This window comes from Microcebus murinus, chromosome 17 (assembly GCF_040939455.1).
Source record: "Microcebus murinus isolate Inina chromosome 17, M.murinus_Inina_mat1.0, whole genome shotgun sequence".
In the NCBI taxonomy this organism is placed as follows: domain Eukaryota; kingdom Metazoa; phylum Chordata; class Mammalia; order Primates; family Cheirogaleidae; genus Microcebus; species Microcebus murinus.
In genome coordinates, this window is record NC_134120.1 from 33,236,572 (window position 1) to 34,378,327 (window position 1,141,756).

The 1,141,756-nt window shown below is 41.5% G+C and overlaps 8 protein-coding genes, 1 long non-coding RNA gene and 1 other non-coding gene across 21 annotated transcripts; 4 read left to right on the plus strand and 6 right to left on the minus strand.

Moving 5' to 3' along the window:
- Positions 1-7,748: 7,748 nt before the first annotated feature.
- Positions 7,749-269,033, minus strand: KIAA1328 (KIAA1328 ortholog). 2 transcript variants are annotated; one of them, XM_012751793.3, is made up of 11 exons: positions 268,733-269,033; positions 261,346-261,381; positions 260,199-260,341; positions 257,363-257,457; positions 227,066-227,181; positions 157,898-158,025; positions 100,811-101,484; positions 95,572-95,679; positions 58,892-59,070; positions 41,508-41,616; positions 7,749-11,409 (listed from the first exon to the last, which is right to left on the minus strand). In XM_012751793.3, exons 1-11 carry the CDS (start codon positions 269,031-269,033, stop codon positions 11,199-11,201), a joined length of 2,100 nt encoding a protein of 699 aa, XP_012607247.3. In that variant the 3' UTR covers positions 7,749-11,198. The 2 variants fall into 2 exon arrangements, with proteins under 2 accessions (XP_012607247.3, XP_075849612.1); XM_075993497.1 differs by lacking the exon at positions 7,749-11,409 and adding an exon at positions 29,827-30,143.
- On the plus strand, positions 268,996-308,427 carry TPGS2 (tubulin polyglutamylase complex subunit 2). Of its 2 annotated transcripts, XM_012751798.3 has the most exons (7): positions 269,029-269,280; positions 287,431-287,510; positions 294,635-294,722; positions 296,572-296,700; positions 304,095-304,208; positions 306,151-306,311; positions 307,477-308,427. In XM_012751798.3, exons 1-7 carry the CDS (start codon positions 269,199-269,201, stop codon positions 307,711-307,713), a joined length of 891 nt encoding a protein of 296 aa, XP_012607252.1. In that variant the 5' UTR covers positions 269,029-269,198; the 3' UTR covers positions 307,714-308,427. The 2 variants fall into 2 exon arrangements, with proteins under 2 accessions (XP_075849641.1, XP_012607252.1); XM_075993526.1 differs by lacking the exon at positions 287,431-287,510 and having other exon boundaries at positions 268,996-269,280.
- Positions 308,428-317,506: 9,079 nt separating this feature from the next.
- Positions 317,507-746,258, minus strand: FHOD3 (formin homology 2 domain containing 3). 6 transcript variants are annotated; one of them, XM_075993491.1, is made up of 28 exons: positions 745,990-746,258; positions 696,773-696,879; positions 682,241-682,305; positions 562,508-562,575; positions 552,753-552,858; positions 497,416-497,510; positions 481,494-481,605; positions 474,451-474,545; positions 467,353-467,496; positions 456,037-456,275; positions 434,951-435,055; positions 431,592-431,957; positions 431,127-431,201; positions 426,425-426,538; positions 403,564-403,662; positions 399,048-399,098; positions 392,715-392,917; positions 375,781-376,071; positions 367,269-368,137; positions 355,620-355,778; positions 348,282-348,464; positions 346,598-346,717; positions 345,689-345,850; positions 343,075-343,265; positions 340,343-340,535; positions 334,411-334,585; positions 328,113-328,274; positions 318,132-318,759 (listed from the first exon to the last, which is right to left on the minus strand). In XM_075993491.1, exons 1-28 carry the CDS (start codon positions 746,152-746,154, stop codon positions 318,677-318,679), a joined length of 4,797 nt encoding a protein of 1,598 aa, XP_075849606.1. In that variant the 5' UTR covers positions 746,155-746,258; the 3' UTR covers positions 318,132-318,676. The 6 variants fall into 6 exon arrangements, with proteins under 6 accessions (XP_075849609.1, XP_075849610.1, XP_075849606.1 ...); XM_075993490.1 differs by having other exon boundaries at positions 403,564-403,698; XM_075993492.1 differs by lacking the exon at positions 399,048-399,098 and having other exon boundaries at positions 403,564-403,698.
- A 15,778-nt stretch (positions 746,259-762,036) lies between these two features.
- Positions 762,037-806,583, minus strand: MOCOS (molybdenum cofactor sulfurase). Its single transcript, XM_012742140.2, has 15 exons — positions 806,389-806,583; positions 799,033-799,122; positions 795,479-795,545; positions 793,923-794,564; positions 792,238-792,314; positions 790,444-790,643; positions 786,423-786,539; positions 784,764-785,201; positions 782,505-782,667; positions 780,453-780,531; positions 778,678-778,802; positions 774,005-774,110; positions 771,039-771,177; positions 765,243-765,347; positions 762,037-763,478 (listed from the first exon to the last, which is right to left on the minus strand). Exons 1-15 carry the CDS (start codon positions 806,525-806,527, stop codon positions 763,326-763,328), a joined length of 2,640 nt encoding a protein of 879 aa, XP_012597594.1. The 5' UTR covers positions 806,528-806,583; the 3' UTR covers positions 762,037-763,325.
- Positions 806,584-820,909: 14,326 nt separating this feature from the next.
- ELP2 (elongator acetyltransferase complex subunit 2) lies at positions 820,910-863,243 on the minus strand. 2 transcript variants are annotated; one of them, XM_012742121.3, is made up of 23 exons: positions 862,947-863,243; positions 860,785-860,863; positions 857,564-857,634; positions 852,884-853,040; positions 852,415-852,492; positions 851,672-851,893; positions 850,615-850,679; positions 849,784-849,850; positions 848,824-848,964; positions 847,598-847,693; positions 845,556-845,656; positions 845,242-845,373; positions 842,514-842,663; positions 839,842-840,030; positions 836,743-836,812; positions 835,760-835,855; positions 835,559-835,616; positions 834,465-834,537; positions 827,750-827,942; positions 826,005-826,126; positions 823,596-823,729; positions 822,942-823,055; positions 820,910-821,170 (listed from the first exon to the last, which is right to left on the minus strand). In XM_012742121.3, the coding sequence occupies exons 1-23, from the start codon at positions 863,082-863,084 to the stop codon at positions 821,014-821,016; spliced, it is 2,703 nt and encodes a 900-aa protein (XP_012597575.2). In that variant the 5' UTR covers positions 863,085-863,243; the 3' UTR covers positions 820,910-821,013. The 2 variants fall into 2 exon arrangements, with proteins under 2 accessions (XP_012597575.2, XP_012597574.2); XM_012742120.3 differs by lacking the exon at positions 851,672-851,893.
- A 252-nt stretch (positions 863,244-863,495) lies between these two features.
- On the plus strand, positions 863,496-887,352 carry SLC39A6 (solute carrier family 39 member 6). The gene is made up of 10 exons (XM_012742122.2): positions 863,496-863,914; positions 865,691-866,473; positions 868,551-868,734; positions 869,558-869,727; positions 871,181-871,399; positions 876,907-877,012; positions 880,392-880,769; positions 883,130-883,210; positions 884,679-884,869; positions 886,128-887,352. Exons 2-10 carry the CDS (start codon positions 865,700-865,702, stop codon positions 886,278-886,280), a joined length of 2,256 nt encoding a protein of 751 aa, XP_012597576.2. The 5' UTR covers positions 863,496-863,914; positions 865,691-865,699; the 3' UTR covers positions 886,281-887,352.
- LOC142861749 (U6 spliceosomal RNA) lies at positions 874,791-874,897 on the minus strand. The gene has a single exon (XR_012912903.1). It is a non-coding gene; the product is annotated as a U6 spliceosomal RNA (small nuclear RNA).
- Positions 887,353-905,228: 17,876 nt separating the features above from the next.
- Positions 905,229-974,297, plus strand: RPRD1A (regulation of nuclear pre-mRNA domain containing 1A). 4 transcript variants are annotated; one of them, XM_012742117.2, is made up of 8 exons: positions 905,229-905,542; positions 933,464-933,593; positions 936,465-936,571; positions 936,657-936,754; positions 941,015-941,141; positions 941,251-941,426; positions 970,829-971,026; positions 973,520-974,297. In XM_012742117.2, the coding sequence occupies exons 1-7, from the start codon at positions 905,392-905,394 to the stop codon at positions 970,976-970,978; spliced, it is 939 nt and encodes a 312-aa protein (XP_012597571.1). In that variant the 5' UTR covers positions 905,229-905,391; the 3' UTR covers positions 970,979-971,026; positions 973,520-974,297. The 4 variants fall into 4 exon arrangements, with proteins under 4 accessions (XP_012597571.1, XP_012597570.1, XP_012597573.1 ...); XM_012742116.3 differs by having other exon boundaries at positions 970,829-974,297; XM_012742119.2 differs by lacking the exons at positions 970,829-971,026; positions 973,520-974,297 and adding an exon at positions 942,995-946,427.
- Positions 974,298-976,521: 2,224 nt separating this feature from the next.
- On the minus strand, positions 976,522-984,652 carry RMP24 (ribonuclease MRP subunit p24). The gene is made up of 5 exons (XM_012742147.3): positions 984,451-984,652; positions 984,346-984,368; positions 981,679-981,878; positions 978,917-979,116; positions 976,522-976,749 (listed from the first exon to the last, which is right to left on the minus strand). The coding sequence occupies exons 1-5, from the start codon at positions 984,525-984,527 to the stop codon at positions 976,584-976,586; spliced, it is 666 nt and encodes a 221-aa protein (XP_012597601.1). The 5' UTR covers positions 984,528-984,652; the 3' UTR covers positions 976,522-976,583.
- Positions 984,653-1,003,323: 18,671 nt separating this feature from the next.
- Positions 1,003,324-1,042,880, plus strand: LOC105858776 (uncharacterized). The gene is made up of 3 exons (XR_012912786.1): positions 1,003,324-1,003,479; positions 1,026,662-1,026,835; positions 1,041,185-1,042,880. It is a non-coding gene; the product is annotated as an uncharacterized LOC105858776 (long non-coding RNA).
- The last annotated feature ends 98,876 nt before the right edge of the window (positions 1,042,881-1,141,756 follow it).

Sequence of the window (1,141,756 nt, forward strand, 5' to 3'; positions counted from 1 at the left end):
GCCCATTAAGGAAGTACTAACCAGCCACGGCTCAGGAGCAGCTGGGGGTGCCTGTTCCCACCCCCTGCCCAAGATCAGCCTGACCAGCAAGACAAGAAAACAATATCTCTAGTTATTAGGTTCAAAAGAAAGAGACAGATTGGAAAATAGTAGAGGTGGGGAATGGAGACTAGGCCAGGGAGGGGGAGAAAGAAGGGCAGTGAGCCCCCCACAGGCACCCCTCATGGAGGCAGGCGGCCATGTGGACCACATCTCAGAGATCCCAACCCTGGAACAGCTCTCAGCTCTGTCTGCTGCTGACACTTCTCAAGGCTGGGGTCCGAAGGGCCACTGAGGCAGAGGTGCCTGAGAAGCCAGGCCCCTGCCTGAGGGATGAGGTTCCAGGCTGGTGGGGGCAATAGAAGTAAACGGCATTTGGAAACTGAGGCATATGTGGTGGTGGAGTGCCCTGCTGGAGGCTAAGAAGGGAGCTGGTGACATGTAGCAGGGAAGCTTGGCAGGTGACATGTATGCTTGGAAGCTGGCAGGCCCAGCTCTCCAGCTCTGCCTGGCTGTCATGGAATCCCCTGCTCTCCCTGCTTCAGGGGACCCACGGACCCTTGCCAGGGTTCAGATAAACTATAAAAGCACCTGATATATAGATAACACACGTAGTTGTTTAGCCAGCAGGCACATGAGCACCCTTTCATCAGATCCCCACGTGGACACCGAGGCAGGCAGGGCAGGTGTGTGGGCATATGTGTGCTACCTACATTTTACAAGTGAGGGCACTGAGTTTGCCCTGGTGAAGGGACTTGTACAATGTCACAGCTCTAGTGGCAGAGCAACAACTTGAACGTAAAATTCTGATGGACCCTAAGAGAACTGCAAGCTGTTGCCAAGGATTGGAATCTATGCAGGTCTCTTTCCATGGGCCCTGCTGCTCTTCAAAGTTTAAACACTAACTCTGCACTGTGGCTGTCCATGAGCTCACTCACCTTGAGGTGCCTTGTCCATGCCTTTGAACACATTGTTCCTCTACCTGGGAAAGTTCTGGTTGAAGCCACTGTCCCAGAGGCTGCTGTTCAGACTTCTGTGACACCACTGACCTCAGGGAACCCTGACCATAGCTCAACATGCCCTTCTGCCTTACTGCACTGTCTGCTGCTGGAAGTCAGGGACTCAGCGCTGGGCTTTGCCTAGGACATGGTAGACAGAAAAGAAATGCTTCAGAGTGCACCCAGACCCGTGATTCCTGAATGTTTTGGATCCCAGATACCTTCAAGAACCTGATGGTGCAGGGGAGCTCCCAAGTAAGGAATGAGGTGGGGAGAGAGGGCTATATCCGGGACAGCTCTATTCAGACTGAGGCTTTTGGCAGGGTTTTGACATCATGAAAGAAAGTTTCCTTTTTCTAATAGAACAGCACTCTAACACCTGCCCCTAGACAGAATGGGGCAGAAAGCCACTGGGGTCCCTGGCTCTGTTTCTCTGTGCAAAGGCTCTTTCTAAGTTCAAGAGAGAGATGAGGGGATGCAACCCCTTAAAGTCAGGTCCTCCCTTGGTGTGTGCCCCTCCCACAGGGACAAGATGCAAGGCAGAGAGACAGAGAGAGGGTCTGCCTGTGACCTGCTATTCCCAAGTCTCTTCTCAGACTCATCGCTGCTCAACTTCTCTTTTTCTTCCACCCACTGTAAATCTCCTTCTGTTATTCTCCAACTTGATGTAGTAAGCTGTGTCATTTTGAGAAGAAATACATAATGGTATATTAGAGGAATCATGGATCTCCTCATTCATGCTTAGAAAAAATTTATTACAATGTAAGAAAGTCTGAATAGCATGAATTTATTATAATGATTTAACACTTCTAGCACTTGAGTTAAAAATGCCCTTCCCATAAATAACTGTCCCTGGAAAACATAGCAAATTTACACAGTTTACCATTTCCCAATGTTATATAAATCCAACAGGCTTAAATCACCTGCTGCTGGGGGGAGAACGTGGAAAACTGGGGCTGGGAAGTTCATCCTATCCCAGCCGGCAGCACACGGGGCATGAGTGTCAGTCCCCCTGTGCCCGCTTCCTCAGCTCAGCACCCGATTTACAGTGCGTGACGCCTGGGAGGACAAGGATGAGGCAGGGTGGACCTGGGAAGAATCAGGGCGGGGACGCCACAGTTTTATATCCATAACTGCACAATAGGCGAAGGGCATGGGCCTAGGGCATCCTGGCAGTGGTCAGTTGTCTGTGTGGTGGTGCCAAGGAGGGGTCAGCCCTGGCTGCCCAGCTGGGCACTCTAGGGAGCAGAAGGGAAAGGCCAGCTCTGCTGCCCTGGCCAGATCTCTAATGGGGCCTGGCATCCCAGCCAATCACCTCTTCTACTGCCTCACAGACGCCAGCACTCTTCCTATTCCTGGGACTTCTGGCTCCTCCATGTTCCTCTGAGCCCCTTGGAGCCCTCCATCCCTGGATACCCTGCCTGGCCTTGCTTTCATGAACACTGTGGCCTCATTGTTCTATCTATCTATCTATCTATCTATCTATCTATCTATCTATCTATCTATCTATCTATCTATCTATCTGAGACAGGGTCTCTCTCTGTCGCCCAGACTAGAGTGCAGTGGTGTCATCATAGCTCACTGCAACCTTCAATGCCTGGGCTCAAGTGATCCTCCCACGTGGCCTCCATGTAGCTGGCACTACAGGTGTGCACTACCACACTTGAATATTTTTTAAAATTTTTGTAGTGATGGAGTCTCACTGTGTTGCTCAGGCTGGTCTTGAAATCCTGGGCTCAAGCAATTCTCCCACTTTGGCCTCCCAAAGTGCTGGGATCATAGGTGTGAGCCACCATGTCCGGCCATAGCATTATATCTGAAAAAAACAATCTATTAACACATACCTTGATTTAAAAATACGTTGTTGCTTTAAAATGCTAATGATCATCTGCGCCTTCCATGAGTCATAATCTTTTTGCTGATGGATGGTCTTGCTTCAATGTTGAGGTCTGCTGACTGATCAGGGTGGTGGCTGCTGAAGGTTGGAGTGACTGTGGCAATTTCTTAAAATAAGGAACAATGAGTTTGCTGCATTGATTGACTCATTCATGAAAGATTTCTCTGTAGCATGTGATGCTGTTTGATAGCATTTTACACAGCAGAACTTCTTTCAAAACTGGAGTCAATTCTCTCAAACCCTGATGCTGCTTTACCAATTAGGTTTATGTAATATTCTAAATCCTTTGTTGTCCCTTCAACAATGTTTACAGCATCTTCACCAGGAATAGATTCCATCTCAAGAAACCACTAGCTTTGCACATCTATAAGAAGCAACTCCTCATCCATTCAAGTTTTATCATGAGATTGCAGCAATTCAGTCAGATCTTCAGGCTCCACTTTTAATTCTAGTTTTCTTGCTGTTTCCACCACATCTGCAGTTACTTCCTCCACAGTCATCTCAAACCCCTCAAAGTCATTCATGAGGGTAGGAATCAACTTCTTCCAAACTCCTGTTAATGTTGATATTTTCACCTCCTCCCATGAATCACAAATATTCTTAATAGCATCTAGAATGATGAACTCTTTGCAGGTTTTCAATTTACTTTGCCCAGATCCATCAGAGGAATTAATATCTATGGCAGCCTTATGAAATGTATTTATTAATAAGACTTGAAAGTTAAAATCACTTTTTAATCTATGGGATGCAGGATGGATGTTGTATTAGCAGGCATGAAAACAACATCAATTTCCTTGTACATCTCCATCAGAGCTCTTAGGTGACCAGATGCATTATCAATGAGCGGTAATATTTTGAAAGAAAAAAATTTTTTTTTTCCTGAGCAGTAGGTCTCAACAGTGAGCTTAAAACATTCAGTAAATCATACTGTAAAAAGAGTGCTGTCATCAGGCTTTGTTGTTCCATTTATAGAGCGCAGGCAGAGTAGATTTGCCAGAATTCCTAAGGGTCCTAGAATTTTTGGAATGGTAAGTATATGCCCTTCTATCCAGTCCTATCAGTATAAAAAAAGGAAGTGACTAGTGGGATAGAGTGGAGGTGACAAACTTCCAGCTTCTCACTCAGCCTGTGGCAATAGCCTCATAACGACTGCTGTCTGTCTCTGCTGACAGTCTCATCTCCATAGGCAAACAAAGACATCTTGTGCGACAGAAAGAGCAAGATTGCAGAGTGAGACAGCTCCAGTCTCTCAGTCTACTTACTAGCTCCATGATTCAGTGGCTGAGGCACAATTATGTAACCTCTCCACGATCAGTTCTCTCATCTCTAATGTGGTCATAATGCCACCTACTTTTTAGGGTGGCAGTAAGGATTACATGAAATAATGTATTTATAAAACTTACCTGACACTTAGTAGGCACTAAATAGATTTTATTTTCCTTACCTTCCTCATCCCACCCCCTCTAATACAGCCTGACATTACTGCTAGATAGATATTTCTAAACAAGTAATCCTAACATTTTTTATGGCTTTTCATTGTTTGAATGATAAAACTTCATTGCCTGACATTCAGCATTCCCTATAATTTGGACCCAACATACTACTTTCAGCTTATTTCCACACCTTCTCTTTTAGTACTTCACCCGTTACTATGATGTCCTCATCAGTCCTTCAAAAATGCATCTTGAGATACTTCACTTAGTAGAATGAGTTCCAGCTCTATCCAGGAAAATACAAGAGGTGCTATATCACCGTTGTTTCTTATGGCTGAATAGTACTCCATGGTATACATATACCGCATTTTATTAATCCACTCATGTATTGATGGGCACCTGGGTTGTTTCCACATCTTTGCAATTGTGAATTGTGCTGCTATAAACATTCGAGTGCAGTTGTCTTTTTGATAGAGTGTCTTTTGTTCTTTTGGGTGGATGCCCAGTAATGGGATTGCTGGATCAAATGGTAGATCTACTTGTATGGCTTTAAGATATCTCCATATTGCTTTCTACAGAGGTTGAACTAGTTTGCAGTCCCACCAGCAATGGTATACACATACATAATGAGTGCAATGTGCACCATCTGGGGGATGGACACGCTTGAAGCTCTGACTCTCGGGTTGGGGGAAGGGGAGGAAAGGCAAAACATGTAACCTAAACATTTGTACCCCCATAATATGCTGAAATAAAAAATAAGGAGTTTTTCCAAATTTTACAATCAATAATAAGCATGTACTACACACACACACACACACACACACACACACACACACATACACACACAAAATGCATCTTGAGTTTTCTTGTCAACACTCAACTTTTGCACTTTCCCATATACAAGTCTCTTCCCACTCTCCATCTATCTTAGAGATACTCTTCCAAAGCCAAGGTCAAATCCTTTTTCCCTTTTTTTCCTCCTCCTCCCAAAAGCCTAAGTAAACTCAGCCTAGCAATTTGCTGCCCCCAATGATAACATTTACAGCCTCCTACCAGTTATTGGAAAATTTACTATGATCGCTCTTGTTTAATTATTAAAAATTCCAAAGTTTGAAGCCTTGTTTTCTATCCAGTAAGTTCATGGAATAATAATAATGAAAATGATAGCAACCATTAGTAGAACTCCTACTTGTGTCAGATACTACTGCATACATTATCTCATTGAATTTTATCCTTACAACCATCCTATGAGAAGCAAGCATTATCATCCTCACTTTACACATGAAGAAACTTACATTCAGTTTAGTTAATATTTTGTCTAAGATCATTTAGCTAAGAAGTAGGGTAACTGAGATATGTACCAAGAACTATTTGGTTGCATAGTCATACTATTAACCAGTTCCCTAACAACACTATCTAGCACAATTCTGGACCCTGGGGAGGCAGTCAACTGGCCAAGAGCCCCTCATGAAAACCGGGGGATAAGCCTTGGGATTTGGCAGGTCATGGATAAAGTAGTTGGTTGCTCCATTGGCAACATATAAGTCATTCTGGACTCTAAGTACCGACCTACCTGTATAGCTACCATTTCCTCTATTCAGTTGAGGGGAAGCCTCACCCTCATTTTGTCCACCGTGTTTTCAGAAGAGGTCTTAACTAGAAGCTATAACAGCCCCATTATTTGGAGGCAACAGTCATGCCCATTATGCAATCTGGAGAGACATATCTCTTTTTCCCAGGGATACTACTTAGATAGCCTTCCCATAGTCGTCTCCTCTATGGACAGAAATAAGTTCCAGACAGTGGCACTCAATCCTTCAGGATTACTAACCTACAAAGCCCCTGAGGAGCAAACATGTTGCATTTTTGCTCACCGTGGCCCAAGTGGTCTATGAAAGCTCGCTTTTGAGAGATGGTGGTGGAATGCTCAGTCCTAGTTGAGATTCTTAAAAATGCTCATTGTGGAACATCAAATCAAGGCAGGTGACGTGTTGTAGTGAGGAGGATGCCAGGTCTGGCAGCCAGACCTGCCACTGACAGATATGGGACTTCAGACAAGTCACTTTTTTCTGAACTTTCATCTATAAAATGGAAGTCATTGGTTATATGAGCTCCAAGGTGCAATCCAGCCATAGAATTCTGTGACTCTGGAATGTTATAGTGCAGACAGGTAGAAAAGACCAGGAACATTTTCTAGGTGTGCTGTGCTTTTAATGTGTCCCCTCCAAAATTCAGGCATTGCCAGTGTGATGGTATCAAGACATAGGGCCTCTATGAGGTGATTAGGCAATGAGGGCTTCTTCCTCATTAATGGGATTAAGGCCCTTATCTTGAGGCTTCATGCAGCATGCGTCCAGCTTACTAGCTTGCACTCTGGCTCTCCTGTCATGTGAGGACACAGCATTTGCCCCTCTGGAGGATGCAGCCACACCAGACAACTAAACATGCTGGTGCCTTGGAATTCCAGCCTCCAGGACTGTGAGAAATGAATGTCTGCTCTGTATGAATTACCCAGTCTCGGGTATTTTGTTGTATGTAGCAACACAAATGGACTAAGACAAAGTGGAATGGAGCAATGGAACCCTAGAAGCTTGAGAACAGCTCTGAGAAACCATGTGAGTGGTCACTAATCTCTGAAACTGGTTCTTGAGCTGACAGCTCATCCTTCCTCTGAGGATTAGGGTGTCACCTTCACCTCACTCACCTGCAGCTTTGTGGCTACACTTAGGGGTAGCCTTAGGACAGTAGGAGCAAGCTTTGCTTATTTCATTTTTAGTTTGAGAGCCGGCTGAGTGATGATTCTGCTCTTACCACCTCTGCTCCTGGTGGCAGCTGCAAAGTGTCCTTATTCAGGGGGAGCTGCCAGGCTGGCCTGGGGGTGAGAGCTGGGGCAGTGTCTCTGGTTGTCTTAGTTGAATCCATATGTGTGATCTCAGAACCAGGCATTTCAGAAACTCAAGGCCTCATCTCATTCTTCCACCATCTAATGCCAACTAGGCAAGACCATTTTTCCTGTCTCAAAGTGCTGTGATATTTCTTCCTTGCTGAGTAGCTATGGGGATAGGCACATAGAAGGGACTCAGAGGTACGTATAGATTGAATCTTCCATTCCAGCACCCATACTGGTTATAGAGTGCTGGAATGGAAGGCTTGGTGTCCATGTGATGTGAATGAACTGGAGCCACACCAGGAAAACTTACTATGCTGTGGCAAACCATTTCCTTTCTTTCCATTGACCACACACTCCTATTGTTTTAACAAGTACTGATGAAAGTAACATTTTGATAACCTGGGGCTCTGCTATTGCTTTCAAGCTATGCCCCACCCATCTGATGAGGGATGGTCAAGGGACAATTCAATATCAAAACCACATTGGGAAAATATCCATAAAGATCATTTATTAACTTAAAATCTCATTTGTATATAAACATTTGCTCACATTCAAAATAACACATACTGAGCTGAGGATAAAATGTGAGCTGGGAGGATCTGCTGTAGCCTCCACCTCCCTCAGTAGACTTCATCCAGCTCTGCTCCTCTAGGCTCTCTCCTTCCCAGCCTCTGCCAACAGATCTCTAGCTGGAAGCAGGGCCAAGTGAAAAGAGTGGCTCCAAAGGAGGAGAAAGAGAGTCCCTCCCTCCCCATGATATGTGGGTGCTCCCGCTAAGTCCCCACCATGGCGATCAGCTTTGGATAAACACAAGGTGTGTCTCCTGGAAGGGTGACTGTCGCAAAGGCTTTTCTTTGATTAACCTTGGTTTTTGAAATCAAGCACTCTGTGTCTTAGGAAATTCAATGGACATACTTTGTCCTTTTCCATTTTGCAAACATTGATTGATTTTTCTCTCATAGGATGGTGAGTAGCAGGGTGGGCAATGTTGTAGCACTGTCTGTAGTACCCTCAATATGTGTCCAGTCTAGCTTTGTGTGTCCAGAGACTGGGCAAGCAAATCCCAACCAGCCATCGTGGAGCATTAAACAGGCGGGAAAGGCAGACTCATTTGTGCCAGGCCCTTTCTCCCAGTGGAATAATTAGGTTAAGCCTCAGGGCTCTACAACAACCTTTTCACATATATGTATATATGGAAGAATAGTAAATTTAGCACAGATTAAAATGTTAACATATACACATACTAGTCAATTAATAATGAAGATACTAGATTACATATAAACTCATATCCTATCGCCCTCACACCAATACCAACAAAATGCTTACAGGATAGAGAAAGGTGGCTGGTGGGTGAGTGTGGCATATGAAAAATGTGTTGATTGATACTCTGCTGAAAATCCATCTTTGCTCTTCCAAATTGATCAATTAAGAAGGAAGTAAAGAAGCAATTAAACTCCATTCTGTGGCATGTGACCCAAAAAGGGCTTCAGTTTAGACCTTGTTTATGATTCTTCTAAAGGCAAACAAACTTCATAAAGAAATCATGAACCTTTTCTTGATCCTTCTGACATCTTCTCACCCCAGAGAGCAGTGAAGACACTGGTGTGCAGAATGGGTGACTGTGGTTATGGCTGATCTGAGGAGTCCAGTACACTTAATCTGGTCATGACACATGGGGCAAGGAACAGACAGTTCTGGAAACCTAAATTTAATTGAGTATATGGCTGAGGTTCTCTTAGTTTGCTATCTATCATTTCTGCCACACCAAAGAAAGCTCCATATTCCAAAGGCTTTTTGAAATGGGATGAGACTGATTTGTTTACTCTCCCAGGTGAACTTTAAAAGAAACTGTAATCAGGCTGGATACGGAGGCTCATGTCTGTAATCCCAGCACTTAGGAAGGCTGAGGCCAGAGGATCACTTAAGGCCAGGAGTTTGAGACCAGAGTGAGCAACATAGCGAGACCCTGTCTCTACAAAAAATAGAAAAATTAGCCAGGTGAGGTGGCACATGCTTGTAGTCCCAGCTACTTGGGAGGCTGAGGTGGGAGGATTGCTTGAGCCCAGGAGTTTGAGTTTGCATTGAGCTATCATGATGCCACTGTACTCCAGCCTGGGAAACAGAATGAGACCCTGTCTCAAAAAAAAAAAAAAAAAAAAGGGAGAAGAAAAAAGAAAATTGTAATTTGTAATCTGTAATGATTTTTCAGGTTTTTAAGGGAATGAAATGATTTTTCAGCTTTTTAAGGGAATGACAATTAGTTAGTCCTGACTTTCAATTTACCTCAGAATAAAAATGTGATATTGGTCGGCCTCACTCTTCTCTTGTCCAAAGAACAAAAAGACCCAAGGGAGGGAAGGCTGGGCGGAAGTGACAGGGCCAGGCTCAGCCTGACAAGACATGAGATTTGGATCTATCTGGACAGGGAGGCTGCTCAACAAGGTTTTTCTAGACTGAAATAATCTAGTTTTCATAAATAAAGAATTCAGGGAAGCCAGGTAGGCTCACTATGGGCAGGCTGCCCTGGGTAGCCTAACCTTGGCTACCAATGCTAACTGACAGAGCCATGCTCCCAGTTTAAGCCTGGGGTTGGTAAAATGGAGAGAGAGAAAAAAGGCAACCTCTTGCAGATCAAATAAAGCCATCAAGTCATACACACCTGGAAACACATCTTTCCCTTGCTTCTAGGACTACAGAGTTTTAAAAACTCACTGGCTCCCCCAGACTCATTACGCTGCCCATCAGCTTGAGAGGTTGCTAGAGCCCACTGCAAGCTAAAGGACTCATTTCAACATTCTGCTGAATAGGAAGACAGAAGAGAGAATGAGGTTTCAACTGTACTTCTTCCATAGGCGGTCTCTGGGACAAAGTGAGGAGACCCTGCTTGGGGTGGTGGAGATTATTCTGGCAAGTGGAGATGGTTCTTTGGGACATAGGGTTAGTGGCCCTGAGCAGAGCACATGCAGGGCCTGGTCAACCCATGGCCTTTAATCCTCATGGAGTGAAAGGTAGGGCCAAAGAATGAGTATCAGCCTGCAGCAGCTAGATGTCACTTTCCCTTTAGTGGCATCTTTCCCAGACACAACGACGGGAAGTTCATAAGAGTACATGTGATGGAAGATAAATAAACTGGACACTTGGGTCAAAAAGAAATACCTAGAGATTTTTCTTATTCATCCTGGGAAATTAGAAGCATGGTCACCTGAACATTGGTAGAGAAAGGGTTTCAGGCTTATGCCTCCACTGGATTTCCCTAGGGTAATCACTCTCTTATGTAATTTAATGCTTCCTATTTCCAAGGATTCGTTGGGTCTTTGCCTACTGAGCCCTTTGGTTACAAGATGAGCAGCTGCCAGGCTCATGACTATTGAGACTGACCCACAATTGGCCCTCAGGTGTTGCTTGGGATGGTAAGGGCATCAACTCCAACTTCAGAATTAAATGACCACTTAGAGGTAGTGGTGAGAGAACAGGTTGGAAAAGTGTATTTCTGAAATCGCTTATGTTGCAAAGGGGCTACTTTTAAGTTTGAGGGATCTTTCAGCGGAAAGGTTTTCCTTGTGTACAAAAGGGACCCAGCTTTTTTCAGCAGAAGATTGAGAAAGAAACACTCTTGAAATAAGGCTGAATATACAATGGTCCCCGCCATGCAGAAAGTGTCCTATGTTAATTTTCTAATCTCTGTTTGGCATAGAAAAGAGACTGTCCTCCCACCCTCACCCCCACCCCTTTAGTGTGTTATCTACTGATTGGTCTGATTGAAAACACCTTGGGTTGTTAGAATGATTTCTATATTCAATACATAACAGGATGCTAGTGAGATAGTTCTTTGTGAAAGGAGAGATACAATTACTTTGCAATCAAATAATTTAAAATCCTAGATCAGTATGTGAAGAAACCTACAAATTTCCTATAGCAATTTTGCAGCATGTGCTTCAGAGTCAAATGAAAAATATATCTTCCAGAATTTGATTCTCCTCCAGGTCTTCAGGGGTCCTGCACATCCCAGTCTTCTTCCAGATGGATCTTGGAGGACTGAGTCGGAAAGTACTGTGATTCCAGGCCCCAGCTCCTCTGGAGGGACGGGGCTGAGGTTTGGGAGCCAACTTTGGGCTCAGAGACTGAACCAAATCCAACAGAGATGTCTCATACCTGTAAGACACACAGCCCAAACAGAAAAGGGTCAGACTACTAGAACATTAGAATCCAAGAAGCCCAGCAGAGATGGGCTGCCTAGGACAAGAATCAGACCCTCTTCCCCTTTGTAAGAGGCCTCCTAGGGGAATTTTAGGGAAGGTAAACACCAGAAGGCCTTCAAGAAGCAAGGTTCCTGTTGCCTGTCCGTAGCTCTTATCTTCTGCTGACTTTTTTTTTTTTTCTTTTTGAGACAGAGTCTCGCTTTGTTGCCCAGGCTAGAGTGAGTGCCACGGCGTCAGCCTAGCTCACAGCAACCTCAAACTCATAGGCTCAGCCTCCCGAGTAGCTGGGACTACAGGCATGTGACACCATGCCCGGCTAATTTTTTCTATATATATATTAGTTGGCCAATTAATTTCTTTGTATTTATAGTAGAGACGGGGTCTCTCTCTTGCTCAGGCTGGTTTTGAACTCCTGACCTTGAGCAATCCACCCGCCTCGGCCTCCCAGAGTGCTAGGATTACGGGCATGAGCCACCACGCCCGGCCTTCTGCTGACTTTTAACATTCATTTCTAACTCATGAAGAGAGACTATAGTGTGGGAAAAGTCATCATGATAATAGTAATTATATTAACAACAACATTTATTGCAGGCTTACTAAATGTCAGGCAGTCTTCTTAATAGTCTGCATATATTTAACCTGCTTCTAACCCTCTAAACAATCCCAGGAAGCAGGTACAGTACTACTATGATCTATTATATACATGAGGAAACTGAGGCTCAGGGAAGTAACTCACCTAACAGAAAGTTATCACATGGCAGAGTCTGGAATCGGACACAGGTAGTTTGTTTCTACCACTCTTACCCAGGACACTAAAGCTGTCTCTCAAACTCTTTGCTGACAGACAGACTTGGTTCAAATCTCTGCTCTACCATTTGCAAACCATGTGATACTGGAGAATTTATTCAATCTCTCAGTCTAGTCTCATCTGTAAGGGGCTAACAGAACTCCTGTTAGGATTAAATGTATTAGTTACTATAAATGAAGATATAATAGGTACTCAATAAATGCTAGTTCCTTCCTGTTATCCTACTCCCACTTTTCTTAGAATCTCAGAAAAACAAACCCTCATCTGAATCTATAAACGGATTCCTCCGAAGAAAGACTGACTTGGTGTCCGACATTCTTATCACAAAGAGTAAGCTTAGAGCAGCTTAGAGGCAGAGAAATTAATTATGGCGGATGACACCCTTACCCATGGCCTACTGTGCATATTTCCAGGATGGAAAACCAAAGGCATGAATATATCTGCTTCCATACTCATTCATACAAGATGTCAAGTATTTACACAGATAAATCATTAAGTACTCAATGAATGATGAACAAAACTACACTGTCCTAATTAGTTTCTTAAATTTTTAACTGTTGAAATAATATATTTAATAAGAATATGTTTATATTATAAATTCCAACATATACAATCACATATAAAGAAAAATAAAAGTCCCTTCAACACTCTGTCCTCCCACCCAAATGCCAATCCCATGCCACTTCTCAAAGATCACTGGTAACTGTTTAGAATATATGTTTCCAAATTTTTTTAGTATAATTACATGGATACATGTGCATTTACAAATACACAGACATAGACACACATGCATTTACAACCTTAAATTGGGCCATGTTTCTTTACTGATCTATGATCTTCTTTTTCACTTATTAGCATGTTCTGGAGACCATTCCATGATAATGCATATTGACCTGCCTAAGTCTTCTAAACTGCAGCAATGTTCTATTTTACAGATGCGCCATTACCCAATTTTAAAGTAGTCCCATAGCCTTACTATCTTACTCTAGCTAAATCTTGTATTTAGTATTCCTGTTCTGGTATCTCAAGTGATCAGTATTTGGTCATTAGTGTTGATTTAAGGGTAATTTGCTTAAAAACTTTTTTTAAAAAATTATGTTCTTCTTGAACTTCTTTTCTACTATATTCATGCAAGATAGTATTAGTACAATTTGCTTCAATGAGCAGAAATAAAATGGAATGATAGTGATAGGTTTAGGAACTCTCAGATATAATAGCTCAAATTAGGGTTGCTTTCACCATGCCATAAACTAGCCAGGTTCATAAAGATCTAATATCTCTCTTCCTTTCTTAGATACTGAATTGAGGTAGGTGTAGTAGAGATCCCTATGCGAGAAGTATTTTTTTCTCACATTCATACCAACCAGTCCTTATAATCCAAGAGCAAGTCATGGAGACCTCAGGCACCATTCTGGCACAGGGAAGTTAAAGTCCCCAAAGGTTCTCTTCTGACTTCTTAAAGCTATTAGTTTTATAACTCTAGTTAAACTGACATTCTGTTGGCTGAAAAGCTTAGCTCTTATTTCTATGCCATTTTTGTGGTTCCATCCTCCAGATCTATGAAGCATCTATTGTGCTGAGGCTTTGAAAAGTGGATGCAGTAGATGAAACTGTTACTCTGACAAGTCATTATCACTTAAACAAAGCTGTAGCTAGACACTTCAGCAAAGTAGTATAATACAGTGGGCTAAATTCACATATATACATACTTCCAGTAGAGGACCGCTCTTTTTAATAAATGGCATGGTTTTTCTGACACCAATGAAACACAGGCAATAACAAAGTGAATAACTATGGAAGAATTTGAGAATTTTCATGTATGAGACTTTGTTATTCAAGGAGAATAATATCCTTAGTCATCCTAGTACGACTAATCAGGATTCAACTCTGATATTCTGATAATAGATCCAAATTAGTATTCTTAATAAAAACATTGCATTCAAGGTAGTGGTAAGAAGTCAGGTTCTGAAGTTGGATGCTAGATTTGAATCATGGCTCTACCAATTTCTAACTATGTGATCTTGGGCAATTTGCTTAAATTTTTTAAGCTTCAATTGCTTCATTTGTAAAATGAAGGTAAAAACAATAATGTCTACCTTTCTGAGGAATTATAATATATATAAAGTGCTTAGCACTATGCCTGGCATTTAATAAGTGCCCAATAAAAAGAAACTATTACTATTATTATTTTTTAAATTGTTGTTAGGAAGCAGGATGTAGGCAGAAAAAGGGAGATTACATAGAAGGATCAGAAAAAACTCTAGAAAAATGTGCTATTATTGCTATCTCATAATGGTGTTCAAACCACTTATATCTTTAGTAAGAAGACTAAAAGACAAAACTATTAAAAACAATAATACAAACAATTTGTTAAGAGATAGGCAATACAAAAATGTAAACTGTAACATCAAAAATTTAAAATGCAGGGAAAAACAGGATTTAAGGTATACAGGCTTTTATTTTTATTTTTTGGTTTGTTTGTTTCCTTATTTTGTGATCAAAGTTAAGTTGATATTAGTTTTAAATACTTGTTATAAATATAATAGGAATTTTTTGGAAGCCTCATAGTAACCACAAAGCAAAAACCTATAATATATAGACATACTAAAAATAAAAAAGCAACTATCAGAGACAGTCACTGAAATACAAAGGAAGACAATAAGAGAGGAAGGAAGAGAGGAGTTATAAAACAACTGCACACCATCAGGAGGATGGACACGCTTGAAGCTCTGACTTGGGTGGAGCAAGGGCAACGTAACCCAAACATTTGTACCCCCATAATATGCTGAAATAAAAAAGAAAAAATAAATAAACAAAAAAACAACTAGAAAACAAGTGACAAAATGGCAGTAGTAAGGCTTTACCTAACAATAATAATATCGAATGTAGATGGACTAAATTCTTAAGTTAGTCTTAAATTAAAAGATATAGAGTGGCTGAATAGATTAAAAAACAAGAGCCAATTGTATGCTGCCTATGGGAAACTCACTTAACCTATAAGGAAACTCATAGATTGAAAGTGAAGGGATGGAAACAAAAATATTCCATGCAAATGGAAACCAAAAAAGATCAGGAATAGCTATACCTATATCAGATAAAATAGACTTTAAGTCAAAAGCTGTAAAAAGAGACAAAAATGTCCTTACATAATGATATGGGGTCAATTCTGTAAAAGGATATAACAATGGTAAATATATATGCACTCAACACTGGAGCACTCAAATATATAAAGCAAATATTAATAGATCTAAACAGAGAGATAGATTGTAATACAATAATAGTCAAAATCTCACTTCTAGCAATGGACAAATCATCCAGGCAGAAAATCAACAAAGAAATACCAAAGTTTAAACTATACTCTAGACCAGGGGTCCTCAAACTTTTTAAACAGGGAGTCAGTTCACTATCCCTCAGACCATTGGATAGTGTGCACTGTGGGCCCAGGACGAGTCAGCTGCTAAGCAGGACAGGCAGTGGCAGCACAAACATCCGGAGGGCTGGATAAAAGGGCTAGGCGGCCCGTATGTGGCCCGTGGGCCATAGTTTGAAGATGCCTGCTCTAGACCTAATGGACCTAACAAACATTTACAGAACATTTCATCCAACAGCTGCAGAAAACACATTTTTCTTATTAGCACATGAAATATTCACTAGGATAGACTATACGTTAGGCCACAAAACAACTCTCAACAAATTTAAAACAATCAAAATCACATCAAGTATCTTTTCTGACCATAACAGAATAAAACTAGAAATCAATAACAAGAGGAACTTTGGAAACTGTACAAATACATGAAAATTGAACAACATGCTCCTGAATGACCAATGGGTCAATAAAAAAACTAAGGAATTTAAAAAATTTCCTTAAAACAAATCAAAATGGAAACACAACATACTAGAACATGTGGGATACAGTAAATTTTTGTACTAAGAGGAGGTTTATAGCAATCAACAGCATCCATCAAAAAATAGGTTATGTTCACTTCATAAAATGTGTTGGGGATGATTCCATCCTTCTTGATGTTGTGGAATAATTTCTGCAGGATAGGCACCAGTTATTCTTTGTAGGTGTGGCAACAAAATCCTAGACAATCGAATCCAGGTGCTTGTCAAGAAAATAATCCATCACAACCAAGTGGGCTTCATCCCAGGGATGCAGGGATGGTTCAACATACACAAATCTATAAATGTAATTCACCATATAAACAGAAGCAAAAATAAAGACCATATGATGCTCTCAATTGATGTAGAAAAAGCATCTGACAACATTCAACACCCTTTTATGATAAGAACACTCAACAAAATAGGCATAGACAGGGCTTACCTAAAAATGATACAAGCCATATATGACAAACCCAAAACCAATATCATACTGAATGGGGAAAAATTAAAAGCATTCTCACTTAGAACTGGAACTAGATAAGGTTGCCCACTATCTTCACTTCTATTCAACATAGTGGTGGAAGTCCTTGCTACAGCAATCAGACAAGAGAGCAGAATTAAGGGTGTCCAAATGGGAGCAGAAGAGATAAAACTCTCACTCTTTGCTGATGACATGATATTATACCTAGAAAACCCCAAGGATTCAACCAAGAGACTCCTTGAACTGATAAATGAGTTTGGTAAAGTCTCAGGATACAAAATCAATACACAGATATCAGAGGCATTCATATACGTCAACAAGAGTCAAAGTGAGAACCAAATCAAAGACTCAATTCACTTCAAAATAGCAACAAAGAAAATAAAGTACCTAGGAATATATTTAACCAAAGAGGTAAAAGACCCCTACAGGGAGAACTATGAAACACTGAAGAAAGAAATAGCAGAGGATATAAACAGGTGGAAGACCATACCATGCTCATGGGTCAGTAGAATCAACATTGTTAAAATGTCTATACTACCCAAAGTGACCTACAGAGCTAATGCAATCCTTATTAAAATACCATCATCATTTTTCACAGATATAGAAAAATAATTTTATGCTTCATATGGAACCATAGAAGACCCCGTATAGCAAAATCAATCCTAGGCAATAAAAATAAAATGGGAGGTATCAATTTACCAGATTTCAAACTATACTACAAGGCTACAGTAATTAAAACAGCTTGGGACTGGCACAAGAACAGGGACATTGACCAGTGGAATAGAACAGAGAACCCATATATAAAACCATCCTCATATAGCCATCTAATCTTTGACAAAGCAGACAAAAACATACACTGGGGAAAAGAATCCTTATTCAATGAATGGTGCTGAGAAAACTGGATAGCCACATGCAGAAGACTGAAACAGGACCTACACCTTTCACCTCTCACAAAAATCAACTCATGCTGGGTAATAGACTTGAACCTTAGGTGTGAAACTATTAGAATCCTAGAGGAAAATATTGGAAATAATCTTCTAGACATTGGCCTAGGCAAAGAATTTATGAAGAAGACCCCAAAGGCAATCACAGCAGCAACAAAAATAAATAAATGGGACCTGATCAAATTAAAAAGCTTCTGCACAGCCAAAGAAACTGTCAAGAGAGCAAACAAATAACCCACAGAATGGGAGAAAATTTTCACAAGCTACACATCCAATAAAGGGCTGATAACTAGAATTTATTTAGAACTCAGGAAAATCAGCAAGAAAAAATCAAACAACCCAACAAAAGTGGGCAAAGGAAATGAACAGAAATTTTTCAAAAGAATACAGAATAAAGGCCAACAAACATATGAAAAAATGCTCAACATCTGTAATCATCAGGGAAATGCAAATCAAAACCACAATGAGATATCACTTAACCCCAGTGAGAATGGCCTTTATCAAAAAGTCCCCAAACAATAAATGTTGGCGTGGATGCAGAGAGATAGGAACACTCCTACACTGCTGGTGGGACTGCAAACTGGTTCAACCTCTGTGGAAAGCAATATGGAGATACCTTAAAGTGATATAAGTAGATCCATCATTTGATCCAGCAATTCCACTACCGGGCATCTACCCAAAAGATCAAATGACATTCTACAAATGGGACACCTGCACTTGAATGTTTATAGCAGCACAGTTCATAATCACAAAGGTGTGGACACAACCCAAGTGCCCATCAATACATGAGTGGATTAATAAAATGTGGCATATGTATACCATGGAGTACTATTCAACCATAAGAAACAACAGTGATATAGCACCTCTCGTATTTTCCTGGATAGAGCTGGAACCCATTCTACTAAGCGATGTATCTCAAGAATGAAAAAACAAGCACCACATGTACTCACTAGCAAATTGGTATTAATGGATCAACATCTAAGTGGACATATAGGAATAACATTTATCAGGTGTCGGGCAGGTGGGAGGGGGGAGGAGGGGCATGGGCAATATACGTAACCTTAACATTTGTACCCCTATAATATGCTGAAATAAATTATATAATTAAATAAAAAAATATAGAAAGACTTCACATAAATAGCTTAATGATGCACGCATCTCAAGGAACTAGAAAAGAGCAAATCAAGCCCAAAATTAATAGAAGGAAAGAAATAATAAAGATTAGAGCAGAGATAAATGAAATCAAAAATAAAATTAATACAAAAGATCAACAAAATAAAATGTCATTTTTTTTTGGAAAAGATAAACAAAATCAACAAACTTTTACCTAGACTAAGAAAAAAGAAAGAACACCCAATAAATGAAATCAGAGACAAAAAAGGAAACATTACAACTTATACCACAGAAATACAAAGGATCATTATAGACTATCAGGAACAACTATACGCCAACAAATTGGAAAACCTAGAAGAAATGGATAAGTTCCTGGTGACATACAACCTGCCAAGATTGAACCACGAAGAAACAAAAAACCTGAACAGACCAATAATGAGTAACGAGGTTGAAGCCATAATAAAAGGTCTTCCATCAAAGAAAGGCCCAGGACCTGATGGATTTACTGCTGAATTCTACATTGAATATATTTAAAGATGAACTAATACGAATTCTACTCAAACTATTTCAAAAAATTAAAGAGACAGGCATGCATCCAAACTCATTTTACAAGACCAGTGTTACCCTGATATCAAAACCAGACAAAGACACAACAAAAAAGAAAACTACAGGCTGATGTCCCTGATAAACATAGATGTAAAACTCCTCAACAAAATACTAGCAAACTGAATTTAACAACTCATTAAAAAGATCATTCACCATGGTCAAGTGGGATTCATCTCAGGGATGCAAGGATGGCTCAATGTACTCAAATCAATAAACATAATATATCACATCAACAGAATCAAGAACAAAAAACATGATCATTTCAATAGATGCTGAAAAAGCATTTGATAAAATTCAACATCCCTTTATGATAAAAATCCTCAACAAATTTGGTATTAAAGGAATATACCTAAACACAATAAAGGCCACATATGACAAGCTCACAGCTAATATCATACTGAATGGGGAAAAATTGAAAGCCTTTCCACTAAGGCTCTGGAACAAGGCAAGAATACCCAGTTTTACCACTTTTATTCAACACAGTACTAGAAGTCACAGCCAGAGCAATTAGGCAAGAGAAAGAAATAAAGGGCATGTAAACTGGAAAGGAAGAAGTCAAATTAGCCTTGTTCACAGATGACATGATCTTATAACTTAGAAAAACCTAAAGACTTCCCCCAAAATCTTTTAGTACTGATAATGAATTTAGTAAAGTTGCATTTTGTATGTTGTAAAGTCAACATACAAAAACCAGTAGTGTTTTTATATGCAAACAGTGATCAATTTGAAAAATCAAGAACACAATTCCATTTACAATAGCTACAAAAAAAAACAAAACCCAAAAACTTAAATATAAGACCTGAAACTATGAAACTATTAATAATAGAAGAAAATATTGGGGAAATGCTACAGTACATTAATCTGGGAAAAGATTTTTCGGGTAAGACCTCAAAAGCACAGGCAACAAAAGCAAAAATAGACAAATGGGATTGTATTAAGCTAAAAAGCTTCTGCATAGCAAAAGATACAATTAACAAGGTGAAAAGATAGCCTACAGAATAGTAGAAAATATTTTGCCAACTATCCATTTGACAAGGGATTAATAACCAGAGTATATGAAGTAATCAAACAACTCAAAAGTAAAAATCCAAATAATCTGACTTAAAAATGGGCAAAGACCTGAATAGATATGTCTCAAAATATGATATTCAAATGGCCAATAGATATATGAAAAATTGCTCAACAGCACTAATTATCAGAGAAATGCAATTAAAACCACAATGAAACATCATCTCGTCCCACCTAGAATGGCTATTATCAAAAAAGACAAACAATAACAAATGTTAGCAAGGAGATGGACAAAGAGGAATGTGTGTACTCTGTTGGTAGGAATGCAAACTTGTGCAGCAATTATGGAAAATAGTATGGAGGTTCCTTGAAAAAAGTAGAACTACTATATGATCCAGCAATCTCACTGCTGGATATATATCCAAAAGAAAGAAAATCAGTATATCAAAGAGATATCTGTATTCCCATGTTGACTGTAGCACTATTCACAACAGCCAAGACATGGAGTCAACCTAAGTGTCCATCAACAGATGAATGGATAAAGAAAATGTGGTGTGTGTGTGTGTATATATATATATACATATATACACATGAAATATTATTCAACCACAAAAAGAATGAAATCCTGTCATTTGTAGCAATACGGATGAAACTGGAGGACATTATGTTAAGTGAAATAAGCCAGGCACAGAAAGACAGATACTGCACATTCTCATTTATATGTGGGAGGCAAAAAAGTGGATCTTCTAGAGGTAGAGAGTTGGATGTTGGTTACCAGAGGCTGGGGGAAGGGTAGCAAGGAAGTGGGGGATGAAGAGAAATTGGTTAGTGGGCACAAAAATACACTTAGATAGAAAGTGTAAGTTGTAATATTTGATATAGCACAGTAGGGAAATTATAGTTAACAATATTGTACTAGGTAAAAAAGAAATCGAAGTCTCAGGGCCACTCCCACCACCTCCTTGTGCAAAAGAGAAGGTAAAGGCCTTAGGCACCTCTGAAGAACTGGCCTCGCAGATCATTCATTAAGGAAATTCCTTGCTGACTTCCCATAAGCAAGTTGTACCTATGTTTAGCACCTAAACCGTATTCAATTCCACACTTTTAGCACCTAAACCGTATTCAATTCCACACTAATAATGAATTACAAGTTTATCGTTAAGTAACAGAACTGGAGGCACACAGAATCAGACATTCTGCCACCTGTCTAAGAGTGGTTCAACAAGTAAGTGGGCCCTTAATCCTTATCTGCAATTGTGAAATCTTAAATATTGAAAACCCAAAGTTTTTAAATAACCTTTTTGGTTGGTTGCAATGTTTGACCTAACTCAAACTTAAGTGGTCACAAAATCTGACCTGAACTGATATGAGACTATATTCTTTGTTTATTCCACTTACTATGAATAATCACACATTATATTTTAATTCATATGGTACATTTACCATACTACCTTTTTCAAAAAGTGAATTCTGAAATATATTTGGCTCCAAGAGTTTCGAATGAGGCACTGTGGGCTTGTGTCATTTCCTCTCCTGGCTATCAGTTCTGATATGTCTTCACACATAATATCACTAACAGAAAGAAGCTTCTGAAAGTTACCCCATCCCCTTCTTCAACAATGCCCACCAATCAAGGTTCATGACATGCCTACTCTTGGCTTTTTGTTGTTCTTTGAGAATTTTGGTAAAAGACTATCATTATACAAACAATGTTGATCTCAGAGTTTTGAAATGGAAAGAAAATTTGGGTAAATTTGATAATTTGTGCAACTATAAAAATGAACTATTTAAGAAGAATTTCTTTTCTTCTTGTCATTATAGCAGGAGCTATAATGACAGAGTTTTTTAAAAAAATTACCTCCTTTGCTTCCTATGCCTGTACTTTCAAGTGCTAGAAAACTTAAGATACCTTAATTATTTTCTAGCATCTTAATCATGTTGTGAAGTATGATTTTAGATAATGGCCATTTAATATAAAATATTTTCTTTTCTACAGAATTGTAACGTCTCACTAATGTGAATTAAAGCCAAATTTAGTGTGGCTGGGCAACAGCACGATAAGTGAAATTTATAGACCCTAGCCTTGACTGCATTGAGAGACAAGCACTATTGGACAGCATGACGTCAAAGAATGCTCCCTGCTAGGTTCTAGTAGGAAAAGTGGGAAGCTGACTGCTGGAAAACTGAAGCACTTACCTTGTAAACCTTTCCAGACCAGAATAATGTTAGTTATCTTGTTCATTAGCGGGCACTTTGGAAAGTTCAGGGCACAGGTAGATATACATTCATTCCATTTTATGTTATACATTATGGAAAACACATTCTATAACACAAATAATCAGTGCATTGTTTGACATTTAAGATTATAAAACTGAATGGTATACCACTCTGGGAGGCAGAGGCAGGTGTAGAACTCAAGGTTAGGAGTTCGAAACCAGCCTGAGCAAGAGCGAGATCCCGTCTCTACTAAAAATAGAAAGAAATTAATTGGCCAACTAAAAATATATAGAAAAAATTAGCCTGGCATAGTGGCGCATGCCTGTAGTCCCAGCTACTTGGGAGGCTGAGGCAGAAGGATCGCTTGAGCCCAGGAGTTTGAGGTTGCTGTGAGCTAGGCTGATGCCATGACATTCTAGCTGGGGCAACAGAGTGAGACTGTCTCAAAAAACAAAAAACAAAAAACAAAACAAAAAAAAACCTGAATGGTAGTTTGCTATTTTATGATTGTTTATACTTGACAAGACAATATGGATAGATGTCCTTTATAATCTTTATATGAACCTATTAGGGAGAATGTACTAGTCCCATTGGCCCACCACCATGCCATTTTCTCTTTGTGTGGGCCATAGACTGTGACCTTTAGGTGTAAGTAAAAACAGATGATCAGGGCTGCTTTAGTGGGGACAGAATGAGCTGGAGATTAAGGTGTTCTGCTTGCCTCCAGTGCCACAGTTGAAGCAAGGAGACTAGAACTGATTGTGAACAAGCTGAAATAGTTCTTTAGAAGAGACCTGAGATCCTTCCAATTTAACACGGCAGATTATACTCCTCTGCCCTCTGGTCACAAAGAAGGTGACACGGGTTGCCAGGGGCAAATCATGAAACAAGAGACACTAGTGGATTTTAATTTAAAGAGTTCACCTACTTTGTTGATAAGTACAGATAGTTCCCAGAAGAGCCATTACTTAAATGGTTGGTTGGGACTGTGAACTCAGGAACTGTTTCCGTAATTCTGGACATGGCTGCATGTTTGGGTTAACACGTGACCCCAATTAGTATCTCATATAAAAATTAAAGATGAGAGAACATCCAACCTTTTGGGATAGTTAAGGTCAATAATACACAGATGTATCCTGGGAAAGGCAATTGCCCAACTCCCCTATTAAAATGCAAAATGACCACAGGTGAAGCAGCTGATACACTGTGCATGCAAGCTATGATGGATTGGCTTTATGGTGACCAGGATGTTCCCCCAACGAATATGCCTCTGACTCAGACTATGATAAAAGATGTGATTAGAGTGTACCTAATGTTACTCTCATATTACTTTGTTACTGGGGGAGAATAAGGAATAGTATAGGTACACATAAAAGATTCTTAAAGTGCTACCTGCCTTCCACTTTGGGAACAGTCGTATTTCAGTGAATGGATGTGGTGGTCACAATGTAATGGATGTAACGAAGTGTTTAAACACACATGTATACAAAAATATTTTTTAATTTAAAGAAAGAAAGTAAGTAATAAAGAAAGAAAGCAATAGTGTAGGAAATTACATCTGATTTATGGTCCCAACTTCCTTTCTTAGCCTTTGCTGATAGCAAAAAGGAGGAAAGGAAGGGGAGTGAACAGAGTGAGAAAACAAGTGGAGCCAAACAGGTGGAAATATTTCTGTTGTTGTTAAATAAGAAAATGGATAAAGCAGAAATTGAAGGTGAAAAGAAATCAGAGTTTTAATGAAGCATTACTAAGGCTAAGGGACAAATTGGGGTTTCTTCCAGTGCTCTGGGAGTAAAAAGACCCAGAGAGACCCACATCTATCCCAGTTTGGGAGAATTTAGAAAACTGCATGACAAGAAAAGCCCAATGAATGTTATTAAAATACAAGAAGTGTCAATAAGAAGGATTGAATTTGATGAAGACTGATGGGGAGGCCAGGGTCTCCTGGCTCATTACAGTTGGCACAGGGCCAGCATAGTAATTGAACCTGATGCCCCATGTTTGGGCCAAAATCAATGATAAATTGAAGGAAAGAGATCATGGATAAATGGGGCATGCTGAGGTGAAAATCTAACATTATTTTGGTGTCTCAAGAGAGGCTCAGAGAAAGAGAATTCTTTCTTAGCTCAAACTAGAGGTCCAGAAGGCTGAAGAAATATGGTTTGCCAAAGCTCCCTGTGCTTCTGGAAACTGACAAAGTACAATGACAGCCAGCAAGCTTGAGTGGCATCCTCCAGGAAATGCCTTTGTCCTGCACTACTTCTAACCAGGAAGATTCCATTTGGTCATTTTTTTCCTCTACAAAGAAATTAATTCTAATTGCTTGATTTAACTTTAATACACATTTTTCTCACCTCAAAAATGGAGGTAGGAGTCACTTTTAGAATATACCACACATTGTAAGGCAGTAATTTCTGTACAGAGTCAATTAGAAACCCAATGATATTGTAGCATTCCTAGGGTAAGTTGTGAGAGAAACATGTACACTCTCATTCCAACAGTCAGCTTTGTAGTTTTATTTAGCATACCTAATTCCTACCTATCTCTTTCTTGCTTATTCATGGAATGATCAACACAAAGAAGAGTTTTTGCTTTTTTAGCTTCCAGATATTTCACAATTTAGAAAAAGAAGGCCATAAAAAGTGAAAGAAAAAAGGACCGGAAGGAAATATACTAAACCAGGCATCCTCAAACTATGGCCAGTGGGCCACATGCAGCCCGCCAAGGACATTTAACCAGCCTGCTGGGTGTTTTTGCTGCTGCTGCCTGTCCTGCTTAGCAGCCCCCACTTGTCCGGGGCCCACAGTGCGTATGTGTGGAATGTGCGCAGCACTCTCCAACAGACTGAGGGACAGTAAACTGGCCCCCTGTTTAAAAAGTTTGAGGACCCCTGTAAACACTAAAATAGTGACAGTGGTATAAATAGTGTATATACGGGGGTGGGGTGGGGGGAGATTATAGGTGATTTAAATGCTAGTTTAAAAATCTTAGTACCACTGCAATTGTCTCAAATAAACATAAGTACTTAAGTGATTGCTGCCAAATCACTGGTATCAGTTTCTTTAAAAACTCATTAGCAAACAGATTCTTGAATGAATCCTCCCTAACTCCTACGCACAGCCCTCCAAAAAGGGATTATCATTGGTATTGGGAGGAGGTGAAAGCTGGGTGCCCATGTCACAGCTAATTAATTTTAATCAGCAGTTTAAACCTGACTTTTCAACCATGGGCTGAGATTAGAAGCAATAAAGTAAATTCAAAATAGTTTATTAGAGGCCATACAGTAAGTCATAATTTTTGTAAGGGCTACATTATATTTCTTATAAGTTAATGTTAGTTTATGTTATTCAGTTTAATTCTCATTCTGTGATATCTTTGATCTTAAACTTCTGATATGAAAAATTTCTGTACATAGGAGGTAAATTTCATTTTTTAAAAAAATTTAACTAAATATCCACCTTAAATGTCCGATTTGTTTCCACTATGTTTGCTATTCACCTATTCCAGATTTTTCTGTATACTGACATCTTTCTCTACTCTGTTTCCTTCTCTCTTTGAAATAAATTTTTTTCCCTTCCTTAAATAACATTTTTTGCCAACAGATTTTTATTTAACTCTGGAGATCTCAAATGGATCAACTTTATTTTCTTTCAATTTGAAATGAATGTGATATAGGGATTTACCCTTTCTATAACAACAAGAGCAGAGAGAGCACAAAAGACTGTGAAGTCTGCAGGGCGTGAAATTAAAATTTTTACATTGATACGAAAGATACCACTGAAGTAATGATACAATATTACAATCCTGGCATGAAGTCTTCTGGTTTGAATAAAAGTCAATGCCATGTGACCTATAGTTTATACATCAGTAGAAACATTTTGCTGTTCACAAAAATGTTTATATTCAAAGAGAGAAGATAAAAGAATTGGGGAATGCTGTAGTGAGGCATAAACTTGCTGCAGGGGACAATTCTGGAAAAGCTATGGAGCTACAGCAGCACTCAACTAGGAAGCAAAGAAAACTGCAATCCTGGAGGCGGAGGCTCATTTGTGAGCATCACAGCAATTCCCAGTGACTCCTAATTCTCCTAAAGTCTACAGAGTGACCATGGTTCCCAATGGTTTCAGTGCCAGTTCCAATCCTAGCTCTGCCACTAATTATCTTTTTCATTAGTAGATCAGTGGCTTGTGTTACAATTGTGATGCAACCTTTGGATGAAGCAACACCTCAGCTTTGGCCAGAATCTGGTTCTTCCACTACCAGTCCATTTCTTTCCAAACCTCAGGAGACAGGAGCTGGCTGTGGAGTATTATCAACTGGTCTATAGAGAAGTTTTATTTTATGAGCAGTGCATATCTCAGCTATGTGCTGGATGGAATGAAGGAACACTGCCTGAGGATGCTCCTCTGAGCTGTCTGGCACAGAAATTGCACCTACCCATGCCAGGATGGCACTACTTCATTGATGGAAAACACTTAAAACTATGTGAATGAAAGTCCGCTCTAAATGCCATTTGTGATGAACTCTACACCTGGCAGGGCAGGTGTTTAAGGCAAATACTTCTAGCCTTCATTAGGTTACACCAAGTGCCAAATACCTGACTAGTGACTCTCTAGGTCAGACGTCTTCCAGGGTATAGGAAAGAGACAGCCCTTGGCAAGAAATAAATTGAACATCCTTTCCCTTGGCATGGAGTGGCATAGTGACCTAGCTCTGGCCTTTCATTTTGGCTCTTAAAAGTGTTTCAGCAGGGTTTCTCAGAGACCCAGAAAAAAAGAAAATCCCCAAGGTATAATTCCTAGCAATCTTTTATTTATTTAGTGTATAACATTTAAAAAAATAATCCTCCTGGCTAAGTAAGCCTTTCATCTTACCTCCTTATTATATATTATTATTTAACATAAGTATTAATCCAAAATATTTTAAAACTGTCAAAATGTAGAAAGGGTGAATTCTTCATGTATATTAAGAAACACAATTACAGAAGGCTTGTATTATGTAAGACATGCAACTATACACACGTTCTGTCTGCTTTCTAATATGCTGTGCTGGTATTGGGATTGAGGCTTTCTTCTCAGCTTTAATTATCAGCTCTGGTTTTCAATCGCCCATGTGGCAGAAAGAGCTGGAATCAAGATCCCTACTCTCATACAAATCCCAACCCACCTCAGAATCTCTTAGATCTCCCAAAGGAAGAAATAGCCTCTCATGTATAACAGTAATCACCCTCCCTGTGCCTGCTAAGAGACTTATGTTTCAACCAAGTTGATCATTTTATAAGCATTTAGGGCTGGGTGCCAAGCAACAGGATGATGAGCTTTCAATCTCAGTAACAGTCATACTTTAGTATGCACCCATGACAAAAAGAAAATCAATGAAAGCCTTAATAAATAAAGAGATGACCAATTACCCTTGAGCTTCAAGACCAACTTGGAATCTTTCATGGATAATCTTTCTTTCTTTCATTTAGGATTTGTACACTAAAAAGCTCATTCATATTCTCTAAAAAGGTACAGCACAGATGTTCAAGTGAGAAGATGAATCCAGATGTCTTAAGGCTAATGAAAATAACCATGTTCATGCATTTCCTTTTACTGTTTACAAAAACTTTCATATAATATCTGTCTTTTAATTTCTAAGGTTAAACTCATAAAAAAGTTATAGATAATATAAAATGTTAAAATGAATTTCACCACAAGAAATACAAAAAAGGTAAGCTGAAGGCAAAAAAATACACTGTCTTTTGTGGGGATTAGGGAGGCCATTTCTCATTAATATGAAAAATGTTGAACACATTAAAAGTAGTGTGTGTGTCCTGTTTCAGTCTTCTACATGTGGCTATCCAGTTTTCCCAGCACCATTTATTGAATAGGATTCTTTTCCCCAGTGTGTTTTTGTCTGCTTTGTCAAAGATTAGATGGCTATATGAGGATGGTTTTATATATGGGTTCTCTGTTCTATTCCACTGGTCAATGTCCCTGTTCTTGTGCCAATCCCAAGCTATTTTAATTACTATAGCCTTGTAGTATAGTTTGAAGTTTGGTAAATTGATACCTCCCATTTTGTTTTTATTGCCTACAATTGCTTTTGCTATATGGGGTCTTCTCTAGTTTCATACGAAGTGTAAAATTATTTTTCTATATCTGTGAAAAATGATGATGGTATTTTAATAGGGATTGCATTGACTCTGTAGGTCACTTTGGGTAGTATAGACATTTTAACAATGTTGATTCTACTGACCCACGAGCATGGTATAGTCTTCTACCTGTTTACATCCTCTGCTATTTCCTTCTTCAGTGTTTCATAGTTCTCCTTGTAGAGGTCTTTTACCTCCTTTGTTAAATATATTCCTAGGTACTTTATTTTCTTTGTTGCTATTTTGAAGGGAATTGAATCTTTGATTTGGTTCTCACTTGTCCTATTGTTGGTGTATATGAATGCCTCTGATGTAGAAGACTGAAACAGGACCCACACCTTTCACCTCTCACAAAAATCAACTCACGCTGGGTAACAGACTTGAACCTTAGGTGTGAAACTATTAGAATTCTAGGGGAAAACATTGGAAATACTCTTCTAGACATTGGCCTAGGTAAAGAATTTATGAAGAAGACCCCAAAGGCAATCACAGCAGCAACAAAAATAAATAAATGGGACCTGATCAAATTAAAAAGCTTCTGCATAGCCAAAGAAACTGTCAAGAGAGCAGACAACCCACAGAACGGGAGAAAATTTTCACAAGCTACACATCCGATAAAGGGCTGATAACTAGAATTTATTTAGAACTTAGGAAAATCAGCAAGGAAAAATCAAACAACCCTATCAAAAAGTGGGCAAAGGACATGAACAGAAACTTTCCAAAGGAGGACAGAATAATGGCCAACAAACATATGAAAACATCTCTAATCATGAAATGCAAATCAAAACTACAATGAGATATCACTTATATCCAGGGAGAATGGCCTTTATTAACAAGTCCCCAAACAATAAATATTGGCATGGATGTGGAGAGATAGGAACAATTCTACATTCCTTGTGGGATTGTAAACTAGTTGAACTTCTGTGGAAAGCAATATGGAGATACCTTAAAGCAATACAAGTGGATCTACCATTTGGTCCAGCAATCTCATTACTGGGCATCTACTCAAAAGAACAAAAGCCACTCTATGAAAAAGACAACTGCACTTGAATGTTTATAGCAGCACAATTCACAATTGCAAAGATGTGGAAACAACCCAAGTGCCCATCAATACATGAGTGGATTAATAAAATGCGGTATATGTATACCATGGAGTACTATTCAGCTATAAGAAACAACAGTGATATAGCACCTCTTGTATTTTCCTGGATAGAGCTAGAATCCATTCTATTAAGTGAAGTATCCCAAGAATGGAAAGCACCACATGTACTCACCAGCAAATTGGTATTAACTGATCAACATCTAAGTGGACATATAGGAATGACATTTATTGGGTGTCAGGCAGGTGGTGGGGGAGGAGATGGGTATATACATACATAATGAGTGCGATGCATACCAACACGGGGATGGACATGCTTGAAGCTCTGACTCGAGGGAGTAGGGGGGACAAGGGCAATATACATAACCTTAACATTTGTACGCCCATAATATGCTGAAAAAAAGTAAAAAAAAAAAAAAGTAGTGTATATGTATTATATATTTAAATATATAAGCAGTATATACAAAAATGACCAGCTGAGCTGAAGATATATTAGTCAATTACCATTGACTATATAACTCTGTATTTTCTCCATTATAAGTATTCTGGTTGATAAAGTCTTTGATTTACACAGTACCACTTCTGCTACTATCATGCAGAATTTTGACCATTCCTTCACCAAGGCAAAGCACATAGCTTACACTAACATATGGTCACCTTGTTCAATGTGACTGATGACCTGAACTTGGACTTTAAGGGTGTTATCTTTTCTTCTGTTTTTCTCTTGGTGTCCTCCCTATAGTAAGATCTGATGTTTTCCAGACGTGATTTCATTTAAAAATTCAAAAATTAAAACTTCAGTAAACACATCTTCACAGAGCACAATCTCAGGACATGTGAATTGTACTGGGTTCCTTATGGACTGGGAAGGCCCGTGCCTTCCAGGGACTTGCTCTGTACCTTGCTATGAATGACATGTCAAGTTTGCTTAACATTTCTCAACTACTCACCAGTATAAAAGTCAAATATTTTTGGTGGACAGTTTAAAACATGGTATTCTAAAATAATTTACTTAATTATTTTTGAAGATGTTCATTTCTTCATTATTTTATTCCCCAAATGTGTAAATTACTCTGAAGTTAAGAGATAAATATAGATATTTTTGTTTTGATTTTATCTCTAAACAAAGGGTAAGGTTCAGAAAGATAGGACAGAAACATGGAAAATATAGGTTCCTTGTGGTCAAGGGACTTTTCTAAGGTTTTTCTGCTATTATATTAAGATATAGAGGCAGTATGAATCTAGGTTCTCAGACTTTAATTCTAATGTCCTTTTCTCTAAGCCATGCTGCAAGGATTTTAACTTGAGAAAACTAAAACTAAAAACCAGGCTGAAGCAGAGGTTTAGAAAAAGCTCTATGATATAGCCAAACATAAGATAATGAAATGGCCAAACAAAGCATATCTGATATCCTCAGTGGTACTGACATTGTCTAAGCAATCAAACCCCAATGCAAAAAAAAAAAAAAAAAAAAAAATGTTGACACTGCTCTTAATTGAGAATCTGCTGTTATTCAATCTGGAAACACCCTGTAAGCCAAGATGCTTTCCAATTCTTACAAAATGGGAAAGCATTAAAGTAGAAGAAAATACACGTAACTGGGGCCCATTCCTGGCAATTCTGATTCAATTAATCTGGGCCGAGGCCTAGAAATAGGTATTTTTACAAAGTTTCCTAAGTGTGCAGACAGATTTTGGAACTGCTGCTCTGAAGGGAATTAAACCCTTTCCAAATCTTTACAAAAGGCTAACTATGAGGACAGAATCCACTACCAGTAGCTTTAGTGAGGCCTTGTGTGACCCTAGAAACAGATGTTCTAGGAACACAACATGAAATCTTAACTCTACCATTTAGCCAAGAATTTTACTCCCCACCCTCCTCTATTTAGAAGAAAATCAAACGGAGGGGACATCTCAAGACATTCACAAATTTTGCTAACATTGCATAAAGAAAGTCCTTTGAATGCAGGGTCATTCATGTTCGCTTCTATGCCACACCTCTGCAGTCGCACTGTCACTCAGGGCATTTCGCAGAGAGGCCGGTATGATTCATATGCACTGTTCTAGGTGCCCAAACAAGTTTAGTTTCCCAGAGCACAAAAGAAGAAAGCTAACACAGTGCCAATATGGCCAAGCATCAAGTTAAAGGCTTTGCATACCTAGCCACATTTAATCCTCTGTAGCAAATTTATTAGGTTAAATATTCTTATTTTCACATGAGGAATGGGGCTTACAGAGTTAGAGTAACAGGCATATTTGCAAGGTCAATAGAAAAAAATACAACCCAATTGCCCACCTCTGACATGAACCTACCTTCTATTCCTAATCTTTTGTTAGGGGATTCACAAGGAATTTGGAATCACAAAAGCAAGGTCCTAATCCTAGCTCTGTTCCTTATGGCATGTGTGACCTTGGCAAGTTCTATAATGACAACTACTAAGGATGGAGCACTCAGCCATATACTGTGGTAAGGACTTTACATAAACTGCCTTGCTTAGTCATCACAACATGCCTATGAGAGAGATATTATTATTCCCATTTTATAGATTAAATTAAATGATTTGTTCAAAACCATGTAGCTAGCATTCAAACCTATGCCTATAAACCAAGGTGTTATAATTATGACACCTGGGCTCTTAATTGTTCTATAATTGCCTCTTAGAGCTTTACTTGCTCATGATTGTGAGGATTACATTAGGTAACATATAAAATAATTTCTATAAAAGCATTAAGGTGACTAGAACAGTTAAGAGACACTCAACCAATGTTTCTTGAAGTTAAGAGAATCTGATGACCTTGGACAAAATGAACAACTCTAAAACAGCAATTCATGAGGCTAAAAACTGTGAAACAATAGCAGGAACTGGCAATACTGAACAGATGTCACTAATCATAGCAGTTTTCAGAGTTCAGTAACCTGAAGAAGACACACCAAGGAAACATAATTCTCACCTATTGCTGGGTTGACAAAGAAATAAGATATTTATGTCATATGGGCCAAGTATAACCTTAGTGTTCTTACAACCACTTTGAACTACCAAGTGTAAAATTTTTAAATGGGTTTGCCTCCTACAAATGTGTTCCCTCTGTTTTCTTTTTACATATTGTTTATAAAATTACATAATACATCACTGTTGTAGAACATTTGAAAAATATAGAAAAGTGTGAAAATAAAGCAGGTCTTGTAATCTCTTCACCCAGAACTTAGGCCTTTAGGAAGAATTCCCGAAGCCAATGACTAGAATTCTATCTAAGAGACTAGTAAATATAAGCTGTTGTAATGTACATTTTCCCAAGTATATTATCTTCTTCCTATTGTAAGAATGTCTTGACAAGCTTCCTCAAGCTGAATTCACTTCTTGGAATTATGCTATGACATGATTATTTCTACCTAACCTATTTGTTTGTTTTCTTATCTTATACACTCTATAAACCTATATGTGTAAGAGGAATGGATGATTTTATTAATGGCTTTTAATGGTGGGAATTATAGCATCAATCTAACATCATGGCTTTTCAAACAAACAAGAATTCCCATGCATTCTCCTGTTCTTGATGGTAATGCAGCTGCTTGGAATTCCAAGTTATCAACTCAACTAAATGAAAACTTTTGATTGGCTAGGCTTTTTACCCTCCTGGTTAAACATGGAAGACAGGCATGTTTATAACTTCATATTTTCTTTCATATATTCAACACATTCTTTTCTAAAGTTTTCAGATTAGTCCTTTTCATCATCAATTTGTGCACAACATTTCATGAGGCTTTGGTTTTTCTTGTTATTTATAACATACTCAAAATGGAAAAGTTATAGTTAATGCTACTTGTGTATAGTGTGTAAACTATTACTCTGAGGGCAAATAAAGCTAAAATGATAGTTCTTGGCTTAGTAGCTCACATTTTTAGATGTCACTTTGAAAAATCTGAGAAGAAATTTTATCTAATATTTTGAAACTGAGTTTTATTAGTCATTAAAAATCTTTTTTTTTTTTTGAGACAGAGTCTCGCTTTGTTGCCCAGGCTAGAGTGAGTGCCGTGGCGTCAGCCTAGCTCACAGCAACCTCAAACTCCTGGGCTCGAGCGATCCTTCTGCCTCAGCCTCCCTGGTAGCTGGGACTACAGGCATGTGCCACCATGCCCGGCTAATTTTTTATATATATATCAGTTGGCCAATTGATTTCTTTCTATTTATAGTAGAGACGGGGTCTCGCTCTTGCTCAGGCTGGTTTTGAACTCCTGACCTTGAGCAATCCGCCCGCCTCGGCCTCCCAAGAGCTAGGATTACAGGCGTGAGCCACAGCGCCCGGCCTAGTCATTAAAAATCTTTATGATAATATGTAATTTGTTTGAACATATGTTACCAATGGATATATCTGTAGATGCCCAACACAATACCTGATACATAACAGTCATTCAACAAATAATATAGCTAGTATCATCATATCTGGTCACCACTCACATACTCTGTCATACAGAGGCAGTGAGGTATGCTATTTGAACATATCACAAAAACATCAGCAGAGGTTTGAGATTTTAGTTGTTTATATCTCTTCATGATCATTTCCTCTGCTAGGCACATGAGAAAGTCTGGTTGAATATTTACAATATTTATGTAAATGTATAAGAGAAAAGAAATTCTAATAAAAAAGTATTTTTTTTACAGTTAGGATTCTGGACACAAATGCAACAAAATGTTACAATTTGGTGGTTGTATATATTCGAACAATAACACCTCCACTTCTTTGTGTAATTTTTTTTCTATCAAGTTATAAAACCAAATTCCAACACTTAAAGTAAGTTTGTCTGATTCCTCTCCTAAACTAGAATTTTATCAGCTCAGTGCCTATACATCAGAAGCAAATCCAAGTTCCTGGAAGAGGGGAAGAATGAAAAAAAAAAAAAACAAAAAACACTGAAATTTGTAATTAGAAAAGCTAGATTCAAGTCTTCTTTTCTGCTTCCTACTATGAGACCTTGGCCAGTTACTCAGTCTCTCTCAGTTCTCATTTTCTCATCATAAAATGAGATAATACTACTACTTACCTCATAGAGTTTTGATGAAATTTAAATGAAATGATGCACTTAAAAGCATCTGTCAGTACTAAAGTACTATGCTAAGAATTGCAAACAGGTAATTATAACTTTCAGTATTATATTTTCATCACTAGTGCAATAAAAAATATGTTTCTTGTGTAGGTTTGGAATCTTCTAGCAGCTGTCAATCCAGAATTTTGTTGCCAAGACAAAATAGATCACTGTCACAATTGGCAAGAGCATATTTATATGATTTTCCTTTCTTTTCAATGGTTACTGGCAATATATAATGTGGGAGACTAAACAGTGCCTGAACCACTCACAGGCTAAAGCTTTGGTTCATAACCTACAGAGAAAAGAACAAATGTAGAAATGTTTGTTCCTCTTCATAACCCAGCAAAGGACCAAAATGTCATCAGTTGTTCTGGTACTTTGAAAGCTATGCCATCATAACTGGAGTTGGAAGCAACTAGATTTTCAGGTTAAGTTATAATACTTAAGGTAAAAATAAAGATAAATAAAAACTGTCTTCAAGACAGACAGAAGATTCCTTCCAGCTTGGGCTTCATAGACTGTGGTCCCAGGTTTTTGATACTTCTAAGCCTGGTCCCTGGATTTCAGCCTCAGAGGGCAAAGGATCTCACAAGCCACCTTGAAGTCAGCTGTGTGTGAACATTTGCCTTGTGAGCATGGCTGTGAGTAGGCAATTGTACTATAGAAAGTTCAGCAAGGTTAAGCTTCCAGGAAAGTTTTCAGAACACATTAAGCAAATGGTTTGACAGCAAAGGACCAAGGTATTCAAAAACAGCAAATCAAACTATTAACAGAATAGAGAATACAGAAATCAATCCATGCACTTACAGCCAACTGATTTTTGACAAAGGTGTCAAGAACACACATTAAAGGACAGTGTTTTTAATAAATGGTGCTATGAAAAGTGGATATCCATATACAGAAGAATGAAACTAGACTGCTATATCTCACCACATGCAAAAATCAAATCAAGTAGCCTAAGAATTAAATGTAAGACCTGAAATGATAAACCCACTAGAAGAAAACATAGGGGAAACACTTCCTGACATTGATCTGAGTAAAGATTTTTTAGGTAAGACTTCAAAAGCACAGGCAACAAAAGCAAAAATAGGCAAATGGAATTACATCAAACTAAGAAGCTTCTGCACAGCAAAGTAAACAATCAACAGAGTAAAGAGACAACTTACAGAATGCGAGAACATATTTGCAAACTATTCATCTGACAGGTAGTTAATATACAAAATAGATAAGGAACTCAACAAACAGCTCAATAGCAAAAGCCAAATAACCCAATTAATAAATGGGCAAAAGACCTGAACAGACATTTCTCAAAAGAAGACTTACAAATGGCTAACATGTGTATGAAAAAATGCTCAACATTACTAATCATCAGAGAAATGCAAATCAAAACTACAATGAGATACCACCTCATTCCAATTTGAACAGCTATTATCAAAAAGACAAAATATAATAGATGCTGGTGAGGCTTTGGAGAAAGGGGAACACTTATACATTGCTGGTGGGAATATAAATTGGTACAGCCATTACGGAAAACAGCAAAGAGGTTCCTGAAAAAATAGAACTACCATATGATCCAGCAATCCCACACTACTGGGTACATATTCACAGGAAACAAAACCAGTGTGTCAGCCGGGCGTGGTGGCTCACGCCTGTAATCCTAGCACTCTGGGAGGCCGAGGCGGGTGGATTGCTCAAGGTCAGGAGTTCAAAACCAGCCTGAGCAAGACCCCGTCTCTACTAAAAATAGAAAGAAATTAATTGGACAACTAAAAATATATATACAAAAAAAAAAATTAGCCGGGCATAGTGGCGCATGCCTGTAGTCCCAGCTACTCGGGAGGCTGAGACAGGAGGATCGCCTGAGCCCAGGAGTTTGAGGTTGCTGTGAGCTAGGCTGACGCCACGGCACTCACTCTAGCCTGGGCAACAAAGTGAGACTCTGTCTCAAAAAAAAAAAACCAAAAAAAACCCCAGTGTGTTGAAAAGATATCTGCACACCCATGTATACTGCAGCACTATTCACAATAGCCAAGATATGGAATCAACCTAAGTGTCCATCAATATATGAATGGATAAAGAAAATATGGCATATATACACAATGAAATACTATCCAGCCATTAAAAAAACAGTGAGAATACTGTCATTTTCAGCAACATGGATGAACCTAGAGGACATTATGTTAAGTGAAATAAGTCAGGCACAGAAATACAAATATCACATCATCTCACTCATATGTGGAATCTAAAAAAACTGATCTCATAGAAGTAGAGAGTAAAAATAGTGGTTACCAGAGGCTGGGGAGTGGTAGGGGTTGGGGGAAGATGGGGAGAGGATGGTTAAGGGGTACAAAGGTACAGTTAGATAGGAGGAATAAGTTTTAGGGTTCTATTGCATAGTAGGGTAATTATGGTTAACAGTGTTATATTGTACATTATAAAATAGCTAGAAGAAAGGATTTGTGAATGTTTCCACCACAAAGAAATGATAAATGTATGAGGGGATGGATATGCTAAATATCCTGATTTGATCATTACACAATGTCTACATGTACTGAAACATACATGTATAATGATTATGTGTCAATAAATAAAAAAGCCCCCAAGCTATCAAGTCCTTCAAAACACATGCTCAACTATTTCCCAAACCACCTCAAGAAAAAAACAAACTCCACAAAATCTATACCTATCCACCCACCAATAACTCAAAAAGAAAGAAAATGAAATAAAGCAAAACCCTTCAACACTTTTGTGTTGTGGTTAAAAACTATAATCTTTCTGGAAAAAAAAGCTAGAGTACAGAAGTAAACAGTGCTTCCTAGAAATGGGCTAATTCCAGCTCCAGTTCCAAAAATTCACTAGTTGGGCATGATTTGCTGAGAGCTGCCTTTCTCTCTTCATGTTTTACAAAGAAAAAAGGGCGGAGGTGGAAAGAGTACCAGCTGCATCTCTTCATATGAGTAACAGAAGAACAGAGAGAAGTCTTAGTAACCTTTTACTTCAGGGGCTGAAAATTTAATCCTGCCTCTGCATGCCTGATGTTTGCCTATTTATTAGTATACAACAATCATCGCATTGTTGCATGACTGAGAAAGAGAAACTGGACCGGTATTTTAAAAGTGACAAGATTTCTGTTGCACTGAGCAATCCCAGAAGATACTCTCTTAATCTTAATATAAAATGTGTCAGATCTACATTCCTGAATAGAAAAAGGTACTAATATATAAAGCATGTAACAGCTCTAAGAGGCCTTTTTTCCCCAGTCAAATTTGAAATAAAAGACTTGAAGATCCAAAGTTACATTAATGCAAATATCTGCCTGTTGCAAGTATACTTTTTGATTAAATTGGCATACATCAAGTACAATTAGAAAGGTTATTTATAACGAAGAAATACATAATTCTGCATCTTAATGGGGATGACAATTACAGCTGATGGTTGCTAATTAACATTACTTCTTTTGCTTTGGGTGTTAGGTACTTCCTATACAGTTTTATTGTTGGCAATGGACACATCTAATTCTGGAAGGCACAAAAGGGTTAATTATCAGTAACATTTGCGCTCATAACACATTCATTTGAGAAGCAAATGGTATCCTTCCCAGCTCTGGCTTCACATTGGAGACCAGAGAATCAAGTAGAATTGGTAAACTCTGATTCAGTCTCATGGCAGGAAAGGCATTTATTCAACTTTCTTCAGAGCCAAGCCTCACCTACCCACCAGGTGTTCAGAATGTCAGGGAGAAAGCCCCTCCAGTCCTCTCTCCAGGTGAGTGGTCTGTGGGGTGATGCCTGTTTTGACCAAGCAGAAATGAATGGCACGTTTTAGTTTGGTCCCACCACCTTCTTATGCCAAGATGACTGCTGTGCTTACTCTCGTGGGCAGCTCAGGGGTGTGTGATCAGTGTTGGAAGCCAGAAGTGAAATGGAGAGAAAGAAGCACTGCAGCTCTCAGCACAGAAAACTGTAATGCCCTCTTTGCTTGTGTTGTAAATTACATATTTATTTTGTTAGTGTGAGATAGATGAATATTTCTACATACAAAGGTGCCCAGCTAAAATCAGGATAAGTGATATTAATGTCTTATGGTCAGTATTATTGAACCTCGAAAGCAATAAACTTTATGAGTCGATAAATATTACATTTGCAACATAGTTAACATTCCTTTACTGTCTCTAGCACTTATTACACATTGTAACTGCAAGTCTACAATACATTATTCATATTTAGGGTGTCACCAAGTGATGGATTGCTGTAGGAGAGGCTGTCCTTTAAATAAATCAACAAATAAAAATGCAAATGTTAACATTTTCAGCCACAACTTTTTCCATCTTGAATGGGGAATGAAAATTTCACATTATATTGACAGCCAGCAGAGAGAACAATTAACAACCTACATTGTGAATGAGAAAGATGACTTTGCCACGCCTGTTTTTTTCACCTGCACATGGAAAGATATGGGACTCTTCTAGGTATTTTCAGAGAACAAAGGAAAACCTGACCCCCTAACCCCCAACTCCCCTCTACTATTTGTCCCATTTTTTGCAAGTCTTAAAAATTCTTGGAATTCAGGGTGGACAGGGGAAGGACTTTTACTCCTGTTCTTTTCATTACTTTCAAAGGTTTGCTGAGATGAAAAACAAAAGGCTTTTCTCTTGCATTAAGAGTTTGCATGTAACTGAAAAGTAGTCTATAAAAATGCCTTTTCTATACTTTGAAATAAAAACAATTCAAATAATACTGATTCTGATATCTGAAAGCAACCACCATGCCTTCCTGGTAACTGATTTTCATAGTACCACATCTTTTTTCAACTCTGCACTTTGTATAATAGTGCCATTGAGCACTTCTAAGGATAAAATCTGGTGTGCTACACATTGTTTTATTAAACCAAATGCTCATTTCTTAAGAAGCTTCTGAGAATGTATTAATATATTTAGCTGATCAGCAGTATTAAGGACTAACAGATAAAGAATCCTTTTTAAAAGGTCTGTAAATATGAGTCTTCACAGCAATTTTAACCTGTGCTTGTAAAACTCTACAAAGTTGATATGGTCCATTCAGAAAAAGTGTGCTGAGGATGTATTACAAAACCCTTACTGAGGAAACATTTTATTCCTCTTTCTCATGCTTTCCTCTAAACTGAAATGCAACCATCAAAAACATATTAAAGAGGTGTTAAAAATCTCATTTTAGTCTTCAGCAACAGGAAAATTCACTAAGATTGAAAAATCTGGATAACTCCCTTTTTTACCTTTAACTACTCCCTCCAAATGAATCCCTCAAGGTGAACTAAGGTGGAAACTCTTTGAGCACAAGCTTTAAGCCACAAGGTTAAGTGGTCCAAGAGACAGCCCCATCAACATTTCAGAATCACTACTCATTTGTGAGTCTTTGGCAAAATGCCAACAATAGTAGCATCAAAATAAAAGAAAGGAACAATAGAGAAAGAATGTGACAAACCAGTTAAATTCTCTTTTGATTGTCAGTGGCCTCCAAAATAGGGAATTTGTCATTGTCAACTATTACAGTATTTAAGGTTATGACCTTAAGAGTTTGAAATGCTGACTGCCTCTTAATAGCTATGTGACCTCAGACAAGGCATTCAAGTTCTCTGTGCCTTAGTTTCCAAATTTTTGAGATGGAGATGATAGTACCAGTTCATAAGGTGGTAAAGATTAAATTAGATAATGCATATAAAGGGCTTGGCACAATGCTTGGCACATATTAGATACTTAATATATGACAGGCATCATTATTATCCTCTGTGCTAGAGTCATTTCTCAAAAGTACTTTAAGATGCTTATCCTTCTGGCTCCAGAATTACAGGAAAAACAATAAGAGCCACAAGAGAATGAACACTGGTTCTTAAGGATGCCCAGGTTTGGCTTCTGTGGGACAGTATATCTATAGGCACTGGGCTGGAATACAACTCTTTAGAGAAGGATGAGATAATGCTTCTGTTCCTTTTGAAACTATTTCAAACCAGAAGAATACATTTTAGGGGATGTCTTTAAAATCATCAGGCACGAGACCAACAATTTAGGCATTTCTACTTGCAAGCCTATAAACTTTAAAATTACCTACAAATTAAGTATTAAAATCTATATTCATCTGATAAGATGCTAGGAATTTAAGTCATCAAAAACCAATCATATCCCCAAGGAAACATAAACCAAGCTCTTTTGGTATTGATGTTCATATATTCAGCCTTAAGTGTATAATATGGGAGTTTGCTTAATATATATGAGAGATTTTAAATATTAATAACATATTTCTTTCCCTGACTCTAGAAAAGGCTGAATCAAATTATTAACCCCTTCAATGTCTCTGGTGTAAATAAATGTTAGTATTCCTTTATAAATGTATAACTATTCTGTGACAAATTGGGAAAGGTCTTTTGCTATATAGAATTTCTGAAGAAGGATAGGATTAGCTTCGCATTTCTATGGAAACCCTTGTCCATTAAACATGATCAATTAAGGAAGTACACGATGTATAAAGAAAAGGACTCCATGTGGTTTAAGCTGGCCAAATCTAGATGCTTCAAAAATAAGGACTTCTCTTTTGAGTAAAAGCCATTATAACTGTCAAGATTTTTTCATTCCTTAGTAAATAAACCTCCAAAAATTCTCTCATACGAAGAATACTGAACTAAGTAATCCCTGAAGCTTACCGGGAGGTGTTGTGTTGGACTGATGATGGGGCTGTGATCACAAGCTCCTTTTGGCTTCCTGTTGGCATAGGAGATGTGGATGCATCTTTTCTAACCCCTGTTACTGTCCCTGTATGAACAATAAAAAAATAATTTGAGTATTAAATACAAGGAAATGGAAAAGTCCATTCTAAGTAATATATTAGACATTATAGGAATCCCTAAACTTCAAAAGTAGGCCAATTTTTTTGCCCTGAAATGAAACAATGACAGAAGGAAAACTCACTTCAGTTTTGTAAATATCAGAGATCCATAAGGCCTTGTTTTAAAAAGTACATTGGTGCGATAACAGGCTAAGCAGAGATTTTGTTTTTAAACTTGAATGTCTACCATATTCCTATTGATCTGTGTTTACTGTGAAATTGCCCAAGAAGGTAGGTTGTTTTATTTTGTTCCTGTAAGCCATCATAAGAAAAGATTCCAGCATTTTGAACCTCTGATCCCCCAAATCAAATCAATCCTCTTCAAAAAATTTGCAAGGTAGACTTAAATCTTAAAAGTTTCTTTTAAAAAACTCTACACTGGCTAAAACACACATCTTAATTGGAAGATGCTCATCTATTCATTCTAGAGCCACAGGCAAGTTCCTAAGCAATAGTTTATCTTTCCAAAGTAGAGGATGATTTGGCCTCTGTTCCTTTCCAACAGGTAATGTTTAGTTGATAATTACTTTTCTCTTCTGGAGTGCTAAATAAAAAATGGTATAGACAGAAAGAGTTTTTGTTTTATTTTCTATTTATTATTGTTTTCTAAACAAGATAAAATAGCCCTGTCTTATCTTGGAAGATTACAAGAATCCCATTCACAAATTTTCCTCTGGTTCTTGGGAAATTGTTACCCAGGATGCATAAAGAAGTTATTTAGGAAGATCCACTCTTTGAGGAAAGTGTGAGTATTCAAATAACACAAACCCAGCCTTGGATTGGGGGAATACCAGACCCTAAAATTCCAGGAATACAGTATGCTAACTCTGGGAATGGCAATAGTTTAGGTGTGACCAGAGAAAAACAGGCCTTAGGGAAGGCTAGAATCTTACACCTGTAGAGATTAGCATCAAAATGATCACCTTGGTATTTAAAACCTATACTTTTAATATTCACTATTCTCTATTATGTGTAGATGTAAAAGATCAGCTGTCTCAATGCACAATTCAGTCCTCTTTGTATACATAAACCTGTGGGACCCTCAACCCAAACCAGTACATATTCATACTACACATAAACTCCATTCGTCCACAGAGTGCATTTAGTCAGTAAGTATCCACTGAGTACTTAATGATGACAAGGGCCAGAGCCAGGATTAAGCTCAGGCTTAGTTTATGAGGAGGGGAAGGAAGGTGAGAGTAAAGAAATGAGACACTCTTAACGACTCCATTAAAAAAACATAAATAACACAAGGCAGTATAGGGTAATAATAACAGCTATCAGAGTATGCTTAGTATGTGCCAGACACTTTTCTAAGCCTTTTTCATATATATATATACATATATATATTCTTTTCAAAACTTCATTATTGAAATATAATTTGAATACCATAAAATTTACACATTTCAACTGTACAGTTTGATAAATAGTAGTAAATTTATATAGCTATGAAAAGCATGGCCACAAGCTAGTTTTTTGAAAAAATTTTTATGGAATTTACATATTTATTTTTACAATCTGGTTTTAGAATGTTTCATTACTCCAGAAAGTTCTCTCGTGCTCATTTGCAGGTAATACCTACTCCCTGCCTAGGTTTGGTCCTAGCCCGCTCTAACTCTATTTCTATAGTTTTATCTTTTTTAGAAATTTTTATCCTCATAAAAACCTTTGAGATAGACAATATTTTTATAACGAATTTACAGATACGGAAAATAAACCACAGAGAACTTATGTGGCTTCCCCAGGTCACGGAGCTAGTAAATGATGGAGCCGGCATCCGAGTGCAGATAGTCCCAGAGTTTTCGCCACGTGCTCTACTGCTGTAATAAGTAGTATGAAAAGTTTGTGGAATTAAGAAGTGGGAAAGATCACATTTGGCTATAGAATTAGGGAAGATATGATGCAGGAGGTGAAATTTTGATAGGAAGGAATGAGGAGCCTGGAATGTGTGACAGAGAGACTTGCATTAGCAAAAGCATTAAACTGAAAACTCAGGGCTAAATATTTCATTTAGTCAGGAAATAATTATTGTACATCACTATGCCCTTGTACCTTGCTAATCACTTTAAATCACTTTACATGCATTATTTCATTAATCCCTACAACAATCTTTAAATTATATTATTATACTCACTTTATAGATAAGGAAGTAGAAACTGTGAAAAGGTCAAGCAGCATGCCCAATGTCACACAGCTAGTAAGAAGAAAGTTGAGTTTTGAATGCAATCAAGGTCTGTTTGACTCTGGACTGCAAACTTGTAACTATTATGTTAGATGGCCTCAAAAATAGTCAAAACAGTAACAATACCAATAAAAATCCCAGTTTGGTCTTTGGAGAGGTTAATCTTATGAAGAATTTAGAGTGAAGTGGAACAGACTGGAAGCAGGTAAAGCAGTTGACTGCTAATACAACGGTGTGGCAGAATGCTGGGCGATGGAAGAGGAACCTATGCTGAACAAATAGTACCGTGTTTCCCCGAAAATAAGACCTACCCATAAAATAAGCCCTAGCAGGATTTCTAAGCATTTGCACAATATGAACCCTACCCCGAAAATAAGACCTAGTGATGGGCGTGGCTATGCAGCCTATCTGCACAACCCATGCATTTCGTCGAGGAGCGGTAAGGAAGACGAACAGCCCTTCTCATCTGCCCCATGAAAGCTCTATTGCTCGGTATGAGTGATTGGGGCCAATGGTTCTAAAGGAAATAGAGTCACAAGAAATTCAGGATGGAATTCGGAGTTTGGAGAGTTATGATGATGTTCCAGAAGAAGACAACTTAACTATATTTGAATAAATGTAGATTGTTGTACCATACTTAAAAAAAATAACACATACCCTGAAAATTAGCCCTAGGGTGTCTTCTTGAGGAAAAATAAATATATGACCCTGTCTTATTTTTGGGGAAACACAGTTGAAACACTGACAGGGACTTGTGGGTGAGGTGAGGGAAAGAAGAAATCCCTGGTGGTGACAGAATATAAGTTACTTTTCAGTTACTACCACAAAAGACCTGAACATTAGTTTTATTTTTCTGTTTTGATACTTCCATCAAAAGTTTGGTTGAGACAACTGACATGTGTTGGGGACAATTTAAGTAAGGAATTTTAACAGCCGGTCCAGGGACTTTTATAATCCACGGATGCATGGATGTACTTCAGGATTGTGTGAATCCCTCCTAATTGTAGGCACAATGTGTATATATATGCTCATTCATTTTTCTGAGGAAAGGGACCATAGTTTCCACCATCTGAAAGGGTACGTATGGGACCCAAAAGGGTAAGAATGTTTGCTCTAAGGCATAAGTCAAGTTTAACTATCCCTTGTTCTTAATTCTCTAAGCTCTATTCCTTATTAAATTTCCAGAAAGCTATATATCAGCTTTGAATTATATTTGTTCCTTTTTATTTAATATTAAATATACCAGCAATTACATGCAGTTACGAATATTCATGGAACTATATATCCTCATATATTTACACACACACAATAATAATATATACCTTAAAAAATAAAAGTGCAGGTTAGAATGTTATTAAGCTAACCAATTTCATATATAAAAGTGTATGTTTACACATATATATGTGAATGTATTTATATAAACAAACATGCACATGTATTTCCATACACAGATGAAATGAACAGAATGGATCATGTCCTATTTATATATAGCTGGGTCTATATCTGCCTATCCATCAATCAATACCTCAAAAGATAATTTCTTTCTTAGAGCTCAATATTTAGGAAAACTGTTTCTAGACCCTTTGTTTTATTTTGCATTTAAAAACAGCTGAGCTATATTATCTATTCAGTTTAAAGAATAAATTATAAAGAAACCCCCAGTGTAACCCCTTCCCAGATCAAGAAATAAAGCCCTGGCAGCAATGCCACCCAGACACGTCACCAATATCCATTTCTAGTCACAACTCCTTCTCACCTCCAGGAGCCAGCCACTCTTCTCATAGTTATTTCCTTTCTATTCTTTATAGTTCTACCATTTATATATTTGGTTAAAAATGTGATTTAGTTTTGCTGCTTTTGAACATTATAAAAATAGAAATATACCATATATATTCTTTTTCAGACTTCTTTTTCTCAATATGATGTCGAGATTTGTCTATGTTTATGATTTATGTAGGTTCAGTTTGTTTTCTTTGCTATGTATTATTCCATTGTATGCATTTATGACTTTTTATACATCCTGCTATTGATAGACATTTGGAGTATTTCTGGTTTGAGGCTACCAGGAAGAATGCTGCTGTGGTAGAGCCTATTCGTTATCACCAAGATGCTCTCTTTCCTTCTTCCTGGGTACACAGCTAGATTATATTCCCCAATCCTCCTTGTAATTATGTGTGGTTAGGTAAAACACCAGTGGACATTACATCTGTACTCTTCCATACCTTTCCTCCTCCTTGCTGACCTACTATGGCAGGGCCAACAATTTCCTAAAGGGTCAGATGGTAAATATATTAGGTTTTGTGAGCCCTACAGCTTCTTTTGCAACTCTGCTGTTGTAGCACGAAAGCAGCCACACACACTATATAAACTAATGGACATGGCTATGTCCCAATTTAAAATTTTATTCACAAAAACAGGCAGTGGGCCAGATTTGGCCAGTGGACGAGGTTTGCTGACCCTCGTGTTATTGCAATGCCCGAGGTGATGTTGGAAGGCAGGTAAAGATAGCAGAGCCATCATTCATTGGAGCAGAACTACTGCCAATCTGAACCCCACCCAGGACTGTCACAGGTGAAAGAGAAACTTCTTGTTCTTTAAGCCACTGATTTTTTTTTTTTTTTTTTTTGAGACATAGTCTCACTCTGTTGCCTGGGCTAGAGTGCAGTAGTAACTCACTGCAACCTCAAACTCCTGGGCTCAAGTGATCCTCCTGCCTCAGTCTCCCCAAGTACTAGGACTACAGGAACATGCCACTATGCCTGGCTAATTTTTTTATTTTTTATAGAGACAGGGTCTCACTATGTTGCTCAGGCTAGTCTTGAACTCTTGGCTTCAGGAGATCCTCCCTGCTTGGCCTTCCAAAGTGCTAGCATTACAGATGTGAGCCACCATGCCCAGCTAAGCCATTGATTTTCTTTCCTGCCACTTATAAACATAGCTTAGCCTACCCTAACTGAATATAGCTGCAATGAATGTGTTCGTAAGTAAATCACTATGTGCATGAGATTTTCTCTAGTACATATACCTAGGAATAGAATTGCTGGGATACAGGGTATTTGTTTTTTATCTTTAATAAATAATGCCATACTGTTTTCTAAAATGTTTGTACAAATTTGCACTCTGACCAACAGAGAAGACAGGCATTGCTGGTGCTCTATTCTTGCCAACACATGGCACTCTTGAGTTTCTAATTTTTTCCAGTTTCATGTGTTTGTAACAATATTTCAACACTTGTTAACATAAATTTTTTTCTGATTATCATTGTTTACTAGTAACAATAAAACTGGACATAATTGTCAAACATAACCATTTCAGGGCTCTTGAAGTTGACCACCAACACTTCAAACTATCAGTATATTTCTAGGAGAATGCTAAAATGTCAATTATATACATCCATTCCATATTACCACTATCCTTAGCATTCTTTCTTATAATCTATTTTTTAAATTTATAATCATACTTCATTATTAATAAATGACTTCTCAATTTATACTCGCTTCCTTGGTGATCCCATCAGTTTCATGGCTTAATATGTGATATATACACTGAAGACTAAATTTTTCTCTCTAGTCTGAATCTCTCTTTAGAACTACAAACCTAATATATTTAATTACCTATCTGACAATTTCACTTAGATATCTAAATAGGTAAGATCAGGTAATACACCAAGCCCCAACTACTACTTATAGGACTCACATTTTAACTAGGAAGAAAATTTGTAAGTAATAGGTTGGAGAGGAAACACCATGAAAACCATTATACCATTAAGGGTAAGAAAGCTGGTTTTAAGTAAAGAATTATTACTAGAAATAAAGGGACACTTCATCACAACAAAAAAGACAATTCATCAATAATATAAAATAATCCTGAATATATGCGAATCTAATAACAAACAATCAAAATACATAAAGCAAAAATTGACAGAAATATAGCAAGAAAACTAATCTTAGTTGGAGATTAATACCTTTCTCTCTCTAGATAGAATGAAAAGACAAAATTCAGGATATAGAATAACTAAGTAATACTATCAAGTAAATTGACCTATTTCACATTACAGAATACTATATCCAACTTAATACACTTGAAAGAACTGAAACAATATATAGTATGATATTTGACCACAACAGAATTAAATTAGAAATCAATACCAATATGATGTCAGAAAAATACCAAAATGGCACCACTTCAGAATAATCTGTAGACATAAATAAATAAATAAATAAATAACAAATTAGAAAATATTTGAAATGAATGATAATGCAAACACACCTTATCATAATTTGTAGGAGGCAGCTAAAGTTATAGAAAGTTATAGTTTTACAAATACATATATTAGAAAAGTAGAAAGATTTAAAATCAGTGCTCTATTGGTGAAAAATAGACAAACAGGTCAATGGAACAGATGAGAGAGGCCAGAAATACAGTCAACTGATTTTGACAGGAGCAGATACAATTCAATGGAGAAAGGATTTCTTTTTGACACATAGTGCTGGAACAACTGGACATCCATGTGCAGAAAAATCAGTCTAGACACAGACTTTACACCTTTCATAAAAATTAATTCATATTAACTCAAATATCATTTAAAACTCTTTATTAAAACTCTATTAAAAAAAAACAAAATAAAATCAGTGCTCTAAGCTGAAGACAAAACAAAAAGAGCAAATTAAACCCAAATTAATACAAAGGAAATGATAAAAATAAGAACAGAAATCCATGGAATGGAAAATAAACACATGATAGAGAAAAATCAACAAAAGGCAAAAGCTTTTTTAAATAGTAAAATTGACAATCCCATAGTAAAACTGATCAAGAGAGAAAGTCACAAATTACCAATATCAACAATAAAAGAGGGATCTCACTGCAGATACTAAGGCAATTTAAAAAAAGAAAATTTATGAACAATTTTATGTCAAGAAATTCAACACTTTAACACAACTTGGGTGTCTAAAACAAAAAAAAAAACAAAAAAAAACAAAACAAAACAAAAAAAAAGAAATTCAACACTTTAGAAGAAACGAACAAGTTCCATCAAAAACAAAACTTATCAAAACTAACACAAGTAGAAATAGCAAATCTGAATAGTCCTACATCTATTAAAGAAAATGAATCTGTATTTTAAAACTTTTGCACACAAAACAAAATGCAAAATAAGAAAATCTATAAACACACCATTACCATCAACATTAACAGCAACGAAAGTAACAAATCCAGGCCAGAAGTTTCAATGATGAATTCTTCCAAACATTTAAGAAAGAAATAATAGCAATCTTAAACTCTTTCAGAAAACAGAGTAAGAAGAAGTCCTTCCTAATTTTTAAAAAATTGCAGTAAAATACACACTTACCATTTTAAAGTGTATAATTCAGTAGCATTCAGTATGTGGAAATGTTGTATAACCATCACCATTAACTAGTTCCAGAACTTTTCATCACTCCCTATGGAAACCCTGTACAAATTAAATAGTCATTCTCCATTTTCCCCTAACTTCCCCTCACCCCTGGCAAACAGTAATCTACTTTCTTTCTATATGGATTTGCTTATTCTGGATATTTCATATAAATGGAATCACACAACATGTGGCCTTTTGTGTCTGGCTTCTTACTTAGCATGCTTTTGAGGTTCATTCAAATTGTAGCATGTGTCAGAACTTCATTCCTTTTTATGGTTGAATAAATATCCCTTCTGTTTATTAAAACAACATTTTGTTTATCCATTCTTCTGTTGATGAATATTTGAGTTGTTTAAACCTTTTGGCTATTATAAATAGAGCTGCTATGAAGATTTGTGTATAAGATCTTGTTTGAACAACTGTTGTCAATTATTTTGGGTATATACTCACAATATGAGTGGAATTGATGGGTTGTATGATAATTCTATGTTTAACTTACTGAGAAATCAACAAACTGTTTTCCATAGTAGCTGCACTATTTTAAATTTCCACTAGCAATGGGTAAGGATTCTAATTTCTCCACATCCTCACCAACACTTATTTTCCCTTTTTTAAGAGATGGGCTCTTGCTCTGTCACCCAGACTAGTGTGCAGTGGCACGTCGATCACACCTCACTGTAGCTTTGAACTCCTGGGCTCAAGTGATCATCCCACCTCAGCCTCTCGAGTAACTGGAATTATAGGCATGTGCCACCATGCCTGGCTAATTTCTTTTCAATTTTTTTTAGAGATGGGGTCTTGCTATATTGCCCAGGCTGGTTTCAAGCTCCTGGCCTGAAATGATCCTCCTGCCTCAGTCTCCTGAGTCACTGAGATTATAGGAGTGAGGCACTGCACCCAACTTATTTTCCATTTTTAAAATTATAAAAATCCTAGTGGGTCTGAGGTGGTGTCTCACTGTAGTTTTTGCATTTCTCTAATGATTAGTGATGTTGAGCCTCTCTTCATTTACTTATTGCCATTTGCATATTTTCTTTGGAGAAATGTTTATTCAAGTCTTTGGCACAATTTTTAATTGGGTTGTTTGTCTTTTTGTAATCAGGTTGTAAGAGTTCTTTATATATTCTAGATACTAGACCCATATAAGATACATGATTTGCAAATATTTTATCCCATTTTGTGGGTTGTCTTTTCACTGTCTTGATAGTGTTCTTTGATACAAAAATATTTTAATATCCATGAAGCCCAATTTATCTGTTTTTTTCCTTTGGTTGTTTGTGCTTTTGGTGTTATATCCAAGAAACCATTGCCTAAGCCATATAAATCATGAAGATTTATACCTGCATTTACTCCTAAGAGTTTTATAGTCTTAGCTCTTATATTTAGGTTGATGATTAATTTGAGTTAATTTTTATATATAGCATGAAGTAAAAATTCAATATCATCTCTCTTTTTTTTTTTGTATGTAGGATATCCAGTTGTCTCAACACCATTTGTTGAAAAGACTATTCTTTCCCCATTGAAGACACCTCTTTTGAAAATCAATTGGCCAGAGATGTATAGGTTTATTTATGGATGCTCAATTCTATTCTGTGATCTACATATTTATCCTTATGCTAGTCTCACATTGTTTGATTACTGTAGCTTTATAGTAAGTTTTCAAGTCAGGAAGTATGAGTCCTCTAACTTTGTTCCCCTCTTTCAAGATTGTATTGGCCATTCAGGGACCCTTGCAATTCTGTATGAATTTTAGGATTGGCATTTCCATTTCTGCAAAAAATGTCACTGGGATTTTGATAGGGATTGAATTTGTAGGTCACTCTGGGGAGTACTGCCCTCGTAACAATAATGAGACTGTTAAGTCTCCAAATTCATAAAAGCAAAATGTCTTTCTATTTATTTAGATCTTTAATTTCTTTTTAGCAATGTTTTATACTTTTCAGTGAACAAGTCTTGCACCCTTGGTTAAATTTATTCCTAGGTATTTTATTGTTCTGATGCTATTATAAATGGACTACAAAGGGGACACAAGCTATCAAAATCTATGGGACTCAGCAAAAGCATTCCTCAGGGGAAAATTCATAAGTCTTAAATGCCTATAACAAAAAGACAGAAAGATCACAAATTAACAACCTAATGTCACATCTCAAAGAACTAGAAAGGGAAAAGCAAACCAAACCCAAAGCCAGCAAAAGGAAAGAAATAATAAAGGTCAGAGCAGAACTAAATGAAATGGAAAATAAAGAAATAATAAGATCAACAGAACAAAAAGTTGGTTCTTCGAAAGGATAAACAAAATCGATAGACCACTTGCTAGATTAACCAGGAAAAGAAGACAAAGGACCCAAACAAATTCGATCAGAAATATGAAAAAGGAGACATTACAACTGATACCACAGAAACACAAAACATCATGCATGAACAGTATGGAATTGTTTTCTTAATTTCTTTTTCAGACAGTTCATTACTAACATATAGAAATACAAATGATTGTGTTGAATTCTATCTTGCAACTTTTCTAAATTCATTTATTAGCTCTAACAGTTTTTATGAATTCTCTAGGGTTTTCCATAATAAGATCATGTCATCTACTAATGCAGAAAGTTTAACTTCTTTTCCAATTTAGATATATTTTCTTTTTTTTTTTTTTTGTGGCTTATTCTCTGGGTAGAACTTCTAGTACAATGTTGAATAGAAGTGGTGAAAGCAGGAATATTTATCTTGTTGCTGATCTTAGAGGAAAAACTTTCAGTCTTTCATAATTGAGTATGATGTTAGCTGTTAGCTGTAGGTTTAACATAGATGCCCTTTATCATATTGAGGAAGTTTCCTTCTATTCCTACTTTATTGTTTTTTATCATGAAAGAATGTTGTATTTTGTACAATGCTTTTTCTGTGCCACTTAAGATGATCATGTGGTTTTTCCTTCATTCTATTACATTGATTGATTTTTCTATGTTGAAGCAACTTTACACTTCTGGACTACATCCTACTTGGTTATGATGCATAACCCTTTTAATATGCTGCTGCATTTGGCTTGCTAGTATTTTGTTGAGAATATTTTCATCCATATTCATAAGGAATGTTGGCTATAGTTTTCTTGTCTTACAATGTCTGTCTCTGGCTTTGGCATAAAGGTAATACTGGCTTCTTAAAATGAGTTAGGATGTATTCTCTCCTATTCTGTTCTTTTGGAAGAATTTGTGTTAATTCTTCTTTAAATGTTTGGTAGAATTCACCAGTGAAGCCATCTGATTCTGGACTTGTCTTTGTTGGTAGGTTTTTGATTACTTATTCAATCTCTTGGTATGTATCTATTCAGATTTTCTATTTATTCTTGAGTCAGTTTTGGTAGTTTGGGTGTTTCTAGGAATTTGGCCATTTCATCTAGGTTATCTAATTTTTTGGCTTTTGATGTGTCTATGGTTTGCCTCACTGTTAGTCTTTTAGCCCAGGTGCCAGTGGTATGTTCATTTGACTCTCAGTGTTTTAAAGGAATGTCCCCCATGTAGCTGTGTTTCTCTGCTCTGATAAAGTTCAAAGTCAGGCAAAACAAAGGCAGGCTTGTTGTGTCAGCCTTTAGGGAATCCACAGGCAGGTCAAAACAGACAATTCTTTGAGAAACGGGTCTGCTCTGCATCCTCTGAGACCAGGTACTCACATCTGGAAGTTCGGCTGCCATCTTCAAGACTGCGGCCATGCTGGGAAGCAGGTAGGCAAGGCTAAGTTAAAACTCCACAAAGTTCTCCTACCCTGTTTCAGTAGCCTTTCTGTTGGTTAAGCATTTGTTTTGTTTCTGTAAATTTTTCACTATTTTCCAGAGTTCTGATAAAGCAGACTCCGAAAGTTTTTGCAAGATTTTTTATTGTTTCTGGGGAAAGACAAGCCCCTAGAAGTAACTACCACACCATTTTTGCTGACGTCTTCCTGACTCATTTATGCCACCAGCATAACCCTGATACCAAAATCTAACAAGGTCATTGTAAAAAAGATATTATATCCATATCTCCCAAATGGTGTAATCATCAAATAACATGATAAATAAAAACATAACACAATCATAATAGTTGCAGAAAAAAAGATTTGATGAAATTCAACATCCATTTTTGACAAAAACTCTCAGCAAACTAGGAGGAAAGTTTTTCAACCTGATAAAGGGCATTTACAAAAAACCTCCAATAAAATCATACTTAATGTTGAAAGACTATCTGCTTTCCCTATAAGATTGGGAGCCAGGCATGGAAGTTTACTTTTATCATTTTATTCTATATTATAATAGAATCCCTAGACAGTCCAATTAGATAAGAAAGAGAAAGGCATAAAAATTGGAAAGAAAGTAGTTATGGACATTTGTGTCTTTTCAAATTTATATGTTGACGTCCTAACCTCCACTAACTTAGAATGTGACTATATTTGGAGATAGAGCCTTTAAAGAGGCACTTAAAGTGGAATGAGGTCATATGGGTGGGTCAAACCAAGTATGACTGGTGTCCTTATAAGAAGAGAGAGACATACCAGGGATGAATACACACAAAAAGAAAAGTGAGGAGACAGTAAGAAGACAGCCATCAGCAAACCAAACAGAAAAGCCTGGGTGTGGGGTGGGGGAAACTGACTAGTAAGGAGTATGAGGGAACTTTATCTTAACTGGGGTAGTAGTTACATGGGTGTACACAATTGTCAAAATTTATCAAACTGTACATTTAAGACCTGTGTAATTTTATTACATATAAATTAAACTTCAATTTGAATAAAAAGAAATGAAAAAAACCCCACAGTTTTCTTGACTCCTAAGGCAGTGCTGTTTTTAAGACTCCACTCTACTAATTTCTCTTTGACATTACCAATTAATCACCATAAGGATTTTGAAGGGACAAGCATGTATTTTGCTTAAATCACTAAATCACTACAGGCACTGAGGTCAAAAAGTCTAACTGATTAGGTCCTTATTTTGGGAAAATGGGATGAGGGCATAGAAAGAAAAATCAATAATGTTAATTCAGTCAACAAATATATAATGAACACCTACCATGTGTCAAACAATGTTCTATGAGATGGAGATACAACAATGAACATATGGAGCTTATATTTTAGAGGGAGAAGATATAAAACATATATAATAAATAAGTACATTTTATAGTATTTGGAAATATTTCTTTCCATTGTAAAGAATGAGAAATGTAGACCCTCTGGTTTACAGTGACAATATTCCATATATAGCAACTTCAACGTTTTTGCTCTATTATTAATTCAGGAAATTATGGGGGTACAAACATTATGGTTACATGTTATGACTTTGCCACATCCCAACCATGATTTGAGATGTGTCCTTCTCCCCCTAAAATGCTCACCACATCCATTAGTTGTGAGTTTACCCCAACCACTCTACCCCCAAAGAATACTACTACTGTGTGAGCACTTTAGTGTTGATCAGTCAGTGGCAGTTTGATGGCGAATACATGTGGTGCCTATTCTTCCATTCTTGTGATACCTCACTTTGGAGGATGGGCTCAAGCTCTATCCAGGAAAATATAAGAGGTGCTAGATCACCATCATTTTTTATAATTGAGTAGTATTCCATTGTTTACATATACCATATTTTATGAATCCACTCATGGATTGATGGGCACTTGGGTTGTTTCCACATCCGTGCTATAGTAACTTCAACTGTTAATGCTAATCTTTTGCATTTTAATTCCTTTTAGTGGTCTGGGCAGGAAAATTTATTCAACATGTCTAGGTTTATTCATAGCCTTCTACTATGCTTGTATTCTCTATGCTGTTGATAAAAGCATTGACTTTTTTTTTTTTATTTTGAGACAGAGTCACGCTTTGTTGCCCAGGCTAGAGTGAGTGCCATGGCGTCAGCCTAGCTCACAGCAACCTCAAACTCCTGGGCTCAAGCAACCCTGCTGCCTCAGCCTCCCATGTAGCTGGGACTACAGGCATGTGCCACCATGCCCGGCTCATTTTTTCTATATATATATTAGCTGGCCAATTAATTTCTTTCTATTTATCATAGAGACGGGCTCTCACTCTTGCTCAGATTGGTTTCGAACTCCTGACCTCGAGCAATCCGCCCGCCTCGGCCTCCCAGAGTGCTGGGATTACAGGCGTGAGCCACCGCGCCCGGCCAAAAGTATTGACTTTTAGCATCTCTTTAGCACAGAAGCAGTATCTTGTGGTACTTTTTCTTATGATTGAATATGTAATAATAATGATGTCATGATAATAAAATAAACATAAATAAAGGCTCCTTAGAGGTAAGATAGAAATGGTTTCTGTACTTTGGATACTCTAATTTGTTCATTTCTTTAATCATGTCGCCTATTTTAATCTACCTTGGGCTATGAAGAGCACTCCCATCATTGCAAGCTCCCTTAGAGGAAATAGGAGCTTCAGAGATTATTCCTCATTTCAGGTAAGTCTATAACCCTTTTCCAGTAAAAACAAAAATGAGTCACTAAGGGACCTCAACCAGAAGCAGCTGCTATATAAGATTATATAACCTAAAAAACCCTAAAGACAAAATAAAGGGACATGGTCAATACCATCAGATAAATCCATATTACTCCAGGCTCAGCCTCTCTTACTACTATAAGGAATTTAGAGATCCATGAAAAAGGAACAAGGTAGCTCTAAATACAGCAGGGGGCTTTGGAATGGCCAAAGTCAGGTTTTACAGCCTGACTTAGGAACAGGCATCACTTTGCCAAGCCCCAAGGTTTAACATTTTCATTCTCATGGCCTCTGCTAGCCCACCAGCACAACAAGAAAAAAAATGCCCTCAGCTTTGAGAGCTGTAATAAAAGGGATTACTCAGGAAGGAGAGGTTCCAGGCAAGCTGGGAGAGAATGCTGTGCTGCTGCAAGAAAGGAAAAAAGGAGGAATGAAGACTGGGTTTTTCCAGACTTATGCCTTTTAAAAGTTCTTGACCCAAGTTTAGAATTCCCCATGTAATGTCTGCCTGTTCCGCATGGCTCCATAAAAGGAACTAACATATAGCATCCCAAACATTGATGAATGAAAAAACAGTTTATATTTTAAGTCTAATTCTGATAATACTGTACATATCTTTGTTATCATAGGGCTCCTTCTTTTTTTTTTTTTTTTTACAAGTTTAGCATCAATGAATGAAATTGGCAGGATGGTGAGGAGAATAGCAGAGGTAAAGGAGTAAGAGATTGGCAATAAAGATTAATGGTCCTGTAGTAAATGTCCTATGTAGTACTTAATGATTAAAGGGTAACAACAAAGCAAACAAAAGATATAAAGCAGAAGAAAAGTATGTTAAAAAATTCAGACACATTAAAAAGGGAAAAGCAATTAAGGAGGTGCTAAACCAAGCAGTGTGACTTAGGTAATTAGTGCTAGGTCATTGGCCTTATGATAAAGAGGGTTTCCAAAACCACTGCAGCACACCTTGCAAAGTTTATATCTCCCATTTAGTTGGGTGCCACAGCAAATGCCAATGCAATAACTTTGTCCTATACTGAAATCTGCATATACCAGCTCTGCAATGGGCAGAATGGCTTAAAGAGACAACTTTAGCTCCTTCAATGACCAGGTAGACCATAATTTTCCTAATAGCTCCATATTAGAATAAAAGCACAGAAAAATAGTCTTTTTCATGAGTAGAAAAGAAAGTTAATAGTCCCTGTAAATACCTTAAGATAAAAATTCTTTTAAAAAGATGAAAAAGTTTCTATTTTTTTTTTACTATAACAATACAACCTTCCTCAAAAAAAAAAAAAAAAAAAAGAAAAAAAAAACCCAAAGAAAAAAATAAAACCATGAGTGAAAACTGTTCCTGAAAACTTTGCAGAATTGTAACAGCTTTCTCCTGGTTAAATTGATTGGGATAGCAACATTATAAAATGACTATTAGGATTCATTGTGCACAACAGAAAGTGCTGAAATGTCAGCAGACTATATAGCAAAAAGTAATGGGTTCTGAACCCCTGTTAGTCAAAAATGATTTTGTTTCAAATTAGAAATTGATTTTTTTTGGACACAAGCCCGTTCCAGGCTTCCGGCTTCTATAGCTGGGCCCGAGAGAGATTAACCTCCACCACAGCAAGGGCTGGCCTGATGGTACCTTTCTCAAAGTGCCTTTTTCAATTGCTGCTTTCTATTGTTGCTGTGGTCTTAACCAGTAACACAAGTTATTTGTTCTTTTGCTATTACACCGTATTCTTCTCATTTTGCCATTTTATCTTAATGCTAACACACAACACAAATTTGTTGGCAAGTTAACAGAAGACTATGTTAAGCTTTGTGGTGTAAACACCACACCAATTTTGATTGGTTCCCCACTCTCCAAAGTGCAAAGAGGAAGAATAGAAGAAGCTGAAGTAAGAGTTTTCCACCTCTGAAAAACTACTAACAGAGAAAGCAAAGAAGATTCTATCTCACAGAGTAAAAGTCTCCTCAATTTCATTTTTGTTTTTGGTGGCAATGTCTAAAAAGCAGCTTCTAAGCTGTCCTACTGCAATGGAGGTCTGCATACACTTATGCCTTACATCAAACAAAATGTACTTTTGCTTTTGTTTCAAATTGTGGATAATCTGCCCGCTGAAGTTTGGACTAATTATCATCTCTCAATTATCTAGGAGGAGATTAAATAATTCTAGATTAATCATAATCAAAAGCATGACAGAGCTAGAATGGCAGTAGGGAGAGAGGTATACCTGTAAGATCTCATAAAGCACTGCCTAACTTTTAAGATTTTAATAAATGTGAGAATGGCTACAGAGATTATGAAAAGTTGAGTGCTTAACACCAGAGGTAGAAAGGTGTTAGCTCAGTGGACAAAAGAGGTAAATAAGAAGGAAATCAGGGTTACTGGCTGTGAGCAGGGAAAAAAGGTATCTGGGAAAGAGGTGTGAGCAGAAAGAGGCTCAGAGACCTTTCTGGCCCTGTTTCCTGCACATCTTTTCTGTATAATGAAGCTCAGACTCGCTCCATTCTCTTCCAAAGTCATTCATTTAAGGATGCCAGGATAGAATAAGCCAAACGCCACTCCAGGAATAACTAGGAAACATAATTAACTTTGTTTTACTTGATACTTCACATAGTTATTTATAATTGATTTGTTTTAAAAATCTACCATGTATACAATAGGAAGTATTACTGTTGCTTACAAGATTGCCGGGCAATGTATGCTTTAGACTTGGGAGGTTTTGTTTTAGCCACAATGTGGAGTTGTCTATGACCTCTCCTCCACACTCCCCTGTGACTCCATTCAACTGAGGATTAACTGTAGTCGGAAGGGTTTCCTTTTCCAGGAGAGATTTATGTTCAATAGCTTGTCCTCTTTACTCACTATGAACATTATTTGGTGTCTATGACCATATTTACTGCTGAATAATTCTTAAAGTTTGCTGCTTGCAAAAAGAGGGATAAGTTGGATATAGTTTCTCATACCAGTATTCTAAGAAAAATGAAGATGCATTCCACTGATCTAGCAGATGTGCTTACCTGTGACCTAGCAGGTACATGTCAGCTTGTAACATGTAACTCTTTCTCTGCATTGTAGAAAATCATCTGAAATTTACTGGCTAGAGGCCACCAACAACCACCTTCCCCCAACAGCTTCTCATTTTGCTACTACAGATGCTAAACTTACCTTTTGGGGATCTATATGTATCTTCCTTCTGACATGTACCCACGGCATCATCCATATGTGACTGAAACCCAACTATCTTCTTCTCCTTCCTATTCTCTCCACTGTTCGGGAAGTCTTGGTACTTTTTAATGGATGGTGATATTCCAAGCAGCCAGCCATTGCATTTTGACTTTAATAAACTAAAAGAACAAACATGAATGAACTGTAGAAAGCATAGAAGGGGATATACATCACAAAGACATTTAAATTCAGCATGAGTTGCAATGCAATTTGTGACAGTAAGAACTTTCTTTTTCCTATTTTTTTTTATTGCGGTGTAATTTAAATAATTTACTCAAGGTCTATTTTGTGTTCTACCAGAACAATTTTGGAGAAGAAATGGTCTTCATCTTCAAAAAGCTTACATTTGGAGTTGGCGAAATAAGACTCAAACTGATGAAACAGCTAATAAAGCCACAGAGAGTATGACTAAGAACCAGAATATCTACAGAAATAAAAAGTATGCTAAAACAAGACTTGCATATCTAAGATGTTTTCCAAGTACTAAAAATGAACATTAGGGATTAAAATATCACCAATGTACCTCAGAATGCATTTGTGTTTCTCATTTTCAATTGTTACTGTATTTACGAGTACCCAGAATATGTACGAAGTAGTGCAATAGCACATGTTTCCATTATGTAAGGACTCTGTCCTTCCATAATTTCGTTAAGAAGTCAATAAGGGAAACATGGAATAAAAGGCATTTTAATGAAAATGAATACATGTACATATGTGCTTTTTTTTTCTCTCTCTAATAAACTGTGCTCCCACCATTAGCACATTTCCTCTTATAACATTTTATTTTCTTAGGGAGAAATATTCAGAGGATGTGTTATCTCTCACTATTCCACCAGCCTGTTCCTTCTAATTTAAGTTCACCACAAACTCCTAACACTTTGGTTTTGTCTTCCTCATGCCCAGAAACAATGTGAAAATTAAAGTTAAGAAGACTGGGAAACCAATAGAGGCAGCTACTCAAAAAGTAAGATTGTAAAACTCATGATGTTTAAACTCCCTAGAAGCAGAGGGAATCTCTAGACAAGAATAAGTTGAATGGAGTATTACTAGGCCAATTATTATTCTAGGTGGCCCTTGATTATGATTCAAATTATATAAGCTTATATAAATATCACAGGTTTGTGTTGATTGGAATTTTTAGTAGTGTTTGCTCATATCATAATTTATTAATAAAAACCAAGAAATTAAATAGGTTCATGCTCAAAGTGACATAAAAAACCTAATATTTATATGGCTTTATATGGGCATAATAAAATATATTAAATTTTTTTTTTCTTTGAGACAGGGTCTCTTTCTGTTGCCCTGGGTAGAATATAGTGGCATCATCATACCTCACTGTAGCCTCAAACTCCTGGGCTCAAGGGATCCTCCTGCCTCAGCCTCCTAAATAGCTGAGACTACAGGCGTGCACCACCATGCCCAGCTAATATTTTCTATTTTTGGTAGAGATGGGGTCTCATTCTTGCTCAGAGCTGGTCTCGGACTTCTGAGCTTAAGCAATCCTCCCGCCTCAGCCTCCCAGAGTACTAGGATTATAAGCGTTAGCCACTGTGCCTAGCCCTGTTAAATTTTTTTTCTTTCCTTGTTTTCTTTTTTTAAAAAATTTTTATTAGAACACAGAGATTGTTTCCCTGTGCAGACCCACCAGTAGATGTACACCTTAGGTTATATAACTTCTACTCATGGGACAGCAAAATAAGGAGAATAAAAGCACCTCACTGTGGATGTTATATAAATTTACCTTAACCCAGAAGCCCCAAACCCATGCAAATTCAACAACTACATCTCTGCTTGTTCTTGCAGAAAAATTAATGTGACCATGACCACTGGCTTCCCAGAAATTCATTCATTCTCAGCTCAGCGGAACTCCTAACATCAGCTGATGCTGATTGTTCCCAATACTGATTGCTTTCTGCTTCTTACAGCATTTTACACACAGGGTTCTCTGACCTTTATTCAAAACCCCATCCTGGTAATCCTCCATCTCAACTGGGAACTTGGCTTCTGATTTTCCTAAAACAAAGATGACTATATAAAAAAAATTCTTCCTTCAATTATATTTATTTCCATAGTCACCCATCAATTATTTCCTCTCTTAATGTCTCAAAAGAAAATTATGCCTTTTATTTACACTCTTGATACCATCTTGACCCATGCCCTCTGTGACTATGGCCTGTCAAACATTTCTTTTTCTTATAACTTACAAACTCTTTCTCTTAATTGGATTCCTCCTGGGATTTCAAACAAGATCACACCTTCTATTAAAAACAAAAACCTAAACCTAAAACCAAAACCTCTTTCCTTAAATGGGAAAGTATAAAATACTCAGTGTCAGTGAGGGGTTGTGGAAAAGAGCACTTGAATACACTGTTGGAGGAACTGCAAGTTGGTGGCATCTTTTTGTGGATGATTTGTCAACACAAAATAAAAATGCACCTCCTTCCCAACAATTCTACTTTTAAGAATTTATCCTATGGAATTATATGAACAACAGCCTGAGAATATTTATCTAAAGATGGTCAGTGCAGAATTATTTGTAAGAGTGAAAAACTGAAGGCAAATATCATTCCAAAGGAGAATGAATAAATTACAGTACATATCCATCTTAAAAACATTATTCAGCCATTAAAAAGAATGAGGTAGTTCTTTATACTGATGTGGAGAAGCTTCATGACATGCTATTAAAATAACATAAAAGCAATTTGCAATAATAGCATTTATAATGTGATCTCATTTTTATAAAAACAAAAATATACTAAAATATTTTTAAAGTTCTAGATGGATAAATGACAAAATAGAAAGGAGAAGCAGAAATAGGGTGACTGAGGGGAGACTTTTATATTTTAATTTATATACCTCTGAATGTTTAAATTTCTTCCAATAGTCATGCATTTTGTAATTAAAAAACAAACAAAAAACTGTTACCATTTCCCTTCTATTACCATTTCTTTTCTCCTTCCCTTCTCTGCTAAAAATCTACAAAACTAACTTATTCTAAGGTACCTAATAGAAATACTTTTTAAAGAACAAATTAAAAGGCCCTTACTCTTTGAAACAGTCTTGCTTATTACTAGACCACCCCATAGCAATTGACTTCTTTCTTAAAACTTTTTCTCCCTTAGACTTCACAATACATTATCCTGATTGGTTTTCCAGTTTAAGGAGGCTTCTACTCAGATTCTTTTACTGGAACTCTGCTTTCTTCCCCTTAAATGCATACAGTCCAAAAGATTCTGTCCCTGTCCTTCTCTTCCTCCTTCGTATTTTCTTGGTGATCCTTGCCACCTTCAAATATGATTTCTATTTGCACTAATTCATAGTCCCACCAGCAGTATAAGAGTGTGCCTGTCTTTCCACATCCTCACCAGCGTTTGTTGTTTGGTTTTTCTTGATATAGGCCACCCCCAATATAATGAAATAAAAGGAGGAAAAAAAATATGATTTCTAAGCAGATTCCTCTAGGAACTGATGAAATATCTGATGAAAAGCTGTAAAGGGATATCTTGTCCTATATCCCAATCCAACTCAAGCTAAAGCAATACATAATATTCATCTTCAAACAACTTCCTCCATCTGTTTCCATTCTTATTTAATGATATCATCCTCCCAGTCACTCATGAAAAACCTCAGTTGTCTCAAATTCTGCTTTCCTTATTCCTATTCAATAAATTGCCAAATCAATCATTCATTTATATATTCATCAGATATTAACTGAGGACATATTTTATGGGCCTGATACGTGCTATGGAGCTAGGGTGGGCAAAAGAGGAAAAACAAACATTTATTGAATACTTGACATATGCTAGGTGCTGGGTATACAAACATGAGCGAGACCTGGTTCCTGTTCTTAAAGTGATTATAATGGTGGAAACAGATGTGGAAACAGAATTTTTAATACCATATGCTAAATACAGTAATTGAGGAATATATGGGGTGTTAAGGGAGCACAAAGGCAGGGCACCTAACTCTACCTGCATAACAGAAGGGAGATTCCTGAAGCATTCAAACTAAATCTTGGAGGAAAAGCAGGGGATAAAGAAAAATGGAAGGATGTTATAGGTGGAAGAAAACAGTATTAGCAAATATAGTAAACAAGTAAAACTTCACCACATATTTTTGGCAAGATAGATAATTTGGTATTATAATAGCATCAAGTCTGGGGTACGTGGTAGGAAGAAACAGAGGTGAAGCAGGTGAGATAGGGGCAGGTCAGACCATGAAAGGTTGGCATCATTTAGAGAATGGACTGCAAGAAACTGGATGGATTGGAAGGATGCTGAAACAGCTCTGGTGAGAGATAAGGGTCTGAAATAGAGAAGCAGCAGTAGAAATGGAAAGCAAGACACAGTTTTAAAAAAATTCTACGATTTAAAATCGGCAGAACTTGATGTGGAAAGTGAGAGAGAAAAAAGTCAAGAATGATTGCCAGAATTTGGGGTGGTTAAGCAATACAGAGGAGATTTAGGGGAGGGTGGAACAAATTAAATGTAGTTTGAGGTGCTTATGGAACACTGAGAAGATATTTCAAGAAAGCAACTTGATCAATAACTGTAGCTTTCTGCTAGTTGGTTGATTGAGTTTAAGAGTGGTAAGGTTGAGAGAGACAGAATTGAGGATGTATATGCTATGATTTCAATTTTCTTGGTGAAGGAGGAGATAAATGCATTCCAGAGAGTGAGAGAAATGAGTATTGAGGAGACAGGCAATGGTTTTAAGTATGTATTGAGGGAACTCAAACTAGAAATGACAAGGAAAGGACTGTTCTGAAATGCTCAGGGCCTAACAGAATTAGAAATCCTAAATTTGTAGCATGGCTTAGGTGCACAGATGTCAAAGCAGAGAAAGTAGCCGGAGAGCTTGATTTAGGGTTTGGATTTCATTGGGAAGGTGCAGCAGCATGGAGGTCATGGGGAATGAGTATACTGATAAGGAGTGGGTTAGGTCAACCATTCTGTCCGGGATATATCCACAGAAGAAATTAGAGCAATAGGGACTGAAAGACCGGCAGAAAAATGAGGAGAAAAGAAAGATTTATATATTTCCTTAAGGTAAAATAAAAATAAAATAATACAAAACAACAACAAAACAAATAGAAAAATTCCTGTGGGACATGTGAGAAGATGAACAAGCTGAAGAAGAAGGATATCAGAGTCAATGATTTTTGTGATGAAATCCCCGTGGAGGAGAGCAAGGTGTGGGTGTGCCATGGATGGTGTATATGGAGTGAAGTGAGGAAGGCAAAAACTTTTTAGCTATGGCAATGGATAGATTAACTACATGGATGGTTGGAATCTCACAGAATGACCATAGGAGGTGTAGGGGACAAAGTAACTTTGAGCAGGATGTCAAAGTCCTGGTGAGATAATGCTGAAAGCAAAAGATGGAAAAGGAAGGATGGACTGTAGTAAAACTGGATATATATTTAGATTCACATAAAGAAAAGGTTTGCAAGAAAAATGCTGGCACTCTGTCTCTGTTGTTTATCACATGTGACAGAAAGAATGGCCTCTGTTAGAAGTAGTGTTCTCAGAAAAGATGCTGCTTTTAGGAAGTGATTCAAAGCCTGGCCACACATTTAAGTAATGTGGGAAATTTTTAATAAGAGTGATAGACTGAGTCACACGCACTTGAAGACATTGAATTAACTAGTCTGGACCTCCCACAGTTGTTAGGATTACAGGTGTGAGCCATAGTGTCCAGCCTGTCCAATATCTGAACCAGCCCTGGAACCAGCCATTTCTTCAAGGAGACCTGGTACCTTTTATTGAAAAAAAGGAAAAAGCTATTGGATTACCATAGCTCCCAAGTCCTTACTGTGGACAGAGCAAGAGAACATATGTATATCTATATATATGCATTTCTATATCTTGGTATGTATATTGAAAACCATGAGTTTATACTAATATCTTCAATTTCATCTCCAAACCAACAGTATTCATTTTAGTTTTCTCCCTTTCCATATATATAACTCCCTTCTCCAACAGTGAAAAAATTTCCTGTCATTTTCCTTTATAATTACTTACCTTCTGTATGAAAACAATATTCCCCATCACCACAGCCACTCATCCTTTACCAGCCCACCCCTCTTACGCCACACTGCCCTGGCCTGCTTCTCCCACACACTTCTATATGGATACTGCGGGAGACCAGAATATTCCACCCCCAAATGTAAAGGATTGTTGAGCTAAGGACAATTAAGAAGAAGCAAATGCAGGAGAGCTTTCTGTCCGCCCTCTATTTGCCTCAAAGCAGGACACAGATAAAGACACAAGGTATCCTGACCCCCTTCTACTAGGGAGAACAAAGGTTAACCACTGAAGACAACTCGAGACCCTTGTCATCTGGAGATGATACCAAAGGAATCTACATTAACACGCTTTACTAACTAGCTTTTATCTGTCATTTATCCGCCTTTCTGCAAACTGCTGCCTTTAGAGACTCAAAGTCCTTTTCCTTTATCTTGTCACTTCTCTAAAATTTTACCATTCTTTGTTGAGGATGCTATATGAGCTAGAATTCAAAGCCACCTCTTTGAGAAGTACTCATTCCCTGAGTGTCACCTATGTATATATGAAATATACATATTAACAAATTTATGTTTACAGTTTTTCTCTTGTTAATATGGCATTTGTTATAGAGGTCCATTTCAACTAAGAACCTATGGGGGTTGGAGAAAAATTCTTCTTCCCCTACAGGTGCCCTACCCATCCCTGACTGGGCTACCCTGGCTGTAAAGGTAGCCTTCCTCATCACTCTTGGTGATGAGGAAGATCTATACAGGGCCAAGCTCTACATGGATACCCTTCCCCTCATTCTGCTCAAGCTCTAACACCAAATACCTGTATATTCCCCACTGTGCACAAGCTCTGATACTCAATGCCAAGCTGCCCTCCTCTGTGAATGCCCTTCTCACACTACTCAGGCTCTAGCACCTCAAGATCAAATTAATTTTTGGCTAAGATGTGAAGTGGGGATCAGGGTTCACCACCCCCACATCTGAATCTAGTATATCCAGCATTATTTGTTGAAAAGACTTTCTTTTTTCCACTAACTCACCTGGCACCACTGTCAGAAGCAGTCGAGCATATAAATGCATGGATCTGTTTCTGGTATCTGCTCTTCTACATTGATCTATTTATCTTAATATGAATACCAACTTGTATTGATTATATAACTTTAATTTACATATCTGAAATTAGGTAGCATAAATCCTTCAATTTATTCCAGAATAACAAAGATTACCATTGCTATTCTAGGCCCTTCAAATTTCCATATAAATTTCAGAATAAGTTTCCCAAGTTCTATAAAACAATATGTTGGTATTTTGACTGAAATTGCATTGAATCTAAGCTTCAATTTGAAAAAAAAAAGGATATTTATAACAATATTGAGTTATACAAGAGCACATCTTTCTTTCGATTTATTTAAGTTTCCTCAAATTTGTCTGAGCAGTATTTTGTATTTATCAATGTTGAGATTTTTTACATCTTTTGCTAAATTTATTCCTAAGTATTTGATGGCTTTGATGCTACTATAAATGCCTGCCTTCTTTTATTTTATATGCTAATTAATGTTATTATATAGAAATAAAATTTATTTTTATACATTGAACTTGTATGCTGTTATTGTGTTAAATTCACTTAATAATTCTAGTACTTGTCTCTACAGGTTCCTTAGGATTTTTCCATATAGATAATCATGTTATCTGAGAATAAATACAGTTTTAATTACTTCTCAATATTTTTCATGCTTGATCAGCCTAGCTAGAACCTCCCACACAATGCTGAATAGAAGTGGTAGGAATGGACATCCTTACCTTGTTCCTGAAAGTATTTACCATTAAAGATATGTATAATATCTTTGCTGATACTCTATCAAATTTCTAGTTTGCTGAGAGGTTTTTTTTGTTTTCCTTATAATGAAAGTACTGAATGAGTCATGTCAAATGCTTTTTATGCATCTGGTTGAGATGAAGTTTTTCTTTTTTTATATATCTTTTTTATTCTGTTAATATGGCCAAATACATAGATTGATTTTCAAATGTTAAGCCAACTTTGCATTCCTGGAATAAACCTTATTTAGTCAAGCTGTAGTATGCTTTTTTTTTTATATACCTGGACGTAATTTACAAATGTTCTGTTACAGATTTTTTTTTTTTGTATTTATGTTCATGAGGAGGATTGGCCTGTCATTTTCTTTTCTTCTAATCCTTTTACCTGGTTTGGGCCTCGTAAAAGAAGTTGGAAAACGTTCTTCTTCCAACTTCTTGTCCAACTAGTTCTCAAGTGTGGTAGAAGAGAATTTTGTCACACAAAGGCATATAGCAATGTCTGCAATGGTTTTTGATTGTCACATTGGGGGTTGCTATTGGGATCTAATGAGTAGAGGATAGGGGTGCTGCTAAACATCCTAAAATGCACAGGACAACAAATAATTATCTGGTTGAAGTATCAATAGTACCAAAGCTGAAAAACCCTGCTCTAGTCTCTGAAATAATTTGTGTACGATGGATATTATTTATTCTTTAGATGTTGGGTAGAATTTACAAGCGAAGTCTGAATGGGCCTGTAGTTTTGCTTATGGAAAGATTTTAAATTATAAATTAAATTTCTTTAATAGATATAAGGCTATTCAGATTTTGTACTTTTTTGCATCAGTTTTTGTATATTATTGATTTCAAAGAATTGATATAAGTTGTCAAAAGTACTTGTAAAAATATTGTCCACATTTCTTAATCACTTAAAAAATATCATTCTAATATTGGCAATTCGTTTTTCTTCTCATAGTAGGTTGATAATCTTGAAAAGGATTATTAATTTTATTTACATTTTCAAAGAATCAACTTTTTGCTTTGTTGCTTTTATCTACTGTTTGTTTTCTTTTACATTGCAAGACTTACCAAAGAGTAGCTGCTCAAGGTTGAAAGCAAAATAGAAATATAGTCATGCATTGCATAACAATGTTTCAGTCAATGACCGACCTCACATATTACTGTGGTCCCATACAACTATAATACTATATTTTTACTGTACCCTTTCTATGTTTAGAAATACAGAATATTTACCATAGTGTTACAGCTACCTACAGTATTCAGTACAATAACATGCTGTACAGGTTTGTAGCCTAGGAGCAATAGGCTATATCATAGAGCCTAGGTGTGTAATAGGCTATACTATCTAGGTTTGTGTAAGTACCCTCTATGATGTCTGCACAATGATGATTGCCTAACACCACATTTCTTAGAATATATCTCGATCGTTAAGCAACACCTGACCATACAGAACGACTACAAATTGGGCAATCCCAGGAGAAACTTAAGTTCGGACACAGAATGGAGAGATAACATTAATGTCCTGGACTTCAGGTGAAACACTACAAAGTCCATATCCTAGAAAAAGGCATACTATAAACCTTCTATAATGAAGACTAAACTCAAGCTTTAACAAAATACAGAAAGAAGAAAGAATTTGGAAATTGAGTCTCACTAATTTCATGGGGCTTGGAAAACACCTTGGGCTTTCCAGAGATCTGCCCTAAGCATAAAACCAAACCTACCTAAGTTCAAGGTGACTAGCTGGTAATTAAATTGTTGATGATAGCAAAAATCAATACTCTTCAGAGAAATGAAAATACAATCCACATCTCTAAATGTATCATCCATAATATTTAGGATATCATACGAATTACCAGACATGAAAAGAAAGAAAATGTGACCCAAAGTCAAGGAAAAAAATCAGTCAATTAAAATCAACCAAAAGATAGCCCAGATATTGAACTTGGCAGATAAGAACTTTATTTAAATTTGCTATTAAAAATATGTTGGTGGACACTGTCTTAGTTTATTTTGTGTTGTTACAATGGAATATGTGAGGATAGGTAATTTATAAACAGAAAAGGTTTATTTGGCTCATCATTTTGGTGGTCGGAAAGTCCAAAATTGGGCACTGGAATCTGGTGAGGGCCTCAGGCTGCCTTCACTCAAGGTGGAAAGAGCTGTCTTGTGCAGAGATCACATGAAAAAGGGGGGAAAGAGAGAAGGAGGAAGTGTCAGGCTTTTTTAAACAACCAGTTCTCAGAGGAACTAATAAGAGTGAGAACTCACCCCCAGTGGAAGGCAATAATCTGTTCGGGAGAGATTCATCTCATGACCCAAAGACCTCCCATCAGGCTCCAAATCCAATTTTGGGGATCAATTTCAACATGAGGTTTGAAGGGGACAAACATCCAAATCCAACCAGACATAAAGGAAAATATGGTCTTAATGAGTGAATACATAGGCAGATGGAAGTTCTAGGACTGAAAATTACAATGAATGAAACAAAAATTGAAAAATGCAGATAAAAGAACAAAGGGGAAGTAAATTCTATGACAGAGTCAATAGAAATGATTTAATTTGAAGACCAGAGATAGAAAAAGGCAAAGAAAAATGACCAAAGTCTCAGGGATCTTACAGACAATATTAAGCTATCTAACAAATATAACTGAAATACCAGAGGAAAAGAGACTGACAATGGGATTAAAAACATTGAAGAAATACATCTTAAAGAAATAATGGTAGAGTATTTCCCAAATTTGATAAAAAACTTTGACCTGTAGATCACAGTCAAACTGTTGAACACCAAAGATAAAGAAAATTTTGGAAATAACCAGAGAAAAATGTCAATTACACACAGAAGAATGATGCTATTAAGGGCAGTTAACATCTCATTAGAACAATGATGGCCAGAAGACAGTGGGGCAGCATCTTTAAAGCACTGAAAGGAAAAAAAACAGAACCTGTCATCACAAAATTCTACATCTGGGATGTATGGATTAATATATATCACAATAATATCACAAGGAGTGGGGAGAAAAATATACAATAAGAAAGGCCTTACATTCTAGAAACAAAATTGCACAGTGTTAGCACTACATAGAAAGTGATATGTTAGGAAGTATATTGTAATCTCTATAGAAATCACTTAAGGAAATACAAAATGTATAGCTAATAAGATAATAGAAGAATTGTAAGAGAAAATTGAAATAACATTTTTTTTACCCTTCCCTTGTCCCCAGAAAAAGAGCAGAAAAGGAGAAACAGAGGAACAAAAAATAGATAAATTAATAGAAAGGAGGGGCAAAATGGCAGGCCTAAATCAAACAGTATCAATAATTAAGTTACATTTAAATGGATTAAACACTCAAATTAAATAGAATAGATTTTTAGAGTAGGGAAAAATATAGGACAGAGCCATATGTTGTTTATAAGAGTCACACTTAAGAAAAAGAGCATTACAAGAGATAAAGAGAAATATTTCATCATGATAAAAAAGGCAAATGATCAGACAGACACAATCATAAATATATATGTACCTAAAACAGAGCTTCAAAATACATGTATCAACACTGACAAGACTGAAGGAAAAAGTAGAGAAATTCAAATCATACCTGAAGAACTTAATATTCCTTTTTATCAGTTGATAGTAAAAAAAGACAAAAATTCAGTAGGCTACATGATTTGAACAACATTTAATCAATTTTATCTAATTGACATGTACAGAATACTGTACTTTACAGCAGAATATACATTTTTAAAAGTACACATAGACTATTGACTGAGATAGATCATACATTGGGCCATAAAATAAATTTCAATACATTTCAAAAGAACGGAAGCATATAGAATATGTAATCTGACCACAATGGAGTTAAACTAAAAATAAATAATAAAATATCTAAAAACATCTCCTAAGTATTTTGCAATTATTTAACACCATTCTAAATAACCCATAGGTTAAAAAAATCATAAGAGAAACTAGTAAATATTTTTAAATGAATGATAATAAAATACAACATATCAAAATTTGAGGGATAATGAATCCATGCTTAGAGGGAAAATAACTTCAATGTCTATATTAGAAAACAAGAAAAGTTTACGAACCAGTTATATAATACTTTAATGAAGTTAGAAAAGGAATAACAAACTAGATACAAAGTAAGGAGAAGGAAGGAACTAGTAATGAGTAGAAATCCATAAAAGAGACAAATAATAAAACCACAAAGAAACACAAAATTGGCCTCCTTAAAAGATGAATAAAATTGATAAACCCTTACACCAAGATAAATTAAGAAAAAGAGAAAACTCAGATTAAAAATATTATATTAGGAATCAGAGATGGTATATCATTATAAAGCCTACCGATAGTAAAACTATATTAAGGATATGCCATGAACAACTTTATGCCACTATATTGAATAACTTAGATGAAATGAAATGCACCCATTTCTTGAAAAATATAATTTGTCAAAACTGACTCAAGAAGAAACAGAAAATATGAATAGCCTTGTATCTATTACAGAAATTGAATTCATGATCAAAGATGTTCCCTTAAAGAAAACCACCCAGATAGCTTTACTCGTAAATTCTATCACATGTAAGAAAGAAATATCACCAATCGTACACAAGCTCTTTCAGTACATAGAAAAAGAGAGAACAGTTTTCAGCATATTTTGTTACTGAGCAATACTAAAACTTAAGGTATTACAATAAAATAATATTATGAAGTAGTATCCCTCATGAACATAAGACACAGAAACCTCAACAAAATATTAGCAAACCATTGTCAGCAATATGCAAAATGGTACTACATCATGGCCAAGTAAGTATATTTGCAACATTGACTTAACATTCAAAAATAAATCCAGGTTAAAAGAATAATAGTAATAGTAGTCCACATTAAAAGAATAAAAGAGAAAAACCATATGATTATATCAATAAATAAAGAAAAAGTACTGACAAAATTTCAATAGAAACTCTCAGCAAACTTGAAATAAAAGGGAACTTATTTCAATTTTATAGAAGGCATCTACCAAAAACCTATATTTAACATTGTACTTATTAGTAAATTATTGAATGCCTTTTCCTTAAGACAGAGAACAACATAAGAATATCTTCTTTAACCACTTCTATCCTATATTGTATCAAAAGTCTCAGATAATGAAATAAGGCAAAAAAAAAAAAAGGAAACAAAAGGTATAAAGCTTGGGAAGGCATCAATAAAGCTGTTATTAATAGATACTGTTATTGTGAACTTGAATCGCTTAAAGAATCTACTAAAAAATTTTAAAAACTGGCTGGGCGTGGTGGCTCACGCCTGTAATCCTAGCACTCTGGGAGGCCGAGGCAGGCAGATTGCTCGAGGTCAGGAGTTCAAAACCAGCCTGAGCAAGAGCGAGACCCCGTCTCTACTGTAAATAGAAATAAATTAATTGGCCAACTAATACATATAGAAAAAAAATAGCCAGGCATGGTGGTGCATGACTGTAGTCCCAGCTACTCAGGAGGCTGAGGCAGCAGGATCGCTTGAGCCCAGGAGTTTGAGGTTGCTGTGAGCGAGGCTGATGCCATGGCACTCACTCTAGCCTGGCCAACAAAGCGAGACTCTGTCTCAAAAAAAAAAAAAAAAAAAATTAAAAACTGTTAGAATATGTGCATTTAGCAAATTACAGTAAGGTAAGTATTCAAAAGCCAATATTCTTCCTATACACCATTATTATTAAATTCAAAGAAAGATGTGTAAGACTGTTACACTGAAAGCTACATGGCATTCCTGAGTTAAATTTAAAAAGATCTAAATAAATATAGAGATGTAACATTCTAACAGATTGGAAAACTATTATTTTTAGGATATTCATTCTTCCTTAATTGATGAAATACTAATTCCATTTCCTTAATAAAAATTGATAAACTGAATCTAAAATGTAAAGAACCTAGAATAGCAAAAAGGATTTTTAATTAAAAAACAAAGTTGGAAGATTTATTGTACCTGATTCCACAATTCAGGTACTATAAAGTTAACTTTAACTATAAAGTTAAAGTAATCCAGACTGTGTGGCATTGACATAAGAATGGACAAATAGATCAATGAAACAGAAGTACATAAATTTGTATGTGGGATGTGTGTGCATACATATTCAGTTGCCTTTTGAAAATGCATCAGGCAATTCAATGAAGTAAAAATAGTTTTTTTTCAACAAATCACTGGATATCTGTATGAAAAAACAATGAATCTTGAGCCCTACTTCTTACCACACACAAAAAATGTATTCAAAATAGATCACAGACTTTCATGTAAAAACTATACAACTTCTATAGGAAAATACAGGAGAGTATCTTTCTAACCTTCAACAATATTAAAAACTGCCCTTCAAAAACACCATTAAAAAAATAACAAGGTAAGTCACATACTGGGGGAAAATATTCACAATCCTTGTATCTGATGAAGGTGTTGTATTCAAAATACACAAAGGACTCTATGTTCAATAATTGCATTGTTTACCCAGTTAAAGCTGGTTAAAAGACTTAAACAAATACTTCACAAAAAAGATATATGAATGGCCAATAAACAACATTAAAAGATGTTCATCATCATAAGTTATTAGAGAACTGCATATTAAAACCACAATGAGATGCCATTCTACATCCAGTAAAATGGTTAAAATTAAAGTGTAATAATACCAAGCCTTAGCAATGAGATAGAAAAAGTGAACCCTAGATACTTTACTGGTGAAATTGATATACAGCTTTGGAAAACAGTTTGGCAGTTTCATGTGTTCATGTATAGTTAAAAATAAAGTTACAATATGATAGTAATTCTACTCCTAGATATTTACTTAAAAGAAAGAAAACACGTCTACTTAACACTTATATGCAAATGCTTATTGGAACTCAGTTTTTTAATTTTTGTTTTGCCAAAATCTGAAAACAATCCTCATGTCCATCAACAGATGAATTGATAAACAAGTTGTGGTATACTTAAATGATGAATTACAACCAAGGAACATGCTGCATGTTCCATATTACTGAAACATGCAGCAATATGGATGTATCTCCAAAGCATTATGGTGAATAAAAGATGTCGGACATATTCATATTGCATGATTCCATTTATATGAAGATTTAGAACATGAAAAACTAAGTGATAGAAATCAGATCCTTGTTTGCATGGCATGGGACTTGTGAAGGAACTTACCGAAAAGTGGCACAAAGTACTTTTTTGGGGTGATGGATACTTTCTATATTGATTGGGGGGTTAATTAGAGCTTATATTCATTTGTTAAAACACATCAAACTTGATATGTGCATTTTACTGAATGTAAATTATATGTCAATAAGGTTGGTTAAAAATAAAGTTGAAGGCAAGAGCATAAAATATTTCACCAAAGAAATTCCGAATATATTCTGATGTATCAAAATTAATAACTATATAAGTTATTTCCCAGACTACACAGACCAAGCTACCACACTGAAGAAACATTCACTGACCATGTACTTTGTATCATGCTAGGTACCATGAGTCAAAATCTAATTGTCAGACGATCAGTGTTCTTCATACCATTTCACACAATCCAGATAAAATGTGTGCAGGGAGTTATGACTAAATAGGACAATATCATCCAGTGATATGGATGGAATTATTAGAAATAGTTCTCTGTTATTTAGTTAGCATCTATTGGAGCTGTTAAAAGTGATAGAAAAATGATCAGAACCAAGATAGCAGAAGAAAAAGGTTAAATTCATAGCATTTAGGATTGCTATGCTGTATAAGTCACCCTTAAGTTACCAAGATTTTACTAAACTATATCTCCATATTTTAATATCACAGAATATTAAATGGGGAACTTTCAGTTGCCCTGATTTAGAGCAAGGAAAGGAAAAACATTCTAAGTTATTGAAGTTTAATAAAATTCTAACAATCCAAAGCAACTTGAACTTTTGTTTCTATTTTGCTCAAATCTCCTATCGCGATAGTCTGTCTGAGCTTGAATGGCAAATTTTAAATGTCATTCAGGACCACTTGAATACCACTTGTATTTGCATTCCTTAAAACGTAGAAAAACATTAACCTTTTGTTTTATTGAATTAAAATGCCACGGAAATGCTGTTGTAGTCTTGGGAGACTGAAATACTTTTATAAAGAAGAATAGCTGTCATTTATTAACACAAAGAACAATTACTTGATAGGATGCCTTCTGACAAAAAGCAGATTGGTATTCTCATCATAGAAAAGGCATTATAAAAAAAAATCTAGCCTAGACCTCTGAGACTTGAATAATTTAAAGCTGCATTTGGTGCAATTTGAATTTTTCTTTAGGGAGGCAAAGTTAAATACCTTTAATTTGTTCTAATTATTTCAAATTTGCAAGTTAATTATGGCTGATCATTAAATAACAAAAAGGACTATCGTCTCCATAGAGTTTTACCTCCTACCCTCTGCATTACTTAAGCTAGATTTTAGTATGCATGAATTAACTTTCTAAATAATCACACGGTTTGACTAAATGGCTCAGTAAAATGAGCTCTGATCCTCAGAATAAGCGTTAATGGACATTAGAAATGCTACTGGGACTCATGTTACTTACATTATAAGTATTTCTAATGGGGCCTTATTTACTAATCTTTATGTACTGTTCAAGTTAGAACACCATATAGATACATTATGCTGCTTTACTGGAGGAAAAAGTCCAATCTTTAAGACAATAAAAACAAATGTCCATTTAACACCAACTAAATTCATGTTAAAATTAATGCAGGGATGAGATGAACGGATTTAACTTATTGTACTCATCTCAATAAATCAATCTAGCAAAAATGGTCTGCTTGATCTGTAAATGGAATGTTATGGATACAATGATGTGCTAAGTGACTCAAATAGCAAAGGGAGGTCCAATAATAACCATAAACTAGAATTTAAATTCCACCTGCTACTTAGAAACAAAGAATTCATGATTTCTTATGTTGTACTACTTTCTAGTTACCATTTTCTGTGCATACTTGGCTACCAATGAATACAAAGCCAGATGTCACATAACCATACTGCTTAGAACTCATCATAAAAATAATTTTCCTAAACATCCCAAGTAAATCTTCCTATTTCCTAGTGAAGAACCTAGGAATGAACAAAATGTTTTGAGGCCAAAGAATTTAAAGAATAAAATTTCATAAATAAAATATTTCATATACTGTCAGATCATTCTGTCTTCCCACTTCAAGATCACCAATATAAATTTTATTTCCCTATATCCAATAATATTATCTGACAGCTACTATGTGTCCATTCTATATTCAGGCATGGGAGAATGCAAAGGAATAGGTGACTACCTTTGAATATTTACAAGTAAGCAAAAAGAAACAGGGAGCTAAAGAATGAATATATAATGTGGACAGTGAATGAAAAGTGCTATAGAGAGCAGGTAACAGGAACAGGAAACTTGCAAGAAGAATGGAAGGGAGGGGTCATGAAGAGAGTGAGGGAAGAAAAGCCAGTAAAAAGGAATAACTTACTAGTATTTATTATCCAGAAGGCACTGGGATGGTCCTTGGCTCCAAAAGATGTGGCCATCCTAGTTGAGAATTTACTTATGGCAAATCCCTTAGGAGTGCTGGGCTGGGTAGAATAATGGTCTTTGGACAACAAAAGGCAGCGCATAACTTAGATGTGTGTAGTGTAGGCAAGAGAGGAAGTTTGACCCTCAGGGCCACTTAGGACAGCACAGTAGTTAAGAACATAAGCTTTGGTGTCAGACAGAACTGGATATTGTATAGCTATTTATGAGTTCTGATTAGATGTGATTTCTTAAGTAAGTTAACCTCTGGGAGTTTCCTCATCTAAAAACAAAGTTAATAATAGTATGTAACTCATAGGGTTGCTGTGAGGATTAAATAAATTAACATATGTAAGATGTGTAGAAGAGCTCTCAGCACACATATACTACCCAAATGTTAGCTTCTATTATTATCATTATTTATGTTACTATTAAATGAGGCAACATGTAAAAGGCTTACAGCAATATCTAGTACACTGTAGATGTGCAGTAAGCTATTATAGATTGGCTGAAGAGAAAGATCTGGGAATTAGGAGGATATTAGTGATCATGGGAGCATAGTTTTAGTTGAGTGATACAGCAGACTAGGAATAAATGAAAGGTGAGGGAGTGGAGGCAGGAAATACAGATTTTGCTCTTGAGAAGTTTGGGGAAAATAAAATAAAAAGAGGCAAAGATGTATCAAAGACAAGGCAATGAGTTTGTTGTTTTAAAGGAAGGATCCTTCAGCATATTTGTAGGCAGAAGAGAAGGAATGAGAGTGGACAGGAAAAGCCTGAAGATGCAAGTATTGATGCAGTGAAAGTGTTGAGAAAATGGAAGAGAATGTGAATGAGGCACTGACGCAGGAGGCATTTGGATTTGAGATCGCTATGGGATCTCTAAGCAGTAATGCCTAATAGGCATATTAAAATATGAACTCCAGAGAGAGACCAGTGCTTCACACAAGGATGTGACCCTCACCATATAATTAGAGATTAGAGCAGATCTCATTTATGGTGAAGGTGCACTTTATCCTAGAAGGTGTCACTAGATTTTAATTTGTTCCTTTACTAAAGGGAATATAGCTGAAATTTCATTAATTAAAATATCTTTATTTTAATTCTGTCCAAAAGAAGCAGCAACTGAGGGAAAGTTAAGAAAAAGAGAATAATGAAACTGTGCTAACTAAATAATACACTCTACTATAGAGATCACCAAACAGCTAATTTAGAGTTCTGTTGCTTTAATCCCAGAAATGCCTTCAGAATTTCTATATGATCTTCAACAAATAAAATGGCTCTTTAATTTAGTTAATGTGTATTGCAATGTAGAATAAGTACTGTTTAACTTTTTAAAAGTGTTAAGAGAAACTTAAAACATGGGAAAGTTAATTCAATATAAACTAAGGAAGACAAGTATAAACAAAAGTATGAAGACTGCTACATGATTATTTTCCTAAAAGCAGAGACCAAGTCTTACTCTTTTCTGAATCCCTAGCAATGCCCTCCATGTGGAGGTATACAGAGAAGTGACCCAACAAATATATAATGAAAAAATAATTATAATTCAGAAGGCATTTGTGGAATTAGAACAACAGAACTCTGAGTTAGTTATCTCTTCCGTGTATCATGGACCATTCACAGTCACTCTTAGATTTATAATCCATATTTTAATTTCATTCAAGCACGCACTTATGAAGTTTCAAAAATCTGACACAAGATGAGAAAGACACTATGACATACTTACAGTATGCCAAAAAAAATATTGCAATGAACTGTGAATACCAAGGCTATTTTCCTGTGAGTTACTATTGAAAGAAAAAAATAATACCAAGGCTAATTTGATCCATGGTACCAGGCCTATAAAGTTATTGGAAATGTCAAAAAACCTCAGGGTGGTCAGTTAAGGACTATGGTTGAAATGTCCCTTAAGATCCTAACCAAAGCATTAACCAAGGTCCATAGGTGAAACACATAGCCCAGTGTTACTAAAGATACAAGGCAAGGACTGGCCTACGTTTCTATCTGTAAAGTAGTGATTCTTAAAGAGTGGTACAAGAAAGAAAAAAGTATTTTCAAAATAATTTTAAGACATTATTTGTCTCACTCTCTCATGAGTATACAGTGAAATTTTCCAGGTGGTATATGACATGCAGTATCACAACAGAAGCAGATACAAGAATCTAGCTGTCTTTTTTATTAAGCCAGACATTAAAAAGATTTGCAAAAATGTAAAACAATAACACTTATCTCACTAAGTTTTTTTGTTCTGATAATATACTTTGTTTTCACAAAAATACATTAATTTATATTAACATGCAATAAGTTTATTATTACATTTAAATAAATATCTAAATTTTTGGTTTTAATTTTTCTGACAGTAAATATAAACAGATATTACATTAAACAGATATAACCTGCATGAAGGGTTCTGAGTAATACTTAAGAGTGTAAAGGGTCCTGAGATCAGAATGCTCAGAAGTGCTACCCAAAGCATGATAAATAATGAGCCCATAGAAATAATTACCAATATGTCCTTTGGAAATTGAATGTGGCATCAATATGGCAGGAAGAAAATTCATGCAAAAGTTTTCAATTAAAAAAATTAGTATATAGTAAAACTGCCTTTGGGGAGGTATATAATTCTATGAATTTTAACTAACACATGTATACATTCTTTTAACCATCACCACTCAAGATATAAAATAATTCCATCATCCTACAAAACTTCATTATTCTTAGGTAGTCACACGCTCTTGCCACCCTAAAACTTACAATCACTATGTTCTCCATCACTACAGTTTTGTCTTTTCTGGAATTCTATGCAGATGGAATGAAACAGGATGCAATATTTTGAGACTGGCTTATTTCATTCAGCACAATGTCTTTGATATTTAAGTTGTTCCGTGTGCTCCTTACTTTTTATTGCTGAGTAGTATTCTACTGTATGAATTTACCTAGTTTATTTATTCATTCACCCACTGAAGGACATTTGCATGGTTTCCGGGTTTGGGCTATTGGAAATAAAGTTGCTATAAAAATTTAATTAACTAAAGGAAGTCCTTAAATTTCAGTCAAAGGGTAAAGTAGGCAGTCTTCTTGCTCTTACCACTGATAAGAGCAGGTATGAAAAGGAGCCCTGTTCCTGCATCCTCAACAAAATTTTTGTGACAAACTTAAAAAATATGATCCAAAAGTTCCCTAAGTCAAACTATGTAATTTGTATTAAGGGAATACATATTCCCTGTTGACTGAAGGGAAGTCAACTTGCTTTCAATGTGCTCCTTGAGAATTTATAAGGAATTCCAATTCCAACTGCCTTTTCCCTTCTGCACATGCAAGAAACACACATTAACCTCACCAGATCAGCATGTATCACAAAAATCACACATTCTCTGGTATTTACAGAATCATGTGTTTTGGGGTCTGACTACAGAATAAAGCAACTAGCAAGAGGCCATCAAGAGGCTTTCTTGTCTCCTTGGACCAAATAGAGCCAAAAATCTCTTTCTGGGTCTTTTATTAATAACATAGTATAAGGAAAACAAAGCTGGTAAAGTGACATTTATAATCAATGAAACTTCTATAAAAATCCTTAAAAAAAGCATGCTACAAGACCTTTTATGTTTTCATACACACAATACGACCATGAGTATATACACACCATTCTCCAACATAGGGGCCTCAGAACTGGCTCACAGCCACTGATAGCAGGCAGCTTTGGGTAAATGAATAGCAATTTTGAAATCCATTTTTTTTTCTTTTTTGCCAGTGGGTCCTATTCATAGAACCATCATCCACTGAAGGTAAATGAGAATGTAATAGAAAGCCAGGCAAAATGAAAAAATAGCACTTTAGAGGGATTCAAAGAAAACACTTAAAAAGGACCCATAATTAGACCAGCAAAATCGTGGATTTCTTGTCATTTGTATGGGCCATACCCTGGCACCCATTTGACCCAGAACCCTCCAACAGTATGAAAAGCCCCAGAGTATGAATAAGGATAAAATGAAAGCCTTTAATTACCCCAGTGTGACTAGTTTAAAGGAAATCAATCATGCTACCTTAATGGTAATAGTTACATATAATTTACACAAAGACAGTCCTTTGTATGTTTTTCTCATGTGATGTTTGTTACTACAGGCATTATTGTATACTTACCAAATGAACCACAGTTTTAAATTCTGCAGTTTGAAATTGGTCTCTTTTGAGTTGTGCTCTTTTGCAAAAAGGCTTCTGTGCCTGTGCAGCAGTGTGTTTCATCAAAAACAAAACAAGAAAAAAAAAAACCCTCACTGTTAGGTGTGACACTGGATTATTTATTGGAGAAAAGTGAGAAGCAGGAGCAGAGGGTGGCTAAATATGAATATATAATAACCACTCAGCCATGAAAAACAAACTATGACAGCATTTAGAGATGCAAGCACCTCTTACATTGCTCAGAAATCATTGCAAACACTGACTCAAAGGATCACAAACTACGGTTCAGAAAGTTGACTTCAGACAGCACTGAAGTCACTGGCCCTGCTCTAGAAAGCAAGGGCAATTTTGAACTTATTTTGATTTTCCAGTGGTCCTAAAGATATGCAAAAACTATTTGCTAAAGATAATGACAACAGCATTATAATGTTTACTGAACATCAGTCACCTTATAGCAGGATATATAAGTCTTATAAACCAATTCACACAAGCATAACCTGAGCATAGAAAGGATCTTGTCTAGTTGCTCTCAAAATGGTTTCTTCAATAATTTCTCCTGTAACACGGATTTTAGTTTCTATAGTTCCATGTAGAGACTAAATAGTATCTACTATATTAAAGATTTGATGTGATGAGTAAATGAAATTAGGAGTATTTATAAACTTTAAAGCACTAACATTTTATACTAATTTATATTAACTATCCAACAAAACCATACTAGGGTTATGATGAATATTAACAGCATGGAGGACAAAGCCCTAGAAACCTTGGCCAGAACTAATTCTCATCCACCCAAACCCCATCAGGAAACCTAGAAAAAATTCAATTTAATCATCTTTTGAGTCAGAAGCCTCCAGGGATGAAGTCTTCTAATTGTATTCTGAAAAGATACACACTTTTTTTGTCTTGTCCACAGGGTATTATAAGAGCCCTTGTACAAATGCCTTTGTGAAATCAAGAAAATTTTTTCTACCATATTTCTTTGATCATCCAGTTCAGAAACCTAGTAAAAATTTACTTAGATAAGGCTAATAATATTTTTGGTGGCAAATCATTTTTTAAAACAAGTAATATATGCATATGATTAAAAACTTTTAACACTACAACACAGTATTAATGAAAACTAAAACTTTTCTGCCATATGCTCAATTTCATTCCCATTTGTTTCTGTTGTGATTTCTTCCAGTGGTTATGCTACATATTACATAAAAACCACAATGTCATAGATATATTATATATATATATACCTCTTTTTTCAATTAATCAACTTTAAACAGTCTTTTCATTTTCTTATAGGAGAGATGAATATTTAGTTCAGTCTTCTCCCTCCTATCCTCCTACTTTGTTTTACTAATTATATCATTTAAATTCTATTAGTTATCAAAATATCTTTCAGTAACATACTGAACCCTTTATTTTTTATTTTACCAACTTTAGAAACTATCTCTTAATTCCACACTAGATAGGAGGAAGAAATTAGTGCCTCCATACCTCCTTCTATATCTCTTAGTAGACTTCACCTCTGACCTTTATGGCTAAGATCTCAAAAGCACAGGCAACAAAAACAAAATAGACAAATGGGACAATATTAAACTAAAATGTTTCTGCACAGCAAAGGAAACAATCAACAGAGTAAAGAGACAACATGCATGATGGAAGAAAGTATTTACAAACTACTCACAGACAAGGGACTAATATCCAGAATATACAAGGATCTTAAGCAACTCAACAGCAAAACCACAAATAATTCCACTAAAAAGTGGGCAAAGGATCTGAATAGACATTTCTCAAAAGAAGACATACAAGTCCAAAAAGTGTATGGAAACATGCTCAACTTCACTAATCATCAGGGAAATATGAATCAAAGCCACGGTGAGGTATTATTTTACCCTGGTTAGAACAACTATGTGGTAACCATCTCCCTAAGTGCTTACATGAAAAAATGCAAAGTTGATTTAATAAATTATATATTTATCAGAAATTTAGCTTTTTAAAATTGTTGGTTATATATAATTTTTTAAATTACATTATCATTCACTAAGACACACATCTTGTTAATAGGATTTGTTACTTTGCAGACTGATAGCAAATAGGAAAAGAAAACCTATCATCTCCTCATATACGGCATAGCATATCCTTAAAATTAGCTTCTTCATGTGTAATATCTGCATGCTCTTGGCTCTAGATAATTTTTTAATCAGATTTGTCATCTTAGTATATAATTAATATGTGAGATAAATATTTTCTAAAATGGCAACTCATGGATTTTCAGAATATTAGATTATCTGACCTCACAGCCTTTTCTGAAGGCGTGATTTTTATGTGTAGAGGAGTGGGCTATAGAGAGTATTATCTATAGGATTAGGGAGATTTCCTGAAAAATACTGCTGCTATGACTAGCTAAATTCAAGGAGTTGGTTAATAAATTGTATACATTTACACCTTGTCTGCTGCACATGAATGGATAGAACAGTGGTGGTTCTTAGCCTTTGTTCTAACATACACAAATCTTTTTGAAAGTAATTTCTTCCTAGAAGAAACAATATTAGTGGAATCAGGGAATTGGAAGTTTCATTGCCACTTGAGTCTACTTGCTTTGATAACCTCATTCCCAGATTTATTTGGAATGAGAGCAGTTTGATTTTTTTCTACACAATAACTGCCTATTCTGCTCCAATCTGAAACATATGGGTTCTTGTCATGATGTGGAACAGAAGTGGCATCTTGGATAGTGAACGTTATTTCCCAGGAGATAGAGACAAACAGTAGACATGAAGGTGTTAGCCAGTTTAAAATATCACTTACTTTTTAGCATTTTTTTTGCAAGCCCCAATAAATGGAGATTAGTCTGAAGCCTACAATGGCATATGTAGTTGTAATATCAAATCTTTGGTAGCATACAAAGGACTGTTTCTGGATATTATGATCTAATTGATAAAATATGTCCAGGTCAGGATTTTGTTAATGAAAAGAATTTGTAAGCATCTTTTGGTATTTCATTTATACAGCTGAAATATTTGCACATCAGATATTTTGCAGTATGAGGAGGGAGTAAAGGCTAAGGCAAAATGGATGGAAACCAAAAGCATTTTACCAAAAAATCACATTTGCATATAAGATGTTTATGTGCCTGTAAAGAGTAGAGGCAGCAAGGTTAAACAGAGTGATTATTAAGTCAATTTTTATTTATTCTTGTTTTTAGAAGTCCTAAGAGTTCCCTCTGAAAAGATATAAAATTTTTTATGCATAAAAAATTTTTTTTAATTAACAAAAGCTTCACTTTACTTTTCTCACTGCCTGGAGATGGTTTAAAAATTGATTTTTAGATTCAGAACAACTGAATACACATAAAATACAAAATTTAATACACAAGTACATTTTTTTATTTGTGTGTAGAAACATTAGTTTGTAGGAACTAAGCATCAGTATGTAGGAACTTTCTGGGTGGATAGGATGGCTGAAAGTTTATTTGAAGATAGACAAAAATATAATGACTGTGTTTCTGAGCATACATTTTGTTCATAAAGTGTCTAAGAATATGGTTGCAATCTTGATTGGCCTGTGGTAGTTTGTGGTAGTTGGATGCCTGTCTAAGAAAAACTTGCTCTTACATATGAATAGTGCTAATTTTTAATAATTCTACAGAGAAAATTTTATATTGAACTCATTTGTTTTTCACATTGTTTCTGTGATGAAGAGGGTTGATTTCTGGGTTGCTTTTGCTATTTGGCTTTTTCCCCCCCCTTGAGACAGAGTGTCTTTATTTATTTATTTTTTTATGTTTCTTTTTTTTCCCTTTTATTCATTTTATTTATTTATTTATATATTTACATTTTAGTGTGTTATGGGATACAAGTGTTAAGGTTACATATATTGCCCATGCCCCTCCTCCCTCCTCGAGACAGAGCCTCAAGTGCGACCATACCCAAACGTTGCACGTTTTTCTCATTGTGTTTGTATATACCCAGCCGCTCCTCCCCACTCCCACCTGCCTGACACCCAATAAATGTTATTCCTATATGTCCACTGATGTGTCCATCTCTTAATACCAATTTGCTGGTGAGTACATGTGGTGCTTGTTTTTCCTTTGGTACTCTGTGTGTAAGCCTTAATCCTTTAACCCTAAATCTGAGCCCTGGGCTATTTGATATAAAGAGAATCTTTCTTTGTTATATTACATGGCATGGTGGAGTATTGTATTAGTCAGGATCCACTAGAGAAAGAGAACTGATATATATTATGAGATGTATTGCAAAGAATTGGCTTATGTGGTTGTCAGTGCAGGCTAGGCAGGTCTGAAATCCATAAGGCAGGCTGTCAGGAAAGGCAGGCTGGAACTCAGGAATAGGCTGAAGCTGCTCTCCACAGGAGGGATTTCTTCTTTTTCAGGAAAGCCTCATCTCTGCTTTTAAGGCTTTTCAAAAAATTGAATCAGTCTCATCCAGATTACCTGAGATTTTATGGACTTCATCATATCTACAAAATATCTTCACAGCAACACCTAGATTGGTGTTTGCTTGGTTAACGGGATTTTAGCCTAGCCAAATTGTCATGTAAAAAAGACCATCACAGCCCATCCTTTATCAACTTGGCACCCATATACATCTTCTTAAACAATACTTAATATCCAAATAAAGACAATAAAAACGTCATACTTCCACCTGACATGATACAACTATCCTGCACACAACTGAAAACAGGCTAACCCTTTCCCTAGTAGAGGATACAAAGTCCTTGGGTGATATTTATTCTTCTTTTTGATATCATGCAACTAAGATGCTGCAATGTAAAGTTAATATTTACCTGTAATCCTAGCACTCTGGAAGTTGAGGTGGGTGGATTGCTCGAGGTCAGGAGTTCGAAACCAGCCTGAGCAAGAGCGAGACGCCGTCTCTACTATAAATAGAAAGAAATTCATTGGCCAACTAATATATATAGAAAAAACAAGCTGGGCATGGTGGCGCATGTCCCAGCTACTTGGGAGGTTGAGGCAGTAGGATCGCTTGAGCCCAGGAGTTTGAGGTTGCTGTGAGCTAGGCTGATGCCACGGCACTTACTCTAGCGTGGGCAACAAAGCAAGACTCTGTCTCAATAAATAAATAAATAAATAAAGTTAATATTTAATTCATCTTATGATACATGATAAAGGGAAGAAAACAAAAATATTCAGTTTATATATTTACTAGCACATTCATAATAAAATAAGAAAGAAATAGCTAATACTCACAACTCTTACAGGCCTCATCTCTGCAACGGGCTCCATGGCTGTAACTGATATTTATTTATAACTGCCTTCTTGTACTATCTGTTTCTTATTCCCTGTGACATCAGCAAGCACCTCAGCTGCCCATGGTTCTTTTTCTGGTGGGGTGACCCAAACCTTTATTCCTGAAGGGGCTGGGTCATTAGCAGTCTTGTTTGAATTGAGTTGTAGTTTCACACTGACTTTAATCACAGGACACAGTGCTAAGAGATGCCCTAAGGGATCCTCCTGTGTTCCAGACATAATCTTCCATTGCTTAGTAGAAACCCATTTTCCCCTTGGTAATCATGATCAATCACCGGCCAGTACAGTAACCCCCTTCTTTGCCCATTAATTCAGAGGCATCAATTGCCCAAAGTGGCTGGGTAGCAGTTCAACATCTGGAAATTCAATGGAATCATTGTTATGTCTTGTGTTGGAAGCATCCCTCCCTTTGTAACTAGGACCTCCAGACCCTAAGACCATTGGAAAGAGAAACAAAAGGGGAAATAGTGAGTGGATCCATTCCCATGTCCACCCTTTGTTTCTTGGGTCTGTGAATCCTGGTTATGGAAGAAACAGTACTATATGTTAGACAATGATTTAGAGCATCCTGGAGGATCTTTCTGTATTGCCAACTAGCTGGCATTATAACTGAGTCTTCAAAAGGCCATTTCACTGTTCTCTCAAGACAGCTGTTTCATGATGATGGGGGATATGCTAAGATCAGAGAATTCCATGAACATGGCAATTACCATACTTCATTTTCTGTGAAGGGAGTTTCTTGATCAGAAGCAATACTATGTGAAATACCATGATGGTGGATAAGGCATCTTGTAAATCTATGTATAATGGTTTTGCACAAGCATTGTATGCATGAAAGGAAAATCCATATGCAGAGTAAATGTCTATTCCAGTGAGATATATCTCCAGCCTAATAACAGTTACTGATACCTATGATCTATCAGTTTTAGAATGTGTAGGAAAGTTACAGATAAGCAAGGGGATAAAGCTAGAATGAATGCTGTGGTGCTAGAGTAGAGTGGGAGACATTAAATATGCTTATGTTTATATATTGTCTTACTCTGCTTGGGCTTATAAGAATCGAGAGCCTATTTAACCCCAACATTGAGATGTTTTTAGGGGGAATAGGTTTAGATTTGATTACATTTCCTGTTTTCTTCTAGCACCTTTATAGTTTCAGGTCTTATGTTTAAGTCTATAATCCATTTTGAGTTGACTTTTGTACATGGTGAGAGGTAGGGTTTTAGTTTCATTCTTCATAATATGGATATCCAGTTTTCTCAGCACTTTCCCACTTATATTGGGGAAAAGAAGAGGGTCTCTTTTCCCCAAGGTATGTTCTTGGCATCCTTGTAAAAAAATGAGTTGGCTGTAAATACATGAATTTAATTCTGGGTTCTCTGTTTTGTTTCATTGCTCTATATGTCTGTTTTTAAACCAGTACCACGCTATTTGGTTATCGTAGCTTTGTAGTATATTTTGAAGTCAGATAGCGTGATGCCCCCAGCTTTGTTCTTTTTGTTCAGAATTGTTTTGGATATTTGGGGTCTTTTGTGGTTTCGTATGAATTTTAGGATTTTTCTTTCTATTTGTGTGAAGAATATCACTAGAATTTTATAGGAATTGCACTGAATCTGTAGATTGTTTGGAGAAGTATGGTCATTTCACCAATATTACTTCTTTCAATCTTCCTATCCATAAGCATGAGTGTCTTTCAATTTGTTTGTGTCCTCTTCAATTTCTTTCATCAGTGTTTTGTAGTTATCCTTGTGGCTGACTTTCTCCTCTTTGTTTAAGCTTATATCCATCTATCTATATTTTTTGTAGCTATTGTAGAAGGGATTGCTTTCTTGACTTTTTTTTCAGCTAGTTTGTTATTGACGTAAAGAAATGCTACTAATTTTTTGTGTGCTAATTTTTTTATATCCTGCAACTTTACTGAATTTTTTAATCAGTTTTAAGAGTGTTTTGGCAGAGTCTTTAGGTTTTAGGTTTTTCTAAATATAAGATCATGTTGTCTACAAAAAGGGATAATTTTACTTCCTATTTTCCAATTTGGATGCCTTTTATTTTTTTCTCTTTTCTGATTGCTCTAGCTAAGACTTTTAGTACTATGTTGAACAAGAATGGTGAAACTGGGCATTCTTGCCTTATTTCAGTTCTTAGTGGAATGGCTTTCAGCTTTTCCCCATTCAGTGTGAATTAGCTGTGGGCCTGTCATATATACCCTTTATTATGTTGAGGCATGTTCCTTCTATACTCAATTTGTTGAGAGTTTTTATCATGAAGGGATAATGCATTTTACTGGAAGCTTTCTGTGTCCATTGTGATGATCATATTATTTTTGTTCTTCATTCTGTTGATTGGTGCACCACATGTATTGATTTGCATATGCTGAGCCATCCTTGGATAAAGCCCACTTGATCATGGTATATTATCTTTTTATGTGTTGTTGGATTTGTTTTGCTAGTGTTTTATTCAGAATTTTTACCTCTATGTTCATCAGGATTACTGGTCTGTAGTTTTCTTTCTTTCTTTTTTTGTTGTGTCTTGTCTGTTTTTGGCATCAAGGTAATGCTGGCCTCATAAAATGAGTTAGGAAGAATTCCCTTCTCATCAACGTTTAGGAATAGTTTGAAAACAAGTGATGTTAGCTCTTGTTTATATGTTTGGTAAAATTTCAGCAGCAAAGTCATCTGGTCCTGGGTTTTTCTTTGCTGGGAGACTTTATATTGGTTTAGTCTCGATAATAGTTATTGGTGTGTTCAGATTTTAGATTTCTTCTGGTTCAATCTTGGTAGGTTGTATATGTCCAGGAATTTATCCAATTCCTCTAGGTTTCCCATTTCTTAAGTGTATAGTTGTTCACAGTAGTCTCTAATGATCCTTTGTTTCATTTTTTAATCTATTCAGCTGGTCTATACTTTGATTTAAACCAATTATGTTCAAGGTTGTTACTGATAAGTGAGAATTTACTCCTGTAATTTTGTTATTGTTTTCTGATTGTTTTGTTTATCCTTTGTTTCTTTTTATTGTTTATCATTATGATTTGGTGGAGTTTTTTTTTTTTTTTGTAGTAGTTAACATTTTTGTAGTAATAACTTTCTCTTTCTCATTCATGTATCTGCTCTACCAGTGAGTTTTATATTTTCATGTGTTTCATGATGGTAGATATCATCATTTTGCTTCCAGATGTAGGACTCCCTTAAGCATTTCTTGCAGGGCTGGCATAGCAATGATGAAGTCCCTCAGTTTTTGCTTGTCTGCAAAAGGCTTTATTTCTCCTTTATTTTTGAAAGATATCCTGAGTACAGTATTCTTGACTGCCAGGATTTTTCCTTCAGTACTTTGAATACATCATTTCATTCTTTCCTGGCCTATAAGGATTCTCTCAAGAAACTCGCTATTGGTGTCATGGGGATTCCCTCCTATGTGACTTGATGCTTTTCTCTAGTTGTCTTTTAGAATTCTTTCTTTTTCTTTGACTTTTGACAGTTTGACTATAATGTGCCTTGGGAAAGATATTTTCAGGCTTAATCTACTTGGGGATCTTTGAGCTACCTGCATATGGATGTCTATATCTCTTGCAAGACTTGGGAACTCTTCAGCTATTATTTTGTTAAATACATTTTCTATGCTTTTGCCCATCTCTTCTCCTTTTGGAACTCCCCAAATTTGAATATTTTGTTACTTTATGGTGTCTCATACATCACACAGTCTTTCTTCTTTCTTGTTTTCTTTTTTGTTGGACTGGATTATTTCAAAAGATCTGTATCAAGTTGAAAAATTCTTTCTTCCATTTCATCTAATCTATTGTTAAAGCTTTTAATTGTGTTATTTCATTCACTGGATTTTTCAGATTCAGGAATTCTGTTTAGTTTTTTTTAGGATATTTATCCTTTTGTGAAATTCTCATTCAGATCATGAATTGTTTTCCTGACTTCTTTGTATTATTTATCTGTGTTCGTTTGTATCTCACTGAGTTTCTTTAATATTATTCTCAATTTTTTTCCAAATATTTCATGGATTTTCCTTCATTGGGCTCTGTTAGTAAAGAATTGTTGTGTTCATTTGGAGATGTCACGTTGAATGCATGCATGGACAACAGTAGTGGCAGGTACAGTGTACCTGTCATTTGGCTACCCAATGGTACACTCAGGCACAGGAAGCAGTGGGCAGGATGCATTGATCCCAAGGCTTTGGATGACCAGCATAGATGCCATGGGTGGTGAGCTGGGTGGGCCTGAATTCAGGCCTCTAGATGGTGTATGTGGCTGTCAGCTAATGCAGGTCAATCTTCAAGCCACTGGATGATGTGCTCCGGCACTGGCAGCAGTGGGAAGGGCGGGACTGTCCCAGGCACACTGAAGGCGCATACAGTTGTACCACAGCCCTTCTGTTGGAGAGGGTGGGGTTGCTATCAGTAGCTGTGGCCCTAGGCAGGTGGCTATCAGATTCTAGGGAGTATATGCTTTGGCTCCCTTTGTCTATGGGACAGCTTTCCTGGCATGCTGCACTACCTGTTCCCTGGAGTATAAGACATTGCATAGACGAGAGTGCTGGGGACCTGGCCACACTGCTGGCTACAGCCAGCACTGCCACACCTCAGACCTCTGTGAGGATGTGGAGGGATGTCAGCAGGGGCAGATGTGGAGATGAAGGGGCTGCTGGACCATGGCAGGATGTAGTTTGGTGGGGACTGGGCTCCCAAAATGGCATGAAATTGTAGCTGCTTTGGCCTGAAGGAGGGTGGTAGGACCCAATGCAAACTCTCATTGAAACAATGTTATTGCATGGGCTCCAGGCAGCTCCCTATACTATGCTAGGGCCTGTGTGAACTGAGGTGCTCTTCTGTGGCCAGGATTGCAGAAATCTGCACTGGGAATGTGGACTACACATTGTAACGTGCAGATCCAGTGCTTATCCTTTCTCCCTAATGGGGAGTTCCTACTGGCTATCAGTTGATCCTGGCCAAGCCAGTTGCCTTGCTTTATTCTCCTTCTGTGCCTCAGAGGTTCCTGTCACTTCCCTGCTGAATTCCAGTGTTCTCTCTAGAAACTCTATTTGATGTTTGGCAATCCACTTGCTGTTTTGGACCTTTGATAAAGGGGAGGCAAGAGCTGGACACCTCTAGTCAGCCATCCTGAACTATTGTATCTTTTTTGTTGTTTTTAATTTTTGAGTTGTGAGAAGATTTTATATATTTATTGTGTATCTGGGTTTACTTTTCTGAGAGTTGCCTATTTAAGGTAGTTTATCTTACTGATTTGAGTGAACTTCTATATTCTGTATGTAATACTTCTTATTCACCATCTTTTGATTATACCTTCCCTTGAGGCTACTTCAAGTATCCCTCTGTCCTCCACCCAGATGCTTTCTAAGACTATTTACCCCTTTAAAAAATATTTCCTAATATGCCTCTGATAAGACTATAGACCTTTCAAAATGGTATCATATGTTATATGATATCATATGTTATAAATGGTATCATATGTTATAAAAGTCTGAAGAAACTTTGGTGTCTGTTTCCAAAGTCTGATGGTCATTGGAAAACCAAGAATTCTCACTCAGCAGCCCTTAAATTATTCAAATCTAATGTGAGGTTGAAAGAAATAAAGAATTTAGTGCCTCCTTGATTTAATCAACTATGGAAATGATGCTCTCTCCACTAATCCAAAGAAGAGGTAGAGATAGGTCAAGAGAGAATGCTGTACAGTTTTGAGCAGCCTTTGCAGAATTATTTAAACAAAAATATCTACTGATTTTAGAAAATATAATAAAAAATTGTTATGAGAATGACCCTTTTTCTACCTTGAAGGTTTTTTGACTTTAACAGTAGAATTCCCTAGATAAAACTTAATTTTAAGTTAAATTTTGTTTATTTGGAAATTCAAATTATCAGTATTAAAAACACTCCGTGTATTTAAAATATTAAACTTACTCAAGTGAAGCATTAAGAATTTGGAACTAAAATAAATGAGATAATGAGAAAGTGAAAACATATTTTTTATAATTAACAGCTCATTTTGAGTTAATTATATACAATTACCAAAATCTAATTGCAATTTATTTTCTATTATCTGTGGGAAGAATCACAGGCAAGGGAGCTTACATTGCTGCTTCCTTCCTCCATAAATGCTATAGAATGAAAATAAATAATATGTGAGGCCTTAATGACAAATAAGAGCAAACAGTACAGCACAGCTGAGCCAAACCACTGGAAGATAATTATCACATAAAAGATGGTAATGACTTAAAAAGTCTCAAGTTGTTTACAGGTCCTCCAGTTTTTTGTTTTTTGTTTTTTTACTTTGTTTATTGGTAATACAAAGATGACCCTTATAAATTAACAGTTTTGTAACTCTGCATACTCCTAAAAAATCTGACCATTTTTATATTTTCATATAATACTAAGCAATTCAACAAAAAAAATTTTTTTTTTTTTTTTTTTGAGACAGAGTCTCACTTTGTTGCCTAGGCTAGAGTGAGTGCCGTGGCATCAGCCTAGCTCACAGCAACCTCAAACTCCTGGGCTCAAGCAATCCTCCTGCCTCAGCCTCCCAAGTAGCTGGGACTACAGGCATGTGCCACCATGCCTGGCTAATTTTTTCTATATATATTAGTTGGCCAATGAATTTCTTTCTATTTATAGTAGAGACGGGGTCTCGCTCTTGCTCAGGCTGGTTTCAAACTCCTGACCTTGAGCAATCCACCCACCTCGGCCTCCCAGAGAGCTAGGATTACAGGCGTGAGCCACCGCGCCCGGCCTATCAACAAAAATTTTTATTGAACACCTATTGTTGAGAAAAAAACAACCTTGCTAAATACTGCAGGAGATGAAGAAAAGCCACTACCTTTAAGTACCCTAATAGTAGAATAAGGCAAATATACACATATTTATCATCTATACAGAATATAAGGACTATACAAGAAACACAAAGAAAATATTTCTGGAAGAGGTAATATTTGAGATAAGTCCTAAAAGACAGGAAAGAGTTTTGACAGGCCAGAGATAGGGACCTATCCTCCCTACCTGAAACACAAACAACTGAAACACACATACACACCCTAGGGAATTAGACCATGGACACCTTTGGGGGAAAATTATTCTGCTTACTATAGCTCTATATCTAAAAACCTGACCATTAAGTACTGTTAAGTGAAAAAAAAAATGTGTTCAATTTTATCTCGAACATATACTGATGTTGATTATATTTGTAAGCACAAAGAAATGTTTAGAAGGAAACATATCCGAGTGCTAATACTAAGTCAACCAAGACAGGCTAGAAAATAAAACAGGGAATGAAAGATGACTGATATTTTCTTGATATGTCTTTGCATGTGCTATCTTTTATAAGAGAAATGTTTACTTTCAAGTTTTTTTTAAGTTTAATTTAAAATATTTTAAGATGTTTCATGAAATAAGATGTATAATATAAACACACCACACATACTCATAAATAGGAAGTTATATATAAAGATTAGCTATAGATGAGATTATGGGTACATTTTATTTTTTTCTTTTGGCTTATCAGCATTTTATATTTTTGTCTACCACAAAAGAAAGTAAATCATTAAAGATATAGATAAACATGAATAGCATGAAGAAAAAAATATTTTAAATTAAAACATATATTACAAAGTTCATACATATCAACTAAAGATGAAATATAATGCTCCTATATAAAAAAATGTGGATACAAGCAGGAAATTAAAACTCCACAAAGAAGAAACACAAGGGGTTAATATACGTATAGAGAAATGTTCATTCTAATTGAGTACTGAATAACTACAAATTACAATAGGATTCCATCTTTCCACTGACTAAACTGTCAAATATCATTTAACTCAGTGATCCCCAACCTCTTTAGCACCATGGACTGTTTTCATGGGAAGACAATTTTTTCATGGACCTGAGGGTGGGGGATTGGGGGATGGTTTTGGATAATTCAAGTGCATTACATTTATTGTGCACTTTATTCCTATTATTATTATTAAATTGTAATCTACTGGCCGGGCGCGGTGGCTCACGCCTGTAATCCTAGCTCTTGGGAGGCCGAGGCGGGCGGATTGCTCAAGGTCAGGAGTTTAAAACCAGCCTGAGCAAGAGCGAGACCCCGTCTCTACTATAAATAGAAAGAAATTAATTGGCCAACTGATATATATATAAAAAATTAGCCGGGCATGGTGGCGCATGCCTGTAGTCCCAGCTACTCGGGAGGCTGAGGCAGAAGGATCGCTCGAGCCCAGGAGTTTGAGGTTGCTGTGAGCTAGGCTGACGCCACGGCACTCACTCTAGCCTGGACAACAAAGCGAGACTCTGTCTCAAAAAAAAAAAAAAAAAATTGTAATCTACTATGAAATAGTTATACAACTCACCATAGGTTGGGGACCCCTGAAACTATATAAATCAACATTGGAGAGCTCATTTATATAGTTGATTGAAAACACACCTCTATTCTCTTGTAAAACTGTTAAAAAATTACAGTTAAAGGGGAAAAAAAAGACATAAACCTATGTAGCTGCAGAAAAGTGAAGAGGAGAGGACAAAGAGATCAAAGATGTTATAAAATTTTAGAAGCCTAGAAAGCAGATGTATGAGTTGAAACTCAACTAGCAAAGTAGAAAAATCAAAACTAAAATATCTGCTAGCTGAGGTTGAAGGAGATTATACATTGAAACATGCCAGAGAACTTCTGAAAGGTTCAGGGACTGATGGAAGCAGGTAGGAATGCAGGTGGGACTAAAAGTAAAGCTGGCTGAAAGCAGTCAAAAGTGAAGTCCTCCTCTATGTGTCCTTATCTTGTGGAGAAGACTGAAGGTTTATCTCCTGGAAGAGGCTGAAAAAGAATGACTCTGGACATGGGGGCCTGAAATACAGTTGAGGGCTGAAACCCAATAGTTAAAAGGGGGAGTAAGTGAGAGTCTACATAATGACTGATGGGTCCCTTTTCTCTTACTTGACTGGGCTCCCCACAATGGCAGCCAAGCTTATATTAATACAATGCTTCCATCCCTTCTTCCCACCAAGGCAGAAGATTTATCCCTAGGGAAACTGACTACCCAAAGGGAAAAGACCTATCAATGGCAACAGGTAAGGGTCCCCAAGGTTCCCACCTGATCATAGTGAAGTCTGCTAATTGACAAGCCTTGCTCACATACACTTACAGCTTTCAATAGGTTTTAACTGTGTTTCTTGTAAATATAAGTGGATCATGAGATCATGGATCAAATATAAGTTCATCATGTATAAAAAATAAGAAAATGAAGGATGATTCTTGAAATCTATAATAAAGAAATAGCTATAGATAAAGTCAAAAATTTATCCTGAGAAATGTTCTTCAAGACAAAATTTAAAATAGAAAAACTCTATATTATCCAATAACAGCCTAATAGATAAAAATTTGGGCATTATTACCACACAACAAATATTTTTTGAATAAATTAATTACTATGCTTTACAATTATATACTAAATAATTTCTTATCTTAAGTAATAAGAAAATATGATACAGTAAAAAAGTGACAAATTCCTGTATAAGAATAATCTCTATTATCAATATAGACTATAATATGATACAAAGAAAAGTAGGAGAAAAAGGTTCAAAGGATTATCTCTGAGTTTTAGGATTATGAATGATTTTTATTTTCTTTTTTATACTTTTCTACCTTTTTCCAAAAATTTATAATGAGAACATATTTATTCATGTGGCCAGAAAATCAAATTAACCAATATAGAGCCATAATTTTATACTAAATATATATTAAATATGTCTTTAATATTCTTGCCTTCACCACTCCTCAGTTTACCTTGGTACACAGTCACTCCCATTCATATCCAGATTGAGTTCTCGGGCTTTCATGAGCTCTTTGTCAGCAATCAGTTCTCTCGATTTAAACACAGCTTGAGTTCTTAACCTGTAAAAATAAATTTAAAGAATTTTTAATTCTGTGGAGTCTGATAAACTGAATGGTAATCCTTGCAAAAACTATGTTCTTTCAGTTAGATCCCCAGGTCTTATTTTCAAATTAAAATTGAATCTGTCAAAAATAAATTAGTAATTCCTAAGTATACATAAATAAAAACAAATTGATTTCATAGAAATTCAAATTATATTTATTTATAGGGGAGTAAGGAAGATTAAGTTGGTTAGAATATCACTTAAAAACTCAAAATTATATAGATGTTTTTAGTGGGAGCATTTAAAGCCTCTTCTCTAGAAAGTTAAATATTCCCTCTAAAGCAAGTGTATTTTGATCACATGAGTATAAATGGGAATTTTAGTAACTCTAAGTATACTGACCTGCTCAACATTTACATGGGAGGCATCTACTTCTAATACTGACATTTCAAAGAGCTAGCTAGGGCTACAGTTCAGTAATTAATATATTTTCTCTGGGTCACAGGTAAATTCTTCCAGAAGAATTGGAAGACATTCTTTTCATCAATGCCAACTGACACCCATACTCATATGTACTGAGGAGGTAAGAACAATGAAAAAAGCAGCATAAAGGTCTTCTACCAGGAGTCTGGGTATTAATAAACTCTATCAAATATGTGACACTTACTACCTATTCTCTCAGTTTTTATAGAAATGTTCTCTGGTTATCTGTAAAAGTATATTCTTCTTTCAACTGTTAAATCAAACCATGAAATGATAAAAACATTATTAACACAGTACCGTCATTTTCATCATTGTTAAAAGACATTCTTATAATTGCAACTATGCACAGTGATGTACAAAAGGAAGTATATAGATTAATTACCTTCAGGAACTTATAGTTTAAGGCTAATATTTGTGATACTCACAATGAATCTATGAATTAGTTACTTTAACTTTTACTATATGTATTTACAGATGACTAAATGAAGGCAAAGGCATAGAACTCGCCCAAGGTAACATATTTTTTGGTGGTGAAGGCAGTATTTTTTTTTTAAATCATAGTTAGGTATAAAGTACATGTATTAAGGCATATTGTAAGTGTGGGAGACAAAAGCAAATATTTTTAATTAGCCTTGATTTTTATTCATTATATATATAATACTTTGCTCCAAAAAGGATTTAATGTGATTCTTGGTACTGTCATGAATAGTATTCTGGATAAATCCTCTCCAAATCAATCTGGAAAGGGCTCACAAAGATAATGCCCTTTTGGAACTTCTTATTGACTATTATGTAATAACAAGATAGAATGAATTGTTAATCACAATTTAAGTAAATGTCAAAGTCATGCCAAATTTATTTCAAAATGACAGGCGCATCCCAAAATTCTGAACTACTATTAACATTTCTGTGCTAACTCATTTGGTATTCAATTACAGATTGCCTTCCCAATAGTTCTGCTGAACATCCTGAGCACTATAAACAATGCCTTATGTATAGAAGATATTAATTCATTATTTAATTGAAATGAGATTCCTTGGGTCATTTAAATGACAAGTTCACTAAAGACATATAAAAGTTCAAATTATATATAAATTAGAGAGTGAGAAATACACTGAGAAACAAGATTAAGTCTTGTTCATTTTGGTACTCCTTCCATATAGTTCTGTATAGAGTAGGGGGCTTAGTAAATGTTTGCTGACACAAGGAAAATGAAAATGAAATACATACTACATTACACATTAAACACTAAGGTGCTAATTTTGTATTAATATTTATTATATAACTTAAAGTAGAGTTAGGTGAAAAAGAAACTAGATGTAAAAATTTTGAGTAGTGAGATTTTAACTGTGTTGTAATGAATAGATAGGGTGTAAAAAAAATGGATAAGTAGAGCACAGATATTTAAATCAGAGGAAAAAGTATGACTTGAGGAAGAAATGTCAATGACACATTGAAAAGATTTCAAGGAGACACACTTGCCTTTGGAAAAAAATTATTTCTTAGGAAAAGTGGGGCAAATGAGCAGAGGTGATTCTAGATTATAAAAAGCTTTGAATACTAGGTTGAATAAACATAATCTAATAAATTATCATGGGTTATTAAAATTCAGAGGTGGCACAATAAAAGCAATGTGTTAGGAAGATTCATTTGAGATAGATATTCTTGGTACATGATAGAAATGTGCAGAATGTTGAATTTCAAATAATCTTCATAAGTGATAAAATTACATAAATCCAAAAAGTAGGCCAGAGCATAGTGTAACTTTCAGCCTGGAAATATGAATTCTGATACTGATTACTTAAATGGATAGATCAGGCTTCTAGTTTTGGGTTGTAGCAGCTAACTTATGATAAACCACAGCAGAAGTAAGCAGGAGAATGAGAGATGAAAGCTGTTCAATCAAAAATGTCTTGAGTTTCTGTTTATAATAATAACAATACTATAATGGCTCATATGTGGTAATAATATAGTGTAATATTGGAATAATAATAATAATAATACCCCTATACTGTAATAATAAGTCACAGAAACTATTGTGCTCTTTCTTTTAATCCCTAGACTAATAGAAATGTTACGCTTATTTGGATCTTCTAACCAAGTCAATAATAACCTTTTCATTTCAATAATTAATCCATTATGCTGCTTAGTCATAATTGATGCCTTCATTTGAGCACCGCCTTTCACATGTCCCATTATTCTCACTTTATCCTTTTGTAATTGTTCTGATAGCAGAGCAACTGAAGCCTAATGCTTTCCCAGTGAAAGATGGCATTTGGCCTTTCTCCGAACGCTTAATTATTTCTACTTTCATTTCCATTGTAATAACCATTCTCTTCACTACAGGTTCACCTGGACTTGCAGTGGACTTGCTCTGGAGGTATGGTCATAAGAGCAAACACAGACTCATAAAATCAAATAAAAAAGTTAAAGTGATGCTGTGCCTAAGAGAACCCAGAAACAATGAGAGTAGCTGCTAGCATAAAAATGCTATGCCAATGAACTGCTTACACCATGTGGATTTGTTTACATGTGTGGAAGAAACTATTAATAGTTCCAGAATTATTAATTTAATTATTTAATTATAAATTATGCTTATGGGGAGGCTTGGCAACCCCCGCTTATAAGTATGGCATGTCATTAAGTCGGCTCATCCACAAAGCAGGGACTGCCTGTAACTACAAACCTTTCAGACATCAAAAAGGTAATGACAGAATACTAAAAACAAGCCTACACATGTAAATTTGATAACTTAGATGAAATGGACCAACCCCTCAAAAAGCACAAACTACCACAACTCATTCAATATCAAATAGATAACTTGAATAGCTCTAAGTATTAAGGAAATTGAACTTCCAATTTTAAAATTCCCAAAACAGAAATCTCCAAGTCTAGATGGTTTCACTGAGGATGTTACCAAATATTTAAAGAGGAATTAACTCCATTTCTACACAATCTTTTCCAGAATGTAGAAGTGGAGGGAACACTTCCAAACTCATTTTATGAGGCCAGTATTACCTCGATACTAACACAAGACAAAGAGAGTATAAAAAAAGAATACAAGAGACCAACATCCCTCACTGATACTGATGTAAATATCCTTAACAAAATATTAGTAAATAGAATTCAGCATATATATAAAATATATATGCTGAATATATATATATATATATATATATATAAAATATCATAAACTATGACCAAGTGGAGATTATTCCAGGGATTCAAGGCTGGTTCAACATTCAAAAATAAACATAACCCACCATATCAGCAGGCTAAATAACAAAAATCACATGATCATAAAAGGTATTTGACAAAATTCATAAAAGGGATTTGACAAATATTGGCACCTATTCATGTTAAAACTTTGCATAATCCTTAACAGAAAATAATTGATAAATTGGACTTAATTAAAATGAAAAACTTTTGTTCTGTTAAAGATCCTGTTAATAGATTGAAAAGACCAGCCATAGACTGGGAGAAAATATTTGCAATCCACATATCTGACAAACAACTGATATCTAGAATATATGAAGAACTCTCAAAAATAGTAAAAACATCCAAATGATCCAATTAGAATATAAGCAAAAGACACCAAAGAGATAATTTACCAAAGAGGAGAGGAAGGAAAACAAGCACATAAAAAGATGTTCAACATCACTAGCTATTAGGGAAATGCAAATTAAGGCCACAATGAAATATCACCATCCACATATTATTAGAAGAGGTAAAAATAAAAATTTGTGACGATACTAAATGTCAACATAGATGTGGAGAAACTGAGTACTATATAATAATAAAATAGCAATTTATAGCACTTTGGGAGGCCGAGGCGGGCGGATAGCTCAAGGTCAGGAGTTCGAAACCAGCCTGAGCGAGACCCCGTCTCTACAAAAAATAGAAAGAAATTAATTGACCAACTAAAAATATATATACAAAAAATTGGCCGGGCATGGTGGCACATGCCTGTAGTCCCAGCTACTCGGGAGGCTGAGACAGGAGGATTGCTTGAGCCCAGGAGATTGAGGCTGCTGTGAGCTAGGCTGATGCCACGGCACTCACTCTAGCCTGGGCAACAAAGTGAGACTCTGTCTCCAAAAAAAAAAAAAAAAAAAAAAAAAAAATAGCAATTTAGCTTCTGAAACACTGTTCTTAGAGAATTGTGGATAAATTTATAAGAACTGGTTATTAAATACGTTATACTTCATGACCAGAAAGGATTGAATTTAGAAGGTTCTAATCATTTGTTATATTTTATATTATGGTTAGTAGACATAAATATGGAATGATGACAGCTAATTACAATTCTTCACAATTTGATTCCACACCCTGAAATATCAAGCTTTTACTTAAAGCCTACTATCTCTACAATAATATCAAACAGCAAAGGATTTTGTATAATGATAATATCATTTAAACATTTCTTTGGAATCCAGTAATAATTACATTGGATTGCTCAGAGGTAGATACTTTAAGTTAACATTTTGTAAGACAAAGTAATCTTTCAAGTCTTCCACAGAAGACAGGGGAATTTACTTAGTAGTCATGGTATGCATCTTGAGCAAGATAAGATCCTGAAGAACCATTTTTTCTACACATGTGCTATAGTAACATACCATGTTCTTCAAACTGCAGACATTGCTGAAAGAACAGGTAGGACTCACCAATTATAATCCAGTCGAGACTGGTGAAGCTGCTGCTGCTTTAGGAGAAGCTTTGTCTCCTGCTGAGCCAGCAGATGCTGAAGGCGCTCCTTTTCAATTTCCAGCTCCATTTTCTGAAGCATCAGTTGCTGCCTCCTATCTTCTGAGAGCTGCTTTTTGAAATTAGTTTCACTGGGTTGCAGTGTCCTTCCACCATGCATCAGAGATGTCCAAGAAAGGCCACAATAACTGCAGGATTCTGCATGTGTTTTAGGATGTTGAGGGGCTATGTTTGTAGGATGTCTCTCATGAACATGATCTATTTCTTCAGAAAGTCTATGACCACAACACTGACTAGTTAGACTAGGCATAAGGTGTGGACATTCCTTCATCTTCAGTTCTTCTGGTAGAGCTTTTTCTGTTGGGACTGCATCCATTGGTTTTCTCCCTGGAGATTCATAATTACATGTTCTGGTCTCTTGTGGCACCCTATTTAGACCTTCTTTGGAATGATGAAGGGTTATTGGTTTCAAAGAATTATTCCTAAACTCCATCAAGGATTCTGAAGCTGAAACCTGATTTGCAGACTTAGGTCTCTGCTTGGTTTGATAGTAGGTTTGTGGTCTGGCAACACTCAAATAGGAACCATCAAGTTCCATAGATGAAGACCGGAGAGTGCTTTTCCTATTGGATACCTAAAAAGAACCACAAAATCACTCATCAAATAAGTACGCAATAAAGCAAGTTTTTTTCTTTTGGCTTTTCAGAAATCAATGATATATGTTTACCAAAACAAAGCTGTTGTTTTGTGTTCTTCAATATGAAATGAGAGTATTCACACAGATAAACAGACATGTACCACAAAGCTACATCCATTTTCAAACAACCTACATTTCAGTAAATCTATATAAGGATGAGAAAAAGTATGGCTACATGCTGCTTATGCAAGATCTTTGGTGATTTCATGAGTTGCAAATAATGAGGATTACATAAAATCAATTTTGAGAAGAGGCAAAAACATTAAATGTTAACGTCTTAAAATGTTTACTTTTTAATACTGAGCCAAGAAATCCATTCAGCCACCTTAAATACTCTTTGATTGGCCATTACACAGCATGAGATTTGATGTAAAACATTTCACCTTACACTGAACAGGATGTTACTTACTTACTGCTAGAACTTTGATGAGTTTTTATAAATATCTTTACAGAACACAGATAAAACCAAACACTTTCAACAAAATATGATTCTAATCAAAAGTGGTTATTTAAATACAAAACATTTAATTTCAGCTGCAAACATAAGTGATTTTCAATTAAGCTGTTCAAGTGATTACAGTCTGATAGAACTCAGGCAGAAAGGAATCAGTTGCAAATTGCCTCTGACAGGCCAATAGAGTGAGCTTTTCTAACATTTTAGCCTTAAGGCTGTTCTATCAGGGAGAGCAAAACTTAGTCTGTATCAATGATTCTCAAACTTTAACACGTATCAGAATCACCTGGAGGGCTTGTGAAACATAAAACTCTGGCTTCATCCCCAGAGTTTCCAACTGTCTGGAGCAGAGTCAGGGAATTTGCATTTTTAACAAGTTCCAAGGTGATGCTGATGTTGCTGATCTAGGCCCATACTTTGAAAATCACTGGTCTGTATCATGGAATATCTCCAGCTGCCTAACTATTGACCTTGGCCTTGGAAGGCTGAGTAGTTACACTTAGCTCAGCTCTGAATATCATTGAATTAGTACAACAAATAAGCAGCTTTTCTTCACAGTGTATTTCAGAAACATGGTGTACCCAAATTCCAGGTGGTTGTCCAACAGAAATATTCTAGTTAAACACAAATGTTGAGTGTGTTACTGATGAGCAACTTGCTTAGGAAGGTGGACACTTGTGATTAACAAAATAATAATGAAATAAATTAACATGGAAGAATCTTAATCAAACTGGACTAATAAAGGTGCATTTCTGAAAATGAATCCAGCCAATGTTTAGATTCTTCCAAGGGTAGCCCTTTACAACATAAAAACTTCCCTTCAATTTAGATCTTGAGCAAAGCAAAAGAGGACCACCAAGTCCAATTAACTAGCAAGATGGGTTGTTCAAAGATATATTACCCATAACAGCTGTTACTTCTTTTGGGCAGCCAGAATGTAACCTTTAAGACAAAGGCTGAAAGGAACAAATATCCACCTTTGAAGAGGTCTGTTTCCAAGGCTTATTCAATCTGTTCTAGATACATGGATTCAGACTTTACTGAAAGATAAAGACAGGAGAAAGAACCTAAGCAGTCCTAAACAAGTGAAATATCTGACATGTCTCTCATATCTTTTACTCTCATCTTCCTCTCCTTTATGCTTTCATTCAAAGCCCATTTATGTTAACTCTTCACTTCCTTGCCATTTTCTGTCTCTATTCAAGCAAATACAGGAAGTGTTCTGCTTATTCAACACTAACCAAATAAGCAAAACCAAATAAGCAAAAATTCTCCTTGATCTTCTATCCAAATCCACTGAAATAATCTTCCACTTTTCATGGATAATTATTTGCAGGCTGAGGGAAGCTTATTTGCTCAAGGCTGTAAGAGAAACATGACCTTTTCAGTAAACTAATATATTACAACTTCTATACTAGTTTCCTATTGCTGCTGTAACAAATTACCACAAACTCTGTGATTTAAAACAACACAAATTAATTCTCTTACAATTTTGGAGGTCAGAAATTAGAAATCTGTTTCACTGGGCTAAAGTTAAGGTGTTGGTAGGGCTAGTTCCCTTGGGAGGCTCAGAGGAGAGAGGATCAGTTTCTTTGCTTTTTCCACCTTCTAGTAGTCACCTGCATTCTTTGGTCTGGGGCCTTTCCTCCATCCTCAAAATGTATCACTACAACGTTTGCTTCCATCATCATCACAGTGCCTTCTCCTCTCACTCCTGCTCCCTCTTATAAGGACCATTTGGATTAAATCAAACCCACACAGGCAATCCAGAATAAGCTTCCCATCTCAAGATTTTAATTTGATCACATCTGCAAAGTCTCTTACTTTAAAAAGTCCCTTGTGCCATATAAGGTGACATTCACGGGTTCCAGGAATTAGGAATGGACATATTTGAGGAGACATATTCAGTCTACTGCAATTTCCTTTTAAATAAAAGCTAATTTATACACAATTTCTAGTCTAGAGATATAGAATTAATGAATATTTGGATCGCTAGCAGAAGTGGGAAAATATCCCCACTAATTTACTTTGTAATAGCTGAAAATGGTGGATTGATAAGTAAAAAGTGTCAACTAACAGAGATACATAGCAATACAATGTTTCCTGTCCTATGATAAAGGATAGAAGGCTATTACAGTGATTCTTAATATTTTAACTGAGTTTCTAAAGCAATGCTAAAGGATTTCCATTTAAGTGAAAATGAATAACATCTGAGAAGACTTGGTTCTCTTCAAAGAAGACATCCAATCCTGTACACCAAGCAGATGAAAAGCTACAGAAAACAAACTAGTCCTAGGCAAAATTTCTAATAAACTATATCATAAAAATTAATCTTATTTTATATCTACAGGGAAATTCTACTTCACATTAACCTCTCCTACTCTGAACTTCTGCAATACTTACTGTCAATACAAATATTTAACATTTATCATCTGCTACTTTGTGTGGTAAATGACCTTATTATAAAATTATTATACTTTAAAAATGATAGTTAAATTTTTAAAAGATCCAGAAACTTAACTATTTTTATATCATTATATATTCTAATTCATGTATTATTACATAATGAGACAAAGCATATTTATTTTATACTCTCATTTTTGTTTCTTAATATTATTTACATATGTGCATTTATAGGTACTGATGTACTCTACACTTTAATGGTACTGATTATGAAATTATTCACAAATTCAGGTATTCAGAATAATTCTAAAATATTTTGGGGACAGTTAACTTTTCATGTTTTTGAGAGGTAGTGCAGCATAATGATTTTGATGCATGCTTTGCTCAAAGAGAACATTGTCAATTACCTGCTGGGTGACTGTGCATGTGTGGAAGGCAGAATTTTAAGATGGTCCCTCAAATTCCCATCCCTTGGTGTACACACCCTGTATTATCATATTCCTTTGAGTGTGAGCAGGACCTGTGAATATGAGAGGGTATCAATCCCATGATTACGTTATATTATATGGCAAATGGGATGTGTCAGATGTAACTAAGTTTCCTAATCAGTTAACTTTCAGTTATTAAAAGAGAGATTATCCTGCGTGGGCCTGACCTAATCAGGTAAACCCTTTAAAAGAGGGTCTGATCCTGTTCTACCCCTCACCCTTTGCAAGGTTAGAGATTATCCTTCTGGCCTTAAAGAAATAAATTTCCATGTTGCCACTGAAGGGAGTCATGTGGCAAGGAACTCTAGAGCAGAAGGCAGTCTATGGCCAACAGCTAGTAAGAAAATGGAACATGCATTATTCAAATGCAAAAAACAAACTTCCACTAACAACCATGTGAGCTTGGAAGAGAAACTTGAGCTCCAGATAAGAATGCAGCTAGGCTGACACCTTGATTGCAGCATTATTAAGACCCTCATCTAACTAAGTGGTGCCCATATCCAAGACCTGCAGAAACAGAGATAATAAATTTGTGTTGTTTTAAACTATTAAGTTGGTGGCAATTTGTTACACAGCAATAGAAAGCAAATACAGAACATTACTCAATTTGCCTAAGCCTCAGGTTTTTCATCAGTAAAACAGGAATTTAAAAAAGCATTTATCTCAAAACTGAAAGTGATGGCGAGAAAGATGGGTAGTTATCAAGGGTGCCAATTTATAAAAGTCCAATTTACAAAAAGAAAAAAATATTTACCAAAACTTCTTACAAGGAGAAGCCTTCTCTATGTGTGTCTATGGGTATGCTTGTGTGTGGCCAGATCCCCAAAGGGCATGTTCAGTTACAACGGATTATCCCTAATCTGTCTTTGGGTTTGGTTATCTACTTTTACTTGGCTAAAGTTGGATTTGCAAGTCAGGCCAGAGTTGAATTGCTTGAGATAATAGGTTCTTTCTTCATCTTTCTCTTTCATACAAAAGATGTTAGTCTTATAATATTTTGTACTGCCTCGCAAGGTTCCTGTGATGATTAAATGAGTTAATTCATACAAAGCACTTAGATCATGCCTAATATAAAGTTAGCATTTAAAAAATGTTTCCTGTTATTATTATTACTACTATTCTTGTCATTGAATTCTTTGCATCAAGAAATTTTGAAGGCAGGGGCTATTTTTATCCCCCTGTATGCATTATACTGAGGCCTGCACATAGTATATTCTCGATAAGCGTGAGCTGACTGTGTCAGCTTGTAGAAACATTCACATTGGGTTATGGGTCACAGTCATTAAAAAAAAGAAATTAGAATCCATGATTAGGCTGAATTGTCTCCTAGTAATAAAGAGGAAGAGAGGAAAAAGAGAAAATTCCCTGTTACAGTCTGAATATAAGAAATTAAGTTATTTTATTAGTGGAGCTGAAAACAGATGTTGCCTTTGGGACACATGGAAGCAACAATGGGCCTGAATGAAACAGATGTGTTTTTCTTTCTGGAGCTGCTCCATGCTTTCTATGAGATATTTACAAATATAACTTCTCTTAACTAAGGCTTAAACTAACAAAAAATCCCAAACTGCTGTCTGTGGCATATGGGTTTCTGATATATAACAGTAACTAAGAAACCAATAAATTTTTAAAAAACTGAGTCATAATTTAGATGAAATTTTTAAAAAAATTTTGAGGCATAACTTACAATAAAATGTACAGATCTTAAGTGTATAGTGCTTGATGACTTTTACATTTGCATATACCTGTGTAATCATCACCCAGATCAAGTTATAGAACATTTTCATTACTCCAGAAAGTTCCCTTGTGCCCTTTCTAGTCAATACAATCTACTCACACTTTCAGGGATAACCACCATTCTGACTTCTATGATGACAGATTCTTATTTACTATGTTGAACTTCATATAAATGGAATCATATAGTATGCTATTCTTTTGTACTTGTCTCTTTAGCTCAACATATTTTTTGAGCTTATTCTATGTTGTGTGTATCAATAGTTCATTCTTTTTTAAATCACTACACAGTATTTCATTGTATGAAAATATCACAATTTTTTAATTCATTCTCTTATTGATAGGTATTAGGTTGTTTCTAGTTTAGGGCTATTATGAATGAAGTTGCTATGAATATTCTTATGTAAGTCTTTTTTTAGATATATACATTTGTTTTTCTGGGCCACAGGGTCAGCGTATGTTTAAATTTAGTAGAAGCTGCCAGTAAGTTTTCTGAAGGGTCATTCTATTTCACATCCCATCAGCAGAGTACAAGAGTCCCAGGAGCTCCACTTCACACTATACTTGGTAATGTGTTTTTTTTTTTAAGCCATTCTGGTATGTGTGCAGTGAAATTTCATTATGGTCTTATTTTGTATTTCCTTCATATGTAATGATGTTGAACAACTTTTCTTATGCTCATTGGCCATTTGGATATCTTCTTTTGTTGAAGTGGTTGGTGAAACCAAGACCTTTAGATAATTCAAATTAATTTTTAATGGACTGAAGATGGGAAATAAAAAATGAAGGTCATGGAAGATCTTTGTGCAAATTATTTCTGATGAGAGAACTTGGCCCTAAATGGTCACCTTCACTGACCACTGAATGCTCAACATGCACCCAGATCACCTTGTCACTTAGGCCATTCTTAACTCAGAGCTTACTATGTACTATGCTAAATATTTTACATATTCAACCTATAATTCTTAACAACTCTGTAATGCAGTTATTATAATTACCATTTTACAGATGAGAAAATGAGGCTCAATGAAGCAATACAACTTTCTCAAGGTCATGTCACCACTACCAGTGAGACATGGGAGTATGTCTTACTCCAAATCCCTTCCCTTCTATTACTCTATACTGTTGCTTTAAAAAACAACAACAACAACAACAACAACTTCTTTAATGTGAAATATGATAACATAGAAATGTGCACAAAACAAGTATGAACAGCTCAGTAAATAATTACAAGGAAATACCCAAGTAAGCACCATCCAAGAAACTGAGTACTGCTTGCACGCAGAAGCCCCTTTATGTCCCTGTACAATCACTACCCTCTACCTCTCCAGTCAAAGGGAATAACTATTCTGACTTTTATGGGAATATTTTTTTTGCTTTGATCCTTTTCTGCTCAAATATTCATACTAGAGTTCAGTTTTACCTGTTTATTTTTTAGGTATAAAGGAATCATATGATATATATTCTTTTATGTCTGGCTTCTTTCACCCAATGTTATCTTTGTGAAGCTAATCAATGATACTGTGTGTAGCTGTAATTTGTTCATTTTTATAGCTATATAGCAGAGGTCAAAAAACTTTTTCTCCTATCCAAGTACTAACCAGGTCCGACCCTACTTAACTTCTGAGATCAGAAAAGATCGTGTGTGTTCAGGGTGGTATGGCCATAGACAGCAAACTTTTTCTGTAAAGGGCCAGAGAGTAAACATTTTAGGTTTTTCAGGCCATATGGTCTTTGTCATAGCTAGTCTGTTCTGCTTTTGTAGTGCAAAAGCAAGAGATTATACATAAACAAATGGGTGTAGTTGTATAACAGTAAAACCTTATTAACGGACACTGAAATTTAAATTTCATGTAATTTTCCCATTTTATGAAATATTCTTTTCCCCAACCATTTAAAAATGTAAAAATCATTCTTGGCTCATGGATTGTAAAAACTATGTAGTGGGCTGGATTTAACCTCTGTAGTTTGTTAAGTAAATTAGATTGATTACAGTGAATGCTCTTCAAATTAAATAATTCTATGAATATGCTGAGATATGCTCAAAACCCAATAAGAAAACTGAACAATATGACTTGAGATATATTATGTATTTATATTTTTTTCTATGTAATGAAAATGAGTTGGATGGATGCTTAATCAGAAATCAACAGAATGACATTTAGCAGAAAAGTGTGCAGAGGAATATTTATAGTCTGGGAAAACAAACTATATAAAGTTTTAAAAAAAAGTTTATACAGGAAAATGATCTATAGATCACAACAGATAAAAAAGTTGAGCTCCCAACAGTAGCATATGAAGATGTGTCTTATACAAAAAGTATCACAATCCTTAGCTACTAGAAGTGAGTGACTTCTGCCAATGAGATCCTTAACATGGCTATGCTATGGAATCCACAGCACAAAAGAAAGATGAGGAGAAAATGCAGACATTTTTGACTTAAGACAGAATTTGAGCATACTTTCTCTTAACGTGGGTAGATACAGGGTAATAGCTAGATAAAAAACTACCACTGAGAAAAGAACAAGGTTTAAAAACATATGTGAGAGACTTTGCTTGGACACAATAAAGAATTTTCCAATTTTGAGGGTTAGTCAATTTCTGAGTTGGAAAAAGATTTTCTCAATTTTTAAGGTACCTTTTAAAAATACAACATGTTTTTTAAAAAACTGCACAGAAAAAAACAACATGCATGATATGAACATACATCAAAAATCACATGCTATTCCTATTGTAATCCAAAGTTTTCCCATGTTCTCACATGTTAAAAAAACAACTGCATCATTACTTTGTGAAATACCACCAATAAGTAAACAGTGATGTTTTATAAGTTTCTGCAAATCATTTTTATAGGCCTGGTTAACCTCTCTGCTACAGAACCGTAAGAAGAAAGGTGAACTAAAGTGCAGTAATTATTTTTTGTAACAGATTGTTATTAACTTTGGGTGTTTAGGAAGTAATTAATTCCAATGCATCTATGAGTTGGAGTTATTTAACCATGGGATTAGTCAATAGAACCAATAGCTCTTATTGTTATTCATTTCTTTGATGATAAACAATAATTTCCTATTCTGGCAAGCACCCTATTAACAATCCTCATATTGCCCATTAATAGCCTTACAAGAATCAAAATCACAATTTTTTTATTTCAAAATTTACCCCTCTGCTCTTTGTTTATTTATTTATTTTTGAGAAATCAGTAGTTCAAGACCTAGATAAATATTTCTAAACCTCAACTATTGTGTGGGGCAGATCACTGTATTTCTCAGACCATCTGGAGTTAATGTGGAATAAGGCACAGAATGATATGCTGCATTTTTTACATTGGGCATACATGGACCGGTTGTCAAACTGACAGAAAATACGTAAAGCAACAGCTGCACTGTGTGGTTTGCCAAAGTCTCATCCCAAATAAATGTTCATTTTCCCCAGTGCAATTAACTCTCCTGTACTGGCAGATTTTGCTAGAAGATCATCAAGGTAGATTACCTTCCAGTGTTATGAACTAAATACTTACAGGTGTTATATCATCAGTTATAACTTATAAACTTTTGCATTTAGCAAGACATCCAGGCAAATGAATCATCTAATTTATGAATTATTTATAAGAAATTCACAGCATGCCCCTGGTGTCATCCATGGCCTTTTCCAGGTCATATGACACCAATTAGAGCTGAATTTTAAATTATTCAATAACCTGAACTCTCTTGTCATTTAACATATAGATATCAATGCAGTAAACAAGTTAAATCTAATGGGCCCTAGAGGTTTAAGTTCCTCCACTGCTCAGCAGCTGAAGCTGTAGGCCATCAATGGAAGAGAAAATAACAGAATGCAGCAGTCAAACACATTTGCAAGGTTCTAATAACTTATTCTAGTTCCCACAGGGATTGTAGCACAACTTAGGAATATTGAATCTAAAAGACATTAAAGTCAATAATTATGAGATTTAAAAGAATATAGGCACACATAAGGCACATAATAATGTGTAAATAACAGAACACTAGTAACATATACCAAATACTAGACCCTAAGATATGCACACCATAGGCCTGTCAACATTTTTAACAGTAACTACCAGACTCAGAAAAGGCTAAACCCTCATATTCTTTAATCATTACTATATTTCCTGAAAGTTGAAATTTGTTGAGTTGCTCTAAAAATGAAGACATCATGGAATAACTGACAGAATACTCGAGCTGAGGTCAAAAGACCTTAGAATTATTATAGAATTAGAATCCTTACTATAACTTAGTAGTTCCGTTATTTTAGGCAAGTCACTGTACCTCTGTTAAGCAAGTTTAGTCATTTTGTAAAAGAGAGAGTTGAGTCTGATGATCTCTAGGTTTATGCTATCTTTAAGAGCTGAAAAACCCAGGGATTGGGTTGTACCCCAAGGAAATGTGAGAAAAGAGAAGGTCTGGATGAGAAATCATACCAATTAGAATCATTCAGCTAAGAACTAACAGATCTACAGCAAAATTTCTGAATGTCCCTTGGTTTTATTTCCCCTAGCAAGTTCTGTGTTTTAACTGTTACCACCCTATATGACTCACATGCTGAAGAACTTAAATCAGCATCTTAAGTTACATATATGGTCACTAAATCTGAAAAAACATAATTTGAAGATTGAATAAGACAAATGTATAGTTGTAAAAATAGTCCTAAATATTTGGATGGGATTTAAAAGGGACAACCATTCACCACAGAACTATGTATCAATGGTACTAATTCAAATTGCTTTCACATATATGATTGCAATTGCTAAATGAAGCAGCTTTATGTACGGTCTTCTAAATTTATAAGAGGAAACAGAAGCATAAGTCTAGTTTCATTTACTTAATGATGAACAGAAAAAAGGTAGAATAATTTTATAGGGGAAATGGGACACAGGCAAAGACAAGATAACCCCCAGTTGAAGTGGTGAGAACAATCTTTAGAGGTAGAAAATAAAAACAAAATATAATGAAGAATTCATTTAAGGATGCATCACAAAAAAATGATCCATAAATGGTATATACCAATTTTCTTGTGCCATCCTCTTCGTGTTGTTTATAGAGAGTACCCTGAGCTATTGAAGGACACTGCTAGGGGCTGTTCACTGACCTCTCTATGTCATTCCAGTAATAACCAGGCTAAGGAACAGAAACAAGAATGTACAAATATGTTTCAATGCGATTATTTTTAAAAGAAGCAAACAAGATAAACTTGAGTCATATGAAGGAAGGTTTTAACACAGAATTTTTATGATATTTTCTAGAAAACACTATCTGCATGTGACCAACTATAACTGAAGGGGAGTTCAGAGTTCACATTGCATTTATGCTATTGGATGAGGGGAAAAAAGTATTTATATGGTATTTTTCAGACCAGCAAGTGAAAAGAAACTCTTTTGAAAAAGAGTATTTAAGAAACACCAAGAAGTATAACCTATAGTAGACATAAGATGTATGAAAAGCCAGACTTGTATCTATACCAAGATTTCTGAAAGTGAGTCATATCCCTAGTAGATCACAAGCTCTTAAACTTCTATACTCATTTTTTCTTTTTCCGTGTAAGTGGCTGCAGACCAAGGATGCCGAAGAGAGACCTAGTGAGAAGCATTTCTGAAAGCACAGGGAAGTACTAAACCAAAGAGATTTAAGGTGGCTGCCCTGAGAGGGCTAGCCTTTCCCTGTGGACTCAAGATTGTTTAGAACTCATAATCTTTTAATTACATACTGCCAAATCTTGACTTTTAAAAATGTAGGATATGTGTATTAGTTAGTTTAGTTTATTATAAAAAAATTAAGAGAACAGATTTCATTTAGAAGTAAATAAAAAATAAAATGATTTGATTTCCTAGTGGTCAAGTGCTCTATCTCCTTTTTTCTATTCTTCAAAATTCTACTCATTAAAACAGCAACTCAAAGTACTGCAATAAAATAAATAAATAAAAAGAAGACAGTAAAAGCAAAAAAACCCCAAAGTTCTATTCACGATTCAAGGCTGAGGTGGTAGCCACTTCCCTCCAATAGGGAAAGTGGTTTCCCTATTCCTCCAGCTCAGAATACGTGTGTCTTCCCAGGCATCCCAAGAGCAATTTGCTCATTTCTTTATTGTTGAAGTTATATCATTCTGCTCCACCAAAGTTCAGTGTTAGCTGTTTTCACATCTCTAAGTTTCCTTGTCATGTTTAGGCATTTATTCTTAATGGAAACTGTGAACTCTTTGAGGGCAGAGACCATGAATATTTTGTTCATTGCTGTTATCTTCAATAAAAGGTAGGAAGTGTTCAATAAATGATAGGTTTTGCGCAGAGTTTGGCCCCTCTCTAATATAGTGTATGGAACTTGAGGACTGGGACAATGTTACTTTTAATGACACCATTCTTTACAAATAATTAATTATATTAATAAATATTTGTTGAATGAGCAAATCAATAAGCAGGAAGCAGAAGCAGTAACAGCTAAATGGGCCTTTTGATAGTAACTTATCTAAAAATGTATTTAATGTACTCCAGGAGCCACTTACTTTTTATATTTTCTTAGTGTTCAAAAGTTGATAGAAAGTTCTACAAACACAAGAAAAATTCCAACTATGTCTTGTATTGCACAGAGGTAATAATCTAGGTGCCTATTAGATCTATGAAATCGTAAACTACTAGGGCACTTTTTGCTTTAAACTTAAAGCACAGGTCATTATATTATTTTCTAAAATGTTCCATGAAAAAGAAATTATATTGTGGAAAGACTACAAAATATGTGGTATATCAACCTAGAGTAAGGATAGGCAAACAGACAGGTTGTAAGACATAATACCTGAATAAAAGGCAACTATTTCAGGATTCTTTCTCTGAGTTTCTTTTTTTTAAATCAGCCTTAATATAGATAACTTTCATATCATAAACATGAATGACACATTTTGAGATATTCATCATTATGTGCAGAAGAAATATTTATGGAAACATGGGACAACCGGAGTTTTAAAAAATATAAAGTTAATTGTGTTCCCCCAAATCCTTTTTCTGTTAACGGTGTCTTCTGATGTGTAAAAGGATACTACCAAACAAATACAGTCCTATAACTATTAAAAAATACTGAAAATAAATATTTTCCTTCTGCTCCCTGCTTAGGGGACTGCTTCGTACTAAATATGAGAAGAAAAGATTAGGATGCTGGACATTTTGGGAGGAATAATTTTTTTTAAGTCATTAAATGGAAGATACATAGGAATGGAAAAAACTTCTGTAGCCAAAAGCCAAATCATATATATTTGTCTAAAAATAGGAGGGAATAGTAAATATAAGAATACTAAAGATTCAGTATTATTAGCTTCCCTCTCTATAATTTTATCCAAAGGAATAGGCTGCTACCTTGGAATGAGCAGGCAGTTTGAGGACCTTAAAGTATCTGCCAGATACTGGGCTAGGTGCCAGGAATACAAGGCTTAATGAGACAGAGTCCCAACCTTTACAGCCCTCAAATTTTGGCTACGGGGGAAAATATTTTATGTGATAAGGTCTGTCAAGAGTGTTATATGCAGAGGGCAGCAGTAGGGAAGATAAGTTTTGCCTTTAGTTGGGCCAGGAAAAGTAGGAAAGGTTTTTTGGTAGAGTTGAGATAGAAACTAAATTTTAGAAGACAAATTGTAGTTAATTTATGAGGATGTGGTGGGTAGGACATTTCAGACAGAGTATATGAGAACAACAGGGATTATGAAAATAAATATTAATTTGTATGGTGAACTCTAAGGAGTCCAAGCCTGGTGGAAAGGGCAATGAGGAATGGATGAACCAAAACCTTAGGTTGGGACCAGGACAGAAAAGGTGTCAATGCCATGTAAAGTTTCACTTTTAATTTCTTATGCTCATTTATGGACAATGAGCTAAATGAAGAATAGTTGGAAGGGAATGAAATAAAGGACAGTGTACTCAGTACTGAAAGAATCAAAACTTGCAGTTTATATGAGGAGATAGAAGACAAAAAAGAAGGAAGGCCTACCATAGATGAAAAAACTAACAAATTAAATTGAAATAATGTAATTAAAATTAAAGTGTTGAGATCTGCAAATTATACTGAATGATCTTTGGAGTCCAGAGACTATGTACAGGGTAGATGCCTAGCCAGGGCACAAATGGAACTACCTTTTTATGTAGGAAGAAAGAAAACACTAGCGACCTTACTAATATGTGTTAAGTACTTACAGCAGTCCCCAACCTGTTTAGCACCAGGGACCAGTTTCATGGAATACAATTTTTCCACAGTGGATCAGAGGTGGGTGGGGATCAGTGGCGGAGCACAGGTGGTGATGTGTGGCCCTGTTTTCATAACAGACCATGGATCCATACCAGGCTGTGGCCACAGGGTTGGGGACCATAGCTCTATAGAATTTCCTCAGGACCTAGAACAGCAAAATCTCAAAACAGTTGGGCAGAATCCATTGTGAATAAGCTTGTTTCAACCAACCTCCCTCCAAGAATAAACAACAGGACAAAATATTTTTAAAAATCTGTTTGAAGGCATTGAAGTGTTACGCAAGTAGTGAGAACATGAAGGAGCCAAAATTTCAGATAGAAGGTAAATAATAAAAGAAACTTTAACATGACTCATCACTTTTCTGTTCAAGACATTCATTCTAAATTAGGAAGTGCTGGCTGAGGAGCTAAGAGGAGCTTTCAGCAGTCTCACAAGGCTAGGAATAAAATTTATTTAGATTTTGGAACCTACTGAGAAGAGAGGGCTTGTCAAACACCACAGCCTTTCAGATGGAACTCCTGAAAAGCTAGTAGCAAGAATGAAATAAAAGTAGAAAAGATCTCATAAATACTAAAGCTGAACTTCAAATTCATCCAGTCCCTGACTGGGTTAAAGTTATTATCTCAATGCTAATGCTTGGATGAAGAAAAAGCAAATTCTCTTTGGAGAAAGATAACATCAAACAAAGACCTATATTTTTAAAAAATTTATATCTAAATTTTTCATAAGCAATGTCTAACATTCAGTAAAAAATAAGCAAGCATACAAAAAGATAAGAAATAAAGGAGGCAATAAAAACACAAATAATATTTAACTGAATATAATTCTATTACCTAGTGAAAATATTCATTAAAAATGTTTTGTTTCTAGTCATAAGGGAATAAGGGGGTTGGAAATTAACTTCCAAGTATGAACAACATGAAAAATTGACAAAATATAGGAAAAACCTATCTCAGACAGTAAGCAGCAGGCTGAAAAGATTGTCATCTCTAAGAGAAAAGAAGCAAATTTAGTAAATACAACAATATCCTATATGTTCTGCCTGGTAGCAACTTCTGTATAGCACAGGGGAGGAGGAACCCAAATAGGGCCCAATACTCTCAGTGAGTTTAGGAGTCAGAGATTAGAGTTGGAGGAGGCTAAAGTAGCCAGAATTTGATGGACTAAGTACCCATGGAAGCAAAAGAGTTTCTAAGTGATAAGCTTGTTAAGCAATGTGATTAAAATCAACCATGTCATACCCACTACAATGGTGGTGAAAAAAATATACAGACACTGAAGATTTGGAGAAACTGGAATTCACATACAGTGCTGGTGGAAATGTAAAATGGTATGGCCATTTTGGAAAATTGTTTCTCAATTTCCTCAAAAGTTAAACTTATCTTACTACTCAGCAATTTCACTTCTAGGTATCCAGTCAAGAGAAAGGAAAACATATGTCTACACAAGCACTTGTAAGCAAATGGCTACAGCACTATAATTCATAATAGTTAAAAACTGGAAATGGTATATTAACTGGTAAATGGTGAAACAAAATATGGTCTATCTTTAAAATGGAACAGTATTCAGCAATAAAAAGGAACCAAATACTGATCCATGCCACAATATGAATAAATCTAAAAAGTGAAGGTAATAGAAATCAAATGCATATAGCTAGCTATTGCATGATTCCATTTATACAAAATGTCCAGAAAAGGCAAATCCATAGATGCAGAAAGTAGATTAACTTTGGCCTAGGTTGCCTAGGCCTAAGGGTAGGAGTAAGGATGACTGCAAATGGGCATGAGAAATCCTTCTGGGGTGATTGAAATGGTATAAAACTGGATTGTGGTGAATGTTAGACAACCTATAAATTTACCAAAATCATTGAATTGTACACTTAAAATGGATGAATTTCATAATAAAGCTATTAAAAAAGATGAGATTCATTCATTCATTCACTAATATTTATTGGATGCCTACCATGTATAAAGTACTGTTCTAGGTACTATGGAATCATCAGTGACTACAAAGTGTCTACTTTAATAAAAATCCATATTCTAATGAAAAGAGACAAACAAGTAAAAAACTAAATTATGAAGTCAGTGGTAAGTGGTAAAAGACAATAAAAATAGGAATATTTGATGAAGAGTAATTGGGGTGAATGAAAGAAACATATAATTCCTGGTACATGCCTTAGGATTTCTGCCATCCTTATAGGATCCCAACTACAATGATAGGGAACCCATCATTAATGTGAGAGAGCCACACGTCAGCTTGTTTCGGGTGAGGCTTTTACAGTCTATTAGCTGAAAAGTCATTTGACTTGGGGAGAGATTTATTACATAAAACCCTATATACTTATGGCAGTATATAAATTTGTAGAAAACAGGTAGAAATAAGTAAACTGTAAGAACAGAAAACACAAGCACTTCAAATAGTAGGCCAGATGTTGCTTTCTTTATTGCTAGGAGTGAGCGATAAGGAAAATTCAAATGAAAAGTTACTGTAAGAATATTTATAATATATGGTGTTTTAAGGTCTGGATATTATTGTGAGGTATTGTATACTGTGTAATTTTTGACATACTTTGGCTGATGTCATAATTAGGATGATTATTTAAGTTATTTTATTATTTTTAACAACTTAAAGAACATAAAAAATAAATTAGTTCTGTAATCTAGACTAAATGTGAGAGATCCTGCTCAAAGAATGTTGTCCTAAAAGGTCACTGTAGGGTAGTGTATGTATGTAAACAGCATAAACCCGAACTCTTATGGCACTTTTCATGTGGATAGGGAGAGTGTACTCAGCATTTAAAGTAAGAGGCTAGCTTAGGCAATGACTCCAAATAAAAAAAGCAGGTATCTATGGGCATGGGCCAGGCTTACTGGCAACAGTCTTCACATTCATGTCTCAACAAGAACTAATCAACTCAAATTGAATAGCTGTACATGTCAAAATGTCATCATCAGTTCAACACAGACCATCTGTCCAAATAAGTTATGTGGAAAGGGCTTCCACCACTCAGTTTCACCTAGGAAGATTGGCATGATTTTAATATGGATAGACAGCATCCAGAGTCTATCAGTGCTGTGAGCTAAGTCCTAATCATGTACTGATTTAAATGATACCGTAGTCAGCTTGTTTTTAATTACTTCGGGAACAAAAACTTTCCTTTACAGACAGAAGAGCAGGACAACCTGCCTCTTCCCTAGAAGTACTTGAACTTGAATGTCACTATGTTATCCTTCAATGCTCTCCAGAAACCACTCAGATCAAGTGTGGTTTCTTTCACAGAGCAGCTTTCTGAGTAAAGGTGCCGGGCAGCACCAAGTACATCTTCAATCAAGTATTTACATAACAGGTGACCCTTTTGGGCGCATTATTGGGAAAACAGAAGCATCCATTAAGGTAAAACCTTCCTAATTATTCTTAAATCTAAATCTGACTCTAAACATCGAATTTCTCTTCTCTGAAGGCACAGTTTGAGGGGAAGGCAGGGGAGAACTCTGAGGCAGCATACAGAAGTAGAGAGGAACACAGAACAGAGAGAATTAGAGGAAAAAAAAAGAGTTAGGGGAAAAACAGAGCAACTTAAGCCAGGAAAAGCTATAATGAAAAAGAGTATCAATTTAGTACATTTCAAATTGTTTTTCTAAAAACTCTGTTAACATAAATAAAGGACTAATTTTTGTGCTGAAAACAGCATCTCACACTAAACCAAAATTAGTTTAAATCCTCTTACCAACAGATCAATCACAGAAAAAGCACACCACATAAGAATGGATAAAATTATGACAGAGGAAAAGACTTTTGGATCTGAAGTTGAATTTTGCTCATTTTCTATCTTGGATACTCATTTGTTTTCTAGCATTTGCGTGATTTAAGCATGCTGACCATCTCTCTTGATAGAAATATTTCTAATCTATCTATACCAAGGAGATAATTTTAGGAAACCTATTCACAAAACTCTACATGTTAAAGGACCCACATGTTAATTAACAGATGACATTTCTATTACATGAGCACAGAGGTTCTTAAACTTTAGTGTTAATGAGACTGACCTAGAAGGTTTGCTAAAATGCAGATATCTGAGCTCTACTTCCAGAATTTCGAATTCAGTAGTTGTAGGGTGGGACCTGAGGATTTACTTTTTTTTTGAGACACGGTCTTGCTCTGTCACCCAGGAGGGAGTGCAGTGGCCTCATCATACCTCACTGCAACCTCTAACTCCTGGGCTCAAGTGATCCTCCTGCCTCAGCCTCCTGAGTAGCTGGGACTACAGGTGTATACCACCATTATGGGCTAATTTTTCTATTTTTTTTTTTTTTTTTTTTTTGTAGAGACAGCACTCTTGCTCAGGCTAGTCTCAAACTCGTGGCCTCAAACAATCCTCCGCCTTAATCTCCCAAAGTGCTAGGATTACAGGTGTGAGCCACAGTGCCTGGCCCAGGATTTACATTTTTTAAAAAGTGCCCAGGTGATACTGATGCTGTTGGCCTGGGGAACACATCTTGAGAAGCACTGCAGTAGCAAATGAATTCAGACATCATGGATAGATTCCATCTGGCTGTAGGAAGTGTTTAGTTTAGATGTTTTCATTTCCTCACCTCATACAATGGGGTGCACAAAATTTCTGGCCTCCTCCCTAAGACTGGTCTATATCTAAATAGCTATCACAGATCCTCCTTTTATGACTACTAGAACAAATAATCATTTCCCATTAAAGTAAATACCTTCTATCTATAAATTATCTTTTCCTTAAAGGTCTCTGATTTGGAAAAAACCATCTGGAGTTCTTTTCCCTTTTTATGCTTTCCTGTCAATTCGTATTTTATATGCATTACTTTTCTATGTACCTTTAAATCCTGCACAGGACCAGATGTTACCTCATGTAGCTCTTTTGTTCTACAATGTTGATTAAATTTTCTCTTCCTAGTTTAACTGAATTAGCTTTTATTTCAAAACCAAATATGTTTATGACAAGAACACACAAATCTTTGGGAAGCAGAGGACTATTAACTTATTAGTAATGATGTTTCATTTTTCTATTCTTTAGGGTATTAATAGATTTTCATAGAGCTCTGTATCATTAAGAAGACATATGAGATATATATGATGAAAGCACCTTTCAATGGGTGAACTCAAGGATGGTTTTATTGAGTTAAATGTAATTCATATAAGGAAATGATAATGAAGCTAAAAGGCTTGCCCCAAGAAACTGAGCCTATAGTAAAACCATGAAGTTCAGTTCCCAGACTGAAAGACAAGACTTCAGGAAATATTTCTATTTCCATAGTTCTTACTTAAATCTTTATTCTCTTTTATCACTTTGGGCCTTCAAAATAAGTTCTCTTTATAAGATTCCTATTATACATCAATTTGGGCTTTCATTGATTATAAGTTACAATAAATCTGACTAAAAAGTAATTTCTCTTTCCTTAAATTTTCTCATTTATGTACTTTCTGGCCCATGAGGTTATATACCTTTACTTTTATATTACACCTAACTTCTTGAAAACAGAAAAAAACTATTTAATATTGTATCTCCTATAAGTTTTATTACCAGCACTTATACTCAAGATACACTTTCTCTCTCCATAAAGCTTCTTTGTTTTCCTAAGAATACCACTAAATTTGTATGCTAAAATCTAACAATTACATTTAAAAGATACTTTCAGTGGGAAGTTATATTTTGGAGTATTTCAAAGTAACAGGGGACACACTTATCCACCCACCATAAACAACTAAGAAAATAGACAAAATATATGAAACAATTGGTTTCAGACATTGAGTAACAGGCAATGCAGGTCTATGATCCCCGGAAGAAGGCAAACAAATGAGCTAATCTCTAACTGGCCCTAGATTTTGTTTAGAAAAACATTCTAGGCCATGGTACAGAAAGAGAAATCCAAGTAGAGCACAAAAGTCTTGCTGCAGAATTCAGGGAGATTGAAGGGGCCAGAAGTTACAGAACAGAGCCCCAGAGAAGAGAGAGCTACACAGAAAAAGAGTAGAGTAATCTGCATAGAAGCCTGCTTAAATTCTTGCAACATACTGACTACACATGTGTAAAATGAAACTCCAGTTGCTTAGGAAAAGAACCACCAGGGAGTTGTAAGCAAAAAAATTCCCAGAAGTCACACAGGACAGTGATATGTTCAAGTTTTGACCAGCCAGAAAGATAGTCTTTGTTGTTTCAAGGACACTCAACCTCACTGAGAAATCAGAAAGAGCTAAACAGTTACTAGAGAAAAGACTATCCTACAGACTGGCCCTAACAAAGCTTAAAAACAAGCCTTGAAAAGATCAAGCTTATCTACAAATAACTTAAATCTCTGCCAGAGAAAACACTCTGTAAAGGAAGACAACAAAAACCAGACATTCATTAATGTAACATCCATGTTGATGGGCATCTAATAAAAAATTACAACATATATGATGAAATTTGACTAGTCAATTAACAGAAAAACACTTAGAGATGACAAATGATGGAATTTGCACACAATGATTTCAAAAGACCTATTATAAATAAGCTCATCATGATTAAGGATTTAAAGAAGAACACGAACATAATGAAAGATATAAAAAATAACCAAATTATATTTAATAGATAAAAAGCAAAATTTTTGAAATGTTAAACCCATGCTGTAAAAGTTTTAGGAGATTAGATGCTTCTGAAGATAAGCTCAGGAAACTTGAAGGTAAGCCAATAGAAACTATCCAAATTGAAGCCCACAGAGAAAAATATTAAGATTAGGAAAGAAAGCCTTAGGCGTCCGTGGAATGATAACAAGTGATCTAAGATACATGTAACTGAAGAGGTGAAGACAAAAAAAATTTAAAAAGTAATAGTTAAAAATATTCAAATTTGATAAGAACTATAAGACCATAGACCCAAGAGGCTCAATAAAATCCAAACAGGCAAAACACAAAGAAAACAACACCAAGGGACATCATTATCATATCGCTGAAAACTAGTGACAGAAATATCTTAACAGTAGAAAGGTTAAAAAAGACATACAAAAGAACAAAATAAGAATGACAGCAGAATCTTATTTTGTAAAAACATGTGCAAGCCAGAAGAAATGATACAATATTTAAAAGTGGTTGAATGGAATAAAAAAAACAATGTGCTAAGCCAGAATGTATAGCTGACAAAAATTTCCTTTAAAAATTGAAAGTGAAATAGATGTTTTCAGACAAACAAAAGATAACAAAATTTATTGCCAGAAGACCTACATGACATACACAAACAAATATTTTGGGTATAAATATCTGTTATAAGGTTATACATTGTACATTATAATGAAGTGATAAAATATTATTTTAAAATAATGCATATTACAAGCCTAGAGAAACCACTGAAAAACAAAACAAAGATAATGATCCCAGAATAGAGATAATAAACACCAAAACTATTTAATTATTTAAAAGGAGGGAAAACCTAAAGAAAAAGAAACTGAAAAATTGGTGAAAAATAGAAAATAAATAACAAGATTGTAGATTTAAACCCCACCAAGTTGGTAACTACATCAAGCGTAAAGCATCCAAATACTCCAGTAAGAAATCAAGGATTAAAAAAAAAGCAGAGACTGTCAGATTGAATTCCAAGACCCAACTACACACTATCTATGAGAACCCTACTATAATTATAAAGATAAAGACGGGATAAAAGTAGGAAGATGGAAAAGGATATATTCTACAAATACTAATTATAGGAAATGTGGAGTGGCTATATTAATATCAAAGAATACTTTAGAAGAAGTAATAATATCAGAGATAAAGAGGCATGTTTCAAAATGATAAGAAGTTCATGCACCAAGAAGACAAAACAATCCTAAATGTAAATGTATCTAATAACTGAAATGCAAAATACATAGTGGAAAGATGGATAGAAACAAAATAAAACAAAAGAAATCCATAATCATGGTTGGAAATTCCAAATTCTCTTGTTGTAACTCATGGAAAAACTAGATCAAAAATCAATAGGTATATAAAAGATCTGAACAACACTATAAAAATATTGACCCTATTGATATACATCTAGAACATTCCAGCTAATAACTGCAGATTACAATATTTTTACATTCAGATGAAATATTTACCAAGATAAGCCTTATCATAGAATATAAAACAAGTCTCAATAGTTTCAAAGGACGGAAACTGTGAAAAGTACATTTTCTGACTATAAGGGAATTAAATTAAAAATAAATGACAGCAGGCTATCTGAAATCTGAAAATATTTGGAAATTAAGAATCGTATAAATCATTAAAACTGTTCAAAGGGGAAATAACAAAGATAATTAAGAAATAATTTGAAATGAGTCAAAGCAAAAACACAACAAAATCTGTGGGATGCAGCTAATGGAGTTCTCAGAGGGAGATGTATAGCTTTAAATGCTTATATTAGAAAAGAAGTTAAGTTCCACATCAATGATCTAAATGCCCATCTTAGCAAGTTAGAAAAAGAAATGCATATTAAAAGTGAAAAATGGTGAAGAGTGGAAAAATAAACATAAGGGCAGGAAGAAATGAAAACAAACAATAGAGAAAATCTAATAAAAGCGGTTTTATTAAAAAATCAATAAGATTCATCAAGAATAAAAGAATACATAAATGATAAAAATAAGAGGCACATAGATATAGATGTCATAGATATTATCAAGATAATAAGGGAATATTAAAAATACTTAATGCTACTATATAGAACATCCTAAATGAAATGAACAAATTCCTTGAAAGACACTATCAAACTAATTGAAGACAAAATAGAAAATCTTAGTACTCCTAGGGAAATTAAAGAAATTTAAGTAGTAATTAAAAATATTCTCAAACACACAAAAAACTCCATTCCTGATGGCTTAGGTGGTGAATTCCAGCAATCAATCATTAAAAAAACAATGCATACATTGACTCAGAAAACAGAAGTTTCCAATTCATTCCAGTTCATTTCCCAAACAATTTCCAATTCATTTACCAAAGCCAGAATTACTCTAATCCAGACAAACCATCACAAGAAAAGAAAACTACAGATCAAAATCCCTCGTAGATGATGTTCAAATGTTGAGGGAAAACAAACACACTGCAGAGATAACCAAATAGTCAGTTGCTCCTTGCCATGGTGCTGCCAAAGTGTCCACATACAATCATTATCAGCTGTAGAGAAATTAAACCCAACTGTTCACAGATGTTCACAGATATGAATAACACAAAAATGAATCTTTCTTTAGAAATGTAACATTGAAAGCTTTAAGGCAGAACTAAGACAGGGAAAAACTAAAATCAAGTTTACTACTATCTTATGCAGTAAAATGACAGTAAAACTCAAAGGGAAATTTTAAGATTCTCGCTGGTATGAAAAAATGTGATGATCATCTGCATTTAAAATACAAAAGAGGAAAGTGCTATAAAATGTTAGCAATGGTATTCAACAACTGTAGGGCTCACTCGTTTACTGTAAGAGTTATACAACAATATGCTCAAATTACTTGCATGATGGGCTATGGAAACTCATCCTAAACCAACAGAATGTATGATGGCTTATATTTTCATAAATATTTTTTCATCTTAACATCACCCTCATCTCCCAAAACAACAATTTTGCAACAATTTAATGAGAACAAAACTACAGTAAGAGAACATTTCTTTCTCTTACTTTCAGATTGAAAATATGAAATGGCAGAAGGTAAGGGAGTAAATTTGGGACTCTTAGACAGGTCTCCAGGTTCCTTAAACTGCTATGTGAAAATACAATGTATCAAGCAAAAGTATCTATAAAGTATAGTTTAAAGAGTTTTTCACTGTAAGATGTATGCAATTTAACATCCAAAGCTCTTTAATTTCCAGGTTACATTATTAAATAGCAGCCTTCTCTAAAGGCACTTTGTTATCTTAACAGTACACAGAACAACCTGCCAGCCTGTTCAGTTTTCCAAAATGATCATGTAGGTCTCCTAAGACTGCAATATCATTCTGAAACTTCAGCTACCTTTCACTTTAAAGCTACAATGTTAAAATTTCAATTAGGAGTTCAGTATGTGATTGAGGGGCCAAACTAGGGCTCTAATGCCAGGGAGTTTTCATATTATATGAGTTTTGAAACAATAAAATCTATATCCTCCTTCTCTGGATACTACTCATTTTTCATCTCTTAAGAAATTTGACTGGGATTTTTTATCAGATTAGAAAAGAAGTTGACAACTCTTATATTCCTGAGTATTACCAGCATCTCTGCCTTTCTTGAAATCTTTTCCTACCTTAATTTCAATGAGTTACATGCCTGGGTTCCTGCCAGGCCAGGTGCCAACTAAATTCCTCAATTTCAAAAAAAAAAAAATCATTTAAGAAATATTCATGCTCTAACTGCTTCCAAGTAACTTTCCAGAAATTTTCTTCTTAACATCAAAATAAATGCAAAGAAATCCTACCAAATACTTTTTAAAAGCTGTGAAATGCCATCTCTAGAGTCAGAACTTAGTAGTTGTGCTAAGGGCATTTTTCCTTTTTAAAAAGAAAAGTTTCTCATACAATAGGTTTCATTACAGGAATGTATTGATTGAAACTAGTTTCATTGCCACTAATGTTCTGCTTAATTTTAAAGATAACATAATATTGAACAGAATAATGTGTTCTATTAATAACATTTTATTGAAAAGAGTAAACTGATTTATTGCATTTGTTTGTCCAAATAAGCAACCAGATCATTTGCCATAAATCTTCTTGAGTCTAAACAGAAGGCTGAGATGCAACTTGATAAAAATAAAAAGTTATCATAAAACATAATGAAAAATCCAATTTGAAAATTAAACAGTGCACTGCCCAGCTTCATGCTTTGTTTAGGGTCTGAAGCTTGCAATGAAGATGAAAGAGCTGCTCTGGTTTAGTTAAAATGGCTATTGTGAGTCTTCATTTGGGAAAGCCTATAAAAATAATTAAAATCTGTTAGGGGAAGTCTGGCCATTTAGCTTCTGAGGCAATTCACTCTAATCTTATTGCTTGTATACTTTAAAATAAAGAAGCTTATTTTTTATTTAAAAATACTTTTAAAGTTGAACTTTATTTTGCGGGGATAAAAGAGGGCAGAACTTAACATAAAACTTGTTCTCAAAGACTAAAAATATTTCTCCCTGGTACTTTAGTTTTCAATAAGCCTACCCAAATTCATTCCTACGTATGTATGTATAAATAGGAACATGGACATACACAAACTATTTCTAGCAGGTGATATCTTAACGGATGCCATTAGGCCATTCTTCTAAGAAAGGTAAACCATATACCATTTGGAAGGCAACTGTTGTATTTCACAGCCAAGAGACAAGATTATATTCTACTACACATTTGCCACTGGTTCTATATAAACTTGATCATTTATCTGCAGCTGATTTCCCTCATGTAGAAACTGTTACAGATCTCTTTTACAGTATTTACCATTTTGAAAAATTCTTATTTTTCTAAATTTACATATGGCATTCTGTATATTAGTCTAACTTCTGCTGTAATCTTTAAAATTAGTTTTGCAAAATAAGTCATTTAACTATTTTTAAGAAATAGCAATTGTAGCAGCACAAATTTAAAACCAGCAGTATTACAGAAACTATAATATAGATATTAGCTTTGGTATAGGTTAGATTTAAGAGTTCAACATTTAAATAACTTGAATTTATTAACCTATACTCAAGAGTGCAATTACACTCTGGCTTATGGAACACCCACCACCTGGGTAAATCCTTCATCTACTGTGTAATATGTCATAATTTATTTAAACAGTCCCTTATTAGTAAAAATTTAGATACTGTGCTGACTATTGAGACTTGGCTCACTCCACCTCCATCTTACCCTCTGTTTAATTATAAAATTTGGGAACCTACAAATCATATATTCTAGACTTCCTTGCAGTCAGGGAGCTGATGTTAATTAGATCTTGCCTATTTCATATGATTTTGAAGGTCTTCTTTTTGTTTGTCTCTTCTGGCGGTGAAAATACGAAAATTCTCTCCATCAGTGACATCCCAGTAAACACTTTGGGTTTCTGGATTAAGAAGAAGCAGTTGTGGCAGCAGCAAAAGAACCAGTGACTTGCTGGTCTGGCTTCCTAAGCCCTAGATTTCATTGATGGGAGTCTATTTTGTAGTTTCCTGCGTATTCAGAGACAGTTGTGACAGCAGCAAATGGATTGCTCTTAATTCCAACATAGCTCCAGTGTTGGTCTCAGAATATTACTCTCCTATTGTATTAGTTCTATACTATTCTGAAGGCACTACTGGAATTCTAACCCAGAACCTGCTTCTTTAGCACTTTTGAAGCTTTTATATACACTTATTTTCTAGTATTAAACTCCTTCCTGATCAAAATACCTGGAGAGTAGCTTCTGCTTCCCATCCTGAACCCCGGCTGACAACCTTTTGCTATTATTAACATTCATTTTTCTTTTTCCAAATTAAGGTACAATTTATATATAATATTCATCTTTCTTAGTGTGTAAGTTTTCAAGTTTTGAAAAACAGAGATGAGTATTCATGAAAATTAAGATAATTTCATCATACCAAAAAACTCCCCATGCTCCTTTGTAATCAATCTCTCCCCAAAACCCAGCCCCTGATATATTTCTGTCACCATAATTTTCTCTTTTGGGATGTCATATAAATGGACTCATACAGTATACAACCTTTTGAGTCTGGCTTCTTTTACTTAGCATTTGAGATTCATGTGCGTAGTGTGTGTATCAATAGTTTGTTCCTTTTTTTGATGAGTAGGACCATTTGGATTATTTCCTGTTTTTAGTGAATATGAATAAAGCCACTATAAACACTCATATACCAGCCTTTCATTTTCGTTTCACTTGAGCAAAGACCTAGGAGTTAATCCAGGTGAAAAGTGAACCTGGATTAGGGTGAGAGCAGTGAAGATGGTAAAAAATGGTAGGAGTTAGGATATATTTAGAAGGAAGAATAGACTGGACTTGGATATGGATTGGATCTGGGGTGCAAGAGAAAGAGATAAGTCAATTATGACCCCAAAGATTTTTTCCTTGAGAAACAGGAAGAATGGGAATGCTACTTACTAAGCTAGGTAGATGAGGAAGTTACAGGTTTGGGGAAAAAAAATCAAGAGCAATTTAGTCATGCTAAGTTTGAGATATTAGTGGGACATTAGTGAACAGATCAAGTATATATTTATTATTTCCTTAACTAGATAGGACTCTTTAGGATAGAATCTATATCTTTTACTAATATACAAATTCCTACAATAGCAAGGAAATGGATTTTTCAGTCCCTAAATTTCTGCAGTGAGAATCAGGCTGTTACAGGTGCAAAGTTATAAATGTACTAAGCTGCTTGCATTCCACAAATGGCTACTTATACAGTACCTATAATTTGGGTGAATATGGCATTGCTCTGTGACAGCCTAAACCAGCATGTATATAACAAAAACAAACAAACAAATAAATAAATAACACTTTCTTAAAAACATAAGGCAATTTCATGGTTAGAAAATTTTTCTGCATTGAATTTTTCATTGTTTCTGTCAATTATTGCTATATATACCTCTATTCTCTTAGGTCAGAAAAAGAGCTTTAGTCCTTTAAATCGTAGTGTGGTATGATCTCAAATGACAGTATCATTCTAATCAGGTTCCAAGACTAGACATAGTATCTTGATGTTGACCCCATATTCAGAAAAGGATCTCAAAGAGCCCAACTACCATTATTTCTTATTCTTCTATAATAGAGACACTGCTTATAGTCATCGCCTTCCCTTCAGTGGATCTGCCACGAAGACTAAAGCAGTTTGTTAAGTCCCTATACAATTCAAGCTAACTGTAGATCTAGTGGAAGTCTGAGTGACCAAATTCTGGCACCAGAATGAATATATTATAACAGTGACAGAAAAGTACCTCATTAAAAAGAGATTCACAAAATGGCATCAACTCCTTTAAGATATCTTTAATCTCTCAACAGGCAAATTTATGACTGTAGCCTAGCAATTTTGATGTTTTGCCAGATTTTATACTTCTCTATTCACCAAGCATATTTTCTACAAAATGTCTCTTTGCCCAGATATATAGTAAAGTTTTCTTTATTCTTTTCAATGCCTAAGGCTTCTTTATGGTAATTTATAGTTTAGCTGTCCTAATCTTTATGACTAACAGTTTCTGATAAATATTGTCAGATAAGTAGGAGCTATGCAAGGAAAGAGAAACACACTGGCTTAAATAAATTAGGTGCAGGTATTTTCCTTTCCTCGTAATAAGGTATCTGGAAGTACACAATCTGGGGCTACTTTAGCAGCTCTATGATGTCATTAGGAACTTCAGTTCCTTGTATCTTTTGGCTCAGACACATACTTGCTACATTACACTCATAAAATGGCTGCTCAATCTCCAACATTAGGCCAGCATTCCACAGAGCAGGGTCTTCGAATTTGGCCTATTGACATTTGGCCCAGATAATTTTTTTTTCTGGGGACTGCTCTGTACACTGTAGGATATTTAGCAATATCCCTGCCCTCTACTTGCTAGATACCAGTAGTAACTCCCAGTTGTAACAACCAAATATGTTTCCAGATATTGCCAAATTTCCCCTGGGGGTCAAATCGCCCCTGGTTAAGAACTGTTGCTATAGAGAAAAAAGAGCACGGACAAAAGACAAAAAGGGGAATGACAGTGGAGCCTCCTACATTCTCCCCCTATCCCTGGCCCTCTGTCCTCTTAATAGGATTTTTTAGAAGGATCATGGAACAACTTTTACTTACATCTCACTGGCCAGAATTGTACCTCAGTGCCACGCCATCTGCAAAGGAGGTTGGGTAATATAGATTTTAACTAGGGACATTGTTACTCTCACTGAGATTGACATTCAGTTATGAAGGAAGGATGGATAATTAGGTAGGCAAATAGCATTCTCTACCACAAAAAGTGTTTCAATACTTTATTTTCAACACAATTTCATTCTGCTCTTTAAACTGATATTCTTGAGTGTAACCTTGCAAATAAATGTTCCTAAGGTTTTAAAAAGAAGCTTTGCCCTCATAATATGTCTTATAAAGGACTTCTCAAGAGGACACTTTGCAGAAGTTGCCTTTTCCCTTGAGAATTGGTTATACTTTCCTGGTCCTTCGTATATAATCTCTTTTTTTCTCTCCTTCTGGGACTCCAATGACATGAAAGTTAAACCTTTTGATATTATACCAAAGGTCCTTAAGGCTCTGTTCAATTTTTTTTTCCCAATCTTTTGTTTTTTCCCCTTCTCTTTCTTAAACTAGATAATTTCTATTGACCTATCTTCAAGCTTACTATTTCCTCTATCATCCATTCTGCTGATGAACCTACCCAGTGAATTTTTTATTTCAGATTTTGTATTTGTCTGTTCCAAAATTTCCATTTGGCTCTTTTTTTTTTTATGGATTCTATTTCTCTGCTGAGAACTTCTGTTCACTTATTTTAAGTGTGTTTACCTTTATGCTGTGGAGAATTCATATAATAGCTGCTTTAAAGTCTTTGCCTGATAATTCTAAAACCTGGGTGACCTTGCAATTGACATTTGTTGATTATCTTTTCCCTTGTGAATTGGTAATAATTTTCTAGTTTTCTGTAGGTAACATAATTTTCAATTATATCCTGAACATTTTAAATGCTACATTGTATAGACTGTGGGTCCTATGACTTGCTATAATTCTCTAGTGCAGGGGTCCTCAAACTTTTTAAACAGGGGCCAGTTCACTGTCCCACAGACCGTTGGAGGCCCGTTGGAGAGTGCGGCGCACATTCCACACATGCGCACTGTGGGCCCAGGACGAGTGGGCTGCTAAGCAGGACAGGCAGTGAGGCAAAAACACCCGGCGGGCTGGATAAATGTCCTTGGTGGGCCACATGTGGCCCGCAGACCGTAGTTTGAGGATGCCTGCTCTAGAGAATGTTTTGTTGTTTTAGCAGGAAATCAGGTGAGTTAGATTTAGACCACAAGTTCTTTCTCACCTTCTCTAAGCAGTGGTTCTAATTTGAGTTTAGTTCTCAAAACCTTTGCTACAATGCTTTGGCTCTGTCTTATGTATACACAGCCTAGTACTTGTGTTATACATAAAATGAGGAAACACCCTTCTCCAGAGCTCTCTTGTCTGAGATTTCCCCCATACTCTTTAGCACATTGGGGTCCTTTTTCCTTGTTCCTCTCACATGCAAGGCAGGGTTTCTCTTGCAGCTCTGCAGCTGCAGCTTGGCAACTGGGTCTGTCTTAGAGGCAAAGCTGGAAAAGGGAGAAAAAGATGGGGTTGCTCCTACATTCTAGAATGCAAGGCCCATTTTCTTGGTTCCTTTGGTCAAAAAAAGGATGTTTCTATCAGAGTTTTAATTTTCAGTGCCACTCCTGCCCAGCTCTATGACTAGGGGCAAAACCATGAGAAAAAAAATTAAAAAGCCAGATAACTAGGAAACTCACTCCCATACAAGTTGTCTCTCCAAATTTTGACTTCCCCTCACCATCTGTCTGCTTTTGTTTACTTATATAGTTTCTTTTGCATTTTGTCCAGAACTTTTAGTTCTAATCAGCAGAAGTGGTAGGCTGTAGTGGGCTTACCCCATCATGGCAGGAAGTTCTACCTTCATGCTCCATTTTGAATAACCTTTCTTATAGCCAAAAGCTTTTATAACTTTTGGTGGCTTAGTTAGAAGGCTTTATTGCTATTCTTACTTTTTAGAAACTGGTCTAATTTTACTTCACATCAGATTGGCTCCTTTTCTATTTATATTGTTTATCATTGAATTTCTAAGAACTTTACAGAAGTTATGACTTGGAAAATCACAGGTACTTTTCAGTGTTAGGGTATCTGTTACCAACATGCTTCCTAGCAACTGTTTTCTCATTTGTTTTATTCTTTCACTCATTTGCTCACTTATATATCTGTTTATTCTTTTGGCTGTACAACCAGAGGTATATAAGCACTACACTGATATTAAAATAAGCATGAGTGATGACAACCTCACCATCAGTTCATGCTTTCTCAATACATATATGTTTTATGACTGTTAAGTAATGCCAGCAAGGAGGTATTTGCTGAGAGCAGCAGTTCCACAAACTGATGTGTGGCCAGTTGTCTTTGCCTTATTCGTTAAATCTCAAATGCAATTTTCCAGAGTAGATACAGTTTAAGGTTTTAATTCTAAGAAGCCAAGAAAAAAGGATATGTTTAATCAAAGCAGCTTGATGTCCTGTTGTTCTGGACTACAAGTGTCCTTGCCTTAGGATTAAATGATATGCCAGATGGAAGGTAATATTTAGAATTGAAAAGGAGAGTCTAGTGAAGCAAGAGAGCTGGTGCTATTTTGAAAAATTCCAAGCAACAGAATTTGCTAAGAAATCTTAACAAACAAATGAAGTAAACCATATATAAGCACATTACTGAAACCAATGTCTTTGACGATCTTACTATTACTCAGGCATTATTCTTTTGAGTTCTGTTATGAGTAACAACAAAAACTGTATAAGCAACAGGCATTACTCAGGCATTACTCTTTCGAGTTTTGTTATGAGTAATAACAAAACTGTATAAGCAACAGCTACCATTTATTGAATATTCACCTTGTGGCAGGCACTCTGTCATGTGCTTGATGTGCCTAATTAAAGAATAAAGACAGTTTTGCTTTAATTTTTTCCCCTGAATGCCACTAAAAATCAAGGTTATAAATTTATAGATTTATAGATATAGATTTATAAATTTATAGATAAATTAAGAGAACATTTATAGATTAGATTATCATAAAATTTTAAAACACTGGCCGGGCGCTGTGGCTCACGCCTGTAATCCTAGCTCTTGGGAGGCCGAGGCGGGCGGATTGCTCAAGGTCAGGAGTTCAAAACCAGCCTGAGCAAGAGCGAGACCCCGTCTCTACTATAAATAGAAAGAAATCAATTGGCCAACTGATATATATATAAAAAAAATTAGCCGGGCATGGTGGCACATGCCTGTAGTCCCAGCTACCAGGGAGGCTGAGGCAGAAGGATCGCTCGAGCCCAGGAGTTTGAGGTTGCTGTGAGCTAGGCTGACGCCACGGCACTCACTCTAGCCTGGGCAACAAAGCGAGACTCTGTCTCAAAAAAAAAAAAAAAAAAATTTTAAAACACTTTAAAAATAATAAAAGCATGTTTATATAACTTACTATAAATTAAAAATCTGTTTTAAACATAAACTTTTTTTGGAGGTATAGGATAATTTGAGACATTTTAGAAAGTTGATACTCCTTAGCCACCTTTTATGCAAACCATAGAGGCTAGCTGCACAAACTGAACCACAAAATCTCAATAAGCAATGAATGGAAAAAGAAGGAAGAAATTATATGTTTGTTCCTAACTCATAAGTGTTAAAATAAAACAATCATCAAAATGAAAAAGAAATCATTTGTTGCTAAGTGTTTAAACTAATGAAGCCAGGCTGCCAATGGGTCATAGTGATAACAGAAAGACCAAAGTATTTCCTCAAGGACTCTCTACTATTCTTCCTTTTAAAGTAACTTTTTGGGAGAGGAGTGGGGAAACAAAGGAGGCATAGCTAATAAGAAGCAAGGAGTTGAATATTGGAAAGTCAAAGCATCAACCAGGAACCCCAGAGTGGCTTTCTTCCATTTGAATGTTTTGTGGTATCAAAAACACAGACAAAAAAGTAAATCCAGTGTTCTAGGCAGTGTTCTAAAAGATCCAAATGTTTAACTCTAGACATAAGAAATTTTCTCCTAAAGACTTGCCAGGATAATGCATGCTATCTTTAGCCTCCTGATATTGAAATATGTATTATTATCTTTCTTGAGATTAGAAACAAATTAAAGAAAGAGTACAGCAAAATAAAGAAGTTATTTCAGAGAAAATTCTCTAGATTTTCTCAATCTGCAAGTGTTAATGCCAGAACTCTAATATAGAAACACAGAGTATGCCCCTTCCTCCTACTTATCTCAATCCCATTTATGCACTTTTTCTTGGCAAGGATTGGTATACTAACTGGAAGCCTTAAGCTGTGGCAAGATGTTTATTTTTCACATTACCTTCTCAGAGCTTTAAAGAAAAAAGAACCCAAATATTTATTTATTATTTTTAAAGTATAGAGCCCTTTTAATAGACTCAGTAGTCAATCAAAGCAAACATAAACATTCTTCTCATCCACTCTAATAACAACCAAACAACTGTGTTAAAATCATGACTTCACTCATTATAGCTGTAAGCTACTGACTTTGAGAAAGTTATTTAATCTCTCTGACCTCCATAAGAAGAGAGGATAATAATGTTGCCTACATCATAAAGTTAAAGTGAGAATTAAATATGTCAATATATATAAAGAGCTTAAAATAATATCTGGTACAGCATAGTGTTATATAAGTGTTGACTATCATTGTTGTGCTGTTGTTATTAAAATAAGTATGAGGAGTCTACAAGGGAAAAGTGAAAAAAGAATGGATTTTAGAGTCAGTCGGTGGTTTGAATAGCATGCTTAATATTAACTGTATAACGTTGAACAAATTACTTAACCTTAGAAAAACTATTTCATCATTTGTAAAAAGGAGACAACAACAATGCCTACTTATGACATTTTGAGGATTAATAAAATATAATGTTTGTCAAGCAAACAACACAGAGAAGTGACCAGTAAATAACAGTAATCATTACTATCACTATCACCCAACTTCTCTCCAAACAATAAAGAAGGTCTCCTGTTCCCTGTAGAAGCTGTACATTTTACTTTGAGTTCTACAAGGTAAACCAGAAAAATGCAAATTTAATTTTACTGTAAACCACTAATAAAAGGAGAACTTTACTATAACCCAGAAAAGGAGAAAGAGGAGAAAGGTAAACTTATCTAAAGTTTTGCCAAATCCAATTATATGACAAAAATACAAGGAACAGTTACCCTGTTCTCGAGGTTTAAGTAAGAATACACATCCATAAAGCAGTGTCACCACATATGCAATTTTAAGACCAGTCATTTCATTTTGTTGCTTTACTAATGTATCAGTGATTTTTCTCTATTGAAATAATTTTTTGCTTGAGACTTATAAAGATAAAATCTTTATCTTTATTGTGCTCCAATAAATTTGGTGGATTTTATTATAAAGGAACAGCAGGAAAGGAATATATAAAGGTACAGGCATGCAAGGATTTAAAAAAATTGGAAAAGAAAAGATACCAACAAAACTTTGGATGTTAGAAAGTAGGTGGATTAATTGGTAACTGATTTAGCATGAACAAAGCAGAATCCTAATTCAGAAGGTGGCTGATTGGTCTTAGCTCAGGAATTGGAAACATTGGGTATTACTAAAAATGAGGGTAGAGATGAGGCTGAAAAGAGGAGAGTTGATTAAAAGTCTCTAAGAAGGAGACAGTATGTTTTAGAAGGAGATAAGCTTTTAAAAGGTTTTTAAAAGAAGTAAGGTATAGAAGCTAAAATAAGCAGAATAATCCAGGAAAGCACTCTGGCCTATATGCAGTAGCAGAATTAAATAGATGACAAGTTTTCAAAACTATGGTATTAAAAAACACATGATGCTAGGAGTCAAACCATTATACACTGTCACCAAGTAGCTATGTGAACTACAGTGCCTGAGTTTTCAATTCTGTAAATGAAGAGGCTGGAGGAGGTGAGTGGTTCTCACCTAGGGTGCACTCAGGATTACCTGAGGAGGGTGTAGCTTCTCAAACACATGTCTGGGGTGGGTCCCATACATTGAGATTCTGAGTCCTGGCTAGGTGTGTTACAGAAAAAGTTCCATGTCACTGAAGAAGATTATCTCAAAAATTCTCTCAAGTTTCAACACTTTATACTTCAAATAACAAAGAAAAACAAATATAATTATGTTTATTCAACAGAAACCCATCGTGAGCTTTTCTTCAGGCCACCTTGAAGCATACCAAGGAAAGGCATAAAGGAGTAACAATATGAGATTTATTCTACTAATCAATGTTTCTCAAATGAATGAATGTATCTATGGTATTGTCATGAGTTTAATTTTCTAACTCAAATTAAGTAGGTTAATTTCCACTAAACTCCCACAGGGTATAAATTTTCTTGATATGGGAAGTATGTAACATTCTTAAATCTATCCTAGATGTCCAGCTGAATGATACTCCTCAGGTTCCCACAATTATTTTAGTTCTTCCATCACAGAATCATAGCATCAGAATTTCTTTTTTAACTCTTCTATTTTTAATATTTGAAAAGTAATAAATATAAAACTAAAAAATAAAGATTTATAGAAGGAAATAAAATAGAAAATAAAACATCTCTGTGTCTAACTCCCAATCTCACTCCTCAGAGCTAATTATACCCTTCTTTGCATTTCTGACTTTAGTTATTTTAGTGTTACCTCTATAATTTTAAATTTTTTAGACTTATATTTCTTCTTTTATAGCTACATATTTTATTAAGCAAGATCTAGAGTTGTCCTCACTATGACAGAATTTACCTCACTTATATCCTTTAAAGTTGTTCTTAGTTATGTCTTTATCTTTAGTTCTTATATACATTACCTTTCAAACTTTGAATAATTGTAATCTCTACTTGATCCATTACTGACTGTATCTCTTGAATCTCCATTCTGTAAAATGAAAAAATCAGTATCTAACACTTCCATCTCTTCATCTCCCCCTTCACTATCCAACTTTTAACAGCTATGCCATTTTTCACATCATCAAGGTTTTAGCATTTGTATTCTTTTCAGAGATTGGATCTTCCATGCTTTGTTTACAGATTTATTCTGAAAACCGAAAGTCTACAAACATAAAATATGTAAACACTTGTCATTGCAGAAAGATATATCATTAGATTCATAGAAAGTAAGATGTCAATCTAAAGTCATTAAAACGATACCTGAAAGAATGTTCTATGTGTAGAGGCCAATAGAATTTCCTTTCTGGCATTCAGCTCCTCAGAATCATGCTTCATTTTAGTTTACTTTGTTTTGGACCATGACTTTGTTGTTTAGCTTTTCATTTTTACTACATTTCTAATTGCTTCTTTCTTTCAGTTGACAGGAATACTTGCTGTGCCCTCTGCTAGGAACATTATTCCTCTGGCTCTTTATGTGGCTGGCATCTAATATTTGAGGTCTCAGCTCAAGTGTTATCTCTTCACAGAAGGATTACAGCTGTTTAATCATATTATTTGTAGAAATTACACACTGATTTCCTCTTAAGTAGCTTCTTTCCAGAACTGCCGCATGGCTATGTTCCAGCAAATAAAAAAGGGATCCAGAAAGGAAGAACATATAATATTTAAGAAACAGTAGAACTAATCAAGGAGACTCAAAAGTGTAAAAAAAAAAAAAAAAAAAAAAAAGTACAATAGTGTCATAAAAGGCCACATGTGAAAAAAAAAAAGTCAGACCCTTGCCCCCTTGCCTCACACCAATCCCCCGAATTCCAAGTGAATTAGAAACTTATATGTAAAAGAGTGAACCTATTTTTGTAAATTAGAAACCTATATGTAAAAACCTATATGTAAAACCTATATATAAAATATTTAGAAGACAATGTACAAGAATATTTTATGCCTTAGAGGAAGGAAGGACCCAAAAAACACAAATCGTAAAAGATGGATAAATTCAACTACCATTCAATTAAGAATTTCCATTTACCAAAAGTACCACAAAGACAGTGAAGTCAAAGATACCTGTGGCACATACAACCAACAAGAGATTAACACCTGGATTATATGAACTTCTACAAATCAATATGAAAAGACAAACTACTCAAAAGTGGGCAAAATTTACAAAGGCATTTCACAGAAAAGGAAAACGACAATATACATATGAAAAGATGTTTGACTCCACTAATAATCTGAGAAATGGAAATTAAAACCACAATGAGATACCATCTGTGGTAGTCTGTTGCACTGGTGGCCCCCAAACAACTACACCTCCCAGTAGTCCCTTCTGCCCAAGTTGCTCACTTTAACTAATGGACAATTTGCCAGTCTGGGGCCTAATTTGTAAAAAGACCTGGCAATTTCCATTTTTATACTCTGGGTAAGAAGTCTAACTACTTTGTTGGATGAACCACACATAAAGGCTAAATGAAGATACAGGCCCTGAGCCAACAAGGAGAGGAAGAGAGAGAGGGAAATGGAGGGCAGGAGGAGGGAGAGTGAAAGAGAGAGAGACTCAGCCATGCCAGAGTCTTAGCGAACATGTCAGTAGCATGCAGCCACGTGAGTGTGACCACAGGCATGATTAGCAGAAGAACCATCCAGCTGAACATAGCTCAAACTGAAGAATGATTGTTATTTGTCTAAGTTTTGGGGTGGTTTGTTAAACAGCAATAGATAACTGAAGTTGAAAATTATTTTATTGTTCTCACCTTCCAAAAACTTGAAAGATAAAAGAACTGCCAAATATTCAGAGGAAAATAAATCCACTCAGTAAAATCTTAAGTTTTCTTTTTTTTTGAGAGCATACACCTACTAGACATTTGTAGTTAGTTAAGTAGATTTCATAATATATATTTACAAGTTTTTTGGCACAGAGAGGAATATGGAAGAAAAGTTTTCAAGACTCAAGTAATAAAAGCCTGCATTTTCATTGCCCGCTATAATGAAATGATTTAATCCACATTATACCTAACAGAACATTATGCAGCCATCAGAGAAAATGCGAAATGTTAAGTGACAAATACGGAATCCAAAATTGTAAGTGCACAAGTATTAGAAATATATTTTTCAAGCATATGGATAAAAATCAGAAGGATTATGACTACTTTTCTTAACCTGTTTACCAAATTTTCTATAATGTATATTACTTTTATAATTTAAAATATTTATTTATTTATAAATTAATGACCAATGAATGAATGGAAAGAATAGATAAGAATGAGGAGTAAAGAGAGCTATTAATTTTTTGGAAGATACAGAAATCACTGTTAACTGTTTATATGATGAGCTATCTCAACTGAGGGCAAGGCAAAGGCTGCTGCCATTCCTATCACCAATATCTGCTATAAATGTATGAGTACCTTTTACTCTCAACATAGCACCTGTAATTCATCAATATCTACTACTTCAAAAATTTTTATCTTCTTTGAGCACACATTTTCACTTTAAGGAATTTAACAAATAGAAACACGAATATATTCAAAATTATATGTACAAGGATGTTCACTGCAGTATTCTTTGTAACAGCAGAAAATTAGAAGGAACCCAAGCATATATTAATATATAAATATTAATTGATTAAATAATTATACATCCATACACTAAAATACTGAATGGGCATTAAAAGGGATGCTATGAATACACATATGTACTCCTTTGAAAAGCATATGATGGATATTAAGTAAAAAAATAAAGTTGTAAAAATTGTATATACAGTATTAACCCATTTTTATAAAGTATTAGATACTGTACAGAAAAATATATAGAACAATATACATTAAAGTTAATAGTGGTTATTGTTGAGGAAGGAGAATACAGAGGACTTAGAATTAATATACCATATATTTTTGAATTCCTTTCTAAGACCAGAATGTATTAGTTTAAAAATAACAAAGAAACAAGAAACTGTCTTAAAAAGTAATACACTAACAACAAATTATGTTTTAAAAATATTCTTAGTTTTGCCTGCCTCATGTTCACAATGACTAAAACTCATCTTCCCAGCTATTTCTGGAGTTCCTGGGGCTGTAGCTCTCTTCTCGATGATTTAGAGAAACCAAAGAGTAATGCTGGATGGGAATAAAAGCAAAGGAATTTGAAAAAAAAAATTGGGGTGGGACCTTCTGTTAGTTCCTCTAGATTTACCCATGTTCTCTCCTAATATACTTCCTGGAGCTCTATCGAAGAGCAAATGCTAGGCTAGATGGACCACAGCTCTAAGTTTAGGGAGCAGTTCTGATGAACTGAAATAATAGTTGATCATAGTAATCCACTTCATAAAGCATCCTTTCTTCTTGTGCTTTTAAACCAAATGAACACTGGTGGCTACAAAAATTTTATTCTCAGAAGACTAAAAAAATCCTTTTATTTACCAACCTCAATTTTATTCTCAAAGCACCTACTTTTGATGAAAATAGTACCTCAGGACTGACAGAGATGAAAACCAGGTTTGATAATCTCTCAATTGACATAGTTCAGTCTGAATGTCATAAACATAAAAGATAAATAACTCAAAATAAGAACAATTACCAAATAGATATTTCTGTTTCTTACCAGAATCTACTTTACAATCTAGATAAAATCAATTATAGCAATAACAATTATAATAGGGAAGCTAATTGTTATATAGAATTTGTTGCGTCTAAGTACTGTTCTTTTTATATTTATTCATTCATTCAATCCTGATACTCCATCATGTCTATTCATTACATTCTCTCCATTTTGCAGATGAGAAAATTAAGGCTCAGTGATGTTAAGTAACCTGCCCAAAGTTACAGTAAGCAGTAGAGCTTACTGATAGGAACCCAAGCATTTTGGCTCCAAAGTCCATGATCTTAAGTGACATTCAGGAGGAATCCTTGAGGAATGAGCAGAAAAATATCTTGTCCATTAAACAGTAAGCACTAGAACTAGACTATAAGTTAATACTCCAAAATACAGGTTAAGGAAGTTGAATATTGTAGCTTGCCAAATGTTGACTTATAAAATCTTTCACACACACACACACAGTGGTTTTTAAATAATCATGAACTAACTGTATTTTAAGATATAACTAAATGTCTAACATTTCCAAGTTATGGTAATGGTTGTCTATTTATTGACTACAAGAGTAGTAATTAATTGCAGAGTAAACCAATGAAGCCTATCGTCTCTTTTGAGCTAATCACACTATCTACCTGTAGCCCATTAATAGGCATAGTAAAAAGAGTTGAAACATGGAAATTTCAGGTTTTATAATTGCTTCTTCAATCTATATGCACTTATACAAAGATGTTACATTTAAAAACATTTCAAAGTAAAATTATCTGGAGAAAAGATTCATATAAAATTTATTTTCAGAAACTGATATTTAGTCTACAGACATTACAATTGATTGCTCTTATATGTAACTTCATTCAAGTTTCTGTGGGTTGGAAAATTCAAAGACTGACATTTAAAGCCTGTGTAATGTGTCATTAAAAATAAGTTAAAATAGGAACATTTCTTCTTTGTCAGGAATATTCAGTTTGTTAGGATAATGGCTATAATAACTGCTTACGAGTTTCTTTTGTGAGCATTAAATATATCGTGCACTGTAAAATATATTAAAGAGGAAAAGATAGAGCTGGAGTAGGGCTGGAAAATCTGCTCTGATCACAATGATGACAGGCATAGAACTCTTAAAGGAAAACCATGCCATTCTTTTCTTCAATAGCTTTACTGAGATATATTTGACATGCAATAAATTTGCACATATTTAAAATGTACAACTTGTTAAATTTTGGCAGATGTATATACTAGGAACCATCCCCACAGTCAAGACAATGAACATATTCTTCATCTCCAAAAGTCTCCTTGTGTCTCTCTGTAATCTCTTACATCCTACACCTGCACCTGCCCAACCAGGCAAGCACTAATCTACTTTCTATCATTAAAGATTACTTTGTTTCCTTAAGAGATTTCTATTAATGCAATTATATAGTATATAGTCATCTAGTCTGGATTCCTTTACCCAGCTTAATTATTCTGACATTCTTTCATGTAGATGCATGTATCAAGTACCGGCAGTTCCTTTTCATTGCTGAGAAGTATTCACTTATATGAATACTACAATGTATCAGTTCATCTACTGATAACAGTTGGGTTGTTCCAAGTTTGGGGCTATAAAAATAAAGCTGCTGTGAATACTACATAGCTAAATGGTTTCATTTTTCTTGAATAAATACATAGTAAAATGACTGGATCATATGACAGCTGTGTCTGGCATTTTCTTGAAAAGTTAAAATGTTTTGCAAAGTAGTTGTACACTTTTACATTCCTATCAGCAGTGCATGAGAGTTCCAGTTCCTCCGGATCCTTGCTGGATAGGGAAAGCCTGTTTAATTTTGGCTATTTTAATAGCTGTGTAGTGATATATTATTGTGGTTTTAATGTTCATTTTCCTAATAACTACTGTTGAGCATCCTTTCAAGTGCTTTTCTCAGTTGTTTTATAGATTGCGCTTCTGGTGTTGTATCTAATAAATTTATGCCTAAGTCAAGTGTGCAAAAATCTTGTCCTATTTTCTTCGGAGAGATTTATAGTTTAGATTTTATTATTATTTAAGCCTATCGTCTCTTTTGAGCTAATTTTTGTTTATGTAGGCAGGTATGTGTGGGGCGCGATAGCAACGCCATTCCAAGATGGCGCCCGCTTCCTGGTCAAACCCTGCTGTAAGTCTGACAAACAAGTACTCAGCGCATGTGCAAAGCTTTGTCTCCTCCCCTGCTCCGTGTTGGCCAATCAGACAATGCCCAGTGTACTTACTGCCTTTATAAGCAGCCGCCGAGAACGCCTCAGCGTCTCCGCATGTAACCAGTTAAGCAATCCCATTAAAGCGCTGTCAGAAGAACTCCGGTTGCCGCGTCTTCCTTGCTGGCGAGGCGGGCGCGACAGGTATGGATCCAAGTTAATTTCTTTATGCATTTTGTGAGATATCCATAAGGATATCTATTTGTTGAAAAGAATATTCTTTCTCCATAGAATGTCATTTGCACCTTTGTCAAAAAATCAATTAGGCTATTTGTTTGGGTACATTTTTGTATTCTCTGTTCTGTTTCACTGATTTGTCTATCTTTATACCAATACCACACTGTGTTTATAATAAGACTGACAAGTTATGTTAGTTCTCTGAGTTTGTTCTTCTTTTTCAACATTGTTTTGGTTATTCTAGGGTCTACATATTTCCATATAAATTTTAGAATCAACTTGTCAATTTTTACAAAAATGCTGGCTGGGATTGTGACTGGGATTGTGTTGAACCTTTATATTATTTTGGAGAGAAGTGACATCCTAACAGTATCATGTATCCTAACCTCATGAATATGGATCTCTCTTCATTTATTTAGGTATTCTTTAATTTCATTCAGCAATATTTTATGGTTTTCAGTGTATAGGTCTTTGATATTGTCACATTTATCCTTACATATTTCCTATTTTGAAATGTCTTATAAATGGTATTGCTTTTAATTTCTAATTATTCATAGGCAGAACATAGAAATACAACTCATTTTAATACATTAATGTCATATCCTGTAATTTTGTGAAATTCACTTACTTATTAGTTCTTGTAACATTTTTTATAGAGTTCACTGAATATCTACATAGATATCATGCTGTTTATGAATAAAGACAATTTTACTTTTTCCTTCGCAATTTGGATGTCTTTTATTTCTTCTTTTTCTTGATTGACTACATATATAGCCTGACACCTTAAGTACAATGTTGAATAGATGTGGTAAGACTGAACATCCTTGCCTTGTTCCTGAACACAGGGGAAAAATATTCAATCTTTTACCACTATGTATGATGTTAGATTTAGAATTTTCATAGATACATTTTATCAGGTTGAAAAAGTACCTTTATATTTCTCGTTTGCTGAGAATTTTTATCAGGAACAGATGCTGGATTTTGTAAAAAAAAAAAAAAAAAAAAATTGCACCTATTGAGATGATCACATGATTTTTCCTTCTTAGCCTGTTAACATAATGAATCATTTTGATTATTTTCCAAATGCTAAATCAAAGCTGCTTTCCTGGGATAAACCCCACTAAATAATGAAATATTATTGTTTCTAAAATATTGTTAGATTTGATTCAATAAAAATTTATTTAGAATTTTTGCATATATGTTCATGAGGGATACTAGTTTTTTGTCTTCGGCTTTTGTATCAGGGTAATACTGGTCACATGGAATGAGTTGGTAAGTATTTCTTCTCCAATATTCTGGAACACTTTATGTAGAATTGGTATTATTTCTTCCATTTTTAAATGTTTGGCAGAATTTACCAGTGATGCCTATGGCTTGGAGTTTTCTTTGTGAGAAAACTTTTTAACTACAAATTCAATTTCTTTAATAGAATTAATGCTATTTAGGTTATGCCTTTTTTCCCCCTCCCAACTAGTCTGATAATGGCAATTACATCAAATTGGTTAATAGTGTTTTTCAAGTACTCTATACTTGATCTTAAATCTACTTGATTTAAGTAGATACTTGATCTTAAATCTACTCTTCAGTAGATTTTCCTTGTTTTCTTAAACATTGAGAATGTGGTAATGAAATCAGCTATAATTTTGGATTAGTTGGCTTCTCTTTGAAGTTATATCACTTTTTGATTTATGTATTTTAATGCTGTTTTTAACTATATAAATGTTTAGCAGTATCTTGTCCTCATTATAAAATGACTTTTATTCCCAGTAATATTCTTTGCTCTACAATTTATTTTGTTCAATATTCATATAGTTGTTCCCTGGCCCATCAATTGAATCCAAACTTCACAGAACAAATTCTTTTAATAAACTTTGGATTCAGTCAAAAGGCCACACTCAAGGATCCAGAAGGCCACATGTGACTCCAAGGCCACAGGTACTCCATCCCATCTTGCTGAGTCTCTCTTCCTTTCTGTGAGTAAAATGCTGTTCCAGAGACTTGTGGGCTGAGACTTCCTTGGTGACTTCGAACCCATAAAAGATGTAGTGAGCTGAGGTCTGTGAGCTCCTATTTCTGGTGATTGGCTTTGTTATGGTCTTTGTCATCCTCCATGAAGCAGGAATCCTCACTTGTGATTGGTAGCTGGGTCTTCCTGCTTGACACCAATATATTTGAAGGCCTTATTCCTATAATATGGTATTTCTATACAAACCTTACTTTGTTTTTAGGGCAGCATCATCTACTTTCTAATCTGTGGACTCCCACAATTACATTACTTCTATATCTCTTTCCTATTATCTTCACCCAAATGCTTTTAACTGGGATTCTACCTGCAGAACACAAGTTTATTTTTAAATGCTTAAATTACTTGGAAGTATGAGTTGACATTGATTTAGATCTGAAAGATTCAGTTTACTTCTCAGCCAGCCCATAAAATACTTACAGTTTATATCTATGATAAACAAAAGCCTCCCTATAGTGCTGGAAGTTCAACTCTAAAAGATTCTAGGTATTGTGAGGCCCATTGATAGGTATTCATGTAACCTTCTTCCAAGATAATACTAGCCTGCAGCTCCAAGGAAGGAAGACTTCTGTGGTTAAAATCTCAAATACAGCTAGGGACTATACTCTTGAAGAACTGGGCAAAGCAAATCCCAAAAAGAAACAGTGGCAAAGAGTAAAAGAAAAGATTTGGTGCTCTGGGGTACAAGAAATAAATATGGCCCTGTTGGGCAAAAGAATAGGCATGTAGTATATTATATTTATATTAATCTCTAAGTGACAATAATGATAAACAAAAGAAGACAGTAAAGAGACTAGACAGAAGGAAAGTTAAAAATAGGTTAAAAGTTCCAAGTCTGAATGTTAGCTGAGGCATTCTCAGAAAGCAAAATACAGTTAAATTAACATAGATCCTTAGAAAGGCCTGTTTTCATAGTTGTCGTTGGCTGGCAATATAGAAACTTTGATTTCTAAAGTGTTCCAATCATTCCCTAACTGATAAAGGTATTTTACTGTACTTAAATGGTTTATGCAATGTGGTTCATGCTGAACATCTGATTTCCTTCTGGGACTCTGGAAATTGGTACATTCTAGCCAGAGGGTGCCTACATGACCAGCAGGGCACAGGGAAGCTTGGGTACTGAGTCTTTAATGACCTTCCCCAGTAGACAATATTTTATAGGTGTTGCCCCAATTCATTGCTATAGGAACAAAGCACATCCTGTAAAATTCCATTTGGAGAAGAGTTTTAGAAGACTATATCTGGTTTCGTCCAAACTTTACCTTTTCTTTTTGTTGGCTTTGCTTTGTATCCTTTCATTTTAATAAATTTTGGCTGTAAGTTTGATTGTATGCTTAATCTTGTGAATCTTCTTCACGAAGCACCAAACCTGAGGGGTGGCCTTGAGTACTCTGAAACACTTCCTTTCTGGGTTTAATAGATTAATATGTTCCCTTCCTTGCTTAATAAAAAAATTGAGGTTAAGATGGCACACAGTTCCATTTGAGCATCCTCCTTTAGGAGACAGTACTCAGGCAAAGGCTCTGAGAGAAGGAGTACCGAGTAAGGCTCATTTATGTAGCCATGTAAGGGTAGAGGAAAAAACAGCAGTCACTCAATCTGGTCATCAAACATTTATTTCCTACTTGAAGCAGGGCAAAACACTTAAGCCTACACATCTTTTGAGAACTCTGAACACTGCAAAGATGTAAGCTAAACAGTAATTGACAAAATCAATCGAGCATTAAACTTAAAAAGTTAATAGTTTGGAAGAACAGGAGCTATCAACATAGTTAGCAAACCAACTAGAATAGGATTACTTCCCCAAAGCTAATGACAAGTCTTTAGTGATACACAGTGAAAGATTGAGGAAACTGGACTGAGGCTTCAAGATGCTCCTTGTGCCCATCAGTGCTAAACATGTGGTATTTGGGGAGACACAAAAGTTATCTTTTGTATTTGTACTTCTTTCTAGCTTATACTCTTAATATGTTGCCTCCTTAGGTAGTACATTTATATCTGAATGATTAAAAAGCATGACCATCACTTTTAAAAGGGTTATTACCACACTTCAGGGAGTATTTATCAGAGCTTTCTTTTAATCAATATACTATTTGAAATGAAACAAATTTACTTAGCAAAACAGAAATCATTATATGGCCAGAGAGATTAAGATCATATAACAACACAAGTCAAACGATGAACTCCAAATCCTACATTAATCTGGCTGCTGTACTCTCAGAGATTTCCTCCTTCTCAACATTCTTAAGATTTAGCATCACAAATGTTAGAGCTGGAAGGAACCTTAGATAACATCAAATCTATTCAGATATTTGACAAAAGAGATCTAATATACTACTCCTATGGTAATTAGAATAAAATATCTTATATTGTTTTCTTATTCACCTAATCATTTATCCTTCCTTTCTTTCCTCCTTCTCCTCCCCACATATTCATCACCAAAAGGGAAGTCATTGAATTACTTTGAAGTTTGTTGGTGCCTACTGTTGTAACCTATAAAAAGCAGGCATGCAATAATTGGATTTCATTTTAATATTGAAAGTTTCATTGGGTTTGTTTCACTATTATTCAGCAACAAAATTCTCTACCAATGAAAAGGTAATATACAATTTATCACAGATCCTTTCTGAAGAGCACAGATCTCACTTGAGCTAAAAAGCCCAGTCGCGACTAGCTTATGTCTCCTTAGTCAACCTATTGATTATGGAAACTTATAAATTTCTCATATCCAGGCATTAATCACCACCCTAGAACTGCACTGTCCAATATAATAGACACAAGTAGCTATTAAAATTAAAATTAAATAAATAATTCAGTTCCTCGGTGTCATTAGTCATATTTCAAGTGCTCAACAGGCACATGTGGTGAATTGTTACCGTACTGGGCTATGCACACATACAACCAATGTCAAATAGTCATATACAAGGGCAAACAACCTTGACTCCAAAAAGAGTGATCATAAACTTAAATTGTTGAATATATTTTGACCACTGTGGTCCAATCTTATCTAGAGAACACAAAAACTTTAATGTTATTAATACTATACTATCAGTTTAATCACTTTCAGATTTGTTTTGAACCTGTAACCTGCCAGTAAAAAACATATTTCTTCAAGTCAATAACCAGGCATTAATGTCTAGATTATACTGAAAAATAGATTTTTTGGATATATTATATATATGTGGAAGTAAATATAAAAATGTGCACCTGATACCAATTATCAATGAATTAGAAACAACAATAAGACAATAGTAAATACAAGTCTATAAATAATAGCTTCAACTATTAGAGGAGATTTGTAATATTTCACCAAGAAATTATTTATTATTATTCAATTTAGCTTGATTTGAAGATTTAGAATAGGCATGCACAACTTTCAATGAAGTGTACAGAAATCGATCCCTTCTCTTACATTGGTAGCAACTGGTCGATAATAATTTGTGTAGTTATCTGAATAAATAAATGGCCATAATAAATATAATAATGGATAAAACATACTGAAAAGCAAAATATTTTAAAAACACAGTAAAAATTATCCATTCTGCAGATTAGTCAGCTACCATTAGAGCATCTTCTACATAAAATTGCTATATTCAAATAACAGACAATCAAGAATTTAGCTAACTGAAAATGAAGATATAAATTTTCACAAAACAAAGTAGAATCTTAGTATCACTTTGTGTAGGAGTATCTTTTCCTGTTCAGGCTCAATGTGTACTCCTCTGTTTTAGGTGTGTGTATCAGTGGCCCTCAAACATACTCCCAGCATTTAGTATTTTAGACTCCAGAGAGAAGAAAGAGGAGTGCTTTTACTGGAACAGAAGATGAACAAGAGAGTTAGGGTGGCTGTTAGGGGACATAAGTGACATGTCTATGAGAGACCAATGCCACTGAATCTGATGGTATTCTGTTTCTTTTTTTATGTGAGTAAGGTGTTGTTCCATACAGTGCTTGACTGCTTTGTGTTTTCCTTGGATACTGTGATTCCAAGATACAGCAGAAAGAGTGTGTGGACTTCTATTTCTGGTGACTAGCATTGTGAAGATCTTTACCAGGGGTGGGGGACCTGTGGCCTTCTAGGTCCTTAAGTGCAGCCTTTTGAGTGAATCTAAACTTCACAGAACAAATCCTTTTATTCTTATTAATACATTTTTGTTCATCTTTTATATTTTTATGTTTTAAATGAATGTATTTAAAATACCAAAGAATAAAATAAGTTTCGATGAAATAATCCTCCCAGCTTGACCCACACAATGAGAACATTAGTAAGCAATAAGGGCTAAACTGATGGCTGCTATATTCATGATTTAGTTCTAACTTTCCCTGCCTAACTGGCCCCACAACCACATGAGGCTGGTTGGAGAGAGTTTATGGTGGTCGAGTAGGCCAGTCTGTTATCAGCTTCTGACGACAGTGCTCTCTATTTCTGTTTGAAGTGGAATTTGTAAATAGTTGCACAGCTCAACAGTATTTTTTAATTCTGTCTGCTTAACAGCCCATCATGTCAAAGATGACCAAGAGAATACTGAAAGAAGAAAACAGATTTGTAATGAGGATTGAGAACTGCAATATAATCTTGTTTCTGCCAAAGATAAGATGATTTGCTTGCTTTGTGATACTGCAATCTCAACATTAAAGAAATTCAATGCTCATCAGCATTATAACACTCATAAGAACCCCAATATTTTAAATTAGAGGGAGAGGCACGAAAGGTTGTATTGCAGAAATTAAAAGATGAAAAGCAAAAGCAAAGACAATTCATTCAAGCAGCAATAAAACCTGGAAATAATATCACCGAAGCAACTTATAAAATAGCTTATATACTCAGGAAAAAAGAGAAGCCATTCAGTGACATAGAAATTGTGAAAACACATTGTCAAAGCTTTAGGGTGCTTAGATCCCAATAACGTTTTAAAGTACAAACAACTGCCTCTTTCAAGGAGACCCATAGCTGATAGGCCTCATGAATTAGCCTTCACTTTAACAGAACAACTTCATGCAATACTTCAAAAGGAAAATATATATTATTTAATTGCTTTGGATGAATCAACTGATACTACTGACTTAATGCAGATTTTATGCATCATTTGGGTCATAACAGAAGATTTTCTTTGCTCCAAAGAATTACTTGCTTTGGGCAATCTTGTGAACAGAACACAGGGAATAGATATCTTCAACAACATTCAAGATAAATGTCAAGAAGTTGGACTAAATTTGGTAAATTTAGTGAGTGTATGTACAGACAGACAGTGCAACTTCTCTATCAGGAAAACATGAAGGGTTTATTGCACAGATCAAAAAAAAGTATTAACAGATCCAGATGCTCTCATTTCTTTTCATTGTATCTTGCATCAGCAACATCTCTGTGCTAAAGCTACTATTTTAAGTGACACTTTGCAACAAGTTATAAGTATTGTTAACTAAATTAGTGCAAATGCAACAGGGCACTGTCAGTTTCCCAACCTGCTAAAGTTGAACGATGAGGTATTCAGTGTGGATTTGCAATATCATTCTAAAGTGTGTTGGCTATCGAGGAGACAGGTGTTAACCAAAATTTTATCTCTGTGAGAACAGATAGTTAAATTTTATGAAGAATAGAATCAGCAATGTGAATTACTGAAAGAAAAATTTTACAGGAATGTAGCATTTCTGTGTGATATCATGTCAAATCAAAACAACTTGAATATTTCTTTGCAAGGTAAAACTAACTCCATTTATGATATGTGGCAAAAATCAAAGCATTTTGGAAAAAAGCTATCTTTTTTCAAAATACTTCTTCAAAAGGAAATTTCAGATGAATATTTCCCCATTTAGCAAAGGTCACTGATAAGCAGGATGATATATGCAAATCATTAGAAGAATATGCAACTGTTATAGACCTATTACCTGGAGAATACAATGAAAGGTTCACTGACTTTGAAAATCATGACATCACACACAAATTAGCATTTCAGCCTCACTTAGTTGGTATCACCAAGGCAGCTAAAGAACTACAGATGGAATAGATTGAGCTCTCAGCAGATGACATTTTAGTCATTGTTTGATGCTAAGATCCAAATGAAACATGGAAAAATACAGAATACCCATGCCTTTGGCAGCATGCCTGAAAAATGCTTTCTTGTTTTCAACCACTTATTGGTGTGAAGCTACATTCTCCTACTGAACCCAAATCAAGACTCCCTTAAGGTCACAAAGGACTGATATTCATGAAGAGGATCAACTGAAACTGTGGACCTCCGTGCTGCAACCAAATATTCAAATGCTTTCCAACAAAAAGCATACACAACAAAGTCATTAAAAGGTTAACTTTAAAATTAATAGTTTTTTTCCTCAAATCATTTAAGTACCTAGTTGTTAGGTATTTACAAAATAATGTACATTTTTAAGTATATCTAATTGAAGTTTCTTGAATGTGGCCTTATTTGATTACAGCTAAATTAATGAGGCCTTAAAACATGAAAAGTTTCCCCACCCCTGACCTTTGCTATCCTCCATGTGGTTAGACACCTCTCCTGATATGGTAACCAGGTACATGGCTTTCTCTTCAACATTTTTCTATTTAAAAGCAATACTTCTGGCTACTATTAATTATGTAAGAGTAAATGATACATTGTGAGCCACTGTTCAAGTAACAGGCACAAATAAATAAACACTGCACGTAAGGAAAACAAAACCTGGTGCTGAGAAAAATCAATATCTGCAGTGAGGTTTTAAAAATGGTGTCTTGAATGTTGGATTAGCGTCGAAGTTAATTTTTGTGCATGGTATGAAAGGCCTAAATTTATTTCTTTTTATGCGAGTATCCAATAGTCCCATTATCATTTGTTGAAAAGATTATTCTTTCTCCCATTTAACTGCCTTAGCACCTTTGTCAATAATCAACTGATCATAATTGTTAGGATTCATTATCTAAATTCACAATTTTGTTGCCTTAGATCCCCATTTTCTTGCTGTTGGCCAGAGACTATTCTCAGTTCCTATTCCCTCCCAGAAATGGTGTGTTGAATCCTTCTCACACTTCAAATCTGTGTGACTTCATCCTTTGCTCTCTGCTTTTCTTATGTATTAGGTTGGACACACCCAGATAATCTTTTTTACTATATAACATAACATATGGTGATGGGAGTAAAACCACTTTGCCAGGGGGCAAAGTTAATATGAACCACCTTAAAATTCTGTCTACTATGTCATAGCTTTAGAACACATTTTGAAACTGTAAAGAATAATTCATCACTTTTTTTTATCTTTTTCAAAATTGTTTTATAATAGCTATTATTATTTCTTTGCATTTCCATATAAATTTTAGGATTGTCTTATCAGTTTCTATAAAAAAGTGCCAAAATCTGCTGGAATTCTGATAGGGATTACAACAAACCTACAGATCAATTTGGGAAGAAGTGCCATTTTAACAAAATATAACTTGTGCAATCCATGAACATGGAACCCATTTCAATTTATCTGTCTTCAATTTCTCTCAGCAATGCTTTATAGTTTACAGTGTATACACCTTGCACTTCTTTTGCTAAATATATCCATATTTTAACTGTTAGTAAACAGAAATAAAACTGGTAGTAAACAGAAATAAAACTGATTTTTTGCATATTGATCTTGTGTCCTGCAACCTTGCTGACTTCATTTATCAGTTCTATGAGGGTTTTTTTTTTTTTTTGTGTGTGTGTGGTTTCCTTAGGATTTTCTACACACAGGATCTTATTATTTGTGAATAAAGACAGTTTTACTTCCTTTCTACTAAGTTAATTCCAGGAGTACATAGAAAATTTGCTGCTATATAGCTCCCTCCTCTCCTCCCTCCTTTGTACAAATGTGTGCATGCATATATACACACCACAGCATTTTATGTCTATGAGCTCAGCAATACAGTTTTATAATTATTGTTTTACTCAGGTGCCTTTAAAATTATTTAAGAAAAGCAAAATACACAATTATGTTTATTGGTGCTCTTTATTTCTTTGTGTGGATTCGAGTTACTGCCTTATGTCATTTCCTTTCACCTGAACAGTCTTCTATTAGTATTTATTATAAGGCAGGTAGACTAGCACCTAAGTCTCTCAGTCTTAGTTTATTTAAGAATGCCTTTACACCACCTTCATTTTTAAAGAACAGTTTTGCTTGATTGTCAGGGTTTTTGCTGTTTTTCTTTTTTCTTCAGCTCTTTCAATATGCTTTCCACCATTGTTTCTGATGAGAAGTCAGCTGTTAATCCTGCTCTTATTTTATCTATAGATCTTTTATTCTGTGAGGCTCTTAGTAGTACAAAAAGCATGATACCTTCTTTAGTTTCTTTCTCAATTATTATAGAAGTATGATGGTGTTGCTGGATTGCCAATAAAATCTGGGCTTGTGTTATAATAAAGTGATACTATAACTCAAAGATGGTATTAAATTACATAGAATTAGGATATTATACATTCAATACATATTAAAATGCATAAAATGAAATTAGATAGAATTAAAATGGGAAGGAGCTTTATTACCACTTGACTATATGTTGGTAGTTAAACACAAAATTTTAACCAAAAGAAAACATGAAAATCGTCATAGACATGGAAGTAGTCCTAAGACTGTGGCCCTAAGCACTGTAAAAAAATTCTCTTTGGCCCGGCACGGTGGTTCATGCCTGTAATCCTAGCACTCTGGGAGGACGAGGTGGGCGGATTGTTCGAGGTCAGGAGTTCGAAACCAGCCTGAATGAGACCCCATGTCTACCAAAAATAGAAAGAAATTAATCGACCAACTAAAAATATATAGAAAAAATTAGCCGGGCATAGTGGCGCATGCCTGTAGTCCCAGCTACTCGGGAGGCTAAGTCAGCAGGATTGCTTAAGCCCAGGAGTTTGAGGTTGCTGCGAGTGAGGCTGATACCACAGCACTCATTCTAGCCTGGGCAAAAAAGTTAGATTCTGTCTCAAAAACAAAAACAAAAACAAAAACATTCTCTTAATAAAACTATAGAGGTAATAGTCATAGGGACCACCAAGAGACATTAAACACATACTCAATCATGATTTATCTTTAATATATTTCAGATTGCTGACTAGTCCACGACCCAGATCTACTAAGAAACATAGAAAAAGTAATCATGGGAAAATGGAAAAGTTTCTGTAGCAGGACTTTTACCAGATAAGAAGGGCACAGATTTCCTCAATATCCTTTGCCCAATGATTTTAAAGCAATTTAAAAAGCAATGATTTTACCCATTTTAAAGAAAAGAGAGACATTTAAAGAAAATTCTAAAGCTACCTCTTTATGTCTACCTGCCAAAATAATGCAGAGTTAAGAAAAATAGTAAGGTGTGCTTGTCCACCAATATTTTCAAACTGGAGTTGGAGAAATTACTCAAGATGCTGCTTACGCTTTCTCTTAATATAGAGAGTACTGAGGAAATACAACAACTTTTCTCAAATGGTACAGCCTATCAAATAAGACAAAAATAGATGTTATAACCATTGTGGTTTGAAGTGACACTATTTGTTTAGATTCACAACAAAACAAATACCACTTGACTGTGACAAGAAAAAGCTTTATTCTAAAATGTACATTGGCCAAAACTATGGCTAGTAGTTCCTCCCATGTCCAAGACTAAGATTATACTACTGGTAAGTACTATTTCTTTTTTCTTTTCTTTTTTTGAGACAAAGTCTCACTCGGTTGCCCAGACTAGAGTGCTATGGCGTCTGCCTAGCTCACAGCAACCTCAAACTCCTGGGCTCAAGTGATCCTCCTGCCACATCCTTCCGAGTAGTGGGACTACAGGCACATGCCACCATGCCTGGCTAATCTTTTCTATTTTTAGTAGAGACAGGGTCTCACTCTTGCTCAGACTGGTCTCGAAATCCTGAGCTCAAATGATCCTCCCACCTTAGCCTTCCAGTGAGCTAGGATTACAGGTGTGAACCACCACACCTAGCCGGTGAGTATTATTTCTTAAAATAACATAATGGGGTAATAGACACACATCAAATAAATACTTCAATCTAAATAAAACAAGTGAAGAATCTCTCTAGAGCCCACAATGAAGAACTTGTAATGCTGAATGAATCACAAAATGCATGCAGAATGCATTCATCTTTGAGACAAAGCAAGAAGGAGGCTTGGGAGACAACAAGAAAAAAATTCACCTTATAAATAAAGCAATTTCTTTTCAAGTAAATGGTAGAAGTCAAAAAAGGAAATCATAAGCTAGGGCATTCTTCTGGAGAACTGCAGACTTAATATAACTATAAGCAAAACCCATAATATGCAGTTTAAGCCAGATGGCAACCAACACAAAGAAGAAACAGAACAATTCTCTCAAAGTCAAATAAATGCCTCCTGAAAAATGAACTGTTGCCATCTCCATCACAAAATCCGAAGGTGAGATTCTTTAAAAAATTTTTTGAGAATAAAATTTTATCTTTTACCTGACACTGTTGCTTCTTACAAAGAAAGAAAATAGTCTCAGCCTATCTCTAGCATGTTTCTGCACTGGCGTTCAAAAACCTGTATGTCAGATTAAGAGCCAAGGAGAGTTAATTATAGAAACAAGAACATCTAAAGCAAATTTTCAACAATTTTAGCTATCTCATATTTTTCTTGTCCTTCTTTCTTCAACAAACTGTGGTGCCAGACTGTCTGGGTTCCTATCATGGTTTTGTCAACTTGCCTGCTGAATGACCTTGTCAAGTCACTCATTCTGCCCCTGAGGTTCTTCACCTGTAAAATGGAGATAATAACCTACCTTACCCGACTGAGTCAGAATTAAATGATTCAACATGTGCTATGGTACATGTTATAGTACATACAAGGTATGTACCACATAAATATTTTTTAAATAAAAATGAATCAAAAAGAAATATTTATTAAGCCAAGCCCTATGTTAGGCTCTGGGTGTACAAACACCAATGCAACAGGATGTCTGTTTTGCAGAAAAGCTTGGTAAAGGAGATGAATGTATATGCAATGATTACAAAGTAACACGAAACGTGCTATTACAGAGATGGGCACAGTCTATTTGTGAATACAGAAAGAGGACATTTAACTTGATCACAAGGTAAGTGGGAGGAGGGGAGAGAATCATGTCAGTGTCCCCATTCAGGTTCAAAGTCTTCACGATGCCCTTCTCACAAGGAAGTAGACTTATTGGATAAATTTGCTTAGTTCCCAAAAGGAAAGAAAAGATGGTGCTTACCTTTATTCAACCTACAGTAGCCTGTCACAAAGAACAAACCAGACAGCATAGATATGAGGTGATGTTCTCCACTTGGTATTCAAAAGGATTATTTTCCCTCTCCAGGCTCAAATGGTAGAGCCTACAAATGGTCTTAAACTTTGTTCCATTTCATTGTTTCTAAAGCATAATCTAAAACTTGACACCTAGATACTTCCTGAAAACATGGTTTAAAATTTTCTCATGATTAAGTAAAAATGATAATTAAAATGTCCCTTTTTGAGGGTGTAATCTCTCCATATGATTGGGCAACATTTTCATTCTAGTACTTGGGATTTTTTTTTAGTTTTTTCTCTCAAGGCTAAGGTTAAGGGAGGCAGTGTTAACTATGATTCGTCTCTAGTGAAAACTCCCAAGAAATCATTAGCTTAAATATAAATCACTAACACCTGGGAAAATTTTATTTTCCCTCAATTTCAGAAGTAGATAGAAAAGGGTTGGGCTTTCTTATCTATTATAGATGTCTTTAGGGCCCCCTAGTGACTATTTGACTCTCAGTCTATATCCTTAAGGTTTTCAGACTATTAATAATGGTGAATGAAAGGTTCCTCTGCCTCCCCTCTCAAACGCTTGACAAATGGGTTGCCCTTCAGTTTTGTGCCCTCTTCACACACCCATGTCATGCAGAGGGAGGAAGCAGAAATGTAAAAACAAAGGTCAGCAATTTGATCTTCATGCTACAATTTTCTCTAACCCACCCAAAAACAATAGGCAAGGGCCATCCTAGAAACTGCTTGATTTGTTTTCAAAGTGTTAGGGAAACATCATATAAAAATATTAAGAATAGCTGCTACCTTTCTCTGCCCCTTTTTATAAGCTACATTTTCAGAAAACAGAACAAAAAAAAGTATTTCAAATTAGAATACAAACAAACCATTTATACTTTGGCTGTTTCTTGAAAATTTTGTGACTTCAAACAAAAATATGTTAAAAATCTCAGCTATATCACATTCTAGCAAAATATTTATTTTACTCTTCCATAGGAGTGAACTTTAGGTCCAAAACTGTAGTCTCTTTTTTTTTGAGACAGAATCTCACTCAACAGAGTGCTAGAGTGCCATGGCATCAGCCTAGCTCACAGCAACCTCAAACTCCTGGGCTCAAGCAATCCTGCCTCTGCCTCCGAGGAGCTGGGACTACAGGCGCATGCCACCATGCCTGGCTAATTTTTTCTATATAGTTTTAGCTAGTCAATTAATTTATTTCCATTTTTAGTAGAGACGGGGGTCTCACTCTTGCTCAGACTGGTTTCGAACTCCTGACCTTGAGTGATCCACACACGTCGGCCTTCCAGAGTGCTAGGATTATAGGTGTGAGCCACCGCGCCCAGCCCAAAACTGTAGTTTCTTTAGCCAAAATACTAACCATCCAAAAAAGTTGTTCCTAGGTTGAAGAGCAAGGGTGTTCTTTAAAATGTTTGCAAAAATCCCTAAAATCTGATCTTTAGGACCTGATACTATTCAAAGGGGAAGATAACACTTTAGTATATTATCCATATTTTGATACTTAATATGAATGACTTTGACCCTACTACAAAGTTCTTTCTATAATGTTTTAATATATAAAGCTTATCTTCATCCATTTGAAGATTTATACTCATAGGTATGAAAAAATAATCAAGTATCAGTTGCTAGAGAGAAAGAAGTGTGTCTTTAGAGCTTGTTTCACATCACAACTGGCAGGGTTCTGAACATTTATTTAATTACCTAATATATACCATTTGGTAATATGTATATAAATGTTTACATATAAATATATATATATTGATGTGATTAATATATGTATATAAACATATGCAAAATATTCTAATTTTCTCTAATTAAAGTTTTTGTATGTCACCAGGTCACTTTTATTATTCTAAGAAAATTACAAACATGAGTTAGGAAAGGCTTATTAGTGTTTTCCATAAGGACAATTGAGTAACAAATAACCCACCTGATCTTCATTAACAGAACAGTGAGTTTTCTTTACCATTCCTACCGTGCTTCATACAACCAGAAGCTTCCCCACTGACCACAGCCTGCTTCAAACAATCTCGTTCCTACCTCTGCCCCCCCCCATAGGAGAAGAAAGGAAAGAAGGCAGTACAAGACACCAACTCAATCACATTCTGTATCTGCATATTGTAAAACAATATTATATACTGTGAGGCAATTAATATAAAAGCCAAATGACTCCTTTGACACATTGCTGATCCATTAAAGACAAGAAAGGTAAGAATAAAGATGCTTACCTGCTGTTCCTGCTTTCTAGCCGCACCAAGTTCTGAAAGTGACATGGTGAGCTTCTCCTGCTGTTCTGATAGGTATTTCTGATAGAGGCTTAGAAGTTCTTGGCATTCTCTATACTGTAGCTGAAGAGGTGAGATTGCAAATTAAGGGAAAAAAAGCTGAAAAACTGATTCAACCTGCATCCATCAGTGCTGCTTTTGTAATTCCAATAAATGAAACAGAGACAGAAATGCAATGATATTTGGTGACTTTATAGAGAGTATAAAGTCTCTAGATGAAAAGAGTACATGCACCCCTCCCAAATCATAAAACAATAATTCACAAAGGGAGTACTTATGATCATTCTATTTAAAGACAAATTTATCTCTCAATTCTTTAAATGTGAAAACATAAAAACAAATGCAGACACATGCAAAGGAACCCCTGCCTCACACCATATAAAAAAACTAACTGAAAATAGATCATTGATCTATATGTAAAAGTTAAAACTATAAAACTTTTAAAAGAAAAGTACATCTGTGTGACCTTGAATTAGGCAATGATCACTTAAAAACAAGGAACCAAAGAAAAAGTAGATAACTTGGACTTCAAAATTTAAAACTTGGCTAGGTGCAGTGGCTCATGCCTATAAACCTAGCACTCTGGGAGGCCAGGAGAGTAGGAAGTAGGAGGACTGCTTGAGGCCAGGAGTTCAAGATCAGCCTGAGCAAGAGTGAGATCCCATTCCTACAAAAAATAGAAAACTTAGCCAGGTGGGGTGGCATGTGCCTGTAGTCCCTGGTACTCAAGAGGCTGAGGCAGGAGAATCACTTGAGCCCAAGAATTTGAGGTTGCAAGGAGCTACGATGATGCCACTGCACTCTAGCTTGGGCAACAGAGTGTGACTTGTCTCCAAGAAAAAAAAATTGTGCTTTGTGCTTCAAAGGACACTATTAAGAAATTGAAAGAGACAACCCCAGAATGAGAGAAAATATTTGAAAATCATATGATAAAGGACTAGTGTCCAGATATATAAAGAACTCATACAACTCAACAATTAAAAAGATTATTAACCCAATTAAAAAATGGGCAAAGGCTTTGAATAGATATTTCCCAAAACAAAATTTACAAATGACTAAGAAGCACAAGAAAAGATGCTAAACATAATTAGCCATTAGGGAAATGCAGACCAAAAACCCATTGAGATACTACTTCACACTCACTAGGATGGCCATAATCAAAAAGACTTACAATAACAATTATTTATGAGGATGTGGAGGAAATAGAACCCTCCTACATAGCCAATAGGAATGTGGTATGCTGCCACTTTGGAAAATAATTTAGCAGTGTTTTAAAGAGTTAGACATAGACATACCATACGACCCTGCAATTCTACTCCCTGGTATATACCCAAGAAAACCAAAAACACATGTCCACACAAAAACTTATACATACATATTCAGAACAGCATTATTCACAGTAGTAGAAAAGTGAAAACAATCTAAATGTCCACCAATTGATAAATGAATAAACAGAATGTTGAATAGCTATATAATGAAATATTATTTCATCATAAATTAGAATGAAATATTGCTGCATACTACAATATGGATGAACCTTGAAAACATTATGCTGAATAAAAGCAGCCAGACACAATAGGCCATATATTGTATGATTTAATACATTTACATAAAATGTTCAGATTAGACAAATCCATACAGACAGAAAGTAGATTAGTGGTTGCTAGGGGCTGAGGGAGAGGAAATGGGGAATAAATGCTAATAGGTATGGGTTTGGGGGAAAGGTAATGAACATGTTCTGAAATTAGTGATGTTGTTTGCACACCTTTGGGAATATACTCAAAACCATTTAATTGTTCACTTCAAAGGGAGAATTTCATTGTATGTGAATTATATCTCAATAAAGCTATTAAGAAAAAATTAAATGCTGGGTAGAAGTGATAACTTCTGTTCTGGTAAAAATATTAATAATTACTGCCAATTTACACAGAAAGTTCCTAACTATATTAAACATAAAGGGATTATAATTTGATTTTTGCTTTGTTTTGCATAAGTCAATATTTCATTAATAAAACCATCACCAGGGAATTTTCTGCCCAAATACCTCCATACGTTTCTTACAGTTTCATATAAAGAGCACAGCAACCTAACCTGGGGTACACTCTCTCACAGCTCCTAAAACTTGCAAAGTGCTGAAGATGAAAAAACTAAATAGGAAAGGTCAACTAACTTCATAGCTTAGGTGCCTGGGAGACAGTTCTATCCAACAGAGAGTTCTGTTCCTCACTTCTCATTGTGATAATTTCTTCCCCTGGCTCCTTTTTCCTTCAGATCATTTCTGAATCTTCCCCTTAACACTTACTTATGTACGCCCTTGGTATAAGAATTACTGTCCAATGGGATTATTCTGTATAAATACTTTTACAACAAGTCATCATGATTAAGGGTGGGAATAGTATTTCTTAAATGTCAAAAATGGTGACTGGTTTCAGTATTCCTTAACATTTTCATAACCTAATCATTGCTTCTGGGCAGATTCCTATTCTAATAACGTTTGCCAATCATGACTACATAAATAACCAATTGCTTCATTATTCTCATTATTAACCTTTAACAAAAAAAAGGAGCCAGAGATGGTCCACAGAAGAGGAGCTGGTTCACAGGGAAAGGACAGGTTACCAAGCTTAGAGAATACATTAATTAGAAAAGCTTGTTGAATACTCGGCATCTTAAAAAACAACAATAACAATAGTATGAATGGTGGTCTAAATAACCTAATAGGTTTTCAAAGTCAATCTGTGTTAGACCAGGCTGGTTTTACATTTCCACACTTTTTGTCAGCAAGCTCCAAAAGACGGGAATGATTTGTGGTGGTCCCAGGAGTCTCTGCCAGCTATTATGTATATAAAAAGAATTTTTTATTCTAGCTGTTACCATAGGCAGTAATTTTTATAGTAGGTGAACATATTAGCCTGGTCACAGAATATGAATTTTACTCTGAAAAATCAAGCACAATTATACAGCCTAGGAGTTAAATGTCAGCATTTGAGACAAATTATAGGCAAATTCATTTAAACACATGCTATGTGGCAGAATATAAAAACAGGTAGTCCTACCTTTATCAGATTTTTATGTCTTTCTTGATACACCAGATTTCAAAATGCTCTCTTTTTCCTTCCTCCCTAGCACAATGAGACTTCAACCTTCCATCTGGAGAGAGGGATTTATGTTAGGAAAATGTGGGTAAAATGTCCTCTTCATTGATTTGGGGGGTACAATGAAAGAGAAGACATATTTAACTCAATCTTGGCCAACTGACAGAAAAGAATGCAATAGATGTAGAAAAGCAAACCTAAGGGAAGGTGTACACCAAACCATCACATGAATTTAACACACTGGAGTCTGCCCAACCACCATTTATGAACTGAGAGAAACAGCAGTCATCACAACCTCTTCAAACAAAGAAGTCCTCATAGGATAATATAAATAAATATAAATTAATATTAAGCATAATCACATCAAAACCTACACGATGAATTAATTAGCTGAAATGGCTACAGAAAATGGTCATTTATCATGCTTAAAGTTTTATCATGCTCTTTATCATGCTCTAAAATATATTATATACAAAAATAAAATTAAAGATCAAAGCAGAATGAATAAAGAAATGAGTGAAAGAATAAAAACTCTGCCAGAGAAAAATCAGAAGTGAAGGGAAGAAGAACCAGAGCTAAGATATACTACTAGTAGGCTGCCAAAGTATAAATAGATTGTCTTAAGCTGGAAGAATTCCTCTGGCCTACCAGAGCCCACCCCTAACAACCCGCCTGACCCTTGCCTCTGATAGCTGGGATGTTTGGATCTGGTACTTGGTAACCCTGATCTAACAGAGAACCAAATGAAGGAGGCCTCTGTGAGAAGAGAAAAGGTGAATCATTAAATTAAATCTCCTTTCTTAGAATCAAGAATAATTGGGGAAAATGGCTGAATTCCATTCTGGGGTAGGGAAAGTACAAAGTGAACTTGAAACATCTTGTTGTGCTATAATGCAAGAAAGTTTTCAAAGACAGATAGGGGCTTGTCACAGGAATAGGAGCTAGCCTGAAGAGGAACTCTCATTAGCCAAATTTGGGACAACTTGAGCACTAAAATAAATAATCACTCTAATTAATAGAAAACTGAATAAATAAAAATCCACCAGTTCACAGTGACACTTTAAAAGCAGAGAAAAGGATCGAAGGGAAAAAAAGTGAAGTTCTTCTTTACAGAAGAAGGTATTCTAGCTAATTACTTAGAAAGAATGGTCAAATTTTAAAATCAACATTTTATAATAGCCAATGTAGTAACTAATTCAGGCAAGGATCATTAATAATTACTAAAACCATTAGGTGAAAGGTTAATGAATAAGATATTCATAAGGTGTCAAGATTACTTACATCAAAAAATAAAACGTACATTTAAATGACAAAATATGATGGTCACTACCCAAATGAAGTGAATTAATTTAGGATCTCCAATAGTGGAAAAATGGAAATTATGTACTTCCTATTGTATGATGTAGGCAACACTGCCTATGAAATAATCTTAACAAATATTTTAAATCTGAATTTAATCAAATCTGTAAACCTAACTCCCACTTCACAGGAATTAGAAGGAATAAAGGAACAAGTTAAATTACACCACAAGGAAACAATCAGACAAATTCAGCATATGGGAGATTTTGTAAAACACTTGGCTTTAACTCTTCAAAAGGTCAATGTCATGGAGGAAAAGGTTTGGGGTAGTAGGTTTATTCTAGATTAAGAGACCAAAGACATAACCAAATGCAACCTATGGATCCTTGCTCAAGGGAAAAAACAGCTATAAAGGACATTCTCTGGACAACTAGGGAAATTGGAATATGGACCCAATGACAGTTGATATTAAGGAATTGCTATTAGTTTTCTTAGGTATCATAATGTGGTTTATAAAGTGAAATGTTCTTATTCAGGAGATGAGTCTGAAGTATTTAGGGGTGACATATGATACCTGCCACTTTTAAGTGGTTCAGAAACAAAGTAACCAAATAAAGTTTTGTTTATGTGAGTAAATAAATATATTTATATCTCTATACATTTATATTCTAGATATTTATAAATATTATATGTATACACTTATAGGTCTATAAAAATTTACATATAAAAATATATACATATATATGATGAGGGGGCAAAGCAAATATAGCCAAATATCAACAATCGTGCAATCTAGGTAGAAGGTATACAGTGATTCAATGCAATAGTCTGTCAACTTTTCTTTATATTTGAAAATTATCATAATAAAAAGTTACAGAAAAACTTCTGTACTATGGATTTTAATGTTTGTGTCTTTTTGTGTTTTTGTCTTTCTACTATTACTCAGTGTCTTCTTGTCTTCCTTTTTCTGCCTTAAGTTATCAAGGGAGAAGCAGAAACCTGAGTATCAGGTTAGCCTCCTAAGAGCTCTCTACAACTCCATGTGTCCTTGGTCCTTACGTCAGGTGACAAACTGTTACTATGATCTAATGATATACTAACTAGAACCTGTCTGTTAAGCCAGAGAGAGGTACATACAAGGCAGCAAAAAAGGCCATGCAAAAAAGACCTGCCAAGTTTTCTTCCCGTCATTTCACAACTGCTTTCTGAATGCTATGTAACAAGCATAAGCAGTACAAAGGCAGTAATGTAGAGTCAGTAAAAGCACAGACTCAGGTGTCAGGCCAACATTCTTGACTCAAAGCTTAACTTTGGTACTTAGTAATGAAATAACTTGGGGCAAGTAACTTCTCCAACATCTTCATCTGGAAATAATACCTACCTCACCTCATAGGACAACTGTGAATATAAATGAGAAAATAAGTGAAAAGTGCTTAGCATAACACTGGCACAAAGTGTATATATATATATAATATATTTTTAAAAAGACATTAACCCATGAACTGATTGATGTCATTATCACAGGAGTATGTTAGCATGGCAGTGGGTTAGTTATCGTGAAAGTGAGATTGTCATAAAGTGGGTTCAGCCCTTTCTTGTGCTCTTATGCTCCCTTGCCCTCCTCCCTTCCACCATGGGACGACACAACAAGAAGGCTCTCAGCAGATGCCAGCACCTTGATACTGGACTGCAGAACTATGAGAAATAAATTTCTTTTCTTTTAAATTAAAAAAAAAGGCTAGGCACAGTGACTCATGCCTGCAATCCTGGCATTTTGGAAGGCTGAGGTAGGAGGATTACTTGAGGCTAGGAGTTCAAGACCAGCCTGGGTAACATAATAAGAACCTGTCTCTACAAAAAAATAATGGCATCGTGGTGTTTGCCCTGTAGTCCCAGCTACTCAGTAGGCTGAGGCTGAGCCCAGGAGTTTGAGGTTGCAGTGAGCTATGATGATGCTACTGCACTTTAGCCCAGGCAACAGAGCAAGACCATGTCTTAAAAAAAAAAAAAAAAAAAGAAGAAAAGAAAAAGACATCAAGGGCCTTAGAGAGCGAAAGAGATTTAAACAAATAAGGATAACAAGTTCTAAGAGAGACATTTATACATATGGTACAATGGAGATTAAAAAGAAAGTAGGGGTAAGTGGTTCACTCTGACTATCTGACTATGTTGAGGGGAAGTTAGGAGAGGCTCCAGAAGACATGTGATTCTGGAAATGAATTTTGTAAAAAAGAGTATATAGATGTACTAGGGAGGTAGGGTGGGGAGTACCTTCAGCTGAGAGATCAATAGCAAAGGCATGGAGAAATGAAACCGACATACACATTGAGGGAACTGCAAGTGGCACAGCATGGATGGCTAACTGGTCATGAGTAGAACAGAATGTGTGAAGAGGTTGCAGAGACCAACACAAGCCAGATCTTGAATGTTATCTAAGTCGTTTCGATTTTACTTCTATTTAAGTCATTGATGTCTTATAGGCAATTAGCATTTTATAAAGGTATCTTTGGTAGAAGTGTAAAGAATGGATCAGAGGACTTAAGACTACAAGCAAAGCAACCAGTTAGAAAATCATTATAATTGTCTAAGCAAGAGATGAGGGGGAATGAATCGGAGGAATAGTGGTAGGAATTGGGGGAGAAATGGTTGAAAAAGGAAATTTAAAGCGGTGTCAGCTTATGGTTTAAAATATAATAAGATATAAGATATATAACCAGCTGCTTGATTCTATTAATATTTATCAAGATAGAGAATGCAGAATAAAGAAAAAGTCTGGGGGAAATGCATCTTGAAACACAGAGATGGAGATGCTTTGGGAGTATTTAGAGGACATGACCAATAAGGGACACTTGGATCTGGGGGCCTGGAATTCAGAAAAGAACTCTGGGTAGAAACAGAGTTTCTGTTTGGAAGTTAATCATTTTATAGATGGTACCTAAAGACATGAAAGTGAGTAAAACTGTCCAGGGAGTGTGTAGTTTGCTTTGTTCATTCATTCATTTGTTCATTCATTCATTCAACAAATAAACTCTGTAAGGTCAGGAATTTTTATATGTTTTCTTTCCTGCTGAATTCCTTAGCCTACATAATATGTGCTGAATAAATATTCATTGAATGAATAAATTTACTGAGTACATAAATACCTGAGACTGAGCTGGATGCTAGATATGCAATAATGAACAAGATCAACACTATCTCCTGCAAGAAATAAGGAAGGCAGATCATCAAACACATAGTTAGAAGAACAAATGACTTACGAAGTGCTGAAGGAGTACTTCCTAACTGGACTTAAGTGACCAAAGGAACCAAGGAAAGCCTCTTGGGAGAAAGTAATGTTCCAACTGTGACAAGAAAAGAGGGCCAGCAACTGTAACAGCAACATGTAAAGGGCAGGCAGAGAAAAAGGAATTAATAAAAAGATGTAGTCAACTGTGTTCAGTGCTATAGAGAGGCCACATCAGTTAAAGACTGAGAGTTGAGAAGCTATTGGCAACCCTTGCTGAAGTTCAGCATTACTTTAGTGTTCACTTTTTTCCCCACTGTTTTGGTAGATGAAAAGTTATGATGTTATTTCCATGTTAGGGAGAAAAGCTTCAGAAAAGAGAGATGTTTTATTAAGTGTCATCCTGAGGTAAGAACCTGAGGAAAGACCATCTGGCTCCAACTCTAATATAATCCTTTAGTCATAAGACTTCCAGGGAAATACAGAACCCAAAGATTATAACTGTAACGGGTACTCCTTTCACTTTGAATAGTTGCATGCTATATGACATAGAAAGATGGCATATACTATTTATTTTGCTTAGAATGTTTTGTCTGCCTCTAATCCCAGGAAATTCCTACTTGGCCTTTAAAAGTCAGTTTTTATGTCATCTTTTCCTCCAAGCTTTCACTGACCTCCCAGGCAGAGTTAAGTACCTTTATCATAGTGAATACTATAAAACTAAAATTATTTGATTATATTACTATCACATGAAGTAAACCATGTTCCTAGAAATCATGTGTATTAATCTTGGTATCTCTTTAACACCTAGCAGTCACTTGAAAAATATTAGAGGAATGAATATAGGAATAGAAGTCAAGGAGTTCCTATTGAATTTCATGTTAGCTTTGGGTTTAGAATTGGAACAAACCGTAGATAGATCACATGGCCTTTAAACTAGCCAAAAAAAAAATGCCTAAAAATATTGATTCATTAAAAGTGTTAAATTGTTCTTACCTCACAAGATTCTCCTGTCTTAAAACAAATATGGTTTCTGACCATGTCATATTCCTTACCTCACAATCATTTCCTTTTCTCCCTTTGAAAAAATAGTATACATTTTCTGAGCTAAAAACTAAGGTCCACATTTATATATCTAGTTTGGTACTCAATGATAATATATGCAACTGAAAATGGATTGTTGGTAAAAGAAAAACTCATTCTAAGATGAAGTAGTTAACAGAGCTACACAAGAATGCCACATAAATGTTTACACCTGTTTATGAAGTGCTCTGTAAAAGAGTATAAACCACTGATACAAGTCTGAAATCTTTCATTTAATTAAAAGACAAATTTATGGCAAAATAAGTGAAAGGCTCATTGTTTTTCAGTTTCCTGATGACAGTAATTTGTTAGTGAGGGGAAAAAAATCTCCAGGACAAACGGGAAAACTCAGTGTGCTGGACAATTACAGAAGAAAACAAGAGTCAAATGACACACTCAGTCTCCTCTGGACTCTGTTCATTTTGACTGATCGCATGAGCAAAAACATGGGCCATGGAAAGATACTGAATTAGATAGAGTACTTAAGTAGCTCCTTTATAGTTTTCTATGTTCCTACCTTATTTCTTACAGAATTGCAAAACAAGACAAAGCAGAAACAGACTTGAAACTGAGATGCTTTAGATTCTGTCTTTTGCTCAGGTCATTATACCCTACAGTTTTTCATGAAACCACCTACACAGTGCAGACTTAAGGTTTATTTCTCCAAATTTGAAGGTAAGGTTATTTATTTAAAAGTTTATAGGCAGATACCCTAAAAAACAGGCTATCGATGTGCTATACTGATCAGACGTTTGATTTCATCTTTTTATATTTTCCTTCTCACATGATACTCTAAGAGAATATACATTTTCAAGCATTCACTGTAGACAAAAAGACAAGATTGCAAAACTATTTCTATTGAAAGCCATGCGTTTTCTCTTGCTTCTAACCTGCTTAAAAATTTATCTTTTGTTTAAAAGTTCTATGTTTCAGCTAGATCTGAAGGAGAAATGTTTTCCCCATTTGGAAAGGCTGTTTTAAATCACTTCAGCTTTTTATGAGTTACAGGAACTAGCTTAGAATTGCAGAAGAAAAAGAAGCTGTTATCACATCCATCTCTCCCCCAGGAGTATCCTTATAAGGTGAACTTCATAACAATGATTAACTCCCGAAAATTTCCAATTTCAAAAAGGGTAAATTCCTGACAATAGAGACCACTGAAAATGGTCTGCACACTAAGCTCTCCAGACCTTGAAAGGTTGATCAGTGAAGTTGTGTGAATGATGCTTTGTGATGCAGAGCTAAACATACCAAGCTGGGGCCTAACAGCTCCAGCCATGAGAAACAGGCTAACAGCTCCTTTAAAAAAAAGTCATTTCATTCTATTCCCTATCTTCAAGCAGAAAGCTTTGTTCTTGCCATTATATTAAAATCCCTCATGAGCTACCAATTTCAATATATATGATGCTTTTCTCTCTTCATGTTCTATACTTGTCCACTTGAACTACTTGTCCTGCTATGTAAGACAATTCATTTCTGAGTGGAAATATAAACTAAATAAGAGGTTTCTTAATTTGATGTTTTCCAAGCTAAGTAATCCAACGGCATCATGTGTTCCTCATGTATAGCAGATTCTGACTCAGTAGATCCGAGGTGGGGACTAAGATCCTATACTTCTAACAAGCTTCCAAGTAATACTAACAATTTGAGTGTGCATATCATCTCTAAAAACCCTCCTCCATTATCAGTGGGAGGAGGCCCATTCTCCTCCTTTTATGTTTAAGTGTAATACATTATTGGACTCCTTTACTTTCTTCCTTTAATCCATCCTTAGAATATGTTTGTGTGTTTATCTGTTGTGGTCAACTGGTTTTGTTTTCGAAGGAAACATATAGAAAATAAAATGTGGGATGCAAAATAACTCATTTTCTTCTTTAAAATGAAGCAGTATTACAGGTTTTCAGGGCAGTGTAACATTTCTATTGTGGCTGATGACTGAGGTATAGTTTGAGTATTCCTAATTCAAAAATCCAAAATCCAAAATGCTCCAAAAATCTGAAACTTTGGGGGCACTGACATGACATTCAAATGCACATTGCAGCATTTCAGATTTCTGGATTAGGGATGCCAAAGTGGTAAATATATTGCAAATATTGCAAGATCTGAAAAAATCTAAAATCTGAAACACTTCTGGTCCTAAGCATTCCAGATAAGAGATAATTAAACTGTAATAACAATGAGCAAATATTACCTGTAAGGCTTAAGAATTTATATTGAGGGAAGGGTTCACGGGAAATGTAAACAACTACATTTTCTGTCCTCCATTTCCAAATATATATGCATCCTCTACCTTTCCCAAGCACATTTTAAGCCTAAATTTACAGTTACACTTCTGAATTCAGTTTGACACTGCCAGAGCATTAGCTGTGGCCTTGGGGAACAGCACTCTCACCAAAGGTGCATGCACTTTTTAGTGCAGTATGAAAATATCACCCAATATTAATAATTTTAAGTAAAAATCAAACAAATTCAAGAAAACAGTATTAATAACTAGAGTGAAAAAGGAGAGTTCTTATACAATGGAATCATATATAACACTTTAATGTGGAACTGAAAAAAGGAGCAGGAATATTTCATTTACTTGCCTCTTTGAAAACAACTGAGGCTACTGATCACAAATGCAGGTTACTGCTCAGAGAAAAATCAGTAACTTCCGTGGGGAGGTTTACTGTCTAAACTCAGCAAATGTCACAAAGACTAAAGGCAATAAAACATTTTATGAACAACTTCATTTCACTGGTTCCTAATATAATTAAGCTTCTGTAGACTGTTTAGCAGAATGATATTTAAAAATTGGTAAAGAACGAGATTATTTGCCAGAGCCTCCAATGTTATAGAGGAATGTTATAGAGAGAAATGTTCTAGAGGAACAGCCCAGAAACACTCAAGGATAAAAGTTTTACAATATCACTAAAATCAAGGAGTTAGGTTTTGCTTTGCTATTTTAATTCTATTGACTACTAAGATAAATTAATCCAAGGGGCAACATTAAAAAAAAATAATTCCTGAGCCAATAGCTTTTGCTATTGCCCAGAAGCCTTCAACCAAGTATATCCTCAGAAAAGCCCTCCTCAAATGATGCTTTCTTCTTAAGCTGCCAACATCTCTCTCTCCTCCCCATCACTGCCCAAACTCTGAAAAAGTTTAACCTATACTCATGGTCTATACTTCCTCATTTCCAGTTTTACTTTTTGGCCCAGTACAATATATTTTTCTGTCCCTCACTTTATTTACACTGTATTCTCAACAAGTATTCTCTATTAATTGCTAAATATAACAACCTGATTTGAGGTTTTATTCTCCTTGCTAGCTACTTCTTCCTTCTTTAAAGGATCTCCTCTCCTGGTTTCCCAATTATGGGCCCATTCTGCTGCTTGTTTGCTGATTGCTCCATCTTAAATCTCTTTCATTGAATTTCCTTTCTTTACCCACCATTAAATGCATATATTCCCTAATAGAATGTCCTAAAATCTATTATACCTTGTTCCCATGGCTTTACATTCTATCACAGCTTCAAATTCAATATAGAAAATTTGATCCCCAAATTTTCATTTTTTAGCTATTCAAGAAAAGTAGTGTGACATGAGGTTTTATAGCAGTCCCACATTACATCATTATCCAGTAGAGTATGCGCACCTATTGACAATATACAGTTTATAAAATGTAACAACACAATTGATAAACCTCCAATTTCCCCAATCATTTTCCATATTTTCAAATCATATTGTTGGATTTTTATATTTAAATAACAAGAATTAATGCTCAAAAAAAGTTTTAACATCCTACTACTGTTTAGGGCATTATCATAATATTGTTGGGTGATGTCACTTTTTATAAAGGAAGTGCAAATACAAACGTGTTTCATTTGAAGAAAACACAAAATTTACTTTACTGGAGAATACTATCTCATGATTAGTCCCTGACTTGATTACTCTTTGAACTGGGTCCAAAATGGCATACGGTATAATACAAATGAATTAAGTTAGGGCAACCTATCTACAATAAAAGAGAAATCACACTGAGTAAAATTAAGGATGTTATCAATCAAAATAAAATTTCTTCTTTTTCTCCAACTGGCATCAATAAAATTACAGTACTATTCAGTTTTCTAACACCCAAATGACTTGTTTTTTAGTTCCATCTATACCATTTGTGCAATAATTGTTTAAAAATGGCTCGAAAGCAATGAAAAATGCTAAATAACTCTCCACCCTGGTGAAAACCACTGATATGACCCACTTCTTCTAATGAAATAAAAATTACAAGCACTACATGACTTTACTGGATTTAACATTTCCAGTGACAAAGTAGTTTATCTAATATCTTCCCCCCAGTTCAGGTTTGAAACATATAAACCATGTAAAATGATAGTTTGTATTTTAAGATATCCAGATTGCCACATGAGCATTAGCAGATTTCAATGCTGAGCAAATCAATGGAACATCTAAGGAACACTTTATAATGAAAGTAGTTGTATACCAAAATAAATACTGCAAACAAAATTTTAGTTCCTTTATACAAGGCAAATCTATTCTTTTATAATAGATATGTATACAAAGTTGGACTACAGAAAGGTCATATAACAAGGATTAGGCAGTAATATCTGACATTTCCTTTTAATATACAAGCCTCAAACAAACAAGGCAAGCATTCTCTGCATCTTTTCCCAGGCACATTGTTAGCCCCTTCAATTCAAACACATAGTTTTATGTAAAAATTACGATGGACTCTGATCCCTATCCCCAGGGGCCAGTCTGTGTAGCACTGAAACAAATCCTGATAGGGCTCAGAGAAGTAAATTTGCTTTGGCATCATTTCTAGGGCTGATTCCTGGAATAAAATTTGGGAATGTTTTGTCTCTAGGAATTGGTAGGGAATGTTTAAATTAATGTATTGTCAATCCAATTGCCTTTTAAATCTCCCTTGCAATAAGTAGTAGGAACCATAATAATGTAGCTAAAAACATTCACTTCCCAGAATACAGACATAGATCTCAGCTATATGCTCCAATTTCTATCATCCACAAGAGATCAATTAAAAGTGAAATGCAAAGTCCACTGGGTGGCACAAGACTCAACCACAGGAAGAGTTATTCCTACTAAAAATTATTCTGGGTTTTGTTTTCTCATTTTTAAAAATATATTTAGATTACAAAATTAAAGCAAATAAAGTAACACTGCATAATTTAGCTGTCGTTTTCTACAAAATTGCTTATAACTGTAACCATAAAATGATAATAATTTACCATATGTGCAGCTGCAAAACTAAGAAAAGCATTGGTCAGTGCTACTACAAAATGTGAACCTACTACGCCCCCTGGTGCCCACGGAAATGAATTGCAATAAAATAAAAAGTTCATTCCATTTCTCCAGCAAAGCATGAAATTTCATATACAGTCAGTTCTGCCATACCATTTGTTTAGAAAACACAAATTTCTTCCTGTAGATTTCATATATTAGGAAACAATTTGAGCATAACGTGAATATCCATTGAGAAACAGTAGGTGCAGGCAGAAAACTACTCCCAGCTGACCTAAGCTCAGTAGGAATACACAAAATGTAGTGAAAAGGCCTAACATTTCAAACATCTACCAGCTACCTCAGTTCACATTGTGTTATGAGCCACACTTACCGATATCTGGTGCTACAACTTCCCATCCAATTTCAGTTATGCTCCCTCTACCACTTTACAATAACTCACAAGCTGCAACCCTTTCAACGTTCACTTCCACAAGCACACTTCAGGTTTTTACAATGTAAAGTGTCACATTCACTGTAGTATTTATGTATTTCTTAATCACTTAATATGTGTAAAATTGTTCTATCATGTGTATTTGGTTCCTATTTTTCACCTTAGTGTTTCACTGACAAAGTTTTTGAGTGTTGTACTCCTAAACCCATTTTTCCCATAAGCCCTGTAGGGGTTGTCATGATTTTGCAGTGTGGTGATTTTTAGGAATGCATATGCCTCCTTATAGCAGAGCTGACTGTATAATAGTAAAATTTAAATCCCTCTACTATATATCTTTACAGATAAGAGTATTTATGAATGAATATATAAAGTTTGGTTTTTTAAAAAGGGTATGTTATGTATCTATTTCCATGAGAATATTACTGACTTTTTCTATCTCTCTTTAAAAAGGCTCTCTCCTCAGGTATAGACCTTTGTAGAGTTCAGGAGAAAAAAATTCATTTATACATGTATGTTTGTGTACATATAAAACATATTTTAATATATATTAAAATATTTTTTAAAGTGTCACTTTTCCCAATCATATCAAATAGTTTGTATTCCTATTCTAATTTGACAATCAAGATCTTTCCAGAGGTGTGAGGTGAGTAAAGGTTCAACTGATCAAAAAACAGGATGACTCCTTATTTTGTGTTTATACAGCATTCAAAACCTGAATTTGGCAAAAGTTAGATAAGAAAAACAATCTGTCAAGGAGAGAGAATGAGGTTCAAGAGAAAACATAAACATTCCAAAGAGCTTTTTTCATCAATGATGAATATACTTTCTTATATAGACTTTTCAGTATTCTGAAAAATACCAGCATTACATCCAGATAAAAGAGAAGTCAGGAGAAAACTGTTAAGAGTTCATAATCCTTCTCTTAGTTAATAGTCTTGCTTACATCTAATGCTTCACAATTACAGCAAGCTTTGTCAACTGTAAACCTTCCTTATTAAAGTATACTTTAGTATTAGTAGTTTGTCTACATTGGAATTAACCTTTCCCCATTATCAACCTGCCATAAATAGAGAAAAGCATATTGTCACACAAGAAGTCTAAAAGTGTGGCTCACGGATAGCAGCATCAGTATCACCTGGGAGCTTGTAAGAAATGCAAAATCCTGGGCTCCACTCCAGATGTGACTCAGAGTCTGCATTTTATCAAGCTGGCCAGATAACTAATGTACAGATTACAGTCGGAGGAGCACTAGCAAGAAGCACTGGTCTAAACCACTATGACAAAATACCACACTCCATTTCTGCCTATCTTGCACTTCTAAAGTTAAGAAAAGCAGCTTTACTATCTCCAAAGTCCTAATTTTTTATAAGGAATTAATTGGAATGCTTATTTTTAAAAATTTGCTATTATTTTGTCAGTTTTTCTAACTTTGTTGGAACATAATCTGCTTGGATCTCAATGAATAAAATACATTCAAATACTCTTTCAAAACATGTCTGAGATATAATTGATTCAATATGGCTAAATATTAATTTGTAAAGTTTCTTCTATAACTAAAAATAAAATATAAGATATATTTTTTCATATATACATGCAAGACAACAGATATTTGTTCAATAAAAATCCTAGTGATCAACTCAATAGATACAGAAAAAGCATTTGGCAAAATTCAACATCCTTTCATAATAAAAACTCTCAACAAATTAGGCATAGAAAAAATGTAACTCAACACAATAAAGGTCATATATAAAAAGCCCACAGCTAACTTCATACTCAACAGTGAAGAGTTGAAGGCTTTTCTTGTAGGATCAGAAACAAGACAAGAATGACTATCACCACCACTTCTATTCAACATTGTACCGGAAGTTCTAAGCAGAGATATTAGACAAGAAAAAGAAATAAAAGGCATCCAAAAAGAAAAGGAAGAAGTGAAACTGTCTCTGTTTGCTGATGACATGATCTTATACATCTTATAAGATCTTATACTTAGACCTACACCAAAAAACTTTTAGAAACAAACAAATTCAGTAAAGTTTCAAGACACAAAACTATAACACATAAAAATCAGTCATTATGTGCAACGTTTGGGGGATGGATATGCTTGAAGCTCTTACTCGAGGGGGGAGGGGGGTATGGGTAATATAAGTAACCTTAACACTTGTACCCCCATAATACGCTAAAATAAAAAAAAATAAAAATCAGTTGTTGTTTCTTTACACTAACAACAGATTATCTGAAAAAGAAATGAAGAAATCAATCCCATTTATAATAGCACCAGGAAAAAATAAAATAGTAGTTGATTTACTATCCTGGCTAGGAAAAAAGAACAAAAAAATAAATAAAAATAAAACAATAGTAAATTTAACCAAGAAGGTGAAATATTCCTAATATAACCAAAAACTATTAGGTCATTAAATATGAAATGTGCGATTTCAAATCAAAAGTACAGTTTATTATACCTCAAACAAGAAGCAGTACAATTAATGAAAGTATGTGCCTAAACTATCGACACAGATTTACCATCTTAATGGTAGCTTGTTTATGTCAGCAGCAAAGAAGTCTGAAGGGTGAGTGGTAATGAAATCACAAAAGGCATTTTCTACAGCTTGTTGGGAATTGAATATTTTTCCTTGCAAGAAGTGGACTGAAGCCTAGTAGAAGTGGTTGTCAGTTGATGCAAAGTCTGGTGAATATGGTGGATGACAGAGTTTACAAGTCCAGTTTCTGTAGTTTGAGCAGCATTGGTTGTGCGACTTGTGGTTAAGTGTTGCCCTGCAAGAGGACTGGCCTGTCTCTATTGACCAATCTCGGTGGCTTCATCGCAAGCATCATCATCATTTCATCCAATTGGTTGTAGCAGACATCCACTGTAATCGACCGACCAGGTTTCATGAAATTGTAGTGGATGATACCAGCGCTGGGCCACCAAACAGACACCATTAGCTTCTTTTTTTGATGACTATTTGGTTTGAGACTGTGTTTTGGCACTTCATCTTTATCCAACTATTGTGCTGAACACTTGCAACTGTCAAAAAGAATCCATTTTTCATCACACGTAACAATACAGTGTAGAAATGGTTCACCTTTATGTTGTATCAGCAAAGAAAGGCAAGCTTCGAGATCATTTCTCTGGTGATGCTCATTTAATTCATGCAGTACCCATCTATCCAGCTTCTTTATCTTGCCAATTTGTTTCACATGGTCCAATATTGTTGGAATAGTAATGTCAAACCTTGCTGCTAATTCACACGTAAGTTGAGATGGATTTGCTCCCACTACAGCTTTCAGTTCATCATTATCCACCTTGGTCTCAGATCACCCACATGGCTAATTTTCAAGATCAAAATCACCAGAACAAAACTTCTTAAACCACAGACATATTTTTCATTAGCCATGTCCTTCCTAAACATTTTTTGAACTGTCTGAGCTGTACTGGTTCTATGACAGAACTCATATTTTAAAAAAAAACACAAATTTTTGACTTATCCAGGGTTTCACAAAAATTGCTCTAAAACATATATATATATATATATATATATATGTATATATATATATATATATATATAAGATAATCGCAAGCCAAAATATGTGATTATCACTGTGTGTTTGAAAAAATGAGGATGTACAGGAAATATCAAAATAAAATGTCAGAGATATCAACTGTCAAACTTAGTACCTAAGGAAATCAGACATATCATACTTAATAATCTATAAAAACATTGATGAATGAAATAGTTGATGACACAAATAAGTGGAAAGGTAGACTGTGTTCATGGTTGGAATAATTAATATTGTTAAAATGTTTATATTACCCAAAGTGATCTACAGTTTCAATGCAATCCCTATCAAAATTCTGTCATTTTTCAAAAAAAAAAACAAAAACAAAAACAAAAAATCGCCAAGTCCATATGGAACCAAAAAAGATCTTGAATAGCCAAAGCAATCTTGAGCAAAAAGAACAAAGCTGGAAGCATCACACTAACTGACTTCAAAATCTATTACAAAGCTATAGTAATCAAAACAGTATGGTACTAGCATTAAAACAAATACATTGACCAATGGAATAGGATACAGAGCCCCAAAATAAACCATACATTTACAGTCATCTGATTTTCAACAAAGGTTCTAAGAACACACATGGAGAGAGGACAGTCTTATCAATAATGGTGATAAGAAAACTGGATATTCACATGCAGAAGAATGAAATTAAACCTGTAGCCCACACCATATAAAAAAATAAATTCAAAATCAACTAATGACTTAAGTAAAGACCTAAAACTAAAAACTACTAGAAGGAAATATTAAGGAAATGTTTCATGTCATTGATCTGGGCAAAAATTTCTTGGACACGATCTCAAAAGCACAGGCAACAAAAGTAAATAATAGGCAATATACAATACACAAATGAGATTGTTTCAAACTAAAAAGCTTCTGCACAGCAAAGGAAACAATTAATAGAATGAAGAAACCACTCACAGATTGGGAGAAAATATTTGCAAATGATACATTTGATAAGAAGCTAATGTCCAGAATATATAAGGAACTCAAATAACTCAATAGCAAGAAAACAAGGAACTCAATTAGAAAATGGGCAAAGGACCTAAACAGACATTTCTCAAAAGAAGACATACAAATAGCCAATGGGTACATGAGAAAATGCTCATCATCAGTAATTATCAGGGATATGGAAATTAAAATAACAATGAGGTATCACTTCATACCTCTTAGAATGACTATTATAAAAAAGATGAAAGGTAAGTATTGGTAAGGATGTGGAGAAATGGAAACCCATGTGCACTGTTCATGTGAATGTAAATTATTATAGACATTATGGAAAGGTGGGGGCTCCTGAGAAAACTAAAAATAGAATTATTAACACCACATGACCCAGCAATCCCACTTCTGGATATACATCCAAAGGAACCGAAATCAATGTATTGAAGAGATAGCTGCACTCTCATCTTTATTGCAGCATTATTCACAATAGCTAAGATATGGAAGCAACCTGGTGTCCATCATCAGAAGAACGAATAAAGAAAATATGGTATGTACACATAATGGAATACTATTCGGCCTTTAAAAAAGAAGGAAATTCTGTTATTTGCGACATGGATGAACCTGGAGGACACTATGTTAAGTGAAATAAGGCAGGCAGAGAAAGACAAATCGCATGATCTCATAATGTGGCATCTAAAAAAGGTAAAAGTCATAGAAGTATAGAGAGTAGAATGGTAGGTAGCAGAGGCTGGGAAGAAGGGTAGATGGAGAAAGGAGAGATGTTGATCAAAGGGTAGAAAATTTGAGAAAAAAAATAAGCTTTAATGATCTATTGGACAGAATGGTGACTATAATCAATAAAAATGCACTGTATATGTTTAAATTGCTAAAAGAGTAGATTTTAAATGTTTTTATTACAAAAAAATAAGTATGTGAGGTGATGTATTCATTAATTAGCTTGGTTTAATCATTCTACAATGTAAACATGATTGAAACATCACACTGTAGCTCATAAATGTATAATATATACAATTATTATTTGTCAATTAAAAATTAAAACAAAACAAAAAACCTTAGCAACTCACATTTATGTCACATGCTTAGGACATAGTTCACAAATGAGATGAACACTTTAAAAAAACAACAGAGGTAACATTTTCTTCTGTAGTTGTACATAAATGCACCAAAACTTAAATGTCTTTGTTATAATGAATTAAAATCCACAGAAGAAAACGTTTGAAGGAGTGGCTCACACCTGTAATTCCAGCACTTTGGGAGTATGATGCAGGATGATCAATTTCAAAAATCATTTTAAAACAAACACTGGAAAACCTTGCCTTAACTCTTTCTCTATTTTTGCAATCCCCTTGTATTTGTGACCCCCTAATTGCAAACTTTCTATAATAGTCTATGTTTTTATGATTTTTCTTCCCAACTACCATGAAGACAACACTGTTTTCTACTATATAAAAGCTGGGTAGATTAGGTACTGATCCCTATGGGGAAGTGGTAGAAGCCCCACTGTTCTGTGTCATTTAACCCAAGTTTAAACCAAGCAGTGAGGAATCTACTCTAGAAAATATTAATCAATTGGTACAGAAAACAGATCTTGAATTGGAGTTTTGGAGACTTCCCACATGACTAAACAATGGTAACTTTTGGATTTATTAGTATGTTTCCATCTGATTTTTGATAAAGATAGTTAGATTGATCCCTTATTCATAGGCATAAACTTGATTACCAGTAGCAGAGAAGAATAACGGTGTATCAAAAGCTACATCAAACTCAAATGACTGAAGCATAGAGATTAGGAAAATCTTGCCAAGACTGCAAAAAAGAGATAAGATCCAATTTATGTTTCCCATCATCCTTACTCTAGAAAGTAAGCAAAATTGGACAAACTGAAGAAATCCTATTTTTTCTTATTCGTAAACCATCAATTTCTGACTGAGTTCCTGCTACTCTAGTATTGAAGTCTAGAAGTCTGACCTGAGAGAAAAAGACACATTTTTAAAAAAGGTGAAAAAAAACCTTGATTTAGACATAAAACATATATACTGAAAATCCAAGGATGAATATACTGTCTTCATTTTTACTCACTGATAAAAATGGAATTTGAAACCAGTTCTAATAGAAGCTTTCATCTTCTACTAATTCTGCAAGCAAAAGGAACAGCATACCATAGAAAGCACCTCAGTTTTGTTTCTTTGTTTTTCACCTCACACAAAAGGCCTCAGAATATGCTATGGAGCTACTTTCCCACATTTACTGTTCAATTTCATTTTTCTTTCAGGGTAATTACAATAAATGTCAGTTAAGGAAATACTTAAATAAAATCTCAAACTTTTTCTAATGCAAACTGAAAGACTGAGTATTAGAAATGTTTATGATCACTGAGGTGTCCAATATGGCTGGGTCATAAAGACATTAAGAGTATCATAAGCTTTTTTCAATAAAAACTTACTTCTTTTGTTCATATTATATATTTTTTCCCTTTATGCTTCCTTGAAGATATAAAATAAACTGATAGAAAGTAGGGAAAAGACCATTACATTTAAGTGCATATGGTTTAAATCATTTAAACTGATTTTGTTAAATTATACATGATACTTTCTGTGAAATATAATATGCAAGGTAGAATTTTATGAGCAAAAACATTCTTATAGAGAATATATAAAAGTATAAACTATTAAATGTTAAAACAAATAAAACTAAAATTTAAAAAAGTGAAATAGCCAAACTTGGTAATTTTCAAAAATTTATATCACAGTATATATTCTCTAAAGCAAAAAAACAGCAAAAATACTACAAAATGGTACATTACTGACCACTTTATTTCTTGCTTAAAATAAAAGCTGGAGAGTAAATTAATATTTAGCATTTCTAAAAGCCAGAGGAAAAAAAAATCTTCAAATACAGGATAGTGCTACGCTACCTTAAGACTGAGGCCAACCAGAAACAGAAATCCTCTCAGTATTTGCAGAAAAAAAGGTCAGAATGCCAAGAATTATCTTTATAAATCCAAATCCTAGTCAAAAGACTTTACTATTCTAGGGTATTGCCTGTTTGCTTGATTTTTTTGGATTGATGGTAGGTAAAAGCAAGAGAAATCCATAGTGCCAGTGCCAGTGACTACCCTAATTTTGGAATATGCATAACCAATCAAGGAATATACTGAATGATGTAAACACAAAGGCATATTAATTTGAGATAGTAGGTAGCAAAAACTGGCAAAAAATTAATGTAAAAAATTAATGCAAAAAATTAATGCCATACCATAATATTCAGATTTATGTTGAATGGGGGGGGTCCTTTATTCATCTTATATTTAAATAAAGAAGAATTAAGGCAAAACAAGTGGCCATTGCCATTATCTAATTTAATCAAAGGGTAGAATAATAATTACAAAGTGGAATCTGTAACTATATGCGCAGCATGGTAGGAGGTCCATTCTGCTAACACTACAAAGCATCATGATGCACAACTAACTTGATTACAATAGCACGCTTTATAAATCTCTATAGTTCTCAAAATGCCCATTAAAGAACATGCTCCCATCCTTTCATGCCTTACAACTATAACTTTAAAAGTTATTATAAAAACTACCATTATTAAATTCAAAATTAGAAAAGGCAATTCTATATATGTGAAGTATTTCTTCTTAGAACTATTTAACTCATCTATAAATGATATGTCAAGATTTAGAAGGGAGGTCCATGCTGTTTTGAATGTACAAAGTCTTAAGAGAATGTTGCTTCTACAACAACAATGAGAAAGAGCCAGATAATCTGCAAGATATTACTTTTTTGGGTCCAAAGTTGAGGTCACAAGGCAACCAGGTAAGCTGAATTCCAAAGGGTGACAAGCCTTTCTAAGGAGAGACAGGACACACAACCCAGACCCAAGAGAAAAAGATGGCCATAAAAGGCAGATATGAATTAAACATCTAAAATTTTAAACAAATGCTTAAAGGCTAAGTGTGAGCTAGTGTGACAATTTAGACATTTCTGGGTGCAACAACCACAAGAGGAGTATGCACTCACTCACTGGACCTTTTTCACAGCCCTCTACCAAGGGCTTACAGGAAATAATGCTAAGGCAGGAGGATTATTTGAGCTCAGGAGTTTGAGCCTGGATGAGTTATGATCACACCACTGCACTCCAGCCCGGGAGAAAGAGGAAGACCCCATCTTTAAAAAAAGAATAAATCAGGGTAGAGCAAGAGATATAAGAGAGTCATTCTCAGTGATGCATGTACAAAACTCTGACTACTTCCTAGACCTTTCTCTCATAGAAAGCAACAGCTGGAAGCTGCTAAGAAAACGAATTATCTTAGTTCAGACTACTACCACAAAGTACCATAGACTGGACGGCTTATAACCAACAGACATTTATTTCTCACAGTTCTGGCAGCTGGAAGTCTGGGATCAGAGTGCCAGCAAGATTGGGGTCTGGTGAGGAGCCTCTTCTGAGTTGCAGATTTGTCCCTGTATCTTCACATGGCAGAAAGAGGGATAGAGAGCTCTCTGGGGTCTCTTTGGTAAGGACACTAATCCCATTTATGAGGGTTCCATCCTCAAGACCTAATTAACTCCCAAAGCATCCACCTTCTAATAACAACGCTAAGGTGTTAGGATTTAAAAATATGAATTTTGGGGAGATAAAAACATTCAGTTCATAACACCTACCTACAATCAGGGATTAGGAGCATTAGGAAAAACCTGTCAGTACTCCAGGACTCACACTAAGCAAAGTGTGACAAAAGCTCACCATGGGAGAAATTTAAAGCTTTGTACACTAAAGGCAACTAAAAGTACCAATAAAACTTTAATTCACTTCAACTATTGATTTGAATGACTCAAACTACACACTAAATGCCTACCTGATAGAAGAAGAGAGGTACCCATTTCTAAGCATAAATATGATTTACCTCAGTCTCTACTACTCTTTAACATGTTAGGCATTAAAAAAGTAAGGGGGGGAAAGGCAAGGGGGAAGAAATCCCAGCAATATTCAAGAGATAAAGTAATCAACAAATCTAGATTCAGAGATGGCTGAGATATTAGAATTAGCTGATGGGAACTTTAAAATAATTTTTTTAACTTTAAATAATTATTTAAACTCTAAAACTTTAAAATAATGAAAGGATTTAGTGGAAAAGATGGGTACATGCATGAATAGATGGGGAGTTTCAGAAAAGGGAAACTGTGTTAAGAAGTATCAAATAGAAACACCCGAAATAAAAAAAGAAAACCCATGATATAAGAAATAAATAATTCCTTTGATGTTCTTATCTGTAAACTAGATAAACTACAGCAAAGAATCTAAGAATTTGAAGCGATAAAAGTGAATCTACCATTTGATCCAGCAATCCCATTACGGGGCATCTACCCAAAAGAACAAAAGTCACTCTATGAAAAAGACACTTGCCCTCGAATGTTTATAGCAGCACAACTCACAATTGCAAAGATGTGGAAACAACCAAAGTGTCCATCAATACATGAGTGGATTAATAAAATGTGGTATATGTATACCATGGAGTACTATTCAGCTATAAGAAACAATGGTGACATAGCACCTCTTGTATTTTCCTAGACAGAGCTGGAACTCATTCTATTAAGTGAAGTATCCCAAGAATGGAAAAATAAGCACCATATATACTCACCAGCAAATTGGTATTAACTAATCAACAGCTAAGTGGACATATAGGAATAATGTCTATTGGGTATTGGGCAAGTGGGGGGACGGGTATATACATACATAATGAGCATGATGCGCACCAACTGGGGGATGGACATACTTAAAGCTCTGACTCGAAGGGGTAGGGGGAGAAGGGCAATATATGTAACCTTAATATTTTTACTCCCATAATATGCTGAAAAAGAAAGAAAAAACAACAAAAAAAAAGAATCTAAGAATTTGAAAATAAGGCAGCAGAAATTCCCCAAAATGAAACACAAAGAAAATAAAAATAACAAAGCATCCCAGATCTGTGGGACCATATCAAACATATACAGGTGGAATCCCAGAAAGAGACAAGAAAGAAAAGGGGGCAGAAGGAATATCTGAAGAGATGATGGTTAAGAACTTCAAAAAATTTATCAAACACAACAAACCATAGACCAAAGAAGCTCAAAGAACTCCAAGCAGGATAACTCTAACTCTCTCTCTCTCTCTCTCTCTCTCTCTCTCTCTCTCTCTCTCTCTCTCTCTCTCTCTCTCTCTCCTCTCCCTCTCCCTCTCCCTCTCCCTCTCCCTCTCCCTCTCCCTCTCCCTCTCCCTCTCCCTCTCTCACCCCTAGACATATTATAGTCAAATTGCTGAAAACCAAAGCCAAAGAGAAAATCTTGAAGACATTAACAAAAAATATTTTAGAAGTAATGAAACAAAAGCATATCACAATACCAACAATGTTCCCCATTTGTGAGCCTTGACAATTACAAGCAACAGCAGCAGCAACAGCAGCAGGTATTACACTTATTGATAACTTATTACATGTCAGACACTGTCTTAGTGTCACAAAAACCCTATGAAGCATAATGAATATCTCATTTTACAGATAAACTGAGATACAACAAAGTTAAGTAAATTGCTCAGCATCACTGTTAGAAGCTGTGGAACCAGGATTCAAATCTCAGCAGTGTGGTACTAGGGTCTATGCTCTTAATCACTGTATTATTCTGTTGGGTAGATCCCCCTAAATGGCTCAAGACCTTTATATCCACTCCAATAAGCTTAGCACCATAAACAGTGATAATTAGCACACTACCAGCACCACCACCATACACACACAAACCTGCCCAGTCTGTGCTCCTAAATAGAAAGTAACATTGATAATATGGAGAACACAAACACCCGTTATCACTACTGGGGTTGGCAATGAATGTTAACACAGATTACACACTTCCTTCTAAATTAGATAAACACTTCTAGGTAACATAAAATCTCAGCTTTAACTGTACTATGTATGTATTTTTTGTTGAACCATACATACCTTCTTGTTCTCATAAGGGCACTCCCATTCAGAACCACTTCTCTCTTCCCTCCCTTAAACACAGTGAAAATAATCATATCATGGAAAAAGTTACTACTATCAAGCTCTCTCTGCTCACAGGAGGTACAGTCTCCAAGTAACAATTTTGCCATAGTATTATGATTAATTTATTTTTAATAAGCTTTATATTTAGAATAATTTTAGATTTATATAAAAGTTGCAAAGGTACTACAGACAGTTCCCATATGCCCTTACTCAGTTTTCCTTGTCATTAATATCTTACATTATCATGGTACATTTGCTACGTCTAAGAAACCAACATTGTTACATTACTATTAACTAAACACGCTTCAATCAGATTTCACTAATTTTTACATTAATGCTTTTTTTCTGTTCCAGAATCCAATTCAGGTATCACATTGCATGTAACTGTCAAGTTTCCTTATTCTCTTCTAGTTTGTGACACTTATCCAGACAATTTCCTTGTTTTTTCTGACTTTGATAGTTTTAAAAAAAAAAAAAAAACTGGCCAGGTATTTTTATAAAATGTCTCTCTATTTGAACTTACTGATATTTTTCTCATGGTTAGAACACGGTTATGGATTTTTGGAAAGAACACCACAGGGTGAAGTACTATGTTATATCAGAGGTACTTGATATTCAGAAAATACTGGTGATATTAACTTTGATCACTTGGTTTAAGAAAGGTTTGCCAGGTTTCTTCACTGCAAAGTTATTATTTTTCTCTTTCTATTCTCTATTCTTTGGGTGAAGTAACTAAGTCCAGCCTACCATCAGAAGTACACGATGGAAATTAATCTCCACCTCCACAAAGCGGGGAATATATATATATTATTTGAAATTCTTCTGTAAGAAAGAGTTTTATCTTCTCTCCTGTTTTACTACTTTATTTTATAAAATGCTCAGGTAAAGTAAATGTTTTTAGCTGGAATTTCACCTTCTTAAACAAAACCAAAGAACAAACCAATAGCCCACTTTTCAGCTTGACTATACTAAAAAGAAACAAATTTAAAGGTCACATTTAACTAAACAATTTTTCCAGTGCATCTGTATAAAATTAACTTTAGGGAAGAAGCAAAGAAGATCCAAGGAATGCTTTAAGTGGAGGAAGATGGAATAGGACTTGATCTTCACATTAATGGGCAAACAAAGTCATACACACACACTCTCTCTCCCTTTGAAGTAGGTGACCAGGATAGAAGAAGGGAAAGGACAAAAGTGACTGAAATTGGTGTTCCCCTTTGTAGGGGCTGGGCCTAGAAGAAAGGATGGATAGATGGAAAGAACTTGAGCAAGGTGAATGAAGGATCAGGAGAAAACACCTGCCTGAAGACGCTTGTTTACTGAGTGCAAAGGTCAGCTGAAAACAGCTGACCTGGATGGAAAGAAAGGATGGACAGATGGAAAGAACGTGAGGGTCAGGCAAAAACACCTACCCAAAGTTGCTTGCTTGCTGAATGCAAAAGTCAGCTAAAAACAGCTGACCTTTATGGAAGTTGTTAAAGAAATTAACAAACAGTCCCAACTGTTTGCACGTATCCTTGGAAATAAATATGGGGAAGTAGTTAGCTGAGGAGGCCATTTTCTCTTTTAGATTTTGGTCTCTCCTCTCCTGTCTAAACATTACGTGTTTCCAGTAATCATTCATTCCTTCGCTACCGAGCTCAGGAGCGAAGAAGCAAGCCACAACCCCTTTTACTATTGATAACAGAGATGATTGGTGTTGCCATTTGCTATTGGAAATTACAACTCTGGAAGCAGAGGAAGCCTGATAGCCAGGTATGTTGAAATAAGAATTATAAATTATTCTTGGTTAGACTATAAATATTTCCTCTTTCCCAGATAATTTGTCCTCAATTCAATCAATTAGCTCACTGGAAACTGAACCCTTTTGAACAAGGAGATTGCCTCATAATAAACTGAACATTAAATTGCCTAGGAAATCCCACACACAAAAAACCTGCACTCAAACGCTACAAAAATCAAAGGTTTCAGACAACAACGAAAACAACACTAAGAAAAAGTTGAGAGAAATCCTAAAAGAAGAAGAAAATCAAACGGGAGAAAGGGGTGGGAAGACAGAGAAGAAGGAGAAGGAAACAATGAATATTATCTGTAAAACTAACCATTCTATAATCATTTGCAAGAAGTATTAATATATAAAAATCAAATATTTTTCCAGAAGGCTAAAATGTAACTAATATAATTAGTTCGGTCATCTGTTTGTACTGTACAGAAAAAGAAAGTTGCCAAACTTGTTTAGTGTAGAATAGATCTGCCCAGGAATAAGGTATTCAACTAATGGTCTGCAAAACAACAACATTCTATTCTTGCTCCTCGGTTAGCTCAGCTCTTCTTCTTTCTTGGCTCATAGCTCCACTGTTCATGTAATTCCAATGGGTCCTCTCGAATCCCTAGTATTCTACCATGTGTCTTTACTGTTTTTTGTTTATACCTAAAATCCTCCCACTTCCTTATCTTAAATATAATTTCACCTAAAAGTAATCATAATTCTGTAAACTTCTAAAAAGCTTTAGAGTTTACAAAATACTTTTCCTCTTATTCCCTTAATCTTTATAATAATAAAAACACCACAGTGTATTACCGTTTTATAAAGGAAACAAGGATAACTTACATCACTGAAGGCCGTATCAGTTCTCCCAAAGGGTACCCACAAGGATCCTTTATAAACCCACCTCCACTTGAAGGTCTGAATTCACTTGGTGATTCAGCACACTGCAGTTCCCAAAGGTCCCAACTGACTTCCTGTTCAACAAATCCAATATATGCTTTGTGGTTCTCTTACATGACTTCTCTGGATCAACAACCTTCATTTGAAATGTTATCTTCTTTGGGCTCTTTCTGGCACTACTTTTTATTAATTCTTTCTTTTTCTCTAGCTACTCATTCCTATTCTAAAGTCCCATCTTTCTAAACCTAATAAATGTTGGGGTCTGTCCTTGGCTTTTATCTCTCCATGCTGTATGTTCTCTCTGAGCAATCTTACCCAAACTCAAAACTTCAAAAGCCAACAATATTCTGGTGACTCCCAGAAGCACATACCTGTTCCTGAATTTATCACCTCCAGACTCTTAATTCAATTGTGCCTATCTTCAAAGATAATGCAGCCAAAATTAAAGTCATTCTCTTTTCTCTTTTCAAAACCTGACTTTCCCCATGTAAGTCCTACACCATCTCTTACATTCCCGATCCAGAAATCAGAGGTCATTCAGATTTTGTTAGCTCCCACACCAAACCCTCATATCTACTCCACTTCCAAATACTGATTTCACCCTTTCAATCTATCATTTATCTTGCTAACAGAAAGTTCCTTTCAAAACACAATCAGACCAACTCACCAGCACTTACCTTCAATATTCAAAACCAAACACCCTCTTCTCTACCCTAGCTAGTTTCCCATAGGGTAAATCCAAACACCTTTGCTACTGAAGACACTCGATGATCTGGACTAAGCTTACTTACCCTTTCAGCATCATTTCCTTCCAATTTTTCATCTCGTCCTGCATTTTCCATCTCACCATTGAAACCTACACCCTTCATGAAATCAAAACTCCTGAAGTTTCCTAAACACATTATGACAGCTCTGTCCAATAGAACTTTCTGTGATAATGTAAATGTTCTATATCTGTTCTATACATTACCAGACACATGTAACTGGTAGCTTAAAATGTGGCAAGTGTGACTATGGTAATGAATTTATTTTATTGAATTCTAATTAATATAAGTTTAAATTGTCACATGTAGCTAGTGACTATCGCATTAAACAGTGCCAGTCTATGCTTTCTATTTCTCTATATCTTGGGGTATGTCCTCTGGCCCTCTGTATTCCTTCTGGTTCCTTTCTTTATCCTTCTCATGCTGGTTTTTAACTACAAATGCAATTATTCCAATAGATATAAAGCTATTGAGGTTATGTTTATCCCTTTCATGTAAATTGTGAAGTTTATATGTATAAATTTAAAGTTATTTATAATCCCTTTATATGCTTTTAATATCTGTAGAGATGAGACCTCGGACATTCTTTTTTTTTTTTTTTGAGACAGAGTCTCGCTTTGTTGTCCAGGCTAGAGTGAGTGCCGTGGCGTCAGCCTAGCTCACAGCAACCTCAAATTCCTGGGCTCAAGCCATCCTCCTGCCTCAGCCTCCCGAGTAGCTGGGACTACAGGCATGCGCCACCATGCCCGGCTAATTTTTTATATATATATATCAGTTGGCCAATTAATTTCTTTCTATTTATAGTAGAGACGGGGTCTCGCTCTTGCTCAGGCTGGTTTTGAACTCCTGACCTTGAGCAATCCGCCCGCCTCGGCCTCCCAAGAGCTAGGATTACAGGCGTGAGCCACCGCGCCCGGCCTCGGACATTCTTGATTTGATCATTTGTCTTCTCTTTTTGCCTGATCAGTATGACTAGAGTTTTAACAATTTCATTATCTTCTCAAAGAACCTGGTTGGCTTCATTGCTTGTCTCTATTGTTTTTCTGTTTCATTGATGTTAATTGTATTCCTTCTGTAAACTTCTGGCTTCATTTGTTTTTCTTTTTCTAGTTTTTTAAGGTAAAATGAGAGGTTATTGATTTGAGATGTTTCTTCTTTTCTAATGTAGGTATTCAGTGTTAGAATTTCCCATTAAGTACAGCTTTCAATGTATCTAAATAATTTTAATATGTTGTTTTGTTTTCATTTTCATTTGGTGCAAAATACTCTCTAATTTCAGTTTAGATGTCTTCTTTGACTCATGAGTATTCAGAAGTGTAAAGTAAGAAAAAATAAAGAAAAAAACCTCAGTCATGAACATCTTCAATACTTCTTGACATAGAAGAATGCTATATATTAAGGTATATCAATATATTGCAATACTTTGCAAACATAAAGTATTATAATATTTCTCAAACAAAAGGACCAAGACTTCTTTCAGGGCAGTATGTAATATGTCTCTCAAATAATCTCCATTATTAGAAAAGCATTTCTAACCTAAGTAACTTAAAAAATGAAACTTGAATATGCTCATGTGTGCTCATTAACTCAACACTTATGTTTCCCATTAAAATACAAAATGGTCCACCTTCTTTAGACTTCTGTTGAGTTAAAAAGCTTTTTCTTTTTAAAAAGGTACTTAAAAAAGGGAAGAAAAATTATCCCTACAGGTCCTAATGTAGATATGTTTAAAGTAACCAATCAGAATGACATTCACAAAACCAACCAAAAAAAGTATCCTATAATACTAAGTTTTAAACATGGAACCACACATAACCCCTGTGGCACAATATAAACAAACTTCTCAATGCCTGAATCAGAAGGAATGTGTAATATGATGGATTCTTCATGACTCATTTTCCATGATGATGTAGACCCCCAAACATAAATGCTTTTTTTACTAATAAAAATCAGCTTATCAACTCTATGCTTAAAGAGGCAGACTGAGTTGCCAGCTGAGTTGGATTGGGGAAGGTGGGTAGACACTTCTGAATCAAATTAAAGTTTGGCACAATTTGGCACAACACAGCAAATGAAAGGAACAGAAAGCCAACCCCTAACTCCTCTAGAACTGTGTGATCAGGAGGCAGACAATTACTTTTGCAACACAGCAAACAACGACAATGGCATTAATAGTGTTAAGAACAGTGTTAAATGCTACCCCTATCTTGATAAAATCTATGTAAATGTCAAAAAATAACCATTAAAATGGAGTACTATGACTTGACTAACCACATACAGGTTGTCTCTGTTTAAAAAAAATTTTTAAAAATCCCCAAACTACTTCTGAAATAAGGTACTTCAACAAAAAATATGTGAATAAGGAAACCAAGTACTAGAAGGGGGCTCTTAGAATAAAACACAACCATAATGAGGGAGCCTGCCAAAATTCAGTAATTTATACAAATCTTAAAAGACTCTGATAGTAAAAAGAATGGACCAGACAAGTCACAGCAATCTTCTAAAGTGAATATCTGTTAAAAATGTAGTGGAAAGAGAAAACATAACTCCTAATTTTATGGGCTATTTTTCTCTCTAATTTATTTTTTGTTAATTTATGAAATAGAATTTCATTCAACCTGAACTACAAAAATAAAACAAAAAGAAAAAACCCTTTGTAATCATGACCATAAACTGGAGCTTCTGCTTCTACCTATAAAGGATGAATTGGAACAAGAATTGTCCTCCTGTCATAAATGAGAAAAATGGACAAAATGTATGAAACAACTGTTTTCAGATGTTGTACAAAAGACAGGGGAGGATTATGCTGCCAGAAGAAAGGTAAAAAAAAAATTAGCCTTACAATTACTCCAGCTTGCCAGGCTATAGCACAGTTAGAATCCGAGCAGAGCCTGGTGGTTTAGCTGAGTTATGCAGAGAGAGACTGGTATACAAGGAGGCTAAGAATGCTAGACTTTGTAGGACAGAGTACTGGAGAGGAGGTAGCTGCATAAAAAGCTCTAGAGATCTGCAGAGGGATGTCCTGACTCTTTAGGTGAGTACTAATCTGCATATTCGTGTTGTGAAACATCTGAGGCCAGTGAAAGAACCATTGGAAAACAGAAGGCTGAACAACAGCCAGAGCTTACACAGGGCCAAAACTAGGTAGCACTTCCATCAGCCAGAGTAGAGAAACTATATAATACACAAGGCATTTGGAAGAGTGCTCAGAAAGGTCATCATATCTTAATAATGTGGCTAAATTAGCCCCAGAATAATAGAAACACTGGACACAGTCTAAAAAAACTTTTTTAAAAAAATTTTTATTTCTAATAAAGCTTTAAAGCAAGATATATGTTAATTCCAAATAACTTAATTAGGTTTCTGAATAAAGACAAAAACTTTTTATAATATATGAAAAGTAAAACAAATTAAGGTTCACAGGATAAAGGGTAAATGTTATTCTACTTTTTAAAAAAGTTTTGCTCCTGTCTCTTTTTTTTATTATTTTTAATTGACATAAACTTATGGGTACAGTGTGACATTTTTATACTTATATATAATGATCAAATCAGGATAATTAGGGTTCCTTTAACAAGTAGTAGTACAATATTAACTCAATTTCATTTTGATTATTTAAAGTGCATAATGTAATCCCTAAAGCAACCACTAAACAGTAATGTAAAGTGATGCAGCTAAAATCCAATAAAGGAATCAAAATAATATACTGAAAATTTAACTATCACAAAATGAAGCAGGAAAGAAACCTCAGAGGCAAAACATAATAAGACAAATAGTGAACCAACAGCACAATGGAAGACCTAAATTTAGTATCAATAATTACATAAATATAATACACTAAGTCAGACTGTATAAAAAAAGCTGGACCTAACTATTAATATATGCTGTCTATAGGAAATGCATCGAAAATAAAAATACAGATAAGTTGCAAGTATAGAGAATAGAACAAGACATACCATGCAAACAGTAAGCATAAGGAAGTTTTTTTGACAATACTTCTCTTAAAGTCTATTTTATATTAATATAATCAGAAAGGGAAGAAAATTTCACAATAATGAAAAGGTAAGTAAATCAGGAATATAAAACAAAAATAAAGATATATATACCTATTAACATTGCTTCAAATGACACCATCAAGTATCTTGATCCAATTGACAATTAAATTTAGAAAACTCTACCCCAACAACTGTAAAATATACATTGTTTTCAAATGCACATAGAATGTTCATCAAGATACATCACACAGTAGTAGGCTATAACAGAAGTCTAACTAAATTTTCAAAGGCTAAAATTAAACAGAATATGCTCTTTAAGCCAAAGAAATTATATCAGAAGTAAATAACAGTAAGAAATCAATAATAATATACTTCTGAATAACTCATGTATCAAAGAAGGAATAAAAAATATTTTAAAATAATTTAAATTGAATGAGAATATAGATACACATTCCACGATGTGTGGGATACAGCTAAAGCACTGCTTAGATGGATATTTATATCTTTAAATGCTTAATAAAAATAAAAAATCTTAAAAACAATGATTGCGGTTTCCATCTTAAGATGCTAGAAGATGAAAAAATTAAACCAAAGTAAGTGGAAAGAAGGAAATAAATATAAGAGCCAATATCAAGAAAATAAAAAGGAAACAAAACAAAAAACATGAAAAAAATTAAGAATGCCAAAAGGATTTTGAATATAAATAAAATTGATAAACCCTACAAGACTGATGGAAAAGAGGAAAAACACTTAATATTAGAAGAATAGTAGAAGAAAGGCATAAAAGAAGAGGTATCACTACAGATGTGACTTTAAACAAAAGAAGAGTCCAAATTCTTTTAATGGTGAATAGTTTGTTTTGAACCAACCACAAATAATAATTGAAAGCTCTAGACATAAAAATTATACATATTAAAATCCCAACTCTAAAGGTACTGGAAATGAACCAGAAACAGGAAAATGGAAGGAGAGTTGCCAAGTACAAAAAGGAAAAAACAGTAAGTGAATGTCCTATTCTTATGGCTTTCTACTTTGTTGGGCAGAATGGCTAAATCTTGAATAAAAACAGTCTTACCTATTGTTAAATTGGAGAACAAAGTTAGGGATGAAACTGTCAGAAGGAAATTGAGGAGGAATACTACAGGAAGGAGAAAGAAGTGCACAAATCCTATGTAGTAAACTCTGAATCTCTGGCTAACACCTGAATTATGCATACAGAGAAGTCTCCAGGTGGCCCAGCTTGGTCTAAATCAACTGATGAAAGATCTCAGTTACTGGTCAATCTCAAAAAACAGAGTTTGGTGTCTGAATTCAGACAAAACAAAACAAAATTCAAAATTCTTTAGAGGAATACAATTAAATGCAAATTATCTACAATGTATCATTCCCAATATGGAGCAGATAATTCAAAATTATAAGAAAATATGACCCATGAAAGCAATCAGTAAAGACCAACCCTAAAATGACCCAAATGTTGGAGTTATCCAAAAGGGATTAAAAATAGGTATTATAAATATGCTAATAATGAATAAACAGATAAGAAAATCTACACAGAAAAGGAGAAACTACAAAATTAACAAAATGGATATTTTAGAATTAAAAAATTCAATATTTGAAATAAAAATTTCACTGAAAAACTTTAAAAAGAAAATTAGAGATATAAGAACGAGTCAATGAGCTTCAAGACATATCAACATATATAATCTAATCTGAGAAGCAGAAAGAAGATTTTAAAAATAAACAGACTCAATGAACTTTGGGACCATATTATGAGGTATATTGGAGTCCCAGTAAGAGAAAAGCAAAAATAAAAGGTTAGAAAAAATATGTGAAGAAATAATGGCTGAAATTTCTCCAAATCATTCAAAGATATAAATGTTTATGTTCAAAAAGCTTGGTGAACCTAACGTAGGAAATGAAATCACACCTAGACACATTATAGTAAAACTACATTGAAAAGACTACATTGAAAAGAGAAAGAACAACAGACCATGTGCAAGTGAAAAATGATATGAACTATAAATTCTCATAAGAAATACTTATCAAAACAATAGAGTGAGAAGAAAGTAGAATAATATATTTAAAGTGCCTAAACAAAAGAATAATGGAATACTATTAACTTCTTACGTGAAGAAACCCAGCAACATAGATTAGAAAACTCCTTGAAAAATACAACAAAAACTGAAACAAGATGAATTAGAGAATATAAACAGTCTTAAAATACATTTTAAAAATTGGATGTATCATCAAGTTTAACAAAGACAACTTCAGGCTTTGCTTTACTGGTGAATTTTATTACATCAATGATTGAAGGAATGAATAAAATCAATCTTACACAAAGTTTTTAGGAAAATAGAAGATAAAAAAAAAAAACTAACCCTACCAGTAGTATTAGGTAGAAATTCTAATACCAAAACTTGACAAAGACCCTTGAAGAATATGCCTAATAAAGTAACAAAAATGCTAAGCATAATATTAGTATATTGAATCAAGCAACACATGAAAAGAGTACATCAGTTTTTGGACAGGGGTAAGAGGCTAGAGGGAATGAAGAGAAGATGAATAATGAGTACAAATACACAATTTGATAGAAGAAATAAGACCTAGTGTTAGACCACTAGAGTGACTATAGTTTACAGTAATCTATTGTATATTTCAAAATAGCTAGAAAAGAAGAATTCAAATGGTTCTACCATAAAGAAAAGACAAATATTTAAAGTGATGGATATCCCAAATACACTGATTTTATCTGTACACATTATATGAATGTATTAAATTATCACATGTATCCTGAAACTACCTACATCTCTTATCAATTTAAAAAAAGGAATACCTCACCATGATCAGGTAAGGATTATCCCAAGAAGGAAACACTAATATTTGAAAAATATTTTAATCAATGAAATCTACCATATTAACTGAATAAAGGAGAAAGACTATATATTTTCAAATAAATAAAAAAAAATTTGACATAGTTCAACATTCATTCACAATAAAAATATTAAGAAAACTAGTACTAGAAGGAAACTTCCTCAATCTGATAAGGAAATCTGTGGAAAGCTTATAGCTAACATCATATATAATATGAAAGACAATGCCCCCCCCATATTGGGAAAAAGATAAAGACATCCATTCTAAAGACATCCATTAAAGACATCCATTAACATTGTACTAAAGGTCCTCCAAGAAAATCATGAAAAAAAAAATTAAGATTGGTACAGATTGGTAAGAAAGAACTAAAACTGATTCTATTTACAAACTACATGCTTATATAGAAAATGCCATGGAATCAACCAAAAAACCTAAAACTATTAAATAAGGTCTCAGGATACAAAATCAATGGATAAATATTAATGATATAACAGCAGCAAACTGGAAAATAAAAATTTTTTAAATTTCCATTAGAATAGTGCCAAAATACAAAGTACTTAGGAATAAAATTAACAAAAGCAATGCAAATACTTTACACTGAAAACTTCAAAACATTGCTGAGAAAAACTAAAGAACATTATTAACATTATTTAGGGGTTAGAAGAAACAATGTCATTAAGATGTCAATTTTCTGCAGATTATCTTATGAATTCAATAGTCTCCTAATCATAATCCCAATAAGGCATTTTATAGAAACTGGCCAGATGAATCTAAAATTTATATAGAAATACAAAGAACCTAGAAAAATCAAAATAATCTTGACAAAGAACCAATATGGAGGATTTATATTATATGACTTACTAAAAAAGCTACAGTAATCAAGACTGTGTTATATCAGTAAAAGAAGAAATATCACAGAGAGTCCAGAAATAGACATTTATTTTCAATAAGGATACACACAAAAAAGTCTTTCAACAAATACTACTGAGACAGCTAGAGGGCTATAGAGGGAAAAAATACTTCAACCCCTACCTCACAGCATATATAATTTTAAATCAAGGTAGGTCAAAGAATTAAAAGCCAAAACTTTAAAACTTCTAGAGAAAAACATTGGAGAGTATGTCTCTTACCAACAGGTTGGCAAAGATTTCTACACAGGCCCTAGATTATATCATTAGCAAGTATGCCTGATCCAACATATCTCACAGTATCCACAAAAGAAAGGGACACATTAAGTTTCCCAAATGAAGCAAAGTGGAAGATGTGGCCTGAGAAATTACCTAATAGAACTACGTAAGATTTAATATTCACAATTCTTTGTGGGCATATATATGGTTGCCTAATTCATAAAATAAATTCAAAGATGAATCAATTTGATCACTCTACTCAAGATATTACTAAAAAATGTCTATTTTCAATATAGTCCATGAAAAATAAGAACTAGTGATAAAAATGTGATGTCTCAAGTTGCATAATATGTGATAAACTATATTTGTCTAATACATATTTTTATATATTCAAGCATTTCACATATAAAGTCCAAAGATCCCTATTTAAAGTCCTTTACCTTTTATTTGGGGGGCAGGGCAGAATTTGCTGCAATAAAACCAACTTTATTAAAGTTTTTCAGGAATCCTTTATTTACCTGAACATTCATCTAAACTAACAACTATGATGAGAAAGGACTTTATTTGGTAAAAATTCTGTTTGTTATATTAGCAAAACTCCTTGAACTTGATCATGCAAATATCATACATTTGCATTTGACATTTATCTATTATATACTATTGCCTATAATGGTTTGGTCCTTTTTATTGCTAAATATAGTAACGCTCTACCATATAGATCAACCACAGTTTGTATATTCACTCACTCATTGAAAGACAGTTGGGCTGTTTCTAGTTCTTGGCAATTAACACATAGTGCCACTATATAAATTTACATACAGTATTTTGTGTGATCAGAAGTGTTCATTTTTCTAGGATAAATGCCTAAAAGTAGCATTTCTGAATCATAAGTTTAACTTTGTAAGAAACTGTCAAATGTATTATAAAGTGGCTATACCATTATACATACGTTTATCATGACAAATGTATGAGAATTCTAGTTCCCCGGCATCCTTGACAGCATCTAATATTGTCAACATTGTTTCTTATTTTACCTATTCCAGAAGGTGTGTAATGGAAATGCATGGTGGTTTTAATTAGCTTTTCCCTAATGAGTAAAGATGTTGATTGAGCATCTTCTCAAGAGTTTATTGCCATATCTATGCTGTCTTTGGTGAAGTCTATTAATAAAGTCATTGCCTTTTTATATTAGGTTGTTTTCTTATTGTTGAGTTTTGAGATTTCTTTAGATAAGTCTGTATATACCTTTGGACGTGATTAGAAAATACTTTTTCCCAGTCTATGGCATCTTTTTTCATTCTCTTTAACAGTGTCTTTCACAGATAAGACTTTTAAAAATAAAATCCAATTAATCATTTTTTTTCTTTTCTTATATCATGCTTTTGGTATCATCTCAGAAAACTCTTTTCCTAACCCAAGTCACCATTGCATCTTTGTCCAAACTACTGATCATATTGTGTGGGTCCAGTTCTAGAGTCTCAATTCTGTTACATTAATCTGTGGATCAGTCCCTTCCACCAGTGCTGTACTATTATATTATAGACTACTGTAGCTTTATGTCATAAAATTGGGCAATGTGAATGCTCCAACTTTTTTATCTTTTAAAAAATTGTCTTAACTATTCTAGCTCCTTTAATTTTCCATATAAATTTTAGAATCATCTTGTCAATAGCTACAAAGAATCTTGCCATAATTTTGACAGGGATCTACTTATGAAATCCAGGAAAATTACTTCATTATGTTGAATTTTCCACTCCATTGAATATGGTTGATTTGTTCATTTATTTAGGCTTTCTTGATTTCTTTCACAGGCATTTTGTAGCTTTTAGCATATAGATCTTGCAAATATTTAATACCTAACTGTTTCATTTGGGAAGGGGGAAGTAGGGTACATGGTGCTATTTTTTAAACTTCAGCTTCTATTTATTCATCGTGATAGATATTTGTAGGTTGATATTGAATCCTGTAACATTTCTAACTTCACTTATTTCAAAGACATTTTTCTGATTTTTGTTTTTTAAGATGCTTGGGATTTTTATAAATATAATCAAAGTGTAAACCTAATCCCTAATCCTCTTCCACCATGCCCAAGATTTTTTTGCTATCTATGCCTTACCTTATACAACACATGTTTACATGCTTTGGCACATAAAAAAACATAGGCTTAATTGAGCAGCCTTTGTTTCTCGCATTTCTTCATTACACCTGTATTATGTCCTAAAGATATGGCAGGAAAATGAAAAACTCTAGGGTCTACCCAAATCATCCTAAGAATTTATTGCCATGAGACCTGCCTCCTTATATATTTTCAGGTAAAATTTACACTACCTAGATGGTGCAAGATGATAATCTACATCATGAAGATCACCACATTAACAGCATACACAAGAGACCTAGGAAAAACCTCAAAATTATTTTGGAAAAACCTACCTTCATCACAAGCCTCAAAGAATTTCTGAAGATAAAATTACAAACCAAATAAGCAACTCACAATAAAAAATTCAGTAAATATACAGGAAAACAAAGCACTGTAAGAAAGAATCAGCAAAACAACAGACAGCAGAAACAGACTAGCAAAGGCTTTATATTTTGGAAGTATCTGTCAGAAATGTAACATAACTATACTTAATATGCTTAACAAAAGAAAAAAAACAAGAAATAAAGAGAAATAATAGATTTATAACAGAGATCTGAAGAAATCAGCCAGAATACAGCATAGAGAAACAAAAAGATAATATGAAAAAAACCCAAAAAATATGAAGAATAGAATGAAGCAATCTAAAATTATCTAGTCCATTTCCAGAAGGAAAGAATGGAAGAAAAGGGCAATAGCAGTACATAAAAAATAATAATTTTAAAATTTTCACTAGCAACAAAACACAAATCCACAGATTCAAGGTAATAAATTAATTCTTACGCAGGGAAGGATGAAGAAGATTCATACCTAGAAGTCACCACAATGAAAACACAAAATAAAACTTAACTGGATAATTTACTTATTGACTGTCTCTAGGCAAGCAATATAACCTTTGTGAACTTTAGTTTTCTAAGCTACAAACATGAATATAATTAAGAATTGCTATTTTTTCCACAGTCATTATTTATTCTTATCACTATAAGTAATCTTTATATGAAATATGACTATGAAAACAGCCTGACTATATTTCCTTCTATTTCTTCAAGTCAAATCATAGAAATAATTAAATATATTAGATGATATCAGTTTTGTGGAAAAAAAGACTAAGATGAGTCACGTTTGTAATCATAAAATTGACCCCCCCAAAATGTTTCTCAACTTGGTGCATAAAAAAATAAGAAAATGTTCCTGAAGTTTGTAGCATTAAAGTGTTTCCAAAAAATAAATAATTGATGAGATACAATCTTATCCTCCTTATTAATTTGTCACAACAACCTCCCCCAAAATAGTGCAGTAAATATGTTACTAAACAATAACTTATTGCTTCAAAATAAGATTAAAAGCTAAAAATGTCTTTAGATGCTGATGTGAAAGTTATCAGAATTAAAATGAAGACAGTATATTAAAAACAACAACAAAAACACACCCTGACAAACAGAGCCAGGAAAGGCTATGAAGAGAAGAGTTCTCATGCATAAATTCCTGATAACAAAACACTATCACAAAAGACTTAAAAAGTACAACTTCACACAAAGGCCACTACAATCTTATTAAAAAAAAAAATTTCTTAGAGGACAGCAACTGCTTGCCCAACCTCAGATTGGCAGTCACCCTTATTATTAATCCTTGTAGGCAAGAGTTAATATCTTAAGAAAATTATATAATTGTGCTCATTTTTCCTTTAAAAATCTTTGTCTTCCTTTACTAAACTCCCTGAATATGTACATGGTTTACTATGGCAAATGTATTTCCATTGCAATGCCCTATTCCCAAATAAATATCATTTTCTTTTAGACAGCCTCTCTCTGTTATCTAGGTTAACAATATATGGTGTCAGAAATGGGATTTAAAGAAAGATCACTATTAGAAAGAACTGGCAATTCTTGGTACCAGTGTGCGGTACACACTTGAGCCCTTTGAGCTCTCTACTTCCACAACTTGCTTTTTCTGCCCTGATGAGTCTTCCCTCAGGCCAATCCTCCTTCTCTCTGGTAGAAGCTGTTGACTTTATTCAGGATCTGATATTGATAACAGTGTCTTAATAAAGGACCTTATATCCCTCCTGGGATGATAAAACATTTTTTATTTTTCTACCAAATCTTTTCTGGTATAAGGACAAGTGTCTTTCTCATTTGAGTACAGTGATTTCTACAGAATTTAAATTCCATCTGTGAGGCGTGTCTTTTCTGGTGAATTCAATTTTGGTCTGCATGGCTAGTCTAATATTTGTTTAATCTGCATGCCTTTAAACTTTTTGTGAACACTCTTATCTTCGTTTTCTATAATTTGGTTAGTCAGGTCTGTAAATGATTTTGACTCTTTGCCTTTGCTTGTTTCTGAAAGTCCTCTGAGAGCAAAATAAACATTCCAAATGATGGTCACAGTATGGCTATTTAAAAGCCACTTGGATAGTTACCACCATCTAAAACTATGGTCCAAACTCCTGACACTCTGATAGGATTTATAGGATCTTCTTTGCTCTTAAGAGATTAATAAGAAACAGAATGTGATTCTCAAACATTAAGGCATGCCAAGTTTTCTGGGACTCAAGCTGGCTATGGTCCCTTCTTGTGCACATTTTTAAACTGATGAGCAACTTACATAAAGAAAAATTCACAGCTCAATTGATCATTATTCAAACTTGCTAAAAAACATCTTTTAACCTGAGAGTATGTAGAGCCTTCTAAGTTCTCTGTCTGTATGTTTTCTCTGCCTACTTTGAATATGCTGACTTTTCTACTGGTGTTGAGACCAAACTCACTACTATGGCATTCCAGCCATGATTTAAAAAAAACGAAGTCTTAAATGGGCTTTCAAATGAATGGCTCTACAACTTACAACAGCTCCATGGTAACCAACAACATAGACCTAAGAGTCATTCCTTACTTATAATGTAAATTTGGCTTTGCCTGACTTAACAATTGCTTAGAGTGATGAAATATTAATAGTTAATTGAACAATTGATAGTCTATAAGGAAAGACTAGATAAATGCTTATAAAAGTCAGGCTCTCAAAACAAACAGATCAGAATCTTGAGCTCTGAGCAATATTATAAGGTATTTCTGTCTGGTATAAAAATTGTTTTGTCTGCCACACAGAGCCAAAAAGAAAAAAGCCCAAATCAAAAATAGAAAGAAAAACCCTGTTAAAATGCTTCCCTGCACACACTGACTAATAAAGCAAACCAGACCAGCAAATAAAACATAGATTCAAAGAAACTAAGAGATTTTGTTTTCTTATAAAATTCAGCCTGCGTTAGCTAAAACATAAACATTGAAAATTTAAACCAGCCAGGCATGGTAGCTCATGCTTTAATCCCAGCAACTCAAGAGGCTGAGGTGGGTTCAAGACTACCCTAGGCAACATTGAGAGACCCTGTCTGTAAAAAATAAAAATAAAAAATAAGAAAAATTAGCTGTGTGTGGTCCTACCTAGTCAAAAGGCTGAGGGAAGAGGATCAATTGAGCCCAGGAGTTTGAGGCTGGAGTGAGTTGTGATTACATCAGTGCACTCCAGCCTAGGTGACAGAGCAAGACAAGACCACGTCTCTTAAAAATATATCTTATTTTTCAGATGACAAATTATCCATGGAAAAAGAATTTAAATCTAAATTCATTTGAAATTAAAAAAATTCTTTTAAAACCAAACTACTTTAGACTGCTTTACCCAAAATTTTAGTCCACAGCCTTCATTAGATTATCTTCAGGGACAAATAAAACTTTAGCCACATGAGGTCTCAATTTTGTTAGAAATATAGTTTGGATCTGTTTTTTATAAACTTGGGAGTTTGTATGTCTTATTGTGACTAAAATTCCAAAATGAAAGTTATAAGATCTTTGTTTCTTTCTGTATATATATATGCTGAGATGTATTTACACATTTGTACATCTATCACGTTGAATGTTGTGTCTACATGGTAAAATTTGGCACAGTTGGGCATAAATCCCTTGAAAAATTCTATTCAGATTGGCTTAGATAAATGAGTGCTCAGTAATTAACCCAAGTGCCTCCTAGTTCATGTGATTTGAGTAAATCTTTAATAAACAGGCTACCTTTATATTTTTTGGTGAAATAAAACAGAAATGTCTTCAGAATTGTCATATATTTGCCTGGGCTTACTGGTCAATTTCATATCTGTTCTACTAGATGATTTAAGGTGTCAGGGTTTGATACACAGGTTGTAAAACTATAAACCCAAGCCTAAAACAGAATAATCTTTGTGTAATTCTTTGATAAGACTAATTTAATATTGTTGGTTTACTAAAAACATATCTTCTGAGTTATTGACAAAATACCCTGATACATACATCTGATATTCACATGCTATAAAGATGATTCAAAGGGAAATAAAGTGACTACTACCTTTGTCTAATATCTCAGTTTTCACATGTAATCTATGTATAAATGTTAAAAATATATAAATTAGGTAAATATAAATGTGATCATTATTTATAAATGATTTTTTCATGCAATTTGATATCTTTAAGTTATGATTCAGGAAAGTAATAGAAACAGGATAGAACAAAACTAGTAAGTAGGAGAGAGAGATATAAACAAAAGTTATTGGTACTACCATGAAGATATATTTTTTAAAAAAGTTATGGGTATAAATATGTATTTTTGGTAAGGAAGGTTTTAAAAAGAAAATAATTTGTATGAGAAAGAATTTTGCATAAATTTTTAACCCCAAATAAAATGACTAGTTATTTAAAAAATAAGGATAAGACAAAGCAGAAAGTCTAAGCATGTTGTAAAAGCTATGAGCAGGTACAGAAAGGTTCATGAATAGTAAACTTAAGAAAAAAATTTTGCATGTGACCAAGTTGGCTATAATTAGAAGGGGATTATTTCTATTATAAAGATTGAGCTTTGATATTAAAAATATGCTAATACGAAACTAAAAATTTATGTCAAAACAACAAGGTTTTCTTGAAGTATGTATCATGTCTTTGTAAAACTGCAAGAGGTTTTGATTTTTATTTCCAAAATCTATTAACCACCATCTGCTATTTCTGCCACATTCTTCCTGAAATCCATTTAACTTCTCTAGTTTTGGGTTAGAAATACTGTCCTCTTCATTTAGAATGGTAATTTCATTTCTTGGGGTAGACTTTTTCTCTTAAAGCTTCTCAGATTCATCTTTTAAAAGTTGGATTTGTATCTCACAGCACATGATTAGCCAGTCATGCATCATCATTGCCTTCATCTTTTTCTCCCCTTAGGAAGACCTGTGATGACAGCTCTCTCTCAACTTTTTCATCAGCTCCTGTAACTTTTTCTATAAGTCTAACTCTACTGTTATGGCCTGATGCTGAAATGTCTATCTTGAAGGTCTAAAAACGCAATGTTTTCCTCCAGTACAACTTGATTCTGCATTCTTGGCTTTTCTTGATGTCTGAATTGTTTCACATAACTAAGAAACCTCACATGCTTTTTGCTTTTTTCCCCTAAGTGTCATGTTGCTTGAGGTACTAGTTTTCTTTGTGTGTGTGTGTGTGTGTGTGTGTGTGTGTCTGTCTGTCTGTCTGTCCGAGATGGAATAGTTTTCTTTTTTACATTCCTCTTAATATACTTATAACCTTGGACCTACTCTTCCTGTGTCTGATAAAATTCAAGTACCCTCTTTTAAATCAGGTTGGACTTTCAAGAAACAGGCTTTTCATAAGAAAAAGCAATCATACTGCAGGTTTTTCTTTACCTTTTTGGTAATTGGCCTAAAAAAAACCCCAAAGAATCTACATTTTATTAGGATAATTTTGTGTTATCTTCATTAGTTTCTTGATTACTTAATATAACCGAGCTTTGAAAGCATTACAGTTTTTACATCCATGTAACTTTCTGTATTGCTTTTCAAGTCTTCTGAGTATCACTCTGGTTAAATAAATGACTATTATTTCACAGTGACTTGTGATCCTGTTTTATTCAAGTGTTTCGAACCTTTTGACATCTTTGGCAAGCTTCCCCAGGATCAAAATTTTAAATTAAGTCTTTCTAACCTAGAATTAATTTTAGGCTTTTCCAGTTGGGCCCTGGTGAGCCTCAGGGAATGTACCTCTCATTTTGTAGATATATTAAATTATAGACTTATTTGGTAAATTGTATAAGAAGCATTGTCAAATGACAAAAGACCTTCTTTCAGTTATATTTATGGGTATATAATTGATATAAATGTTCTAAAATTGTATAAAACTCTTAGAAATCTGTTATCAGTCATACTTTTCACTGTTATGTTAAATCTTTTTTAAAGTTATTTTTGTATGGATGTTATTGATGCGTTTTAAAAATTATATAAAATTTATAAAACTCTGATGGTCTTAATGTTAGGTATGATTCTGGTTATCATAAAATGCTATATGTGATAAATATGTAAAAGAAATAACTAAATTTCCTTGTCAATTAGGAACTTTCATCAGATTTTTAACCATGGCTATTCTAAGTTTTGGGTATCCACAGTTATTGTTTTTTCTCTAAAAGCATTTACAATCAGATTCATGGAAAAGACTCTAACAAATACTCAAATACAGTTTAAGATCTTAAAAACTTTAAGATCAATGGACTAAATAAAAATTCCCAGAACTCTATTAAAGAAACTGATGGGTTCATAAAACTAATCAAGATCAAGCAGAACAAAAATTAATTACATGAGACTGAATAACTAATGAATATGTTTTTATGACTTTTATTTATAACACTATTAGTTCTTTACTTATTCTATTTCCCAAATTTAAGGAAATTTTTCTCCCTCAAGCTGTCTATTGTTTATGGCAATTTGGGAAAGTATACTTCTCTGAACAAAGCATTTTTTTTTCCTCCCTTCTTGATTCCTCCAAAATTCTGAAACTATTCATGAGTATTCTATGGCATTATGGTTATTTGTCCAAGTCCAATAAAAATCTGCTCTCTCTTTATAACAGGATACAATTGGAAACACTGGTTATATTACCAAGGCTTTGACTGAAATATCATATTTGAAAACCTGCACAGAATGCCTGGCCTCAAGGGTTCCCAGCCTTACAGTGAGTGAATAAAAATTATCACTTCCTTGCAGGCCCAGGAACATTAAGCCTATAAGTAAAATCTAAAGTTTGCCTTCATTTGCCTTCCTAGCCTCAAGAGATTTTTAAATCTGAGATTCCTACGTGATCAATGTAGAGAGAATAAGTTACGTTTATACAGAAAAGCTATAATACACTTATTATTAAATTGTAGATCTATGCATTATTTTCAAGTTCTTGGTATCTACCTATAGACTAGACTAGATCCTGAATTCTAGATTCCTCCAGTCCAATTTTCTCTCATGGAATTACTAAAAACAGAAACTGCTGTGTGCTTATAGCCTTATAAACTGAAACTAGGTGAAATTTTAAGAAACAAGTCTCATGCCAGCTGTATCAGCCACACAGAAATTCCACCAAATCACCCAATACCTAACCAGACATTCAAACTGAAAACTAGCATGAGAAATTGATGTCTTTATGCTGTAGAAAGCTTTTCTCAAGACATCAGAACAAGACTCCATATCATAAGACTCCTACCCCTCTTAATATCCACCTTTTTAACTTGGCAGGACAATGATGTAATTCAAATTTCATCATCAGTAGCTTTTGCTGGTAATTGACAGAGGGAGACCTAAGAGATCCTTTAGTATCTATTATTTAAATAAGATAATTATTATTTAAGTAAGAAATGCCTGTGCTATTGCAAATACTGTATACTGGATCTGAATAAATTCCTTTAAGAAGGTTGAGACTTACATACATAAAATAAGAAAATAGGTCACATCATTACAACAGGTCTCACCTAATTCCCTATGGTCATTTGATGTATTCAGTTGGTTGCCTTAAACCTAGGCAGATGGCAAACTGGGACTGCCATATTACTATTAGTTTTACTTTGTATTTTCTCTTTTTAAATTTTGAATCATTACTTGTTAAATTTTTGCAGAAGTACAACTCCTAACAGAATTAAAGCTGGCCTGGCACTTTGAGATGATGGCAAAATTGAACTTAATAATGGACTCCAGGTAGACTTAGCCTGAGAGCCATTCCTTCAAACCTCCCTTGTTGTTCAAAAGTGGCTACAAGGACTTTGACACTGACTCCTATCTGCCATTTACTTCCTCCAATGTAAGATCAGACCAGCAATCTTACCAGGTCCATACTGGCATGAAGGCATAATCAAAACCTAGCTACAGGATGATTGCTCAGTGATGCTTTAGGAGAAAGATCTTTATCAAAAGGGGGAAATGGGAAAGTTGTCAGAATCAAAATGAAGTCACATTTGTTAAAAAACAAAACAAAATCCTTACAAATACAGCCTATGAAGAGAAGGGTTCTCCTACATAAATGCCTGATAAGAACTATCATGAAAGATTCTACATCACAAGTCCACACAAAAAAATAGTTCTGCAAGGACATCTGCCCAGTAACTGCCTATCCAACTTGGGACTGGAATCACCTTTGTTATTGATCCTTATAGACAAGAATAGTTACTTCAAAACAGTTATGTAATCCTCCTCATTTTTCCTTTAAAAACCACTGTCTTTCCTTACTTCCCTGAATATACAAAGTTTACTACGGCATGTGCATCTTCATTGCAATGCCTACTGCTATGCTTTGAATGTTAGTTAATCCTTCTGAAACTCATATCGAAACTTAATCCCCAACGTGGCAGTCTTGAGAAGTGAGCCCTTTAACAGATGACTAGGTCATGAGGGCTCTGCCCTCATTAATGGATTAAAACACTCATGGAATAATGAGTTATCATGGGAATGGGACTGGTGGCTCTATAAGAAGAGGAAGAGAGACCTAAGCAAGTACACTCTGTCATTTTGTCAAGTGATACCCTGCACCATCCTGGGACACTGCAGAGAGACTCCACCAGCAAAAAAGGCGCTCACCAGATGTGGCCTCTTAACCTTGTACTTCTCACTCTTCATAGCCATAGCAAACAAACTCCTTTTTCAAAAAATTAAAGCACCCAGTCTCAGGTAGTCTAAGTAATAGGAAACAAACTAAGACACCTGAATAAATTGTTTTCTTTTAGAGAGCCTCTTTTTGTTATTTACGTTAACAATAAAAAGGTATTAAATACTAAAATGTATTCTCTGGTTGGTAAAACAATGAAGAAAAGTCAAAAGAAAAAAATCCACAAATTTCTTAGAATGGCAACCAGTGCTGAAGAACAAAAATACGAAAGAAAAACAAAAAGAAAAAACCTGCCACATGTTTACAAAATAAGACTGATTTGAAAAGACCAGTGGGAAGCTTTAGAATATTTGGCAGTATTTTTATAATATTTTTAAAATAACATTAGATAAATTAGGTAAATTAAAATAGATATTAGATAAAGTATAAAACTATTCACAATAGCCAAGATATGGAAACAATCCAAAAGTCTATCAACAGATGAATGGATAAAGAAAATGTATATATCTATGATAAAATACTTCTTAACCTTAAAAAAAGAAGAAAATATTGCCATTTGCCACAACATGGATAAACCTGGAGGATATTATGCTAAGTGAAACAAGCCAGTCACAAAAGGACAAATACTTCATTATTCCACTATATAAGGCATCTAAGATCTAAACTCATATAAACAGAGAACAGAATGGTGGTTGTCAGAGGCTGGGGAAGGGGAAAATAGAGAACTGTTGCGCAATGGGTATAAAGTTTCTGTTATACAAGATGAACAAGTTCTAGATGAGTAAGTTCTAGGTACAACATAGTACCTACAGTTAATAACATGGCACTGTGTACTTTAAAATATGTTAAGAGAATAGATCTTATGTTAAAAGTGTTCTAACCACAGAATAACAACAAAAAGCCCATGAAAGAACACAAGAAAAATGTCAGACGTTATTGTTTACTGTCTTGATTGTGGTGAGGGTATCATCGGTATATGCCTATGTCCATATATTAAATGTGTGTAAATTTCTGTGTATCAATTACATTTCAACAAAGCAAAAAGAATTTTTAAAAATTAAAATGCAAGTCCATTAATGAGAAATTATTCTATTGAGGACAGTATCAGACAAAGCAAAAAGAAAGTTAAAATGAGATGTGTTAAAATGAGATTTTAAATTCAAGAACCTAATATATAGGTCCTAATATACAGTTAAATAAATCACATGCTTGTTAAAATTATAAAAAGATTTTAAGGCCGCGCGCGGTGGCTCACGCCTGTAATCCTAGCACTTTGGGAGGCCGAGGCGGGTGGATTGCTCAAGGTCAGGAGTTCGAAACCAGCCTGAGCGAGACCTCGTCTCTACCAAAAATAGAAAGAAATTAATTGACCAACTAAAAATATATATACAAAAAATTGGCCGGGCATGGTGGCGCATGCCTGTAGTCCCAGCTACTCGGGAGGCTGAGGCAGGAGGATTGCTTGAGCCCAGGAGTTTGAGGTTGCTGTGAGCGAGGCTGACGCCATGGCACTCACTCTAGCCTGGGCAACAATGTGAGACTCTGTCTCAAAAAAAAAAAAAAGATTTTAAAATCAGATAATGCAAATTCATGCAAAAATACCATAGGAAATGAGAAATATATCCTTTGATTTGGATTACAAGTACAGATGGGCAGAGGGAAAGTCATTTCCATTGTGTTAAAAATAAAAGTAATTGGCTAAAAGCCCAATATATAACCAAAATACATTTCTTGCCCTATTGAATAACAGTTATTGCTATGATTTGATTAAAAAATATATATGGTCATTGTATGTATATATGTGTATAAGCATGTGCACACACACACACATAGTATTAGAGCTATATCTAAAATTTATTTTAAAAGCAAATATTCTTAGACAAAAAAAACAATGCTATGATAGGCACAATAATGCCCTATCTCCACAAAGATGTTCATATCCTAATTCCCTAAATCTGTAAATGTGTTACCTTAAATAGCAAGGGGTCTTTGAAGGATGATGTGGCTGGGAAACCCTTTGGTAGTGCCTTGGAAGGTTCAAAAAATCAGAGTATTCAGGATGGGTGGAGTGGCTCACATCTGGAATCCCATCACTTTGGGAGGTCAAGGTGGGAAGATCACTTGAGACTAAGAGTTCGAGACTAACCTGGACAACATAGCGAAACCCCATCTCTACAAAAATTAAAAGAATGAAAAAATTAGTTGGCACATACTTGTAGTTCCAGCTATTTGGGAGTCACAGGACACAAGATTGACATACAAAAGCCAACTGTATTCCTTTATACTAGCAATGAAAAATGTGAATCTGAAATATAAAAGATAATGCCAAAAAAAATTAGGTAAAAATCTAACAAAATATGTGCAAGATCTCCAGGCAAAAAACCACCTATAAAACACTCATAGAAGAAATAAAAATAATCTAAATGAACTGAGAGATGTATCATGTTCGTATATTGGAGGACTCAATATTAAGACGTAATTCTCCCTAACTGATGTATACATTCAACACACTCCCAATCAAAATCTCAGCAAGCTTTTTGTAGGTTATCAAGAGGTTTATTCTAAATTGACATGAGTAAAGAAACTAGAAGAGCCAAAACAATTCTGAAAAGGAAGAACAAAGCTGGAGGACTCAACTTGGAGGATTTCAAAACTTAACTGCACAGCAACAGTAATCAAGGCAGTGTGGATTGGTGAAAGAACAAACACATAAATTAACAGAACAGAAAAAGAGCCTAGAAATGAGCTGTACAAATAGAGTCAAATAATTTTTGACAAAGGGGCTAAGGTAATTCAACGGTAAAAAGATTTCTCAACAATGGTGCCAAAACAAGTTCATATGCATCTCCCATGGAGATATGAGTTAATCATCCCAGAACCACTATACAAGCATACTGGAATTCAGCAATGAAATAAATGAATGGCAGAAGGTAGGAGGCGAGATTCTCACTGTTTCTATGGGAAGTTACACACAAGAAAGGGAAGAAGGCTAAAATGATCCATGTAGTAATTAGTACTGAAGACATCAATTTGAACTTATGTTTAGCTGCCAACTTAACATTGTGGTCATCAACCTCCATCCACCATCATGATAACCTGAAAACTTATCAGCAACAATAAGATGTTATTACCCAATAATTTCTAGATATGGAAGACAGCAAATGGGCTATGTCTGGAGGCAAAAAGAAGGTAGTCACTAAGACAAAAGGTAACCAAAGCTCATTGGTATGACAGTGAACTGACAGTGAAGCATCATTTTTAAAGCATTAAGGAAAAAGAAAAACCTTGCAAAATAAAGACTTTATTTTATAAATTCAAAAACAAAGAATCCATAACTATAACAATTGTTAGTGGAAGTCTGTCAGGCAGAAGGAAGTAATAACAAATATGGACTATATGAAGTTATGCAGAACACTGGCAGTGATAATTAAATGAGTAAACATATTTTTTCTTATTACTTAAATTTCCTGAAAGATAACTTTATTTAACAAAAATAAAAATATGATGTGGATATAAAATTAAAATGTATCCTGATAGTAGCACAATGATCAGAAGAGAAAAATGATACTATACTATTGTAAGGTAGCTAAAGTAGTATAAGTAATCACCAGAAGGTTGACTGTGATTATTAAGGGTATATAAATCACCTTATAGCAACTACTAAATGTAAACAGAACAGAGTGATAGCTAATAAGCCAACAAAAGAGATAAAACATTTTAAATATTCAATTAATCCAAAAGAAGGCCAAAAAAAGTAAAGGTGAACAAAGATCAAATGAGATGAATTATAAAATTCAAATCTAACTGTATCAAGAATCAGAGAAAATGGAAATGTTCTAAATATCCCAATTAAAAGACACAGATGTCAGATTTGATTAAAATGCAAAACCCACCTATGGGGTAGCTATGAAAAATGTGCTTTAAATATAAAAACACAATTCATAAGTTATAGGGCATAAAAAGATATAACATGCTAACACTACTCAAAAGAACTTACAGCAGGTCCACAAACATTAGGCAGTGTAGATTTCAGAGCAAAGAATATTTCCAGGAATAAACAAAATCATTTCATGTTAAAGGGGTCAATTCATTAGGAGGAGATAATCTCAATCTTTAGTGTACCTAAAAATGGATCTTCAAAATATATGAAGCAAAGACAGAACTTCAAAGAGAAATAGATAAATCCACAATTATACTCAGAGATTTTAATATCCCTTTCTTAATAATTGATAGAACAAGTAGCAGAAAAATCATTATACATAAAGAAGCTTTGAACCACACATCTGACACTTACAGAATAATCTACCTAATAGCAACAGAATCCAAGTTAATAGAATATACTCCACATCCCATCATCATCCAAAGACACAAATTTGTAAGTGAGATTTTAGAAAAGACAGTAAAAGCTGTATTTCTCCAAGGCCTATGTCTTTTACATAAAACATTTCTTTTTGCAAGAAATGAATACAAATAGTGCTTTAAAATACAGATCACCTGGGTATCTTGTTTAAACAAGATTCTGAAAAAGTCAAGTCTGGCATGAGGCCTAAGAATCTGCATTTCTCACAAGCTCCCAGTGTTGCTGGTGACACTGACGTTACAAATCTCTATACTACACTTGGAGTAGCAAGGAACTAGAAGATAGGGCAAAAGAGAGTAAAGGAAGCCAGGGTCACTTTAGCTTTGTCTACTTTTAGAAAGTCAATGACAGGAAAAAAAAAAAAAACAACGTAAGATTGTTTGAGTGATTCTAGTGTGCTTAGTCAAGATACAAAGCATTTAATATGTATTATCTCATTTAATCTTCACAATAAACCTATTGAAGTAAATATTATTCTCATTTTGTAGAGAAGTGACCAGAAAGGGGCCACTGGAAAAACCTAACCATTTATAACCACAAAACGAAGCAGAAAGCTTTCACAAATACCATTACACCACTGATCTGACAGGAATTGTTGGAAATATATGGCATTAAACATCTTTTGACTGACTTTTCTGCTGTGTTTAAAAGGGATATTTATTATCGGGTGTTGGGCAGATGGGAGGGGGGAGGAGGAGATGGGTATATATACACATAATGACTGTGGTGTGCACCATCTGGGGGATGGACACGCTTGAAGCTCTGATTCAGGTGGGGAAAGGGCAATATATGTAACCTAAACATTTGTACACCATAATATGCTGAAATAAAAAAGAAAAAAAAAAGAAAAGAGATGTTTAATATTTTACCTTAAATAAAATATAATTAGTTGATACAAAATTAAAGGCAAGAGATCTGAAAAACTCTAACTTTCACTGTGATGTCAAATTAGACCTACTTGCATCTACCTAGCTAGTCAAGTGATGATTAAATGAAAAACATGAATATGCCACACACTGATGATTTTAAGAATGATGCAATATTCTATATTATTCTAAAATATTCCATAATAGACATGTATTGCAGTCAGTAAAAAATAGATTAAAAATTTTTAATTGATAAAGCATTAATTATCAAGTAGTCTCTAAGCTCCTCCTATTCCTCAAATACTAGCAGTAGGCATAGAGTTAGGGAAAGATTAATAGATTTATATTTGCAAATATCTCTAGAGGCTGGAAAATTTTCAGATTAATTACTGTCCTTGCTAACAATGGAAAAATAAAATGTACGCAGAGAAAAATCAAATACCCCAAATTAAATTTTTCCTTGAACAGGTGTAACACAGTGGATGCCAAAGAGTCCCTGCAGCACCCTGGGAGGCTGAGGTGGGAGGACTGCTTGAGCTCAGAAGTTTGAGAACAGCCTAAGCAATAGCAAGACCCATCTCTACTAAAAATAGAAAAATTAGGCCGGGCGTGGTGGCTCACACCTGTAATCCTAGCACTCTGGGAGGCCGAGGCGGGTGGATTGCTCAAGGTCAGGAGTTCGAAACCACCCTGAGCAAGAGCGAGACTCTGTCTCTACTATAAATAGAAAGAAATTAATTGGCCAACTAATATGTATAGAAAAAATTAGCTGGGCATGGTGGCACATGCCTGTAGTCCCAGCTACTCGGGAGGCTGAGGCAAAAGGATTGCTTGAGCCCAGGAGTTTGAGGTTGCTGTGAGCTAGGCTGACGCCATGGTACTCACTTTAGTCTGGGCAACAAAGCGAGACTCTGTCTCAAAAAAAAAAAAAAAAAAAATAGAAAAATTACCTAGGTGATGCAACATGTGCCTGTAGTCCCAGGTCCTTGGGAGGCTGAGGCAAGAGGATCATGTGAGCCCAGTAGTTTGAGGTTGCAGTAGCTATGATGATGCCACTGTACTCTACCCAGGGCAGAGCAAGACTTTGTCTTAAAAGGAAAAAAAAGAGTCCCTGTAGCCTTACAGAACAGGTAGAGCTCAGGCATCTCACAGTGCTCGAGGTTTACTTCTAAGTACTCTCATCACCTCAAAAAAGGAAGTAGTAATTGTGTTCCCCTGGCTATAAAAGAGGAAATAAATATAACCAAACAGCTAAAGTCTTCCCAATTGGCTGATACTTTATGGACAATATCTGACTTTGTCTAGAATTTTTGTTTTGTTTTGTTTTTTGAGACAGGGTCTCACTCTGTTGCCCAGGCTAGAGTGCCGTGACGTCAGCCTAGCTCACAGCAACCTCAAACTCCTAGGCTCAAGCAATCCTTCTGCCTCAGCCTCCTGAGTAGCTGGGACTACAGGCATGCACCACCATGTCCGGCTAATTTTTTCTATATATATTTTTTTAGTTGGCCAATTTATTTCTTTCTATTTTTAGTAGAGATGGGGTCTCGCTCTTGCTCAGGCTGGTTTGGAACTCCTGACCTTGAGTGATCCGCCCGCCTCGGCCTCCCAGAGTGTTGGGATTACAGACGTGAGCCACCGTGCCCAGCCTAGAATTTTTAACTCTACAAAAAAACATACAAAGAAGCTGTCCTGAAACATAATTTAGAATTCTTTTATCCTCTGAAGTCATGGATTGGGAACTAGTCACATAGCACTAAAATACACCTGCTTTGCTGCCTTGAAGGTAGTAAAGTTCTATAGCAACAGAGTTGTTCAGGGGCAATATGTCAGATTAAATATCATGGCACTTTAATACTGAATAGGCAGATGAAATTTTCATTTCAATGTTAAACCTCTTTCCAGAAAAGGAAGAAATGTGTATGGGGAGGAAAAATATAAACGGCATTATTTAGTGACAGGGAATGTGTTTCTCTAGCTTGTGGCAAACTGTCCTCACCAAAGAAAAAAAAATTGTTGGGTAGGAATGCAATCACAAATAGCTATTTTATAAAGAGCTGAAATTGCCTCACTTATAAGTGAGGCTGGATTTTCAGAATTTTTTTAAACTTTCATATACGATGTCTGATCTGGCAACAACAAAGGCTACATTTCCCTAGATAGTAGGGCATAACCGATGTTTTCAATATGACAGTTCAGAAGATCTCATAACTGTGAGAAATACTAATCTCAGACTATTTTAAGAGATCATATAGAAAAATCTGAAAAAACTAGGGTAAAAATGAACAGCTATGAAACTCCACCTTTACAGTAGTTTCTTCACAACCATTATCGTATTTCTTTCCTGGCAATTCCCCAAAGAACAGAACTCATTGCAAAAATTTCATTGCCTCCTGACCTGTTAAGCTGAATAACATTTCTATCCAAATAATCCTTTTATGCTGTATAAGTTTTATGCTATATCAGATCTAATATATTTTTAGCAAGTAATTTGGGGCAAGAACTCCTCTCAAAGCTGCTTCTTTACCCTATCTTGCTAGACTGCCAACCTTGCGTTTTGAACTGTGCAGAGTCAGCTCTAGCACTGCAGGTCCATTAAGAGTCAACAGTAAAATGCTGCCCTGAGCTGTCAGACACAAGAAGAGGCCTACAAAGACCAAAAAATGGTAATGACTTCATGTCCACCCACGCACCACCAAAAAGATCTGAGTCAATTCTCAAGACAACTCTTTAGTTGGTTGCTCTTGTTTAAAATTTTCCAGCCATCTGATTGACAGCATTCACAAAAGCATCCACAAATGTTGGAGAAACAAAAGCTGATACTACACATAGGCAAGCTGATAATGCCAGAAAGGCAATGAGTTTTTCCATAAACTTGTCTTTCCATATTAGTTCTGCTGCCTCACTTGACATGCCTCTCCCACCAAGTGACTCATACTTTTACGCTGAACATTTTCTACATGCAAACAAAAAGCTAAGATGCCCAAGAGTATTACCATAACAGCTTCTGCCATAAGGTTAGGGGACTAAAGGAATAGAAGTATAGAGAATAATTTAAAAACTAACACTGTGGCCTGATATATTCAAAGGCACAGAAAAACTTGCATCTCAAGATCAACATTTCAGAAGCAGAACTCTAAATATTCATAAGCAACAAGGCCTTCACTAGGACTCTTCTCCTCATTGAAGACAACAAAACTAACCCTAGTCAGGTAGATAACTATTCATAATGAAACATTTTGAAGAGACAACCAGATTATAACATTTAACCCTGAACGTTTTATTTCGTAAACCCCATTTATATGGAGACAGGCTCTATATCTAAAATTGCAGATTCTTTAAAATTTCCTTTGCCATTTGGGGGATGGAAAAGCATCCCTGATTTGTATATTAAAGCACAAGCATCTGTCCTACTGATGATATTCTAGGGAAGCACATTAGCATAAAATTTAACGATGTCAAATAAGTGGATGTGAAATAGGGACTGCGTAAAGACACTATTTCCAAGGCTGACAGAAACATCACTGTTTAGAAATGCAAATGAAACCATTATGTTCAATAATTATATGAAAATATGAACAGTTCAGCATGTTTTCCAGCCCTGATGGTGGTTAATGGGATGTACGCTTATGTAAATAACTACTATTAAAGCTAATGCTGAAAAAAACTAATAAATTCATACTAAAGCAACTGATTTAGTATGCTTTTAAACCCCAGCAGTGCTCACTTATTAGAAAAGAGTGCATTATTATGTTTAGAACTCATTACTGCTACAAGTCACTGCAACTCCATCAATTACCATGCATTAATGAAAATGGGACACATACAAAAAAAATTATTGCCTCTCAGCAGTTTTCTTTAAAGACAAAATCTAGGAGTATTACCATCATGGGGCCTTGTAGGGAACTTATCCACACAATAATCTTTATAGTACTCCCAACACTATCACCCTAGAGTATTCTGATCATAAGAAGGGCTACCCTTTATGTAAAATTTTAACATTTTACAAGATTGACCATTTTAATATCAATAAGAAACTTTTAATATTTGAATTGCATTTTTAGAAACTTTCACTAACATATTTGGCACATGGTCCATTTTTTCATAGGGAGGCTAAGATACGAAAATACATAGTGGTAACCATAACAGTGTAGAGGATAGACAGTTTCACTCCAAGAAGCTGTCTGATGTAATGGAGAAATCCCACTCAGATCTACACTTAATGTTTCCATGAATCTTGTGTAACCAAGAGACTGAAATTTAAGAACAAGCTTTAAATTTCATTCTTGGCCACAAGCTAGACTTCTTTGCAATATATTAAATATTTAGTACAAGATATTAAGATGTTAGAAAATCCTTGTTCTTTAAAATTCAAGTTTAACTGGTACCTTACAGCAAGGAAATGCTGACAAAGCAGAAATTCAAATATAGAATATATGCTTTTGCTCTCACTCTATTTCTATCAACTTTCCCAATTTATTCTATTTCTTTAACATATGTAAATTAACTGATCCTTCATCTTCTAGCATTCAAGAAAACAAAACACTTCAGTAACTACTGTGAAATATATTTGCTAAATCTCAAACATAGTCTTGTTATATATAATGAGTATATGTTTATTTTTAAATTATTTAACTGTCACATCAGTCCAGTTTTTTGCAGTTTTAGCTTTGACATGTTTATTCATCTCCCAAGCTTTTACTGCAATTTAGATACACTATCAGCAGGGGGTGGCAGAGTGCCAGATGAAGCAGCTCTAGCAGTAAAGTGCAAATTTTCTCTCAAGAGTCAGACATTCTCTGATCAAGCAACTATGGTTCAACAATTCATTCATGTAACAGGTATTTATTGAGTACATACTGGGTACCAGGTCCTGTATTAGATTCTCAGTATATAATAGAATACAAGACAGAAATGATGTCATATGAGAGAAATACACAATATATAATAGAATGTCAAGTGCTATGAACAATCAATGCCCATTGATGATTTTATAAAGCAGAAAACAGAAAACAACAACAAAACTTCTTAGTGAGCTAGGAATCAAAGGAAACTTCTTCAATGTGATATAAAGGCATCTATCAAAAACCTGCAATTAACATCAAACTTAAGGATGAAATATGTATTTCTCTCTAAGAAACAAGACAAGAATGTTCTCTCTCATCATTTCTATTTAGATCCTAATTGAAGGGTTTGCAATAAGGCAAAAAAAAGAAATAAAGGGCATAAAGATTAAAAAGAACTAAAACTTTTCATTTGCAGATGACATGACTGCAAATAAAATCCTAAGGAACCTGTAAAATAATTATTAAAATTAATAATTGAGAATTTAGCAAAGGCAAAAGATATAAAATCAATAAATAAAAATCAACTGTATTTCTAAGTTTAACCACTTTGGGAAACAAAATTGAAACCAAATTTAGAACAAACTTTTCAAAATTAACAGACTCTGTCCTGCTGACTTAATGTGCACATGGTGACGGAAGCTTGGAGTGCTAAGACAGAAAAAGTATGGCTCCCTAAAATCTATGAAGTCACCACACTTTCCTCAAATTGCTGGTACTGGATGTCTTTTACATGAAAAAGAAATACATATCTTGTTTTGAGTAGTGTTACTTTGGCCTTTCTTATTTTATGTAAGGAAGTCTAATCCTGACCCAGATTCATAAAATATTCTTACAAAGGTTTCGTCCAATCATAGCTTTTTCAGTTTTATTTCTGCATTACTTTCCTTGAGATTTCTTCTATGCTTTGTCAGAACAACATATGATGTTGAGATGCCTTAGCAATTACTAGCTGACTTCTTTTAGCAACAAGCTTCCTTCCAACTGCTTCAAAAAATTTAATTCTCTCATATAATCAAACATTTTGCTTCGAAAATTAGAAAGCTAGTTACAAAAATCTGAATGAGGACTCTAAAGGCAAAAAAAAATCTTCAAATAGAAGAAAACATCTGAAATAAAAGATAATACCTGAAAGATATGAAATATGTCTTCACTTCAACTTTGTATGTTGCAAACTTTTTCAGGACAAGAAAATATTTTGTAAATCTTATATTTTTATACAAATTTATAGTTCTAAAAAAATTATATATTTACTTCATTTGATCATCTTCAGATATTCTAAACATGTTATGTACAATGAACTCTGAAGACTCCCAGAAGTTTAACTAAGGTCATACAGCTATAGTTTAAAGGCAGAACTAAGTCAAGAATTACAATGTTGTAATTCTGGTGCTCTTTCCAAAATACTACAGTGCTTCTTATTATATCCCACATTGAGGTAAGTCATATTTGAGAAATCTAATTTCTAATGAACTAAAGGTTTACCAATAGACTTTTTCATACAATTGGTTGTCGATTTAATAAAAGGAAAACAGCTGCTTTATCAGCATCTCAAATTACTTCTCTGCTATGTCAAACTACATAAAATGTTATATGAAGAATATACTTCTAAATGCTGTGACGTTTCTAAACAATGACACTGCCATATTAAAACCTCCTCTCACTCCCTTTCCTTCTAGACTGCTGAACTAGACGTTGTGCATTTAGCCTGGCTCACTGATGCCTTGGGGATATTAACGTGAGGTAGGGGTGGCTATTTGGCAACTTTTCTCTGCACTCAACTAGTAACTATTCTCTGTTTTGTCACTATGTCACAGGCTGTCTTTATTGTCAAATTTTCTTCAGTGCAAATTTCTCATTAGGGCAATTACTATTTCTAGCCTCTATTTCTGTTGGTTTCATCTCTCTTATCTACTTTTCTCCTTTGCCTGTTGTCAATTTTCCTGTGTTTACAGCTTTATAGAAAAAAGCTGTAGAAGTATAGAAAAAAGTCTTATAGGTATAGCAAAAAAATAAAACACACATATCATAGCAACTACTTGAAAATCCGACCACCTGAAACACAAGTATTATCTTTAGATATCTGGATTTTCCAGGCTACATTTATTTAGAAATTCAAGGACTGCCTGACACTGTTTTGATAGCAGGGACTCTTTCTCCAATTGGCTTTGCTCTTCATAAGCCTAGGGATTCAAGAAAACAAAATGCTCAGTAGCCTGAGATTTCTGTATTAAGGAAAGATGATAATATTGGGGTGGGGGGAAGGTGACCATCTTATCTATAGGGAAATCAAGTTCAGTTATTGTTTAGCTTCTAATCGTTACATGACTATATCATAATTAGGTTTACTACTTCTGAAAAATTACGGTTTGGACATGCACAATCTTGGGTATAAGTATTTAAAAAAAAAAGAAATGTTTTTGTAGAAGTCTCTAACTGAAGTGATAATGTTACCATCTGAATCATTTAACTATTTGTAACTGGAGGCCATTCTAATGTTAAGAACACTAAGACAAATTTCCTACTGATTAATAATAAAGTCATTCACTATATTCTTCTAATCAAAGCAATTATAAGTTGTGGTATGGCAAATGGATTTAACTGAAAATATTACATCAGGATAGCCCTTTAAGAGAGATAAGTAATGTAAAGGCTAAACAGAATAATGAACTCTCCTGAACAATAATCATTATGATATTGATTTATTGAAAGTCTATTTCTTCATGCAAGAACTGCTGAAAGTTTCCAAAGTAGTTTTATTTTTTACTTTTTCTTTTTTTAGGCACAGAAACAATAGACCCAAAATAATTTTAAGTGATGCTATACAGATTTAGTACCATTTACCCAGTATAGAACCATCATTAATAAAAAATTTTAATTAAACTAAGATGTAGAAAATAAATGTTTTTTGAATTTCAGTCTGCTGAGCTTATTTCCATGTGGACATCAAAAATAAATGAACATCTTGGCCACTAGGGTAAGTTTAGAAGACCCAATCCACATTTATTTGAATTCCAGTGTCACTCATTATAAAGGAACATGGAAGTTGCTCTCTAGGGTGCTGAGGTTTCACATTCCACATCTGGAGCCTTCAGCAAGCAAAAGAAATCAAAACCAAAGCAAAATCTAGCCCAGAATGTTAAACTATTTATCTTATTATAAAATGAGCACACCATAGATATTAAAAGGGTCTCAGACAAGGTAGAGAGATTGCTAAAAGCAAATCTCATCAAAAAATAATATAAAATAATATAAAAAATTGTTTAAAAATATATCTCATTCTGTTGCTAGCGTACAGTGGGCTAGCGTACAGTGGCATCATCATAGCTCACTGCAACCTTAAACTCCTGAACTCAAGCAATCCTCCTGCCTCAGCTGCCTGAGTAGCTGGGACTACAGGCATGCATCACCATGACTGGCTAAGTTTTCTATTTTTGGTAGAGACAGGTCTCACTCTTGCTCAGGCTGGTCTGGAACTTTTGAGCTCAAGCCTCCCACTTCAGCCTCCCAGAGTGCTATGCTGTATTTAATACATGGCATCCTTGAGATGTATTTAGGTGGGTAGAGTTCTAGACTGCTGTGTATTTTCAGCTCTTATGTGCTTTTTTAAATAGTTTTTTTTTTGTCAATTCCCTCGTTATCTTTAATATTTTCATTGCAGCTCCATTCCCTACTTATAATTTTTCTGCTTCTAATCTGCAATGGGTTTAAAAACTAGACACAAAATAATAAGTTTATTATCCATATGACAGCCTCAGGAACTCTCATGTAAGAAAAGTACATACATAGGGGACCAAAACGGGTGAGAAGTACTTCTTATTCTTACTTCCTGGGTAAGTTCTATAAAAATAAAGTACACATATAACTCATTATCAAAGAGTAACAACTCCTTAAAGGCTCTTCCTGGAATGAAATTAAATATATGGATAAATTTATATAATTTCTTCATTTTCTACAGACATTTGTCATCAATTCCTCCCTGTGCTTAGCATTAATATCTAAATATTTTTAAGAGAATAAAAACAATCTTTAAGAATGGTTTAGGCAACAACAAAACTAATAACAATCAGTTCTTTCCTTAAGCATGTTCATTTCTCTGTAATACAAATAGAGGTATTTAACCTCTTATTCTGATTTAAAATGACATTCCAAGGCCAGGCACGGTGGCTCATGCCTGTAATCCTAGCACTCTGGGAGGCCAAGGCCGGCAGATTGCTCGAGGTCAGGAGTTCAAAACCAGCCTGAGCAAGAGCGAGACCTCGTCTCTACTATAAATAGAAATTAATTGGCCAACTAATATATATATACACATACACACATACAAAAAATTAGCCGGGCATGGTGGTACATGCCTGTAGTCCCAGCTACTCGGGAGGCTGAGGCAGCAGGATTGCTTGAGCCCAGGAGTTTGAGGTTGCTGTGAGCTAGGCTGACGCCATGGTACTCACTTTAGCCTGGGCAACAAAGCGAGACTCTGTCTCAAAAAAAAAAAAAAAAAAAATTACATTCCAGGACAATTTAGCAGGTTTTAGACAATAGCAAGGGTCTAAAACTTGCTAAATTTATATAGCATCATGAAGTAAATAAAATGGTCTTAAGGAGTACAACTTCTACAGTGTCAAAGATAATTATTAGTAAAACAGTATTTTCTAGGGCTTGTTAAAGCCATAGAATAAGATGGCTTTATCTAAGCACACAGAATATATTCTATCACTAAATAACTCATTTTATAAACATAAAAAACAAAAACCCAATACTTACTCATACAAAAAGGCCAAGATTCATCAAAGTTGATATGGTGCTTATATTAGTATATTGCATAGCCAGACACCAAAATACCTGTTCCTTTCCCAAGTCCCTTCTCTTCTGTGTATAGTCTTCTTCTTTTTAAGTGGATTTTTAATTTTCCCAAAACGATTTCTGAGACTTGAAAATCTCCTGCCTTCTCTTTTGAAGGGCCAGAAAGATTAATTAAAAAGAGACTTATCCTTTCTGTTGAAACTTATATTCTTTCTCATGAAACTTATTTCTACTTTCCTTTCCTACCCTTTTACACCATTCCACCTAGATATGATAGAGCTTCGTTCAGTATAGTTTTCTATCCTTGTTAAAAGTCCAATGGATTATGGTGGCAGAGCATGGTAGTCTGGCTCCTATAGCAGAGATGGGACAGTTAAATAGAAAGTTTTGGATATTCTTGAAGTCTTGCTGTTATTCAGAATCAATTATTTCTTTTACACAATTAGATCAAATTCTTGTGAACTTTCTCTAATCTATATTCAACACAGACATACTGAAACCTTTGGTTCATTCTAAAACAGTCCTCAAAAAGATTATAGCTAGTTCCTTTAAAATTCTTTCTTCTTACACCAAAGTTTCCAAAATAACCACTCATGCAATAGGCTCAAAGATGTGAGTTATAAGCCCTTCTAAAACTCTTCAATTTACTAAGTCCAAACCAGAGAGATAATGAAAACAGATAAGAATCAGAAAAAACACAAATACCTCTGTCAGTCTGGTTTCTGAGAGAAGAAATTAAAACTTGGTTTCCTCTCCCAATGAACACCCAATACATCCAAGTGGTAAAGAGAGGTTTTTCTGCTTCCATAGAGATGAGAAGGCAAAGCAGAAGACAGATCAATTTCACTCTTCTACTGGGCCTCTCAGCAACCCAAGGACTTAAATAACCTAATGAAAACCATCAAAACCCCAGTGAAAAAAGGCACAGAAATGGGAAACAGAAGGGCTAGTTATCGCATCCCTTATCCATATTAATAGTAGTAATGAGAACTGCTATTTTTTATTCCGTGCCTACTAAGTATAAGACATCGCTAAGTTCCTTACACACATAAAGAATCTATAAACTTTCAGTAGGCCTGCAAAGAAGGCATTATTAGTTAGCTACATAATACAGATAAAAAAGAGACTCAGAAAAGTTCAGTAACTTTCCCACAGGGTCAGAGAGCTACTCAGTGTTAAAACAGATTATGACTTTAAAGCCCACTGTACTTTCTTCTTCACTGTCACTTCCCTTGCTGTGCCAGTTAAAACAGTGAAGCCGGCAAACATTAGACTTTACTGCTTTCCTTCCGTAAGCTTTTGATACCACTGTTGATCAGTGACATGGTTTAGAAATATAATTAGCTCAAATATTAATCAACTTTCCTAATGGCTATCTCTTGTGTCTTACATTATTATGTTTTAGAATCATTGTTATTGGCCATATTTCTCTTTAAGTTTCAGATTTATCTCTCCTTTTACACTCATTCAGACAGAGAAAAATCTCCTATGTTCATCAGAGTGCTTTTGTAAAATGGCATATTCATTTATGTGGTTAAGTTCTCGAAAATAAGTTTTCTTTGTTTAAAGACTGAAAATTACCAAAAATTTTTATGTTTTAATAATAAATTCCCAATTTTTTCTGTAAGAGCAAATCCTTCAAAAGTCTGATCCTAATGCAAACATGTAAAATATCTTTTCTTTGTTGCTAAGGCATTGGTCTGTGTTTGTATAGTTGATCAGTAAATCAAGTTATTAGAACTTTTAAAACAAAAAAAACCATAAATGTAGTATAATACATCTTTAAAATACCAAAAATCAGAATTCATGGATATAGTTTCTCACACTGAAACAGACTTAAAATGATCTGAAATTATCTGATTTCATGTATACGAAAGGGTCTGAATCATTCATGTATGATAGGTAAATGTATCTGTAGTTAAAATTATATTGTTTTAAATTATAACCTCGTTTTATGTTTCTAAGTTTTATAGAGTTTTATGTACTGTAAAATCATCTATATTAATCTTGACAGGTTTATTCTGTAAAGGAGATTTGTACCTGAGCAATGAAATGTACTTGGAATAAAAACCATGGAAGTCATATATTTTTTTTTTGTATCATGTCTTCCTTCTTTCTTTGACAATATTGTATCATGTCTTCCTTTCTTCTTTCTTTGACAATAAACTGCTGTAAATACAACCTATCTTTTGGTGATTTAAAAAATCTTAAACCAATTATACCAACTAAACCATTTTAATTTTTGATAATGGTCTAAAATTTGCACCAATACTCATCCACAATAAAGAATAAATGCTTAAACCAAACCCTTTTTTGGTTTAAATCCACATTTAAAATAAGTCTAACTATAGTACATGTCTACGTCTTTGACTTTATTTACATGCCTTTTCCTCTCCTTTTATAGCTTATAAGATAGATCATGAGTCAGCAAACTTTTTCTGTAGAGGTCAAATAGCAAATATTTTAGGCTAGGAGAGCCACTGGGGGTCTTTGTTACAGTTACTCTCTAGCTGGAGCATAAAAGCAGCCACAGGTAATACAGTAAGGAATGGGTGTGACTGGATTTAGGGGGCATCCTACTGGATTTGGCCCATGGTAGTAGTAAGCTAACCCTCCGAGCTTAAATCATGGGGAAAACATAAAAAATAGTGTCACTACAATCACCCAGGGTATCTTAATATTCAGTCTGACAGAAGAAACCATTCACAACCATGCTGAGTTTAGACTTCTTCAGCACTGAATAGAGTTAATCTTGACCCAGACAGTACTATATATAATAGTCTACTGAAATTAGATTCTACTTTTCTAGATAGCCACACAATTTTCTTAAGCATTTTACCAAACAAGAACCCACTCTAACTATGGCCAGGCTTTCTAAGTTATCTACTATTAATCTCTCTCACCTACTTTCCCCAATTCATCCCAATTCCACTGGATGTTATATATATTTTTTGTCCCAGGAAGATCAAAGTATAGCCACCTCATTTTTATAGAAAAAGTGAATTCTATTTCCCCTACTTCTGCTACTACAGTTGAAGACTGACTTCATTCCCAATCTACTTCTCCCTTGCCGCCTTCTGCTGTATCAGTTGGACAAGCTAAATGCTTATCTTCTCAGCCTCCTTTGGAGCTTAGCATGGCCACATAATAAAGTTCAGGACAATAAATATCAAGTAAAACTGTAGTCCCTAACCCTGGGCCAGACAGGAACCAGCTGCACAGCAGGAGGCAAGCAGCAGGTGAGCCAGCAAAACCCCACCTGCACCCAAAGCTACACCCCACCACTCCATTCATAGCTGGAGTGCTGCCCCTGCCTTAGATCAGCTGGTGGTGTCAGACTCTCATAAGAACGTGAATTCCCTCGCAAACTGCACACTGAGCATGCAAGGGATCCAGGTTGCACACTACCCATGAGAATCCAACACATGATTATCTAAAATGGAGCTCAGGAGGCAACATTCTCCGCCTGTGGAAAAACTATCTTCCATGAAACCGGTCCCTGGTGTCAAAAAGGTTGGGGACCACTGATATAAAACACTACTGTGTGGGATGTAGGGGCTGCTCTCAGGAAGTTTTCATGTTTTTAAAAAGAGGGAAAAGGAGTTACAATTGCCAGGATCTCTTCCCTTCTTCTGCCTACATTATTGCAAATGTAATGCCTAGAATCAGGGAAATTGTTAAAAAAAAAAGTAAGAGAATTGTAGAGATACCAGGACTGAAAACTTTAAGCCACTGAATCAATACCAGAGGCCACCTGTCTCCAGAATTCTTGTTATATGAGGAATAACAGACCTTATGAATTGAATTTTTGTCACAAATAAAAGGAATCCTAACCTATCTCTTCTTGAAAGTGCTAGGGTCCTGAGTCACTACTACTCGTGAGCATGAAAGAGTAAATTGTTGTGAATTCTGACTAAACAGCATTCCTATAAACCTAGAGAGAATAGTAGCAGAAAGAAAAACACAAAAGATGGTCTAGCCTGAGGGTTGACAACCAAAGGCAATGAAGTCAAATAGTGTAAAGAAAAGATAAAGCCAAAAGGCATTAATTTATCTTTGTTTATGGCTGAGGAGTACTCCATGGTATACCTGTATCACATTTTGTTAATCTACTCATAAGCTGATGGGCACTTGGGCTGATTCCAGATCTTTGCAATTGTGAATTGTGCTGCAATAAACATTTGAGTGCAGGTGTCTTTTGGATAAAATGACTTCTTTTCCTTTGGGTGAATACCCAGTAGTGGGATTGCCAGATCAAATGGTAGGTCTACTTTTAGTTCTTTGAGAAATCTCCATACTGTTTTCCATAGGGGTTTTGGAGCAATTTGGAAGGGACTAGAGACCATTGTCCTAAGCAAAGTATTTCAAGAATGGCAAAACAAACACCACATGTACTCTCTTATAAATTGGAACTGATGGGCACACAAGTGCACAAAGGGAAGTAAAAGTCATTGGTAATCAAGTGGGGGGAAGCAGTACCACCTAACAGGTACAATGAACACTATCTGGGTGATGCGCACATTTATAGTCCTGACTCAAGGCATGTAACAAATACATTTGTACCCCCTTAATATTCTGAAATTAAAAAAAAAAGAAAAGAGAAATCAGGAGATGATTACCCAAACACTAGAGATGACCAGGTTCTCATAGTAAAGATAAAACAAATGAACAAACAAATGCTAGAGATATAGACAAAAAAATTGAAAAAGTATTCCTTTAGAGTACTTCTGTGTACTCTAAAGTGGGGCCAATAAAGCCTTATTAATGTTCTACTCAGCAAATCAAGTCTGGGAATTCTGATTAATTTCCTATCAGGAGCTCCCACTATTTGAAAAACAAAAGTTCAGGACTCATTTTTTACAGTTATAGTCCTGTATTTTTCAAGCTAATTAGTTTATCTTTACTCCTCCATTTCTCTGGTATTCACAAAGGCATAGTTATTATCAATATATGAACATTTTGACACTTGTGGGATCTTTGAAATAATTATTAACGATCAAGTTAATGATGATACTGCCAATAAGGACAATGGTTCTTTCAAGCACTCACATGCTAGTTTAGCTGACAGATCCATCATCCTAACTTTAGAGACAGTCACATCTCTTTTATATCAATGCCATTGCATAAATCACCCCAAGAAAAGTAATTCTTCCCATTCAACAGAAACTTCAGAAATATGCTTATCTTAACTCATATACACCCTCACATACAACTTTTAAGTTAAAACATCTGTTTTTACTATACTTTGTTATAAACAACACAATACACACACACACACACACACACACACACACACACACACACACCCTCCCTCTCTATTTCTAAACCCAAGTTTTCTGCTCCACGAGAATGGTCTGGTGGTTTTATGCTGCAACGTAAACACTTATCAATTACAACATCTATATATCAGAAAGGATTTTTTTTTTATTCTTATGATTTCAGAGTAGAATTCCTTTGGTCCGTCAAAGCTTTAACCAGAAAGAATACCAAATACAAGGAGGTTTCAGGCTCAATTACAGAAGTGGAACAGAATTTAACAAAGTTCCAATGCTACATTTTAATGCCCAAATTTCTTATTGTCTTTTTAGTTGACAAATATGTGCTTCACAGCATAACAGCAGCAGCAGAACAGCTGGATGGCCTTATCAAGCACAAAGGAAGCAACATCACATGCTGTTAAGTGTCTTTCTGATTGCCTAGAAATGGCAGCACATGCAGATTTATTCCCTGTTATAAATTAGAACAATTATTTCTTTGGAGTTTACATTTTCTTCATGAAATAGTCAAACTTTCTGCACGTTAAAAAAGAGGACTTTCAAAAAGGATATCTTCCCTTTCTTTGATGATCAGTTCATTCTGTTCTTCCAACTGCCTGATCTTCTTCTCAAATGATTCCTGCTCAGCTTTTAGTCGTTCCTCTGTCACTTCCTTTTCCTCGCTTACTCTGAAAGAAATATAAAAATGAAAACAAGATGCCTATTAGAATAAAATTAAATATGTGCCGACAGCTGCAGTTTAGCAAAATTAGATTTCTTCCAAAGGTATGCTAAATTCTTCAGGGACACACTGTTTTGTTGTTGTTTTTAAATTTAATCTCTCATAAGGTAATCTGCCTCACTTTTATAATAAAATATGCATATAATTGTTACATTAAAATGTTTTCATTTCCAAGTCGGTCACTAAGAAAAAGAAAAAAAAAAATGTTTTCAGTCATCAGAAATATCTCACATATGGAAAGTCCTACAAAGGATACAGAAGCCAAATTATAATCCAGGACAGAAAAATATTCCAATTTTTAAAACACAGGTTTCATTTTTTCATTATCCAAATAGGTACATTACCAATTGATTTTGATTTAGACTTTTTTAATGCTTTTAATCAAATCCTGTCAATGAAATTAACAATATATGTCTTAAATATTTTACTGAATATACATAGGCAATTTTACTTTTTCTGTGGTACTGATACTCTGCATTCCTTAGTAGTATATAAATAATTGAACTTAAATAAAAAGATGGCATTAGTGTAAAGGAAGGTTTATACTACATTTACTCTTAGTCCAAAAACAATTATTAAGTTAGAAACATTGACAAAAAAACTGTATCATTAGTGTTTAACTCTGAAAAGCATTCTAACTCACACCAAAAAGGGATGATTTTTGACAAAAGCAAACAGGAAAAAAATATCATAAAAACAGAACTGAACAGTAACACCAACACTAAAATTTACAATTCAATGAAGTATATGTTGGGACAACCCTAATTTAATTTAATTTACTCTGTGTGCAGAAATATTAACCTTGAATTTCTCTGTTACTATTGGTTATTTCTCCAAAGAGGATACAACACATTTATCCTACAAGATCACGAGATGGGTGTAGGTGAAATCCACAGGGAATTTAGATCTTTTCTTTAAGTTACTACATTTACTTATCCCACCCCCCTCAGCCATCCCTATTCTACCAGAGCAACTTCTGCATAACTTGAATTCCATGGGCTTTCCTTTCTTGCCTGCCCTCTGACAGAGACACTGAAATCAATGAGATAACCAAATGAAAATAAGAATCTTGAATGTTCAAGAGTTGATTGCATCTTGTCTTTGAAATAATTTGTGTGAAAGCACATAGCACACAGTAGTGCTCAATAAACAGGTTTTTTTCTTCTTGCTTATCATGACATTCAAGTCATTTCCTTGATTTATATTATTTATGTTTGGCATACCACTAGGCCTATGAATGGGACTCTTCTTTTGAAAAGGGTAACCTCTAAGACTGATAAATTTACAAGGAATCCAGATGACTAAACAAATATACAAATATGAAGATTTATACTCTGTTATCAGGTTATCCTGCCTCCCTTGTTCTCACCTCTTTACAATGTCTTCCTTTTTCTTGTCATTACTTTCAAGCATACTTGCACTAACATCTTTCATAGTAATTTTGACAAAGTCTGCTTATCTCTCCAGGCATCATTACTCTCATTCATAAAGGAAAAAGGCTAAACTAGACAATTCTAAAAATCCTTTCTGGCTGAGGTTCTAGAATTACCTTCACAATATTATAAATACCCTGATATTGTATATTACCCTTTATAAATAGGAAGTGCATTTGCAAAAAAATATAAGAAAAAAGTCACCAAACATTTGGTCAGAGAATAAAAAGGCATACAACACTGTAATTTAGGCAAAAAGCTATGCCCACAGCATAACAGAGGAAGAAGTAGATGAGAGAAATATAAAGAAGTATAAAGATGCAAAATTTGGCATAACAATACATAAATGTGAAACAACGCAATGAATCTGCAGGATTTTGCATAAAACAGATGAAATAAATGATGCTATACACAGGTTAAGTATCCCTTATCCAAAATGTTTGGGACCAGAAGTGTTTCAGATTTTGAATTTTTTCAGATTTTGGAATATTTACATTATTACCCTATGAGGTAATCATGTGTGCCTTTTTTATGTTTTCAACAATATCTTCACATCACATAACAAAGAAAAACAAGCACAGTGAGTAATGCCATGAGGAACCTGCTGTTGATACATTCAGCCTGCAAGTGCCATTTTATTACCCTTTGTGGATGTGTGGTTGGGGCAAACTGGGTATTCTTGTAAAAGATATATCATAGCTGAAGGGGGCTGGGGAAGGTGTTTTCTTTGAGGACACTGAATAAAGCATATGTTATACATCTGTGTTTTGACTGTGACTCATCACATGAGGTGAGATGTGAAATTTCCACTTGTGGCACCATGACGACACTAAAAAATTCAAACTTTGAAGCGTGTCAGATTTTGGATTTTTGGACTAGGGATGCTCAATCTGTATCATCAGAAAAGAATAAACACTGTCAAGGTGAGAAAATTTGTAGCAAAATCTCTCCCTGTTCAGAATGATAAAATCTTGAAACATGACTTAAGAGGAAAATCTATACATAGACAAGGGAACACTTATTTATTAAAAAATATTTACTGAATACCTACTGTAGAAAAAAATAATTATAATAACTTTACTCAGTATAGGTTATCCAAAAGGGATCTAAAAAATGGCTCTCTGGAGTTTCAATTCCATTCATAAATGCCCTATAAACATGCAGAATGCCCCAAAGATTTGTTTCTTCACCAAGCAATGCTCTAGAGTCGTAAAAAACAGTAACAAAAAAGAACATTACCAAATTTACCTTAACATTAATCTAAATGCAGAGATTATCTCTAGAGCACAGACAAGGCATAACATATAGCTATACTCCAACATTTATTCACTGACTTTGATGGACCTCAAGGAGATGCATGAAAACCTCATCAGTGAGGGCAAAAATGCTTGTATAGGTATATTCTACAATGCCAAACTCTGTGATATACTTTTTGCAAAACTTAAAGTGTTCTATCTAGATAAAATCATTCTTTTCTAAATTTGGTTTCTGGGTATGTTTGAAATATTTGTTGCTACATTATTAAACAGGGCTTTAAAAAAAAATTCTGTTACACCGCTATGATTAGACTGCCCTATAGCAATTACAATATTATGCTCTGGAAAGCCATAAAATTAACAAGCTGCATTAAGAACAAAGGGCAACACTTTTTCTATAGTCCCAACTAAAGATATGCATGGCTTCTTTGTGGTCCATTAGCATAGTTAATATAAACAAGTATATTAATACAGACTTTAAAATGCAGAAGACCTGCCAATAAAGCAAACTCCAGATTTGATATCCACTATGAAATCTGTCTTCCTGTTTATGTTCAATAATACTTCAAATGAGGTATATGTACAAGAAAATAATCGGTATCATGATTTATATTTTCCATCTCAGCATTCTAAGACTACAGAGTAATATAAAAAGACCTAATTCTTTACCTCACTTAAAGTACACATTTAAACCCTTATCTACCGTTTCTCTTTCTGTGGTTTCAGTTACATACAGTCAACAGTTGTCCAAAAGAATTATTAGGTAGCAAATTGCAAAAATAAACTGTTCATAAGTTTTAAATTGTGTGCCGTTTTTGGTAGCATGATAAAATTTCCTGTCAGCCCGCTCTGTCCTGCCAAGGACGTGAATCATCCCTTTGTTCAGCGTATCCATGCGGTGTATACTCCCCACTGGTGAGTCACATAGTAGCTGTCTGGGTTATTGGATCCACTGTCATGATATCACAGTGCATGTGTTCAAGAAACCCTTATTTTGCTTATTAGAGTTTCAGGTACACACTGGGGGCTTTGGAATGTATCCCCCACAAGTAAGAGGGGACTACTGTCTAGCAAGAAGTTAGTTAACAAAATGAAAGTCTAAACACAGGAAAGGGAGCCATTTGACTACTAGGATAAAAAGGTTAAAACTCTGGAGAGGAGGGTATGTCCACTATCAGTTTGTTAATTAGTACAAGAAGAGCAACAGCCCATCCATAAAGTAAGAAATCACCATTGTCAGCATTTGTTTAATACCTCAGAGTATTTCTCAAAAACTTCTACAAAATGTACCAAGTGGCCAAAGGATAATAGATGTTGCTCACTTACTGAACTTAAGAAGAAAAGGATCCAGGAAATATTTTGTTTCCTTCCCAGGGCAACTGCTGTTCCCTTCCCCCAGGCCTGTACCAAGACTGATGTTTCTTTATCAGGGCTCTCAGCAAGCAGAGCCTATGGAAAAAAAGCCTGCAAGAAGAGTTCAAGCTCCCCTATATTTGCTGCTCCAGGAACTTCCCACTCCTTTCTGACCACAATTTGCCTCTATAAACCTGAAATCTTCTTACCCATTGCCAGCTGTGCCTGCTCTAGGTCAGCTGGTACTCACACCTGTCTTTCCCTGACAGCACAAGTCTCCCCAGATTTTGGGTTAGGTGGTTGCCCTTGACCTTAGCTCTCTGATTGTTTCAAGAAATGTCTTAGGCTTGCAGTTGGTTCCACTTTTTTAAAGAAAATTATAGGCTTGGGAGCAATATTCTTTACAGTTAGACTAACCTACATAATTATTTACACATTCCTAATTACTTGCATACTTATTTGTTTTTGCTCTTATTTTCCTAACATTTCTTCTCAGTTTCCAAACCTGGAATAATTTTAGCAACAAAATAAATAACGATATTAGATTACAACTCATAAAATAATGATATTTATTAATTATAAAGGGGGGAAAATAACTTCACAGGATAGAAACCTGGGAGACACTACCTTAATCAGGTAATCAAGGTTAATGTCATCAGTAAAAAGACATTGATTTCAGGTAGCCCCTGATATGACATATTGAAAAGGCACATTGTAATTGCCATATTCTTGCCAAAAATGGGTAATTTGAAACCAATCAAGAGAAAACATCAGATAAATCCATATTGAGGGACATTGTACAAAATATATGACTATTACTCTTTACAAGTGTCAAGATTATAAAAGACTACAGAACTATAACACTGGAGAAGGCCAAGGAGCCATGACAACTAAATACAATGTGAGATCCTGAATTGAATACTGAATCAGAAACAGAGTCAGTAAAATGACATCGGTGAAAAATGAGTACCATCTGCAGTTTAGTTATTATTGTTGCACCAATGTTAATTTCTTAGTTCTGATAATTGTACTACTGTAATGCAAAATGTATGGAAAGATAGGTTAAGGGTATATGTAACTTTCATCTTTGTAACTTTTCTGTAAATTTTAAATTACTTCAAAATAAAGTTAAAAAGAAATCCCTCCCAAACATTAAGCAGTATACATATGGGGAAAAGGGCAAGGGAGAGGATAGAACATCAAAGAGGGACTTTACTTCATCTGCTACTATTTTATTTTAAATTTTTTAATAGTTTTGACATTTGTAAAATTAAAAGTAAATTAAAATTAGAAAGAAAGTATACTACAGAGTGAATAAAGATGGACTTTTTCAGCCTTTACAACAGCTAACAAAATATCCCTCAAGCATATGCAGCTATCTGTTATGTCTTGGATTAATCAATTATTTTAAAACTATCAGAAAAAAATTCAGTATGACAAAAATTATCTTTTCCACAAATGCTCTGAAAAAGCAGACCATCACATACCAAATGATCAATAATTGTTTTTCAGTCAAAACCTGAAAATTAATATGATGAGAGTAAACACTTTTAGTTATAAAGTACTAACCTGCGAATACTCAATTCTTTCTTAATTCAGTAGGACAGTTCCAATTTTGAGGCACCAACCTAAATAAGTAGTCTTATTAGAATGTCTGGTAACTTCTGCTTTCTAACAGTTCCCTTAGCTCAATAATTCTTCCTTTATTCTATTTATTACAAATCTAAGAACAGCGAATTCACTATAACAGTCATATAAGAAATAAACTATGAAAGAGAATAATCAGCATATACAAGCAAATGGGCAAAAATCCATGAAAACTGCCTGTGAATAACTATAGCACAGGCTTGTATATCACATGTACCTACAGTTGTGGCGTTTCAAATTTTCTTAACCAAAATTTGACTCAACCATAATTCTTAGTAAATCTAGCAAGGTCAGGGGAAATTATCCACATTTGCATGGCACCGTACATGTTTCCAGATGCCATGCAAAAGAGAAAAATAATTGCTATAGAAAAACTAACTTATTTTAGGAGGTCTGATCAGAGCTGGAAGAAAATTTATTGAATGCACACTAGTTACTCAAAAACTATTCTCTGAATTATAGACCTCAGAATAGACTATCTGAAAATGAATTTTGACCCACTGTTCTATAGTGTCACATTCCACTACAGTTCAGAGAATTCCTTTCTACATAAAACAAGTTTCTTTATCTTTTCTTGAAATTTTCTATGTAATCCATTATGAAGACTATTGTATATTATCCCCTCCAAAACAAAATCCATAAAGGCTTCTAATAGGAAGACAAAAAGAAAAAGCAAAAGCAAAAGTGAGTAACTGAAAAATTAAAGTCTAACTTTCCTATTGTACTGCAATGTACATTTAATTATGACAAAAAAGTTACTATCAGTTAAAAAAAAAAGACCAGAATAAATATAAAATAATAATGATCTACTCAAATTACAATGGGAAATTAATGGTGCTACATTTTCTATTTTTCTTCTGAGAAATGTCAAGTAGAAATAGCAAACTGTCCTCTGGGAAAAATCTAAGTATCTGAGTCTAAAAAAAATCCCACATCCTTAAATGAGTTAGTACACAAGTATTCACTAGGGAACCATGCATTATTTGACAGTATGGGCATAGGACATGAAATAGTGGAGTGTGGTTTTTTTAAAGCTTCATAGAACATAGCTAATATACATCAAAAATTGTAACAGTGGCCTACTTATTTTAGAACTTTGAAACTCTTTTTCTTTAAAGACCAAGTCTATAGTATAGTCCAGTCCAGTCTATGCATTAGTCTGTGGTATCCCTCCCCATCTTAAAAAGTCTTTGTAACAAAATGCAAATGTATATTTACAGAACTATCACCATATTTCAGTATAAACTACAATATTTTGCAAAGCCATTCATTTTTCAAGTCCCCATAAATTATACTGCTTTTTCCACTTATGCAAACAATTCATTAATTCTACTGTAGAAGACTTTCTGAGGTCACTTAATTCCACATTCTTGAACAAAAAGAATTCTTTCTATCCTAAATACCTCCAAGAAAGATCAATCAATATTCCACTTATCCTTCTACAAATGTAAATCAATGCTAGACACCTCAGGAAACCCCTTCATTTGCCTGAAACTCATACATGAATTCATCCCCTAGCACTCTCTTCCACAGGCTAACTAATTTGCAATACCCCTAATTTATCTTTGTAGTATCTATCCTCCATTAGCTTGTAAATTTTGATTCACATTTGAATTCTATTCTTTTATTAGTGTAGTTAACACAAGTGAAAAAGTTCCCTGAGTATTTACAGATTATTAAGAAGCCATCCATAAATTATTAAAAACTTATACCAGGCATTTTCTGTTTGTTTTCTTGCCAAATAACACAATATTGTTGGCTCACATTCAGGTTAAATTTTACTATTAACCAGGATTTTTTTTGTTAATCTACTGAGCCTAGAGAAACCAATGTTTCTTTAACATAAATTTCTAATTTGTTGTTATCCTTAGGCATATAATATCCTGTACTTGTCACTATTGTCCTTTACCCCATTTGAATGAATTCATTTTTCCATTCTATAATGCCAATTCTCAATTTTATTTATGTCTTTTATTTACATTTATTTTCATTTTTATTCACATTTATATAGGCATCTTTTTTATTCTTTCACACACAGCACCAATAAAGACACTGACTAAAGAGAACCTCATAGATAGGACTTCAATGAATACCTCCAAGATAGAGGTAAGCCACTCTTAGAATTTGGACAGATATAGTTTTCCCACCAAATCCTGCTAAAGTCAAGACCCTGTTTTTTATTTTTATTTTTTAAAAAAAGGCCATGTTCTTATACGAATGCTTTAAACCTCAAAGGCACCACTTAAAAAAAAGAAAAAGAAGAAAAAAGCTATAGTTAACACTTTGCCTTTATATTGCATGTCACTCTGTAATTAAAAAACATACTATTTTTTAAATATGTTGTCCTGAGAGCTATGCATATTATATCCTTCTGAAAATATGCCCCTCAATGGCCAGTGTTGGGTGCTAAGCACCCTCAGTGACTTCTCACCCAAAACAATACCAGGGGATCTATGTAATAGTTGAAACTCTTTAAGTATGCTATTCTTAAATATGTCATAGGAATACATAAGTTTTTCTAAATTTTCTGACACTTTTCCCCATTTGGTTTGATCTTTAACATAACTAAAACATAGTTCATACTTCATAGTTAATATTTGCTGAAAAAATATACATTAAGATAACTTTTAAAACTTCAGCCTCCTACCCATTCTCTATCAATACTTTTTCATTATTCTCTATTTACTCAAAAGTCATTAATTAAAAAAGTGATGTACCAGGCAAGGTAGGCAGAAAACAAGCAGAGTTTCTGTTTTATTTTATATGATATGATTTGGAAAGCCAATTATATAAATATAAAACAATGTGTTTATTCATTAACAAGGAAATACATTTAAATGTCCTTTACTCAAAGAGAATACTTTTTTCTCTTCTAACATGAAAGGTAATGTTTCATTTCCTTTTTCTTCCTGAACAATTAAGTTCTAAAACAATGACGATGGGCAGAGGCAGAATCTTAGTCAGATAGACAGCATCTGCCCAGAAAAGTTGTCTGGAGTAGAATGTCAAGCAGGTTAAGGAAGGGCATCCACACAGTGGGTAGTCCAATACCAGTTCCAGTGTCAGAACCTAGGCAAGGTGTGAAGAGTAGCCATGTAGAGAAGTAGGTTAGCATGATATGTCAGAGTCTAAGCAGGGTGAGGTGGATGGATGTCCTTTCAGGAGTACTGAGGTGACCCAGTATGGAGATTCAGAGCCCAAGTATGGTGGGGAGGAGATCTATGCAGGGGTTGGTAGTGGGTGTTAGTGAAGATTAGCCAAAAAAGAGTGAAAAGTGAATCCATATAAGGGGTTTTATATATATATATATATATATATATATATATATATATATATATATATATATATATATAAAAGAAGGGTATCAGAGCCCAACAAAAATGAGGACATATACTCAAGGGGCCGTGTCCTGCATATGATGTCAGAGCCCAGGCAGAGAGAGCAGGGTTATCCTCAAGAAGGGGCAGTCTGGTGTGGGATGACATGGCCTGAGGTGAGTGAGGAGGGCACCCACACAAGGGAGTGAACCAACAGGTGGAGACAGAGCCAGTGAAGGGTAAGGAGGACATAATCACAAAGGGATGGCCTGGTGTGGGACATCAAAGCCTAAACAGAGCAAAGAGAACTTCCAAGTAGTGAGGATAGCCTAATGTGAAGAGCCAAAACCAGAGAGGAGTGAGAAGGGCATTCAGGCAGAGTGTAGCCTGAACTGGCGTGCTGAAATAAAACCAGGAAGAAGAGGGCATCCACCCAAGGAAAATGGACTGGAATGGGGAGTTGGAGTTCCAGCAGAGTAAGGAAGTCTCAAAGGAAATTAAAAAAAAAAAAAAGAATTAAATGAAAATAAATTTTTTTAAAAAATAAATTAATGAAAATGAAAATACAACAAATTAAAATATGTGAGGTACAGTGAAAGCAGTGCTGAGAAAAAAGTTTACAGCACTAAATGCTTACATTATAAGAGGAATGTCTCTAAGTTCCTACCTTAAGAAACTAGAAAAAGAAGAGCAAAAGAAGTCCAAAGCAATGAGAAGGAAGGAAGTATTAAGACAAGACCAAAAATACCAGTGAGTTAGAGAACAAAAAAAATAGAGAAAAGTCAATGAAACAAAAGCTGGTTCTTTGAAAAATGTCAATAAAATTAACCTAGCAAGCCTAACAAAGATAAAAACAGCAAGAAGAAACAAATCACTAATGTCAGAAATGAAGTACCACAGATCTTGCAGTTATTAAAAGGATAATAAATGACAACTATTAACAATTTTATGCTCGTAAATTCAACAACTTAGAAGACATGGATCAATTCTTGAAAACCACAAACTTTGAAAGCTGAACCAAGATGAAATAGATAATCTTAATAATCTTATAACCATTAGAGAAATTGAATTTTTAATTAAAGAGTTTTTCAAAAGAAATATCCAGGCCTAGATGGTTTCACTGGATAATTCTAACAAACATTTAAAAAAGAATTAGCACCAATTTTTCACAATTTCTTCTAAAAAACAGAGGAGAAGGGAACACTTCCTGACTCATTTTAGGAGGCTAAGACAAAACAAAAGAGAAAACTACAGACCAATACCTCTCATAACTTTGATATTAAAATTCTCAACAAAATAATAGCAAACCAAATCTTGCAAGATATAAAAACAATTATAACAAATGAAATTTATTACAGGTATTCAAGGCTGGTTGAACATTCCAAAATCAATCCATGTAATCTACTGTATCAATAGACTAAAGAAAGAAAACTCATGTGATCATATGAATTGACAAAGAAAAAACATTTGACAAAATCCAGCAAGTAATCATAATAAAAAGTCTTATAAAACTGGGAATAGAGAGGAACTTCCTAAACCTGATAAAGAGTATCTACAAAATATCTGTGGCTAACATTATACTTAATGGTGACAGACTGAATGCTTTCCACCTAAAATCAGGAACATAGCAAGGATGTCCTTTTTCACTATTATTATTCACACAGTACTGGAAGTCCTAGCCAGCACCATAAGGCAAGAAAAAGAAATAAAAGGGATACATATTGAAAAGGAGTAATAAAACTGTCCCTATTTGAAAATGACATGATTGTCCACATAAAAGAGTCCCAAGGAATCAACAGCAAGTTTTCTTTGATCCAAAGAAAATTAAATATTTAGATATAAATGTGAGGAAACAGTATAGGATCTATATCCTAAAAATTACAAAAAGCTACTCAAAGAAAACAAAGACCTAAATAATTGGACAGACACACCATATTTATGAATTAGAAGACTCTACACAGTAAAGATGTCAATTTTTCCCAAATTTGATCTGTAGTTTAATGTAATACCTATTAGTATATCAGCAGGGTTTTGTGTAGACATTAGCAATTTTATTCCAAAATTATTATGGAAAGATACAGAACTAGAAGAGCTAAAATAATTTTGAAAAAGATGAATATAGGAGAAGTCACTCTACTTAGTATTAAGGCTTACTATATTGCTCTTGTTAGGTCAAAGGAACAGAACAAAAGAACCCAGAAAGAGACTCATACATATATTCCCAATTAATTTTTGACAAAAGTGCAAGAAGATTCCAAAAAATGGTGCTAGAGAAACTGGATATCAATAGGAAATAATAATAAAAAAGAAAAACCTCAGCCTAAATTTGGCACATTATACAAAAATGAACTCAGAACGGATCATGGGCTTAAAAAGGAAAAAAATGATAAATTGGACCTAGTTAAAATTAAAAATTTTTGCTCTAAGAAAGGCCCTGTGAAGGGGATGAAAAGGCAAGCCAGTAACTAAAATAAAGTATTTGTAAACTGCATGTCCAACAAAGGATTTTATCTAGAACATATAAAGAACTCTCAAAATTCAACAATAAAAAACAAACATTCCAATAGGAAATGGGCAAAAAGGATGAACAGACATTTCACTGAAAAAGATACAGATGGAAATAAGCACATGAAACAATGTCCAACATCACTGGCTATTAGAGAAATGTAAATTAAAACCAAGATATTACTAAACACCTACCAGAATGGCTAAAATAAAAATTAATTATAACAAATGTTACCAAGAATGCATAAGACCTAGATCTCTCTTACATTAATGGTGGGAATGTAAAATGATACAACCATTCTGGAAAGAAGTTTAGTAGCTTCTTACAAAACTAAACATGAGCTTATGATATCCCAAAGAAATTAAAATCTAATATTCACACAAAAACCTACACAGCAGCCTCATTTGTAACAGCCAAACACTGTAAATAACCCCAATATCCTTCAACAGGCAAATGGTTAAATAAACTGATATATCTACATAATGGAATATCACTCAGCAATAAAAAGGAACAAACTATTGATACATGTAACAACTTAGATGGATCTAAAGAGAATTAAAGAGTAAAAAAAAAAGCCAGCCTCAAAAAGTTATATACTTATGATTTCATTTATATAGCTTTCCTAAAATGACAAAATTATAGAGATGGAGAGTAGATTAGTGGTTGCTAGGGATTAAGGAAAGGGATAGGAAAAAAAGTATCTGGGTCTATAAAAAGATACCATGAGTAATCCATGTAACAATATTGCTTTGTATCTTGAGTATGTTGATGGCACACAAATCCACATATGATATAAGACCAAATACATACACAAAAAGACATGTAAAATTTGGAAAAATCTATACACAATTGATGAATGCTATTAATGTCAATTTCCTGGTTGTGATATTATAGTTAATCTAAACATTACCATTGGTGAAAATTGGGTGAAAGGTACATCGGTTCTCTCTGTATTATTTTTAACAATTGCAAGTAACTCTATAATTATCTCAAAATAAGAAGTTCTTTTTTTAGAAAAATATACCATCTTGCTATTTCACTTTTATTTCTGTGAGATTAGAATAAATCCCCATGAATCTGATACTGATAAAAATAAATAACAAATAAATAAAAAAGGCAAAAGGGACAAGGGACAGCTTATCCTTAAAGAGGAATTCCAATTAATAAATGTAAAACAAATAAAGGAAACATAAGTAACCATTAGAACATCACTGTAATAGTTGTTGCAGTCAAATTCCTTCCACAGATGTTTCTAGTAGTAGGTAAAAGTTTCAGAATAAACAGTATATTTAAATAGTTCTAATGGATCTCCCCCCAAGATATTCATTAATTACAGAGAAAAACAGTAACTTCTCAGAGGAGAAACCTAGCACACTATACATTAGCAAAGTGACCAAAGTTAAATCCACCTGTGATAAGACATATCAACACATCAACATCATGCACCCCATGAAATAACATATCATAAAGCAATATAATTATGAAAAAAAACAAATTGAAAGAAATGCTATAAAACCTCTTAACAGTACTCTTCAAAAGTGTCAAGTCATGGGAAGGCAAGGAACTAAGGAACTACTACAAATGGGACAAGACTAAAGAAACATAAATACTGAATACAAAATGTGATACTAGAACAGAAAGAAAAATAATAGTTTTTTAAAAAGCTAGTGAAATCTAAATAAACTCTGTAGTTATTAATGCTACTATTCCAGTGTTAACTTTTTATAATTGAACCATAGTTATCAGGATGTTAACATTAGAAAAAGCTAGGTAAAGGGTATGAGAATCCTTGTACTATTTTTTTAAAAACAAGCTTTATTGAGTATAACTTCAATACCATAAAGTTCACCCATTTAGAGTATGCAACTGAATGGCTTTTAGTATATTTTACAGCACTCTGTAACTATCACCATTATCTAATTGTAGAACATTTTCCACCTGCCAAAAAGAAACTTTGTAAACATTAGCAGTCTATTCCCCATTCCCTCACCCTGTACTATTTTTGCAACTTTTATGTAAGCTTAAAATTATTTTAAAAATAAAACATTATAAAAAGTAATGATTATTACAGAGTTAAAATTTAAATGCATATGTATATATATATAGAACTATAATACACAATATAAAGGCATTTAAAAGAGAAAAATGTAGCTGATGTGTACTACACAGTTCTTATACTGTTTAGAAGAGCTAAACATGCTAATTAATATTAGATTATGTCAACAATGCATATTGCAAATCTCCAGGGTAACTAGAGGCTCATTTAACCAAAAAAATGAAAACTATAATTTAGTAAAACTAATAACCACAGGGTCTAATACATAAGGCAAAATTGACAAAGCCAAGAAGAGAAATACATAAATCTGATATCACATTGGAAAATTCTAAAATATCTTTCTCAGAAACTCATGAGCTAATAAAAAAATCACTAAGGATATAGAAGATTTGAACATAATTAATCAAGTTCACCTAATGGATATAATAAGAACAATACACTCAACAAGCACAAATATATATTTTTTTCAACACACATGAACATATTTAAAAATTGATGATATGCTAGGCTAGTAAAGCAAGTTATCTGTTCACAATTCAATTAAGTTAGCTATCAAAAATGTAAACTGAAAATCCCTAATTTGTTTATAAGTTAAGAAATCAGCATTTAAATAAAACATAATTCAAAAAAATGAAAATTAAATTAAAATATTAAATGAATAGTAGTAAAATATTATGTATTAAAATATATAGAATAAGACAACATTTAGAAGGAAATAAATAGTTTTACAAATGTCCATCAAAAAAGGAAATAGGAGAGGCTAGGCATGGTGGCTCACACCTGTAATACCAGTGCTTGGGGAGGCCCAGGCAGGAGGATCACCTGAGGCCAGGAGTTTGAAACTAGCCTGGGCAACATAGTGAGACCTTATCTTTATAAAATATGTTTTAAAAATCAGCCAGGCATGGTAGCATGCATCTTTAGTCCCAGCTACTTGGGAGGCTAAGGCAAGAAGATTGCCTGCACCCAGAAGTTTGAGGTTATAGTGAGCTATGACTGCACCATTGCACTCCAGCCTGGGAGACAGAGCAAGGCCCTGACTTTAAAAACAATAAATAAATAAATAAATAAATAAATAAATAAATAAATAAATAAATAAATAAATAAATAAGAAAAGAGAAAAGGAAGTGAATGTCATTGAGCTACATATCTATCGTAAGAAGTTAGGGATAGAAGAGCAAATTAAACTCCTATAAAAAAAGAGAGAGAGAGAGAGAATAATAATAAAGAACAGAGTTCTAAAAAGTAAAAAATACAACAAAACTGATCATTTAAATCTAGACATTAAAAAATAAACACCCCCTGAACAACTTCAAGCCAATATATGTGAAAACGAAAAGAAATTAATCCAATAATAAAACTGAGAACAGAAAAAAGAACCCAACAAACATATACATTTACCACAATAAGAAAAAAAAGATAATCAAAACTCTTCAGGAGATGAAAGAAAATTAAAAAATAAAAAAGTCATAAAAGAATAAAAAAGGAAATTGTGCTTATAAAAGAACAATGAGGGTGGGGAGGAGGAGGCAAATAAACCTACATCTACTACATATTAGGATATAATTAAAATAGTTTAATATTTGGCACACAAATTGATAGAGTAACAAAACAAAAACACAGAAGATCCAACTGCATATAGAAATTGTATATATTAATATAAAAAGATTACATCTCAACTCAAGGGAAAAAGATGAAAAATTTAATAAGTGATATTAGAATTCTTAAAAAGTCATATAAAAAAAGAACAAAATTAGGTTTATTTACTAGGCAAAATTACAAATATATCAGAGATTTAATTGTAAAAAACGGCAGCCATAAAAGTATTAAGAGAAAAGTTGGGTTAATCAACAGTAATAGGTCATGCTGGTATCATGTACTGATGCTGTATAATGTGCCATGGAAAGGGCACTTCACCTCTGTGAAATTCTTCCCCAAAACCCAAAAACCCAGTCTAATCCTAAGAAAACATTAAATTCCAAACTAAGGAGCATTCTGCAAAACAACTGACCAGTATTCTTCAAAAGTGTCAAAGTCGGCCGGGCACAGCGGCTCACGTCTATAATCCCAGCACTCTGGGAGGATCGTTTGACTCAGGAGTTTGAGACCAGCCTGAGCAAGAGCAAGACCCTGTCTCTACTAAAATTAGAAAGAAATTAGCTGGACAACTGAAAATATACATAGAAAATGGCCAGACATAGTGCATGCCTGTAGTCCCAGCTACTTGGGAGGCTGAGGCAGAAGGATTGCTTGAGCCCAGGAGTTTGAGGTTGCTGTGAGCTAGGCTGACACCACAGCACTCTAGCCTGGGTAACAGAGCAAAAGTGTCAAGGTCATGAAAAACAAGAAAAGTCACAGATTAGAAGAGATTAAAGAAACATAACAACTAAATTCAATGTAGCATACTGAATTGGAATTCTGGAACAGAAAACGGTTAAGAGTAGAAAAACTGGGAAAATCCAAAGTTGGTAGGTTAGTTAACAGTACTATACCAGTGTTAATTTCTTAGTTTTGATAAACACACCATAGTTACAAAAACATTCTGATACTAGGGGAAGATGAATGAAAGCTAAATGGAAACTCTGTAAACTACGTCTTGTTATTTCAAGATGGAATGCTTAAAGAAAAAAAATAAAAGTATCCACGTGAACATTAATCAAAAGAAAACTGCAGTAGCTATATCAAAATCACAAAAAGAAAACCATAGGATAAGTAATATTAACAGAGAGAAAGAGGGGTTTATAATGATAAAATGGTCAATGCATCAAGAAAATATAATAATCATAGAGGTATATTAACCTAATATCACAAGTTCAATATATGTGAAGCAAAAACTTACAGAAATGAAAGGAGAAACAAACAAATCTACATGTATAGCTGGAGACTGCAGCACTCCTTTTTCAATAATAGGTAGAACATATACTAATATAAAGAAAAAGAAAATCAGTATAAATATTGAAAACTTGAAAAAACTATCACTCAATTTGACCTAACTGGCATTAATAGACCACCATACATAACAATGACTGAACATACATTATTTTCAAGAGCACATGAAACATATTCCAAAATTAATCATATCCTAGAACAATAAAACTATTTTTAATAAATATAAAAAGGCCAAAATCATATAAAGTATAGTCTCTGACCACAAGAGAATTAAATTGGAAACCAATTTTTAAAAAAGTTTCTTGGAAAATCTCCAAGTATCAACACCCAGCAATCACTTATGCTTCTATACACCTGCAATGTGTATTTATGAAAGGATATTAAGAAAACAATTCCATTTACAAGAACATCAAAAAGAATAAAATATTTAGCCATAAATTTAACCAAGGATGTGAAAAACTTGTATACCAAAAACTATAAAATGCTACTAAAAGAAATTAAAGAAGGCCTAAATATTGAAAGACGTTCTATATTCACGAACTGGAAGACTTAATGTTGTTAATGCAATCTTATCAAAACCTCAACTGCCTTTTTTACAGAAATGGAAAAGCTGATCCTAAAATTTATATAGAATTGCAAAAGTCTCTGAATAGCCAAAACAATCTTGAAAAGGAAAAACAAAATTGGAGAACTTGTACTTCTTGATTTCAATGCTTACCACAGAGCTACAATAATCAACTTAGCGTATTATTAGTAGAGGGACAGACATATAGATCAAGAGAAACTGAGAGTCCAGAGATAAGCCTATACACCTCTGGTCAATCAATTTTTGACAAGGATGCCAAGGCCATTAAATGGGAAAAGCACAGTCTCTCTAAAAATGGTGGTGGGGCAAATGGATTTCCACATGCAAAAGAATAAAGTTGGAACCCTGCCTCTAACGATATACAAAAATTAACCAAAATGGATCAGAGACCTAAATAGAAGATCTAAAACCATGAAACCTATATAAGAAAACATGAGAGTAAATCTTCACAATCTTTGATTTAGTACTGGTTTCTTAGATACAACACCAAAAGCACTATCAACAAAAGATAAAGTAGAGAATTTAGATTTCATTAAAGTGAAAACCTTTCTACTTCAAAGAATATCACTGATAAAGTGAAAAGATAACTCACAAAATGGGAGAGATAATTTATAAATCATATACCTGATACGGATCTACTATCCAGAATGTCTAAAAAAAACCTATTATTACAACCAAAAGACAAAAGATAATTTTTAAAAATGGGCAAAAGATTTGAACAGATATTTCTCCAAAGAAGATACATACAGATGGCCAAAAAGCACATGAAAAGATGTTCAACATCATTAGCCACTTGGGAAATGAAAATTAAAACCAAAGTAAGATACCACTTCATACCCACTAAGATGACTTAGTGAATTTTCCAATTCACTAATTTTCCAATTCAAAAAATGGAAAATAACAAGTATTGACAAGAACGTGGAGAAACTGGAATGGTCATATACTGGGAATGTAAAATGGTTCAGCTGCTATAGAAAACAGTTTGGCATTTCCTCAAAAAGTTCAACATGGAATTACCATAAGACCCTGTAATTCCACTCCTGAGTATATATTCAAAATAACTGAAAGAGGTATTCAAACAAAACTTGCATTCAAATATTTGTAACAGTACTAGCTGTAATAGCCAAAAGTTGAAACAACCCAAATGTCCATCAATGAATGAAAGGATAAACAAAATGTGGCATATTCATATAATGGAATATTACTTAGAAGCTGGACACAATAGGCCACATGTTGTAACATCCCAGTTATATAAAATAACCAGAGTCAGAAAATCCATACAGACAGAAAACAGATTAGTTGTTGCCAGTGGTTGGAGGGAGCAGAAATATGGAGACTGACTGCTTCACAGTTGGAGCTCCCTTTGGGATTATGAAAATGCTCTGGAACTCGAATGTGACAATGGCTATATAATGTCGTGAGTATACTAAATGCCACTAATGGTCAATTTAATGTCATGTGTACTTGGTCACTTAAAAAAAACCCATGCATCATTTCCACTTAAATGAGGTACCTAGAGTAGTAAAATTCACAGCTATAGAAAGTAGAACAGTGGTTACCAGGGACTGGTGGGAAGGGAAACAAGGAGTTGTTTAATGTGAATTGAGTTTTAGCTTCAAAAAATGAAAAGAGTTCTGTTGTATAACAATGTGAATGTATTTAACACTACCGAACTGCATACTTAAAAATTGGTTAGGATGGTGAATTTTATGTTGTACATTTTACTGCAATTTTTAAAATTAAATTTAAAAATGTACTAAGACATTTCATGAAAACTATAAATATTTCTCATGATACAAATATCTTTAACAAAATATTGGGTAATCATATTCTGAAATTAAAAAAACCCAAAAAACAAAAACAAAACATGACTAAATGGTGCTTAGGCCAGGAATGCAAGGTAAATAAAACATTCAAAAATCAATCAGTGTAATTTACCACATTAACAAAAAAAAAAAAAAAGAGAGAGAACAATTATATGTTCAGCATAAAAGATGAAGAAAAATCATTTGACAAAATTCGACTCCAATTTTTGATTAAAGAAAAAAACTCTCAGCAAACTAGGAACAAAAATTAATTTCCTCAACCTGATAAAGAACATCTACAAATAACCTACAGCTACATTGTACTTAATGATGAAAGATTTAAGATCAAGAACAAGAAAAGGCAAGGACTCCCACCACTTTAATTCAACATTGTACTTGAGGTCCTAACCGAAGCCAAAGGGCACAAAAAAGAAATAGTTTCTACAGATTGGAAAGGAAAAAGTAAAACTGTTTTAATTTGTAGATGACATCATCTTTTATATGGGAAATCCAAAGGTTTCTACCAAAAAACTACTGTAACAAGAAAATTTTATAAGGTTGAAGCCAATGTAAAAATTTGTTTCTCATATGAGCAAATATAATTAAAATTTAAATGTATAATAAAATTTTAAAATAATATCATTTACTATCGTATTAAAAACATAAAATATTTTAATAATAAAATATATTTAAGACCTATACCCTGAAAATTATAAATCACTGCCAAGAAAAATAAAAGAAAATTTAAATAAATAATGGGGTGATAACAACATATTCATAGATTAGAAGACTCAATAATGTTAGTTTTCCTCAAATGGATCTATAAATTCAATACACCCCAACCAAAACTCCAGGAAACAATTCTCTTTTAGAAATTGACAAGTTGATTCTAAAATTTATAGTGAAATGCAAAAGACCTCAAAGAGCCAAAAATATTTGTAAAAAGGAGAACAGACCTATAGGATTTTAAGACTTAATATAAAATTATAGGGGGCGGAGCAAGATGGCGGACGAATAACACGCCAGACAGAGTGTCTCTGCAGAAAAGACAGATTCTAGCAGAAATTAGAGGAAAGAAGCAAGAAGACGAGCATACAGCGGACAAGGGCCGGAAGGAGGGGTACCTGAGACCCCGGGAGACTCCAAGGGAGGAGGCTGCGGAGGAGAACTGGAGGCTGAGACCACCGGAGCAGCCCTGAGACCAGCGGCAAGGGTAGGTGCATTTGCTGTTTCCCCTCCCCTGCATTCGGGACTGCTGGTGGGCTCCCCAGAGGGTGGAAAGACCTGCGGACACCAGCCCAGAGACCGCCGCCGCCTGCCAACGGTGAGCCTGTAGCAGACGTGGCACCAGGTTCCCAACTTCCTCCGGGCACCTCCGTGTGCACAGACCCGAGCCGCGCGGCAGGCGCCATATTGCCTCCTCCTCCCCTCCGCCGACCCTACCCGCGGCTGCCCAGAGAGACAATACAGCCACCAGCCGGAGGCACCTCCAGGGAACAGGACCTTCCCGTTTGGGACCCCGCGCCCCCTCCCAGGTGCTGCTGGCACCGTGTTCCCAGGAAAACGGTGCCAACTCAGAGGCTGAGAGACATAGACCCAGCTTGGGCTCCCTGTGGGTGAATTAGGACCGGAAATCCTCTCCCTGGTGGGAATACAGTTTGAACTCTGGGACCCAGAGGTCGGACCTGCAGACCAGATCCCCTGCACCGAGGGCTAGCATGCCCGGGGCACAGAAGAGTTATACGTGAACAGCCTACTGAGGTGTGTGTGCCTCCAGGGGCGGATCGGCGTCCTAGAGGGCAACCCTCCTCCCAGGAGGAGGCCGTGCGCCCAACCCAGGTGGCGTTCCTGTGCAGGGAACCTCCCCACCGGCATCACAGTCCGGGGAGGCCTGGTGGCTTGTGGTCTGGCCTGCTGGCAGAGGCCCAGGAGTAGCTGCAGAGTTGGGGAGGGTGGAAAGAAGCAAGGCCCGCTCCAGACTGCGGGTCTCAGACAGCCCCACCCCCACACACAGACTTTCTGGCTGAGCGGGACCATTCCAGCCCCGCCCTGACAGCTTTCCCTGGAAGCAGAGAACAGAACTTTGACCCCTGCTAATGGCCTGAGGGCAGGCTTACCCAACCCAGCTCCGCCCAGAACGAGGGCTGATAACAGGACTCAAAATCAACACCATAGCCTGTTCTTCCAAGCAAACGCCATCTACTGACACGGACGGCATCTTGCACAGCCTTTCCACGGCACCCACTGACTCAATATATAGGGAGTGGTCCAATTTCACCCACAGGCACCACCTAACGCCTCAGAAACTAAACAAGGTGTGTGAATACCCAAACAATAACCTAAGGAAAGAAACAACAACTGATCGACATGGGAAGAAATCAGCGAAAGAACTCAGAAAATATGAAGAACCAAACGGAAAACACACCCCCAAAGAGGAGCACCAGCCCCCTAGAAATGGACACCGACCAAAATCAGGCAACCAATATGACAGAAGAGGAATTTCATATGTGGATCATAAGAACACTCACCCAGCTGCAACAACAACTCAATAACCAACACAAAGAAACCACAAAAAGTCTCCAGGATATGGGAAAAGAAATAGACACATTGAAGAAAAGTGTAACCGAACTCGTGGAAATGAAGAATCAATTCAAGGAACTACAAAATACAGTGGAAAGTCTCAAGAACAGGGTAGATGAAACAGAAGAAAGAATCTCAGAGCTTGAAGATAACACCCTCCAATTAAATAAATCAGTCACAGAAATAGAGCAGAGAAACAAGAGAAAAGAGCAAAGCCTACAAGAGCTGTGGGATTATGTGAAGAAACCTAATGTGAGGGTCATAGGGTTACAAGAAGGGGAAGAAGACAACACTCAAGGGTTGGACAAGCTGTTTGAAGATATAATAGAGGAAAATTTCCCAGGCCTTGCTCAAAATCTTGATATACAAGTTCAAGAAGCTCAGAGGACCCCTGGGAGATTCAACACAAACAGGAAGACGTCACGACATGCAGTCATCAGACTGACCAAAGTATCAACTAAAGAGGCCCTTCTAAGAGCTGTAAGACAAAAGAAGCAAGTAACATACAAGGGAAAGCCAATTCGAATAACATCAGACTTCTCTAATGAGACTTTACAAGCAAGGAGAGACTGGGGCCCCACTCTCACTCTTTTGAAACAAAACAATGCCCAGCCTAGAATATTATTCCCTGCAAAACTAAGCTTCATATATGAAGGAGAAATAAAAACATTCTCAGACAAGCAAAGGCTCAGAGAATTCACCAAGACAAGACCAGCCCTACAAGAAGTACTTAAAACAGCGTTATGCACGGAACATCATAATAATAACCCACGAATATAAAAACAACCAAAACCCAAAGATATTAAAGGCCAGATATTACAATGGCTCAAGACAGAAATCATAGCAACAACATCCAACCCAACAGAATGATCAGTAATCTACCTTACCTATCAGTTCTCTCAATAAATGTGAATGGCTTAAACTCTCCACTAAAGAGACATAGGCTGGCTGAATGGATAAGAAAATACAGGCCAAGTATATGCTGTCTTCAGGAAACACATCTAACCTGCAAGGATTCATATAGACTAAAAATAAAAGGGTGGAGATCAATATTCCAAGCAAATAGAAGCCAAAAGAAGGCTGGTGTGGCAGTTCTAATTTCAGACGATTTAGTTTTTAAACCAACAAAAGTAGTAAAAGACAAAGAGGGTCATTATATAATGGTGAAGGGCACAGTCCAACAAGAAGAGACAACAATTTTAAATATATATGCACCCAACTTAGGTGCACCCAGATTCATAAAGCAAACCTTACTGGAGCTAAGTAAATGGATTAATAGCAACTCCATAATCGCCGGAGATTTCAACACCCCACTGTCGGCACGAGACAGATCCTCCAAACAGAAAATTAATAAAGAAATAATGGACTTAAACAAAACTCTAGAACAATTGGGTCTGACAGACATCTACAGAACATTCTACCCAAAATCCACTGAATATACGTTCTTCTCATCAGCTCACGGGACATTCTCTAAGATTGACCATATCCTAGGACACAAAGAAAATCTCAAGAAATTTAAAAAAATAGAAATCATACCATGTACCTTCTCAGATCACAGTGGAATAAAACTAGAAATCAACCCTAACAGAAACACACATTTCTACACAAAAACGTGGAAATTAAACAACCTCCTACTAAATGATTACTTCGTAAATGAAGAAATCAAGACGGAAATAAAAAAGTTCTATGAAGAAAACGACAATGGAGAGACAAGTTATCAACTCCTCTGGGACACAGCTAAAGCAGTTCTGAGAGGAAAGTTTATCTCCATAAATGCCTATAACCAAAAGACAAGAAGATCACAAATAGACAATCTAATGAAACGACTCAAAGAGCTGGAAAAAGAAGAACAGAACAACCCCAAACCCAGCAGAAGAAGTGAGATCAACAAGATCAAATCAGAACTAAACGAAATTGAAAACAGGAAAGCTATTCAGGAGATTAATAAAACAAAAAGTTGGTTCTTTGAAAAAATAAACAAAATTGACACACCATTGGCTAAGCTAACGAAAAGCAGAAAAGAGAAATCTCTAATAAGCTCCATCAGGAATAAAAAAGGAGATATCACAACTGATCCCAAAGAGATACAAGATACAATTTATGAATACTACAAAAATCTTTATGCACACAAACTGGAAAATGTGGAGGAAATGGACAAATTTCTAGAAACACACAGCCTCCCTAGGCTCAACCAGGAAGAAATAGATTCCCTGAACAGACCAATCTCAACAGCTGAAATAGAAACAGCAATTAAAAATCTCCCTAAAAAGAAAAGTCCCGGTCCAGATGGCTTCACTCCTGAATTTTACCATACTTACAAAGAAGAACTAGTACTTATCTTGCAGAAACTATTCCACAACATCGAGAAGAACGGAAACCTCCCCGACACCTTTTATGAAGCGAATATTACTCTGATACCAAAACCAGGAAAGGATGCAACAAAAAAAGAAAACTACAGACCAATATCCCTAATGAATATAGATGCAAAAATTTTCAACAAAATCTTAGCTAACCGAATCCAGACACTTATCAAAAAAATAATCCACCACGACCAAGTGGGCTTCATCCCAGGGATGCAGGGATGGTTCAACATACGTAAATCTATAAATGCAATTCACCACATAAACAGAAGCAAAAACAAAGACCACATGATTCTTTCAATAGATGCAGAAAAAGCTTTTGACAAAATTCAACACCCTTTCATGATACGAACACTTAAGAAAATAGGCATAGAAGGGACATACCTAAAAGTGATACAAGCCATATATGACAGACCCATAGCCAACATCATACTGAATGGGGAAAAATTGAAAGCATTCCCACTTAGAACTGGAACCAGACAAGGCTGCCCACTATCTCCACTTCTGTTCAACATAGTGCTGGAAGTCTTGGCTACAGCAATCAGACAGGAAAATGGAATTAAAGGTATCCAAATAGGGGCAGAAGAGATCAAACTTTCACTGTTTGCTGATGATATGATATTGTATCTAGAAAACCCCAAGGATTCAACCAAGAAACTCCTGGAACTGATCAATGAATTTAGTAAAGTCTCAGGATACAAAATCAATACACAGAAATCAGAGGCATTCATATACGCCAACAACAATCTAATTGAGAACCAAATCAAAGACTCAATTCCCTTCACAATAGCAACAAAGAAATTAAAGTACCTAGGAATTTACTTAACCAAGGACGTAAAAGACCTCTACAGGGAGAACTATGAAACACTGAGGAAGGAAATAGCAGAGGATGTAAACAGATGGAAATCCATACCATGCTCGTGGATGGGCAGACTCAATATCATCAAAATGTCTATACTACCCAAACTGATGTACAGATTCAATGCAATACCTATTAAAATCCCATCAGCATTCTTCACAGATATAGAAAAAATAATTTTACCCTTCGTATGGAACCAAAGAAGACCCTGAATATCAAGAGCAATTCTAGGCAACAAAAACAAAATGGGAGGCATTAATATGCCAGATATCAAACTATACTACAAAGCTGTAGTAATTAAAACAATATGGTATTGGCACAAAAACAGGAATATTGACCAGTGGAACAGATGTGAGAATCCTGATATAAAACCATCCTCATATAGCCATCTCATCTTTGACAAAGCAGACAAAAACATACGCTGGGGAAAAGAATCCCTCTTCAATAAATGGTGCTGGGAAAACTGGATAGCCACCTGTAGAAGGCTAAAACAGGACCCACACCTTTCACCTCTCACAAAAACCAACTCACGCTGGATAACAGACTTAAACCTAAGATATGAAACTATTAGAACTCTAGAGGAAAAAGTTGGAAACACTCTCCTAGACATCGGCCTGGGCAAAGAGTTTATGAAGAAGTCCCCAAAGGCAATCACAGCAGCAACAAAAATAAATAAATGGGACATGATCAAACTACAAAGCTTCTGCACAGCCAAAGAAATAGTCATGAAAGTAAACAGACAACCTACAGAATGGGAGAAAATTTTTGCATCCTATGCATCCGATAAGGGACTGATAACTAGAATATACTTAGAACTCACGAAAATTAGGAAGAAAAAATCAAATAACCCCATTAAAAAGTGGGCAAAGGACTTGAACAGAAATTTTTCTAAAGAAGACAGAAGAATGGCCAACAAACATATGAAGAAATGCTCAACATCTCTAATCATCAGGGAAATGCAAATCAAAACCACAATGAGATATCACTTAACCCCAGTGAGAATGGCCTTTATCAAAAAATCTCCAAACAATAAATGCTGGTGTGGTTGCGGAGAGAGAGGAACACTCCTACACTGCTGGTGGGACTGCAAACTAGTTCAACCTCTGTGGAAAGCAATATGGAGATACCTTAAAGCGATACAAGTGAATCTACCATTTGATCCAGCAATCCCATTGCTGGGCATCTACCCAAATGATCCAGCGACACTCTACAAAAAAGACACCTGCACTCGAATGTTTATAGCAGCACAATTCATAATTGCAAGGCTGTGGAAACAGCCCAAGTGCCCATCCATCCAAGAATGGATTAATAAAATGTGGTATATGTATACCATGGAGTACTATTCAGCTCTAAGAAACAATGGTGATATAGCACATCTTATATTTTCCTGGTTAGAGCTGGAACCCATACTACTAAGTGAAGTATCCCAAGAATGGAAAAACAAGCACCAGATATATTCTCCAGAAAACTGGTATTAACTGAGTAGCACCTAAGTGGACACATAGGTGCTACAGTAATAGGGTATTGGGCAGGTGGGAGGGGGGAGGGGGGCGGGTATATACATACATAATGAGTGAGATGTGCACCATCTGGGGGATGGTCATGATGGAGACTCAGACTTTTGGGGGGAGGGGGGGAAATGGGCATTTATTGAAACCTTAAAATCTGTACCCCCATAATATGCCAAAATTAAAAAAAAAAATAAAAAAAAAAATAATGCGATCTTCTATCTTTAAACTGCCGCTTTTACATTCTAGCTAATATCCAAAGTTCTTAACTCAAAAATAATCTAATAAAAAGCCAATTTAAAATACATGAAATGGCATAGGAGAAGGAGCAAAAAAGTGAAAGTGTCTTAGGTTATTAACATTCAAGATTTGCTAGTAACCCCCTGTGCAACCTTGGGCAAGTTACTTACACCTGTCTCCTTCCTCATTTACATATGTATATAATACTTGCTTCATAGAAGTATTGTGCAAATTAATTAAAATGATGTATGTCAAACTCCCAAAAAAAAAAAAATTATAATAATCAAGTCCATGTAGTATTGGAATAAGGACAGACATGTACATCAAGGAATGGAATAAAGAGCCCAGAAAGATACCATGCATATATGGTCAACTAAATTTGACAAAAATGCTGAGGCAATTTTGTAGAAAGGAAAAAAATCTTTACTATTTGGGATGGGCAGGACTTCTTAGATAGAGTTACTAAAAACATGAACCACAGAAGAAAAAATTGATAAATTGAACTTCATCAAGATTAAAAATTTTGCTTATCAAAAGAAAACATCAAGGGAATTATAAAGCAAGCAGCGAACTGAAGAAAAAAACTCCATATATTTGACAAGTTGCATACAGAATATATAAAGAACTCTAAAACATCAATATCAAGAAGAGAATGCAATGGGTGAAAAAAAGGCAAAAGGTTTGATAAACACTTCACAAAAGAAGAACGGCCAATGATCACATTACTCATTGGGGAGACACAAATTAATTCTACAAGGTGATACCACTATTCTCATTACAACCGCTAGAATTTAAAGGCATGACGATACCAAAAGTTGGTGACTATACAGAATGGAACTCACACTAAGTTGCTAGTGAGATTCCCAACCACATTGGGAATCAGTTTGGCAGTTTCTTTTCAAGTTAAATATACACTTAATATATAACTTAGTATTTACTGAAGAAAAATAATTATGTCCGTATAAGAACTTGTACATCAATGTTTAATAGAAGTTTCATTCATAAAAGGTAAAAACTGGAATAACCCAAATGTCCGTTATCAGACAACTAGATAAATAATGGTATAGCCACGCAATGGAATACTATTCAACAATAAAAAATGAACTAGTCTTACACATGACAAATTGAAAATATGCTTTGAAATAAGCCAGATACAAAATGACAAATATTGTATGTTTCCACTTATATGAGGTAACTAGAATAGTCAAATTCATAAAGGCACACAGAATAGTGGTTACTAAAAGGAGAGGACGAGGTATTATTTAATAGGTACAGAGTTTCAGTTTGAGATGACAAAAAAGTTCTAGAGAGGGATGGTGGAGATGGTTGCACAGTACTGTGAATGTAACAATGCCACTAAACAGTATGCTTAAAAAATGGTTATGATGGTAAATTTTGTCTTATGTATACTTACCCCTACCTCCACAGACATCCATATAAACCGTTATGCCGAGGGAAAGAAGCCAGACGGTAAAGGAGTAAATACTGACTGGCCCTTTATATGGTGTGTCAGAACATGTAAAACTAAACTATAATGGTGGAAACCACATTAATGGTTGCCTGGGATGGGGGGTGGAGGAGTGAAAAGGCCTAGAGGTAACTTTTTGGAATGAACACAATGTTACAGATCATAAATAGGAAATGTATATCTTACATTTGTAAGATATATACACATTACTCAAAAATACACTTAAAATGGGTACATACTTGCTATAACAAAAGAGCACAAAGAAGAATTTTTAAAATTAAATTTAATGGGCACATACTATTGCATACAAATTGTACTTTGATATAGTCATAAATAAATACACTGATAAGCAATTAAGTTTGAAGAAGAAATGCAACAGAGTAACATATAATATTATAGATTGTTCTTTCTAGGAATTAGGTTATGTTGTGGAGTACAAAGAAGTCAGCCACTAAGGGAAATATATAGTCAAAAGAATATGGTTTTTTTAAAGATAAAAGAGAAATGAGTTTATTTAATGCCAAGGGGAAAACAGCTATTTGAACCCAGGTTGAAAATCCAAAGAAAAAAAAACATAAAGACTTGGAATGTTTTGTTGCCAGCGCTTGAAGTATATGAAATTCTGTTCTTTACATCCCCACTTCAATGAAACATTTATGCCAAAAAAAAAAAAAAAATGTAAAGAAAATGGTTTGGCAAGTTCAAGTAGAAAAACGTGGATTGAAATATCCAGTAGAGGAAACTTAGCAAATTCTAAGAAATCAAGAACACATTATTCATACATACCTGTATATTAATAGTAAACAGAGTAATAATGAGGTTCTTAAGAAGTATAAGCAGATTTGTACTAATACTAATCCTGTACCAACACAGTGACATTCTATAAAGAAATTATCAAAAAATTATCAAAAATCTCGCATTTTCCTAGAAAGTAAAGGACTATTAAAACCAAAACAACATGCTATAATATTTCGAGTATTTCCCAACTTGGAAGATGAAATAAAATGAGTCAATGAGATGATATCCTTCAATGAAATCCTTCAATGATACATTCTTTATTTCTCCCCTGCAGGGGGAGAACTCAAAACCATTAATAAATAGTATCAAACTAATGGTAATAGCTTTTCAATGCTATCAAACAATTGTGATAAGGACATCCACAGCCATCATGTTGTAAATAACCTCATGAGAAGATCATCTTCAAATACTGAGGATAACAATTAACTGTTTTCCCAATAAAAGAACACTATTTGAGGTTAATGACAACTCTAGTAACTAGAATAGCCAAAGAATTCTAATGAAAGAAGTTACTGCTTATCTCAGGTAACACACTAAAATCAGACTACGGCATGTATTTTGAATTCTTACATCGTATATTCTCACATCCCCAAAACATCACTTTTTTTGGTCACCTTGATACCCATGATACTATGATTTAGAGTAATATTCTACAACTAAAACATTATTTTAAGACCTCAACTTGAAAAACATTTTGAAACACACCTAATATTATCTTTGATCAGAAATAAAGAAAAAAACCCACCTACTACTGTTTTGAAATATGCAATTTAATGACAAAAACTAGTAATATTTTATCAACTTTTAGGTATAGTCTCTCCCTAAACTTAACTTTTACAATTTGTATTAATACATTTCTCTATAGATATCTTCATTTATTACTTTTTAAGACCCCAAAACTGGACATGTATATTGAAGAAATTACACATACAAAGTAGATGTGCCTCATACACATCATTAATAAACTGTAGTACTTTCAAACAATTTAGAACTATCATTTTCCAATTCAAAATCCCTTATTTCAAAGCATTATAAGTTAGCAAAGAGACAACAGATACTCTTGTAATAGACTAAAATAAAATGCTCTTTTCTGTTCATATGCTAAAGCAAAACCGAAGGTAACAGCTATGCCTCTGATTACAATATCAACCTATTTCAACAGTAGAGCTACATTTCAAACTTTTCCCTCTTGATAGCTGACTGCTGCAAATATTTCCATCAAACAATTTGAGAAATTAAATAAGATAATGTAAACTGGAAAGTGGTTTGCTTCTGGTGTTTCTTTTTTTAACCTTTTTAGATTTTTTTTTTTTTTTTGCCTTACAGTGTATCCTTTTTTCCCTAAAACTTTTTGCTCCCATAAGATCAATCAAAAATGCAATGGCATCAAAACATATTTGTAATTTACTGTTTTCAAAAAGAGTTTCTCTCATATAATAATGCATTTCATATAAGGTTCTGTCTTACCTGGCCAGTTCTTTAATTAAGTTTGCTATGCGTCTTTTGTCTTCAAGACATAAATCCTTCAATGATACATTCTTTATTTCTCCCCTGCAGGAATTCTAAAACAAAAAATCTTTTGGTTAAACTAGAAAAAATTGGTTGTTTTCTAAAACTAATTTTTTAACTCTTTTCAAGAAATCTATTAAAACAAGCGTAGAAGGTGAAATTTCTTAGATATCTTTTATCTGGTGGAACACTATCTACCTGTTTCATTTAAGCCTAGTGTGAACTAAAAACAGGCTAAGGAACTAATTGTCCACTAGGGACTTCATGAAATCTACACAGAAAAGCACACAGAAAGAACTTAAAAGCAGAATATGTTCCTGCTTAAATACTAGGGAATATTAGGGAGACAACATTCCCTTGGGTGAATGTCACAGAAACAAATACCTAACAGAAGATAGTGATAACTTTTCTTACACCATAGCCCCTAGGCTGCTAAGGTTGGCAGCAGAGGCACCAGTAACTAACCATTCAAAATATCCCAAGGTTCATTCCAAAGAATACTAGACCAAAGAATAATAATAGTAATAGCTAACATTTATATCTAGTGCTTACCACATGCCAGGAATAGTCCAAGTACTTTGTACTTGTTATTCCATTTCATTTTCACAACAATGTTATTACATAGTTATTACTCCTGTTCTACATTAAGGGTACATATCCAGGATTATAATATTTAAACAGCAGAATTAGGATGCAAACATAGGCTCTAGAGTCTGCTCTTAAACATCATACTATCTTTATCTTTTGTGCTATGAAAAGTTCTCCCTGGTACTTTGGCATCATTAAGAGGGGTCTTTTTTTTTTTTTTTTTATTTCGGCATATTATGGGGGTACAGATTTTAAAGTTTCAATAAATGCCCTTCCCCCCTTCCCCCCAAAAGTCTGAGTCTCCAGCATGACCATCCCTCAGATGGTGCGCCTATCACTCGTTATGTATGTATATACCTGCCCCCCTCCCCCCCTTCCCCAATACTCTATTACTGTAGTACCTATGTGTCCACTTAGGTGCTACTCAGTTAATACCAGTTTGCTGGAGAATATATCTGGTGCTTGTTTTTCCATTCTTGGGATACTTCACTTATGACAGAAGAGGAATTTCGAATTAAGAGGGGTCTTTAAAGACATGAAACTCAGGGAATCACAAGAGAACCATAAGAAACATGTAAAAGGACGGAACTATGATCCTTGGCATTTGTGCAACCACCAAAGTAAGGTAGTCCAATTACTTCAGGGAGCCAAGCAGAAATGAAGACCCCTAAAATGAATCCTGGAAATAGAAATAATCAAAGATGGGAAAGAGGGTAGGAAAAGGAAATGGAGAAAAGGATACAGAAGAAAATAAAATAAGTTTGGCTTTAGAAATGCTCAATTTAAGATGTCAACAAGACATTCATGTGGAAATGTCTATGCAGGAAGTTGGAAAGGTACATCTGACTCTCAAGTCAGAGAAAAATCATAAAAATTTAAAACTCAGCCATATGGTATTATGGATGATATTTAGATTTTTATTATTTTATTTATACTTTTCTATGCTTTAAAATGTTCATTAATAACTATTATATACATTACCTTTAAAATTAAGAAAAATACTAGTTTTTAAAAATCATCTACAAATTTAAGAAGACTGGCATTTAATTTTAATGTAATTAATTTGACTTTAATCTAAATTGGCATTTGAAAGGACAGGAGGAGAATCAGAAGCATATTTATTATATTGTGGGGCAAAAAAGAAGAAAGAGTTTCAAGAAGAATGTGGGGTCAACAGTGCTAATGAACAAAAATGTCAGATAGACAGGGGAAAGAAGGCACTAGATCTGGCAATGGAAGAAGATGCTGATAAACCATGAAAAGACATTTTAATAGTGGTGCAGTGAGTAAATGAACAAAGAACAGAAACCCTCACACATAGGCAAAAACTTTAGCAGCACTGGGTTTAACAGCAAAAACCTGAAAACACAAATGTCTATCAACTAAAGAATAGTAAAACCATGGCATATTTATATAATGATTTTTTTTTATTTCGGCATATTATGGGGGTACAGATTTTAAGGTTTCAATAAATGCCCTTTCCCCCCTCCCCCCAATATATAATGAATTCTTCAAGTACTAGTTGTTATGCTCCTAACTTGTACCTTCCAACCCATCCTTCCATTTTCTGCTTTGAGATAGCGAGTCTAAGACTCTGGAAATCTCATTTCTCCTTTGCCACTTGGTTCTCTGTTAAACCACGCCAGTAGAAAGAACTAGACAGAGACCAGGAAGAAATGGTATATCCCTTCCTATTTGCTTCCTGTTACTATCACAGCCAGGTAGGTGCAGTGGCTCAAAGTCCAGCACTCTTGAGAGGCTGAGGCCAGAGGATTGTTTGAGCACAAGACTCTGAGGTTGCAAAGAGCTATGATCATGTCACTGTACTACAGCCTACGAGCCTGTCTCAAAAAAGACAAAATAATAATAATCAATTCACATGGACAAATATCAAAAAGGATGCCTAATTTAAAAATTCTTATCAATTTGCTTTATTAACACCACAGATAAGAATGTAGGTCTTTTGAGACATAACAAAATTATACATTTTCTTAGCTAAGGCTTACAAGTCTAGAAATTTTAGAGCAAAATCCCTGAGTAACCTAGATACTGTATATCAAATACAGCATGATCAAAGGATCCTGGAATCCAGTATATCTTTTAAGATGCTTGTAGATCACCTAAGGTATTTTCAAAGGTCCTTCTACCCTTATTGGTCAGAACTTGTAAAGACTAGAGAATAAGAAAAAAATAAGCAATTACTGACCTGTTCATCTACGGAATCACCTGCACCTTTTAAAGATTCCATGGAGATTGAAGCATCAGTCACCCTAGAAGTCTTAATTTTAACATCAGCTTTTTGACTTGTCAACGTGTGTCTTGATCTGGTATTTTGTTCTGTAGTAATTCCTAAGGGTTTCCATTAAACAAGATTTCAAAATTATGTCTTATTCTCATAAGCCCTCCCCCCATCAACTTCTTCCTTGGTATCCTCTACTTTAGCAACCTAATGGGAAAACTATCTTACTGCATTTTAAAGCTTTTAACATGTGGATCATGAAAAGTTTATATTTTTAAAAAATACATTAAAGATTTGATTGAAAATTTTTTAATTTTTTTGAAGATTATATATTTTAATCTAAATTTCTTTTAAGTTTCAGGGATTTTTTTATTCAGAATATTATGGGGGTACAAATATTTTGGACACATGGATTGCTTTTGTACCGCTTGAGTCAAAGTTATAAGTGTGAAAATTTTTAATTTTTTAATTTATTTTTTTAGAGATGAGGTCTCCTATGTCTCCCAGACTGAACTCCAACTCCTGGGGTCAAGCGATCCCCCTGCCTCAGCCTCTCAAGTGACTGGGAGTATAAGCAGGTACTACTATGTCCTGCTCAATTGAATTAATTTTAAAAGGTGTTCTGAACATAAGTCACATTAAAACCAATAAATTACAATATGCCATAGATACTTTAATTTAGGGAAAAATCAAAGATGTTTTTCACATAATGAGGGTACTCTCAATGGTTTGGTTTTATAATTCATCTAGTTATAACCAGTAAACTTTGAAAAGTCCCTTACATATGCCCTGTATCAAGTTTTCACACTTTTCTTTGAAACGTTAAATTTAGGCTATCATTCATAAAATAAAAAAATAAGAAAAAACTCTCTTTCCCCTTAATACCTGAAGTATTCTACAAGTTTGTTAAAAGCTGACTTGCCCATCCAGTCCCCAAGATGAGCCAGTACTTCAAACTTTTATAGGGTCATGCCAAATATTCAAAAAAAGTTTAGGTTCTGATGTACTGTTCTGTATCTAGTTATACCTGCAAAGTTGTCCTAATGTTTTATTTTCTCGTACCACTTAAGGAGCAAAGGAAGCTTCCCAAATTTTAACATAAAAAAAATCATACCTGGAACATATACTACTGATTGTTCTTCATCAGAAACTATGCAGGACAATATGAAGGAAAATACAATAAAAGATTACCCAGTATCCAAATGCTGTCTCTGTTCTGTACATGTTACAATTTATCACCTCTTTGACCTGGGAATTTATAACTTTTAAAAACAAAACTAAAAAGAAAAGTAATAGAATTAAGTGTAGCAAAATTAATACTCTTTAAAAGTTCATCTCTGTATATTTATAACTTATGTTTTATAAAAATTTTGGAAGGCCTTGTTCCATGAAAATTTATCTAGTCTTATTCCCAAGTGGATTAACCTACAATATACATTCTGCTGGTAGGTTCTTTTCCATTTCCTTTCCTTTTGTAAACAAAGAATTAAGTGCTCCAGTTTGGTCATTACTGGGGAACTGACAAGTTATTTTAGGCAGAAAGAATTAAGTAATTTCAAGATGGGCTTTAGCTTTGAAGAACAAACACTGTTTGAGGGCAAGTCAATCATGCAAACACAAAGGCAATTATTTATTCTTCTGCAGTACATTCATGAAATGTCCCAAGAAGCCCTACTATTTAAAAAGTAGAAGAAATTTAAGTCAAAAAGAACTATTTTGAATTTCAAAAGGAAAAATTTAGAAAGGCTAAGATCATAACCCTGCTACAGAAAGAGAACCAATATAGTAAGAAAGCTTTCTTTCTAGAAACAAAATTTTACTGAGAACTCTATCCAAACTCAGATATGTCCATAATTTGATAACCTTCTATTACACTTCAAGGAAGGACGTATCTAAACATTTTTTTCCCAAATGATCTACAAAATTTCAAAGTATTATATTCATCTTTAATACAATGTTTTCAAAGATTTCTAAACAAAGCAATTATTAACTATATTCTTCCTGGAAAACACTAGAATAGATTTAATAATGTGTTCAACAGGTTAATATATTTCAGCTCAGTATCAATGCTAGTAATGGAAGATTTTCAAGGGATACTGATTGGAAATACCTAGTCTTCTACAGGAATTCAGGAATACTAAGATAGTACATACTGTCTGAGCTGCCAGTTAGTTTATAACAGCTCTCTGCAGCAGCACATGCACTATAACAGCTTCAAAATTTTGGCTTATAACTAGTGCCCCTAAGTTTTCAATTCCCTTAAATATCAGAGATTGCACTTAGAAAGTTTTGGGAGACAGGTAAGGCAAGTAAACAAACAAAAAAATTAGAACCCACTACTCCATGGAAATAGATAACTAATATGGGAGCAAAGAAAGAATCTCCAAGTTTATTGACACCCAATCTAAAATAGCTTTACAAAATTAAATTGTATAGGCTCTTCAACATCAAAAACTGATACTTTTTAAATATCCTTTGAGATTAGCCCAGGGTCTAGCACACACAGTAGGTGCTAAATAATTATTTGCTGTTTGAAACGTGCATGCGGGGGGAAAAAGTACCTGGGCGAAAAATCCAAGACAATGATGCAAGACAGGCTCCATATAGCAGTGTCTTTAATTAGAAAATACAGTAATGGTGAATTTTCACTATATTTTCCAAGGATGACCTATGGAAAGACTAATATAACTGAGTCCTATAAAACATATGATACTTCCCTAGACAGTTCACAACAGAGTATGCTCACAGCTGGAAGAGACCAGTCCCTGGGGACCCCATGCAGTTTCACCTTCTTTTAGATGCTCAAGGTATTTTTCACCTTCTCCTCATTTCTCTCATTTCTCTCATCCTTATGCTCAACTTTGCTTCCTATTTCTTTAAGAAAAACAAACTATAAAGACCTTCCCTAAACTTTTACCAGCATACCTGATCAACTTTCCTGTATCTATCCTCATATACTCCACTTTCCTTCTTTGTGCTATGGATGAACTATTCATGTTCCTATCACACAAAAAAATACCATTCTTTCTTTTTACTTAAGGATGTTGCTCCTGATATTCTCTTTCTCCTGAATCAACCATTTTATCCCATTAAACTTTTTCCATTAGCATCCAAACATGTAATAATTATTTTTTTCAGAAAAAAAAAAAAAAACTCTCTTGACTCTATATCCCCCTCCAACTACTGTCATTCTTGCTCCCCTTTACAGTAAAACTTCAGGAAAGAGTCATCTAAGACTTACTGTCTCCAGTGTCTCTTCTCCCAATCAATCTTCAGCTGAACCTACCCCAATCAAGTTTTTGACTCCATCAATCCAGTACAACTACTTTTAACAGTTACAATGGCCTGCATCATTAAATCCACCAGTCAATTCTCAGGTCTCTTTGTATTTGATCTAATCAATAATTTTTGACATAGATGACCACTCTCCTCCTTTTTTGTTTGCCTTCAAAGCAAGAAACAACAAAGCAAAAAACAAGCAAATAACCACCCCAAATTCCCACCTTTTTTAGCTTGGCTTCAAAGATACCACACACTGAAAACTTTCTTCCTACTTTTCTAACCATTCCTTCTCAGTTTGCTCAAACTCTTCTTCACCTATAAACCTTGGGGTGCCCCAGCACCCATTCCTTGGAACATTTTTCTATCTACTCATTCCTTTGGTGATCTCATTCAGTTCTCATGTCTTTAAACTTCATCAATATGCTGACTTCTTTCTGCCAAATCTTTACCAGGAGCCTATCACCTAAACCTGACATTACCACTTTACATGTAAAAAAAAAAAAATCCCAAATTCAACATGTCAAAACCAATGTCCTAATCTTCATTTCAAAAGCTGCTCCTCCCACAGCAACTCCTCCTGCCCACCCCACCCAGTAAAAGGCAATTCCATCCTTCCTTCCCACTTCTCAGGCCAAAAACATGGGGTTATTCTAGACTTCTCTTTCACTCATACTTCACATTCAGAAACTCCTGCTGGCTCCACCTTTAAAACATATATACAGTACAACCACTTCTCACCAACACTATCCCCTTGATCCAAGTCACCTTCTCCTCTCACCAGGATTATGGCAAGAAGCTCCTAACTGCTCTCTCTCATTTCTGTGCATGACCCCTCAATAGCCTATTTTTCACAGTATTCAGAATGATCATTTCAAAAATGTCATTTCTCATTCATATTAAAAACCAAAGTATTTCGTTTTTTTGTTTTTAATATTTGCCCTTTGGGTGTAAAAAGCCAAAGTATTTTGAACTGCACAGCAGGTTCACTCTCTCTCCTCTCTCCCTCCCTCCCTCCCTCCCCCCTCTCTCTCTCTCTCTCTCACACACACACACACACACACACACACACACACACACACAGAGCCAAAAGTATTGTATTTATGTGGGCCTACAGTGCTCAAGATCTGATCTCTATACCCCATTGCCTCCCTGACCTCATTCCCTACTACTTTTCCCCTTACTCATTCCTGGCTTCCTTAGAGTTATTAATGAGCTGTGCAAGCTCCTGCCTCAGAACTTCTGTGTTTAATATTTCTTCTACTCAGAAAGTTCTATCCCCAAAATCTTCATGGTTCACTCCTTCACCACACTTAGGACTTATGTCATAACATCATATGTTACCTTCTGATGGAGGCTTTCACTTCCTAACCACATAGGTTCTCAAAATTGCAACAATTCTCTCTTCTTACAACCTGTCTCCCTTCCTCTACTACCTGTCACTTTCCTATTTTCCTCCATAGTATCCATAATCACTGGATGTAAAACATAGTTTACTTATTTATGGCTTCATCTCAGCTCACCAAAATATAAGCACCAAGAGGGTGATGTTTTTGTTTTCTTCAATGTAGCACCCCCAAATATAAAAGAATGCCTGACTAGTAAGCAATTTATGAAAGAATTAAATTGATATTTAATTTTATAAAGCATTGTCCAACTTTCAGTGTTATCTATCTCATTCAAAATATGCAGACAAAACCTATTACTTCTAGCTATACCTTAACAAATTTCTTTTCAAATATAAAACACTCTAAATAAACTACCTTCAAAAGTTTTTAAAAATAAGAAAATATTTGAAATTGCTTCTATCCAACCTATCCTTTGTCATAATCTGTAATATATTTTCAAATCACTATTTTAAGAATCTAAATATTTATCTTCTTCAAGTACAGAATTTCCCAACAAACATATATTTTATGGGGTGGTCACAGAGACATATTATATACCAAAATGTATTAGACCTACTAGTGGGTCACATGTGCCACTTCACTTCTACTTTGATTTCTTTGGAAGTGCCTCAAAAAGACAAGTATAGCAAGTTATAAAGCATCTCTAATACTGATAGCCATCTATCCAAATCCCCAGAATTAAAGTAGTACAGTTGTCCCTTGATATCCTAGGCCTTCCTGAATTCTTGAGTGTGGCCTTTTGACTGAATCCAAATTTTACAGAACAAATTTTTTTAATAAAGAGTTCTGTGAAGTCTGGATTCAGTTGAGAGGCTGCACTTGGAGATCAGGAGGGCCACAGGTATCCTTGAGGTTGTAGGTTCCCCACCCTTGTCCTAGGGGGATTGGTTCCAGATCCCCCACACCAACAAATAACAAAATCTATGAATGCTCAAGTCCCTTATAAAATGGCACAATATTTGCATATAATCTATACACATCCTCCTGTACAATTTAAATCATCTCTAGATTACTTATAATATCTAATACAATGTAAATGCTATGTAAATAGTTGTTATACTGTATTTTTAAATCAGTATTATTGTATTTTTAAATTTTTTTCCTTGAATATTTTTGATCTGCTGTTCAATTGCAGATGCTGGATCTCAGATACAGAGGGCTGACTATAATTAGAAACCCAGGGCAAAAGTAGGAAAAAGAATCTCTATCCCAGGTATCCAGGATCTGAAGAAAATAAACTTAGTACTGCCCACCCTATTCTAACCTACTGAGTTTGAATCAGTTGCCAACAGTATATGTATATGTAGTTTTTATTCACTACAGAGATTTTCTGGGTTAATATGTTAGTTTTACATCAACATGAAGTCTCTATCTACCATTATTTGAAATCTCAATGGCAGAGATTATAGATACTGTAATGCTTTTCACCAGGTCAAAAATATGACTTGAAGTTCATATTTGTTAATATCAAGTTACTAATACTGCTAATGTTAATACATTTGAGTGCATTTAAGCAATCAAACTTGGACAAAGCAGAAACACTCACTTCCTCTGACATTACTAGGAACTATAATGGAGGAGGAAGTAATTTACGACTGACAAGAGCATATTTTGTGGGAAGATTTAACCCATAAAAATGACAAACATGGCATACTCATTGTTTATACATTATGTACTAAGATATACCTTGTGCAAAATAGCACTGCTGAATCATACTGTGCATGAAGTGCATCATTCACAAGAACAGTAGGAAAGGTGACATTCAGTCATAGATGATCTGTCCTCTCATGATGGAAACATCCAAGATGGAGAAATCTCCCAATCACATGTCTCTGTTTAGGGGAAGCATTGAAAATCTTTTTTTCAATAGTGTGAAAAGAATACCAGATTATGGATCCATATTTTTTGGCCTTTTTCTATTGAAAATTCTACTATAGAGGCTCTCGTGTGTTCTGGGAAATCATCAATGTGATAAGAAGAGATCAAGATCCAAAGACACAAGACTAAAGCAAATGATTCATAACTATCATTACAGTTTTCAGTAAATATTCAATAACAAATTTACATTTGACATTGTTTTGATGTTCTATAGAGATTTAAAATGAAAATATCTGAGGCTGGATGTTAATTGGTCATTATGTGGAATAGGCTGAGTTAAAAGGTGACGCTCTTAACCTTGCAATTCCTTTCATATATCTGAATTACTACAGGATGTAATCACCACCATTTTTTCCCCATACAATTTCAATTCCTCACTGTCAATGAGAAGAGTATTTTATATTAAATTTTGGGAGTAAGAAAGAAGGTAAGAGATGAAGGAGTAGATATGGCTTTTACATGAAATAGTGATATGACTACATGAATAAATGGGAGTACTGAGCAGCTAAGATCAAGAATACAGGTTCAATCCATATACTTGTTAATTAACTTATTTGGTCCCACTGCAATAGATTGTCTCCCTCCAACCATTTATTCCATATCGGAACAATACCATTGGTTGTTATAAGCTAATAATCTTCACATATCTCCTCTATCACAAGATCCTATCAATACAGAGGCCGTGTTTCATGAGAAAAGACTCATCCCCAGTTTCCTGACTTCCTAATTCAGCACAGCTGTTCCCAGTGTAAATATTCTCTCCTGATAGGTAAAGGAAAACATTTAATTTGCACATTGCACTAGTGTGCTTTCATCCACAGTGTAGGTACATGATTTCATTTGCTTCTCACCAACCTATCAGAGACAAGTGGTAATTATGTCTAGCAAGTGCATAACACAACACAGAGCAATACAGAATGCAAAAACATTCCCCTCTCCACACATGACACTCTAATCCTACCAACTCAATAAGGTGAATTCATAACAAAATTTTGTTAAGTTTCACCAGGAACTAAGTAGAACGTCCAAAGAGTGATTCTGCCAAAGGTAACAGCAATGCTTCAAACAATGCCATCACCAATCCCAGTGAACAGACAAAAAGATGCAGGCACTCAATAACACTAATTGCCCTCCCTCTAATGAACACAAAGTAAGTTATGAGGACCAAATCTCAGGCTAGAACAGTCTACCTAATCCAGGGAAAGAACAACTCATGCCGCACAAACATGTCATCATAGCCATTGAACTGGAAATACCAGCACGAGGCTAAAAAGCTCCAGTTTCTCCACTTCAAAACAATCCCAGAACTTCGATCCCTGCCAGTGGGTGACCCATAATCTACCAGTCAACACTACTTCACATCTTATATTGTAAACAGAGCCACCAGACCACCTCCCCATGAAACCAAGCCCCACACCTCTCCTAAAGCCCAGTACGGAAATATATCACCACTGAAAGGCCTTTGAAGTCCGATAAGGTCCTGACTTACTCCTAACAGCACAAATTAAGGACAATCCTAAATCAAAACAAAAGGCCCCAAGTCCAGCAAACACCCACTCTTCCCTGAACCACAAGCTCTCTCCGCACGGTCGGTCGGCGTGGGGTCACTGTGGGAGGGTCGGCAGAGGGACCTTCCCAGCCCCAGGATGGGCCACAACTCTAGGCTACCTTTCCCGAGTTCACCCCCAATGAGGGCTGGGAACCAACTGTTTTGCGTCCCCATAACCGGAATTCCAGCCTGGAGACAGTATCAAGCTCTCTTGGCCACCTAATGCCCAAGCAAAGGGAAAGCCCGGCATCTAGACTGAGGCAGGACAGCACGTCCCGTCCCCGAGGTTGGCGCCGAACTTCTCTGCACTCAAGAGTCCCACGCGACCCCTCACCTCCCGCCACCCCGAGGGCGCCGGCGCCCCCTGCCAGGCGGGCAAAGGATACAGTCCCGGCTCCAGAACGCCGCGCCGTCCGGACGGGAGGGGCCCGCCAGGTCCGCCATCTTGAAACAACCGCCACTCCGGGCGTCGCGTCGGGGCCGCCACGCCCCGGCCTCCGGGCTCAGTCCCCATTGGCCGCACGGCGCAGAGGCCCGCCCCCGCTTGCGCTGCCGGCGGCGGCGGGGCGAGGGGGTCCTGGCGGAGGGGAAGGTGTGTGCCGGGGCTGCCGCGGGGGGCCCAGCCCGGGGCCGCGGGAACGAGCGCTGCGCGGAGCTACTGCTGCCAGACCAGCCCTGAGCCCCCATATCCACCGCGCCGCGCTCTCAGGCGCCGAGAACTACAGCTCCCGGCATGCCGTGAACTTGACGGCTGAGGCGCTGAGGCGGGGTCGGGCCCTCCTCCGGCCCGCCCCGCTCTCCACTCCGGCCGCAGCAGCTTCACCGGCCGCGCGCGGAGCAGGGACGCGAGCCATGGAGAAGACGTCGCCCCCGTTGCTGGGCTGCAACAAGCCGCACTTGGAGAAGCTGACCTTGGGCGTCACCCGCATCCTAGGTGAGAGGGGACACGGCCTACCGGGTGTGGAGTAGAAGAAAGGGGGAGCGGCGGCTTGAGGTGCGGGGTGGGCGGCACGGCTTAGGACAGTGTATGTGAGTGGGCGTCAACACTGTGACTTCGGTTGTTGAGGAAAGAGGGGGAGCCGGGTTTTCCGGGAGTGTTCTGAGGCAGAGCTGGAAAGCCCGAAGGTTCCCTCCAGTCACCCTCACCTGAGGTCCCACCCTAAGGCTCAGGAAGGAAGGGCAAAGGCGTGCAAAGGGGAGGCAGCAAGCACCTGACATTTGGGAGGTTGGGTCTCCCGAGAGGCATTCTTAGCCATAGCAGTATCCCTGAAACCCAAGCCCTTCCTCTGGTAGCAGAGCGAGCTGCAAAAATGGTGCAGCCAACCTCGCAGGGCAACAGCGACCACAGGCCTGAAGTGGTCCAAAGGAGTCAAAGCTTGCACCACTGAATGGGTTAGAGTTTTTCTTTTATCGAACGTTTATTTAGTACCCACCACTATGTTAGAGTCTAAGGCTACAGAGATGAAAAAGATACAGTTCTGTGAAAAAATAGACTGGGTCCCTAAAAGTGTGAAAGGAGGTCAGTAATCTATTGTTCAGAGGTAGCACAGAGGAAGAGGGGACTGACCTTATCTGTCAAGTCAAGGAACATTTTCCAGAGGAGATGATGCTAAATTTTGAAAGACAAATGGGAAGTAGCAAGAAAACCAAGGAGGAGAAATGTCGTCTAGGCAGGCTGAAAAGCATTCTTCAGTTGCCTTTCCTTCACAATTATAATGAAATCCAAACATCTGTACCATGACCCGCAAGTCCTTCTATGATCTTATCTTTCTGCCTTTATTTTCACTCTGTCTTGGCCACAGTGACCTTCTTGCCTTAAACTCATTAAGCTTATCCCTGCTTCAAGGCCTTTGCAATACTGCTAGACCCTCCACCTAGAATTATCTTCCTCTGAATCTCTCTCTTCATGTCATTCAGACCTTTGGTTAAGTATCTTTACCTCAGAAAAGCCTGCCGTGAATGTACTTCTAATAACAACCTTCCTTATTGCTCTCTTTTCCCTTACCCCATTTTTTTATTCTTCACAGCACTTATCACTATTTGAAATTATGTATGTATTTGGTTACTTTTTAAATTTGTCTCTTTTCTGTAATGCCCAAGACCAAGTGTAATCTATCCTAGGAATGTGTGGTTTAACGTATGAAAATCAATTAATGTAATATACTTTATTGATAGAGCAAAAGACAAAAATCATATAATCAACTCAATAAGTGCAGAAAAACCACTTGACAAAACTTAATACCCTTTAATGATTTAATAAAAAACCCCAACAAACTAGAAATCAAATAGAATAGAGATAGAACTTCTTGAAGAACAACCTGATAAAGGGCAACTGTGAAAAACCCATAGCTAATATCATGCTTAGTGGTGAAAAACTGGCAGCTTTCCCCTTGAGATCAGGAATTTTAAAAGTGTCCCAAGACCACACCAGATTGGATAATTCACTAGGAAAAATTCAGGACTCGGGAGATAGTCATACTCATGGCTGTGATTTATTACAGCAAGAGGATAAGAAACAATCAGCAAAGGGAAAAGTGCATGTGGGGAGGTCAAGAAAACCAGGTGCAAGTTTTCAAGAGTCTTCTAGTGAAATCACATGGGACACAATTTCTATAGCAACATGCTGCAACATGTCTGAAATGTCTAGAGTAGAAGAGCTCACCTGAGCCTAAGAGTTGAGACCTTTTATTGGAAATCAGTCACATAGGCACCCTCTGCCTAGCCAGGTACTTAGTATGTACCAGAATTCCAGACTCCCTGAAGAAAAGCAGGTGTTCAGCATTAACCATATTGTTTGTACAAACAGTTTAAGCACAATAAGCCGTTCTTAGGGAATGATGGGAACCCTGAAATGGTTAAAATGGTAATTTTTTTAAAGAGGGTCTTGCTTTGTCACCCAGGCTGGAGTGCAGTGGCACATTCATAACTCACTGTAACCTTAAATTCCTGGGCTCAAGTGATTCTCCTGCCTCAGCCTCTTGAGTAGATAGGCTAGATAAACTATAGGCTCATGCTACCATGCCTGGTTAATTTTTAAATTTTTTGTAGAGACAGGGTCTCACTATGTTACTCAGGCCAGTCTCCAACTCCTGGCCTCAAGCAGTCCTCCCCTCTTGGCCTCCCAAAGTACTGGGATTGTAAGTGTGAGCCACTGTGCCTAGCCTAAAATGATCAATTTTTTGTGTATTTTACTACAGTAAAATTCACTGCAAAGTTACAGTAATCTTCAGAGTGACACTGGCATAAAAATAGAAATATATATTAATGGAATAGGATTGAGACACCAAAAATAAACTGTCACATTTATGGTTCATTGATTTTCAACAAGAACGTCAAGAAAACTCAGTGGGAAAAAATAGGCTTTCCAGCAAATGACTCTGGATATCCACATGTAAAATAATGAAATTGGACCTCTACCTGAAATCATACAAAAATTATCTCCAAGTAGATCTTAAATCTAAATGTAAGAGCTAAAACTATAAAACTCTTGGAAGAAAACATAGGCCTTAGGTTAGTTTTTAAGTGACCTTGGATTAGGCACTAGATCTTAGGTATGACACTAAATGAATGCACGAGCAACAAAAGAAATTGGATTTCATCAAAACTAAAAATACTTGTGCTTTTTAAGAATATCATCAAGAAAGTAAGACAATCCACAAAATAGAGGATATTTGCAAATCATATATATGAAAAGGGACTTATAGATGGAATCTATAAATAACTACTACAGCTCAACAGTAAAAGGCAAATCTAATTTGAAAGGATCAGATTAGACATTTCTCCAAAGAAGATAAACAGTTGGCCAATAAGCACATGTAAAAATGATAGCCATTAGGTGATATAGGTCAAAACCACAATGAGATACCACTTCACACCTACTAGGATGGCCATAATCAAAAAGATAGACACAAATGTTGGTGAGGATGTGGAGAAATCATAAACTGCTGGTGGGAATGTAAAATGGCACAGCAGTTTCAGAGACCAGTTTGGCACTTCCTCCAAAGGTTAAACACACACAAAACATAGAGTTACCAGATGACCCAGCAATTCCATTTCTAGGTACATACCCCAGAGAAATGAAAACATAATTGCATGCAAACACTTGTACATGTTGTTGGCAGCAGCATTATTCATAAGTCAAATGTGGAAACAACCCAAATGTCCATCAGCTGATGAATGGGATATACAAAATGTATTAGATCTATATAGTCGAAAATTATTGAGCCATGTGAAAGAAGTACTGAGACATGCTGCAACATGGATGACCTTAAGAACAAAATGAAAGAAGCCAATTGCAATAGCCACATGTTGTATGAGTTCATTTATATGAAATGTCCAGCATAGGCCAATCTCTAGAGACTGAAAATAGATTAGTGGTTTTCAGAGGCTGAGGGGATAGGGGACTGCTAATAGGCATAGGGTTTCTTTTTGGGGTTAGGATGCATAACTCAGAATATACTACAAACCACTGAATTGTACTTTAAAAGAGTGAACCTTATGGTGTGTAAATTATGTCTTTATAAAGCTATTTTTTAAAGTAATTCTGAAAACAGTCCTATAAGAATTCCTGCTCTAATCCCAAGACTGAAGCTCATGAGATACCATACCTTGATTATGTATGTTAAATGGCAAAAGAAATTATCCAGGTGGGCCTAATGTAATCACACGAGCCCTTTAAAACAGGCTGTTAACAGGGAAGTCAAAAAGATTTGAAGCATGAAAAAGATTTGTTATGCTGTTGCTGACTTCAAGGTGGATGGGAGTATGCAACAAGGAATACAAGTGGCCTCTGGAAGTGGAGAGTGGCCCTAGCTGACAGCAGGCAAGGAAATGGAGACTTCAGTCTTACACCCAGAAGGAATTAAATTCTGTCAGTAACAGGAATGAGCTTGCAAAGTTACCCCAGGCTCCAGATGAGAACACAGTAGCTGACACCTGAGCTGAGTAGCCCACCTGATATAAGGATAGACGGATAATTTCAGCTTAACAGAGAACCCAGTGATGGTGTGCCAGACTGCTGAGCTACAGAAGGTGACCTAGTAGAGTATTGTTGAAAGCTATGAATTTGTGGTACTTTATTGCTTAGCCATAGAAAACTAATACATTTCCCTAAATGTTTTAAAGAGCAAATGATATATTAACACATGTCAAAAGAAACACAATGCAGAACACATAATTATGAAATATGATAGTTGAGACCAAACATATCTGTCATAACAATATGAATGAGTTTACATCACCTATTAATAGAAAAAAAATTAAATCTTGCTCACAAAACCCAACTATTTGCTGTTTTCAAAAACATACCCAAAGCAAACTAATTTAGAAATGTTACATATAAAAAATGGATACATGTTTCTGGAGTCCCACAGCCACCCACATGTTTAATGACTTGAAGGACTCACAGGACTCAGAGACAATGCTAGTCCTAGCTACAATTTATTTCATTGATCAGCATGAGGAAAAGACATAGAGTCTAGAGGAATCCATGCACAGGCTTCTGAAGCTTTCCCTTCTATGAGAGATCACATAGAACACACTTATTCCTTAAGTAGTGAAATGCAGCAATATGTGTGCAATGTTTCTTTTCAGGGAAGTCTGCTTAAGACTCAAATTCCAGGGATCTGTCCGGTGCTAGTCACATAAGCAAAAAAACCAGCCACAGATAGTGAAATTTCAGACTCCCGGAAGGATAGCAGGTGTTTAGTAGTTTAGTGCCACTAGGGGGCAAAACTGCTTTATCAACACAGGAAACATTTCATAGGCCCAGTTCCCAGACAGCAGTCCAAGGCCATCCCCACAAGCTGGCCCTCCGGTTGGCTGTGTTAACTGTTTTCTATGCGGTCTACCCTTACCCTCACCACCACCATTATTCCTCCAGATACCCCACCTTCAGGCCTTGGCTTCAAGTAAAGTCTTATCAAATTGTTTGGTTTGCATAGTAGATCATTAACTTTCTTCAATATTCTCTTTGAATACTCTTATTTAGCCATAGAAATATCTAAGTTATCTCTTCTCCTCTAGCTATAAAGGCCTTTATTGTCATATCTTGCATCCCAAAACGTTTCATACTTTTGTTTGGCTCTGTGGCCACAATTCTTAAATCATGTAAATGGCCACTTCATTTGACTTGTGCACATTCACCTGTCTTGGAAAGTTATCTCTGAGCCCACAAACCCAAACTATCTGTGTCTGTCAGAGTTCTTGGTTGCAGGCAATAGACTACTTTAGCTAGTTTAAGGCTAGAAATACACTTTAGCTAGTTAAGACAGAAAGAGATCAATTAAGGGCTGTTAGCCTACACAATCATTGGGAAAGCTGAAGGAAGCAGACTCTAAATTGAGAACTTTACTGCTAAGGGGGAAATATTTGCAGCTAGTGTGATAAGGAAGCTGCAAAATTGGGAAATTGCTATGATTGTAGGTGCTGCCATCACCACTACAACTCCCAGCTCCATGAGATTTTGTTTGTGAGAAGATCCAATCTCCCCATATGTCTTCTGCCTTACCTGCTAATTCCCATCTTTCAAGTTTTATGAGAGTAGTTCCCATGCAGGAATCCCAGTCACCATAGGGAGTCAAGCTCCATTTGAGAGAGGTAGTCTTTAGTTACGCAGTCTCTAAAATACAGAAAAGCATGCTAGGAGGGAAGAGAGGAGTTGGTGTTAATTGAGCCAGTCTTCAGTAACTACCACATCATCCTTGAAGGCCCAGATCATCTGTTTCTGATATTTCCTATCACTGATTTGGTCTTCATTGACCTCAATCTACCTTCAACTCCTGTGGCCCTTAAAGTAGGTACCACCTAGTTGAACACAATTATATATTGTTTTGGAGTTTTCATTTTTGGTTCATGTTTGTCTTGGTTCTCTAACTAGGCAATATGTTTCTTGAGACAGTGTTTCCTATTTAAATTGCTAATCTCTCCTTGAGCTGGGGGCATAGCAGGTCCTTGTTAAATACCTCAGAGATTGTTTTTCACTAGGGAGTATGTTCCAATTATCTATTGCTGTGTAACAAACCACCCCAAAACATAGTGGCTTGAAACAACAGTTTACTATCTCTCCCAGTTCTGTGGATTGACTGGGCTCAGCTGGGGTAGTTCTCATTTTGGGGGTCTTAAATGGTTGCAGTTAGGTAGCAGCTGGGACTGGAATTATCTCATGGCTTCTGCACTCAAATACTGTGTTTCCCCGAAAATAAGACGGGATCTTATATTTATTTCTCCTCAAGAAGACACCCTAGGGCTTATTTTCAGGGGATGTGTTACTTTTTTTTAAGTACGGTACAAACAATCTACATTTATTCAAATATGGTTAAGTTGTCTTCTTCTGGAACATCATCATAACTCTCCAAACCCCGAATTCCGTCCTGAATTTCTTGCGACTCTATTTCCTTTAGAACCATTGGCCCCAATCTCTCATGTTGAGCAATAGAGCTCTCATGGGGCAGGTGAGAAGGGCTTCTCATCATCTTTACCACTCCTCGACGGAATGCATGGGTTGTGCAGATACGCTGCGTAGCCACGCCCATTGCTAGGTCTTATTTTCAGGGTAGGGCTTATATTGCGCAAAAGCTTAGAAATCCTGCTAGGGCTTATTTTATGGGTAGGTCTTATTTTCAGGGAAACATGGCATCTGGCCTCATCAGTGTTCCTCAGCATGGCCTCTCTCTCCAGAAGACTAGCTTGGATTTAGTATGTGATGGCTCAATACTCCAAGGAAAAGAGAAACTGTTGATCCTCTTAAATTTTAAGTCTAAAACTGGCATAGGTCTGTTTACCATATTTTGTTGGTCAAAGCAGTCACAGGCCAACTCCACATTTAAGAAGGTGGAGAAATAGATTTCACCTCTCAATGGAGGAGTAGTATGAGCATGCAGGAAAGGAATGAATTGGTAGCAAACAACTTTGGAGTAAGCCACTAGAGAGAGTTTTAGTATGTGGCATATCACACAGCTACCTAGAGTGGACTGTGCTGAGTCTGAAAATGTGAGTGTCATATCTCTTACTCAGACATACAGGTTATCCAGCCAGACTGCTTGTCATTGTCACAAAGGGAGGACAATGTGGATGGCTATGCCTAATCAGATATTACTTCTTATATGTGGCATCTCCATAGGCCAAGGACATAGAGTTATTGATACTGTTTGGTAAACATCCTCAAAATGCTTTTTGTTATATCACCAAAATGATAAGTTACAAAGACAACATGGAAGAAATAGCATTAAGTTTGATGTCCATAGCTTTGGTAAGAGATTTAATTCTATGAAATTATTTAATATCTCTGAACCTTAGTTTCTTTTTCTTTCTTTCTTTCCTCTCTTTCTTCTTTCTTTCCTTTCTTCCTCTCTTTCCTTTTTTATTTTTACATGTACAACAAGTAGCAGTATTTTTATTTTATTAATTCAGGGTATTATGGAGGTACAAACATTTTGGTTACATGTAATGCATTTGCTTCGCCTAAGCCAGAGCTACAAGCATGTCCTCCCCCCATACAGTGCACTCGGCTTCCATTAGTTGTGCTGCCCCCTCGCCCCACACCTGACCAGCACCCAATGAATATTACTACCATGTGAACACTTTAGTGTTGATCAGTTAGTACCAATTTGGTGGTGAGTGCATATGGTGCATGTTTTTCCATTGTTGTGATACCTCAGTTCAAAGGAGGGGCTCAATCTCTATCCAGGATAATATAAGAGGTGCTAGTTCACCATTGTTTTTTGCAGTTGAGTAGTATTCCATGGTATACATATACCACATTTTATTAATCCATTCATGGATTGATGGGCACTTGGGTTGTTTCCACATCTTTCTAATTGTGAATTGTACTGCTATAAACATTTGTGTGCAGATATCTTTATTATTTCTTTTTTCCCTTTGGGTAGATGCCTAGTAGTGGCATTGCTGGGTCAGATGAAATACCATCTGTTTTTAGCTCTTTGAGGTATCTCCAGATTACTTTCCACAGGGGTGGTTATACTAATTTGCAGTCCCAACAACAGTGTAAGAATGTTCCAGTTTCTCCACATCCACGCCAGCATTTGTTATTTTTGGACTTTTTGATAAAGGCTATTCTCACTGGATGCATTTCCCTAATGATTGGAGATGTTGAGCACTTTTTTTATATTTTCCTTGGCCATTTGTCATCTTTTGAAAAGTTTTTGTTCATATCCTTTGCCCATTTATCAGTGGGGTGGTTTGATTTTTTTCTTGTTGATTTTCTTGAGTTCTATATAGATTCTTGTTATTAGCCCTTTATTGGATGTATAGAAAGCAAATATTTTCTCCCATTCTGTAGGTTCTCTATTTGCTCTAAGGACAGTTTCCTTGGCTGTGCAGAAGCTTTTTAATTTGATCAGGTCCCATTTGTTTATTTTTGTTGCTGCTGTGATTGCTTTGAGGATCTTCTTCATAAATTCTTTACCTAGGCCAATGTCTAAAAGAGTCTTCCCAACATTTTATTCCAGAATTCTTAAGGTTTCATGACTTTGGTTTAAGTCTATTATCCATTGTGAGTTGATTTTTGTGAGAGGTGAGAGGTGGGGATCCAGTTTCAATCTTCTGCATGTGAATATCCAGTTTTTCCAGCACCATTTATTGAATAGAGATTCTTTTCCTCAATGTGTACTTTTGTCTGCTTTGTTGAAGATTAGATGACAATATAAGGATGGTTTTATATCTGGGATTTCCAAAGGCCTGTATCTGTGGTCTTGTGCCAGTACCATGCTATTTTGCTTGTATAGCCTTGTAGTAAAGTTTGAAGTCTGGCAGACTGATGCCTCCCAATTTGTTCTTTTTGCTTACGATTGCTTTGGCCATAAGTGGTCTTCTCTGGTTCCAGATGAAGCATAGAATTATTTTTTCTAAATCTGTAAAGAATGATGGTGGTATTTTGATAGGGATTGCATTAGTTCTGTAGATGACTTTAGGTAGAATGAACATTTTAACAACATTGATTGTACCAATCCATGAGCATAGTAGGGATTTCCATCTGTTTACTTCTTCTACAATTTCTTTTCTCAGTGATTTGTAGTGTGTATATGTGTGTGTGTGTGTGTGTGTGTGTGTGTGTGTGTGTATCACCTTTGTTAAATATATTCCTAGATTTTTTTTTAATTTTTTGGGGGGGAAGGGTATGGGATCTCACTCTTGCTTGGGATGATCTTGAACTCCTGAGCTCAAGCAATCCTCCCATCTCAGCCTCCCAAAGTGCTAGGATTATAGGCGTGAGCCACCATGCCCAGCCATATTCCTAAATATTTAATTTTCTTTGATGCTATTGTGAAAGGTATTACATCTTTGATTTGATTTTTGGCTTGACTATTATTGGCGTGTATGAATACCACTGATTTTGTGTGCATTAATTTTGTATCCTGAGACTTTACTGAATTCATTTATCAATTCCAGGAGTCTTGGTTGAATCCTTGGGACTTACTAGATATAATAGCATATTGTTAGCAAAGAGTGAGAGTTTGAGCTCTTCTGCCCCCATTCAGATGCTCTTAATTCCCCTTTCTTGTCTGATTGCTCTGGCAAGGACTTCCAGCACTATGTTGAATAGAAGTGGAGATAGTGGGCAACCTTGTCTGGTTCCTGTTCTAAACGGGAATGCTTTCAGTTTTTCCCCATTCAATATGATATTGGCTGTGGGTTTATCATATATATGGGCTTAATAATTTTAAGGAATGTCCCATCTATGTCTAGTGTGTTAAGAGTTGTTATCATAAAAGTGTGCTGGATTTTGTCAAATGCTTTTTCTATGTCTATTGAGAGAATCGTATGGTCTTTGTTCTTGCTTTTATTTATGTGGTGAATTGCATTTATAGATTTGCGTATGTTGAACCAGCCTTGCATCTCTGGAATAAAGCCCACCTGGTCATAATGAAATATTTTTTTGATATACTTTTGGATTTGGTTTACTAAGATTTTGTTGAGGATTTTTGCATCTATATTCATGAGGGGTATTGGTCTATATTTTTCTTTTTTTATTTAGTCCTTTCCTGGCTTTTGTATCAAGGTGATATTGGCTTCATAGAATGAGTTGGGGAGGATACCATCCTTCTCCAGTGTTTTGGAATAATTTCTGCAGTATAGGCTCAGTAAATTTCAGGTATGAATCCATCTGGTCTGGGACTTTTTTTTTTGTGGAAGATTTTTTATTGCTGCTCTAATAATTGATGTTGGTCTATTCAGGAATTCTGTTTCCTCCTGATTGAGCTTAGGGAGGTGTGTGTTTCCAAGAATTTGTCCCATTTCCTCTACATTTTGTAGTTTGGGAGCATATAGATTTTTATAGTATTCGCAAATAACATTTTGTGTTTTCGTGATGTCATAGTGACTTCTCCTTTTTCATTTCTGATTGGGTTTATTAAAGTCCTTTCCTTTCTAGTTCTTGTCAATCTAGCAAGCGGGCTATCAATTTTGTTTATCTTTTCGAAAAACCAACTTTTAATTTTACTGATTTTCTGTATAGTTCTTTTGTTCTCAATTTCATTTAGTTCTGCTCTGATCTTAGTTATTTCTTTTCTTCTGCTAGGTTTAGAATTAATTTGCTCTTCCTTTTCTAGTTCCTTGACACAGTTTATTAGTTTGGTGATTTGTGAGCTTTCTCTTTTAGATGTGAGCATTTAATGCTATTAGTTTTCCTCTTAGGAATGCTTTTGCTGTATCCCACAGATTTTGATAACTTATGTTCCCATTATAATTTAGTTTAAAGAATCTTTTGATTTCCATCTGTATTTCCTCCTTGACCCAGTAGTCATTCAGCAATAGATTATTTAATCTCCTTGACTTTGTGAGGGGCAAGTGTTTCTGTTGGAATTGATCTCTAACTTTATACCACTATGGTCTGAGAAGATAGATACATGGTATAATTTCTGTTTTTTTTAATTTGTTGAAGTCTGATATGTGGCCTAGGATGTGATTGATTTTGGAGAAAGTTCCATGAGCTGATGAGAAGAATGTATATTCGGCTTTATTTGGGTGGAATGTTCTGTAGATGTCTGTTAGACCCATTTGTTTTAGAGCTCTGTTTAAGTCCATTAATAATTTGCTTATTTTTTATTTGGAGGATCTTTCCAATTCAGTCAGTGGGGTGTTGAAATCCGCAGCTACTATGGCATTACTGTTTATCATGCTGTTTAGATCAAACAGAATTTGCTCTATGTATCTGGGTACTCCTGTGTTGGGTGCATAAATATTAAGAATTATTAAGTCTTCTTGTTGTTCACCATTATATAGTGACCATCTTTGTCTTTCTTTACTTTTGCTATTTTAAAGTTAATGCTGTCTGATATAATTGCTATCCCTGCTCTCTTTTGGCTTCCATTTGCCTGAAAGTTTGTTTTCCAACCCTTGACCTTGAGTCTGAAAGCATCTTTGTGGGTTAGATGCATTTCCTGAAGACAGCAGATACTTGGCTTATAATTTTTTATTCACTCACCCAGTCTATGTCTCTTCAGAGGACAATTCAAGCAATTCACATTTATTTAGAAGATTGATATTTGGGGTAGATTTCTGTTCATAATTGTTGGGTAAATTGTTACTGTTTTGTTTTACCTCTCGAGCCATTGTGGAATCCAGGTTCTGGACTTTAACTCCTGAGTAATTTTACTTTGGTGAGTGTCTGTTATGCTGTTCAGTGTATAATGCAGGTCTGAGTACTTCCTGCAGGGCAGGTCTGTCTTTGCAAATTCCATCAGTGATTGTCAGGGATAGTCTTTATTTCTCCCTTGTAAATGAAGCTTAGTTTTGCTGGGTAAACAATTCTAGGTTGGCCATTATTCTGTTTTAGAAGCTTGAGGATGGGTCCCCAGTCCTTTCTGGCTTGTAGGGTTTCAGTGGAGAATTCAGAAGTTAGTTTGATAGGTTTTCCTTTGTAGGTTATCTGTTGTTTTCGTCTTACTGCTCAAAGGATTGCCTCTTTCATGTTTACGTTGGCCAGTCTGATAATTATGTGACATGATGACTGCCTTTTCACATTGAGTCTCCCAGGAGTTCTGTGTGCTGCTTGTATCTGAATATCTATGTTTCTGGCCAGGCCAGACAGGTTTTCCTCCATTATTCCAAGAAATAGATTTTCCAGCCCTTGAGTATTTTCTTCTTCTCTTTCCAGGAGCCTATAATTCTTATATTTGGTTTCATTACATAATCCCACATTTCTTGTATGTTTTGTTCTTGTCTCTTGCTTCTGTGTTCTTTTTCTTTCTTTTTTTTCCCCCCCTGAGACAGAGTCTCTCTTTGTTGCCCAGGCTAGAGTGAGTGCCATGGCATCAGCCTAGCTCACAGCAACTTCAAACTTCTGGGCTCAAGCAATCCTTCTGGCTCAGCCTCCCCAGTAGCTGGGACTACAGGCATGCGCCACCATGCCCAGCTAATTTTTTCTATATATATATTAGTTGGCCAATTAATTTCTTTCTATTTATAGTAGAGACGGGGTCTCACTCTTGCTCAGGCTGGTTTCGAACTCCTGAACTCAAGCAATCCACCCCTCTCGGCCTCCCAGAGTGTTAGGATTACAGGCATGAGCCACCGTGCCTGGCCTATTCTTTTTCTTCATCTGATTTGTTTAGCACATGATCCATTCTATTTTTAAGGTTTTCCACTGTGTTTTGAAGTTCCTTGAATGCTGCTTTCATTTCCAGGATTTCTGTTTGGTTCTTTCATAATATTTCAATTTCTTTAGAGAATTTTTCATTCATTTCATGTATTGTTCTTGTGGCTTCTTTGTGTTGGTTTCTATTTTCTCTTCAATTCCATTGAGTTTCCTTATTATCCATATTCAGAATTCTTCCTGTCATTGTAATCATTTCATTTAAATTAGTATCTATTTTAAGGGTCTAATTATTTCTTTTGGGGGTGACTTTTCTCTTTGATCTTTCATATTTTCTGTGTTCTGGTACTTGGTCAAGAACTGGGAGTGCTAGGACTGGTTTGTGCCCCTAACTTCAAGCCCCCAAGGGACGTTTCTTGACAATGGTGGGAAGAGGTGTGCTGGTCTTGTATAGAGGTATTTTAGCAAGTTGAGTTACCTCTGACCTGTTGTCTTCACCTCTTGCCAGTGAAAATTAGTGAGTTTGGTCCCCCAACTTAAGCTCCCATGTGGTGAATCGCACTTGTGTGTATAACTCTACTGCCCTTTAATAGCTTGAGATGGAGGGCACTCTATGGGGTTACCCTTTCTGTTGTTGGTTGTAGATCGCATGGAGGAGCCAGTTACTGAGGTAATCTTATGCCTCTGTGTTAATCTCTAGTCCTCTGGATGGGAAATACTAATGCCCCAATCTTTAGGAAGGGTTTTGCCACTCCTGAGGATTACTTGGACCCTATTTCCCCTTAAAATGGTGGTAAGGGCAAGATGGATCGTAGCTGACGCCTACTAGCCTGGATGTGTATGCTTCTATAGTTGCTTGATCTGTCACTAGGGGAAGCAGGCAGCTAATATGTTACTCAGGGCTCTTCCACCAGTCTTGGAAGGCTGCTCCTAATGGGAGGGGTCACTTGGTGCACCTGCTAGGGTCTCTGACAAGAATTTTCCTTCTCTAACCACGAACCCCACTGTTTGCAGCCACCCAGATGCGGAGAGCAGGCCCTAGAGTTATGTTCTTATTAGATGACCTAAGCTGGGCTGAATCAGTGAGCTGTCAGTTGTTGATCTGCACCAAGGCCCTGTAGATTCATGCCAGTCACATAGGAAAAGCCACTCTTATTGCTTCTCGCAACCTCCAGGGACAGAGCCCTCCATGCACAGTGTGAAAATCCCTGGGCTAGGGGAGGGGTGATGCCCAGCATCTGGTGATCCCACAGGTGGTGACCTCCCATTGCTGGGGAACTAGTGTTGTTGGGAAGCACTCAAGATTCACCCACCAACATAGGCCCGGCTTGCCAAATCAACAGGTCACGGAAGGGCAGAGCCCACCGCACCCAGCTCAAGTCAGGGGAAGGGTGCTGCCCAAAACCATAACACACTGCAGTATCCAGGTTTTGAACCCCCAAAATGGCGGCTGCCCACCTGCAGAGAGCTAGAGGTGGGAGCAGCTGCTCAGGAATTGGCAGATGCCAGTCCAGCGGGCTGAATCAACAAGACACCCACTGTCCCTTATGTGTCATAGTCCCGTGATCTTGCACCTGTCCGGCAGAAGGTCTTGTTCTTTCTGTCCTGCCCCAAGCCGGCCTAATGACAATTTCCAGGGATAGAGCTCCCTTTTCAGTGTTTACCTCCTTTCTTCTGGCCCCACTGAGCACCAGAGGCAAGGTGCCTGTTTTCAAACTCCCTCCAGTGGTCACAGGAGTGATCACTCAAACCAGTCCCTCCCCGGCCCAGTGCAGTCCTAGCACAGAGCACTTGGGAGTTCAAGATATTTCCCATTATTGCCCCCTTTCCCTCCTCTCCTCTCCTCTTATCCTCCTCCCCTCCCCTCCCCTCCCCTCCCCTCCCCTCCCCTCCCCTCCCCTCCCCTCCCCTCCCCTCCTCTCCTCTCCTCCCCTCCTCCCCTCTTCTCCTCCCCTCCTTCCCTCCTCTCCTCCTCCTCTTTCTTTCTGGACAAAGTCTTGCTCTGTCACCTGGGCTAGAGTGCAGTGGCATGATGATGGCTCACTGCAACCTGAAACTCCTGGGCTCTAGTGAATCCCCCTGCCTCAGCATCCTGAGTAGCTGGGACTACGAGTGCATGCCACTGTGCCTGGCTAAGTTTTCTATTTTTAGTAGAGACAGGGCCTCGCTCTTGCTCATTCTGGTCTTGAACTCCTGACCTCAAGAGATCCTCCTGCTTTGGCCTCTCAGAGTGTTGGAATTACAGGTGTCAGTCACTGTGCCCAATTTGTTTTCTATCTTTAAAATGAGGGTAATGATACCTGCCTCACAAGATTGTTGAAAGATTAAATAGGATAATTTATGCAAATTCCCTGTAATAGAGCATTATACAAATGGAATTTATTGTGTGCCCTTCTGCTCCTTATCCCCAACACTTCCTCCCCACCAGTGCTGAAGTACTATATTAGATAAAGGAGTCTCTACAATGGATATTTCCTAAGCTGCTTACTATCTAAAAGTTACTAAAATCTAAATGTTGACCAATTGGCCTGTCATGAGAGTATTTTAAGCTTAAGTATGATATGACCCCATCTACAGTGGCATCATAGTAATTCTGTGTGAGCCTATAGCCTTTTCACATAGGCCTGTTATAAACAGTACATAATTATGTGTGTCCTCTTGCAACCCTAGACACTATCACTGCCCTGTGAGTATAGCCAGATGACATCACTATATAACCAACCAAGTTATTGGCAAAGAATTCTCTATTCTGTCCTAGTGCAGGTAGAGTGGTAGGTAACTAAGATTAAAGATCGACTCTGCATTTGTATAGGACAATCACTAAAGGGCTATGCCAAGGAGCATGCAGCAATTTTGCACATAAGCTTGCTCTTTCTCAACTTAGACCTATGCTTGGAATCAGAGACTTGGCTTTGTGGCTTAACCTCTCAGGCTCAGTGTCCTTGTCTGTAAAATGTGAATAATAATATTTATTATCCACTGTCTTGGCTTGGGTAGAACAGTGCCAAATGGGACCACTCCTGAAGGGAGAGACAGCATCTTTCATCTCAACCAATCAGAGACATAGCAAAGACTCACCCCTTGTTTAATGGCTTGACACTTAAAGTGTTTTTCTACCACAGCACCATGTTTCCCTTTATTTTAGAAATATTTAATAGAAGACAGAAAAAATTGTGTAACTATATGGTATTTTTCATTTTTCCAAAGCGCTTTCTGCTTCCTCTGCCTACCCTATCAAGGGAAGTATTATTACTAAAGGGAAGTGAAGACCCATCTAAAGTCATACCACAACTAGTAAAAAAGACTAGAATATATAGAGTCCATAATGATTAGTTCCTGTATTGGGCTGTTGCTGCATCCCAAGATTTGAGTTTTCTGACAAATTCGAGGAAACTTTATGATGCATAAAAAGGATACTGGCGTAATTACAGAATCAGTGAACCACATAAAACTAGAAGTCACTTACCATATTCCTAGAAATTTTAAAAACTGAATACATTTTTTCTGTTTATAGTATGCCAAGGCTTCCTAGTAAATAACCAAGATATAGTTCAAAATAGAATGTAATTAAGTATAAACATGTATGGCTCTGACCCTACATGAGAGTGGGATGAGATATCAGAAAAAGCAGAGATCACTCTGCTAAAGGGTTTCATGGAGGAGATGCAACTTGAGTATGACTTGAGTATAAAGTATGAGTAGGACTTGGGCAGATGAACAGAAACATGGACACATTTGAGTATAATATTAGAAAGGGATCTAGCATAATTGAATATGAGTACAGAGTTGGGTTTGGGGGGGCCAGAGGGATGGAGGCAATGAGGAAACTGACATTACTGAAACAGAGTATGTGGACTATGAGGTGGAAGAAAATAAAACCAAACACATATAAGGCCCTTATCATCCTGACCATAAGGAGAACTGAACAATTGGATAGGAAACAAGCCTAGGTGTGGGCGAATCCTCTAGCAGTGTCCTGGGGATCCATCAGGGAAGGGAGAGTTAGTTTGTGACTGTGATTTCATGGAGGCATGCAGTGATTGTGGTGAAGACAGAGTGATGACAGTGGGAATAATCCACATGCTATCATGAAGAGAAAGAGTGGTGGATAGGCTTTGTATTAGTTTGCTTGGGCTGATGTAAAAGGTACCACATACTGGCCTAGAACAGTGGTCCCCAACCTTTTTGGCACCAAGGACTGGTTTCACGGAAGACAGTTTTCCCACAGACTGGAGGGGTGGGTAGGAAGCTCAGGCTGTGATGTGAGCGATGGGGAGGGGAGCGGCTGCTTGGCCCACCCTCTGCTTACCCCAGTTCTGCTGTATCTCCTCCCCAGTTCCTAAGTTTCATGGAAGACAATTTTTCCATGGATGGGATGGGAGGATGATGGAGCTCTGCAGCCCGGTTCCTCACAGGCTGTGGACCAGTACTGGGGGTTGGGGGCTACAGCATAGAACAACAGAAATTTATTCTCTCACAGTTCTGGAGGCCAAATGTCTAAAATTAAGCAGTCAGCAGAGCCATGCTCATTCTGAAACCCGGGGGAAAGGATAATACCTTGCCTCTTCCTGGCAGTTTGCCAGCAATCTTTGGTGTTCTTGTCTACAGATGCATTACTCTAATCCTCCATCTTCATGTGGCTGTATTCTTTCTGTATGTCTCTTCAGATTATGTTCTTTTTTAAGGACAACAATCACATTGGACTAGGAGGCTACATCTATGTGACCTCATCTAAACTAATTATATCTGCAATAATAGGGTCATATTCTGAGGTACTGGGGATTAGAACTTCAATGTGTATTTTTTTAGGGGGGACAGAATTCAAGCCATAATAGCTTTTATGACAAATTTCATGTCATAGATTAGGGACTTCAAAATCTTGAATCTGTGTGTGTGGCCACAGACAAGTGGAGAATATGAGGGGAAGTATTGAAATCTGTTGTATTCCAAGAACATACCTCCACAAAGAGAGGTAGACCAGATTATTTGGAGACCTTTTTCTGCCTCAAGGATTTAGACATATGACTTATTTTGTTCTAAGTATATTTCTGGACAGAATTCATTTTTCATATTAGTGTAGCTTTTAAATCCTGGACCTCATATAGAAGATAATGTTCAGGATAAATTTTATTTAGAAGAAAAGTTAGCAAACAAGTTTTATGTCTTTGAGACGCTATTTGTTATTCCTTTTTACCATCAGTATATAGATTTAGCTCACTGAGAAGTCAGTGTGAAATCACTAGGAATCTGGAATTTCTTCTTTGTTCAACAAAATAGATGATTGAGCAGTGATTGAATGTAGAACACATTCTGTTGATGTCCTCTGTATCAGGTAGATTACATCATGCTAGGTTATGGGACTGGGTGCCTTTGAAAGACCAACCAGTTCTTTGCTTTCATCACAAATATAATAAATGTTCATCAGAGGGATTGGATAGTCTTAGAATAGTCATCAACAGTTAATCAATGTCTAGTGTAGCAATGTGTGACAGTGGGCCAGTTGCAACTCTTCAGTCTCTCTTTTTTCTGCAGAATCTTCCCCAGGTGTGACAGAGGTGACCATCTTAGAAAAGGTGCCTGCTGAACGTCATATGATTTCTTCATGGGAACAAGTAAGTGTTACCATGTCAAATCCTTACGTCCCAACAAAGAGGGGGCAATTTAAATGCCCCTAAGAAAGAAAGATTAGGGGAGGAAACCTTATCTCATGCCACAGCTACCTTCAAGGTAGAGTTCACCCTTTTCTCTGTTCCTGTTCAAGCCACTTAATAATTCCTTTAATTTTTTGCCAATTCCACAGCATGGAACGTCTCCTTTGAACCCTGCTGTCCTATGGAAGCAGTAGACATTTGAAGTTGTGTACAAGAAAACTAAAAATCCAGTTAGGAAAGGAAAATATATATATATTAATAAGCATCATGTTCAGAACATGGTAAAGTGTTGCAGATAACTATTAACCAGATCTAAAGCTAGTGCTTTCCAATCCTTCTCTGAACTTTTATTCAATAAAAGACTTAAGCTACTAAAATGGGCCAGGCATTATGCTAGGTATTGAGCCCTGGGAAATCAGTAGTAATTTTTTAAAAGGCACTATTCTTACCCCTTAATTTTATTGTCTAAGACTTCAGCCCCCAACTCCCAAGCTGCAGACCGATACTGGTCTGTGGCCTGTTAGGAACTAGACCACACAACAGGAAGTAAGCAGCGGGCAAGGAAGCAAAGCTTCATTTGTATATACAGCCATTCCTCATCGCTCACCTGAGCATCACCACCTGAGCTACACCTCCTCCCAGTCAGCATCAGCATTAGATTCTCCATAGGAGCATGAACCCTACTATAAACTGTGCATGCGAAGGATTTATGTTGTGCACTCCTTATGAGAGCTTAATGCTTAAATTTAATTTAAATTTAAGCAGAGAGGTTTGTATAACTATTTTATTATGTATTACAATGTAATAATCAAAATAAAATGTACAATAAATGTAATGTGCTTGAATCATTCCCATTTGGGAACGGGGGTGGAACCATCCCCTCCTCCTCCAGTCCATGGAAAAATTGTCTTCCATGAAACCGATTCCTAGTGCTAAAAAGACTGGAGACCGCTAGTCTAAGACCTAATGTAGTATAGATTGTTACAAGTATAATTACGAACTAGACTGAGTACCATGAAAGTGAGATAAAGGGAGCATTGTCAAGATGCCTGCCGAAGTCTGGAAGTTGAGAAGAGATTTTCCCAAAGAAGCTATTAGAAGTTGTTAACCAGGCAGATGAGATCAAGGAAGAAGAGGCTTTCAACATCTGTGAAGACTTCAAGATGAGAAAGATTACATTGCTCTGAGATCACAAAGAAGGAACATGGGAGAGCAGGGGAGAGAGAGAGCTCATCAAGAACCAGGACATAGGACTTTACGGGGTCTGAGGAGTTTGCTCTTTATTAGGGGAGCCACTGAAATGTTTTAAGTAGCAAACTGCAAAGGTCAGATTTTTTCTTTGGAAAGATCACTAGATATAGAGCAGCAAAAGGATTGAGGGACAAGGGGAGCTGGCAAGAAATTACTCTGCTATTTTATAAGAGCCTGCTAATACATACGCATAGGTTATTTTATGGCAAAGGAATAGTAACCCTGCAAAGTAGGTATTGTAGTATCTTCATTTTATAGAGTGAAGGAACTGAGGCTCACAGAGGTTAAAGAATTTATTCTGGGTCACATAGCTGCAAGAGGCAGAACCTACATTTGAACTCAGAGTTGGCTGCATCTAAGCACATGCCCTTTCCTGCTCTACACCAAGCAGCAGCTCTAACACAGGACAACACTGTGGGAGTCTTGCTCTCAGCAACCAAGCAGCCCATGGGTGTTTGTTCAATCCTGCCAGCATGACTCCCTCCCTGGGCTGAATCAGTGGCTGCTTTTCTAGCAGGTCAGTAAGTGGAATTGATCTAGGACTTCATCTCAGCAGCACCTCAACTTTTCTCACTCATCTTTTACCCCCATTTCTACTCTTAGCCCATAATAGGAAAAGGGAATTCTAGAACAGTGTCTATTTGTTGAACTTTTATTAGATAATCATGTCAGAGCTTGTTCCTGGTGCTGTTGCTAGTCTGCCAGTCTGGCCTTGTTGACATTGTTTGTTGGGGATAACATTGAGAGAAAGGATATGATCCTGAACATCCCTTTTGATTCTTTACAGGCTTTAGTCAGCTTTTTATGTAGAACTGCCACAGGGCTCTTTTGTGAGAATGAGATCCTAGTATTTTCCTGTCTGCTAAAGACCTGGATGGGAGGGTGAGAGGACAGGAATGCCTGCTCTAAGGTGAAACATCATTAAGGCTGTGACACATGTTACTTATTTAATGAAGTAATTTCTGAGGCTATTCTTCATAGTGTCTTATACCAGATATTCCCCAGAACCCTTTAAGGAGAAGACTTTACCTGTTTGTCCCAGTTTTACTTATTATACTGTAGTTTATTCATTTGGAGCAAGTTTCAGGGCTAGCATGCAAGGGATCTCTTGGGATCTAATCTGCCTCCTGGACACTGCAACTTTATTGGATTCCCCTAACACTTAGGAGAATGCAGTTGTAGAGCTGCATCAGAGGTCTGAAAGGATTAAGGGGTAAGCATGAGAGAAAGATTTTTGACTAACTGAAACAGTTAATGGAACATTTTCTTCAGACATACTCAGTTGGGGGAGTATCTGTACAAGTACTTGGAATAATAAGATACATTGATTTGGAATTTTTTTTTGAGTACTTTAGTTAAAATATCTCAGATCTAAGCACAAATATGCTAAATGTAAAATATAAACAGTATTAGGATCAGTAATGAAAAAATATTTCTTTCACCCGAGCTTGGTGTGTGTGGGTTTTTTGAAGGCCTATGGGATGCTTGGAAGCTAAGAAAGAGTTTTGGATATATACTTGCATTTTAAGAGTCAGTGTTTATATAACAGTGTTTTTCTCTGATTATGCTAAACAGAAAAGAATGGTCACCATAAAAATTTTTTAAATATGCAAATGCAAAAAATAAAGTAAGTCCTATAGGGTTTTACCATCTAGACATAACTACTGTTAGTATATTTTTGGTTGTTGTGTTTAGGTAGAGGGAAGGCAATGGATAGATCCAGGGATCTGCTACAAGTCTGTGAATGGGAAGTGTTCCATGGGCTCCTTGAAATGTATGTCAGGTTTATTAAGTATGTACATTTTTCCTGGGGAGAGATTTCTTCAGATTCTCAAAGAGGTTCATAGCCCCAAAAATGTAAGAGCAGGTTTTGTATAATTTTTTCAGTCAAAATGGGGCAATAGTCTATGTGCTATTTTGTTATGTATTTTTGTCTAAGAGAAAAAGAGGCAATGGAGGGCAGAAGTTTTGAGCTGGTCTGAAAGTCCCTGTCCCACTTTCTCACCCAGTGGATTACTGAAGGAGAACAGTCTTGGTAGGGCCACCCCTGACTTGTGCTTCCTTCTGTCAGTGGTGTAAAGGTTCTTGCTAACATTGCAGAAAGGAATTTCAGGACACACACACACAAGCTATAGTGGCAGATTTATTGAGTGAAACTGGACAGGCTTAGGAAAGGCTTATGCAGAAGCAAAAGTATGCTCTCAAGAAAGAGCAGGCAGGCTCAAGAGGAGCAACTGCCTCGAATCCCAAGCAGTTGATGTTTTATTTGTTGAAGTCAAAGAAGGCTGAATGGTCAGTGTTCATTCTGTTCTTACTCATATATAATGGGGAAAGGTCACTTTGTACCCATGCAATGCTGGGAAATTAATGGTTCTTTTCTTCTCCTCAGCTCTGTTTAAGAGCTTTTTGTTTGAGCCAGTTGACTAACTTTTCCATTCCCTCCTCCCTTGCTCATACCTAACTGACTACCTACTGTAACATTTCCAGAAGTGCCCATTCTAGACAGGAGGATCCCAGGAGGCTGATAAGTCCTACTTCTCTAGAGGACTGACCCTAGAAATGTGTCTTTGGAGACACCTCATCTAGGACACAGCCTCCATGTGATTCACCTGGTATCCACAGCTGCATAAATATAGCTGATGAGGCCCTCCGAGAAGAAGCCTACTGCTTCTGCCCCTTTGGGCAAATGGAACACCGTTAAAGTTGTGACATGTTATATCACTTATTTAATGAAGTAATTTCTGAGGCATATTCTTCCTTGGGTCTTGTACCTTGTCTGGGAAGCTCACTAAAATACGATATAGTAGTAAGGCTATGGAGGCATTATGATGTGGGGAAAATATCCTGGAGTAGAAATCTTTGATCTGCTCTGGACTCTTGGCTAGGTAATGTAACTTCTTTGAGACTACATTTATCATCTATAAAATAAGTGGTTTGAAATCAGTGTTATTGAAGGACTCATCCAGCTGTAATCTAATATTTTCTAATTCTATGGTACAAATCCTGGAAGAAAGGTTGACAACTAAAACTTGAATGACCATATACTTGCTGCAGTCCCCTAAGGTTAGAAGAACAAGTAAACAAACTCTTCCCAGTTTAATATATTTCACCCTATTTTGTTCATATAAGAACAGTTTCAGTCTGGTTGGTTTTGTGCAGTTATATGATTCATGTTCCTGGGCCTGCTACCTGCCTTGTGTAATGATGGTTACATAGTAAGGCCTAATGTCTACACTGAGCTTTTCATCTTTTAGGCACCATGAAAACATCTGCCTCTTAATTCTCATAGCATCCCGATGCCAGGAGAGTTCTGTTATTAGCATTCAGTGACATTTCATATTTGCAGAGTGCTTTATAATTCTTGGTTGGTTAGAATCTCCAATCCCCAGATAAAAATTCAGTTTCCTGATGGTGAAACTATGGCCCACAGAGACCAAAATGATTTGGCAGAATTTCCCCTTTCTCTTCAGTCTCACATTTTTACATTCTACTGAGTGGATTCTGAGTCGTCTTGCAGATCTGTTCCTTATAGCCTCCTGCTATGAATTCATTGTTAAGTGGGAGAAGTTAGCCTGTGACACCATGTCACTAGGGGCCATCTCACTTCATGCTCATACTCTGCCTGGTAGCTTCTCAGTGTTTTCCTCCATTGGTTAGTCCCTCTCTAGTGCTTAACTTCCTCCCTCTATACTGGCAGCTTCCCCACAGGATCTTTTCATCTCCTTAAAATAAAAAAATAATTCAGGTTTAGGTGCCACACAAAAATTTTAAAAATAAATGAAACAAAAAAAGCCTTACTTCATCTCACTTGACTTCTCTTCTGCATTTCTCAGGTTAACCACTCTGCTAGCTCTCTCTTCTCTTGAGTTCTAAAGCACCCTTCTCGTAACTCTGAGTTGCTGACCAGAGCAGAGGAGCTTTCAGGTTACCAGTTTTGGGTTCCCTGCAAGCCCCACTCAGAAGAGATAAACATGGTAGGAAGGGACTAAAGCACTGCAGGCCTGCTCCAGGGGTGCCTGGGACAGAAAGATCTGTAACAAATAAACAACAGAGCCTGGGGCTGCCAGTCATTTATTTTAGAAGGACAATGAGGACTTAATGTTTTTCATAAATTTGGCTCACCAGATAATTGTTATGTTTATATTAGTATTAGAAATGTATATTAAATATTCAAGTTCACTTCTATTTTTATGAATTTTGAATACTTTTTAAAATACTGGTATAAAATACCAAAATTTCCTTCTTGGGTGAAACAAATACCATAACAAATGCTATAATTGCTATTATTGGAATTCTTCAGCCTAACTTAAAGATAAACGTTGTCAAGTAGTCAACAAGCCCTTCTCAGCTGGAATCTCATGGAATCCCTGTTAAGAAAGGCTGGTAGACAGTAGTTTCCTTATCTCTGCCACGAGATGGCACTAGTGATCAAAGTCTCATAGTGGATGCTGGCCTTTTGGGGCAACAGAAGAACCTTGTCAGAACATTGATAACTGTAGACTTCCTGTGTGATGATTCCAGGGGTTGGAGAAAGGCATTCTGCATGCACACTTTTTCTCTCTGAAAACACAGAGAATGTAGCCATACAGAAAGCCCTAGGAGCAAGCTCTTAACTCCAAATAACTTACTAAGTAAGAAAATAAATTGCCCAAGGAAGCCAAGAATCCAAAAATGACAGCTATTGTCCATTTACGAATCTAAAAACATTGTTTAAAATTACCCGCAAGCTTGAGGCTTTTTCCTCACCTACAGTTCTTGAAGATGCTGTGGCCACAAATCATAATAATTTCCTAGTCTTCTCTCTTCCTGTCAAGTTCATACCCCCCTCCTACCCCCAGTGTTATACAAATGCAATCTTAGTGTTTATTCTTGAACTTAGATTCACAGAATTTAAGTGACATGCTCAAGGCTACTCAGCTAGTGGCAGAGTTGGGAAATAAACTCAGATCATCCTGTTACATTGTACTTCCTCATACATTGGGTACCTACAAATGACTGATAGTATAACCTAAAATAAACTTGATGTAATCAGTGGTCTGCATCACATCTCAGAAGGGTCCAGTAAGCCAAAAGTTTGGACAGTTACTAACATGTTGCCTCTTTGCCTCTATAACCATATCACAAAGTCACACGAGGGGGCCCAGGAAAGGAATTAGAGAACTCATCCTTCTTCACCCTCCAGGGATTTGAGTTGGCTAGAGAAGACTGGTCAGGCATGTGCACAGATGTTAGTTATGTAGGGCTTGCTCCTGGTATCTTCTGAAAGGATACTAAGCTCTTCCTTTGTTCTTTCCCCCACCAGTTTGGATAATTGGTTATCCATATGAAATATTTGAATATAGCCTTTGTACTTTTTTACTTTCTAAGAATTGTCAGAACTATTAGAACAGGTTCATTGCATTAAGTGCTCTGGAAATAGATACTATTCATTTTTAAGATGTTCTCATTTGTCTAGTTTGTTTCAGAAAATAATATATGAGCATGGATCTAAAATTTATGGCAATGATTTCTTTGCTCTAACATTGTCACACTTTACCTAAGACCTCCTCTCTCACCATGTTCCTCTGTCTTTTCTTCAGATAATGCACCGAGACATGATCATGGCAGGGCAGACACCTAGTCTGCTTTATCAGGTGAAGCAAAAAATAAGGTCAGACTGGTGACTCTGTTTGCAGAAACCAGTGCCTCTCTGACAGAGTTTTGTAGGTAATTACCAGAGTCTTCCTGTTTCAGGGATCTGAAACATGGTAAATCGTGTCTCCAGTGCCTTGAGGCATAGCCCTGTGTCCTCTTTCCCAGCCCTGGTCTAACACTCAGCTGCTTTGTGCTTCTAGAAGAATAACTGTATGATGCCTGAGGATTTGAAGAACTTTTACCTGATGACCAATGGCTTCCACATGACATGGAATGTGAAGCTAGATGGTGAGTTGGCTTTCTTGCTATAGGAGAACATTGCTCTGGCTGAGAGGTTGGGTGGGACAAGTCTGAAGGTCCTTACAACTTTTGAGTCTTTGAATCTGGATGGTTTTCATGGGTGCTCCCAAGTGCCATGTCCAGAAGCTGTGATTATCTCCCAAAGCTAACAGGTACTGTCATTGCTTCACCCACCACCACACATGCCACAGTCTAGCCAATCCAGAACTAGAAGCTCAATTTACAAGATTCCTATTAAAATGGGGTAAACAGTAACCATTACCCAAAAAGCCTAAGCCATCTCAAACTTACAGCCTCAGAAGGCTCCACCTCAGAGCAAAGCCCTCAGAGTAAGTGGCAGTGACAGTCTCCAGTGTTCATGGGAGGGGCTGGTTATCTCTTTCAGGCTCCTTTCTTTATTCCCACCATTACAAAGACCTTAGGGCTCCAACCCCTTGCTTCTCTCTCTCATATCACAAGCTACCTCAGTTCACAGGCCATCTTTAGCCTTAAATGTGTCTAGTACAAAACATTTGTGTGCCTATGTGGGAACTTACAACTTAACATAGATTCCAGATACTATATGGACATAAAAGGCAGCACTGCATATTTTGGTGAATACTGCTATAAAATTTCATAAGCTAGGAAATCCTGATTTAACCACCAGAGTGCAGCCCATTCCTGGCACAGACTTCCCGGCCCCACCATAGGCCTTTATTGCTTCTGACTCTAATCACATCCTCAGGTGTACTTAGGCCTTGGGAAGCACCCCACTGCTGTGTTTAAGAATGCAGTGACTTCTGTTGCATAGCACATCTACAAAGCTGATTTCTCCCCTTCATTGACTCTGCCTTCTGCCTATACACCTGAGTTCCCTTTTTTGGTGATTCCCAAAGCCGCCTTGTCTAACTCAGCCTACTGGAGGTACTTTTTATACCTTACTATTGAACATTTAACATTAGCTTTTAGCTTAGAATCATTTCGTCCTGTGTCCTAGAAATCATCCTTGTCACCAGCATCAGAACCCTCCCTTATAGCGTGGCTGTGGCCTTTTGAGTCTGCAGCAACAGAGGGGACAGAGACGAGACTGACAGACTTTCCCTTGCCTGCATCATGGGGACAGACTGGCCCCTTCACAAGCCTGCCTCAGAGAAGAAATGTTTCATGAGTATTTAATGAACGAGTCCCTGTTCATTATTGTAGTACTTTCTCTAATTTAATCTTGCCTATACTTTACTGCAAAACTTAAGTCAGTGACAGAAAAGGCAGCTTCTTTTAGTGGTCTTCTTGGACATTCCATGGTATGTATATACACCAGCTGTTTTATTGCCTTCAGCCATTCCAATTTTTTCAGCAGTCAAGTAAGGAAAACATGTCTTCCTGTTCCTTATTATACCCTAATCACAGAAGATTAGACCCAAGCAATAAGAATGCCAGGTTCTCTTCATTGAGTTAGGGAAAATGACAGGGAGATATTATATAATCAAAGCTATTACTCCTTTGGAAAGTATAACTCTTTATGCAGAATACTGGCTAAATAAGGGAAAGAGGGAGCAAAAAACATTTTTAAGTCCTTTACTCCTTAAACAGGGACCCCAAGCTCATATTTCCCAGTTCTTTTTGAGTATTCCCTTGTAAAATTTTCTTCAGCTCCACCGTAATGCTTGCAGTGGGGACTCTTCATCACCCATGGCCCTCATTTTCTTTTTTTACCTGTAAGTACAGTGAGTGATCTTCCTTCCACCAGATTACTCAGCCACAGGGGCAAACAATACCTGGGCTTATTCAAGCAGAAGCCTTTATGATAACCAGTGTAACTAGGCTATTACTACATGTAATTCTTCTTATGTTTCTATAGACCACACCATTCCACTGGGCATCATGGCAATTAACAGCATCTCAAAACTGACTCAACTCAACCAGTCTTCCATGTATTCACTTCCTAATGCACCAACTCTGGCAGACCTGGAGGACGATATACATGAAGGTATGAAGAAAATGCCAGAGTTGGTATCTTTGTTTTGTTTCCAGCACCCAGCTCAGTGCCTGGCACGTAGTAGGCATTTAATGAATGTTAACATGTTAGTATCAAGGGGCTTCGGTCTAAACACAGCTCCTTTCCTCTCTCCCAAGCTCTTTGTCACTTCTGAGTGAAATGGCTTATAAGTCAAATAGTTGCTAAAATTCATGAGCCAACTGGGTGTGAGGCCTTCTTCAGTCAGAATTGTGTTTGGCTGCATATAACAGATTCAATTACAATATTTAAGCTAAATAGTGTTTTATTTTTCTCATAACAAGAAATCTGGAACTCAGGCTGGTGTAGCTGCTTGAGAAATTCAATGATAAAGTCTCCCTCTGGCTTATTGCTCAGCCTTTGGATATGGTTTTCATCCGTATAGTTGAGGAATGTGGGCTCTACTTCCAGGTTTCAAGTCTCTGTTCCTGTCAGGAAGAAGAAGAGTAAAAGGCAAAGGACAAAAAAAACCTGGCTCTTGGCAGAATCACTCCCTTGTTATAAGGAAAACAATAGTTTTCTCAGAAGCCCTTCCCAATAGCTATTGGCCAGAACAGGCAAATGGCAACCCATAGTTACAAGGGAGTCTGTTTAGTTGACCAGTATGGCCTCCTCAGTCAGAATTGGTTTTAATTAAGAAAGAAATGGAGAATAAATAGTATTGAAGACACTAGTTGCCTACTCACTAAGACCTTGGGGTTCATTGAGGTCCTAGCAAAGAAAACTGATATAAGGTTTTTTCCCTCAATTGAACAAGCAGTTGGAGAATGGTACCAGAGGACTACAGGAGCAAAGACTAGAAAGTGATAGATCCTGAGAAAACCCTGTTGTTCAAAGATCTATGGAATTCCTAGAAATGGGAAAAAGGTCACATTGGCTTCTTTAAAAGGCAAAGAAGTAGTTAAATAGGTAGTCTGAGTCTTCCCTGCTCTCAAGGCTGGAAGAGTAGAGTTAGATTAGATAATAGGCTTCAAGGGTCCTCAGCAAAAGGACTCGAGCCAGGAGTACGGACCACATTTGTCCTCTAGGGATAAAAACCACTTGGACTTCTGGCACTTTAGGAAAGTCCACCTAAACTGAAATAGAAAAATATTGACTTCCGTCAGGGGATTCAGAAGGATGATCGGGAAGAAATATCAGAATACACAACCAGTCAGGTATGATGGTGCACTCCTATAGTCCCAGCTACTTAGGAGGCTGAGGTGAGAGGATCACTTGAGCCCAGGAGTCTGAGGCTGCAGTATACTATGATCATGCCTGTGAATAGCCACTGTACTCCAGGTTGGACAATATATGCTAGAGAAAACAGATGAAAACTTAAGGAGACTTAAGATAGCACAAAGGCTTCCTGTCAATAAAAGAAAGTAAAGATTCTCAAACAATTGACTAAACATATTGAAGGAGAGTATAAACATTATTTAGACCTGAGTTGGCCTGAAAAATCAAGTATAAGATATAGCTTAAAGCACAGACATATCAATTTAAAAGAGAAGAATTAATGAGGAAAAAGGTAAGAGGGTAAGAAAAATTGAAAACAGATTCATGATACCTTCCACTGGAATTACAGTTGCTTAAAAAGAGAAAAAGTGTAGATGGAAAGGCAATAAATACAAATAAAAGTTTCCGCAGCTTGAAAGAGCTCACCTAGACCTAAATTGAACAGAGGAGAAAATATAGACAACTATGCATATCTTGATGTGGAAAAAATTATGAGCTGCTAGGCACAAATAACAAATTACTTAGAAAATAATGAGGAAGCATATACAGGGTACTAAGAGAAAAGGAGTGAAAATCAAGGTTGCTATATATGCAGACCAAATATACCTTTCAGGTTATAAGAAGGATGTTAAAGAACAAATATTCTAACCATATGAAGATCTCAAGATGTGGATACGTGAAAAGGAAGTAAGGGATTAGTGGACCTCCTATGAGAGAGAATATGTGTATATGTATGTGTTTAAAAGTAAATCTTACTAGCTAGGAATGTGTTATATAACTTTTACATAGAAACTCTTAGAACATATTGCAAGGAATATTCTAAAAAGTGCTATGCCACTGTCAGTTAAACCTAAAAGGTGAGGAGAAAGGCCACATAAAAGAGTGTTACAGGTTAAATTGTATCCCCCTCACAACGTGACCTTATTTGGAAATAGTCATTGCAGATTTAAGTAGTTAATAGGGTGAGCTCCTAATGCAATGTGATTGGTGTCCTTCTAAAAAGAAGACATTTAGACACAGACACACACAGGGAAAATACCATTTGAAGGTGAAAGTTGAGGTAATGCTAAAGAATACCAGAAATTACCAGCAACCCACCAGAAGCTAGAGGTAGGGAACAGATTCTTTTCCACAGCCCTCAGAAGGAACCACCTTTGGGAATACCTTGATTTCGGACTCCAAGCCTTCAGAATTGTGAGACAATAAATTTCTGTTGTTTAAGCTACTTAGTTTGTGATGCAGCAGACCTAGCAAATTAATACAAAGACTGTTCCAGAGGTCCTTATAGTGGAGAATGGAGGGAAAAAAGGGAAAAAGAAGTAAAAAGTCTCATCTCACTGTACAGAAGAAATATTACACTTTGGTGGGTAAGATAGATTATCTTGGTGTATCATTTTTCTTTTCTGTATACCAAAGAATACCTCAAATTTAATGACTTAAAACTCCACAACTATGTTAACAGTTTCTGTGCATCAGGAATTCAGCTACTGGTTAGCTGGGTCTATTGCTTAGGATCATACCAGGTGAAATCAAGGTGTGACCTGGGACTTTGATTTCATCTGAAGCACAGGAACTGCTTCCAAGCTCACTGTGGTTGGCCATTTTCAGTTTCTTACAGTTGTGGGACTGATGTCCCTGTTTTATTCCTGGCTTTTGGCCAGGGGTCACAGCACCTTTAAGCTACCCTCAGATTCTAGCCACTTGACCCTCTTAGAACATGGCAGCTTACTTCTAAGCTAGCAGGAAAATTTCCCTCCAGTATGCTACTACAGTCTTTTTGAATAACTACCCATCATGTTCATAGGTTCTGACCACACTCAAGAGGAGCAGGGGACTACATAAGGTGTGTACACCATGGAACATTGAGGGCCACCTTAGAATTCTGTATACCATACCTGCTTAGGAAAATAGTTATTTTTAAATAAGAATAGAGTCAAATGGATTTAATCATGCATGCAAAAACAACGAAGAAAAGAAGATAACCACTAAAGGAATAAAAAATTACATTAAACTATCTAGTCTAATAAGGGCAGTGTTGAATGACATGAGCAAAAATAAGAGAAAGGAAAAAGAAGAAATAACATTATAAAATAAGAAACATAACTTTTAGATGAGAGGAATAAAATAAAAGTTCAATCACTAGATTAAATGTGAAAGATCGAATCTTCGTTTTGAAAGACAGAGACTGTAGAATTGATAAACTGATGAGACTTCCTTTTATGGTAATGGGAGATAGTTAATTCAGAGCAGCCTTCCTGCTGAAGACAAGCAGGATAAAATTTTCAAATCCTCTTCCTTAAAAGCATCAAAGGAGCTAATGAGACAATGAGATGTAATACCAGACTAACATTCAGGAGAAGACAAATCCAGGGAAGAGACTCAACATGTGAAGTTGGTTTGGCCTAGGATACATTGTTCTTTTGAAAAGAGGCAATGAGGCTGCAGCAAAGCTGAGAATTTGTTCCATTGTGAGCCAGGGGAATAAAATGGAATCCACAGCCTACAAAAGATGAAAATCACCCTTCCCCTTTGTGTTGGCACTATGAAGAGCTGTACCCTGGGAGACAGGATGAAACAGAAGTAACCATTCTTCATATAGACTGAAGCTCAGTGTGTACTACAAAATGTTAAATCCTAAAATTGAACTAAATTGATCCCAGATTACTAATCTTATGGGCCTGGCAAAAACAAAAATTCACCCTAAAGAAATGTTCTAAAATTGATCGTGGGAGTGATTATATTACTCAGTAAATATACTAAACACCAGGCACAGTGGCTCATGCCTGTTATCCCATCGCTTTGGGAAGCTGAGACGGGAGGATTGCTTGAGCTCAGGAATTTGAGACCAGTCTGGGCAATGTAGTGAGACCTGTCTCTACAAGAAATAAAAAATTAGCTGAGTGTGGTGGCATGCACCTGTAGTCCTAGCTTCTCAGGAGGCTGAGGCAAGAGGATAGCTTGAGCCTGGGAGTTGGAGGTTGCAGTGAACTCTGATCATGCCACTGTACTCTAGTCTCAGTGACAAAGTGATACCCTGTTTTAAAAATAAATGCACACACCCCACACTGTAGAATTGTATACTTTAAATGAGTGAATGGTATGGTAGGTGAATTATATCTCAAAAAAGCTTTTATAGAAAAAGAAAATTTCACCATAGAAGGAAAACATCCTAAACTTCAATTTAATTTTATAAATAATTTTTCAAAAAGTAATTTCTACTAAAATATAACCAGGCATATGAGGAATCACAACCCATGAACAAGAAGCAACACAAATAACAGGTAATGGAAAGAGATCAATAGTGGTTACTAGAGGCTTGTCGGGGAGGGATAGGGAAAGGGGAGACATTGGTCACCAGGTATGAAATTTCAGTCAGAAGGAATAAGTTCTGATGATCTGTTGTAAACCATGGTGACTATAGTTAATACTAATGTATCATATATTTCAAAATAACAAAGAGAAGATTTTAAATGTTCTCCACAAAAAAATGATAAATATTTACGGTGATGAATATGCTGAGTAGCCTGATTTGATCAGCCACAATGTATACATATATCAAAATGTCACATTGTACCCCATAAATATATACAATTATTACTTGTCAAATTTTTTATTTTTTTTAATTAAAAGAAAAACAGATCTGCTAGTACTCCCAGCAGCGGTATTAGATACAGTCTGTAAAACAACATGGTAATGCATACATTGAGATAAAACCAAACTAAAATTCAGGGAGGAACTGAAAACAGTGGTATTGCACTGTTTGAAACAAAGGAAAGAAAATTCAAACACTGACATGCTTATAGTAATGACAGAGTACCTTTTACCAGATCAAAGCTTCTGCAAATAATACTCTACACTCCAGAAAAAGTTTAGAAACAATTACCTGGAAGGACTGGAGAGTAACCAAAAACAGGCAGAAGCTGGGGTGGTATCTATACACTTGGCAGAAGGGAACCACACTAAGTGACTTTTCTATTTCTATGACTTTTCACCTAGGACAGACCCCAGTCAGCCCAAGGCAGGGCTGTTAATACTTGGTAGGAACCTACAATCTAGACTTTTTATTTCATCCAACATAGATAAAAAGAGATCAGATTTATCCTCACACCTGGAACAATAACCACCACCACAACAAAATACGCCAAACACTGGTTTTCAAGATACTGGCCATCAACCAACAAAGGACAGTGAGCCCTGAGCAATGGGAAACAAACAAGGTGAACCCTACAATTTCCCTAGCATACTACCTTGAGAAGAGTTTCCAGTCCACAATGTAGAATGGGGGACCCAGGTAGGATCCATTGCACTCCAGCAGAGGGTCCCCCTCAAGTATTCAGCACATAACTGATAAGCACATGCATATGAAGAAACTGCCCAAGGTCAGGGGACAGAACCACTCAAAATGATTACAGGGAATAATGCCCAGTACTCACACAAGACCAGGAATAGTGCCTATTTTTATCAGGCCAAAATACCTTATAGTTTACACAGCATTAGGTACAGTACTCAAAAAGGTCTTGTCTCAGTAATGGAGAATAATTAGCTCTAGGTTATGCCTTACAAATTTTAAGAGCAAGGCCCAAAGTATCTGTTTCCAGGTAACTTAACTATGTCAAAGAACAGAGCTCAAGAATATTTACAGAAATACAAAAATATCCAGCACTCAGCAATGGAAAATTAACAATTTCTGGCACCAAATCAAAGACTGCCAGGCATGCAAAGAAGTAGAAAAATATGACCATATTAAGAAGAAAAAGATTAATTGAAACCAATCCAGCAGTGACACAAGTTTTGTTATAGAATTAGTATATATGTTTACCTTTGCTTTATTGATTAAAAAAAATTAGCATGTATAGACATTAAAGTTATAACTTCATTACATATATCAAAAAAATAAGTATAGACATGGAAGATATATTTTTGTGTATGTATATAATATCCCAAATTTAACATTAAGAGATGAAAATGAGTTTCTAAGATGAAAAATAAACTGGGCAAGCTCAACACTGGCTTAGATATATCAGAAGAAAGATTTGAGAACTTAAAAGCATAACAATAGAAACTATCCAAAATGACACAGAAAGAAAAAATTCTATATTTTTAATGAAAAGAGCATCACTGAGCTGAGGGACAACAAATGGTATAATAATATATATGTAATCGGAGTCCCTGAAAAAAAAAGGAGTCAGGGGCCAGAAAATATTTGAAGAAATAATGGCTCAAAAGTTTACCAATTTGATGGAAACTATAAACCCACATATCCAATAAGCTTAGTAAGCCAGGAACAAGAACACACAAATATACCAAGAAACACTGTAATCAAATTGCTCAGAATCAGGGATAAAGAGAAAATCTTATAAGCAGCCAGAGAGAAAAGAAATTACATAAAAAGGAACAGAGATAAGGACAATGGCATATTTCTCCCTGGAAACAATTCAAGCAAGATAAAATACTCGAAAAAGTTATCAACCTAGAAGTTTATACCCAGTGAAAATGTTTTTTTTTAAAAAAGGCCTTTTTGAAAAGCAATCTGGTAGAATCCATTCTGCTGCAGGCAATCTATCCCATATAACAAAAGCACCAGAACATAAGGACATGTATAGAGATGATTATTGTGACATTCACAGCAGAATGATAGGTGAATGCCTGTCAATGGGGGGTAGCAGAATAAATTAGGGAACATCCACTCCCACAGACTATCAAGTAGTCATTAAAAAGGATTAATTAGAATTACACCACATGACTTAGAGGGCTTTCCACATGGTATTGCATAGAAAGCAAGATTCAGATCATGTGTTTCATATCTCATTTTTATACAGTAAACAATCCTGGGAAAAGGAAACGTTATGTCAACACCAAGCCATCAAGATTGCTCTGCCCTTATGTGGTCATGCTCCCAAGAAATTGCTTTCCTTGTGCCTCCTTTCCCCAGATTCCCTTATACTACCTGTTGATGATGGGGAAGCCCAGACAGAAAGTCCTAGATGAGATCCAGGACATCCACATACAGAATTTATTTGAAAAGAATATTTAAACATATGTCTAAGATAAGGCTTTTTCCCCATTTTTTCATCCTAGCAAAGTTGGATGTATAATTATGGGTTTGAGTTAAGTTGTTTGAACATTACCGTTACCTTCTGGGTTTGCAGCCGGTGAGGACCAACCAGAGAAGCCTCACTTCGACTCTCGCAGTGTAATATTTGAGCTGGATTCATGCAGTGGGAATGGGAAAGTTTGTCTTGTCTACAAAACTGGAAAACCAGGTAAGGATCATTTACAAACATGGTCCTATCGTTAGGCTATAGTCTTGCCTGACCTTGCTTGTCAGCCATCATACAAAAGGCACATATCTCCTTGGCCTCCTGGGATGCTGCCAGGTCTCTTATGTGTGCTGTGACCCAGAAAGCCCCTCTCATCCTCTCTGAGCATCCGCCTCTAGGCTACTTACTAGAGTCCATTTATCCATCTTTATTTGTGAGTTACTGCAAAACAGTCTATGGGATTAGGATAATAGATGAGTAAAAACTAAAAGAAATAGCCATATTGTTAATAGACTCCTTTGGCAGATTCAGGCAATAGATAAACATCTAAGAAATACATTATCTTTTATCTTTCTTTTATACTTCAATATCTAGGCATATTAACAGCAATAAAAACCTGAACTACTAACAGACCTTCAAGACCCCAAATGGGAAATCAAAAGAAAAAGTCTCTGTGCCCTTGAGCAGCAGCTGCCACTTGGCCCCATAATAACATTTAAGACCCTAGTCTAGGGACTGTGAAACCGCAGAGCTAGATAAGGCCAAGCCTTCTTCAGGTAGCTCCTCAGGTAGGGGTGAGAAGATATACCAGGATTTTCTTCTCCGGGAAGGAGAAATTGTCTCTAGCTGGAGGAATCTTTGCAAAGTAGCCTTTGAGCTACATCTTGAATTATGGGTAGGAATTAATATGGGGTGGGGAGGGGGATTTGGTGGTATAAAAGGGGCTTGATCAAAGCAAAGGGACAAATGGGTAAAAACCATGCCGTGGGAAAGCCCAACTAATTTGGGGGGAATGACAGATAAGTTCAATTCAGTGGGCCACATGATTCACCTAGAAGATGAGGAGATGAAGCCAGAAGGCCAATTTCTCCTTCTCACTTAGAGCTTTGAAAGCCAAGTGAAGTTTGGACATAATGTGGAAGATAGTGAAGAATCAGTCAAGGTATCTTAGGAGGATGCTAGAATTCAAATGGAAATGTTTATGACCACAAGCATTTTGGGCAAAGAAAGAGACTGGGTGGATGACAGACACCACTTAGGGAGATGTTACAGCTATCTAGACAGCAGGAGGAGGATAGGCTTGAAGTAGTAAGGATAGAAGTTTGGGAACAGGTGTGAGGCAGGAGCTGGCATGATAGCACTTGCTTGAGCTCAACCAGGACATCACTGTAGCACTGAGAGGATTCTCAGGACTCAGCTTCTCTGAGCTCCTTGATGGTGGTTTTTAATAGCACTTTTGATTACTGAGACAGACCTTCTTCAGAATAGCCCAAGCCAAGTCAGAATTTCTCTCCATCAGGAAAGCTGAGACCACGGAATGTACCCACCGGGGGAAAGGGGAGTACTGATTACACACAGAAAAAGATCGGCTGCTTAGATAGCCTGAATGTACTTTCAAATGGTGAGAGCCAGCAAACAGATCAGTCAACCGATCTGTTTGCTCAGCAGTGGCTCACACCTGTAATCCCAGCACTTTGGGTGGCCAAAGCAGGAGGAGCTCTTGAGGCCAGGAGTTTGAGACTGGCCTGGGCAACATAGCAAGACCCTGTCTCTACCCAAAAAAAAAAAACAGTAGCCAGGCATGGTGGTGTATGCCTGTAGTCTTAGCTACTCAGGAGGCTGAGGCAGGAGAATTGCTTGAGCCCAGGAGTTGAAGGCTGCAATGAACTATGATCATATCATTGCACTCCAGCCTGAATGACAGAGTGAGACTCTGCTCCCCCCCCCCAAAAAAAATGTAAAAGAATGTCAAAGACACTGGTAAAAGTGGCCACTAGAGAATGAGACTGGGAGGTTATAAAGGGGAAAAAGAGAGAACTTTTACTTTACATTTTATATCCTCTCTATTGGGATTTTTTTAAAACCGTAAGTATATATTGACTTTATAGTTAAAAGGAAAAAGTGTTAAGCTTTCCCTTAACTTTTGTTTCCTTTGCTATTTCAGCATTAGCACAAGACACAGAGATCTGGTTCCTAGACAGAGCATTATACTGGCATTTTCTCACAGACACCTTTACTGCCTATTATCGCCTGCTGATCACCCACCTGGGCCTACCCCAGTGGCAGTATGCCTTCACCAGCTATGGCATTAGCCCACAGGCCAAGGTAAGGGAGAAACACCCTTGTTCATCTTAAACTGTGATGCGTATCAAAATCTGAGGCAGTGGTTAAATTGCAGATTCCCCACTTCCCCATCTGATTCAGGAGATCTGGGGTGGAGCCATGGAATCTGCATGCCCAATAAGCAAAGCAGGTGACTCAAATGTAGGTGGACAACCTCACTTTATACTGATCCAGTTAAGTGGTTGCCAAACTTGGCTGATCCTCAGAATTACCTGGGGAGTTTTTATTTTTAAATGTTACAGTGGGGCGGGTGTGTTAGGTCCAATTAGTTGTTGGATTGGCAATACATACACACAGGAAGAGTAAAAGTCAGTCTCTTAGTCCCCTATTTTCCCAGTGTGCTTCCCCAGAGGCAGCCACTATTACCAGTTTCTTTTGTGCCTTTTCCAAGATACTCATTGCACTTAAAGCATACATACATACAGTTTTTGGTTCCTTTTATCTAAATCACAAGTGTAATGTACTATCCACATTGTTCTTCACTTAACACCTCATCTTGGAGATACTCCCTTCCAGTACATTTAGAGGTGCCTTTACCTTTTCAATAGCTACAGAGTATTGTAGGGGTATGCCTCATTTTTTTTTATTACAGGTCTGGGCACCATTTCAAACACATAGATGCCAGGTATGCAACCTGATACACAATCCAGTGTAGAGAAGTCAGTAAATGTGGATGCCCTTTTCCCTCAGCTGCCTAGAAAGCCAGTAGGGAACAGAATACCGACACACACAGCTTCTCTCAGCATGAACCTCTCCTAGGGGAAGGGTGCTCACCTGATGGGAAGTAGCTGATGTGAGAGCAGAACAAGTAGAAGGAGACTGTCCCTTGGTGATTTGAGATTTAGCATACCATGCTCAGGGCTCACTAGATCAGAAAGAAGTGTAGTCACATTCTAGTTTTTATACTGCCTTTACTTTAAAGGATATGAGACCTAAAAGCAATGGGTGTGTCTTACCAGGGGTTGATGGAATCTGTCATTATTTTCACTTAAAGGAAGAGCTAATAGATCTCTGAGATAGTTTTTCATAGAAACTTATACTCTCTTCTGTGCTTCTGATCCCAGCTCTCTACCCCACATCCCCACTAAAGAGACAAAGAATGGCATTTCTTTGAATTGTGACCCTCTCTCTCAATTCTGCCTTACAGCAATGGTTCAGCATGTATAAACCCATCACCTACAACACAAACCTGCTCACAGAAGAGACCGATTCCTTTGTGAACAAGCTGGATCCCAGCAAAGTTTTTAAGAGCAAGAACAAGATCTTAATCCCAAAAAAAAAAGGGCCTGTGCAGCCTGTGGGTGGCCAGAAAGGGCTCTCAGGTCCCCCTGCTCCCTCCACTTCTAAATCATCCTCTGGCTCTGGAAACCCTGTCCGGAAATGAATACCTCCAGGTTTTCACCAGCTCCACAGTTGTGGTTCCCATGCACGGATGGCCCCAGCCTCAGATTCTGTGTATGAAACCACAGGCTGCTTCTCATCTCAGTGGCCAAAATCCTAGGCCTTTGCTCCTACTGACATTATCCCTGAGTTGGAAGGGCATACTGAGGTCTCCCAGAACTAGGTGGTGCTGTCCTGTCTCCAGAAGCAAGGGAGAGTTTTGGATCTTGTTTAAGTGATCAGATAGATCTGCTGGGAACTTCCCTCTGTTTCTGTACCCAACCTTCAATCCCTTAACAGTGATAAGCACCCCGCCACCACCAAAGAAACCACTGGCTTTGACCCACGATGCATTAGAACTTTGCTGTTCAACCAGAAGCCACTAGTTGCATGTGGCTATTTAAATTATATGAAAATTCATTTCCTCAATTGCATTAGCTACATTTCAAGTTTTCATGTTAGTAGATTCTGTATTAGCACAAAGGTATAGAACATTTCCATCATGACAAAAAGTTCTATTGGACAGCCCTGCATTAGAATATGTTCATACTGTTCTTAGATCAGTTTTTGTTAAATGTTAGTGTCTTAATTTGATGGGTCATAATGTTCCATGAAAACTCTTGAAGATAACAAGTGTACATTCTTTATATCCTTTACTGCAAACATATTTTGCTCTGCTCATTTCTATTTCAGTATCCTATAAAGTTTGTCTTCCTTATCAGTTTCCTCTTAAGTTTCTTGCTTCTAGTTTAGTGTTGTGATGTTTACATTTTTGCCAGAGTTATTTTTTTTAGAAGAGATGTACTTCTGCTGTATTCTAACCATTTAAAAACAAAAAACAAATTCCCAAACATTGTTTCACAGGACCTTCATAAGGAGTTTTGATAAAGCCAGTCACTATTAACAAAAGCTTTCCACTTGCTCTGCCTGCCTAGTCTCGGCTGAGTTGTCCAGCCCTGGCCTGCCTTGGGACAAGCAGTCTCCTGTGTAGAAGCAGGGTAGGGTTCTAAGAGTTCCTTTGGAAGTAAGTTGCCTATAATCCAGAATTCATTTTCCCATAGACACATAAGGGTATTAGACCTCTGGCTAGCCCACATATGCATAATATTTGACACAAGATAAATCTGAACTTAATAGAATTTCTATAGAGAAGAGCACTCATGTTTTCAATTAGAAATGTCTATTTCCTTCCTCTGCACCCGCAGAAGCAAGGCTTTCACTCTACTTTCCAGGAGGGAAAGTAAGGAATCTCCCACCCAGCCCTAAGGTCCTTGGGTAACTGCAGTTTGTGTGTTCCAGTCCCAGAGGTTGGAGAATGAAAAGTTCTGAGGGATGAGATGCAGGGGTCTATACTATCTGCACACTTCAATCCCAACTGGCTCTCTCTTTCCTGACTTCTCTCTACCACAGTGATTGGCAGGCTTCCTTCCTTTGCATGACCTCTGCCTCCTAATCAACCTACAGTTCCCATCTTCCATGACCCCCTGGGGGAACTAAAAGTAGTCCCCAGGATTTTCCACCTGCATTTTGCTCTGAAACATTTTGAGTATCTATGAAGTTTTAAAATTTTTGTTTTGGCCGGGCGCGGTGGCTCACGCCTGTAATCCTAGCACTTTGGGAGGCCGAGCCGGGCGGATTGCTCAAGGTCAGGAGTTCAAAACCAGCCTGAGCAAGACCCGGTCTCAAAAATAGAAAGAAATTAATTGGCCAACTAAAAATATATATACAAAAAATTAGCCGGGCATGGTGGCACATGCCTGTAGTCCCAGCTACTCGGGAGGCTGAGGCAGAAGGATTGCTGAGCCCAGGAGATTGAGATTGCTGTGAGCCAGGCTGACGCCACGGCACTCACTCTAGCTTGGGCAACAAAGTGAGACTCTGTCTCAAAAAAAAAAAAAAAAAATTTTGTTTTGATTGTTGACATTAGTGTTAAATATTCATGAAAATGAGGCGTCAATCTTCCCTCCACCTATCACTTTCTATAGCCCCTGAAGAAAACCAACGTGAAGAGTTGGCCTTCAAGGATCAAGGCAAACTGTAACTGGCTGCTTCCTTATTTTTGTTATAGTTGAAAGTCTTGAAATATTAATGCTCAAAAGTCTTTGGGAGCATAAGCTGAACCTCATGTTAATAGCTTATTCAATTGCTTTCAAATATGTATACTTTGACCATTCTGATTCACTTCTAATGGAAAATGTTTTAAAATAACAATACCTCTTACCTTTGCAATCCCAAAAATAACCATTTACAATTCAGCATGGTCATTTAAATATTTTTGTGTTTTTTAACTATAACATGACTCTATCAAATCTTCCATAATTTAGGAGATATTTAGGCTCTGTTAATTGCTTAGATTATTACACTTCAAATTGTTAAGTGTGCAATAATTCATGGAGTGGGAGAAAAGGATACAGAGAGACCCAAGTTTGTAAAAAAAACATAGCTGGAGTTAAATCTTCCAGAAGTATTTTTCTGGCCAGAACTGATCAAATCACAGCAATAACTGACAGCACCAGATAAGTGATAAGTCAAGGTTAAAAAGGAAGTGAGAAGTCATGTCATCTTCCATTGGATCCCCTGAGTTATAGGACTTCTAAATCAGTCCTGGTCCAGTTCCAGGTTCCACAGGTGAAGCAACAGAGGAACTAGAAGAGCAGTGGTACCCTTAAAATCAGTGGCAATCAAGTGGAAATCCTCAAGAGACTGTCTAGGGAAAGGGATTATGATGAGAAAGTAACTACTCAAGACCTGCCTCAGAAGGGACAGGGCAGTGAGGAGCAGGGCCAGCTACCTAACATGTAGGAGTCAGTGAAAAATGAAGATGTGGGCCTCTTGTTCAAAAATCAGGAAAACAGTGCTATCACAGGTACTAACATACAATGGTTTTCCTAAGATGGTGCTTTTTATTTGCTACTTAATGCTGTTGTAAGAAAAATTAAAATTTTACATTACTAGCATGTATTTTACTATTCATCTTTATACAGTTTTTGTACAATTCCAGTTTTAAATGAAAAAGCATTTAGAGTCATGTATCATGTTTCCCCCAAAATAAGACAGGGTCTTATATTTATTTCTCCTCAAGAAGACACCCTAGGGCTTATTTTCAGGGGATGTGTTATTTTTTTTAAATACGGTACAACAATCTACACATTTATTCAAATACAGTTCAGTCGTCTTCTGGAACATCATCATAACTCTCCAAGCCCTGAATTTCTTGCGACTCTATTTCCTTTAGAACCATTGGCCCCAATCTCTCGTGTTGAGCAATAGAGCTCTCATGGGGCAGATGAGAAGGGCTGCTCATCTTCTTTACCGCTCTGTGACAAAATGCATGGATTGTGCAGATACACTGCATAGACACGCCAATCACTAGGTCTTATTTTCGGGGTAGGGCTTATATTGCGCAAATGCTTAGAAATCCTGCTAGGGCTTATTTTATGGGTAGGTCTTATTTTCAGGGAAACACGGTACAATCGTGAAAATTGCACTTTATATTTTATACCTTATGTATACATGCTGTATGCATATGTGGTTCATTCTTACCAGAACAGTGGAAAAACTGTGCAAAATTAGCTCAACTCTTACTGTTTCACTTCTTGATATTGTGTACATTTTATCAACACTATCTTCAACTTACTGATGAGTAAGGGAGGGAAAAAAACAGAACTATGGACTGCCCTATGCTTTCCTTTTCATTTGTGTCATCATTTTCAGCATAAGTGGTTGGCTAGTACAGGAAATTACCATGAGTAAGAAAACATAAGATAGGGCTCCATGGTCATTGGCATTCTTAGAATGCCATTGCTTTGTGTGTTCGAAGCAAGTTTGGTTCGATTGGAAAGCGTGGCCTCTTGGTTCTCTCAGGACCACCACTTAGTTGTGAACCTAAGATGTTTACCTTGTACTCACTTTGGATCTCTCTGAACTCTGATGCATTGTAGGTCCACTGGAATTCTGTGCTAATGGGGCATCACGAAGGTTACAGGTGAATGGGGCAGTAAGGCACGCTGGACACACACATTGCACATACCTCCACTGCTTGGGTGCATGCAAAATGAAACTGGACCCCTGTCTCTCAGCATATACCAAAATCAACTCAAGATGGATTAAATACTTGAATATAAGACTTGAAACTATAAAAATATTAGATGAAAAACTGGGGAAAACTCTCCTGGACATTGGTCGTGGCAAAGAATTCATGACTAAGACCTCAAAAGCACAAGCAATAAAAATAGACAGATGGGACCTAATTAAACTAAAAAGCTTCTGCACAGCAAAAGAAATAATCAACTACCTGAACAGACAACATGCAGAATGGGAGAAAATATTTGCAAAATATGCAACTGATGGGACTAATATCCAGAATTTACAAGAAACTTAACAAAATAGCCCCATTAAAAAGTGGGCACAGGACATGGACATTTTCAAAAGAAGACATACAAATGGCCAAAAAGCATACAAAAAATGCTCATCACTAATCATCATAGAAATGCAAATTTAAACCACAATGCGATACCATTTTATACCAGTTAGAATGGCCATTATTAAAAAATCATACCAGCTGTGGTGGCGCACACCTATAATCCTAGCACTTTGGGATGCCGAGGCAGCAGTATCTTTTGAGGCCAGGAAGGAGTTCAAGACTAGCCTGAGCAACATAGCAAGACACTGTTTCTACCAAAACCACCAAAAGTCAAAAAAACCATGGCCCTAAGTCCCCAAGCCCAGCCCCACAAAGAGCAGTAAAAGTTGAAATGCATTTTCAGAGATCAGACACAGTGGCTCACACTTGTAGTTCTGGCACTTTGGGAGGCTAAGTGGAGAGGGTTGCTTAAGGTTAGAAGTCCAAGACCAGCCTGAGCAAGAGTGAGAACTACCCCCTACCAATAAAGAAAAAAGAAAGGAAGAAGTATGTTAGGTCAATACTATCAATATTAGAAGGCAAGGTCTCTTTCTGAAGGGAAATGAGATTTCTGGTTAATTTTCTAAAAGAGCAAAAGCCAAGCCCCATGGTTAGCTGGCCCAATTGAATAGCCTGTGTACTTCAATGACCTGTCATAATCCAGGAGCACCTGCTGCTGACAGTGGAACACAAGGCATCCTGCTTACCTTGTGGTTTATTTAATGTGATGTCTGTAACACACCATGCGCATCCTTTGTGGAACATCTTTAAATATTAAACCAAAACCGATTTCCTCCTGTTTCTACCTAAACCAGATAACTTATACATAATATCAAAATGAATAGAAGAAAATATGCAATGGAAACTGGCTGTTGAAACTGGCTCCTCTAATGGAAGCTCAGTGTGTATCTGCAGACTTGGGGGACTGGCCACCAGCCAGGACCCAGTGACCTCAAGCCCCTCCAGCACACACTGATCTGACAGCTGAACTGTGTTTGAACTACAAATTCCCCAAAATCAAATTTTCACGTCTTCAGGAAGATCTTCTTAAACAAAAATTCTTTTCAGGATAATAAATAGTGCTCATTAAGAGAACATAATGGGCTTAGGCCTTCCTTGGTTAAGTATCAGCAATCCGAATGACCTCTCACCATATCCATTCACCGATCAGAGTGGGAATCATTCCATCAACAAATCACAAAGAAAGCTTGTGTTTCTGAACATTTGCTACTTGTGCCAAATGTAGATGGATGGATGTAGGGATGGATTGCCAGTTACTTATAATAGATGTGAAATTTGCGCGTGATTACCAATCCCAAACAAAAGGAATTTACACGGTGCCACCACCTTGTACACAACCCAGACCTCCAGGACTTCTCGGCTTGGTCAAGGTGGGATTGGCTGGCTCCCCGCCCACCAGGCCCACCCCTGGTTCAATCTGTGCTGTATGTTTTGAGTATAGCTGACTACTGGTAGCCAACTTGCAGCTATTTTAAATGTTCTAAAAGAACAAAAAAATAACCAGGAACCAGTGAGTCAAGCCAGGATAGATCATTTCCTATCTTCTGTCCTTGGGGAAAGTTATTCAACATCTCTCATCTTGCTTCTTTATATGAAAAATGAAAATGTGGAGTGGCTATAAGGATTCTATTAAATATACATCAAGTGCTCATGCAGAGATGACTTCAATAAATATTTTAACTGTTTTAAAAAATCACTCAGAAAGTCCATTTTTGCTCTGTCAATTGCCTAGCAAACACAACCGATTTTTCTACCAAACAGACTGCCTTTTTTGAGAAAATTGATGGTGCATTTTAATGTCCTAGACCTTTCACTGAAATTGCAAAGATATTCCATCCTGTATCTTAAGGCAATTTGGTGTTTTTATTTTTACTTCTCTGATAAAATGATTTCTGCTACCTGGTCATGTCTAACTTCTCTTAAAAAAAATTCTGATGAAAAACCCAAAAATATCTGCAGAGTAGTTGATAAACTAAAATTCTAATTGCAGTTGATGACTATCTCCCAGGCCCCAGGTAAGATCCCTAAGGGGAAGGATCTTGACTCTCTTTTTCCCAGCTGAATCCCTATTGCCTGGCACAGGATTATCTCCATTATAACAGACCCTTTGGTCACATTTGTGGTGGTTGTATAGTTTCTTAGGGCTGCCATAACACATTACCACAGCTTGGTCACTTAAAACAAGAAATTTATTTTCTCATGATTCTGGAGGCTAGAAGTTCAATGTCAGCTTTATTGAGCCAAAGCCAAGGTATGAGTGGGGCCATGCTCTCTCTGGAGGCTCTAGGGGAGAATCCAATCTCTGCCTCTGTCTGCACATCACCTCTTTTATGTTTATCAAACCTCCCTCTGCCCTTCTAAGAACACTCATGACTGGATTGTGGACATACCCAGATAATCCAGCATAATCTCCCTGTGTCAAGATCCTTATTCACACTTGCAAAGACCTTTCTTTATAAGGCAACACCTAAAGTTCTAGGGATTACACCCTGGTGTCTTTGGGTGGCTGCTATTCAGCCTACTCCTACAGTGGCGTTTGGTGATACACCATCTCAGGGCCGTGAGCATGGAAACAGTGGATTTGGGCGCCACAGACAAAGTAGAGGCCACCCACAGATCAGGAGCCTGGAAACCAAGCCTCCTACTCCTGGCCTCAGCTCTTGCTCCTGCAGTGTGTAGAACAACAGACTTGGAAGAGAACAAAACCGGGTCTTCAGCTCCCCAACGCCCTGTGTACTATTCCCCTCCATCCCCAAATCATTTTTTAAACAGAAAGAAAAAACCATAGTGTCTCAAAGAAAACAAAACCCTAGTCATCTTTAACAGGAAAGTGTTTGCCTTTCTTTACTTTAACAGCAGTTTTGTAATTTCAGTTCATATGAAGACATAGAAGCTAAGACATACAAGCAAGAATATTTATGGTAATGACCAAAAAGATTAGCAATAGTTTCTCCTAAGTGTAAGATACTATTAACTTTAATGCTCCTCAAAGGTCTTTTAGAAGAACTTTACTACCCTGAATTAAAAATTGCTAATAGAGGCTGCCAGAATGAGTGGCCACAAGGAAGGAGGAAGTAAGCAACAGGTAAAAATCCTTCAGTTTCACTAAAAACTACTAAACCACTAACTTTAAAGAGATGCAAATTGATTTTTCTTATAAGCTCTTCTAGGCCTTTTGATAGAATCCCCCAGTAGAATTGAATAATCCAAAAGGGAAGAGACACGATCCAGAGCAGAAGGTTCTAGAGCTGCCCTGCAAGCAAAGCTCACAGGGACTCTCACTGGAACATCTTTTTTACACACACACACACGTACGTGCATATGATACGGGGTCTCGCTATGTTGCTGAGGCTGGAGGGCAGTAGCTACTCACAGGTGTGATTATAGTGCACCGTGGCCTTAAACTCCTGGACTTAAGTGATCCCTCTGCCTCAGCCTCCCAAGAAGCTGGGACTACAGGTGGGCACCACTGTACCTGGCTCTTAATGGCACATCTTGACTGCCCCTTGACATTTGTGCACAGGGCCTCTGGGCTCACCTCCTGTAGCATGTCTGTCTTGCCACTGAGTTGGCAGGCATTTCTCTGGGTGAACAAAAGAGAGATGGCAAGAGCTGGTCCCTTACACCACTTCCCATGTGCCTCCCGTATTACTAGGCATGAAAAGATGTTCAGGCCACTCAGTTGCTACCTCCTCCTGGCATTCACAGTAGGCAAGGATAAGGCTTGGATCTCTGGGCACACAGTGTGAAGAACACTTTGCTCCAACATATTCTAGATGCTCAGTTACTTGATAGTGATTAAAAACCAGTTCTGTCTTGGGGAATTATATTTGGTTTTGCCAAGTTCTCAAAAACACCATCTTTAGTCTCTAAGTAAGTCTCACCTACCCCAGGAAAAAAAAAAAGATTTACCATGTAGCTTAGTAGTTTCCAGACTTGTATTCATATTAGAATTAGGAAGATGGAGATGAGAAGATCTTTTAAACATTCCAGGCCTCACCCCAGACCAATTTAATCACCATCTCTGGTGGTGACAGAGATAACAGTAGTTCTTGAAGCACAGATGTGTCTAATAAGCAGACCAGGCTCGAACCACTGCCTTATTACCATACTACAGTGGGACTATTCATGATGCTGTTCCCTGAGTACTTTTTGATCCCTAAAATGAAGTTAACATTAGACTTATTCAGCCACTTCCTTCTGAATGTGACCTCTTAATTCTAAAGCAACAACTTGGCAGAATACCAAGGACCCCCAGGAGGGTGTCAGTATATTTGTTCATTAAACAGTGTGACAAAAGCGCAACTTCCTTTTGTCTGTACACCCCTATCCCGTGTGATGCAGCTATCATCCCATGTCTGTCTTCAGGGCCAAGGCAATAGGCAAATGCTCTTACAAACCATTAAACCATAGGTAGAAATATTACCCATGCTATTTAGGACCATAGAAATGCATATTAATACCCTACATCTCCTTTTCATTAAGGTGGTTAAATAAACTCAATTGTCTATAATACAGAGACCTAACTCTTACAGTCCCAGGCTATCCTGGGGTGTTCACATCCATCATGTATTATTTGACAAATGTCTGCCCGAAAGAGCCCCCTGTCTCTCAATCAGTAAGGATGGAATAGAGGTTGGGACACAGTCACAGAGCCCTATGCATTAAATATATTTACCTTTGGCTTTTTAGGCAATCCTACTGTGTATTGTCTATAAATCATGTATGCCCAGATTTAGGAAAGCAGAATCACAGAGGTTTTGAAAATGAGGCAAAGATGGAACTAGTGATATGACGATCATTCAACCCCACCCCACAATACCTACCGCAATGGTTTACCTTTTCCTGTTTTTGGAGACAGAGGTTCTTCATGAGGAACCATGTGACCACATGACCTGAGGGGCTTCTGTGGAAGTCTTGGGCACTACCTGGGCCTCCTCAGCAGTGCTCACAGCAGCTCCCCTCTGATCTCAGCTCTTGATGACCTGTACTGGGGAACCAAGTACCGTCATGTGCTACATAATGACATTTTGGTCAATGACGGACTACATAAACAACAGTAGTCCCATAAGATTATAATGGAGCTAAAAAATTCCTATTGCCTAGTGACATTGTAGCTGACATAACATTTCAGTGCACTGTATTACTCAACGTGGTTATGGTGATGGTGTAAAAAAAACTGTGCTGTTATTTGTATAAAAGTATACCTTAATGTCCTAGGCCTTCATATTCATTCACCACTCTGACTCACCCAGAGCAACTTACCAAAAATGATATACAGGTGTACCATTTTTATCTTTTATACTGTGTTTTGACTGCACCTTTTCTATGTTGAGATACACAAATATTAATACTTACCATTGTGTTACAATTACATAGAGTACTTAGTACAGTAACATGCCATATGGGTTTGTAGCTTAGGAGCAGTAAGTTATACCACACAGCAGTTGTGCAGTAGGCTATGACCCCTGGGTTTGTGTAAGTACACGCTATGATGTTTGCACAACAATGAAATCACCTAACAGTGCATTTCTCAGAATGTATTCCCACTGTTAAGTGATGCATGACTGTACTAAATATGCAATCTAAGATTCTCTGGAGACAAAGCTTTAAATTTCCATTTTGTTTTGGTGACTTAGCAAATTCTTTGAGAAAACTGATTTTTACTTAAGAGGCAAGTGAGCTGCAGAATAATTCAGATTTGTAAAATGCTACTCTAATTTTTGCTTCAGCATCACAATGGAGCAAAACCAACCACATGGATAAGGTGATCTACATTAGGTTAACTATGTTAACCATTAGGTTAACTCTTGTCCTGAAAGAAGGACTTATACCCAATTAAATCAGGAATATCAGAGAGCACATTGCTGATGCTACTCTATTAACAAAACCCAAAAGGCCTGAAGGCCTTTCCAAGCAAGGGTGTTTCTGATGAAACGGAGGAGAAGTTTCAATTCCAGAGGAGGCAAGCCTGTGAAGCCACAGCCCTATATGCCAGGGAATAAAAGTTTCTCATTATGGCATTAAACTCTATTTATTTAGTATTTGAAACATGGTGTACATTTACGTATTTGTATAAACATTTAGTACATCTAAAATCCACAACTGGTAAACAATCTGTGCTTTCTTTTGTGTACAAGTTTGGAGTTTACATCCAGATATTTTGGTGTTGTGGAGAACCAGTCTGTGAATCTAATCAAATTGCCTCATATTACCATAATAACTGTGACAGAAGTGATTTGCTCCTTGGAGGGGCTGTTCCTTGCCCAGAAAAGGTGTCACACTTTGGAACAAATAAACCAGGTATCAAGGAATCAAGAGGAACACAGCTGACACGATGGAGAAATTATGTGCAGGACACTCCTGGGGATCCAAGTCAATGCGTAGCGGGCACCACAAGCCATGTGGTGACACCTACAATCGAGCACTCCCTTTCTGAAGCATCACATGTTACAGTCAGGTCTCCCTCACTCCCACGGGAGGAGTTCTGTCCAGCAAGAGCTTGCCCTCTGCTCAGCACATTTCTTGGGGTGCCCCACAAGTGTCAGAGCTGCAACTCCGATGTGCCGACCAAGCCCAGGGCTCTGGCTTCTTCTGGAGTCAGGCCGCTCTTCAGGGTCCTTCGCACTGCAGCAGCACCCGCAGATCACACCCAGGGGGAGGAGAAGAGAAGGAGGTATTAGCAGCGAGGCTTAGGGCAGTCGGTACACCAGTTCCTGCTGATGCAACCTGCCTGCCTGCCTGCCTGCTAGGGTGCAAAAATCTTGGGGTTACAATAAGCTGACCTGAAGATATCATGGGCACTGAGCTTGAGAGCTGAGAAGAGTTGGGGGAACTTGTAAAGAGGGGGAGAAGGGAGGAGAGGCTCGCCCTCACTGGGTTTCCAAGAAATGGGTGCAAACCACAGCAGTGCAGATGGCATGCTAAGACCTCAGCATCTGCCCAACACAGAGCATATCAGAGCTGGAGAAGAAATCCCAGAGCACTGGAAAATGTGAGTTCCAGTGATATAAATTGGGAAAGATAATAACTAGTGCATAATCAAAGGGCCTCCAGAGCCAGTACTGAAATAACCAGTGACTCCTTGCGGAATGCATGCCAAGGAGCAAGCTGCCAAACAACTTCTGGGTGAATATGGTAGGTGTTTTGTATGAAACATGCAAGGCTCAAGAAGGGCCAGTGACCACCTTCATTGGGGATTATGACTGAAAATTGGTAGGATGCTCATATTTAACTGACTTAGAATCGGCTGGTGTTTAGCTTGACATCATGGTTTTGCCCATTGGTTGATGTTGATCAATTTCAACATCAAAGGCTGACTAAATTACATTTTCCTTAGTTTACAAATTGCATTTGGTCTACCGTGTATTCTTTAAAGGTCATACAAATTTGGGGGAGTATTTATTCTATTTTTTTAGAAAAGGCATATTATCAATCTTGCCTAAATCCCAAATCAGCCAAAGTCCCTGAGATGATCAAGGTAGGCTGTTGATCAAAGTCTGGACAAAGTTAAGCTCACATTAGTGTCTTCTTGTTTCCCTTGCCAGACCTGGCTCCCCTCATCTCTTCCCCGCAGGCCAGGGCCCCACCTTATGGGTCTGCAGGCAATACCCCATAGTCTGTGCCTCCCCACCGTCCCCTGAACAGAAGCTCACTTAGCCTGAGGACAAAAGAGCTGAACGTCCCATGGCCATGGTAGAAGGAACAGAGGCTAATATCTATTAATAAATGGTTTTTTCTCTCCCAGGAATCAGCGCTTTGAAAAGGGGCCAAAATCTAATCCATCAATCGGTCAATCAACAAATAATTTATGGAGAACCTACTGTGTGCTCAGGATTTAACTCAAGGAATCAAAACTCTTAAGGGAAACTCACAGGCATTAAGTATGGATTTTTCAAAAGACACAAGGTTGTGTGGTGAGGGGTACCCTCAAATCATACCACCCCACACAACTGCACTTCCAAGCCTAGCTTTGGGCCCCAGAGCCATCCATACACAGCTGCTCTTGTGCTAGCTCACCCTCCCCCGACCCCTTGGACGCCAGACCAAGTGTCTAACTTGACTAGACAAAATGTTTGTCTCCAGAGTCTTGGCTGGAGGCAGATTACATTTAACTGAGTCATGGAATTCATTCTATGGGGCAACAGTAAAAATACTAGTTTATAATAACCTTTATAAGTTCTTTAAACACATCTTAAAGTGTTTGTTAAAGAAAGATAACAATTTTAACAGCAGAAAATAAGATAAAATCTCTTCTCTCTTGAGCAAAGAAGACCCCTTGCTGAGACCTCTTAAGCAAGATACAAAATACTGCCTGAAGAAGTCCACGCTACACTAGCTGGGCATCTTAAATTTCATTAGCTGCAGAAGCAAGCATGGACATGAGTCTATGAACCACAATCTTTGTGCATTTACGTATATTTCTTGGCTGAGTAACTATAGAGGACCTCACAGATTGGTGGGCATTTTACCCAAGAAGGTACTTAAAGATGTTTCTTTAACACTTCTGTTCACACATTTGCCTTAGTCTGTAATGGTTGTGTTTGGTTCATATGAATACTTTAATAAGGACCCTAACACTTTATAGCACACGTAATAACCTCCTAATAGCTATGGGCATTGGGCCAGCCTATCTGGGACAGGGTCAGAAAATAGAGCAAAGCTAAATTGTACTGCATCAACCTTGCCCCCTGACAGCAAAGCGGCTGTGCCCTCTCCCTCCGGGGCCTACTCAGTTTTGATGCTCCAAGCCACTTAGGACCCTCACCAACCCTTCCCCTTCCTCACCCACCTTCCCTTCCTCACCCCTCCATTTTGGGCACATGTGTCCTTGGTATGGGAAAGAGCCAATATAGGCTTAGTTCCCTTTGCTTGGCTCATGTGTCCCTCAAAATTAGAGTATTCATAGAAACATCTCCCCCATTTATGGAATCCTACTTTCTGTGGACCTTCATAACCATTCAGCTACATTCACTTAGAAATGTATTAACCCCTTAGCGTAATGAAAAAGACCTTGAGAATCTGAACCCTCAATTCACTTTACTGCTTGAAGGAACATGTGAAATGACAGCAGTCTGCTGAAATCAGTTTCACACTCTGATTCAAGTAATGCACAGAAAGGGCCCCTGTGGGTGTCCCTTCATCCATCCGTCTGCTCACCAGTTCATTTGTCATTTAGCAGACGTCACCTGAACATCGACCCTGAGGCAAGTGCTGCAATTAGAGCCTCTGGGTCATGGTGGCAGGGACACAGTGCGAGGAGAAACGCTCAGGGCAGCAGACCAGGACCAGACAGGGAGCTGGCTCTCACTCAGAGGGTTTCCAAAAAACAAAAAAGGGCTGGGAACATAGAAGAACAAGGGGACCAGCAAACGGGGCTGGCGGGATATAGAAGTGTACACAGACAACTTGTACGGTAGAAACACGTCTCCCACCAAATGGAGGGACTTCTCCAGTCCAAATTCGGTGAGGTGGGGCTCACGGTCTGGTAAGATCACACCTGCCCTCTCCACTCCCCGTTCCTGCGTTCCGCGTGAACCCTCTGGCTTAATGGAAGGCTCTCCAGCCTTTCACAGACTGGAAACATTTGTCCCCACCTGCCTCGCAGCTCTGCCACAGACAGTGAGGGCCAACTGATGGCGCCAGCAGCCGCTCTGTGCCCAGGCACTGGTGACAGCTCCCACGATGCTGAAGTGACAGCAGAGGGATCTGACACAGGGCACCTCTACTGTCAACATGCAGCACAGGAGTGTCCAAGAACTCGAGGAAAAACTACAAGTTCTTTCTCTTCTTTTTCTCACTAGAAATGAAAAAAAAAGTCTTAATCCTATAAAGTACTCTTTGTTAAGATGAGTTGAATCTAAGAACAATGGCAATGGCGGCTGCCATTTACTGAGTGTCTCCATGGATCGTTTCCTTTAATCTTAACAGAAGCTCTATCGGGGAGACAACAACAAGCTCTGCTATGAGCAAAGGGCAGCACAGAGAGATCAAGTCACTGGTGCAAGGACACACAGTAAGTGGTAGAGAAGGATTTCAGCCAGGATGTTGGATCACAGCCCATGCTGATAACAATAGCATCCTCCTGCTACCTGGCAGAACATTTATTTTTCTTTTAAGAGACAAGGTCTCGCTCTGTCACCCAGGCTAGAGTGCAATGGTGCAGTCAGTCACAGCTCACTGCAGCCTCAAACTCCCGGGCTCAAGGGATCCTCCTTCCTCATCTTCCTGAGTAGCTAGGATTATAGGTGCATGCCACCATGCCCAGCTAATTTAAAAAAAATTTTTAGAGAAGGGGTCTCACTATGGTTGCCCAGACTGGTCTTGAACTCCTGGCCTTTAGTGACCGTCTCACCTACGCCTCCCAAAGTGCTGGTGTTACAGGCTTGCCAGGACATTTTCTGATAGTCTTTCACATCAGTAGGAAATTGACCAAGCTTTACTTCCACGTGCCAGAAATCCATTTCTGTTCTTTCACCTTTGGATCACTGCTATAGGTTTTTTTTTCCTTTTTTTGCACATAATATCAAACATGATTTGAAAATATGTTTTTTGATGTTTTTTTAAATCCCTAAGATTCTGAAGATTTTCTGTTTCCTACCAGATATAATAAGAGCAGTGTGTCTAGGATTAAACTAGCGTCGAACTTCAAGATGCCTTAAATGTCCGTGTCTTGGTTAGGTCGTCACCAGCCCTGCTGCTGTCCGACCCTGCCCATTTGTCCTCTCCACTTTTCCAAAGTGTCAAGGTCATGAAATGTCCCCCACAGATCAGAGGAGACTAAGGAGACGTGACAGCCAAATGCAATGTGGTTTCCTGGGTAGGACCATGAAGCCAAGAGAGGACTGTGGTGGAAACACTGGTGAAATCTGAATAAAGCCTACAGTTTAGTTAATGGTACTAAAGTTATTAATAATTTCTTAGTTTTGATCAATGGTCCTGTGGTTACACAAGGTAGTAATATTAGGGGAAGCTGGGGGAAGGATACAAGGCAACTCTCTGCACTATTTTTTATAACTCTTCTGTATGTCTAAAATTCTTTCAACATAAAAAGTTAAAACAATAAAACCTGGGACAACGATAAAAAAGAAGAGGCTCCCAAACCTGGTGGACTTAAACTCAACTTCTGGGTCTTCCCCCAGATACACTGAACAAGAGTCTGTGCAAGAGGCCCACACACTGCATAGTAACCTTCCCCAGGGGATCAGATGGCCAGCCAGTGACTTAAATCACTGCCATCTGAGACACAGGGAAAGGCAGGGCCCTCAGAAAGTGACAACTTTTGTGGTGACAGGGTTGAAGTCTCCAAGTTCTGCCTAACAAAAATCGAAGTGCACGAAATGAAGTGCAAAATGCACAAAATTAAGTGCAAAATGAAGTGCGCTCACACAGACGGCTCTCAAACATGCTCACGGCATCGGGCACTTTCTATACACTGGTCTGGCTATGGTGTCCTTGGCTTTGCAGACGCCCTACAACACTTTGCCTCCTATGACTGAGGCTGCATTAGCATCCAGAGCTCCTTAAACCTCTCTCTCTGGTTCCCAGGTACGAACTGAACAGAGAGCAGTTAAAATGCAAAAGCTGACCACCTCCTGCGAGTTACATCATGGGTGAGCAAAGGGAGAGCATGGAGTTTGGCCAGGAAGGAAGCAGAAGTTCTATCCATTGTTTGCTGGGAAAGCCTCCCTAAACTGAAGGAAGTTTACAGATAAGAAGGAAGAGTGGCTCAGAAAGCCACAGATTTAGAGCTTTTAGCAGTATTTCAAGTTGTAAGTAGGACAAAACTGCCTTCCTCCTTTGCAGATTAAATCTAGCTCATCGGTTCTCTGTCTGGGGTGTCACAACAATACTACCAAGTGCCGTGCTGACAACGCAGCCTTCGCATGCACAGGAGCCAGCATCCTGGGGATAAAAAGAGGTGGAGACAGGCCTGGTCTACTTATTGCAGCAGGCAGACAAGGGTAGACAATGGGGCAGGGGAAGGCTGTGACGGTAGCAGAGTGACAATTGGGTAGGGCATGCAAGGCAGCCCCTAAGCACCTGTGGGCAGCTGCAAACTTCTAACAGCAGCAGGACAGAACCTGGGAGGAAGAGAGAGTGTGGGAACCTGTCATAGGTGCCTCACTTAACCCCACAACCACCCTGGATGTGCTCATTCCTGAGCATGGAAATAGATTCCTTTTGAACTTGGCAGCAAAGACAATGAAATACTGCAACACTGGTTGGCAAGGTGCTTGGCGCTTTCCTGAGCACTATCTGGGGAACACTCCGATCACCCTAAGAACAGCTATTAGAGTGAGGAAGGACAGATTCTTGGATTCCTCTTTTTACTGATCCTCCCTCCTTTTGAACCTCTACTCTGGGCCAAATGGGGGCCTGGCACTCAAACAGATGTGGCAGGGGACATAAAAGCCAGCCTCCTCTTTCAACGTGCCAGTTTCCTCTGCTTTGGAGGGTGATTTGTCAGAAAAGGAAACAACCAGAGAACCACTCAATGCAGCGAAACACTTCACAACTCTTCCCACATCCATTCCCTAACTTGGAGGCTTCCACCTAAGCCCTGACTTTCTGACTTTTTATCATTTCAGTGTCCTCTGGAGTGAGGGATGTCCCCCAGGATGCAGTGACTCCCCACTGGGTTTAGGGAAGAGACCTTCGGTTCTCTCTTGGGCTTGTTCTATTTACTCTTCTGTCCTGGGTCCTGAGTCCGTGGGTGGCACCCTCAGCTTTTATCTTTATAGGAAGGTCAGTCCATCTTTAATGAGCTCTAAGAATCATTAGGTGCCCACTGGAGAGCCGTGGCTAGAATCCGGGGGACCACATGAGGTGAGTTGGGTCAACCATCGCACAGGCTAGAAATCACCTGGACCATTTGAAACATTTTACATTATGAGCCTCTGATTGGCACCAGCTGGAAAAGCAGCAGACCTGAACCATGGGAACCTGTCAATCCATTCAGATGCCCTTGGCATGTCGCAACTGACGGCACAGTCCGGGCTCTAGCAGGACACTGAGGCATGCACAGGCCCAGTCACCAGCGTCATACGGGAAAGCAGACACCTAATGATCTCACAGGATCCTCAAGTGCCTTGGCTTGCAGGCCGTGAATTTCAAGCTTATGGGATGGATTGTTTAGTTTCCTGCAATAGCTGGACTATTACTGTCTTTAGCCAAATGAGTTATGGCCCAAATATGTTGGTTATTCATTACCCACTGGCCTCAGTGCCACCACTAAACACTCAAATCAAATACAGCACAGTTCCAGGGTGAGGCCCAAACCGCTACACCTCACATCGATTTTGCAAATTGCTTTTTCTCATTCCTTTAACCTCCTGTGAAAAGCTGCAGTTTGTCATCCTTTTATAATAGAAATCAGTGTCTAACTTCCCCCTTCTTAAATTTCTGTTGATAGTACCGTTACTAATAAATTAAACCCATTACAGAAAAGCATATACATGCTGTGCTCTATTGGTTATAGTAACTATGTCACCGGGAAAAATGTGTTTGGCTAAATAAAAAGAATATATGGCTGTTTTGCATAAAATTGAAATGGAAACAATACCACAGGAAATTATCTTATGTCAACCACAAAAACAGGCAAAATATCTCTCCAGCCAGATTGAAGAGGAAAATTAATTACGACTGTGTTATTGTTCCGAGGGACATTATGTGTCTCTCTAGGAATCTGGTCCTCTCTAGACCAGAGGGTACAGCCAATGCAGACATGTAACCTATAGAAAAAGCACATATAGCCTGGGCCTCCAGGGACCGGCCAAGGCCAATGTCCCATGTAGTCTCCTTCTCTGAGGTAGATTTTTTTAAAATAGGTTAGGTAGATTTTTAAATCTACCTAATAGATTAGGTAGATTTTAAATAGATTAGTATTTTTTAAAGTATTCAAAAAGTATATTTTAAATATACTTTTAAATTTAAAGTATTAAAAAGTAATATTTCTATTTAAAAAGTATATTTCTTATCATGAAACGACATGGACAAATCACAGATGAAAGAGCAGCAATGGCAATAGGTTCTACCTCTCTAGAGTGGAGGGAAATGTCGATTAAAACCGCAAGGAAATGCTATTCCAGACCCTTCAGAGACGAACAAATGGAAGGGCTGCCTCGGCCTGGAGCAGCTGAGATTTGGCACACGGTGTGAGGGTGGACTAGCCTCGCCCCTTTGGAGAAGACTTTGTCACAGAACTGGCAATTCCACTCCTGGTTTCGTGCCCCAGGGCTGACCACCTTATCGTGAGGAAGAATCACTGGGGATCTCACCCTGCGACAGGGCCCAGGAATCAGCATTTCTAACAAACCTATCGTCTGAGGTCCAACTTTGAGGAGCAAGTCCCTAGCCAAGCTCTTTCGCAGGTGCACCAGGGGATAGGAAAGAATTCACAGCAGGACAGAGAAATCACAAAATATCAGAAGAAATAAATGTAAAGATGTTAGATATTGATGTTGGAACCCACAAACATATTCCTGAGGATATAAAAGGCCAGTCTCCCTAAATGACAGTTTTCCATTTAAAAAATGGGGGGCACATGGGACAGGGCCCACAGCAGAGGGAAAGCCTCCCTCCTACTGCCTCTAAGCCCATCTAATCCTCCACTGGCAGGGGCAGGGACCCAGACCCCAGGGCCTCACCCCTGAAGCCCTGAAGGAGTTGGCCTGGGTGCAGCCGAGACATCTGGAATTTAAAAATCTCTGCAGAACATCCTAATGTCCAGCCAGGGTTGAGAACCACAGCTCAAGAGCCTTGTTACTCAAAGTGTGTACCAAGAGCCAACAGCATCAACTTTATCTAGGAGCTTGTCCAAGGCCACCCATCTTACTGAATGAGAACCACATTCTCCCCTCCCTGTACCCCACCCAGGGTTATTTTCCCTTCCGGGGTAAAAAAATCCTATCAGAAACTACAGCAGATCATATAAAAGGGACAGGGTCTGAAAGGCTGCAGGAATCTGTTAGAGTGATCGTTGCCCTGGAAACAAGCATGTCCATGGGCCCAGCAGAACCGCTGCATCCAACCTACACAGACCACCCCATCACCTCCTGTGTGAATCTCAACAGTGGAACAACTCTGAGTTTGAATTTTGCTGAACTCCCTGCCTACCTGGAGCCACTTCCCTTTCACTTTTCGGAGACAGAACAGGGGAAGGCCACCAGGCTCCCTTTCCTTGTCACCATCTCCTATTCTAGGAGGCAAAGCCACTGGAGACACAAGGTGTCTCTAGAGTGACCTGGCAATGGGCTGAAGCTTGGGGGCTCAGCTCTCTTCTGAACCACCCAAGTCCCAGCCAACACAGGCAAGACGTCAAAGGATACACAGGACAGCAGTTTCTCTAGGACAGCAGCTCCTGGGAGAGTCGGAGCAGTGCCACCCACAGAGGCGACTCCACGCCCCTGAGCTCAGTGGGCAGGAGCAGGCTGGAGGCTCAGACCAAAAGGGAAATCATTCACTTTGAGAGATGAATTTGCTATTTGGCCAACAAATGCTAACAACAAATATTTTAAGTATCCTAGCGACCATCAAATCACCTGCCACCTCTGGTTTTCACCTTCAACATGCTGTGGGCAGTGGCGAACCCCAGGGAGAACCAGTCTCCCGCTCAGCAAGCCTCCCCTGATGCTGGGGGAAGGGCAGAAATACGGCCTCCAGCAAAGCACCTGGGCCAGTCCTCGGCAATGGGCCCCACTTGTGCCCACCCCTACACAACAGAGACATTTAAGGGCCTTTCACACCTCTCCAGGTACAGAGTGTGATTCGAGATACCCTGGACAGGTGTGGCTGCAGCTCACCTCCTCCACAACGACCAGCATTGACAGTCAACCATCTGTTGACAAAGTGCAGGTGGGCACTCGAGGCAGCCACTGACACCAGAGCTGGCCTCTGAGTCCCTACCTTTCCCGGGTCATAGAGAACAGAGGGGCAGATCCCTGCAGGTGAGTCCCTCGCCTCTCCTTAAATGCACTCACGAGATTTCCGGTTGGCCCGGGATCGCTTCCTCTCCCTCGGCACCACTCGCTGACTGGGCACTTGGGTGGCCGACTTGACAATGCGGTCCATGATCTCATCGGCTGCATCGTCGGTGACGTTAGGTGAGTCATCGGTTCCCATAGTCCAGGAACCAGTGGATCCTGAAAAATCAAACCGCCAGAGAGTGCAACGTACGCAGAGAGAAGCAAACCCAGAAGAAAACACACCGCACTGCTCCTCCAAGCAGCTGAGTTCTGTCGGCAAAGGATCATCGCAGTGAAGGTGGGAGTGGGAGCCTCAGAGTTAGTGACCGATCCAGAGCACTAACGGGTCCCCACTGCAGGGGGCACCACTATAACCTGCAACCACTCCCCTCCAGGCTCTGAACAAACCCACACTTGGGGCACTTACTTTGTACCACCCCATAACACAGCCATGCTCTTGTCTCTCATAAGCTAACTCTCTACTCCTTGGTGTGCTGTCTTCACCTGCCTCGTCCCGTGGTCACCTGAGGGCAGCTGACCTATGCCACACCCTGCACCCATCACTGATGTCCACCAATGCACATCCAGTAGTGCAGAGAGACTGTCGAAGGTTCTACTGAGTCAGCTTTCTATTGGAGGATGCAAGTGCCTAGTGAATGTCAACTATCCCTGACTTCTCATTCGGTTAGGTAGAAACCAATGGATTTTGTAACACACAGTTTGTCTTTGGATTCCCTAGTCTTTAAAAATGGCAACAGGATTGCCCTCTTGAACCAGCAAAGGGGATATCAACATAAATTTTTCTTTGATACATTCACCAACTCCTTGACCAGAAAAGTGTGTTTATAAATAACTACATGTTAAGACAGTCCAAGTCTGGCATAAAAGTATCTCCCTACAGACAAACAAGAAGAAAGTGCCACCAAAACATGGGTTCCAAGTAATGTTAAACAGTCAGAGATTAATGCTAATATATCCAAAACTACAGTATGCCTCTGTAGCAGATCAACTTCCTTGTGAACTCTCTTCTATAAGATGGTGAATGTTTCCACTAGAGGAAAGATGTACTATGTGCTCAAACTCGTTAATTTCCACTACCTACACTTCATTTTGTAATAAATGTACAACTTCAAAAACACTTCTCAAAATCACTGCCCATGTACCACAGGCACTCCAGCCTGACCAAGGTCCAGCTTACACTGAGGAATAGCCAGCTTCTCCCAATTCAGAGGAAAAAAAATGTTAATAAGCATTTTAAATTTTTGAGTTCTTCTCCCATACTAACTTTTTTAAAGTTTTGTTGCTTGCAAACCACCTGGTTGGTAATAAATGAACAAAGAAAAAAAATAGGGATGTCAGTGGTTGGGAACAGTGGATCACAGTTCAGTAGACTGATTTTCATAAACACACATGTGTGTGCTTGAAATGTCACTGCAAATACGTAATATGCTATAATATAGTCATAATTCCTGCTAGTAAAATTCACACGACTGAATACAATGCATAAATAATTCACACTTTGCCAAAGGAGTCCAGGTGCTCCATCACCCGCGTGTATGAGAGAACTGTGGCTACAGGACAACGATGTTTGCAAATGACATGTTTTATTGTTGTTGACATAGTTTTGAAAATTTGTTTTGCTTAGTTTTTTTTTTTTTTTTAAACTGGCACATGCAAGAATAGTAAATTGTACTTTCTCTGCTTGCACCCAAGGGAATTTGATCTACTTGCTCCCATCAGAAGACCAGTTTTTCACCATTCTAATAAACCCTTAAAAAGTAGGCTCTTCTCAGAAAGGAATTTTCAAAATCACTGCTAAACCTTTCTACATCCTCAGGATGGTCTAGGTGTTCCAATGGGAGGTAAAAGGCTGCATGACACCACAGCTTTCAGACTGGGACTCTGCAGTGCCCCTAAACAATGGTCCTATAGTGTGATTCAATTGCATTTTACCCAGAGATTTCCTATTTTCCCTTTTACCAACTGATTTATAATTCTGTGTCTGATCTTGAAATGTCAAACTACTCTTCCAAAAACATGCAAAGCTCAAGCAATTGTATTTGCCCCTAATACATTTTCAGAGCAGTGGGCCAGAAAGGCAGGCATCATCTAATCTTCCGAGAATTACCTACACTTTCCCATCTCACACGTTCCCAGGGATCTGCTGTCCAGGTAACGTGGCAGGAGATGCTTAAAAGGAACATCTTGCCACAGGTTCAAGACTGTCAAACTCCATTTTGTGAGGACTTCATTCCCTGACAGCCTCACTCCTCAGTCTATTTTTTATCCCCTCTCCGCTTTGTTACTCTGTTCATGGCCATTTATTTCCATTCTTCCTGGTCACGTATATGCTCCTCTTTCTGGAACCCCTGAGTCCACACACAGCTGTCAGGAGAATGCTGCACGCACATTTGACATACCCAAGGGGCCATGTGACTCATCCAAATCTCCCAAGTGTTTTGAGATGTGGTGGAGGGGAAAAAGCATTCTAAGACCAAAATTGAACAAAATCACTTTTACTTCATTTCTTAAGATATGGAAATTATAGTTTGAAAAAAACAACACTGTAATTTATTTTTTTTCTCTTCCTTAACATAAGGAAATAATCTACAAGGAAAATACTTATATCAACATAGATATTCTACTGTTTTAATGCAAAAAAAAAAATTGCCTTCATTTCTGAAAGATAATTTCCCTAGGGATAGACTTCTAGGTTAGAAGCATTTTCCTTTGGCAGTTTAAAGATGTAATTCCATGATTTTCTGGTTTCCATACTTCCTGTTGAAAAGTGAGTCATCATCCTTACTGTTTTTCCTTAGAAGGTAATGTATCTTTTGTGTCTTGAAGATTTTATCTTTATCTTTGGTTTGCCTATGGTATGTTTTCTCTGTATTTATTGTGCTTGGATTTGCAAAGTTTCTTAAATACGTGGGTTGACACCTATCATCAGTTTTGGGAAATTCTCAGCCATTACTTCTTCAAATATTACTTATTATCCCTTTTTATGGTACTCCAATGACACATATCTTAGATTTGACTGTGTATAACATTCCTCTCGCATTTTCTTCTCACCGTGCTTCTGTTTGTACATTTTCTATTAAACCCAATCACTAATCCTCTCTTTTGCTGGGATCAATGGCTATTAAATCTATGCAATGAGTTCTTTATTTCAAATATTTTGTCATTTTTAGAATGGCCATTTGATTCATTTTTATAGATTCTGATTCTTTATTGAAATTATCTACCTTTTAATCCATTTGTCTATGTTTTCCTTTAGTTTTTATTTTTTCAGACAGAGTCTCACTCTGTTGCCCTAGCTAGAGTGCCGTGGCATCAGCCTAGCTCACAGCGACCTCAAACTCCTGGGCTCAAGTGATCCTCTTGCCTCAGCCTCCCAAGTAGCTGGGACTACAGGCATGCGCCACCATGCCCGGCTAATTTTTCCTATATATTTTTAGTTGTCCAGCTAATTTCTTTCTATTTTTAGTAGAGATGGGGTCTCGCTCTTGCTCAGGCTGGTCTCGAACTCCTGAGCTCAAACAATCGGCTCGCCTCGGCCTCCCAGAGTGCTAGGATTATAGGCATGAGCCACCTCGCCTGGCTGGCCCTTTAGTTTTTATTTTTGACATTTGTAATGATCAAGTCCCTGACTGTACATTTCAACATCTAGAATGCTTATGAGTCTGCTGCTCTTTGTCTACTTTTCCTCTGAATTGTCAGTCATATTTTCACGTTCTTCTCTTGGCTCATAATTTTAACCATGCACTGGACTTTGTGTGTAAAAGAAAGACTGAAGTCACTGTCATTCTGCTCCAGAGAGTCTCCCTTTCCTCTGTGCGTAGCTGTGGTGAGGGACTCAGTCTGGGTGAGGCCAGATGGCAGTTTTAGTTGAGGATCAGCCCACTTGACTTTCTAAATGTCCTGAGGCTAACGTCCCAGAGTATTTGTGGAAGGTGCTTACTCTAGCTTGTCTTTGTTCCTTGACTTTGTTCAAGACTGCAGGTTTCCTCTGGCCTTTCTGGACTAGTAGCACTGTCTGATTGCACTCCTCCCCCCCCTCCCCCTCCCCCTCCCTCTTCCCCTCCTGCTCCCTGCTCCCTTTCCCCTTCCCCCTCCCCGGGGCTGCACTTAGCAAAGGTCTCATGTAGAAAATCATCTGCATCTGGGGGTGCTCTCAACTCAGTCTCTTCTCTCACATGGCTACTGCAAGTTCTGCTGGCTTCTCTTCACCACTAGAGTCATCCCACTGGGGCAAGGCCAGTCCTCAGCTTGTGCCCATGGGGCAAGTGCTCCAAGAACGGCTCAGCTCCCCTGGAACTCCAGCCTGTGTGATCCTCTCTCCTTTCACAGTGCTCTAATGTCTTTAGAAAGAAGGCTTTATCATTGCTTTCTTTCATTCCCAGTTGTAGCAGGAGTGGTGGCCTGCCACGTCCTACCACATGCCGCATGAGAGCGGAAGTCTCCTTTCAGGTGGGTGTGAACCTACAGAGAAAGCGAACGCCTGCCTTTTTAATCCCGTTCATCAGCCAGTGAAAATGACCCCGTATTGTACAAACCCGGTGACATTCTTTTCTCTTTGTCCTTTCTGGTCAGGAACAGATGTCTATTTTCTTTTAAAATTGGCACCACCTGTTTATGTCCCGTTACTGGAACATCTCCCAGGACCTTGGCTTTCACCCCAGTCATCAGGCCGGAGTCTTGAGCCCTGCCCCTCGGTGGATGCACGTGAGTGTCCTGTGAACCAGAGAGCCACAAACTGCAGTGCAAGGAGGCTCTCAAAAGGGCCTGCGAGCCATGTTCCAGAACCGTAAGGTTTCTGTGGGATTCCCCAGTGGAGTGGCACTTGGTGTTTTTCTAATAAAATTACTGATTGTTTTTCTTCCTTCATGTGAGTGCGGCATTACTGATTCCAGTTCCTTCTCTTCTGTCTTAGTGTTGGACTTTGGTGTTTACCCTTAAATAGGGCTTTCACTTTGATATGCAGCTGAGAATATGCCTGTCATGCTTCTGTCTGCACGTTCACTACAGCCTAGGAAGATGCCTGGTAGGTGCTGCATTCATTCATTCATTCATTCATTCATTCATTCATTCCTGAGTTTCTGCAATGTGTAAGGTAACCCACAAACCAGGTAAAGTAAGTGTCTTGCTCTTGGTTGACCTGAGAGGCTCTGTTTTACTTATTGTCCCAGCATAATTATGACAAGCACCCCCTTTCACACTCCAAAGCATCCCAGTTTGGACATAATTACATGGTTTCTTCTAGTTGCATGCATAGTGTGTGCTAAGCAAACACTAAGAGGAGAAAGCTGATTTTCAGTAGCTGATTCTCTCTTTAAAGTTTATCATCCTTAAAGGGTCTAACCTGGGGTCTTCCAGGTGCACTGAAGAGAAAGAGCATCTGGAAGCCAGAGAGGGCTTGGAGGAGGAGGTTTCTAGAGGTGAGTGGGGACTGGATGGGCAGAGAGGGCAGTCTGTGCTGAGGGGCAGTGTGAGCAACAGGGGGGCTCAGGGACACGCAGAATGTTCCAGAAGGGTGGTGGCAACAATGTGGGGACAAGAGAAAGCCAAGTCTGGGAGATAGGAGAAGATGACAGGGACCTCAAACAACAGCACAAATAGTGCGGGCTTTATCCTGCCAGCAGTGAGGAAACTCAGGAGGCGTCACGTGGTGTCATCAACCCAGACCAGGGAAACACAGGCAACATAATCCAATGTAAAATGCCTCCTAATCCCTTCTAATTATAAAACAAATCTGGAACTCTAATCTGTCTCTACCATTTTGAAGGTTTACTATTACCTCTGCCTATAAGGATTTTAAAAGGCACAAAGGGATAGTGCTTTAATCCAGGGGTTGGGGCTGGAGAGCTTTGTCTGTGTAGTAAATGTTTTAGGCTCTGCAGATCCTACCGTCTGTCACATCACCTCAACTCTGCTGCTGTGCTAAGCAGCCGTGGCCGATGCACAAACGAACACGCGTGGCTGTGTTCCAGTAAAACTCTATTTACAAAAACAGGCGGCAGTGTGCATTTGGCTTGCAGGCTACATGCAGTCCCCTGACCCCTGCTTTAACCCAGGAGGATCCGACCACAGTAAGAAGTCCTTCTGTGCAAGGTAAGGTATGCTCTGGGGACGCAGCCACTGAAGGTGGGTCATGGAGGCTTTAGCAAAGGAAGGTGTGTGGTTAGATTGGCACTGAAAGTCCTACCGACGCCCGTAGCAGCTGTACCCTGTGCCCTGCTTCAGGGACCGGACTCCCCTATGGTGGCTGAGCTGAGAAGGGAAGACGGGATGAGCCGGCATGGCCAGGAGTTACCTCGGCTCGCTCTGCTGCGAGTGCGGATGCCCAGCACGGGCGTGGCGTCCTCCACGGAAGGGGAAGAGGTTTTCAGCACAGCCTTCATGTTCTCATGCTCTGCCGCATCCTCAGCGTAGCTCAGACCCTGCGGCTGGCTCGGTGGCGCCGGAGAGCTGCCAGAGAACTTGCCGGACTGCAAAACCAAAGGCGAGTTAGGATGTGAGGGAGACTCCCCGCGAAGCTTACACAACATTCAGTTAAGGAAAACCTCCCTCTGTCTTTTCTGGCTGTGTGCGTTCTGCAGATGCATGAGTTACAGCAACTACTGAGCTTGTCCATTAATGATAAAACATCTGTGTCTACAGGGAGATCTGTCATCAGAAAGGAAAGCCACCAGCCTCAGAAGGAACTCCACCCAGCCATCATCGTAGCAGGTCTCTGAGATCCCCTAAGTGGGTGCGGGCCAGGGACAACTGATACCGACTCTGGGAAGAGCTTAAAAAATCAAGTTTGTCTTTAACACCAAAGCCCTGATATGAGAATTAAAATACGCCATTTAAAAAAAATAAAGCTTAATATATATAACTATTTAGTGCCAGAAAGCAGTTACATTTTTCTTAAAGATCACTTATGGTGAGAGAATTACAAAAGTGGGATTCAATCACGGAATCATACCATGTTAAGAGTTGGGAAGGATTCTTCTAGATCTAGTCCCACCTCACTTTAAAGAAAAAGAAACTGAGGCTCTGCAAGAATAAGTGGCTTGCCACAGGCTCCAAGAAGGTTAGTGTCAGGGCCCAGAATAGAACAGAGCACAGAAATTCAGGCTGAAACTGAATTCATCAACACTCACTCCTTTTGGTTATGTCAAAAATGTAGTTGTTTTAGTAAGCACTACAAACACATGATGATTTTCTCTAATTCTAACTGAACAAAAAGTTAAGGCATGTATGTCTTAAAAGAGATATACTAGAACACTGTTCGTATGCCATGCCAAACATCTGGATGAAGAACAAAGTCAGAGTAACATTTGCAAAGAACAGGTACATGGATGCCTGGCTTCTTCCCATCCAGTGTCTCAGTAACAGGGTCAGGGACTTACACCATCTACACTGCTCCCTCCTCATCTTCCAGGGCCAATCAGCCCCAGCTTGGTTTCTGGCTCTTGCTCCTGCACCCAGGGTCAGGGAGGAGCCCCTGCCATCCCACCACTGCACACACGCTGACCCACGGGTACCATGGATGCCAACCAAGAAATGGGCACACTGCAGGTTACCCGTGGGCTGGTGGCAGAGGCTCTGGCCTGGCTCCTGGCTACTGCCCCACTTCCTCTTTGGTTTGAGGCCTCTTACTATGGTTATTCTAGAATTCAGTTCTTATACTTGAGTTGCCAAAAGGCTCGGACAGGGGAATGAAAGGAAATCCCTTGTCCACTTTTCTGGTAGCAGCAGGGAGAGTCCCACTGAGTCTGCCACTCACGACAGGGCTACTGGCTGGCCTGGACTCACAGACAGCTTGGAAAGTGCAGGTGGCCCTCCAGTCCCTGGCACATATGGCATGACGGGAGCTGGTCATGTGGTTAGTGATCACACAAAAACCAACCAGAAGATGTCCATGCATGGTTTAAAGCACTGGATGGTGCTGATGCTTCATGCTGGTTATGTTAGGTTAGACTACAGCACACATGGGAAGGTCATGTGGCGGTCTTCGTGTTTATAAACAGTCATACCTCAACTTCATCCTCGTCATCAGTCTACCCGACAGGACAGGACAGGATGAAAAAGACAGAAGGGATTCTTAGAAAGCACACAAGTCAACAAAGATGAGATCATCTCAATGTCACATCAAATTCCAAATAAAGAAATTGGCCACCACGACTTGGGTACACCCTCTTAAGATGCGAGTTGCTGGGCCCCGCCCTGCTGTCCTTGTCTGGAGACTCCATCTGTGAACTCCAACACCAGCCCTGACCGGGGGCAGGAAGCACTTGCAGGGCTCCAGCCAACCTCCTGGGGCTGCCCTTAGCCAGCAATCAGCTTACCTGGTTCCCTGACCCACTACCCACCTCACTCCCAGCTCTGTGGCCTGCTACTTTGGTGGCCGAGTCATGCTGAGCCCACCACCAGCTGCTGGGCATGAGAGCCTCAGTGAGTGGACTGGCCCCTGTTTGCTTGGCTCTGCCTGTCAGCTGCCATCCTCCCCTTGTCACAAGTGCTGGACCCCTCCCTGCCCAGGCTGCCAGGTCTGGGCTGCCAATAGTACTTCCATGCACAGCCCAGATGGGACAAGTGGGACGACTGCCCAAGCAGGACGTTCCATGTCACTCTCTCCTCAGACGTGACATTATGTTCCTTCTAAAATCTCACCTGTCCCTCATGGTGGCCACCTGAATCCTCTGTACTTCTAATTACTTTATCATTAGATCAACTTCTTTAAATGACTTTACATAAAATACCTTTTCTAAAAACAAGCTGAGGCTGAAAACTCATGTCCATCTCTTGATTTTAAATTCAGCACACCTTTCATTTAAGCGTTTCCACTGAGGTTACAGGCAGGCCAGCAAATCTGATGCAAGTTTTTTGAGAACTGACTACGTTTTTAGAAGTTAAAATGACAAAATGCTTCTAGTTCATCACATTCCACACTGCCTCACCCAAATGGCATTGTGACAAGAGACAACACTCTTGTTCCCCCCCACACACACACATATATATATGTCTTACAGCTTATTTATTTAACCAAGATGACTGGCATTTTTTCCAGCAATCAACACATGTGCAAGGTGTTGCATATATAAACTTTCTAGCCCTCTGGACATCCCCAAAAGTAACTATCCTTCCCTTTGTATGGAAGAGGAAGTTGGGGTTGAGAAGGGTTAAGGGTCTCACCCAGGGTGACAGCTGTCCTCTGATACTCTGATGTGGGAACCCTGGGGTTACTAGGCTGAGTTGTCAAAACCCACATCTGGAGGAAGACGACAGCAGAAAGGCCACAGTCGCCTTGCCTATGTCACCATTTGGTCTAGAACCACTTCTGGACACGAGGATAAGGAATGAGCTTCCTACTGGCTTTTACCTTGGAGGACCCTAGATTGTGAGGAAGGAGGCCTTCTGCATACCCAGAAACCAGGGGGAGAAAAGGGAGCAGCACTCAGGAGCTGATATTGGGCTGAATACATAAATACAGGGTCTTCAGATTTTGCCCCAGACTTCCCATCTCTGTTTAGTTGCAACCACTGGTATCCTCATTCTATTCAGCATCTGTATTAAAAGTGATTTCATACAATTCTCTCTATAATTTCTTCTAGCTCCAATATTCAGGGGCTCCATGATTCTAAATCTATTGGCTGGTTTTGTTTTCAGCGGTTTCATGTGTGTATATGTCACTTTCTAAACAGACTGTGTGATGTTCTTGGGGAAAAAGCTTGTTTTTCATTATATCTACACCTTCCTCACTGCCCAGTACAGTGCTGGGAACAGAATGAGCTTAATAACCGAGAGCTGAGGCTGCCCACTTTGCCTTAAGTGACGATATCCTAATCCTCCAGCAGGGGGCAATCTGCCTGCACAAATGATGCCACTTTGACCACTAAAAACATGAGTTAGGCTGACAGTGAACCCTGAACTGAAGAAGCCTGTACTGTCCAGATTTTAATGAGAATTTCAATATTTTTGTATCCAACTCTAGAAACTCTTCACCTGTTTAGAATTGGGAAAACCAAATGTTTTCAGAGAAGGACATAATTTAAAAATTAGTGGGATCTATAAAAAAACTCAAGAATTTAGCAAGAAATTCTGATGTGTTTTTATAACTATAAGCATATTGGACTTGTATTTTTCACCCTCCAATGTTGTCTCACTTCCATAAAAATAAGTGATTCCTTTTTGAAAACATTTAAAATAATACTTTGGAATGAAAAGTGGGCCATAGTTTGCCCAAGTGGATTTAATCTACTTCCTGAGCTGCTGTTCCCCTGGAGGCTAAAGATCCTACAGGGCTGATGGCACTGGCAGTCAGAGCTTCCAGGGGGCTGTAGAAAGAGCTCCTCCTGCAGAAAAGTCACCTGAGCACTTCCTACAGGTCCAGAAAATGCAAAGGAAACAAGGGCTTAGGTGGAGGTGGATGGTATGGGGCTTAGTCCCTGGTTTGCAGAATTGCCTTAAAATAACACAACCCCCTCAGGAACATGGGCTCTCAGACAGCAGTAGCCACGTGCTCTCTGTTTTGCCTGCAACATGAACACACAGCTAGGCACAGAAGGCAGCCTCAGTTTGGTCTTCTTAATTCATTTTCTTTCCCCGCAAAAGAGATCTGCCTGACCTCAGTTCAGCTGAGGCTTGCAACCCCTTGGGTGACGGCACCTTCTATGGCTTAATCTTTTCCTCATTCCATCCTTATACCACCGGGAGCCACATACTCCTCAAATACATACACAGATGGCTAAAGTTCACGGATGCCAAACCATGAAAAAAATCACACTGAAGTGTCCTTTTCAACAGGTTCCAAATATGACCTGTCAGTCTCAAAAAGAGATGACTCATTCTCCCTGAGTATGTTCAAGTAAGAATAAATAATGAGTAAAAGGAGAATTCCCAGAAAATTTCTCTGTCTTGCCTGGAACTGACCTTACACAGCCCACTAGTAATGGATGAGGTGTGAGAGACACCAACCTGGCTTTCACGTTTCATAAAAGCATATGAGAAAGAGGAACCTGCACTGTGTACCTTCGCTGCTCTCTGGCATTGATCTTCATGCTTCCCTTTACCCTCTACTTACTGAGCATCTCACCTCTGACTGCCCACTGCATCCGCAGCCAGTGGGCTGGGGGCTGAGGTGGGAGACCTGGGGGAAGAGCTCAGGAACAGGAGAGACATGCAAGTGTGCATGGACACCCCCAGGTGCTGTAGGGAAACTCCTGCTGGATTCACTGTCCCCTGGGATCTCTTTCCACCCTGATATTCTGTGATTCGAGGGACTGCCAAGAACCCATCACATTATGTCTCTGCAATCACATCAACTTCCCTATTCAGAGGCCACCAGCTAGGTGGTCCATGTGTCAGCTGATTGGTTATATAGCATTGTTTCGATGATTAAAATCCTGAATCAATACCCAAATCAGTATATTTGTCTTCCTATGACAAGTAGCATTATCTTTTTTATATTTTTCTTTTCTTCCAATTTTACCCATATCAGAAGAAATGGAAATTGAGCATTTAATGACATACAATACACCAAAATGAGTTACATGTTCCTCCTTCAGCCACATGACTTTACATATCCTAGCCCTTGTTTGTTATATAGAACAGTGGTCCCCATCCTCTTTGGCACCAGGGACTGGTTTCACGGAACCCAATTTTTCCACAGAGCAGGGGGGTGGGGTGGGAGGATGCTTTGGGGATGATTCAAGCACACCACATTGATTGTGCAGTCAAACTTCTCTGCTAATGATAATCTGTATTTGCAGCCGCTCCCCTGTGCTAGCATCACCGCCTCAGCTCCACCTCAGATTATCGGGCATTAGAGTCTCATAAGAAGCCACAACCCAGATCCTTCAGATGCATAGTTTACAGCAGGGTTCATGCTCCTATGAGAATCTAGTGCTGCGGCTGATCTGACAGGAGGCAGAGCCCAGGCGGTGATGAGAGTGATGGGGACCGGCTGTAAGTACAGATGAAGCTTCGCTTGCTTGCTCACCGCTGACCTCCTGTTGTGCAACCTGGTTACTAACAAGCCAGGGACTGGGACTGGTCCACAGCCTGGGGGTTGGAGATCAGAGATATAGAAGGTTTTCACAAAAATAATAAAGGAGCAGAGAGTCAGAGCACTTTTTAAATGAGGCATTTCACAGTTAAAAAAAAAAAAAGGCACAGTTCCTCAACTGTTGGGAGGATTTATGATTGATCTTACTTGGGAAATAAATGACCAAAGAGACTGATTTTCTGAAACTTACATCAGTGATCATCTTCCCTCTGGTCTTATTTCTCTCTCTGTGGTTGGCCCGTTTCTGCTTTTGCTGCAAAACCCTTTCCCTGGTGGTGCGATACTCTAGTGCAAATTCACTAATGATCCTGCAGAACTTGTTTATGTTCACTTCCCGAATCGCGTAAGGTGGATGGCCCATGAAGAGCAAAAAGGAGTGGAACCTGCAAGGAACAAACAGGTATGGCAACGACGTCAAGTTTTAAGGAACAAAAATTATCTAAAATTTCTCAGTAAGAAACCAATGAGAGAAGCAGAAATTACTTTTTCCTTTTGATTATCTGTGCTTTAACATTTTTCTAAGATGGATATGTAAAACTTCTGTTAGAAAAATGATAAAGTACTATTTTAAGAAAAATATTCTAAGTTTCTAAATTATACAAGAATTGTATAGGAATAAGGAAATGTTGCTTAGAAATTCCTTTAATGAATGCTTGGAATAGACATGAATATATTATGAATAACATGTTAATCGATGGTTTGTACATAGATGCTTATAACGTTTTCTTGAGTAAATATTTTGAAACATTTTCTTACAATATTACATGAATCTTAATTAGGAAACATCAAATTGGCAGAACAAAATCTATTTAAGCTATTTAATTTATAAATAAAAAGCACTAGATATTATTTATCTAAAAATTTTATAAAAGGAATTAAAAGATCAAACAAGTTCCCGAGTTTTAGTTATCAGGAAATGAGGAAGAAGACAGCAGGAGACAGATGGAAATCTTTATGTGGAACAAGCAGTATTATACAAATGCTCCACTATTTGCAGACAAACCTTTTAGTTTTAATCACTCTGATTTGTACACTTTGGGTGTTTTGTGTGTGTGTTTCAAATGAGGGACATTGGCTTATTCTTTTTGTAAAGAATGAAAAAATAAAGCATACGGCTTGTTTTTAAAGTAAAGGGGGCCGATATGCAAAAGAATGAAACTGGACCCCTATCTCTCATCATACACAAAAATCAACTCAAGATGGAATAAAGACTTGAATGCAAGACCTGACATCTTAAATATACTAGAAGAAAACCTAGGGAAAACTTTTCTGGACATTGGTCTAGGCCAGGCATCCTCAAACTACAGCCCTCGGGCCACATGCGGACCACCTAGCACATTTATCCGGCCCTCTGGATATTTTTGCCACCACTGCCTGTCCTGCTTAGCAGCCAACTCATCCCGGGCCCACAGTGCACACTCTCCAACGGTCTGAGGGACAGTGAACTGGCCCCCTGTTTAAAAAGTTTGAGGACCCCTGGCCTAGGCAAAAAATTCACAACTAAGACCTCAGAATCAAAATAGACAAATGGGACTTAATTAAACTATAAAACTTCTGCACAGCAAAAGAAATAATAAACAGAGTGAACAGACAACTTGAATGGGAGAAAATATTTATAAACTATACATCTAATAGAGAACTAATATCTAGAATTCATAAGGAACTCAAATAACTCAACAAAAAACAACCCCATTAAAAGTGGGCTAAGAACATGAATAGACATTTTTGAAGACATACAAATGGCCAATGAACATATGAAAAAATGTTCAACATCACCAATTATCAGAGAAATGCAAATTACAGCCACAGTGAGATATCATCTTACACCAATCAGAATGGCTATTATAACATTAAAAAGATAAAAAAATAACAGATGTTGACGAGGCTGTGGAACTCTTATACAATGGGAATGTAATGGGAATAATAATAATGGGAATGTAAACTAGTGCAATCTCTATGGAAAACAGTATGAAGATTTCTCAAAGAACAACAAATAGAACTACCACATGATCTAGCAATCCCACTACTGAGTATCTACTCAAAGGAAAAGAAACCAATATATAAAAAAGATACCTGCACTCATGTCCTTATTGCAGCATAATTCACAATAGCAAAGATATGGAATCAACCTATGTGTCTATCGACAGAAGATTAAAGAAAATGTGGTATATAAACACAAATACCATTCAGCCATGAAAAAGAATGAAATCGTGTTTTCTGCAGCAACATGGATGGAACTGAGAAGTCCATTATCTTAAGAGAAATAACTCAGAAACAGAAAGTACCATATACTCTCTCTTATAAGTGGGAGCTAAGTAATTGTGCACATGGAAGCAGAGTGTGAATGATGGACAATGGAGACTCAGAGGGGGATGGATGATGGGAAGTTGCTCAGTGGGTACAATGTTTCTTGCTCCACTGATGGATGCACTGAAGGCCCTGACTTCACCACAATACAATACATCAATATAGCAAAATTGCTCTTGTACCCCATGAATAAAAAATTCATAGGTTCTCCAAGGGCTAACTGTGGATCAGGTAAAGGAGGAAATTTTCTAAAACGTAGAGCTGCCTTGCAAGGGAGCTCACTCTTGGTAGGTGAAATTGTTCTCGCAGATGCAGAAAGGCAGGGTTGGATTCATCAGAGATCTTAGAGATATAATTCCTTACCAAGTAGGATTTTTGGATCAAATTCTCTCTAAGATTCCTCCCAACTTCAAGATTCAATGACATTATATTATTATGTGTGTAAGAAAAATTAAGCATCCATGGAACTGTCAAACATCTGTATGATTGGTGCACTTGCTATGCACCAAGAATGTAAAGGAAAATTCTGTCAATTTAACCTTCATATCTTGGTTTGCAGAATATTTTCAACATGCCATTTTGTTGATGTTTCTATAAGTTCCTCAATCCACTTACCTGTTAATTATTCTTCTATGGACAATCTTTAAAATTATAATTCGCTCTGCACAGTCTTTTAGGAACTCTGACATCCGTTGTTTTAAAACGGGTTTCATTTCATGTTTTGCAATTGCCTTGAGGTGATCCCACGAAGCTTTGCATCTTCTCTCCATCTGACATAAATTATCCTGAAGTTGATCAAAGTCAACCTGAAAATCAGAGAGAAAACACCGCAAATGCACTGAAACAGCCGGACACCAGCCTGAACTGGGAGACCAAACTGCCTCTGGGAAGAAACAAACATCAAAACCAAATTCACATCTTCAAATACAAACATATTTACAGCCTAAGAATTATTCACATGTGGATTTGTCATTATCTTGACATCACATTATTTAGTGATAAAACTGTTCTCCAGATGAACCCAATATATGTGTCACCTTTTTTTTTTTTTTTTTTTTTTGGCCATATTTGGAAATAAATCTTAGGAAAGTCTTTGGGAACTATAAATGAAAACATGGTATCAAGGAAGCCTGGTACAAGATGAACTGAGTAGATGTCTCAAAATTTTTCACAGCACTTTTGTCCTTCAGAGATGATATTTCACTTAAGGTTGAGGAATGCACCCTAGTCACACATGGGTGGCTTTGCCATGTTGGGGGACCAGCTAAGGGATAGCCAGCTTCTCTTCATGATGATCCCTTTGACACTTTGTGGGACTAATTACTTTATTCATCCACCCACTCACTCATTCAACCAACACTCATGGAGAAACCAGTAGACACCAGTCCCTAAGCCAGGCACAGAGAACATAAACATAAATGCTGAATGAGACCAAATTCTTATTCTCAAAGAGGCTCACTGGACAGACAGGTGATCACCAAGGCCTGAAAGATGCACAGCACCCCCCAGGCCCATGCACATCTGCACATGGGCGTGAGGTCTCACCAGCAGAGAGAAGTCACACGTGCAGGGAACAGATGTGACAGAGCACTCCTGGTGTGCCCAGGGAACTGCGAACAGTCTGGATGGACTGACATGACCTGAGACAAGGCTTTCTAAGGAAATGCTTCTATAGAACTTCAAGATTAAAAATGACAAGAATTAGAAAGTTATCTAGTCATGAAAAAAGACACAGGAGGGCCACAGTTAATAGAGGGAGATGTGGGATGGGGAAAAAACTGAGAGGGAAAGAGGCGGGGAGGAAGACATAGACAAACACGTGGGTGAGCTGGAGGCAGGGCAGGGAAGGAGAGAGAGCAGTAGGGAAAGGGCGAGGGTCGGGCAGGCAGAAGGCAGAGAGCAGGACACGCCTGCCGATGAGCCGCCCCAGCTTCAGTGCCAGTGAGCAGGTCCTGTGAGCAGGGACTTACTGGAGTAACCTCAGTCCTCAAACACCCCCACGAAGGACAACGGAGAGGATCAAGTCCACAGCGGTGGGTTCTGTGAGAGGATCTGTGTCACCAACAGGAGGCAGACATACCTAGCACAGGGGGTGTCTGGAAGACACGGTGTGTCCTGGATGTCTCAGTGCTAGAGCCAAAAAGGCGAATTTCGGCAGAAGCCTGGGACTGAGGTAAGCAGGAGGTTCATAGCCCCCTGAGGAAAACGATTTGCCTGAAACCAAAGGAATTCTGGGTCTGGACAGAAAAGGCTTCCTTTTCTTACGACACAATAGAGCTGAGAAAAAAAAATATCTGTCAGGCCAGCTCAGTGGCCCTGGCCCTTGGTGCATGTGGCACCAGCCTGCCGGTGGCTCCTGCAACAGGTGGCAGAGGCTCCTGGCTACCTCAGCCCCACAAGCCAGGGCTGCCGGAGAAGGCAGAGAGAGGCAGCGCCCTCTCCTGTCCACCACCTCTGCCCACTACTGTCCTCCCATCCTGGATCCCAGTGCTCCCTAGCTGGGCGTGTATTTCCAGGAGGTTCCTCCATGTTGTCCTGGCTCCTGTAACCCATTCCAGGGCGACCCCTCCTCACCCCTGTGAGTCCCCCTCATCCCCTATGCTCCAAGACCTTCTTGTCTCCCAGTTCTGGTACATTTGGGAGTTGTTCTGCCTCAGTGATCGTCCTGCCTTGGCAGCAGATGGGGGTCCACAGACTGCGACTGTCTCTCTTCTAATAAACCATAAGCTTATGAAGAAGTTAACTCTGCGCTCACTTTCAGAACCTGCAGCGGAGGGACCAAGGCTACATGCTGTTACAGCCCTGTACAGATGCTCCCTCTGGGGAACATCACATGGGGGCCAGGCGAGCCCTGTTTCCCGGCTCCATGCCTCACTGTGAGGTCCTGTCGCCATCTTGGGGGGAGCCACACTGCATCTTTTTGACATGGTTTGTCTACCTTAGGCAAGCTGTGCGGTTTTAACATTCTCAAAATTCCAGCCTCAGGAGCAACCCTGCTCAACAGTGGACGGGGAGTCAGGAAAGGGGTGGCAGAGTCCAGCCGAGAACCAGAGACAGGAAAAAGATCTTAAAAGTTCATTAGAAATGGCATGAAACAAATCACATTCACAAACTCTAGAGGCAGGAACGCAGGCAGCATTTGAGCAGAGCATGTGTTCCCCGTGGATGACTGACAAAGAGCCAACGTCGTAGGCTGAGGGAGGCCGGTCCTCGACGTCCCCGGACGTACCTTGGCCGACCTGGTGATGGCCCCAATCTCCGAGTACAGATCGGAGCTGTCTGGGAAGTTTTCCACCACCATGGTGCACACGTGGTGGAGAAGCGACTGCTTGTGCACTGTGTCTTTGACTTCTGGAACCTTCTCGAGGTAGCTTAACTCAAACGCTTTGGCCTGCATGGCAAACATCAAAGACAAGACAGAAAGAACAAGTTTTACGTAGGCTCTTAGAACAGCACACGTGGTTAAAATCAATGCTCAGCTGCAGTAGCCCAATATTTGGTTTCTCTGCAGCTAAAGATTCTCGGGCCACGTGTGCCATCGTCCTTGGCTGATCACACATGGGCCGGCCACACGGAAAAGGGGGTGACCCTCCCGCCTTTTCCCACCGCAGCCATGAGCCACGTCCCAGGGCCCACCCCCAAATCAGGGTGCTATGGGACTGTACCTCTGACCTCGCATTTCCACAGCTTCTTTCTCCCATTGCCCTGCTGCTTGTTTACTTTCTGGCCAAAGCTGAGCCAATAAAAAGTATCGAAATGTGTATAAGTGCAGATATTCGTGTGATAAGCTCAGGAACAACAACAAAGAAAAGGGTTGAAGAAAATTCTTCAGTGTCAATTTTGAGAGTAGCCATGCTTCATAAGGAACAGTGTGCTTATTTTTCTAAGTTTTCTTATTTAAGGCAAGATACAGGTACAAATAAATAGGCTGTGATGAGTACTGATTTCCAGCTATAAAAAATTGGTTTGATATTTTAAGAACAAAATTCCTTCTAGATTTTCCACAAGAAGATACGAAAGTTATTTTAGCTGTGTCTGGGGGGTGGGAGGGGTCCTGAGGTACAGCCTCCCTCAGCCAATGCCCACAAGGATTTTGTCACGAGGGAGGAAGGGGGATGAGGGACAAGGGAAGACTTACATTCGTTCCATTTAGAAAGTTCCCAATGGCTAAGAGGGTGGACAGGATAAAGCCCAAGGTTTTATTGTTCTCCAACTGGTCTATTCCTTCCTTCAGGTCCAAAAGTGGTTCTGCCACTTCCTTTCAGTTAAAAGAAAATAGAAGACGATAAAGAACCTACAATCTGGCTTTGCTTTGTTTTTACTCTTTCTATAAGGGACAACAAGGGGGTGTTTCTCCACAGCACGAGGTGGTCCCACATGAGGGACATGGGCTTCTGGGTATGGAAAAGGGCGACAGGAGAGTCTCTGCTCCCCAAAGTCTTCGCAGTGGAGACCAAATGGTGGCACTTGTGCTGGGGTGACAAACACTCTGTCCTCCTGTTCCTGCCATCATCTAAGCCCAAGCAGGACCCTTAGAGCACACCCCCCCCATGCTCCCTCCTGACACAGCTGATGTATGTGGCACACTTCCTTCAGCGTCTAGACCGCAGTCTTCTCTTTGCCTTTCCTCCTCCCAGGCAGACGACACTGGAAACTGTAGCCTCACTGTTCCTGGACCATCCCAGGGCTCATAACTTCCCCTTAAGGCACTCTGTGGCTGACCACTGCTTAGCCTGGGTTACTCACTGGAAGGCCACTGTCCTCAGTACTCTGGCCACCTCGTTACTCTCCTCCTCCAACCTTCTGCCTGCCCAGCATCATGTCTCCATCTCCCCCTCTACTGCCATTCTGTGGCCCTCACTCATACATCTTCATCGAGGCTCTCCCCTGACCGATACCCCAAAGCCAAAAGGTCAGCTCCGTTGCTACTGCCAGGCTGGCCCTGCCAATCTCCAACCAAGGCCGACCCAATCATCTGTTTTCAACATCACGTTACCTAACTTGGCTACAGAAAGTCACCTGAATGTGCTCACTGCTCTTGCGACCAAGTCACGGCAGTCACGTCAGCAGTCCTGGGTGTCTTCATCCATGCTTGATCTCCTCATGAATTCAAATGCAGCAGCTCCCTCCTGAAGCACCCCCAAACCCACCACCACCTCTCTGGCCCTCAGTAGAGGACCTTGCTCCCTCCTTTGCCAAAAAACGGAGACCACACGGCCTCTCTGAGAACTTGGACTTGAGAATCTATCTCTTCTCAACTAAGCTCCCCTGTAGCTCACCTTCCACCTCTCCCTTTGCCTCACCTCTTCTTTCTGTTCAGCCTGCAAAGACATTGCCACTGCCACTGCCCCGTCCAGAGAGACGCCCGTGTCCTCCGCATCCTGTTCAAGAGGAATGTCCCCAAGCCTTCCCCGTCAAGGTCCCTTTCCTTCTGTTCTCTCAACCTGCTGGAATCTGCTTCAACTTCCTACTTAGGACACTCTCCCAAAGGGCTCCAAAGACCTGTAACTACCATAGTCAATGGCAGTCGAGGTGATTATCATCGGGTAGAAGGATTACAGGAAATTTTCTATATAGCACTTGTCTGTATTTTCTATATTTCCTACAATAAGAATATAGCATTTGAAAAAAGAGTAATTTTTTTTAAACTCAGTCTGGTGCCCACAGTGCAGCATCTGAGGCTGGTGCCAGCAGACACCATCAACTCACTCTCCACATGCTGTGTCAAGAGTGGTATTTCACTACCTTAATATTCACCAATAAAAACTGCCTTTCTTGACCCTGGGTATTGGGATGGGCTGCCTCTCTCACCGGGCCTTTACCTTCTCTGTGGTTTCGTAATCCATTTTGAACGCCCAGAGGTGGAGCCGAGCAGAGAGCTCGCTGATGGAGGACAGCGTGAGGAGGAACTGCTCGGCGCTGCCCAGGGGCACTTCGGGGTTGGCCAGCTGCGCTTCCTGGATTTTCTGCTTCTCCTCCTCGGTGGGAATCATGGTCAGAATTTTCTGGAAAGATGGGATCACATAGTATATTCTCTCTTAGCGATGGACCCTCCGCCACCTCTCTGATGTTTTCACATTCATATGATAATTTTCCAATTAGGTAGTAGAGATATTCTGTTGTTAGTGGGTTTTGTTTTATTATATACAGGTGGTAAGCCATAAGCCAAATATACTTTAAGCAACTTGTCCGAAATTTTCTGGGTCTTTCACATGAAGGACATTCTAGCCAAGAAAGTGGGATGGAAGATGAGAGAAAGGTGAAGGATGGAAGATCAGAGAACAACTCCCTATTCCCCAGGTAAAATAGAGCAGAACTGGTCAAGAATATATGCTTTGGAGCCCTTCTCCTGGATTAATTTAAGAGCTTATAAAAATGAATCATTTTCAAAGAACACAGACTGATTTTCGTTCATGTGACATAAGTTTAATTGTACTAACTTTAAAATTCACATAGAAATTATAATACTTTAAATAGTATTCAACTCAAGTCTGACTGTGGAAAAAGTGATGACGGCATATATAAAGGGCAATACTCACCTGCTAAAGACAAGAGTAGACCTTTTACCGTATTTGCTTCTGGTAAAAATCAATTGTGGAAAAGCAGAGAAGGCAAAAAGCCAGCAGAATGGTTATGATTCTTGTGTGTTCAAATTCCTTGCTGATTACATTTTTTTAAAAAAAAAAAAAAGTAAAAATTCCCCTCTCTACTCTTACCATTCCTATTTTATATCATATGGTACTCCTAGCCAGGCACGTAACAGAAATAAAAGACATACAGACTGGGAAGAAAAATTGCTCAACTTAAACCTTCCCATATACATAAACCCAACATGTATATCACAGATCTAAAAGTAAAATGTTAACACTCTAAAACTTTTAGGATAAAACATAGAAGGAAATCTTTGTGATCCCTGTTAGGCAAAAAATTCTTAGACATGATACCAAAGAAGAATAGGTTAATAAAATGAACTTTATCCATATTAAACTATTTTGCTCTGTGAAAGACACTGTTAAGAAAACAGAAGTTATAGTCCCTCAAATGATTAAACATAGAGTTACCGTATGACCCAGCAATTCTGCTCTTGGGTATTTACCCTAGAAAAATGAAAAGGTAAGTTCACACAAAGGCTTGTACATAAATGTTTATAGTGGCTTTATTCATAATTGCCAAAAACTGGACCAAGCCAAATATTCTTCAGGGGTGACTAGATAAACTACAGTCCATCCCTACAATGGACTAATACTCAGCCATAAAAAGGAACAAACTATAGATACATACAATGACTTGAATGAATCTCAAGGGCATCACCCTGAGTGCAAGAAGCCATTCTCAAAGAGGTGACATGCCATCCATGTGATATCCTCAAAAAGGCAAACGTATAGTAATGGAGAATACATCAGTGGTTGCCAGGGACTAGAGGTGGGTTGAGGATACAAGTACAAGAGTTTCTGGGGGGAGATGGGACTGATTTAAATCCTGATTGCAGTGGTCATTGTATGAATTTAGGGATGTTTTAAAACTCATAGAACTCTACACCACAGAGAGTCCAATGCACTCTGTATTACTTCAAAAAACAAATAACAAAATAAGAAACCCAATGCCATAGTCAGCAAATATGTAGACTTTTACACAATTGCACATCAGGATGTATCTGGCTGGGGAAGTATTAAGTCTTGGGCTTGATAAGGGTGTTAACAGGCAGCGCTGTTTTCTTGGTGGTTTATCAGAAGCCAGAGATGCGAAACTGCACTGAAGATGTGTATTCAGGCTGCAGTCAGAGTGAGGAGGCAGAAGGTGAGATCTGGGTGACCCTGAGACACCTCCCTTTTCAACTTTCCTCCCACCATCGCTGAGCCTATAGGGGTAAGCATCTGAGCATCTGGAGAGACATTTGGTGACAGTGTTTCTTGTATGCCCACTCCCCTGGCTCATGCCCCACCTGTTCACATATGGCATTAAAAATAACCAAATAATTAAAATATAACCAAAATAATTCAAGCAGCTGTAGCTTCTTTAAAATCATACATTATTTAAACTCAACTAGTTTTCAAAATAAAAACTGAAATTTGTATTTTAATTTCCTTAATGCTTAAACTGCTTTAGGCATGACAAAAATTCCAAGACAAAAAACTGTCAACACTTTGTACAACCTTCAGAAGGCATTTTCTTGTGATGACTTTTGTGCTTTGTTCTTTTGAGAAAGTAATCAAATACTCTTTGCGTTTTTTCACTTCTCTGACTAATTTAAACCATTTGTTCACTGTTGAAGATTTATGAGTTTTCCACCTGCCAGTTTATTTTTTTACACATCGCTGACAATAAAAATAGCTGTAAGACAGTGGAATGGCAGGTCAAAGCCCCTCCTGTGAGCTGACAGCCCTTGTTTTCCATGAGCAGATGACACTGGATTGAGCATGAGGTGGTATGTTGAACTTGCTTTTCTATTAAGTCAGTAGATTTATTGATGGTTTTATGCTCATCATTTGGTTTCACAGGAAAACGAACATCAAGGACCAATATGTGATAACCTCAGTGTTTTTAGCTTTCTCCCAGCCAGTGCCTCTCCAGTATTGTTCTAAATGCACTTGCTTTTACATCTGAAAGCTGTGCATTTCAGAGAAAAATGAAGATATCTCTTTTTATGGACCCAAATTCTATTGGACTTGTCCATTTCATTCACCTGCAGATGAAACCATAACAAATAATGATTTCATATTTTGCTTTCCTGAGTTTTGAACAGAACTGTGACTATAGCTTTGGGTAAGAATCTACCACAAGGATTTTGGTGATAACAATAGAAAAAAGCTGGAGCCCTCGGAGCTAAGCCTTGTTTGTACACAACTTGCATATTCTTGTGAGTAAATGGCTTTCTATCCCTGTAGTTATTTTCATGTAGCAACTTATCTTTTTAAAACTTCTTGAAACATCTTGATGGTATGGTCATTCTTATGACTACTCATTGAGGCACACTGGGGCTGAAATTATTGCATTAAACTTACAAAGGGAATGATTTGCCTGAAGCGAGGTTGGATCCACCAAGGCAGAACTAGAGAGCACCCCTGGGCTATTCCTCATTTCCTAGCACTAGCTCCACAGTTCACAGGGATTCAACCAGAAATGCAAAGTTAACAGAGCAGCTAAATCATCAGGATATTCCAGTTCCTGCTGAGCCAACTGCGACTCCCCATGGCCAGGTGTATCTGTGTGTATCCAGCACCCAGTTGGGCACCTGCAGACAGGCACCGTGCAGCAGAAACTACTTTAAAAGATGCTGTAGCTTTTGTATGTGTGGCCAAAAGAAACTTGTTTCTAGGATGCTGACAGGCCTGGCAACCAGACTGGGCAAAATCAAATGCTTTTTGGGACCATTCAATTTTGATACCCTCTGAGTAGACACAAACTTTGTAAAAATTATATAGAAAAGCAAGAAAAGAAAAAGGGAAATCTTCATACTTCCATTTGTGATAACTTGATGACATTTTACTCTGGCAAAAATCATTAACGCTACTTAAAGATGGCTCCCAAATGATTTGCTAGAAATGCAAAATGAGTTGCTTATGAAAAACAATTTCCTTAATGAAGTTAGCTACTTCCTCAGGTTTTCATGACACACACAATACATACCACTGGGTTGCTAAGCAAAGCCACAGGATGCCATTTAATACATCCTAATTATGTTTAGGTAAGCAGAGCTTTCAAATGACCCCATTAAACTGTGGTGCCATGCAGATGGTTTGGCTACAGCCCCTTTGGGTGCAAGCTGGAAATCTTGTTAACGAAGATCTGTAAAAACACAACTACATCTCTGGCTCAGTCCTGATTTAACTCTTAACAACAAGCCTAGAGAACAAGCTCTGGGTACCAGCTTGGCACATGGATCTAGATCACCTCTGCCCCTTAGGTCCTGATCAATGGCCAGAGATAGCAGGTGTGACTGACAGTGTCCTGGATCCACTGTTGTTTTCTCAGCTGTGCCGAGGGACATACACAGTCTCTGGATTCACAAGGGCTGCCTTTAGGATCAGGGGTTCTCAAACAGGGTGATTTTGCCCCCAGGGTACAAGTGACAGCGTCTGGAGACATTTTTGGTTGCCGGGGAGGGTAGATGTGCTCAGGACAACCTTCCACAACAAAGCACTGTCTGACCTAACACTCCAACAGCACTGAGGTTGAGCAACCCGCTTTAGATGAAAACTGATACAAATGTTGTAACTCCAAGTGCTGTTGTGACGCACTACGAATTTATATGAATTTACTGCGATGCACTATGAATTTATATGAATTAACTCAGGACTCAAGACACAACAAAATCTTAGGAAGGGGTTGCCATGGTTTCCCATGGCTGTGTCTTCTTATTTGAAATTGCTCCCAGGTGGCAACCGTAGGTGGCACAGTGGAGGACCGAGTGGCCTCGTGCACGCCTTTCCCACTCCCTTCAGGTCCCTCTTCTTCCCGGGGACCTGCAGCGCCCCTCCCTGGCCGGCCATCCTCCAAACCGCAGCCTGCACGCTAGACTGCGGCTCCAGGGTCGTGTTCCAGCTCAGCTGCTCACTCACTGGCTTGGGAGCTTGGGCACAGGCCAACGTGGGGACTCCCTTTCTTCACCTTTGAAATGAGGAATATAGTAGTGTGTACCTCATAAGCTTTGGTAAGAATCTGTGCAAAGTAAAACACCCATGAAAGTCACACTGGTGCTGTGTTGCTATTCCCGAACCCATCAGCTGCTGTCATCGTTCCTTCCTGGATCAAAAGGGTGCTTGAGTGCAAACCAGTCAGACAGGGAAACGGAGTAATTTAGTTCACTCTATAATCTGAAACTTTCCCCACCTAGGGAGAGCCGTATTTCAGGAAAGAATAAAGGCAAAGCCCAAAGGAATCAATCTCTCCTGATGGACTTTCAAGTTCTCATGACAAGGAGAGGGAATATTTTTAAAGGGGGAAGTCGTTATTTTTTCCTTTAATCAAGCTGGCTCTGATTATCTTTGAAGCCTCTCTCTATAGGAATCTGAAGCTTCTGCAATCTCTAAAGGACCTTGTTATGGAAATAGGATGGCCCAAAGGTGCTGCCTGGGCCTACCCCCCTAGTTTCTCCTAGATGAAAGACACTGCACTTGGTTCACCCAAGGACAGGCCACTGCCCTTCTTTGGCTTTGCTGCCCTGGGGCCACTGTCCCAGGCTAGCAGCTGCCTCAGTGTCTCTCTTTGTATCTACCTGCTGTCACCCACTCACTCCTTTATGCCTCCGACTCATCTGCCATGTGCCCTCACTCCCCGGCTGCCCACCCAGTTGTGCTGACCTGCTGCCACCCACCCAGTTGTGCTGACCTGCTGCCACCCACCCAGCTGTGCTGACCTGCTTGGCTGCCTGGCCTGACTCTAGGACTTAGGGCACAACTTCCTCTCCAGGCAGGAAGAAAATGCATTTCCCTTGTTATACCTGTTCCTGGAACAGGGTGTATGTGTTTATCAGAGTAGAGCTGCTTGGGCCTTATTTGGGTTTCCTAGGGTTACCTCATTATGATAAAGTAATAAAAAACTTGTGGCCAAACCAACAGACATTTATTTGTTCATATTTCTAGAAGCCCAAAATCAAGGTATAGGCAGGGCCATACTCCCTCTGAATGCTCTAGGGCAGGGGTCCTCCAACTTTTTAAACAGGGAGCCAGTTCACTGTCCCTCCGACCCTTGGAGGGCCAGACTACAGTTTAAAAAAAACTATGAACAAATTCTTATGGACAATGCACATATCTTATTTTGAAGTAAAGAAACAAACAGGCAAAAACACCTGCACGTGGCCCACGGGCCACAGTTTGAGGACGCCTGCTCTAGGGGATGATTCTTGCCTCTTAGCTCCTAGTGCCTTCATTGTCACATGGCATCCTGCTCCATGCATCCTCTTTTTCAAATGGCACTTCCCTCTTCTTTTAAGGACACCAGTCATTGGATGTAGGGCTCACCCAAGTCCAGTATGAACTCCTCTTAACTTGAATACATTTACAAGACCCTATTTCCAAGTGAGGTCACATTCTGGGAGGACATGCATTTTGGGGGTGTGCTATGCAATGCATTACAAGCCTCTAGGAACAGTTTTTCTGTAGCAGCCCCTTCTTTCCAAAGCACAAAAGTACACCTGGATCTGGGTTCAATCCCCTCTGTGCACTGTGAGCCCACCTCTCCCTCCCGCACCCAGGACCGCGGGCGAGTCTGCCACCGTGGCCTGGTCCTTCCTTTGCTTCAGACTTTTCCATCAAAGACTCACTCTCCTTCTCTGCAGTCAGGCGCCATGGGTACCCTCCATGCCCAAGTCTCCCAAATAAAATTACGTATGAATGGACCTCAATCGAGGAGAGGCTTTAAAGGTACCCAAGGCCCCTGCCAATAGGAGGGCGGGTTGGGTGTCACTCAATGCCAGAAAGCAGTGTCCCCAAATCCCCCCTCCGACCCAGAGGGCCCCTAGAATATATCACCCTTCTGTAGGAATCCATGGACTGGGCCACTGGGTTTGCTCATTCTTTTTTATCATCATGATAAGAGGCTTAACCTGTTACAAACTGCACCAACCCATGGTGAAGGGAGAGCACGGCCTGGTGGAAGAACACACCCTGGCACAGTGGTGAACCATGGCTCCAGCAAGGCCACCTACCAGCCATGTGGTCACAGCCATATCACCCAATTGTTTTCCATTTCTGACATTCAGATCAACAAATGCTAACGCTTCAGTTGGCTTGGGTTCTCCAGCTTATCAAACTCAACACATTGCCACATGCCCTAACAAGTGCCAGGAGAGAAACAAAGTCCCTTCACAGAAGTGAGCACATATTGAAAACCTTACTTTTGAAAGTGTTTGTTAAACATATTTGGTTTGAGATGGCATGAAAGGCAACCCTGGAAGCCTCCTAACAATTGTATAATAGTCTTCTTCCATTTTGAGGCAGGCACAGTGTGGTCAGTAAATAAACCAGACAGTAAGAACCTCAGAACTTCATAGGCAAAGTGAGGTTTACCCCCATCCCCACACAAGGAAAATATTAGAATTATTAACATTATTCAGACTCTGGTTGAGGCCACAGTGGATCTCCCAAAATTTGGACGCAGGAATGCTTTACACATGGAACGTGCTATAAAATACAAACAATGCTTGACAGAGCTCCTCTTACCTCAATTCCTTCTTTGTTTAAGGCGTATTCATCGAAATTCAGAATGGCGATCTTAATCGTCCTCGGAGGGGGCAGCACGGTCAGACCGATATTGATGGCATTGCTCCTCTTGGAGTCCAGAACAATGATCTCTTGCCTTTTTCCGTCTGCTGCAGTTTTCTTGGTGATAAAACAAGGAGAATCCAAGATTAATTGCATCATCTTGGGTCCTTTCTGTGTTTCATTACTAAAAGCACACTCGCTACTCATTTAGAGCTGAGAATAAGTGGCCCCAGGTCAGCTCAGAGAAGGACTGGCTGCTGCTCAGCACAGAAGAACGCAAGCGGGGATTTGCTCTGAGAAACTGCCAAGCTTGGGTCAGCCATGGAACTTCAGAGTCAGACACAAAATAAAATGGATTTTCCTTCAATTGGGAAAAATGTGATATTTTGCGCGCACACACACAAAAAAAACCAAACCGATTTTTTTTTTTCCATAGAAGCAGGGAAAACAAAACCAGACCTTTCAGAGTTCCTTTCCTGTGGGCTTCTAGGTGTCAGAATGTGTCTTGCTTGGCTTTAATACACACAGTGTGCGCCTGGACAGAGCTGGTACACGTGCCGAGAAGACAGGACTGACGGGGGGAGGGCGGGGGGACCTGGCATCCCTGTCCTGCCAGCCCTCCCCAGCTCTGGCTGCATTGTCTCAGCGCACCCCACCCCCAACCATTCAAACATCCCATGCCCCTCACGCCAGGACACCTCCACCTGTCCTGCCACCCTGCGACATCTGTGCAGCTGCCCGCTGGGTGGAGGGAGGGGGCCTTCGCGGAAGAGGCATGAGAGTGTGCACTGGTACAGATGAATAAGGGATGAACAGGCACAGAGGCTGGGGAAGGGGACAGGGGACAAGAGGTGTCCTGGGCCTCACTCATCTCTGCAGCCCCTCTGGCCAGCCCAGGATGAACACATGACTGGGACTCAGTGTGTGCTATGAACTAAAATTTCCTCCCTCCCCCTGAAAAAAAAATTCATATATTAAAGCCCTAACCCCCCAATGTGATGGTATTTGGAGGTGGAGCCTTTGGAGGTACTTAAGTTTAGATGAGGTCACAAGGGCGGGGTTCTTGTGATAGGATTGGTACCATTATAAGAGACCAGAGAGCTAAACTCACTCCCACTGCCATGTGAGGACATACCAAGAAGGTGACTGCCTCAAGCCAAGAAGAGAGCCCTCACCAGGAACCAAACTGGCCTTGATCTTAGACTTCCTAGCCCCTAGAACTGTGAGAAATAAAATTCTGTTATTCCAGCCACTGGTCCATGGTACTTCATTATGGCAGCCCTATCAAACTAAGAGTGTGTGAGGTGCTGAGCCAACCCTTGTCACTACCCAAAGCTGTGACACCACCACCACCAGCTTTCCTCTTCAGTTCTCAGGAAGTTAAGGGCAGGTGGCAATGGGGAGCAGGTGACAATGGGGAGCAGGGGAGAGGAGGCCTGGCTCCACAAGCTCCCTGTTCTTCCCATGAGGCTAACACATCTAGAAGGATGACTACTGTGACTTACGCCATCTAGAGTGACAAAAAAATGATTAAGGCACAGTGGCTCTCCAGAAGGAGAAGACACATCAGCCCAGTGATGGGGTGTGCTCACTGTGCAAGGGCCCCCAACAGTGGGATAACTGCAACTGGTGGTGGAGGGGCCCAGTGTCTGGAAGAGCTGACCCTTGAGCTGGGCCCTAAGGAAGGTCTAGACTCTAGAGGAGATAAGGGGGTAACAAGTGGCTTTGTCTAGGTTGTCGGGACTGCCATGGATGAGGTGGGAGATCTGATAGGGCTACATCCACATGACCTCCTGTCCCAGCTGAGCGCCACTCACCATCGGGTCTCCTGCGCCGGGGCCCCACCCTCTCCTCTGAAGCGGGAAACCTGGCTGGGCTTGGGAGCAGCTGAGGCACCGGAGAAGCCGGCCCACCGCAACACTAGGGATGAGTAGGTGTTGCGGAGAACCAGGCTTACGGCCAACTTAAAACCTTCTGGGTCCTTCCAAATTTAATTGCTAAAATTCTACTTTAGATTCTTAAATATGCATTTGGAAATAAATTCAAATTTATTTTATGAATAGCAAGCATCCTGGGAAAGCACCCCAGCTGTTTTGGAGCCTGGGGGCCAGGAGGGGCAATTCCTGTGGGTGGGGTCACTGGATTTGAGCAGTGGGCTCCCAGGGACACGTGGCACATGTGTCCCTAAAGATGTATCTCCACTCTGCAGGGAAAGCTTTCTCTTCTATACAGTTAACCAAATAAACTTATCAGGAGCCCCTGGAAATTCTCAATGTCGCTTTTAAATCTAATTTAAAGTATTATGCTGTGTGTGGAATGCTAAGAAGCAATGAGAAAGGTTTGATGAAATGCTGGGTACAGGCAATGAAGAGGGATGTTGCCATGAGCGGGGCGCCTGCTCCTCTAGGCACTGCCGGGCACCCACCCAAAACCCATTCCTTCTTCCCTGCGCACCAACAGCCCCCCCCCCCAAATGTATTTTGGCTGGCAATGTGTCAGTTAAATCAATTACCTCTCTGGACCCTCTGCAGCTAAAGCTGGCCCTGCGACTTGGTTCTGGCTTTTGTTTTCCTGATTAAGAAGCAATAAGCCCAGGGGGCCATGCCTTAGGCCCTTCTTCTGGGCTGGATTGCAGATGTGAGCCTGGAGCCACAGCAGCCAGCAGCTCCCGAGTGTCAGGGATGAAGCCACTAGGATGGCAGCAGGAATTCCCTGGGAATCATTAGTCCTTAACCCCCATCCACACAGTCTCTGTCACTTGAGGAGCCAGGAAAGGTGGCCAAGCAGGCCCAGCTGGCCCAAATGGAGCCTTTGTACAGATGAGAAAAAGAGAATCCCCCTGCTCCTGGCTGCTGAAACACAGCCCCACAGCAAAAGGCTTGGGAGACGAGCACCACTTGGATTTCAGCCCCGTCCCTGGCAGCCAGTGTCTATGTGTAGCAACCCACCTGTACAGACCTGCGTGGTGGCCCTGCGCCTGACACACCCATTCTCAGTAGAGCTTACACAATGCATACATCCCTGTAAGTCAGGGAGGAGCAAGCCACTGAGCATCCTCAGATCATGGGGAGAGCTGTCCCCACAGAGGATTCTACACATTTGCAGAGCACTTCCACCCTCATCATGAACGAAAGAGTAAAAATTAAAGTAATAACTGAATATGAATTATGCAATCTCTGGGTGTTAGCAAAGGGGTGTTTTTAAACTGCTGTTTCTCACAATTAAAATAAATCTCCATATGATGCTACTGAACCCTCAAGTGTCTTCTGGTTAGTTCTGCACAAGATGGGGGGTGGGGCAGGTGGGGGTGTCCAAACCTCGCCTTCCCTCTTGCACCAACCTACAGTAACACATGTAAGAGCCAACCCAATCTCCCTGTGCTCAGGACACGTCTGTGTCTAAGGATTAACATGCATCAATTCTGACCCATTTCAACTGTTCTTCTGGGCCAAAGGCCCAGATCAGCTGTAGTGAACTTCACTAGGTCCTCCATGAGGTCCTATGACGAGCTGTTATGGTCCACCCTTCTTTCCCAAAGCTTCTCATTCTCGTGCCTCCTTCTCCACTCCCGCCTCCTCCACTGGGCCTGACCACCCAGCATCCAGAGCAGCCCACCCCAGCCTCATGTATCCAGTCTCTTCTCTCTCCAACCCCTCCATCCTACTCTTGCTAGAAGTCTTCCACTGACACTTTTCTTTATTGCGTTTCTCTGATCAGAAAGCCATAGGGATTGCAAATTGTTTGAAATTATAAAATTAGGAAACTGGTCAATGATGGGAAGGGGATACAAAGCAGAGGTCCTTGTGAAGGTTCAAAAAGGCAAATGCTCTGATGGCATCTAGAAGGAGAGGGTGAGATGTGACAGGGCAGAGGTAGGACAGGGGCAAGAAGAGGGGAGGTGGAAACATTTCTAGTGGGAAATCAGAAAGTTGTTCTGCATTTGATAGGGGACCAAGCAGACAGCCCCCCAAAACACACAATAAAGCCTGAAACATCTTGAATTATCTTCCACCTAAAGAAAATAATGTTTTCTTGAGAGAAATAAAGGAAGACCTGGATAAATGAGAAACATCATGGTCTTGGATAAGAAGTTTCAATATCATAAGGATGCCAGTTATTTCTCATCTAATAGATCTATTGAAAGTAATCTTATCAAAATTCCAATAAGACCTATTTTTGGAATTAGAAAAAAATTCTAAAGTTAATATAAAAAATATACATACAAAAATTAATATTCTTAAAAGGTAGAGTTATATATAATATCTACCCGATCAACTATAAACTGTATAGCACAGGCACTAGAATAGCTGGCATGAAAGAACAGAATAGAATGATAGCAGAATAGAAAAAGCTTATACCATGGTCCAGGACATTCCAACAGAGACACCAAGATTAGTGACTCAGAATCTAGCATAAAAGATCAATTTCTAATATGGAACCTCCAATCAAGGGCTAATATCCAGAATCCACAAAGAACTCAAACGAATCAGCAAGAAAAAAAAAAAAAACCAAACTACCCCATTAAAAAGTGGGAAAAAGACATGAGAAATTTTTCAAAAGTAGACAAATGGCCAACAAACACATGAAAAATTTTGCTCAATGTCGCTAATCATCAGGCAAGTGCGAATTAAAACCACAATGAGATATCACCTTACCCCTGTTAGAATGGGTTTTATTAAAAAGTCCAAAAACAATAGATGCTAGCATGGATGCAGAGAGGCAGGAACGCTTATACACTGTTGGTGGGACTGCAAATTAGTACAGCCCCTATGGAAAATAGTATGGCAATTTCTCAAAGAACTAAAAGTAGACCTACCATTCGATCCAGCAATTCCACTAACTGGGTACCTAACTCAAAGGAAAATAAGTAATTTTATTAAAAACACATCTCCCCTCGAATGTTTATAGAGCACAATTCACAACTGCAAAGATGTGGAATCAACCCAAGTGCCCATCAATTTGCGAGTGGACTAACAAAATGTGGCATATGTATACCATGAAGTACTACTCAGCCATAAAAAACGATGAATTAATGCCTTTTACAGCAATTTGGATGGAACCGGAGACCATTATCCTAAGTGAAGTATCTCAAGAATGGAAAAACAAATACCACATGTCCTTTCTAATATAAATTGGGACTAACCGAGGGGCACACATGTGCACAGAGGGAAGTAAAAGTCATTGAAAATCAAGCAGGGGGAAAGGGGAGGAGCAGAAACCTACCTAACGGGTACCATGAACACTATTCAGGTGATGGGCACACTTACAGCCCTGACACAACAAAAACATCTGTATCCTCTTAAGATTTTGAAATTTTTAAAAAAGTAACTTTAAGTTAAACAAACCAATATAGTGGGTGAACATCGTGACAGACTGGACCGACTGTCATGTTCCTTCTTAGTTAGAGAAAAGGCCAGGAGAAAGCAGGAACACAGGCCTGGGTGGGAGCGGCCAAAGATCAGCATGGCGGGAGCACACCGCACCCCGGAGCCCCCTTGCGGCCTGGGTACGTCTCCACCTGCTGCCTGGAATCTCAAGGTACCATCAGTGACCGCCCAAGACGCCAAACCCTGCGCAGACGCAGAGGAGGCTGGGAAACAAGCTCAATCCTCCTCAGTCTCTTCCCATGTTTATTATTGTCTCTCTTCGATACATATCCCATGGCCTTCAAGAGGCATTTTCCGAGCACCTGTTAGGTGCCGAGTCCTCAAGCGGGAATATTTCCACGGGGACTAACAAAATACCTGTGGCGAGCTGGGAGGTCTCTGACACTGTGGTCAGTAGTGAAGCAAGGGGAAATTAGCATTTCTTAGTTCTTTGATAAAAGGTCAAGCAGCCGAACCTCTGCCCTCTTCCTCAGCGAGTTCCAAGAACTGTCGAGGAGGAAGGGACACTGGAAGGACGTTCCTGTGGGCTCAGGCTCCAGGTACAGGGGCTGGCTGGAGGTGAAAACAGGAGCAACCACCTCTGCACAGGTCAGCGAAAGGGTGGCTTGTGGCAGCATGGGGGAGACCATGGCCGGGCTCTCTCTGAACGTGCTACTTTCCCAGATACGTCCAGGAGTGCTCAAGGGAAAAGAGGAACTTGATCCCTGGTTCCAGAAAGCCTAGTTAAGCTGAGCTCTTACAGCAGGGCTCCTCCTTTGAAGCTCCAACTACCGGGAGCCTCCAACATGCCCACGGCAGCCCTTCCCTACCAGAGGAAAGACGTCTCTGGAGCGATGCCTCAGGCCTGAATGCCATGTAGGGCTTTTGTTTCTGACTTGGCCAAGAACACTGCAGGGAGAGGGGCAGGGGCGTGGACAGCCAAGCTGGGCGAGAGACAGAGGTTAGCCTCTGTGGAAAGAAAGGCTGTCCGGGCAAGGAGAGGACTTGCAGGGGGAAGGGGCAGGAAGGAGGTCATTAAAGCAATTCAGCTCCTTTCTCCCCATTTCTCCAAGAGGGGTGAGGGTCCAGCTTCCAGGAAGAGAGACGTGAGCCCCTCCAGGAAGAGGCTTCAAATAGACAGCAGTCGAGGCCAAAAGAGTTACAGGATTTCTGAGAAGCACAGAGGAGGTAGCCGACATTGGCAGCAATTGCTAACTGCCCAGGCTTCGAGGAAGAACTACGACTGTTCCCTGCAGACTCACAGTCACCTGATAGTCGGCCACCTGGGTTGGGGATCTGCTCTCTAGAACCAGCAGCTCCATGAGGTAGGACCCTGTAGATTCAGCCACTCCAAGGGGCAGAAAACCACACATGACGATAGGAATATTTTGCAGAACAGCTAGGCCAAATACTTAGATTCAGCTGGAAAGAAGCACTGCAGAGACACGCATCTGGCCAGGTGGGCCTGGATGCAGCCTCAGTCCCTGACGCAGAGGCGGAGGACGAAATGCCTCACAGGGAGGCGATATTCAAGGTAGCTTTTCGGATAGAACAAATTATTGCCTCCAGGGATGAGTATATTGGAGTCTGCAAGTAAAGACTCAGACCTGCTTCTCAATGGTCACTGCGGGAGGGGGACCACCATGCAAGAGCAGCCACCACCTGACTACAGTTAACATCCCAGGGGAAAGGAAAAGACCTTAACCCCCTCTCACTGTCATTCAGTTTTGGAAAAGAGAAGGCTGAGGATTCAGGCAGCAGTGAGGAAAAGGTGGGAAGGAAAATTCAAATAGTAAACACTAGTCATTAAGCTTAAAGTTTCCTGACATGCTGCCACACAGGATCACCCCACCACATTTTGAAAGAGTAATTTTACTAGAACTAGAGGATATAATATTTAAGAAGTAAATACTCAACACCCAGAACTTGTCACCCCAGAAGGTGCTGTGATTGAAGAGAGAAACTGGGCTACGGACGTGATTTATTAAGACAACTCCCAGAGGACTGGAGAACAGCACTTGGTTGGAGAGTGCTTCCATGAAAGGCCACCAACCCCTGCAAATGCTTCTCAGCATCACTGTCAGACACCCTGGGTCTGGCTCAGCAAGCGCAGAAGTTCTAGAAATGGTAAACCATTCCTCCTCCCTCCCTGCTCACTGCCAAAGGAGTGACGCCACGGGATATTTTCAAAACTGTCTGTTGAGAAAGTGACAGTTACAAATATGCAAAGATACAGAAGTCCCAAAGATGTGACAACTACGGCATTTTCCTAAAGTCTTGAAATAAAGGGAGATTGGGAGATACGTAGCAAAGCATTAAGGCAAAAAACAAAAACTGAAGTCTAAATAAAAGCTGAAAAATCTTTAGTCAGGAATAAAATTGCTTGCCAGAATAGATTTGCCTTATTGCTAAGGAAAAAGTATTAATTTCCTATATTTGTCCTTGAGTCATCTATAGCAGAGGCCAACTGTTAAACTGACTTCCCGTGTTAATTTAGTTTATCTATTACCCTAGGTCAGAGACCTAGGGGAGAGGAAGGGAATGCTCTTAATAATGTTGTTGGCAAAATAGGCATATGCCAGGACCGTCCTGGGCACATGAGGATATATGATCACCCTCCGTAAGTCTCCAGTTTGGAATTTCTAGGTAGAATCCGCGTTCCTGGGGGTTAATGTTAAATAACTTATTCCATTATGTCCTGAACTTGAAGTTAGGGTAGGGAGATTTTTATCTCTTCTCAGGAAAATAAAACTGGCCAGGGGGCATCAGCGTGGGAGAGTGGTGGTTTTCACTTGGAATCAGTTTTTCACAGCCCTGGTTGCACTTTCAAATCCCCAAGGAGCTTTTAAAAATAACCCAGGCCAAGGCTCACCCCCTGACCAATTAAATCATCATCTCCAACTTTTCCTTAAAAGTTGCTGTTATTAGTTTGATAGATTTAGAAACTTCAAGGTAAAGTTAAACAAATTTCTCCAAATCCATTCTGGATTACCAACCTCCCCCCAACTCCCATGAAAAACCTAATGAATTCGAGAGGATAAGACAGCACAGGGTCTCCAAACTGAGTTCCAATGGTCTGGCTGTCACTTAGGCCTTGACCCTATGGCAGCAGGTAAGATTTCATTAACCCTGATCAGACCAAGGTTGGAAGGGCACTTTCTGGGGCTTCTCAGAATGATGGCAAGCCCATGGAGGGTCCCTCTCTGTACCCACAGGGGCTTTCTGCCCTGACTTCTTTCTCTGGGGTCCTTAACTCTCTCCTATGTGATTCACCACATCTTAGGCCAGCAGCAGAAACAGAACATGATGAAACTTAGCACAGGACCTCTGTCCCCCTCCATAAAGCACAATAAAAGTCATCCCATTAAAAAAAAACTATTAATACATATTTCCTGCTAGGACAGAAAAGTAGATCCACTTCCAGAAACTATTTTGAAAGAAAACCCCAAAGCAGATCTTTTGGTCTTATTTTCACTGACTGGTATCTGGCCTCATGAATCTTTGTTTTGGGGTGACTTAGTCACACCATGCTTTAAAACTCTGGTCTCGTGTTAGTTTTCTGGTGGAAACTAAAACCAATTCTCTTTGTTTTGTGCTGATTTGTAAAGTCTATTTCATTTTACTTTTGTTGAGCTCTATTGTGTTCAATAAAAATATTTCTACGAGCCAGAATTCGGAAGAGGCTGTTTACACTGCATTTTATGAAAATCACACCCGAGGATTAGAAACAGAAGGGAAACTGGTGATATCTGTATTGGTAACACATACAAGATGCATTCAACTATCCAGGGTGATGTGTTTTAATCCTAATTTGCATTCTTACCTTTTGTAACATTTTGTAAATTAGCTCCTGTTCACATTTCCTATCCCAAAACACAAAGGTAGGGACCCCTGGGTCTCACAGAACATTCTAAAATCAGGTTGGTAAACTTTTCCATATATTACTTTTCTCTAAAGCTCCCACCCTATAAACACGTTTATCCCTTAGCTAGGCAAGGGACAAATGACCTTCTAAGAGGTCACTACATGCTTCAGGCAAGAATGGAATTTGGGCTACTGAGAGGGCAGAGGTTGGAATCTTATCACCAACCAAATAGGCCACAGTGGGACCACGAAAAGGAGGGAGGGAGGTGAACTAATCATTTTGGATCTTCTCTGGGAAACTTTTAACCTTGCAATTTCTTTTGCAAAAATGAAGTTAGAAGTGCCTTTACTACCATACTCCATTTCATTCCTCCTAACCTCAGTCAAGGGGCAGAGTCTCCCCCAGCAACCTGCAAGGGTGATGCGCTACCTCTCAAGCCTAGAGGCACGGCCAGCCCAATGGGCACGAACGAAGGGAGAGGAAGAGGAGACCAGCCAAATAGGTCAGTGGGCTAGAGGGCAGTGTCAGCGTGTCCGGATGTGGGTAGCTCCTGGCAACCACAGTCTTAATCCTGGCTGGCCTTCTCCTAAACGTCAGGCTGACTACAGGAATTAGAAAGGGGCTCAGCACCACCTGTCACCATCCCAGACACTCAGGACGCAGCCACACCAAGAGCAGGTGTCTCACACCCCTTTCCTACGCATTATTTTCCAGAGGACAGAAGCCAGGTCTACTTTTAATTGAAGGAAAGGGCTGACTGGGCATCATTGTTTACACTGGATCATAGCAGTTTGGATTTATGAAAAAGCAAGCTCTAGCTCTGTCTGGAGGGGATTCCTGAGGCTAGAAACATTCAGGCCTTCACTGAGACGGGGCAGAAACAGACACCGGGGTAAATGCCATCCAGCAAAGAACAGCAGGTAGTTTAAGAAGCCCCTGCACGTGTTTCAAACGGAAGTTGATCAATTACACCTCCCCTAACTGGCCTTTCAGCATCACGCAGCAGGACAGGCACGAACTCTGGGTTCCCTGTGTAGGACATTTGTGTTCTGAGGTTGCCACACATACTTTTTGATTCAGAACTGGGTGTGACTGGCAGGTCTGGGAGGCTGACCCAGGCAGCTCACCCACAAAGATGATAAGTGGCTGAAGCAACACAGAGAGAAGTAATTCACGATAATAAGCCCTTGTGTGTTTATTCTAAATTGTGCCTTACAAAGTGCTTTCTCATACCGTCAGTTCTTGAGGAGAGAGGATAGCCTTAAACGTGTTTTAAAACTGGAATATGCCCAGAATCTAAGTGGTTTTAAAAAGCCAGTTCTTTAAGAGATGTAAAGCAGACTCTATTCATGCAGTGAGTCATTAGAAATAAAAGCTGTGATCCAGCATCTTACAGTTTTTTTTATCAGTGTTTGCTAGCCATGACTTAACCTTTGATGCCCCAAAATTTCATGTGCAGTGTTTCCCACTGATAAAAGTGGATTTAATCATCTCCATTAATACCACAGCCAGCAGTGCCTACAGGATTCCCAAACACTTATGAAAAATAGTAAATCTAGATGCATGTGTAATGTTTTCGGGATGCTAAATCTATGGCTATTGGAAAACATCCAGATAGTTGCAGTATGCTGGCTAAGCCAGGAGATTAGCCAAAGAAGTGTCACTTGGATTACTGCCTTTGCGAAAGCAATGGGTGGTTACAGCTGAAGTTCAAACCACTATCGACCAAAATCAATGAAGGTAAGATTAAATGAACATATCCATGGTGTTTGGTAAGTCAGCAAGTCCACTTTCCTCTAGCTAACATCAACATCTGTTATTGGGGCTGGGCGTGGTACTTGACACCTCTAATCCTGGCACTTTGGGTGGCAGAGATGGGAGGATGTCTTGAGGCCAGGAACTGAGACCAGCCTGGGGAACACAGAGAGACCCCATCGCTATAAAAAGTTAAAAAAAAATATAGGCATGATGGCATGTACCTGTAGTCTCAGTTACTTGGAAGGCTGAGGCAGGAGCATTGCCTGAGCCCAGGAGTTGGAGGTCACAGTAAGCTATGATCATGTCATTGCACTGCAGCCTGGGCAACAGAGCAAGACTCTGTCTCTAAAAGAAAACACAATCTGCTATTGGGCTATGCTGACATTCCTTAGCTTTTCCTCAGGATTATCTGGTTCCGTGAAATCTCCTTTGCCTAATGTTAGTAGGCCGGTGTCTTACACTTAGCACAAAGAATACTATATTAAAGATGAGATTTTTACACCAATGGACTTTTCACCAAATAGCAAAAGCAACACAAAGAAGAGCATTTTATACAAAACACATCTCTTTAGCCCCACCCAACTGCAAATCAAGAAGCATGCTGGAGGCTGGCAGTACCTTTGTGACAGACAGTTCCTTGGATTTAGACTCAAACAGGTGCTCCAGTCTGGAAGTGTCCACCTTAATGGGTTCCAGTTTTGACCACAGGAATTCTCTGCAGCGTCGGTTGTTTTTACACGGCCACTCAAAAGGCCGGACTTCATTCCAGAACAAACGGATGGTCTTCTTTTTCTTGGTGAACGTGGGCTGACCCCTGGGTACCTGGGACCACCCTAAGCCCTGAGGAGCGTTGAACACTGGAGGAGGAGGGGCCAATAAATTACCGGGGATGGGAGGGGGAGGCACGCTGTCCAACAGGGGGGGAGGGGGTGGGGGCGGCAGACCCAGGAAGGTGGGTGGGGGTGGGGGAGGTGGCCCGGGGGCCTCCCTGTGACCCAGGTCCACGTCCAGGACATCGATGTCGTCCTCCTCTCCCAGGTCGGTGAAATCCATGTCTTGGATTCTGAGTTCCCTCGGGTTGGCCATGAGCTGGTCCCAGATGTAATCAGCCTCTGTCTTCAGCTGTGCCGGTGCTGTCTCCGATACCTTGTCATTGGGCTCAGCATCAGGGGAGATGGACCCTCTCCCCAGGTCCCCACTGTTGAATTTCTCCGCAAATGCTTTCACGCTGCCCCGATTGTCCAAACAGCCAACGTCCACCCTTCTGATGCTCTCATCCTGGGCCTGCGAGTTGGCCTGCAGGGTGGAAACCCTGGTGGCGAGGCTGGTGACCGCCTCTGCCTCCTGCTGGGTCCTTGTGGCCTCGCCGTCCCCCGGGGACTTTCTGTTATGGGCATACAGCATGTCCAGCATGAACCGTTTGCTGGTGAGGATGTCGCCACACTGTCCATTTACACCCGCATCCTGGACCCCCGCGGACCACAAACCTGAAAGCACACAGGAGGGAAAAAATGAGAAAGTGGCAAAGGGGCCGTACTTTTGCAGGAAAACTAGGCAGGAAGTGAACTTGACACTTCCTACACAGGGATGACTTCTGAGAACACGCTGAAATAAAGCAATCAATGCAAAAGGTGGCCCTGGTTGATAAGACATTCTTAACCAAGAAGAGACACTGCTTTACAATCCTGAAGACCCCCACCGGGACCCAGGACTGTGTCAGGTAAGACGCTGTTCCTGGCTCCCACCTGGGCTCGTGGAAGAAACTTTCCTTCCCTTTCCTGCCCACCCATGACAGCCGGTCAGGACTCACCTAGCCGCAGGGAGCTAAGGGGCCTCTGTCCTAACTGGACACAGGGAGCCAAGGAAGCCACTCCCTGGCCCATGGCAGGTATTGGAGAGGCTGCAGGGTTACCTCTGTTCCTCTCCCCCCCATCTGGAATCTGCACCAGTACAGCTCAAAGTGCTGGGGAGACACACAAAATGCCCGTGGTTGTGCTTTAAGTTCACAATTACTAGTCTCCGGCCACTCCTTCTAGACAACCTTTCATACCCCGCCTCCCTGCCCATCGCATCCTCAGGAACAGCCTTGCTTCCTGGTTCACCAACTGAACAGGTGTAGTCAGGAGAGATCTTCCAGAGTCCCCCCCTCCCCCCTGCACCCCAGCCCATGGGGTCCCTCCCGTGACCCCTCATAGCAGGGGCCAACTGTTCCACCCGTGAATCAGGAGCCCGCCCCAGTGATTATCTGCCCCGCATCTCCCATGACCCTCCCACTAGATCCTTCCTTCTGGCATATAAACACACATGTCATTACCATATAATGGTTTTTAAAATAACCATCTTAAAACAGCAAAACCTCCCTTGGCCCCACTTAACAGCCATCACCCGACTTTTCTCCCTTCTTTTAAAGTGAAACTGCTTATAGGAATTGTTTTGCTCATTTGTTTCACTCTCTCCTGGACTCAGCCGAATCGAGCTTTTGCTCCCACCACCCTTCAAGGCTGCTCCTTTCCAGGTGACCGGGGACTTGCACGCTGAGCTGGACACAGCCCTTCCTTCCCTCCCTCCCGCACACATGCTTCCAGGCTTCCAGGACTCGCGCCTGGTTTGCTTCCTTCTTCCTGGGGTCTCCTTTCCAGTCTCCCTTGCCGGTTCCTCCTTATCTTTAACCTTTCACTGTCCTTGGACCTCACCCCTGCATCCACACTCACTCTCCAGACTCTGTCTCGTCCAGTCTCGGGGCTTTACCTTCCATCTGTAAATGGCTCTTCCTCCCCACCCCTCGTGAAGCTGCGTTTCCTGCGGTCCTCTGCCGTCTCAGCTAAGGCAGCTTCATCCTTCTTGCTGCCAATTACAGAAACTTCACCGTCATCCTTGACTCCTCCTGTTCCTTCACCCTCTGCATCCAGTGTAGCTGGGCGTCCTGCCAGCTGCACCTTCGTGTCATACCCAGAATCCACCTGCTTTTCGCAGCACGTCTGGTCTGCTGCCACAGCCCTGGACTGTGTGGGCTCCAGCCTGTGGTACTGCAGGGACACCCCAGGTGGGCCCCTCTGCTTCCACCCTTGCCTGTGACAGTCAGTGCTTACCCTAACATGCCACGTGATGTTACTAAAATGTCTGATCACATAAGCCTTCTCATGAGAGGAAAAGCCAATGACATGACATTCACAAGGCCTTTTCTTTCATCTCCTGCCACCACCATCCCAGATGCACATACATAAACCTTCTCAGCTATAGCAGCTTCTTCCCGTTCCTAGAACTCACCAGGCATGATCCGGTTTCGGGGACTTTGCCCCTCCTGGGACAAACTGCATCCAGTTAATCGCACCATTTGCTTTTTGACCTTCCTTTAGGTCTCTGCTCAAATCGTCTCTTCTCAGTGAAGTCTCACTCGACCACCTTAATTAAAATTGTGCAACCCTTCCCTCCCACACTGCACATCCTCCTTCCCTGCTTGTTTTCCATCAGAGCACTGATTACTTTCTCATCCTCCATGCATTTCATTCATGTTATTGTCCACCTTTGCCCCATCACTGGAATGTTTATAACTTCTCACCAAATTGCCTTCTTTGTGAGACGTAAACTGTATGAGAACAGGATTCGGGTTAGTTCCGCTCACTGTCGGATCCCCAACATGTAGAACAACCGAATGAGTGAAGGCCTGGTCAAGGAGTGTTATTCCTCTGGGGCTGCTTCCTTGGGGCTGGCAGGGCCGTGCGGTGGGCACCTTCAGCAGGTAAGCTCCTCCAGATATGCAGGGAGACCCAGGCCACAGAGTTCAGCATGTGGAGTTCCACTCAGCCAAAGGAGAGCCCCCAGTACGCTGAGGGTGGACACTGGCTGTCACTTGGCCCTGCCTTGAGCTCAGAGGTGGCATTTATCAGGGGAGCACGAGGTCCCCCTGGGGCTCTGTTCCTTCCAACGGAGCTTTGTTCTCTGTCCTTGGCTTAGCAGCCTAACCTGACCAGGGGACCTTAGGCCTCCCTCAATACCAGAACAAAGAGCTCTTGTACCCTCTTTTAGGTTTTACAAACAAAACAAACTTAGGAAATAACCACTGTCAAAGAGAGATGAGATGGCACTCTAGAATAAGACTGAAAAATCTTGTTATGGGAAGTTTCCACTACTGGTCAGACCACCCCACAAACTGTGAGACGAGTTTGACGCCAGGAGGCCACAGCAGATAAAGTGGCTGAGACCTTCTCAACAGAGGGCCACATTCTTTCTCCATTTACTGGGAAATGTTAGCATCTTCTTATTTTGGCAAGAGGGAAAAGAGCGTAATCAGGTAGTATCTTTAAACGCCGGGTTTCTCATTTATCCTCTTCATTTGTCTTCTTTTTATCATTTTGTAGTGTCCCTCTTTGTCCTTAGTAATTTCCTTTGCTCTGAAGTCTACTTTATCTGATATTAATATAGCCACTCCTGCTTTTCTCAGATTAACGATTGCATCATTTATCTTTTCTCAATTTCTAACTTGTAATCCCATGTCATTATGTTAGAAAAGAGTTTTGTTCAAACAGCAAATAATTAGGTCATAATTTTTTTTTTTTTGTCTACTCTGCCAATCTCCTTCTTGTAATTTAAAGTAATTACCGATGTGTTAGGACGTAAGTCTGCCATTATAATTGTCTTCTTTGTTCCTTTTGCTTCAGTTCCTATTTCTCCTTTCTTGGTCTCCTGTGGGTAACTTGAACTTTTGTTTTTTTACCTTTCATTTATTAAAAAAAATATTTTATTTTCACATAATAGATGCACATATTTTTAGGGTACATGTGATAATACATTAATATCACTTGTAAAGATCAAATTAGTATAAGTGGGACATGTATCACCTTACGTATTGTCTTTTCTTTATGCTATACACATTTGAATTATCCTCTTCTAGCTATTTTGGAATATATTAATACAATAGATTATACAATAGTCACCCTATGGATCTATAACAAACTAGATTTCTTCTATCAAACTGTATATTTATAACCATCAACCTCCCTGCATCCCCCCTTCAACATTTTTTAGAATTTAATTTTGATTTATTTATAATGTTTTAAAGTACATTGATTCATATAGTTTTCTTAGTAGTGGCTCTAGGTATTAAAATAAGCACACTAACTTATAGTCTAATAGCATTGATGTTTTACCACTTCAAGTGAAGTGTGGAAAACTTACTCCTATACAGATCCCTTTAACTTCCCTTTTTAAATATAATTGTCTTAAAGTATTTCTTCTACATAGAGCAGTACATCAAATGGTATTACAATTTTTGCTTCTACCATCAAGTATGATTTAGGAAACTCAGGAGAAGAAAGTCTATTTTATTTACCCCTATTTTCCTTCATTCTGTTGTCCTATCTTTCCTGACGTTCCAAGCCTTCTGTCCTTTCCTTTCTGTTTAGAGAAAATTTTCTTTAGCCATTCTTTGAGGATAGGTCTGCTAGGGAGACATTCTCTTAGTTTTTTTTAATCTGAAATGTCTTGCTTTCCCTTCATTCTTTAAGGAGACTTATGTTGGATATGGAATTCATGCCCTTGCAGAAGACTGTGTCCCTTCCTGCTGACCCCCACATGCTGTCACCAGCAGGCTGCTGTCATCTGAACTGGTGTCCCCAGTCGGTGACACGTCTCTTTCTTCACTCTTTCAAAGCTTCTTTGTGGTCTTTGGTTTTCAGAACTTTCATTATTATTTGTCTTGGTGTGGGTGTCTCTGGATTTACCCTTTTTAGGGTTTGCTCAGCTTCTTAACTCCGTAAGTTTATATCTTTTTGACACACTTGGCAAGCTTTTGGCCATTATCTCTTCAAAGATATTTTTGTATCACTGCACTCACCCTTTTTCCTCTCCTACTTGGACTCCAATAAACTGGATGTCAGATCTAGTCTTCTAGTCCCATAGATCTCTGTGGCTCTGTTCATTTTTTTTTTATTTCGGCATATTATAGGGGTACAGATTTTAAGGTTTCAATCTGTTCATTTTTTTTTTAGTCTATTTTTTCTGTTATTCAGATTTGGTAATTTCTACTGACCTGTTTTTTATTTCACCTGTTTTGATCATTTCCTTTGTTTTGGTTATTATGTTTTTCAGTTCTATAATTTCCCTTTGGTTCGTTTTGTATCTTCTACTTTTCACTAAGATATTTCCCCATGTACAGAATCATCATTACGATGGCTGCTTTGTCACCTGATTCCAATGTTTGGCTCATCTTGGTATTGGCATCTGTTAATTGTATTTTCCCATTCAAGTTGTGACTTCCCTAGTCCTTGATGTGAGTGATTTTCTATTGTATCCTGGACATTTGGAGCATTATAGAATTTAGATCCTATTTCATCTTCTCTTTTAGCAAGTAGTCACCCTTTTTAGGTGTAGCATACAGGTCTTTGTGGAGCTAGATGTTCAGCTCCCTGCTGTCACCATCCCAGCAAGATATGGGGAGGACACATTCTTGCTGGGATGTGTCCTCAGGGAGGAAGGTCAGTGCTACCATACCTTGGTCCCACTGGCATCTTCCCAGGGAAACCTGACTACCTACCCACATTGCCTTCAAGCAAAGGTGCAGGCTCAGCTCCCTATTGGTCCCCGTAGACTCTGGGTCAGATTTTCCATTAGTGCTTGTCTAGGATAGGCCAAGTATTTAAGAGCCAGAAAGGTTTCTGTTCCGTTAGGCCATCCTTTTCCTAATCATTGGCTAGTGGAATAGGCTTTACTTGGAGTTTCACTGCCATGTTGTTCACGTCTTAGGATTCCTAGAAAGTCCACTTTCCTCTTCCCATGTTACGAAGTCCTCCTATGATTGACTGTTCTGCTATTCCAAGGGGGTGGGTATATTGGTTGTGAGAGAGAGGACCAAGCAGGAATGGAGCTTCCCCATCTCGGCCAGACACCTCTTCATTCATTAATTCGGCTATGGTTTTGTGAGACCCTACTCTATATGCTCTGGGCACCCAGCTAGGAAATGAGGATTCACAATGAATAAGGGACATCCCCTTCCTCGCAAAGCTGACATTCGAGTGGTGGCAAAGGACAATTACACAAGTAATCACGACAATGTGTAATGAATGCTATGATAATAAAGCTTCTCATACTAATGCCACAGTGTAAGATGTGAAACCAAGAAAAATTAAATTATATAACCGGAAAATGTTGAGACTTTTTCAAATCCTACAAATTCATTTTTGACATAATCATTACAAATAAAATTGGAAATCCTTTCAATTGTCCCTAAGGTTCCTTTGTGATTTAATTGACAACGTTCTGAAAAGAGCTATTTTGACATAGCTGCCCTGACTCCAGACCTGTTAACGGTGCCTGTGAGCAGTGAGATATTTTAGGATCCAACAAGCTACAGCAAATAAACATGACCAAATCCTTTAACAGCACTGGGTAAAGCAGAAAAATAACTGTGAAGCCCCAATTCCTGATTCTATACACTTGGACATTACCCACTTTTGGTAGAAAGTCAATGGTTCTTCACTGGGAACAGAGTCTCCATTTTTGGAAAGTTGTCCTTATTTGGAAGAATATTGGACAATCTGATCCAAGAAAGTTCTGTTGCCTGGCTTATTTTTATTAACCCAACTCGTTGATATGTTTCAGCTAAATCCAGTTATGATGAATGATTCCTAAAGCTATTCTTAATAAATAAAACATGACGTAAGGCCAACCTGACCAAAAAGACTTCCCCTACACCCTGTATTGTGACCATAATTCTATTAATGTGAATGATACTAGAAGAATTTAGGAGACTAACTGTAATCTGACTTTGACAGAAATTAAATGAAATCAGTATATATAACACCTATTAACACATATATCTTCAACCAAATGAAGACACAAGATTTTTAGTACAATTATTCTTAAGATGTAAACTAGAGAAGTCTTTAGTCCTCCTTTTTCTGCTGCATCATAGTGACCAGCAATATAGAGAATATAGCCTAGTAGTACATTCTAACTGGGAAAAACTCAAATAGTAACTATTTTAGACTAGGCCACTGGTTGACAGGTGTACTGGGAGACACTGTGGTTTCATTAATTCACTCAATTTTCATTCACTCATCCATGCTTCCAAGTCAATGTATTCTTAATCTGGGAACTAACAAGTCATTCGTGAGTCGGGGCACTAGCTGTCAGGCCTCTGTGCAGATTTTGTGCTGCCCTTTGGGCCCGAGATGTAGGCTTCTTAAGTGTGTCACTCATATGTAACTTAACGAAGGGTGGCCCATAAGACATGACTCCAGGGACAAGGAGTGTTCATTGAGGAAGGTGGAATTCTACCACCCTGAGAGCATGCAAGTTGTGGGTAGGAATGTGGGTAAGGTGTTGCAGACCATTTACAATTCCTATAACCTCCATGGCACCCTCCCCAAGTCCTTGATGAGGTTCTTCTAGGCCAAACCTATAATCTAACATTCTACTTGATCCCTAACTATAAAGTTTCCACCCACAGGAGAAATGAATGAATCTTAAGTATAATGCCAAAAAGATATACTTCCATAAGGAAAAGCATGTATTTTGTAATAAACAAAAGAACAGTCTTTAGTATAGTGTAGACTACTACTTAAATTATGTATATTCCAATAGAGCATATGAGGTTGACCTCGGCACACTGTCAATCTCAGACTCTCATTCCATTCGTTCTAACAAATCTGACCTGATCTGAAATGTTCAGTCATAATGATTTAACACACTTCACTTAAAAAAATATTTTAAAGGAGCAGGTAAGATGACATGGAGGAGCAGATAAGATGACATGGCTGTAAACTTAAATCAGGAACTGAGAAAAGCTGCACTTACTATTATTGACAATGAAACAATTAGAGGGAGATGAGTTTCTCTTTCAGGGCTTATTTTTCAGGAAGAGCCGTCATTACTCGGCCCTTCCTCCCACCTGTGGAAGTTATAGATGCCACAGCGTGGCAGGGGGCTTGGGGCCACCTTCCTATGTGGCGGGAGGCTGCTGGCCCACAGTGTGGCCGCATTCCTCCTCTTGGACACTGGGTGACACAGCGGGCGAGTGGGCTGGCCCAGCAGGTCACCTGAGAGGCCACCCTGCGGACAGGCTGCTAGCAAATCAGGCCTGCACCCCAGGCTTCCCTGGACCATGCAGATTGAGACAAGAGGCTTCATTTACCAGTCGCCCTGTCCCCGGAGAGCTTGTCCTCCTTCTCCTCCCTCTCCAACGTGCTGCTGGAGGACGAGATGCTGGAGGCGGAGCAGTTGTCGCGCTCGTTCACCCCCTCGTTCTGCCTCTCTTTTTCACTGAGGGAGGCTCTTTCTTCCGGCTCCAACGCCTGCTCCACCTCGCTCTCCACGCCCCCGTGGGCACCGGCTATGTCCTGGCTGGCTTCATCGGCAACCTGCCCCGCCTCTGCCTCCGGTCCTGGTTCTGCCTCTGGTTCAGCCTCAGGATGCCCGGCACTGGCTGGTGGAGACACAATGGAGAACACGTTGGCAACAGAGGCTTCCCAGAAGTGTCAAGTGAAGTGTAAGAGTGAATGTGAGACTGATTTCTCTGTGCTGTTCTGTGGTGGGCAGAAGTCTAGAGATGGCCCCCAAGGCTCCTGTCCCCTGGTTATTCTGCCAAACACTAATGGAGGCACCGCTGCAAAGGGATTATGCAGATGACATGAAAATTCCTTGTTGGTTCATCTTAAAATAGGGAGATTAACCATGTGGGCCTGATCCAATCGGGCTAGCTTTTAAAAGCAGAGTGTTTTCAAATTAGCAGCAAAAAAGTGAGATTGATTAGAGGCATGAGAAGGATCCAACACAACAGTGCCGGGTTGAAGATGGAGGGGGCCATGAGACAGGGAATGCAGGTGGCCTCTAGCAGGTGAGAACCACCTCTGGTCAACAGCCAGTGCAGAATAAAGACTGCAATTCCACAAGCACAAGGAAGTGGATTCTGCCAACACCCTGAATGAGGCTGGAGGTGGACTCCTCCCAGAATCTCAGATAAGAAGAGCCCAGCCAGCCATGGCCTTGATTTTGGGCCTTATGACAGCTGACAGCCAGGGCCGAGAACCCAGTTCGGCCCTGCGCTAAACTTCTGGCCTACAGAAACTGTAAGATAAAAAATGGGGGTTGTTTCAAATAGCTATGTCTCTGGCAATTTGGTTCACAGCAATAAAAATCTAATACATGGCCTTTTTGTCTCTAGAGGAAAAGAGAAACAAAATCCATGATGAATCAAGCTGATGAGCACGTACGTAGTAGCCTTGTGTTTTCTGAAATCAGTGACTAAACCAATAAAGTCCATCACCCTTTGTTTGGATTATGTTTGCTCATAATGTGAAGTTAGTTCAGATTTTGAGAATATTTAGAAGAATCACTCCTGGTAACAGGACTATTTGCAAAGCTATCAAGATAGGGGATCTGATGCTCATCCCGAGGTAAAATGCTCATGTTCACACTCATGATTGTCGAGTGCAGGGAATGGCACAATCTGGCTTACACATGTTATTTGCTGAGCAAAACTCTCAGCTGTGAGCTGTGGATGCATAGCATAGTGATTGAAAATACACCGAATCTTGAGCCAGCTGCCACATGGGAAGGCCAGAGGAGGATGGGTCACCCCTGAGGGTACTGTCCCAGGGCTGGGCAAAGCCACACTGCCAGAACATGCACTTGAGCCCTAGGTAGACACTGCTCAAAGCAATACAGAAACTCAGGCAGGGTTTGCACATGGCAGAGGCTGGAAGGTCTCTGTCCAGACCCCCATAAGAACGTGCAGACCAGGGAGACGTCCTGCTGGCTCGGGTAAGGGGCACAGCTGGTGACAGGGCATGCAGAGCTGGCCCCACAGCAGGCTGGGCACTGACATTACTAAGAGGGAGAGAGACACTCGGGCCTCCTTGGACAGGGGTTCCAGCAGCCCTCAGCTTCCCACCAAGAAGTCATTCTGCCAGGACTCACGGGCCAGCACACCTGGCCTCTCCTCTGTTCTCAGACTCTGAGGTTGAGTCAGGGAGTTAGCCGGGCAAGGAAGGAAGCCATGAGATGATAAAACACCAGGCTTTCCTTATGTTCCTGGGTAACATCCAAACACCACAGGGAAGAAAAGCTCCTCTGTGGGAATGTCCCCATGTGCTCGTCAGGTAGGAACCGGAAGTGGAGGAGTGAGGGCTGCTCCCTTGCTCACACACTATGGGTCTTCTGCTGGGGACTCTAGCCTCGTGCAGCAAGCTGCTTCCAGGGGTGACCTGAGGGCCTCTGCCACCAAGTGGCCACCTCTGTAGGGAAGGTTTCGGGACCTGGCGACATGCGGGCAGAGTTTTCAGACGGAGACACATTGGCTGGCAGTAACAGGAGGAAGCCAAAGGACACAAAATCTTGAGCCTCTGTGCTTGAGAATGGGCATGTTGGACACTTTTCCTTAAAAGCAAAAACTGGGCTGGGGAACGGGAAAGAGGGAACGTGCCCCTCAGAAAAATTCCCTGTGGTACTGAAGGAATTTTTATGGTAATTTCTTTTTCATCTGATAATAGAGTATTTAGCAAAGAGATACAAAACCCCATTAGTTTTACGAGCATGGCAAGAGCACAGCCTTAGTAATGGCAGTGTCATCATCTGGTTGACAAAGAGCACATGTTGTTATACACATGTACTTCAGAATAGCCACATCAAAATGAAAATGTGTTTCCAACAGCCTAGCATGTGGTGCAGATTGGAGGTTTAGTTGGTGAGCATATGGCAGACACCAACGAGGGTCCTTACTGGTGGCTTTATCACAGACAAGGAGACAGGTCAGCTGGCTGCCAGGAGCCTGTGTCTACTCACTACCCCCAGGAGTCGGTGCAGACTCAGCAGAAGGATCCGTGACTGACGGCTGTCTGATTTCAGCCTGCACGTGCGCACTGCGTGTTTCATGCTAGTCAGGGACCACCTGGACAGGTATGGCAATGGACACGCTAGTTCTGGAAAAGCCACGCTTTCTTGGGAATAAACAGTATGATTTCATCTCAATACATTAGGGCCAAACTTCATGGGATCAATTTAAATTTGTGGTTCCAACTACTGGGATGGTTTCTTCCTTCCCTTCCTTCCTTCCTTCTTTTCCCTCCCTCCGCTCCCTTCCCTCCCCCTCCCTCCCCCCTCCCTTCCTCCCCCTCCCTCCCTCCCTTCCTCCCCCTCCCTCCCTCCACTCCCTTCCCTCCCCCTCCCTCCCTTCCTTCCTTCCTTTCTCTCTTTCTCCCTTTCCCTTCTCTCTCTCTTTTTTCTTTCTCTTCTTTTTTTTATTTTCTTTTACAATGGCCGGGAGGTAGTTGTTTCCACAACTGCCTCTGGCCTGAATACATGACTCAGCGTCCCCAGGATCTGACTGCAGACCTGTGGCGGGTGAGGCCATCCTAATGATGAACCAATTAAATACTCATCACAGACATTCAAGTCAATCCAAACAGCCAGGGTCCACAGCAGTGCCCTTCTCAGGCTGTCTTAATCAAACACAGGAGCAACAAGGGCAAAAGGTGCCCGAGGGCCAAGACCTTGCCTTCCTCTCCTGTTGAGAGCCCCCAGTGTGGTCCTGGGACCAGCACCTGCCCACAACATTCTCACCCGGAAAGTGCCCAGGACGGCCCAGAGACTCCACAGTCAATTCCAGAACATTTCTCCTCCCCTTTCCCCTTCCCTTTAGTCAGGACCTCCCTCACCAACACCGTCTTCTACACACCACTGTTCTTTTTCAGTCACTGTCCCTAGGTCAGGCCTGCTGCCCTTTGACAGAAACAAGGAGAAGTATCATTTACCCTCACCAAGTCCTCAGGAAACAGGAGAAATCATATAAATCTGTGGGAAAAGTCCTCAAGGGAACCAAGGTCTATTTCAACACCTAGAGATGAAAACAATGTTCGCAATTTCTCACTGTTAACAGTCCCCGAATTTAACGAGCCTTTCTCTGGCTTAACGTTGGTGTCAGTGGTGACAGTCACAGTGACACATAGGACAGAACCAGCTCTGTCATCATGGAGGTCACAGAGGAGCAAAGAAATGTGATCCTGAACGTCCTGCTTGGCCTCTGCCCCGCAAAGCGGGCGAGCCCCACCACCAATGGCACCAGGAAATCCTAGCCTCTCAACTACCACCGGACACAATAAAAAACATGTGTAAGTGTCATGGATCTTTTAAGATCAATAGCATGGTGCAACAGGAAGGCATGGCAAGGGTCTTTGGCAAGGCCTGAGAAGGGACGTAAGTCTCTGTGCCAAAATGACATTTCAGCACAATCTCCAAGGATGAAAAGGTGTTAAAATGGGAAAAAGTGGTCACAAGAATGTTCTGGCCAGAGGTAGGAGCACACAAGGAGACCTGGAGCCCATGTGTGCTGGAAGAAATGAAAGATCTTTGGTATGACGAGCTCGGAGAGTGAGAGGAGGCTGTCTGTCTGTCTGGGGTTAGGGTAATACGCCTTGTGTGCTGAGGTCAGGACCTGGGACTTCACCCTAAGGGCAGTAATGGCTGCTTCAGATGGAGACAGGCCACATTTCACCCTGTCTGAGGTGACCCCTGCTGACCCCTTGCCTACCTCTGCGGCACAGGCAAACCAGGCTGCCCGCTGGCAACAGCTCAGGTGCCCTCGAGCTGTCGTGTGAGCAGCTCTCCTAGTCCACATGAAATTAACAGTAATCCGGGAACAAACTCTGCAGACAGAGACTGAGGAGTAAGAGGTGAATGCCAATCAAGGGAGTGTGAGAGAAGACGAAAATGAATAAAAACACAGCACCACTGGAATCCCACACGGGTAAGGGTCTGAGACTCTAGACAGCAGGAAGACATTCCCCATCCCAGATACCAACTCAGGGAGAAAATGTGTTTACGTTAGAGGGGAGCAGGGAGTTCAGAATGATCATTCAGGAATGATTACTGAGCGCTTCGCAGGAAGCACCTTCTGAGACCCTCACGATCTCTCTATGGGGAGGGCTCTGCAATCGCCCTCAGGAAGCCCAGGCTGGGGGAGAACTGCAAAGGCTGGGCCCAGGTGGCCGAGCGGGGAGGGACAGGGTGTGCGCTCCCAAGCCCGGAAGGCCCCTGCAGCACTATCTTTGGGGCAGGCTAGGAAAGACTGTAATAAACAGGAGCGGTCAGGGCTCTCCACACTTGTCCACAACCACGTGGCAAGGAGGAAGGTCACAAAGATCTGACTACATCTCCTGGGCGGCGCGAGGGAGGAGGGGAACTGCGAGAAGGGCTCGGGCCAGGTGCCCAGGATCCCTTCTCCCGGCGGTGGGCGTGAGTTTGGAAATGAACGGAAGACATGGCAAGGAAAGCTTGGCAACAGTAAGGGCGTCCAGAACTGGGATCTCTGTCTTCCTGGCCCTCAGCCAGAGAGCGCAGACTGATGGGATCTCGGCATCGCCAGAATGCACTTAGCGAAGACTAGAAAAATGTATTTGGCCAGAACCTGCACTGACCTGATTCAGACGGGGCTTTAAATTAGATTTTAAGGCTGGAATAGAGAAAATACAAGGGAGGAGGGGGAAAAAATCTAAACGATCTAAATCTAAAAAATCCTAAATGAAAGGATATGGGAATGGACAATTTATGCAAGGCGGAAGAAGTGTTTAGTAATACGAAGGAAGAGGTCCGAGGTACCCTCAGAAGGATGTGACAGGGAATTGGGCCATCGCCATTCTGTGGGGAAAGACCCATAACCAGAACACAGCCACTAACAGGCATTCTCTGTCCTACAGAAATAGATGTCGCAGGAGAGAGAGGGGCTGGGGGGCCAGGATGGGACCCATCGACACGAGAACCCAGGGAAGGAGGGAAAACCGAAATTTTTCTTGAGAGAATATGAAAGTCCGCCCCATCAGAGGGTGAATGTGACTGGTGCTTTCCTCGTGCAGATCACAACGCCGGGACAGAAACGAGGGGAAGAACCGGCCCGAGGATTCCGGTAGCTCCTGCCCGGGCCAGGCCGGCAGGGCAGACGATCACTTGTACGGTCCCGGGCTTTTGGAGTGTCAAAAAAAATGCCACCAACTCCTCATCTGGTCCTGAAAACCTTGCTGGACATCAGGACCTGCCTGGTCTTAAGTAAATGAAGTAAAACTCGAAGTTACTATGTACCAAGTGCCTTCTACACGCAGACGCCGTGCTAGGAACCACAGTCTGTTACCCTATTTAGTTCCCACAACCACGATATGAAGATTAACATCCCCACGTGGGAAATGAGAACACATGTTCAGAGAGGTTAAGCAGCTTGCCCAGGACTACACAGCAGGCTTGCCTCCTCTGAGACTGCTCCTCGGCCCGTTCTCCGTGCCGCGCAGTGCCCTAGGCGCTGTCCTCCACAGAGAGGACCGCCCACACGTGGCCGCCTCCTACTTTCAGACGGGCCCACTCCTGCAGGGGCCAGCAAAGGCAAGAGGAAGCAGAGGCTGGAGTGTTCATGCCCCTGCCACTGTTTGTCCTGTGGTCTCCCCTCTCCCGGCCACAGCCCTTAGCGAGCCCCAGTCATTCACCAAGTGTCTTCAGGACAGCGGTGGGAACAGTGTTTATGGCTGCCTGTTGCTGCTAGTCTCGGAGTTCTTTGATGGCCCCTTAACCCTGGGGCTCCTCATACCTTTGCAGACGGACACTACATCGAACACCTTCAGTGACCCCCTGGGCCAACAGGACCTCTCTGATAAGCAGAACTTATGCCAACAGAGCTGGGATTTGAACCCTGAGTAGCCTGACCCAAAAGCCCAGGCTGTTAATCACCGTGCCACACTGTGTGGTGGGTGGCTTAAGCCACGGAGGAGGAATATATAATCAGCCCTGAAATAATAAAATCCCAACAGACGGTGGGCAGGATCGTCTCTGCTTTCATCCATGTCCCCGACAGCTGAGTCCAGAGTGGCCAATTAGACTCTCTTCTCATGCAATTTTTCTTTGAAGAGATAAATTGCTGGTAGAAAGATCTGAACTTAATAAGTCTTTGGGTGGCTTCAGTGGATTTCAGTCTGTGGTAGCGTCTCGATGACTTTGCCAGGACTTGGATTTCTGGCAGGTCTTAGGAAACCAAGGGCTGGGCCAGCCAGTTCTATAATAGTCGCTCCAAACTGCGTTGATTCCAGCGACCTCCCCAGTTCAGAGCTAATAACTAACACCATTGACTTTAGACTTGTGGTTTAATCACATAAAGCTGAAAAAGGTCCCAAGAGAAAAGACTCACAACTTTGAAAATTCTTTAGGTTTTTTGCCTTTGGTGTTAGGCCAGTTCTTGCTAAGCTGTTCACTCAGTCATTCTAGAGCAGGGTTTCTCAGCCTGAGTACTATGGATATTGCAGGTAGGATGATTCCTTGTTGTGAGCAGCTGTCCCACTCACTGTAGGATTTAGTGGCATCCTGGGCTTTCGCTCACTAGAGGCCTGTAACACCAGCCCTACTCCCTCCTCTGGCCATGGTGACAACCAAAAATGCCTCCAGACACTGCTAAATGTCCCCTGGAGGGCAAAATTGCCCCAGTTGAGAATCACTGCTCTATAGGAATAGTTTCGTTTGGCTGGCTACACACTCAGCTACACAAAAGAAAATACCTTGTCCCCTGCAAAAATGCTGATTCAGCAGATTAATTAATTTGTATATCTTAAAAATGAAGCCCAGCTTTGTCCTCAAATTTCAGAGCTAGATTTTCCAAACAGGTCCAGGGCTAAGCCACTGCTTAAGAGGACAACTACACATGGTCAAAATTACCTTCGAAAGTCCCTTTGGAAAGCAATACTTTATAGATCCCATAACCACCCTCCATGGTTCCAACAATCAAGGATTTTGTTTAGCTTCAGTGGAACTCAGTAAGTGGTACTGGGCTTGCACTCATGGGCTGTGTTACCCCCAGATGCAAATCTCTTTCTAAAATGAGATTTGATGCAGCAATTTTTTCATACTACAAGGGGCTCATTGGAGTCCAGAATGACACAAGGAAAAAACAGATCCATGTCCCTTGTGCCATGCTCACTCACGGACGTGCACTTGAGTTGCATGTTGGGCAGGACTAAAAGCACTGTTTAAATTAAAATTTCCATTCCCCCTTCTTGTCCCTCTGATTATGCTTCTGATCATATCATATATATATTAAATGACTCTACTGTAGTATCAGATAGGGTTAAAAAGTCAGTTTTAGGTCCAATTATTCTAATATTGATCACATATAGTGTGAATATTCTATTTCACATTATAAACAGATAGTAAGAAGTAGTTTAAGATTATTGCATCATTTATTCCTGTATCATCATCTTGAACCTCAACCAAATGACCCTAAATATCAACCGTATGAAAGATTACCTTTACTAACAATTAGAAGTTATGAAAACATATCTTTTCTAAAGTCAGATAGACAGGTCTTACCTTGGTTCAAAATAGTGTCAAACACGATCAACTCCAATACTCATTTGTCCTTGTCCAGCAAGGTTAGTGGAGCTCCTGTATTAACTAGACACTCATTTTATTATAAGAACAAATAGCAGACAAGCCTTTGCTCAAGAATGAAGACACTGTCTGATTCTAAACTAGCAATGCCTTTCCACAGCCCCTCTAGCTCTTGTCAAGTATCAAAAAGAAATATCAACGACTTCAAAACAAAAAAACTGCTATTTTGGAAGGGATATGTTAGCATTAAAATAGATAGTCCCAAATAACACTTAGTAAATAAATTGAGCTTGAGTTTTTTTGGTCAATTCATTTTTTCAAGTTTACCGGGACATAGTTACTTTTATTAATAATTATAACAGATGGTCTAATACAACTAGTAGCAAAACTCATTTATTCAATAAGTATTTACTGAGACCTATCATGTTCCAGGGACAGGAAGCTCAGAGATGAAAATATATCTTCCTTGAAATATTTTTCAGGCTAAAGTTGTCTTGTAAATCATAGCCAAGAGATGGTATAAGACCAAAATGACTAATATCTAAAGAAAATATTAGCTCTTCTGCCAGTAGCAAGTAGATTCTGACCAAGCCCAAGTGGAACCAGTTGGGCATGACTAAAAATCCCACTTTTAAATCCGCACCCCAGACAGTTAACTCTTTGTCATTTACATCTGGTCATGAATAGAGACGTGACTTTCCGCTTTGTCAACAACCCAGTTTATCTGCACTTGTTAGCAAACACATTCACAAAGAAATGAAAATCTGCAATTGGAATAAAATTCACTTAAAATAAGGGGTGCAATGGTCTGAATTCTTTGGTGCACTCAGAATTCATATGTTGAAATCCGATCTCTCAAGGTGATGGTCGTAGAAAGTAGGGCCTTTAGGAGATGATTAGGTCACAGGGATGGAGACTTCATGAACGGGATTAGTATTCTTATAAAAGTGATGTCAGAGAGCTAGCCAGTCCCTTCCTTCAGTAAGAAAGCATCATCTATGAACCATACTGGACCCTCACCAGACACCAAATTTGCTGGCACTTTGAACTTCCTGGTCTCAATAATGGTGCTGTTTATAAGCTACCCAGTTTATAAGTATTTTGTTTCAACAGTCCTGAGTGAACTAAGACAAAGGATACTTCAAAGGACAATTAATAGATATCATTTGTCAAGAAGCATCCCCTGAATTTTCTCCCTCTATTAGAGTTAGATCCTTAGAAACAAATGGCCCAGATATATTATGTCAACTCTCTGAAAAAGTGTCCTCTCTCTTAATTAGGCTAACATCACTATTCAGTCCTTTATTCAGAGTGGCCTGTATAGTTAAACATGTGTCCTCCATCCATGCCCCATGTAATACATTTCCTTCCTGGGTACAAGGGAAATAGCTGTCTCTGCAGACTCGTGTGTCTGCTTTCTTTTGTCACATTTGTTCGTTCACCCACTTATAAAGCCTTTACTGAATGTCTGTTCTGCTCCAAGCACTGGGGATAAATGTGGGCACAGTCAGGGCCCCTCCCCCAGGAGCATGCAGACAAGCGGGAAGAATACCCATCACAGAGATAGTGAGACGAGCCCTGTATTCCAACTGCGCACAGGATGGAAGGGAAACACAGGAGGGGGATCCAAGGAGTCTCTGGAGAAGAGATGATGCTTCAGCTAGGCAAAGAAGAGTCCAGTGGAAGCCCAATGGAAGAAAGCACTCCAAGCTCTGAGGCATACCCCAAAGAACATGGTATTTCTCAGATACTGACAGTGGTTTGGTGCAGATGGAGCATGACATGGGAGTGGGGAGTGTGGTGGTAGGAAACAGATAACAAAGGGTCTTCAATGCCATGTGAGGTCTGAACTTACACTGTAGATAATGGAAAACCACCAGAGGAATCTAAGAAAAGGTACAGATAATGGAAATGAGACCTACTAGAAATGACTGAAATGGTCCAGATCATTGATGGCTAAAGGCCAGGACTAGGGCACTGGTGAGTGAGAGGTAAGAGGTTGATTTGAGAGAAAGGAGCACAAGAGACACTTGGGGATTGACTGGATGTGGGGTGAGCATTGAGAGAGGAGTCAACAGTTATGTATGTGCTTCTAGACTAAATGGCTGGGCCAAGAGATGGCCTTCCCCACGAGGACTAATAGGTACATGGAGGACTGGGGTGGGGGGTTATGGGTGAGCAGTGGGGGACACCTCCCATGTGAAGGCTCCTCAGACTGGCACCAGGCAAGGCTGAAGAGTCTGAGGAGCTCTCAGAGGGAGATGTCTGAGGAGGTGGGATACACACATCCCAAGCTCAAGAAGCCCAAGGTTGGAGATACAGACCTGGGGATTTTCAGCACATGGGAGGTAGTTAAAAATCACAGGTAGGGGTGGGGAGCAGTGATTCATGCCTGTAATCCCAGCACTTTGGGAGGCCTAGGCAGGAGGATCGCTTGAAGCTGGGGGTTCGAGACCAGCCTGGGCAACATGGTGATACCCCATCTCTTAAAAAAAAAATCATAGTTTGGATGCCAGAGAGGGCTTGGTATGAAAAAAGAAGGGAGCTTGGGAGGAACTTCAGAAAAACCCATCACTCAGGGCAGGCAGAAGAAGAATCAGCAGTAAGACTGCAACAAAACAATGAGAAATGTAGATGACATGAAAGGCAACTACCACGTTTGGTCTGGAGATTATCTAGAGGCTGCAGAGAGATCCAGAGGGGCTAGATCCAGACAGTTAACGAAAAGCTCCTGGAATGTCCCCAACATATCTGGCGGAGGCAGCTTTCTCAGGTAAGTTCCAGCTTCAAAAGGCTCTAACGATGCCTGCAGCATCTACAGGCAGACAAGATGCACTGCAGGGTCATTGAAACCAAGGGTTCTCTGGAAATATTATATTTTGGAGACTGGAAAGCTAGTGTGCGTGTCTTACTACATTGCAGGCATTGTATCATTGGTACAAATGCATTACAGGGGTGGATGGGGGAAAGGCAGGATGCTGGGGGGAAAGGAGGGTAGTAGAGTGATGATTAAGGTCCTGAGCAAAGACAGGGATGCTGGAAGGAGCCCAAGAGTTATTCCCCTTTACTGTTTCCCAGGTGTCAGTCACTGACCGAAGAATCCTCATTGTCTTGACACATGGAGCCTCCTGACCACCTGGAAGCACTGGCCCAAGGCTTCCACCTGGGGTGAAAGGCATTGATGTGTCACATAGCCAAGAGCCCGGTTCCCTGGGAGCACCTCCAGATGCAGGCAAGCTCCTTAATGCCCAGAGCCTGCTCCAGGCGGGGTCTCACAGCTCCTGGTGCTCTTTTCGTTAAGTACGAACAAGTAAGCTAATTGCCGTTCAAAATTTGAATTTTTTTGTTGGCATTCAACAGATTTTAGGATACAAGTTTGACAATAAAAGGTTGGTTAAAAAGCATTATAAGCTCATGTTGGGAAACAATTCTCTATGGATCCCCCATGTTTCCACAGTCTTGCAAGCAGAGACATTAATAGCCTTTGTTCTAGACTATCTTTCTAAGCATGCATGTATAGCAAATAACCCTGGAAGACAGAAATCGTGCCTCTCTCCAGGGCAAAGGGCTGGCTGCTTTATGGCCCACTATCACAAAGATAATGTCTCCCTCTGGAACAAAGGGAAGGCATGCTTACTGCCCATGACAAAAGATCTGGGGTCCCTCGGCACAGGGTTCCTCTCCTCAGGTTCCTCACAACATGCGCAGGTATCACCACCCTGTGGGATGAGGGGCTTGGGGAAATGGCACAAACGCTGATACTCTGGCTACTAGTATTGCTACAAGTAATAATGTCCTTTAGCTCTGACCCAGGAATTGTGTGTCTTCTGCCAGCATCTCTGAAGTTGTGGCAGGCAAATGTACTAGCTTTATAGGTAAGGTAAGTCTCAGTCCAGTCCCTTCACAGTTCTTGACACCTAATAGCTGCCTAGGAAATCATATCAATCAGATAATGCCCCCTTTACCAACATTCCCACTGCCATTCTGTGCCTTCTCTTTACTTAAGGTTTACACTTTGTCTACTTCAGAAGGACATGAGACTGTTTAATGTTTCAAAATATGGTACCAGAAAATACGCTACGGACAACTGTTGGTTCTACAGGGAGAAAAAGGGAAATATTTGCCTTTTTCCATTTTTAGATACTGAAACATGACAAGGCCTAAAAATCCAGTGATTTGTCAAGGCTCTCAGTAAAATCCCACAGCAGGTGTAGCAAGTAGGGCCTCGGTCTTGGGTGGAGTTTATAAGAGATTTTTGTCCAACTGACTACATAGCATCAAGTAGCAGCAGTCAGGGAAGGTGGGAAGGTGAGGGGTGGGGGGGCAGGGCACCCTTGAGTCACGGAACCACAAGGAATCTAGTCTCTTGCCAATTCATGAAACACTGGACTGAAGGCGTCCAAAAGCTTTATGCAAGAGAACCAGCGTGCAGCGTTAGGCTGATGATTGATGATATTCCACTTGCTACCATGCCAGCTGGAAATAGGAGACCAGATGTTTCTGATTTCTGCCATGTGGATTAGGTAACGTAGGAGAGTGCCTATACCTGAAGGAGACTCCAAACATACGTGTTACACAACAAAGGTGACAGAGATGCTCAGTCACTGGTAACGATGATGACAGCCGAAATGATAAATGGATCCTTGCATGAAAAATGATCATGCATTTAAATAAACTGAACATTTATGATATAACTATACATCTACACATTATTTGCAAGCTTGAATATAAGGAGGGTAGAAGAATTTTGATAGTTTCTAGCACTTTAAATGCTTGGATCTGTGGGAGGAAATATCAGTATCCTATTGTTCATATTTCTGTAAATGCTGCCAGGTAAATGCTAGTGAGCAGGCCACGGGTATCTGGGCCATATTTTGTAGCTCCAGGGCCAAACAATGAGACATTTGGAAATACCAAGCAATCCATTTACAGGTGGAGAAAAAAATCCCCGTTGAATGTATTTTTCCCTGATATAAAAATAATATACCGTGGCAATAATTTCAAATGCATCTCTAAAGTAGTATTTCTGCGTGCAATACAGAAAGTACCAAGCCAATACTAATAAAAGATAATCTAGCCATTATGTTTGCTTTCATGGCTAAGTCAGTGGGTAAAAGATACTTGACAGCAGCTTCCTTCCACTGGAAAAGATCATTTCTCTCTACACGGCCTCAGGAGGGACTCCTGGATGAGGAATGCAGTAAGGAAGGAGAACAGTTCTGGCTCTCCAGGGAAGGCAGTTCCACCCTGGGATACACTGGAGGGACCATCAACATATGGTTTGCAGGTGAGCAGTTTTTCTCTACTTCATTTCCATGAAATGGGTTACCTGGATCTGATGCATATGGGGATAAGAGGTTATCTGGCTATAATGACTTCACTTATAGGCATGCAGACTATTATTTTTTTAATCCCCAGAGCTACTTTCTTAAGAATCATTATTGAAGAACTCCATCCCAATAAGAACACTGCCTTTTCTGATTAGTGAGAATAACTTCTTTGTTTTCAGAGTCATCTGTGAGTTTCTTAAAATAATAAGAAATAAGCTTATTAGGTAGATATTTCCGATGCACCCCCAGGGCTCAGTGAAAATAAGGAAAAGATAGCAAAGTAATGGATGTCAAATGATGTGCTTCCAGGTTTACCTGAACTTTGGGCTGATCATCTCTATTAATTACAACAACACGGTGCAAATGAGAACACACGTGCGTGTCTTGCCCTCGCTTGGGCATGGTCGTTTTACAAAGAAGGAAAATACTCAGACCACAACGACTAAAAGTCCAGGCAGCATTGGGACACACACCTGCTGAGCCACAAGAAGGCCACATGGAAAAATAATCCAAGCACACATGGATTTGATGGTGAGGTCAGTGGCATCATTTATACAGAAGTTACAGCAAACTGAGCTGGGAAAGGTTCGGGCTGAAAGATTTCACTACATGGCACATATTGCTATTAGTATTTTACCATTAGCCCTTCCTTTTCTGAAAATGTATTTTGTAAGGGGACGGGAAAAGAAGTTTCAAATTTCCAGAATCTAACAAATCCATAAAAAGACCTTTAATCCTGAGGTATATATGATTTAATAACAATTACTAGTTTTTCCTTTTCTTGAATTCTGAAAGGTAGAACACAATTTTTGTAGACACCGGGGAGAGAGTTAGCAAAGGAATGGTGGGGCATTAATGTGACCACCACCAAAAATACTAGGGAACCACAACCCTGGGATACATGGCCAGGATGGGAGTGGAAACATTGGGTTCTACTCCTAGCACTAACTCAGCAAGATCTGAAGCAAATCTTCCAATATATTTGGGCCTCAGTAAAATATAGATAATAACATCTCCCCTACTCACCCAGGTATATGGCTAGTTATTAAATAGCAGCATTTGGGAGCAAGGGGCCAAGCACTGCAGAAATGTAAAGTGTATTATGATCATTTGATCACACAAGGAGGAAGACTGAAAAAGCAAGTCAGTGCCTGGCACATTTGGACCACATAATGCCAGGTGTTTGGTACAGGACAAACATCTGGATGTGTGATTATATTTTTATTCTTCCACCAGATGTTGGGATATTAGAAATGTCAGGGATAAGCAAAAAGTCACTTTGAACATTGGAAAATGGGACCTGGTCAAAAGAGAACACTATGAACTGGGTGCTAGCAGAATGTTTCAAAGAGTAGTAACAAACTGGGCTGAGAAAAGCCTTTCTGTCACACCAGTTTTGCATTTCTGTCACAAGGGCAAAAGTCTCCAAAGCAGAAGGAAGCCCCAGCAGTTCTTTTTGAGACTACTCTCTTATAGTCTTTCTTTTTATATGCTTCTAATTTCTAATTTTATAGATCAGTTACACATTAGGACAAGGAAGTGATAATACCTTTCTGGTTCCCACTGATTGGGACAACAATTATAAGACTTAACATATGATGGACAGCTCTTCTGGATCCCACAGGAGCAGTGCCTTTCATTTTTTTCCCCAGGAAAAAAGCAAATACTATCATACAATGCTATTTTATTAATTTGTAATTATGTATAACTCTAAGTTCAATATCTCTTTTTCAGATGCACATACCACCTACTATGTGATTTTAGTCAAAAATTCTCTCAGTCTCTATTAATCCCTTCCCTGAAGAGGAAAATGGCACTTGCCATTATCTTTGTGAAAGCATACAGACATAAAGAGAAACCTTCCCCACATCCATACTGTATATACATAAAATGACTCTTTCCTGTGTTCTTCTTGAAGTTTAAAATATTCTGTATTTTTAATTGGATGGCCTCAAATTCAACTGTAATTGGACTAAATACTCAAGGAACTATCTTTTGTCACAAATGTCATGTGGATTAAAATTTGAGGACAAACAGTATTTATAGACCCTGAAAATCCCCTCTCAGCTTGGGGCTGTTCTGTATTTCACAGTTTAGACAATTATTCTGTAAGCTGCTAAAAGTATTAAAATACAATTTCTGGGGTTAAAAGTCCCAAGGTTCAGTGCTGAGCTACAACTTTGCAGGAGGATATTTTTCATATTGCCTCCGGAAATACCACAACATAGATACAGCAATGATAGGAGGCAGAGTTGGAGAAGCACAGCACATGGCTTTTATAGAACAGTCTGTTTTCCTGATTCTCAGAGTCTCAATATTTTAAAGCCGACATTACTCATCTGTGACTGAGCCATCTGCCTGGGACAGTCTTCCCGGGCTCCGGGACCAGGAGTCACTGGACGTCACGGAAAGCTATGGTGCAGCCAGCCTGCTCCTGCAGGATGAGCTGGGGCTCAGAATGCCAGCAAAGAACCGGACAGACAATATCATTCCATCGCATCCAGTTCTGCTGAGGTCATGGAGTCCTGGCTTGTTTACATTAAACTTTACGCCATATTTAGTCAAACCCTCCTAGAGTTAAAAGTCTAGTGTCTCTGCTGTCTTCAGTTGGCTAAGTCTACATCAGGCGTTAAGCCATAACACTCGACTAAAACAAACAGTGCTGGCAGCGGTGTTAATCAACATGCGCCGTGTAAAGTCTGTGCCTGATATCCATCCTCTGTGTTACTGTGCAAGAAGACAGACCCCCGATGTGCAGAACAGTCAGGAAAACGGCTGATGCTCAAAACTGCAGTGAACAATATCATTGTCTTTCTCCAAATAGAGCCAAGACGACAGAATTTCTCCAGGGAGAGCCTGTCTGTACACAAGCATGCACACAGACATACACACACCCTCAACCGCACGCCAGTAATTTTTACAATTTTCATTTTTTTTCCTTCTTTGACATTTAACTTCTATTTCCAGTAGAGCCACATTTTTATTTGCTTGCTTTAATTACCTTTATTCTCTTTCAGTTTAATTTAAACCAGACCAACAGTTCCTAGGGTAAGAACATTCAAAAGTGGTCAGTTTGGTGGGGAGAGCCACATATCCAAATTATGAAGTGAATACTCTGGTATTGAGGGTTCAATGTCAAAGTCAGTCTTATTTTCTATACTCTTCCTTGTCAATGATGATATACTAATGATCTTTAGGAATACTTTTGCTTTACTGTAAGTGGCTCTGAAGATGTCTAGGTTGTTAGTGACCGTGCAGGTTGCAGCCTCCTCCTTTTTGCCTGTCATTGCTATTTCAGTGTTAGCCTGCAGTTTGGAATCCTTACGGCTGCCCAGAAGCAGCCTGACTTTAACCCATCGGTTCTCCCCTTTTCCCCTGCACTCACCTGGGGGATGCTGAGGTGTTCCTGGGGAGGAGGATGATACCGTAAGAGCCTCTTGTGAGTCTGAAGATGAAGGGCTGTGGCTCCGAGGGGCGGAGGATGCGGGAGCTGCCGGTGAGGTCAGGTCCAAGGAGAGGTCGGCTCTGCCCCGGCTTCTCTGCTCCTTCTCGTGCGCCTCAGCTGCCAACTGTTCCAAGTATTTGTATCTGAAAGTCAAATTCCAAAGGGTTTCCGTCAAAAGAAAGAGGAGTCCGTGGCTGATGCTTGTTTATGGACGAAACACCTGCAGAGTGAGCTGGTTTCCTGATGCACAGAGCAGAGCGCAGGCCCGACTGGAGGGTCAGGCTGCCAACACCACCCAGCAAAGCCAAGATGCTAATGATTAAAAACCCCGCGTCACTCATAACCAAACGAACTGGGGAAAGTGGCAACATCACACGGTCCCCAGACACTGGAGCACTGCTGCAGAATCCTATTTTGCTCTTTTTGGAAACATTTGTACAAAAAAAGCAAACCAGCAATAGCGACCACCAAAAAGCCCCAGGAGTGACAGCTGAAAAGCAAACCCACCCAAGAGCTTGCAGCTGTGAAATGGGTGGGTCCCTTGGTGTGGCAGAGAGGAAAAAAAAGGCCCCCAAAATACCAAAAGGGGTTGCTTGGATGAAGGCCTGCCTTTCTGAATTTCTGAACCTGCTTCAATGCTAACAGCAATGCAACTGGAATTCACTTTGTTCTCTCAGTGCCGACCATGGAAACTTTTTTATACTCTAAAATATTTCTGAGTAGGACTCAGACATCCAATAGCTTGGACCTGACGTCACATATAGTTTATTCATCAAAGTCAGTTTAAAAGAACAAAGATACATCTGTTTTGCATTTCAGGCAGGCAGAACCCACTAACTGTTTATTAAGACCAGCTACCAATCATATTCCTCATAGTGTGCTTTATAGATCAGACCAAAATAACTTTGAAATGTGTGCCTCTTCCAGATGTCTAATTTTACCCACTATTATTTGTTCAGAAATAAATGCATGAATTCAGCTGGAGCAGGTTTCTTACTATCATATCCACCACTGAACCGTGCAACAGCTTGCTCAAGACCCTCACCTTCACAACCATCCGATTCACCGTGTCAGTTCCTCACTTCGGGCACCAGGCAAGATGCTCCTGATTCCCCCGGATAGGAAAGGCACAACACATATTTAACATCTTTAAAAACAATGCGCTGAAAAAAGCATGCCTTTCCCCATCCCAGCCTCAAGGTGGGTGTGGTTCCCCCATCTGGAATCCTCACCCCTTCCCCGGCCAGCCGGAAGGCAGTCCCCCCATCGGGCCACGCTCGCGTGGGCCTCTCCCTCCTCGAAGCCTGCCTCGACCACCGCAGCTGGAAGTGATCTCGGCCTTGCCTCTGAACTCATGTCGGATATGTAGTCCATTCAACTCACATGGCATTTTACATTTACTGCCTGGCATATTTAGTCATCTTTTCACATGTGCATGTCTGTTTTCAACAAGCAGATAATGGGATTTCTGCGAACAGGACGATTACCATCCTTTGTTCTTTCCCGGGGTGCCTCGCACGTGTGGGCTGATGGGAAGCAGGCAACGTGCACAGGGAGGAACCTGCGCACGGGGAGCAGCGCCCACCTGCGGGAGCCCACCTGCAGCCCGGGATGCTCAGGGGGCAAATGCACCCTATTTCATTTTGATGGGGGCTGAGCTTGCTTTCAGGTGACTCTCTGATAAAGGACGTGCAACAGGTATATATGCATCTATACAAACACCTGAGGCTTGCTGCTGAGAGCAGCTGCCTCACAGGTACAGGATAAACCCAGACCTAGACAGAAAGACGCAGAAACTCTGGACTTCCCTTGCCAACGGCATCGCCTCTCAAAAGGTAAGAGAGGCAACAAAAGGAAAGTGTTCCTCAACTTAATTTAGGCCAGCGAGGAAAACAAACCAGGCTGTGGAAGTAACAAGAACCTTGGGGAGAAAATGATCTTGAGGGCAAGCAGCAGGCCCCCAGGCGGTGTGTCTTAAAGGGGACGGTGGCACAAAAGGCTGGGGTGCTGCAAGCCCAAGAGGAGTCGTGAGCGCAGGCATTCTGGCCCTGAGGCCAAGACTCCTGCGACAAGAGAGAGTGGTGGGCAAGGCATGGGTGTAAAGAGGGGACCCTGGACAGGCCTTGGACATCAGGAGGAGATGAGAATCGCAGAGCAGGAGCTCAGAAGAGTCCAGGGAGGATGGCAATGAGGCCTCGTAGGAAAGCTTCCAGCCAGGAAGACAACCCACTATGGCCTTCATTTTCACTGGCCCAGTCCTGGCCTCCCACGCCCCTTTCTGTGGGCAGCCTGGGCAGGCATGTGCTGGCGGCCAATGGCTCCCCCAACTTTCTGAAGGACTCCAGGAGCCACTGATCCCAGATTCTGGGTAGGTGCGACTCAAAGACTATGCCTGTGTACCCCTTGGTCCCATGGATGCTGTCACAGAGGGTCCATGAGACACGGGACAATTCCAAATTGCTCCAAGGAATGTGATGTCTATGTGGCAGACAAAAATGGTAGAGGTGGGGGTGGGGAGAGAGGGAGTTATTTAATGCTGTGATCCCCACCCCCACCACAGCAGGAGGCACCGGGCAAGCAATCGAAGCCCTGCCTGCACCTGTAGCTGCTCCCCATAGCTCACATCACCGCCCAAGCCCCTCCCACGTCAGCTCAGTGGTGGCCTCAGACCCTCATAGGAGCCCGAACCCCACTGCAAACTGTGCATGCAAGGGCTCCCCATGAGAATCCAAGGCCTGATGATCTGAGGAAGAACTGAGGCAGCAACGCCCACCATCCCCCATCCATGTAAAAAGTGGCTTCCATGACAGTCTATATGCTGCCAAAAACGCTGGGGACTGCTAGGTTAAAGGGTATAGAATTTCAGTTTTGTAAGATGATAAGAGTTCTGAAGACTAATTGTACAGTAATGTGAATGCACTTAATACTACTGATCTGTACACATAACATAGTTAAGATGGTCAATTTTATAGTATGTGCATTTGATCACAATGTTTTTTTAAATGGCAGGGGCAGAGAGGCATGAAGGTTAAAAGCACTGAACCTTTCTGCAAAAGCAGCAGCAGTGCTCGTCTGCAACAGCAAGAGTGACAAGGACAGTGGACTTCCTAGGCACAGGAGAGCCACACTGCCTGGCATTTACGATGCTGCAGCACAGCTGTCCCTGGCCTCACAGAACATCCAGCAGTCCCTGGGGAGGAAGCTGGACCCATGTCATGACCTTCTCTCACACAGTGACTCTAAGTGCCATAGCCCAACAGTACTTGATCCGGGGAGCCCAATGGCTCATGTAATAACTGTCACACATCCCTGCTGTCACATGAGGCCACACCCAGCCAACGGACTCTGATAGAGCTTCCCCTAGAGACAGCACTGGGCTTTCTATCCACACCCCACAGCACCAAGAAAAGACTTTCTACTTTTGCTTCTTCATCTAAACATTCTCATTCATCCTACTGGCCTCTGCCCATATCATTTGTTTATTCATTCATCTTTTCATTTATTTATTGAACATTTGTCAAGTGCCTATCATGTGCTAAGAATTGTAGTAGGCACTAGAGATTTAATAACAAACATGAAAAAACCCATCCTCACAGAGCTCAGAGTTCTGTGGGGGAGAGAGAGGCAAATAAACTACAGAGATCAACTCCAACGCCCACCAGGGCACGGCGGCAGGGCTGCTACTGCGGCTCAGTCTGTTTTCCGGGGGCCCTACAGAAGCCCTGCGTGCCTTGACATTAACCTAAACCTACTAACTGATGACTTCTGCTGCCACTCTTGTACTGTGAAATTCTTCTTTAAACCAAAATCGGGCCCCACTAACTTCTACCGTGTCCTCAGTCCTTTTAAGCAATGCTCAGAATCCTTTCTCACTGCTTCATTGATCACTTTCATGCATAATTTCCAAAATCCTAGCCCAGTCCCAACCTTTCCCTTGCACTCTGCTCCCATAGCCCTTGTGCCGGAAGGTATTTACTCCACGTCCTGCCATCCCCCCAAGACTAACAAACCCAAACTCAACTGATCCTCCCCTGCCACTTCCCCAACACATCACCAGCCTGGCTCTCATTCCTTTTTATTTCCCACTTCCTTTTTATTTCCTTTAAATTATCTGTGAATGTCACTTTAATCAGTCAGTATCATATAAAGCCTTTCTTCTGGTATTTAAAAAAATCAGAAGCAGCATCTCAACAGAAACTTATTCCTGGTCTACACCGCTGTCAACAACACAGTTTGCCTGACATTTTGGAGTGCAATGATAAGAAATAACATGTATCTGGATGGCCACCACACCTCAGAATAAAAGGACGTTCATCTTATTACACTTACATGATACAAAAACTCAAAAACCATCCGCTTTGACTCTGGCTGTCTTATTCTGATTCTTTGTGTTAAGCATAAGAGACATGGGACTCAACGATCACACTGGGCTCTATCTTGAAGAGTTAACAGATGGAGTCCTCTTCCTTATTTCTAGACCCCTTTCTCTGATCCCCATTAGTTTCTCCATTCATTTCCAAATTTCATTATATTTGGAAATCTTATCTTTTCCTGGCTTACACAGGACACCCCTGTAGCTTTCCAAACAGGGATAAAAGTCTGTGTCTTGCACTTCCATCTTTACCAAGTAATTCAGTAAGAAAACTGGCTAGTCCAAACCAAAGGGAAATGCTGGGCTGCTTCCCCAGACCTGCGGGTAAACAGAGAGGCAGGGGAGAATCCCTGGGGGCTGGAGGGCCTGCTCCTGCACCCAGGCCTAGGGGCAGCCCAAGGGTAAGGACTAAGGGTAGAACCAGAGGAGGGAGGCGGGGAGTGGCAACCTCCTCTGCACGAGTTTCCCAGACATAAGTAAAGCCCTGTTTGGAAAAACGAGCAGTAAATAATATTCAGAAAGAGCTGGACTTCAGTGGTTTGGGAAGATGTCAAAGTCAGTCCGGGCCAGTTCACGCCTTGACACGGCACCCAAACACCTCCCCGGGAGCTGCCATCCTTTGCCTGTGCAGACATAACCCGACAGGCTAGTTGTCAAAAGCTCAAGGAAGGGCAGACTCTGGAGGAAGAACTAAAAAAATATAAATCTAATTCCTTCTGCCTGAACAGAAAGTCAACAGCATTTTCACCGTAAGTATATGCTATGCCCTCTGATGTCAAAAACAGGTACTGGTTAGTTCTTGTGTCTTTACCAGCATCTTTCACTCTAACTTTGCTAGTCATAACTGGGATGACAATAATCTAGTAGAATGTTACAGTTAAAGCAATCTTATGGTTTTATGAAACTGATCTAAGCATCTAATTTTTTTAATTGAACACAGGAAGTCTCCACTCTTCCCTATCTCAGACTGTCCTAACCTAGTTATAGCTGGTATTTGAAAAATTAGCACAATTCCACTTATTGTCACAGTCCAGGAATTGTTAGGTCCCCAGCTGGCTGTGGTATAAAACGTATAAAATCAGCCTTTCCACCTCTTTGCAGCCACCCCACCTGGTGGTGGAGGGGACAACTGCAGGCTGTGTAGTGATGGCTAAAACCTTGTCTCTTGTCAGCATACTTGCAAAAGCAGCTCCCTTTGCTTATCTACATTCGTGGGACACTGACTAGATTAGCTCTGTATCTTTGTTGGGATTAAAAGCATGTTTTCACTGAAATCAACAAACTAGTTTACAGCTTTAATCTTTTAAACCAAGCTACTCATTCATTTGCTCATGTATCCCACGTACCATTCCTAAGTGCCAAGCACTGTGGTAGGAACTAGGGAAACTAAGGGACAACCAGGCATGGTTCCTGCCCTCCAGGAACTGAGTGTTGTTCAGTAGGGAGACAAGTAAGTGATCAGGCACAACCAGAGAGAATCTCATGCACGTTTGGCACCCTAGCCAGTGCTCGGCACAGTGTGTATGCTCAGTTTGTTGAAGGAATGCTGACCAAGTGGCACAAAAGCACACAGTAGGGACCCCTAACCCAGGCTTGTTAGTGGTGCTACAAGTACAAATACACACCATATGTCAATATGCCAATACTAATGTGCTCATTTGGAGAAGGGTTTGGGAGGACCAGACACATCCATTTCACCACAAAGGCACTAAATAATAAATCTGAACTTTGCTTGAAAATTTGTATAACCAGGATACTCTAGCCAGCAAAATAGCAGTTATCCAAGGTCTTAAGTGTCCCAGGTGAAGCTATTAGAAGAAGACAGTCTCCCCAGCATGCTTGGTTAACAGTGCAAAGTCACATGCCATTTGGGTGCAATGGAAAAGAAGAAATATACAAACCTTTCTTCTCTTGCTTGTCTTTGCTCCTCTCTTTTGTCTAAATATTCTCGGCTAATGGAAATTTGCAGAACAAATAAGAAAGGAGAATAACAGAATTAGATGCTCACAAAATTCTCAGGAAATTATAACAGTATACCATGAAAGCCCACTATTGCCTCAGAAATGAAAAATGGTTGCAGATGAATTTTTAAAAGTGGAGTTTAAGGACTATCCTTTAAAAGTACTAAATACAATTGGTTTTCAATAAAATCACAGGGTCTCTGGATTTGCCCAGGGACACTACTAATTACTCTTCAGAAAGAATGTAAGTACATGAGGGGAGAATGAGGGAAGATAATTTTTAAAAAGTACTCCAATAAAATATGGCAATTCCAAGCAAGCAATAGTTTCTGGAGGTGACTGGCATCCAGTTAAGCTCTAGTAGCTTCACCACATCCATCTCAAGAACTAACTCTAAGTGAGCCCAAGTGCCTTGGCCATGTATGGTGCACTCCAGAGTCTGGACATCCTTTCTCCACATCCATCACACTCCTAGTTTCTATGCTGGGATCACTGGAATCTCTTGCTTTGTGCATTCTCTTTTGACTACGCCCACAAGATGCCCAACTTGATCCAATTTTAATGTTTTGTTTTTCTGTTCCTGCTGGTAAGATTCCAATGTGAATCTACGTTTAAGACTATACAGTCAGTCTGGGCACAATGGCTCATGCCTATAATCCTAGTACTCAAGGTGGGAGAATCACTTGAGGTCAGGAGTTCAAGACTGGCCTGAGCAAGGAGACCCTGTGTCTCCAAAAAGAAGAAAAAAAGCCAGGTGTGGTGGCATGCACTTGCAATCCCAGGTACTTAGAGGCTGAGGCAGGAGGATCACCTGAGCCCAGTGAGCTATAAATACGCCACTGTACTCTAGCCTGGGCAACAATGTCAAGACCCTGTCTCAAAAAAAAAAAAAAAAAAAAAAGAAAAGGAATGTGGTCAGTCACTTCTCACTGAACCATTTATTTTCCTGGAGAATCCTGACATCATTGCTTACTATACTGGATCTCATAATGTAGCTTAAGTATTCTACCCCTTGGTACACTGGTAACTGGATATTAAAGGGACAATTAAATCAGAGGGACTAAAGCAGATTAGGATGGGGAGAAAGATGCAACAAGGACTCAGATTTGTCATCATTTATAAACATCTATCCTCGTCACTTTCCACACTAGACCTAAAATTTCCAATAACCCAGGAAGCTTAAGACCACATTCAACGAAAATCACAACAGATAAGAAATACATTGTAGATGTGCTGCCAAAAGCACAGGGAGCATGAACAATTTAAATCAATGAAATGGCTGATGAAAGGCCAGCCATTTGGGTAATCCCAAAGACTACTTTGTAAAGCTTTTCCTAGTTCCTTTTTTTGAATTTCTTTTCACACACACACTCAAAAACATGGAACTGCAGTCACCATAATTAATAGTTGCCCATGGTCTGTCTTGATGACTGTCATTTCTTCCTGGTCAAGGGTCATTTTGCCAGGATTCTCCCTGTGTTCTTAAATGACAAGTGAAAATCATTTGAAACCAAGAGCAAAAACTGATTATGAGCATGTCTCTGATGACAGACATCCTGGTCTAATCCTCACCCTGCCAATATATGAAGGAAATAATGGCTGAAGGTATATTACAATGCGCTCTTGTCCTATTGTCCTATACTTCTGGGACTCCAGTGACATGAATGCTAGACATTTTGATATTACCACATGGGTCATTAAGGCCCTGTTCACTTTGCTCAATTTTTGTTTGTGTTGTTTAGTTTTCAGGTTGAAAAATTTCTATTGTTCTAACTTCAGGTGACTTTCTTCTCTCATTGCCATTCTTCTATTGAGCCCATCCAGTGAATTTTTTAATTTTGGTTTTTTAATTTTTTCAGTTCTATATTTATTTTCATTCAATTCTTCTTTATATATTTTATTTATTTTCAGAGACTTATCTTTTTGTTTCAAGAGTATTTCTCCTTACATTTTGATGCATGTTTATAATGGCTACTTTAAAGTCTTTGATAATTACACAACATCTATGTTCTTTTGTGGTTAGCATTGATTCTTTTGTTTCTGAGTTAAAATTCTCCTAGTTCTTTGTATGATAAGTTATTTTGGACTGTACTCTGTACATTTTACATATTTTGTGATGAGATTTTGGGTCTCATTTAAACTTTGTGATTTGGTTTTGTATTAGCAGGCAATCAACCAGGTTCGGTTCAGTCTGTGTCTTGTAACCTGTCTTCTGATATTAGTTCTAATATTAGCTCAGTTTTCTGGGACCTGGGTGGTGATCCACTCTGTCCTTAGTTCTCAAAGTCTATGTCATATTGTGTAGGTTCTAAAGCACACACTCACAAATCCGATATGAGCTCAGGAGTGCTCTCTTCATCTCCCTGCTCTTTGTGACTTTCCTAACACTTTCTGGCTCATCTTGGGTTTCCCTTCCTGGTCCTCAAGCTGGAAAGCTTGGGCTTCATTTTCCCTATTCTGCTGTGCGCTTTTGGTAACCACATATGCATCTAGAGCAATGCAGCAAGAAGACAGAGAGCTTATGATTTGCCCACTACTTGTTAAGTCGCAGAGCTTTTCTGATCAGAGGAAGAGTGCCCCTCCCTTAGAGTTTTAGGCACCTGCCTGAACATTGCTGCCATCACTGTGATTCTTTAGCAATATTGATTGGAGGTTGGGGTAGGAGAGAAAGAAAAAACAGGATTTCTCTACTCTCTGTCCCTTAACAATTCCCCTTCCTGTGTCTCAGTTCATAAAAAGAGGGCTTTCTGGGGAGCTCTTTTGGTCCATATTTGGTATGTGCTTCTAGATTTGGGGTATCTTTGAGTACATTCCAAGTGACATTGGAGGCAAAAAATGATAAATTCTCACTGGTTTGGGAGAACTTTGAGTTTTAGTCTCCTTTCCCAATTCACCTGTTCCCTTTTACATTTCAGTGTTCAGAATTCTGTGCATACCTCCCATGGTTTATGGCTGCATTCAGTGTTGCAGTAGGAAACAGGATTATTCCATTTTACCAAGAACTGGTACCCTGTTTTAGAGGTTTTCTATCAAAAACGTTTGTATGTATGCTAATCTCAGAATTTTCCACATATTTCAGTCAGATTCCTATGGCTATTTGGCAGTAAAATATGCAGATCTCTCAGAAAACCATAAATTAGAAAGCATTTAACCTAATTCAGGGTTTCAAGAATTGATCCTTCCAAAACTGACAACTTGCAGAGCTACTTTATGAGAAATGGTACATATAACGGTGGTATTTCCATGTATTGTTTAGTAGAAATCTGACAGCTCAGGGTATGCCAAATAATTGACTTCATACAGCCCATTCACCCAGTCTTACAAAAGCTAGGATCAGCATTTCACCCACAAACACGAGGTATTTGTTTTCATGAAGCAGTGACTTACAGTTTAAGCAACTTCACAATTCTACTCACTTTTCAATCATTTCTACAATTAAACACACTCTCTTCTTGGCTTCTGGAAAAAACTAAGTTATTGAATCTGTAAATCTTCACTGAAAATGTCTTACATTCCTTGTAGTTTTAACTGGGAGTAACTGATGGGAATATGGTTTGTGACAGAAAGTGAACCCCAGGAAACAGGAAGTGGGGCGTGGAGAAGCTATGTATGTAGAGGCTACAGCGGAGATGACTAGGAAGAGGAGGAAGGGAGAGGAAATACAGGAGAAGCGGGAGGGGGGTGGAAAGGAGGTCAGGAAGAGTGGAAGGAATGAAATGTGCAAGGCAAGATGCAGCGAGTGTTTTATATCCATAAAGCACGCCGCAGGATGAAGCCCAGAGGACAGGTGTGAAGGAGGTGAAGCTGGAGGGTGCAGAGAACAGGTGAACTGGCTGAAGCAGCAGCCCAGGGACACTGGACTTAGTGGGGACAGACAGGCCAAGATATGGAACGTGGAATGGGCCACACCCAGCCACACATCCCTGGAGCTGGACAGAGACCAGGAGACCAGCAAGCAATAGGCTGAGAGTAATCAACACAATGACTTTCCCCCCACATAGGAAGAGAGATTGTTCTTTAAAAAAATATGTTGAACATTGTTACAGGAAGCAAAAAGCAAACCAGAAAGTAGAAAAAGCATTTATGCATCCAATAGAACATGAATAAAACATGAAGTGCACTAGGGAGAGATGGCAAATTAAGTTAAAACAATTAGGCTCTCCCCGTCATCAGGAAGGCCTGGATGAGACTATTTTAAATAACAGAAGATCCAAGAACATACAAATCCCTAATTGTGTTTGGCTATCTGCACTTCCTGCCATATGGCTGGAGAAAGAAAGGTCATACTAAACCACATCTAGCCTATTTCAGGTATGTCTTTCTCTTCCTTAAAGATACAGACAGGATTTGCAGCAAACAAACACTTTAACACCAGCATTAATTACATACAGCTTTAAAAGTCATGTGCTTTAATCTTTAATTCATTATTTTTAAGAAATCTTAAAAGCCTTCTTACCTGAATTTGTTTCTTTCTTCCCGTTCTATTCTCTGCAACCTTTCTTCTCTCTCCTGCCGCCGCCTCTCTCTCTCTGCAGCCAGTGACTCTTGGTGCTGCCTAAAGGATGACGTGACAAGACCACTCAGTGATGACCTGAAGATACAATGAGTTAGCGTCTCAGTTGCTTGGCCTGTGATTACAAGCGCTGACGGGGGCATGAGTCAGACCTTGGTAGGAATGGAGGGTCTGCCAACTGCCAACCTAGGCAATGCCTGGAGGAAACTTATTGAGTGTCTCAGGTCTTCTTGTTTCAAAATTTTTGTCTGTGAATGGGGATAAGTAAACTGCTTGCAAGAGCTGTCAGGACAAAAAGGTGGTAATGTACCTAAAATACCAAGCAACATGCTTGGCACGTAAGCAGTCATCGATAATGGGTGTTATAATCAAAAAGTATTTCAGAAATACGCATAAAATATAAATACATTCCATACATATTTTAAGATGGAGGTATGTTAAGACTTCTTAACCTGACAATGGCTATTTAGCAAAAGATGCTTACTGTAGTTTTTTCACATCTTTCTCCTGCACTAAGAAACCTATGTTCTCTACCTTACAGGCATATTTTCACTGCATTCAAGTAGAATTTTACCCAAGCTGTCTTCTTGGATAAATAAATTGGTAAAATATATTTTAGGAATGTTTTTATCTTAGTTTTAGAATTAAAAAAACACTACAGTAAGCATCATTCTTAATGCTAAAACATTAAGAACAGTTTAATGTTAGAAATGATACAAGGATAACCCTCACCATTACCCAGTATACTAAGAAAAATAAAAAGCATAAGGAAGGGAAAGAAATACAATATGCCATTATTAGCAGATAATCTGACTATTTATGTAGATAATCCAAGAAAACCTACAAATTATTGGAACTAATAAGAATCCAGCAAGGTTTCTGTATATAAAACAAACATCAATTGCATTTTATATACTAGCAAAACCATTTACCAAGTTAACCATAAGCTAACTATAAGACACCTTTTAAACTTTATTAAAAGAGTCAAATAAATGAAAGCTGAATCACATTTATGTGTAGCAAGATTCAATGTAGTCAAGATGGCAACTCTTTTTTTTTCAATTAACACATTTCCAAATCAACATCCCAAAAGAATTTTTCATGAAACCTTACAAGCCGAGTCCAAAATTTTTATGCAGGACCTGTGGTTTCAAGGATAACAAGAAAATTTTGGATAAGAACAGAGCAGAGCACTGGCCCCACTAGATATCAAGCCCATTCTAAAACCACAACGATCAACTGTGCATGCGGTCTTGGTGCATGAACGGAAACATGAACTGATGCAGTGGCAGAGAGAGCCAGGACACAGATTCATACACATCTGGGATCCCAATTCACATCAGATGTGTCATCACATACTGGTGGGAAAGCAATGAACTGTTTAACAAATGGTGCAGAGACAACTGTTAGCCATATAAAACGAAATACAGCTAGCCCTTACTCATACCAAACATAAAGATAAATTCTAGGTAGTTTAAATAAAAAATGTAAAAAGCAAAACTTTAAAACTGTCAGATCTAGAATAGCAAAGAATTTTATAGAAAAGAACCCAAAAAGAGCAACCAAAAGGGAAAGACTTGATAAATATATTTAAATTTTAAATGTATATATCTTGAAAGACTACATAAGAATAAATAAAAGTAACAGCCTGGGAGAAGCTACTCATAACATGTATAAACCACAAAGGATTAGTATACATAATACAGAAAGAACCCATTCACATCAGTATGAAAAACACAAACTACCCAGGGGGAAACTAGACAAACGATAATGAGCATTTCACTGATCATGAAAGTTAAATGGCCCATAAATATGTGAGCCACACTCATATTAATTAGAACCAGGGAAGAGAAATGCAAGCTGAACCCACAGTGATAACTGTTTCACACCTCTCAGATTGCAGATTGACAAAAATTAACATCTGAAGACACTAGGCACTGGCATAGAAGAACTCTCGTACATTGCTTCTAGAAGTCTAAGTTGATACAACCATTTGGGAGACATACTTAATACCTTTGAAGATATATATACCCTATAGCCCAGAAATTCCATTTCTACGTTTATACCAAAGTATAACTTTTGCATGCATAAAGATGACTGACATGTATAATAAAGAATGCTATATGTTGTACTGTTTTGTACTGATGTTGGTTAATAATTAGAAATAATAAACATTTACAAACAGAAAAATAAAAATAAATTATAGTATATTTTTACAAATGAATATTCTACAACTGTGAAAATTAATAAACTAGAGTAGTATGGACAAACATGTTTAATTCTCAAAGCAGACTATATTGACAGTGAAAAGTAATTTGAAGAATAGGAAGAGTATGCTATCATTTCTATGAAGTTTAAATAAATGCAAGGTACAACTATACTATACTTAGGGAAACATATATATTTAGTAAAAATACAAAAACATATATGGAAATGATGAACACCAAATTCAAGGTAGTGATCATCTCCAGGAAAGAACAGAAGTCAAAGGGATGAAGACTTCAGTTTTACATATAATGCCCTTTACTGCTCTATAATTTTCTGTAATTGTCTAAAATTTCCTGTAAGTCTGGAATTTTTTTTAAAGTCATCTTATTTCTCTTTACGACTCAAAAGTCCTTCCTGAGTAGATAAATAACTTTTATTTATTATCAAATATCTTTGAAGCCCAAAGCTAGCTAAGCATCAAAAGTTACATCCAGTTCCAGAATTTAGAAACAAACAAAAAGTAAGGTACTTTACACAGAAGAATGATTTTAAGGGCTGTTTTCCTCCTAAATGGGGAGTTTGAGCCCAGCTCTGCAGTCTGCCCTGTGTGGTTCCTCCTCCAGGACTGGTAGCTTCGCCTCCTGAGTTCTCTTTTCAGAGGGAAGAGAGAGGAACTATATTATATTGCTGGTCTCTGACCATTGGATGAGCAGCTCACCATTTCTTTTACATTTGTGACTTTAGCTTGTTCTAAAACATCTCAGCTTTTATAATTGGTCATTAGTGACTATACCTGGTCACATTGAAGCTTCTCTATATAGACATTAACATCCTTTCCTTGTTTAAAATGAGAAATGTTAGAGCTTGTTTAAAATTGTTTAGAATTAGACTAGTGTTAGAACTTGAGAAAGTTAAGTAGTGGGGTCCAACTGAGTCAAGAGGATGCTGTCATTCCTTCCTGGGAGTCTCTAAGGAAAGGACACATAGATCATCTTCCTGCCCACTTGGATCTTGCAAAAGCAGATGCCACATTGGCTCCGAGGCACAGTTCACCTGTGAATGCACCAGCAGGCAGCATTAGCAATACATGGAGGCTCTTTAATCACTTCAGTATTGGAAGAACTGAAATGGAAGCTTGTAACTAAAAGAAAATGAGGAATGGCTCTTTTCCTGAAATACAGCAGAATTCCTTGAGTAATGCAAGATTCATTCTCAAGGGTCCTAACAGATCCTTGTAACAGGAGGAGAGAACTGAAGGACCCTCATGAGCTTATCTGTTCTAAAGTTCCTTAATTCTACTGGAAACAAAGAGCTATAAATATTAATAAGCTAAATTTCCCAATATCCTTGGTTACCTGGATAAGCTCAAGATGTGGGAATACAAACCCTGGCCCTATAAATCTTGTTTCTGGAAATGGGCTCAAGGTATAATACAAATGCTGGACTACATTTTAACCAAAGGGGATACTCCAAACCAGGCGTCCTCAAACTATGGCCCAAGGGCCACATGCTGCCCACCTAGGACATTTATCTGGCCCCCTGGGTGTTTTTGCCACCGCTGCCTGTCCTGCTTAGCAGCCGACTTGTCCCGGGCCCACAGTGTGCACTCTCCAACGGTCTGAGGGACAGTGAACTGGCCCCGTTTAAAAAGTTTTGGAGGACCCCTGCTCCAAACTATCATTAAAAAGAAAAGCACCAAAATTCAAGCTAGCATGGTAAAGTCTTTTTGCTAGAAAAGCATCTTTAACAGATTTTTCTCTTTCATATTAAGTTCTTCCAGGAAAATACCTACAATGACTGGAAGTTGTTGCAATGTTTATCTTGGCTTGTCTGAGGACCAGCCATGGCATAAAGGAATGAGCACAGGGCTTGGAATGAGAAAACTTGAGCGTGGCTGGCCACTTACCCTCTCTGAACCTCGGTTTACTTATTTGTAAAATGGGAATAATCATATTTCTAATTCTTAAGGTACTGTAAAGTTTGAATGAGAATGTAAATGAGAACTTGCTTGGAACAGCATCTGGGCTATAGAAGGCATGCAATAGATAGTACTGCACACTAAAAGTCTAAAATCTGTGGAAGGTAGGGATGGAGGAAGTGGGGGGGGTTTACTGTAGTCCTCAAGGCCAGGTCTGGAGAACACTGGCAGTTCCCAAACCTGACTGGCTCCAGTGGGCTGGGGGTTTGATCTGAACCTTCCATCATGGCTACCAGCTGGGGCAGTCGCCAGGACTGCATGCCACACCGGCACGCACCTGGAAGTCTGAAGTCATCTGAAGTTACACCCGAGGCAGCTGCAACCCAGTGAAGCCACACAGGAATGCAGGTGGCGAGAGGCCAGAGAGATTTTGCAAGAGAGTGGATGATATACTCTGAGTGAGAGGAATTGCAATATTTAATCTTCACCTTACCAGCCCCAGGGTCTGCTCCAGCAATCCCACCTGGTTAGAGCCTCCTACACTGGGACATCTGGAGCCAAAACTCTATTTCACTGAGATATGGTAGGTAATAAGTTAACATTTATGGAGATGATATGGTTTGCCAGTTACTTTACATGTAATAGCTCTTTTAACCCATACAACCTCTTGTTGTGTGAATTGAAAGAGCTAAGTTCTGTTATTATCCCCTTCTTTATAGATGAGGAAACTGAGGCATAGAGAAGTTACATTTAGGACATAGCAGAGCTGGGCTTTTAAACCAGCTGTCAGGCCAGGGTCCCAGTGCTTACTGATGCCCTCTCCAAGCCACTGGTATTAAGTATCATTCCTGCAGCACCTGTCATGATACATGTGTCAGCATAATTACTTATTTTTTCATTTCTTCCCTAGAGATTACCACTGCCCTGAATTTGGTCTTTATTATTTCCAGATATGTGTCATATTCTTTTCTTGGCAACCTAAGTTTTGGGGTTAGATCCTATTTTCTCATTCATCTGTACCCTGGCACATAGAAGAGCCTCACTGACTGCCTGATGAATCAATTAATTATTGAATAAAGAGGATGCATGAAGTCAGAATAATTTGTATATGCTAGTCTCAGTGCTTTCACACCCCCAGCCCATTCTCTAACAGAATACTCATGACGACGACCTGCAGAGAAGAAGCTTTTTGCACAAGACCGCGTCCCCTGGCAACAGTGCATGAATGCAGGGCGGGTTCCTGATCTAAAGGCAGCCTCATCTACAGGCAGGGCGTCGAGTGGCACATGGGTCTCCTGGCGCAGAAGGCTGACCTACCTAATCACAGTCATGCACCCAGCACTCTGAACTAGGAGGTGGGGAGAGAACATGCATTTGGGAGAAGCAGAGGCCAAATTATCTGGAGGTCAGGAGGCCCTTGGTGGCCTTGTACTAGACCAAGGTATGAGAGGCCAAAATAGAAAATGAACTCAAGTTACAGGCAAAAAAATCGATGCTGAGTGTGTAGAGAGAGGGAGGTGGTAGCAGCAGGAAACAAAAGGGACAGGAAGGAGAGAACCACACAGGGAGGGACTGAGACATGTTAATAACAGAGCCACAGGGACAGAGCTAAGAACTGCCAGGGACACCGAGCTGGCCCTCATCTCTGGTGCAAGGAGGTGTCAATGGAGAGTGGGGACATGAATGGCCAGCCTTCCCTGGATGTGCAGGAGGCCTGTCCCATGGCTGATAACCCAGTGTGCTGACAATCATGGGAGTTCTTAGCTAGCCTCTCATTGCTGGGAGTACCCCGAGCTCAAAGGAGCCTAAATAAGATACTGGAGCAGGAGTCCTCAAACTATGGTCTGCCGAGGACATTTATCCGGCCCGCCAGGTGTTTCTGCTGCTGCTGCCTGTCCTGCTTAACAGCCGACTCGTCTCGGGCCCACAGTGCGCATGTGTGGAATGTGCATCGTACTCTCCAATGGCCCTCCAACGGTCTGAGGGACAGTGAACCGGCGCCCTGTTTAAAGAGTTTGAGGACCCCTGTACTAGAGAAAGGAATGGAGGCCAACAAAAAATTGTATGGGCACTGAAAAATCCCTAGAAATAACAGTACATTTTGAATTCAACTTTTTGGAAAAAAATTGTTATTATAGAGGAGCCAAATCCACAAGCAGTGTGCATCTAGAGTATCATCAAATCTTCCTTCCCTTTGCGAGAGTTTACATGACATCTTAACCCAGAATCCACCCTCAGGGCACATGCTTGCATCTGATAGCTCCACACATCTGTCTTCCTGTCTCTGAACTTCACCAAGATGCTCCCCTTGTTGTCTCAGTGAATGTAATTTGTACTCATGTTCTTCTGCCCAAGTGACAGAGGTTTCAAGAACTTCACCCCTAAGTCACTGAAACTGTGCTCAGCAAAGAGCACAGTTTACTGACCTCCATTTTAAGAATGCACAAAAGAACCACAAAGGGAATTTAAAGCACAAGTTGTAGTAGCTGAGTAAATGACATCAAAATTGACTAGCACCTTCACAAGTGTAAAAGACCGACAGAACCCAAGCCTGTTACCACCCTAAGGGGAAGGGGGATCGTTGTGTCCCCTGGTGTGTAAGTGTGGATGTGCCCCTCAGCACTGTTGTGAGGCTGCCAGGCACTGGGGCTGTGGGGGAAACTCAGGGGTACACTGTAAGGCACACGTGCTTGAAAGTGAGTGCCTAGATGTCACGGAAACTCAGGGCTCATTTGTCAGATTTTAGCATATAAGCCATAAAAAGTCCCCTAAAGAGGATCAGAATTTTTAACGTTCTTTCCTTTGGAAAATATACTCTGAAATCATAGTGGACATCCATGGGAAAATGAGATTTTTAAATCCAAATATTAGTGTAACACATATTGGAGGGATTTATGTTCATCAGAGAGGGATCCTCGTCCATGGGAAGAGAGCAGGATGTAGAGTCAGAAGGATGCGAAGTCAGAAGGAGAGAGACACCAAGGTAGCTTTGGCTACCTTGCCAACTTGCCAACCTCTGACCCTGGGGTGGCTTCAGGAGGACCCTGAATTCTTTCATCTCCCACTGAGTGAGCAGATCTGGGAATCCGTGTCCAGATCCCAGACTGAGGTCACAAATGGTCTCCAGACATTTCTTTCTGGGGGTGTTCACTATTGTCAAGGAACCCAAAAAACCTACTACATGGTAATCAGGAATATTTAACTTAGGTCACTTCCTTCCTCTATTACCCCCCCCCCTTTTTGAGGAGGAAGAGGTCAACTAAATGGCTGACATTGTTTTGCTCATAGGCATTTAGCATTATTTCCATTATGCTAACTTGAGTAATAAAAGGATTGGTTCCAGAAAGAACCAAAATTACATACTTGATAATGACAATGATTTCCTAGATTCAGAAATAAACAGTACATCTGTTCCATAATACAATGGGGTTTTTAAACACATAAACAGTAACCTCTTTTTTTTGTAAGGCTTGCTGCTTTTTTAGTGGAAAAGTGATTTGCCAGAAAAACAACACAAGACAACCAGTCCAATCTCCATCTTAAGTCGTTTGGAATGTCTCCTGGCTCTTAAAAGAACAAACCCACTGGCCAGGCTGAGCAAAGACAACTGAGAGAGATGACTCGACCAAACCCTGGGGGGGGGAGATTTTCTGTCAACTACAGTCTTTCTTTTTCAGTGATGGGTTGGCATTTTGTTGCTCTAATAATCTGCAAATAGACTAAACATTAAATCTTTATAAAGACAAATAGGAGAGATTAAAACATACTAGCTTCACTTTTTAAACCATTTGAAAACCTTTCAAAATATAATTTAAGTCTGCCGGATAGCCTGCAAGGACTTTTTGAGCAAAGGGATGAGTTTAAACTCAACAGTCAGCAGGTCACTCTTCTGTTTGTTTATTGCACAATAAGTTCTTAAAGCACGTAGGGTATCTTATAAAAATAGACACAAAATGTTGTACCAGCTCCTTAAAAAAAAAAAAGCAGTCTTTTTCCATCCCCTGGAATCTGGGCTGACCTGTGACTTGCTTTGGCCAATGGGGCAATCAGAAATGTGATTCAGTGCACGAAGAGGCTTGAAAAGTATTTGCACACTGAGACTTACTCCCTATTGCCCTTGGAAACCCTACAACCACCACCATCTGAACAAGCCTGGGCCAGGCAGCTGGAGAATGAGGCAGGGTGCCCACCTGCCCCTTCAAGTCAACTGCCAGCCAGCCAATTGCCAGGTATCAGGTAAGACAATCAACGACCAGCTAACTGCAAACACCTGAGTGAACCCACCTGAGACCAGATTAAGTGCTCAGGTGCAGCCTGGCCAAAATTACCAACTCACAGAATCATATGCATGGCGGTGGTTTTAAGCCACAGTTTTGGTAGTTTCTTATGTAGTCAAAAGCTGATTGAAACAGAATGAGTTTTGAGAACATTTTCTCTCTGTCAGAAAAAGTTGACACTGATTTGGTGGACTCCAATAAAATCTGAAATGTAGAAGCAATTAAAGACATCTCGGAATCTGACCTACTAGCTAAACTCACCTCCCACTGTCCCCCAAAATGTCTCCCATGCTGATCAAGCCACTCACCTTCATGCTCCCCAAAGAAGTCTAGTTCCTTTGCCTAGTAGCACCTCACTTCCTGAAACACTCTCCCCTTCTGAGTTCTTTGAGACACTTTCTTTGATGACCACAGTGGACACTGCTCTTTATTTCTCCAAACTCTTAGCTGGGTCCTTTGGGCTCATCATTACAAATGATTGGTTTGTTTCTTCACTGTGTTGTAAATGAACATCATTCATTTTTTTTTTTTTATGTTTGGGTAAAAATGTATTTTCCCTCGCTTTAAGTCTTAGCACTAGTGATATATGCATAAGATTACCTGTCCGCTGCTCTCCGGCCTTAATAGACACCAAATCACTGAGCATCATTCCTGGTAAGGCTGTAAACTCATCAGAGCACAATCCTTGGCTCTTACTTCTCTTCCTTCCTCCATAGCTCCTGTGCCTGGCTGAGTGCCATCAACACACACTGACTGAATTAGGATGTCTGCATCAGCGGTATGAGCAATGTTACAAAACTGCATGTTGCAGCAATTGGACAACTTTATAGACAACAAAACCCATCATTTCCATGTTGCTTTCTTGCTCTTACCAGAAATTGGCTTTCCTAATAAAAATTATCCATAAAATAAAAGTTGGCACATTGAACCCAACTGATATTCTGCACATAATTAGAGGCCTGTTTTAGTGAGACAGTTAGGGAAAGCTCTTGGACCTCCACTTTCAGTCAATATGGTGTAAGAGGAAGCAGCTTTACCTGCACCTAAAACAACTGAAAATGAGACAACATCTATGAAACAATAGCACTGGACATCAGAGGGTGAAGATCAGTGATTCCTGAGAGATGAAAAGCAAAGGAGGTGATCCCCAGTATTGCTCCAGCTTACTGATTGGAGAAAGTTTGCAGGACCTGGTGCAGAAAGGAAAACCGAGGCAAAGCCCAGAAGTCTCCCCGAGTAGAGGAGAAAAAGCTAGGGACTGGTGAAGCCAAGGCGGCTAACTTGGCAGTATACTAGAAACAGGCTACAGACAGAGACATGCAGAGGGTTTACCTCAAGTTTTCAGTTGAGGACTGATCAGCACATGTAGGGAAATTACCTGAGCCCAATCAAACTACCACCCAAATGACTCAGAGCAAACAGTGTCCGGAGATTGCACCAGGTAGAGAGGAGTGCCTATTCCCAACGGTCAGAGAGAAACCTCATAATTCACGGGAATTGGTTAAAGTTCTAACAATTGTCTTGCCTCAGTAGTGAAAAAATATTAGACTAAACACATCTCTGGTCCTGCTCCTGCCTAACAAACCAAAAATGCAAGACCAACAAGGATCAAACTGTTTTTGAGGTAAGCACATCCCAGAACAAAACTCAAGAATATTTATAGGAATACAAAAACATCTAGCATCCAACAAGATCAAATTTACAAGATATGGCATCCAATAAAAAATGATCAGGCATGCAAAGAAGAAAATACAAGCCATAATGAGGAGGGGAAGTAAATCATCTGAAACCGATCCAGAAATGAGACAGATGATAGAACTAGTCAGCTAGAATATTAAAACAGTAATTATGACTATAGTCCATATATTCAAGCAGCTAGAGATTTAACATGTTAAGGCATAAAAGGTATTAAAAATCAGTTGAACAGATTGACACTGCAGACAAAATGATTAGTGAACCTGAAGACAGAGTAACACAACTACTCAAAATCAAACACACTGAAAAAAAAAAAAAAAAAACAACTGAAAGTAAAATCAACAAAGCACCAATAAACTTTGCGAAAATTTCAAGTGTTCCAATTTACATGCAACTGGAATTATCAAAAGAGCAGAGAGGTGAGTACCACAAATTTTTGAAGAAATAAGTACTGAAAATTTTTCTAATTGGAAGAAAACTATAAATCCACAGATTTAAGAATCTAAATCCCAAGCATAAGAAACATGAAAAAAACTATACCAATGTATATCAAAGTCCAACTGCTAAAAGCCAATGATAGAGAATCTTAAAAGCAAAGGAAAAAAGATACTGAGGTACAAAAATAAAGATAACAGAAGATTTATTGTCAGAAGCAATGTAAGGTAGAAGAAAATAGAGCAACATTTTTAAAAAGTAATTAAAGAAAAAAATCTATATCCTTTACTTTGCAAAAAATACTTTTCAAAAATTAAAGTGAAATACATTTTCAGACCAAAAAAAAAAAGAGGAAGAATTTATCATCTAGACTCATACCAGAAGAAATGTTGGAAGAAGGTAAATAATACCACATGGCCATCTTGATCAACATACAGGAACAAAAAGAATCAGAAAAGATAATGACTGGGTAAATATAACCCTTATTTTTGTTATTAATATTCAAATATCTTTAAAAGATTACAGAAAGGCAGATTATGGCAAGTTAAAATGTATACTATAAACCCAAAAGCAACCACTAAAATAAGTTATCGCAAACAAGGCAATGAAGAAGACAAATGTTCTAATAAAGAATACTGAATCCAAAAAAAGGGCAAAAAAAGAAAAACCAGGAAAATAGATGGAACAAATAAAAAATAGAAAGTATGAAGATTTAAACTCAACCAAATACCACATTCAATGGTTCCAGCACTCCAATTAAAAGGTAAATTGTCAGATCAGATCAAAAAGAAGATTCAACAATATGTTGCCTCCAAGAAAACCCATTTTTAATATGAAACCCAATTTATGTTCAAATAAAAGAATGGAAAATATATGCTATATTAAAACTATGTTTTTTTCAGTTTTTTAAAAAAGCTGAAGAGTCTATATTAATATCAGATAAAGTAGATTTGACAAGAAGGTATATTATCAGGCATAAAGAAGGTCATTTCAAAATGATAAAGGGGTCAAGTTATCAGGAGAATATAACCATTGTAAACATTTATGTACCTAATAAAAGACCTTCAAAACACATGAGAGAAAACTAACAGAACTGCAAGAGATAAACAAATCCAAAATTATCATACAAGATTTCTTCACTATTCTATCAGTAATAGAACAAGATGACAGAAAATCACTAAGGATATAGTACAATATAACAATACTACCAATCAAACTGACATTTATAGAACATTTCACACAACATCAGGATACATAATCTTTTCAAATACACATAGAACATCTGCCACAATAGATCTTATTCTGGGCTATAAACAAATATCAATACATTTAAAGGGATTCAAGTTGTACAAAATATGTTCTTTGACCACAATTTTATTAAATTAGAAATCAATAACAGAAAAACAGCTGGAAAAATGACATATTTATAAGCCAAATACTTCAAAATAATCCATGCAATAAAGAAAAAAATCAAAAGAAAAGTTAAGAAGCATTTTGAACTAAGTGAAAATAAAAACACAGCATAAGAAAATTTGTGGGGTGCAGTAAAAGCAATACTTAGAGGAAAATTTATGACACTAAATGCCTATATTAGAAAGACAAAAGAGTCTCACACCAATGACCTCATCTCCTGAGAAAAAGAGGAAATTTCACCCCCAGTAAGCAGAGAAAAGGAAATAGAGTATAAATAAAACATAAAGCAAAAAAACAGTCAAGAAATTAAATGAAATAAAAACTAGTTATTTGAGATCAATAAAATTAATAAGCCTCTAGCTAGATGCATTAGGAAGAAAAAACACAAATTACCAGGACTAAGAACGAAAGAGATGACATCACTACAGATTCTATAGATATTAAAATAATAAAAGACTATTCTGAACAACTATATTCTAATACATTTGACAACTAGATGAAGTAGAAAACTTCCTTGAAAGACAAAAACTACCAAAGCTCACTCAAGAAGAAACATATGATCTGATATGAATTAATATCAGATAAATAGCTATTAATGAAATTGAATTTATAGATTTAAACCTGACCATGACGAAGTTCCAGACTCAGATGGTTTCACTGGTGAATTCTAAGAAAAATTAAAGGACAAATAATACCAATTCTACACAGCTTCTTCTAGAAAGTTGGACAGGAAGGAACACATTTCATCTTATTTTATAAGGCCAGCATTACCCTGGTGCACATTTTGAAAGACAGTTTGGCAATTTCTTAAAAAGCTAAACATGCACCTACAATATGACTCAGCCACCCCACTTTTAGTAACAGTCATGCGACACATAACCATGTTTCAGTCAACAAAGGGCACTATAGTGGCGGTCCTACAGATTATAATGGAGCTCAAAAATTGCTATCGCCTAGTGGCATCATAGGCATAACATTATGGTGCAATTATTTTATTTTTTACAAATTTAGTCTAGCCTAAATGTACAGTGTTTATTAAGTCTACAGTAGTGTACAGTAACATCTTAGGCCTTCACATTCATTCACCACTCACTCACTGACTTACTTAGAGCAACTTCCAATCCTACAAGTTCCATGCATGAGAGGTACCCTATACAAGTACACCATTTTAAAAAAATCTTTTAGACTGTATTATTACTGTACCTTGTCTATATTTAGATATGTTTAGATATACAAGTACTTCTCATTGTGTTACTATGGCCTACAGTATTCAGTGCAGTAACATGCTGTATAGGTTTGCAGCCTAGGAGCAAGACACTATACCACATAGCCTAGATGTGTAGGAGCCAGCTACACCATTTAGGCGTAGGTGAGTACACTCTGATGTTCACACAATGATGAAGTCACCCAACACCACTTTTCTCAGGACATATCCCCAGCAATGCATAACTGTGTTTACCCAAGGGAAAGGAAAGCACATGAACATACGAAGCCTTGTACATAAATATTCTTAGCCAAAAATTGGGAACAACCTAAATGTCTATCAACAAATAGATAAACAAGTTGTGGCTTATCTATACAATGGAATACTACTCAACAATAAAAAAGGAATGGACTACCAAAACATACAACAAAATGAATTAATCTAAAAACAATTATGCTATTTGAAAATAGTCAACTCTCCCCAAAGAGTATATACTGCATGATTATACTTATATAAAATTCTAAAAAAGTTCAAACCAATCTATAATGACAGACCACTGCTTGCTTAGGGACAGGAAAGGGCAACAGTCATTACAAAAAGGAAGGAGAAAGTTCTTGGGGATAATGGACCCATTATCTTGATTGTGGTAACAGTTTCACCCATGTATACTTATGCCAAATGTATGTGTAATTTTTTCCATGTCAATTTTGCAGAAAAAAGCTGTTTAAAAAATACCCTTTGGTAAGTTCAAACAAAATCTTATTTGTGAAAGAAGCAAGTCTTCAATGTTTCCTATTTAAAAAAATAAATGATAATCTCTAGTTAAACATTAACAAGAGCCAAACTAAGTTGGCAAAGTATCTGATATTTGAAATTATCCCTTAATTCATAAGTAGATAATATAACATGAAGACTTAGAGGTCAAAAATAATAATAAAATGGCAATTAAATGATGTTGAATAATGAGATCGTCCTCACAACCTGGCTATGAGACTGAGGATCTAACGATCACAGTGGAGGAGGGAGCTCCGGGTTGCACCCAGCTGTCAAAGACACTTGCTTGCCCTGAAACAAGGAAATTTAAGAACCTTCCTTCGCATCTTCAGGGGCACATCCCAGCTCTCATGATAAAATGAGCAAGCCCAGGGGCAGCTCTAAGAAACAGGCAACTTTTCTCTGTCATCACTCGTACAATCCTGGAGACAGTCACCATAAAGAAAGGATGTGGATTCAGGCTCCTTCTTGCTCTCTCTTCCCCTTCCTGCCGCACACGCTGCTTCAGTGCAGATCCCAGCTGCCTGGCCATGGGAGGGAAAGGCAGGGCCCACGCAGTGTGCTGCAGAGACGGGTCCCATGTGGAGTCTCACATTATCATGCTGGCTCCCGTGTAGAGCATGAAGCTGTGCCTCCAGGCCCTGGCTTCAGCCTCTCCACTGGCCTTGACCTTGGCATACAGCAGTTCTTCCCTGTTCTCTCATTCCCTATTAATTTCCACCCTCTCGTCCAAGATCATGTGAGTCCTCCAGCCCAAAAGAGGTCAGTCCTCTCCTGTCACAGCTCCAAGTCTAACCCTTTTTGGCTCTGCAGTCCAACCATTCTCCTGGAAGCTTCCACAAGCACTGACTGCCACCAGTACCTCCTGTGTGACCTGGTGCCAGGCCTGGATGGCCCGGACTGAAGCCATCCTGCCATCTTTTCTCTTTGCCTCTCTTCTCCAGGCCCACACTCTTCCCTCTGCACACCGCCTCTTCTCTAAATGCTAGATTTGTTCCAGACAGCCTCCCATCTTGTCCAGATCTGCAGGATCATGTTTTGAAGAAAGATGTGGACTCATTCATTTTCTTTATCTCTGTCTTTACCTTCCCTTCTCCAACCCCACACTGGGAAAATTGCAATTTGCCTTATATCGCTAACTCAGTTTCCCAAACCTCTTGCCAGAGGTGCCCCTCCCAACAGTGGAGCCTCTGTGCTCGGCCCCCACGTGAATGGGCTCTCCCTTTTTAGATTTTCTACGAAGGTTCATTTGCTTCCCAGAACTTACTACAGTGGAACTTACTACAATGGAACTTGCTCCATTTACTGATGGTTTGCTTATCTTCTGCTTCTGCCACTGATGTCAGGGACTGGGACCGATTTGATGAGTGCATTCCATAAATATTTGCTGAATGAAAAATAGGAGTAGGTAGGACTTGTGTAGCCTACATACATACACAATTTCCAAATTAGACCCAGAAACTCAGTCTTCTTCTTCCATTAAAACAGTAGAGCTTATTTATTCCTCTTGCTTGGCTTTGAGGGACAGAGTGGGGAAATGGGATAAAAGGGCAGATAGCAGCATACCAAGGAGAAATGACTCAGACACATACACACCTTTTTGCTCTGTGATCTTTGTACAATGTCAGAGCAAAACCATGTGGCCAATGACAACTAGAAACCCTGACATTGATGGTAGTAGGAATGGTGAGAAGCAGTCAGATCCTAAATACACGTGGGAGATAGAATCTCGAGATCTCTTGAGGACCCAGAGTCCTCTGGCAGGGTAGAGCCCAGGTCCTCAAGTGCCCACAGTCACTGCATGAAGCTACCATCAAGAGGACAGACCCTACTGTGAAATCACTCCATCGAGTAATCCAGCGTTTCTCCTCGTGTACTTTGGATGTAGCACAATCAATTAATGAGGACCATATTTTGCCTTACAGGGACTCTAGTTGTTTGTAACAGATTGCTATCAAGAACTGGCAGCAGGCAGGGAAGGAAACCGCCACTGCACAGTCCTAGGAGCACACAGCTTCTCCGCTTGGATGGTGGGGAATCGGCTGCACCAGTACCTTAGTTCCCTGTTGGCAATCACGGGCCAATGCTGTTAACTATGATCTTGAAAGGCCATGTCTTTTATCCCATTCTACATGTAATCTATGATTTTCTCAGATGTTTTGGGTTTTTAAAAAATATATTTTGATGAACCAATTTAAATTTTTTAGCTAGAGCCACATTGAACAGTGGGACTCTGAATTATTACAATTTTTAAGAAAATATTGGGTAGATCATGTGATAAAACACGGCCAGCAAATACTAGGGATCCAGAAAAGCACATAGATTGCATAACTGCAAAAAATGGTGATTCAAAAACCAAACAAGTAGAACCTCAAGGCACCTGGAGATACCAGAGAGGTCAGAGCAAGAAATGGCCAAAGTCAAAGCAGACGAGAATGGGAAGACACAAGCATTCGGATCTGTACCAAACTGACAGCCCACTCAGAACAGGCAATTCAGATGAGGAAGACACAGGTATTGGTGAGCTACACGCAGGGCAGTAGTCAAAAGGCATGCCCGGCAGGTGAAGAGCTGTAGTAACTACAACAGGCAGGAAATGCATGGAGAAACAGACCTTAATGCTGAGGGAGGAATCGCCATACAAATGGTGGATGGAGGTGTTCAAGGGAGCCCAGGAAGTGAGATTCCCTTAAGTGGGAGCTTGAACTGGAAGAAGTTGCCACTAAACACAGGAGGCTCCTACTTTTTCCAGTTTCCCAAAATGTGGCTGGGATCTTTATCCAAGCATTGTCAATCACCACACAAAACTTCCCAACAGCAGACGACAAAATGACAACAGGACTGTCCAAGGTAGCACATGACACAGTCACATTCTAATGACTACTAAGGACATGGTGAAGACAAACGGGGAGGAAGGAGTGCTTCTGAGAGCCTAGAATGGTTGGTCGGAGAAGACAGGCAGCAGGAGGAAATGGGCGATACTCCTAAGTTAATGATTCAGACACATGGATGCCTAAACAAATCTGAATTTCTATTGGTAGAGAAAAAGATTATTCAGTAAATGGTATTGAAACATAGAAAATAATTGAAGTTAGACTTCTGCCTCATACCATTTGCCAAAATAATTTCCAAAAAGATAAGATATTTAAATGTGAAAAACATAGCTATAGAAGTACTAGAAGAAACTCTGGGAGAAAAGTCCTTCCTCAGTAGGAACACAAAAAACCCAGAAGATAAAAAAGATTAATAAATGTAACTCTTGAAATTTTTCTACATGGTAAAAACACCATAAATGAAGTATTAAAAAGACCAATGACTGAGGAAAATAATTGCTACCCCTATCACAGTTTATAAAGAACTCCTACAATTCAATAAGAAAAAAAACCCTCAGTGACCATGAACCAAAAATTCAGAGAAAAGGAAACATAAAAGAGTCCTGGACATATGAAAACATGTTCAATCACATTCAGAATAAGAGGAATACAAATTAAAATATTACTGATGTACAATCTTTCACTACCAGATGAGCAAAGATTGAAAAGTGTAATGACCCTTTGGCAAGGGAATGGAAAAACAAACTCTTACACGCTGCTGTTGAAATCCAAATTGCTATAATCTTTACGAAGAGTACTTTGGTAGGAATCAATCAAAATGTAAAATGTACAACCATTGTAATTGACTAAATTCATTTTTAGGAACTTATCCTATAGATAATCACATGTGTGTAAAATGACACACATACAAGAATTACACTGCAAGCACCATCTGTAATAGCAAAAGACTGGGGCCCATCAGTATGGGATTGGGTAGATAAAGTAGCATCCAGAGAAAGAAGTATGATGCAGGCATTAGAGAGAACACACCAGTTACAAGAACTGCTATGGAAAGAGAAATAAGATGTTTAAGTATGAAAGCAAAATGCGGAATAGTTTGTGTAGTGTGTTATTATTTGTGTCAAATCATATTAAACACTTGTATGCTTATACAAACAAAAAAATGTCTCTGAGGTATGCATAAGAAATTGGTAGGAGTTTTGCTTCTAAGGAGAATAAGTGAGCAGGAGGGAACTCCACTTTCCCTGTATATCCCTTCACACCTTTTAAATTTATACTGGGTACAGGTAAAGCACATATAACAATAAAATAAAATTTAAAGTTGCATTCTCTCTTTTTTTATGATCCAGCAGTACTACTTCTGGGAAAAAAGTATCCAAAAGAACTATCCAAAAGAATTGTAATCAGCATCTCAAAGAGATATCTGCACTCCCATGTTCACTGCAGCATTATTTTAGGGAGCCAAGACATGGAAACAACCCAAATGTCCATCAAGAAATGAACAGATAAAGGAAATGATGTATATACAAACAATGGAATATTGTTCGGCTTTAAAAAAGAAGGAAAACCTACCCATCTGTGATAACATGGATGGACCCAGAAGACACCATGCTAAGTGAAATAAGCCAATCACAGAAGAACAAACACTGCATGCTTTCTCTGATGTGAAGCATCTAAGATAGTCAAAGCTATAGCAGTAGACAATAGAATGATGGTTACCAGGGAGGGTTAATGAAAGGGGGATATGTGGAATTACTGTTCAATGAGTATAAAGTTACAGTTACACAAGGTAAGTTACAGAGATCTGCTACACAACGTACTGCCTGTAATTAACAATAAGGTATTGCATACCTAAAAATTTAGTAAGAAAGTAGATCTTGTGTTAAGTGTTCTTACCAAAATTCATCCCTTATTATCTATTATTCCTCCCTAGGGGTTGAGGAGTGGGTGTCATTACTTGTATCTGGGCTTATGATCCCACAGGAAGTAGAAAAAAACTCTGCTGGGACAACCCTATGAGAAAGACCATTCCCAAACTCTTATAAGGGCTCTTGACATTAATCTGTAAAACAAGCAGGTGACTGTCACCCATAGTGAACAATGGCACTACTACAAGTAGAAAGGAGAACAGAATCCATGCTTAAGGTACATGGCTAAACCCTTTAGGTTTTAGCTCAGCATGTCCATAGGGAAGGTCCTCCCTTTGCCCCTAAAATCTGGGTCTGAGATTCCTCTAACATCCTCCCACTGAGCCCTGACAGTGCAGGACGGGCCTTATTCTCCTGGACTCCCTCGTCCCAGCACAAGGGCTGATCACCTTAAAGCACCGTCAGCCCCAGGCCCTGGACTCACTGTTCTCTTGCATTCAGTCTGTAACTGCCATTTCCGAGAAGGCCCACAAGATGGAGAAGTCACTGCAGGGATGGAAGGAGAACAGGCCTGGCCTTCCCCAATGCCCCAGAGCCATAATTTGCTTGCGGTGTGGTCATTGTTTGCTTATTTACTTGTTTCATTTGAATACTTGAACGTGAACGGTTCAAATGTTCCTATTGTTTTGTTTTCTTTCAAAAAGAAAATATTTAGAAATTCTCTGCTCAAAAGTACATTTTCAAAATGGAAGCATTTTAAAAATCTGCTTTCATTAAACAGTTGCATCTTGTATTCCTGAGGGCCTCTGCAAACAGTTCTGGTTTTCTTGTTTTGTTTTGGCACAACTTAAGTTCCAATTTCATGGAAACTAATGGTACACTCTCTGCTTCTAAGAGAGCCCTATTAAGGAAGCTGCACTAGGAGATGTGGAGATGGATTAGTTTTAATACCCTCAACTTAATTTTGTATATTGTTTCTTCGGCACTTCCTTTCTAGGTCAATTTATCATTCCAAGTTTTACTAACATCTAACACACTAATAGACTTGAGAAAAGAAAAAATGGAAAACTCCAAGCTCACAATGATGCCCGGTTGTGTTTCCAAAGTGGGCTGAGGTGCTTGAAGGGACGTTTTAGTTGGCCTGATTCACCTAGGACTTCAGAGCAGTCAGTCTTGTTTTGAAACCAAGGGACTGGAGCTCCCCAGCATTGCACAGCATCCTGGCACGATGTTTATTAGGCAGGTTCTATGCTTACAGAAGACGTGAGTTCTTATTGCAAAATGCAACTATTACTTACAATAGAGTTCAGTATCTTTCCTAAGAAAAGAGTTTTCCTTTTGGATTTTAATTATATGTGGGTATACAGTACATCTCAACAATAAATCTTACAAATTCTACTGAAGTATATGCCTCAGTGAAAATAATCACGTATCTTAACAGGGCAGAAAATACTTATACATGTTAAATCAGATTATGGGTCATATCTAAAGAATTCAGTTGTCAAAAATTTTAAAAAGTAAACTATATAAAAATGTCTATTATCGCAAGTGCAACTGATATAATATGCTTGGGCAATGGTGCACAAATGTGATTTGGAGTTGGGGGTCTTCTTATTTCTCCCCCCCCCCCCCCACTCACAAAACATAAGCTAGCCAGGGGACAGCAAAGTGGTAATACAGCCAGGCCCAGTGGCTTCCTGGGTCTTAATGAAACTGCACATCTGATATTTACAATGATCCATCATGGTTTTTCAAAGCCACACAAGGTGACAGTGGAAAAGACATGCAGACAAGAAGCGAGTGCTGAACTCTACAAGCTACTTTACTCGCCAGAGGATATGGTAGGTGGTAAAGGTAACCAAGTTCCTATAGCAACAGTCCACTGTAAAAGAGGCAGGAGCTTAGAAGAGAAGCCACTCCTGCCTCTGCTGTTCCCCAGAGATCTGTTCTCAGTGCCGGGCTGTCTAGGGATTTAATCCCAGGGCCCTCGTTAAGCTGAAGGCTGCTGAGTTCCCACCTCCCCAGGGCCTCTGGAACATCTCCCTGGGTGCCTTGCAGGCTCCCCAGACCTTGCAAACCCAGGCTGAACATCTCCACCTCAAATTGGCTTTTCTTCCAGTACCGTCTCAGGTCCTTGTTTCTACTATTCACACACTTGTGCAAGCCCAAACCCTCACTCGTTCCAGGCAGTAGCCAAGTCCAGCCAAACCTGCTAACCTCTCTCTCAAGCCCCATGGACACTAATCTTGTTGGGCATGGTCCTCTCTCTCAGACTCAGATGCAGCTTCCCAACAGCCTGTTTCTGTAGCCTCTCTCTGCTGGCTTATTCTATGCTGCTGCCAACTTAGAATTGGTCACTTTCTGCTTCTAAACCTGAACAGCCCCCAAGGCCTCAGGATAAAGTCCACCCTCCTCCCCAGGGTGTTCAAGGCACTTTGGGATGTAGTCCCACCCTACTGGGTTTACTCCTTCCCTGGGGCATTTCAGCCAGTCCAAGCTGGGAAGGAGAGACAGGCTGGAGTCCTTCAGGAGCCTGGGTCCTGGACCTTCCAGGTCAAACCTGGACCTGGGTTTCCAGAGGTAGGAAAGTAGGCAGAGGCTGGGCCTTGCTCTTCAGAACCTGAGAGGAGCATCCTCAAAGCCAAGGGCCTTGGTAAACCTATGGACTATCTGGGCCTCCTGCCTTTGTAACTTCCCAACTTCATAGAGCTCCAAACTATTCCCAACCAGTGAGTGGCTAGTTCACCTGACCCTTCAACCAGTATTTGCCATGGCAAATACTACCATGGTCAGGCCCCAGAGAGGGGACAAAACAACAAACAGAGCCTGGTTCTAGTCTCTGAGGAGCTGGCAGCCTGGCAGGTATGAGATGTGCAATGTCGTGTCAGTCAGACTCCAATATTCCTCTTTTTGGCCTCAAATCTTACATCACATATGACAAGGGTCATCTCTATGGTGACCTCTCTAGGACTGCAGGAAATCTCGGCTGATCCTAAGAGGAGGTGCTCTAGGGTCAAGGACAGGTGAGAGTGTCTTCAGGGTAATCAAATGGTTACCTTATTACTAAGACCTAACTTAGCCCCAGCGTGGCCAGCCCAGGGCCACCCTGGCCTGTGGAATCAGAGCATTTGATGCCGTGGGAGTTATATAGCATCTCAGAAACAAGCAGTGGCATGTGTCGAGGCAAACAACATCGGATACCTCTTCCTCCCTGGGCTTACGGTCTTGCCTGCCCTACAACCCAACCAAACCTCCAATCCCAGCAGTGCTCAGCAAAACACACTTCAGCATACACTGAAGAGGATAAGAATGTAGAACACAGGTCTAGTTTGTTTTAAATTTGGGATTTGGGGCAAATGACTTCCGTGAATCACTCATGTCTAGATTCATGACATGCCATCATCTTCTGCTGGACACACATGGAGGGCTTCACACAGCACTCGCATGTGGACTTGTTCATTTGCTAATCAAAACCACCCTCTGAGGTAAGGGGTGGCGTAACTGGCATTTTACCCTTAGGGATTGAATACCTTCCAAGTGAGTGAGTTGGAACCCTAACTGGTCTTCTCTAACTCAGCACTCTTGCCATGTAAGGATAACTGCTTCTAATTGTTCTAAAATTACAGGTCTTACCTTTCCCTTGTAAACACATCCTTATACAATCATTCGCTTCTAGGAGTCATAATCAGTTAATTTCTGGTGGTCTGATACTCTTGCCAAGTTAAATTCCTTCCACATACCCATACAATTCTTTTCTCTTCTGGTAGGTCCTGAATTAATTACATAGCACCTTAATGGGCTCACTACCTGCTCATTTACATAGATTTAATCATTCAAAGGTAAAAACGGATGTGTATGAGACAAATCACAGGGCTTACATGAAATCTAGAACAGTTTTTAGGGGATGAATCTAAACACACAAATATTTTAGAAGATATTTTTATATTTTTTATGGAAAGTGTACAAGGGATGAGACCACAATAACAATAAACTATCACATATAATAAAATATATAATTAATAAATAGTATGAAAGAGAAAATATTCTTGCCTTTGGACTATACGCGGTAAAGGAAAAAACTGCACATTATGGATTTTATTTATACTTTTCTATTAACTATTATTAATCAAATTGGTTCCCCTCACTTGAGGGCCATAGCCACCGGCTCACGAACTCACCTTTCCAGCCTGGCCTCTGGTGGGGGTGGGAGAGACGACGTGGGGGTGGTGGGCACACTGGTTCCAGATGGGGGTCTTGAGGAGTGGTAAGAGCTGTTGCCAAAGTTGCTGTATCTAAAAAGTGCAAAGGTTTGGGTCGAGGGGAAAAGGATGGAGACATAAGTGTAAGTCAGTAAATAAATAAGATCTAGCAAACCATCTTAATTTTTGGAAGAAAAACAGGACTGGAAATGCTACCACTGTTAGTGATGATTCTAACCCAAAGAGATGTACTAACTGGGTTGTTCTGATAATTTCTCATTAGAGAAGTTTCTCAAAGTCCAAAATCATTAGGCAACAAGATTTATGACAAAGGGTTTAAACAAAACCCTACCATTTCCTGTCTTTTTAATGTACATTAAAATTAGTTGCTAATATAAATTCATAAAAATCCAAATTATTTTGATTTGAACCATGAAGATTTTTCTTGCTTCTCATGGTGGTATAATCAGTGTTCTTATTCCATCACAGGTCTGCAGGAAATACTATATGATTGGCTAAAGAAACATCTCATTAAAAACTCTACTTTAGGTCTTTCTGAATCAATTTCATTCATTAAACATAATCCCATTGCATGCTCAGTGATCAAAGAGAGACTGTCCCCAGGCCTTTGGGACTGGCCTGTGGCTTAGAGGCGTGTGTATTCATGTTTTCATCCACCATTTCCCCTGAACCAAAATGACAGCCACTAGGGTTTACATAAGCTTTGATTATTTCCCAGGCATCTCTGGCAAATATTGGGATTTGTGAAATTCTAGAATTTTCTTTCTGCTTTTCAGCATGGATGTCCTTTAGCAGTTTGTATTTAGCTATCATCACTCAGAACGTTCCCAGAAAACAAATCACCATTTGAAGCCCTTTCATGGGAACAGACATTCATGATTAGTTACAAATAATGAAATGCAGAGAGCTTTGCCTCTCAACCTACCTAGCCACAGAGCAGGGCCGACTCCATCCCCTAAACTTGTTAGGGACACTGTATTATACGTGTGGGACTCCAAGGGCCACTATGATCTATGTACACAAATAACTTCCTAAACATGGAGAATCCAGTTGAAACTCTAAACAACAGAAATCAGAATCCCTTCTGGAAAGTGATTTGATTGCAAAATGCACGCATCCTTTGACAGAGTAATTTCACTTTGGGAAAGCTAACAAAGAAATAACCTTATGGTTATTTATACACTGAAAACACCTTGCACAAAGATACTCATTGGAATATTATTTAGATCACAGTGAAAAACTGGAAACCACCCAATCAGGTAACAATGCTAAGAAAGTATGATATAGTGTTCAACAACAGAATATTATGCAACCATTAAAAATCATTACTGATTTTGTAAGTGACAATACAGAAACTGTTGACATATAGGCCAAATAAAAACATCAGGATATAATATTATTCATAGCTTGATTATAACTGCAAAAATATTTTCAAAGGTCAAAAACTGTGTGTAGGAAAAAGGTATAAAAATGGGCCATTTTTTAAAAAGTTGGAATACAGAGATGAAATTTCAGTTTTCAATAATAAATTTATTATAGTGGAAAATATTTATATTGCCCAAATCTACCCTGCACTGCTCACTCCGGTCAGCATGGCTGTTGCTCCCCTATTTGTTTATTTGGTTTCACATGTCAGGTTCTAAGTGCCAGGCACTCCGCCAAGTGGACGGAGACTCAGGCCACAGCATTTTATTCCATCGTCCTTCTCTGTTAACACACTGTCTTCGTGGGAGTTGGTTTCAGGGTGCTCATTTTCCCTTCCCTGCAAAAATCTAACACTCTATTTGTCCAACAGGTTAATTGCTTCTCCAAGTGATTGGTTTGATCTTTCAAGAGGGCTCCAAACCACAGGACGCAGCGTAGAAGGCAGAAAAGGATGAAAGGAACATACAAAGAAAGGAAGAAGGGGGGAAGGAGGGAGCACTAATGAGCAAAGAGGAAGAGAAACTAGACAGCAAGTTCTGTGACCAAACTAGACAGCAAGCACCATGACCAAGGAAAGGAAGGCGACCAGGCCCCAGTGCTGCCCCCTCTGTGTGGCTCCGGAACTGCTCCAGCAGCCACCGGGACACTCAGCTTGTCATCCTACCCCAGCAGCTAAACTGACCCCCTTCCCACCACAAGTGGACATCCTGCAGAATGTTTTAACAGGGTCACTTTGCTAAAACCGTGTCTAAATGACGTTATGGAAATAAAGCAAGCATAATGTGTTTTTCCCTCCTTTGGTTTTTCTAATGGCTAAGCAATTAATTCAAATGCCTCATGGTCTGCCCAATTTTGCTTCTCAGTTTCAGCCAAACTAACTGGATCATACAATTCACTATTTTGTGTATATGTCTGGGTGGGTGGGTGGGTGGGTGTGTGTGTGTGTGGAGGGGGAGGGTTCTTTTTAATGACTAACTGGTTGAACTTTATTATAACCCTTGCTATTGTACTCAATTACTGAGTAGTCAAATCTGTGGCCACACAGACCCATGAAAACTACAGCAAACGAACATCAAAAAATTCATTAGGTTCAAACAATATTTATACAGTGTTCAAATTTCTGCCAGATGATTTTGAAAGTTGACGAACTCTGCTCAGTTAAATCAAAGTCAATCTCATTCACAAGTATGTGGCTATTTTTTGAAATTTGTGTGTATATTCAACTGGGTAATTTATGTGTTTCTATTGCTTTCATCTCCCAGGACTATAAAGCAGTAGCAACACTTACAGACCAAGTGGGAGGGACCTGGGGCCCAGAAAAGCCCCATTAGAGGCTGAGACTGTCACCACAATGTCCAGGATCACCACCATAGGCTAACACACTCTGCTGGGAAGATGAGGTTGCCAAGATATTTTTATTCCAGTCAAACGTACAGGTCCTAACTTACACGTAGATATTGTTCTTGGAGGGTATAAGAGTCATGCTGGATTCATTCCATGATAATTGTGTGAAAGAGCACAACAATCCCAGAATTTTAGACCTAGAAGAGAACTTACAGTTTCAAGATATTCAAACACAGCACAAAACTCCTGGAGGGATACAAAGCCATTCCAGAAGAAGAGGAAATGGGTTTTCAGGTCCTCAAGTTCCATATCTGCTCTTGCTTAAAATAGATCTGCCTGTGCTGTTCCAGGGTCTCGCAGTTCCCCTTCCCTGCCTCCCCTTCCACAATTGCCTTCCACTTTTAGAAACAAAAGAAAAACTCTCAAGCAGACTGAATCAGCACAGGGCACTGCCGTGTGCTGTAACACTTCCAGGGTGCCAAGCAAAGGAATCATCTGGGAGAGCATCACTCCTGAGGGAATTCCTTAAGAAATACTGCGGAGGGAAAAGGCATCACTTAATTTATCCAGGGACAGACTAGAAACAAGACCTCATGCTTTATCTTGTCTACCTGCCCACCCACCTGACAATCAGACCCAGAATTAAGGCAGTTGTCAGGGACACATATGAGCTTACTTCAACTGAAACAAAGTCAGATCATTTCTAACAAAAATTACTCCTTATTTGACCGAGGACTGGCTTTGCAAATTAGGCATATGTGGTATTCTCCATAATTAAAACAGTTAAATCTGAAGCCCCAAGGTTTTGACAAAAATATAAAGCACATATACAATAGACAAATTAGATCCTTTACAACTATTTAAACTTACAATAAAAAATTTTAGACAGTCTACTTAAAACTTTGAGGGAAGCTTCAAAATTCTTTTATGCTATATGTAAGCAAAAGTGATTGACAGTCAGAGTTCTAGATTAATCCTTCTATTTATTAGATGACAGGTCTGATGCTAATAAAAAGGACTGGTCATTTCTGTGGTATAAAAGGCTGCCATCCAGGTCTAGATCCTTATTTTAAAACAAGGCACAGTTTCATGCCATACACCCAGGCTGGGCTTCCCCAAACACAGGCTCTGGCAAAAGCACCCTGCTGACAAGCACTTGCCTAAAGAACCCTGGCAAAGGGGTGGCAAGCCTGGTAAGGAGAGAGTGACAGGCTGCCCAAAAGACCTGCAGTAGCACCTAGCACAGGTTAGGACCCTACTCTGGAGCAGGCCGCCGGGGGTTGAAACCACTCCCCCACTTACTAGCTGAGTGACTCTAGCCAAGTTCCTTAGCCTTTCTGTGCCTCAGTTTCCTTGCTGTAAATACAGGTTAGTAATAGAACCTACCTCTTAAGGGTTAAGTGATACTTTAAAGCACTAATTTCATGGACGATATAGGACCTAGCTCATAATAGCTAACATTTATTGAATATTCATTATCATTATTCTAAGACAGGAGTGGCCATCAGAATGACCAACTATCGATTTTGGACAATTGCTTAAAATATAAACCCCGCCCCCCACCCCAAGCCCTAGTCCCTGTTCCCAGCTCCGGCAGAGATCTCCTAATTCAGCCAACAGCGAAGGGCAGTCACACAGACAGGCGGACAGCAACTGTTACACATTCCCTGGGGAGTTCTGAGGGCAGAGGGACTCTGCCTCATCTCCAGCCTTTATAATAATTATTTAAATGTTCATAGTTAAATAATATATGAATGCCCCTTGAAGTGGTTCAAACTGCAATTGTGCACCATCTTATGGGACACTGCAAGAAAGCTTTGGAAAGAAAAATGTATAAATCAGAATACAAAACAGAAAGCTATAGAAAAGGAAAACAAAAGAAGACACCCACCTATTAGAAGAGAAAGACCGGAAGTTGTAGGGCTCAGAGGCAGAATATGTGCTCACAGGGACAGAATCGGGAGAACTGTCAAAGAAAGGACAATGCTACAGGGAAAGGCAGCAAAGCACTTGGCTGCATTCTGCAGGTCCAAGGCGACCTCATGCCAGATGGGTGGGTGCAAGACGCACAGACTTTGACAGACCATATGTTTTTAAAACTCGGCATTTAAAAATCCATTATTAGTTATTATAACAAAAGATCCCCTTTTGGATGACCATTGTCTTCTGCATCTTATCTAAATACTGGTCATTATTTAGTTAGGGGTCAGCAAGTTCGTTTATGCCACGACTACTCCCTGCTCGGAACAAAATCTCCGGGAGCACGGCAGCAGACAAGCCAAAGGATGCGGTTAACAGGCATCTTTCCCTCTTCCCTGGGTTAGCCTCAAACAAGCCTCCACGTGGGCAAATCTACCTGTTTTCCTTCTGGGACTCTGCTTCCTTTTCCTTGCTGGATAAGGGAGAGTCCTCAAAGTCATAGGAGAAGAGGTGGAAGGGGCTGTGGGGCACGTAGGGCAGCTTGTCTATGGTCGGTGACGACTTCAGGGAGGCAGGCGTGGTGGAGGAGGGCCTCCCAGCCCGGGCAGGGGCAGGGGGCAGCAGGAGGCCAGGCCGGGTGGCTTCAGGCGCAGAAGACCCCCTGCACAGAGGGTTCCCCCCTGCACTGCCGGCTGGAAGCGGCTTTCCCTTCGACGTGGCGTTGGAGACAGCTGGGAGGGCAGGACTCTCGGGAGCAGCGTCCTTTCCAGGAGGGCTCTGCTCTGAGGCAGGGCTGGCCTCGCTGTGGGCCCAGCAGGGAGGAGAGGAGAAGGGAATAAAAGATTGGGAGAGAGGGAGCCAAGGTTAGGAAAGAGAGAAAGACATGGAAAGACCCCACTACTGCGCTGCTATGGCCACTTCCTTTGGAGTCCAGCTGTGTTTCTTGAACTGCAGCACGAGAGCCTATCACCAAAAACTGTGGTTTGCTCAAGCAATCCAGGCTTGCCCACTGGGAAGCAAGACTAACAGGGTGCCAGGAAGCACTTCCCAGGCCAAATCTGGCCTCTGGGCACATGGAGGCCTTTGAGAAGGGATTTTCATGGACCCTAAAAGCTCTTCTGCCCCTGCCCACACCGCTAAGTTTTTCCTCGCTGGTTGTGTTGGCACCTGAATGTCCGTAAGTTGAAATTCATTTCTTTGTCTTGGTCAAACAGAGGATCTGTCGTCCTGCTAACAAGCCCTGCCTTGAGGAAGAGGCATCTCAAAAAGCCATATACTTCAGTTATTGCTTTCACAGCCTTTTGTGCAAGCAAATATGGACAAGAGAAAAGGAGAGAAATGCCAGCAAGGAGTGCAAAGGGCCACAGGGAGGGCCCCAGGAAAGGGAGACAAACTTCGCTCCTTTCCTGCTCTCCCCAGAGCTTACCACTAAGCCTCTGTTGTCTGGACTCCTTCAAACTGGCCTGATTCTGCCACAGCTACAGCTTCAAAAACTTGTCATCACCTCACACACAACAGAGACATAAATGGCGACTGGGGGGGGGAGGTGATGGATGTGTTCATTTGGCTGTGGTCATCACTACACAGTGTGTACATGTATCAAATCGTCACATTGTATACCTATACATATATACACACACAATTATATATGTATATACATAATTTTTATTTGTCAATTAAATATTTTTCTATTTTTAATTTATTTTTATTTTTATTTCAAAGTATTATGGGGATAATACTTTGAAATAAAAATATTTTTGGGTACATAGATCACTTTTATAATAAATATTTTTAAATTTAAAATAAAACTTCCATCTTCAGTAGGCTGGATTTAAACACTTAGGTATTTTAATACACACCTTTATAACCTGTGAATCTCTGTGAAATTGTATTTGTCAAAAGCATAGTCTCTCCCCCAGGGAACTTGACTCCCAGCCATGTCTATCTGGGCATAGGATGTAGACTATTTTTTTTTCCTACCTCAAATGCAGAGCTCCACTTGTCTATAAGGGCAGGGACACACTGGCTTCCTTGGGTGGATGGGGGATGGCCCAAGACCACAATGCAGTGTGCCTACCACAGTGTCACCGTGTCAAGCACACACCAAGCAGAAGCTGGCAGGAAGCAGGAGCAATGGAGACATGGACCCAACAGAAGGAAAGGGAAATCTTCATGCCCCTTTAAGGCCTCATAGTTTTAGGCCAGAGAGCAAATAGCACCTAGATCATCAAGGTTCACCGAAAAGCCCAACCAGTCTCTAGTGAAGGACACCCTCCGGCATCAGTTGGTGTAGTCAGGGACCTTGTGCAGCCTAAGCTGAGCACTCATCTACCTGTGTGAACAACAGCACACCTTCACCAGCGATGCCCTTCCCAGCCAGATTCTCCACCTGGTTTGTAGGTGTGGAACCCTGTGAATACCTGAGGGTTGCAGGGTTTGCACGGGTGCGGACAGAACACGCACGTTGAAGCAGATGTGGAGCCACACCAGTGTTTTACAGAGGGTCTACATCAATCTCTGTGGCTCACTTCTGATGTACGGTGGGACTGGCAACCAAACGCGCTCCCTTCCCAGAGCAGCCCTCGCTAACAACTCACTACCCCCAAGCACAGCAGAGGAGCGCGGGCAGGGGCCCTGTTCCACGCTCATCTTTCTCCTCCTCTCATCCTGAGACGTGTGGCTAACTCTCTACCATCAGCTCATTCCTTTCTTCTCACCATTCTCCCCACATCCTGCTGGCTTCTTCTCAGACATTTCGAGGTGGGGAAACAACCCATTCGTTTGTCAGTTCAGAGAGGATTCTATGACCCTCTGGCACGGTGGGAGTCCCAGAGTGTCAAATGAGCCCACACTAGTGGGCTAGTCCACTAGTGTACACTGTTAGCCCGAGATTTGAGGTGTTGGCAGCAAAGAACCTCAATAACTTGGACACTGGCAAGAGGAAGATTTCACTCAAATTCATCTAAGTTCCTCTTGAATTTGCTTATTTACAGGGGAAAAAACAGTAAAAATGTCTATTTGTAGTGGCAATCAATTAAGTGACAAAAACCATGTAATTTTAATTAGCTTTGAATATTGGAAAATGAAATTACCCATGAGCGAATTTTTATTTTTTTATATAGACATCATTTGGGGAAAATGCCTATAAAATTTAAAAATATTGGCAAGGTGCCTGTGTCTCGTAATATTGCCTGAAGACAGAAAGAACACACCTTGCCAAGGTGAGCAGAGAGAACAATAAACTCCCCAAAAGGCTGCCGAGTTAGGTTAGCTGTTCTGGGCATGAAAGTAAATAAAACTGGAAATTTTTGCTATGCTGCATGGGGTGAAAATATTCCTGTCCATTCGGATGAAAACCGAACCTGAATCATTAATAGTTACCCATACATTTTAGCTAATATTGTACCGATAAAATCAGGAAGAAGGGAACACATGGAATTCTTCTTACTGCAATGCTAAAAAGACTAAAATCTTAGCAGAGTTGAACCTTTTTAGTCATTGTCAATCTGTCTGAGCTAAACCACTTGAGGGAACAGTGGTGGGGGGGGCAGTGATTTTTCCATAGAATGTGGTTAGAAAAGCAGGATTTTCACAAAAAGTGCAGTTCTTTAAGGAAAACGTGCTCAGCTATTTTTCTACAAAGCTAGGCATTCTGTGGCTGTGTGCGCAGCATAAGTAAAGGCTTGCCAGGGGAGGCAGTGAGGAAGGGAGGCACTAGAAGGTGGTGGCAAACTACCCATCAGGAAGGAGCCTCTGGCTTTTAACATGAGCTTGGGAGGCTCCAGCCCTTGGTACCTGTCCTTGCCCTGACAGGGGGCATCGTCCTCTCTCTCTTCCTCTGAATTGGGCTCCGTGACTGGTTGCTCCTCTTCCTGCTCTTCCTCCTCCTCCTCCTCATCCCTGAGATGAGGTCAGGCAAAGAGAAATGCACACAGAGACAAGGTGGAAAAGAGAGATGAACATGACAGATGAATAGGAAGATGCAGCAAAAACAGAACAAAACCCCAGCCAGCTGAAATGAAGAACACTCAATCTATTAGGAGAAGGGAGACAGTGCTGAGACGAGGAACTTTAAATGTAGGGTGGAGAGGCCTTAACCCAGAAGAGACCGCATTTCTTTGTCAAGGTGGCTGGATGCCACCACCCTGCACCCCCAGATGCAATTGAGAGAAGCTTCTGGCCTCCAGCTGCCCTAATGTGCTTTTTCTCCTCCACACAGAGTCCAGCAACTGTTCGTGCAGCAACTAGAGTCCTCACACCATCACCGCGCTGGAAACTACTGATGAGAAATCGCTGAGAGTCAGGCAGCTCTGGCATGGACTGACCCTGTGCTGCACACATGGTTTGGGCACGCCACCCTCTCATTCTCTGTAAGTGTGATTTAGGGGGCCAGATCACCCCCACTTCCAGGGTGGGTACAAAGTTTAGACAGAGCCAAGCCATGTCACACCTGGTGCCTTCAGGGATGGCTCACTGTGGGGACACTCTGAGTCTGGGGCTGCTGCACCCCCTAATAAGGGAAGGCTGCCTGTAAGTGAAGCCCACCCAAGAAAAGCAGAGTTGAGGTTGGGAGAAATAGAGGAGAAAGCTGTTCCCATGACAATCAGCTCGTCAATTTCCAAAAGTCCAAAAATCTTGCTGGACTATTGATTGAGATTATATTTGTCTACAAATTTGAAGAACTGACATCTTTACATATTAAGTCTTCTAATCCATGGTCATAGTATACCTTTTATTTACACCTAATCTTACTGTAATCTTCCTTAATTTCTCTTCATAATGTTTTATGTTTTCAGTAGAGGTCTTAGCTATCTTTTATTAAACTTATTTCTCAGAATAAATTTGGATGCTACTGTACATTATCAAGTTCTAAATTTCATTTTCTATTTGTTTGATGGTACATAGAAATAAAATTGATTTTTCATAAACTTACCTTGTATCCAGCAACTTTTCTAAATTTATTAAAATACTTTTTATATAGATTCTCATAAGATTTCCTATGTAGACAATTGTTTCATCTTAAAATAATGATGGCTTTATTTACTCCTTTCCAATCCATATGCTTTTCTGTTTTCTTGCCCTATTATATAGCATCATGCCAGGATCTCCAACATGATGTTGAATTGATGTGGCGACAGTGACGCTTCCTTTTCTTCTTCCATATTTCAGGGAAAATAATGAGGCTCACCAGATTTTTTGGTAACTATTTTAATTACAATAAAGAAGTTTCCTTCTAGCCCTAATTTGCTAATAATTTTTATCATAAATGAGTATTAACTTCCATCAAATGCCTTTTTTTGCATTTGTCCAATCATGAGATTTTCTCTTTGTTTCTGTTAAAGAGTTACAAAGCCTGCTTTAAAAAAAAAAAAAAAGTTAAATCAACCTTGCACACACCAAGAATAAAGCCCACTTCGTTTTAATGTATTAATATCCTTTTTATACACAGCTGGATTCTATTTGTTAATATTTTATTAAGAAATTTTTACATATCTCTTTTGGAAAGAGATGGGTCTATAATTCCCCTTTCTTATAATGTGCTTGTCAGATTTTGGAATCAAAGTTACACAGGCCCCATAGGTAGGTTGACAGCTGTGTACTGAGGAAGAGACGGATCTGGAAAGAATTAAAGTAGAAGATTTGGCTGAACTTGGTGACCGAGTAGATGCAGTAGAAGAGGAAGAGTGAAACAATCACAAAATCTCATGCTTACTTGTCTCAGGAACGTGGACTGGGGGTGCCTCCAACAGAAACAAGGAACCAGGGGGACGGTATCTCTCCTCTAATGCCAGAAGCCACCAACAAGCACATCTGAGCTGTCCTTTTAAGCTTGGCACAGCAGACACTCAACATGCCACCCCCCTACACCAGGATCAGTCCTTGTTTCCTCTCCCTGCTCTCACAGCAGCCGAGTGAAAACTGTGCCCACAACCTCTGGCCTGAGCCACAACCTTCCCTCAACTGGAGTTTACAGCTGTTATCCTTCTGGTCCATCCAGAACGCTCTCCACCCTGCCAATCCATGAGCCTCTCCTCTTTAAAACAAAATACTGAGTTCTTCCTTCCAAAATGACTTGATCCCATTCGCTCCCCCAGGCAGAGCTGGAGAGGCCCTGGAGCCAGGCTGCCTCAGTCTGTCCTCTAGCTCCACTTCTTCCGAGCTGTGTGACCTTGAGCCTCACTTCCCTCATCCCTATAAGGGGTAGTAACAGTACCTACCCTCCTCGAAGGATTGCACTAATATGTAAGAGCATTTTGACAAGGCTTGGCACACAGTAAGGAAATCGGTTTATTCCAGCTCTTGGCTGTTGTCACCAGCTTAGAGCCCTCTGAGGACATCTCCAACCTCCCCAACCAGCGGGCACTCAGAACTCTGCTCGACTCCCTGCACTGGAGGGGGCGCAGCACTCTGCAGAGTGTTCCGCACCACTGACAGCCAGCAACACCTTCCCTTTCAGCATTTCCCTTTTATAACTTCACAGTGACTCGAGTTACTCCGCCTGCTCTTTTTGATCCCTCTCTCTTCCATGTAGCTGTCCCACAGATGTTTGAAGACAGCCATCCTGACCTGCATCCCAAGCTGCCTCCTCTTTGAGCTCAACAGCCTCAGATTGTGCAATCAATTTTCACAGCATGTGTGCATGTTGTATCCTTGCCGAACCCAAAGGCAGGCAGCATGCTCACTCACTTGGATGGCCCCGCCCAGGATGCCCTGGTCAAAGCACCGGCCTTGCCCTGTGGTGCAACGGGGCAGAGAAGGAAACACCCTCTTGTAGGGCACATGATTTTCAATGCTTTATTCTATCAATATTTAGTTCCAGCCTATTATTAAAAAAAAATAGTATTATTATGCTAATAACTCAATTTTGTTTATATTTGTACTAAGGAATTCTGGGTGTTTGGCCTTTGGCTTTTCAATACCCCTATAGGTATTTTGCTCACTTTCGATTGATAAGGAGTTACTCTAGGGCACAGGCCTGTTCTGAATCCATTAGGTATTTTTCGTTTTGACCACAAACAGTGCCAGATTTGAGGCCACGCTTTTCACGTTGGAAAAGCAACCCAGAGGCCTGCAGTCTGATTCTGTACAGCATAGTTTCCATCGAAGCCAATTTAACTTTCCCAAATTTGGGTCTCAAGCTAATGTCAGGTTTCTTAGGCTTTCAAACACAGACAAAAAGGAAAATGAATGTTGCTGAGCTGTTTCAAAAGCACAATAGAGATACTCAAAACAACCTTAAAGCACGTTCCAGGACTAAAGCAATCAGGATCAAAGTGGAGCAATTAATTGGGAGAAGGCATTTGTAATACATCCAAAAGATACAAGCACAAATCAAGAAATATACAAGATGTGTTTTAAAAATCAAAAACCCAACTGTAAAAGTGGACAAAACACGTGAACACAGCCAATAAGCTTGTATAAAGAGATATTTTAAACTCACTATAAATCAGAGAACTATAAATTAAGGCCACAATGAAATACCATTTTTTATCTACTTGGCAAAATCAAGAAGTCTAATAATACCAAGTGCTGAAGAGAATGTAGGTCAGCTACCTTGTATACACTGCTGCTGAGAGTGTGCACAGGTATAACCACGTCAGCAAAATTATCAGCACTGTCTTGTAAAGTTAAATATTCACACCATGACCTAAAAGTGGCATTGCTATACCCTAGGGCAGTGGTTCTGAACCAGAGTGACTCTGCCCCCACAGTAGGGGACATCTGTCAATGTCTGCAGACATTTTTAGTTGTCACAACTGGGGCGGGGGGAAGGAGTGCTATTAACATCTAGTTGGCCGAGGCCAAGAATATTGCTAAAAATCCTACCATGCATACAACTGTCTCTACAACAAAGAATTATTCAGTTCCAACGTCAATAGCACCGCGGTGAGAAACCTTCCCTATGGGTATTGAAGCACCAGTGTAGCAGGATATGGGTCTGAGAATGTTCTCAGAAGCACTGTTTGTAACTGTCAAAGGCTAGAAATGACCCAAATGCCCACCAACAGGAAAAAGGACATAAAGGCTGTGGTAAGTTCCAGGCAGTAAAAAAATGGATGAACTATAGCCTCACACGACAATAAGAATGACCATCAGAGGTATGATGTGGAATGCAGAAAACAAGTCCAAGAAGGCATTTGTGATCTAATGCATTTTTTATAAAGTTCCAAAAAGCAAAATTGTATAATATATTGTTTAAATGTACATGTATGATAATACTAAAACACACACACACACACACACACACAGAAACCCCACAGGACAATGATAAACACAAACTTAAAAGTATTGGTTACCTACGTCTAAGGTTGGCAGAGTGAGAAGCCCACGCATAGGTGGTAAGTTAGGAGTAATGCTCTAGTTTTTTAGTTAGGTCATAGTCTCATCGGTGCTCTTTATATTAATAAATATTACATAAAAATAAACTAGGAGATAGCCACAGACCAATGATGACAACATGTCATGAGGCAAGAATCAGGATTAATCCAATTCTGTACAATTGGGACTTTTAAAATAGTAACAACGTAATTTTTTTTCTAAAAAAGCAGTCCAACTTTGGGTTAGGGGCTTTATCTCCTTTTATTCAACAAATATTTTGTTGAGCATTTATTATGTGCAAGATGCTAGGGTACAGTGCTAAATAAGGTCCTTTCTCTTGGAGTTACAGGGAGGTGGAGGGAGAAAATATTAAACAACTAATTGCACCAGGAAGTATTCAACACAGGTGGCCTGCATGACCTGGAAAGACTCCAGCAGAACTGTTAAAGTGCAATTCAGAGGGCCAAGGAGGGACCAGGGAACAAGATGGGATTTTGCACATCACATTCACCTGCTCAGCATGTCTGTTGACCTAGGATCAAGTCTAATTTGCCTAGGTAATCTTTCATCCCTTGCCACCTCTCCAACTTCACTTCCACCCTTCCTTTATGGATCTCTCCAGTCTTTATCTGTCTACTGACCTATCCATTCTTCATCCACACCAACGGCATGTCAACCTTGGAGTCATTGCAGGAGCTGTTCTTCCTGGCTAGAGTTACACCTCCTGCTCTGTTTCTCCAGGAGACCCAGCCCATGGCCCCAGCTGCCAGGGACATCTGGTAAGTACTAGCTGCCTGTTGCACTTCCTTAGCACTGTGGACCTAGCACAGTGGCACTGGCTACAGATGATCAAAGAACAAGATTGACAATTACTTGGAGATGACCTCAGAGATCTCTCCATGTTGCAGATAAGACAGAGGAGGTCTACAGAGGGCAAGATCAGACAACTTGCCAGTAAGAACTTGCATCTCCTAACATCCAGCCCCTGGTCCTTTCTGCCATGGCAGGCTACCCCACAAAACCGAAGCAGAATCTAAATTGGTGTGATCATTGTATCATCACTGCACTGTTCCTTCTTGGCAACAGTCTCTGGAACTACGCTTGTCAATTCTCCTCTCATACAGCACAGACAAAACAATGCCATCTGCACAGCCCACTATAGTATTAGACAAGGCTTCTGTGGCTCCCAGACCAGCTTAGGGTCCCAGTCACCCCAGACTTGCCCAGCTGTCCTAAGAGCTTGAGGGGATCAGTGTCTTGACACAAGTATGACCCATTTATGGAAACTAGTTTAAGGTTTAGATAAAATGCAGACATTTAAAATGTCCTATGTATTTCCATAAAATGCATATGACACATAATTCTATGAGAGAGATTTCATAGAAATATCTTGTTAAATTTATGATAAAGAAAGTGCCCCCTTGGGCTCAATCCGCATCACTCTGCCTTACCAAATACTTAAGCTGCAGCTTGAACTTAGCCTCGAGTGACTCATACTTTCTATTAACTTAAAGGCTGTTTCTAGGTTACCAAGGCCATGAGATGAGATCTGAAAACTTCCAATTAGCAATCTTAATCAGTTAAGACAAATATCTGACCAACTGAATCAGTGATTTCATTTTCTTATCTACCAAGGGGGGGGGAAAATGTTCCCTCAAAAGATTTTTACCAGCCAAAAGAATGAAAAGACATCTAACAGAGCCCAGCTGTGGCTCTGATGTTTCCATGGTGAGAGCCCAAAGTTGATAGGAAAGTATTTATTATCCCTGTAGCATGCAAAGTTTAGCAGGAGTAAAACATACAGCTCGTGGATCCCAAATATACCCGAAACACTAGAGTACAGGCCAGAACCTTAATGCATAAGCCATTATTTTGCTATTTTTTTTAGAACCAAATATTAATGGATCTAACTACTCCATTTCTCCAGAAACATGGAGTAATTTAATACAATGGAATTCAAGTCTGCAGAGTATAAACATCAATAGGGAAAAAAAAAAAAACACAATTAGTAGCTGGCGTTGCAGATTTATTCAGGTGTAAAACAAATCAATCCAGTGAGAGCTACACACTGAGATGTCTCATCGCTTTGTGTATACCCTGATTTTGTGTTAAAAAAAAAAAACACCTTTACTCTAAGTTACAGATAGTAGTTAATTGCTTTAACAGTCCCTCAGAGGCCTGAGAGCGCAAAAGAGGACCATAATGTAGGTAGATTGCATTTCTCTAAGAACTTCTGGAAATGGCAGGGACGCCAAGCATAGTATCAGGCTGGATCCTGAGACATTGGTCAATCCAGGGGCTATTTTATCTCACCCATAAAATAAAGTAGAACAGCAGGATCAGATCCTCCATCCCTGGTGTTCTATTACAGCTGAAAACATGAAATTGTGTGGACATTAGACATACTCTCCCACTTTCAGAATTTGTACAATTATTAATCTGTGTGTTTTCTGGTCAAGCCCACTTTTAAATGGAAATAACAGCACTTCTCACACATATTCTATTGTCTTGTGTTTTTCCAAAAGGGAAGGGTACCAGAGAGTACAAGACCCAGAAATGAACGAGACACGACATGCATGTTTTTAAGAAGCAGAGATCAATTGCAACCACCTGAGGACAATCGTGTTTCAGTGTATGATAATAATCTTTTTAATTCACGACTCAGTTTGATTTGAGAACTTCTAATTGCCTTTTCACATGTTTTGAACTTGAACACACCCCCACCAACTCTTACTATGGTAATCAAGTACAGAGAATTGACATCCAGACATAAACCCCAAATCTTCTATCTCAGCCAGGGTTTTTCCCAACCACCTCGTTTTCTGTTTTCTACCCTCTAGTTGGGCTGTGCCCTCCAATCACCAGGAGCAACCACGTGGACTGGTGTGGGTAGCCTGTGCTTTCTGCTTCGGTCACTGTCTGCTCCTGGGGATGTCAACGAGGAATGAACTGTACACAAAGGAGGCAAGAGGGAGACAAGAAAGAGCAGCCAAGGGTCAGAATTACCCACACAGACCATGGCCTGAGGAACTAGATGTTTGTCACAGGTGTGCATGTTGCCCTGCACAGTGTCCATGTCTCAAACAGGTTTGGGCTCATCCCGCTACAGGAGGGTGGTCCCGGAAGACCCAGCAATGAGGGTGACTGACTGACTCTCTGATGTGTGCCTCCAGCTACGTCTCTCCACACCACTGGCAAGCTCTAGCCTAGTGACTCACCCTCTTGACACATATTGTGTTAAAATGTGAATGCTCGGGCCCTACTTTTGGAAATCGTATTAAACCATTCTGGAGTGAGGCCAGAGCACGGGTTATATTAGATACTCCACAGAGTTAAGAACCATTGCCCCAGTCCAAGCTACCCGTGTTTTTCAGTAGCTCCGCATCAATAACTACCACTCACATCCCTGTTTCCACTGTCCCTCACCTCCACTCTGATCCCCACCAGGTAAGGCAGGCACTTTTCATATGTGCACAGCTGAGCCCCCCGTGCCAACTGATAACCAGACTCCATGCTGCGGTCCCCCAGGCCGTGCAGGACCTGGCCCGCCCTCTGTGCGACCTCAGCTCTGCCCCCTGTAGCCTGTCTCCTCCCACGTTACAGCCCTGCGTCTGAGACGCCTGTTAGACACCCAGCAACAACAAGCGCTTTTCTTTTTTGCTGTGGGACGTGGCACTCCAGGGGAGCTCTTCTCACCCTTCCGGATTCAGCCTAAATGCCTAAGGAGGCATCCCAGCCCATCCCCCATCCCACTACTCTCTTTTCAAAAGAGTGCTTTTAAACGACTAGTTACTTAAAGGAATTCATACTCCTTTTGAGAAAGTATACTATTGCTGATAAAAATGAAGTTCCCTTTGGCCAGAGATAACTACTGTTACAAATTTGGTGGGTAAATTTCTAGATTTAAAAAAAAAAATGGAAACATACTATTTTACTCTATAATCTTTATATGCAGAAAATGATGTGGCGAGTAGGTTGGTACTTCTGGTTTGTGCGTATCTTCTAACTGCTGGTTGCATCCTTCCTATGGACAGTTCATGCCACTCCCAGTTGTTTGCTACGTTGTGTCCCTAGTGATATCCCTGGTGGTGTCCTCAGGAGTGTGTCCTTATACCCCTGTTACCCTCTACCATGCAGCAGCCCTGTTGTTTCCCTTCAAAACCCCTCTTCCAAAGCCACACATATTCACTTGCTATAATATTTATTTACACACTGTCTTAAGAAACCAGAAGCTTCATTAGGGTCATGTTCACCATTGAATCCTCAGACCCAAGAATGTGATAGACACAATAGAAGTTGATTGAATTTGTTCCTTTAGTCCCAAGAGTCAGTATTTCTGTCTCAACACAGTAATGGTAATTGCAAACTTCATAAAATATCAATACTAAGAAGTTACTAATGTAAGTCTACTTTGAAATAGCATACCCAGTATTAGGGATTTCTTTTCTAGAGATTTGGTAGCTTGCTCATTTACTTATAGACACGAGCCACTATGAGTGTGGACCTAAGTCTAGAAACACAAACTAAAACAAAGATAGTGTTCAATATGCTTCATGATTTTTTCTCAATTTTATGATAAAAATTATTTACTGCTCTACTTGGAAGGCAATTCTGCAAAGTTATAGGTGAGAAAATACAGAAAAAGAAAAATAGGCTGGGCACAGTGGCTCATGTCTATAACCCCAGCACTTTGGGAAGATTGCTTGAAGCCAAGAGTTCAAGATCAGCCTGAGCACCAAGAATTCAAGATCAGCCTGAGCATCACATCAAGACCCTGTATCTACAAAAAAATTTTTTTTTTTTTTAAATTAGCCAGGCATGGTGGTGCACACCTTAGTCCCAACTATGCAGGAGGCTAAGGTGGGAGGATCACTTGAGCCTAGGAGTTGGAGGCTGCAGTGGGCTATAACTGCACCACTGCACTCCAGCCTGGGCAACAAAGCAAGACCCTATCTCTTTAAAAGAGGAGAAAAAAAGAAAAAAATAGCTTCTCAAGTCAGTATTTGCTTCACTTCAGAAATGCTTACAATGACATGCACGACAGGCACAGCTGTGACACCCCCACCCCTGCCTGGCTGGTCCCATCCAAGGATTCCTGGGAGACAAATGCCTGCACACAGCAGGCCCCAACTGGCCACTTCCTCATGGGGGCTCATCTCTAGTCAATTTTTAATCTCATGTTTATAAAACCAGAACCGCATGGCTGGAAGAAAAACCTCAGGAATGAAATTATTTCTCTGGGGCCATGTGGAGACTGTAATTGGGTATTTCTGAAGTGTGATATAATTGTTTCTGGATTCCTCGCTGAGCTATTGTGTCTTTGGGAAGTACACTCTATCAGGACGATGAAAGGCATCCAGGCTGCAGAGAACTTCTCCAAATGTACCCAGGCTTCCTTGAGCTGCTCAGGGAACTGTCCAAGGACCAGAGGCAAGTGTCCCTGTTCTTTGCTCACTCTGCCTTTCAAAGCTCTCTCCCCCTGGGAGGGTTCCATCCACTCATTTATTCTATGTGCTTGAACTCTGTGCCTGGTGCCCCTATGCTAAGCAATTCTACATGAGTCACTCCTTCAATCTTTACAGGAACCTCTGAGGCAGGTACAATTTGTACCTTCATTCACAGATGAGGCACAGAGAGGTTAAGGAATTTGCCTAGGGTCACACAGCTAAGTTGCCAAGACTGAAGCCAGGAATTCCAGTTCTAGTGTCCATGCCCCTAACCATTATATTGTGCTGCTCCTGCCTATGATAAATTCTTTGTGGTTGGAAAAAAAAATCTCTTCCCTCTTTAAGGACTGGAAGAAGCCATTGATCCTACCTTCTTTACATTTTTTCGTGAACACCAACAGGTCTTCTGTGTTCGAGTGCATGGGGAGTCCACTGGCTCTCACCTCTTGCCCCGTAACCCTCCTTGCCCTTCCCCCAAGGGAAATCCACTAGAAGAACACTAGAAGAACCTAAATCCACTAGAAGAACAGATGAAGCCACGACATTGGGGACCATGAGACATATTCGGACCATGAGTACAGCCCATCTTAATCCTGATCAGTCTCTGAAACATAAAAATGACCTCATTTAAAAACACTATTTTTTCAGCATGAACACGATGCTTCCATCATCACCATCAGCTTGCTGAGCACACGGAGTGAGACAAGCATGACCCCAGGCCGGGTCCCTCTCTCTTTGGGCTTGCCCCCTTCCAGTTCCAAAGTCTATTCCCAGAGGGAATGGGTCGCTTACAAAATGAGCCACCAGCATCACCTCTGCCCAGTGTAGACTTTTTTTTACTGTCAGATTTGGCCTCTTTAACCTACATTTTCAGGGTTTTTTTTTCCCTGTTTGTTCAACCTTCGTCGGTGAAGAGTAACTGCCAGCTCCCTCCACAGATGCTTATCAAGGAAAGACGATCTCATTTTTCTTCCCATGACTGGCTACAATCAGCTCGGCTTAGCGCTCACTGCAAAGCCCTCGCTCCGTCTCCAAAGGGACGCTGGGAATTGCACGGGAAATACAGAGAGCCGCTTCCTCTCCAGCGGAGCACCCACGCCCACACCTGCATGAGCTGCCAGCGAAAAGCAAGCTGTATGGGAAGGGCTACAAGCACTCAGAGCGTGGATGGGAAGGTGGGTGTTCCAGGAAACGTGGGGCTTAGACAGGCCAAAGGGAAGCAAGGTTGGCCCTGAAAGAACACTCCCAAAGACAGTCAAAGATTCAGCTAGAAACATGCACCTTTCCTCGTCTCTGAAGTGTGCTCACCACTCCCCTACGCACACAGTAAACGGCTTGTGTCATCCTGAGCCCTCCTACCACGTGAGTCCACTGTCGCTGGCAAAACAGTCACACTTGCAGGTAACCTATTTCAAGGTTCACTGAGGTGGAAGGTGGGTGACGTTCTCAGTTTCAGGATTTCATGAGATGACAATTCTGTACTTTCTTTTCTGGGGCTTCATCTAGCTGCTTCTCTGCTCATATGATTTGCTTTTCCTGGGTCATGGCCTCTAAGCCTGGGCTTCAACCATCACCTATAGGTCTGTCAGTTCCGGAAGTGCCTATTCAAATGACTATGGAAATTTCTACTTGTGCAAGCCATGGGTACCCTGAAAACTTACTGAGCGTCCTCAGAGCCATCCCATGATCCTGGGTTACCAGTAGCCTGGGAATCACCTCAGACTCCTCCTCCTTTCCCACCACGAGGTCCAGTCACTGCATCTCACCACCTCCCTCCCCTCCCCTCCCCCGTCTCCCCACCTATTCCTCCCTGGACCCCAACAGCCCTGCACCGGTCTCTGTGTTTGTAGCCTGCTCTCCTGCAGTGCGCTCCACAAGGCACCCAGAGCGCTCTTGCTAAAACACAACCCCGACCTCGCTCCTTCACTTGAAACTCATCCATAGCTCCACTCGCTTTTAAGAATAAAATTTTGCCAATTTCTTCAGAACCCAGAAAGATCCCCAAATTCAATTCAGTGAAGTTTAAAACCCCTAAGAAATCTGCAATCAGGTCAGTGAATATTCGAGAAAGCAGAAGTCCAGCTCCAGAAATCAGGAGCTTTGCAAAGCAACTTCTTCCTCATGCCTCAATGCCCCCGATGACTCAGTACAGGTCCTCCCATTTCCAAGCTCACTCCCCCATCCGCCCCCCCCCCTCCCCTCCAGCCTACCTTTTTGCTACTCAACACTCACAAAGCCAGGAAGAGCCTCTCAGACATGGCTGAATCACTGGCTGTATTCCAATCATGCCTATGTCAGGAGGTCACAGCCCTCATCAGCGAATCCCATTAGAACAAATCATTTACCATCAGATAAATCTTCCCAAGTAGCTACTTGCTACTCACGGTATCAGTGGTTGTTAATCTGGTTGTTGTGAAATCGTCTAGCATGTTTATGCCAATGCACAAAATATTCTCCCCAGTTCATGTCCAGATTTATTTAACAATCACCCTCTTTAATAGAATGATATCCAGGAAAGCTCCAGGGCATTGAGTAACAACCACCAACCTGGGTGAAGCTATCTTAACTCTCCTCCCACCTTATTAAAGAGGTACAGGTACCATCACCCTGAGTTCACGCAAGATCACACCTATGCCCTCATCCACCTCAACTGCTGTGCCTTCAAATGGCAAGCCTTCCTCCAAGAGCCAGGACTGAGAAGGTCACCTTGGTGGCAGATTTTGTAGATTAACATTAGTTAACACCTTCTTCTCATGATATGTTTCCTGCTTGCAAATTGATTGCTCACCACCAACTGCTTCCGAGAAAGAGCTAGGGCCACTCTACTATTTTGCTGCAGACCCTGACTGAATTCTATAACCCTGGTACTGAAGTCTTGTGGACAAAGCATGAAAGACAGGAGAGCAACATGCTGCCCTAGAACTTAGACATCCAGTCTTGCCTCCTTCCTGTCAAAACATGGAAAGATGAGCTCACCCACCCGGCATGCTTCCATAATCTGGCTCTCCCATTTGCCCACTGCTTCCTGTAGCTGGTGGAGAGATGCCAAAACGGTTCCCTACTCCTGCAGGAGAATAGAAAACAGCACCCCTCCAATCGTCTCCCTCCATCTCCCGGAAGCTTAGCCCAGAGCCTTGGCTACCCTCATCCTGCCACCCACTGGGCCACTAATTGGTGTGCATCAGCTATAAGCCCCCAACACAGAATTAGAAAGAGGACACACCTTTCTGAGCAAGCATGACACCTAAAAGCCACACAGGAAAAGACTCAGGTATTGGACACTATAACAAGTATATTTCATGCATACAGTGAGACACATCATAAATTTAGTTAAAAGATACTGGAAAGACAAAGAGAAAACTGTCAGAAAGTTCATATCCAAACTATGTAGACAATATTTACATTCTACTTTTGAATCTGAAAATTTCCATATAAAACAAAGAATAGCTGTATATCAATTAAAATAGCCCAACCAGGAAACAAATGTGCAAAAGATATTACTAGGCAATACAAAGAAAGAGAAATGTCAATAGCCAGTGAAGCAATTAAAGCTGTATAACCTCAGTAGCAATCAAAAAACGCAAATTAAAATGCTGAGGCACTACAATTCACTTTTCAAAATTACAAAATTTCTAAAAAAGACTCATAATATCCAGTGCTAGTGATGATGTAGGAAAATAGTCAATCATATACCGGTGGTGGGATAGTAACCTGTACAGTCTTTTTAGAGCTTGGTGATATTAATATTTAAAATGTAAATGTCCTTGGATCTAGAGTTCCTCTTGTAAGAATCTATCCTAAAGGAGTGTTTATGCTAAGATATGTACACAAACATGTGTGTGTTTATGTTCATTACAGCAAGTTTGATACTAGGAAAAAACTAGAATCAAATAGCAAAATAAATTACATTATGGTATTTTGGCATATCTACATAATGCAGCACTAAGCAATAATTTTTTAAAACATACTGATATTAAAATATAGAAGCAATAATAAAGATGGCAAGATGTGCATTTACTAATTGCTTATTAATTGTCAAGTACTCTGTGTATTTATTTCCATAGAATTGCAGAAATAGGGCTGCTTAATATAATGGTGAGGGCATGGACTCTGGAGCCAGACCACCCAAACTCTAGGACCAGCTCCACCATAGATTAGAGTGGCTACAGGGCCTGGGGTAAAGTTACTTCAACTCCCTGTGCCTCAGTTTCCCCATCATGTAGCAATACTAAAACTCCTACATCATGAATTAATGGCAAAAATGGAGTCAGTACACTTGCAGTGCCTGGCAGATAATTATGTGCTCAGCAAACCTTAGCTGTTATTATTGTCCACTTTATCTTTGAACTATATGGTCTAACTCTCTTCATTTTACATCACATAGTTGGTACTCCATCTTTAAATCCTACCATTTGTATTTGGAAACAGAGTTGCTATTTATTTAGTGCCCACTATGAGCCAGCCAAAGGCCACATATATTAATAAACTGACTTGTTATTACAGGGAGCCAGGCTCAGGTGAACTCACCCTCCCATACTTCAACACCTCCATTCTATGGCCAAGACCACAGTGATTCCAAATACCACCTTGGTGAAGACTGTGAAGACCAAGTGCTCCTTAATCCTTAGGAGCTGCGGCCTAGTCTCTATCACCAGGTGGGACTGAGCTCCCAATGCTGTTCTGTGCACCCTGCCCCCACACCACGGCCCTGCCAGACTCCCCCACCCCCCCCCTGCAGCTCAGGTGGGCTAGCCATCCCCAGTCAGTACTCTGGGCCTACCTGGTACACCCAGTCCCAGTCCTGGCATGGTCTCTCCTGGTTTCCCCTGATCTAGGACCAGCTGAGGCCAGGCCATGTCATCTTCTCTGTGCTGCTTGAAGTTAATATACATCTATAGGTCAAACTGTTGTGCTTCTGACTGCAAGTTCAAGGCCTGGCCACAACTCCTGACTCCCCCTAAGGCCTATTTACCTCCTTATAATTTTGCAATTTATTAGAACAAGTAATCCTGTGCAACATACATTAGGCATTTTTTCCTTACCTTTATCCCTAGCCTAACTTACACAGGAAAAATAGCAATTCTTGCATTTAACTTTTTCACTTCTTGACCCCAGTTGACAATGTCAGCAGCCGGGACGAGAGGTGTCCACTGCTGCTTCCCCATGCTGATTCCTCGACTCCACTTGAACATTTCTGGTGAGACTGTCCCCTGTTCCTATTCCTCCGAACAGGTTTGTCAAGCCTGGCTGTAGAATATCACACCTCTGTTATAAAGCCACTATTCCGCCTTGCTAATTTGTTTTTTGCTAGTCACATTCCATTATGTCAATTATTTGGAATGTGATGGATGTGAAACTGATCAGTATTGGACATGCTGGGCATTTTAGTTACTGAGAGAAACACAGATTTGGTCAAGCCTTTGGGTCCCTCAAGGGTTTAAGCATATTCCCTGAGAATTTGAAGTGTAAAACTTTGCTAAATGCAGTTAAAACAAAAACAAACAAAGACTCTACTGTAAACTATCTGTGTCGTAGCCCAGAGTAAAACCAGTCAGCTGTGCCTTAAAGACATTCCGTATCTATCTAAGAAATACTGTCTTCATGAGATTTGTTTGTAAAATACCTATGGAATCTTTTTAACTAGAAATACCTCCCATTGATCTGTGTTTTACCTAATTTATATTTTCTGAAAAAAGTCAATTTTGACCCATGCATGTGAACATGTATGGTAGGTATACAGAATTGCATCTAAGAAAGCTATCCTTTCCAAAGCAAAATCTTGAGCTGACGATAATTAAGTGTCTACCACTTGGTGGAATGGGACCTTAAAATAGAAAACAAATATAATCATAGAAAAATACTGTAATTACATTTCTTTGCACACAGAGCTTATGCACTGAAGTTTATACCTGCCATACTCAGGGTTCATTTGCAAAGATGTTCTTTGCAGAAACCAAAACCACAATTATTAAACTGTCTAAATTATTAGACATTATCAAATAAAACCTAAAAAAAAAAAAAAAAGAAAGCTACCCTTTCCAATGGCCAAAATGGAAACACTATCAACTCGGCCTCATCCCAAGGAGGTGGTGAACATTACAACCAGCTACCTGCCTTCTAAAGGCAGAATGTCTCCAGTTTAGCACTACTGACATTGTAGAACAGATAATTCTTTATTTAGTAGGGGCTGTCCTATGCATTGTAGAACAGCATTCCTGGACTCTACCTTCTAGATGCCTCTGCTCCAGTTACGACAATCAAAAGTTTGTCCAGATGTCCCATGGGGGGTCAGGGGCAAAATCACCCCTGGTTGAGATCACTGCCTGAAGAGATCACCAGGACTAATCCCATCCTGCCCTTAACACCTCCTCACCTGGCTGTGTGTCCCCCAGTCTGACATATCTCCTGCCCTTCTCTAACCCCCTCAATCTTCCTCTGAGCCCTGGGAACTCATGCCCAGCCACCATCCAAATCCCTGAAAGTCTCAATCTCCTCACAGAACATTCCTTTTGCTTCCTTGCTCTAACCCCAGACCTAAGAACGCCGTTCCCTACAGCCCTCTCACATGGCACAGCGGGTTTCTCTCTCACACTCCTCCAAGTATCCCCCCACCTTTGCCATTTCCAGACCACTTTCCCCCCAACCTCCCTCTAGAAACCCAGCCCCAAGGAACAGGGGTTGGCAAACTTCAGCCTGTGGGCCAAAGCTGACCCACAGCCTGTTTTTGTACAGCCTGTGAGCTAAGAATGATTTTCACATTTTTAATGGTTGAAAAAAAAAAAAGAAACCAAAAGAGTAATATTTCATGACATGTAAAATTCAAATCTCAGCGTCCATAACTGAAGTTTCGCTGGAAGGCAGCCATGTTCACTTGGGTACCCATTGTCGACGGCTGTTCATGTGCGACAAAGGCAGAATTCAGCTGAGTGGTTGCAACAGGAACCGGCCTGCAAGGCTGACCACGTTTAGTATCTGGCCCTCAACAGAGAAAGTTGCGGACTCCTGCCTCTGAGGCACGTGGCAACGGTCTGTACCTTCCGGTCCCCGGCCAGTTGTCAGCACCCACTACCTGCTAGCCCACTCTTCCATGTGCCCTAAAACACACACGTGACTGAAAGCCACATGGCACAACTGCTACCACCAGAGACTGAAGTTCAAAATTACCTCTACAGGTCGGAATGTTGTGTGGAAATCAACAGGACGAAAGCTAACGTTCACGCGTTGAGTCCCACGCAGTGTTCATTATCAGAAAGACTGACACACACAGCAGGAAGGAGCCCTGCTACAATGTCCACACCGGAAGAACTGGGATGTGTGGGGACACATCTGGGGGAGGTCAATTTAGGTCGGAGACTTTCCTAACAAGGAGAACAGTTCAAGGATAGAATGCAGCACCTCAGTAAAGGTAGTGCCCGAGCCTGGAAATGCACCTCATCTTTTGGAAATATGATAGGAAGGGCTCCAAACTTTAAGAACTTTGCAGTCCTAAGCTCGATTATATTCTGTTACAATCTAAACTAGAGAAACTGTTTTTTTTGCTAATTAGATGCCCAAAATAATTTTCTCAGTAACAAATGAAAGCACCCAAATTTTCCTTCCTTCCAATCAGATCTGTGAATTTTAAGTACAAAGATGAAACTTACTATGGCAAAGTTACACAAAGATTCTTTCAGATGACACATGAGCAACAAACTCGTACCCCACTGGGCAGATGCTCAGTGTTCTTAAAAAGTTCTATTCCTTAAGAAACCTACTCTGAGTTCAGAGTCTTGTCAGTCCTCATTAGAATTAAAGCACAGGCTTTCAGGCTTGAGTCTGTAGGGAGCCTTTGAGATTTTTCTCCTTTTCAACTCTTTGTATTTTTATGTTTATCTCGATAAAAATATCCCTACATGGTATGTAAATCAAATTCTGTCTCTAAAGAGTCAGAAGTGTGGATCTCACTCAAAGAGCATGCTTAGGGGTGGTTGGCTGGGAGTGGCTGTGTGTGCTTTGGAGACTAGAGTCAAGGGCCAGTGACTTGGGTTTAACCCACAGCTTGGCCCCTTAGTCCTCCATTTTCTCAACTGTACAATGAGCATAATGACCCTTGTCCTATCTAAATCCTACAGAGGATCACTGCGAGAATTAAATTCAAATGATATAAAAGGACTGAGTGGTGAGTGCCATATACTTTTTTTGGAACAACACGAGTTCTCTTCTAAAACACATTTCTACCTTCTTTTCAAAAGTGTTGGCATCATTCGGGGCACAGTTATAAAATCCAGCCCCAAATTCCTGGTGAGTGGGGTCTCATGTGACTCTAAGCTCGCTAGCATTAGGCACGGGCAGGAGGTTCGCATAGAGGAAGAGGAGTCTACGCCAGGCCCCTCTGTCCTTCAAGTTCTGCAGGGGATGGAACACAATGAGCTAACTTGGTTCTAAGGTTCTAAGGTGCTGTTTCGAGGCACAGATGTTGAGCAGGTGACTTAAGTCACGCACACAGCGATAGTGTTTCCCATCTTGCTTCTCACGCTCTTTCCTGCTATCTCACTCCTGCCTTTGCCAAAAGTGTACTGTCGCTTTGGGGCCACAGGCAAAATCCCTGCAATGGCCTTCATGAATGAAGTCACTTCATAACCATCCATCTGGATGGATGGATAGATAAAACATTAGCTATGTTTACAGGCTGGAAAGTGTATTTTTCTCAAATGTTACTAAATTTACGTTAAAGTAACGATTTTAGTAAAATGAAATATCGGTCTATTTGAAAAGAATGAAACAAGTGGCATTCAGAACAGCGTCTCTGGCCTCCTGTTTCAGATCCCACTGAGCCCAGCATTTCGGGACTGTGAACCATGCCCAGGATGGTCCACTTCACTGCTGTCCACCTTGCTAACCTATCACAAGGTGGTGTCACCTGAACTTACAACATAGAGACCTCTGAAAAGTGCGACAGCACAAGAGAGACCAGGAACAAGCATGACACAAGTCAGACACAGCAAGAGAACACCCAGCACTGCTGACAAGGTCCACCTAACTCCTACCCTCAGCACCTCTGGTGGTTTTAAATATTTTCTTTCAGCCCATTATGCACACATTCCTCAAGTCTCCCCAGGTTTATCGCTCAAGCCAGTAGCCAGGAACAGTGCTAGGAGACAGCTTCGCGTGCCCTTTGAGCACTGGCTGAGTTTAAGATCCTAGGTCACAAAATGCAATGCTTATGGTAAACATTTTCATTCCTCAATCTGTTTGGAAGTTTAGGTCTTCTTTTCACTAAAGCAGAGCTTGCTGTACACAGATTGCAGATATAGAAAAACCCACCGATGGAGGGTCCCCGGGGCTACAAGGTAGCAAAGGGGTGTCAACACAGACCATGGCTGCACATCATCTCAGACCAATGCCCTTCTCCTTCTGGGACAGCAGGCACCCAAAGGCAGGCCCTGATTCGTGCTCAAGTGACTCCATGAGTACCAGACTGCTTGGGGGACCTCTTGGCAATGGTGATGGTGGGTATTCCCTTAGAAATGGAGAGGAAGAACGTATCTTGATCACGTTCTTTCTTAAGATCATACAACTTATTCGGAGTTATTTTCTTCCTCACCATGCAGCCTGGAGACCCAAGTTTGGCTCCCCAGGGGATCTTCATGGTGGGGTAGGATGCTGCAGCCAAATGACACAAGCACTTAGGGTTTCCACTCGGTCACAGCAAGATGTGAATGTGTCACTCAGACCTTATGACCCTGGGTGACAGGGACTGGTCCACAGAACCCACCATCCCAGTGAATGAACAGCATCCATTTGGGAAGATATAACTGGACCCAGACCCTACAGCAGCAGGACTAATCTTTTGTTTCACCTCTGTTATATAGAACCATTCTGTGTTCCCACAGATTTTGTCAAACTTCATATTTTAATAAGCAGAACTTTTCACAGGATTATCAAACTTTCTATTTCTTCCTATCTATCGTTCTCATTCTTTCTTTCTCCCAGCTGTCAGGTTCATAAGGACAAAGATCATGCTGTTTATATATATATATATATATATATATATATATATATATATATATACACACACACACACACACACACACATATATATATATTACACATACATATTCATAGCTTTGAATAGTCCTGGCCTATAACAGACACTCTGCAGAAACATTTACTGAATGACTAAGTGATAAAGAGGTAGACGGATATTTTGAAATTCATACTGTTTTACTCTATTTAACTAAAATCAACCTTGAGATACTCCTGAGTATCTCAAGACTCTCGCAATCTCATTTTGCTTTGAGAGACAGGGTCTCTCTGTTGTCCAGGCTGGAGTGCAATGGCATAATCATAGACCACTGCAGCCCCAAGCCCCTAGGCTCAAGTGATCCTTCCCACTCAGCCTTCCAAGTAGCTGGGACTACAGGTGCATACCACCATACCTGGCTAATTTTTTTTGTTTGTTTTTTAAGAGCTGGAGTCTTGCTTTGTCACCCAGGCTGGTATTGAACTCCTGGCCTCAAGCTAACCTCCCACCTTGGCCTCCCTAAAGTGCTGGGATTGCAGGTGTGAGCCACAGCACTTGGCCTGATTTTTTTTTTTTTTTTTTTTGTAGGGTTTTGTTTGTGTTTTCAGACAAGTTCTCACTATGTTGCCCAGGCTGGTCTCAAACTCCTGGTCTCAAGTGATCCTCTCATCTCAGCCTCCCAAGTAGCTGAGATGCCAGGCATATCCCACTGTGCCCAGTCCACAATGTCATTTTTCTATAGTGGCATACCAATTATTTCTAGGCCAAAGTTTTGTGTTTTGGCTTCTTTTCCATTTGACAAAGTACAAAAGTACAAAGCATAGCTTTTCTGAACAAAGAAACTAAGCTATTTAACAGTAAAAGCCAGGTGCTGACGAAGAGTTCATGGTGTTAGTAACATCAAGTCTGTGTGTGTCACCAAGGGCCACCTTGCGTGGGAAGTTCCCTGGGATTTTGGTTGGTGGTTTAATGGTAGAGAAGAGGCAACGCCAGGGGGCCTGACTGGCCAGCGGGGAGCACATGGCAGTGCACATCTGTGACATCGTGGCCTCCCTCCCTCCCTCTTTTCCGTGTATCCCTGCGCAGTGCTCCACTGCTGGGTTAGTGCTTACTTTTCACGGAGATTCTGCACTTGGCCCAACTTGAAGCTGGGAGCCGACTGGGAGCAGGGACTGGTGGGAGCGGACAGGGGACTCTTGACGCTCTGCACCGAGTGCCTGCGACTCCGCCTGCGGTCCAGGCCGCGGTGCTCGCCCCCGCTGCTGGAACACACGCTGGCCCTCCTCCGGTCCCGGCACCCGCTGGGGGGCGGCTCCGCTGTCTCATCGCCATCCTCGTGCCTGAGCGCCACCTGAAAAAGCAGAGCACGCCCAAGGCGAGGTCAGACTTGACATCCTTTCACAGACCTTGGCTGTGACTGCATTTCCAGCTTGCCCCAAGGAGGGTTAACCACCGTGGACCCAAACTGTAGGCCTCCGCTTTGCAGTGCAACCTCAGCACCAAAGCGCACAGTCTGCATGCTCAAAGGTGCTGCTCCCGTGTATTTCTTCCAGAAGATGGACACGGAAGGAGTGACCATATCATGAGTGAATATTCCATAATTAGACGGGATCTAATTTAACATGGCCCACAGCATTGCCATTTTCTGCACCCTCGGCTGTTCTGGTCTGGGAACCCCAATTCCTCCAGGAGCCTAGGGGCGGCCAGTTTCTGATCATCCTTAGCTTGCTTTCCCAAAAATGGTGCTTGCAAGAGCACAAAGGAGGCAAGAGCCTAAAGAGCCAGGTGAGTGGGAAATGGCCTCACTCATAAGTCTTTCTGAGAGGCCTGGCATGGCATAGGCACCGCTTGATTTTAGAATCTCAGCTGGCAGAGGCTGCACTGTAAGGCTGCCCTCTGCAGTCTGCTCTTGGGTTTGGGGTGGAAGCTGTCCTTACACTAGAAGCCTGTAGATGCGGATGACAAAGACACGTGACAGAAAAAGAACTGACTCCTAGAATAAAGTATTTTTTTAAGTTTCCTCTTAAGAGTGATGCATATTATTGCCTTTCCCCAGTAGGGGTTAGAGGCAATGATATAAAATATAGCCAAAATGTTTGTAACCCTCATAATATCCTGAAATAATAATAATAAAAAGTGATGCATATTTGTGCAGAAAAATAATTCACTTGCACTTGGCCACTTCGGCATTCATGGGGAAACCTGAGCTGAATGGCACCATACGCTTACACTCTGCCTTTTTCCAGGGAGATGTTTTAGCCCTGGGTCTAACTGGTGCCCTCTGCAGACGCCCAGCTTGTCCATCTCTTACTCTCACTCTATCCTGGATCCTATCTATCCCACTGCTTTCTACCTCACATCAAAACTCATTGTGTTTTTTTCATTACTCTCCAACTACCTTCTGGCAGCCAGCTCTGCTCCTTATCCTTGCTCACTCTTCCTAGCCATGGACTATATTCATCTGTATCTCTGGCTTGATTTTTTCACACCTACATTCTCTAAAACTGGACAGTAAAAAGAGCACCAAAGTTTTGGTGTTGCCTAGACCTTTGTGTGCAAGATGGCTGTGCCACTAACCAGGTACGACTTGTGGCAAATTACCCGCACTGTCTCAAGTTCACCAAATGAAGATAACAGTATTGCACTTGCAGATTTGTGATGAGAATAACTTGTGTAAAGCATCTAGAGCCGGGTTTTCTCTGTGGCTGGTCCTCAATAAATATGACTGCCCTTCCCCTACCTATGCTCTCAGGTGTGGTAGGCTAGGATGCCCATAAATTCTTCCGTCACCCAAAACTGGTGGGTTGGGCCACTGCGCTGCCCAGGTGGGCCAGGCTCAGCCACACCCAGCAGGCTCTCTGATGTGGCAACCATGGAGTCACACAGTGCCAAGTCCCCAAATATGCAAGCTCTCTAGGCTTATGGGTGCTCAGTCACATCCTACAACTCAGTCCTGCCATGTGGAAGAGTAGAGAAGTAATATAAAGACCCAGATAGCTAACTAGCCCACATGGCTTTAACATCACCTATGGAAAACCTAGCTATTGTAAAATTAATTGCCCTCATGTCTAAAGCTTGCCAAAGCTGTGTTCATCTAGCAAGATGAGCTTGGTGGAGGCAAGGCCATGTTGGCCACTGTCATCCCAGTTCACAGCACCATATTAGCACCTGAGACTCATGGCCTATTCACCAGGAGTGCATCCACTTTTATCTGCCCTACCCTGTTTTCTCCAGCTCAAGCTTTTGGATAAGATCAATTTAGTGGAAACTCTTATATCTATATACCAAATACATCTTATAACAAACTCTCAGATGTGCAAGGACAATTTAATAATCATTTGACTATTTTATTCCCCTAGAATTTACTAGTCAAACAGTTTAGGGGGGATTGAGGCAAGAGTTGATAAGAATTCACCCTAAAGCTCTATCTTTACAAAATCTCAATGGAAGTTCTATTTCCCAGGAATATTCCCCTTCTCCACTCTAACTGTAAAAACTAAAAAGGAAATCATGTATTTGATTCATCACATGTGTCATCTTGACTTTAAAACTTTAAATGGCAAGCTGTGGGAAAAGTTCAAGAATAATCACACACCTAACCAAGGATAGCATTTTTAAAGTATTTCTAGCCAATTTTTTTTTTCATTTCTATATATAAAAATTCTAGACCATTTGAACTTATTCTGACCCAAAGTGTTGATTCTGCTTCTTATTAAGCACACATTTGGAATGATAAGATTAGGGGCTAAAGTACAGTTCAGATATTTCTAATTCCTTGTCTAACCTCAGAGATCCAAGGATCAAATAACATTCTGCTCACAGTTTCCTTTCAAAGGGACTGTGCATCAAGTGAAATCCACTCTAATTGCCCTTTGTCAAGGAAGGTAGAGACAATCAGAAAAGTTTCAATGAAAAGAAAAATCTGCAAAATTTATCAAGGCAACACCATAAAACAGAATTCAGTTGGAGCTTTCTAAAGTTCAGATACTTGATAAAACATGTATCTAATTAAAAAAAGAAAAGGACATGGGGGGAGTGAATGGGCCACAGAATTCCAGGAGATCCAAAGCAGAGCCTTGGACTTAGCAGTCAGAGACAATGTAACATGAAATTTGGGGGTGTTGTTCACTCATTGGTTTTGTTTTTGTAATAACAATCCTAGAGTCACCAGTGCCAGAGGGTGACAGGAAGAGAGGCTTGCACATACAGGGCTATGGTGGCTTTTCCAAATTCTTCAGATTCTAGGGAACACTACAGCTTAGAGTCAAGAACACTAGGAACTAGAAAACACTCAGAACAGCTCTTAACACAGGCTTATTCAGAATCTTGGTCAGATCTAATTAAACACAAGCAACAGTGAGTGTCCTCCACAGGAACACAAAGGGAGGGAAAGCCTGTCCTGAAAGATCTCTCATCTCTCCCAAGTGACGGAGTGATTCATTTGTTGGACCTCTCATCAAATACTTTCTCTAACTCTTTTAATTAAAGTAGAACACTGTTTTTAAACTAAAACCTCAGGCAAGGAGCAAGCAGGATCCAGAATCCAGCCCCGATGGCGGCTTGCACACCCCCATTTAACCGCAAAAGCAGTTAGGAACAGTTTAAGGTGGCACCTATGAAAACTTCTACCAGTCTTTGAGGCCACTGAATGATCTGAATATTCTTTTTAACTTTTAAGAACATTTTTCAAAAAAAAAAAAAAAGAGAGAGAACATTTTTCTTCTTATTTTATTGTGATAAGAGCACTTAATGTGAGATCTGTCCTCTTATTAGATTTTAAGTGTAACAATGTTGTTAACTATAGGGACGTGGTAAGCAGACCTCTAGAACTTATTCATCTTGCATTACTAAATGTTATGCTCGTTGATTAGTAATGTTCCATTTCCCCCCATTCTTTTCCTCCGGCAAATACCATTCTGCTCTCTGCTTCTGTGAGTTTGACTGTTTTAGATACCTCATACAAGTGGAATTATGCAGTATTTGCCCTTCTGTGACTGGTCTACTTCACTTAGCATAATGTCCTCCAGGGCCATCCATGTTGTAGCAAATGTCAAGATTTCCTTCTTTTTAAAACCTGAATACTATTCTATTGCATGCGAATACCGTATTTTCTTTATCCATTCATCCACTGATGGACATCGAGGTTGTTTCCACATCTTAGCTATTGCGAATAATGCCGCAATGAACATGGGATTGAAATCCTGATTTCAATTATTTTGGATATTCAGAAGTGAGATTGCTGGATCATATGGTAGTTCCAGTTTTGATTTCTGAACAGTCTTTTTCACTTTTCATTGTGGAAATTCTCATACACAAAATTTGGAGAAGACTATATAGACTGTAATGTGCTCTTCACCCACAATATTTCAACAATTGCCAACTCATGACCAATCTTACGTCATTTCCATGCTGCTCCCTGCCCTAAACCCCACAACCAGATTTTTTAAAGGTAAATTCCAGATACTATTTCGTCTATAAATATTTCAACATATATCCCTAAAAGGATTTCTATAAAATATAACTACCATACCGTTGCCCCACTTAAAATAATTTTTTAATATCATCAAATATCCAATCATCTGAACATTCTTGATGGAGGTCAAGAACTATTAATGTTTCTTTGAGTTTATATGATTATACTACTGCTAACATCCATAGCCAATAACCCTCTTTACATAACAGATGCCTTCCTTCTCATATTGCTATCTCACACCTTCTTGTAAATTCATACCTACAACACAATTTGATTTACCTTTTAGGCGAACCAGGCATCAGTTCTAGTGACATTTCAATAGGGAACTGTGTTGATGACAGGTTGTGGCCAACCTAACAGCGTTAGGCCCCCAGATAGTCATGCCTCCTTGTTTCCTCCCCTTTGTGGCATTCCCTCCCACATGGAACACAGGCTTGTGACTTGCTCTGGCCAATGGGACATCAACAAACATGATGCGAACAGAGGCGTGAAAAGTGTTTATTTGTTGGGATTTGCCTTTCTGCAATGCTGTTACTACGTGATGAAGTGTAGGCTAGTCTGATGAAGACACAAGGGCCAGCCTATGGCAAGCACCAAATGCCAGACCTGGTGAATGAGGCCATTTTAAGGCCATCCAGCTCCACTCAAGCCACCAGATAACTGCAACCAATGAAAACCTCCCACCTGAAGCAGGCCCAAATTCCTGACCCCCAGAATCATGAGCAGTGATTGCTGCTTTCAGCCACTAAGTTTTGGGGTGTTTGTTATACACCAGAGATAACAGATACATATTCGTTATCACCTATGACAAGGAAGAATGTTCAGAGACTAGATCCATTACTCCTAAAAGGAACAGTTATTCTTCACCCTCAAAGTCTTCAGTCTCAGGATGCCTTTCCCTTTGCGGGGATCATACTTACAGAACCAAAAGTTAGAACACACAGTCTGACAAAAGATTTTTTGTCAATTTATGTATTTGAAATATCACATGAAGCTATAAAAGTTCAAATGAATTTAATTAAACATGGATCAACTCACCTTTCTGAAATGGACTTTAATTACATGAAATTGGGCCTGTCCCCAGAAAGTCCGAGACATATGGCTACCAGATGTCCCCACTATTTGGAAGAATTCTAGAAGGCTAACCAAATTCTCTGCAACTCCTTGAGAACATTAAAAATCTTCTGTGAAAAAAATATTGGTTCTATTTGTAGGCTTTCTTGCTACCCTTGCATATACTGAAGTTGGTTGTCTTTTGGCAGTAAAGATTTTTTAAATTTTTAACATTTTTAAAATTCACTATCTTCCAGAAAGGAACAAAAACCTTGACTGGGATTGCTATCAAAAACATTTAATTGTCACCTTGAGTTATTACCCAGGGCATCTGCCCCTTAAGGAATTATAGCTGCTTTCTGATTAAATGACACCTTTGTTCAACCCAGCTCCTGGTAAACACTATTATTAAATTTGCGATATTTGAAGGAGACCTTCACTCAAGTATTTACTTAACTTCTATTCTGGGTTGCTGGGCACTGGGGCTAGAAAGAGGGATAGACATAAGACCTAGAGTAGCTTCGAGAAAAACAAACGGGTAAGCACGTCCTGAGGACTGTTAAGTCAGAGGTATATGCACAGGCAAAGTCCTCTCCTGTCAGTTCCAAAAAATGTGCAAGAGGACAAGTAGCAGGAGCCCCTTTCATCTCGCCAAGGAGGCTTCATAGAGGAGGTGACATTTGAGGTGACTCCTAAGGAGGAGTAGGGGTTGCCACCTTACAAATAGGAAGGAAGAACACGCCAGGCAAAGAAAAGAGAATGGATACAAGAAAGCTCCGCCAAAGAGCCTGCCTTTCATGGTCTAGAAACAGGAGAAGGTGAATGTGGCTACAACTTCAGAGGCATCTTGGGAAAGGCAAGACAAGGCCACAGAGACTCAAAGGACAGAGACGTGGGTAGGGCCCCCTTGTACCAACTCAAGAGACTTGGTGTTCATGCTGCTTGTCATTTGTTTCCTTAAACAGAGGAACAGCACAGTCAGATGTGACTTTTGGGAGGATCAACTTGTGTTCAGTTGGAGGGAGTTAGGAAGGGAGAGAGGCCAGAGAAGGTCCCCATGGGACGTGGCCCCGCAGGATGCCAATGTCCCCAGGCTCCGCACACGCTGTTCTCCCAGCCCTGCCCCTCTAGTCACGCAACCTCCACACCTGCCAAGCCAGATCTCCCCAGTGTTCTCCCTCCTTCACGGCCTTTCTTTAGGCCATCGCCTCAGACAGGCCTCCCTCGGCCCCACCTCGGTTTCCCGCCCCCACCTCATCCTCTCTCTTTTCCTCATAGACACGCTAGAAATCTGGGACTCTCCACACACCCACGTCCTTGGTCGCTGTCGGCACGCTGTTGGCACGTGCGCTCCCCAGGGCGGTGGTCTTGTCTGTCTCGTTCACAGCTGTGTCACTACAGCCTTGAAGGGTGCCTGGCACACAGTAGGTGCTCAATAAAGTTTTGTTGAATGAACAAATTAACAGACGAGCAAATGAATGAGAAGATACTGTGATTATAGTCCAGGCAAGAATAGATGAGGGCTGAAGCCAGGGGGAATGACCGTGGGAATGGAGGGGTAAAAATGCAGTTTTCAGCAAACTCCTAAATGCGGGAACACAGCAAAGAGAAAGGAATGCAGGATAACCCCAGGTTTGTAACTTGAGAAACTGCCGTTTATAGAGGCAGAGACATGAAGAGACTCCAGGACTTTCGTTTTTGTCGTGGGAGGAAAAGAAAGGGTTTATTTTGAGCTGGTTGCATTTCATGTGTGGCGTTCAGGTGGCTACGTCAGATGTAGTCAGAGCTCCTGGCACATTCTAAGTCCCCCTGCACTGTCACATTTAGCTGCTGGGGGAATCGGCACCTACTTGCCTCAGACTACTGAATGGAGGTTCTTTAGGAGAAGGGACAGATCTTTTAATCTCTGTATTTACAGCCCAGCAGACCATGTGACATGCAGTGGGCCCCGAATGAATGAATGAACAAATGAACGAAATACACAATCACAAGCAGGCAGGCAGAAAGGTAGGCAGAGGCAGGTATCTATGGCCCTCAGAAGAAACCTCGGGGTCAAGGTATCATCCATCAGCCCCCAACTGCTAACCTCGGGGTGAATCATAGGCCACACAGACTAAGAAAGGAGGTCTGATAAGGACACCCCAAAATGGAAAGGGAGGACACTGAGGAGGAGAATCAGGGAGGTAGCCTGGATACATCCACACACACAGCCACCAAGAGCAACGTGCAAGAGTGGTCAGGGATTCTTTTGTGGTGCTGGCGTAACAGTGAGGTCCAGACTGATAAAGATGGTTCACAACAAAGGAAGAAGAAGGGGAGCAGGGGAAGCTGCTGCTACAGACCAATCTTACTTATGAATACTGGTGCATAAACTATAAATAAATTAGTATTAATCAGAATTCCAACAGCACATTTTTAAAAAGAACAGTTCATGACCAAGTAGGTAATATAACAAGAATGCAAGGATGGTTATAAGATGAAAAGAAATTAATTAAATATCCAACTCAAGAATCTGGAAAAATAAAGGAAACTGAAAGTAAAAGGAAATTATAAAGATAATAGCAAAACATATCGAGTTACTAAACAAATTCACACATAAATGAAAATTATTGCTTGAAAAATAATTCAAGAAAATAGACAAAGCACTAGTTAATGTAGAGAACAAAAAGGGAGGACTCACACGCACACAAAGAAATAACAATGGTAAAATAACCACTGACAGAGAAGAAATTTAAAAATTCATAGGAGACTATTTATACATCTCTTTGCTAATGAATTTAAAAATTCAGATGAAATGGATAATTTCCTATGAAAATGTAATTTAGCAAAATTGATCCCTGTAAAGATAGGAAGTTTAAATGAACCATTGTCCCAAAGGAAAACACACAGTTACTGAAGATCTCCAGTTCACTCTCCTCGCCACACATACACATAACATCACAGGCCCACATAAGTTCCCAAGGGAATTCCAATAAACCATCAAAGACCACAATGTGAAATGCCACTTAAACATGTCCAGGGCATAGAGAAAGAAGAGTAACTTCTAAATATCTTCATGAAGTACGAATAAAACTGACACCTAAACATCTTAGCTATTGTACGTACAGAAAGTACAGAAACTCTTATGGCACCATTGTTTGTCAAAGCAACAGAACTGTAAACCAGCCAACATCCAGTAAGAGCAGAGCAGATAACTAAATGGTGATATATTCATCATCTGTGAAAATGAACTAGCTCTCCACATTATCAACATAGATCTCAAAAACATTAATCAAAAGGATATACTGTACAAGGATCCAAATGATATGATTCCATTGATAAAAAGCTTGAAAATGGACAAAATGTATTGTTTAGGGATCGACTGGGAAGGAGGAAGAAGAGCACCTGGCTTGCGGTCCTTTCCCTCCTTTTGCAGGAAAGAAGTTTCTGGGGAAAGGAGGAAGGCAGGTGACAGATGAGCTGTCTAAGCGACTGTAAGTATGCTAATGACTAGACCACCTAATAAAGAGACTAAGGATATTTTCTGAGACACCTTATTTCTGGAATGCCCTTAGCAGGATGTTCCTGGCTCCAAATTACTTAAATAAACCCAGAATTTATGGATTTATGAGCCATGAGTGCCTGGGCCAAGAAGTAGAGCTGTTTCGTAACTGAACACTCCTCGCTGGGCAAGGCAACCCCTGAGCCTCATTCAGAGACCTTGTTTATTGTTCTGGGGCAGAAAGCACATGTCTAAAGCATGAAGAAAGTCAGAAGAGATGTCACATGTCACAAGACATGTTCTAGACATGTCCCTCTGCTTCATCTAAGCTTCTATAGCCGGTACTCTTGAAATTATTAGTACAAGCAGATACTAGGCAAGATCTCTGATTGGTCAGTTCTGATTGGATAATCTGATCCTTTGTGTTAGAGCTCACAGAGTAAGCGATTTTCAGATAAAAATTATTTTAAAAAGAGAATACTGGGGGTAAGAGTGGTGGGATGACATCAAATGGGCTGCCTAGGTCACTTCCAAGCAGTAATGTTGTAGTTCTGAAAGCTAGTACATGCTGTTTCATTCTTCTTTAGATGGCACAAATATGCCTCATTTGTGAATGGTATATACTTGATGCTAAAATATTAAACAAATGTAATTTGATAAGATGGTAAATAAAGAACAACTTTTGAAAAAAAAAAGTTTGCTATGAAGGGAAAGAGGGGGCGGGGGGAGGTACTTGCCAGGCAAGTAGGCTGGAGAGAAAGTGTGTCCTCCAACAGGCACATCAGTGGTTTCTAGCTTCCTGGAGTAGGTATCGAGGCTGCTCTTCAGTACTCTCCCCCAGTTGGTTCACTACTGGGAAATCCATCTGCACGATGCCGCCTTACAGATATACACTGACCCCTTAGAATCCAAAGCTGTGGTCATCTAAGCCCCTGGTTGAACAGAGGCTCAAAGATGCAAGTTCTGATCAGGATGGAGAAGGGTTTGGGGGAAGGGAGATAATCTGAGCTGGCAAGAGTCCATCTGCTGCCTTCGTGCAAGCCAGCTGTCCTTAGCTTTCTTCTTTCTCCATCTTCAGTATTCGTATTGGATTCTCACTTTATCCTATCCTTTAGGAGCCATGGGAACATAGTCCTGCACCACCCATTGTCCCTCCTGCAGCCCCAAGTCATTAACAAATGAAAAACCAAGGAAATGATGTGCTTGGCTGGAGGAGACAATGCCATGACATGCAGCCCAGAGCAGAGCCAGCGTCACGAGTGAATGACCTGTACAGCTGCAGGAGCTCAGGAGAGATGCACAATGTGCACATCTGCCATTTCTTGTCGCTCATGAGCACAGAATTCAAGTAGAACCGTGACAGGCGGGAGTTCAGAGAGGCAAAGTGAGTACAAGGTGCATTACACTCATGACTGAGAAAGCAGAGCACTGACAGCCCTGGGAGGGGGTCACACTCTCCCTCGATCCAGAGCTGAATGCAAAGAGATGGCAACCCACGGGACCCCATCATGTTCTTTCTTACTCCTGTGACTTCTCCATGTTAGCCAACCACTTATCCTGAAATGATGGCATCAACCAAAAGAAAAGATGGGGCAGCCTCTAGGTTTTCTTCCAGTCCTTCCTTACTCATCAGTAAGCTGAAGGTAGAGTGTTGGTAGAATGTACACATATTAAAGAAATGAAATAAAAACAGTGGAGTTGCTTTTGTGCACTGTTTCCACCGTTCTGGTAGATATGCATGTAGGAGCTACAGAATATGAATTAGGTATTTTTGCTGATTCTCCACACAAGTTAAAGGTTCTTATATTTGCATTTTAAACTAACATTGCATAATATAAAGATGAACAGTAAAATTCATGCTAATAATTTTAAATTTTTTCTTTCCTTATGAGATTGCATAGCAAATGGAAAACACCATAATGAGGTGAGAGAGACCACAGAACAAAGTAAAAAGGTGTTTTAGTGTCTTTAACAGCACTTTTTCCTGTTCTTTCCAAAAATGGCCCCACGTTCCATTTCACTCTGGTTCCCACAAATTATGTATCTGACCCTGCTGAAGTTCCACCCCCATCAGGTATGAAAATGTGATCGCTATCTCTTTATGTATTTCTCTCTCCCCCTCTCCCCTTGAGCAGAGGTGGTGCTGACAGATGCATGTTCTTTAAAAGCGCTACCAGATTCCCCCTACATCAAGAGTTGTGACACTGCAGTATGCATCAGAGTCGCCTGCAACGCTTGTTCTAACACAGGCTGCTGGCCCTCAGAGTTTCTGATTTGGCAGGTCCGGCTGGAGCCTGAGAACTTGCATTTCTAAAAGCTGCTGATGCTCCCATACCATACTCAGAACCCCTGGTCTAGTTATCTCAGCCTTGGACATTTGCCAGCGCTGTACGATACCTCACAAAAGGCATGTTCTGTTACCTCGTAAATGTTCAGTTGCTCCACCAAGTCCAGGTCAGTCCCTTTCTTGCTCAAGTGCCTCTGGGACACGGCAGCGATGCCCAGCTCCTCCAGGCAGTCCACGACATCGTAGAAGGTGTCTTGGTCTGGCAATCCTGATAATGTCTGGAAGAAAAGAAAAACTGGATACAGACACGTCTTAGGGACTGTCTCAAGGCATTTTGTAGCTGGTAGCCGTCATTATAACAATATGGGACAAAGCAAGATAGGTGACAAATTCATTTGAGAAAAAAAACCTCTTTGGTGTGGTCGGGAGAATGAATCCCAAGATCGGCCCCTCTGTTGTGCACACGCTGTGTAACCTCCTTCCGAGTGTGGGCCGGCACTCCCGTCATCATCACCTCACGTTGTGTCACAAAGGTGAAGGGATTTTGCAAATGTAATTAAGGTCCCAGATCAGTTGACTTTTTACTTAATCAAAGGGGTGATTGTCCAGCGTGATAAGCAGATGAAGCTTTCCAAAGAGGGCTTAGCTCTTCTTTGCTGAGCTCAGAGACTGGAAAGAGACTAGTGGCCTCGAAGCAGCAGCAAGCCACCATGAGTTCTTCAGGGACAAGGAAATGAATTCTGCCAATGACCACATGAGCTAAGAAGACAACCCCAAGCCTCAGACGGGCCACAGCCCTGCATGACACCTTGACTGCAGCCTTGTGACACCCTGAGCAGAGGACCCAGTTAAGCTGTGTGTGGACTGTCACCCCACGGAAATTGTGAGATGACAAATGTCTGTTGTTTTAAGCTGCTCTATTTGTGGTAACCCATTACAAGGCATTAGAAGACTAATATAGTTCATGATTAGACACTTCTGTTAAAATCCACAAACCGACAGCTGAGGTTATAACAGTGTAATGATTCCCTTCTACTTAAATTCATTAGGGCCTCTCCTTAGTCTATGAAATTTAGGAAAGCACAAGAAATTTCAAAGTAGCAACCAAGAGATAAAAAGATACTGGAATAAAGAAAGCCCACTTCTGTTTGAATTCTGCCTCTCTTAAAAGGAGGAGGGTTTCTCAGACCAGCCTCCTGCTCAGAACCTGAAGGAACCTTGCAGAGATTCACTGCAGGCCCTTATCTTACGAAGGAGGGAGGGGAGGGACCTGCCCCAGGTCATAGGAGGTTCCTGGAGACTCTGGGATAAAACCCTGGGCTTGGAGCTGCCATTCCACTCTCCTACACACATTATTCTGGCCTGCAATTTCAGACACTGGCCCCTAATTCCCTACTTATTTTACTACCTTTGTATCTCTAAGAACACTTGCAGACATCTGAAAATATTTTAAACATAGCAACTTGCCTCAGAAGAAATAAGACCAACGCTTTCATAAAGATCATTTTTGCAGCACCAGTTACCCTAACACTTCTATTTTGGCACTATCAATATTGGAAAGAATATCTCTATTCCTAACCCCAATAATGGCTTTTTTCTTTTTATGTTGAGCAAAAAGGACACAACGCACTACTACTGAGATCAGAAACTAGCGAAAAACAATCAGGATGTGATGGCTTAATTACTCAACAGTCCCATTGAGGACACAGAACAGGAGGCTGGGAATCGGAAGCTGTCACCAATAGGTGCTCACTTAGGCAGTCACGTGTGACAGGTGCCAGGGCACGCAGTCAAGGCCACACTACCAGACGGTCGACCGGGCTGCTCCTGCTTGCAACGTGACTGAAAAACTGTGAACACATTCGATGGCTCTAATCATCAGAATAATTTCATACTTTGGTTTTAGGGAAAACTGGAGAACTTGTTAAAAGACAAGGAGAGGAAAACAGCAAAAAAACAGGCCTAGGCAGGGCAAACAATCGGAGATGCCCTAACTTCCTGCAGACTCCACAAAGCAGTTTGAGAAAAAAAGGCAACTGACATGTAGCGTCAGAATTGAAACTTCTACACAGCAGCAGGGGCCAGCATGTGACACAGAGAGGCCTCTGGTCATCTCCTCACCTCTGTTACCCTCCCTTCTTCCCCTTTCTCCCTGCTGGGAGTCAACTGACGTCCTTTCACCTAGAAGTTTCCAGGGGTTAAATTGCTAAACCTAATCCCTGTTGCCTTAGCAAACTTAACCATAAGGATGGAGGGAATCAGTATTAAACAATTAAAGCTATAGAACTAAACAGACTCGGGAGCTTTTATTGAATGACAGGCCCAGAGCTGAGGGTACGAAGAGGCCATTTGTCATTTCCACCTGTGAAAATCTGGGCTTGAGCCAAGCGGCATGCCCCCACCTTTCATGCAGACTGCAGGGAGGATGGTGGCGCCTCCCGACACAAACATGGCTTCTTTTTCCACCTGTGCAGGAGGGTGCTACACATCCCAGAAATGCACATGCATCTGTTTTTGGCTGATCCTCTGATATGCTTAGCAAACTTCACCACGCTCCCACCTACCCCTGGGCCTCTCCTCCCAGTGCCTCCCCATGGCCCCTGCTGTAAGCTGCCTACTATTGGCAAAGGCGGCAGCCACGCCAGAAAAGCGTGCAAGGCAAGTGTTTCTCGACGCCTTTACCCTCAGATGCTGCCAAGGCCAAGCCCGGCTGCTGACACCTGGCATCCTCCATGCCCGTTTTCTCCTGGACTTTGTCTTACCTGTGACAAGTAAATCTCTACAGGCATGTCTCAGAGGTGAATCTCTCTGTCCTCAAGGACAACCCCGCCCCCCACCCTGGCCCTCAGGTTTTCAATGATTCCATCAAATCCTTCTTGTACGATAAAACTATTATGGCAAAGCCTGTTCACAGCAGTGTTATCTGTGGAAGCCAACAGCTAGAAATACCCAAATCTCCTTCAACAGGCAAGTAGATAAATTATGACACATCTACACAAATGGATGCTACACAGTAGAAAGGAGCAAACTGCTAATATATGCAACAATGCAGATGAATCTCTAAGGCATTCTACTGAGAAAAGCCAACCTCAGATGGTTACATACCGTAGGATTCCATCTGACATTCTTTTTTTTATTTTATTTTATTTTTTATTTTTTTTTTTTTTTGAGACAGAGTCTCGCTTTGTTGTCCAGGCTAGAGTGAGTGCCGTGGCGTCAGCCTAGCTCACAGCAACCTCACACTCCTGGGCTTGAGCGATCCTTCTGCCTCAGCCTCCCGAGTAGCTGGGACTACAGGCATGCACCACCATGCCCGGCTAATTTTTTATATACATATCAGTTGGCCAATTAATTTCTTTCTATTTATAGTAAGAGACGGGGTCTCGCTCTTGCTCAGGCTGGTTTTGAACTCCTGACCTTGAGCAATCCGCCCGCCTCGGCCTCCCAGAGAGCTAGGATTACAGGCGTGAGCCACCGCGCCCGGCCTATTTTTTTATTTTTTATTTATTTTTTTAAACAATAGTAATTTTATTTTTTCACAGTTCTTGAGTCTGCAAGTGTAAGATCAAGGGTCCAACAGTATCACGTTCCACTGTGATCTCTCTACTTGGCTTGCAGATTCTTGACAAGACAAAATTACAATGATAGAATAAATCAGTAATTGCTAAGGGTTATACATAAGAAGTTAGGATGCCACTATAGAAGGATCACATGGTGGAGATTTTGGGGGAGATGGAACTACTTTACATCCTACTTATGGAGGTGATCCCTCTCTACAGATGTGTTAAAACTCATACAGCTATATACCAAAAGAAAAAAGTCCATATATTATATGATAATTGCTACTGTTTGAATGTGCCCCCCAAAGTTCATGTGTTGAAAACTTAATCCACAATGCAACAGTGATGAAAGGTGGGACTTTTAAGAGGGCTCTGTCCTCATGAAGAGATCAATGTCATTATTGCACGAGAGGGCTAGTTAGAGTGGGAGTGAGTTCCTAATAAATGGATGAGTTTCTCTCTTGCTTTCTGCCAAGGTACGACACAGCAAGAAGTCCCTTACCAGACGCCAGCACCTTGATACTGGACTTCCCAGCCTCCAGAACTGTGAGAAATGAATTTATGAATTACAAAGTTTGTGGTATTCTGTTATAGCTGCATGAAATGGACTAAGATACTAAATAAAAAATAAAAGGCAAATACTTTGCCTGAATCCCATCCACATTAATTATCTCTCAGCTCTGGTAAAGCAGCTCCTCTCCCCAGGGTTCCCTGGGGTCCAGCCATCCCTTAATTGCACTAAGCCAACCGCACAGTAACTGCTCTTGAGCCCTGAGAAGAAGGGGGTTCTCACTGAGGGGATATCAGTGACAGGGTATTATATAGCCTGCAGGGTGAGAAATGGTTAATTTCTGCACTCCCTCAGATCTTCTGAAGACATGGGGTGAAGATGGGGATGGGGGGGATGGGTAATGACCCGAATCTCAGAAGCCACTCTGTTAATATCCCTGTTTTGCAAATAGAGCTGACTTTACTCTCAGAAGTATAGGCAGGCTAGGATTTAGTACCCCCATGTTTGGTCTGTTATGGAAATGTCAATTTTTTGAATTCCTTGTTATTAGGAATTTATTTTATTGAAATCAATAGCTAGAAACCACCCAACTTGCAATATACTTTAGCAGATTTCAGAGTGAGAATTTTTGTCCAGACCCATATTAATGTTTCAATTTGTTATTTTGTTTGGCATCTCCGAGGATTTTACTCACTAGGGCAGTTGACACTACAATTCAACAAAACAAAACAAACCCAGTATGAGTGCCAGCACTCTGTTGACCATTTTAAGGAAAGGATTACATTTGGAGGAATGTCCTCGAGGACCTTCCTGGATGTCTCCTGGGCCAGAACTAACAAAGGATAAGACAGAACTGCCAAAGAGCAGAGAAAGGGAGGAATTCCTGAACTTTAAATGCCAGCCAATGCCAAGCAGAGGGTGATGCACTCTGGGTCTTTGCCAGTGACTGGGAACAGAGTGCCCGTGGCCTGCGGGTGCTGCTATGATCATAAGAGCAGGCACAGCTTCCACCAGTAAAATGGATAACACTACAATGGATGACACCGTACAAGAGTTACAATTTTCTACTGAATTCAGTGTTTTCTAAAACAATGTGACTAAAGAGGACAGAGAATAGATGAATTTAATTTTTAAAAACCAGTGTATAAAATTGCTTCCAATCAAATGGTAAAACGAGCACCAAAACAAATTTAAAATTAAAAAAATTCTTAGCATTGCCCATTTCCCATCAGGGCTGTAGGAGAGTTTCTTGTGCACTCATCAACAAATGATACTTTATTAAAAAACAATCATTGCCAGTGTGACCTGGGGAAAATGCCTTGGTTTACTATACATTTCTTCTATTCGCAGTTGGTTTTAATGTTTTCATTTTTCTAATGGGTTCATAATATATTTACAATAGTATTTTCTACCCTATTTTTTTTTTTTTGCAAACAATGTCCCAGTTTGTAATTTTTGTTTAGTTATAATTTGGGATTTTCATTTTATAAATAAGATCTTTTACAATTGTACACAGTAAATATATAAATACTTTGCTTTTGAAATTTTTTCACTGGTTTTATTATTAAAATAACCTTAACCAACTGGGGGCCAATTAGTCTTCATCTCTGTGTTTTTCCCCACAGTTCTGTATATGTTAAACTCTTTAATGTATCACAGATTAATCATGGTATATGGTCAAAATATGCTTTTGTTTATTTCCAGTTAGCAACAGCTCCCCAATTATGGATGAAGCTAACCCATCCCCATTGACGTCGACTGTACAGCAAGCTGTTCTGCACGTTGAGGTCAGTTTCACAGCTTCTCTGTGCCAATCATCTGTCTGCTGAGCAAAGAGCCAGACGACATCGTTTTAATCCTTAGAATCTGCACATGTTACTATCTAGTAGTAAGTTGCACCTTATAAAGATACTGCTTTCTACAAATGTATCCCCTGTTCATTAGGGGAAACATTTCTCCAGTTGCATTTTATTAAGAAAGGACTCTGGATCTTTCTGAAGCCCTAACCATCACCACAGATGGTCCTGTGGGCTCATGCCCAACAGCCTGGGGAGGACATGGAAGGTGCATGGGGTGGCTGACGTGTGGCTGTGTTCTAAAGGCGTGGCGATCCGAATGGAGAAACTCCAGTCCTGGACTGGGCCTGTCGCAGATCAGCATGGGACCCATTGTATCAGAGCAGCACCTTTGGGACGGGCACTGAGGACTACCTGGTGAGGTGGTGACCAAGGAGGGAGGTGATGGGACAAACGGGAGCACTAAAGTGTGATCAGCATCACATAAGGAGGATGGGGCCCGGCCCCAGGGCTCCTTCTCTCAGCCCAGCAGTCAGAACTCATCCGTAGTAGGACGAGAACACCTCATTTCTTCCTGACTTGTGGACTATTTCCTTAGCATGAAACTTGGTCGTTTATAGTCTTAAAGAAAAAAGTTTTTAAGGGGACAAGTGGATAGAAAAAGTAGTCATAAAATTCTGTCATCTTTCTGGTTTTACTAGAAAAGATCAAAGCAGGAACACGCACAAACACACGCAGGTTCTCACACGTATGCACCCCTGCATGCACACCTACCCCACGCGTGACATAAAGGATTTTCCCCTGTGAACAAATGCTGTGGCTGTCGTTCCAGCCACCATCATGGGGGCCTGTGGTATAGCTCTCATTCAGAGGGAAATTTTTAGATTTTCACATTGCATTTCTTATGGCTGCTGTAACAAAGTACCACAAACTAGGTGACTTACAATTATTTTCTCAGTTAGAGAGGCTGTTATCAGTCTGATATTTAAGTATGCACAGGGCCATGGGCCATACACTCTTGGAAGACTCTATAGGAAGATCCCTCTCGGTCTCATCCTAGGCTGGCTGCCAACAATCCTTGCCATTCCTTGGCTTGTGGACACATTATGCTAATGTCCACCTATCTTCACGTGGCTTTCCTTGCGTGCTTGTCTTCACACTGTCTTCCTTCTGCATCTCTTTGCTTCTTCTTATGAGGACACCGGTCATACTGGATTCAAGTCCACCCTAATGACCTCATCCTAACTGGATTACATCTGGGTTACACCTATTTCCAAATAAGGTCACAGTCACAGATGCCAGGGGTTAGGCCTCAACGTATCTTTCGGGGCGACAACATCCAGTGCCTAACACACATCCACCAACCTTGTTCACTAAAGTCATCGCATAAACCAGCAGCTCCGTGTCAACTCCATCCTTTTCCTCCAGGATTTCCATGACATTTGACCAGGGCGTGACACCTATGAGTAAAGCAAAAGTCATTAGAAACAGCAATCCCAAACCATGCCTTATCCAACTCACATCATTGTTTATCCAAGGCCTTATCACGGGACAATGGCAGCGTCTTTCAGTCACCAAGCTTCACAGCATGATGTTATCCTTAGGGTGGACTTGAACATGCTTCTAATTAAGAATATTTCATAGTAGGAAATGCTGTACCACATCATCCTCGCCCTTTTAACAAGAGTACTGTACACTCTTCAACATTAGAATGTCTATCCACTTACTGGAAAAATTCCCTTTATATTAAATACGTAATTTTAAAAACATCCATTCATGTGCAACTTCTTAGGCCAAACATTTTTGACCCAGAGTGGAAAAACCCTCGAAAAAGTATGCTCTGAACATCCATCAGCACACAAGGAAAGGGTAAGATACTAACATCACTCTAGTAGTGACTCCACGAGAAAATAGTGACATGCCTGCTTTGCAAACATCTCAAGAATAGAAGTTCATCACCTGTATTCCGTCAGGGCACAAATGCTGTTTAAGCATCAGCTAGGTACATGGTCTAGTAGACAGGTACCCTTAACAGGTTTATAATCTCATGGAGCAATTAGGCATAAGCCCAAGAACAGACAACAGAAGAGAGCAAATGGCTGAGAAGTGCCAAAAGCATGTAGGTAGGCCTGTCACTCAGCGAGTGAGGTCTTTTGTAGGGGGGTGACCGCAGAGGGCTTAGTGCAAGAGGCGGCTAATGCGTAGAGTCTTTAGTGAAGGCTCAGGGGTGGTTATCCTCCAGCAGCAGGGAGGAAAATACTTCATGTTCACGTTCAGGACCACTAAAGCCAAGGGCAAGACCACAAAATGGGACACAATACCCCGACATGGTTTCCTATGCCTGAGATGAGTATCTGCAGCGAAGTAAGCATTGCCTTACTCTTGGCTTGGTGGTTTGGAACATAAAGCTCTTTCCTGCTTTCACTATAAAGATCTCAAGGAAAGTTGCTTATTTTTGCTCGGTGAATTTGGAAATAACCTAAATATAGTAGTTTCTCAACGCTGGTCCTTGGATGGGTTATAGCAAAGCTGATCCTGGTCTCGAGAACAAAAGTCCCCCAAAGGCAGCAACAGTCTGTCTTGTTTCCCTGCTCTCAACGCAGTGCCTGGCATGTAGCACGTGCTCTGCCGAATGGAGAATGTAGATCTCTGAGGAGGCATGAAGTGGGTTAAGCTGGAGCAGTTTTAAAAGAACCAAGGAGCAGATGCATCCAGTAAGGAAAGGAGAGAAGACAGGAGGATTAGCCACAGAATAGGCACCTACTACAAGACACGACAGACACAGACGTAGCTCGATGTAGAGATCTGTTGGCTGTCTCAACAAGTGAATGGAAAACCTTTTCCTTTGGCTAAGTTGCCCAGCAAGTCAGAACTGGGTGATCTTCTACAACCCTTTCTAACTCTGAGCACAAAGCCATTCTCTTCTGCCTATTGACTGTTGAATTATCTCCCTGCTCATGTTTATCAAACTACTTTGAAGTCCATACCACAGTGTAACTGTTCTTCCATTATCAGCAAAGTAACCAGTTCAGCCCTCAAAACAGTAGATCAAAGCGGTCGGTGGGCCTTGGGTCTCACTGTGCAGGTGCAGGTTAAGAAGACTAGGTGTCTCTGCTGATGTTTATAACAGGGGCAGCTTCCGTCATCCATACTTGGCACTAAACCTCGGCACAAAACATGTGTTCTAGTGACTTACCCCAGGTGTGGTTACAGAGAAAGATGGTGCAGGGGAGGAAGCATTGAAGCTAAGAATTTCCAGTGGTGCCAGCGGGCCCAGAACTGCTTCCTGGTTGTGCCCACTTTGGAGCCAAAGATGCCAAACAGGGCCCGGGGAACACAGGCCAAGCGGCAAACGCAGGCAGCCGGGAGAGAGGGAAGTAGCCAGACGACATTCTCTCTCCCTCTCGCACAGACGCACATGTGTGCACCATCTAATCCCTGATAAGAAGAACACTCACTGGCTTAATTTAATTGAAAAATGTATTCTTCAGCTGAGATATCAGAGTCCCTCATTACCATTTAAGGATTTTAAGTCTGGAAATGTGCATAAACTACTGGGATGAATGTTCACTCTCCTTTGATTGTTTTGGGCCAGAAAATGGGAAATATGTAGAAGAATAAAGGTGACAAGGAAGGAACATTTGGTTCAACACAAATAGCCTTGGCAGGCCTCAAGCTAGGCCTGTATTAGCACGAGCACTTGCAACTTTCCGGTCTGAATTCAGCGGTCCAGCCCTCTCCCCCACATCATCACCGCCAGCTAGACAGAGAGAGAGAGAGACAGAGACAGAGACAGAGAGAGACAGAGAGAGAGACAGAGAGAGAGAGAGACAGACAGACAGACAGAGAGAGAGAGAGAGACAGAGAGAGAGAGACACAGAGAGAGAGAGAGACAGAGAGAGAGAGAGACAGAGACAGAAAGAGAGAGAGAGAGGGAGAGGGAGAGAGAGGGAGAGGGAGAGAGAGAGACAGAGAGAGAGACAGAGAGAGACAGAGAGAGAGAGAGACAGAGAGAGACAGAGAGAGAGAGACAGAGAGAGAGACAGAGACAGAGAGAGACAGAGAGAGAGAGACAGAGAGAGAGAGAGACAGAGAGAGAGAGAGAGAGACAGAGAGAGAGAGACAGAGAGAGAGAGACAGAGAGAGAGAGACAGAGAGAGAGAGACAGAGAGAGAGAGAGAGAGAAATCATAAGCCACAGGATCCTAGCCCTTCACATAAGAGAAAGAAACTGGGCCCCAAAGCAATGGAATGAAGGGAGGCTCCGGCGACCCATCTGTAAACGGGGTGACAGTGCCGACCTTACAGGATTACCGTGAGATGTCACTGAGATCAAACACTGTCTTTTTTCCCTGGCATCGTGGGAATGCATCCGAGGATGACACTTTACCTGCTCATCATCATCTGCCTCTGCAATTCCACCAACTCCCCGACCCCAAACACTGGAGTACAGGCTGAGAGAGCCTGTTTTTCCCTGATGTTTGCAAGCACATAGTTGACACCCAAATACTTGCCAAATAAATGATTTATATATAAACTATGCTTAGTGTCGTGTCTGCTATATGATACGCACTCAAATATCTATAGCTGTAATAATAATGGTGGCAGTAGGTGGAGGCATCCCCACTTACCCACCGGTGGGCCTTCTGCACAGACCTGTCTTTCCAGCAAATCACAACGCCTCTCTCTCAAGCCAGATAAACACACACACAATAAACTGCTCAATACTTCCCCCCCCAGGTGTCTGTGTTAACCCTAAAGGAAAATAAGCCATTTAGCACAGTGCCTCATACAAGACTTGGTCTAACAGTCAAACAGAAGCTCCTCGCAGCATGCTCCATGTCTTTCCATGTGATGGATAAACATTCAACATGGATATTTCTGCTATAAATAACAGTTGCAGTAGAGCTTGGGTTCTGTCAACTTCCAACCTCCAACTCGCTTTCTGCGATCTTCACAGATAGTCTTGAGCAGAAGTCAAAGATGGGATTGCTTGAAAGTAAGGCTGAATTTTTTTTCCCTGTTAATCACATGTAATGCACATGCTTAAGAATTATGTCACATCTCATCACCTTACATTCAAATGAAAAATGGAACTTCTTCAAAAGCCTCGCTGAACCAAATTAGTGGGACTCAAGATTTATGATAAATTTCAACATGAGTTACCCACTCTAGTCCCTTGCCCCACCCTCTGCAGGACAGACAGACCTTGACAATCAGAGAGGTCCTCCCACCCAACAGCACCACGGGCTGTCAAATACTTCCCTGTTGACCACCACAGGGAAGATGTCAAGAAAGGGAGTCTCTGATATGACAAAATGACAATGCAGGGCTCTCTCAAGGGCTCCCATGGGCGCTACTGCCTTTCTGTCTTCCCTGTCACCCAGAAAAGAAAATGACTTGAAGATGTAAGCGAAAAAGAAAAAGACCCAGCAGCCTGAGCAGACAAGTGGAGTACCATGCCCTGCCTCAGAGACTAACTCAAACTTTTTCATTCCAGCCCCAAAGCAAAAGTGCAATTGCCTGGGTCAAATGGGGCATTTTAAATTTTCATTCATAAATATTAATTACTCCCCAAGCTCAACTTTGACCCCCTCGGTTTTTATCCCTGCTCTCTAACTGGTCCACTCTTGGCCACAGTGCAAACTGCCCACACCACAGAATGAACCCTTCTGGTCAACCCATGTGCAGCACTGCATGATGTTTATAAAGCAACCAGAGGAATCTGTTCCGGGACAGCTTTAGGTATAGTAGTGATTTTTGAGGACTGGGAGTTTATTTGTTGGTTTTATTGCTGATTCCTTAAATCTGACAGTTTTTGTTATCCAAAAAAATCTATTAAAACAGACAACTGTCTTATAATTTCACATGCCCATTCCCTCCCACTGAGGAATGAGTATAAAGCCACTCTGGGAGTAAAATTTATGTTTTATCAACTTGAGCACAAATGGACATTCTCGCTTCATCCTAAGTCACCTCTGGCACTCTCTCTCATCCAGTTGAGAGGTGACTGGAGAGCAGCCTCTAAACCCATTAGGTAGAAACGCACCTGCCAGTCACGCTGCTCTCTGCAGAATACCATGACATTTATATGTTTCATTCCATCACAGGATCCAGGAACAATTTTACTAGCAGTAAAATAGGATGATGCTATATGTATGAATTATAAGATCACAGCCAAGGCCACACATGTCCATGAAGAAACATACTATTAAATCGCAGGTGATACGCCATTTCTGAGTTTTTCCATTAGTGCTATTCCTCCCCCCCACCCACCCACCCAGCTGCTAGTGCTCAGTAGCAGACAGATAACAGCAGTGGCCAAAGGTTTAAGAAATTTTACAGACAAAAACCATAAAGCTGAGAAAACAATTCATTAGCTTGTTCTTTACATCTTATTTTTAGTAACTGGGAAAAGATGACCAGCATTCTGTCTTGGTGGAGAGATCCAGCACAGCAGAGAGTCTCTGGCTGGGGCTGTGGAGGGAGCCTTGGATGTGGGGTACTCTGCCATCCCCCCCAAAAATGCCTCTTATGAAACGTGAAGTCCAAGGAAGGAAACTGAGCTTCCAGCTCAACAAATCCAAGAGTGAGCCCAGGTCATGAGCAGGTTGCCCCTCTAACCCGGCCCCCAGGGCAAGGGTCCTTGGGTTACCTGAAATTTAAGACAGGAAGACAAAGCGTCCATTAGTTGTCCTAAAGTAACCCCCCCGAGTTGTGGGATGAAGTAGGAATCCTCCCAAATGAATGAAAGGAGCTGTCTTACTATCTTCCACAACACACATCATTGGCTTTAAACCTAATTAGCTGGCCTTGAAAATAGCTAAATCTGGTTTCTGAGCCTTTGGCAGTCCTTTTAGTGAGGATTTGCAGTTGGCCCCATGATCCGCTCTTGGCCATAAGTGTCTTCAATATCTGCACCAGACGGCGGCAGCTGCGGCAGACAGAAACCTGCCCGTGTCCGGGTCCACCTTCCAGACAGACTCGCAGCCTGACCCTGCCCTGGGTTCGTCTCCCTCACACGCCCCCACAGAAAGGCCTGGAGTTGTCTCTTGGCCTGCGACAGACCATGCCTGGAGCTGGCATCTGCCTGTGGTTCAGGGGACAGGTATGGGAGCCCCAGTGTATGGTCCTGGATCCTTTCACTAACTTATATTTAAACTTTCAAAGCAACTGGTAAGCTACTTTTTTTCATATTTGGATTCAGCACTGGGAAGTGGGGCTCTTAGTAATCCTAAGTCACAGACAAATGGTTTGAATCTAAGTGCTATGTAGGCCCCTTGTCTCCTTCTGAGAATGATAGCTGACTTGTGCATAAGTGTACGTGTACACACACCCCTGTAAGGAAATATACCAACATGTTCAGTTATTATCTTTGTTGAGACTAGAGGTGATTTTTTTATTGTCTTCTTTGCAATGGTTTTTCCAAATTTTCCATAGTAGTGCTACACTATTATAATCATAAAAAGAAAAAGTATTATCAAGATTTTGTTTGAGTCATTGTGGGGATAATGATAATAATTGAGTCCTATTGGAGAGGAATATAAACAAAAGACAAAAAAAAAAACAAAAACAAACAATGCTAGTATTTTAGCTTCAGGCTTCTTAATATCACAGGGGCTGCAGCATGTCACCCTAACCCAGACCCAAAGCCCATTCTTCCCCATGTGTTTCTGGCATGCCCACCTGCTCTGGGCTGGCTGGGTGCTGAGACACCAGGCTGAGACATGGAGACCCGGCCTCGAGCAGGGTGCAGCCGCGTGGAGAGAGAGATCAGGATGGGGTGGCGCAGACCAGGTGGGAGATGGGGGTGGCAGGTGAACAGGGGCTGGATGGTGAAGGGTCTTATAAGAGGAAGGGTTTGGACTTCACCCTTTAGGCAATGGGAAACCATTGGCAGGTTTTAATATGGAATGATGGGACTAAATTTGTGTGCTAAAAGAATCTTCCAATAGCACTTTGGAGTGGCAAGGGACACAGGTGAGGGACAGTGAGAGTCCCAAGTAAGGATAGGGATGGGATACAGGGAAGGGGGGAAAGAAGGTCCAAGGCACATGTAGGAGTCAGAAGCAATGAGGCCTTATAGAAGTGAGGGGAGGAAGGAGGCAGGGAAAGCAGGGGAGGAAGCCGATTCCCTCTGTGGTTTTGTGGCGGGGCCTGGACATAGGATAAAGACACACTCAGTGTCTGTCCCCTCCTGGGCAAGCCCATGAGTGGTTGCCCCTCATTGTCAAACCATGCTCTAGCCCTAATCATTGTGTATTTACCATCCTAAAAAGTACGTTTCCTACAGTGGGAAGCCCATACATAGGGAATTCTATTAATTCTTAATTTAACAAGTAAAATGTGAAAACCTCCCTATATTAGACATTTTCACTTTGATGGCATAAGGGGGCGGGGACTACTCACCTCTTTTTGTGTCAACGGCAGAGACAGCCTGAATGAGAAGAGGGGCGTTGGACTCCGAGTACTCCACAAAGACGAGCAGCAGCTTCAGGGCCGTCTTCACCACCAGGCGGAACTGGGCATAAGAGAAGAAACCATCACGTGACTGCAGACAGGGCCCTGTGCCCGAGGGCACCGTCCTCCTAACCATAGCTGGCACCCAGCGCTTGCCTCGGCCTAGGAGCTCTTCTCAGCGATTACACAGATTCCTTCATTAGAGCCTAATTCCTCATGAAATGCCTCAGAAGGCAAATATTAGTATTGCCCTCACTGTGCAGATTGGGAAACTGAGGCAGGAAGTGTAGCCCCACGATCACAAAGCTAAAAAATGGAATAGGACCAGACTTTGGGGCTCCAGAGCCCACACCTGGCAGTCTCTCAACACACGAGGTTTTTGCTGAGTCAGTCACTTCATTTAATGCAAACGCCAGGATCATGAGGTAAGCACGCGTGATTCTTATCTTTCTGCTGAGGCGGCAGGTACCGCAGGTTAAATGACTTGTCCGAGGTCACAACAGCTGGTGTGGGCAGGCAGGAACCTGAAACACGTTTCCCATCCTTAAAACCAAGCAGAGAAGGCTGCCTGGTGCCTCAGAACACACTCCCTGGGCCCGAGGCTTGGCATTTGTGAGGAGCCTCACACAGCCCTTCCCTCCTGCAAATAGAATCCTCCCTTGCCACCTGCCCTTGGGGAGGCCACAGGTTATCCACCAGGGTGAACCCCAGACCTCCCAACAGAGTGGCCACAAGTTCCTGACTCTAGCTCACCCCACCCAGGGGCTGAAGCACTTTGAGGGTCCCCAGGTCAGCTCCCACTTCCCCCTCAAACTGTGCCCCCCAATCTCCCTTCCTTGGCCCTGCCTCCTTGTAAGAACCTCATCCTCAAGGAGCTCACAGCAACTGCCTCCTGGACACAGGCTCAAGCTGTGCCTCTAAGAATCAACAAGTCTGCCTCAGCTGTGAGTTCTGCCCCAGGCTATTTGCTCGTCAGTGCTCCGAGCCCCTGTGGGCAGTGAGCTTTTTTGAGGGAAAGGGGCTCATTTGCTTTGTGTCTGCAGGGCCTGGAGCTGCACTGGGCAGTGTCTGCTCACTGAGTGTGTCAGCCAGTGGCCAGGTCTGATAGTCCAAGAGCCCTCACCGACCCACCGACCCCCCTACCCCCGCTATCCCTGCCCTCAGCCACCCCAAGCCTCCATCATGGCACGGGTTGTAGACAACCAGCTCTCACTTCATTTGCTCTGCAGCCGGAGGAAAACCCACTGTCTCCTGAACACAACTGCTCATATCAAAGCATTAGGGACACAGGTAGATTTTACAGGAAACTTGGGGGGAGCCCAAGTAGGAGACTGTATCGTATGGTTCACATGGACAACTTTAAAACACCACCCACCCCATGTCATTTCTCTAAAATCATCCAGCACATTGTCTTCCCTTCCCCCTGCTGTCGTCCTAACCTGGCACAACACTTGTCTTTTCCTCCACTCTGCACCTCTCCCCAGCAGTCCCCAGTGCTCAGCTACCCTTTACAGGAATTTCTCCAAAGAACTGTCACAGCCCGGCTCCACTTCCTGACCCCCCACTGACCTCTGACCCCCCAACCTGATAGGACGTTCACACCACCAGGTTGCCCTTGTCAGGGTCGCCCGTGGCCTCTCTGCTGTCTAATCCAACGGCTACTTCTTGGTGCCCATTTTAGCTCAACTGTCAGCAGCACATGACACACTCTTCCTCCAGCAACGACTCCCCCTCTGTCTGGGCAACCACTGCACTCTCCAACCTGACCAGCCGCTGCTCCTTCAGCTCCTTCTGGGGTGCTCGGGTTCAAGGCGGGGAAAGGCCTCAGAGTTCACTCCTACACTCTCCTCTCCCTGTCCACGCACTCTTTCTAGGTGAGATCATCCCATCCCTTGGTCTTGAAGTCCATCTAAGACCGGATGCTGAACGTTGCTCTCAGGCCTCACCAAACACATGACATCTGCACTCAGATGCTAACAGGCACCTCAGATTTATTGCAGCCAAAACAGAAATCTTGATCTTCATGCATGCTCACGCCATTGCGCCCACCACAGCCCCCACCCTCAGTGCAAGGCCTGGCCACCCTCACCTCCCACTAGCACTGAGTGGTGGTCGCCTGCACCTCTCACCCCACCCCCACAGGGAATCCATCTGCCAGTGCTGTCAGAGCTCCCTTCAAGATCTGTCCCAAACCTGCCCACCTCTCTGTCCACCTTGGACCACCATGACAGCCTTCTAAGGGCTCCAGGTCTTATACCCCTGAAGTCCATTCTCCAAACTGCAGCCACAGTGACCACTGCACCCTCCTGCTCCCAGCCTCCCAAATCACAGCCACCACACAGGTGCGGCCACCCTGAGGCCTTGTGCTCTGGCCTCTGCCGAGCCCCCGACTCCTTCTCTTCGGTCTCCGCCCACCACCACCACCACCCCCAGCTGGTGTTCTTCAAACACCAGCTCCTTAGTTGTATGAGAGTGTTTTTCACATACTGAAGCTTGGTTACCATTCAGGGCCTTCTCATGAGCTACATCCTCTGCCTGGAACCCACCCCAAACTCGCCACCACAGGCCTGGCCTTTTCTCATCCTCCAGGTCTGGAAAGCCTCCTCTTGGCAAACGCCTTCCTGACTACTTTATGCACAGGAGCCCCTTGGTCACGATCATCTCACTGTTTTATTTTTTTCACAACTTTTATTGTGACCTGAAATTGCTACAGACACTTGTTCACCTGCTATCATTCCTCTGCTGACCCTAAGAATGCAGCCGTCCTGGTAGCAGAGATGCCATTGGTCTGACCCACGCAGAGCTGCTCAGTCAGTACTGCACGTGACAGGCAGGCAGGCCAGCGCTGCGGCTCAGCCTTCAGATCACGCCCCTGCTTTGTGTGGCGAGAGCTGCCTCAGGCCCGAGCCTCCCCCTCCCGCCCCGTCACAGCCCGCAGCCAGGCCCGGGCCCTCCACCATCAAACCGAGGGCAAGCAGCACCCTGGGCTTCCATTCTCACGGTCACCTCCTTTCCACACAGGGAGCTGAGCCCTTCCGAGGGCTTTGAACTCTTCCGAGGGTTTCCACCCTCATAACTTGAGTCCCACAACCATTCCTCTGCTTCCCGACTAGAAACAGACTAAGTTCCAGAATATTTTTCTCAACAATTACAAGGCCGGGGGTAGAAGGGGAAGGTATGGCACAATGAATTGTGCTTTGTGTGTTTAGAGCTGAAGATATTTCTTCAAGTAAATAAAAAGACCCAGCAAGTTCAGGCTTGGTGACTTCCTCAGTGGGTGGACTATTATTATGTGGTTTAAGCCTCTAAATGCCTTCCTGGGAAAGAACCTGGCTGCCGCCCAACCCCACTCCCCATTAGCCGGTCTCAGCCGGGGGCACCCCCATGCCCACCTCCTAGAGGTTTCTCCAGAGCCTCTCTGTGGCCACCAGGCCTTGACCGACATGGTCCCAGGCACCCAGAATCCCTAAGCCGCTCTCCCATCTGAGTCTGTCTAATTAAGAGACCACTGTTTTCTAGCAAAGTCTTCTTTTTCTATTGGTTTCAACGTGCCTATTCATGTTTTCCTCTCCTCTGCTGTAAAGGTTCTCTTTGGAGCTCATTTGGCACTGTAATTTGATTTTTGTTAAAAAAAAAAAATCCTCAAACTCTTCTGATTCATGATTTTAGGATTCTATGAATTTGGCTTCTACTGAGTCTAGGTTTATGTGTGTGTGCTCTTGGAAGCTCCACTATGTAAATTAATAACAGATAGTTAAACTACTTAAGAAAAAAGTACATTAGAACATTAATTTTGTGAAAATACATGGTACTAATTGCAAGCGTGTCCTAACTAATAATCATCAAAAATATGTCCGGCAGGATCCTGCTCAGAAGTACCTTATTAGTGTTATTGCACAGACTTGAAAGTAATGAAGGTGCATTCCTTCAAAAGAATTCGACAGCAAACCCTCACTTATCCAGAAGTCACGTACTCTGATGCCCTCAGCTATCTGGAATGCAGTCAAAATGCACCAAAGCTTGGAACAGCCACAGCAGAGACCACACACCCATTCTCCCAAGTCCAAACACGCTGCTCATCCTAAAGCTCTTAAAAATCTACCCTCATGCCCCTTGTGCTTATCTTACATCCATTTTAATCGGAGTGGATATCAAGATTCCCAGCCCACACCAGCTGAGAAGAGGCAAACCAGAAAGGACAGCTAGGTAGGGAGGGAGGCAGGCCCGTGGTGCCACAAGGGCAAGCATGACAGATGAGGGTGGGATGCAGCTGCACAGCTGCTAGCACACACACCCCTGTGTGGCCCAGAGACGTCAGCAAAGCATCACGCCAGTGTGAACTGTCTGATTTTTAGCTTTGCCTGGCAGTCCTTCATGTTGAAACGAAGGATTTCACCACAATGACTTACAGGCTGGCGCACCTGCCCATCTGTCTAGCACCAAGAGAAAATCAGTAAGAATTGATCCTCATTCTTCCAGAGCATCTAGTTTCATGGGAAGACATGGCAGTCAGGACGCAGTTAAATAGGTGCACAGGGCAGCAAGGCGTCAGCGCCAGCATCAGTGGTTCCAAGACAAACGGGGTGACGGGAGGGTCAGGGTCCCCATCTCTGGAGGTTCTGCTAGTACCAACTGAGGCTTCTGAAGAAGGAATTCAGGACCTCGAGGGGGTGGGCTGGCTGAGCCCATTTAAGTTCCCTCCCTAGCCAAGATTCTCTGCTTCTGCACTTAACGTCTTCAGCACCTTCCAGGTACCCAGCACCCAGCAAGGTTCTGTGAAAGAATAACGAAGCCACAGTGTGAAAGAATAACGAAGCCACAGCCACACCTGCAAGGAGTGAGCACCTGGGCCACCACCATGCTACATGGGTAGAGAGCGTTACCCACGCTAGAGGCCCTCAGACCCAGGGAGCTGAGGACAAATGCAAACAGAGGGCAGTCCCAGAGGACAGCTCCTGCAGTGTGGATGACTGTCAGGAAGGCTCAGGGCTGGATCCAGGCAGCCCTTCTGAGCCTGTGGAGCAGAAGAAATGTGCGATGGCTTTTGGATTCCTGTCTACACAAATAACCTTACTTCTTTCTGGCTGGAGGAAACATACCAGGCTCTAACTTCAGCCTTTGGGCTTTATGTTACCTACATTTTCTTTAATTACAGTCTAGAGAATGCTAGTATTCCATTTAAATTCTGTTTTAATAAAGATCATGCTTTATGTTGTTCTAAAACAATGCAGCTAAATCACAACCTAACAGAAATCTGACATCATCCTTTTGTACTGGGGAGCACAAAGGGCAGGGGCGTACAGCCGGCTGTGAATTGTTGCCCATATATCATAATGACTGAGCACATTTTGGGGGGGATTGGGCTGAATTTTACTTTGTGTTACAGCTAGCATTTTGCACTCTCAGTCCCTGATCCACACAGAATAAAGGCCACGAACCTTCAGAGGACTAGAGATGACTGTTGATCCAGGGAAGTCACATTCATCAAGGCAACCCTTAGTCTAGGGACCAGGCCTCTATTTTCTATAAGTAACTCGGGGCTCAATGTCAGCACCATGCCAGGGAGGCTGGGCTGGAGGGAGGAAGCAGGCTGGTGTCCATAAAGTGCTTTGCTGTTGTTTTATCTTCCGGGTCGACTTACAGGAAGGGTGTGGGGTCAGCCTGTACAGAACCCGGGTATCCCAGTCTTAGATAAAATATAATCACCAGATGTATGCAAGAGAAATAAAAGAGTTTCTCAATACTTTTACACTTAAAACCAAACTGGACCTCCCTCCTCGTTTTATTGTACTTCGAGAAACATAAGGACTATACTTAGCAGGTCAAATATGCTGCTCATTAAGCAGAAATAAAAGTATTCCAGAAAAATTTTCAAATTCCTAATTCCTCTTCTAAAAATGCAACCACCATAAAAAGAAAACAACTTCCAAACCTCAGGATTTAAATTACAAAGGGGGTTAGAAAACCATGCTTCACTTTTGTTCCGTTTTCCACTAAAACAGCATAAATATATGTTATATAACTGGATGCTAGTTATTAAAACTGAGTTAGAAATCGGTAAAATAACCTGATCTATGAAGCTTTGCCACATTGCTTACAAGCTAACCAGCACTTTAGAATATACTGGGTACTATTTAAAAAAAAAAAAAAAAAGATTTCAAGTGACTTAAGATACATGTCTTTGGAAATCCTTATTTAAACATTTTATTCCAATGCCTTATAAGAAAGCTCAGAATTTCTGAGCAAGCAGCTCAGAGAAGGCCCTAAAGCCTTTGTAACTGGTTATCAAACAATCCAATAGCCATCTCAGACTGCAAATCTCTACCTTCCCAACCTCTAATAGGTTGTCTGCAACATGAGGTGGATTTTACCCGAAATAAAGCAGAGCCCCAAACAAATTACCTAAATACAGAAATCTTGGCCTTGGCCTGCAGGTGTCCGAAACGGAGAAGGAGTGTGGAGATTAGGGTTGGTGCATCTGTCAGGACAGGAAGTCACCTGCACCAAACCCATGTGCTCTGCCTCAGGGTCTGCTGGCCAACCTGCTTATGACCCAATGCCATTTGCAGAAAAGGAACCAACTTTGTGATCAGTGTAGTAGCCAAGTGTGAGATTGGAAAGCTCTTAAGATTTTACTAATGACTGGGAAATCTTGCAGAATGTAAAATATGGCAGAGCATCCAAAATAATGAAGATAAATTAAATAATGCTACAAGTTATTAACATTTTCTTCTACTGAGATATAAATTCCAGGGCTTAGCTGGAGGTTTCTTTAGAGAACAATGAATAAAAGTGGACGAGAACCACATCTTTGCAATTGTGATGCTATGGACATCTGAGTGCTGACGGCTTACTTATAAGAATGCCTTTTTTCCAGAAAATATCTACTTTATTAACTTTCCTTTAGGATATTCATGGTAATTATGGTATTCAAGGTATTAATTATCAATATTAGTTGGTAAAATGTAACATGAACGCACTCTTATTGTTAACTAAGGAATATCCAAATCCCTGCACTAAAATACTGCCTTAAAGAGCACTTTCTCAGTATTTGCAGAATAAATACATGACTGAGGGAAATAAACAAGATTGGGTACTTTTCCAGTTAGTGGCATCCCCGTTTTCAGATACAAAACCTCACACTCTAGTGGGCTACGTAATTGTCAGACAGCTAACCTCTGGAAGAAATCAAAGGAAAACACAGCCCAATCTGATTCTTTCTACTGTAATATGGAAAGACTCCCTTCTTTCCCAATGGTACAGAAACTTACGTCTTGTGGAATGTGACAAACATCACTTTCCAAGTAACAGTCAAGATTAAAGAACTTTCTTAACTAAACAACCAGCCCTGGAAACGTGACAGTGGACAGCAGCTAAACTTCAGGTCTGGTGAATGTGCTGTTAGAAGAGCATGGCTGGGTCCCACCTCCTTGGAGTAGGTTGTCAAGTGTTTGGCAGGTGGGCGTTGGGGAGCAGAAAGAGGCAGAACCGGAGGGACGGGGTTATCAGCGCTGGCCCAGGGGATCTAGCACCTGCAGGGCAACCCCTGGGCTGGTTCCCCAAAGCCTGTGTTTCTTCCGCTCCTCCTGCCCATCCGACTCTCCAAGGAGAGGGTAGAACCTCTCCCTCTGAGGAACGGCATGTTGGCTACTTTGGGGTTTTTGCATCACCCCAAATGTTCTTCCACATTAGAAGCACCTATCCTGCCCTCTTCAACTGCTGGGACCCAGATGGCTGCCCTTGGCCACGTGGGTGGGAGAGTCAAACTCCCACCCCTGCTTCTGCTGCTTGTGTTCACAGGGATTCTGTCTATGCAGATTCGAAGCTGCCACTCTGGCTTATCCACAAGCCTCCTGAGAGTTGAGGAACCACAGATCAGCTCCCTGAAGTCTATCATCTGAGTGAGTGGAAGAAAATGCACTTCTGGCCTTGTGGCTAGAGACCCAACCTGGACAGTGAGGGCTCCTCAGCCCCCAGCCTCCTTTGAGACCTGGCCTGAACCTCTGCTCTCTCACTGTGACATGCTCCTAAAACAACAACTAGTAACATCTGCTTTTCCCCTGTTGCTCCCACTGAGATTTTCCTCACATGGGAGCACCTAAGTAGTAAAATAAGTCAGAATTAGTGTTCTGGGTATGCATAGCCCAGTGGCCGGCAGAAGAGCACTGCCGTAAAGGAGAAAATGGTGCTTTGCACCCACAATGTCCCCAGCACAAATATTACATGATCAGGCCATTAAAACCCACAGGATTTTAGAAATCTCATCTAATGAAATGCGATAAACATGCAAAAAAATTCAAACACAACCTCATTCATTAAATTTTTTCATGACATTAGAAACAAAGCTCCTTAAATATAGCATAGAATCAGAAACAACTGAATTATTTAACAATACAAGAAAATACAAATTATAGTGTATTCATATGACTATTATGTAGGCATTAAATATTATGATTTTAAAATATTGTAAGAACACAGGAAAATGCTTATATTTAGAGTTAACTATATAAGAAAACTCCAAAGAAAAATCAGAAGGAAGGGTACTAAAAATTAAAATCTATGTGATAGCATCTCCAGGTAGTTTTTATTTTACTTTTTTTATATTTCTAAAGTTTTATACAAAGAGAATCTATTTCTCTTGTAATCATAAATTTAGTAAAAGTTTTAAAAGGTTGTTTAATATTAAGATTTCCAAATTATACCAGTAAACTTTAGCTATGTTTTTTCTTTCATCTGTTATAACTGCATTATGAAAATTAGTCTTAATCCAATTTCTATTAAGTATATTTTAATTCCAGTAGTTCGGAAGTACTAAATACAAAATCCAACACCTAGGCTGGATTTAAGACAACAGTGCAACTGAAGGAACTAAATAATGTTCTAGAACTTCCTTTGGCTGGCCATGTAGAATTTACTGGCTGAACAGATCTCATGGTAGTGAAACATATTTACAGTGTTTTTTATACTACCGTGTTTCCCTGAAAAATAAGACGTACCCACAAAATAAGTCCTAGCAAGATTTCTAAGCATTTGCACAATATAAGCCCTACCCCGAAAATAAGCCCTAGTGATGGGCACGGCTATGCAGCGTATCTGCACAACCCATGCATTTTGCCACGGAGCAGTAAAGAAGATGAGCAGCCCTTCTCACCTGCCCCATCGTGACAGCTACTATCCCAGAGGTGACCGAAAAGGTGCAGGCAGCCCCACCAACAAGGTCGGCTCCCCCTGTCAGGTCCCGGCCATCCTGTACGTGCTGCAAGCTGAGGCTTTGAGGGGAAAATAACACACCCCCTGAAAATGAGCCCTAGGGTGTCTTCTTGAGGAAAAATAAATATAAGACCCTGTCTTATTTTCGGGGAAACACAGTATTAGAAATTGGACTTCTGGCTTCTGCTTAGCCAGCTGCAAAGAGTATGGCTCCTAGTCAGGCACAGTGATTGTGCCTATAGTCCCAGCTACTTGGGAGACTAAGGAGGGAGGATCACCTGAGCCCAGGAGTTACAAGACCAGCCTAGACAACACAGCAAGACCCAGTCTCAATCAATCACTCACTCAATCAATCAATGAATAAATAAAAGACTATTTCTCCTAACCCAATAAGAAAGAGCCAAATAATCATTAATATCATAACTTTTCTTGAGCCCATCATACAGCTGGGGTTGCAGGGCAACCAAGTAGCCTGAAATCTAAGGAGGAAGAACCTTCCATCCATCCAGAAATGGTAGGACGCCAGCCACAGCCCACCTGAGGCCAAGGAGGGGAGGAAGATGGAATGCTATACAACGCAGTAAGAAAAACTCTAGTAACAGTTTTAACAAATTATTAAGGGCTGAGTGTGGGCTACCATGAGAGCATGAAACCTCTGGGAAGTGCAGACACCAAGGGATCTGCTACCCTCGGCCGATGTCCATGGCACTCACAAGGAAGCTTGTGGGGACGGGACTCACAAGGTGGGGATGGGACCTGAGACACTCTCCCGTGGTGCAGGCCTGGGGGTGCACAGCCACATAACAGGCAGAACAGCAACGACCCCAAAGGGGCAGCTGCCACTGTGGAAAGGCAGGAAACCACAGCCAGAGGCTTCTCCTCGTTGAGACAAAAGCCTTGAGTCACAGGGCAGCAACGTGGTAGAGGAGAAAGGAAAAGAATAAAACTACTCCTGGGGCAGGGGCAGGAAACCATCCTGGGAGCGTCCTACTGCCCAGTGTTTTACGTATTCTTCACTATTAATATTATTATCCCCATTTCATAGGTTACTGTCTCCATTTTCTAGATGAAAGATGAATCTATCCCAAAGTAGCACACAGGTGTGTCTGACCCGAGGCTCCGGCACTTGCTGCCAGAGACAGGTGTCTAGATCCCAGGAAAGCCTCGGGAGCCCAGTGAAGAAACACAGCCGGACAGACAGACAGCTCCACAGCTTCCTACAACTGCACAGTGACCTGAAAACACCCCGGCTGATGGGTGTCAACCTGCAGGCTGCACTGGTTTGCACTTTCCTTGTCTCTGTCCCATCTGGCATTTTGGTCAACGACACAGAAGCTTTGCTTGTTAAATTGATGTTAAATAAAACTTAGCACTAACAGTTAATATGATAAAAGGACAAAACAAAATTCATAATTATCTTGAGGCTGGAACTCTGGCTTCTAACCAATGGGGAAAGAGGCAAAGATGCATTTAGGTGGGAAACAGTCAATCCCAGACATACAGAATGGAAGAAACTGGCAGATGCGGATGTGTGGGGAAAAAAAAAACCCACAAGGGGTTTAGTGGACTAGCAGTTTGCACTGGGCGCTACCACGTAAGATGTAATGACTCAGAGATGGGATTTGTGCAAGAATAATGTCATATCCCAGGAGGCTGTCATATTACTATTCTTTGTACGGGATGGACAGCAAAGTTAGCAGCCAGTAGGATGAAGAATTGGAAGTTACGCCCCCAGGATTACCTACAGTAGCCATCGAGTGTAGCTTTACATGGTAACTGCCTTTAAATAGTCCAAGAGCTTCCATGGGGAAGTCAGAGCGTGCTGCTCAAGAGAGCACTGCACAAGCGTTTGGTTAATGGCGGGGGGGGGGGGGGTTCTCGGTAAGAAAGGCTTCTGCCAATTCCAGTGTCCAACAGTGGCTGGGCCTCCTGAGGAAACAACACTCCCTTCTGCCTCTAGAAGAATCAGGAATGTGACTGACGGTAGCAGAACTTCTTTAACATCACCTTGCCATCTCCACAAAGCTAGAATTCTATCATCGTGTATCATGTAACCCCCAAATCTCTTCAGATGGCATCCACATGTCATCATCTGAGTGGATCACACAACAGCCACATGTGAATGACCCCAAGACTAGAGATCTCCTCCCCTCCTCAATCAGCCAGTACCTCCTGGGACACACAGAGCAGCAGGCTCCGTGGAGCACAGCTCTCCTTGGGAACATCTCCTTCATTTCAAAACCCGTGTTTCCAAAGCTTCCTTGCCCATGGACACCAATTCCAACTCTTCTATTCCTGCCATAGGCACTGCCATATTCCTACTGCCCAGAGTCAAACTGTGGCTGTATGTAATTCTTGCCTTTTTCTACCACCAAAAAACCCAGTCCAAGAAAGCTATTCCTCAAAATGTCTCCACATTTCCATCATTCTGTTTCTATTACGACTTTGAACCAGGACTCATCATCTCACAGCTGGATACGACGTTATCCACCCTGCCCCAGCTTCCCTGTACCTGTCTCTCCCCCTCCTCCACCACTCCTGTCCATGCACCATACATTCCTTCTCTTCGTCTTACTGTCCCAATGAGAAACTCTCAGGGATGTCCCCAGAGTGTGTGCATGAGAGAAAGGGGGACCGTGGCCAGGGCTCCCCCAGCCCAGGGTTAGCAGCTGGGGCCATGTAGGAATAGAGAAGCATGCCACCCTCACACAGCACAGAGGAAGTCTAGAGGTCTGTGAGCAGTAAACCTGTGCAACAGCTGGAAGCATTAGATTCAGTGGGGCTGACAAAAAACAGAGCAGACACACAGGCAGCAATGCAGAGGGAGCAGCTCCCACCACAGCCCTGGAGCACCCCGGAGATCCCGCAAGGATGTCAGGGTTTGCCAGCCCCAGGGCCCTGGGCCACCCCCACGGGCCAGCTGGGGATCCAGACAGACACAGAAACAGACTTTCTGTGTCAGGGTGACAAAAGGCCATGCTGTACAAACTGCATCATCTTACCCCAATTAATTAGAATTCCAGATGTACGAAGAGAAAAATTCCACTCCCTGCAATAAGTCACGGGGCGGGCATCTGCCTCTTACCTCTGACTGGGGAGTTTAAAGATGGGCTCTTGTAAATAGAGAAACACTTTATTGAAAACGCTTTTTTTTCTTTCTCTTAAAAAGTCATTATTTTGGCTGCAAAGGCATCATTTTCCTCTGGCTACAAGTCTCAAATATCTGCAAATATGCATTGCATAATGACCCTCTGGCAGGCTGCAAAATCACATCTTGTTGCCTTTCATGGAAGAAAAATGAAGAATTATGGAAACAGAATGACAAGATTTCTCTAACCCAGTATTTCCTTTATCAACTCTGTGCCTGTTTAAGGCAAAGACAGTGGGATGCCAAGGTAAAACTTTTAAGGGAAATCTGCCTCTTCTGTCGAAAGAAAATGCCAGGACCCCTGGCTTTCCTGATTTCTTAAATTAACTTGAACTTAGAAAATCTATTGTGGCTGTAACTGGCTAACCTGCATGTTTAAGGAGGAAACTGAGGCTTCATTCTCAAAACCCAAGGGTCTTAGCCAGATTCCTCCCTACCAGATGGGGGGTGAGGGAGGAGTGTCAGCAGACACTGTATGGGTTTTGTAAATGAGATGGGATCTCATTAGAACTATGGAGACTGGAAATAAACTTGGCAGCTGCTGCCTTTGTTGACTTTCAGCGACTACCCTGGAACGGAGCACGCCCTGCAGGGTGGCCGGAGACCTTCATCTGACATCACGGTTAGCGGGACAGGCTGCACTGTCACCAGAGCTCTCCTTTCTAATAACGCTGTGAACTCCGAGGCACAGGCTGCCTCCCTGGCTCTGTTTTCGTGTCCTCGTCGTGACCGGCACGGCGATGAACACAGGAGCCAGAGACTATTAGGGACCTTCCTTTTGGAAAATGAAAGATGGAGACAGAATTCCACACTGATCCCGTCCTGATGACCCAAGTGTCTGGGGAGGAGGCTGAGGCACCACCGCAGCCAGGCCCCGAGAACCGTGGGGAGAGCACAGCCCGAGTGCCCCACACAGGAGGGCAGGCTGGGAAAGCCCAACCCCTACACACTCACTGTGAAGCTGCTCATTTTATGACTTTGCTATGTTATTTAGAAATGCAGTAAGGCTGTTCCTGGGTGTTCTCCTCCTCAGTTGTTTGTTTTCCTCACAGAATGATTCCTGAGAAAAATCAACATGATGCCGCTGCGACAGCAAAGGGTCTGAGCCACGAGATATGTCTCTGTCACCCCCGTTTTCTCTTTCTCAGCTCCTCTTTTTCTCTTCCTCTCCTGTGGTCTCTCTTCCTTTCCCTTCTGTCTACCTTTCTCTCTTCTCTTCTTCGTGCCTTTCCTCCCCGTCTTAGTCTGTTTGTAACAAAATACCTGAGCCTGAGTGATTTATACAGAGCAGACACTTCTTTCTCACAGTTCTGGAGGCTGGCAGGTCCCCCGACCCTCTGCTTCCAAGATGTCACATACTGCCACATCCTCCAGAAGGGAGGACCACTGTGTCCTCACACAGTAGAGGGGCAGAAGATGGCGAACCCACTCTTCCCATGAGCCCTTTTGATTGTGGCCTTAATCTATTCATGAGGGCAGAGCCTTCATAGCCTAAACACCTCCCAACAGCGCTGCGCTGGGGATTAAGTTTCCAACACATGAATTTAGGGGGACACATTCAGGCCACAGCCTTCTCCATATCTTCCCTCTGCTCATACTTATTCTCCTCCCTGCTCCCATCCACCTTCCCTAATCTTGCCCTCACTCTCTTCCCTTTCTGGTGACAAGCAAAGAGATCGTCACTGTTCCTCTAGTAAGCATCCTAGGCTTTATTTCCTTTTAGACATAGGGCTTGCTGACGGCGTTTTGTCATGGCCATAATAAAAGTATAAAGCTATCTTAATTTAGCTGTAATGTATTTAACATAAAAAGTCAGGTTTTATTGCAGAATCTCCTCCCATCTCCCTAGCTTTTAGGGTCCTCAAGGCCATTCAGAGCGCCTTGGGGAGGGAGCAGCTTCCAGATGAACATGAAAGTTAGAGAGGGCTCCTAGCAGGAGCAAGGGAAAAAGAGAACACACTGAAACAGGATGTGAGATATAAATCTTCCCCCCTTCTGGCTCAATCAACCTAGTAAGCCCAGCATTCCACTCAGCTTCTAAGGTCACCTACATCAGTTTCAAAATAAAGTCACTTCCATTTTCCATAAAAAACAAAGCCAAAAATAATAACAATTAAAAAAAAAGATTTTCAACCTCCTGGGGGAAACCATAGCTATTTTCTAAATATGAAATAGGGAAAAAATTCTGTCGTCAGTACTACTGGGAAAAAGGAAAATTGAAAGGAAGATGTAAGGGTCACCCATGGACCTGGAAACCCCATGGGTATTTACAGACCAGGGCCAGCCCCGCAGAGAGAAGGCCCTTCCACCCACACGAGGGCACTGTCACCAGGATTCTGGGAAGTCTGACAGGAAGATAAAGCCTAAAAGCAAGAACCACACTCATCCCAAACTCAAATCAGGACTGAGTGCTCCTGAAGGACACCAGAGTCCCTGGGAAGCAGGTAACATGAGATGCAAGGACCAGGGGACGGGCTCCCAGGCAGAGCACAGCACTGGTGCACACCAGGCTGGACAGGCTCGCCTGAGTCAGGGTGGGCAGTGAACACAGGGACGGACAGGGGACAGTCTGGGCTGATCACATGCTCTGCAGGGACCCCAGAAAGCTATGTTGAGTCTGTGAAAAGTTCAAATTCCAAGACCCTCAAGACCCTCCTTGCCTGTGTTGCCCACTACAGCCACTCTGATCTCTTCCATGATGCCCCACCCTCAGTGCACTCCTGCCTTGGTGCATTTGCACCTGCTCAGGACAGAATCTCTTCATAATTCTTTCCCAAATCCCCCATCCAGCCAGGTTCCTAAAGGTCCCCACTGAGAATCCAGAGAGAACTATGCCAGAACCTAGCCTAGCTTCCGGCACACCTCAAGTGCCAGGGCAGCCACCTTGGCAGCAGGGACGCTAGCCAAGATCCAAGGAGAAATCAACTGTATGCTCATAGTCAAGCCGTGTCCCCTCAACTACAAGATGGGGATGACATTATTACTTCATTGTGGCCTCATGATGATTAAATGAGGCAATGCTTGTAAAACATCTAGTATAGAGCCAGCTGCCTGATAAATCTTTCATATATGTTGGTTACTTTTATAACTGATGGTAAAACTGAAAGGTAATCTCAGATTATTTCATCTATACATAGGAATATGGATATGCATATATACAACATAAAAATATGTCCTTAAGTAACTGAACACATATGAACATGAAACACAGAAAGTACATAGATCCCACATCTATGCTATGATGTTTCAATTAAACATTAAAAATCAGAGGTGCCAAAGGCATTATTAAAGATTAAGAGAAGAAAAAAAAGATACATTAAAATGTCATAAGCTATTTGCAATTGTAGTATATTTTAAAATCTATAAAGTAGCAGTCTTCATTTACATTGTGACAGGGTTTGAATGAAGAAAATAAAATTTCTTTCTGCAAAGCCGTCTCAAGGAGAGTAACCAAAAGGAAGGCATATGATATGCAAAATGAACAAACCATTCAAAACTGTAACTTCCCCTTACCTTTGACCCAATGAGAGTATACAGCCACTGTATGGTTTCATTGTGGTTTATTACTCCATTCATCCCATCCACATACAACATAATTTGGCCCAAAGCTAGAGAAAAGAAGAGAAAAAGACATCATGAATTTATATATAAATACAACCTCCAATGACATGTCAATAGAGATTTTCATACTTTAAGTACAGGGTATGGTAAGAAAGCAAATCAGAAGAGAATTCCTGAGCTCTAAAATCAGCAAACTCATTTCGGAGAGAAAGTGTTGACCACACCAGAAGAAACAAGGGCTATTCCTGGTGCCTGGAAGATGCAATTAAGCTACCAATCAAGTGACTGTTGTTTGTGTGTTCCTGGATGTATAAATGCATGTTTTCCCATTTCTATATCTGTGTGTAGTCCCAGACAGGAAAAAGATATCCATTAGACGGTCTCAGGCTTGTGACCTCCCACAGGGGCCAAGAGGACAAATGAAGTTTCTAAAAGCGACCTGTCCAGTGCTCCAGCCTGTGGTCAGCAGGCCCCAGATTCTATGGGACCATCCTGAGCTAACGTAACTTTATTCTTGTAAGTCATAAACATGCACTTAAATATTATTTGTAATTCCTTTTAAATATTTCTGGATAAAGATTGTGAGTTATTGTGAAAATAAATCATTTGTCATATACCAAATCCTAAATTCTTAGCTTAGGAAAATATAGCCACCACATACTGTCATTTTCAAAGAGACAATATAAGCTATGTTATTTTTTTAAGCAAATAGGAACTCCATTTTTTCAGCTTCATCAGCATTAAAATAATTTGAATTCTAGAAAATGAACAAACAGAAGTGATATACCCTAAAATAAGCAGGCATCCTTAAATCACATCTAACCTCCTAAGCATATTTCACCCATAATTAATTGGCAGGGCATTGACACTTTTTAAACATATTTTTCCTGCTGGAAACAGGAGGACATCTTATTTTGGAAAACTGGAAAAATAAAGAGTAAAGTGAAAATAATTCATATTCCCATAATTTAGGGATAATCAGTCAATATACTGACATATTTTCCTACTTTTTTTTTTTTTTTTTTTAAGAGATCAGGGGTCATTCTGTTGCCCAGGCTGGAGTGTACTGGCATGATCACAGCTTACTGCAGCCTGGAACATCTGGGCTCAAGCTATCCTCCCGCCTCAGCCTCCTGACTAGCTAGGACTAGAGGCACATACCACCACATCTGCTTAATTTTTTAATATTTTGTACAGATGTGGGTCTTGCTTTGTTGCCCAAGCTGGTCTTGAACCCCTGGCCTCAAGTGATCCTTCCTCCTCAGCTTTCCAAAGTGCTGGGATTACAGGTGTGAGCCACTAAGCCTAGCCGTTCTTTTATACATTACATACACACATAAAGGTTGTATGTAGGTTGTAGGAAACAGTTTACATGAAATATGTTGATTGAAAAGAGCAAAACACAAAACAATGAGTATATACAAGTTCTAAGTATACAAATATACGTGTGGTATTAGAAAATCCATCCTTATCCTATCCAAGAAAAGATCAAATAACAAAGCCACATAATTATCCTGAGAAAAACTAAGCTCCTAAATATGTAACAACTCGAAAATTTTAATAATCATCTGGACATAACCTTGACCCAATGAACAGTATATTTTTGGAAATAAATTTGTGTTCTATTTAATGGTGGAACACTGGAGATATTCTTACTTAAATCAGGAAAAATTTTTAATCTATGTCCACTAAGCCCATGACTATTTGATACTGCTATAGAATTTCAGGCAAATTTAATAAGGCACAAAAAATAAGAGGTAGAATTGTTGGAACAAACACATAATACTATCACTACTTGCAAGTAATACCATAGATAGAATTTAAAAATTCACAGAACTTATAACAAAGAGACCACAATTATACTTACATCTCTATCCTAGTGAGAAATATGTATATAACATACAAAGAAAACAAAGGTTGATATAAAAATTCTAGATAAATGGACATACCATAGCAAATATGATAAAGGATTAAATTATTTCTTTAAATAGTTCATACAAACTAATAAGAAAATACTAAATGCCAACAGAAAAAAGGGCAAAAAGCATTCTATAAGAGATGAATGACAAGCTGGATTATAACAACATGCAAAATTATTCATTCTCACCATAACCAAATTAATGCAAATCAAAACAATAATAAGGTAGTATTTTCACTGAAGTTGGCAAAGGTATTTTAAAATAAAATGATCAGGCATCAAATACTAGAGAGCAAGGTTAAACAAGTAACTGCATACATTACTTGTGGCAGGGCAAACTGGTAGCAACAGTTTGTTGTCTGTCAATAAGGGTATAGTACTCTGTGCCAAGCCCTGAGGAGGGACTTTATATGTGTTATTAACATAACAGCCCCGTACAGTGGGTATTATTACCCTTATTTGACAGAGGAAAAAACCGAGGCTCTGAGAAGTAAAGGAATGTGCCCCAAATCTCCATGGCTACCGAAGTGGTAGGACCTACTTCCAGCCGGGGTTGGCAGGCTCCAACATGTCTCTACTAAGCATCTGAAAGTCCTCTTAAAGCCTTCCCAAATCTCATCGTGATTTGAGAAACCTATCCTAAGGAAATAACTCTAAGCTTAAACTAAAAAAAAAAAAAAAAAGGAAGCAGAGATGTTCACTGAAGTATCATTTAAAATATCAAAATAATAACTAAAATCTAAATACCTATCATGGTCCTAGAACTCAGGACACACAGTAGTTGGCCAAAGCTATGTCCTAACCTCTAAAATGTTTCTGATAAAATAAAAGTATAAACATTACATCATTCAATAAAACACGCAACTATTCATGCATAGAAAGAAGAAAAGGAAAATCCATGAGAATTAAGCATTGAGTGTACATTCTTTGGGTGTATTTTTTTCCTACTTCTGCTATTTCCAGCTTTCCACTACAAGCATCTACTACTTAATAGAAAAAAAGTAAGCAAATATATAAAAAGGAACAAAAATATGACTGAATAGTATCAGGTGTTAGATGCTAAGAAGCCAGGAATGAAGGTCTCCATCCTAATTGCCCCGAGTCTCTGGTACTGCACAAATGCCCAGGAAGCCAGGACACTGCTTTGAAAAGGGAAGGCAAATTAAGATTTAAATGCCAACTTCACCTGTTTCCCTCCAAGATTCTTTTAACTGATCACACTAGCAGACGTGTGTCACCAGAAAGTTTATGTCTAATGGAAATCAAGTCTCTGATCACACTAATTTGTCATAATATTTTGGTAATCTAAAGCTTTCCCACTAGATCTTTTGTACCCTGGCCTCGAAACTAAAGCAATTCCTCCTGTAAACCCACTCCAGACACAAGATGGCGCTAAATAGATTCACGTGGGTTAACACTGCACTGTGATTCAACCGCAAAAGCCCACCAACCTAAATGTGGGCCTAAGAATGAAGCCTAAACAGAAAAAAAAATGCCCTGAAAACACATGTGTCTAGGTCACAGGAGCCATGAACATTAGTGATCTGCATTTTCAAAAAGGATACGGAGGCTGAGACTGTCGGAACAGAGTGGTGGGTGGCACCACAGGTCTAGAAAGAGACTGCCAGGGAGCATTTTTTGTTCTGCCTGTCATGGAACTCGCTCTAGGCATATTGATCAATTTTTCTGTGCCTCAATTTCTTCATCTCAAAACATGGGAGAGTAATAGTGCAATAACTACTTAGCAGGGCCATTGTGAGGCCCGAGTTAGACAGTGCCTGGCCCACAGTAAGTGCTCGATAAATCGTAGCCACAAACTACTTCGCTGAAGTCAGACGTCAAGTATCTACTGCACAGAAGCACATCCTGACCATTTCCCAAACACACAGAGTGGGGGAGCTAACCCTGAGTAGCTCTGCTACTCAGCTGTTGATCACGAGGTGCAGAAGGAGTCCTTGACTAAGCAGAAGCCACAAAGATTTTCTCGTTTTTTATGGTTTTATTTTTATATTTAGTTATATGATAAAATTTGAGATATTTATACAAAGTGTAAAGTGCAGATTGAGGTTTTTTTCATATAGATGGCCAACTGATCTAACACCATTTGTTAAGAGACTGTCTTTTCTCTTTCATTGCTTTTGCAAATTGACCAAAAATCAACTGGCTGTGTAGGGGGTGGGGGTCTGTCCCTCCCTCTGCCAATACCACAGTATCTTGATTACCACAGCTTCAAAGCAAATCTTAAAATCAGGTAATGTGGTGCCTATTGCATCCTTCTTTTTCCAATTGTTTCAGCTATTCTTGTTCCTTTACCTTTTAATATAAATTCTAGAAACATTGTCTAAATCAACAAAAAACCTCTCTGGAAATAGTGTTAATTTATAGATAAATTCTTGGAGAACTGACATCTTTACTCTGTTGAATTTTCTAATCCATAAACCCATTATGTCTACTTACTTAGATCTTCTCTAATTGCTTTTATCAGTGTTTTGTTGTTTTTGATTACAGATCTGATACTTTCTCCCCACCCCAAAGTTAGTAGTACTTTATATACTTTGGAGCTATAACAAATGGTATTTCAAAACTTTCTCCATTCCCATATTTTATTATTAGTATATAGAAATAAAATTGACCTTGTATCCTATAACTTTGTCCTTGTATCCTATAACTTTGTTAAGCTTATTGATTCTAGGAGTTCTGGGTTTTCTCTTCTGTTTTGTTTTCATAGATTCCCTAGGATTTTCTATACAGACAATACTGTCTGTGAACAATAATTGTCTTTCTTCCCAATCTGCATGTTCCTCCCCCACCCCCCACCCCCGTGCCTGATTGAACTAGTTAACACTTTCAGCATAATATTCAACAGGAGTGGTTAGAGTGGGCACCCTTGCCTTGTACCCATTATTAGAGAGAAAGGATTTGGTCATTCACCATTAATTATGGGGTTAGCTGTAGGTTTTTGTAACTTGCCTTTTATAAAGATAAAGTTTCCTCCTATTTCTAGTTTACTAAGAGGTTTTTGATAGTGAATGGATGGTGAATTGTGTCAAATGCTTTTTTTCTCCACCAACTGATATGGTTATGTGGTTTTTCTTCTTCAGACTGTTAATGTGATGGGTTATACTGACTAAATTTCAAATATTGAATGAGACTTGCATCCTTTTTGACCATGGTGTGTATCTCTTTTCATATATTGCTAAATTTGACTTGCTAATATTTTTGTTGAGGATTTTTACATCTCTTTTTCATAATGGATAATGGCCTGTTGTATTCTGAGTCTAGTTTTCATATCACAGGAATGCTGGACTCATAGAATGAATTGGGAAGTGTTCCTCCTTTCTATTTCCTGGAAGAGACTGTAAAATTAGTTTTATTTTGCCTTTAAATGTTTGCTACAATTTGCCAGGAAACCATTTGGTCCTGGGGATTCCTTTTGCAGAAGGTTAACTACAGATTAAAATTTTTTTAATAGTTACAGTTAATAGTTATAACAACAGGTTATCTATTTTATTTGGGATGAATTTTGGTAGTTCATGGTTTTTAAGGAACTGATCCATTTAAATAATTGGTCCATTTCATCTAAGGTGTCCATTTTATATGCTTAGAGTTGTTCACAGTATTCTGGTATTATTCATTTAATGTCTGTGGAATCTTAGTCCCTTTCTTTCCTAATGTTGGCAGTTGGCATCTTTTCCTTGTCATTCTTGTTAGTCAATGCTATTTTTCTTTTCAAAGAACCAGCTTTTTGTTCCATTGATCTCTCTACTCTTTCTCCTTTTCAAGTTCATCAATTTCTACTCATTTCCTTCCTTCTACTTGCTTTTTTTTACTCTTGTTTCTTAAGGTAGGTGTTTATATTACTAATTATTTTCTTCTTTTCTCATATAGGTAATTCTATAAATTTCCCTCTATGCATTACTTCAACTACATCCCACAAATTTTGATATGTAGTATTTTCATTTTGTACAAGACATTTTCTAATTTCTATTGAGAATTCTTCTTTAACACATGGATTATTCAGAAGTGTGTTAATTTCCAAGTGTTTGGATATATTCCTGTTATTCTTCTGTTAGTGATTTATAGTTTAATTCCATTATAGTCAGAAAACATGTCATATGATTTCAATTCTTTTAAATTTGTTATGGTTTATGATTGAGGATATGATCTATCTTGGTGAATGTTTTATGCACATTTGAAAAGAATATGTATTCAGCTGTAGTTGGGGAGGGTGCTCTAAAAATATCAATTAGAACTAGTTAGGTAATGGTGCTGTTCAGTTCCTCTGTAGGTTTGATGATTTTCAGTCTATCAGTTCTATTTGATTATCAAAAGAGAAGTATTGAAGTCTACAACTATAGAATAATTTTTCTATGCCTTATTTCAGAATAAGAAATAAGGGTCAGTTCTTTCCATCTTTGCTTCATATATTTTGATACTCTAGTTTTCTGGGTGAACTGATCCTTTTGTCATTATAATATTTTCTTTATTCCTAATTATTTTCTTTGCTCTGAAGTCTACTCCCTCTGATATTAATATCTTAATAGCTACTCCAGCTTTCTTCAGATTACTGCTTGCATGTTTTTTTCCTGCATCCTTTTGCTTTTAAACTACCTATAGCATTATAATTAAAGTGATTTTCTTATATGCAGCATTTAATTGGGTCTTGTTTTATTTACCCATTCTGATAATCTGTCTTTTAATTACTATGATTAGACCAGTCATATTTAATGTAATTATTGATGTGTTTGAATTTAGGTCTATCTTTTCCAATCTGCTACTGAGCCCATGTGGTGAGCTTCTTGTTTTGGTTATATTTTTCGTTTCTAAATTTTCTATTGAGTTCTTCTTTATAGCTTCTATTTCTTTGCTGAGACTTTCTACCTTTCTATTATTCATTTCAATAGTGTTCACTCTTACTTCCTGAAGCATTTTTATAATAGCTGCCTTAAAGACTTCGACAAGCCCAATATCTTTATCACCGTGGCACTGAGTCTGCCGATTTGTTTTCTTCTATGCAAGTTGAGATTTTCCTAGTTTACTGTATGTCAAGTAATTTTGGCTTACTTTATCTCTTGGATTTTTTGAAAATAATGTTTAAAAATTCTGGGTTTTGTTTAACTATTACAGAAAATGTTGACATTGTTTAAGCAGACAAATGCCCTGGTTCGGTTTGAATCACAAGTCTGACCTCCCTTCCATGGGCTGTGGTTGCAATACCAGTTCAGTCTCCAAAGCCATTTTGTGCCATCTGGATTGGTCCTGTATGTGTACACACAGTGGCCAGTCTGGGACATGGGCAGTAGTCTATCACGTTGGTGTGCTGTTTAGAGTCAGATTCACGCATGCACAGTGTGTGGCAAGTCCAGGGGTTCATACAAAACATTGTGGGTTGCATCCCTGAGTTCCTCCTTTTTCCATTATTTCCAAGATACTTTCAGGTTTCCTGGTGCTCCTCTTCTTAGTACTTCAGCCAGAAAGCTGAGGGCATTAAACTGCTCAGCCATTTACTCTCTCTGACTATAGCCACATCTGGGGCCATCCTACTGAAGAACAGAGAGGCAAAAAGTAGATAACGGCTCCCCCAATCAGAGTGAAAGTTTTCATCCCACTCCTTCAGAGTTTTAGGTACCTGCAGGCCCCTGCTGCTGTCACCTTTATTTCCACAGCTGTTCTCACCATGGGATTATCTGGGGCAGGAGTGAAAGATAACAGAGAAAAGAGAACAAAAAACATGGGGGGGGGAACTTTTGCACTCCCAGTGTTTGGAGTCCTTTTTCCTCCCACTCAAGCCAGAAGTAAAAGATTCATCTGGAATTCTCTCTGTCCACACCAATGCCCACTTCTGTGTTTCAGGCCAATTTGAGTCCAGACCAGGGACTACCAGAAGAAAAATATTAAAAGCACTGCAGGTTTAATACTATTTCAAATTCTTTTCTTCTCCAATCTGCCTGCTACCATTTATTCTTCAGGGTCCTAAATTAGTTGCTCTGTGTAATTTCTGCAGATTTTATAACTGCATTCAGTGGGAGAGACAGGGTTTTATGTGCTTACTCCCTCTCACCCTGGATTGAAACTCCTCCCTGCTGTGTTGTAGAGCAAGAACTGGAGTGAGCAAGTCCTATGGCTGAGGTTCACTTAGCACTCTGCCTCATTAGTCTAAGCTCATGGTTTTCAATCCTTTCTTTCCTCATCCTTTTGCCTCTTTTTCCCTTCCTCCATCTCTCTGTCCCTCCCTTCTTTCCTTCCTTCTTATTTCCTCCCCTAACTTTTTTTTTTTTTTTTTAAAGCTGGAGGCCCTTTATTCCAAGAACTTTATAAGGAAGCCTAACACAGACAACAGATAACTCTCAGCTGCTTTGCTGGAAGCAGGACTGGAGAGTTTTGATCACCTTCTACCCTCAATACCTGACACTCCCCACCCTGCCTCCCTCAGTGGGTACTAAAGGGCCCTGAAAACTGACACAGCACCCAGGCCCCCCCAACCCTCGCTGGACATGAGAGCTCACTGCATACCTGCATTTTCAAACATGACTAGTAAGTTATGAAATCAATTTAATGAGTCCAGACCAGCAATGTGTTTTTTCTAGTAAATAAAACAGAATAGAAAATGGAGTGCATTATATTTATTAAAGGAAGGATTTTCTTATTTTTGCTGTGTGTTAATTTTTTTCCTGTAAGCTTAACCAAAAAAATTCAGGATCCACTATTCCAGACTCCTTCCCTTTCCTTAATCTCTACCTCCAGTGAGCAACTAATTCCCTCAATTTTTCCTCTGAGACCTTGAGTTTACTCTCTCTTCCCTCTGTTACTGCTTCATGTCCAACTTCTATCATCTCTCCTGGATTAGAGCAACTGCTGGTCCCAGCTGGTCTCCCACCTTTGAGTCCCACCCTTTGTCAAATCTGTAGCAGACACTGTTACCACTGACTTTCCCAAAGCATCAAACATGGCAGCTAAAGCCAGAAAACATTCTGGCTCCCTCTTGATCAGGACGAGGCCCAGGGCCCTCGTATCACCAAACAACCTGCAGGCCTTTCCGCTTCCTGCCCAAACTATCTTGGCTTCTGTGTCTAGAACCTTTTGCTACCAGCTCAGGGCTTCAATTCTTAGCCTATCAATTTTCATTTACTTATCCTTGCCTTGCATTTAAGAAAAGTCCTGACATATAAAATGTATGTTTGTTCTACAAACCAGAGCTAGACTTGTTTTTGTTTGTTTTTTTTAAGAATTTCTTACACACTGGAGACATACAAGAACCCAATCCTAAATCAGTTATTTACCTGCTTGTTCCGGACCTTTCTCTCAGCCAAAGATAACAACAATGCCAGGGAAGAAGTTGAAAGGTCATCCCCTCCTGGCAGTCATTGGATTTTTTAAACAAAGAGCTCTTAAATATGGCTGCCCTATGTAATCTTTAACTGATCTATTCTTCCCTTTTACTCTACATGACAGTGAAATTAAGGTCACATGTATTGTATAAATGGGCACAGAGATTCAAGAGCTACAATACCTTCTTAAGGGAGTTATATAGTTTAGGCCTAAGTTTTTTTGTGTGATTTTTTTTGTTTTTTGTTTTTTTTTTTGAGACAGAGTCTCTCTTTGTTGCCGAGGCTAGAGTGAGTACCATGGCGTCAGCCTAGCTCACAGCAACCTCAAACTCCTGGGCTCAAGCAATCCTACTTCCTCAGCCTCCTGAGTAGCTGGGACTACAGGCCTGCACCACCATGCCCGGCTAATTTTTTCTATATATATTAGTTAGCCAATTAATTTCTTTCTATTTATAGTAGATACGGGTCTCATTCTTGCTCAGGGTGGTTTAGAACTCCTGAGCTCCGCCCACCTCAGCCTCCCAGAGTGCTAGGATTACAGGCGTGAGCCACCACGCCCAGCCAAGGCCTAAGTATTTTTAATCATTGGTAAAACTCTAGATGTGTCACAAATTTTACTACAAATGAGCCCTTTTTATGCATTAGACAAGGCTTTGGTTATTTTTCCCACTTGCATATTTGAGCCTACAGTTTCACCATAAAACAGAAGAAGGATTCCTTTCACTGATGTCTGAGTATTTTGCTTGTCTTTCTACATGGTCTTACCATGCTTGGCTTGATTTTTCTTTTTTTTTTTTTTTAATAAAACGAAAGACTATTCTATAGCTACTGTATAAAATCAGATATTTTACCATTTGAGACATGTTACCGGAAATAATTCCTATTTCTCCTAAAAGTACACAATTTTGCTACAAGCAAATATCAGCGGTCACTAGGGTTTGTTTTTGTGTTTGAAGGGGGATGACCTGTGATGTGCCCATTGGAAATGAAGATAGGGATGTTGCCATGCTGTTGGATACAAGTAGTTCTCCCCGGAACCCAATGCTAACCAACCAAGATTGGCACTGCTTTCTCCAGTTAGAACAGAGAGGATCTGACAATTTGCAGTGATAACTTTCAATTCAAAGTTATCTCCGCAGAGAAAAAACAAAACCATTACTACCACTGAAACCTTTTCTTCTGGGAAGGGCTAATTCATCCTAAACAAGGGATTTCAACTTATTTTAATTAGACCATTAAAATGCAATCCTCTTAACTCTGAAATGGATTTGTCTATCCCTAATTTCCATTATTCACTGAAGCCTGCAGTAAATATAGAAAAGAGGTTGATAGTGTTGACATTCTTGGAACTAAATGAAGACCTTGGAGTCCAGTTATTATTCTCTTCCACTTAATTGTCCGCCCTAAATAACAAGCCCTGGTCCAATTTTCCCCAAGGGCAACTGTCAAAGAAATACTCTTTCAACACCGATTACTGCATGAAAATTAAGGAGAATAAGCTGCCAATTCTAGGCTGGAGACAAGAATTTAATCAGCACAAAGAGCTCCAACAAGGTGTCAAAGTTTTCAGTCCCTTGCTGACATTTAGCAGCATTTGCAATGCTAATTTTTAAAGCAGTCTTAGATTACTAACCTCTCTCCACCCCAGAATGCCCATTTCCTAAAAAATGTCCCCAAGAAAAATTTTAAAATTACTCAAACCAAAGATCTTCTCTTAACACTTGCAAGCCTCATTAGTAACTCTCAGAAAAGGGAGGACCCTATCCCCAGATCTCCCAAAACAGGATCATTGACGTGGTTCTTTCTGATAGACCTTCCTTCCCACCAGGACATTATGCAGCTGGGCGCTCTGCACCCTCTTTTCCTGTCTAATACACACAGAGGACTGATTTGTTTGTGGCCTATTCATTCACCTTCCCACCAGCAGCAAAGTTTCAGTCCTAGATTCCCACACTAAAGGTTTAAACAAAGGCCCTCACCAGCCACCTGTGCTGGAGCAGCCTCATCACCGCCGAGCTTGGTGGCTTCAGTGACACCAATGCGCCCCAGACTCTCTCAGTCTTTCCCATTCTCCATTCCCCCATTTTTCAGATAAGGGAAAACCAAAGAAATGGAGAAAAGTTTAATAGGTTAGCAGGTTATGCACCTCCAAAAATTTTTGGCAGACTCCTAGTTTCTCTATGGAAAGAAAAACAGTCATTATAATGATCGTCCAGGACTCACATCCAGTGAAACACCAGTGGAAGCACACAGCCTCCCAAGGCATCTAGGAGGCAGCCAGAGGTGGAATGAACCAGAAACGGACCCTGCAGGGTCAGCAGTGGCTGGACTGTCTCACTCCCGTGTGATCGAGCTCACTCTGGATTTTCCCACGAGAACCTGGGGTGACACCCTGAGTTGGTGACAAGGGCTTGACGGGTGACTCTGGAAGCAGCAGCTCCTCCTGGCCTAGGGTGGGTCCACAAGGAGGCATATACTTGGGGCATCTGTCCCCAGTGGCATACCTGCTTGTTGGATGACAGAGGCAATAGACTCGAGGCTTGGGGAGAATAATTAAGCCCCAGCAGAGTGGCATGGAGCTCACAGACACCCCAATCCAGAGTAGGGTGGGGTTGGTATGCACCTGAGTAATTAAAGTGGTTTCATGGAGGAGGATGGCAGGAGGCATAGCTAAAAGGATGGGGCTCACTAAGCTGAGAGAAGACAGATGAAATTCGAGGCGTGAGAAGAGATAAAGTATGGGCACAGTCCCCCGACCTCTGCTTTCAGGACAGTACAGCACAGCAGCAAGAAAACTAACAGGACTTGCACTCAGGCAGAAGTTAGTTTGCATGTTTCTACTTCTAAAAAGTGCAAGTTACCCAGCCTCTGGAGCCTTAGCTTATACAATAGTCAAGTGGAAGACAAGTCCAACCTGGATCCCATGTTGTTAGGATGGAATGAGACGATGTGTTAGCATAGCCCGTGGCTGATGGTCAGGCAATTCTTGTCCTGCTGTTAAGCTAATTAATCTCTCTGGAATTCAATGATAGCATCTGTCTCCTGTGAGAGAGACAGGAGTTTAACCAGATGACCTCCAAAAGCTCCCCAGCAGTACTGCATTTCAGTACTCTTAAAGCCCCGAGGGCATGCAATGTGAAGAACCTGGCACTAGGGGGCGCGCTTCTACTAGGTGTTTATACCCACAATAGGCGGCTTCACAGATGTAATTCCACCAATCTGCCTTACTGATATACTTACTCTTTATAAATTGGACAACTAAAGAAATCAGAAATACGCTTTTAGGTGTTATGTGAAACGATATGAGTATATTCTAATCTATTAATTCTGTATTTCTTTTTAGGATTTCAACACCTTTAGAATTTTAACCCTAAAAATCCCCAATTTCCTAACCTTCCTAATTTACCAAAATTCCACTAACCGCAATGAATCTCCATCTAGACACACACATCTGAGGGGCTTTGCTGCTGGTCTAGTGCCAAGGCCGCAGAACCCATGTCCTGTGGTTACTTGACAGCCAGCACTGCAGTCACTGACCCTGCTCAGGGTTCCTAGGCCTGGCCCCCGGGGAGAATCACGGTGTTGGAAGCCTTAAACCACTGCTCCCACCACCACCCCTTGGGCCTCACCTTTAGCACCCGATTTAACTGCTCACAGGTATGGACCTGGCATCAGTGTTTGTCAAAGCTCCACAGGTGACTTTCCTGCACAGCCGGGTATATGAACCACAGGTCCGCGGACGCTGCACCAAACCATGACTTAAGGGCTGTGTTCGGGTCAGAGCTCTACCCCAGCCAGGCCATTCACAGCTGGGCTCAATTATGGCACCGGCTTCTAACCAAAACCAAACCCTAAGGCAAGCACAGGAAAAACCCAAGTCCCCACGTCCTGACAACTGTCTTTCACGCTCTTCAGTGAGGCCCAGAACTGTGGACAGAGACGTGGTAGGCAGCACTGGTTCCCTTCAGCCCAGCCGGCTTCCTCCCAAATGCCAAACTGCTAGAAATGGTTCATCATTCGTGTTTACCAAGCTGGGCATAGTTGCATGTTTGATAGACAGTTTTAAAATTTCAACACTTAAACATTATTTTAAAACCGTAACATGAACAACAGTAAATAATGTTTTTAAACAAGACAATGCATTAGTTTCTTCTCAGAGGACCTATGACTTTATCGTAGATCTTTCCACAATGGGATTTTAAAAACTGAACTAGTAGTAGTGACTTTGCCTACCACTTAGTTAAACCTGCATTCTTTGGAAGTATTATAAACTTGCCCAATGTATTTTTAATAATATTTTATGTGCATTTTATGACCTAGAACAATACCAAGATACAAATAATGTCAAAGAACTGGAAATCCTCCTATTGTGACCACAATCATCTCTGTCAGCTCTAAATTGATAATGTTCAAAGAAGGAAGATAAAAAATAAGAAAATTTTCTTTAAAAATAATGATCCACTCTCTGTTGATAATATACATTCATTACATTATCTGCCTTCCAAAAAATTAAAATATAATGGATACATTAATATGTATGAATGCATTTAATATGTAAATACATTTAAAATCATATTAGATACAGGCTACAACATGGATGAACCTTAAAAAAAACATGCTAAGTGGAATAAACCAGACATAAAAGGGCAAATACTGTTTGATGGTATTTATATGAAATATCTAGAATAGGCAAATTCATAGAGACAAAAAAAAGATGGGAAGAGCGGAGACGGGGGAGATACTGCTCAATGGGAAGAGAATTTCTGTTTGGGGTGATGACAAAATTTTAGAAACAGCTACTGGTGACAGTGGTACAACATTATTAAGGTAATTGATGTCACTGAATTAATTGTACATGTATTACTAGTGTACATGTATTAATAGTGTATTAAAAGTGGTTAAAATGGTTTCATTATACATATGAATTCTGTCATATATGTTAATTAAAAATGGTTAAAATGATTTTTTATATATATGTAAAATTCTATTTTATATAATATACCATGTTTACTCCAAAATAAGACAGGATCTTATATTTATTTTTCCTCAAGAAGACACCCTAGGGCTTATTTTCAGGGGATGTGTTATTTTCCCCTCAAAGCCTCAGCTTGCAGCACGCACAGGATGGCCGGGACCTGACAGGGGGAGTCGACCTTGTTGGTGGGGCTGCCCGCACCTTTCCGATCACCTCTGGGATAGTAGCTGTCACGATGGGGCAGATGAGAAGGGCTGCTCGTCGTCTTTACCGCTCCTCGACGAAATGCATGGGTTGTGCAGATATGCTGCGTAGCCACACCCGTTACTAGGGCTTATTTTCGGGGTAGGGCTTATATTGCACAAATTGCTTAGAAATCCTGCTAGGGCTTATTTTATGGGTAGGTCTTATTTTTCGGGGAAACACAGTATATCTACACAATAAAAAAAAAGTCAAAATAAAATCCTATCAAAAACACTGCCTGGGCCAGGCGCAGTGGCTCAAGCCTATAATCCTAGCACTCTGGGAGGTCGAGGCGGGCGGATCGTTTGAGCTCAGGAGTTCGAAACCAGCCTGATCAAGAGCGAGACCCGGTCTCTACTATAAATAGAAAGAAATTAATTGGCCAACTAATACATATAGAAAAAATAAGCTGGGCATGGTGGTGCATGCCTGTAGTCCCAGCTACTTGGGAGGGTGAGGCAGCAGGATTGCTGGAGCCCAGGAGTTTGAGGTTGCTGTGAGCTAGGCTGATGCCACGGCACTTACTCTAGCCTGAGCAACAAGGCGAGACTCTGTCTCAAAAAAAAAACCAAAAAAACCACACTGCTTGACTAAAAATTAATGGCCTAATATCCACAAGAGAAAATCATAAAAGCAACTAAGACAATGTTTCCGAAGAAGAGTATCCTGGCCTCCTGCCCAGGACGTGTGCTGTAACAGTGCTGGGGGTGTGTCCCTGTGCACAAACAAGTGTGAGACTTGTCCAGCCCTGCAGAGCTGCCCAAGGCAACAGGGCTCAACATCCCTGGACCTCACCCACCACCCTTCCTGTCTCCTTGGCCCACAAGTTAGACTCCATCTATTTCATTGCTATTTCCTGGCAGCTATAACAACATGTTCATTAGAACTGAACTACCTTGCCATCCTAATAGTCATTACCGGCTGTCAATGACTAGTATTTTGCTTTCATTTCTGTAACTGTATAAGCATTTCCCATGTCCTCAGCTACTGGACCTGAACAAATGCTTTAAACCAGGGGTCCTCAAACTTTTTAAACATGGGGCCAGTTCACTGTCCCTCAAGACCGTTGGAGGGCCGGACTATAGTTTTAAAAAAAAACTATGAACAAATTCCTATGCACACTGCACACATCTTATTTTGAAGTAAAAAAACAAACAGGCAAAAACACCCACATGTGGCCGGCGGGCCATAGTTTGAGGACGCCTGCTTTAAACCATGCCTTCTTCTCGCCAGAAGCAAGAAACATGAAAATGGGTTCTTGGGAGCAAAAACACCTCAAATATTACCAAGGTTTATGGTCCTCCACAGGGCACAGTACTTAAACAGATACATATTGTCAGTAGCATTTACATTTCATGGGGGTGAGGAGGGTGGGGTGATTAAGAAAAAATGTATTAAAAGGCTCCTTGGGAAGAAGATACTGAAAAAAGGTTAACACTACTTTATGCCCTGTAATGAAATATTTCCTTAAACTAAAAAATACAAAGACAAAAAAGCAGCTGTTCTTCATATACACATGAAGAAAAGGCTAAGAAAAGAGGTTTTAATTGAAAACCATTGCAAGGCCTCTCTTCAGTATTTACAGCACAGCACACAGCTGTCTGTGAGGGGTGTCACCCTCCACGTGGCCCAGACTCTTAGCTTTCCTTAAGACTGACACATGCACCCGGTCATGCAAATGCTCCCAGCATTGCTAAGCTCCCAGGCATCCTGCTAGGCTCATTTGGCAAGAACCACATGGGCCAAATGGACATAGCACTGCAGTGGTCACAAAAGAAGAGTGATTGAGACCCTTGTTCTCCAACAGCCCTGAAGGGAAAAAGCAGGAGGTAGGCCAAGGCAAGTGGTCGTGATGAGCTCTAGCTCTAGAGCCAAAGGCACTTGGGTTTGAGGCCATTTGGCATTGCCTCTTCCCAAACAAGCAACTTTGTGCAAGTGGTTTGACCTCTGGTGCTTCAGATTCCTCCTCTGAAAGCAATGAGATGGGAATGTTTCTCACGGGGCTGCAGTAAGAATCAAAATGAGATGACAATATACATTAGTCTCCTACAAGCTCAAGCAACTAATAGTAATTGCCTTCCCAAGTGAAATAATGACAATTAGAAAGTCCACAGTTACCTGTCAGAAGGAGTTCCCATCAGTGGATACTGTGTACTTACACCCTCAGCGGTCCTCATTCTAGGGCCCTGCAACTGTCTTTGGGCCAAGCTCTGGCTTCAGGGTCAATGTCCACGAACATGGGCTCAAGCAGGTTGTTAGAGGCAAGGCCCAGCCTAAACCACCCTTGGATAGAATGGAGCACAGGAAGCAGAGTTTCTAAGTCAAGTCATGATTTAAGCAATGTGAATCCCTTTTTTTTTTTTTTTTAAATGCTAATTCATGTAGCCAAGATGAGGCAAGCTCACTCTGGGTACCCAAGGACACATTGAAATGGGTCAGTGAATATTAAAAAACTCAGACTAGCAGGCAGGTACGCAAGTGTGCCACATTTGGGTAGCTTGGGTTCAGGGCCCCAGAAGAACAGGCCTTTGAAGAGTGTGCTTGCTGAAACTTTCTTTTCTAATGCATATGTGCATAACGTGCCCCTCTTTCCCAGTGGACACATGCCACAAAGGTAGGGTCCCAGCCTACTCCCTGGGTGGTTAATATAATTCACACTATGGGACAGGTGCTGCCAAAGCTTATATACTTCAGAGTCCCCCCTCCTCCACAGGCCCCTTCCCAAACCTTGGGAGGGGCCCAGCAATGTATTCTCAAGACCCTATATCTTTACACAGTTTGTAAACAGAAGGCATTTTAACAGCAATCTCTCAAGGCCAAGGTCTCCAATCACACTGATTCCCCTCCATCACACTTTCTCTCAGGTTGGGATAAGACAAAAGTGTTAGCCAAAATAGACACATCCTCAGGGGAGCACAAACCTTACAAAAGGAGGGGGAAAAAATCACCGCACAGCTCTGTTTAAAACGTTTGTGTATTCTGCCCAAGCACGGTGTTAAAACGTAGTACAGAGGGGTGAGGAGGAGGTGGAAGCACTGGGGGGGGGGGTTGCAAGGTATGTAATTAATAGACAATAACCACATGCAAACAGGGCCCATTAGTCAGAAAGGAGGAAGAGCAAAGTCAGCTTGGCCCATTTTAACAACGTCCTTCAAAGGTAGAGGAGGACTAATGTCACCTTCACTGTTGCTCAGTTCATCTTTCTCTCCTTCCTCTTTCTGCTGGACCAGGGAAGCAGCCGCAGAGGGAGGGGCTCTGGGAGGACAAACGCATTGGGCAGTGGGTTGGTAGGTAGTCTTTCAATAGCCATCAGAAGCTGGAAGGTTTTGAAAACCTTGGGGCTTTTCAATATTATCCTATCTTGAAAACCTGAATGAGCCCCCAAAGAATCCAACTCAAAGAAAGCATCAAGAAACACGAGAAAGTGACGAATGACTATGGTCTTAGGAAGGCATCAGGATAGAGAAGACAGTACTTTACAACAGGTGGAGATGACTGAGTTGGTTATAGCCAGCTGGTTCTTCCTGTCATGTGAAAACATCGGTGGCAATAGGGACAGCTTGCCAGAGTAGAGGGGTCTGAGCACAAGTGCAAGGCAGGAAGCCACTACACTCAGTGATACAACTGAGATGAATTCAGCCAGGTGGGCACCACAGGCAAATTGTAAGAGCCTCATTACACAGTGACTTTATGCCTAAGGAATCACTTACCAAAATAAACCCTGAAATTCTAAGAGTCTTCCTCAGTTCTAGATAACTAAGGCATAGTTATATGAGTAAACCACAAAGGCTCCAGATTGTCATTTAAGCTTCAGAAGATCTGATTAATGGTGCAATTTGTTGATGCTTTTTAAGATTCATGGAACATGGAAAAAATGTGCTTAAAATATATACCTGTAGATACAAACACACCTGCTTCCAGAGAACAGGTAAAACCAGAGAGGTTATGGAAACCTAGTTCTATAAAACATAATGACTGACCCAACAGCCTGCAACCTCACTCATACCCATACGCTCTAGCCTAGAGAAACTCACACGCACATGAACAAGGAGTCAGGCACAAGAACTTTCATAGCATCAATGTTTGTGACAGCGAAAAGTTGAGGCAACCTAACTTCCCACAGGCAGGAGAATGGATCGTGGAACTCTGCACACCCATACACAGGAATGCCACACTACAATAAAAATACATGCACATGTCTTTCAAACATGATACTGAGTGAAAATATCAAGTCAGAAAAATGTATCTATTTATAAAGTTTAGAGATTAATATAGTCAGTAGCCAGAATAGTAGTTACTTCTGGAGGGAGGAGAAAGATGCAACTGCAGAGTGCTATGCCAGGGGTGTTCAACTACATTGCTAATGCTAATTTTTTTTACGGTGAGCAGTATGTCTACAGGTATTTATCTTATTCTTTATACCTCTTTGTATGCTTTTTAATATTTTGTAATAAAAATCAAATTAATTCCCAATTGATGGGTTCTAATGCAATGATGAATACATTGTTTAGAGGAAAAATACTCACTTCTACCTCCCTAACATGCAATGTCATCTTGTATATTCTTCAGTCTTTATCCATATGAATGTATACTTTTATGAGGTTGCAATGATGGAATGTTAATATCAACATTTAATGAATTTAGTATTAAATAGTAAAGCATTTTTAATGTTGAAAAACTTAGAAATTATTGTTTAAAATAAACCCCTAATATTTCACTGCATAGATATACTTTGATTTTAACCACTCTTTTGTTAAACATAGATTCCTTCTAATTTCTAATTACAAATTACACTCTACAGAATGTTGTGTAACATCTTTTCCCTTTTTAGAATAATCCAAAATATATTCCTAAAGATAGAATTATTAGGTCAAAAAGTTTGATCTTTCTTATAAATCACTGTACACTCTCAATACATTTTAAATATAAGTATTTGCAAGACTTCTGCTTCTGACCAAGATAGAGGAACAGGGATTAAATTTCCATTCTGCCTGAAACATAAAAAAGTGCTAGAGTAAATATAGCAACTGTTTTCAAGACACTGGACATCAAGCATTACCAGATTGTACTCCAGGGAGTTGGAAAACAAAGGAGGTGAGCCCTCAACGGGCCCAGCTTACTGCCTTGAGAAGATTCCCATATTGTGACACAGACAAAAGGAACCCTGGCAGAGCTCATCAAAACCTCCAAGTTGGGAGACCTAAGAAAGCAAGGCAGACAGAGTTCACCAGACAGACTGTAAGAGAAGAGCTATCCTGAAAAAGTGCTTGAAAATCTACAAAGGGTCCCTTTGAGTATTCAGCAAACTGAGGCAGGGAAAGAATCACTCAAAAGGATTAGAAAGAAAATTACCCAACAATCATACAGGGTTACTCCCACCAGCCAGACTAGAAAATCTCATACATCATGGGGCATTGGGTAAAGCACTCAGAAACTCTTATTTTAGTTATGGGGAATAATTAGCCCTAGACTAAATGCTTCTCTTGTCCCACCAAACAAATCTTAGAAGCAATACTCAAAAGGATCAAACTGTTTACAAGGAACTTAACTGTGCCCTAGAACAAACTTTACAAGTTTGTTTTTATAAAGAATACAAAAATATCAGCATGCAAAAATCTCAGTGTGTGGAATTCAACAAAAAATTACCACATTTGCAAAGAAGCAGGAAAATATAAACTCATTTGGAGAAAAATTAATCCATTAAAACGAATATTAAAATTATGAGACATTAAAACAATTATAACAATATTCTGAATTTTTCAGAAGTAGGAATGTGAAAGATATTAAAGACACTCAAACTGAACTTCTAGATGAAAATCACAATTTCCAAGATGAAAATTACACAGGATGGGATTAATGGAAGATTAAACATGAAAGAAGAAAAGATTCATGAAATTGAAGAAATAGCAACAGAAACTATCCAAAATGAAATAGAGGAATAAAGGAATTTAAAATAAACAGAGCATTGGTGAACTACGGCACATATTTGTTATAGGAGCTCCTGAAGGAGAGAAGATGGAGGAGGTAACCAAAAAATTAGAAGAAATAGTGGCTATTTTTCAAATTTGATGAAAATTATAAACAGATCTAAGAAGCTCAACAGAACACAATTAGAAAAGCACAAGGAAAACCATGTCAATTCAGATCACAGTCAAATTGATCAAAACCACTGATAATGGAAATAATCAAAGAAGAAAAAATGGATTCATACAGAGGAACAAAGCTAACAACAGCAGATTTCTTGTCAGAGATAATGCAAGTGAGAGGAAAATGGAACAACATATTTAAAGCACTGAAAGAAAAAACTGTCAATCTAGGGCCGGGCGCGGTGGCTCACGCCTGTAATCCTAGCACTCTGGGAGGCCGAGGCGGGTGGATTGCTCAAGGTCAGGAGTTCAAAACCAGCCTGAGCGAGACCCCGTCTCTACCATAAAAATAGAAAGAAATTAATTGGCCAACTAATATATATAATATAAAAAATCAGCCGGGCATGGTGGCTCGTGCCTGTAGTCCCAGCTACTCGGGAGGCTGAGGCAGGAGGATTGCTTGAGCCCAGGAGTCTGAGGTTGCTGTGAGCGAGGCTGACGCCACGGCACTCACTCTAGCCTGGGCAAGAAAGCGAGACTCTGTCTCAAAAAAAAAAAAAAAAAAACCTGTCAATCTAGAACTACACCCAGTGAAAATATATTAATATTTGGAAAACAAAGATGAAACCAAGACTTTTTCAGACATACAAAGATGAGATAATTCACAACAGCAGATTCACACTACAAGGAAGTCTTGTGGGCATCTGGAAAATGGTACCTCATGGAAACACAAATCTACAAAAAAGAATAAAGAGCACTGGAAAAGGTAACTGGATAAATGCATGTAAATATCTCAGCTGACTTTAGGGTAAAAAAAAAAAAAATGCATGTAAATACATAAGGAGTTTTTCCTAGTATTTAATTCTCTATAAAAGATAACTGGCTGCTTAAATACAAAAATAACAACGTGTAGAGTTTTTAACATATGTAAAAGTAAAATGTGTGACAATAGGTACAAAGACTGGGAGTGAAGAAATGATACTGTTATTTTAAGTTTCTTATACTATACCCAGAGTGGTATAATATCACTTTAAGCCTGTAATGAGTTAAAGATATTCACAGTTTTCCCTCAGTGTCCGCAGGGTATTAGTTCTATGCTCACCCATGGACACCACAATCCATGCATACTCATGCCCCACAGATGGCTCTGCTGAATCTGCAGATATGAAAAGTTGGCCTTCCCTATTCATGGGTTTCACATCCAGTGAACACTGTATTTCAATCGATGTTTGGTTGTGGATGTACAACCTGACAATATGAAAGGCTGACTATATTAAAAAAAAAAAATTCATGTATAAGTTGACCACGTAGTTCAAACCCATGTTGTTCAAGGGTCACCTGTACTATAAACCCTAGAGTAACCACAAAAAATGACAGTTATACCTAAAGAGATTTTTTTAAATCCTAAAAAAAAAAATTCGAATAATCCAAAGAAGCAGAAGATGAAAACTTAAAGCACAGATGGGACAAAAAGAAAACAAACAGTAAAATGAGAGGTTTAAACCTAACCATATCATTAGATCATTTATATTTAATGTGACTAAATAGGCCAATTTAAAGTGAGACTGGATGAAAAAGACATGATTTCTACAAAAGGATATTTGCATATAAAAACAAAAATAAGTTAAAGAGAAAGAAAAAATAAACCATGTAAATGCTAATCCAAGGAATGTTGAAGTGACTATATTAATGTAAGACAAAATGGACTTCAGATAAATATTGCCACAGATGAAGAATGTCATTTCATAACATAAAGTGATCAATTTGTCAAGAGGAAATAACCTTAAACATTTATAACAGCAGAGCTTCAAAGTACCTGAAGCAAAAATTGATAGAACTAAAGGATAAATACCAAAACCTACAATTATAGTTGGAAAAGTGAACACTACTCTCACAGCAATCTACAGAACAGGTAGAAAATCAGTAAATATTTAGAAGACTAGAACAAAACTATCCATCAACTTGACCCTAATTGACATTTATAGACTGTTCCACCCAGCAGAGTATGCACTCAAGTGCCCATGGACAGTCCAGATCGTGACCTACAAAAATAGTCTCAATAAATTTAAAGGACTCAAGTCTTATAAAGCATATAAAGCATGTCCTCTAACCACAATGGAATTAAGAAATTAACTTATAAACAAATAATAGAAAGATCTCTGGTAAATCTCCAACTATTTTTATAGTTGTAACTATAACTAGTAACACACTTCTAAATAACCCAACTGTTAAAGAACTAAAATGGAAATTAGGAAGTATTTTGAAATTAATAAAACAAAAATGCAGCATATTAAATGTATGGGATGCTAACAAAGAGCAGGACTTTTAGTCCTATCCAAGAAGGGTAATGTTTAGCACTAAAAGTATGTATTACAAAGAAGAAAGATCTCAAATCAATGAAGGTTCTACTTTGAGAAAACAGAAAAAAAAAGAACAAGTTAAATCCACAGTAAACAGAAGAAAGTTTATAATAAAGATCAGAAGAGGAATCAATGAAGTAAAAAAAGGAAAGCAATAAAGAAAATTAATCTGATTCTTAGGAAAGATCAATGAAATTAATACATCTTTAGCCAAGCTAATCAGAAAGAGAGATAAAGACACAAAACTAACAAAGCCTCACTCGAGAACAAATAGACAACCTGAATGGCCCAACATCTATTAAAGAAATAGAATTTATAGTTTATTTTTTCCAGAAAAGGATCACTAGACCCAGTTGGCTGCACTGGTGAATTTTAACAAATATTTAGGGATGAAATAATGCCAATTCTATGAAAGAGAAGTAAATCTTTCCCAACTCATCCAGTGAGACCATCATTACCATGGTAACACCACCAAACAAAACATTAGAAGAAATAAAACTAGAGACCAGTATCTGTCATGAACATAGATGCAATAACAAAATTAGCCAAACAAATCCAAAAATATAAGGAAAATACATCATGACCAAGTAGAGTTTATCCCAGTTGAACAATTTTAAAATGAATCAATTTAGTTGACTATAACAACAAACCAAAAATCATCTCAATATATGCAGAAAAATCATTAACAAAATTTAACCTGCATTCCCTATTCTTAGTGAATAAGCTCTCAGCAAACAGGGAATAGAAGGGAACTTCCTCACCTTGATAAAGGACATCAACAACAATAAAACAACTACAGATAATTGTGCTTAATGGTGAAAGACTAAATACTTTTCTTAGGATGGGAAATAAGGATATCCAGTCTTATCACTTCTATTCAATATTATTTCACATTATAGCAAGTGCAGTAAGGAAAAAAATAAAATGGCATCTCAATTGGAAAAGGAAAAATAAAACTGAAGGACAAATCATGTTCGTAGAGTAAAAGACTTGATATTTTACAAAATGTCAATTCTCTGCAAATTGATTTATATATTCAATTCATTCCAAATCAAAATCTAAGCAGGCTTTGTTTTCTCCGCCACGCCCCCCAGAAATTGACAGGTCAGATCTAAAATTCATATGGAAATGCAAAGGACCTAGTATAGGTCCTTGGAAAGAGAAGAACAAAACTGGAAGACTTACATTACCTGACTTTAAGACTTATAATAAAACTACAGTAATCAAATGTGGTTCTGGCATCAAGACAAATAGATCAATGGAACAGAAGTCCAAAAACAGACCTGCCACCATATATATATGGACAGCTCATTTTTAATAGAAGTGCAGAGACAATTCAGTCTCTAAGAAAAGATAGTTTCCTCTAGATACTAAGAAAACTAAATAGTTTTCTCTGAAAACTTAGAGAAAAGGTAGATTTTTCTACTGCTGGAACAGTTGTTTATACATAGGCCTCCCCAAAACAAAAACCAAAAAACCCTAAACTTTGATCCAGACTATATGCAAAAATTAATAGGTCACAGATATAAATTTAAAACTATAAACCTTCTAGAAAAAAAACACAGGGGTGAATCTTTGTAACTCTGAGCTAGATAAAGATTTCTTAGACATGACACAATGTGTGGTCCATAAAAGGGAAAAAAACTCTAATAAACTGGACTTCTTTAAAATTAAAGATGTTCTTTGAAAAACACTGCTAAAAAAAAATGAAAAAGATGAAGACTGGGAAAAATTTGCAAATCACGTATCTAATAAAGGGCTTGTATCCAGAACATTAAAGAACTCTCAAAACTCAATAAGAAATAGAGAAAAAGAAATACAAGAAAAGTAAATATCAACTAAGAAACAGACAGCCCAATTAAAAAATTGGCAAAAGAGGTGAACCAACATTTCATCTAAAGAAGCCAGATGGAAGGCAAATAAGCACATAAAAAGATGTTCAACATCATTGGTCATTTGGGGAATGCAAATTAAAACCCCAATGAGGTACCACTACTCACCTAGTAGAATGGCTAAAATTAAACAGACTAACCAAATGTTGGAAAGAATGTGGACGAACTGGACTCTCATACACTACTGGTGGGGATACAGAACAGTACAACTCCTTTGCAAATGTTTGGCAGTATTTTAACATACCTTATGCTTCAACCATTCCCTCTCATGTGTTCACCATAGAGAAATCAAAGCACAAGTCAACAGAAATACTAGTTCGCAAATGCTCACAGCGGCTTCATTTTGAATAGTCTAAAACTGGAAACGTTTAAACGTCCATCATGTGAATGGATAAACAAATTGTAGTATATCCGTATGACAGAATGCTACTCAGCCATGAAAAGAATGAACAACTAATACCATGCGGCACGGGTGAATTCCAAACTAATTATGCTGAGTGAGAAAAGCCAATGACAGAATGCATACTGCATGATTCAATTTATATTGAATTCCAGAAAATACAAGCTAATCTACGGTGACAGGAGGTAGATCATTGGGGAAGGGCTGGCTGGCATCGGGGATGAGGAATACAAAGGGGCATAAGGAAACTTTTGGGGGTGATAGATACCTGGTTGTGGTGATGGTGTCACCTGTGCATACCTATGGGGTTTGTCCAGAAAGTCTCCAGCCATGGTTAATAGAACGAGAACAGTTACATGGCTGGATACTTTCCGGACAGGAGGTTCTCTACTGATTTCCCCATAAATGAAAAAAGAATGGAAGATTTGAGGGAGCCAGCATTTTAGATTCAGAGAGAAGCGTGAAGTATTCCATGTCACGCCTAACTTCCTCGTGCCATACATGCTGTGCCCCTTACGACACCCAATAAACATTATTCCAAGACATGTTGTGTGCAGTGGGAACACGAGAGCTCAAATACACTCAACCATCTAAATTTACCTGAAATCGTAAAGTCCACATTAAAAACAACTTGCCTCATCTTGTAATAGACAGAAGAACCTGAACTATCCCTAATATGACCATTCCAGCCTGCCACCCTCCCTTCATGGTGTTGGATATGTAACAGGGACAACTTCCTAGTCGCTCATCCATGCTACTACCGTCTCTGAAGAAAACAACAGACCAACATCTAAAAAATTAATAAGCTCCTAAGGCAGCCATTCTCTGTGGACTGCACCAAAGCTTAAACTCGCCCAGCACCACAAACATGTGAAGTTGCTCTAAGGTTGCCCAGCTCAATTGTTTATATGAAATATCAAAACTCTGAAGCACAAACGTTCGGAACTGTTGCAGAGAATAGAAAGCTGTGAGTAAATACACAGATGTGGAATGAAAACAGCTCAAGTGCCACTAAGTCACTTAACAGCAAGGACACCCTAGGGGTGGTAAGCAGTCCTTATTTGTAGGATTATAGGCACACATCCCAAGCTGAGCTGGCATGCCAGCCCAGCCAAGTGCAAGCTGAAAGAGATTTCTTCTTCCCATACTCCCGTGAAAAAGGGGCTTCCCTCATAGTCAGCTCCACCACTTATTTCTCCGTGACGAAACACCTGCCTTGACACTCCCCCGGACTTGAGGAAGACTAGTTGCATTCCAAAAGGCAAGCCTATGTCACATGTGGAGGGTCCCCCCAGCAAAGAGGTTTCCAAGGCAACCCTCGTCAACTCCTTACAAGCTGTGGGCTCTGTTAGCTACTTTTCTGATAGTTGCAGCGGCATAAGCCCTATTTTTAAACAGCATTTTTTTTTTACATCAAAGTAGATTTTTTTTAAAAGACCAAGAGATGTGTCAGATTTTTACTCATTTCTACATGTCAAAGAAACACCACAACAGTTCACCCCTACTTAATGGGAACCAACCACTAGTAGCACCCAAATGCTCTACCTTCTACCTAGGGTCTGCTAAATTGTGTCGAGTTTTTCTCTCCAGTGTCCTCAGAAAAATAAAGCATACTCACTCCATGCCAAGAGAAGGCATTTTCCCTGCACACATGAAAGCCACACATACATGTACACGCAGAGATAAAGAAATTGCTTACATGTACACGCAGAGATAAATTGTTTGTGGAACTTAAACGTTTCATGATAACTATCTGTGAGTTAACATGTTAACTGGCATTGCTGAGGATTCAGAAAACTGCTTCCCCATGGCTCTATCCACTCCAGCTGACATCGCACATGCAGATTAACCTTCAGTTTATGCCATTCTTCTGGTGAAACGTCACTTCTTCAGAGAGGCCATCCTTGTCCGCCCTATATAAAATAGGGTCTGCCCACCTCACACCCACCATCCTCTATCTCCACCTTTATTTTTCTTCACAACAGTCATCAGCCCTGGCATTATTATTTCCACCCTTTATCTGGTCCCCTTTGCCTACCACCTTGACTGGGACAGAAAGTTCCACGCGGCAGGGCCATGTCTGTCTTGTTCACCAGCACACCCAGGTCCTGGCTCACTGGACACAAAATGAATTTTTGTTGACCAAAAGCAGAGGGCTGGAGGGACAGAAGAAGAAAGGGAAGCAGGGGGGCAGGGTGGACCCGGAAGCAGAAGTTCATACTACCAACTCTAATACCATTCTAGTATTTACAATAACAAGATAACCTACAAGCATTGCCTTATCGAATCTTCATGACAATACCAGGTAAAACAGTATTAATACCAGAGTTTTAGAGATGAGAAAACTAGAGCAAAAATGTTTCATTTGCCCAAGATTTTAATGTAAGAAATCCCAACTTCTGAAGATGGCTGGGTTTTTTGTTAATTTTTTTTAGAAGTTAGTATTATCTGCAAAATGTCTCTGTTCAAAGGTTTATATATTGCTGAAAAAGTACCCGCTGTTTTTCAAAGAAAACGCCTGGGGAGGAAGGTGGAGGAGACACACTTGACAGGCTCCACCAGAAAGGGGACAGTGACGCTTGGCAGCCGGAGCCCCAAATGTCCACGCACACTCACCAGGTTGGTAGGTTTCCCCCAAGACACCTCGATGCTCCACAACACTCGTTGCTTCTCCCGGGCGCTTTTCAGCCTGTGGCCACCTTTTCGGCTCACCCAAACTTTGGCAAGTCCAGAGGCGCCGGTGGAGCTGGCTGCTGTGACCCGCGTCTGCAGCCGCCCAACTGCCGCCAAGTGACTCAGGTGCTCGAGCACCTCACACCGAGAGCTCCCTGGAGACGCGGCCTGATTCATCAGGCATAGGGAATGCCCCACTAATAAAACATTCACCCACAGACCAGAGGTAATTAGATGGGTAACAAACAAGAAGTAAAAAGGAAAGTCAACACGTAGCAAGCAGCGTGTGATCTTCCCCATTTACGACCCTGAGCACGGCGAGGCCGGGCGGGCAGGCAGCCCACGCCAGCTCCCGGCACCACCTCTCCAGACCAGTGCCTCTCCTGCCAGAGACGCTGCTTGGGAGCCCGGCCTTCACGTCCCACACCTGACTGCTCTAAAGTTCAAGGATGATATTGCTGAGAAAAAAAAAAATACACCTGCAGACACCTCTCTAGGGAATAGCCCAAGAATTTCTCATTCATGCAACATATGTAATGAACACATACCATGTGCCAGAAGCCTATAAAAGACATTAAACCTTTTTTATATGTTTTGTCTGAAGATTTAACTTGCTACAGCTATATTTAATCTCTCCCGCCCACCCTACTCCAAGGACAATTAATCTGGGCTCTCAGACACAAAGTTCCCAGCTTCCATCATAGAAATAACTGAAAGAGATTAGAAGCATGATCTTTTTCCATGAACATTTTTATTTTAAGAAGTGGAGCTTTTTTGGAAACACTCAGCACTGGCAATAGTACCCAATGCTAATTTAAAGAGTAAAGAGAACAGGTTTTGGGGTGAACAAGGACTTTGTCACATTTTGGCACCTTTCTCCATAGCACTCAGCTTGGGGCCAGCACACCAGACTGGCTTCCTTCCCGGCACCGTAGTCCTTGGTGGGAGACTAGCTCCTGGGTCTGCAGAATCTCGGGCCAGCTGGGTTTCAAATGCTTTTCAGCATCTGGAAACTTCAGGAACGTTCTCTTCTGTTCATCCCAGGTGGACTGATTAGGGTTTCTTCTTGGCTAAACGAACTGCTGTGCCCCCTTGTCCTGTACTTTATTCTCTGAACATAAGGGCACATGTGTGACAGCATATGGTCCAATCAAGCCATCAAAGAAAACACCATGCAATGAAATTTCTTGACCTAAGATTTCTCTGCTAGTAGAGCTCTCTAAAGGGGGTATGTATGAGTCAGGGTTTTCCTGAGAAACAGAACTCATAGGATATGTGTATGTATATATATATAAAAGTATCTATATATACTTTCTATAAAGTATTAAATACAAATAAAGTGCATGTGTGTATATATATAAATACACATACATACAGTATTAGTATATAGATTTTAAGGAATTGATTCACATAATTATAAAGACCAGTGAGTCCAAGATCTCCAAGGTGGGCTGGCTGACCGGAGACCCAGGAAAGAGTTGACACTGCAAAAATTCACGTCTGGAGACCCAGGAAGGAGCAAATGTTGCAGTTTAAGTTCAAGAACCATCTGCCGCGAAGTCACTCTCACTGTGGAGCTAACAGTTCCTTGTTCTATCCAGGCTGATCAGATGAGGTGTACTCAACATGTGGAAGGCGGTCAGTCTGCTTGACTTCAAGTAGCCCACCAATTTAAATGTCCATCTCATCCAAAATCACTCTCACGGAAATATTCAGAATAATGTTTGACCATGTATCTAGGGACACTGGCACAGCCAAGCTGCTACATAAAATTGCCCATGACAGGAAGCTAATGCACCTCTTTATCTTTTGTGCTTCCACATATACGAAATGTTTTTAAATATAATAACATGTCTCTTAGGAATACAGCTGCTCCAGCAAGTTAGACACTATATAAATCATTTTTGACTATTTACAAATTTATCCCCTTATAAAGCAAAGAAATTTTGTTCTTACTTTTAGGAAATATTAGTGTTGAAAGGCTATTTTTCTTAGAATTTTACCAAAACAAATGCTAATTTTTTAAATCCCTAAAAATAAATTGAAGGGATTTGAGTTTACAAGAGATAAAGTCACCGCCACCCCCACTCTCCTTGACACCCATGAGAGGAAAAACCCAAGAACCCCAGAAATCAAGATCAGTTATGCTTCCTGCTTGGGCTCCAGCTCTGATCCATCTAATTTGCCCAAGACATCTGTTTTCATAAAGACAAAGATGGTACTCACTCTACAAAGAGCTGCGGGAAAACACATTAAAATCATCCTCATTATAAATAGCTCTATCTACAATATATTGGCCTTTTAATCCCAGTGTTATTAACTGAGATCCAAATTCCCATTTGTAAAACAGCTTTGATGTGAGGCTGGTGAGGACCGGACCAGCAAGGGTGGATACTTCCTGGGAGCCTTAAATGCTGGCGTGAATCTTCTACCTCACCCTTGGACCAGGATACTAGCAAAGGGGACTTTATAAGCATCAAGTATTGTTTTACCTGAGGATCTGTGTGTACTTTAAAGAAGGGCATTAAACTTCTCAGAATTCTCAAAGGGGATAACCTAGAGATTTAGTTCAAATCCATTCTGAAGTTCATCTCAATTCTGTCCCATAAAGAGGCATGTCAAATGAAATATCAACTTTTAAAAGGCTGAACTTTAAAAAAGGTTCCAGGAAACCATGGACCCGGAAGCTCGACTGTGTAACAACTTCCCTGTTAACCCAATGTCCTGGGGCTCCTTCCACATTTTACCAACCATCCACTTCGTTTCCTACTTTATTTGGAATGAGTAAACACACAGAGACATTTTATCTTGTTTCTGATTTTTGACCGCTAAAATTGAAAGTGAAAAATACATTTACAGCAACATTTGATAATCTCCCTTTGAAAAGGTAAGTTAACAGGAAAAGAAACAAAACAGAACCAAATGCTCTTGCTGTCAGTGAGGACAAACTAGAGAAAAGGATGAGGGAAGTCAAGGCGAACATGAGCGTGAATGGGTTGGGTGTGCCCTACCAGCATGGGGCCTGGAAACAGGGGTGTCCGATGGGGACTGGGGCAGTGACTTCCAGCTCCTTCCTTGAAATGCACTTTCCAGCCAGCCAGCCCATCCTTTCCTCACTTTGTACAATTCTCCCTTCTACACTCCTCCCCCACCTCCCCCATTCCTGCTTACATCACTGGGTACCACTGAGTAAGTAGAACCCGGTCAGGCAGGAGCAGGCCTGGATATAGAGCGCTGGTGAACGTATTACTTCGATTGCATTAACTTTATTAATTACAAAGTCCCCTGGCAGCCCTAAGCTGCATTTTGTACCATGAACACCTTCTCTCCAAGTGCACCCTCAAACTGTGGATGCAAGGTCTAGCTTGAGTACCCCCAACCTCTGGTAGTGAGGATGCCTGTCCTGGAACACGCCATCTCTGTGTGTGGAGGCATGCACCCTATCGACCAACCTACACCATCAGCTACCACGGTTCTGAGAGTCATTCCAAAAAAGAAATGCTGATGGAAACTGCATTCGGCTGCTCCACGTGCTGACAAATATAAATAACCACACATCGTTGCCTTGACATTTGACATTAGCACCATAATTGGAACCTGGCTGAATGGGACATCTTGAGATGCAGGATTTCTTCCCTTTTCAAAGGCCCTACAAACCTGCCTAATATTTCATGTCAACTCCACCCAAGCCTGAAATTCTTAGGTGTGTCATCGAGGAATCTGCTTTGATCTGTGGAAAGCATGCTTGTCGGGGCAGCATAATGAAAGGGATTACGATTTAAATGCAGGCGACATGAAGCCAGAGGCAGCAGAGAACCCATTTGATTCTTCAGGGGCCTCCCTTTGTTGAGTCCGAGGCCTCGCAGGGATGTGCAGAGTGTTCCCCCAAGCTACACCCCTATATTGCCACATCAGAGTCGCCTGTTCTGATTCATCACGGCTCTCCGTTCTGAGTGACTTTAATGAGCATATCATCCTCAAATCCTGCAACTCCTCCTACCCTGGAACTCATAAACGGGCCCAAAAATAATCTCAGAAAATACCACTTTGAACCATTTTCTCAAAATAGTGAAGATAGATAAACACCCATTTTAAGCTTTTGTCAGTCTTGATTCCACCCACTTGGTGTTGGATTTACTTCATCAGAAGTAAATGATACTTGGCCAAGAACCCAAGTATCCCTTTCAAAGGTGCCACTGGGTCCCCACTTCTGTCACCACCCCCATTAGCAACCCTGAGGATGTCCACCGAGTCTCTGCTCACCACCCCAGCCACATCCAAGCTATGGACTATTTTCCTCTCTGGACAGGGACGAGGATTTCCTAATACTGGGCCCCCATCTCATTCCAGATACTTCTCATCCACTGGCCCTGACTGTGACCTTTGGGCCTCCACAGAGTAACTCCAGGTCTTCTATACCCATGAACTATTCAACCAGTTGAAGTCACAGCATGCCCCGCCCCCATTCCCTCGCCTGCTCGCCATGTCCTGACTTCCAACCAGCTCAGTATATAGAACATAGTACGGAGTGCAGAATGAACTCAATAATTGGTCTGATTGTCATAGAAAGCATGAAGACTACAATGTCTCTTCATTGAGCAGAACAGATTTATGAATGCAGCCCATGCTGTGTGTTTTTCTGGCCAGGGTTTGGAGGGTGGTCTTATAGAAGCTAAGTGACAGATGATGCCCACTGTTTTGTTTTTTTTTTAACTTTTATTTTGAAATATAAGGATAAAGGAAATACAAATGTAGTTCAGTGAGGTTCCATGTATTCTTCACCAGTCTCCCCCAGTGGCTACAACTTACACAGCTATGGTGCAATATTAAGACCAAGAACTTCACATTGGAACAATGTGCATGGAGAGCTCCCTACCATTTTATCGCATGAGCAGAATCTGGTCTTAATATTGTACTATAGCTGTGTAAGTTGTAGCCACTGGGGGAGACTGGTGAAGAGTACTGGTTTATAGTTTGATTCCATTGTGGTTGGAGAACACACTCTGTATGATTTTAGTTCTTTTAAATTTGTTGAGGTTTATTTTGTGGCCCAGTATATGGTCTATCTTGGCATGTATTTCATAGGCCCTTGAAAAGCATGCATTCTGCCACTAGGCCGAGTGTTTTATAAATGGCGATTAGATCCTTCCTGGTTCATCATGTTAACGACTTCTATATCTTTGATTTTCTTTCTAATTGTTCTATCAATTTTTAAGAGTGGGGTATTGAAGTGTTCAGCTATATTTCTTCCTACAGTTCAATCAGGTTTTTTTTGCTTCACATATTTTGTAGCTCTGTTATTTGGTGCACACACACTTAGGATTGCTATGCCTTCTAAGTGGTCTGAACTTTTCATCATATAATGTCCTTCTCTGTCTCTGGTAATTTTCTTTGCCCTGTTTCAGCTGAGCAGTAGTGAAAGTCCTGACTATCCACTTGGCCTTCTCTGGCACCAGCCCACCTGACAAGGAGGAGGAAAGGAACCTCATTACCACCAGGTGGAGGCAGAAGTCAGGTTCCCCAGGTGGTCTCCTTGGTAAGAGGGACACCAGACAGGGATGCAAGTTCACCCTCCCTATCTGAGCACAGCATGGAGAATGTTAGCGGGTGACCAAGTGTGGTAGCATGGTAGCAGAGAAACTCAGACCAATAGTTTGACATGATGACGACGAATGAGAATGCCAAGAAAGCTAGAGAACTTTGGATCCTCAGCCAATAGCAAGTGTGAATGATGGACAGTCTCTGAGAATCTCAGACCAGAGCCTTTCACTCTGAAGGGAAAGCACAATGGGGGTGGGGTCCTGTCTGTAATGAAGATAAGTTGTCCTGACTACCCAACAAGGAGCTACAACCTGGAAGCTGCATCTGAAATACTAAACTGGATGCAGCGGACAGGCAGTGCAAGCAGAAGCCTTGGCTTTAAAACAAGAGAAGGGCTGAGGGGACCCTGGACTTAGGGGGGAAGCAAGATCACATCAGATTTCTGCCAGGTTAGAATGTTTGAATCAAGCTCTACTCTGATTTCTGTGAGTTTACTTTTCTCTACTTATGTTTTTCTTTCCTTTTTGTTATTTCGAGAAAAGGTTCCATTTGAAAAATTACAGTATTTCAGCTGAACTAAGGGGAAAAAGGGAATATTTCTTGGGCATTTTTATTGGGGCCTGGAATGCTAGCATAATTAGTGTGCCCCATCTGGCTGGGTGTAATGCAGCCTCTGTCTGTCACCCTTTGAGAAGCTTCCATGCAGCAAAAAAGCAGACAGGAGTGTGGGAACCAGCCCTTCCCCACTCCCCCTTCCTTTGATCCTAACCAGATGCTGCTCAGGCCCACTCCGCCTCAGTGGGGAGTCTCGGCGCTCAGGGCAGCTTCTCTGGCAGGTGGCTGCAGCCGCAGAGGCAGGGCAAGACACATGCGCACATGCAGGGACAGTACAGAGCCCAGATGGAGGAAACACACGGGGGAGCTGTGTGCAGAGCAGGAGCAGCACAGCAACGTGACCCCATCCACAGCCAGCTATGAAATGCCTAAACGGGCACAGCGGGTGCTGACTTCTTCATGCACTTTTGTTAATGACAGGAAGTCACCAAAGACTTATTTGTAAAATTACACAAACACACAGAGCAATGGTTTAAAATCAGTGTCACAGTTCACAAATACTAAGACCATAAAATTTAGATGAAATTAAATTTGTATAGGAACAGACAGTTACCTGGGCCGCATTCGTGGGGAGAAGGGATGAATTTTCTAAGCAAATCATTTTGTATAAATCAGAGGATGGCTAACCACAGCCCACAGGCCAAATTTAGTTCATCACCTGTTTCTGCACAGCCGGCGAGCTAAGCACAGTTTTCACACGTTAATTAAGCAAAATGTATTTTCTCCCACCAAAATTCCATTCATATCATTAGTAGACCTTAGTTATAAAAACACTGTACTCACTTATTAGTATTATAGTTTGAGTGAGTCAATAAAAATATCTGTGCTAATTTTTCTCTTATCATACAAGTACCTATTTAATATCCTCAGTTTTGCCTCTTGGACCACAATGCCTAGAATATTTACTTTCTGGCCCACTACAGGAAGTCTACCAACCTGTGGCATAAATTAACAATGTACATCAACAGGCAAAAAGCCATTGAAGTATTATTAAATATTAATAATAATGTCAAGTAGTATTAAATATTATTAAAACCACCATACAAGCAAAATATGCTAATTTTAAATAATTTAAATAATTATCTATCATTCTTTAAAACACAACTGAGCAGCACTCGATATGCCAACATGGTAACACTATTACTTAAAAGTAACTGGCACATTTATTGTAACCTATTCTCTAAGTCAGAGTTTCCTCTGATTGGGGGCTCTTCCCCTCCAAGGACAGGACAGTGCCTTTGGCCAGCACACTCACACACCAGCATGGGCCCCAGGGGCAGACAGCGCCGAGAACCCCTGATCTAGGGACCCTTATGGATCTTCTCATCTCGGATGAAGTTGTCAGCCTACAGCACGTGATTTTCACTCCCAGAGAATAAAAATCACACATTTCACTTAAAGCAACTGACCAACCCACCAAGCCTTGTGGATTGATTGGCTCATAGCCCAAAGTCTCAGGCAGCACAGTTTTGGTAGCTCTACATTTTTTGGTAACAGGGATATTTTTTAATCTGAAAAAGTGAGTTTTCTGAGATAGGGGTGGCATGGAGTTTGAAGGAACAAGTGGACAGGTTAGTAAAACAAGAAACACAAGAAGAAAAATATCATAAAGACATCAAAGTGGCCCAGACTGACCCAGCAGGGTCTCCGTGCCTCTCCCCGCCCCTGGGGTAGGGCAAACTTTGACAGATGTTCCTGAGTGCTTTGAGTGTCTAAGAAGAGCAAATTTATAAAGTCAAGTAAAGGCTAGACACCTGGAGTTCGCAAGATAGCACCACAGAAACCAGTATCTTTTGCTGGGGTGGGTCTCCAGAACTACCGGAGCTTGGCTCAGCCAAGCTTTGCAAAACAGGGCAAAGAAAGGTAAACCAGACATCTTTTGAAAGTACTTACTGACAGTAATAACCCAAGATGATTATATAGGCAGACACTAGACTTAAGAGCCTCCCTCATGAAATTCCATCTCTGATGGTTACCCCTCAAGGGGGACAGTCCTTCCCACAACCAGCTGCAAGAATGGCTCTTGCTGCTTTATCACCTGACCCTTAAGGCCCACCCTGCCCCAGCCGGCCATGAGAGCCTGCCCTCCTTTCTCACTCTTTGTATTCAACAGAGCTGAGTTACTCAGGGACGGGGATGATTGACCATGCCCTTGACTTAGTGGTGGCTCTACTCTGCCCCCTAAACCACATGAGAGAAGGGACAGCAGGGCTGTGATCACTGTCTTTGGTCACCTGAAGAGCTGTCACCTCAATGGGAATTACAATTGGCCACGTGTCCCACATTCAGGGCCAAGAGGAGGAAGTTAGGATGGTACAGACTCCAGGAAGGAAGGACTTTTGTTGGTCCAAAGTGTCTACAAATGGGACAGGGCATCACCACGCTAAGGCTGGTAAATTTCCTATCCCAAGAGGTAGGAGGCCCACCATCCAGGGAAGAGAAGTTAGTCCAGGTGACCTTCACAGGGCCCTGCCACCCTGGCACGCTCTGATTCTTAACTCCAGTCGGGAATACATTTCTCAGCAATATACAGGCATTGTAGACGTCATAGCCCACTATCCATCCGGTTTTCTCTTTCCCAACCCCATCCTCTAACGCCATCTCCAGGACCCTTTGCTGTCAGGGTTTCTTACCTCCCCGAATTACCAAAATAGGTAAAACTGGCAGCTCTGTGGCTGAGGTCAGGGTGATTTCCCTGCTTCTGGGTGTAGGTGGGGCCCTGTGAGGTCGCAGAGGGACCCCAGCATTTGTAGAGTAACACGTGGAAATATCTGAAGACGACTCATGAGGGTTCTTAGACAAGTTTTGGTTTCCAGGCTCCCACCAAGGGTGGGCAGGAGAGAGGCTCAGAAACATTTCCCGTGGGGAAGGAAACCAGGAGGCGGCCTCTGCGAGACCAGCAGTACCAGTAGGCACGGCAGCTCTTGCTATGGCTGTGACACCCTAAACGTGCCTCAGCTGGTCCCTCTTGCTCCGAAGGAGCCTGCAGAAGCCACTGTGGACATCCCTCTTTTCTCTGTCTCTCCTCTAGGAAGGGCGGGACTGGAGGGCAGAGGCTGGGGGAAGAAGAGCGTGAGGGCCCCGGAGTTTCCCAAACACACAGACCAAGACTAAAGACTGGATCGTGGCAATCACTGCTGCGTGTGCCCCGAAAGCCTACTAAAAAAGAGACACTCCATACTTTAGTGTACTTTAAGCCTTGAAATTACAGAGCCTCGCTGACATTCCAAATTATAGTTACGGAGAACAAACTTTAAGGGGCACAATTTGGGGCATAGGAGGAACTCAGGTTTTCTGCAATGACAGCACAAGAGCCTCATCCAAGGGAGATTGGCCCAGAGGCAGCGGTGCAGGGAAGCGAAGCAGGCAGCGAGGCCGGCCGAGGTGGGCACGAGAGCAGAGGGGAGGGATGAAACGAGAGCGGTTTCAACAAGAGAGTACAAGACTTGGCGAAAGTATAAAGGGAAATACAGAGGTGCTAGGCAGGGGGGAGGTGGAGGGGGAGATTGCCGTGACTCGTACAGGATCCGTGGGAAGCCCGCGGGCAAGCCACTCTGGTGCTGGCATCCTGACCCTGATGGGACAGGAGCCGGAGGAAGAGCCAGACCAGAGATCTCCACTTCAGAGACTTTTTCCTGACTTAAATCAGTTTTACAGCCTGTCCCTGTAAGTTCTGTTGCATCTTTACAGCATTAAAGCACCCTTTGTTCATATCAAACAGGCTCCTTTGAAACCACTGAGCTCGTGTGATCTGAAGCACTGCAAATGCGTCCCGCAGATGGTCCAGCAGTCCCAGCGACGGCGATTCTGGGACAGTGGGCGGGCTGGGGCGAGCAGGCAGAGCACAGGAGGGGAGACACAGGGGTGGAAAGGGGTCCCAACAGAGTGATCGTGAATGATAAAATAAGGTTCACAGGCCAGGCGCAGTGGCTCACGCCTGTAATCCTAGCACTCTGGGAGGCCTAGGCGGGTGGATTGCTCGAGGTCAGGAGTTCGAAACCAGCCTGAGCAAGAGGGAGACCCCATCTCTACTATAAATTGAAAGAAATTAATTGGCCAACTAACATATATAGAAAAAATTAGCTGGGCATGGTGGCTCATGCCTGTAATCCCAGCTACTTGGGAGGCTGAGGCAGCAGGATCGTTTGAGCCCCGGAGTTTGAGGTTGCTGTGAGCTAGGCTGATGCCAGGGCACTCACTCTAGCTTGGGCAACAAAGTGAGACTCTGTCTCAAATAAATAAATAAATAAGGTTCACCCTTGGAAAAAAAAAAAAAAAGCAAAAGGACAAACTGTGAAACCAAAGTAACCAGAGAGAAAACAAGAGCGTCCCTTGGGAAGGAGCGAGGGCAAACTGCGGGCACTGGGCCACGGGCATATGGAATGGCAAGTGACACACAGACGGCGGCCACCTGCATCCTCCACCGTGGGGTATTCCTTCTGTTAACAGTGCAGAAGGCTGAGGAACACTTGAGGCCCAGGCACTGTCTAGCCATGAGACCTTGGGCAAGTCACCACCGCCTCCCAATCTCAATTTCCCCACAGGTAAGGTGAGAAGGCTTGACCAGCAGGCATGGAAAACACCTTCTGGCTCTACTGTCCTGCATCCAGTCACTGGACTTCACACCGCGCCAGCTCAGCCACGGTCACAGAGAGGGCCCTCGGGGACCAGGGGAAATGGGGCATGGAAAAGTCTCTGCCCAGCCCAGAGACTCCAGTCACCTCAGTCACACACTCACTCACCACAGGGGCCTCGGAGGGAACAAGACTGACCCAAAGCCCCAGCTACCGAGAAAAACCCACCATGAATGCAAGACACCTGAATTCAGAGTAGCAGCTCTGACTCAGGCTGAAAACACATGCAACATTCTGAGAATAAATACAGATACCCCCTCAACCCAGCAATTCTACTCCTAGTTGTATCTCAGAGAAACTCACAGGCATATACAAGGAAACATGGCAAGAGTGTGCATGTCAGCATTGTCTGCAACTCCAAAAAATTGGATACAACCCAAGCAAGAGCCAACCAGAGAACTAACAATGGCAAGACCTTCCTACTATGGACTGGCAGCAAAGACAGACAGGTGGGAGCCAGTTACCAGCACAGACGAATCTCGTGCCCTCATGATCACTCTTCTCTTGGCCCGTGCTCACAAATACTCTGGGCCAAGGTGCTGTTCTAGGCAGCGGGGACACTCGATGGAACAGATGGAGCCCCTGCCCTTGTGGGGTACAGAGAAAAGAAACCACCACCAAGTACCACACAGAGCACGAGAGACTGCGCCGAGCCCTACAGAGAAATACGAAGAAAGGGAAGCAGGGGTTTCAAGGTCATGGGTGATGCCCCTGGAGCCCAGCCACCCTCACAGAGCCCAGTGGGCAAGCTCGTCAGAGATCTGACTTCCAACATCAAACAGGACCCCCCCACTCCCAATCACATGAGCCTTTCAGGCTTTAGATCACCTTAGCCTTTTTATATCTTTAGAACAGGTATGGAAAAATTCCCAACACCCCCAATGTCTCTTTAGTTTTTCATATTATAAGAAAAATCAGAGAGCAAGATGCGTTTATTCAACCAAGGTTCTCTCCCCCGGAAACATGAAGTGGCTGAAGGAGACTGCTCCTAAGTCTTAATCATGAAAATACTGGAAAAAGATATGGCCACAGCCTTGCTGTATAATACTGCAGCTAAACGAACAGTACCAAACAAATCACCATCCAGCCCTATCAGACTGATAAGGAATTTGCACCATACGTCCCTGAATGCTGCCATATTTCCTGGACAGTCACCAGAACTTCTCATCAGTAGCACGTAAACACTCTGGTGTTTAGCTACACCTGTAGAAGCAACATCCAAAGCCAGCATGAGTATCAATGAGAGCTGCGTCTATTTATAAAACTCCACATGAGAAAGCTGCCACGTGCCCTCCAGAAACCTCCTTTATAGTGAACGATGGTGCTGTTTTTGCTTGGGATCAGAACCCCCTCCCCAGAGCAGGAGCAGCTAGCTGTGATGTGGGGATTCTGTCCTGCTGACACCAACCCATCACCAGGGCAGCAAGTATTCCAGAAGCAAGATGGAGGGTGATTGGCACAGCTCATTGGCAGCAAGGCCCATGTGGGGACAGGTGAGGTGACATACGCTAGTTCAGTTTTCTAAAAGGGCAGAAGCTATATAGTGAAGTTTTTCAGCACTCAACACCTTTAAGGCACGATCTGACAAAACAGCCATGCTCTCTGTTATGCTATAATATAAGAAGTCTAATTAGCAAGTGGCACTAAAAAAGCCAGCAGCACTTTGCTGTGCATGTGGTGGCTTTGTACCAATCCTCAGCAAATGAGATCACCCAGCACCCAGAGGACCACAGGAGTGAACTCGCTACATTAACTGAAGCTAAAGGGAAAGCCACAAAGAGACACAGACACCAGCTCAGACGTACCCAGGTTGTCCCCTCCAGGGCGAGGAAGCAAGGACATCATGCAATTGCCCTTCAGATCTCTCAGCAGTGTGCCCTTTGCACAGGGCAAAAGAGTGAGCAATGGGAAGGTAGACTTTATTCAGAGAAACACAGGGTTCTCTGATCAGGAAAGCAGAGCACTCTGCTCCCAGCGAACCTTTTCAAAGGCCCAGAATTGGGCTCATGATTTCAGGTTCTCATTATATAGTACGGCAGCCTGACTGGGACAAGACAAGAATGCTGAGGTTCCACCTAATCATACGCGTGTGTGCAGACACGCTTGGGCTATGCTCATGATATCTTGTGGGTCTTTTCTTCTAGCTTTAGACTGTAAGACTTCTCTGTCTTATCCACGTGCCAAGGCTTTGTTCTCCCCGACAGCTTCTGGACAATGGTCACTAGTTGATTCCTTCACTGAAGGGCCGAACAAGCACCAGACACTGTATGATGTCCCTGCTCAGAGCAAGACATGGAGGGTCCAGGTGCAAATGAGAAAGTGTGTGTGTGGTCCTCAAGGTGGGCACCACCTAGTCAGGGAGAAGGACAAGGGACAAATGGTTATGCATACTCTGTGAGCTGGGAGGGTCACATGCCAGGAGAGCCCTTAGGAAGGACTCCCCAGAAGAGGTGTTACAGGAAGGGTGTCACGAGGTATGAAGAGATTCCCTACAGTAAGCTATGAAGGCGGGAGGGTCAGCACATGCAGAGGTCAAGTGCAAGGCAGATTCAGACACTTCCACATAGCCCAGCCTTAGATACACCCAAATACAGGTCCAGAATTGAGGCTGTCCTACCCACATTGCTGGAATAAGATCTTCTGGCTTCCACTGCCACATGCCAGGCTAATGAACATGCCCCATGTCTGGCCTACATGCCGTGGCCAAAAGGTGTTCACGGTAATAACTTTCAGGAGACACCACTGCACTAGTGTCTCAGACCCAGAAGCAGACAGGGACAGCGAGCTCGGGAAGCTCCTCCGTGCCCACCACCCTTGTCAGTTACGTGGGGAAGAAACAACACAAACCCATTCCCCTCCCTGCAGTGTCCTGCAGCCCATGTAGGTCACTGCCTGGTCATGCGCCTACAAAGACGAGATGTAAAGAGAGAAGAACCAGTTTCTTGATTTGAAGGAGCCCATTAGGTTAAATGAAGGGGTGCATTGCTACTATCTCTCATGATCTGACAGATTAGAGAACACTCACAGAGTATTTGGGTTACTTTTCAAATAAATCCCTTTTTAAGAGAAATTATGCTTATTCCTCAGTGCACAATTAGTCAGAAAATTGGATTTAGGCCAGCTGACGACATGCCTCTCTCCTTTAGCTTAAGGAATATAACAGCAACAGCCTTGCTCACCAGTTGACTGGGCATAGCTCCCCAGGGGACAAAGGGGCATTCAGCTGGAGAATGCCCCCAGAACCCCTCCCCATCCTTGTTCCCCAGGATCACGGCATCCAAAGCACCTTCCATGGACTATCTGCTTGTCCAAGCAGGTAAGGAACCGACTGTGCTTCTTAACATGTCTAGAAGGTTCACATTTTAACTCCGAGTTACAAAAGGTTCAGCCACTCTTGGTTCCAAGCACCTTTCACATTAAGACTTCAACTGATATACAGGGGATTTGTAATCCACATGAAATTCAGAACCCAAACCATAGAGTTACCTATCTCCTCTACTTTCAAGCCTGATAATGCCTAGAAACCCTTGTGCTATCTTTTGCCTACATGAGAATGAGTATTTAACTCAAGTACTACCTTTCATGTTTTATGAATTTCCCACGAAACACGATATGTTAAGCTGATTCTATAAAAAACGAAAAGCTGAATCATGAAAAGCAAACACCTTGAACTAAGCAAAGAATACCTGTCTTTGAAATGGAGGATTGAACTATTTAAAATTTATCATCTACCTTTGGAAACATAAAGCTGATGCAAGCAGAGTTGAGAGGGGGAAAAAAGATGACTTCAGGATTTTCATCCAAAAACTTAGTACTGAATTTTTGTGTACATCCATCCTTACTGGATGGCTCCTATCCTAAGCCACTGCCAAGTTCCTTGTGGCAAGGGGCCTGGGTTAAGCTGTCCCATCTCCCACTGCAGTCATTCACATGGAGCATCTCCTAGACGAGTGAGCAGGAGACACACGGAGTCGAGGGAAGGCCATCTCTGAAGACACGCCCACTGCCCATGTCCGTCCTCACAGGCAAGATCACCTCAAGGTGGTCCAAGGGATTTTTCCTAAAACTCGGCCCAATCTTGATAAGGCTGCCATGGTTTCCCCAAGACACTAGCATGTTAGAAGATAATTGACTTCCTTCTGAATCACCTCCTCCAGTCACTCACATGTGTGGCAGAGAGTCCTTTATCTGAGTGGCCATGGATGTCATCAACAGAAATGAGCCACCAACACCTGCACGAGGGTCTGCACAAACTGCATGAGAGGATTATTCAAGACGACATGGTGGCATCAAGGGGAATTCAGCTTGATGAACTAAAAGTCCAGGAAGGAAACAAAAAGTTGCTACCATCACGAAGCCTTCCCTACCCCCGTCCCCCACCAAAGACCTCTGCCTCTTCTGAGCTCACATAGTATTTTGTACCAATGTTAGCGGGCCCAGATGGCCTTCTGTTGTGTGTGATTCGTTGTATGGAACTGCATGCACTTTCTAATTCTGTATAACAAATTACCACAAACTTAGCAGCTTTAAGCCAACACACATTTATCTCACAGTTTCCATGGGATGGAAGTCCAGGCACAGCTTAGCCAGGGCCACTGCTCAGGGTCTCACAAGGCTGCAATCAAGGTGTCAGCTGGGGCTGTGGTCCCATCTGAGGCCTGGGGTCCTCTTCCAAGCTCATGTGGTTGTTGGCAGAATTCATTTCCTTGCAGCTGTAGAGCTCACAGCAACTTGCTTTTTCAAGGTCAGCAAAAGAGTCTTCAACTTCTAGACTTTTTTTTAAAGAGATTCATCTGTTTAGGCCTATCTCTACCTAATTTTCCTCTTTGGTTCAAAAATCAACAGATTTCGGATCTTAAATATCTCTGCAAAACCTTTTCACCTCTGCCATAGAGATGGGAATCATACAGGGTATATGGGGGAAAGGAATCTTTCAGGCCACCTTAGAATTCTGCCTACCACAGTATTTATGTCACTTTCCCTACCACATTCTAAGCTCACTCTCCTGCACACCTTATTCTTGGCTTGATGGCAAACTCGTAATTAGTTTGCATTGTTCTCTGCACCCTTAACTCAAACCCCAAAGTGACTGACTCATATAAAGCAATCAAGTAACACTCACTGATGAATGAACTAGTCAGCTGATCATATTTACTTAGGCTCCCCAAGTAGAGATATGTTGGGGACTACCAACTGCTAAAAAGCAATGAAATCTACAACTTGGAAGAGGCCGATATTTATTCAACCCTCCAGATTAAGATTTGACAGAGCTGGGAAAAGACAGAAAGAGGATCTAAAAAGACAGTTGTGGGCCAGCAAGATGCACACAGGGACAGAAGCTGAACCATGCTGGGAATGTAGGCAGAGACAAAGGAAGTCAGGTTGTCAGCAAAGCAAGAGCAGCCCTGCCTGTGGGCACTCTCCCCACGGCACCGACCTGCAGCTCCAGCCCTGCTTCGGTTTGACCAATGTACCTGACGCCCTGGTGCTTCTCTAGCCCTCCTGGCTCCTGGTCCTCAGGGGCTGGAGAAGCAGCAAACCCACCAGTGTGTCCCGTGCCCCGGGTCTTACCATGTGCCTGAGAATTCCTCAATACAAACCAACACCAGCCCTGCCAATCCTTGAAAATTCCGCACACCCAATGAATCCTAGCCTCTTAATGGCTAAGGACAGTTCATCTTCCTTTTCAAGGACTTAGTTGGGACCTGTGTCATGTAATCCAGATGGCCTTCTTTGAAGCTGAAACAGGACAATACATGCTTAGTAACAGCCCGGGGATCCTATACCAATTAACACAGAGCATGCAAAAGAGGGGCAAACAGCTCTGGGTTCATCCCTTCTTTTATGCTGTGCTTAGAATCACAGAATCTTAGAGCTGGAAGGGCTCTCAGAGGTCATCCAGTAGTACCTGACCCCAAGCCTAGAAGCCCTAACAGAACATATGGTCTCTGCTAGAGCACTTCCAAAGCAAAGCAGTATGGTCTACGACTAGTGGTTGGAAACCTCACTACCACACACCTGTTAGAAATCAATTCAACAAACACTGTGAAAATAACTAGTATTCTCCCGAAGAACCAAATACCTAATCTAGTATTCCTGCCCTCTCTCCCTGCCCTCCCAAGCTGTTGACAGACATCACTAATCAGCTGTGGCGCTCTTTCCTGCTGATGCTGGACGTGGCCTCAGAATCCTCAGCAGACTGTCCCAGAAAGGCACCACTGATCACTTTACGTTGGCAAGAGAAATAAACTCATTTTCCAACTCTGTTCTTGCAACTTGTCTTCAGTCAAAAATCACTCTTATAACTCCTCCTCCTTGCTCCTAGTCTGCCTTTAAAAGCAAAAATTTCACCCCCTCCTCTAAAAACAACCCCTTATTTATCTAACTACATCTAACCTCTTCCCCCACACTTAAGCCCTTGCAGGCTCAAGTCCGCCCCAAGGACAAGGTTACCTGGGAGGAGAAAGAGTGGAGCTATAGTCCTAGGAGTATCTGGTGTTTCAGGGAACCCTGGGATCCAGACGGCACTAGCGACAGACACGACTCTGTGCTGCGGAGAGGACCGACAGGAGGCTCCAGAAATGGGTCAGGCCAACCTACCATGTGAGTGGCTTTGGGAGAGTCAAGTGTTAAGCAGCTATGGATAGTAGAGTCAGGGTTAAGAAACCAAGAATAATGAGATAGTGAGGTTGAGACAAGGAGGATATTGGGCCGGGTGCGGTGGCTCGCGCCTGTAATCCTAGCACTCTGGGAAGCAGAGGCGGGTGGATTGCTCAAGGTCAAGAGTTCAAAACCAGCCTGAGTAAGAGCGAGACCCCATCTCTATTAAAAAATAGAAAGAAATTAATTGGCCAACTAAAAATATACAGAAAAAATTAGCCAGGCATGGTGGCACATACCTGTAGTCCCAGCTACTTGGGAGGCTGAGGCAAAAGGATTGCTTGAGCCCAGGAGTTTGAGGTTGCTGTGAGCTAGGCTGACACCACAGCGCTCTAGCCCAGGGAATAGAGTGAGACTCTGCCCCCCTCCCCCCCAAAAAAAGAACGATATTGAAAACTGAAGCTAATATAAACCCTCTAACTCACAGTTGATCATTATCGTATGATTGCTGTCTCCCATTTCACATGTTCTGATCACGCACACACAGTTCACAGTATAAAGTCTGTGCTTATCCACACTCATAAAATACTAATCAAGAGCAGGACAGAGCTCCATGGCACAGCCCTGGGGACTCCTCTCCCACTCAATTTTTTTCATCAACTATCTTTGAGTATCTCTGAGGTGCTAAGGAGTGGGCTGGGGTTGCAAAGGCCTTGATGATACTTTTCCTACCACCAAGGAACTCACAAGTCCATCTGTCTCAGAGGCGGGTAAATAACTCCTCCACATATAAAACAGGTATAATCCATATTTGCATGTGTTTTGTCTGTATAAACCATGATATACACCATAGTAGATACTATGATCTACTGAACTAGCAAAATCATCAAAAAGAAATTTCAGGGATTTGGCATTTGCTGCTAAGCACCAAAACCAAATCAACTTGTGTTATAGTACTTCAGAGCAAGACCTGGTGGACTAAAAGCTTCAGATAAGCAAATTCTGGCTCTCTCAAATTATAATATTAGTACAATTCGGCAGCTTCCTGAAGAGCGTGACTTTCCTTTCTCTGCAGATGTTCTAGCATTCGTCTATTCCCTCACTCAGCCAATTGTCACTGAGCTGAATGTGCCTGGCATTGAGGACCTCATAGAGCAAGGATGGAAACTCCCACCCAAGCAGCCAAGTATGGTGCAGGGAGTTAGCCTATATTGTATGTTCAGTACAACATAGGCTTATAATCAGTGAGGTTAAGTGTCAGGACCAGGGCATGCAAAGAGCCCCAAAACACTGGTGGGGCCAGGGAAGGTCTCCTGGGCATGCTGGGACCTGAACCCCACTCTGAAGGATGAGCAGCAAGCAAAGGATAATGAGTGAACCAGGTGAAGAGGGGTGAGCCAGGGCCTTGCAAGCAGATGCCGAGGCCTGCAGGAGAGAACACAAGCCTCCTCGGGACACTGGGGATAAGGCCGCAGTGGACCATACAGACACACTAGGGCAGGACAAGGTGGGCTCTACCTGCATGCAAAGGCCAGGACTTTATCCTGAGGATGGAAGGAGCCACTGGAGGATCTGAACCAAGGGCCGAGGCAGCCAGATCAGCAATCAGAAGATCAACCCATGCAACAGAGGGCAACATAGACCAAAGGTAGGCAGGATTAAATGCAGAGAAACCAGTTAGGAGGCTGGCAGAGCAGCTTAGGAAGGAGCAAATGATGGTCTGAACTCAGAAACTAGAACTAGGAACAAAAAGAGATGAAAGAACTTGAAAGGGAGAGAAGACCGAATGTGGTGGCTGACGACAGAGGGTGAGTGAGAGAGAGGGGTCTAGGAGGTCCCCAGGGGAGCTGACTTGAACATGATGGATGACTGACTGGCTGGGACAAGAGCAGAGCCGTCCAGAGCTGAGTGGGGTACGATGGCGTTGGGTTCAGGTGTGGACATGGTGCAGTGCGGATAGAGACACCGGGACACCCTGGCTCCACAGGACTGGGGTGTCACAAGGAACCTGGGCTGGGGGTCTCATGCACATCCATGGCAGAGGAAGCCACAGCCTCTTGGGAGGCTGGCCCAGGAACTACCAGGAACCCTCAAGACTCCAAAATGCAGGATCTTAGAACACACCAACTGATATTTCCCCGGCAAATCCCAGCCAAAAAAAAATATTTTTAACCCATGCTTGGGGCTAGGTTTAAATTTAGCTTATGACATTTGTTCTATCATAAGCCTGGATTTACAAATAGAAACCCTGTGAAAGACGACCACACGTGCCATAAAGTTATAGCCAAGGAAACAACAATTGTGCTTCCAGGTGCACCTAGCCAATAGTGTCTCTGGAAAAGTCCACCGAGCAAGGAGAGGAGGACAGTGAGAAGGCACATCTTCAGTATGAATAAAGCGGAAAAATTCCTGAACACACAGCAGTGAAAATTGGTCGTGGAAAATTCCACACTCCGTATAGGAATGGCCAGATAACTCTGTTTTTCTTTCTTCCTTCTCAATATCACATAAAAGAAAGAAGACAGCAGCTTCTAGTAGAGTTCAAAATTCTAGAGAAATCTCTTTGGCTGAGAATGAGACAGGAAAGGCTTTGTAAGTGAAGGGCTCAGAGGCACGATTATACGAGACTGCAAGGGATTCCTGTTGTTCTTGTGCAAACCGGCCTGAATTTCAGGAGAGATGTGATTCTATACAGAATGCAGGGTGAACTTTAAGCAGCATCTAACCAGTCTAAAAGTGAGTCAAGATTAAATTATGATGATATTAAGTTAAACCATACAACTCACCATTTCTGTAGTAAAAAAATAGTCAAGTATTACCAACTTTGTTCGGCCTAAAGATGTTCCAGGTTGGAGATGGGTGGCTCCAGCAAACATTGTGTACTTTATAAATGCTGCTTTACATGAAGTATTTCCGTCACCACTTACTGCTTGCTATGTTCAGCGGTATTCATAACCAACTTTTACTTTAGAAAAATTAAAACTTGAAAGAAAAGGCCTTACTAATCCTAAACTAAAGTTACCTGGAGACAAGCATTCTCAGTGATGGGGGAAAAAAAAAAACCTTGGAAGGGGTGAGAGGGAAAACCAAATCATCTTTAAAGCTGGAAGTACCTCCCTAGAGTTGGAAACTGACGGTGACTACCGCATTTGCTACTGAATGGGGGGGGGCAGGCTCGTGGACAGCACCCGCCCCACCCTCACTCTATCCCAGGCTGCTTCTGCTCAGGGCAGAGGAGCAACCAAGGGCACTTTGTCCCATCAAAGGTCAGGATCTGGCTCTTGCCTTCCCTTTCTTCCTCTGGCCGGAGTCCCCTCGCCCACTTGGCCGAGGTGTCCCTGCACACGGCGCTGTGGGCTGACACGGTATCAGGGCACAGACCACGAGCAATGACAACGTAGGTAATTCAGCACTTCCGGGAAAAAATGGCAGCACAGGGAGGAGCCTACACATCACCCTCCCTCCAAATCTACCACCCAAATGACCAATGAGAAGTGGACAAGTGGTTCCAGGAGCCCTGAGACTAGGGGGACCCACACCCCGCCGACTCTGGCAGGTCCAGATACAGCAGAGACTGCAGCTGGCCCCACAGGAACACTGGGGCCGGTATCCAGCTCCGTCCGCAGGAAACGCAGCGCTGCAGAAAACCATGCAGAAAAGCTGGGCAAGCGCACGATACACCCCCTGGTCTGGGCAGGCCAGGGGACAGCCCTGAAGTGTGCAAATTTCAGTCCATTTGGGGGACCCTGTGCTTGAATGGGCTGGAAGAGGAACGACAAGCACAGGTCTCAATTCATCTCTGGCCCAGTTTTTTAGGAGGATGCAGGGCTGATGCACGGTGGCAGGAGGGTGGCAAGAAGGGCCACAGATGGGACACACAAAGGACTCAGGGAAGCATTTGTCACCCCACACCAACAGTAGCAGCCGAGAGTGACTCGGCCTCCCTCTCTCCCCCTCCAGCGGTGCCGGCTGTGGCTTCCCTGCCCTGACCCAACTCCCCAGCAGTGTGGCTGGTTCACCCTGGAGGCCACATCCCCAACAGTGTGCCAAGGGGGGATGACAGAGAGGCCAGACTGAGGTCAGAGCCAGCCAGGGCACAGAGAAAATGAGACACCAGAAGGAGAGGTTTCAACAACCACGGAGGGACGAAAAAACAAACAAACAACACAGAGACACGTACTCTGGCTGCGAGTGGTTCGGCTTCCCCAGCCACACCCCACAGGCCCTATGCTGCCTAGACCTTCCAGTTTTTCACCAAAAGCCAGAAGGCCATATTTTCACATCAAATCTCCCAGTTTTTAAATGTTCATAATTATTCCAAAATTTTAAAGCATAACGGAGAGGATGCACAAAATACCTGCAGGCTTAACATGGTCCCATGAGCTGCCAATTGGTGTCTGCTGCAATGATTCCCCCCTGAGAACAGTCCCTGCCATACCCGCTCAGCAGGAGGAGAGAAATTGAGGGAGGATGAACCCCACCCCTCCACACTGGCCTCAACCCACCTGGGGCTGGCGACACCACCAGGACACTGTGTCATCCAAGCCAAAGCCTAGCCATGCAGCTGCCGTAAATAATCCCTGAAGTCCAGACAGAGAGCAGAAAGCCCTCCTGGCAAAAGATAGGACAGAGGACGTTTCCTCCGAGCCAGCTGGGTGGGACATGGGACACAGGACCAGGGTAAGGAGGTCGAGGAGCGCCAGGCTGGGCCATTCCGTGGAAAAGACAGTGGCTGAGAATCTAGCCTTGCCTCAGGAAGCAATACACTGTTTCCCCTGCTCCTGTTTCCCCACACCTGGGGCCACTTTGGTGACCTCCCTAACCTCTAGTCTGAACCCAACCTCCACCTTCTTCCTTCGCTCTGAAATGCCAAAATACAAACTTTTCAGTTTTTTCTGGGATGGAGGATGTTGGTTTAATTACCACGTGATCATATTGGACCACTGCCTTCCCTCGAACGTCATTAAATCTCTTTCTATGCTGTGAGATTCATTTCTGGCGCTGCAGAGGCCTATAGAGACCATCTGACCACACATCCTGATCCTCATTAGAGGAGTCCCTAATATGCATAGCACTTAGGGGTTTTTTTCCATATAGGGGAATATAGTTGGCTCTGGTTCCAATTTTTCCAAAGAAGCCTGAAATCTGGACTTTTTAATCTGCCAAGTCTTAAATGTTGACAACCATTAAAACAGTTTAAAAAACACATTACGGGGGCAAACAAAGTATCTGCAGTATTCTCCTAATTGGAAAGGGTTGAGCTAAATGACTTTTAAGATCTTGTCCAGCTTTTTAAAATAATTCTGATAATGATTAAGGCGATTTATGATTAATTGGCATTTTGCTGTAGGTGAAATGACCAAAGCAAATTTCTCCATGTAAAACTAGCCCAGAAGAGGCAGTTTCCCTTGAGGTACAGCCAGAAAGGGCAGCTGGTCCTACTGTTTCTACTTACCTTTTTCTCTTTTCCCATCCAAAGCATGTCATATATCTGCAACTTCTAAACATATAAGATACATGTGATTCAACATATAAAATGTGCCACGCAAAGCACCTCACAGGGACCTGGCTTCAGCGCAGGGTTGCATCTTGGTTTCATTGTCACATCCCAAGAGCCTGAAGTGGCACGTGGCCCATAGTGAAGGCTCAGAAATGTCTGCAGAAAGTTTAAGTTCATAGGAATATGCCACTCTACATCCTCCTTCCCTAAGAATAATTGTGAGGTGCAAAATTCCACAGTAGATTTATATTAAATACTGGCTATCCTGAAAAAAAAACTTTTGATCATTAGCTATAACCATCCAAGAATAATAAGTCAGATAAATATTATTCCTACGTGTTGTGCAGTTAAGACCTCTTCCCAGCAGCCTGCTCACATTTCTGGAGAGCACTTGGCTACGCTAAAACTCAAATCTATCTTTACCTCTCAGCAGATACATCAGCAAGTGAAAGCAAAGGATGCCTGGGTCTTTAAAAAAACAGCTGACGGAGCACTGAGTTTAAAAATAAGGATAAACTAAGAGTTCTGAAAGCAGCTGTGGGTAAGTACTGGGTTCTCCCATGCTCTTGTTCCCTTTGGGTCTGTGGGACTCCCACAGAGCTCCGGAGGTCACTGCATGAAGGGCACACTGCTCCCGACACTCCGACAGCCAGCCCGCATTACGGCTGGCAATGTAGTTTTTAAATGCTGTCCTGACCCGGTTTGAAGGCCCTGGCTGGAGACCAGTCAGTTCCCTTTGTCCAGCAGCATGTTAAGTCTACACCACAACCCTTTTCCCCATTGGTTCCTCACACCCCAGGCCACCATAGATGGAACTAACTGCCCCAGGGACACCTGTGCCCCAGAGCCAGTCCTGAGCCCACTTGCCCATCCCACCCGTCTGCCCTCGGAAAGTACAATGCAGGCATCCACCACGGGCCCCCTTCCCTCTGCCTCTCCACCCACCCCTGTGCTTCCCGAATAGCCCATGTGGGGTGCTGTGAGTGACAAAACCGCAAAGCCTTTTTCCAGTCTTTCTGAATCTGCATCTGGCCTCACCAAGCCCCACCCAAGATAACACGGTTAAAACATAGCTAGACCAATAAAAAAGGATGTTCATAGGATGTTCTCCATTGCGAATGTCCAGTGGCTGCTGTCAGCTGAACACAACTTAAAAAAGCCTACATGAGGAATTCTTCAAAGTCACAAAAGGATTACTCAACATACGGCCTAGGAAAAATGACGGCTTCCTTGTATAAAATCACAAAAGTCGTACCCCAAGCAATCTGTCATTTGCATCCCTTGGAATTTACTTTCCGGGAAGGGGCTTCGGTCAGATACGTCAAAACGTGCTCATGGCTGGGCACAGCGCCCTGGTTACCCAGGTCTTCTGAGACGTAGCTGGCGTGGGGCAGGCACGCGAGGCACCTCCGTTCTGTGGAGGTGCTTGCTCATCTTCCACTTGGTGAACCTTCTAGTCTCCAGTAAATGGACACTACTGGAAAGTACAATATGAAGGCAAGGAGCCAGAAATGTGGGGCCAACTCATATTTTTAGAACAGCTGTCTGAAGTGAGGGTCTCGCCTCCCTGGCATTTTCTACACAGACAGAGAAGCAGCAGGTGGTTGACAGGGCTCTGCCTGGTCATGAGTGGGTGTTCTGATACTTAAACATGCAGGAATTGCCTTTGGCTTCTTTCTGGTGCAGGTCAGAACACTGCAAATTAAGCCATTGCAAGCTTCATGACAAACGTTCACTAAGGTAGAGAGCATGGATGAAGTTCCCTATGTCAACACCATTTTCATTGCCAGGAAGTCCAATTCACACCATTCACCATTGGAACCTTATGTGGCCATTGAGTGTAACTTGCCCCTATACAAGGGTCCCTCAGCAGCTCACAGACCATCGGTGGGAAGGCACTTACTGCTGCTCACTAGGAGTAGCTTTCTACGCTTGAGTTTTCTCTTCCTAATTCCCTCTGTGTGGCTGAGACCCGAGCCCAAAGCCCACCTCTCTCTCTCTTTGCTGCCTCCTCTGTGGAGTCTGAGAAGCCAAACACTCAATTTTGCCAGCCTCCCTTGCAGCTACAGAGGGTCATGTGACCCAGTTCTAATCCACATAAGGTCTGGGGAAGGGGCAGATTCTGACTCAGTTGTTGCCTTCCTGATAAAAGGGGCTGACCCCAGCTGGCAGAGCCAACCCCTTGCCCACACTTGGATGCAGATAAATGTAGATGCTTGTACCAATGATCATGCTACAGAAATGCACATATACGCTTCTAGAAAAGGGTCAGAAAAATAAGCATGTAGATGGTTGTAACACTAGTTCTACAGAGGTGTGTCTGTGTTGGGGGTGGCAATTTTTTTTTTTTTGGTAAAGTTAAAATGATGTATACTTCAAACATTAACAAAAAAAAAATACACTGTCCACGTGGACCCACTATTCAGAATTAGGCAATCTTAGGTATATGTCCTGTCATGTGGTTCAGTAAGTAGATGTCCATATTACACCTGGAAAATAAACTAGAGGAGGAAGTTCTCCCACCTTTATTTCTGTGCCTTCCTCTAATTCTAGGTGTTGGACCAGTGTGAACGGAAATACGACGATGAGAATCCAAACCTGCACCTATCTTTTTAGACACAGAAAGATGGCTACATTTGGAGGTAACACAGCAAGACAGAGTTTATGGTTCATTTGTCTACACGTACCGTAACAGCTTTCATATCAATGCTTGACTTACATAAGGATAAAAGTCATAAAATTCATCAATAAAGCATCTCTACTGACAACTTGCAATTGGGGATCCACTACGAGCTCAGGGAAAGCCTGAATGGGGACAAAAGAAGCTGACCTTAGCCTCACAACACTGCCAAGCACACAGCAAGGCATAGCAAAATGCAGGCTGAGGAACCCTCCTCCCAAATGCACATTTAGCATTTATCAAAACAAACAAAAACAACACTGACTTGGAAAAAAAAAAAAAAACTTTTAATTTTTTTTTTTTTTAATGGGCCCCAAGTTTTCTCTTTTTGTTGCAGGGGAGGGGGCGGGGGAAGGGCTCGGAGTCCTGATGCACTGGATAACAGCACAGAACATGAGGAATCATTCTCCAGGCACAGCATAACAGCACAAATGACTGTTTCAGTTTGCCTGTCTCATTTAACTTGAACCGTGGACGTTTTGTAGTATATCACACACTTTTCATGTGCTTTCCCTTCATCGAACGGAAAAGAAAGCAGGTTTGGGGTTTTTTTCTTCTTCATATGAACACGGAACGTGCCGTCTGTGCGGTCACGGGCACGATGCAGAGGGGAGAGCAGAACCTTGACCGGTCTCGACACGCCCCGGTGCCTGGGCACGGCCGCTGCCTGCGCGCTCGGGAAGCAGCTTTATAAGGTAAAGCACTCGACTCCAGCCTTAATATTTTTCCAACTGCAAAACGGAGATAATACTGAACTATATCAAATTTCCCCTTTTATAGTTCAAAACTGTTGATAGCAACAATTTCATATGGTCCAACCTAATAATTCCCGCCCTGCCTATTCACAGGTTGTTTTTTTTAATAACAGGATCAAGTAAAATTATTTATACAAAGGTGCACACAAAATCGACATCTATAAAAAGACCATTAACTTTATGAACTGGAACAGGAATCAGTGCTTCAAACTCCACACGTGCATCGCTTTATAAATGAAATCACAGAGGCCACTTTCAGAATCGCTCTTTAAAACGAAAATTCTTGAACCGGCTCCAGGCCTACCGAATCAGAAACAGGAGGACCAGGTCGGAACGAGCACTTCTGACAAGAGCTCCAGGTGATAACTCAAGTTGGAAAAAATATTTTTTCCCAGAGCCTTTCATGGTTGGGTGGGGGGAAGCTTTCTGGTGAGATGCAGGCACTACCGGAGCCCATTTCGTGTGCCTCCCTTCTCGCCAAATACAAAAGAGTATAAAGACCCAGTTAGGGCCGGGCGCGGTGGCTCACGCCTGTAATCCTAGCACTCTGGGAGCCTGAGGCGGGCGGATTGCTCAAGGTCAGGAGTTCAAAACCAGCCTGAGCGAGACCCCGTCTCTACCATAAAAATAGAAAGAAATTAATTGGCCAACTAATATATATAATATAAAAATCAGCCGGGCATGGTGGCTCGTGCCTGTAGTCCCAGCTACTCGGGAGGCTGAGGCAGAAGGATCGCTTGAGCCCAGGAGTTTGAGGTTGCTGTGAGCTAGGCTGACACCACGGCACTCACTCTAGCCTGGGCAACAAAGCGAGACTCTGTCTCAAAAAAAAAAAAAAAAAAAAAAAAAGACCCAGTTAGTAGCATGTGCTGGTTGCTTAATATGACTCCAGGTAAAAGTAACAGTAGCTCAGTCACTAACTACTAGGAATTGAGAAAACCTGGTAACGATGTCTTTTAACCACAGGGTTTTCGTACCGCCTCCCCCACCAATCCAAGTCTTTTAAAAAGCTCTCAGTATTTAAGTTCCTGGAGGTGAACCCAGCCCTCCCCTGCAGCTGGGGGTGCTGCGTGCTGGGTCACAACTTACCCCTCAGGATGTAGTTTTGGTGGTTCTGATCGGCCTCCGCTCCCACCTTGATCAAACACGTCAGACCTTCCGCCACTACAAACTCATGCACCAAATCCTTGTCATCCTGGCAGGGAAGGAAAAAAAAAAAAAGACTTCAAATACCGTCCCAGTCCATCTTCCAGCCCAGCTGTCAAAACTACGTGCAAGCCTTTGAAGCCAGAGTGGCCCCTAAAGACTGTTCTGCTCTATTCAAATGAAGCATCTTCGCTGTTGCCAGAGGAATTTTACAACCAGTCTTCACATCATGGTTTGCCAAGGACCAATTATTGCCTTCTGGGCAATCTGATAAAGATAAGGCAAATGGATCTCCCAACGGTCAGAAATATTTACAGCGTTCTGTTTTTCATTCTTTAGAAATTACCAGGCTCCATTCCCCAACAGGTCCCAAGGGGTGGGGGGCCACATGAAACTTGCTGGGTTTTAACTACAGGAAACATTTGATTGCAGGGAAGGACTCAAAGCCATTCCTGTGTTCCAAAGACGGTCCTCAAGGATAGTGGTTACAAAAAGGGTCTTGCAAAGGCTCTCTGAGAACTTAAAGCAGCAGCTTCTCCAAACTCCAGTGCTGCGCTGCTTGCAGGACAAGCAAGGAAGCAGTGCACCCCCTAGGTCGGCTTGCAGACCCAATCACAGAATGACCCCGGAAGGCTCAGGGTCATCTAATCCGGTGGTTCTTAAAGAGATCTGCAGACCTATCAACCCCAGAAATGGGCAAGAAGAGCATCACCTGGGCACTTGTTAGGCCCCGCCCCTGACCTACCCAATAGGGGTATTTAACAAGCCCTCCTGGTGATTCCCAAGTGCTCAGATGTTCTCACTCTGACTCCTTCACATTAGCATCATCATCCGGGGAAGGCTTAAAAAGAAACAGGAAGCAGGACCCTACCCAGATGGATTTAATCAGAACTTCTGGGGTGGGACCAAGGCTCTCATTACTACATTCTCCAGGAAATCCTAAAGGGCAGCCCGTTCAAGAACCACTGATCTAATGTTACCTTCTCTTTACAGATAAAGACACTAAGACTCAAGAGTGGCCCCCCAAAATGTGGTCAAGATCACTTAACTACACCCATCCAGCACCCAAACTCAGTCAACTTCTCTGTGGACCAAGTTCAGTGGAGCTCTCACGAGAGGGATTTCTCCACCACTCTTTTCCTCAATGGAGATGGAGAGATTTCCTCAATTGCACAGTGCCCCGTCTCAAACGGAGTTAGGATACGGCTGGAACATTCATCTTCAATTATCACAACAGAGCACAAAATAAAAAACCTCAGTGATGTAAACAGTAGAGAGCTTAATGGAATAATGAAAGGTTATTGTTATAGGAATAGTCAGCAAACATGGTTTATCTCCAAGAGAGAAAACTAATGTAGATGAACTGCCATAATTCTGTCCCTACATGAAATCAGCCCCTTATTTTGATTTTTATGGCATTTTCCAATTATATGGATGGGGGACAAGCTCCATGTGCACAGCCTCAGCGAAGGCTCCCTCTGAACCGAGAAAGCACTCCTCAGGGTCAGAGCTGGCTCCGGGGGGAGGCTGGGGGAGCGACGCTTGCGCCCCGAACGTAATGAAAGACAGCTGTGTTAACTCAGACTTCAAGATAATCATGGCTTTGGAAGAAAGAGAAAATGGGACAATATCACGAGTTTTTGGAAAATTACTTTACACTCATATGTATAAAGGAAATAAAAAAATAATTCTCTCTCCATCCATATCCTTTTCCACCAGCACATGTGAAAACTGAACATTCAGATGAGCTCATGTCTAGTCAGAAAGTTTTTCCAAGCATGTAACAAATGTTTATTACTTTAACTAAAACTAGATTCACACATGACTTCATGGTGAAAAAGTGAGAACAAGCTCTAGAGAAACCACTCAAGCTAATCACTAATATTAATATACCAGAGAATTGACTGTCTGGCAAAGGCACTTGGAAAAAACACGGGGCAGGCGAGACAGTGTTTATAAAGATAATTCAGAACTTTAAAATTTATGCACATTATGCAGATAAGGCACTTACGAAAGAGAAATTTGTGGGTAATAAATTTGGAGAAAAATCTTCCACCGTTGGCAATGTACTAGATTTTAAACATATATCCTAAAATATGTAGGCATTAATACATGATTTCTAAAATATTGGTTTCAGACTAGAATGAAATCAAAATGCTAACACTGGCTGATTAAGCGCTTATTGCTGCATTTCAGAATTTTCTATAATATTGGTTATAGAAATTGGTTAACCTTTAATTATTTTTTTAATACATATTGGTCAAGAACTACTAGTCAAGTCAATCTAGATAATTAATGGCTCTGTTTAGGCCATTGCAGTCTAGGCATCCACACCTAGAAAATACAAGAGATGATGGAGATGCTAACCCGTGGTGTGGAAGGTGGTGATCTATGGCCCAGACATTTCGCTGCCTGTGTAATCCAGCTAAACCCCCGTGCATTGCTGCCGTGGCTGAGGGCTGTTCTGTGCACGTGTGTGGTCTTCCAAACAGACCATAAACTTCTCATAACAAGCACCTTCCTCCCTGCCTACACAGTGCCAACCAGGCTGCTCAGAAATATTTGTATAATGAATAAATAGTAGAAATGATGGCCCTGGGAATTCAGAGAACACATACTACAGAGTGAGCTTGATTGAAGGGACGTGCAACAAAAGTCTAAACATGTTTATTTTTATTACCTTTTTCAATTTACAGAACTTCAAACATACACAAAAGACGACAGAATAGTCTAGTGAACCTCAGGGGCCAATCAATGGATATGAATCCTGTTCCATGGATCTTACCACCCTCTCCCTGGCCATATTAATCTGAAGCAAATCCCAGTCATTACATCATTTAATCCATAAATATTCCAACATGTACTAAACAATAAAAAATTAATACTTGGCCGGGCATGGTGGCTCACTCCTGTAATCCTAGCACTCTGGGAGGCCAAGGTGGGAGGATTGCTTAAGGTCAGGAGTTGGAGACCAGCATAAGCAAGAGTGAGACCCCGTCTCTATTAAAAATAGAAAAAATTAGCCTGGGAACTAAAAATAGAAACAAAAATTAGCCTGGTGTCATAGTGAGCACCTGTTGTCCCAGCTACTCAGGAGGCTGAGGCAGGAGGATCGCTTGAGCCCAGGAGTTTGAGGTTGATGTGAGCTACACTGACACCATGGCACTCTAGCCCGGGCAACAGAGCAAGACTATCTCAAATAGTACTTTTTAAATATTACCAAATGTGTAGTCAGTGACCAAATTTCCAGTTGTTTCATAAATACTGCTTTTTATAGTTTGGATTAGGATCCAAATAAGAGCCATTCATGGCAATTAGTTGCTATAACTCAAACATCTTAATTCATAGGTTGTCTCCTTTTTTTTCCCCCTTGAAATCTGTATGTTGAAGAAACCAGGTTATTTGTCCTGAAAAGTAGCCCACAGTCTACATTTTCTTGGTTACACCTCTGCGGTGCTGTGTAGCAGGTGCCTCTGTCCTGGATCATTTATAAACGGGCCACTGCATATAGAGCCATGACCAGATCGAGGGTTGATTTTGTTGCCCTGACTACATCCTCAGTGGTAGTTTCTATGTCCACTGGGAGGCACGTGACACCGGACTGTACCTCGTTTCCATCAGGACAGAAGCTCCTGGTGCTGAGCAAATAGGGCCATCAATTCATTAGAGGCTGCAAAGTAGTGATATTCTAATTCTATTACTCCTTTCTATTTACGAGCTAAAATATTCCTGCAGACCTCCTCTCAACTACTGTTTGATTATACTAATGTTCACATATGAAAAGGCAAAATAAATGCAACATTCTAAAACTTAATCACTTCCAAAACAGTGAGCTGGTTACTAGCATTTTCCCATAATGAGCTAGTTCATTAGCACCTTTTGCCTGCTTTTTGCTAATCCCTTGTATTAATATTTTTTAGTGCCATCATAAACTTGTCAATTTAAACTAACATTATGTGTTTCAATCCATGGCAGTCATCACACCCTTATTGATGCTAACTGTCCCCATCACTGGCCAGCCAGTTGTGGGAGACCCTTCAATTTGCTTCTTTTGGCAATAATCCTAGTAGTATTTGAGAGCTTTCTTGCTTCTCTGTATAATATGTTCCAAGTTTATCACATTTCCTGCTCCAGGCTTGGAATCAGCCACTTCTCCATGAAGCTCTGGTTCCTTTTGGTGTTTTAGACCACAGTCTCATTGCTGACAGTGTTTTTCGCTAATGAAGTGATTATCACTACTAGTTCTTTTCAATAAACTAAAAATATGCTTATTTTCTTGTTTAGGATAATATACACCATGGATTAATTATGATTCTAATTAAATTCAGGAATATACATTTTTGAACTTAGGAATCCTGATATTTAAGATTTCTAAGAGTGATAGAATTAGAATCTCCCCCCCACACACACACACACACACAGAGTCACAGAATAATACCAACACTACCACCACGAATACAATTATTATAAACAGTTTTATCATTGTTGTAGAGTTTGGGTAGTTCCTTTTGTTCTAAGGGTATATCCTACTAAAGGTGCACAAATTACAGTGTTTTAAAGTCACTTGGAATAGCTCCTATCTGCGTGGTTCCGCCGCCAACTGGGTACTCAATCAGATATGAAAGAAGTCAAACCCGAATGATGGCGACGGGAGGCACGCTGAGGGACTAAATGAGGTAGGATGATGTGTGGCATGAATGTGGCTCTCTTATGCGCAGAGGCCAGGCTAGCTGCAATCAGGTATCTGAGCTCCAGAGGAGACACAATGGTAAGTGGAGAAGTTGTGTTTTGTTCAACTAAGTAACAGGAAGACATGGATGGATACACTGGCAGTGGAGCTTTGGGACAATTAATTAGTACAACATTTACTAAGTTAGAGACAGGAAAGACTGAGGATGGAGAGATCTGCCAGAAGACAACCCAATGCACCCAGTCTATTCACTTATTGAGGTGGGACCAGACACTAAACTTGGCACCAAAGACCAGGTGCTGAAATCCAGTGGGTGCACAGACTTCTGGACTAGATAGGTGTCATGCCCTGCAGCATCTTAATTTCTGTACAGGTTGAGTATCACACCTAGCATTCTTGGGACCAGAAGTATTTCAGATATTTTTGGATTTGGGGACCTTTGCATATGTATAATGAGATGGGACCCAAGTCTCAACATGAAATTCACTTGTGGTTCATATATACCTTTTATAACTCATAAGCTGAAGGTAATTTTACACATATTTTTAATAATTTTGTGCATGAAACAAAGTTAGCGTACACTGAACCACTGGGAAGCAAAGGTGTCACTATCTCAGTCACCCATGTGGACAATCTGGTTGTTTGTCACCATCATTCCTGCCTCTAAATTTGCATGCTAATAAAAGCAATCATTTTCTCACACTTATTCACACATAAGTACTTAACAGTAAGAAATATGACATACCATTAAGACAGCGAAAAAGTAACGTGCTCAGAGTAACTAAGCAGCATGGCAGTGTCACCAGAATACCTGTGTCTGCTGTTAAACAACAGCAACAGCAAACAACAGCAGGCTTTCGGTCTCAATGCTATGATTAAAAGGCTACTATGCATTGTAATTTATTTTTCTAGGTAAGAAGAAACATCAGAGGCAGTTGAGGGACCAGCAAGTGGGTCCTCTAGAGATGAGAAGGCAGTCTGCTCAATGGCTTTTTCAAATTGTTTCATCCAAAGTCATCTGCCTCATTAACAACAGCTTTTGTCCTAGAAGTCTCTTTCATTCTATAAACCAACATGATTTCTTGTTCTGTTATAAACACACGCTGCTCCAGTCCTTCAGTAAGCCCCTCATGCATTTTCATCATGTTGTCTATAGGTACTTTTTCTGCAATGGTAACATCATCTTCATTATCACTATTATCACAATCATCTTGACTCAGAACCATTTCTGTTCTTTCATCTGTCAATGAATCAACAACTGAAGCTTCTTTATTGAAATTAAAAACTTCTGTGATGTCCACTTCATCTACCTTACTGAAGGACTCTGAGGGTATTTTTTGCCTATGTAAAGAGGTCAGACATCATTTTTTTCTCACTTGACATGCAAAATCCTTCAAAGTCACTACCTTGTTCATCATCGTCACTGAACACAGTCTCAGGCCAGAGCCTGGGCCAGGCATGCACAACTGTCTGCAGTCACTGAGTCCCAAGTGTTGGCAACAACATACATGATATCCTTCATACCAAACTCATTTTAAACCCCCCCCCAATTCATGCTTCTGCTCACTGCTGCTAGCAGTGCTGTTCAAGAAAGTGTTATTATTTACTCTTCATTAATCTAAGGATAACCTGATCACATAGCTGAATTAAAGAAGTCATATTTGGGGAAAGCACATGGCATACACATTATTTTTTATGAGAATTTCAGCTGAAGCATGAGCAGAATCGTCAAGGAATAGCAAAATCTCGCAGTCTTTATTCAATCCAGCTTCCCTGAAGTGAGTATGAGCCTCTGGCACAAAATATTTGTAAAACCAATCAGAAAAGATGTCTCCCATGATCCATGCCTCTTTGCTAGAATAATGGACTGGTAAGAAATTCAATCCTTGAAAACAGCAAGGATGTAAGCTTTAGCTTATCACATCGAATTTACAATTATGCATGTTTGCTGCATCAGCACATCCCAACCCGATTATTCTGTTCTTGGCATCCTTAATTCCTGGAAGGGCTGTCTCATAAGTTGTAGTAAGTATCTTTCTGGGGCTACAATGCCAAAATAGCAATGTTTCATTAGCACAATAGACTTGTTCTGGCATGAGATTTTCATCAGTAGCAACCTTGGAAAGCTTGTCCATGAATTTCCCCTCTGCTTTGCAATCAGGAGATGCCTTATCACAAATCTTCAAAAATAATCCTATCTTTTCTTAAATTTTTTCCACCAGCCTATCGAATATTCACAGTTCCCTTCAACTTTCAGTTTGTGATCAATCTTTGCTTGTTTCATGATTGGCATACCATTACATAACATGTATTCACTGCAGTGCTGTCAGATCCACTCTTTCAATACATGATTGAGATCTTCATTTTTAGGTTTATACAATGTTTCTCTATTTTTCATTAACTTCTGTTCATCCCTGTCAGCACAGAACTTCAACAGTTTATCCTTCTGTTTCTTCAGGTCACACATGGTGGGCATTCCAACACCTGCTCTTCTGCAGGATGCTTCACACTGTCATTGCTGTCCACTTTCTCCAACAGGCTGGCATTCTATGCTATAAACAAACATAAATACTTCCTCTTTTTCTTATTACTATTACCCACAGGGGAATTTACAGGCAAATATGTATTTTTTTCAACAATATCTTTACACCAAAGAGCAGACAATAAGCAAAGAAACACAGTGAGTAATGCATGCAGGTCTTGGCCCCAGGTGGGGCACGGTGAGGAACCTGCTGTTGGTGTGTTCAACCCACACATGTCTGTTTTATTGCCCTTCATGGCTGTGCTTGTGTGGAGAAATCTAAAAAAGATATAGCTCAGCTGAAAGAGGCTACGAGCTCTTTCTTCCTTTCCTGGGGATGCCGAGCAAGCCATGTGTCGTGTACTTGCGTTTTGGTTGCCAACTATCACATGAGGTCAGGTGTGCAATTTTATACTTACAGCATCATGTAGGCACTCAAAAATTTTATATTTTGGAGCATTTTGAATTTTGGATTTTTGAATTAGGGATGCTCAACCTATACTACAGATTAAGCACAGGATACTTTTTTAAATATTTAGAGGAACCCTGACTAGGGTGAAGTGACATTTTGGGAGAGGATCCCTGGCAGGAAGAAATACCAAGAGAAAAACAGATATGGAGAGTAGCTGTGGGGCGCTAAAACATTCTGGGATAGAAGTGTAGGTCCAGAGACAAAGGTACAGAAGAAAGAGGGCATGCCCTGCTCTTCGTGTATAACTGCAGGAGAAACTTAGCACGTAGCCAAGGACAGAGGTGGGCAGCAGAGGCCAGATCAAAAAGGGCTTCAGCCAGGCATGGTGGCTCACGCCTGTAATCCTAGCACTTTGGGAGGCCGAGGCGGGCAGATTGCTCAAGGTCAGGAGTTCGAAACCAGCCTGAGCGAGACCCCGTCTCTACCAAAAATAGAAATAAATTGACCAACTAAAAATATATATACAAAAAATTAGCCGGGCATGGTGGCGCATGCCTGTAGTCCCAGCTACTCGGGAGGCTGAGGCAATAGGATCGCTGAGCCCCGGAGATTGAGGTTGCTATGAGCCAGGCTGACGCCACAGCACTCACTCTAGCCTGGGCAACAAAGTGAGACTCTGTCTCAAAAAAAAAAAAAAAAAAAAAAAAAAAGAAAAAGGGCTTTAATGTTATATGGAGAAATTCAAATGTAGCCTAGAAGGCAACATGGAACCAGCAAGATAATAATTCCCTCAGCTCCCTCTGGTGGGAAGCTAAGAGCTGGGGAGGACCAAATGCAGGTGGTGCCATGAACAACTGCTGCAATTTTCCAAGTGCAAAGAGAACAGGCAGGCCTGACCAAGGCAGACCTCTGAACCTCAAGACGTTTCTGAAATGTGCAGCATGACAGAGCAAAGGTGCACCAGGGAAAAACTCATGGCTACCAGAAGAAGAGAAAAGGAGTCTTATCTTCAGAAATGTCAAGGAGAAATGACTTTGTTCTGGGGAAAAAAGAGGGCAAGCATGAGTGAACAAACTGAAGGAAAAACAGGATGAGAACATGCAAATGGGATGGCTTTTGGCCTACCTTTTTGCCTCTTAGACAGGTAGAACCCCACTCTGGCTAGCACTATCACTGACAAAGTATTTTAAGGATGTAGATAAGATGGGAACTGAGGAAACGTAGAATATATCCTTGAATCAAAAATCATCACAGAAAGGAATACTGAACCTAGACAGACACAAGCCTAGTGCAAAGGCCATCTTCTCCCCGAGCCATCTCCTGGCCCTGCCCTCTGCAGTCTCACAGGAATGACAGTCCTGGAGCTTGTCTGCACACCTATCCTAGCCCTGAGTGACTTTCTCAGGGTCCAGATGGAGAGAAGGCTTAGAAGGGTAAGACCGAATGCAAGACAGATTTGCACAGGTGTACAAGGGGGCACATCCACAATAGCATGGTTTGTTATAGCAAACCCTGGAAATTAAAAAACCATCTGCCAATAGAAGAATGAAGAAAACTACCTGTGCTTTATTCATACAATGCAATCATCAATCAGAGCTACAATCATACCTATGTCTATCCCATTCTAAGTAAACTGATCACAATATTATCACATATACACATTAACACAAAAGAATATCACACATTGCTGGTGAATATCTATCATTAGGATGGAAACATGCATGTGCATGATGAATTCCAAATTCGACAATCAGTAGAGAGGGAACTTGAGAGTGGGATGGAGAGAGGTTGGTTGGTACTGGGCAGAAAAACACAGCTCTTTAATTATATCTGTTACAGGGTTTAAAAAAAAAAAACCTGGAAGTGATATGGAAAAATGTTATAATGTGATGAAGTTGTCTTTACTTTTTGTTTGAAATATCTGATATGATAAAAAAAAATACACTCACCTAATAGTCTGACCTAATTTATATTGTAATCTAAAGAGACATTCCTTTCTGTAATAAGTTTATATCTAATTAAATAGCAATACATAAACAAAACCTAAGAGTACTTTTTATTTTTCCCCTCTTTACCTGAAATATTTGCTTCAGGGAGAAAAGGGCCCTTCTTAAATCTCGTCCACTGGAGTTGTAAAGCTTTTCTGAAATAAAGAATACAACATATAAAATTAATTAAACTGGTTCAACAGATGGTAAAAGCACAGAGTAGATATGAACGGTAACAGAACTCCCACTGGAAAGGTCACTAACATGTACCCACTTCCTGTAAGACACAGGCTTCACCTCCAACAGTATAAAGAAAGTTCCATGCACGTCTGGCCTGTCACAGGTGGTAGAGAGATGGGCACGTGAGTTGTGGAGAAGGTGTCCAGATTTGCAACCCCAGCCCCCTCCCACCCTCCCTCTCTCTAGATCTCTGTTTCCTGCCACTTACAGACTATTTTCCAGTGCACAGACCGTTTCCACTTCATGGCCAAGTACACCCAGAAAATTAACAGAATTCACCTTCTACCTCACTTCTTTCCTTGCCTTCCATACCCCACACCCCCATGCTGTCTGCACCTCCCTTTCCCTGAGGTCTGGTCACCTCGACTGCTCTTCTGGTTCTGGGGCTCCCTGGGCAGCACAGTGGCCCCATAAACTGACTTGCTCTCTATGGCCACGTGATTGCATCAGCTCTGCCTGGGTCTGGGTTCTCATTCAGGTTCAAGGATGATCCTTGCCCTGAGCAAGGCAGATGGAAGAGCCATGCCTTGGAATTCTCTGGCTGAAGACTTGGACCCACTTCCATAACTCCACTGTGCAGCTGGTCACATTTCCCATGTACTAGTTAGGTCAGGCCTCACGAAGGAGGTGGTGAGCTTGACAAAGGACCCGCCCTCCGGAGGTCACCATACAGCAGGAGGCACAGAAGAGCAGGCCACAATCACTGGATGCTCAGAGAGCTGGCAGGACAAGGTGGAGAAGACACAGGAGGGAGGGTGCAGTTCTTCTCATATATGCAGGATGGCAGGGAGCATGGATTCCACTCAGCCTCCCAGCACCCACACTTGGTCCTGATCGGCTGACTGAGGTGCAAAGGGTTGCACTCCTAGCACCAGACGCCAAACCCCCCAACAGAAGTCATCCAACACAGATTAACTGTGCACCTGCCGGGCACTGCTCTAAGCACCTTGGATACAATAGCGAAGAACAGAATTAGTAAGGGCAAAGACTAAGTCATCAGACTGCCTGTGTTCCAAATCTCGTGTCACCACCTACTCGCTATGTGACCTTGAGCGAAACACTTTACCTCTCTAAGCCTTGGATTCTCCATCTGTCAAATGGGAATAGATATTAGATTTAGAGGAAACTTGTTTCTGTGTTACATCAAGCATGTATATGACATAGTGGGAGGCAAGGTCATTTAAAATATTTAGACAGAATAAAAGCTTTCAAAGCAATGTCATGCTGTTGGCTGACCACCTTGGGCTTCAATTCTAGCCTGTGGCGGGTAAGAGGCAGAGCCAGGCTTGCTGCTCCTGTAAGTGTCATGGAAGGGCATGGAGCACATGGATCTAGAAGAGTTTCCAGAAGTCTGATTACAAGGATACACCCTGTTCTAATATGTGGAAGGTAAATATTAAAAATGATTGATCTCATGGAGACAGAATACAATGACAGTTCCCAGAGGCTGGGAAGGGTGATGGGAGGAGGGAAAAAAGTAGGGATGGTTAATGGGTAGAAAAATGTAGTTAAATAGAACAATATTTGATAGCAGAAAGTAACTATAATCAATAAGTTAGGGTATACTTTAAAATAACTAAAAGAGTGGAATTGGAATGTTCCTAACACAAAGAAATGGTAAGTGCCTGAGGTGATAGATACCTCAACTATCCTGATTTGATTAATTCACATTGTATGCCTATAACAAAACATCACACGTACCCTATAAAGATATATAATTATTACATACCTGTAATAATTAAAAATAAAGTTTAAAAAACAAACAAGAAGGATACGCCCGCTTTGCACCACTGCCCTCTGACAAAGACCAGAAGGGCCAGGTGAAAATGACCTCCTTATGACATCACTGCCCCATTTGAACCCTTCAGTGGCCGCCCACTGCACTCAGAATGAAATGCAAAGTCTTTTGCATGGCCTGCCAAGCCTGTGGTCACGCAGCTTCGGGCCCCTCCCTCACCCTGCTACACACACTGTGGTCTTCTCTCCAATCCTGGGGCAGGCCAGGCTCCTCTAGGCTCACAACTTAAGCACACAGCTGGTAAGCAGCAGAGGGCAAAGGCAGGATTCTGTGGGGTTTGGGACCTCCTTGTTGTTTGATAACTATGGAATCCACACCTCTAAACACAGTATGCAGTCCACGACACTTGCTAATGATGAAGACTTTTAATTAAGAGAGAATGTGTCACCTTCCTCAAAACAAGGAGCCTGGAAAGCTCCAGAGGAGTCAACTAGCCCCCCCAAACTGAACATCTAACTCATCTCTGACCATAAGAAACAAGGCCCTGGTGATTGTCAAGCTGATGTCTGAAGTGTATTCAAAATACACGAGTAATAAATAGACTGCGTTTCCCACTGCATCTCCCTTGGAATAGAACCCTGGGCTGTGCAGTGATCACTTCTACCAGATTCACAGCTAACATCTAGGAATCGTCAAATCCCAGAGAAACAGACTTTGTTTTTGTGTCAATACCACTTCTAATATATAATAATCAAGCTATTAGATGAAAGCATGGGCTACGTATACCCTGAAGAAATGGGTCAATCTTTTCCAACAAGAACATTGATAGAAGACATTAAGAATCACCATATGACAAGCAGAAATATGCTATAAGTGGACTCAAAATACCGCAGTTAGAGTCTCCCCTAATTATTAGTGACCTGTCATTTTCTGATTCATCTGAATGAAGATTATAGTTAGTTGTCTTCTGACTGTTAAGGTTTTACTACTTGGTGCTATAGTCAACATAATCATTTTTTTAAAATAGGCACTAAGTATTAATAAAAAAATTGAGAACTGCTAATATTTTGTGGAGGATTTCTACATCTACACTTAAGAAAAATACTCATCTATAGTTGTTTTCTTTTCTTGCGATGGTGTTGATATTGAGGCAATGCTGCCCTCATGATTTGGCAGTATTCCTTCCTCTTCTTTCAGAATGAATTTGTGTAGAACTGGTGTTATTTATCCAATTTCTTCAGTTAACATAGGACTATTCAGATTCTTCCTTTTTGAATGAACTTTGGTAATTTGCGTCTTTCAAGGAATTTATCCATTTCACTTAAAGTTCTTAAATATATGGGCACAAAGTTGCTCATAATATTCCCTGTCATTCTGTTACTGACCAGAGCGATCTCTCGTTACACCTGATATTGGTAATTTGTGTCTTCTGTCCATCTTACTTGATCAGTCTGGCTAGAGAGTTATCAATTTTTTCAATCTTTTCACAAGTCAGTTATCAATTTTTCTATTGCTTTTCTGATTTTTATTTTCTTCCTTCTGTTTGCTTTAGGTTTAATTTGCTCTTCTTTTTCTAGTTTCTTAAGGTAGAAACTTAAATAATTGACTTTATACCTGTATTCTTTTCTAAGTATTTAATGCTATAAATTTCTGTAAGTACTGTTTCAGCTGCTTCCTGCAAATTTTGATATATTTTTCATTTTCATTCAATTCAAGAATTATTAAATATTTCCTTCAATTCAAAAGGAAATTACTTAACCCTGTGATTTTGTTTTTGACCCATGGTTTATAAGAAGTGTATTGTCTAATTTCCAAATATTTGGTGATTTTCCAGACATCTGTTACTAATTTCTAATTTATTTATAGTCAGAACATATACTTTATAACAAATCTTTTAGATTTATTAAGAATTATTTTATGGCCCAGAATGTGGTTTATCTTGGTGAATATCTCACATACATTTGAAAAGAACATATATTCTGCTGTTATTGGGTAGATCATTTTATAAATATCCACTAGGTCAAGTTGAGTGATAATGCAGTTCAGGTCTTCTATATTATTACTGATTTCCCACTTGTTCTATATATTACTGTGAAAAGAATATTGAAGCATCGAACTATTATAGCAGATTTGGATATTTCTCCTTTCAGCTTTGTAAGTTTTTGATTCAGGTGCTTTGAAATTCTGTTGTTAGATACATTCACATTTGGGATTGCCAAGTCTTCTTGGTGCATTGACATTTTATCATTATGTAATGTCTCTGTCTTCATCCCCGGCAATATTCTTTGTTTAAAAGTCTACTTTTCTAATATGAATAAAACCACTTTAGGTTGGTGTTTGCATGAATATCTTTTTCCATCCTTTTATGTTTACCTATGTAGAATTTCTTGTATATATAATTGCATTTTGTTTTTTATTCAATCTGACATTCTTTTAACCAGTATGCATGTACAGTATTTTTATCCTCTATAACATCACGACTTATTCCTCGGTGGCATTAGAACCAAAGACCTACTGGACTCTGATAAGAAATATCCTTCTACAAATGCCAAAAATATCTTCCAGGGTGTCCCAAAACTTTCCCATTCCCTTTCTTGCCAAGTGTCATTTAATTAAAACATATTATAATTTCTATTTGAAGAGCATTTTCCACTCCAATTATCTTTAATTTAAAAAAAAAAAATCTTTACAGTAATTTATTTAAATAGTTGTCTAGGCCGGGTGCAGAGGCTCACGCCTGTAATCCTAGCACTGTGGGAGGCCGAGCCGGGCGGATTGCTCAAGCTCAGGAGTTCGAAACCAGCCTGAGCAAGAGCAAGACCCCGTCTCTACTATAAATAGAAAGAAATTAATTGGCCAACTAATATATAGAGAAAAAATTAGCCGGGCATGGTGGTGCATGCCTGTAGTCCCAGCTACTCGGGAGGCTGAGGCAGGAGGATTGCTTGAGCCCAGAAGTTTGAGGTTGCTGTGAGCTAGGCTGACGCCACGGCACTCACTCTAGCCTGGGCAACAAAGTGAGACTCTGTCTTAAAAAAAAAAAAAAATAGTTGTCTATTGCAAACAAAGCTGAATAAAATATGTAGTACTGTTCTCAAATAATTTGTTCTTTTATGCAAGAGGATTCTCATTACAGACTTCAGAGATTCACAATTTTTAATGTAGTTTTGTTTTTTAATATCAAAGCTCAAAAGAACAGCTACTCTATATAAGAACATTACATATTTTGTCTGAAATGTCCTTTAAAATGCTTTGCTTTTTAATGCCATATGCTGCAAAGCAGTAGGCAAGGTCTAGATCTGAAATCCTACCACATAGCATCTGTTAAGTTATAATTTTTATCCTTTATACAAATAACAGGCAGTGATGTTTCATTTTCATTGACAAAGATATCCTCTCCCAAACAACTCTGCACTTTTAATTTTTCTATGCAAGCAACATTTTTAACAAATGCCATGCTTTGGCCCCTGTATCACATAAAAGCAATACTAGAGTCATCGCCACTATGGCTGAAATAAAAATAAGAAAATATTCCTTTAGGCCGGGCGCTGTGGCTCACGCCTATAATCCTAGCACTCTGGGAAGCCGAGGCGGGCGGATTGCTCAAGGTCAGGAGTTCAAAACCAGCCTGAGCAAGACCCCATCTGTACAAAAAAAAAAAAAAAAAAAAAAAAAAAATCGAAAGAAACTGATTGACCACCTAAAAATATATATACAAAAAATTAGCCAGGCATGGTGGTGCATGCCTGTAGTCCCAGCTACTAGGGAGGCTGAGGCAAAAGAATCGCTTGAGCCTAGGAGATTGAGGTTGCCGTGAGCTAGGCTGACGCCACGGCACTCACCCCAGCCTGGGCAACAAAGTAAGACTCTGTCTCCAAAAAAAAAAAAAAGGAAAAAAGAAAAGAAAAATATTCCTTTAAAGGAATATTTCTAGAGCACTGATCTTTGGAAAGACAATTCATAAGACATTCTCTATCTAGAAAGAACCAATACTGTGGTGTAAAATGAAATCATAGTGTTTTATTAACACTCAAAGTTGCCATCTACTTTTAAAACGTAATAGTACCAAAAAGCCTCTATGCCTAAACCCCTCTCAATCAAATGTATGTTGATTCTTAGCATACATTTTAGGAGATACCATAGTCTACCTAGAGGCGTAGGAAGGATTACAGAGCAAAGATGTTTATAAATGACATATAATTTGTCATTTTTAAGAGGTACAATTTCTGCTGGTAGAAGAGGATCCAGCAGGCATTTCACCATGCCAGACATTATGCCCAAACCAGCAACTGGTGATGGTGCCTTGAGTTGGCTCAAGAGAGGCCCATGCAGGTCAAAAGAGAAACACTTCCTCCCATAGCCCAAGACCTAGGTTCCCTGCTGCAGGACCAAGGATGCCATGTCAGCTTCCCAAAGATATGCTTGACACATCATGCTTGGATCCGCTTCCTGTTGAACTCCAATCACTACTTCTTTAGAAGCATCCCATCTACACAGGTTCAGCCTGTGGTCAGTGGCCAAGTTGTAGGTCCGCTGACCTTCCAAGTAAACACAATACAGTGCATAGACTGTCCTAACAGCTCCTGAGTCCGAAGGGAAGGAATTCCAAGTGTACCTACTGCCTTAATATCAGACAATGCAAAAGTGGATTCCACACGTAGTGCAAGAGGACAGACCTAGCTCACTCTAAGCCAGCAAGAGGGCAGCTGCAGAGACTTCACCCATTCTCAGACCTCAACCCTCTCCCACAAGCTCACGGAAGTTCTCCTTCCTCCTCTTTGTCCACTTCAGCTATGAGCATATGCCCGTGGGGGTGGTGCAACCCCCATCAGGACAGAGTACAGGGGAGGAGATGGCCCCTACCAACCCAGACACAGTTGGGAAAGCTCTAAGTCAGAGCATCAGGGAACAAAGGTGCCTAAGCGACCAAGAAGTGACATGTAGGTCCTTTCCTGGTGAATTTCAGGGAGAAAAAAAAAAGCCTAATAGAAAAACTCAAAGTAGAAATGTGAGGCCAGGATCAGGCTGCAGCCCTAAAGGTTTGCCTTTCTCCTGAAGCTTTAGGACTGCCAGGTGGTAGGTGCACAAAGCCACACACAGCCTCGAGGGGTGGCCAGCAGCTCAAGAGCTCCCAGGCTTTAGAAGGTCCTGGTGAAGAGGCAGGGCCGTTTCCAGCACCTGGGGAGAGGCTGGGGGTGGGCTGATTACACATTCCTTACTTTTAGGTCAAGTACAGCTTGTGCTTGGCCAGTAAACGAATGAAGGGGTGTATACATTTATTTTCCCACTCCCTTCCAAATTAAATCTGCCTGGGGTATAATCTTGTGGGTAGCCTTTGAGTAAAGAGCAATTAGGAGCTGACATTGAATGGGGACAAGGAGGGATAGTCAGAACACTATTTGTCAAAATCTCTAGAAATACTCCTCCATCCTTTCTGTCCATATTTCTTGCCTTTTAAAATGAACTATATTCCTTTAATAGATGCAATCATGTATTATACTCTAAACCAGATTATAATAGCAAAAGCAAAGCATCGCAGTCCACTGGAGTCGGTTCCTGCTTTGTTGGCAAACCCCCCATGCGGCCCCATAAACACCAGGGCCCAACAGCACAGCCAGAGTGATCCTGTGCTTCCCGTGTGAAGAAAACTTCAGTACATCAGGGAAAGACCACAACCTTCATTAGAAGGAACCAGTGAGAAAATTAGAACCGATTTACACCAGTGAAAGACTGGGGAGGGCAGGAACAAAAACCACCTTTGAGAAGGGAAGTGGGAGAATAAAAGATACACATAGAATACCATGCTTTGAGGACCACAAAAGTCACCCTAAGACTAACAATGACAGCACACCCTTCTCCCAGCAAATGGAAAGCAAGCTAATCAAGCTTTCTGCGGGGAAACCTGGACCAAGTCCCCCGACCCTCTCCCTCCACTCTGGGGAGACAATTACTCCTTTTCCCTGGGGCAGCTATAAAGTACCCCACCCCATGATTTCAGAGATTTATTCCTAGGCAAAAAGCTCATGTAGGCATTTAGAACTCTCTTTGCAACAGCTAACAGAGAATACAACCATCACACTTTTTCAGGTGCAGGCTTGAGAAATGAGCTCTGTGCCTGCGAGTCATTCAGCTGTGTGGCATTTGCTCACAGACAGCAGTCAGAGAGAGCTGCCGAGGAACGACTCTGTGACATGTGACCACAGACACATGTCAGAATGTGAGTGACCGGGCGTGGGAGATGCTCTTTTCCCCAGCCAGGAAGCACGCGACCCAAGGGACAGTCAGCACTGAGTAAGGCAAAGGAATTCCACTCCGAACATTCTTCTCGATAATTCAAACGTGCCATGTGACATGTGGAGGTCCGGGAAGCACAGCTCATTGCCACCTGCAGCTGTTGCTTCATCACTACGTGCTGATAATTTAAAAAGAGAAAAAGTGGCAGAGTGGAAACTATTTTTCAGTGAAAAAACCTGCTTGATCAGACTTTGGAAATGATTTTTCTTCCAGTGATTTTTAAGCTTTTTGGATTCACAGACTCCACATACAATTTTTAAAAAATGTTCAGACAAAGTGATTAATATGATTTTAGGGGTATGGGGACCCTAAAACATCCTATAGGCCTTCAGGGGGAGATTCTGTGAACCACAGGATTAGAGTCCTTGCTCTAACCCCAAAATCTTCATCTTACAGGTTAAAAAATAAAAAAACCCAAGGCAGAGAGATGCCATAGCTGCTGGCCCCAGAGCTGGAGTTGGAGGCTTGAGAAAATAGGAAAAGTAACTGAAAATGGCTAATAGAAATGGAATTGGCCACATGTTCTGTTTGTACAAAAATAAGGTAAACATTTGAGCCACTGAAACACATTGGCATCCCAGCCGTGACATTTATGTCACCATGTCAATTCAGAGAGAAAACACACACCTAACCAAAGCAAGGGCTCCTGAGAAGTCTGACTCATCACTTTGGCCTGTGGTGGCGACGGTGAGTAGCAGAGGCACGAGGGTACCCCCAGGCAGCCCGAGGATGAAGAGGCTACACGTGAACAATGACAAGGTCATGAGACCTGACAAGACGGAAGATTGCTTAGGAAGACCTTATTAAAATCTCAGCTCCCCTGGATTATAATCACACTTTAAATACTTGTAACATAATCCTTGTAATCATCTTTTATTGACTACTACGCAGGTACTACAATAAGCATGAGGTTATTGATGTAAAGGAAGGCAGTCTCAGCTGTCAGAAGTTTATGGCCTAGTGGGAAAAACAGACATGTCCCCAAATCATGGCAATGTCATGTGAGAAGGGGGTCCCAGAGGAAGGAGCAGCAGAATCTGTGAGCCTGGGGCTGGGAGTGCAGATTCAGACAAGGTGACACTGAACAAGATTAACCACAGTGAGAAAAGTGCTGTGCACAAGGAGAACCCGAGGGAGAGAAGACAGCAGGTGTGGAGCCCAGACTGCTGCGAATCCACGCAACATGTTCAAAGAGGACATCAGCTCGGATGCAGCTGGTATGCCAGCAGGTGTGCGGCACTGAGAACAGCCAGATGTGCAGGGAGACACAGGAGGCCCCAGGAGGGCCTCGTGGAGTTCCAGCTCTGTGTCTCACAGGCAGTGATGGAGGCTCTGGAAGGATTCTAGGCAGGGAAGGCATCTAATGAGACAGGGTCTTATACCAAGTTCACTGCTGGCATGGACAGCCACAGCAGATGGATTAGAAGAGAGTCGGTAGGGGGAAAACAGTTATTAATAAGAAGCCTTTGGAATAACCTGAGCAAGAGATCATACATCTGGATGAGAAAGTGGGATAGCAGGAAGGGGTTGACTTAAGAGAGATTCAGAGATGGAGCAGAAGGAACGTGAGAATGAAGGACTCCCAAATTCCTAGCATGGGCAACTGGGTTTGTGGATAAGAGGTCACTCCCTGAAGGATGGGCCACTGAAGAATTATAGGCACGGCCACTGCATTGGACCCTCTCCCCCAAGATGCCTAAATGCTGTCTTTGCCTCTCTGGGAGCCGACCTACAGTTGGAAGAAGCCTCACTCTCCAGCCTTCATGCACTGGCCTGCATCAGGCTCTCCTGCTGCCCCCGCCCACCCCTCCCTGTAAGTAGTTCAGCCTCCAGGAGAGGCTCTCCCCACCCTCCCAAACCTGCTCCCTGAATTCCTAGTGGTCACCTATCATGGAACATTTGTCACACAGGGCTGGAATATGTTGATGGTGGTGTTGTCTAATATTTTAGTTATCTCTTTGTTAACCCTACATATCAGCCTTTGTCATTAATGTTTCATACAGTCAATGTCTGATTAAATATTCCCAACATGTAATGACTCTTTTGCAATTCTATCCCCTTGTTAAACTGTTATGTCTTTAATGTCAGGACCCACGAATAACTTTATGTCCCTAGCACATGAGACCTCAATGAATAATTAAATGACTAGTTGACTCCGATGGCTGGAAAGGACACAGGAGGACCCAGATTCCCACTGCCCCCAACATCTGGCCTGGTCGCCACTTTACAGCTTACCCAAACCGGAGTCTTGCTTTCTGTGAATGGGTCCAGCCCCCAAAGACACAGCCCTACTCTGCCACGTCCCTTTGGCCACATTGCCAAAGACGACATGAAAACCACATCCATATTTCTAATTGCCAAAACCTCAAAGCCTCCAAGATGTCCCTGCATAGGTGAGAATAAACAAATGGTAATACATTCATACAATGGAGCATTTATTACTCAGCACTGAAAAGAAAAGGGCTATCAAGTCACAAAGAGACATGGAGGAATCTCAAATGTACACTGATAAATGAAAAAAGCCAGTCTGGGAAAGGCTACATCCTAGACAGGCTATTTCTAGACTATATCCTAGCTATCTATACACAGTCAACTCTATGGCATTCTGTAAACAGCAAAACTGTGGAGACAGTGCAAAGATCGGCGGATGCCTGGGGCTTGGAGGATGGGGGGGGAAGGATGAACAAGTGGAGCACATGGGATTGTCAAAACAGTGTAACTGTCATTCTAGATGACATTGTAATGGTGCATACATGTCATTATGTATTTGTCCAAACTCACAGCATCTACACATATGTACACACATGTATACAAAGAGTAAAACCTACTGTAAACTATGGACTTTAGTTAATAATGTATAAATATTGGTTCATCAATTGCAACAAATGTACTATATCATGCAAGATATTAATAATGGGAAATTGGGGGAATGTCAGGGGGTATATGGAAACTGTCCTTTTTGCCCAATTTTTTTCTGTAAACAAACTGTTCCTCCAAAAAATGTAGTCTATTTTTAAAAATCACATACAAAAGGCAAGCCCACAGGAAGGAGGAGGACATGAACCTGGGGCTTACAGAAGGCACGGCTCTCTACAACCCCTCCTGCCCACAGGCGGCCTAAGGCCTGGGACTTGGCATTTTCTGCCATGAATCATTACTCATCTTTCTGTGTGCACTTCTGTGCTCGCCCCATGCCAGGGCCAGCTCCTCCCAGCCATAGTGGTTTCCCTCCGGCCCTGGCAGTGTCTGGCTGGGGTAGGTGCTTGGTGTACATGACTGATGGGCAAGTGTATGCGTTCCAAGGGATCTGTTACCCTGGGATCCCTGAGGGACAGTCCATGGATTAGCTTCAGGCCCATCTGTACCTGCTCTGAGTTCCCAAAGGGAAGGGCACAAGTAACTTCAAGTACCCTGGACATTTCAGATGCTTCTCTGTCACCCTCAGCAGGCAACCCTAACTCCTTCTGTCTTGTCTTCTTTCAATCACTGACCACTCATTTTGTGGCAAGGGCTATGCCAGACAGGAGAGGAAAAGAGATGCATGGGGTACAACCCAAGTTTCACAAAACTCACAGTCATCGGAGAAGGTAATGTGTCAACAAAGAAAACATCCAGGTACCGCAGGTGCTGGAAGCCTGGGAGGTGCCAGATGAAGGTGCCCACCCCCATCTTAATGCAGAAGGCAAACAGCCTCCAAGGAGCTGTTGACCAAGCAGCTGCAAAGGCTTTGAATCATGCAATTATATGCGCAGCTGCTTGTCATAACCATCCCAAGCCCCACCCAGTTCCACACCTTTTCTAGTTACCTTGGGGACCACTGCCCCCATCCTCATTTCAGGCAGCCTAGGCAAAGCCATTTATACTTCCATTCTGAATTAGCGTATAGGAAACTATTTTCCCCCTTAAGTGGGTTAACTTTGGGGTCCCAGCAAAGTTCATGTCCACCTGCTTCCATCTTTGCATTTCCAAAAGCGTCCCTTCTCAGAGGCAAAAAGGTCAGAGTCAGCTAATAAAAGACACTTAACAAACTGAAATCATGTTTCAAATATGCCTCTTTTCCTCCCAGAATCAAGGAGCGGTAGAGAGAGGAGGATCCTTAGAGGTATCTCTCTGCAGAGAAGTTAAACCACTTGCCCAACCCACGAGGGACTGGATGAGCCAAGTGGGGTCAGCACCTTGACACTGTCCCTCTAAAAAGGCTGTTGACTCGAGTAATCAGATCATTAGCATCTGAAAAGCAGTAAAAATGCCTGAGGCAGCCAGGTGTGAAGGACAGGTGATGAGGGTCTTTTCAGGTCACCCTCCTCTGTCTCCCTCTACAGGGCTCTCTCTGTGTCCTGAAAATGTCTTGGCTGACTGCCCGCCTGCCTTCTCCCTCTCTATATTTCTTTCTTCCTTTGTTCTCTTCTCTCCTGATTAGTGATCGAGAGAATCTTAAATATCTGCTTTATTCATGGGCTTTTATATTAATAATTCCCTTTCTTAATTTTAAAGCTGAAAATTTTGAATATATATATTTTCTCAAGATTATAGACTGCTCCTTCTAGCTCTCTTTTAAAAACAACAAAGAACACAAGCGGCTGAGTCGGTTTTGCCAGAGTGTGGGGTGCTTTTCTTCTGAGATGGCCACAGCACAATGGCTGTCATGGCCCCACAGCTGGCCCTACTCACCCCCTACTGGCAGGGCACAAAGGAAGGGAGGCCCCCTGAACAACCAAACCCACTCCCTTCTCACTCCTCTGTTCTCGGTGGCATCCACCGGAGCCCATGTCTTTCAATTGGGTGTGAGGCTCAGCAATCCTTTACACTCTGGGGAGAAAATTGAGGAGATCAAAACCACCCCAGCACAAGACCTGGAAACCACAACCACAGACCAGCTAGCCCCTGAGGACACACACCCAAAACTACTTACCCCTCCCTAGTCCCTGGCCTCAGCTCACAGAACCTGCCCCCTCCTGCCTGCCCTTGGAGGCATCTTCTCCACTTCACCCGTGCTCCAGCTGGCGAAGGAAGTCCTGTCCCCTGTACACTGCTCCTATGCCTTTGGCTTCCTGCACTACTTCGCCATAGCCTGGGACAGACAAGATCGCCATACAGCCTCCTAAATGCACATTTGCATTTCAGAAGAGATTCCTCTCTGTGCCTCAGTTTCCTTATCAGTAAAACAGGATTAAAAACACACCTTCTGACATTCTGAAGTGATGTGATGATGAACACAATGTTGGTAAAGCACTGGCCCATGTTAGGTGCTCAGTAAATACTTTTTCTTCTCTCTGCAACTTCCAAGGCTTCAATGACCTTTCTGAAAAATACCTAAGATCTTCCAGACAGTGAATAGTCAGGCCTTTTCCTGGGAACTGCCCCTCAGGGCTGGCGAGACACCTCCTGTCATCTGTTGGGTCCTCCTAACCAGGTAGTGAGAAGGTCTCCTAAGCTCAGACAGCCCGGGGTGGGTCCCAGCTAAGCCGTGGGGACACTTCTCCAAGACACAATCACTCCCTTGGAGAGGGAGGCCTCTTCCTTCCTGGGGTCAATGGCTCTTGACAGGAAAAAGGTTCACCCTCCCTGCCCTAAACACTTTGAGAAAAAGACATGAATGTCTAATCCTTGGAGAGAAGACAAGGATCATTAGCTGAGGTCAAAAGGGAACAATCTGGCATCAATCATGTCACTAAGCAGAGACGGCAAAACTCAGTGGCTTGCCCGTCGCACCCCAAGGGGCCAGGGCTCTTCCTTTAAGTATCCCTTCAAGAGGGAAACAGCCATTCATCTATTGGCAAGTATCGTATGAAGCAAATGAAATTCCATCAGAGAAAAGACTGGGTTTTTAAAACAACTGTTTTGATGAGAGTTTATTCACTAACCAATGGGGGAGGGAAGAACCACAGTAAAAGAATATATCTTTGCATTATTACAAGTGTAGCACACCTTAGGTAGTGGCCTTATCTTGTAACAAATTCACACCAGGACTGGAGGTTTATACACAATTAAAGGACAAGCTGCCCTTTTCATTGTGGACCCTGATGCTGTTCCTCTGGCTGTATCCCCAGGCTGTGGGTCCCCTGGCAAGAAGGGCTAAGCAAAGGGTGCCAAGCCATTGTGGCAAGTTGTTGCCATGAAAACACCACAACACAAAATCACCACCAGGTGTAACATCTCTTCCTCGCTTGGCTAACAGCCTGGTGAGACCAGTGTATTTGAGAACATAATTGGAAAACGGTGTAGATGTGGCTTCACAGTTCTGGCAGACTTGGGTTACAAAAAAGAGACCCTAGGGTTAGAAGCCTCAGGGAAATAGGTATTTCCAAACCCAATACTCCATCAGTATGTATTTCCTGATGGAATGGGCCATTTGCCTTGCTGCGGTCTCACACTGAATGATGGAGTCACAGATGGGCCCTATATGGGGAAGGGAGCCCTGTGATTCCCAGCCACCTGCAGGCAGTTCCTTAAGGGGTAGCAGCACTACACCTGTTCTCAAAGGACACCAGAGAGCCTTCCAGTTCACCCACAAAAAATATTTTTGTTTCAAGCAAGTTTAGTGGAAATTGTGGCTTAACTTGCTGCCCTGACCACAGAGCCCAGTGGAAGGACCACCAGCAACAAGTGAGGGACCCAGGAGTCTTACTGCAGGTTGGCACTAACTACCTGCATGCTTTTACGCAAGACCCTAAATATCTCTGGGCCTCATTTCTTTCATCTGCAAAAGAAAAGGTTGGCACATTGCACTGTTGGAATGGCTGACAATAAAAGACTGGTGGGATGGGAGATGGTGCAACTACTTTGGAAAGAGGTTTAATAGTTTCTTATCAACTGAAATATGCACCTTACCTTCAGCCCAGCAACCCCACTCCTAGAGCTTTCCACGAGGAAAATGAAAACTTACACACATAAAAATATTTCACCAAGATTCATGGTGGCTTGATTCAGAATGGCACAAAACCACTGGAAACAACCAAAATATCCACCAATTGGTGAATAGGTAAACAAAACGGGTATATTTATATGAGGAAGCACTAATCAAGCATAAAACCAACCACTGATACTTGCAACATGGACAAATTTCAACTATACACTAAGTGAGAGGAGCCAGACACAAAAGAGTACATAGCATATGACCCCACGTAAACAACGTTCTAGAAGAGACAAATCTGATCTATAGTGACAGAAAGCAGATCAGCTCATGCCTGGATTGGGGATGGTGCAGATTGATGGGGAAGGAACTTTTGGGAAAATGGTTTTGTGTGGCTTGTGGTAGTGTATAGTTGTCAAAAGTCATCAAACTGTGCATTTAAAAGGTGTGCATTTTATTGCACGAAAATTATTCCTCAATAAAGTTGACTAAGAAAAGGAAGGTTGATCCTACAATGTCTTCAATTCAGTTTTAGTTCTAACTCTTAATAGATTCGCTTTCCTTAAAGTAACTTGTTTCCTTTCTAGATAACACCATACATAATAAGATGTTATGAAAAGTTACAAGGGGATCACCATAAAACTTCCTATGGATATAAAGAAACACAAAAATGATGACTGACCATGAAAGTATTTGGAGAAAGTATTGATAACTCTGGGAAAGTGAGTCAGCTATTTAAGTGAATAAAGGCAGGTATGGCTTTCTGGGCTGAGGGAGCATATACAGCAGATACTAAGGAGACAGCCTGGTGTTGATGGGGACCGTTTGTGGTCCTGTAGTGGGTGACATCCTTTCTCTTCTCTGCATTAGACACAGGCAGAGTCCTGGAACAGTTCTCAATCATGCTCATGGCAGGTTGGCAGCCCAATGCTTTTCTGATATTCACTCAACCCACAAGATGTTGCCCAATATATACCATGCTCTGTACTAGGTTTCAGCTTCAACAAACGTGGGTGGTGTCTTGCCATGGTGATGCCATTTGTCACCAAGAGGAATCACTCCAAGAGAGCTCTCCTCACCTGCCTACCAGCCACTTCTGGGACCCAGCTGACTCCAATTTCCTTCCTCTCTGGGATCTGTGTTCAGGGGAATGTGGGCTCCACACTGGTGTCTACTTGCTTCACCCAAGTCAGTTCAAAGAGGAAACCACTGGGGACAATCCAGTCCCTGGATTTCCAAGGAATGATGGGAGCAAAGCTGGGAGCAGCTAACAGAGATTAGCCACAGGATTTGGACTGCAGCTGGCTCATGCAATTGCAGGCTCTGTCCTTCCCCCTTCCACCACCAATTCACACTGGGGTCTAAGCCAAGTGAGCCTTTGAAGGAGAGTCACAACCACAGGCCACTGACAGGACAAGACATGCAGCAAAAGGGCACACCTTTTCTAACACCACAATGTAGTCCCCAAGTCACCATGGACCGGGGCAAGCCCATCAGGCAGGGAAAGTGAATCAACTCTGAGTGGGATGTGATAAGAGCTGGAGCATTGGGGGGGGGGGGCTTCAAATACACCCCCAAGAGAGGAAGTTCTCACTGGCTTGTGAGGCTTTACCACCCAAGCAGGGCAGGTGGCTTGCGGCGCAGCAAATATGGCCGGCGATAACCGGGGATGAGGCTGGCTCAACCGCATCCCATGTGCAAGCCCTTGCCTTGGTGGCAATGCAGCTGCAGAGCTGTGAGGGTGAGGGGACAGCACCATACACCAGGACCAGGGAGCTGGTGGGGACAGCCTCCCATGCTGCCTCAGTGCCTTCTCCCTTCGGCGTCCCCCTTCCTCCACACGGGCCAGAGCCACAGGCATGGCAAGTGTCCTCAAGTAATCTTTGTGGTCCGACAGCAGGGCCCCAGCCTTCACCACACCCCCCGGGGGGCTGGAGCTTTTCCTGTGTCTACACACACGGCCTCAGGAAGAGACAGGCACACCCGTCATTACACCACACTTAGCGGCTCCCTCAAACACCGACTGCAGAGAAAGGTGCCATTAGAGCCGAACCGGGCACCCAAACTGCCGCTCCGCCGTGCAAGGAAGCAGCGTGTCATTTTGCTTCCTCCTTGTCTGAAAACTACGAGGCGGCCTGTTTTTACATTCTCATTGAGACCTAACAATACTAGATTTTTAGCCTTATTTAACCAGGTAATACTATATTCAGAGGATATTTAAGCAAAGTCTGCTGTAAGCCAGGGATCCTTAGCATCTCCATGAATCAAGAAAGAATTGAAAGAGGGACTCCTCCCCAGCCAGCGTGGCATGTGAGGGACACAGAAGGGGTCCAGGCACATCCTACCCGTCAATTCCAAAGCAGATCATCACAAGTGCAGGCTACACATTTTCTGCAACCTGTATTAACAGAACCAGACAAGTCAACAGAAAACGGTTTCAAGAAATCATCAACAAAAAGGAAGTGACAAGAGGCCAGCGTGCCCATAGAAAGGACTTATCCACAGCTGGGGCTGTCACAGAGGATTTATTTTAAAATAGTCCAGCATAAATACTTGATGTATGTGTTACACCTTTAATCTTCACACACTTGAATGCACACAGGAACCCCCCTGGGGAGCTTGAAAAGTGCAGATTTGGACTCAGGAGATCTGGGGTAGGGCCCCAGATTCTGCATTTCCCACAAATGCCCAGGTGGTACCCGCACAGCTGGTGAATGGTCCCAGGATGACACTCAGTGCCCTACTGACCTTGGGCCACTTAGTTAGCACCTACAGTACTTGAGGAAGTAGCCAGTTTGAATCTGAAGGAGTCCACGTTAGGAGGGGCTGCCACAAATACTTCTGAACCTGTTATCTACGTCTGCTCCGGAGGACTCATTGGCCAGCATCGGGGATGATGGGGAAGTGTATAGTATTCGAGGTCTGTTACTGGCCGGAAAGGTTGTAAAGGTACCTCCACCCCTAACTATAATACAATTAATCTCTGAACCAGTTCTTCTGAAAAATGGGGGTAATGCAGGACCTGCTCTGATCATGTGAAAATACTTGCATTTTACTACCATTAATTAATGTACTACCATTAAGGACTTTTTTCACCTGGGAATAAAACAAAAAAGCCAGTGGAGAGTTGACTCCTCTGACACATACCTGCTCTTCACACTCAACCAGTAGATTAAGGAATCTACAGCAACATAAAGATTTGGGTTAGCAAGAGTAAAGAGCAGGTGAGATCTCACTACCGCCTTTCCTTTCCCAGGTGAAAGACACTGCTTGGCTGTGCAGATAGGAACACCCGGCAGAGCCCGATTGTTCCCAGGAGCTTTGCTGTCCATCTATCGGTGCTGACCAAGACTGTTCCCGCCCCTCTACTGGCCACACTGCCCTCTTGGCTTGTCCTGGCTTCAGGACACACCATAAACCCTGGATTATTTTTGGATCATGACATAAACCAGAATCTCTACAGCGACTGGCCTTCAAATGCCAGAGGGTCAAACCATTTGGCAAAATCCCCAAATTCTTCCAGTCCCCCCACCCACAAAGCACAGTCCTTCTAGCTGCTCTGGAGCCAGGATAGGGGATATCTTGGGCTGCATTTGAAGCAAGGCTCCAGGTCTCTTCCGGATGTTCTGAGCCCACACACTTGGCTTCTGGGCCATGAGTGGGTTTAGTGGAGGCCCAGGGAAGATTCCATCATGGCCCTTGGCTATTGTTTTTAACCATGGGTGAGTCACATACTGTAAACCTGGTAGGTGTTCTACAGTGTTCTGCATGTTGTTTTTTTTAAAGTGCTGATCTTGGAATACAGTCAACTCCATTCAAGTCAATAAACATGTATTGGACTCTATAAGGTGTGAACAAGAGATAATGACATAGGCTTGCTTTCAGAGAGTTTGCAAACTAATGTGAAAGCAACTACACCAAGTATACAACAAGACAAAGTCTTAGGGACTCTGCTTTGGAGATCACAGGGCCTGCATCAGATGCTCAGGGTAGAACCCTGTGGCCAGTCTTCTTTCTCCTACACCCCAGTCTCAGCTGGGAAGGGATCCCACATCCAACCCTTCTTACCACTGCCCTGCTACACCCCTGGCCTAAGCAACCAACCCTCACTGGGGCCATGCAGTGGCCTCCTCCCTGGTCACCCTGCTTCTCCCCTTGTCCCATATGGCTACATCCTCATGTCTTCAGGCCCTTGCCAAATCGTCCCCTTCCGGGTGAAACTTCCCAGGCTAACCTATTTAAAATCTCAGATAGGCACCAAATACACTCTCCTTTCAGAACCACTTGCCTGCTTTTCTGTCCATAGCATCCATCACTGTCCCACTATATCATTTACTAATTTACCTGAGTGCTGTCTGTTTCCTCCACTGAAATTTAAGATCCACAAGAGCAGGGACATCTTTGTCTGCTTTATCCTCAGGACCTTACACAGTGACTGATACACACATAATAGGTACCAAATAAACTTTGGTGGAATCAATGAGATGAAGCAGTAGCCTCCCTCCTTCCCATTTATTCTTCTCTTATGAATGGGGTGTTTGAAGTCTGTTTCCACTCCCTCTTTTGCATAATTTCTGAGAGCTAGGAATAATTTTCAGGATCTTGAAGACAGATGAAGTGTCAGACACATCCAGCTTCTGCCTAATTCTTTAAAACTCCAACTCTCAACCTCGCATAAAATAGTAACAAGCTCCCTTTGCATCACTGTTTGGACTTAAGGCAACACAAATTAATTTGTTCTCACTGTCAACTAGATTAACAGCAGAAGTCACACGTTCAGAGAGAGAGTAAAATGTCAGCCATTGGAGAAAAATACCTTTGTCTTTGATGGTTTCTATACAAATCATAAAAGTCAAATTTTTGTCATTTGTATTTTATGGTTATTTCCAGGTAAGACACTAATTCAGAATATCAAGAGAGAAAAATGTTTACTTGGTTTCTGTCCATGGTACCCAAGGAACCCAAAGGCCCCCATTTTTGGAACCACTTAAGCAAGCCTGCAGTTGCAACCCACGTGGCTGAGGAAGGAGTGAAAAACAGAGGGAGGAGAGAGGGTAGTGAATGCTGCCCTGCAGTATAGTTTTCTGCCTTTTCCCCAGCTATCTTACAACAAGGAAATTCTGCAATCTCACTGGAAGGACCCCATGTTCATACTCTTTATTTTCTTCTCCCAAACCTTGCAGTTCCACGGAGAGCATTTGCTCACTTGAAGAGTTTGATCCCAAAGGAGGCCTTTCAAGAGTAGATTACAGCTGACTGCAGACATTCCTGAGGCAATTTACTAAGAAAAGAGATGCAAAGAGCAAACACCCAAAGCAACAAAGACTTTCCACCACTCCCCTCCTTGCCTCAGCCCCTCCTTTAGTGAAAGAAAAAAGTTGAGGAAAATTAAGGTTTATTTCCAACACCAGCTGGAGAATGCCTTAAAAACCTTGGGGGTGTGGGGAAGGAGTTATGCTCTCCAAGTGCAAAAAAGACACCGAATGCACGCCTTGCCTGGCCTGCGACTTAGCAGAAGAAAACTATGGTTGGAAATGGCTTGAGTTTCCAGAAGAGTAGGAATGCTTTCCTAATGCCATGAGGAAGAGCAGGCTCAAAACAGAGGGGAACAACTGCTGGAATCCCAACTTACAGACAAAAGCAGAGTGGATAGTGAAGGCAATTCCTGGTGTGGTAATGAACCTCAATTAAGATCACTCGCAATGTGCTCTCAAGCATATGCAATGGAGTTATTTACTAATGAGGCTGGTCTAGTCTACTGAATCAGGTTGCTACAAAAATATAAATTAACTGCCAAGTGTCATTTGCCTGTTACAATTTGTTGTGCACATAATATCTAGTCACAACAGTGAGCAAGATAACTGAAGTTACTTTCCCGCTTTTCTGTAGAGACTTACAGAAACTGCAAACCTCCAGGACAATCTCAGAAAAGGCCATTGGATAAACTATTTGTCAACATCATAATGTCCTGGAAGCCACAGGTGAGAGCTTCATGCTGCATATTTTCAGTCCAGAAGGACCAAAATTGAGCATTCCCTCTTCCAGGTGAACATTTCAGCTACCCCGATTTTCTACTATGGGAACCTTTGATGGATATTGGACAATGGCCATCTCCCTGTATGTGTGCAAATATTTTTGTACAGAATTAAATAGAATTTTGTCCATGGTTCTAATGTGCCTATTGAACTGGTGGGGCAACACAGCAAGTCACAAGCAGGCAAGGTACAGGATGGGAAGGTAGGGGCTCCTAAGAGCAGTGCTAGGGAGAAGGCACAGGGTCACTGGACCTCAGAACAGCCGAGGCTAGGGGATAAACATCTTCCACTGGGCCATCAAGGTGCCACTGCATAAAAGCAAGCCAATTTGTGGAAAGTACATTTGCCTAAATGCAATTTGCAGAATTTATTGTTTCTCTTCACCATTTATAAAATTTTAGCAATTAGGTTGGTGTGATGGTTTTAACAGCTAATTTTGCCTAGTTCTGGATGGTCAGTTTTTAAGAATGGTTCATCTGTTTCTGACCCTGCTCCCTGCAGCTGAGGAAGAACTGTGGGCAGAATCAGTTGCAGGAAAAGGGGACCCTTTGCTCAGGGGGTATATGAGGTAGGGGCATCCGGGCCAGCCTACCTGGGCAGTACACTGGATGGGAAGGTAGAATAAGAGCTGTCAGTCATTTTACACTTTTACACATCTATGTGTCTATGATTATAGACATTTCCTCCTGACATGTTTTCTCCAAGTAAAAAAAAACATACCTAAATATTCATTTGATAGAGCCCAAAAGGTCTTAAGAATATGTATCTAAGAATAATGAATATTCAAATATATTCTTCAAAGTATACATTCCTCAAATGACCTTTTATGCCCCCGACCAACTGAACATGCCTTAAAATGCTGTTATTAGGACAAATGCAAGCCAACTAAAATGTGGCCGAAATTTCTAAAAGCTGTAAACTTGTGATAGTACCAACATAAATGGCTATAAACTTAGTATTAAGGAAGCAAGTAAATCTCAACAATTGGTCACTGGGCAAAAGGGATCAGAGCTCCACTACATTGCAGTACACACTGTGACCCAGGTTTATGAAGACACAGAATGGGTTATTAGTAGGTTCAGTGTCCTTTAACAAAGGCATAGAAAGGAAATGCATAGTACCTGTCAGAAAGATTTATACCCAAACCAGATAAACTTCTTTAAAATTTTGATATTTAAGGGATAATCTTTAGTTTTATTGAAAATTATTTTACAGACACAGCTTGTTCCCACCTCTGTAGAACACAGGTTACCCACTTCACCTGTAATATATGTAGGCAACTGAACACAATGAAGACACCTAGGAAGAGCCACCCAAAAAGGGACACACAAGAAATGAAAAGATACGAGAGAATCTGGTGTGATGATTATTTGACCTTAAGTGACTACCTGAAGTTGATAATGGTCCATCAAATCTGGTCGTTATACACATAGCATAAACTATATTTAGGATCTTCTCTTTGATATTTCTACTTTGGGGAGAAGCGAATAAAACAAGAACTCAAGGGTTACTCTAGAAGACCAGAAGAGCAAAGTATCTGCAATAGTTTGAAGGAGTGGGAGGAAGGGGGTAGTGAGAGTTAAGAGTGGGAGATTATGTGGCATATCTCAGCCAGGACTAATGGATAACGTTAAGGAGAAGACAAGATAAATGTAACAGGAAGCCCCCAGGCAGTTTTAAGTAGAGAAGTGAGACACCATCCAATGTATGTTCTAGAAAGATCACTCTGGTTATACTCAATGTGGAAAGCATTTGAAGGGATTCAACGTACATGATCAATATTTGTTGAGTGGACAGAATAAGGGAGACCTGTTTAAGATGCTACATTCATCAAAAAATGATTAACAATGGCCCGAGGTATTTTGCCAACATCATAGGTAACAGGTAGACCAAGGAAAGTAACATTAAAAAATCTTTAAATCTTTCATTAACACACCAGCATTACAGGCAGCCAATTACTGCTCACCTTCCAGAAAGCTCTGCTCAAATGACACACCCCACACACTGCCACTCACTGCCCACCCGAATAGAACTTGCATTCTCCCAGGCCATGCCATGTCACCTGGGGGTAGTGAGAGTTAAGGGTCTCCACCTCCCTTCCCAGAATTCTCTGCTCTTTCAGTCTGTCAAAATCCCGTGCATGTGTCAAGACACATGAAGTACGTGTGTTGGGCCAGAGCATCTCTGCAGTCCTTTCAGCACTGGCGTGACATCGTTCTTTGTCTTCCCCAACCATCCTAGTCCAGGGGCTCTGCTGTTTTTGCTCCCTCACTTCCTGTGCCAAGAACCACACCCTGCCAGGTGTGTGCATCATCTCTAAATGTGTTGCTGACTTTTTACACATTCGTACCTTTAATTGGATTAGAAGCATCTTGGGGCTACGAGGGAGTTATGACTTGGACTTTTGTACCTCCCATACCTGGCACAGTGCCTAGTGCATTCCTGGTATAGTGTGTATGTGTTTACACATACAGATTGGTAATATGCACACACATTGGTTATCTTCCTGTCACAGGAAAAGTCACTTCATCTCTTAGACCTCAGTTACCCCCTTTGTAAATAAAGGTTTTTATGTTTAATGATATCTTTTGCCATTTGTGGCCCTAAGATCCAATGAAAAGTGATTAATATTTAATACCAATCTAATCTCCTTTAATATCTATTTCATCAGGTTATCTCCACTTTAAACTATCATTAGCTCCATATCTCCTGCCTCATCAAGTCTCGATGCCTCTGTCCAGCTTTACACACCCACCTTTATTGGGGACACCCCACTACCCCCAATACCTCTGTCCCAGCCCAGCTGAGGAGTCGGGTCTGACCACCTTCATGTACACCCCGCCTGTCACCTTCCTTCTCCTGGAGTGCCCTGCCCTCCTTCTCATCTCACCAACTCAAGGACCTTCAAGGACCCGCCATCCTCACCAAATAACACCTGCCACTGAGGCTCATCCTCCTCTTTGAGGTCTCACAGCTTATTAATTTCCATCATCTAGTTTATCATTTAATTACAACCCTGTATGACAGTTTTGCTGTGTGCAGTTCCTACTTTAACTCATAGTTAGCACTTTCCTGACAAAGCCCTCATCCTATGCTTCCTCATGTTCCGGAAGCTCCAAGAACATTCCCTGGTAAAGAAAGTGCTCAATGGGTCCTTTGGTTTAATGGACTTCCACACCCCCCAACTACAGAATGCACTACACATCCAGTCTGGATCTTTGTGCTTAGGAATGGTTGAGTTTGAACGAAGAAAAGTCAAGAGATTGTTTTCCTTTGATGTATAATTCAATTTGCTTCCAGATTCCTAATTTTTCCCACAACTTGCTTTGAAGTGGCTAATCGATGTGAAATTACTGTCTTTGATCCTGAGGATGCGGTGACTCACACTGGCTGAAGAGCTGACTTGAGCACAATGAACACTAAGTATCCTACAGCCCTTTCCTGGCTGCCAGGGGGCCAGAAGCCAGAGCACTCGCACCCACGGGTCTCAGGGCTGTGGGAAGGGGATTGACTCGAGGCACCTGCCCTGCCTCCCACCTCACTCTGCCACCCCCCACCTGCCCTCTGTGGGCATGAGACACTCACCTGGTTCGGCAAAACAGACTCCAGCCCACAGCCTGAATTCTGTGGGCAAGGGGCATCAGAGGACTAGAGAGATTCCTTCCTGCCTTCCTGATGGCATCACCTTTCACACGCCGGGAGAGACGATCATGCTCTGGATTGGCAGCCTATGAGATGTCCCTCACCAGAGGCACCTGGTGCCACAACGGAGCTGTTGCAGTCGCCAAAACCGTGTACTCTGGGAGGCCAGGCAAGCGTGGCCAGAGCACCTCGGCATCCTTGAGACATGCTTAGCACCGAGACTGACAAGCAACAGGGACTGATGGGCTGATGGATAGAATGAATGAGTGAACGAATGAATGAGTTTATAAACCACTATATTTGTGAAATGCTTATGAAAACAAATTCTCTTCACCAATTTTTGGATCATATTTTTCCTAAGATATCTAGTGAACTATACATTCTGTCTACACTTTTTTTAGCTTATAGGTTTTAGATAACATTTTCTAGGCCATTATTTTTGATATGTGTATATGTTCTTGATTATAAAAGTCATACATTCCCAGCAAGATAAAAATGCAATTTATAGAAAAAATAATAAAACACTACAATTATATATCTATTTCTATGTATGAAGTAAAAGTCTCCCATAACCTCACTCTGTAGACTTTGGTATATATTGTCCCAGATTTGTTAAATGAGTTAACATCATACATATAGACTAAAGCAGTGTGAATCATAATTTCCACATGTAATTATGTAAGAGAATTGTCACTAATTGCTTTATTGGTCTTAATTTTTTTATTTCAGAATATTACAGAGGTACAAATGCTTTCGTTACATATATTGCCTTTGCCGGCCTGAGTCAGAGCTACAAGCGTACCCAACCCCCAGATATCGCGTATCACATTGTATCCATTAGGTGTGAATTTACCCATCCCCTCCTCTCGGCTGTCCCACCGGTGTCCCCCTGGACACCTTATGAATGTTATTTCCATATGTGCACATAAGTGTTTGATAGCAGGTCCTTCCCATTTGAATTTTCGATTCCTTTTGTGTTTCTTCATCCCTCTCTGAGATTCAGACCCTTTGACCTGCCCATTTAAAAAGTCACCTGTGTCAGCCAGCGAGGAGTTGCAGTCACAGCCCTCAACACCCATGGTGGGGGCCTCTGCAAGGACCACAGAGTGACCAAAAATGCCAGCCGGCCAAGCTGCAGTGTCCGGTAGGACATCAAGGGGTCCTACCAAGCTACTAAGGGCTTCAAGGACAGGTAAGCACTCAAGTCCATCAAAACACATATATCCAACCTCCTCAAAAGATGCTGAAGGCCGGGCGCGGTGGCTCACGCTTGTAATCCTAGCACTCTGGGAGGCCGAGGCGGGCGGATTGCTCAAGGTCAGGAGTTCAAAACCAGCCTGAGCGAGACCCCGTCTCTACTATAAAAATAGAAAGAAATTAATTGGCCATCTAATATATATATATATAAAAAATTAGCCGGGCATGGTGGCTCGTGCCTGTAGTCCCAGCAACTCGGGAGGCTGAGGCAGTAGGATTGCTTAAAGCCCAGGAGTTTGAGGTTGCTGTGAGCTAGGCTGACGCCACGGCACTCACTCTAGCCTAGGCAAGAAAGCGAGACTCTGTCTCAAAAAAAAAGATGCTGAAGATCAAGCTGAACTCAAAACTAGACCAAAACAGTCTGTAGCCCCAGGCAGCTTTGGTTTCAGCTTAAAGGGAAACTGGCCAAACTTTCAAAAGTCCAGAGGGCCACAAGCCTCAGGAATGCACTTCAGGCCAAGGCCAAGAGGCATCCTGGCTCTGTTAAGGCTGCAACGGTTCTGAGGCAAAGGTGGTTGAAGAAGGGTGGTTGCTGAACCAGCTGAGCCAGACCTCAACTGCCCAGGGTTCTTCCCTGGGGTTTCCAGGGCTCCCCACCCCATTGTCTAATCCAGGGCTCCTCACCCTTCCCAGATTCAGCCTCTGAAACCTTCTGAAACCTCCCCGGATTCCAAAACTTGTCAGGCTCTAAGCCTCTACTGCAAGGAAATAGCTCCAGCTTTCAGCCTGCAGTTTGCTTCCTGTGTTAAAAACTTGGCATCCCAATTGTGAGAACATGGCCCAAACAGTAGCCAGGAGAGGACAAGAATTATCTTCAAGGTATTTACCAAAATCTATCAAGATAACCCAAATCCTTATCCCCCTTCCCCTCCCATTCCACATTCCCATCCCCATCCGTGCACCCCTCCTGTAGGGAACGAACTGACTTGGGAGACAAAACAAACAGGCCTGTGCTCCTATGGACGTGTTGGAGGGGTCAGTGACACAAAGACAGGCGAATCTCCTAGAGTACACTTGTTCCTGCTGTCAAGATCCACCCAAAATCAAGATGGCTCTTCAGGGACCTCCGAGTCCCTTCCAAAGTCTCTTTACTGTTCTGTGATGCATAAATATGAGAAAGAATGTTGCTTTCTAAATTCCAACTTTAACTGCTCAGCATCAAGAGAAGAAGAAAGTCAGAAATAAAAGAACCAAATACTCAGATGAGTCCCTGCCATAGGAGCATGAGTCCCTGCCATAGGAGCATTCCTGTGGGGGAAGCGTGGGATTTGGGATCAGCAGCATTTGTTCAGATTTGTTCCCCCAAATGGGACCCAAGTATATCACTAATACCCAAGGATGCTTCCCAAAATGTGTGTTCTGGAGTAAAGATTTTATTAACGAAGGTATTCTCAAGGCCACTGATACATTCCCATGGAATGGAAACTGCAGAGTGAGGTTAGAGACAGCTGGCACAGGGGACCCGAGGGACTGACAATATGCCATGAGAATGATGAAGGGTGATACTAAAATATCTTCCTTTTGGTTTCTTCTCTTCCACTGAGTCAGTACGGAAAGGCTGACTCCGTATCTTTCTCCATATCTCATGTTTTGGCACAGTGAGGAAGTTATTAATATTTTATAGAACAATGCATTCTGAAGATACAGAAGTGATATTGGAGAAGTTAAAATTCTCCTAAATTAGAAATGGGGAAATCAAGGCTCTAGCCCTGGCTGTGTGACTCAGTAGAGCTTCTCAAACTTTAATGAGCTTACTCATCACCCAGGGATCAGGGATCTGGTGACAATGCAGGTTCTGATTCAGCAGGTTTGGAGCAGAATCTGAGATGCTGTGTTTGTAACAAGCTCCCAGGAGAAGCCGTTGCAGGAACTGCAAGGACCACACTAGGAGCAGCTGAGATTAGAGCACCTCATTCTATTTCCCTGGGCTTGTGCTCGGCCTTCAGGTACAAGAGGCTGAGGATCAGATCCAATCACATCTAAGGACTCTGCCTGTCATAAAATTCTACCTTTCTTTGGAGGAGATGTGGAATGTCAACTACAATCACAGGCAGATAGCAGCGTGGTTCAAATTCTAGTTCCTGATGCCCACACAATATTCATATTCATAGCAATATCATCCCTAATGGCCAAAAAGTAGAAACAACCCAAATGTCCATCAACTAATGAATAAATGAAATATGATATATACATACAATGGAATGTAACTAAGCAATAGAAAAAAATGAAGTATTTGGCACCAACAGAAGAAGAAAGTCAGAAATAAAAGAACCAAATACTTAGAGGCCCCTGGCCTCATGGATGAACAACAATGGATGAAGCTCAAAAACATGATACCAGGTGAAAGAAGCCAGTCACAAAAGGCCACATATGTTGGCCTTTTGAATTGTCCAGAGGAGGAAAATGCAAAATGGATAGAGACAGAAAGTAGATCAAGGATAGGGAGTACCTAGGGATAGGGACGGAAAGACGAGGGAAGAGGAGTGACTGCTAATGGGTATGAGGTTTCCTTCTGGGGTGACGGAAATGTTCTGAAATTAGATACTGGCAATGGCTGCAAAATTTTATAAATATACTAAAAAAACACATTTATCTGTACAGTTTAAAAGGGGGAATTTTATGGTATGTAAAATATATACCAAATAAAGCTGCTAAAAAAATTCCAGTTCCTTCACATACTAAGTATTCGACCTTGGACAAGGTAACTTTTTCTCATCCACAAACTAGGCATGCTGCAAGAGTCACCTGCAAGGGACTGTCGTGAGACCAGCAGCCATCACACTAATGCCAGCGATCCCAAGCTTCCTCACGCAGAGCCTTCAGGTCCGTCAGCTGAAACCACCACCAGACACTAACTCATACTTGAAAGTTCATAAAAGCTGCATCTCTAATAGAAATCCTATAGGCCAAGTCACATATATTTAAGATTACAGCAAAATATGCACTATAGAGAAGTGGAATTTGCAGTTCACACTTTTCATTTTTGGTTAGAGACTTCCATTTTTTTAAGCAACATCACTATCTGAGTATGAGTATGAGGATTTTAGCCTTCCAACCGGTAATTGCTGACTTCCTTGGAACCCTAGGTACTAACATGATTGGAAATAGCAATTGGTTCTCCATCTGGATTGGATTCTTTCTCAGGTAGTTTGTCATTACCCACAGAAGCTACGAAAATCATTACTCATATCGTCTCATTTGTGTAGAAGTCCCCGGGAAAGAAAATTAGGCACTGGAAGCTGCATCCCTCAAACAAATAACCTTTCCATGTGCTGCAAAGAAAATATCACTTATACTGTGGACAGAGAGAGCAATTGTGGGAGTAGCTGAAAACCAACTACCTTTAACAGGGTCATTTTCCCATGGGGAAGTTCTCTTTTACTGTCTTTGCCCTAGTGATTCTAATTTCCTACACCAAAACCTCAAGAACAACTTTCCAAAGTCAGCACTCTGGACAAAAGGAGTCTTTACTTGGAGAAGTGCTGAATAGACCATTGTTCTGATCCTAACAGCTCAGGCTCTTTGTTCTAAGTGAGTGGAGCACTCAGGACAAGCCCCCGGGCCACAAGGGCAGGGTGGCTGGTTGACAACCACTCTCTGTGCACACTGAGGGACCAAGGGAAACAGAAGGGGTGGTTTCCACGCCTAACAACCTTGAGGCCTTTGGGGGAGGATGTGTAGCCACGGGAAACTTAGAGAGAGTGCAAGGTAAAGCAGTACACAAGGCAGCTCGGGTCACGCAGGAGCAATAGCTGGGTGAGGGGCTGCAGCATGAGACCACACACCAGGGAGGAGGCAGCATGGCTTTCGTCAGCTCATGACACTAGTAACAGCGTCCACACAACACAGGCTCACATCTCTCTGCCTCGTGGGCTGGGCAGAGTACCGGGGTAGCCTCCGCATCTTACCAAGTCCACCCTCTCTAATAAGTCCACACCTTCTGCCCTTATATTTGATGGCAGGGATATGCATTAGTTTCATTAACTCTGGGACATGGCAGTATCTCAGCCATGTGGGAACGCTCCTGGGCGTTCAAAGCCAGGATGAAAATCCTCCAAGGTCTCCGCTCAAGAGAGGTAAAGCAGGCCACCTACACTGACGCCATCACCTCCCCGTTCAGCCATGGGAGGTGCCATCAGTCCAAGAGCAAAGCTGCCAGCTACTTACCGCGCACTCAAAGCAGCCTCCCAACTGTCAGGCTCTTTACCTGTTACCTCATTCCCAACTCCAGGACCTTGGCCCTTTCATCCCTCAGTAACAGCGAGGACATCAACACCCAGGTCTCTAACACTCTGCCTGACATTCCAGAGTGAAGCGGGAATCCGAGCTAGAGCCAGGCCCGGGCTGACTGTACCTGCTTTTGGCCTTCTGGAGGCAGGTGGCTTCTCTCACTTACTCACCAAGGGACATACACAGTCCCTGAGTGGATCCAGGATCTGCACAGATCAAGTACTGTACCAGTTAAAACTTCCTTAGAATAAAATTATAAATATATTACGTAATTAAAGGACCGTACATGTTTCAGCGAGCACAAGGATGGGAGCAAGTCCCACCAGGAAGATCTTTAAGTGCATACTCTGCCACCCCACCCCCATCTCCATGCCAAATCCCAGCCCCAGAAGCCTCTCAACATAGCTCTCCTGTCCCTACCAGGCCACTATCATAGATGTGAACAGCAAAATCCTTTGGCATCGCTGAGCTAGTCCAGTTCTTTCCTTCCCGTTATGCCTGGGAAGACTGAGGCCAGGAATGTAACAGGATATTCATTCCAATCATTAATATTTATCGAGCATCTTCTATGGGACAGGCATCTATGAAGCATCAAGGAGCTGAGCAAAAGAGGGTGCAGAGCCTGCTCAGTGACACAGGAGAAACCCACCAGTACTGGGGGGACCTGACTTTGAGAGCAGGCCAACTGCCACGTTCCCACCCACCCATTGGGGACCGTGGTCTTCATCGGACGCTCTCTGGCTCCAGAGGAGGGCACGGCCCCAGCCTGCCTAGGGAACCCCACCCTCTCCTGCCATCTGGATTCCCCGCCAGCTCCCCACTACAGAATTTCCTCACGAACCAATTTCCTAAACTTCTAGGTCAGCCTCTTGACAAAGAGCAGGAACCAGTTTTCCAAAGCCTCCTTCCCACACATATGCATTCCATAATTACACAGATCGGGACACGAGGGGAAACATGCTTGAAAATGGCTTGATTTGTGGAAATAATAATGCTTATTCTGGCTTAGCCACAGAGCACTGGAGCCCCCCCTCAGACCCGCCACCACCCCCTTAAGCCTCGGCAGCTTCCCTCAGGAAGCCCGCAACTCCGGAACAACTCCGAACGCCTGAAATCCCAGAAAGACACCAACTGGCTTCATGTTAAGATCCAACCAGAGGCGATGAGGCCTTGCAACCCCTTGTCAAGCCTGACGTGCCTGCCAAGTTATTTCTGTGCCAGCATCAGCTGCCGCCTGGTCCAGTGATAGCTGAGCACGAAGGGTTTGACTTCTGAGAGCTTACGAAGCAGTTCGGTTTTCATGTCCTAAGCATGCCACTTTGGAACTCCTAAGAGAACAACTAAAGCATGAGGTGGTGGATACCCCGGGGGAGCCCGGGTAGTCTGCTGGGTGTGGGATCCGGGGGAGAGCCCCCGCCCCGCCTCACAGCCACCGCACCAGGCAGGACAGCCGCCCACGTGGCAGTCGGGCAGCGCAGAGATCCACGCTGTATACTCGGCGCGGGGATCTCTCTCCGAGCATGGTTTACACGTGCCCCTTCATCTGTGCCCAGATCCACAGAACCAGCCAGAGGGGAAATGTCTCCTCAAGTTTCATAAAGCAGGAGTAAACAGTAATCATTCAACCCCAAGAAGGTCAATATTTGCTTCCTACGTGCAGCTCTGTACCTGGTACTAGGCAGAGAGCTGGGGTTTAGGATGGGGGGATATAGTAAAACGGATAATTCCACCTCGATTGTCAGCAAGCATCAGGGTGGTCACAGTTCTAAGGGGAAAGACCCCCAAGTACAGCAATGCCAACATCCTGAGGCCTCAACAGCCTCAAGCCCCGTGTTAGTTTCCTTCTCCTAGCACTTGTCACAATCTGAAACTGACACCATTATTTGTTTATGGAAAACAGGAAAACATGGGTCCTGTCTGTTATATTGTATTACAATTATACTATTTCCCAGATCTTCTGCCTAGAAGGCGCTCCGTGTATTGGTGGGATTACTATCGCTGCACCCTTGCTAGTCCCCAGCTGGGGGTGCCGGCGAGGCACCATGGCAGGGCATGGGGCGGTGGTAGAAGGAACTCCAGTGGGAGAAGCAGAACAGCTGGGGTTGGACTGAGCTCTGCCACCAACCCTAAAGTAGTCCCTTCACATCTCGGAGCCAAGGATTCCGCCCCTATGAAGTACTGGGGGTTGGATGGAGGTGCAGGATTTGATCACTAAAATCCCGCTGGCTCTGAAATTCCATGATTTGCTCTGGCTGGAGTTTGTCCTTCCTTTTCACAAGCTCCTGCCCGCAGGGAACAGCCAGGAGGGGCTCTGGGCAGCTCCCTCGCCCATGACAGGCTCCTCAGCCCCAGCTGTGCATTCCTGTGTCGCTGTCCCTATCTTATCACCCTGCTCTTTCCCCACCGCCTCCGCCTCCCCTGTCCCCAACTGACGTCCCCAACCATTTGGGCCCTTATCACCTCGTCTAGCTGGCTATTCTTAGTACCTCATATGCCCCTAACGGCCCTGTCTTCCTCACCACATTACCCAGACTAGGGGAGAAGTACATACCACACACGTGGCTTCAGTACTGCAAAGTCCTGAAGGTGGAAGGGACATCAGACAATCCAGCAGACTGGGTCCCTATGAGGACTCACACGGCTGCCACCAGGTCAGCATCCCAAGTCCAGTGTTCCTGGTTCCCATTCTGTTGCTTCCCTTGACACCCACAAGCTGGAACACGGGAGCACCTGTCTTCACGCCTCTATCAAGAAGTGGGAAGTACCTGGGAACCCGAGGGGCCACCCAACTATCCTACCATGGGGACAGACCTACTCTTTGCCTTCAGACGGTACAAGTCATCTGGGGTTTCTTGGCATTTATATTAGTTTTAACAAGAGTCCCCACTTCTGCAGGGTCTGCACTGTGGGGCCCTGTGCCACAGGCAGTGCTCACCTGCAGGGTGCCTGAAGTCATCTCTTTCCCTGCCCAGAGCACACCGGGCTCTTAGAGGGGCTGAATGTTAATTAAGTGGAGCCCATCTCTGAGGGCAGAGTGATGTTCATACAGTAACACAAAGGCCAGCACTGGGCATTCCAGAATGTTGTGTGTTGTGCCAAGCACTTCATGTATTCTCTTAAGTGTCCTAAGAGTAGGGAATGTTGTTTTCTTGGTTTTACAAGTCGATCAACCTAAAGCTAGAAGGTCCTATGATCTTTCACCCAGCTATAAGCTGAGAAGCTAGGATTTGCATCCTTGTGGTTGGTGCTCAAAGCCTTTGACTCCCTCACTCCCCCATGGCCTCCCCCCCTCCAGGAGTGACACTAGGTCAGGTTGGACCAATCTCATGCCTCTGCCCTGGAAGGGAAAAGAGGTGTCCCCCCCATGCTGGATGGCTTCTAGAGCAGCCACAGGGTGGTGGTAACAGCTCCAGGACCTGTCTGGATGGTTTTCCATCCCTTGGGAACACAGGGTACAAGGGAAAGGAAATTTCTAGCATTAAATGTTAAAGATACTCTTTACACAATGACTTTCAAACTACTGCAGAAGAAAACTGATGCCATGGAGTGCTGGAAGTCTGTAGTCACCTCCTAGTGATTCCAACAAGGACAAAACCAAGGAGGATGTTTCAGTCTCCTAAGACAAACGCAAAGAGTGGGAAGCTCAGCTCTTGCTGTCCTCGGGTCGCTCCCAAGGAATGCAATGTCCTCTCCACCTGCTCCAAAGAGCTGGAGACTTGCTGGTCTGGTTCTGGGAAAACCAGCCCAGGGCTGGTGTGCAAACCCAGACAAGGGCTCCTCCAGGGCTTGAAGGTGAATCCATTTTTAGTGACCCATTTTTCTTGGGTAACCTCAGGCTACCCATTTTCAGGGTAGCCTGAGGTTCTCCCTCACCCTGGAATAATATAGGCCCAAGTGAATCAGACTGGGGTAGGCTGCTCTCTGTGGAGAGTTAACATGTCTTCATTTCTTCCGCAATGTCAGGATCCCATGAGATTTGTATGTCCTGGGGGTGGGGAGAAGGTAGGGCAAGGAAAAGGGCACACAAGAGGGCGAGGAAGCCAGACTGTGGACAAGCTACTGACGGTACTGTCTACTTCAAGGACTTGCTCCAATGTCATGCTGTAGAATTGAGGGTAGACCTAATCTCAGACTCAGTCTGAGCAAGCAAAAGGTACCTATGCATGGAGAAGAGAATGAGGAAAATCTAAGGTTAATATGATTGAGAAGGATTTAGACTGGAGAAGGAAAATACTACCCTCCCACACACAACCCTCAGGGCAGGTACTAATAACTGAACCCCCAAGCCCAGGCACAGCATTTCAGAAATCTAGTACCAATCAATAGGTTTGGCTCTTGAAATAAAAACCTACTTGGGATCCCTGGTTTAAAGCAATGTGTGGGACGATCCATTTCTTACAGATGTCTGATGCACCTGCAAACATCAGTAAGCCACCCAGCCAGGCTTTCTCCCATTACACACCTCAAGATGGTGTCAGGGCCAGAGCAAGGGACTAGAGGGTCCTCCACAAGGATCCACGGCAGTGCTGCACCTCCCGTGTCGACTCCTGGCTCCCACCCAGAACTCTGCACAAGTGAGTCCAACCACAGCCTCAGCCCTCGTCAGCCCAGGCCCGGGTCACTTCCTGGACCACCGTTACAGGAAGGCAGTCATGACACTATTGCTTGTGGTCCTCTGAAGTTATGAGATCCACATCTGTCTTTTTGCCTAAAATTGTCACACCACTTTTTAGATTTCTATTTTGCTTTTATATTAAAGGTTTTAAACATCCCACAGTAGTTTGCTTCTGTGTTGTGAGAGAGAGACGGGCACCAAAAGACAACTATCCCTGTGCATCTAGGGCCTTACGGGACCAAAAAAAGGAAGAGAGAAGAAGGGAGAGACCAAGGGAGGGACCAAGAAGAGCACCGAGAGATAGGTCTTTGTTCTTGGTTTCACTAAAGCTAAATCACCACCTTCTCCCCCTCTTCCTCCTCCTTGGGAACTCCTCCCCCTCTCTGTCTCTTCCTGGTCCTCCTTCCCTCCTGGGGAACCATCCAGTTCTCCCTGCCTGACTCTGTCTCTGGCACTCCCTTTCTTTCTCCATTTGCACACAGATCCTTCCCCCTTCTGCAAGTTATCACACTGGCAGTCACCAAAGGAAATGAAGTGCAATGTCTCTTAAGTGTTAGTCGATGGAATTTTTATCTTCTTGACCCAAGTTTCCCTGGTTGGGCCTGACTCACTCACCAGGAGCCAATCTGTCCCTGGCCTGAGCCTCCTGGGTGCTGGGGTCTGGCTGCCCCGCGCCACTACCCGGCACCGTGCATACTAAGCCTTAGAAGTGCCCAGAGGTCTGCCTCACTGCACATCTCAAATAGCAGCAAGCATTTTCTGGAAGAATTTTAAGGGCAGCAAAATGTCCTTAGGAACCATTCAAATGTTATTAATGACAGGAATGCTTATTGCTCTAACTGACTTGGTCCTTTGCTAATCCTTTCCCCAGATATCTTTTATCAGAGAGGCACGCAGCTCATTTCTTTGACACGTCAATATTGACATAATCATCTGAAAACTCAAGTACAGTGGCATGTTTCCCAAAAGAATATCAACCTAGCCACAGATATGGTCCAAGTTGAATGCCAGTTATTGGAAGCATAAGGTATTCTGGTTAAATAAAGTCAGTTGCTTTCTTCTATTTAATTTCATTGCTCTATCATTAAGTCAGAGCATTTCCATCATATTGTGGGTTTCTTTTTATTGTAAGAAGCTATTTTCTGAGTGAATTTTATGTGTGAGTATTTTATCAGTAAACACAAACTCAACTAAGAAAAGACTAAGACAATAATTGTATTGTTAATCTATCCGTCTATGAAGTACTTTCAAGAAATGGTTAGATTTTAATTTTCCTAGCTTCCAGTGTGTCTCCTAAGCTTAAAAACACCAAGAAAGCACTGAAAACATTTATATTTTATAAATAAATTAGTGGGCTAAATGCTTGGTCCCAGCCTGCAAGGCTATCAGAAAGGAATTCCTAGGTATTTAATTCTAACTATACAGAGGTAATGGAAGTGGAAGGTAATACCTAAACAATTTGAATTTTACTAAAATTTTTAACTCAAAGATAGTTAATCTCCGGAGATAAAAGTTCCCATTTTCAAAGGTGTCAATCATTTTTAAAAACTCAGAAATCATGCGAATCAGAGTTACGATGGGTTGTTAGGCAACAGGAGGCAGATTACTATCTGTGGCTGTCTTTAAACTATGGGAACCTTCTAGTGTCAGTAATTTCATATAAATTATTTTTAGCCACTTAATAGATCAAATATCAGAGGAATGAAAAAAGTAGCTGGACAGAAATCTACTTGCTTGCACCCAAACTGGCTTCACCAAAGCCACAAGGAGGTCTATCTCTATTCCTCTCTAGCACCTGGCCAGTGAGCAACCCCGCTAAGTACATGGCCAGGGAATAGGAAAAGTTAAGGCAGCCCAGTACTTTCTACTGGAAAAAAAAAAATGACAAAGCAACTTTAATGAAAACAGGTTTTTATAAAATTATCCAAAATTTACCACAACTACTTTCACTTCTGCATATTAGTCTACAGTGGATAATAAGTTCTTAGGTTTGAAAGGGATCTTCGAGATCTCCTTGTCCAACTTCATTTTATTGAAACAGAAATGAAAACCTCAAGCTTAGAAGGGACTGGCTCAGGATCACAGTAATTGTGACAGATCTATGACTAAGGCAGAGGTCTTCCAACGCCTAGTGCAGTACTCTTTCCACTACATCACCCCATTCCTTGCTGGAATCCTGCTTTGTCTTACACAACAGACAGGCAGAACCCCAATTCTGCAAGGCAAACTACCTACATTCCAAGAACTTACTGGTAAGTTAGTTAGTTACTTGAAATTAAAAGGAAATTTCCCTATGAAAGCAATGTTGCCTATGTTGGATGAATTCCCAGGCTAGCCCACAAAAGTGAATTTAGAAGCTATGAAAAGCAGAAGTGGGTACTTTGAACCCCCCCCAAGACTCCTTAAGTCCTCAAATATCTCTAATTGAGGTTCCAATGCCAGGCAAGCATACTCACCAGCCAAGTCACTGTCAAAACTTGAGGGCAAAGAGGGTGAATATAAGGTCCTTGGAATGAGACCAGCCTGAGTTCAAATTCAGGTCTTCCCAACCTCTACAGATAGTTACAGACTTTATTCCTTCAGTAAAAATCTAATAGGAACAATCTGAAAAAGAAATCAAGAAAGCAATCCCATTTACTATAGCTACAAAAAATAAAAAAAAATAAAAATAGCTAGGAATAAATTTAACCAAAGAAGTGAAAACTCTCTACAAGGAAAATCCTGATGAAAGAAATGGAACAGGACACAAAAAATGGAAAGATATTCCATACTCATGAATTTGAATTAAAATGTTAATACTATTCAAAGCGGTCTACAGATTTGATGCAATCTCTATCAAAATACCAATGACATTCTTCACAGAACTAGAAAAAAAAAACCAATTCTAAAATTTATATGGTACCACACAAGAATCCAAATTGCCAAAGCAATATTGAGTAAAAAGAACAAATCTGGAAGCATAACACTACCTAACTTCAAAGTATACTACAAAGGTATAGTGTCTAAAACAGCATGGTACTAGCATAAAAGAAAACACATTTACCAATGGAAGACACTAAAGAACTGAGAAATAAATCCACACATTTATAGCCAACTCATTTTTGAAAAAAGGCACCAAGGACACACAATGGGTGAAAGGACAGTCTCTTCAATAAATGGTGCTGGAAAACTGGATAACCATATGAAGAAGAATGAAAGTAGACCCCTATTTCTCATCATGAACAAATCAAAATGGATTCAAGACTTAAATGTAAGACCTAAAGCTATAAAATTATTAGAAGAAAACATTGAGAAAAATGTTCCAGGACAGTGGTCTGGGCAGAGATTTCTTAAGACTTCAAATGCACAGGCAACAAAAGCAAAAATAGACAAACAGGATTACATCAAGCTATCAAACCTCTGCAAAGAGACAATCCACAGAATGAAAAATATTTGCAAGCTATCCATCTGACAAAGGAGTAATAATCTAAATATATAAAGAACTCAAACCTCTCCATAGCAAAACAAAACAAAAAAATACCCAAATAATCCAGTTAAAAAATTGACAAAAAAAATCTAAGTAGAGATTTCTCAAAAGCATACATACAATGGCCAACAGGTATATGAAAAACTGCTCAACATCAATAATCAGAGAAATGTAAATCAAAACTACAATGAGATCATCTTACCCCAGTTAAAATGGCTTTAATCAAAAAGACAGGGAATAGCTTGGTGGCCAGGATGTGGAGAAAGGGGAACCCTTGTACACTGTTGATAAGAATGTTAAGCAAGCACAACCATTATGGAGAGCAGTGTGGAGGTTCCTCAGAAAGTTAAAAATAGGATGGCCATGTGATCCAGCAATCCCACTGCTGGGTATATATCCAAAAGAAACAAAATCAGTATGCCAAAGAGATGTCTGTACTCCCATGTTTATTGCAGCAGTATTCACTACAGCCAAAATATGGAATCAACCTAAGTAGTGCCCATCAATGGATGATTGGATAAAGAAAATGTGAAGTGTATGAAATACTTAAAAAGAATGAAATCCTGTCATTTACAGCAACATGGATAGAACTGAAGATCATTATGTTAAGTGCAATAAGCCAGACACTGAAAGACAAATATGGCATGCTTTCACTCATTTATGGGAGCTAAAATAGTGATAAGGACAAATGGGGGACAAAATAATGATAAGGATGTGATGAGAATAGTGCTTCCCCTCTGTGGTCTTCCTCCCCAAAACATATTACCCCATTCTAGCCATGAAAAGAACACAAGACAAGTCCTGAGGGAGGGATATTTTACAGAACACCTGACCAGTACTGAACAAAACTGCCAAGGTCATCAAAAACAACGGAAGTCTGAGAAACCGTCACAGCCAAGAGGAGCCTAAGGAGACATGACAACTAAATGTCATGTGATGTCCTGGATCGATCTTGGAACAGGAAAAGGACATTAGCTGCAAACAAAGGGAATCTGAATGAAGTATGGAACTTTAGGTAACACTGTGACAAAAAGTACCACATCAGCGTAAGCTATCAATAATGGGGGTATAACTGGGGATGGGATATGAGGAGACACTCTGTACATACTATGGTATCTTTGCCATTTTTTCTGTGAATCTACAACTATTCTATAACTAGGTGTATTTTTTAAATATAAGAAACAGAACAAAACTAAACACCTGCTTGTAACTCCATCATCTAACACTATAACCATTTGGCCACGGCTCCCTTCCTCCCTTCAAGGCCTGAGACTAAGAGAAGTTAGCTGGATTCTTTCCCCTGCCCTGCAGGTCGGACAGGACTGTCTGTAAAGACCCGTTCACTCTGCTTAATGACGGTTTCATAGGACGCATTGGTGACTGCAGCCCAGATTCTCCCAAGGTACCCCCCACCCCCCCACCCAAGGCAGCCCAGCTGGGGCAGCAATTCACCTACTCTAAGCTCTGGATGTGAGCAGGATTTGGCTGGTCCGTCTCTCCTGCAATAACTCTTTGAAGTCACTGTTCTCATCATATACTCAGCAATATACTTATTTCCCACCCTCTCTTTCTTTAGTAATCCACTTTAGCATGGCCCGTCTTATTTACTCTTTCAGGGATATGCTACTTAGCTCCCCAACTAGACTGCAAGCTCCTCCTTCTCAGTAATCATGCCTTTTGTTTTATGCCAGCTTTTGCTGCCCAAGGGGGCAGCTGATGGGGTGTGGCCATAAGAGTACCGGTTGATAACTGAATGCTGGAGAGAACAAGCAAATGAAAGAAAGTGCAGGAAGGGCGAGAACTAAAGAATGACCTTCTCATAAAGCAGAAGTCTTAAATGACCAGAAGACTGTCACTAAACTCCAGGCTGCTGATCAAGGACACTGCCCTGAGAGCTACCTCTAGGCAAAGCAGGAGTCAGGGTCAAATGCAATATACTAAAAAAAAAAAAAAAGTAACAGCAGGAAAATTCACAAGTGACTGAAAAATATGTAAAAGAAACATGCAGATATAATTATGCAGCTCAAAAATAGGTCAAGTTCCATGGAGAGATTGATTTTTTAGGTTGGAAAGTACTAAAATATAGTTGAAGATTAAAAGAAAAAGAAGGCAGGAAAGATTCATGAAAACTAGTTTAGCCCAGTTACTCAGATGCTTCCATTGAGCCACCACTTTAATATTTCATGAGGGGAACGTTCGAGTTTTTCACAAAAACAAAACCGAAAAACATCCAACAAAACAAGGTGTTTTGTTACAACACGAGAGCCTGTCCCACGTCCCTGCATTATGGCAGGAAGTCAACAGGCTGATGGAGGGCCAGGGAAGAGGCCCTCCAAGGAGGTCGGCATTTACTCTAATTCAGAAACACCCCCCATCCTTGATCCTGGTCTGTAATCGTCTCAGTGGCAACCTATGACATGCAGACACAATCCTAAAGGTGAGGAGGGGCAGGTGAGTGGCTAGAAGCACACACTACCAAAAGATGTAGTAAATAACCATTCAGATAAGCTTTTATGTTACTCCTTTTCTAGGACTATGAAGGAGCAAAGGAGTATGACAGCCACCAAAAAGAAAAACAGAAGGAACCCCAAGTCCACCTTCCTCACCTCCACTGCTTAACCTAATTACCGATACATTTCCATGTCCTTCCTCCTTTCTTACTTTACCAACTGAAGAGTCATTGTGGTGAATTTGTAAGTTTTCTTTGAGCCTCCAAATACCTTCACAGAGAATTCTGATCCATCATTGACACCATACTTGCTTTAACACAGAATGCTTTGATGCAGGTGTGTGGGAAGAGATGGAGCAGAAGAGGTGGCAGAAGTTACCTACCCCCCCTGCTCAGAAACTTTCTTCTTTTTCTACCTTTTATGGATTCTCAAGTGTGCCCCCTCCCCCTTCTTGGGGACTCCAGAACTTAGCCCTCAGTATATAGTTCAGGGCTTTCTATGTCATCTTAAGAATGGTTAAAATACTAATGAAATAAACAGCACATGGATTATGCACAATAACGTCTCTTTAGATTTTTGCTTGCCATATAACATATGATTACACAGAAACAAAACTCCACCTCATGCTATTTCCAGGCTGTGACATCTGGAACTAAATTAACTCTGCCAAGCTCTGGGGATCTCAGAGAAACCAAGGAAGAGCAGGTACTGACTCAGGGAGAAAACCCCCCAGGAGCAGACTTGTGTCTCTTCACCTGCTCCAGCTGCCCCTGTGCTTTCCTTCATTGTCGTCCTATCAAGCAAGACTGTTAAACTCTTAAGGAATCGCTTTCTGCTCTACCAATAAAAGCAAATTACAAAATCATCTTTTTTTTTCCTTTTTGAAGACTCTGTCTTTTTACTGTTGGATCCAGACACCGTTAAGTATTTGAATTTAAGCCAAAATTCTTGCAAAAACCAGATGTTCTTTACAGAAGCTTGTGTTTACTACAGAGTCTGGTACCACATCTGAAGACACCCTTCCCACTGAACAATCTACCAGGGCTGGTGACTGCAGCTTTCACCAGGAAGTCTTCACGATAGCCCGTAACAGGAAGATGCTGACCTGGCTGGGTAACTGCACAGCTGTGCCTCAGCATGGCGTCACAGCCATAAGAAATGCAAGTCCAACATCGGCTTCCTCCTCAATAGCGTTTTAAATGCATGTTGAAGTCTTTGGAGCAAGCATCAGCACACAGCAAACATCCTCAAGGTTTCCTCCACTTGTCTCTCCTCCCCAAGACACATGCATCTGGGCAGGTGTTCCCTTAAAACTGTTTTCCTCCCCAAAACAGTCTGGGCTTCCCTCCCATTTCCTGCTGTCCCACCTGCTGGAACTCAGCTGCAGCTCGACGCTCCACACGGCCTGGCTCATGTCTTCCCAAGTCTTCTCTTCACTGTCCCACAAATCCCAAGCAGCAGGGGCTCAACAGGGAAACACAGAATCCTCCTTAAAGGGGATCCCCTGAGAGGTGAACACTTACACACCAATGTTTTTCTTTTCAGACTCATACTAGTGCATTGTAAATGGTATTGTAACAAGTTGCCCCATGACAGAGGGGCAGAGTTCCAGTTCTGTGGCCCTGTTTCGCATGGGCAGGCATGAGCTGGGGTGTGTACAAGCAGGGCTCTCTGGGAAGCTTGGGGCAGCCCTACCAGGAAGGCAGTAGCAGTAAGTATGTCTCTGACTCCATCGTCATTGCCACTGTTGTCCTCCGAGGGCCCACAAGCTGGAACCCCTTCCTCAAACCAACCAGCAGTGCCCAAAGAACACCTAGGACCTTGAAGAGCAGCTTGCAAACTACAGGCTGGGTGATTTCTATCTACGGTGCTATACCCCTGTTCCGTTCTTACCCATGACATTGCTTTTATAAGAAATGACCATTTCTTTGCAAAATATCTTCTAATGCATTACAATCAATTAGTCTTTTCTTCCCCTGTCTCTCAAGAGGAGAAGAAAAACCATCAGCATATCCAGCCTACAAACCTCTGAGCTGGTTCAGCTGAAACCCAGTTCTCTGGGCAATCTTTTTGCATTTGTCAGAAAACTACTCCCTTCCAATCACTGTCAGAAGTTGATTTGTCACAGACCATCAAAGCTCATGCAAAGATGGAAAAAATCATGCATAGCTAAAGGATTTGTTTGAGGCCCACAGTTAATTATAATTGCACCAGGGGCCAGAAAGTCGGGCTCACCTGTCACTGTTCACTGCTCAGGACAAAAGGAGTTCAACAGGAATAGAAGACCCATTAACTCCACAGGGGGCCTGGAAAACATCGGAAAAGTACAGGCCCTGAGGAATGGCAGATCTAAGTGCCGGGGCATATGTGAGGTGCACGCTCAGGTTGCACTTGGCCTTGACAATACTCACAGGCAGACTTTCTGCACTAAGGTGCAGCGCCCAGAAGACTCGTGTCTGCCAGGTGGCTCCAGCCATTAGCATGATACCTGCAGAGAGACGAGAGGAGGAGAGGGAAGGGAAAGGGAGCCCCAAACCTCAGATGGAAAGACAGCCCAACCTCTTTATACCATCTCCCCATATGGTAGCCACCGCCGGAATCAAAGTGTGTGCAGTAAAGACTTAAACGTCTGCTCAGTAACTGCTGACTCAACTCAGAGCCTGGGGAAGACAGGACCCATAGTATAGTTTGTATTTTTAACTATTTTTAAAAATTCTTTGGCTTTTTCCCATATTAAGTACATTTATCTACCTGTGACCCTAGTTTAAAAAATGAAAGTCTAACCAGTATTGTCAGCACCTGTGTCAATGGAAAACAAATCTCTCAAAATTATATTCAAAAGTTTCCCCTAAAAGCATTATGATAGCTTTATTACTATCATATAGACACATAATCAAAAGAGAAAGATCCACTGTGCAACACTGAATGTGATTCCCTCTTTTTATTCCTCCGACCTTATCCCAAAATACTTCCCCAGCAATTTTAACTATTTTGTTTCTCAAACCCAAACAATCCACGAGAATAGATTTCTTCCCAGGATCAAGGCTAAGGCTGGAAGTAAGCTAGCACCTTGGGTGGGCTGAACGCCAAAACCAGGAAGAGAGGATTGCTGCAGAGTGGAAAGTTGCAAAATTATTACTGCAAAGCATACACGGCAGAGTCAATAAGAAACTCAAGTGACTATGAGTGAAACATGGCAGATTGGATATACATGCTCTGACTTCAGAAATGTTGATTTCCCCAGGCTGCAGTCATTTCCTCGCCAGCCTTCTCTTGGTTCTTGTGGGTTTATGCCTTTGTTCCAAAAGGAGTGAACCTCACATTGGTGGGTTTGAAGAGTAAACAAAGATAAGTGGGCATGTGTTCCTACTCCAGACAAGAGACAGCTGAAATCTACGCGGGAGCAAGGAGCAGCGAATCAGTTCGCCACGCAGACCTCCAAAGGGCTTGAGGATATGAAAGGTGAGGGCTAGAAGCAGCCTCAGAAGTTCTGCTTTAATTAGCCTGGGCTAGGGCTCAGGCATCAGTACTTTCTGAAATCCCCACAGTGATTTTAAATTATAGCCACTGCTGACAACCATCATCTTGAAAAGGCAAAGAGTTAAAACAGCTAAGGACAGGACTCAGGAGAAAAGCACTGAATCTCATGTTGGACTCTGTTCCTTTTTTTTTGGCAATAGGGTCTTGCTCTGTCACCCAGGCTAGGGTGCCATCATAGCTCACTGCAACCTCAAACTCCTGGGCTCAAGTGATCCTCCTGACTTAGCCTCCCGAGTAGCTGGGACTAAAGGCATGCACCATCATGCCTGGCTAAATTTTTTTTATTTTTTGTAGAGACAGGGGCTCACTATGTTTCCCAGGCTGGTCTCGAACTTCTGTTCTCAAGTGATCCTCCAGCCTCGGCTTCTCAAGGTGCTGGGATTACAGGGATGAACCACCATGACTGGCCTGTTCCATCTTTTGGACGTGTTTGGAAATACTGTTTACCTGTTATAACTAAGAGCAGTATTTTTATGAATAAGCTAGAGGAGGATGCTTCAGCTCCGAATCACAGCCAGGAGTCTGGAGGCTGAGAAATCCCTCCCAACACTGGATGCCCATTTCAGCCAGAAGGGCCCGGCTCAGTAAAAAAGCATCTTCCACTCCCTGCCTGACTACAGGTTTCCTGCTAATCTCTTTCTTGTGTCATGAACGCCTGTTCCACATTTATAGCCTTCTTTTCCTGATTTCTGCACCTAAAAAACACACACAGCAAACCACACAGTGTATGTTAATGAACCCTTTTGTAAAAAATTAGAATAATGTGATGACCTGCAGACACGGAACTGAATAGGGAATCCCTTTTGAAATATCAGCTTAGGTCTGCAGGTGGTGACAGTGGGGGCAGCCACCTCACTGTCATCTTTCCTTCCCAGTCACGTGAGGGTCGCCCCCAGGACCTAAAGTGTCCGAAGTCCAAAGGTGGGTGTTGCCTGCTCGTCATTGCCAGCCTGTCATAACACTGCACAGGCTCTCATGAGCCACACGCAAGACACGTTTGGATTTGAAAATGTCATGAGGAAGAAAAAAAAGAAAAAGCACCATCTTGGAATTCATCCATGATAATTTATTTGAAATATAAAAATAACAGCAGCACAGTAAGAACTGCTCATACCAACATACGGGTACCTCTCCATGAGTCTTCAGGATAAAAGCTCCACAATCATGGCACAAAACCCAGCCTCCATTTCCAGTCCAATCCTTTCTCTCAATGATCCTCCACAAGTCCTGACCCCAGCCCTGCCCTGAGGACACCTGCCCACTGCATCTCCACGCCCGACCTGGCCTGTGCAGTGGGGGCTTCCCTTCTCCAGGCCCCCGGCCTCACGCAAATCCTGGCATCCCCTGGCTCCCAGCTCCAGCCCGTGCCAGGCCCCTCCACCATACCCTGGTTTGGAGCCCTGCTTCAAGGCTGTGGGTAGTTAACACATATGTGTGACACTCATGTCCTATAGTGGTATATGAGTCAATGAAAGTAGAAACTGCAGGGCACGTAAGGGCATATGCTCACTGCAAAAGTAGAGTGTGTGGGGGGAGAGATTTGGAGTTGCAGGACTAATCCAGCTCCTCCTTTCCCAACAGCCACAGTCCTCAGAGCTCTTGGACTCCTGGAGCCCCTTTTCCCTCAATTTTCAACCAACTCATCTTACAGTGGGGCGGGGGGCACTAAAGCCATCAGGTAAATGACAGCTTTGCCAAGCTCAACGTATTTTTTTTCTTTTTTTAAATTTCAGATTACAGGGGTATGAACATTTTGGTTACATGAATTCCTTTTGTACAGTTTAAGTCAAAGTTATAAGCATGTCCATCACCCAGATAGTGTGTACTGTACCTGTTAGGTGGGAATTTACCCATCCTCTCCTCCCAGCTCCCACCTGCTTGATTTCCGTTGAATTTTACTACTGTATGTGCACGAAGTATTGATCCAATTTAAAAGTGAGTACAGGCCGAGCGCGGCAGCTCACACTTGTAATCCTAGCACTCTGGGAGGCCAAGGCAGGAGGATTGCTTGAGCTCAGGAGTTCGAGACCAGCCTGAGAAAGAGCAAGGTCCCATGTCCACTATAAATAGAAAGTAATTATCCAAACAACTAAAAATAGAAAAAATTAGCCAGGTATGGTGGCACGTGCCTGTAGTCCCAGCTACCCGGGAGGCTGAGGCAAGAGGATCACTTGAGCCCAGGAGTTTGAGGTTGCTGTGAGCCAGGCTGATGCCGTGGCACTCTAGCCCAGGCGACAGAGTGAGACTCTGTCTCAAAAATAAAATCAAAGTGAGTACATGTGATATTTGTTTTTTATACCCAGAAATGCACTAAGCCAATCCCTTTACCCTGATGTCTCCACAGCAACTGACCTAACACAAAAAGCTAATGGGAAATGAATATGGGGTCAGGGCAACACCAAGCTAGAATTACGCTTGACCAAGAAGCACTCTGGCAAAAAGTATTTACTCTGTATTTTTAATTTTTTGAAGAACCTTCATACTGTCTTCCATAGTGGCTACGCCATTTTACTCAGCAATTCTGCTTCTGGGTATTTATCCAGAAGAACTAAAATCAGGATGTTGAAGAGATATTTGCACTCCCATTTGCACCGCGACACTATTCATGACAGCCGAGGTGTAGAAACAAGTGTTGTCCATCAACCGGTGAATGGATTAAAAAAAAAAAAAATGTAGTCTATACATACAATAAATTATTATTCAGCCTTAAGGGACAAAAAATTAAGATAAAAAAAAAACATGTACACCAAAAATATATAAATAAGAAGAAAATCCCTTCAATTCATATGTGACAACACAGATCAACCTGGAGAATGTTATGCCGAGTGAAAGAAGCCAATCACAGAAAGACAAACACTGCATGATTTCACTTCTAGGAGGTATCTGAAATCGCCAAACCAGAAGCAGAGAGCAGAACAGTGGTTGCCAGGGGCTGCGGGAGGGGGAAAGGGGCACTACTAGTCAACTGAGACAAAAGTTTCAGTTGTGCAAGACCAACAGGTTGTACGATGCGTACAGTTAACAATACTATATTTACAATTAAAATTTTGTTAAAAGGGTAGATTGCATGTTAAATGTTCTTACTACCATTTTTCTTAAAGTATTTAGTCTGCAAATGTTCAGATTCAGGGATAGCTTCTCTGGTTTTCTTTTGACTCCTCAAATTCTTTTGGCTTCTTTTCTTGACTCACGCTGACAACAAATGGTGAATAATTCCAAGCCAGACAGGCCTGCTTTGGGGGTAGACTCTTCATTAAGTCTCCAAGAAAAACTATTGTTAGATCCTACAGCCCTGAAAAGTGGTAAAAGCACTGAAAAGGCTCAAGATAAAAAGTCTTTTCTTTAAGATAAAAGTCTTAATGCTCTCAGCAGTCTATGGCACAAAAAAATGCCAAGAGGCACCCTACTAATCCTCCCAACTCCTGAGGCCAAAGCAATAGCAGCTCATGCTAGTGGCCAGTCACTGGCAGATAGGGGTGGGGGGCAGTCAGTGGGCCTTCATCCCCCAAGCCTGGCTTGCTGCTTATGGGGGCCAGAAGGGACACACACAGGTGCAAATCTGGGGAAAGGAGCCATAGGCAGGATACAAAAGAACTGGGGGTGACTCATGGCTGTAATCCTAGCACTCTGGGAGGCCAAGGCAGGCAGATTGCTCAAGATCAGAAGTTCAAAACCAGCCTGAACAAGAGCAAAACCCCCGCCTCTACTAAAAATAAAGAAATTGGACAACTTATATTTAAAAATTATATTAAATATATTATATTTAATAATATATAAAAATATAATATAAAATATAACATTAAAATATATTAAATATATTAATATATTAAATATTTATAAAAATATTAATTTTAAAATTTTATTTTTATTTTATTTATTTTAAATTTTTATTATTAAATATTAAATTTTATAAAAATACATTAAATAAATATATATTTTAAAAAATTAGCCAGGCATGGTGGTGCATGCCTGTAGTCCCAGCTACTTGGGAGGCTGAGGCAGGAGGATCACTTGAGCCCAGGAGTTGGAGGTTGCTGTGAGCTAGACTGATGCCCCGGCACTCTAGCCCGGGCCACAAAGTGAGACTCTGACTCAAAAAAAATAAAATAAAAGAACGAACAAACTGGGGGAGTGGCAGGCTAGTTTGAGACTAAAGAGGAGCTTACATTAAGTGCAGAAGGTGGCCAGCATCTGTGCACTGGCCTCCGCAGAATCCAAATTTCATTCTTCGCTAGTCAAATTCATCCTGTATCCATCACATCTCTGACACACAGGAAAGCCACATGGGATGAGAAGGGTCCTGCTGCCCTCCCCCCACCTCAGAGAAGCTGACTTTGCCAGGCCTGTCCTTCTCCCAACCCGTGCAGGGCTGTGTGGCCTTTCTGAATATTGACATGCAAAACCCAGCATGTGGGGAGGAGAAGAAAGAGGAGGGAGGCAGAGGGCTGAGGAATCCCCAGACTGGTCCAGACTTCCCACACACACTGAAAAACAGGGGGTCCCATAAGGGGACCACCATGCCACGAGGGTGAGGCAGTTGGAGACCAAGCTGTCAAACTCTTTCCTTTATCAAACTGTACATAAAACATGGCTCAAAAATTCCAAAAACCAGAATATGGTCATTTTCATCATCGTCATATAAAATCTTCAGCGTTTATTTACCCACCATGGGTGCCCATTTAATAATGACTCAATAATGTAGACTTGGACAGCATGCATTTTTCCCTAATATTTTAAAATACACGTATCAAGACAAATTTACTGAACAAACTAATTAGTATGTATTTTAGAACAAAAATAAAGGAATGTCATTTTTTAAATGCCGGGAATTCTTGCCAAGCACAAAATATTCAGGTTTTTTAGGCTTTCCATTTTGCTGCTATTTCAGAATGCATTTCATTACCTCCTGTTGTAAAACTTGGTGGAATGAGTTGGGGAAGAAGCGAGTAGAAACAAGGAAAGCAATTAATTCAGCAGTTTTGGGTCGGATGGACCTGGGTTCCAATCCCACTTTCTATATGGGACATTAGACGGGTGCCCTTAAGCCTTGAAGTCACCACCACGCATTGATGACAGCAGGAAAACAAGGGCATATGTGACACAGACGCTGAGAAAGTGTAAAGAAAATTAAGAACTCAATAATACTAAAAGTTATTCAAGTCACATACTTAGTATTTTGCGCCTTCCCTGTACATTTTACGAGAATTTTATTTCATAATAAAAAAAGTTTAAAACCTATACATACCATTTCAATGATCTAGCAGTCAAGCCCAGTAATAGACTTGCCTTTGAATGATTCAGAAAAGTAGGTAGCTTCTAAAGTGGAGTGATTTGAGCACCACTGACAGGAATTTGGTGCCACCAAATATCTCTAGCGTGTTCTTGCTGTACAATCTGAAATTCTACCGTTACGGATTAATTGCTTTGGTTAAAACCATGCATTCTTCAAACATCTATTACATGAAGATACCACTGTGACGCTTCACAGTAAAAGAGTTCTTTCCATCACTCCCCAAAATGAGGACACTGAGAAATAGCTGTCCTGAAGGGGATGTAGGGAAGGGGAGGACAGGGGGCAGGGGCACATCCTAGGTTGAGTAAAGGTGGTCAGCTAGTGGCTGCCTGTCTGGTCACAAGAGAGTGTAAGGGGAGAAGTTCTCAGAGCACAGCAAGAAAAGGCAACCAGGACATATTTCTCTAACATAGGACCAGCGGTGGGTGGCCCCTAAGGGACAACCAGGGCCCCAGGCCTCCTTCCAGCATCTCAGCAGGCATCACATCCACTCTCTCTGCCTACAGCCCAACTGGGCTCAGGCAGAAGGAGGGACAGTAATTTGAGGTCCTGTCCCCTAGCCCTGCGTATACAATGTTGGGGAAACCAGAGCAGCCTTGCCCAGAGTGCCTGGTGGGAGAGGTGCGGTCCACCACTGTGCAGCGCATGGCCAGCCCACCCGCCGCCTGGGGACAGGTCCACAGGCGAGGGAGGCTGGGCAGGGCAGGCCAGGGACCTGCAGAACAGGGCCTCATTACCACACAAATGTGTGGCTCTGAAACAAACACAAAACCCAAGCCAAAGTTCCAATAAAATCATGGTTACATACCCATTGTTTTAGATCATCTCTGGGGTGGCTGCCACTCCACCCATTATGTACAAGCACAGAAAATACCGCGTGGACTCTGTCTAGTTTCTGCTACATTTCAGTGATTGCAGGGATAGTCTTCCTACCGTATGTGTTCTCACATTTGCTTTTATAATTCAAAATATTAATAATTCCTCTTATTATAAGAGGCTTAGGGTGAATTGAAAATATTCTTCATGGCACCACCTAATACCACCTCTATTATCCTTTTGTGTATTTCCTTTCAGTTTTTACACAGTTTTCTCTTATTTTTGAAAAGGAAACATTATACAATCAATTCATACTGTGCAAAAGTCCAAAGGCACAAAAGTCTAGAGTCAGCAGTCTCTCTCCTAGATTCCTCCCCCCACCCGACTCCCCTCCTCAGTGGCAGCCAAAGTGCCCAGTTCCTTGTTCAGATATGTATTTCAACGTGCTTACAAGTCAATTTTGAAACTGGATTTAATTTACCTTAAAAACCTTTTCTTAGGCTGCTACACTGAAAATAATGTTCACTACATGATAATCCATGAAGTCAATAATGTACTTAAACTTATCCTGCTGCAGTTAAACATTAAGGTCGCTTTCAGATTTTCATTATAAATAATGTGTGATAGCCACCGTGGGGTGCCTGGCTAGCTTCTGTCAGATTTTGGAGTATATCCTCCGGCTGGAGCCTCCAATCTCCACCAACCCTTTTGAAGCTGTGCTCAAGGGTGAAGAGAAATCTACACAGTCCACATCCTATGAAGCCCTTTGGTCCACAGTCTACACTAGCCATGCCAGCCTATTGGAAAAGACCAGTTCATGCAGGAAAACCACCACCCAATAAATTAAGCAAGGTAAAGCTCATGATGCTCAGTGTTGTCACATGCCAAGGCCCATTCACACATCACGTCCCCAGATTGAGCAAAGTCATGTAGATGATGGCATCTTGAGAGAGACTCTGGGCTGGGCCCCTCCAACATGTGCTTATGCCCCAGGGGAGCCACAGTGACACAGGGTTGGCCCACAGGGGTAACGTGGTCCCTCCAGATCACCATTCTCACTCAAAGGTCTAGGGAATGAGACATGACATTTATATTAATCACTGACGCAGAGGCAGGCAGTTAACGTCCTACCCCAACTCTTCTTGGTTGTCCTAGTAGTATGAGGAATACGACACAGTGTGCACCAATTACCCTGGCTTGTAAAGACATCATGGTCTTTGACAGAAATTTCTCTCAAATCCACAAGAAAAAGGAGCTGCCACGGGTGCTGCTTGCAAACATCTTTCAAGTGATCACAGCAGGTTGGAGGCAAAGATCCAAGGACTTTCTGCCACGCTCAGCCTCTCCAGCAGGGGCAGGCCAGCCCAGGCAGCCCTTCTCTTGCTCATTTGAGAAGCTTCTATCGAGGGAGACTAAAGGCCATGCAGACACTAGATAAATAGAAGAATAAGGCAAATCGTTTTTCGGTAACTCACATCCTCATGGAAGACGGTGCATACAGTTAACTATTAAAGCACCAATGTACACTAAGAGCTCAGGAGCACATGGGGGCAGGGGTAACGGAATGAGAGTCGAGTCTGTGTAGGATTTGGCCAGGGAGAACCAGGCAGCTTTCCTGTAGGACCAAGCGTGAACAGGATGTGATTCCATGCCTTCCCCAAACCAGCTTCTCCCCCAATTCTCTCTACTCACTTGCAGACCCTTACTGACTCCAAAAGCCTTTCCATTCAAAAGGGGTTCCATTTGAGATGTGGGCATTTAACAGTGGCAAAACTTGCCAATGAGGAATCATCCCCGACCTCTCTCGGGAGCCGTCTCCAGTGCTGACGAGACAGCACATTGGAGAAGCAAAATGCCCACAGAGGCTCAGGCTGCTGAGTAGTAGAAATGAATACACACATTGAAGGCAGCTAAAACCCAGCCCGACTCCGTGGCTGGTCCTCGTGTTGCTGGGGATTTCAGGCTGTAACCAATGGTCATCATTCTGAGAGCCCCAGGGCACCTCCTGGGCTGCAGAAGGCCAGATTCCCAGCGCTCTGGACTCCACGTGCTGGCCTTGGGTGACCACAGCGCGTTGTGAGGTCTGGTTTCCAAGCACCTTGCTCATTCCACATGGATCAGTCTTGTATTTTCAGCACAATTAACTGTGGGCAATTCATCAGGCGTTACTAAACCCTTTAATATCTGCTGTCCTGGCAAGAAGTTCCTGTCCTAGAAGCCCAGGACAGAAGCCAGGGAATCTGTTCATCAGCAAAGGCCTGCAGGGAGGCCCTATGAATTTGGATGCAACAAAAAGCACCGGAGAATCCTGCAGCAGGATCAAGAATTCCTCATTAATTGATTTAGAAGAAGATGGAAACTTCAGTCTCAACCTGACTTATGGTAAAGTTGCAGGAGACTGCAATCACTACTGCTGCAGCCAATCAGACAAAGCCTCAGTGTGACCACCTGGACATCCCCATGATTCTTGGAACTCCCCAGTGGGGCCTCCTCACCTGGAAGGAGGAAACCCACTTCCAATCCAACCCTTTGTAATCATGCCCTTACCCAGGCCATCAAATACTGAGGGTAAGCAGAGCTTATTTTTACAGGAATTTTAAACACTGTCTCGAAGTCAATGGAATGATTGAGAATCCCTCCTTCCTACTTCAAATAAATTGAACAGAGCTAGGCAGTGGAGACTGTGTACCACTCCATTTACAACTGACTCACTTCTCACACCAACCATGTCCACCCTACCAGACACCATGAAAAGTACTTTCCATATGTTAGTATTTATTCTTCTCATTTTTCAGGGAAGTTAAATAAAACGCCTGCTTAGGAGTCACACTGCTAAACCTCCACGCAGGCCTCAAATCCAGACATTTTTAACTCACACCCCACCCCCAGCTCACGCTCCTTCCCCACAGTAAGAGATCAGGGCATGTACCCCCATGAACAGCAGCCCACGTGTCCCCTGAGAGTTTGGATTAATTATCTGAGTCCCAATCTAGCCTCCTGTTGCCCTTAGAAGACAGGAGTGAGAGAAGTGCCCCACCCTCAACAGAGCCACCCACGCTCATCGGTAGAGCCACTAACTGTCCTCGTACCCAGCACCATGGGCACACATGGGGCATAGTTCACTAAGCCTGTCCTATTCAAATTACCTTACTACAACCTTTTGAAGGGGAATTTGGAAACATCTAAACTGTACAGGTATTTTATCTTTTGACTTACCTTTTACTTCTAAGCATTTACACTGACAGTATACCTTGAATAATATAAACATATACATGCATGAGGCTGTTCATTGCAGCATCATTGGTAACCATAAAATACTAAAAATAGCCTATGTGCCCATACATAGGAGAGTTGTTGAATAAACTGTGATACAACCACACCATGGGATACAATGCAGCTAAAAGAACAAGAATGAGGATGATCTCTATGAACTTATGAAGTCATTCTGTTAAGCAAAACAAGCAAGTTCAAAAAAGTATAGTATGTTACCCTTCAGGTAAAAAAAAAAAAAAAAAGAGCAATAACGAAATATTCACCTATATGCTCATTTGTACAACAGGAAATAATGATAAACCAGAAAGGGGGCGTGTTATCTAGAGAGGGTGGCTAGGAACAAGGTGGAAAGGAGGAGGGATGGGAATAGGTCAGCAAGGATAAGAAAGAAGTATCACCTCTGAGTCTGCCTCTTTGTATAGTTGTGGATATTTAAAACCATGCTTATGTTTCTCACATATTCGAGAACAATTTAAATCAACCAGGATGTGAGGAGAACCCAAAATGGAGTACAAAAAGTAACTAACAAATGTAACTATATTACAAATAAATAACACAACCATGTCGACAACGAGGTGGGGAAGAAAATGAACTAACTTTAAGTAACTTTGGAAAACAATGTCTTGACTAGATACCAGAAGGCTAAAGATAAAAAGGATTGTGAAATAATAATTATACTCTAGTTAGGAGGTTTTTTTCCACGGACACATAAGTTAACCATCCTGAAGATATTTTAAGTGTATTTGAAGAGTAAATAAGTAAACATACTGCAGCTAGTGGGAGCTAGGTTTCTCATTGGTGAAGAGAGGAGTTACAGGCTGGAATAAGGCCGGTGGGGTTGGGTTAAAATTAAAACAAACTCAATTTTTTTTTAGAGATAGGGAAGTAAATGTGTGTGTGTTTACATATCACATATATTTCCTAGCTCCACCTCAGTACCAGTGAGCACATCAGCCTCCAAGATCTTGGTTTCTAAGCACCCTTCTACACTGAAAGGAAACAGGGCTCCTGGGAGAAACAGTTGACTCCAGGACTGGGCAGGGTAAACACAAAGCAAGCATGAAACTTCTTGAAATACCAGAAAGTAAGTTCAAAAAATTATAATCAGGGAATGTCTAAAGGAGACACAAATCAACTTCAAAGATCTCCCAGTGGTCAAATCTAGAACAATTTGAGCAGAAAAATAAATGATAGTACTGGGTTGTAACCCATAGAATAAAAGATCTATAAGTTCATACTGATATTAATAAATAAAGAAGGAAAGCTCTTCCTTACAACAGAATTCCAATAAATAAGTACAGATGAAATCATAGAAACAGAAAATTACTGTTTGGCAAACATCACAGGAATGATTGTCACAGGCAAGAATTATCAAAGTTTATAAAAGCATGGTGAGAAATAGGATGTTTACATAATCTTGAAGTTTACTAATTATAAAGGGGAGAATAGTCACTTCTTAGTGGCGAAATCACGCAGGTACCACTACCCCAACTGATCGATGTTGTCATCAGCAGTGACAAGAGAGATTGGCAACGTGTACCTCTACGTGTGATGAATTAAGAAGGGCACAGATTTCTGTGATATTTTTGTCAAAATACATAACTTGAAATCGATCGCAAGGAAACATCAAACCAACCCACCTTGAGGGCCACTCTACAAAACAATTACCTAGTACTCTTCAAAAGTGTCAAGGTCATGAAATATGACAGACTGAGGAAGTGCCACAAACCAGAGACTAGGGAGCCATGACAAGTAAAATAAATGGGTGATGGATGGATGCTGGAACAGGAAAAAGGCATCAGTGGGACAACTAACAAAATTTGAATAAAGTCTATAGAATAGTTAATAGAATAGTAGTACTGTTAATTTCCTGATTTTAATGCTTGAACCATGCATCCTCAAACTACGGCCCATGGGCCACATGTGGGCCCCCTAGGCACATTTATCTGGCCCTCCGGGTGTTTTTGCCACCACTGCCTGTCCTGCTTAGCAGCCGACTTGTCCTGGGCCCACAGTGCACACTCTCCAACGGTCTGAGGGACAGTGAACTCGCTCCCAGTTTAAAAAGTTTGAGGACCCCTGGCTTAAACTATGGTTTGTAAGATGGGAACATTTGGGAAAACTCAGTGAAGGGCATACAGAAAGTCTGTGCATTTTTTTTTTTTTTAAAGAGACAGGGTCTCGCTCTGTTGCCTAGGCTAGAAAGCCGTGGCACCATCACAGCTCACTGCAACCTTGAACTCCTGGGCTCAAACATCCTCCCACCTCAGCCTCCCTAGTAGATGGGACTGCAGGCCTGTACCACCACACATGGCTAATTTTTTTTTTATTTTCTATAAAGTAGAGGTCTCACTACATTGCCCAGGCTGGTCTCTAACTCCTGGCCTGAAGTAACCCTCTCACCTTGGCCTCCCAAAGTGATGGGATACAGGTGTGAGTGGCTGTGCCCAGCCTATTTTTGCAACTTTTTTGGGAACTTTGCAATTATTTCAAAATGAAAAGTTAAAATATAAAAATAAATTTAAAAAATAAAGTCATCCCACCAAATCCTCACTGCTTGGGAATTTGCCTATCTTTTTCCTGTGCAACCACATAGCATGAGACCAAGAAACATGCTGCATAAAAAATAAGCATATCAATTATAAGAAGTCCAAATGCCAGCATCTTAAATGCCAGTGTTTTAAACCATCTGATTTTGGAAAATCTCAGAGAAAAAGCCCTGTTGATGAGCAGCTGAAAATAAAATCCACTAGTTTTGAGCTAAATGTGGAAATTATCTCATATTCTTCTGTGTGATAAACATATTGTCATGAATATACCTTAAAAGAAAATCAACTGTTAGCCTCCACAGACTATTTTCAGTTTAAAGAATGCCACATAGAAGTCTGAGCCACACTCTTGCAAACACATTACATGAAACAGAACCAACAGGAAGGGGGACAGGGGGGAATGGGAGTGGGGTAGGGGGGCATTCCAAGAGCACATGGAATGTCCAGTGTCTGGAAGTTCCTAAGTGTTCTGGTCATTGGCAACGACATCTCTAAATTGTGAAAAATAATGAGTCTCTCACATTATGATTCATAGAGGAAACACCCTGTAATCAGTGATTTATTATTCTATCCTGCAGCTTTATTTACTGACTTTCACGAATTAAAGTCAGAAATCGTAACTTAGCACCACTTCACTTGGCCTTTCTCATTTTGTTTTGGGGGCATTTTCTAAAATTTTAAATCATGCTACGTGTCACTGGTGAGCAAGGTCCCTTCCAGCTCAACCAAACAAATGCCATGAGTCCACAATTCTATGAGTAGGTACATCCTGTTCCACAGGACAGGCATGGTCTCTAAAATGTGATGGAGAGGTGGCATTTGACTGTGATGTCTATAATTAAGAAGCATCAAGGCAACTGCACAGCACCGCTGTTTGTGCGAAGCTTCCACCGTAACGTGTGGTTCACAGATGTATCAACTCTATGAGCTTAAAAATAAAGAAGCCCACCAGCAAACACAGAGCTGAGCAGAGTCTGCCAGCAGGGGCTCTGCCCACTTCAGCAGCTATGGAGATGGCCAGCCGCTGCAGCAGGCCTCTCAGGAAAGGCACTGAACCATTCTGGACCCAGTTTAAGCCTCCCTGTGTTCAGAGTAGACTTCCTGGAGACCCCAGCCTCAGTCTAGTCCTCCTCCTCCTCTGCATTTCTGCAGAACCCTGAGCTTCCACGTTTTCCAACACTTAGCACAATAAAGTATAGTTGGCCATTTCCTTCCCTCTCTCCTGCAGGCAGGGTCCGGCACACCCTTCTGCATTTCCCCAGTGTGTGACACAATGTGACACAATGCCTGGCCCATGCAAGCACTCACCACATGCTGAGGGGCAGGTGGAGCCTGTGGAAAGCACACCTGACCACCCGTGCACCCAGCTAGAGCACCTAGCTGCTCATCTCGCCTGTTTCCCCGAGCTCCTGCTTGCCAGGTGATATCCTAGCTGCCAAGGAGTTTGCAAAGAGAGAGGAGAGGGCTATCCTCCTGGAATTGAGAATTTATGGGAGAGACTCATTTTAAACACGTAACCATGCAAACGATTATGTAATTATTATACAACTGGGAAAAACACTTGAAAAAAGAAAAAATTGACCCACCAATTAAAAAAGCTTGCCCAAGGCAATTGCAGGATGGGAGGGCGGGAGTGGAGACACCCTCAGCAGATAGTCAAAGCCCCACCACCTAAAATACTAGAGCAAAATGGAGAGGTGCCAAGCATCCAGCTTCAGGGGAATGGCTACGCACGGCCTATCCAGGCAACTTGGGGGAATGTAACTACTGAGCCATTTAAAAATGACAAGTATGTGAACTATGTTGATACGTGGGAAGATATTAATAGTTTATGTATTGGGATTTTCCTACCATAAAGGTGCTTAGGTTCATTAACAAAAATTTCAAAACTTGGCCTCAGCCTCTCTGCCGCAAGATGAACTTCAGAGTCCTGGGGGTGGCAAGGCTGGTGGCCCAAGGTGTCACCTCATAGTGGCAGAATGTCAGAATAGGAGGCTGTGGAGGGCCAGTGGAGCCCCTTCATTTGACAGATGCAGACTCACAATTAGCTGGCAGAGTGTCCAGCTGGGACAGTGCCTCATGTCCCTTCCATCCCACCTGCGGCCCTTCCAAGGAGCTCCTCAAATGAGGAAGGAAGAAGGTAGGAGACCAGACACCTTTTCCTATTACACTTCACAATTCTTCCATCATCACTAACTATACTGTTTAGTTCAGATGACCTTTTTTTTTTCACATCAAAACCTTCTCAATGAAGGAAGGAGTGCACTGATATGCATTCTATTGTGAACTCTCTAATCCTGCATATATTCTAGAATATTCTGCTGCTATTGCAATGATACTGCCAGAGCACACTCTTACACAAAACTTCAATTCCAAACCACACATTGAAAATGTAAGTCTTCATAGTTTTATCCAGTTCAGATAGAGTTGTGTTTATCAGTAATAAAGTTGAAAAGAATTATTCCATCACATCATCATATCCAAATTACACATTACTAGAAGACTTGCCACATTAGTAAATCTGCCTTTTTCAGGCTATAATGAAAAATTCCTTACTATTTGTTCTGACTTGGTTTTCTGTGTCATTAGCCAGTTTCTGGATACATGATTGGAAAGTAATACTTGAGCTGCCTTTTTTGCTGTGGATTCACCCAACATTTCCACACACATTTTTGATGCAGTTGTACACTTACTGTCTCAACAATTTGCATATTGGCTTTTATTTTTAGCAAGTCAAAGTGTTATTTAATAAGAAGTCCACAAGATACTAAAGCTGCCATATGAAGTAGTCAACACTTGTATCTGTCATCACTTTCACAGAATTCTTTCTTTCAAAGAATTCTTTTTGTTTTCAATGTATGTCTTTGATTTACATGTAAACACTGTTTACATACCAATGAATGGTCTTATCCCTTCATTAGCAGTACATTCTCACAAAGTTATACACTGTGGTTTTAGCAGTTTAGCCAATTAAAGCTACCAAACTGAATATACGAATATATCCAAGTAAAACTCATCTAAAATCTTTTGCTCTTGAAATAACTTCCATTGTCACTATTTAGTTTATTACTTACTACTGCCCATTATTCAAGGGGTCTTTTCTTGACAACAGAAATTTACTTTGTCTAGAAAAGACACCTAATCTGTAGTGACCTAATCTGTAGTGTAGACACCAGTGATTGCCAGTGGCCTGCAGGTGGAAGGCAGGAACTGTGCAGGGCCTACTGTACTGAGAAGGGGCACAGCAAACCTGGGAACATGGACGTGTTCCACACCTTGATTGTGGCAGTGGTAGTTATATGAATGTATACGCTTGTCAAAACTCAAACTGTCACTTAAGATGGGTGCATTTTTCTGAATGTGAAGTATACCTCCATAGAGTCGGTTAAAAATAGGCCAGGCGTGGTGGCTCACGCCTGTAATCCTAGCACTCTGGGAGGCTGAGGCAGGCGGATCGTTTGAGCTCAGAAGTTCGAAACCAACCTGAGCAAGAGCGAGACCCCGTCTCTACTATAAAGAGAAAGAAATTAATTGGCCAACTAATATATAGAGAAAAAATTAGCCGGGCATGGTGGCACATGCCTGTAGTCCCAGCTACTCGGGAGGCTGAGGCAGGAGGATTGCTTGAGCCCAGGAGTTTAAGGTTGCTGTGAGCTAGGCTGATGCCACGGCACTCACTCTAGCCTGGGCAACAAAGCGAGACTCTGCCTCAATCAATCAATCAATCAATAAAATCCTACCTTTAACCCAGTTCTAAACACATGACTGGCACACAGCTTATGCCACGGGAACTCAGCCTGTGTGTCCCACAATGCCCAACCTGCCTTACACTCTGGTCAAAAAGATTTGTCTATTGATCACTGGCTTGGATACTGTGACAATATTAAATTATTGTAACTGTTTCTAAACACTTAACTCTCACCTTCTGTACTTAGTTCACTGTGAACTGGTAACAGTTCTGAAATCCACAGTGATCTATAGATCACACTTTGCACAGCCTTGTGCTAGATCACATGCCCAGAATATTCTAGATCCAATAAAATCCTACTGTGTTTAATTGAATAAATGTATTAATCTCTTCTCTTCTGCTAATAGTAGCACTGAAGCTCATTCACATACAGGGAAGTCTGGTGAAATCCATAATAAAGTACTAAGTAAGTGAACTTGAAGTGGAAAGGAATTTAAGCTCTGTAAGGAAAATTGTTACTGACTAATCCTGTGTAATTCTTTGAGGCTTACATGAGTAAATGTTTACAGGAGTGTGGTAGACAGAATCCTAAGGTGGCCTCCAAGATTCCCTCCCTGTATAATCCCTTCCCCTTGAATGAGGGTCAGAAGCATGAATATTATGGGATGTCATCACAGTGATTAGGTTATACTATATGGAAATGATGAGGGAATTTTGCAGATATGATTAAGGTCCTGAATCAGTTTACTTTGAATCAAAGGAAAGATTATTCTGAGCTAGGCCTGTTCATGGAAGGTTTGAAAGAACTGTACTTCCAGAGCAAGAGCAGAGTTTGAGAACCGTCCACCTCGCAATGTCCTACCAAGCTTGGATTACAGAAATGACTTTGTTCAAGATTCAATGTGTAGCCCTAAGACACTAAGACATTTGAAACAATGAAGGGAATGGGAAACAGAAAAATGAGTCTATACATTTAAAATGCAGAGAATCATAAACCCAAAAATAAAAGTAACCCCTCTACCTATCCCAAATGCAGTCCTAACATATGATAAAGACCATTGAACAAAAGTCAAGACAGAGCCATTATTATATGAGATAAGCATGTGCTTTTCAAAAACTGCAAAAAAGGTGTCATTTACTGTCCTCTGTGGGGAACAGTGACCGATGAGCACACGTGAAGCCTTGTTCCCACCTGCCTGCTCCTTCCCTTCCGCGTGTGACCCTGACACAGCCCACAGAAGGCAGGCAGAGCTGGACTCAAGGGTTCCCCGAGATCACAGCTGCCCAGGGCGAAAGGATGGGACTCCAGAAACCCGCCAGTCCTCCCCTCATCTATGTGAGACGAAGTTGGGTCTCCCTGCCCTCTTCTGTAAAAAAAAAAAAAAAAAAAAAAAAAAAAAAAAAAAAAAAAAGACCTTCAACATAAATCTTAAACCGATGATTTTGTTTCCAATCCCCCAGAGTCCACTGAAGTGAAGGCAACCAAAAGATGCAGCTCACCAACTTCTAGACAGTAAACACCAAAACTGACAGTCCTATTTAAAATTTTAAAAAGGGAAAGAGAAAGAAAAGAAAGTCTTTAAACTAGCATCCAGCTGGCGCTCTGTAGACTCTTTGTATCCTGGATTTTAAATTACAGATCAGAGTAAAACAACATGGGCAAAAATAAAGAGTAATCAGGGCCTCTTTCTGGAGAAAATCCCCAGGACGGCCGTGGTCCTGAAGGTCCCTGGCCGCCTCTGCCAGCGGTAATAACTGCTCTCGGCTCCCTGAGAGGCAGTGCTCGCTTGGTCAAACAAAGCTATGATTACTGGAAAGCAGAAATGCTCAAAAAGAGTCAAAGAGAGAAAGCAATTTTTTTTTAACTCCTTGCATTTATCTGATGGAATCAACCTTTACTGACTATATACAAAATGCATTCTTGGGGACATAGGCCACATGCTGCATGTTTCCTTTGCACTCTCTTCGGTCACAGTGTATTTCTCAAGGAACAAGTTTATTTTCTCATCACAATGACATTCGACAAAACTTGCTCTCTGCAAAACAGTCGTGGTTTCTCTTGCTTCCCTGGAAACTCCGTTGGGCCTTCCCACTTAAAGGACGGTCATATCACCGTTTCCTTTTATAGTATTACATAAGCCAAATTATAATGATAAACCCATCTCTAAACCATATGTTAGCGGCTCTAAAATTATAACAAAATGTGGATTGTCCAGTGCAGCAGAATCTAAGATTTTGGAAGGCAACCTCAGAGGCCACCAAATTCAACTCTGCACCAACTGAAGACATATCCCCAATCGGCCAGCCAGCCTGCTCATACCCGAGTCAAATCTGTCCACCAGTGACATGTACCCACACAGAGGTAGCTATGCCCTCGGCAACCGTCCAGAACAGGCCTGCTCCTTCCTCACCCGAACGTTGGGAGGAGGCTTTGCACACTCCTGCGGGATTTCCAGGCCAGGCTTCCCACACCCTCTGTCCATCCAACGCCCTCTCTCTCTCTCTCCCCCGCACTGTGTTCAGGACGTCCTCCAACTGTCCAGGGCCCTCCTAAGATAGGCCTTACAGAGCACTGAAGCTTGTGGGCACGGTGTGTCCTTTTAACAGAATATGCAGCTTTCTAGTCCATCTCCTCCTATAAAGCTTTGCATTTTGTAAATGCAGTCAACTAAAAAACATAGGTTTTCGCGTATAACATGCTGTTTTGTCAAATCTCTTTCCCTAATCAAGTCATAAAATTTTTAACCCAAGAGGCAGGACATGTCTTTCCATCACATTTCATCTTTATAGTTGATTTCAACCTATCAAGATCCTGACTTTGTCCTATAACATATGAGGTATTCCAATCAGCTCTGTGTCACTCGAGAGTGCTTTTGAATAAGCTCTTCAGATACAGGATACTGATTTTTTTTAAATAAAAAACATGACAGCGGCCGGGCACGGTGGCTCATGCCTGTAATCCTAGCACTCTGGGAGGCGGAGGCAGGCAGATCGTTTGAGCTCAGGAGTTCAAGACCAGCCTGAGCAAGAGCAAGACCCCATCTTTACCAAAAATAGAAAAAATTGAGCCGGGCATAGTGGCACATGCCTGCAGTCCCAGCTACTCTGGAGGCTGAGCCAGGAGGATCACATGAGTCCAGGAGTTTGAGGTTGCAGTGAGCTAGGCTGATGTCACGGCACTCTAGCTGGGGCAGCAGAGTGAAACTCTCAAAAAAACAAAAAAAAATGACAGCTTTTTGGTATCCCCTTGGTCTGCCCATTCCATTCTGATGACTCAAAACAACAGATTGTTTTTAAACTAATAGCAACTCTATCTACCTAATCCTAACATCTAGCCCACAGGATATTATCAGAGCCCCTATCAAACCTATCCCCTAAAAGATCTACCAGCCCAATGTTATCTCCAAAGTAAGGTTGGCTTAGCACTATTTACTCTTAGCTAACCCATATTCATCCCTAATAATTATGCAATCATTTAAAAGTGGTCACAATGTGCTCGTCAATCTGCCCCAAACTTCACCGTGATTCGACAAAAAATTACTAATCATCTACTATTTATGAGCTTTATACAGATTTTACTAGAGATCACTGTCAGCCTTTCAGGAATTAAACATTTTTAACCGTTTATTCTTATTTTTAAAAACTGGCTTATTTGCCCACCCCTAGTCTTTGACAAATAGAGATCACACAGTGAAAGAACCTGTAATTTAGAACATTGACACCAAGGAGCTCTCAAAGTCCCATGTCTTTGTTCTCTTTGAAATGAAGACCCTTCAACTACAAGAAGAGATGAAATGATTTCTTGTTTGGAGTCTTTCAGCTTCACATCCAGAACCTCAAAGTCTCTGGAGATAGACAGTGAGGTTTGGTGCCCATTCCCATCAGTGAGCTTGCAGGGTCTGGTTGAACTTCTGTCTTAGCTTGAGAAAAAGCCTCAGCAGGCAACCCACAGGCCTGCCAGCAGGTCTGCTCTCAGAAGGTGGCTTCTCACGTTTGTCGCTGCAAAGCAACAAGATTCCTCCCCAGTGCTGGCAACATGACGCTATCCTCTGGACAGTCCACAGGACAGGAGAAGACTCTCCCCTGTTAAGTGCCTCACATCCTCACCCTGCCCTCCTGCCTTCTGCGTGGTGTTCATCTCCTCTTCACCTTGGTCCCCTGGTTATTTCTCCAACCCTAAGAATTTCTTACCTGTACTAACAAGCTCAAAGTAGACTTTTTTTTTAAAAGCAGTTCCTTTTCCCCCCTACTGAAGGAATGAGCTTCATTTGTCACACACAAAACAGGTAGATGACTGCTTCGAAGTAAAAAGGCAGGATGGAGGCCCCGAGGTTGGTTACTTATTGGTTGCCTGTAAGAACTAAGTCTTGTGTGCCCAGTCCACCGGAGCCTTCCACAGGGAATCAGGTGTCTCCTATACCCATTTGTTGGGACTCTGAATCCCATTAGTTATAAGCCTATTTAGTTCTTCCCCTCCCTTTTCCCACTGAAGTTTGCTAATCTTGTAAGATCGGCAGATATTATTACCATACAAGATGTCACTCCATCTGCCTCCCACAGGCAGACGCAGCAGACACATACGACACCCAAAAGCAGCCCCGTGTCTTGCAGCGTCACTTCTCACGGCACAGCAGGCCACAGAAAGGACACTCGGCCATTCTGGTCTGTCAGGCGCCCTGGTGGCAGGGGCTTCTGGGAAAAACAAGCTTCAGCTTCTCATTGGACCTCAAAACCCTTCATGAGGTGCCACTCCCTAAGCCAAAGCTTCATGTGGCAGAATGGGCTATCTCTACTTCTACTCCAAGCAACAATGACACACGGCCCCTTAATTAACATTCTCAACTGACTACAGCTGAAACATATTTTAAGTTTCACTACAGAAGCTTGGCGTGCCCAGCCAGCCCACACTGTCTTTTGAACATGGGTCCTCATAATCCTGCTTGAAAATGTTGGCACCCAGTGACCTCGTTTCTCTCGCTACAGCTGACTGGACCAGGGAAGGACACCTGACCTAAGTGAACCAATCAAATTCCCCCTCTGAAAAAACGTATAATGAAAGTCATAAAGCATAGTCAGTGGTGGTCCCTTGAGTGACCCGTCTGCTGTCATGGTCAAAACACAAACAGAAAGGCTCAGTCAGCAAAGGAGTCAGGAGGTGTGGTACTTGCCACAGGAGGAGGAGGAGGGATGAGAGACCATCTGACAAGATGGCAGACAGCGACTCCCCAAGTTCCCGAGGGCTTTATTTCCCACACTATCTCTTCTCAGAAAGCCCAGCCACTCTTCTGGTTCCTCTGCTCCGTAAGACACCCCTACATTCTTACAGTAAACCTCCTCTGCTTAGGCAGGCCAGAGTGGGGGCTATGTTTCTCACAAGAAAGCGTGAACTTCCATTCTTCCTCTGAGAATGAAAGACAGGGGCATTTTGCAATTTGCCAAAATAAAACAAGAGAGTGATGGCCCTCCTCAACAAGAATTTCTTTCATGCTGAGGGTCAGGGGTAGTATAAATGTAATCCCTTCCCTCTAAAAATTTTTCATCTAGCTGAGGAGTCAAGAGTAACCCAACAAAAAATTAATGAAAATATAATGCAGAATATGTGATTTAGAGATGACTTACCGCAGGCGTCCTCAAACTATGGCCCGCGGACCACATGCAGGTGTTTTTGCCTGTTTTTTTACTTCAAAATAAGATATGTGCAGTGTGCATAGGAATTTGTTCATAGTTTTTTTTTTTTTTTTTCTTTTTTTTTTTCTTAAGACAAGTACAGAGTTTGCATGTTCATAGTTTTTTTAAAACTATAGTCTGGCCCTCCAACAGTCTGAGGGACAGTGAACTGGCCCCGTTTAAAATTTTTGAGGATCCCTGACCTACAGAATAACTGGCAACCACAGCTACAGGTGTTCCCTGCAGAGGCTAACCAACAGGGGCCAGAGCAGTTGAGTGAGGAGTTCTTTACTTGGGCCCTAGGAGGATGCCTAGAATGTGGCGAGGCAGGAAAGCCAATGCATGAAATTTTAATATTTCCTCATTGCAATCTACTGGAAGATACCCATCTCTAACATGTTTTACTCGAAATCTATTTTGCAAACTAATTTCTGAGAATTACTTTTCAGAAGTGATTTTTAAAAACTAGTAATTACATTATGGATAAACAATTCATCCAGTGACAGTGCCTACAATAGTTCCTAATTTAGAATGACTTATCAATCATGTATCAGATTTTTTATGTAATCATTCAAACACTTTATCCATTCATTCATTCATTCACCCACCCATCTGCCCACTCCACAAATGCTCAGTGTACAAGGCCCTGGGACAGTCACCAGGGCACGGACGTGGATAAAACAATCATGACCTGTGAATAACTCTGGAGCCTCTTGGAGAGTCAGCCATAGGAGCCAATGGTTGCAACCCAGTGAACTAAGTCCTTGAGAGTAAAATCGACAAAGATCTGAGATAACAGAGAATGAAGCAACTAAATTTAGCCTGAGGGATTTGGAGAAGTCTTCCCCAAGGTAATAAAACTCGAACTAGATTTTGCAGGAAAGAAAGAATGGGGCACTGCCTTCGAGGAGAGAGAGAAGAGCATTACTGTACTATATATTGTATGAAAATACACATTCGGGATTGGAGAGAGGGGCCCTGAGGGAGTGCCATGGGAGGTGGCAGGAGACTGACCAGAACAGCGGACATGTCAACTCATTCCGCAGACAGCAGGAACCGGGAAGGATCATTTTTTGGCAGGATAGAGGAGGATCAGATCTGGTTTGGAGAAGAATCCCTCTGCTGGCAATGTGATCTTCCTCATCTCACAGTTACATTTAAAATCTATGCCTCCTCTAATCTGTGATTGCTATACAATTTGTTAATTGTTTTTCTTCTAAATATATAGTCTTCAGTATTCTAAGTACACATTTTTATTAAGCCTTTTAAGAACTTAATCACTTCTGTTTGAAATCTCCTCCCATATTTTTCCTGGAAACACCCCAAGCTTAATATATTTATAATGAAAAAGCAAAGGCTGTGAAGATGGCCCTGGGTTCAAATCTTAACTGTGTCACTTCCTGGCTGTGTATCTTTATTTCTAAGAATAATTCTCACCTCACTAGTAAGTAATGATTAAACAAATCCACTTACTGTGTGACTTTGGGTACATTCTTTGAGTTTTATGGAAAATGAAGAACACAACAGACCAACCTCAGGATTAAAGACTAAATGAGACAGAACAAGTAAAAGCACTTACCACCAAGTCCAGATCCAAAATCCTCAGTTACTAATACAGTATATAAAAAGCGACTAGTCTAGTGCTTACAACAAGGTAGGAATCAAATAAATGTTAGTCCCTTCCTTCATGTACATGTGTGTGCCTTCTGCTGCTTTGGGTATTTCTGGCTCCTTTTGACGTAGACCAGCACCTTCCAAAGCATCTAGCTAATGGATGGGAGCCCACTGCATAAAGCAGGTAGACATCTGCTCCCCAGCTCCCACAATTCCTCAGGCTTTGCTCACCTGGGTCACAATCCCACTGTTATTTTCCACTTATGATTCCATCACTTCTTCCTGGAGAGCAGGGAAACAAGTCTTCTTCATTGGTATCAAGATCTAACATAACGCTCTCAATAAATGGAGACAAGGGCTCTGCATCCAAAATCCTAGGTCCACCACTTGCCAGCTGCATCACACTCACCGAGTTACTTAGCCTATCTATGCCTCAGTTCCCTCATCTGAAAGATGAGAAAAATAACAGTGCTCACCATGTAGGGCTGCCATGAGGATGAAATGAAATAACATGTGAAGTGCTTCTCAGAGCTGCAGCACAGTTACGTATATACACGTGTGTCTATGCATATATATCTGTAAATTGTAGTTGTTATAGGTACACACTCAAAACATGCCTTCATTTACTGAGCACTAACCATATATACATATTAAATAAACATGATGGGTGCTAAAACTGATTAAAGGACTTAAAAATTTCAGTTATTAAAAAAACACTTAAATCCTCTTAACTGATCAAAAAGTATCTTTCTAAATTTTTGTAAAAGTGTTTTTCATATATTAAAATTATTTGAGTTAAGCACAATCATCAGAATCTCTTCTCTTTCCAATTTTTTTTTTTTTTTTTTTTGAGGCAGTCTCTCACTCTGTTGCCCGGGCTACAGTGCCATGGCGTCAGCCTAGCTCACAGCAACCTCAAACTCTTAGGCTCAAGCAATCCTTCTGCCTCAGCCTCCCGAGTAGCTCGGACTACAGGCATATGCCACCATGCCTGGTGAATTTTTTCTATGTATTTTTAGTTGGCCAATTAATTTCTATTTTCAGTAGAGATGAGGTCTTGCTCTTGCTCAGGCTGGTTTCAAACTCCTGACCTTGAGCGATCTACCCGCATCAGCCTCCCAGAGTGCTAGGATTACAGGCGTGAGCTACCTCGCCCAGCCTCTTTCCATTATTTTTATTAAATGAATGTAACCACATTCATGGGTTTGGCCACTCTTGCTACTAGTCTGATTGTTCTTATTTTTAATTGACTTTGAATATGTTATTAGAACATAAAGCTTTTCTTTAATCCAAATTCAAAAAGCTGTGTGACCTATCTCTCACATTTCCATTCCTGTCCTCCTCCCTTGATACGCTATGTTAGCCAAAAAGCCAAACATATTTGCCAAACTCAACCACTACATTATATCAACTGTAATACAGTGCCCCCAATCCATGGGGATACATTCCAAGAACCCCAATGGATGCCTGAAACCTTGGATAGTACTAAACCCTATATATACTGTTTTTTCCTATATATAACTACCTATTATAGTTTAATTTATAAATTAGGCACAGTAAGAGATTAATAACTAATAAAATTATAATATACTATAATAAAGGTTATGTGAATATGGTCTCTCTCAGATATATTATGCTATAGATCTTAGCAACCTTTGCATACAATTTTTTTCTTTCCTTATTAAATGGAGAACTTTCACCTCCCCCAAAGGAAGCATTTTACGGCTTCTATTTGGCATATCTGAATTGCCAGCAACACTACTCTTGTGCTTTGGGGCCATTATGAAGTCAGATAAGGGTGACTGGAACACAAGCACTGCGACACCAGGACAGTTGATCTGATAACCGAGACTAGTAATTAACGGGTGGGTGGTGTAAACAGCACAGAGACCGGACAAAGGGATGATTTGAGTCCAGGAAAGGATGGAGAGAGATTTTCTCGTGCTCAGAAAAGTGTACAATTTAAAACTTATGAATTGTTTATTTCTGGAATTTTCCATTTAACATTTTTGTTGGCCATGGGTGAACTAAAGTCACGGAAAGTGAAATTGTGGACGGGGGTGTGTGTGGGGGGGTAATTCTTGTTCTAAATACAACTGTTAGTTTACAACAGAATATGGCTGTAAAAATAAATCTTTATTTCCAGCAAAAGATCTGATGATTCATTCATTCAACAAACATTTGTTGAGCTGGCCACTGTTGTAGGTACTGAGGACACGACGGTAACTGAACCATCAAGAGGCTCTGCCCCCAGGTACTGACATTCTAACAGGGAAGGCAGAATGAGGGGACAATAAATATGAAAATTAAATCTAAGTCAATCGCACATAGTCAGCTCTGCTGTAACATGACTTGATCCTATAAATCGTCATGCTATGCAATAATCTCACAATAAAAACCAGAGGCCATATGGGGGTGGGGAAGAGAAGAACCTATTAAGAACTGCAGTGCAACTGTATACATGCTGAATTAAGAAATACATCAACACTACAACAAACGTGGCAGCTTACTATGAGAAAACCCCTGAAATGGAGGGAAGGACCAGCAGGGCTGGGACCTGTGAGTAATCGTGGGGTGGTTGGTGGATTATCAGGAATCAGAAAATTCTAACTCCACACAGTGTGGCTCAAAGAACAAGACACGAACTGATGTAGCTGATAAATGCTTAAAACATGTGCACGTGTGCGTCTTGCGTCCTCCTATGTGCCTTGGTTCAGCTGGGTGCAGTTTTCTGCATGCATCTAGAGCTTCTGCAAACAAAATCGCACAAGCAAACATGAAATCCAAGTTGTACTCAAATTGTTCCCAAATATGTCACAATCATGTTGTGGAACAAATACGGGTTTTAAACGCAAGTATCATACAGAACTGAGTATATAAGGCAATGACTGCTGTGAAAAACTATAGCAGGATAAGGAAAATTGAGAATGGAGATTTTTGTTTAATTTTACGTGTTATCCCCTTGTATTCATTCTACACCACTGTTAATAAAAACTCACGTGTCAGGCTGGGCGCGGTATTCCTAGCACTCTGGGAGGCTAAGGCAGAAGGATTGTTTGAGCTCAGGAGTTTGAGACCAGCCTGAGCAAGAGCGAGACCTTATCTCTACTAAAAACAATAAAAAGAAATTAGCTGGACAACTAAAAGCATATATATAAAAAAATTAGTAGGGCATGCTGGTGCATGCCTATAGTTCCAGCTACTACAGGCTGAGGCAAAAGGATTGCTCGAGTCCAGGAGTTTGAAGTTGCTGTGAGCTAGGCTGACGCCATGGTGCTGTAGCCCAGGGAACAGAGTGAAACTCTGTCTCAAAAAAAAATAAAATAAAATAAAATAACCCACATGTCAGCTACATTTATGTAAGAGCCTGCAATCGTTTCTCTTTCCTGTTCTCATGTGCCTGGTGTTTCTTCCATCTTCAGAAGTATGTGCTATTGTCACATGGCCTCTGGACCTATGTACATTAATAGAATATTATCCATCTATTAAGACATAGGAAGCTCTTTACTAGTATGGAAAGAACCCTAAGAAATATTAAGTGGAAAAAAGACAATGTCTATATTAATAATGCATTACCTTTTTATCTTTAAAAGGGGGGTAAATTATATACATTTTTCTTCATCCATAAAAACGTGGAGAGTTAACAATGATCACATGTGATGGTCAAGTAGGAAGTGTAGGGGAAGGAAGCAGACAGCAAAGCTGGAGGTGAGAGGGCAGGAAAGGGTTGGACACTTTAAGTCATTCTGTACTTTTCTAAATTGCACCCATGAGAATGTGCCATCTTTTCAAATAATTTAAATACAGAGTTTAATTAAGTAACTTTTAAAAATTAGAATAAAACTTGTACATCTGTTGAAACACTCCCAAAATGATACATGTACACCAATCCAGAAAGGAGGGCTTTGGGGTATATTTTGCTCCATGTGGCCCTGGCTGTCCTCTTCCCAGCTCTATGCCAGCCCCCATGCTCCCCACCCATTTCCATGCTGACTACTTTATTGTTCTCTTTCTGCGGGTTACCTCCTGCCCTACAGCTTGCTTATCCACATAGGTGCTGCCACCCAGGAACTAGCACAAACCTGCCATCCCTTAGAACTGGCATTTGACCCAAAACCACCACAAACATTCATGGCAGTCCCAGCTGGCAATCAAAGTTTCAAGTCACTATTGTTTTCCTATTGACTACTGATTCTGGAGAATTATTCCAAAAGATCTGCCAGCAATGCCCCTGGACTTGGAGCCTCATTTATATGTTATTATTAACAGTCTGTACCACCTTTTATTGTTCTGAAACATTTTCTAAAGGGAGAAAAACATTAAGCCAGTCACCACTTATTGTATTCTATTCTTCATTCTAAAATTTAACCCATACAAAAAAAAAAAAAAAAAAAAAAAACAAATCTTGTACTATCTCAGTTTTGTTTTAGGTTGCAATGTTTAAGATCCTTGAAATATCAACTCAAACTCTTGGTTCAACTGAACTAAGGTTTTCAGAGCCAACTAACTTTATGAGGACAGTCTTACAAAAGAAGCTATCTAGCTGCCTCATCAGTGACTGCTTAAATGGGTCTTTGAAAATGCAAAAGTATCTCCTTTTTGTTATCTAAGTGAGAAGTCAGACTTAGTTCAATTGTGCATATTTCCTCACTCAGCAAGTCAACTCAATCTGTATTTCCATTTTTTAAAAATGTTTTAGTTTTTGAAACATGCCCAGAAGTGCCTTATTTTTTAGCTTGTTACAGTTAAGTTCAACCAGAATAGTTTCAATCTCGGTGAAAACTAGAAACAGGTGAAGGACTCAAGTGCCAATTCTAGCAAGACCTGTGACACTGTCTTTCCTAATGGCCACTACTGGACTCTGGCTGAGCCTTGGGGTGAGTCATGGCCATATTTAACCTCACCATTTGTCTTCTGGGTAAGAAAAGGGTGGGGGTGAAAGAGACAGTGATAAACATCAAAAATCCAGCACCCCTGTGAAGTCAACAGCTGAAATGAAAAACCAGCAAGAGATGTCTCCACTTACTATTTATATTACTCAAACTGTAAGACTTCCTACTTGATCTCCTGCACTGCCACCAGACAGTTAGACCCCAGTGGTCATGAAGTGGCTGGAATGGCAAAGAATTTATCAGGCATCTAACCTAACCATAGATAAGCTAAAGGAAACTAGCCAAACACTAAGGCTCCTGCCTGGCCCTTTCCCATAAGCTGGTTCTTTAAGCAAACACTGCTCCTAGAAAACCCTACAATATGGGAGTGAGAAATATTGAACGCCAAATTTCTATCTGCTCTTTTCTAAGGATTTGTTTATGAAACCAGTTGTCCTGAGCTAGCCACATGTAAAACTGACTGTCCACTTATTTCACAGAACCTCGGATCCCACATTGCCCCATCCTAAGGCAGCACACAGACACTGACACATCAGCATGTGTGAGCAGGCTGGCACTTAGAAATTCTTCAGTCACACCATAAGGGGGTGCTACCATGTCAGGTGGCAAATGAGATTGAGTTTAGATGGGCTCACTTCGAATGATTCCTGTCCTAAGTGTTTGCAGCTGGTTCATAACTTCGTTTCAGTGCACATGTTCAGTGCACTAAGTTTCAGTGCACTTGACACCTGACCGCATTTGATAGTCAAAAACTATTTCCTCAAAGGTAGCTCCTCTGCTTACAAGTATATAACATCAATTAATTCAACACTGACACGTGCCTGGCACTGTCACAGAGGACTAAGAGTGTGGGCAGATCATCATAAATCCAGTATAACTGTAAGGAATCGCCAGGACCCACATCCTCCCTTTCCAGACTCTACATTCAAAGATGCTCAGTTTCGAGGGCCGGGCGCGGTGGCTCACACCTGTAATCCTAGCACTCTGGGAGGCTGAGGCAGGCGGATTGCTCGAGGTCAGGAGTTCGAAACCAGCCTGAGCAAGACCCCGTCTCTACTAAAAATAGAAAGAAATTAATTGATCAACTAAAAAATATATATACAAAAAATCAGGCTGGGCGCTGTGGCTCACGCCTGTAATCCTAGCTCTTGGGAGGCCGAGGCGGGCGGATTGCTCAAGGTCAGGAGTTCAAAACCAGCCTGAGCAAGAGCGAGACCCCGTCTCTACTATAAAATAGAAAGAAATTAATTGGCCAACTGATATATATAAAAAAAAAAAAATTAGCCGGGCATGGTGGCGCATGCCTGTAGTCCCAGCTACTCGGGAGGCTGAGGCAGGAGTATCACTTGAGCCAGGAGATTGAGGTTGCTGTGAGCTAGGCTGACGCCACGGCACTTGCTCTAGCCTGGGCAACAAAGCGAGACTCTGTCTCAAAACAAAACAAAACAAACCAAACAAACAGAAAAAAAACAAAGGTGCTCAGTTTCGGAGGAAATAGAGGATGGAAACAGAAAACCATGCCATTCTCATCAATCAGCAGAATTAACATTGTTAAACTATCTATACTACCCAAAGTGATCTACAGATCCAATGCAATCCCTATTAAAATACCAAAATTTTTCACAGATCTAGAAAAAATTCTATGCTTCATATGGAACCAGAGAAGACCCCCCATCTAGGCAAAGCAACCTTAAGCAAAAGAGAATGAATTAGGAAGCATCAATTTACCAGACTTCAAGCTACATGTACTATAAGGCTATAGTAACCAAAACATGGTACTGACACAAGAAGACAGACCGAGGAACAGGACTGAGAACCCAGACATAAAACCACCCTTACACAGCCATCTGATTTTTGACAAAGCAGACAAGAATATACACTGAGGAAAATAATCCCTATTCAATAAATGGTGCTGGGAAAATTGGATAGCCGCATGTAGAAGACTGAAACAGGATCCACACCCCTCACAAAAATCAACTCACGGTGGATAACAGACTTAAACCTAAGGCATGAAACCAGAAGAAAATATTGGAAAACCTCTTATAGATATCGGCCTAGGCAAATTTATGAAGACAACCCCAAAAGCAATCACAGCATCAACAAAAACAAATAAATGGGACCTGATCAAATTCAAAAGCTTCTGCACATACTACTGCACTTGACTAGTCAAAAAAAAAAAAAAAAAAAAAAAAAAAGCTTCTGCACAGCCAAGGAAACTATCACTAGAGCAAACAAGCAACCTACAGAATGGGAGAAAATATTTGCATGCTATACATCCAATAAAAGGCTAATAATTAGAATCTATATAGAACTCAGGAAAATCAGTAAGAAAAAAAAAAAATCAAACCACCCCATTAAAAAGTAGACAAAGGACATGAACTGAAATTTTTCAAAAGATAGACTAATGTCCAACAAACATATGAAAAAATGCTCAATATCTCTAATCATCAGGGAAACGTAAATCAAAACCACAATGAGATATCACTTAACTCCAGTGAGAACAGCTTTTATCACAAAATCCTGAAACAACAAATGTTGACATGGATGTGGACAGATAGGAACACTCATACACTATTAGTGGGACTGCAAACTAGTACAACCTCTCTGAAAAGTAATATGGAGATACCTCAAAAACTCGAAGTAGAACTACCATTTGATCCAGCAATCCCACTACTGGGTATGTACCCAAGGGGAAAAAGTCATTCTATAATAAAGACATGTGCGCTCAAATATTTATGGCAGCAAGATTCACACTTGCAAAGATGTGGAAACAACCTAAGTGCCCATCAATACATGAGTAGATTAACAAAATGTGGTATATGTATACCATGAAGTACTACTCATCCACAAAAAACAATGGTGAACTATCATCTCTTGTATTATCCAGGGTGGAGCTGGAGTCCATTCTTCTAAGTACAAGAATGGAAAAACAAGCACCATATGTACTATTCAAATTGGTACTAACTGATCAGTACTTATGTGTACATGCGGTAGTAATATTCATTGGGTGTCCGGCAGGTGGGAGGGGGATAGGTACATTCATACCTAATGGGTGTGGTACACACTGTCTGGGGAATGGCATGCTCGAAGCTCTGACTCAGGTGGGGCAAAGGCAATATATGTAACCTGAACATTTGTACCCCCATAATATTCTGAAATTTTAAAAAAAAGATGCTCAGTTTCATGAATAGTTGAGCCCAGGCAAAGAGAGAAGAGTTAATCAAACAGTAACTGAGCACGGTAGTATGTTGGATGCCTAGCAAAGTCATGAAGGTCAATACAATATCTTCCTCAAGAAAAGGGGCAAAGCCTTTCTCAGCCCTATTTTTAGGTCTTCCCAGTAGACCATGCACCACAGCTAACGCTCCTCAGCAGGATAATTCTGTGATTCAAGCTCTCCTTAACACAGAAAGAAAAGGTGAAAAGGTGTGCACTTCCTTCCCTTTGGCTGTCCCTCCTTGGCCACACGAGACAACACTGTTGTTGAGCCCTGCTGTCTCTGGAGTCCATCAGACACACTAGCTCACTATTTATAGATGCCCCACTCACCCATTACTCGGGCACTTAGAAGAGTATGGGTTACTCCTAATCCAGCGTCAGCACAGATGCAGGTTTGCTTTCTGCATTTGCTCTTATGGAAGACCTAAAAATTACTAGTAACAAGTTGCTACAGGGTTCCTATTGAGTATCAGCATTCTTTCCTCCCATGGTTTATGTCAATTTGTGAAAACATGTGTGAAGCATCTGCCTTTTTATTTAAACAGAAAGCAAGAGCTCAGATTGCAATGCTGTGGCATTTTATGCACAAACCCAACAGCTAAATTGGGAGCTCCATCCCTGGGAGGGGCACACTGGAGTTGGGTCACTCCAGCTGCCCTGGCCACCAGCTGTCCAGGAGGCCTCCATTTGAACCCAAGTCAACAACAGAGCAAGGCCAAATAGAAGAATAATAATTCCTTATGACTGTACAGCTAGAAAGTCAAATTCCAAAATACTCTTTGACCAAGGAGAAAACTACAAATTGTAATTATTTTTAAATTCCTTTGAATGCATCCAATATTATTTCACAACATTTTCCTTAAATCTGATACTGGGTAAGAATTTAACATGTTTATAGCCAGATCTACTGTAAACTAATAAACTATAATTTTAACATTATAAGTTCTTAGAACCCTACACTTTTTCTACCCTTCCTCTTTCTGTTAATTCCTCCCAGACCACTGTTTTTGTCTTATTTATGAAAATAAAATTCCCATTTATAGCAAGAAACTGCAGATTCTGATTTTTAAAAAAAGGGTCCAACTTGTGTCACACAGCAAAACGTGGGCAGCAAAACTCAACACGTTGTCACATGCCTTCATGCACTGTTATCATAACCCTAATTCCCTGTGACATCGATTCACAGTCATACTCCCAAACCTTAAACAGTCTCATTCTTGAGGACGAAGCATTCAAACTAAAGTGGAGTGTCTTTCAACCGCTTTTGCAAAAACAATGCAAATGTGCTTTCTACAAAACTGCCACCGGAAAGGATAAAGCATTTGATTAAAAGGTTCTACCCCTACAGTCTTCCCTAGGAATTAGACAAGCACTTTCAATGCTAATTTCTGTGAATTTCCTTTTCAGAATACATGAAAATGTGAAAGTGTTATGAACATCTATACTCTAAGAAAGCTACCATCACTCTGAACCTAATTAGAAATGGGAATGTTTATCTAAATGGATTGAAGCCGTAGAAATTCCAAATTCCAAATGGCAATCCACCTGAAGGGGCAGAGTTTCAGCAAATCGTCCAAGTGAAAACTAACAAGTGTCATTTTTGATGACTATGATTGCATCTTATAATATGCAGAATTATATGCATTAATATACCTAAGGCTTTTCCTTTTTGTTAAGAGTAGTATTTTTCAGCCTAAATTTCTTATGAGCAGTAGGTAACCCTTAATTTAAAAACAAAAACAGCTCTATAAACCAAAAAAATTTTCAGGACAGTTAACAGTAGTCGATTAGATGCATTTTAAGGAAATGGAAAGTTGATAAAAGAAATTAAGGCCCACATTATAATGTTCTCTAAGGCTGTTCATCTGCTGAGTAGCTTGTTTTTCAAATATCTGGAGAAGGAGTGTCCATTGAAGGCTCCATATCTGTTATCTTCCTGTCTTAATCCCTCACCAGCCCAGAAGTATACAGAAGAGCAATATAAAAGATGAACCATAGGCCAGGCGCGGTGGCTCACGCCTGTAATCCTAGCTCTTGGGAGGCCGAGGCGGGCGGATTGCTCAAGGTCAGGAGTTCAAAACCAGCCTGAGCAAGAGCGAGACCCCGTCTCTACTATAAATAGAAAGAAATTAATTGGCCAACTGATATATATATAAAAAATTAGCCGGGCATGGTGGCACATGCCTGTAGTCCCAGCTACTTGGGAGGCTGAGGCAGAAGGATCGCTGGAGCCCAGGAGTTTGAGGTTGCTGTGAGCTAGGCTGACGCCATGGCACTCACTCTAGCCTGGACAACAAAGCGAGACTCTGTCTCAAAAAAAAAAAAAAAAAAAAAGATGAACCATGTGTAATAGAAAGAAGTTTCTGAGGTATACAGTGTCACGAAATGAAGGCACATGTATACATATTCTGGCTTCCTCCCGTACTTCCCACCCAAGGTAGAGGTGGGGGCACAGGGATTGAAATAGAATTAAGGAAGCAGATCTCCTGTTTTCAACTGGGTAGGAATAAAGAGATTGGGCTGGCAGAAGGAGGTGCCTGTACACTGTCATTAGGGCACAGAGGTGGCCTGAAGGCAAGGCAGCAGGGACAGGGGCTGGCTTTGAAAGGTTTTAAGCAGAAGTCCCAGTCGGATCTGCATTCCAGGAATATCACCCTGCAAGGTGTATGGAGGAAGGGCTGGCAGAGAATCCACAGGAAGAGTGTCGCAGAAGTCCAGTCTAGAGGTGCTGAGAGGCCCAAGTTCAGGTTCTGGCTCAAAGGGCTCAAGGGAACAACGTCACAAATCAAAATTATATATTCTTAATAAGCAGAGATGAGAAATCAAATAAGTGCCATTAACCCAACAGTTGTGGAGGGTGTGCTGGTGAGTGCACTGTGGCTCATGCAGTCACCTGTGCGTGTGGCACAGGCCACAGCTCCAGGACGTAAACGAAGATGCCCACATCAGGTGTTAGGGACTCATATAAAAGATGAACCATATGATTATAGAAAGAAGTTTCTGAGGTATACAGTGTCATGAAACGAAGGCACATGTATACATATTCTGGCTTCCTCCCGTACTTCTCACCCAAGGTGGGGGTGGGGGGAGGGGCACAGGGATTGAAATAGAATTAAGGAAGCAGATCTCCTGTTTTCAACTGGGTAGGAATAAAGAGACTGGGCTAGCAGGAGGTGCCTGTACATTGTCATTAGGGTACAGAGGTGGCCTGAAGGCAAGGCAGCAGGGAGGTATACAGGGTATACTAAGTATATTAAAGCCTTAGGTATATTAACTCATCACACTTCCTAAGTAATGTCCAACCCACATTTACATACTCCAGTGTAATCATACATGGTTGAGACATGACACCTATGCATACAAATACTCAGGTATTTAATGTGTTTGGAATATGTTTGAAAAACAAATTTGCTTCCAGCTGATTCGAGAGAGTCACTTGCTTAGGTCACCAAACTTCATCACAGACCAGATTTCCTTCTCTCTCTTTAGCAGGGTTGCTGTGGCACGGGAGGGAGAAATACCACCTTTATTATGCAGTCTTGGAAAAAGAATCACTCGTCCATGGAACAAGAATGTCTATCTGAAATTAAGAATGTAAAACTGATTATAATCCAGAGTTTGGTATTTCTTTTAGGATTTGAGAAACATGCTGCTAATTTTAATCCTACTGGAAACGACTTACAGTATTACTTGGGTTTATGCTAAATATAGATTTAATGCAGCCTGGTAAACTTTAAAACATCAACCAATTAAGTATTTAGTGCCTGAATGAAACCGTTCAAACAAAATGAAGCTGAAAAGGAACCATTTGTCATCAATGACAGACTGAACCGTGTAATTTAAATTTTAATGATGTATGAATAAATCCTTGCACATCAAGAATTTTTTTAAGAAGTCACATTTCCTTCTAAACACCTTCTTTTCTCCCCCTTCTCTTGCTCTTAGACAACCTCATCAGTTCTCCCCCTGCGCCCCCACTTCTTGCTGTTGTCGTTGTCCATCATGGACTTATAGCTTCCTCCCGATTATTTTGATTTTTTGTGAACTAAGAAAATGAGATCAGAAATCTGATAGATTCATATGCAAATGAGAGTACACAGGCATCAGGAGAGGGCCTTTCCTACATGCAGAGTGAATCTGCACTAACAGAATTCCGGCAGCACACCCACCTTGACTCTCCTACTGCCCTGCCCCACCTTGGCCTGTGCTGTCCACAATGAACACAGGGCACTCGGCGGAGGCTTCACTCTCCCCTGCAGCACTGTGAGGATCTGCCAGCATGGCACTCAGAAATGGAGGTGCCAGCACCCCTCCCCTGCAGTCTCTGCTCCTCAGCCTCCCAACCCACTCCCCTCCTACTGGCCAGGTCCCTCAGCTACTCACGTGTCACGCCTGGCCCAGGAAAATAGCCTGGGAAAGGGGGCTCCACTCTGCCCCAAGAGAGGGCAGGCCAGAAGTCAGGCAGCAGCCCCATGTGAGCTCCTTACCAGTCCCTCGTGTGCCCCACACTTACACCAGCCACATGCTTCTATCTGATCTCGGCAAGCTTCCATTTCCCTACCCTAAACCCACTGCCACCTCTCCAGTGGGCTGTGAGGGTCAGAGCTCCTGAAACACCCTAGCCAGGCCCAGCCCATAGAATGTGCTCAACATACAGTGGAGGGGGGTTGCTAGTTTCATCTCATTGCCATCATCACAGGCAGCCAGCAGGGGCCACTGGCTCATCCTCTAAAGCCCAGCACAGGACTGGCACCAACAAATGCCTGGGGATGAGTTGACATGGGCAGACAAGCAGCTGGTATCTTCAGGCAAGGCAGGTGTTCCTCTGGCATTATGGGCAGCAGCCCTCCTATATAATTTAAAAATTATATAGGCAAATCCATAGAAATAGAAGGTAGATTAGAGGTTACAGGAGCCAGAGGGAAGAGGAGAATGGAGAGTTACTGCTTAATAGTTACAGAGTCTCTGTTAGAGAAAATGCAAGTTTTGGAAATACTTTTTGGTGGTGGTTGCATAAAACTGTGAATGTAATTAATGCCACTAAATTGTATACTTTAAATGGTTAAAAGGGCGAATTTTGTGTTCTATATATCTTACCACACTAAGAAAATGTTTTACATTATATGCAGGACACTGAGTTTTGGAGCATAAGGCGAGCACAGGTATTCTGGCAACTGTAAGTCATGGGCCTTAGCATTGGCCTTGAATGAAACATAAGCCTGGGCAACCTAACATTGGGAGACAGTGGGAGACAGTCAATCTCGACTCCAAAAGCAACTCGCCACCTGCAAGGATGGTCGTGCCAGGACTGCCAAGCTGTAAGGGCTCCCTGGTCCACTCAGCAGGCCTGACCTCAGCACACAACCCAAAGAACAGCCTGCTGCCTCGTTCCCAGGCTCCAAGTCCAATGTGTCACACTTTCAACATTTTTTTTTCCTCAGGTGAAACATTAAAGAAACTTCCGGGAGGAGGCCACAGAGTCACAGGGGCTCCGCGCATGCGTCCCGGAGGGGGAGCTGAACAGAGGCAAGACTGAGCTGGGCACCTGGGAAACAAGCTCCTCCCCTGTGCAAATGGTACATCGCTGTCCCCCATCGCCAAGATAACTTCGCTCAAGGTCTGCTTTTCCAAGCACAATCTTACAACAACGTTGGACTTACGTTGGTAAATGTAAGGAAAAGTCCACCCTTTTGACAAGTTTCTGATGCATATTGCTAAAAACCAGGGTGCCTGAATTATGCAACTATGTTTCTAAGATAGGTGCAATCCTCCGCCCTGGCTATGTCTGTTACTAGCTCTTCAGCCCTGTCTTCTATTGAACTAAGTTTCACCATGTGCCCATGGTAGGCAGTGGCCCTGGACAGGCTCTGGGGACACCCTCACTGGTACAGTGTTTAGGACACAAGTTCTGAGGCAACGTACTACCAAAAAAGATGAGAAAATTCTATTATTCATTCCTTTATGTACATTGGCTTTTTATGCTCTTTCCAACATGAGACTTCTATACCTAACCAACATTTTTTAACCTGAATTTTATTCAACAGCAAATTTCTTTGAATCAAAACAAAACAAAAAATCTAAAATGATCATAGCAGAAAGTATTATGACTTTTATAAAATTGCTTTAAGAACAAATTCTTCTCTCTACCTTAGTCATCCTTTAAGGGAGGAATGAGTTTGTCTGGGCAACTTCTCCAAATCACTTTTACTTTTACATGGGGAAAATAGCACGATATCTTTCCAAGGTGTACAGATAGCTTTCCCAGCTGTTCAAGAATGAGTCTCATTTTATTCCTTGCCACTTGCCAATCACCCCGATTTTAAATTATGTGTATTTCAGCAACATTTTTATTAACATTCGTGCTTTAAGACGGGCATTACCTTTTCCTCTTGGAGTTAGCCATATTTCTAAAAATGTTAGTTTCATTTTAAATACTAGAACTAAAATAGTTTTTATTTTCTTGGTAAGTAGCTTTTCCTCGAATTGTTCTTCCAATGCAGATGTGAACCTGTATACAGAAAGGTTTTGCATTTGTACAGCCTTCCTTGCTCTTGCTAAGGAGTGAGCTCTTGCTACCATACTTGCTCTTGCTAAGGAGCGAGCACTGGGTCCAAGCAGCTTTTCTGTCCCGCCCCCCCATCCCCTAAGGCAGTGACCCTGAGTACTATATTAACACCCTCCTTGCTGCCTACATGGGGGGGAGGGCTTTGGGGAACAATGCTGGTCACAATTAGGCAAGCACACAAAGCACACTTTGTACAAGGGGCTCGAGTCCTACTCACCCCTCCAGCAACCCATTTGTCACCCTGCAGATGGGCCCACACCAGGGTGGAGTCTGCCTGGGGAGCACCTGGGTGAGGCTGAGAGGAAAGGCTAAGGGAGCAACCACTGCCTGGATCACAGGCTGCCTGAAGGGAGAAAGCCAGGAGGCAGGCCCATCTCTCAAATGGCCGAAGGGGGTCCTTATTTTAGGATCAGAGGCAGGACAGTGCCAAATGGCACTGGAAGAAGTTAGGATGCTTTCATTTCAGGAACAGAAACTAGAATCTTGCTTCCTCTCCCTTTTTGAAAATTAACAACTGTAGCATTCTCCTCCTGAGCCTCTCAGGATAGTTGGTAGAGAGAAACCTACAAGAGTAACTGCTCTCTTTTGTGCTATGAACATTTTAAATGTGGGCATTACATATTGTACTGGCAAACAGCAAAAACAAATAAGCCAATAAACATAGGAAATAAATAGTAAGATGAAAAGCAACCACTAAAATATATAGGAAAAAAAGGTATCTAGACACCAGGCTCTGTAGTCTTAAGAACTAGAATGCAATGATTAAATAATCTTCTATAAATGTTAGTTTCAAATATAGATGAACAGAAATGAAATTGATTCCTCATTCAGGATTATATAGTAACAAATAATGCCCCTTTGAGGAATTATTTTAATAACTTTCTTTATAACGGATCCCAAGGAAATGTACAAAAGCACTTAGCTTTAAAAGTGAAATTTAAAATGTATTAAATCATTAATAATGTGTAAGGATAGTCTTTTCAACAAATGATGCGATTATAACTGATCCACATGCAAAAAAAATTAAGTTGGAGCCCTACCTCATATCATACACAAAAACTAACTCAAAATGGATCAAAGCCTAAATGCAAGAGCTAAAATGATAAAAGTCTTAGAGGAAAACAAACTTTCATGACCTTGGATAAGGCAATGGTTTCCTAGATGTAACAACAAAATTACAAGTGAGAGAAAAAACTAGATAAACTGAACTTGATCAAAATTTAAAATTTTCTACTTAAAAGGATGTCATCAAAACATGCAAAGGCAATCCACAGAATGGAAGAAAATATCTGCAAATCAAAAATCTGATAAGGGATTTGTATCCAGAATATATAGAGAACTCCTACAACAATAAAGTCAACCCAATTGTTTAAATGGCCAAGGATTTGAAGAACATTTCTCCAAAGATGATATACAAGTGTCCAATAAACACATGAGAAGATGCTAAATGTCATGGGCCACAAGGGAAATGCATATCGAAGCCATGGGGTACCATTTCATACCCACTAAACAGCTATAATCAAAGAGACAACAAGTGATGGTAAGAATGTGGGCAAATCGGAACCCTCACAACTACTGGTGGGAATGTAGAATCCCGCTGCCGCTCTGGAAAACAGCAGGTGGCAGTTCCTTAAAATGCTAATCACAGAGTTACTACATGATCTAACAGTTTCACTCTAGGTATATACCAAAGCAAAGTGAAAACGCACGTTGACACAAAAACTTGTATGTGAACGTTCACACCAGCATTACTCGTAATACACAAAAAGCAGAAACAACTCAAATGTCAGCTGGTGAAAGGATAAAGAAAATATAGTGTCCAAATAATGGAATATCAGCCACAAAATGGAATGAAGTAACGATGAATACTATAACACAGATGAACTTTGAAAAACTATGCTAAGAAGCCATATACAAAAGGCTATATGTGATTTTATTTATAATTAAATGTCTACAATAGGCAAATCCAGAGACAGAAAGTAGATTAGTGGCCGGGCGCGGTGGCTCACGCCTGTAATCCTAGCTCTCTGGGAGGCCGAGGCGGGCGGATTGCTCAAGGTCAGGCGTTCAAAACCAGCCTGAGCAAGAGCGAGACCCCGTCTCTACTATAAATAGAAAGAAATTAATTGGCCAACTGATATGTATATAAAAAAAAAATTAGCCGGGCATGGTGGCACATGCCTGTAGTCCCAGCTACTCGGGAGGCTGAGGCAGCAGGATCTCTCGAGCCCAGGAGTTTGAGGTTGCTGTGAGCTAGGCTGACGCCACGGCACTCACTCTAGCCTGGGCAACAAAGCGAGACTCTGTCTCAAAAAAAAAAAAAAAAAAAAGAAAGTAGATTAGTGGTTTCCAGGGGCTACAGAGGCTGGGGTGAAATGGATAGGGCAGTTTCTTTTAAGGGTGATGAAAATGTCCTAAAATTGTGATGATGATTACACAACTCTGTGACTGTTACAAAGCATCAGACCCTTTAAGTGAGTGAATTGTATAGTATGGGAATTATAGCTTGTAAAGCCTTTTTTAAAAAAACTGTAAGGGGTTATGCTTCTGGAAGGTTCACAGCACCATGGCAGGTGTGGTGGGGTGGGCACCAGGTCAATGCTCCATCCTCTAATCATCTTCCCTCCTGTGAGCATATTGCTGACTGCCATCTTTCTCCAACAGCAACACGTAGGGTCGACGGAGGACTTCAGGGCAGAGGGGACATTTGATTTCAAAGTCTGGGTAAGAGTGAGTTGAGCCACCCCCAGCCACCTTCCAAGCAGTGAGCAGTGCTTCCTCCCCAAGCTGCAGCTGCATGGCAATCAACCGGGCCACACTGCAGAGCTCTAGAGCCAGAGCTGTGGCTTTTCTACCAAAGTCTGTGGCTGATGGCCAATTCTAGAGCCTCACTGCAAACTACATCCTCTTTATTTATTCACTCACTAAGCATTTATTGAGCACCTACTGCATGCTGGATCCTAAAACAGACATAATGCCTGGCACCGAGCGCACAAAGATCAAAGTCAAGGCCAAGCAGCTGCTAGAGGAGAAAGCAAGTCAACAATGACAAATGAAGGCTCCTGGGAATACACATACAGGTGCCCAGACCATACAGATGAAAAGATTTGCAGAAGGAGGAAGCACCGAGTTGAATAGTGCAAGACAACTGGGGCTCACCAGGCAAGAAAAGCACAGAAGGTGGTCAACACAGGGCAGACATGACAGCCAACAGCAATGGATGAAAGTTTTTATGGCCTCCTGGAACTCCTGACCTTGAGTTATCAGTCCTAGGACAGCCACTCTTGCTGTATATGGATATTGTGCCTGCTTAGGACCAGCTGCTTAGTTCTCCCATGTCTGAAAAAGCAGGGGCTGAAGGAGATGGGCACACCCAAGATGGTTTCCCATGGTCCACGGAGGATGGTGCTTTGGATGGTTTCCTCCTGGGAAAGGAGGGAATTTTCCAGGATGCAAGGCTAAGCTGGGTGAGAACTGGACCAGGAGTCCAAAGGCCCCTGCTCAAGGCTTTGTCCCGCCTTTAGCTGAGTCGCCAAAGCTCTGAGGCCCAGCACAGGGAGTGAGCCAAGAGTCAGGAGGCCTTCCCAGCACAACAATTAATGATTCCATGACTTGGTCAACTTATCTCCATTGTGACCATTTGCCTCAGTCATCTCTCATCTGCTTCTTATTTACACACCCCATAAATATGCCCCATTAATGGCAGAGTCACGAGGCCCACCAGCTCCAGGGAGATGATCTGCCACACACTCTGGGCTTCAGACATCCTCAGTCTTCCTTTAATGGACAGCCCTGGCCACAGTGCAATGCTTCTATCCCTGGCTCCTTCCTGCCAATTCCTTGGCTGTGCCAGTGCCCACCGCTGGCTATCCAACCCCTACTCCAAGTAACCACTGGCACTATATCCTTGGTAGAAGCCAACTCGGTACATTGGTCTTCAGCTTCCTTTCCTGGTGATGGTGCCACCTCTGTTTGGCAGGACATCTCTGGAAGGCATCTTCTCACTTGCTGCCATCAGAGCTCCCTTCCCCTATACCCTCCAAGCCCTTCACACCTCCTCCTCAGCTGCCCTGTCACAGCCATCAGCAGAGGGCCCACACCACTCCCACCTAGGGGCATCAACCCCTCACCTTCAACACCCTTCCTCCGTGGACATGCATGTATACCTGCCCTCCATACCCTGCCAACTGAGATTGCTGGTCTTACGGTCTTTGGCCATTCCTCTTAGTGACCAAGACCATCTTTAAGATTCCAAATTTATATCCCCACATTCTTGTATGTAATTCAGCCTCTTTTCTTTCTTTCATAGCTGCACTTAATTAATAAGTAAATTCTGTTATTGATTTTAACGGTTGGTAAATGGACAGGACACAGGATTAGCACTAATGAGGCCCTAAGAAGGTATCATCAAGGACAGCCCCAAGAGCTCTGAAAGCTGGTCTCAGGGACACCAGAGTCTCTCCCCATAGGAAGTTGAGCAGCCAACGCTACACGCCACCAACTTCCAACGCCACAGTCACAGTATCATTCACCTTACAACTTTGTTCACCCATAAGATCTCATACAAAGAAAGGATCATGCTGCTAAAAAAAGAAATTTGACAATCACTGATCATCTATCAGTTCTGAGTTTACAACAACCCTACAAATATCATCATTATCATCACCATTTTTCAGATGAGGACACTGAGGGACAGAAGTTAAGCAGGATTTCACAGACCCAACCACGGAGTAGCAGAACCAGAATTGAAACCCAAACAGTCTGGCTCCAGAATCCACACTCTGAATCCTGCTCTATGTTGGATGGATTTGGGTAGGGCTCTGCAGTAGCTCACAGGAGAGTTTAGAGAAGCAGCCTAACACATGGAAACAATGTGGTCTTGGAGTCAGACCTCAATTCAAATTCTCACTCCACCCCTAATACCTGAGTCCTAGGTATCTAGGAATCTGTTTGAATCTCACAGTGTTCTTGTCTGTAAAGTGAGATGATGACATCTATTTTGCAAGGCTGTTAGACTTGGATTAGACTGAAATAAAGACCAAAAAGCTCTTAATACAGTGCAGAGCCCGTGGCAGATGTGCTACTAAAGCATCAGGGTCGTTGCCACCATCGTTAGTGCTCGCGAGCCCAGACGACAGGGGGAATGCTATAGTGGGGAAATGCAAGTTCAGGGATGACGGATCAATGAATTTGGTGAAGACTGGGGAAAAAAGGAGATCTGGGGTTTGTTTTTTTTTAGAAAATGTTTTTTAATATTTTATCTTCTCTTTGCCTTTACAACATAATTCACTTCAAAAATCACAGAATGCTAGAATTTTTAAAGTAGTATCTTGTAATTTGGCTACATATTGGAATCACCCAAAAAGCTCTGAACTCTGTGGGCCTTACAACTCTACCCCATGCCCTCTTCTACATTTGCCTGTTTAAAAAGTTTCACAGGTGATTCTGGACCACCTTCCTCTGCCATCAGGAAAGGGGAACCCGAGCAGCCCTAGAGGAGGAAGATGAGAGGTGAGCGGAGACAGGGAGGGAATCCAGAGGACGGCAGGCATACCCGTATCACTAACCCACTGATCCAGGCAGATGATGCAGTTACACTGGATACCAATGCCCCCCGGGGTCCTACTCTGTGCAAAGCACTAGACTCATGCCTGACCTCATCCCAAACAGGCACAGAAGCATGTGCATTTAGTCAGTGTTCACTGGTGGGTGAGTTGTAGATGGGTGGCATGACAAGCCGGGATGAGGACCCACACGTAGTCTGATTGCACCCAGTGGGTGCCCCAGAGGAGCCTGCCATTAATGTAGGCCTCCTGCCAGCAGCCCTTCCTCTGTACCAGCCCATGGTTTACAGGCCATTATGACTCACGAGCAGCCATACTATGCAGTATCATTAACTCCAAAATTCCCTATTAACACTCCAAATACAAGAGTTCCCAGTCCCCAAGAGTAACCCATCCAAGATCAAATTCATGCATTCCAAGGTGAAAATGACTGATAGACCAGAGGGGGCAGATTTCCAAAAAGATAGAGTTTGCTAATCCAAACACACCTCCTTTCAATGTCACCTGTAAGAGGCATTTGCACCCCCCAATACAACTCCGAACCCTATACCAGAGGGTTCCAACACAAATGTGCCACATTCATCCCCACACATGCCCAAGGCTGTGTTTTCAGGCCCATATAGAAACTCTAAGGAGAAAATTGTTACAAAGGCATAAAATTTAACTCTCAAAACATGGGAATAGGCCGGGCGCGGTGGCTCACGCCTGTAATCCTAGCTCTCTGGGAGGCTGAGGCGGGCGGATTGCTCAAGGTCAGGAGTTCAAAACCAGCCTGAGCAAGAGCGAGACCCCGTCTCTACTATAAATAGAAAGAAACTAATTGGCCAACTGATATATATATAAAAAATTAGCCGGGCATGGTGGTGCATGCCTGTAGTCCCAGCTGCTCGGGAGGCTGAGGCAGAAGGATTGCTCGAGCCCAGGAGTTTGAGGTTGCTGTGAGCTAGGCTGACGCCATGGCACTCACTCTAGCCTGGGCAACAAAGCGAGACTCTGTCTCAAAAAAAAAAAAAAAAACATGGGAATAATAAGGCAAGAAGACTGGATGTTTGTGAGCCATCTGCCTCAGACAACCCAAGTCTCTGTGGCAGGCCACATTTCAGTGGGTGCATTCTGCAGCAGCGATGCCTATTAAATGCCATCTACATTGTGACATGAACAGCATGGTGACCATTCCATTTCTCATTACCTCTAAAAGATTTTACAAGCCACACCTTGCTTTAAAAAAAAATAGACAAGGCCACAACGTGAATATAGGGCAGATCAAAGTCCATACACTCCTAAAATAAATTTGGCATCTGGCCATTATCAAAAACCTACTAAGTGCTGCTGGGCACAGACCACTGAGCAGCTGATTCAACTTCTGGAACCCACAGGCAAACTTGAAATACCACGTCTTAAATGGAAACAGAGCCTCGCTCCATTTAACCAACAAAGGGAGAGAAAAAGGAAAATAATTATTATGCAATTCTCAGTATACATGAACCTTACAGCCACAAACAAGACTTATTCCTCCATGTGGACAAGAATCACATCTGTTCCACATTTTGACATGTTCACAGTCATATAAAAACGTCCTCATGGCTGGCTCCTCAGGAAACTTATAAAGCATATATTCTTTGTTCATCCCTAGTTCTATCAACATTTGTCCTTAGCTTTATTCCATTTCTGTTTTATTTTCACCTGTATTTTACATATTCAAGAAATCCTGCCTTGAGATGTCATACATCCATCAAATAAGGTAGGCAAAAAAGTAAAAACTTCAAAATTTAAATTGCACCTAGTGAGCATTCCACGCCTGTCAGTTTGGCTCATAACCAGGCACTTGCCCCTGTCAAAGAAAGCAAAAGGGGCAAAGAAGAAGAATATCTCCATAGCTTGAAAATATGGTCTGAGGCCAGGTGCAATGGCTCACGCCAGTAATCCTAGCACTTTGGGAGGATTGCTTGACACCAGGAGTTCAAGACCAGCCTAAGCAACATAGCGAGCAAGACTCCATTTCTACAAAAAATTTAAAACTTAGCCAGGCCTGGTGGCACATGCCTATAGTTCCAGCTACTTGGGATGCTGAAGCAGGAGGCCCTCTTGAGCCACACAATGATGCCACCGCACTCCAGCCCGGGCAACAGAGGGAGAGACTCTCTCAAAGGGAAGGGGAAACAGTTGGATCTTTGAACTAAATCTTTCTGCAAATTAAAACTTTTCTTTCCTTAAAATAAAACTAGACAAAATGGTGGAATCTGAGCCTCTTCATCATTTCCATGTAACAGCCCTGTGCCTCGGGTCCTATTTAGGCCCATTTCACAGACACACAAGTAGGGGGCTGGAGAAGTCAAAGGAAATAGCTACCAAACGGCGAAGCCAGGAACTCAACCCTGAACTTCCAACTGCATGTCAATTTCTCTTTCAGAGTGAGGGGAGCTGATGTTTTATAAAGCAAGGAATGAACAGTAATGACTTCACAAAAGCCAGCACATGAAAAGGAGCATTAGCAGTATCATTGTTTACTAGCTCATTGGTTTTATATCAAATATAAATACGTAACTGATTTTATACTTCTGGTGATTACTAGCTAGAAAGAAGGGATGAAACCATTTCTAGATGAAAGCTAGAAGCACTCATAGCCACACCGTAAGACCAGCAGGCACAGTGGCCCTTAGGTCCTGGGACGGGGGAAGAGCACTTGGAATGCACAGCTGCTCAGCTACCCAGTGGCTTTGCCCACCACACCCTGTTAGCCACTGGACGGGGTACATGAGGATCCCAAGGACTGACAACACGGCCTTGGCATCCCCCCTAGGGGCTTGTCAGAAATGTAAGATCTCAGCCCCCCAACCTAGACTTATAAAATCTGGGTCCCAGGTAATGACATTTGAAAATCTGCCCTGCAGGCATTTGGAGCCTGGCCACACGTGCACACACGACACTACTCAACAACAGCAACAACTTCCTTCCTTTCCACGTGTCAGCTGCTGGGACAAGTCCTTCACATTTCCACCTCATTCAAGCCCATCAACCCTGTAAGGTGAGAACTATGCCCGATTTATGGGTGAGGAAGTAGACACCTGGAGAGGTCACCTGAGGCCACGGAGCAGCAAGAGGCCAGGTCCAGATGTGAATCAACATCCCAGGAGGTATGTCACCAACACCCCAAGCAGACAACACCTTAGCATGTGGCTGGCCTGGGGCTGGCTCTCCGGGAGGGCTTGCTGAATGAAAGATTCCCTGCAGGAGGTCAGGGAGGCCTGGGCTAGGGGCCAGCACTCACTGCCTAGACCTTCAGGGAGCAGACTCAGGGCAGGGGAGAAAGGAAACCTTAGGTTATATAACCCAGGGAAGCTCAGTTTCTGCCTGAGTGGAGAAGAGAATGAAACCACTCTGCTAATGAGGCAGAAATGTGATCTGTAAGTAAAGCCCTTAGCACAGGTGGAGCGCAGAGCCAGGGCTCTCAGCTACAGTTACCTGTGGGCACTGGGGTTCACCTGAGCTCAGGGCTGCTCCACCCAGGAGAATCATCTGGAAAAGCTTTTAAAAACCACCAACGCCCATCCCCAGAGTCAGATCTCACTGGGCTGCCTTAGGGTCCAGGCACCAGTTCTTTTTAGAAATTATTCAGGTACCCCACACCCCAGTTACCAGTATCCCCACCTTAAAGTGTCTTTGACTGACAGCTGCTGGCAAAACTCTAGTACATCTACAAAGTGAATTATTCTGATGAAATCTAATTATTTTGTTCATCTTTTCTTAGGACTCTATCTTTGTGGGTTTTTTTTTTTTTTTTTTTTCTCTTCACAATGACTAAGAGTTAAAACTCTTCACTGGGGCATATCTTATGAAGACCAACAGTAAGATCCCTAAGTGATCAGCTTCACTCTGGGAGCAGGTATTTGTAAAACAGCCCTGGCACACAGGAGGGCTTCCAATGTTCCAAACTTAGTAGGTGGCACATACAGAGGGCTTGCCACTCATCTTGCAGACAATCTCAGATTTTTTTTAAGTGGGAAGATAATTATGGATTTTGTGAACCAGGATTCTTCATTCTATTCTACCCTCTCAGGTATGCAGATAGATTCACCTTCAGCAATGCCCTACTCTATATTCTGCTAGTCTCGATCTAAAACAGGGTCGCAGGGAGGCTGCACAGGACAGAGGAGACCCCATGCCAGCCCAGAGACACTCCCAGCACCCCTCATCTTGCCCGGGGCTTTCCTGGCTGGGCTGGAGCCTGCTCCAAGCTCTGGTCTTGAAGGTTTACACTGAGCAGTTCAGAGGAGCCCACGATCCTGCACCCCGCACTCCCATGGCCCCTTCCCAACAAAACTGTCCTCGAAGATTTTCACTTCATTGTCATGACTTAGCAACGTCTAACCAAGGAGAACTTTTCCTATGGCCTTGCCAGCTTGAGTTTCGAACTTGCGTCACCGCTGGCCGCAGCTTCGGCCGAGGCAAGCATGCCTCTCAGCAGATGTGAAACAAAAGATGCTGCTATGTGTAAACGTTTGCTTTTCTGCAGCTGATGGAAACTCGCTGTGGTTCTTGTTCAGATACTCTGAAAACTGGAACATATTTGGTAAGGCCTTAAAATTCAGAAAGATAAAATTCCACTCTGCACAAAGCCATATATCCCTTTTAGACACAAAGGAAGGGAAACGCTCAAAAGGATCGCATAATGTCACATCAAATGAGAAGCGGTGAGTGTCGGGGAAAGAGGATTGGACTACAGTCTTAGAGAAGTGGACTAGAGTTCTAGCCTGCCAATTGCTAGCTGTGGGACCTTGGGCAAGTCCCTTCTCCAATCTAGGGTATTTCCATCTGTATATAAAATTGTATTGTATATAGCACAAAAATGTACAGGCTATATTTTATATATTATGATATATTATATATATTTCCTATATGTATTATTTATGGGTAGAGCGTGTGTGCGCGCGCGCACGCGTGTGTAAGAGCTACTGCCCAAAACATGCACCCAGGTTGTCTTCAGCCATCAGAGTTTATAATCCATAGTGAGTAAGTCCTACTCAAGAAGCCCTTGATGAAAAGAAGGACAAGAGAGGCCTGGCCCTGCTTCCTCACACCTGTGGAGATTCATCATGCTTTCTGCTTTTAAAAATAAAAGGGCAGGCCGGAAGCGGTGGCTCACGCCTGTAATCCTAGCTCTCTGGGAGGCCGAGGCGGGCGGATTGCTCAAGGTCAGGAGTTCAAAACCAGCCTGAGCAAGAGCGAGACCCCGTCTCTACTATAAATAGAAAGAAACTAATTGGCCAACTGATATATATATATATATATATAAAAAAATTAGCCGGGCATGGTGGCGCATGCCTGTAGTCCCAGCTACTCGGGAGGCTGGGACAGAAGGATCGCTCGAGCCCAGGAGTTTGAGGTTGCTGTGAGCTAGGCTGACGCCATGGCACTCACTCTAGCCTCGGCAACAAAGTGAGACTCTGTCTCAAAAAATAAATAAATAAATAAAAGGGCAAAGCCCCGCTGACTCGAGACTTCTCCCCTCTCCTGCCTGCCCCCAAAGCCACCGCTCCCCTGTTGGGTTCTCCTATTCTCAGGGCAGTTACTGAACAATCACAATTTCAAAAGCACCACGTTTAAAAGTTTCCTGCCTAAAACAAAACCAATGGTTTTTAAAAAGAATTTTTAAAAGAATATATTTAAGAGAACTGAAGACATGCCCACATCAACACCTGTACACAAAGGTTTGTACCAGCATTATTCACAATGGCCCAAAAGTAGAAACACAGCATGGGAGCATCCTCTCTGTGGAGTCACATGTTTCTACCTGTAAACCAATAAATTGGCAAAATGGGCACCTGGGTCTGTTTAGTCAATAATTATAGCCATCCTGCCCTACATACTATGAGATTTCCTACACAAGATGCCTCCTCCACAAAAGCTAAGGGCCAGATTACACTGCCCTCTCACAGGTTTCCAACACTGAACATCTCAGGACACTTTTCCTTCCTTCATTTTACAACAGCCCAGAGAGCACAGGATGTCACTGTACCCATTCTATAAATCGGGGAATGGAGGCTCAGAGAGGTGCAGGGACCAGCCAGGGTTGCATGCTAGCAGGTTGTGGTGCACAGAGCAAGAACCTGGGGACCCAGCCTCCTGCTCTAGTGCCCTCTGAAGATGCCACCCACCCATCCTCCCCATGCTCCTTGTCAATAGCAGGCTGTCTTAGTCCATTCTGGCTGCTATAATAAAATACCTTAGGCCCGGGTAATTCACAAACAATAGAAATTTATTGCTCACAGTTCTGGAGGCTGGGAAGTCCAAGATCAAGGAAGCAGAAGATTCAGTGACTGGTGAGGGCCCAGGCCTCACATGGTAGAAGGGGCAAGGAGCTAACAAGCTCCCCCAGGCCTCTTTCATAAGGGCACTAATCCTACTCATGAGGACTCTGCCCTCACAACCTAAATCATCTCCTAAAGGTTCTACCTTTTAACGCTATTGTTTTGGGGATTAGGTTTCAACATATGAATTTAGGGGTAAGAGGGATACAAATGTTAAGACCACAGCACAGGCCATGCATCACACCCTCCAGAATACTTGGCAAACTGTTCCTTCTCCATAACTAGTATCCTGTGGCTCAGTGGAATGTAGGAGTCTTCTCCCCACCAGCAAGAGGCCAGCCTCCCAGCTTCACAGCAAGGCACAGAGACTGAAGCCAGTGCCCTGACACTTCCCTCCATCCCTCAGTGTCAAATGCCTTCACTGTCCTTATCCATCTGTCTTTGTTGACCACTTACTCTGCTTCTGGGGTGGGTTCTCTCCTCCTCTGTCCCTGGAGAGAAAAGAAGAATTCCACACCAAAGTAGAAGGCCGCAGGCACCCACCTCCTTGTTGCCTTTAGTTAGACCTCTGCTCCCCAGCCACTGTCCCTGTCCCAGGGCGGGTCCTGCTTTCATCTCTGATAGATGTGCTGAGAAGAGTGCATCCTCTCTTGCCAGTCCCTTGCCCCAGGCCACCGGTGCCCCCTGCCCTAGACTCACAGAAGCCTCCCTCAAACCAACCAGAACAGTCCTTCTCAGACTGGAACATGTTCATGATGTACTCGGGGACCTAGGGAAAATGCAGCATTTGGGTGGGACATGAGATTCTGCATTTCTAACCAGGTGATGCTGCCACTGGCCTGGAGACCACACTGAGTGGCAGGGTCCTAGAGGTGTCCACCAAAGAGCTGCAGGTGGGTGGGGGTGGGCAGGAACCCACTAGACTTAAGAGAAAATTACCTTACTCTTTTAGAAGGGGAATGGGCAAGAGTAGTATTTCTATTTCTCTTTTTAATTCTACAAAAAGGTAATGATCTATTGGAGTCACTACTTTTTTCACTATATAATTATTTTTTTAAAGTCCCAAAGACTGAACACTTCTAGCCTGAAAATTTATTCAAAAGCATGTTTTATTTCCAGTTCATTTTCTTCCATGACTCTATAAACATAAAACAAACCTTAGAAATTAATCAAAATCATCCATAAACTGTGTTTAGAACCAGAGCTGGAGAAAGACATTTCAGTTTATAGAAAGAGACACGGCCAGTCAAGAGGTGGTGGATGTCTGCAACCAGGATCTGCACCTCACACCCTCTTCCTGCCCAGTTTTTGGGAACATTCCCACGTTTTTATGACCTCAAGGTGACTGAAGGGACTCTGTGGTTCAGAAGGAGCAAAGTCAAGCTCTACTTGAGCCCTTGGGCAGAAGCTTGGCCTGCTGGACTGCCAGCTGTCTCATGCCTCTAAACACCAAAATGTCCTCTGATCGTGTCCTCGCCTGGTCTCCTGCTGGCTGGGGTGGGGCCTTAGCACCTTCCTGGTGCTGGCTGTAGAGAGTGGATGCTAGATTCCCAGCAACAGCTTTCTGCAGAGTTCTGAGTCCAAACAAGCCTGTTGTGATTGGGTCACCAAGATTATATGTGGGGCAAGAAAAAAAGGGGAGGCTAGAAGGGCACAGAGCACCCCTTGACACACATGACAGTCGATTCATCTACATCAGAAAACTCAGATGTGTGTCCAGTCATATCCAAGTGAGACACCCCACAGCCCCAATAAAAGGTGCAGGTTGGGAAGAACAAGGTCTAGCATGGCCCGGAGCTGAACCAACATGGATAATTCGCCACATGGCCCAAACACTTGTCCTCCCTGGGACAAGTGAGCAGGACATTTAAGGTGGGTCAGGTGGAAATTGGGGGCCTCAGAAGCAGGAAGCACATGACCTACAGCCTCTGGTGCTCCAGCCATGCAATTCGGAATCTCCAAGCCAAGGAATGTGTTAGGCTTATTTTCAGAAGAGCAGTACCCCCTTTTCCAGAAGTTAGGGTGCTTCTGTTTGCTTTGTGTCAGACACAAGGCCCTCAAGCTCCCCTGCAGCTCTGGAAGACAGGCAGCTTTGGACAAACAAATCCTAGATCATAAAACTTCCACACTGTCGCCCAGGAGAATGAATTCAGAGCCAGTCCCAAGGGTGGTCAGACCAAAGGCCAGGAGACCCAAACCTTCCACAGGCCACGGGATTCCCTCCTCCAATCCTCATCTCCACTTCATGCCTCCCTCCTCACAAACACACTCAAACGCCCTCAACAACACCCCTTTAGAGAGGGGCTTACAGACCCTAGGTATATAGGATGCACCTTCATCACAAAAAATAGTGGTCAGACTATGGGCTCAGTGCACAGTAACAATAAAATCTGGGCCAAGGATATTATAAATAGCAAAAATTGTATGAGGTGTAACAATAAACTAAGCAACATGCAAACCTCAGAGCCTTTCTTGTAGAATCTACTAGAATGAAGGTCCTCAAATTTTTTTTTATCTCTGACTCCTTATACTCTTCAACTTATTCAGGACCCCAAAGAACTGTGTTTACATGGATTATTTCTATAGACAAATTACCTTTTAGATGCTGAAACCGAAATTTTTTTTTTTTTTTTTTTTTTTTTTTTTTGAGACAGAGTCTCGCTTTGTTGTCCAGGCTAGAGTGAGTGCCGTGGCGTCAGCCTAGCTCACAGCAACCTCAAACTCCTGGGCTCGAGTGATCCTTCTGCCTCAGCCTCCCGAGTAGCTGGGACTACAGGCATGCGTCACCATGCCCGGCTCATTTTTTATATATATATATCAGTTGGCCAATTAATTTCTTTCTGTTTTTATAGTAGAGACGGGGTCTCGCTCTTGCTCAGGCTGGTTTTGAACTCCTGACCTTGAGCAATCCGCCCGCCTCGGCCTCCCAAGAGCTAGGATTACAGGCGTGAGCCACAGCGCCCGGCCTGAAACCGAAATTTTAAAATCTGTAGTAATTAATCAAAAATACCAAACCCAGTATATGCTAACATATTTTTGGAAAAATAACTATTTTCCCAGACAAAAAAAATTAGCATTGATTTTTGTAAATCCTTTTAATCTCTCTTAATACAAAACAGCCAGACTCATATATCTGCTATACATTTAATTTACTGGGATATCAAGTCACATAGCTTCTAGAAAATTCCTCTACACACACATGTGAGAATGAGAGGGATGTGTGTCCAGTCATATCCAAGTGAGACACCCCACAGCCCCAATAAAAGGTACAGTTCATTCCCTGGTCTTGGATATGACTGGACACACATCTGTTTTCCTTTTTAATAAAAAGGAAAACAACATCTTAGAATTATGAAAACAATTTTGACCTCAGAGACCCCCTAGAGAATGAGCTTCAGACACCATCAACATCAAAATTGATGATAAACTTAAACATGAAGGTACTTGTAGAATGAAGTGAGAACTAAAATGAAGAGATAATTTACAATGGCTATACAGTCTGACAATATGGAAATATTTAAAATTGAGAAGAACAAATGCAAAAACCTCAGCTGTTCTCAGTCATTAGCTATATTGCTACTGGTAGCACTGTTATTCCAATACTCCTCTGAGTGTGATGTAATAGAAAATGGGTAAACATGGGCTATTCTAACTCTACCCAATCCTGTGCTCTTGAGAACCTGGATACCTGGGGTACAAGAAACAAGATATGGATGTAACATAGAAGAGGTTACATAAAAACCTTGTCATACAGAATGTGAAGTATCAGTATGCCTCATGAGCTGTTGGAACCTGGATAAATAAATACACATCATTGACATTTACAGGACATATACAATCCCAGCTTCTCCCACTGAAGAGGCTCAGAAGCAATGACAACCCAACAGTGATGAGCATCCTCTGCACCCATGTTGTGGTCTTGATATATCATTGTCTACCAACATAAAGGAGAACTTCCTGGAGAAACGGTTGGCTCCAGGCTTGGCACAAGTCATGCATAAGATGAACTGAAATATCTGCTATTCCACTAAAACAGGAAGGTATTGAGAACACTAGAGATTAAGAAGCTTCCTTGAAAGGGTTCCAGTGGCACAAATTGGACAATTTGAGGTTTGAATAAAATAATAAGTGAAGCTGATTGAAACCCAAATACGTTTAGAACCACAAGTTCATAATGAAGTCAAAATCATTGTCTTGAAAACAAAAGTGGACAGGGGGTGGGAAATCAAGCCCTTATTCTGTCTTTCCTATATGAACTATACCACTGCTGTGTGAACAGCACAAAAAAGAAAGATTTCCAGGTACTGGGGACCTCCTGGTCAAAGAACCGACACACAACCTCCCTGCAACCCTCCCAAGAACAAACACAAACCTAATCAAGCCTCTAGAATTAGTGGCCAGTTTGCAGACAAAATAGAGGCCAAAGGCATTGTTAAACTGCACATGGACCCTCTACAGACCAAATGCTCCAGATTCTTCAACAGATAAGTTTGAGGGGGGAAAAGAGTGGAAGGAGAAATCTGAGACTTAAAAAGCATTTTTTCAAAATTTTATTGGTCAACACTACACTGTTATAGGGATGCACATTTGGGTGATAAAACTATAAAGAAACACAAGGAAGTGATTATTATAAAAGGATAAAGGTTACTACTGGAGAGAGGAAGGAAGTGGAGATTGGCATTTCTGAGGGTTTCTGGGCCTCTGGAGGTAGCTGGCAAAGTTCTATTTCATGCCCCTGGCTGGGAGAGGGCATTGCAAGAGTGTTCACCTTGTAATAAACTTATTAAAGCTATACATTTGTTTTGTGTGATGTTCTGTATCTATGTTTTATTTAATAAAAGGATTTAAAAAAAACAGCACCTATCCTTTGTGAAAGACTTCTGCCCAGATCCCAATCCTGATCCCTCCTCGCTGCTTCCAACACTCTTTTGCCTTCATCACACCTCCTCTACTTTCTCCAGCATGTCCTTGGGCTCCAGTCCCCTCCCCCTCAGCATCTACCCCATGGGTGTCCATCTCTCACAGCATCAGAAACAACCCTAAGCTCATAACCTAATTCTCCCCTTTTAGATACATCTAGTACCATCACTGTAAGTCAGATCTATCTCATCCTCACTCAATACGCCCCAAACTGAACTCATGACCATCTCCCCAAAGACAGCTGCCCCTCAAAGGCCCTCCATTTCTTTTAGCTTTGCAGTCATCCTCCTACAGTGCTGGGCTGGCAACCCTTTTCTCCCACTGGCTTTCTCTCCACACCAGTGTACATTCTCACAAAGGACATTGTCTTAACTGCCTTCAGGCATTCATTCAAGCTTATGGATCCTCTTAACCAACAATTCTCCATCACTTTGTGGTTTCAAGAAGGGATAGTTGATTTATTTAAATAAATCATTGTACCACCGTACAGTGGAACACTACGTGCACACATGCTTATTCATGCACGCAAAGACCATCCCTGGAAAGACATACAAGGTGACAACGCCAACAAGCTGGGGTGATCGGGACAAGGATGGGAGGAAGACTATTCACTCATTGTCCTTTGAGTCTTATAATTTTCAAATCATTGTATTACTTATGCAAAAGAATAAAATTACAATTTAACTGCTAATCAAACAAATTTTTATTAAATGTGAATAATTCTATAAAGAGTAAGTTAATTCTGGGGAAACAATTGATAAATACAAATGGAAATACAGAACTAGCTTTTGATGAATTAAAAAAAAAAAATACATGGATCCCTTCCTTTTCGTCAGGAAGTCCAAGCCAGACATCAAGGTCCTACCCAGCTAGCTGGTAACTCTCCAAGGAGAGGCAGTAACCCACGCCCAACAAAAGCTCCCTTGCCACGAGTGACGCAGGAGCAAGATGGACTGCTGGGTCCAAAAATGCATTCTTCCTCTAAGCTTCTCTGAATGCTACTTGGGTGTCTTCAAAGTGTGAGCTTGGTTCTCTGCAGAATTCAGCCTGCTTGCTTCAATGAAACACATCTGTACACTGGCATTGTAAGCCCCACAATCCTTAGGGACCCTACAAGAAACCAGGCCCCAGATCTGCATTCTCCCAGCTGAGCCTTAGAAAGGGTTTGGCAAAAACAGAAATGACACCACTAAGAGTTTAAAATATGCCTCCATTTTTAAAAGGAGGTTCAATATAAGAAATGCTCATTTTAACAAGGTTTGTGTTGTGTGCACTTTTTAGCCTATAGCTCAAAACATATTATGCACTTTCATATAATGAACCAAACAGTATTTTGATTCAGAGCCAAAAGACTGGTTTCTTCCTCCAGTCTCCAATGGATGCCCCAAAGAGAAACATCCAGTTTCTAAGCCAGTGGTCTCTCTGCAGCTAAGCTACCAGAAAGGTTTAGTGCTAACGTTTAATTCCAGCTGCAGTCACTAATGCACCCAGGTACCAACATCGATTGCTTAGTTCCTTGTAACTTGTCAAGATCCATCCCTGTCTAATAGACTGTTTTGTGTCGTTTTAATACCATATTCCACTTCTATCATTTGGGGGAGCAGGAAGAATCTCACTGCAGTCAATTAATCACAGAATCGGGGCCAACCTCTGCTTCCTCTGGCCACATTTCTCAAGCGTAACCCTGGCACCCACACCACCACCAGGACCTCCTCTAGGACTGGGGACAGGTGATCATCAGTTATACTACTCTCTTCCAATTCCTTCCTCTTACCTCCTTCCCATCCAATTCATCCTATATGCCACTTCCAGCACATACTCCCCTACTCAAAATCTGATTTCAATGATTCCCTTATTTTCTATTTTGTAAAGTCACATTGTCTGCTTGCAAAGACAGTCCATACAAAGACCTTAATAATAACCTTCATTTGGGTATCCCAATATTTAAATTTGTATTATCTTGTTTGGACCTGACAGTGAACCCATGAGACAGCATCCTCCCCAACAGACAGCCCAGAAAGCCCAGGTCTTCCTCATTCAGCCCGATAGTGCTCACTCCACCCTGCACTGCTTCCTGCCTTGCTCTGTCCAAGGAGGTTGGATTTGCTGCCCCCACATAGGATGCCATCAGAACCCAGGTGTTTCCAAAGTTTGAGGCTATATCCACCCAGGAGTAGGATCAGTTATTACAATTTAAGGGGAAGCCTTCTGGCCCCAATCAACACACCCATTTCCCTAAGAACTAGGGTCATTTTCACTAACCTTTGTATTCTCCGGACCTAACACAGAACCCAGTACATAACTGGCACTCCAGGATAAGTGATTTCCTGAGAGAATGAATTATCAGTTGTCTTTGTGTAGCCCAATCTAATCAGACTGCTCCCCCAACACACTGTTACTGTGGAGATTACTGACAGCTTCTTAGTCCCTCTGCAACTCTTGGGGCCAGCTCTAGAGCAGCGATTCTCAACTGGGACCACGTTTGCCTCCCAAAGGACATCGGGCAATGTCTGGAAGTATTTGTCACTGTCACAATCAGGGGCATTGCAACTGGCATCCAGTGGGCAGAGGCCAGGGACACTGCCAAGTACCCTATAATTCACAGGATGACTCCACACACACACAACAAATATGTGTCTGGCCCAAAATGTCAATAGTGCCAAGATGCAGAAACCCTAGACTGAACAAGGAAAGAGAAAATGCCCAAAAGACCCGGACCCCTAAAAGAAACAATGGAAAGATCACAACATTCCTCGCCAGATTCAGATCCATCATAAATGCTTTCGACATGACGTTTAATTATTTAACTCTAAAATTAAGCAGCACAGCCTCTGCCCAGCAGCAGTCCCAGGAGCATGTGGCCAGCATGGCAGACACTCTGGAATGACCACATCACACACTGCTGGAGCTGGCTGCAGCATTTCTGCCTACTAATTTTAATCTCTCTTTCTCAAAGGTCATGAATATTTTCAGCCCTCTAAGCACAGGCATATTGCGGGCAGACTTGATAGGCGCTGCTTCCAGTTGGCAAAACACTCCGCTCGCCAGCACCCAAACTGAGTTACGGGCTTAACTTTGGCCATGTCACCTTCCATGGGACTTTTTTTTGGTCCATTATCCTAATTGGCAAATGATATGTAAGTACCAGAAGGCTGTGTGTCAGCAATTATATTTATAATGAAAGCTTAATCTCCAAAAGAAAACAGTAATTCGTTAAAGCCACCCTTCCCATCTGCCATGACAGTAGCCAAGGGAAAATCTGTGAGGTACAAATGAGCTGCCTGAGTACGCAAGGCAGACAAGGCCAGACAAAGGGGAGGGAGGAGTGGGATCCCGCTTGGCCTCAGCAAAGCGCTGCCCTCCCTCTGCGCAGCCTTGCCACAGTCCCAGGTCCCTAGGGCGGGGTGGCTAAGCAGACAGCAGGTTGAGTATCAGGGCCTGGGAGAGCAGGAAGCAGTCTTTCCTCTGTCCCCTACGCTCAGGGTGGGCTTTTTTTTTAGCAGACACTGTTCAGTTTGGGCCACTACATCTTGTCAGCACTTCAGGGAAACTTGAGAAGGGTTTGGGGGGGGGGGGGGAGGAAGGAAGATGACTCCACGGTCTGATATTTCAGCTTGGCTCTCACTGTAATCCCACACTCTGCTGCCCGTATTATTCATATAGATATATTAAGACCCGCCATGTGCTGCATTGTGCTAGGGAAGCCAATAATAGCGCCCCACGCACGGTGCTTGCTGCGTGCCAGGTGGGCTAAGTGACGTGGGTTCACTCCTTTAACCCCCAACAACCGTCTGGCAGTCTCATTTTACAGGTGGGAAGATAAAGGGAGAAGTAACTTGCTCAAAGTCATGCAGCCTATAAGTGGCGGGGCAAGGGTGTGAACCAGGGCAATTAGCTCCAAAAGCCCACCCTCCTACATGGGACCAGTGCCACAGCAGCAGGACAGCCAGAGCTCACATGCAGCGAGCACGACACTCCAGGGGCCACAGCAAGTGCTTTACAAGCCCCATCTCATCTGTGGGGGACATGGAAGGCCACGTGCCATTTTTCCTGTGGTATAGTGGGACATTTCAGCAGAACTTGAAAATCTGAGTAGGAGTCAAAAGACAAAGGGGAGAGCATTGTCACAAAGTCACGGGGCCACACAGCCTATCTGGAAAGCACCAGAACAAAAACTAGAGGGGCTGGAGGGGTATCGTCATCTTATCCAGGCCTCTGACCCATGCTGCGAGGTATGCACAGTGACCAGCCCCACACTCTTTACGGGAGGGTCACCTGAGGCACAGGGAGATCGGGGGACCTACCCCAGGTCACGCAGCTGCAGAGTGGTGGACCCAGGGCTCAACCAGGCGTGTCTGGCTACAAAGCCCCAGCTCCCACGTCCCTTGCTGAGATCCAGGACATGCCACCCCCACAGCTGGAGGCCTTGACTTTGCCTGCGCCCCAGTTCCCCGAGTTTGCCGTTGTCCACAGCATCCGCTGGGGGACCCACCCACCATTGTGAAGAAGGTTCTGAGAGCAGGCTGCCCCGACCTGGCTGAGGGTACAAGCACCCCTGCAGACACAGGGACCCTGGCACCTGTCCAGGAACGGGCCAACCCTTGGCAAAACAGCCTCTGTTCCATGACAGACCCCCTTTAAAAGTGGGTACACTTTGTCCCCAGGCACCAAGTGTCCCAAGGTCTCTCCACAGAGCAGCTCTGTCCCTCAGCACGCTGCAGGTCAGTGCCTGATGACAATGGGGTGTGTCCCCCACCCCACAGCGCTGGCAGCATCGTAAGCTCTATGCTTACGGGAAGATGCTCCAGGAACGGAAACAGAACCCTGACTGTGCCTATAGTTCGAGTTCTTGGGCTCTCTGTCCTCCAATTCCTAACTTCCCATGGCAGAGTCAACCACCACTTTCTGGTCAATATTCACAGACGAGAGAAAAGAAAGCTAAGGCGGTGTCATCTCCTGTCCATACAGGAACTCCTGATCTTTCCCCGAGTTGGATTCATCCATGAATCACATATTGATCCATGTGGACCAGTCGTTATTTCCCCCCAGCATTTCATAGTTTCATAACTTCCGCCTACTTACCCCTCAGAACGCTCCGGGGGGTAGAGAATCATTCCAGGTGTAACAAAACCACTGTCATGTCAGTGCATGTCCTGTTAGAGCAGTCACTCAGGTAGGGAGTTTTCTCAAAGCAAGTTTGCTGCCAATATACGCATCTCAAAACCATCTCTTGTCCACATCCTGATACACCAAGCCACAGAGGGCAAGTGTGATGTCCTAAATTGTGTCTGTTACATTATTCAAAACAGAGTTTACTGAAAAATAATCAAGGTACAGGACTTGCTTGCAGAAAATCAAAATGGGCAGAGCTCAGCACAAGGACCAGGGTGCACATCAGGGCATGGGACCCGAGCATGGGACCAGGCTCGGCCTCCCACAGAACAGCGAGTGCCAAGAGGGCATCTGGTTGCACTCCGAACAGAGTCACATTTTATTTTAGATGCACTCCCTATCTTTAACCTGGCATACTCTAGCCTTAACAAGAACAAAGCTCAGGGCCCCTCCAGTTTTAATTCAGCTTGGCACAGCTGTGCTCTTCTATGCCAGAATCACTGCAGAGGGAGGAAAAGCAGGAACAGCCACGTGTCACCTCTGCACTGAACATGTCACCCTTTCACCTCTGGACATGGCTCAGTGTCTAGACTGCCTGACAATTCGGCTCCCCACCTGCAGTAGCAGGGCAGGAACTAGAACGCCCACACGCCGATGCCAGAGCCCAGTAGGGAGGAACCTCTGTAGATGACACTGTGGTCTTCGCCTGCTGAGTTAGAACCACGTGGGAAGACAGGCATGGCAGCTCCCGCTGAAGCAGCTCGTGGGAGAACTGGCCTCACAGCTGTGGCTAGACGGGCTCCGAGCAGTTCAGGGTATGACCACTGGCCCCACCACAGGGGCAGGCTGCTCTCCCAGGGCTGAGTAAAGACCTAGAAGACCCTAGAGGGTCCTCAGAACAGGACACTCATTGCAGAGGGGGAGCTGGGCCTCACCTGCTCACCACCTCTTCCCAAATTCACCCGTCTTTCTTCCGGCGGGGGGAGTGCGGGCAAGTCCCTGCTCGCTCTCTGGAAACAGAAAGAGCAGGGCATGGGGTTCCCCTGCGATGCACCCACAGCAGAAAATGCAAACCCATGCCACGTCATCTTAGGGTCTACATGTAGAAGGAGCACATGTTTAAAAATGAGTGCCCGGGCGCGGTGGCTCACGCCAGTAATCCTAGCACTCTGGGAGGCCGAGGCAGGTGGATCACTCAAAGTTCAGGAGTTCGAAACCAGCCTGAGCAAGAGTGAGACCCCGTCTCTACTAAAAAAAGAAATTGGCCAACTAAAAATATATAGAAAAAATTAGCCAGGTATGGTGGTGCATGTCTGTAGTCCCAGCTACTTAGGAGGCTGAGGCAAAAGGATCGCCTGAGCCCAGGAGTTTGAGGTTGCTGTGAGCTAGGCTGATGCCACGGTGCTCTAGACTGGGCAACAGAGTGAGACTGTCTCAAAAAAAAAAAAAAAAAAAAAAAAAAAAAAAGAGCAGTGCCCTTACTTTCAAAGAGACCAAAAATACCTCTTAAATGTATACAGACAATTCTCCAGTTTTTAAATACACTAGTCCCTAAAGCTCAGTTGGGGAAACTAAGGCTCAGGGAAAGTTCCAAGATTGGCTCCTAGAAACCCTAGATTTCTTTCTTCAAGGCCCTGTTACTCTCTGACCCAAGAGAGGACATCTCCACCCCTGCCCTTGGAGGGGACACATCACCCCACTGTGGAAGAGGCGCATGGCCAGTGTACGGTTCTAGAAGCACTGGGGGCCTAGGGATCGGTGGGCCCCACCCCTGCGGACAGGGAGTGTGGAGAGACGGGTGTGGTCTGAAGTTCAGGTTCCGATGGACACAGCACATTTCAACAACAGATCCAGAACTCGGGGGAAAGCTGGAAACTTGGGGCTGCGGCCGCTGGTTGGAATCACGAGTGGATGAACCTGCTTCACATATGTCACGCATTTACTTCATACCTATTCATGTCCTTTATAGCACCTCGTAGTGTTTACGCCCCGTAGGCATTTAATAAAGGTTGATGTACTATTTCCTAAGTCAAGTGGAAATTTGGAAATTCCTCACGTTGCAGCAACATAAATGACAGTGATGCTTTTGAGCTTACCCACAAGAAACCGCTGAATCCTACCAGCAACAGAGCTCGTGTTTATAGAAATCCTGCAGGGCTCCTAGGTGCCAGCTTCCCGACCTGAGGCACCCTGGGGCTCATTACTCCTTTTGGCAGCTCGTAAGGGAAACATGAGGGTCCCCATTTTTGCAAACAGTGCCATGTCCCAAGTCCAGCAACCTGACGATGCTAGCTCCAAAATCAGAGTGCTGCCTCCGACTGCCCCCCACCCACCCACCCTCTCCCCCTCACGTGGGACACCCCTGAAGGGCACCAACACCTTCTGCTCCTGTCTGGGCCTCTGGCCTGAGCAGGACCTCACCCAGGACATGGTCCAGGGCACTTGCCCTTTTTGTTTTTGGCTTTCTTAGTTGTTTTTTTGTTTAAGCCATTTACTTAGGAAAGAATAAAGACATGCCAAAGGAGGTTATAAAAAACTGTATATTTTAAATATTTAATCTTGGATTCCAGGTACAACCTCCTTTGGAGGTGACATCAGATGTGAGGTCAGGGGTCTCTTGCCTGGCCCATGAATGGGATGCTGCACTGAACATGGGGAACTGAACCCCATGTTTCCTGAGCCCCAGAGCCCCAACGAATCTAAGTCAGACCTTAGAAAGGACCAAACCCAAAACTTAGAGGAGAGGGTGGGCGGGCTATACCTAGAACCCCTAGCCAAGCATACCTCTGAGTACCGCCATCTGGACCCTGCCACCACACAGCAGCAGCTCTGCCCCCCAGGAGCCTGGCGTGAGCTGTTGCAGGCATTCTATGCTCCACCTCAATAGACACGCCATCGTGATCCTTCTAATCAAGATTCTGATATACTCAAAGAAAATCCACAGCACACATGGTGACTCACACTGGCCGGGGCAAGTCCTTACTGGGACAGCTCTGTGGAGCTCTATTACAGTCTCCAATGGACTCGTAACTGTTTTTACAGCTACCCGCTGAAGTGCAAAGTGCTCTGTGGCACTTTCTATTGCTTCCTGGTGGCCTCGGCCACTGCCTGGGATAAAAGAGAAGTGCCTGGTCAGCCCACCCTCAGTCACCCGCATCACCCTCACCAACCCCAGCACCCACGTCTGGGGTGCCCTGAGCTACAGGGAGCTGAGGAGCCAATGCATGACCTCAAAGGACAGCTTCTAAGGTACCCCAGGCCAAACAAGTCATTAACGTGTGTTCAGAAGCCGTACTCTCCATGCCAACGGTCCCTTGGGGAGGACATGATCTGGGAACACACACAAGGGTGGCAGGAAGCTGCCCTTCATTGTCACAATACCTACTTAAGTTCAGTGATGATGATGAGAGATTTTTGGTAAACAGGCTAGCTATTCGGTGCTTGCCGGAACTGGGGCATTCTAAAATGTTTCATGAACAGGGTGACTAACGTGAATGGAACCACACAAATGACCAACGCCAGTGGCTAAGCAGGAACCATGGGGTCAGAATTGCCCCTCGGGCCCTGGGTTGGCCAACTTCATTTTGTAAGAATAAAATTTTCATGGAAATGTATTGACCTACAGTTTCAAATCTGTCTGCCACTAAGAAACAGGTTGCAGCTAAAATACACTTTAAACACATTGATTGTGGAACTCTTAAATATGAAACAAAATAATGCCCAACCTGTAGCCCCAGTTTAAAATTTCTGCCTCCTAGAAACCCTGGATTCCTTCCAGGGTTAAAAGCCTTCCATTTCCAACATTAAAAATATAATAGTTTTTATTAGAACTCTAGAGGAAAAAGTTGGAAACACTCTCCTAGACATCAGCCTGGGCAAAGAGTTTATGAAGAAGTCCCCAAAGGCAATCACAGCAGCAACAAAAATAAATAAATGGGACATGATCAAACTACAAAGCTTCTGCACAGCCAAAGAAATAGTCATGAAAGTAAACAGACAACCTACAGAATGGGAGAAAATTTTTGCATCCTATGCATCTGATAAGGGACTGATAACTAGAATATACTTAGAACTCACGAAAATCAGGAAGAAAAAAATCAAATAACCCTATTAAAAAGTGGGCAAAGGGCTTGAACAGAAACTTTTCTAAAGACGACAGAAGAATGGCCAACAAACATATGAAAAAATGCTCAACATCTCTAATCATCAGGGAAATGCAAATCAAAACCACAATGAGATATCACTTAACCCCAGTGAGAATGGCCTTTATCAAAAAATCTCCAAACAATAAATGCTGGCGTGGTTGCGGAGAGAGAGGAACACTCCTACACTGCTGGTGGGACTGCAAACTAGTTCAACCTCTGTGGAAAGCAATATGGAGATACCTTAAAGCGATACAACTGAATCTACCATTTGATCCAGCAATCCCATTGCTGGGCATCTACCCAAATGATCCAGTGACACTCTACAAAAAAGACACCTGCACTCGAATGTTTATAGCAGCACAATTCATAATTGCAAGGCTGTGGAAACAGCCCAAGTGCCCATCAATCCAAGAATGGATTAATAAAATGTGGTATATGTATACCATGGAGTACTATTCAGCTCTAAGAAACAATGGTGATATAGCACATCTTATATTTTCCTGGTTAGAGCTGGAACCCATACTACTAAGTGAAGTATCCCAAGAATGGAAAAACAAGCACCAGATACATTCTCCAGCAAACTGGTATTAACTGACTAGCACCTAAGTGGACACATAGGTACTACAGTAATAGGGTATTGGGCAGGTGGGAGGGGGGAGGGGGCGGGTATATACATACACAATGAGTGAGATGTGCACCATCTGGGGGATGGTCATGATGGAGACTCAGACTTTTGGGGGGGGAAGTGGGCATTTATTGAAACCTTAAAATCTATACCCCCATAATATATAAATAAAAAATATATATATTAGAACATAAATATATATATATATATAATAGTTTTGTTGGCCAGTTCTGGATAAGGAAGATGACATCCTTCAAGAATTGGAGGAAAACATGCATTTCAGTTTAAGTCACTTCCCTGGAAACCCGTCAGAAGCTCTTAAGGTACGTTACTTTGAGAACCAACCCCTAAATAACCAAATTTCGATTTTGCTCTAACAATCTGTAAAGTAGCAAACACACAAAACTTCTTTGTGTTGGTGGTGGTGACGCTGCTGCTGCCGTCTGCCACCACTTGCCCAGGGCTGAGGTAGCACGTGCGGGGCGCTGCGCTTGGACCTGCGCGCAGCTGAGTGCTGGTACCGCTGCGCCGGGACGCCCTCGGCCTCACTGTTAGAAATAAGCAGACAGACCTGCAACGGGGACCTACATGGAGACACAGGGGCAGGGCTAGGACTGGAGCCCCAGCTTGTCTGATTCTGAAACACATACTACCCCACTCTGCCCATTCAATATCCGATATAAGCACTTTATTTTTAAAAATTAGACCCAGCACCAAGGACATGTTTATTTAATGCTCACAACAATTCTTAGAGGAGATATCACCATCCCCTTTTGATAAATGGGAACACCGAGGCTCAAAGAAGTGAGGGCATTTGCAGAAGGTCACAGCTTCATGGGGGCAGGTTGGCTCCAGAGCCCGTGCTCTCTCTCCAGCTCAGGACTCCAGATGCCAAGAGCACAAGAGGTCCCCTGTCGAGGACAGCCAGTGTTACAGGAGGCACCAGAGCACACAGAGGTCAAACACAACACCCTGCAGTCAGAAAGCCCTGAGTGCGAATCTCAGCTCTGTCATTTACTCCCCCTGACACCCTGGCCAAGCGACTGGACCAGAGTGCCTCAGTTTTCCCATCTATTAAGTGGGAACAGTAATTCTGATTCAGAGATTACTGTTTGGATTAAAGGAGATAATATCTGCCGAGTGCTTTGCTCAGTGCCTGGTAGGAAGTGTAAGCATTAAGTGCTTAGCACGAATTTCCCTTTCTGATTTTATAAAAAGTCAACTTTTTAAAAAGTAAATTGCCTACTGTAACAAAGTAGGACTTTTCAAACTGAACAAACAGATTTGAATCCCAGCTCTGCTGTTTAGCGCTGTGTCCCTGGGGAAGTTCCCAAACCTCTTTAAATCTCGATTTCTCCTTCTGTAAAGTAAGGGCAATGTTTGTGTCTGGAGGATAAATGGGATCATCTATGCTAAACGCCTTGCACGCAGGTGTTCAATAACAGTAGCCAACAGGACCTGAACATGACTCAGATACAGCACAACACCCCGAGAAATCCCTCGGCCTCGGGCGTACATGGCGGGGAGAACACGGTGACTCATGATAACGCCAGCTCTGCTTTCAGATAAAACCCTCAGACCTAAATCCCTGGGCTCCTTCCCTTCACCCATCCCTCCCTCCCTAGGTGACATCCTGGCCCACACAAGGCACCCACCCAGGAGGAAAGCTGCTAAAGAACAGGGGACAGTGGGGCTCGGAGGGTTCTCCAAAGCCATCCCATACCAGCATGGAAACGGCCACCTGCTAGAGTCACCGCCCAGGCTGTTGCCATGCACCCGCTAGAACAATCCGAACGGCACTCCCCGCCGGAGCCCTCTCCCAGGTGATCACAGGAGGGGCCACAGACCATCTCTGATGAAGCATCTACCTGCTTCTTCATTCACTCGTCCACAAAGTCTGCGGTCAATTTGCTACGTTGCCCCAAAAGAAGCGAAGCACACACCTCAAATGGGAAGACCCCTAAACCTGTTCCACAGAGCAATCTTGTATCAGGTTATAAGCCCAAACAACCATCTCACTCCAGCCTCAGAGCCGAGCTTTGTGCTGTCATCTCCTGGGAGGCCCCAGACCCCACCTCGATGGCTCCCACCACAGAGCCCTGCCCGGCAGGGGCACAGGCCACCCGGACCACAGACACCCACAGACTGTCCCATTCCAGACTCACATGACACACCCTCAGTGCTGAGAGCCCTCCTTCCAATGCTCCTTAAAATGACATTCTACTCACTGTCACAGCTTTTTAACACTCTATTTGCTTTAACATTCTATCTACTGCCTCTTATTCTTCTGAGAAAATGCCAAAGAAATTCATTTCAGAGGTAAAGGAATCAACCCTAAGAAATACCAAGTCAGCATCCTGACCCCTTTAGCTGCTTTCTTCAGTCAATAATCTGGGGCCCCTTCTATGGGTGAGACAATGTGGTGCTCCAGGCATGACAGTTTACCTTCAAATGCTCGAGAGCAAGCTGCCACCCAACACAGAATCCAGACCACATAGATCTTTCCAGAGCAGGACCAAAGCTCCAAACCCAGAACAGGCAGGACTCGCAGCTCCAGGCCTACAACCCTCCTGCTCCTCCTGGGCAGCTCCTAAAGCCACAGGTGACAGTGTGCAGAGCTGACCGGTTAAAAGCCTCTGTTTCCAGGGACTTCCAGACCTGAAGTCTAAAACCAGAGGCCAGGCATCCAGCCAGCCAGGGCAGAAGCCCAGAAGGAACGTGGAAGCTCAAGCTCCATCTACAGGGGTCGGGAGCCCCACACACAAGGAGGAATTCCAGTGAATTCCACTGCAGTCTGCTCTAAGGGTGAAGTCCATTGTTCTCAGCCGATTTACTTTCCCCTAAGGCAATCTGTGAGCCACACTGGAATTCAGCAGGGACACTGTCCTTTGAAGCCTGGTGACACTTCAGAGAAAAACGTTTCAAAAGACATTTAGATGTTTTGGCAGCACTTCTCAGACTTCTCAAACCAGCATGGGTCTCAGCAATCATCTCTCCAGAGAAGATGCCATCGAATGGCCTAAAAGGAGAGCACCAGGGAGGTGCCAAGGACCGGTCAGGGAAGCCAGAGGCTCCAGCCCTAGTCCTGCTTCCCAGCCTGGCCAAAAGAAAACGCCCTCAAATCCGTGGGCCACCTCCCCAGCCCCTGCTGTGGCTCAGGACAAGTAGTGAGGGCCCGTGACGCTGTGGGTGGGAGAGGGCCAGGCTGTGAACCCGAGTCAGAACAGGGTCCACATTACCTTTTTCAAGATGGCTGACTGAGGTAGACAGGATTTCTTTCTTAGCTTTTTCATAGAGTTCCTCTCAGACTAATGATCTCTGTAGCATTTTATAATTTTTTGAAATACTTATACTTTCATTTTAAGAGTGTTATTAAACTGACCATTGACTCTAAAGGAGAATCATTTATAAAGGCTAAGGAATGATTGAAGTACAGGCGCGGGACCTAGTGCTGGTCCCGCAATTTCTCCCATCCTGGTGAGACAGTGTCTCTTCCTGCCCACACACCCACAATCCAGTTACCAGGATTACAGATAAATCATGACACTTCTGGAACAATTAATAGAATCTGTTCTCTTTTTTTTTTCAATTATGCTAACAAAATGACGAACAAAACCTTTTAAATGTTCTCCTTAGTTATTCTGTCACTATTACTCCAGTATATGACTTGAGACAACAGTACTTGTAACAAATTTTCCAGTGCCTTTTTTTCTCCTTTATATTAAATCATGGACTGATGGCAGGTTTTGCTGAATTACTAATGCATTCTGCATGCCCCCCCATTAGATATTTTATTTATTTATTTTAGACAGGGCTTGCTGCATCACCCAGTTTGGAATACAATGGCATAATCATAGCTCACTGTAACTTCAAACTCCTGGGCTCATGCGATCTTCCCATCTCAGCCTCCCAAGTAGCTTGGACTACAGGCACACACCACCATGCCCAGCTAATTTTTCAAAAAAATTTTTATAGAGGCAGGGTCTCACTATGTTGCCTAGGCTGGTCTCGAAGTCCTGACCTCAAGTGATCCTTCCCGCCTCAACTTCCCAAAGTGCTGGGATTACAGTCATGAGCCACTGCACCCAGCCCTCATTTGGTATTTCTAACAACAGAGATGGCGAGATGTGACAAATACATTCATGCCCACCTAATCCTTAACCACCGTTGGCAAGACATTTTGAGCCATCCTCCTCCTTTTCAACTCCCACACACTCTATCAAAATTTCTAGATATGAAACAAAGAATTTTGTTTCCCAATATAAACTTTGATCGTTTGGTGACAAGAATGAAGTTGTCTCCACATGGGCACAGCGAGCCGGTCACTAGAGCTTGTATCACACCCACGAGCAGGCCAGACCTGCGAGGGGCGAGCATTTATACAGAAGCTCTAGGAGGAATCATTCAGAAGCCCAGTGGTTCCCTTGCCAGGGGTTGTTTTCTGAATGTAACTTACAATTTTATTGGGGACCAACTTTGGAGTCTAATTGCCGGCACATGATTTAAACTCCTAACACCTGCTACAGGTGTCCCTACTGACATGACGACTTTCTCCATCATCAATGTCTTTTTGCCAGAATTTCATGTTCCTTGTTAAGTGATTGATCAAGATATAAACAATTATTAGGACAGTACAAAGCAAACACACGGATAGTGGTTCTAAGGTGATGCTCAAATTCCATTATCCAACATCTCGAGATCCTTAAAGATGAAAAGTAACAAAGTCCTAAAGCAGCAATAAATAATTCAAATAAAGTAAAATGGGAGGGGGGAATAGAATACAAATATGAAATGCTGCAGCCATAAGAGACCCCGAGATATATGCTTTGCTTTCCTGTGGTTCAATTCACATTTGTTGACGGATGTTCTTTTCTTGATGCCTCTTAATTTCCACAGCTGACCTAAGTTTCCAGCCGTATGTGGAAGCTTCTCACCCTCTGTGTTTATGTTTATGTGCATGTCTATAGCTGGTAGAGCCACTCTATAAATGCATTCTTTAGTTGGTCTTTCCATTTCTGGTGAGAAATCATTCCTGACCTATATCCATAGAATTACAGAGCACTTGCAGGAAGATATGTGATGGAACTGACTAGTCACCAGCATTTAAAGACTAGACTCTCGTGTAGGTTAACAAACCTGGCAGTGCGTTTTACAACCTTGTCATGTCCTTTCTTCCTTCCTATTTCTTTGGGGGTTGGGGGTTTGGACATATTTGCCAATCAGTCTGATAAGGCAGCCACCCAGAGTGGAGAGAGGCCAACAGGCCGACCTGCCTCAGAAATCTCTGCACCCGCCCCACAGACACATGGACATTCTGTGGGGTCTGTCACCTGGGAGCTGTGACAGATTAATAGAAAACAGATGATGGGAGGTGCTTATCTGATTCACCCAAAGAGCTTGATTTTACCTAGAAAACAAGACCACCGGCAAAAACAGGTCACAGACTTGATGGGGTGGGTACAAAAGGGAGGATTTAAAAAAAAAAAAAAAAAGAGGCCAAGCGCAGTGTAATCCTAGCACTCTGGGAGGCCAAGGTGGGAGGATTGCTTTAGGTCAGGAGTTCAAGACCAGCCTGAGCAAGAGCGAGACCCCATCTCTCCCCCCCCCCCCAAAAAAAAAAAAAATTAGCCGGCATGGTGGCGCATGCCTGTAGTCCCAGCTATTTGGGAGGCTGAGGCAGAAAGATCACTGAAGCCCAGGAGTTTGAGGTTGCTATGAGCTAGGCTGACACCACAGCAGGGGAGTGTCCCAGCCAGGAAGCTTTACTCTGTCTCTGCAATCACAGAGTGGACGTGGGGGTGGCCAATTGCACCGTGGGGATCCTACAGCAAGCACCCAGAGGAGTCAGATGCCCAAGCTCACATGTGTCACCCTGCAGGCCTTGTGTCACCTGCAGCACCCATAGTGCTCAGTGGCGCCTCACCTTGGTCAGCTAACACAGAAACATCTCCTAGGTGGTATTGTCAGGCCCCAGAGTATCAAAAAGGCAATTTGTAATTTCCCAAAGGAAACCTCTAGTTTTTATGTAGATTTCAAACTGACAGAGCCAGGAAGCAGTAAGGGCCACTCTGCAACCCAACTAACGCTCCCAAGCCCAGTGTCCCTCTGCAGCCCACCTGAAGGGCTGCAGGCCAGGAGGGCCCAGCCATGAGAAACCAGCACAGCCTGATGATAGAAAGACACTAAGAGGTAGGGGACAGTGGTACCTGGCCTGGGCAGAAAGCTCAGCGAGGTGGGAGAGGATGGAGGAGCCATTCTCAGATCCACAGGCCAAAGAAGAAAGGTGGGACCTGAGGGAGGGACTGGGAGCAAAGGCAGAGGGTAGGTAGGGGCAGCGGTCACAGATTACAGCTCCACTCCCCGCAGGGCACACACTTTGAATACACAAGCGCGGGGCCCTCTACACTGTCGCTGCAGCGGGTTCAGACACTGCACAAAACCTGCACCTTGCCTAAGCCCCCGAGGGGCCACCCCATAGAGCACGTGCACCCACACACCCGCCTCCATCACCTCCAGCGGAAGCCGGCAAGACGCAGGATCTTTCCCATTAACACTGCGCACGGCCTCAGGGTCCTGCTCAACCCTGCGCCCCAGGGAGCCTCCTCCCTACATCAGCTGGCACACGAGATGAGCCCCCTCAGTCACTCTTGCACTGGAAGCTTCTTCTTGAAGAAACATTCCACTGTCTGTGCTTCGCCTCTCTGCTATACAACATAGCACAAAGCACATGGCTGCACGACGTGCTCGCGAGAGGAAGACGCTTTGCAAGTTATATATTGACATGTCGTGTCCATGTCTCTGCTGCTGGAAACTGACCGCTCTCTGCACGCAGGGACGGGGCAGCCTTCTCTCTCTCTCAGTTTCTCATCTTTAAAAGTTGCCTTTGTCACTGTGACTTGACCGTCTGGGCAATGAGACGCATCTCCTGCAGAGATCAGCCGCCCTGCAAGCCTCTGCCCGCCTTGCCTCTGCCCTCGCAGGCAGCCACGTCCCCTCAGGGCAGGGCAAATGCCTCTGAAGGCCCTCTGTGCCAGGCTGGTCTTCTGCAGCTACAAGCATAAAAGATGCTTTGGAATCTTCAGCCAAACTTTACCCTTTTATTTAACTCATTGCTGGACACTTTGAAAGCACAGGCCTTCTGGGTCCCAGAGACTCAGTCTCCAGGGCTTATTCTCCTAATAGGAAGGCAGGGTCTGCTTCAGAAAACTGACGCACAGAGGTTTTAAGCCAAGCAAAATGCCTTCGAAGTCGGCCAGTAGAAAACACTCATATTCGCTTTAGCATCCTAAAGACTTCAAATCTTATTTTTTTTAAATCTTAGATTCCATTCCTTACCCCACAATTCTTCAGTTCCTTTTCTCTTCATGATGAGATTTAGTCATCAGAGCCAGTTGGCCCTCTGAGCATTTTTCTGGTGTCTGGAAATAGGATCGCTTTGCAGGGACCAAAAAATTTATTTTCTCTAGCTAACCTCATAAAATGCAGACTTCTCATGCCTACCAGATTTTCCCCCCATATCTGCGAGTTTATGCCCACAATAATGACCAATGATGCTTTTATTTCTTTGAGGGATCGAAGCTAGATTAAGAAAGCAAGTAATACACAGTGTGCTGTGATACGTTACATCAAGTGGTCACACTAAAAATCTACAAAGAAAAGCGACAGCGCAGAAGAACACAGAGGTACAAAAGCATGGGGCCTGTCTCTGTACCAAGATCTCATTCCAACCTCCTGCCAAAGGCTTCAGAACCGCTGCACTACAAGACCTGTCTCCGCTGCTAGCTGTGACCATCAAAGCAAAGCCCCTGTGGCCTTCATTTTGCCTGAGGTTTGCTGGGTTGCTAACCATGACGGCTCTGTGCTCTCCTCCTCCCAATGGGTGCAGGGTTCCAAAGTTAACACTGGAGAATTCCAAAGGCATGTCACCTCCAATTCATCAACACACAGTCCTGGATTCTAAACATTCCTATACTTAATAAAAACAGGAATGAAGGAGAAGAGAATGTAGGGTGAGGAAATCATCATTTTGGAGAAATTCACTAGATAGCATTTTAGACCCATCGGACAAAAGCTGATGCGGGATCCTTCCAGCCCAATCGTGGCTGAGAAGGAAGGTCTTCAGGGGAGTGGGGAGTGGTGCTAGGCTCAGACAGCAGCCGTCATGTCCGATGCCTGTAATAACTATCTTATGTGGTAAGGAGGGGAAATTATCTTGAAAAGAAGGACTCAAACAACTGATGTTTCTCATTGTCATTTCAACTGGAGATTGTTCCAGGTTTTGTTTTGTTTTTTCATCCCCAATGGCTTCTAATATTGCCATTTGGGGAGGGAAAGGGTATGTCATAACCGGGGGGAGGTGCTTCATAAACGTGATACATACATCCATTTTCTATACATAACCAAAAGATAATAATTAATGCTGTTACAATAAATTTATTCCAGATCTTGCTAATGGTAGGAAATGGAATAAGAAGGCTTTAAGACAAACAAAAAAACTTTTCCTTCCTGGGTGCTGATATTAATTTATACGGCCAAACCCTCTTATCTGATATACTCAGGCCTGAGATAGTTAATAGTAAATAAGTGGTTAAAGCAGAATATCCTTTAAACATGACACATACACACCTTAAAACATCATTGTAACTCACAGTTATGCTGACTAAACATTATGGTCTACCTATGATTCTCTGAGGAAAGGCCTACTAACTGGAATTCCACATGGACCTTCCTTCACCAACCACTCCAGTAAACAAAATCTGATTTCCAGTGTCAGTTTCTTTGAAGTCAAGCAAGAACTTAAGACAGTGAGGAGTAGGATCCTTCTAGATTTTTACAATCTCCCCACCCCCCATCTTTCATAGTTGTCATAACCCACCTGCATTGACAGAAATGCTTTCGTGGTGATTAATTTTGAGTCTTTTCCAAAACATTCAATGAATTTTCAAAGATACCATGCCCTCTATATCCTCGTATTTTATCAGTTTCTAAAATATTTAGGTACCACTTCATTAGATTATGTAATTCCAGTAACCAGTGCATTTGGCATAAAGATATTTGGGAGCAAACACTGACCACTGAGCAAGCACCCAGGTGGCCCTGGAGCAGGAAAGCACGTGTGTCGAGAGTGGGCGACAGTGCCTGTCGTGCTCAGCGTGCCATGGGATGAGACGTGTGTTTTACTTCTATTACATGAGACTATAGGATACGGAAGTTAATGCAACCAGTCAATAACATGGAAGCTGTTTAGAAAAACTCCTGTACTTGAAATATTTAAGCACATACTGCAAAAGAGTAGATTTTCTTAAAAGGAGTTACTTCATTTGGATCTTGATCTAGCCCATTTTAGTGTAAGTCTGCTTTCTACTGCCTTACTATTCCTAGGAAATACAGATTCATAGTCATGACCCAAATCTCTCGTGGCTATCAGCTATAGTCCAACATTTAACTTCAACGGTATTCAACAGCACATTACATGCCTGGATTTGTTCTAGATCTAGGCTGAGGGTGGAAGAAGTTTATCCAAAGTCATGGTCGTAGGCCTTCTCTTTAGGTATGTAGGATTTCTATATATGAAATAACTGGAAAAATATGAAGCAGGTAATAAAAAAGCAACTGATCCAATATACTCAAGTGCCCACGGACATTTTACAGTCACTCAGTGCTACGGGCAGTTGAGAAGTGAATGGTCAGCGTTGGCTGAAGGTTCTACAGATCTTACTTCGCTTCCAACAAGCTTGCAAACCTTGCTGACACCCTGATCTTTCAGGCCCTGAGGTTCATGAGTCACCTGCATAATCACTCTCCAGCTACAGAGTGAAACAAAGGTCATTGCTTGAGATACTTGCACCTCGCCACTCATCACAACAGGTTAAGTAAAATTACATGGATTCCCTTCCACGTCCAGGTCCCCTGCCCACCCCAAGGTCTCCAACAGAGAAGCAGAGAGAAGAAGGGGTCCTTCCGCTCCGCCCGTGGAGACCAGGTGCCAACTGGGACTCAACAGGATGCTTTATGTTCTCCTAAATAAAGGCCTCAATGAAGACCCTGACATATATCAAATAAAAGCAAAACCACTCAGATATGAAAACCTTCTATGCATAAATTCTAGTTTGTTTTGCTTTTCTTTTTATGATATTATATTCTTGCCTCAACTTGGCCCAATGCCAGGAGAAAACCAGGCCAGTGTCAGAAACCATTCACACACAGGTTGTCTACTTAGCATAAATAACTGGTTTCCCTGCCATTGATCCCATGTCTATAGGTGGGGAAACCAATGGATCCAGGAAAACCAATGGCTGCAACAACGGCCCCAGCAGCGCCCCTGAGAGCCTACAGCAAGCTGTTCTGAATCACAAATATATCTGCTTATCACCGTCTTTCTCCATGTCCATGTGTGCCCCCTCTTGCACTGACCCTTTTAACCACCTAACAGTAACCTGGAGCCTCAGACACCACTTCCCCACGAGCAAGGTCACAGAGCCGCCAACAGGCACAGGGGAGGATCACTTCAAGGGGCTAGAGCAGGCGTCCTCAAACTAAGGCCCTCGGGCCACATGCTGCCTGCCGAGGACATTTATCCAGCCCACCGGGTGTTTTTGCCACCGTTGCCTGTCCTACTTAACAGGCAACTCGTCCCAAGCCCACAGTGCGCACTCTCCAACGGTCTGAGGGACAGAGAACTGGCCCCGTTTAAAAACTTTGAGGACCCCTGGGCTAGAGGCTCGCACTGGCACCATCCGAGGAAGAACCTCATCTCTCCCGGCACCATTAAGAAGAGTCTCACCAGCCGGGCATGGTGGCGCATGCCTGTAGTCCCAGCTACTTGGGAGGCTGAGGCAGTAGGATCGCTGAGCCCAGGAGATTGAGGTTGCTGTGAGCCAGGCTGACGCCACGGCACTCACTCTAGCCTGGGCAACAAAGCTAGACTCTGTCTCAAAAAAAAAAAAAAATAAAAATAAAAAATAAAAAATAAAAAAAAGAAGAGTCTCACCAACAATCATCTTATCTCATGCTCCAGCCACTAACCAGAGAGCAAAGGAAGTCAGAATGAAACAGGGCTGCAAAAAAGTACCACTAGACATTGCTTCACTGGAACTCTAGGGGCCCACGAGAGGGGCTAGCCCAAGTAGACAGCGTAATGGTGAATACTGTAGCCCCACAAGTGGCATTTCTCATCACGGGTTTAATCTCAGAGGGCAGATGTCACTCACCGATGCAGGCGTGGACCCTCACCGACAGCTGCGTCCGTAGGATGATGCTGTGCTTCTTGCCCCGCCTAAGACAGACATAAACAAAACACGGATATCAGAGTCGTCAGAAAACAGCAGACACCTTCCAGACTGCCGGTCAACCGGAGGGTTCTTTCCGACACACCCACCTAAAAGAGGCTCCAGATGAGCAGGGCCCTAAACTGAACAAGAATCTATCCTGCGACAATGTTGACATCACAGGCCTTTAGTGAAAATAAAATGGAGTTTGACCTTGTGGGATTGGCACATGCGTTTTACTGCCAAGTCCATCAACTCATTTCATCCAGAGTGTGCACAGAGCCATGCTTGACCATGTTGGGGAAATTTTAAAATCTGTGTCCACGAAGTGAAATCCCTGGAATGTAGCAACACAAATCTGCTTGTTCATTCCCATGGCTATTTTTACCTTTTTTTGTTGGGAGGGAGAGATAGGAAAAGGAAACTCATCGTGGGGTAATCAGAGCCACTTTGCTGTATATCAGTTCAAGACTGTTACGGTTTTTCTCCTGTACTTTTACAGGAAGATGAGAATCTATGAAAGGAGGCTCATAGACTACTGTTTATCAGGAATTATAGGCCGATTATCAAGAATGCCAATTCACACCACACCCTGTCTCGCCTCTACTTTTTTCTCACTTCATTTCTCATGAGGAAGAAAAAGGATGGACCTCCCTGGTTCCACTCCTACCACGGCTCATGCTGCTCTATGCAGACAGCTAGAGCTCCTAGCATGGGTGAAGAAGATAAATGAGAGCAAACACGAGTCCTGGTTACCTTGGGAGATTAGGGGGAACGGAGGCTTTGAAGTTAGGAGAGACGGGGAAGCCAGCCCACAGAGGTAAGGGAGGGCCAGCAGGTGACAGGGCAGCAGGTGGCCTGGCGGGCCTCTCGGTGGCTGGATTCTCTTCCCCTTCCTCACCTCTTCCCAACATGGCTGAATTGATAACAGAATCTGGCGGTGCTTTCCTGCCTCCTGGTTTTGTGGTTGTGCTGGAGAGAAAGGAACCCAAGTGCTCACCCAGCACACTGTTCATATTGTGATTATGAAGCCACAGTAATGACTGCATCGATTATGTTTTTTATTCTTGAGACCAGATAAGAAGGGGAAGAAAATATGGTTTAAACCACTATGTATTGATTCTGTTCAAGAAAAAAGGAAAACCAGTTGCATAGTCCTGGAAAGGTATGCAGTAGCCTCCAGCCAAGCAGCTGCTCGCAGGTAAAGGATCTGCATTCAGCAGCCCTTCAAAGTGCAATGAGACCCTCCAATTTGCCTTGTTTGCTCATTTGTTTTAAATTTTCTATGTGCAAGGCACTACTCTCAAGGAGCTCGCCACAAATACACAATGCCTACAGCAGACAAGCTGGAGATTCCTCATAAATGAAGATTTCTGCAAAACTTATTCACCAAAAAATCTTTCATTCTCAAAAATCCTGACATTAACACTCCAACTCTTGTGGCCATACTAGGGAGAAAGTTTCAGTTAAGTACGCTGACTTGAATTATAAACAGCCTTTTGTTTGACCTGCCAAGAAAGGTGTTCTAGGGAATGGGGGTGCAGCTGGGAGCAGAAGACCAGTTGAACCCCTGACGGTGGCCAGACTCTAACTTCTAGAAACAGTAAATCTTAGTCTTCCAACCTCAAGGATTTTCTGTAATTCACATTATCAGCAGTTAGAAGTCAATGGTAAATGTCAAATAAACAGCAAAGTATGTGCTATAGATGCCCAGTGGGAGACAAAGCATGGCATGGCCAGGGAAGATATTTCAGAACACCCGAGTTCTGGAGAATTTCAGAAAGTATCCATTCATAGCCCCTACTTGTATCTTCAACAACAGCAAAGTTGCACTTTGAGCAAGTGCTTGTTTTCCCACAGAATTCTCTGGTCCCACAGTGAGTGTATAGGGTGGTCACTCTGGAATTCCAGGCCCCTAAATGAAAAAAACTAGGATGGTCTTCCCGAGGAAGCCACAGCAAGCCCACGGCTCTGGAGGGGGTCACTTTTCCTGTGCTGAGAAACCAGGCAACTGCTTTGGTTAAGCTAAACCCTAATGAATTTAAGAAAGCATATAACAAACAAGGCCTACTTTTTAGTAGTTTATCACTTATAATTTTTTTAAAATTTTTTATCACTTATAATTTTTCCATTTCAATAGTCTACCTCCTCCCTTGCCTGCTCCTAATACAGGAAACCCTATAATTAAGGAAACCTGTGTGGAATTGGGAGCCACGGACCACAAAAGCAGGACCCAGCCCCAGATCCCAGGGGTTCAGGGAAGAGGAGGGGGCTGGCCACAGGGGTGGAGAGTGTGGCCAGGTTCAGCCAGGTCCACAGAAGGGTGCCTGTCCTCTCTCACCCCTCCCCACCCCCCGCTTTCACCCACCTCTGGTGTGGGTACTACTGCTGTGCCCATTTTACAGATGAGGAAAGTAAAGCTTGTAGAAATGAGGTGACCTGCATTCATGGCTGGTGGAAACAGACCCGGGCCTGAAAGCACAGCATCTGACTCCACGGTTACCTGCACCGTCCTGCCCTTTGCTGCACAAGGGACTCACTATAGAACTTTCTCCAGGGCTCACAAAGGATAAAAGAGTCCCTGCTTTTTTAGGTAATTGGTATAACCTTAATACTAAGACCTGACCAAAAAGATACACATAAAATCTAATGCAAAAATCTAAGAAAATCTTGACAAACCAAATGTGAAATACATGAAAATAATAGGACCAAATAAGATTTATCCTAGGAATTCCATAAAAACTGCATAAAATCCAATATCATATTGACTTATACATTTATATTACATTATATATTACATATACATATATGTGTAATTCTTAGGAAAAATCTTATTTGGTCCTGTGGTATTTACTTTCACATATCGATATAAATACATATAAAACAGAGGACATTCATCATAAAGTCCCTCTAAATTTGATAACTTCCCTCCACCAGTATATTTTCTAACTGGCTAATGCTGACATCTTGGAGAAAACTTGACTTTTATGTCTTTCTTTTACATATAGCCATCTTGTTGCTATTACTGATTCTAAAAGTCTTTTTTGCTGATGCTTTTGGCTTCTTTTAGGAAAATAATCATATGTTTAAAAATAATTATTCCATCCTCATCTTTCCAGTAAATACACCCTTTCCTGCTTTCATCGCTAAAACCCTTAGAGGAAAATTAGATAATCACGGGTATACTCCCCCACCACAATGGGACACTATGTCAGTGTGGGTTCAGAAAATATTAACAAGTCATTAACATTTACGCAATGCTTGTTGTGCGCCAGATGAGGTTCTAAGTACTTTAAACAGATTCAGTCTTCACAAAACTCCTGTGAAGTAGATAACATTATTGCCAATTTAAAGATCAGGAAATTGAGGCCCAGACGTAGTAACATAGCCTGAAATCTCACAGCTGGGAAGTGACAGAGCTCAGACTCAACCCAGGCAAACTGATCCCAGAGCCAGTGCCCCTATCAGTCCCCTACAGCTCCCCCTAAGGGTCTTCCTTCATGCCACACGTTTCCTGGTGTCTACTATGGGCTGGACTCTGTGAGGTGCACAAAGTATTTCCTGCTGTAAGACAGAACACAGCAATCCTGCCTGCTTCCTGGCCTGCCCTGAAGACTTCAGACCTCCAGTCCACACACACTTACACAAGCCAATTTCTTAAAATTAAATCTGCCTAGATAGATGGATGACAATGATTGATTGATAAAGAACTACCCTATTAGCCGGGCGCGGTGGCTCACGCCTGCAATCCTAGCTCTCTGGGAGGCTGAGGCGGGCAGATTGCTCAAGGTCAGGAGTTCAAAACCAGCCTGAGCAAGAGCGAGACCCCGTCTCTACTATAAATAGAAAGAAATTAATTGGCCAATTGATATATATATAAAAAATTAGCCGGGCATGGTGGCACATGCCTGTAATCCCAGCTACTCGGGAGGCTGAGGCAGAAGGATCGCTTGAGCCCAGGAGTTTGAGGTTGCTGTGAGCTAGGCTGACGCCACGGCACTCACTCTAGCCTGGACAACAAAGTGAGACTCTGTCTCAAAAAAAAAAAAAAAAAGAACTACCCTATTGGTTCTTTCTGGAGAACCCTGACTCATACAAACTTCGGTATCTGCCTTCATGGAGCTTCCACATTCTAAAGATGATAATCAGTGAGAGGCTGTCAGTGGGAACTCCCTGTGAGCACCTTAGTGATCCTTCTCTCTCCCTGACATTGGCATTCCGGAGCAGTTGCCCAGCTGCCACTCCTTCTGAGTCCCCCTCTTTCGCAGCAGAATGAAACGGGAATGGGTACCAGAATCTGGTGACCCAGAAGGTGCAGGCAGCTCAGCTTGACCCGAGACTCCCCAGAGACTCAGATTCCTTTCCTTTCAGCACAGCCACTGCCGGGGAAACGTCGCCAGCTTCTGAACAGCCACTCTTTGGATCAGGCAGCCACAATCACTCTGCTGCTCACACCCAAGGCCAAAGCTAACCCGAGTGCTGAGGAACTATCTGGAAATAGATGCGCGATTCAACAAAACTCCAATCGAAGGAGGCACACACACACTTTTCCCACCAAAGGGAAGAAGCACCAGCTGTCACTGTATATTCATAGTAACAGAAGGAAAAGGTTAGCGGGACACAGCCCACGATTCACAGCGTGACCGTGAGCCTTAGCACTGACCAGTGGCATGTGTGTGGAAGTTATGTGTCCAAGGAAGGGGCACAAACTCCCTTTGTCCCTTTCCTCCATGCAGATAAGATGGTCAGAGCTGAAGCAGCCACCCTGGACCCAGAGAGGGAATTCTCATTTTGAGGATGCTATAACTATGTTACCATTCCCAAAGAAGATTGCCTACATAGCAATCTTACACAAGAAAGAAATCAACTTTTATCTTAAACTGCCATACGTGGGGATTTCTTGGTTGCAACAGAGAAGACTGTATCCTGACCAACACATGCCTTCCTGCCTTGATGTGACACTGGAAGTAGAACAGCCACGTTGTAACCATAATGGAGCATGAAAGATAAAAGCCAGACACAAAGATGGCCAAGCAGAAAGATAAATTAAGCCTGGGTTCCTAAGAGCATCATATCAATATATTGTCCATGAAACTGCCTAATTACCCACTACTTAGAGCAGTTTTAGATTTACAGAAAAACTGTATAGAAAGGAGAAAAAGTTCCCGTCTACCCCCACACCCCCTCACCCAGTTTCTCCTATTAACATCTGGCATTAGTGTGGTTACATTTGTTACAGTAGATGAAGCAATATTAATACATTATTAACAAGTCCACAGTTTACACTAGGATTTACTCTGTTGAACAGTTTTATGGGTTTTCACAAATGCATCATGTTCTGTATCCAACATAACAACATACAAAGTAGTTACACTGCCCTGAAAATCCCCTGTGCTCCACCAACTCATCCCTCCCTCCCCGCCCTCCACCTCCGGCAACCGCTGGATCTTCCTCCCGTCTCCATAGTTTTGCCTTTCTCAGAATGTCATATAGGCCGGGCGCGGTGGCTCACGCCTGTAATCCTAGCACTCTGGGAGGCCAAGTCAGGCGGATTCCTCGAGGTCAGGAGTTCGAAACCAGCCTGAGCGAGAGTGGGACCCCCGTCTCTACTATAAATAGAAGTAAATTAATTGGCCAACTAATATATATAGAAAAAGTTAGCTGGGCATGGTGGCACATGCCTGTAGTCCCAGCTACTTGGGAGCCTAAGGCAGCAGGATTGCTCAAGCCCAGGAGTTTGAGGTTGCTGTGAGCTAGGTTGATGCCGCGGCACTCACTCTAGCCTGGGCAACAAGAATGTCATAGTTAGAATCATACAGCATTTAACTCTTTCAAACTGGCTTCTTTCACTTCACAATATGCATTTAAGGTTCCTACGTGTCTTTTCTAGATTTCTTTTAAATCACTGAATAATTCCATTGTACAGATGTACTATAGTTTATCCATTCAACTACAGAAGGCCATCTTGGTTGCTTCCACATTTTGGCAATAATGGGTAAAATTGCTGTTAACACGTGTGCAGGCTTTTGTGTAGATGTAAGTTTTCAACTCACTTGGGTAAATACCTAGGAGCATGATTGCTGAATCAGCTCATAAGCCTACACTTAGCTTTATAAGAAACTACCAGATTGTCTTCCAAAGAGACTGTACCATTTGTCATTCCTACCAACAAGGAGTGTCCCGTTGCTCTACATCCTCACTAGCATTTAGTGTTGTCAATGTTTTAGATTTCAACCATTCTAATAGATTATATAGTGATCTCATTTTAATTTGCATTTCCCAAATAACGTATGATCTTGAACATCCTTCCATATGCTTCTCTGCCTTCTGAATATCTTTAGTGAAATAATTTTTTAGATCTTTTACCCATTTTGTAATCAGGCTGTTTTATTATTGAGTTTTAAGAGTTCTTTGTATATTTTGGATACATATCCTTTATCTGTCATGTATTTTGAAAATACTCTGTCCTAGTCTGTGGCTTGTCTTTTCATTCTTTTAATGGCCACTTTATGTATTTATTGTTAGAAATGACAGTATCACTATGTTGCCCAGGCTGGTCTCAAACTCCTGGTCTCAAGTGAGTATACTACCTCAGCATGAGCCACCACACCCAGCCCCCTTTTTCAGGATAAAAACATACTCAGCTGGGCACAGTGGCTCACACCTATAATCCCAGCACTTTAGGAGGCCCGGGCAGGTGGAGTGCTTGAGCCTAGGAGTTCAAAGATGCAGTGAGCTTTGTTCAATAGCTGTTGTAGGTGGTCGAGATGTCTGGTTGGGAGCCTACCACATAGGTTCTCAATCTTGGAGAATATTGCAGCCACCTGAGACACTTTAAAAACGTACCTGCCTACGCCCATGAAATCAGAACCTGGGGGTGGGCCCAGGCAGCAGTGATTTTTTTTTAAAAGCCCCCAGGTGGCTCCAGCCAAAGCCAAGAGCCTCTGCATGAGGGAGACGCCATTCCTGAAAAGGCTGCGCTAAGTCAGACGAGGCTGAACTAACCCTGAGGCCACTGCACTCCAGCCTGGGCGACAGAACAAGACGCTGTCTCTAAAATATATATACATACACACACACTCATAAAATTTTCAAGCCATTGTTATCTGGGTTCTTCGTTACAGGCACCTAAAACTAATTTCTCATGTACAGTATTCGGGTTATAGCTTCAATGGGTCATCTGGGTGCAGCCCCCTGGGTGACCGCTACCTCTTTGGTCCCTACGTACAGGTCCTGGTTATCTCCTCAGCTCCCTCCTGTGGCTGCCCCTTGGGGAAGAGACCCCCAGACTCAGCAGCCCCCTCCCTCCAAGGGGTCCCCCTCAGCCTCCCTGGTCCTTAAGGCTTCTCACCTGGGTCCCAGGTCAACATTTCTCACTGGCCACCCCACACCTTGAATGTGGCTTGCTATACCCTCAGTCTAACACGTATCAACCCCTCCTTCCTCTCCCCAAATTGTTCCCCCTCCATAACCTCACCAGCGCTCTAAGTAGCCACCATCCTGTGCACTAGAAATCTACTGTCGTGTCCTGTTTCCCTATGAGCAGGCTGGTACCCTGGCTCCAGAGCCACATACCTCCCCCACGCTGGGCCAGGCCCCAGTCCACTCATCTTCCTTGGCCACCATGTTCAGGCCCATTACACCCTGCCCTTCCTGTCCCCGCAGGGGGCTGCATCTGACCTCGGCCTCCCTGCTCAAGTTCTTCCCACCCAACCGCACCCCACCCCCAGCGCCCTCCTTACTTGAGGAGCTCTGTGAGGGCCCCCTCTCTGCAGGTCATTTCTCTCTGACTCCAACCCACAGTCCTACCTGATGCGGTTCTCGCCCCATGGTGCAACCTGGTACTTGAGGGTATTAGAGCCTCTCCGGCTCCACCACCCACTCCGGGTTAGTTCAGCCTCGGGTCTGCCGTAGCGCAGCCTTTTCAGGAATGGCGTCTCCCTCACGCAGAGGCTCTCGGCTTCGGCTGGAATCACCTGGGGGCTTTAAAAAAAAAAATCACCGCTGCCTGGGCCCACCCCCAGGTTCTGATTTCATGGGCGTGGGCAGGTAAGTTTTTAAAGTGTCTCAGGTGGCTGCAATATTCTCCAAGATTGAGAACCTATGCTGCAAGCTCCCAACCAAACATCGAACAACCTGCAACAGCTTTTGGAAAAAAGCGAGATTCCAGTCCCCTCTCCGATCCTCCTGAAGCCAGAACGTAGAGATCAGCGTTTCTGGCTTGGAGCTGGTGTGCAGGTGTCTGGGCTACTCGCTCAGCCCAGCACTAAACTCACCCCAACAGCTCCTTTGCTTGGAAGGGGCCAGTTTTCACCCCCACCACGACCAGGGCAAACTTGGTGGTCTGCACTTTGAGCCTTGCACAGCGCTGCAAAGACAGAAGACCCTTCACTGATTTGCCACAAGTGCTTCAGCCAACACACCTGTGCCCTCAGCTGAAAATAACTGACTTAAGAGGACAAGGGCAGGGAACTGCTTCATTTCTTCCCTTCCGCACCCTGGCCAGAATCTATTTTAAATTGAAGGTTTTTGTTGGTTGCTTGCTTTGGTTTGGTTTTTCAGGTTCAGTAGGTTTTCTGTTGAAAGTGTGTTCAGTGATTTCCTATTCTACCAGCCCTAGATGCAGAAGAAACCCAGAAACACATGTGATTGAGTGAGTTTATATTTTATATTAAACCAGGGGTCCTCAAACTTTTTAAACAGGGGGCCAGTTCACTGTGCATCAGACCGTTGGAGGGCCAGAGTATAGTTTTAAAAAAAACTGTGAACAAATTCCTATGCACACTGCATATATCTTATTTTGAAGTAAAAAAAAACAAACGGGCAAAAACACCCGCATGTGGCCCATGGGCTGTAGTTTGAGGACGCCTGGATTAGACCCTAAGAAAAGGAAATTGCTTCTTCCTTCAAACTTGACATTCTGCAATGCAAAGACATCTTTAAGAATCAGGCCGGGCGCAGTAGCTCACACCTGTAATCCTACCACTCTGGGAGGCCGAGGCAGGTGGATTGCTCGAGGTCAGGAGTTCGAAACCAGCCTGAGCAAGAGCGAGACCCCTGTCTCTACTATAAATAGAAAGAAATTAATTGGCCAACTAATATATATGTAGAAAAAACTAGCTGGGCATGGTGGCGCATGCCTGTAGTCCCAGCTACTGGGGAGGCTGAGGCAGCAGAATTGCTTGAGCCCAGGAGTTTGAGGTTGCTGTGAGCTAGGCTGACGCCACTGCACTCGCTCTAGCCTGGGCAACAAAGTGAGACTCTGTCTCAAAAAAAAAAAAAAAAAAAGGAATCTGATGAAGGCTTTGAAATGCCTCCTCACCAAAACCCCCACATACCCACAAACTGCAGAAACCTCAGGAGTTCGTGGACCCCCATGGATCTCTGGGACTCAGGAGCTGCAGGGTGGGAAGTTAGGAGTCTAAGAGTCATACCAGAACCAGTCCCAAACCCCTGTGTTCCTGTAGGCAGGTCCACCACAAAGCTGGTGGGACCCTTCCGCCCCTGCAGACAGGCGTCTGCTCAGCCCTTCCGACCCCTTCCTGGCTGCAAATGCCAGCCATGGCTTCTGAGCCACTCGCCTCGATTAGCCAGGATCCTCCCTTCAAAATGTGTGAGGCCCAGGTGGGAGGACTACTAAGCCCTCGGGTCATGAGAGAAGGTGAACAGCATCAGCCAGCCAGGAAGCAGCAGCTACCTTCAAAGCTGATCCTCTGACACCAGCCTGCTGGGAGTGACACCAAGGACAATGTGCATGCCCTAAGTCACTAAAGTGAGGAGCCCTGGGAATGTGTGTGCCATGTCCAACAACCACTCTGGTCCTCACACTGTCCCTGATACATCAAGCCTCTCAGGCCCACTCGACTCAAGCCATGCTCCCACCTGCCACCCCCTCCACCTGCCCAAACCAAGTCTCCCCTCAGGGCTCACCTAAACGCCCACCTTCTCCATGACAGTTCCCTGTGGACCGCAGCTGGCAGTGGTTCTTTTTGGAGGCATTGGGGGTGGGAAAGGCAAAAGAAGGGGTTATCCTGGCTGCTCATTCTGTGGGCAAGCCTCCATCATGGTTTCTTACCTAAAAAATGGAGGTCTCAGAGCATCTGACCTGCATAGACCTGCCAGGTCTAAAATCCAGTGATTCCCACTTCAGTGTATCATCGTCCCAAATTCTGACTATAATTATACAGCAAGAGCTACTAGTTTTCTGTGTGTATTATGAGCCAGGAAATACTCTTTTAATACATCATATTTTAACTCAAAACAACCCAAGGAAGCAGTATACTATTACCCTCATTTATAAAAACAACTAAGGTTCAGAGAGGTGAAGTCACATCCCATGGTCAAACAGCTCCAAGAGACTAACCACAAAGCCACCATGCCAGGGCAGGAGCCAGAGACCCTGTGCAGACCCCTGCTCATATAGGGAGGAAAATGGGATTGAGTAATACAGTCCTTATTCTATAAATAATTTTGATAAATGTCCTCATTTTATAAACTCCTATCAGAAGCAAAGTGGCTTGGCCAAGGTCACGCAATGGCAGGGTCAGAGGCTTCAGGGCTGCTGTTTCCACCACACCATGTTGTGCTCGCTAACTTCCCTGGCCTTGGAAGGCAGTGTGCAGACCTGGCTCTATTTTGTTAGCATAATAATTGCTTTGTCCTTCCATTTTTGAAGGTCTTTCTCCTCCTCTCTGATTAGCTATAGCCTGAGTGATAATTCTAAACAAGTGAGTTAATTTTTAGTCTCGGCATAAAAGTACAAGGGTAATAGACAAGAACAGAGAAACAAACTCCTCCAGCGAGGAAACTGAGAACACAGTATGAAAAATATCAGTTTTTACCCAGGCTGCTCTACATCTTCATTAGACGGTCACAATATTAGCAGATATTTTGCTATAATCGACACAAAGAAATAAAGAGAAAAAAATGGTACTTCATTGCTGTTTTCATACCTCAAAAGAGCAAATCTCACCTATGAAACAATTATATTCTAATTCCTATTTATGGGAGACATGAGTTCTCAGGCACACAGATTTTGACAAATGCCACACATCTAGGAGAGGACCTAGAAGAGACCTTCCGTGCAAGTGGCAGTGCAAATGTGCCCAAACAGCTCCCACCTGCCCGCAGGCTGTTTCCTGACAGCTCCAGTGATCTGACTCGTATTCCCAGCACTCAGTGCTGGTAAACAACCTGGCAGTGATGGGAGTGACCTGGCAATGCCACCCAGGCCAGGGGCAGACTGGCCTCCCTGTCAGGAAATCAGTCAATGTGGCTTCTTCACACTCAAAGGTGAAGGTATGTTATAAAGGACAAAACAGAGGTATGCTATAAAGAACAAAGTCGCTATGAATGAAGACTATTTCAAAAACATAAAACCTCACTCTGGAGTAAGTTTGGGGCACACTTATCAAATGTGTAGCTACCCAACATCTTTTGGTCTACCTTCCTCTGCAGTTTCCCACATCCTTAGTTCCACCTTCTCATCTTGCCATAATTCATTTTCCCAGCATCTCTTGCTATCGGGGTGGAGAAATGGGATTCAGGCACCAGCTACCAGATGGATCCATGGCCAGGTGTTGATTCAGAAGGGAACAAAGTGAAAAAGTAAAGTCCCAGGATCTCCAGTGAGCTGGCAGCAGGACTGCTTGGCTCTTTGGGAACAGCTGTGGATGAACCGCCAGCATCTGGATACAGGTGTTGCCAGGGTGAGCTGCAGTGTCAGTGATGGACGAAGGCAGCAAAGGTGTCTTCCCTTGAGCCATCCTGCAGTGTGGCTGGGTGCTGTTCCAACTGGAGGCAGTGTTCAGACCGGGACCAATGCCCTTGCACGAACCACCCTCACGTCACCAACGGTGCTTATGCACATGCTGCATAGAACCTAAAGTGCCTTTGCCCGGAAGCTCCTGGGATGGCAGAGGAGTGCAATCTTGGGAATCAGTCACACCTGTGTTTAAACTTGGCTTTCCCCATCGGCTGGCTCTGATGACCTGCACATGCAATGTAACCCCTGATCCTCAGTTGTCTCAAATGAAAAATGGAGACAGTCAAATCCAATTAACTATTAAATAAAGATACTGTGAATATGGAGCCTAAAATAGTGCTTGGCATAGTAGGTGCTCTAAAAATGTTATTTTCTCCCCTACTCTTTATTCTTATACTGTTACCTAAGAAATTAGCACTTTGTTTCTGAGCTGCCACCTCCAAATCACTCAAGTTTTGATAAGAAAAAAAAAATCAAACAGGAAAGGCCTTCAAGCATAACACCACTAGAGACATTTTTCAAGTTGCCAATGATCTACTCATAACACTCCTGGGGTCTGTTTGATCAATGAGCCATGAAGTCATCCAATTAGACTACCATCCAGCCTGCAGCCTGACATGTCATATAAAGGGATGTCAATTGTCAAATACTTGGTAGAAACTATGGCAATGGAATTTCCCCAAGTCTATCAGCTTCGTAATGTTAATTTTTTAAAATAATGATGAGTAGAATCTGGTATGACTTAAAATAGCCACTCCCATGTGTACAGCCCAGGGTGGTTTTCAGGGTCTTTTCCTACACGCTTTTGGTGTGGCCGATACAACCACTCTGGAGACAAGAAGGGTGTCCTCAGGGGACCTTCACGGATCCTACCAAGGACCTTGGTCTTCTTGGTGCTCATGGCCATGCCATTCAGGAATCGATTCTGGGACTGCAGCGTTCACCTGCCTGCCAGTATTCAGTGGTGCCTGCAATGTGCTGAGAAAATGCTGTGTGAAAAAACATTCACACAGGCACAGTGCTGACCTAATGGAGTTTTCGTAGCAGAGAAGAGGAACAATTAGAGGAATAATGACCATAATTGTGAAGAGTGTTAAAACAAGGGAAACCAAAGAAGCCATCGGCACACACTGGAGTCAGGCAGCTACATGAAACCAACACTAAGAAGGTTCAAATTTTTCCCCTTCCTTAAGCTATTCATTAAAAAAAAAAAAAAAATCAGGGCCGGGCGCTGTGGCTCACGCCTGTAATCCTAGCTCTTGGGAGGCCGAGGCGGGCGGATTGCTCAAGGTCAGGAGTTCAAAACCAGCCTGAGCAAGAGCGAGACCCCGTCTCTACTATAAATAGAAAGAAATTAATTGGCCAACTGATATATATATATAAAAATTAGCCGGGCATGGTGGCGCATGCCTGTAGTCCCAGCTACTCGGGAGGCTGAGGCAGGAGGATCGCTTGAGCCCAGGAGTTTGAGGTTGCTGTGAGCTAGGCTGACGCCACGGCACTCACTCTAGCCTGGACAACAAAGTGAGACTCTGTCTCAAAAAAAAAAAAAAAAAAAAATCAGTACTCCCAGATAGTATTCACCTGACTGTATTTTTAACTTGGGCAAGGTAGGTTCAAACAATTTCTGAGGGTCCCTGAACACCACATGGAGATAGCTGAGCATTATTTGGAGAGCATCAAGGAGCCTCTGAAGGTTTCTAAGAAGTAGGGTGATGAAACCAGAGAGATACTTGGTTTTAGACTGATAAGGACTGGGAAAGGGAGGCAGGGCCATCAGAAGGCTACGTTGGTAACTTAATAAATACGGGAATGGCTGCTTGTGTGCATATATTCCTAGAGATTTCACTTTCAGTGCACATCTTCTTGGATTTTTTATATGTGTACTGCATTATTCAGACTCAAAGTATTTCTTCTTTCAGAAATATTAAGCAATTCTAGATGTAGGCTCAAAGTAACTTAATATTAATTAGCATAATTAATAAGTATTTTCTCCACTGTAATGAGTTTAAAAGATGATCCAGTGTAAAACTATCTACTACAGCATCTGCCAAGAAAATAAAATATCTAGTAAATTATATTTGAAAACAATGTTTGCAACAGTTGTCAATCCACTGAAATCTGTAAAATACCATTTAATTGTGATATCTAGTTTAAAAATAACTTAGAATAGACCAGCCCACAACACAGCAAGACCCCATCTCTAAAAATTATTAAAATTAAAATTAAATCAGCCAATACCCCCATAATATGCTGAAATTAAAAAATAAAAATAAATCAGCCAGGCGTGGTGGTAGCCCTAGCTCCTTGGGAGGCTGAGGCAGGAGGATCACCTGAGCCCAGGAGTCTGATGCTATCATGAGCTATGATCTGGCCACTGCACTCCAGCCTGGGCTCATCTCTTAAAATAATAAATTAAATAATTAATAAAGCAAACTTAGAATGTAAATACCATGTGCTTGATTAAACTGTATCAAACTATACTAGGGCAGGTTACCCCCCACCCAACACCCCTGTGAAGAAAAGTTACTCAAAATGGAAAAGGGTCTGTAGTTGCCACTGATGAGTCACTTGCATCTCCCTTCCTCTCGTGTGACTGGGAGTGGAGAAAAGGTCAAAGCCATGGTGATTTCTCCAAAATATTTTTAGGCCTCAGTGTGCCCTCATTTCCTGGTGAGTGACCAGCCAGCAAGGTCAACAGTTGCTCTTACCCAGCATCCTCCTGGAAGCCTTCCAGCTCATCCCGCTGCTCTGCCAGGGTGGCTTCCAAGTCCAGGTAGGTGCCATTGTGGGAGAGTTGCAGTGTGCAGTCATCAAGCTGCAAGAGAAAGAGCCCGTTATGCCCAGCCTGCTCCTCAGATGGGACTATGTATAGATGAATCATGTCATGTTGGCCTCGTGTGTTTCTTCAAATCAGGCAAAATTCCGCAATACGGATCATAACTAGAAGAGCTAGAATGTTAGTGCAAATAGACGGGGAGCAAACTGCATGTCAAGCAGATGGGTGGGGCATCTAATACAGGAGTGGCATTGATGGGACCATCTTGGCACTGGGCCAGTGCCTCTTTCCACTGTAAGGGGCCCAGGAGAAGCCACACATTTGGGGAGTGGAAACCAAGAGCACAATGCTGATGTGACCACAAAGAATCACAGGGCTTACGAGGCAAATTTGGTGGGGAAAACATGCAGTTTCCTTTGATTCAGTGAGAAGCCTATTTATTCAGATTCTGTGGTCATACCTGGTAATAACAAATAATAGCTGCTCAATAAACATTTTTACAGTTGAACTGAAATATTCTCCATCTGAATGGCAAAATGTCCAAATTACAACATACCAAATAGGAAATTAGGTCTCTTCATTCGTATTCTTGTTTTTTAAAAATTTTATTTAACACACACAAGTTGTTAAGTAAGTTCTGGGCACAGTTTTATACATCTGTACACAGTTCAGTCATTTGATTTCTCACACATACTCTGTAAGTTCTATTGTCATCCCCATTCTACAGATGAGAAATGTGAGGCACAAAGACTAAGTTACTTGCCCAATGCCACTATCTGGTAAATGGTGGAGCTGGGACTTAGATACCAGCAGTTTAATTCAAGGTCATGCTCTTGACTACTACACTCTGTATCTTTTCTATGGCCCAAGACCCAGACATGACTTGAAAATTTCATCATGCATGCAAAACACAGCTTGTGCCATCTTTGTGCCTGGTGTGGCCCAGGCAATGTTATGTTGTTTGCCAGCTGCACCCCCTTTTCTTCCTGGGCACACAGCCTCACCTTATTAGCTGGGCTCTGGCCACACACTTGAGCACTGACCAACAGAATGTAGGTGAAAGTGAAGAAAGCCCCCAACAGGCTTGGCCATAATCCCTCTGCACAACTGTCCACCTTTCTTTTCTTGCCTGTGGCCAGACACAAAGGAGTCAGAGCAGGCTCCAAAACCTAGAAAACAGCAGGGCCCTAGAAGCAAGGAGCTTGGGTTCCTGAATCACCGCATGGAAGAGAGCGCTTTGCTACCTAGACTCCATGGACCCATCCTGGACTAGGACAAGATAAAAAAAAAAAAAATGAACCTTTGCTGTGGTTAGTTATTAAGATTTTGAGGTTGATACAGCAACTAGCATGATGTTACATTTAGAATGATTACACTTAAAAACACAAGAAAGTAATTTTACCAAAGAAGACTGAGATTACTGTTACAAGGAAATCCAAATTTATAACATCATGCTTAATTTCTCAGGCTATAGAGTGACTCTTAGTGTTCTTGGTCACTTAAGGCGCTTATCCCAGAGTGACAGATTCAGGAAAAGTGGAGACAAATATGTGGTTACTTTAAAACACCTAGATGAATGCTTGATAATCCACTGTAAGTGAGATTTCAAACAAGGAATTAGTCTCTTTTGGTAGAAAAGTTTTGCCATTATCCTCAAGAGAAAGGCAGACTCTCATCTTGTTTAGAATTGGCATCTACACCAGGTCGTGATTTCTCATTAGAGACCCCACAGGTCCTTGTTTCTGGTTATCCTCAACATAATGAAAGGAATTTGTTCTTTATTATTTGTGAGAAATACCTAGTTAAATCATTTGAAGGGGTTAATCCTATTTGATTCACTTGTTTTATTTCTGTAATAGCAGACTGCTCCTCTTAACGAATGAAGGCATGCTGGCGAATTTCAGCATTCTTGACTGGCATTTTTTAGATGGATCATCTGATCTAAGAAGGCATTTAAATAAGGAAGCAGCAGACAGGAAGAGTTTCTTGCAGAAGGTGTCACCTGGGCCAAGGATCTCTTGTGGAATGAAATCAAGCTTTATCATTCCGAGGTGGAAAATTCCACTGGAAATGGGACCTGTTAACACCTACAGTGGACATGTGCACAGCTAGCACGTTCTTGCTTTTCATTACTACTGCTGCTCTTAGCTAATAAAGCTTACTTAGTGTGTTCTACTGAGAGTATCAATACTTTTGCTTATTTTTATACTCAGTAAACTGGAAGATGGCATCATGAAAGCCCTTTACGCAGTAACCATCTCCTTTGCCCTAACCCCTGGAAAGGTGTGGGCCCAGAGGAAGAAACTTTGGGGTAAAGAGTTTCTGCTGCCCCTCAAGGAGGTCTGAGTCATTCCAAGGCTGTGGTCCACACTCAGCACAGGGGGAGAGAAGCAGGAACGAGAGGAATCGCTGCTCTGGGGTGGACACAGGAAAATGTGCACATGTGTGCGGAGTGAATGCCACCACCGCAGCCTGTTTCAAGCTACCAACGGCCTGTTTCAAGTCACTGAGCGTGGAGTTGCAAAAAAGGTACACAGTAGCTCACCAGCATATGGTGTTTCTACCACACAGGCACAAACGAGATGTATGTAACATGGAGAGCAGAGGTAGCAGAATGGAGTAAAATAATTAGGAAGTGACATGTTTTGAATATGACTTTTGTTGTAAAAATAATTTACTCGATTGTAAGTTTCTAGAGTTTAATTTTTAATAATGACTATGTTTGACAACAAGCTCAGAAAATTCCTGAGAATCTAACCATCAGCCCCTAGCGGGTCAGCAGAAGTAGCACACACTGCTTCTGGCCTTCCCCAACATTTAGTTTGGTGTCTAAAGTAGAGACAGCAGGGAGGTGATGAAAGGCTGAGAGACCCTGGACCGGACTTCAATCCCCCCCCCCCCCATCCCCACCTAAGCCCTGTGCCCTTCTCCCGAGCTGCCCCAGTGGGGCTGTGCTGGTGGCCAGTGGGTATAGCTCCGTCCTGGCTATTGTGCCTGTCATTTCCATCCTGCACCTCCGGATTGTGGTCCCAGTTACCCAAGGCGACCACCCCACCTTCCTGGACGGTCACCCTGGACTGCCAGGCAACTGCCTCAATGGGCCCTGGGCCAGCCCAGAATCACAACAGCAAGCCCCACACTCTCCCCAGCTTTCTGCCAACAGAACCCCCAAACCTTGGCGCCACCGCCCATCCTTGCCATGTCTCTCCTCGCATTCTGGGCAGCATGAACTACTACCATGGCCATAGTGCAATTTTAACAAAATTACATGTCAGGCACAGGCAGGACACCAAGGAACACATAATCACTTCCTTCCCTCAAAGAGATCGTTTCCTTGAGTAAGGATGACACACAAATAGAACACAGAAGGGAATAAAACACCATTTAAATCATCTGTCAAAATGTGCACAAGTCTATCTGCAGTTCTATTCCTTCTGCAATAGTGAGCATCCGCCACCAAACTGCCCGTCTCCCTTCCAGGATAGAGACTGCTGTTATTCCCTAAGTCACATGTCACAACCCCAATTCTCTAATTAATGCGTGGGCAAGCCCCTGTGTTAGTCAGTTTCCCAGCGGAAAAAGAAAAGACGACTATGTGCCTCTCCACCCCTCGGGCAGTCCGCGCGGAGCCGCACAGCAGCGCTACAGGAGAAGGAAGGGCAGGCTCGGAGGTCGGCCACCCCAGGGAGATGGGACATGTGTGCACGAAGGGGATCCTAACAACACGGCAGGCTGTGAAGACACCAAATGAGCCACCCTGCCCGAGCCACTCTGCTGCACGGGCCCTGCCAGATCATTACACCCGAGACACATGAGATTAATATTTAAACCATCACATGAGCCAAGCAGTAAGGATAAAGTGCTTTTTGGTGGGACTGATACATTGAAACGGTAAAATCCCCTAAATACTTGAGGGGCGTCAGGTTTAGGCAGCATTGCTATAAATAAATGGATAGGTACACGAAGTGACTTCTTCCATCTTATCAGTGATAACGAAGAGTAGTCAACTTCCAAAAGAATGCAAAAACAATGCAAATAGGCAGTGAGTGGTGATCAATTCCAGTCTCGTTATTATAAAGGTTTAGACAGAAATATACAAACTTTCCCTACGGAGTGAAGGACTCAGACACCTCCCTGCCAGGCCAGTCCCTGACGGGGAACCTCAATTCCTACTTACGCAGAGGCAACCTGATCCCCTCCCTTGGCCCTCTCACGTCAAATGTCTTCCCCAGTGACTTAAGGGCCCTGGAATTTCCTGACTCCGACAATCTCCACGTCAACCCTGATCTCCAGGCAGCATGTCCCCTGCACTTCTTTCTTGGCTGTAGGCTTGGTGGCCAGGACACTGCCGGGCACTTCAGGACATAAGACAAAGCCAGGAGTCATGTGGGAAGATAACGTTACAGGGCTATTCCAGAAGTGTGGCGATTAGGGAAATTTAGGGGCAGCGACAGCAGCGTAGCAGGGAGACATCAGATCAGGTTGCTCAAGTCTGTGAACCTGTGGCCAGGATTCTGGTGGGGGGAGGGGGGGTGTTCAGGGGCGAGCCCCTCCCAGATCCACAATAAGGGTCCTTCCAAATACCCTGGATTTTGTGTCACTCCACTCGGGTCAAAACACGCCAATAAAACAGGCCCTCATTCTCTGAAGACATAGAAAGCGATCTCTGCTCCTCCTCGTAGAGAGGCTACACGAAGCCACTCTGGTGTGCTTTTGAGTGTTCCTACAGAGACGATGCATTCAAAAAGAAAGGGAGGGCTCGTCATCTTGAAAAAGTCCAGCCATCTGAAATATGGCAGATGTCCCAACTCGATATATGTATTTTTCCTTTCCTTACTCCAGGGAAGTGGCATGTTACTGGGTGGCTTAATGATTATCTAGGTTCTGGCCGCAGGTGATCCTCAGGCTGGGCAACAAAATTTCTGTGTAACCATGAAATAGGTTTGCACAGACCCATTCTATAAATACACACACTGGGGCTACCCTTTAAATTAATTTTGCTAATAGTTCAAAAGTTGGGAAATATATGCTGATTTTAAGAAGAAAAAAAAAAACCTAAAGAAATGCTCAAATAAATGTCATTTGCTTATGTCATTGAATGGGCTCCCCCAGCCCTGCGTCCACATCCTCACAGGGTGATTTTGCAGCTCCTTCCCTCGAGAGGCAGATTCTTCCTGTACCCCTGGAGTCTGGGCTAGCCAGTGTTTTGCTTTGGCCAAAGGAAGGGCAGTAAATATGACCTAACAGAGACCTGAAAGGCACCTGCTCACTCGGGCTGTCCTCTCTTGTTGCTTTGGAACTCTGCCCCCACCTGAAGACGCTGGGGGTGGCCCGCTGGAGGGTGAATGTCACGGGCCCCTGCCCAGAGTCTGCCAACTGTCACATGTCAAGTGAGGGCAACTTGGATCATAAAGTCTCCAGACAATGCACCAGCAGGTAACAGACACAGGAGAGAGCCCAGCAGAAATCAGCCAAACTGGCCCAAACCAGAACTGCCCAGTAGACCTACAGGCTCGTGAGCAACGTTAATGGTTCTGACTTGAAGTCTGTCTCCTCCTCCCCAAGAGCCTGCCACCCCACCCACGGGCAGACAGGGAATGCAACTTTCACACTTGAAAGCGCTCTGCGTGTGGACGGGGGATGGGTGAGAGGTTCATCCCCCTCCCCCCAAGTTGCCCACTGAATGCACCATGACACTGCCAGCTCAAGGCAGGGACGGCCATCACGTGCCCAGCCCTGAGACGCCACAGAGCACACACACACCTAGCCCTAACCCTCCCTGAACCCAAACCCCCACTGGAGGCAGAGGCCAGCAGCGGTTGCCGGGCAAAAGCAAGGAGGGGGAGCCCAAACAGAGCCGGGGGCAGTCAGCCGAGAACCCCTCCCAGGGAAGGACAGCAGCAGCTGGAGGCAGGACACGGGGTGAAGCTCCAAGCCCCCAGAGCATGTTCCATCGACCCCTCGACATCCACTTACGAGATGCAAAATGAAAGATAAAACTACGAAGAATTTCAAAGTAGCGACTACAAGCACAGGGACCTTCTGGTTGCACTGGTCACATGCCCATGAAGCCGGCCTCGCTCCTGGCTCAGAAATGAAGCGCTGCTGTGGGACCTGCCTCTCTCCAGGGCCAGGTTTACCGTGGGCCTCCCCAGGGCCCCAGTTTGGGCTCATCGCAGCTCTAGGAGCTGGACAAAAGCAGTCGCCTGTTTCACTTGGTCAGTTCCAAGACAGCTACGCCCATCTCCCCCCTCAATGATACTTCTGTTGCTAGGCAGCCATGAAGCCTGTGGCTTCCTTAGATTTTGTGGTTCCTTCTAAATGCAGCAGAGACAAGAAACTGGACTTAGATGACAAGCAAAAAATGTTAGGGAAGAGAGCTTTCCAACAAGCAGTGCCACGTGCGCCTTACACAGTTCTTAATAAAATCAACACAAAATCCTGGCTTTCATAGGCTATGGATCCTCCATACCTGTCACAATCACTGCAAAGGGACAGGTGGAGGGTGTACACTCTGCCACTTCCTAAGGTGGACAGTGAGGACGTGGTGTTATTTCATTATCCTTCAAACTATACATACATACCCTTCACACCTATTTCTTTGCATGTATAATGCATTTCACAACAAAAAATTATTAGTTTCGTATAAAGTTCGTAATCAAGTTTACATATTTTAAAAATACAAGTAACACTTGGTCAGTTTTCTTAAGAGAAAGCCCACATGAAACTGATTTACACGCTATCAGGAGAAAACAGGTCCTGTTGGCTAACCCTAGCAAATCATATCTAAACTTTTAAGTCCTGGGAGGGCCCAGTTAGCCTCTGGAACAAATACAGCACAGGTGCTTTACTAAATGTTTTAGGGTGAAGTACAAGAATATTTTTGAAGATCCCAGCATATATGGTTTATAAAATAACCTGAATGTATTCCTTTGAAAGGGTTGGATTTTACTTTCTCAGAAAACTTTAATAAATTATTTGTGGCCACCAACATAAGCAAGAGCAATAATGTCCTGAAACTGATTTAAGCAGGTTCCAAATCATGTCCCAGATCTCTGTTTAAGTCAATAAAAATGCTCAGCTCACCAACCAAAGGCAAAGGCCTCTGCTGAATTCTGCGAGAAAGACAAAGGCAACGTTCCACCCATTAAGAGCTTAGGTTTAGAGGAAGTTATAATCTGGTAAATAGGTAAATATTTGAATTATTTTAAATACCTTGTTATCATTAAATAAATAGCCAAAAATATATTAGACTTTTCTCTTGAAAAAGCTGGAATATATTTACTTAGGTTTACAGGTACCTTTTTCCATTTTCTCTTTACTTTATTCAAGTTCAAAAACAGTATCAGCTCTATGTTTCAGGATTCTTATTGTTCGTTATCATTCATTTATTCACTAATTCAGATTAACAGTCCTTTCCTGTGCTCCTTCTCTGCGCCAGGCACTACGCAGTGTCCTGGGGAAGCAGGCATGAGCCAGACAGACCAGGTCGCAGGGAGACTCGGGGCCCGTGGGCAGGACCGATCCCCCAGTAGCTGGTCAGAGTGCAGGGAAGTGAGGAGCAGCGTGCGTTAGTCACCTTTGTGGTCTCTGTTCTTGTTTCCATTGGGGGAGGGGTGTGGGTTGCAGGAACTGAGGCATGGTGGATGCAAAAGCCCTGCCACAAGGAGGAGTCTGAGCAGTGGAGGTACCAAGGTAGGCAGGCCAAGGGCTCTGGAGCGGGGAGGCTTCCTGGCCACAGTAGACTAGACTTGATCCTACAGAAATGAGAAGCTATGCGAAGGGATGGGTGTAAGCAAACGTGTGCGGAACCAGCTTTGCCATGTGGGGATGGAAGGCAGAAGACAAACGAAGAATCGAAGGCAATTTGAAGGTGGCTTGGACAACAGTGGAAAGCAGCGGAACTGGAGAGAAGGAAAGAAAGAGGAGTGATACAGGGAAGGGGCATGGGGAGGGAGGAAGGAAAAGTCACTAGACCGGGTAATTGACTGGACATGAGGTGTCCAACACAGGCAAAATCTGGAGGTTTTTTGTTTTTTTTTAACTTTATTTATTTATTTGAGACAGAGTCTCGCTTTGTTGCTCAGGCTAGATTGAGTGTCGTGGCGTCAGCCTAGCTCACAGCAACCTCAAACTCCTGGACTCAAGCAATCCTCCTGCCTCAGCCTCCCTAGTAGCTGGGACTACAGGCATGCGCCACCATGCTCAGCTGGTTTTTTCTATATATATTAGTTGGCCAATTAATTTCTTTCTGTTTATAGTAGAGACAGGGGTCTCGCTCTTGCTCAGGCTGGTTTCGAACTCCTGACCTCGAGCAATCCACCCACCTCGGCCTCCCAGAGAAAATCTTGAGTTCTTTGCTTGAGCAAAACCGTAAGTGGTGGGATGAAACTGCTATTGGCTCTGCGTGACTTCGCAGCCTCCTCTTAGTCACTTTCTGCTTGCCTTTGTAGTCTCTGCACCTGCCACTCATGAACTGGTAAGTGCATCAAGGTAAAAAGCAACTTAGAGTATCAGTTTGCTTTTTCTCTGGAGTTTTGACCTGTTAAGTCTCAGCCACTTCTACAGTTCTCTGGAGCCTTCAGACAAATACTTTCGGTTCTCTGGAGACCTTCTCTGTTGTTCTGAGTAGGACGATTGGTCTGTTACAAGCTAGTTCATTACAGCCAGAAGCAGAGGTCCTAACAGCTAACTTTTAATAGCTAAAAAAATTTACTATTCACTTACAAAAATTAACGTGAATTACTTAATGCTCACATAAGTTTAGGAGGAAGGTATCATTATTATCATTATTATTTCATCTTTACTTGATATAAAATTGGGAAGCTGAAGCTCACAGGCAACTATAATTTGACCAAACAACTTGCCCAAGATTGCCACAATTAGTAGCATCTAAACCCAAACAGCTGGCTCCTGAGCCCACGGTCTTAGCTACTTCGCAACAGAATACAGAATGGGGAAGAAAGAAAGGCAAAGGAGTAAGCCCTTGGCAATTGCAACGTTAAAAGATTGGGTCAAAGTAAATGAGACTAAGAAGGAGCAGCCAGGGGGACCAGAGAAAAACCAAGAGAGGCTGTCACACAAGCCAAGGGAAGAGTACTTCCAGTAGAGCACGGTGCACTGGCCAGCGATGAGTCGTCATTGGAGACACAGACTATGACAACTGTCACTTGAAGATGACCAGGCCCAACATTGTCAGCTGCTCATCCTTTCCAATAATAAAAACCTTTGCCAATATGTGCACACTCTAATCCTCCCTTCCCGTTCTTATTGCAAACATTCTCTGTCCCCAGTATATTCTGTTTATTTATTACCCTGCCTAACAAGGCGGGGCCATGCAAACCACTCCGAGATGGCCAAACTACATAACCAAACTGATGCAGTGAAAGTTGAACATTTAATTACTGGAGAAACGATGTAAATAAGATAGCTCTCACTCATTCTCTTTGAATCTTCAAAACTCTTGCATAAAAATTATAAGGAACTTTTAATAGATTATTGCATTATTCTTTAAAGAATCCCTGTTATTCACATTAATTCAAAGAAAAATACTAGAATGTATAATATAAAGAAACTTGCAAACATATGGAAGACTTTAGATATTTTCAGAACAAAGACTTGTTAAAAGGGAGAGAAAGAGAAAACCAAGGGACAGGGACACGCTATTTCATTGATGTGAGCCACCAATAAGACAGATCCACCAAGAACAGGATTCATGCACAGATTCACTCAGGTCAGCTACAAAATGTGTAGCGCAAATTAAAAATGTGGAGCCCCATGTCCAAAATGCAGGAAAAAAATCTTTCTCCTTTCAGCGGAAGTCTCTCCTTTGATCGGCCATGGTGTTTTCTTAATCTGCTATTTACCACTGCACTTCCTTGGGCACAGGGATACTCACAAGGCACCTGTAGAGCCTCACAGTTGCCCATAGCCCCAGCCCTGCCACTTAGCACCTGGGGCACATGCCCAACCCTAACCCTCTCTGCACCTGCATCCAGGACCCTGCAGGGTGAAGGCCCTGGGCGGGGTGGGGAGTGGAGAGCAGACCACCCATCATGGGGAGGTGGACAGACACCCAGCAGCCTTTACTTAAAAGACACAAATTCAAAACTAAAATTAAGAATTTCAAGACTGACTACAGAACATTAAACCCCAAGTGCAGGGGCCCTTTCTGAGCGTGGGGCCCTGTGGGACCGCACTCGCTGCACGCCCATGAAGTAGGTGCTGGGGCGGGCCACCACTTAACACTTCCCGCTGGGTTCTGGGCTGTGAGCCAGAGTCGGTCGGTTGAGTGCCGGCTCCTCTGATCCGCTTGCATTCCTGCGTGGCGGGGCCTATAGAACATGACTTGGAATCACAAGACCCCACTGCCCAGTGCCTCTACCATCCTCCATGCGAGGTTTTCAAACTTCAGTGTGCACAATAACCTCCTGGGGAGCATTTAAAATCCTGCGGGTCTGGGCAGGAGGGGCCCAGGACACTGCATGTGTCCCCCTATCCGCAGATGATCTGATTCAGGGACCTGGGACCCCACCCTAAGAAAGAAAAGGTGCCAGAGATACCACTTCAGCTCCCCTGCCTGGGGGAGCGCAGAAGGCTCAGGATGGGCTGAAAACCAAGAGCAGAAACTCGGGAGTCCTAATTTTGGGGAACTTCTCCCTGTTCAGCCCTCCCCCAGCCCTCCGTCCCACCCCAGCCCATTTCTCCCCACCGTGTTCTTCACTTTGAGCGAATATGTCCCAGGGTCCAAGCGCAAGTCCACTGAGATCCTGGGAAAACACAAACAGGCCAAGAATCCATCTCCACCTGGTCTCTGTGACACGAAGGCCCAGGAGCAGAAGCCACACCTCAGCGGAAGTCCAGCTGGCCGTGACTGTGGACTTCTAGGAAGAGCTTTCAAGAGTACTAGAGGGTGAGCTGCCTGCTGGCCAGGAAAATCCTAACACACGAGTCATTGCAGAGCACCCCCAGAATACGGCCCGTGGGGAGGAAAAGCCAGCCAGCCTCGGGCAGGCCCATTATCACAGCTATGAAACCCCAGAGCCTGGAGGACATCAGGGTGCACCCAGCAGCTCACTGCCACACTTGGTTTGGCCTGCGTGACATTTTAAAATATTTTTGGTTAGTTGCCCATAGTTAAAAAGATTGTACGTAAAAATCCAGTTTTCCGGTTTCTCTTAAAGAATGGAAACATCCAGAAACTCTGGGCCATCCCTTCCAGGCTGAGCAGCACCACCCTTCATTCTAAGCACATACTACCAGCCACCCAGACCCACCTGCCCACCTGGCTCGTTTCTACTATGCATTGGACACTGGCTCAGGTGACTCAGTGGTCCTTTTTCCCAGGACTACATGATTGAGTGTGCAGTTTCTCCATGCAGTGTTACTGTACCTAGCACTCCACCTACACCTTCTCAATCACCAGAGCATTTCAGAATCAGCAGTGTGAAATCAGCAGTGTAATTTACTCGCCTCCATTCCCTTAGTAACTCATTAACTCCGTGTCCAGACAGCCCTGGTTTAGTGATCAGTGGAAATCTCTTAACAAAACACCTCTGCTCTTTAGGAGCTCACAAACTGGGTTTGTGCTGCCCTTAAGAGTTTCACAGTCCCAGGTCCCTAAGTCAGCACCCGCTGCCTCCTCCGTGTTCCCTCCTTTCCAGCTCCACAGCACACTGAGAGCCCCAAGATGAGAAGCCTGACACCCTGGTTCTGGGAGCCCTGTTCGGTGGGGACGCCTCCCCCACCTGGCATCGCAAAGTACAGGGTGGCGAGAGCTGCAATTAAAGGCTGGTCCCTGTACTCTCGGCCACAACTTTTTAAATCCAATTTTAAAATCCACAGGCATCCATGTATTTCTGAATTGCAACTTGTACATTTTTAATTGAAAGAGAAAAAGGAAAGAAAGAAAACATGGCTCTTGCTCATGAGCAGAAGACCACACATCTTTGGGACCTGTCTCCCCCAGAGCTTCAGGGTCCCGTATAACGGCCCTTCCAAAGGGACATGTTCAGGGGACAGCAGAAGTGAAATACTTGCATTTGTAATGCCATATGTCCTAGTAAATATTCCCTGAAAAAACCCCAAACATATTGTCATCTTTAATTCATGTTTGAAAAATGTTTGGAGACAAAAAGTCCACACCCCTTCTAGGATTATTCACATTATCCACCAGCCCCGAGCGGGGCTGTCACTGTAACCATGTCCAGGGTGCCTTGGGGTCATTTTTACTGTGCAGGAGGACCATTTCTGTAACAAAAAATAAAAATTTTCAGTACATTGCTCTGGGAATGCCCTGAATGAGCTCATTTGAGAGTCTGGAGAACCTTACCTTTGATACAAAAGTAACTTTCAGTCTAAGACTGCTTCACAGCTAAAAAGCATACTGCAATGATGGATTTTAAAAGAGTCAAAATCAAAATTTTCTTCCAGTCCCACAAACAGTTCAAGTGGCTTCAGTCACAGGCAGTGGCACACTGTGACAGGAGTCAGCTCAGGTCCCTTTCTGGTTTAGCACCCAAGGTGAACGGACTTGGGATTTTTCTGGAAAACGAGTTATACCTGCCATCCTCATGGAGGTGTACATATGAACACAGCTGCCTGCTTATTTTTATCATTTGCCTAAACATGGAGTTTCTTGTGGCTGCCTCAAGGTTTAGTTTTAGGCAGACAGTAATCATTCCCAGATGTTGAAGAGACATGCTCTGGCCCAGCAGACGCTGCAGCTCCAGATGTGGCGTGTCTGGTACACAAGCACATCCGATGTCCCCTAAGGCTGCCACACGTGCTGTTCTCCCAGCGAGATGCCCAGGCCATCCTGTGTATGAATACGACCTTGTTCTCATGCATGCTCACAGAAGGTAATGGCTGAATGGGAAGTTCACACTCTAGACCCCCTGTTGACTGTGCAGAGCTGCCACTGTCTACCAACAGAGCCTGCAAGGAGCACAAGGACACTCAAGTTTCTGCACACCTGGAGACCGGAAACAGAACTGTGATGGCAGCATCCACAGGGGGCAAGCGGGCACTTCCCCGAGGCAGCTGTCTCTGTCTCTTGCCAGTGAGCAAAGCTGGACCATGGGGACAGAGCTAGGAAATGCTGGACAGGTCTAGAACCTTGGGTTTATGACTCCAAGGTCACAGCTGTTTCCACTAGGCGACTCCCATGTGCATCCTGAGCCTAGACCAGGCCCTAGGCACCTGCAGCTGCTGGCCAGGCCAAGAGGTGGGGACAGGCCTCAGGCACACCTACTCAAAGACAGGGGCACAGAGCCAGGGTGCTGGCCTGAAGGTGGCCCCTGGAATGCTTTGGATGCTTCTCACAAGCTGCCAGGGCCCCTCACAGCATCAATGAAATAGTCCCTTATCTCTGAGCTGCAGTGGCAGGCAGGCAGTTCCCTCTCTCCCCGAATCCCCTCTCATTAACACTCTCATTCTAGTCAAACCTAAATCACATTAGCAATTAGCTTGCACAGTAAGTCTGGGCGTGGTCTGGTACACAGTGGTCTTGGCCATGAATGAGAGCTGCATACAGTAGTTTCCCACCAAGCTTCGCTGTCCCTCAGGAAAACCAACCACGGAGGTTCCAGATGAGACATTCTGGTTGCAGCACCAAGATTTAGCAGCCATGAAAAGCTCAGGAATAAACAGCCCTGATCTCTCTCATTAACATACTGGGGACTTCAATTTCCACAAAGGAGACGATATGTTTACAGTAGTAGAGAATTCCTAAAACCCCCTTTTTGTGTCCTTAAATAGTTATTGAACACCTGTGGTGCAAGACATGGTGTTGGCTGTTGTTTAACTCATGGCTTCTGTCTCAGAAATAGATCATCTGAATAGAGCCCCTCCTAGAACGAAGGTGGGATGGATACATCAACAATGACGCTTGGAAAGCTGCTCATGTTGCTGTCCATGGAAAACGTGCCACCTCTCCTTAACTTGCATGCCTGTTTCTTCAGTCTCTTCTATATTTCCCATTTTTTTCCTAATGAATAAATATTACTAAAGATGTAATCAATGAAAAACTGACTTATTTTCATATAATCAGGGTGGTTTGACCAGTGCTTCCTAACTTTTGAAGGGGATGAGAATTACCTACAGATCTTGTGAAATGCAGATTCTGCTCCAGTAGGCGTGGCAGGGCCAGGATGTCACATTCTAACACGCATCCAGCGCAGGGACCACACGCAACGCAGGTCAGAGACCAGGCAAGAGCCCCGCACACTGCTGGAGCAAGGGGTCAGCCCAGACCTCACAAAGGAAGTGACATATGACCTTGGCCAGGAACACGGGCCTGATTAAAAGGGCACATATGAAAGACAGAAGGTTGGGTAGAGTTTAAAGGGGTTAGAAGTTTAAAAAAAAAGAGAGAGAGAGAGAGAGAAGAAAATACAAGCTGGGCTGCAATGCACTGAGGTGTGTATCCAGTTTGACTGCTAGAGAGAATAGCGGTTCTCAAACTTAAGCATGCACAAGTTATTTGAGGGCTTTTCAAGACACAGAATGCCTCTCCTCAGGCCCAAAATTGCTAGATTAATAGGTTGAGAGGGGGAGAGGAGTCAAAAGCTTGCAGGCACCACACTCTGAGAATGGTGGTCAAAGACAGATGTGTCCCAGCCCCATCCCATTATACTGCAAGGAGAACAGCTGGATCGTCTGAACCAGGTGGACTGTTCTCATATGGAATTGGCCAAGATAGCTCATATGAGATCCTACCAAGGCAAAGACTGTTCTAAAGGGACATTCCCTTGGATTAGCTTTACACTGGTATGACTCCTTCCCATCAAATTAAGTGAGGACGACAGGGACTCCTTTCAATGTGCAAATGAACTCCTGGAGAAGAACTCAGGTTGACAAACAACCACGCCTCCCTGTTAGCAGGTCAAGTGTCCCAAGACAAAGGTAGCCACTGGCAGTTGCCTTTGCCTGGCAGCCATCCTCTGCAAGACTAATTGTCCCCATGCCCTCTTTTGGCAAGTAAAACTTAGACCCTGATAAAGTTAAGAAAGTCAGATCTCCAGGTGGAATGAGTGAGCTTCTAGGCTGACTCTGGAGTAAACCTGAGGGCACCGTCCACTCTCCTGCTCCAGGGAACCAAGGCTGGTGGGTGCAGTGTGAGCTCTGGAGAAGCTGCCATTTGCCAAGGACAGAGTGAGGGACAGATGTGGAAAGAGAATGAAAACAATCCCTGCCATCGCTTATAGCCAATGTAAATGAAGCACACTAACATTGTTGCGCACGAGCCAGGAGGTAGCCCGCCTCTTGGGGCAGAGACTGACTCAAACCAGGGTTCTCAACCTTGGCTGCACTTTAAGACCACATGGCAGGGGGCAGGGGTGCTATTAAACACTAATGATGCCAGAGCCCCGATTCAGATCAATTAAGCCAGAGTCTCCAGGGACCGAGGTCCAGGCAAAGGGAGACCAAAACTACACCTGGCAGCCACCCTACCTCTACGGACATGTCTGCCCAGAGAGTTCATGGCGACAGGCACAGAACCTGCCCCGCAGGTGCACCAAGAAAGGAGCACTCCTTCCAGGAACTCCTTGAGCTGCAATGGGAGCAGTCATCCAGGACTGTGGAAATGCACATCCTCCAAGTGGTTTGCACCTCCAGTCAGCTTGAGGAACGCAGGAGAGAAGGAAAGTGGGAGAGACGGTGGCGCCCTCTGTGAGCCATCAGTGTTGTGGCTGCCAGAATGATGATGGGTCAGGTTAAGGTCCTACAGTGAGACACATATCCAGCAGGAGTGCTGGCCTGCCCCAACTCGGTTCCTTTCAGCTCAGGCTGTTGGCAGGCTGGTTAGAGAGTATCGTATCCCCCTTCCCTAGGCATCTGTCCTTAAGGCAAAGCTGCTGCGGTCTTGTAAGAAGAACCAGCCCCTGTGTGAGCCACGCGCTGAAGCAACCAGGGTAGCCTGGAGGGAGGAGGAAGCCTATAACCTCACAGATTCTTGGGGCCACAGTGCTGCAGCTGCAGGGAAGGGCAACCCAGGCATGCCAATTAGCCATGTGTTTGTTGCCTCTCAGCTCCAAATTCACCCTTCAATACCTGCTCTGCAATAATGGAAGGAATACCTTCAGACATTTCTCCTTCACAGTGAGCATGATGGATATTAAGCTTCTCAAAACAGGGCTCTGGTTGGAGGGAACATCACAGGAGGAAGGGGAGGTAGGGAGAGGGAAGGACATCTGTGGGTCTCTGCCCTACACCCAGAATGTTCTTTCTCCCAGTGAGCTCACAGCCCCTGCATAGCATAGCAGTCACTTCTCAGTGTGCACAGCTGGTGCTCCAGGCCTTCTGCCCTCTGCACCCTGGTTCCCTCTGCTCCCTCATCCCTTGCCCCCAGGCTTGTCTCCCATGGCCCTCCTACCACTGTGTACCCTAGATATCCTATCTGCCCCATTCTCCCACTGCCCTGCACACCCACACGCCAGCACTGGCTGTGGTTCATGCCCCCCACCCTGAGCTCTGGAGGTTGCTTCCTGATTCCTTGACTGCAGACCAGCTAAACCAGTGAACTTTCTCAATTACACTTTCTCTGAGAAGGCCTGAACCCTTCCAACTTGGTCCTTGGGGACCCTCAGCCTTAGGAGACCATAGAGAGTTTCCTTTGAATGATTATTTTTTTTCTTTCTTTTTTTTTTTTATTTCAGCATATTATGGGGGTACAGATTTTAAGGTTTCAATAAATGCCCACTTCCCCCCCTCCCCCAAAAGTCTGAGTCTCCATCATGACCATCCCCTAGATGGTGCACATCTCACTCATTATGTATGTATATACCCGCCCCCCTCCCCCCTCCCACCTGCCCAATACCCTATTACTGTAGTACCTATGTGTCCACTTAGGTGCTACTCAGTTAATACCAGTTTGCTGGAGAATATATCTGGTGCTTGCTTTTCCATTCTTGGGATACTTCACTTAGTAGTATGGGTTCCAGCTCTAACCAGGAAAATATAAGATGTGCTATATCAACATTGTTTCTTAGAGCTGAATAGTACTCCATGGTATACATATACCACATTTTATTAATCCATTCTTGGATTGATGGGCACTTGGGCTGTTTCCACAGCCTTGCAATTATGAATTGTGCTGCTATAAACATTCGAGTGCAGGTGTCTTTTTTGTAGAGTGTCATTGGATCATTTGGGTAGATGCCCAGCAATGGGATTGCTGGATCAAATGGTAGATTCACTTGTATCGCTTTAAGGTACCTCCATATTGCTTTCCACAGAGGTTGAACTAGTTTGCAGTCCCACCAGCAGTGTAGGAGTGTTCCTCTCTCTCCGCAACCACGCCAGCATTTATTGTTTGGAGATTTTTTGATAAAGGCCATTCTCACTGGGGTTAAGTGAATGATTATTAACAATGAATATTTCATAACCTGTTTCTATTAAACACCAGGAGGGAAAATTATTTGTATCTGACTGTTTTTAATATTTCACCTATTTACAAAAGAAAATACGAAAGATTTGGTCCCACATTTCTTTGGAGGAAGGTAGACTCAGCAAAACCTTACAGAGAGATCAGCACCCAGAAGCATTCGGGGTCTGGCTGTCCTTAGAACAGCAAGGGCAGGAGTAACTCAAGAGGCAGAGGGGAATGTCTCCTCTCAAAGCCAGCCCATGTGTCACCTCACTGATCCAATTCCATACTCACTTAATCGCTGCCATGGTTTGGATATTTAATCTCTCCCTATCTGATGTTGAAATTTGATCCCAGCATTGGAGGTGGGGCCTAATGGGAGGCATTTGGGTCAGGAGGTAGATCCCTCATGAATGGCTTGGTGCCAACCTCATAGCAAAGAGTGAGTTCTCACTCAGTTAGTTCCCATGAGAGCTGGTTGGTAAACACTCTTGATTTCTCCCTCCTTGCTTCCTCTCTTACCATGTGATATGTGCACACACCAGCTTCCATCTGCCTTCCACCATGAGTGGATGCTCCCTGAAGCCCTAACCAAAAGCAGATGCTAGCGCCATGTTTTTTGTACAGCCTGTACAACCAAATAAACCTCGTTCCTTTATAAATAACCCAGCCTCAGATATTCCTTTATAGCAACACAAATGGACTACAACACTCATCAGGAAAAGATAGTAGCTCTGATGCTGCATTCACCAAGATCAGCTGACCTTGATGTGGTCTCCCAAAGAGGCCTTCCTGCTGTCAGGGGACTGTGCCCATGAACAGCAGGCTGCCTGGCAAGCAAAGTGCCTGGTTTGCCCACCCCACACATGAAGCCAATCACCCATGCCAAGCACACAGGCAACGGCCAACTTTTCATGGGCTGGGTCCCTCCTGGATAAACTGGCCATCAAAATGATGGATGATCAGCTCTGTAAGCCACGTTGCCCGGCCTTCAGCCTGCCCTCCCCAGCCAGGACTCACCCAACTCAGGCAAAGCCCATCCTCAGAAGGTTCTCTTCAAGTTCCAAGGGGAGGAACTTAATTGTAGGAAGGAAGAGTAATGAGGCAGGTCTGTTCTGTAATTGTTAGCATTATGCCTGAGCCGGTTTTCCTCAAGCAGTGCACAGTAATAAGTCCTTACATTTATAGAGCACTAGACAACACTCAAAATACTTCCACAAACATTATTTCCTTTGGGTGAAGGAAATCTCCTGCTGCTTTGGATGTCTTTTCTCTCAGATGTTTTGTTTTCATTTACACGAGAAGCTTCTGTGGAATTCACTCCATGATGTAAAACACAGACAACAAAGTTAGGGTCACCTCCAAAGCAGGAGGAGAAAGCCTCTGACTTTTGCCTTACCCTATTTTTTAAACTAATAGATTTGCTTAGTTTGCAGTTAAGCTGGTTGATTTCAAGCCAGATCTAACTTGGTGGGCGTGTAATTCACCTAGCATGATTCCCCACGAGAGTATGGAGGGACACCAAGCTCTCCTAAACTCAGTCAGGCCACTCTCAGTCAGCTCAGAAGCACCCTCCCAGACAAGAATGGCAGACACTTGGCCCCACGCCTCCCTGGTGGATGTAACTAATCAATCACCACATTCTTTTTTTCAGAGACCTGACCCCCAAGATGGCACCCAAGGGAGCCATCATCAGTTGATTTGACTTGGCATATGCAAGTAAAAGCCATCTGCCCTTCCTAAGTCACAGGCTGGTGGGCCCAACAGTGCCCTGGGCACCCTGCCTAGGTTCTCCCCTGGAATTTCCTCTCCTGCTGAGGAAGGTCCACCCCAGGTCCACACAGGCATCCCCAAGATATCTGTTGCATTTCTGGGAACCTGATCACCACTGGGCAGGGCCATGATACCAGCTGGCCTCATCCCTTCATCAATCCAGTTCTCCTCCTTCACAGCTAAAACCCATCCACTCCCTCCTTCTGCATCGCCAGTACCATCTGCCACCACCACCCACCTGACAGCCGGGGCCACAGCAGGGCTCTGACCACATCCCCAGCACCATCATCATCTTCAGGGAATCTTTTTAAAAGATGCAAGTCCTTCCACTACAATGATTCGTGCCACTCCAGCATCTTTTCGAGACTTTAGCACAGTGGCTACGTTTCATTCTATGATGTTGAGTGAGGGAGTGGATTCCAGGTGGGCAGAACCACGGAGCCCCAGGATGGGCAGCGAGAGCCACAGCACTTCACTGTGCTTTGCTCACTGGCAGAGAGAGAGGGGGACATGGGGTGGCTGGCAGGCAGGGCAGATCAGTCAGATCATCTAGGACAGAGGTGCTCTGCACTCTTATGCAGGCTGTCCAGACACACTGGAGGTTTCAGAGGCAGGGACACGGCTGGCATTGGGCTCCAGGATTCCCCATTAGCTCTGTGGGCAACAGGTTTGGAAGGATGCAACTGGTGTGGTTTCAGGTAAGAGCCTTGAGGAGTGAAATCAGCGGGGCAGGAGATTGGGCCAGGACGGGCAGGGCTCCAACCTCGCCCACCCTCTCCCAGCAAGCACCCCCTAGGCGATCCCAGATGGCCCCTGGCCTTAAAGATCGTCTAAGCCTTGCTGACTCCGGCTGTATGACTGAACTCCTAACTTGAAAGTCCATAGCCTATTTGATGTCTGCACTCGATTTCCAACTGACAGCCCCAACTGAATGGCTCCTCCCCGGCCCCATAAACCTGCTCTCCCACAGTCTCCCATCTCAGTGAAGGGCAACTCTGTCCTTCCAGCTGCTCCAGCCAAAACCTCAAGTCAGCCTTGACCTCTTCCTCCTCCCACCTCCTCCTGCAACCCACTGGGGAAGCACGTGGCTCTGGCTTCATAACACATTCAGGAATCTCTGGGCTTCTCCCACCATCCTCCTCCAAGTGAGGCTCCCGGCATCCACCCCTGCTCACACAACAGGCTCTCTCCACCCAGCAGCCACCGGGATCCCTTGGAGTGTGAGTCAGATCGTGACGCTCCTCTGCTCAAGCACCCCAGGGCCGCCCATTGTAAAGTCCTACGCGAAGCTCCCCTCGCCGCCGTCTGCCTCTCTCCCACAGCTCCTCCCTTTGCCTGCTGCACCCCAGCCACTCTGGACTCCTCGCTGTGCCTCAGACATGCTAAGCACACTCCTGCCTCAGGACCCTTGCACTTGCCGTGCTCCCTGCCTGGAAACCAGAGAGCCATGTGGTTTACTCCCTGCCTTCCTGGAGGACTCTGCTCCAGTGCCCCATCTTCAGAGTCCCCCCTCCACCACCCCACATGAAATGGCATCGCAGGCACCCAGTCTCTCTCTCCTTCACCTGTTCTTTATACTCTTCACCACCTGACATATACCTGTCTGTCTCCCACCCCATGCCAGCTCCATGATGTCAGGGACTTTGTTCTTGCCACTGCCCCATCCCCAGCACCCAGCACAGGGCAGCTCTCAAACATTAGTAGAATGTGTGACTTTGACAGCTGACCAGATAACGTGGAAAGCTTTCCAGAAGACAGGCAGACAGGCAGACAGGCAGAGATGCTGCTAACAGAGAAGTGGAAGCACCCAAGGATGTGGGGGCTTGAAGAGAACAGAACTATGACCCATGGGCCAAATCTGGCCCATGGCCTATTCCTATAAACAAAATTGTATTGGAACATAGACGGACCCATTTGTGGCTAGGCGCGGTGGCTCTAGTCTATAATTCTAGCACTCTTGGGAGGCCAAGGCGGGCGAATAATTTGAGCTCAGGAGACCAGCCTGAGCAAGAGCACAACCCTGTCTCTACTAAAAAAAAATATAAAGAAATTAGCTGGACAACTAAAAGTATATAGAAGAAATTTTAGCCGGGCATGGTGGCACATGCCTGTAGTCCCAGCTACTTGAGAGGCTGAGGCAGGAGGATCGCTTGAGCCCAGGAGTTTGAGGTTGCTGTGAGCTAGACTGACGCCATGGCACTCTAGCCCAGGCAGCAGAGTGAGACCCTGTCTCAAAAAGAAAACAAAAAAAACCAGACTCATTTGTTTAAGTATTGCCTGTGGTGCTTTTGCTCTACAATGGCAGAGTTGAGTCCCTACAACAGACAGTATGGCCCACAAAGCCTAAAATACTTACTAGCTTGTTATTTTAGTCTGTTTTGGATTGCTATAAAGGAATACCAAAGGCTAGGTAATTTATAAAGAAAAGAGGTTTATCTGGTTCATGGTTCTGCAGGCCATACAAGAAGCATGGCACCAGCATCTGAACTGCTGAGGGCTTCAGGGAGCTCCCACTCATGGCAGAAGGCGTGCCCCATGGCAAAGGGAAGGAAGCAAGAGAGAGATCAGGAGGTGCCAGGTTCTTTTCAATAAGCAGCTCTCATGGGGACTAAGAGTGACATTCAGCCATTACCTGAGGATGGCACCAATCCACTGAGGAGGGATCTGCCCCCACAGCCCAGGCATTTCTGCTAGGCCCCTCCTCCAACTTAGGGGATCAAATTGCAACATAAGATTTGGAGGCAACAAATATCCAAACTATGTCACTGACCCTTTATAGAAAACATTTGTCATTTTTCTGCATAAAGCAGTGTTTTTCAAAGTGTGAAATTCATGGTATTCTCCACACCAAGCAAACTTCTACAAACTTTCCAGGAGGCTCAGGCCCCAGTTTGTGAAACAGTTACAGAGAAGAAAGACTTGGGTTCAGTCCCTGGTGCTGCAGTTCACCAGCTGTGTGACCTAGCACAAGTTACTTTACTTCTCTGAGGCTCTTCTTCCTTGTCAGCGAAATGAGAAACACTACCAACAGCCCTGTAGCATTTTTGTGAGTTTAGATTTTGCAGGTACAGCATCCATCAGGAGCTAGCTCACAATATACCTACACAACAAACCGTTTTTTGAGAATTCACTGCATTGCAAGCACAATGTAGATGCTGCTCATGGACTAATCCATCTAATCTTCACAAAAACTCCAATGGGGCTCAGCCAGCACTCCCGGTGGATTTTATTTACCTTTGATGGACACAATTTTTAAAAATCAAAATAAAAGTAAAGAAGTCAATGACTGCAGCATTGTTGGTGGGAAAGATCAACGCTTGGGGAAACCAAGGAAATGCCCGAGCTGCCTTGGAGAGTCTCCTCAGCTGCTTCCCAAATTAGCAGGAAAATCTCCCGATTCAAAAAAAAACCTCATGACACACTTTCCAGAGATACCATTCAAAGCAACTGATTTTGTGCCTATTTTTGGCTCATTGGAAGATAACTGGGCCCTGCAAGGGCAACACTCTTGAATCACTGGATTAAAAAATGCCAGAGTCAGAGCCGAGAGTGCAGCAAAGGCAGGCTTGGCTGGGCACCTGCTTCCGAACAGTCTCTCTTTCCTAAGCCATTAATGTTCTTTGAACCTCTGCTCAAACCAAATAATTCAGAATCATTTCCTCAAGAAGTATAGCATTTGAAGTACTTTATAAATGTGAAATAGGTGGAGAAAAGTCTACAGCATTTAAACACATTGTTAAATCAGTGAACAGAATTTCCAACTCTAGTTTGAAACATGAGAAGCAGCACTAATAAAGACTTAAGAGCAAATTCTTTTACAACAACTTTTTTCAGAGCAAATTAGGTTTTTAACTTCTCTGGTTAGACTAAAAATAAGCAGCATTTAAAAGAAAACTCTGACTTCGAAGTCAACCTAATTATGCCTCTAGCAGGCATATTTGAATCTTTCTGTTCCCATAAACTCAGCGGTTTCTTTCCTTGACTTTCCCACTACCAAGATGGGGCCAGACTGAAAACCCTAGGGCTTGCAAAAGGCATTATTTTTTTTATTTTGACTTGACTATCATCTTCACAAAAGCTAGCCACGGCTTGACTACTTGAGTGATCCCAGCCAATACCACAGCCTAGATAAATACCCACAGGAAGCAGGCACCTGTGCCCTGGCAGGAAAAATCGCTGCTATTAAGCCAAATGAAGTTTATTTCCCGCAATAAAGTTTGTAAAACATCTTCTCTTTCAGATTCTGCAAGCAGAATTCTTGCCTGCTCAAAGCGGCTTTCTGCACACTGCCCACAGGTCTAGGTTCTATGACCTTCTGAAGTCTTAGCATTTGTGTCTGTCTGTAAAATACTAATTTACATATGTCCTTTTAATAAATGTGCTTCTGTCTTTTTAATCTGTGGGTGTGGGCTCCCTAGCAAGAATTCTGACTCTGTGCAGCACAGCGAGAAAAGAAGAGAGGGAAGGAAGGGAAGAAAGAGAGAGGAAAAGGAGCCTTTGGCTTCCTTCCTCGGGCCCACGGAGCTCTGCCGGCTGCCGCCACCATCTATTGTGGATAAAGCAGAGACCATGGAGCTAAGTGTCTCCCAGGAACACAAAGGGCCACAGAAATGGCTATTTCACTGCTGCCTGGTCCTTGGGCTCCCCAGAGACCACAGTGCTAAAGGACTCACTATGCTCAGGGATGAGGATAAACCTGCCACTGTATAACCTTGAATAAGTCAGAGTATCTAAAAACTTCAAGGACTTTATTGTCACTTCTCCTTTCCCAGGCAGCAAATTCCCAAATGGCAAAAGCCAAGACATTCTGTACCAATGGCTTCCATCTGTTCGGTTTTTTTGTTTTTGTTTGTTTGTTTGTTTAGTTTTTTGCCCAGGTAAACTTTAAGTACAACACATTTAGAAGAGTACACAGATCCATGAATTTTCACAGTGAATACATCCATGTGACCAACACTCAGGTAAGGAAACAGAACATTACCAGCGCCCCAGAACCCCCACCACTCCCAGCCAGCCACTAAACCCCCTTCTCATCAAACGTAGCTGCTATCTTCACTTATAAATTTATAAATTAGTTTTCCCTATACTTGAACTTGATATAGATGTGCATTATGTACCCTCCTGTGTCTAGCTTCTTTTGTTCAACTGCATGTCTGTGAGATTCATCCATGACATTACAGGAATATGACAGTACATCCATTATCAGGGCTGTATAGCAATCTATAGTATAATTACTCTAATTTATTATTATATATTATACTATATTTATATAGTATAATCACTCTAATTATACTATAATTACTCTATAGCAATCTATAGTATAATATACTCTAATTATCCATTCCACTATTGGTGACCATCACCTTGGTCAGGTTTTTGCTTTCACAGATTACTGCTGTGAACATTTCTGTATGTATCTTTTGGAGCATATATGTGTACGTATCTGTTAAATTTCTATTTAAGTACAGAATTGTTGGGCCCAAGAACATGTCTAGGTTCACCTTTATACCTCTTATAAGGTTTTTAAAAGTGGGTATATGAGGCCGGGCATGGCGGCTCATGCTTGTAATACTAGCACTATGGGTGGCCGAGTCTCTACCAAAAAAAATAGAAAACAATTAGGTAGACAACTAAAAATATATACAGAAAAAATTAGCTGGGCATGGTGGAGCATGCCTGTAGTCCCGCTACTCAGAAGGCTGTGGCAGAAAGATTGCTTGAGCCCAAGAGTTCGAGGTTGCTGTGAGCTAGGCTGATGCCACGGCACTCTAGCCCAGGCAACAGAGCGAGACTCTGTCTAAAAAAAAAAAGTGGGTATGTGAGTGTTCCTTTTGTTCCATCTCTTTTTCCAACCCTTAATATTATCACACTTTTAAATTTTAACCATTCTGGTGAGTGTACAGTAATATTTCTATAGTTTTAATTTGTATTTCCCTGATAAATACAGTTTATTGGCCATTTGGATAGCATTTTTTTTTTTTTGAGACAGAGTCTCGCTTTGTTGCCCAGGCTAGAGTGAGTGCCGTGGCGTCAGCCTAGCTCACAGCAACCTCAAACTCCTGGGCTCGAGTGATCCTTCTGCCTCAGCCTCCTGGGTAGCTGGGACTAGAGGCATGCGCCACCATGCCCGGCTAATTTTTTATATATATATCAGTTGACCAATTAATTTCTTTCTATTTATAGTAGAGACGGGGTCTCACTCTTGCTCAGGCTGATTTTGAACTCCTGACCTTGAGCAATCCGCCCGCCTCGGCCTCCCAAGAGCTAGGATTACAGGCGTGAGCCACAGCGCCCGGCCTGGATAGCATCTTGAATGGAGTACCTATTCAAGTCTTTTCCCCATTTTTCTACCAGGTTGTCTGCCTTTTTCTTATTTATTTAGTAGAAGCTTTATATTTTTTGAATATGAGTCCCTTGTTAAATACTTAAATATATACAGAGAGAAAGCATATAAATATCCTCTCCCATTTTGGGACTTGCCTTTTCACTCGCACTGGTATCCTTTGATAAACAGAAGATCTTAATTTGAATGTATTCCAAATTATTCCATTTATTTCCTTATGGCTAGTGCTTTTGTGTACTGTTTAAAAATATTTGCCTACCCTAGCTGTAAATAGATTTTCCTTTGTTATCTTCTAGGAACTTTATTGTTTCACCTTTCACCTTTAGATAGATGATCCATCTAGAATTGAGTTTTGTATATAGTGCGAGATAAGAGTCAAGATTTATTTATTTTCATGAGGATGTCCAACTGGCCACCACCATTTACTGAAAGGACAAATCTTTCCCGCTGTCCTGCAACATTAATCTCTGTCATTAACAACGTGTGTCGGTATGTTTTGGGACTCCGTGCTGTTCCATTGGTCTATCTGTCTATCCCTGTACCAATACCAAAATGCCTTATTACTAAAACTTCAAAGCAGCCTTCACTACTTATAAATCAACAAATTCCTCAAAGGGAAGATCAGCAGGGAATCCAGGGCTCACCTCAATTCATTTTCCTTTCTTCAGGATCTTGGCTCTACGAGTTCTGGCTGGCTGCTTAAATGTCTCCTGACATATTATTTATAATGTACTCAGCTTCTACCAGTCATTTTTAGGAGGAAGATCGGTCTACCACATGCTAGTATATCACAGAAAGAAGCAAAATTTCTTTTTTGCCAACCTTATGAAGGTATAATTTTACATTCAATTAAATGCATGGCTTTTAAGTGTATATTTTAAGCATATATTTTATAGAGTTCTGACACGTGTACACCCGTGTGACCCTCACCACAGTCAAGGTGTCGAGTCTACACTGTAGACTATTCCCACCACCTCAAAATGTCCCCTATGCTTCTTGGTCCTTGGCTTTTCAATGACAAACGAAACTTTTTCAATTGCATGTTCTTTGTACTCTGAAAGATTATTTGCCAGGTTCTTTAGGCTGTTATTTTCTAGAACAGGACCAGCCAAAGCTGGCCACGCCCATCATCATTTACCAATTTTCTTTCATGTTACTCCAGCAAAGTGGTTGCAGCTGAGCTGAAAATATTTACTACCTAGCCCTTCCTAAAACAGTTTGCCAATCTCTGCTCTAGAATAAACAAAACCAACCTACAATATGTAGTTATAGATCAAAGTTTACCAAGAAAAGGTGGGTGTGGATGCCTGAAACCAAGTTATCTCATGCATCCCCAAAACTTCCTATACTAACACGCACAGCTTTGGGAAGACACTAGGATGCAATGTTCCAGAATCAGCTTCCCTATGTCGATGGCCAGGGGTCTCCCCTTACAGAGTAACATGGGATACTGGAGAGGGGCATCTTTGGGGGAAGGGGTGCGTCAGAGACAAGACAGTGCCATATGAAGAACTGTATCTGACGTGGAACACACCTTTACAGATTTCATCTTCAGGTCACTTTTGGAAACACACACCAGAAACCTAGAACCAGGATAGAGAACTCATCAAAAAAACTATAATACTATAAATCTGAAGCAAAAGGGGAAATAGAAAAGGAAAGGAAATGGCTGAGAAAGTGTGCAGGGGGAAGCAGCAGGCGTTTTAGGGGATGCAAAGATGGCCGAGCGGGATCCTATCCGACGAGCTTCCTCCTCTCCCAAGGGAGAAGGGACTCAGGCGTGTTGTCAGAGCCCAAAGGGAAGGAGAACCTGAGAGCAGCGGAGACCGTCACCAGGAGAGCGTGGAGGAGAAGGCTATTTCTGTCAGCCTCCATACGGAGGCTGCCCTGCCTGAGCCAGCCGGGGCAATGGGGAGAGCTGAGCACCGGCGTGGGGCACAGAGCACCGCCGGGTCACGTGTCAGGGAACAGCAGGCTGGAAGGCATGCAGGCTCAACTCAGCCCGTGGAGGGCTGTGAATATCAAATTAAGAATATCAAATTACTTAGGCCTTTGGCTACACGATCCAAAGCAAAGCCCTTCTCACCAGACCACCTTTCACTTCTCGACTCAGCTCAACACAGTTCTCTCTTGGGCACAACCTGCCAAGGCCACAAACGTGGGGAGTCAGCAGCAGGAAGCGCAGCAGGTGTTAAGGGAAATTTGGAATGCAAAGGCCAGCAATGGGTGCACTGTCAAATTCCTGCACTTCACGCCATGGCAGAGACAACACTTTTTTCCTCTAAAAGACTGCACTGGATGGGGGTATATGCGAGGGAAGACTAGAGATCCTGAGGGAAGGCACGTTGGCTTAGAGGGTCACATCGGGCTGCCCCCCCCTTTCCCATCCCCCAGAGTTTCCATGGTCAGGTGCAGTGAAACACTTGCTCCCAGCCACAGAGGACTCACCTTGGCCACCAGCCACAGTGCCTGCTTCACTTCATGGGTCCCACCACCGAGGCCACTCCCACCCCTCGGCTCCCCACCCAGCCCGTGTCCGGGCGAAGAGATACCCAACAGCCACTGTCTCGGGGGAGTATTCCAAGGGTGCTGAAATTATTGCCCCCAAGACACTTTTACTCCTCAGTCATAACATCCATCACACAGGGTCGTAATTGCTAGGTTAATGGTCTTTCTAGATTATGAGGAATGGCAGATACTTACTGTGTTTCGTATCTCCCTGGATATCTAGCCCACACTAGATCTCAAAATACATTGGCTGCATTTCTCAATTTGCTTGAAAGCCCAGGAACCTGACGCCAGATCTGCTCATTCTGGATGGCCCCATCCTGCTCACCGAGGCCGGGCACCTGGGCCTGCCAGCCAAGGCCCTTCCCAAAGCAGCCTCTGCTCACCTTACACCCCCCTCCAAGCCTCTAACCTCCTCCTCCTCCTCCTCCCTTTCCCACCCACCTAAACTCACCTCTTCTTTCCAGACTTGACTAAATACTACCTCTTTTTAAAGCTACCCAACCACACCAGTCTGAAGCTCACAAGGGAACCGAGGCCGAAGCAGAGAACCCACGCCCTGAGATAGCACAAGGGAGAGGAGCGGGCCAAGCACCACCTGCATGCTTTCCAGACCTACTGTCACTCAGGGCTTGCAACCACCCTGTCAGGAAGGCAGTTGCAGAAATTGAAGCGCAGAGAGACTGGAAGCGTGTCCAGGGGATCCAAAGCCTGTTTTTGAGCCATTATGCTGCACTGAACACGAAACCGAAGGAGCACCCAGCAGCCTGGGGGCGGGGGGTAGGTGGCAGCACCCAGCAGCCACATCTGGCACTTAACAAGCAGCAGTAAGTGTGGAACGAACGGTGAAGGGTGAATGAATTAATGCCAAGGCTGTAAAGATGAGGATGACCGCGCCAGGAGAAGGGGGGAGGAGGTGACTGAGAGAAGGCAGAAGCCAAGGCAAGTGGGCACGAAGCAGCCAGGAATGTCAGCAACCAAGGCAGAGGGTGGGAAGGGACAAGGCTGGACTGAAGGGACCCTGCCAGGTCACCGAGGCTAAGGATGCCATGGAGGCTCCGGGTTGCCTGCGGGTAATAAGCAGCAGCAGAGTAACTGGCTGCAGCCTGCAGCTCCTCTCACTGTGCCCACACTGAACCTTCCGCCATCACCCTAAAACCTGCTCCTCCTTTAGGGTCCCCAGGCTCCAGGACAGCTCCCTGCTGGTGCGCCTGCGCCTGCCTGCCACTCTGCCCATCCCTCCCCCAGCTGCAAGAGGGGCCTCTTCTGAGACTCAGCAGAGAAGAAAACAGGCGTGATTTACTGCCCTCCTGGAGAGTCCCCAAGGATGTCCCTCCCCTGTAACCCTCTCAAGAGCTGGCAGTGGTTCTCTTGGCCCAGCACACAACAAAGCCAGACGGGCAGGGGCCATCTCCAGGCCACCTGCTGCCCTTTCACCTTCAAAAGCTGTGCCATCCAGCTCTGCCACTCTTCCACACACCTGACCTCGGGACATGGCACCTGCTCACCCTCTTCCCTCCACCCCAATTTCTGCCACCATCCTAGGAGACCTCTCCCTCCCACCCACCCTCGACTTCAAAGGCTCGCACTCGGTTTCTCGGCAAGAAAGGGGAATGGGAGGAGCCACACTCACACTGGGTCCCATCTACCAGCCACCCAAACCACGTCCAGCAAGCTCACACGTTCACACTCAAAAGCCACTGAGAGCTAGTGCCCTAGAGTCAGGTGGCTCTGCCTCTGGCAGTTGTCGCATGGACAGCAAGCCTTTGCCATCTCTCTGGCATTCCATATGGAGGGGGCATCCATCCCCTGCAGCTCCATGCCCTGCCTCGTGGTGGATGGGACAGGAAACAGAAGAGCAAGTCCTCGCCCCTCTGGCTGGGAAGCTGCCCCTCCCTGCACACGCACCACCTGGCTCTGCAGGTGCACGGCACCTCGCACAAAGACCTTGTGCCCTGGGCACTGCTGCTGGGCACCAGGCAGTCCCCCAAGCAGCCCCCTGCAAGCGTCCCAAAGGCATGTCTGCTACTTGCTCACCCTCACACCCCCTGCGCCTGGCCCAGTGACTGGCATTGGGTGGATACTCATTAACTGCTGGATTTAAACCAAGGGGAAGGCAACAGTTCTATAGATTCCCAAAGCGCGATCCATGTTAATAAACATTAGCAGCAGTCTCATATTCAGAAAGCTCTGAGCGAGGAGAGACAAAGATAGAAATTATTCCACAGCCCTAGTATCCAGAAGCTGTGCACGCTGAGCTGCTTCCTGAGAAGCCCCGGGTCCCTCCTTCTGCCCTGGCCTCTCAGCCCTGTACACGCCATGCAGAGGCGGCCCCAGGTCTCTGTTTACCTGAGCACCTTCCCACAGCCCTCTCAGGGGAGCATGAGGCTCTGCAAGTCCCCAATAGCAAGGATTGGCCTTGGCCACATCCAGGATGGATGGACACCATATCCCACTTTGCACCTGGACAGACACAATCACTGTCACCAAAAAGAGCAACACAGAACCAGGCTGTTGCAAGCACTTCTGTGTTCTTATTACGAATAAATATCTGCAAATAAGTAAGACTACTGGATTTTCTTATGAAGCAATGCAAAAAATCCATAAGGAAATCTAGGCGAGAGCTAGAAGGAAACACTGGAGGTGTGGCCCAGTGTTCTCATCTTGCAGATGAAGAAACTGAGGCCAAGGAAGACGGGCAGTGGTCACCTCCCCACACACATATGAGTTGCTAATTTTTTTTCTTTGCCATCTCTCTTGCATCTCTCCTGGCTGTTTTAGTCACTGTTGTTTCTCCAGTACTTAAGAGAGTCTAGCACATAGCAGGTGCTCAACACAAAAGTGTTGCAGGAACAGATAAATGAACAGCACAGCTAATGACTCAGGCTCAGGAGCAATGTACTTTGCGGTGGTCACACCTCATCTGCACACACTGTCAGTTATTGATCCCAGAGGGACAAACCAGGAACCCAACCTAAAAAAGTGAAGCCCACACAGCCTAAAAATAAAAAGGCTGCAGAATGACGGGCATTGGGGTAAGCTAGTGTGTAGTTTGCCTCCTGGGTTCTGTCCTCAAGCCACTGATTACACTGAAGCTTATGTAAACTGATTGGAAACCATTAAAACACTAATGACACCTAAGACCCTTCAATCAATAATGAATGATCAATAGGACCAAACTATGCTTTGGAATACAGACAGCTGGTCAGGCCAAAGAGCTGAGCTCTCTCTCCATCTCAGGGATTTTTAGCCCCAGTGATACATGCAATAGAATTTGAACAACCTCCTTTTGCTGGGGAACAAATGAAGTGTGGTAGAACCCGCTTGAGGAGTCCCAGTTTTCTCCCTACAGGTCCACGAAGGCAGAAGCAAGCACAGTCCTGGGTGGACAGGGGGCAAAACTTCTCTTTGTCCCCTTGCAGATTTCTCCTGCTTTGGCAAACTCAGTCCCCAGACAAACACTGCCCAGAACAATGAAATTTAAACTGTTTAGACTTTGCAGAACTGCATATGTTAATTTAATGGGGCTGAAGTGTTCTGCTTTAGAGACCAAGCAGGACGAGGAGCTTTTTTTTAAAAAAAAAAAAAAAAAAAGGAGAGTGGGGGAAGAAAAGAGGCTTAAAGATACCAGAGCCCTGAGACACAAAGAAACCTCAGGCCTGGGGCCTGGGGCGGCCCCTCCTTCCCCCTTCCCGCTCCTCAGGGATTAGCTCTGGTCTTACTCATGGCTGTCTCGGCTGCAGAGCGGTTTACACTCCGCAACAACAGAGCTGCCACTTTATGTCCCAGATTATGGCACTGCGGACAGCTCGCCAAGGGGGAGACAGAGACCCCCAATCAGGAAGACAAAATTATGTTTTCAAAAGTCAGGGCTGACATAGAGTCTGCCTGAGCACTTGTCACTGCTGGGGTTCGCAGGGACACAGCAAATCAGGGGTCTTCTCAGAATTGATGGGGGGTGGGGGGGTGTAAACACACAGGCTCTAGGCTTTGATCTAAGTCCTCCCTTGCTGCTGACATGAGGCCAGGCCTTTGACCAAAAGGTTGCTCACAAACTCTGTTACAAGCAAAGTTCCAAATCTCAGGATGCTCCAGAGCTCCCCATCCCCCACTTAACCCCCATCTTCGTCTAAAAGGGAACCCAGTGGAAGATTCTGCACACTAGGTGAACAAGAGGTTCATGGGGAGGGTGTCATATCAGAGGGAAAAGACTAGTCACAGGTAGCAGATGTGGAATCCAGAGTTACTGGGTGGTCAAGGAGGCTGTCAGGAAAGGTCTAGAAATGGAGAGAGACTGAGGGCACTGTCCTAAATTTCTTCCCACAAACCAAAGGGTCTAGTGAAACTCAACTCAATGCAAGCCAGTCACAACTTACTGCAAAAAAAAAAGCACAATCCCCATTTACACACAGGTGGCATTCAAAAGTTCATTATGACTCAACTATTTGGAACTCTGAGTGCATTTTTCATAGAAACGAAGTGACACCTATTAGAAGATTAGGTGAAGAGATCAGGCCAGCCTGACATCATCCCGGCCTAAGACTTCCTGGCAACAAGGCTCCTACTTTATTCTTCTTCGATTTCCAAGTGCTCTGCAGAGAACCTGACACGGAGCCAGAACTCACAGATATGCAGAGTCAGTGAAAGATGTCTGCAGTGGTCAGGCACGATTGCACATTTAACTTCCTGGTGTGTTCCTCGAGAATGCACGTGCTGACATCCTCGGTTCTTAAAGGCTCTTGGAGAAGCACACGGAACCCCCCCATTTAGGCCCTTGACCTAACGCATGCACTCTAGTATCCCAAGGAAAGTTGAGATCCTCAGACAAGGAGACAGAAGAAGAGAAATGGAGCTGAAAGGTGGGCTTTGGTTTTGCATTTCGGGCTGTTTCAGGCAGGGCTGAGTTTCACTGGGCCATGCACACGTGGAATGTGCAAGAAGCCCTGCCGAGGGGGGCTCCCCTGGGGGCCACCTGGAGGCCTTGGCAATCTCAGAACCCTTAGCTTTGCCTCAGTAAGAAGGTAAAGCTCATTTAAAAACCAGATCTCGGCCGGGCGAGGTGGCTCACGCCTGTAATCCTAGCACTCTGGGAGGCCTAGGCGGGAGGATTGCTCGAGGTCAGGAGTTCAAAACCAGCCTGAGCAAGACCCTGTCTCTTCTATAAATAGAAAGAAATTAATTGGACAATTAAAAATATATATACAAAAAAATTAGCCGGGCATGGTGGCACATGCCTGTAGTCCCAGCTACTTGGGAGGCTGAGACAGGAGGATCGCCTGAGCCCAGGAGTTTGAGGTTGCTGTGAGCTAGGCTGACGCCATGGCACTCACTCTAGCCTGGGCAACAAAGTGAGACTCTGTCTCAAAAAAAAAAAAATTAAAAAAATTAAAAAAAATAAAAACCAGATCTCGGCCGGGCGCGGTGGCTCACGCCTGTAATCCTAGCACTCCGGGAGGCCTAGGCGGGCGGATTGCTCGAGGTCAGGAGTTCGAAACCAGCCTGAGCAAGAGCAAGACCCCGTCTCTTCTATAAATAGAAAGAAATTAATTGGCCAACTAATATATATAGAAAAAATTAGCCGTCTCTTCTACAAATAGAAAGAAATTAATTGGCCAACTAAGATATATATAGAAAAAATTAGCCGGGTATGGTGGCACATGCCTGTAGTCCCAGCTACTTGGGAGGCTGAGGCAGGACTGCTTGAGCCCAGGAGATTGAGGTTGCTGTGAGCTAAGCTGACGCCACGGCACTCACTTTAGCCTGGGCAACAAAGTGAGACCCTGTCTCAAAATAAATAAATAAATAAAATAAAAATAAAAAATAAAAACCAGATCTCTAATATTCTAGCCTTTGAACTTCATAAATATGTTGGCCCCTCCCATCGTTCTTGCCGCCTCCTTCTCTAAAGCTCTACTCTCTGATGTGGCAGAGGACGACAGCCATATCCCTCCATTACAAATACTGCTCACGCTATCTCTATGCACAATGATCACAGTCCATCTTTCATACCCTCATTTCTCCAGTGCTGCTTGCTGCTTCCTTGATTCACTACATTTTGCCAATCGATAGAATTTCCAGTGATCTGTGCTTTGTGGGGTTTGAGAAACAATCCCACAAGGCTCTGTCACAGGCACTGTCCCTGTGTAAGGCTCTGGGATGAGGGTACTGACCAGCGGTGGGTGGCCTCAGAGCTCAGGGTGACAAGACCACGGGGAAACACCAGGCCCTCGCCTCCTGATTCATCCACAAAGGGGCCTCAGGAAGCTTCAGAATCAAGAACAGTCAAATAACCACAAACAATGATTTCTAATTGAATGGTCCTTTTTATGGCCAGTGTTTAAAACACATGCTTATGCTCTGAAGTTCAAAGACGAGAGTAACAGATTCTTCCGACAAAGGATAATTTGTTGAATTAAAAAACCTCCTAACCGTCCTGCTAAGGAGAGAGCCAGAATTTCCTGCCCAAAAGCAACCTAGGTATTTACCATAGAAAAATGAAAACGTATGTTCACACGAAATCCCTAAACAAATGTTTAGAGCAACTTTATTCATAACCACCAAAAACCCAGAAGCCACCCAAATGTCCTTCAGTGAGCAAATGGATAAACAAACTGGGACATCCATACCATGGAATACGATTCAGCAATTAAAGGGAATGCACTATTGATAAACCCAGTAACCCAGATGGATTTCAAAGGCATTATGGAGAGTGAGAAGTCAGTCTCAAAAGGTTACATACTAAATGATTTTACTGACACGGCATTCTGGAAAAAGCAAAACTGTAGGGGAAAGAGAACAGGTCAGTGATCTCCAGCAATTTGGGTTGAGGAGAATGTAGCCCTAGGGAATTCTTTAGGTTGCTGGAATTGTTCTGGATACTGTTAGTGGTGGTAGTTATAAGAACCTATGTGTGTGTTAAAACTCACAGGACTATACACCAAAAATACAAGTGAATTTTACCACATATAAATTTTAAGGTTCACAAATTCTTTGACATTCCTCCCATAAAACAATGATGTCTACTTCCCCTGCCCTTGAATAAAGTAGAGCACAGTAAGAACAATGGTTAGAAAAGATGACAAGGCACCTACCTGCCCTCTCTCTGTGGAGCTCTGAGCTCCCATATAAGAAGCCCAGTTATATGGAGCCACCATGCTAGAGAAACCTTGTAGAGAGACCACTGAAACACAAAGAGAGAGGCCCAAGGAGCATCCAGCTATTTGCATCGTTCCAGACCAGACACCAGACCAAGAATGGAAGCAGCTTCTTTTTTTCTTTGAGATAGAGTCTCACTTTGTTGCCCAGGCTAGAGTGAGTGCCATAGCGTCAGCCTAGCTCACAGCAACCTCAAACTCCTGGGCTCAAGTGATCCTCCTGCCTCAGCCTCCCAAGTAGCTGGGACTACAGGCATGCGCCACCATGCCCGGCTAATTTTTTCTATATATATTAGTTGGCCAATTAATTTCTTTCTATTTATAGTAGAGATGGGGTCTCACTCTTGCTCAGGCTGAACTCCTGACCTTGAGCAATCCACCGCCTCGGCCTCTCAGAGTGCTAGGATTACAGGCGTGAGCTACCGCGCCCGGCCGGAAGCAGCTTCTTAAGATGACCCTGGGCCCAGCCACGATCTGGCTGCAGCCTCCTGAGAGACCCTGAGCTAGAACCACTCCATGAGCTGCTCCCAAACTCCTGGCCCAAGGAGACCATGAGAGATAATAAAAAATGATTGTTTGAAGCCACCAGGTTTTGGAATGATTTATTCACAGACGTAGATAACTAATATAGGCACCCATCTGTCTTGAGCAATCCCCATGTGACCAACACTTCCTCAAATATCATCTCATTTTTCATTTATTCAATACACATTTATTGAGCACTTTCTAGATGCCAAAAACTACACATGGAATGGAGAGAGAAGCAGGTGGACTCCAAGAGGCAGCAGAATCAACACAATGTGGGGGCTGACAGAGCAGGTGACAGCCAGGGAGAGGTTCTCTGTCTGGGAAACTCACGGAGACAGATGACAAGATGGGATCTGGACACAGTGCACACTCCACCTGCAGGACGTCCAAGAGGAGCTGTCCGAGGGGCAGCTGGAGATCAGCCTCAGGGCCCAGAGGGGGAGCTGGGCCAGGGACAGGAACTAAGCTGACAATAGGAAGCCCCAGAGCCACCCAGGAAGAGGAGGAGAAGGTGTGGGGCAACTATCAGAAAGAGCAAGCGCTGCTGTGAGACCGCATGAGACGAGGATGCAAAAGTGCCTGCCAGACTTAAAGACAAGCCCCTTAGCAAGAGCAGTGTCACTATAGCAATGGGGACAAGTGCCAGAATGGAGAGGAGGGAGAGTGTGGTAAGACAGTGGGGCTTAGACGAGGCCTAAGAGGCTCAGGGTGGGGGGCAGTGAAGGGCAGAAGAAAGAGGGCCGGGGCTGGGGAGCAGGGTTTTCTGCAAAAAAGAGGCTTTAGGCCACCTAACTGCTACAGGAAAGACCCAGAGGGAAGGTGGGGTAAAGACAGCGGAAAGGGGCTAGTGTGGCCAGGAGAAGGGACACACTGCCCTTGTTGGCAAAGAAGGTAGGGCATATGGGTGCAGGCAGATAGGCAGGTGGGGGCCGAGACCCCCTCTTAGCGTCTGCTTCGGCTCTGTCATCAATGGTCAGGACTCGGCGCTGGGAGCGGACACACCCTGGTGGGGACGAGGAAGCAGGAGCGAGAAGTATGATGGCACATGGATAAGGGGTGCGACACTGGGGAACAGCCCGTGGCCCGCCACAGCCCCTGGGGGAGGCGCTACTGTCCTGAGGTTTCAGGAGAAGGGGCACGGAATGCCTGGGCTGGGCTGGAGCCTGCCGCCATTCTGCCCGCCTTGGTCTCATTCATTTCTGTTACTCTACTGGGCCAGGGTTGGCCACGAAGCAGCCACTCCATAAACGATCCTGAAGGGGAGGAAGGACGGGAAGCTCCTGGAAAGGGTCGCGGTGTAAGCCCACACTGACTAACACTGGAATAATCGGCTCACCAGGAATTAGCAGGGTCCCTGCCCTCCCCGCCCGGCTACCCTGCAGCTCATCCCCGCCTCCTCCCTGCTCCCAGCTGTCTTCCGAGGTGGCATTGCAGTGACCGCCCATCCATCTCCCTTCTTCTTTGCCCCACTTGCTTTCACTCACCTTTTCTCTGTAATCATTTTCTGTCCGTCTTTCTGTCCTTCTCTCCTCTTCCCTTCCTTTTCCATCATGCTTCTAGTACATGGAACAGACATGACTTTGGATTTGGCTGTGTGCTCGCTGACAACAGCCCCAGTCCCCAGCCCAGCCACACAGCCCATACCCATAGATCACGCATTCCCAAGAGGCTGTCCTTGTCCTCGCCTGCCCAGAGCTGTGGAGCCTGATCCTGGCCCCAGGCCCTGCCTGCTGCTCCCCTGCAGAGTGCCCTTCCCTCCCGGCCAGGCAGTCCACGTGGGTTTCTCCAAAGCCTGGCACCTCCATAGCCCTGCCTGTCTATATCACACTTTGACGTGAGTCACATGCTGCCTCCCGTTGCTATTTCACTTTCCATTGTGTCTATGACTTACTTCTCTAATCATTAAAATAATAAGGGAACTAATTTTCATGTTCTTGGGAGCGTGGCAGTGACAGAAGTAAAGCTCCCCACTTAGCCAAGCTCCACTCCCAGCCCATGTAGAAATAATCACCACTGGTTCCATTTCATGTCATATAAACCCAGCATAAATGTTTCCCTGGCTGCGTTCACTCTACACCCTTCTCTGGGTGTGACATACATGCTTCAGGCTTATCCCCGACAGTCTGAGACAGGGGGCCCTCATCAGAGGGAGCTGGGGCCCGAAGGACAGAAGCTGAGCGCCGGGTTCATCCTTCTACCCCGTGAGGGGCTGTCCCCACATATCTGTCATGAACCAACCTGATTTTACTTTTCTCATCTTTGAGACAGAGGCCCACACGCACATTTCGCCCCCTTTCAGGGTTGTGTGAGGATCAGGCCGGCTAACCTATGTCCCAGTGCCGTGCAAGCTGCACAGACACGCTGCGGTTCTATTACTGGCATATTCAGTAATGAATCACTGTCCACAAAAATGCACCCAGTTCTGGGAACAAAAAACCACTCATATCCTCGACTATTGTTCTGGACAGGACTGCCCAACAGCTCTCCTCTCCCGGCTCCCAGACACATGCACCGCTGAGCTTCGGTGGAGGAGCTCCAAGAAGACTGGACAACCTCTGCCACCCCCGGGCACTGGCCACCCAGGGACTGCCAGGTCCTGGTGACGGACGGAAGCTGCGAGCAGGAGCCAGCCTGAGCACTGCTGCAGCCTGAAGCTGTGATGTGCTACGGGAAGGAGCAAGACAGCCCGCTAAGGTGAGTGCCATCCCCTGAAATAAAATCCCACCCGGCGCCTCCTCCGTTGGCAAGAGGCAGAATTTCCATGTGCAGGAAGAAGGCCAGCTGGACTCTGTGGCCACCACTCTTGTCTCCCCAGATCCACTTTCCTCTTGGAATTTCCCACTAATCACAGCTGCCCCAGCCCCCTCAGCCACACCAGCCTCAGGGACCCTGCCCCTCACACAGGCTCACAAGGCTCTTCTCCCTCCCCCACTGCTCAGCACCAGCGGGGACATGGATCAGGGCTCAGGTAAGAGGCAAGTGAGGAACACCTGGCTCACAAGACGGTGCTGCCCTGTCTCAGACAGCAGGCCTCAAGTCTTGCCCGGGTCTCCCTCTATCGGGGGAGACTTGCTACCCCCACCCAGGAGAGCCCCCAGGCATGTCCACATTCACCCAGGACAGTGTGCCTTCTCTTGCCAACTCGAGGCTTCCTTGCAAGCTTATATCTTCCTGTCCGAGGCCCCAGAGCAGACCCAATATGGAGAAGAAACAAGTGTTTGATACATTGAAGAGTTGGTTCTACCACACTCAGCTGCAATGTACGTATGTCAGGCAGGGAGTTACAACACATACAAATCATGTTGACAGTTAGGGATCTGACAAAGGTCTGAGCACATACTTTTCAAGGCTAAGGGTTGACCCCACAACCCCTTTTCTATTGTTGCAATCATCATATATATGAACACACACTGTCCTTTTTCCCCCTTAATGTTCTTGCAAATATTCAAAAAATATTTATTAGGATTTATTATGTACCAGCTACTGTCTTAGGAACTCCGAAATGAAAGGTGAGTTAATGAGCCTCCTGCAACTAAAGCTTTACAACCGGTGGGGAGACACAGCCACAGGATGCGGTGAGAGCCAGAGCACCCTGAGTTGGAAGGTGCCCAGTGCACAGCCCAGGTGGATCGGGGTGGAGGGATGCCAGGAGTGCCTAGTAGGGTTTCTGTCCTTCGAAATAGAAAGAGGCAATGGGATACATACATATAATTTATTCAGGGGTTTAACAATCATCTCTGAATATCACCCGGTGGTATTCCCAGAGTTCAAATGTCACTCTCAGAGGTGACATCAGCTGTACAAAAACAGAAAGGAACTAGGCTGGAGCCAGCTTCATAACATGGTCCAGCTCTTCCCCAGCCCCACATTAATTTAGAAACCATCTTTCCAACTACCTCCAGTGCCTAAAGTGGGGGAAACTGCTCTTATCCAAGAAGAAATCTTTACCCTTCAATTCAGTAATTAAACATTTAGAAATTCATCATAAGGAAATAATCAGATATGAAAACAAAGATTTATTTTTTGCAAGTGTATATATTTCAGCATTATCTATATTTTCTTTATTGGCAACTACCTAAACATCCAATGATTCATGCATTCACACATTCACTTAATGAATATTTATTAAGTACCAAGTATAGGACAAATTAAACATTGAGGAAGGCAGGGCACTTTCCCTCACGGAACCTGGGAACAATGGTCACATGCATTGTGGTGTATGCACAGACTGGATTACCAAGCTGCCATTAAAGATTAAGTACTTCACAATATTTAATGACTTGGGAAAGTATTCAGCTATTATGTCATGTTCTAATATGAACAGATATTAAAATTCTGGCAAGACACAAAAGTGTTAAGAGTGGTTCCCTTAGGGCAGCAAGAAAAGTTATTTGTGTTTCTTCATTGTGCTTTTTTGAAGTCTCCAAATTTACACACGTGCTCCTTCCGTGATGGGAACAGATGCTGTCCTACAAAGGTAGAGTCTTTGCCTCTTGGTCTTTCCCTTACTGAGGATGGCTTTGTCAGTGGTGACCTCTCCCCAGTGATGCCATCCTGACTCCACACACACTGTTTAAGTTCACAGCGACATGGAATACAATGTGAAAATGCTTTGGAGTATGAGATACATACAAATCAACAGACATACATTGATTGAAGTAATGAAAACACTCCATATTGCTCAGTTTTCACCTGGGAATAAACCAGCTTTTTACTTCTGCCACCACGAGGGAAGGTAGCAGGTTTGATACTTGCAGCAACCTCCTCTAGGCGCTATCTGCAGGTCATAGGTCACAGGTCACTCTATTACCAAACCCTGGGGTCATGGTTCTGTCTTATCCATCCTATTTCCATCCTCTTGGGCACAGCCAACCAATGAACTGTCCAGGCCCATGTCCATCTCCATCTGTGGGGATATGAGGACCCATCTATCTGAGTAAAAATCAGAGAGGAATGGTCTTCTGACAACTTAAGTTCAAAAATGGGGAAGGCTCCACTTGAAGACAGGGGGCAACCAGAAGGTTCTCTCAATCAGAGTCTTTACAGAAGGGACTTCTGCAAGGAGACAGCTTAGAGGAGCAGATCATCTTCCTCCCCTCCAACTCTAAATTAAGATAATTCAATCACTCAACAAACATTCAGAGTACAAGTACTATATGCCAGCCACCATTCTAGGCTCTTGGGCTATATTGGTAAACAAAACAGGTTAAAAAATAAAAAACAAATTAAAAACTCTGCCCTCTGGGAGCAGAGGACCAGCCATTAAGGACTTTGGAGTTTGCCCTGAATGACAGGAAGATTTAAGGGAGGTTTGGAGTAGGGGAGTGACATGACCTGACCCCTCATTTTTAAAATGTCTCTTTCCTCTTTGGCTGATCCTATAGGCTTCTTGCCTAGCCTGTTCCTTCACATTAAAATCGCTGAATGGATGATATCTGGTTCTCTCTAACCATTCCCTCTTTTTCTGTTAATGGCTACATTCCAAGACAAGCAAGAAGCCTCCACCCCACCAGACACCAAGACTCACCATGAACTACAGCGAGACAGTGCAGTGTTAGCACAAGAACATAGACACACGATGGGGCAGAGAGCCCAGAAATACACCTTTAGGCTGCAGGACTGACGTGGCTCAGAAGCAGCACTGAGGAGTGTGCTCCTCGCCCTTCATGCTCCCCACGACTTAGACACTGCAAACTTCCCCTCTGACAGCCGCTCTCCTGGGGCTCCAGCACCTTCCAGCTGCAGGCACGTGCATAACGAAGCCAGAGGGCCATAGCAACGACTCCCAGAAAGAAGCCTCCTCCTAATTATCCACAGCAGCTAAAATCTGGGTTTCCAGGGTGCAGCACCCTTAACAATATTAAATTTTGCTTTCATTTAATAATACTGCAGAAATAGGAGGGGGAAAGCATTGTGTAAACCAGTGTGGTCACAGCCCTGGTTCACCACATATTCATTTTCATGAGTTGTGAAGGATGTTTCCATAATAATTATAATAGGGAGAGAGTTGGAGAAGGGACTCCAAATCATAGAAAACAAGTGCTAAAGGGATACAATATGTTATTTATATCTGCTTCTGCAGGGCTGCAAGCTGTGTGTAACCCTGGTTTGGCCAGAAGGATCCTCCTCCTCAGCCTCTCTCCCAAGGACCCACTGCTGGGAGTCGCCCACTTATCAGTGTCTATAATAGCCATGCAAGCTAGTGGCCTCTGCCCATCGACTCATTTGCTATAAACCCCAAGCCACTCTTTGGCTCTGATGAACCGGTCAGAAGATACCTGTGTTATCTTCTATTCTGAGAACTTAAAAACATCTTGGGTTTGTCTCACATACTCTGGATAAGACCCTGGCATTTCATTCCCTGCTATAAAAGTCAGTGCCTACAGAGGCAGGGTAGCCATATCAACACCAAAGGAGCTTCCTTCTTGGTTTTCTCTTTTTCAAGAATGCTAAAAATATTCAATGAGAAACTAACTGGTTCATTTTTTTTACCAAATCTAGGAATACTGCTCTATATTGAACTGCAAATTGTTTAACATTTTCCCTTTTCTCAACTTGATCAAAAATTTTAACACGTATTTTCTAACATTAAACATTTTTCCTTTGAGTCTAAGATTCTAATTTCTAGACTACAAAACTGATGAAGAGGAGTTATGTCCCCAGTTTGTAAATAGATACAATGTAGATTCCATTTGTTACTATGCCTCTCTAAAAATAGAGAACCTTCTGGGTATCTATTTTTGCTGACTCATAGTAATTTTTTTTTCCAAAAATCATCTATCTTCTCCGTTCTTCAATAGTTAATCCACAATAGGTTAATCTGCCAATAGAAAATCAAAGTCGACTGCAATCGTAAAGTGCCAAGGTATATGATCAACTTACACTTTCATATACATTCATTACAACATCAATGCCATTGACCTTAAACTCAGATCTGCTTTTGAGATAGACTGAAGGTGGAGGCAGAATTGGCTCATTGGGAATCGGGCTGATACCTGGTGTGACTATGCAGGCATGCCACAGGCATCAGTAGCCACTGGGAAATGAAGTGTCTTTATGTTTGTGTCATTATCATAGTCTTAGCAAAACTATACGGGCATACACTGAGGCCACAGGTTTAATATCTCTACTTTAGCATGTCCTTTATTTAATTGACAGTTTATGTAACTGATTGCTTACTTCATCATGGGAATTGACTAAGCCTAGAAAGACACCCTGACCACAAAAAGACTGGTGTCCTACAATTGTTTTTCTGAGATCCCAAGAAGAATGGAACGATGAGGGTAGGAAGAAAAATATCAATGGAGGCGTGATACAAAATTCACTGGGTTTCCATTTCAGCCACAGCAGATAAGTTCAGAACACACAGTGGGGATTAATGAAAGAGCTCTGATCCCAAAGGGAACATTGGAATCATAACCTAATTGTTTCAGCTCTTTTATTAAAATATTTCAGCATATACAAAAGTATAGAAAGTAGTATCACGACCCCTCTCCATGTACCCATAATCCAGCTCTAACTCACGGTCTGTCTTGTTCCATCTGTCCACTGACCCACCTACTGGTTCCCCATCCTGGATCATTTGGAAGCAAATTTCAGACATCATATAATTCCATCTGTAAATATTTCAGTATGTATCTGTGAAAGATACAAACTCTTATTTAAACATAACCTCAATACTATTATCACACTTTTAAATTAATAATTTTTACTATCAAGTACCAGTCACTGTTCACTTTTTCCCAGTGATCTCAAATATTTATTTACAATGTGTTTGAGTGACCGCTCAGAGCCACACATTGCCACTAGCTGACAGATCTCTTAAATCTCTTTTCAACTAAGGTTTCCTTCTGTCTCTTTATTCTTTACCATTTATTTGTCAGAGAAACTGTCATTTCCCATAATCTGGATTTTGCTGATTACATCCCTGTGGTGAGGCTTAACACTCCTTGTAACTTAATTTTCCCCATTAAGCTATGGAGAAGACTGTTTGTGGTCCTTTCGGAATAAGGACCAGAAACAGTCCCCTACTTCCCCCTGACCCAAAAAAGTCTGTCTCTATAAGGAGCAGGTACTGACAAACCCAAGACTCTGGCTACACCAAGCCAGCCACAGGCAGCAGGAGTGTCACCAGGAGATGAGGCGTGGAGGTTGCCAGGAGCAGACAATTGTCCTGCGTCTGAATAAGGAAAAGTTCCCATGTGTTCAAAACTTTCACCTTTAAAGAGAAATAATCCATGGGAAGAAAGGAGGTGGGGGAGGGGTGTTCCTAAATTGGCTTCAGCATGTTAATCAGTTTTAAAGCTGCCACCATTAAGAACTAACAATTCAGAGTCCAGAGGGTGAGGGCAATGGCAGTCCTGTTGCTTTGCAGAGGGACTCGTGTTGGACTCCGAGGACAGAAGGCACAGACTCACAGACAGCGTCAACCCTGGAAGGAATTACCAGACCACAACCATTTAAATCACAGCCCTGCGACAGGCAGCCGGGTGCAAAGGTGATACAGTCAACCGCGCCCCACCCCACCGGCACAGAGAGCATGTGCTCTGCTGGTTTTCTAATAATGGGACACAGTTGGCTCCAGGCTTTGGGGTAAAAAAAAAAAAAAAAAAAATACTTGACCTTAAATCTCAGCTCCTTCACTTAAAAGCAGTATGGCCTCGGGCCACCTGCTTAATTTCCCTGTGCCTTAGTTTCCTCATCTGGGAATTCCTCATCTGTCTGTCTGCTAGAGTTGCTGTGGCCATAAATGAAGTTATACATGGAGGCCCACGGTGCAGTCCCCAGCACAAGCTCATTACATAGCAGCCCCTTCCTTCCCAAAGACTGCTGCCAGTCTGTTCCAACCCGGATGCTTGCAAGAAGCCATGACAGCACCTGTGGGATGTCTGGCTGGGTTACCGACACGGTCTGTGGCCATGCATGAAACGAAGCCAACTGACCCATAAAGGGTTCAATCCCATGATCCTGATCTCAATAGCGAGGCTCCAACCAACTGAGCTAATTACAGTGGAGTCAAATTCAACTCTGCTTACAGGGAGATGCTCTGTTCTTAGCAGTTCATACGACATTCTTAAACAGTGGTGTCCTAAAATGCTATGACACAACACACTTGCCAAGTTTACTAATGATCTCATCTTTTAAAAATCTTAATGTAATGTAGCAAACAGATGTGTCCCTTAAGAGGATCAAGGTGGAAATTCATTAGTGTAATAATACCAGTGGATTTGTGTGCTAAAACTAACACCAATCAATCACCTTAGTGCACACCCTGTCTTAGCACTACTCAGTTTCAAGGGGAACAGTGGAGAACTGGACAGCGAGGTCTTTACCCTCAAGGAAGTTATCTGTGAACTGGGGAAACAGCGAGAAGCCCCAAGTACTGAAAGCCTGACCTAAATCACCTATGACCCACGCTGTTCAGACTGTAGTGTGCACAGGAATCATCAGGGCATCTTTAGAAAATGCCTGTTCTGACTCAGCGGGGGAGGGGGAAGCCTGAGAGTGTGCATTTCCAGCAAGAGCCCAGGTGACACCTGCCCACATCTTGAATAGCAAAAACCTAGGCCTCACTGCTGTATTACAGATGGGACAGCTGAGGCAGCAAGATAATTACAAAGACAAAGGTAGTGAGAAAGGAATAACCACGATACACTCAAGGCTGATCCAATGAGTGGACGCACCCTAGAACGTGGACAGGCTGCCTAGAAGGAGAACATTCCAGACACAAAAGTGGAGTCCTGAAGAGCTTACACCTGCTGTCATATGCCAACTCAGGAACTTCTCACTCATGTGACCGGGGGAATTCCTTCCAATCTCGGTCTCTCCTGCTGTGAGATGCAACAGAATCAGTACCATGGGGCCTGGCCCCATGACCATTACGGGTTGGGGGAGGTGATGCCTGTCTAGGATGCTCCTTGGTGCAGGCAAATGCCTACGACACAGTAGTTATTATAACCACACTCTGCCCAGCCCACAGCAGGCGACAAAACACTTCCTGAATTAAATTATTAAGTCATAACTGCCATTTTGACATGTAAGCTAGTCATCACTTTTTCTGCCAAAATATTCTACAATTCCAGTTTTCTCTATCAAAGGGATAAAGGGATCCTTAAATCTTTAAAAGCCCTTAGTGTCAATCAACCCAAACACATTTTAAGTTTTAAAAGGCCTATGATTCCACTAATTCTGTTGTATAGTTTTGTTCTAAACTTCTACTAATTCTACTGCATATTTTTTTTTCTAAATTAGAGGTCTTATGATTATAATTGTTCTTTGAAAATATTAAGCCAGAAATAAACACCTAGTTATTCAGCATTTGAAAACAGAAATGAAAGTCTCCACCTAGACCCGCCAAAACATAAAACCACCAAAATGAATATGAGCCCGCTGAGAATATAGCACCTGTTTTGACCTTTGTGTTACCAAACTAATGATTCATTTAGTTATCCTCACTGGAACTACTCTAAAATTATGAGATAAAGTACAACAAACACAATTTATTGTTTTTGTCCAAAACAACGGTTTTGTTAAATGAACAAGTTCGAATGGAATCAGCAGACATTGACATAAATTAATATATCAGGAGGTTAAGAAAAGATGTCCAGACTCACATTTCACCCAGGAAAGGCCTGAGAGATTGCCAAGTTCAAAGGTTCCCAGCACAGGAGAATCACCAGGGGAACTTTTAAAATTGGGACCGCCTGAAGGGGGCTTGCCCAGGGCTGGTTACACAGGTGTGTTCCCTTGGTGAAAATTCATCCAGCGGCACACGATGCCCCGTACACTCTTCCGTACGTGTGATCTACTTCAATCCAAAGCTGACTTACCCAGGGACTTAGACATGCAGGGCAGTCAAGACCACTGAGAATGTCTGCATGTCCCATGCTCATGCTCCCCCCTCTTTGTACCACCTGGAACACCCTCACAACAAGGAACACCCCCTCTTGCCAAAGCCAGGCTCCAGGGGACCTGGGAGAAGTATTCCCTGTGGCAAAGGAAGCCTCACCAGTAGCTTGAGGCCCTGGGAAGATCCACTCTCTCACCATTAGCTAATTCACAGCAGGCTTGGAAACAAAGTTTCCACTTCTGACCATGAACCCTACCAGGCCAGGAGTTCTGCCTCAAGGCTCTTACTCAGGCTTGTAACATTCACCTGCCCCTGGGGCCAAAAAGCACCTGGCCCTGGAAGGTGATAGGGTGAACTCCCCAAGGTGACAGAACAGAGGAGGCATGGCTTCTGGAACAGCACTGAGGTCTCCATCACACAGGCCTGGTTTGAATCTCAGCGCCCCACTTCTAGCAGAAAAATGGGTTCTTTAATCACTCTGCCTCAATTTCCTCATCTCTGAAATAGGGATGGGATGATAAAAACCTCTCCTTCATGGTGCTGCGTAGTTTTAAACGATATCATGCATTGAGCGTCCCCATGGGGCACACACTGCCTGCCAAGCACTCCAAACTCACTAGCTCTTTCTTCCACAGGTGGATCATCCAATTTTACAATTCTCTGCCAGAAATTAACTACCATCTGAACACGATGACTGTGTACCTAAGCACAGAAACGCCCTGGCCTCTGCCTAACAGAAACTCTGGTTAGTAGAGTTAGCCACTGACTCTGTTCTAGATGGAAAAGGTAATACCAGATATCTGAATACACTGCAGGTGTCTTCAGGCAAAAGATTCTGAAACTGAGGCTGGCTTGTCCTCAAGACAAGGGTCAAGGGTCCCTATAGGACATCTTCTGGTTCTGTTCATTCCACAAAGGACACCTTAGGAAGTTCTAGGAGCCAGTACAACTGCAGTGCTGTGGCTTCCAGCTGGGGACAGGGAGGAGGGGCAGCCCTGGAGCATCAGCATTTCCTCCTACCAGACCAGGAACACTGGATCAGAAACTATGGGGCTTTTTCATGGAAACATAAAAACACACTTCAGCTCCCAGCTGGAAAGGTCAGCCCGTGTATATAGGGTTTGAAATCCAAGGAAACCACTTCAAGGTCACAGGGCCACAATTATGAGTGTTCGGTGGTTTCAACAAAAGATCACTGTAATCAGAGACCATACTGAATGGAATAATCACGATGTAGAAGAAGCTCTTTGAAAACTTTTAGCTGAATCCGCTAATTGAGAAGAACCAAATAATTTCCAAAAGTGATTCTGATAAGCTGAGTCCATAGCACAGCATTTTGTCCCTCTGTCTCTCAGTCAAACATGCTTTTATGGCCAGAGACTGTATCCATCCTGCACCAACATGGAGAGAATGGGAGAGAACTGCCCCATTCCTTATTCCTGAAAAACAGTTACTAATTAAGTAGAGGGGAGCACTGATCTACGAAGAGGGAAGGAAAAACATCACTGCCAAAGTCCACCGGTTTCCACGCACTACAACCTCCGCCTCTACTTCCAAAGCAGGTGAACATCGTACAGAAATCTGAAGAATTTTTTTTAGAAATCAATTTTGTTCCTTTAGAAATCAAGGGTTATTTCGTCCAAATATATATCAGTGTTGATACGCAAGAAATAAATCATCCCCAAGCTTTGATATGAACTCTAAGCAGAAAATATACTGGTGAGTTAATTCTTCAAGCCGCATTCAATCTGTTTAAGTGGGAGGAAGGGTTTTTCTTGGTAACTAAATGATTAGCTTTCAATGCCCAGCTCTTTACAACAAATACTTTGCAAGACGCCTGTCCTCTTGAAAAGGGTTGTTTAAAAAAAAAGACACCCTCTCTAACGGGTGGACTGAGCAGCCATTCTTCCCAGGGGACACTCATTTAGGGCTACCAGGCTGAGGCTTTGTGAAATCACCGCCCCTCCGCGCCCCCGCCCCTCCTCCCACGGCGACTGCTCCTCGAGGTTCCCAAGGCCACCTGCTTCTCAGAAGAAAAAGGGGATACTCCGCGCGCTACCACGGTGCGCGGTCTGCGTCTTCCGCGGTGCCCCTCCGGGGGAGGGGGAGGGGGAGGTGTCCCCGGGAAGCGTGCTTTGTCGCGAGGGTCGCGAGGCCGCCTGCAGTGGCCCCAGAGGCCTGAGAGAGATTTTGTCCCCGGCGTCGCTCAGGGATCTCCTCCAAGGGACCCGATCCCACCGGACCCGGGTTCTTTCTGCTCCCAGCTCGGTGCCCGCCCGGGTACCGGAGCCGATTGCCGGCGTCCGATCTCCACCCCGCCCACCCAGCCGAGCTAACGGCGCGGCGCGGGGAACCTTCATCCCGCCTCCGGCCAGCTCGGCACCTGCTCGGCCGCACCCGCCCCTGCTCCGGTTGTCCTTCCCGCCCGCCCGGGAAGGTCCCGCGCCAGCCGGCGGGTACCCGGGATCCCTCAGCCTAACGGGGAGGGGGTCCTACTTTTGGGCGCTTGTCCCCGGGGCCGCGCCCATCCGAGCCAGCCCGCGGCGCGCCCGCCCACGGCGCCCCTACCCCTGAGCGCATCGCGGCAGGGGCTGCGTGCCGGGCCGGCCACCCCGCAGGGCCGTACCTTGTGCGGCGCCCGCAGCAGCCGATGGACCCCGGCCAGCTGGGTACCAAGCGCGAGGTCCTCGCGGAACGTGAACAGCGGTGGCCGGCTGGGCTCGGGGAAGTTGGTGCTGTTGAAAGGATCCGTGTCGTCCAAGAACTGCACCCGGCAAGCCAGCGTGGCCATGATGCATCCCTGCCGCGCGTGGCGCGGGCCGGGACGCCCGGATCGCTGAGCGCAGGGGTGGCCGCAGCCGCTGCTCGCTGGCTCGCGGGCTCGCAGGATCCTGCGCGCCCGGCTGCAGCCCGGGCTCCGGCCGCGGGGGGCGGGGCGGGGGCGGGGCCGGAGGTCCCCTCCTTCCCCTCTACCTCCGGCTCCTCCCCTCCTCCGTGTCCCCTGCACCCGGCTGGGCTGCAGCGACCCACGGGACCCGCCGCCGGGAAAGGGAGAGGGAGTGCGAGGGCCGCTCGCGTGGCATCCGCAGCCCTGCGCCAAAGGCCGGCGGTGGGGCGGGGACCACGGGCGGGCAGAACCGACTGCACGTGCGCCCCGCGGCCCCGGGCCGAGCTGCACCCCTCGGAGCCCGGGGGACCGGGTAGAGGGCGATGGGGAGACAGGGCCGCCTTCCGACTTCTTCCCGACCTGGAGAGGGCTTAACCCTTTCCAGAAGGTTGTGGCGGCCCGCTCCTGCTGCCCGGATTCGGAACACCTCCGCTGGGCACCGGGAGACGAAGGAACCGGCCCCTGGCAGCAAGAGGGGTGGTGGCAGCGACCAGGAGCCCAGGCGAGGGCCACGGGGAGGTTTCCCTTGGGGTGAAGAGAGCTAAGAAAGAGGAGGGGCAGCCGGGGAACCTAGGCTGCTCTTCTCCAGGCACAAGCTTAGGGGGCGCCAGGGGACAGGCGTGGGGGCTGCGAGGCTTCGCTCTGGGACTCCAGCGTCAGGCCTGGCCCCTGGGGCACCCGGTGGGTGCTGGCGCAACCTCTGCATCACCGCTGCCTCTCTCCCCAGTTAGATCTCCAAAAGCCCTAACTGGACCTTGTTTGGCCTGGGGGCGGGGGCGCTTCCGGGGAGGTCTCGGAATTGCGGAGGGGCGGTGGGAAGCCAGGGATCCCCTTGTAACCCAGGAACCTGGAGGGTGGTTTGCAGCCTACCCGCCTCGCCTCGGCCAGGCTAGAGCTTTGGGACTCGGCGCCGCCTCCCGCCGCTCTCCTCGCTGCTCACGGGCGACCCCCTTCGTTTCCAATGAGAATTCACAGTTCTCCCTATTCCCCGGCCACTGCGGAGTTCTGGGTCTGCCACCCTATGTAGGTTGCACTGATAATACCCAATCTCTCTTTAACACCGAGTCTTCACAAGGCAGCTTTTTAAGTATCTGCCTCCCTTTCCTCTGGTTTCAAGGGAGAAGAAACCCTTATCCCGTACTTGACAACCTCTCCAGCATCTTTAACCTTTCCCTCTCCTGCTCTCTTTCCCTGCCACGCGCACATTTATGGCTGGTTTTAAAATAATAATTATTCCATGACGCCTCTGCTCATTCCAGCAGAACTTCTGGCTCTCCTTACTTTGCCACTTAACTCTTTGAGTGCGTTCTTTAGACTGGCCCTACACCTGCTTCACCATCTATCTCCTCATGGCCAGACTACTAAACCCACAAATTCGACTCTTCTAATGCTTCCACTTTTATGTCCACCTCCCTCCTCAATGGCAGCACCCTCCCGTCCTGGCCACCCCACTTCCCATCGCTGGCCCAACTTGGCTTCCAGCTCATCATCTCATGGGTCTCATTGCCACACCCCTCCCTCAACCTCACCTGTGCTCCTTGCTTGCTCCTGCACCCTCTGCAGCGTGCATGCTGAGGGTGGGGCCACCCAATGGCCCATTTCCACCTCAAAGCCCCTAGCATGGCTCAGTGTGGCCTCTGACTCCCCTCATGCTGCTGCACATTTCTGCCACCTTCCTCCACCCATGGATTATTCAATAAAGAAAATAATTTCTGCAGCATGAACCAGAAGAAGTTCATCTAGCATGAACTTCCAGCGACCCCTCCTCTTTGTCCTTCATCTCCATCTTCCATTGTCCCATCTCAGGAGATGATCAAAGTCCTGTGTTTCCACCTGTTCAGGCTCTATCTCCACCTGGACCCTGGGTCCCTCCCTTCCCACCTGCTCTTGGATCAAGCTCTGTCTCTGATCAGGTCCCTTCTTCCTTCCTCCCTGAGCTCCTTATCCTGAGAATCCGAGCGAGCTTCTGAGTGTACAACCTGTGCAGACACACAGAGCCATGATCTTAAAGGGCCCAAAACTTGTTTAATGCTCTGTTGCTGTCTTGACATTCTTCATAATTTTTTAACAAGAGGCCCTGCAATTTCTTTCTTTTTTTTTTTTTTTTGTTTTTTTTTGGTTTTTTTTAGAGACAGGGTCTTACTCTGTTGCCCAGGCTGGAGTGCAGCAGTGTGATCATAGCTCACTGAAATCTCAAACACCTAGGCTCAAACAATTCTCCTGCCTCAGCCTCTAGGACTCCAAGCCTGTGCCACCACACCTGGCTAATTTAAAAAATAAAAAAAATTTTTTTTTAAGGCCGGGCGCTGTGGCTCACGCCTGTAATCCTAGCTCTTGGGAGGCCGAGGCGGGCGGATTGCTCAAGGTCAGGAGTTCGAAACCAGCCTGAGCAAGAGTGAGACCCCGTCTCTACTATAAATAGAAAGAAATTAATTGGCCAACTGATATATATATATAAAATTAGCCGGGCATGGTGGCGCATGCCTGTAGTCCCAGCTACCCGGGAGGCTGAGGCAGAAGGATCACTCGAGCCCAGGAGTTTGAGGTTGCTGTGAGCTAGGCTGATGCCACGGCACTCACTCTAGCCTGGGCAACAAAGCGAGACTCTGTCTCAAAAAAAAAAAAAAAAAAAAATTTTTTTTAAAGATGAAGTCTTGCTATGTTGACCAGACTGGTCTCGAACTCCTGGCCTCCAGCAATCCTCACACCTCGACCTTCCAAATTGTGGGGATCACAGGCATGAGCCACCACACCCAGCCCAGCCCTACATTTTCATTGTGCCCTGGGCCCCACAAGTTATGTAGCCAATCATGATGAAAATAAATTCTCATACGTTTTCCATCTTAAAAGTTACATCTTTTTTTTTTTTTTTTTTTTTTTTTTTTTTTTTTTTGTAGAGATGGGTTCTTGTTATATTGCCCAGGCTGGAATGAACTCCTGGACTTAAGCAATCCTCCCATCTCAGCCTCCCAAGTAGCTGGTACTACATCTTTAGCTACATCTTTATGAAGCCCACCTCTCACTTTAGCTCCCTGGCTTATGTTTTTGTCACCTCCTAAGCAACTTCTGAAAGAGAGAGCCATATTCAGTTTTCAATATTCTCACCACCTGTTCTCCACCCCGCATGGCATCTGGAGGGCAATCCCCACCCACGTCATTCTAAGATCATCAGTGCTAGCCTATTTGCCTCATCCACAGGACACCTCAGCCCAGCTACCATTTTCTTGGCAGCATCGGTCACCATAGACCTCTCCTTTCTCAGACTCCCTTGCCCTCACCTCAACAGCTCTACCCATTCTGGATTCTCCTCCACCTCCTTCGACAGCTCCTTCTCAAGTCTTTCTGGGCTCTGTGCTCTTCATGGCCCTCTTCACATTCCCCTTGGATTTCCCTGGCTTCAATACCAAACTGGCATGCATATGGCATCCACATATGGCGCATACGGCATCTGTACTCACCAAGGGGTCTGCTCTACTCACTTCCAGGCCCTGATTTTCACTGGGCAACGCAGCCCCACTCTGGTTATCACACCACACTCAATGACGCCCTCAACCCAACCTTGTTGCCCACCCAGAACCTCCTCTGCAAGGTTGCAATCTACCAGGCTGCTTTACCTGCCTGTGTGCTGATTCCAGTGCTCTCCAAACCACTGGAGTATAGAGCCTCACAGCTACGGTTACCATTCATTTCTTCTCTGTGCTCATGCTAAGGGGAAAGCTCTAGATCAGAGACCATTCCCTATTCAGCTCTATGCCCAGGTCTAGCCTAGGAAAATTGGTAAGAGAATTGCAACTGTTATGTAGCAATGAAACAATTGGTAAGACATTTGCCTAGAGCAAATTGAAAGATAGAAAATGTATCTAATTACAGTGACTTTATTAACAGTAAAAATAAAAAAAAATAAAAAAAATAAAGAAAATGTATCTAATGAACTTACAGATCTGGCTAAGGAGATCTCTAGACAGTATATCGAAAGTATTTGTTAGGTGCTTCTGTGTATTATAATAAATTGCATTTGCAAGCAGTATTTAGAGGAAATATAGAATGCCTACAACTTGCTGGGTTATAAGATAAACAATTTCTCATCTCCAGTCTGTGTAGTCAGCGAATGATGCTCAAAGTTAGCAATGACCTTAGTAAAGATCATTTCAGAAATGTAGTTGTAAGACCCTTTGTTAAGAACTCAGAGAGATTTAAGGCAGTGCCTAGCAGATCTCTCATTTAGACGAAAGAGTTTGTAAGAATCCTAAGAACGATATTCCACAGCAGCCAGCCAGGCCTAAAGGAGAAAGAATTATGGATGCAGTGTTTGGCATGCATAATAAACCCTAATAAGATTCATAGAAAATCCACAGAGTTTTTAACATAGTTGCATTGATAAAAGCACCAAACCAGTTTGGACTAAAGGGGACTGAGTTTGTTCAAAATAAAAAGAAAACTCTGAAATTCCAATGTGCACTGGGTAAGAAGCAGGCTAAGAAAGCTTCCCAGCTGCAAACATGGAGCCATTTCTTTTGGAAAAGGTAGGTTCTATACAGAGCATGGAACTAAGAACCAGGGAGAACACAGAACTTGGGAACCACCCTAGGAACCAGAACTCGCCCTACTTTCCCGGAGTAGGAGAAACTGACAACATGTGCCTGGCTGGAGTTCAGAATTGCCAAGAATCAGTGACTGCTAGGTGTCTCCCAAACTTTCTATTTTTAAACAAGAGAGGCTATTGAATTTATTCTGTCCAGTCTCACTATCATACATTGAGTGCGTAAGAGGCAACAACGTGTCATGTTAGGTCACAGGTCACTGGATCAGAGGACTTGTATCTGAGGAGCTGCCCTTGAAAGGCCTCATCTGCATGCAGATCTAAATAGTAGTTTCCAGGCCAGGTGCAGTGGCTCACACCTGTGATCCCAGCACAGGCATCCCCTCCCAGGCATGGGAGGCCGAGGCAAAAGGATCACTTAAGGCCAGGAGTTCAAGATCAGCCTGGGCAACATAGTGAGACCCCACCTCTAAAAAAAAAAAAAATTTTTTTTTTTAATTAGTGGGGTGTGGTGGTGCATGCCTATAGTCCCAGCTACTCCAGAGGCCTGAGGAAGCAGGCTCTCTTGAGCCCAGAAGTTGGAAGCTGTAATGAGCTATGATCAGCCACTGCACTCCAGCTTGGGCAACGGAGTGAGACCCTATCTTTAAAACACAAAAAACCAAATAGCAATTTCCTCACCACTTTTCCAGCCTCTGCCCCCTGCCCAATTCTAAAAACAATCTCACACAATTTAGTTTTCTGTCATGGCAGTACTCTAGTTCTAGATATCAATTTATTTCTGTTTTATTTAGTCTTTGTTGCATAACAAGCCACCCCCAAAATGTAGTAGCTTAAAATAACAACCATTTGTTCCTGATTCTGTGGGTCACCAATTTGAGCAGGGCTCGGCTGGGGTCCCTCATGCAGTTGCAGTCATCTGGAAGCTCGACCATGGCCGGATGAACTAAAATAGCCCCCCTCCATGTCTGGTAATGTTATGCTGGGTGTCAGCTGGTTGGTCTAGGAGGCTTAAGTGAGAATAGCTCCTTTCTCCACCTGTGGCTTCTCATCTAGCAGGCTAGACCTGGCTTCTTCCCACTGGTAGTCTTAGGGTAGCATTCTAAGAGGTCAAGAGCAAAAGCTGCAGGGTCTCTTGATACCTGGGCTTAGAATGTATGCTGTGTCCATTTTTCCAGTTGTTGTTGTTATTATTGTCATCAAAGTCAGTCAAGGCCAAGGAGTAGGAGATCCAAGGAGTAGGAAATAGATTCCATTCCCTGATAGAAGGAACAAAGTCACATTGCAGAGAGGCATAACTACCCAGATGTGAGGAACTGTTGTGGTCATCTTGGCAACAAGCTAACACACATGCTATACAAGTCTAGGTTGGAAATGATTTTCATTCAGAATTTTGAGGCATTGCATCATTGTCTTCTAATTTTTCATCCTGCCATTGAGAACGTCTGTGCTGTGGTACAGTTGGCCCCCTATATCCATGAGTTCTGCATCCGTGGATTCAACCAAACTTGAATTGAAAATACTCAAAACAAATGGGTGGTTGCATCGGTACTGGACACATATGGACTTTATTTCTTCTCATTCCCTAAACCATACAGAATAACAAGAAGTTACACAGCATTTACATTGTATTAGGTATTATGAGTGGTCTAAAGATGATTTGAAGTATACAGGACAATGTGCATTTGTTATATGCAAATGCTATAACATTTTATATAAGGGCCTTGAGCATCTGTGGATTTTGGTATACAAGGAAGGTTCTGGAGCTAATCCCACACAGATACCAAGGGACAACTGTAATTCTCTACATCATACATGTAACCTTTCTCAATCTCTCTCTCTCTCTCTCTCTCTCTCTCTCTCTCTCTCTCTCTCTCTCTCTCTCAGATTTTTGGAACTCTCTCATTATTCCCACTATACTGAAATTTTATGATGAGATACCCTGGTGTGTGTTTCTTTTCATTCATCATGTTGTCACTCAATGGACAACAGTTTTTGTCCTAGTTTTTTTTAATCTAGCAATGCTGTCCCTTAATGTTGACATGTTCTTGTACCTTGTCTTTGATAATTTACTCTCTGGTTTTAACTTTTAACCTTTCTGCCTTGTTAGTTATTTTGATTATTTTGTGTCTACTTTCTGGGAGATTTCTTCAGCTATGTGTTCCTTTTCTTCTACTGAATTTTTTATTGCAGCATTCATGCTCTTAATTTTCAGGAACTCTTACTTGTTCTTTGATTTTTCTTTTTATAATATCTTATTCTAATTTCCAGAGTTTCCCTGATGCTGTTAACGACATCTTCTTTAAGAACTTTAAACTTCTTTAAAGTTTTCTTCTTGTTGCTGCATTGTTTCTGTGCTCTTTGGGTTCTTTCTTCTCTTTCAGTCTGTTTCTTTTATAATAGAGATTTTCCTCAAATGAGGTGATCTCGGGCTGTTCATTCACATTGAACGCTTATTTGAAGCACAGGGTATTACAGAGGCACTTTGCCTGGTGGGCTTAACTATAGACCAAGCCAGTGGGCAAAATGTCTTTTTCCTTGACTATATTTAAGTCTTCTCTCTGAGGTACTTTACTTTCTCCAGAAAAGTTCTTAGCAGTACTGCCCTTAGCCTAGAACAAGAGGGGCCCCAGGCTTGGGCTACATGATTTAGAGGGCCTCATTCACGTCCTGTTCCTGCCATTTCTGCCTACAGGGCGAGGAGTCCATAGGACCAAGAGGTCATGCCCACCTGGAACCCAAGCTGCCTGCTCTAGTGTTCTCCAAACACCGGAGACCAAGAATCCCCTGCCCAAATGACTCTGAACATGTTTCCAAGGCCAGATCATCCTTCTAAGAATGGACCCTACTGGACCCCTAAGCCTGAAGGGGCTAAGTGGTGGCTATTTTTAGGGAATGGTATAGCAGAGTTTGTAGGTACAGGCTCAGGTGTCTACACATCAGGGTTCATGGCTCAGGGGTGGGAAGAGAAAGTGCATAGTCCATTGCTAGCAACCAAAGACTGGGCCAGCTCGCCCAGTGCCATCCTATTTCTATGCAAAGTGCCAAGGAGTCAGAGTTCTAAATTCAAATCTGGAATTCCAAGCTGTGATGAAGGCATATTTATCAGAACAGGAGGACAGCACATGTTTTACTTAATATTTTCTATGTTTAATTTATAAATGTTAAGTATTTAGGCATATAACAAATGGTCCCCCATTTGAACTTTTGCCCTAGGCATCACAGGTGATGGGAGTGAGCCTGAAGGTTCAATCCTCCGGGCCTCACTAGGACTGGATGGAGGGGCAGGGCCGCTTTCTTCCCTCTGCAGAGTTTTCCTTACTCTCTCTCTCTGCCTTCCCATCGTGGCCAGGCACACTCCCTACCTTCTCTAAATCCTGAAGGGACTATACCTTCAGCCTCCTTGGAGCTAACGAGGTGCCATGAACACAAGGGGCTACACCAGGGGAGAAATGGAGCATCTGTTCCTTAGGATGTGCCTGGAAGCCCATCAGGGAACCTGGATCGGTGGGCCTGCCTGCTGTTGAAACACTGTTCACTTTAAACTGGGACATTCTATCGGAAAACACTATGACACTATACCCAGCAATATTGTTGTAAATATTATCCTTGAACTCCACTTGTATGCTTAGGAAATAATTCAGCAGAAGCAAAAATACATAAGTACATAAAATAAATGGCCATATTCAAAAATGAGGTTTATTGCAGTATTACTTACAAATGTAAAGACTGGAAAGTTATATGTCTATCAATAGAGATATATTTTCATTATTAATAATATATGAATGCAATTATGCATCCCTTAAATTTATTTATGAAGACCATGTTGAAGTAGCAAAATCTTTAGAGTAAAACTAAAATATAAAAATAATTTATATTGACTTTAGCCACTGAAAAGCAATTGTGTGGAGGCAGAATCCAGTTTTCAATCCTTTCTCATAAGATGGCATCACCTCTTTGCTTAAAAAGTTTTAACTAGTTATCTAGTTAGCTAAAAAACAAAAACAAGGCCGGGCACAGTGGCTCACACCTGTAATCCTAGCACTCTGGGAGGCTGAGGCAGGCGGATTGCTCGAGGTCAGGAGTTCGAAACCAGCCTGAGGAAGAGTGAGACCCCGTCTCTACTATAAATAGAAAGAAATTAATTGGCCAACTAATATGTATAGAAAAAAATTAGCCAGGCATGGCGGCGCATGCCTATAGTCCCAGCTACTCGGGAGGCTGAGGCAGGAGGATTGCTTGCGCCCAGGAGTTTGAGGTTGCTGTGAGCTAGGCTGATGCTACGGCACTCACTCTAGCCTGTGCAACAAAGCGAGACTCTGTCTCAAAAATAAAAACAAAAAAACTAAAACAATGCTATTTTACCAAACTATGGATAAACGTGATATAATATATATAAAATATGTAGTACCTGATATATAGATCAGAGTATATATAACTCTCTCTCTACACACACACATATATACAAATGATAGATATATTAAAACACTCTATATGTGTATCTATGCATATAGATATGGATATATTTCCTGTACTCCAGGAGAAAATGGGAGAATAATTTTTGATAACTGCACATGCTTCCTGCATCAGAGAGCTCAAACATCACTATGGAAAGAAAATCCCCAGTGGCAGACTCTAAGTGGCAGACTCTAGGCAAAGGTGGATTCAAAAGGTGGTTGCAAAAGTAGCAACACTTAAGCTCAGGGCCCTTCACTTGAACAGATCCCTCCCAAAGCTCCTGCTTTTCTTATGCTAGTAAATATTTTTGTATCTAATTTTATTTTGTAATTTTGTATTCTTTTCCTTAAAGATGACTTGAAAATTGTGTAAGCCTCAGGCCCATAAAACCTGGATCTGCTGTTGAGACCAGGTACTATATATTAAAACTCTTTCTCCCTCTGTCTCAAATCGTTTCCTTCCCTCTTTCTCTCTGTCTCTCTACATATATATATTTATTTATTTATGAACTATATAGAGAGATATTAAAACTATATATATATATAACTCTAAGGCTGGGCATGGTGGCTCACGCCTGTAATCCTAGCACTCTGGGAGGCTGAGGCGTGTGGATCGCTCAAGGTCAGGAGTTTGAAACCAGCCTGAGCAAGACCCCACCTCTACTAAAAATAGAAAGAAACTAATTGACCAACTAAAAGTACATATACAAAAAATTAGCCAGGCATGGTGGCGCATGTCTGTAGTTCCAGCTGCTCGGGAGGCTGAGGCAGCAGGATTGCTTGAGCCAAGGAGATTGAGGTTGCTGTGAGCTAGGCTGACGCCACGGCACTCACTCTAACCTGAGCAACAAAGAGAGACTCTGTCTCAAAAAAAAAAAAAACAAAAAAAATCTATACATAGCTATGCGAGGGATGTCTGGAAAGTATCCAGCCATGTAACTGTTCTCATTATATTAACAATGGCTGGATACTTTCCAGATAGCCCTCATATATATAAACTGTTGATATATATTAAAACATTCTCTCTATACATACATATTTATATATATATGTATGTGTACAGTCACACACACACAGAATCTACATAACAAAATAGCCAATTCAAAGCAGCATCCTTAAACAAAAATCCCAAGAAAAATAGGAGGATCCTAAAAGAACGGTTGATGCATAGTCGGTTGAAAAATAATCTTAACAAGAAATAAATCAGGAATTAACATTTAAAGAACTCCAACATGCAAATTTCCTCAAATCTGGTCCATTCAGGAAACCAGATAGTGTCGGAAATGCCATTATGTTTGCCATAGGATTTGCTGACCAATTTGAACTAGCTTTTAGCCTCTCGAAAAACCAAAATCTGCACTTACCCAGTCCTGCCACCAGGTGGTAGACTTGGCTTACTCAGGCACAGCTATTTTGCAGCACCGTGCTAAACATGAAATGTCTCATTTGATTTTTTTTTAAAGATAAAATATAATTTAAAATAAAACACTATCTCTTTATAAAGAGAAACTCTTAAGTGTAGCTTTATAAGCAGGGTGGTTTCTTTTTTTTTTATTTCGGCATATTATGGGGGTACAGATTTTAAGGTTTCAATAAATGCCCATTTTCCCCCCTCCCCCCACAAGTCTGAGTCTCCAGCATGACCATCCCCCAGATGGTGCACATCTCACTCATTATATACGTATATACCCGCCCCCTCCCCCCTCCCCCCTGCCCAATACCCTATTACTGTAGTACCTATGTAACCACTTAGGTGCGTCTCATTTGATTTTCAAATAATTTTATGAAATAAGTGCCAGGGTTTTCCTCACTCTTCAGATGAGACTCAGAGGTGTTCAATAATTTGCTCATATACGATGGAGTCTGCCATGATCTTAATTTGGGGATTTGCAAAATGAGATACGTAGAAGTTAATTCTTCAGCACAAAGAGAAGAATTGAAAAAAGAAGGCTGAAAGCATCTGCCAGGTGGGTCCTAGATTTCCTTCTGCTTTCAAGGGCACCCTGAACTCTTCCGTGCGGCAAGAAGAGCCTCAGCCTTTCTCAGAGATGCGAGGCGCTCAGGACACTGCTTGTCTGATGAAAGTTTCGCACCCATTGTATTACTATCAGAGCCCTCCAGTTCAGCCCCAGTGGTGGATTTGGACCCACTGGGTCCGTGTAACCTGTGCTCTCCTCTGCAGCTCACCTCCACACTCCTGGATAAAGAAAAGCTGAGAAAGATGGGCATGGATGGTCTCCGTGGCTTCCTGTGATCTGGGCAGGGTCACTCTAAAGAACAAACGCCACCCACTGGAGCCAGCCTTCCAGTACCTGGCCTCTCTCACCACGCTGAAATCTGGAAGCATGCTCCAAAGGGCTTTTTCGCCTCTCCTCTTGCCAAAAGCCCTGGAGGCTAGAAGTGGTTGGGGTAGGAGTGGACATGGCAGCTTCGGCTTGGACAGCTTTGTCACCCCAAGGAGAGCGCCGCTTTGACCATCTCTACGGGGCTTTCCTTTCCCTCCCTCAGACCAGCCTGGTCCCTCCCAGATGTGTCCTTGGCCCCCAGACCTCCATCAAAGCACCATGGCCTTGTGATCATCTGATGGGAACCGCCAAGCTCACTGAATACAAAACCGTGGCTTTTCCTTTTCTCACAGCCGCAATCCAGTGCGATGGGAAGCACACAGTGGCCGCCACAGCTCACGAACAAACCGCTCACCAAAACTTATCTTTATAATGTTTTCACATGTACCAAAAGCAAAGCGATCTGTTTGATTTTAATAAACCATAGTGGCTGTCCTTGAGTGAGGTGAGCAGAGCATGGATGCTTGAGAGGCATGGGTTCAAATCCCAGCCCTACCAGCTCCAGGACCTGGGGTAAGTGACTTCCCTCTCTGTGCCTCAGTTTCCTCATCTCTAAAATAGAGATGATACTAGTAGCATATTCCTCATAAACATGTTAAAAGGGTTAAGTAATTTAGCAATGACGTGCTTAGAACAGTGCTTACAATTATAACGATTCAGCAATTTATCACAATAGTGAAGAGACAGACCTGGGCTCCAATCTGATCCCTGCTCTGTACAAGTCCTCTGATCTTGGTCAGGTCATTTAACCTCTCTAAGCCTCAGTTTCCTCCTTTGTAAAATGTAGACATAATTATACTTACCCCTCGAGATTTTGTGAGAATTAAATAAGAGTGCCTGGCCCATTATATTCATAAGTATCTAACAAATATTAAAATATTTTATTTTTATTAAGAAATTAAGGGCATTTTCAATGTACAGAAAAGTATGATCTTAATAACTCACCTCATTTTCAGTTACTGCAGTCAAAATTCCAATATACTGCCTTGCTACTAAGTCACTAAATGAGCTATTTTCCTCCATGTTTTATGACAACGCAAGGAAGCCACCATGCTTCTGCTGGTAAGATTTAATTATTGCTCAGTGAATAAACAACTCAGCATGTTTAAGCAACTTTATTTTTCAAAAAGGCTAAATTGAACCACAAAACAAAGCATGTTGAAAGGGTCCAACTACTATAAATTCAACATAAGCATTTAAATTCCATTGGGATTGCTTAGCTGAAGCCATGTTTCAACAGGTTTTATAAGTTCTTTCTTAAAGTAGGGACTAAACTTTGTGTGTGGTATCATTTTTAAATGCTTCACTCTAATTTCTAAATAGCAAAGTGACTTGTAGAAAAGGTGATTTCTTCTATGGGAACCATGTTATAATTAATGACTAGATTATTTTAGTGCTTTCTATTTACATGTGGGCTTCCCTGCCAGACCCTCAGTCAGCTCCTTAAGGGCAGGAACCATGTAAAATACATTTTTATGTCCCCAACACCAAGCATAGTGCTTGTCACCATGATCAATCAAGGTTTGTTGACCGGAGCTGGTGAAGAAGGCCAGGAGAGGATGACAGTGACGCAGAGTGGAGCCCAGGGTGGCATCCAGCCAAGGTCTCAAAGGAACGACAAAGGGGTGCTCTCTTCTCCCAGTGAGCCGCACAGAACCCCCAGGGCAAAATGTGTTACAAGAGCCTTGGAGATAGGGCGCCTCATGTGGCTTTCCCATCAATGCAAAGACTAGACCCACAGGAGCATTAAGAGAGGATACCCTGAAGATGACACAGGAAAGTGACTCCCAGTGCTGGGAGCCACTTGAAGTCCAAGTGGGTCCTTGGCTTCTCGCAGGAAAGAATTCAAGAGTGAGTCGACAGTATAAAGTGCAAGTGAGACTTATTCAGAAACTATAGAAAGTCTACTCCACAGACAGAGCAGAGATAAGTTCTCCCTACAGAAGAGAACCAGCTTCATGCTTCCTTTTGCCCTTCTATTTAAGCAATGGCTTAATTATAGGCTAAACAAGGGAAGCATATTCATGGAAGGGGTGGTATTTTCCTGGAATTAGGGTGACACTCTCTAATTCTCCACCATCTTGGTTCTAACCAGACGGAACTTGTCCTGCTTCCATCCTGTTTTGTTTTGTTTTGACTTTTTTTTTAGCGTATTATGGGGGTACAAGTATTAAGGTTACATATATTGCCCATGCCCCCCCCTCCCCTCGAGTAAGAGCTTCAAGCGTGTCCATCCCCCAAACGTTGCACCTCTTACTCATTGTGGTTATATATACCCATCCCTCTATCCTGTTTTGATCAAGGTAATTTGAAACTTTGTTTTGAGACTTCCTGACTCAGGTAAAGCTACAGCAATGCCCAAAGCAATGCCCAAAGCAGTACCTGCCAGTACTCTCTCAAAAGGACACAAGTAATTGGTGGCATAGGGAAAAGTCTGGAATCCTATATTCCAAAGCATTCAAGGCTAATTGTATCTCTGCTAGGTTGGTAGGGTAAGAGATTATTTCTCTTTTTATTCATTTCTATTTTTAACTTTTCCACAATGAGCTTATATCCCTGTATCAATTCATTGTTGCTCTTGGATCTACCCTGTCAATGGAAAAAACCAAACTCTGTAAAATAATTTTAAAGAGATTTATTTGAAGCCAAATTTGAGGACCATGACCCAGAGCCATGCTCAAAAAGTCTTGAACAGTGGACTCGATGTGACTGGGTTACAGTTTGGTTTTTATACATTTCAGGAAAACAGAGGTTACAGGTAAAATCATCAATCAACACGTGGGAGGCATACATTGGTTTGGCCCCAAAAGGTGGGACATCTGGAAGCAGGGGCTTATAGGTTATAGGTGGGTTTAAAGATTCTTTGGATTGTAATTGGTTAAAGACATGAAGCTTTGTCTAAAGGCTTGGAATGTTTTAACATAAGGAGCTGTTATCAGAGATAAGCCACCAGACATAGATTGGTTGTGTAAATTGAGGACCTGCAGAATTGTCTTGCATACCCTTAGGCCTGTTGTTAACAGGTTGCAAAGGATGTCTCCAAGAAGGGAGGGGGGCGTAATGAGGCATGTCTGACCTCCCTCCTCCTGGCAGACGATTTAGTTTTAGGATATTCCTTTGGCCACAAGGGGATCCATTCAGTCAGCTGGTAGGGGGGTGAGCCTTAAAATTTTATTTTACTTCACAACCCTCTGAAGAAAGGTCTTTTCTTCGCCATAAACTTCCTTGGCAACTTATGAAAAGGGCACTTTGGAGAATATGCACTTTTTGGTGGCTGAGTTGTTTCTTTTTTCCCATAGAAAGTTGGGAGCCTAGAAAGTTTTTTTATATGTTAGTCAATCCCCTTTAGTCCAGGCTGGTGATGCTTTTGCTAATACAGATCTCCCCCCCAAAAAACTGAGGGTTTTTATTTTGGTCATCTCTATGTATTAAAAAATCACATAATTTTTTATTTATAAAAAATTGCCACATAATTTTTGGCAAGAATTATGACAAGAAGTTCATAGCGGTGGAGCAAGATGGTTAACTAGACACCTCCATCGATCATACCTCCACGCAAACACCTAATTCAACAACTAGCCACGTAAGCAAGCACCTTTGGAAGAACCAAAAATCAGGTGAGCGATCATACTCCCTGGTTTTAACATTATATCAAGGAAAGAGGCACTGAAGAGGGCAGAAAAGACAACCTCACATTGCCTACGCCACCCCTCCCCCATCAGCCAGCAGTGTCCCGTCAGCAGGCCCAGTGGGGAGAGAATCTGCGTGCCCAGGGAAGGGAGAATGCAGCGATTGTGGGGCTGTGCATTGACACTCAGGGCCGCCCTGACACAGGGAGCACAGCATAGGGCAGAATTCTGCCAGTGCCCATGATGGGAGCATTTAGACCAGCCCAGCCAGAGGGAAACCCTCTGTCCCAAAGCCCAAGTCCCCACTCGCCCCACCACCAGCAGAAAAAGAGCAGCCTGGGGGCCTGGACTAAATTCATAAGGTAGAAGGGCCACAAGAGCTGCAGTCTTTAGACAATTTCTGTGGCTGTTCTGGCTTAGGGCCAGTAGACTTGGGGTGCACATGGGCCCATATCCAGAAAGACAGGCCGCTGTTGCCTGTACTCACAACATGTAAAAACTTTGAGATTTGGTGTTAGAGTTCAATTCAAGGGACATGACATTACCCTTGATTTTCATATTATTTTAGAAGGACATAGGGCTGAACTCCAAGAGGCAGCAACCAAGGAAGCAACACAGAATCATATCTACAAACTCTGAATATGAAACCACTCCACAGAACACATAATATACAATTTTAGCTGGAACCTCATACAAGAAACGCTGAAAGTAGACCCTAAAGAAAAAATACATTTTAAATTCACTAATTTTAAATTAATAAAATAAACTAATTTAATTAATAAATTAAATCAATCAATTATGAAAACAGGGCCAGCTTTAAATAAAGCCAGTTAGTCAACAAATTTATTGAGCACCTATTATGTGCCAACACTAAGGATGTATTAGTGAAGCAAACAGGCAAGCCCTCATCCTCATGGAGCTTACGGTCTAATGGCAACAGATCAATGTTAAATTAGTAATTAAAAGTAGATGATTAAATAATTTTGCTTTAAAGGAGAAGATTTGCATCAAAATGTCTGAAATCAGTCACAAAAGTCCCTACTGCAAAAGATGCCATGGGTGTGGATAAGGACAATACATTTTTATTGTCATGTGTGCCTGGAAATCACACAGGTGATGCGATTTTCGTAGAACGTGTTTCCTTACTTGGCTGCCATCATATTTAATAGCATGCATCTGTCCACAGAAGGTCTTGGAAGCTGCTGCAGGGTGCCATCTGGGAATAGTTTCCTCCTGTGTGAAACTGGCTTGAGCAACTGGATAAATCCATCACTTCAGGGCATTGTTCTTCAATTGGTTAGCTGATGAGGAGAACAGGCCCTTTTATAGTCGTGTCAATTAGTGACAGGGACACTGGTACATTCTGAGAAATGCATCTTTGTGTAAACACCAGAGTGTGCTTACACAAACCTAGGTGGTACAGCCTATTACACACCTAAGCTATATGGCATAGCCTATTGCTCCTAGGCTACAAACCTGTACAGCATGTTACTGTTCTGAAAACTGTAGGCAACTGTAAAACAATGGTAAGTATTTATGTATCTAAACATATCTAAACATAGAAAAAGTACAGTAAAAATACAGTATTACAACCTTATGGAACCACCTTTGTATTAATATATGTGGTCCGTTTTTGACCAAAACATTATTACGTGGCCTATAGCTGTACGAGATGCCATAGCGCTGGGTCTTGGAAAAGGCTGAATTTTTAATAAATAGTTTAAAGTAATAGAACTCCCACTTAACCCCATTTATCTGAGGTTGCTGTGAGCTAGGCTGATGCCATGGCACTCTAGCCTGGGCAACAGAGTGAGACTCTGTCTCAAAAAAAAATATTTCATCTGATTACAAATGATCAATTTCAAATACATACAGGAGCCGGCTGGGTGTGGGTGCAGCATTCAGTCCTGAGGCCTCAGAACTGCTGTCTGAGTGCAGCTGGTGCAAATGCACAGAGTGAGATGTCAAAGGCAGGAGGAAGCAGATGAGAGCATTCCCTGTCTTTAAAGCGAAACAGCTCTCATTCAAATGACCAAGTTGCAGACCTTAACAATAGTAGAGATAAATGTAAAAGAGAAACTTTAATGCATGCTAGAAAAAAATTTTAAGAGACAACATCTTGGTGTTTCTTGGAAGCAGGTATGTTATGGCATCCCCCGTTCTCTTTCCACACAGGGAGCACCTGAGATCCCACAGACAGGAAACACGGAGAAGATGAATCCAAAGACGTCTGCATCAGGTACACGCCAAAGTTCACCTGCGAACGAAACAACAGCAGCAACAACAAAAAGAGCTAGATTATTTTGGCAGTTAAAATAATTTTGTAAACAGTAATGTCTAACTAAAAGGAAGTCAGATCTTTAAAGTCATGTTCTGAGACAGATATCTGTTATGTAGAATACAGTGGAACAAGAGAAGAATCCTAATTTCAGATCCCAAAGATTCTCATTCTAAGGTGTCCTTTCCCTGCAGTCACCCCACACCTCTTTCGTGCTAGACACTTTGCTTTATCCCACCCTCTGAGCTTCCTGCAGGAGGACCTTCTTCCTACTCTCAGCCTCTGACCACTGCCAGGCCAATTTCCTCTCTGTTCCCTGATGTAACAGCCATTTGGGACAATAACATCAAAATTCTGCATGTTCTTTGAGAACGAGTGATGCAAGTTCATTTCTTCAAATGCTCCTGAATAAAGATGGAAAGTCCAAAATGAAGAGTTATATAAGTCTGCTCAAGGGAAGCCATCATTGCCGCAAGCCATTAAGAACCCTTTGGAGGACTTGACGTGCTCCCAGATCTGTTAGTTCTCGTGATAACATCTGTTGGTCCGCTCACGTTCCAGGCCCCAGGCTAGGGGATGGGGCCAAGTTAATTCCTCAATATTTGTGCACATGTGGGTGAAGAGTGCATGAGAACTATCCGCACTCTTTTTGCAACTTTTCTGTAAATCTAAAATTATTCCAAAATTTAAAAATAAAAGATTTGTGCACATGAAAATTGCAGGGATGCTGAGAAACATTACTCCCGTGCACCATAGCATTTGTGCCCATCCATCCCTTCCCCTGGCAACCTGCATGGGACAGGCTCAGGGTCCCCTAGTCAACACAACCTGCATCAACAGACATGCTAGCATAACACTCAAATGCAACACTCTGCAGATAGGATCTATCCCTTATCTGTAAGAAGAACTGTTAACATATTAGAAGTTAAGTTTTTATAATTTGGAACCCATAACAACATTTGGCTATTTTAACCCTCAAGAAGATGAACTTGCAGGCTGACTTGAATGAATTTACTGACTCTTCTATGCAGTTACTCTATCCACAGTAAGACATTTTTACTCTTCATTATATCTCTGTGGTGAAGAAAATAATAATCAAGACAATAGAATCACTTACTTGTTTTTGATACTCCATAGCTCTTCAACAAGATTTGAGCACATAAAAAAATGCATGTAATTTTTAAAAAGTGAGGAATTGGATGGAAAGGAAAAATAAGATGGAACCACAAACAAGGTCAGAACCTTAGTGTTGGCCCATCAGCTTTATTATTTATTTATTTTTTTATTTTTTTGAGACAGAGTCTCACTTTGTTGCCCAGGCTAGAGTGAGTACCGTGGTGTCAGCCTAGCTCACAGCAACCTCAAACTCTTAGGCTCGAGCAATCCTCCTGCCTCAGCCTCCTGAGTAGCTGGGACTACAGGCATGCGCCACCATGCCTGGCTAATTTTTTCTATATATATATTAGTTGGCCAATTAATTTGTTTCTATTTATAGTAGAGATGGGGTCTCGCTCTTGCTCAGGCTGGTTTCGAACTCCTGACCTCGAGCAATCCGCCCGCATCAGCCTCCCAGAATGCTAGGATTACAGGCATGAGCCACTGCACCCGGCCCCCATCACCTTTAGATGGTGCAGCAAATCCTCCACTTTCAGAAATTACTCAGCACTATCGTGAGTGTAGTTCTAACGTTGGTAACGCACCAGGATCTTAAAACAGGGTATGGTATTTTACAATCCTACTTACCTTTCTCTTGCGACTCTCAGAAAGTGTTTGGAAAACATCCTGGTTTCGTTGCCCAGTTTGCTGATCAATGCAAATCATCTGACATCTGTGGCAAGGCCCCAAAACCTGGCAGGTGAGAAGGGAAAAGATGGTGTTGCCAAAAAAGTGACCAGACCCTGGCACTTTGCAGGGAAGAACCATGAAAGTGGCCCCTCTTCACAATGCCTGCTGGGGAATCAGCCACATTTATTCATCAACTGAAAGGCTGCTGCTTTGTAGGAAAAGAAAAGAGTGGCTGAGAATTTTGATGGCTTTCAGGGAATGTTGGGAAATGGATTTGGGGAAGAAAAGCACACAGTGACTGGGAGGACAAATTGGGAAAAGAGAAACAGCCACAGACCCAGCGCTGAGCCCCTGGGTGAAAGCCATCAGAAAGAACCTTCATGTGTCCTTGGGCCCAGCAAATTCACATCCACTAATGTAACATAAGAAAGGAACCAGACATCCAAACAGAAAGTCATGTACAAGGATTTGTGCTCACATTATTAGTAATAGGGAAAACCTGGTAACATCTTAAACATCATATAATAGAGAGAAATGGTTAAGCAAACCATGCTACATTTATATAATATACATCATGCAGGTATAAAACTTAATTTATAAAGGCCTTTAAATAAAAGGGGGAAATATTTATTTTTATAATTGAAATAAGCAGAAAAAATTATATATGTATTTTTATATGTGCGTATGTGTGTATATATCCATACATGCACACACCTATATACCACACACACATAATATGTAAAGCAGCATATAGTTTCTTAACATAGCTCATACTGTACAGAACTTCTATACGGGGTGGTCTGCCATGAGTATTTATTGCTTTTATATTGAGAAAATCCCCCCATAAATATAAAAGAAAGAAAATATGCAGCTCAGCAGTGACTGATGCATCTTTTACTGCACACATAAAAAGTGCAAAGGTACTTGATTTTTTTATAACCCTTTTCTCCTAGGATCACTCATGAGCAAATGCAAATTGTGCACTGAAATGGGAAACACTCACCTAATCTAGATGTGTCTTGGCCTGTTCCTCTTACTCATATGAAAGTTGCAGATACCAGGATGAAATCACTCTTGTCAGAGCCAAACAAATTGGAGCCCAGAAAGCACAAAGGAGGAGGGCTCCTACTGGCCTGTCTGAGATAAGAACTGTCTCAAGGACTTTCTAAAATAATCCAGCAAGAAATTCCTCCTTGTCCTTCATGCACCTCATGCTTTTCACAACCTACGTTTTGCACGTGCGCACATATTTTTATGACCAGGCTTATCAGTGGACGTTCTTCAGGACTGCAGCAATTCAGATAAGATGCTCTTGAAAGAACATGGCATCTCCACCCAGGAACTGACGCCAACTCTGGCTCTGAGCATCCGGAGCCAGTGAACTCTGTTTCTAAGCAGCTTATATGAATATGTCCTTTTTGCCAACAAAAGCTTCCCCTTACCCTCCCCTCTTTGGGTGCATCTGTGGCTTACCATAGCTCGGCATCCTGTTTATAATCCTCTTTGCTTACTCCCAAATAAATTCATCCTACTAGGAGATAATTTTCTCTGAATTTTTTTTTTTAAGGTTAACACTTACATGCTGGTATTGGACATTACAGCAGGGTGAAACATAACCTGCCATGGAACCAAAGTCAAGATTCCCAGGCCACATAGGCAGCCAGCGTGTGTTGGAAAGGAGCTCTGCCACGACTCAGCAGACACAGTGACCTTCCCAGGCCTCACTTTGTCATCCAGCTCTTTAGCTGGATTTGATGAGGATTCCAGACACGATTTTTGAGAATGCCAGGCCCGGGCTTGGCACTCAGTCATGCTCAAAAGTGGACACTATCACTGTGGTGCACGAGGGTCCCTGTGATGGGCCGAGGGACGCCAGGGCTAGGCAGCACGCACCAGCCCCACAGCCAGGCTCCAGATGCCCCTCGATAAGCAATACCTTCTGTAAAAACCTGCCACTGGGGTGAAAAGGCCTTCCTAAAACAGCTTCTCAGACTGGCAGAAGGAGGGACATTTTCCAGAAACTCCTTTCAAATACCAATACAAAGAAAACAATTTTCTTAAAATGTTGTCATTCTTAGGTGTTTTTTTTCTGGTACTCTTATCAATTGCTATTCTAAAAATGTGCTTACTAGCACATATGTCCATTAAAAAATATGTCAAACAGTATGGAAGCTTAAAGAATTAAAAGACAAAGCACAAAGTGCTAGGCAGTGGTCCTCTCCCCATCCGCAGGGACAAGTGCTGCTAACGTGGCCAAGGACCATCTCAGACCATGACGTATAACTGTACACGTGCACCTGTGTAAACACCCTCACTGACGTCTGAGAGCCCTCTTAGGTTTCCTTTATTTTATTATTATTGTTTTCTTAGGATGGAGTGCGGTGGTGGGATCATAGCTCACTGTAACCTTGAACTCCTGGGCAAACAATCCTCCCGCCTCGGCCTCCCGAAAGCTCTGGGATTACAGAGGTAAGCCGCTGCACCAAGCCAGGGTTCTTTCTGTTTCAATTACTACACAATACATAACAGACATCCTTCCACGTCACACGGGGAGCCGCCTCATCCTCAGATTTTACAGTTTTTACAATGAATGGCCTGGCTTTCTCGTGGGTTAATACACTTAGCTCTTCTCCTTTGAAGCCATGTGAATAGTTTCTAATGCTTTGCTGTCAGCAATAATTTTGCAATAAAGGCCTAATTCACATAATTTTCTTTCCTATTTGAAGTTTTTTTTTTTTTAGGATCAATCCCCCAAAATGAGATTATAAGGCCAATAGTGATAAAAGTATTTATGACTTGATAATACCCAGTAAAAAATTACTTTCCAGAAAGAGGTGCGCTGGTTTCATTATAACCATCAGCACTGTAATCATCAGCAAATATCTTTTAAGCATTTTCTTTTTTGAAAATCATGATATTAACCACATCTTATACTTTTTAATGCCTACACTGGACTGCACTGCATAGATATAGCATAGTTTATTTAACCGACCTCTCTGTGGTAGAGACTTAGGATGTTGCCCAATTTTTCATAATTATAAAAATGGTGCAATAAGTCATCTTTGCATACTTGTATTTTTTATGGGATCTGTTTCTACAAGTGAAATTATTGGGTCAAAGAGCATGCATATTTTAACTTTTATTAGTTGCAGTTTATTAAGAACAGTGACCTAAATAATAGTTCTAGTTCTCTTCTCCTCCTTCTTTCTTTCTTCTTTCTTTTCTTTCTTTTTCCTCCCTCCCTCTCCCCACCTATCCAATAGTGTATTATATATTCAGTGTCTACTTTGTGCCAGGCAGGAGGCAGGATACGTAAGAGCCGGTTTTATTTTGTTTTGTTTTGTTTCGTTTTTTTCCAAGACAGAGTCTCACTCTGTTGCCCGGGCTAGAGTGCCATGGCATCAGCCTACCTCATAGCAACCTCAAACTCCTGGGCTCATGCGATCCTTCTGCCTCAGCCTCCCAAGTAGCTGGTACTACAGGCATGCGTCACCATGCCCAGCTAATTTTTTCTATATATTTTTAGTTGGCCAATTAGTTTCTTTCTATTTTTAGTAGAGACAGGGTCTCACTCTTGTTCAGGCTGGTTTCGCACTCCTGACCTTGAGCGATCCTCCCACCTCGGCCTCCCAGAGTGCTAGGGTTACAGGTGTGAGCCACCACGCCTGGCCAGAGCCAGTTTTTAAAACATAGCAGAGACACAGGGATAGAAAATAAGGAAGAGAAGAGTAAGTAAGGATGGAGGGATGAGGGAAACAGCAGGAAGGCTGTGCCAGAGCCGGGTTTGTGGGAGAAAAAAGAGATTGTTTTTCAAGGGGGAGCTGCAGAGTAAAAGGAAGTCTGGAGAGTTAAATAGATAAAAAAAAGATCATTGGGACATTATGTTGTGTCATGCAATTCACCCGCCCCCCAAACCTCAGCTCTCTGCAATTCTTTAATAAAGATTCAAATTATTGTTTACTGCTCTTCTGCATGTTACAGTGGTGTTCCTTTTGAACGCAGAGCCTGGACACAAGGTAGCGCCATTATAATCAGGTTACATCAGGGGTCTGCAACCTGTGGTGAGTTGTATAATTATTTTGAATCATCCCAAAACCACCCCCCTGCCACCACCCCCTCCATCCATGGAAAAGTTGTCTTCCATGAAAACGGTCCCTGGTGCCAAAAAGATTGGGGACCGCTGGTTTACACCACTGGCTAATTACGCTACTATAAGTTGAATATCCCTTATCCAAAATACTTGGAACCAGAGTGTTTTTGGTTTTTTTCTAATTTTGGCATATTTGCATTATATGTGTCTGTGTGTGTGTATGTATGTGCATATGTGTGTGTATATCTGTATATATAAACTGATACACTTACCAGTTGAGCATCCCTAATCCAAAAATATGAAATCTGAAATGCTTTGATGAGCACTTCCTTTGAGTGTCAAGTTGGCGCTCGATACGTTTTAGATTTTGGAGCATTTCAGATTTCAGATTTGTGGATTAGGGATCCTCAACTGGTAAGTGTATCAGTTTATATATAATCTGTATTATAAAAATAATTTCAGCCCCCACTGAAGGACTGAGCACATTCTCTGCAGATGACCCACCCTTCTGTGCCTAGCTACTCCTTATCTTCCTGTCCATTTACCCCCTCAACTGCTACTTACTGAGCAATGACTTGGGGCCAGGGCTGTTCCAGGCCCTGGGTGTACAACAGGGAACAAAACAGACTTGGTTTCCACCTCTGTATGTGCTAAAGGAATAAGCAGACACCCTGCAGAGCATGACCATCCTTCCCCAGGTCAGGGACATCCTTTCCAAGGAGGTGACATCTCAGCCAAGACCCTGCAGCCACAAGCCAGGCAGAAGGGCCGGCAAGGGCAGAAGTGCTGCGGTGAGAAGGTTGGCTCGTTTATGGGTCTGGTCTCACAGGTCTGTGTGAAGAGTACGGATTTCAGCCTAAGACTTTTCTCCTCTTTCTCACATCTTTGAATCCCACAGCAAATGTTTTGGGAGCCTGAAGCCTGGAGAGAGAGGACATCCTGGTGGCTTTGCCTCTGACTGCAATCTGCCCGCCAGCTGCCAGCAAAGGCAGAAGGCAGAGCTATAGAGGAGGAGTGGCCATGGGCCTGAGCACCACCAGGCTTCTGGGTCTCCCTCCACGGGCTCCGGGCTGCCAGAAAGTCCAACAAGTTTCAGGAGGATGATGTTCTCACGGACACACGCTTTCCAAGAAAACAGAATTGTAGGCCTCTACAATGACAGCGTAGGCCGGCATCCTCAAACTACAGCCCGCGGGCCATATGCTGCCCACCAAGGACATTTATCCGGCCCATGGGTTTTTTGCCACCGCTGCCTGTCCCGCTTTGCAGCAGACTCGTCCCGGGCCCACAGTGCGCATGTGTGGAATGTGCACCACTCTCTCCAACGGCCCTCCAACAGTCTGAGGGACAGTGAACTGGCCCCCTGTTTAAAAAGTTTGAGGACCGCTGGCGTAGAGGCAGTGCCAGGCCCCCTGATAGTGTGTATGGGCACACTTGCTGCTCCTCATGTGAAACTGACTGCTGCCACCCTCTTGGGGAGGAAAGGATGGATCATTCCACCAGGTGTCTCAGAATGCTGAGGTCACATCTGCCAAGATTTTGTGGGTAAGAGATAAAGACGCAGGGAGAGGGAGGATTTCACCTGCCACTATCCAGGTCTGGGATTGAGGTCAATCTTCATTGACAACCCTTGAGGAAGGATCATAGAACTTCCCGAAACTTACCTGGAAACGCAAGGAACCAATTGAAATCTCATCCCATTTCTCTTCTTCAAAAGCCTTTGTTCCATTGGTAATAATATTGGCACGAAAACGCAAGATGAGATCTTTCATGGGGAATAACTCTCCCTTTCCATTCTGGTCACTGTTTAAGACATACCAAAAAGAGTAAATGGAGGGAGGGCAGCGGATAATGGTATTGCTGTAATAATTCAACGTGCCTGCATGAGATGCTGGACCTCATCAGCTCCACCCTGGCCTGAGGCCTGGAGGGGTAGAACAAGCTTTTACCCTGAGCGCAAGTCCAAGAGACACCCACCTGGGACACAGACATTACGGCTTCCCTGGGATATGGTCCCACCTCCAGGGAGAAGCCCAAAAAGCCAGGCCAAGGGACCTTGGAAACTTGATGAACAGTGCTGTAGTGAAGGAACTTCTGAGAACATACCAGTTCTATAAGGTGGGGCAGGACAAGGCATTCAAAGAGCTGTCGACAGGCTTAATTAGCAAGGACCTAAAAAGCACCAAAAGCTCACACTTTTTTTGGATATTAAAACACAAAAACATAGAGAGGATATTTCCTACCTTCCATCTTATTTGCTGTTTTAACTAGCATATGCTTTTTGTAATTCTTGTTTTAAATTTCTGTCTACTGCCATGAGGTTCTGCAAAACTGTCTGCACCTCTGCACCTCCATGCACCCCAACACCCAGAGGGATGCACTGAAAACACATCTTAAAAATTCTCCAACATAAAAAAAAATAATAATAAAAAAAAAAGAAAAAAAGAAAAAAATAAATAAAGAAAGAAAGAAAGAAAGAAAAAAAATTCTCCAACAGACCAGGTGCGGTGCCTCACAACTGTAATGCTAGCACTCTGGGAGGTCGAGGCGGGAGGATTGCTTGAGCTCAGGAGTTCGAGACCAGCCTGAGCAAGAGCGAGACCCTGTCTCTACTATAAATAGAAAGAAATTAGCCAAACAACTAAAAATAGAAAAAATAGTCAGGCATGATGGTGCGTACCTATAGTCCCAGCTACCTGGGAGGCTGAGGCAGGAGGATCGCTTGAGCCCAGGAGTTTGAGGTTGCTGTGAGCTAGGCTGATGCCATGGCACTCTAGCCAGGCAACAGAGTGAGACTCTGTCTCAAAAAAAAAAAAAAAAAAAAAATTCTCCAACAAAAGAGCCCATGCTATATGATCCCATTATATTAAGTTCAAGAAGAGGTCAAACTACCTACTGTGAAAGAAGTCGGAACAGTGGTGATCTTTGGTGAGGCTAAGAGGGAGTAGTACATGGGTGGTTTCTTGGGTTTATTCTCTGCTTGATCTAAGTAGTGGTTACATGGGCATATATATCTGTAAAACTTCATTGAGCTGTGTACTTATGATTTTTGTACTTTGTTGTGATTCAATAACAATTTGATTTGAATTAAGTTGGTTGGGGGGAAATTCTTGAGCATGGTTAGAATTTGCCCTGGAGACAGAACTTAAAAGCTCCAGGGCTGGGGCTCCCAAGGCTATATTCCAATGCCTTTTGAATGGCAAATGGTGTGTGAAATGTGAAAGCTAAGGACCAGAATAACCAAGTCTAGCTTTGCCACTAACTATGTGCAACTCCTGTAACCTATGAGGACCGCAGTTTCCTCATCTGTAATGAAAGGGCTGGCACTTTGCGGTCCTCAAACCCTTTGATTCTGGATTTGCTCCCCAGGTTATACACCCTCCCTTTGTGCTTTGTAAAAGAGGAAATTTTATGTTCAAAACTATTGTGGTCGGCATATGCACAATAGAGCCCCTCAAATTTGCAAATAGAGCACAGAGAACCACCAAGCAGGGGCCCCTGGGCCCCTCACCCTGTTTTAGGCACAGGGCTGTTCCTCTGTCCTTGGACCACCTGCTTGAAACCAGCCTATCCCTGCCTCCTGTCTTTCCACACCAAGAACCCCAGAAAACTGCAGACCCAGTCTCTCCAGGACTTGGGTGCATGAGGAAGAGGGTCCCTCGGTGCTGGGAGAACTGAGTGAACACCCAAGGACCATGTGGCTGTGTCACACTTCTGCTCCCAAGGAGGGTGAGCGGGGCCACGGCACAGGAACACTGCTGTATCTTTTCATCAACGTCTAGAAACAGGAGTTATTACTACAAACAGCCCACCCCTGTAGAGGTGGAGAAGGGGCCATTGGTCATCTTTATTAAACTGCATTTGTACGTGTTTGCAAGTGTGCACATGACCACGTGGCACGTGAGAGTCACAGGATGCCAGGCTCACAGTGCTCACAGGGTGGGCATCCTCCTTCCTGGACTATGAATGAGAAGCAGCCCGTCCCAGTCACAGCTCTGGCATAGCAGCTGAGTGATTTTCCCTAATTGCCTGCCAACCTAAAGAACAGTTTGCTCTAAAGAACAATGAAGGTGTTGGCCCAACCAATACCCTTTCTGGAGGTGACCTCCTGACACTGCCAGGGACCTTGGGGGAGCAGGGAGTGGGAGTGAGCAGGTAGGGCTGCTAGTTCCATCCGATGGTGCATCTTATAAATAACGTGAGTCTGCAATGACAGCTTAAAAAGTTTTCACAACCACTCATTTTTCAGCCCTCAAAGTGACTATGTGAAGTAGGGCAGGGATCCCAGGGGACAGGGGACAGTGGGAAGGTAGACAATGAAATTGGGTCAAGTTAGTGGCAATTTGATTAAAGCAGATGTTAAGAAATGAAATGAATAAAAAAATAAGAGCTAGGGGTTCTCTACTAAGGATCTTGAAGATGTCAAGAAGGACCACTGGAAGATAAAAGAGAACCCTGTAAAAGAGTAATGGAAACTGGCTGGAAGGGCTTCCTGATTTCTCAAGGCCTCAGTTTTTCTCTGTAAACTGAGTAAGGGCTGGACTCCATGACTCCCCAGGCAGGAGCGGGCCCCTGCTCCCAGGAGCAAGTGGCTATGCTTGTCTGCTAGTCCCAAGGTAAGAGATCTTACCTGGCATTTAGCTGCTGGTGAAGTTCTGAAACACTAGATGTGTTTACCAGCAGATACTGTGCTTCATTCACCAGAGAAAGGGTGGCTGTTGTCCCAGGACATTGATCTGAAAATGACAGAGCATTTAAAAGAAGAGTTGCTTTCTTGGAATGCAAATGAATCATGTTTCCATCGACATGCATTTTTTTAAAAAAATGGAGACTATTTCTACAAGGAGGAAAAAGAAATGATGCCCTGGCGATAATAAAAATGTTCTAAGCATGGCTCAAACCTCTCAAAACTAGGGGAATAAGAAACCCCTGAGTTCCTAGAATACTCTGTTTAAAGTAATCTGGAGAAATATAACAACAATAAAATGCTAAGGTGAGACTGTTACAGCAAAGACCACTGGGAGGCAAGACTTAGCAGAGGATGGGCGGAGGGGTGCAGCCAGGGGTGCCCTTCCCAGGGACAGGGCAGGGCAGGGGGCCTTGGTGAGGGTGATAGGCCCAGGAAGATCTTCTGAAGCTAAGCAGAGAAAGGTTGTTCACCCTTGGGCAGGTGTGAGATATTGACTTTAGAAATAAATAGTGGACATTTAAAAACTACTGAAAGGGGAGAAGACCCTGTTGAAAGAAAACCTCAAGTGTGTTCAGAATGGCTGGCAGCCTGTCACCTGTCACCATCTCCCCTTGCTGCGCTCATCATCACTATCATTACCCAAGATGTGGAAGAAAAGGTTTCCCCGGAGCCAGGCCCTAGTGAGCTGTCTCTAATCTAAGTCTGCACACAAAAATGGATACTTTTGGCCGGGCGCAGTGGCTCATGCCTGTAATCCTAGCACTCTGAAAGACCGAGGAGGGAGGATTGCTCAAGGTCAGGAATTCAAGACCAGCCAGAGCAAGAGCGAGACCCCGTCTCTACTACAAATAGAAAGAAATTAGCTGGACAACTAAAAATATATAGAAAAAATTAGCTGGGCATGGTGGTGCATGCCTGTAGTCCCAGAAACTTGGGAGGCTGAGGCAGGAGGATCGCTTGAGCCCAGGAGTTTGAGGTTGCTGTGAGCTAGGCTGATGCCACGGCACTCTAGCCCGGGCCACAGAGTGAGACCCTGTCTCAAAAAAAAAAAAAAAAAAAACCAAACAAAAAAAGAATGGATACTTTTAAGAGAACTGCCGGGCCTGGCACAGTGGCTCATGCCTGTAATCCTAGCACTCTGGGAGGCCGAGGCAAGCGGATAGCTCGAGGTCAGGAGTTCAAAACCAGCCTGAGCAAGAGCGAGACCCTGTCTCTACTATAAATAAAAAGAAATTAATTGCCCAACTAATATATATAGAAAAAATTAGCCAGGCATGGTGGCACATGCCTGTAGTCCCAGCTACTCAGAGGCTGAGGCAGCAGGATTGCTTGAGCCCAGGAGATTGAGGTTGCTGTGAGCTAGGCTGACGCCATGGCACTCACTCTAGCCTGGGCAACAGAGTGAGACTCTGTTTCAAAAAACAAAAAATAAAAATAAAAAAAAAAAGGGAACTGCCGCCCAGATCCTGCACTTGCATATATCCTCTTTGCTAAAACGGCTCCTCCAGAGAAGGGAGGTGCAATCCCAGCCCCCTCCACAAAGAACCTTCTCCTGCTTCACAGAAGAAAGGCCACAGGTCTCCTAAGGCACACTCCCCCTGGGGGCCAAAGATCTCCAGGGTGGAAAACAAAAGCCCCATTCAAAACCCTGAAGTCTGTGCTGAGAAAATGAAGTCTCCAAAGCTGGAGTGAATGATCCTCCTATAGGTCAGATGGAGTCCAATTCTTTGCTATTTACAAAACTACAGAACCTAATTAAGTTGTCAAGTGACAGAAGATTAAAGGCATTTCAATCTCAGATCCCAGAGCTTCCTCACGTAACTCAGAAGAAAGGTTTGAGTGAGGGTGCATTATCCAAACTCCTTCCTCTCCCAGCTCTTTATTTAAAGTTTCTCATAAGAGACTTAATGCTGGGTACCAGTTATTTTGGCTGTAAGTGACAGTCATTCATGGATGTGGGAACCAATGGCGGGGAGCCAGCCATCCCATTAAGAGATTCATTTTCAACAATTTTTTTCTCATCGTGTTTAATATGATTTTTCAAAATTTACAATATGCTTATGTGGTTTTGATCAACTGTGTACTATTAAAAATTATGATAAGAACTCAATCTAGGAGAAATTCCCTAACATTTAGACTTCTTGCAATCACAGTAAACTTTAAAAAATTCTTATAAATTGCACAGAAGTATGATAAGGTGATCACTGAAAGATTTCCAAGCACAAAATATATAACACTAAGATAAAATTCTATTGAAGAAGCAGAAAGGAAATACAAGTTGAAGAAGGAAAGGGAAAGAAATAAAATTTCTGACCATTAAAAGACAATTCGTTCATGTATATTTAATGAATATTCATGAGATCCCACGGGCTATATTGAAAAGGGAAATGTATGAATTTTAATTTACAATGACAATATTTATAATGTGCAGTAAATCACATCCTTTGAAACTGTTTAAGCTGTTTTAAAAACTGTAATGACAATGTAAAAATGTAGGAGGAGGAATATAGCTTTAAAAAATTCTTCTAAGGTGTGCCATCGTAAAAATGTAGACCCTCATAAGTGGCATCTTTGAAGTGTAGTCACGGCTGACACACCTACTCCATTACTCTACAGGAAGCAGACAGCAGGTTGTCTTCGGTCCTCTGTGCCCACCACCTTTGCCTCACTCAGGCTTCATCCTCCCACCAGGACAGTCCCCGCCGCCTCCTGCCTGGTACCTTTGCTTCCCACTCAGGTGCAGACCCTACAGCAAGTCAGGAGTGTCTTTGGAACACACATGGCATCATGAAACTCCTCCACTTAGAGTTCTCCAGTGAGTTCCCCAACCACAAGGTAAAGGCACTGACTCCTCAGCAGCACACTCGTTCCTTCTCCCCAGCTCTTTGCCGTCACTCCTCTGCTCACATCCGACCCTCCTAAAGCCTTCTCTGAGCCCATGAATGCCAAGCCCTGCCATGCTGCTCCCAAGTAATCTTCCTGTCTCTGCCCGGAAAGCTCCTGCTGTCCTGTTAAGAGGTAGCTCCAAACTCGCCTCCTCCCTGAAGCCTTCTGTGACTCATTCCAGGCGTAGGGAACTCTCCTGCATGCCAGTCCCTTTGCACAGACCTTTATTACATTCCTTGTGTTGTAGTGTCACTGTCCGCTGATGAGTCATCTCCCCAACTGAGACTCCGAAGGACGAGGATCAGGTCTTGGTTATCTCAGCCAGCCTCCTGAGGGCCAAGCCAGACCCCAACTAGTCATCAGATGCCACGAATGATTGGAACTTAGAGATTTCACTGTAGCTCCCTTCTCTAGATAATCGACAAGGGTAGCACCAGTCCTGACAAATCCCACCGCTTACATGTCTCTACCCTTGGAAAAATCCATTTCTCTCTCCCTTTCAATCATGTCTCTAAGCTTACCCAGACCCAGACCCCACTAGCTAATCTCCTCAATAAAATGAGCAGGAATGTATTCCCCTTCTCCATCACATAGCAACTCAAATTCTTTAACAGCTTATGGCATGAAAAATCATCAAAACTTTAAGAAGTCTAAGTAGATTATATCCTTTGACTTCTCTCTATATCTTGCATTTTCAGGGGTTCATGGGTTAGCTGGTACAGGTCCCTAGACCCAGTTATTGGTCTTATATGGTCAAAATGCTATTCAGATTTACAAGCCAGTATGTCTAGGAGCCGATCACCAGGCTTAGTCATCCCTGAACAAACTGGCAATGTAACAATGATCTACTCATTCATTTATTCGTCTAGCATCCGATTCATTCATCTAGCATTTATTGAGCAACTATTATGTGCCAGGCATTGTTCTAAGCATGGGAAGATAGCACTGAAGAAAACAGACAATAATGCCTGTCCTCATGGAGCTCACAGTCTAGTGGAGGGAACATAGAACAGAAAATAAGTGAACAGAATACACAGTCAAAAGGATACCGAAAGTGCCAATGAGAAAAATAAAGCAGAGAAGGTTGCTGCAGAGGTTCAGGTACAGGCTGCAGTTCTAAAGAGGGCAGTCAGGCCAGGCTTCCTTGAGAAGGTGCCATTTGAGCAGACACCTGAAAATGATCTTTTCTGCACCTATGGGACTGTCAACTCAATGTCATTTATTCTCTATGGCTTCACTTCATCTTAAGAGTGGCTTATGGCGGGAAAAACTGTGAAAACTTTTATACATCTAAGTAGTTGAGGTCTGCAGAAATTAGGGCACGATGGGGTTCAAATACTTGCCATGGATGTACTACCATTTGGTGATAGAACTGAAAGCTAGAAACCCAGGTTTCTAGCTTTTAGTTCCTGCTTCCAGGTCCTTGCTAAGGACATAGCAAAGCTATTAATGTTTTTAGTTAATGAAGTGAACTAAGTGTGCTTCTAAACATGCAGGACGGAGGCTGAATGATTGCTCAGAGCCTCCTAGGTGTCCTTAAGGGAACCCTGGAGCCCACTCGTCTTCTGACCTGGGGCCACCCCAGCAGCTTTCTGCCAAAGGCTGAACGCCTCCACTTTCTGTACATGAGCACATCATCCTGTAAATCCATTTTATAAGTTGTTTTTGATGTGTACAAGCATAAGCCAGTGTTCCTATCCCCTAAGAACCAACCCAAAATGTAATACCTTGTCCATGTTTCTTCTTTGCATTCCTTTGAAAGTTGGAACTTTGTTTGATCAAATGACATGGACGGCCAAAAAACTTTGACAACCAGCTTGAAATTTTTTCTCCACAATCATAAGTGTTTACCCTGGCAAAAAAATAAAAGAGAGAGAGAGAAAAAGATGAACTATTAGACAGTATTCCTTTAAATAAGAATCTATGCTGCAAAAAGTTAGATTTCAAAATAAATAAAACAAAACATTGCATGAGCCCTGGGGAGAAGGCAGCCTAAAGCCTGCATCCCTGCCTCAGGTAGGTAGTGGTAGGGGCAAGGAGATGTCTTTCATTCTTTGTGTTACACAAGATGGTTTGGCTGAACTGTGGCACTGTCCAGGCCTGGTGCCTGGCTGGTAGAGGTCTGGGTCATCCTCCAAGGTGGGCGGAGGTCACAGGCTTTGTTTTCAGCAGAGAGGGGATGATTAGAATCATTAACTGTCGTTAAACAGCAATAGCCTAGAACTGAGGGCCCTCCCTTTAAAAGCTCTGTATTTCTGCTTATGTACAGGAATTTGGATTTTGAGATGATAATCTACCATTTTCCTCTTTTGCTGGCAAAGTAATAAACTTCTCTTTCCTTCTCCTCAAACCATTTGTTCTCGGTCTTCTGATGCAGCCTCAAGGACAAGTGCCGAGCTTTCAGTCACATCCTAATTCAATCCATCAGCAGCTCAGGTGATTCTATTTCCAGAATACATATCTGACCCCTACCTGATTTTCTCCCTGACCCTGGTCCAAGCCTCCATCTTGTCTCACCTGTGTTGCTAACACAGGTGCTTGGCTGGCCTTCCCACTTGCACCCTACCCCAACTATTCTACACCCACCAGCCAGTCTTTTCAAAATGTGAATCAGGTCTCCTCCCTCACCATGGGCCTCCTCTGGACTGCTGCAGTGGCCTCCAAGCTGTTCCCACTGCTCTACCCTGTCTTCCCGCCCCATGCTCTGCATCCAGCACTGTTCCAGGCTCTGCAGGGAGCAACACAGGCATCCTAGTGCGAGGGACTGAAGATTAATAAACAAACATATACTATGTTGGGAACAATAAAGGTGAAGGAGAGGCCGGGCACAGTGGCTCACGCCTGTAATCCTAGCACTCTGGGAGGCCGAGGCGGGCAGATTGCTCGAGGTCAGGAGTTCGAAACCAGCCTCAGCAAGAGCGAGACCCCATCTCTACTATAAATAGAAACAAATTAATTGGTCAACTAATACATATATAGAAAAAATTAGCCGGGCATGGTGACACATGCCTGTAGTCCCAGCTACTTGGGAGGCTGAGGCAGCAGGATCGCTTGAGCCCAGGAGTTTGAGGTTGCTATGAGCTAGGCTGACGCCACAGCACTCACTCTAGCCTGGGCAACAAAGTGAGACTCTGTCTCAAAAAAAAAAAAGAAAAGAAAAAAGGTGATGGAGACAACACAGCAGGGCAAAGGGAGGGGCTGATTTCTGGGGGTGGGCAGGTGGCCCCCTGAAAAGGGGACTTTCGAACAGACACCTGTTGGAGGTGAGACTGATGGGAAGAGCATTCCAGGCAGAAGGAACAGTAAGTGCAAAGACTTGAGGGGGAACATGCTTGGTAGGTTTGAAGAATACCAAGGAGCCAGTGTGGTTAGAGCAGAACGTGCGAGGGGGAAAGCAGCAGCAGCCTGGATCGAACAGAGGACGGATCCCACAGGGCATTGCTCTCCTCCACCCTGTGCTGCTGCGAGGGGGGAAGAGATTTCACCTGCCTCTGAGTCTCACCTGGCAGCACAGACCTTGCTCTGGCAAATCTGAGCCCTTTCACCATTTTCCTCAAGAGGCACCTCTATAGGCTCCATCCCTAGTAAAGAAAGGTTAGAGTCAAATTTATTGTTACATAAAAAGAACAACTACCTAACTTCGAAATACACTACAAAGCTATATAACAAAAACAGCATCCAGGGGTGGGGAACCTGCAGCCTCAAGGCCACATGTGGCCCTCCAGATCCCCGAATGTGGCTCCTTGACCAAATCCAAACTTCATAGAACAAATCTCTTTATTAAAAGGATTTGTCTTGTGAAATTTGGATTTGGTCAAAAGGCTGCACTCAAGGATCCAGAAAGCCACATGTGGCCCCAAGACTGCAGGTTCCCCACTCTGAATAGAACAAAATAGGGAACCCAGAAAAAAATCCATGCATTTATAGCCAACTCATTTTGACAAAGGTGCCAAGAACACACAGTGGAGAAAGAACAGTCTCTTCAATAAATGGTGCTGGAAAACTGGATGTCCACAAGCAGAAAAATAAAACTAGACCCCTATCCTTCACCATATAAAAAAATCAACTTAAAACAGATTAAAGACTTAAACATAAGACCAAAATCTATGAAACTACTAAAAGAAAATGTGGGAGAAATGCTTAGGACATTGGTCTGGGCAAAGATTTTCTCATAATACCCTGAAATAAAAATAAAAATAAAACCTCAAAAGCACAGACAACAAAAGCAAAAATAGGTGGATGGCATTACATCAAACTAAAAAGCTTCTTTCTACACAGCCAAGAAAGTCAACAGAGTAAAAAGACAATCTATGGAATGGGAGAAAATATTTGCAAACTATATATATCTGAAAAAAAAAGAGTTAATCTCCAAATATACAAGGAACGCCTACAACACAATAGTAAAAAATAAATAAATACACATTCTAATAACCTGATTTAAAAATGGCCTAAGGACTTGAATAGACATTTCTCCAAAGCATCTCCAAAGAAGATATACAAATGGTCAACAGGTATATGAAAAAATTCTCAACATTACTTGTTATATAAAAACATTGTTGGGAGGAAGAGGAGAAGAATCTGAAGGAAATGTGGCCAAATGTTAAGATTTGTTAAAACTGAATGCTGTAATTGTGTATTATGTTATTCTCTATATCTGTGCTATCAACATTGTAGCCTCTAACTACATGTAGCTATTTAATTTAATTAAAATTAAATAAAATTTAAAATTCATCTCTGGTATTCCACTAGCCACATGTCAAGTGCTCAAAGCCACTTGCAACTAGTGGCTACCGAACTGGACAATATAGGTAGTGAACAGTTCCATCATCACAGAAATTTCTATTGGACAGAGCTGTTCTGTACTTTTCTTTTTTGTTGTTGTTGTTCTTGAGACAGAGTCTCGCTTTGTTGCCCAGGCTAGAGTGAGTGCCATGGCATCAGCCTAGCTCACAGCAACCTCAAACTCCTGGGCTCAAGCAATCCTGCTGCCTCAGCCTCCTGAGTAGCTGAGACTACAGGCATGTGCCACCATGCCCGGCTAATTTTTTCTATATATATTAGTTGGCCAATTAATTTGTTTCTATTTATAGTAGAGATGGGGTCTCGCTCTTGCTCAGGCTGGTTTCGAACTCCTGACCTCAAGCAATCCGCCCACCTCGGCCTCCCAGAGTGCTAGGATTACAGGCGTGAACCACTGCACCCAGCCATGTACTTTTCTATATGTTAGATCATTCATAATAAAAATCAACAAGGAAAAATTAAAGCTTGCAGTACATATCATGATGAGAGAAGAAAATAAAAGTGATGTAAGTAAAAAGGATATAATATAATTCATACAAACTTTATGCCTCTTTACTTTCTGTTTGGGCTATTAGATCTTTACCTTTCCCCAGAATTTCCCCAAACAAACTCTTTGTTGTCTTTCCTAGACATTATTTCACTTACTTTAGGATTATTTTAATTTTTGGTAGAAGAAAGGCCATTATTTTAATTTCACATGAGTATGAAAGCTGCTCTTGTAAGCTGCTCTATGAAAATGAAGCAGTCTTCCCACCTTGGGCTTTGATGACCATGATCTTTTGCTGCAGGTCGATGAAGGGCTGGATCAGGCAGAGACGTGGTTCCTGCTTCTGACTCAGGCAAATGCCGTTGTGATTCACAACCATCCAGCTCCGGTCGTATAGCAGCCCCTGGTTTCCTACAGGCCACCTGGTCACCTAAACAAAAAGGTGGGTGTCTTTTAGGCTAGGGCCCTCATGATGATCTTCACATTATTGTACAATGGCTGCACAAATACAGATGGACTCCATGAATTCAGCATCTACTGTTGAAGGAAGGAAGGAAGAGAAGAAACTAAAACCAAGATGACAATGCAAGGAGACAGTGTGGGAGCTAGATACCTTCCATTCGGCCCCCAGGTCCACATTCCATTTTCTTCCACTTCAACCTGTGTTTTAAGCAGTAATGCGCGTGCACCACAGAACATTCAGAGAGTACAAGCGCCTGCAGTACAAAGCAGGGCTCCTCCCCGGCCGGCTCCAACTCCCCTGCCCACAGCTGTGTGTCTGCTGCTCCTGCTTTCGTGTATCCTTCTGCGGCAGTGGATGCCTGTCCAAGCATACCCTAATAGTATAGACAAATTTCTTGCACAATTGTGTCTGTAATAGAATGGTCACTGAGTTGATCCATGTTAAATGTATCAGTTTTCCTGAATTCTTTATATTTCTACAAAATTAAAATTCAAATTACACCAATGCCCAGATCTTACTTTTTAATACCATTTCAAAGAAAACTAACTAGGACTCCTTGGAGAAAGTGTTGATTCTAGGGCTGGGTCAGGGAATGTACAAGATAAGCCAGGAGCATCTTGTAGTGCCAGAAAAGGGAGGAAGTGCTTGAAAGACAAAATGATGGGGTTGTCATGGGGATGCAGGAGCCAATGGACAGCATGAGTAATGGCCAAGCTGGGAGAGTGTGAGATAATAACAATAATATAGCATTGGATGATAACTCAAAGTATAAAATCAATATCCATGAGTTTATGTTGATGTACATAAATTATTGAATAAATAAATGCACTAGGGAGAAAAGACAAAACTCCCATACAGAAGAATTCCAACTATATATGTAAATACTCCCCCTTGAAGGAAATGGAGCATAATTCCTCACCCTGTAAGTGTGCACGGCACCTAGTGACTGGCTTCCAAAAATACAGTATGGAAAGGAGGTAGGGCAGAAACTTTATAGTGAAGAAGCCTGACAAATGCTACCTCAGCCAGGTGACCCAGGTTAACGTCAATAGTGACAAGTCATGTTGAGGGTATGTACCCTGACAGAATATGATGAGAAGAGCACTTTACATATGTGGTCATCTTCTCCAAAAAACACATAAATAGCTAATCATGAGAAAGACATGAGACAAACCTAAATTGAGGCACATTCTAAAAAATACCTGACCAATACCCCTCAAAACCTGTGAAGTTATCAACAACAAGGAAAGTCTGAGAGACCATTATGGCCCAAAAGAGCTTAAGGAAACATGACAGCTAAATGTAATACGACATTCTAGATGGGATCAGGATGAGGACATTGGGAGACACTAGGGGAAAAAGGACAGTAGGAGAAAACTAATGAAATCGAAATACAGTATTAAGGTTAGCACAATAGACACCCACCAGTGTAAAAACACCTGAAAGTTAAAGCTCACAGCTCCTATAAAACAATAGCACAAAAGGGAAAACAAAATAAGTTATAATCCGATATGATGAAAACAACACTATTCCACAGATCAATACTAACACTGAAGGTGAATGGTCTTAATACTCCACTTAAAAGACACAGACTGGCTGAATGGATGAAAATACACACCAAGTATACACTATCTCCAAGAAACACATCTAACTCACAAAAACTCACACAGACTCAAGGTAAAGAGATGTCAAAAAATATTCCACGCGAATGGAAACCAGAAGTGAGCAGGTGTGGCCATTCTCATATCAGATAAAATAGAATTTAAATCAACAATGGAAAAAAAAAGACAAAGATGGTCATTATATAATGGTAAAGGGAGCAGTTCAACAAGAAGACATAAGAATCATAAATATATATGCACCTAGCACAGAAGCTCCCGGATTCATAAAGCAAATTCTACTACACTTAAGCAAAGAAATAAGCAGAATGAGAACGGCTTTTTCACCACAAAATACCCTGACCAATGATTCTGAATTTTTGCATGCTTTTCTTCACTTTACCAAAAAAAATTTCTAGGGTCAATAAAGAGATGGAGTTTCTGTGCCATAGCGAAAACCCTTACCTCAAATGCAGCACAGGATTTGATGGGGTAGAGGTAAAGGTTGGTGACAACGTGTGGCCCAAGGTCCCCATCCCGGACCCCTACAGCTTTCTCTGAAGGTGTCTGCTGGGTTCCGGTGGCCTCACGCAGAGGAGGGGGCACGGCCCCGGCAGGAACAGCAGAGGATGATTCAGTCCAAACCCCGGCGTCTGTGAGAGCGCCTTCCCTCGAGGAGAGGCCACGGCTGCACTCGGCCTCTGCTGCAGGGGCTCCGGCCTCCAGGGCAGCGCAGGCCTGAGGCACAGGCTGGCCACCAGCCGAGCACAGGCGGGTGTCTATGATGAACCTGAGAAAGGCCTGGGCATCCTCCAGCGTAGACATGTATCCAAACGAAATCCTCACCGAGCCGGTAGGCTGCCCATCCACAAGGTCGATGTCGTCTCCACAGACGTGCCCGGCCTAGAACAAAAGGTAAGTAAATTAGCCACAGGGATGAGCAGACACGTGGGGAACACCTTTGTAAAACGGATTTTGTTAATTTTAAGGTTAACCCGGGAAGACTCTAATTAATATGTGCCGTGTGTCTGAGACACGGTTCAGTTCTGCATGCTCAGGGTCCCACTGTCTGGACCTCACTTTGCTCCTCTGTAAATTGGGGCTCAGATCAATCTGAAGGGGCCACTAAAAGGTTTAACAGAAATATTTCATGGAAAGTGTTTGCCCAGAGCTGGCCACAGAGCCAGCCCATGGCAGGGGCAATGCAGACCAAGGCTTCAGAAGTACCGAGGGGTCGCTTCATGGTCCTACACGGGGCCAAGGCGGCAGAAACACCCCTGGCCACTCCCTTTCGCCTCTTGGTACTGCAGGGAGGCCTGAGCCCTGAGAGCCACCCCTGGACAAGAGGGAACGGCAGAGATGCTGCCCTGAGAATGACCAGCCTGAGAGCCCCTGCTGGGAGGTGGGAAGAAGGTGAGAAGGTCCAAGTCAGTCACCCACATAGATAGAGCCACGGCATTGCACAGGGTCAAATGTCATATCTAGAACAGCATTTCTTTCTGTTCTGAGCCCCCCTATCCCTACCTCCTTTACTCCTCTCCTTCCTTTTCTCCCTCTACCCCTCTTCCTTTTAAACAGATCCCAATTCATGGTTAGTTGGGATCTAGCATATACAATATTTAGTGTCAACGCAAATGAAACTCAAATCAGAAACCCTTCCAAAGTAAGGGCTCTTTACTACTCAAATTATTCTCATGAAATGGCTCAAAACTGGCTGAACCCTGAAGTGAGAAACCAGAGGAGAGGCAGGGAGGGAGGAGATCCTGTGACTCCACACCCAACCCGATGTGAGCCGACTCCAGCCTGGAGGCCGGCCCTGGGGAGGAATGAAGCAGTTACGGGCATATCCTAACACATCTCTTATTAACCCTCATCTCTGCCTTTACATGTTTGGCCTCAAAGTAAAAAAAATGAATCAGAAAGTCCTGCCACAGAGATAATATCTTGAAACTTTTTCTATTTTGTTGACCCCTTTCTCCTTTGTACATCCACAGAGCAGGCTTGGAGAAATGCGCCTGGCAGAGCCAACCCCTGCCCAGACACAGACCCAGCCACAGGTGTCATTGGAGGTGCCACCACTGGGTCTTGCCAGGCAGCATGTGGGCCACAGGGTCCTGGACCAACCTCAAGGTTCTTCCTGACCATCTCGTTGCTGATCCCCAGGTGCCTCTGGCAGGCCCCAGTGTTGCAGAAGCAGCCGGTTCGCAAGTGGATGTTGTACAGACTGGCCATCTTGTCCACCTGCGGATCCAATGTGACATGGAGCCAGCGTTACAAATGCGCAGTTGTAGTCTGATTGCCTGGGAGAGAGTTTCAAATCAGCCTTTGGACCTTTCTCTCCCAACAATCGAAGGAGGATGCAAGCCTGGCATTTTGCTCTAAAATGCCACGATCTATCAAGACTTTATCAGACATTTTATAAAATGTTACTGAGAATTAAAGTCTATCCAGTTGGATTATCATATCAAATTCATGTCAAATCCCAGGTTAAGAGCCCACATGTTTCCACATTTCAGTGGGGCTAGAGATGCCAGCAGTGTTGGTACCGGCTGCACAGGGCCGGACCACAGAAGGGGCCCCGTGAAGTGTGGTCAGAGCAGCACCGCCTTGGCTCGCAGCCTGGTCTACAAACATTACCGTGTTGACAATATGTATCATGGATTTGCTTTTCCTGATTTCTCCAACTTTGGGTTCAATCACAGAATTGCTGAGTAGTCCAGAAGTTCCCAAGGCTCTTTCCTGCCCTCTGGAGGCTCTGGGAGGTGGTTCATTCACTTGAGGCCCAGAGATGTCTGCCCCAGCTCCTCCCAGCAGTGGGGCAAGGACTCCATTTCCCCCAAGGGCCTGGGGTCCCAGTGAGGGTCCTCAGCCCAGGTGGCTCAGGCTGAACTCAAGGGAAGCAGTCACCTAACTACATTGAGGGACACAAAAACATCTTGCTCAGCTGGTTAAGACTTTAACCAGCTTCTCTCCCTGGGAAGTCACACGTAGAGTGGCCAGAGGCAGCCATGAGCACGGCCTCCTCTGAAGACCGCCGGTCACCACGCAGTCAGCCTGCGCTCCTGGCTGGGTGATGAAGCCTCCCGAAGATGCTGGTCAAGACCACACCTGTCTTCACTTGGGCCAGCTCTCCTGGTCTGTCCAAGTGACAAGAAGACATTTTCTGGGTAGAAGTGAAAGGCCTCAGAAGAACAACTCTGTTCTCTCACCCTGCCACAGAGACCTGCTAGTGAAATTCAGGGGTTCCCTGGCTCTGCGAGGAGAGACCTGGCAGCTCCACTGGGTCTGGCCTACTCCAGCTCCAGAGTCAGGTTTCCGTTCACAGGGCAACTCCCAGGGACACCCCACTTGCTCAACTCCCCCCAAGACGAATTAGAATCCCCCGGCCACCCCTACCTACTCCCCGATATTCACTGTTCAGTGACCATCACTGAGAAACAAGCCACCCAACCTTGGTAAAATAAAACAGTAACTATTTTATTATGCGCATGGCTACAGTGGGTCAGGAAGTCAGAACAGGCACACAGGAGATGGCCTGTTTCTGTCCCATGATGTCTTGAGTCTCAGCTGGGAGGACTGAGAGGCTGGGAGTGACTTGGCATCTGGGGGTTAGAATCATACGGAGACTCATTTACTCCTATGAGTGTCTGGTGCCCAGGGTGGGAGGGCTCCAAAATTAGAACTGCCAACCATGGTGCCTGCACTTGGCCTCTCCATGTGGCTTGGGCTTCCTTGCAGCATGGCAGCCTCAGGGTATAAGACAGTAACCAACACGGTAGCTCAGGGCTCCAAAAGTGAGTGTCCCAGGGAACAAAGCCAAATGGCATCACCTTTTCTGACCTAGCCTCAGAAGCCATGCAGGGTCACCCTCTTTGGCATTCTATTGGTCATGAACAAGTCACAAACCAGCCCAGATTCAAGGGGAAGAGACATGGACCCCAGCCCTCCATGGAGGAGCATCAAGGTCACATGGCAGAAGAGGATGTGGGTGGAAGACCCCGCTGTTCAGCCACACTTACCTTTTGTCCTAATTTCCCATAATGAGTCAGTCTCCTCCTGCCCTCAGCCCTGGGGAATCCCACACAGGCCCAGCCTATGCCCAGCCAGGTAGAGGAGGTTGGGGCTATGGTAAGGTGAGGGAAGGCCAAGAAACTGGCCCAGTCACAGGCACCAGAGCCTCCCAACCTGGGAGCCTTTGTGCTCAATGTGTATGGAGCACTTACTTTATCCTAGATCCTGTGCTGAAAGATGTTATCTATTGTACCTCATTGAAGTCTCATACCAACACTATAAGCAGGGTATATTTTTGTCCCCATTTCATAGACCCTTGGAAAGCTTAATCACCCAAGCTCACAGAGGCAGCCAGAAGCAGTCAGATTCTGAACCCACACTCTTAACCCCCACACAGAGTGACTGCCAACGGTGCGGAGAGCAGAATTAGGAGCCCTGGATACCAAAAGCAAGAACCCCAAAGCCTTCCCACAGAAGGCTGAATTATTTTACATATCCCCTGAAAAAGAGACGGCCAAACCCAACTATGATCTTTCCAAAGGCCTCTGAAATCCCTGTGGAATCCCCACACCGTGATGTCCCTCAGCCTGGGAAAACCAGAACTGGACTTTCCTGAACTGGCGTTGGCTGGCCATGCCTCGGCCATGGGAGCCGTTCATGCAGTGAGCATCCTGCACCAACGCACGGAGGCAGAAGCTCGTCCTGTGTCCGGCCCCGGGGAATGGGAGTCCCTGGGCACCTGGACAGGCAGCCCTCTCTGTCCCTGGTCGTTCCTCCTCTTTGAGGGTTCTTCCCCTCCACCCATGCCACAGCACATACCAATTTTATTTAGATTCGAGAAAAAAACTTATTTTACCAATTACCTAGAATAACACACTTAAGAAGGCAAACTTTTTCCCTCCATGCATTTTCCACCACCACCCACCCCAAAAGCATTTAAAATCACAAGCTTCTTAGTGGTGCTGGGACTAGTTCTGCTGGTAGGTCTGACGGCTGAGGGCAGCGGGAGAGACGGTCTGCACAGGTGACATGCTCAGGAGACAACCCGCGGCTGTAGAGTGTCTGCCCCTGAACGCCAGCAAGGACCAACATTTCCCCAGGAGGAATAATTCCCAACTGTGTTCTTTAGGAAGCTTATGGCTATTCAGAATGCAGGTGGATATTCCTTGGGATCTGGATTTTGTTCGGGAAATTTGGGGGTTAACAAAGGTGAATGAGGATGTGGCTTTCAGGGGAAGACCGGCACCATCTTCCAAACTTATCTGACAATCGAATCTGCTCCTCCCACAGCTGCTTTGGGAAGAAGGACCTTTAACTCCTGGTGCCGATCTGTGACACCCCACCTGGTGACCACCTACCACCATGCCTGAGTGCTCAGTGCAAGTCTGGACTTTTTAGGGGACCGGGAAGTGACCAGCTTACTCCACTGTGGCAAGGACCCAAGCAGTTCCCAGACTGCAAGCCACTGTTGGCATTTCTTTTTATGACTATATCTGCAGAAACTATCTTCAACCAACCCACGAAATACTTTGGATTCGTAATACACACAAACCAAAGCAGAAACAGGCCTTCTGTGACACTGAGAGCATCGTGTCTGCTTGTCATAAGAGAGAGTTTAAGAAAAGGGTTGTACCACCAGGTCTGCAAACAACATGCAAGCATCAGTGCAAGCAAGCCCATGGTTCTGAGGGACATTGCAACATGGTCTGACACATCACTGGGTCCACCAGGCTGTCTGCACATGAAATGACCTCAGCCATGGGGATCTGTCTGCACTGCCTCACTGTCTGGACTATTTTAGTGTGTCTCCCTCACTGGCAAACTGTCCGCTGTCCCCTTCCACTGCTGTCAGAAGAACTGGCCTCTTTCTACCCACTTGAAATTTACCACTCCGGGCTGAGTAAGAAGGGCTGAAAAACTAAATTGCCCTGCTTGTTAGAGCTGTGTGTAAATGAGAGGGGGAAAGGCTTCAGGTGAGGGCCAGGTGGCCTCTTCAACAGCGCAGGGATTTGTCACAGCTACTTCCGGGGCACAGGGGGCTTCTCTGCAACGTTCAGGGCTCAGCACTGCTGCCAAGTCCCAGACGAGAGCAATTCTGCTGCAAAAAGGCCAGCAAGGTGGAAAGAAAACCCACCTGGGAGTAACCAAGGACGTTCCCATTGTCGTCCAGCACATTCAAATTGATGACTGGACCCTGCTCCTCGGGGCTGCTGAATTCCGAATCGCTGTAGATCCGCACCACAGGAGCGCCGTTGGGGTACCTGAGGGAGGCCAGGGCGGCGTAGGTGTACCGGGCCAAGGTGAAGGTGTGCTGCCTTATGTTCTCCATCCCACCTCAAAGCCAATCACGAAATGCAAAGAGAACCATGAGCATCACATAAATCCACACACTGCCTTGTAAGAAAACAAGCGCATTGTAACTGGCAAACCCGGACCTCACATTAATGGTTCTAAATACGTGTAAACAGCGTATGGCACTGCCCTTGTGACAAACGTTTAGGCCTTTACTACTGAACAACATACCATTGCTGTTTTGCAGAATTTTTCCATAGGAATTCCTGTCCGCTCTTTCTTAATGTACAACATTAAACATTCAGATAATTTAGACCCTCTGGTAACAGATTGAAAAGATATACAGTCTTTTTTTAAAAAATATTTCTTTTGCTGTTTGTTTTTATTAATGTTTAAATCACTTTAATTTTATGCAAAGCAAAGAAGCATATGTGCTTCCACACGGAGGAGCCTTGGGAATGTTATGCTAAGTGAAATAAGCCAGACACAAAAGGGCAAAGATTCTACCATTTCACTTCTATCAGGCACCGAGAAGAGACAAAACCACAGGGACAAAAGTAGAACAAAGGTTACCAGGGATGAGGGTAGTGGAGGGAATAGGGAGTTATTCAATGGGTACAGAGTCTCTGTTTGGGATGATGAAAAAGGTCTATAAATAGACAGGGGTGCTCTTGCACAACACTGTGGATGTGCTTAGTGCCACTAAATTGTACACTTAAAAATGGTTAAAATGGTAAATTTTATGTCATTTATATTTTACCACAATTTTTTTAAAAAAGTGATTAAGCAGGAAAAGTCAGGGTTTGCCACATTGTGGACTGATATTGTCAACCTTTGGGTTCTGAGGTGTTCCTGGTCCTGTTAGACCCTGTCACCGTGATGTGGGTACCCTGTTAATATTCTTCCTTGGGAAGTGCTCACCTGTCAATGTCTGTCTGTGTCATCTCCTGGAAGGGACAAATCCTGGATGCTGCCCACTCACCTCCCTGTATTACCATCGGGACGACCCTCTCTTCCCGTGAATCCTGCCTGCCCCAGTGTTGGGCTAAGGCTGAGGACCGGAGGGGTCCCATTATGGTGACAAAATAAAACTTGTCAGGAAAGAAGATGTGTGTCCTGCAAATATTGTCATTGCAATGTCAAGCAATGACAGTGGTTAGGAGCTCAGGGTCAGGCGTCAGTGTGACCTGGGCTAAATCCCAGTTACCAGCTCCCTGACCTGGGAGGGCATTTATCCTCTCTGGGCATCAGCTCCTTCCTGGGCCAAGTGGGCTTGGCATGCAGCTCCCGGTGGGGCTGGGGAGAGGATCCAGAAAGGCCAGAGCTGCACAAGGCCTCAGGCTCTGTAACCATTCCCAGTCCAGGGACCAAGGACGGCTCCTCCGCTTCTGTGAAGCTATTCAGCTCCTGATTTGGAATGTCTCCTACCTATTAAAATATTCTTTTAGATGACAGAACACAAATCATCCCCCAAACCCCTGCCTTATCCTCTTGCTCTCAGAAGTCATTCTGGAGTTATTTGGAGTCGGGTTTAACTGCACACAGTGCCCAGCCACCACGTGCCACTTCTCCACCTGAATCCCTTAAGGACACGGCAACAGAAGCGAATTCCACATGGATGAAAATCTCCACTGACCTGTGAGGCGCTCTAGGGCATCGAATCCGTGTTTTAGTGCTATCACGTCAAGGAACGAGATGGTACCGTCTTCAAACCTATAACCATGGGATGAGGGGAACAAGGTCAACTGTGGCCAACACAATCCATGTGCATTTTGTGGTATGTGGCGAGGTTTAGATTTCAGGCTTAGTTGTAATCTATCACTGTCTGCCCTCTGCCACCTTATTAAAACGTTGCTCTCCCTGCCAGGAGAGAAGGATTGTCACACCAAGACCCGTTTGGCTGCCTCTGGCCCTGACCTGCTCTGCAGATTTCTTGGCCTGCTCCAAACTTCCTAGGGTGGGCTGGCAGTGGTGATGAAGGGTCCTAAAAGACAGTCACCACCTTGAAACACTAAGGAGACAGGAGATGCTTTGCTGCGGCAGGAAGACTGAAAAACCTTACGTTGAGTTAGGCTTTTGAAATACTGATCTTTGGCCACAAGAGGGCAGCACTGACAGGGCATCAGTTCAGCATGATCCATCCTGCAGCGAGGAAGGAGCTTCTTGAAAGGAGTCTAAGGTTCCAAAGTCTATGAAACCACGGCTTTGGGTTAAAATTATAAGGCTCTCATTAATACAGCAGATGCATACCTTCTTCTTTATCAAAGTGTTCATTTTTTTTTGCAGTTCGTAATTATTCATTTAATCAGAATATTCATCAGATCTTTATTGTCCAACCTACTGTGTGCCAAGCGCTGTTCTAGGTGCCAAGGATACAGCAGTGCACAGGACAGGCCACATCCCTGCCCTCACAGTGCTCCCATTCTGTGAAACAAGGAACTAAAGCCAACAAATGCACACAGGGAAACCAAACAAACAACGTGCCAGACAGCAACAAGAGCAGTGAAGATGCTTAAGGAGAAAGGCGGCTGGCGGCTACTTTACACCTGTGGTCAGGGTTGGTCCTCTCTGAGGAAGATCATCTAAGCAGAGACCAGCTAAGTGAGGAAAGTCAAGGAGCAGAGGAAAGAGCTAATTTTTGAAACTGTTGAGCTCGCAGTTCCTGCACACGGGGAGAAGGCACAGCAAATGCCCTGAGCAGGAAAAGCCTGGCACGCGCAAGAGGAGATCAGTGGGCCTGAGCCAGCAAGGGGGGCAGTGGCAGGAGAGGGAGTCGGGGGAAGTAGAGGCACCAAGTGGCTGGAGGGCTCCCCTCAGAGGAGCGACTATGCTTTAACTACACCCCTCTGGCCACTGGAGCAGGAGAGAAGAGACAGCAGAGCAGCAAGGAAGGAAGCAGGGAGATGGTGAGGAGGTTTCCGTGAGCTGAGCTGATTCCAGCTGCTGGAAAATCAGCTGTCAACGTGGTTCACACTTGTTCCACACAGTGCCATCTTTTCAAACCACTGTGTTTCAATCGCTGCCACCTCTTGTCAGTGCTATGGGCAAAGGCCTGGTGGCCCAGCCTCCTTACCTGTGAAAGCTTTTTACCTCTTCTGCCTGCAGCCCTGGCCCCCCACAGCTATGGAGAAGCCTCAGACAGGTGTAGAGTTCACGGATCTGCCTGTGGCACCTCCAGGGGACCTCTGGGCCCTCCCACCATGCCATCCCTGCCAGCAAAGTCTCACTCTCCTCACGTGGGAGGAGCAGCCCCGTCCCTTGCACCGTCCTCTGTCTAGGCAGCACATGCCAACCGGCGGCCACCCCCTATGGCAAGGTTACCTTTCGGCCACCGAGGGTCTCGGGATGTAGAAGTCCTCTCCGGCGAGGTAGGCAGCGGCCGTGCCTCCCCCAAAGTAGGTCTTCCTCAGTAGAGGAGCCACGCGATTACTGACCAGCAGCGCGCCCAGGCCCGTGGGGAATCCGAAGATCTTATAGAAGGAGATGGGGACAAAGTCAGCCGGGTGCGCCGCCAGGCTCAGAGGCGAGGTGCTCACGAAGGAGGCTGCGTCCAGCAGCACGAACCACGTCCCGGGCGCGCTCGCGGGGCGCCTCCGCCCGGACTGCACGTCCGCGACCCAGGCCAGCGGGTACCTGGCTCCAGAAAAGTTACTCTGAGCCGGGTAACAGAAGAGGTGCGGCAGCCGGCAGTCGGGGTCACTGGCCGCAGCGCCCGGATCCTCCGCCGACCACAGGTCCTCTGGCCTGACCGGGGTGGCCGAGACGCCCATGGCCGCGGTCACCTTCCTCATGCCCACCACGGAGGTGTGGCTGTCGGTGAGGTAACAGAACCGACTCCCGCTGCTCTGCGGGCCCCGGGACACCCACGGGAAGGCCTCCGCCACCAGTTTGAGGGCAGCCGTGCTCCCGGCGGTGAAAACCACGCTGTAGTCGTCTGCGGTGGTGCCGAAGTGCGCCAGGACCCTGGAAGAAGCACAGCGTCACCGCCATCCCTGGTCCCAGCCCCAGGGCTAAGTGTTTGGAGGTGGTGCCATTTCTACTAAATACAATCATCATCTTAACCTTAATAGCTAGGAAAAAAAAAAAAAAAAAACAACTCCAGATAGGCTTTGCCACAGTTGTGAAGTCAGGGCAGGGCAGAGGAAGTCGTGGGAAGACACGGCACATGGTCCCAACTGGCACAACCACCCCGGCTGCCAGTCCCAGCTCCTATCAGTTATGAGAAAAATCCACAATGACCCCAATCTTAATCGAAAATACCCTCTCCTTGGTGTTTTTCTACCCGGCTCTAACATAACAAGTTTTAAGTCATCAACCTGTTTACATTGTCTTTAACTTTGACAACCCTATGACAAAATAGTATCACTTTCAAATTTGAAATAATTTGAGATTGTGTTGATTTGAAATTGCTAATAATCTTAAGTACCGCCTGAAAATTATTTGCCAGCAAATAATTATTGCATGTGGAAAAATATAAAGAGCTGTTTAATGTACAAATACTAGAAAAAAGCAGGGGAAAGACAGGAATAAAGCAAGGATACCTAAATAAAACTTTTTATGAAAAGGACAACCAGAGGACAGTACTTTGTTTCTTTCGAAAAACAAGATCCAGGATCCTGGGTCACTCCTTGTCACTCTGGCACCAGTCCAGAGCCATACACAGAAGAGCCATGTGTACCTCAGAGCTGTCCCCCTGTGCTTCTCGACTGCCCTAGTCATCCTCACCTTCCTGTCCTCTGACTCTGTTGGTTTTCAGCTTGCACGCATTGTAGTCTTCCTGACACAAACTCAGGACCTTTGTGGGATTCAGGCAGGTGCCAGGAAGTCCGTCTGTCCACCTAGGTGTGCCCATCCAGGCAGGCATCCCTGTCACTTACCTGTAGCGCACCTGCTCCACGGTGTCATGGGTGAGCTTGCTGCTGATGTTCTGGCTGTGAGGATTACCTGGCAGGTTACAAAGATAAAGCCATCAAGTCACTACTGATGGTCTCTTCTTTCGTGTTCCTTCCATACCCACTCCCTTGGTTTCTCAAAAGGCTAAACATAAAACTACCATATGACCCAGCAATTCCACTCCTAGGTATCTACCCCAAAAGACATGAAAACTTGGGTGCACAAAAAGACTTGCACGTGAATGTTCATAGCAGCTTTATTCATAAAGCCAAATTTTGGAAACAACATAAATATCCGTTGACTGCTGAACAGGTAGACAAAATATGGTATATCCATAAAGTGAAAAAGTATTTGGCAATAAAAAGGACAGGCCTGGCGAGGTGGCTCACGCCTATAATCCTAGCAGTCTGGGAGGCCAAGGCGGGTGGATTGTTCAAGCTCAGGAGTTCGAAACCAGCCTAAGTAAGAGCAAGACCCCGTCTCTACTATAAATAGAAAGAAATTAATTAGCCAACTAATATATATATAGAAAAAAATAAGCCGGGCATGGTAGCACATGCCTGTAGTCCTAGCTACTCAGGAGGCTGAGGCAGCAGGATTGCTTGAGCCCAGGAGTTTGAGGTTGCTGTGAGCTAGGCTGACGCCATGGCACTCACTCTAGCCTGGGCAACAAAGCGAGACTCTGTCTCAAAAATAAATAAATAAATAAATAAAAAGGAACAAACTACTGGCTGTATCATGAATGAACTTTAAAAATATGCTAAATGAACAACTCCAGACATAAGAGCACACATTGCAGGAATCCATTTATGTGAAATCCCCAGCAAAGGCACTTCTATAGAGCTACAGACAGTAGTAGATTAGCAGTTGCCCAGTACTAAGCATAGCAATGGGGATTAACTATAAATGGGCATGAGGGATCTCATTAGGGGAATAAAAATGTTTAATTTATGGTGATGGTTGCACCATTGGGTAAACTACTAAAAATCACTGTATACCTGAAATAGGTGAATTTTATACAATGTGAGATATAACTCAATAAAGCTATCAGAACAATTTTAAAAAACCCTCCCCTCGCTAGCAAAACAAGATGGAATCCTGGAAGAGTGTTTTGGAGCCGGAAGCCAGCACAGAGGCAGGCCAGCACAAGAGCCTTTGCTACAAGTTCCTGACAGGTGGCCAACGGCTCTGTTAATTAACTCCAGAAAACCCAGTACCCATGTTCATGGGGCTACCCTTTCCTCCAACCATGGGCAGAGCCATGAACATCACTTGATCTAAGTCCCCATCTATTGCCCTACAGATGCAGCCGCCAATACTGGCACCACTCCCACAGAAACACATTGATCTCCGCCTCCAAATGTGTGAAGGGGCCATCATGTCTCCTTCAGCCATCTACTGTCAAGGATAAAGTCCCTCTTGATTTCGCCCTTCCTTGTGTTGACGTCTGGTTTTCCTCCCCTCCTGGTGTCCCCACTGAGTGTGTCCAAGAGTATTATGATCTCCCTTAAAACTCAGCCCCCAATCAGACCTCTGTAGGGCCTGACCTGCACAGGCTGGGCACCAGCATTTCGCAGGAGCTACGTGTGCACATTAACGAAGGCTTGGCCTTTGCTGTTTTAGATTTTTTTCCCCCAAAATACACTGAAGGATCACACTGAATTTCTGGCCACTGCAGCTACCAAACATTCCTTTTCCACGTCGCTAGAAACCTGTGGGACCTGGAACTTATCTGTGCTGCCTCTCCTCTGCTTGGCTGTTTGGCCTTGCATCATTAGGACTGCCTGCAATCTCGACTCCTCATCTCTCGGGCTGGCACCTGTCCCACGGGTATGACTCTTGCAAAGGGCACAGGAGGAGAATTGCAGATCTCTTTGCAAATCGTGGATTAAAATCAAGATAAAGTCCCCTCTTGGCACTTTCCCTGAAGACTGTTCCCCAGATTTACATATCTGCTGGCTGCCCAGAGCCAAGATTCAAGCCCTTAGTGTGGCATAACAGAACTGTCATGAATCAAGCCCTCTGGTGGGGGCTAAGGGCTTTGGCTCTGGCATCAAACTGCCTGGAGACTCAGCTCCAGTACTTGCTGTGCAGCCTCTGGTTACTTACCCACCCTCTCTGGGGCCTCATTTCCTTACCTTTAAAACAGGAGATACCAGATACCAGAACCTATACCTCTTGGCTTGTTGTGAGGATGAAGAGAGAATATATGCAAAGCATTCAGAACAGTACCCGACACAAAGTGAGTGCTTGGTGAATGTTATTTATTGCTATTCTCATTATGAATATTACAGTTGCTACTGGTGCTATTATTTCAAACTCCCTTTCCAAGGTATCATCATGTTGTGCTGTTGATTAACGCCCTCCATGACTGTCCATTCTTCCTAGAATAAAGACCAAGCTCCTCTGAGCATCTACAATGCCCTGCATGGGCTTCTCCCTCCCCATTCAGACCTCTCCCCCTCTCCTCCCCTCCCTCTTGCTTCTGGACTGGTTCCTGAAACCACTACATCTTGGCTCATGCAGTCACACTGCCTGCTCATACTTCTGCTCCTTTTGTCCCAGTGAATTCCGGCTGAGCCTTCAGCATTCACACCCTTCCGAAGGAAGCTTTCCCTGGCACGCACATGCCAACCCTCCTGCCACTGCACATACAAGCTGCCCTGGCACCAGGCACCTTTTGTTCACAGCCCTTCACACAGCTGGTAATTACGTTTAATTAGAGATCTCTTGACTAGACCACAGTCTCCAAGAAGAACAGGACTATGTCTCTTTTGTTCCCACTCTAGCACTATGCCTCACACACCACAGTGGCTCAATAGTTATGGGCAGGGTGCGGTGGCTCACGCCTGTAATCCTAGCACTCTGGGAGGCTGAGGCGGGTGGATTGCTCAAGGTCCAGGAGTTCGAAACCAGCCTGAGCAAGAGCAAGACCCCATCTCTACTATAAATAGAAACAAATTAATTGGCCAAAAATATATAGAAAAAAATTAGCTGGGCATGGTGGCGCATGCCTGTAGTCCTAGCTACTCAGGAGGCTGAGGCAGAAGGACTGCTGGAGCCCAGGAGTTTGAGGTTGCTGTGAACTAAGCTGATGGCACGGCACTCTAGCCCGGGCAACAGAGTTAGACTCTGTCTCAAAAATAAATAAATAAATAAATAAATAAATAAACAGTTATGGGGTGAATGAATGAATAAATTAATGTTCCTCCTCTGGCTGTCCCTCACTCTGCACCGTACAGGGTCACTCACCACCACCAAACACAGCACCTTTGAACTTCTGTGCCCTTCCTGACACTGAACGCTTCTTCTGGAAGTAACTTCTTCCTCTGGTAGTGTCCCTGAGCCACCTTTTATCCTGGACATGCATGAGTGATACAGAATGACCCAGGTGCTTGCCTGGCCCCCATCTAACATGGGGCTTATGCAACTCTGTGTGCTCAGTACAGCCTCAGTCTATTAATCCAACATTTATTAAGCATAGATATATCAGCTGCATGCAGTTGGCTAAAATCCATTTTTGTGTGTTTTTCTTTACCATATACGTTTTCCATGAGATCACGAGTGAAGTTTTCAAGCTGGCTCTTGGGGAACAAGGTGGCTCCTGCATGGTCAAGGTAGACAGTTCCTGAAAGAAGACACAAAATAAGGCTATAGGTTGTTTTTCATAGGTATTCCAGTCCTTTTCCCTAAATCTGGTTTGTATGAGCCCGATCAATGCCCATTTAATGTGTGTAGACATAACACGAGACCCCTAGGTTCTTTGAGCCTCTTGACACGTGCTTCTTAATCCAAGTGTAGGAGTGAGCAGTGGAAGGATGCGCGTATGATGCTTAAGGTCCTTCCAAGCTGGGAGAAAGCCTTCCTGATTAACCAGCTCTTCTCACTCTCACTGTCCTATGAACCTGGAACAGCATCCCGCACAGAGCAGGCACCCAGCAGACATTTGTGATGAATGACGGCAAAGCTGTTTCCCATTGTGACTCACACCCCGTCCTGGAGCTTCTGTGTGGCTTCTCTGAGGGCTGAGCCCTGATCCTGCTTCCCCACACTGCTCTACCGTCCTAATACAGCAACGAGAGTATCAGAGAATATGAGAAATGTCAGTGATCCTTCTAGCCTCTCTCTTGAAAGAGAGAAATGCAAATGTAGATAAGCGTGAGATACTGCGGTTTACTGATCAGATTGGCAGAGATCAAAGTCTGGATATCTCACTATGTGGTGAAGCTGTGGGGAAACAGGCTTGCTGATACATGGCTGGTCGGAGGGTAAATCGGTACAACTTCTCTACTGACAGCACCTTGGCAATGTCGGTCACACTTTAAAATGCAAACATCCTTTGACCTAGCAATTTCTCTTCTTGGAATTTATCTTTTAAATACCCACCCCTTTGTGAAATGACCTGAATATTAAGATATTCAGTGCAGCATTGTATGCAGTAGCAAAAGATCGGAAATGACTTAAATGTTCATCAGCATTTATTTATTTATTTATTGATTGATTGATTGATTGATTGATTGATTGAGACAGAGTCTCCCTTTGTTGCCCAGGCTAGAGTGAGTACCGTGGCATTAGCCTAGCTCACAGCAACCTCAAACTCCTGGGCTCAAGCAATCCTACTGCCTCAGCCTCCCAAGTAGCTGGGACTACAGGCATGCACCACCATGCCCGGCTAATTTTTTCTATATATATTAGTTGGCCAATTAATTCATTTCTATTTTTAGTAGAGACGGGGTCTCAATCTTGCTCAGGCTGGTTTCGAACTCCTGACCTCGAGCAATCCACCCGCCTCAGCCTCCCAGAGTGCTAGGATTACAGGCGTGAGCCACCGCGCCCGGCCCATCATCAGCATGTATTTATAATAAAGAATTGTTGTACACCCATCTAACTACTTTATAGCGACTGACACGAAACAAACTCTGAGATATACTTTCAAGTACATACAATGTGAAGAGATCCATCCATTCACTTATCAAGTATTTATTGTTTTGTGTAGGATGCATTTTTGTTTTATAACTGCTTTGCTGAGATAGAATCCATATACCATAAAATTCACCTTCTTAAAGTGTACCATTCAGTGGTTTTTAGTATACTCATCAAATTGTGCAACCATCACCACTATTTAATATCAGGACATTTTAATTTCCCCTCAAAATAAATCCCATACCCATTACCAGTCACCCCACAATGCCCCCAACCCCAGCCCTTGGCAACCACTAATCTACTTTCTGTCTCTGTAGATTTGCCTATTCTGGACATTTCATACAAATGGAATCATACAGTATGTGGCCTTTTGTGTCTGGCTTCTTTCACTTGGCATAATGCTCTCAAGGTCCATATTGTAAGAAGGAACTTCATTCCTTTTCTTGGCTGAATAGTATTTCATTGTATGAATATACTACATTTTGTTTATAAACTCATGACTGATGAACATGTGGGTTGTTTCTACTTCACGTCTATTATAAATAATGCTGCTATGAATATTTGTGTACAGTTTTTATCTTTTTTCTCATTTGGTGGGTTTTCCTTTTATTTCTTGATGTTATCTGTTGAAAGTTAAAAGTTTTCAATTTTAGGCCGGGCGCTGTGGCTCACGCCTGTAATCCTAGCTCTTGGGAGGCCGAGGCGGGCGGATTGCTCAAGGTCAGGAGTTCAAAACCAGCCTGAGCAAGAGCGAGACCCCGTCTCTACTATAAATAGAAAGAAATTAATTGGCCAACTGATATATATATATATATAAAAATTAGCCGGGCATGGTGGCGCATGCCTGTAGTCCCAGCTACTCGGGAGGCTGAGGCAGAAGGATCACTCAAGCCCAGGAGATTGAGGTTGCTGTGAGCTAGGCTGACGCCACGGCACTCACTCTAGCCTGGACAACAAAGTGAGACTCTGTCTCAAAAAAAAAAAAGTTTTCAATTTTGTTGTTATTATTGCTTGAGTTTTTGGTGTTATAAGAAACCATTGCTTAATTCAAGGTCTTGGTGATTTATGCTGTGTTTTCTTCTGAGAGTTTTATGCTTTTAGCTATTTCATATTTAAGTCTTTGATCTATTTTAAGTTTTTAATACAGTGTGAGATTGGGGTCCAATTTAATTTCATTCTTTTTTCATGTGCATATATAGTTGTCCCAACATCATTTGTTGAAGAGACTATTCTTTCCGTCACTAAACAGTCTTGGCAGTCTTGTTGAAAATCAGTTGACCATCATAATGTATGGGTTTATCTATGAATTTATAATCCTTTTTTTTTTCTGAGACAGGTTCTCACTCTGTCTTTCAGGCTACAAATGGCGTGATCATAGCTCACTGCAACCTCTAACTCTAGGGCTCAAGTGATCCTCCCAGATCAGCCTCCCAAGTACCTGGGAGTACAGGTGCATGCCACCATGCCCAGCTAATTTTTCTTTCATAGAGACGGGGGTCTCCCCATGAGGCCCATGCTGGTCTCCAACTCCAGGGCTCAAGAGATCCTCCCACCTCTGCCTCAAAAAGCGCTGAGGTTACAGGCGTGAGCCACCATGCCTGGCATAAACTTACAACTCTATTCCACTGGTCTATATGTCTGTCTTTACACCAACACCACACTGTCTTGATTAGTGTAATTTTGTAGTAAGTTTTGAAGCCAAGAAGTATAAGTCCTCCAATGTTGCTTCTTTTTCAAGATTACTTTGGGTGCTCTGGGTCACCAAATTTTAGGATCAACTTGTCAATTTCTGAAAAATAAGGCTGCTGGTATTTTGATAAGAATGGCATTAAATCTGTAGATCGATTTGGGGAGTATTGCCATCTCGACAATATTAAATCTTTCAATCCATGAATACAGGATATCTTTCCATTTATTTAGGTTTTCTTTCATTGTTTTCAATGCTGCTTTTCAGTTTTTAGTGTATGTCATACTTCTTTCTATAAATTTTTTTCTTATATATTTTATTCTTCTTGATGCTTTAGGAGTTATTTTCCTAATTTCACTTTCCACTGATAGTATACATAAATTGAATTGATGTTTGTATATTAACCTTGTATTCTACAGCCTGGCTGAATATGTTTTTTGGTTCTAATAGTTTTGTGTGTAGATTCCTTAGAATTTTTTAATATACAAAATTATATTATTGGCAAGTAGAGATAGTTTTACTTCTTCCTTTTGAATCTAGATGCCTTCTATTTCATTTCCTTGCCTAATTGCTCTGGCTAGAACCTCCAATACAATGTTGAATAGAAGTGGTAAGAATAGACACCCTTGTCTTGTTCCAGAGCTCAGGAGGAAAGTTTTCAGTCTTTCACTGTTAAGTATTATTAATACATTAACTGTGGGGTTTTTGTAGATAGCCTTTATCGCTTGATCATATTCCTTTTATTTCTAGTTTATTGAGTGTTTTCATATTCAAGAAATATATATTGAAGACCTATTATGTATCAGGCATTGTTCTAGGTGTTGGGACACAACAATGAACAGAATACAAGCTAACATGATAGTGGCAGAAAAAGAGCAAATAAGAACAAATAAGCATAAACGATGTCAGGTAGTGACACATATTATGGCTTTCTTGCATAAAATAAAAAGTGTGCAAACACATATAAATATAGACAACTACTGGGAAGGTACACAAGACATGCATGACAACAACTGACTCTGGTGTGGATGCAGCCAGAGTGAGAGGGAGGCTCCCTGGCAATTCTTCAACCTCCTTTGGGAAATTTTGAATCTGGTACCATTTAAATGTATTACCTAGTCCAAAAAGATAGTTTTAAAATAATGTTCTCTTTTACTGAAAATTTAGAAATACAAAGATACCAAAGGCTTTGGTTCACCCAGACATCAAGGCCAGCTCATGTGAAGCCCAGTGCACAGGTGAGATCTGAGAACCTGCTAGAGACCACCACACACCATGCCCCAGTCTCCTGCAGGGCCAGGAAGCCATTGAGAAACAGCTGCCTCAGCCTTTGGTCCAATAGTTAATTTAAGGGAGGGGGGAGGTGAATTGGGCACAGTGGCTCATACCTTTAATCTTAGCACTTTGTGAGGCCTAGGTGGAAAGATTGCTTGAGGCCAGGAGTTTGAGACCAGCCTGGGCAACATAGAAAGACCCTATTTCTACAAAAAACAGAAAAATTAGCCAGGCATGGTGGTGCACACCTATAGTTCCAGCTAGTTGGGAGGCTGAGGCAGGAGGATCATTTGAGCCCAGGAGTTTGAGTTTGTAGTGAGCTAAGATGATGCCACTGTACTCCAGCCCAGGAGACACAGCAAGACCCTGTCCTAAAAAAAAAAAAAAAAAAAGGCAGCTGTGTTACATCAACCAGGGATCTGATCTTAGGAGACAATCAGGCAGCATAGCAGTTAACAGTGCGGAACCCAAGCCAACCAACCTGGATTGAATCCTGGCTCCACCACCAGCCATTCCAGACCCCTGTTTCTTCATCTGCAAATGGGGTGAGGACTGGATGATTAAATAAATATGCCAGCACTCAGTCCAGTGCCCGGCACACAGTAAATATTATACAGGTTTAGCTATTATTAAGAGGCAGGCAAGGCCAGGCGCAGTGGCTCACGCCTGTAATCCTAGCACTCTGGGAGGCCGAGGCAGGTGGATTGCTCGAGGTCAGGAGTTCGAAACCAGCCTGGGCAAGAGTAAAACCCCGTCTCTACTAAAAATAGAAAGAAATTAATTGGCCAACTAATATATAGAGAAAACAATTAGCCGGGCATGGTGGTACATGCCTGTAGTCCCAGCTACCTCAGAGGCTGAGGCAGGAGGATCACTTGAGACCAGGAGTTTGAGGTTGCTGTGAGCTAGGCTGATGCCACAGCACTCACTCTAGCCTGGGCAACAAAGGGAGACTCTGTCTCAAAAAAAAAAAAAAAAAAAGAGGCAGGCAAATGATCTCAAAGCCAACTGGCATTACTTCAAAAAAGACAATTCCAGGGTCTGCTCTGGGTCACACCCTTCAGTTCTCAGTTCCACGCAGGGTTTAAGAGGTCATCAGTCAGCACCCTAAAGCTTCAGGAGCCACTTGAACCACTTTTGTGTGTTCAATATGTTCCCTTCACTAAGGCAAGGACATTCCCTCCCAAATGGTTAGGTGAAACATTTCAGCACTTAAAGGTTAAGCATTTAATGATCCATAGCTACCACTTAACCAGGTAAATTCTCAAACCAGTGGAAAAATTCCAGGAGGGGAGGAGAAGGGAGAGAAGAAGGTTATATTATTTTGGTTTGGTTTGTTTGTTTTTTCTTGCCTCTCTCTGGTTCATTTGTTTCTATGAGGGAAAAAAAAAAGTGGATATGTTCCAAGACTCCCAGCAATGGGAGGAGTGTCAGTTTAATGCACAAAAGTCTCCTTTAATCCTAATGTAGAGAAAATACTGGTAACTTGCACTAAATAAATAAAAGATGCTCACAATACTGTCACAAATACAGAAGCTGTTAAAGGGCTCTGAGGGCTAGCCTGGGGTCCTGGTTTTGCATCTCAACTTGGCACTTGAGGGAAAAGTTGCTACTCTCTAAGGAACAAGAGTAGAACCAGGAGGGGCCCAGAACATACCTCTACTTTCCCAAGGTAGAGGGGAGAGGCTGGCCCCTAGTGGGAGTGAGGGATCAGAGCGGGTGATTTAGAGGATTTAGGAGGGGTGGTGCTGAAGTAATTATGACCCAGCAGCCATACCGCCTCCTGGATTCGCTTCAAAGGACAGAAAGCCTCCCTCCCTCTGCACCTGTGGGTGTTCATAGTTATCAGTCTATTTCCGCGTGGTAGGAAATTTCCATAATTAAAAGTTCAGAGAGAGAGGGGATGAGAGCGTGGAAGCAGAGGGGTGAGGGCTGTCTCCAGCAGGTGACCCAGTGGGGAGGAAGAATGGGGCAGAAGGACCCCTATCTCCCTCTCGACTCTCACAAGAAGAGGGGGCTACAGCCCTCGTACCCCCCTCGCCCCACCCACACACACAGGGGAAAAGTTGTTATCCGAAACATGAGGCAGGGTCCCAAAGAGCTGAAACCAGCTACCGGATTAACGAAACGTTAAGTCACGCCTGCTGTTCTGCCGCAAGCAGGGGAGCAGTCACCATTGTTCATCAGGACGGAACAAATTCAATCGAGCCCAGTACCCTGAGCCATAACCCGCCCACTTCACCTGCGGACCCTCCCTGACCAATGGGCACGCGGTTCTGAGGGACCTCCCCACTCAAGGTCCCTGGCACAAGGCAACAGAGGGCCGGGTGGGCCAAGGCTAAACGGAGCTTAATTTCCAATTTAAATCAGCCCTGAGGAACTCAAAGGCATGGTGTGATCTCCGTCAGTCCTCGAGTTCTTAAAGGTCAAATTGCAGGGTTTGCCAAATCTTCAAAGGCATTGCTCTGACTCTGCAGGAGTGAGAAGAATGAGACTCCGAAAATAAAAGCTGCATGCCATCTATCCCAGCGGGGTCTGGAGCGCATCCTCGGAAGGCTCCTCCCAACGCCCCGCGCCCCAGAGCCGCCGTCCAGCCCGGCGAGCTGGCCGCCCACGCACCACTCCTGTCCCCGGGCGGACATCAAACAGTCCCCGGCCGCTGCACATCCTGCATTTTGCAACCCCGGCTCCAGGTGGGCGTTTAGAGTGAGGGATCTCACAGCCAGCGAGAGCAAGGAGAATCCTAAGCCCTGTTTGCAGAGAGCCGGGAAAGATGAAAAGGGTTGGATGGGTCCCACTCCACTGTTAAGGAGCAAGAGAAGCAAGAAGTCTTGGGTAGGACCTCAGGGAGCCGCGTGCACAAAGCGGATGCATGGACATGTCCCTCTGGTCTTTCGATTCAAGATATGCCCCAAATAAGGTAGCGCGGCTCCCACCCGGAGCAAAATCTCCTTCCCCAGCGGATCCAGGAACCGCGCGCCCCCGCAGCCGTCTGCCCGCCCGCCTCACCTGCCAGGCGGCCGAACTCGCGCGCCCGCAGCTCTCCCAGGCTGCCCCGGCCATCGCCGTAGGGCCGCTGCGCGTTCGAGTCCCGGAACTGCCCGAAGGCCGGCAGCTCGGCCTCCGGATCTGCCGCCCCGCCGGCCATGGCCCAGGCTCGCCCGCCGCCCGGTCCACGCCAGCCCGGCCCCGGGAAATGCGCGAGGCTGGCCTGCAGCGACTCCGCCCCGGCCGCGCCCCGCGGGCAGCCAGTGACACCCGGTCCGCGGCCCAGGGGTGGCGCCTCGCGGGGCGGCTGGCTCGTCCCAGGCGCGCTGACTCACGCGGTGTCACCTCTAGTGGGCCTTTTCCCACCTGAGCGCCCCCGGTTTTGTTGTCTGTTTAAACCCCAGCCAAAGGGGTACACGGAGATGCCCCCAGGTACTTGGAAGGCGAAGTTCAAGTTCATCTATGTCCCACGGAGAGGCAGGGGGAAGAAGCAACGAAGTGCTTTCTCCTGCTCTGCATCCTGCAACCCTGCGATCCTCTGGCGCAGTGCCCGGGACCCCCACCCTCCTTGGCGGGGACCGGCGTCCGTGGGGCAGGGCGTTTGCAGGGAAACCTCGGCTTCTCTGGATGCTGCTCCCCAGCGGGGCGGGTGCTTGGTGTGTGTGAGAATGTGGCCGAGTAAGGGGTAGAAAAGGGAAAAGATTGGGGATCCTTGAGACTAATAAGCTCTCCGCGGCGCACCGTCCGGGAAGCGCGGGTGCAACCAAGACAAGAGGGGAGGAGTGCTGGGGGCACAAGTGGCTCTGTCCGGGGGCACCATTGGCTCAAGCGTGGAGGGCCTGGCCAAACGCACGTGCGGGAAGTGCGGGGCAGGATGCCGGGGTGAACAGGCAGGTGCACAAAATGGGGCCCAGGCACACAGAGTGGGTGGGGAGGGTGGTTCACATAGGATCTCAGGTGCAGAGCCCGCTATGAGGGATGGGTGGAAGGAGACCAGGTACTGCACGCCCAGGAGAGGCGCCAGATGTGGAACCAAACGCTCAGGGGCAGGGTGGGGGGGGCGGCTGATGAGGAACTGATTGCAGATGGGCAGCACGTGCTGGGGGCCTAGGTGAGCGGACTCAGATGCAGGCCCAGTGGAGGACCCAAGGTGGGGGCCCAGGAGCAGGCCACTGGCTCTCCGCGCATAACGCCGCGGGACGAGGTGGGAAAGGCGCTTATGCCGCAAGTGCTCAGCCTGAGCTGCGGCCAGGTCCGCGGTCACGCGAGGTGTGGGCCACAGACGCCACAGGATGTGTGAAGATGTGTGATGCCTCTCAGTGGCCCAGAGTGAGAGCCATGGGAGGGCAGCACACAGCCCTCCCTTTCCCAGCAGGACACCCAATACCAGATCAGAGAAAGTCCCTCCACGAGGGGCTCGTTGCCCTCTTGCCAGAGGGACGGGTCCGGGGACTGTAGCACTAAAGCCGGTCCCTGGGCTCCCACATGCCTGGATGGCCTCTGCCCGCCCACCACCCAGCCTGTCTCCCTCAGTGCAGAACACCAGGAGCTTACTGGACAAGCACTTATGAAGGAATGAATGTGTTGATGAATGCATGCTGCATTGTCCATTGGCATCACAGCACCCAACATCTGCCCCCCTTCTGGCCTACTTCAAGCAGGCACCTTGGACACTGGACCCTCTTTTGTCAGTGTGACTTTGGGCAGCAGTAATGACAAGAGCTAGCTTATGGAGGCCTTGCTCTGTGCTGGGCACTGCACTGTGTACACTCTGACCTGTACTGATTATGCAATAATTAAATAAGATCTATGAGGTGGCTCTTACAGATGGGGACGCTGAGGCAGAGTGAGGTAGAGTAACTTGCTGAAGGGCACACAGCTAGAAGACAAGCTAGCTGTGGGAAGTCAAGTCTCCAGAGCCCAAGTAGTTAAGTGTGTTCTGCTACCTCTGTGGTGTGAGCCACTGTGATTCTCAGGGCCTCAGTTTCCTCATCTAAGTTAGGAGGGGGGTGGAGGTTGATCCTCCCAGCCACTGCACAGTGTGTCCCTCCTCACCCCTCCTTTTAATGCCTCACTTCCCAGCAAGACTCTCCTCTCAGCGCTTTCCAGATATGAACTTACATGAATCACTGGGGAAACCTTGAAATGCAAATTCTGATTCTTTGAGTTTGGGGTGGGGCTGAAGTTCTGTTTCTAATAAGCTGATGCCTCCTCCGTTCTTGGTCTGCACTCTGAGGAGTGAAGGCCTAGGTCACTTTCCTGGAAATGTAAGGAGTGCCTCTCCTCAAAGAGTTCTGTGGCCAAATAACAAATGACCAATCCACCGGGGTGCTGCTTCAGACTAGGGTTGCTAGTGATGGATTAGAATAGACCAAGTCAGTGCAGAACTCTTGAAGGTTATTAAAAAAAATCACCGAACTATCATTTAATCAAGAAATATTTTTAAGCACTTGGCTATGCTTACCCCGGGCACCATGTGCTTGGAAGGGTATGAAGATGTTGTGCCTACAGCCATGTAGGGAAGTGAACCGTTGTGCATCCAACCACAGGCGATGTGGGCTGAGCACCAAGCAGCTGGTTCAGGGTGCAGGTATAGGAGTGCAGCAGAGGAAGGGGCTATTTCCTAACAGGGTGTCCAGGGAAAGTACCCCAAATGAGGAAGCCTTTGAACAGGGCCATACCAGTGAGCTGGTGAAGAAGGGAGGGGAATAGGGGGTGTGAGGGACCCTGGGAGCCTCAGCTTCTAATTGGCATCTTTAGGTGCATTGCACCAAGATTCCCTGGGCCTCTCTTACCAGAAATAGAGTGTCAGAAATCAGATTGCTTGCTCTCACCCTGCCTTAAACAGAACCTCCAGCCCGATCAAGTAATGTCTTGATTACCTGCGTTGCTCAGTTGGTGAGCTCCTAGGTCCTGTGCTGCAGGCTTGAATCGCCAAAAATGATTCACTTGAAAATCACTGTTGCTTTGGCAGGGGCATCCTTTCATTGTTCATCAGGCAGCTGCTCCCTGCTGGGATCATGGGAGGCGTTGTGAAGACAACAGGAAGGAATGCTGCAGAGTGCTGGAAGGAGACAGGTTCACAGTCAAGTCACCCTCCACACTACAGAGCACACAAAGGTCAAGGCTGTGAGGGAAACAGCCGCCCCCTGTGGGGCTGCAGGGAGGGTCCTGGAGGAGGAGGTGGGGGAGGGAGGGCAGCATTCCATGTGCAAAGGCCTGGAGGTGCAAAAAGGCTCAGAAAACTCCAGAAGCAGGGGGGCAGACTGTGGGGTGCAGAGGAACCTGACCTCGGTCCATTAGGGCCTCAGGAGAGTGCCTGGCTCAGAGGTGCATCTTAGACACAGGCAGCACTAAGGGGGGCAGGTGTGGGGGGCCTACAGGCAGCACTGCTGTCAGATGCCAGGCTTGGATGGTGCAGAGGTGATGGAATTCAGGGGCAAATGGGGACCATGGAGGGCTGGCTCAGAGTGACTTGGTGCTGTCAGACTGGGAGACTGAGTGGACACAGGGGGGCTGAGGCATAGGGGGAAAATGTGGAGCTCTGTTTAGGACATCGGAGTGGAGATTCAGGGCCCAAGCGAGACAGAGTGTCGGGTTGGATCCACAAGTCATGTGAGGGGCTTGTGGAGGGGTCACCTCAGGAACTCTGAAGTAAGTGTTCAGGGAAAGAGGGCAGAACCCTGGGGACAGTGGCACTTAAGAGGTGTCTGCTGCCACTGACAGGTGAGAAGATTCAGTTGGAGATATGGGGGCAGAGCTAGAGGAGAGCGCCTTTGTAGTACCTAAAGTTGCAAAGCCAGTTAGGACAGGATTAAGCAGATTATAAAACTTGCTGGGTAGGCGGGTGTGTGGTGGCCTAAGTGAGAACAGTCCTATTATGTGGGTGGGGATGGCCGCTCCCTTATAAGGCTCAAGTCTTAGATGGTGTGAGGAAGGGTAGAGGTTTTCCCATTGGCTAACGTCAGCAAAACCCTTGCCTCCCAGTCTTGGAGGTTGCTGGGGCTGCAGTGATGATGGATCAAACTTCCTGCCAAACTGTTGGGATGGAGGTGGGTGTTTCCAAGAAGGAAACAGTTTAGATAATAAAATTAATTTAGCGTTTCCTGCCAGAGTGAAATGCACACCTCCTTAATAATGAGAACCCACAGACCTAGATTTCCTAATACCAAGGAAATCACAGCAGGGGGTAATAAGATAGACACAGCAATGGAGCAGGTTTCTTTCCAAAGCCTGGTCCAGGGCCCTGGTAGAAACAACTTGAGAGTGGTGGAAAGAAAGATCAGAAAGCCTAGGAAACTCCCTCCCCTAGAGTGCCTAGTGACCTTTCATGTGAATAGAAGCTAAAAGGGGAGCTCGACATGATGACATGCTTGGGAACAAGGCTCCATTATATCTACAGTCAAAATGTTCAAAATTACCAAAACCCACCAGTACTAGGCAGACCACAGGACTGAGAGGGTGGGAGGGCCCAGAGCAGCGATCTTCCTGGTGCAGTGTTCCTGGGGGCTCGGCTTCTGTGCTCATCCAGAGCAGGCCCTCCGCCCACAGAGCCCGCCAGCCCATTCTTGGTCCCTTTTGTGCTGGCCTCCTACTATTTGCCTCCTACCCCTTTATGCCATCAAGACAGGGATACTGGTTATTTTATTTACTGATTGGCAGATTACAAACGTTTGAGAATGCTTCCTCCATCAGCCATCTGTGTTGTCAAACTTACTCATCCCTGAATTCAGCATACAGGTGACAATAAACTGTGCCAGATGCTGTGCACAACAAGAAAACCACCTCATACCCAGGTGTTTATACTTTAGTAGGCTTGTATAGGGGCTTGCATTGGTTGCCCATGCAGCATCCATTGCCCCTCCGAATTTGCTTTGGAAAAGCACCCCACACAGAGTAGCCATGTGGTCCCAAAGGGACTGACCCTGCCTTCAGCTCCAGAATAGGTGATCTTATGTCTCTTGTTACATCAGATGGGTGAGCCCACGCCACTCAATACATTTTCCTTGCCCACTCTGATTAGCTCAGGGATGGTTCAGTGAAAGTTAAAGATGACATCTAAAGTTTACTTCCTTTCATATAAGCAAGGAAATATGTAATCTCAGGGCTGCTTGCATCACTTTATAGCAATGAGAAAGGGCATCCTTAGGAGAAAGCTGACATGGAGATGGCAGAGCCGAGACAAATAGAGAGCCCTGATCAAATATACCTGAAGCCTGTCCTATCACTGGATTTTTTCAGTTAAATAAGCTAATAATTCCTTTGTGCCTATTTGAGATGAAATTTCTTACAACAGAAAGCATCTACTTAAGACATATACAAAAGTAGAAGATAGAAAGTGACAAATGTCAGGTGCAGTGGCTCATGCCTGTAATCCCAGCACTCTGGGAGGCTGAGGTGTGAGGATTGCTTGAGCTCAGGAGTTCGAGACCAGCCCGAGCAAGAGAAAGACCCTGTCTCTACTAAAAATAAAAAAATTAACCCGCATCGTGGTACACACTAGAGCAGGAGAATTGCTTGAGCCCAGAAGTTTGAGGTTGCAGTGAACTATGATGACACCAATGTACTCAGCCTGAGGGACAGAGCAAGACTCTGTCAAAAAAAATAAGAAAAAAAGAAAGACAAAGAAAGAAAGGAAGGAAAGAAAGAGAGAGAGAGAAAAAGAAGGAAGGGAGGAAGGGAGAAGGAAGGGAGGGAGGGAGGGAGGGAGAAGGAAGGGAGGGAGGGAGGAAGGAAGGGAGGAAGGGAGAAGGAAGGGAGGGAGGGAGGGAGGGAGGGAGGGAGGGAGGGAGGAAGGAAGGAAGGAAGGAAGGAAGGAAGGAAGGAAGGAAGGAAGGAAGGAAGGAAGGAAGGAAGGAAGGAAGGAAGGACTGCCACAAAAGAAAATCAGAGTAAAATATTATAGAATTTAGAGAAAAAATGAATACTTGAAATGAGGGGTTTAATAAATGCTCTATGGAGCTGACATGAGTTGAGTTTTAATCATAATAGTAACAGAAACAAATTATTGTTGTCTTATTATATCCCAGGCACCAGACTAGTATTTTCATGCTTTGGCTTATTTAAACCTCAAGACAATCCTACAAAATGGTAACTTTTTATGAAATGAGACTACCATTTGTTCTTTCTTCCAGAGTAAAACACCCCAGTTCTCCACTAAACACATGGCCACCTACAACGAAGATTTCATTTTCCAGCTTCTCTTAAAGCTAGGTATGGCCACAAGACTAAATTCCGGCCAAGGATTAAGCAGAATTGCATGAGACTTCCAAGAAGCTTTATTAAGTTAGGTGCAGACTTTTCCTTCTACTTTCCTCCTTTCTGCTCTCCAGAATGCAAAGATCATGGCAAAGCAGCTATCCTGGAAGGTAGAAGCCCCATACTGAGGATGACAGAGAGTAAAATAAAAATAGCCCAGGCCTATTCAATGGTGTATCGTCTATAGTTCCAGCTACTTGAGGGGCTGAGGTGGGAGAATTGCTTGAGCCCAAGAGTTTGAATCCAGCCTGGACAACATAGCAAGATCCCATTTCTAAAAAAAAAAAAAAAAAAGCTGGGTGACTTGATCCTGTTGTGAAGCCTCCCTGCCCGATCTGGTCTGCCTACCTTCACTCCTTATCTGACAGAAAAATATACTTCTATCTTATGTAAGTCAGAAAGGAAATTTTGCATTTTCTATCATGCACAGTTAAACACAAACCAGACTGATACACTAATACTATCTCCATTTACAGAGGTAAGGGGAAAAGCTTGCCCACAGTGATAGCCAATGTGAGCCAAGATTCAAACCCACTTCTACCCGATTGATTGAATGCAGGTCCCAACCCTCACCTAGACTGCCTTAAGAACATATAGAACTTGGTCAGAAGAAAAGGTAGAGGGGAAATGTGAGCAGAAGCCAAAGAATGGGGAAGGTGGGGGCAGAGGAGAAGGTGGGGAGTGGATGAGGAAAGATGAGGCTGAGCAGGAAGAAGAGCTGGGTAAAGGCTTTATGTTCCTCTGCATTCGGGGCAGTTGTGTGGACAGTCAGTGGCCACTTGACCACAGAGCAGCCTTTGTGGAGCTGCCACTTCATGCCGGAGGAGCTTCTCTGACAAAGCATGCTTCTTGCACTCCAGGGTCTTTGTGTCTCAGTTCTGGGTGCCAGCTCTCTGGGTCCACCTGACTGTGGGATTCAGAATCCTCTATGCACAAACCAGATGCGGCCATCTAACGTTCTGTCTCCCTCTGGCCCCAGCCTCACGGTCCTTGGCATGCTGCCCTCTCACTGAAGCATTTCAGAAGGCTTCAAACTAGACCGTCCACTACTTGCTGGAAGGGGAAGGAGAATTCCTTACAAAGTAATGCCTTGTATTTGACTTATGGATACGCTCATTCATTCTTTTTTCATTTTAAAAAACATTTTCGAGGCCTGGCACAGGGGCTCACACCTATAATCCTAGCACTCTGGGAGGCCGAGGCAGGAGGATGGCTCAAGGTCACGAGTTTGAAACCAGCCTGAGCAAGAGTGAGACCCCATCTCCACTAAAAATAGAAAGAAATTATCTGGCCAACTAAAAATATCTAGAAAAAAATCAGACCTAACTGCCCAGAGCCGAAGAGAAAAAAAAATAAAATAAAATTAAAAAAAAAAAAAAAAAATCAGCCGGACATGGTGGTGCATGCCTGTAGTCCCAGCTACCAGGGAGGCTGAGGCAGCAGGATTGCTTGAGCCCAGGAGTTTGAGGTTGCTGTGAGGTAGGCTGACGCCATGGCACTCTAGCCTGGGCAACAGAGTGAGAATCTGTCTCAAAAAAACAAAAACCTTTTCTAGGGAAATTCTAAGTATATAAAAAAATAGATGAATATAATGATCCCCCCATGCCTTTGTTAATGATCCACACATCTACAACCCACCTAGACCCTGCCACAATCATTTTGAAAGAAACCCAAGAAATAACTTCATTACATCTATAAATACTGCCCTATATGTTTCAAAAGATAAAAACTCCTTAAAAAAAAAAAAAAAAGAACAAAACAAGGCTAAGGAAGGAGGATCACTTAAGCCCAGGAGTTTGATACAAGCCTGGGCAAAATAGAGAGACCCCATATCTAGATAAAAAACAAATAATGACAACAACAAAAAACGCACAACTACAATACCATTGTCATATATTTTTTTCCTTAATATCATCAAATATCCAGTCAGAGTTCAAATTTTTTTTTGTTCTGTAAGTTTGTTTGTTTTAATAGACAGGGTCTTCTGCTGCCCAGGCTGGAGTACAATGGCCTGATCACAGCTCACTGCAACCTCAAAATCCTGGGTTCAAGAAATCCTCCTGCCTCAGCCTCCTAGGCAGCTTGGACTACAGGTGTGCACCACCATACCTAGCCAATTAAAAATTTTTTTTTGTTGAGATGGGATCTTGCTATATTGCCCAGGCTGGTCTCAAACTCCTGGGCTCAAAGGGATCCTCCTGCCTTCGCCTCTCAAAGAACTGGGATTATAGGCATGAGCCACTGCACCCAGCTACCGTAATAAGTGCTTTTTCATAAAGTTGATTAGTCCAGATCAGGATGCAAACAAAGTCCATATATTGCATTTGATTAACATGTCTCAAATTGCTTTTTTTTGAGACAGAATCTTACTCTGTTGCCCGGGTTAGAGTGCCATGGCATCAGCCTAGCTCACAGCAACCTCAAACTCCGAGGCTCAAGCGATCCTTCTGTCCTTCTGCCTCTGCCTCCAAGTAGCTGGGACTATAGGCATGCACCACCATGCCCAGCTAATTTTTTCTAGATATTTTTAGTTGACCAATTAATTTCTTTCTATTTTTAGTGGAGACAAGGTCTCGCTCTTGCTCAGGCTGGTTTCGAACTCCTGACCTTTAGCTATCCTCCCGCCTCGGCCTCCCAGAATGCTAGGATTATAGGGGTGAGCCACTGTGCCCGGCCTCAAATTGCTTTTAATCTATAGGCTTCCTCTCTCTTTTCCTTTTGTAATTTATTTGTTAGAGAATCTGGCTCACTTATCCTTTGCCCTCTGTAGTCAACTCCTCTCCCCACTCCCAGCCCCTGGTAACCACTGATCTATTTTATGACCCTATAATTTTGAAGGGCCCATTTTGTACAGATGTGCTTCTGATGAAGTATGTTCCAACACTGAAGCTGAGGGCCAGACCTCTACCCTGGCCTTCCATCTGTATGACCCAGCTGCTCCCCCGGAGGGCCCCTCCCAGCTGGGCTCTCAGTCTCCCTGCCCTCTCCTCTGTTAGCCCCAGGAGTGGGCACCTCGCAGGGAGCAGAGGTGGGGAGAGAGGCTGGAAGGGCAGCTTGGTACATGGGGACCAAGGCTGTTCCCACTAGCAGCAACAGCCTTGTGTTAGCCTGGCTCCAATTTGAATGAAATATCCCAAGGCCATTTTCCCCAATATGTTACAGAAAATTTCCAGCATACAAAAAAGTTGAAAGAATTGTACTGTGAACACCCATCACAGAGTTTCTACCATTAACATTTGTTTTGAAAGCAGTTTGGGTTGTGAAGTTTAATGATTGGGAAATGCTGTGGGCCAGACCCTCCTCTTGGAAATTCCCAATGTAGATTAACGTATTAAAGGCTCTTAGAAGTTCTTCAGTAAAAACACTTACCTAACTTTCTTTAGCCCAGTGTTTCACAAATATATTTTACTTTGGAACACTTTTTCTGTTTTGCATAATACCAATTTACATCCTGGGAAATGGTGTTTCTTGTAACATGCTTTAAAAAAAATTGTGATAAAATAACATTTATCAATCTCCAGAACTTTTTCATCTTGCAAAATGGAAACACTATACTCATTAAAGAACAACTCCCAGGCCGGGCGCGGTGGCTCACGCCTGTAATCCTAGCTCTCTGGGAGGCCGAGGCGGGCGGATCGTTTGAGTTTAGGAGTTCAAAACCAACCTGAGCAAGAGCGAGACCCCGTCTCTACTATAAATATAGAAAGAAATTAATTGGCCAACTAATATATATACAAAAAAATTAGCCGGGCATGGTGGCACATGCCTGTAGTCCCAGCTACTCAGGAGGCTGAGGCAGGAGGATTACTTGAGCCCAGGAGTTTGAGGTTGCTGTGAACGAGGCTGACGCCACGGCACTCACTCTAGCCTGGGCAACAAAGCGAGACTCTGTCTCAAAAAAAAAAAAAAAGAACAACTCCCCATTTCCTCCTCCTCCAGCCCCTGGCAACTATCACTCTACTTTCTATGCATTAGATTACTCTAGATACCTTGTACAAGTAGAATCATACAGTATTCATCATTTTGTGACTGACTTAATTCACTTGGCATGTCCTCCCAAGGTGTAGTGTCAGCATTTCCTTCCTTTTAAAGGTTGAATAATATTCCATTGTCTGTATATACCACACTCTATCAATCCATTCATCCATTAACAGACGTTTCTATTGCTTCCACCTCTTGGGTATTGTAAATAACTGCTATATGGGCGTACAAAACTACACCCATATATTTTAATGGTGCTTGCTTCATCACATGTATGTTCATGTATCTATCCCCTTATCCATCCAATCTTGCTTTTTCCGTATTTCAAAATGAGTTGCAGACCTCAGTAAACTTCCCTTAAACACGTGAGCATATATACATCAATGACCAGAGTTCAGTACTTGTTTTTCCGAAGTCATTTTAAACTGCGGTAGTGTGAGTGAGAGTAGTATGGCCTCAAAGGTACACACAGCACAGGTGTTCACTACAGAAAATTTTCTGGGAGACAGGAAAGGACCCATTGTTGGTTATGTCATTTTGGTTAATACAAAACAAAATAACAATCACCATTTAGTAGCCTTGAGTAACAAGGGCTGCATAACAGAGCTTCACTTTTGTCATCCAGCTCAGAGCAGGACCACACCCAACCAGTATCTGCTGCTTGGGGTCTTCAACAATCATCCTCCACTAGAAACCATCCGCCTGTGGTCCTATATCCACTGTAATCACCTCACTGAGCTCAGCTCTCCAGGAAACCTGTTTTGTCTCTCTTTGTTCTGATTTTAATGCTCTGTTGAGTTGAAATCTGCTATTAATGCAACCACCTCACCCAGTGACAGCAACAGGTGGCCTGGAAGCTGTTCCCTCTTCCACAGAGGCTCCCTCCCCACAGAGTCACTGCCTGGCCCTTAAGAACAGCTCTTCTTAGATGTGCTTCCGCTGTCATGGGAGAACCCTAAATTCAATTCCTTAGTTTCCTAGCAGCTCAACGTGTTTCATAAACACAAAGGCCAAGAAGCAGAAACCTGCACAATTAATAAGGACACACAAAGTCAGAGCAGCACCAGCAACAGGACAGACACAGAGCCACCTGCTCCAATTAATTTGCCGATGTCCATGAGGTCTTTTGCCATATAGATTCTGGGGCCATAATTAGAAGTATTACACCTAAAGAGATAAAAAAGTCGGTTCTGGAAAAAGACTCCTGAGGGTAGTGACCCCATCCATAGGAGTTACACAACTCCAGATAGTCACTGTTTGTTATAGTTCATGTCATAGTAAATTATTAACTGCTGCAGTAGGACAGCCTTTCAGAGTAGTGCTTCTCAAACTTAGGGGTGCATCACAATCACCTAGAGCTTGTTAAAACAGATTCCTGGGCACTACCCCCAGGGATTGATATTTACTAGGTGTGGCCTGGCGTCTGAGAATTACCATATCGTCCTGTGGTACTAATACTGCCAGGCTGTAGACACTTGAATTACCTGGGAACTTGTCAGAAATGCAAATTCTCAGGCCCCCACTTTGAAATGGAATGAAAAACTCTGGATTTGGTACTCAGCAACCAGCTTTCCATGTGATTCTGATGTACCCAAAAGTTTAAGAATCACTGCTTAAGAATATCCTAATTTGGCCGGGCGCTGTGGCTCACGCCTGTAATCCTAGCTCTTGGGAGGCCGAGGCGGGCGGATTGCTCGAGGTCAGGAGTTCAAAACCAGCCTGAGCAAGAGCGAGACCCCGTCTCTACTATAAATAGAAAGAAATTAATTGGCCAACTGATATATATATAAAAAATTAGCCGGGCATGGTGGCGCATGCCTGTAGTCCCAGCTACTCGGGGGGCTGAGGCAGAAGGATCACTCAAGCCCAGGAGTTTGAGGTTGCTGTGAGCTAGGCCGACGCCACGGCACTCACTCTAGCCTGGACAACAAAGTGAGACTCTGTCTCAAAAAAAAAAAAAAAAAAAAAAAAAAAAAAAAAAAAAGAATATCCTAATTTTAAGCCAGGAGAGAGAAGTCTATCCCTCTCTACTCTTAAACCACAAATGCAACCCAGCTGGGACTTAAAACAGGTAGCAATGGAAGATCTCTTACAGACAAGCAGGATTTGCTGATGTTAGAATGTCTAATTTAAAAAAGAACGATTCTGTGCTTTTAATTTGCATAGTCTCTCTCCAATTCCCACATCCTCCCTTTGGAATCAATTGTTTCCCTGAGGTTATTGGGAAGATACTGTAGAGGTCTTGCTCCTTGTTGTCCAAGGCAAACATGTACACCCCAATCATCTCTCCTTTGTCTAGGAAAGTTGTACAGGTCAGAAAACAGCACATGTTTAGGCTGGTGCTTGGCACAAAGCTAAAGTTTGATGCTATGACCCAAGCAGAAAAATGAGATGTTAGGGGGCAGGACAGATTGAGGATTCTTAAATACTCAGCTCCTCTGGAGTAAAGTTCCAAAACTGGCTTTTTGCTTCAGATACTATGAATTACTGCTGTATTGTTCAAAGGGTGCTCTTTAGCAGACTAACCCATGATTGTGTAAACATGTATGAATTAAATGCAGACTGCCCCCCCCGCCCCCGCCCCGTGTATAGCAAGTCCTCTGAACACTTACTGAGCTGAATTACACAAGGGATTCCTGGGAAAGATGCTTCAGGACAACTTGGGAAAATTGTCTGCTTGGGAATCCAGTCTGTCCAAGGTGAGGCCTGCTTTCAGGTAACCTTAGGGGGTTGAGTTAAGGGCTTTAAAGAACTAAGTTTGTCCACTGGATCTTCTCTGGAATCCTGTATGCAATGGGGTCAGAACAAATCACCATGTGTCAATGTGGGTAAAGAGTCTTCAGCTGATAAACGGGGAAATGGTAATTCAGGGCAGGGCATCCTGGTCTCTGAGGTTAGGAAGCTCAGATGGTCACTGCCTTGGTGCACACATACTCACATACACCCCCACCCCCTAGCTGAGGGGCACAAGACAAGTGTATACAGATGCAATAGTCTAGAAGTTCACTGTCCAAATATGGATAGCCACTAGCCACATGTGGCTACGGAGCAGTTAAATGTGGCTAGTCTAAACTGAGATAAGCTCTAAGTATAAAATATCTTGAAAGTTTTTTTTATATTGATTTTATGTTCATATAATACTTTGGATAGATTGTAAATTTCACATGTCCCCTTTTACTTTTATTATATGCCTACTAGAAAATTTAAAATTCATATGTAGATGACACTAGGAAATAATGTAGAGATACTATATAGAGCTGGGTTCAGTGGCTATGATTATACCACTGCACTCTAGGCTGGGTGAAAGAGTAAGACCCCCATCTCTATAAAAAAACAAAACAAAACAACAAAAAAAACAAGAAAGAAATATTGTATAGCACTCATCTGGACACTTCCATTTAAGTAAAACTCCTTAACTCCTTTGGAAGCAAAATATGCTAGATTATGGCACAAACTCCCACCACGAAAATCCCCACCTTCTTCTTTCAACATATTTATTATACACAGTATTCATTGAACTGCCAATTTGCCAGACGACTCCATGTTCCAACAAAGTCAGGGCAAGCCTCCACTCTCACTCCAGTCTTCACAGTACCTCTCACATCTTCCTTTAACCTCTCTTTCCCCAACTCCCAACTCTCCTGGCCTGCCCCTAACCCTCAACTGGCACAACCAATATTGTTTCCAGCATCCACTTCCTCCCTCTGCATCCTCCCTGGGGAATATACATCCTTTAATCTCATGGCTTCAGCTATCATGATTCAGAACTCTATTTTTCAGTACCTACGTCTATCACCTTAAATATCAGGATATTCTACTTTAAGTAAAACCCTAAAAGAAGAACCTATGTACCTTTAAAGAATAAAGGAAAGGATTGCCTGTAGTTCAAACTGCATGCCAAATTCCTAGAAAGACTGGCATATATTGGGAAGGAGGTGATTAAGACAGAGTTAGCCCACTTTGTGTGGTATGTTTATTTACAAAGAATGTTAAAATAAAAATGAGTGATCTGGGTTTCCTCTCTTTTTATTTCCTGTGTCTAGCCTCTGAAGAGGGTAATAAATAATGAAATGTCCCAAAGAGAGGCAAACGAAAAGGCCCAAAATAACACAAAATCAGGCTAATCCAGTCATGGAGAAAGAACAGAGGTTCTTGATCTGAACAGAAGCAGGTCTCAAGGTCCAAGAATCTCTGAAAATGTGGGCAAAGTTCTGAGTATGCATGCATAAATTATGTAACAAGGAAAAGGGTTTGTAGCTTTCATCAGATTAAAAGGGTATAGGACCCAAATAAGGACTACTGCTAAAATGAAACCCAATTTAATTATAAAGGTAAAGAAAGGTGATCTATTTACATGATAAATATTTTAAGCTACCAATGACTGCAAGCATGTAGTTACTAAGTCCATTACAGTGCACGTCTGTCAACTCTGTGTATCTTCACAGTGTGATCTTCACCACAACTTGCAAAGTGTAACCACTCAGCACCTTCTGCTTCATTCTTTTCAGTGTTTCCACTGCAATTCTTCCAGCATAGTTTTTTAATAGCAAGTGTATGACTTTGGCTAAAACAAAGAGAAATGATCAAATTAATATATGACCATAAAACATTTTACTGTGTACCTACCTACGTATTAACTTAATTAGTATGCTCTTACTATTAATGGTGTAAATGTGTAAATAGAAGCAGAAATCAGAACCTGAAAATTAAAATGTAGGAGTTTTTAAATACCATCACTAATATTTTAGCAACTTACTTACTGGCTAATGACACTACCAAAAAGAGCAAGAAACAATGAATTTCTGTCAAATGTTTTAATGATCAGTGGAATTCATGAAATAGCCATTAAAAAGTCAGTCTTACAGATAACATTACTAAATGTATTTTTTTTCCTAAGAATTTCAATTTTGCAATATATTCTTTTTTTTTTTTTTTTTTGAGACAGAGTCTCGCTTTGTTGCCCAGGCTAGAGTGAGAGCCGTGGCATCAGCCTCGCTCACAGCAACCTCAAACTCCTGGACTCAAGCAATCCTCCTGCCTCAGCCTCCCAAGTAGCTGGGACTACAGGCATGCGCCACCATGCCCTGCTAATTTTTTCTATATATATTAGTTGGCTAATTAATTTCTTTCTATTTATAGTAGAGACGGGTCTCGCTCTTGCTCAGGCTGGTTTCGAACTCCTAAGCTGGAGCAATCTGCCTGCCCCGGCCTCCCAAGAGTGCTAGGATTACAGGCGTGAGCCACCGCGTCCGGCCATGCAATATATTCTTTTGACAGCTTCTCACATTTTTACAGCTGGGTAAAGACAATGAAAGATTTAATAAACTGCCCAGTGAAAAAGTCCTAGTCTCCAGTGTGACCTCTACCTGCATGACCTTGAGCAAAATAATCATATTAATGCTTCCTTTACCCTCCCATCCCCAAACCCTTGAAAAGGCAGACCAGGAATACTACCAACCATAGATTTATAATACATATTTATGAAAATACAACATCCTCTATAAATTAAATCTGAAAATTAATCCCTAAAACTAAAAAGGAATAAAGTGAAAAACCTAAGTAGGTTTTCAGGCAGTAAACACTGAAAACGGTACTAGAGCACACAAATTATATTTTCAGACCCTGAGAGTCCCTGTCACCAGATGTACTCTCATGATAAAAGGGTAAGAATGAAGCATAAACCTTGAAGTAATAAAACACATTTTAAAAATCAGCCCACCAGAACCGATGCAACCAAACGACTGTGTGCCCTTGCAGGGGTCACTCTGGGAGGTTACAACAATGCTGCTGTGTCTCAAATGTTTTCTGAAATTCTTCTAGAGGAAATGCTTCCATATTATGCAGACTATGACTTGCTATCTATGAATGATATTTCATCTTCCTTTAAGGATGAATTTGATTATCCAAAGCAGGTAAAAGTTCTTTGGAGGTGAGGATTTCATATATTGCCCACACTGGTCTCAAACTCCTGGCCTCAAGCAATCCTCCTGTCTTGACCTTCCAAAGTGCTGGGATCATGGGTGTGAGCCATCGTGCCTGGCCTCGAATCATTTTATTAAGAGTCTATTATAGTTGAATTCTAAAACACATCATTATAAAAATCACTTTTGTATCAAATGCTTATTATGTAAATAAGAAACTTGGTCAAGCAAACTTTTAAAAATCAAGTACACTATGATAACAAACATCCATTTCAGGAGATTACCACAGAACAAAGGAGTACCACTTATTGGTAAACCCTCATCCCTCTCCATGAAAATGTGGCATATAATTTGCTACTAAAGATTCCACAATTTCTATCTAATCTGATGGAAGCAAAAATAGGAAGAAAATACCTTTGACTTGTTTCTAAACAGTGGGTCCAGTCATTTATTTCTGGAACTTGATCAGTCTTTTTCCACGTATATAAGCAAATCTTTCCACACTCCAATCCTACTGCAACCACATATCTGTTTTTAAGGGAGGGAGACAGTCTTTAACTTAGCATGAATATCTGTTATTTCCATCATCACTCTAAAGTAGTTCTTCACAGTGTTCCTAACTGTCCCTGGCTTACAAAAGACTTTGTTGCAAGGCATCAGCCCAGGACACACTGCACTGATCTACTGTATCCCCAAGGAGCCCCTTCTCTATAGAGGTTGCACACAAGTTTACCTCTGCCCTCTGCTGGCAAAGCCCACAGGACAGTGTTTCCCTGGCTGGCTGCAGGGACCCTTGTGCCACTGAAGATGTTTATTATAGAAAAGACTACAGTCCTGTATTTGGTGACTAAGAACCTTCACATGATATTCATAATCTCTATTCTGCCATTCTAAATCATCAAGTTCTAATAATTTAAAAATTGTTATGAAAAACACAAGTATTTTTAAAAAATCAGCAACTCAGTAGCTAAGAGAACCCACAAATGAAATGATAACAGGGCTACATATTGAGAAACCAAGCAGCCTTTTTAAAGAAAACATGAAACTAAGCCCCACACAGAGACTGACCGTTGGGAATAGCTGAGTGCTGGGCAGATGCTGACAGCTGTCACAGCGCCCCCCACGTCCAGGACTGAGGAGCAGGGGCCAATGTTGTGCTCAATGCAGTCATCGCTGGAGTCGCATTCACCCCAGACAACCACCTAACACAGATCACACTTTGTAAAGCTTTCTCTCTGCAAGGTTTCTAGCAATGCATTATAGAGTTTCAATGGCACAGAGATAACACAAAATATTTGCTCTAGTATTTTAAAAAATGCAGCATTTATATTTGTGTATGATGTTCCAGAACTTCAGGGCATTTCAAACTCTAGAGAGAAACCACAGTATAGCAGACATGAATCTCTGAGACCCCCAACTACTTATGTGTGTTGATCCAAAGATGGACTATCCCTGCCCAGAGACTGGAGGGGTGTTTAGCATGCCTTTTTTCACTCAGAAATCAATTTTGATCCAGTTAAGGTCAATTAGCCATGTACTCACCAAGGTTGGGGGGGGGGGGGCCTCATGCATTTCCCCAAGAAGGTTACCACAAAATTCATGGGGACTAATCAAGTCTCTAACTCTTCCTCTACACCATCCATGTGCTTGGGGAACCAACTCAGCTATCAAGAGGACCTAACCCTGATGATATCCCTCATAAGAAATGAGGCTTCCCTGGCACCTCACACCTCAATGGTATGAGATTGGTAACAAAGAAATGGAAAGGGAAGAATGCAGGGCCAAAGCAAGATTCTGAGCAGAAGCTTTGTCCAAGCAATCAGAAGGATATTTTGGAGCATGTGCAGCAAATGCTGCTTTGTCCGCTGCAGTCCTGACCTTCCAAGTGCAGCACTGGACCACCTTCTATGGGCACGACTGTGGAGGACAGAAGCAGTCCTGCTTGCTCAGCATCTAGCACAGCATAGGCAAATAAACACCAAGAAAGAAATGAATAGGCAAATGAACAGGAGGGAGGGTCTGAGAGATCCTGTAGAGGCTGACATGTATGTAAGTGCTTCACCTGAGTGCTGCCATGCCTGTGCTAGCCTTCCCTCCCCACTTCAGTAATCTGTACTGTGTCTATGACTAGGGAGGGCAGGGAGAGGAAAGGAATGCTAAACTATCTGTAGGAACTGCAGAAAACAGAAATGACACTTTAAAGAATATGAAAACAGAGGAAAGACCAAAGACCAGGACATTTCCCAGAGAACAGAGGTGAAAGTCATGTTCAAGAGCATACTGCTGGCCAGGTGCAGTGGCTCACGCCTGTAATCCTAGCACTCTGGGAGGCCAAGACAGGCGGATTGCTCGAGGTCAGGAGTTCAAAACCAGTCTGAGCAAGAGCAATACCCCGTCTCTACTATAAATAGAAACAAATTAATTGGCCAACTAATATATATATAGTAAAAATTAGCCAGGCATGGTGGCACATGCCTGTAGTCCCAGCTACTCGGGAGGCTGAGGCAGGAGGATTGCTTGAGCCCAGGAGTTTGAGGTTGCTGTGAGCTAGGCTGACGCCACGGCACTCACTCTAGCCTGGGCAACAAAATGAGACTCTGTCTCAAAAAAAAAAGAGCATACTGCTAGCTAACTTGTTTGGATTTTCTTCCAAGTCTGGATCACATTCTATCCCACTTCTACCACTGAATAAAAAGGTAATAGTCATTCATTATAGAAAAAAATGTTAAATTCATATAAATATAAATCAGAAAACTAGAAATTGTTTTTCCCCTTATGTTCCTACTGCCTCCTCTTGCCCTCCTAGTTTCTTAGTCTTTTTTTTTTTTTTTTTGAGACAGAGTCTCACTTTGTTGCCCATGCTAGAGTGAGTGCCATGGCGTTAGCCTAGCCCACAGCAACCTCGAACTCCTGGGCTCAAGCAATCCTCCTGCCTCAGCCTCCCGAGTAGCTGGGACTACAGGCATGTGCCACTATGCCCGGCTAATTTTTTCTCTATATATTAGTTGGCCAATTAATTTCTATTTATAGTAGAGACAGGGTCTCGCTCTTGCTCAGACTGGTTTTGAACTCCTGACCTCGAGCAATCCGTCCACCTCGGCCTCCCAGAGTGCTAGGATTACAGGCGTGAGCCACCGCGCCTGGCCGTTTCTTAGTCTTGATCCATTTCATTTACTGCTCTTCTTTCACTGGAACCATTTGATGAAGGACATGTGTCTGAAGCTCTTCTCTTCATATTTTTGATATTTCAGAGAAATGATTCATAGAATTTAACAAATAATAAAAGCCTTTTATATGTACATATATGAAAAACACAGAAGGGACTAAACCTATTTTCTTTAACCCAAACAGAGGCTGGATACATAAACTGACTTTTAAAAGTTGTATCAGAAAGGCAGGATTATGTGTTTTTTATTCAAATATACCTATAAAATATTATTTTACATTTTTAAAAATATTAAATTTTTTAAAAATTACCTTTTTGTCCCGACTCCCAGTGAAGAAATACTTGCTATCAGGACTCCAATCACAAGACCAAATAATTCTACTGTGCACAGATGTAATTTTGTTGGTAAAAGCAAAGAGACTGAAAACTGGGTCTGAAAAAAATACATGCACATCACTCACAAAGCAGAGAAAACTGTTTTTTTTTTTTACCTCTTAGAAAGCTATATTTAAGTACTCTGTAATTAATTTAATGTGTGACTTAGTAATCAATTTAATATGTGCTGACTTTTGCAACAGACTGAAGCCAGGCAACTGACTCCTCAACCAGGCTGTGAGCATATGGTATTTTTCTAGTAGGAAATGCTTTTACATTGAGTAGTCCCTCTCTAGTTACTGATGACAAACATCTTCCAGATACTCAAAGTTCAATTTATACCTATGGAAGAAGCCTGAAGCAATTTAATCTTACTCAAGAGTTAGCCAGATTTGCATATTAGGCTATAGGAAAAAAATTAAGGCACTACTTAAATAATGTTTAAAAAAATACATTAATATTTTCCTTGTAAGATTTAAATGTAAGGTAATGTCTAGCCCTTATTTTGGACTAAACCTAAAACACATAACTGCTTATAATGAGGGAATGGGAGTGTATGTATCTATTAATCCATAATCTATAAAGATACAACAAATCAATAACTATATTATTAATATCACTTTAACTTCTTAAAAAGCAAACACTGCATGTTAGGAAATCACTATTGATTCAAAGGAAAATGGTCTGTTCTAACTCATATTGCTGAGTATGTTTTACAGTCCTTGAGTATTCTCTAAAACACAAGATACTAAGGGACTAGAAATATCATAAAAATGGTATGCAAGGCATATCAATGGAAGAATAAAAAACAGGATTAAACAACACAAATATACTTTTTTGAGACAAGGTCTTGCTATGTTACCCAGGTAGGGCTCAAACTCCTGGGTTCAGGCAATCCTCCCACCTCAGCCTCCCAAGGAGCTGGGACTATAGGCATGTGCCACCAGACCCTGCTCACAAATATACTTTGAACACTCTCTAGAATTTACTCACCAAAAGAAACTGGAAGGAATAGGTCACTGCTACAACACCACCAATCTTTTACTCCTTTCTTTTTTTTCAATTTATGCCAGGCTCAGAGTAGAATGTGAGTAAGTAGGCTAACACCTTGCCCAGGGTCATGTTACCCACAGAAGGATGCCTAAACACACCCTTCCCAAAGATCAAAGTGACAGGGGAGGGTAGGAAAAGGCTAACAAGGATAATGGTCCCTCCAAGTTTCATAATTTAAAGTGTTACTGTACTTATATTTAATAAAAGAGTTCTGAAAGAAGACACTACTTAACCACAAGTTTCCATAGTTGTATCTTAGTTATTCCTGTCCCATGAAATCCTAGCTCAGAACATGTCATCCAATTGGTTTTGTGGTGGCATTCTATTAACATAACCATTTGCAAAATTTAACTTTCTATATATAGATTTGTATTTTTCTTTAATTGAGATGTTTGAACATACGCCATCCTGAGTACATAATCACAAGGAGGCCAACTCAAAGATCACCTCCATTTAAATCTTACAAGGTCAAGCCTTCCTCAGTTATCTAAGAACTTTCAAAGGCTTCAGAGCCATGAGGCTTGTTATCTTTACCTTGTTATCTTTCTCTTAACCAACAGCTACTTAATGTGGATAAAATGGACATAACTATTTCACTAATAACCTCCCCAATCAGAAGCTATTTTACCGAACTCAGGTGAGATTATATCCTGCCTTCTCCACAATGACCAGGTTCGATCTCTGGAAACAGCTAGTAAGAACTTGTCGTTAGGTGAGAAGGCCATCTGCGTGACAGTCAAACTGTGGAAAACTAAATTCTGCACCTGTTTCCAAGATGTGGTGTTCCAAAGAATGATAGCGGCATGCTCTTTCTTAGCTGCCTGTAGGACAGAAATGAAAAAAAGTAAAAAATAAACTACAAATAAAACATTTTTTAAATAATATATTATTTCTATGGGTATATTTTATGTGTCTGTTTAAATGCAGAAAAAAAAATCCTAGGAGATAACATACTACAACCAGGCTTAACCTCTGGGAAGAATTAGAGAAGACTGGCATTAAAAAGATGAATCATCAGGACTGAATCATCAGAACTGATGATGCTTTAACTTTTTACAAGAAGAATACCTTTATGTATTAACTGTATAATTAACAGTTCAGAGACTTCCATTTCTGGTCAATATGGGGTAATAGGGACCAGATACTCTCTTGTGTGAAAAAACTAAAAAGCTAGACAAAATTACACAATGAAACCAGTGATCTCAGCTTAAACCATATTACATCAGAAACAGAAGAGGAAATGTAATCTAAGAAGAAAGGAAATAAAAACAGAGCAAAAATCAATGAAATAGAAATAAGAAAAACAACAGAGGAAAACCAATAAAAATCAAAAGCTGGTTCTTTGAGAATATCAATAAAATCATCAATTTACAGTTCAATTTCCAGAATACTCCCTTCACCAAAAGAGAAAAAAAACCCCAACAAACCAGGGGAGGGTTGAGACAGAAAGAGAAGGTACAAATTGCCAACAGCAGAGGAAAGGAGATAATCACTAGAATTCTACAGATATTAAAAGGATCATAAAAGAATATGATGACTAAATTTGTGCCAGTAAATATGACAACTAAGATACAGGGACAAATTCTCCCAAAGACCACAATCTATCAAAATGAACTCAAGAAAAACTGGATAACCTCAATAGTCTTTATTTATACTTGTGAAAGAAAATACATGTAGTTAAAAACCTTCCCACAATGGCTGGGCTCGGTGGCTCACGCCTGTAATCCTAGCACTCTGGGAGGCCGAGGCGGGTGGATTGCTCAAGGTCAGGAGTTTGAAACCAGCCTGGGCAAGAGCGAGACCCCATCTCTAGTATAAATAGAAAGAAATTAATTGGCCAACTAATATATATAGGAAAAATTAGCCGGGCATGATGGCACATGCCTGTAGTCCCAGCTACTTGGGAGGCTGAGGCAGTAGGATTGCTTGAGCTCAGGAGTTTGAGGTTGCTGTGAGCTAGGCTGATGCCACGGCACTCACTCTAGCCTGGGCAACAAAGCGAGACTCTGTCTCAAAAAAAAACAAAAAAAAAAAACCTTCCCACAAAGAAAACTCCAGAATCAACTGGCTTCACTCCAGAATCAGTTGGCTTTATTTGGGAATTCTACCAAAAATTTCAAAAAGAAATAATGCCATACTATGAAAATTATTCCAGGAATTTCCTGAGAAGAAGATACTTTCTGAGGCCAGCATTACTGTGATACCACAACCAGAAAAAGCAACTATGGAGAAAGAAAATTACAGAGCAATGTCCTTCATAACTAGATACAAAAATTCTTAAATTTTAGAAAATTAATTTAGCAATATTAATTAACAATTAATTTAATAATGTATTTAAAAGACTATGAGCAAATGGGGTCTAAGAATACAATGTGTGGGCCAGGCGCGGTGGCTCACGCTTGTAATCCTAGCACTCTGGGAGGCCGAGGCGGGCGGATTGCTCAAGGTCAGGAGTTCAAAACCAGCCTGAGCGAGACCCCGTCTCTACTATAAAAAAAAATAGAAAGAAATTAATTGGCCAACTAATATATATATATATATATAAATTAGCTGGGCATGGTGGCACGTGCCTGTAGTCCTAGCTACTCGGGAGGCTGAGGCAGTAGGATTGCTTAAGCCCAGAAGTTTGAGGTTGCTGTGAGCTAGGCTGATGCCACGGCACTCACTCTAGCCTGGGCAACAAAGTGAGACTCTGTCTCAAAAAAAAAAAAAAAAAAAAAAGAATACAATGTGTGTTTATCACTTGAAAAATTAATCAACATAATTCACAATATTAATAAGCAAAAAAAGGAGATAGATGAAGAAAAAAATCCTTGACAAACATCCATTCCTGATGAAAACTAGGGATTATAGGAAACTTCTACAACCAGATAAACAGACACAAAAAAGCTACAGCAAACACAAGTCTTAATGGACAAAGACTAACTGTTCTGTTCCTGATATAAGAACCAAGGCAAAGATTTTTGCTGTCACTACTTCTATTCAACATTAAAATACCTGTACTGGAAAAAAATAAAACTTTCTTTATTCATAGGCAACATAAGCATTTATGTGGAAAATCCTACAGTATCTATAATAAAGTTACTAAAAGTAACTTGCAGGATATAAGATCAGTATACGAAAACCAAATGTATTTCCATATGTCAGCAATAAGCAATCATTATATAAAATTTACAAAATGATAAATCTAACAAAATATGTGCAAGACCTGACACCAAAAACTGCAAAATATTCTCAATACTGTTAACAATGGAGAAAACTGAATGAGAAGTATGTGGATATTCTAGGTACGAATCTGCCATTTTTTTTAAATCTAAAATTATTTTTAAATGAAGGGTTAATTTAAAAAAAAAAATCATTCCTGAGAAAAATCAGAGGCCTAAATAAATGAGAGGCATACTGTATTCACTTGTCAAAATACTCAATATTATTAAAATTCTCCCCAAATGCATCTATAAATTTAATGCAATCCTCATCAAAATTCCTGGAAGAATTTTTGTATAAACTGTCAAACTCATACTAAAAGGCAAAGTAAATGACCTACTACAGTCAAAATAACTGTGAAAAGTAAGGAGAGAGTTGGAAGACAATTACTTCCTAATTTTAAGATGTGTTATGAAAAACTATAGTAAATAAGAGAGTATGATATTGACATCACACCAAAAAAAGATCAACAGAACAAAGTCTAGGAACAGACCTACATATATATATATAGTGATATAGATATATATAGGTAGATAGACAGACAACTGACTTTTGACAAAGAGCAAAAGGCAGCACAGAGATAAAGGGACAGTGTTTTCAACAAATGATACTGGAACAACTGGGTATCCAGTATGAAAAAAAATCAACTTTATACTCTATGACAAATACAAGAATTATTATATCACAGGCCTAAATGAAAAACTTAAAAATCTATAAAACTCCTAGAACAAAACACAGCAGAAAATCTTTGTGACCTTGAGCTACGCAAAGATTTCCTAGATACAACAGGAAAGACACAGCCCAATATAGAGAAAAACTGATAGCTTGGACTTCACCAAAGCATAAAACTTCTGCTCTTTTGTGGTTTTTTTTGAGACATAGTCTCGCTTTGTTGCCCAGGCTAGAGTGAGTGCCGTGGCATCAGCCTAGCTCACAGCAACCTCAAACTCCTGGGCTCAAGCAATCCTTCTGCCTCAGCCTCCCGAGTAGCTGGGACTACAGGCATGTGCCACCATGCCCAGCTAATTTTTTCTCTATATATTAGTTGGCTAATTAATTTCTTTCTATTTATAGTAGAGATGGGGTCTCCCTCTTGCTTAGGCTGGGTTAACTCCTGACCTCAAGCAATCCGCCCGCCTCAGCCTCCCAGAGTGCTAGGATTACAGGCGTGAGCCACCGTGCCTGGCCTACTTCTGCTCTTTGAAAGACACCAGGAGAATGAAAAGACAAGCCACTGGGGAATATTACCTACATAAGCACATATCTGATAATGCTGTATCCAAGGTATATAAAGAACTTTCTAAAACTCAGTAAATAAGAAAACAATCTAATAAAGAAATGGGTAAAAGATCTGATTAGAGATCAGACCATATTTCCAAATAGATAGAAAATTAGCACATGAAAATATGCCCAACATCATTAAAGAAATGCAAATTACAGCCACAATGAACTATTACACACCTCATTGTTAACACCTAGAATGGTTAAAGTTAAAAAGACTGAACATACCAAGTGCTCATGAGGAAGCAGAACAACTGGAAATCTAATACACTGCCATTGGGATTGTAAAGTATATAACCACTTTGGAAAATAGTGTGGCAATGTCTTAAAAGTTTAAATATACATCTACCATATCATCTAGAAATTCCACTCATAAGTATTTACTCAAGTGAAGTGAAAGCATATATCCATGCAAAGACAAATTTCGTAATTGCTCTACTGGTAAAAGCCAGAAACTGGAAAATAGCCCAAATGTCCATTAATAAGTGAAAAGATTCACAAAGAGTGGTGTATCTGTACAAGAGAAAACTACTCAGCATTAAGAAGGAATGAACTACTGATACATGCAACAACATGAATGAATCTCAAATAATTATGATGAATGAAAGAAGACAGACGAAAAAAAGGAGTACATACTAGATGATTCCATTTACACAAAATTTTAGCCATAGCAAAAAGGAGATTAGTGGTTCCCTAGGGAAGGGGGCAGGAAAGAGGAATTACCAAGCAGCATAGGAAGTTTGGGGAGGTTGATAGATATATTATCTTGATTATAGCAATGATTTTATGGCATAAGTATGTCAAAATTTATCAAATTGTTCACATTAAACATACTGTTTATAGTATATTAATGAACCTAAAGAAAGCTGTTAAAAATGTTAGTTTAAAAGAAAGATGCATATACTTGTTATAAAGGAGCCAAATTAAAAAGGGAAAAATAGGCCAGGCATGGTGGCTCACGCCTGTAATCCTAGCACTCTGGGAGGTCCAGGAGGGTGGATTGCTCGAGGTCAGGAATTTGAAACCAGCCTGAGCAAGAGCGAGACCCCATCTCTACTATAAATAGAAAGACATTAATTGACCAACTAAAAATATATATACAGGGCTGGGCACAGTGGCTCACACCTGTAATCCTAGCACTCTGGGAAGCCGAGGTGGGCAGACTGCTGGAGCTCAGGAGTTCGAAACCAGCCTGAGCAAGAGCGAGACCTCGTCTCTACTATAAATACAAAGAAATTAATTGCCCAACTAATATATAGGGAAAAAATTAGCCAGGCATGGTGGCGCATGCCTGTAGTCCCAGCTACTCGGGAGTCTGAGGCAGCAGGATTCCTTGAGCCCAGGAGTTTGAGGTCGCTGTGAGCTAGGCTGATGCCATGGTACTCACTCTAGCCTGGGCAACAATGCGAGACTCTGTCTCAAAAAAATAAAAATAAATAATAATAAAAAAATAATAAATAAAAAAGGGAAAAATAATCAGATGACTAACAGTGTCCTAAGCTAAAAACAAATTAGCTGCTCAGTAGTAGCACAGACATTCACACTACTGAGCTCCATTCTAAGGCCCCTCTAATGGATGGAAGTGCTCTCAGTACCATCTTCACAGAACAGATAAGTACGAGAGTGGAAGAGTAGTAGTTGAGCACAGCAGTATTTCTTCCAACACTTCTCAATGCAGATTAGTAGCAAGATTCCACAGCAAAAGCAGGGACACAGGGGCCTATCCAGGTGGGCAGCCCTCACCATCAGTTTATACTTAAAACAAGTAAATAAATTTTAGAAAATTTCAGAGGAATGTGTGAGTTTCAGACCCTTCAGACAATCCTCCATAATTATCTGCATAGTCCACAGGATATAGATAAATAAAGAATTGAGTTCAAGATCATTCTCCTAAGCAAGTGCAGAAGTCATTCTCATTAGGTCAGTACCAAAAATGTCCTCAAAAAAGAGTGATGGATTTTACTCTAGGCTTCATCTTCTCATTCTCCTGTGTCTCTGGGACTCCAATTATTTAAAATTTATCACATTTTTAGGTATCATTTTAAGATGTCTGATTAAATCATTTTTGAGCAGGGGCAGAAAGAAGCTCAACATGTGCAGGTGAAATAGATACAAAATAGGCCGGGCGTGGTGGCTCACGCCTGTAATCCTAACACTCTGGGAGGCTGAGGTGGGCGGATCACTGCAGGTCAGGAGTTCAAAACCAACCTGAGCAAGAGCAAGACCCCATCTCTACTATAAATAAAAAGAAATTAATTGGCCAACTAATATATAGAGAAAATATTAGCCGGGCATGGTGGTACATGCCTGTAGTCCCAGCTACTCGGGAGGCCGAGGCAGCAGGATTGCTTGAGCCCAGGAGTTTGAGGTTGCTGTGAGCTAGGCTGATGCCATGGCACTCACTCTAGCCTGGGCAACAAAATGAGACTCTGTCTCAAAAAAAAAAAAAAAAAGAAATAGACACAAAATGTAACTATAAGCTTTTGAAGGGAAAGAGAGACTAAGAAAGTAAGATTCAAAAAAAGCAAGTACCAGTGACCTTTCACATAGAGAGTTCTGCCTAAATCATTACCAAACTTGCAAGAGCCTGATGACCCAAAGAACTTATGACCAAGTAGAATCAAGAATAAAATTTCAACCAGGTGCAGTGGCTCACACCTGTAATGCCAGCACTTTGGGAGGCCAAGGTGGAAAGACCACCCGAGCCCAGGAGTTCTAGTTTACAGTGAACTATGATTGTGCCACTGCATGCTAGCCTAGGCAATAGAGCAAGACCTAGTTTCTTAAAAAAAAAGAAAAATTTTAATTAAAAAAGTTTGTTAAAAATAAAAATTTTTTAAAATAGTAAAATTCCCTACCTTACAAGCTGAGGCAAGCAGTGTCTTTGAATTGTTACAAGCAACACAAAATATTTCATAACCATGTCCATATCTAAAATTGAAAAAGAGAACATATGCAACCTCTGTATTAGTAAATGTATCTATTTTCATGCTGCAAAATTTAAAAAGTGAAAAGAATAACATCAGTCTCTCTAGTTAACATACAATTCTTTTAAGAAACATATTTTTGTCTAGGCAAACATTTTGTGGGAAAAGCAGGAAGACTAGAGAAAAATGCCAGCTTCCTAGAAGTAATACAACTCATTCAAACAATTAGATTAAGTTTTCACCTCATAACCTCAACCAGCCAGTACAATAAAAAATAAAACATGGGTTTTGATGAGAAACCATCAAAGTAGAAAAAGACCACTAAGAATAATAAAACTTAAGCCTTTTTAATAAAGGAAAAAGATAGGTTATGCTCCTCAACTTTAAAAATTAAGACCAATAAACAAATCTAATAAACATAATAAATAGTAATATAGGCCAGGTGTGGTGGCTCATGCTTGTAATCCTAGCACTCTGGGAGGCCAAGGCGGGAGGATCGCTTGAGCTCAGGAGTTCGAGACCAGCCTGAGCAAGAGCAAGACACCGTCTCTACTAAAAAAATAGAAAGAAGAAAAATATAGAAGACATTAGCTGGACAACTAATATATATATATATATATATATATATATATATATATATATATATATATATATATATATATAATATATATAAAAAATTAGCCAGGCATGGCGCATGCCTGTAGTCCCAGCTACCTGGGAGGTTGAGGCAGGAGGATCGCTTGAGTTCAGGAGTTTGAGGTTGCTGTGAGATAGGCTGACACCACGTCACTCTAGACTGGGAAAGAGTGAGACTCTGTCTCAAAACAAAACAAAACAAAACCAGTAATATAAAAATCAATGTTAGGTTTGATTCTCACTTTTTATGGAGAGGCACTAAAAGATCTATAGAGCAGGAGGTTTAAATGTAGGTATGAGGAAGGCAAAGGAGAAAATCAAGTTGTGGGGGAAAAAAATCACAAGTTACCACAGAATCAGATCAAATAGCTAAGTATAGCTTAACTTACAGTTTTTGAACTTCAGGCCACAATGTATTCTGCAGAAGATGATCCTCAGTGGGAGGTTCTACAATAAATTTATAGTACTACAATTATTTTTTCATCCAAATAAAAAATGAATTCTACAGCATTTTTTTAGATCAGCGGCAACAGATCCCATACTCTAGTGTACTAGTAATTTTATTAAATCATCTTTTTGCCATTTCTTACCAGTAAGTATGGAGGGTTGAAAGGCCACCGGGTGATACTCGAAACCAGTACTAGTTAACAGCTCCTCTTTATCAGAAGGCTGAGAAAGTATATCTCCTAGTTTAAAGAAACACATCAAGATCAGGAATGTAGTCACTACCTTTATGTTTCCTACACTTGTCCCAATATAAGGCCACCAGATAGAAAGCAGTGACACTTCGAAGTGGTATAATTCAAAGGTGTGTCCACATAATTCCAAAAACAAGGGTTTTTCCACTACTCCGGTATTTTCTAAATGTGCTCTTTAGAGCATTAATCAATTCCACAGAGATTCCTTCCATTTTCTTTTGATCCAACAGTTCCCAAACTTTTTACACTACACAACAGATTCTTCAGGTTACTCACATTCTCATCTGTGGCTGTAGTATTCCATGAAACACACTTTGTGAAAATTGCACCTATTTCAGTGGCCTGAGTGTGTACAAAGATGCTTACTGTGAAATATGTGATGGAGAAGACAGATGCATGTATTGTAATTTTTAAAAAATTAGCTGCAACCATTATTAGGTACACAGTATACAAGAATATAAACTCAGTTATAGGCCAGGCGCAGTGGCTCACGCCTGTAATCCTAGCACTCTGGGATTCAAAGGCAGGCGGATTGCTCGAGGTCAGGAGTTCAAAACCAGCCTGAGCAAGAGCAAGACTACTATAAATAGAAAAAAATTAATTGGCCAACTAATATATAGAGAAAAAATTAGCCAGGCATGGTGGCGCATGCCTGTAGTCCCAGCTACTCAAGAGGCTGAGGCAGGAGGATTGCTTGAGCCCAGGAGTTTGAGGTTGCTGTGAGCTAGGCTGATGCCACAGCATTCACTCTAGCCTGGGCAACAAAGTGAGACCCTGTCTCAAAAATAAATAAATAAACAAACAAACAGACAAACAAACAAACTCAGTTGTAAGTACCACTATGCATTCAATGATTTTGGAGACAAAAGCCTTACCCTGAAAAACAGCTTTATTTGATAGTCCCAATGCAGGGACAGTAGCTCCTTCTGGAAGATCACTGTCTTGCTGGAATAAAAAGTAAGATATATAAGTTTTAGATGCTAAAAGCTACTGTTACTTTAGGCACTACAAAAATGTTATGCTCATAAATGCTGAGAAATACTTTAAAGATCACCTCATGTGGATGTCCGCCCACACTTCCACTTCCAGAAGCAACAGATGCAATACTAGGCAATCACTCTCCAACAGACAAGTCCTACCTAACCTCCAACCCTCACCCAATCCATGAAGTCAGGCATCCTCTCATCCATGAGCTCATCAGACCCTAACAGCTCAAAGGGTTTCACCATCTGACAGGAAATGCAGTGGGCTGAAAATGGAAGGCCCAGAGTTCCACGTTCAAGAGATTCTCGCAGGCACATCCCTGATGATACTCATATAAACACAGATGCTTCCCAGAAGGGCACAGTCATAGTATTTTCATTAAACATACTTAAGCAATTGAATATTTCAAAACTTTGCAAGAGTGCCATCTGAAGAGGCAATAATCTGCTCAGACTCGGCAATTTACATCAATCAAATTATTAGCAGCAACAGATCCCATACTTCATGTACTAGTAATTTTATTAAATCATCTTTTTGCCATTTCTTACAAGTATGGAGGGTTGAAAGGCCACCTGGTGATACTTGAAACCAGTACTAGTTAACAGCACAGTTAGCATAAGTGAAACTATATGCTAACCATCAAAATTGGTACATGCCCATATGCTAGAGTGTTTTTTACAATTTAGACTTTAACACAGGAGCTGGAACTGGACACAAACATGAATGATGAGAATTTATTTATTTATTTATTTATTTGTTTGTTTGTTTGTTTGTTTGTTTATTTAGAGACAGAGTCTCACTTTGTTGCCCAGGCTAGAGTGAGTGCCGTGGCATCAGCCTAGCTCACAACAACCTCAAACTCCTAGGCTCAAGTGATCCTCCTGCCTCAGCCTCCTGAGTAGCTGGGACTACAGGCATGCGCCACCATGCCCAGCTAATTTTTTCTATATATATTAGTTGGCCAATTAATTTTTTTCTATTTAGAGACGGGGTCTTGCTCTTGCTCAGGCTGGTTTCGAACTCCTGACCTCGAGCAATCCGCCCACCTCTGCCTCCCAGAGTTCTAGGATTACAGGCGTGAGCCACCACGCCCAGCCCAATGATGAGAATTTAAAATCACCATCAAGAGCAGCTACCTGGGACATAAGAAACTGTATGCTTTATCTCAGAAACCTAGAAAAACAAAAAAGCATGGACAAGAACAATAACAAACTTTCCTACATCTCTATCATAACACATAGTATAAGAGCAAAACCCCAAAGAGAGCAAGAGGCTCTCCAGTCTATAGGATTCTTTTATCTTAGGACACAGAACTGAGTGTATAACTGGGACTAAGCATCTCATGGAAACCTAAAACCCCATTTCAATCCCTAGAACCAAAGCAATCCTGAAACTAACTACTCCTCTCACCTCCATATACTTAGCTCTTTATAATAACCACTCAAGACCCCCCTTTTTGATCTTGCTCCCACTGTTCATTATTATTACAAATAAACAGGCCAGAATCTTAAATCCTTTTCAAATACTCAAGAAAGTCTGTGGCATGAGGGGTTAAGTGATTAGTTGGGCACTTCATTTCAAATAACTTTCACTTTCATCTCCAGTCTTACCCAGACTAATGCTGGTTTCATTGCCTTTAGAGTCTCTGGGCTCCCAGATAAACTTCTTTGTTACAAAATGCTTTTCATCACTTTCTTTGTATAGAAGCTTCCAATGGCACCCCACATTCTGAACAGTGCCTGCCTCTTAAGATACTCCATCATCATCCTCTACACAGTCTTCATTCCCACAAGCACCCCAACAGTTCTGCTCTTTCTCCCTCCTTCTGCCTGTCAAAAGTATATATATTCTTTTTGAGCTCAGAACCAAATTTGTGACCCAAGTCTTAGTAAAGAAAGGACTGTATGATATGAACTTCAGTGTAACATAACCATCTTACAATTTAAGGGAACTTCCTTCAAAATTACTTTATCATTTTCATAATCCATTTATTTTCATAAATAGCTCAAATCTTTTATATAAGGGAATATAAATATAAACAAAAACCTGGCCGGGCGTGGTGCCTCATGCCTGTAATCCTAGCACTCTGGGAGGCTAAGGCACGAGGATCGCTCAAGGTCAGGAGTTCGAAACCAGCCTGAGCAAGAGCGAGACCCTACCTCTACTAAAAATAGAAAGAAACTAATTGGCCAATTAAAAACATATAGAAAAAATTAGCCAGGTGTGGTGGTGCATTCCTGTAGTCCAATCGGGAGGCTGGGGCAGAAGGATTGCTTTGAGCCCAGGAGTTTGAGGTTGCTGTGAGCTAGGCTGATGGCACAGCACTTGACTAAGGGCAACAGAGTAAGACTCTTTCTCAAAAAAATAAATAAATAAAAATAAAAAAAATAAAAACCTACTCTTGCATGGGCAATATATGTAACCTTAACACTTGTACTCCCATAATATGCTAAAATAAAAATTAAAAAAAAAAACACCTACTCTTACAAAACCCAAATGAAGTCCCATTAAACATGTTCTCATTACTCTAATATAGTGACCTTGTCCTTCTATGATATTGACTTTAGTACTGCAAAATTTAGAAATTCACTGGTCTCATCTGACAATTGCAAGTACGTTAGTTCCACTGCCCTACACCTCTACCCTCTCCACCCAAACTCTTACAGCTAGATGGTAATCTCCTTGTAGATAGGACTTATCTTTTGTATTTTGTTTAATACTGAGTACCTGGCACATTGATGGTACATGGTATTCATGTCTCAACTGAAAAATGTAACGGGCTTTATAATGTCTTGAGCTCATTTGTCACAAAAAATTTCTGCTTTTACTTACCTCACTACATGCCACAGTGCACACAGAAGTTTGTCAAGCCAAAAAAGAATATGACTTCCTTTCTACACATATATTCCATTTATAGCCTGAGGCACAAAGTTTTTAAAATTCAAAAGGAAGTGACTACACCTAAGTAAAATATTTAGAGGAATACTCACATTACAAAGCACATGATTCAGTGATTGTCCTGTAATGGCACAAAAATTTTCCACAAAATTTCGAGGTGCAGAAAAAACTCGAAGAACTTTTTCATCTGCTCCAGACACAAACTGAAAACGATTGATCATTGCCAAACATTTCAGGTCATATCCATGTATCTGAGGCCTTGCAATTTCATGCCAAGTCACCTGGGCATTAAAATAGAATAAATAAAATGACATACAGTCTAAAAACCAAATTTTCAATGAGCAAAATATTAGATGCAAAATTATTTACATTGTCATGGAAATATGACCATGGGGCAGATTTGTCCAGGCATAAACCATAACTGAGCAATACTGGTAACAAATCAGCAAGAGCCACAAAAAACTGCCAGGAGTTAGCTACTCTCCCAGCAAAACAGGACCCAAGGCAGGATCATCACAAGGGATTTGGAAATAATAGGAAATAAAGAAATAATATATAGACTGAGAAATGATTGAGATGGAGACAAAGTGCAGTTTAAATGATGGAGGAGTTAGAAGCGCCCAGCATTCTCATAAGCTGTGAGACCACAAGTGAAGTCCCACATCAGTATTTATTATTACAGCAAATAGTTGTCTTTTGTTAGAGAATTATGTGTACAGTTCATTTTTTGAGGTTTCCAGGAGAACCTTGCCTAATTCTGTCTATAAGAATAGACAGTTACAAAATTTTTCTAAGGGAAGCACGTTAAGCCCTAAGTTAGAAACAGACCTAGCTGAGCATATAAATTAAAGATAAAGGCCGGGTGCAGTGGTTCACGCCTGTAATCCTAGCTCTCTGGGAGGCCGAGGCGGTGGATTGCTCGAGGTCGGGAGTTCGAAACCAGCCTGAGCAAGAGCGAGACCCATCTCTACTATAAATAGAAAGAAACTAATTGGCCCACTAATATATATAGAAAAAATTAGCTGGGCATAGTGGCGTGTGCCTGTAGTCCCAGCTACTTGGGAGGCTGAGACAGAAGGATTGCTTGAGCCCAGGAGTTTGAGGTTGCTGTGAGCTAGGCTGACACCATGGCACTCACTCTAGCCTAGGCAACAAAGACAGACTCTGTCCCAAAAAAAAAAAAAAAAAAAAAAAAAGATAAAATGTATAAAATGAGAACACTGAGTCTGTGTACTAATCTACTTCTTCTAAATACAAAGACATGTAGTCAGGAGTGAAGCAGGAATGGCCTTGAAGTCTAGGATAGTTCCAGCTGTACGTTATCCGGTGGGCAGGCATTTTATCAGCTTCTCTGCCAAGGACCCAAACTGAGCTTCTGCCTTGCAAAAAAAGCTCAAGGCGATGGCCCGCAGCAAAGAAGAAACGTTGCTTTGTCCTCTGACAATGCCTCCCTTGGGAGCAGCTTCTATTCTGAACTAACATGTCCACAGATTCCTTCAAGGCAAAGCCTTGCAAAGCCCCTGAAACTTTTCAAGTCTTTTAGCCTATTTCCCAACAAAAAACTACTCCAAATCATTTGACTTGTTTTTAAATTGACTATAGATGCTGTCCCAATGTTCTCAACTGTATTCACTTGAATCTATCATGTGTTATTAAAGCAGTAATGTCAGCGTCAAACTTCATTAGCTCTCATGGACTGACCCATAGTCAGTTCTGTGAATTTCTATCAGAAATTGACACTGAGGATACTGACTTTCTCTACCACATAGCAGTTCAAAGCTTACCAGTGGTAAAATTGTATTGTAATTGCTTGAGCTCAGGGCCAACACTGAAAACTATCATCTAATACTATATGACTTTATAATCTGTCATAGGATTAAAAACAAAGAAAAACACTGTATGACTGTTGGAGACTAAGACCCTTCACATTCCAACGACTTGTCCTACGCATGGGCCTCGCCCCGGAAAATAGCCTAAGATGAAAATAGCACCCAGCCCCCCAGCTATAGTTCCAAAAAGAATGCATTCCATGCCATGCTTGCTCCAGGGCATGCCACCTGCAATTGTTCCCAACCCCCTGCCAGGTTGGGGTTGAGTGATCCATCACAAAGAGCTTCCGGTGCCATTGGGATGCTGATTGGGGCTGATTAGCCCACAGGAAAGCCTCATTATTCCCCCATTCTATTTTTCTGTTTCTACTTCCTTGTTTTCTGTATATAAAACCTACTAAAAATCCAAGTAAAGTAGACCTTGACAATCATTCGCTTGGTCTCGTTTCTTTCTCTCGCTCATCTCTTTTAGGCACGGTCCCCCTCGCCCCTGCGAGTAACAAAAGGTCCCGCGGGCCCAGACATATGACTTAAGAAATTTGTTTATATTCTACACTTGATAGTATCTCCTAATGAATTGAACCTAAAATTACAAAACATAGCAGAACTTTTATGTGAAACTGAAGTAAATACATTTTGACAACTAACATTTGAATTGTTGTTTAAATTTTGAAGAGTAGGTGTATGATTTAAGTTTTTAAGAAAACACCAGACTGGCTTTATTATTTTGCATTCCCTACAGCAATGTACCAGTTGCTCTGCATTCTTACCAGCACTTGTTATTGTATTGTTTGTTAGCCACTCTAGAGGGTGTGTAGTAGTACCTCATCATGGTTTTAATTTGCATTTTCCTAATGGCTAACAATGTTGCCCCACTTTCCCTGTGCTCATGGATGTTTTTTAAAGTGTACTAGTAAAGTAGGAAGATATTTTACCTGTGATTGGTCTTTTCTCTTCCATGGAGCAAAAAGTCGAGTTGTCTGATCGGTACCAACAGTGATGATAAATTCTCCTTCTGGATCCCACATTAAGTCTTGGACACCATCAAAGTGTCCTGAAATGACAATTTCTGGAGTCCACTCTCTCTGCAATAAGTGTTCATAACACATATTAAAAGAATCAAAGACTATCACCACTTAAAGCACTCATGTCTGTTAACAGAAAAGAATAAAGCCCCCTAGCAAAATGAAAAGTATACAGAATGGGATCATAAAATAAGAGGACCCATTTTCCAATCAACCAAATTAGAACTTAAGCATTCAAATATGTGTCGTACCCTTTAAACCAATAACCTTGGGAAATTTCCTCCCATTCATCACTTATTGAATGCCTACTAACAGCAAGACACCACTTAACCTTTCTGTGCTTCAATTAACCCTTCTGTAAAACAGACATAATAACAGCACCTACCTCATAGGACCATTATGAGGATTAAATGAGTTTGTATTCATAAAGTACACAAGATAATGCTGGCACTAAATAATAATAAAAAAATATTATATAAAATGAGTAAGTAGATTTTGAATGTGGGCCTGATGGCTGTCTTTATTAATTAAAAGGAGTTTTAGGTGGTTCACCACAGAAAAATGAATCAAACCTAGATGGTCTAATGGCTGAGGAGCCTGAAACAGCAACCATATAACAAATAATGACAACAAAATATAAAAAATGTCATATGTCTCGTCCATAAAGCATCTTTTTGAACAACCTCAAGTGGCAGTAAAACTTGACCTTTAGAAGAAAACTAAATTTGTTTAAGTAGTTAATAGGTCATTTAAAGATAAGTCTAATGAATACAGTGACTAAACTCTATTATTTCTAGCCCCCTCCCCGATGAAAAAGGCTATGACAAAGAAATGACATTAATTTCCTCTCTGACCTCTAAAGTTAGTTCTAATGGGAGTTCACAAAATATTTTGAGCAATGGACAGTATTTTCAGGATAACAGTACTGTTTCCCATAGTAACAGTCCTAAAAGGCAGTGTTTATTTTTAAAAAATCACCCTTGATTGTAATACATTTACCACTCTGATGTAGGATGCGAATAGTGGGGGAGGCCACCTATGGGGGAGAGGTAAGGGTATGTGGAAGTTCTCTACTTTCAGCTCAATTTTGCTGTTAACCTAAAACTGCTATATTTCTACTTTTATTTATTTATTTTTTAAGACAGAGTCTCACTCTATCACTGGGGCTAGAGTGTAGCGTCCTCATCATCACTCACTGCAACCTCAAACTCCTGGGCTCAAGCTATCCTCCTGCCTCAGCCTCCCAAGTAGCTGGGACTAAAGGCATGACTCACAGCACCCAGCCCTGCTCTCTTTTTAAAAACAAATCACTTTCTATATTTGGTAAGTAGTTATTATAAATTCGAAATCGAATTATAACCACAACTACAGTGAAATTCTATCTTCTGGTTTGGGTTTCTCCTTCAGCATCAGATGCTTTTTTTCTATGAAGGCCCTCAAAGACTGAGTTAAGGAAATAAAATTTATCCTAAAAAATATTTACTTTAAAAGTGTAACAAAAAAAAATAAATAAATAAAAGTGTAATACCTGACTGACATTCATTCAGTAATAATTAGGACTTAGCAATCCAACAAGAAAATATCAAATTATGTTAAATTCTTTTAAGAGGACAGGGAAGTTATTAATACAAATTTTAGGAAAACTTCCATCTAAAAAAAAATTATATAGCTTAAAGGGATACAGTTCCCTTATGTAGAAAATTTACCTATGTGCAAATTTCAATACCTTAACAATGCTACACAAATATTTTTATTCTCAAAAAAGCATGAGCTTGGCCGGGCGCGGTGGCTCACGCCTGTAATCCTAGCTCTCTGGGAGGCCGAGGCGGGCGGATTGCTCAAGGTCAGGAGTTCAAAACCAGCCTGAGCAAGAGCGAGACCCCGTCTCTACTATAAATAGAAAGAAATTAATTGGCCAACTTATATATATGTAAAAAATTAGCCGGGCATGGTGGCGCATGCCTGTAGTCCCAGCTACTCGGGAGGCTGAGGCAGCAGGATTGCTCGAGCCCAGGAGTTTGAGGTTGCTGTGAGCTAGGCTGATGCCACGGCACTCACTCTAGTCTGGGCAACAAAGTGAGACTCTGTCTCAAAAAAAAAAAAAAAAAAAAAAAAAAGCATGAGCTTCTTACCCAGTATAACTACAGTCATGTCCACAGAAAAAAAGAATGTCATTTGAACTTAAATGCTTCTACTATGTTTCTATAAAGTATAATAAGTAAAATACTATTTACCTAGGTTTCACTTAGGATTCACACTATTTGATTAGAAATGCTTTATTTAAAAGTGCTTTTCTTTTAGAGACAGAGTCTCACTTTGTTGCCCAGGCTAGAGTGAGTGTCGTGGCGTCAGCCTAGCTCACAGCAACCTCAATCTCCTGGGCTCAAGTGATCCTACTGCCTCAGCCTCCCGAGTAGCTGGGACTACAGGCATGAGCCACCATGCCCGGCTAATTTTTTGTATGTATATTTTTAGTTGGTCAATTAATGTCTTTCTATTTTTAGTAGAGATGGTGTCTTGCTCTTGCTCAGGCTGGTTTCAAACTCCTGACCTCGAGCAATCTGCCCACCTCGGCCTCCCAGAGTGCTAGGATTACAGGCGAGAGCCACCACGCCCGGCCTAAAAGTGCTTTTCTTACCAGGTTAACTGCTCTCTGTTTCCAAAGGTGCAATGCTCCATGGAAAGCATGAGCGATGATCATGGAGCCATCTTCATTGAACTGGCAATCATAAAATCCCAGAGTATTCCCACCTACTTCACCTACTCGAACCTATACAATAAGAAAACAATTCTCAATCAATAGTCTACATTTTCACAATGAAAATAACTGATTTCAGAGACTACTGAATTCCCACTCATTTAATGTGTACAAAGAGTGAAAATTTGCAACTCTTTATAAGTTTGCAGCTCATAAAATCCAATTTTCTGTTTTTTAAAAATCTACATTTTTACCTGTTCTAGCCAAACTCCTGACTCTTCATCTGGAGCCCAGAGAATCATGGTTTTATCCATTGAAGCAGACAGCAACTTCATTGGCTGCTGTAGAATACCATCTAAAAATAAAAACTAATTCCTTTAAGTGATTATGTTTGTAGATTACAACAAAAAAACAACATAGGTACTATAAGAATGTTCACTACAGCATTGTTTATAGTAGCAAAAATTTGCAAGCACCACAAATGTCTACTATTAGAACAACTAAGAGTTGTGGTATATTCAAACAATGGAATATTACAGCATAATAAATGCAAATAACTGAAGCAACATGAATCAACATGGATACATCTCCAAAACATGTTAAGCTAAAAAGGCAAGTTGTAAAAGGATAAATACATACTGATATCAAGTTTTAATAGCTGTAAAAAATATTGTTAGTAGTTATACATATGTGTAGAAGTATAAAAACATGGATGAAAATGATATGCACTGGCTGGGCACGGTGGCTCACGCATGTAATCCTAGCACTCTGGGAGGCCGAGGTGGGCGGATCACTCAAGTCAGGAATTGGAAACCAGCCTAAGCAAGAGCCAGACCCCGTCTCTACTAAAAACAGAAAGAAATTAATTGGACAACTAAAAATATATCTAGAAAAAATTAGCCAGGTATGGTGGCACATGCCTGTAGTCCCACTTACTCGGCAGGCTGATGTAGGAGGATCCCTTGAGCCCAGGAGTTTGAGGTTGCTGTGAGCTAGGCTGACGCCACAGCACTCTAGCCCGGGCAACAGAGTGAGACTCTGTCTCAAAAAAAAAAAAAAAACCCAAAGAAAAAGAAAATGATATACACTGAATTCAGAACTATAATTGCCTCTAGGGAAGGATGGAGGGGAAGGTTCAGGAAAGAATACATAGGAGTCTTTGATATTTCTAATATCCAACTTATTTAAAAAAAAAACTGTAACAAATATGGCATAATGTGAGTAAGAACAGAACGGTGGTTACCTGAGCATTAACTATTGCTACTCTTGCCTTGGAAAGGGGGTGAGAAGGAAGAATGTGAAGTTATGTCTTGCTCAGCTCTATACTCAGCTTGAGCATGCACAGAAACATCGCTCCATAAATGGAAGTAAAGGGCAAAAGAAAGAAGGGGAAAGAGAGTCTTACTTTTTCATAAATAATGTACCTCAGTACTATCAACTCTGTATTACCAAGGGTAAGGAATCCAGTGAAGTTGGGTTACAAGTCAATTTTTCTTAAATCCCCTAACAAACCAGGATGGAAACCTTTAACAGAAAAAGTTAATTGTAGTGTGGTGGTTTTAGCATTATGACAGAAATCATCCTCTTCCCACATAGCAGTTCAATTTTTAATGAAATTGAGTGTCCAAAAGACCAGTAATGCAGCATTAAACTTTGCCAACTTGAAAATGTCTGAGCCAGGCGTGCTGGTGCATGCCTGTAGTCCCAGCTACCCAAGAGGCTGACATGGGAGGATTACTTGAGCCAGGAGTTCAAATCCAGCCTGGGAAACATAACAAAACCCCATCTCAAAAAAAAGAAAGACAAAGAAAAAAGTGTCTTATACTTGAGATTTATAATTCCACTCAAAAAATCCTACACTTTATCTGGTCAGCTTAAAATTCTATAAGATTTAGGCCGGGCGCTGTGGCTCACGCCTGTAATCCTAGCTCTTGGGAGGCCGAGGCGGGCGGATTGCTCAAGGTCAGGAGTTCAAAACCAGCCTGAGCAAGAGCGAGACCCCGTCTCTACTATAAATAGAAAGAAATTAATTGGCCAACTGATATATATATATATAAATTAGCCGGGCATGGTGGCGCATGCCTGTAGTCCCAGCTACCAGGGAGGCTGAGGCAGAAGGATCACTCGAGCCCAGGAGTTTGAGGTTGCTGTGAGCTAGGCTGATGCCACGGCACTCACTCTAGCCTGGGCAACAAAGCGAGACTCTGTCTCAAAAAAAAAAAAAAAAAAAAAAAAAAAAAAAAATTCTATAAGATTTAACTGAAATAAGGGATATGTGTTATGTTTTTCTTCCTACCTTTATAAAATGAAGGTTGCCAATGAACGGCATTTACCCAGTTTTCATGACCAGCTAGCACAGTCTCCAGTGTAATAGCAAATGCTATTTTAATACCTATAACAAAAGCAATGAAGGTATTATTTCCTCAAAGCTCTTCTAAAAAGAACATTTCATAACCAAGTCGGCTATGTAATTATATATAAAAAAAATTAGAACAAAACATGATAGCTGAGATTCAAGAAAAGAACATACATTCTAAATTCCATTAACCTTACCCATTGTTCAAAATTATAGGAGAAAAAGTTCTAAAGATAAATTTTTCTCTGTATTTTTCTCTACCTTATCATAAACAAATACTAAGGAATATGTTCTGTTTTTGAAGATTTCTGGGACAGCTACTATTATACTGTAATGAAAAAGCAAAACAGACATGCAAGCCTCCTTATTATCTTCACTCATTATCAGAATTTAATCACCTAAAATAAAATATCGTTTTAGAAAACGTAAGATAAATGTAGAAATAAAGGAAATAAAATCAGTATTTTGACCTAACTATAAAATACCATGAAAATTTTCATATTTGGATACAGCTACTAATAATATGCTTTTTATATCATTTCTTGGTTCTCCCCATAAAATCATGTTACCAAAATCTCAACTCTAAAGGACTTTAAAAACAAAAAGAGTAATAACAAAGAATTGAATACCTACATGAACAATACTGAAAACTAGTTTTATACTTTAGATATGTATCCAAAAATATCTCCCTCAAATACAACATTCCTACAGGATCTACCATGCAGAAGTACTGTTCTAATGCCAGACAGGAAGAAAACAGAATTACATATACTAATCAAATTTAGGGACGTGGCTTGTCTTTTATGAATATATTCCAACATATACTCCAAAGTACAAATAATTCACACAATTCCTTTAGTTCTTCCCCACGGTAAAACTGCAATTTGGTAACATTTTACAAATTACTTTATTGAAAAGCATTAAACATTATTTTTGGCACTTTAGAAAAGTCTTAATAATATTATTTAAAATAAAAATGTTTTATATGTAAAAAATGACTCATTCTCACATAAAAATAAAAACAGAAAAATGCACACGATCAGTTTCAGGTAAGAATCTGACATTCTGAAAAACTAACCTTCACATTGCTGTGTGTGAAATAAATAAATGAACTATAGCTAGGAGACCTAAGTATTGTCACATCAAATATTTTCATTATTACTCACTTTCATTTTCTATGGTAAAAGTATTTTCTTTCAGTCTTATATTATCATCATCCTGAGTTTCCACAGATGTTGATTTTACATACAGCTTCCATATTCTTATCAGGCAATCTTGTGAACAGCTTGCTAGGAAAAGATCTCCACCTAATTAAAAAATAAATTGTATTGTTTTTAAAACATTATATTCTTTTTTTTTTTTTTTGAGACAGAGTCTCACTTTGTTGTCCAGGCTAGAGTGAGTGCCGTGGCGTCAGCCTAGCTCACAGCAACCTCAAACTCCTGGGCTTTGAGTGATCCTTCTGCCTCAGCCTCCCGAGTAGCTGGGACTACAGGCATGTGCCACCATGCCCGGCTAATTTTTTATATATATATCAGTTGGCCAATTAATTTCTTTCTATTTATAGTAGAGACGGGGTCTCGCTCTTGCTCAGGCTGGTTTTGAACTCCTGACCTTGAGCAATCCGCCTGCCTCGGCCTCCCAAGAGCTAGGATTACAGGCGTGAGCCACAGCGCCCGGCCTAAAACATTATATTCTTAAACTTAGGTAGAAGACTTTCTCTTCTACCATGTGTACATTTCTAGATTACCTGAAAAAATTAGACATTTCCTTACCCTTCATTCATTTCACCTACACTCATCGTTGACAAATATGCGTACAACGCTAATAAATGTTTATATCATGTGGTACTCTTTATATACAGTCTACTAAGTTCTACAAAGAACTTTTCAAGAATGCATGTGGACAGGACAGCTAGTATCATCTTATAAATATCAATTTGTTTCATCCTCTACCACTCAATTAATAGTTAACAGAAGGGATAGGTATCCTCTTTTCTAAATGGGACCACAGAAAAATATAACATACAAAGAAAACTTAAAAAATTAAAACATAAGAGACTGCTTTCTTGCAAGTTACACATACTCATCCCTATCATATGTGCTCTAGCAAAAGTTCATACTGACCAAAGGCTGCCCATTCCACGCCTCTTATCCAATCCTCATGTCCAGAGAGACTAAGCACTTTCTGAAACTAGGAAAATAACAAAAATCATCAGGCTTGATGTAAGAATTTAACATGTTCATGTACATCAGTGACATCATTTGGTCTCAGCCAGTCCTACTGCAGCCCGCTTTTACAACACTCCTTTGGCAATGAAAAATCTCATCATGTTATTATCTAAATCATTAATGGAGCAATGCTAAGTAGATAATATCTGTAGCCTCAAATACTTTAAATGTTTGTTTACAAGATAAAATGACATACAGTAAATACTATATAGAAAAAAGTTAGACAACTGGACTTTCACAATCATTTTTAACTTTCTTATAGCACCGTGAACAAACTAGTATTCTCATTATTAAATAAATGGGTCAGATTTAATCAACCCCCTTTCTGAAACTTCTCTCCCTTAGTTTAAGCACCTAAAGTGTAAGTTAAACTCAGCAGGACAAATAAACGCTACCAGGGGTGCTTTACTGTAGGAATGTTACACCTCATTTAAAATTCTTAAGAAAAAAGAGCACTACCATGGCATCTTCCCTCTCTCTTCCCCTACCTAATGAATGACCTGTTTTCCCTAAAAACCGTGGGCCTGATGGCCAAGGCAATGGTCACTTAGCGGTCCAACAGAGAGTGGAAAACCACATAACAGAGGACTGTCAAAAAAAGATTCTCCATCGGATTATTTTGGTTTACATTATAACATCCATAAAATTCTATAATCTGGAAATTGTATTAAGATATGTAACTAAGCAGAACATAATTCTAGTCTCTTAATAAACATCATTAATTACCTGATCATTTTGTTGAGCAAATAAGTGAATTCTGCAGTCATCATCACCACACGCTAATATTGGTACTGGGGAGAAAAAAACAGGCTTCACTGTGAGTACTATACTCCATCCCATGTTATGATTATCACCCATGCTGGATTCTAAGGTCTAGGCAAAGAATCCTAACTTCTATTTCCCACACCACTGAACAAATAATTGAGAGTGCTTGATAAATGTCTATAGGAATAACATGGATACTCTAAAATGTTCTATTCAATGGTTACTTGGCAAATAATAACTATTAACTGAGAGTCCTTCCCACCATCCTATTTCATTTATGATAGAAGGAGCAGTGAAAAATAAGCTCAAGAGCCAGTAGGGAGCATTTTTACCATGTCAGCCAGAAGACCAAGATAAAACGTTGTTAGCTCAAATGAACAAGAAAAAGCTACTTTGTGCCCAGCACAAATATTTAAGGGTATGTTTGTTACTTCGAGAACTTTATATTTTGTTTGAGAATTCAGTATTAAAACAAAATAAAAGAGCATATAATTAAATATGTGGTTAAAAAGCTATGAAACATGTAACTGTAAAATCAGTTTTCTTTAATAAGATAAAAAACTAACTAGCTAGCACTCTGGGAGGCCGAGGCGGGTGGATTGCTCAAGGTTGGGAGTTCAAAACCAGCATGAGCAAGACCCCGTCTCTACTAAAAATAGAAAGAAATCAACTGACCAACTAAAAGTATATATACAAAAAATTAGCCAGGCATGGTGGCGCATGCCTGTAGTCCCAGCTACTCGGAAGGCTGAGGCAGTAGGATCACTTGAGCCCAGGAGATTGAGGTTGCTGTGAGCTAAACTGATGCCATGGCACTCATTCTAGCCTGGGCAACAAAGTGAGACTCTGTCTCAAAAAAAAAACTAACTAGCATTACCAAAAGAAAACCCTATCAACATTGAAGCAAGATAAAATAGAGACTTTTCCTAAGGAAACACCTTGTTACAAAGTGTTATTTTTTCAAAGATTTCTGTCACTTTAAATCAACTAAAAAAACAAAAACAAAAACTCTAGTCACTTGGCCTCAGTGTAGACAGGAAGAAATGAAATTCAATGTTATGAGACCAGAATGTGTGCAGCTTCTCCTTCCAGGAGCCCTTGCACAAAACAGAAGCATAACATGAAACCATGAAGTTGCAGCACCTACTGCAGAAGGCAAGAGAAGCTGGCAGCTTCCAGGTCTTGCCTCTCTCCACCTGGCCTGTCCTGTAGATACTGAGGAGACAAAGAGACTGACTGACTCACAATGATTATCATCTTGGTGGAAGATAATCAAAGAGAGGTACAGGTGGGCTTCACAGTGAAAGGGAAATTTTTCTGTCTGGAGATTTTAAGTGGTCTCAGGCAAATTGTCATTTTGCAGAATGTGAAGGGGCGGTCACCTTGAGATGAATGATCACATGGTCCATTTTCAGTAGTTTTTCAACTTATTCCTGACCTTTACCTTCTAAAGAATTAGAAACTTGCCCCAAATTAGATCTATATCCATCTATAATAAATTTGATAATTAGCAGTATCAATCTTGAGCATATATTGTCACTAAAATTTTTAATAGCTAACCAAATCCTAATAAGCCTCCCTTAACTTTGTTCTATAGTCAGATTATTTAAATATTGTAATAAAAGTATGTCATCCACATCTCAATTTGTTTCATGAAAACATTTAAATACAAAATAAGACCATATAATTTCTTTTTGTTCTCAGCACATGGAGATATGCAAATATACTGCTCTTTTAATATATAATTAGCAGGATACTCACCATCAGTATTAGGCAAAAAAGATAAGCAGAGAGCCAGAGTGAATCCATTTCCAAAGTTTAAGGTCTGAAGGCACGTTACTAAGAAATAATAAAAAACACCATGAACAACTGCCTCTGAGCTTATCCATCTAGAGAGGTTGGGTAGCACTGTCATAACCCAAAGTATTAGCAGAGAAATGAGAAAAGCCATTCCCGAGCCCCCACTAACCATGTGAAGTTAAATGGACAAATCTTAACAATGTTACAGAGAACAAAATGATTTATATCAAAAGGCTTAGGATTACATTGTCAAACGATTTGGTATAGAGGAATTTCTAAAAAGTACAAATGAAACAAAAATTGAGATTAGAACTACAGCATTTTTAAATTTGCTTGAAAGTTTGAAAAAATTATATATATACTCTCCTAGTTATCATTCATTTGATGATTAGTATTTCATTTCTCTGGATTATAATGTCTCCAGGCCTACCTTCTGAATCCTTTTTAGACCAGAGTCTAACAGTAGAATCTGAGGCTGCAGAAACTATCAGTGTGTGTAACGCAACATCTGATGTCCTCCCCTGGTAAACAGCATGTACGGCATAAATAGGTCCTTCATGGCCTTGGAGATGAACTGCTTTTAAAAGCTGAATCAGAACGACAGAAGCAGTAGGATTTTAAAAAAAAACAAACAGAAAAACCATCTGTTTCACCTCTATTTAAATGGAATCACAGTAAAGATAACAATAAAATGCCTGACCCAGATATATGTCCTCTAAGTTGAAGACAATAACACTTTCAAGAAGTCTGTCTGACCATACTAACAACACATAAAATGTGCATACCCTTTGACTCAGCAATTTCACACCTAAGAATCTATCTGAGGATGAATAGGGATTCTTCTAAAGTTAAAGAGAAAAAGAAAAAAGATGTAAAGAGTTTTAATTAAAATATTAATAAAAAAAAATAAAAACAAGAATCTATCTGAGGAGATAATAGCCCTAATATAAAAAATATTAAAGGCCAGGAGCGGTGGCTCACACCTGTAATCCTAGCACTCTGGGAGGCCAAGGCGAGAGGATCGCTCAAGGTCAGGAGTTCAAGATCAGCCTGAGCAAGAGCGAGACACCGTCTCTACCAAAAATAGAAAGAAATTAGCCGGGCATGGTGGCGCATGACTGTAGTCTCAGTTATTTGGGAGGCTAAGGTAGAAGGATTGCTTGAGCCCAGGAGTTTGAGGTTGCTGTGAACTAGGCTGACACCATGGCACTCTAGCCTGAGCAACAGAGTGAGACTCTGTCTGCAAAAAAAAAAAAAAAATATATATATATATATATATGTATTAAAGACAAAGAATATTATTTACCACTCACTGTTTATAATAATGAAAAATTGGAATCAATCTAAAACTATTAATGGGGAACTGATTGAACAAATTATTACAAACATACCATTATATTATATTATAGCAAATAAAAAGGATAACATAGACAAATGTATGCTTACTACCAAAGCAAGATGTCCACGACAGACATTTTTGAAGAATACTGGCCAGCTTTGTGGAACATTTCTCCTTTGGGATTAATCTGATGCTTCCTCATGAACAGATTCAGGATATACATTTTGACAGCATTACTACATAAGTGCATCACATCATGAGGCACATGATGTCAGTATGCCCAAATTTTAGTGATATTAACCTTTATATTTAGTAAAGATAGTGTATGCCAGGGTTTTTCACTGTGAAGTTAACTTTTTTTTTTTTGGTGATATCTGAGGATCCTTTGGGATTGAGTAAATATTCTAGTCCCCATCAAATTTTTCCCCAAGTAATTTCAGCATCCACCCATATTTACCTAAATCAAGTATGGCTAAAAAATAGAAAAATAGCAAGGCTAAGTAGAAAATCCTATTTGCTTATCAAGTCTATCTGTTTGCCATGCAAGATTATTCCCTCTGGCATCCTTTCTGCTGATGTTTTGGGTCTCTTTTTCAGAATTTCAAATGTGTGAGATTCCACCACTGCTTTTTAAAAGTATCTTCTATAAACTATCTGCTGAAATAGAATGCTCCTTAAATATCTCCTCAGTTGTTTTCCCAATACTTAAGCAAAACTGTGCCATTCAAAAAAGTAATTAATACTTGCATTATAAGGGTGCACATACTATCTTCCTTTATCATTAACCTTTGACTGCAAAGGGGGGGCAAAAAAAAAAACTTTTGACTGCTTTGAAAAACCATTTAAGTTGGACATGATAGGGTACACCTGTAGTCTCAGCCACTTGAGAGGCTAAGTCAGAAGGACTGCCTAAGCTAGGAGTTCAAGGCTGTAATGCGCAATGATTGTGCCTGTGAATAGCCACTGCACTCCAGCCTGGACAATTTAGTAAGACCCTGCCTCAAAATAAAAAAGTATTTTTTTAACCTCAGATACAGTATAATTTTTGTATGTGTAATTATACACACATAACTAGAGATCTGGACTGATGTTTATCAGAAAGTTGAACTCTGCTCAGATTTTATAGTTTTTTTTTTTTCTTCTTTAGTATCCTCTGAAAACTTAAATCTGTTGAAAGTAATCATTTCACATCTTTAAGCAGGGTTAATTAGAGTTGAATCAGAGAATTTTAAGAAACATAACATAACAAAAGAAATCTCTCTCAAATTCACCAGCTTGTTAAGAAACAATGTTCAGGCCGGGCGCGGTGGCTCACGCCTATAATCCTAGCACTCTGGGAGGTTGAGGCGGGCGGATTGCTCAAGGTCAGGAGTTCGAAACCAGCCTGAGCAAGACCAAGACCCCATCTTTACTATAAATAGAAAGAAAGTAATTGGCCAACTAATATATATATAGAAAAAATTAGCCAGGCATGGTGGTACATGCCTGTAGTCCCAGCTACTTGGGAGGCTGAGGCAGCAGGATTGCTTGAGCCCAGGAGTTTGAGGTTGCCGTGAGCTAGGCTGACGCCATGGCACTCACTCTAGCCTGGGCAACAAAGCGAGACTCTGTCTCAAAAAAAAAAAAAAAGAAAGAAAGAAACAATGTTCACTGTTCAAAGACTAAAATCTCTCATTATACCAGCTTCGAATTATTTCATTTTTATAGCAGTCAAAGTGCATTGAGCACCTGTGTGCTCAGAAATGGCATGTAGGAAGGAACATTTAAGCCCTTATGGAGGTTATAATGTGTGGCTCCTTCCCCTAAATCCTCTTATTCTCTTCCTCCTTCTTTCATGCCTTGCATCCTCCTTTTCTTCCCCTCCCTCAGTGTGCTGACTGCCATTAGATGCTTAGCCTACAATCCTCTCCACTGACAATACTGAGGAAAGTGTTTTGTAAGTCTCACCTCAAGGCTCAAGGTCTCAAAACTCAGTCCTCAAATATCATCTGGATTCCTCTGCCAAGATTGGTCCCAATAAGAACCAGATTTACTACATTCCCCCACTTTAATGTTCTTGTTCAAGTCTAGGTGGCTCCAAAATCCCACCTCCACACCTGCATTTCTCTCTTAGGACAAGTATGGGTGTCCAGACAGCAATTCGAATGACATGTCTACAACTGAATTCTACATCTTCGCTCCTACTTGCCTATTTTTCTTTGTAAGAAGTACCTTTTTCAGGGTCCCAAACCAGAATCCCATCAATTTTGATTACTACCCATTTTCATTCCCTAGCCACCAGCTCCCTATTCCTTTGACAACTACCTAGTCAATGCCAAAATCATTTTTCCTTCAAAAATACACCCCATATCCCTTCCTTCATATTTTTTCCTACTCTTATTTGTCACACTGCTGTCAGATTAATCTCTCGACGGTCATACTCCTGAGCTTAAAAATCATCAATGACTTCCAAATGCCTGCTAATAAATAAAATACTCTTCAAATTCCCACATGATCTTCTCCTATTCTACTTCTCTAGCATTACTGCCCATACTGTATTATCTAGCAACATTTCCAAAACTGTTCCTCAGAGTTCCAAGGATGCTAAGAGATTTAAAAGGGGGAAAAAGGTTCAGACATTTAGTTAAGTTTGGGAAAGGCTAGATTTTTTTCTACCTAGTACCCTCACCCCTTTAATTTCTCCCAAGACAATCATCCTACAATTAAGATCAAATTCAAGGCCGGGCGCGGTGGCTCACGCCTGTAATCCTAGCACTCTGGGAGGCCGAGGCGGGCAGATTGCTCGAGGTCAGGAGTTCGAAACCAGCCTGAGCAAGAGTAAGACCCCCGTCTCTACTATAAATAGAAAGAAATTAATTAGCTAACTAAACATATATAGAAAAACTTAGCCGGGCATGGTGGCACATGCCTGTAGTCCCAGCTAGTCGGGAGGCTGAGGCAGGAGGATGGCTTGAGCCCAGGAGTCTGAGGTTGCTGTGAACGAGGCTGACGCCACGGCACTCACTCTAGCCTGGGCAACAAAGCGAGACTCTTGTCTCAAAAAAAAAAAAATCAAATTCAAAGGACACCTCTGAAATATCTTCTAAACTCTCATAGTACTGTGGTTGTGGTGCAACAAGTTAAAACACCTACCCACAGAGCCACCATTATTATTTCAGCTACTCAAATACATTTTGCCTTCAAAACTATTAATACACACTTGCTTATAGAAGGATTCTGTGTTATCTACATCTTCTTGATGGTAGATGTTCACGTTATCTAATCACTAACCTTTCATTTTTAATCTTTGCTTAAGACTAGAAACAACGTAAATCTCTATCAATAGAGGCCCATTCCACACCATGCATTGCATATAACATCACTCGGAACTATGTAAATCTACACTTATGTGGCAAAGCTGCCCTATTATAATAACACAGTAATATTAATTTTTACTATCATTGAAAACAGATCAGCCCATGTGAGAACAATTTAAAAATTATTCCAAAATGACAGAAAATTCACAGAAATGGTTGGCAGCATATGAATAAGGCAGCAGAAATTAGATGGAAGGGTACAGGGTCTGTAAAATACAGAAGATACACCATCTAGGTTGCTCATAAGGAGGAATTAAGAAGGAAGAACACAGTTGAAATGAGAAAAAAAATTGAAAATAAAAGTAGAGGGCCAGGCTTGGTGGCTCACACTTATAGTCCAGGCTACTGAATCAGTCAGTCAATAGAAAAAACTAGGTATCAGTCATTTCATATAATTATAAACATATCTACCCACCTGATTATTTTCTATCTCCCAGTGAATCACTTGATTATCAGATCCTCCAGAAACTAATTCAGTACAAGGAGCTGAAAAAAATTATATCTCAGTTAGTATTTGTTCATTTCATTTTCTCATCTATTTTTAAAAATTTCAAAGCTACAGGGCCAGGCACAATGGCACCTGTCTTTAATCCTAGCACTTAGGGAGGCCAAGGTGGGAGGACTGGTTGAGGACACGAGTTCAAGACCAGCCTGCGCAACAGAGCAAGACCCCATCTCTACAAAAAATAAAAAAATTAGCTGGGCATGGTGGTACATCTCTGTAGAAAGGCTATCTGAATTATCTGGCAGTAGAGCCTTCCCTATTTTTCAAGGAAATCAATCATAATAGTTACAGATTACAATAATACACAAGCGATTCACTTTATGTAACCTCATTTTTAAAGGGAAGATAAAATACACAAGCCCAAATTAATATTTTCTAATAAATCCCTGTACTGACAGTCAAGTAGCCTTTGATGTCATGTGGTAGCAATTAATATAATTACAATTGTGTTTTATTATCCACACTAACAGCCACCCCTTGTACCATTTAATGTTTTTATTGACCTCATATGTGATTAATCCTACATTACCAGCTGAGATAAGTAGCTTATTAAACTTTTTTTAAACATCGCATATAAAATCATAGCAAAATCTCACTAATTCAGGAAATTCTGCATTTGTGCCTGGCTCAGAATGCTCTCAATAAATGTTTATGGAATGAAAAATAAAATTAATTCAGAATCCATAACAATGCTACAGTAGATATATTTAAGATACTTGAGGAAATATCACAGGGTTTGGGGAACACTATGTAAAGGTAACGAATTTTTAACATTAATTAAAAATTCAAGGCCGGGCATGGTGGCTCACACCTGTAATCTTAGCACTCTGGGATGTTGAGGCAGAGGATTGCTTGAGGTCTGGAGTTCGAGACCAGCCTGAGCAGGAGCAAAGACACCCCACCCCCACCCCCATCTCCACTAAAAATAGAAAAAATTGGCCAGGTGTGGTGGTGCGTGCCTACAGTCCCAGCTACTCAGGAGGCTGAGGCAGGAGGATCACTTGAGACCAGAAGTTTGAGGTTGCAGTGATCTATGGTGATGCCACTGGACTGTACCAGGGCAATAGAGCGAGACTGTTTTTAAAAAAAAAAAAAAAAAAATTCAAACTCCTAGCCTCAAGGCATTCTACTGCTTCAGTCTCCAGAGTAAGTGGGACTAAAGACTCATGCCACCGGCCAGGCGCAGTGGCTCACACCTGTAATCCTAGCACTCTGGGAGGCCGGGGACAGGTGGGGGGGGATCGCTCGAGGTCAGGAGTTCAAAACCAGCCTGAGCGAGACCCCGTCTCTACTAAAAATAGAAAGAAATTAACTAACTAAAAATATATATACAAAAAATTAGCCGGGCATCGTGGCGCATGCCTGTAGTCCCAGCTACTAGGGAGGCTGAGGCAGTAAGATTGCTTGAGCCCAGGAGTTTGAGGTTGCTGTGAGCTAGGCTAACACCATGGCACTCACTCTAGCCTGGGCAACAAAGTGAGACTCTGTCTCAAAAAAAAAAAAAAGACATGCCACCATGCCTGGCTAATTTTTTTCTTTTTTTGGTAGAGACAGGTTCTTGTTATCTTGCCCAAGCTGGTTTTTTTTTTTTTTTTTTTTTGAGACAGAGTCTCGCTTTCTTGCCTAGGCTAGAGTGAGTGCCGTGGCGTCAGCCTAGCTCACAGCAACCTCAAACTCCTGGGCTCAAGCAATCCTCCTGCCTCAGCCTCCCGAGTAGCTGGGACTACAGGCACGAGCCACCATGCCCGGCTGATTTTTATATTATATATATTAGTTGGCCAATTAATTTCTTTCTATTTTTATGGTAGAGACGGGATCTTGCTCAGGCTGGTTTTGAACTCCTGACCTTGAGCAATCCGCCCGCCTCGGCCTCCCAGAGTGCTAGGATTACAGGCGTGAGCCACCGCGCCTGGCCCCCAAGCTGGTTTTGAACTCCCAGCCTAAAGGGATCCTCTCACCTCAGCCTCCCAAAATGCTAAGATTACAAGTGTGTGCCACCATGCACAGCCAGTCCACGTATTTTCTTTTCTCTTCTTTTTTTTTTTTTGAGACAGAGTCTTGCTTTGTTGCCAGGCTAGAGTGAGTGCCATGGCGTCAGCCTAGCTCACAGCAACCTCAAACTCCTGGGCTCAAGCAATCCTCCTGCCTCAGCCTCCCAAGTAGCTGGGACTACAGGCATGCGCCACCATGCCTGGCTAACTTTTTGTTCTATATGTATTATATATTAGTTGGCCAATTAATTTGTTTCTATTTATAGTAGAAACGGGGTCTCGCTCTTGCTCAGGCTAGTTTCGAACTCCTGACCTCGAGCAATCCGCCCACTTCAGCCTCCCAGAGTGCTAGGATTACAGGCATGAGCCACCGCGCCCGGCCTCACATATTTTCAAATTTTTTGGTCTCAAAACTCCTATACACTCTTAAAATTTTTGAGGACCTCAAAGAACTTTTGATTATATGGCCTATATGTACCAATATTAACCATATTAGAAATTAAAACTGAAAAATTTGAAAAATATTTAAATGATGAGCCCCATTGTGTTAATAGATAACATTTAATTTGTTGCAATATCACGTATCATGTGGCTGCTGGAAAATGTACACTCGTGACAGAATGTGAATGAGAACTGTGAACAATAGTATGAAAATAATTTGACCTGACAGCTCTAACAAATCTCTAAAAGTTCCCTGACCTAAGCCAATTCTGTACTTTTCAGATGTTACTAAGGTGCAAACTAGGGCCAAAAGAGATGCAATGTCTTGCCTAAAAAAAGTAATGATTTGTCTATGGCACAAACAAACGTAGAAGCTGAGTCTTATAAATCGCAACCTCAGCCTAAGCCCTGCTTACAGGTTTTCCATCAAAAGCTCTGGGCAATTTGGGGGTAGGGGGGGATCTTGCCAAAGTCAAGGGCTCCCTATACTCTCACCCTAAGCACTGCTGTGTTATCTATGCTTCAACTGGTATAAAGTAAAAATACAGGTCAGATATTTTCACTGGACATACCATTTTTCTTCTATTTTCCAACTGTATAACAGATAAGGTAATGCTAAATTAAGAGAAGTGATGAGAAAAAAATAGCTAACAATAGTAAACAAATGAGATCAGCTTTAATAATTAGGTTTATACTTACAGCCATCCTGTTTACAAATCCACTGTATGCAATTGACTCGGGCAGTGTGTCCATTCAGATTGGTAACAACCACTCTTTTCTTTAGAGAAGAAAACACCAGTTAGTAAATTAAAACTTATCCCATAGAGGAATTAACTAGTAAAAATAAGATTTCAGTGTTTTGACATTAATAAAAAGATCAAGATTACATAGAACAGATTTGCCTTCTTTAATTCATAGCAATTAAACTTTCAACTGTGGCTTAAGCCACCAATGCACTCTAAATTGGTCCTGCCTTTCTAGATACTATCCATATTCCCAGCATCCTGTCCTCTCATCACACTGAGCTCTCTAGTCTTCATCTGCCTAGTGCTGCTCACCCTCCCCCCAGTGTTCATGTCCTTCTCACCTGGGCAGCATGTCTTGACACACTAAGCTAGACAAGCAGCCTCTTTCTAGTGCTCCCACAGGTCTCAGGGCCTACTTCTACCATGTTGGGATCAATTTGAGGGTTTCATTGATGAAAATCCTTTGAAAGAATTCATGATTCACAGACACAAATTCATAGCTCACTTTGCATGCCATGGCTGACCAGGTGGTGAGTTCTTCAGCCCCACTGGTACAATGTCACAAGGCCACAACTACTAAGGTCTTCACACATCAGATCCCTGCAAGACCTATCACCAGGTTCCCCCGCAGATTCTCAGCCTGCTGTTTTCACTAACATCACCCCACCCTTGAACTTCCATACTTCACTCACTACTAAACATTTTAACTCTTGAGACCTGTGCCTTCCTCTTTATAGTCTTTTTCTGTATTTGTTGCCAAAAGCACTGGCTTTGTTACTGCCCACTAGAATTCTCATGGTGAGAAAAAGGACCAGAGGCAAATGTGCATAAACTAATATATTTCACACATGGGTTTAAGGTCAGAAACAATTTACTCTATTCCATTGTCTCTCTCATTAAACTGAGAATTCCATGATGTGCAGGAGTTATCACTCATTATCTTTGTGTCACCATCACCCAGCCCTGGACTAGCCCATAGAGAGTCCTCAAAAATTTGCTCAATGAGCATCATTCCCAAAGCTTTATTTTAGCATTTGACATGCTCTTACTGCTGTATTTAATCAAATGTCCAATCAGCAAATATTTAACAAAGTACTTCTTAGGTTCAATACTTTTTCATTAATAGAAGTTTACCTTTGGTTTTATGTGCTTTCTCTTGCCATTCAAGAATACATGACAATTAAAAAGAAACAAAAACTGAGAAGAGACAAGCATGCTCAAGACGGGGGAAGGTGGATAAAAATATTTCATATATAAGCCTGAATCTGGGTGTGTGTGTGTGTGTGAGAGAGAGAGTGAGTGAGGGGGGAAGGGCTCGAAAAAAAAATTAAATCTCAATCTGCAAAGGGTGTGAGGATAATGGAATTTTTAATTAAATTGATAAGGTAGTATAAGAAGAACGTATAGTCATCTCCTGTGGTGCATTTTACTTTTTATACTGAGGCCCTTTTTGAGATGCAACAAAAATTGTATCACCCTAAATTAGTTTGTGTGAATGGGGTCATTCATAATGAACTCTGGGGAACACGCAAAAACTATTCACTTGAGTAGGGAAAGGGCAAGAAAATAATTAACTGGGTTAAGTCCAGGCAAGCCCTGCCTTATAACTAATGCTTAGGATCCTCTTTCCCTATGCCCCTTCCCCTAAATTGGCACTTTATTTAAATGCCCATGCCTGTAGCTAAAATATACGTAACATTTCTTTGAAACTCAACACAACGAAAGTTCATGAACCAACACTGGAGTGAGATACAGAAAGGAGACAGCATCTGTGGGATGATAGCTTTAATCCACACCTAAATTTCAATTCTTTTAAAACCCAAAGTGACATCTTAAAAGTACTACAGTTCACAGGGAAGGCTTCAAGTAAGATTCTCATAAGGGTTTCACCATGGGGATGACGGCAGGACAAGGCACGACGCAGGCCGTATTGACCCTAGGCTGACGGCGCGCGCCTGACCACGAGGGGGGAGTCCGGGGCGCCCACGGGAGACTCTTGCCCCAACCCAGACCAGCCTCTTAGGTCTGGAGCGGCAACTGCAGCCCGCCCCGAGCACGCCCTGCAGGTTCGGCCCCTGAGGCACAAGGACTCAGGCATCCAGGCACTGCTCTTACCAGAGGGTCATAAAGCACCACAGAGCAGGAAGTACCGAAGGCCAGAAGTCCTCCGGGCCCGGGACTCCAGCTCAGGACTCCCCGCACCCGGTTTGGGCAGCAAAACACGTGAGAAGTCTCCAGCACGGGTGCCACCATGTTGCTGGCTGGTCAGCCGCCCAAACCTCGGACGGCCACTTCCGCCCTTGGAGCGGAACTACTAGTGCAGCCGCCACTCCTACTGGTCACATATCCGGTCCGTGTTTCGGAGGCGGCCGAGGGCGGGACTCGGGAGGCCCCGCCCAGGCTGGTGTGGTTCTCCATCAAACGCTCCAGCCCCCAGCGCTGGCCAAGCCAGGCCTCTACCGCTAGTGCGAAGCCCGACCAGAGTAGCTCGGGACCCTCCAGAAGGCCCTGGGGCTCGTGTGCAGGGCGGCGTCAAGAACCTCCCGTTGCCCCTTACGGCCAGGCTCCCTGCAGCGGACGGGGCTGGCCTGGGCGGCCTTCGCGAGAGTCTCAGGCCTCAGAGAAGCGCAGGGACGCGGAGTAGATCAAAGACAGAACCTCCAACTACTCACGGTCCGCTTGGACCGCGTCACTATCTCCCGCCCCTGCGCGGCCCGCGGCGTCAGTGAACACGCGGAAAGCGGATCCCTCTGGGGAGACGGGGTTCCGGAGTCGCACTGCGCATGCCCCGCAGTCATGGCAGAAGGAGGCGGTGGTTCCCGGCCGCGCGCTGCGCGCGGCAGTGTTTAGTGATTGTCCTCCGGCTCCTGGGAAGCGAGGGGCGCGGCTGCCTGGTGCCTGCGCGACGGTACCCCCCGGACCGAGGGGCGGCCTGGCCCATGAGACCACCGCTTCTCCGCGCCCCATAGAGGTTTCCTGAGGAGACCGGCGCGGGCCCGTTCCGACCCTTCCGGACCGCCCCCGGGGAACTGAACCTGAGCGCGGGGCCGGGCCGTGCGGTGGGACGGCGAGACCGCAGAGAGGTGAGTCGTGCAGGTTCGAGGGGGGTCGGCGGGAAGCGCAGCCCCGCGGGCTGGGCAGGCGGGGCGGGCAGCGGAGACGGGTCCTGCGGACCGGGCAGGGGGACTGCAGAGGGGGAATGCCGAGGGGAGCCCGCCGCAGGCGCCCACTCAACCTGGAGAGCCAGACTTCTCAGCTTGGGGTGCCTAGGTGAGCTTCGGGGTCCCTCGGAGGACTTTCTGAGGAAACGATCTGTACTCTTCGTCCAATATGCAAGGAAGGGACTGACGTGCTTAAAAAGCCCTTAGAAGCAAAGCTTTGTGCGCTCTTTTCTGTTTAATCCACATGCTCTTTTTTCCAAGGCCTTTGCATTCTGCTTTCTTTTTCCTCCAACACACGCCGACTTTGCAGGGAAAGAGATCTGCGGACGGGTCAGCGACCGCCCTCAGCATCCTCCCTGGAGAAAGGCTCCTAGCTGCCCGCTGTGCTTGTCCCCACCCACCCCGCTCGTCGTCTATCTCCTGGGAATGATTTCTAAAGGGTTCTGTTCTGTCTGTTAAAAGAATTCTCAAAACTTCAGGCCCTGAAGATTGTTCTTTCAGGAGCTTAGTCCTGCTCTGTGTACTGTACCTCCATTTTCCACTGCTCCCAGTCTGATAAGCCGCACTTGTGCAGCACATGGATCTTAATGAGCATTTCCACATACATTCCTAAATGCGTTTTCCTCATTCACGGCATCACTGGCTTTTTATATGAGGTGAAGAACAGCTGACAGCTGGAGAGCTAAGTTGCCCCATTCATACTCTTGCTCCAAATGCGACCTCTGCGTCTCCTCTTGGAGACCTGGGTTTGGCCACCATCGCCATCCACCATCAGTGCTGGACATCTGCTGTGTCCTGAGCTAACCGTCTATCTGCACATCCGACCATAACCTTCCTCTGCTTAACTGAATTATACTTTTCAAGCCCCAACTCGATTCCTAACTCCCCTTTGGGATATAGGCCTTTGGTTCCAAACTCTATTGTGTGGATGAGTAACAGTTTGCAGTAAAATTTTCACTGGTTTGTAGCAATGTAAGAATGAATGATATAGTGAATTTTTCATGAACTTCAAGTCACTTAAATAACTATTATTATGCAGTCATTGAAAAGAATAAGGTATATCTATGTGTACATGACAACTTGTCTGATTCATTGTCAAGTGGGAGAAAAGATCCACTTTGTGTGTTTAAAGTATACATCTACTTGAGTATGCATAGAAAATATCCTGAGGGATATGTAAGAAACTACTAAAATTGGACACCTTTGAGGAATGAGATGGGGGACAGGGGCCTTAAGTGGACTTGTTTATAAGGAAAATATTAGTTTAAAAAATTTTTAATGTGAATTTTGAGATTATCATTTCTACTTTTTTGGCATTCGAAGATTCTTTTATGAAATGATGGTGATGGTGGAGGTAGTTAGGTTTTGTTTTGTTGAATCATTCTCAACACAATAAGAAGTTGCCAATATGGCTGTAGCCACATGGATCTCTCCTGTCTCTGAATTACTATTGCTTTAAACCCTGCTAATTACAATCTCTTAGCACTCAGCTCTTCTGCAGTTGTTTCATGTGTTTGGGCAATGCAAGGACAGACCCCAAGACTCTAGTTCTCTATACATTACCTAACCCCACACTGGCCACACCAGGTGACACTATGAAAACCTTTATTAATTGATTAGACATCAATCTTCAGCATCAGATTTCTTAATTCAAATTGTTTTAAAAGTGACCTAAGAATTTTTTTTTCTCTTTTCCAGGAAGGTGCAATGGCAAGAAATTTATCAGTAATTTTAATCCTGACCTTCGCCCTTTCAGTTGCAAATTCCCTTCATGAACTAGAAGCAGCAGCTGCTTTTCCTCAGACCACAGAGAAAATTAATCCAAATTGGGAATCTGGCATTAATGTTGACTTGGCAGTTACCACACAGCGACATCATCTACAACAGCTTTTCTACCGCTATGGAGAAAATAATTCCTTGTCAGTTGAAGGGTTCAGAAAATTGCTTCAAAATATAGGCATAGATAAGATTAAAAGAATCCATATTCACCATGACCGAGAGCATCACTCTGACCATGAGCATCACTCTGATCACGAGCATCACTCTGACCACGAGCATCACTCTGACCACGATCGTCACTCTCACCGTAATCATGCTGCATCTGGTAAAAATAATCGGAAAACTCTTTGCCCAGACCATGACTCTGATAATTCAAGTAAAGACTCTAGAAACAACCAGGGGAAAGGATCTCACCGACCAGAACACACCAGTGGTAGAAGGAATGTCAAAGAGAATGTTAGTGCTAGTGAAGTAACCTCAACTGTGTATAACACTGTCTCTGAAGGAACTCACTTTCTAGAAACAATTGAGACTCCAAAACCTGGAAAACTCCTCCCCAGAGATATAAGCAATTCCACTCCACCCAGTATCACAGAAAAGAGCCGGGTAAGCCGGCTAGCTGGTAGGAAAACAAATGAATCTATGAGTGAGCCCCGAAAAGGCTTTATGTATTCCAGAAACACAAATGAAAATATTCAGGAGGTAAGATAAGTGCTGTTCGTTATTTTAATATACCTATGTGTCTGTGCTGTCGTTGCCATTCTATCTCTAGTTGTAAACGAGTTTAACATAAAATGATGAAGTTACTGAAAAGGGAATTTCTACCTTCTCAGTAAGGCACTTGGCTCAAGGTGTGCCTGCTATGTTGTATATTCTGATACAGAACTTGGGGAATAGTTCTTTAGTCAGCGCAGTGCTGCCTGCTATAATTTTTTCTAATATAAAATGTAAAATAGGCCGGGCGCGGTGGCTCATGCCTGTAATCCTAGCACTCTGGGAGGTTGAGGAGGGAGGATTGCTTGAGGTCAGGAGTTCGAAACCAGCCTGAGCAAGAGCGAGACCCTGTCTCTACTATAAATAGAAAGAAATTAATTGGCCAACTAATATATATATATAGAAAAAATTAGCCGGGCATGGTGGCACATGCCTGTAGTCCCAGCTACTTGGGAGGCTGAGGCAGGAGGATTGCTTGAGCCCAGGAGTTTGAGGTTGCTGTGAGCTAGGCTGAAGTCTCGGCACTCTAGCCTGGGCAACAAAGTGAGACTCTGTCTCAAAAAATAAATAAATAAAAATAAAATGTAAAATATGTGTATGAAGATATTAAGGTTATATTTTACAGCAAGTCTATAAAAGTGAGTATTATTAATAAAAAATAGAAAATGAGGGGTTGAAAAAGCAATTGGAATTCATGTTTTAGCGGAAGGTGTGGCCAAAGGGACTAAAGAATGCCGAAAAGAGCATTGCTGCTTCCTTGGCTGGATGAGTGAAAAATCTAGGTAGTGAGGTTATGAATTCACGTGGTTTTTCTAGAATAGACTTGCAGACTGCACATAATTCACCTTGCCTGAGAGATATCAAGAACAAGGAATTAGTTGGTATACTTTAATAAGTAAAACTTAAGTACTTCATTCAAACCAGTATATGACTGTACAAATTCTAGAATACTAGTGATGGTCATAGCAATAGCAACACTGGTGATGAAGTTTGCTGTGAGTAGTAGGGTTTTTTTTTGTTTTTGTTTTTGTTTTTGAGACAGAGTCTCATTCTGTTTCCCAGGCTAGAGTGCCGTGGTAGCAGCCTAGCTCACAGCAACCTCCAACTCCCGGGCTCAAGCGATCCTTCTGCCTCAGCCTCCCAAGTAGCTGGGACTACAGGCATGCGCCACCATGCCCAGCTAATTTTTTCTATATTTTTTTAGTTGGCCAATTAATTTCTTTCTATTTTTAGTAGAGATGGGGTCTCACTCTTGCTCATGCTGGTTTCAAACTATACTGACCTTGAGCCATCCACCCACTTCGGCCTCCCAGGACTCTGAGTAGTTTTGGCTGAGAATTGTGGGAGTTTAAAATGTCTTTACAGAAGATAAGAAACAGATACTAAAACTAGTTTTTCGGAGATTTTTGGTGGGGGAGGTTAGATTGCATAGAGGAGTTTCTTCAAACTAAGCTTGTCTCCCAGTTAAATTGTTGAAAACATCTGCCTGCTGGTACAGGTTTGTTTTATTAACCAGCCTTGCTCTCCACAAGAGTAATCTGTTTTCTCACTGTAGGGAATTATTTTGCCAGGTATTTAAACAGAACTGAGCTAAGTTTTTGCAGGTAGGGTCATTACTTGGGAAAGCGACATGTCTTGGGCTTGTTTAGGCCAAGTAGAATAGTGTTGGTACTAAAGCAACATATTTCTCAATCTCTAATGAACCCCATTTTGAAATTAAAGCTCATTTCCTTAATAGGTTTATACAATGAGTTAACAGGCTTGTGAATCCATTTATCCTCAAGCTTGAGGCTTTCTCCCTACATGACTGGTGATGTAACTACTTCTCCCAAGAAGTAGGCAGAAGAGGTGAGATACCACCCTTGTGAGACATCATATTAATATCTCCAGGTAGCTAGAGGCAAATTCCAAAGTACTCAAAACAAAAGTTAATTGTAATCTGCATTAACTTGAAAAAATTAAAAAGTAGCTTTATTCAGGAAAGGGGGTTGTGTCATCAAGCTACTATTTTGGATTCTGTAATGGGAATACCTTTTGGTGATTCTCACTGCTTTCTTTCCTTAAGTGTTTCAATGCATCAAAGTTACTTACGTCTCACGGCATGGGCATCCAGGTGCCACTGAATGCAACAGAGTTCGGCTATCTCTGTCCCGCCATCATCAATCAAATTGATGCCAGATCTTGTCTGATTCATACAACAAGTGAAAAGAAGGCTGAAATCCCTCCAAAGACCTATTCTTTACAAATAGGTAGAGTTGCCTTTTTTATGTGAAAATAATTTCCAGTAGATACATTTATTGTGTTCTTTTCCGTATATTCTCATCAACCTATTTATTTTCCAGCATGATTCCAAATATATCATCTTAGTTATTCTCTGCCATGAATGTGAAGAAAAGCAAGCAAGGATGTTAGAATATAAAAACCTAGGAAACAAAACTTAAATTATGATTTGTCTGAGGTCATCCTACAGGAGGTGTTAAAATCATCTGAAATTTGGGTTTTTTATATCATGTCACACTGTTTGAGAAGGGGGTCAGAGTCTGTCTCTGCATAGGAGTCTACTTTTGGTATGTTTTTATTGATAAGTGAAGCTAGGCTAAGCTGTGCTATAGTGTAGGGTCACATTGCTCATATAAAGAGAAAGAAATAATTGGTTTGTTTACCGAGGAAATTACTGAATTCCTGGTTTCCTTCTTTTTCTCCTTTCATTTCTCTTTTTTTTTGTTCTAACTTTTCTCTTTTATAATTTAGCTGTTACGGGAATTTGAAAGCTCAGTTCTGAAGTGAACTAGAGTTTATTCTTGGTAACCCTTTTTTTCTCTTTTTTTTCCTCTTTTACCCCCATCTGAAGAATTTCCCACAAGGGCTTACCTGGACAGTTCCTAAGCACTGTCAGGTTGTTAATTTGACTGACAACAAGTTTCTTGGTTATTATGATAGTGCCACAGTCCTATTTGCACTGAATTTGTTTATTTAGTTTCTCTGCCTTTACATGTTGCTTTGTGCTACTTTACAAAAGTCTCTCTTTGAAGTTTATTTAACTATATGATTTTCCTTTGTTTTGTTTGACAGCCTGGGTTGGTGGCTTTATAGCCATTTCCATCATTAGTTTCCTGTCTTTGCTGGGAGTTATCTTAGTGCCTCTCATGAACCGAGTGTTTTTCAAATTTCTCCTAAGTTTCCTTGTGGCATTAGCTGTTGGGACTTTGAGCGGTGATGCTTTTTTACACCTTCTTCCACACGTAAGTACAGTAATTTACCCTATTGGTGTTTTATTAGGCAACATTGAAAAAATATTTTTTATTTGTATTAGAATACTTTATGTTGATTTCTATGAAAAGTTAGAAATTTGGTTTAGAGAAGTTGATTTTAAAATACATTTCGTAATTCGCAGTGAGCTATGTACCACTGCACTGCAGCCTAGATGACACAGTGAGACCGCATCTCAACAAAAGTGTTTTTTTAAATGAATGCCATATTCCCCACTATATGTCATCAGGGGGAAAATATATATATATTTGATAACTGAAAGATGCATTTTTGGGATAGATCTTTATACATGTTCATGTATTTTGCTTTGCTTTTTAAGGGAGTTCACTAAATATGGAGTAATTTAACTTTTTGGAACCCTTAATAAAAGGAGACAAATTCTGCTCAGATATTAGTACTATGACAAACTGCAAGTGTGAATTATTTGCTTACCTATTAGTATAATTGCCACAGAAATAAAATATGTGACCCTTTATGTATCTAAGAAACTTAAAGAAGTTTTCTTCAGAGTTGAATTTACGTATATATTTAGAGATTTACACTTCATGACACACAAAACACGTTTGTAAAGTGAATTTTCTGTTAAGTACTGGGATGGGTGCTCAGGCAGAAAACATTTGGCTCTCATTTTTAAAATTTCTTTTAAAGGTTTTCAGGTAAGTGAGAAAAGGAAATCACTCCATTCCTATAGCACTACAAATCTCATGTTCATTCAGTAGCGAAGGAATACTATTTTGCTGTAACAAGCTCCCTGACCACCAGACGGCTGATAATCAGCAATACCTGCAGCATAAAGTGGCATGTTCACTTGCTGTATTTTGTGGACAACCCACCCTGAGTCTCACCTGTGTTAGTGTGCTCCACACCAATTCCCTAACATGCAGTAGCAGTAGTTACTTATGCACTTAGTGGTTCAGTACGTCACAGCCCCTGCAAGCTGCAAGAAGGGGCTGTGCACCTGGCTCTCAGGTACCTGCCAGGGCCCATCACTATAGACTGGCCTTTTACAAGACTGGTCAGATGACATTGGTATGGGCTTTTTCAGTTGGGAATGTTAATATATGCAGTAGATAGTATATGCCCATTAAGTCTAACACTTCCATTTTATTCGTGACCATGGTAATGTGTCAAACATTGAAAATACTACCTATATATTATGAGGGCCACTGGGGAATGTATCTGTCTTTACACTGAACAGACCCACTCTATTAAATGCCATAGTACATTATATACATTAAGTTCTGGATAGCTAGCTGCTGATTGGTCATTTTGTTTTTAACGTCCTGAACTTTCCCTCAACTCTGAAGTACCTGAATAACTGACTAATTCTGAATGATTTCCACATTTGACCTTACTATCTTGGCCAACTTTTCTGACATGTGTGAAACTAATGAATTTATAAATTACAAATCGTTTTGCCTTTAGTCTCATGCAAGTCACCACCATAGTCACAGCCATGAAGAACCATCAATGGAAATGAAAAGAGGACCACTTTTCAGTCACCTGTCTTCTCAAAACATAGAAGAAAGTACCTATTTTGATTCCACGTGGAAGGGTCTGACCGCTCTAGGAGGCTTATATTTCATGTTTCTTGTTGAACATGTACTCACATTGATCAAACAATTTAAAGATAAGAAGAAAAAGGTAAGAAAAAGTATATTAAGTACTTAGTGTGTACCAGATATTTATTTATACTAGTCCCCTAACTAGTTTGTTAAAATAACACATCCATATTGCATGATCTTTATTTGGGAGGGGGTTCAGTGCCCTTGAAGTACTTTTTGGTCCCAGAGGGATTCATGCACAGCATTTTTGTATTTTAATGACCCTGAAAATTTCTATCTTCAGTATTCCCTTAAAACTCATGAAAGGGTAAGAAAGGCAAGTATTAACATCTATATGAATGACCAAACAAGATACAAGCAGGGCCTTGAAGACCAGAAGTATCATGCATACACTGTCAATTTTTATTGGTGGTTATGATTATTGTGATTAATTTTAAATTATTCATCCAGTAGCTGAATATTCTATTTTGTTTCAAAGGGTATGTAACTTTCACAAGCTTGCCCTTTGCAAATTGGATGAGAAAATAGTACAAAGTCAAACAGTAGGCTCTTTATTTCTGGTAAAAAAAAAAATACCTCTGAGTCTACTACTTATCTGAAGTGATCAGGCAAGTCAGTCAAAAGACTGTCAGGAGACTTTTTAAAATGGTATATGCATGTCTTACATTTTAATTTAACCTTAAAACATCTGTACACTCATATTCTGCCCATTTGATTTTCTTTGAGTTGTGGTTCTGTATTCTGTATCTTCTGCTTTTCTTTTCTTTTTTAACAGCCATGCTCCTTCATCTACAATTTCTAATTTTGGTTTCTCTAAAATTGAACAAGAGGTTACACACTTGTGAAGCAATTCTGAGAGTAGAATCTAGATTTTAGAAACTTAAAAAACTTAATACAGTGGTAACCTTAACATAATCTTATAGCTTTTTTAGCATCTTGCCTTTGAAGCTTTAAAACATTTACCTTTTGTGTTCATAGAATAACTATTCTCACCATCATTTCATAGTTTGAGCAGTATGTAATTAAATTGTGCAGTGACAATAACAAGTATAAATGGTGTGAGGTTTGAGGTTTGAAAACTAACACTATTGGTTCTTGCTGAGCATAGAGCTCACTGGGAGACCGAGGTGGGCAGATAGCTCGAGGTCAGGAGTTCGAAACCAGCCTGAGCAAGAGCAAGACCCCGTCTCTACTATAAATAGAAAGAAATTAATTGACCAACTAATATATATAGAAAAAATCAGCCAGGCATGGTGGCACATGCCTGTAGTCCCAGCTAGTCGGAAGGCTGAGGCAGGAGGATTGCTTGAGCCCAGGAGTTTGAGGTTGCTGTGAGCTAGGCTGATGCCATGGCACTCTAGCCTGGACAACAGAGTGAGACTCTGTCTCAAAAAAAAAAAAAAAAAAAGTAGTCAAATAAGAATAGCTTACTTATAGAAGTCAACTTCTGTGTTCCCATTGTCCAATTAGTGCTTCACTTATACTGGTTTGAAAATATATCCTACTTCTTCTTTGTCTTTTTTGTTTGTTTTTCTTTTCCTTTTTTTAGAGACAGGGCAGGGTCTCACTCTTGCCCAGGCTGTTCTCAAATTCCTGAGCTCAAGGGATCCCCCCACTGGAGCCTCCCAGAGTGCTATGATTACAGGCATGAGCCACCATGCCCATCCCCATCCTACTTCTTTAAGTCTTCTGGAATTCTTAACCTTTCTAAAAAATGGTTATGGGAGGTGGTGGGGCCTTGGGGCTGGGTTGTGGTTTTCTTTACTGTGTTTCTAGTTCAAATGTCATAATTCATTTAATATTCTTATTTCACATTAGTTTTCAAATTGTACCTAATATAGCTTTTCTTTAACCTGGCACTATTTAACCTGGGACCCTAAGAGAGAGGCTCTCTATTATCTAATATACAACAGTTTTTTTCAAACTCCAGGTTATTAGTGAGTTGTGAAATCAATTTATGTTATGACCAATATTTTTAAATGCAACAATAATTTTATAGGATATTACATATTATATATAAATTATATTACTATGGTATATAGTTGAGAAATTTAATGATCTCTACTGTAAAATATTACCTACTAGAACATATTTTGTTTTGTTTTGTTTTTGTTTTTTGAGACAGAGCCTTGCTCTGTTGCCCTGGCTAGAGTGCCATGGCATCAGCCTAGCTCACAGCAACCTCAGATTCCTGGGCTTAAGCAATTCTTCTGCCTCAGCCTCCTGAGGAGCTGGGACTACAGGCATGTGCCACCATGCCCACTGATTTTTTCTCTGTATTTTTAGTTGTCCAGCTAATTTTTTTCTATTTTTAGTAGAGACAGCGTCTTGCTCTTTGCTCAGGCTGTTGTCAAACTCCTGACCTCAAGTGATCGTGTCCCGTCCCCCCCCCCCCCCCCGGCCTTCCAGAGTGCAAGGATTACAGGCATGAGCCACCATGCCCAACCTAGAACATAAGCCCTTAACAGCTAGGACCTCTCTGTCTTGTTTACTGCTTTATCTTTTTTTTTTTTTAACTGCTTTATTTTTAATACCTAGAGATATTCTACTTTCAGTTCCGGGACAGTGCTAGCGCTTTCCTGCTTCAGGGCCCTCCCACAAGCTTTTCTTCTTGCCTGGAATTCTGCCTCTCCCCTTCTTTCCCCCAAACTCCTACTCGTAGGTCTTGGTATAAATGTCACATTTTTTTCAAGGGAGCCTATCCTGAAACTCATTTAGGTCTCATTATTATACAGTCTGATAGTACGTTCAGTTTTCCTTTTGTAAAATGCATTGAAAATTGCAATCAAAGAATTGCTATTGTATCTGGTACATAATAGATGATTGATAAATATTGAATGTATAAGGAACGTGAAACAGCAAGTAAGCATAATTTCTAGACAAAGACTTCCCACAGGAATTTTGCAAATACTACATGTTCTCTTCCCTTTTTAGAATATGTCAAGTTTATCTTTTGCCAGGGGCATCCAAATCTTAGTGTTACTTGCTTAATTGTTTTTAATCTCATTTGATTCTCTCAAAAAGAAAAGAACTATTCATTATATGGTGAGTACTGGGAGCTCTTCAGGCCCATAACAGGGCATTTTACTTAGGCTTTTCCTTAAGAGATCTATCCTTCACCCCCGGGAGAGTCCGTATATCATAGTTTGAGATCACCTGCCCTATATGTCACTGTGCAAGCTCTATAGTTATATCTCTCACACTTTATTTATTTATTTATTTATTTATTTATTTATTGTGAAACCCTTATAATAGTTTGACTTTAAGCTTTCTTTCTACCAATGAAGACTATTGCTCATACTGGAAGCTGTGTAGAATCATCTGTGACATCCTCCTCATCCTTGTATCCAACCAAGTCTTATTAAATATGTCCACCGTTTTTCCATTCCTCTCTGTTTTCAAGCCATGGTTATCTCCCGCCTGGATGACAGCAGTCACCTCCTAACTGGCCTGTCTATGTTATTTTTTTTTTAAATATGGAACACTTCACGAATTTGCGTGTCATCCTTGCGCAGGAGCCATGCTAATCTTCTCTGTATCATTCTAATTTTAGTATATGTGCTGCTGAAGCGAGCACTGTCCATGTTATTTTGTTTCCCTCTTTTCTCAGTCTAGCTTCCACAGAGCAGGCAGTGATTTGTTTAAATGAAAAACATCTTGAGGTCGTATGTCTCTACTTAAAATCCTTCTTCCTTCAGTGACTTGCATTGCTTTTAGGACAGAGACTGCTATTCTTAACATGATTTGCATTGTCTCATCTCCTCCACCTACCCCAGCCTCATCTCTAGGTGCTCTCTCTCAGACCTACTAAGCCCCAACCACCTTGTACTTCTTTCAGTTCCGGGACAATGCTGGCCCCTTCCTGCTTCAGGGCCTTCCCACAAGCTCTTCTTCCCGCCTGGAATGCCGCCTCTTCCCTCCTTCCCCATCAAATTGCTACTTATCTGTAGGTCTTGGTATAAATGTTACTTTTGTTTCAAGGGTGCCTATCCTGAAACATATTTAGTTCTTATTATTATATACTCAAATATTTTCTTTTGTAGAATGTATTGAAAATTGCAATCAAAGAATTGTTTAATCATGATCCGTTTAAGCCCTCTTGTGGATGATAAGCTCTAGAAGACTGTATGTATCTGCCAGCACTTAGCATGGGGAATATTATAGGTGCTTACTACTTATGGAAAGAATTGCTCAAACTATAAGTTCTAGAATCATACCCAAGGAGAAACAAAGCACCAGCAGAAATGATTTAGGATACACTGAATTCATTTATTTTCATATATATTTAAATACTATCTCTGATTGATTTGTTTACCTTTAAAAACTAAGAATGTATATGTATCTTACATACCGTTAGAACTAAAATGAAATCTCGTGTATAATGGTGATTAAGTTATATATTCAGAGATACTTTTCATCATCTTAAATATTTCCTACATGAGTAGGTAATACACAGGCACCATTGTTCAAACAGTAATCTTTATACAACATAAATGTTGCTTGGACTCAGGGACAATCTTTCAAGCACAGTATTTGGGATGGTTAACCCAGTAATAAATTTAAGGCTAATATAGACTTATTTGAAATAAAAAGCATGTTAATGGTGTTTTATTAAGGAAAAATATTTTAGTTTTAATAACTGAAAAACTAAGTATGGGCTGGGCACCTGTAATCCTAGCACTCTGGGAGGCTAAGGCAGGCGGATCATTTGAGCTCAGGAGTTCGAGACCAGCCTGAGCAAGATCGAGACCCTGTCTCTACTAAAAAAAAAAAAAATAGAACTTAGCTAGACAACTAAATGTGTGTGTATGTGTGTGTGTGTATAAAATTAGCCGGGCATGGTGGTACATGCCTGTAGTCCCAGCTACTTGGGAGGCTGAGGCAGGAGGATTGCTTGAGCCCAGGAGTTTGAGGTTGCTGTGAGCTAGGCTAATGCCACGGCACTCTAGCCTGGACAACAGAGTGAGACTCTGTAAAAAACAAAAAACAAACAAACAAACAAAAAACTAAGTATAGTTTTAGGGTTATAAAAAGTATGAGAAGTATGGAGTGTCAGTGTCCGGAAGAGGCATGGAGAAAACCAAGCAGTTGTTTAGCAGATCACTAAATGCCTGAAGGAAATGCCCCTAGCTGGTTCTAAATTGGTAACCTAAGGTAGAGCTTCTTAATTTTAAAGTGCATAGGAATCCGGCATCTAGTTAAAATTCACATTCTGATTCATTAGGGCTGAGTGTGGCCTGAGAATGTGCATTTCCAACAGGCTCCCAGGGGATGCTTTGTTGCTTGTGTAAGACCGCATTTAGGGTTGGCAATCTAGGGAGCATTCAGAAAGACTAATGGGTGATTTTTCTACATCTCATATTATGGTGGCATTAATTCTTTACCTTTCTGACAGTTACTACACATAAGATACACTACTTAGGTGCTCTGCAAACAAGTATAGGCTCTGCCCTTACATGGCTTTTATTCCAGTAGAGGGCTGTTACTCTATTTTCTTTTTCTATATCATTTGCTTACCTGTTTATTTAAAGCTGTACATATAACAAATTAACTATTTTAAAAAATTGCTTTCCCTTGCTATTGTAGAATCAAAAAAAACCTGAAAATGATGATGATGTGGAGATTAAGAAGCAGTTGTCCAAGTATGAATCTCAACTTTCAACAAATGAGGAGAAAATAGACACAGATGATCGTAAGTCCTTATGAGTAAATCTGAGGGCTGGAGGGAGTTCATTGCTCTGTGATTTGTAGGCAGCTTGGACTATTTTAAAGAGATGGGACCATGTCTTTTTGTTATTTTGGTGTTTTTTTTAACTACTTCACTTTGTAAAAATTGCCAGTGAGTAGGTTGTTTTTATATACATGTATTATAATATTTACATATCTTTTTTCTGTAATTTTTTATTTTATGGGTGTTTTGTTTTGTTTGTTTGTTTGTTTTGAGATAGTCTTGCTCTGTCATCTGGGCTAGAGTGCTGTGGTGTCAGCCTAGCTCACAGCAAACTCCTGGGCTCAAGCCATTCTCCTGCCTCAGCCTCTCAAGTAGCTGGGATTATAGGTGCACACCACCACACCCAGCTAATTTTGCCACATTTAGTAGAAACAGGAGTCTTACTCTTGCTCAGGCTGGTCTCGAACTCCTGAGCTCAAAGCAGTCCTCCCACCTCAGCTTCCCAGAGTGCTAAGATTACTGGCGTGAGTCACTGTGCCCAGCCTAATTTTTTATTTTGAGGTAAATTCATACTTAATAGAAAAGTTTCAAGAGCAGTGCAAAGAATTCCTGTATTCCTATATCCCCTTCACTCAGATTCCCCAATTATTTTACTACACATTTGACATTCTCTGTTTCACTGTCTACACACTCACACACTTTTTCTAAACCATTTGAGAGTAAGTTAGAGACATGCCTCCTTACCCCTAAATACTTCAGTGTGTGTTTCCTAAGAAAGAGGACATTCTCTCATAGAACCACAGTTTAATTACCAATATCAGAAAAGTTACACTGATACAATGCCATTCGCTAGTCTATAGACCTTACTCTTTTTTTCAAAATATCTTTATAGTTCCTTTTAACCACCAGCACCCCTGTCAAAAAAAACTGTTCCAGAGTACAATCTAGGATCAAATGTTGTATTTAATTGCCTCATACTTTGGGTTTGTTTAATGTTTCTTCATGATTTAGATCAGGTTTGGCAGGAATACCAGAAGGTGATACTGTGTCCTTTCTTGTGACCTGATAGGATGCACTGTCACGTAATTGGTGGTGTTAATTTTGACTACTTGGCTAAGGTGGTATCTACCACATTTCTCCAATTTTTCCTGTAACTTAACAGGTTAGCTTGGCATTTCTTGTTGGACAGACTCAATTAAGATTCAGATTTTCAACCAAACTCCTTGCATTGACCTTTGAAGTCCTACCAAGCCCTCCACTCTTTCCCATCATTCACTTGGCCCCAGCCCCACTGGCCCTCTTTTCACCCTGTGAATACATAAGATTTGTCTCTAGGCCTCACAGCGCCTGTTCCTTCTGCTTTGGACTTCTCTCTCCTAGTTCTATACATCAGTTCTTCCTCCTGCCATTCAGATCTCAGCTCAGATATATATATCCTCCTTCCCTGATCACCCAAATGCAACAGATAGGTCTCCTAGTCACTTTCCTACATATATCCTTCTCTAATTTCTACTTACTAGTGCTCAAACTACCTTATTTATATGTGTGTTTCCTTGCTAAGTAGCCGTCTCCCCCTAAGAACATAAGCTCCTCAAAGGCAGGTTCTTTCTTGTGTTCCTCTTTATCCCCAGTGCCTGCCAGAGTGCCTGGCACAGCGTAGGTGCTCAACAGAGAGTTGTCAGCCAGGCGTGGTGGCTCACGCTTATAATCCTAGCTCTCTGGGAGGCCGAGGCGGGCGGATTGCTCGAGGTTAGAAGTTCAAATCCAGCCTGAGCAAGAGCGAGACCCCGTCTCTACTATAAATAGAAACAAATTAATTGGCCTACTAATACATATAGAAAAAATTAGCCGGGTATGGTGGCACATGCCTGTAGTCCCAGCTACTCGGGAGGCTGAGGCAGTAGGATTGCTTGAGCCCAGGAGTTCGAGGTTGCTGTGAGCTAGGCTGATGCCCCGGCACTCACTCTGGCCTGGGCAACAAAGTGAGACTCTGTCTCAAAAAAAAAAAAAGAGAGAGAGAGAGAGAGAGAGAGTTGCTGACTGATGGTAAAGAAAAACTATTGTTGCTGCTGCCTCCTTGTAAGGTTTCCTATCCACCCTGTATTCCTCAACATGCTGTTTTTCTCTAAAGAACAAGTAAAATGCTTTCACTTCCTGCATCTATTTCCTCTTCAACTTTTTTAATGGACTCCAATGAAATGTGTAACGATGGAAGGAAATAGCTACTCCAAAATTGGACCACAGTGTCAAGGATGCTCCCAAGAAAATTGATAGCAGTGTACAGGACAAAAAAAAACCCTTATTGTTGCAATTTACTTTTCTGTGCACAAATAGATAATAAATGCTTCTTGGTGATGATGAAACAGTTCAGATTTTTGGGGTTTTTTTCTTGAATTTTGCCTTCCAAAAAACAGGAAGTCAGGGGAGAGTACTACAAATGTTTTTTTATTTCTGATTTTCAGTATTTTTATAAATAAATAGTTTGAAATATCTAACATAACATTTTTATAAAACAAGCATGTGCTGCTTTTATGATGAGAGAAAAGTCTTCTTTAAAACTATAAGGAGGCAAAAGAAATTAAGGTTGAATCTAGGTGGTAGTTAGTGAAGATTAATGTTTAAAATCCATTCTTAGGCACAGCCTAACTCACACCTGTAATCCCAGAGACTCAGGAGGCTGAGGTGAGAGGATTGCTTGAGGCCAGGAGTTTAAGACCAGCCTGGGTAATATAGCAAGACCTGTCTATAAAAACATTTTTTTTAATTAGCCAGGAATGGTGGCACATGCTTGCAGTCCCAGCTACTTAGGAGGCTGAGGCAGGAGGATTGCTTAAGCCCAGGAATTCCAGTGAGCTATGATTGTGCCACTGTACTCCAGTCTAAGCAACAGAGAAAGACCCCATCTCTAAATAAATAAATAATAAAATTCATTCTTAATATTTGAGAGCTTGTTTGGAGGTTCTAGCAGGGGAGCACAGCTACTCGTATACCCTTGACCGAACCTGAAGACCGGTCGTCCTCTAGCGGGGAAGGTCGTCCTCTTCTACTGAGCGCGCAGCTTCGGGAGGGACACACATGGAGCGGTGAGGGAGGAAGGGGACACCCGTCTAGCCAGCCAGATCAGACGAATCAACCCTGGCAATCAGTGGTGTGACAGATGTCGCAGCCAGATCGCCCTCACATCCTATTCTTAATATTTGAAAACATTCATTTTCTAAAGTTCATTGAAGCCTGTTGATAGTTTTCATCAATAAATACCCTAATGTTTAGTTCTGTGGGTGTGAAAGAGCTACCATGCTTTAACATCTTTTGTTGACTTTGTCAGTGGGAATGTTTGAAATGTGTCCAAGTACATTAACAAAGCCTTCTTTGTCCCAATGTTTTTTATGTTTATTCCTAGGACCTGAAGGGTATTTACGAGCAGACTTACAAGAGCCCTCCCACTTTGATTCTCAACAGCCAGCTATCTTGGAAGAAGAAGAAGTCATGATAGCTCATGCTCATCCACAAGAAGTCTACAATGAATATGTACCCAGAGGGTGCAAGAATAAATGCCATTCACATTTCCATGATACACTCGGCCAGTCAGATGATCTCATCCACCATCATCATGACTACCATCATATTCTTCATCACCACCACCACCAAAACCACCACCCTCACAGTCACAGTCAGCGCTACTCTCGGGAGGAGCTGAAAGATGCTGGCATTGCCACCTTGGCCTGGATGGTGATAATGGGTGATGGCTTGCATAATTTCAGCGATGGCCTAGCAATTGGTATACATCTATATATATTTGTTCCTTGTTGGTTGACCCTGAAAATGTCACATTAAACTCGCAGTGAGATTTTAAAAGAATAGGTTAGTTTAGATAAGTGATGTCCAAGATTATCAAATTATTTCTTTTTCTCTTTCTTTTTTTTTTGAGACAGAGTCTCACTTTGTTGCCCAGGCTAGAGTGAGTGCCATGACGTCAGCCTAGCTCACAGCAACCTCAAACTCCTGGGCCCAGGTGATCCTCCTGCCTCAGCCTCCCAAGTAGCTGGGAATACAGGCATGCACCACCATGCCTGACTAATTTTTTCCCTATATTTTTAGTAGGCCAATTAATTTGTTTCTATTTTTAGTAGAGATGGGGTCTCACTCTTGCTCAGGCTGGTTTTGAACTCCTGAACTTGAGCAATCCACTCGCCTTGGCCTCCCAGAGTGCTAGGATTACAGGCGTGAGCCACCACGCCCGGCCTTTTTTTTTTTTTGAGACAGAGTCTTGCTCTGTCACTTGGGCTAGAGTGCAGTGGCATCATCATAACTCACTGCAACCTCAGACTCCTGGGCTCAAGCAGTCCTGTGTCAGTCTACCAAGTAGCTGGGACTATAGGCACATGCCACTACACCCAGCTAATTTTTTCTATTTTTGGTAGAGACAGGGTCTCACTCTTGCTCCGGCTGGTCTCAAACTCCTGACCTCAAGTAATCCGTCCTCCTTGGACACCCAGAGTGCTAGGTTTACAGGTGTGAGCCACTGCACCTGACCCTCAAATTGCTACTTCTTTTACTACTTTGACAATGAAGTACTCAATAAATATTAAATACAATTAAATGCTAGGAACTGTGCCTAGCCTGTTACCTAAGTTGTAACAAAAGTTTTCTTAATTTGCAAGACTTTAAGATCAGGCTTTAACTTTTATTAAGCATCTGTGAAATATTTCCTTCCCTAAGGTCCCTTATCAGTAATATAAATAATTTTTATTAAGATAAAATTATCTCCTAAGTTCGGCATCAATATGGTGACCTCCCGGGAGCGGGGGACCACCAGGTTGTCTAAGGAGGGGTGAACCGGCCCAGGTCGGAAACGGAGCAGGTCAAAACTCCCGTGCTGATCAGTAGTGGGATCGCGCCTGTGAATAGCCACTGCACTCCAGCCTGGGCAACATAGCGAGACCCCGTCTCTAAAAAAAAAAAATAATAAAAAAAAATAAAATTATCTTACGCTAAAGAAATCTTCATACATCTGATAACACTAGTTATCAATCTCTATCCAAAGAAGAATTACAGAATTTTTTCTGTTGTAGTACTACAATAAGTATTGGGAATACATATGATTTTAGTAATTTAGTGCTAGAAGGAACCATGGAAGTAATTACAAATGGGGCAGCTGAGGCCTGGAAAGGTGGAGCCACTTTCCACCTTGGCAGTGCTGTTTTATAGCCAGGCTGAAAGGAGCTCCAGCCTTGGCTCCCTGAGAGTCAGGTGCTCTTCCTCCTATACTGTATTGTGCGCAGCATAAGCATTCAAAGGAGGCATGTCCAAACGCACAGTTGTGGCTTATAATCAACAGATTGTATAATGCACTAGCTTTTTAAAAGGGGTGGAACTATTTAGAGTCTCCCTATAAGATAGATAATGGGCAGGGCATGGTGGCTCACACCTGTAATCCTAGTACTCTGGGAGGCCAAGGTAGGTGGATCATTTGAGCTCAGGAATTCGAGACCAGCCTGAGCAAGAGTGAAATGCTGTCTCTACTAAAAAAAAATAGAAAAAAATTAGCTGGACAACTAAAAAACATATATATATAAAATTAGCCGGGCATGGTGGCACATGCCTGTAGTCCCAGCTACACGGGAGACTGAGGCAGGAGAATCGCTTGAGCTCAGGAGTTTGAGGCTGCTGTGAGCTAGGCTGACACCACGGTACTCTGGTGGGGGCAACAGAGTGAGACTTTGTCTCAAAAAAAAAAGAGAGAGAAAATGAATGTAAACAAGTCTAATTACATAGTGAATTCCTCTGAGGCAAGTGAAACATATTTATACTCTAGACAGCTGAGTGTTTTTCTAAATCTTTTAAACATTTTATTTTATAGAATAAGTATTGTATATGGTAGCAGTTACTTCCCAGGTTTGTATAACATCATGTACTCACTCTAAGGCATACCTGCTTGTGCTCCTTTGGGAAATTTAGACCTAATGAATTGTAATCTAAGATTTCTTACAAAGAAGATACAGAGTTGCATTAGGAAAATTCTATACATTCACAGCCAAAATATAGTTTATTCCTTCTAACTCATTTTGTATGCTAATACGATTTAAAAATATACAAGATAATGTATCCACATATTTGATTGATTTTTTTTTTACACAGGTGCTGCTTTTACTGAAGGTTTATCAAGTGGCTTAAGTACTTCTGTTGCTGTGTTTTGTCACGAGTTGCCTCATGAATTAGGTAAGAGAAATAAATAAAATGTATTTGCCAGGTGGGTGGAACATCCAGGTGGGTGTCATTGGCTTTTGCTAATAATAATTCCAGCAAGCTTCTTCATAACTTCCATGCCTTGTCATAAGTCTGCTAACCTAGCTGGCTTTCTTTTCTTACTCAGCACAAGTTTGTCTTCAGCTAGAATTCTAACCCCACAGGTATGAGTACACAGTTCCCTATGTGGGGTTGCCAAAGAGGTACCTGGGCCCCCATGTCATCATCTTTCCCCTACCAAATATCTTTCTATACCAGCATACTGGTGACATAAGTGATCATCTTCACATACATATTATAGATGAGACTACAGGAAACAAAAGAATCATCTTCCATTAACAGAAAGAAGTTAGGAAAAAAATCTCATTGGAACTAAAGAAAAGGAAAGTTGATGAATTACATTTTTTTTTTTTTTTGAGACAGAGTCTCACTGTGTTGCCCAGACTAGAGTGCCATGGTGTCAGCCTAGCTCATAGCAACCTCAAACTCCTGGGCTCAAGCAATCCTCTGCCTCAGCCTCCCCAGTAGCTGGGACTACAGGTATATGCTACCATGCCTGGCTAATTTTTTTCCTATATATATTTTTAGTTGGCCAATTAATTTCTTTCTATTTTTAGTAGAGACAGGGTATCACTCTTGCTCAGGCTGGTTTGGAACTCCTGACCTTGAGCGATCCGCCCGCCTCAGCCTCCCAGAGTGCTAGGATTTACAGGCGTGAGCCACCACGCCTGCCCGAGGAATTATGTTTTGAATATTGTTCTTCGTTGTCAGTAGGACTTAAAACCTTTCCTACTTGTTCTGGATACCCGTTCACATCGTTGTTTTTCTTCTTATGGAGACCTATTCACACACCCCCAATGCCATTTTCACTTCTATTATTTGCCAGGTATTCAGTCTGCCTGCTCAGTGGTGTTCTAATCCTCAACATCTAATTTATGTTCCCCATTCCAGATTTTTCATGCCATAGGAAGCCCGTCTCAACTGTTTCCATCTTCATGTATCTCTTTTCTCCTTTTATAACTATAACATTAGACTAATTAGCTCTTAATTCTATATTGCCTTTTAATTTACTGATCATTTCATGTGCGTTCTCCACCTTCTTTTCCCTTCCTTCACCTTCTTTTCCCTTACTTCCCTCCAATTATAAGCTCCTTGAAGCCAGTGCAAGAGCACAATAGTAAATTTGTGGTATTTATCATTCATTGCCAAAGTGTGTAAGCCTTAAGAAAACTTTGAATAAAGGATACCTTCATTTATAGAACTGTCAGAATACCTGGCTAATGCTCCTTTAGCCCTGAGTAATTCTTAATTTTGCTTCTTTTTTTCTCTCTCAAAAAAATTGGAGAATTTTCTTAAATCTGAGAAGTCTCTTAGGTATATGTCTTAAAACTGATTTTTCAATTAATTAACTTTTTTTCTCCCTTTTTGTTTTTTGTTAAAGGTGACTTTGCTGTTTTACTAAAGGCTGGCATGACTGTTAAACAGGCTGTCCTTTATAATGCTTTGTCAGCCATGCTGGCATATCTTGGAATGGCAACAGGCATCTTCATTGGTCATTATGCTGAAAACGTTTCTATGTGGATATTTGCACTTACTGCTGGCTTATTCATGTATGTTGCTCTGGTTGATATGGTAAGTTTTTAAGAAGTCAAATTACATTAGTGACTAAAAATAAAATAGAGAAAATGTTCAGTAAAACCCCATTTTAAAGAAAGGTTTTAGATTAAATGCAGTAGTGATGAGATGTGATTCTATATTCAGAAAGGTGGCGTGTAAGGTACACAGTTCCCTATGTGCAGTCCTTTAGAGTATATTTTTTTGAATTGTTAATTACAAGCACACCTTTATCCTGCCTAATGTGTATCAGGATGCACAAATATATCTTACCCCTTCTGATGTACCTCTTTATTTTTATTTATTGTTTTTTTAATAATTTCCTGATCCATAGGAACTGTGAGATGATGTATCTTTCTATAGTAGAATCTCAATAGTCATACATTGAATTGTCTATAGATCTATAGAAAACCTAGCATAAGCTACATATTGTTGGCGTGCTGTGTACTTCAGAATGCTGAAAGTTTCCTTATTTATCGACAAAGGAGTCTTATCTTTTTATCACGAAAGTCCTCAAAACAATCCCAGCCAGTCTTACTGCTAAAAGCATATTTTGTAGTATAAGGTTTTCTATATCTGGACTGAAAGTGAGGCTGAGCGAGGTGGCTCATGCCTGTAATCCTAGCACTCTGGGAGGCCGAGGCGGGAGGATCACTCAAGGTCAGGAGTTCCAAACCAGCCTGAGCAAGAGCGAGACCCCATCTCTACTAAAAATAGAAAGAAATTAATTGGCTAACTAAAAACATATGTAGAAAAAATTAGCCGGGCATGGTGGCAACTTCCTGTAGTTCCAGCTACTCGGGAGGCTGAGACAGAAGGATCGCTTGAGCCCAGGAGTTTGAGGGTGAACTAGGCTGATGCCACGGCACTCTAGCCAGGGCAACCGAGTGAGATTCTGTCTAAAAATACAAACAAACAAAATCATTTACAAAAATAAACTGAAAGTCAGCCACATGTTATATTCAGTTCAGATATGCAGCAAGTAACTAAAGCAGTAAAATCAATATAACTTTTCATTTTACAGTGGAACAAACTGAACCAATACAAATTTTTTAACACCCAGAACATCATGAATAATCATTGTTCATTAAACTGCTAGGAAATGCTGTGTGATATTATTAGGTAGAATCAGTTTGTATGTAGTCATGTTTTTAAGGAATTGATCCATAGCATACCCAGCTAGTATACTGTCCTACAATTTCTTCTAAAAACTAATATGATTCTGAAAACTTAAATGTTACTCTTTGCCCTCCCCCGCCTTTTTTTTTTCTTTAAGGTACCTGAAATGCTGCACAATGATGCCAGTGACCATGGATGTAGCCGCTGGGGATATTTCTTTTTACAGAATGCTGGGATACTTTTGGGTTTTGGAATTATGTTACTTATTTCTGTATTTGAACATAAAATTGTGTTTCGTATAAATTTCTAGTTAGGGTATAAATGCTAGAGTAGCTTAAAAAATTGTTGTCATAGTTTGAATAGGTCATAGGGAGATGAGTTTGTATGCTGTGATGTGCAGCATTTAAAGTTAGTGGATTTTGTGATTTTTGTATTGAATATTGCCATCTGTTATAAAGTCAATTATGGTGGTAACATAAAGGTACGTTTTAATATTTAAGTTATTGTATTTTGGAAATATAAGCTATATGTGCAATTCACCATTACCAGTCTATTGTATAAACAAGGGATTTGGCATGACGTGTTCTGTATATTTCAGGAAAAATGTCCTTAATACTTTTTCTAGAACTAATTTAACACAGTAATTCTCATGCTAGACTTTAGGCTGCTGAAGAACTGCTGGTGTTTAGGAGTAAGAATGTGCATAAAGCCTAAGATACCAATAAAGCTTGTACTGAATTAAAGCTAAGAAATAAAGAAGAAAACAGAAGAATCTGAGCATTGAGAAGGCACAGATTTCTTATAAAATCACAAAGTTTGTTATAAGTTAGAGAAGGGAAATTTAGATTTAAATTTCAAAAGGCAGAATTAGTATAGAGTACATTCATAAACATTTCTTGTCAGAGTACTAATGTTCTTGTAAAAACACAGCACTTTTCATATACTAATTTAGTTGTACATTTAGCTTTGTATAATACATAAGTCTAAATATATTTAATGAATTCAAGCAATATATCACTTGACCAAGAAATTGGAATTTTTAAGTATTTGTGCAGAGATATACCAGATGAGTATGGTGAGTAATTTTATATGTCACCAGAAGACTTGGTTATTGCCAAGTTATGAATCACCAAAAGTTATATGAGTTGATGTTCTGGTTATCTGGTTTGCCAAATGTCAGAGTATTAAAACTTTGATATATGTGAAGACATTAAAACCATACTGAGTGTAATTTGACTTATTATATTCAGAAAGTACTTTGGTATCTTTCAGTGCTTCAGTGTTGTCATTGTGAGCAGTTGTCATTTTATATACGGTACTGTAGTCTGTGACATTTTCTAGATGTTTCTTTTTTACAGAATAAATTCCTCTTGTCAGCTCAATGTCAGATGTCTGATTTTCTTTATTTAAATGTAGCGTTCAGTCGTTTTTAAGTATAGTCACAATGTTGTGCAATGATCTCCAGACCTTTTTCATCTTGCAAAACTGAAATTCTATACCCATTAAACAACTCCCCATTTCCCCTGAGCCCCTGGGAACCACCATTCTACTTTGTGTTTCTATAAAATTGAGGTGTCTGATTTTTAAAATTATAATCCAGATTATAGTATACTAATCAGTTTAGTTATTGCATTAAGTAGCCTCATTCAGTTTTAAAACTCTTTATTACAAAGGGCACTTCAAAAAATACTGGTCTGCAGTTTGTTCCCAGCTGTCACTAACTTTTTTTTTAAACAACCGTGGACTAAACCTAGAGAAGAAACATTAATACTCTAAATTCTAAGAGAATCAGTGTTTTAATTTAGGATCTTTAAGATGGAGAGCACCTCTCCAATGATTAGGAGATCCAAAAGATGGAAGTAAAAGATTTTATTAATACTTACAGGTCTAGGGAGGTGGTACACAGTACGTCTGGAGGCCACAGATGCAGAAGTCAGGGAATACAAGCAGAGAGAGACAGGGACCTGTGAGCCAGTGCTTTTATTGGGCCTAGAGTGTTACCCAAACAGACTTCCCCTGGGGAGTTTAATTGATTGGTTTAAAGCAAACAGGAACGAGTTCCAAGAGACCACTGACTGAGAGTCAGTGGCATATCTGTACAGTTGATGTGGGGTGTGAGTGTCAGCTGGGCCAGTCATACAGACTGCATCTAGCTGTCCCATAGTGAATCGGTGACCAGGGAACAGTTCTATAAATAGATTCAAGCAATTGTAAAAGCAGCCTATATATATATTTGAGAACTTAGATATGGATTAATTTTGAGGGAAATACAAAATGTTTATTCAACAAAAACCAATAATTTAAAATGATCACATAAAAATTCTCCCATCCCCCAACACAAGCCCCAGTTTACTGTTTTACCAAAACTTCAAGATATAAATCTCTATCCAAATAGTTTCTAGTATCAAAAAGAGAAAGTTGTCCGGGCGCAGTGGCTCACGCCTGTAATCCTAGCACTCTGGGAGGCCGAGGCTGGAGGATCGCTCAAGGTCAGGAGTTCAAAACCAGCCTGAGCAAGAGTGAGACCCCCGTCTTTACTAAAAATAGAAATTAATTGACCACCTAAAAATATATAGAAAAAATTAGCTGGGCATGCTGGAACACGCTTGTATGTAGTCCCAGCTGCTTGGGAGGCTGAGACAGAAGGATCATTTGAGCCCAGGAATTTTGAGGTTGCTGTGAGCTAGAATGATGCCACGGCACTCTAGCCCAGGTGACAGAGTGAGACTCTGTCTCAAAAAAAAAAAAAAAAAAAAATTCCAAGCTGAGATGGTTTCATTGGTAAATTCTACCAAATATATAAAAAAATAATAATACCAAGACAAATATCACATGTTCTCATAAGTGGGAGCTAAATAATGCGTACACATGGATGTAGAGCATGAAATGATAGGTAATGGAAACTTGGAAGGTTGAAAGGGCTGGGGGGATGGATGATGAGAAATTGCTTAATGGGCCAGGTGAGGTGGCTCACGCCTGTAATCCTAGCACTCTGGGAGGCCAAGGCGGGAGGATTGCTTGAGCTCAGGAGTTTGAGACCAGCCTGGACAAGAGCAAGGTGCCGTCTCTACTATAAATAGAAAGAAATTAGCCAAACAACTAAAATTAGAGAAAAATTAGCCAGGCATGGTGGCTCGTGCCGGTAGTCCCAGCTACTCAAGAGACTGAGGCAGGAAGATCGCTTGAGCCCAGGAGTTTGATGTTGCTGTGAGCTAAGCTGAGGCCAGGGCTCTCTAGCCTGGGCAACAGAGTAAGACAGTGTCTCAAAAAATAAATAAATAAAAATAAAAAACCATATAGATTGGAAAGGAAGAAATAAAATTGTTGCCATTCACAGATAACATGATTGTCTATATAGAAAATCCCAAGGAATATACAAAAAAAACCCCAAACCTCTAGAACAAAAAAATGAGTTTAACATTGTAGAGGATACAATGTCAACGCACAAATGGCAATCATACTCTATTTACTGACAATGAACAATTGGAGACTGAAATGTAAAAATAAAATTTCATTTACAATAGCTCCCCCAAAATGGCAACACTTAGATATAATTCTAAGCAAACATGTACATGATATTTATACTGAAATACCAAATGAGAGATATACCATGTTCATAGATTGGAAAACTAAACAATAAATGTGTCCATTTCAATCAAAATCTTAGCAGGATATTTTTAGATATAGATAAGCTGATTCTTAAATTTATATAGAAAGGCAAAGGGAATAGAATAACCAGAACAATTTTAAAGAAGAATAAAGTTGATGGAATCATACTATCTGACTTAAGAATTACTATAGGCCAGCGTGGCGGCTCACAACTGTAATCCTAGCACTCTGGGAGGCTGAGGCGGGAGGATGGTTCAAGGTCAGGAGTTTGAAAACAGCCTGAGCAAGAGCGAAACCCCGTCTCTACTAAAAAATAGAAAGAAATTAATTGGCCAACTAATATATATATATATAAAATTAGCCGGGCATGGTGGTGAGTGCCTGTAGTCCCAGCTACTCGGGAGGCTGAGGCAGGAGGATTGCTTGAGCCCAGGAGTTTGAGGTTGCTGTGAGCTAGGCTGACGCCACGGCACTCACTCTAGCCTGGGCAACAAAGCAAGACTCTGTCTCAAAAAAAAAAAAAAAAAAAGACTTACTTACTATAAACCTACTCTTTAATTATGACTCTGTTGTATTGACCAAAGGTTAAACACATAGATCAATGGAATAGAAAAGAAAATCCAGAATTAGACTTACATAAATATAGCCAACTTATTTTTGACAAGGCTGAAAAAGTAATTCAATGGAGTAACAGTAGTCTTTACAAAAAAATAGTGTTGGTATAATTGAACATTATGAGCAAAAAAAAGGAACATCTACCTAAACTTCATGCTTGCACAAAATTTTATGAATCACAGAAATAAACATAAAATCACAAAACTTTTAGAAGAAAACACAGGACAAAATCTTCCTGACCCAGAGTTAGGCAAAACATGAACCAAAAGCATAATCCATAAAAGAATAAATTGATAATTTGACCCATTGAAATTGAAAATTTTTGTTCTGTGAGAATACACAAGAGAAGCTGCAAACTGGGAGAAAAATATTTGTAAATCATATATCCAACAAAGCGCTTGTATCCAGAATATATGTATATATATATACTCTCACAACAGTGAGAAAACAACCTAGTTCTTTAAAATGGGCAAAAGACTTGAACAGATATATCACCGAAGAGAATATATGGTGACAATGAAAAGATATTCAATATCATTGATCATTAAGAAAATTGGCCAGGCGCAGTGGCTCAAGCCTGTAATCCCAGCACTCTGGGAGGCCGAGGTAGGCGGATTGCTTGAGCCCAGGAGTTCGAAACCAGCCTGAGCAAGAGCGAGACCCCGTCTCTACTATAAATAGAAAGAAATTAATTGGCTAACTAATATATATAGAAAAAATTAGCTGAGCATGGTGGCGCATGCCTGTAGTCCCAGCTACTAATATATTTAGAAAAAATTAGCCGGGCATGGTGGCCCATGACTGTAGTCCCAGCTACTTGGGAGGCTGAGGCAGCAGGATTACTTGAGACCAGGAGTTTGAGGTTGCTGTGAGCTAGGCTGACGCCACGGCACTCATTCTAGCCTGGGCAACAAAGTGAGACTTTGTCTCAAAAAAAAAAAAAAGAAAAGAAAAAGAAAATTGGCTGGGCACGGTGGCTCACACTTGTAATCCTAGCATTCTGGGAGGCCGAGGTGGGCAGATCACTCAAGGTCAGGAGTTCGAAACCAGCCTAAGCAAGAGCCAGACCCCGTCTCTACTAAAAATAGAAAGAAATTAATTGGCCAACTAAAAATATATAGAAAAAATAGCCAGGCATGGTGGCGCATACCTGTAGTCCCAGCTCAGGAGGCTTTGGCAGAAGGATAGCTTGAGTCCAGGAGTTTGAGGTTGCTGTGAGCTAGGCTGACGCCACGGCACTCTAGCCCAGGCAACAAAGTGAGACTCTGACTCAAAAAAAAAAAAAAAAAAAAAAAGCAAATTAAAACCATGAGATGTCACTACTCACCTCCTAAAATGGCTCAAATAAAAAGTTCTGACAACATCAATTTCTGGCAAGGATGTGGAGCGACTGAACTTTCACATATTGCTGGTGGGTGTACAAAATGGTACAGCCCCTGTGGAAAGCAATTTGGTAATATCTCTCTCTTTTTTTTTTTGCATGCATCTTTGTGGAATGAAAGCATTATATGCTGTATGCTTTTTATTTGTTTTGTTTGTTTGTTTTTGAGATAGGGTCTTGCTCTGTCACAGGCTGGATGCAGTGGCCTCATCATAGCTCACTACAACCTCAAACTCCTTGGCTCAAGCAATCCTCCTGCCTCAGCCTCCTAAGTATCTGGGGCTACAGGCATGCACCATCACCCCTGGCTAATGTTTTCTATTTTTTGTAGAGAGGGGGTCTGACTCTTGCTTAGGCTGATCTTGAACTCCTGAGCTCAGGCAATCCTCCCACCTGAGCCTCCCAGAGTGCTAGGATTACAGGCATGAGCCAGCACACCCAGCCCTATCATTTCTTTTTAAAGCTGAATAATATTCCATTGAATGTATATGCCACTTCCAGAATACATTTATTTTTTTTTATTTTTTATTTTTTTTTTTTTTGAGACAGAGTCTCGCTTTGTTGCCCAGGCTAGAGTGAGTGCCATGGCGTCAGCCTAGCTCATAGCAACCTCAAACTCCTGGCTCAAGCAATCCTCCTGCCTCAGCCTCCCGAGTAGCTGGGACTACAGGCATGCGCCACCATGCCCGGCTAATTTTTTGTATATATATTAGTTGGCCAATTAATTTCTTTCTATTTTATAGTAGAGACGGGGTCTCGCTCTTGCTCAGGCTGGTTTCAAACTCCTGACCTCGAGCAATCTGCCCGCCTCGGCCTCCCAGAGAGCTAGGATTACAGGCGTGAGCCACCGCGCCCGGCCCCAGAATACATTTAAATCTGTGCATGCAATAAGCCCAATTTAATGGATCTGGTCTGCCGCCTTGTGGAATTTTAATGCAACTTCGAATTTTACAAATTGAGAAGATGACTGTAATTTAGAAATGATGCCACTCAGGTTCAATTATTATTTTTTCCAGAGTTAATTTAAAGAACTAGCTTTATTTAATATAGCTATGCAAGATCTATATGAAGAGAACTTTAGACTCTGCTGATGGGCCCAGATAGTTGAATAAATGTAAAAGTATTTCCTATTCTTGGATGGGAGGAATGGACTACAAACATGAATTAAGCAGTCATGGAAAAAAATGAAAATGGCTTTTCATCATATAAAAGTTTACATGTTGCAGGATTTCAATCTCATTAATAAAGAATGCAATTTGATATGTAATTATCTACAACATGGATGAACCTGAAAAACACTGTGCTAAGTAGAATAAGCTAGGTACAAAAGGACAAATATTGTAGTTCTCCTTTTTTTTTTTATTATATGGTGCTATCCTTAAAAGTAAGCTCTTTTCTTTTTTATCTTAGCTAAAAACATTTGGCAAATAGGACGACATTGTGAAATAAGAAAAATAGCAATTATTAAGGTCTCCTGCACTCCTTTACATAATTGTCTCCAATCCTCGTAACAGTCCAACAATATAGACCTTATTAGTTCCATATTATAGTGAGGAAAATGATGTTTGGTAGGGTTAATTGGTTTAGGAAAAAGTCCCAGAGCTAATTGATGCTAGGGAAGAGACTTAATTCCTATTACCCATCTCCAAAATTGAAAAATTTGGGAGTTGGATTGGGCATCCCTTTCTCAAAGGGGATTTTCCAATCTGATTTCTAGTGTCCTTTTCCTCCATTTCCTTTGAGATGTGTGATTCCACCATTAGAGACACGGCACGTATCCTGAGCTCTGAGGGGCTGGCTGATCGTGTATTTTTCTCTTTAGTTCACAGGAAGAGTATATGGTTCTGGATAAGGAGGCATAAAGTAGCTGGGTGATATTCTTGCCAAACAGGCTGCACTTGCTGGGCTGCACCATAAAATGCCTGGCTTTAAACAAAAGAAAACCATCCTACTATTCCAGAGCTTGGCAAACACAACCCCCATTCATTTTAGAGAAACATTGCCAAAGGAACATGTTCATGGATGTGAAACCAACATTGCCATGGATCTGAAAACCATTCATTTAACAAATCCTTACTGAGCTCCTGCTATGACCAGACACTGTTCTATGCAGTTTTGTTAATTAGCAAAATAGATCAAAATCCCTGGTTTCATGGAACTATCATTCTTGTAAGGCTAGGTAGACAAGAAATAAGATAAATAGATAAATTATGTAGTGTATTAGAAAGTGATATTCTGCCAAAAAAATTATTAAGGAATCAGATGTTTCTCCTAAATAGAAAGGACCATGGAAAATATTCTTGGGCCTCGTCTTTTCTTAGAGGCCCAACAGTCAATTCTTAGACCTCGTATTATTTGACTTATCAGCAGTATTTGACATCGTTGTTTATTTCTTTCTTCAAATGCATTATTTGGGTTTCTAAGATTTCACACTACTGGTTTCTTCCTATCTCAGTGGTTATTCCTTTGGATATTTTTAGCTCATTTCTTCAGATTTCCAAACCTCTAAACACTGGCATGCCCTGGGCTGAGTCCTTGACCTCCTCTGAAAGTCTGCACTTTCCTGCTTGGTGACCTTATCCCATCTCATGACTTTTAGACTGTCTATAGCCCAACCCCAAAAGTTACAACTCCAGCCCAGAGCTCTCCTCTGAATTATAGGCTTATCTATATGACTGCCTCCCCAATATCTCCATTTGTAACTGCAAATTTAATATGAATTACTGTTCTTCTCCTCCCAACTGCCTGGCACCGCCTCACAGCTGCCTGAGGCAAAAACAAACAAACAAACAAAACCCCCCTGCTCTCCCACTGTCTTCCCTTTCTCAGCTAATGGATAACTTCAGCCTTCTGGTTGTAGCTCAGGCTGAAAACCTTAGCAACTTACTTGTCTTTTCTGTCTGTCACTCTTGCCCCCATGCCAGTAAATCTGGCCTATTCTGTCTACAAAATATATCCAGAATCTGCCTGATCCTCACCTCCTGTGTAATTAGCCTGGTTCAAATCATCATCACCTCTCACTGGATTATTATAAGTACCTGGTCTCCCTGGGTCCACCTTTGTTGCCCAGACTAGAATGAGTGCCGTGGTGTCAGCCTAGCTCACAGCAACCTCAAACTCCTGGGCTCAACCAATCCTTCTGCCTCAGCCTCCCGAGTAGCTGGGACTACAGGCATGCACCACTATGCCCAGCTAATTTTTTCTATATATATTAGTTGGCCAATTAATTTCTTTCTATTTATAGTAGAGACGGGGTCTCGTTCTTGCTCAGGCTGGTTTTGAACTCCTGACCTTGAGCAATCTGCCCGCCTTGGCCTCACAGAGTGCTAGGATTACAGGTGTGAGCCACCGCACCCGGCCTCATTCATGGTTCATTCTTTACCTCCATGGAAACTCCAAGAAGGGAAAAGATTTTTTATCTGTCTTATTTATTGCTATGTCCCCAATGCCTGGCTCATATGTTCAGTGTGTCAATCCCCTCCAGCCAAAGACCCCAGGAACATACTTGTAGTTGAACAAGTTGGGTTTTTGGCTTGTTGCAATGGAGATGCACAATATCTGGAACCGTGGAGCAACTCAGTAAGAAAATGTTAGCAAGGAGGATCTGGGCTTAGGTTAGGTGATTCGGGGGAGGCTTCAAGGAAGTGGGGTTTTGCTCTGGATTGGATGCTACCAAGAAGTAGGAATAATTATCTGATAGGGGATCTTAATGAGTTCTATATAGAAAGAGGGAAGAGGAGACTAAGCCTAAGGATATAATTGGTAAAGAAGAAGCAGTTATATTAGCAGAAAGAGGGGGATATTTGGTATCTTTGTGGTTTACACAGTGACCTTGCTTTTTCTGTGCATAGATAAGATTTATGAAGTGGTCTTATTTTTGTTTTATTTTTCATCTGACTTTATCAAGATCATAGAGTGGCCTTGTCTGATGTAGGCATTAGGTGAGATTGTTTACGTTCATCAGGAGAATACCATAGCCTATGGTATCTGTGATGTCAGGCAAGCTCCTAATACCATCGAGGGGCTAGCTGATAGGACCAGGCCAGTTTCCCACGTCAGTGGTGGCTCCTCTCTCTTTCAAGTATGTGTTGGCTAAATAATTGAATGAATATCATGGTGGTCTTCATATACCTGAAGGACTACAACGTGGAAGTAAAATAAGGCTCATTTTATAAGAATCCAGAGAGCAAAATTGGGATAATGAATAAAGTCAGAGAGTGAGCAAGTTTCAGCTCACCATAAAAACTTTAACAAAACGAGGCCCTTTGCTGGGAGATGAGTGTCAATTACTTGAATTCTCAACAGAGGCTGGGGAGATAACAGATTGGGGTGTTGTAGAAGCGATTAAGGTACTGCATAGAGGACTAGACCTAAATGGCCTCAAATTTCTTGAAGTTCTGTGAAGATCTGCCAAAGCTCACCTGGCCTTTCTGGATGCTTCCTAGGAAGTTTCCAGTAAGAATCAGACACTGGCTACACTAAGACGAGCCAGAAGCTGTCTGGGCCCTTGAGGATTTCACAGACTAGAAGTGGAGACAGATCTGGAAGCAAATATCTACAATGCAGTTTTTCCTGGCAGTTTCATAGAAGTAGTTCTCACTGGGGGTGATTTTGCTCCCCTTGGGACACTTGGCAATGTCTAGAGACATATTTTGTTGTCGCAAGGAGTGAAGGAGTTTGCTATTCACGTCTTGTAGGTGGAGACTAGGATGCTTGCTAAGTATCCGGCAATGCACAGGACAACTTTCCACATCAAAGAATTATCTCTCTCAAAATGTGAATACAGGTTGGACATTCCTAATCCAAAACCCCAAATCCAAAATCCTCCAAATCTGAAACATTTTATTTCTTTTTTTTTTTTATTTTATTTATTTTTTTTTTTTAAGTGTAGAGAGTTCAGGGATGAAACATTTTATTTCTAACTTTTTATTTCTGAAACATTTTATTTCCATATGGAAATGGAAAATTCCATACCTGACTTTATGTGTTGGGTTGCGGTCAACATACGGGCACACAACACATAGTTTATTCAGTGTCCCCAGGGGAAAAAAGACCTTCCCAGTCCCCTTCAGCTCCGATATATCTTTTCCAGGCACACTAGATATGTATATCATATATTTTTTTTTACTGTTAAGTCCTTAAATGTGAATAAATGTAAGAAAATGATTGGTTATTGGTAGCATATCAATTCAGAGTCAGGAATGATGGGGATGCCAATCAGCCACCGTTGTCCACATGAGTGGCTGAGATAGTAATACCTTTGCTTTCCGGTGGTTCAATGCACAAAAACTTTGTTTAATCCACAACATTATTTAAACTACTGTATAAAACTACAGTACCTTCAGGGTATGCAAATAAGATATATATGAAAATAAATGTGTTTAGACTTGGAGCCAATTCCCAAGATATCTCATGATGTATATGCAAATATTCTAAAATTTAAAAAAATTGACATCCAAAACACTTCTGGTAACAAGTATTTAGGATAAGGGATACTCAACCTGTAGTACCAAAGTAAGAACTCTTTTTTTTTTTTTTTTTGAGATAGAGTCTCACTTTGTTGCCCAGGCTAGAGTGAGTGCTGTGGCATCAGCCTAGCTGACAGCAACCTCAGACTCCTGGGCTCAAGCAATCCTCCTGCCTCAGCCTCCCGAGTAGCTGGGACTACAAGCATGCACCACCGTGCCCGGCTAATTTTTTCTATATATGTTAGTTGGCCAATTAATTTCTTTCTATTTATAATAGAGATGGCGTCTCACTCTTGCTCAGGCTGGTTTCAAACTCCTGACTTTGAGCTATCCACCCGTCTGGGCCTCCCAGAGTGTTAGGATTACAGGCGTGAGCCACCTCGCCCAGCCAGAACTCTTGTTTTAGAGGGAGGGGAAAGAGTGGTAGGTACACATAGGGAGGAATGGGTCATGCTGACTTAGGGGAAATGGGAAAAGGTTTTACAGAAGAGGTGATATCTGAGCTAGGCATTTTTTTTTTTCCCTTTCTTTTGTAGATACTGGGGTCTCGCTATGTTGTTCACACTAGATTTGAACTCCTTGGCTCAAGGGATCCTCCCCCTCAGCCTCCCAGTAGCTGGGACTACAAGTGCACACCACCACACCTGGCCTGAGCTGGATTTGGAAGGAGGAACAGCTATTCCTTAGTAAAAAAATGCTTGCTTTATTTTGGAGAAACATTCTGAAATATTTGTAGAGGATAAAACGTCTGCATATTGCAAAATAATTCAGTGAGGAGGTGGTGTGTGACAGGGTAGCAATTTGGTGAGGAGTTGGTAATTGTTGAAACTGGTAATGGATATATGCAGGTTCATTATACTTTAACTTTGGTATAGTCTCGAAGTGTTCCCTGATAAAATTTCAAATTGAGGGTTTTTTTTCTTTGTTTTTGTGGTAAAATATGTATAACCAAACATTTACTATTTTATTTTATTTTTTTGAGACAAGAGCCTCCCTTTGTTGCCCAGGCTAGAATGAGTGCCAAGGTGTCAGCCTGGCTCACAGCAACCTCAAACTCCTGGGCTCAAGCGATCCTGCTGCCTCAGCCTCCAGAGTAGCTGGGACTACAGGCATGCGCCACCATGCCCAGCTAATTTTTTCTATATATATTAGTTGGCCAATTAATTTCTTTCTATTTATAGTAGAGACGGGATCTTGCTCTTGCTCAGGCTGGTTTCGGACTTCTGACCTGGAGCAATCTGCCCCCCTCAGCCTCCCAGAGTGCTAGGATTACAGGCGTGAGCCACCATGCCCAGCCATCTTCAATAAAAAATTAACCTTAGCTTACTGTACTTTCTTACTTTATAAACTTTTAAATTATTTTTAACTTTTTGACTCTTTTGTAGTAACACTTAAAACACACATCGTACAGCTGTATAAAAATTCTTTGTATCTTTATTTTATAAGCTTTCTTCTATTAAAAAATTATTTTTTGTATTAAAAACACAGACACAAACACACACATTAGGCTGGGCGTTGTGGCTCATACCTGTAGTCCCAGCTACTCAGGAGGCTGAGGCAGGAGGATTGCTTGAGCCTGGGAGTTTCAGGTTGCTGTGAGCTATGATGATGCCACTGCACTCTAGGCCAGGCAACAGAGCAAGACCAGCCTCAAAAACAAAAACAAAAACCACACACATTAGCCTAGGCCTACACAGGGTCAAGATCTTCGGTATCATTGTCTTCTACCTCCACATCTTGACCCACAGGACAATAACACACATGTAGCTGTTGTATTTTATGACAACTATGCCTTCTTTTGGAATACCTGCTTGTTAACAAAAGACCATGAGGACAACAGAGGAAAGGCAAAGGCAAAGGAGAGCTTTATTTTGTAAAAATGAACAATGTGTAGATGGGGAGACACAGTCTCTGATGTAAGATTAAAGCACTCTCTGGAGAACAAAATGGGGGTGGCTTAAATAGGGAAAGTTCCCACCCAAGTTGTCAATCAGGTCCAATATGAATTAAATTAATTTAGTCCTGATTGGTTGAAAACCCCTGAGTGCCAATTGGGTAGTTCCAAGCCCAAACCAGAATTTCTATTGGATGACCCCCACACCCAGGCAGCTGATGGGAGGAATTTTCCAGCCATGTGTGTCTCAACTCCAGATACAGGGACCATCTTAGCTTAGAGGCACAAACAAGATGTCTGCATGGAGCTAGCCTCTCTGGGACAAAGGGAATGTGACCACCCTTCTTTCACCCATCAAGACCACTTGGTTAGTTTCATTTCATCCTGAAGGACTTCCCTGAGACTGATTTACAGTTATCTTATTTTTTGTATAAGTAGAAGAAATACACTTTAAAATAATGATAAAAAGTATAGTATAGTAAATATATAAACCAGTAACTTAGTCGTTTATGATCATTATTAAGTATTATGTACTATACATCATTGTACATCCTAGACTTTTTTGGTTTTTTTTTTTTTGAGACAGAATCTCGCTTTGTTGCCCAGGCTAGAGTGAGTGTCTTTCTAAGTTAAATAATGTATAAGCAAACTGTGCATACATTATGTCTCAGTAATGCTGTACTTCTCAGGTTACATGAATAGAAGCACACGAATATTCATGTGCAGCACAGAGGCTCGATGGCTCATGCCTGTAATCCTAGCACTCTGGGAGGCCAAGGCGGGCGGATTGCTCGAGGTCAGGAGTTCGAAACCAGCCTGAGCAAGAGTGAGACCCCGTCTCTACTATAAATAGAAAGAAATTAATTGGCCAACTAATATATATAGAAAAAACTAGCCGGGCATGGTGGTGCATGCCTGTAGTCCCAGCTACTCGGGTGGCTGAGGCAGGAGGATTGCTTGAGCTCAGGAGTGTGAGGTTGCTGTGAGCTAGGCTGATGCCACAGCACTCACTCTAGAAAGACTAAATGTCTTTTTTGTAGTTGTCAGTTTCCTTTTTTTTATCCTAAATATGGTAAACATAAAAGCCTTCACAATAGTTTTGGGTCAATTAAAATTTGGAGAATGAGATAAACTTATTCCTATTAGTCTTTTATTTGTATTGAGGTCAAGTTAATATAACATGCAATTAACCATTTAAAATGTACAAGTCATTGTTACTGAGATTCTGCTAGTGGGTAAAAAAATAATAATAATAAAAAAAATAAAATGTACAAGTCAGTGGCATTTAGTACATCCACAATGCTCTGCGGCCATCCCTTCTATCTAGGTCTAAAATATTTTCATTATTCGGAAAAGAAAACCCCATTAAGTATCCACTTCCTATTTGCTCCTCCCCCCAGTTTCTAGCAAACACTTTTTTTTTTTGAGACAGAGTTTCACTCTGTTGCCCAGGCTGAGTGTCATGGTGTCAGCCTAACTCACAGCAACCTCAAACTCCTGGGCTCAAGTGATCCTCCTGCCTCAGCCTCCCTAGTAGCTGGGACTACAGGCGTGCACCACCATGCCCGCCTAATTTTTTCTATATATATTTTAGTTGGCCAATTAATTTCTTTCTATTTTTAGTAGAGACAGGGTCTCGCCCTTGCTCAGGCTGGTTTCGAACTCCTGAGTTTGAGTGATCCTCCTGCCTCGGCCTCTCAGAGTGCTAGGATTATAGGCATGAGCCATCGTGCCTATAATAATAATAATAATAAAAAATAAAATAATAATAATATTATTAGCCATCTAGCCATTAATAATAATATTATTATTATTAGCCATCTATTGGCCATCTAGCAAACACTTTCTATTTATGGATTTACTTATTCTGGATATTTCATGTAAATGCAATCATACAAAATATTTTTCTGTTTGGCTTCTTTAACTTAGCATAATGTTTTTGAGGTTCAACTATTTTGTAGCATGTATCATTATTTCATTCTTTTTTATGGCTAAATAAATACCACACTGTTTTGATTACTGTAGCTTGGAAGTAAGTTTTGAAATTAGAAAATACAAGTCCTCCAATTTTGTTTTTCTTTTTCAAGATTGTTTGAGTTATTCATGGTTCCTTGCAATTTCATATGCATTTTAGGATCAGCTTTTCCATTTCTGCATAACAAGCTATTGAGATTTTTTTTTTTTTTTTTTGAGACAGAGTCTCACTTTGTTGCCCAGGCTAGAGTGAGTGCCATGGCGTCAGCCTAGCTCACAGCAACCTCAAACTCCTGTGCTCAAGCAATCCTGCTGCCTCAGTCTCTCGAGTAGCTGGGACTACAGGCATGCACCACCATGCCTGGCTAATTTTTTTGATATATGTTAGTTGGCCAATTAATTTCTTTCTATTTTGTAGTAGAGATGGAGTCTCGCTCTTGCTCAGGCTGGTTTTGAACTCCTGACCTTGAGCTATCCACTCACCTCAGCCTCCCAGAGTGCTAGGATTATAGGCATGAGCCACCACACTTGGCTGAGATTTTAATATGAATTGCATTGAATCTGCAGATTGTTTTGGGTAGTACTGCCATCTTAACAATATTAAGTCTTCCAATCTGTGGATACTGGATGTCTTTCTACTTGTTTAGGTCTTTGATTTCTTTCACCAATATTTTACGGTTTTCAGTTTCAGTATATAGGTCTACATAGGTTAAATACAGGTTTTGGGTTAAATTTATTCCCCAGTATTTTATACTTTTTGATATTATTATAAATAAGATTTTTTCCTAATTTCATTTTCAAATTATTTATTGCTAGCATATAGAAATACAACTGATTTCTGTGGGTTGATCTTATATGCTGCAATTTTGCTGAATGTTCATTATTTTTAAGTTTTGCGTATTCTTTAAGATTTCTAGATATAAGGTCATATCTTTATGAATAGAGATCATTTTACCTCCTCCTTTCCAATTTAGAGACAAGATATGAAAATAAGTCATAAGTATCTAAAGGCATAAATAATTATAGTCAATATTGTGAAAACACAGTAATAAGAAACAATGTCAATAAATATAGATCTAACAGCCTGGTGCCCAAAGCCATGACACACTCATGCACAGAATGTGTGGGAGGCCAGAGCAGCGGCAGCCAAATCAGACTGTTGGCTAAGGAAGACAAAAGAGCTGGAGAGAAAGAATATTTATATAAAATTATAAAAAGCAGCCAGATGCAGTGGTTTATACCTGTAATCCCAGCACTCTGGGAGGCCGAGGCGGGTGGATCGTTTTAGCTCAGGAGTTCGAGAGCAGCATGAGCAAGACTCTGTCTCTACTAAAAACATAGAAAGAAATTAGCCGGACAACTAAAAAAAAAAATTATATATATATATATGCTGAGCATGGTGGTGCATGCCTGTAGTCCCAGCTACTCAGGAGGCTGAGGCAGCAGGATTGCTTGAGCCCAGGAGTTTGAGGTTGCTGTGAGCTAAGCTGACACCATGGCACTCACTGTAGCCTGAGCAACAAAGCAACACTTTGTCTCAAATAAATAAATAAATAACGTACAGGTAGAATTGAGACAGAGAGGAAGACACAATGGGAAGAGTTGGAATCTCAGGTGAAGACATAAACTGGGAGATGATAAGTAGTAATTTTGGAAGCTACACAGTTCATGGAAGGGAATAGTATTGAAGATACATTTAGGTCTCAGAAGATAGATAGGTACAGGTGGGAGGGGAATAGGGGAATGAGTATATTCACACCTAATGGGTGTGGTGCACTGTCTGGGGAATGGACATGTTTGTAGCTCTGACTTGGGCAGGGCAAAAAACATATATGTAAGGCCGGGCGGGGTGGCTCATGCCTGTAATCCTAGCACTCTGGGAGGCTGAAGTGGGTGGATTGCTCGAGGTCAGGAGTTCCAAACCAGCCTGAGCAAGAGCGAGACCCCGTCTCTACTATAAATAGAAAGAAATTAATTGGCCAACTAATAACTATAGAAAAAATTAGCCAGGCATGGTGGTTCATTCCTGTAGTCCCAGCTACTCAGGAGGCTGAGGCAGCAGGATCACCTGAGCCCAGGAGATTGAGGTTGCTGTGAGCTAGGCTGACGCCATGGCACTCACTCTAGCCTGGGCAACAAAGCAAGACTCTGTCTCAAAAAAATAAAAAAAAAAGGCCGGGCGCGGTGGCTCAGGCCTGTAATCCTAGCACTTTGGGAGGCCGCGGTGGGTGGATTGCTCAAGGTCAGGAGTTTGAAACCAGCCTGAGCGAGACCCCGTCTCTACCAAAAATAGAAAGAAATTAATTGACCAACTAAAAAAATATATATATACAAAAAATTAGCCGAGCATGGTGGCGCATACCTGTAGTCCCAGCTACTCGGGAGGCTGAGGCAGTAGGATCGCTGAACCCAGGAGTTTGAGGTTGCTGTGAGCCAGGCTGACGCCAGGGCACTCACTCTAGCCTGGGCAACAAGTGGGACTCTGTCTCAAAAAAAAAAAAAAAAAAAAAGACAAGTACAATGTCAAAATATGCTGGATTAATTATGAGATTTCTGAAGTTAATTTTAACTGCATAAGTAACCCATGAACACATTCCTCTTGTAATGAGAGAAAGCAATATAGACACAGCTTAAGGGATCGAATTCTGATCCTCTCCCTGAGACCACTATTAACGTCATGTGTGTTCATCTAAAGCTTTGCTATGCAATGACGTACTTGTTAATTTATATAAAATACATACCTTTAAAAACAAGTATTGGCTGGGAGTGGTGGCTCACTCCTGTAATCCTAGCACTCTGGGAAACCAAGGTGGGAACATCTCTTGAGCTCAGGAGTTCAAGACCAGCCTGAGAAAATGAGATTGTCTTTATATTAAACAAAAAGAATAAAAAAAACAAAACAAATAGTATACAGTACTTTTGTTTCTGTAACTTAAACTGATGCATGTGTCAATGGAAAAAAAGCGAAACTATGTAAAATAATTTAAAGAAGTTTATTCTGAGCCAAATTTGAGGACCATGGCCCAGAGCCATGCCCAAGAAGCCTTGAGCAAGTCGACTTATCATGGTTGGGTTACAGTTTGGGTTTTTTTCTTTTTCTTTGAGATAGAGTCTCACTCTGTTGCCCCAGGTAGAGTGCCATGGTGTCAGCCTAGCTCACAGCAAACTGAAACTCCTGGGCTCAACCGATTCTGCTGCCTCAGCCTCCGGAGTAGCTGGGACTACAGGCATGTGCCACCATACCTGGCTAATTTTTTCTATATAGTTTGGTTTTATACATTTCAGGGAGACACGAATTATAGGTAAAATCATAAATCAATGCATGGAAGCCATACATTGGCTTGGCCAGAAAAGGTAGAACAGCTCATGGGGGGGCAGGGCCTACGGGTTATGGGTGGGTTTAAAGACTCTTTGACTTGTAATTAGTTAAATAATTGAAGCTTTGTAAAGGCTTGGAATGTTTTAAATTAAGATAAGGAAGTCTGCTAATCAGAGAGAAGCTGCTGGCCATATATTTTGTTGTGTAAATTGAGGACTCACAGGTTTGTCCTGTATAGCCTTAGATCTGTTAATGAGTCACAAAGTAGATCCCCAGAAGGGAGGGAGGGCATGTTGCGCTTTGTCTGACCTTCCTTCTCAAGTCCTGCAACTCAGTTTTAGGGTATCTCCTTGGCCCAGAGGGGTCCATTCAGTCCGTTGGTGAGGGGAACCTTAAGATTTTATTTTAGTTCCCACATGTATTCTGGAATATGGGTGTATCGCAATTTAGCCATTTACCTGATGTAAATGTTCCAATTTTTTACAGTTACTGGGTTCTACGAAACAACTAAGATCAGCTCCTGGTGCAAACATGCTGGCGTTTTTGTAGCATTGACAGCAATTCGTGAAGTTGCTGAAAAGGTGTATTTTCAAAAGTAACTGATGATGCACACTTGTCTTCCAAAGTGGCTGTACTTTCAGTCTCAATTATCTCCTTGTGATTAAAGAAAAAATTAAAAAAATAAATTATAAGAATAATTTAATTTTAATAAAAAAATAGTGGCTGCACTGATTTATACCAATTTACTCGCCTATGTAGAGAGGTATTTGGCAGAGATAGTTTCCCCCACGCCGGGGGTAGGCAGTTCCAGGCCTGGCAATGCCTGAGTCCCCCCTCTGGGCCTGACCCAGGCGTCACGCCCCCTGGCCGCTGACCCCGCACTTGTTTGGGTCCTGCCCCTTCCGCGCTGTGGTTCCGCCTCCCCGTCCCGCCTTTAACCCTGGGCCTGTAGCGGGAGGGGCGGGGCGTGGGTCGGCCGTGACGTCACTGCCGGCCGGACGCCATCTTGATGGTTTGCGGCCGGTCTTGGATGTGGCAGCCCGGGCGGTGGTGAGGGCGTGGGCAAGGGTGGGGTGAGGGGGCGAGGCCGCAACGAGGGCGGCGAAACTCTCCTCCCCTCGGCCCCACCGCGTGGGACGGCGTGGACGTGCTGTCGGAGGGATGTCCGTCTTCTCCGAGGCGGCGCTGGAGAAGAAGCTGTCGGAGTTGAGCAACTCGCAGCAGAGCGTGCAGACCTTGTCCCTGTGGCTCATCCACCACCGCAAGCACTCGCGGCCCATCGTCACCGTGTGGGAGCGGGAGCTGCGGAAAGGTGAGTCGCCGGTGCTTCTCGGCCGCTCGCCGCCCGCTGGCCGGTTCCCCGGCGCCCCGGGACCTCCCGCCCCTCTTCCCGGGAGCTCCGCTTCCCAGGCGGCCCCGCTCCCGGGTGACCCCACTCTCTGGCAAGGGGAGGGAGCTGTCTCGGCGCCCGCGCGCGGTGGTCCGCGGGCTGGGAGCAGCGGCGTGCACCGCGCCTCTGCAAAGTCGGCGCTGCGGAGGAATAAAGGAATGCATTCTTTAAAAAAAAAACAACAACAAAGAACTTCGATTAACTTAACGCAAAAACAGTAGCAGGGGCTTGGGAGTCCATACCCAGGTTTAGGACTAGAAATTCAGGTAGTCAGGTATTTTTTTCCTTCCGTGGAATATAATGGAGGATATGGGAGGGAAAAAGGTAAGGAGGTGGAAAGGAAAAGATTGGTGTGGGTTTGGGCGTTACTTCCGTCATTTCTATAACACATCATCCTAGGCTTGCAAAATTAATAGAGGAATCAGTTTTAGAGCTGGGGAGTCTAAAACATGATGTGTGATGCAGTGGAAAGAAACCTGAATTTGTAGATTTTGGGCAATTTCTTATAGCTTCTGGATTGCAGATGCCTCCCCTGAAAATGAGAGATTTAGCCCTACCTGCTCTGTGATTATATTCCTTCCTCTAGTGCAGCATCTTTATTTTGCAGAACATTTTGTAGTGCTCCCGTAAATGAAGTAAACTTTTTTGAGCAGGTGTCTGTCACCAAAATGTCCAGATTTGGTTCACTTCTGCAGAGTGACTATATTTGTAAAAAACTGTATGTTAGTGCGGCTCAAAATAAAAATATTTCATTTGCTAGTCTGAGTTTGTATTTATTCTTAATTCGTTGGGTGGAGTGGGCACTCTTCATTATTGTTTCAAACATCCTTATAGATGTGTTTATTAAGTGTTACGGGTTTTAACCATTAGTAATCAAAATAGATGCTTATTGGCCCCTCTGAAAGCTGTATGGTGCATTAACATGAGAGCCAAAATGTTGACTGTGTAGAATGGAGACAAACCGTCCTTGTTTTTTGTTATTTGCTTGTGGTTAAGAAAATGTCATCCCTTAGAAGAAACTGATTTACAGCCCTGTTTTTCAGTTTATTTGTATTGGCTCTCAGTGAGGAATTCTTCATCTGTGAGTGAACAAAAAGTTATGAGAAACATTGATAAAAAGGTCTGAAAAGTAGCTGTAAACTTTGAGAAGTCAGGAATTAGCTTTGCTTCTACATTTTACTAGATTTCAGAATCAACAACAAGTTTGTATTTTTTTTGAAAGAGCATTTAGAAACACATATAATTAATAAGAAAATGATATCCAGACTTAAGAGCCATTATAGGCCAGGCGTGGTGGCTCACACATGTAAGTAATCCTAGCACTCTGGGAGGCCAAGGGGGGGGGCAGATTGCTCGGGATCAGGAGTTCGAAACCAGCCTGAGCAAGAGCGAGATTCCATCTCTACTATAAATAGAAAGAAATTAATTGGCCAACTAATATATATAGAAAAAATTAGCTGGATATGGTGGTGCATGCCTGTAGTCCCAGCTACTCAGAAGGCTGAGGCAGAACGATGGCTTGAGCCCAGGAATTTGAGGTTGCTGTGAGTTAGGCTGACGCCAGGGCACTCACTCTAGCCTGGGCAACAAAGCAAGACTCTGTCGCAAAAAAAAAAAAAAAAATAGCCTAGCCATTATAATATAAGTCGGCAGAAAAATGGCAATACTGTGTGGTTTCGTTTACTATTTATTTATTTATTTATTTTTTTTTTTTGAGACAGAGTCTTACTCTGTTGCCGGGGCTAGAATGCCATGGTGTCAGCTTAGCTCACAGCAAGCTCAAACTCCTGGGCTCAAGCAATCCTTCTGCCTCAGCGTCCTGAGTAGCTGGGATACAGGCATGTGCCACCATGCCCGGCTAATTTTTTCAATATATAATAGTTGGCCAATTAATTTCTTTCTATATTTAGTAGAGATAGGGTCTCACTCTTGCTCAGGCTGGTTTCGAGCTCCTGACCTTGAGCAATCCGCCTGCCTCGGCCTCCCAGAGTGCTAGGATTTATAGGCGTGAGCCACGGCATTTTTGTTCACACCATTTAAGTAAGTCCCTTGTATTTTTTGTTGACTTGAAGGAAATAATTTTTCACTGAGTTGAGGCTGATAGGGTAAATTAGTTTACTTATAAACTTTGTCTTTTTGTGTACATTAGTGTAAAAATCTCAAATTGAAATCTTCTCCTATTGCTTTTGTTAAATAATAAGTCAGATGCTAGATATCTCTGAATGCCTGGAAGAGAGGATGGACAGATGGAGAAATACATCAGGAATATTAAGGAAATGAATTCAACAGGGTTGAATTTCTGTTTGGCCAGAAAGGTGTAAGGACAGTAAGGAAGAGGGAAGACTCTGACTCCCTGGCTCTTGCCTTGGTTGATTGGGAAGACGCTGGTTCCATTATGGCTTATAAAAAGAACTGGCTTGAGAGACAAGGATCAATATTACTAAAGTAGTTCAAGTTAACATTTGAAGGTATCAATTAATTAATTAGAAATAGGAACTTGTTTCTCAGGAGATATGGGTTGGTTGTGAAGATTTTGGAGCCATCAGAATATAAATGGTGGTGGAAACTGTTACACATGTAGGAGGATCTAGGGAAAAATGAAAAAAGTGACAAGAAAAGGACAAAGATAGAATTCTGGGAAACATTAACTCCTACTTGGTGGGCAAAGAAGAGAGCTGACTTTGTTGGGCAGCAGATTTTGCTGTCCCAGATCCCAGGAAGATGTGTTTTCCTTGAATCTGGAGAGGGGAGATCTGAGTCATAGACCTGGCTCTGCGCTGCTCACACGCTGATCCACAGCCAGTGGCCCCCAGCACCGGCTCAGACTGCAGCAGCCTTGGAGGACTGGTGGGTTCTGGGGGACCTACGAGGTCACCAGGAGTTTGGGCATTCAGGGTAGGCCACTTTTAGCCAAGGGGAGAGTGCAGCATGGCAGAGGGCCTCGTAGGACATAGGGGACCAGAGTACAAGCTCCCCACCATTTGGGCCTTCTCACCAGTCCACTGCTACCAAGGCAGCCGTGGCTGCTTTTGATGAGCTATACTGTTTATAGGTATTTCACATGAGGAAACCTGGAAGACCAATAAATGATACTTAATCTTACAAATCAGGAAAAAATGTCAGCGGGTATTGTTGCAAGTGCAAAAATAAATCAATGAATACCACTTTATGTTCATCAGTTTGGCAAAATTAAAGAGAATGATAATATCAAGAATTGTTGAGGATGAAGAGAAACAAATTCTTTTTTTTTTTTTTTTTTTTTTTTTGAGACAGAGTCTCGCTTTGTTGTCCAGGCTAGAGTGAGTGCCGTGGCGTCAGCCTAGCTCACAGCAACCTCAAACTCCTGGGCTCGAGTGATCCTTCTGCCTCAGCCTCCCGAGTAGCTGGGACTACAGGCATGCGCCACCATGCCCGGCTAATTTTTTATATATATATCAGTTGGCCAATTAATTTCTTTCTATTTATAGTAGAGACGGGGTCTCGCTCTTGCTCAGGCTGGTTTTGAACTCCTGACCTTGAGCAATCCGCCCGCCTCGGCCTCCCAAGAGCTAGGATTACAGGCGTGAGCCACAGCGCCCGGCCGAGAAACAAATTCTTAACACCACTTGGTGGGAGTGTAAAAAGGTGTAACAATACATGGAAGGCATACATTGTAAAAAAAAAAAAAGGTGTAACAATTTTGGAGAGCAGCTTAGCAACCTCATGAAGTTAGGGGTATATATCCTTTGTCCTTGCAGTTGTCTTTCTATGAATGTATTTTAGAAGTGAGTACCACACTCAAGATATTATGTTTATTATAGCCTTGTAATAACAAAATTGGAAGCAAGGTAAATTTTCTATTAGAGAATGGATAAAAAATTGTGATATTCATAAAATGGAATAATGTCCAACAGTTTCTTGAATGAATTAGAGATATGGGAAATAACATGACCAATTAAAAAACAAACACATACAATCTTGAGCTAAGAAAGCAAGTAACAGACCAATATGCTACTTGGTGAAGTTTGAAAACATGCACAATACTCTTGTTTATAGATACATACAGTTACAGTTAAAACATGCATAGGGAAAACACTGTATTCAAGATGGTGGCTACTGTAAAGAGAGAGGAAATGAAATGGGAGCAGTGCCACCTAATATTTCATATATTTAAGAAAATATTGGTACAAATGTGGGAAAATAAGTGCTATTAGCTGTGTTTGAGTATGCTTCCATATGCTTAAATGCTTCACACTTAGAAAAAATTAAAGGCATAAATAGATGCTTTAGGAGGATGGTGATGGTGATGATAGTGTTGATAGTAATGGTGGTTGTGATGAACATGTTGCTGCTGCTGTCCTCATGTTGGTCTGCGTTAATATGCCAAAGATTTCCTTTTCTTTTTTTTTTTGGAAAATGTGGTTCAGAAGATTTCCTTTTCTTGACACATAACTGCCTTTGTAGAGGGTAGGCTTTGTGTTTTCCCCCTTCCTTGCAGTTTTGCTTGTCAACTTCAGGATCCTCATCTCCTGTAGTTTAATAACAATGGCAATCACTTAGTACCAGGCATTGTTTTAGCCATTTTACTATATCTTGAATCTTCACATCATTTCTGCAAGCATTTATGGAAGGAATTGATCACATTTGAAAATATGCTAAGGAAAATTGGTTGAACATTTTATATTAAGCTAGGCATTCATTAGTTTCTAAAAGTGTATAAAGAAGACAAAAATGTGAGAGTGGAAAAACTTACTGTTCAAGATAAAATAATGAGTAGGTAAAACTGTAATGTGTCAGGCATAGTAATTATTTATGAAGGTTCCCCTTCTTATTCTACTACCTTCCTTACCTTTTCTCTTTTAAAGAAAGAGAGTTTGTTTGGAGGCATAAACCCCAAGGCCTTTATAAAGACCTAAATGGCATATAATTTTCCTAAATTATTATAAATGCAATAAATAAATACATAGCCAAAAATGTGACTCATTTTGTGGTTTTTTTTCTTAACAGCTTTATTGAGATATAATTCACATGTCATATAGTTAATCCATTTAAAGTGTACAATTCAATGGTTTTTAGTGTATTCATAGAGTTGTAAAACCATCACTAAAATCAATTTTCTAACATTTTCATTACCCAAAAAGAAATTCTAAAAAGCCTTTTATCTGGGCATGGTGGCTCACACCTGTAATCCTAGCACTCTGGGTGGCCGAGGCGGGAGGATCGTTTGAGCTCAGGAGTTGAGTACCAGCCTGAGCAAGAGCAAGACCCCATCTCTACTAAAAAAATATAAAGAAATTAGCTGGACAACTAAAAAATACATATATATATATATAAAAATTATCCGGGCATGGTGGTGCATGCCTGTAGTCCCAGCTACTTGGGAGGCTGGGGCAGAAGGATCACATAAGCCCAGGAGTTTGAGGTTGCTGTGAGCTAGGTTGACACCACAGCACTCTAGCCCAGGCAACAGAGTGAGACTCTGTCTCAAAAAAATAAAAAAATAAATAAAAATAAATATAAAAAGCCTTTTAGCTATCATCCCCCAATCCCCTCATCTCTAGCCTTAGGCAACTGCTCTATTTTGTCTCTATAGATTTGTTTATTTTACCATTTCATATAGATGGAAATATATGATTGTATATAGTCTTTTGCAGCTGGCTTCTTTTAGTCAGCATGTTTTCCAGGCTCATCCATGTTATAGCATCTATCAGTATTTCATTCCTTTTTATGGGCAAATAATATTTTGTTATATGAATTTACCCATTCATTAGTTGATAAACATTTGAGTTTTTTTTTTTCTATTATAAATAATGCTGCTTTGAACATTCATGTACAAGTTTTTTGTGGATATGTTTTTATTTTTCTTGGGCATATACTCAGGAGTGGAATTGCTGGGTCATACAGGAACTCCATGTTTAATCTTTTGAGGAGCCACCAGGCTATTTCTCTTTTCCATTAAAAAATTACTTTTAATTATTATGGGTACATAATAAAAATGTCTATAGGGTACATGTGATATTTTGATACAAGTGTGCTATTTGTAATAATCAAATTAAGGTAATTGGAGTATCCAATCACCAGGCTATTTTCCACCACGGCTGTACCATCTTTATACATTCCTACAAGAAATGGAGGGTCCAATTTCTTCATATCCTTGCCAATATTTGTTATTACCTGTCTTTTAAATTATAGGTACCCTAGTGGGTGTGAAGTGGTGCCTTATTATGGTTTAGATGTGCATTTCCCTGATGACTATTGATGCTAATGATGTTGAGCCTATTTTCATGTGCTTATTGGTATTGGTCATTTGGGTATTGTCATTGGAGAAATGTCTATTCATATCCTTGCCCATTTTTAAATTTGTCTTTTTATTTATATTTTATTTTATTTTTTTGAGACAGTCTCGCCTTGTTGCCCGGGCTAGAGTGAGTGGCGTGGTGTCAGCCTAGCTCACAGCAACCTCAAACTCCTGGGCTCAAGCGATCCTGCTGCCTCAGCCTCCCAGGTAGCTGGGACTACAGGCATGAACCACTATGGCTGGCTAATTTTTTCTATTTATATTAGCTGGCCAATTAATCGGGGTCTCGCGCTTGCTCAGGCTGGTTTTGAACTCCTGACCTCGAGCAGTCCACCCGCCTCGGCCTCCGAGAGTGCTAGGATTACAGGCGTGAGCCACCATGCCCAGCCATGTCTTTTTATTAATTAGTTGTAAGATTAGGTCCTAATGTATTTCCAGATACAAATACCATATCAGATCCATGATTTGTGAATATTTTCTCCCTATTTTAGTGGGTTGTCTTTTTTTTCTTAATAGTGTCCTTTGAAGGTGACTGTTTTAAATTCTAAATGACTCAGTACTGGACTACATTATAAAGCTATTAATATATATCATATAATTAGTTTACATATTACATTCATTGCCATAGAAATATTGACCATGAATGTACCTGAATTTAAAAATCAACACCAACATTTCAGCTCTATTCTAAATATACTCCCCCCTAAATCTACAAGAGTTGTAGAAAACAAGCTAGATAGGAGGAAGTTCTTTGCAGGTAGGGTCACTGCCCTCACTAATCTAGTGATTGAATCCTTTGCACCAACCTGTTTTATGTTATTTATATTGTGTCTTAACAAAATTGTAAGCTCCTGAACCCTTTAAAGTATATTCATTTACCCTATATTTATTGTGTTATGAAAATAAAAAAAGCAAAGTTTTCCCTAACGTTAGAATTTATAGTTGCGTGGAAAGGGCAAACAAAAAAATTGTAAGTATCATAATCTTGAACCAGCTTTGCATTCCTGGAATACCTTTGGCTTATCTGCATTGTATAATTATTTTTATATTGCTGAAATTCATTTACTAACTTCATTCATTCATTTAGTTAAGGATATTTGTATTTGTATTCATGAGGGCTCTTGGTGGGTAGTTTCCCCATTTTTTGATGCTATGCCGGGTTTTGATATCAGAGTCACATAGTACTGACTTCATAATGTGAATTTGGATGTGTTCCCTCTTCTCTTTTCTGGAAGATTATGTATAATTTTTTAAATCCTTTAAACATTTGGTATGATTCTCAGGTGGAACCCATCTGGACCTGAAGATTATTTCCTTTTTGGGAGTTTTAAAATTATGAATTCAATATCCTTAATTATTATAGGGCTGTTCAAATTATTTCATATTGAGTAAGTTGTGGTAGCTTGTGATTTTTGAGGAAGTGGTCCATTTTGTCTAAGTTGTCAAATTTCTTTGTCTAGAGTTCATCACATTCCTTGTTTATCCTTTTTTTTTTTTTTTTTTTTTGAGATGGGGGTCTCACTCTTCTAGGCTAGCATGTAGTTCCATGATCATAGTTCACTGTAGCCTTGAACTTCTGGGCTCAAGCAGTCCTCCCATCTCGGCCTCCAAGTAGCTGGAATGACAGGCATGAATCACTATCCCCAGCCTTCCCTGTTTGTCCTTTTGATGTCTGTAGAGTTTGTAGTGATAGCCCTGTTTTATTCCTGCTGTTGATAATTTGTGTCTTCCCTCTTGTTTCTTTGTCATTCCTGTTAGAGGTTTTTCAGTTACATTGATTTTTTTTTTAAAGAACCAACTCTTTGTTTTTCAATTTTATTTTTTATTATTTTTTATTTTTTTGGATGAACAAATTTATTTATAAATTCAGTCAACATATATAATTGACTTAAAAACTTCAATAGAAGGATAAATTTTAAAACCACTTGGAAGGCTATCTCTAAGTGATTTTCCGGGGCCAGTAAGCAGATGTAACCTAACCCAATACCATCTTTTTTTTTTTTAGACAGAGGCTCACTCTGTTGCCTGGGCTAGAGTGCCATGGCATCAGACTAGCTCACAGCAACCTCAAACTCCTGGGCTCAAGCAATCCTTCTGCCTCAGCCTCCCAAGTAGCTGGGACTACAAGCATGTGCCACCATGCCTGGCTAATTTTTTCTATATATTTTTAGTTGGCCAATTAATTTCTATTTTTAGTAGAGATGGGGTCTTGCTCTTGCTCAGGGTGGTCTCGAACTCCTGAGCTCAAATGGTCCACCCATCTCAGCCTCCCAGAGTGCTAGGATTACAGGCTTGAGCCCGGTCTTGATGGCTGCTTTAAAGTCCTTGGATAATTCTAACATCTCTACTTTGTATTAACATCCATTGATTTTTTTTTTTTTTTTTTTTTTGAGACAGAGTCTCGCTTTCTTGCCTAGGCTAGAGTGAGTGCCGTGGTGTCAGCCTAGCTCACAGCAACCTCAAACTCCTGGGCTCAAGCGATCCTCCTGCCTCAGCCTCCCGAGTACCTGGGACTACAGGCACAAGCCACCATGCCCGGCTGATTTATATATATATATATTAGTTGGCCAATTAATTTCTTTCTATTTTTATGGTAGAGACGGGGTCTCGCTCAGGCTGGTTTTGAACTCCTGACCTTGAGCAATCCGCCTGCCTCGGCCTCCCAGAGTGCTAGGATTACAGGCGTGAGCCACTGCACCTGGCCAGCAGTATGCTCTCCCGGCCCCATTGATTGTTTTAATTTTTTCTTTTAGCTTGAGATCTTTTTGGTTCTTGATATGGTTGGGTTTTTTTTTTTTTTTTTTTTTTTGATTAATAGATTTTTTTTTTTGGATTATGTTATGAGTCTCTGGATCTTATTTTATTTTATTTGCCCAGGCTAGAGTGCCATGGCGTCAGCCTAGCTCACAGCAACCTCAAACTCCTAGGCTCAAGCTATCCTTCTGCCTCAGCCTCCCAAGTAGCTGGGGCTACAGGCATGCACCACCATGCCCAGCTAATTTTTTCTATATATATTAGTTGGCCAATTAATTTCTTTCTATTTATAGTAGAGACGGGATCTTGCTCTTGCTCAGGCTGGTTTTGGACTCCTGACCTTGAGCGATCCGCCCACCTCAGCCTCCCAGAGTGCTAGGATTAGAGGCGTGAGCCACCATGCTCTGCCTCTGGATCTTATTTAATCTAATTTTAACTGGATTCCTCTGACACTGCCACATGGGGGAGGAAGGTACTCTTTGTTGGTGTTGGGTATGAGTGGACATTCTGACTCTCCACCGGGTCTTCACTGACACCATGGGAAAAGGGAAAAGAGTTTATTATTCCTGGGTTGTGGTGAAAGTCCTAATGTTTGACTAGGCCGGTAGGGAGTGCCTCCTTACTGCTTGGTGAGGGTGGAAGTCCAGGCACCCTACTTTAACTTTTTTGATACCACTAGGGCTCCACTTTATAGTCTTGTGAGGCTGGAAGTCTGTGCTTCCTATTTTGTCTTTGCTGGTGATAGTGTTGCCATGGTATTTTTCTCTGATATTTGGTTGGAGTAGAGTGGTTATTGTGTGAAAGTTTTCTGTCTTGCCAGGCTCCTGTTTTTCTAGTTCTTCTAGTCTCTCTCTTTAGAGAGAGAAAGCTTTTGTAAGAGCTTTTAATGTTAGCACCTGTTAGAGTTTCTGGGTTCTTCACCTCCAAATATGGGATATATAATATGAGGCTTAAAGCAAACCCAGGAGACTGACCCTTATATTCCTTGGGTCCCAAATTCTCTATCCAGTCTGCCATTTTCTCTATTCTTATATTTGTTTTGTGTACAATGTCCAGGATTTGTAGTAATGGGTATAGAGAAAAGTTCATCTTTTCTATCTTCTCAGAAGCAGAAATCTCTTGTAGATGGATCTTTTTTTCCCTCTTCCACCCACCCCTAGATGGATCTTTATATTGGAATTGGGCCATATTATTTGGAACTCTTAGACTAGTATTTTGTCTTTGAAATAATAGAATATTTTCTGGTTAGTATATTGTATTAATATTTTTAACAAGTTTATTTTAATATTCTGTGTTGAAGACTGATGGTCACATTTTTATTGGTTTAAAATATACATTTCCTATAAAATTTAAAATAGTACAAAAGTATATAAGATTGCTAAGTAAACATCCATTGTAAATCCAGCTATTCCCAAATTAATGTGTAAACTTGGAGAAATCTGTAAGGAATTTGTTGTTCATAAGAAATTTAAAGTTAATTCCAAAGATCATTGGGAAAAGTAAATGTGGAAGAAGAGCCAAGATGATTTCGAAGGGAAAGCAATAATGCAGGTGTAGTGTGCCTTTTTAGGTATTCAGGCAGACTGTACAGTTATGTAAATTGTAACAGTATGATGTTAGTACAGGAATAGAAATATATATGAATGGAAAAGAATAGAGATTTAGGAGGGACCCATTTTATATAGGCATATGGAAAATTAGGCACATCAAAGCCATGGGAAAAAGATAGAGTATTAAATTCTTCAATGCCTACCTAATGCCATATATAAAACTAATTCCAATTGAATTAAATATATAACATTGAAAAATCAATTATGGAAACATGAAAGAAAAATACACATTTATAATTGTTTTTAGTCTTGGATTATGAAAAGACTTTCTAAATACGATATAGGCCAGGATTCATGTAGGACATAGATTTGGCTACATAAAATGATAAAATCCCTAAGTGCAGAAAATACCAAATTTTAAGCAACAGATAAAGAGAAAATAGTTGCAGTATCTAAAACAGTAAAAAGCTAATACTCATAAGATAAAATAAACTTAAAAGTTGGTAATTAGAAGAAAACATCTCAGTAGAAAAATGTGCAACATGATATGAACAGACAAGTTGCAAAAGAAGGAATATAAATGATTCGAAATCAGCCTCACTAGTTTCAGGGAATCGCAAATAAAAACATGGCCATTTACTCCAAAAGGATGCAGAAATTTTAAATATTAATAGTGCCATAGTGATGGTGATGTAGGGAAATGAGCATTTTCATGTGGTGGGAGTTCAAACTTTTTTGGCAGAAAACTTAACATTTAAAGTGTGTACCCTTCCCCCCCCCTTTTTTTTTTTTTTTAATTTTTTTTTTTTGAGACAGAGTCTCACTTTGTTGCCCAGGCTAGAGTGAGTGCCGTGGCGGCAGCCTGGCTCACAACAACCTCAGTCTCCGGGGCTCAGCGATCCTACTGCCTCAGCCTCCCAAGTAGCTGGGACTACAGGCATGCGGCACCATGCCCGGCTAATTTTTTGTATATATATTTTTTAGTTGGTCAATTAATTTATTTCTATTTTTGGTAGAGACAGGGTCTCGCTCAGGCTGGTTTCGAACTCCTGACCTTGAGCAATCCGCCCGCCTCGGCCTCCCAAAGTGCTAGGATTACAGGCGTGAGCCACCACGCCCAGCCCCCCCCTTTTTTTGAGACAGAGTCTCACTCTCTTGCCTGGGCTAGAGTGCCTTGGCGTCAGCAACCTCAAGTAGCTGTGACTACAGGCATGTGCCATCATGCTGGGCTAATTTTTTCTGTTTTTAGTTGTTTGGCTAATTTCTTTCTATTTTTAGTAGAGATGGGGCCTCGCTTTTGTTCAGGCTGGTCTCCAACTCCTAACCTCAAGCAATCCTCCGGCCTTGGCCTCCCAGAGTGCTAGGATTACAGGTGTGAGCCACCGTGTCCAGCCTAAAGTGCAGTACCTTTTAATCCATCACCTCTGCCTCTCAGAATCCTTTAGAAGTACTTGTTCATTTTACAAAGATAAAAAGTATTTGAAACATTCTGTATATCATGTGACTAAGTAGCTATTAAAAGGAAAGAGGCAGCGGGGCGTGTTGGCTCAAGCCTGTAATCCTAGCACTCTGGGAGGCCGAGGCGGGCGGATTGCTCAAGGTCAGGAGTTCAAAACCAGCCTGAGCGAGACCCCGTCTCTACCATAAAAATAGAAAGAAATTAATTGGCCAACTAATATATATAATATAAAAATCAGCCGGGCATGGTGGCTCAGGCCTGTAGTCTCAGCTACTTGGGAGGCTGGGGCAGGAGGATCGCTTGAGCCCAGGAGTTTGAGGTTGCTGTGAGCTAGGCTGACACCATGGCACTCACTCTAGCCTAGGCAAGAAAGCGAGACTCTGTCTCAAAAAAAAACAAACAAACAAACAAAAGGAAAGAGACAAATAAAAAGATTGATGAACTGGGAGGCTGAGGTCAGAGGATCACTTGAGCCCAGGAGTTGGAGGTTACAGTGAGCTATGGTCATGTCCACTGCACTCTAGCCTGCGCAACAGAGTGAGACTCTGTGTCCAAAAAGAAAGTGGTAACATCTGTTTATGAATCCAAAATTGTCTTGGATATATAAAGTGTAAAGGCTGTTTGTAAAATGTTATATATAGCATGATGTCATTTATGAAAAAATTCCTATGTATTTTTATATGTGTGTATATGTATAAGTATATAATGTTTGCAAGTGCACATAAAATGGGCCTTAAATGATACACACTAAATTATTAACCCATATTTATATGTGATGAGGGGATGGAGCTGAGAGGATATTTCACTATTTATATAAGCTCAACTTTTAGTTTTTGTGTTTTTCTTTTTTGAGACAGGGTTTCACTCTGTTGCCCAGGCTAAAGTATAGTGGTCTCATCATATGGCTCACTGTAACCTAAAACTCCTGGGCTCAAGTGATCGTCCTGCCTCAGCCTCCTGAGTTGCTAGGACTACAGGCGTATGCCACCATACCCAGCACATTTTTTCAATTTTTTTTGTAGAGATGGGTCTCACTTTTGCTCAGGCTGGTCTTGAACTTGTGGCCTCAAGTGATCCTCCTGCATTGGCCTCCCAGAGTGCTAGGATTATAGGTGTGAGCTGCTGTGCCCAGCTCCTATTTTAATTTTTCAATTAACTTTTTATGACAGACTTTAAAAATTATATGACAGCAAGTTATAGAACTTCCATAAACTCATCACCCAGCTTCATCATTAAGACCTATATTAACATTTTGATATAATTATACAATCTGTATCATACCTAACAGAGTTAACTGTGATTCTTTATTATCTTAAACCTAGTCCACATTCAGTATCCCATATTCTCTCAAGAATGTCTCTGTATAGTTAATGTTCAAAAGAGAATCCAGCAATGTTCACACATGACTTGACTAGTAAGTCTCTTAAATTCCTCACCCCCTTTGCTTTTTCTACACAATTTATTTCTTGAGGAGACTGTCACGTGGATTGTGGAATTTGTCTCCTCATGCATTTGGCTGATATTATCCTCATGATGTTATTCCCAAGAAATACTTAACTGGCTGTGTTGAGTACTTCATGTTGCATCACATGAGGGAGATACATAATGTCAAGTTGTTTTATATTTAAGGATAAGGTCGATCGGTTGTTATCCATGAGAACAATCTATTATAAAGTTCTCCATCACCTTTAACCTAATGATTTTTATCAGCCACTGATAGTGGTGGCTTAGACCCATTATTTTGTCAGGGGTTGCAAAATTGTGAATGTCTAATTCTTTCAGTCTTTATGTATTTGTTCATCAGAATTCTTCTGTCACAGTGTTCTCAAAAGTGTGGTTCCCCAGACTGAAAGCATCAATATCACCTGAGAACTTACTAAAAATGCAAATTCATGGTTCTTACCCCAGATAAAAACTAGAATATGTAGGGAGGGATCAGCAGTCTGTGTTTTAGTAAGTCCTCTAAGTGATTCTGAGGCACATTGAAGTTTGAACACCCATTCTATAAGAACTTCATCAACTATTGGTTATTGTGAAATACAGTTCATACAGGAAAAGCAGCATAAATAAGGAATAGTTTTTCCCCTTTGTCAATTGAGTTAGTTTTTTTTTTTTTTTTTTTTTTTTTTGAGACAGAGTCTCACTTTGTTGCCCAGGATAGAGTGAATGCTCTGGCATCAGCCTAGCTCACAGCAACCTCAAACTCCTGGGCTCAAGCAATCCTGCTGCCTCAGCCTCCTGAGTAGCTGGGACTACAGGCATGTGCCACCATGCCCGGCTAATTTTTTCTATATATATTAGTTGGCCAATTCATATCTTTCTATTTATAGAGACAGGGTCTTGCTCTTGCTCAGGCTGGTTTTGAACTCCTGAACTTGAGCAATCTGCCTGCCTCGGCCTCCCAGAGTGCTAGGAATACAGGTGTGAGCCACCTAGCCCGGCCTGCAACCTCTTTTTTAAAAGTAATCAGCTCATGAATTTTTATGTTTGTGTTTGAGACCATTGTTATTATTCTTTTTGATGCCCTTTGATCAGTGGCAGCCTCTTAGAGAGTTGCATGTGTCCTTTGGATACAGTTCCAGAATTTCTTAAAATAGCTTTCTGGCATGACAAGGTGTCCTAAGTGCATTTTATATATTTCCTGCTTTTTATTTTTTTATTTTTATTTTTTTTTGAGACAGAGTCTCGCTTTGTTGCCCAGGCTAGAGTCAGTGCCATGGCGTCAGCCTAGCTCACAGCAACCTCAAACTCCTGGGCTCAAGCAATCCTCCTGCCTCAGCCACCCGAGTAGCTGGGACTACAGGCATGCGCCACCATGCCCGGCTAATTTTTTCTATATATATTAGTTGGCCAATTAATTTCTTTCTATTTAAAGTAGAGACAGGGTCTTGCTCTTGCTCAGGGTGGTTTCGAACTCCTGACCTTGAGCAATCCGCCCACCTCGGCCTCCCAGAGTGCTAGGATTACAGGCGTGAGCCATGGCACCCGGCCGATTTCCTGCTTTTTATTGGTGAAATGTTATTTAGGGACCACATATGGGTCTTGGGAGTGCTGATTGATTTCATTACATTTCTTTCAGTGTGTTTAATTACCATTGATCCTTGAACAAAATGGGTTTGAACAATGTGATCCACTTACATGTGGATGTTTTCAGTAAAAATTACAATAAATGTGCCTGCCTCCCCTTCTACCTCCTCCACCTTTTCCGCCTCTGCCACTCCTGAGAGAGCAAGACCAACTCGTCTTCCTACTCCTCAGCCTACTCAGTGTGAAAACGATGAAGATGAAGACCTTTATGATGATCCATTTCTACTTAATGAATAGTAAATTTATTTTCTCTTCCTTATGACTTTCTTAATATTTTCTTTTCTCTAGCTTTTTTGTAAGAATATAGTGTAGACACATATGACCTGCAAAATATGTGTTAATTCATTGTTTATTTTATTGGTTAGGCTTCTAGTCAACAGTAGGCTATTAGTTAAGTTTTGGGGGAGTCATCAGTTATTTGCAGATTTTTAACTGCCTGGGGGTATGGGCGCCGTTAACTCCCATGTTGTTCAAGGGTCAGCTGTACTTTAGTAATTGTTTTACTGGTAAAATGGGAATAACTCACCTTGTAGGTTGTCTTGAAGATTAAATGAGATACAAAATAACAGTGCCCAGGTCATAGAAACCATAGTAGGTATTTTTCAGTATTATTATTATTTTATTTTATTCCAGCCCAGGTTCAATATTATTCTTAAAAGAGCAAAACTGGTTTAGTCTCAGTTCCATTCTAGAAGCCTAATGTGAATAGGTGAGTATGGTGTGTATTTTTTTCAGGACTCTTCCAGTTGACAATGTATTTTATATTGGTCTAATGGTCAGGAATGAAGTTTATTCTTTTCATGATTTTTATAAATCATCTGTTGCATTTATTCATTATTTTAGTAGCTTCATAGAGAATGGATGTTGCATATATATAATTCAAGGTTTTAAAAATTATTTCATTTTTGAACATTTCTCAGGGACTTGGATTTTCTTTAGCCTTTTAAAATGAGAAAGATGTCCTTTTGCCTGGGCCTGGGTGGATTATTTTTTCTTTTCTTCTTTAAACCAAGCATTGAAACAGGATAAACCATGAATAAATGCACCTGCAGAACAAAGTCAATTGGTGGAGTACCGGGTCAGCAGCATGCAGAAGGTCCTTTTCCGGCTTGTAGGCTCAAGTTAATCATTTAATATATAATTCATATGTTTCTCCCTTATGACATAATTTTTTATTAGTAATTCTCCCTACTCCCCAGATTCAGTCATTCTTTCTTTTCTCCCTCACCATTCTTCCCTGCCCTGCCCTGCCCTCCCTTCCCTTTCCTTTCTTTCCTTCTTTCTTTCCTCTGTTGCCCCAGGCAGAGTGCAGTGGTGTCATCATAGCTCACTACACCCTCAAACTTCTGGGCTCAAGTGATCCTCCTGCTTCAGCCTCCCAAGTAGCCAGGACCATAGGCATGTATAATCACAACCAGCTAATTTTTCTGTTTTAGTAGAGATGGGGGTCTCACTCTTGCCCAGGCTGGTCTTGAACTCCTAAACTCAAGCAATCCTCCCACCTCTAGCCTCCAGAGTGCTAGGATTACAGGCATGAGCCATAGCATCCAGCCTCCAGGTTCTTTCTTGGTCTTCCCCCAAAATAGAGCCTTCTATTGTTTACTGTGTGTTTGCAATGTCTTAGATCTTTCCATATTAGTATGCAAAGCTCTATTTCATTTTTGAACAGCTGCACACTATTGTATGGATTGTAGGGATGTGCCATGATTGTTTACTCATCTTGATGCTGTCACAAATACCCTTAATGATTTGTTTGTGCATTTATGAGCATATATCCATAAGATAAATTCTTAGAAGTGAAATTTACAGGGTTAAGAAGTGCATGGCTGGGCGTGGTGGCTGACCCCTGTAATCCTAGCACTCTGGGAGGCCGAGGTGGGCGGATTGTTTGAGCTCAGGAGTTTGACACCAGCCTGAGCAAGAGTGAGACTCTGTCTCTACCAAAAATAGAAAAAATTAGCCGGGCATGGTAGCGCATGCCTATAGACCCAGATACTTGGGAGGCTTTGGCAGAAGGATTGCTTAAGCCTAGGAGTTTGAGGTTGCTGTGAGCTAGGCTGATGCCACGGCACTCTAGCCCAGGCAACAGAGTAAGACTCTGTCTCAAAAAAAATAAGAAAAAAGAAGAAGATACATGCATTTACTTTTTTGATATACATTGCCAAATTAATTTTCTAAGGGTTTGCACTAATTGTTATGATTATTATTATTTTAGAGAGGGTCTCACTCCATCACCCAGGCTGGAGTGCTGTGGCATGATCATAGTTCATTGCCACCTTTAACTCCTGGGCCCATGCAATCCTCTTGTCTCATCCTCCTGAATAGCTGGGACTACAAATGTGCACTACCACACCTGGCTAATTTTTCTTATTTTTTGTAGAGACAAGGCCTCAATATGTTGCCCAGGTTGGTCTCGAACTCCTGGCCTCAAGCAGCTCTCCTGCCTGGGCTTCCTAAAGTGCTGGGATTACAGGTGTGAACCACCATGCTCAGCTGCTAATTTATTCTTTAACCACCAATGTCTGTAGGTATCTAAAGGTGGTAATTGTATCCATACTCTCACCAAATTTAGGTAGTGTGAGACTTTCATCTTGGTCAGTCTAATAGGTAGAAAATAGTAGTGGTTTTAATTGTTTAACATTTATGTTTCTTTGAACTTCCTTTTCACATTACCTGCCCATTTTTCCATAGTTATTGGTTTGTGAGAATTCTAGAGTGAAGGAGGGAAAATGAAAGTAAACTCAATACGTTGAAAATAAGCATGAGTAGTTAGAGCTCTAAGAAAGTTTATTTTCATAATCTGAATTTGAAGTTGTAGTGGTTTCTGTGAGCAGTGTAATTTTACTCTCAGCTATACTGCGTGAGGTTAATGATCAGAAACTAAGTTAATGGGACAAGTAATTGAAGCTACAGGTCTAGGCCAAAATTCATTTAGTAAATACTGAGCAAAGTTTGAACCAGCTGTGGGCTTGATTCTGGGAAATGAGATTGACAGTATTTACTGTCAGTGGAATTTAGTTGGGAAGCACAACACTGAATAAAAATGATTATGGTTAGTATAGGTGTGCCATAGGAAAAGTATGGGGCACTATGAGAGCATCTTAGGCTGCCTAACGTATGTAGGCTGATTGGTCAAGGAAAACTAGAGAAACCCTTTTAACTGAGGGCTGAGGGATGGTGGGAGTTGGGGAAGTTGGAATAGTAGTAGCCTTGGATGTGAAGACTAGTGTAGAGGGCAGTAGTCCCCAACCCCCGGGCTGTACATCACTTCCTAACCCCCCCCCCCCAAGTCGCCTACCCACATCCATCTGTCTGTCCATCTGCCTGTCATCAGTCCTTGGAAAAATTGTCTTCCATGCCCACTTTCTAAAAAGTTCCACATGTCTTTCTGGAATTCATCTGATGCTTAAGGAATGCTATGCTGTACCATCCTGGGAGGACATGGGGTATTAAGATAATGATTCCAATCTAACTTATTTTTCCATAGAAATGCATAGTTCTGTATAGTTACGCAGAACTATATGAATACATACTTGCCATTTTACATGTTTAAAAACAAATACTTAAAGGGGCAGCAGGAGGTGAGTGGCTGGCTTCAAGGCTTCATCTGTATTTGCAGTCATTCGCATCACCACCTGAGCTCTGCCCCCCAAATACATGGAAAAATTATCTTCCATGAAACCAGTCCCTGGAGCCAAAAAGGTTGGCGACACTATTGTAGGGCCTTTAGTTCATATTAAGGGTTTGAGGTGTTTTCTAGAGAACGATGGAAACTCTCTGAAGGATTTTAAGCAAGAACTGATAGGATTAATCCCTGCGAGGTAATTTGAAATGTGAACCGGAACTCTTCCAATGGGTGGTAGGCTGCCAAAGATCTGAGACATCTGGCAGTAGTACAGGAGTACATCAGCTCTATCCATTTTTCACCCACCTCAGCTATTGAGAAGCAGCCAGCTGTGTCTGACTGAACAAAGATGTCCTGTCTGGGACAGGTAGAATCCATTCAAGAATCATTTGTTGATTATATACTTTCTGTGGGGGGGAGACTAAGTTAAAGCAGTTTCTGCCTTATAACCACCACCTATCCATCTATATGAACATACGTTCTTCTCAGTGCTATGGAAGAAGGAAAAATCTTGAAATAGAATCTCTAGGTTTTGGAAACAGTTTTAGAGAATACAGTCTCAGGATATGTTTGCATAGTATAGACCTTTCTTTTTTGCCTCAGAAAATACTCGTTTCCACCTGTTTTTAATCAATTTGTTACATTTTTAAAATGAGTTCTTAGGTATAAAATTATCTCTAAGGTTAAGCAACTGAATTAGATCCATTTACATGCTTTTCTGAGCTAGAAGAAATAAGGCTTACTTGGGAGAGGATTTAGAAGTTAGAGAGAGGCCTACTGTGTATGGGGAGTGGTGATTGCTATGGTAGGATTTAAGACAGCATGAGGAAACCAAAGAATCTGGAGAAAAGAGTTCTAGAAGGTGTAAGAAAAGTTCAGAGCCCTTCTTTTTTTTTTTTTTTTTTTTGAGACAGAGTCTCACTTTGTTGCCCAGGCTAGAGTGAGTGCTGTGGCATCAGCCTAGCTCACAGCAAGCTCAAACTCCTGGGCTCAAGCAATCCTCCTGCCTCGGCCTCCCAAGTAGCTGGGACTACAGACATGCGCCACCATGCCCGGCTAATTTTTTCTATATATGTATTAGTTGGCCAATTAATTTATTTTCTATTTATAGTAGAGACGGGGTCTCGCCCTTGCTTAGGCTGGTTTTGAACTCCTGACCTCGAGCAATCCGCCCGCCTTGGCCTCCCAGAGTGCTAGGATTACAGGCCTGAGCCACCGGGCCCGGCCGAGAGCCCTTCTTTTAAAAGCTAGAGTTAGACTCATGAATGCATGAGAGGAAATGCTATCTAACTATTCCTTGGTTTCAGGAGACAGAGGGATAGATAACTGGGAATTATTATGAAACTATTTATTATTTAAAATTTTCTTTTTAATAAATAGAGTTGGTAGAGGTGGTATTTGAAAACACATGGAAATTATCCAGAAAGTTTGGTGGGGAACCGTGGCCTCAAGGCCACATGTGGCCCTCCTGATCCCCAGGCACTGACCCTTGACCGAATCCAAACTTAACGCAACTGATCCTCAAAGGATTCAGTCAAAAAGGCTGCACTTGGCTGGGTGCGGTGGCTCACACCTGTAATCCTAGCATTCTGGGAGGCCAAGGCGGGCGGATTGCTCGAGCTCAGGAGTTCGAAACCAGCCTGAGCAAGAGCGAGACCCCGTCTCTACTATAAATAGAAAGAAATTAATTGGCCAACTGATATATATAGAACAAATTAGCCGGGCATGGTGGCACATGCCTGTAGTCCCAGCTACTCGGGAGGCTGAGGCAGGAGGATTGCTTGAGCCCAGGAGTTTGAGGTTGCTGTGAGCTAGGCTGACGCCAGGGCAGTCACTCTAGCCTGGGCAACAAAGTGAGACTCTGTCTCAAAAAAAAAAAAAGCTGCACTCAAGGATACAGAAGGCCACATGTGGCCCCAAGGCTGCAGGTTCCCCACCCTATGCAGAAAGCCTTTGTTGAAGTCTCCTTTGAATTTCACTCAGCTTCTATAATACTTGATGTAGCAGTCAGTATTCTACATTAAACTCTAATATGGAATTCTTTTTTCTACTGGAAGTCAAGCAATGTCTCTGGTTCATTCTGAATGACATTACTGAAAAGAATTATTCAACTCCAAAAGGTGTAGTAGCAAATTATTTTCTTGTTAATTGCTTCCTGTTATAGAGTGGTGGCACAACAAATGAGAAATTCCAGTTGGAAATTTTGCCAAATAGGAGTTTACCATAAAAGCGAATAGAAAAGCTTTTCTTTCTTCTGTGTAAGTACCACCTTCCCAAAAAGCTCTGGAATTGTTAGGGATGATTAGATGTGGTCAGGGAGGAACTGTGTAGAAAAAGAAAAGGCAAAATCCGTGTTATCACAACTCTAACTTTTAATTCATTCTTTCCTGACTTTTTGAAGTATTCTTAGCGTTAAATCTTACCTACTTCCAGTTTTCCCAATGTATCATGGAAGGTGTCTAGTCTTTCCCCACCAACTCTAAAACTGCAATTCTTCTCTTTTTGTTTACAAAACAAAGCTTGATATTTAAGGCCCTCCCTTCTCTCCAGCTTCATATTCCATTACTCCCTTATACATAACGAACAATGTGCTCCACGCACTAGAGCTTCTGCCAGGATGTCTTTCCACTAATGTTTCATTGAACATTTATGCTTATGGCTTAAATAGGCTTTTATGAACCTGACTACCGGTCTTCTTTTATTCCTAGTACCTAATGCAGTGTCTATGAATATAGTAGATGCCAAATGATTATCTGCTAAGTGAATGAATGGCATGAGATCTTAATTATTTATAATTATACTTTGGTTAAGTGCATTTATAATTCCAACTCAAACTTAAGAGGATTTAATAAGTACCTCCTATATAAATAGGGTATTTATAGCGCCTCATTCTAGTGTATAGTAACGCACTTTAGCAGGGAAGAAATGAGGCTATCCTACAATTGTTACTAAAGCTTTAACAGATTTTTGTTTCGAGATAATGGCTTTTTCCCTGAGTTCCTTCTATAAGACCTGCAGGATGGTTATTCCTACCATTGATGTGTTTATATATGTGGATGTATATATATTTGCTTATTCAATTTTTTGTTGTTCCTTTCTATGTAGAAGGCTTTACTGCACTCTAACCAGGGCGACAGAGTGAGACTCTGTCTCAAAAAAAAAGATTTTAGCTATTTGTTGTATTTATCAGCATTGTCATTATGGTAGTTTTAAATTCAACCTTTCTAAACAGATAGGTGGTTAAATTATAATATTCTACATTGTATAAACATGAGTAGCCATATACAATAGAAGTAGCAGGCATGTGTAGTATAAGAAAATGAATAATGTTCCTACCACTTTCTACTTATGAACAAATGAAATTAGATTATGAACTGACTATAAGTTAATGAGACTAGGTGACATTTTTTTAATCCTTTCACTGAGCAAGTTTATTTGATATTGTTTACCTAATAGTCTAGACTTATTAGGTAACATTATATTCTCATATGTTAGCCAGACAGTGTTTTTCCTTTCATGTGTACTTGTTCATATACAAGGTCCCAGGACAGGAGCTTTACTTATTATTGATAGAAGCTTAAAATTTAGTTTAAGGAGATGAGATATAAGAAATTAATGCTTCATAATATAAGTGTTGAGTGGTGCTTATTTGGCTTATACTTTATTAGTACAAATATAGCAGTGTACATATATATAGACACTGGGAAATAATATATATGATTGTTTTAGTGTTGGTGTGATATATTAGTGGAGAGAAGTAGTAAAGGGAGAAAAAAAATGAATTAACATTTTAGCGATGTGATGTATTGTGTGCCAATTTATATGGAACTTTAAAGTCCTGATTGAACAGGAAAGGTTCATTTTATTCTGTGCCCAGTGTAGCTCCTGGCACATGGCAGACAGTCACTAAATCCTATTTATTTATTTACAGGGTCTGGGTCTGTTGCCTAGGCTAGAGTGCAGGGCTGTCATCATAGCTCACTGCACTTTCAGACTCCTGGCTCAAATAATCCTCCTCCCTCAGCCTCCCAAGTAGCTGGGACCACAGGTGCATACCACTGTTCCTGGCTAATTTTTTTTTTTTTTTTTTTAACTTTTTGTAGACATGAGTTCTTGCTATGTTGCTCAGGCTGTTTTCTTGAACTCCTGGCCTCAACAGAGCCTCCTGCTTTCACCTCCCAAAGTGCTGGCCAAATAAATCCTATTTAAGTTGAATGGGAGATTTGAAAATAGGTGTCCTTGGAAGGGACCCTGTGAACAACAGAAATATTGGAGTTGATTAGGTCAGGCCCATTATTTAGCTTTATATTCTGTTGCCAACAGAGGTATTTCTTTAAGGAATTATGGCCTGTTTACCCTGTAAACTTCCTATGCTTCTTTTCCCTTCCCTTCCCTTCCCTTCCCTTCCCTTCCCTTCCCCCTTCCCCCTTCCCCCTTCCCCCTTCCCCCTTCCCCTCCCCTCCCCTCCCCCTCCCCTCCCCTCCCCTCCCCTCCCCCTCCCCTCCCCTCCCCTCCCCTTCCCCCTTCCCTTCCCTTCCCTTCCCTTTCCCTTCCCCCTTTCCTTTCCCCTTTCCTTTCCCCTTTCCTTTCCTTAGACAGAGTCTTACTCTGTAGCTCCAGGTATAGTGCAGGGGTGTCCTGATAGTTCACTGTAACTTCAAACTTCAGGGCTCGAGTGATCTTCCTGTTTCAGCCTCACAAGTATGTAAGACTACAGGCGTGCACTGTGATGCCTGGCTAATTTTTCTCGTTTTAGTAGAGATGGGTTCTTGCTCTTGCTTAGGCTGATCTCAGACTCTTCAGCTCAAGCAATCTCCCGCCTTGGCCTCCCAGAGTGTTAGGATTACAGGCGTGAGCCCTGGCACCTGGCCCTGTCTCTCTCTCTCTCTCTCTCTCTCTTTTTTTTTTTTTTTTTTGTGAGACAGAGTCTCACTTTGTTGCCCAGGCTAGAGTGAGTGCCATGGCATCAGCCTAGCTGACAGCAACCTCAAACTCCTGGGCTCAAGCAATCTTCCTGCTTCAGCCTCCCGAGTAGCTGGGACTATAGGCATGCGCCACCATGCCCAGCTAATTTTTTCTATATATATTAGTTGGCCAATTAATTTTTTTCTATTTATAGTAGAGATGGGGTCTCGCTCTTGCTCAGGCTGGTTTTGAACTCCTGACCTTGAACAATCCGCCCACCTTGGCCTCCCAGAGTGCTAGGATTACAGGCGTGAGCCACTGCGCCTGGCCATCTCTTTTTTAATAACAGTTTATAGCTCTGTTATTTTATTTATTTTTTTTTTTTTGAGACAGAGTCTCACTTTGTTGCCCAGGCTAGAGTGAGTGCCGTGGCGTCAGCCTGGCTCACAGCAACCTCAATCTCCGGGGCTCAGCGATCCTAATGCCTCAGCCTCCCGAATAGCTGGGACTACAGGCATGCGCCACCATGCCCGGCTAATTTTTTGTTTGGGTTTTTTTTTTTTTTTTAATTATTTTTTTTATTTTGGTATATTATGGGGGTATAATTTTTTGTATATATATTTTTAGTTGGTCAATTAATTTCTTTCTATTTTTGGTAGAGACGGGGTCTCGCTCAGGCTGGTTTTGAACTCCTGACCTTGAGCAATCCGCCCGCCTCGGCCTCCCAAAGTGCTAGGATTACAGGCGTGAGCCACCACGCCCGGCATATAGCTCTGTTATTTTAAAATATATTGAAACTTGAAAATATTTTCTGATTTTCTTTTGGAATTGTTTGTTGTGGTTACTTCCATTAATGATTTGTTCCATGTAAAGGTAGACATAATTTTAATTGGAACTAAAATTTTTTTCCCTGAAAATTGGAGATGGGCATAAATTTTGGCAATTTCTTGGTATTTCTCATGTTAGCTTGGTTCCACAAGAAAAAAATAATAATATGTTGGTATTTGGACCCCAGACCAAATCTATGCACATAGTATAAAATTTGTCTTTTGGGCTATATTGGAAATATATTTTTAGTGTGTATTGTAGAAGTAATTCTGAATTGTTTTTGATTGATTAGTAGCTTATGAATTTAAAAATTTTGTTTTTGTGGTAAAATATATATAACATAAAATTTACCATCTTATTTTTTTTTATGTATATAGTTCAGTAGTGTTAATTACATTCACATTGTTGTGCAGCCACTTTCCAGTACTTTTTTTGCAAAACTGACACTATACCCATTAAACAATAACTCCCCACCCCTCTGCCCCACCCCTTGGCAACCATCTTTCTATTTTTTGTCTCAATAAATCTGACTACCCTAGGTACCTCATATAAGTAGAATTATACAGTCTTTTTGTGACTAGATTATTTCACTTGGCATAATGTCCTCAAGATTCATCCATCCATATTGTAGCATGTATCAGCATTTTCTTTTTTTTTAAAGCTGAGTGATATTCCATTGTATGTATATACCACATTTAGCTTATCCATTTATCTGCTGATGAACATTTGGGTTACTTCCACCTTTTTTGGCTATTGTGAATAATGCCACTAGCATTTAAAAATATTTGGATTTGAGTTGTTATTTAATCTTCTCAAAAGGTTAACATCCTCTTTCATTTATGATGGGCAGCATGGTCTGGTTATTATTAAGTGGGAATTCTTTGCAGTTGGACTTTTTGGATTCAACTTCTGAATGATCCTTTCCTGGCTATTTCACTGTGAGCAAATAATGTTTTTGATGTTTGTTTTCTCAGCAGCCGAACGGGGACAGTAGTGGTTCCTTACATTGTTAAGATTAAATTAGATAATGAGTGTAAAGTGTTTAAAATTTTATGTTAGCACATAAAAGTGCACTGAATGTCCATTGGGTTCAGGTGCCCATTCAGAAGTACTGCAGTAATCTCCCAATTATGTAATCATAAAAATTTGAGTTACTAAACTCACTTGATGATAAGAAAGCATAAACCTGGATTGAATGATAGTCTTTTCTATGGATGAGATTGAGAGGACAGGGATGGGAAAAAGAGATAAGGATGAATCCTGGAAAAGTTGCCATTATCCTCTTCGTGGAAAAGGGACCTTATATCTTAACAGTTATGTACTGTGGTTTATCTAACCAGAAAAGGATCCAGGAGAACTAGAAATTTGTTTTTGTCATTGCCATCTGTTCCTTATCTTTTTCCATGCCACCAACTTTCAAAGGCATGAAAACCGGTGGGGCAACAGCTTTAATCAGGCAACCAGGTTGTGCAGTTGCATGGCACAGGTTTGTAAAGTCTGATCAGTTGTGACTCGTATTTTATAGTTTATTGTAAGAAGGTTAGGTGTCTAGTTTCCCCTCAAGAAAGATGTGAACTCAAAAGTGTCTTTTAATATACTGAATGCTTAATTCAATTTAATTTATAAATTGAATACTTAAGTCTAGAGCAGTGGTCCCCAACCTTCTTGGCACCAGGGACTGGCTTCATGGAAGATAATTCTACCACGGATGGCAGGGGGGACACCACTGCCCCAGGTCCACCCCACATCATCAGGCCCCAGATTCTCACAGGTAGCACACAGCACAGATCCCCCGGATGTGCAGTCTACAGTAGAGTTTGTGCTCCTACGAGCCCTGATGCAAGTGAAAAGTGAATCCGGCCCCCCCCTTCCTGCAGCTGCCCACCTCCTGCTGTAGGGGCTGGGGCCCACCAGCTGGCTCCCAACGGGGTTGGGGACTGTATGTCTAGAGAACCAAATGCAGCCTGATCAAGAATTTTGTCTTAAATTCGATAAGCTAGCCCATGTGAATAGTGTATTGGGTAATTGGTCCTGACCATAAGTTTTGTATACCATTTTACCACGGATGCCACAAAGTATGATGCTTCTTAATATAATTGTACTTCATTCAATGATTCAAGTTTAATTCTAGTAAAATTATAGTTAATATATAAAAGATGGTATTTAATACTAAGTTTTCTTTATGTATATAAATCTTGTTTGAGTCATATTCAGTACTACTATGCTACTTCACATTGTAACCAGTAAAATTTGCACTGGTTAGGATTGTTGGAACCTTGTCTACTTCCTTTTTTTAAATTTATTAATTATTGGATTTTATTTTTTGTTCTAGAGTGGAAAAGCTAGCCTCATAAAGACTTTGTATTTGGGAGTAGTATTTTGACAATACTGAAGCCAGTTAAAAATTTGAGGCCATGTTGAATGTGTTTTGGGTGGGGTCTGGAGGAGAAAATTGCAAATGGGGTCCTGGAGCACACTGGAGAGATATGCATGAGGGAGGAATTAGGGGGGGCAGGTTGCCCTGTTCTTGTACACTAAAGTATGGCTTGCTCCTGCACCATACTTTATTTATTGATTGATTGATAGATAGATAGATAGATAGATAGATAGATAGATAGATAGATAGATAGATAGATAGATAGATAGAGTCTCACTCTGTTGCCCGGGCTAGAGTGCCGTGGTGTCAGCCTAGCTCACAGCAACCTCAAACTCCTGGCTCAACCAATCCTACTGCCTCAGCCTCCCGAGTAGCTGGGACTACAGGCATGCGCCACCATGCCCGGCTAATTTTTTCTATATATATTTTAGTTGGCCAATTAATTTCTTTCTATTTTTAGTAGAGATGGGGTCTCGCTCTTCCTCAGGCTGGTTTTGAACTCCTGACCTTGAGCGATCCTCCCGCGTTGGCCTCGCAGAGTGCTAGGATTACAGGCATGAGCCACCGTGCTGGCCTTGCACCATACTTTGGTGTACAAGAACAAGTCAACTTGTCTACTTCCTTGGAAGGATGACTGTACCCACAGGATATTAGTGAGTAGGGGGATATTTTTGTCACTATGAATTCACTTATTTAAGGCGACGTAGTCTAGTTATTGTAGCCCATTGTCTCCCTAACATTTAATCTATTAGCTTGGCAAATATTTATTGCATAAACAAAAAACAAGTAATTGATTGGAGTGAGTTTAGTAGAAGGGACTTGAGTAGTTTGTTAGTAGATGAGAAATTAGGCTTGAACATGATAAATAAAAGTAGGCTTTTTGTAGTTCTCAAAATGCTTAATTCAGATATTGAGAAAGTTTGTCCAAGTTAAGTGAGGATACTTCAAATAGATTAATTTTTTTTTTTTTTAATTTTTCAGCCAAACCAAACAGGAAGCTTACTTTTCTTTACCTAGCCAATGATGTCATTCAGAACAGCAAAAGGAAGGGGCCGGAGTTTACAAAAGATTTTGCACCAGTTATAGTGGAGGCTTTTAAGCATGTTTCAAGGTATGATAATTGTTTTTGGTATTAGGTAATCTGTTTTAAATGTACCATGTGTCCTTTTGCTAAAATTTACCTTAAGCCATTAAAATAAAAAAACAGGGAATATATTTCTTTGAAGCTTTCATTTGAAATGGCTTATCTCTAAAAGACATTTATAAATGTGTTAAATGTTTTCTGTGATGAAAAAAATTTTTTTGAATTATTGCAAAAGTGGGCATTTGAGTCCTTGAATTATAGCTTTCCTTTAAGATACCAGAACCAGCTGCTGTATTGCAATGAACTTCATTAAGAATTAATGACGGTATTGAATTAAAAATTTGTGTGCTTATAAAGCTATCAATCTTTTTTTTTATTTGCATCATTCATAACTTTGCCATATATCAATCTTATAACTAGCATTTCTGTATATACGTACTACCCTTTCCCCTCATTGTTTATAATGATTTTAAGGTTTTCTAGTGTCTGGATATATTATAACATTTTAAAATGCTTTGGAAATAAAGAATATTTATTTAAAGTGTCATAAACCTATTGAAAAATTTTGCCACAGAAAATTCTAAGAGTGAAAATCTATACTTTGGCTTATGCCCTTTTGACTGCTTATTTCAAACATTACATGCAGACATGTGATAGATTTACTAGGTAAATATTATTGAGGTAGATTATTAAATTCATCTATGTTATGGAATTCAATGGTGAATGATGATGATCTGTGTTGAATGGTATAAGGATGAAAATCTACTTTACCACATGCCATGCAGTTATAGTAGATACATGTTTTTAAAAAGTATGAAATACTGCTTTATGTTGCTTTCTTGAATAAGTATTATTTACTTTTCAATGTAGATACTGCATTCAACCATCTTTTAAGGTGTTGGTGTTTCTTAGTGTTAACCCTAGGCCCTTGTTGGGAAGTCATATTCTTCATTTGCCCTCTGAATGATTTTGTACACTGTATGTATTTAGTTATTATCCACACTGTAATGACTTATAATCTTGTATTCCAATCCAGACTTTTTTCTTTGGTCATACACCTGTGTGCCCAATGACATTTCTATTTGTATGTATCCCAAACATGTCAAACTCAGTGTCTGCTGTTGAACTTATTGTGTCCTTGCCTCCTGCCAAACGTAGATGGGCAACTCCATCTTTGCAGATGCCCATGCAAGAAATTAGGTGTCATCTTTAACTCTTCTTTCTCCTTCACTCCCCCATATCCCATTATAGGACACATTCACTCAGTTCCTTAGATTTCTTACTCTTCCAGTTATCATAATGTCTTTTCTGTGTAATTGCAGTAGCCTGTAGTATTGTTTAATCCCTTTAGGAAACTGTAGACAGAATTGCAGAGCTGATCATAATACTTCCTTGCCTTTGAGTGGTTCTCATTTGTCTTAGAGATCAAGTCTAAAGTCTATGATGTTCCTTCATGGTGCTGCCTACCTCTCCAGACTCCTGTCTCACATTTATTCCACACACAATCTATAGTCCACAGTTTAAACTCTTTGAGACTTTTTAGTTCTTTCTGCTTTAAAACTTTTATGTATATTGCCTCTCCCTAGAATTCAATAAAATATTTATTGACTACCTACTATGTGTGAGGCCCTGATTAGTAGTGAACAAGACAAGATTGTGTTCTATTAGAACTTATATTTCAGTGGATAACAAAGGTAATAACTAGATAGATAAGTGAATGCATATATTAAATATAATGTCCAATGACAAATGCTATGAAGAAACATAAAGCAGGGAAGGAACCCTAGAGGGTATGAGGGTGCTCAGTTACATAAGATAAAGAACAACTGTTTTGTTGTTCAAGCAGGTGGCTTATGCACAGAGACTAAAAGAAGGGATGAAATGAGCTGTTTGTTTGGCTATCTAGCAGGAAAGGATTCTAGGCAGAAAGAACACTTGGCAGAAACAGAGAGATAGCTATGTGCTGGGCATGTTTGAGGATCAGCAAGGAGATTTGTGTGGGAGAAAGTATTAGGGAATATAGACTTGAGAGGTTGCCAGGTTGCATGTGAGCCTTATGGCCCAGGCTGAGGACTTTAGTTTTATTCTTGGTATGTTTGGTAGCTCTGGAAGCATTGAGAGCAGTGTGATCTGATTTATATTATTAAAAGTAGGATGCTTTTAGAGAATACAGTAAAAGAGTAGAGATTGGGAGATCAGTGAGAAGACTGTTAATACAAATCCAGGCAAGAGATGGCAGTGGCTCAGTCTACAGTGGTAGTGATAAGAGGTAGGAAATGGTTGGGAGTAGTCTGTTTCCCATTTCCCTGTATGTCCAATTTTCATATCTAAGTTTCAGTAACACTTGCTCAGTACTCTTCCTGATCTTGCTTAAACTGGGCCATGTCTCTCTGATATCTAAAGATAGTGCCTATCTTTAGCACTTTGTTCCCTTTTGTGGCACTTACAAATAAGAGCTGCCATAAGGCTTCATTTGCATCTCCATGTCAAAGATTGTACCTTGATCAATAAATATTTGTTGAGTAACTTAAAAAGTCACTTATGAGAAATCTCTCTTAGCTTCATGTTTAGCCCCCCTTAGGTTAGGAACATTTTCTTTGTAAACCCCAGTTCTTTGTAATTTTTTGTTTAATAATATGTTTATAAGATCTTTAAGGGAATCAGGGAGTATGTCTTGATCGCTTCACCCTTGAATTACTAGCCACATACCGGTGCTCAGTAAACATTGGGGAGTTTTTTCCAGGGAATGAATATATCTGCTTGGTTCTTGTTGTTGTTGTTGAGAAAAAGTCAGCTGACTCTTTATTGCTGGAGGAGTATCTGCTTGTTTTTAAAACCACCATTACCTTTTCAATAGCACTATGCATTTTAACCGTTAATATTTTTGTTTTTCTTTAGTGAAACTGATGAAAGTTGTAAGAAGCACCTTGGAAGAGTGTTGTCTATTTGGGAAGAAAGGTCTGTTTATGAAAATGATGTATTAGAACAACTTAAGCTAGCTCTGTGTAAGTATATAATCTTGATCTCTTATCATAAGCTCTTCATTAAAATATATTGTTTCATTAAAACTTAAATGTTCTTTTAATTCAGATGGCGATAAGAAGCCTAGGAAGCGAACTTATGAACAGATAAAGGTGGATGAAAATGAAAACTGTTCTTCTCTGGGATCTCCAAGTGAACCACCACAGGTAGAAGTTTTTCTCTGTTAAAAGAGTTATGTTACTTTTACTTTGTGTGGAGCTTTATTAATTTCAATGTTTTACTTCTGTAAATTGATTTTTAATATAATTTTGGGTACAAGAAAGAAGCTACATTAATTATCTCTTATTTTCTGGTTAAGAAATTGCTTATGTTTACTGTGGTATGTTGTGTATTGTATATTTTGCATAGAAAGAATTTTTAAGTGCTAAGTATTAATATCATCAGGTATGATGAGATACCAACTGTTTAAAGTTTTTTTAAAAAATAAAACATTATACGACATGCATATTTTGTTCTGTGATTTAAGTACACTAAAAACTTCATTCTTAAACATAAACACTGCCCCTTTAAATATTTGTTTTTAAACATGTAAAACGGCAAGTATGTATTCATATAGTTCTGTGTAACTATACAGAACTATGCATTTCTATGGAAAAATAAGTTAGATTGGAATCATTATCTTAATACCCCATGTCCTCCCAGGTTGGTACAGTATAGCATTCATTAACCATCATAAGAATTCCAGAAAGACATTTTGAACTTTTAAGTAAGTGGGCATTGAATCTTTAAGCTTCCTCCTTCTATGTTTCAGACATATAGGAGGAACAGATAAAATTTAAAAGGAGAAAATGAAGACATAGCTATACTCTTAAAACAAGGTAAATACATCTTCCTGGGCAAGAAATGGTACAGAAGCACAGCTCAGTATGTGAGCCAGAGTCTGGTTCCTATTGAGCTCTGGTTCAGAAGCAGGCAGGTTGCTTCTAGAGTAATAAGAATCCACACTGCTCCATGAGAGTTAGAGTACTGGGCCCAGACTCAGTGCATAAAATCAGAGGCTGGGAGGGGGTCTTACTCTCATGAAAGGAGCCTGAAAGAAAGAAGTGATCAATTACTGTCTAGAAGTGTGGATTTATATCAGTCTTAGTACTAGGGAGGCAGAAAGAATCGGACCAAAGCTCTCAGCCAGGACCTGAGCCAATCTTCCTGTTGGTTTAATGACAGGAATGCTGAAATCCACTGGTCACCATGGACAAGAGCTTGAATAGAAAAACAGTGAGAACATCTGGAACAACCAAACTCTAAAATTTATATTTCTTCCTATTGGTAATAACGCACAACAGAAAATCATTTTGTGCTGAGAGTACCATTATAATTCCATGCACAGCATTTTACCTGCATTCCGGATAAAAAATCTGACCTTCTCCCACTCTCCCTGATGAAGTTGCACTTCTTAGGAGTATTTTGGAGTAACCATCTGCCTCTTCTCTAGTATTTGTATAAAATGCGATTGCTCTTTGTTTTATAATGACTATTTTCAGATTAATTGTGCTGCTTAATTCTCAGTGGTTCAGCTTTGTTGTCACCATATTATTTATGTCACTGCTTATAAGGATGGCTGAAATCTCTTTGCAGGGAACTTAGAATGAAAATGTGAAGCCATTATAAGATCAGCTTGTAGTTGAAGCATGTATGCATTGTCAAGACCAGAAAGCCAAATTTCTTCTTAGAACTCCATAAAATTTTGGAACTTTTTAAGACTGATTTAAAAAATAGTATTTTATATCAGTTAGTTGTGGCACTATGAGAAAGAAGCTTTCTGGTAATTGTCATTGCTCTTAAACTCACTTTCAACATACAGGGTATATATCTTATAATGAAATTATTTTTTAAAATACTGGGATTTTAAACACATTCTAAAGAATTAAAAGCATACTTAGAAGAGTGTTTTGCCATGTGCTAAATCTTAATGATAGTATTTTTTGTAAGGGAATAGCTTGAAGAAAAATTAGTAACTGGATGTCAATGCTATCTTTTTTTCTCTCTTTTACCAACTAGGAAGAAGCACTTAGGCAATGTCATCTTAATATATACATAGAATTAATAATCCATATTTTTTAGGAATAGGTGTAATTTCCTAGTGTCTCTGAAACTATTCAAAAAGAGACAGACACTCATTTGGGGGCTCTCAATAATAAAAAAAAAAAGAAAACAAAAAGAGAAAGACAAGAAAGTTGGGATAGGGATGGAGACTAGTTAGAAGAAAATTTATTATAAATTGTGAAATCATCAGTAAGCAAAGAATCGCCCTTCCCTTTAATTATAGTTGGTCTGAAAACAGTGCACCTATTATAAAATATTGTAATGATAAAATAATTTGTATACCAGCCAAGCAATATATAAATATTAGTCATCAGATATACAGAATTATGAAATACTTTAAGGATCTTATTAACAAGCCATAGATAATTGAAGATATCATATTTGAACATATTCCAAAACTACCGTTCTCTTGTGCTTTTAATTACAGTATGTAGAAATGGAATCTGGGAGACTCTTCTGTGTTGTAGTAGATAATTTGTATCCCCCTGCCCCCAATATCCAGTTTTATATTTAAAAAGTCATCTTATGTACAATGATAATACATATATCGTGCGTAAAACTTGAATACTCTAGATTGAAGTTATAGCCTACATTCCCTTTTACCACTGATATACTTGGCATATAAATCAATCACTTAACCCATTTTAATAATCAGATAATTATTTTTACACTATCTGTCTCCACCATTAGAGTGAGCTCTTTAAGGTCTAGGGCCTTGTCTCATTCCTTCCTTCCTTCCTACCTACCTACCTACCTACCTACCTACCTACCTACCTATCTATCTATCTATCTATCTATCTATCTATCTATCTATCTATCTATCTATTTATTTTGAGACAGAGTCTCACTTTGTTGCCCAGGCTAGAGTGAGTGCCGCGGCATTAGCCTCGCTCACAGCAACCTCAATCTCCGGGGCTCAGCGATCCTACTGCCTCAGCCTCCCGAGTAGCTGGGACTACAGGCATGCGCCACCATGCCCGGCTAATTTTTTGTATATATATTTTTAGTTGGTCAATTAATTTATTTCTATTTTTGGTAGAGACAGGGTCTCGCTCAGGCTGGTTTCAAACTCCTGACCTTGAGCAATCCGCCCGCCTCAGCCTCCCAAAGTGCTAGGATTACAGGCGTGAGCCACCATGCCCGGCCTTATTTATTTATTATTTATTTATTTTTTGAGACAGAGTCTCACTCTGTTGCCCATGCTATAGTGCCATGGCATCAGCCTAGCTCACAGCAACCTCAAACTCCTGGGCTCAAGCAATCCTTCTGCCTCAGCCTCCCAGGTAGCTGGGACTACAGGCATGTGCCACCGTGCCCGGCTAATTTGTTCTATATATTTTTAATTGGACAATTAATTTCTTTTCTATATTTAGTAGAGACAGGGTTTCACTGTTGCTCAGGCTGGTCTCAAACTCCTGACCTTGAGCAATCCTCCTGCCTCGACCTCCCAGAGTGTTAGTATTACAGGCGTGAGCCACCATGCCTGGCCTGTTTTTATTTATTTATTTAATATGGATGCATCGTTGTGTTTATTTAGAGATAGGGTCTCACTCTTTTGCCCTGGCTAGAGTGCAGTGGCCCAATTGTGGCTCATTGTAGCCCTCAAATACCTGGGCTGAAGTGATCTTCTTGCTCCAGCGTCCTGAGTAGCTGGGACTACAGGTGCATGCTACCATGCCTGGTTAATTTAAAAATTTTTTGGTATAGATGGGTCTTTCTATGTTGCCCATGGTGGTCTTAAACTCCTGGCCTCAAGCAATTCTCTCACCTCAGTCTTCCAAAGTGCTGTGATTACAGGCATGAGCCACTGTACCCAGCCTTGTTTATTTTCAACACTTAACATAGTTTAGTTTCTATTTCTTTTTTCTTTTTCTTTTCTTTTTTTTTTTGGAGACAGAGTCTCGCTTTGTTGCCCAGGCTAGAGTGAGTGCCATGGCGTCAGCCTAGCTCACAGCAAGCTCAAACTCCTGGGCTCAAGCGATCCTGCTGCCTCAGCCTCCCAAGTAGCTGGGACTACAGGCATGCGCCACCATGCCTGGCTGATTTTTTTCTATATATATTAGCTGGCCAATTAATTTCTTTTCTATTTATAGTAGAGATGGGTCTTGCTCTTGCTCGGGCTGGTTTCGAACTCCTGACCTTGAGCAATCCGCCCACCTCGGCCTCCCAGAGTGCTAGACCTCGCCCAGCCAGTTTCTGTTTCTTAATACATAGAAGAAATGGACTGTCCTTAAAAGCAGTTTGTATCAGAAACTTTAAACTAGTAAATAGCCCATAAGGATTAAAGAATGTGAAATAAATTTCAAGTCTTTTGTATTTCTTTAGCTTCATTTATTTTGGTTCTGAAGTTGTGTACTTTTTAGACTCTAGATCTGGTTAGAGCATTACAAGATCTAGAAAATGCAGCTTCAGGTGATGCAGCAGTTCATCAGAGGATAGCTTCTTTACCTGTTGAAGTCCAAGAAGTATCTCTACTAGATAAAATAACAGGTAAGAAAAGAAACTGTGATGCAGAACTTTTTCAGGAGTTGGGATAAGGGAACAGCATATGTCATTTTTTTTGTTATATTAATATTTTATTATCCTGTGCTTTTCATAGATAAAGAATCTGGAGAAAGGCTTTCTAAAATGGTAGAGGATGCTTGTATGTTGTTGGCAGATTACAATGGCAGACTTGCGGCAGAAATAGATGACAGGAAGCAGCTCACTCGAATGTTAGCAGATTTTCTTCGATGTCAAAAGGAAGCCCTTGCAGAGAAAGAGCATAAATTGGAAGTGCGTAACCTTTTCCTTCTTTAGTACTTATTTATTTAACTTACTTTTTTATAGGAATTTAAAAATATTTCAATGTACATTTTGCATCTTTTTAACCATAGACCTTTTTAGGCAGTGGCTCAGGTAAGCAGCTCCTTGCGTTAATGGATTTTCTTCTACTTGAACCAAATCAACCTGCCTGTCTAAAGAAATTTAGAATTAGCAGAATTTATTGCATTTTAAAATTATTCATGTGAAATTCCATGTAATGGTAATGTATCTTACCAGTTCAAACCCTTATTTCGGTCACAAAAATAATAGGATAAATAGCAGTTGGTATAAAATGTGGTGTTAACTGCAGTAAATTGTGGTTGGATTTATTATTTTATGTTTTGAGTACATTCAGTGTTTTAAGTATATCATTAAGTTTTCACATTACTCCTTTATTCACCCCTGGTTCTGATGCTTAACATATTCCTACTCCCCACTCCTGGCTCACACCCTTAGGTAGCAATTCATTGTTCTTTTATTTTTTTTTTTTTATTTTTTTTTTTTGAGACAGAGTCTCGCTTTGTTGCCCAGGCTAGAGTGAGTGCCATGGCATCAGCCTAGCTCACAGCAAGCTCAAACTCCTGGGCTCAAGCAATCCTCCTGCCTCAGCCTCCCGAGTAGCTGGGACTACAGGCATGCGCCACCATGCCCGGCTAATTTTTTCTATATATGTTAGTTGGCCAATAATTTCTTTCTATTTATAGTAGAGACGGGGGTCTCGCTCTTGCTCAGGGTGGTTTCGAACTCCTGACCTCAAGCATTCCGCTCGCTTCGGCCTCCCAGAGTGCTAGGATTACAGGTGTGAGCCACTGTGCCCGGCCCATTGTTCTTTTAAATTAAGTAATGATTGATACTGTTGATGAGAAGTCTGGGGGTGTAGGAGGTAATAAAAAGAAACACACTCATCTTTTCTTTGATTAGAGTAGCTATTTTAAGGAGTAGATGAGCCAGGTTTAGTTTTATTTAAAATAAACTTTCAGTTGAGTAGTTCTTGTTTAAATTGTTCAACGCTATAGCAACTTCTTATTCTAATAGTATGGGAGAAATTCTAATTTGTGTAGATCCATTTATTTGTGGATAGTTCACTATAAATTTGTAGGTAACTTATGGTACTACTCATATTAAGTTGCTTTATTAGTGCTTAGTTCTTGGTTCAGCACTCTCTAATTGTGCCAGAAATGGTGCTTAGATTAGATTGCCATTGCTACCTGTGAGATTACTCTCACCCCAAATTCCCAGCTCTCAATTTAGTACTACCCCTCTTAAATTTGCTCCTACTCTGCTCACATAAACACCCTTAGATAAGTGTTGGCACTTTCAAGAGGTTGCTCACTTCTATGTGGAAAAGAAAAGATGGATTTTCTTTTTTAAAAATGAATTTGATAGTTAACTTGCCAGTATTTGATCTTGTGATGAAAATTCAATCTTACACATATTATTATTGGTTTTATTGTTTGCAGAATTAAAGGGTAAGTAATGTCATACAATTTTTGTGTTTTAGCATGATTTCTTTAACTTCTATCAAGCTTCTGTTGCAGATATTGGACATGGGCGTATCTTCTAATGATGTCATCACCATTAGCATATTCCTGCTAAAAATAAATATCAAACTCCAAAGCCTGTATTGTCTCATGTTTCTGAAAATTTAAGAGAAGACTGAAACTTTATTTTTCTGCTTTATATTGCTTTCTCACTTATGATTTTGGTCATTTCTCACCATTTACAAAAATGAAATTTATGTTTGAATTGGAAGTGTAGAAAATAGATCAGATGCCACCCCCTACAACCTCTTCTTTTTCCAGTGCCTTCCAGCCAGATTTTGTAGTTGATAGTCACAGATGAAGCTGATGATAGTAACAATGTTAACATTTACCATGTGTCAGGTACTATTGTAGGCACTTCACATAATCAACTCATTTAATCTTACACAGCAAGATGTATTATTAGCCACATTTTACAGATACAGAACTGATACACAGGGAGATGAACTGAGATTGCCCAAGGTCACAAATTATTTGGAACCCAGGGAATCTGCCTCCATAGCCGGTACATTTCATCAAAAAGATACATTTTTCTGTCTGAAATTTGCAGGGTTGAAAAAAATAAAAAAGATATACTTGCTTACTATAAAAGAAGTGTAAGATTATAACAAATGCTAAAGCCCTATTTCTCCAACCCTTTCTGCTCCTTCTCTCCTCAGAGATAATCACTGTCTTGAAATACAGGGTTCTAGGAACCTTTTTTTGTTGTTCTTTTCACATAAATAGATTATATTATAAAGAAGAAACCACCTCAGTTATGTTCAAGATTTTGTTTACAAGTAAAGAAATACTTAGATTTTTATAGAAACTTGGAAGTTATTCCACAGAACTCTTTGTAAATTACTATTTAGAACTAAGTGATTCCTTTGTTAGAAGAGGTGAAAATGATTTGAGATATTTGGACTTTTTTTGGTACCAAGATATGGACTTTTTGGGGGGCACCACTTTGAATTTGAGACTGAGAGGTGAAGATTTATACTTATACATAAGCTGTGATATCATCAAATAGTTTTCAGTTATCATGCGTCTTAGAATATTAACTGTAATTGACCAAGTACAGATGTGTCATTAGTTCCTCTTTTTTTGAAAATGGGACATAAATTTAAGTATCACTTCAGAAATTGGCTATTTCATATTCCTTTCTTTTTTTCTTTTCTTTTCTGTCTTTTTTTTTTTTTTTTTTTTTTTTTTCAAAACAGAGTCTTACTCTGTTGCCCTGACTAGAGTGCTGTGATGTCAGCCTAGCTCACAGCAACCTCCAGCTCTTGGGCTCAGGCGATCCTCCTGCCTCAGCCTCCCGAGTAGCTGGGACTACAGGCATTCGCTGCCATGCCCGGCTAAATTTTGATATATATTTTTAGTTGTCCAGCTAATTTCTTTCTATTTTTAGCAGAGCCGGGTCTTGCTCTTGCTCAGGCTGGTCCTGAACTCCTGAGCTCAAATGATCCTCCTGCCTCAGTCTCCCAGAGTGCTAGGATTACAGGCGTTTGCCACCATGCTTTGCCCTTGTTTTATATCTTAACATTTGTCTTTGCCTTTATAGATTCTGGGCTTTCTAGTTATACTTAAGATGGCCTTCTCAATTCATAACTATGGAATTACTCCACAATTTTTCAGGAGTTTTTTCCTGACAATTTTATCCATTGGAATTTCTTTAAGGGTATGATATAAAGATCTGTTTGAAAGTGATAGTAAAATGTCCTTTCAGTTTATTGATGAATCAATTAATTAGTAATTTAGTCTGTCTTTACTACTGTTTTGAAATGTCATTTGTCATCCGTAATTCCTATATATTTATGTGTGTAGATGGGAATGTAGTTTGTCCCTTTTCTACTGGCTCATTTGTCTTACCCACCTTTAATTACACAGTAGATTTTGATTTTGATCACTTTCTAGTATTCATGTTTATAATTTTAATTACAATTATTGTTAAACAATTTTTTTTTTTTTGAGAGAGAGTCTCACTCTGTTGCCTGGGCTAGAGTGCCGTTGCGTCAGCCTAGCTCACAGCAAACCTCAAACTCCTGGGCTTAAGCAATCCTCCTGCCTCAGCCTCCCAGATAGCTAGGACTACAGGCTTGCGCCATTATGCCTGGCTAATTTTTTCTGTATATTTTTAGTTGTTTTGCTAATTTCTTTCTACTTTTAGTAGAGATGGGTCTCACTGTTGTTAAACAAATTTTTATTCTTTTTTTTCACATATTTTGCCTTTATAATTCATATTTTAAATGGGCAATATTTTGTTAATTAGACATTTAGCCTTTTCTCTATTTTTGAACATATTTGCTATTTTTGTCTGTCAGTCTGTTTGGTAGATATATTTTATTTAGCCTTTCTTATATTTTTGAACATATTGTTTACTGTTTTGTCTGTCAGTCTATTTGGTAGATATATTTTCCAGGTATTAACAGTTCTTTCGTAAAACTTTTTGTTTTCAGAAATAAAGTTCAATTTGCATTTTTAAATGCTTAATATAAATTTTGTTTTACCTGAGACAGTTAATGATTTAGAAGTTCCTAGTGTCATATTCTCTTAACATAGGACATAAGATGGTTTCAAATATATAGCACTGAAAGTGAAAATTTAAAAGTCTATTCCTGAAAGTGTTATCCTGAATGTATCATTTTATGGTTACTGATTTATCAAATTACAAATGTTATTCAAGGACATAGTGGTAACAATATGGAGAACTGATTATGGAGTCTTTCATCTGTTGTTCAGTTATTTTTTATAGTTATTTTGGTTTGTGTTTTTCCATTGAAATCGTATTTTAGAGGCATACCTCAGAGATTTGTGTGTTTAGTTCCAGACTACTGCCATAAAGGAATATTATAGTAAAGCAAACAACACAAATTTCTTAGTTTCCCAGTACATATAAATGTTATGTTTACACAATATTGTAGTTTATTAAGTGTGCAGTAGCATTATTTCTATAAAAACAACATATACTACCTTAATTAAAAAATGCTGGTGATCATCTTAGCCTGCAGTGAGTCAAATCTTTTTCCTGATGGAGAGTCTTGTCTCAAAGTTGATGGCTGCTGATGGAGGAGGGTGGTGGTGGTTGAAGGTTGGGGTGGCTGTGGCAATTCCTCTTTGCTTTTGTTTCCTTTCTTTCCCTTTTCCTTTTCCTTTCCGTCTTTTTTTTTTATTTCAGCATATTATGGGGGTACAGATTTTAAGGTTTCAATAAATGCCCTTTCCCCCCTTCTCCCCACAAGTCTGCGTTTCCAGCATGACCATCCCCCAGATGGTGCATATCTCACTCATTATGTATGTATATACCCGCCCCCCTCCCCTCTCCCACGTGCCCAATACCCTATTATTGTAGTACCTATGTGTCCACTTAGGTGCTGCTCAGTTAATACCAGTTTGCTGGTGAGTGTATGTGGTGCTTGTTTTTCCATTCTTGGGAAACTTCACTTAATAGTATGGGTTCCAGCTCTAACCAGGAAAATATAAGATGTGCTATATCACCGTTGTTTCTTAGAGCTGAATAGTACTCCATGGTATACATATACCACATTTTATTAATCCATTCTTGGATTGATGGGCACTTGGGCTGTTTCCACAGCCTTGCAATTATGAATTGTGCTGCTATAAACATTCGGGTGCAGGTGTCTTTTTTGTAGAGTGTCATTGGATCTTTTGGGTAGATGCCCAGTAATGGGATTGCTGGATCAAATGGTAGATTCACTTGTCTCGCTTTAAGGTATCTCCATATTGCCTTCCACAGAGGTTGAACTAGTTTGCAGTCCCACCAGCAGTGTAGGAGTGTTCCTGTCTCTCCGCATCCACGCCAGCATTTATTGTTTGGAGACTTTTTGATAAAGGCCATTCTCACTGGAGTTAAGTGATATCTCATTGTGGTTTTGATTTGCATTTCCCTGATGATTAGAGATGTTGAGCATTTTTTCATATGTTTGTTGGCCGTTCTTCTATCTTCTTTAGAAAAGTTTCTGTTCAAGTCCTTTGCCCACTTTTTAATAGGGTTATTTGATTTTTTTCTTGCTGGTTTTCATGAGTTCTAAGTATATTGTAGTTATCAGCCCCTGATGCGTAGGATGCAAAAATTTTCTTCCATTCTGTAGGTTGTCTGTTTACTTTCATGACTATTTCTTTGGCTGTGCAGAAGCTTTTTAGTTTGATCATGTCCCATTTATTTATTTTTGTTGCTGCTGTGATTGCCTTTGGGGACTCGTTTGTTGTTTTGAGACAGAGTTTCACTCTGTTGTCTTGGCTGCAGGGCAGTGGTGTCATCATAGCTCACTGCAACCTCAAACTCTTGGTCTCAAGTAATCCTCCTGCCTTAGCCTCTGGGCTAATTTTTCTACTTTTTGTAGAGACAGGGTCTCCCGCTCTTGCTGAAGCTAGTCTCCTGTCCTCAAGCAATCCTCCCATCTTGGCATCCCAAAATTCTTGGGTTACAGGCATGAGCCACCTTGCCAGACCAGTTTCTTTTGTTTGTTTTTTGAGACAAGGTTTTGCTCTGTCACCCAGGCTAGAGTGCACTGGCACAGTCATAGCTCACTGCAGCCTAAAATTCATGGGCGTAAGCAGTCCTCCAGCTTTGGCCTTGGGAGTGACTGGGACTACAGCCACTGAGCCCAGCCAGTTTCTTAAAATAAGACAATGAAGTTTTTTGCGTTTATTGACTCTTTCTTTCATGATAGATTTCTCTGTCACACATGGTGCTGTTTGATAGAGTTTTACCCACGGTAGAACTTCTTTCAAAATCAGAGTCAGTCCTCCCCAGCCCTGCTGCTGCGTTATCACCTAACTTTTGTTATTCTCAACAGTGTTCACAGCGTCTTCACCAGGAATAGATTTCATTCAAGAAACCACTTTCTTTGCTCATTTGTAAGAAGTAACTCATCTATTTAGGTTTTATCATGAGATTGCTGCAGTTCAGTCACATCTTCATGTTCCTATACCGAAATCTTGAACCCCTCTAAGTCATCCAGGAGGACTGGAATCAGCTTCTTTCAAACTCCTATTAATGTTGATAGTTTGACCTCCTTCCATGAATCTTGAGTGTTCTTAATGGCATCTAGAGTGGTGAATCCTTTTATGAAGGTTTTCAATTCACTTTGCCTAGATCTACTGGAGGAATCATTATCTATCTATGGCAGCTATAGCCTTACAAAATGTATTTCTTAATAAGAATTGAAAGTCGAAATTATTAATACTTATTCATTCATGGGCTGCAGGCATGTTGTGTTAGCAGGCATGAAAACAATATTAATCTCATTGTACATCTTCATCAGACCTCTTGGATGACCAGGTGCATTATCAATGAGCAGTAGTATTTTGAAAGGAATCTTTTTTTTCTTTTTTTTTTTATACAGAGTCTCACTTTGTTGCCCAGGCTAGAGTGAGTGCCATGGCGTCAGCCTAGCTCACAGCAACCTCAAACTCCTGGGCTCAAGTGATCCTCCTGCCTCAGCCTCCCGAGTAGCTGGGACCACAGACATGCGCCACCATGCCCGGCTAATTTTTTTTCTATTTATATTAGTTGGCCAATTAATTTCTTTCTATTTATAGTAGAGACGAGGTCTTGCTCTTGCTCAGGCTGGTTTTGAACTCCTGACTCAAGCAGTCCACCCGCCTCAGCCTCCCAGAGAGCTAGGATTACAGGCGTGAGCCACCGCCCCCGGCCTAAAAAGAATCTTTTTTTTTTTTTTTTTTTTGAGGCAGAGTCTCACTTTGTTTCCCAGGCTGGAATCAGTGCCATGGCGTCAGCCTAGCTCACAGCAACCTCAAACTCCTGGGCTCGAGCAATCCTGCTGCCTCAGCCTCCCGAGTAGCTGGGACTACAGGCATGTGCCACCATGCCCGGCTAATTTGTTCTATATACATTAGTTGGCCAATTAATTTCTTTCTGTTTATAGTAGAGACAAGGTCTCGCTCTTGCTCAGGCTGGTTTTGAACTCCTGACCTTGAGCAATCCACCCGCCTCGGCCTCCCAGAGTGCTAGGATTACAGGCGTGAGCCACCGCGCCCGGCCAGGAATCTTTTAAACCATGCTACGAACACATGTTTTGTCATCCAGGCTTTGTTCCATTTATAGGGCACAAGCTGAGTGGATTTAGCATAATTCTTAAGGGCCCTAGAATTTTCAAAATGGTAAATGAGCATTGGCTTCAACTTAAAGGCACCAGCTGAATTGGCTCCTACCAAGGGAGTCAGCCTGTCCTTTCAAGTTTTGAAGTCAGGCATTGATTTCTCTCTAACTATGAAAGTCCTAGATGGTATCTTCTTCCATGTTATGTCCATATTGAAAATTTGTTCGGTATAGCCACTTTCATCAATGATCAGCTTCTACATCAGCACTTGTTGCTTTACTTTGTACTTTTCTGTTATGAAGAGGACTTCTTAAACCTCATCAACCAACCTCTGCTAGCTTCCAACTTCTGCAGCTTGCTCACTTCTCTCAGCCTTCATAGAATTGAAGAAAAGCATTAAAAAGAAAAAGAATTAGGGCCTTGCCCTGCATTAGGCTTTGATTTAAGGGAATGTTGTGGCAAGTTTGATCTTCTATTATGACCACAAAAACTCAGCAAATAAGCCTGTGTTGCTTATCATTTGTGTCTTCAGTAGAGTAGTACTTTTTAAACATTTTTTTTTTAATTTTGGCAGAAGAGTGCGGGGCCCCCCTAAGAAGTGACCTCTCCACACCCAGCCTAGAGTAATACTTTTAATTTCCTTCAAAGACTTTCCATTTGCATTCACAACTTGGTTAACTGGTGCAGGTGGCCTAGCTTTCTGCCTGTCTCTCTCCCTCTTTGGGCCTCCCTATTCACTGAGACACAATACTGAAATGAGACAAATTAATAACCCTGTGATTGCCTCTAAGTGTTCAAGTGAAAGAAAAGAGTTGCCGGTCTCACTTTAAATCTAGAAAGAATTAAGTTTAGTAAGGAAGACATGTTAACTCTTCACTCACCTATGTCATCTAATCTTGCGATAAATTTCTAAGGATGAAATTGCTGATTCATGTTAAAGACCTTATTGGTGGCCGGGCGCGGTGGCTCACGCCTGTAATCCTAGCTCTTGGGAGGCCGAGGCGGGCGGATTGCTTAAGGTCAGGAGTTCAAAACCAGCCTGAGCAAGAGCGAGACCCCGTCTCTACTATAAATAGAAAGAAATTAATTGGCCAACTGATATATATATAAAAAATTAGCCGGGCATGGTGGCGCATGCCTATAGTCCCAGCTACTCGGGAGGCTGAGGCAGAAGGATCGCTCGAGCCCAGGAGATTGAGGTTGCTGTGAGCTAGGCTGACGCCACGGCACTCACTCTAGCCTGGACAACAAACCGAGACTCTGTCTCAAAAAAAAAAAAAAAAAGACCTTATTGGCAATCTGACTTTTAGTAATTGTACCAGGTCATTGTCTTCCTTGATGATTCAGAAATATTAACTATATATAGGTCTTCTGTTCTAGGCCATTCATTCAGAGAAAAACACCTCAGATTTGCTGAATAGATACCATAGGATAATTTGTTTTCAGAGTGGTGTTTTACCTTCTTGCCTTTCTGATTTGGATCTGTAAATGCAGGTTTTCTTCTCAGTTTCTTGTCTCCCATCTTTTAGCTCTGTGGATAAGGGTTTTAACAGATTCATGTAAAGATTTTTCAGTTGATTCTCATTATCAATCTTAAGACTCACCATTACATTTTAAGGAGCCAGGTACCCGAGTTCTCCAGTATGAATTGCGTTACTTTTGGTCATTATCCTCTGTTGCAGTTTTTTTCCGTCTTCCAAAAGGTTCTTGACATCCCTGGTCCCCATTTCCTTTGTCATTGTGAGTTTTTGCCTTTATACATTGCTTTATTGTTTTAGTGGCTTTTGGGGAGGGAGCCAGATATACATGAGTTTGATGTATCATATAAATGGAAGACTATTGTGTATTAAATAGAACTATAATACATATCTTTCATAACTGCTGCCAAACCACCCCTATCTAAATGGTTGTTACATATTACATGGATGGATAACAACTGACCTTTCTGTTCCCTTTCCTCTCATATCTCTTAACATTACTGCAGCCAGAGGATCTTTTCAGAAGAAATCAGGTCCCATCACACTCCTCTTTTTTTTCTTTTTTTTTTTATTTGAAGAGACAATCTCAGCGTTGCCCAGGTTAGAGTGCAGTGGCATCATCATAGCTCACTGCAATCTTAAACTCCTAGGCTCAGGTGATCCTCCTGCCTCAGTCTCCCCAATAGCTAGGGCTACAGGCATGTTCTGTCATGCCTGGCTAATTTAATTTTTTGTAGAAACAGGGTTGCTATGTTGCCCAAGCTGGTCTCAAACTCCCAGCCTCAAGTGATCCTTATGCCCCGGCCTCCCAAAGCACTGATGGGTGTCAGCTGTAGTGCCCAACCTATACCCCTCTTTAAAACTCATCTGTGCTTCTGTTAAACTTTGGAGCTTATTTTAAACTTTTATAGCCTGTGAGGTCACTAGTTACGATGTCCCATTTAACCTCATCTTGTACATCTTGTATCCTGTCACTGGCATGCATTTTATTCTTCAAGCAGATGAAGCGTGTTTTCACATCAGTGTTTGTTGATTGCTAACAGAGCAACTGGAATGCTCTTGCCACCTGATCTTTACTTAGCTTAGTTCCTTTTCCACTCAGTTAATATTCCTGTTACATCTTCAGAGAGTCCTCTGTCCCTTTCTTTTGGTTCCACTTACCCTTTCCCCACCTCCCCCTTCCCAATTGTCATTACATTGTCATTTTGCTTTTTTTTTTTTTTTTTTGAGACAGAGTCTCGCTTTGTTGCCCAGGCTAGTGTGAGTGCCGTGGCGTCAGCCTAGCTCACAGCAACCTCAAACTCCTGGGCTCGAGCGATCCTTCTGTCTCAGCCTCCTGAGTAGCTGGGACTACAGGCATGCGCCACCATGCCCGGCTAATTTTTTATATATATATCAGTTGGCCAATTAGTTTCTTTCTATTTATAGTAGAGACGGGGTCTCGCTCTTGCTCAGGCTGGTTTTGAACTCCTGACCTTGAGCAATCCGCCCGCCTCGGCCTCCCAGAGAGCTAGGATTACAGGCGTGAGCCACCGCGCCCGGCCGTCATTTTGCTTTTTTTTTTGTTTGTTTCTCTTTCATGCTACTCACCACATTTTTTTTTCTGGGACAGAGTCTCACTTTGTTGCCCAGGCTAGAATGAGTGCTGTGGTGTCAGCCTAGCTCACAGCAACCTCAATCTCCTGGGCTCAAGCGATCCTACTGCCTCAGTCTCCCAAGTAGCTGGGACTATAGGCATGTGCCACCATGCCGGGCTAATGTTTTTTGTATATATGTTTTTAGTTGGCCAATTAATTTTTTTCTATTTTTAGTAGAGATGGGGTCTCACTCAGGCTAGTTTCGAACTCCTTACCTTGAGCAATCTGCCTGCCTTGGCCTCCCAGAGTGCTAGGATTACAGGCCTGAGCCACCACGCCCGGCCTACTTACCACTTTCTGAAAATTTAAAACTTTGTATACTTAGTTACCATGTGTGCCTGCCACTAGAATGTGAGCTCCATGAGATGAAGAACCTTGTTTTGTTTTTCATGTTTATTGCCATATCCTCAATGCTTATTGCAGTACCTTTCTGTTGGTAGGCAATCGTGTGTTTATGTTTAATGAATAAATGATATTAGACCTTCAAGCGATAGATGAATGAATGCTGCTACAAACTTAGTCTGCAAGAGGTATATAATATACATTAAATTGGTAATGTAATTAAATCAGAAAAGAATGATACTTAATGAAAATGATTGAAAGATACTTGAGGTTTTTGAAAAAAATTATATCCAATATAACTGGTTAACCACATTATGTTAAAAGACTTAAATGGGCTGTACAAGATATACAATTTGTAGAACTGCAACTGAGTATTTTGACCAAAGGAGACTTTTTTCTTTTTTTTGGGAGACAGACTCCTTCTATAGCCTGGCTAGAGTGCAGCCGTTTCAGCCTAGCTCACAGCAACCTCAAACTCCTGGGCTCAAGCAATCCTCCTTCCTCAGCCTCCCAAGTAGCTGGGACTACAGGTGCCCACCATAACGCCTGGCTAATTTTTTCTATTTTTAGTAGAGACGGGTCTCGCTCTTGCTCAGGCTGGTCTCACACTCCTGAGTTCAAGTGATCCTCCCACCTCAGCCTCCCAGAGTGCCAGGATTACAGGCATAAGCCACTGCGCTTGGCCTACATGACCATTTGTAAATTGTAAAATTATTTTACCAGCTTGCTCTTTTTCCCCTTCAGAACAAGAATAACACATTAACAGTAGTAAGAATAACCTAACAAATGAACAGAAATCTGCAGTACATAGGTACAGGATTTATAGAGTAACAGTGCCACCTAGCGGAGGAGCTGGAACTACAACTGAAACGAGAATCCTTAAGCCAGTGTTCTTCATTCTTTTATGATGTAGTGTGTAAAAGAGTAATTTAAGCTCATTGCCTTCTGTGCCTGTTCACTCAGTCTTGGAATGGAAATGGTAATAGTAACAGCTGTCAAGAGAAGTATTGTGATGGTTAAAGAAATTCTACATGTAAGTAGTTACACTCTGCCTGAGGCAAAGGAAGTCCTTAACTTATAACAAGACTACTACCATGTGTTGTTCCTGTTGCAGCTGAGAGTTTTTAGGAATGAGATGAGATGGAAAAATACTTGGTGGGTGGAGAAGCAAAATAACAAAAAAGAAAAAAAAAGAAAAACAAAAGTAGATTGAGGCCACATTGTTGAGGGCATTTGAATGATGTCATGTTTAGCAGATGGTGATAACAGGCCAAAGGGCCTAGAGGAGTTGTGACATAGGCAGTGTCTGAAGACCTGGTTGTAGTTGCTGAGTGGATTAGAGTGGAGAGAGATTTGCAATAGGGAGACTATATACGATTTAATTAGAAAATTTATTAAATGCAGGGCAATAAAGGCCTGAACTATAGTGAGTGGTAGCACTGAAGGTTGTTTTTTTTTTTTTTTTTTATCTCAAAAGTAATTTAGAAATGACTCAAAGCATGCAGACACCACCTAAAATTTCATCACCCATTAAATAACATTTGGCAAGATATAGAGGGATGGAATCTTCCTGTACATGCTATTTTATATGGTGTCTTTTTTACACATTTACTGTAAACATTTTCGCACGAGTATAAATCTCAGTTCGAGATCTACAGCTCAGTTGTATTCTGTTGTATAGAAGTAGTATATCTGTAACCAGCTGGCTGTTGTTTAGGTTATATATTTTTTCCAGTTTCTTGCTATTGAAAACATTGCTCTGGATCACCTGCCAGCTAAGTCTTTTCTTATCTGTGGTAGTTTTCTCTCTCTCCCTCTCTCTTTTTTTGAGACAGAGTCTCTCGCTCTGTTGTCCAGGCTAGAGTGCTGTGGCATCAGCCTAGCTCACAGCAACCTCAAACTCCTGGACTTAAGCGATCCTTCTGCCTCAGCCTCCTGAGTAGCTGGGACTAGAGGCATGTGCCACCATGCTCGGCTAATTTTTTTCTATATATTTTTAGTTGGCCAATTAATTTGTTTCTATTTTTAGTAGAGATGAGTCTTGCTCTTGCTCAGGCTGGTTTTGAACTCCTTACCTCAAGCTAACTGCCTGCCTGGGCCTCCCAGAGTGCTAGGATTACAGATGTGAGCCACGTGCCCGGCCCAGTAGTTTTCTCTTAAGTTCCTAGAAATAGCAGGAAAAAATGGAAATTCAAACAATAATGAGATATGATTTTCATGCTTAAGTTATAATTTAAAAGAAAACAAAGTAACATCCTCTGTGATGACAAGGGCTTGTGGAAATGGGAAGGAACTCTTACCTATTGTTTATGTAAATTCATGTCCAATCTGTGGAGGACAGTTTGGCAGTATCAGAAGCATTTATTTTATATATTTTTGTTGTCTTTGCTTTTTACCAGATCATTTAAATTGTATACTGATCTAAAAGTAACCAGTTCTGGGTGCAATTAAAGGGATGTTATAATTTTTTTTCTTCTATTATTTTTAAAAACTTGTAAAATACACATAAAATGTACCATCTAAAGTATTTTTAAGTGTACAAGTCAGTAATGTTAAGTACATTAACATGAAATTACCATGTAACTTATTTCTACAACTCTTTTCATCTTACAAAACTGAAATGCTAGACCCATTGGACAACAAATTCCCATTTTCCTCTTTTGCCCAGCCAACAGTCTTTCTCTGAATTTGACTACTGTAGCTCCCTTATATAAGTGAAAGTATACAGTATGTGTCTTTCTGTGATTGGCTTATTTTACATAGCATAATACCCTCTAGGTTCATCCATTTTGTAGGAGGTATCAAAATTTTCTTATTTTTAAGGCTGAATAGTTTTTGTTATACGTATTCCTTACAGCATAAAAACTCTGCTTCTCTAATGTGGGAGTATGGATTATTTTGTCAGATTTTTGTGTGTGTCTATTGAAGAAAGGGATTTATTGTCACATTTATTTGACTAGGTCAAAGATTCTGCTACTCAGGGCAAGAATGAATCAGGAATCAGGAGATGTTAATGCGGAGTTCGGTGAATTTAGTGAGTCAGCCCAGACCTGACTGGCCTCTTGCCTCTGTTTTTTGCCAGCACACCCCCTCACTATCCAATACCCCTTCTGTTATTGTGGTCCCTAGATCCTCCTGTGCCCTTGAAAACCACAGCATTCACAAGTTTCCTTGTTAAAATGATCTGGAGTATGAATATCAGTAATGTCTATAAAATATTAATGCCTCCAGAGCTTGGCAAAGTCTGTAGGAATGTTTGGATCTATTTAATGTAAAATACTGCTTAATTAGCCTACTGTCTATTTTTTATAATCATTAATGAATCTACAGTTTTAAATTGTTTTTTGAATAAAGGACACTTAAATAAATTTCAGTAAATACAGTAGTCCCCCCACATCCACAGGGGTTATATTCGAAGAGCCCCAGTGAATGCTTACAATCTCAGATAGTATTGAACCCTGTATCACTTAAGAGTGGGGATGAGAAGTATATAGGTAGATGATTTTGTTGTGCAGACTTCATAGAGTGTACTTACAAACCTAGGTGGAATAGCCTACTTACTACACACCTAGGTTTTGTGGTGTAGCCTATTGCTCTTAGGCTACAAACCTGTATAGCATGTTACTGTACTGAATACTGCAGGCAGTTGTAACACAATGGTAATTTGTGTATTTAAACATCTAAATACAGAAAAGGTACAGTAAAAATGTGATTTAAAAGATTACAAAATTGTACACTTGGGTATTTACCATGAATGGAGCTTGCAGGACTGGAGGTTGCTGTGTGTGAGTCATTGAGTGGGAGTGAATGTGAAGGCCTAGGACATATCTGTACACTACCATAGGCTTTATAAACACTATACTTAAGCCACACTAAATTTATTTTTGTGCCTCCCTCCCCCACACTAAATTTATTTAAAAGATTTTCTTTAATAATAAATTAGCTCAAGCTAACTGTAAATTTTTAATTTATAAACTTAATTTGTTTAACTTATGACTCTTTTGTAATAACACTTAGCTTAAAACACAAACACATTGTATGGCTATATAAAAATGTATTTATATTATTCTGTAAGTTTTTTCCTATTTTTAATTTTTATATTTCTTTTTTCCCCCAGTAATCCAAAGCCAGCAGATATTTTTAAACTTTTAAGCTTTATTTATTTATTTTTTTACTTTTTAAACTATTTTTTTAAAGAAATTTCTTTTTAGCTACAGTGCCCAGACTTGAACCCCTGGGTTTGAGCAGTCATCCCAGCTGAGTCTCCCAAGTTGCTGGGACTCTAGGTGTGCGCCCCCACACATGGCTACTTTTTAAACTTATTTTGTTAAAAACTAACACACACACACATCAGCCGGGGCCTGCACAGGCTCAGGATTATCAGTGTCATTGTCTTCCACTTCCACATCTAGTTCCACTGGGAAGTCATCAGGGGCAAAAACATGCATGGAGCCATTATCCCCTATGATAATAATGCCTTCTGGAATACCTCCCAAAGGACCTGCCTGAGGCTGTTTTACACTTAACTTTTTTTTTCATAAATAAATAGAAGTATACTCTAATAATAGAAAGTATAGTACAGTAAATACATAAACCAGTAACATAGTCGTTTATTGTCATTATCAGATATAATGTACATGGTTGTGTGTGCTACACTTTTATACTACTGGCATCATCGTAGGTTTGTTTACACCAGCATCACCACAAACATGTGAGTAATGCAGTGTGCTCTTACCTTAGGATGGCTATGCTGTCAATAGGCAATAGGAAGTTTTCAGCTGTATTATCTTATGGGACCAACATTGTATATGCGGTCCACTGTTGGCTGAAATGTTACACAGTGCATGACTGTATTGTTTTTTCCTATACAGTCACATTGTATAGGGTGTGTAGGGTGTACAGTGTGGATCTGCTGGACTAAGGGATGTTACAGGTCCTGGGTGAGATTGCACGATATTTAACCATGCTACTCAGAACAGCACGGAATATAAAATGTAGGAATTGTTTATTTCTGGAATTTTCCATGTAATATTTTCAGACTGAGGTTGACATTGGGTAACTGAAACCATGGAAAATGAAACTATGGACAAGGAGGGACTATTGTAAAATCCTTACTATGGCATAAATTACAGCATTTTTTTCTGCATATAAACTATTGCTTTTAGGCTGTAGGCTTTTTTGTTTGTAGAGTGTGCACATTTTTGGCAGTGTAACATCGGCATGTTTTTGGTCGTGTTAAATTTGAAACTGTCTCAAACCTTTTTTTAAAAAAATAACATTTGCCATTGTTAATCTTGGAGTTGTTCATCAGATGATTATGTAATTCGTTTTAAAAATATATGTATGTCTTTATCTTGTTGAGCCAATGTTTGAGTCTGTAGAGTTTTTTTAAAAGTTGACTTTTGTCATTTCTTATTTTATCTTTCTTGGCTTTGTTTCTTCTGCAGATTTCTTAAGGATATATTTTAAGTTCTAGATAAAAATAAAAATATTTGTTGAAGAGATGAGGCCAGACACAGAGCCCTGTGGTTAGAATTTTTTCTTAGTTGACTTTGGTTTTAAATTAATAAACACTTGGAGAGGTAAGCTAATTTTGTGGTGAAGAATGGTGACTCTGGTACTGGATTGCCTAGGTTTCATTTCTGCTGTCACCACTTACTAGCTCAGTCTCATTAGGCAGAGCACTTGACCTCAGTTTCCTTGTCTGTAAATAGGGATAATAATTGTACCCACTTTATATGGTTATTATGGGATTTAAATGATTTAAGTGCTTAAAACTGTGCCCAACATACAATAAGTACCTCAGAAGTTTTAGTCCAAAATAAAAAAGACTTGGAGGTTTTCTACCTAGGATATGTCTATCATTTATTTAACCAGTGAAATTATGTAGTTTTATAGGGATATTCTTTTGAGTGTCAGATATCTGTAATATTTTAACATCTATACACAGTGGTCCTCCCAAATAGGCAGTGTTTGTTTGGCTAATTATAGTGTTAGTGTCTTAGTGATTGCAACTGGATTCCCAAGTTGTTTTAAACAATATAGTCAGTTATTTTCTGAGATTTTGGCTTATCTGAATTAAGCTTGCTTGTCTGCTATTTATGGATTCTATCTCTTCAAAAGTAGGTAACGTACTTGCTATTTACCCTTTTGGTAATTCTTTATGATTTCTTGGGAAGTAATTGTTTCAGAAGTCAAGTTGGTGCGAAGTGTTTTCTACTGCTCCTCTCACCCCTCCCCTCCATTATGGAATATGATTGATGAGGTCAGGAGACTTGGATTCAATTCAAGTGTTGTGTTCACCCTATTTCCTTGCCTGGTTTAGGTTTTCATTCTCTTGTAGAGAAAACAAAAGCAGACTAGACATTCTACCTTTGAATCTCTTTTTTGAGACAGAGTCTCACTTTGTTGCCTGGGCTAGAGTGCCGTGGCGTAAGCCTAGCTCACAGCAACCTCAAACTCCTGGGCTCAAGCGATCCTTCTCCCTCAGCCTCCCAAATAGCTAGGACTACAGGCATGCGCCACCATGCCCGGGTAATTTTTTCTATATATTTTTAGTTGGCCAATTAATTTCTATTTTTAGTAGAGATAGGGTCTTGCTGTTACATGTCTATTACATAAATGTAAAATGTAAAAGTACATATAATGCAGAGTTTGAATAGAACTGGTTGATGAAGATTGCCAAAAAAATAAGTATAGATGAAATTAGGGAATAGATATGTAGGAAATGAAGAAATTATATTTGCAACATAAGATATATGTAATGTATGTTAGATATGTGTTCTAAAAAGAGAAGGGATGCGGTGGGTGCCCCAGAAAAGGCAGTATTCATAGAAGGTGGAACACTGATAGGATTGACGAAAGAATTCAGACCCTGGTGTGTTGTCAAGGTGGAACATTTATACAAATGTTCTGTAGCAGAAGTGAGATATCTGGAAGCAGGAGGTTGGAGCAACAAACACATAGTGACTTAGGACACTGCAGTAGAAACATTCAGGAGAGCCAGCCCCTGTGCATCCCCTTTCTTTGGCCAGGTAACAGTGGTGAGGAGTTGGAGCTTGGAACAGAGGAAAAGGGCAATGTCTTCTCCAGGCTGATGAGGGCGAGGAGTGATGGAGATCATCTATACTTGTAAAGCCAGTTGCTAGGATAATCCATGGTGGATCTTGTCCATACAGTCTAGTTAAATAAAGATGATTGCACTATCTACCAAACATTTTTGGAAAGATAATACATAAGAGAGCAAGCTCAGGGGGAAAAAAAATTTGTCCTACAAAAGAGTTACTAGAAAAAGATTATAGTAATGAAAAGTAACTAGTGAAAATGCCTGAACACCTGGAGATTCTTCACCCCTCCCTCAAACCTCAGTTAGGATCTATCAGAAGATGGTGTCCTCACAGCTGTTTATCTGGTTAGCAAAGAAGAGTTTGGAAATTATAGGCAAGTAAGCAAGAAGTCAGTATAACCAACAGCGTCAAAGTCGTAATGGCTGTGAAATGAGAACAGATGAGAGTGGAACAGTGTAGCAAGTGAGATGCGTTGTGAGATTTTAGAAAACCAGAATTGTGCTGATGGAGTTTAAACTTAATGTAGTAATGTAGTGCTCTACTGTTGCACATAAAGCGTTAATTACTAAAAATATATATAAAAATAAATCATCTGAAATGTACCCCCATAATATTCTGAAATAAATCATACAAAATTTCAGTATGTCAAAATTTGTATACTTTGAGGACAGTTATTTTTTCCCCACAGATTTTTCTTTTTTTTTCTTATCTATCTATCTATCTATCTATCTATCTATCTATCTATCTATCTATCTATCTATCTATCTATCTATCTATCTATCTTTCTTGAGACAGAGTCTCACTTTGTTGCCCAGGCTAGAGTGAGTGCCGTGGCATCAGCCTAGCTCACAGCAACCTCAAACTCCTGGGCTCAAGCAATCCTTCTGCCTCAGCCTCCCAAGTAGCTGGGACTACAGGCATGCACCACCATGCCCGGCTAATTTTTTCTATATATATTAGTTGGCAAATTAATTTCTTTCTATTCATAGTAGAGACGGGGTTTAGTATATAGTGTATTAAAGTGAACATTCTGTGAAAGTTGGGGATGCCTTGTAGGTAATTCAAGAACTACTGAGAATTTCACAATATAGCTGTCAATGATGAAAGCGTTAAAGTGTTTCCCTTTAACAGTAGAACAGAGGATGAGTCAAGGGAACAAAAACTGAAAGTAAAGAAGAGAGAAAAAAGATGAAGAAAGGACTGAAGAAAAACTGGGAAGGAGAAAGAAGATAGAAAGGAACAAACAGTATAGCTTTATTCATGCTGGGCAGAATTTCTTGTGTCCCCATCCAGCAGCTGGTTGATCATATATGCCAGATGATCTTTTCCCTCAACTTTCTGTCTTAGAATTTTATCATTTGCAGGATGGAGTGGAGCCTCTCAGTGGCTAGTGCTAGTGAGCTAGAGAGGGTTCTAGGATGTCAGCTGGGGCTCAGCCTGCTAGATTTTATTCTGTCTGCACCCTAACATTGTTGCCTTGTTCTGGGTAATTGTTGAACACCGTTTCCCTCCATTTGAATTTCTATACTCATAATGGGGGAGGGAGCTTTTTTTTTTTAATCAGGAGATGCTGCCCTTGTAGCCTCCAATAACTTATTACAGTTTTGAGAGTCCCAGAATTCTTAGGCCTCTTGAACGAAACCTCCCAATATTGCATAAAGGAAACATTTCTATACACGATGTGGCTGAAAAATTACCACTGTCTTTATACCTAACCTGAAACCCTGCTGTTATACTTAAACTTCATTGTTTGTGAGAAAGTACTTTAAAATTTAGTTATAAGCTAATAATAGTTATTTTAGCCTTAACTCTGTGCCAAGGTATTGTTCTAAGTACTTTTCCTATTTTTTATTGACACCCTCACCTATATGAGGTAGGTACTATTATCGTGCCTATTAATATTTTATGAATGAGAACACTGAGGCACATAGCTGTTAACATATATCATGGGAAATTTGAGGAATACATTTAAATTCCATTTAAACAGCTCCTGGTAATATTTTTTTTTTTTGAGACAGAGTCTTGCTTTGTTGCCTGAGCTAGAGTGAGTGCCGTGGCATCAGTCTAGCTCACAGCAACCTCAAACTCCTGAGCTCAAGCAATCCTCCTGCCTCAGCCTCCCGAGTAGCTGGGACTACAGGCATGCGCAACCATGCCCAGCTAATTTTTTCTACATATATTAGTTGGCCAATTAATTTCTTTCTATTTATAGTAGAGACGGGGTCTTACTCTTGTTCAGGCTAGTTTCGAACTCCTGACCTTGAGCAATCTGCCTGCCTCGGCCTCCCAGAGAGCTAGGATTACAGGCGTGAGCCACCACGCCTGGCCCTGGTAATATTTTGATGTATTTCCTTTAGTTTTTGAAAAAAAAATCACAGATTAAAAATTTCATTGTAACCCCCCACTGCTAGATTTGACTGGCTTTAAAAAAAATAAAAAAATCATTGTAAACATACTTGTGAAAAAAACAGTTGTAGCCAGCCTGTATACAAATTTATATCCTACTTGGATGTCTATCTCGGTTAGTCAGTATGGAATATGGAGTACAGTAATGACCTGGGAATTGAAGGTTATGGATTATGGACTTACTATGTGAACTGGAACAAATCATGTACTACTACCAAGGCCATTCTTTCCTCATCTTCAAACTGTATTTCAAACATAATGAATTATAAGATCTGATCTAGTTCTAAAATTCAATGCCTTTGACTTTTTCCCTATTCCTTATGTAATAGTTGGGTACTTCTGAGTACTTTAGGAGTTTTTAATTTATTTATTTATTTATTTTATAATAATGGAACATATTATGTAGCAAATGAGGGGATTTACTATAGAGAATATTGGAAGTTATTTAAATAATAAAAGTCCTCACTGCCTAAGTCCAATTCCTTCAGTGCCCCATTGTAATTTATTGGTGGTATGGTATCATTGGAAAGTATACCATCTAAATATTTAACCCCTTCCAGTTTTTGAGGTAAGATTCGTGTTAGAGCTAGAATTTAATTGTTAATTTTGATATAATTGCACCTAAGAGGTTCAGCAAGAATGCGAACCTTTTAAGCAGTTATATCAATCAAAATTTTAAGGAGAGCCTTATGTCATTCAGAGTGATGTAATCTCATAAAATTGTCAGGCTTAACTTCCTAAAGCCAGAATTCTTTTTACAGCGTCCCTCAAATCTGATCTTGGTTAGGTCAGGTTATGGAGAATGCAACTGCTTTGGAACAACGTCTGTTATTCCATGCTTGAAACCTTTCTAAAATCTAGGCATCTTATCTAATTGAAGGACATATTCTTGGGAGTTTTGTAGGATTAATAAACAATACATTTTAAAATTGAGAGAGAATTCACATATAATGAGATTCAAATATTAAATAGGCAGCTAATTATTAGTAATTTTTGCTGTAGGATATATGTTTTAATTCTAATTTCTAAGGATATTTTAGTTATATGATTTGGAATACGGCAAATATGTTTAGTTTTCTTTGATTTGAAAATAGGGTATGTGTCTGACATGTCCATGAAACATTGGAAAGGCAGATATAGAAAAAAGAATGTGGAGGTTTTAATCTTCTTTGAGTTGGCAGTAGCTTTGAAAAAGGCACATATGCACACAAATTTGTTTACAACTTCATTTGATTTAGGGCTGCCTCTGAAACTTTTCCATGATTAATTCACCATGGGTTAACATGATTAAGATACATTATCTACTGGGAAATGTTCTTAACAAGTTAGACCATTGGTCCATAAACAGAGCAAATCGAATGGGGATCACTGTGAAATACTGCACTGCTTCCATCATACCCTTTCTTTGCCTAAAAAATTTTAGTATCAATTTCTACATTTAGATTTCCCCAAGCTAAGTGTATCAGTATAGTCAGGACCTGGCTTGGCATCACTTCATGGGAGAAAGCACTGATAGTCTGTAGTCACCATGGTGATGTAGCTAGTATAGTGTTAAGTTACGCTAATAAACTGGTGTTCAAAGCATAGGAATTATGTTCTGTTTCATCAAATGCTGGTTAAACCATAGCTGGATTTCTGTATTCAACTCTGGATTCCACATAAGTAGAATGAATTAACTTGCCTCAGTGTGTCCAGAGGGAGAAGGCTAGGATGGCAGAGGAAAAGGAAACAAAACTTGGAGAACAGTTGAGGGAACTAGGGAGATTGGAGTTGCGGATGAGTATAATTTAGTGACTGTCTTCAGATGCTTTGAAAGCTGTCATTGAAGAGAACTTGGGTTTACTTCCTAGGGCAGAACTAGGACCAGTGGATGTGTTAGAAGTGACAAACAAGACCATTCTTTCAGTTAAAACTGTTTAATGGGAAAGGGCTATTTAGTAAAATAGTGAATTTCAGTCTCTGGCATCTACATCTAAAGCAAACCTTAAATACAGCCTAACTCTTAGCCACATTAGGATAAAACCTCACACCACAGACCATACCTGTTTACCTCACTGTCGCCTGGCATCATGTTCAAGTTTCAATAAAATATTAGAAGACATGCTAAAAGGCAAGAAACAGTTTAAGGAGACAAAACAAGCATTAGAACCAGACTCATGTGTGACAAAAATTCTGGAATGATCAGGAATTTAAAATTATTGATTCATATGTTACGGGCTCTAGTGGAAAAAAGACACCGTGCAAGAACAGATGGATAATGTAAGTAGAGAGGGAGAAATGCTCAGAAAAAAATCCCAGCAAATGCTAGAAATAAAACACAAATGAAGGGTGCCAGTGATGGGCACCTTAATAGACTGGATACTGCCAAAGGAATGGGTGGGCTTTGAAGATAGATCAATTGAAACTTCCTGAACTGAAATGCTAAGTGAGAAAAGGATGGGAAAGAGGGCCGGGCGCTGTGGCTCACGCCTGTAATCCTAGCTCTTGGGAGGCCGAGGCGGGCGGATTGCTCAAGGTCAGGAGTTCGAAACCAGCCTGAGCAAGAGCGAGACCCCGTCTCTACTATAAATAGAAAGAAATTAATTGGCCAACTGATATATATATAAAAAATTAGCCGGGCATGGTGGCGCATGCCTGTAGTCCCAGCTACTCGGGAGGCTGAGGCAGAAGGATCACTGGAGCCCAGGAGTTTGAGGTTGCTGTGAGCTAGGCTGACGCCACGGCACTCACTCTAGCCTGGACAACAAAGCGAGACTCTGTCTCAAAAAAAAAAAAAAAAAGGATGGGAAAGAAATCCCCATAAACAATTCAAAAAAAGTTCCATAGAGGTGGTACGAGTAAAAAAAAAAAAAAAACAATTCAAAAAAAGGTGTAGCATATGTGGGCTTGGAATACCAGAAAGAGAATGAAGTAGAAGAAATGTTTGAAGTAGTAATGTCAAGAATTTCCAAAATTAGTGACAGATACCCCAAACCACTGATTCAAGAAACTCGGAGAACACCAAGCAGGATACCCAAAAGCCTACAATTTATACGTAGGCATATCATATTCAAAGGGCAGAAAACCTTGAAAGAATTCAGTGTGGGGTGGAATGCATTACCTATAGAAGATCAAAGATAAGAATTACAGTTGATGCCTCAGCAGAACCATGCAAGCAAGAAGAGAGTGAGGTGGAAAGTGTTGAAAGAAAAAACCCACCAATTTAGAATTCTGTATCCAATGAAATTACTCTTCAAAAGTGAGTTTGCTATTGTTGGAGGTAGTCAAAAAGAGGTTGAGTCACTAGGACAAGAGAAATGTTGGGTCCAATGATTGCCTAACTGCATTCTAGATATAAACAGCTCTGGAAGATGGTAGTAAATGTTCAGCAAAAGTGTATTTCAATGATTTTAAGGAATGTTGCAAACCAGATTCTACTCTTGGAGCTTTACTCTGCTGAGATATTGAGGTTGTGAGCAGGGCTGTAGCAAAGAACCCTATTACAAACACAAGCCCAGAAACTCTGGTTTTTGGCCTGCTTGTTAAACCTTGTGGAACAATGCTTCCCAGGACACGCAGTTTGAGAAGTGCCAGATTAGATGATACTTTTGACCCTGAGATAATGTGATTCTGTAGTAACTGGATAATACATACTAAGGGATTGAGGTGAAAAGGCCACACAAAATATAAAAGGTAACATGATTAAGTCAACTTCCTAATTTAAATAACAATATGTATAGAAAAACTGATTGTTATAGGTCAGTTCCTTAAATTCCTCCTATCTGCTTCAAGTTGCTTAATTAACAGAGGACTAACTAGTTACATGCTACGTATCAGCTCCTGGCTTACCCACCCCTCTACCCCCAAGGTCAAAACTGATAATTATGTCAGTAGGTTCAGCTTTCTTGGATGTGGGCACCATTGCTGGATGAACTAGCCTCCTTGCCGCCCCCTTTTCCCTTTTATCTTCTCTGTGTTGTTGCTGCTATTACTTGTTTAAGAAAATCCATTTCAAAGCCCATATGTCATTATTCATGAGAAAATAACTCCCACTACTAGAAATTTCAGAGATATTTTAATGACAGAGTTAGACTACCTGATGCAAGTCAGAGTTTGTTTCCTTACTGGATTTTGAGTTTTAGGGACATGACTAGTTGTTCTGTCACTGTGGTGATTTTATAGTTGACAAAAGGTAGCTTTTAGTTGGATAACATACTTCCTCAGAATACCCGTCCCTCAAATAATTTCAGGATGTGACGGGGAGGTTAGGGTAATGGTTAAGTATGAGGACTCTGCCAACAGATTGTCTAAGTTTGAGTCCCCTTTTGCCCCTGTCTGTTGACTTCAGGTGAAGTTTCTTAATCACTGGTTAATTGTGATTTAGTTTCATCATTTGTAATACATGGCTATTAATAATCTCTACCTGTGAAGATTAAATGGAATGCTTAGAACAATGGTTGGCATGTAATAAGCACATGAAAAACGTAGCTATTTGGTTAGGGTCACAGTGTGCTGGATGAAATCTTGGAATGTATAAGGCTTATTTATAATTATCTACCCTTATAAGTAAGCATTATTCGTTTTTCAAAACCCAGTTGATAGCCAGTTAGATATTGAGTTTCCTGCTGAAAACCGGATAAAACATCCTTTATTCATGTTTGTCAATAATCTAGAAGACTAATAAAACTTTACAGTCGTAGAATTGTTAAGAGAATGATAGTAAGCCCTGAAATGAACTAAAGGAAGTAAGACAGTTTGTTAGATGACATTCATTTACAGTAAAGTAATTCCCACTAATAGGTAAAACTCTTACACATGCAGTCAAGGAAGAAAAGACAGGTCCATCTGAGAGATATAACGTGAAAAGAAATGAGAAAGGATTTGATATGTTGGCTTTTATATTTAAAAAAATAATTTCAATTCTAAAATTAGATACCAAGCTAAGTTTGAGCATCTGTTTTCTAGAAGGTGAGGAATAGACTACTGAGATCTTTATCTGCTTTGCACTCTGTCCCCTGGAGAAGTTAACAGCTTGACCAATCTTCACAGTCTCAGAACCTCCCTGACATCATGGAATTTCTTGGCCTCATTTTAAAAAAAAAGTGTATGTTTTTATCGTGATCATACTCCAATTAATTTTTCCTATCCTAGCAAGGATCCCCAATTTCAGCACAAGCAAAAATGAAGTAAAAGTAAATTATGGTGGATTCTACAAAGGAGAACCAAAGCTTCTTAATAGTTATATTGGAGGCAACGGCTTAGGGAAGACTTGTATGTTAACTTCTTAAGAAAGCATAGGGCCAGGCGCGGTGGCTCACGCCTGTAATCCTAGCTCTCTGGGAGGCCGAAGCGGGCGGATTGCTCGAGGTCAGGAGTTCAAAACCAGCCTGAGCTAGGGCGAGAACCGTCTCTACTATAAATAGAAAGAAATTAATTGGCTAATTAATATATATAGAAAAAATTAGCTGGGTATGGTGGTGCATGCCTGTAGTCCCAGCTACTTGGGAGGCTGAGGATTTCTTGAGCCCAGGAGTTTGAGGTTGCTGTGAGCTAGGCTGACGCTATGGCACTCACTCTAGCCTGGGCAACAAAAGTGAGACTCTGTCTCAAAAAAAAAGGATAGGGACGTGATACTACAGACAAAGAAGACCACCTGAGAAATCGACTTTGCACCTTTTTCCTTTACAAAGTCTGCTGTTCTTTTTCTCAAAGGATGAGTAGGAAGCCATGAGGCTATAATACTGTAGATATGACCTTTGGAATTGGCTACAGCCTTTAATAGGCCATGAAAGATCCCATGTGGATGCAGTTGAAATTCTTCCAGTGTTTTTTTAAGGTCACAATGAATGACGCATATGGAAGAGAAGAGCAGAATTACTGGCAGCATCTACAAGAAAGAGGAAGCCATATCAATATTTTAAGTTCAGAAGTAGTCTAAATATTTTTTTAAAGCAACTGGAATTTTAGAACTATCTAGGTCAGCCCTAAAATGAATAAGAACTCCAAATTTGGTGAAATTTATTCTCTTCACTGTTTTTTCTGCAAGATGATCCTAATACTATCCTAGAATGATAACCACAGTTATATAGCACTTTATACTTTGAAAACTTTCACATTAACTTAAGTTTCACAGTCCTGTAAAACAGATATCCCTATTTTATAAGGGAAACACCTGAGACTTAGATAATGTTAGGGAGTCCTTGTTCAAGGTCACACAGGTGGTAGATTGAGGAAGCTAAACTTCCATCCAGATCTGACTTCATAGAGTGTTGACTGGGGGGACTTGTTAATACTCAGTGCTTTGGGGGACACTTCAAGAAATGTAAATACGTAGAAAATGTTTTTCCCTAATCATGGATATGAAAGTAGAAAACAATCCAGTAGTAGTTTCCGTTCAGAAATAACTTCAATAGTAGCATGTCATAGGCTAGAGCAGGAAAAATTTCTGTGACAGTGTTTGGTCTTAATGTAGGTCTTGAAAAATAAGATTTGGATACTTGATATGTACTCAGTATGAGCCGTAAAGAAGTCTGTAATGGTGGTTCAGATTTCAAGCTAGCTCTAACCCACTTGCAGTGTTCACAAGGCACATCACACCTCATAATTCACTAATGTTGAAGTATGGCGTATAAAGAAGGCTCCCGCCCTTGGGAAGACAAGACAGACATATGCACATGTTAGACAAAGTGCGGAGAGGTAGTTTCAGCTAGGAGCCTAGAGTGAGGATGGCAGGAACAAGAAAGGTTTCTAGGCAAAGTGAAAATGTATCTAGACTATAACATGTGGGTAAAATTTTGCCACCATGCATAGCCCACACTTAAGAAGTGGAAATCTGAAATGCTTTAGGTGAACCTTTTTCAAATACCAAATTACAGCTGGATGGTAGATATTTTGAGTTAGTTAAAGATAATTACTGGGGCATTCAGATAATGGATATGAATGATATTGTTCTCAAAGTATTGGATTATAGTTAAAGTACCCAAAGCATCTGTTGGGAAAGCCAGTATTTTTGTAAGAAAAAAGTTGGAAAGTTTCCAAATATATGCTTACTACTCTATCCTTGTTCACTTTTACTGCTTTTCCATAATCCTTCTTAATCCTGGGAACATTTCTGCATTCTGCTGTTAGGCCACTTCTTTTCCTTTGTGTATATCTGTGATTCTCAACCAGAAGAGGGAGGAGGGGAATGCTATCCTTTTGGTGGACACATTAGAATCCAAGTGATGTGGTGTGGTATGATGGATAGTTTAGAGAGTCAGTTTCAGTATGTATATATTTCTACTGAAACATACCACAATAAGTAAAGTTGGACAAAAATCTTCTTGGCTCATGCAGATGTGCTGACGAAAGAGTTGAGAAAGGAGGTTTAAAATGATTGAGAAACCCTACTGTGTATGTCTTTATCTAAACCTAATCGGTCCACATGCTTCTCATGGTTTTAGTTAAACTTTATTTGTTGATGGTAAAGCCTAAATCTTTATTTCTAGCTCAGAATGCTGGAATCTTATCTCCAAATGCCACCTAGAAATCCCATGGATAACTCAAACTTAACATACTTAAAACTGGACTCTATCCTTCTCCAAAGGAGTTTCTACCCTCCTCTTTGGTGTCTCAGATAACAGCACCTCCATCCACCGGCTCATCCAGCCTGAAAACTTGTAATTCTTCACATCAGAACCATAACCAATTCCTGCTGATTTTTCTTAGTAAACATTGCTACAGTCTTTTAAGGTATTATGTATATACAGTGTGATTTGTAGAGTACATTCCCCTATCCCTACTACTATTGGCGTGGTTCAGGCCCCAGTCCTTTCTTCCCTGGATAGTTGCAGTAAACTAGCTGAGTTTCTTTCTCAGATACTTCCTTTTCTGTACTATATCCAGGATGGTCCTCTTAGACCTTCTGGGTGAGCATATTTGGAAAGAAACCGAATCTCTACTTTGCACCATGCACTGTGGTAATTGTGAATTGCCATGAACATACCTATTTTACTGCTTGCTTCTCTGAGTTAAGAGACTGCATTAGGACTCTGGAACTGAGGGTGGGTACAATGGCAAGCTCTCTGAATGATACCCCATTCTAGGAGCTGAGCTCTGGATGAAGAGGATGGGCACAGCAGCCTAAGGTTGTCTTGACTTACTGCTTCTGCTGTGGCACCACCTTATGAGTTGGGGGTGAGAATTACCAGGGCCTTAGGATCCTCAGTGTGCCACACCCAAGGAAGAACTTCTCTTAGGGGCTGGGCAGAAGGGACCCCACCAAGGCTCTTAATTGCTCTAGACTAGGTCTTAGCTTCAGCACCAAATAGCTGGGGTCAGGATGAGAAATACTGCTGTTCTGCGCTTCCTGGGAACAAAGCCCTCCAAATAGGAATTGTGGGAAGAAGAATGCTGTGTTCTTGGCTGCATCTGTCTGGAGTGGAAACTGCCTTGCTGAGTTGGGAGGGTAGAGGGAGGGAGGAGTCTTGGCTCAGATACCACAAACTCTTGCCATTCTTACTGAGTTTTCATAGATTTTCTTACTAAATTTCAGTTTAAGGTTTATGAAAATAAATATAATATTTTTCTTGTCCAAACTCAAGAATACCTGAAAATCTTACATGCTGAGGTTAAGTATATTAATATGTTAGCCTTCTTTCTACAGGTGTGAAGCAACAGCTAAAGACTGGTTTTTTCATAATAGAGTTTACCTACTTATATACTTCCAAGGCCCCTCTTTTGATCCTAAAACTCACATGGGAATAGTCTTTGTTTATTTGGTGTTAACTGAGTATAGTATCGGATTTTATGTAGAGCATTATTAGCTAGCTAGCTCTTTCAACCCCCAAATGCTAATGAAAGTGGTTTGCTGTTACAGGAATACAAGCGCAAGTTAGCCAGAGTTTCCCTGGTGCGCAAAGAACTCAGGTCCCGGATCCAGAGCCTGCCAGACTTATCTCGATTGCCCAATGTCACTGGCAGCCACATGCACCTGCCCTTTGCGGGGGACATCTACAGTGAAGATTGATGACCAGTCTCTTTCCAAGTCCCAGGACTTTGCAAGAAATGGAGACAGGTTAGGTGGATAGTCCTGTAGCATTATTTTTGTATATTATTGGGAGAGTAAAACTTAAGAAACAAGTAATTTATAAAATTGTTTAAAATGTTGGTTTGTTTACTATTTTATTGATAAGTTAACATGACTTAGCTTAAACAAAGTGATGATCTCTGTGTAATAATAAGCTCACAAATAGTGATTATTTTCAAAAGATCTTTTTGTAAATTTTTTTGATCCAGGGCCTTGTGAGAAATTCCATGTTTCCATTTCTTCATGTATTTTCAGTTGTTTTTATTTTCTTTGGTAACTAATCATTGTATACTATGTAATTCCTATAGGGGAATAACTAATCAGGAGTTGGTTGAGACTTTATTATGGTATAGTTAGGACTTGATTATAAAAGGGACTAAATGTTCCAACATAATTTTCACCCTTCTTTCCAAACAAAATATCGATTCTGTGCCTCTCCATGCCTTTGATTCCTTATTCCCTAAAGGTCAGTAATTTAATTTAACACCAAACATGGATGTCAGTTTGAGGGTCAGATCAAAGCCTAGAGAACTTTTCTCCAATAGCACTGTAGGGATTCCATTCCAGCTGCCAGTATAGAATAAAAAGAATGTTAAATTCATTAAACTGTTTAGAAGTTTTTGAGTAGATTAATATGGAAATGCTAGGGAAATGTTATAAATTTTGACATTCTACCAAGAGGACAACCTTGGTTCTGGAACTGATTTCTATTTGTCAACATAGTTGATCCTTTTAACAAAAAGTCATCTATGGGATGAAAAGACACATGAAATAATGATACTTTTATTATTTCCTTAGCTATATAACTTTAAAAACAATAGTAGTTTTAGCTCTGGTAGCTCAAGAACACAATATTCATTAATGTTCAGTAAAGTAGCTTGGAACATTTTAAATGTTTCCTTAAGGTTTTTGAATGACTGCATATTTGGCAATTAAGCAGTGCTACATACACTACAGGGTAGATATGGTAAATTTTATATTTGTATATTTATAGTTACCAAAACAAATGTACTTTTACCTTTTATTTCTAACCCTGTGTGTTAGAGCAGTTGCATGCTCTCTTGCTTTCTTTTTAAATCACATTGTTAAGCTGTGGATTTGTATTCACTAATGACTTAAGATAAACATTTTTTTCATTCATTGCTTTACATATTAGACATTTTTCTTGTTGTAAGCAGATTCAAATTAGATAGTCAATAAAACATCTTTTAAGTCCCACAAGCCAATTATGTCTCACTATTCTGAATGGCTTCACTCTTGTTTCTTTCTCAATATTAGAGATTATAGTTAAAATGAATTAAATGTGGAAGAAGGCAAACATTTATTTTTAATAGCCAATAGTTCTGGAAACAGTGCTTTTGAATAGTTGAATAGGTGAACCTCTCTCTGAAATAGAGACACATATAAAGTAGTCCCTATCCATATATGGCTTATATTCCAAAGTTTTTTAGTCAACTTTTGGGACTTGGGGTGCGTTTTCTCACAGAAACAAATAGTTCGGTTCTCTAACATTACCACTGAAAGCTCACCTGGGAACCTAATCCACTTAACCATGAATGTACTTAACTTGTAATGTGGTTGACAGATTACTAATAACAGATCCTAACCAGCATTTGTAACAACACTCTCATAAGGAAATGGTGTGCAGCAGCAGTCAGACTCACACATGGGGTGTCTGCCTGTGCTGTGTACCTCTGTCCCTAGGTGTAGGAAATGGAAGAAAAAGATTCAGCAAAGGAGGGAGAGATAACAATTGTACAATTATAAAACCTGGTTATGTGTTAAGGAAGTATATCAAGTTAAGTTAGTTTTTATTGTTGTTGATGTAAAAGCAGAAACATGTGTGTTAACTTATTTTCAATATCTTGACCTTATTTATGATCTGCTAAAGTGGTGATTTATCCATTCAAAATATATATTTTTTCCCATTTAAAACTAATTTATAAACTATGTACTCCTGGGAAGATTTGAAATCTTTTAGAAGTTTGTTGCAATATTTTCACCATTTAGAACTGACTTCTGACTTAGATACTGATTTTAATACCAGTATCCTCTCTAAATATTTATGATAAAAATGCATTATTTTTTTAAAGAACTTGATGAGATTTGTGATAAGTGATAGTACTCAAGAACCTGACTCCCACCCCTTGACCGATCCTCCACAAACCTCAGTTGTTGGTTAAATGGTCTGGTTTAGAAGTTATGTCTTCAGCCTTATGATAGTTAACAATGGTAAGCCTTAGCAGTAAACAATCTTCCTTTCTAGAAGGAAGACTACTTTTTCTCAAGAATGGGGTTAGATGGGGGTACTATAATACCAAATTCTAAATCATGAGCATTTTCTCCATTGTGTACCTGAGGCAAATCATGCATCCTTTTGTGCAGTTTGGCCTGGCCCCTCAAGAGCAAAGCATGTCAGCACACTTGCAGTAGGGGTACTGTGGTTTGAATGGATACCATCACTCTTTTCTCCACAAACAGCGCAGAGAGCTGTCTGGAGTGGCAGTTTGAACAGATTCCCTGGTGCTCCCTCTGCTCCTTCCATCACTACAGTAAGTAAAAGGACCATGGTGGGGGGAACCCGGAGGCTGAGAAAATCAGCTGTGCTCAACAGCCAACCTCCCCCTCAAGGAAAACCATTCCAGATGCAGCTATTCTGGTACCTCTTCTCACATGCACTCTGAATTAGGGCTTTTCTATAAGAAATCCTTCAGAATCAGAAAAGGCTGGGATGACCTGGTCATCTTGATTTGCAGAATTAAAAGAACAAAACTAAGTTGTCAGTTGTTACTGCTGATGAGCAACTCATCTTTTAAAATATATTTATTGAACTGGTTCTGAGAAATCTATAGAGAGCAAAAACTCACAAGTACAAATTAACTAATTGGGAAAGTTAGAATATGCTTTCTGAATTTTCCACTCTAAAAATTTACATTATGTGAAATAACATAAGGCTACTAAACTGCTTTGTATTAAGAAATAGCTCCTAAAGATGTAGTCTTGTTTCATAGTTTTTGCACTATATCAAAGCTTAAAGTGTAAACCCAGTTCTTCTCTGTATAGAAAGGGAACATTGTGTTATTTAATGAATTTATTTATACAGAGCATTTGTTGCCAAATGTAATTCCAGCCATCCACACACAATTCTGTTCTGAGGTGGCAGTAGCACATGGGAAGATGAACTTTCCCTATTTACCCTTTTTTCTTTGGCTGTATCTGATAATAAGAGTTCTTAATAAAGTTTTATGTTCTTTTTGAATGTGTAGGTTATTTTTGTGAATCTCATTCATTGGGTATGGGGTGGAGAGGGGAAAGATTAATGGACTTGGAGGGAAGAAATTACTGAAAGTATTCAGTGACGTATGGTAAAGAAACCGCTGAAGGAGATTAGCCAGTAGTTCCCAAACTTGATTGAGCATCAGAATTACCTAGAGGGCATATTAAATATTTAAGCAATTCCAGGTAAGAATATAATAAAGTATGGGTTTTACAGTTCATTACATAGAAAGTTCCATATGGACAAAAAACACATCTTTTGTGATCTGCTTAGTGTAGTGCTTAGTAAGTGCTTTCGAGTGAACAGATTCAATTAGTACCTCTATAGAAGTCAGAGGCAGAATGTATAGAAAAGATAAAAATAAAAGAAAAATTTAAAAAAAAATTGGTACCTCTAAATTCGTAGAGCCCAGGACCTTTTGCCTTGATTTTTTTTTTTTTTTTTTTTTTGAGACAGAGTCTCGCTTTGTTGTCCAGGCTAGAGTGAGTGCCGTGGCGTCAGCCTAGCTCACAGCAACCTCAAACTCCTGGGCTCGAGTGATCCTTCTGCCTCAGCCTCCCGAGTAGCTGGGACTACAGGCATGCGCCACCATGCCCGGCTAATTTTTTTTTTTTTATATATATATCAGTTGGCCAATTAATTTCTTTCTATTTATAGTAGAGACGGGGTCTCGCTCTTGCTCAGGCTGGTTTTGAACTCCTGACCTTGAGCAATCCGCCCGCCTCGGCCTCCCAAGAGCTAGGATTACAGGCGTGAGCCACAGCGCCCGGCCTTTTGCCTTGATTTTAAAACCAAATTGGGGAATACTAGAAATCTGTGGGAATTCCTAGGGCAGGGTTTGCCAAACTTCTTTGATAGACTCAGACTCAGTTCCTGCATTTACAAAAAGGACACATACTATGAGGCGGTATTTTCTGTGATTCTTACCGTCTTATTTTTTTTGGAGACAGGGTCTTGCTATATTGCTCAGGCTGGTCTCAAACTGCTGTCCTCAATGATTCTCCAGCCTCAGCCTCCTGCATAGCTGGGATTAAAGGCATGAGCCACAGCACCTGGCTGATTTTTATTTATTTATTTTTGGTGAGACAGTCTTACTTCATCACCCTGGCTTGAGTGTAGTGGCATCATTGTAGCTCACTACAACCCCAAACTCCTGGGCTCAAGCAATCCTCTTGCCTCAGCTTCCTGAGTAGCCAGGACTTTAGGTGAGCGATGCCTGGCTAATTTTTCTCTCTTTAGTAGAGATGGGTCTGGCTCTTGCTCACGCTTGTCTTAAACTCCTGAGCTCAAGCAATCCTCCCACCTTGGCCTCCTAGAGTGTTAGGATTACAGGTGTGAACCATCACACCTGGCCAGAAACTTATGTTCTACTGAGAAATTAGCCAGAAAGGTAAAGTGGCTACCATGATCAAAGTGTTATGTTAGATGCTGGGGACACAAAGGAAGGCAGGGCCCAGTTCACCATTCTTTTGGTACTGGCACTAGTTAACATACTTTTACTTCATGCAACTATAAGACAACCTTGAGTCTTTCAGTGTGCCAAGCCATAATGAATGAAAAGTTTAGCAGCAGAGAGCTTGGAAACAGACTGTTGTTCAAAGTAGCAGAATTATTTATTTAAAGAGTATTTTACTTTTTTTTTTTTTTTTTTGCTTAATACCACTTGTGAGATTCACCCAGGTTGACGTATGGCGCTCTTGCTCATTGATTTTTATTTTATTGTATTTGTTTTTTGAGACAGGGTCTCACTCTGTTGGCTGAGCTAGAGTGCTGTGGCGTCACATCAGCCTAGCTCACAGCAACTTCAAACTCCTGGGCTCAAGCAATCCTTCTGCTTCACAGCCTCCCGAGTAGCTGGGACTACAGGCATGTGCCACCATGCCTGGCTAATTTTTTCTATATATTTTTGGTTGTCCAACTAACTTCTTTCTTTTTTCAGTAGAGATGGGATCTTGCTCTTGCTCAGGCTGGTCTCAAATTCCTGAGCTTAAACAATTTGCCTGCCTCGGCCTCCCAGAGTGTTAGGATTACAGGTGTGAGCCACTGTGCCTGGCCCCTGGACCTTTCATATATTTTTTGATCCTCACAACCACCCTGTGAGGCAGGCAGGTTTCACACTTACTCATTCTAATGAAGTATTTTCCACATAAATACTGAAGGATGCCAAGAAAAGTTTGCTCTTAGACCTCTAAGTATTAAAAGAATAAATGTTTAAAAAGTTGTTTTATTAACTTTAGTTTCAGAAATTGCATTAGGCATTTCTTATTTTCAAAGACTACTCTTCAAAGAAGATAAGAAATTTCTGAAGTCCACCTTTGGATTCTTTTGGGATTCATTTTGACTAAGCAACATTTTTAGTCGAGAGAAGTGTTTCTTTGTTTTGCTCGTAGTATTTGAGGAGCCAGTAGATGCTGACTGTTCAGATGTAGGTGTTCTGAAAAGAAACAAAACCACACTTAGTTATACTGACACATGACAATTTAAACAGTATTGACAACTGCTACTAGAATTGTTTTCTACTCTTTTGTATTATAGCCATATACAGGCAATGGCTGCATATTCCTTCTACGCAGCTAAAGACCACTCAAAAGTGAAGGATTTCGGCCGGGCGCGGTGGCTCACGCCTGTAATCCTAGCTCTTGGGAGGCCGAGGCGGGCGGATTGCTCAAGGTCAGGAGTTCAAAACCAGCCTGAGCAAGAGCGAGACCCCGTCTCTACTATAAATAGAAAGAAATTAATTGGCCAACTGATATATATATAAAAATAATTAGCCGGGCATGGTGGCTCATGCCTGTAGTCCCAGCTACTCGGGAGGCTGAGGCAGAAGGATTGCTCGAGCCCAGGAGTTTGAGGTTGCTGTGAGCTAGGCTGACGCCACGGCACTCACTCTAGCCTGGACAACAAAGTGAGACTCTGTCTCAAAAAAAAAAAAAAAAAAAAAAAAAAAAAAAGTGAAGGATTTCAACCTACCCATAGGCACTATTCCATTGCATCTTCCCTGCTAGAATGTAAGCTCCATAGGGCAGGCACCTTTCACTAATTGTTTATTCTAGTGTTTTTTGACAGTGCCAGGCACATAGGAGGTGCTCTAAAAATATCCACTGAATAAATGATCCCCATCTGGTATGTGTGTATTTCATTCCCTCCCATTGTGTTCCATCCCCATGAACCCTTATTTGGGGTTTGTCAGACTGATCTCTCTTTTGACTCCTCATCTATATGATAAATGTGAAATAACTTTTCCAGTCCTGCATATATTTAAGAAGTAGTCTGTTCCAAATGCAATGAAATTATTTTTATTTATTTTTATTTTTTCTTTTTATTTTTTTTTAAATAAATTTTAATTAAGTTTTTTTCCTTCCTCTTTTTATGGCCAAAAGTGATCAAACTCACCAGAACAATTAAATTATTTTAAAAAGCCAAATTTTCTTTTAGATACACTTATCCAATAAAATGAAAAATGTGATAAATTCTTATCAGACCAAATATCAAAATAATTAAATCATGAATATAGACATAACTAGACTTGAAATTTTAATTCTTACCCAATTTTAAAAACTTGAAGCCAAATATAAAACATTAAATTCAATAGGTGGAGATAATCTAGTTCTTGCTGAATTTTGTTATTTATATTCAAGAGGCTACCAGACTCATTTTTTCTTTTGTAGCAAAATGTTCCAAATTCCTTTCATAGTTTCTATGGAATCAAATTTAAATTTTACTATCATAGTAAATAAAGTACTGAGAATTACTAAAATAAAATAAAATGTGTCCAGTAATATAGTTAGCTTAGTATCATTTTACAAATCCCTATTCGGATTTCCTCAGGAATTTTTCATACAGGAAAGAGCAAGTGCAAAGGCTTAGACCAGGAAAGCCAATGGTTCAGTTTTTCTGGCTCATAGGATGAATTAAGGCAAAGTAAGACAGGCAGGCAAATTGGTGCCACATAGTGAGGGCTGGAAAGCCATACTAGAGTATTTGATTCATATGCTACAGAGTGAGGTGGTAAATGCCTCTAATCAGAGCTATAGAAAGATGATCAGACAAGGGTTTGAAAGTAGACGTAGGGAGACCCAGTAGGAAATAATTGTAGTACTGACAAAAGATGAATAAGGCCCTGAACTAGGATAGCAGCACTAGGGAGAAAAGGGAAAACAGATGGAAATAGCCTGGAAGAACAGACAGAAACTGGAAGACCAAACGGAGAAGGGATTTTTGAATAGACCTGCCATTTTAGGTCAATGTCCAGAAGAGCATGCTCCTTCACAGAACAGGGAACTTAGGAGGATGGCAGGTCTGAGTGGGACATGAAGAACTAAGTTTGGGGCATGTAGAGGAGTGGATATATTAATATTTAGCAAGCAGCTGGGAATAGGCCCAGGGAGAGGTTGCAAGTAGAGGGATATGCTGTGAAGTCATATGCACTGAGATAAGCATGGAAGATATGGAATTATATGACATTAGAAAATGGTATGGAGGCAAAATGGCCAAGTCCTAACTGTATGGCATATTTAGGGAATATATATTAAACAGAGGAAATTAGAAGAAATACTTGAGGTAACACTGACAATGCAAATAAAGTTAATGGATTAAGATACCTGAAAATCAATGCTGGGCTCTTGCCTTTGGAACCAGACATATTATGACTTAGGTTTGCAGAATTCAGAGTCTTTCCCTCTGGTGTCTTCACACTGAGTTTGCTTGTAGGAGTGGCAGGATTGCTCTTCAATGCTGACAGAAAGCTTCTACTTTTACCATGATGTTTAACTGTTCTGTTGCATGTTTTACAAGTAACCAACTACCACAAAAAGAAGAAATATGAGTCAGTCCTTTGATTTCTCTTATAACTTAACCCCATAAACCACACATTCTTTGAATTCTTATGTCAAGGATGACAGCAGGTGCTATAGGGCTAAGTAAAACAGAGGCTTCCCTTGGGTAGCTTGCAGTCTAGCAGCAGGAATCAGATAAGACAAATTTAAAATGAGAAAATCTTCAACAAAAAATTAATGGCTAAACATTTATACTTAATTTAAAATAGGTTTTTAAAGATAATGAACTATTTGTTTCTGAACTTTACTCAATTCTGTGGGAAAAAAAATAAAAATATTTTAAGAAATAAAAAGAAAAAAAATAAAGATAATGAACTCTCGACTTTCTCAATATAAAACTGTTTGGGGAGAGTTGGAGAAGAGACTGGGGATGACACTCTTTAACATCTGGAAGGATTTTTGGTAATATCAGCAGACATTTAATATTTTGTAGATGAACTTCAGGCCTTTTCCCAACAACAGTGGCAGAATATCATTGGAACTTTACGTGGTCCCTTCAAAACCTTCACAATTTTGTAAAAATAGGTCTAAAGTAATTTATAAAACCAAGTAAGTTATATTCTCAAACCTCTTCACTTCTATCATTACTTCTAGAAGTTAACTTTCTTTTAAGGATTAATTTCTCAAGAAATAGTCCATTTTCTAGCTAAATTCCTTTCTTCTACATACCTAATTCAAAATGCATAGGATTCAGCCCATGCCTCAGCAAAAATAATACAAACTGCTTTAGGTGAGAAGTACTCTGATGTTCATGAACAGGTGAAAATGCCAGTGGAAGATCTGCAGGTATCAAAGGTCTATGTTACTTTACACTTTTTGGAAGGAGGCTATATATATGTGTGTGTGTACATACACACACACATATATATACATATCAGCAAAACAAATACCCTTAGCACCTTTGTAGCTAACCTCTGATTAAAATATATTAGTATACAAGCTTCATGAGGGCAAAACACTGGAAGACAGCAAGGAAGCATCTATCATCTTCCCATTTAAGAACATTTTCAAAATATGTGACACAGTGATGTTTTTTGAAAAATACAATTCTCCAGGAACTAAGAAAGTGAATTTGACTCACTTTAGTATTCTATCTCTTCTCTTTTTCCCTTTAACCACTTAATTTTTTTTTTTTTTTTGAGACAGGGTCTCGCTTTATTGCTAGGGCCAGAGCGCAGTGTCATCATCATAGCTCACAGCAACCTCAAGCTCCTGGGCTCAAATGATCCTCCCACCTCAGCCTCCTGAGTAGCTGGGACTGCAGGCACGCATCATGATGCTCAGCTAATTTTTCTATTTTTTGTAGAGACTGGGTCTCGCTTGTGCTCAGGCTGGTCTCAAAACTCCTGGCCTCAAGCAATTCTCCTGCCTTGGCCTCCTAGAGTGCTAGGATTATAGGCATGATGCCTATAGCCTCATGCCTGGCTGCTTTTATGACAAAGCAAAATGTACTTAGCTGTCCAATACTGGTAAACTCTTAAATATGGCAATTTTCAATCCAAGTTTTTAACATAATTGTAGTCTTAGGCCAGACAAGAGCTGTCATTCATAATGTTCAGTCCAGCAAAGGAATTAAAATTAATAAATGTTAACATAGAATATGCAAAATATAAAATGTATCTGATACTGATTTCATATAGCAAACCATAAGTAATTTGCTTTTGGTTTTATTCCATTTCATATCCTCAATACTAAGTATTGTTTGGCATATGATAGACCCTCAATAAATGTTTAATGAATGAACACAAGATACACTTACCTTTGTTGGGCACACATGTAAATATATACTCTGACATGGGGAGGGGAATGACTCAGGAAGTGACACTGGTACCTAAATACATAAGGTACTGCTGTTTGAAGAAAAGGACCAAGGAAAAAATAACATATTGACAACCGCAATTCAGGTAGAGACATAATGGTCAGCTCATGAAATCCTCAAATTTGTGAAAATAATTGTGCTCAGCAGTGAGATCTGAGAACTATTGAGACCTCACGATGTTTGGTTTTAGGTAAACATGAAAAATAAAAATAAGCTAGTCTTGTAATGAAACATTAATAGAAAAATTGAGGCTGGGCGTGGTGGCTCACACCTGTAATCCTAGCACTCTGGGAGGCTGAGGCAGGTGGATAGCTCGAGGTCAAGAGTTCAAAACCAGCCTGAGCAAGAGTGAAACCCCATTCTACTAAAAATAGAAGGAAATTAGCTAGACAACTAAAAACATATAGAAAAAATTAGCCGGGCATGGTGGCGCATGCCTGTAGTCCCAGCTACTCAGGAGGCTGAGGCAGAAGGACTGCTTGAGCCCAGGAATTTGAGGTTGCTGTGAGCTAGGCTGACACCACAGCACTCTAGCCCAGGCAAAAGAATGAGACTTTTGTCTCAAAAAAAAGAAGAATTGTGTATACATTTTGATATTCTAGATATACTACTATAAATCTGAGTCATATTCAGGCTGATTCTTACCTTATTTTAAATGAAAGAACAGAAAATTCTATTTCATTCACACATACTGGAATTGAAATCTTACCAAGACACTTTTGGAGTCTTTGTACTTTTTCACAATTTTTGCTTCTTTAGAACTGAGTGTATAATTTCTTGCTTCTCGATTAAGAAGTTTCTGTATTTTGGGTGTCAATTTGGATTTGGGTTTGAGGCGAACTCGAGAGTTATCCAAAACCAACAACTGGAAACAGTATGGACATGTTTCTTCAAAAGTGCTATTATCATCTAAAATTATACAAATGAAACTCACAATCCAGCAAATCATATTTTGTTACCTCAAACTGCCAACATAAATGTGAAAAAGCATATTAATATTTAATATAGGCACATATACATTCTCCTTAAGCAAACTCAAAATATGAAAATTTTCAAAAACATAAATTGGCAGTAATTTACTTTGCAAAATACTATTATTCCATCCATTCACTCCTTTCAGCAACAGACAGGCAAGTCTCCAACCTATGCCAGCAAATCCCACTGGCTTTCCAATACATCTAAAATCTAGCCACTTTTCATCACTTGCTACTAATTTAAAAAAATGGCTATCATGTTTCACCAATTTTACCAACACATTTACAGCAAAATAGTAAATTACGATTTTGTTTTTATTTTTAAAACAATTAGCACAATGAATATTTGTTGACTACCTGCTGTTAAGCACTGTGCTAAGTGCTAGAGATATAACAATACTACTGTGTTTCCCTGAAAATAAGACCTAACCATAAAATAAGCCCTAGCAGGATTTCTAAGCATTTGCGCAATATAAGCTCTACCCCGAAAATAAGACCTAGTGATGGGTATGTCTATACAGCGTATCTGCACAACCCATGCATTTTGTCTCGGAGCAGTAAAGATGAGCAGCCCTTTGCATCTGTCCCATCGTGACACCTACTATCCCAGAGGTGACTGGAAAGGTGTGGGCAGCCCCACCAACAAAGTTGGCTCCCCCATCAGGTCCTGGCCATCCTGGGCATGCTCCAGCTGAGGCTTTGAGGGGAAAATAACACATCCCCTGAAAAATAAGCCCCAAGTGTCTTCTTGAGGAAAAATAAATATAAGACCCTGCGTTATTTTGGGGGAAATATGGTACAAAGAGCTAAGGACCATGCTTGTAATTTAGCTCAGCCAAATGTAAAAAAAACCATTCTCATTTACTGAGTTGACAAGTGCCAGGCAGTTCTTGCTGGAGATACAGCAGTGAACAAAGGACAACAATTCTAGGAGGCAGACAGTAAATATAACAATGTCAACTGTTAAGTGCTAGTAAGAAAAAAGTAGGGTAGGAGAGGAAAATAGGGCATGTCAATGGAGTTACTGTAATTTTAAATAGAGTAGGTTCATTAAGTGACATTTACAAGAGACCAGAAGATGGAGGACTCAAATGGAAGCAAGTATGTGAGGCAAGAATTCCAGGCAGAGGGAAGGGGTCTGCTAAGGCCCTGAAACAGAACAGCAAGGAGGCCTGTGTGGCTGGAGAAGAGTGAACAAGAGAGCAAGTCTGGTAATGTGGACCTATGATGTAGGGCCTTATGGTCCTTTTAAAGGGCTTTTACTTTTACTATGAGATGGGAAGCCACTTGAGAGTTTGTGGCAGAGAAGTGACATGATCTATAATAGCTTTATTTTTTTATTTTTTATTTTTTTTTTGAGACAGAGTCTTGCTTTGTTGCCCAGGCTTGAGTGAGTGCCGTGGCATCAGCCTAGCTCACAGCAACCTCAAACTCCTGGGCTTAAGCAATCCTGCTGCCTCAGCCTCCCGAGTCCCCTCCTGGGACTACAGGTATGCGCCACCATGCCCGGCTAATTTTTTCTATATGTATTAGTAGGCCAATGAATTTCTTTCTATTTATAGTAGAGACAGGGTCTCGCTCTTGCTCAGGCTGGTTTTGAACTCCTGACCTTGAGCAATCCGCCCGCCTAAGCCTCCCAGAGTGCTAGGATTACAGGCGTGAGTCACCCCGCCGGGCCTATAGCTTTGTTTTTTATAAGAAACATTCTCGTGGCTGGCTTAAGAACAAACCAGAAATGTATGGGAGCTACGGGCAGTAATCCAGGCCAGAGGTGGTTATGACCTGGAGCACGGTGGTGAGAACTGGCTAGATTCTGGATATATTATAAAGCTAAAAGGATTTGCTGACATACTGGCTAGGAAGGAGTGGTGCTAGGGAGTCAAGAATGGCTCCCAGGTTTTATGGATAAATAAGTGAAAGCACAGAGTTACCATTTACTAAAATGAGAACTGTCAAAGCCTGTTGGGGGTAAAGCTCAGGTTTTGGACATATTAGTTAAGTTTGAAGTGCCTATTGGACATTCAGAAGTTGTCAAGAAGGCATGAGGATAGAATTTGGGGGAGAAATCTGGGCTGGGTATATCAATTTGGAAGTTTTCAGTATATGGTATTTAAAAACCACGAGACTAGATGAAAAGCTCACCAACAAAGTGATTGTAGCTAGAAAATAGGTACAAGGGCTAAGTACTGGCACACGACAATATTTAGAGGTTGAGGAGATTAGGAGGAAGGTCAAACAAGATTAGAATTTGGATTTTTCAGGAAACTGAGAAGCCTCTGGGGTTTCTAAACTGAGGGGAGTGAGTTGGTAACCCTTTTCTTTTAGATCATTCTGAGCGCTGTGCGTAATGGAGGAGAGCGGGGTGACAGGAGCCTAACCCATAACACAGGTGTTCTCCTTACCGTGTGACGAACCATAGGCCCAGCTGTAAAAGAGAAAGAGATTCGTGAGGGGCAAAGGAACACCTTCTCGCCGCTGGCCTCCCGCTACCTGTCCCGTCCTCTTACAGAAGATATCGGGCCTGACCCGGGCAGCTATCTCGTAGTCCCCGAGCCGCAGTTTCAAGGTAGTGCTTCTGCCTCATTGCTGCGGCCACTTCCCTGCCACCGCCGCTCTCTCACTGCTTTCCCGCCCCTGAGACTCAGTGAAAAAACAAGGCTCCGGAAGTCGGCTTCCCGGCGTCGCAGTCGTTCGCGTCAGGATTCAAGCTCCCTCCGGAAACGGGCACCCTCGGCTGAGGAGTTCCGGTTTCTTTTGCGTCCGGTCCGGCGTGACGGCGTACCCAGCCAGGAGGTGGCCCTCACCCCGCCGCAGTCCCGCCCCTCGGTCCCATCCCGTCCCTTCAGGCACCCAGCGAAGGGATGACCCCGGGCGGAGCAGCTTGGCCAGGCAGGGGTGGCAAAGTCGGGAGCCGAGGGTGACACCCGTCTGTCTTCCTCCCTTGCCTGCCTCCTCTCGGACACCCCTGTTGTAGTTTTCTCACAGCAGCGTGGCCCTCTAGATTCGCCAGCCTGTGTATTGACTGGACAAGGCTGCTGGGGGGACCCCGCCTCGGAGTCCAGCCTGCCCTCCGCACGTGGACAAGCCAGGATTGTCTTTCTTTTTGTAATTCACGTGAAATTCATACGACATAAAACTTACCATTTTAAGGCGAACAGTTCAGTGACATTTAGTACGTTTACAATGTTGTGCAATCACCACCTTCATCTACTTCCAAAGTATTTCTGTCACTCCAAAGGCAACCCATATCTGTGAAGCATTTACTTCCCATTCTCTTCTCCCAGGCCCTGGCAACCAGTAGTCTGCTTTCTGTCTCTATGGATTTACCTATTCTGGGCAATTCATATAAATGGAATCATACAATATGCTAAAATTTGTGTCTAGCTTCTTCCACCTAGCAACCTTTGATTTATTTCTACTTTTTGGCTATTAGGAATAATGCTGCTGTGAACGTTTATTTTGTTGAAGTCAAAATAAAAATGTAGAAATGAATCTCTAATGCTTTATTTTGGAATAAAGGATTGCAATTTAGGGTACACACGCAGACCAACTTCCATAGGTCTGAAGAACAAAGAAAACATTAGAGGTTTTAAACATTATTATTGCTGTTGGAGGAAGTCCATTGGCACTAGTACGGGTTTGGGGAGCTGGCAGCAGTGGGCAAAATTAGTCCTAGAGTTGTAGCAAATTATCTCCGACGCTATAGATAAAACCAGTTTCAGATTACAAGAATTTTCAGCAGTGAGGCTTGCAGAGAATTACATTCTTGGAGCAATGTTTTCTACCCTGAGTGCTTTCCCCCCATCAGCTTCCCACTCTTGTTAGTTGAGTGTGACAAGCACGACCCAAATCGTAGGATCAGCTTTCACAGTTTGATTATCTGTTTTCTGTTCTTTTGGGTATATACATAGGAGTACCCATGCTGGGTCATAGGATAATTCTATGCCAAACAAGGGTTCCTAAAAAGTGTGGAATAGCATCTTATTGTGGTTTTAATGATTTGAACTTCTCTAATCATTGCTGCTATTTGAGCAGCTTTTCAAGTGCTTGTTAGCAATTTGTGTATCTCGTTTGCAGGAATATCTGTTTAAGTTCTTTGCCCGTTTTTAAACTTCTTTTTTTTGTCTTTGTTGTTGAGGCATATGAGGTTTTTTCAAAAATATATTCTGAGTACTGGACCCTCATTTATTCCTCATTTTTAATTTTAAAAAGGAGTCAAATGATACAAAGGTTTGTGAAGTAAATATTTTTATCTATCTAGACATTTGAACTTTTTCAAAAGAAAAATTCTTACCCCGGCTCTTTGCACCTTTCCATCTCACTTCTCTGAGACGATCAACACTAATAATTGGATGTCTCCTCCTTCTATGTTCTTATATGTTTAAGTACATGTATAAATGTGTAAACCCCCCACCTACCATTACCACACAAAAATATATATACACACACACAACCAAAACTAGAAGTAGAATGTTAGTCCCTTATTATATAACCTGTCTTTTTGCTTAACAACAGGCCACAGACATCTTTTCAAGTTAGTATATATAGTTCTCTCACATGCTTTTTAGTAGCTGTACAAAATATAATATTACAAAATGTAATGAACCATAATTTATAATTTAACCATTTTCTTTTCTTTCTTTTTTTTCTTTTCTTCTTCTTCTTCTTTTTTTTTTTTTTTTTTTTTTTTGAGACAGAGTCTTACTTTGTTGCCCAGGTTAGAGTACCGTGGCATCAGCTTAGCTCACAGCAACCTCAAACTCCTGGGCTCATGCAATCCTACTGCCTCAGCCTCCCGAGTAGCTGGGACTACAGACACGTGCCACCATGCCTAATGGTGGCTAATTTTTTCTATATATTTTTAGTTGTCCAATTAATTTCTTTCTATTTTTAGTAGAGACGGGGGGTCTCACTCTTGCTCAGGCTGGTTTCGAACTCCTGACCTTGAGCTATCCACCTGCCTCAGCCTCCCAGACTGCTGGGATTACAGGTGTGAGTCACCACGCCCGGCCTAACCATTTTCTTATTGATGGACATTCAAATTGTTTTTTTAGTGCTTTGCTAGTTCATGCAGTGCAGCAGCAAAAATCTTGTGTATACTGATCTTTTTAAAAAATTTTTATGGATATATAATAGTTGTATATATTTATGAAGTACATGTGAAAGTTTGATACAAGAATATAATGTATAATGACCAAATAAAGGTAATTGGAATATCCATCATGTTGGTGCTTTTTATTTCTTTTGTCTGAATTCTAAAAGAGAAATCACTGGGTAGAATGATATGTATATTTTTGTTTGCCACATCATTCAAAAAAGGTTGTAGCAATTCATATTCCCACCATTGATGTCTGAGAAAGCTGGCTCAAATTGGAAGGGTGAAAGGCAGAGCCCCTTTTCACATGTTTCTTAATGGTTTGCATTTTCTCTTGTGAAGAGAAATGATCTGTTGGGTTGTTTATCAATGTCTAGGACATATTTGTATTTTGGGGAAGTTCATCTTCTGCTTTTCATATATAATGCAATATTTTCTTACTTGCCTCTTACTTATATTTGGCATAGTGTATAGTTTTTTGTTTGTTTGTTTTTGCCATACAGAATTTTGTATGTGGTCAAACAAGTCACTGTTTTCATTATTGGGTCTGGGTTTTCTGTGTAGTTTAAAAAGGCCTGCTCTATTCCAACGCTAGACAACTAATTATTCTATCAAATGTTTTTCTCAACTTTTCTGGTGTGATTTCTTCCATGTACTTCTTTATCCATTTGAAATGTATTTTCACTTAAGTGTCAGGTAGAGCATCTGCCATTTTTTCAAAATGGATAGCAAGTTATGCAAAGACACTTACTGGGTAAACTAGTCTATTTCTATTTGAATTGAAATAAAAATAATAGGCAATGAGCGCTGAATATGTGCCAGGCACTTTTCTAAGCAGCTTAACACATTAATTTCATGTAATCCTCACAACAACCATGTGGCATAGGTGAAATGCCAATTTGCCAAATAGAAGTGTTTTTCTTTTAACACAGTTGCATCTGTTTCTAGATCACTAACCAATAAAGCAGAAAAGAGGGAAAACGTGTGTGCGTGTGCACACACCCTCCCGCCCACCCACACCCACACCCACACCCACACCCACTCCTCCTGCCTTCAGCTGCTTCTCTTCCCTTCTCTCTGAGCACCCTACTCCTACATCCGGATGCCTCCTTGCCATCCCTATTTGCATTGTAACTTGTCTTTTTAGATGCAATGTGGCTAAGAAGCACTCTTGATTTCACCTACCTACCTGCCTGGCCATCTAGTATTCTTCCATCTTACTGCCCAGCACCCCCAGCAGCATTGCTGCCTCTTCCTTCCTGCCACATGCAGCTGATCTGCTCACGTGTCCTGCCAGCTTCTTGGCACCCCTCAGCCACTCTGTTCTCTTGCCTGTGCCCCTACCATGGCCCCCTGCATTCTCTTCCTGCTTCCTCTCCTACCTCTCCCAGTCCATTCTTTATCAAGCAGACAGCGTGGCCTTCTTAGAATGGAAACCATTTTTTGGATATGGAATGTTCGTGCATGGAGCCTCTTAAGGTCCCTTAATGCACTTGGAACACCAGTGCCCGGCCATGCTCTCCAGGGCCCTGTCTGGGCAGGTTGCTGCCCCCACCTCAGGCCTCACCTGTCTCACCTGCCCCGTTCACACTGTGCTTGCCACATTGGCCTTATCTCGCCTCTCAAACCTGTCCTGCTCTCACCTGCCCCTAGGGCCTTTCCTATTCTCTGCTTTGAATGAGGATCCTTCTCATGGCTGTTCTTCCTCATCATTCCAAGGAAAAGCCTTCCTTGAATACACAAATAAAGAATTCCTCCTCTGCCCACACCCACCAAGTTATCTGCCATTACTGGGTTTGTAGTACCTGAAATTGCCTTATTCATTCATTGTTTAACTGTTCCTCTCCTGAATGACCCACAGCAGCAGGGCTTGGTCTGTCCTGTTGGCTGTTCCGTACATGATCCCCAGCCCAGGGCCGGGCACAGAGCAGGGCCTCAATAAGGATTGGCTGAATGTAAGACTTTCTCACAATGGCTGGGGAAAGCAGGTACTGTTGCCATCCCTATTTTATAGGTGAGGAGATTGAGGCCCAGAGAGATGAAGTCACTCAGCCAAGGTCACTCAGCTGGTGTGAGACTTAACCTAGCTCCCCTGGCTCCCAACTTGTGCTTTTCGCATTGGTCCTCTCCTTGCCTGGTTCACCTGTTACAGACCCTCCAGCACGTCACAAGCCCTGCAGGGAATAATGTGCTTCTGAGCCCTGATTTCTGCAACATTTTAATTTTCTCTGCATCATTTCCCTGCTCCAAAACCTGCAATAGTCTAATTAAACTCCCCTGTCTGACATATCAAGTTTTCTTATTATATCTCATTAGCGCCGCTTCTCTTTTCTCTAGAAATCCTACACTTTCTTCCCCTCCCAGGAATTATTTTTTCAGTTCAACAAGAAGGCAGGATGAGCTCAAAGATCAGCTGGTATACCTGGACTCTGTCTGTCATTCGTCAGCTTTGTGATCTTGAGCAAACTTTACTCAGCTTGCTTGTGCCTCAGTTGTTCAGTCATCTGAAAAAGGAGATAGGACTACAACTAGATAAATAAATGTGGTTCTAGATAATTTCAAGTATCATTTGTTACTCACTTACCATGTGCTTGGAACATGGGGGTGAGAGTACAAAAAGAATGGGTGCTTGCCTATCAACATTAAACCCCTACAAGCCAGGGAAGGCCTGGTGGCCCCAGGTCCAGAGCTGTCCCCCATGTGCCCATCCCGACATCCATGCTCAGCAGCAGCCAGCATCACTCCACTTATCTCAAGAGGTAAGATAAAGTTCTTAGACTCATTGAGACAAATTGATATTTTTTTGACAAAGTAATTTTGATTTAAAAATAACTTATACCAGAGGATCTCTTTAGAAGAATGGAGTGTTAATTATAAGCACAAACACAGAAGCATGAGCATGTCAATAATTCTAAAACAGTTGGGAATTACCATAGCAAATACTGATGATGATGATGATGATGATGATGATGATGATGATGATGATGATGGGGAAGAAAGAAAGACCTGGGGTGATGTAGAAGAGAATCACTCATCTCTGGTTTGGAAAAACATCAGTACTTTCTTGAGTGTTCACTCCAACAGCCAAAAGTCATCAGAGCCCTCACTCTACATGATTGAATTGTTTTCATCATGTTGACTTAAATCCATCTTTGGTGTACGTGTTGGATGGGACTCTCGCAGTTCCATATAACATTCACCAACCTGAGTTGGACAAAGCCAGTCAAAGGAGAACAAAGCAGCTCTGTCGGTAGGGTGGGGCCCGAGCCCAGGCTCCAGGACAGGTCTTGCCCAGAGTCCAGCAGACTTTGGGGGAGAGGCAGTGGGAAGAACTCAGGGTCCTGGGCAGAGCCGGGGATGGGGAGCGCCTTCTCTTTGCCAGTGCAGGCTCGGGAATGGGGGTCAGTGCCGAGAGAGGGGCTGTGTGGATAACCCAGCCACGTAGACCTACTCCACTGTTGGCTGTCTATTTGGGCTTCTGGAAGGTTTTTCTTTGCAAGATATACACTTGTGAATCATGTACTGCCTGTAGTAGTTAGTAGTTTTGTTTTTAATTTTATTCATTTTTCCCCTTAAAAATATCTTTTTATCATGGAAAATTTCAAATGTGTAAAAATAGCGAGAACAGTCGTATGAACCGATCACCCAGCTTCAATAAGTATAAATAAATGGCCAGTCTTGTTTTTGTTCGTATCTCCATCCACTCCTCCAACCCATTCCTGCCCCACCTCCAGGCTGGATTATTTTGAAGCACATGCCTGCAGGGCTTTTAGAAGAAACAAAGCAAATGATTTGTGCAGACAAGCCAGAATGCTGCTGAAAAAAAGCACATATATATATATAAAGCGTTGCCAATTTTAAATGTCCTCGGTCATCTCATCCACTCCCCAAAAGCCATTTCATTCTTCCCCCATGCCCTTGTCATCCTATGCCTCACCTGCTGCTTCACAGAAAAACTAAAGTCTATCAGTGTATGTCGTTTTTAAAGAGTCGGCAAACCACCAGAGGGGCTCCAATGAGAAATCCGAGGAGTCTTTGGGGAGGCCATCAAGACCTCAGCGAAGGGAGGTCGCCAGAGACATAGGCACCTTTGCTCTTCCTGCTCTCTGACATATTTAGCATGTGGCCCATACTCATGGTTGCAAGATGGCTGCTGTGTCTCAGGGCATGGTGTCTTTCTTCCAGGCAGAATGAAGGAAATCCAAAAGCCTTTGCTCTTTTTTTTTTTTTGAGACAAAATCTTGGTCTGTTGCCCCGGCTAGAGTGCTGTGGCATCAGCCTAGCTCACAACAACCTCCAACTCCTGGGCTCAAGTGATCCTCCTGCCTCAGCCTCCCGAGTAGCTGGGACTACAGGCATGTGCCACCATGCCCAGATAATTTTTTCTCTATATATTTTTAGTTGTCCAGCTAATTTCTCTCTATTTTTAGTAGACACGAGGTCTCTCTCTTGCTCAGGCTGGTCTCGAACTCCTGATCTCAAGTGATCCTCCCACCTCGGCCTTCCAGAGCGCTAGGATTACAGGCATGAGCCACCGCGATGGCCCTTTGCTCTTTTTTTCATTCAGAAAGTGAAGCTTCTGATTCCTTGTCAAATCTAAGTCACATGACTACCCATAGCTGCAAGGGGCTCCATGAAGGTGAGTATTTCTGCTTTCTTAGCCCCTGCAGTAGAGTTGGGAACAGATTTTGGGTGGCCAGTTCAGGAAGTCTGCACAACCAGGGAGTGCCCTTAGTGTCTTGCTCCTCCCTCTGTCCCCTCTCCCTGTCGCTTCCTTTCAGTGGGGGGCTTCTCCTCTCTGTCAGGGCTGCTCCTGACCTACGCTCACAGGCTCCACGCTCCCATCCACCAATAACTTTATGTTTCAGTTGTCGCCTGTGTCTTCATCCTTTCCCTCCCGACCAGCTTTCCCATCAGGATTTTTGTTTTGTTTTGTTTTGTTTTTGGTTTTATTTTGAGACAGAGTCTCACTCTGTCACCGGGGGCTAGAGTGCAGTGGCATCAGCCTAGATCACAGCAACCTCAAACTTCTGGGCTCAATGATCCTCTTGCCTCAGCCTATCAAGTAGCCGGGACTATGGGCATGTGCCACCACGCCTAGCTAATTTTTCTATTTTTTGTAGAGACGGGGTCTCACTCTTGCTCAGGCTGGTCTCAAACTACTGACCTCAAGTGATCCTCTCACCTTGGCCTCCCAGAGTGCTGGGATTACAGGCATGAACCACGGTGCCCGGCCTCTCATCAGCTTTTTTTTTTATTTTTTGAGACAGAGTCTTGCTTTGTTGCCCAGGCTAGAGTGAGTGCCGTGGCATCAGCCTAGCTCACAGCAACCTCAAACTCCTGGGCTGAAGCGATCCTGCTGCCTCAGCCTCCTGAGTAGCTGGGACTACAGGCATGCGCCACCATGCCCAGCTAATTTTTTCTACATATATTAGTTGGCCAATTAATTTCTTTCTATTTATAGTAGAGACGGGGTCTCGCTCTTCCTCAGGCTGGTTTCGAACTCCTGACCTCAAGCAATCTGCCTGCCTCGGCCTCCCAGAGTGCTAGGATTACAGGCGTGAGCCTCTCATCAGCTTTTAAGCGTGCTCCATCCCCCTCACATTATAACCAACACACACCGTAGCCCACGCGGGCACCCCCAGCGTTCTGTCCCACTTGCTCCACATCTGAGCTTCTTGAGCTACCTGTCCACACTCTATGCCTCCATTTCCCCCTCTACACACCGCAGTTTTCTTCTGGCCCTGTCACTGCCCTGTGCCTGTGTCACCAGACGAAATACATGTCATCTTCTAAACTGATGACCCCGGCCGGTATCATCCATGTCGCTCCTCCTAACCTCTGCACAAATCCCCATCTGATCTCTAAGTCATCATTTGCATGTCTCTGTCTCTCTCTATAAACCTTTTGATTTCTTTGTCTGTTTCCTTTCTTTTCCTCTGCCGCCTTTTTGGATGCCACTAACTGGCTGAGGTATATTTTAAATACAAATTTATTGTGTCACGTTAGTTAATCAGATAGAATATACCGAGCCAATGAACACAAGCTAAGTATCAGACTGAGGGCGATGAGCATTCAGGAGAGCCACAGAGGCTGCGTGGGAGCTGGCCGGTGTTTGAACACATCAGGTGCAAGGATGCTCACTCCCTGCAGGGGCGGGCTGCTTCGCTGGGGGTCGGCTCTCAGACATAAGAGAATTCTCTCTCTCTCTCTCTTTTTTTTTTTTTTTGTGAGGCAGAGTCTCACTCTGTTGCCGTGGCTAGAGTGCCGTGGCATCAGCCTAGCTCACAGCAACCTTGAACTCCTGGGCTCAAGCAATCCTCCTGCTTCAGCCTCCTGAGTAGCTGGGACTACAGGCATGCACCACCATGCCCGGCTAATTTTTTTCTATATATTTTTAGTTGGCCAATTAATTTCTTTCTATTTTTAGTAGAGACAGGGTCTCACTCTTGCTCAGGCTGTTTTCGTACTCCTGACCTTGAGCAATCCTCCTGCCTCGGCCTTCCGAAGAGCTAGGATTACAGGTGTGAGCCACCCTGCCCGGCCCAGAGAATTCTCTCTTGCAGACCTAACATGTGCCTCCCTGTACAGTTCCCCTTGACATCTTCATTCTCCTGGACCTGGAGCAAGACAACCATTCCCGTCTCTCTCCCACATAACTGCCAATATCGTGCAGACAGATGTCATGCTTGCCTTGAATGTTTTCTCACTGGGCTCATCATCACCAAGCTCTTCCCATTTTTCATCAGGTGACACGGTTGCCAGACTTCCCAGGAACTGTTATCCTTGGGCCAAGCACCCTGTAGTTTGTCCCAGAGCCTTGGGAACATGGCCCTAGCTCTGGCTAAGATGCTCTGTGTGTGATCTGAGCTTGGCAAAGGGGCTCACGGCGGCGCTCCTGCGTCTAGCTACTGAGTGGAACTCAGTCTGCATAACAGGGCGGAAGACCTGGGTTGACTCGTTAACTTTCCTGGGTTGAACCTCCCTATCTGTAAATTAAGACTGAATGCTTATTTCAAAAAGCGCTTTGTTTTAAGATCACATGAGATAATGTTTTTGAAAGTGTACTGTACATAGTGGGTGCTTAATAATCGTTGGTTGACTTAATAAAAGCTGGTCTCTAGGTTCTTCAATTTGGAGGGCCCCGATTAACTGGGGGAAGGTAGAGCTGGTGGTGGGGAGATGATAAGGGTAGTATGTTTTATGACTTACTCTTTCTTCATTTTAAAATGAGTTGATTTAAATCCATGCATTAGTAACCGTACTTTGAAAGCTACTTCATTGCCTTGAAGGATACTCATTATTTTGAAAATTGGTAAATAAATTAAAAGAATTAACCATTTATTGTGTGTTTCTTGTACTTGATATTATATGGGATGTCTACACAATAAATGAAGGGAAACTTGTTTTTATAGAAATATTCCAGCTTACAAATGAGCAAGGGCACAGAATTAGGGTATCAGTATTTTGCAATCCTACATGATCCAGGCATTGAGCATCAACAGCTGCTAACGTCACAAAAAGAGGCAAGCGGGTATGCATATGCCTCATGATGAAAGCACACACTACCAACTGTGAAGTAGTCTTGCCAATAAAATTGAACCTGAATCAGATCAAGCTTCCAGATCCAACTATCTATCAAATGCCAGAAAATACAGAGGACAGAGGAACCTGTTAAACCACACAACATGGATAAAGTGGTGAAAAATCCAAATTGTGTGAAACTCTATACTAAAAATAATTGATTTCTTCAACAAATAAATTACAAAGGTTATTCTTGAAAAATGCAGGATGTTAAGTGTTCTTAGCACAAAAATGATAACTATATGAGATAATGCATATGCTAATTAGCTAGATTTAGTCATTCCACAATGTATATATACTTCAAAACATCAAGTACATGATAAATACATACAAATGTATCTGTCAATTAAAAAATTAAAGGAAAAAATTCCTCGAAGAATTGCAAAGCAAAAGAAAGAGAGATGGAGAAGTAACTTAATTAAAAAAGGACATTCGCAATCTGCAGACCTTACTTGGATTCTGATTTAAACAAACTAAAACCCCCACTTCATTTATGCTATTTATGAGACAGATGGATATTTGGTAATATTCAGGAATTTTTTTTAGCTTTGTTGGGTTATCATGGTACTGCGGCTATTTTTAAAAACTTATACTTTAAAAATATAAATGTTTTCAGTTGAAATGATAGTTTTCTGGGACTTGCTGCAAAATCACATCGGAAGGAAAGAAAGTTGAGGGAGTAAAGATAAATCTAGGTTGGGTATGAGTTGACAATTGTTATATTTATTCATTTTTTATTAAAAAACTTTTAATTATGGAAAATTTCAAACATATACAAAATTTAAAAAATTACGATGAACCTTCATATATCTAACAGCCAACTTCAACAACTATCAGCATGTTGGCGTTCTTATTTCATCTGTACCTCTCCTGATTCAATTAAAATTATTTTTAAAAGTTTTAGATAAAATGGGCTGGGTGCGATGGCTCACGCCTGTAATCCTAGCACTCTGGGAGGCCAAGGTGGGAGGATCACTCAAGGTCAGGAGTTCAAAACCAGCCTGAGCAAGAGTGAGACCCCCATCTCTACTAAAAATAGAAAGAAATTAGCTAGACAACTAAAAAATATATATATATATATAAAATTAGCCGGGCATGGTGGCACATGCTTATAGTCCCAGCTACTGGGAGGCTGAGGCAGGAGGATTGCTTGAGGCCAGGAGTTGGAGGTTGCTGTGAGCTAGGCTGATGCCATGGCATTCTAGCCTGGGGAACAGAGGCAGATTCTATCTCAAAAAGTTTTAGGTAAAATGTACTTATGTTGAAATGTACATGTCTTAAGTGTACAACTTAAAAAATGAAAACATCCCTATAAAAATATAGAACATTTCCATCACTCCAAATGATAAACCATATCTTATCAAGATTTTCCTCACTCCAGAAGCTTCCTTCGTGTTCTTTCCTAGTCAGCCCTCCTCAAAGAGACCACCACTGTTCTCTTGTTCTCTCTTATTCTCTCTCTCACACACACACCATATATAAGTTTTACCTTTCTAGAACTTCAAACAAATGGAGTCATAGAGTATATACTATTGTCACATAGATTAGTTGTGACTTTCTAGAACTTCATATTAGTGAAATGAAATAGTATGTATATTTTTTACTGTGAGTTTCATCCACGTTATGTGTCTCAGTAGTTTGTTACTTTTTGTTGCTGAGTAGATTCCATTTTATGAATATACCATACTTTGTTTATTCATTTACCTGTTGATGGACATTGGACTATTTCCTATTTTGGCTATCATAAATAAAGCTGTGATGAACATTCTTATACAAGTCTTGTGCAACCTATTTTTCTTAGATAATTAACCAGGAGTGGAATTTCTTAGTCAAAGGGTAGGAGCATATTTATCTTTATTAGAAATGGCCAAAGTGTTTGGACCATGTTGCATTCCCATCAAGAATGTATGAGAATTCCAGTTGCTTCATATCCTTGTCAATATTTGATGTTGTCACTTATTTATTTGTTTTCTTTTTAAGAAATGACTGTAGAAGAAGTTGTCAGTCATTAAAAATTTTTTTTTTTTTTTTGAGACAGAGTCTCGCTTTGTTGCCCAGGCTAGAGTGAGTGCCATGGCGTCAGCCTAGCTCACAGCAACCTCAAACTCCTGGGCTCAAGCAATCCTCCTGCCTCAGCCTCCCGAGTAGCTGGGACTACAGGCATGCACCACCATGCCCGGCTAATTTTTTGTATATATATTTTTAGTTGGTCAATTAATTTCTTTTTATTTATAGTAGAGACAGGGTCTTGCTCTTGCTCAGGCTGGTTTCGAACTCCTGACCTAGAGCAATCCGCCTGCCTCTGCCTCCCAGAGTGTTAGGATTACAGGCGTGAGCCACCGCGTCCGGCCTCAGTCATTAAATTTTAAGCATTGTAATGGGAATGGAGTGGTATGTCATTGTGGTTTCAATATTCATTTGTCTATGACCAATAATATTGAGCAATTTTTATGTGTTTATTGGCCATTTGTGTGACTTCCTTTGTGAAAAGTCTTGCTATGTTGCCTAGGCTGCTCTTGAATTCCTAGCCTCAAGCAATACTCCTGCTGTGGCCTCTCAAAGTGCTGGGATTATAGGTGTGAGCCACTGTGACTAGCTCTTAGGATTTTCTATGCCAATGATCATGCTATCTGCAAATAGGGCTATATTTATTTCTTATATTTTGTGAATGATTTTTGTATTTATGGCTTGTAATGTCTTTGGTATCAGGATTATACTGGTCTCATAAAACAAATTGGAAAGTGTGCCTTTATCATTTGTATTCTGAAAGAGTTTGTGTAAGATTGGTACCATTTCTTCCTTAAATATTTGATTGAATTCACTAGTGAAACCATCTTGGGCTGGGGTTTTCTCTGAGTTTTGACACCAAATTTAATTTCTATAATAAATGTAATTCAGATATTCCTTTTCTTCATGTATTCTTCAAATGTATTCAGATATTCCTTTTCTTTTTGTGCTAGTTTTGGTAAGTTGTATTTTTAAGCAATTTCTCTATTTCATCTAAATTGTCAAATTTATTGGTATAAAATTATTATTTTTTATTTTTTTCTTTTCTTTCTTTTTTACTTTTTTAAAAATTTAATCATCTTACTTTTTTTTTACAATCCATGTAACCTAGAACATTTATAGGTATAAAATTATTATAATGTTCCTTTATTATATTTTTCATATCTGTAAGATCTGTACTGATATATATTCTTTAACCTTTGATATTGGGGTTCTTATTCTGGGTGAGGATGAAGTAAACATACTCCATCCTGTCTTTCCCACTGAATACCACTATAAAACCTGAACAGAATTCATGGAGCCCCTATAGGTTACTGAAAAGTAAATAGTAGCAGGCTGATTGGGCAAGATGACCAAAACTTGAAATACCAATGAACTAGAGGTTCCTTTGGTACCTGCTGTCCTGAATGCAATTCTTCCTGAATCCCAAAAGTGGAAACTGGGACATATTTAGAGAGAGCTCCAAGGGAAGTTCTTTAGTTCGGCTTGAGTAGCAGGAAATGGTACCAGAAAGAAACCTGGAGTATCATGAATGAAGGAAGAGAAACAAATAATAAAATTCTGGTTAACAGAATAACTGTTCTCTTCTTGAATTGTTTCAAGTACATTTGACAGTTGAAAGGTACTTGACAGTTGAAAGCAAAAATTATAACATTGTCTTATGGGATCTTCAGTGTATGTAGATATAATATATAGTCATCATAACATAAAGGATAAAGGAGTTTATATAGTGGTAAGATTTCTACCTTCCACTTGAAGTAAAATATTGACTCCAAGTAGATTGTGAAACAGTTATGTATATCGTAATCCACAGAGAAGATATTAAAACACCTCTACAAAGAGATATAGTCAAAATACAGTGGAAAATTAAAATGAAATACTAAAAAAATGTTCAAATACCCAAAAGAATATTGCAAAAGGAATACAGAAGGGCAAAAATCAGAAGAAACAAACAGGAAACAAATAGCATTAGCAGCACAATTCATAATTGCAAGGCTGTGGAAACAGCCCAAGTGCCCATCAATCCAAGAATGGATTAATAAAATGTGGTATATGTATACCATGGAGTACTATTCACTCTAAGAAACAACGGTGATATAGCACATCTTATATTTTCCTGGTTAGAGCTGGAACCCATACTATTAAGTGAAGTTTCCCAAGAATGGAAAAACAAGCACCACATATACTCACCAGCAAACTGGTATTAACTGAGCAGCACCTAAGTGGACACATAGGTACTACAGTAATAGGGTATTGGGCAGGTGGGAGGGGGGAGGGGTGGGTATATACATATATAATGAATGAGATGTGCACCATCTGGGGGATAGTCATGCTGGAGACTCAGACTTGTGGGGGCAGGGGGGATGGGCATTTATTGAAACCTTAAAATCTGTACCCCTATAATATGCCGAAAAAAAAAAAAAAAACAAATAGCATGAGAGGTCTAATTCCTGATATTGGTAGATTCTATTTTGTCTGTTTTTTTCTTGATCAATCTTACATGGAGTTTAGTAATTTTATTAATCTTTTTAAAGACCCAACTTTTTGCTTTGTTAATTTTCTCCATTGCTTTTTTATTTTCAATTTTTTTGATTTCTACACTAATCTTTATTATTTCTTTCTATTCACTTTGAGTTTTGTTTGCTTTGCTTTTCTAGATCTTTAAAGTTGAACTTAGGTCATTGATTTTGAGACTCTTCCTTTCTAATATAATTTTTAAAGCTGTAAACTGCCCTCTAAACATTGCTACAGCTGCACCACACAAATTTTAGTATGCTGCTTTTCATTATCATTGAGTTTGAAATATTTTCTAATTTCCTATATCTTCTTTGACTTACATATTATTATTATTTAAAGCATCAGTTTGGTGAAAAAGACTCCTATCTTATTTAGAAATGTGTGGTTTAATTTCCAGGATGAAGTAAACATACTCTATCCTGTCTTTCCCACTGAATATGTTTACTTCATCCTCACCCAGATATTTGGGGCTTTTCTAGATATTTTTATTGATTTCTAATTTAATTCCATTATGGTCAGAAAACATACATTGTAAGATTTCAATCTTGTGAAGTCTATTAAGGGATATTTTATGGGCAATTTTGGTCTATTTTCCTGAAATTACCATGTGCAGTTGAAAAGAATGTATATTCTACAGTTATTGGGTATAGTGTTCTATAAATATCAATTAGGTTGAGATGGTTTATAGCAGGGGCTAGGAAACTTTGCCCATGAAGGGCCAGATAGTAAATATTTCAAGCTTTGGGAACCATATAGTCTCTTTTGTATCTACTCAATTCTGCAAAGCAGCCATAGATAACCATAGACAGTACATAAATCAATGGGTGTAGCTGTTTTCCAATAAGCCTTTATTTATGAGATTTGTACCATAGACCATAATTCACCAATCCCTACACTATAGTGTTTTTTAGATATTCTGTAACTTTACTGATTTTTTTTATGTCCAGTTGTTCTGTTGATTATCAAAAACAGGGTCTTGACATCTTTCACTATAATTGTGGATTTGTTTTTTTCTCCCTTTAGTTCTGTTAGTTTTGCTTAAGTTATTTCGAAGCTCTGATTTTAGGTGCATAAACATTTATAATTTTTTTTTTAAGATGGGCTTTCACTCTTCACCCAAGCTGGAGTGCAGTGAATGGTCCCAGCTCACTGAAACCTCAAACTCCTGGGGTGAAGTGATCCTCCTACCTCAGCCTTCCAGATAGTTGGGATTACAGGTGTATGCCATCACTTTTTACAATTTTTTTTATAGAGACAGGATCTTGCTATATTGCCCAAGCTGGTCTTGAACTCCTGGGCTCAAGCGATCCTCTCACCTTGGCCTCCCAATGTGCTGGGATTACAGGTATGTGCCACTGTGCCCTGCCTATAATTGTTTTATTTTCCTGATGTATTGACTTATCATTATGGAATTTCCCTCTTTGACTCTAATTATACTTTGACTTAAAGTCTATTTCGTCAAATATTAATATACAGGCCTACCTCATTTTATTGCACTTCACTTTATTGTGCAGATATTGTGTTTCTTACAAATTGAAGGTTTGTGGCCATCCTGCACTGGGCAAGTTTATTGGCACCATTTTTCTAACAGCGTGTGCTCACTTTGTGTCTCTGGTCACATTTTGCTAATTCTTGCAATATTTCAAATTTTTCATTGTTATTATATCTGTTATGGTGATTTGTGATTAGTGATCTTTGATATTACCATTGTAATTGTTTTGGGGCACCATGAACCAGGCCAATATAGAGGCAAGCTTAATCAACAAACATGTGTGTGTTTTGACTGTTCCTTTGTCTCTTTCTCCTCAAGCCTTTCTATTCCCTAATATACAATATTGAAATGAGGCCAGTTAAGAACCCTACGATAGCCTCTAAGTGTTCAAGTAAAAGGAGGAGTCCCCCATCTCTTGCTTTAAATGATTAAGCTTAGTGAGGGAAGCATGTTGAAACCAGAGATAGGCCAAAAGCTAGGCCCCTTGCACCAAACAAGTAGTCAAGTTGTAAAGGCAGGCTGGGTGTGGTGGCTCACACCTATAATCCTAGCACTCTGGGAGCCCAAGGTGGGCGCATTGCTCAAGGTCAGGAGTTCGAAACCAGCCTGAGCAAGAGCGAGACCCTGTCTCTACTATAAATAGAAAGAAATTAATTGGCCAACTAATATCTATAGAAAAAAATTAGCTGGGCATGGTGGTGCATGCCTGTAGTCCCAGCTACTCGACAGGATGAGGCAGAAGGATTGCTTGAGCCCAGGAGTTTGAGGTTGCTGTGAGGTAGGCTGACACCATGGCACTCACTCCAGCCTGGGCAACAAAGCGAGACTCTATCTCAAAAAAAAAAAAAAAGGTTGTAAAGGCAAAGTGAAAGGAAGAATCTATCAATGTGGCAAACTTCATTGTTGTCTTATTTATAAGAAATTTACATTGGCCAGGCATGGTGGCTTACTCCTGTGATCCTAGCACTTTGGAAGGTTGAGGTGGGAGGATACCTTGAAGCCAGGAGTTTGGGACCAGACTGGGTAACACAGTGAAACTGCTTCTTGACAATAAATTTAAAAAATTAATATAATTATTGATATTAGGCTATAACTTCTTTGAGGGGTCAGAGGGCAGCCTCTGGTAGCTATTTTTTTTTTTTTTTTTGAGACAGAGTCTCATGCTGTCACCTTGGTTAGAGTACCATGGCATCGTCCTAGCTCACCGCAACCTCAAACTCCTGGGCTCAAGTGATCCTTCTGCCTCACCTTCCCCAGTAGCTGGGACTACAGGCATGCACCATGACACCAGGCTAATTTTTCTATTTTTAATAGAGACAGGGACTCACTCTTGCTCAGGCTGGTCTCAAACTCCTGACCTCAAGCGATCTTCCCGCCTTGGCCTCCCAGAGTGCTAGGATTACAGGCGTGAGCCACTGCGCCTGGCTCTGGTAGCCATTCTTAATGGCCACCTGAAGATGTCCATGTCCTAATCCTTGGAATATGTGAGTATGTTACTTTACATGGCAAAAGGGATTTTGCAGATGTTATTAAGGTTACTGACCTTAAAATGGGGGCGATTATCCTATCCTGGATAATTTGGATGGGCCCAATGTAATCACATGAGTATTTAAAAGAGGAGAACCTTTGCAGGCTGGAATAGAGAGATGAACGGGAGAAAGAGGACAGATTTGAAGTGTGAGAGGGACTTGACTCACAGGCGCTGGCTTCGAAGATGAAGGAAGGAGGCTTCAAGGCAAGGAATGCAGCAGTGGTCTCCAGAAGCTGGAAGAATCTTCACCTTACAGCCAGCAAGAAAACAGCAAAGTCAGGCCTCCCACTGCAAAGAACTGAATTTCTGTCAGTCATTGAGCAGGAAACAGATTTTCCTCTACTTAATCCTCTAGAAAGAAACACAGCCCATCCCTGTCCACACCCTGATTTGGGCCAGTAAGACCCTTATAGGACTTCTGACCTCTGGAACTGAGAGATAATAAATTTGTATTGTTTTAAGTCGCTAAGTTTGTGGTAATTTGTCATGGCAGCAATAGAACACTAATATGACACATATTCTGAGGTTCACCTTCTCCACAGACTCCTTCCTTCCAGAATTACCACCTCTACTTTCCAATTCTAGAGCCTCAAACTCTGTTTTCTCTCCCCTTCAAGCCAGTCGGGCCACGGTGCTCTACGGCGTTGGGGTTGCCCCAGGTAAAAAGCCACCTTAAAGGCACAAATCCCAGCAGCTTCCATTCGTCTTTCAAGGGTGGTCTCCCCTTCATTTCATTTGGTCGCTCTTTCAAAGCCTTCAGATATTTTTCTAGAATATATTTTGCTCCGATTTTATATTGTCATCTACAGTAAGATTAGTCCACATCGCCAAAAGCTGGAACCTCGTTATATACTCTTTTACCTGCTTTTATCTTTGCGATTTTCCATGATTAAAAAGAAAAAGAATTTACAAAATGGTTGAGTGGGATGTCTTAACTTTTCTTATTCTCATTAATCTGAAGTCTAAAAATGGGATTCCCGTTCTTAGTGTGGCACTTAAAATAAAATGAATAAAACGGGAGGTTTTAAAACTCTCTGAGATGGACAGGGACGACACCAACTTGCGGGTTTGCTCCGCCGCATGCAGTTCCCCGGCGCCGCCAGCAGGGGGAAAAACTAGTTTTGCGTTTCCCACGGACCGCGGGCCCCGCCGCTAATTCCCCGAGCGAAGCGACGCCGGGGGAGAGCGCGGCGGCTCCGTGCTCCGGGTTCGGGCGACTCTGGCCTGACGGGGTCACTGGGAACGCAAAGGCCCGGAGAAACAGAAGAATAGCCACGTTCCCGGCAGCCTCCTCTTTCGAGGCGCCCGGGGTAAGTTGGCGGGGACTCCCCGCCGACCCCCGCCCGGGCCCCGGGCCCGCGGCGGCGCAGAGCCTGCTCCGAGCGGCCGAGCGGCGCGGGCGGGACCAGGTGAGCCCGCGCCCCGTCCCGGCGCGGCCCCCGTGAGCGGACGCCCGAGTCCGCGGGGACCCGGCCGGCCCGCGCCCCGGTTCGCGGCGGATCCGGGGCGGGGGAGGGGGGTCCGTGTCCGGCAACTTCGGGTCTCGGCTGGGGTCGGCTTGCGGCGCGAGCGGTCGGTGAGCGCAGTGGGTGGAAGCGGGGGCCGAGCGCGCGCGGGCCGGGCCTGGGCACCGCCGTGTCCCCACGGGCTGCGGCCGGGCGACCGCCGAAAGGACCGTCTTCCCCCGAGTGGGTCCGCGGTCTTAGCCGCAGACGTGAGTCGTTGAGAACGAGACGGCGTGCTGAGGAGGGGGCGGGAGAGGGGTTATTTCGGTTATTTTATTAGAGCTGGGAGCATTGTTAATTCGCTTGGGGAGGACCCTGGGTGAACTCTCTGTTTCGTGGCCAGCGGTAGAGCCCGGGTCTGCGCGTGCCCCTGAGTTTTGAGTAACTGCGTGGGTAGGTAAGTAGTGAGCTGCCGACGGGAGGAAACGGCCACCACTTTAGGGGTGTTGTGAGAGAAAGTCGCCGGGAATGGAAAGCGGAGAACAGAAGGACAAGAAGCAAAGATACGGGAAGTCAAAAAAGGAAACCGCTTGGGAGCGGAGCCGGATGCGTCCCCCAGCCGAGCGGCGGGCGCGGGTTCGTGGCGGGAGCGCGGTCTTGGCTGACATCCGTGGGGGCAAGGGGGGTGACCGTGGGCACATCGCCGGGGCCAGAGGGGGTCATTGCTTAAGAATCCCCTGGGTATCACTGGCGTTTTGACGTTGTCATGGCAGGAATAGAAACGTGTGCAGCGTGTAGGCAACAAGTTTTGGCAGATGATCAAATAAGATGCAAACGTGTCATTGGATTAGGAGATAAAATGCAATGTGCTGTGTTTTCCTGCACTCCTTTCAAAGAGGAGTCTCTAGAAAAGCATTTCGTGTGAATAATTGGGCTTTAGGGCTAAAGCATTGCAAAACAGTACAGTAAATTATTTACTCTAAGTCTCCATAATATTTGTGTAGCAGTAGTAGTACTCTAATTATATTTACATATATTTCAAGAAGGTGTCCGTTTGTTTTAGAAAGCCAATTACTAGTTTAAAATAGATGGGGATATAAAATATTCCAATAATTTGAAGTATATGCAAAAGTCAAATAAAACATTTACCAAACCGTACATGAAAATGAGTAAAATGTTAATAATAGCATAGCCCAGTTCAGCTACTTTTCAAGCGCAACGTATTATTCTGGGATGCTGCTCTCTCCCCTGTTCTTGTACCTGAGGGCTGAGGGGCTGTCATTGCAGACTCACATCTGAGTGCCTTGGTCAGCCCTGAGATACCTGACTCTGCTTCCCGCTTCTCAGTTTACCAGTTCTAGGGTCCTCCTTTGCACACCTGTGAAAAAAACATCCTATTCTTGTGTTTTAAAACTTGCCTATTAAGCTTGGTGTTTTTAAACATTTGGAAGGGGGAGGAAAAGGCAAGCTATCCTTCCATGAATCAGACATGGCAATAGAAGCTCAGAGGGAGTGTTGGCTGAATGAGGAACAGGGTGGGAGGGTGGATATGATATGACCTCATCTGAACTTTGTATGCTGTTTCTTCCTAAACAGTGAGGAGTTCAGGACAAGTACTCAAGCTCGGTTTTGGCTGAAAGGCATTAGAAGTGTTTTCTCAAGCAATGTTTATGTAGATGTATTACAGAGCTTCTTAACAGTTTCTCGTTAAGCCGCCAGGAACTGATTCCTGGTACTTCAGGGGAAAGGTACTTGTCACTAAACCTTTAGCTTGAAGCTTGCTCTAATATATTTTATATAGCTATAATCAAACTTAGTAATTTATCAGAATATGTGCTATTAGTTATTTTTTTAAAAATTGGGCCAGGCATAGTGGCTCACAGTAATCCTAGCACCCTGGGAGGCTGAGGTGGGAGGATTACTCAAGGTCAGGAGTTCGAAACCAGCCTGAGCAAGAGCTAGACCTCGTCTCTACTAAAAATAGAAACAAATTAATTGGCCAACTAAAAATATATAGAAAAAATTAGCTGGGCATGGTGGTGCATGCCTGTAGTTCCAGCTACTCGGGAGGCTGAGGCAGGAGGATTGCTTGAGCCCAGAAGTTTGAGGTTGCTGTGAGCTAGGCTGACACCACAGCACTCTAGCTGGGGCAACAGAGTTAGACTCTGTCTCAAAAAACAACAACAAAAAAAAAAAACAAACAAAAAAAACCCAATGGGACAGGAATGTTGCATCATGGGCTAAGTAATTCCTTCTATTGTTTGTTCACCAATAGTCTGTACCCATTGTGTTTTGTATAATGGAAAAACCAAATATTCATTGTGTAAGATAGAACTCTATATGTTTTCTAATGTGGAAACATTCTAGAAGTAAGCAAGACCTTGGCTGGTTTGGCAGCTCCTCTATCTCATCAGGAGCTCTCTCTCTCTCTCTTTCTTTTCTGCTGTTTTTACTATGCAGTTCCTATCTTTCAGGTTGCTGCATGGTTGTAAGATGACTGCTGAAGTTCCAGTCATCACACCCACATTCTAGTCAGGAACAAATAGGAAAGGGAAAGGTAGCTGAATAAGATCTAACAACTCCCACTTAAATTTTGTGGTAGCAATAGTAGTATTCTAGTTATATTTTGTATTCTCTCACCTTCTGAAGTGGGACTATTCACCTTATTTTTTTTTTTTTTTTTTTTTTGAGACAGAGTCTCGCTTTGTTGTCCAGGCTAGAGTGAGTGCCATGGCGTCAGCCTAGCTCATAGCAACCTCAAACTCCTGGGCTCCAGTGATCCTTCTGCCTCAGCCTCCCGAGTAGCTGGGACTACAGGCATGCGCCACTATGCCCGGCTAATTTTTTATATATATATCAGTTGGCCAATTAATTTCTTTCTATTTATAGTAGAGACGGGGTCTCGCTCTTGCTCAGGCTGGTTTTGAACTCCTGACCTTGAGCAATCCGCCCGCCTCGGCCTCCCAAGAGCTAGGATTACAGGCGTAAGCCACAGCGCCCGGCCCTATTCACCTTATTTTACAGATGAGAAAACTGAGGCTAAGTTCTATAAAACCTGCTCAAAGTCACATGGCCAGAAAGAGAAATAGCCAGGACTCCATCTACTTCTCCCAGAGCTCAGGGGCAAATCCACTCCATTACACTATCTTTCCTTCCCTGACCCATGCCTGCTCACAAAACTGGAAGAGAACATTAGTTGCCATGCATGGTGCCCCCAGGGGAGTCTAGGGCCCCTCCCACACCCCCTGTTATTGGTAAAACCCATGTCCCTCTGCCTGCCAGAGCTGACTGGAAAAGGGTTCTGATCCATTGATTCCTTTGAGGAATCAATGTCTCTTAAAAAGTTAGCTATCAATCAAATGATATTTTCCCATATATGTCTGTCACAAAATTGAGAATTCCTTCCTACTGAAAAGTTAATTTCCAATGATATTATATGATGTATAGAGTACTCTAATTACATTTTGCTTGCAAAGATGGCTATTAGTAACTCCTGTAGGCTTGATTCAATTTTCCTATCAAGGGGTGTAGTCTGCTCTTCTCTTTTAGTTAGGGCTGGCCCTGTGACTTGCTTTACCAATAGAATGCAGTGGAAGGTCTTACTAAGACCTGCTACTTTTGTTTTCACCCTCTTGGGATCCATCTGCCGTGTAAAGAAGATTAGACTAGACTGCTGAATAATGAACAACCATGAGAGAGACCTACCAACCCCCAGCAATTCCAGCCACCCCAGCTGAGATATCTGTTATGTGCCTGAAGCTTCCTTAGGGGTACCAGCCACAGTTGAACTCCAGTTGACATCATGTGGAATACAAGAACCACCTGGCTGAGCCCTGCCAACTTGCAGGAATTGTCAGAAATAGTAAATCATTGCTGAATTGTGCTGATACACAACTAACTGGCTGCCTGACTCCAAATGCCGGAATGGTCAAGAAGTGAGGTCCGTTGCTGCACTGGACACGTTAGAAGTCTGTTACTGGAGAGGCAGGGGATGGCTGTCTTCGGTGGGGAGGAGAAGTAGCAGTAGGCTACAGTCACCAGTCACCTGGTGGCACTTTGGGACAGGAAAAGCATCTCTGGAACCTCAGGAACAGGGTCCCAGAAATGGGGACATCATTACTCTCATGCTTTGGCCTTAATGAGACTGGGCCACCCACATGGGCAGTGCTCCTGTGTTCTGTCAAAGCCCTTCTTCCTCTTCTCCAAAGCTTTTGCTGCCTCGTGGTTTCTGTGCCTGCATGACCTCAGACTGCCCCCAGTGCCCTCTCTGTGCACATTGTGAACTCCTGGCTTCCGGCTTCTGCCAGGTACACCTGCTCCTGCTCTCAGACAGGAAGTTGGGCTGAGTCAGCTTATCATCCAGCCGGGCTGCTGCAAAGGTCCTTGCTGTGCTCTGAATTGTCTGTCATCTCTGGCAGGGGAGGGACATGGCTCTGTCAGGGTTTGGCCAATAACAGAGGCTATGGGAGGGGCAGGCTTCCTTGGGGACACCACACATGGCAACTAATGTTCTCTTCCAGTGTTGTGAGCAGGCATGAGGCAGGGAGGAAAGATGGTGTGATGGGGCGGATTTGCCCTTGAGCTCTGGAAGAAATAGATCAAGCCATGGCTATCGCTCTTCCCGGCTACGTGAACTTGAACAGCTTTTTATAGAACTTTGCTTAAATTTTCTCATCTGTAAACTGAGGCAAATGGTCCCCTTTCAGAGGGTTACTGTGAAGATTAAATGAGAGAGTGCCTGTAAAACACATAGCCTGCGCCCACTAGACATAGCCATTATGTTACCATTTTGTTTTAACTGACAAAAGCAACCCTGTGCCTCCTTGTGGAATCAACATTTCTTGAAAAGTTAGCTATGCATCAAGTGATATTTTCCCATAGATGTCCATCATAAAGTTGAAAATTCCTTCCTATACTATCCTTCTAGATATTATAGTGAAGAGTTAATTTCTAATGATGTTACTACATTGATAAACTTCTTTAAAAATACCACAAAACTTTTTTTCAACATCATGAATGGAGAGGGAAATTATCTGGAAATATATTAAAGGTAGCCATAAGTCTGTCCATATTGTAGGAATCTGTTTTTGCTCTGTCTGGGGTGAGCGGGGTTTTGGGAGGGTGGGATGAGCACCCAGCATTGGGGGGACACTTAGGCTGTTCTCCTGGGGCAAGGGCAGCTTGAGAGAAAAACCAGTGATGTCTGGGTGACTTGGAAGATACACTTGCAACTCATCTGAAGCTGTGCCTTAACCCAAAGAACGTGTGATCTTCCACACAGGGGCATTTACAATTTTTGTAAAGCAATTTCTCTCATAATCGCTTATCTAATAGCTATGGGCAGGGATGTTACAGGGTATTAATGCATTTATTTGATTTTTGTACATGTTTATAGTGGGCCACTCTGCTTATGATGATGTACCCTCAAAATGACTGCTTCTATAACATATTACTTCCATACAAATTCCTTGCAGAGAAATTTTTACCCTTCCTAGACTATAAAACACTATAGAGATGTAGATATCATTATCATTTTTTAAGTTGGACACACCCTGAGTTGGTTGTGACTATTCTTTTTATATAATAACTCCTAAGGGGCAGGTAGTACCACATGTAGAAATTGATGATTAATTTTGCGTGCTTGAGGCTCATATGGGTTATAACCACTGGTTGGAGATTACACTCACATCTTAGTGCAGTCTGTAAATATAAGGCAATAAAAACAATGGCTTTTCCTAAAACAACTAACTTTTACTTATTTATAAACTAATCCACTCTTATAAAGGTCAGACAGGACAAGAGGGTATGAAGTCTCCCTCCCATCGCACTTGCAAGAGGTAGGCAGCAGGTGCTAAGGGTCTTTGATCCTCCTTCCAGCATTTTTCTGTGCATTAATAAACACACTTGTGTGTGTTTTGTTTCTATTTTAACACAAATGGTGTTCCTATGCAGGTTTTGTTACTGCATATTTTTGTACATATCTCCATGTGTTCCCTGTGGAGCAAACATAGCTCCATTTCATTCTTTTTAACTGCTCCATTGTATCCCATTGCATGAGTGACCAATCCCATAACAATGATCTTTTCCAAAAATTCTGTGTCTGAAGCTAAACATTTCAGTACATTTTTTTAATTACAGAAAAACAAAGCACGCCCATTGTAGCAAGTATAATAAAGCAGACATGTATTAGGAAAAATGCAATAACTACTCTGCCTCTAATTGTACCCTTTGAGGTGCAGTCTGAACAGTTCAATTTGTATTAATAACTTTCTTCATCTTTTTCTCTCTGTTCAAATGTGTGTGTGGAAATGTACGTGGACTTTTTTTCCTTGCGTATATTTGTTCAAAAATAAGCTGCTTCTTTCTGTATACCTCTATAATTTTCTCTTATTCCCTCCCTCTAAATAACACACTACTGGTATATTTCCAGATAAATATGTATAAACATAACTCACTCTTTTTCATGGCTGCATAACATTCCTTGACACAGATATCAATTTAGTCAGCCATTCTTCTATTGTGGTATATTTAGGGCATTTCCAGTTTTATTGTCCTTTTCCATTATAAACAATGCTGGTGCTTTTATTCCTATAGGAGAAATTCACCAAACTAGGACTCCTGGGTTAAAGATGATGCATATTTCTAATTTTAATGGATGTTATCAGATTGTTTTCTGAAAGATGGTAAAGATTCATGCCCCCACCAGCAATGCATTTCCTCATATCATCAGTGCTAGGTGCTAATGGTTGTTTTTTTTTTTTTTTTTTTTTTTTAAGACAGAGTCTCACTTTGTTGCCCAGGGCTAGAGTGCCACAGTGTCAGCCTACCTCACAAGAACCTCAAACTCCTGGGCTCAAGCAATCCTGCTGCCTCAGCCTCCCGAGTAGCTGGGACTACAGGCATGTGCCACCATGCCCGGCTAATTTTTTCTATATATTTTTAGTTGGCCAATTAAATTAATTTCCTTCTATTTTTAGTAGAGATGGGGTCTTGCTCTTGCTCAGGCTGGTTTTGAACTTCTGACCTTGAGCGATCCTCCTGCCTTGGCCTCCCAGAGTGCTAGGATTACAGGCGTGAGCCACACAAGCCTGGCCGGTGCTAGTGGTTTTTAAAATGTTTACGCATCTGTTGATATTGTTTTAATTTGCATTGTTCTTACAGTTAGTGGTGCTGGACATCTTTCCCGAGGCATGCAAGTTGGTAATTCATACCTTTTGCTCATGTGTCTAATCAGTTGAAATGCGGTGGTCTTTACAAGGGCACCTCTCAAGGGTAGAGTAGAACACAGAGAAATGGAGCACGCAGTGCAGGCACCGTGTTTATGGTAGACAAGGTGTTTGTAGGGTCCTGTCCTCTGGGCAGCTGCTACCAACGCAGTGGGATAGGGCTGCCCACCATTAGCAAGCACCTCCTCTGCCCAGCTGTGTCCCCGGGCAGGGATATGTCCCTGGGTATGTCCAGGGCCTTTGGGCGGTGCAACTCCAGGGGCTGTGTTCCCGTGGTAAGTGGACAAGTAGTGGCGATTCCCACAGCCTCTCGCAGACTGTGCCCTAGAGCTGTGCATTGCCAGGCCCCTGGGCCTGCTTTGGTGGTAGCACTTGCAGGATGTGTTTGTTTGCTGCCATCTCAGCCCATGAGCTTGCTAAACTTTGATTCCTCCGTGCTTAGGGTAGCGCCTGGCAGATAGTCAGGCCTCCAGAGCTTTTGCTGACTGAGTGAATACAAGTGTCTGCAAGAGCTGGCAGGCCTCAGAGGTAGTGGGTAAGGGATGTGTGTGTGTGTGTGTGTGTGTGTGTGTGTGTGTGTGTGTGTGTGTGTGTGTGTGATTAGAACTGGCTTTAGGGGTTGCTTCAAGTGAGCTCAGCCCAAGCACAGAGGAGAGCTGCTCAGTAGGCTGGAACCCCTTTTCCTCTCCCCATATTCCTCTGAGTAGATAGTGACCCTAAGGCCTCTCTCTGCTCTTTTGCCCCACCCCCACTCTGACTTGATCTTGGGGACTCTGTCCTTCTCTGAGGACTCCTTCCCACTCACCCACAGCTTGAGAGGCCTCTTTGCACAAGTGTGAGGGGATGATGTTAGGTGAGGACCATTGTTCCCCCTAATATTAGTCCCTGGGAATATGGGGTCAGCAGACCAACATTTGACTTGTCTACAGTTGGAAAGGAACTGGCCTAACCCCAAAGGCAGAGCTCAGAAAAGTCATGCCAAGTATTAATGATTAAAATATATATGTGTGTGGCGGGGGTGGGGCATGCAGGTTGAAGGGGTGAGAGGTTAGCGATCAGAAATTAAATGGAGGCCGGGCACGGTGGCTCACGCCTGTAATCCTAGCACTCTGGGAGGCCGAGGCGGGCGGATTGCTTGAGGTCAGGAGTTCGAAACCAGCCTGAACAAGAGCGAGACCCCCGTCTCTACTATAAACAGAAAGAAATTAATTGGCCAACTAATATATATAGAAAGAATTAGCCGGGCATGGTGGCACATACCTGTAGTCCCAGCTACTCGGGAGGCTGAGGCAGCAGGATTGCTTGAGCCCAAGAGTTTGAGGTTGCTGTGAGCTAGGCTGACGCCACGGCACTCACTCTAGCCTGGGCAACAAAGCCAGACTCTGTCTCAAAAAAAAAAAAAAAAAAGAAATTGAATGGAATATTGCAGCCTTGAATTAGATCCCTCTAAATCTAAGTGTCTTCATCTTCCAAGTGGGGAAATAATGTCAACTTCATGGAGTTTTAAATGAGATATTGTATGTAAAGTAATTTGCAAAATCTTTAGCCCAATACAAATATATTAATTTTAATAAATTTTTGCACATGTAATGTATGTTCAATGTAGGAAAATCATGAAAACAGAAAAATAAAATACAAAAAAATATAAAAAAATAAAGAAATTGAATGGACAAGCAAAGCCAGCCAGAATAACATTCATTAATTTATTCATTTTCTTCTATTCATTCATACAACAGATTTTAGACAGGTTCAGCACTCTCAACCTTTATGAGGTCAAGAATTCTCTGAGAATCTGGGGACAGCTGCCAACATTTTCTCTCACAAAGCACCCCCCCCCACAAAAGGCCTGCATACAGTTTAGGGGGGCTTCACCAGTCTCCTGAGCCCTTCAGGTTCCTTAGCACTTTGCCTATAGCCTAAGAGGAAGAAAGATATCCTAGAGGTATCTGACTTCCTGAAAGACTATTACCACATTCTAATTACCTTTTTCCCCAAAAGCTAATTAAAGTGCCTGCAAAGCATTGAGATTTACTTAGTCAGTTGAGTGACAATGGAACTGTAAAGGAAGAGGGGATAGAAGTGTCTGTTGCCAGAAGCGAAGGAATGCCAGGTAAAGATTAGCAAAAAACATTATAAGAAAGATAAAAGGCATAGTTTTCACTTTGAACTTGAAAAACATCCACCCTGCACAGAAGCGTGTGGCCAAAGTTAAATGCAACAAAAACAAACAACAGAGAGAGTTCAGAACTATAATCATAGGCATTCAGAGCTGTGGGGATTTTTCAGAAGGTGCATAATGCATTTACCCTCAGGGCGTTCTTGTACATTTACTCCATAATTTCGCCATGTTTTAGGATCCTAAACCTCAATGTCTTCTTTATCATCAATTGATAGGAGAGGGCCCTGTGTGGTACCCACACCAGGCACCCATGCCTGATGCTCCCTTTGGACTGAGGGCAAGGCACGGGCAGATTGATGTAGCCGAGAACCTTCTAGAAAGGTGGCTGAGAGAAGCTGAGGGGAAGGGCCTCTCCTTCCATCGAACGGCTGTGATTTCCAGCTTTAGGTTTTCAAAAACTCCTCATCTTCTCAGGCATTGGCAGTGAGTGCAAATCTCACAGAGACCCTTTCTCTAGGATTTGCCGATTTTCTTTGCTTAGCTGTCAGCTAGGGTCTTTGCACACAAGTTTTCTGGATTAATAAATATCAGCCCTCTAGCTCCTCATGTCCTGTATCTTCGAACAGAAATCTTTCCAAAAACTTTCTGCCTGTTTTGACCTCACTGAACTGCAGGGACTGGTTTTTTTTTGAGGGGGTTGAAGGATGGGGAGTGAGCCCAAGACCAGATGGCTAATGCCCTGGGAGGGAGTACATACGGTTCCAGAAGGGCCTGAGCGTTGGCCTAATTTCTTGTTCGCCTCCTTCTTACAGACGTGCAAAGGACAGTGTGGGGCAGCTGACCTGAAGGCAGTTTAATGGGGCTGCTTTTTCTTTACAGTGAATTAATGAATTACAAGCAGAAGCAACCTTTTTCCACAACGCACAACACTTTCTTAAATGCCAGAAAACTCCCCCTTTTCCTTTTTCTCTGCCATTATCTGCATCCTTTGATTTTCCAGTGGCGTCCCCAACATTGTCTATTTCTGCATGTCTAATGCAATGCGGTTCCTCAGCCTGCTCTCCTGCCTTGCTGATATTGACGTTTCCACAATACCCAGGAGCTGCATCCCTCACCGCTTCCAGCTTTTATCTCATGCCAGCCTTGCTCACTGAGTGCACTTTTGCCAACATAATACAGGACTACAGTTCCTCCTTGGCTTCCTTGATATTTTACTTTTCCATTGAATTCAGAGCACAGGCAATATTCGAAAATTAGATTTTTAGTATTCTGAGACTGAAAGTCCTGTCGAGTGCTGTGCCAGTTACTAAGCTGTTGACTCTCAGCTGCAAACCCTCTGCTCCGTGACGCTGGGGCTGCAACTTTGCAAACCTCATTTCTGCTTTACCAGTAAGGCTTTGTCAATAGGGGGCGACAGATGGAAACTGCAAGGCTGTGGGAGGGAGAGGGGACTTGCTATAGCCTCCCCTCCCCTGAGGTTCCCGTGAGATTCAGCCCAATAATGGTTCTTCACCCTGGCAGGGAGAGTTCCTCCCATGGAGGCAGTTGAATCCTGTTGGACCCTGTTTGTGGTTTCTTCGACACTTGCAGAGCCAGTCTCATCCTGCTACTCTGAGAGACACCAACACCAGCCACCAGAGCCTCCTCTGCAGAAGTCTGAGTCCCAGACTCACTGCCCTCTTTTTTTTTTTTTTTTTTTGAGACAGAGTCTCACTCTGTTGTCCCCCGGCTAGAGTTGCCATAGCGGCAGCCTAGCTCACAACAACCTCAAACTCCTGGGCTCAGGCGATCTTCCTGCCTCAGTCTCTGAGTAAGTAGCTGGGACTATAGGCATGCACCACCATGCCCCGCTAATTATATATATATATTAGTTGGCCACTTAATTTCTTTCTATTTTTAGTAGAGATGGGGTCTCGCTCTTGCTCAGGCTGGTTTCGAACTCCTGACCTTGAGCAATCCTCCTGCTCCTGCCTCCCAGTGTGCTAGGATTACAGGCGTGAGCCACCACGCCCGGCTCCTCACTGGGCTCTTGTCCAAGCTCAGAGACATCAGCACCAACTGGCCAGTGCCTTTCCCTCAAAAATATGGGTCCCTGGTCTGGACACTCTGAGCAGCTCAGAAACACCAGCACCGGTGGGGCAGCTGGCCCTCTTGCATCTGAGGGCACTAGCCTTTGCTCGCTGGAAAACTTTTCCCATGAAATGTGTCATGATATGAAATTATCTTATAGAATTTTATTTTCTGGATAATGTCTTGGACCATAAGTTGAATCATTGAGGTAAGAGTAATGGATAGAACAAGGATAACACTATCCTTGGACTCTTTCCTCTCAAGGAGTCCCACATCTGTAGCAGTAGAGTCATTGGCTGTCTTCAGGCAGACCCCTGGTTCTGTAATAACCATTAGCTACAGTTGCATAAATATAATGCAATCATGAAAGTCTCTTTCTCAGCCATGCATTGACTTATGCTTTGCAAAGAGCTAGTAAAAAATGTAACACCTTGGAGAGTCTGGAAAAGATTAGTTTTTTCCCCAGGCGTCAAAGGTTCTATTTTTCTATTTTCTTCTTTGTGTGGGTACCTGTAGCATTAGAATATGCAGTAAGAATCAATGTGTCCCTTTTTTTTTTCTTCTGCTTACCATCAAGGGCATGTGCTCCACTTATGAGGCAACTGGCAAGCAACACGACACAGACCCATTTCATCAGCCTGATGCAACTGCCCAAGAGAAAGAGTGCTTTGAAATGCAGTTATCTGAGAACACCATACATTGTCCAACAACTCCAGGGTCTGGTGATTCTTGTCATGACTCACGTTGAAATGGACAAGTCATCTTTCAGAAAATGTATAGCTCAGTCAGACATATTTGTTCATTGAAATATTTTGCCTTTGGCTGAGCACTGAGCCAGTATTTCCCTGCAAAGCTCTTAATCTCTGCAACTTCTCTCTGCAGAGCAGGACAGTGGCAAATGGCTTTAACAATAAAAGCGTGAACCTGCTAAGAATTTGACAAGCTGTCCTTTCTAATGTCCTCTAATGCTGATGCCTTTTCTTGGTTTAGGTTTCCTTTCTAGCAAAGCCTGAGACAAGGGCTCTGTTGCAGCCAGTGTTTTTGGGAGGAGGGAAGAGTGAGACAGAGGAGTGAAGGTTACCTCTGTGGGTAGCAGGGCTCGATTCTGCCAGGACCTGGAGGAAGCTTACCCAAGGCCTCTCAGAACTCTGCAGAAGGCGGGGAGGCTGGAGCATCTCTCCACTGGCCCGCATTGCTCATTGGTTGGAGTCTACCTGGGGCTCTTCACTGCCGTGCGCTTCCGGGCTGCAGTAGGGTGGGATAGCATGGGAATGTGGGAAGGCACAGTGCAAGCTGGGGGTGGGAGATGCTGTCACAGCCAACATGGAACTGTCCCCCACAGCTGCAGCACCAATCAGAGAAGGTGGAAGGGATGGACATGGTCACCAGAGGTGAGCTGCTGGCTTTGGAGCCAGACCACCTTGAATCAGACCCCCTAGCTCCATTGCTCGTTAGCTGTGAGATCTTGGGCAAATAACCAAACATTACTTTCCTTGTCAGTGCATTGGAGGTAATAATAGTGCTTACCTTGGGGAGTGTTGTGACCAGTAAAAATTAGCTGTGCTTACCCAACGATGTTCTCCTAGTTTAAACTGTGTGCGTATCTTTCTCTTTTAAGATGGGCACAACTTCTTCGTGTTTCCTTATTTCTTTAGGGAAATGTGGAGCCCTGTGCCAACACACACTGATGGAGCACACTTTCTCCTCCGGCCACATCCCCACATCCGTCAGGGTCCTGCGGCTTAGCTGTCCCTCTGAGCACTCCGCAATGTGGTCTCCCTTCTTCTTTTTCACCCCTCTGCCTTCTCCGCCTTCCTGCCCTGTCTGTCCCCCAGGCGGAGGGGCTGCTGAGATGAAGCCCCCACTGTGCCTTCCTGCTGTGACTGATATCACATTGTACTTCCTTGAAAAATTCACTACAACCTGCTGTACTTTCTCGCAAGTGCTGATGTAAACATTTCTCTGCCAGAATCTGATAACATTCTAACACCACCAGCACTTAGATTAATGTTGACACTTTTGGTGAGGCTCTAAATACAGATAAGCCGAAGTGGTTCAGCTACTGTCAGCATTCAGGGGACTAAACTTTCCAGGTTGACTCCAGCCACTCTGGAGCTTGCTTACTGCTAGGAAAAGGCATCAGATCTCCTGGCAAACATGGATGTTTTTCTTTTATTTTTTTCTGATAGTGAGATACGGGTTGAGTTGAGTGTACCTTATCTAAAATGCTTGGGATCAGATGTGTTTTGGATTTCAATTTTTTTTCAGATCTTGGAATATTTGTATTATATTTACCAGTTTTAGCATCCCTAATCTGAAAACGCAAAATCTCAAACACTCCAGTGAGCATTTCCTTTGAGCATCATATTGGTGCTCAAAAAGTTTTGGATTTTGGAGCATTTTGGATTTCGAATTTTCAGAGTGGGAATATTCAACCTGTAATAATTTTTGCTTTGGCTGACAGGATGCTCTGAGCTCAATTGTATGTTCCTGTATAACATTTATACCTCACTGATGGTTTTTGATAGATCCACCTTTTCCCTTGGGTAATTACTTCTTGTTTTAATTGTCCTAATATATATGTCTTTTATTGTAAGTTACCTCAAATAATTCCTGAAGTAAGCAGTGTATAAGGAGAAAATAATGCATGAATTATTAGGAGTGTTGGTATCCTGTGAAAATACACAATCTGTGTTGGTTGTTTTGTCGTTCTTGAGCATAGCACCTTTCAAAGGCAGGATTTCTAAGACTTATTATGTGAAATGTTGGTAGTTTCTATTCTATTACTGTTTACTAATTCAGAGGATATGTGGTATTTTAGTTAGGATGTTTTTGGTTGCAGGTTACTGAAAATCCAATCCAAAGCACAGGCTTGTACATTAGAGGGGATTCGCCTGGTTTTGTGATACAAGTGCTCGGTGGGCTGTAGGTGTGGTTTGATCAGGGTTCTGGTTCTACCTCAGTTCCTCCTGCTCTGTGTCGGCTTTGTCTCCAGGCTGGCTTTCCTCAGTGGGGCGGGGCTGGGCTGCCAGCTGTCTCTGATGAAGACCCTGTGCTTTATGTGCTTGGTCTTACTGTCTCTTAGGAGCTCATCCCTGAACCAAGCACCACGGCAAGGGACCAGGGGTGCCCTGATTGAGCTAGACTGGTCAGGCCCCACCTGATGCTGGGGAGCATGGGGTCGCCAACCTCACAGAGCCCGGGAGCTGCACAGCGGGGGTGCTGCGGGTGGAAGATAGGCGGGTGGGGGACTATTATTGCTCACGCCATCTGACCCCGAGCTATGAGGAGGGCCACTATAAAACTCTGGATATATAATTGTTTGGGATGAGAAGTGCCAGACTGCTTGCTTACAGGGCCCTTGACGGGCCTTGTAAGTCCTGTCAGAACACTCTCACTCTTTGGCAGGCCTCCAGAAAGAATCTGTCTTGTGCTTCCTTTAGAAGGGGGCCGGTAGAAAGCTTCCTGCAATTTCTATACAATATTTCCCCACCACAGGTCTGTGGTTTTATGGGATTCGTCAGCCAATTGGCAGCCGATTTGAGATTTCAGTTTGGTGCATTGGTGCCGTTTCTTTACCCTGACTCTGGTGGCCTGAGAGCCTGTCCGCTGCCTTGCAAGGCCAACGTGCCTGCATCTCACCAGGGCTCAGAGAGAAGTAGGAACCTTGGTGGCTTTGTCCTTAACAAGGAAAACCAGCCTGAGATGGCCTCTCTCTGTTTTTTTTTTTTTTTTTTGTAGACAAGAGTCTCACTCTGTTCCCCGGGCTAGAGTGAGTGCCTTGGCGTCAGCCTAGCTCACAGCAACCTCAAACTCCTGGGCTCAAGCGATCCTTCTGCCTCAGCCTCCCGAGTAGCTGGGATTACAGGCATGTGCCACCATGCCCAGGTAATTTTTTCTATATATTTTTAGTTGGCCAATAAATTTCTTTCTATTTTTAGTAGAGACGGGCTTTTGCTCTTGCTCAGGTTGGTTTCGAACTCCTGACCTTGAGCGATCTGCCTGCCTCGGCCTCCCAGAGTGCTAGGATTACAGGCGTGAGCCACCCCGAGCTGCCAGTGGCTTCTTTTTATAATGGGAAAGGTGTGTACTGTAGGCGATGTTGCTGTCTTTTCAGTTATTACGGTCAACTGCTTACCACTTCTCCCCATTTGCATTCTCTTCTCCCTAAAAAGCAGAGATTTCCTATTTGCTCATGCATTATGAGCTTATTTTCTTCTATGCCCTGAACATAGTTTTACTTTAAAATTTACTTTAAAATTTTTCATCTGCTAAATCCAACGTGTTGGTTACATTAGGATCAGTCTCCATCAACTGCCTTTTTCTCTTGCCTATGGGGTGCCATTTCTTGTTTATGTGTGTGGCATGTGCACATACAGACTCATGTATGTCCAGTGATTTTTATTATATTATGGACATTGTGGACAATATATTGGATAGCCTATGGCTTCTTTTGTGGTTCCTCTAAAGCAGCAGCAGTCCCCAACCTTTTTGGCACCAGGGACCAGTTTCATGGAAGACAGTTTTTTCATGGGTGGGTAAGGGTGGGGAATGGGGGGGGGTGGGAAGCTCAGGTGGTAACACAGGTGATACCAGTGGTTGGGAGGGGAATGGCTGTAAATACAGCTGAAGCTTTGCTCTCTCATAAGCCACTCACCTCCTGCTGCACTCATTCATAAGTTTCATGGAAGACAATTTATCTACTGGGGGTGGGAGGCAGAGCTCTGCAGCCAGGTCCCTCCACGGAGCTGACCAGTACCCAGTACCCGTCCACCGGTCCACTGCAGCTCTAGAGAGATGTAAATTTCTGTTTTAGCAGGCAATTAACTTGGCTGAATTTCAGATTGTGAAATCTGTCTTAGTTGTGATGAGCAACAGCTGACATTTTGACCAATTCTTTTAGTTTTAAGTAGGCTGCTTGGAGTCTGTCTCATACACGCATAGTTCAGGGGCACTGAGAGATTTACAGAGTTTATATTCTGAATTTGAAGCTCCTCCTCTGTGGCCCTCTCCTTCGAATGCTTTATCTTCTCACTTTTCAACTGTGGCAATAGCCCTGAGCTTCATCCTTAGAGTTCCTAAGCCAGTAAGACTGCAGGTTTCTATCTGATGTCTAGCTGTGCTGGGAGGGGCCTACAGGGTGCCCTCAGGTAAGAAGCTATGAAAACAGAAAACTCACTAGTGTGGGTCACTTCTTTCACAGGTTGACCTCAGTCCAGTTTCTGCCTGCTCTTGGACCCCTTCCAGTACCTTTAGATTCTTATTTTTAGGTAATTTTAAAAAAGATTTTGTCCACAATTTATAATTGTTATTTGTAGATTTGGTCTTATATAAACTACTCTACCATGTCAGTTGTCTTTTGACTTTGTTTATGGTGGGTTTTTTTAAATAGCCATCTTCTATATGGTGTTTTTTGACATGCAAATATTTTTTACTTTTATAAATATTCATTTTTCTATATTTTCTTTTATTGCTTCTAAATTTTGTATCACAGAAAGCATTTCTTCACACTCAGTTTAAGCAGGAATTCACCTATATTTTCTTCTACTGTATGTATAGTTTTGTTGAAATTTTAAAATTATTTTTCTAATATCTTTAGAAGGTATTTATGTATAAAGTATAAGTATGAATCTAATTTTATCTTTTTTTTTTTTTTTGAGACAGAGTCTCACTCTGTTGCCCGGGTTAGAGTGCCATGGCGTCAGCCTAGCTCACAGCAACCTCAAACTCCTGGGCTCAGGCGATCCTCCTGCCTCAGCCTCCCGAGTAGCTGGGACTACAGGCATGCGCCACCATGCCCAGCTAATTTTTTGTATATATTTTTAGTTGTCCAGCTAATTTCTTTCTATTTTTAGTAGAGACAGGGTCTTGCTCTTGCTCAGGCTGGTCTCGAACTTCTGAGCTCAAACCATCCACCTGCTTCAGCCTCCCAGAGTGCTAGGATTACAGGTGTGAGCCACCATGCCTGACTCATTTTTACTTTTTTAGGGACGGGGCCTCACTATGTTGCCCAGGCTGGACTTGAATTCTTGGGTTCAAGCTACCCTCCCACTTCAGCCTCCCAAGTAGCTGGGACTACAGGTGCATACCACCACACCCAATAATTTCAGAACATTTGTTCCTTCTAAAAGAAACCTTGTAATCATTATCAATCTCTATTCTCTTCCCTCTGCTCTTCCCAGTCTTAAGCAATCACTAATCTATTTTCTGTCTCTATAGATTTGCCCATTTTGGACATTTCATATAAATAGAATCATACAATATGTGATCTTTTGTGATGGATAATATAAATTTTAGTGCCAGTTTACCTAGCTCCATAAAAATGCTAGTCGGTGTTTTTATTGAAAATTTGTTAAATTTATAAATTAAGGAGAACTGACATCTTCATGATGTAGAGTTTTCCCATTCAAGAACAAGAGCTGTTTTTCCATTTGTTCAAACCTACTTTTCTGTCATCAGGAGTTTGAAGTTTTTCCCATTTAAATTTTGTACATTTCTCATTAGGTTTATTCCTATATAAATTTTATTTCATTTTCATTGCTAATGTAAATGGGATTTGCTTTATTATTATATTTTCTAACTGGTTATTATTTGTGTATTGTTTCTAAAGGTTAATTTTACTTTCTTTTACCTTGCTGAATTATTTGTTGTTTGAGTTAGTTGTATTGATTTTCTAGGCCTTTCCAGGCATACTATCATATCATCTGCAAATAGAAATAGGCTTACTTCTTTTGCAATTTTCTAAAGTCCTGCAGGTCTCTAAGTGCTTTCGCTTGTCTACCGGCATTGGCTACTATCCGCAATACATTGTTAAACAGCAGAGGCAATGGAAGGCATTCTCATCTCGTTCTTTATTTTAACAGAAATGCTTCTAAGGGAAACAAATCCTTTTGTTAGCATACACACTCTGAATAGCTTATTCTTGTTTGTTTTAATGAATGAATATTTATTCTTCTGTCTCTTGGACTTGTGATTAGCCTCAAATCTTTGCTTAGAATTCACAAATCCATTTCATGACCTACAGTGATACTAGATTGCACAGAGCTGTGTTACAAGCGGTATATTAACACATTGACTGCCATGTGAGTCACATTTAACTCAGGCTAGTTTTAAGCCCAGGGGCCTTGTGAAGCAAAACCCTAAAGTTGGTTCGTGAAAATCTTATTAATATTTGTTGATGTTCTTATTGTTACAATTAATATTGACAATTTAATTCTAAAAACATGGATTGTGTCGCATATAACTCATACACAGAAAACAATAAAAACAAATTAGAAAAGATCAAATTGTTTTTTTGTTTGTTTTTTGTTTTGTTTTTTGTTTTTTTTTTTTGAGACAGACAGAGTCTCACTTTGTTGCCCAGGCTAGAGTGAGTGCCGTGGCGTCAGCCTAGCTCACAGCAACCTCAAACTCCTGGGCTCAAGCGATCCTACTGCCTCAGCCTCCCGAGTAGCTGGGACTACAGGCATGCACCACCATGCCCGGCTCATTTTTTGTGTATACTTTTAGCTGACCAATTAATTTCTTTCCATTTATAGTAGAGACGGGGTCTCACTCTTGCTCAGGCTGGTTTCGAACTCCTGAACTCGAGCAATCTGCCCGCCTTGGCCTCCCAGAGAGCTAGGGTTACAGGCGTGAGCCACCGCGTCTGGCCTGTTTTTTGTTTTTTTTGAGACAGAGTCTCACTTTGTTGCCCAGGCTAGAGTGAGTGCCGTGGCGTCAGCCTAGCTTACAGCAACCTCAATTTCCTGGGCTCAAGCAATCCTCCTGCTTCAGCCTCCCGAGTAGCTGAGACTATAGGCATGCGCCACCATGCCTGGCTCATTTTTTGTATATATATTTTTAGTTAGTCGATTAATTTCTTTCTATTTTTGGTAGAGACGTGGTCTCGCTCAGGGTGGTTTTGAACTCCTGACCTTGAGCAATCCACCCGCCTCGGCCTCCTAGAGTGTTAGGATTACTGGCGTGAGCCACCATGCCCGGCCAATCAAATTGTTTTAATAAAACACTATGGAGGGGGGGAAATGGGCATTTATTGAAACCTTAAAATCTGTACCCCCATAATATGCCGAAATAAAAAAAAAAGGTAAATGTACAATGATATAAAAATAAACATTTAAACATAAAAAAAAAAAAAACCCACTATGGCCCCAGGGGAAAAAAATTTTTTTTCTAGTGTGGCAGTCAATGTGTTATTGTACTACATCTGTCACAACTTCTCAAGCTTGGGTCACTATACTTTAAAAGATTTTTGCTTATTTAAATGAGTAAAAGGTTACTTTTTTGGTACAATGACTCTGGAAAACTTTATGGCAGTAAAGCATAAACTAAAGCAAAACAGTATCATCTAGCAATTTCCTCCTGTGTGTGTATATATATACACCCAAGGGAATGATTGCTATGTTCACCAAAAGATGTGTGCTAGAATGTTCATAAAAGCTTTATTCATAGTAGCTAAAAACTACAAACAACCCAAATTCTCATAAGTAAAATGGATACACTCTGAGATATTCAAAAAATGGAATACTGTACAGCAATAAGAACGAACCATCTGTACCTACTTTCAAGCGAATGGATGAATCTCACAAATATAATGAGTGAAAGAAACCAGACACAAAACACTACTTACTGCGTGTGTGCATTAATTTAATTTCTGTTCAAAAATAGCTAAAACAGGGCCGGGTATGGTGGCTCACTCCTATAATCCTAGCGCTCTGGAAGGCCAAGGTGGAAGGATCACTTGAGGTCAGGAGTTTGAGACCAGCCTGAGTAAGAGCGAGACACTGTGTCTACTAAAACATAGAAAAAATTAGCCAGGCATGTTATCTATCACTTGCCTGTAGTCCCAGCTACTTTGGAGGCTGAGGCAGGAGGATCACTTGAGCCCAGGAGTTTGAGGTTGCTCTGAGCTAGGCTGGCGCCATGGCACTCTAGCCCAGGTGATAGAGCAAGACTCTGTCTCAACAAACAAACAAGAAACAGCTAAAACAACGGTGTCAGTGGTTATTAAATAGTGCCTGGCGGGGAACACGAGGGGACAGCTGGGGAAGGTAATGTTCTGCTTCTGGATCTAGCGCTGGCATCCTGGTTCTCTTTTCATTAGGACTTGAGAACTTTTCTGCATGTATGCTATACTTCGATAAAAAATTTTTTTTTTTTTAACTAAAAGTTTTTCACCAAATTCCAAATGCCAGGGAATGAGGAGGTGACCTTTTCTTTTTTATGGACCTCTGGGAAGGAGGCCGATAAAATTGAGGAAATGCTCAGTTCACTGCACAATCATTATTCTCCTCCTCTTCATTTGGTCCTCTTAAAACCATTGTGCCAATGTAGATCAGAGCCTAGATGGTCAGTATTTGCACTTCCTTTTGCACTTTGAATATTGCATCAGGAATTACTCACTTCTCAGTAGAGGAGCCAAGGCCTGGAAAGGAGTTCTGTTTTCCAAAGGAATGGCATTCTCTCCTGCGCCCTGATCGTCAGTTAGAAGACACGGGTTGGGTTTTATGGCCAATAACTGGTTTCAGGTGGGGAGAGCTGGCTGGGAGAGCAAGTGAAACTTACCACAGTCTGGTCTCTAGCAAAAGCTTGGCGACGGCTCCAAGGCAGGGGCGCACATCCACAGCCCCACTGGCCAGGGAGTAGGCTAGAAAATAGGTCCACTGGCCTTGGGACCCTGACTGGGTGGGTGTCCTGTAGCATTGTTTTCACACGATCGCAGCTCAAGGTCAGACCACCGAGCTGATGTTGGTGAGGACATTCGCTCTGTGACACGGTCTTTGCTTTACGGGGACCCTCAGGAGGAGAAATGTGACCTAAATTGAAGAACAGGAAACTGGCACTTCTCAGCATGCGACTTATTTTTATCTTAAGAACACTGTGAACCAGGTAAGTGTCTCCTTTCAGGCTTGGAGCCTTCTCAGAGCCAAAAGTGAGTATGAAACATGTGCGTAGGGCTTTATAATGTGGCTTTTTATATTTTCTAAGTCCCGGCTCCGCTTTACACCTCTGTCCTTGTTTCATTCCTTCTGTCTTACCTGCTTGCTGTTTATGTTATCTTGATGCATTTCATGTATCTTTCTAGATTGGCTCCCAGGGGTGTGCCAGAACCTTTGTGTTTGTTAAACATTCAGGAACTTTGTGAGCCCTTTCTTAAACAGTGGATAACTTGAAATCAGCCATAGTGGGAGTATTTATACCCATGGATATAGGCGAATACTACAAAATAGATCCTTTCCGCCGCCGTCCCACCCCAGGAAGCTAGTTTACAAGCTGTCTACTGTTTAGGTTCTTTCTAGAAAAGGTGGAGTCTAAATACATGTGTTTTTAAAGAGTTTATGGAATTATCTACTTATTTAGATATTGAATATTATTTCAAATCTTTCCCTTATTCTTTTTTTTTTTTTTTTTGAGACAGAGTCTGGCTTTGTTGCCCAGGTTAGAGTGAGTGCCGTGGCGTCAGCCTAGCTCACAGCAACCTCAAACTCCTGGGCTTAAGCAATCCTATTGCCTCAGCCTCCCGAGTAGCTGGGACTACAGGCATGTGCCATCATGCCCGGCTAATTTTTTCTATATATATTTGTTGGCCAATTAATTTCTTTCTATTTATAGTAGAGATGGGGTCTCTCTCTTGCTCAGGCTGGTTTCAAACTCCTGACCTTGAGCAATCCGCCCGCCTCGGCTTCCCAGAGTGCTAGGATTACAGGCGTGGGCCACCACGCCCGGCCTCTTTCCTTTATTCTTAAGAGCAGTGCCACTGTTTTGGGTCCAAAAATGTTTCAAGGGGAGTAAATCTATGAGATTGGTTTTTGTTGATGGCAAGGGGAAAATAGGACTAATCTAAAATGAGCTTTCTAGTCAACTTGGCTGTCATGCAGCTGTTCCGTAAAGGAGGGTATTTACATCTGCGGATATGGCGAAAGCTATTTACATTTCTGTGTGTCACATTTTAAGTTGTACTCTGGAAGACTAAGATTCTGGTAAACCTAGCAGTATTAGGCGCAAGTTAGTATCCAGTTCAGTGTGTGATGGCTGCTAAGGGACCATTCAATGCAAATTAGAAGTAATAATAGCTCTGGTTTAAAAGGGCAAAGAATTAGGGCTGGGAAAGGAAATGACTCCCTACAGAGGACACGGGTTTTGCACTGACAAATGTGATGCTTGGTAATGCAGCTCTTCTCTCTGCTCTGTCAGGGGACAGAGAGCCACGGAGGGGTGGGGACAGCACAGGGGTGAGGAGAGCTGCAAAGGAAAGCTGCAGTGGCTGCCAGCAGGAGCTCGGGCTGCTCTGGTATCAGAGAAATCAGCTTACCGTGGAATAAGTGCAAATAGCTAGCAGAAAGCAAGTTTGTTATCCAGAGTCGACAGCCCAGCAATCTCAAACTTCGGCAACAGCACAAAAAGAGAGGAGAGAAAGGTCCCTGACAGTAAAATGACAATCCCTGAGTCACAAACGCTACTGAAGGCAGCTGGAAAGGGGCCCAAACCTGAAGCTCCCCCAAAGGCATTGCAGTAGGATGGCGAGGTTCACTGACCACAGGACGAGCTAGTGATGACTGGGCACTTACTGCCCGGCACGTGACTGTGCTCACAAACTCTTTACTTTGCATTAACCACTTCATTCTCATGGCAGATGAAGAAACTGAATAGTAAGGAGGTGCCCAGTGTGACTGGCCAACGTGCCCAGTGAATGAGAGAAGGAGCCAGGATTTGAGCCTCTGCCCCCTACTCTTCAGATCAACAAGGAAGAAGAATGTGTGTTGATGACAATGGTCTGAGGTGCTGGTGATCAGGGCACGGGCAACAGGTAAGTGAAGCATAGGGATGTAATCAGGGCTCCTCAAACTTTTTAAACAGAGGGCCATTTCACTGTCCCTCAGACTGTTGGAGAGTGGCGCACTGTGTGCCCGGGAGGAGTCGGCTGCTAAGCAGGACAGGCAGCGGGGGCAATAGCACCTGGAGGGCCGGATAAATGTGCTAGGTGGCTTGCATGTGGTCCAAGGGCCGTAGTTTGAGGACACCTGAATTGTAAGTAGTTTGAGAACAGTCAAAGACAGGCAGTGGCAGATTGAGGGATGGGGACAGGACAGGAAACCTACAGCCTTCAACCAGAGGGAGACCAAACTCACCTAGAAACCTAGAAAAGCTGTCATCTACTGGCCAAATTGTCCCATAGATTCAGGCCATTGCTAAGCCTCAGTCCTGTCAAGCGCAGCCACTATAGTAGGAATTGATGGGCTGGCATGATTAGCAAAAGTTCCAGCCAAGGCTCACTCACTTCTTCCCTTTGGTAGTTCAGAGACATCACCATGTTCAGGGAGAGCCCACGCCCATTCAGTGGAGTCTTCCAGAGGGGACCATGCTCAGCTGCATGTCACATACATGTCCTTGTACTCCAAGGAGTGGATTATCAACATGTAGTTCAGTGGTCCCTTTTGGCACCAGGGACCTAGTTCATGGAAGACAATTTTTCCATGGACTGGGGGAGGAGGGATTGTTTTAGGATGATTCAGACACATTACATTTATTGTGCAGTCAAACCTCTCTGCTAATGACAATCTGTATTTGCAGCTGCTCCCCAGCGCCAGCATCACCACCTGAGCTCCTCCTCAGATCATCAGGCATTAGATTCTCATAAGGAGCCACAAACTAGATCCCTCACATGTGCTGTTTGCAGTAGGGTTCGTGCTCCTATGAGAATCTAATGCCACCGCTGATTAGACAGGAGGTGGAGTTTATGCAGTGATTTGAGCGACGAGGAGCGGCTGTAAATACAGATAGAGCTTTGCTCACCCCACCTCCCACCCTGCCGCTTGTCTCCTGCTGTGCAGCCTGGTTCCTAACAGGCCACTGCCCAAGACTGGTACTGGTTCCTGGCCCAGGGATTGGGGACCGCAGATGTAGGGGACCTGATGGGGACAGAAGTGCAGAGTCCTCAAGACAGTCAGGAGCAAACCTATACAAACCCTGAGCTAGACTTAAGGGAGGCAGTGGAACAGGATGAGCATCAACAATTTGGTTGGATGAGCAAGTGTTGGTTCCACGTTGTGATCTCCATCTGTCCATCCCTGAAGACGACTACTACTTACCAAGGAACACCAGACACAGCGCTCCTCACTGGATGGGGGAAGTCTTTGTAGACTTCTGGTCAAGTCTTTATGGATTAAATCACCACACAGACATACTGGGCGCTAGAGCTTGTTGTATTTTTGGATCTCCTAGCTGCCACTGGACAGAGCCCTGACTTCTGCAGGTGGCTTTGGAGTTCCAGATCTAGCAGTGCTGAAGGCAAACGCTGGCTACTGAGAAGTAACTAAGACATCCTGGAGCTGGAGGTAGCAGCATCCTCCCAGATGACCCATGTCCTCTCTGAACTGGCTGGAGTGCAGTGGCACGATCATAGCTCACTGCAGCCTCAAACTCCTGGGCTCAAGTGATCCTCCTGGCTCAGCCTCTTGGGTAGCTGAGACTACAGGGGTGTACCACCATGCTAATTTTTCTCATTATTTTTAGAGACAGGGTCTAGCTATGTTGTCCAGGCTGGTCTTGAACTCCTGGCCCTCAAGTAATTATTTCTTTTCGAGACAAGAGTCTCACTCTGTCACCCCTAGGCAGAATGCAGTGGCATCATCATAGCTCGCTGCAACCTCGAACCCCTAGGCTCAAGTGATCCTCCTGTCTCAGCCTCCAGAGTAGCTGGGACTATAGGTGCATGCCATGATGTCTGGCTAATTTTTCTATTTTTAGTAGAGACAGGGTCTCATTCTTGCTTAGGCTGGTCTCGAACTCCTGAGCTCAAGCGATCCTCCCACCTCGGCCTCCCAGAGAGCTAGGATTACAGGCGTGAGCCACCGACTTAACAAATTTAATGCGTTAAAAGATACAATTACCTCTTGCTTATCATCTTTCAGTACGTATTCTGTGAAAGATCAGTGTAGGTTCATTGACTGATTGTAGGTCCAAACTTTTACATTGCTAGATAATTGTAGAACTGCCCTTGAGAAAGTAGGGTAAGTGTCCAGATTTTTTGTTTGCTTGCCATTTTCTTTTTCACTGAAACTCCATGTCATTGATTTAACTTGTATCCTTGGGTGCTCCTCAGAATGTGAGCTGTTGTTACAAAGCAGACTTCATGAGGAAGTTGGTCCAATATGTAGACTCCTCAGAATTTCCCAGGTGCATTTGAATCTGGCCTTATTTCCTGTCCTATCAGATGGCTGAATGTGGGTCGCTCCCTCTCCTCTCTCTGCAGGACTCACTGCTCCTACAGCCCTTGCTTTTCCCTTCCGCATTGTCAAGTTTCCTCTCTCTCCTGGACTGTTTGCATCAGATGCAAGCCTGCTGCAATTTCTTCCATTTACAAAAACTCTCCCTTTGATGTGGCTTCCCCTTCAAATACTGCCCTTTTCCTCTAATTCCCTTTTCTGAAAATTCTGTGATGGAATTGTCTAAGGTGGCTGTCCCCACCACTTCTCCTTTAATTTCCTCTTGGCAGGGCTTCTCATCTGCCACCTCACCAAAGCATCGTTGCCAGTGACCTCGTGTGGCCAACCCATTAGTTAAGGCTCATCCTCCCTTGGCTTGCCAGTTGCATTTGGTGTGTTGATCACTCTCTCCTTGAAGCACTTTCCTCCCCTGGTCTCTGGGACAGCTGTGTCCCCTGGCTGCTTGTTGCTCACTGTTGCTCCTCCCCATTCTGTCACACAACCACGCAATGGTGGAGATTTCCAGGGCTTGGTCTTTACATTTCCCCTCCTCTGCCTGGGTCACCTCCTAGGCCATCTCATATAGGCTGGTGGGTACTTTAAATACTATCTGTGCTGACTTCCAGATTTGCATCTCCAATGCTATCCCCTCTAACAAATATGGGAGTTTAACAGAGTTGTTTATGAAGATGCTGGAAATCTTAGAGCATGTGTCCTTGGCCTTCTCCTCTCTCTCTGCACCCGCCCCCCCCCTTGGTGATTGTATTCATCCTCATGGCTTTAATAAAATTCAGCTTAACTGTTTTTCTTTTATGGATTGTGCTTTTGGTGTTGCATCTAAAAGCCAAGGCTACATAGATTTTATCCTACATTTTCTTCTACAAGTCTTATGGTTTTGTAATTTACATTTCAGTCGATGATTCATGTTGAATTGCTCATTGTGAAAGACATAAGGAGTTCTGTGTCGATTTCATTTTTTGCATGTGGGCATCCAGTTGTTCCAGCACTATTTGTTGATAAGACTATCCTTTCTCCACGAAATTGCCTTTGCTCCTTTGTCAGAGATCAGTTGACTCTATTTGTGTGGGTTTATTTCTGGGCTTCCTGTTCTCCTGTTCCATGTCTCGTGGCTTTCGATGTCATTTAGATGCCAATAGCTCTTGTCTGGTCTTCTCCCCTGAAGTCTAGACCTATATATCCACTGCCTCCCTGATGTTTCCACTTGAATGCCTAAAAGCATTGCAAAGTCAACACGTGCAAACTAACACACTCTCCCTTTCCCCCACGAGGCCTGTGCCTCCTCCCACTCATTAGTGGCCACTCCATCTTTTCTGGTGCTCAAGCCAAAAATTGTAACTTCTCTCATTCTCTCACACTTCATCTCAAATAGGGCAGGGGATTCTGTTGGCTATGCTGTAAAATAGATCAAGAATCCAACCATTTCTCACCAGCTCCACCACTGCCACACCAGTGGAAGCTCCTTTCATCCCTAGCCGGGGTCACCCAGTGGCCTCCTGACCGGCCTTGCTTCCCCATGTCTGCTGTTCACAGAGGGACCCTGTTAAAAGCCAGATTGTGTCACTCTCCTGCCCACTTCCCTCCAGTGTCTTCCCTTGCATTCAGAGTAACTTCCAGAGACCTTATGGTAGCTTTGCAGGTCCTTTTCTGTTGCCTGCCCCCACCCCATCTCTCCCACCTCACCCCTGCCGCTCACCCTGTTCATTCTGCCCAGCACCCACCCTGTTCTTCAGACAGCAAGCACAAGCGCCTGCCTCAGGACCTTTGCACCAGCTCCCACCTCCTGGCAACCTTCTTCCCCAAGATATCCACAGGGCCTGCTTCCTCACCTCCTTCAGGTCTTTGCTCAAACATCACTTCTCTGACCTGCCACTGGTACTGTTTCACCCTCACTTTGCTCAGTCCCCTCTCCTCTTCCCGCTAACATACGATTTACTTATGTGTAAGTTCCTTGAGGGCAGGGCTTTATGTCTTTACCATATTCCCAGAGCCTCCAGCTGTGCCTGCCTCATCCTTGGTTACTGATGAATGTTGAGTGAATGAGTGTTGGGCGTCTGCATATATGACACACTTATTGGGCAGGGGGGTAAGAACCTTGCAGGGGCATGCATGGTAAAGAGAGGGCTGCCCTTCATGTGGCTAAAATGGTGGCAGCTCCCTGGGTCACGTGATCATGGAGTCGCTGGCTGAGCTGGGCATGTGGGGTGAGGCATCTGCTAGAGGCTGGAGCTGGGGTGGGGTTGGGGGAGGCTGGGTAGGGCGGGTCTGCCATGTCCCGGGGTGAGGGAAACATGTGGCAATGCGGGGTCCTGCAGGCCTCTGAGGGAGGCTGAGTCACCCCTCGAGACAGCAGCACTTGGGCGTCCCCTGCCCAGAGGACATCAACTAGCTAGCAGGGTTGACCCTGAGGCACCAGGCAGGGAGGTGGTCCAACTCCTCCTCACCCTCTCACTCATTTTCCTGCGTTCCCCCATTCGCTCCCTCCCACCGAGGAGTGGAGGCCAGGTGGAGGGAGGATGGGAGGGGGAGCAGGTGCTCCAAGCAGACCCCTCCCCACTCACGGCCAGAGCGAGGAGGAGGAGGAGGACGCCTTGCTGGTGTGGGGTCAGGGCTGTGCAGTGGACCTAGCTCAGGCTAAGGGCTAAGCTGGCAGAATGTCGCCGAGGGCGGGAAAAGAGCAATTCCACTGAGCGTGGCTGAAGGCGGGGGTTCCAGGGAACGACAGGACAGCGCGCTGTGCCAGTGAAGCAAAGCCTCTAAGGGAAAACAAGCAGCATTTTGAGGACTGAATTTACAAATCTAAGTCCACGAAGAACAGCAAAGAATTGCCTTTTGTTTCATGAAACAGCTTCACTTAAGATAGAGATAAAAAGCAGAAAGCAATTTTCTAAAAATATTTCAGAGGTTGCTCCACATTTCTTCAGAACAAAATTTAATAAGCTAGGCTAATTTGGGCCAGGGAAACACCGTGAGAGGCCACAGGTCCTGGTCTCAGCTCCGGGCGATTTGGCCTCTACAGGGACATTCCCACCTTTGTGTAGAGATGGCACGTGGCTTGAGTTCCCATCTCACCAAAGTGTGCTGGTGAGCCCTGGGTCTCGGAGTCATAGACTTTTGGAACTAAAAGATGTGATTTAGCTCAATTCTTCAGGACATACAAGATGAGGCAGGCTCAGAGAGGTGGATGGCTTGTTCAGGATCACACAGCAAGTTGGCGGTTGTGGCAGACAGAATAATGGCTCCCAGCAACGTCCGCATCCTAATGCCCAGAGCCCATGAGTGTGTCTCCTTACGTGGCAAAAGGGTCTTGAGATGGGGAGGTAATCCTGGAGTATCCAGGTGTAATCAAAAGGGTCACATAAGAGGGTGACAGGAGAATCAGCATCAAAGATGTGACACTGGAAGCAAGTCAGAGTGACACGATCATGAACCAAGGAATGCAGGTGCTTCCAGAAACGGAAAGACCTTTTTGGGTTACTTGGCCCTCAACTGTTGTCTGAGTAGCTGTGAACTGTAGAACAGCCTCCCCCGGTGGCAGAGTGGAGAGAGAAATCCATGACCATGTGTTTCTTCCAATCTGGACTTTCACTGTGGGCCCCCCCCCCCCACGCCCCAGGAACCCCCACCCCCCAATAACCCAGATAACAAAAAGTGACGGTCAACAGGCAGAGTTAGGTCAGTCTGATCCATCCAGACAGCAGCCATTGCTCTTCGCAAAAAATGGTCTTTAGAATGGGGCAGATTACAGAACTGCGAATACAAATTAGTTACAAAAGTGGGTATTTATACAGAATGAGAAAGATAAACCCACCACAAACTGCAAATTTTAAAAAGCTGAAAAATACTCTCATTTGCACTAAATCCAGGAAAATAGCTTATTATTTTAAATAAACAACAGCCTCTATGTTTTTCCCCTATATTTTTGGCTGCATGCTCTTTGATCACCTATCAGAGTCTATAGACAGAACAGAAAGACAGTACTTTCTATTTAGCATAATTTCTAATGAATGTAATTTCCTTTAGTGAGAATGATCAAAATTTATTTTACCTGGAACCACCAGACTTCCTCAGGATAAGAGGTGCGAAGTATGTTAAAATGCCGTCTGATATGTTGGTATAGTAAACATGCAACTATCACATGGATGTACTCAGCATTGTAGTATTTTACAGGTTATGTCCCACAAATCAGAAATTCTAATAAATTTTTTTTTTGAGACAAAGTCTTGCTCTGTCCCTCAGGCTAGAGTGCCATGGTGTCAGCCTAGCTCACAGCAACCTCAAACTCCTAGGCTCAAACAATCCTCCTGCCTCAGCCTCCTGAGTAGCTGGGACTATTAGCATGTGCCACTACACCCAGTTAATTTTTTCTGTTTTTAGTTTTTCGGCAATTTTTTTTTTCTATCTTTTAGTAGAGATGGGGTCTCGCTCTTGCCCAGGCTGGTCTTGAACTCCTGACCTCAAACGATCCTCCTGCCTTGGCCTCCCAGTGATAAAGTTTATTTTATCAAAAAAGGGAAGAGTATGGTGTGTTTATAACTGCATAAGCTTCATTATCAAGGCTGTTAGTGACAAGGGAGAACTTCCATTCTGAATAGGGGTGATGAGAACTGAATCCTCTGCTTATAATTTTATACACCTGACGATTCAAGGAACTTTCCACAGACTAGCTGCTAGCTATGTCCATTTCAAACCTTGTTTCTCCTCCTACCCACATACTTCTGTTGCTGGGAGCCCTGGGCCACGTTTATGTTCCAGCTGAACTGCTGGCCCCCAGGCCTCATGGCCAGGCTAGGGGAGTCAGCCCTAGAGGGTGGCAGGTCCTTCCTGGAAGATGTTCTTGCACCAGGGAAGCTGGAGATAGCTTAACTACACATGAAGTGACTGCAGAACACATAAATAGGTCCCACAAAACCCAAACTAAATGTATCCCCAGTCTTACTTCCCTTACTGCAAATACCAAATGCCCATCCCACCCTCACCTGGCCTGTAGGTGATGTGCATAGGGAAGGTCAGAGTAGGGAAGACAGTGTCTATCTGTTTAATTTTAAGAAGTTGCATGGATATGTTGATGACAGTAAAAAGAAGAGTATCAGTATATTCTGGATGATCTGAGTGACTTGGTTTCCCTGTGGATCATCAGGACTTTCTTTGGCAAGAGTATTCATTGCCAGTCATTTTGCACCAAGCAGTAACTAGTCAGGAACCAAGGTAAGGACAAGTCCCCCCCATCACAGCAGGCCAAATATCAGGCACTGGTACAAACCAAGAAAGGTTTTGCAAGGCAGAACTGAGAACAATTCTTATGGCTCCCTGATGTTGACTTTATTATTATAAGGCTACTTAAATCCGTACAAGATCACACACAGGTCTAAAGCCAAAACAAATTTCTAAACTGAGTATACTAAAAACTATAAAACCAATAAAATTCAAATTAGTGGCAATAATATAATGTGATGAATGACGCTGTTGTGCTGAAATGAAATTGCTGATCACAGAGTAGAGATTATACTGACACCTCTACACACCCTTCCCACCACCTTCATTCTCAACTGGTTTTCTTTACTCACAACTGGAACTTTCTAGGGACCCAGGGAGCGAGTAAGAAAAGGCCTCAGACCTTCCAGAATGAATGTGACAGGGACCACGTGTCCTCTCCCTTAGCAACACGTGTCTTGCCCAGATACGGCTCTCTGGCCGACCGGGTTGTCTAGTCTCCCGGCCTTTGCAAAGATGTGTGTCTGTTGCGGGGGTGGGAGAGGCTGCTTCTGCAGGCTGTCCCCTCGTGAAATGACAACGGGGAATCTGGCAGTCACGGCGAGACTGAAAAGTGATGTAAAGCAGATATAGAAACTAAATATTTTAGCAACCGAGAGGGAAAGGCACAGTGCTTCTGAGAAAAAAATCACAGTAAGACTGCACAGCACTGTAAACAGTGCTCATGAGAATGACCCTGAGCAACAGGCGAAAGGTTGAAAGATGTTGAAAATCTCCTGTTTAGAAAGGCTGGAGCCCTGTAGGGACGGTCATATATATATATATATATATATATATTTTTTTTTTTTTTTTTTTGAGTGCTGGTCCTTCGGTGTGCATGCTTCAGTTATCTCAGACCTGTGCATTTGTGGACATTCCCTCCCAGCAGGGAGAAGGATGGCGCTGTGTGTGTGTGTGTGTGTGTGTGTGTGTGTGCACGTGTTCTGATGGCGGGGGAGGGAGACTGACTGCTGTGACATTCAGAACTAATGGCCTCATACACGATTAATGGCGCCCCCAGCACTTAAGGCTGCTGCTAATTCCCCCATTTCAGGATTTCGAGACAGCACATCCGACCTCCCGAGCCCTCATCCTCACACCTCTTCACGCCTCTCATGACAGATAATCGTGGTGGAGTGTATGTGTCAACAGGAAAGCGGACCTCTTATCTTCAAGTTGGGGGCCCTTCAATGAGCATTTTAAGGCAAATTACTAATAACTGTGCTTGTAAAAAAAATGATATCAGCAAAAGCTTCTGAGATATTGAATGGTTGCATTGTGAGTGTGGAAGAAAAAGGCCATTTCAATGATAAATAGGGGAATTTTTTATGAAGTAATTAAATTTTAATTTGTTCAACAAATATTTATGACATACCCTCAATATCCAAGATAGCTTATTAGGGACCATGGGGTGCACAAAGCCATACATGATTCAATTCCTGATTTAACAGAGTTTTACAACCCAAGAGTTGAAGGAACATTTATTGTTTAAAAAGACCTAGAATATAAAGAAATGTCAACAGTGTAGGGCAAGCTTAACGCTTGAGATAAGACGTGGGGTGTCTGATGAGAGGGGACCTCTGAGCTGCCCTCGGTAGCTGTGACAGGCAGGGCAGTGATGGGCAAGGAGGGGCCAGGGGCGTGCCCCGGGGAGGGGTGGCGTGGGCAGAGTGGCGGGGAGGGAGGCAGGCCAGCAGCTCGTTCCTCTGGACTGTGAAATGCCCAGCGGGGAGTGCGGGCAGAGGCCAGATGCTGTTAAGTAAAGCATCGTAAATGCCAGACTGAGGAGTGAAGCTCTGCTCTTTGGGAAATGGAGTGACTAATAGGTAATATGACGGGGACAATTACAAGGGAAGGTGGATGAGGGGGCCGTTGCAAGGGTCTAAGTACAGCGCCTGAGAGCAGCAGTGGCAATTTTTAAACAGCATCAGGAATTCGGGTAAGGCCGTGACAAATAACATCTGGAGGGGGCGGGCCTCACTTTTGGTCAGAAGATAGCAGGTGGGAGGCAGCGAGCCACACTGTCACCATGTCCCAGCCTTGTGCAATGTGCCTGATAAGGCTGTGCGGGGTTACAGCAGGGAGGGGGCCCAGCCCCCAAGACACCTGCTCTCTGTCCAGACAGGATTCCCCAACATTAATATTTTGAATAGAGTTCACTCAATCGATCTGATCTGCAGGTTGACATTTGGTAATTTTGAACTGATCCCATAGTCCTCTGGTTTCATGAGATGCGCCTTGAGTCTTCCAAGAAGGTAATCCACACCTGTCTGGAGTCCCAGACCTGTTACTAGAGTGGGTGCCAGGACCTTTTCCACTTGCTAAGAGTCTGCCTGGCATAGAGTATGTGCACAGCAAATGCAAACATTATAATCGTGGTTTCTACGAAAGGCCTAGCTCAAGTCAGAGCTTCGCTGATTGGTTGGTTTGTTCAGCCAAGTATCCCCAACCCCTGCAACGTGCAAGGAGCTGTGCCACCTCTGTGACTGCCAGCCACGGGGACCGTCCCTTCTCTGAAGGCTGCTCTCAGGAAAAGTGTGGGCACCTCTTTGGTTTGCCTCACTGGCAAGTTCCCCCTTCAGGAGACGGAGGGGGGAGGGGGGCTCTCTTGCTGGGTGGGATCTCAGCTGACCACCAGAGAGGAGTGGGTTGAAAGTCACTGCTGTGGGGGTCCTGGGGGTGCCATCATGTCATCTTAAAAAGTATCATTGTGGCTGGGCGTGGTGGCTCATGCCTGTAATCCTAGCACTCTGGGAGGCCGAGGCGGGAGGGTTCTTGAGCTCAGGAGTTCAAGACCAGCCTGAACAAGAGTGAGACCCCCATCTCAAAGAAAGAAAAAACAAAGAAGAAAAAAATGTGTCCTTATGAAGAAAACAGGATTGCTGGTTGTCTTGCTCCGTTTGAGCTGCTGTGAAAAAGTACCCTAGACTTGTAAAAAACAGAAATTTATATCTCACAGTTCTGGAGTCTGGGAAGTCCAAGATCAAGGTGCTGGCAGATTTGCTGTCTGGTGAGGACCCGTTTCCTGGCTTGCAGACAGCTGCCTTCTGGCTGTGTCCTCACTTAGCTGAGAGAGAGACAGACAGACAGAGAATCTCTTTTGTGTCTCTGATAACGGCACTAGTCTCATTTATGAGGGCTCCAGCCTCATGTCGTAACTACTGCCCCGAGGCCCTACCTTTTAATACCATCGCAGCACTGGGGGTAGGATTTCGACATATGAATTTTGAGGAGACACAAACAGTTGGTCCGTTGAACTGGAACGTGTGGCGGCAACGGCAGGTACTCCTGGGCTGCTGCGTCTGTGCAGGCACCGTGGCCGTGAACTTGATGGCATAACACCTCCTTCTCCCTCATGGTCACCCTGTAAGTTCTGCACTGTTATCACCCCCATTGTATAGATGTAGAAACTTGTTTTCAGAGGGACTGTGTCATGTTAGGTTACAAAGCTCCTAAGCTGGATCAGAACCTAGAACAGTCTGGCAAGGTGGCTTAGGCCCTGGTTCAGCCCACACCCCTAACCTCTCTGCTGTCCCTTTGGATGTGAAATAGGATTGCTTTGGGCTGCAGGTAGCAGAATCTGACCACGGCCTAAACAGCTGAGGAGGCATCTACCACCTTATTTCTACCACTTTAGTCCAATGTCTAGCACACATCAAAAACTCGATATACATTTATTAAATGAATACGAGAGTGAATAATTTCATTAAATAATAATTCTGCTAAATCTTACATCAACATGACATTTTATTGTTAGAGTTCACTCCTGGTAGTTTCTGGAAGTACCAGCATTCTCATTTCACAAGTAACAGAGAAGACCCTATGCTGTTTTACCTATGTTAACAACTCTGTGTGGAGGCCAGGACTCATTTTAATATGCCCATTTTGCAGAGGAGGAAACTGAGGCTTAGAAAGTTTAAGTGACTTGTCTAAATTCACAGGTAAAGGGATTGCAGTGTAGAATTCAAAAGACGTTTTTCTAACTTTGAGGTCAGTCTACTTCTCCATTGCTATACCTCCTCCTCTAAGATACCTATTCTTTCTTTTCTCATTAGTGTTCTTTTAAAAGTAGGTGTGGAGATTTTAGCAACGGGCCCCCTTCATTGCATGCAATAAGCCAGGAGCGGCTTGGTGGGGCGTGCGGGTGGCTCAGGCAAGCTCCCACCCCGGGTGGCCTTGGGTCCTGCTTTGGAAAGCGTCTGTGAGGCCGTGTGCTGAAGGTGAGGGGAGAAAAACATATTAGGTTCTCTAATATGATAATAATATAAAAGAAATTTATGATGCCCCAGAGGGAGAGAATTACAAATGGATGAAAGGTGACTATTTAATGTACAGGCCTTTTGTTTTTAGGGTGTAAAAATAAAAAAGGAAAATAGAGTGCAAATGCAACCTGCAGCAAATGGAAGGCAAATGGGCCGCTTTGCCGGCGTTCCCGCCGCAGCCCAGCACCCTGCGTGACGATGCCACCCTGCTGCGTAATGGTGCCCATTTTTCAAATAGCTCCACAGCCTCGCACTTCTTGAGCTCCCAGTGACTAAGGAGTGTCTCTGTCCCAGTCTTTCTTCCCCTGCTTCTGCAGGCCTCATCCTGGCCCTCATCCTCGGGGCATGTCTCCCTCCAGACTCTGAACCAGGGCGGCAGGGATGGGGTGATATCACAGCTGCATTCTTTGTTGCTTCGTGGGCAGAGTCTGCCGTGCTGGAACGGGCTGTGTGCACGCTCAGAGCACGCTATGGGCAGCCCCGTGAGGGGCTGGGGAGCCCATCTCCCCGGGAAGTCAGGCTTTTGCTGACTTGCACAGGTCAGGGGCCCTCAGGTACTCTGGTCTCTGGCACAACCCATTTCCCTCCCAAAACTACCAGATAGGTCATCACAAGCTCTTCCCCTACTGGGGACACCAGGGACCTGCACCCTGGATTCGAAGCCTGGGGTGGGAGTTCTGCCCATGGCTCTCTTGCCACAGGCCTCCGTCTTCCCTGAGTCTGCTCTGCACCACCCTGCCCTGCCTGGCAGGGAAGCTGCCAGGACACTCCGTGTGGGCCCATTTCTGCACAAAATCCAGCTGCACTTCACCAAGGCCACTGTCCCTTTAGTAAGTCAATTTTGTTTTTCCCAAATCCTACCCCATCCCAGGCTTCCCGTTCTTGAGGAGGCCCCTGACTCTCCCTTGGCTCAGACACTCCCTGACTTAGTAACCGCAGCATTTTCCCTCCTCTGTCCTGTTATCCCCAGCAGGCTGATCTATTTGTCCCCCTGTCCCGCAAGTGGGCTCCGTGAGCTTGGAGTTTTGCTCTAAGCTTTTCTTTCCGATTCCCATTCTCTCTTCGCTCTGACCTCTCCTTGGCACAAATGAGCCAGACAGGCTGTCTCAGGGTGGGCATGGAGGAGGCGCTTGGCTTCCTCCAGGACCATGTGCGGTGGGGCTGGGGGTGGAAGGTCCCGAACCGCAAGGGGGACAGGAGGCTTGGCTTGTCCTCATCTCTCTGCAGCACCGGCGCTCTCCCCTTGAGGCCGGTGTGCTTCTCTCCTGCCTTGCATTTGCCTGTCTGCTCTTCCCACGTGGGCCAGGCTTGGGACTGGGGTGGAAGACCGGGCTGCAGCACCTGGGAGGATGTCCCATGAGCCAGGTGCAGGGCGGCTCCCACAGGCTGAGGCTCTGGCGCTGCCTGGCCCACACTTTGGTCGCTGGCTTCTGGGACGTTGCAGATCAGCCAGCAATCTAACATTGCACAGACGAGCAGGGCGTGTGGGCCTGGGTCTGTTTCTGGGGTTTGCTCATTCCAGGGTCAGTCTCTGCTGCCATGTGGCCAGAGCTGGAGCTGAGTCTCTGCTCTTGCTTCACCTCTGTGGGTCGTTGTCCCCAGTATCCCAGCTGCCTCTCAATACAGCGCCAGGGTGCCCCACTTGCGTGCTGTCAGAGCCTAGGCTGAGCATTGGGGTACATTCCCCTTCCTCAAACAGAACCCCATGATGCAACCCCACCTCTGCTGTCTCTCCAAGGCGAGGTAATATTGTGCAGAATTTCTGTCTCTTCTGAGTTTTGTCAACAAGAGCCAGGCCCCTTGAGCCTGGCTGCTTGGGGACACAGATGACATCATATGGGTGTCTGGACTTGAGAAGCACGGGGCCAGGCCCTGAGCTGTGGAAGCTTTGCCGGGTCCTGGGGACATCTGTGGTCCTGGGGACACCTGTGGGACATCTCCCACAGTGAGCAGCTCGCTGCTGCCTGGTGGCTTTGTGACAGGCTGTCCTTCATCAGAGGCCCTGTGCTGAGCCATGAGACAACAAAGTCTTAAAAAGTGCACAAGTCCCCTGTTGCTTCCCAGGACCTGATGCAGCCCTGGGTCTGGATTGCCCAGCGTATGAAAGGAGTTTGGGATAAAAAGATGTCATTTGGGGAATGTGTACCTCCCTGGCACTGCACATACTCAGACACAGCGGGGAGTGGCCAGGCCAGCCAGGAAGGGCCCCTCAGCCTTTTACATAATTTAGGCAGGAGAGAGGATCCCCAGCCCCCACCTCTGCCCTCACCTCTGTCTAAATTGTTCAGTTTTAAATTCCCGTACCAAGTGCAGGCCTATTGTTACCCCTCTTCCTCCTACTTGTGTCTTCTTGCATTGGTACAAAGCTGCAAGCTGCCTAATTTCTACACTTTTGTTTCATGTCTGCTCCGTGCTCAGAGCCCACCGCCTGCTCCTAAGACTCGTGGGACGAAAGGGACGCACCTGCTCTACCGAAGACAGAAGCAAGGGGAGCAGCGCTGCGGTCGGCTCCTCAGTCCCCAAGCCCGTGACGTCTGCAGAGTGGCCGATAGGGGTCTGGAGGCGACATCTCAATAGGTCACCTTTGGAGGAGCCGAAGTTGGGGCACTTATTTTTTTGATTCTGGACTTCCCTCATTTTATTTTTTTCAGAAAAAACAGAAATGACTCACCCCAAAGAATCCACATAAAAATGATATGTAGGAGTTTTTGAATAAAAAGAAACCATAAATAAGTAGTAAATCCTCCATAGGCCCATTGGAAATGGATCGCGGTAATGTGTTTACTGCCTCACTCCCAGAGTGCAGGTATTTATTATAATGCAGGGCCGTTCGTTGTACTAGCCCATCGTTTATAAAATTCTCATCATAGTATTAGAGTAGGAACCCATTTTCTTGGACGTATTGACATAATAAACTGTAATTAGTGGATTGTAAACAGCCATAATTCATTGTTTCCAGGAAATGGAATGGGGACAGTGACATGTCTGTGTGCATAGCTGGTGTCCTCTCTGAGCGTTTCCACCAGGCTTGCTGCTCACCTGGAGCGCAGGTCGCTCCTGCTGCCGGGGCAGGAGGCTGTGGCAGCCACACTCCTCAGCTCCAGACCGTTGGGATTTCCTCTGCTGACCTGAGGACAGCCTCGGTCCCCCGGGCCCACTGCTAATGTGGCCTCAGTTCTTTTACAGCTGCCGCCTCCGGATGCACCCACGCAGAAGTCAGGCTTGCCACAGGTCGGGCCCGCCATGACACGGTGTGAGACCTCGGGCTACAACACAGGACCCGGGCGCTGCTCTGACCCCTCGTGTCTTGTGTTGCAGCCGGAGGGACGCAGGTCCGCAGCACGCCTGCTCCGCCACCCCGAGGGATTGGATGCTGGGGACTGCGTGGACTGGAAGGCTTGGGCCCCAGGTGGGTGGAAGGTGGGTGGAGGGTCTGCAGAGAGGCCCACTTGGACCACCTTAGTGGTGCCCACCTGGAGCCCTGTCTCGTCCTTGCTTAGTTTCCAAATGAACTGCTTGGCTCATCCCTGGTCCACTGCAGGCAGCTGGTGCCACCTGCAGGAGGGGTGGGTTTTGCGCGCGCCTGCCCTCTGTCCTCACCCCAACCCCAGGCCAGGTGACCAAGGTGCCACAGTGGGCCTGGGAGGGCAGTGAGGAGGGCTGTTGCTCCTGAAACATCTCTCCTCTTGGTGGGAAGCCCACTATTAGGCTTCATTCCACAAGCATTGCATTTTTAGGAGTTGTCTATTCAAATGTGAATATTTTCTGCAGGGAGGTAGATTAAATCACTGCAGGCATGTGCTGGGGTTCATTGAAGACATTACTTACCAACATGACAGAGACTCCAGAAGGAAATGAAATAACATCATGAGCTTGGATGGGGAGGAAGCCCCAAAAGAGAACCCTAAAGCTGGAGGTAGGAAGTGTTAAAGGCAAGGTTCTGTCACCCCATCCCTGCCTTTGTATCTGGGGTCTGTGGGTCATGTTTCTGCCAAGCTCCTGGCCCCAGGGCAGCGTCCTTCAATCAGATCCAGATGAACCCCTAGCTCCTACAGCCATCTGCGCATGACTTTCCACACCTGCACTGTGTCCTAGACAGAAAGCAGCCACCTGTTCTCTTTTTACCAGCTTCATGGTGTTCACAGCGCCCCCTCTTTTATAAGAATTTGACTAGTTGTTAAATGTAATTTGCTCAATGCTTTTCCTTTCTCTTGAATGATATGGAAGGGACCAGCGTAAAAGGAGAGATTGCATTTAAGTCAAAACTGATCGGAAAGCCATGAAGTTGAGAGGATTGCGATGGAGTGAAGGCTCTGGGTCACTAGTCACCGCCATGGCCCGGGCAATCTGGAAATTTCCACCACAGAACAGGTAACGTCTGGGTTGAGGAAGCCATGCTGCCCAGTGTCCGGGAAACCTGGGAGCTGTTGTGTGGTGTCCTGCTTGGAAAAAACTGTCAGAAGCCAAAACCAGACTAGGATGGCAGGGAGGCTGCAGCTCAGACAAAACTAGAGAAAGTAAGTGAACTAGGTATAAATTACTTTAGAGGCAAGCCATTTGGTATGATTTTTATTATCATGGATTTATAGAAAAGTTACTACTTGCTCTTCCCAGTCTGAGCAGTTCTGTCCCAAAGCCACTTGGTGGGGCTGAGCAAGAGGAGCGTGAAGGTGGGGAGCCCCAGAGGTCCACGGCAGGTGGGTGAGAACTGCAGGTGGGTGAGGACACCATGCGCTCTGGGAGCTGCTCAGTATGGGGTGTTGGAACTGAGCAGGGTGAGGGGGGTGTCCAGTGGGGGGGATGTCAGGGGGGCTACATAGAGTGACAATAATCAAATAGGTAAATACATATATATATTATATATATATTTTTTTATTTATTTATTTATTTATTTTTGAGACAGAGTCTCACTCTATTGCCTGGGCTAGAGTGCCGTGGCATCAGCCTAGCTCACAGCAACCTCAAGCTCCTGGCCTCAAGCAATCCTACTGCCTCAGCCTCCCAAGTAGCTGGGACTACAGGCATGTGCCACCATGCCTGGCTAATTTTTTCTCTCTATATTTTTTTAGCTGTCTAGATAATTTGTTTCTATTTTTAGTACAGATGGGGTCTCACTCTTGCTCAGGCTGGTCTCAAACTCCTGACCTTGAGCAATCCACCAGCATCGGCCTCCCAGAGTACTAGCATTACAGGCATGAGCCACCTCGTCCAGCCTAAATAAGTAAATATATTAAGGAAAATAGAAGCAGTATGTCACTGTCAAAGAAGGGAGTTTTATAATATGGAAGGGAAAGCACCAGAATAAACTCTGTGGTATTGGAGTAGAATTGGAGGTATTAGTGTGAGCATATGAGTTTCAGTATAGACAGACAGACACACATACACACACACACCCACACACACACTATTAGCTAGCTCTGTGCACTGAGAGGAGCCTGGAGACTGTGACATCCGGATAAACATGAGCATACTTTATGCCTGGATCTTGATTTCCAAATTCTTTTTTCCACTAAAAGGGTCCAGGGCTCCTTGGAGAAATGGCTGATTCCAGGGCTGGGATAGGAAATATGCAAAAGGAGCCTAGAGCATCTTGGACCAGAAAGTACAGAATTTCTTCAAAAAATGATGGGGGCTTGTCTGAAGGACAGTAGAGCCCGCTGAGTATTCCCACTGGCCATATGTGGGAATATTTGGTCATCAAAATACATATTACACTTGATCTTAGCTAAAAGGCCGAGAAGCGATAAAATACATATTGATAGTAATAAATTATAACCCTTTGAATAAAGTAGGAAATCATGAGTCCATGCTGACATTTAAAAACTGAATAAATTAAAAGTTTGACGAGAAACAGGGTATTTACATAATCTCGGAGTACAGTGCCACTAATTACAAAGGCAAGAGAGTGACTTTACTAAGGAGAAGCCCATCAGTCATGCGCTCAATCAAGTGAGGAAAGTGAACGTCATCCGTAATGGGACAGACTGCATCACGGCCACCTGCTAGTGCTAGGTATTAGGAACCCAGAGTCACTTCCGTGGTGTTCCTGTCAAAAAAGAATAACCTGAATGTAATCACAAGAAAACATCAAATCCACATTGATAAGCATTCTATAAAATAACTAGCCTGTAATTTTCAAAAACTTGAATATCTTAAAAAGGAAGGAAAGTCTGAGGACCTCTTCCAGACTGCAGGAGACCAAATGCATATCACAAATTATGTGGGTCTGGACTAGATTCTTGTATTATAAAGAATATTATTGGGACAATTGGCAAAACTTGAATGGGGCATAGGATTGCATGGTAGTAATGTATCAGTGTTAATTTCCTGGTTTTGATGGTTATATTGGGGTTATATAGGAGAATGTCCTTGTTTGTAGGAAACACACACTTAAAATAATCAAGTATTACAGGCAAAGTGTTCACACCTTATTATCAAATGATTCAGGCAAAAAGAGTTCTTTGTATCACCCTTGCAACTTTTCTGTTAGTTGAGATTGTTTAAAAATTTTTAAATTGCATCTGAAAAAAAATTGCAGTTCCCTCTAACATTAAAAAAGGTTATATCTGCTAATTAAAGAAAATTTGGAAAATGAAAGGGAAAATGAAACCATCCATGTTTCTACCATTCAAAAGCAACCACTGTTAATATTTTGCTCTATTTTCTCCCAGTCCTTTTCCTATGTGAAATAAAGAGGAAAATCCCATTAATTTAGACATCTGGTATTGGAAGTTTTCTTAGGCAATTGCCTCTATTTAGGAAGATGCCTTGGGATGCAAAGTGAGATTCTGGAGGTATGGTTTGGCAGACTTAAGGAATCGAAAAAAAATGTCAATTGATTTTTATTAGAAATGAATGATAATTTTGGAGCAGGGGAGAACAGAAAGTCAAGGAGGAGAGAAGAGAATGGGTGAGAATAGCAGGGATTTAATTGTGCAATTTGAGGTTGTAGAAAAGCCCATCCTGTCTCCCCAGATGGTCACCAAAGTCTGTCACGCCCACATGGCCTTGTGTGAATGAGATTCTGTTGGCTTGTTGGTTTTGGTGAAACTTGGTGGAAGGGGCTGAGTTTCACATTAACATTATAGGTAAAGTAGGTCTATGACTCATCAACTGAACTAATTTAGGAGAACTATTAGTTTGCAGATCATGGGAATATTAATCCTTTAAGAAATCATGGTGTGGGGAAGCGTGATGGTTAATTCTGTGTATCAATTTGCCTGGGCCACAGTGCCTGGATGTTTGGTCAGATATTATTCTGGATATTTCTATGAAGATGTTTTTTGGAGGAGATTCACATTAAATGGGTGGACTTTGAATAAAGTAATATGGGTGGACCTCATGCAATCAATTGAAGGCCTTAATAAAGCAAAGACTGACCTCCCCTGAGCAGGAAGGAATTCTGCGAGCTCACCGCCCTTGGGCTGCAACTGTAGTTCTTCCCCAGGTTTCCAGCCTACTGGCCTACTAGGCAGATTTTGGATTTATCAAGCCTCCACAATTACATGAACAATTCTTTTTTTTTTTTTTTTTTTTTTTTTTTTTTTTTTTTTTGAGACAGAGTCTCACTTTGTTGTCCAGGCTAGAGTGAGTGCCGTGGCGTCAGCCTAGCTCACAGCAACCTCAAACTCCTGGGCTCGAGTGATCCTTCTGCCTCAGCCTCCCGAGTAGCTGGGACTACAGGCATGTGCCACTATGCCCGGCTAATTTTTTTTTTTATATATATATCAGTTGGCCAATTAATTTCTTTCTGTTTATAGTAGAGACGGGGTCTCGCTCTTGCTCAGGCTGGTTTCGAACTCCTGACCTTGAGCAATCCGCCCGCCTCGGCCTCCCAAGAGCTAGGATTACAGGCGTGAGCCACAGCGCCCGGCCAACAATTCTTTAAAATAAGTCTCTCTCTATGCACATCCTGCTGGTTCCGTTTCTCTGGACAACCCTGACTGACATCAGAGGGGATATCAGATTTCCACAGAGTAGATCATGACAATTTGAGCCGATTTTATACAGATTGTTTGGAGGAAGAAGACTCTACTGACATATAGGTGAAGAAGTGTGTTTTGTTTTTGTTTTTAATTGATTTCTAGTTTAATTCCATTATGGTCAGGGAACATATTCTATCTGATTGCAATCCTTAGAATTTATTGACTTGTTTAGTGGTTCATATGGGATATGGTCTTTACTGGTGAATATTCCATGAGTACTTGAAAAGACTGTGCATTCTGCTATTGTTAGGTGGGGTGTTTTGTAAATGGTCAAATTAGGTAAACTTGGTGGATAGTATTGTGTGAATCTTCATATCTTTACTGATGTCTTTGTCTGCTTATTCTGTCCGTTACTGAGAGAGGAGTGTTAAAATCTCTAAGATTATAGATTTGTTCTGTTCCATCAGTTTTTGCTGCATGTATTTGTATGTGAAGGCATGTTATTGAGCATATATTGTATTTAGGATTACTCTACCTGTTAAGTGTACCTTTTTAACATTATGAAATTTCCTCCTTCACTGATAATACTTATATTACCCCTGCTTTCTCTGATAGCATAGCCACATGAGCCTTATTATGATTAGTGTTTGCACAGCACATATCTTTTGGTCATTTTCCTTCCAACCTATCTATGTCCTTATATTTAATGTACACCTTTTGGAAATAGTGTATAGTTGGATTTTTTTAAAAAAAATTCAAATGACAATGTATATCTTTTATTGGAGTATTGAGCCTATTTAGAATGACCATAATTACTGACATGGTTGGGTTAAATCTGCCATTTTGTTCTTATTTTCTACTTGTCTTATCTGTTCTTTGTTCCTCATTTCATGCTTTCTTTTGGATTAATAAAGTACTATTTAGTATTCCATTTTATCTTTTCTATTTGCTTTTAAGCTATACTACTTTACAAATACATATCTATCTATAGAGAGAAATATTTAGTGGCTGCTCAAGGGGTGCAGGCGTCCTTAAACTATGGCCCACGGGCCACATGCAGGTGTTTTTGCCTGTTTGGTTTTTTACTTCAAAATAAGATATGTGCAGTGTGCATAGGAATTTGTTCATAGTCTTTTTTAAACTATAGTCCAGCCCTCCAACGGTCTGAGGGACAGTGGACTGGCCCTCTGTTTAAAAAGTTTGAGGACCCCTGGGTTGTAGTATGCATCCTTGAGTTATCATAATCGAACTTGAATTAATATTATTCCACTTAGTAAAGAATATAAGACTTTTACAACAGTACTTAACTCTTTCTTGTTTTGTGCTATTTTTGTTCTATGTTTTACTTCTCTATGTGTTATAAACCCCTCCACTCATTGTTACTGTTCTGCTTTAAGCAGCCAATGGTTTTTCAAAGTATTTTTCATTCTGAAATAGTTATAGACTCTCAGGAAGTTGAAAAATTAGTTTTATTTAATCAGAGAATCTTGTATATTTTTCACCTATCTTCCCCCAGTAGGAACTACTTACGTACTTAGAATATAATTACCAAAACCAGGGAATTGATAATTGGTACAACACTGTTAACTGTGCCTTTTTCAGATTCCACCAGTGTTCACAGATGAGTGGGTATGTGTGTACATGTGTAGTTTTATACAATTTTACCACATGTATAGATTTAGGTAATCACCATACTAAAAATAACAAAACTGTCCCATCACTACAAAGGAACTCCCTTGTGCTACCCCTTTGTAGTCACCTTCCACCCCAAATCACTATTCCCTGGCAACCATTCATTTGTTCTCCAACTTTATAATTTTGTCATTTTGAGAATGTTATATGAATGGAATCATACAGTATGTAATATTTTTAAGATAGGTTTTTTTCCACTCAAAATGATGTCCCTGAGACCCATGCAATGTGTATCATTTATCAATAGTTTGCTCCTCTTTATTGCTCAGGAGTATTCCACTGTAGGGATGTACCACAGTTTGTTTATACATTTCATTCCTCTTCTTATAAAGCCATGAGTTCCACCATGGGGGCCCCACGCTATGACCTTATCTAATCCTTATTATTATCCCAAAGCACCACATCCAATCAACATGTTAATTTGGGGATTAATTTTCTAATACATGAAATTTGAAGGACACATTCAAACCATAGCAGGTTTTAATTTGCATTTCCCTAATGGCTAATGTTGTTAAACAACTTTTCTTATGTTGATTTGCCATCTATATATCCTCCTTGGTGAAACGTCTGTTAATATCTTTTGCCCATTTTCTAATTGGACTGCTTCCTTTTTTACTGTTGAGTTTGTGAGTTCTTTATATACTCTAGATATAATTCCTTTGTCAGATATGTAGTTTGCAAATATTTTTTTCCATTCTGTGGCTTATTTTATTCATCCTCTTATGGTCTTTCACAGAGCAAAGAAGTTTTAATTATATCACCTTGTTCTTTTATGGATCATGCTTTTGACATCACATTTGATGACTATTAATGTTGACCTTAGCCCTGAGTTTCAAAGATTTTCTGCTATAGTGTCCTCTAAACATCTCATAGTTTTACATTTAAGTCTCTAGTTCATTTTGAATAATTTTTTAATATAAAATGTGAGGTTTAGATTGAGGTATGTTGTTTCTGTTTTGTTTTGTTTTTGCAAGTTCCTCCAGTACCATTTGTTCACTAGACTGTCCTTCCTCCATTGAATTGCTTTTGTACCTTTGTCCAGATTATCTGGGCCTATTCATTTGGGTTTATTTCTGGGTTCTCTATTTTGTTTTGTTGATCTATATGTCTCTTCCTTCACGGATACCACACTGTCTTGATTACTGTAGCTATCTATATAGTAAGTCTAAAATTGAGTGGAGCAATTTCTCCCACTTTATTTTTATTTTTCAAAGCCTTTCTAGCCATTCTAGGTCCTTTGCCTTTATGTGCAGTTTTTAGAATAAGCTTGTCTTCAATTTTTTAAAAGGGAGATATTTTAAATAGTCTTATGTTTACCCCCATCTTTACCATTTCCATAACTCTTTACTTCCTCCTACAGATCTAGGCCTTTCTCTAGGATCATTTCCCTTTAGCATCTTTTTGCAGTGTGGGTCTCTTAGTAATAAATTCTCTTTATCTTTATTTGCCTCAAAATGCCTCTACTTTGTCTTCAGTTTTGAAGAATATTTTCACTGGGTTCAGAATTCTAAGTTGACCAGTATTTTATTTTAAAGGTTTGAAAATGTCATTCTGCTATTTTCTGGCTTCCATAGTTTTTGATAAGAAATCAGTTGTATTAGTTTTCCAAAGAGATAGAACCAATAGAAGATAGATAGATATAGATTCAATACAGGTATAGCTATAGATACATGAGAGGGGATCTATTAGGAGAGTTGGCTCATGTGATTATGGAGCCTGAGAAGTCCCATGATAGGCCATCTGCAGGCTGCAGATCCAGGGAAGCTGGTAGCATGGCTCAGTCCAAGTCTGAAGGCCCCAGAATCAGGGAAGCTGCTGGTGCAACCCTCAGTCCAAGGTCAAAGGCCTAAGAAGCTGGGGGAGGTTCTGGCGCAAGTCTCAGACTCCAAAGGATGGGGTAACTGGATTTCTGATGTCCAAGGGCAGGAGAAGAAGGGTGTCAGGAGTAGAGAGAGAGAGAGAGAAAGAAATCTAGCTTTCTTCTCCTTCTTTGCTCAATCTTTCTATCTGAGCCAGTTGAATGGTGCCCACCTAAATTGGGTAAGGACAGATCTTCCTTACTCAGTCTTGCCAATCTCCTCCAGAAACACCGTCACAGACGTACATACCCAGTTATAATGCTTCAGTAACTATCTAGCTATCCCTTAATCCAGTGAAGTTGACACCTAAAGTTAACCATCATATCAATCATTATTGATATTGTTCTCCTGAGTGTAATGTGTCTCTCTTCCCCTACCAGCTGTTTTTAAGCAGTTGTACTCATAGGTTACAGTTTATTACAGCAAAAGGACACCAATTAAAATCAGCAAAAAGGCCGGGTACAGTGGCTTACGCCTGTAATCCTAACACTCTGGGAGGCCGAGGCGGGAGGATCGCTCAAGGTCAGGAGTTCAAAACCAGCCTGAGCAAGAGCGAGACCCCGTCTCTACTAAAAATAGAAAGAAATTAATTGGCCAACTAAAAATATATAGAAAAAATTACAACGAGTAAGATGTGCAACATTTGGGGGATGGACACACTTGAAGCTCTTACTTGAGGGGGGAGGGGGGCATGGGCAATATATGTAACCTTAACACTTGTACCCCCATAATACGCTAAAATAAAAAAATAAAAAATAAAAGAAAAAAGAAAAAATTAGCCAGGCATGGTGGTGCATACCTGTAGACCCAGCTACTGGGGAGGCTAAGGCAGTAGGATTGCTTGAGCCCAGGAGTTTTAGGTTGCTGTGAGCTAGTCTGATGCCACGGCACTCTATCCCAAGCAACAGAGTGAGATTCTCTCTCAAAAATAAATAAAAAAATAAGAAAAATAAAATCAGCAAAAAGAAAAGACACATGGAGATGGAGTCCAGGAAAAACTAGGAAACACTTCTAGTTTTCTTTACCCAGTGGAATCCCATAGACAATGCTTAATTCTCCCAGCAACAAAAAAAAAAAAAAAAAAAAAAAAAAAAATTCTCCCAGCAACAATCTGACAACATGTGCAAAGTGTTGCCTACTAGGGAAGCTCACTCAAGTCTTGGTGTTCAGGGGAACAGTCACATGGATATACAGTGCCAGCATGCTGACCTCAGCTACTCAGAGCCAAGCAGTCAAGAAGCCAAACTTACAAAGTGTGTTCCAAAGTCTCAGGCATACAAAAACAGTTGTTCAGCATAAATCACATTGTTAGCATATACTATCCTGTGTGGCCAAGGCCTCAGGCATACAAAAACACTCTCATCAGTCAGGATACGCCAACAGCTCAGAACTGAACCAATGGCCAGTCCTAAAGATGTTGAGAATGTGCAGGGGTTTGAGTAGCCCAAGCCTGTTGAGTTATCTCTTTATTGCACAATGCCTTTCCTGTTTCTAGTGTTTTGCAATAACTATACATTGCTTTAATTATTACAAATAGCAATTCAACTATCTCCATTCTGCAAAAAATGAAATGCATCAGAAATGTTTCTGTGCTGTCATTTTAATATAATATTATTAGGTGTCACCACGTTAAATCTCTACATGACAGCATTCTGAGTTGCCAGAAATGACATCTCAATAACTATAGGTGAAACATATCCTTATGAAGCAACTTTCTTGCCAGGAATTCTGAGAACTTTATAGTCTTACGAATTCACACCAGAGAAGGCTGGGAGCCAAATCCCTTACTACATTCTGAAGAAGGAACTTTCAGTCCACAGTGCAAAATGATCTGAAAGTCAGACACAGCTAGATAAGAAGGTGACTGAATGAAGTATTTGTCACCCCAGCCACTTGAGATTCAAGTAATTTAAAACCATTTAGTTCTGGTGACTGCATTGTGAATTAAGCATCGTGGATTTCAGAAGCCTGGTCTGCTTAGAGACTTTCATGCTCTGCTGTTCATTTGCAGGCAATTCCCACCATGGACTCAGAGATCAGCCATCAGCAAAAATTGCTTCATTCGCTCACCCACCTCACGCATTTGCATGTTGCCTCTCCTTGGCTGGCAAAGGAATGTGAGAACTGCCTACTGTCGGCCACGTCCTGTGCCAAATGTGTATGTGTGCTACTCAGTCTTCACAACGATGTTGTAAGCTGCATATTATCATCCCCATTTTATAGGTAAGAAAACTGAGGATCTACAAGATTCAGGAGAGTGACTATGGACTCAAAGGGCTCTTCATTATAACAAGTGATGCAGTAATGCCAGCAAAGATGCACATTTCAAAATTGTCACAACCCCGCGTTTGAAAGCTATCTGTGATGACCGACAGTTATACCCTCCAACCTCGTGGGAAAAGCACAAATACGTTAACATTTGAGGATAAAATCTTTCCCCACTTCAATTAGAGAAAATGGCAGACATAAATAAAAATTCTTAAGAAAAAGAGAGAAAACAAGCAGGAAACATTCAGCCCAAACTTGACAACGCTTCCATACCATTTTGCGTTCAGATCTGATTGAGAGTTAAGTTTCAAGGGGTGACAAATTCTGAGCAAGTAGGTTGAAACTACTAAATAAACAGTTGCTCCGTCCTACTCCCCAGCAGTTAATTATAGCAAGAGCCCCGCTTCCTAGCACACATTGTTATAGTAAATTATAATTAGTGTTTGAAGCAGAGATACTGTTTTTCTTTTTTAAAAATTGTGTAGCAGAGTAAAGAGCTTTGTTGGAGCCGTACTATTTGAGCTAGAGAAGACCTATGGTAGAAAATTGGTAATTTTTTTTTTTTTTGGCAGCTGAGAAAAACTGTCAGTCAAGACAAGGAGTCAAGAGCCGCGAATATTATTCAAACAGGAGAGAATGAACCTTTTGGAAATGTTCAGGTGCAGAGAGGCCCTTGGAGCCTTGGAAAATGTTCTGCATTGCTTAATGCCGAATGCTAATTGATGAATCTCTGCTGATTGCTGTTGGTTTTAAAGCCGCATTCAGATGAGGCTTTCTCTGCCTCGGAAAATGTGGCAATTAAAAAGTGCTTTAATATAACACATCCAGGAGCAGCATGGATGGTTCCGTGAGCACATCCAAAATAATGACAGACGTGAAATGTGCTCAAGGTGGGCAAACAGCTCAGTGCACCGATTTTTAAACAAAGCCCCAGAGCTCAGCCCTGTGGTAGTGCGACCGCCTCTCTTGTGCTCCTCTGTCTCCCCACCCTGCCTTCAATGTCTCTTTTTTCTTCCCATTGCCTTTCTTTCCCTCTTCTCTTGGAGCATCTTTCTTTTGCTGTGGGCTCTAGTTATGGTGATGGAAACTTTCTGCCGTCCTTGCAAAGAGCTTCACCTAATCCAGCTATTTCTAGAACTACTGGGAAAAGCGTAAACCAGTGGCCAGACATCTGCTGATTCTACGCCCTTCCCTAGGTTCTCCATGACAGCGGTCTCCAACCTTTTTGGCACCAGGGACTGTTTTCATGGAAGACAATTTTTCCATGGACCAATTTTTCCAGGGAGAGGGAGGGTGGCTTCAGGAAGATTCAAGGGCATTGCCTTTATTGTCCACTTTATTTCTATTATTATTACATTGTAATATATAATGAAATAATTATACAGCTTACCATAGGTTGGGGACCCCTGCTCCATGACAAAGGCTGACTTCTATGGACTGCAGAGGCTGGGTGTTCTTGCCCTCCGGCTTCTGATTATATCAGCAGTGGAGGCACCTGCAGCAGATCAGAGGATGGTGGGAAAGAGGGAAAGAGATGTATTCTCCACCCCAGGGCCCTCTGCCCCAGGGCAGAGCACACCCTGTGCCAAAGCTACAGCTCTCACTGGGTTCCAGGAACACCGGCCCCTCCTTGCCTCTGCAGGCTTAGGGGTTTAATGACTTCTCCCTGTACTCCTGGAAGCGTCTTATGCTTCTCAGTTCCCTTAACCCACCCACCACTCTGAAAGTAGTTCCTTCTTTTTTTTATTTTTTGAGACAGTCTCACTTTGTTGCTCAGCCTAGAGTGAATGTAGTGGCGTCAGCCTAGCTCACAGCAACCTCAAACTCCTGGGCTCAAGTGATCCTACTGCCTCAGCCTCCCAAGTAGCTGGGACTACAAGCATGCGCCACCATGCCCAGCTAATTTTTTGTATATATATCTTTTTAGTTGGTCGATTAATTTCTTTCTATTAGTTTAGTTTCTTTCTATTAGTTTAGTAGAAACAGCTCAGGCTGGTTTTGAACTCCTGACCTCGAGCAATCTGCCCGCCTCAGGCTCCCAGAGTGCTAAGCTTATAGGCGTGAAGTAGTTCCTTCTTTAAACTCTCTTTAGTTACCCTTTTGAGCAGCCAGCTCTTAGCTGCTGGGCCCCCGACTAACACATGTAGTAACTTGGGTCCTTCTGCAGAAGTGACTAAGGTGACACACCTACCATAGTTGTGTAGGAGGGCCACTTGGCCCCTGTGCAGTCAGGTAGCTGCCCTCTTTCCTGCCATGCTCAGGTTCCGTGAGCATCTCATCCAGGAGTACTCCCAGGTTCCAGGATAAATATATTATGAGAACTTGATCTTGCAAAGGCCAAAAGAGAATAAACAACTGGGGGAAAAAGATTCTCACTCCAGTCTTATTTCCTTCTTTCTTTCCCTTGATACATTCCTGGACGGTAAGTGGTACTCACTAAACCTTGGTTTCCTTGTCTCCTCTTCAGTCCTTCCCTCTGTGCCATTTTACTAGCATCAAAATCAATCTACTGAAATTGCTTTTTTAAAGTCACCAGGTTCTGGGTCACAGAATCCAGGTAAAGCAGATTCTTTAAAGCTCCGTACTCCCACCACACTTTTTTTTTTTTTTTTTTTTTTTTTTTGAGACAGAGTCTCACTTTGTTGCCCAGGCTAGAGTGAGTGCCGTGGCGTCAGCCTAGCTCACAGCAACCTCAATCTCCTGGGCTCAAGCGATCCTACTGCCTCAGCCTCCCGAGTAGCTGGGACTACAGGCATGCACCACCATGCCCGGCTAATTTTTTCGATATAAGTTGGCCAATTAATTTCTTTCTATTTTTAGTGGAGACGGGGTCTTGCTCTTGCTCAGGCTGGTTTCGAACCCCTGACCTTGAGCGGTCCTCCCGCCTTGGCCTCCCAGAATGCTAGGATTACAGGCGTGAGCCACCGCGCCCGGCCTCACCACACTTTCGATAACTCGCATCCTGAATCCCTGATTCCCAGCCTGTTATTTGTGCGTATGTACAGCTGTTTGCGTGTGTGCTATGTAAGTAAAGATGTATATGTTTATGACCTTTGTCGTTCTACTCAACCTTTATTTACTTTAAAGCCCAGTAAGTCCTCAACGCAGTTCCTTATTAAGGTAGGACCTTATTAAACATTAGTTGAGCTCTGGGGTAGGCAGAGTAATGGTTCCCCAGTGATGTCCACACTCTACTCCTGGCAACCTGTGAGTATGTTCTATTACATGGCAAAGTGGAATTAAGGTCGGAGATGGATGTAAGGTTGCCAATTAGCTGAGTTTAAGATAGGAAGAGTATCCTGGGTTTTCCAGGCAGGTCCAGTGTCATCACAAGTTTCCTTAAAAGCAGAGATGAAGGTCAGGGTGAGATAAGGTGAGAAGGACTCCACCTGCTGTGCTGGCTTTGACGATGGAGGCAGGGGCACAAGCAGGTGCTCTCTAGAAGCAGTAGGAGGCAAAACAACAGATTCTTCTCCTGGAGCCTCCAGAAAGGAACACAGCCCCACTGACACTTAGAGGCCTGCATCAGACTAATAACCTGCAGAACTGTAGGGCAATACATTTGTATGTTTTAAGCCACTAAGTTTGTGGTAATTTGCTACGGCAGCAAGAGAAAACTAATATGAGCCTGATGCGGATCTATACACAGGACAGGAGCAGTATTAGGGCCCAAACCAATATGAGTCAGTGACAGGCTATAGGCTGTGACCAGTGCAGCAACGGGACTCAGCTTACCAAGGGTTATGGCCAGGAAATCAGAGGCACAACAGGTTGGAGATCCTTAGACACTCTTGGGGCAGGAGTCTAACCCAATTTCTGTTTCATTCCAAGTTAACATCACAATGGGTAAAATACCATCTGTGTTTGTGCGAGAGATGAGGGCAAGAGAATGGGGCGGAGATGCTATGCTAGGAGGGCCAGTCTGTAGATGACTGCTACACCCACCACGGTACCTGTGAGGACCCCTGTGCACTGGCCCCACGTGGTGTGCCGCCCTCCCACGCAGACTGCCCCCCCTCCCTGTGGCTGGCTGGGCGCATGGCTTAAGGCAGTCAGTCTGCCTGCAACCCTGGTGTGAACTGGCAGAGAGGAGGAACAGGACCATGCAGCGTCTCTCTCCCAATAATCTAAACCAAGAAGTACTGAAGGAATAGAGGAGTGAGCGACAGGGGAAAGTGTGGCCACGAGAGCTCAAGCAGTGTGCAAACCAAGGCGGGACTGATCCATGAGGGAGCAGCGGAGCTGGTGAGCACTGACCAGATGGAACAAAGAGGAGAGTCGGAGAACAGCGCCCATGAGGGGGACCCAGGAGAACCACTGTTCCTCAGCCTGCCTCAGACCTGGCAGCTCCCGCCTTGAATTTAGTGATGCCCAGCTGTCCTGAAGGCTTTGCCCTTGACTGTCCGTCTGACCCCTGTGTTCTCTTGTATGCTCCCTAAGAGGAGCAGACTCTTTAACAGTTCAATACCATGTGGGTCTTTGACCCTCATAATAGAGATGAGCCTAACTAAAATACACATAGGCTCCAAAGTAGATAGCGCACCTTACTTGGGACCTGGAGATACCAATTGCGGGTATATAAAGTCTGAAGACAGAGTGGAGGAAGTGGAAGACAGAAATGGGGAAGGGATTTCCCAGCCTCTCCCCCTTTTACACTCTTGTCCATGGTTTCTAAAATGACACTTGGCTGTCCTCTGCTCTTTTCCTCTTAGATATAGCAGTTTCACAAAGTCTGATGCTTAAAGGATGCGGTAGAGGGTCAGGATTTAGGGTGATGGCTCTGGAGTCAGCGTGCCTGGCTCTGCATTCCAAATCTTTACATTACTAGAAGTGAAATCTTGAGCAAATTACTCAGCCCTAGACTAACTTCAGTTCCCTCATTTGTAAATAGGTAGAATAATAGGACCTTTTCATAGTGTTGCTATGAATGCTAAATGGACCAATCCGTGTAAAGGGTTCAGCAGGGTTGCTGGCATGTGAGTGAACAGTGTAGTGGACTGAATTGTGTTCCGCCAAACAACAGGTCCAAGTTCTAACCCCCAGTATCTGTGAATATGACTTTATTTGGAAATAGGGTCTTTAAAAGTGAAATTAAATTTAAGATCCTGAGATCATACTGCATTTACAGTGGGTTCAGAAACCAGTGCCTTTTTAAGAGAAAAGAGGGAAATTTGAGATACAGACATAGAAACACAGGAAAGAAGGTCATGTGTAGGAGGCAGAGGCTCAAGTAGGGTGGCCAGGGTTTTTGTTTTTTAAAGATATCTATTTCCTTGCTAAATTTTTCATTCATATCCTGAATTGATGTTCTGATTTCTTTATGTTGGTTTTCAGATTTCTCTTGCATCCCACTGAGCTTCTTTAAAATCAACATTTTGGCCAGGTGCGGTGGCTCACGCCTGTAATCCTAGCACTCTGGGAGGCCCAGGTGGGCGGATTGCTTGAGGTCAGGAGTTCAAAACCAGCCTGAGCAAGAGCGAGACCCGTTTCTACTATAAATAGAAAGAAATTAATTGGCCATCTAATATATATATAGAAAAAATTAGCTGGGCATGGTGGCTCATGCCTGTAGTTCCAGCTACTCGGGAGGCTGAGGCAGAAGGATTGCTTGAGCTTAGGAGTTTGAGGTTACTGTGAGCTAGGCTGACACCACGGCACTCACTCTAGCCTGGGCAACAAAGCAAGACTCTGTCTCAAAAAAATAAATAAATGAATAAAAATAAAACCAACATTTTGAATTCTTTGTCTGGCATTTCGAGGAGTTCTTTCTGACTGGGATCTGTTGCTAGACAATTGTTGTGGTCCTTTGATGGTGCCATATTTCCTTGATTTCTCATGCTTCCTGTGGCCTGTTGATATCTGCACATCTGATATAGCAGTCATTTCTTCTAATTTTTTGAAATTGCTTTTGTAGGGGAGAATTTTTTTCTGAATTTGTATATATGTTGTTGGTCGAGTGGGACTTTGGCTTTGGTTTTGGGTGCCTGTGGTAGTGTGACCTTTGTATGATTTATTCAACAATACACAGGGTCAGTGGTATCTATGATTCTCTTGGTGGCTTAGGGTACAGTTATTAATTGAGGCTGTGGTTATGTTTTGCTGGGGACTTAGATGCCAGCTGAGCCAGTCTTCAGTCCCCAGTGATGGCAGAATTGGACTGAATGTACCTGTTTTTAGGTCTGATCAGCTTACACTGGCACCAATGTTAGTAGGTCCTGGAGGGCTTATTCTTGGACCTCTAGGTGGCTTTTTCAGAAGCTAGCAGTGGGAGCAGTGGGCCAGGTATGTGGGTGCATTCTCAAGCCCTTGGGCAGCTGGTGTGATGTGGGCGGTGGCACCACCCACTGGGACCCAAGTGGTCCGTGTTGGTGTTGCTGGTAGCTGCAATGGGTTGGAGGGGCTGGTCCCTGGTCCCACAACTGCCCATGGCGGGATGGTGGGTATTGTCCTGAGTGTGCTTAGAAGAGCTTGGTTTCCCCTCTCCCTCTGGGTGGTGGTTGCTGCTCTCACTTTGGGTGCTTCCCATCACTTCCCTGGTGCATCCTGGTGTTCTTTCCTAGATGATCTGTTTGAAATATGAGTATCTGCCTAAAATTCAGAGTGGTTACAAAAAAATAAGTCAATGAATCAGCTCTGTGTTATATATGAATCTCTCTAAAACAAAATGACACAGAAAAATACATGCTAGGAAAATGTTAACAAAAACGAAAATAGATACAACAATATTAATATAAGGCAAAATAGAATTTAAGTCAAAAAGCATATTCTAGGATAAGGGGGTTATTTCATATTGATAAAAGTTATATTCTGATAATATGATATGATAATCATACATCTATATATCTAAAATTATAGTTTCATCTAATTGGCCAACTGATATATATATAAAAAAATTAGCCGGGCATGGTGGCGCATGCCTGTAGTCCCAGCTACTCGGGAGGCTGAGACAGAAGGATTGCTTGAGCCCAGGAGTTTGAGGTTGCTGTGAGCTAGGCTGACGCCACGGCACTCACTCTAGCCTGGGCAACAAAGCGAGACTCTGTCTCAAAAAAAAAATAAATAAATAAAATAAAATAAATAAAAATAAAATTATAGTTTCAAAATATAAAAATAAACTGATAGATCAGGAAAATACAAATAAAAGTTACAATGAGATACCACTTCATACCAAGTAAGATAGCCGTAATCTAAAAGACAATTACAAGTGTTGGCAAGGAGAGAAAGAAATTGGAACCCTCGAATACTATTAGAGAATAATGTAAAGTGGTGTAGTAGCTTTGGAAAACAGTCTGGCCATATCTCAAAAAGTTAAACATAGAGTAACCATCTGACTTAGCAGTCTTACTCCTAAGATATATCCAAGAGAAAAGAAAACATATGCCTACACAAAAATTTGTACACGAATGTTTATAGCAACATTATTCATAATAACTTCAAAGTGGAATCAACCCAAATGTCCCCAATGAAATATTTCTTGTCAATAAAGGGGAAGAAAGTACAGTACTGATCCATGTTACCACATGGAGGAACCTTGAAAATACGCTAAGGGAAAGCACTAAAGACCACATACTATATGATTCCATTTAAGTCAAATATCCAGAATAAGCAAATGTCTAGAGACAGAAAGTAGATTAGCGGTTGCCTAGGACTGGGGGAGTTGGAGGAAAATGGAAAGTGACTGCAGGAGGGTGAAAATGTTCCAAATTGATTGTGGTCATGGTTGCACAACTCTGAATCTACTAAAAACGATTGAAATGTATGCTTTAAATGAGTGAATTGTATGGTACCTGAATTTATGTGAATTATATCCTAATAAAGCTGTTATAGAGACAACACAAAAACAGATAGAAATACAAAGAGAAACTGGCAAATCAAAATACAAATTAAAAAAGCAATTATAGCGCAACTGCTTAATCATGCGTGCACAGCAAATTATTCTGAGGAGCATTAAGAGTGTCCATACGTATTCACTAATGCTGGAGTGGGGCCTGGCCTCTGCCGCTTTAGTATAGCTCCCGCTGGTGCAGCGAGGAGGCTGGGCTCCTCCTCCCGGATTCTGGTGCCAACTTACTCTGGACCCTGGGGAGAGTTACTCTGCTTCTCTAAGTCTCAGTTTCTTCACTTGCAAAGTACAAAGGAAGCAGCCTTTGCACACAGTCCGCTCTTACATCCTGGGGAGACCTGAAAGTTTCCCTTGACCTGCTGTTCCCAGTGGGTTCCCTGACCTTGGCACCAGTCTTGGCATCTCCTCCTGGTCAGGAGTTAGAGCCCCACGTGGTCAGCAGCAGCACCTGGATGGTAACTGTGCAAAGAGACAAGACAGAGAGGGTGTTCATTTGACTCTGTGGAGGTCATTGCCAATATCATCCTGTGTTCCTTTGAGGTTTGTTTGTTTTTTGAGACAGGGTTTCACTCTGTCACCTAGGCTAGAATGCAGTGGTGCCAGAATAGCTCACTGTAACCTCCAACTCCTGGGCTCAAGCAATCCTTCTGCTTCAGCCTCCCGAGTAGCTGGGACTACAGGCATGTGCCACCATGCCCGGCTAATTTTTTTATTTTTAGTAGAGATGGGGGTCTCACTTTTGCTCAGGCTGGTCTTAAACTCTTGTTTTAAGGAATCCTCCTGCTTTGGTCCCCAGAGTGCTAGGATGCCAGGCATGAGCCATCATACCCAGCCTCATTTGAGTTTTTAAGAAATATATTTGTCTTCTATTTAAAGTATTTTCTTTGCATTTGTATTTAAGAAATTTGACTGTTAAGAAAATTTCTTTATTTGAATTTTCCTTTCTAGTGGTCCTATGAGTTCTTTGAAAAAGATATAAGCAACTTTGAGCAGAGGTAGGTAAAGCAATGAGGAACCTTGCTATTCTAGATTTAGGCTGACCGAGCAGGTAGAAACTGGGTGGACAGGTGACATTGATGGGAGCCATGGGAAAAAGTGAAGTGGCAGGTTGGCCTCATGGCATAATGGAATGAATGTGCAGGTTAGGGTCAGATATGAGTTTGGATCTTGGCTCATCTAATTAATAGGTGTATGACCTTGGGCCTGTTGAGTCACCTCTTTGAGCCTCAGTTTTCTTATCAATAAAATGGAGACAATATACCTTACCTTATATTGGTATACCAAAGTATTGGTATACCAATACCTTCTTATTGTTGTAAGAATTAGAGATAATAGCAGTAGCTGTTATCATTTCCAACTACTAAATGCCGGAACCGTTTTACAACAGCTAGTTACTGCTCAAACACAGTGCAACTCGCCAGCATGGAAAACTATGTCTTCGTGGATATCCATGATGGCTACAAATTTTATGCTTATAGTGGGGTGAAATATACATCCCTTTCACTCCCATCTAGTGTTCTGGTTTTAACATTTGAATCATTTTCTGTCATTCTCATGACAGACATTAGATACGACATCATATCCCAACCCTGACATCCAAGTGTTCTCTTGGCTAAACACTCCCCATTGCCCCAAATTTTCCTTATAGGACAAGGTTTCCAGATTCCCCCACCACCCTGAATGTCAGCTTGGTGACAGCCACTGTGATTTGCAGCTGGGAACAATAGTCTAAATGTGATCTGATTAACCCAGAAAACATTGAGGCTGTTTCCTCTCTAGATATTTCTAATGGAGCCTGGGGTGTCATTAGCTCGTTTAGCAGCCCGGTCACATCTTGGTTCCTGTTGAATTTGCATTCAACTAAGACTTTCAGAGTTTTTCAACTGGACTTTTCTTTTTCAGAATCAGGTCCTTGGTCCTCTTCATCCTACAGTTGTATGTAGATTTCTAAAGTATACTTATTTATTTGTATCTGTGTTCATTTATATAAAGAGTTTCAAAAAGTATGAAACACAGTATGTGGATAATACCTAACATATATTGAAAATGTGCTATGAATAGACACTGACTTTTTACCCCATATGCAGATGAGAAAACAGAGAGGGTAAATAGCTTGTGTAGATTTCCACAGCCAGCACCTATAATCGCAGCCCTTCCATCAGAGTTGGGGTGGTCTTCATTAGGTCTCAATCTCTCTGGGTCCCACTTTCCATTTCTGTACGATGACAGGAGGGGCTAGATCATTTCTTGCATTCTTCTCAGCCCTAAGATTCTGCATCCATCTACCTAGACTCTAATCAAAGTGTGGCGAGAAGTTAAACTTCTGGTTTTCTTTCCCCGGGGCTCTGCCTGCTCTTCAGCTCACTAGCACAAGTTCACATTCATCCCCACTGAATGTCCTTGTATTGGATTTATAGGGCTGCAAACACTGGTTGGCCTGACGGGGAATTCTGGGATCAGTATTTCCACTCACTGTCACATCCGCTGTCCCTTCTACTCAGCAGCATCTGCAGTCTGATGCTCAGACCCCTGGGCCTTCATCCAGGTCACTACGACTGGTCACACACAACAGCCCATACTGGCCTGCAGGGTTCCCACGCTGCCCCTAGAAATGCTTCTAGGACATGGGGCCACTTTGTACACTGCTGTCTCCAGAACTGTTTTAAAGACGGGTCCCCAAATGTTATTCCCTGGAATAGCCACCTGCGGTGCAAACCATGACCACAGTCTCTGAGTCAGAATGTGACCCTGAGCAAGCCCCTTAACCTCTCTGGCCAGCTGTGGCCAGTGGGGTCCACTGTGAGGAGACCCTGTGAGCTCCAGGCAGGATGGAGTGCTACTGAGGGGACGCTGAGCAGCTCATCCCCACCATTTTGTCCCCTGCAGGCTCCATTTCACAGTGGCTCTGCGGGTGACTTCTCTTTGGTAAGTTTCTTCCCCCTTTAGTGAGATCAAGAGCTTCACTTTAGGTAAGAGAAAAAGCTGGGGCCGGGCGCGGTGGCTCACGCCTGTAATCCTAGCACTCTGGGAGGCCAAGGCGGGAGGATGGCTCGAAGTCAGGAGTTCGAAACCAGCCTGAGCAAGAGCGAGACCCTGTCTCTACTATAAATAGAGAGAAATTAATTTGCCAACTAATATATATAGAAAAAATGAGCCGGGCATGGTGGCGCATGCCTGCAGTCCCAGCTACTCGGGAGGCTGAGGCAGCAGGATTGCTTGAGCCCAGGAGTTTGAGGTTGCTGTGAGCTAGGCTGATACCACGGCACTCACTCTAGCCTGGGCAACAAAGCGAGACTCTGCCTCAAAAAAAAAAAAAGAGAGAGAGAGAGAGAGAAAGCTGGGTGTTGTTCTCTTCCTGGCTTTCTTTTCTGTCACCACCACCTCCCCCCAACCTTAGCAAGAACCTTGTCTTTTCTTGGTCAACACACATCCCTTGTTTGCAAGAAAAAGAATTCTCTTCCATCCCAGGGGATATTTCTTACCGGTCATGCCTCTGTTTCTAGAACGCAAACACAAGACCAAATCAGTGCAACATTTTACTGGCAGAGAAACCCGGGCACTATTTTGAGAGACCTTGGAGAAAATTTCCTTTATTGGCGCCAAAGATTTTCCCTTCTCATTTGCAGCAGATGGGATGAATAAAAAACAATAGTCTCTTTCTCTGTAGTGACATATCCAAGGATTAGTATGTTCCTTTCCAGGACATGTAGGATGTATCTGTGGCAAGGAAAAGTACAGGCAAGTTTGCAAATTTCCAGTTAATTTTCCCTCTTTGTTTAGGAAATCATGCCTGCTTACTGAAAAATATTTCTAGTCAAGATTAGAGCCCTGAAGAAACAGAAAAGTGCGGGGACTTGGACAAAAATACGCCAAGATGAAGGCCCAGAAGCAGCCTCAGAAACAAAAGTTTTTCTCTGACCTTCTCCTGCCCTCCTGTCTCTCATCCCATTCTCCCTCAAGGCTGGATATAGAAACTAGAATCCTTTTTCCCCAAGCCATGGAAACCAGAGCCTCTTTCCCCCAAAGCCAGCCATAAAGTGTGAAAATATTACTCTAACTTTCCCTCTGTCCTATCTGTGTACAAATTGGCCATAAAAAAAAAATTATCCGACCCACCTTATTTGACCGTAGGTCATAAGATCGATCTCCCTTTCCCCAGAGGGCCCTGCCCTATGCCTGGAAGAAGGAATGCTGCTCAGAAGAGTCTAGACAGACAGGCCTTGCTGGGTTTCCCCACTCAATCTATTAACATTAGATGATACTCTTTTTTCCCAATCATATTGGGAAAATCTACATGGCTGTCCACACTTTGTTGAACCTAAGCATAAAAATGGACAATTTCCCCTGTATCTTTGGGTCTTCATTCTGAAGGTTCCAGTGTCCATCTTAAATAAATGTGTATGTCTTGTCTGCAATTAATCTTCCTTTTGGGAGTTGATTTTTCAGTGAACCTTCAGAGGACAAAGGGGAAATTTTCCCGTGGCCCCTACAAAGGTAAGTCAGGACCCCCTGCCTCCAGGAAAGGTGGCAGAGAGACAGCCTCAGTCATAGACTCTCTGTTTGTCACCCCCAAAGACAAGCAAACCGACCAGCTTTGGGGCATCTGGCCAGGTGTGGGATCCCAGTCTCAGGAAGGGGAGCAGCAACCAGGTCATGTGTGGATTTTATAGGACTTGCCTTTCATAGGGAGTAAGAGAATAACCTTTTGTGTGCTGTTTCTGAGTCCCATGCTTTATATCACATTGCAATAAAAAGGAGAGTGTGACCCGGCCCAGACAGTGACACATCCCTAATTTTGGCAGGTCTTAAAATAAACAGTGAGAGTTGAAGTGCCTTAGCCAGGGTCACCCGACACCCAGGTCTCCTGACTCTAAACCCAAAGTTTTTTCCACTTAGCCGCAAGGGCCAGGTTTCCTTCAGCCAAAGTGCAGACAAACGCCACCAAGGGCGAGTTTCCACAGTGGCCTCCTCGGGTGTCCCATTTCTTCTCTAGCCTGGGAGCCCACAGCAGAGGCTCTGGGGAAGGAAGCATGGAGGCAAATGAGAAAGACGTTTCTGCCAAACGGTCAACTTTGGCCACAGCGTAAGCAACAGGGCTCGTCGTTTGGAGAAAAGAGTAAGGAAGGACTTGAGGTTCTGTTTGGGCGGTCTGTCTCTCTCTGCTGTGACCAGCTACTGCTGAGAGCACTTCCTCTGCTCTCTGTCATATTGCTCTGAGCAGCCTGAGCTACTGCCCCAAACAGATTCCATTCCGACGTAGTGACCTGTGGTGACAGCAAGTTATTCTGGTTTTCTAGCTCTCCTTGGTTCATTTCTTTCTGTTAGAGCGGGAAACCACAGTACCACAGAACAAAGAGACAGAGTCACTGAGGCTGAAATCATCAAAAGGAGTTTTATTGAGTAGCTCGAGCTAAGGTCCGAGTCTCAGAGCGCCAATTGCAGTGGCCTCTATTCTGACAAGGACCCCGCCTGAGGCTACAGGCCTTTCTTAAGTACCCTCCCCCAGCATTTTATTGCAGCTCTTTACTGGTTGGCTCTGGTTGATCCTGAGCCGCCACCTGATTGGTTCTGGTGTTAGGGCTTTTCCTCTGCATTTTACTGCAGAGTCCTCATAGTTTGGCCCCCTCCCACATCCGGGGCTTTTCAACATCTTCTCAGGAAATGACCTCGGGTTACCGCCTTCTGAGGCCCAGCACCTGCTGACTCCTGTCATGGCTTCACTTAAGCTATATATTGTAAGCAAGCAAGCTGGGGGGACAGAAGCTAAAATAAGCTGTTAGCTTTGAGCTTTTCTTATCATTTATATTTCTTACATTTCAATGATTGGTCTTTCACGCTGGACTTTTCTCCAGCTCTGTCTCTTTGGTCTTTGGGGCCTAGGGTCCTCTTGGCCGTTGGTCAGTGGGCCATCCTGAAAGGCTTTCAGGCCCCGTGGCTGTGGTCCTATTGCTCCTGACCCGCCATGCAGGCATCTTGCCCATGGCTGGCGCTGACCACAGCCTGGGCATCCACGCCGAATGTGCTCTTTTGATTAAGAGGCCCCCCACAGGAAACACATGGAGGACCACTGATCAGGAAGCCCAGGGGAGGCATCGTGGCAGCCAAGCATCCTCAGAGCCCTGGACCATAGCCTGGCAGGCCTGCCCGTCTGCCTGCCACTGGCAGCTGGCTCGAGCAGTCCACTTTCCTGGTGACAATGGGACAAGGAGACAAGGGCTCCCTTGAGTGCTGTTTCAGGCATAATAGTAGGTGTTTCTAAACTGGTTGCCGTGTGCACTCCAGATTTGTCGGAGCTCTTACTGTGATTGGAGAACAAGTTGTTTCCTGTTTATCTTAGTTTTTATGATTAACACGACCCTGGTGGGAGACAGACTATGCACACAGACAATGGCCAGGCCGTACATGACAATGGAATTCTGACCCACAATCTCCACAGCAACCAGCCCAGAAGGGTCAGTACTTGGCTGACAGTGACTTCCCCGTTTGTCATCCCTGCCCCAGCTCGGGACCAACCAAAGAAAGCCAAAATATGCGTCCCAAAGCAGTCATATAGAATGCTCTGGCTCTAGGCCACCTGCCTCCCCCTCCCCCATGCCAACAGCCTTCCCTTGGCACACACCTGAACCTTCCCTTCCTCCGCTGTGAAGCGCCCCCACCCCCTCCCCCGCCTGCCCTGGGGTCTCTGCCCAACGCCTGATGGTGGGGTGGCTGTGGCCAATCCCCCTCTGACTGTTCTCACTGGGGCAGTCTTTGTTTATTTCCACTTTTCAGCTTCCTGCCATCTCCTACCCTAACTGCTCAAAGGGAAAATATCCAGAGTAATGAAAAGGGAGTGATTTTGCACTGATGGGCTCTGTTTCCTTTAAAACAATACAATCAACTGACAGCAGGGAACAGCAAACCATCTTTTTTTCTTAGTGGTTGGAGCTGTCTCTGCATTACCCACAGGGGTGTTAAAGGCAAGTGGCCAACCCTGGGCTGAGGAGCCACTGTGAATGGAAAATTCACAAAGTTCTGCAGAGAGCCAAGCTTTAAGGATTTCAAAATCCTCCAAGTGCTCCTTTTGTGCTTATGGCTGAAGCCCCACTCATCCCTTCTTTCACCCTCCCAGTCCCTTTTTGGGTGCATTTCTCTTGCATAGGATTTGCACCCAGATAGCTCCTTTGTTCCCTCTAGAACCTACGATTAGCAGCAATTAAAAAAAGGTCTTCCAGCAACTTGACACTTTTTGAAATGCTAATTGATGCTAAGCAGAACCATCAGGCTGTCGTTCACACCTACTCAGTCCCTGCCCCAGGCTTTTTTGCATATTTGAATCAATAAGTTTCTAAACCAAGGAAGTGAGAGTTATGCAAATAGACTGCTCCCACCGCCCTTGCTGAGATTAGTACCTGTGGGGCTCTAGAAAATCCTCAAGTTGACAGTGTTTTAACTCTTCCGCAGGTGGAATGCTCAGATCATCCTGGGAGTGGCCATTATTACAGCTTAGTGTGAGAATTTGCATAAACTAGTTGAAAAACACTGCTCCAGTCTGTTGCCTAAGCAATAGAATGGTTTGAAATGAAACCCCTGTATACTGCAGCCAGTGAAAGAAAGAATGCAGTGATGAGACTGTTAAATTAGGGGCAGAACTGGTTAATGTCCACAGGGTAAGAAACACATAAGCACCAGACAGAAATCGTTTGCAACTTATCAATCATCCATAAGTCAATATCTCACATCACAGTCTGATCAGTAGTCAGGGATTTGTCAATCATAGCCAATTGTGAAAGGTGTTAGAGTTAAAACAGAGTCACTTGTGTTAAGAAAAAAAAAAAAACCTGACAAATAGAGCCAGGGAAGGCCATGAAGGAAAGGTTCTCATGCAGATGTGCCTAATAACAAACTATTACCAAAAACTGCAAAACCTACAACCTTTTACAAAGGCCATTGCAACATCACACAAAAAATATTTCTGCGAGGACATCTGCCTGGCAACTGCCTGCTCAATCTCAGACTGGTACCACCTTTGGTATTGATCCTTGTAGCCAGGGATAATTATCTAAAAGCAATTATGCCATTCTCCTCACTTTTCCTTTAAAAACATTTGTCTTTCTTTATCTCCCAAAATACACAGTTCTTTGTAATACTCATATTCCCATTGCTTGCAATGCCATATTCCTGAATAAATATCATTTTCTTTTAGAGAGACTCTCTGTGTCTGTTATTTAGATTGACACAATAGTATGTCAAGCCAGGTTTCCCCAGGGCAGCAAATGCCCCTTAGATGTGTTAGGCAATGCTCCCATGAGTTTAAAGGGCCATCTTCTGCTTTTGTTTTGGATCTTTCACTCTTTTGGAGTTGTGCCCAAGGCTCCAGGGCAGCCTCAAGACTTCCTTAGAGCTCAGGAGCATATTTCTGTGGTTGATTTTTTTCCCCTAACAATAAAGAGCAAAGCCCCTCTCCTCTGGGCCCTCTTTCCCTCAAGCCTTATGTGTCTGTCCTGTCCTTGCCAGACCTGAATAGCCCAGTTGTTGGAGACTAAGACCCTCCACATTCCAACGACTTGTCCTGACTTGTCCTAAGAACGGAAAATAGCCTAAGACGAAAATAGCACCCAGCCCCCCAGCTATAGTTCCGAGAAGAATGCATTCCATGCCGTGCTTGCTCCAGGGCATGCTACCTGCAATTGTTCCCAACCCCCTGCCAGGTTGGGGTTGAGTGATCCATCACAAAGAGCTTCCGGTGCCATTGGGATGCTGATTGGGGCTGATTAGCCCACACCCAAGCCTCATCATCCCCCCACTCTATTTTTCTGTTTCTACTTCCTTGTTTTCTGTATATAAAACCTACTAAAAATCCAAGTAAAGTAGACCTTGACAACCCTTTGCTTGGTCTCGCTCCTTTCTCTCACCCATCTCTTTCAGGCACGGTCCCCCTCGCCCCCGCGAGTAACAGAAGGTCCCGAAGGTCCCTCGGGCCAGGACACCCAGTCTTAGCAAGAATCCTGCTAAGTTAGTTTAGAGAGAGAGTCCCCTGCCCTTGATATCTGATTGCTGGGGGCAAGCCCCTGTGAAGGGTCACTGCAAAATCACCAACAAAAGGCAGAGTAATGGGAGAAAAGGCATACGAATGTATTTAACATGTATACATGGGAGCCTTCGGAATGAAGACCCAAAGATTCAGGGGAAATTGTCTATTTTTATGCTTAGGTTCAATAAAATATGGACAGTTGCGTAGAAATATGATTGGACAAGAAGTGTATGATTTAACACTAATAGACCAAGTGGGGAAACCCAGCAAGGCCTGTCTTTCTGCATTCTTCTCGACCTCTCTGAGCATATATTCCTTCCTTCTGGGTGTGGGGCACACCTATTACCAAAAGTTCAGCACTTGTCCCGGAGGCTGCATCAGAACAAGGACAAGTGGTTTGAGGAGAAAGAAAGAGGAGTTTATTAATTTGCCAGCAAATGAGGAGGATGGAGACTACTATCTGCAAAATGCCACCATACTAATAATAAGCAGAGATACAGAGCTTTTAAAGGCTGTGTTCTCAGCTGCAGGCAATTGATGTTCAACTACAGCTGGTGATTCTGATTGTCTCATCTCACTGCAGACAATCCTGTGACCTCCACCCAGGACCTCCAGCTCTGCCAGGCCTGGGCTGAGCCATCTCCTGTTGCTCAAAAAACAAACGACTTACCCTACCCCTCCCAACCACTGGCCTGAGGCACGGATGCAAGTTTTAGTTCTCAAAAAGGAGTGGAGCATGTTTTAAAGAGACAGAAAATATTTTTGCCATTTTTTTCAGGCCATTCCTTCTGTTACAGAACCCTCTCTGGAATGTGGGTCTTATGACCAACAATCAAACAAGGTATGTTGGATCATCTTTATGGCCAGTTTTTATACCAAATGATTTTAGATTTTATTGCTGTGTTTGGGGAAAAGAAGTTCTGGTTTCTATGACCTGCCTTGGGGAAGAGGGATTCTGGTTGCTATGGCTAGCCTTGGGGGAGAATGGGAGTGAGAGACAGAAGGATAGGAGCAGGGCAGAGAAAAACCTTTGCTTCTGGCCAAGCACGGTGGCTCAAGCCTGTAATCCTAGCACTCTGGGAGGCCCAGGCGGGGGCAGATTGCCGGAGGTCAGGAGTTCAAAACTAGCCTGAGCAAGGGCGAGACCCGTCTCTACTATAAATAGAAAGAAATTAATTGGCTAATTAATATATATAGAAAAAATTAGCCGGCCATGGTGGTGCATGCCTGCAGTCCCAGCTACTCAGAAGGCTGAGGCAGTAGTATCCTTTGAGCCCAGGAGTTTGAGGTTGCTGTGAGCTAGGCTGACGCCATGGCACTCTAGCCTGGGCAACAAAGTGAGACTCTGTCTCAAAAAAACAAAACAAAAAAAACCTTTGCTTCTGAGCCCTTCATTTTGGGATATTGTTTTCTGAGCCCCAGCACTTGATTTATGATTTTACCTACAATTCTTGTGTTCCTAAAATGTATAAAACCAAACCGTAACCTGACTGCTTTGGGATCACTTACTGAAGACTTCTTGGATTTATGGATACCTGGGCCATAGTTACTCTTTTTTTTTTTTTTTTGAGACAGAGTCTCACTCTGTTGCCCAGGCTAGAGTGAGTGCCGTGGCGTCAGCCTAGCTCACAGCAACCTCAAACTCCTGGCTCAAGCAATCCTCCTGCCTCAGCCTCCCAAGTAGCTGGGACTACAGGCATTTGCCACCATGCCCGGCTAATTTTTTGTATATATTAGTTGGCCAATTAATTTCTTTCTATTTATAGTAGAGACGGGGTCTCGCTCTTGCTCAGGCTGGTTTCGAACTCCTGACCTTGAGCAATCCGCCCGCCTCTGCCTCCCAGAGTGTTAGGATTACAGGCGTGAGCCACCGCGCCCGGCCCATAGTTACTCTTATTGGCTCAAAATACATTATTTTAGAGAAATTTTTTTTTTTTTCTGTTAATGTTACTGCCCAACCAGGTTCTTTGCTCACAGCTCGAAAGGAAGCCAATACACTGAGACAGCAGAGGTTGCATCAGATTAAGAGTTTATTATCACAGGGTACTGAGTGAAGAGATGGAAGAAATTTTTCAAATCTACCTACCCGAGAATTTTTGGGCCAGGGTTTTTAGAGATAGTTTGGTGGACAAAGGCTAGGAAATTGGGTCTGCTGATTGACTGGGGATGAACTCATAGGGTTGGGAGGCAGAAATTGTCTTTTGTGCCAAGTCAGTTCCCAAGCAGAGGGTCGCAGGACCTGTGGAGTCAGTTCCTGACTGGCCATTGGCCCGGTTGGTGTTAGTTGGTCCATTGGAAGGCAGAGTCTGGAAAACATCTGAAAGACCAGTCTTAAGTTTCACAAGGGTGATGTTATCTATGGGAGCAATGAAGAAAGCTGTCAATCTTATGCACATTAGTTATGTGACTCCTTAGTAGTAAGCAGTTATCAGAAAAAACAAGCTAAGGGGTAATGGGTGGTTATTTTTTTTTAAACTATGCCCACACCTTTGCAGAGTTCAGGTCCCTACTAGAGTTTCCACCTTTTGCTCCTTTATTAATTTTATAAAGGGCAGTTTCATTAATAAGGGTATGATTTAATGCTAATAGACTAAATGGAGGGACTCAGCAGGGCCTGTCTAGATTCTTCTCTGCCTCTCTGAGCATGCATTCCTTCTTTCTGGGTATGGGGCAGGGCCCTCTCTGGAATCTGGGTCTTATGATCTACAGTCAAACAAGGTAGGTCAGGTAATTCCTTTACGGCCAGATAGGGCATGGAGAAAGAGCAATATTTTTTGGGTTTTATGGCTGGCTTTGAAGAAAAGTAGTTCTGGTTTCTATGACCTGACCTGCCTTGGGGAAGAGGGACTCTAGTTTTTATAGCTAGACTCAGGGAGCAGAGGGTCAGAGAGACAGGGGGCAGAGGCTCAGAGAAAAACTTTTTGTCTGAGGTTGCTTCTGAAACCTTCATTTTGGGGTGTTGTTTTCTGAGCCCCAACGTGATCAAGTCCTCATCCCCCACCTTTGATGCCGAAGTCCTTGGCCTGTCTTTAGCAAGAATACTGTTGAATTCATGTAGCAAGAAACCCCCTTCCTTTGATATGTCCTTGTAGTAATTTTTCATCCACTTGGTTATGTGGGGAAGGAAAAATAATTTTCTCTCTACCCTCCTGAGTTTTTAGCTGGGGCCCCTGTAACAAGTGGCAGATTAACAAGAGAAAAAACATACAGAGTTTAATAGCGTGTGTATCTCATGTGTATATTAGGAGATACCCAGAGAAATGAGTAAATCTCCAAGACAGGGCTTTGAAATCAGGCTTAAATACCATTATCTCCTGAAACAAAGCAAGAAGGGTGCGGAGGAGGTTGGTTATAGAAAGGTGACCAGAAAAAGCCGAGGTCAACTAGAGTAAGGTTTGTTATGCAAATTTAAGTCAGTACTTTTTTCATCAATCAGAGTCTCTAGTGATTTAGTCATCCTTTCCTGGTACAGAGGGGGAGACACCCTTACCAATGAAAATTTCCTTTACAGATGTAAATTTCCCTTACAAAAGGGTAACTCCTACTCTGTTTTCAGAGCTTCTCTGTGTCTGCAGTTTCTCAAAATAATCAGCTCAAAATAATCCTTATGCCAAAAAGGCATAGTTTGGGGTGACATATTCTGGTTTCCTACAGTCATATTTTGGGATGTCACATTCTGGTCTCCTACAGCTATAAATCCCCACTTGTCTATTCTGTGTTCAAAGTTGAATCCAATCTCTCTCCCCTATTACAATAATCCTATTGCAACAGTCTTTTTTTTTTTTTTTTTGAGACAGAGTCTCACTCTGTTGCCCAGGTTACAGTGAATGCCATGGTGTCAGCCTAGCTTATAGCAACCTCAAACTCCTGAGCTCAAGTGATCCTTTTGCCTCAGCCTCCTGAGTAGCTGGGACTACAGCCATGTACCACCATGCCTGGCTAATTTTTTCTATATGTTTTTAGTTGTCCAATTAATTTCTTTCTATTTTTAGTAGAGATGGGGTCTTGCTCTTGCTCAGGCTGGTCTCGAACTCCTGACCTTGAGTGATCCTCCCGCCTTGGCCTCCCAGAGTTAATCACGCTAGGATTACAGGCGTGACCCACCACGCCTGGCCACAACAGTCTTAAATAAAGACTTTCTTACCATTTTAACAAGTGTAGAAATAATTGTTTCTTTAATCTTCCACAGGGTACCACTCTGTCTGCCAGATTGGTATTGCTAGAGGACTGGGGTTATAGGACACTGCCCAGCAGGCAAACACTGGGCTGGAGAATGACAGAGCTATTGCCTTGGCCAGCATGGTTTCCCCATCATCGCCTTTTTGTAGTACCAGCCCCTTTTCATTGGCCATAGGATGGATACAGCAGTGGCCTGGCCCATTCCCTGGACACGGACTGGCCTATGTGCTTGGACCTGATACACAGACCATGGCAGAAATAAGACCTCTTCTGTTGAGATTGCCAAACAGGGAAGATGTTAAATTGAGGCTTTGACCCCACTCCCCAATGGGAGAGTCCCTCCTGCAGTTGGTCAAAATGAAGCTAAGGTGCAGAGGGCAGCTGGGCACAAGAAGGAAGGGTCTCAAAGCTATCCGGGAGATTCCAGCTGGCTTTGGGCCCTCCCAGAGCTGGGACGTTCCCTTTGGGCCTGAGCCAGTCAGAGCTGGGGAGTCTGCTCCTAGCAGCTGGGAGTCCCAAGTGCTGCAGGGCCATGGTGCGGTTACCCCCTTGTACGTTCCTGAAGCAGCCCTGCTATATCCAACCCACCGCTCCCTGGAGTTTCACTGGTGCCTGTTTGCAGTCCTCATATCTGGGGTAGCGCACAGCATGTCTGAGTTGGGGCTTGGGTTTCCTTTCTCATCACTGCTGCCCTTCAAAGTCTGTACAGTACAATGCATTCAGGCAGCGTTTTCCAAATCCAAGCAAGGTACAGACCCCCTTCAAAGAAAAAATAAATAACAGAGCCACCCCCTGGGTGAATTTAAATTATTTTTATACTAAGTACAAACATATAGCATATGTTCATGGCTATATAAAACCAAAATAAATTTTCAACTATAAAGTCAACAAATCTCAAATCAAAGACAATAATTTAATGACAGATTATGTTTTGCTAAAGCCACACGGCTGACATTGAGTTTTTTAGTAGGAAATGTTCTCTAACTGGTTGTGAATTTTGGTAAAGAATAAATGATGGGAGGAGCCCTGGAGCGGATTTCTGCTTCCCAGGATGCTAATGTTTCCATTTCATCACAGCCTTTCAGAGATGGCACTTCTGGTTCCGGGAAGGGAGGTGACCCTACGCTTTCCCCTTGAGGCTCTGAGAGCCCTGTTCGAAAACCCTGGGTTGTGGGTGTTTCAGTGCTCTTATGTCCCTGTCCAAAGTCCTTTGTCTTTGGCTGTCTGGAGGAGACCTGTCCAGGAGCCACATGACCTAGACTTTTGAAATACCTGCATCTCTGGTTTTAGTCCTAGGTATGCAGGTGTAAATGTCCCCCTCAGTGGGGGAGCTGCCTCAAATTACATTTGGGGAGCAGTGGGGTTCTTACAGTAGTTAAACACCCTTAGCATTTGAAAGGGATAATAAAAGAATATGAACACATTGAAAAAGTAATCTGGAAAAATGGCAAAAGAGAACCATGTCTATTTTTCACATACATTTGGAAAAAAAAGCATATTGAGAAGAAACTGAGGTCTGTGGTCCTGGGTCAGGAAGCTGGGTGCAGACAGGGGACACCCTGAGACCCCAAGTCCCCAGCTTTGGCTCCTCTGATCCCAGCCCCCGACCCTAGATTTCCCAACTCCCAGATCCTGGTCTCTAGCTCTGAGCATCAGTCCCCAGCATTCCTAGTCCATCTATTTCCCCAATAATTTTATCCCATTATAAAATACTTAAACTTCATTCATCACCCAACAGACTTCTTTGTAATGTAAGATATGTATAATAATTGAAATGAAAAACTAAAAATCTTCCTGTAACATAATGCCTGCTTCAATGTTTTTAAAAGCTGATAATTGAAAGTAACATTTTGCAAGTGCTTTTCTTCATTTTTCTATGTTTAATCACTGCTTTTCAAAATCACTAATACCTAAAATGACATATTTTAATAAAATACATACTACTAATAATTATAATCTTAATTCAATCTGGGAAAATGTTTTAATACTTGGAGTATTATAGACAAAGACACCTTTTTACAGTTTTAAATTTTAATTACTTGATGATATATTTCTTTGTGATTTTTGGCATAACATTGCAAGGAGTTCAAGGAATTGAATGAATTGCTGTAACAAATCCTCTCCCATGTCCATCTACTTATTTATGTGAATAAAGATACTCAGTACTTACATTGATGAAAATGAAAAATAGAAATCAAATGTTTGCTGAATTCTGTCTTATTCTAGTAATAAGTATTATCCATCTGCAAATACATGAACTAATTTTTTAAAATCCAGCAAGGATGGGAGGCTGGATGGGGCTGACTCTGGTGGGCACTCTTGGCAGGGTAAGATTGGGCTCTCCCCGGAGCCTGGCACCTGGCAGGGGCATCTCTGTGGGCCGTGGGAGCCAAATGCACAAGGTGTGGGGTTCCCACCTTCCAAAGAAAAAGAATAAAATTGATTCATGCATCAAGCAAACTTAATATTAACCCTCTCTGTGTGCCAGGAACAATGCCAGGCAGGGAATTTACTTAGTAGAGAGTAGTCCTAGAAACAGCACCACCACCACCAACAGCAATTATAGTGTAGGATGGTGAGTCCTTCCTCTGTATCCCATGTGGCTTTCTAGTAAGTCTAAATGTTCTATTTTCTCCAAGAGTGCCTTCGCTATTCTTGATCCTTTGCTCTTCCATAGGAATTTTCAGATCAGCTTGTTAGGGTCCACAAAAAACCCTGTGGGATTTGGATTACTATTGTATGAAAACGATTGTCTTATTTGGGTGTCAACATTGGGCCTTCCTTCCATGAACATGGTGTATCTTTTTGTTTCTTTAGGTTTTCTCTTATATCTTTAGTAAAGTTCTATACTTTAGATTGTAGACATATTTTGTTAGATTTGTTCCTAGTTACTTTATGGTTTTTGTTGTCATTTTTAATGTCACATATATTTAAAATTTTATATATACAGAATATATGTAATTATATCTATACATATACATATAAAATTGTTGATATGTGGGAATTTTTATATTGGTCTTGTATTTAACAAAATTGCTGAATTCTTTTATTTTTTCTAGTTCTTTGTTGATTCTCTTGAAGAGCCTCCACAAAGATAATAATACTACATGAGGATAATGACAATCTTGGATTTTTGCCTTTTAAGTCTTTTACTTGTTTTCCTGGTCTTCTTGTGTTGGCTAGAATGGCTAGGACAATGTTGGTTGGAACTATTAATAGTGAGTATCCTGCCTTATTCTGGCTTAAAGAGGTGGCTTAAACACTGTAGCATGAAAAATGATATTTGGTTTAGGTTTTAGGTTAAAGAAGCTCTTCTAATTCTGATTTAATAAGAGTATTTATCATGAATGAGTGTTGAATATTGTCAAATGCTTTTTCTAAATTTATCAAAATGATCTTATATTCATTTTTTCACTTATCTATAAATATGATGAATTACATTAATAGATTTTCTAATATTAAACCATCATTAAACATCCTTGTTAGCACTGCTGAGATAAACCTTATTTGATCATGATGTAAATGTATAAACACACCATAGCAGGCAGAATAACGGTTCCCCAAAGAGTACCACACCCTAGTCCCTGGAACCTGTGACTGTGGCATCTTACATGTTGAAAGGAACTTCTCAAATGGAATTAAAGTTACAAACCTAGTACAGGAGGCTTAATAGGGGGCGGGTTCCATAGAATCATGAGTCCTTGAAAGTGGAAGAGGAAGCCAAAAGAGTGAGTCAGAGAGAAGTGGTGGGAGAAGGCTTCACTCTGAGGTTGCTGGCTTTGAAAGTGGGCACAGAGGACCAGGAGGCAGGGCATGTCAGTGGCCTCTAGAAGCTGGGAACAGCTCAGCTAGCAATGGGGCCCTCAGTCCTACAGCTGTAAGGAACTAAATCCTGCCAACAACCTGAGCGAGGAGGAGGTGTACTTTCTCTTAGAGCCTCCAGAAAGGGATGCACCTGTGTGGGCACCTTGATTTTTTTTCACCCAGTGAGACCACACTGGACCTCTGACCTAAAGAAATGTGAGATAACAAATGTGTTGTTTTAAGCCACTATGGTTGTGATAACTTGTTATGGCATCAGTAGAAAACCAATACAGGCTGGGAGTGGTGGCTCACACCTGTAATCCTGTCACTCTGGGAGGCCAAGGCAGGTGGATCGCATGAGCTCATGAGTTCGAGACCAGCCTGAGCAAGAGCAAGACCACTGTCTCTACCAAAAATAGTAAAAATTGGCCAGGCGTGGTGGCACATGCCTGCAGTCCCAGCTACTTGGGAGGCTGAGGCAGGAGGATTTCTTGAGCCCAGGAATTTGAAGTTGCTGTGAGCTAGGCTGACACGACAGCACTCTAGCCTGGGTGACAGAGTGAGACTCCATTTCAAAAAAAAAAAAAGAAAACTAATACACACACTAACCCACATTGCTGGACTCAGTTGGCTAATGCTTTGTTTAGCTTTTTTGCATATTTGTTCATCAATGAGTTTGACCTATAATTTCTTTTTCTATTGTTTTTGTCTAGTTTGTTATCATAGTTATTCCAGCCTTATAGAGTGAATTGGGGGCATTCCCTCTTTTTCTACTCCCTGGACCTATTTGAACAAGAATATTCTTTGCGTATTTGCCATAAGTCATTTGTAAAACTACCTGATGTGGTATATTTTTTAAGTTGCATTTTCATTTCTATCAGAGTAATGTAATATATGTGCATATTTAAAAGTCAGATGGTGCCACCAAACTTGTAATAAAAGCTACTCATATCAAGTTCCATCCAGCCCTAGAGTCATCCTCATTCAATATTTTTGCTGCTGCTTCTGATATTTACCTTTCAATTTTCAAATAATATGCTGTATTTGGTTTTCTGTTGCTGCTGTAACAAACTACCACAAACTTAGTGGCTTCAAATAACACAGATTTATTCTGTTACTGTTCTGGAGATCAGAAGTCCAGAATGAGTCTTTTTTTTTTTTTTTTTTTTGAGACAGAGTCTCACTTTGTTGCCCAGGCTAGAGTGTGTGCCATGGCGTCAGCCTAGCTCACAGCAACCTCAAACTCTTGAGGCGATCCTTCTGCCTCAGCCTCCCAAGTAGCTGGGACTACAGGCATGCGCCACCATGCCCAGCTAATTTTTTCTATATATTTTTAGGTGGCCAATTAATTTCTTCCTATTTTTATAGAGATGGGGTATCACACTTGCTCAGGCTGGTTTCGAACTCCTGACCTTGAGCAATCTGCCCACTTCGGCCTCCCAGGGTGCTAGGATTACAGGAGTGAGCTACTGCCCCCGCCCAGAATGAGTCTTAAAGGGCTGAAATTGAGGTGTCAGCAGGGCTAGTTTCTTCCTGGGGTTCCCAGAGAGAATCTGTTCCTTCCTCTTCCGTGCCTGGGGTCGGCTGGCATTCCTTGGCTCCATCACTCCAATCTCTGCTTTTGTGGTCACATCACTTCCTCCTACTGGAGTCAAAGTTCCTTCTCCCTCCCTCTTATAAGGGTGCTTGTGATTATATTCAAGGATCAACTATTAATAGATAATCCAGGAAAATCTCCTCAGTTTAAGATTTTGAACTCAAGCACATCTTCAAAGTCCCTTCTGCCATATTATATAACATTCACAGGTTCCAGGGATGAGCACCTGAGTATCTTCAGGGGCCATTACTCAGCCTACCACCTGTGCCTTTTCTAATGCTTCTTGATTTTTCAGTTGTAGGTGTGCTGCCAAACCCACAAGGCGGTTGCAGCCTGCGTCTGGTTACTTACTGCACAGAAAGCCAATTACTGAGACAACAAGGATTGCAAAGGAAGAGAGGGAATTTATTACAGATGACATCAGCCAGGAAATGGGAGAACTGCCTCGAATCTCTCTCCCTAGCTGAGGGTAGGGGTTTCTATAAGGGGGTTCAGAAAAGTGGCTTCATGTTTGGGGCTTGTTGTATTGAAAGCAACGCATGCAGGAGGTCTAACTCAGAAGTCACAGGTTGGTGATGAATGGTGAGTCTTGGTGACGTTGTCCTGCAAAGAATCTGCCGTTTCTGGGAGACAATCCAAAAGGGTAAAAGGTTAGCTCAACAGAAAGATTATAATGTTTTGGTAATTGAGCACCACTGACCTGGAGATCCAAAGTATAAGAAAGCTACAGGGAAAATATATACTGGGGGGCAGGGGGAGGCGTAATTTTGTGTTTGTTCATGGAGCCTATTACAGGTCTTACTGATTGATTTCCTGCTCTGATGAACACTTGGCTCACTCGTCTCATTCCTTTCAACATACTCATTCACACACACACACACACACACACACACACACACACACACACACACTCATGCACCCCAGCCCCAATTCTCTTCTCCAGTCCTCTCAATAGTGTTATATTACCTTTTAAAGTTAAACCAATATTCAGTGTTTACATTATTACTGGGTAAGTAGTAGTCATGGCTGAACAGTGGACTATGCTTATCTTTCCTTTCTTTTTTTTTTTTTTTTTTTTTGAGACAGAGTCTCACTTTGTTGCCCAGGCTAGAGTGAGTGCCGTGGCGTCAGCCTAGCTCACAGCAACCTCAAACTCCTGGGCTCGAGTGATCCTGCTGCCTCAGCCTCCCGAGTAGCTGGGACTACAGGCATGTGCCACTATGCCAGGCTAATTTTTTATATATATATATATCAGTTGGCCAATTAATTTCTTTCTGTTTATAGTAGAGACGGGGTCTCGCTCTTGCTCAGGCTGGTTTTGAACTCCTGACCTTGAGCAATCCGCCCGCCTCGGCCTCCCAAGAGCTAGGATTACAGGCGTGAGCCACCGCACCAGGCCTATCTTTCCTTTCTTGCACAGTAATTGTTTCCTATGCGGTTATCACCAAGTCTGTCCCAAATTCAGCTATAGAATTGGAAGTCTGCTCTCAGCGTGATCAAACACATCAGGTGTAACACGGATTTCAGTTTTTTCTTGGAGACATTCTCCTTGGAGCTCCTCCTGTTCTGCTCCGATCTGGAGTTTGCCCGCAGCATCTGCTACACGGCTGTTGTCTGGAGACTCACCCTCCGCATCATCCTGAAAGCATCCTGTCACTCTCCCGAGCTGAATCGCAGGTCTTTGGTCTACTCTGTCATTTTAGTGGAACACATCCTCATTAGCTTCCTGAGAACGGGTGCCAAGGGAAATGCTCCTTCTCCTCTAGGTCCTGATACCAGCTCACAAGAAATGGAGACCACAGACGAGAGCACTGACACCATGGGAAAGCAGGCAGCAAAATAATACAGAACTTGGGGAACATGACAGGTCACACAACGCGGTTTCTCCAACAAATAAATATCAAGGAATCAGAAAAACATTTGCAAGAAACTAATTTTCAAGGAAAATAGAGAAGGAAACTATAGATTAAAAGATTTATTTATTTATTTATTTATTTTATTTATTTTTTTTTTTAGATTAAAAGATTTAGAAAGCCAACTGTTTACTTTATACGGATCCTGATTCAAATAAATTATTTTTTAAAAATGTGTGGCATTTATGAGACGATTGGAAATTTGAACACTGGGTATCTGATGATATCGTTTGACTTTGTTTTAAATGTAATAATGACATTATTCTTATATTTTTGAGCTCTTATCTTTTAGAGAGACAGGAAGGGAGATATGGCTAGGGTATAGGTACAGCAAGAATGGCCAGCATCTGATCGTTGTTGAACATGCATGTTAGGTACATGGGAATTAATTATGCTATGGTTTCTATTTTTAAATATGTTTTACCTTACATAAATAGTTTTTTTTTTTTCTTTTGAGACAGAGTCTCACTCTGTTGCTCTGTGCCCGGGCTAGAGTGCCGTGGCATCAGCCTAGCTCACAGCAACCTCAAACTCCTGGGCTCAAGCAATCCTTCTGTGTCAGCCTCCCGAGTAGCTGGGACTACAGGCATGTGTCACCATGGTCAGCTAATTTTTTCTATATATTTTTAGTTGGCAAATTAATTTCTTTCTATTTTTTAGTACAGACGGGATCTCACTCTTGCTCAGGCTGGTTTCAAACTCCTGACCTTGAGCGATCCACCCACCTCAGCCTCCCAGAGTGTTAGGATTATGGGTGTGAGTCACTGAGCCCAGCCTTAAATAAATAGTTGTGGGGTTTTTTTTGAGACAGGGTCTCACTTTGTTGCCCAGGCTAGAGTGAGTGCCATGGCGTCAGCCTAGCTCACAGCAACCTCAAACTCCTGGGCTCAAGCAATCCTACTGCCTCAGCCTCCCAAGTAGCTGGGACTACAGGCATGTGCCACCATGCCCGGCTGATTTTTTCTACATATTTTTAGTTGGCCAATTAATTTCTTTCTATTTATAGTAGAGACTGGGTCTCTGCTCTTGCTCAGGCTGGTTTTGAACTCCTGACCTCGAGCAATCCGCCCGCCTGGGTCTCCCAGAGTGCTAGGATTACAGGCGTGAGCCACCGCGCCCGGCCAAATAAATAGTTTTTGACAAAAATGAGAAACACAACTACAAAAAGTCACTGTTCTATCCCCATACTTAAGTGATATCTCAGCTGGATATAAGCTATGAGATAGAAATCTTTTAAAGGGATTTCTACATTGATGTCTTCTGACTCACAAGGTTCATTTCTGAGAGGTCCAGTGCTTTTCCATTCCTTGGTTGTATGTAACCTGTTTTTCCCCTCTTATGGGTTTTTAAGAGCTTCCTTTTTAATACTTTTGATCTATAAATTCTCATTCATAGGGCTTTGCATAGGTCTTTTATCCTTTCTTCATTTACTAAAATTCAAATTCAACTTCAATCTTGAATATTTTGATTGAGAAATTGTATTTTTTCTTTGATAATTTTTTTTCTGCCATTTTCTTTGTTCTTTCTGCAATTCCTGTTATTTGGATGTTGAACTGATGCTATTTTTATTGGGGTCACATTACATTTGTAGATAAAATTAGGGGTTATTGATACCTTTTTATGCTATAAATTCTTTTTTGGCAGGGGTAGGGGGAGAGAGTCTCACTCTGTTGCCCGGGTTAGAGTGCTGTGGCATCAGCTTAGTTCACAGCAACTTCAAACTCCTGGGCTCAAGCGATCCTCTTACCTCAGCCTCCTGAGTAGCTGGGACTACAGGAGCATGCCACCAAGCCTGGCTAATTTTTTATATTTTTAGTAGAGATGAGGTCTCACTCTTGCTCAGGCTGGTCTCGAACTCCTGAGCTGATCCTCCCACCTCTGCCTCCCAGTGCTAGGATTGTAAGCCTGATTGTACACACCCAGCCTATGGTATATATTCTTATCTTGAACAAGGTGTGTCTCCATTCATTTGTCTTTTCTGTTTGGTGAAAAGTTTAAAATTTTTCTTCATACTGCACGTTTTTTTGAGACAGAGTCTCACTTTGTTGCCCAGGCTAGTGTGAGCACTGTGGCATCAGCCTAGCTCACTGCAACCTCAATCTCCTAGGCTCAAGTGATCCTTCTGCCTCAGCCTCAGGAGTAGCTGGGACTACAGGCGTGCACCACCATGCCTGGCTAATTTTTTCTATATATATTAGTTAGCCAATTAATTTCTTTCTATTTATAGTAGAGACGGGGTCTCGCTCTTGCTCAGGCTGGTTTCGAACTCCTGATCTCAAGCAATCCGCCTGCCTCAGCCTCCCAGAGTGCTAGAATTACAGGCGTGAGCCACCGCGCCCGGCCCATACTGCACATTTTTAATAATTTTATTGTCCATTTTTGTTTTTGTGTCATTTTCAAGTAGACTATTTTATTCTGTTATGTTTGCTAGCTAGTTATTGTTGCATGTAGGAAAGCTATTGCTTTTGTTTATTAATTTTTAAAACTACTTTGCAAAATTCTCTCATTTCTAGTAGTTTTCAGTTGATTATCTTGTTTTTTCCAGGTATTCATTTATATACTCCCCAGATAAAATTAATTTTGCCTTTTCCTTTATGATTTTTAATCTCTTCTTTCTATTATTAAAAATATATGGTAAAGTATTATTTTTTAGTATATTGCTACATTCTCTTTGGTAGTTTTCCATTTTGGAATTTTCTTTGACTATTGATAGGAGATATTGAATTCTGTTGATTATGTATTTATAATATGGATAAACATGCTCCTCTGTCCTTTCAATTTCCTGCAAATTGGCAACTGGAGCTAGAGTCTAGGCCAGACTCAAGTTTAATTCCATTGGCAAGACTGCAGAGGCACATAATGTCTGCTTGTCTCTTTTTGTGGTCATAGGAATTGTTGATACTTAATGACATTCTTGGGGGGGGGTGCAAAATGATGCTATCTGTCATTTCTTTTTAAATATTTAGATAGACTGTTTATTTTAGAGCAGTTTTATATTCGCAATAAATTTGCAGAGATAGTAGAGAGAATTCACTACACTCCACATCCAGTTTCCCTTATCACTAATATCTTACACTGCTGTGATCCATTTTATCACAACTAATGAATCTATATTGATACTGTATTGTTACTGAAGTCCATACTTTACTCAGATTTTCTTAGTTTTTGCCTAAATTTTTTTTTTTTTCTGTTCCAGGACCCCACCCAGCATACCACGTTACATGTAGTTGTCATGCCTCATTCATTGCTGCTAGGAATGAAAAATGATAAAGCTACTCTGGGAGACAATCTGGCAGTTTCTTACAAAATTAAACTTAAGCTTACCATATGATCAAGCAATCTCACTCCTAGGTATTGACACAAATGAGTTGAAAAAGTGTGTCCACATCAAAACCTGCACACTGGTGTTTATGGCGGTTTTATTCATAGCTCCCCCAAATTGGAAGCAACTAAAAGGTCCTTCAATAGGTGAATGGGTAAATAAACTGTGGTACATGCAGAAAATGGAACATTATTCAACAGTAAGAAGAAATGAGTCATCAAGCCTCAGGAAAATGTCGAGGAGCCTTAAGTGCATATTGCTAAGTGAAAAAAGCCAATCTGTGATTCTAGCCAGATGACATTCTAGCTATATGACACAGGAGCACATTAAAAAGTCAGTGGCTGCCAGGGGTGTGGTGGGTGGGAGGAGTGATGAACAGGCAGCACACGGGATTTTTAGGGGACACTGAAACTATTCTGTATTATATTATAATCATGAATGTATGTCATTATACATTTGGCAAAACCCATAGAATGTACAACACAGAGTGAACCGTAATGTAAACCATGGACTTTGGTTGATAATAATATATCAGTTGTGACAAATGTGCCACTCGAATGCAAGATGTTAATAATAGGGGAAACTGTGGGTGGTGAGGGAGGGGATTTGGGAACATGAACTTTCTACTCACGTTCCCTGTAAACCTAAAACTGCTCTAGAATGTAAAGTCTATCAATCTAAAAAAACCCATTTTTCATCATTCTTCCCATTTAGTAAACTACATAATTATTTTATATCTGTGTGGATTCATAGATCCTTATTTTGACCCATGGGTTATGGCCCATTATTGCTGAGGAAGAAGAGGGCAGGCCCTGAGGTCTGGGAACTGGCCTGGCACAACCAGGCCTCAGTGCACAGCAGACCCTGTGTGTTCTTCTGTTGGACATAAATCATCTCCCAGAGCATCAACATCACACAAAGTCACTCTGAGACCATGGTAGTTTTTTTTTTTTTTTTAAGGCACAGGCAGTTCTACTAAATGGTAAATTGAGACAAAACAAAGCCACTCCATAATTTTGTCAAGGCACAGACTAAAACAAGATGCAACCTACCAAATCCCAAACATCCCTCTCTCCCAGCCAACAAGAGGGATGGCTACTTCTTTGCCATTCCAGCATCATCCCTGCTCTACTCTGCCCTTCCTGTAGAGAAGATTGACATGCTCAATCACAGAATTGTCCCCACTTTCTGACAGTGTACAATCCAGAGTGAACCCCATGTTCTTGGACTCTCTCCAACCCTTCCCCAACCAAATCTAATCCTATCATAGATTTTTCCCTACACCCTCTTACTGGGTGTTAGAGGCAAGGACCCTCAAAGACCCTCAACTCCCCTATGACTCGTCCTATGCACGGACTTCGCCCTGAAAAATTCCAGCTATAGCTCCGAGAAGAATGCATTCCACGACGTGCTGACCACGGGATGCTCCAGAGAGTGCTGACTGCAATTGTTCCCGACCACCTGCCAGGTTAGAGATGAGTAACCAGTCAAAAACAAGATACCGATAAGACGCTGATTGGGGCTGATTAACCCAGACCCAAGCCTCATCGTCGCCCCACTCTATTTTTTGTTTCTACTTCCTTGTTTCTGTATGCTTATAAAACCTACTAAGAATCTAAGTAAAGCAGACCTTGACAACCATTTGCTTGGTCTCGTTTCTTTCTCTCGCCCATCTCTTTCAGGCAAGGTCCCCCTTGACCCCCGCGAGTAACAGAAGGTCCCGCGAGCTGAGACAACTGGGATTCTGTGGTCCCCGTGGTTGCCTTCTGTGTCCCTGTAAGGACCTATGGACCCAATTGGTTCAACTATAGACATCGACACTATCATTTATTTGGATGCTCAAATTGTCTGGATTTGACCTATAGGCCATAGCGTTTTTCACAGGTCCCCATTGTTCTTTGAGCACTTGCCCGAGTTCTGACCCACGGTGCTCCAGGTTCACCTTGTGTGTTTCCTGTTCCAGCCCTGGAACCAGTCATTCCTGTCAGGAACTCTGGGTTCTTCCAGTGGTGAATGGTATTAAAAAGCCAACATCTGGATCTCAGTGTGTCCCCTGCTTTGGGGTGTCACTGCTCCCTGTCATGGCCAGAGGTAGCGAATATAGGTACATATTTTTTTTTTTTTATTTTTTTTTTTTTGAGACAGAGTCTCGCTTTGTTTTCCAGGCTAGAGTGAGTGCCGTGGCGTCAGCCTAGCTCACAGCAACCTCAAACTCCTGGGCTCAAGCGATCCTCCTGCCTCAGCCTCCCGAGTAGCTGGGACTACAGGCATGCGCCACCATGCCCGGCTAATTTTTTTTATATATATATCAGTTGGCCAATTAATTTCTTTCTATTTATAGTAGAGACGGGGTCTCGCTCTTGCTCAGGCTGGTTTTGAACTCCTGACCTTGAGCAATCCGCCCGCCTCGGCCTCCCAAGAGCTAGGATTACAGGCGTGAGCCACAGCGCCCGGCCTAGGTACATATTTTATTTTATTTTTTTGAGTTAGAGTCTCACTCTGTTGCCCAGACTAGAGTGCTGTGGTGTCAGCCTAGCTCACAGCAACCTCAAACTCCTGGGCTCAAGCAATCCTACTGCCTCAGCCTCCCGAGTAGCTGGGACTACAGGCATATGCCACCATGCCTGGCTAATTTTTTCTATATATTTTTAGTTGGCTAATTAATTTCTTTCTATTTTTAGTAGAGACAGAGTCTTGCTCTTGCTCAGGCTGGTTTTGAACTCCTGACCTTGAGCGATCCTCCCACCTTGGCCTCCCAGAGTGTTAGAATTACAGGCGTGAGCCACCACGCCCAGCCGAGGTACATATTTTTATGCACATACACATTTGCATCTATATTTCTCTCTCTGTATTCCTGTATACACACACATACACAAACACACACCATATGCACACACTCTGATACTACTAAATGCAGCACAACAGAGTTCATTCTAGTCTTTTCCTTCCTCATTGTAACTCTCTTTTCTGTCAGTGACAAGCCTGGATCTCAACGTCCTTAATCCACCTGCTTTTTTGGCCAGCCCCCTGTAAGCAGCCAGTCCCCGCTTCAGCCCCGGCCCGTGCCCTCCTGCCTCATCGGACTCAGAAACCCTGCGCTGTGCTGTTCCCCATCTGGACGCCTCCCACCCTGCCTGGAGTTTAATTGTTTAAAAACATTTAAATCTTACTTAAATGGTTGTTAAAGCATTTGTTTATATTTTACGTCAATGTACTTTTGTGTACATTTATTTTAGTGTTTGCATGGTACAGAGTGTACCTGTGGCAACACGGGTTCCCCTGCCGTGTCGCCGCTGTGACAGCTCTCAGGAACCGGGGGCTGAGGTGCAGAAATGCCTGCATTTGCAAGGGCTGGGCCAGGCGGGGCTGTCCCATCAGTCCCCCGGGTGTAGCCGCACTGCGGGCAGCATGGGCAGGACGGGTGGGAGGCTGGAGGCTCACAGAACCAGGCTGGCCCATGAGATCTGTCACCCCCTGTGAGCCTGTCCTAAGGGACAGTCCTTCAGGGGCCCCACTGCCGGCCACAGCACGAGGCTCTGCACAGTCCCACCTCACAGAGACCGCCTGAGAACCACCATTTGACTGTTGATCTGGGCAGATGGGGCTCAGCTTCTTCCCGCAGCTCCTGAAATGCAATAAAATGAATCTTGGTCGGGAATGAGTTGCCCGCGTGACATGTTAACATTAAGTCAATGCTGAAGGAAAATACCAGTACATCCCCAGACACCCCACCCCGGACACATCAAACTAACTGTCCCCAGAATATACTTTGTTGTCCCATCTCTGCTCCTTTGCTGGAGCCTTGTCGCTCCCTGGAGCATCCTCTCCCAGCCCCCGGCTCTGCCACCACGGCCACCGCAAGACCCCACCCAGGTCTCTCACTGACCGACATGCTCGCCAGACTCTCATCGGAACTGCCCTCCCCAACCATCGAGCCCACCTTTGGACTGGGGACAAAGGTGGGCTGTCTACCTACATGAGGGCGTGTATCCTATCTGGCTGGAACCCCGTTCCTCAGGCTGTCTCTTTCCCATTCCAGACGGTGGGGGCTGGAGGGTGGCAGCCCCCCCTTCCTCTGCACCTGGTGGTCCCAAGGAACGTTTGTGAATAGACATTGCCCTCTCCAGAGGCCGTGGCCCTCCTCAGAGTTTCCAGAGCCTTCTCTCCTCTGTTCTCTCTTTCGCCATCCCCCAATAACTGTAGGTTTTTTTTTTTAAGGCCATTATCTTGACACTAGACAGAATTGCAGAGCCGCTGTGATCGCACCCTGACCGTGGTTGGAGAAAGGGACAGCGAGGGGTCGTGCCAAGCAGCTCCTGCCCTGAAGTCAAAACCGAAAAGCCCAGACGAAGCAGACCAAGTTCCTGGAGAAGCAATTCGACTTTTTTCTGACACTTACATGACATTGTGTATTTTAGTGGCCGCCTTTGGCACCTACTCCTACTTTCATTGTCATTAGTTTGATTCTTCCACTGACTCTTGCTGCAGAGCGCTGGCCTCCTCCTGTCCGGCTCCCTCCTGCTCCCCACCTTCCTCATCTCTGTGTGCGGGTCCTCGCATCCCCCCATGGCCTTTGATGATGACAACGAGTGGTCAGCCAACCCCCTCAGCAGCCTCTGCCCTCCCACGGTCACCCTCCTGGCTCACTCGCTGCCTGCGGAGGCCAGACAGGGACCCATGACACTCAGAGACCTCTGTCCATTTTCACAGGCCCATGGGTGCTCCTTCACCCCCTCCCGGCAGCACCCCCAACCTCCAGGGAGCCCGGCCCCTGGCTCATGGCTCGCAGCCTCCTCAATAGTGGGGACAGCAGCATATTTTTCCTTGTCTCCACGAGGGTCTTCCTCTTTCTTTTCTCCCCAAATAGCAGGACTCATGATACTGCAAGACTTTCATACACATATGATGGCTGTAAATTTCGCCAGCAAAAGTACATTCTTCTGATCTTGTTTTGCTTCTGGGACTGTCTTGACAGGCTGTGATTTGCGGGTTTGTGTGTGTGCGTGCACATGCATACGCGTGTTTGTGTGCATGTGCACATGGCTAAGGGGCCACAGGCTGGGAAGGTCAGTCTATTCTTTGGGCTTCCTTTCAACCAGCAGTAAAGGCTGGTGGCAAGGAAGCTTTTCCTCACTGTGTCTTCTTGTTGGCCCACCCTGGGACAGGAGCATCCAGGGGTCCTTGGGGATGAGTGGTCCTGCTCAAGGTTGTGAGAGAATTCTCTCCCCTGCAGACCAGACCTATGTTGGTTGAGCACTTTCTGGGAGCCAAGCTCTATGCTAAGTGTTTCATTGCTAAGTTCATTGTCTCATGTAATCCGTACAACAGCTCTGTGCCGGCAACCCCATCTTCTGGAAAAGGAAACATGTAAATAATTTGGTTGTGGCAATAGAAGTATCTGGGGCATTGGACTTCCAGCCTAGGCTTGCCTGAACTCGTAACCAGTAAGCTGTTCCAACCCACAACAGTACACCCCTCACCAACTTTGTAAAGTGCAAGAACAATTGTAGTATAGCACAAAGCATTATAGCATATAGATGGTCCAATGCAAGCACATGGTATGGCTATAGAATCACCTTTGACAGCTGGAAGCTCAGTCTGATTTCTCTCCCTCTGCTTTATCATGGACCACCTCTATCCCAGGTCCCCTAATGGAATTTGGGGATTTATATTTCTTCTGCTGTCCAAGGCAATCCCAACCCTCAGACCCGAGACCCCACCACTCCTTAGGAGCCAAGCCTAAGCAAACTTGCATTATGGTCCTAGCACTCCTCGGATCTCCCCAATTCTTTCTGGGATCTTCTTATTCCCACATCTTAGCACATTCTTGCTCCTCCTTTCAAGGATATGATGGTGCCCGAAGGGCTAAGCTGGAGTTTATTATGGGATGGTCACCTAACCTCTTGGTCTTAGTCTTCCAGTTGTGTAAACCAGGGCACAAAGAAAGCCTGAGGGCCCAGTGTGCCTCGATCCATTCCAGCCTTTCCTCTGCACTGCTTTCAATCACAGGGAACTGCCTTTCCCAGGCTCTTTTACTCCGTGGCTTCTAGTAGGCACGGCCAGTGGGGAAATTGGAAAAAGAGAGGAAACGAAATGCCTGGTGCTTAACTCCCTTTTGCAGTATTTCTTGCATCTCAGCAATGGCTGTGTTGCCTTCGTGGCTCCCGCTTCTGCCAGACAGCCCTTCCCTTAGGGTCCCAGGTCCACCAGGTCATCCCACCAGTTTTAGCATCTGCTAGGTTAGCCTCTGGTAACACCCCTGCTCCCACTGGTTTGTGGGCCCCAGTGTATTAATGGCTTCCTGCTGTGGCTAATCTCTGCCTTTTCTTCCTGTCTTCTGTTTATTTTTTATTTTTTTAGAGACAACGTCTCACTTTGTCACCCAGGCTGGAGTGCAGTGGCACCATCATAGCTCACAGCAACCTCAAACTCCTGGGCTCAAGCGATCCTCCTGCTTCAGCCTCCCGAATAGCAGGGACTACAGGTGTGCCCCACCATGCCCAGCTAATTTTTAAATTTTTTATAGAGACAGGGTCTCACTCTGTTGCCCAGACTGGTCTCAAACTCCTGGGCTCAAGTGATCCTCTTGCTTCGGCTTCCCAAAGTGTTGGAATTACAGGCCTGAGCCACTGTACCCAGCCTGTGCATTTAAATCCTCTATTCTCCTGTAACCTGATGAACTAATTCCCTGTGTTAAATTCCTCCATTTAAAGGCCAATGCTTACTAAGTGCTTTGAGAACCATTGAGGGAAGAGGCTCTTATTCATCTGCTCCTTCCTGCCCATCTTGGGAGTGAGGAAGCCAAAGCTTATTTCTTTCTTTTTAAAAAATTTCTATTGTTATGATTATATAAAAGTTACCTGTTAGTAAGGGAAACCCTTAGCAGCAGCAGCGATGATGAGACCCTTGAATTAAACTGAATGGACTGTGCTCCTCCTTCCCACAGATTGTCTGCCCCAGTGCAAGGGGGTCAGATGGCCAGCAGCAGCTAGTGCCTTTCTCACTCCTGGATGGCTCCCACTACCTGTTGAGAGCCAGGCTGCGGGTCCTGCCTGGTGAGGCTCATGGCTTTAATGCTTCAGTTCAACGGGCAGGAGCCGTGCCCTGAAAACACACAGATGCACAGACCCAGGCCTGGCAGGCAGAGGCTGTGAGCTTGAAGGGAACCCTGCATGGGACTTGCAAATGCTTTAGCTGTGCTCCAGCTGGGTCTCCAGGGAGCACGGGAGGGGATGGGGTGTTGGGGAAACGAGCAGTTGATGATGATGTAAATCAACCCTGTCACCCTGGAGACCCATGTGGTTGTACATTCAGCAAACACCGAGGCTTTCATTCATCTATGTTAATGTTTATTTCTTCTAACGTGTTACTATTTGACACTGTAGTTATTATACTTTGTCAAAAAAAAAAAAAAAAAAAGGAATACTGTATGACATTTGAAGAAGAAAATTCAGCCAGTTCCCTAGCGGTAGGGGAGTGGAGAATAATGTTGGCAAAAGAAAATCTCTGCTTAAAATTTGGCAGGTGCTGTTGGAGGTGGCTGCCCTGATATTACTGCAATGCTTCTTTCCCGATGCTCTGATGGAGGGAATTGAGATATTCCAATTCTTTCATTCTTTGTGTCAGAGGAGTGAGAGCTAATTATAAAATATCATTCAATATACTCTCTGTGGAAGGATGACAGCCACTGTGTTTTTCTCCTCTCAAAATGAGAAGCAACTCACACATTTCATTGCCCGGCCCTGGCTGTGTAACAGTCTTTCTTATGGTGAACATTCTGGATGCTTTTGCATTTCTTATGGCAACTTCCCTTTGAAATTGTTCCAAATAGATGATGCATCCTTTATTTTTAAGAAACAGTGACATGCTGCAGAAAGAGATATAACTGGGGCTGGAAGAGTTCCCTTCCTGCCCTCCGTCCTGGAGAATAAATTCTCAGGGGTAATCCTTCTGTTTATGAGTCCTGGAGGAGTGGAAGGGTGAGAGGGGAGCTCTTTCCTAAGAGCTCCTATCTGGCCCAAGGACAAGAACTTACATTTCAAGGCCCTGACCCAGAGCTTGTTAAGTAAAGCTCTCAGCTGTTTGATGAGTGGTGAGAAAGAGCTCCTTCTTTTGTACTCTGGGCATGGACTGGAAAGAGGAAGGTGGACAAAGGGCTTAACTAGTGCCCAACACTGTTTTACTTCTGAAAACTATAATTTATTTGTTTATTTATTTTTTTTTTTTTTGAGACAGAGTCTCACTTTGTTGCTCAGGCTAGAGTGAGTGCCGTGGCATCAGCCTAGCTCACAGCAACCTCAAACTCCTGGGCTCAAGCGATCCTACTGCCTCAGCCTCCCGATTTAGCTGGGACTACAGGCATGCGCCACCATGCCCGGCTAATTTTTTATACATATATTAGTTGGCCCATTAATTTCTTTCTATTTATAGTAGAGACGGGGATCTCGCTCTTGCTCAGGCTGGTTTCAAACTCCTGACCTTGAGCAATCCGTCCACCTTGGCCTCCCAGAGTGCTAGGATTACAGGCGTGGGCCACCGTGCCCGGCCCGAAAATTATAATTTGTCATTGGGAATTGTGTGTGTTGGGAGGAAGACTTTACTGCCCAAGGTCGTTGCAGGGAACTGAGAGCAAGTGGAACAGGGACTCCACTTCTGCCAAAGCCATGCAGTGGTCATACTCGTGTGGGTGGAGGGCTACAACCCCAGAATTCTAGATGGTGGTCAGCAGAGGCGGAGCCCAAGCCCTCGGGTTGCTGAGAGCCACCAGCAATGCGGTTGGAATAGGCCAGAAACAGCATTGTTGGCAGGTGCTGCTGGAGGTGGCTGCTCTGATATTACTGTAGTGCTTCTTTGCATTCTTGGCAAGACCAACACCTCTTCTCCCCAAACATGACAGAAAATGAACTTGTATCCAGCAGTCACACATTCTTCTGAGGTTTAATGAAGGCTTGTTCTAGATGCATCCATTGGTCATGATACTCAGAGCAGGCCTTCCTCCTGCCCCCAGAAACTTCCAAATGGCACACTGTTAAGAAAGTAAGTGAATATAATAAGTAACTACTTAAGAGAAAAGTCCCACCCTGCATATAGCAATCATTATTTGGAAAATTTTGGTGTGTGGTGAAGAAAAGAAACTCAACAATCAAAATTAAAGCCTTAAAGGACCTCAGGCTATAGCATAATTTCTTGGAGGAGTTTCATCCTATGAGCTTGGAAATACAAAAATTTTAATGTTATGGGATTTATTAAGAAAATTGTCCTAGGGCCAATAGCCTAAAACTAGCCAACTGATGAAATGCTTACCCATCCAAGCAAAAGGGATATTCAAATTATTTCACAGTTGGGTGGTGCATGGGTACCAACCACTTATATTACCTGCTAATGCAGGATGCTGTGCCAGACAATAACCCTTTATTGTCAACTGTGGAAGAAACTCCTGGCCTCATGAGACAATGAAGATCCAAGGTGACTAGAACAATAGGGGGACACTTGAGGATCTCAGGGAAAGGGATCTTTACCAACTGATGTGAATGTACTTTAATATTTTCACAATCTAAATCCCCATATGGTACATACCATCTTGGCCCTGCATCCATCCATCCATCCATCCATCCACCCATCCATCCATCCATTTATCCATCTATCCATCCATCCATCCATCCACCCATCCATCCATCTACCCATCCACTCATCCATCCATCCATCCATCCATCTACCCATCCACCCATCCATCCATCTATTTATTCACGTATCCATCCACCTATGTCCATTTGTCCATCCATTCCTCCATCCACTCTGTATTCCATATTCTATTTGATGAACGTATCTTGGAGAACTTCCCTCGAGGGATATACAGTGCATATACAGGGGGTTGGAAATAGCTGTTACCTTCAAGGAACTCACAAATTACTCTTGTTACTTTTGGGGAGGATGTGTTTTAAGTTGCTGCCATTTATCCTACTATGATAGAATTATGGTAAGATTCCATGAAATAACAAATAAATATAAAAAGCGTAACAGAGAATATGCTTGTTATTTCATATTTTTCAAAGCAATTTTGCATTTTCTTACCTGTTCCTCATAGCAGTCCTGTGAAAGGGAGAGGAACACATTCTACAAACAAGGGAACTGACATACAAAACCCTTATGAGTCAGCCTGAGGGGAACAGAGCCAGGTATCTGACCAGTGAACTTTTTTTTAATCAAAGGTGGAAACACTTTGCTGAGTGATTGTGTGTTCAGAGTATGGATTTCATTTCTATTTCAACATTGACATTGTCTGACAAACTGTACAGTCAGGAGTGGAATGTCTAGTTTTACAGTGATTGAGTTGTTACATCTGACTCTGCAGTTAGCCAGTGCTTGGCTATTTACTGCTCTGATACAGCCAGAAGGAAGGATGGGTCCGCTGAAACCCCAAAGTCCCCTGTGATTAGTAATAATAAACCCTCATATAAAACGTGAGTCGATATCTTCAAAGGAAGCGAGTGCGTCTTCTTTTCTTGCAAGAAATTGTTGAACCAAGACAAACGTCTCAGTGTTCCCACTGGGATTGACTTTCTTCCTCTTTGCAAAGCCAGGTGAGTGGCTGCTTTTCAGCCATCTGTATCTTTCTGTGCCTGACTTTGACATACTCTGATAAAGTGACTGCCTTTGGCTTTGAGAATGGATGGAAAAACACATTCCCGTGGTTGAGTGAAAGAATACCTCCAAGAAGTTGGTTAAGTTTGAGTCCATTTTTGAAGTGTCAGTAGGAAACAGCTTACAGAGTATTTATAAGAGGAAAATAAGATTTACTGCTCTTTCTTCTTCCATGAATGCCACTGAAGGTTTTGGCTAGAGAAGAAGTAACTGCAAGAAGCCTGACCTGTCCTCAGGAGATTTATGACCAGGACCTGGCTGATGGTGATTTAAGCCAAGGATGTCTGGTCAAAAAGCAGAAGAGTTCACACTCTTAGGTTATTGGCCATTCAAGGAGTGAAACAATAACCAAGAATTATTACTCCCCAGTGATCCCTTTTTGAAATGCGTCGGCACCTTCTGTACCCAGGGCAATGGCAGGTAAATCCTTCTGCTGAAGATCAAATAGACTTCGCTATGGTTTATGACGGCTCTCTGGACAGAACAGACCGCTCATGCAAAGATGATCAGACTTTCCTATGTCTGTCAGAGATGTTAACCAAGAAGCAGTCCCAGGGGTCCTGCCCTTGGTCCTGCTGCCTCTCCAGCCTTGATGGGCCCCGGATGGGGAGTGGCTGGGTGGGAGGTTAGAGCATCATGCTGCAGCCCTGGAAAATGGCATCGGAAAGAGGCAGAGCCACAATCAAGGAGGAGGTGGTTACACAGGTCCTGTTTATGCCAGTGGTGTGGCAACCTCAGGCCTCCAAGGCCCTTTCCTGTCCCTTGTCCTTGGCAGGTCGTGGGTGACTCTCCACCTTCTGCCCACCTTCTCCACTCCCAATCCCATGGAGCTGAAGCTCTTTGCATGTTTAACCATGAAGGCATTAGGAAGTCTTCGCAGCGTTTAGGCATTACCAAGTGCTCATATCAGCTATCTTTTGCTGAATTTAAAACCACCACAAAACTTAGAGGCTTAACACAACCACTATATTTGTTTATGATTCTGTGTCAGAAAGTAAAAATGGTTTCCAGCAGCTGCAGCCGGCAGCTGTAGTGTTTCTGAATAAACAATTTGAGCAGCATATAAACAATACTCAGATGAGACCATTTTTCAACTATGGAGAAATAAGGCAGAGATGAGATTATTTTGTGATCATGCCTGAAAGTACACAGAGACAAGGACATTCTGCAACTTAAAAATAACTGAACATTCCCCCACCTTCCAGCTAATGTGAGTTACCACTGACGACTCCAGTCCCACTTTAATCCACCTGCCTTAAATATAAAAATTACCAAGTCATCCAGTCACCGAGTTGCCCTCACTTCCTGACAGCACCCAATTGAAAATGAGCCCCCATTTCCTTATACAGTTTGTAGAATCACCCAGCAAATACTCACATCCTGTATTAGGCCCCTGCAACTGCCCCGTCCTAGCTCTTCTAGCATAACTGCAGCAAGTTAAATAAGGCTGACTTTCTTTGACTGCGAGCGTTTTCCTGCTAATCTTTAATATGTGGGTTAACCATTCGGGGTGAGCTGAGCTGAACGATTCTTCTGCACCCAGAGTCACTGATATGGCTGCAGTTATCTGGCAGCTCCTCTGGGGAGAGACGGTCTAAGATGGCCTCACTCACATGGCTGGTGGTTGGGCTGGCCGACAGCTGAGTCACATGTCTCCAGCAGGCTAGCCCAGGCATCTTCGTGTGGTAGACTTTGGTGGTATGAGGCAACCCCCAAAGCACTGTATGTTTTAAGCCTGTGCTTGCATTATGTCTGCTAACGCCCCATGGGTCAAGGCAAGTCACACAACTAATCCCAGAATCAACGCGAGAGGAGACTACCAAGGGTGTAGATACAGGTAGGAGAGAGAGAGAGAGATTTATTATAAGGAACTGGTGCATGTGATTATAGAAGTTGAAAAGTCCCATGATCTGCAGTCACCAAGCTGGAGACCCAGGAGAGCCGAGGGTGTAAGTTCTGGTCCAAGTTCCAAGTCCAACTCTGAGGACAGGAGGAGATGGATGTCCCAGCTCAAAGACAGACAGAGAGAGAGAGAGAGCGAGAGCGAGCAAATTCTCCTTTACCAAGCTTTTTTGTCTTTGCTTGCCCACATTGGGGAGGGCAATTTGCATTACACAGCCTACCAAAAGACAAAGTTATTTCACATTTAAAAATAAAAAGAGATCTAAATGCATGATGTTACTCTTCGTTTAATGGAATCGAGTGAAGGACCCCTAAGTCAAGAGGCCTCCCAAAAGATATATTATTAACCACTTCGGTACAAGCGTCGACTGTAGTCGGTAGCCACAGATGAACGCGCACAGCGACTTTAGCCGACAGCTGTGATATGAAGGCGCATAGCCGAGTGTCTACTGTAGCTGACAGCTGTGTTATGAGTTTTCTAATTTTTCATTTACCAAAATAAAATTGTGAACATTTAAAAATAACGTAATGATTAGACTATTTGTTTCTATTAAAGTCCCAAACAAAAAAAGAGAGAAAAATAATATTAAATAAATTGTAAAAAAAATTTAAAAAAAATAATAATGTAATGAAAACATATATGTATATGTTACCTATTCTGATTTACATTACAAGTAAAGCTGCCTGTAAAGTAAAACAAGCTTTCAGTGCTTTAAAGCTTTCCTCATCACACAAGAGCAACACGGATTCGTCATCAATGCACAGCACAAACTATCATGCAGACTATGAGTACAGGCTGTGGGCAAGGTTGCGTGGCTGGTGAGTGCTGCACTGAAGTGGTTAATAATACTGTGATTTCTTTTAGGCTGGCTGGCTGGTACCCCTTTTCTCTTCCACCGTTGCTACCCTGAATTGTAACATGATGGCTTCTTCCAGTGTATGTCTCCACCATCACACTGGGGGTTCCTGAAGCCAGGAACTTGGTCTATATTGCCTACCTAGTACCCCCAGCCCAGGGTGGTGCCTGCCACATAGAAGGTGCCCAGTACTTTTTTACTCAATACTTTTTTAAAAAACGAGACTTGATATTACATGATAATGGTATGTTGAGTTGCCTTCTGCACCTCCAATCAAAGCTCTTACACAGCAGGCATCTGGCATTGTATGAACTTGGTTTGACAAATTAATATAAAATACCAAGATAAATTATGGACATTTTATGATAGAGAAAGTGTTAGAATGAAATGAGACTATAAAATAAAATTGTGGCAAATGACTAATAAAGAAGGGGTTCGAGTTAATAAACAATTTTTCTATAATTTGTTTTATTCTGCTGAATTGTGGCAGTAGCTGCTGATTTACAACAGGCTGCTGCTGATCAAATCTAGCTCAGCTGGTGATAAAGAAATAGAATTCAACATTAGATACAAAATATAGCTCCATTTTTTGTGTGTACCAAATGTCACTGAGGCATTCAGAAAAATGTTAAAATACCTTTCCTGGATAATTTTTTTTCCTCCAGTAAAATTTAATCATACCAAACATGTAATAAACAAAATGCAGTTATTTCCTCTATAATTAAATTTACTAAATTCACAAGTTCATCACATTAATTAAAAGAGCACTCACCCAGTTGTAAAATTACAAATATCTGTCATTCTTTTGGGCTTCAGAGGGTGACTTTTATTAGTTCATATATTTAAACATATACAGGCTATGATTTACTCTACATTGTTTCAGATTTGTCAATTTTGCAGCAAATTATTTGTTAGGGAAAAATGTAAAACTTTAAGTAAAATTTGACCTTTAACTGAAGTCCACCTTTGAACTTGGTGCAGCATTTTATTAGTCAAATACCAGCTATATCCCTATAAATAAAGCTTGTTACCAACTTCAATGGAGTATTTTGAACTTTTACAGAAAAAAGTATGTTTATTTTAATCCATTTCAGCCTGGATATAAATGATTTCAGGACACAATGAGCAAAAACTCAATATTCCCAAAGACTGATTATATTTGACTCGAAAGACCTAATGATAATATAACATAAACGCATGGGGCGTGCAATGTCTTTGAAATACATTATCGGCAGGGTGGATAAAGAGAAAAGAAATAGGATTTCTCTTTTTTTTAATGGGATTGTAAAAATGTAAATCTGGTTTTAAAATGTTTGGCTCAATCATTCCCTTATCTCTCTCTCAAATCCCCTATGAAGTTCGTTTTCACAGACGCAGATTTGGAAGCTCTTGACTCTAATTCTCAATTCGGCACCCGGAAGCCCTTTTGTGTTGCTCTAAGCTCTTGCAACCTCTCAAAGCAGCCCTTCATCAGTTTGGAGGGTTGATTATTAGAAGTGTCTCCCTTATGTTGTTAGAGCCTTAAACCATGTCCCTATTGTATCCTTTGATCATTATTTCTTGCTCTGCCCTGTTTCTGCAATGTAGATGATACCCTCTCACCCCTAGAAATGACCCAGGTCCTATTGCTCATCTTACACATTTTTCAGACTTCTCCACCTTCCAGATGCTATATCCTGGGCTGACTCAAACTTGTCAATATCAGTCTTAAAATGCAAATCACAAATTCAGTTCTATAATATTTTTTTTTTTGAGACAGAGTCTCGCTTTGTTGCCCAGGCTAGAGTGAGTGCCGTGGCGTCAGCCTGGCTCACAGCAACCTCAAACTCCTGGGCTCAAGCAATCCTACTGCCTCAGCCTCCCAAGTAGCTGGGACTCCAGGCATGCACCACCATGCCCGGCTAACTTTTTTCTATATATATTAGTTGGCCAATTAATTTCTTTCTATTTATAGTAGAGACAGGGTCTCACTCTTGTTCAGGCTGGTTTTGAACTCCTGACCTTGAGCAATCCGCCCGCCTCGGCCTCCCAGAGTGCTAGGATTACAGGCGTGAGCCACCGACTCTGGCCATTTCTATATTTGTTGAGTACTGTGTGCCAAGTCCATGCTAGGAATTGGGCATCATATTAAATAAATGGTTTATAAAAGCATAAAACACTGTCCCTGGCCTCCAAGAGTTTACATTGGAAATAGAGCATTTCCACACCCTCCCCCCCGCTTCTCTTTCTGCCCCACTGTCGTCCCTTTAAATGGTAAGTTGCTCCTGTGGTTTGCCAGACCTCAGGACAGTCATTGGCCATATTTTGTTAAAGGACCTAGTGTCTACACCTTATAAGGTCACCACCATTTGTGGTGCCCTCTCCACCTTCTTGTTTGGCACCAAAGCAGGACTTGGAAGCTAGTGGCAGGCCAGCCACCTGCCATTTCTACTTCAAGTGTCTACTTTGGTGACTGGACTCTCCACTTCTGTCTCTCTCTGTGTCTCTCCCCACTGGAGGTGAGGGTGGGAAGAGTAAGCATCCCAGTTTGATGCTGAGCTGAAGCTGCCTGTCCCAACTCAATTTTCCTAGTGGATTCTATTTTTTGGATCAAGGGCATTGGTTCAAATTTAATAATGGAACTTTATTCTCATTCTGCTATTGTTCTTTACAGATTCCTCGACCTGAGCCCCCATGAGGAGGAGGAGGTGGAGAAGCATGGTGCAGAATTCCTGGCACCCTCAGCTTAATTTCATTAGACAAGCACCAGAATTCCACCCAGAAATCCCAACACTCAAAAGTCAGACATGAGGAAAAAGAAATTCCGTAAGAGAAGAACATGAACAGCCGTGGAGCTTCAGGGCTGGGAGATGCGGAGTTGAGGAGGAGCTGGTGAGAGCAAGGTGCAGAGAGGAGGAGGGCCTTCAGCAGGTGCAGCTGGGAGACCCTGGAGGGAGATGGCTCCTACAGAGGTTGGGGAAGACGGGGATAGATTCAGGGAGTGGCGAGTTCTCAAATGTGGCCGAAATATGTAAGAGGGAATGGAGAGGAGAATGCTGGAAAGAGGAGCTAGCCAGTACGTGGAGGGTTTTGACTATCAGGTCAAGGTTTTGCCCTTGACTTGGTAAGTAATGGGTCACCACTGAGGGTTGGGCCTGGGGGTGTGGAAGTGGTCCCTGCGCATGGCATGATGGAGCTGGCTATAAGGGCCAGGAAGTGGGGGAAAGGAAGGCCAGACACGGAGGCCAGTGAGAAGGTTCTCGAACATAACACCCAGACATGGTGGACCAAAGGGAAGGTGGTGCAGCTCTGCCTTCCTGCTCTCTGGAAGGGATTCATGCAGAATTGGGTTGGACTTACCTTTTTAGCTGCCACACCACATTCTTGGTTGACATTGGGCTCGGTGTTGACATTGGGCCCCGAGTTTGTTTTTCACAAGAATTCTTTCAGGTTTCCCCCACACTCACAATTTACAAGTGGCCTGGGGATGTCTGTGTCAACCCTGACCTCCATCCTTGTGCAAACGCATCTCTCTTGGTGTTAGCTGGACATTCCCGACTCCCAAGATTATCCTAAATCTTGACTCTGTTGTCTATCACTTTATCTCTTCCTCCCATATTCCAATCGGACAGTGGAATAACCATCAAAGTTATTGCTAAAAAAATGTTGAAAAGATAAGGACAAAGACAGTCCTGGAGTCCTAATTGGGAGTCCCGTTAAAGCCACTGAAGCCATTGCCCAAGGGACTGCTGGAAAATTACTTACCTGGGGGCAAATCCACCTATCAGCCTTATCACGCCCCTTGGCACTAATCATTTCATCCCTAACGACCTGGCAGTGACATCACAGGCTCTATGCATTTCCTGACCTCCTGACTTCCTGGCATGAGGAATAGGAAGCTTTTATATGACACTATTCTGATACTTCTGCAAAACCTGCTCTTTCTTATTTTTATTTTCACTTTCTCTTATACAAATAATCAGCCACTATAATTCTATCTTACAGAAAGTTGACAACTGGCAGCATAGTAACAGATATTGATTTAATTGCTCCTAGGACTTCTTGGTGACATCTATTGAAATTCTTATTCATTGCAACATTCAACAACCCAACAGTTCCAAAATTAGTAAAACTAAGCATAAAGGAAGAGCAGGAAGCTTCATCTTGAGGAAACACATTCTGACAATGCCTCTCTATCAGCACTGCAGGAACTGTTCTTAGGTGGCAGGTGCTTGGTGGCGGAGACTTGGATCATCTGAGTTACAGAATAGTCAACCTGTATGATAAAGGGTGACCGTACATGGTTCAACTTCTGCAAGCCCGAAGTGTGTCAGGCCACCCCGAATCCTGATCCAGGCTCTTCCTGGGCCAGTTTGGTGCCTGCTCTTGATCAGGGTGTCAGTGGTTGAGCTGTAGGGGCAAGGAAGAAGCAGTGATTGCTGAGAAGTCAAGGAAATGACTAATAAAGCATATTTTATATTTTTTTAGTACTCGATGGGTGGAACCCTCCTTACTACTAATACTAAAAACAAGATGAAAATCCTGTGCCTGTCGTTGTGACCAGAACACAGCAAGTTGGATATTACAGCCCACTGCTAGAAAGATTCCTGTGTAAAGGCAGCATATGTCTGTGGCTCTCGAATTTGAAAATGACTGGTTTTGGACAGTCACTGGCTCAGGCACTTGCCCAGTCCTGAAATACATTAAAAGTCTGAATACTCATAAAAGGATAGAAATGAGTTATGACTTTAAACATGCAGGATAAAAAAAATAGCAAAGGTTGCAGTAGTAATAAATCCAAAGGTAGGATACTAAGTTACTCTTTATCCATGCAGCATCAAACACTGTTAGGTCTTCACTAGTCCCCAAATTTAAAATTCCAGATCATTTTTGATCTTCAGAAGTCCTGCTTGCCACCTGGAAGCCTCTGGGGTGATGGAAGGAGGTTGTGAGTGGCCGAGGCATGGGCATGTTGGGTGCAGAACCTCTTGATGTTGGAGCTACCTAGGGGACATGCTGGGTCATTCCCGGCACTAGCTGGGTTGTCCTGGGCAAAGGCAGCAGTGGGGGCCTGTGACTCTCAGCCAACGCTTTCCCCTCTGGGGAAGCCAAGGGTGAGCAAGAGCTCCCACTGCATGCTGGCAATGTTAGGCGTTAGCTGCTTAATAAAATTCAACACTCTTCCATGATATAAGCACTCAACAAACTAGGAATAGAAGGGAAGTTCCTTAACATGTTGAAGGGCATCTGTGAAAAACCACAGCTGACATCATACTTAAAGACAAGAAACCGAAAGCTTTCCCCCTGAGATCAGGAGCAAGACAAGGATATCCACTTTCACCATGCCTTTTCAATATTTAACTGGAGCCTCCAGCGAGGACAATGAGGTAGGAAAATGAAATAAATTGCATCCCGAAGGAAGAAGCAAACTATCTCTATTTGCAGATCACAGGATCGTGCATACAGAAATTCCTGAGGAATCTACTAAAAATTATCGGAACTAATAAAGGAGTTCAGGAAGGTTTCAGAGTACAAGATCAATATACCAAAACCAATTGTGTTTCTGTAAGACACAAGCTTACTTAATAAAATGTGGTGTATGTATACCATGGAGAACTACTCAGCTTTAAGAAACAACGGTGATCTAGCACCTCTTGTATATTCCTGGATACAGCTGGAGCCCATTCTACTAAGTGAAGTATCTCAAGAATGGAAAAACAAGCACCGCATGTACTCACCAGCAAATTGGTATTAACGGATCAACACCTAAGTGGACATATAGGAGTAACATTTATCGGGTGTCGGGAGGGTGGGAGGGGGGAGGAGTATATACAACCACAACGAGTAAGATGTGCAACGTTTGGGGGATGGACACGCTTGAAGCTCTTACTTGAGGGGGGAGGGGGGCATGGGCAATATATGTAACCTTAACACTTGTACCCCCACAATACACTAAAAAATAAATAAATAAATAAAAAAGGAAAAAAAGACACAAGCTTACCTTGTGTGAAAATCAGGTCTATGGCAGTGACTGGGGTTTTGGGCTGGCTCTCTGTTCTGACTGCCAAGGTCAGCCACAGAGGCCCAGGGGCCTTTCTCCCCTTGTTAGTGCCTCCCTTCTGGGCCCCAGGCAAAGGGGCACCACACCTAGACCCCGTGTTCTCAGAGTGTGGCCTGCTCCACACCAGTATGGGAATCAGCTGCGGTGACAGTTAGTGCAGATTCTCGGGCTCTACTCCAGACTTGGGGTCTCAGATCCTCCTCTGGTGGGGCCCAGGGACCTGCACTCTGGCTGCATCTGCAGTGACTCTTCGCCATACCGACTTTCAAACACGACTAGCCCAGATTGTCTGAGCTGTGGACCCAGTCCGTGCCAGAGTGGCTGTCCTGTTGCTGACCTGCCTGCCCTCTCAGTTCTGGTTCCTGTCCTGCAAGAGGCTTTCCTAGGCAAATGGCCCCAGATATGGCACGTCCAGTGAGAATCACTTTCCCATCTTTAGGGCCAGGTCCATGCCCCCATTACACATATAACAGTCTGTTCTACCTTAACCCCACAACTCAGGGTAGCACCTGAGCCTGTCTACTCGCTGGACACTTTCCAGATATTATCTTGGCCAATTGAATCTTTAAAATTCATGTGATCTGTGAGGTTTCTGTGACCAGGCCACAGCCACACAACCAATAGAGGTGAAATTTGAACACCAGTTTGGCCAGTACCAATAATCATAGCCCGCACATAGTAGGAATTATATTAAATATTGGCCAGGTGCGGTGGCTCACGCCTGTAATCCTAGCACTCTGGGAGGCCGAGGCGGGCGGATTGCTCTACGTTAAGAGTTCGAAACCAGCCTGAGCAAGGGCGAGACCCCGTCTCTACTATAAATAGAAACAAATTAATTGGCCAACTAATATATATAGAAAAAATTAGCTGGGCATGGGGGCACATGCCTATAGTCCCAGCTACTCGGGAGGCTGAGGCAGGAGGATCGAGTGAGCCCAGGAGTTTGAGGTTGCTGTGAGCTAGTCTGATGCCACAGCACTCGCTCTAGCCTGGGCAACAAAGTGAGACTCTGTCTCAAAAAAAAAAGCAAAAAAATCAAAAAATAAATAAATACATACAGTGATGGAGAATTCTGGGCCTCAGTGATTGACCATGTTAGCATGGCCAGGTTGTCCTGAGGAATCTACTAAAAACTATTGGAACTAATAAGTGAGTTTAGATCTTCAATGCTTTAAGTTCTCCTTCCAGTGAGCTACATAATTCTGCTAAGATGAAGTGAAAAATCAGAAACTTGCTAAGTAAGGTGAAATGCCCAGTGATACAGAAAACCAACCCATAGAACAAATAAAGCTGGTAAAGAATGTGCAGCTCAAAGCTCAAAGAATGTGCAGATTAGCTAATGTGGCAATTCTAACATATGTGCAGTTTGAACATGATGGGAGTATGAAGAATTTTTTTAGCTTCACTGCTAATCAACATAACTCTGAGCTGTATAAAACTTCGAAAGAATATGTTGTCAACAGATGTAGTTTGTAGTTTAAATATGTGTAGGAAAATGTGTTCTGACAGCTACAATGACAGAATATTCTCCTCAAACAGTCACCTGGATTAAGGAGCTATGACAATCCACTGCTTCCTTCATTGAGAAGATCTTGCTACACCTCCCACCCCAAAATTAGGTGAGGTGAATAGTGCACTTAGTAATGAATTAAGAATTTGTAGGCCGGGCGTGTTGGCTCACGCCTGTAATCCTAGCACTCTGGGAGGCTGAGCCGGGCGGATTGCTCGACGTCAGGAGTTCGAAACCAGCCTGAGCAAGAGCGAGACCCTGTCTCTACTATAAATAGAAAGAAATTAATTGGACAACTAATATATATAGAAAAAATTAGCAGGGCATGGTGGCGCATGCCTGTAGTCCCAGCTACTCGGGAGGCTGAGGCAGCAGGATCGCTTGAGCCCAGGAGTTTGAGGTTGCTGTGAGCTAGGCTGATGCCACGGCACTCACTCTAGCCTGGGCAACAAAGTGAGACTCTGTCTCAAAAAAAAAAAAAAAAAAAAAAAAGAATTTGTAAATTACATGAAGACAAATACATTAAGTTAAAGATTATCCTTCTTCTATGAGATAATATGTAAATGGAACATTAATAATCTCTTACTACATGCTGAGGTACAATGGTTGTTGGGGGAAGAATTCTGTCAGGAATAAAATGCAGAACAAATTCACCATGTTTCTGAAGATAAGGAATCAGTTTGATTCAATGTTTAAATATGTGAATTGGACATCTAGACTTGCTGATTTTTCTTGATAGCTTAGGTTTTAAAATTTATTTTTAATTAATTAATTTTTTTAAAATTACACATTACAGTTGCATATATTTATGGGGTACAATTTGATGTTTCGATACATATATATGTTGTATAATGATCAAATCAAGGTATTTAGCAAATCCATTACTTCATGCATTTATTATTTCTTTGTGGTGAGAATATTTGAAAGCCTCTCTTCTAGCTATTTTGTTTTTTGTTGTTGTTGTTGTTGTTTGTTTTTTTGAGACAGAGTCTCACTCTGTTGCCCTGGCTAGAGTGCCGTGTCATCAGCCTAGCTCACAGCAATCTCAAACTCCTAGGCTCAAGCCATTCTCCTGCCTCAGCCTTCTAAGTAGCTGGGACTACAGGCATGTTCCACCATGCCCGGCTAATTTTTTCTATATATTTTTAGTTGTCCAATTAATTTCTTTCTATTTTTAGTAGAGATGGGTTCTTGCTCTTGCTCAGGTTGGTTTCGAACTCCTGACCTTGAGGGATCCACTCCACCCGCCTCGGCCTCGCAGAGTGCTAGGATTACAGGTGTGAGCCACCATGCCTGGCCACTTCTAGCTATTTTGTAATATATAATACCTTACTGTTAACCATCATCACCCTACTGTGCAAGAGAACACAAGAACTTATTCCTCCTTTCTAATTGTAACTTCGTACCCACTGACCAACCTCTCCCATCCACTACTCTCCCCTCCCTTCCCCAGTCTTTGGTAACCACTGTTCAACTCTCTACTCTATGATATCAACTATTTTTAGATTCCATACATAAGTGAGATCATGTGGTATTTGGTAGATATTTTTAATGATCTTAAATTTCCACATAAGGAAGGAATTCAGCAAAACAACAAAAGACAAAATCAAAAATTAGAATCTCTACAGATTTTTATGACATCTCTCAACAACAATTGGGAATATAGGTGATGGTCTATTACTGTACACCTGTATCCCTGTGAAAATTTGAATTTTTCTTACCATCAAGGCATCAAGGCATATGTAAGAAATCTATGGTTCTGGAATCTATTTCTTTAATCAATAGCTATGGATAACTTAAATTAAACTATGACATTATAGAATAAACTGATGAAACTGGCTACTAAGCAAGGACTGGATGAGTTTTGAAAATACAATGTTATTTGCTTTATTTTAGATAGAAATTCGAAATGAATGTTTTGAGCTTGCTGAAATTACTTTAGCAGGCCAATGCCTTATCCATTAGACTCCTGTGAAATTACTTTAAAATCTCTTCTGCCATTCCCATCAACATGCCTCTGTAAGGCTGATTTCTCTACTGGGAGTGTCATGACATCAAAACAGAAAAGTTTAGATGCATGTTATCCTCTGTGAGTAATGTTGTCATCAACTAAAACTAGATTAGATAAATTAATAAGCAAGTAGCAAGCTTCTCACATTAAAAACTTTAAATGCTGATATATGTGTTTGTTGTTCAAACTATGTACAGAAGCATTTAATAGGAGGAATCACTATCTTACTCATAATTTTCTTATAATTGTGGAATGACAAAAAGTCGAATGTAATAGCAATTCTCACGTTCATCACGTATATACACAAATTCAATGAAAAATGTGTGTGCCTTAACAAATTCTTTTCTCTTTCCATATGGTATGTTTGTTCTGATTATATTTGTTGAAATATAATTTTATGTTTGTTGAGTCCAATAAAAAATCTGCACCTATATTTTGTATGTCTGATTTTTATTATTTAATTTTTTAGTAATTCACTTTTATTATGTTTTATAAAAGTATTGGTCTATAATAAATTGTAGAGTAAACAACCAAAAGCAAACCAGCCCACTTTCCCATGGAAAAGAAGCTACATGAATGTAAAACCGCAGGGACTACACCCACCCTTCAAAAAGACTCACTTTTCAACATTCTTGTCTCAGCTGTCCTCCCATTTATATTTTTTGTTGGAGTATTTTAAAGCAAATCCCAGATATCACATAACTTAGTGAAAATACTTCAATATGTAGCTGTAAAAGTAATGGCTTAAAAACTGTAACCACAGTATCATGACATTCAGCAGAGTAAGTAATTCCTAAGAGCATCTAATACTCGGCTCATATTCACTTTTCCTTGATTATCTCAAAACATTTTTGTAACTGGTTTGCTCAAGTCAGTATGCAAACAAGGGCCACATGCTGCATTTGGCTGATCTGTCTCAAGTCTCCATTGATTTAACTGTTCCCTCTCCTACTTTTTTTAGACCATGTGGTTGTTGAGGAAACAGTCATTCATCCTGTAGAATTTTCCACATTTCTAGATTTGGTTTATTGTTTCCTGGGACTGTATGTTAACCTATTTCTCTATCTCTTATTGTTCCTGTCTCCTGGGAGTTAGAGTCAAAGGCTTTATGAGAGTCACTCTTGTGTGTGTGCATGTGTATGCGTGCAAGGTGACTTCCTAGGTGGTGCCATGTGCTTCCTATTGCATCAGCCTGAGGGACACGTACGTCTGGTTGCCCAATTTCAGCGAGGCTGACATTGATCAGTGGGTTTAGTTTTTCACCCTGATCCATCCATTACAACATCCTCCACTGACTTTGACTTAATGGTTAGCAGCCATTAATTATTGATACCTAGATCCATTACTTCATTGGGATTTCCATATGGTGATTTTCTAATTATCTCATTACTTCTTCATTTATTAGCCTGAATGGTTTTCTATAGAATGAAACATTCCCCCTTTATGTGGTTATCCTGAAATACAGTCCTTAGAGGACAACAAGATAAATGCTTGATTCGTCCTCTTCCTTTCATCAATTTTCAGAATAATACATTTGTGCCTTAGTAATTTCTCAAGGTGACCAATTAATTATGTTTTGTTTCGGATTTTTTTGAGTATCAATATGAACTCATAGATTTTAATATATTTGATGTGTTTTGAAATATTAGCATCATTATTCAAATGGTCCCATCTTTGGGCAATGGGAACCCCTTCGAGTTGGTTCTTAGGTCGTTTTTTGTAATCACCGTAATAGTCTCTGAGACCCCCTTGTTCTAGGCATGACAAGGTGTCCCACACTCAACTTGCACATTTTCAGCCCTAGGCATGAAATAAGCCATATCTCTAAGGAGCTCTGGTTCCTTTCAGTGGGAGTGGACATGATGACCCACAGTCTGTGTTCTGCAGACTTTTAGCCCTTTTCTCATGAACTAGAAGAGCTCACCAAAGACTGAACACATTGAAGTTTGGGGCCAGCACCATTGCTTTGCTTTGAGAGTCCAGTGTATATACATCTTCAGGGAGCTCATGAGGAGAGACACTTGGGTCTCCTAATCCTACGACATTTGTACCACCCCCTGAAACCTCTGACTTCATTCATTCATTTATTCATTTGTTCATGCAACAAACACTTAAGGAGTACCTATTATATCTATGGGTTCGGGCCACAGGAGTATAGCAATGAACAAAGCAGACCTAGCCCCTGCTGTCACGCAGATGATATTCTAGTGAAGGGAAGGCGACAAACAGGTAAGCACAAGTGTGATAGCATGGGGACTGTTTCTCTATACAGAGTGGTGGTCCGATAAGTATTGGGGCAGAGACCCGAAGGAAGCAAGGAAGGATGCCAGGCAGAAGTCTCAGGGAAAAGTGTTGGGATAGAGGGAACAGTCAGTGCAAGAGCCCTGAGTCACAATGGTGCTCACTGTGATTTCTAACACAGGAGATACTGACCTATTTTTTACTGTCAGAGGTTTCAACACTTCTTATCAGTTGCAAAATATTTTCTTACAGTAAAATTTTATGAGTTTACAGCTTGCCCTTGATTTTTTTTTTTTTTTTAAAGATGGGGGTCTTGCTCTATCACTCAAGCTGGAGTATAGTGACAGGATCATAGCTCACTGCAGCCTTGAACTCCTGGGCTCAAGCAATCTCCTGCCTCAGCCACCCGAGTAGCAGGGACTGCATGCGTGCACCACCACACCAGGCTAAGTGTTTTTTTTTTTAAGAAACAGGATCTTGCTGTGTTCCCTAGGCTGGTTTCAAACTCCTGGCCTCAAGCAATCCTCCTGCCTTGGCCTCCCAAAGTGCTGGGATTACAGATGTGAGCCACCACAATCAGCCAATGGTGATGTTTTATATGGCGACTTTTATGCCATAGCTTCATGATGTCTTGCAAGATATTATCATCTCCCCCCACACACAGACTCCCAGCATTCATATTCTTAGAAATAATTTTTATTATTCCAGAAATTATAGGTATTTATTGCAGAACATATAGAAAGCACAAAAAAGAATACAGAAAAAATGAAATGAAAACAAAACAGAAAAAAAATAAAAACAGAAGCCATCTGTTTCCCACACACACACTCAGAATTAACCTCTGTTATCATCGCAGTTGTGTGTCCCTCCATTCTTTGTATTAAATAGAAAAATGCTGTGAGTCCAGCTGTGAGGTCTGGACCCACCTTCCCCCTTTTTTGATGAGGCCTTTGGTGCCTGGAGAGCACTCTTGCTTATGCCTATTCAATAGTTCTTTGTCAAAACAGGAGCTGCACGCTGACGCATGGCTTTCACCTGCTGACTCCCCCTTCATACCTCCAGGGCCCTTCCAGTGTGCCCTGTACCCCCGTCCTTCCCTCTCTCCAGGGAGCATGCCACTGTGTCCTGCTGTTGCCACATCTTCACTCAGTTCTTCCTTCTTGGTCAAACAGATGTGACAAAAAGGTACCATCTCCCCTTCCTGCCAAGAGAGGTCCTTCTAGGTAGGTGGCAGTGACGAGGCAAGCGATATTTCAAAGGTAATGGTGGAGACAGAATCTAATGAATTCTTAAGAGGAAAGAATTTATTTTACTGTGAAATAGAATTTTAATTTACTGAGTTTGCTTTCATCACCCGAGGCCATGCACAGTATTAGCACCGAGGACCTGCTCATTTGATAAGTTTCATCTCCAGTTATCTCAACACCTGTACATGCTGAATATTCTTAACAAGTGTAGACATGTGGGGAAAGCAAAGACCACCCAAATGAGAGCAAGCAGACGGTATTCGCACAGAGCTGTAGCAGGGGAGGCCGCCCCAGCCAGCATCACAGGGTAGGGAGGAGACTCCAAGGCAGACGGGAGCAGGGTGCGGGAGAGGGAAGGTTCGAGTGTGCTCTGGGTGGAGGCTGCTGGCGTGGGGGGCTGGAAGGAGGCTAACTAGAAGCAGGGGATCCTACGTGATCGTTTGGGGGCACATATTTGGCTTTCTCTGACTGGTCCCGAGTTGGGAAGGAGGCAGGATAAAAACAGGGAAGCTGCAGTCACCGTCAGTGTGGGTCAGAATTCCATCATCATATATGGTCTGGCCATTGTCCATTCAGTCTCTCACATGTTTTTCAAAATTGTCATGTTGGAGATTTGAGTGCAATGATGACACTTTCCTAGGGAGCTGAGTTCTGTGGGGTAGGGTGGTGTGGGAGACAGGCTCAGCTGTCACAGGCTGGAATGTCTGAGTTCTAGCAGGTGACCCTTGGCAGGCCATTGCCTCATCAGTAAAAGGAAAAATGCCATTCCTGTCTCATAGAGTTGTTGAGAGAATAAGAAATATAAATGTGACAGATCTTCCGAAAGGCCCAGCATAAGAGCCCAGTTAGAGCCCTCTGCTGAGGGTCACTCTGGGGGTGGGATTCAGGGGCCTTGGCAGAGCTGAGACTTGGGACAAACAGCCTGGCCTCTGGTTTAGAAAAAGATCCAATAAATGCAACTTTCCTCCAGCCACTTGGCAGTGGAGGTGGAGGGTCCACATTATGTGGGACCCTGTGGTCGCTGGGTCTCTTCTGCTGTGCCTAGTGGCATTTGCCACCATTCTGAGGCTTGCAAGGCCATCCCTGGCAGGCTGATCACTTCCCCTGATCGCCAGTCTGCATTTGTGGTGGAGTCTACAGTGTAGGAGGAAAACAGACAGAAGCCCTGACAGTCCACGTCCCTGTCATCCACACAGATGGCCCCTCGAAGTCTGAAGCATGTACAAACTAGAGCTATACATCAAGCAATAGAGCCACATGCCACACAGCCTAGACAGGACGCACCAACTCCCTGCAGCTTACCTGGGGCTCAGTTTTCTACAGAAGCCCTTGTTCTCTCCTCCAAGGATGACCAGATTTAGCAAGTGTGGGCTCTGGCCAGCACTTCTTCTTCCCACATGCAAAGGCCAGCCCTTGCTCTGCAGGGGGCTCCGCATGTGATTGACACCCTGGGACATGGACGAGGGACCCTGTAACATTTAACCTAAGACCTAAGTATCAATAGATGTCACTCTATTCTTCCCAGTCTTTGTCCACTTGATTGATGAATCTCAGCCCGAGAGGATGTGAGCTCCAACCTGAATTCCATCAGCCCATAAACAACCTCATTCCTCAAAGGTTCCAATTCAAGCAGGCCTTATCTGTAACTATTCATAAAATATGTTACCCACTAAGTCAGCTGGGGCTGGAAATCGCACAAAAGCCTGCGTAACTAACCAGATGCCACGTCACAGAAAGATGTTTATACTCTTCAAAGAGCAAGTTTCTGCAGAAATACACATCTGGATACATTTAGGTACTATGTGACATTCCTAGCCCTGTTGTAATAAAGTGCCACACATTTGGTGGCTTCAAACTGTCACACTTCTGCAAGCTGGAAGTCTGAAGTCCAGGTGTGAGGGTCCACGCACTCTCTGGCGGCTCTTAGGGGAGGGTCCTTCTTTGCCTCTTCCTGGCTTTGGCTGTTGCTGGCAACCTCGGCACACCTGGGCTTGAACACGCATCATTCTAATCTCTGGCCCCACCATCACACGGTGTTCTTTCTCTGGGTCTGTGTCCAAATTCCTCTCTTCTTCTAAAGACACCAGTCATTGTATTAGGACCAATGTTAATCTGGCATGACTTCATCTTATCTTGATTACATCTGCAAAGACCCTATTTCCAAATATAGTCACACTCACAGGTACGGGGGTTAGGACTTCAATAGGTCTTTTGGGGGCGGGAGGGGACACAATTCAACTCAAGCAGGTACCTTTGTTAGAGTAGTTAGGTATGAGCTAGGGAGGAGGGAACACAAAGGTTAGTCAACTGACTCACACACACAGCCCTTAAACAAACCTGAGAAGAAGAGCCATTAATTTCCCAGCGTTGCACGGGTACAAAGCGACCTTTCCCCATTATATATGAGGAAGAACAGAATGAACGCTGACCACCCAGCCTTCTTTCACTTCAACAAACAAAACAGCAACTGCTTGGGGTTTAGGGCAGTTGCTCCTCTCTAGCTCTTTCTTGAGAGCATACTTTTGCTTCTGCACAAGCCTTTCCTAAGCCTGTCCACTGTCACTCAATAAACTTACCACTATAGCTCGGTTGTGTGTGTGTCCTGAAATTCCTTTCTGCCACGTTAGCAAGAACCTTTACGCAGGGGACATCTTTTTTTTTTTTTTTTTTTTTTTATTTCACAGATGAATCTTAAGGCCAAAGGGGACATCTTAATACTGAAAAAAAGAGCATTTTGAGAGGCAGCATAGCCTAGTGGCGGGAGGGGGGTTCTGCACCAGATTCAGGCCCTGGCTTTGCTGCTCCTGAGCTGTGTGTTCTTGGGAAAGATACATAGGCAAATCTGTGCCTCGGTTTCCACACCTGTAAAATGGGGATGGTGCTAATAAAAGTACGGGCCTCGCCAGCTTATAAGAGGCTCATGTGAGTCAACACACGCAGAGCACTGGGCCTGGAGGTGGCATGTGGCACGTGCTCAGCCCACGCTGGCTGTGTTCACTGACCAGGTGCTCGTCTGACCTCTTCATGGGTACTAGCCTTAATCTTTGCCACAACCCAGTGACACAGGTACTATTGTCACCCTCGTTTTACAAGGTTTAACTGAGGCACAGATAGCTTGAAAACTAGTCCAAAGTCACACAGCGGAAGGTGGCACAGCTGGGATCCAAACCCAGGCGGTGGCACTCAGGGCCTGTACTGCACTCTGATGTCTGATGTCACTACCCACTGCTTAATCCACCCGGCATTCCTCACTACACCGGGAAGACTGTTTTCATTTGAATGCTTTCTCCTCCTCGCGCCTTGGACTCCAACAGGATATGGTTAAAGTTTCAAATATGAGGCTTTCTCCACCTTCTCAGTTCTCTGGGGCTGTAGCCTCTTGTCACAAGCTGTCTTCACCCTTCCAGCTGGACAGACCTTGGCCTTTTTAACGAACTCCCTGGGGTCCTTCCTGCCTTTGCTCACTGCAGGGAGCTTCGGGGCAGAGTTTAGCTACTAAGCGTGTTTTTATGTATGGGATCGCCCAGGGTGAGCTGGCCACCTCTCCGTCTTTGCTCCTTCTTCTTTCTTTGTTTTGCTCCTTTTGTAGGGAAAAAGACCTCAGTCCCCATGCTGCTGCCCTCGTGTTTGTAATCTGTGGGACATGGCCCCTCTCACAGAGCTCCCATCCCAGGTCCCTATCAGCATGAGCCAGAGACAGAGAGGGGCAACCCCTGACCACAACGTGGGGGACACAGCTCGGTACTGGGTGAGTTTGGGAGGAATTTAGCATCCAGAGGCTACCGTGGGTCAGGATTGGGAATAAATTAGAAGTTCCCAGCCTGCTTGTGTCATCTGGCAAGGGGGGCAGACACACAGCAGGTCCCCGGGGTACAAGGCAAGTGCCACAGTGGAGGGCGTGTGGAGGTCAAGGAAGGCTTCCCGGAGGAGGGGTCCTGAGCTAAGTCAGACCTGGGTCTGAACAAAGGCTTCATCACTCTCTACCTGCGAACACGGTATCAGCCCCTCTGTCCTCTGTCCTCACTGACTGTGACTGTTGTGAAACAAAATTTGCCCATCTGTGGCACACAAGGGGTGTCCTACAAGTCACGGTAGGCAGGGCTATTGTGCTGTTAGTATTGTCCCTACCACTATCAAGGATGGCTGTCCTCTAATAACATACCATCTTTTCCCAGAGATTCTATCCATTTCCAATAATAGATCCCAGTCTACATGCAAATACAGCTCTTCAAAAATACAATCATATATACAGGAGCAAGATTTTTAAAAAATGTGTCATTAGTGGATTTCACCACGGATCGTGGCATGCAGCCCCTGCACCTGGGCATCCCCCTGCTCCTGACAAGTCGCCAAACAGTCTGAGGAAGGTTTGGGGACTCGCAGAGCCAGAGCCAGACCTGCCATCCCTGGCGCTGACTTCCTTCTTGAGGGATATCGGCAATGATATTTTCTCCACCTTTGACACATTGCCAGGCATGTGTCATTACGATGATGGCGGAACAGTCTCGCCTCCCTGGGATCACATCCGAGAGACGCTTCTTTTGTCCTAGTGCCATCATTTCTCCGCAGAGTACAACTGAGCGACGCCGCGTTGCCGAGACAGATGGTATAAGCATGTCATCGCGGTAAATGGACATTTCCCCACTGTGGCCTTTAATAATTTATACCTTAAAGAAGGAGACAAGTAGCTGTCTACCTAGCTAATTAAAAATACCAAATCTCACAGGTGAAAAGTATGGTTCTCACTAAAGCATCTGCTTGCTACCTTGACAGTTTTTAAGAAAATTATTTCTTAAATTATTTAATTTCTTTCTTAATTATTATTTAAATTATTTCTGCTGTGCCATACAGAAAGGAACTAAGTTACTCAGCCATAGGAAATCCACTTTGGAAAACAAATGAATCCATGAGACTCTCTGTGACGCCGTAGCCTCAGTGTTGACTTCAGATGATGAAGCAAAAATCTTGCGGGAAAGGGCGGTTCACATTAAATAAGGGAACTGGAACTTATTTTTCTTTTCAAATATTTTGGGTACCTGATAGTTGTATGTCTTTAGAGGGTACATGTGATGTTTTGACAGAGACATATAATGTGAATTAATCAAATCAGGGTAATTGCAGTATCCATCACTTCAGGCATTTAACATTTCTTTGTGTTAGGAACGTCCCAACTCCACTCTTTTAGTTATTTTAAAGTCTACCCTAACGTATTGTTGACTATAGTTACTTTGTTGTGCTATCAAATATCATTCATTCTATCTAACTATTTAACTATATTTTTGCACCCATTAACTACCCCCACTTTATCCTCCTTCCCTGATACCTTTCCTAGCCTCTGGTAACTGTCATTTTACTCTCTGTCTCCATGAGATCAATTGTTTTCTTTTTTTTTCTTTTCTTTTTTTTTGGAATGGAGTCTTGCTTTGTTGCCTAGGCTAGAGTGAGTGCCGTGGCATCAGCCTAGCTCACAGCAACCTCAATCTCCTGGGCTCAAGCAATCCTTCTGCCTCAGCCTCCTGGGTAGCTGGGACTACAGGCATGCGCCACCATGCCCGGCTAATTTTTTCTATATATTAGTTGGCCAATTAATTTCTTTCTATTTATAGTAGAGACGGGGTCTCGCTCTTGCTCAGGCTGGTTTTGAACTCCTGACCTTGAGCAATCCGCCCGCCTCGGCCTCCCAGAGTGCTAGGATTACAGGCGTGAGCCACCGCGCCCGGCCAAGATCAATTGTTTTTAATACTTAGCTTCCACGTATGAGTGAGAACATGTGAGTTTTGGCTTATTTCACTTAACATCATGTTTTCCAAAGGAACTGGAACTTTCTTCATCCCAATATTAGCCTGTGGTCCACCTACTTTCCCCTCATTTTATCAAGGAAATTGGTTGAACATGGTATCAGTCATTCCCTTGCAACGGACAGAAGAACTTCACCAAGGAGCTTTTTTCTGATGTCAGGCTGAGCGGAAAGCCCTAAGAACCTCCAATAAAACAGGCTGTGGGGATGCAGTCACCTATCTCTGCTGTCTCCCCATGTCCTTTAAAATGACAGTAAAAGAATGGAGGAAAAAAAGATGTAAGCCCCAACAGGTAAAGACACTAGACAAAGAGACCACAGCAAAGAGAAAGGCAATAAAGCTGTGGGAATCAGATGTCCGAGTTCTCACTGGCTTTGCAAACCAGAGGAAGCTGGAAGCTGAGCTGGTGGGGGAGAGAGCGGATCTGCCAGCCACTCCCAGGGGCTGAACTTTTCTTTCTCTAGTCTGAGCTGCACCTGTGGCCGGGGCGCAGTGGCTCATGCCTGTAATACTAGCACTCTGGAAGGCCGAGGCAGGAGGAGGCAGGAGGATCGCTTGAGCTCAGGGCTTCAAGACCAGCCTCAGAAAGAGTGAGACTCTGTCTCTACTAAAAATAGAAAAAATTAGCTGGGCGTGGTGGTGCGCTCCTGTAGTCCCAGCAACTGGGGAGGCTGAGGCAGGAGGATTGCTTGAGCCTAGGAGTTTGAGGTTGCTGTGAATTAGGCTGACACCATGGCACTCTAGCCTTGGCAACAGAGCAAGACTCTGTCTAAAAGAAAAGAAAAGAAAAGAAAAGAAAAGAAAAGAAAGAAAGAAGGAAAGAAAGAAAGAAAGAAAGAAAGAAAGAAAGAAAGAAAGAAAGAAAGAAAGAAAGAAAGAAAGAAAGAAAGAAAGGAAAAAGAAAAAAAGAGCTGCACCTGTGTTTTCAGCCTCCTGGTGGTCTTTGACTGATGAACATCAACAGGTCCCAGGCCCTCTGTCCCCACATTCTTAGCCTTCCTGGAGGGGACCTGGAGAGATTGAGACTCAGAGAGCCCCAAGCACTGCTGAAGAAGGGGTATTCTCCAGAACACGGGGATTAAATGAGTGATGACATAACAGCCACATCTCCAATCTCCTCCCCTACCCGGCCCAGAGAAAAATCTGGGAGCCAGAGGCACATCCTCCTGGCAGGGTCCAAACAGCCCCCTGTGGGGAAACAAGCAACCCAAGAGAAAGACTTCCTGTCCTTCCTCTCAAGGAGTGGGCAGCCAAGCTCTGACAGACATTTGAAGACAGAGGCAGAGCAAGAAAAAACAAGAACCTCAGAGGAAGTAGAAGCGATGACAAGAAGTGAAGAAAACGTCTGTAGCTGAAGCATATTCTCCAACAAATACCTCACAAGGACAACACAGGAGTTGGAAGGGTAACTCCAATTGAAAGACACTTATGAGCTTTATCAACCCATGGCAAAGTGTAGACCTTATTGGATCCTGATTGAAACAAGCCATGAAAACAAAACCATTTATGAAACAATCGGAGACAGTGAATATTGGCTGAATATTTGATGACATGAGGGAATTATTGTCAAACTTTTAGGTGTGATAATTGCATTATGGTTATGTTTACATAAAAGATTTCTTCTCTTTTAGAATATGGGGATATTAACAGATGAAATGCTATGAATTTTGAAATTTCCCTCAAAATAATCCTTCGGGGGTGGGGGGATAGGGGTAAAAACGAACCAGAATTGGTACAAATAGAATTGCCAGAGCTAGGTAGGGGATATATCTATAGGTTTATCATTCTCTTAGCTCTTCTTTTACATATGTTTGAAAGTTTCCACAATAGAAAGTGAACAGGGGGTTGGCGCTGGTGGGCCAGAAATGGCAGAGTACTTGGCCTCCATCTTCAGCACCAAGAAAGACAAGATGGAGTCTATCTTGTAAAATGTGCTCTTTACACATAATAGAATCTCCTGTGTTGTTTGGAAGAGGCGACCATATTTCTTTCTAGCAAAATCTTATGCCAAAATCCTCAGTCATAATCATTCCGGAAACATTTATTGGGTGTCAACTATAGGCCAATCTCTGGGGACTTAAATATGGATATAATTTGGGTCTTGTCCTCAAAGAAGTCATGGAGGGAGGAGGTACATGTCCTCATAAGAAAAATTAAGTAAAATGCATTAAAATGTGTTAAATACTGTTAAATACTGTGGAGCAAAAAAAAGAAAGTAAACAAAAATAAAAACAAAGACAAAACCAAAACAAACCAAGAAACTCCTGCAGGTTAACTTTCTTTAACCTTGAAGACTACACACAAATGCCTCAGCTTATCCAGACCTGCCCCAGACCGGAAGTCAGGAAGATGTAAAGTCAATCATCCTCAAAGCTGCAGACACAGAAAGAAAGCTTGAGAAACTCTTTGAAAATATCATAAACCTTATCAAGGACCATAAAGCAGAGAGGTAAGAGGACAGCCCCAAGCATAATGGTAAATTGCTGTCTCTCCTCCTTCCTGCTGCTTTTTTTCCTGGACCTTTCAGTAATGTGTGGTATCTGCAGATGATGTTCTTTCTACACCCCAGGAAGCATCTCGCTGGGCAACTTGGTTGAGGGATTCTGGGGGGGGGGTCAAAATGCAGGTGGGGGTCAGTTTTGGCCCTGGGTAGGGGAAGGGAGTTGGCTTGACCTGACCCAGCATAAGCTCTAGGCTGGCTCCCTCCCTCCCCCTCGGCCTTCATGTCTCCCATCCCTACCCCAGAAACTGGGGTATGGAATGGAGTGTGGTGGCTGGAGGGGTCCACAAATGGAAAGGCACATGGGGTAGGTACTGGGAAGGACACACAGAGCAGTGGGCACTAAGAAGTGACAGCCACTTTCCCTCCTGGGAAACTCCCTGAGGTAGAGTCTGGGGCATGGCTGGAGCTGGCCTTTTTTTTTTTTGAGACAAAGTCTCACTTTGTTTCCCAGGCTAGAGTGAGTGCCGGTGCCGTGGCATCAGCCTAGCTCACAGCAACCTCAAACTCCTGGGCTCAAGCAATCCTGCTGCCTTAGCCTCCCTAGTAGCTGGGACTATAGGCATGCGCCACCATGCCCGGCTAATTTTTTCTATATATATATTAGTTGGCCAATTAATTTCTTTCTATTTATAGTAGAGACGGGATTCTCACTCTTGTTCAGGCTGGTTTCGAACTCCTGACCTTGAGCAATCCACCCACCTCAGCCTCCCAGAGTGCTAGGATTAATTATAGACGTGAACCACACACTGGCCTGGAGCTGGCCTTTGACTGAAGGGAGGGGATAACTCATTTGGGGCACTGGAGTTGGTGACAGAATGGGAGATGGGGAGTGCATGGGTTTCACACCTAAATGCCAGGAGCTGGAGCTCACCTCACCCTAAGCGATCCTCCCACCTCAGCCTTCCAAAGTGCTGGGATTACAGGCATGAGCCAGTGCTGAGTTTTCTCCTAAGGGATACTGCTTAAGGGGCTGTGACTTCTAAAAATTCCTCTGCAGTGTTAATCTTGGGGGAAGAAACCGTTCATCTGAGACTGAGTAAAGTTCACTATGAGACCCAGTGGCAGCTTGAAACTGAGAGTGTTCTTTTTTCTTTAACAGGAAATGTCCAAGGCCTGTCCTGCTTTTGAGCAACATTATCTAGCTTTTCATATTTTTATAGGACTAGCTGCTTTCAGTTTCTTTGAAGTACAATGAAAGGATACTTTCCATCTTCGTATTAGAAAGTACTATTATGCTTTATACTAAGGGTTTCGCTGTGTACATGGACCCGATGAGTCACTTAATGATGGCTAGATGGAAGCTGGTGGCTAACAAAGAGCTGTTTTCTAAAAACAGGCAATTATCTGTGTACTTGACTCACCAGCAAAGGGCACAATCAAACAGTACTGCGAAAAAGACACAAGACAGAGCCCTGTCTCCTGACCTTTTTGGAGTAACGGACCCCTTCAAGAATCTGATGGAAGATATGAATGCCTCAGAAAAGTGTACAAAATGTATGCGTATGCACATTTTGCAGATAATTTTAGAAAGTTCATGAACCCAAGGAAAAAGCTCTAGAGTAAGAACAACAAAGAGCTGGGAGGAAGGGATGGATCATTTCCATTACAAAAGGATTCTTTGCTCTAAAAAGTGATTTGCTTTGGGTTCCAAAATGCCTTCTCATGTATTCCAGTTGGTTTATTTGATTTGCAAATATTCTATGTCTATGAGACTTTACAGCTAAGATACTGTTTTAATCAATTCAAACCTATTTCCTGCACAAATTCGCTAATGAAACAACATGTTCTTTTAACAAATATTTGTTGAACCCCGTCTCTGAGCCAGGCTTGTGGGCCACAGAGCAGTTTCTTGTGGAGCTGGTACTGGGCAAAAGACCAGGTCTGCGTGGTCCCTTGCTGTGTCTCCAGCACCTTGGACAGTTCTCAGTACTATCTGTGGGATTGACCGATGTGTGAATGAATAAGAAAGTAAAATACAAAGCACCATGCAGAAAACTGAGTGCTGTGATGGCGAATAAAGGGGTAGGGTGGAGGGGGGAAAGTCTCCATGGAAGGTGGAGGGGTGCGTGTCAGAGAATGTGTCCCCAGGGAGGAGAGATACAAGTGAGTCTTAAGGATGAGACTTGGGGGAAGAGCATTTCAGGCAGTAAGACCAGCATGTGCAAAAACCCCGGGTCAAGAGAAGTGTGCTCTGGTGAGGACGGAGGAGGATGGAGTCCTTGGGGCTCTGGGGGTCGGGGGAGGAAGGAGGACACACAATGGGCCCAGAGTATGGGGAGGAACCAGGGGACACAGGGTGAAATTCTGGGTGCCGTGGGAGGCAATTAGACGGTGTAAGCCATGGAGTGATAGGATTTGATCTACATTTTCAGGAAAATCATTCTGGCTGCTGGGTAGAGAATAAACCATTGGGAGTAGAGGACACAGGGGGCAGTAGAAGGCTGTTTGCATGTGGGGGTGGCAAGAAATGGCTGGATCCAGGAGACCCTTGGAAGGAGAGTGGACCAGGTGTGATGACAGATTGGATGTAGACAAAGGAGACCCGAGGATGGCTCCCTGACTTCCAGCTGGGAGGATGGTGATGTCATTCACAGAGATGAGGAAAATAGAAGAACAGGTTTTGAGGGAGAAATCACAAGTTCAGAGGTGGATGTGTTGGGATCAAGAAGTTGATTGGACGTCCAAGTGGGGATATAAAGAAAGCAGTGAATGGAGAGTGAACCAGGAGCTGTCACAGCACATGGGGCATTCAAACCTAGAGAGGTAAAGACGTGCAGAAAGCTAGAAGTGGCCCTGGGGAGCTCATCCCAGGCACTGGAATTGGGAGGAGGCCGGTGCAGGAGATGGAGCAGGAGGGAGCTTGGTCAGGCAGGTGGGGCTCTGGGCTCTGACCTGGCCCAACTGCCTTCTCAACCATGTCTCACAGTGGCTGGCAAGACCCCTCTGTGCATCAGCCAGGCTGCTGGGACCCCTGAGGTAGGAACTCTCCATCTCTACTGCAGCCTCTGCACTAGCGCTCTGCTCCTCTTGCCCAGAATGCCCTCCCTGGTCTTCTAGACTCTTCTTTTTTTAACAGAGTCTCACTCTGTTGCTCGGGCTAGAGTGCTGTTTTATCAGCCTAGCTCACAGCAACCTCAAAGTCCTGGGCTTAAGCAATCCTTCTGCCTCAGCCTTCCTAGTAGCTGGGACTACAGGCATGCGCGCCCAGCTGATTTTTTCTGTATATATTTTTAGTTGGCCAATTAATTTCTTTCTATCTATAGTAGAGACGGGGATCTCACTCTTGCTCAGGCTGGTTTCGAACTCCTGGCCTTGAGCAATCAGCCCACCTCGGCCTCCCTGAGTGCTAGGATTACAGGCGTGAGCCTCTGCGTCCAGCCCTAGACTCTTCTTAATTCACTCCCCTCCTTTTGGCTGGGGGCAAAGCCCCATCACCCACCCCGCCCTGCTGTGCTGGAAGCCATGGGCCAGCCTGCCAGTCCCTTGCCGTGCACATTTTCCAGGCAGACACCACCCACCATCCATGCCACCTCCAAACCACAGAGAACATGAACCCAGCGCTTCACAGGTCCTGCTGAAGCCCCTCTTTGTACATGAGGTGGTGGGAAACCCCCTTCCCTGCCCTTAGTGCCTTGGATGAGGGTGAGGTGTGGAAAAGTCACAGGATTTCGGACATGCCCTGCCTCGTGGGCTTGCACCTCCCCCGGAACAGGACAGCAACAAAGGATTGGAGGCGGTGATGGCCTTCATGTGGGCCCTGAAGCAAGGACAGGCTTTAGAGAGGGAGCAGGGACGGGGCCAGAGCCAGTGCAGAGCAGAAGCCCCAACATGAACAGCAGGGACTGGGACACGGTGGGGACAGGAGGCCTTGGGCAGAAAGCTCATGGACACTTGGCATCTGGGCCACTTCAACAATTCTCTTTGACAAAAAGTCTGCTTTACCTCTTTCATGGCACAATGGGCAAATGCTCCTTTATAAAACCAAAGAACATGAGCAAAGACGTTCTTTCTTCTCCGCCTCTCAGAGCCTCATTCAAAGGAGTCACTGGTGGTCAGGGCTGAGAGCCAGAGGGGAGTTGGTGAGGCCTGTGGCGGCAGCAGGGGGCAGCGTAGGTCCTAGAGGAGGGAGAGACTTGCGAAATGAAGATCTGGCAGGCTGGGAGGGGGCTGACGGCTGAGCAATCATTGTGAGGCTGCTGCCATCATCATCCGTGTGCAAGATGGGAACCTGGGGATGTCCTCAGGGTAGGAGGACCTGCCGGGCCTGTGGCCCCAGATTCTCCCAGGAGAGATGGGTCTGGGGGCTGCAGGAGAGGACCGGGTAGAGGTCCCTCTGGGGACCTTTCTCAGGGCCAGTGAGGGAGGGGTACGCAAGCAACAGAGCTGGACTAGAGGAGCTTTTCTTTCAGCTGCTTCATTTGCGACTTACAGCTGTGTCCATAAAGGCATGGCGTAGTCCTATCGCACCGACCAAACCTCTTCCGCAGTGCTCACAGCTCCCTTCTAGGAGGAGACGGCCACATGCTGGTGAAATTCAGAATATGTCCCCCAAAAGTATGCCATTTTGGCGTATTGACTATTTTGAGCTAAAATAAATTAAGGAGCAGCCAATGCAGGAAAAGCTCTTTACCTCCTCCTCGTCGCCTAAAATAAAGCATAAACCTCCCCTTTGTAAAGGAGATTTTCATCTGTACCAGGAAGAGGGAGCCACTCAGAACCGACTGTCCTCACCTGAGAGATCGTATCTGCATAACGAGACAGCGCACATTCGTCCCCTCCCAGGAACCCAGCCCCTATTCCCTTCTGAAGCTCAGCAGGCTGTATGAGCCTCGGTCACCTGGCCCTTCTCCGAGTGTCATATTCTCCCGGGACTCCATTGCATGCAGACACAATTAAAATTGTTTCTCTCCTGTGAATCCATTTTATGTTTATTTTTGTTTTGTCTTTTATTGCAAAATATCAAGGGGGCATGCGTGTTTTTGTTATACAGATAAACTGAATAATGCTGAAGTCAGGGCTTTTGGCGTGCCTGTCGCCAGAGCAGTGCACATTGTACCAGATAGGTACGTTTTTATCCCTCAGCTGCTCCCAGTTACGCTAATTTAATTCGTAGGCCAGCCACAGGACACAGAAAGGTAGAGGGAGACAATTTTTCCTCCCCTACGCTGTCCCGCCCAGGGCTGACAGGTAACCCCCGACGGGGTTGGTGGGGACCCAGTGAGGGGAGGCCCAGAGAGGTGAGGGGCGGATGAAAACTGGCCAGGCTGTTTTGGTAAAGAAGGCCCGCGGTCACTCTGTGTCATGGCAGTCGTCACAAGTGGTTATGTGCTGATTAACAACCAGCTTTGAAATAAGTTAAGGGAGGGCTGGTTTGACAACGCTGTGGTCTGCTTCAAGCCACCAGCATAACCTCACTGAACACCACCATCTAGTCCTTCCACTACAGAGACTCAAATAGATGTGAACGATCTCAAGGGCATTCCTAGTAGTAAAATAATGATGAAGTAATGAGTTTTGAGTATTTTTTTACCTTCATTTTTTTTTTATTTCAGTATGTTATGGGGGTACAAATGTTTAGGTTATGTATGTTGCCTTACCCCCTTTTTCCCCCAGAGTCAGAGCTTCAAGCGTGTCCATCCCCCAGATGGTGCGTATCACACTCATTATGTATGTATATACTCATCCCCTCCTCTCCCCTCCCACCTGCCTGACACCCTATAAATGTTATTCCTATATGTGCACTTAGGTGTTGATCAGTGAAATCAATTTGCTGTTTTTACCTTCATTTTGAATAGACTTTGTTTACTTCTGGATTTACATCATTTAATTTTAATTTTTATTTTTTTGAGACAGAGTCTCACTCTGTTGCCCAGGCTAGAGTGAGTGCTGTGGCGTCAGCCTAGCTCACAGCAACCTCAAACTCCTGGGCTCAAGCAATCCTCCTGCCTCAGCCTCCCGAGTAGCTGGGACTACAGGCATGCGCCACCATGCCCGGCTAATTTTTTCTATAGATATTAGTTGGCCAATTAATTTCTTTGTATTTATAGTAGAGACGGGGTTTCGCTCTTGCTCAGGCTGGTTTTGAACTCCTGACCTTGAGCAATCCACCTGCCTCAGCCTCCCAGAGTGCTGGGATTACAGGCGTGAGCCACCTCGCCCGGCCTGATTTAATTTTTAATAATGACTATTGAAGAACCAGCTTGCAAAATTCCTGAAAATTTAACAATCAGCCCTTGAGAGGTGGCACAAGCCAGGATGGGTTCTGATTTGGGCCAGGGAGCCCTTAGCCAGGGAGCTCTCCTGCAAGACACTGGACTCCCCCACTGGGAAGCCTCATTCCCACTGAGCGAAGTGACTTCTAAGAAGCTCAGAGCCCAGGACAGCTGGATCAGCCTGTAAGAAGAGCACCTTCCCTGTACCCAAGCCCAGGTACTGTCTCATTTTTAACCAAAAAGAACAACAACAAAAAACCTACCTCAAACCTTGCATTTGCAAGTGTTATTTGGACTAGAATGGCTACAATAAGACAATGTATCAGTGTTAAGATTAAAGTGAAAATTAAGCACACGGAGCGCTATTAGTCAGCACTTTTAAGGTTATATTATTGTGAAGTTCAGAAAAAGAGTTAAAGAATCTATTTAAATGCAAATGTGCCATAAAACCAATCCTGAACAATGCATCTCCAAAATGCTACCAGCCCTTCTTTCAGCAACCTCTGCTCATAATTGTGCTGTTATTTTTTCAAAGCAGAGAATAATATTTCTGAGCAGTCCTGTGTTACTGGAGTTCAGCGGGTGTGATTACCTGGGGTGGGGGAAAGTTTTATGGGAGAATCTGGGGCAAAGTTGGCACACGTGCCCACTTGGAGTGGCCCCTTCAGGAAGGAGGCAAGGGAGGGAACTGAAGCTCACAGGGCCCCTGCTATGTGCCAGGTGCCAACTTAGCCTCACAGCGGTCCTATGCAGGAGATGGTACTCTGTCTTGACAGAGAGGCTGGGAAGATGGGGCATGAGGCAGTGAGTGGGCATTGACATTAGGGCTCTGTCGTAGGTGGGCTCACCCCTGTCCCAGCCTGTGTGTGGAGGGGACTGGGCATCAGGCCACTGGGGCAGAGTTTGATGGTGACTTGGCCTGGAGCTGGGTGAAACTATCTGCCTCTCAGAGGCAGCAGGGTCTCTGTCCCCACCAAAGCCTGGGCCCACTCTGGGAGGAGCCAGGGATACCCTAGGGCCTGTGCCCTGGACTAAGAGGGCACTTCAAAGCCCTCAGAACCCGCAGAACAATCTAAGAACCACCTGGCAGACTCAGCGGGAGTGAGCAAAGCCCACCCAGCACAGCTCAGCCCCATCTCCATCACTGCACTGGGAGCAGGGCCCAGTCCATGTGGGAAGTAATAAAGATGTGTTGAAGCTGCTATACTGTAGCAGTTTAAACTGCTATTACAGTTGAAACTGTAATAAATATAGGAGAATTTCTAGATATTAAAATTTGTAGTGTATGATTAGCATGTATGCAGTTCTTTTTCCTTCTGTTTATCTGTAGCTATTCAGAATGTGGCTTGAATGGCACTGTGCTGTTCACCCCATGGCTTGTCTTGTCCTCTCTGCAAAGAGCCTCCTGCCCCCAGGACTCACAAGTGGAAGCTCTGCCTTGGGAGGAAGGAATGCAGGATTGTGAAAACCTCCACTTCCCTTCTTTCTCAGCTTTAGGGGACACTATCTGGGGTGGGCACAGTTCAGGCCTAGGATTGCTTTCTGCCCCAGAGAAGGGGCTGGAGCCAGGGGCCAATGATGGGGCTCTGGGAGGTGTTCCGAGGAAGCTGGTTTGGGCAGGGGCAGCATCCATGCAGCTCATCTCTTAGGAGCCCAGTGAAGCAGAGGAGGCAGACAGAGCACTGCCTGCAGAGGAGAAGAGCCCCTACTCCTGGGGGCATCAGTGAAAGTAGCACCAAAGAAAGATGTCATCTGGTGATCTAGTGAGAGATCACATGTGCTGGACACACGCACATGTGATCTTTCCTGAAACTATCTCTGTTCACAGATGGCAAGATATAGAATATAGAAAATCCTCAGGAATGCACTAAAAGGCAATTAAAACTTCAGCAAGTCCAGAAAGGTTGAAGAATACAAGATCAATAGACAAAAGTTGATTGTACTTCTCTATACTCGTAATGAACAATCCAAAAATGAAATTAAAAAAAACAATTCCATTTATGATAGCATGAAAAAAATAAAATATGAATAAATTTAACTGAAGAAGTGCAAGACTTGAACGCTGAAAAGTACAAAACATTGTTGAAAGAAATTAAAGAAGACCTAAATGAATAAATACAACCCACATTCATGGATCGGAAGACAATATTGTTAAAATGGCAGCACTTCCTAGTTGAGCTACAGATTTAACACAATTCCTATAACATTCCAGGTGCCTTTTATTTTTTGCGGAAATTGACAAGTTAATCTTAAGATTCATGTGGAAATGCAGGGGGCCCAGAATAGCCAAAACAATCTTTAAAAAGAGGAGCAAAGTTGCAGAACACACATGTCCATTTCAAACTTATTATAAAGCTACAGGGTCAAGAAAGTGTGGTACTAACAAAAAGATAGACATATGGACCAATGAAATAGAATTGAGAGTCCAGAAATAAACCCTCAGATTTATGGTCAATTTTTGAAAAGGGTGCCAAGATAATCCAATAGGCGAAAGAACAGTCTTTTCAACAGATGATACTCTGCCAACTGGATATTCACATCCAAAAACCTTCTTTCTCACAGCAAACATAAAAATGAACTCAAATGGATCCTAGACCTCGATGTTAGAACTAAAACTATAAAACTCTTAGGAAAAAATATAGAAGTAAACCTTCATGACCTTGGATAAGAATAAGCCTTCTTAGATATGACACCAAATGCACAAGCAACAAAAGAAAAAAAGATAAAGTGGGACTTCACCAAAATCTTAAAAACTTTTTTTCCTTTAAGGGTATAACCAAGAAAGAGAAAGGACAACTTACAGAATAAGAGAAAATATTTACAAGTTATATATCTGATACCGAACTTGTATCTAGACTATATAAAGAGCGCTTGTAATTCAGTAATAAAGACAACCCAATTTTCAACAAGACAAAGGGTCTGAATAGGCATTTCTCCAAAGAAGATATGCAAATGACCAATAAGCAGATGAACAAAAGCTCAACATCATTATGCCCTCAGAGAAATGCAAATAAAAACCATGAGGTTTGGCTGGTCACGGTGGCTCATGCCTGTAATCCTAGCACTCTGGGAGGCCGAGGCAGGAGGATCACTCAAGGTCAGGAGTTCGAGACCAGCCTGAGCAAGAGTGAGACCCCATCTCTACTAAAAATAGAAAGAAATTAGCTGGACAACTAAATATATATATATAAAAAATTAGCCAGTCATGGTGACACATACCTGTAGTCCCAGCTACTCGGGAGGCTGAGGCAGGAGGATTGCTTGAGCCCAGGAGTTTGAGGTTGCTGTGACCTAGGTTCACACCACGGCACGCTAGTCTGGGCAACAGAGTGAGACTCTGTTCTCAAAAATAAACAAACAAACACAAACAAACAAAACCCATGAGGTTTTACTTCATACTCATTAGGATAGCTAGAATTTAAAAAGAAAAGATTATAACAAATGCTGTAAGGATATGGAGGAATTAAAATTCTCATGCACTGTTGCTGAGAATGTGAATGGTGCAGTTGCTTTGGAAAAGTCTGGCAGTTCCTCAAAAAACTAGATACCAAGTTACAACATGACCCAGCAATTCCACTCCAAGTTATATGCCCAAGAGAAATGAAAAACATGTCCATATAAAAACTTGTACACAGGCCGGGCGCTGTGGCTCACGCCTGTAATCCTAGCTCTTGGGAGGCCGAGGCGGGCGGATTGCTCAAGGTCAGGAGTTCAAAACCAGCCTGAGCGAGACCCCGTCTCTACTATAAATAGAAAGAAATTAATTGGCCAACTAATATATATATAAAAAATTAGCCGGGCATGGTGGCGCATGCCTGTAGTCCCAGCTACCCGGGAGGCTGAGGCAGAAGGATCACTCGAGCCCAGGAGTTTGAGGTTGCTGTGAGCTAGGCTGACGCCACGGCACTCACTCTAGCCCGGGCAACAAAGTGAGACTCTGTCTCAAAAAAAAAAAAAAAAAAAAAAAAAAAAAAAAAAAAAAAAACTTGTACACAAATGTTTATGGCTGGGTTATTAATAATAGCCAAAAAGTGGAAACAACCCAAATGTCCCTCAACTGATGAATGGATCAATCATATGTGGTATATCCACACAATGTGATAGAATTTGACCCTAGAAAGAAACAGAGTATGGATACATACTATAACATGGATGAACCTTGAAACTATGATGGTAAGTGAAAGAAATCAGTCATAAAGACTATGAAAAAAAAAGACTATGGTATGATTCCATTTATATGAAAGGTCTGGAACAGGCAAATCCATAGAGGAAAGAAGGTGGATTAGTGGTCACCTGAGGCTAGAGGGTTGGGGTAAATGGGAAGTGTTTATTAATGGCTGCAGAGTTTCATTTTGGAATGATGAGAATGTTCTAAAATTAGGTATGGAGATGGTTACACAACTCTATGAATATACCAAAAACTATTGAATTGCCCACTTCAAGTGGGTGAATTATGCAGTTTGTAAATTATATCTCAATAAAGCTATTATATTAAGAAATAGAATTTATCAGTGATAGCATCAGGGTTTGGATTTTTGAAATGCAGTTTTAAATTACAAATTCCATTTTTAAAATTGCTATAAGACTATTTGAGTTATCAATTTCATCTTGGGTGAGATTTGGTAGTTTGTGATTTGGGGGAATTTGGTCCATTTCATGTACTTTGTCAAAAATCATTTGCATAGAGATGTTATTATTTAATAACATTTTAACAACATTTAATATCTGTGGGATCTGTAGTTATATTCCCTTTTTCATTCTTTTTTTTTTTTTTTTTTGAGACAGAGCCTTACTCTGTTGCCTTGGCTAGAGTGTTGTGGCATCAGCCTAGCTCACAGCAACCTCAAATTCCTGGGCTCAAGTGATCCTTCTGCATCAGCCTCCCAAGTAGCTGGGACTACAGGCATGTGCCACCATGCCTGGCTAATTTTTTTCTATATATTTTTAGTTGGCCAATTAATTTCTTTCTATTTTTGGTAGAGATGGGGGTCTCGCTCTTGCTCAGGCTGGTCTAGAACTCCTGAACTCAAAGGTCCCTCCCGCCTCGGCCTCCTAGAGTGCTAGGATTACAGGGGTGAACCAGTGCGTCTGGCTCCTTTTTCATTACTGATTGGGTAATTTGTGTCTTCTTTTCTTTTTTAATTTGACAGTATGAGTTGAGGTACATTCACTTTATTGACCTTTTGAAGAGCCATCCCTTGGTTTCATCCCTTGGTTTCTCTGTTGTTTTTCTATTTTCAATTTCATTAATAACTTCTCTTTATTATTTCCTTCCTCCTGCTTGCTTATGCATTTAGAATTGAATCTTGGTGAGTTGATTTTTCTAACAATGTGTAATGTCCCTTTATGACCATGGTAGTTTTCTTTGCTCTGAAGCCTGTTTTTATATTAACATAGTAGCTCCGTTTTGGTTAGGGTCTCCAACGTATAGTTTTTCTTTTTACCTATCTATATCATAATATTTGAATAGAGTTTCTTATAGATAGCATGTACTTAGGCCATTTTCATAAAAATCCATTCTGCCAATCCCTAACTTTTAATTGGTATGTTAACATCATTTACATGCAACATAATTATTAATATGTTAGGATTTAGGCTTCCTATTTTATTTGTGTTCTGATTTTTGCTCTATTTTTCATTGCTCTGTTTTCCTATTCCTACTTTTGTTTTCTTTACTTAAACTATTTTTTTCACCATTCCAGTTTAAGTTATCTAATATGTTTTAACATTATCTCTTTGTATAAAACTTCAGCATTCTAGAGATTATAATAAACATAGTTGACTTTTTATAGTCTCTTTAGAATCAATATTTTACTATTTCAAATGAAATGTAGAAATCTTTCCATCATGCAATCCTCCTTGTCCTTCCCCTTTTGTTGTAATTGTCTTACACATTTCTATCTGCATACTTTGAAACCCCTTTAAATGCTGTTAAATTTTGCTCTTAAATGCCATACATATTTTAAAGAACGCAAGAGGAATAATCTATTATATCTATCCATATATTTACCATTCTGTTCTTGTTCATTGCCAATGTCCCACATTTCCTTCTGGTATTGTTTTCCCCTCTCCTCTTGCCTACCCAAATAATACCTGGTGGTCCAGCAGAGACAATATACAATCATGGCAAGAGAAACAAATCAATTTAAGTTAAAGATTTAATGGCTGCTAGAATACTCAGAGGTCATTTCCTAGTATGATAATGCCACCTGCTGGACAAGCCACCAAGCACACTTTTTTGGTTTTAAGGATGCTATCTCCAAGCTCATGTTGGAACTGCATGCCTGACCCAAAGATGTCTTATAACTCTTTGGCCTGACACCCTTATTTTGGGATGGGTCAACTTATGACCTCACAGTGAAAAGAGCCCAACAGACCTCTCTGTGGTTAAAAGAAAATGGTGTATCCAAGAGCCAGTTGGCCTTGCCCTCCCAGCATCCTGGCTTTACATAGAAAAGGAGCAGCAGGCTGGGCGTGGTGGCTCATGCCTGTAATCCTAGCACTCTGGAAGGCTGATGTGGGCGGATTGCTCCAGGAATTTGAAACCAGCCTGAGTGAGACCCCATCTCTACTATTAATAGAAAGAAATTAATTGGCCAACTAATATATATATATATAATTGGCCGGGCATGGTGACGCATGCCTGTAGCCCCAGCTACTTGGGAGACTGAGGCAGAAGGATCACTTGAGCCCAGGAGTTTGAGGTTGCTGTGAGCTAGGCTGATGCCACGGCACTCACTCTAGCCTAGGCAACAAAGCGAGACTCGGTCTCAAAAAAAAAAGAAAAGAAAAGAAAAGAAAAGGAGCAGCAACTGCTTTAGGGAAAACGTTACCGCCCACTGCCCCCTAGAGCAAATCCACTGACTCAGTGGGGTCCTGAGTTCACCAAGAGTCCCCTAAATGCCTGGGTCTGATTCGCTGATCGTTGAACCCAGTTGAAACTGATTGTGTCTACTGCACTGTCACAGCTGTTCAGCCTCGGCACCATCTCCTAAGACAGAAAGCGAGCATGACGGTGCTGCTCAGTGGGCAGAACTCCCGCAGTCCGGATGTCCGGGCCAACGCTCCCCTCGATGAATTGCTACATGTCGACCGACTCTCAGCTGTCACCAGTGGCCCGGCTGTCTGGCCTGCTCTTGGAGAGACCCCAGACTGCCAGATCACAGACGGCCTTCCTTGAAGCAGCCAACTGGGAAACCAGTCGAGGCGCTGATGGCACAGCTGGTGTCACTGTTGCAGATGCCTTTGGTAAGGATTCTCTGATGAGACTGCCTGGAATCAAACTGCTCATCAGGTCTTCACCGCCATCCCTACCTGGATCCACCTCTAGGTTTCGGGGTGGTTTGAGCCTAGGGAGGGGGATCCTGGAGGAACAAGAGTGGTAAACTCGCCGCTGGTGCTGGGGTTACTCCAAACTTTGTTTCTTTCCCGATGCACCTGCTACCATTTACTTTTCAGGGTCTTTAGAAAGCTGCCCTGCGCATGCCGACGGGGTGGGCTGTCCACGGCACAGACAGGCTGAGATGCGCTTATTCCATCTTACCCAGAACCAGACTGGATGGCAGGATTTGAACAGGTGGAGAGGAGGTGAGAGGGCATTTCTAGCGGAGTCACAGTACTGGGGCAAAGGTATAGAGCTGGGAACGCAGGGCAGGCTCTCAGGACAAGAATAGCCCATCTGGCTGGGTCCTGGGCGCCAAAGGAGCAGCAGAAGAGAAACCTGACAGAAGGGCATGGCCTGAGCTCGGGGACCCCAGGTGAGGAGAACGGGCCTTGCCTGGCAGCTGTCACGGATCCCAGCCAAGAAGGAGCTGTGCGTCAGGACCCCTGCCCTGTTCTCTCCACCTGGAATGTTCGTTCTTCTGCTGTGCCCCCAGCCAACTGTTTGTCATCCTTCAGGTCTCAGTGAAAATTTCACTTCCTCAGGGAAGTCCACCTGACCACCCAGCACCCGCCCAGGTCAGACGTGGCTCCCTCGGAATTCTGTGTTTTTCCTTCCTGGTCCTTATTGTGCTGTCAGTTGCTTATTTATTCACAATGGTCTATTCCACATGCCAGGTCTTTGCCCTGCCAGCCTGTGAGACCACGAGGGCCCCCTCGCATGTATCTTGTTCAGTGCTAAGGGCTTTGGTGGGCAAACTACACGGGAGCACGTGCTCTAGAATGCAGGTGGGCGCAGCGCAGGTGAGGCGGCAGGAGGATGGGACACCATTTTGCTTCGTGGGACACCATTTTGCACACTGCAGCCTCTTCTTCCAAGGCCCTGGCCCGAGCAAGTTCAGGGTGGCAGACAGAGGATGAAGGAGGAGCTGGCTGAGGCAGCCCTGCATCCAGGTCCCCTGCCCGAGGGGGTTCCTGAGGGACGCAGGGGCTCAGTGGAGCTTCAGAGCAGGCAGACCTGGCACCCCCAGTCAGTGGCCCCAGAGTGAGTCTCGCGCTCTCTAGGCTGTCACCCAGGCTGACAGGGCTGGAAATAGTGCAGCGAAGTCCTGGCTCTGGGCCTGGCAGGGACTTCCTTTGGGCCACTATAGAGGATCCCGCTCAGCCTTTCTGCCATCTGCCCCTTTCTCCTCCACTGCACTCACAGCCCCTGGCAGTCGGGCCACCTGGCTCCAGGGCTTGTGCAGGTGACCTGCAGGCAACAGTGGAAAAGGTCACATGCTTCGTCCTTGGCAATGCCGGAGCCCAACGCCAAGGGGGCCCAGAGCGCATTCTCCCTACACATTTGCTGAACAAATGCCCTTAGCAGTGAACAAGGTACCTGTGGTGTGGCTCTCGTGGTCTCACAGGCTGGCAGGAAAAGTGATGTGAAATAGACCATTGCAAATAAGTAAACCACTGACGGCATGATAAGGACCAGGAAGGAAAAATACAGAATTCCGCGGGAGCCACGTCTCACCTGGGCGGGTGCTGGCTGGTCAGGTGGGCTTCCCTGAGCAGCACAGACCTCCTGACCCTGCCGCCTCCTCCACCATGGTCCCCCAGTTGCAATCATTGGTCCCCACCCCTGAGGCCAAACGCTGGGGCATTGTCCTTGACTCCCTTGTTTCTCTCACATCCAATCCATCCTTGAGTCTGTTGGTTTTATCTTCAAAATTCACAGCTACCACTCTCTCCCAAGTCCCCTCACTCACTGCATTCTGCAAACATCTCCTCACTGGACCACTACTGCCACTTTTAGTCCTAATAGAAAATACTCCCCACAGCAGCCAGAGCGACTTTACATCAGCCCATGCCATTCCTCTGCTCAAACCATCCTTCCCATCATACTTGGATTAAAACCCAAGTCCTCACCATGGCCTACAAATTCCATGTCAAGCTTGCTTCTCGACCCTGTCCTGGGCTCTTTCCTGTCCCCTCACTGTGCCTGGCCACACTGCTCTGCTAGTCTTCTTGCTTGCTGACCTCATCCCTGTCCCAGGGTAATTACCTTTTCTGCTTCCCCACCTGGAACATTGCCCAGTGCTCCATGGCTTGTTCTTTTGTGCTCTAGCCAAGTAGCCTCTGCTTGGGTAGGCTGTCTACCTGCTCTAGAATGAGCCTGCTTGGTCACTCTGTCAGCTGGTTCAGTTTTCTTCATGGCATATTCTTTTTTTTTGAGACAGAGTCTCACTCTGTTGCCTGGGCTAGAGTGCCATGGCATCAGCCTAGCTCACAGCAACCTCAAACTCCTGAGCTCAAGCGATCCTTCTGCCTCAGCCTCCCTAGTAGCTGGGACTACAGGCACGCGCCACCATGCCTGGCTAATTTTTTCTATATATTTTTAGTTGTCCAATTAATTTCTTTCTATTTTAGTAGAGATGTCTTGCTCAAGTTGGTTTCAAACTCCTGACCTTGAGTGATCCTCCTGCCTCAGCCACCCAGAGTGTTAGGATTACAGGCGTGAGCCACCTCACCTGGCCCATGGCACATTCTTTATTGTTGACTTGTTTTTTATCTGTCCCCCTGCCCCACCCCGTCAGCTCCAGAGTCCTCGAATGGTGTGAGACATAGAGGCAGCCCTCAGGGTATATTTGATTAATTAATGAACAAATAAATGACAACCATCTGCATTTAACAAGAACAAATTGTTGTTCTTGATCTTTTTTGTCTCTGCTTTCTGTTTTATGTCCCAATGCATTGCCCAGAACTTCCTGAACACTGGTAAGGAGTAATGGTGATCACAGGCATCCTTGTTTTGTTCTTGATTTAAATAGCAAAGTCTCAAGGGTTTTATCATTAAGTATAATTGTGGCTGCTGGTTTGAAGTAAAATTAGTTAAAGTACAAGAATACTTTTTGAAAAGTATGTTAAACACATGCTTTTGCAACAAGTTATCAGTATAAATGTTTCATTACACATGCGGGGTCCAATGCATTCATAGGTTTTCTATTGAACCTTTGCTACTTTTTGAGACAATCTCAACTTGTAGTAAATTGTTCTTTTAATCTAATGTTGAATTCTGTCTGACAATATTGTTTTTTTTTTTGTTTGTTTTTGTTTTTTTCTTTATTTATTTATTTATTTTTTTGTGTCTGACAATATTGTATCTAGGAGTTTTGAGTCTGCAGTCATGAGGGAGATTGGCTGAGACTTTTCTCTCCTGGGGTTCTCAGTCTCCTGACAGCTTTTTATTCCTATGGCTGCCTGCGTTCTGTGGATCAGCCTTCCCTGAAAAGCACACCCAGGGTGCAGGGTGAAGCCGAGTGGCCAGGGCTGAGTAACAATGGCATTGCTGAAGAGTAAATACTATCACGTTTCTTTTCTCTTTTTGCAGCTTTAAATCTGTTCTTGCTAGAGCTCAATCAAATCATGCATCGGTTAAGTGGGACCAGATTTACGTGCCTCTGGACTGGATGCTCGTCCAGCTGCCTGGCTGCAGGGGGTCCCTGGTCTGGTCTGGCACACTGCTAGGTAAGGCCCCACCACCGTCCACCCCCAGGACCAGCCCTGGCAGAAGAAAGTGATGAGAACAGCAGGAGGGAAAAATCATTTGTTAATGTCATCTCCATCAAGGCATGTTATAACTCCCCAAGGACAGACATTTTAGAGATGACAGGAAGATGACAAGACTGAGGCCCAGAGAGCTTAAAGGCTATGCTAAAGGTCCCTCAGCTAAGTGGCCCCCTTTGGATTTGAACCTATGGCTACCTGACTTTCAAGCCCCTGCTCTTTCTGCAACTCCAGGCTGCCTCCTGTCACAGCTGACCTCCTAACTTTAGCCATTCAAATGGCACAGTTACAAACAGAGACCGTGTCTGCCTGTCCCCCCACCCCCCGAAGTGCAATGTAATGCAGTGCAATGCTGCCTGCTGTCCTGAAATCTGGCAAAAGTCCAAAGCTGAGGATGGAAAGTAGAAAGTGCCTTCGGGCCTATAAGGCAGGAGCTCAGGTGGTTGGGGCCACCCAGTCTGCACAGGCTTCCATGGAAGCGCCAGTTGCAGGAGCAGCCCTTCTGCCTTCAGACCTACCGTGCTCCACCCCAGAGTCTGAACAGGGAGGGATGGAAGAGGTGAGAGGGGCCAGCCCTTTTGAGGAGGCCAGCCTCTCCCCTCCCCAGACTGTGTCCCTCATGAAGCTAGGGAGGAGAGAATGGGGGGCCTGCCTGCAGGGGAGACTGGCCTTGGACCCAGCACCTACTCCTCTGCTTGGGCTGGGCTTGCTAAGGTTCTCTCTGCCACCTGGACAGCAGAGCGCTGCCTGGCGGGGCTTCCCTAGTTCCTAAGAGTCCAGAAACAAGGCGGCAAAGGATCCCAGTCCCTGGGAGTTGGCCTCAGAGGGGCGCTCCCACCCCACACTGGAGGGGAAGTGCAGGGAAAAACAAGGGGAAACAGAGATTCCCAACCCGCTCTGCTCCTACCAAAACCACCTTGAGGTATTTCTGTATATCCATCAGGAATATTGGTCTTTAGTTTGCATTTTTTTTTTCTTGTCATGCCTGTGTCTGGCTTTAGCATTAGGTTAATCCTGGCCTAATAGAATGGATGGAGGAGTCCCTCCTCTTCTTTTTGCAAGAGTTTGTGAAGGGTTTCATTCTTTTTTTTTTTTTTTTTTTTGAGACAGAGTCTTGCTTTGTGGCCCAGGCTACAGTGAGTGCCGTGGCGGCAGCCTAGCTCACAGCAACCTCAAACTCCTGGGCTCAAGCAATCCTACTGTCTCAGCCTCCTGAGTAGCTGGGACTCTGGGATTATAGGCATGTGCCACCATGCCTGGCTAATTTTTTTCTATATTATTAGTTGGCCAATTAATTTCTTTCTATTTATAGTAGAGATGGGGTCTTGCTCTTGCTCAGGCTGGTTTTGAACTCCTGACCTTGAGCAATCCTCCCACCTCAGCCTCTCAGAGTGCTAGGATGACAGGTGTGAGCCACCGCGCCCAGCCGAGAATTTCATTCTTAAATGTTTAGTAGATATATTGGGTTGAATAGTGTCTCCCCAAATTTCTTATGTACCCAGAACCTCAGAATGAGACCTAATTTAGAAATCATATTTATGTTAATTTTCTTCTGCTGCGATAACAAAGTATTACAGACTGGCTTGACAAAACACTAACAAATATTTCCATTCCAGTATGCATCAAAAAAGAAAAAAAATTATTAAAAATATAAAAAAGAAATAAAAAAAAACCACTAACAAATAATTGTCTCTGTTTTTGAGGCTAGAAATCTAAAATCAAGGTGATGGCAGGGCTGCTTCTTTCTGAGGGTGGTAAGAAGTTAATCTGATCCATGCCTCTGTCCTGGCTTCTGGGAGCCTTAGGCACCCTTTGCTTTGTAGATGGTGTTTCTGTGTCTTCACATCTTCTCCTCCACATATCCATCTCTGTGTTCACGTTTCCCTTTATAATAAGGATACCAGTCATATTGGGTCGAGCCCACCCTAAAGATTTCACTTTAACTTGGTTTTCTATATAAAGACCTAACTTCCAAATAATGCTGCATTCTGAGAGGTACTTACAGGTAGGACTTAGTTTTTTGGGGTTTTTTGGTTTTTTTAGAGACAGAGTCTTCTTGTCATCCTGGCTAGAGTGCAGTGGCGTCATCATAGCTCACTGCAACCTGCAAACTCTGAGCTCTCAAGCGATCACCCTGCCTCAGCCTCTCAAGTAGCTGGGACTACAAATGCATGCCACTGCAACCGGCTATCTTTTCTATTTTTTGTAGAGATGCAGTCTTGCTCTTGCTCAGACTGGTCTTGAACTCCCGAGCTCAAGCGATCCTTTCACCTCGGCCTCCCAGAGTGCTAGGATTACAGGCGTGAACCACCATGCTCAGCCAGATTTTCCTTATGAGTGGACACAATTCAACCCATTACAGTGTTTATGCAGATAAACACTGAATTTATAATTTATAATGAATTAGGGGTGGGCTATAAATCCAATATAGCTGGTGTCCTTATAAGTGGAGACAGACACACAGAGTGATGCTACGTGAAGATAAAGGCAGATTGGAGTGATGCATCTAACAAGCCAAGGATTGCCAGCAACCACAGAAACGAGAAGAGAAAATGGAACAGTCTCCTCCAGAGCCTCCATTCTCTTTCTTCTCCCCTTTGGGTCTCAAATACATGTACTTGATCATCAAAGTTGGGTTTTCTTCCGACCTCAATCTTCTTCTCCATCTGTGGTTCAGTTTGGAAATTTTTTTATTCACTTATGTTCAAGTTTACTGATCCTTTCTTATGTATCCAATTTGCTGTTAATCCCATTCAATTAATTTTTAGATTTTTTTTCAGTTCTAGGATTTTTTTGTTTTTAGAATTCTTCTGAAATTTTCTACTTTTTATTTACTATATCCACATTTCTCTCTATATATTTTTAAAACACATACTTTTGTTGAAGAATTTGCTAATTCCAGCATGTAGGTCATCAGTGGGTCTGCTTTTTATTGGCTATTCTAAAAAACAAAGGTCATTTTCTGATTTATCCACTAATTTTTCATTATACATTAGACATTTTGAGTGAAGCAGTGAAGAGACTCTGGATTGTTATCTTGCTTAGGAAACTGTTGGGTTGTTCAAGGCGGCAGTAGAGCTACCAGAAGATCAGCTTGATATTGCAGATGCTTGGTTTTACACTTTTTAAGATGTGGTCTATTTCCATTTTGTACTTAGCCTTAGAAATAGCCCCAAGGCCTTAGAAAGGGTCTTTATTCCTACATATTCCTTTCTTGGGTTTCAACATAAAGTCTACAGTGTTTCTCAAGCCCCTCCAAATTTGAAGAATTTGAACTTCAATCTCTGTATTTTTGGTGCTGGGCAACTGCTGAGATCTCTGCTCAGATCTTTCTGCCTTTCAGTTGCTGTTTCCCTCTGGGCTTCTTGGAGTTTCATGCTGTGCACACTTCCTCCTGTTTGGGACTTCCTTCCTCAATTTCCAGCCACTCTGTTTCCAAATATGTCTGCTGACTCTTCAGCCTAATATTATAGTCAGTATCTGCATGGACTCTGCCTCCAGTGTGTCACATGCATGGGGCATGCTCTTTGTGGGAAAACTGTGATCTCACTAAGGGAACCAACTCCTTTCAAACAAGAGTTGAGTCCCCCTACATTTTCTGTTCACTGTCCTGGGCCTTCACTCCTTAAAAAAACATTTTGTCCAAGGTTATGAAGTTATTAAGCTTTTGTCTGATACAAGCTAGTCTCACATTGCCAGAAGCCAGAACTAACTTATTTTTTTCTGTTAACTTTCATACATGGTAGCTCATTTCCTCCTTATATCTGAATTTAGTTACTGGGGACCTGGATTGATGATTATGTTTTCCCCAAAAGGCTTGTGTTTTACTCTAATGGTTCTCAGTAAGTGGTATAAATCTAAGACTCACTTTATTTTCCTGATCGGCAGACAACATGAATGTGGTATTAAATGCCCGATCTATGTGAAAGCAGCCTATGATTACAGAAGAGGCATCATAACCTCATTTAACTACCTGGAAAGAGAGCAGAGTTAGTCACATTACCCTTGTGGTTTCCTTTACAAGAAAGCAGACTTCCTTACCCACCCTTCATCTGTAGGTGTTAATAATAATAATAATGATATCCCAACTTCATGCAGGGATTTTCAGTTCAATTCCCTAACTTCGTTCAGGCCCAAGGCCTAAGCTCCCATTCCCCAAACTATGGACATTACATTTTGTTCTTGCAAGAAAAAGGGCTTTCATATATAATAGTTACTATTGTGGTTCTAGTTTGTGTTGATCATTTTTCAAATTTTTCCTGGCCCTTAGGGATTTTTCCATATTTTCTTGTGAGCTCGGCATTCCACTTAAAAGAATGTTTGTTGCAATTTATTCAGCCTTTGCGTGTTTCGCAGCAGTGGAGGGCTTTTTTAGAAAATCTTGATGCCAACAGGGTAAATACCTTCATTTTCCCTAGCACTTTACTGAGGTATAATTTATATACAGTAAAATGCATATATCCTAAGTATACAGCTCAATGAATGTTAAAATTATATAGACACATATATATGCATATTTTACCAGTATCTAAATCAAGACATAGAACATTTCCATCACTCCAGAGTTCTCTCATACTCCTTTCCAGTTTATACTCACCCCCAAAAGTCACCATCCCAGATGTGTCCATTCTTGAACCTCATATAAATGGAATATTCCAAGCTTTCCTTGTTCAACAATGTTTTTCAGATTTATTCCTATTAATTTATCAGCAATTCATTCTTTCATTAATAATTTCAGACTGGCATACAATATATAAATATACCATTATTTGATTATCCATTAACTTGTTGTTGGATCTTTGGGTAGTTTCCAGTTTAGGGGTATTATAAATGAAATGGCTATGAATATTCTTGTACAAATCTTATTGTGAAAATACACCCTTGTTTTTCTTGGGTGTATCTCCAGAAGTGGAGTCACTGAGTCACAGAGTAGGCATATGCTTACCTTTGTAAGAAACTAGCAAGGTGTTTCCTGAGGTGTTTATACCACCCTACACTTGCTTCAGTTGCTCCATATTCTCACCATTCAGCAGGCATGCAGTGGTATTTCCTTGTGGTTTCATTTTGCATTCCCTGATGACTGATGTTAATCCTATACTAGCCGCAGTTGGAAGAGTTCTGTGAAGTGTGTATTCAAGTCATTTACTTATTTTTATATTGGGTTGCTTTTACGATGGCCTAAAAAGTTCTTTGCTTTTCTTTGTCAATGTATTGTGAATATTTTCTCCTAAGCTGTGGCTTATCTTTTCACATTATCTTTCTGATGGGAAGTATCTAATTTTAATAAAATTTTAAAGTTTTTTGTTTAATGTATTTTGTGCCCTAGATATCTTTGTCTATCCCAATGTCATGAAGTATAGTTTGTATTTCCTGCTACAAGATTTGTTTTGCCCTTCACATTTAGGTTTATAATCCATTTTGAACAAATTGTACATGCTATGAAGAAGGCATCAATGCTGTTCTTTTTCCCATATAGATATCCAGTTTCTCCAGCTACAACTGAAAACAGCTTCCCTTTTCCTACTGATCTGCTTGGTGTTTTTGTTGAAAAGCCAGTGACTATGTATATGGGGGTCTAGTTCTGGATTTGTCTATCTATTGATCTATTTGTTCATCCTAACTCTAGCACCACACTCTTAATTATTGTAGCTTTAAAGCAAGTCTTGAAATTAGGTTAGTGT

Excerpts from the sequence above, each read along its gene's own strand:
- MOCOS (XM_012742140.2), bottom strand. The coding sequence starts at position 806,527 with ATGGCCGGCGGGGCGGCAGATCCGGAGGCCGAGCTGCCGGCCTTCGGG. Across the intron at positions 785,202-786,422 it reads TGGTCAGGAAGAACCTTGAG|GCCGGGCACGTCTGTGGAGA; the intron begins GTTGGTCCAGGA and ends CTTTTGTTCTAG. Across the intron at positions 782,668-784,763 it reads AATCCTGTGCTGCATTTGAG|GTGACCAGGTGGCCTGTAGG; the intron begins GTAAGGGTTTTC and ends CTTTTTGTTTAG.
- ELP2 (XM_012742121.3), bottom strand. The coding sequence starts at position 863,084 with ATGGTGGCACCCGTGCTGGAGACTTCTCACGTGTTTTGCTGCCCAAAC. Across the intron at positions 860,864-862,946 it reads TGGTGCTTTATGACCCTCTG|AAAAGAGTGGTTGTTACCAA; the intron begins GTAAGAGCAGTG and ends TCTTCTCTAAAG. Across the intron at positions 849,851-850,614 it reads TTGCTCAACAAAATGATCAG|TTTCAGAAAGTGCTTAGTCT; the intron begins GTAATTAATGAT and ends TTATTTTCCTAG.
- KIAA1328 (XM_012751793.3), bottom strand. The coding sequence starts at position 269,033 with ATGGGGGCTCAGGGCTGGTCTGGCAGCAGTAGCTCCGCGCAGCGCTCG. Across the intron at positions 260,342-261,345 it reads ATCAGTAGTATATGTTCCAG|GAATTACTACAGAACAAAAT; the intron begins GTATGATTTTTT and ends GGAAACCCTTAG. Across the intron at positions 95,680-100,810 it reads TCTCGACTGGATTATAATTG|GTTAAGAACTCAAGCTGTGT; the intron begins GTGAGTCCTACC and ends TTATTTTTACAG.
- SLC39A6 (XM_012742122.2), top strand. The coding sequence starts at position 865,700 with ATGGCAAGAAATTTATCAGTAATTTTAATCCTGACCTTCGCCCTTTCA. Across the intron at positions 883,211-884,678 it reads CGAGTTGCCTCATGAATTAG|GTGACTTTGCTGTTTTACTA; the intron begins GTAAGAGAAATA and ends TTTTTGTTAAAG. Across the intron at positions 884,870-886,127 it reads ATGTTGCTCTGGTTGATATG|GTACCTGAAATGCTGCACAA; the intron begins GTAAGTTTTTAA and ends TTTTTCTTTAAG.
- RMP24 (XM_012742147.3), bottom strand. The coding sequence starts at position 984,527 with ATGAGGCAGAAGCACTACCTTGAAACTGCGGCTCGGGGACTACGAGAT. Across the intron at positions 984,369-984,450 it reads GGTCAGGCCCGATATCTTCT|CTGGGCCTATGGTTCGTCAC; the intron begins GTAAGAGGACGG and ends TCTCTTTTACAG. Across the intron at positions 976,750-978,916 it reads AGCCCAGCATTGATTTTCAG|AACACCTACATCTGAACAGT; the intron begins GTATCTTAATCC and ends GTTTCTTTTCAG.
- FHOD3 (XM_075993490.1), bottom strand. The coding sequence starts at position 746,154 with ATGGCCACGCTGGCTTGCCGGGTGCAGTTCTTGGACGACACGGATCCT. Across the intron at positions 497,511-552,752 it reads CCAAAACTACATCCTGAGGG|CTTTGGGCCAAATTATGTTG; the intron begins GTAAGTTGTGAC and ends TCTTTTCTCTAG. Across the intron at positions 474,546-481,493 it reads TGCCGTTGACACAAAAAGAG|GTGTCACGCCCTGGTCAAAT; the intron begins GTGAGTAGTCCC and ends CTTTACTCATAG.
- RPRD1A (XM_012742116.3), top strand. The coding sequence starts at position 905,392 with ATGTCCGTCTTCTCCGAGGCGGCGCTGGAGAAGAAGCTGTCGGAGTTG. Across the intron at positions 905,543-933,463 it reads GGAGCGGGAGCTGCGGAAAG|CCAAACCAAACAGGAAGCTT; the intron begins GTGAGTCGCCGG and ends TTAATTTTTCAG. Across the intron at positions 936,572-936,656 it reads ACAACTTAAGCTAGCTCTGT|ATGGCGATAAGAAGCCTAGG; the intron begins GTAAGTATATAA and ends CTTTTAATTCAG.
- TPGS2 (XM_012751798.3), top strand. The coding sequence starts at position 269,199 with ATGGAGAAGACGTCGCCCCCGTTGCTGGGCTGCAACAAGCCGCACTTG. Across the intron at positions 287,511-294,634 it reads TGATTTCTTCATGGGAACAA|AAGAATAACTGTATGATGCC; the intron begins GTAAGTGTTACC and ends TTGTGCTTCTAG. Across the intron at positions 294,723-296,571 it reads ATGGAATGTGAAGCTAGATG|ACCACACCATTCCACTGGGC; the intron begins GTGAGTTGGCTT and ends ATGTTTCTATAG.